The sequence below is a fragment of the Topomyia yanbarensis genome, chromosome 3 (assembly GCF_030247195.1).
Source record: "Topomyia yanbarensis strain Yona2022 chromosome 3, ASM3024719v1, whole genome shotgun sequence".
NCBI lineage: Eukaryota > Metazoa > Arthropoda > Insecta > Diptera > Culicidae > Topomyia > Topomyia yanbarensis.
Genome location: NC_080672.1, coordinates 97,943,670 through 98,931,463, shown reverse-complemented (window position 1 = coordinate 98,931,463; position 987,794 = coordinate 97,943,670). Strand labels below are relative to the sequence as shown.

At 39.3% G+C, this 987,794-nt stretch overlaps 5 protein-coding genes across 17 annotated transcripts; 2 read left to right on the top strand and 3 right to left on the bottom strand.

Moving 5' to 3' along the window:
• Positions 1-39,197: 39,197 nt before the first annotated feature.
• Positions 39,198-611,714, bottom strand: LOC131694211 (5-hydroxytryptamine receptor-like). 6 transcript variants are annotated; one of them, XM_058982716.1, is made up of 9 exons: positions 611,459-611,714; positions 589,904-591,022; positions 339,260-339,391; positions 242,262-242,787; positions 210,246-211,457; positions 164,531-164,774; positions 121,376-121,673; positions 120,526-120,561; positions 39,198-40,184 (listed from the first exon to the last, which is right to left on the bottom strand). In XM_058982716.1, exons 5-9 carry the CDS (start codon positions 211,054-211,056, stop codon positions 39,495-39,497), a joined length of 2,079 nt encoding a protein of 692 aa, XP_058838699.1. In that variant the 5' UTR covers positions 211,057-211,457; positions 242,262-242,787; positions 339,260-339,391; positions 589,904-591,022; positions 611,459-611,714; the 3' UTR covers positions 39,198-39,494. The 6 variants fall into 6 exon arrangements, with proteins under 6 accessions (XP_058838699.1, XP_058838697.1, XP_058838701.1 ...); XM_058982714.1 differs by having other exon boundaries at positions 610,541-611,713; XM_058982718.1 differs by having other exon boundaries at positions 39,198-40,109; positions 610,541-611,713.
• A 99,014-nt stretch (positions 611,715-710,728) lies between these two features.
• Positions 710,729-785,815, top strand: LOC131694213 (hyaluronidase A-like). The gene is made up of 7 exons (XM_058982721.1): positions 710,729-711,614; positions 745,043-745,335; positions 745,399-745,538; positions 767,629-767,813; positions 768,587-768,794; positions 785,360-785,448; positions 785,516-785,815. Exons 1-7 carry the CDS (start codon positions 711,502-711,504, stop codon positions 785,637-785,639), a joined length of 1,152 nt encoding a protein of 383 aa, XP_058838704.1. The 5' UTR covers positions 710,729-711,501; the 3' UTR covers positions 785,640-785,815.
• Positions 785,816-819,580: 33,765 nt separating this feature from the next.
• Positions 819,581-863,385, top strand: LOC131694214 (apolipoprotein D-like). Of its 7 annotated transcripts, XM_058982727.1 has the most exons (7): positions 825,574-825,704; positions 825,853-825,872; positions 825,925-826,145; positions 855,363-855,585; positions 856,821-856,972; positions 862,175-862,381; positions 862,657-863,385. In XM_058982727.1, exons 3-7 carry the CDS (start codon positions 826,014-826,016, stop codon positions 862,762-862,764), a joined length of 822 nt encoding a protein of 273 aa, XP_058838710.1. In that variant the 5' UTR covers positions 825,574-825,704; positions 825,853-825,872; positions 825,925-826,013; the 3' UTR covers positions 862,765-863,385. The 7 variants fall into 7 exon arrangements, 6 of the variants coding, with proteins under 6 accessions (XP_058838708.1, XP_058838705.1, XP_058838710.1 ...); XM_058982725.1 differs by lacking the exons at positions 825,574-825,704; positions 825,853-825,872 and adding an exon at positions 819,581-819,729 and having other exon boundaries at positions 825,942-826,145; XM_058982722.1 differs by lacking the exon at positions 825,574-825,704 and adding an exon at positions 819,603-819,729 and having other exon boundaries at positions 825,853-826,145.
• Positions 863,386-884,027: 20,642 nt separating this feature from the next.
• On the bottom strand, positions 884,028-885,560 carry LOC131687092 (chromosome-associated kinesin KIF4-like). Its single transcript, XM_058971131.1, has one exon. It carries the CDS (start codon positions 885,558-885,560, stop codon positions 884,028-884,030), a length of 1,533 nt encoding a protein of 510 aa, XP_058827114.1.
• Positions 885,561-901,709: 16,149 nt separating this feature from the next.
• On the bottom strand, positions 901,710-977,516 carry LOC131688261 (protein king tubby 1). Of its 2 annotated transcripts, none has more exons than XM_058972449.1 (6): positions 976,978-977,516; positions 930,352-930,622; positions 922,907-923,326; positions 922,649-922,839; positions 922,451-922,585; positions 901,710-906,248 (listed from the first exon to the last, which is right to left on the bottom strand). In XM_058972449.1, the coding sequence occupies exons 1-6, from the start codon at positions 977,020-977,022 to the stop codon at positions 905,979-905,981; spliced, it is 1,332 nt and encodes a 443-aa protein (XP_058828432.1). In that variant the 5' UTR covers positions 977,023-977,516; the 3' UTR covers positions 901,710-905,978. The 2 variants fall into 2 exon arrangements, with proteins under 2 accessions (XP_058828432.1, XP_058828433.1); XM_058972450.1 differs by having other exon boundaries at positions 922,907-923,305.
• Positions 977,517-987,794: the final 10,278 nt, after the last annotated feature.

Here is a 987,794-nt window from a genome sequence, read left to right as displayed (position 1 = left end):
AATCATACCTAACTTTTGCATTTACGAACAAATAAGCCATCCGTCATTTAACAATGCACCGCTGCCAAGATCCCAGCAGTCTTTTCCCTCGGAATCGGTGCGTGTGTCAATTTTGAGAATAGCGGAAGCATTTTATTTGTAATAAACGGTGCGGAAACCGTTTACCCTAAATATTCCCACACACACTGATATACTTCTAGAAGCAAACACTTTTCTACGAACGATTCGAAACAACTTCTAACAAAACGGTAGTGCGATGAAGAGGAGAGTTTTCCATCGCGTCAGCTTGTAACTATGAAGCAACCGGTAACGAAAGCCTTACGCCGCTGCATTCAAGGCATTTTGCTTCTACTAAAAGCTGCCATAGTCGCTGATGGCAAGGTAAAACTATTTCCTGGAAAGCGGATGAAAAACTTGCACGGGATTGGTCTCTTGTTGCATCTTCACGCGAAAATTGTTCTGTCGTGTCGTGGAAAAGTCATGAAATTCTCTTTAATTGTCGATAAGCACCTCAAAAACTTATAGAAGTCCTCCAACCATAAAACACAATCTACAGCGGTCCCAATAGTAAAGCTTGCCGCAACTAGTAGGTATTACTTTAATCGTTTCGTGCTGGGTAAAAGCTTCCATGCTCACCTTCACTTACAATTTCCTGTCACTCAAGAAACTTATCTCGAGATGAGCAAGTAAAATAATAGATGTAATATGAACTTGCCAGGGCTCACGCGTGCACTTGACGCGATCCAGTAATAGCATTCTCCGTTGCCAGGCACTATCACTTTATCACTTGACTTTGGGGAGAGGTTGGGTTTTTTTCGGGTGGAATGAGTGAAAAAGAAAAATATTGTGGCGGAGATTGGCTTTTATTTCCCAACAACCACCCACCCACCCCCGAGCTGCACTGACACATTGCTCGGTGCGTTGTAGAGCAATTTTCCACAACTTTCCGCAGACATTTTCTCGCTTTGCTTGCGTGGGAAGTGAAGTGAATGATTTTTTTTAAATTAAATTCCCATATACTTCACTGGAAAGTGCCGGATGCTTCTGTAGAGCAACGTTTGTCAGTTTGGTTTCATTTTCTTTCGCATTGCCTTTCTCGCTCTCTGCGTTGCGTTGGTGTGACAATGTGAAACGGGACTCAGTTTTCGTCCTAACGTATCACGTAGGTTTCACAGTCATAGTTGTTGCGAATGCTAAGATCGCCGAATAATCCTTCTTGGTGTCAAATAGCTTTGTGTCCAGGCTGCAACAAGCGTCTTCTGGATTCGTTCCAAACCAGAGGGTGATGTTTCTCGCATAACCACTACATCATTTGTCGTCGGATTCGAGGATTTTGAAACAGTTATCGTTGGATCCGGTTCGGATTCGGATTGGAATTTGGGTATAATTTGACATGTTTTAGATATGAACCATTCCGCGAACCGTGTGTTTGCTTTATTTAATTTGTTTTCGGTAGATACCGTACAGATTACACTTAATTCTTTTGTTAATATATCAAAATATTTTATTTGTCAACTTATAACTAGATTTGGAAGAAATTAGATCGTATAGTAGAGATGTTTTGTTAAATTTGCTACAACATCAGTCAACTTGATTATGCTGGCCATAAGCTGTGCGGTGCCTAGAAATCCACAGAAGCGGATGGTTCCTTGTACCACGAGGAGGAACGAACAAATTAATCCCTATATGAATGTTGGGACGGTTAACATTTTTCAACAACGCATCGAAAATGAACACTCTTTACAGGAAAGTGCGGCGAGACTCCAGCGTTGGCAAATCTATCAACATGCATCTATTATTATACGGCTGGAAATAGGAGCGGATTCAGAAAAAAATTTACGGCTTTGGAATGTTCATTGTACAATACGTAATTTGTAATACCCTCTTACAATTAAAGAGTAGGGCCGGCGGAATGCGTGGGTAGTATGGGTAGTACTACCCAGTCGAAAATTACCGAGGGGGGAATTACCCACTCGAAAGTTTGGAACAAACCAAAACCTAAGATTAACCACGTATGTGTCTTGCGCAAAAAATTCTTGCGTTGGAAATCCTCGATCTAAAACAAATGCATATTTTTATTCAGATACAAATTTATTTGCTTTACAATTTATTTATTTTTTGAAAATATGGGATAATAATTAGGAATTGTTTGAAATTTGGAATTATTTTTTATATTTGTACTCATGGGAATACATTTTGACACATCTACATCTTAAAACAAGGAGATCAGATCGATAGACAAATAATATTAATGCAATTTTATTCAGACTATGGGATGCAGTTAGAAATATTTTTAAGCACAATATATACATTTTGTAATGTTTCAACATGAACAATCATTCGATTAAAAATTTGAACAAGGCGAAACAATAACTAGACAATCAGTAGACTTTATATAAGGAAAGCAAACGATGGTTGATTCCAACATCAGTAGCAAAAAAACAAGCGAGGAGAGGGCGGACAAAAATAACAGAGATAAAAAGAAATTAAACTTGTAGCTTTGTAGCAATCGGAAGATCACTATCAGGACATCATGAACCGACTTACCTCCTTGGATCCGCTGGGAATTCTTGAGACACATTTGCAGGTAACTGTTTAGCAAATCAACCAAAAGAGAAGATATAAATAAATTTGGAGGATAGCCAGCACATCTCGGACTAGAACCAGGTCGAAGGGATTCGTTTACCGGAGATCTGTCGATACACACATAGAAAAAATCATGTAAGTTTGCGTCTCCTGACCATGACATACACGAGCATCAAAAATTACAAAGCTTTACGTTTCATTTTAATTGTACATGGTCGGTGTTAAGTCAGACCGGACTAAGTGACATTGTATTGATTTCGAGAAAAACGAGTTTAGAGTTTTAATCGTAGCATCCTTTACATGATAATTAGAAAATAATTTTTGCCATAATTCATGCTTATTGTAAAATATTAGAATTCTGGCAACAGTGGAATGTAGCCGAAGAAATTCTTTATCCAGTACTATCATTATCTCACTTTTTGATATTTTGCGACTTAGTCCGATCTGACTTAACACCGACCACATGTCGTTGAATTTTGCGAGTCACGTAATTTTACTCTACATATGACGTTTGTTTAAAATGTCGAGTAGTGTAATTTTATGGCACTGCGCATTAGGGCATTGCAAAAAATTTTTTTTTTGAATTCTCGAAGGCCCCCCCTCTCATATTGTGACAAATGTCAAAGTAAGCTCAGATGCCAAATTTCACATCATTTGGACAATTTTAGACCCCACTTCGCTTGAAATTTTTTGAAATTGGTACTATGGGAAAATATGGAGGAAAAATACATTAAATGCAATAACTTTTGAAGTAGCAATAAGAAAATTAAAATTTATACCTCTTTTGGAAGGAAATAATCTTAGTATTTGAATGGAGATATATTTGTTTCTAGAAAAATACGGGAAAGTGGGGTACTGGTTCTTTTTGGCCCCAAAATCCCCTATTTTTAAAGATTTTTCTGCTCCGTGATGCAAATCATACATATTTTGTAGTTTTTCTAATGTAAAAAAATCTCAGAAATCTAACGGAACCATTTTGACCTTAGTCCGAATACGAGAAGTTGGGGTTAAATGGCCCTTTGTCATTCATATTAAACTTCATCATTTTCTCGTGAATATATCTCTATTATTCTTCACTCAATTTTCATAAACTATACCTTGTTGAACGTGGAAAATCCTTAGGATTATAACAAAAATAGATTCGTTACCGGTAAAATTCAGGAACATCAAATTATCTGACATATAGTGTCGATTTGACATTTTTATCATAAAATCGCACATATTAACTCCATTTAACAACAAAATTCTTATTTAATTTACTACTTTTAGTGTAAAATATGCTTAGGGATCACATGAGAAAAGTTTCATTCCTGGAAAAATAGGGGAAGTTAAGGTATTAGGACAAATAATGAAAAAAATGAGATTTGTAGAGTAAATATCAAAAAGTTTGATGTTTCTGAATTTTACCTTTAACGTTTTTATTTTTGTTTTATTCCTCAGAATTTTACACGTTCAATAAGTAACATTTTATGAAAATTGATTGAAGAATAATAGAGATATATGCATGAGAAAATGATAAAATTTAATATGACTGACAAAAAGCCCTATAACCCCAACTTCTCGTATTCGGACTAAGGTCAAAAGGGTTCCGTTCGATTTCTGAGATTTTTTCACATTAGAAAAACTACAAAATATGTATGATTTGCATCACGGAGCAGAAAAATCATTAAAAATAGGGGATTTTGGGGCCAAAATGACCCAGTACCCCACTTTCCCGTATTTTTCTAGAAACAAATATACCTTTATTCAAATACTAAAATTATTTACTTTCAAAAGAGGTATAAATTGTAATTTACTGCTACTTCAAAAGTTATTGCATTTAATGTATTTTTCCTCCATATTTTCCCATAGTACCAATTTCAAAAAATTTCAAGCGAAGTGGGCGGGGGTCTAAAATTGTCCAAATGATGTGAAATTTGGCATCTGAGCTTACTTTGACATTTGTCACAATATGAGAGGGGGGGCCTTCGAGAATTCAAAAAAAAAATTTTTTTTGCAATGCGCAAGGAAAGTACATCTTTCTTGTAAAATTAAACAGAACACGGCTATATTTCGTCATTTCGTCAATTACGGTTTGTTAGATTGTGGCAAGTTTGGAATTACCTCAACGGTAAAATTCAGATTTCTTTGGTGTGTAGAACACTAGGCGCACGACCCGACAACATGCTTAATGTCGCGATAGATGTCATCGCAAGCGCAGATAATACTCTCCATCACCCAAATATGCCGGAGATGCGCATTCAACGTATAATGATTGCCACCCGAAGGAAGTTACGACCTTCATCCTTCCTATTTAAACAAGGTTGGTTTGGGATTCCTAAGCTTCCATTATCCCACAAAATTTGCCAATTTTCGAGCGTCCTCTGACAATACCTTCTAATGCCTAAGTGTCCGCCTTCTCATTACCATTCTAATATAAGTGCCACTTTTCTCATTACCCGGAATAGAACAATGCGAGAGAACTCAAACTAATATTTGTATCAGGCAATCAGGAACGATTTTAACATAAAGAATCTAGGAACGCTGATATTTTCTGCAGGAAAATAAGGAGTGCTTTCCATGCTTCATCGATCGAAGCGCCTACTTGGAACTGTAATGATGTGGACATGGTCGTATAAAAACATAAGTTTGGGGGAAGAGTGCTTAGCGCGAGTATCTTGCTGTCAAATAAATTTGTGTATTTGAAGAACAAATATTACGTTTATTTACATTATTATATTTTGATCGCGAAACGTCTATGAATGTGAATCTTCGTGGAATGTTGTTGTCCCCGATAAAGGATTCTTAGTTCCATATATTCCCATCAAAGACCGAATCGAGTACACAGCGTAGGGCCCAGCTGCCAGACGAAATATTGTTTCTCTCGTTAATACGTTGACGAACCGGTGCCAATAACCATGTTTTTCAGTTTTTATCAAGTTTTTTATTAGCGTTTCTAATGTCGCGTATATTCGAAAAAAAGTTCAAAAAGTCCTCATAGGACCTTTTCGCATACAATTCTGAGCACTCTCTGACAACAACGGAGTGGGAAACCGTCCACGGTTGTTAGCGCCGGATATTCGTTTCGTCTGACCTTTAATCGCAGTGTAGAGAAACCAGCCAGTCAAAACGCTGGACGCTTACACCAGAGGTATTTCTTATTTTGATTCGATTGTTTCGGATATAGTGGACGCGTTGCTCTTTCGATCAATGAGCACACTAATGAGGTAGAGTACAACGATAAATCTAACGCACTTGGCCGCGCTGGTTCGTTTCATTTCCACTGTATTCAAGATGGTCATATTGAAATTGTCGCGAATATCACGAAGTAAGATAGTCAGTCGCAGCTGACGGGAAGAAAACATACGTCAACTCAGACTCTTATCAGTTGACCTTCGCCGGTTCAGCTCTACCCAACTACCTCCTCTTTGACAAGGTTCGTCTACCTGCTCGTCTCTTTGTTCCGCGAACTGTACTAATTGCAAACAATTGGAACACACAGCCTCCCATTGTAGCAATAAAACCGTTGTGGGAAATGCGGTGGGAATCATGCGGATGACTCCTGCGGAAGAGATGTCGAAAAATGTCTCTACTGTGGGGGAAACCCACATGACCTCCCGGCATGTCCCGCATACAAATAGCGCGAGGAGAATCTTAAGCGTTCCCTTCAGGGACGCTCTAAGCGATCTTTTGCAGAAATGTTTAAGATAGGTACGTCGCCAGCCTCTATGAACATCTATACCAACTTGTCTACTGTCGAAGGTAACTGTGATGAACCCCAGTAGGGAACACCATCTGCTGTGTAGGCAATGAAGCAATAGAAAAAGGAGGAACATTTCCTCTCCCAAGCTTCTTCGGAAAGGCCAGAGGGTGTCTCTTCATGCCTCCCCCCCCTAAAATAACTACTCAAGGAAGTACTGGTGCAAAACCGAAGCAAGTCGCTCCAGATCTCAGAAACCTGAGCCCAGAAAAGGAGTTCCCAGCACTTCCCAAAAATCCCAAGTATTCCCATATCTCAGCCAAAGAAAGAAACCAGCGCTGCCTTAATAAATTTATCTGACATTGTGGACCGTATTTTTACAGCACTAAACATTTCTGACCGACTTAAAAGCATCATGAAAGCTTTCTCCCCGCTATAAAAATCATTTTTGATCCTTCGATCGAAAATCCTTCGATGGTTAATACATCGAACGAGATCACGGATTTAATCCCTGTTCTACAGTGGAATTGCAGACTCATTATCCTTTGAAATCTTACTAAATAAATTGAAATGCGATACATTCGCACTATGCGGGACATGGCTTACTTTAGAAATAAACCTACATTTCTACGATTTTAATAATATTCGCTTGGATCAAGAAGACTCTTACTCTTTTGGGGATCAAAAAGCGCTATTCTTTAAATCGAATAGACCTCCCCTCGACACCAGGCATTGAAGTCGGTCGCTTGCCAAACCAAAGGCAAAGATCTTTGCATTGCTTCCACCTACATCCCCCCTTGAGCCACAGTTAGCCACCGACGGCTTTGCGATATTGCGGAATTCCTCCCCGCACCGAGGCTAGTTTTAGGTGATCTTAACTCCCACGGTACGGCATTGGGTTACCTTCATGACGATAATCAATCTACCTCAATCCATGAGCTTTGCGGCAACTTCAATACGACCATTTTGAACAAGGGTGAAATGACATGGATTCCGGCTCCTCCAGCGCATCCGAGCGCCTTAGAATTGTCCCTCTGCTCGACTGCGCTGCGGTTAGATTGCATCTGGAAAGTAGTCTCTGATCCCCACGGCAGCGACCATCTGCCAATCGTAATTCGTCGCTGTTGTGCTATCTTATGACAAACGCCATTTTGGGGTAAACTGAGTTAGATATGCAACATTACTAAACTAAAAATTCTCTACAAAATGGCGTTTTCAGAATTTTGACATTTCGCTTGGTTATAGAAATATAGCGAGAAACATGATGAGAAATTTTTACTATTTTGCTTCAAATAACTGTGTCTGGGAATTGGCTCAAGTTATCTTGATGTATAACATGTTTTTATGTGTAAAACTATCTGGGAAACACAATGGCATAATCTTTTTTTTTTTTTTTTTCAATTTGTTTATTTGATAAGGCACGTATGCGTTAGCTTAAAGGTGCCATTTTTTCATTGTTTTACATTTTGAATTTCTTAAAACTAGGGGGATACACATTTCAATATTATTTTGTTTTATATAATAAAACTAAAAAAAAAACTACAGCTAACTTATACATATAAAAGAGGGTATAGTATAATATTCGTAAGATTTGGGGGACGGGTCATTTGTGTGTTCTTTGTATAGTAATTCACTTTATGATTTTTAGAAGGGAGATTGTAGAAAAAATAATTATTAACTAAGCGGAACATTTTACAAGCTTATTAACTAGAGATAACTAGAAAGAGTGGTTCAAGATTAAGGGGAATTAATTAGGACTATTTTAAAGTAGTGGTACTGTTGCGCATTTCTTAACGAGATTAAATATTGTTCAACTAAAACTAGAAGATAGGGGGGCACATTAATTTTGGGAAGATATTCAAGGGGAGAAGGGGGTGAAGTCATACATCTGTGTATCAGAGACATGGGAGGGTGGGTGGACAAGGCTGAAGGGGGGGGTTTGGGGGTGAGATATAAACTTTCAGTTTCCGGCATCAGGAATTAACGGCCAGGATTACAAATTCGAATGGATTGATCAACTAACACTAGAAGATAGGGGGGCACATAAGTTTTGGGAAGATATTCAAGGGGAGAAGGGGGTGAAGACATACATCTGTGTATCAGAGACATGGGAGAGAGGGTGGACAAGACTGAACGGGGGGGGGGATATAAACTTCAGTTTCCGGCATCAGGAATCAACGGCCAGGATTACAGATTCGAACGGATGTATCAAGTATTGGGACGCCGGGCGGTTTTCCTCGAGCCGGCAGGGGTTCCTCCAGACGATTTCGTAGTACGGCTCAGATACGGATCGGGAACACACCGCGCTGCGCGTGTGATGTTGTACTGTAGATCTCGTGTTGTTGGTTCATTCGACAGATGTTTTGTCTCGTCTTGGAGTCGTATCAAACCATCGTTGGGGTACGGTAGGCGGAAGAGGGCACTTCTGGGAATGATAAGAGAAAAGATAGGGGCATTTAAATTTGGATATTGATGGTTTTGAGGAACGTGTATATAAGGGACATGTAGAGAATATCGCGGCTTGCTAGTACATCTCGAACCGGGACATTGGGTGATCTTCCTCGGGCCCGAAGGGAATCGAATAGTTGAGATCTGGCAGAACAGTACTCGGCGCATGCCCAGACAACATGTTCGATTTCGTGATAACCGTTGCCACAAGCGCAGATACCGCTATCCACGAGCCCAATACGCCGGAGATGTGCGTCCAGCGTGTAGTGATTGGACATGAGCCGAGACATCACGCGAATGAAATCCCGACCCACATCCATCCCTCTGAACCAAGGTTTCGTCGATACCTTAGGGATTATCGAATGTAGCCACCTTCCCAGTTCACCATTGCTCCATGAAGTTTGCCAACTTTCGAGGGTTCTCTGATGAGTAATACTGAAAAATTCGCTGAAGCTAATTGGTCTTTCATATATGTCACCTTGTAAAGCGCCCGCCTTAGCTAAAAAGTCCGCATCTTCATTACCTGGAATGGAGCAATGCGAGGGAACCCAAACTAAGGTAATCTTGTACGATCTTACAGACAAAGCACGCAGGCGCTCCCAGATTTTCCCCAGAAAATATGGAATGTGCTTTCTAGGTTTCATTGAACGGAGAGCCTCGATTGAGCTGAGGCTATCCGAAACAATAAAGTAATGATCGGTGGGCAAAGTATCAATGATCCCAAGGGTATACTGAATAGCAGCAAGTTCTGCGACGTAAACTGAAGCAGGATCATTGAGTTTGAATGAGGCGGTGAGGTTTTGATTGAATATACCGAAGCCAGTGGAGCCGTCGAGGCTTGACCCGTCGGTGTAAAACATCTTGTTGCAGTCAACTTCTCGAAATTTACTATGAAAGATGCTTGGGATCACTTGCGGACGTATGTGATCCGGGATTCCACGAATCTCGTCTTTCATGGATGTGTCAAAGAAAACAGTTGAATCAGAAGCATGAAAGAGATTGACACGGTTGGGATAGTATGAAGAAGGATTGATATTTTGTGCCATGTAATCGAAGTACAAGGACATAAATCGGGTTTGAGAATTGAGCTCGATAAGCCTTTCGAAATTTGCAATTACTAACGGGTTCAAGATATCGCATCGGATGAGCAATCGATAGGAGAGTTCCCAAAATCGATTTTTCAGCGGAAGGACGCCCGCCAGCACTTCTAAACTCATCGTATGTGTCGAGTGCATACAACCCAAAGCAATACGCAAACAACAATATTGGATTCGCTCTAGTTTGATGAAATGTATGTTCGCAGCGGAGCGGAAACAGAAACTCCCGTACTCCATCACCGACAATATTGTTGTTTGGTACAGCCTGATCAGGTCTCCTGGGTGGGCACCCCACCATGTTCCGGTTATTGTACGGAGAAAGTTGATCCTTTGCTGGCACTTCTGTTTCAGATACCTAATGTGACATCCCCAGGTTCCTTTAGAGTCGAACCAGACCCCGAGATATTTGAAAGTTGAAACCTGAGCAATAGTTTGACCCATTAATTGAAGCTGTAGTTGCGCTGGTTCACGCTTCCTTGAAAATACGACTAGCTCAGTTTTCTCCGTGGAGAACTCGATACCTAGCTGGAGGGCCCAAGCAGACAAATTGTCCAAGGTATCTTGCAATGGTCCTTGCAGATCGACGGCTTTGGGACCTGTAATAGAGACCACACCGTCATCTGCAAGCTGCCTTAGCGTGCAGGAATTGACAAGACATTCGTCAATGTCATTCACGTAAAAGTTATAGAGAAGGGGGCTTAGACATGAGCCCTGGGGAAGACCCATGTAGCTAATTCGTGATGTCGATAAATCACCATGCGAAAAATGCATATGTTTTTCAGACAGCAAGTTTAGCAAAAAGTTGTTTAGAGTCGGTGAAAGACCATGCTGGTGCAGCTTCTCAGAAAGAATTTTGATAGAAACTGAGTCAAAAGCCCCCTTTATATCTAGGAAAACTGATGCCATCTGCTCTTTGCTAGCATAAGCCATTTGAATTTCTGTTGAGAGCAACGCAAGACAATCGTTCGTCCCTTTGCCTTTGCGGAAACCAAATTGTGTATCTGACAGTAAGCCATTTGCTTCAACAAAATTATCGAGGCGAAACAAGATCATTTTCTCGAACAACTTTCGGATACAGGACAGCATCGCAATCGGTCGATACGAGTTGTGGTAGGAGGCTGGTTTTCCTGGTTTTTGAATGCCAATGACCTTCACTTGCCTCCAGTCATGAGGGACAATATTACCCTCAAGAAACTTATTAAATAAATTCAACAAGCGTCTCTTGGCAGAGTCTGGCAGATTCTTTAACAAGTTAAATTTGATTCTGTCTGGCCCTGGGGCTTTATTGTTGTTGAGAACTCCACCATCGAGAACGGTGCTTCGTTCGCGTTATTGTGAGGGGACGCGGCGCGGTAGATCTTCTGTGCCGGGGCGGAATCCGGACAAACCTTCTTGGCAAAATCGAATATCCAACGGTTTGAATATTCCACGCTCTCATTGGTACTGTTTCGGTTTCGTAAGCGCCGGGCCGTACTCCAAAGAGTGCTCATCGATGTTTCTCTCGTTAGTCCGTCGACGAACCGGCGCCAGTAGCTACGTTTTTTGGCTTTTATCAAACTCTTCATGCGCGTTTCCGCCATCGCGTACTGTCGGTAGCTAGCTGGCAGCCCGTCGTCCCGGAAGGTCTTATACGCAGCGGCCTTCTCCGCGTACACGTCTGAGCACTCTTTGTCCCACCATGGATTGGGAGGACGCCCGCGTGAATTCGCGTCTGGTACGCGTTTAGTCTGAGCTTGAATCGCGGTATCGAGAATCAAGCCAGCCAGGAACCCGTACTCTTCCTCCGGAGGAAGCTCTTGTGTCGATTCTACTTTTTCGGATATCGCGGACGCGTAGCTCTTCCAATCAATATTTCGTGTGAGGTCATACGAAACATTGATTGTATTCGGTGGCCCTGAACCGTTAGCAATATTAATTACGATTGGCAGATGGTCGCTGCCGTGGGGATCAGAGACTACCTTCCACATGCAATCTAACCGCAGCGATGTCGAGCAGAGGGACAGATCTAAGGCGCTCGGTCGCGCTGGAGGGACAGGAATCCGTGTCATTTCACCCGTATTCAAAATAGTCATATTGAAGTTGTCGCAAAGCTCATGGAGTAGGGTAGATCGATTATCGTCATGAAGGCAACCCCATGCCGTGCCGTGGGAGTTAAAGTCACCTAAAACTAGCCTCGGTGCGGGGAGGAGTTCCGCAATATCGCAAAGCCGTCGGTGGCTAACTGAGGCTCTAGGGGGGATGTATGTGGAAGCAATGCAAAGTTCTTTGCCTTTAATTCTGGTTTGGCAAGCGACAACTTCAATGCCTGGTGTCGAGGGGAGGTCGATCCGATTGAAAGAATAGCACTTTTTGATCCCCAAAAGTACTCCTCCGTAAGAGTCTTCTCGATCCAAGCGAATAATATTAAAATCGTGGAAGTGTAGGGTTATTTCTGAAGTGAGCCATGTCTCGCATAGGGCAAATGCATCGCATTTCAAATTATTTAGTAAGATTTTAAACGAATCGATTTTCGGGATAATGCTTCTGCAATTCCACTGTAGAACAGTGATTAAATCCTTGACCTCGTTCGATGAATTAGCCATCGAAGGATACAATCGCTGAAAGGAGGGGCCATTTCGCAGTGAACTGCATCAAGAATGTTTTTACTGCGGGGAGAAAGCTTATCAAGATACTTTTAAGGGGGTCAGAAATGTTTAACGCTGTAAGAATACGGTCCACAATGTCAGAGAAATTTATTAAGCCAGCACTGTTTTCTTTCTCTGGCTGAGATATGGGAACACTTGGGGTTTTTGATGTTCCTGGAAGTGCTGGGAACTCCTTTTCTGAGCTCAGGTTACTGAGACCGGGAGCGACTTGCTTCGGTTTTGCACCAGTACTTCCTTGAGTAGTTATTTTAGGGGGACCATGAAGAGACACCTTCTGGCCTTTACGACGAAGCTTGGAAGAGGAAATGTTCTTCCTTTTTCTACTACTTCTAGGCACAGCAGAAGATGTTCCCTCCTGGGGTTCATCACAGTCGCCTTCGTCAGTAGACAAGTTGGTAAAGATGTTCGTAGAGATAGGTGGCGTAGCTATCTTAAGCATTTCTGCAAAAGATCGCTTAGAGCGTCCCTGAAGGGAACGCTTAAGATTTTCCTCGCGCTGTTTGTACGCGGGACATGAAGGGAGATCATGTGGGTTTCCCCCACAGTAGAGGCACTTTTCGACATCTCTACCACAGGAATCATCCGCATGATTCCCACCGCATTTCCCACAGCGGGCTTTATTGCTACAATGGGAGGCTGTGTGTCCCAATTGTTTGCAATTAGTACAGTTCATGACCCGCGGCACAAAGAGGCGAACAGGTAGACGAACCTTGTCAAAAAGGAGGTAATTAGGCAGGGCAGAGCCGGCGAAGGTCACCCGATAAGAGTCTGAGTTGACGTATGTTTTCTTCCCGTCAGCTGCGACTGATGCTGAATGCAAACGTTTGCATTCCAGTATCTTCACTGGCTTAAGCATGGGGTCTTTGAAACAGCCAGTCCCATATTTTAGCAGGTCCTCGCAATTCAGACTCGAATCGGAAACGACCCCACTGACTTCAACCCTGCTAGCTGGAATATACACCCTGTACTCCCTCGTAAAGGGCTCGTATCCAGCAATATCGTTTGCCTGAGTTGAACTGTTAACCACCACCCGAAGCTTATCAGGCCGAATTTTCGATATTTCTGTCACGGCCGAATACCGATCCGTCAGAACTCGAGAAATCTGCAACAGATTCAAACACTTTTTTTCTTTGGTCCGAAAGAAGATCACAAATGGCCCGGTGGCCGAGCTCGGATATACCTTGAGCCGGGGAGCCGATTTTATTTCGACGTCCATCTCACCTTGAGATGAACCGCCGTCAGGGGAAGTCATTTTTGCACGGGCCTATTGCCCAGTGCACGTTATTAAGACAACCAAGAAGGGGAAACGAAAACTAATACTTAGCTTGTGTATGTAACGGTATCCAGACGGCTTACTAGAAGAACACTGTTTCACTTCACTGACCGGCTAACGGTACTCAGAATCAGAAACACACAAGAAGGGAAAAAATACTGAAACTTCAACTAGGCGCAGAGTGTGTAAATAACCTTGAACGCGGATTAACACTATTTGTCGCTATAGAGTGTACGGACCGATGACAAAAGACTTCTATCTCGACTGAGTGCTCGATAACGAATGATGGCATAATCTTTGTTCAAAACAAAAATTCACGAATTGTGAGAAAAATGCAGTTTAAGTTTTAAACTGGAAATATAGTATAATTGGCAGCACTGTAACCAAATATAACTATTTTTTCTAGATTCGCTGACTCATTTCCTTCAAAATGCATCTCACAGATTGTTTCTAGACCAAATGAAGCCAAAGATATGAATAAAAGTTAATAATTGATGTTTTTTTCTATGGAAAATTTTCCATGCACGATTATGACACGCCATACAAATTTTGTCATCAATACACACCTATGACACGTGTGAACGCGACTTTTGTTTACATTTATAGTAAAAACTCGCAACATAGTCAACCGATCTTCCCAATATTTGAGATATTAATACAGCATAGATAGAAGCATCAATTGTCTTCTTTGAATTGGTTATAACATGTATAATATTTAAGATATTCAATCTCAAACTTTAAAAATCGTTTTTCTCGAAATGTGCTAAATGGCGCTTGTCATAAGATAGCACAACAGCGACGAATTAATATTGCTAACGGTTCAGGGCCACCGGATACAATCAATGCTTCTTATGACCTCACACGAAATATTGATTGGAAGAGCTACGCATCCATGATATCCGGAAATGTAGAATCGACACACGAGCTTCCTCCGGAGGCAGAGTACGGCTTCCTGGCTGGCTTGATTATCGATACCGCGATTCAAGCTTAGACTAAACGCATACCAGACGCGAACGGCGTCCTCCGGCGTGGGACAAAGAGTGTTCAGACGTGTACGCGGAGAAGGCCACCGTGTGTAAGACCTTCCGGGATGACGGGGTACCAGCCAGCTACCGACGTACATGAAGAGTATGATGGAAGCCAAGAAACGTAGTTACTGGCGCCGGTTCGTTGATGGACTAACGAGAGAAACATCGATGAGTACTCTTTGGGGCACGACCCGGCGTTTGCGAAATCGAAACAGTACCAACGAGAACGTCGAATATTCAAACCGTTGGATATTCGATTTTGCCAAGAAAGTTTGTCCGGATTCTGCCGGAAGATCTACCGCACCACGTCCCCTCACAATAACGCGAACGAAACACCTTTTTCGATGGTGGAGTTCTCACTTGCTCTCTTGTCGTGTAACAATACAGCTCTAGGGCCAGACAGAATCAAATTCAGCTTGTTGAAGAATCTGCCAGACTCTCCCAAGAGACGCTCGTTGAACTTATTTAATATGTTTCTTGAAGCTAATATTGTCCCACACGATTGGAGTCAAGTGAAGGTCATCGCCATCCAAAAATCAGGAAAACCTGCCTCCAACCACAATTCGTATCGTCCGATCGCAATGCTGTCCTGTATTCGGAAGTTGTTCGAGAAAATGCTTCTATTGCGCCTCGCTAATTGGGTCGAAGCAAATGGCTTACTGTCAGATACATAATTTGGCTTTCGCAAATGTAAAGGGACGCATGATTGTCTCGCGTTGCTCTCAACCGAAATTCAAATGGCCTATGCTAGAAAATAGCAGATGGCATCATTCTTTCAGAGAAGTTGCACCAGCAAGGTCTTTCAGCGACTTTAAACAACTTTTTACTAAACTTGTTGTCGGAAAAGCACATGCATTTTTCGCATGGTTACGTATCGACATCACGATTTAGTTACATGGACCTTCCCCAGGGCTCATGTTTAAGCCCCTTGTTATACAATTTCTATGTCAACGACATTGATAAATGTCTTGATAATTATTGCACGTTAAGGCAACTTGCAGACGATGGCATGGTTTCTGTGACGGGAACCAAAGCTGTCGATCTGCTAGGACCATTACAGAATACCTTGGACAAGTTGTCTGCTTGGGCTATTAAGCTGGGTATCGAATTTTCCACGGAGAAAACTAAGCTAGTTGTATTTTTTAGGAAGCGTGAACCATCACAATTACAGATTCTATTAATGGGTCAAACTATAGCTCAAGTCTCAGGTCGAAAGATAAAGTGGCATTTAGGTATCAGAACAGAAATGCCAACAAAGGATCAACTTTCTTCGTACAATAACCGGAAAATGGTGGGGTGCCCACTCAGGAGACCTAATTTGGTTGTATCAAACAACGATACTGTCAGTAATGGAATACGGATGCTTCTTATTTCGCTCTGCTGCGAACATACATTTCATCAAACTCGAAAGAATTCAGTATCGTTGTTTGCGTATCGCCTTAGGGTGCATGCAGTCGACCCATACGATGAGTCTCGAAGTGCTGTCGGGCGTTCTCCCGTTGAAAAATCGATTTTGGGAACTGATTGAAAATTTCGAAAGGCTTGTTGAGCTCAATTCTCAGACTCGTTTCATGTCCCTGTACTTTGACTACACGGCGCAGAATATTAATCCTTCTTCTTACAATCCCAACCGTGTGCATTTAATAAATACTTCTGAATCTACTGTTTCCTTCGACACATCGATGAAAGACGATATTTGTGGAATTCCGGACCATATACGTAGTTCCAAACATTTTTTTATAATAAATTCCGAGAAGTCGACTGTTCTAAGATGTTTTATACTGACGGATCAAACCTCGAAGGGTCCACTGGATTCGGTATTTTCAATCAAAAGTTCACCGCTTTCTACAAACTCAATAACCCTGCTTCAGTTTACGCCGCAGAACTAGCTGCCATTCAGTATACCCTTGGAGTCATTGAAACATTACCCTAAGACCATTACTTCATCGTTTCGGATAGCCTCAGTTCCATTGACGCTGTTCGCTCGATGAAATATGGAAAACACTCCTCGAATTTTTGGGGGAAATTCCGGGAGCTATTGAGTGTTTTATCTGACAAATCTATCCAGATTTCCTTGGTGTGGGTCCCTTCTCATTGCTCCATTCCGGGACTCCTTGGCTAAGGTGGGTGCCCAAGAAAGTGACGTTTATGAAAGACCAATTTGCTTCCCCGAATTTTGCAGTATTTCTCATCAGAAGACTCTCGAAAATTGGCAAAACTCGTGGAGCAATGGGGAACTAGGAAGGTGGTTACATTCGATAGTCCCCAAGGTATCGACGGAACCTTGGTTCAAGGGGATGGATGTGGGTCGTGACTTCATTCGTGTGATGTCCCGACTCATGGCAAATTATTACACGCTGGATGTACATCTCCGGCGTATTGGGCTCCTGGATTGTGGTATCTGCGACATCGAGCACATTGTCTGGGCGTGCACAGAGTACAGTTCCACCAGGACTCGGCTTATGGATATCCTGCCGACCCGAGGAATACCAACCAACGTCCCGGTTCAAGATGTGCTGGCAAGCCGCGATCTTCTCTACATGTCCCTGGTATACACCTTCGTAAAAACCATCAATATACAAATTTAACTGCCCCTTCTTATTTCTTATCATTCTCAGAAGCGCCCTCTTCCAGCTGGACCATAAACCCACGAAGGTTTGATGCGACTCCAAGGTGACACAAAACATCTCTGTCGAATGAGCCAACAAACACGGGACCTGCAGCACAAAAATTAATCGCGCAACTCGAAGTCTTTCCGATCTGCATCTGAGCCATGCTGCGAAATTTTCTGGAAGACCCCTGCCGACTCGAGGAGGACCACCTGGCATCCCAGTACATAATTCTTCCTGATGAAGGCCACCCGAGTCTGTAACCTATGACGTTGATCCAGGAGCGGATTCAGCAAAAAATTTCGGAGATGGTCCGAAATCTCGATTTTGAAATGTTTATAGCACAATACGTGATAGGTAATACCCTCATTTAATTAAAATCAGTTTTGGTGATCAAATCTGGTTTAAAATAATTTTGAGTTTAGAACGAATTTGACTTAGAAACTATTTAAAAATTTCTCAAGAAGTTAAAAATAAATTCATGGGGGGGGGGGCTTCAGACCTCAAGGACCCTCCCCATCGATCCGCCACTGCGTTGATCTCCCGATGCCTAAAACTGAAAGTTTTTAATTTTCTCCCCCTACCATCTTTGTCCAACCTCCCTCCCCTGGCTCTTATACCCAGAAGTATAACCTATACCACACCACCCCCAGCCCCAAATATCTTCCCGAAGCATTTAGCTCTTCCTGTCTCTTGTAGTTTTAAGTTAAACTTTTAACTATTATATTACAAAATCTCGTTGAAAATGACCAACTCTACTACCACAACAAACTAACTCTAATTAATCTCCCCGAATCTTTACAAATTTCAATCACACCCACTACTTTTAAAATAGTTGTAAAATATTCTCCCTTAGTTAAAAATTATTTGCTCCAATAATCTCCCTGCTTTAAATGTCAAACCATATTGCCATAATAACTAAATGACCCCCCTAATCTTACGAAAATTATATTACCCCCTGTGAATATGTATAAGATAGCTAAAAAATCTCCTTAGTTTCATTAAAAAAATCAATATGTAGTCCCCTAGTTTTAAGTAATTTAAAATGTAAACAAAATTGCTACCTTTAAGCTAACGCAAAAGTGCCTTGTCAAACAAAAGAATTTAATAAATAAAAACCACCTTAACTGTTCTTTTAACTCAAAAAGAAAACTCGCAAATTGCGAAAACGACATAGTAAGCCTAATATGTTTAGTTTCAGTATCACTAAAAATTCCTGTTTAGTTTGCTTTTAGGGCTACTGTGCAATAATGAATAGTTATTTGATTTTATTGATATACACTGATAATATAAATTCGTAAATATAATGAAATTGATTGTGCAATGCACGAATTCATTCGTCGTTTTCTGCAACGAAGTATTTTCGTGCATTGTAAATAGTAGGTTTCGTTCATTTCATGAACAAGAATAGCCGCTTGCTGAACGAAAGCTTTCGTAAATTTTACACATTTAATGTACACTGCACGAATGTTATCGTTGATAACGACATTATTTTTCGTAAATGACACGAAAGGTTTTGCTATTTTTATTAAACGTTTGTGTATATTAAGAACGATTTCGTTGGTCGCACGAATTCAATTCGTTTATATTAGAAAAGTTTGCGTATTTATTAACCTCTTGTTTTCAGTCGATCTTTTGGGATCGATGTTTTACAACATCGATTTTTTTTTTATTTAAAAAAATCGATGTGGCCAAATCGATTTTATTGTGGTACGAAGAAATGGCCACTTGATGAACGAAAGTTTTCGTAAATTTTACTTATTTGGTTTACATTTCACGAATGTTATCGTTGATAACGATATTATTTTTCGTGGATGAAACGAAATGATTCGTTTATTTCCAAAAATGTTTATGTATATGATGAACGATTTCGTTGGTCGAACGAATTTATTTCGTTTATCTTAGAAATGTTTTCGTATTTATTAGCCTCTTATTCTTTCAGTCGATCTTTTAAGATCGATGTTTCATAACATCGATTTTTTTTAATTTAAAGAATTGATGTGGCCAAATCGATTTTATTGTGATACGAAGAAATGGCCGCTTGATGAACGAAAGTTTTCGTAAATTTTACTTATTTGGTTTACATTATTTTTCGTGAATGAAATGAAATGTTTCGTTTATTTTAATAAACGTTTATGCATAATGCAAACGATTTCGTTGGTCGCATTCGATCTTTTAGGATCGATGTTTGACAGCACCGATTTTTTTAATTAAAGGGATCGATCTGGCAAATTCGATTCTATTTCAACCTGCTCATCATTATTGAGGACTAGAAAGATTATGGTGTGAATGGCCGCTTAATGAACGAAAGTTTTCGTAAGTTTTACTTATTTAGTGTGCATTGCACGAATGTCGTCGTTGAAAACGACATTATTTTTCGTGAATGAAACGAAATGTTTTGCTTATTTTAGTAAACGTTTGTGCAAACGAACAATCTCGTTGGTCGCACGAATTCATTTCGTTCATCTAAGAGAATTTTTCGTATTTAATCGCATATTATTTTGACATTAATCCTTCAGAGATAAACTCAAAATTATTTATACAAAACCAACGAGCAGTTCGCGATGGTTCAACTGAATCCGTACTGCTTCAGATTCTGGATCAACAGGAAGCGGAAGAGGTTCAGAAAATCTTCCTGAAACCGGCAGATACGGATACGGCTACTAAATAGTCAGACCGAGACCGTCGTGATGCTCGACAATTATCTGACGTATAGCAAGTTCACGGTTTGACGAATGGTGCTCGTAAATATAATAAAGATATTCGTATATAGCAGCGAACAATTCGTTTGTCGTATGAAACTGTTTCGTAATAAGCCAACGAAAGTCGTTTCGTGGTTTTCACGAAAAACTCGTAATAAAAAATAAAAGTGTTTCAATAGAACTACGAACGATTCATTATATGTACGAAAATTTCGTATATTTCACGAAAATTTTCTGTACGAAGCTAATTCTAAGCTATTTACGAATATATTCTATCAGTGTAATAAATCTGTGGTTCAGTTGGCGCGTGAAATATGCACAGATAGGATCATTATCATAAGTCGTTCTTAACGCCAACTAATTAAATAGCAAAAATTAAATTAATATTTGCCAGTGCTTATACTAACGCATAAAATATCTACATAGATATAGCATACCTTACCTTACCTAGCCGGATCGTTCGCTGTGATTAAACTTTGAAACTCGCTTCCTTCCGGTGCAGCAGCTTGTAACCGGTTTTAGCGTTCAACCAGAGAACAACCCATTCGGGACAGTTTTATCGGCGGTCGTTAAGTTCCACCGAACATTGAAAATTGCCTTTAATACTAGGTACAACAGCTAGCTGCAAAGTTGCAATCGACCTACATTTTAAATTTTATGTGTCTGAAGTTGCTGGCTGGTAGGTGGGTAGAAGTGGTCATTTTCTCAATATTATTACTTTTAGGAGGGAATCAAGCAGTTCCCGTTCCGCAAGGGACAGTGATTATAAAATGAAACTTCTGCGCGCAATCATCATCATCATCATCAGTGTGAATATTGACCATTGTGTCCTTCGTTTATTTTCTCGTAAAATGCGTTTATTAAATTTTTGTTTTGTACAATGAAGATGCGAGATGGGAACAGCCATAAATACAGGGGGTTGTTTGTTTGTGGTACACTATTTTTCTTCTCTCATTGTTATTATTATCACTACCATTACATACAATGTACACGAGAGCTTAAAACCGGGTATCCATTCGTTCCGTAATTCGAATGACCATTAAAACAATATCACTACCGTACACAAATATAACTGTTTTTGATTGCTTTCCAACGGTAATATAGATTATAACTCCTAATTTATGTCAAAGTTTGCTCATTGTCGGTGCACTCCGTCTCCTCTAAACTGTAGCAGCAATGGCAACAGCAAGCAACGGAAAGGCGGTATCAAGCTCAACGAAATTTGGACAGAGAGATAGAAATTATAACAGTTTTGAAATTGTACCTCGCCCAAGTTTGGAATTGCATCCCGCTTTGCAACTTGTTTGCGTCGTTTTGCTTCGACCCCGTTAGGCAGTTGTGCAGAGTTAGTTTAAGGTTCTACAGCAGCAAGGCGCAAACTAAAAGTTTCTGAGGATGCAGAGGCTGTTTGGGTGGGAAGTCCCGATCTTAATTCCGCTTGGTCGAGCACCGATGGTCTTTGATGGAATGTTACTCGAAGGAGAAACTTTGTTTTCTTAAATGTTTAGGGTAGATGTTCTGAACGAAAGAACGTAAACAAAATATATTTAAAGCTTGAATAATAGTTTTTTCAAACCAAAAGAATTATATGAAATAACGATTCTATATCCACAGCTTATTTAGTCTCTCAATAACTGATCAAGATTATATGAAAGTTCAAAGATTTCCACGTTCCAAATTTGGAACCTTGGAACTTTGAAAATTTTTGCGTGGCGCCAAATTTTCAAAGTTCCAAGGTCCCAAATTGTCTTTCTTTCAAGTTTCTATATTATATTCCCACGTTCCAACGTTAGAAGGTTCAAAATCTTCAAGGTCCCAAAGTACAAAGTTTTAAGTGTCCAGCTTGCTAAGCTTCCAAATTCCGAAGCCTTTATGTTTCCTCATCTTTATTGTTTGCACTTCCTAATATTTCAATAGTTATTTTGAAGTCTTCAAGTTACCAAGTTTCCATGTCTCCAAATTTCGGAAGATTCCAAGATTCTAATGCTCCCAAATTACTATGATTTCAAGTTTTTAAAGGTTTCCAAATTTCCACGTTTCCAAAAGCCCTAGTGCTCAGGTTTTAAATTTTCCGAATCTTCTAGTTTTTCAGGTGTAATGTTCACAAGCTTTAAGTTAATTAAAGTTTCAAAGTTGCTAGACATCAAGTTTTTAGGTTTTCAAGTTTAGTAAAGTTTTTAAAGTCCTCCAATTCACAAATTTTCTAATTTCCAAATGACCCTGTCCAAATATTTTCAAATGTTCAATGTATGAATTTCCCAAGTTACATTGTATTCAATATTCGAAACTCCAAGCGTTCAAGCATTCAAGTTTCCATGCTCCAAATTTGCAATATCTCCAGAATTCAAAAACCAAATTCTTCAAGTTTCCAAAAGTGGTGGTCCAAGTTGTCATAGTTTTAAGTTCTTCAATATCCACGTTTCAAATGTCCACGATATCAGATTTTCAAGTTTTAGGATCTTCAAGTTTCCAAGGCTTGATATTCTCAACTTCCCAGGATTTCACATTTTCAGTATTTCAAGAGTTCAAGTCACCAAGTTACAAAGAGAGCAAAAATCTGCGTCTCACCAGGTTTTCAAGTGTAAAAATTTGCAAGCTTGTATATTTCGAAGGTTCATTGTTTTCATATTTCAAGATATCTAAGTTCTTCGATTCACAAGGTTCAATGTTCTCAAATCTCGTTTTCAAACTTCTCTGTTTTTCAGTTTCGAAGTCTCTAAGTTTCCATAACTCAAAATTTTAAAATTTTAACAAATGCTACGCCTGCTGCTGACCAATTTTTCTAGCATCAAAGTTTTCAATTTTTAAATGTTGCAAAGCTCCCAATTACTAAGATCAAAATACAAATTTACTTGTTTCAATTTTTCAAGTAACCAAAATTCCAATTCGCCAAATTTTTAAGGTACGAAATTCTTAAAACACAAGGATATTTAGCTTCCACCATTTTTCGTTTCAAAATGTACTAGTTTCTCAGTTCATGTTTCCAACTGTCTTAGGGCTGCAATTCCCTAAGTTACCCGGTTTTCAGGTTTGTAAATTTTCAATATAAGATGTTACTAATTTTAATGTTCTAAGCTTCCAAGGTAAACAAGGTTACCAAGTTACCAGGTAACCAAGTTACCAAAAAGGTACTAAGTTACCAACAAGTCACTAAACTTCCAACAAGTTACCAAGTTATCAAAAAGTTACCAAGTTACAAAAAAGTTTTCAAGCTCCAGGCTTCCAAGTATTCAAACTATCAAGCTTCCACGCTTCCAAGTTCCCAAGTTTCAAAAGCTTTCAAGCTTCAAAAACTTCCAAGCTTCAAAAGCTTCCAAGCTTTAAAAAAGCTTTCAAGCTTAAAAAGCTTTTAAGCTTCAAAAGCTTGACAAGCTTTAAAAGATTGAAAAAGTTTCAAAAGTTTGGAAAAGCTTTAAAAGCTTGGCTTCTAAAGCTTGAAAAAGCTTCAAAAACTGGAAAATGCTTAAAAATGCTTGAAAAAGCTTGAAACTGCCTGAAAAAGCATTAAATGCTTCAAAAGCTTGAAACAGTTTCAAAAGCTTGAAAAAGCTTCAATAGCATGAAAATAGTTGAAAAGCTTAAAAATGCTTGAAGAAGCCTGAACTGAAAATGTTTGAAAGAGCTTGAAAATGCTAGAAAAAGCTTGAGAATGCTTGAAAAAGCTTAAAAATGCTTGGAAAGGCTTGAAAACACTTGAAAAAGTTTGAAAATGTTTAAAAAAGCTCGAAAATGTTTGAGAAAGCTCGGAAATGCTTGAAAAGTATGAAAAATCTAGAAAACTCTTAAAAATGCTTGAAAATGCCTCAAAAGCTTGAAAAAGCTTATAAAGCTTGAAGAAACTTCAAAAGCTTGAAGAAACTTAAGTCTTAAAAGCTTGATAGGGCTTCAAAAGCCTAAAAAGACTTCAAAAGCTTGAAAAATCTTCAAGAAGCTTGAAAAAGCTTCAATGGCTTGAAAAAGCTTCGACGGTTTGAAAGAGCTTCAAAAGCTTGAAAAAGCTTCAAAGGCTTGAAAAGGTTTTAAAAGCATGAAAGAGCTTCAAAAGTTAGAAAAAGTAACAAAAGCTTGATAAAGCTTTAAAAGCTTGAAAAGGATTTAAAAAAATTAAAAGTCTTCAAAGGCTTGAAGAAGCTTTACAAAACTTTAAAATAGTTAGAATGCTTTAAAAGCTTGAAAAACTTAAAAGAGCTTGTAAAGGCTTCTAAAGCTTGAAAAAGTCCTAAGAGCTTCAAACAGTTTCAAAAGCTCCAAAGGCAGCTTCAAAATCTTCAATAGCAACTTCAAAAGCAGCTTCAAAAGCACCTTCGAAAACTTCAAAAACAGCTTCAAAAGCAGCTTCAAAAACGGCTTCAAGAGCTTTAAAAGCTTCAAAGGCATTTTCAAAAGCAGCTTTAAAAGCCTCAAAAGCAGCTTCAAAAACTTCAAAGCAGTTTCAAAAGCAGTCAAAAGTTTCAAAAGCAGTCAAAAGCGTCAAAACCAGCTTCAAAAGCTTCAAAAGCAGCTTCGATAGCAGCTCCAAGAGCTTCAAAAACAGCTTCAAAAGCTTGAAAAAGCAGTTTCATAAGTTTGAAAAAGCTTAAAAAAAGTAACAAAAGCTTGAAAAAGTTTCAAAATCTTGAAAAGGTTTTAAAATCTTCAAAGGCTTGAAAAGGCTTTAAAAAGCTTGAAAAAGCTTTACAAAACTTTAAAAGATTTAAAATGCTTTAAAAGCTTGAAAAAGCTTGTAAAGGCTTCTGAAGCTTGAAAAAGCCCTAAAAGCTTCAAGCAGCTTCAAAAGCTCCAAAGGCAGCTTCAAAAGCTTCAATAGCAACTTCAAAAGCTTCAAAAGCACCTTCAAAAACTTCAAAAGCAGCTTCAAAAACGGCTTCAAAAGCTTTAAAAGTTTCAAAGGCAACTTCAAAAACATTTTCAAAAGCTTAAAGAGCAGCTTCAAAAGCTTTAAAAGCAGCTTCAACAACTTCAAAAGCAGATTCAAAAGCTTCAAACGTAGCCTTAAAAGTTTCAAAAGCAGCCTCAAATGCTGCTTCAAGGCTTCAAAAGCGGCTTCAAAAGCAGCTTCAAAAGCCTCAAAAGCAGCTTCAAAATCAGCTTTAAAAGCCTCAAAAGCAGCTTCAAAAGCTTCAAAAGCTTCAAAAGCAGTCAAAAGTTTCAAAAGCAAACAAAAGCGTCAAAACCAGCTTCAAAAGCAGCTTTGAAAGCAGCTCCACAAGCTTCAAAAACAACTTCAAAAGCTTGAAAAAGCAGTTTCATAAGCTTGAAAAGGCTTCAAAAACTTGAAACAGCTTCAAAAGCTTTCCAGCTTCACGAGCTATCAAGATTTTGGTAACCGAGTTACCAAAATAGCTGAGTTACCAAAATAACCGAGTTACCAAAATAACCGGGTTACCAAAATAATTGACATCAAAATAACCGAGTACCAATAATAATCAAGTTACCGAAATAACCGAGTTACCAAATAACCGAATTACCAAGTAACCGAGTTACAAATATAACCGAGATACAAAAACCGAGTTACTAGGTAACCAGGTTACCAAGTAACTGGGTTATCAAGTAAATAAGTTTCCAATACCTTCAAGTTGCCAAATTACCAAGTTACTAATCTACCAAATTACGAAGATACCAAGTTACCATTATATGATTCCAAGTGTAAATATTTTCAAGCCTAAAGTTTTGCATAAGCTTAAGTTCTCAAATTACCATATTTAGTTTCTATGTTCCCAAGTGCTCAAATTTGAAAGAAAGTTTCGAAGTTTCTAATTGCCAAATTTTCGAAACGCTGTATTAATCATGATTCGCTGTCTTTAATTCAAGATTCTAATTTTCGAAATCTTTATGTTCCGAAGTGTTCAAGTTGCTGAGCTTCAACGTTTAAGATTAGGCATTTTTAAGATTGGTAATTTTCATTTTCTTAAGTATTGTAGTTCTTAAGAAAATAACCAAATTTCCAGATAAGCAAATTCTCGAGGGTTTGAAAGGTTTAAAATTCCGAAATTTCTGAGGTCTAAAATTTTCACGTCGCAGATTTCCGTTCTTTCGTGTTTAAAAGTCACCAAATATTTAAGGTCCGAAAGTACCATGTTGTTTTCAACCTTCCACATTTTCAATTTCGTAAACACTCGCGCTACTTTTTTTCAAGTCTTTGAGTTTGCTAGATTCGAAGTTTCTAAGTTACCATATTCCGAAATTTTCAAGTTTCCAACTGTTTGATTCATGTTTCTAATGGCATATTCGTTTTTGACAGTGCACTACACCAGTGTAGTCGGTGCTACACTCATTCAACCTTGGGTGTAATCAGTCTATCTCTTTCTTTGCACTACACCGGTGTAGCACCAAGAAAAAACGAAAACGCCATAAGTTTCCATGTTTCTAAGTGTCCAAGTGACCATGTTTTAAAGTTCCCAAGTCCCTACACTCAAAAAAAAGTAAACGTTATGCTTATTGATTTTACACATAGATTTTTGCAACTAACGGAGTCATGTAGACACTATTTGCTGGCACATAAACCTGATGTGTGTATTTACAAGAAATATTAATCTTGCATTCACATTTCATAACTATTAGGCACATAAAACCCCATTCTAGAGAAAATTTTCAATAGGACGTAAGTAACAATGAGATATTCTCTTTGGGATCTTTCTCTTCTGTTCATTACTCGGCCATTTCAGCATTTACTACTCTACTCTTTGCATAATATTCTAGTAAAAACCGTCGGCTTTCGATATGTACTGGAAAATTAGTGCAAAGTGTTGTAATGACGTCGTAATAAACGAAAGAGAAAGTAAACAAAGAGAGGCTCTCAATGTTACTTACGTCCTATTGAAAATTTTCTCTAGCACTCTATAACAATATGCACATATAACTTATATGTGTGCATACATAGTTTATACAGTTGAAACAAAGAAGGTATGTGTACGCGTGATAACAATAGCATTTCTTCTTCATATGAATTTTAAGCGGTTTGAGGCAAATAGAATTAACGTTTGGATTTTTTTCAGTGTAGGGTTTCAAGTTTACCGGTCATTAAGTTATCAAGCTACCAAGGGTCAAAGTTCCTAAACCGCTAGGTTTTTAAGTTTTCATGTTTGCAAGTGTGCAAGTTTTCAAATATTCATGTTTCCAGCTTTCCAAACTCTCAAGTTTAAAAGCTCCAATGCTCTTAGATTTTGAAGACTGCAAGTATCCAGGTACCAAAGTTTGCAAACCTTGAATTATCCAGGTTTCTTATTGCTTATTTTGTAAGTTTCCAAATTTTAAGTTTCTATGTTTCCATGTTTTCAAATTATCAAATGTCCAAGCTTTCAAGTGTCCCAGTATTTAGGTACCCCCGTTTCTAGTTCTTAAGTTTCCACGTTTAAAATTTTCCAAGCTTCCACAATTCCTAGACTTTAGGATTTCAAATTTTTTAGGTTAAAAATACCAAAGTACCGAGATTTTAAGTTTCTAAATGTGTAATTTTTCACGAAATTTTAGAGCTGCTAATTTTGCCTACTATCGGTTTGCTGTTTTTTCAAGTTTACAATCAAGTTTACACTCTTCTTTATTTCAGTGTTTCTGAGTTTCCAAGTAACCATATTTCATACTTTCCAGATTTCTTAGCTGGATGTTAGCTGGTATTCAAGTTTCCGAAGCTTCCAGATTGTAAGGCTACAAGCTATCAACGTTTCAAATTCTGAGGAGCCAGTCTCTATCCTTTCAATGTTCCAAGATGTGAAGATTTTAGGTTTACAAGGTTTCAAAAATTTATGGTTGGGGCGGGCATAGCGTAGCTGGTGAATCGATTGCCTTGTACTCAGCTCATTTGGGTTCGATTCCCAACCCCGCACATAGGGTTAGAAATTTTTCCAAAGAGATTTTTTTAGCCCGAAAAGAGGCGAATGACCATAAAGTTAAAACATCTATAATTAAAATAAAAAAAAATTGCTTCAAATTTTTATGATTTCAAAGTTAGCATTGTTTACTTTTAGGTTTTGTTACATTGTCAAACAACTATATTTATTACTAATTTGATCGGAAATGAAAATACTGCTCTTTTGAGTAACATTCACCATTCTCTCAACTTTTAATCAAGTGTGACAAGTTTCCACATCGCAATTTATATATTTAAAACCTTCGAAATCATTTTTTCTTTTGGCCTGTTACAAAAAGTGGGCCAACGATTTGGAAGATTTTAAGGGCTCAATATAGTTAAACGTTGTGGAAACCGATGTGTCGGTCGATCCATCGCCTGCCAGAGCACGGAATTAAACCGGTTTGCTACGATTTTCGCCAGAATTAAATTGGGATCCCGAAAATATAGAAAACGGAAAAATAGTGGGCAACCAGCCTCTGATGTTCGGTGGTTTTCTGCTACCGGATATTTGCGTTTTTCACTATTCGCGAGAGGGGAGGTTGTCAGGCGTGCAAATTAGAATATCATTTTTCTGCATCCTCCGACCAGTTTATCTTTTTTTGTGCCAAACAACACACGACTACACGAACATGATAATGTAGGTTTACTTCTCTGCTATTCCATTGTTTACTTTTTATTGCACGAATTGCTCGTAGTAGTTTTGCGTGCAAAAGTTTTCGCTTTCCATTTTTTAAGGTAACTCTTTTTGCTTTTCTGTTTTTCTATTTGCAAATTCCCGCATTGCCTGCGTTTTTAATTGATGTTTTCATTTCCTTCTCTATGAGTATGTGCTTTTTTGATTAGGTTGTAAATTAACTATGCTCCTTCTTGCTTTAACTACTAACGTTAATGATTGTACACTTTTGATTTCATTTTCCTTTCGTTCCTACTTTCGGATACTATTTACGAATAACTTTGGTTTTATCCTAGACTAAATGGTTTTACTGTCAGTAAAAAATTCGCTTTTGTTTTGGTTCCGCTAGTTATCGGAGGTTATGTTATACATAAAACTCTTTTCAGTATGAATCCTGTCTATTTAGTGGCTACTTTATGTCTCACAATGTGACCCGCATTGTCCGTGTGAATATTGTTTTCTTCATTTTTAGTAGAATGTAACCGAAAGAGATTGTTTTTGTAAGCGGATGTTTTACTGTCTCAAACGCTATATATATTTTCTTCATACAAAACAGCGAACAATCAGTTGGGATGAGTTTCCGAGTGTAAAAGTTTCGTTAGAATACGTTAGCGGAAAAGTTTCCGGAAAACGGACAGTTATCGCACATCCAGTGCTTTTTATCAGTATCCCGCAACTATCTCGCAAGCGTTGACCGATTTGAGGCGCAGCCTGCTGTTCGCGGAAGAGGGTTACGAATAGAAACTGTCATGAAAAGTTGTTAAAATAAATTGATATTATACTTGCTATTGATATACTTCTAACTTCTGTCTTGTTTCGCGGTGATGCTATTAAGATTTCTGACAGCTCATTTACATCCACAGATGCAAAGTCAAACCAAAAGAGTTTGGTTTGTTTTCCTCACGAAATACCTAACCTCGACTGGTTTTTTCCTTACGAAATAATTCGGCACCATTTCTTGTTTAACGAGAATAGAAAGATCAATTAAACTAATTTCCATCATTCTTGTCGCTTTAAAATGTTGGTCAAATTCCGGCTCCAATGATGCAACCGATTCCGAGTCGGCTAATTGAAGATTCAAAACAATTAATAATTTATAAAATCAAAGTTTAATCATATATCCAGCTTTTTACGTGCCATAATGACAGCCTAAATTATTCAGTTCGTAATACGTTCAATGGCCCTTTTTTGACAATAATCGTTTACGTCAACCGCCCAGTGACATCTTCAACTGTCAAGCTGACGTAAACGATTATTGTCAAAAAGGGCCATTAAACGTATTACGAACTGAACAATTTATACCGCCATTACGGCACGTAAAAAGCTGGACACCTATATTTCGTAAAAACTTTGTCTAGGAACCAATTCCATACACGATCCAAGTGGACACCCCTTCATTTGACAGTTGGTACCAAAGGGCACCGATTCCGGTGAAGCATTTAGTGCGTTGTTTATGAGATTAGCTGCGGATAATAAAACTCGGGCGGCTAGGTTATGCTTCGTAAAACCTCTTAAATTATATTAAAATGCAAAATTCGACTATAAATTTCAAGCGTAAAATTCGTTCTGGTGATTTTTTTTCACGGAGGGTTTCGCCACTATTAATTGCTGATCGATATTTTTATAACCTTACCAGCTGCCAAACATAGCCACACTGATTCTGGCGTGGATGATTAAGTTTTTGGAACATGGCTGGAGATGGTATATTGGGTTGGTAGAGGCTGAGTTTGTCGTCTACAACAAGTACCGACGTCATTGAATGCAGTACGCGGATACCGCGGCTGTCGAAAATACAGAATAAAGAATGTCCCACATTAAATTGCATCACGGGAAAAAAGGCTGTAGAAAATAACCCATTGGGTATTTTCTTCTTGAAAATGTGAATAGAAGTATTTTAGAGTGTATTGTTTACACTGTATTTTTATGGCTGTCAGTTTTTCAAAAATGGAAAAGATTGAGGCACTCGAAAAGCAACGTTGCGAATTGATTTTACGCAAGCACCCGGAAAACCCTCAACTCTCTCATAGGGACATCGGAAAACAACTCAGAATCGTGCAGTCAACGGTGAATCGTGTGATTAAACGTTACTAACTATACTCTGAACATCGAATGGAAGGTCAGAATGGATGTTCTGTTAGTGATCAGGATCACAAACATGTAGTGAAAGCGTTTATGCGGAATCCCAATGCTTCGGTCAGGGATGTGCAAAAAGTTGAATCTGTTAAAGAGTTCCAAAGACCGGTACAATGTGCAGCCTTCTACATACGTACAATGTGCAAAAGGCTGCAAATCATGACAAACGGCAAAATACGGTAGAAAAGTCCCGGGCCGCAAACTGTGAGTGGGCACCCAGACGCTGACGAAGGATAATGAGACTTGCGTCAATGCGGACTTCCGGTAGCGTCCGGGGCTACTGTTCTTCATCGCCCAGCACAAGTTTGATGTTTCAGAGGAAGTAAAGAAGCAGAGACTTTAAAGTTTGTAAATAAATACATGATTTCGTAAGCGATTTACCCATGTGGCAAACGGAGTGCGCCATTCGCGATTGCGAACGGGAAGATCTACCTCAAGGTCTGCAGAAGCGTTTGCTTCCTCAGCTGAAGCAACACGAGGGCCTTACGATCTTCTGGCCAGATCTAGCTTCGCGCCAGTATTCAAATGTTTTCCTAGAGTGGTACCAAGCCAACTGGATAAATTTCGTACCCAAGGACATGAACTCTCCACGCACCGGAGCTAAGGCCCATCGAAAAATACTGGATTATGAAGCAGGCACTACGGAAGCGTCCCAAGGAGGTCAAATCTGAGAAAAACATGAAGAAAAATTGGGTTTCCGTACAGAAAAAGCTGCAGAACGATGTTGTACAGAACCTAATGGTAGGGGTGGGCGTTGCGTAGTTGGTAAATTGATTGCCTTTTATGCAGCGCACCTGTGTTCAAGTCCCGACCCCGCACATAGGGTTAGAAATTTCTCATAAGGGATTTTTCTAACCCGAAGAGGTTAGAAAAATCCCTTATAATCGAATCCTTAAATATTAAAGCTAAATTAACTAAATATGTCAAAAGCTTACTGATGGGTTATATTTTATAGAATGAAAGTTTGCAAAGGATCAGTCCAGTCTTCAGCGTTTTTCCGTGATGCGATTTGATGTGGGACACCGTTTAAGAGGTGACGTACCAGAAGAGATAACGGCCCGGAGTTAGAATCCAATAAAATCTAGATAAACATGTGAAAAGGGTATAAGGCAAATGAGAGCCTCTCTTTGTTTACTTCCTCTTCCGTCAGTAACTAGGCCGCTTTTACGTTTGCCCTTTAACTCTTAGCATAACATGCTAGACGACATCAGAGTTTTTCGATATTTATTGAAACAATGTTGGAAAGTTTTATGATGACACTATAATAATCGAAAGATAAAGTAAACAAAGAGAGACTCTCATTTGCATTCTGCCCTTTTCACATGTTTATCTAGAAATGGAGAAAAAATAAGAAACTCACGCATACGAAGCAGGCGTGGCCAATCCGTTCGCCAGAGGTGGTTTGGTGAGGTCACCAGCAGCAGCAGCAGATGAAGTTATTCAGTAAAAGTTGGAGGAGGAGAAGTAACAACAGGCAGAGAAGGAGCGGGATGAGTTACACTCCACAGAAGCCAAAAATAGTGTCAGCTCCATAAGTTTGTGGACACCAGAAACAATGTCTATAAGGACATTAAGAAGATGGTTCTCAGAATCCGAAAGGTGCTATTGTCTGCCGTGAACGAGTATGACACAGCAAAGCGGAGGGCTGATGTAGCTGAACGAGCAATGGCGTCGGCTAAAGCTACTGTCTCCTTAACCCCTACGAAGTAGCGGAAGTAGACATAGATTGGAGTGGAGTACACGCCAGTTTCCGTGGCTCCAAAGAGGATAGGATCCTCATCAGGTGACGGAAGACCGGGCGGGGTTATGAAGCAAACGCTCGAGGACGCTGTTGTTGCCGATGGAAAAGACACAACCCAACAAAGCTGGAGTACCGTTGTAGGTCGGAAGGAGAAACATGGAAAGCAGCAAAAGCAGAAAGAAGAGCGAAAAGATGAAGAGAAAAGGAAAATCGCCGGATCGACAAAAAGCGCCATAGACGACGTATGCAGTGCTGCTCAAGAAGGTCAGAGAGGACCCGGAGCTGAGAGATTTGGGATGAAACGTGGTAAGAAAAAGGCGTACCCAAAAAGGCGAAATGCTCTTTGAGCTAAAGAAAGATTCCACGACTAGCAGCTTGACCTTGCCGGAGGCTATTACCAAATCAATGGGTGAAAAGGCAGAAGTAAAGCGTTAAACCCGAAGATGGTGATTGTGTGCAAGAACCTGGATGAGATCACGACGGGAGACGAGCTAAGCGGTGCACTGAAGCAACAGTGTAACCTGGGCGAGGTGCACATTGAGGATCCGACTAAAGAAGAGGAACGGAGGACTCAGATAGCGATGCAGCCGATAAGGCGCTGAAGGTCGGCAAAGTTACGATTGGATGATCAAGATGCCCATTAAGAGCTGACTCACGAGTGAATAAATAAGCGGAAAAATGCTTCAAGTGTTTGGACTTTGGACATTTGGCAGGGGCTTGCAGAGGCCCAGATAGATCCGGGATGTGCTGAAAATGCGGGAGACGGGCCATCTTGCGAGATGCTACACATAGAGTCCGAAGTGGATGCTTTGCACTCCGGCTGACGGAAACGACCATCAGAAGGGTGGCTTTAAATGCCCTGCCTACAAGAGGGCGTCTGCAGGCCAACAGTAATTGGAAATAACCAATATAAATTTGAATCACTGTGGCACCGCATAGCAACTGTTGCTGCAGTCTACGACAGAAACTATGTGCGGTGTCACTTTGATCACCAAGCCTTATCAAGTCCCCCCTGATAACGGTAACTGGGTGGCGGATAGATCGGGAACGGCTGTGATATAAGTTATAAGATTCCTCAGTCAAGAAGTAGTAGAACGGTCATACGAGGGCTTCGTGATCGCCAAAATCAACGGCGTCTTAGTGTGCAGCTGTTACGCTCCTCCAAAGAGCAGTTCAGCCTAATGCTGGAGCAGTTAACCGAGCAGTTGATCGGTCGAAAACTGGTAGTCATTGGTGGTGACGCATACCGATCACCAGGCATTCGCTACCGTATCGGTCAACGGAACCCTGCTGCAGCACGTGGATGGATGACCAACGAGCGAAAGTGGAAGGCGAAAGCGTTCAATGAAGACCTTTTCGTTTGCGATACTTCGGCTGAACGGTGGAACCGAGAACTTGGATGCTGTTATGTAACAAGAAAGATTGTGACGGTTTTGACGCCGCAATGTCATGAAAACTGGTCCGCGCAATAGACGGCGTCCATCTCACTGGTGGAACGATACGCTTTGTACGCTACGCGCTGCTTATCTTAGAACCAGAAGGCGGGCTCAGAGACCAATATCGGAGCCAAATAGAGAAGTGCGCAAGGCAGCGTTTCGGGAAGCTATGGCCGCTTCAAAACAAGAGATCAGGCTTATCAAGTCAGATTGCCACAAGGAGCTGTACCGAGGAGTAAATGTTAATCCCTGCGGCGACGCGGACTGAGTCGTGATGGTGAAAATAAAAGGCTCGACGACGCCAGCCGAAATGTGCCCAGGTAAGCTGAAGATAATCGTTGAGGGTCTCTTCCGAAGCACGATTCAACTACCAGGCTACCGACACCGTACGGCGAAGAAGAAGAAGCAAACACGGACGATCGGTAAGTGACTAACGCGGTACTGAGAGCTGCAATCCGGGAATATTCGGACATGTTCGGGATGGTGTTGCAGAAGTGTCTAGATGACGGTAACTCCCCTGAAATGTTAAAGGAACAGAAACTGGTGTTGCTACCAAAGTCAGGGAAGTCACCGGCGGTTAGGCCTCGTGTAGGCCTATGTGTTGGCTGGATACAGTCGGAAAACTCCTGTAGAGAATTATCCTTAACAGGATGGCGAAATCCTCGGAAGGCGATCGCGGACTTCTTACGATGCAGTTCGGATTCCGCTAAGGACAGCGGATGCTATTCGAACAGTGCTCGAGAGTGCTGAGAATCACGTCACGCTCACGATCGACGTGAAGAAAGCTTTTAACAGCGTCAGCTGGGGAGCTTTTGCCTCGGCACTGCATAGAATAAGGGTCCCCGACAATCTATACTGGATACTGAATAACTACGTCCAGAGCAGAGTGCTGCTGTACGAGTTAAGTTGCAGATAGCACACCACAAGGCGGAGGTTTTGCTGGCCAGCAACTGCAAAGCGGATGAAGATCGATGATGCACTGAAACAAATGACAAACAAATTACTCATTCACATGCCTAGGGTTACCAAATGGGCTGAGAACGAATTAAGGACAACTTGAATCAGCCACCGATTAAGTTTTACACTAACCGACATAACCTTGCAAAATGAGCCCGATGAACTTTGTTTTAAAAATCTTGTTTTTATGGTGGGTTGTTTTCATGAAAGATACGTGAGTTTGAATGCAACTCGAACTCACGCAACTGATGATGTAAACAAACCACCGAGAATTGTCAAACACGTACTTAATTCATCATGAGTTCATTCATGTCGTCATTTTGTAGAACATAATTGAATACTTTACAACGACGTCACAAATGAGCTCGGGAATTAATTTAAAGTTTGCTTGTACTGTTCACAGAGACTTAGAAATCTATTCGTCTGCCAAATTTTCTAAGTCCATGTGAACAGCACTAGTTAACTGTCGAGAAAAGTGAGGTTAACTGTGTCAGCAAAAAACCAAATTGTTGGATTGAATCAAAGCTCTTCGAAATGAAAGATGATAAATTAGGTTGTTTACTGAAATAGTTAACCTCACTTTTCTTGGCAGTTCGATTGTACTGTTTACATGGACTTAGAAACATTTGTGGATGACTAGATTCGTTAGAAGCAAATCGCAAAAAAAAAATTTCTAAGTTCATGTAAACAGCACAAGCGAACTGTCAAAAATGAACACTCAGTTCATTTGTGACGTCACCGTAAAGTATTCAATTGAATACTTTACGCTGACATCACAAATGAACTCGAGTGTTCATTTTTGACAGTTCGCTTGTGCTGTTTACATGAACTTAGAAATTTTTTTTGCGGTTTGCTTCTAGCGAATCTAGTCGTCCACAAATTTTTTCTAAGTTCATGTAAACAGTACAAGTGAACTGTCGAGAAAAGTGAGGTTAACTGTGTCTGTAAAAAACCTAATTGCTCATCTGGGGTGTTCATTCTTGTTTTCATGTTTACAGCGTTGCCAATTTGGTTTCAATTCAACCAACTAATGTGACTATGCCACATTGCTTTTTACGCGCTGATCACAGGTTTGCTTATAAGAAGCCGCCGCTTCCGACAGCGGGTCGATGGCCATCTCGTCCGGCGTCATTGACAGTTCTCGATACAGGTTATAGAGAACAGTTACCTATCGAGCACAATTGGAATTCATCTCCGATACCTCTGCAGCAAACCTGGATTGTAATTTTGCTCGCGAGGTAGACATTTTTTGGCTTCACTCTCTGCACACTCTTTGCGTACCTTTATACTAACACCTTTGGTTCTCGACTATACGTCCAAGTAGCATAGGCCAAGCCGTAGCGTGCGGTTGGCCACCGCCAAGGGCGTCAACCTTGGGGGGCGCTAACATTGTGATCTGCTTTTTGAAATAAGTGAGGTTAAGTTATGAAATTAGTCAGGATAGGAGTATCATTCTCAGATACACACAAAATTATTGTTTGAAAGTAATTAGTGCAATACTGCATGCATGACGCGGGGCTCAAACAAGCGATCATACAGACGATCTTTGTCGAAGAAGACGTAAATCAGTCTCGCCAAAAGGTCACCCGAAACTAGTTTGTAGGTCCGGTGCACTTGTCACTCAAAACATTCGCTCACTGGAGCAAGGAGTCAATGAAACAGACAATCCCGGCCTTCAGTAGATCCACGTATGCCAAGTTCGAATCGATAACTAGACCATTGATCTCAGCTTTGTGAGCGGGCATGTAAACACGTTAGTTCTTCATGAAAGTTTTGTCGCCAGTAACGTCATTTGTTTGCTTTAGACAAAATATCACAATCCTGAGCTTATCTAGGTCAACTTTAGAGATATCATGCACAGCTGAATATTTCTGCGTCTTGCGGAATATTGGAATACTTCGCGGACTGTCTTTAATCCGAAAGAAGAGCGGATACGGTCGAACTCAGTCCAATATGTTTGATTTTAAATGGAAGTTCGGATCTTTGCCGACGAATCTTGTTCGACATCCATTTTAAGATCAATTGGGTCAATTCAGGAGTACACGGGGTTAAATATGTTGAGATGCGGGAAAAAAGGGAAAAATTTGAATTTTTATAAAGGTATGCAGCCATATATTTATGAAATACTTGTTATACGTTTAGCGTAGTACAATGTCCAATTTACAAAATCCACTTGAGAAAATAAAAAAAATATTAATAATCGTCGAAGCTATAGCAATTTCCGCAAAACGCTTTTTTTAAAGAGGTTTGCCGTGACTACGATTCCAGTCCAACAGCTTAACAGAAACCATCAAACTAAAAAAATCATTAGTATATGTACCTGTGGTGTCCTTAAACGATCGATTAAAAAAATCTTCTTATTGGAAACGGGAACGATTCTTCCAAAAAAAAACACTATTTTTACCTGAAAAAGAATATAAAAAAATCATAACAATAATATAAATTTTTTGACGAAAGAATAGTCAAGGACACGACAGTTAAATTACGAACAAGTCAAAAAAAAGTTTTGAGATCGGTTGAAAACTTTTGCGGCTATCGTAGTCACCGCAAGGACGCTTTTGGGAAACATGATCTCGAGATAATCGCGTTTAAAGTTTTCAAAGTATAAGCCACACTCCATAAGTGAGCAAGATGAAAAACGCTATAACTTTGGGTCCACTGCTCCGATCTCTGTAAAAATTTGAGGTAACATTCTTAAGAACGTGAGCTTTACGATAGAAGAATAAAAAAAATCGATTTTTTAGCCGACCTCAACATATATAACCCCTTTAATATACGGTAGAGTGCCAATATTTATGGTCTTCCTGAAATTTCAAATCGGTTGCACCCCAAAAGTATTAGTGTTTCGAAAAATGCCCCTATTCAAAATTTGAGCGCAATCGACAAACAATGTCATGAAGCGTCGAGATCTGGTGTAATGTTCAAAAAATGTTTTTGTAGTACAAGGAATATTTTTAAATTGAGTTGGAACTTGAGTTTGAAAATGTGGTTTTATTTTTTTTGTATGCCAAATGTTTTAGAAATCAATGAAATGTCGAAATCTGGTGTCAATTCGAAAAAAAAACAAGTTTTTTATTTTTTATTTTTAATTGAAAATATCAGTTTAAAAATTAAAAGTACCAGAGAGGTAACTTTTGTCAAAACAATTTTTTTATGAGAAGGTACAAGATCCGTTGTTTCATGCAGTTCTAAGAGATTTGGCATAGAAATTAATTAAAAGCAGCCTTTTCGAACCCAATCACAGAATTTTCTTGATTTGAACTTGATTTGACAGATTTTAATTTTCTGTACGATACCATGAGCACTTCATTACATGACCTTTTCAAAAAATCGCAAACGGCAAATTTTCAGGGCCAAAATAATAAATATAAAGAATAAATTTGGAATTTTACTACGCATCTTGCTTTAAACTATAGACTAATGCGGAAAAATATTGATGTTGTCATCAATAATAATCACTGGCATCGTTTTCATAGAATACATGAATAAAATGAATATATGAAAATTGTTTGACTCGACTGATTTAGTAATATTGTAAAGTTTCGTTTGATCGACTTACAGTGAATGAAAAGTTTTTATTGTACATTCTGAGGTAAACAAATTGAATTAGTAAGTTATCAAACTCCAAGAATTTCATTTGCTTGTACTCATGAGATGTGCCCTTGAATGATCTAGTTTTCCGTCTACACACATAAGGCCATACGAAGTGAAGTAGAATCCATGTTAGATTATTGTATAAGATTGGTTATTCCCGAATTTTAGAAAGTCCACAAGCATCGAAATTTTTGTGTAGTTTTCGGCAATGGCAAATAATCAAATTTCCTATTGATTCTTGTAATATATCTCTGAAAAGGGCTTTTAGTTTGTATAGTGGTTGAATGAAAACTTCCTTCAACATCCAATTTTCCTGACTACATCCTTTCCGAAGATAATCAGCCTTATTATGTATTACGAACGAATGTGATTTGTATTCTCAATAACGACAGCAAAATTAAACGGGAGCCCACTTCGTCGAAACACATTCGTTCGAAAATGTGATCCGTCGTAATGCAGAATAAGGCCGATTAACAATTGCAGCAGTCGAATTAACAGACAAAAGTGTATTCTACTTCACTCTGGTCATGTCTCTTATATTGAGCACCTATTTTTTTAAAACTTCAATGCAAGTGATAGAGGTAAATTTTTCGATTTTAACTTCAAATGAAACGATGCAAAAATTTCACCTGGAAATAGAAGTTAAGTATTTGGGAAATAATCACAGGATATAAGAATCATTTTCTGACAAATTTTCCAATACCTTTTGACAAATTCGCGTCATGGCAATCGGTAAACCTCATTAGGATGAAAATCATATGGAAAATTTCAAAAATATTGCATTTTTTAGGAAAACTTTAGTTGTTAACAGCTCTGTATGTGTTTATTGTTATGAGTATTGAATATGGATTTCCGTGTAGAATCATAACTTTTCAAAACAGTCTCTGGTCGCAACCCTCGTCCTTGCAATTATTTAACCTACTATATCTATTTGGAGCTAAATTCATCTAATATTTACAAATTAACCTAGGTTTATAATACATAACATCACAATCATTTGACTTTTCTTTCTATACCCTTCCTCCCGCCAGCTAAAAAGTAATCTTACCGCATATGCCGCACACCCATGTTCCGCTTCCGCCGGAGACTGTGCCGCCGGCCGCACAGTATCCGCTTGAAGGCGTGCCGAAACTCCGGACTGAAGATGGTGTAGATGATGGGGTTCAGGGTGGAATTGAAGTATCCCAACCAGAGGCACACGCTGGTCACGATCGGGCTGATGTCGCAACCGGTGCACGTTGGCAGTAGGATGGCGATGATGAAGAACGGCAGCCAGCAGCACACGAAGGCTCCGGTAATGATGGCCAACGTTTTGGCCGCCTTCCGTTCCCGCTTGGAATCCGTCGCCGCCTGGGAGCGTTTTTTCATGATCGACGGTTTCGCCGACGAGCAGGATGCCGCTCCCGTTGATGGGTATGCCATGGAGATATCCGCCGTCGGCGGATCCGCCTCGATTCGATCCCGCTCGATACCGTTACCGAAGCTGGCCTTCTCCGGGCTGGTGTTCGCCGACGACACGTTGGTGAAGGCCGTCGTCGTTTCGCTGATGGTCGGCAGCGGACGGCCAATCACGGCCACCACGGCAGCCGCTATTCCACCGGAACCGCCGACCACGTTCGCCGTCGAGCCACCGATGGCGTTCTGCTGCGATGCCGTTACCTTCCAGCGGAAACCAATCGATGTTAGTGCCATACATGAAGCTTTTGCCAAGGGTTCAGGATGGGTCTGAGCAGCCTAATGGGGCACGTATACAATATATACGCACTTAAAGTGGAATGTCATAGGAAGGCTTGTTGTTTTGCAGAGTGAGTGAGTTGGATGAGTTTGAGTGGATGAGCAGGTGAATAAAAAACAATGTTGTGAGCGGCAATACTGAGATAGATAGCGTTAGGTGAGAGAGTTGTGTTGAAGCGAGAAAGCCGTCGGAACGGTCGCTTGGCAGGGAACATAATTAAAAAGTGATACACATGGAAAAATATCTGACTGCCAAACGACCGATTCGAATATTAGATCGATGAGGATAGCTCGAGCGTACAATTCACGATGAAGCAACATGCAGTTAGTTTACCACAAATCATGCATATTTTAGAAAAACTGCTAAAGATAAAATAAGTATGACAAAGTTTTAAATTATTTACAACATTGGGTCATCAGAATATGTTTACTAAAACAACAAGAACGAAAAACATATTAACCCATTATTGCCCAACCTACTATGTATAGTAGGTGCTAAGATTAACTCCTATTACTCAATTAATAACGCAGAACAGGCATTATCAACGAGTTAATATTGTTCATATACTCTTGCAGAATATGTTTAGAGAAGTTAGAGTGGTTAAAACGGTGTTTATGTTTTGTTTTTAATAAATTTCTCCTAAGGGGTTGCACATTTTTGTTAGGATGAAAAAATCGAATTTGTGTAAATTAGTTATTCTGAAACTACATATACTGAGAAAATTTTTCTCAAAGTTTCATTAACATCGGAATACTACAACTTTAGTTACAGCTATTCATAGACCGAGGCGGTGCGTAGTGTTTGATATGCTAGACCGTTGACTCGCTGCACCGACACTAAAACTGGATTATCTCGAAGTTGTATTTTGTTGAAAAGTTCATCCGCGGCGATCACGATATCTCAGGAACCGATTAACCGATCAATCTTAAATTTTCACTGGTTGTTCCTTATTATATCAGCTACTTTGAGCACAAAAATAATTTTACTGGAATGGCCACATTATTTTTCTTCGATCGGAAAACACAATTTGTGTTGCGCGTGAAAAATAAGTTGGGCAATAATGGGTTAATGCTTTGATTATATTAGAAATTTCCATCGAAGTACATTCTAGTCAATGCAAATAAACGAAAATTATTGTTTTATTTCACGTAAGTGGTTTAGAAATTCTCATTTATTCTTTTATTGCGAGAATTAATGAAAATAATCGGTTGTTCACTCAAAGTAACAGCTAACATTTTTTCACGGAAGATGTATGTGGAAAAAGTTATTGAGTACGTTTTCAACTAGATTTCAGAAAAGTTCATGTGGTTATGCTGTGTAAAATAGTAGAGTTCATTTAATCCCAAAACAGATTTTTTGAGCATGGTTGACATTAACCGCTTCATGCCTATGTTTTTAAACAACGCATCATGGTTTCAAAGCCGAATTTAGGAAGACAAAACTTTTTGCGCTTAAACCGTTAGTTTTAGATACATTGTGTCTTCTCAAGCTTTCTTAGTGCATTTTTGCCGTTGTTTTCACATTAGTTAGATAAGTATGGTCCATGTGGTTGGGGTGTTCAAAGTATCAAGTTTTTAGATGCGTAAAATTAAGCTACGTATTGTTCCACAATGTTATAACATAATTAAATTGAAGCAAATTTGATAAATAAATCATATGGTTATATCTAATGGTTCATGTGTTATGATTTTTTAAACATTCAAGGTAGGGTGGCTCTTGAAAAATTCAATTTTCTTTCAATATCTTTTCATGTGTAAATTTCTCGCAAATGCTGAGTTCTAGAAATTTTCAAAAGCACATTTTTGCCGAGACTACCGAGTTTCCATCTATTTTGTTTGCACAGTTACAAGCGATTTTCAAAAACGGTTTTCTTCAAAGCTATACATCTCCCAAGTCTGCAAATGGATGTCAACTTCATTGGAAAGATAGGAACTTTGTTAGTTTTAGGTGAAAACGCAGATTTTTCAGCGTCGCTTTTTTAAAAACATTTATTATTTTTTTAATTTAATTTTATGTTTTTTAACTTTGTTACTACAGTAAAAATGAACACCGTATAAAGATCTAAATGTACTGTGGTTTTCTAAATGAGATTTTTAAGGGTCAAGTTTTCTTCGTTCGATAAAAATACACTGAAAAAAACAGCTTGGATAAACAAAACTTTTTTTTTTAAATAATTTTCCTTGATAGTGCCCAACTTGAATTTTTGACGGTAGGTAGGGAACATTAATACCTATCTTGGATCAAAATATCATCCAAATCAAATGCGTGTTTTTTTTGTAAATCGAGTTTAAAGTTTTAAAATCGATATTTTTCAGTGTAGGGGTCGACGAAGAATTTTTTCACTCCTACAACTTTTTTGTAGGATTTGTCATTTTTAGACTACAGCCATTTGAAAAAAATTGGTCAAAAAAAAGTTTGTCACTTTTCAAAAGACAGTCTAGACATTTTTTGGAAAAACAAAGTGTGCAAAGTGGCTTTTTGTGACTATGTTCTCATGTACAGAAAGTTTGATTAAAATTTGAGAGGGTGCTGCTAACATTTGCTCGGGTTGGCGCGAAATTCGTTAGCTGCTATTTGACATCAGCCATTCAGGTTTCCACGACGTCTACTGTCCTGGCCGTCAACATCTTCATTTCCTCAAGTGTCTCGCCGGTTATCGAGAACAATGTCATCTGCAAAGCCGACGATCTCGACTCCTCTGGGCAGTTGCAGCGGTAACACTCCGTTGTACATTATATTCCAGCGTTGGGCCGAGTATGGAACCCTGCCGTGACCCTAATCAACCTCTGCCCCATGTTTGTCTCGTAGACCAATACTTGGTTCTGAAAGCATCTTTTCAGAACCTTGCACAAATAGTCCGGGACACCCATTGTATGCAGTGCTACAGCGATAGCCACCCAGTTCAAAGTTGAGTTGATTGATCGTGTAAACAGACGTGCTGTACTGTTGTGATTTTTCGTAGTGTTTTATTTGTGTTAATAACTCATCAAATTACCGTCGAAGTCGAAAATATTCGTTCACGGTGCCAATCTCCTGCATAGTTTTGTGTTGGTTTGTGTATTTGAAACGAAAAACCAAAGATTTTCAGTAGTAATTTTTCGTTTGTCTCGTGATATTGCTTACAGCGGATTCACCCACTAAATTTTACACATAACGCAGTACGTTCGCCATCTGCAGGCGAGTAGCGGAAAGTGCTTCCCACACGTCAAAAAGGCGGATAGAAAGTAGCAATGAATTCTGCTTGTAAAACATGTGACTCTCCTGTTAATGGGATCGAGAAAATTGCATGTCGTGGCAACTGTGGATCGGTTTTTCACCGCACTTGCATTCCTGGTATGCAGAGATCTGCTCTGGACTTGTTGTCCGGATTTAATAAGAACTTGTACTGGCTGTGCGACAATTGTGCTTGCAGTTTCAACAAGTGGATGGAGCAAACCAATTCCGCTGCTTCCATCGCGGACACTGAAAAATTGTGCGAGGCAGTAGATAACCTGAGCGCAGTCGTGTCTAATCTCTCCAACCGCATTGAGACACATTTTCCGGCTAATTCTGGTTCTGTAGCTTAAAGGGGGCTGTCTGTCAAGCGACTTCCGGGGGATCTACCCACTCCAAAAAGAAGTCGCGAGAATTACGCTAAACTTCACGCCACTGCAGCCGCTGTCTGTGGTACTCGAGCAATTCAGTGGGAAATCAGAACAGTTGCTGATGAGCGGGAACAGTTCTGGGCCTACCTGAGCCGCCTCGATCCGAGCCATATAGTGGATGATATCGTCGCTATGACCCAAGAATGCCTTGGAATAAGCGATACACCCAAAGCCATCTTGTTGGTTAAGAAGGATGCTGATCTAACAAAGCTCAATTTTGTTTCCTCCCGAGTCGAGCTTCCGAGGGAACTGAAGGACGTGGCACTCAGAGCATCTACTTGGCAAACTGAAGTGCTGGTTCGCGAATTTAACTTCGACCAGCAGAGACAGGATAGATTTCGTCAATAGGTTACATCGGCCCCTGGGATGCACCGCCGCTTGTACTATGGAAGCCCTCGATCCCCTCGCCACAGTCCAGCTACTGCAGCCAGCGTTCACCAGTCGTCCCGGTCCTGTGTGCGGGAGTGGAAAAAGGGTCTTCCAAACTTCATACTGCGGCAAGTATCCATCTATTTCGAAACCTTCTAGCACCTAAATGTTCTTCGATTCCAGCTCACCGTCAATTGCGCAAAGCTCCTATCGGTATCAGACGCCGCCTTTCATGCCAGCGATCCGCTGCCGTTCGCAAGTGGTACCTAGCCCTACTGCATTGAGTACAACCCTCGGTTTCCCGTTTTTCCGGTCACCGGGACGCACACTTGCCACCAGTCCTGAGGAAGCCCTTAGTCCCCCCATCACAGTCGAGCCCTTCCAGCCAGCGACCAGCAGCCGTCCCGGTCTTGTGGTGGAGTTGGGACGAGGGGTCTCCAGCAAACCTACAACAGGCAAGTATGAAGCATCTGTGAGCTCTTTTTTGCCTCAAAACTCTTCGATTTCCAGTCTCGGACAACGACGGGACAAGCTGCTACTATACGTGGTTAAACGATGACACGCTTTCCAGTCAGGTGTTTGGTACTGGATATGAGGTTTTTCGTTGCGATCGAAACCTTAGAAATAGCCGTAAATCTACTGGAGGTGGTGTATTAGTAGCAGTTCATCGCAGCTTGAAGGCACGAGTTGTTGAGAAGACTTGCTGGGATTGCCTCGAGCAGGTCTGGACGATAATCGAGCTTGGTGACCGTAAGTTGTACTTGTGTGCGTTGTACGTCCCACCCGACCGAGTCCGTGACATCGAATATGTTGACGCACACTGCAGCTCAGTTTTTACCATCCTCGAAGACGCTAAATCGGTTGATGAGATCATCATACTAGGAGATTTCAATCTCCCCAGCATTTCGTGGAAATCTTCCCGCAATGGATTTCTTTACCCGGACTCCGATCACTCCGTTCTTCACTAAGGGGCGGCGAGGTTTCTTGACAGCTACAGCTCAGCCACGTTACTACAAATTAATGCTATTGCCAACGAGAATAACCGCCACCTTGATCTTTGTTTTGTCAGCGATCAGGTTTTTGCTACATCAGTAGTGATGGCTCCCTCTCCTCTAGTGAAACCAGTAGCACATCACCCACCATTGATCGCCACGATCGATCGCACCCTGGCGCACGATTACATTGTTCCTACGGTCATCGTCTCATACGACTTCCACAAAGCTGATCATCGCAGTATCGCAGACTTCTTCTCCACTCTCGATTGGCTAAATATTCTGGATCCCGAAGATGTTGATACCGCAGTTCAAACTTTTTCCAACATTTTAGGTTATGTTATTGACAGACACGTCCCGAAGAAAGTTCATCATCAACAAACCGGTCCTTCTTGGCAAACGAGCACGATGCGACGACTGAAGTCCATTAAGAGAGCTGCTCTGCGGAGGTTTACCAAGTATCGCACAATCTCACTTAGAAACTATTACGTCAGTCTCAACCATGCTTATAAACGAGCTAGTCAAGATTGTTTCTTTCGATATCAGCAAAACATTCAGCGTAATCTCAAGTCGCACCCAAAACGTTTCTGGAAATATGTGAATGAGCAGCGCAAGGAATCCGGATTGCCGTCATCTATGACTTCCAACGGCCGCACAGCTACCACATCCCAAGATATGTGCAGACTTTTCTCGGAGAAATTCGCGAATGTGTTCACAGATGAGGCCTTAACAGTTGATCAAATTCAACTCGCTGTTAGTCAAGTTCCGGTCGTGAGCCAAACTCTAAGCGCTATCGATGTCAATGAAACAATGATTACCAGAGCTTGTTCTCGGTTAAAATCGTCTTTCAATCCGGGACCCGATGGCTTCCCTTCAGTACTTCTGAAAAGGCACATTGACGTTTTAGCGACTCCACTTCTTCGCATCTTTAGAGCATCTATTGCCGGTGGCATTTTTCCATCCTGCTGGAAGTCCGCGAACATGTTCCCAGTCCATAAAAAGGGTAATTTACAAGACGTCAATAATTACCGTGGAATTACTTCATTGAGTGCTGTCTCGAAGTTGTTCGAGCTGGTGGTTATAGAACCTCTTCAGGCGCACTGCAAGCAGTACCTAAGTGACGATCAACATGGCTTCACGTCTGGGCGTTCGACAACGACTAACCTGCTTTGCCTAACATCCTACATAACAGAGAGTATGGAACGTCGCGCTCAAACCGATGTTATCTACACAGACCTATCTGCCGCTTTTGACAAAGTGAACCATGACATAACAATCGCTAAAATGGAGAGATTTGGAATTAACGGTAGTTTGTTGCAGTTATTTTGATCCTACCTTTCAGGTCGAGAAATAGTGGTTGTCATTGGAGATTGTCAGGCACCCACATTTTCTTCTACGTCAGGAGTACCCCAGGGAAGTCACTTGGGACCGCTGATGTTTCTGCTTTACTTCAACGACGTCCATCTAGTTCTGAAGACTCCACGCCTGTCCTTCGCAGACGATCTCAAGATGTTTCTTCTCATCCGCTCTACTGAAGATTGTAGATTACTGCAACGAAAGTTTGAAACCTTCGCTGACTGGTGTAACACGAACCGTATGTGTGTAAATCCAAAAAAGTGCTCAGTGATATCGTTCTCACGAAAAAAAGACCCAGTTTGTTTTAACTACCGTCTACTGGATACTGAAATCGAACGCGTTAGTCAGGTGAAGGATCTAGGAGTGATACTAGATTCGCAACTCACGTTTAAACAACATGTCTCATATACAGTTAGCAAAGCATCTCGAATGCTGGGATGCATCTTCAGGATTGCGAAAAAAATTACGGACATTTATTGTCGTGGTCAATCCTGGAGTAGTGTTGCGAAGTTTGGAGACCAAACTATAACAACGGTGTTGACAGAATTGAGTCCGTGCAATGACGCTTTTTACGTTTTGCGCTTCGTAGGTTGCCTTGGAGAGATCCCATCCGTCTGCCAAGTTACGAAAACTGGTGCCAGCTGATTAGTTTGGAACCCCTGCTTGTTCGAAGGAATACAGCAAGGGCTTTGTTCGTTGCTGATACTTTGCGAGGTCATTTGGATTGCCCAGCCATCTTGGAACAAATTAATATTAATGTCGCACCTCGAACAACGCGTAACAACCTTATGCTCAGATTGCCATTTCGACGCACTAATTATAGCATGCACGGAGCCATTACTGGTCTACAACGGATCTTCAACCGAGTCGCATCAGCTTTTGACTTTAATTTGTCTCGCCCAACTCTACGTCTACGATTTTCCAGAACCTTTAACAGACCCGTTAATCTCGGCTGATTCCTTCATTGCTGTTTTTTATATTTTTTCACTGTATTGTTATTATTCTTACTGTATTATATTTTTGTTAAGTTTGTAACGATTTGACTGTTAGCCATAAGTTTTGCATTAAGACATCATTGGGGCTTTGAATTGCCTGTTGGTGTATATATGACAAATACAAATACAAATACAAGTTGGCGGACTGAGCGAACGGCGTCCACCGTCGAGATCCATTTCCCGAATCCGAACTGCGTTTGCGATAGTCAGTTCTCACTTTCAGCGTAGTTCATCAGCCTGTTGAGGATGATCCTTTACAGAAGTTTACCAAGAGTATCCAGCAGATATATAGACCGATACGATGCTGGATCTCTTGGTAGCTTCCCTGAGTTTAGCAGCAACACTAGCTTCAGGATTTTCCTTCTATCCGGAAAGTAGCCTGCGTCCAGGCATATTTGTAGAACTATCCTGAACATGTCCGGAAACACCAGGATCGCGATCATCAGTGCCACGCTGGGGATAACGTCCGGACTACGAGCTTTATTAGTTTTCAGCCCTATTGCCACTATAAGAAGCTTGTCGTTGGAGACTCGATTGTCACCAGAATTCCCACCGTTTGCATCGACATACGGTGTAAATGGCCATGTGGTTGGGTCGTGCTTCGGGGAAAGATCCGCTACGATAATTTTCAACTTGTCAGTGAACACCTCCGCTGGCGTCGTAAGATCCCTGATCTTAGCCATCACGACACGGTAAGCGTTGCCCGAGTGGTTAGCGTCTACTTCTCTACACAGCTCCTTGTGGCAGGTGGACTTACTAAGCACTATTTCGGATATAAAAGCGGCCCTGGCCGCCCGAAATGTCTCCTTACATTCGTCTCTGACTGCCTCAGATCTTGCTCTTTGAACGCGTCTTCTGGCTTTTAGGTTGGCAGCACGGAGGACCCAACAAACATTAGGAGCTGAACTATAAGACTACGTGTTGATTTAAAGCAGATTAAAGGTTATGTAAGCTGAATAAAACTTTCTCTGAACTATTTAAACATTAACAGTTTATTCAGCCTATTTAAAATCCGGTATTCGCCAGTTCCAACTAGGCTGAACTATACTGCTAATAAATGTAATAGCGACAATATTAAAGCTTTTATTCAACCATCTTAATTAGACTGATTTGCGAGTTGAATAAACGATGCTGTTACCAATAGTACTACCTTTAATCATTAAGCTGCACTACACGTCTTCAAAAGGTTGTTTCCATCTTTACATTTGCTCTTATACCACCTTTGACTTTTAGCTGAATTATGTGTTTAACAAAGGTAATTGTAACTACTACAAAAATTGGCGCGATTAGCAAATCACGAGGAATGGCAACCGACCTGGGTTCGAGTCCCAATACACACACAATATTTTTTTTACTATTAAGTGAAGGATTTTTTATTATTTCGGTATATTCCAATTGAGATGTTTTGCATATATTACAGTTAAGGAGCAATAGATCAACAAATGAATAAAGAAATAAAGAAAGTTTATTTAGTTTTTTTATATCTACTGAGTTTTCACCACGGGAAATACACGATTTACAGTTTTTCAATGTATAAGCTTACCAAATCACACGCGCCCTCGTTTATGTAAATTTACCTTTTAATTCGAAACGGTCTGTTTACTTGTGCAACATGAATATTCTCATATTGAACAAAAGAGAAACTTTTTTTCCAACGTTGCTATAAATTTTTGACACCAGCATTGTTACCATGATTTTTTTCTATCCATCGACTTGCAAACAAAGGTACAATGAAATGATTATTCACGCTGGCGAACTTAATGGATATAAATAAATAAACTATTGAATTCGAACAGCGACTTCCGCTTACCAAAAAAAAAATCACAATGGAAAGAAAATCATTTGGCAGGGAGTGGTAAATAAATTAACGAGATGGCCACCTTAGAATTATAAACGACTTCAATCCATCATTCCGTTACCACCACTTTCATATAACACACATTTTTACTTATCTAAATGTTTTGTGACAACCATAAATCCTCACCTTGGAAACAAAAATGACTATAATCATCATTTTTGAAATAAATAAATTATCTAATTTAAAATTCCCGAATGTTCTAAAAATTATTAATTAAAAAAATTGAAATAAAAAAATTATCGTAGGTTGGGATTCGAACCCAAGCCAACTAGGTTCACTCAAATCTATAGAAGGCTACTGTAGCCTTTGTACAGACTCTATTCGGCAGCCTAGACTTGTAGGTACATCGGTGAAATCTTAAGCATTCGATGTATGCAAGATTGGTGCAGACAGGAAGGTAAGTGCTTAGTATTCAACAGGTTGCTGGTTTGGATCTAGGTACGTGATATGATATCCAACAAGGTAATACAATTTTTCTCTAACTGAAACGTAGCACTAATAAAAGAATATGGCTTCCAAAGAGAGATTGACGGCGTGTCTAACTTGAAATAAATGTCTTTTTTAACAATTTTCCTATGATAATTCTCTCAGCTGAATAGCGGTAACGAAAAGGTTTATTGATAAAGCTGAACTGTGGTTTTCTTCAGGCTGTATACGTGCTGAAGAATTGTTCTTTCGTGTGTCTTAATCAGACAAGCTGAATAAATTCTCCAAATCCCGGATGTATAAGGGTGGAATAAACGATATATGATTACACGTACACGGTGTCTTTTTTTAACAACTTTATGCAAAAAAATTCAGCATCTCTGAAACTTCAGGATATGAAAGAATGGGCTTTCCCCTTTCATTTGAAACCAACATCAAAATAATCCGTCGGAGGGTCTAGAGCAACTTTTTTTTTGAAGTTTTTTTTCGTGAAAATATAGATTTTACAATAGAACTAGTTCATATTTCTGTCCCTAGATGGTGCTTTAGACATTCGAACAACACTAAATGTGAGAATCTGGTAGATATTTTAATTGTCTACAACTTTGTTAACAACTAAAAACCGATTTGAAATTATCCGATAAAGTTGTTTAATATTTTAACGAAGTCTAAGTTAGTTTTACAAAAACCCTAGTGGTTTGTAAGTCAATTCACACGCACTTTTTTCATTTGCCAAATACCTGTGTAAAGTTGAACCGTGCATTCAGAGGAATTTGAGAGCTTGGAAAGTCTCATCTTTTAGCTGAAAATTATAATTCCAGATTCCACCTGATATAGGGCACCATTAATATTTTTGGGATGAAAAGTCTTAGATAAGTGTTGACCAAACTAGTATGATATTAATATTCTTTTCCAAGATGGTGAGTGATTCCTCCCGCAGAAACAGCTTTTTCAATGATGTATGCTTTCTTTTTCATTTTTTCGATTGTTCTCGGGGATGACTGATAACTATTCTTGCATTAACCTCCTACTTTGTTAGCATCTTCGTATAAAATTCACTTGTCCTGAACTTCAACCTTTATATTTGAACAAACTCAATGAAACTGTTTACACCATTGCAATATTTCGCGAATTTCATTGCAATGCTTGGTTAAAAACGTTGATTTTCTTTTTCAAAATTAACTCAATATGACAAACAGTGAACAAAAAACTTTGAGTTTTTGGATCAAGATATTTTTTTGGGATATATTCGTGGATTTGTATGTATATAAGGATTTTCTTGTACTCAAACCATATTTTATTTTCAAAAGTAATACATTTCGCATAATCTAGGATCAATTTATTAACGATTTCTCACATAATTCATAGGAAATGGCCGTAAAATCCAACTGCCACAATATACGTTGCGGAAAAATTTAAATAAATCGTTTCACGCTAACCACTAATTTGGACAGTTACTTCTGTGGTTTGTGTTCAATTATAAACTGTGTGTCCCAACATTTTTGAACAGAATTATAATAGCTGACTTAAACGATCATAACCTAAATTATGCGACGGATGGTCCTTTCTAAAACATAAATGTAAGCAAACTCCTGTAACCAAGCAATACTTTCCGATGAATGGTAGTTCCTTCGAATCTATCGGGAAAGATTACAAACTTGAACCAAAAGCACAAATAGTTTTCTGTCTCTGTCAAACATCCTAATTTTCAGAAGGTCCATTAGAATTGCCAACGAAGAAGTTGTAATGAATCCCGTCAAATCATTTCATGCCACTAAACCCAATTATTTTTTTTTGGTAGTGAAATAAGTGCGAGAAAATATATTTCCAAACCACTAGGTCTTGTGTGAAACTATCTTAGATATAACTTCGTTAAAATCTTAAACAACTTTTTCGTGTGATTTCTGATCAATTTTTAGTTGTCAACAAACTTGTAGACAATTAAATTTTCTTCCAAATTCTCACATTTAGTGTTTTTCGAATGTCTAAAGCACCATCTAGGGACATAAATATGAACTAGCTCGAGTAGTAAAACCAATATTGTTACGAAAAAACTTAAAAAAAAAGTTGCTCTGGATCCCCCGACGGATCATTTTGATCTTAGTTTCAAATGAAAGGGGGAAGTCCATTCTGTCATATTCCGAAGTTTCAGAGATGCTGAATTTTTTTGTATAAAGTTGTTCTAATAAATACACCGTGCGTATACTTCCAATGTTCAGCTAGAGTTGAATAAAGCAACTGTCAAAACGTTTATAAAACCACGAAATGCTTGTTGGGGATGCTGAGCCTTTCGTTCCACGCCCTCGCAGATGTTTCCGACAGTTCGTCGGCAATCGAAGTTGGTATCCATCAGCAAAGGACTGCAGAATGTTATGTCGATGATGGATTTCCGACCGTCTTTACAGAATGTGCTAGCGGAACCTTCGTTGCATATCTATTTATGTTTATTACCTTCACCAACAGGCCCCTTGGCCCCAATGGTGGTTCCTTAAACTAATTACATTTTAAAATTGCCCACATTTTCGCTTTTATCGCATTACACCGGACGGGTTGAAGTCAAAGGCCATCGCTACACTGTTAAAAATTCGCTGGAGTCCGGTAACAGCGCTTTGGCAACCTTAGTTGGTTCTCCTGGACGGAACTCGCAGAAGGGAGTTATTACATAGAGCTCGAACGCGGGCTTGAAGATTCAGACGTCCGAGGATTGTAGGGCAATCCACTCTGGCAGAGAGTAAGTCCGAGACGAACAGGGCTCGAGAGCAGTCCCTCCGAATGCTGAGTGTATCGAGGTGTATTAGCGGGCAACGGTTTTCATAGCTGAAATCTGTTTGGGAGATACCGAAGGGCGAAGCGTATGAACCGGCGTTGGACAGCCTCGATTCTGGTTGTACGCATTCCAAACAGCAGAACAATATCATAACGTTGAGCAGACCAACGCGCAGTAAAGCGGTTTAAGACAGTACACGTCCCCGAAGTTTTTCGCTATTCGGAAGATGAACCCAAGCTGTCGTGATGCCTTATCCACGATGTATGAAGTATGTGGTTTGAATGTTAGTGCCGAATCCATGATGACTCCGAGATCTTTGATGTGAGAGTGTCTTGGAATGCTCGAGCCGAAAAAATGGTAGCTAAACTGAGTCGGATGGTGTTTCCGCGTGAACGTAACGATTGAGCATTTGCTGGGGTTTAAAACGTACTAAAGCTGTCCAGTTCCTTCGGTTTTATCCCAGATTTGTCGAAAAAATTTCAAGTCGTCGGCGAAAGAAAGGTGAGGTCCTTGCAATGTGATATTGACATCATTAAAGTAGAGAAGGAATATTACTGGACCGAGATGGCTTCCTTGTGGTATGCCCGATGTAGCGAAGAATGGTGCAGATAGACAGTCCTTAATGCTGAGTTGGAGTTGCCTTCCATCGAGGTAGGAACGAAACCAGCGCAGAAGTTGTCCATGAATGCCGAGTTTGTCCTGATTCGCTATTGCGATATCATGGTTGATTTTGTCGAAGGCCGCAGATAAATCCATGTAAATAGTATCGGTTTGAAATCCGTCAGCGAATCCATCGAGTACATATGTTGTGAACGAGAGCAGGTTGGTCGTTGCCGATGCCTTCAGTTTGGCATTTGCTGCAAGAATGGCAGCATTATCGACACAAATTCGGTTGATGGTTCGTCCTAGAGAAGAAGTTTAGCAAACCTTTGACGAAAATAGTTACCTATCAAGCTTGGCGCAAAACGCCACTATAATATTCTGAAAGAAGAAATTTTTTCTAGAATGTGCCACTAATGGCGTTCTTTTCAGATTTTTCCTTCCTTAGTAAAAGTTTTTATGAATCTTCAAGATTATTTATTAAGACAGCATTCTTCATCATAAAACGCTAACATTTCCAAATTTTTAAGTATTTTTTTTGATCCAATGTTCAATTTCGTTGCATATTGATGTGATATGCATGAATTTTGAAGATATTGTGATGAATATTTTCTAAATTCAATTATGAGTTAGGAGTGTTAAATGAGTTCGAAACCTGAAAATACCTCATTTCTAATTAGAGACTTACATCCAAAAAGTTTTTAGAGCTTTTCAAACACCAAAGGCAGGCTTTTAATTCAACTATTTTGGACCAGAGGAAAAATATTTTTGATGATGAAAATTGAATTTCATTTTTTTTTGTTTTGGCCAGCTTTGCATCACTGTGCAACGTATAACTGCTATCAGGGTCGCCGAGAGGGGAGGGGGGACGGGGTGTTTCCCCCGGGCCCGGAGTTATGGAGGGGGCCCGAACTTTGAACAGAAGGAATGGGTCAAATATTTTTTTCAAAAACAATTTTTTTGAAAATTCAATTAGAGTTTCAATGTTGGTATGATTTAATTTCCTCCAATTTCTATCATAAAGTTCATCGTACATCACAGTATAAAGTTTATACTGCATGAAAGACTAATCAAAATAAAACTATGAAACTTAAAAACGATTTTAACGTGCAAAAAGGCAAGATCTTTTTTTTGTAAATTGTTTATTAAAAGACTGAAATTTATTTTATATTTCGTACTTCACAACAATTATCTCATGGATTTTAACCAACTATTTAAAGAATTGAGTTAGTTAAAGTTGAAAGTTCTGGGCTCTCGAAATTGATTTTGATTCGTATTTTACTAATTAATTCGAAACTTTCAATCTGTGTATGGGTTTCAAAAAGCAGTAGTTTTTTTCCTTTTTTATTTCGACTATGTTAGTCACATTTTCTTTTTTTAAATTTTAACGACATTCAATTAGCTAGAGATTACTGGGTAGGGAAAGTTATAAAAATTAGAGCCATAGTACTCAAGTAAGAGCAAGGATGTGAAGTAAACAGATCGGAAAACTAGAAGTGGCAGGGTCATTAGAACAGGCTTAATATCGTACGGGCTTAATCTTTGTCTTCTGTTAATGAGGGTCGAGCTTAGGCAGTATAACTACGAATCACCCGAGTTCACTAACATGTGTCTTGGTAACGATAGACGTGTCCATCTTTACCGTGACAACCGACATCGGTCACGGTGTCCATCGTTACCGTGACAACCGACATCGGTCGGTTAGTGAACTCGGGTGATTCGTAGTTATACTGCCTATGCTCGACCCTCATTAACAGAAGACAAAGATTAAGCCCGTATGATATCAAGCCTGTTCTAATGACCCTGCCACTTCTAGTTTTCCGATCTGTTTACTTCACATCCTTGCTCTCACTTGAGTACTATGGCTCTAATTTTCATAACTTTCCCTACCCAGTAATCTCTAGCTAATTGAATGTCGTTAAAATGTAAAAAAGTAGTTTTTTTGAATGGTTAGTCCAATTGCGATGGTTTATTTTTTCAGGATGATATGTGACTTCTATTTCGACTTATTTCAATCCGTCGTGACTGCTAAATGAAGCAACACAGAATCCATTAGAAAGAAAAAGAAAACTCAGCAACTTTCATTTAGAATGCTCAACTGGTCAAAAACGATTTGTGAAACTAATTCTGAACAACTCCCCAAATCAACCATGAACATGAAAATCCACGTAGAAAACGATCCACAGTATTTTTTTCATATTTACTTTAAGAAAAATTTAATTTAAATACGAGAAATAGAAAGTTTTTGTCGTCTTTAACTAACTTTCTCAATTTAAATTACTTGTTCCATTTTATCTCTTGTTTCATACCTGCTTTTTGTTGCTTTTACAATTTCATCCAGATTTTTTATTCTTTCTATTTTCTTCATACAATCTTATTTTTATCTTTCGCATATTTGCCCCATATTTTCCTCTTTTATATTTACCGTTTTTGTGACATTTAAAATTTGTTCTATTTTTTGTATTTGTTCCATTTTTCCATATTTATTCCATTTTTGCGTTTTTTCTATAGTTTTGTTCGTTTCTTTTGAATTCATTTGTTTAATCAATTTCATTATTTTTTTAAATTTATTTAACGAAATTTTTATTTTCTGTTATTTCTTTGTATTTTTCCATATCTTCCAAAAAACTTATTTTAGTATTTCTGTGTCCTTCTTTTTCATATTTTTCATTTAAGGTTTCCTTCTTTTTTATTTCTTTCGTTTTAATTTTTTTCGTGTTGTGAAATTTCCTGTTCTTCATTTATCAGTTTTGAAATTTATGATTTTCTTTTGCATGGATTTTTTCAATATCCTAACATTTTTGTTTATTGGTATGTTCCATTACCTTTTGCATTTTTCTTTTTTACCCGTTTAAACCATTTTGAATTCTATGTTTTCTGTTTTGTTAATTTTTCATTTGAATATTTTTCCTTTTTATTTTTATTTTTTTTGCGTTTTGTGCAAGTTTTCGGTTTTCCATTTCGTTAATTTTTAATTTTTTTTCAATTTTACTTTTTATAGACTTATTTATTTCTCGACCATTTATTTTTTAAATTTTATCTTTTTTCTTCATGATAATATTCTTGCTTTTCCATTTCTTCTAGGATTTTCATTTTTACTTATTTAAACCATTTTGATTTCACATGTTATTTTTTATCCAATTCTTGTACTGTATCATTTCTTCTGTTTGGAAACATTTTTAACATTTTCTTATTTTTTTGTTTTCATGCTTTTCCTTTTTTTAATGCGGTGCTAATTTTATATTTCAAACATATTGTGTAATTGTTATTTTTATGTCTATCTCAGTGGATCTGTTTCGTTCATTTCTATATTTGTTTATTGTAGTCTTGTTTTTATATTTTTGTTGTATTCATTTTTCTTACTTTTGTCATTCTTATTTTATTATTTTTTTTATTATTTTATTTTGTTATTTACCCGCTTTCCGATATTTTACAATGTTGCAATATTTTTCTATTTCTTTAATATTTGTCTAATTTCCTTTCTCATTTTCTTCGTTTAATTTGATTGTTTTTACTTAAACAATCGGTTTTATTTTGCTATTTCTTCATGATGTTTTTTGCATTCAATTTTTTCTAATTTTTCCGTTGTCTTAATTTTGTCCTTTTTCTGATGTTTCTCCGTTTTTCGATCTTTTTTTAAGTTAACAAGTTTTGACTATTTGCATATTTTTAATCTTTTCCCATTATTTTAAATGCCTTTTTATAACTTTCTTCTTTTGTTTCATTTTATCTATTTATTAGTTTTCTCTCGTTTGTTATTTTTTTATTTTTCTCTCTTTAAATTCTACCTTTATTGAATATTTTTTTTTGTTTTTATTTAAATTTATTGCATTTCCATTTTACTACTTTTTAACAATTTGAGCAAAGTTTTAATTATGAGTTCTTCAATAACATTGTACCAAATATATAAATGAAGAACTCTCATAAATTACCTGAATCAGTTTTTCCTGAAGCCAAAAAAGGCCAGCAAGCCTACCGAACAAATGAAAAGATTTATTTTCAGAGACTGGCAATGTTGTAGCGCACCGACTTAGCCGAATGTGTTGTTTCTTTAACGAATTCTAAGTAAAAGCAGACAAAGATTCGAAAAAATCTATGCAATATTGACTTCTAGATAAATATGAAAATCGCGACAAACATATGATTACGGTGTAAAAACCAACTGTCAAAATTCACCTTAAATGAAAATTCCGGACAAACGGTCACTCACCAATAACGGGTGTTGGTAGTAAAAAAAGAGAAAAGTTTTCTCTTGCATTTAGTGCTGTGAACTGTGTTCGGCCACAAGATAACTTTATTTGATATTTGCTCTTTAGTTGTAGAAGTTTCGTCCAAGCAAGAGAAGAAACACAGGTAAATTTTGCTCGCGTATTGCTTGAATTCGAAATACTTGCACGCCAAGTTAGTGAAACCGTTAAAAGTGACCAAATCAACTGTCCCCAGCGTAATGGCATCCGGGAGGAATATTGGCCGATATTTTCATATATTCGATATGAAACTGTCGAAGTTCACACAGAAATATCTGGTTCGGCAGGCTTTCTGTACCTGTGGTTTGAAATGCAACATTTTCATTGCGATCGAGCCCGTCAACAATGAAAATTTATGCGAAGAAGTGCATGGAAAACAAGTTTGTCACCTTCCATGACCAACACGATTATTCCACGCTTTTTTGGCCGGCTTTTGAATACTGCCATTGCGGAAAGAAGGGCATGTAGTGGTATAACGTCTACAAGGTTCAGATGGCGCCCAAGGACAACAACCCTCCCAACACACTAGAACTCGGCCCTATCGTCAAGCGGAACCTGAAGAAGACCCAAAACTGCCTGTGGCGAACAAAGTGGACGAGTTGGCTGTACAGAATTTGATAACAGTCATTAAAAGACGATCAACCGAAAGCTTAGCTGCATATTTTTCTATAGTTTGTGCTATTTCAACTTAAAAATTAATAAAAAAAAATTACTAATTGTTGTTTGACAAATTTCGATCATAGATGACGCCGGTGGTTGAGTGAAAATCGTGGCCGTCGCTCAGTTCAGTGGGTCTGGCTTTAATCCCAGCCGAGGTCGTATGGATGTTCTGAGGTGAAAACTCTGTGTCACGACTTCCTTTAGAAGGGATGTAGAGTCATTGGTCCCGGTGTAGATGAACCGTTATCTGGTTTTGGAGGCATCTCTCTGGTGTCGGTGATAGGCACACAGTGCATACAGAGACCGACGGAAAATAAACGAAAAAAAAATTGACCGTAACACCCTTTGAAATTAAAAAAATGTCATTGAAATTGACATCACTAAGTGCATTCTATAGTTGTCTATGAAATAAATAATAGCTGGTAATTATTTATCCAACAGATTTCGAGCTTAATATTTTCTGTGTGTGAAAAATCTACAATGATTGAGGGGGCCCTTGTGTTGGACTCCCCGGGCCCGTAATTTCTCTCTACAGCCCTGACTGCAATATATAGTTAATAAGTTTTTTTACACGTCTGAGGAAGACATGTATAATGAATAAACTATAAACGTTATATTTGTTCAGTTTGCCTTGCACAACCCTGCACTAAGACAATAAGGGAAGTGATTTACATACTAAGCTTTCCTCTTTCCATTCTCAGTTCCAAAATAATAGCTCCCCCAAATGCTGCAAATTGCTGTCGCGGAACACCCCCTCCGAAAAAGAGATAAAGGAATATTATTTTGGATCATTTGATTTTCCATCGGGTTGTTACGAAAATCGCTTCCCTCGAAATACTACGCGAAAAATGCGTTTGAAAAGCTCAGTTGTGTGGGGAGGGATGCCGTACTTTTGCCAAAGGCGAACGCTGAGCGCGTAGGTATCTGAATGGTAGCATGAACACATTGAACAGTTCACTTCGGGGCACTATGTGCGGTTGTTCGAATCGTATAGGCATTGAAGCGGGGAAAAGGTGTCGTTTTGTACAACTGTGCGAACGACATTGCCGGATTGTGTCCTTCGATTGTAACGGAAATAATCGAGTTATATTCGGCAGCTATCATGAAGTGTGAAGCGTTGACAATGGAATAAGTGTTGGCAAATGTTATGGAATAAAAGTATTATTTTTGGAACACCTACGATTCGTGGGAGCAGTCTTCTTCAATTAGATTATCTGTGATGATTGCACGTAAACAAGTCTATGCTAAAAACTTTGATAAATCTATTTTTGTGTCACTACCATTATATTGTAGACCATAGATTTTTGAAACTCGATGGTTAAACAACTGTATAGTGTACTAGCTAATACCAATCGCGCGTTGCTGCGACTTTCAACGAAATAGGATGACAACACAATTTGTTCCGAAGCGCCATCTGGCGGGTTGATAATTCCCAACCAATATCACACGAAAACGCTCCATAACAAATGCCTACTATGTATAAATTTTGACGACAATCGGTTAAGCCGTTTGGTAGTCCATAAATCATATACATACAAACATTGACTTTTATATATAGATAGATATAGATAGACAGATAGATAGATAGATATGATCACAATACCGCTAATCGCGTGTGACTACATATATAACTATCACACTCTGATATTTTTCCGTTCTTTGTTCGAAAACTTTTCCAATTCAACTACGTGCCGGAGCGAACCCACCTCGCAGCATAAAATTGTATAATTGGCTCTCCGGCTGTAGCTTTCAATAGCCGCGATGATGACCATGGATAACAATGACGTGCACCGTGTTCAATGGGTCTTTAGCACCCTTCAACAGACTCATCTCGCGATGCACGAAACTGCGTCAGTCAATTGGAAAGCCAACAGGATCACATCCGAGCCGGGAGCAGAACAAGCAAATACCATTCATGTAGGTTAAAACAAAAAAAAACTTCAACCCTTGGCAAGCGATTCTCTTCATGATTACAACCGAACGGGATGTTGGTGGCTATGGAGAGCCTAAGGCATCATAACACGGACGGACTTCAGAATGTATAATTGAAAAGCTTGTCGACAGCGATAATGAACGCGATGGAAAGCCAACCCACCTGGGCTAGTATATCCCAACCCGGGTTGGACTGAGTACGGGTGAAAGTGGCAGGAGTAGCTCCACTACCACTACTACCGGAAGATGCACGGAAGAACTGAGTTAGGGGGGAAATTGTTGAAAACTGAACTGGGGTCGCTCCTTCTCTCTATCTGGCAGAGGCTTCGAGACACTGAGGTATTTCGCGCTGTAATTAGCAATCAGGCTTTAATTAGAGTGAATGGGTTTGGCTTTGTTGTTCTGATAAAGCTCCAAACTTTAACAGTATTCAACGATGAGCCTCGAACGGTTACAGTGAGCCTTTGTGTGGAAAGAGAAAAGTGCTATTTATGGAAATAAGACGTTAAGATAAATTGTATAGCAAAAGAGCTTAAGTGGTCGCTGAAATTGAAAATATTCCTCTTTGGAACAGTTAGCGATTTTTAGTTCGCTGTAAAGAACATTTTTCAGCACATGAGTGTTGAATACGGTTTAGATAACACAGACGCCAATGAGAGTTATTTTATTTTGTTGCCCTACCAAGGGCCAAGTTTATTGATCACAATTCACGATTAAGAAAGTTAAAATTCGGAATTTTGCAAGCCAGAAATCATATGTGAAGAATGATGAATAGTTGGACAAATCACATAATACTGGAAATCAATCTGAACTACTCAATCTATTTTAGACTTGCGAGAAGATTTTTTGTTCCGTTCCAGTCAGCCAAGACCAATCTGGGATCATCGATCAGAAAGGTTTCGCTATAGCACCGGACTTATAAAATTAGAAAGCATTGTTCAGTTGCCAGTGTCAACGAGCAATTGTGTTGCTTAAAGATTATTGCTGAATGAAGCAGATTGAAGGTGAGCATGAGTAATGATTAACTTGTTCATGATATTGTCCCTTAATTTTGCCAGGAATATATTGATTCGACATAGTGAAAGGAAATTTTAAGTTGATAATTTATATTGCGCTGCATGTACTAAGAAGCTCTTTCAGACGAAGACAGCCTTCGGTAAAGCTCAGCTCAGCTTATGGGTAACCATAGTTGCACTTCGCGATTGACTGAATGTGTCAAAATGCATAATGAACCCAAAAAATTATGCTTGGGAGAAGAAAAATCTTATCACTGTGCATTATAGCGGCCATAAATTTTGTTTCGAGCGATAATGCCCCAATCGAATTTTGAAAATAAACGCAAAAACATGACATTTGAGCTGTTTCCAGAGGGGGAACAACTTGACAGCTCCTATCAGTGCGGTAAAATATCAATTTCAAACGAAAATAATCGTTTCAAGTGAAACTTCGAGCCTTTCACTGTAAACATACCACCACTATATCAGTTGAGTTCGGCTGCCGTCTTCGTTTGAGTCACTCAAAGTTCACTGTCAATTGAATAACACGTTCTGGTCATTTGACGTTTTTGCCTGTTTAGTTTCTATTGAACACCAACCTCACATTAGCACGGTCTCAGCTAATGGAAGTGAACCATTCCAATGAACCACTCACAAATGAATATGAAGGAACACTCACTGACATAAAAATAACTCTGACCAAGATAATAAATAATATAGGGTAAAGGCTATGATAAGACGAGGCAACTCAAGACGGATACAGGTACGAGCATTTTTTCTCTGTATGAGTGAGGTTGTATTTTTTTCGATGAAGCTGATAAATCAGGAGGATATGAAAAAGAAAAGAATAAAACAAATGACGTAGTGGGCTTTTCTGTTTAATTTTACAAGTATAAAACAAATTCACTCAAAAATGACAAATGTTCCGAACCTTTCTTTGTCTTCTTCTTGGAGAGTTTTCTTTCCTTTCTTGTGCCCTGCTGAATAATTGTTGACAGATGACTATGCAACTAGCGAGGTTGGCAGTGCAGCCAATTTCTTTGTCATATTTAGATATGTTGCTATAATACACATACATATGACTGTTTTATTAACTCACATTTCACCAAAATATATCTGGAACTAATCAATCCAACATTTTTATCATATACTATATGTTTCTAGCAAATTTGGCCAGCATAACAGTCTATTCATCTGAATCAAATTTGCCACAAACATTGAAATAGAGATGGACGTACTACCAAAATACAGAAATATACAGAAATCGTATTACTAGTTGCCTTGTCTTGTCTTAGGTGTAAACGGGCGAACTCGTTAAAGGTCCAAGATGATAGATAACGGAAATCGATGGTTTAAGTCATTTTAAATGAAGGCGTAGTTGGTTGAGTGGTAAGCGTGACAGCCACCAATCCCAGTTAGTCTGAGTGCAATCCCAGCCGAGGTCGCTGAGATTTTTCTGAGGTGCAAAATCTTTCTTCGGAAGGGAAGTAAAGCCGTTGGTTCCCGGTCCATGAGTTGATGAGTCGATATCTAGTTACTACCAAATATCGTCCTCCCGTGATACTTGTGGAGTGCGCAGTAGTATTTACGGCCTCTAGCAAAAGCAAGTATCGGACTAACGTTCCTTCCGCGATCTACGTTCGGGCCAGGCCGGTATCGGTTTTGATCAATAAACACTTTAGGATTACCAGGAGTTGCACATTGAAAGATGTTTCCCTAATCCCAAGCATAACTCTCTACTGATACCCTGTGCGACTTCAGCTAGTCTAGATCGATAACGAAGTAGCAGCTAGGGGTGGTCGTACAAGGTCAAGCTCAAGCTCAAGTTCGATGGTTAAAGTCATTTTTAAATCAGAGATGAGGGCAACATGGATACTATTTGAAAGGAGGTTAGGCCATTTTGAAATCCAAGATTGCGGCCTATAGTGACCAAGAAACTGTGAAAACAACTATCAATATGGGTATCATTTAAAATAATCATAAAATACCGTAATTTATACATTTAGACTATTTTGAAAACAAAGATGGCGGTTTCAGGTAACCACCACAGTAAAAACCATGATCAATATATATCTATATCGCTTTTGCAATGATGGTCACTAGATGACGGAAACTGATGATTGAGGACATTTTGCAATCAATCAATCCAATATGGCGCCTTTTGGTTACCTCAAATCAATAAACCCACCTTCGATATGACCTATTTATAGCATTCATATCGAGCAAAACCTTTTCGAATTCTTTATGAAAAAGAAAACATTCTCGTATCTGTAGACTGTGCTCGTAATGTGTTCCTATAGAACCAGTGTGGAAGTGTTTTACCTCTTCACCATGTCATCGGAATTGTACACTGGAAACTATTGGTAGAGGTGTAAAAAATAGCTGAATTACATATTTGATTTTAGCAATGAATTTGACAGCTTCGTACAATTATGATAGCATACTGCGGCTATCATATTTCTTTTTCAAAATTTCTTAAATTCGCAGAGTTCAGACGAAAATAATGAATCTACTAATAACAGCTTGTTGAAACTGGTTGCGATGAAAAACGTTATTTGGTAGTACGTTCATCTCTATAATATTTTTGTTGAAAATTTGATTCTGATGAATAGGCTGTTATGCTGGCCAAATTTGCTAAAAACATGTAGTATGTGATAAAAATGTTGGATTGATTAGTACCAGATAAATGTTGGCGAAATGTGTGTCAATAAAACAGTCATTATTATGTGTATTATAGCAACATATCTAAATATGACAAAGAAATTGGCTGCACTGCCAACCTCGCTAGCTGCATACACTCATCTGTCATCTGGCACAAGAAAGGCATGATAACCAAAAATACGAAGCCAGTTGTCTCTTTTTGTCTTAGGTTTACCCGGATCTCATTTGACTGGTGCTCACTGGGTAAATTGAAAGCGGATCTATTCATTTGAGAGGATCAAACGAAGGAGGTTGAATATGAATTGCGACTCATTTGAAAGCAGCGGTGAGTGAAGTGCCTTGAACCCCGCTTCAGATCAACAGCAACTGATGCGTTAACTGAATGTGAATGCTACCGTAGACGACTGATTGACTGCGTTCATTCAGTTTCGATTGAATGAAATGAAATTTTACTGCACTGGCTCCTATACAAATCGTTGAAACCACTTTTTTGGGTCTGTGGGTCTAAAATGGCGGATCAATCTTTATTCAACAGCAATTTCTAATGTGGTTTTCGTTTGAAGCGAAACTGAGTCAGTTCCTAACCCCAACTGCTGTCAAAATGTATGAACTGACAGCAGTTGGGGTTAGAACCTGACTCAGTTTCAGGTTCAAGCGAAATCGCCATAAAAAAGCGTAAACCAAAGAGAATAGGGAAAGAGACGAAGAGTGAAAATCAGTCAAAACGGCAACACTCCCTTTATGATGATTTCAACACTAGAATTTTGGCAACCGCTTCCACAGGCAGCACTTTAAATGACTCCTATTATATTTTGAAAACAAACCGTATGTCGATCGTTGGATTTGTTTATCAAACGATGCGCATTTCGAAACAAAGAGATGAAATCATACGTCTCCCAACCTTTGAACGGAACGGATCGTTATATTTCACAGTGGTGTTCGGTGTGTTCAATTTCAGTGATTGAAGGTCATCCTTTGTTCGTTCGTTAGCTGCCATTCTGCTGGTGCCGGCAGTAAATCCAGTACATTGTTTTCGCTGGTGCGGAACAATCGACGTTGTTTGCAGATAAGTTTTGCTTTATTTTTTTCCTCGTTTGCTTTCTTTCCTTTTCCCTACTTTTACTCTACCTTGTAATCAAATAATAAGACACATTCCCATTTATAAAACGCTCTGCCCTCGTGCTTAAATGGCCGAGGGCGAAATACCATCTGATGTAATCATGGAAGTCCCTGATCCCCCTAATACTCGCATTGCTCCCCGTATAAAGCAGTACCCAGAAGGTTCCTCTGGGCCATGGGTGGTATATTTTCGGACCGGAGAGAAACCGCTTAATATATTAAAACTATCTCGAGATCTGACTGCTAATTACCCGGCCGTAACTCAGATAACACGTGTTCGCGCAAACAAGATACGTGTTCTAGTGAGTGATCTCGGCCAGGCAAACGCGATTGCTTGCTGTGAGCGCTTTACGCGGGAATTTAAAGCGTACGTGCCTTGTGTGGCCTGTGAAATCGATGGGGTAGTGTCCGAACCGGGCCTGAAATGCGAAGAACTGTTGGAGCACGGGGTTGGCTGCTTTAAGGACCCCTCTCTTGAACAGATTAAGATCTTAGAATGCAAACAATTGTATACCGCAAACACCGAGGGAGGTAAGACTACCTACTCTCTATCAGGCTCGATTCGGGTGACATTCGCCGGGTCCTCTCTTCCCAACTACATCCTCCTTGACAAGGTTCGCCTACCAGTTCGCCTGTTCGTACCGCGGGTCATGAACTGCAGCAATTGCAAGCAGTTGGGCCACACAGCCACATATTGTGGAAATAAGAAACGATGCGGCAAATGCGAAGGAGAGCATGAGGATGACTCTTGCGACAAAGAAACTGAAAAGTGTATTTGCTGCGGGGGCCCTTCACATGCTCTTAAATCATGTCCTGCGTACAAGCAGCGCGGGGATAAAATTAAGCGCTCCCTTAAGGAACGCTCAAGGCGTTCTTATGCAGAAATGCTAAAGAATGCTTCGCCATCTGTCCTGTCCGAAAATCCCTATGCTGGTTTGGCTAACGTTGAGCAAGAATCTGACGACCCACGAGAGGGAACATCTTTGGTTAACCCAGGGGAATCCAGGAAGAGGAGAAATCCAGCCTCCCCTACATTGCCTCGTAAGGGTGCCAAGGTGTCATCCACTCAGAGTGCGCCATCTACAACCAATAAATCCAACGGAAGTGATGCACAAAAGCCGAAGCAATTTGCTCCAGGACTTGGAAATATTAATTCTAACAAGGAGTACCCACCACTTCCAGGGACATCCAAAACCCCAAGTGTCCCCTTTTTTCAAACAGATACTCAGTCCAGTAGCGGACTAATGAAATTTTCTGACATAGTGGACTTAATTTTCACAGCTTTCAATGTTACTGATCCTCTTAAAAGCCTTCTGATACGTTTTCTCCCTATAGTGCAAACATTTTTGAAGCAGTTGACTACTAAATGGCCCCTCCTTGCAGCGATCGTATCCTTCGATGGCTAAGTCATTGAACGAGGTCACCGATTCGATCACTGTTCTACAGTGGAACAGCAGAAGTATCCTCCCGAAAATCGATTCCTTTAAATTTTTACTAAATAGTTTAAAATGTGATGCTTTCGCATTATGTGAAACTTGGTTAACTTCCGATATAAATCTCAACTTCCACGACTTTAATATAATTCGTCTGGATCGAGAAAACCCCTATGGAGGAGTACTTTTGGGGATCAAAAAGTGCTATTCTTTCAACCGAATTAACCTCCCTTCGACACCAGGCATTGAAATTGTCGCTTGTCAAGTTTTAATCAAAGGTAAAGATCTTTGCATTGCTTCCATCTACATTCCTCCTAGAGCCTCCGTAGGGCACCGAACGCTTTGTAATATCACGGAATCCTTACCGGCACCGCGGCTAGTTCTGGGAGACTTTAACTCGCACGGTACGGTATGGGGCTGTCTTCATGATGATAATAGATCAACATTAATCCAAGATCTTTGCGATAATTTCAACATGACCATCTTAAACACGGGAGAAATGACGCGGATTCCTACACCACCAGCACACGCAAGCGCGTTGGATTTATCGCTTTGCTCGACATCGCTACAGTTAGATTGCATGTGGAAGGTGATCCCTGATCCCCACGGTAGCGATCATTTGCCTATCGTGATTTCAATTGCTAACGGTTCAAGACCATCGGAAACAATCAATGTCTCATATGACCTCACACGGAACATTGATTGGAAGAGTTACGCGACCGCGATATCCGTTAAAATCGAATCCACTCAAGAACTTCCTCCGGAGGAAGAGTACAGGTTTTTGGCTGGCTTGATTCTCGACAGTGCGAATCAAGCTCAGACTAAACCAGTACCCAGCGCGAATACCCATGGACGGTCTCCCACCCTGTGGTGGGATAAAGAGTGCTCGGAGCTGTACGCGGAAAAGTCCACTGCATATAAGGCCTTCCGGGAAGACGGGCTACCCGCTAGCTATCAACAGTACGCTTCGTTAGAAAGGCGAATGAAGAGTCTAATGAAAGCCAAAAAACGCAGTTATTGGCGCCGGTTCGTCGACGGGTTAACGAGAGAAACAGCGATGAGCACTCTTTGGGGTACGGCTCGACGTATGCGTAACCGTAATAGTACCAACGAGAACGTGGAATATTCAAACCGTTGGATATTCGCTTTCGCCAAGAAGATCTGTCCGGACTCTGTCCCGGTACAGAAAACGTGCCGCGCCGCGTCTCCTCACGATACCGCGAACGAAACACCGTTTTCGATGGTGGAGTTCTCACTTGCTCTCTTATCGTGCAACAATAACGCCCCAGGGTTAGACAGAATCAAATTCAACTTGCTGAAGAATCTGCCTGACACTGCAAAAAGGCGCTTGTTGAATTTATTTAACAAGTTTCTTGAGGGTAACATTGTCCCTTATGAATGGAGGCAAGTGAAGGTCATCGCCATCCAAAACCAGGAAAACCAGCCTCCGACCACAACTCGTATCGGCCGATTGCAATGCTGTTCTGTATTCGGAAGTTGTTCGAGAAAATGATCATGTTTCGCCTCGACAATTGGGTTGAAGCAAATGGCTTACTGTCAGATACACAATTTGGCTTCCGCAAAGGCAAAGGGACGAACGATTGCCTTGCGTTGCTTTCTACAGAAATCCAAATGGCCTATGCTAACAAAGAGCAGATGGCATCAGTCTTCTTGGATATTAAGGGGGCTTTTGACTCAGTTTCTGTCAACATTCTGTCAGAGAAGCTGCACCAGCATGGTCTTTCGCCAATTTTAAATAACTTTTTGCTAAACCTGTTGTCTGAAAAGCACATGCACTTTTCGCATGGCGATTTAACAACATCGCGATTTAGCTACATGGGTCTTCCCCAGGGCTCATGTCTAAGTCCCCTGCTCTACAATTTTTACGAGAATGACATTGACGATTGTCTTGCTAATTCATGCACGCTAAGGCAACTTGCAGACGACGGGGTGGTCTCTGTTACAGGGCCCAAAGCTGCCGACTTGCAAGGACCATTACAAAATACCTTGGACAATTTGTCTGCTTGGGCTCTTCAGCTGGGTATTGAGTTCTCCACGGAGAAAACTGAGTTGGTTGTTTTTTCTAGGAAGCGTGAGCCGGCGCAACTCCAGCTCCTATTAATGGGTGCAACGATCAACCAGGTTTTCACATTTAAATATCTCGGGGTCTGGTTCGACTCTAAAGGTACCTGGGGATGTCACATTAGGTATCTGAAACAGAAATGCCAACAAAGGATCAATTTTCTCCGAACAATAACTGGAACATGGTGGGGTGCTCACCCAGGAGACCTGATCAGGTTGTACCAAACAACGATATTGTCGGTGATGGAGTACGGGTGTTTCTGTTTCCGCTCCGCTGCGAACATACACTTCATCAAACTGGAGAGAATCCAGTATCGTTGCTTGCGCATTGCCTTGGGTTGCATGCACTCGACCCATACGATGAGTCTCGAAGTGCTGGCGGGCGTTCTTCCGCTAAAAAATCGATTTTGGGAACTCTCATATCGATTGCTCATCCGATGCGACATTCTGAACCCGTTGGTGATTGAAAACTTCGAGAGGCTCGTCGAGCTTAATTCTCAAACCCGTTTTATGTCCTTGTACTTCGACTACATGGCACAGAGCATCAATCCTTCTTCGTACAATCCCAACCGTGTCCGTTTCCTAGATACTTCTGATTCTACTGTATTCTTCGACACATCCATGAAGGAAGAGATTCGTGGAATCCCGGACCATATACGCCCGCAGGTGATCCCCAATATATTTTATAATAAATTCCGAGAAGTCGACTGCGACAAAATGTTTTACACTGACGGATCAAATCTCGATGGGTCCACTGGCTTCGGTATCTTCAACAATACTATCACCGCTTCATTCAAGCTCAATGATCCCGCTTCAGTTTACGTCGCAGAGTTAGCTGCAATTCAGTACACCCTTGGGATCATCGACACTCTGCCCACAGATCACTACTTCATCGTTTGGGACAGCCTCAGCTCTATCGAGGCTCTTCGTGCGGTGAAGCCTAAAAAGCAACTCCCGTATTTTCTGGGGATGATACAGGAGTCCTTGTGTACGTTATCTGAAAAATCTTATCAGATTACCTTTGTTTGGGTCCCCTCTCATTGTTCTATCCCGGGCAATGAAAAGGCCGACTCATTAGCAAAGGCGGGCGCATTAAATGGTGACATATACGAAAGACCAATCTGCTTCAACGAATTTTTTAGTATTTGTCGTCAGAGGACGCTCAACAGTTGGCAAACCTCGTGGAGCAACGGGGAACTTGGACGATGGCTACATTCGATTATCCCAAAGGTATCAACGAAGCCTTGGTTCGGGGGGATGGATGTGGGTCGGGATTTTATTCGCGTAATGTCCCGACTTATGTCCAATCACTACACCATGGATGCGCATTTGCGGCGTATTGGGCTTGCGGAGAGTAGTCTGTGCGCTTGTGACGAGGGCTATCACGACATCGAACACGTTGTCTGGGTATGCGCCGGGTATTGTGACGCCAGGTCTCAGTTAAAGGAATCCTTTCGGGCCCGAGGTAGACCACCCAATGTACCAGTCCGAGATATGCTGGCAACTCGTGATTTCCCCTATATGTCCCTTATTTATACCTTCATAAAAACGATAAATATCCCAATTTAGCCCCTCTCTTTTTATTTCTCGTTTTAGAAGTTTTCTCCTGCCTTGTGGAACCGATCAGCTCCAGAGTGCCATTATGTAACCGCCGTCGCCCTTACCACTACGCCTGCATAGAAGGAAACTGAAGCGAGAGCGACTCGAGGTCCGATGACTTTTGAAGGATTCCTCGCGGGTCCGAAGAATACCATCCGCCAATCCGGTACTCGACGACTTACTAGACTGAGGCGCAAATTTGTTTCGCTGATCCCCCTTACCCCCCCCCCCCCCCCCGTTCGAGCGAAAGTTGCAAGTTTTGCTCTTCTTTCCCTGTCTCTCCCCTGTCCTTGATACAACTGCTGCTACACTGATGCGGAAATAAGCCACCCTCTGAATATCTTGACCAAGCATAAGTTTTAGTTAAAAAATTCAAATTAGTATTCTGTATTCCTAATTTTAAGATAACTATAATTTTTACTCTTTATTGAAACTCTTGTCCTCCATCTTGTAAATAGAATTGAATCCCTAGTTTTAAGATTTCTGTGAAGTTTCTCATAAATATTTGTTCCCCCTTTTGTGTACTAAACTATATTGTTAGTTTTAAGATAACCGTAAAATATTTCGTAAAATACTATTACTCCCCCTCTTGTATATCAAAGTGAATCCCTTGTTTTAAATTTTTTCATAAAAAAATCTTTTGGCCCTCTCTTGTATATTGAATCTTATTTCTAGTCTTAAGATAGCTGTAAACTTTTTTTTTCCTTTGTAAAAAAATATTTCAACATTGTAACCTCCTAGTTTTAAGATATCCAAAATGTAAAAACATAAGCATTTGGCACCGCCAAGCTAACGCATTTGTGCCTATCAAATAAACGAAATGAATAAAAAAAAAAGAGATGAAATAATTCTAATGCTTGTTTTTACTCATACATATATTCTAGAATGCACCTCACAATCACGATTGAATCAAATTCTGATGAAAATTGAAATTTCTTTTTTAATAGATGTACAATACTTATCTTCTCCAACTCAGGCATGAGTAATGTTTATTTACATTGCACGATTGGTCTGCTCAGTAAGGTATTTTTGCCTTCCCACTATTCGTCTCTTTCCCTATTCTCCTTGGCATAAACTTGTTCACAGTGAAAATTTTCTTGTTGATTTTTTTACTTCCGATAATTCATTTTTAAAGACTTTTTGGGTTTGGTGTTGTTTTATTGTAAAAATAATGCATCTTTATTCCGATGCATTATTTTTAAATGATTCATGATTTTTTGGAATCATCAGCATACAAACAAGCGGCGCTTATGCTAGTTAGCGAGCATCTTCATTTAGTTTTAAGATATTAGGTAGTAATATTTGCATTGCAATGTAAACAACACACACAATGATACTGGACTGTTTTTCTCCCTCTCCGATAGAAAATGAGCTGTTATCAGTACTGAATTTTGTGGAAACCTTTGCACTGTAAATGTCGCATGCTGTCAGGAATAAACAATCGAAGTCAATCCCGCCTTTGTTAAATACGAAGTGAAAAATGATAATCGCAAAACTAATGTCGTTTTCGATTGAGAACCTAGACACTAACCCAGGTTGGTTGCTTCAAACAAACGTTTTTAATGGAACTGAATTGGGTTCTCGCAAAACAGCGGTAGTGCGAGCGAACCCGAAATATATTTCAGGTTGGAACCAGAGTTAAAAATAATCGAAGCTCTTTTTTGACGGCTGAAAATGAGCCTGTTGCGACTCGCGGTGAATAGAAAAAATATTCATTCAACTATCCGTCTTATTCATTCAGTTGATTATCGTACAATATATTCATTACACTAATTATCTAGGAAAATGTTTTCAAATGCCGATAAAGCATATGAAACAACAAACATCATCGCTTACATTGTGCCAGGGCCTACTTTGATGCGTTTGATTCGTTACTGTACGGTCGCTTCGTGTAATAATCGGAGCCGAATGAAAACCTGCATGGATGAATGGGCGGTTTGTTCGTTCGACGTTTTCAACTGCGTCATTGAATATTGAAAATGAATGCGGCTGAATATAATCAATTTTCATTCAATGAATTTGAATATTTTTAACTCTGGTTGGAACCCAACTTGGTTTTCAGTTCAGTGGAGCATAACCTAGGTTCGAAACTGGCTTCAAACAAACGGTTTGACAGCATATAGTTCCGAAACTGAGTTAGTTTCTGCCTCAAGCGAAAACGACATAAATGTATGTAAGATTAACGACAAACTTTCGAGAATTGTCATATGCGAAAGATATTTCAAGGGCGACGGGAAAAGAAAAAGTTCACACTAGAAGCGCACTCAAATCAAATCATGCATTTTACATTTTACATTCGGCACAATTTGTAATCCTTTTATGAAACTCCAAAATGACAAATTAACTTGTTTGTATTTATATTAAATTATTACGCTGTTTTGAAATGATCATCTTGATTACCGCTTCCGAATGTAAATAAAGAAAACAAGTTCGTAAAAGACGTCACGGAATTATTTTCTCGCATAGAAATTTACAGTATCGCAATTTGTGGACGCCGTTCTATGGTGGCGATATCATTCGAAACACGGTGGTTTCATGTAACTTAGGCTAAACGTCAAGTTGCGGGAGGGTTGGCTGTTTCTTTCATTAATATTCCAACCAGAACTATTGGCGCAATTCACTTGAAAATATTGCGATTTTTACAGTTTCACCGAATTGATAATACTTTATTTCGCAAAAATATACCAAACAAGTTTAAATTGTTTATTACTTTGAGTAGGGAAACCAAAGACTGTGGTGACTACTCAGTAGAGATGGTCGGTTTTCAATTTTTTCGAACCCGAACCCGACCCGAACCCGAGAGCATGAAAATTTAAAAACACGAACCCAACCCGAGCCCGAAATTATAAAATTTGAAAACCCTGAACCCGACCCGAGCCCGAACATTTTAAAACTTTAAAACCCGAACCCGACCCGTATCCGAGAATAAAAATTTTGTAAAACCCGAACCCGACTCGACCTGATAATTTTAAAATTTGAAAACCCGAACCAGAAAATTTAAAATTTGAGAAGCCCGATCCGAATCCAACTTGTTAATACGGAGAAGCAACCAAAGATCTCGAAAATTTTCAATTCTAGGCACCCGAGCTGTACCCTAGGCTCATCTATGAATAGTAGAATCACTCGAATCTGAAGTAGCACCATACGCATTGAGTTATGTCTGATAGCAAAACAAATCACTGCCAAGTAGAATACGCATTTATATTTACTATTATTGAACGTCGAATTTGTAATGTTCTGAGAAACTTATAAATCGTCGATATCTTAACCGGAAATTAAGTTAAATCGGCGGCTAACTCATGGGGAAACAGAAAGCTTAATGGTCACAGTTTCCAACAACCTTGCCCGTCGTACCTAACCAAAATTTCTAATTTTTTATCAGAAACCATTCCTGCAAGTAAGTTTCGTATAATTTATTACATGTATTAAATTACGCTATGGCAATGGGCAATTCGTATTCGACAGTTTACATGACGTCACCCACGTTACTGGTTGGAACGATCAAACCTGTATCGAAGGGTATCAATCAAGATTTGCTGACGTGTTCTTGATGTCCCATCATTAGCGTTAGGACGATCTATGATTGGGTTTCTAAGTTATTTTATGCTTCAGATTATACGGTAAGCGCGCCACTAGAGATGCTTCGACATCTCCAATGGAGCTCTCGGAACGACTCCAAAATTTTAAAAATCCGTTAATGGCTTCAACAGAACACACAAAAATTTTGCGATCAATACGTTAAGTTCGTGGAAATTCATGTATTTTCATGAAAGAATCCGGATCATGCAACAGCTCTGCCCGGGAACAATGCAGAAAGTGCTTGTTTCATATATGTACCACTGATTTGATAGTGGTGCTATTATACCATCACCATATGAGTGTCATGAACAACGAAACCTGGCGGAAGTGAAGCTAGGTTAAGTCTGATGGAACAAAGACAGTCTCTAGAAAATAAATTTGGCCTAAACTATCTGCTTTTAAAAAAATAATGCACCCTTTTAAAATTTGAGACGCCATAATGACACCAAAGTACCATCAAATTTATGAGTTCAAATCCTTATTTTTCCATTACAGTTTATTTTATTTGCAAGCAATCTTTATCAACCAAAACAATTTCATTATTAAACTTCCCTTAAAGCAGGCACGGTGTGTTTGGTAGAACTATTTTATTCGAAAAAATCGGCATCGCTTAAACTTCAGCACGTGATAGAATGCGCATTTCCTTTTCATTTGAAAGTAAAATTAAAATATTCTATCGGGGGCTCCAGAACAACTTTTTATTTTAAAGTTTTTTTGTTTGAAAACTAAAGTTTTTCAATGAAACTGGTTCACATTTTTGCCCCTAGGTAGTACTTTAGACATTCAAATATTACCAGAAGTGAGAATCTGATGGAAAATTTCATTGTGTACAACTTTGTATAAAACTACAACGCGATCTAAAATCGCTAGAGAAAGATATTAAATTTTAAATTTTGGATTGTCTTATTTTAACAGTGTGCTTAGAAGAACTTGAATGCTAGCAAAGTCCCACCTTGAAGGGTAAAAAAACATAATTCCAGATTCCACCGTTTTATGCGCACCAATGATATTTTAGGAGCATGCAGATATAGAGAAGAGTAGACAAAATTTGAACGAAATTAGTACTCTTTTGAAAGATGCTGGACAATGCAGTAAAATGAAACAATTTTTTTTCTGTCACAGATATACAGTAAAGACCCGTTTTTATCAGCCTTTTGGCGAATTTTATGCTGATAAAACAGGGACATTGATAAAATCGGGACATATATCTTTCTGTCTTTTTAATAAACCGAAGCTCTTAAAATATTCTTCCTTGTTCCTTAGATATAGCCTTGCAACCTTTTTTGATTATTTACTTTAAGTTCCCCTTAAGGGGGTCTGACAGTGCAAAATTAAAAAAAATAATATTTTTATTTTTGCATTTTTCGGATCTCTAAGATAAGAAATATATGCCTAAGAAAGGATTTATTCGAATTCAACTTGGTTCGCTTGCTAGAGCCCATTAAACTATCAACTATCAATTTTCATATGAAGCTGGTAAAATCGGGTCAAAAAGCTGATAAAATCGGGGTCAGATAAAATCGGGTGCTGATGAAATCGGGTCTCCACTGTATTTGTTTCTTCTTTTTTTCTTCACTCATTCTGGAGTATGCTTGATGTAACCTTGAATCTACCTTTTTGCTCGTTAGCATCTTGTGGAATATCTATATTTGGTCTAAATTTTAACTTTATATTTGATCAAACTCAATTATTTCTTCAGTCATTTGAGTCATTGAGAATCCTGATTGACACTGAACTGAACTGGCAACTCTGTCTTCTTGATATGTTGTCTTTGCTCTTATCTCATATTATGAGGGAAATCTTCAATAAACAGACTTTTATTACTTGAATGTATGGTACAGCCTGTTATTTTCTTGCTCGTTTTCTGTTGTGATCCGTGTACAACGAGTAACGACTCCGGAATTTCTTCTTAAAGGAAATTATGAAACATGGTTTTATTCTTTTTTCTAAGATTATGTGCTCGATTTGGAATTAAAATTTGAGGACAACCAAAAATCTGCATCTATAAATTCTGATGAAATGAATCTACCCCAAAAGATAACAAACATGGATTCAAAACTCGAAGAGCTTTTTTTTTCTTTTTCAATCATCTTTCTTTTAATGTTGATAAAAACAAACAGGATTCTCAACCCAAAATTGCAATAAAATCCGTCGTTTATTACAAATGACACGAACTGTCTACTTTAGTTCATTCAAATGTAAAGCTTTGAATTTAAGCCAATTGTATTTTACCAGGCAGGATAGGATCAGGAAGAAGGGTTTAGTTTACATTAGCTATCCCCTAGAGCGTCATGATAAAATCCGTTACTACATTAATCAACATCTTGAAAAAGTATAAGATTATCGAATAAATTTGGTCAACACCTTACCACACCTCATAAAGTGTCATTTTCGCCCAAGACCCGGAGAAATCTGAAAATATATTTTTTCTGCTGAGAATGGGACTTTGTATACATTGAAATTTATCTGAATTTACTGTTCATTTAAACCCAACATTTTTTGTAAGTCCTTGTTAATCGACTTCTTAATCCATAGGCCCCGCGCACACCTAAAAACTGATTAAATTTTAATAACTTTCTCGGGTAATTTTATATCGATTTGTAGCATTCTACGAAGTTGTAGACAATGGGATTGTTCATCAGATTCTCACTTTTAGTATTTTTTGAATGTCTATAGTACCAATTAGTAGTAAAAATGCGAATTAATTTCATTAAAAAGCTTAAGTTTTCAATCAAAAAACTTTAAAATAAAAAGTTGTTCTAGACCCCCCGACAGAATATTTTAATTTTACTTTCAAATGAAAGGGAAAAGTCCATTCTTTCATATTCCGAAGTTTAACAGATGCCGAATTTTTTTGAATAAAGTTGTTCGACAAAGACACCGTGCAGGTACAACCTATTTGTTTCATTTGACCAACTTAACAGTGCTCGCTTAAAGTTTGTTTGGGGTACAAATGTACCCCACAAAACCGTTTGCGTTAGTGTTTTGTTATGTGTACATAATTCAAAAAAATTATTATAACCTTTTTCAAAAGCAAAATATCGATACATAATAAGCGAGAAAATTGTGTAAAATTGTATAAGTTCCAACTATGCCGAACAATAGTATCTGTTATTTGATATAACAAAGCACTATAGCAAAGTAACTAGAAAATGCGTTTGGATCGGTATCGTAATTTTTGCTTTTGCGGATGAAAGAGTTAAAACACATTCGTGAATATGATTTTTGAATATGATTATGCAAGACGCATCATTCGATTCGTTATCTTCTGCAGCGCAGGCTCTGGAACATACTTACTTTATATACACGTGCACCGTCTCTACCTGTTTCTTCGACGCCCTCCTATTTCATCTCCGTTACTGCATATTGCTGTATTTTTAACGTTTGTATTTGGCGTTTGGTTTTCAAAAAAACATCGGAATAAATATACTTTTTGACCGGTTTTTGAACAAATTTGTTCAAAAGGAAATTTAATAAGCTTTACAACGTCGTAGAAATGGTCAAAATCAATTTAAAACTACCGGAGTTATAGTAATATGAAGAAAAAAGGGAATTTTGGCGTATTTTAAAGACTTGTTCTATACAAAATGAAATATTACATAATTAAATAGTCAACACACGAATATTTTTAAACAGGTTATTTTACGAATGATTTTAGAATAAAAATATCTAATTTAATTATAAATTTAATGAAAATTAGACATATTAGAGCGCCGGAGGCTATTAAATTTCATTTTACTTTCGATTTTTGAGCAGTTTCCCATACCAAACATACCCATATTGCAACATAATTTATTTGAACAGAAATATGTCTGAAGACATTGTTTTCAATTACCGAAAAAATACCTTATATTATACCCAAAGGAAATTTGTTTAGAATTCTTAATAAAAATACTAACAGCACTAGCATAGCCGATAAACATCAACCCGAATACACAACCGCAACGCATCCGAAGTGTTTCCTTCCCATACTCGTGCACCGGTAAACGAAAATCAAAACCAAACCGCGGTCCTGTGTAAACGAAACTCGGTTTGGTTTTCGTGTCTCGTATAAATACAACGAGCGATAATACCGCACTCAATGTAATGGAAAAATTAACGCTTGTGGAAATTTGGTTTACCGTACCGGTACTCAATCGGTATTTTCCCACCTCTGATAACGGGGCTAGTGCGACGATGCTATTGATCACTACAAATCTTTCCTGGATAAGTTCCGCAAATACGACGAGTTTATGAGACCAGCACCTTACCCTCTGAACCGCCAAAGTAGGGATCATTTCTAGTTTTCCCAAAACTAGTTAATATGTCTCCAAGTTAATTTAGAAGGTTGGAATTTATGATTTTTATTTATACTCAGGTTATGGCGCAAATCTCCGATCAACATGGGGAACATGCCATTTGAGCCAGACGCTACTGATTCCAGGTTATGCTAAGACACACTTCGAGCTAGAAGTTGTATGACGAATATGGATCGCGTGGCTCTCTGACAGACCACACGGGATTTTTTGGAAAGCCAGAACCGGTTCTCTGACCTGACCAACAAGTATAGTTAAACAATTTTGAATAATTTCCCCATGATTTGCAAGTAGTTTAGTTGAAATTGGTCGAAAATTGTGAAAACTAGAGCGAAATAAACACATAAACTTTAAAGTCGCAAGTACTTCGAAAACGCAATCTGGCGCACATATTCCATTGCTATAAAGTTTATGTATTTTAATAGTAGGTACTATTGAAAAACCCATAAAAACGAATTGATGTCGGAAAATGCGAAAACATGAGTCATTAAATTCTGGGCAGATCCGTCAAAAGAAAGTACCCTAGCGACTCAATCAAATGGTACGTTATTATATATATAGTAGTACTGCGTGCTTGTTTGAGTCAGTCGATGCTTGCATTCCAAACGAGCAACATCTAGTGATGTCTGATATTTGCAAATAATCGATTATACTTTAATGGAGTAATTTCCAATAGCTTGCTTAGTTGATTCGAATAATCGACCAGTATAATCGATTAAGATCAATAATCGATTAGGTATTAAAGCTTAGTTTGTCAACGAAATGAAGGTCGCTGTGTCTATTTTGATAATTTAAGGCGCTTGTCATTTTTTGTTCTGTGTTAATAGATTCACTCGATTATACCGAAAGCTTAAAAGCTTTTTGATTTTGCAATTATTTTTTAAAGATTAATCGAATATTTGCGTTAATCGACTAATAATTATATCACTAGCAACATCATGACTATTTTCGGCCTTACTGTACAATAAGCTAAACGCTATGGCATTTCTGCAACCCACAAACAGTTAAGCTTGCACCCGTTTCCTTGCTGTGCGCAAAGTGTTGCGTTGACTGCGCGAGTTGAAGCTTTGCGTACACGCAAATAGAAATGCGATAGGTTTGACTCGTGTAAACAGAATGATTAGCAATGTGGGTGCAAAGGGTAGGTTTGGTAGGGTCGATTTGGATTGAATTCAACATTGTTGGATGCTATGTGTGTGTGTTCCTTGTGAGTTTGCGAGTTGGGATAAATTAATTTATTTTATGCTTGGATGTGCATTGGATTGACGGTGTGCTTTCGGTATGGTTTGTAGGAACGTATGGCGATGAGCCTATTGATACACTCGTTTCATATTTCAAATATACGTGATGCTGACTTGATTCAAGCCTACTGAGAGGCGTGGGTTTGTTGAATATTTGGGTGGGTGAAGAGATTAAGTTGTGTTAGAGCATTTGTTTTCAAAATGTTGCGAAGTTAATATATAGCGATTCTTGGTAGTTAACCCAAAAAGTAATACCATCTGGCCATGAGAAAGCACAGATTGGTTTCTAATGTTATCAAAGGTTTTCAAGTATTAGTATTTTATAACAATCAAATTCCTTAGAACATATGCAGTAGCGTAATATTTGATACAGGAATTATAATTGGAACGGAAACAATCCCCAGCAGAGCGTTTTGATTCGTTATTTCGAACTTCAAAACTTGCATACAATAACTTCATTGTTATAGTTTCAAAAAAAAATTGTTTCGATAAATTGTAACCAGCACCATTTATGTACGAAAACTACAAGGGAATTGTAGACGAAGGACTAGGTATACTACTTAATGTAAAATATTTATTTTCTTAGTACATTTAGAGTAATAATAAATCAAATATATAGCTTACGTATAGTTTAAGCACAACCGATCAACACCTAATGTTACAGAATTGAACCAAACCTTCTTGGTTATCAGGTCATTTGTAGTAAGTGATCGAGTCAGATTAAACTTATTTGAGAAGATCTGAAGAAAGAAGACAGAAAACCGTGACCGAACTAATATCTGGAACTAAATCTTTATAGCACAAGATCAGCTTTTAAAAACTGTAAAAACTTTTCGATTGTGTGTGGTAAAAAACCCGGACCGGTGAAGATAAATCAAATTTTAGACAATATAATCACATTTCATGTATAGACCAAGCTATTTAGTTATATTTTGCCATTATTGTAATTTTCCTAAAGTACGCATACAAATGCAGCGAATGCAGTGGTCTTAATTATATATCAAAACTATAAATATACAAGAATCAAGCAAACAATTTTATATATGGACTTAGATGCGTTTTTGCAACGGTTTTTCGAGTGGCATTGTATTCATTTATAAATAGGCTTTGTAGTATGTACCTATTAGCAGAATCAAAATAGGATAAGACTGAGTGGAAATGAATAACGTGAAGTGAAAATGAATCAATGAATTGATCGAACGTAAATAATAAACTTTCGTTGCGCTTTCCATCGATCCACGTAAATTTGCGGCTAAGAAAGTTTTCGTCTTTTCGTAACGAAAGCACAGATTGCTATCATGCAGGTTACGCATACAACCGCTAATGAATTAGATATACCTACATACACTTTCGCCTCAAACATTGAACCCAAGCGCACAATGCAAAATGAGTCAACGCTGATGATGATGAGTAGAGCGAAAGAGACCACTAGTAAAGGGCGAACACGAAATTATTGCGACACATTCAACAGGGCATAACTTTTTTACCATTGGGTAAAAATCAACCAAATTTTGCACACTTTCTCATTGATGTGTATTGTTTACATGCTGTCAAACTCGAAGTCGTGTTTTTCGATTCAACGAAAATGGAGGTGAACCAACGCGAGTCGAGAGAACAAATTCTTTCCAAACACCTGGAATTTCCTGGCCTGTCGCACCGGCAGTTGGGAAAAATGTTGAACATTCACCATTTAACCGTCTCCCGAGTTTTGAAGCGGTTCCAGGAGCGGTTGACGTTGGACCACGGCAAAGGAGCTGGAAGAAAACCGGGACCGGAGAACAAAAAGACGGAGGGAAAGGTGAAGCGGATGATTAAAGAAAATCCCAACGTCTCAAGCCGTGATTTGGCTAAAAAGATCGGCATGTCGCAGAGCTACGTCCAGAATGCAAAGAAGACAGCCGGACTACATACATACAAGGTACAAAACTTCCCAAACCGCGAGCAACAATCGACGGCTAAAACTCGGGCACGGAAGCTCTACGAGAAGATGCTGACAAAATATGGCTGCTGTGTGATGGACGACGAAACGTATATAAAAGCCGATTTTAAGCAAATTCCGGGGTTGGAGTTTTTCACCGACAAGAGCAAGTTCTATGTGGACGACAAATTTAAGAAGAAGAAAATGTCGAAGTTCGCCTCCAAATATCTCATTTGGCAGGCCATCTACTCTTGCGGACTGAGGAGTGAGCCTTTCGTGACAAAAGGCACAGTAAATGGCGAGATCTAAAAATTTGAGTGCCTCGAGAAGCGCCTTTTGCCGTTCTTGCAGCAGCGAAGCTCCGCTATTTTGGGCAGATTTGGCATCATGCCACTATTCTAAAAATGTCCTGGAGTGGTAGGAGGCTAATTCTGTCCATTTTGTTCCAAAGGACATGAATCCGCCAAACTGTCCGGAGCTGCGCCCGGTGGAGCAGTACTGGGCAATGATGAAGCGGGAACTTCGGAAGAGCAAGAAGACAGTCAAAGACGAGAAGGACATGTTAAGAAAATGGAAAAAAAACTGAGAAACTGGTACCGGATGACACTGTAAAGACTTTGATGGAGGGCATCAAGCGAAAATGCGTTCAATTTTACACTCAAGGCTCCATCGATTAACTTTTCTTTTGATTTTTGAAATAAATATATCTATAAAACTACCCTAAAATTTTGGTTTGATTTCGAACATTATAAGAACATTGGCATGACATTTTCGGTGTCGCAATAATTTCGTGTTCGCCCTTTACTAGTGTTAACCGTGTTTGAAAATGGAACTCGAGTCTACAAGCGACTTTGTGTACGAACTGTGTTCGAGATTGTACATAAAAGTGTGCTGGAGATTGTATTGTACATAAAAGTGTAGCCAGTGTAACGGACTTCTAACTTAGCTACACTGGTTGTGAAAACACACACCGCAGTGATCTGCTTCGCCTGCCGTTCAACAGACAACCGAGCTTGTCCGGCCACATCCGTTCTTTAAATAGTCGATGATGACGTCATTAATAGAAGCGTCGCGCGCTAGGTACACAAATCTGTCGTGTCGTCTTCTGTGTGTAAATGTGCGATATTTTGGCCAGGTTGCAAATTATTTAAATTTTGAATGCCATGATATGAAAAATCTTTGGGTTTATCTATTGGAATCAATTCTTAGAAGTTTTTCGAGGCAATATGCGCAAAAAAATTGAAAATTTATCGTGAGATGGCTTAATTATATGCGTTTAAAATTGGACCACTTTTCGTTACATACCATCTTTGTAGAATTTGCATATCGAAAACAAAGACGTAGTCCTACGTCAAAAGGGCTCAATTTGCAAAAAGAGCCTTTTTTGTGCTCTTTTTGTGAGCAGGCATGTAGTAGAATGCATATATGGGAACGCAGTGGTTGGGTTGAAAAATGCACAGAGCGATTTTTTATTCGTTTTTTCTACCTCCATTAATTTTTAATTTGGCTCGAATCGAATAAAGTCACCCGTACATTGACGATCCTAATTAAATGACGACAATGCCGACTTCTAGCGAAGCATCTGTTGATGTGTCATTGTGTATGGTGTTTTCTGGCTAAATGTTTAAGAAATTGTGAGGAAATAAAATATGAAACTTAAAGCAGTTATACATCCGTTAACACTAGGAAATTTTTATAGCTGAACCGAGAACTTTGAAAAACATTCCATTTCCGTTTATTGAGTATGAAGAAATTTTTTATCTGTGATAACACTTTAGAGTTAGAATAAAAATAATTCGCCAGCTTAAAATTCTTCTACGCCTATCCCCATTTGCATGAGTTGAAATGCTGCAATAGTACATAGAACTGGAAATTAGGGTGTCCCAAAATGACATCATGTTAAAAAAGTCATTGGGCTCACTTCTTAAATGAAAGGTTAGGGTATTGGGACCACTTTCTTCTTCGGAGTGAGTTTGCTAAAACGCTTCCTACTGGTGGCGACTTTTGATTTTTTGAAAAATGGGCCGATTTTGGATAAAATTTCAAATTTATGCCTGTTGAAGTGGTCCTGAACTGTCTTAGATATTTTTTCAGCATTTTTTATTATTTTGGTGATCCAAACGGGGAAGATTGGTTAGTTAGTTTGTACAAATTTTGAATTATAAGAGCGGCAGATTCATTAAAACTTAGTAAAAATGAAATTTTTGGTGTTTTTCAGTATTTTTTCTTCAAAACTGGGTATCTACAAAAATTTTAATGTACAGAAAACACTTTATATAGTTGAGCCGAATTCAGGGGCGTAATTTTGCTGAAGAAAGTATATAGCTATGGCTAATGGGGTATAAGTTATTTAAGTTTTTGTTAGATAACCTTTGATATTTTTAGCAATTCATCAAAAATAATGCTGTTCCAAAAAGTAAATCAGTTCAAATGTGATTTGACCACACATTGTTTTTCGAAAAATGACGTTTTCTGTACGTCTTTAGTATGTCAGGACGAGGTTTAATGAGCATCTGATGATTTTTTGTAACTTGAATTATAAAAATAATAACTTTGCTAATGACGCCAAGTCTCTAATTATTTTTTGAAGAGTTAATTCTCCATAATTACTTCTAGGAAGCATTTTCAACAAAACGATTGTGTCAGAAGATGCGCTGTATTCTGTTGTAAAACTTTTTCGAGGATATTTCCCCCAAATTTGACTATTGCGGAATTATGTGATCTAAATAGTAAATATCAGTTTTTCAACACTCACCTCACTCTTCTGCATTTTTCTCCACTTCAAAGTTCCCAACATGAAAATAAGATTTTATATACAAAATGTAAGTACGTTAATCAATTCAGCCTTCAAATATACGCCATAACTTGCCATTAACTCGACATATTTGTTTAATTTTAGTGATTTTCAAACCCGCTAGGTGGTTATTAGTATAGAAAATATTTAAAAAAAAATCGTCAAGTGCTCATAAAAACCGATTCTGATGTACTAGAGACAAGCGAAAAACGCCATTTTCCATCATTTTCCTTCTATTTTCCGAAAAATAATATGCGGACTAAGCCCACTTAAGTTGTTTTATTTTGCAGACCAGTGTTATTTTTTATGAATATCATAAAATATCAAACGATTATTTAACAAAAACGTAAATAACTTATACCCCATTGGCCGTAGCTATAAACTTTCTTCAGCAAAATTACGCCCCTAAATTCGGCTCAACTATATAAAGTGTTTTTTGTACTTTTAAAATTTTATATATACCCAGTTTTGAAGAAAAAATACTAAAAAACACCAAAAATTTCACTTTTTACTAAGTTTTAATGGTTCTGCCGCTCTTATAATTCAAAATTTGTACAAACTAACTAACCAAACTTCTCCGTTTGGATCACCAAAATAATAGAAAATGGTGAAAAAATATCTAAGACAGTTCAGGACCACTTCAACAGGCATAAATTTGAAATTTTATCCAAAATCGGCCCATTTTTCAAAAAATCAAAAGTCGCCACTAGTAGGAAGCGTTTTAGCACTCACTCCGAAGAAGAAAGTGGTCCTAATACCCTAACCTTTCATTTAAGAAGTGAGCCCGATGACTTTTTTAACATGATGTCATTTTGGGACACCCTACTGGAAATACGTTCTATACCTACTCCTCCAAATTCGCGCTGCACGGACAAACTTTAATACCTGTGCTATGTCTATCTCCATGTTGTTTATTCTGTTGAGAATTTTGATGCATTTTCTGGCTTTGATTTGATACATCTAATAAATCAAAAGCACAAAATTTACAGCAGACGAAAAAAGAGGCAGATAGAAAAAACAAACTTTCGCTTCCTAACTAAAGTTCTTTGCGTGCTAGCTTCGAAGCTGATGTTTTTCACTGCTATTTAGAAACAAAAACAGCCCTACTTTCATAACATCTATTTGCGGGCAAAATTTTACGAAACAACAAACTGATGGCAGCCTGGTAAAAATATGCTGCTTGGTGGTAAGCAAAATGCGAAATTGAATGAATCACTTCATCATCACTGCGCGTGGTTTGTTTTTGCGATGAAAACAAGGCAATAAGGAAAACAATGCTGAAAAGCCATCAGTTTCACGGGAAACCCCACTACTGCTCTACTTCGGTGTCGATGATGGCCTGAAGATTGGAATTTAATGTGGGTGCAAAACAAAAAACTTCCCGCGACTGCTTCTTTGGTGGACGCCACGGACTTGATACGAATACGAAGCCAGCGGGCCGACGAAAGAAAGCCCAGTTCATGAAGCCCTAATGCGAGGTGGGTGGAGATAAAAATCAGGCACCGTGTAACGAGCTGATGAAATATTCGGCCTATTTCAATTAGATTTTGTACATACTCTTGGTCCCACAAAAAATGCTCCACAACAATGGTACTTCTCCGTTGCTTAGCATCTGGATGCTGAAGATGCCAGGCGTGTGCTGGAACAATATTCATCAACCGGTAAATCGTTTTTAGAATATATTCCATCTTCAGTTTTGAAACCGGCTCCGAGAGCTTCGCCGTTTCCATCCTCGATGATGGCGGGGGTTCATCGGTAGCTCAAATTAAATTTTGTCTTTATCCCGCGAGTTGGATATTATCTTTTGGTACGTGAAGCAATTCTCATCAACAGGGTTCCTCCTGTTTTATAGAATCGAGGGAATTTCACCGCTGTTTGCAGTGTCGTAGAGTGGTGAAGGAAGACATTACAGGGAAACATAATAGCAAAAAGTTGGATACAGGTAAAATTAAATTAAAAAATCTAATCTAAAATCTCTAGATGTGTTAGTTTTATGTATACTAAAAATGTTTCCCCCGCAATTTTCCTAAACTACTTTCGTACCCAAACTAGGCAGATGCAGATTTTAAACTATGTCTACAACAATGGATATGAAAACTCTAACTAGTCATGTGTATTTGTGTTAACTGGAATTTATTGACAATGAATGTCACGTTGAACATAAATAAATGACGTAAAATTCAGTTATTCATTTACTTATTCATTTATTTATTTAATCTTTTACTTTTTATTTATTTCTTTATTAGTTAATTAATTTATTTTTTTTGTTCACTCGCTTATCCCCATCGCGCTTTGCTACGCCTCAATGAAAGAGAAAAAAAAATAAAACAATAGACTTTGTTCAAAAATTCCATTTATTTAATAAATGGAAAATGAAAAAAATAGGGGTGTTAATGTCCGGTACATAACTTCGGTAGTGACGTAGGATTATTCGTTGACGCATTATATTATTGAAATTATGCTTGTATCTCTTTCAAATGGTTTAATTTACACAGTGAAGCTTTCCTGTGGATTTGAAAAGTATCCCGTTCGGTAATCCATTCAGTAAAACAATTTTATTACCGAGTTCTCCGCATAAAATATAGGTATGTAAACATCTGTCAATAAGAGTTGATAGTTTTCGGTAAATTTCTGCTGATAAAAGTTATGTTGCTGCTGACTAGTTCAGTTAGGGACCATTCATAAATTACGTAACGCAAAAATTGCCCAAAATTGACTCCCCCCTCCCCCTATGTAACAAATTGTCACACATTTTTCCATCCCCCCCTCCCCTGTTACATAACTAATTCCAAGAAAAAATTTATTTTCTTCGATGAAAACAAGTTACGTAACGATCTAGTTAACACCCCCTCCCCCCTATATCACAACTAGTCACAACTTGTCGTACCCCCTCCCCCCCCCTAAAAGCGTTACGTAATTTATGAATGGTCCCTTATTCGAAATTGTAATTTTGCGTACTACTATTAAAAGTACCATGTTTTAGTTAGGGTTTGTTAGATTATATAAAAAACTTTCACATAAAATAATTGCCCTGCATTAACACCCTGGATACGTTCCGGACATTATCTGCCCCTAACTTTTTCTTGGCATCGTTTCACCTGCCAACCAGGGTTGCCAAAGGGAAAACTGTTATTTTATCCTAAAAATATTTTTATCTGTATTTTATTTTCGAAAAATCTGTGTCGAAATCTGTATCGAATCAATTGAGTTCTTTAACCTTTGGCTGGATTATCTATTGAAGCTATCCTTCACTAACTCCTGTGGTTGAAATCTGTCAAACAAGAGCCTGTTTACCTGTTTGTTCTTAAAAACCAATACAAATCATTCTGATGATTTACATTCTGAAAGTTGAGCTATATCGATATGAATAATGAAAGAAAAACTTAATTCTTCATTTAATGGAGATTTTGTTGATATATAATGTTTTTTTTTAATTCGTTTATTTGACACGGCTCATAGCGGTAGCTTAACGGAGCCGTGGATCTTTTATACGTTTACAATACATGTAAAAATAAAAAAAACACAAACAAGAATTAATTAATTGGATCTCGTGCGCGCAACTTTTTATTGCGAAAGGAGACCTTCTTTTGCAAGGTCTGTTGGCAAACGGCGTCAGGGGGGTCATTTAATTCTCTCTTGTTTTTCACGTCCCGCTCGAAGCTGGCTTGGTGTCCGGGATCAGATGTTCTACCTTGCTTCTTGCACTTATTGTTGATCAGTGTAAATCCGTCGTCATTGTTACTGCATTCGTTGCCGATGTTGCTTACAGTTGCTTTTGGGGTGCTAGATGATTCTTTTGCGGTTGTCATTATGGTCTGAACAGCTGCCACAAATTTGGCCACCGTTTGTGGTTCAGGCATTGGTATTGAAAACTCTGTTTTAGGTTGGTTTGCCGTAGATGAGTTGGCAATCGATTGAGATGCATTTTCCTCTGCATCTTCCGCGCAAGGTTGTCCATGATGAACTGTCTGATTACAATACTTGCACGTAGGAGTTTGCCCCTCATGGGTGCATAGCGTAGTTTGCATAATTGGAGTTCCGTGGGTTTTCCGTGCAGAACTTTCTCCAAGTATCAGGTGTAACGGATTCTACTTCTCCGTATTGCGACATGAATTTTGCAATTGGCTCAGGAGGGTTACGAGGTGATAGGTCATATAACCTTACATCTATATAATCATTCTCAATATATACGGGAATCTTAATTCCAACGTTGTCACTTTCAACTACGTATTTTCAGTTGTTCTTCAAAACGAAACGCTCGGCTTGTGCTAACGTGTTGAATGATATTAACACTACATTGCGAAAATGATGGTACTGAAGGTACAAGACTTCCGCAAGCCTACACAGAAAAAAATATTTTGTAATTTTAAGTTTATTTTCATGCACATATTTGGAGCATGAATATAAATGTAAAATTAAGTTCCCCTACAAATACACACGATTTGACGTGCTTTCTTCAACGAATTTTATTATAATTTTACACGCGGATTGAAAATTACAGTTTCATTAAACAGAAAACCAATGCACTACAATGTATTTTCACTCGAATATTGCTGTAAAAGAAATAACATGTAATATTACACGAATACGAGTGTAAAATTATATGCTTTTTGATGCTCCAATTGAGTGCATTGATTTTAATGGAATTTACAATCAATTTTTTCATTCAAGCTTTGTATGTTTACATTCGTATTGATTTACATGTCGTTTAAATTTCATTATTTTTTGGTGTGTAAGTTGCATTTTTACCTTCAGAAGGTATTCCACTTCACTAAAACTCGGTCGTTTTAAACAAAATTTAAAGTCAACGACCGCAGCGTTGGGTCGGAGTAGAGCTTTTTCGTCAACTTTACTCATGATGACAAGAATAATCCGATATTTCCTTTGTTCTCGAGACAATGCACACTAGATCGAGAGTCCTGTTGTTCACTAGGTTCGATTGTACGTCTGACTGCTGCAGAAGCACAAAGTAGATTGATATGTAATGTTGTATACATTAAGTCAACCAATGTAGCTGTCGAATTTTTGGAGAATTAACGAACTTTATAATAAACGTTTCTGGGAGTAGAGCACAGCCAGGCGTTTGTTGGGTGCAAACCTGAGTGTATTACGAAACTTTAGCTGAGTGAGCTATCACTCTTAAAAATGAAGTTATTGAATTAACTGAATTAACATAGAGGGCTAAGCTGAGAGAGACAGAGGGGAAGTTTCACTGAAACAAAAAAAAATATTTCTAACAGTCGTTTCAGTAACATTTCTCAAAAATCTGTATATCTGTACATTCAGATTCTTGGTCTGAAAATGACTGTATTTTGCTAACCCTGCTGCCAACAAAGAAAAACTTAATTTGATTCATTATGCTTTAGCAGCACAATGCACAGTGGTCGGAATCGCCAAAAAAGTGAACTTAATTAACTAGAGGCCAAACCATCGAATATATTCACAGGGTGTCTTTGGAGGAATTGATCGTATAAATATTCCCCACAATTTAATAACAATTGAAATTAGGCATGGCTTACTATGATCGAACTAAAAAAAAATAACTTTTTATACTGGCGAGATAGAAAGTTGGTATCTTCGACAAAGTTTTAGAAATGCTCATAGTGAAGAATTTTGTTGAAGAACTTGAGCTTGTAGGAGTAAAGGTTATCGATTTATAAGACGTTTTCTATGACAACCCCCTTAAATCTAGTTTTTTTAATATAACTTTTTTCATTATGACTTTTCGTGCAAACTATGTATAACACAAATGTGTAGGTATCAAAACTACATAATATTGTCGAAGACTGTATGTAAAAATACTCATTTGTTTCAAAGTTATTGGAGATTTTTACATTTTTTTACACCAACTTCAACTACGCATAAGAAAGAAAGGTGCAAACCAAAATGCACGATCAGGCACTTTTTTAACTCTATAAACTATGCATAATAAAGCTAAGAAGGTTTGGTGCGTGGCACTCTAGAACACTATGAATAGAGTAAGCTTACTTTATCATGTTTTTTGACTTTTTCCACACAAAAATCAGCAAAAAAAAATTTTTTCGATTTTTTCCGTAAAATTTAATAAATAATGGTATGACATTCTTTAGTAAGCATTAAATTCATTATGACATGTCTATTTGAGTATATAAAAACTTTACATTTTTGCTCTCACGTTTATAAAATCTGAAATATTCAGGTACAAGAGAAAATAATACTTGTAATTGAACATTGAACCAAAAATTTCAAAAATTGGGGCAAAAAAACTTAAAATTTTTTTTTTGCTGATTTTTGTATGGAAAAAGTAAAAAACCATGATAAAGTAAGCTTACCCTATTCATAGGGTTCTAGAGTGCCACACACCAAACCTTCTTAGCTTTATTGTGCATAGTTTATAGAGTTAAAAAAGTGCCTGTTCGTGCATTTTGGTTTGCACCTTTCTTTCTTATACGTAGTTGAAGTTGGTGTAAAAAAATGTAAAAATCTTCAATAACTTTGAAGCAAATGAGTATTTTTACATACAGTCTTCGACAATATTATGTAGTTTTGATACCTACACATTTGTGTTATACATAGTTTGCACGAAAAGTCACAATGAAAAAAGTTATATTAAGAAAACTAGATATAAGGGGGTTGTCATAGAAAACGCCTTATAAATCGATAACCTTCACTCCTACAAGCTCAAGTTCTTCAACAAAATTCTTCATTATAAGCATTCCTAAAACTTTGTCGAAGATACCAACTTTCTATCTAGTCAGTATAAAAAGTTAATTTTTTTAGTTCGATCATAGTAAGCCATGCCTAATTTCAATTATTTTCAGATTATGGGGAATATTCATATGAACAATTCCTCCAAAGACACCCTGTGAATATATTCGATGGATTGGCCTCAAGTGAATTAAGTTCACGTTTTTGTCGTTTCCGACCACTGTGCAATGGTATGAATGTTAGATGGATAGATGGTGGTCACGCCGGAGAGCAATTTGTTCAGCTCTTCGTCATTTCTGCCAGCTACAGATTACAGGGGAGGCTTTTTGGTATCACGGGTAACGTGAACTGCCAGCTCCAATACATCAGCGGCCAAATATTACATAACTGCAGGTAGATAAACGTGTGCTCCGGCTCCGACACGCTTGGCGTTGTAGCCCTTTCTCGACAAACAACGGATTCGAACCGGACCAGACAGAACGTGCTGGTGTAACACACGAATGATACCGCACTCGCATACGACTTCCAATTTTGTACTTGATTCAGTTTGCATTCACAGACAAGTGGGCTGGCTATCGAATGAAATTAGTTTACTTTTTTCAACAGAAAGAAGAAGCTTCGAACAAAAACTGTTCAAGATTTGCGGCTCGGTGGATGAAATTAGCGGGAACCAATCACGAACGAGCTTTGGTTAGATGGTTTAAACTCGGTTTTTTCGTGTATGTATGCTAGCTTCCACCTATCAAAAATGAACGATGGCCTTTGCTAGTAGCACAGAACGACACAAACTGATTCATCGACAGCCGTGTACAGCTCACGAATATTTCGTTCTCGGTGTTGTACAACCCTCCGTTCGCCCCAAGCAGCCAAATGCGAATGATAACACTGATCTACAAAATCAAAAAAAAAATTGGTGCAGGGTTGTGATAGTAGTTTTTAGGGTAAATCGGGCGCGCTGAGTTCAAATATGATCATAGTTTCCGCTGTGCGCCTGTTTTTGAGATTTCTCCACTAATTTTTTTTTTACTTGGCAGCGTTAAAATTTTTTTCTAAATTTTTCGAATTTACAAAATGTATCAAATCTATTATTAAAAGGTGCTACAAACACCTGACAAATATTTGGAAATCTGTAAAAGCACATTGAATACTGTCAAATTCGAAAAAACCATGCGCAAACAAAAAAATGCCACTTTTTTACGAAAATTTGACATTTAGCAAAATTCAAAATAATAGATTTGATACAGTTTGTACATTCGAAAAATTTTGAAAAAATTTTTAACACTGACTAGTAAAAAAACAAATTAATGGAGAAATCTCAAAAACAGGAGCACAGCGGTGAAAACTATGGTCATTTTTGAACTCGGCGCATCCGATTTACCCTAAAAACTCACCTTTAGCATACCATGCGAGGCTGACTATCACAACCCTGCACCAAAATGGCTATCGACCAGTGTAATAGAAACAAATCTATAGCGGATGCATATTCAAAACATTTCATCATTTAAGTGTAATGATTTTTCAAAACACAGTTTTTTCGTTATTAGTGCATATTATACATACTCCAAATTTTAATAATATTTTCGTCAAAGTGGCCTGATCGATCAAATCATTCCGTTAAGTAAAATGGAAATTATTAACGTACACACAGTCCATATTTTGAAGCGGGACCCTGTTATTGAAAGCTTGAATAAATTCTACATTAAAACAAAGTCTCTCTAAACAAGGTCCTAGCATGCGTCAAAACTGTTAGTGGTAGTGAACAGAGACAGCCGCTAAAATGTAGTATTGATGACGTAGACGCTACCATTCGCCCATAGAAACTGTCACACATACGAGCACAGCGGCAGATTTCGTTTTGACGCATGCTAGGACCTTCCTATATAAGGACTATGACATTTAAACACGATTTTCAAACACCCGATCGAAACTCGTTCGCTAATTTCATGCATCGAGCCGCAAATCTTGAACAGGAAGATTTGTGATTTCAGTCGGTTTAAGCATATTTATAATTTTGAATCATAAGTTTTTCTCCCCATTATTTTGAGGAAAGGTGAGCGAATTTAGCAGTAAAATATGGGATTTTTCGGTTTTCATGAAGCCGTTTTCCAAAGGTTACATCGAGTAAATATAAGTCTAAGCTTCAAAAGTCTTGTTGAATTTCCTGTTTCAGACAATTTTATCAAGTTATTGTGCTCGCCGCGGCGCTCCTCGACGTGGAAATTGTTGGACGTATCCTCTTGGAACGCTTGCATGTATATTTTTTTGGTACAATGAATGTACAAATAGATCTTAACATTACACACAAAAATCCATTGTTGCCTTGCCTTCAAAATCGTAAAACAAAACAAACACCCCCTTAAATACTAAAAGCATATGTATTGTTTTTTTCGAAGAAAAGAGGTCCAGAAGATCTTTTTTTACGTTGTTATAAACAATTCAGACAATATAAACGAAAATGAGACTTTTCAGTTCGAAGAAGTTCACAGATAATCTGTATCTTTTAACGATCCCATTGCTGGTTTATTCATTAAAATCGGTCAATTGGGTCGCCCGCTTTAATTTTTCGAAACAAAATGGCCTTTTTGTTTTTTTTTTACAATGGAGAATGCCTTTCGGCACTGACCCAGTACACGTGCTTAGTATTTGCCAAGCTACGACACAGTAGTGTACTGGAGTGTCAGGCTCGACCAGGACCAAGCTAACGGGTAATACTGACTATACTTCATTGGGCTCTGCCATCTCTCTCCCAGGAACTATCTCCCGGTATTACTTCTAGAAGGGATGGCAGTACTTAATGTACTCACTCACTCTCGCTTACGCACGCACACATCCAGTATGAGGCTTACTTGGGTACTCGCTCTGACACTCCATGTTAGGCTTACTTGTTTGCTCACCTTTTGAGCAGTGAGCCTGATTTATGTACTCACCTCTAGCATACCATGAGAGGCTGACTTGGATGCTCACCCTATCACCGGATTCACTCTCAGTCATACCAATCTAGTATACCCTGTCACTCACCCTGGCCTCCCATGTGGGACATACCTTTTGAGGAGTTATCGCACTTGTGCTGCCATCTGGCGACCGAAGCCACCTCGGTACGCTCGCGAACTCCTCTAGTGCCACACCGCTCAAATCACTCCTCGTCCTCCCGGATGACCAGCCCGACTGGCATCATGCTCGCGGTTGCTTTCAGTGCTCTCGCCCAGGACGGGCCGCCGTATCTAAGTATAGATACAGGAACGCCTGCCAGTAACCTACGTCTACTGGCGCACACCTTAGAGCTGTTGGACATCATCCTCGATAATGCCACAACAGCCGTCGAAGCCCTCTTGTACGCATAGTCGACATGACTGCTGAAGGTCAGCTTATCATCTATGATGACCTTAAGAATCTTCAGACTCCGCTTTGAAGTGATCAAGACTTCTCCCGCTTGGATAATTTCATGTTATACCGACTTGCGGTTGTTGACGATAACCACCTCCGTCTTATGTTGAGCGAGCTCCAGACCCATCGCGCTCATCCATTTCGCCACAGTGCTGATCGCGTGTGCTGCAGTCAGTTCTACCTCGGGGATCGACTCCCCGTAGACCACCAAGGTTACAACATCGGCGAAGCCGACGATCTTGACACCAGGAGGGAACGATCGAGCCTTGCGGGACTTCTGCGGTAATGGGAACGCTTCTCTGACCGGCATCGGTCTCGTATAATAGTACACGGTGCGGGAAGTAGCTTTCCAAGATCCGGTACAGACTCACCGGCAGGCTAAGCCGGCGTAACGAGAGCGTGATGTTGAATACGTTCTTCACATCAAGTGTCACTGTCGGCGGTCTTTACCACTGAGTTGATAGCGTCCACCGTGGACTTACGCTTTCGAAAACCAAACCAGTTGCTTGACAGGTCATCCGTACCTTCTGAGTACGGGGTTAGCCTGTTGGGGATGATCCTCTCAAGCAGTTTGCCCGTCGTCTCGATCAGGAAAATTGGTCTATACGACGATGGATCGCCCGGCGGCTTCCCGGCCTTCGGCAACAGTACCAACTTCCTACCTACCTTTTTCATCTATCGGGAAAACGGAACTCGACAAGGCGTCTCTGCATAACTAGCATGAACATGTTCGGGTTCGCTATGATTGCTGCCTTGAGAGCGCTATTCGGAACTTCATCAGGCCCTGGAGATTTGTTCGTTGCTAGGGAATTAGCCACTGCGAGTAACTCTTCATACCTCACTGGGGCCATCATTTTGGCAGCACGCACAATGCCTTGCGGCGCAGGAGGCCGGGGACTTGTGGCTGAAGACGGGAAGAGTACTTCGATAATCCTCGCCAACCGGTCCGGTGACCGTTCGGGGTGTGAAGAGCCCCCTTTGGTCTTAGGCAACACGATTCTGTAGGCGTCACCCCACGGTTTCGTGTTGGCATCCTCGCACAGGTTGTCGAAACACGCTCTCTTGCTGCTCTTAATGGCGTAATTAAGGGCCAGCTCGAAGTACTTCACGGTGGTCAGCTCTTGCCTCCTCGGTGCGGGCTCGTTGCATCCTACGTCTAACTTTGAGGCAGGCTGATCGTAGGGCTTCAATCTCGGCACTCCACCAATATACCGGGCGTCTGCCATTTCTTGGCAGGATTTTCCTCGGCATGGTGGCGTCGCATGCGTGTGATAGGACAGCTACCAGCGCATCCCCGCTTAGACTGTCGGTGTTGGCCTCCACTCTCAGGGCCACGGTGAAAACTTCGCTGTCGAAGTGATTGGTCTTCGACTCGCGTACCTGGCAGGAGTCACCAGCCCTCGGATGCTGCACACCATAGTTGATACTAAAGCGAATTGCTAGGTGGTCACTATGGGTGTAGCCCTTGTCTACCTTCCAGTCCCTGTCTGGGGCAGGCCCGGGCTGGCAAACGTTACGTCAATCCATGACTCGACCCCATTTCTACGGAATGTGCTAGTGAAACCATCATTGACTAGCACTGCGTCGAATTTCGCAAGCGCCTCCAGTAACGCTTGGCCCCTGCTATTTGTACAGTGGCTACCCCACTCCACTGCCCAAGCGTTGAAATCTCCCGCAATGACGAACGGCCTCTGACCCACTAGGTCGGACGAGAGCTTGTCGATCATCTGGTTGAAATGTTCTATAGGTCACCTTGGTGGGGCGTAGCAACTACAATGGAACACACCATTGATCTTGGCATTCGCGACACCCTCCACAGAGGATTGTACTACCTCTTGGACCGGGAACCGTCCCGTTGTACAAATTGCTGCCATCCTGGACCCGTCCGCCACCCAATTGCCTTTATCGGCAGGGACGTTGTACGGCTTCTTCTTACCGGCTTCACCGAAGGGACACGAAGTTACGGTCTTGCTTCTTACTGGCGCAGATAGGGCATTTTGGTTCCCCATCGCATTTCTGCGCCTTGTGTCCCTCCTCACTACAGCGACGACACAACTTACTTCTGTCAGGACCCTTGCAGTTGTTGGACTCATGATCGGACTCTAGGCACCGATAGCATCTGTCCACTGAAGGCGGCTGGAGTATGCTTACTGGGTCAGTACCAGCCGATCTTCAGCTACCCTCTCTCGATGACCTTTTTGGCTTCCGTAACCTGTAGCCTGAAATAGGCTACCTGCGTGCCAAAGAGTCCCTCTCTTAGTCGTACAATCTCAGCGCCACACTTCGCCATGACGGCAGAGACGACGTCGTCTGCGTTCGTAGCCTCATCCAGTTGCTTGCACTGGTGGGTCACTTCCGCACCCAACGACCTCACCTGAGCGCCGTCACTCAAGACCCCTTGGGCCAACTTCTTGTACGCCGCCCCACTAGATTGCGCACCTCGTTTCAGCACCAAGATCATTTCACCGGTCTTGGTACGTCTAACGCTGCGCACATCCTGTCCTAGAGCCGAGAGGCTTTCGGCCACCCGCATCAATTTAAGGACGTCGGCTTACTTGTCCTTGTCGATTTTCACCAACAGAGCCTCTCCTCTTTCCTTGATCTTCTTTGCGGGTCGAGGTGCGTTCGACTTCTGCTTAGCCTTGCTCACCAGCTGCCAGGAATTTTCGCCCCCTTGTGCCGATGGCACCGGCTGGTTGGTACCCACTTGTGGCCCGGTACTTTGCGCCCGGTTGGTGCCTTTCGCCTTCTTGGGCCCAGAAGTCACCTTCTCGGGTGGACGCCTTTCGGGATCCGTTGCACTCTGGTCTGCACCGTCCAAACGTCGTTTGGCCTTTGTGGTTGCGCGTCGTTTGGCGTTGCTTCGCGCACCTTCGCCTGGTGACTGCATGGGCCGCTTCGGGTTAGGCGCAGTCTTACCCTCTACTAAAATCTTTTTGGCAGTCAAAGCTAAATCAATCGCCTCTTGGGCCATAGTAGTTCCTCCAAGGAAGGAGAAGGCCTCAGTTTGGGCGCCTTTATCGGCCTTCCCTCTTCCCACCACTCGCCTGATATAAGCGTCCTGTTCTTGTCTTGCGACTCGAACAGCCTGCGGAGCACCAGCAGGTTCTGTTTCAGTTCCTTGCTGATGTTCTGTTTTCCGCATCTAAACTCGATGATATTATCGAGTTGCTTCGTGGGTAGGGGTCCGCCGAGCGTGTTGATAGGGATATCTCCTACCACCACTGAAGAGACTCTGGTGCTGTTGGTTGCAGCCATCGTCGCTCTGCTGTCCCCCTCTCTGGGAGGAGACCACGCCCTTTGGCGAAGGGGCTTACCACCTCCATCGCTTCGGCATCATCTCCTACCTTACCCATTTTACTGTTATTTTTATTTTTATTTTCGTAACTCATTTTTGGTACCACGAGTAGCGCGAGAAAAAAAAAGGTCCGCCACGCCAGAGCTCCGCAATAATGTGGTAAGAGGCGCTTACTGTGGGGGGTGCCCAGGTACCCTACAGGGTCCGTTAGCAATCAGGCATCTTTTTCACCCCCTCGACCACCCGGGTCGCTTCACTTCTTGGATTGGGGTTATCCCGTTTGGTGGGCTCATACCACCGGAACGGGAGATCCGTAGCACTATTCTATGCCGGTCACTACACGGCTAAACTAAACGGGCTAATTTGTAAAAATTGCGCTTGCAATTAATGCAAGCGATTTCTATTTTGAGTGCTCAAAGTAAACTGAAACCCATCTCTGACATACACCACAGTTTCATTAACTCACATCCATTCTCTGTCCGATTATGTTTACGATGAAATGCATCAATTTCGCACACCATTGCCCGATTGGCCAAATCCCATTACCGACCAAACAGTTATCCACTAGTAAACAAGCAACTGGTCCTAGTGTCACGTACACACACACAAGTGGGATCGGTCTGAGAACTCAACCCACCGCCCGGCCACCGGTAACCATCGATAAGGAGAAATATTTACCCGAGCCAAAGAGTTGGAAATTCCTATCAAAGGATAAAGTTGTTTCCTGCCTGTTGATCGGTATCTCGTCCTTTCGTTTCAATTAGCCATCAGTTGAGCTTTGACTTTTGGCTTTCAATTTTCGATCTCGATGCCGGGTGCCGGCATTTCAGTGTTTATGGGAATCGAAATCGGAACTTTTACTCGTCGGGCATGTGGTTTGTGTTTGTAAAAGCACTTGGGAAATATATTCCGAACAGACTCCAGACGAGTTGGGAATTATAAAGATGCTTCTTTTTTATATCATTCCAATACAATCAACATTTCCCACCGGTTGAGTGCGGGATCACGGACATCACCATAAATCTTAATATCGAGTTACGGCGCTACCCTTGAGGGTTTTCGGTAAATATCCGTACGTCTTTATCGATCCTAAGCACATTTCATCGATGAAGATTAATGTCGGTTGCGGCGCAATGGAGAGCAAACATCGAAAGCTTTCCCGTTTCTGTGGACGGTATCCGTTATCTATTAACTAAATGGTAATTTCCCGACCATCCCCGACCGGACCGTGTGTAGAATAGGAAGAAGCTGAATCACCGAACCCGATAGACTGTAAAACGGGACAATGTGCGTCGCATTCCACCGACACCAGGCGGAAGGCCTCAGTAAGGACAACCAGCGACACACGTAAGGATCTGCCGGGTAATAAATCAACACCGGTCCGGCGCGTCAAAACAGATGTATGTCAAGGTAGGGAAAGATTGATTGATGAAGGAAGCTCACAGATGGCGGGAAACTACCTGACCTGGCCGGGTTGGTGTACGTGTGTGTGTGTTTGTGTGCTAGTGGGCCGGTTCGTCCGGTGTAGCTATAATCAAACATTGAACGACGAGTGGTCATAGTGGTTCTGCCCTGTTATTATTATTGTCTAAGGCGTGTTCGAAGTAATAAACGCAGTATTATGGACTTTACGCAGCAAGCTCGGTAAGATACGGGTTAGGATTTCATAAGATCAGTGCCGCAATGATAGACGGGTCGAGTACCTATTAGGCTAATAACATCGCTTAGATAAGATTAGGTTCAGATTTATCAACATGAAGTATATTAATCTACGTTGAATGCCCACACGATGCCAATTTGTAGTTTGATCAAATAATAAGCCTAATTGAATACAATGTATCTCTATTAGTTTCCAATGTAGGCAAAACGGTCTTACAGTCTGTCCATTCCGGAAATTCAACACACCAGCTAGTCGCAAAGCCCACAACAATATTGATATGCAATCCGGGAAACTTCCGATCCATTTACAAGCACCAGCACATTACGTCAAATACAGCCCAATCGTTCCCTTGTACGGGTGTGTTGGGTCCAATAGTGCGAAATCCGCCAACAGGAGAGGCTCTTCGGAACAGGACAAGACCGGTCGAGGGAAAACACTTGTTAATAAACGTAATGTATTCGGTTCGGATAAATATAGCCACAAAGCGGCAATTTATTATCGATATATTTCTGAAAAGCCTACATAGAGAAGGCATTCTTCAGCACGAACGAAAGCAACAGGCCGTGAAGTGTGTTGTTTGTGAAGGGAGAAATTTATTGCAGCAGGATGGTCTGCTGGTCGGGCGCGTCGAATGTCATAAATCAGTGAAGCCGATATGCCTCAAGACCTATACTGTCCTGTCGGTTCACTCGAACAGAAAGCCATTGATCGTGAACTAGGATTTCACACTGGAGTACTAGGAATTGTAATTTAAATTCTTTGTAAATGTTTGGTTGTTCGAATGAGAGTAGTTTTGATACGGCGATGTTTGAAACTCAATCATCCGTAACAAAAAATTTAAAACAATCACTCTAATTAGTAAAAGTAATGGAAAAGCTGATGATGGATTTCTGCAACTGACACCGATTAACCATTATTGGTTTTGGGAACGATGCCACCGCTCTTTTGAAATCGGACTGCTAGATATGCAGCGCATTGATGCACAATAATCGGGCGGAACCGGTTCAACATTCAGCAGCAAACAAAATATTCTGTTCCGAGAGAAAGTTTCCACGACTGATGAAACTCCCGTCTCACCGTCTGTACATATGCTATAAAATGACACACAGGGAAGATTCAATTCGACACAGCTTATATACATATGGAATGGCAAATAGGGAAACTTTGTGCAAGCCGACAGTTTACGTCGTAAGCCCAAGCCGTCATTTCCTTTGGACGCAGCGCAAACTTATGTGCAAACTATTCTACTCTTCAACAATCGTCATAGCGAGTGGTTGCAATTATAACTTTATCTAGCGGTAGATAAAATGAGTGGCGGTAGTTTAAGACATTGCCATTAAAATATCTCTTATGCCGTACAGCTTAACAAGTAATGTAGCTTTTCCCATTACTTCGTTAGTTTGTTTTAGATAATAATTTTAGTACGTCCTGCGTAATGGTTAAAATGCATTTTTATATCGCCAAAAGCCATTGTATTTAATGCTCAGTCCGTTACCGTGTGCTGTTTCTACAGTTTCTGGCTTTTCTCTATTTCGTTGAAAAGTTTAATTGTTTTTATCGTCTCGGTGGGCTGCTAATAATTCTTTCGAAAGAATGCAGTAAGCTACACCGGTTCCATTTACAACAGTACTAAATGAGGTCGTCCTATACTGCCGGTGCTAAAGGCAGGGCGGTGATCTTATTCGTACGGTAATTCCCGGACTGATAAGACGATCTTCCCAGTTCGTGCAATGTAACGCCATAAAGAAGAGTGCAAAGTTGGCTTATCCGCTTTCAAGGTTATTTTGAATTCTTCACCTGTTAGAGGTTTTGTTTTCTTTCTTTTGTGTGTTCGCGTTAAACGTTATCCGACCAGTGCAGCACTAGCATTGCTTCTTTTCTTGCGAGCTCCCTGAATACCCGAATTAATATTTATATTTATATTTAAACTTAACCGTCTTAAGATCACTCGGGGCCCCTGGGAACTTTTGAACTAAGGGGACCCCATCATTGAACAGGTGTAAATAGATGTACATTAGCATGGTTCTTCATGTCAGTCTAAGACTTCCAAATTTGAACCAAGTGGGCCAACAAACCATCAAAGTAAATGGAGAAAATACAGAGTTATAGATTCCACCGCCAGGTGGCATTACACACGCAAGATGGCCTGAGTCGATCTGAAAATTTATTAGCAAGTGACTCTATCATGCGCAGAATTTCCAAAAAAAAAGCAAAGTCCCGGCCACCTTAAGATAAAGTCAATAGCGTTTAAAATGATAAAGCAGAATATGGCAAAGAAGAATCGTGATTCAATCTGAGAATTCTAAAAAGAGACATTTAGTAAAAGCCATTGGAAAGTTAAAAAGACATTTGAAGATGAGAAATAAAGAAATATTGTGTGACATTTCTCTTGACAGTAGTTTCATCATATAGCAGAAACCTGACAGAATTGACATGTGGTAATCTGACTTTCATAGTTGCATGACGTTGTTTAAGAATGAAGAGTGCTTTAGCCAAGAGAGAATGCTGAAGTATGGCGAGTTTACTGTCCACCATTTGAACGTTGGCTTGACCAGTAAAAAAAACTTTGTATTCCGTGATGAGTTAGGTGGCTTTCTGAAACAAAGCGCGAAATTTCCTATTTATTGGGTATTTTTAATAGTACGGTTTTCACATGTTCAATCTGGACATTTTTGCATCGAGACTATAGTTGCCAAAAGTCGTATATGGGCGAAGGTTGATATTATAGGAGATTAACCCATTCATGCCCATGTTGTTTGAGGACAACAACGTTTTTAAACAGCTATAGCATTTGACTGAGGCAAAATTTGCTCGCAAAAAAAAGTAAGGCTAATAAATGTGACTGTTGCCTTTCATTTGAGTATTAACAGTTACAAAAATCAGCCTTAAAACTGAAGTTGTTGCAATTAGTGGATTCCGATCGAGCAGTGCTGCCAGCAACAGTTTACGTTGACAACGGAAAACGAATTTTTCATATATCTTCGTTATGGTGCAATATTTTTGAAAACTGATAAAACTTATCAATTTAGACTGTCTTTGGCAATGTTTTCCATGCAATTGCATTGTAAACTATTGTAAATATTCTTGGAGAATTGAGCATAGGAAGGTAAAAATTGAGTAGTTTCTAGCACTGCAAGGGAAGCACCTATCTTTATGAAAAAAGTCTTTTTGTATATCTTGATCTCACCGTTTTCAAGGAAAAACAGTTTTGAAACCCTACATGCACTAGGAAAAAGTTGGGCATGAAAAGGTTAAGTAAATTTTAATTCTCACAATGCTGACAAAATAAAGAAAGAAGTATTTGTAGTTAAATTTTTTGGTATCGTATTTTTGTATTTTTTCGGAGTTCTTCTCTTCTTTATGAAAAATCATGAAGATTATTTTTTTTATTCCCTTTTAGGCATACTAAGTTATTATGTTCGCTATGATGATAATGGATTTTGTTATTTGTTTCTTAACTTAAATGTAATGAGATGTCTACAGAAATCTGAGCCACGCGCGCGTAAATCAGATAGAGACCATCCTGAAATTGACGTAGCGACTAGGACAAATAGCTTATCGGGTTGAATTTAAGCTTTTAAATATTTGTAATGATCGGGGTCTGAAATAGATGATGGAGTTGTTTTGGTTTTGCTTGACAATATGGCTAATTTCGGTTATCGCTGCGATGTTGGTAATACCGGAGTTAGTATGTTGGGAGTGGCCTTGATGATTCTCTCTGATATGACAAGACATCGGGTTCAATTCCCGATCAATCTAGGATATTCCCAGTTGGGAGTTTCTCTTGATCGCCTTGGGTTAGTGGTAGATTAGTCTGGGGTCTGATGTTCATATAAATCGGCTAGGCTCTGCACTGCCACCATACTCGATACTTTCCATCTTTGTATACGGTAGCAGCGATATCTTGGTCAAGCGGGAGGAGGCTTGTTATTGTCGAAAATTGAAGATATTGGGTTCAATTCCCGATTCCATCAAGCATCTTTTTTGTCAAGGCAGATTTTTTTTGTTAAATAATTCAATAGACGTCTTGTATACTCGTTTATTATGACCGGCTTGGAAAGACGTATTGAGAAAGTGAGCTAAATGATATATTTTTAATAATAACAAACTACCAATTCACATTTTATAGACAGCGACGGTGGTTAACTAATAGACCTGACAGTTGTTTACCACAGCGTGTCTAAGTTTAATTGAAGCCATCTTTTGTAAGGGAAGTGGCTCACATTTTATTGCGTTCTTCGTTTGACAGTAAACTGAGATTTTAAATTTAACCCATATAAAATACATTGTAAACTTTAAATCGTGTTATTTCAGGATCACAAGGTTTCTTATTATCAGGGAAAAGATATTACAGTTAAATCTCTCTATGTCGATATTCTCTATGTCGATATTTTTCTCTATCTCCATTATTTCGTAGGTCCCTTCAGATTGCACGTATAAAAACTCCTCTATCTCGATATCTCCCTATCTCGATGTACCTATTTGCCTGCATTATTCGCTCTCTATGTCGATGTGTTTTTTTTCTCTCAGGACATCACAAAGCATATATGTACATAATGAAGTAAAAATTGGCGATCAGGGCGCTAAGTCCTATATCAATATTCTGCATGTAGGGGCAGTAAAGACATGATTTGGAGTAAAGTGGATATTCAATGTTTTCCTACGAGACTTTGTAAAACGAATTCATCTTAATCTGCATATATCGAGGTTTTCTAGAATTTATGCATTTTAGACCAGGTTCAAAATTTTAACTTTAACGTGCTATGAAAATATTTAAAATGCAGCCATCTGTAGCACGGAAATCATTCTTTCGTGGTCAAAACAATTTCAATTAGGGGAAAATGGAGAGACTTGGCCAAGCGCAGAATTATATTATTGGCTATGACGTGTTCTATTAGGCTCTTAAAATTTTTTCCAAAATATTTTTATACTAGTTTCGGTCCGTTAAGGTAATTTTAAAAGTTTGGAATGAAAAATTCTTTCCTTATAGAAATGATTCCGTATTCAATAAATTTGCGTTAAATAATGTAATTTAGTGTCAAAATTTGTATGGACATATCTACTCGCCTAATAATTACTTCTAAAATACTCATACATTATTTTATACTTTATGAACTAGTGTAACGATTTTACATAACTCGGAACATTGAAATAGTTATTACTAAAATTTGCACGAGATTAAACGCAATTAATAATGTTGGGGAGACGACCAAAATTTTATGGGGAGACATGACCAAGTGGCAATAAGCCGAAAAAAGATAAATTTTTTTCTGATATTTACTATGCTGTCGTACCTACTGTTTGTGTTAATCACGTCACAACAAAATCCCACATCAAACATCAGTCTATATCTTTTTGTACTAGTGAACAAAGTTAGTAGTAATATGGCTGAATTCGTGACGTGTTAATATGCAATGTAAGCAGTATAGTTAATCCTTAAAAGGAAATGCATTAAACACAGTCGAAACTTATGAAATACAACACTTTTATATTTTTTACTGCTACCTAATGACCTCGACAATATGAAAAAAAAAGAATTGTAGTATTATGTCATTATTTTTTGTTCTGATTTTTCAAAATTCTCTTGGTCAAGTCTCCCCGCAGTGGGGAGACTTTACCAAAAAAAAACGATCTCAAACTTTTATAACTTTTGAAAAAGTAAATTAAAAATTCCGCAAAAAGTAATATCTTTTACATTATATCTCAGTGACTTTGGAAGGATTGAAAACTTTTTAGAGATTTATGCAGGTTTAGCTGAAAACCTGGTCAAGTCTCCCCATGTTCCCCTACATGTGGGGCAGAATGATAAATTGCAAATAATGGTTTCCTTCTCAAACAGCAAACTTGATGTTATGCAGTGCGAGTGCACTTTACCTCGTCGTCTACTACCCTACTCCCCCCAATACGAGCATCTATCTTCATTTCCCGGTATGCATTATGATGTCCTGAAGGAAAAGTTGTCTCAAAGAAAATCATTGTGTTCTATATGTCGATGATCCCTTCAATAACGACATAGAGAGAGTTAACTGTATTAATATTATTATTGACAAAAAGAATAAGGCGAAGTTTTAGAATGTTTGAAAAATGACCTCCTTTAGGCCAAAACCAACATTATTGCTTCGGTACCAGTTTACGAGGGTCCAGACATAATGGAAGAGTAGAATTTAGAGGGGTTTACTTTTGCAGATTTGTACGTTGACTTTTATCACGTTGTCCCAAATGTGATAAAAATCAAATCATTTGTCCACATCCGCAAAATGCTTGCCAGATAGAGATTTGTTGGCCATCGTATTCTGTTTGTCGCTGTGGCTAAGTCGCTTCCGAACTTTATATACTTCCTTGGTTTTGCTCAAAGTAAATTGAAACTCGAACTGAAATGTTTGTGCAACGATTGAATTGGTTCAATGTTATCCTGACCTTGCTTGGTTGTCTGATGCTTTTTGATGGTTTGATCACATGGAATACGAATCAATGTGCGATTCCGATCTGCTTTGCTATCGATTCATTGATATGATGCATTGGGATATTGATAAAGCAATGCCAGTATAGACTTCAAAATGTAAACCACTTTCAATTCAAATTTCTGTCGTTTTAGCAACGTACTTAAGAGTTGCAAATATTCGAATGCACCTTTTTCCTAAAATAGACGTTAGTATGGATTTATAGACTAGTAGACGATTTGCTTTGTCAATGATCGCTGAGAAGTGATGGGTGTACGTTAGCCTTGCATCTAGGATGGCGCCCAAATCTTTTACATGGTCAACGCGTTGCAGCTGAGTTCCAGCAATGTTGTAGTTGAAGGTAAACATGTTCTTCGTTCGATGAGAGCTGATAACAAAGCATTTAGCAACACTAAGAACCATCATGTTTCTTTTAGACCAACTGTAAAAGGTATCAACGAGATACTGTAGCTCACGGCAATCGGCTTCTTTCCTTATAACTAGAAATATTTTCAACTTATCGGTAAATAACAGTTTTCCTCCACTCATTAAGATGAAAACCACATCATCCACGAGCAGTAGAAACAGTAGCGGACCAAGCGTACTACCTTGAGGAACTCCAGAGTGGTTGGAAAAGGATTCAGATACATTGTCACCAATTTGGACAACGACTTCACGGTGAACAAGGTATGATCGAAGCCAACGGCAGAATCGGGCAGTGCATCCAAGTTTATCAAGGGCCACTTTGAAATCAATAACTGCTAAGTGGTGCGACTTTCGTCGATTTGAACAGATGGTAAATGTATGAAACCCTATTAATAACAGTAAATCAAATCGAGAATGGCAGTAAATCCGAGCTGGTTAATCGCATTTCCTCTCTTGCTTTTCTGAAAATTGATTTCGACCTTTATGTCGTTTGCCTACTATTCTCTAATGCATATCAAGGTTGCTAGCTTTCTTGTAAACTATGGAGTTTTTCTGAAGTTTCCGATCACCAATAATTACAAATCGCCATTTGAAGCAGTTTACCAAGTCTAAAACTGTTAGCTACAAAATCGCTGTTCGTTCTTTTATAGATAAAGATTTAAGGGCAAACCAAATACAGACATGACTTAGACCATAGTCTTATTATGCGCCACCCAGTGAATAATGGAAACCAATCAGAATGTCGCTAATAAACCTTTAACTTCCAGAATTATAATGATGATCGCCCCACCTCATTCCCACACAAAGGTGGTTTCTCAACGATTTATCTAGAAGGCAAATTAATATAATTAAACGTTATCTTGCAGACAGATATTTTGAAACAGATCCCCCTGCAGAGTTAACATATTTGTTATAAAGAATTGTATAGTACCGAAAATACCGGTACTAGCTTTTGTTCAGTACCGGTATTACGGCACCAAAAATGGTTCGGTATTCCCGGGATTTTCGGTACCGCTATTACCGGTACCACAACCCCAGTCAAGAGGGAGTAGATCTTTCGACCCGCATTCTCACCACAAGAACATAATTAGCCATATTCGGTAAAAAGTATGAGGTGAAACGGATTCTACATCTCCAATATTCATCCATCTCCGTGTATTTTGCATTTGGCTTACGGGCGTTGATAGCTCATAAAACCTTACCTCTATACTGTCATTTTCGATATACACGGGAATCTTAATTCCAATACTGTAACTTTCAGTCACGCATTTTAAGTTGTTCTGCAAATAGAATATTACTGAGTGGTCTAGTAGCCATTGATTTTGGGCAGATTCTTCGTTCAACGGAAGGCAAATCTTCATAGTCAACTCGGGAACTAGCAATAATGTTAGACTATTCTGAATGCGATGTGGCTCGAGTGATTAAAAAAAGTTCAAGGAAACTCTCACTACTGCCATCCATTTTCGTCAATTGTGGTTGAAGGTCATTCGGAAAATGAAACCTGATCTCAATACCTTGAATTATGGTTTGGCGAAAAAACCTGTACAACGAGGTACTGATTCGATGGATGTGTCTTCAGCGATGATGAAGTCTGTGGGAATTTCAAGCAAATCGAGGCTCAAACTCTACAAGGCGCTCATGGAAAGGTTCGTAGAAGATGCAAGTTTGTTTTCGTCGTGAAAAAAATGATTTGGCGAGGGCTCGGTTCCTTCAGCAAGAAAACCGGCTTTTTGTGACTGATTTGACTATGAATGTGGAAGTATTTCAAAGGGAGCGCTTCAATTAACGAATTTTACGCTTCATTAATTTTCATGGTAATCCAGTTACGTGTTGGTCAAATCTAGTAAGCTGCCATAACAGCAGGTCCGTGCACAGAAAATTCTCAAGGGAAGACAAGCCTCTTCTTACAAAAGAAAGGTACAAAAATTGTTAAACTCTGAAGAGTAGTATATAAACGCATGGTGTTCCTAAAACCGTTATTATCAAAAAAATGACCATAAATTTGTCATGCGGCATTCGAATGATACAGTATCCAAGCAGTGAATCTCAAAATGATCCATCGAGAGATTCGAGAGAAATTACGATTTGAAGTTTTATGATACGTTTCATACGGCTACCGGGTTTGGTCCTATCTCTATAAACAAAAAAATATTCGTCTACTTATTTAGTACATTGCATTCGAAAGATATAGTAATCAAGTATATCCCCTGCTAGTTTGAAAATATTTCATTGACGGAATCGAAATTTATAACAGTTTGGATGCGGTATGCGGTCATAGATGGGTTTTCTACCAGACTTCAAGCGTGAATCCATGTTTGTCCATTGACTATTTAGATCGTTTATACGTGTCGCGGTTTTTAAAGGAAAACCTTACCATTTAATTATTTAAATATAATGTACAAAAGGTGTTATGGTTATGTTATGGTGCACTGAAAAAATATGAAAATAGGGTTGTCTAACAAACGTTAAATATAATGTGTAAATTAAAAAAAATGGATAAAAGTGTGAATGTTTACTTCAAAAGGCCATATCTCAATGGTTTGTTGACAGATTCTAATTATTTTTGCCTTTCTCATATAGAAAGGTTATGCAATCACTCTGAAAAACGTCAACCTAATCCCGGCCCGGAGGGCCGAGTGTCACATCCCATTCGACTCAGTTCGTCGAGATCGGAAAAAGTCTGTATGTGTGTGTGTATGTATGTGTGTGTGTGTGTGTGTATGTGTGTCTGAATGTATGTGCGCATGTGTCAAATAATGTCACTCATTTTTCTCAGAGATGGCTGGACCGATTTGCCCAAACTTAGTCTCAAATGAAAGGTGCAACCTTCCCATCGGCTGCTATTGAATTTTGGATCGATCGGAATTCTGGTTCCGGAATTACGGGTTTAAGAGTGCGGCCACACAGAAATTTCTCATCTAATCTATAGGAAAAATTAAAAATAAATTTTTTATTTTTGATGCTAAATGTGTTCAAGGTGCATGAAACGTCGAGCCTTGATGCAAACTCGAAAAAAAAAATTTGACGACTATTCACTTTTTTGGATTTTGGCACATTTTTGCCTTTCTCATATAGAAAGGTTATGCAATCACTCTGAAAAACGTCAACCTAATCCCGGCCAAATTTTTTTTTGACTCTCAAAAGGTTTCTGGATTTTAACAGGGGCGTAGTTGATGGTTTAAGGAGAGGGGTTACACCCCCCCCCCCCTCTACCGTTCACTCCCCTCTCTTAAAAATCTCCTTAAATCACCCCTCAGCCCTCATACCCCTCCCCATCAACCCCATCATCTTTAAACCATCACTATATCACAAAGCAAACCAATTTAAGCTGGGGAGTCGTTCGTTCATGGAACTTTCGCCCACCTCACATACCCACCCCGCATGACAAAATGAGTTAGCAAGTAGATAACATTGATCTAATACTGATTAGGCTAATGAAGTACGATATTTTTTGTTTCAAGTGTTTCACCGTCGACACGTAGCTCATCAAGTTCGTGGCTGGCAAGCTATTGTGTATAAATGCAAAGAATGTAATGTACATTTCCACAACTATGTTGAACATAAAAAGCCTCCGTGCTATAGTTTAGAGAAATGAGAAAGGCACAATTGCACCGCTAGGTGGATTAAAACAGGTTTTTATATACTAGTTGATTGCAATTGCTGTATAAACATCTGAATGTCAAATTCTCATCATAAGTTCAATTCGACAACAAAATTGACAATAGTTAGAGATAGTATATAATTGCACCTTTCATTTGAGACTAAGTTTGGGCAAATCGGTCCAGCCATCTCTAAGAAAAATGAGTGACATTATTTGACACATACGCACATACATACACACACACATACATACACACATACACACACACATACAGACTTTTTCCGATCTCGACGAACTGAGTCGAATGGGATATGACACTCGGCCCTCCGGGCCGGGATTAGGTTGACGTTTTTCAGAGAATATGAGAAAGGCAAAAAGATAGGCCGCTATTTTTAATACAAAAATAGTCACTAAATAATAATAACACATTTTTTCTTTTTTATTAACGACTTATAGTGAGTCAATCTTTTTCCTTTTTTATATTGTAACGACATATAATTAGCAAGGGACTGGAAGGTGAAGTATTTTTCAAATATTAAGAGCCATAGTACTCAAGGGAGAGCAAGGATTTGAAGTAAGAAAGTTTAGAAAAGCGTGGAGTAGGGTCAATGAACAAGCTTAGAGTTTCCCGGTTACTTAGCTTTTTGTCTTCTGCATCGCAGTAGTCAGGATCTTTTGGCATTAAATGCGAATCACCTGAGTCTGCGAAAAAACTAAAACTAACTCATTCAATGAGTTTCATCGTCGCACAATGCTTAGGGTGGAAGTTTTCCGTGACTTAACTTTTTGTCGGCTCCGACAGCATAGGTCATTAAATTGACTTTACGCTTGTCCGGACATGCCGCAGACTCAGGTGATTCGCATTTAATGCCAAAAGATCCTGACTACTGCGATGCAGAAGACAAAAAGCTAAGTAACCGGGAAACTCTAAGCTTGTTAATTGACCCTACTCCACGCTTTTCTAAACTTTCTTACTTCAAATCCTTGCTCTCCCTTGAGTACTATGGCTCTTAATATTTGAAAAATACTTCACCTTCCAGTCCCTTGCTAATTATATGTCGTTACAATATAAAAAAAATAATAACACATATAGTTGAGATCAATTATATTGTCTATTTATTGATGTAGATGACGCTATTTTATATTATTCTTAATGAAAATTTACGATGAAACGTCTACCTGTTCAATAATGAAAAACTTGTTTTAATCCACCTAGCGGTGCAATTGTGCCTTTCTCATTTCTCTAAACTATGGCACGGAGGCTTTTTATGTTCAACATAATCGTGGAAATGTCCATTACATTCTTAGTACACTTTGCACTTATACACAATGGCATGCCAGCCACGAACTTGATGAGCTACGTGTCGACGGCGAGACACTTGAAACAAAAAAATATCATACTCCATTAGCCTAATCAGCATTAGATCAATGTTATCTGCTTGCTAACTCATTTTGTCATGCGGGGGTGGGTATGTGAAGAGGGCGAAAGTCCCATGAACGAACGACTCCCCAGCTTAAATTGGTATGCTTTGTGATATAGTGGTGGTTTAAAGATGATGAGGTTGAAAGGGAGGGGTATGAGGGCAGGATGGGGTGGTGGTCTGAGGGGTGATTTAAGGAGATTTTTAAAGGAGGGGCGCGAACAGTAGAGGGGGGGGGGTGTAACCCCTCTCCGTAAACCATCAACTACGCCCCTGTTAAAATCCAGAAACCCTAAACGAGTCGAAAAAAAAATTTGGCCGGGATTAGGTTGACGTTTTTCAGAGTGATTGCATAACCTTTCTATATGAGAAAGGCAAAAATGTGCCAAAATCCAAAAAAGTGAATCGTAGTCAATTTTTTTTTTCGAGTTTGCATCAAATCTCAACGTTTCATGCACCTTGAACACATTTAGCATCAAAAATAAAAATTCTATTTTTAATTTTTCCTATAGTTTATATGAGAAATTTCTGTGTGGCCGCACTCTGAAACCCGTAATTCTGGAACCAGAATTCCGATCGATCCAAAATTCAATAGCAGCCGATGGGAAGGTTGCACCTTTCATTTGAGACTAAGTTTGGGCAAATCGGTCCAGCCATCTCTGAGAAAAATGAGTGACATTATTTGACACATACGCACATACATTCAGACACACATACACACACACACATACATACACACACACATACAGACTTTTTCCGATCTCGACGAACTGAGTCGAATGGGATGTGACACTCGGCCCTCCGGGCCGGGATTAGGTTGACGTTTTTCAGAGTGATTGCATAACCTTTCTATATGAGAAAGGCAAAAATAATTAGAATCTGTCAACAAACCATTGAGATATGGCCTTTTGAAGTAAACATTCACACTTTTATCCATTTTTTTTAATTTACACATTATATTTAACGTTTGTTAGACAACCCTATTTTCACATTTTTTCAGTGCACCACACAGAACAAAATATTTTGTAATTTTAAGTTCATTTTCATGCACATATTTGGAGCATGAATATAAATGTAAAATTAAGTTCCACCACAAACACACACGAGTTGTCGTGCTTTCTTCAACGAATTTTATTATAATTTTACACGTGAATTGAAAATTACAGTTTCTTTAAACGGAAAAACAATGCGCTTCTTATTTATTTTTACACGAATACTGCTGTAAAATGAATGACATGTAATATTACACGAATGAAAGTGTAAAATTGTATGCTGTTTGATGCTCCAATTGATTTTAACTTAATTTTCAATCAAATTTTTGATTCAATCGTTGTATGTTTACATTCGTATTGATTTACATGTCGTTTAAATTTCATTATTTTTTGGTGTGCATAACATAACCATAACACCTTTTGTACATTATATTTAAATAATTAAATGGTAAGGTTTTCCTTTAAAAACCGCGACACGTATAAACGATCTAAATAGTCAATGGACAAACATGGATTCACGCTTGAAGTCTGGTAGAAAACCCATCTATGACCGCATACCACATCCAAACCGTTATAAATTTCGATTCCGTCAATGAAATATTTTCAAACTTGCAGGGGATATACTTGATTACTATATCTTTCGAATGCCAAGTACCAAATAAGTAGACAAATATTTTTTTGCTTATAGAGATAGGACCAAACCCGTGGGTGTTTGCTGGTAGCCTTATGAAACGTATCATAAAACTTCAAATCGCAATTTCTCTCGAATCTCTCGATGGATCATTTTGAGATTCACTGAGAAGATGCTTGGATACTGTACACACAAAAAAATAATGAAATTTAAACGACATGTAAATCAATACGAATGTAAACATACCAAGATTGAATCAAAACTTTGATTGAAAATTACGTTAAAATCAATGCACTCAAATGGAGCATCAAAAAGCATACAATTTTACACTTTTATTCGTGTAATATCACATGTCATTCATTTTACAGCAATATGCGTGTAAAAAATATATTGAAGTGCATTGGTTTTAAAGAAACTGTAATTTTCAATCCACGTGTAGAATTATAATAAAATTCGTTGAAGAAAGCAGAACAAGTTGTGTGGATTCGCATACGTCTCCCAACCTTTGAACGGAACGGATCGTTATATTTCACAGTGGTGTTCGGTGTGTAAATTTTAGTGAGTTCAAGGTCATCCTTTGTTCGTTCGTTAGCTGCCGTTCTGCTGGTGCCGACAGTAAATCCAGTACATTGTTTTCGCTGGTGCGGAACAATCGACGTTGTTTGCAGATAAGTTTTGCTTTATTTTTTTCCCTCGTTTGCTTTCTTTCCTTTTCCCTACTTTTACTCTACCTTGTAATCAAATAATAAGACACATTCCCGTTTATATAACGCTCTGCCCTCGTGCTTAAATGGCCGAGGGCGAAATACCATCTGATGTAATCATGGAAGTCCCTGATCCCCCTAATACTCGCATTGCACCCCGTATAAAGCAGTACCCAGAAGGTTCCTCTGGGCCATGGGTGGTATATTTTCGGACCGGAGAGAAACTGGTTAATATATTAAAACTTTCTCGAGATCTGACTGCTAATTACCCGGCTGTAGCTCAGATAACACGTGTTCGGGCAAACAAGATACGTGTTCTAGTGAGTGATCTCGGCCAGGCAAACGCGATTGCTTGCTGTGAGCGCTTTACGCGGGAATTTAAAGCGTACGTGCCTTGTGTGGCCTGTGAAATCGATGGGGTAGTGTCCGAACCGGGCCTGAAATGCGAAGAACTGTTGGAGCACGGGGTTGGCTGCTTTAAGGACCCCTCTCTTGAACAGATTAAGATCTTAGAATGCAAACAATTGTATACCGCAAACACCGAGGGAGGTAAGACTACCTACTCTCTATCAGGCTCGCTTCGGGTGACATTCGCCGGGTCCTCTCTTCCCAACTACATCCTCCTTGACAGGGTTCGCCTACCAGTTCGCCTGTTTGTACCGCGGGTCATGAGCTGCAGCAATTGCAAGCAGTTGGGCCACACAGCCACATATTGTGGAAATAAGAAACGATGCGGCAAATGCGAAGGAGAGCATGAGGATGACTCTTGCGACAAAGAAACTGAAAAGTGTATTTGCTGCGGGGGCCCTTCACATGCTCTTAAATCATGCCCTGCGTACAAGCAGCGCGGGGATAAAATTAAGCGCTCCCTTAAGGAACGCTCAAGGCGTTCTTATGCAGAAATGCTAAAGAATGCTTCGCCATCTGTCCTGTCCGAAAATCCCTATGCTGGTTTGGCTAACGTTGAGCAAGAATCTGACGACCCACGAGAGGGAACATCTTTGGTTAACCCAGGGGAATCCAGGAAGAGGAGAAATCCAGCCTCCCCTACATTGCCTCGTAAGGGTGCCAAGGTGTCATCCACTCAGAGTGCGCCATCTACAACCAATAAATCCAACGGAAGTGATGCACAAAAGCCGAAGCAATTTGCTCCAGGACTTGGAAATATTAATTCTAACAAGGAGTACCCACCACTTCCAGGGACACCAAAAACCCCAAGTGTCCCCTTTTTTCAAACAGATACTCAGTCCAGTAGCGGACTAATGAAATTTTCTGACATAGTGGACTTAATTTTCACAGCTTTCAATGTTACTGATCCTCTTAAAAGCCTTCTGATACGTTTTCTCCCTATAGTGCAAACATTTTTGAAGCAATTGACTACTAAATGGCCCCTCCTTGCAGCGATCGTATCCTTCGATGGCTAAGTCATCGAACGAGGTCACCGATTCGATCACTGTTCTACAGTGGAACAGCAGAAGTATCCTCCCGAAAATCGATTCCTTTAAATTTTTACTAAATAGTTTAAAATGTGATGCTTTCGCATTATGTGAAACTTGGTTAACTTCCGATATAAATCTCAACTTCCACGACTTTAATATAATTCGTCTGGATCGAGAAAACCCCTATGGAGGAGTACTTTTGGGGATCAAAAAGTGCTATTCTTTCAACCGAATTAACCTCCCTTCGACACCAGGCATTGAAATTGTCGCTTGTCAAGTTTTAATCAAAGGTAAAGAGCTTTGCATTGCTTCCATCTACATTCCTCCTAGAGCCTCCGTAGGGCACCGAACGCTTTGTAATATCACGGAATCCTTACCGGCACCGCGGCTAGTTCTGGGAGACTTTAACTCGCACGGTACGGTATGGGGCTGTCTTCATGATGATAATAGATCAACATTAATCCAAGATCTTTGCGATAATTTCAACATGACCATCTTAAACACGGGAGAAATGACGCGGATTCCTACACCACCAGCACACGCAAGCGCGTTGGATTTATCGCTTTGCTCGACATCGCTACAGTTAGATTGCATGTGGAAGGTGATCCCTGATCCCCACGGTAGCGATCATTTGCCTATCGTGATTTCAATTGCTAACGGTTCAAGACCATCGAAAACAATCAATGTCTCGTATGACCTCACACGGAACATTGATTGGAAGAGTTACGCGACCGCGATATCCGTTAAAATCGAATCCACTCAAGAACTTCCTCCGGAGGAAGAGTACAGGTTTTTGGCTGGCTTGATTCTCGACAGTGCGAATCAAGCTCAGACTAAACCAGTACCCAGCGCGAATACCCATGGACGGTCTCCCACCCTGTGGTGGGATAAAGAGTGCTCAGAGCTGTACGCGGAAAAGTCCACTGCATATAAGGCCTTCCGGGAAGACGGGTTACCCGCTAGCTATCAACAGTACGCGTCGTTAGAAAGGCGAGTGAAGAGTCTAATGAAAGCCAAAAAACGCAGTTATTGGCGCCGGTTCGTCGACGGGTTAACGAGAGAAACAGCGATGAGCACTCTTTGGGGTACGGCTCGACGTATGCGTAATCATAATAGTACCAACGAGAACGTGGAATATTCAAACCGTTGGATATTCGTTTTCGCCAAGAAGATCTGTCCGGACTCTGTCCCGGTACAGAAAACGTACCGCGCCGCGTCTTCTCACGATACCGCGAACGAAACACCGTTTTCGATGGTGGAGCTCTCACTTGCTCTCTTATTGTGCAACAATAACGCCCCAGGGTTAGACAGAATCAAATTCAACTTGCTGAAGAATCTGCCTGACACTGCAAAAAGGCGCCTGTTGAATTTATTTAACAAGTTTCTTGAGGGTAACATTGTCCCTTATGAATGGAGGCAAGTGAAGGTCATCGCCATCCAAAAACCAGGAAAACCAGCCTCCGACCACAACTCGTATCGGCCGATTGCAATGCTGTCCTGTATTCGGAAGTTGTTCGAGAAAATGATCTTGTTTCGCCTCGACAATTGGATTGAAGCAAATGGCTTACTGTCAGATACACAATTTGGCTTCCACAAAGGCAAAGGCACGAACGATTGCCTTGCGTTGCTTTCTACAGAAATCCAAATGGCCTATGCTAACAAAGAGCAGATGGCATCAGTCTTCTTGGATATTAAGGGGGCTTTTGACTCAGTTTCTATCAACATTCTGTCAGAGAAGCTGCACCAGCATGGTCTTTCGCCAATTTTAAATAACTTTTTGCTAAACCTGTTGTCTGAAAAGCACATGCACTTTTCGCATGGCGATTTAACAACATCGCGATTTAGCTACATGGGTCTTCCCCAGGGCTCATGTCTAAGTCCCCTGCTCTACAATTTTTACGTGAATGACATTGACGATTGTCTTGCCAATTCATGCACGCTAAGGCAACTTGCAGACGACGGGGTGGTCTCTGTTACAGGGCCCAAAGCTGCCGACTTGCAAGGACCATTACAAAATACCTTGGACAATTTGTCTGCTTGGGCTCTTCAGCTGGGTATTGAGTTCTCCACGGAGAAAACTGAGTTGGTTGTTTTTTCTAGGAAGCGTGAGCCGGCGCAACTCCAGCTTTTATTAATGGGTGCAACGATCAACCAGGTTTTCACATTTAAATATCTCGGGGTCTGGTTCGACTCTAAAGGTACCTGGGGATGTCACATTAGGTATCTGAAACAGAAATGCCAACAAAGGATCAATTTTCTCCGAACAATAACTGGAACATGGTGGGGTGCTCACCCAGGAGACCTGATCAGGTTGTACCAAACAACGATATTGTCGGTGATGGAGTACGGGTGTTTCTGTTTCCGCTCCGCTGCGAACATACACTTCATCAAACTGGAGAGAATCCAGTATCGTTGCTTGCGCATTGCCTTGGGTTGCATGCACTCGACCCATACGATGAGTCTCGAAGTGCTGGCGGGCGTTCTTCCGCTAAAAAATCGATTTTGGGAACTCTCATATCGATTGCTCATCCGATGCGACATTCTGAACCCGTTGGTGATTGAAAACTTCGAGAGGCTCGTCGAGCTTAATTCTCAAACCCGTTTTATGTCCTTGTACTTCGACTACATGGCACAGAGCATCAATCCTTCTTCGTACAATCCCAACCGTGTCCGTTTCCTAGATACTTCTGATTCTACTGTATTCTTCGACACATCCATGAAGGAAGAGATTCGTGGAATTCCGGACCATATACGCCCGCAGGTGATCCCCAATATATTTTATAATAAATTCCGAGAAGTCGACTGCGACAAAATGTTTTACACTGACGGATCAAATCTCGATGGGTCCACTGGCTTCGGTATCTTCAACAATACTATCACCGCTTCATTCAAGCTCAATGATCCCGCTTCAGTTTACGTCGCAGAGTTAGCTGCAATTCAGTACACCCTTGGGATCATCGACACTCTGCCCACAGATCACTACTTCATCGTTTCGGACAGCCTCAGCTCTATCGAGGCTCTTCGTGCGGTGAAGCCTAAAAAGCAATTACCGTATTTTCTGGGGAAGATACAGGAGTCCTTGTGTACGTTATCTGAAAAATCTTATCAGATTACCTTTGTTTGGGTCCCCTCTCATTGTTCTATCCCGGGCAATGAAAAGGCCGACTCATTAGCAAAGATGGGCGCATTAAATGGTGACATATACGAAAGACCAATCTGCTTCAACGAATTTTTTAGTATTTGTCGTCAGAGGACGCTCAACAGTTGGCAAACCTCGTGGAGCAATGGGGAACTTGGACGATGGCTACATTCGATTATCCCAAAGGTATCAACGAAACCTTGGTTCAGGGGGATGGATGTGGGTCGGGATTTTATTCGTGTAATGTCCCGACTTATGTCCAATCACTACACCATGGATGCGCATTTGCGGCGTATTGGGCTTGCGGAGAGTAGTCTGTGCGCTTGTGACGAGGGCTATCACGACATCGAACACGTTGTCTGGGTGTGCGCCGGATATTGTGACGCCAGGTCTCAGTTAAAGGAATCCCTTCGGGCCCGAGGTAGACCACCCAATGTACCAGTCCGAGATATGCTGGCAACTCGTGATTTCCCCTATATGTCCCTTATTTATACCTTCATAAAAACGATAAATATCCCAATTTAGCCCCTCTCTTTTATTTCTCGTTTTTAGAGTTTCCTCCGCCCTTTGGAACCGATCAGCTCCAGAGTGCCACTATGTAACCGCCATCGCCCTTACCACTACGCCTGCATAGAAGGAAACTGAAGCGAGAGCGACTCGAGGTCCGATGACTTTTGAAGGATTCCCCGCGGGTCCGAAGAATACCATCCGCCAATCCGGTACTCGACGACTTACTATACTGAGGCGCAAATTTGATTCGCTGATCCCCCTTTCCCCCCCCCCCCCCCCGCCGTTCGAGCGAAAGTTGCAAGTTTTGCTCTTCTTTCCCTGTCTCTCCCCTGTCCTTGATACAACTGCTGCTACACTGATGCGGAAATAAGCCAGCCTTTGAATATCTTGACCAAGCATAAGTTTTAGTTAAAAAATTCAAATTAGTATTCTGTATTCCTAATTTTAAGATAACTATAATTTTTACTCTTTATTGAAACTCTTGTCCTCCATCTTGTAAATAGAATTGAATCCCTAGTTTTAAGATTTCTGTGAAATTTCTCATAAATATTTGTTCCCCCTTTTGTGTACTAAACTATATTGTTAGTTTTAAGATAACCGTAAAATATTTCATAAAATACTATTACTCCCCCTCTTGTATATCAAAGTGAATCCCTTGTTTTAAATTTTTTCATAAAAAAATATTTTGGCCCTCTTTTGTATATTGAATCTTATTTCTAGTCTTAAGATAGCTGTAAACTTTCTTTTCCTTTGTAAAAAAAATATTTCAACGTTGTAACCTCCTAGTTTTAAGATATCCAACATGTAAAAACAAAAGCATTTGGCACCGCCAAGCTAACGCATTTGTGCCTATCAAATAAACGAAATGAATAAAAAAAAAAGTTGTGTGGATTTTTGGTGGAACTTAATTTTACATTTTTATTCATGCTCCAAATATGTTCATGAAAATAAACTTAAAATTACAAAATATTTTTTTCTGTGTATCTTTCGAATGCTGTACGACAAATTTATGGTCATTTTTTTGTTAATAACAGTTTTAGGAACACCGTGAACGGCTCTTAACATTATGTCATCGCGTTTACAAGTTTGATCCCTTTTACTACTCCAATGAAAGTTCTCAGTGAATGTTCACAGGTAACAAAAATCCATGCAACAGTCGCGTCGTGTGTAAATGGTTTAAGTTTATTTATAAAGATTACCAGAAAGCTACGTAGCATGAGATGATCTCCTACCCCTATTAAACTCCCCGTTGCCCCACACGATGCATAATCTACAGGGTTAACCCTGTAAGTTCATAAATTGTGAGTGCACTTGGTAGTTGTCGTTCGAGAAAGAGTGCACAATTTACCAAGCGTTTCCTTATAGTTGAACATCTGTGCGGGTGCATGCTATTTTACTGTCAATATATTTGTCACAATCAACCGTGCGCTTCCATATACCTAATTGAAAAGAATAAAAATGTAAACGTAAAGCGCGAAATGAGTTGCTATGTCTGAATATGTTGAGAATTCAACTGCGCATATCTGTCGTCATAAAATAAATTGTCGATGAGATTCCTCCGAATGCGGTCGTAAGACTATGCAAGCAAATAAAAGTCCACATACGTTTTCTTGATAATAATAATTTCCTGTACTTTTCAAGTTTGGGTTCCGTTCGTTTTTTATTCTCAGGATAACAATTTCTATTATGAAGCACAGCTCTAAATACGCATAACTAGTGAAAGGATTCCATCTGCGGTTTGGTGAGAAAGCAACGAGTCACAGTGGATGATGGTTTAAAATATGTCCGCATCTACAGTTTCTACTCTAAAAGCACCACTCAGTTGTGTCGTAGTAGTAAAATTTAGTGTACTTCATTTGCTTGTGTAGTCCTGTTTCGGTGCGCATATGTTGTATCCATAGACCGTGGTGATTCATTATTCTAAATGAGCAGATTTACCACTTACGCACTAAACAGTTTGAGTTCGGATGAAAGAATAACAGTAGTTCCGTTAGCGTGTAGTATGTGGTTTACCACTAGGCTGCTCTTGCATATGCGGATGATTTTGGGATTGTAAGCAACCTTTGTTTATCAGAGAAAGGAAAACAAATCGGGAGCAGCTCCATGCCAAATCGAATATTAGCTCTTCTGGTAATTTTGCGTCTCTTTTTTCCTATTATAATTTTTCTAGTTTCGCTCTCCGATTTGAGTTGGACACTTTTTAATGAATATTTATCTACAAATTAGTGCGAAACGTAAAATTAGTGGAAAAATAACGAAAATATAATAAACACGCATTCAAATTTTTTGCTTTCTCTTGACACTGATTAAAGGAAAACAAATTAAAACACAAAAACGTATGACATATTCGGATGTTCCAACGCAACAGAAACCAATCTTGAACAGATGTAACACATGAGGCAACGTAACCAAAGTGAAGGAATGTAACGCCAACGAAAATACTTACTAAAGTTTTTGGTATCAATTGCACAATTGTTTTGCCCTGTATTTGTACGAAATGATACAAAAAATAGATAAGAGATATAGATTGAGATAGAATTGAGCGATTGAGGCAGAGAAAGAGGAGAGAAGGAAAACTTATCCTATTTGGGTATATCATCAACTGCGAAGAAAAAATGCTACTGTTGGAACAGTGGGAAAACAATTAACAATCGGATTCGGCTATTGAACATGCAATATTAATGTAAGTAGAAAAACTAATTACAGCGATTAAATTATTCAAATTCTTAAGAGAAACAATGTGATAACGGTGAAAAAGCATGGGTTTAATTTTTTTAGGTAAAACGCTTAACTTCAGTCCAGTTGGCAAACAAACTGTAAAGCTCGGGCGGAAAACTTTTATCATTCTTTTCGATTTCTTTTCTTCTCAAGCGGGACCAATGGAAACTGTAACTGAGCAGGGTGTATTGACTATAATGTAGAAAAAGCAAGGTTCAGCTTCGTTGAACTTTAGGTGCAAAAAAACGAGGTAAGTTTTCCGCTGAAACTTTAATGGATTTAGATTGATTTAAAGGGGATTTGGAGAAATGTGAGAATGAAGAGAATCTAATGGGAGAAATAGCAGCTATATGACAACACAAACGCCAAAATGGGGAAAACATGGAACACGATTTAGAATGAAACACTTTTGCGGGGGGAAAAGACAGTACGAATTGAGAAGGAAGTTCGACATCGAGATATGAAATTCGACAGGACAGCGGAAATCAAACACGAAACTCGGTATTGCTCTGGAAGAAGACGGAAAAACAAACCGGGCAAATGTGCTCACACGGATCGTGGCGGGGAGTGATAGTTACCTGCTGCCTCCGCCGAATCCTTTTCCTGGCCGCGAGAAATATCCTCCAGTAGAGAAACAGTATCACCAGCAGTGGCACGTAGAAGCTGGAAGCGGTGGCGAATATCTGATAACCCACGTCCTGCGATACGATACACTGGAGATCCTGGTAGACCCGGGATTCCCACTCTGGATCCTTCCAGCCCAGCAGCGGTGCGATCGATACCAGCACCGACAGGGTCCAGATGACGATGATCATGTATCCTATTCGTCGGGCAGTTCGGGCGTGAGCGTAATCGATGTCCGTTACGGCCCAGTACCTGTGGGAAAGAGGAACTGATTTGAGAACTATGTTCAGGTGTTGTAGTTCTACCTATTGAGATAGGAAAAAGATAGATGTATTGCATCGTATTATTTTTTATGTCCACTTTGTAAGAAAGTTTCAGGAAAGTATTATGCAAACGTTTTGTTATAGCGATCATTCAGTGCATGGCCGTCCGAATCCTGTATTAAGAATGGCGCAAATATTTGTGACTAATCTTTGGAGATGAGTTTCATTTGAATACCCCTAATTATTTAAATTATATGGGTATTATTTTCTGGGGAAATTATTTGAAGCAACTTAGGTGGATATATTAGAATTTATTTATTTAGTTATTATAAGGTTTTACCTCTAAGAATGATTCAAAATTTAAATTGTTTAAATCGATTTCACAATTCTCACTGACACCCAAGAATGTGAGTTATTAATAACCGAGCGAGTAGTTGGTTTGACCATCACATATTACTCTTGTTTTTTGGGGCTGTGCCAACGTAAGGACTCGATTCACACTCAGAAAAACTCGACGCGAGACAGAACACAACACTTATTGTCCTTACCAACTTTAAAAAGGATTAAAAAATTACCTTTTTGTCGACCGGTTTCGGGCTCGATGTTGCCCATCTACAGGACGACGTCCGACTGATTACTAGATGACAAATACAATCATACTGCGTTCAGTACTCGAATGGTTTACAATATCGCCTTGATGTCAAAGAGAAAGTTACAGAAAATATTACGGGTCTTTTGAAAAACTTATTATTGTTGATGGAGAAACGCGAATATCTTATGAAAAGGACACAATAAAACAAAATAATTGTGAAGTTAAAAGAAAATTTAAAATATCTCGAGAACTATTACATTTCAGAAAATTTTCTGTTATGAGCATTTTGATTTTTTTTTTAAATATTCAAAAATATAATTGTATTTTTGACTGCAAATAATGTGAATTTTAAAAATTTGTCAAAAGTTGCTGTTAAGAAAACTTTTTTATTGAAAGCTTTTCCATGATCCAAATACACTGAAAAAGTTTCTCTCACGTCTTTAAAACGATAAACATTAGATTGTTGACATTCTATGATGGGGTAACGCGAATAACTTTTAAAAAGGGCATAATTACACGAATTAATTGTTTTTGTTGGAGCAAAATTCCAATTATCTCGAAAACTATCGCATTTTGAAAAATATTTCTTAAATGCATTTTACTTTAAGTTAAATTCTGTAATAAAATTATAGTTTTGTAGGTCAAAATTTTTTTTATCGATAAGTTCCCCATCATGCAATCACATTCAAAATGTTACATTTCTCTTTAGGTTTTTGTTGACAAAATAAAAAAAATTAAAAAAAGTGTTTTTTTTTAATTTAAAAAATTGCGCTTGGGTCAATAAAATCTTATTGACTGTGGAAAATGTTTAGTCTTCCATGCATGTAAAACTTATAAAGATTCATCGGAATATAAGATGGTCGGTCACGATTTTAAGGATTTTCGGACGGACCTTCGGATACGATTGAATACAAGTTTGTGATCAACATTGCGTAAGAGTTACGTGCAAGTTTGCGTACTTTCATACATGTTAAATAAACTAATTTCTGCACTAATTTGTGTACAAATTTGTATTTAAGTGAACGTACAAATTTACCGACAAGCTTGTATACAAGTTTAGGTACAAAACTCCACCTAAATTTGCGTACAAGCATACACACATGCTTGCATATAAATTAACATTCAAGTATGCGTAACAAACTAACATTCAATTTTTCGTATCGTTTCAAGTTTTCTTTCCTGGTTTATTTTCACGTTTAAATACAAGCTCGCATACAAAGTTTAAAGTTTGCCTACAAGCTTTAAAGCGTCTAAACATGCCAGCTTGCATACAAGTTTAAATACAATTTTATGCACAAGTTCAGGCTCAAAGTTTGTATTCCAAGCCTAGCGTTTCGAATAAGCATACGCGTTCACGTACAAGCTTGAATGCAAGTTCACATTCAACCTACGCGTGTAAGTAACGTTTCAAGTTTGCGTAAAGGTGCTAGTTAGCATGCTAGCGAACTTGCATACAAATGTGCTTATAAGTTAGAAGCTTGCATACAAATTTGCGTACGAGCATTTGTATACAAGTTAACTTCCTAATTTGCATTTAACCTAAGATAAAACTTTGCCTTACAGGTAGGCGCATGAGTTTTTAGCATGAGCTTTTAGCATGCTAGCTTGCGTGGAAGTGTATGTTTCAATTTGGAGTTCATTTTTACATACAAGCTTGCATACAAGTGTGCACTAAATTTTACATACTAGGTGGTTCTTCAAGTGTACGTACATCATTGCATAGAACTTCACATTTAAGTTAGCATACAATTTGGGTTCTAGATTATTACGTAGAAGCTAGCATAGTTTCGTGTTCTACTTTGCGTACGAGTGTAATAGAAGTTTTCTTGAAAATTTGCGTTACTAGATTTCGTATACGCTTGTATTCAAGATTGCATACAACCAGGCCCGTGCGCAGAAATTTCTCAAGGGTTTGATTTTTTAACGTTTATTTCAAAAGAAACGTACAGAAACCCTCAAACTTTGAAGATTTTTTCAGAGGCCTGGACCTAGTCTTGTGAACCAAACGACTCTGCTCAACAAGTTGGGTAAATGTTTGTTATCGAGAAGGAGTCATCAAAAGACACCGCTGCATAGTGGTCGGAAACCCCAAAAACGTGAACTTAATTCACTAGAGGCCAAACCATCGAATATATTCACAGGGTATGTTTGGACGAATTGTTCGTAAAAATATTCCTTACAACCTGATGAAAATTAAAATTAGGCATGGCTTACTACGATCAAATTAAAAAAAAAAAAATTTATGCTGACGAGGTAGAAAGTTGGTGTCTTCGACAAAGTTTTAGAAATGCTCGTAATAACGAATTTTGTTGAACTAGTTGAACTTGTAGGATTTAATATTATCGATTTGTAAAGCGTTTTCTATGGCAATACCCTCAAATTTATTTTTTTTTAATATAACTTTTTCCACTGTGACTTTTCGTGCAAACCGTGCTCCAGACAAATGTGGAGGCATTATAACCACATAATATTGTTGAACTGTATACGCAGTTGAACTTAGTGTAAAAAAAATTAAAATTCTTCGACAACTCTAAAACGAATAAGTTTTTTTACAAGAGGTGTGCGCCGCGCCGCCGATTTCAGGTAACATTTTTACATGCAGTCTTCAACAATATTATGTGGTTTTAATACCTCACCATTTGTCTGGAACATCGTTTGCACGAAAAGTCACAGCGAAAAAAGCTATATTAAAAAGCTAAATTTAAGGGGTTTGCCTTAGAAAACGCTTTATAAATCGATAACATTAAGTCCTACAAGCTCAAGTTGTTCAACAAAACTCTTCATTGTTAGCATTCCTAAAACTTTGTCGAAGACACCAACTTTCTACCTCGTCAGTATAAAAAGTTAATTTTTCTAGTTCAATCATAGTAAGTCATGCCTCAATTTAATTTTTATCAGATTGTGGGAAATATTCTTAGGAACGATTCCTCCAAAGATACCCTATAAATATATTCAATGGTTTGGCCTCTAGTGACGTCTTTGGCATTTCCGACCACTGTGCGTTGCCTGCTGGCTCGTGGTGTATTCGGATTGGTTTGTAGTAGTTTTTTTTTATTCATTTCGTTTATTTGATAGGCACAAATGCGTTAGCTTCGCGGTGCCAAATGCTTATGTTTTTACATTTTGGATATCTTAAAACTAGGAGGTTACAATGTTGAAATATTTTTTTTACAAAGGAAAAAAAAATTTACAGCTATTTTAAGACTAGAAATAAGATTCAATATACAAGAGAGGGCCAAAAGATTTTTTTATGAAAAAATTTTAAAACAAGGGATTCACTTTGATATACAAGAGGGGGAGTAATAGTATTTTACGAAATATTTTACGGTTATCTTAAAACTAACAATATAGTTTAGTACACAAAAGGGGGAACAAATATTTATGAGAAACTTCACAGAAATCTTAAAACTAGGGATTCAATTCTATTTACAAGATGGAGGACAAGAGTTTCAATAAAGAGTAAAAATTATAGCTATCTTAAAACTAGGAATACAGAATACTAATTTGAATTTTTTAACTAAAACTTATGCTTGGTCAGATATTCAGAGGGTGGCTTATTTCCGCATCAGTGTAGCAGCAGTTGTGTCAAGGACAGGGGAGAGACAGGGAAAGAAGAGCAAAACTTGCAACTTTCGCTCGAACGGGGGGGGGGGGGGGTGGGAAGGGGGATCAGCGAAACAAATTTGCGCCTCAGTCTAGTAAGTCGTCGAGTACCGGATTGGCGGATGGTATTCTTCGGACCCGCATTTTGTAGTAGTTGTTAAGCCAACCGACTAAACTTGAACCTCTTGTATCCCGTAATCCTCATCCATCCGGGGCAACCGTTAAGTACTGCTTTAGTAAGGATTGTGTTATTGTTTATTTTGTTTTGTGTTGATCGTCATGCTTTTATCCATAGCTACTTTTCCTTACTTGCTGTTAAACCTTCGCGATATATCTCACCTGCTCAGGTCTGCTGCAAATATCGTACCCTGTTGGTACATGAACCGATCCGGGGGTGTCGACCATAAGGATTTACATCTGTTTACAACTACCTTCGCCGGGTTTCATATCCTTCTAGTTGCTAGTCGTTCCTATTTATCTGCTAGCTGGTGCTGAGAACTTCTTGGCGGCAGTATTTCACCCTATAGCGATGCCCATTTTCGCGATCCATTCGCTGCCACTCTAACGGAATAATCATCGGCGGTAAAATTTCTCTAGACAACGATATCCCGATTTTCTCCAATTTGGTGTTTTTCCTCCTTAACTGCCGTTGCTAGCCCACTGACCGACATCTCCAACTTGACATACATCCTTTCCAGCCTCCCTCGCAAAGTTTCGTCCTTGGTTTCTTCATTGACTTGTTTCTAGAGTGACCGAACTCAAATGACATTTTATGTGTCCAAACGGTTTGCAGTATATTTTTTTCCTGGACAGGAAAATAATAAATTTTTAAAAGTAATTCAAAACGCTCAAGGGGGGGGGGGTTGAACTCCCAAACCCTGCCCCCCGCGTGCGCACGGGCCTGCATACAACCTTATGAACAAGTTTATGCTATTAGTACCGGTACAAATTCAAATATAGAATTGCGTTTAAAGTTAGCATAAAAACTTGCATTCAACTTTGCGTAAAAGTTGAGTGTTTATATACAAGTGTACAAGTTAATATATAAGTGCTCAGGCTAGTATACAATTTTGCATACATTCTTTTGTGTTTAAGTGTTGCATACAAGTTTGCTTTTGAGTTAGCGTTTCAGGTCTGCTTATTCAAAATTAGCGTTTGACTTTCTGATTTGTTTCTTGTTAAGATTGCGCATTATTTAAAACGTGACCTTACATACAAGTTTCAAGAGTGTATCTAATCTTGCTCACTTTTGCCCATAAATCTGCATTCATTATTACCCATACGTTTGTATAACAGGTTAAAAACTAGTTTGAGTTTGAAGATTGCTTTGAGCTCTGCGTACAAGATTGCGTTAAGTTGTGCAGCTTTTATAAATTTGCATAACAGTTACGTACAAGTTTGCTTGGAATGTTACGGGCCTAGTTTGCATAGAAGGTAGAAAATAAGTTTACGTGACTAGGCTCAAACTTTCGGTTTGCGTTAATGTTTTTGAACAAGTTTGCATATAGGATTACGTATACCCCTGTTCACACAATTGCATTCAAAATAAGTACAAGCTTGTGTACAAGTTTGTCTGCAAGATTGTAGTTTACATTACTAGTTTTTGCGAAACTTTGCCTCAGAAGACTGAGATTCGAATTTGCGTTTCAATTTCTGATAATTGTAATAATAAACTTGCATACAATGTTGAGTAAAAGCTCGCGCATCAATTACGTGTTCAAGTTGGAGCCGTTCGTACACCGCATGGACTGAATCCCGTCTTTTTTAACTCCCTCTTCCTGCTCTAAGGACAAGCATGCACAATTTCAGCGCCCTCTATGCGGTCACAGGTGGAACTAAAATTTTCTAACCAAAACATAACTCGTATCATGTACTACAATTCTTCTGAACATACTATTCAGCTAAATCTAACCATTATTTCACAAAAATGTTTAGTTCGTGAAATTCGCGTACTGATACATAACCAAGCGCTGCTAGGCCCCATGCCAAACTGACTCAGACATCATTTCGTTAAAAGTTTAAAAACTTCTTTCAACAAAGCCGGATTTACTAGCAGTCTTCGACAAAGTTGTAGACAATAAAATTATCTTTCTTTTTTTTTACTTGCAGTGATAATATGATGACTACAGTGTAACTGGGCAGCCTAACGAGCTTCCGAGGTAGGTAAGTGGGTGGTTTATGCGCCACTCTCAGTTGAGAGACCACCCACCTGTTATAGAGCTGCCCGGCCTAGTGAGACCCCTCGGGAGAAGGTTCTGGTTTTCCTCTCTTTAGGAAGGAAACAAGTTAGCTGGAGACACAGTCCGTCCGCGTCGATGATCCGCGTGCTATACGAGCCAAAGATAATCCGAAACGGCTAATGCGAATTTATTCCGAAACGAAGATTACACTCGCGGGTTGTTATCATCACTGGCAAAGTCCAAACCGCCAATTCGATCAACCAGAGTTCGACTAGAGAGTGATTCCGGATGGTATCGGGGCCAACCTCCCCAGTAAAAAACAAAACAACCAAAAAAACTAACACGACACGATTTAACTAGAACTGAAAAACTTCACCAAGACGACAATCAGTACATTTACCCTACGGGATGCATTTTTCTGCTTTATCGCAAACAGCACATTTTCGCTACATCAATACATTTATTTATACAATCTTCCTTCAGTTTCTCATTCCGATATTCGTTTCAACCTAGCTAGGCAGTTTTCCCTTCCCTTCAATCATCCTCTCTCCTATCTAGTGCGACGCAATACTACCTATTGTGTGTCCTCTCGAGGTGTGCTTTGTTCAGTGCTGTGCTAATTGAACGGCAATCTATATGGGCGAGCCACGGATGGCAAAACTGGACGGTAGGGTACGGCCGTCTATGGTGACCCCATGCGCATGGACATCACAAACATAAAAACACTCTACTCACGACCTAGGTTTTACGTGACGATGTTGGGCGGGAGACGGCGATTCCTTCTACTGCTGCTGCTGATGCGATGTGCGATCACTCCTGATCGCGCCTAGTGTACGACGATAATCTTCACTGCCGATTCGTGAACTACTGGCGGGGTAGTGCCGCCAAATCTCCCGGTCGTCACCAGAAAATGTACTGGGTGTGCTGGTACTGCGTTTCGGTAGTCGATTGGTCCTGCCAAGGCGCGGTTTGACGGATGCTGCCTTCTTCCGACCACGTGTACCACCGGGACCAACCTTGAGACGAACCGTGGGGTCACGAGTGGTTACCAACGAGGAGATGTGATGCTTTGGACGTTCGACGGCTGCCACGAACCTGTGAAATAGATTGCCGTTGCACGGGAACAAATAAGCACAAGCACATTTTTTTGGTAACCAAAACTACGGGTTTACCTTAAAATCTTCTTCGGCGCGCACACAAGAATCGCCAAGCTAATTGGGTTGGTGAAACTTTTAAGGCCGAATTTAATTACCACACTGAACACATCACGGCGCGAACAAATGACGAACCACTCTTGCCTCTTCCACTGATTAGTTCAAAGTGGTTTATTGGGCTTTGAGAATCCTCAGATTAACCGCGGTTTGAAGGTCTTCGTTAGCGGATCTGACGTATTTTCCACGATGTGGACAATAGCGACATTCTCGAATTCGCATTAACAGTCCCGAGTTTCCCCAGCTGTATAACAGCATCTCATTTCTACGGGTGGCTTCAAGTGTGCCAGCCTGTCGCTTGCCAGCCATCAGAGTGAAACAGACTCTTCACCGAAGGATGCAAGGGTTTCAGGCACGTTGGTCCGGTAGCTCGACTTGTCCGATTTGCTTCATATTTGGAGCAAGCATTGTTGGTAGGACTAGGAATCGACTCAGGGGGAATTTTCAAAAAATCATTTTTTTCTGGCAGTCTAGTGTACAGATTTCCCGTGCTAAAAGCGTTCTAGTTCCATTTTGTGATGAACATTACTTAATAAAATTAAAATATGAATTGAAAATTTCTGATTTTATATGAAATCGACATTGAATTGTCATAGGAAAACGACAGTCGCAACTTCTGCTACTCGTGTCCATGGAAACGAAAGAAGAAGGGACTTTGCCTTTATTGTTTTGTTTTATATGTATCTATAGTAACGAAGGAGGCAGCAAAAAACGAAGGGGAATTCATTGAGTTTCATCGTTTATTGAATGGATATAAGAATTTGAGGTCCTGACCCCGCTTTCCTCCCATATGAACTTCTCCGACTTTTTCTTCGGGTAATTCCATAAAAGAAAATACTGATTTTCTCAATATATTAGACTGCTTCGAAACTGCTATATTTAATTGTAAGAGCTATTAATATCCACAGAACTTGACCTGGTGCCCAGCAAGTAATGGATTTCTACGATTGGATATCGAAAAATCTGTGCTTATCAACAATGCCAGTTGTATCTTGGACAACTACAGTAGCGCAACTCTTCGGCAAATTAATAATATCATCAACGAGAACGGACGTACATTGGACCTCTGCTTTGTAAGTGCCCGGGACTACGCTCCGTACTGCTGCGCCGCTCCGACACCTTTAGTTCAGCATGTGCGCCATCATCCCCCACTACATCTTGTACTCGCTGGTAACCTAGGAGTGAGTTTTGAAGACGTCTCAAGCTCTATCGTCTACGATTTTAAAAACGCTGACTACGACAGCATCGTTAGCACGCTGTTGGATATAAACTGGGACGAAAATCTTAACAATGATGACGCGAACGAAGCAGCGATGACGTTTTCTAATATTCTTAACTACCTAATCGACCGTCATGTGCCAAAACGAACAGTCAGCACAAATCAACACCCTCCCTGGCAATCAACAGTGCTTAGACGATTAAAAACTGCCAAACGAGCCGCATTTAAAAAGTTCTCGAAGCATAAGACACTTGCATTACGAAACCACTACTTTCAACTCAACCACGAGTACAAACAGCAAAGCAGACGTGCCTTTTTTAGATATCAGCGAAACGTCGAACGTCAACTGAAATCCAAGCCCAAGTCGTTTTGGAAATATGTGAACGAGCAGCGAAAAGAATCCGGGTTACCATCTTGTATGTCATTAAATGGAGTTTTAGGCACCGACACTAAGGAAATTTGCCAATTGTTTTCCGACAAATTTTCAAGCGTTTTTTCCGACGAGAACCTTTCCCCACAACAAGTCGCTGCCGCTTCAAATCTAACTCCTTCTCTAGGACGAACCATCAACCGAATTTGTGTCGATAATGCTGCCATTCTTGCAGCAAATTCCAAGCTGAAAGCATCTAGTTCCCCGGGTCCAGATGGCGTTCCTTCGATTTTTGTCAAAAAGTGCATCAGCGGGCTTCTTGAACCACTTCGGCGAGTCTTTGTGCTATCACTCAATACTGGAACATTCCCTTCCTGCTGGAAAGCAGCGCACATGTTTCCAGTTCACAAAAAAGGAAACAAATCGAACATTGACAATTATCGAGGAATCTCGTGTTTAAGTGCAGTATCAAAACTATTCGAGCTGGTTGTCTTAGACCCTCTTTTCTTTCACTGCAAACACTACATTGCAGACGATCAACACGGATTTATGCCTAAACGATCGACAACGACTAACCTGCTCTCGTTCACAACATATGCAATGGATGGATTCGCTGACGGATTGCAAACCGATGCTATTTACATGGATCTATCTGCGGCCTTCGACAAAATCAATCATGATATCGCAATAGCGAAGCTGGACAAACTCGGTATTCATGGACAACTTCTGCGCTGGTTTCGTTCCTACCTCGATGGAAGGCAACTTCAAATCAGCATTAAGGACTGTCTATCTACACCATTCTTCGCTACATCCGGCATCCCACAAGGAAGCCATCTCGGTCCAGTGATATTCCTCCTCTACTTTAATGACGTCAACATCAAATTACAAGGACCCCGCCTTTCTTTTGCCGACGGCATGAAAATTTTTCAACAAATACGGGATAAAACCGATGCCGAGCTTCTTCAGAGGGAATTGGACAGCTTTAGTACGTGGTGTGATCTAAACAGAATGGTTTTAAACCCGAGCAAATGCTCAATCGTTACGTTCACGCGGAAACGCCATCCGATTCAGTTTAACTACCATCTCTTCGACTCGAGTATTCCAAGACACTCTAACGTCAAGGATCTCGGAGTCATCATGGATTCGGCACTAACGTTCAAACCACATACATCATCCATTGTGGATAAGGCTTCAAGACAGCTTGGGTTCATCTTCCGAATAGCGAAAAACTTTAAGGACGTATACTGTTTAAAATCTCTCTATTGTGCGCTGGTTCGCTCAACACTGGAATATTGTTCTGCTGTTTGGAACCCTTACTACCAGAACGGTGTCGACAGAATCGAGGCCGTCCAACGCCGGTTCATACGCTTTGCACTCCGACATCTTCCTAGGCAAAACAGATTTCAGCTGCCGAGCTACGAAAACCGTTGTCAGTTAATACAGCTCGATACTCTAAGCATCCGGAGGGACTGCTCTCGAGCCCTGTTCGTCTCGGACTTACTGTCTGCCAGGGTGGATTGCCCTACAATCCTCGGACGCCTCGATCTTCAAGCTCGCGTTCGAGCTCTGCGCAATAACTCTCTTCTGCGAGTCCCATTCAGGAGAACTAACTATGGACGCCAGGGCGCTGTTACCGGACTCCAGCGTGTGTTTAACAGTGTGGCGACGGCGTTTGACTTCAACCTGACAAGGAATTCGATAAAAACTAAAATAATTCGTATTCTGAAATGTAATTAGTTTAAGTAACCACCATTGGGGCCAAGGGGTCTGTTGGTGACGGTACAACAAATAAACAAATAAACAAATAAACAAGAACTTAATAGGTTTACGTAGACCACTAAGGAGAAAAATAGCATAGCGTGCTGTTTACTTCTGGTTCTAAATTTCACATAATGGTTTCTACAGTATGAAAACAATAGTTCTTATGATTACATTCTTATATTTCATTTAATCGCGTGTAATTTCTTCGTAAGTAATTCCTACATGAAACGGCTCTAAGGAGTGCACCTCCATATTACATTAATATGTCTTCTTCAAACTTCTTAGCTTCTTACACTTTCATTCCAGCTGCTCCCGGTTCCAAGAATAAAACCTAATTAAGCTGAAGGATTTCTGCCAATAGATCAAAGTTTCAATCAATTAACGGCACAAATAAGTTTTCTGAATCATTAATTATACTTACATTGCGCAAAATTTTTAAATTAAATAAATAAATTTAAAAGGTGATTCAACAACCCACGAGAACAGCACAAGTATGATTCACTACCAGACGCATAGCTCCGCTAGGAATTATTACAAGTGTTTCGTTTAAAGGCTTGTGCAACGAACGATGGCTGAATTTATGCAACAAAACACAAACTACGTCACTACGGGACCGTTGTATGCTGCACAGCGCTACTGGACTGGATAGTACGTGTATCTACTTATAACTTAGTCGGTAAAACTAGAAATACTATGCTTTGCTCGATAGCGATAGATGAAATTACAAGGCATTCCCGGCTGTAAAACTTCCACAGGGCCAACATCGGGTGCAACTATCCTTCCACATAGGTACGTTGAACCAAAAGCGAACCCCAGTAGCCCAGTGTGATGCAGCTACGGTCGATACAACCACGTATGGAATATTATGCAAAAAGCAACACCTCTCCGGAAGCGGATATGCTGGCAACGGTGCATCTTTTGCCGTATGGACAGGCAGCCGCAAACACTCTTGAAAATCTCGACCAGCAATCTCGGACGCGCGCACACACACACCCGGGATTTGTATCGTCCGGGCTGCACAAATGGATGTGCGCAATAATGTTTGCATTTGCATCCCAATAAGATTGGATATGTCTGTTCCTGTAGGGATAGTGTACCTGAGGTATGCAGAACGAGTAAAACGACTACCCTGTGGTTTCAGTATAAATAATATATTAATTTGAGAATTTGCTTGATATTTTCAACATACTTATCTGTCAAATTTAAAACAATTTTTTTCATCGTGCTTGTAATGATTTGATAAGTGATTATATTTATTTAAATTTAAAAGTGTTCTTGTCAGTGGCGTAGTAAGAAAATATGCTATTTTTTTTTGAAAGAGTGTCATATTTAATGAACCTTGGATAAAAAATTAAATGTTCAGAAATATTGATAGCCACTATGCTATATTTCTTCTTAGTGGAGAAAAATTTAGGTAAAAACTATCTTTTTCCTGCACGTAAAGAGCACAAATTAGTTATGGAATTTGCGTTTCGACCACGTCTCATCAGAATATGACACTAAATTAGTGACAGGACTAAGCTAGTGGCGGATTAACTAATAACCGAATTAACTAAAACATTCAACTTTTTCATACGTAACCATTTTATGCGGATCAACCGAAAATGGGACGTTTCATCAGACAATACTGGTTAGGCAACCATGGTAGATTCCTATGCGCGAATTCTATAAAAAGACACTGCCCCACGGAAAACTGTGCAAAAGTAGCTAAGAACAGCCCACCTACTATAACCGTAAACAGCGCACCGTTATCTTATGCCAAACCACAAACGGGTACAAAACCAATATCTACGGATCTGACAGGAACAAATATTCACTCAAAAACAATCACGCCCAGTGTCTCCAAGCCAACAACCGGCACCACCAGCAAAGAAGCGAACGTAGAAGAGGACGGATGCGTTTGTCCGTGCGCTCGCATTTTTGTTTGACGCTCTATTGCTTTCTTCAAAAACACTTTGAATTGACTTCTTAATATTTTGTAGTGAATTTCTTCGATTCAAGCAAGAAAACTCGTTTTCTAACTTGTACGCAAAGTAGGCAAGAACGTTTGTTTTAACAAATGTCAACTGTCAAATAAAGTTTGCATTTTTTTATACTTTTTGTATATAACAATTTAATAATGCGAATGATTACAAAGAAATTACTATTGCTATTTGTATTGCTCTTCTGTTAATACCGGACGTGTTCGCCCATCTTCCGGGTAAAAACGCGGGCCCCCAAATACGACCCGGGCATCAGGGCAATTGCTCTGGCTGCCTCCCCCTCTCATCGGGCCTGCGTCCACGACTACCATACAGATAAACAATAAAATTTATACAAAAACATCTGTGACAAAAAAACATTTTGTAACCACAGCGGGTACAACACAGCACGAACATTTTTAGAAAAGGTGAATTTATTTTTCGTGCATTAAACGGTTTCGTAAGCCACAGTATTTCATTTTCATTCGATGAAAAAGTTTTCGTATTTTTACATATTATTTTACATTCAATTTACTTGGATAGATGTTTGACAACATCGATTTATTTTTCAATTAAAGAGCTCGAACTAGCAAAATCGAATTTATTTCAAAGTGCTCGCCACTATCTAGTACTAGTACGACGTTGGTATTTTTTGTTCGTAAACAATTACGGAAAATTTCTGCGAAAGTTAGATACGCTCTTTTTTGTGAATAAATTTTGTGGGAATTCCTGCGCAAGAACAGAGCTTGAAAAAATTGACATCCCTGCGTGAACTTGAAAGAAAGCAAAGTCCGATTCATGCCCGCCTCAATAAATGAAATGTTTGATTCGTTTCCCTCGTCATTCGTTCTCCCGACACAGCGCATTTAGGTTCGGGCATGTTCGGAGCCAGAAGCAAACTGAATTTTGTTTCTATTCTACGCTGGGGTGCCTACCTTCAAGATTTATTTGGATTCTTCCAAATTTTTAAACGTCGTCCAGACGTACAGATTTATGGATGTCTAATCCAGATTTCAGAATTTTTTTCCGGATTTATCTAGACAATTTGGAAAATAACAAAATGAATTACAAGAATGCATCGTTGAATTTTGAACCGCCTTTTGAGCTACGATTGGCTGGAAACAATGTACCAAAGTTTTTTTTCGCTAAAAGTGAATTTTGTTAAGTTTTCATCAGCTGGAAGTTCAGCAATCCAAGATACTGAAAGCTCAGAGACTTTAATCCATGTGCTTTATACTGAAAATTGAACATTTAAATTGGTCAGATTGGCGGCGCAATTACTGAATTTTCAGAAAGCCGAAATATATATGTTAACATACAAATATGTTTCATTAGGAAATTGCAACAAATACAACTCATAAATGAACAATGAAGCTTTCTCAAAAAAAAATTTGGCCATCCAGACAATCCCAGACTTTTTCGAAAATTATTACAGATTTCTAGGAAAAAACTTGGCACTCTATGAATCTACCTATGAGAGGGATTGTTGTGCACCAGATATAAATTATGCAGTTTACTTATGCTCGAAACGCAGTTTACCAGTGCCTTCAAACTGTCCAGGGCCGGCGGAACACCTTTTTCCCGAGTGGGTAGTAAGATTCGAAGTGATTTCTCCTCGTACTGACGAAAGTTCAGATATGGCGTGTGTAAGTGAAAATGAAAATTCCCTGATAATATCTGGTGGCTATTTGGAAACACTCTTTGTTAACAGGGCTGTTTGTCCGACGCTTCAGCGAAAATGTGTTTGTTGAATACTACACATAAAATCCAACGGGCATGTTTCTATTACTTTTGGGTAAGATTCTATTGCCTTTTTGGTAACAGACAACGCAATTGCGCATTGCGGCATTAAACTCATATTACCGCCAAGGTAGTAAATGGTGGAATGACTATGTAAGATAATTCGGTCGATTTCTATAATAGTATTAGTATCGAGTCAAACCAGCCGGAGTTCTGGCGGATTTCTACCCAAAGTCAGGCCGGAATCAGCACCAATTTCGGCAGAAATAGGCGGAATTACGAATTTTTTATAGGGTAACTTGGATAGTGAAAGAAAAATTTGAGGCAGTTTTCGGATCCGGCCTAGTTTTCAGATCCGACACAGCTCCCGATCTGGACCAGTTCCCCAATTTGGACCTCCCGGATCTGGATCAGTTTCCGGATCTGGACTAGTTCCCGATCCGGACCAATTTCCGGAACCGGACAAGTTCCCGAATCTGGACCAATACCCGGTAATGGTCCAGTCCCTGGATCTAGCCCATCCCCTTTTCCCCTTACCAGGTCAGGACTTGAACCAGGCCCAGATTTGGTGCTTAGATCCAGACAAGAGTCTGGATTCGGACTCTCGGATCGAATACGTGGATCCAAACTATATGTCTTGCTTTCCGTACATGACGGGAAGGACTGTTAATGTTTTGTGCAGTCGCTACCTTGCTGTTGACGGTCCCGATAGAAAAAAATTCAATTTAACTACGACCAAAATACCCCACCACTATTCCGAGTCGGCTTTTTTCTGACTGTGCTTTGAAGCTAGCTGAGTGTGAGCCAATGGGTATCTCCGGCGACCGACATCCTTTCAGGCTTAGTGGAGGTCGATTTGAATATTTCTCCGATGGCAAAAATAATACCAATAAGTCTCATTTTCGATACAAATTATATCTAATAAAACCGGCCCCCGGATGGTCTACACACCAAAAAAATATGAATTTTATCGTTGACGTACTTGCAAACATGACACAATTCAACAAACTGCAATTTACGAAATGACGGAACATTACCGTGTTCCGTTTAATTTTACATGAAATATATACTTTACATGCGCAATGACATAAAATTACACTTCCTACCATTCAGAACAAACGCTGTATGTGGAGTAAAATTACACGATTTACGAAATTAAACGTCATGTAAAATTAAAACCAAACGTAAAAATAAGTAATTTTTGATGCTCGTATATGTCAGGGTCAGGAGACGTAAATTTACACTATTTTTTTCTAGGTGTGTACTTCTGGACCAAAGACAAGCCATTTAACGTCATAGATAAATCGCGTGATCTAACTAAGCAACACTCGACCGTGTACGAAAAAGTATTTTGTGTGCGTACCCACCCGGGAAGTAGAGATTGATGGTGTAGTCTCCGAGATGGGCCTTGATTGCGAAACAGGGGGTGGCTCCTTCCAAATCCCTGTGCTTCAGTCAGTGTAAATTCTGGTATGCAAGCAATTGTTTTTGGAACCCGTCAGGGTAACAATTTAGCACTGGGTGGAAATATACCTATTTGTGCGTACTACGGAGACGTAGAGTGTATTGTTATTGCAACATAACTCACCGCAGTTCATTATGCACGTTCATGTTTTTGATATAAATTTCGTTTAAATAAAAGTCCATGAACGTTGTCATTAGTCCAGATAGGTATAGTAATTTTTGTTGTGTTTTTGTAAATAAATAGCATAGGGTTTAGTTAGGTTACCGCTCTCGTTTCGTTGCAAAAGTAGTCTGACTATGCTGTGCTATAGCGATTACAGCTATGCGGCGGTGCGTTTTTTTGGTGTTTGTTTTGTGGAGTGCGGAAGGCGGCGATCGAGTTTTGGCTAGATGGTGACGGACCACGGCATCGAACAAACGCCCCGAGTTTTTTTGTTTTTCCGGGACAGTTTCCCGCCACAACAACCAGTGCGGTGAAGTGCGCGTGTACGACGGTGACAATCCCGTTCGAATAGTGCCGACCCGTGGTTCGGGTACTGTGAAGGATCAGCCGAACGAGCCTAGCTCTCCTTCACAGCTAAACGTCAAGGAGAGCGAAGCAGGGTGGCCAAAGGTGCTCCCTGGGAAGTCACCGATAATTCGCCATCGTCGCTAGGGAGGTTCCAACAAAGAAGCCAAGCTCATCTCCCTAGCTAAAAGTCAAGGACCGCTGCCGGAGCAGCCAACAAGCAGGGGCAGGAGAACGCGGCCGTTGTAGTCCCTGCTAGTCGGAAGAAACCGTCCGCCTTCCCAACAGTAGCAATTCGACGAGATCCAGCAGTGCACAGTACAGCAAGATCAGTGAAGGGAGAGGGAGAGTGGACAGAGAATAAAAGTCAGCAAATCAATTAGTTTATTTGTTTGTTTACCTTTTTTGTTGTGTTGCGAAAATCCGAAATTCCGGAAAGAGCACCCAGGCCGCCCTAAAAAGAAATGTCCGCCGGGCAAAGAAGAACCCGAGTAGTGGACTTACCGCTACTTACACGTTCAGTAAAAATCGCAAAACTTATTTTCTATCAGCCTCATTTCGAGCCTTTCGCCGGATTTGTTCTTACAAAGTTTGTTTTTTTGAATGGGGCTCATCTACTTGTTCGCATTTTTGTAACCCGGGCATGAACTGAAGAACCAATTGTAGAAATAAGGCAAGGTCTCGGAAAGTCCACATGGGACATCCAAAACTTCAAGTGTCTCTATATTTCAGTTATATTATTTTTCTAGGTTTACTTTCGACGTAGATGTTCCTCAATTTTAGCATTATTTGCCATGGCCGAAAACAATATTGAGGAGCGTTTTGGGGATCAAAACATGCTACTATTTCAATCGGATAAGCCTTGCTTGGGACCAGGTATTGAAGTTGTCGCTTGTTAAATCCGAATCATAGGCAAAGATTTATTGATATTCTTTTCATATACATCGCACCTCAACTGATTCGAGAACATTTCAACACCCACGGCAATGCGTGGAGTTGTCTTCATGCTGAACCGATCTATCATACAACATGAGATTCGGCCAAGTGCGTTAGTTTTATCGTTGTTCTCTACTTCATTAGTGTGCCCATTGATTGAAAGAGCTACGCGTCCACTATATCCGAAACAATCGAATCAACATAAAAAATTCCTCCGGTGGTAGTGTGCAACGTTTTGACTGGCTTGTTTTTCTACACTGAGATTAAAGGTCAGACAAAACGAATACCTGGCGCGAATTGGTTTCCCGCTCTGTTGTGGGCAGAGAGTGCTCAGAATTGTATGCGAAAAGGTCATATGAGGACTTTTTGAACGTCAGATCGCCCAAATTTTTCCGAATATACGCGACGTTAGAAACGCAAATAAAAAACTTGATGCAAACTGAAAAACGCGGTTATTGGCACCGGTTCGTCAACGGATTAATGAGAGAAACAATATTTCGTCTAGCAGCTGGGCCCTACGTCGCACAGTGGCTGGAGGCTGGCCAAAACCTCAAAAATTTATTTTTGAAATAGTGATATTTTATATTTTTACTAAATTTCTCATGCATTGAATGATGTATATTCAAAATTTTATGATCATTAGATAAGAACACGATTTTTAACATATGTTTAAACGTAGCAAAGTCCGGATTTTTTAATGATTTTCATTTCCGAAACCACCATTGCTCTGTTCACTTCAAATGCATGTTGTTCTTTTGATTTTGGTGCGATTTCAGCACAACTAGTTTCATTGTGTAGAGGAACAAAAGAACTTGGTTAGTGAATAAAATACATTTGGTAAATATGCTTGGAACTATGACTTTTTAGTTTAAATATGTTTGAGGTGGTCAGATCAAAAATACTTTTTTCACTAATTTATTCTGTACACATTTCGGAATCATTTCGGAACGGTCACATAGTGTACATTCTATGGGAAATAACCTCTACTTTTCGAAGATCATGGTCTCGTTCTGCGCCTAGGTGCGCAAAAAGGTTTAAGCAGATTTTCAAGCTTTGTTCCTGATATGGAGGAGCATGGTGTTTTGTATAAAATAGTTAGACAATCTACAGTAAACCAACACGTTATACAATTGATTTAAAGTAGTGTTCTTAATTTTTTATGATATTGCTGACATTGGTGAACAGTAACGGAAAATTTATCATGAAAACGGGATCATAGTTATAAGAAAGGTTCAATGACACTGTATGGAAAAATGAATTTAATATTTTACGACTTTTGACATCAAAAATGAACTCAGCACCTCAAAATTAGCTTAGATTGTGATTTTCAGCCAAATTAGGTAACATTTGAGGTTTTGTCCGACTTTTGTTTGAAGACCCGCCACTGTGCGTCGTGCACTCGATTCAACCTTTGATCGGAATACATTCCACGTAAATTCACATTCAAATGATAGACGTTTCGCGATGAAATTATAATAATGTATATAAACGTAATAATTGTTTTTCAAACATTCAAATTTATCTGACAGAAAAGATTCTCGCGCTAAGCATTTTCCCCATAAAACTTATAGTTTTATATTTACCTACGATCATGTCTACATCGTTACAGTTCCAATTAGGCGCCTCGATCGATGGAGCATGCAAAGCACTCCTAATTTTCCCGGAGAGAATATGGGCGATCCTAGATTCTTTTTATTGAAATCGTTACGGATTGCCTGATACAAATATTAGTTTGAGTTCATTCTCATTGATCTATTCCGGATAATAAGCAAAGTGACACTTGGATTAGAATGGTAATGCGAAGGCGTACACCTAGGCATTAGAAGGTAATATTTGTGAAACATCGCGCAGCTTTAACGATTTTTTCAATTAGATTTAGAGCTAGAGAACGCTCGAAATTGGCAAATTTTGTGGGATAATGGAAGTTTAGGAATCCCAAAGGCATCAACCAACCTTGGTTCAAAAGGATGGATCAACGTCGTGACTTCCTTCGGGTGGCATCTCGGATAATGTCCAATCATTATACGTTGAATGCGCATCTTCGGCGTATTGGGGTCGTAAAGAGCGATCTCTGCGCTTGCGGTGACGGTTATCGCGATATTAATCATTGTCTGGTCGTGCGCCTAGTGTTCTACACACAAAAAAACTAAATTTTACCGCTGAGGTATTTCGAAACTTACCACAATCTAACAAACCGTAATTGACGAAATGACGAAATATAACCGTGTTCTGTTTAATTTTACATGAAAGATGTACTTTCCAAGCGCAGTGCCATAAAATTACATATTTTGAACAAACACCATATGTGGAGTAAAATTACGTGACTCGCAAAATTCAACGACGCAAGTTTTTTCTAGTTGTGTAGTGCCAGATCTGCGTTAAACAAATCCCTTCGGCCTGGTTCTAGTCCGAGATATGCTGGCTATGATGTCCTGATAGTGATCTTCCGTTTGCCACAAAGCTACAAGATTAATTTCTTTTTTTTTTTTCTTGTCATTTTTCTCTGATTGAACTCTGATACGGTCTCTGCTACTGATGTTGGGATCAACAATCTGTTGCCTTCCTTATAAAAAGTCTACTGATTGTCTAGTGATTGTTTCTCCTTGCTTAAATTTTTTTTATCAAATGATTGATTGATGTTAAAAAATTACAAATTGTTTGTATTGTCCCTAAAAATATATTTAACTGCATCCCATAGTCTGAATAAAATTGTATATTAATATTTTTTGTCTATCGATCTGAACTCATTGTTTTAAGATGTAGATGTGTCAAAATGTATTTCCATGAGTATAAATATAATAAATAATTCCAAATTTCAAACAAATCCTGACTATTCTCAAGAAATTTAAATTGTAAAGCAAAGCAATTTGTATCTGATTAAACATATGCAATTGTTTTACATCGAGGATTTCCAACGCAAGAATTTTGTGGCGAAAAAAAAACACATAGGGTGATGTGCCTATTATGGCAGTAGAGCCTATTGTGACCCTATTTCGTACCCCTTGGTTTCGAACCAAGCATATGAGATAATGACACTATCGATTTGGCTAAAACAGATGAGAAAAAATAAGCTCAAGTTATATTCTTCATTTGTTGTGCACATATGTATTTAGTACTATCCTCTAAATCCAACTTTTAATTAAAACAAAATCACCTTATTGAAATATCAACTAATCCGCCTCACTCACGTAGTGAACCGAAACTGGATGCAACGGCGCTTAGCAAAATAAACACTTACGAGCCAGCATTTACCGCCTCATATCTCGTTATTCCGTCACAAATATACTAAACATTGCACTGATACATACCTTTATTTTAGCTGGAGAACCTTTTTACGGTAATTTCACTTAAAAATCACTCGTCAAACACTAGAATAGGCCTAGTGTTATAATAGGATGAAACTAAATACGGGGGTTCCTATTATTGGCATGTTTTGCTGATACACTACCACAATCAAAACCAACTTTTGGCATCCATCATACAGAAAAATATCACCAGTGCGGCCAAACCAAAACATGAACTTGCAAATATAATGTAATGCAATTTCAGGTATAAGTAATCAATTATTTCAAGTTATTCAAGTAATTGTTGATTGCAGATATTTTATTTTCATCTGCATATACAATTCGGATCGGGAGAAAGCAATGTGTAATTCCAGTTGCTAACCTTCGAATGGTTGTTTTTCTGCGTGCGCAATTCTGGAAGCTGTTCTACTAACAGCTGATGAGTTTCATTGATGTGCGTGATGTTTACATTTGTTTTGATCGGCTGAAAAAAGCACAATGATTAGTTTTACAAATCACACGTTGGCGTCCATGATCTGGATACCTAGTTAGAATCGACGCAAATGGAATATCAGGCATTGCGTTTCAACTAGATTGTTTTTCGATGAGGTGGAAATGCGCACACCCATGAGGCGATAATTGGATCGTTAAGGTGGGAATAGATGCACAGAATAGAACATTTATTTTCATTTATGCTGAAAATTGAGGCAATTCTGCTAAATAAGCATTATATAGATGTTTAAGAAACAGTACACTGATACTTTATTCTGAGAAAGGTTATAGATAATATGGCTTCTTTTGAAGTTGTTCAAAAAATAGTGCGACCCTCTTCCTAATGGTGCCAAAATAGGCTCATCACCCTACGTGGTTAATCGCAGGTTTTGATTTGTTCCAAAATTTCGAGTGGGTAATTTCCCCCTCGGTAATTTTCGAGTGGGTAGTACCACCCATACTACCCACGCATTCCGCCGACCCTGAAACTATCCACATAATGTCAAATGAAAGCTTTGGTTGGTGAAGGAATTTATATTTCCTCTGCACTCAAGCATTCCATTCAGTCAGTTGGAAAGTTAATGAATGAGGGAGGTAAACACAAGCAGAAATAAGTAACTGATTTTTAAATTTCGCAGAACAGCGCAAGAATTATGAATAGTGTAAAACAAATTTCAAGGGTTAATGACGAATCTATTTCGTTAAAAGCGTTAATTTCTTTGTTGAAATACACGAAAAACTTCGGTAGTGGGGGTGGGCGTGGCGTAGTTGGTAAATCGATTGCCTTGTACGCAGCGCACCTGGGTTCGAGTCCCGACCCCGCACATAGGGTTAGAAATTTTTCACAAGAGATTTTTCTAACCCGAAGAGGCGAATGACCTTAAGGTTAAAACCTCTATAATCGAAATAAAAAAAAAAAAAAAACTTCGGTAGTATTTACGAAGATGTAACGTAGTGATGGGTATTTCGGATGTAAATACAATTTTTCCAAAACGTTTTGTGAATCCGCGGATGAAAAAAATCTATTTTTCGAGGTAAATAGATCGACATATAAACTGTGGGTTGGCTACGAAACATTTTCTTTAAAAGTACGAACATTATTAGTAATATTTACGAAAATTAGAGTTCTTTTTAAGTTGTTTCTATTTTTGTCCAAATTATTTAATGAAACGAACTTAAATAAATTGTTATATTTGCGAACATTATACGCATATATATATTTCGAACACGAGCAACTAATTTAAATAAAAACTTCATCTGAATACATGTAAATAAATTATTTCACGAAGGTCGATGTTATGAAACCTATTCGTAGCAGATTGATGAATAAATTCTCTTAGTGTATACTCTTATTTGACAGTTTGCGCTCGAACAGCAGGTACGGTTCAGGTCGAAATCAACTAACGTAAACTAACAAGCTCGAAAGCTTGATCGAGTACGATACACAGAAAAAAATATTTTGTGATTTTAAGTTTATTTTCATGCACATATTTGGAGCATGAATATAAATGTAAAATTAAGGTCCACCACAAATACACACAACTTGTCGTGCTTTTTTCAACGTATATTATTATAATTTTACACGCTGTTTGAAAATTACAGTTTCTTTAAACGGAAAACCAATGCACTTCAATGTATTTTTACTCCAATACTGCTGTAAAATGAATGACATGTAATATTACACGAATGAACGTGCAAAATTGTATGCTGTTTGATGCTCTAATTGATTTTAACGTAATTTTCAATCAAATTTTTGATTCAATCGTTGTATGTTTACATTCGTATTGATTTACATGTCGTTAAAATTTCATTATTTTTTGGTGTGTAGGAAATGCCGCAATTTAGGCACATGACTTCAAAAGCTATGGAATATTATTTCCCAAATGGGAAACATTGGATTAAACCAGTCTGTGCATTAAGGGCACAAGACCTCCCTAAAAAAAATTGATTTAACTGGTCCTAATTTCGGTATTCGTTTAGATACATCGTCTCACTTAGTCCCAAGTTGGCGTTAGCTACTGATTAGATGAATTCGAAACACAAAAATCAATCAAATCAAATCGAGATGCGGAATGGTTTTCTTCTCGAAATAATTTCCTAATTATATTTACTAGATAAAGCTTTTCCAGCTCAGACGAAGTTCCCCTAATCGAACGCAGCAAACGAAAAGGTTCATATCTGAAATGCATCAGGGCCGTCTTAAGAGTCCTCGGGGCCCCTGGGCACTATTGAACGAAGGGGCCCTTATAATTGAACAGACGTTAACAACTTAAGAGTTACCCTCGATGAATATGATAAAGCGTCACATCATAGAGTTGAAATGAGCATATCGAGGGTTCCAAAATAAGACATTTTGTAATGGCAATTGATAACATAAGAAAACAATTGAAGGCTAGAAGTATGCGTTGCGTTTCTCTTAATAGCATCTGTATAACTGAATGTGCAGTTATAGTGACAGAATTAACAATAGCAATTTGACATCCTTAGTTACATTGCGTGGTTTGAGGATGAAGAGTTTCTTGACCAACAAGGAGGAATAATGGAGTAGGGTAGATTTATCGTAAATTCACCACACGATCTCTGAGTAAATATTCCCAGGTAACCAATAAGCATTAGTGTATGCAGTAAAATAGCATATAATTCGAATTTCAGATGCTTCTTGAAGTCTATTAGCATTCTGTATGCATAATCAGCATTCATAAAACTGTTTAGAAACTTCTTGCTAGTAAGCAGCATTCTGAATACGTAACAGCAGTAAAATAGCATTTTCATAGCACAGCAGTAATGTAGCAGTATATACTATATATATATATATATATATATATATATATATATATATATATATATATATATATATATATATATATATATATATATATATATATATATATATATATATATATATATATATATATATATATATATATATATATATATATATATATATATATATATATATATATATATATATATATATATATATATATATATATATATATATATATATATATATATATATATATATATATATATATATATATATATATATATATATATATATATATATATATATTGCCAAAAGCGACTTCTAAATAGCATTTAAGCGAAGACTGCATTTCAAGAAGACTGGCAACTCTGTCCAGAGCCTGGAGACAGTAAGAGTGATACACACATATATACACTTGTACATAAAGCTTCCTACCTTCCTCAAATAGAGGCGTTGCAACCTCTGTCGCTTCTCGTTTGATTGGGGAAGAAAGGAGATATTAGTCTTCTTATTTTTACCATTTTTTTGTTAACCATTTTTTGTTAACGACCTATTGAGTCAATTTGTCAACAGTTTTTACGGCATTTAATTAGCAAGGGACTGGAAGATGAAGTATATTTTTCAATATTTAGAGCCATAGTACTCAAGGGAGAGCAAGGTGTTTAAGGGAGAAAGTTTAGAAAAGCGTGGAAGGATCATACAGGTCGGACTCGATTATCCGGGGATTCGATTATCCGGGGATTCGATTATCCGTGATTCGATTATCCGGGGAAAATGATTCGATTATCCGGGTGTTTTGAAAAAAAATCAAATTTCAACTATAATGTTTAATTATAGTGCTAATTCCATCATTGCCGTCAATAGAACGTTTTTTTCGGGCAATTGGGGGGTCTAGGGTTAACCTCCTCTCAAATTTTAACCTACCTCAAAATAGCTTATATATGGGTTATTCCGCGCAAAGTGACCTAATGAAACAAAACTCGACCATCATGGATTGGAACCAGTTTTGAAGAAATTGTTCATTTAGAGATAATATATAATAACCTAAATTGTTGTGTCGTTTAAACAGCCCCTCAGTCCATGGGAACACTCTTAACTGTTATGTGTCCGACGCGGTACCCGGATACCTTTTTAGGTTGCAAATAATGAAATTCCGATGTTTTATCCTTAGCTGGAAATTGAAACTTTGTGACATCTTAGAACTTCACTAAGTCAAGCTTTTGGGATAATAATGTTTTTGATATAGTAAGAAGGGAGTGAGGAGGGTCTCCTGAATGTTTTACTATGTCAAAGGCCGACGTGGATACCCGGGTACCCCCAAAACTTAAATGCCAATAACTAAGGTAATTTCCAACCGATTTTGATGCTTTTGGGTGTTTTGGATTCAAGAACTCATCCACTTTTAAACTTGGTAAAAATAAATCGGGTTATTCTAACCGGTTTCCGGGAATCCGGATTTCCGGAAGCATGTTCCAGTGCTTGGATACTATTTGTGAATTTCAATGGAATACTAGCAATATGGGTATCAAAATTCTTGGCATAGCATCAATAGGCTGTACCTCGTGGTATTGGAACCATTTGGTGATTTCACCCCGAAACAGACATTCCGGAGCAGGCTCCCGTAGGGCCGTGAATGGCCATTCCATTCCAATTCCATTTTTCAAACTACCATAGGATCCCGCAACAATAAATATCAGGCTCCCGAGACAATTTGAAGAGTTTTGATACTCATTTTGCTAGGGCATTATTTAAATTTACAAATCATACCCTAGTACTGGAACATTACTCCGGAAAATCCGGATCCATTCATTGGGTTCAATGTTACAGAATCCAAAAGTGGACGAGTTCCTGAATCTAAAACATCAAGTGTCAAAATCGGTTAAAGGAAGCCATAGTTATGAGCATTTTAATTTTTGGGTACCCTGGTACCCTCGTTGGCCTGTTATAGGTGTTTTTTTTGTTGGACACATAACAGTTAATTTCAACAAATTGTTTAAAAAAATGTTTTTCTTCGGATTATATCTCTGGTACTGTTTGCACTAGAATCAATCAGCGAGATATTTTTTTTTTAGATTTGTTTAGGGATTTCAAAAAAATGAAAAGTTTTTAATGCCAATATTGCCAAATATGCAACTTTTTAATTTTACACTAAAAGTACATTTTTCTCGTAATACATCGGTTACTGTAGGCCACATAAAACGTCATTATACCTACATTGCTCGGTCGGTTTCTGGCTATCTCTTGGGATTATGATGACATGCTTCTCAGGATTCTGTTTGGGATACTTTTCAAGATTCTGATCGAAGTTTTCTTAGCAGCCCAATGGAATCTATTTCAGAGCTTCGATTCAATATTTATCCGTATTTCTACGGTTTTTTCTCTAAATTTTGATGCAAGGTTCTAGAGAAAAACTTCTTAAATGTCTAGTGGAATCTTTCTCAAGATAGAATTCCGCTGAAGATTATGCTTTATTCCAGATACTGACAGAATCATGGTCCTATTATCATTGGAATCCGGTGTAATGTCCTGATGAATATCCTGCTTTGAGTTCCAGTCGACTTTGACACAAATAATATTGCTCTTCTCCCATTATCCCCTTCAATAAGTGATTTCTGCTCAGAATTCCAATAGAATCTTTAACCCGTTCGTGCCCTTCTGGTTGATGAACAACCATGTTTCTATATGACTATAACTTTTGGTTTACACAACGTCAAGTAAGGCTAATAACTGCGACTAAGATCTTTCATTTGAGCACTAAAAGTTATAAATATTAGCATTAGAACAGAAGTTATTACAATTAATCTGATTGGGTTCCGCTGAAGCAGTGCTGCCAGGGATAGTTTCTGTTAATGGCGAAATGAAATTTTGGAATATTTTCTTAGCCTGGGAATATTATTGAAAACTGCTGAAACTTTCTAATTTAGATTGCCCTCAATTACCTTTTCTATGCAATTGCATTAGATCGGAAGGTAAATATTGAGCAGCTGCAAAAGAAGCACCTATCTTTCTTAAACCAGGTTTTTCGTGTTTCTTGACGCCAACAGTTTTAATGAAAAATAGTTTTGGGACCCTATTGGCGGTAGAAAAAAGTTGGTCAAGAAACGGTTAACGAGATTCTGAAAAGAGACCCGGCCGTCACTGGAGGTGATTTCAATTCTAGGGTAGCTCAAGCAAAGATGGATGATAGGCTATGTAAAGAGGGCGCAGGAGTACTTCTCGCTGAGGCGCCCGGGAACCTGGTAGTCCTTCGCTAGTGACAAGTATGAGTGGGACAGTTTGCGAAGACTACACGCGTAGTTATTACCTGACAATCCAGTATTGGTCAACTAAATGATGCTACAAGGACAAGGACAAGGATCTCTTTGTGGGTGCGCAACACGCACTCTTCTAATTAGAATTACTAGACATGTTAGCTGTGCTATGTGACACTCCACGTAAATTAAACTGGATCCGAGAAACAGACGACCCCCAGTTTACTTACTAACTTTATTTTTTTCTGGTATTCGAGTAATCGAATCAGTTACCACGGAAAATCTAAGCCCTGGGTAATCGAGTTTGACTTGTATTGCAAAAGACACACCTTATTAAAAAGTTTATCTTAGAATTCTTGTACAAATAGCTATAAACAACTGATACATATCGTTAACTCGTTACCAATATGAATAATAAATGAAAACCAACTGAAAATGCAAATCACACCCTGAAAGTCTGAAAAATCGACTAGGGCCAAAATAGGTACATTTACCATAATAGGAAAATTTGCCCTGGTCATTTTATTTCCAATTTCTCCACGAATGAAGCATAAATTCATGAAATAACGCAAAAAAAAAGTTTGATTCGATTATCCGGGTGATTCGATTATCCGGGGTGAGATTTTTTTCAAATCCCCGGATAATCGAGTCCGACCTGTATATGCAAGCTTCGAGCTCACCGGCGACTTAACTTTTTGTCTGCTACCGTAGCAGTCAGGGTCTTTTGGCATTAGAAATGCGAATCACCTGAGTCTACGGCATGTCCAGTCTTCTTAATATGTAGTCTTCGATTTAAGACTACTTAAATGCATATCAGGTAGCCGTTAAGACGCATTTGGTTGCTTATTGGTTATCAGAGTTACAACATCTATTATAAATGCCATTATATGTCAATATATACTAATGTTCATTGATAGATGGGTGAGCATTACTCGTTTAGAAGTCTATCGCGGACTATCAGATTTTTTGGGCTGCTCACTCTTAATGCTATCCTCGAGAAAACTGCCCCACATGCTCACAGCCGTACGAAGCAGAATAACCAAATGATCCCTATGATATTTCACCCTACGCTGTGTTTTACAGGGTTCGAATTGAATAGAGTCGAATTCCGGCTGTGAATCGCTTATGTTCCGTTCTTTGAAGTTGCAGGGAGTGTAGATACAGGACAACGCATTAACACAATAGTAGAAGCCACATAATTCAGCAGACTTTCGACTATTTTGAGGCCAACCATCAGGTCCCTTGGAAATATAGACTTAAATCTTTATTGGTTCATGATTGGAATGCCTGCGCTCACGGCAGTAGCCGAATATTCACTGGAATTGTATACAACTCTAAGTAGAATTGTATCCACTGAAGATGATAATTGATCCAGACCGTCAGATTGCAGGCCCGACGATTAAAAATGCTGCACTGCAACACCAAATTTTGTTGAAATATAGTTTAATGGGTAATGTTCATATTCTGTGAATTAGGTGAAATTTCTTTGAATAGTTTCGTAAATGTGGTGATCTTTCTTTATAAATTAACGTAACTAGAAAATTTAACCAAGTGAACGTAAGAATTTGAAATTATCTCATCCCAAATATAGAAACGACTTAGGCCATAAAGACCACGGTTTCAAGATTGATTATGAACCATGCGGGGAACTTACCACAACGAGCGATTTCAAAAATGTCAATTACCTCTTTTAGACAAGACTGAGGTTCTTCGGTACTTTGGCCTGATTTGACATCGTGCCGTTATGCAAAATCAATTCAAGAGTTGTACAGAGACGTCAAGATTGATTTTATGCCCCATATCGTCGCTGTTGTGCTATCTTATGACAAGTGCCATTTAGCACATTTCGAGAAAAACGATTTTTAAAGCTTGAAATTGAATATCTTCAAACTTATAAATGATAGAAACACTTCATAGAAGACAACTGAAGCTTCTATCTATTCTGTATTAATCTTTCAAATATTACGAAGATCGGTTGACTATGTTGCGAGTTGTTACTGAAAATGTAAACAAAAGTCGCACTCACACGTGTCATAGGTGTGTATTGATGACAAAATTTGTATGGCGTGTCATAATCGTGCATGGAAAATTTTCCATAGAAAAAAATCATCAATTATTAACTTTTATTCATATCTTTGGTTTCATTTGGTCTATGAACAATCGGTAAGATGCATTTTGAAGGAAATGAGTCAGGGAATCTAGAAAAAATAGTTATTTAAGGTTACAGTGTTGCCAAAAAAAATGATTATGCCATTCTGTTTCTCAGACAGTTTTACATCGAAAAACATTCTATACATCAAGATAGCTTGCGCCAAACCCCAATCACAGTCATTTTAAACAAAAATCATAGAATTTTTCAGTACGTTTCTCACTATATCTTAGTACCCAAGCAGAATGTCAAAATTCTGAAAACGCCACTTTGTAGAGATTTTTCAGACAAGTAATGTTGCATATCTAACTCAGTTTACCCCAAAATGGCGTTTGTCATAAGATAGCACAACAGCGACGATATGCCAAACTGCCCGACACTTCAATGAATCGAAAGATACTGGGCAATTACGAAGTAGCAATTAAAAATATCAGATGTTGCTAAAAATGAAATTCAAATGTAATGACAGTATAAGAAAGTTGGGAGAGCAGCTACAGATACTACTGTGCAAAAGCTTATGACTGCCATTCAAATCTGTTTTTGAATATTCGGGGAGAGGACTGAGTTGAGAACCGAATTTTGCTTTTGAAATGTAACTTTTTACAAAATAAAGATACCTAAGAATCCAATGTAGCGTTGGAAAGCTGCAAATCTGTAGTCAGTTCGCAGGACGTGATTTTTGCCTGTTTCAAAAAAGTGACTGGATTGTGAACGATATGACAAATCCGAAAACGAAATCAAACATTTATAATTGTATGTGTGGCGAAAAAACTTTGCGAGGTCGAAACTTTTTTGACTGGCCAGTCAAAATGAAATTTAAGCGCTATCCAATCATTGTAGGCCGAGTAATCGACGAAACAGTCTGACATCTTTTCTAATGATATGCATAAGGCCTCGTCTATCCCGTGTGCCTTTCATTTACGGCTTAATCCAATTTGTCATCGTAGAAAGAAAAACCGCATATTCGATGATATTTGACAGTTTTGGTACAAATCTAGCATGAAAAACGAATGATTCATAACCCAGCCAAGAGATGGTTTACAAACCAGCCATAACACTATTTTGGAAACGTCAAAAACAACACAATACGACTGGACGCTTTTGTGTTTTGACAATTATTGGCTCATGATAAAATATAAACTTACGCAGATCGCTGGCGATATTGGTCAATCAGGAAAAAAAGTTTTGATGATTCACAACCCAAATTGGTTCAGAACTCAGCACTCTTCCCAACACTTCACAAATTGAATCTTTTCCATGATTTGGATAACGAATTAATTTTTGGCTACGGTTTCAACATAGTGCAATAATTTCGTGGACAATTTTTAGTTCTGAAGCCAAAAAAAATATATTTGAAGTACCCATCATATAAACTACATAAATACCGCTCAGTTTGATGCGTTTTTAATTTTAATTTTTTTTTTGAAATCAGAAGTGCATGTTACGAGGGTTCGTTTATCTGTTCCATTTGACCATGCATTATAATAAAGCTGTCATACTAATAAAATGTTAATAAAATAATATATATATATATATATATATATATATATATATATATATATATATATATATATATATATATATATATATATATATATATATATATATATATATATATATATATATATATATATATATATATATATATATATATATATATATATATATATATATATATATATATATATATATATATATATATATATATATATATATATATATATATATATATATATATATATTTATCTTGGTTACGTCAAAACACGAAAATGCGAAGAATACGACTGTATTTCACAAAAAAATAATTTTTATTTTGCAAACAACGGGGCTTACAAAAGTGTTATTCTTAGCATACTGCACGTGATCAGTACCACGTTTCTGATGTGATGAAACTAGACACATGCGGCTTCAGAAAAGTCACATTTTGTTTCTCAACAAACATTCCAATTCGCTAACAGAAGGCTTTGAAATCAACCTATATCGTGTTAGCGAATTCTCTTTAGATGATTAAAAATCAGAAAGATTCAGAATTCGGATGATTCATTTCCGAGCCTCACGTTTCTTGCTGCAGGATAAGGAATAACGATTCTTTGGTTGGTCGAGTGTCTGTCGCCATCACTCATCAAAATATTTTTCTAATCAAATAAAGATTGGGCCGCTCTTTTCTTTTTAAATTTTCATGGTACCAGCAGTGCATATAGCTAGTATAATTTTACCGGCCTATGCTCATCACGGGGCCCCTAAAATTCGGGGGCCTCTGGCACTGGCCCAGTGTGCCCATGCGTAAAGACGGTACTGAAATGCATCTCTCCAGTGGATATTGGTATATATGTGATTCCGTATTGCTCAAGGAAAGATAATGAATTTGTTTTGATCAAATTCATATCTATAATATTGCTTTTCACTTCCAAATACTGAAGAATGTGTAGTTCTCATTTTGATCGATCCGTAACTGGTTTCATCGACTGGTTCGAATGGTGATTTAAACGAAGTGTGAAAAACTTGAGTAATGCAGGACTAGTCTAGAACCACTATTTTGTTCAAAACTATGTATTGTGTATATTGGTATCCATATGTAGCTTCGAACCGGGCTCGTGTTTGATCTTATCCCTGAATATTCCATCGAACCGATTGAGAGGTTAGATTTAAATTTGCAATGGTCTCATCTCATTTCTAAATGTATCCCGCAAACAAAACCGCAACATCTTCGTTTCGATTGGTGAAACTATTTGCCTCAATACAAGAAGGGTTCGCCCGTCTGAATGAATTTGATCCCTGTAACTAGCAGAAAGAACTAACCGACCCAGCAAAAAGGTTTCCGGTTACATTACTAACATCTGGAGAAAATTCCAGTCCACCTCGAACGAAGAGGTTGGACACTATACCAAATTAGACCATTAAGTGCTACCTCTCGCCAGATGAGCTTCGACAGAAGACGAGGAAGCTTGCCCAGCCAGAGATAGAGAGCTCTTCCTACACATATCTACACTCCCGCAGGTGAACAAAAGTAAGAAAATGATAAAAAAAAACACCCATTTCATTTATTGTTGGCAAAAGAAGCCCAGGCAGGGCATCCGTTCTGGTTTATGGCTTAAACTCTTGCAACGGAATTTAATTAATCATTTTTAAAAGCTTTCCGTGTCAGAACGAAGTAACTCAATTTTGCACTGCTGCTCGCTCGCCATACCGCCCGCGCCGCGCCGCGCCGCACCGCACGGAAGCCATGCGAGGCCAGGCCCAGGCGATAAAAGAAGGAACGGCATCTTCCGGCAGATGCTACCGTAGGAGGTAAAGCCAAATTGGATGTTTGATGGGGAACTTAAACTTTACTAATGTGGCAAGTTGGTTTTCCATTACCGAGCTTCTGCGGCTGGGAGGGACAGTTTTTGTTTCGAAAGTTAGCATCAGCATGTTTATCATTGTGGTTATGCTGCTTTTTTCTAATATGTACACAACTTTGAAAGGTGTTTGAAGGGATGCTTTTGAAATGATGAGATGAGTGGTTAACTCAATCATAGTTGGGAAAAAGTTTAATACCTTTTTATTGAAAATCACTGAAATAAAATCCATGAGCGGGGGAATGGTGCATATCAAACAAGGATTATCCCCTAACAATCAAATAAATCATGCAAACTACATCATGCTAGCTGTCAGCAGACATATTCCATTGCGGTCACTATTTGTGTAACGATGGTGCTGTGTTTGACTAAAAATGCATTCGTAAATGGAACTGTCATCGATTGTGCCACGCAACCGACGCTTATATGTACACGTAACTACTTTTTGCGTGACATTGGCACGTTGGTACACAAGAGCAGGAATATCTAGAAAAAAGAACGGCCCAAAAAAGAACAGGATGTAGTTTGATAGTTGCACGCAATATGGCTGCTGCAACTGGTGATATCAGCTCACGCCAGATGTTTTCCATTGTAAAGAGCGCTGCCGTTGACACTTGGCAAACTCGATAAATTTGCATTGAAATGAAAAACACCAATCGATTTTCATTAGCCGAGCGGATTCCGGTTTAACTGAAAGGGGTGGTAAGGTAAACACAGGCGATTTTTTTTTTCATCCGCTGTGCTGATATGCATAATGCAATCAAGACAATTCCCGAGCTGTTATTTTTAATTCCATGCTGTCCAATTATACCGCATTTCGAGGTTGCATTAATTTAAAGCTTGCTAAAGCAGATTTATTTTCAATTTTATTTTATTCATTTTGTAATAGGGGATCTCGGAACTAGATATGTGCGTCGATGTTTTTAGGATACGTCGTTACACAATTTTCGCAGTGAGTTTGGAGGTTGTCCGACTAAACTGAAAAAGTCTGTTCCGTTGGCCCCCAAATTTGCGTAAACACAGTTTTAAGTGGAAGCTTGAAAAATAAAGAAGAGTTCGAAATATCACAGATCATTGAGAATACTCCATAAAATCGAAAAAAAGTTTTTCATCAAGAAAACTGATGAAAAACTTTTTTTTTGATTTTATGGAGTAATGATCTGCCACGATACAACCACAATCTGTCACGTTACAGTTTATATATTTTTATTGATACAAGGATATCGGGACAGTCGTATACAAAACATTTTGATCTCTTTATGTCGAAAGAAAATCTAAAACAATTTGAAACCAGCTGCATTTTGAAGGACAATTTTTCATGAGCATTTTGAATTGAAAAAGAAACATTTTGAAATGCATTCTTTTTTCGAGAGTTATCCTACTGGAGCTATAGAGATAGGTTCTCGGAAGGGCTCCCCGTCATAATCACATGCTACAATTTGCAGACGAGACAGGCAATGTCGCCCACTAAAACACTGCTTTAAGCCAATTGTAGCGGGCCGTGATTCTGAATGTGATATTCATTGAACGGTTCAGGTATGTGTGGGCGTAGGAACTTCGCGATCGCGTGTATCATCGCCAAGGGCTCGAGCATTTGTGCGTTAACGTGTTCGATCGCGTGTGCGTTTGTATGTCGCGTGTGCTAACGTGTACGTAACTTCACGTGTATGAATTGTATTTTACAACCGTATGTCCATTGTCGTATGTTTGTCGCGTGTGCTCGCGTGTATGTGACTTCGCGTGTATAAATTCGATTTTGAATATATTTGCGAACCGCCATTCTGATATTTAGTTTTCGGTGTACGGATCACATTCTGACAGGGAGTGAGTTACCCCATATCACTAGAGTTCCCGGTCATGTCACCATGGAACGTTTTGTCTAGTGGATATTGGAGTTATTTTTTTCTTAATTTTTCAATTTTATTTTTTACATTTCTTACAAAAGAAATGTATAGGATTCGCTCAAACTTTGTAAACTTTTTCCGAGGCCCGGAGAGCCGAGTCTCATATACCAATCGACTCAGCTCGACAAATTGAGACAATGTCTGTATGTGTGTATGTATGTATGTACAAAATGTCATGTAATTATCTTAGCAATGGTTGAACAGATCTTAAAGGAACTAGTTTCAAATGAAAGCCCTAACGTTGCCATTTGACTTTCTGAAATATGGGCGATTTTGTCAAAACACAGCAGTTTTTTTGCAAATAACTTTTGAACATTACAATATTGTCTGCACATAAATAGAAAGCTTGTAAATATACCTTTCTAACAAGCTATAGATTGCCAAAATCCGTGCACCAGCGGCGGAGATATTAAACATTTTGTATTTTTAGTCCTCGCTTACCAATTTCCACTAATTAAAAATGAGATTGTTTCATATAGAGTATTGCTTTACTGGTGTTTTAGGGGCAAAACTAAACCGATTTTGAATATCGGGGTATGGAAACACATCTACGTGATTCAAGGAATTCGATGTTGAGAACATTTTGTGAATTACCTTTATAATAAATGAACTATTTCTCAAAAATCAATATATAAGTTCACTTCAAAGACAAAATAATGCGTTGATAAAGAAACAGTGAGTTCTAGTATTTATTCCTTGGATTAGGCATTGCGTTCAATCATGAGGTAAATGTTGGATGATATATCAATACACAGATCAACAAGTAATTCACCTAGTAGGGAGATAAAAGATTTCTAATATAATTATACTTGTGGCGTCACCGAAAGCAACTGTATATTTGAAGCCCAAAAATCTAGCGAAAATTTATCTCTTTTGCAAGATTTAGGTTATACTGGTTATGGCGCAAAAATTACTACTTACATTATTTATGATAAGAATGTAAGAAATCAATATATCATAATAATATACCTATAAAAATAATGTCACTGCATTAACCATCATTTGCCATTCCTCGCACGCCCCCCTCCCCCATCTCTCTCTCTCTCTCTCTCTCTCTCTCTCTCTCTCTCTGTTTCTCTTCTATCGCATCTATCTAGCTATTTCTGTATCCATTTCTAAGTTGTGTGATAAGATCATCTGCCATTCTGAAATATTTATTAATTGTAATTGCGAAGGTTTGAGAAAACAAAACTATTTTTTGACTGCTGCTACATCAACTCAACTTTAATTCAATTGTATTCAAAGCCTTTATCTACACTATAATTAAGGAAATTCATGGCTATATCAGAAAAATATTTGGCTTAACTGGGTAATATGAAAGTTTGACGATGAAAATTTTCAAATGAGACATTCCACGTGCGATATTTAAACTATTCGTATCTCTATTGAATTTTGAATGAAACATATGCTCAAAGACTGAAAGCTGAAGCCAGCAGGATTGGACTTGCCATCAACCTTTCCAAGACAAAATACATGAGAGGAAGAGGTTCTAGAGACGGCAATGTGAACCTCCCACCCGAGTGCGGATTGACGGTGACGAAATTGAGATGGTCGACGAATTCATGTATTTGGGCTCACTGGTAACCGATGACAATGATAACAGCAGAGAAATTCAGAGACGGATCTTGGCGGGAAATCGTGCCTACTTTGGACTCCGGAGGACGCTCCGATCGAACAAAATTCGCCGCCGAACGAAATTGATTATCTACAAGACGCTGATTAGATCGGTGGTGTTCTACCGCCACGAGACCTGGACTATGCTCGTGGAGGACCAACGCACCCTTGGAGTTTTCGAACGAAGACGGAACGTGGCACAGGCGAATAAATCATAAGTTGTATCAGCTGCACCTTCGTTATATTGGTACGAACTTTCATGAGAAATAACGGATCAAAGACCAAAAATATCCACAAATTAGATCCAGAAAAAGAAGTCCCCCAAAGTATCCACTCTCGATGGGGTGTGTAACTACAATGTGTCTTTAACTTATTGTCGTCCATATCTGGATATACTGAGTAGTTTGAACCATTTTTTTCTCAGTATTGGTCTGTATAGGACTTATTTATCCATATTTCCTGCACGAGAATTCCGAACGAAACAATATGAAAGCTATAAGGATGAATGGAAAGAGACTGCATTGCAACCAACTGAATGCATGGCTCTTATGCTATCGACATTTCACACTATTTACTGAATGCAAATAAAAACTGAAATAAATTTGAAAACTGAAATAAATTTTAATGCAAATAAAAACTTTGAAATATCTACCTGTCTCATTCACGAATCGCATTCTCCCTGTCGTTCTCTGTTCAAGGGACTTGAAAGCACATATGACCTTGTCTCACTTTACTATATTCAATTGCGCGTTAAAATACTAGACCAGTAAATTCTATTCTGTACATAAACCTTTTTTTCGGGAATATGTGACCAAAAAGTAAACTTCGAATTCCAAAGCAAATTGAACGTTCCAGGTTCCTGATAACTAATTAAGGTCCAACAATAAAGTAGAAACACCAGAAAATCTTCAAACAACGCGTCAAGTAAAGAAGCATGAAAACACTTCAGTTCATTTTGTTTATTTGATTCGTTTGTTTTATTTATACATTTCATTTATTTTTTACTTTATTCATTTTGTTCATCCATTCTTTTTATTCATTTGATCCATTTCATTAATTTGATTCATTGTATTCAATGGATGAATTAAATTAATTTGATTCATTTAATTCATTTGATTAATTTGATTAATTTGATTCATGTGATTCATTTGATTCATTTGATTCATTTGATTCATTTGATTCATTTGATTCATTTGATTCATTTGATTCATTTGATTCATTTGATTCATTTGATTCATTTGATTCATTTGATTCATTTGATTCATTTGATTCATTTGATTCATTTGATTCATTTGATTCATTTGATTCATTTGATTCATTTGATTCATTTGATTCATTTGATTCATTTGATTCATTTGATTCATTTGATTCATTTGATCCATTTGATTCATTTGATTCATTTTATTCATATCATTTCATGTTCAGTCATTCGTTATATTTCAATCAATTTGTTAGCATGAGTCAATTTATTTTATTAATCTTATAACTATTTCTAAATATAATCTTAATTTTTATTTAATAACCTAATCTAATTTGATTCGTGTATTTTATAATTTTGATTTATATGAATTTTGCTACTTATTTTATGAATTTAAAAATCTATTATTTCATTTTTTACTTTACTTTTTTATTTCGGTCGTTTTGTTGATTTCTATAATTTATTCAGTTTATTCGAGATTTTATTCGTGCAAGGCTAGAAACTGTTTTCATCCCACCTCTAGTTGGGTGTCTATTTCTCGTGAGTTCTGCAAACTAATCCAATAGTGAAATGTGTAAGAAATGTCTCATCTCACTGCTAGGTGGATTAAATCGGTTTTTCAATTAATTTAAATGCCACTTTTCAGGTTTCTCGTTTTGTTCTATCTATTCTATTTATTATTTTTTTCTTGCTTGTTCCTTATTTTTTTTTCTGTTTTTGAATTCTATCTCCATTGAAATCTTCCTTTTTTTAATTTATTGCATTTCTTTTTTGCTACTGCAATTTGCACAAGGTTGTAATTGTGAGATTTTTGACAATATTGTACCGAATAAGATAATTTATTGGTAGTACTATCGAAGAAAATAAAAGTTGTATTACAGAAAATATTGAAAATTAACAGAGTTATGGCAGAGTTTTGCGGTGAACACTCTGCCAGACGAACCGCTCAACTGAAATCAAAAAAGTAAGTTTGACTTCCAAAAAAATAAAAAAATCCAATCAAAATATTATGTTGAAAAAAAAATCGATGCTTGAGGTGTTCAAAATTTTAAATAGAAATTTATTGCAAAAACTCGAAAATTTTTGAATGAAAAATGAACCGTTCAGATATACCAGAATGTAAATACGAACAATTTAAAAAAAGTTCGGTGAAAATCGGATAAGTAGTTTTTGAGATATAGCGTTCACCGCAACGGTCTTTTCCAAGAAGCTTCATTCCGAGATAATCGTGTTCAAAGTTTTGTGTTAAATTTATTCGTAGATGGAACCAGTGCGCTGTGAACGGCTGTAGTTTGAAAGATAATGCACAGATATTTTCGAAAGTGTGTACTTTCAGAATATGCAATATTTTTTCGATTTTTAAGCATCAACTTTGTATATAATTCCTTAATTAATTAAGACAAATAGACTAATATCCTAACACATCTATGCAATTCTAACACCTGTATAAATATGAATTATTGGTAAATCGGCTTCATTCAAAATCACTAAATATTTCGTAAAGATATTTAAAAGGTTTTACGATCAAATTTTGGAAGACTTAAGCTCGACGCATTGCTTTGCACGATATGCAAAAAATCTGAGCAACTCTAATTTGTCTGCGGGAAGAAAGATGCCCCTTTTTTGATTTTGACATTTGCTGTTCAGTTACAAAAGTGTCGTCAAAGCAAGAGGAGCAACACAGCGAACTTTTCCTTGCATATCTCCAGAATCTTTACTACAGAGACTAATCGAGACTACCAACTCACGAAGAATTACTCCAAATTTCATGATACATCGTGTACTAGATCTTTTGAAGTAATAGAGGAAGAACGGTCCCTTCAGTTTTGCCAACCTTGACAAATAAATCTGATGATCGAACTTTCTATCAGGCTCGTAAAGTTGGTAACAATTGTTTATTGTTCGTTGCTAAGTTTGTTTTTAGGATCGTTGCTACATACATTTGTTATTGTTTATGAGCAAAAATGTCTAAAGTTTTTTAAATCATGCAACACCAGCCAGATTGGGAGAAATCAGCACATTAAATAGACTAGGAAAGTTGTCAGAAGATTAGTAAAACGTAAATTAAGTACTTAAAGGGGGGTTCTACTTGAACTCGTAAAGGCGGAAGAAATAGTTAGTATTTTAATGATAGCTTTAAGCATTTCAATCTGAACAGTTTTTCATTGAAAAGGAAATTTATGATTTCAGATGTTTTGAGGCAGTTTGTAACATTAAAACCGATAATGAATCTGCGTCGTGCCAGAGACCTTATGACACATTAAAAAAATCGGAAACAAATTTGGGTTGAAACTTCAATTTTTCGGATTTTATGGCTCACACTCGATTTCTGATCTTATGACACACAGCTGGTGCGTCTTAATGATCCGGATGTTGCGTGCCATGCTAATGAATACGTAATGGCATCCGCAATCTGCAAATTTTGAAAAAAAAAATGTTCCTAAATAAAATATAAATAATCAATCCATCACAACCGATGTCAAGGAATATACAGCACTCTCCAGAGAAAAGCAAATCATCTTCGATTATAAACCCGTTTTCTGTTTGACATTTCGAGGGATTCTCTAGTACAACATGAGCTAGTACCTCTTGAACCATGAGAAACTCGTGAGTCCGCCGTCTCAATTAATCTCTGCTTACTAACTGCACGTCGAGTTAACGAAATCTTTTAAAGTAGCCAAATAAACTGCCACTAGCGCAATGTCAACCGGAAGGGAAAAGTGGCCGATATTTTCAAGCATTTGAAGCTGTCGAAGTTCACACAGAAATATCTGATTCGGCATGCTTTCTGTTACTGTAGTTTGAAAAGGGACATTTTCATTGAAACCGAGACCTTCAATCAGAAAATTTACATGAAATAGTGCACAAAAAAATGTTTGCTAGCTTTCAAGAAGCAACACGATCGTTCTACTCTATTTTGGCCGGATTTTGAAGTCTGCCATTATGGAAAAAGGACATGTAGTGGTATGTTGCCAACAACGTTCAGATGGCGCATAAGATACATACTAGAGCACGCCCCAATCGAGGACTATTAGTCCATCGTCAAGCGGAACCTGAAGAAGACCCAAAACTGATTGTGTGGAATAAAGTGGACGAGGTGATTGTATAGAATAATAATGGTAATAGTTAAAAGACGCTCGACCGAAGGCTTAACTGATTTTTTTATGCTTTATACTAATTGAACCTATGCAAAATATGCTTTTTTTAATTAAATTTTTTTATCAATTTAAATGCATTCTTGAATGACCACAGACTGCGCCGGTAGATGAGTGATAAGTGTGACTGATGCCACTTAGCCCAGTGGGTCTGGATTCAATCCCAGCCGAGGTCAGTGAGATTTTCTAAAGTGAAAACTCTGTCTCACGTTTTCCTTTGCAAGGGAAGTAGGGCCGTTGGTCTATGTGTTGATGACCCGATATCTGGTTGTGGAATCACCTCTCTGGCGTCAGTGATAGACACATAGTGCGGACAGAGACCGACGGAAAATGAACGAAAAAGAAAATTTGAAATAAAAAAATCATTTAAATTTACACAACCATCTCTGTTCTTACTAAATTTCCTCAGGACATACCTTTCCTTCATTTTCTAGTTTTCCACAAATTGAAACTTTATTATCCCTTGCGGATGGTGCCTCCGATGCTACTTCAGTACGACCATGCGGAACTGTGATCTACTTATCCTGTTCTCCTCGGTGTCGATGCTCTAACCGACCGTGATGCCTTCGAAGTAGTCGCGTGGGAATTGAAATCCTGCCCGATGCAGCCAGAAGAACTTATGTTTAATTGAATTGAGCAAGTGCTTTGACATTTTCTATCACTGGTTACACGTGCACAAGAGCCCACAGCAGCGCCTTCCCATCGGCATTGCTCCCGCTTGGATGAGGAAACACCAAAATCACAATACTCATAAGAGTCTCGAATTCTGTTTTGCAATATCGAACACGAGCAACTATTGCCGGAAGAATGCAAGAACTTTTCCTAACCCCCCTCGGTCTAATATTACTTTTCTCCAAAGTGCAGTATGTCGTTGTTGCGATGCCACTCCCGGCCTGGCGGCGGTGCCGGTGCAGTAACCTAAGACGCTAGACACGTTGCACTCGGCTGGCTTTGACTGGTGTAGGATCAAAGCGGAAAACCTGATGCCGGTTAGCTGGGCGCTGCTGTTGCTGGTTGATGGCTTATCCGGAGGATCCCTATGCCGGAATCAGCTCTGCACTTTGGAATTACTTTCCGGCCAAAGTTTGTTCGCTTTGCATAGTTGAGCTTGATTGGAAATAGTTCAAGCGAGTGCCTGCCTGCCTGCCTAACTATACCCGGGCGGACACTTCCCAGTGCAAGCTGCAGCAGGACGGGTCCTGTTCGTTTGGAAGTTTGTAGCGGGGAAAAAGTTTCTAAAAAGGCCAATCAGTAATATGAATTGTGAAAAATCGAATTTCTGCTGGGATTGATTTATTTATTCGGTGGCTCATTTTCGATTAAATGGTGATGTTCGTAGATCGATTACAATTGAATTAATTATTGGAAGCCATTTGGACTCATTTGATATTACTGTGGCTGCCTGTTTCGCCAGAAGTGAATTTTGTGTTTCGATTTATATCATAATTATAAACAAATATTGCACATGGATTTGTGCGGAATTTGTTCAACGGATTTAACAACACTCTGATTATCTCTGTAAGATACAGATGCAATATGGATCCACATTTTATTACAAACCTCCCGCGTTCGAAAATATCTACGCCTAGGTTCAGAATTGTGTTTAAATCGATATGGTCAAGAAAGAATATTCTGATTTACATATACAGAATATTAGGGCAAAATTTCAACCAAATCAGAAATGATCGAACACGGTTTATAATACTATGAACTCGTCTTTGGTTGAATCGTTCACAACGAATCATGTTGGGGGTAACAAATTACACACGTCGGAATAAAGTTATCTCAGGCTAACCCCTGTACGTATTCGTGTGAACTCACTGTAGCTGAAAATATAACTTTCGTGTCCCGACGCCCATCACTGTCATTCCGTGAGGCGACGGAAAAACTAGCAATCTTTCCGCATTAGCTAGTGCTTATAGCCCGGAAAGATTGGAATTAAGACACTTTTGGGAGTGCTTCCATTTTCCGCCTGTTGCTTCCATGCCACACCAATGTGTACGTAGAAATAATGCGATTTTTAGGGAAACACTTTGTTGAATGCGATGAACCTAGTGTATTTAAACTGCAGCTAATTTCCTGACTGCGTCTTGGGTTTTTCCCAGTCGATGGAAGTTGATATAGTAAAAAAAACGCATTGATAACTCACCTGTCCAAGGCAATGGCCACTAGATGCAGTATGGATGCCGTACAGCACAGCACATCGCTAGAGGTCCACATGTCGCATAGATCCGCACCGAGTCGCCACTCGTTGGACACCTCGTAGACCGCTCCCAGGGGCATCACCAGACAGGCCACTAGCAGGTCCGCCACCGCCAACGATAATATCAGATGGTTGGCCACGCTTTGCAGGTTCCGTTCCAGCAGAATCGCCGCTATTACAAAAACGTTTCCTGTTTGGAGGATTGGATAAATAACATTAGCAACGTCAGTGTCGGTAGATTACAGTGATGGTTAGTTGTTAGAAAAGTGCTCTCGGCTGCGGTTTTGGCATATTTAGTACATACAGTCTCAGAACTTGACACAAAATAGTTCTCCCTAGAGAAATTCAATCGGTAGAATACAATGAACGAAATTTCTATAAACCTAATTGTTGCGGCACAGCATCATTTTCGACCGTCCCCTCAGTTGTCATCTTCATGGATCATGGATGGGATGTGATAATGGACACTATGCATCATCCGTGTTGCCAGTTGTGCGGCGTTTAATTTATGCTCATTTAAATATAAATAGATTTTATGAATTGAACCAAATCAGGGAAATAGTATGTAGTCTAGCCACCGCTCTAGGCGGTCGGTCTTCAACCCGTCTTGGGCTTAGTCAAAAGTTGGGCTTAGTTAAAGGAGTTACCCGTCTTGGGCTTAGTTCTAAGTTTTAATGTCGCTAGGCTTATGGCGATTGCGCTTGAACCCGAAACTGAGTCAGGTTCTAACCCAACCGCTGTCAGTTCATACATTTTGATAGCAGTTGGGATTAGAAACTGACTCAGTTTCGCTTCAAACGAAAACCACATTAGTGTGAATAAATAATAAGATAGATGAAAAAGTGTTTTTACTTCTGTGAAGTGTTCACGAAAAATCCTGCTCGAAAGGAACAAAAGTCGCTGTGAAAGGAATCTCAGCTCCCTACGTCCGATTAAAACCGAACCTAGATAACACAACGTAGGCCCTAGGCACTAGACGAAACACTAATATTAATCATACAGAATTGATTTGATGAAACTATATAGTGTCCTATACGTTGTATTGTATTTCATAATTAAAAGAAAAATTACACAAGCTTTCCTGATTACATAATAGAACGCAATATAATACAGATCTATCAAAAGACAACTACATCCGGTTACGCTGTCGCCGCTGTCGCAATTCGTCATTGTATTTATCGTCCTTGTTCGGGTGATAACAGAGTCATCAAATAAACTGCTTCTGGTGAATTTGGCCGCAGTTCGTGCTCGACGTTGCCGTTGTCGTAATAAATTACACTCCAGCCTGGTTAATGTTTTGATAAATTTTGGCTCCATCTCATCCCCTTCAATCACCATCTCAATCACTAGCAGCAGTGACGCTGTGTGTGTGCGTGTGCTATCTGACTATCTATCTACAAACATCATGGTTGTAATATCTGTAGTACTATCGTAAGGACATCCGCCCTTGAGCGGCTGTCAACGTGAATTTTGTTAAACCGACGACAAGGATAGATGGGGTCGGTCCGAACCTTGATGACAGACTTTATGGATTTCAATTGGGTGACAATCAATCAAAGCAACAAAGTGGACTTCCTTCTGTATCTAGATACTGCCTATATCCAGTAGTGAGGTACTTCCTTACCTAAACTGCCCATGATCGCATATCAGTCCCATAAAGATAGGAAATCCCATAGAAAACGGGACAACTATGCGATCATGGGTAGTAAAGAAATCGACTTGTGGCTATGAGTGGCGCTGCTCGAACTGGCATTAATTTGATTTGTTGAGGGTGGGGAGTTAATTGAAAAGTTTTCCATGCTTTGAATGATTGTGGGTATTCAAATAATTAAATTAAGATTGAGTGATATATTGCGTGGCAATCCGCCAATGTCAAACGTTGATAAGGGTGTTTTTCAAATTAATATAAACTGCTCTCATAGTACTATAAGTAATATGCTAACTTCAACCTAGGTATTTTAAATTTGAATATTTCAAAATCGAAAAAGTCATAATCGCTACTGAAGAGTTGACAGCAAACTTCCAGAGAATTATTCTGATCGCAGTGCGTGCAATGAGTTTTGCACCGAAAAATGTTTATTTTCTGAAAAAACCTTCTCGGAACTTTTTGAAAAACATATGTTTAACAAAACACTTATAATAAAAAAGTGCATTAGGGTGGATGTACCAATAGTCGCATACTTAAGAAAAACTTTTGTTAAATCAACAAATAGACCTATGGGCAATGTTAATACATTAAACAAAAGCTTTCAATCCCTACTTCATAGGAAAAATATAAGGATGGTTTAATAACCAATTTATGTATTCAAAACCGCTTGTACCATTATAGGAACACATGTACCAATAGTGGTGCAATCGCTAATTTCGGTTCCTATTGTTGCAAATCCCATTGATTTCTTATGGAACTTGCAACTATAGGACCATTAGATCAACTATAGGTGCAAGGGAGCTCAAAATTCGAAGAAAATCAATTTTTTCCTTAGTTTTTTGGAGCAAATTTCAAGGATAAAAGGCTTATTGTCGCATAATTTTAGTGCGATGAATCGATAATAAATATTTGTTGATGGTTGGTACCTTAGTTAGCCATATAACCCACTACTGCAACAATTGGTACACCTTAACTATAGAAGCACTAACCCTAGATGATTGTGGAAGAAAAATTATTCAAACCGATTTTAAATTTCCCGTTGGAAAGGTCACTTTTTCTTCTTTCCAAAACGCAAAGAATTTTAAATCTGTTGAAAAATGACCGCGCAGAAAAATGAAAATCGTGTTGAAAATCCTGAAAATGTTTTTCAAACATGGTTTTGTGTTCTGTTTGACGAGGTCTACAACGTTTAACAGACCACCTTAAAAGCACATTCATTTTTTTTTCTAGCAGCGGGTAATAGTTCGAAATTTGGGTACAAGGGCGGCGCTGTTATCAACTTTTTTTAAATGAAGATAGATAGAAATATGAAGATGCAAACTTTTTAGGTCCTGTACATTTCGAAATGGAGCATGTTTTGGGTACAAATTTAACTTACGGATTATGCTTTCAAAAATGCGCTATATTTCATTATTGTAGGATCGACAAAGTTAGGGTCTTCCGAAGATATACTTATAATTACCTGACATACAACTTTATCGTAGGCACCATATTTCTATCTCGTTCCATTAAATATTTGATAACTGCGCCGCCAAATTTCGAACTAATATGAAATGATCAAATGAAGCGCTAGATGCTTTGCAACAACTTTGACAAAGACACTATAACTCTTAAAAACGAAAGATAAGGAAAGGAGGCGTGAATTGTTGGTTGCCCTCTTTTGGATGCCTCACCGAATTACGAAAATGACCGTGAATTGAAAAGTACTACATCTTAGTTTTTGAAGACAACATTAATCAATGGACTACTAATAAAATAATGTATTTTAATAATAAAAAATTGTTATTGTTGAATTGCGTTTCCTGAAAAAAAAATTCAAAATATGGATTACCCCCTTTAGGGCGCCAATATTTTCTTGAATTAATTTGCGAATTTTTGAACAAGAATACTTCTAACGTTTCAATATTGGGTTCCTATTTCAAAAATTTCTGCTTAGAAATTTTCCCAGTTTTTAAGCGCGAAAATGAACGAAATCGCACAGACTAGCACCTAAGCGACTCAATCAAATACGGGTAGTTCACAAATAGCAGGTGCTGCATGACCGTTTTAATCATTCGTCGCTCGAATATTAAACGAGCAACATGATGGCTGTATCGTCCGGACGATGCAATCGTTCGTGCGCATGTGGGGTTTCGGTTTGTTCGTTGGGGATACGTTTTTTGGCGGTTTGTGGGTGATGAGCCTATTGACACACACTTTTTTGTTTTTTGGACTCAAAATTATTTTTCCCCAGTTTATCCAGTCTGAGTATCCGTGTTCATAGGTTGTTTTTCATAAAGTTGTTGATTGTAATCGATCAATGCAAAAAAAATCGTTGATTAATTAAAATAATAGATTAGTATTAGATATAATAGATTAGTAGTCCATTTACGAACTCTTTTTTACGAATTAATTTCGAAATAGCGAACTCTTTTTGAAAAGTTTGAGTTCGTACAGTACAGCATGCAGTTATATACTTATGTATTCTTAGTTAATTGTTACTAATAAATGGGCTAGACGAGTGCATCACGGAAATCGATGTCTTGAGCCATTTTGTAATCCAAGATGGCGACTTCCGGTTTAAATCAATTCTCTATGACCTCAACAATATGCGTATGTTTGAAATGGGGTTGACGAGTGTATAACGAAAATAGAACCCATATTTTTGGTTATCTAGAATATTGCTCAACCGGCAATCGTCATAAATATTGGACTTCGAAAATGTTCCAATTATTCATTTTCATCATCTACTTATCAAGTCAGTTTAAAAAATACCCATATTGTTAGGATTATCGGAAATATTGCTCAATCAACGCATGTTGATAAGAATGTGAAGCAAATTCTTTTTACAAACTTAATCCCAAATAACGAACACTTTTTTTACGAACTAATTCAATTTACGAACCCCCGGTTTGGTTCGTAAATGGAGCTTCCAGTGTATAAAAGTAAAGGCAGAGAGCATGGTATTATACTTGCCTTCAGAATTTTGTTATATGTATAGCAGATTGTAACATATGGGAGCAGGAGAATTGGCTATAGCGTATTTTAAGGAAGATTATATAGTCTCCAGCCCGGTTTCAGTCAACAGTTTTGACAGATGGAGATTCATTCGCGAATTGTGTTGCACGCTCTTGAAAAGGGTCATATTTTTGATGTTGCCGTGGTCTTGTCATACACAACCCTTTAATGTTTTACTATTTTCCAATCCAAATTGCACGGAGAAACTGAAGTGTATTCTACTTCATTGCGCTTATTTATTTAGCATTACCCATCCATTTTTAGCGCTTCAGATGGACTTTTTGTGCGCAAAATTCCCAAATGGGAAAAATTTGAAGCGGTCCAAATTTTTTTAGGCATAGAGACACAAGATGTTACATTAAGAATATTTTTAAGGGTTTCGGATTCTACTCGTCAGTAACTAACACCAACTTACTGCTAATTAGATAAGTCTAAACTAGCATCAAATTAGCGCTAGTTAGGCACCAAAATAAAAAAACACGCACGTCTTGTGCGAACGCCAAACAACTGACTGGTATCAAATGATGTCTCGATAGTAAGTACAAAAGTTCTGTTTTCCGAGGAGGAATGTGAATCGAAACCGTCAGTTGGTGTAAAACTTTCCTGAACACGAGGCAACAGCATTCCCAGAAGCCCGTCGTCGAAGTTAGCTCTTATGAGCAGCAAAAATTAGTTCATCAATGGGATTTCGAATTTGGGGATACTTACTGTATTCACTCAAAATATTTGAAAATTTGAAATGGTAAACCAATTTTCTAGAGTGCTGATTTAGTCCACGAAGGTAATCGAATTAAAATATTTAGTAATCGTTTTTTACGTGTTAAGGTAAAATTACAACTGGTTGTCTCACATTCCTCGACAATGTCTATGATCTATTTCAATAATCCTTTGTGGTCAAATGGACAGAAAGGATCAATGGACTTAAGTGTTTCATTTAAATCTAAAATTACCCACAAAACAACCTTTCTGAACATTCCTCCACTTTGAAATTTTTATCCATTTGAAGCCGTTAGGTTAGAGTACTATTGCTCATCTATATTTAACGCTTCGCATTGGGCCAAATGGTTTTCAGGCTGCACAAATTAGTCCAAGGAGGTCAATCCTAATCATCACCTTCTTTTCCGGTGTTGACATAGTTTTCGAACATCTGACAAGACTTGCTGAAACCGACTGCAATCACAATTCATTCTGTTCAAGATTTGCGGCTCGGTCATGAAATTAGCGGGAACCAATAACGGTTCCCGCTTCGGTCAGTTTATTTAATATCGATTTTTTCGTGTGTGTTGTGTGTGTATGTGTATTAGACTGGTTCAGTTTTTGACTTTTAGCTTCACCAAGCTTTTCTGATTCCTTTTATGGCCCTTAGTAATTGTGCAAATTTTGGTACCGATTGGTTGTGTCTACGAACCCTCCAAAAATTTCAAAGTTTATATGGAAGTTTGTATGGAAAATCGGTTAACATTGAAAATAAATTCTTAAAAAATCACCTCATCATTCAATTAATCAGAATACTTTATATTTCTAAAGGTGTTCTTCTACTGAACACATTCGGGGAACATTGCAAGTTTATGAAAATTCGTTGAGAAAAGTTATTAACAAAAGAATCAGTATGACTTCAAAACAAGTGGATTTTATTAGTAACCATAGCAACCCTGTTTGAATAGCTACATCGTTATGCCTGTGTAAACTAGACTTGCAACCCACCGCTCGCGTATGGTGGATACAGCTATTCAAACAGGGTTGCTATGATTAATATTAAAATCCACTTGTTTTGAAGTCATGCCGCTTCTTTAGTTAATAACTTTTCTCAGCGAATTTTCATAAACTTTTAATGTTCCACGAATGTGTTCAGTAGAAGCTTACCTTTGGAAATATATAGTGTTCTGATTAATTGATTGATAAAGTGATTTTTTAAGAATTTATTTTCAATGTTAACCGATTTTCCATACAAACTTCCATATAAACTTTGAAATTTTTGGAGGGTCCGTAGACACAACCGATCGGTACCAAAATTTGCACAATTACTAAGGGCCATAAAAGAAATCAGTAGAGCCTGGTGGAGCTAAAAGTCAAAAATTGAACCAGTCTAGTGTATATGCTACCTTCCACCATTCGGAAATGAAAATGATGGCCTCTGCTAGTAGCACGGAACGACACAAACTGATTTATCCACCAGCCGTGTACATCTCACGAATATTTCCTTCTCGGTATTGTACAACCCTCCGTTCGCCACAAGCAGCCACATACGAATCATAATAGACATGAATCTATAGCGGACCTATATTCAAAACTTTTCATCACTTAAGTGTTCGGTTGGTGCACCATATTGGCGGCTTTGACCGAGAGGAGCTGAAAATTTTCACCATTTTCGAGTAGTTTTCGAAAGATTTTTTATAACACAGTTTTCTCGTTTTTTAATGCATGTTATACATACTCCAAATTTTAGAACTACATTGCTGAACATATTTTTGACAAAATTGTCTTACCATTAAATAATTTTGTATGAGTATGATGGAAGTTATTAACGTTCAAAAACTGGCCTGGCTCTTTGGCCGGACGAACCCTATGTTTCAAATATTGATATATTTTGTTATTCCTAGTTTTTTTCTATATTGAATAACATATTCTCCAAATTTTATGACCATCGAATGAGGATTACATTTTAAAGGCGATTTAAATTTCGCTATGTCAGGTAATTCCAATGATTTTCATTTTAGAAACCACAGTATCTATCTTCACTTTAAAAACATATTGCTCTTTCAGTTTTGATCCGATTTGAGCACAACTAGTCTCATTTTAAAAGGGATTTGAAGAACTTTGTTTATCATTTCTAAATGTTCGACAAACTTGATTCAAACTACGACTTAATTGTGCAAATATATTTTAGGTGATCTGATAGCGAAATCTTTTTTCATAAATGTGTTCTGCACAATCAGGTGAAATAGTTCGGAATGGTCACTTATTATGCATTCTATGGGAAATGATCTCTACTTTTCGAATTTCAAGATCATGTTTTTCCCGGAGAGGTTAAAAATCGACATTTTTAACTGTTGGCTGATATGGAGGCGCATGGTTCCTAGCTAAAAATAACAACTGAATGAAATGTAAACAAACACTTTATGAAGAGATTTAAAGTAGTATTGTCCAATTATTCATTTGTTTTTATTTATTTAACAGAATTATATCCATCGGGCTTTGGAGTCTAAATCAGTCATAGGGTTATAAATAGTTATAAATAACAATACATCTGATAAACTAAAGTAAAACATTATCACATCAAATAAAAACATCAAAGCACAGTAGAGCGGCTAATCTTATTGACGAAGATGACGACTGGACAACTAATTAAACTCAAAAAACTCTTCCACTGTGGCGAATGTCCGAATGCATACGGTAATCGGTTCGTTGGATCCAGACTTCCCATGAACATCGACAAGTTTGTACCTGTGTACAACATTTCGTGCACGCGTTCAACCTCAAACATGCTTCGTCTCGATGTACAGGTTCGCTTCGAACATCGAACCCAAGCGAACGATGTACAAACTCTACACAGAAAAAAAATATTTTGTGATTTTAAATTTATTTTCATGCACATATTTGGAGCATGGATATAAAGGTAAAATAAAGTTCCACCATAAATTTACACAACTTGTCGTGCTTTTTTAAACGATATTTATTATAATTTTACACGTTGATTGAAAATTACAGTTTCATTTAACAGCAAACCAATGCACTTTAATGCATTTTAATCCAATATTGCTGTAAAATCAATGACATGTAATATCACACGAACGAAAGCGTCAAATTTTATGCTTTTGATGCTCCCATTGAGTGCATCGAATTCAACTTAATTTTTAATCAAATTTTTGATTCAATCTGTGTATGTTTACATTCGTATTGATTTACTTTTACGTTAAAATTTCATTATTTTTTGATGTGTAGTTCAAATATCCGTATTAGGGCATTGCAATTTTTTTAATTCTCAAAGGCCCCCCACCTCTCATATTGTGACAAATGTCAAAGTAAGTTCAGATACCAAATTTCACATCATTTGGACAATTTTAGACCCCCGCCCACTTTGCTTGAAATTTTTGGAAATTGGTACTATGGGAAAATATGGAGGAAAAATACATTAAATGCTATTACTTTTGAAGTAGCAATCAGAAAATTACAATTTATACTTCTTTTGAAAGGAAATAATCTTAGTATTCCAATGGAGTTATTTTTGTTTCTAGGAAAATACGGGAAAGTGGGGTACTGGGTCATTTTGGCCCCAAAATCCCATATTTTTAATGATTTTTCTGCTCCGTAATGCAAATCATACATATTTTGTAGTTTTTCTAATGTGAAAAACGCTTTTAATCCACCTAACAGTGTGATGAGACATTTCTTATAACTCTTATCACTCTCTTCGGATATTATATCGTTTGAGAACATTTAGAACTTGATGCTTCGCGATGTTTTTGATAACACATACTACATGGGAAAGTGGCAGGACTCAGAGAATCGCTCAAATCAGCATAGGACAACATCAGCGCTAGAAATCTCAAATCAAATCAATGGGAAGCGAAAAAATGGCCCATAAAATAGACATAGCTACGAATTATTGTTAATGCTCTGTTAATAAAATATCTAAATTGTGGTGGGAAAACTGAATTTTCCTAATGGACACCATTCAAAGAAAATCAACAGTGAATATTTCCAGACTTTTATTTCCTATTTAAAAACTATTGTGTTTTTTATATCCTAGATTGCATGATTCAGTGATCGAAACCCAAAACTTCATAAAGTATTTGAAATTATTAAATTAAAATTTGTTTTTGCTATTGAAATTTACAAAATGATAGTATCGCCCCTTTGGCGATTGTTTACCTTTTCGGTCCCACCTATCAGCATTGAAGTATCGTTCTTACGTTTTTTACAATAACTACCGTTCTACACCACCGATTTCGTCCGGGTTTTTTTCAATAGCGATCATTGTTACTATTTACAGCTGGTATCAGCTTGATAATCCTAAAAAAGGTAATTGTTTACTTTAGCTACTTTTCCCCCTGTAAGTGGAAAACATGTTTTTCTTTCGTGAATATGCTAGTTTAGTGTTGTAGATTCATAAAAATGAGGCGGAAAGCGAAAATTTGTAATAATTCATTAATTAGTTTTAAAGTAAGTTATATCTAATAACTTTGTTCATAGGGTTATTGTGCTCCCGAAAGTAAGGTTTTTGGCGAAGCTAGTTTAACCCATTCATGCCCATGTTGTTTGTGGACAACAACGTTTTTAAACAGCTATAACATTTGATTGGGGCAAGATTTGCTCACAAAAACAAGTAAGGCTAATAAACGAGACTATTGCTTTTCATTTGAGTATTAACAGTTACAAGGATCATCTCTAGAACTGAAGTTATTGTAATTAGTCTGATTGGATTCCGATGGAGCAGTGCTGCCAGGAGCAGTTTACGTTGATGACGGAAAATGATTTTTTCATATATCTTCGTTATGTTGCAATATTTTTGAAAACTGATGAAACCTATCAATTTTGACTGTCTTTGGCTACGTTTTCCACGCTAGTGGACTTTTGTAAATATTCTAGAAAAATTGTATTGAGCATTGGAAGGTAAAAATTGAGCAGCTTCTAGCACTACGAGGGTAGCACCTATCTTTATGAAAAAAGGTTTTTTGTGTCTATTGACCCCACCGTTTTCAAGGAAAAATAGTTTTGAAAGCCTATCTGCACTAGAAAAAAGTTGGGCATGAAAGGGTTAATGCGGCTATGCCGCATAGCCGTAGTCCTCGTACTCGTCATCGGAAACGTAAGCGAACCTGTAATCCACTCGTTTGCCCGGTATACTCAAACATAGGGGCTATCCCTAGTTTAAGTCCGACTGAGCGGTAGCGAAACAATGTTTTATTTAGTAACAATAGGATTGTATTCATCGGCAAAAATTAAATTATTGTCACTGCCTAATGTGGCTACGCCACATCGTTTCAATTGGGTGCTGTCCGACTTCGCTGCCGCTCAGTCGGACTTAAATTAGGGATAGCCCCTATGTTTGAGTATACCGGGCAAATGAGTGGATCACAGGTTTGCTTGCGTTTCTGATGACAAGTACAAGGAAGGCTCGTCCAGCGGATCCTCAGAGGCTTTACGCCGCTTCGGATCCTTGGAGTCGGCTATGCGGCATAGCCGCATTAAACTAGCTTCGCCAAAAACCTTACTTTCGGGAGTACAATAACCCTATGTGCAAGGTTAGTAGGTAGAACTTATTTTTAGTCTCATTAATAAATTATTAAAAATTTTCGCTTTCCGCCTCTTTTTTATGAATCTTCAACACTAAACTAGCATATTCACGAAAGAAAAACATGTTTTCCACTTACAGGGGGAAAAGTAGCTAAAGTAAACAATTACCCTAAAAAATACGAAAATGACAGTTTCGCCCGTTGTATTTTTTGCTGTAGTTTAAGAAAGCAATATCGTAGAATCCAAATTTTTAGGTTAATTGGTTGCGTTTCAAAGCCCTCATTCGCATGTATGAAAAAAGCCCTATGTTTACATTTGTAAGTATCGCCATTTTCACAAAAAAAGGGTTGAAATGAAATCGCAGCTCCGGATATCACGCTATCTTTGAAGTGCATGCGTACATAGTTTCAAATTTTACTTCGACATCGACTTTTTCTAAAGGTGACTTCCCAGTAGTATCCTTGATTTGAATTATTATCGCTAATCCTAATGCCAAAAAACAAATAAAAACAAACAAATGTTGTAGCTCGATTCAATAAGAAATCCCCAAAAATGAAATGTACCTATTAATGTGAAACACAGTGAATAATACATACAATAAATATCCATTTTTATCAGTCTCATGGTGTATTTTAGGCTGACAAAATGGGGACATTGACTAAATCGGGCAATTTTTTTTTCTTTATAATAAACTGAAGCTGTTAAAATACTGTTGAAATATTCTTGATGTAGTCTGATAACTATTTCTGATTATGATGAACTTTTTATTTTTGCATATTTCCATCTTCATGATAAGGAAAACATGCTCAAGAAAGGATTTACTCGAATTCTGTCTTGTTCGTCTGCTAGAGCCCATCAAACATATGTTCATATTTGGCTGATAAAATCAGGGTTTCAATGTATTATAATAGATATTCAGCATTCGAAGAAGTTTCTTGTGAACGAGTGTAGAACGACTTTGTTTCTACTTACTTGAAGTCAGCAGCGTAGCCAGAAATTCGGTTTGGTGGGGGTTTGGTGAAAATCGATCATACTGTCCAAACGGCATAATTCCGAAACCGTAATTCTTGAACTTTTAAAATTATGCAGAATTAATTTTTCAGAAATAGTAACAGAGTTCGTGTCTAGCGAATTTGTTGAGACTTTATTGTAGTCATGAATATTAACCTGAGAAAAATCACCATAAATACTTCTTGGGCGATATACCGTCAAAATTATTTTATCAAATGATGCGCTGTTTAACGTTTGTAAAACTCATCGAAGATACTAAGCCTCCGAAGTTGGCGGTTTCAAAATGATGCTATCTTGACCTTAAATTACTGATTTTAAACATTTGACCTATACATATAATTGGTCATACAACAAAAATCAAATGCTCATCAAAATCGATCAGAACCTGCTAGTATCGAATGGAAATCGTCATTTTTCATAAATTTCTCTCTACATTCGTAAAGTGTTATCCTCATATTACGTTTTCGTCGCAACTCGACGCATTCCCAAAAAAAAAATCTGTCTTAGTCCACCTAGTGGTGCAATTGTGCTTGTCTCATTTGTCCAGACTACGATTCCATGGCTGGTTATGTTCAATACAATGGTGGAAATGAATATTACATGTTCAGTACGATTTGCACATACATACAATGGATCGACAGCCACGATCTTGAGATAATATGTGATACTGAAACATCGCTTGAAACCAGCGGCGGATCATGGAGAAAGATCCGGGAGGTCCAGATCCTGCCGAAAATTTTCAACTTGTTAAGAAATTTTAAACTAGTTTTAATTTTAAAGTAGCAACCCCTTACTGCATACTCCCTCCGGGCCGGTATGATTGACGATTTTTGGAGTGATTACATAACCTTTCTATATGAGAAAGACAAAAATGTACCAAAGTCCAAAAAAAGTCAATTTTTGTCAAACATCTCAATGTTTCATGCATTTTAAAGTCATTTGGTATCAAAAATACAAATTTGATTTTGAAAATTTTTCATTTCAGTTTATATGGGAATTTGCTGTGTGATTGCACTTTTCAACTCGTAACTCCGGAACCGGAAGTCCAATCAATAAAAAATTCAATAGCAGCCGATGGGAAGGTTGTACCTTTCATTTGAGACTAACTTTGTGCAAATCGATCCAGCCATCTCTGAGAAACAGAGGTCAAATTTTTTCCACATACACACAGACATTTTCCGATCTCGACGAACTCAGTCGATTGGCATATGACACTCGGCCCTCCGGGTCGGGATTGGATTGACGAATTTTAGAGTGAATGAGAAAGGCAAGAACATTTTTAGCAAATGTTGAAAGTTATGCATTTTTTTGGTGAGCAGTTCTATGTTTCATAGACATTAAATCAATTTTAACTTCTCTTCCAATTAAATAAAGACCCTTATTACAGTACATCTCTACAAAAACGAGATCAATTTGAAAATAAATCTGAGGACTATGATTGATTACAGAACTCTGTAATTTTCTATTGGAATGTTTTCAGGCAGGAATTTGATATTGATGCTATTAGACAACTGTGAAATCAAGACCAATAGATCAGTTACATATCAGGACCCCATTCCGACAATTTATCAAAAGTCCTCATGATGTTTACAACAACAGGTTATCAATCTACGGATCAGATAATTGTTATTGTAATATCGAATTAAATCAGTCTGCATCAATAAATTTTCAACTTCAATCCAATATTTTTTTTGGGTGTGGTGGGGGGGGGGGTTGGTGGCGTTGTATGGTGTTAAACCCCAAAAACTTCTCTGGGCTACGCCGTTGCTTGGAGTTATTTATTTCGCTTTTCATTTTCCGATATGTTTCAGATCGATCCGATGGTCATTAGAAAAATTGCAGTCAGAAGGTTCGCACAAATGAACATTTTTGCACTGATAAGTTATCAAGTTCCTTCCAGACAACTTGGAAGTGTTCGGTGATTATTCCTAGCGGTTGTAGATAGAAAAATGAAATACAAAATTCGATTTGTCGAAATAATGTTTGGCTTATTTCAATGGATTATTTCTATATTGAACAATAAATAGGCGACAAAGAGTAATCAACAAACAACAAGCCATAACTTTTAAAGTATTCAAAATAGTTATTTGAAGTCTTCAGTAAAGTTATTCGCAAAAGTAAGAGCTACAAATTTGTAGAAGGCATCATTTCGATATAATCACTTCCAAGAAAATTTGTGAAAATATCTCCCTCATAGGGGGATTAATCAGCAAAAGCACAATACCAAAAGAAAGGGCATATTTCCTCCATTAAATTCTCCGAAGATACTATTGACATAAAATAAGCCGTTTTGGCGTTAATAATAGATTACATGTTTTTGGTCATATTTCTGGCAATGGGAAATGATAAAAATCTTTCGTCCGCATTTAATGTTAAATATCTCTTTTGATAATAGTCCGATTTCAATAATCTATAGCTTGTTCGAAAGGTATTCGTTAAAGCTGTCTAAAAACATATAAATTGTTAATCTATATTGTCAAGTTCGGCAGATAATTTAAAAAAACTGCAAAAAACGCCATTTTTACGCATTCAAACATTCATATCTTGGAAACTAAACATCAGAATCAAAAACAAATTAATAGCGTTCATACTGTTTTTTAGTTCTTTCATTTAAAATTGGTTTGGATAAGATCGGTTCAGCCATTGCTGAGAAACACGAATGAGAATTTGTCCGTTACATACACACACACACACACACAGACACACACACACACAGACATTGTCCCAAATCGTCGAGCTGAGTCGATTGGTATATAAGACTCGGCCCTCCGGGCCTCGGAAAAAATCTTGAAAGTTTGAGCGAATTCTATACATTTCTTTTATAAGAAATGTAAAAATCTCAAAAATCGAACGGAACCCTTTTGACCTTCGTCCGAATGCGAGAAGTTGGGGTTATAGGGCTTTTTGTCATTCATATTAAATTTTATCATTTTCTCATGCATATATCTCTATTATTCTTCAATCAATTTTCATAAAATGTAACTTGTTGAACGTGTAAAATTCTGAGGAATAAAACAAAAATGAAAACGTTAGAGGTAAAATTCAGAAACATCACACTTTTTGATATTTACTCTACAAATATCATTTTTATTCATTATTTGTCCTAATACCTCAACTTCCTCTATTTTTCCAGGAATGAAACTTTTCTCATGTGATCCCTAAGCATATTTTATACTAAAAGTAGTAAATTAAATAAGAATTTTGTTGTTAAATGGAGTTAATGCGCGATTTTATGGTAAAAATGTGAAATCGACTCTATGTGTCAGATAATTTGATGTCCCTGAATTTTACCGGTAACGAATCTATTTTTGTTATAATCCTAAGGATTTTCCACGTTCAATAATAGAGATATATGCACGAGAAAATGATGAACTTTAATATGAATGACAAAAGGCCATTTAACCCCAACTTATCGTATTCGGGAAAAGGTCAAAAAGGCTCCGATCGATATTTGAGATTTTTTGACATTAGAAAAACTACAAAGTATGTATGATTTGCATCACGGAGTAGAAAAATAACTAAAAATATGGGATTTTGGGGCCAAAATGACCCAGTACCCCACTTTCTCGTATTTTCCTAGAAACAAAAGTATCTCCATTCAAATACTAAGATTATTTTCTTTTATAAAGGTATAAATTGTAATTTTCTGATTGCTACCTCAAAAGTAATAGCATTTAATGTATTTTTCCTCCATATTTTCCCATAGTACCAATTTCAAAAAATTTCAAGCGAAGTGGGCGGGGGACTAAAATTGTCCAAATGATGTGAAATTTGGCATCTGAGCTTACTTTGACATTTGTCACAATATGAGAGGGGGGGCCTTCGAGAATTCAAAAAAAAATTGCAATGCCCTAATCCGTATACGTACACCTGGTGCGTACACGGGAACGATTCGCACAAGGCAAAAAAAAGTCAACACTAGTGATGATGAAAGTGAGAAAGAGAAAACTGGTGCAACGAAGCTATATGTACGCACACCGTGTACGTACATGAGGTTCGGTAGTGCAGGCGAACATGTGCACGTGTTTCGGTACGAAAAAGCGTGTTTGAAATCGTACACGAAGTGTGGGTTTAATATAAGCACAGAACCAGAGCGAACATTGTGTACGATGTTCATTTGAGAAGACGAGTTGGATCCAAACAAGGTACGATGAAATCTTTGCTTAACCTTCCGGCTGTCGCGCTAGTGTAGGGGAGACCGGGGCTGGTTGGCCGAGTTTTGCTTTCGGAAATTCTGTACTCATTCTGGTTAGACTTTTTGAAAACCGGTTTGCGCTGTTATGAAGATACATCCCTTGAGAATATATGTAATTTTTTCATCCATGAAAAAAACATTAGGGAAAAAGTTATTAGCAAACAAATGCGGTAAGAAAAATCGTCCCAGGGCTGAGGTAGGTTGACCGAGTTTGGTCAAATCGTCGCTGTTGTGCTATCTTATGACAAACGCCATTTTGGGGTAAACTGAGTTAGATATGCCACATTACTTGTTTGAAAAATCTCTACAAAGTGGCGTTTTCAGAATTTAGAAATTCTACTTGGTTACTTAGATATAGCTAGAAACATGATGAGAAATTGTGAGTTTTTTGCTTCAAATCACTATATCTAGGAATTGGCTCAAGTTATATTGAAGTTTTAGACGGTTTTATGTGTGAAAATGTCTGAGGCACACAATGGCATAAACATTTTCGAAAGAAAATTATGCGAGTTGTGAGAAAAACACAGTTTTAGTTTTGAGCTGGAAATAAAATATATTTGGCAACACTGTAATCAAGAATAACCATTTTTTTCTAGATTCCCTGACTCATTTCCTTTAAAATGCATTTCACCGATTGTTTATAGACCATATGAACCCAAAGATATGAATAAAAGTTAAAAAGTGATTATTTTTTTCTATGGAAAATTTTCCATGCACGATTATGACACGTCATACAAATTTTGTCATCAATACACGCCTATGACACGTGTGAGTGCGACTTTTGTTTACATTCATAGTACAAACTCGCAACATAGTCAACCGATCTTCGTAATATTTGAGAGATTAATGCAGAATAGATAGAAGCATCAATTGTCTTCTTTGGATTGTTTATACCATTTATAAGTTTCAAGATATTCAATCTCAAACTTTAAAAATCGTTTTTCTCGAAATGTGCTAAATGGCGCTTGTCATAAGATAGCACAACAGCGACGAAATAAGTTAAACACGTCAAATGTATCAGTGGAAAACTTTTAATTCAAAAAAAATATCGTTTTTTCGTATATACGTAAGGAAAATAAAGGTTGAGTCGATCTGTGACAAATCCTGCCAGAAACTCCTCAGGAGGAAAAATTTCAGGATTGAAGCGGCACACGCCAGAGACTCTGAAACCTGCTTGGTATTTAATTCATAAAATATCGGAATTAACTTTTTTATAAACAATTTCCGACTTTTAATGATTCTAATCTCTTATTTCTATTTGGTAATAAAGTTAAATTATTTTTATTATTTATTATTTATTTCCTTTATAATCATCAATATTAGCATAATATCAAATTTTGCTTTGAAAAAGTTTGGCATTACAACTCGGACAACCAGCCCCGCACAGAACTCGGCCAAACTACCCCAATGTATTTTTTTGAGAACAATCACGATTTACATAAACAAATATAAGGTTACACTGGTAACCGTTATACCAGTTTGTTGGGTATTGAATACCCTTTCCACAAATTAGAAATCGGATACAAAGTAATTAGAAATCGGATGTGAAACGATTCGCGTCACACATATTATTTTTCAGAAACATAAATTTACTCACCAGTGCCGAAAAAAGAACAAACGTGCTCCTGTACAAACGGCACCACCAAAACACATGAAATTTCGTCGGTACATTGGTGACCTAATACCCCACCAAAATCACTATAGATGTCGCTACTGCGCATAATAGCCTTTTCATAAAAGGCGCTCGGCCAACCAGCCCCGGTCACTCCTACTGAGGGCACGCTGCTCTGAAAATCTAGCAAACTTGTCTTAGGGCACTAGCGGGTGCTCGTTCACTAAGCCATTTGCGCAACTTCCGGAGGGTTAAGCAATGTTGTATTTCGTAATGTTCTGTTTTAAACCCGAAAATTTACTTTAGAACGAAGCTCTGGAGCATCCATCTCACCGTTAATCAGTTTTGCGATTATCAGCGCTTGCTGTATTTTTTTGGCGGCATTGCAAAGTATCGATTCCCAGCAGTTGGCACCTATCCGGATATGGTGGCAAATTAACTGGATAGTGCCACGGCAGATTTCTTAGTGCCATGCGCACGTTACTTGATGCGGACACAAGATAACTGAGGCGTTTTCAAGAATAGGGCGGACGAGTGAGCAGTACAGGGCTTTCAGATAATGCTGATCGTTGAAGTCCTTAGCAATTTTGGAAATAAAGCCCAACTGACGTGTTGCTTTTGAAAAAAAAACTGCGAGAATTGAAAATCGAACGTCAGTTTCGCGTTCAATTGCACTCCTAAATTACGCACCTACTCTACTCTTGTAAGAATTGTACCGTTAATCCTATAATCAAACTACACCGGAAATAAAATACGATGGTACGTAATCACTCGACAATTTGCCACGTGAATGACAAGTTTGTTTCTGCCATACCAATCCACGAAAAGTTGCAATAAACCTTGTGAGCGCCAACAGTCTTCTACAGAACGAACAACAATGTACAGCTTCAAGTCGTTAGCATTAACTAGTTTGCAGCCGACTCCCAGCAGCAATGCGATGTCGTTGAAAAATAGTACCAACATCAAATTGTGACGATATGTAGTTATCTAATTTACGTTGTTATCGATGTAGCTAATCAGTAAAACAAGATCTATCACAAAAATGGTATTATGCCAATAAGAAAGATTCGAAAACACTGTATGGAAAAAAATCTCATTTGATTAAATTTTAACATTAAAAATTAACTCAGCATCCCGAAATCAGTCTTCCCATGAACATCGACAAATTTGCACCCGTGTACAAAATTTCGTGCACGCGTTCAACCTCAAACATGCTTTGCCTTTGTGTACAGGTTCACATCGAATACCGAACCCAAGCGAACGATGTGTAAACTTAGGTTTAAACAACGTGTACGTACACCGTGTGCGTACAGAAGAAAGGCACACACAAAACAGAATGAGTCAATGCTAGTGATGATGGATGAGAGAAAGAGAAAACTAGTATCAAGAACCTGTGTGTACGAACACCGCGTACGTACATGGGGTTCGTTTGTGCAGACGAATATGTGCTTGTGTTTTGGTACGCATAAGCGCGTTCGAGTTTGCACACGAAATGATGGTGTAGGATGAGCACTAGAGTGGCTCGCGGTTGTATGGGAAATCTTCAAAATGATTTAATCTAGCGGGCACAGCACTTTTTGAGTTCCTTTTGTGGTCCAAAATGCCTGTGCAAAATTTGGTAGCGGTTGGTTGCTTCCCGGATTTGCGCATTGCGTTCAAAGTTTGCATGGCATTTTATATGGGGAAATCAATTATTTTTCATTTACGTTCATAAAGATCGCTATTTCACTGAATATGAAAAACCAGCTTTATAAAACTATAGTTCAAACCTTGGTTACCAACTTTGTCGAAAACCATAACTAGCTACGAGTTTTCAAAAAATACTTATAACGATATTAAAACTTATGGTAAAATTCAACAGGAGAAATTGATTCCATTTTCCAACACCGGTGCACCACCGACATCGACATTAAAAACTTAAATAATTGAGAATATATTCATCGCAGAGACTTGGTACCCTTTGAATGAAATGTTTGAAATGAATTGCTGAATAACATAGACGTAGCCAGAAAATGAAAAGAAGAGGAGGTGTGGGCTTGTGTACTCCCCAGTCCCTTTTTTAGATTTTTTTTGTATAAGACAAATATGAGACAAAGAATCATTACGTCCTTGTAAAAGTCAACGACTGAACTTTCTTAATATTTTGATAGCCCCAAATATGAATCATACTACAATCTTTGTTGTGGGAAATAACATCTACATTATTTAGAATTTACACCTAAAAATTTATGTGTTGTTTTGCTTGAGGCAAAAACTAACTCAGGTCTGGAAACCTGCGTTGAAGATGTGCTCCTTACGTTATACTAAACTATCTAAACAGGGAACTGGGGAGTACACAAGCCACACCTCTCTTCTTTTCATTTTCTGACTACGTCTATATTATTCAGAAATTCATTCTGAACATTTCATTCAAAGGTACCAAGTTTCTGCGATGACTATATTCTCATTTATTTAAGTTTAAAGTATCGGTGTAGTAGTGGACTGACTGGAAGAAATCATGAATTTCTGCATTTGGATTGAATCATTAGTTTTAAAATCGTTATAACTATTTTTTGAAAACTAGTAGCTAGTTATGGTTTTCTACAAAGTTGTTAACCAAGGATTGAACTATAGTTTTATAAAGCTGGTTTTTCATATTGAGTGAAATAGCGATCTTTATCAACGTAAATGCAAAATAATTGATTTCCCCATATAAATTCCTATACAAACTTTGAACACAATGCGCAAACCCGGGAGGCAACCGACCGCTCCCAAGCTTTGCACAGGCATTTTGGACCACAAAAGGAACTCAAAAAGTGCTGTGCTGAAAAATGTCACATTCGAGCCACTCTAATGAGCACAGAACTAGAGCGAACATGGTGTTCGATGTTCATTTGGGAAGACTGCCAGATTAAGCTATAATTTTGGTTTTGTCCGACTTTTGTTCGAAGACCCGCCATTTTGAGGCTGTCACGGCCGATATTTTGAAACGGAACCCCTATATTAAAAGCTTAAATGTATTTCATATTAACCCTCCGATAGAGCAGCCGCTGGTACTGGAAGAAGATTTCGCTAGAGTTTCGGAAGGTGTTGCTCAAAATCGAACGGCGCGAGTGCCGGAGGGTTAAAATGATAGCGTCTAATGGTCACATTAGGGCTTTCATTTGAAACTGGTTTCGTTCAGATCGGTTTTGCCATTACTGAGATAATTATGTGACATTAGTGTACATACATACAGACACATACCTATATAGTCATTGTCCGAATTTGTCGAGCCGAGTCGATTGGTATGTGAGCCCTCCGGTCCACGGAAAAAGTTTTTCAAGTTAAAGCGAATCCTATACATTTCATTTGAGAGAAATGTAGTAAAAATTTCTAATCTTAGGTAGATACTTTGCATTTTATTTCCTAAAAAACCACCCAATCTCACACCTCGAGAGTAGAGGACCCTCTTAACCGAGTTTCTTACTAACTTATGAGAACAGAAAACATATTGGGTGGAACATGTAAAATCCAACACCATAACAAATGCTGTGAAATGTAATATCATTTTTCCTAAGAGTATGTCCTTCACTTTGCTACGCATCATTGTTCCCAAGGGGCACTTTCAGCCAGGAGGACAATAAAAAAGAAATAAATGTTACTCTGAGCGAGAGGCCGGAAATTGACTCCGGTTCTTATCACAATTTTTAATCGAATCAAAATCAGACGGTGTTCACTTCCATCGATGCTTTCAGCCGAAAACCTGTAGTAGAGTGGTAAATAGCACAATGGAGAAGAAGGTCTATTTCCATCAAGGCCCGGTAGAACCCACGAAAAAGACATATGCGGGGCGGTATTCAACGCGCTGGGCTAAAGAAAACAGTCTGAAAAAATGGGAAAGCAAAAGTTTCACACTCTAATCACGTCCCGGAGACGACCGAGAGGCAGTTTTGTGATTTATGAAGATGGTGCTTGAATTTTAATCCGGCCGATGATGACGGTAAGACGAGGATGCTCTCTACCTGCCCTACCGCTACCATAGACACACACGTGTGCGTGTATCCGCTCACGTCGAAGCCAATAGGACCTTGTTACGTGCCCATACCCGCCGCACATTATAACTGACTGTTGTTGAGGGAATGGAGAGAAACAAATCGTCTAAGCCTTTTCGCAAGATGAGCTTCTCCGTGGCACAAATGTGTATATTTTAGAAATTGAGCTTTGAGGCGGGATGACAAATGTTTGATGTGTGATGCTTGTTCCAATTGGGATATGAGACGTGCCTTTCTTCGTTACGGCATACAGCGTGTATATCCATCAGTATCATTCGTAGACGATATTCAGAACATACGCCGAACTCATAATTTGTCGATCGCAAACAAATCGTGCCGCCACCAGTGAAGCCATTTATCTTACGTGACATTTATCGTCACAGCAAGGATTTGCGAAAGAGACAATCATCCAATGAAGGAAACTAAATAATATGTAGTACGCACTCCACCCGTTCGAAGATGCTGATATCATATCAACAACGGGGCACCGTGTCCTCCTTTCTAGGTGTGTACCGCCGACTCCATTCGAACTGATACGTACCATCTTCTTCTGGCAGCGAGACTGATAAATGTATCCTGACGAGTGTGAGAAAATAGTTGCCGAATGAGAATGTGCCGCAGGAAAGGCACGTATTTTCCTCGGAATGTGGGAAACCATTTGGTACATATTTCCTCCTATGACTATCTCCTGTCGTCCTGTTGTATAGGAGACGCGCACCGCACACGCACGGTGGATTTTTGTGTGCCAAAATTGAGAAATGGTGCCATGTTGTTACTATTACATTAATGAACAATAAGAAATGTATAAAGTAAAAAAAAAGAGATTTATGCTAAAGTAAGTATCACGAAATAGTGTAAATGGTACGTGCTCAAATCATTTTCTACATTTTTTCAAAAGTAAATAAGGTCCAAGGAAGGCATTGCATATGGGACCCTTACACGAGTATTCAAGATGTGATTACTAATTAATGGCATTACTGAAATTGCATTGAAATTCTGCCATTCTGCTTTCATCACACCACCATTAAAAGTGACATTACAAAGGCCTCGTGAACAACCGTGCCGTGATAAATGATTGCCACCATCGATCCCAGTCGTCATTATTCTACGCTTCACGTCCTTTTGACAGTGACGATGTGCGCGATGATAATTCCGAAAAAAACATGTATGCAATGATAAATAACTACTGATTGTAGTACACATCATGTCGCATGTGTAATATGTACACACGAGACTTGACGGGTATTATTATCAATCCCATTTGTGTAGGCTCGTGACTTTTTTTAATTTATGGAAGCGCACGGTAGGGTTCGTCGCGGTGCGGATGTGGGCGGTAAATGGATTGTCCGCACCGCAACCGCAAAAAAAAAATAAAACCGCACCGCTTACCGCAACCGCACTTTATTTACCGCACCGCACCGCGCGGTAATGCGGTAAATGAGGTAAAATTTTTATATTTTTAAAAAATAGTGTTGGAAAATTGTTCTTTTGTGTAACAGTATATAATAAAATGTTATTTTTATTCACACGAAATTTAACTTTAGGAGACTCCTCAGAATGTATTGTTTATGAAAAAATCAACTTTTTCATTTTCTATTAATAAAATTCCGTTCATTTTAAGGCAAACATTATACATTCGAAAACGTTCTACTGCAGTAATAGGAAAGCTTTTGTTTTAGCAACCCTTCAGTTAATTGAAAAAAGGGGAATAAAAATGTAATAAGAAATGAAGTTGCATATTTTTTCTTTAAATTTTCATATTTTCAATGCTTTTGACATATGAAAATGAAATGTATGATTTTCGCATTTACGTAGTAAAACCACCTTTCATTCTTAAAGGAATTTCACCAACAAAAATTTAAAGTCGAAATACCAGTACTTCTATATAGTAGCGCATATATTCCAATACAATGAAATAAAAACATATTGCATTTCATCAATAAGAACGATGCCATATTTGACGAAAAAATTGCTCTATACATTACATCTAATCAGAAGTCTGGTCTCAACCGGTACAGAATTATTGAACATTAGAAAAACTGCAAAAAATGTATGATTTGTAGCATACAGCAGAAATGATTTTTAAAAATAGGGGGTTTTACGAACAATATATCTCAAAACTCTAACTTCCGCATTCTTCAAGAAACAGATGTATTCTCATTCAGCAACTAAGATTGCTTCCTTTAAAAAAGTATTAAGCGTAATTTTCCTAAGGCTAGTTCGAAAGTTCTAGCATGTAATGTATTTTCCTCTAATGTTTTGCCAATAAGCCAAAGGCAAAAACTTCAATTGCAGTGAACGGGAGTCAAACTATGTAGTATTTGGCAAAAAAAGCTTCAAAAAAGCTACAAAATAGTCTTAACTGAAAAATATTAGGACTTAATTTGGTAGAAAATTATAGTAAATTTGAATGGAAATACGCGAAAAAAAGTTACGTAGCATACTTTTTTAAAAAGAGTCCATTAAAATTGACTGTAAAAAAATTCACATTGAATTTACACAGCAATCAAAGAAGATAGAAATACGATGCTGATGAACGAATGATAGAATAATCATCCAAATTTGGACCCCTCCTTATTTTGGACGCTTTCATACATTTGTATCCTTTACTGCCAATTATTGCAAATTCGTTTGGTTTGACGAAGATAATTATATTCTTTGGGTTGTGTTTAAGTCCCAGCATAATTAGTTCATCTCTAATTCTTTTAAATTAGTCAAAATTCGCAATTGAAAAATTGATATCCAAAACGATTCACAATTCCACGATTACCAACCGAAATCGGGAGAAGTGATGCACTTTTAAATTGGATTTAAGAGTACAAATTTATTGTTTTTAAATGATCTAATAATTTTGTTTCAATTTGGATCTTGCATTTTATGTATTTGAGTTGGATAGTTTGTGAATTTTTACTTAGAAGTATCAAATAACTAGTCCAAAATATGTCGTAAAAATAATAGCGTCAAAATATTTCGGACACAGCTAGATTTTCTTTTGTAATAGCAGTCTGTTTATCAATTTAAAATAATCAAAATTATCACTTTATCAATTATTTTTTTGCGGTGCGGTTGCGGTAAAACCGCGCGGTAAAAGATCTTTCCCGCACCGCATCTGCGGAAAAAAGTGTCTCACCGCACCGCAGATTTTGCGGTGCGGGTGTGGTAAATACCGCGCGGTTGCGGTAATTACCGCAACCGCGACGAACCCTAGCGCACGGTACATTTGGCCGGTGTTTGGTCATACCGGACTGTTACGTCTAGTGGCCAGCGTTGCCGGAAACCATGCTCGAAGGGTCTAGGGTCCGATATGCTACTCGCAGACACCGATTATATCCGAAAATGTACCGAACAATAAACCACCGAATATTTCACCAAAACCGCATATCACAATCGGTGGAACTCTTCTTCCACGAAATTAATTTATTTTCTATAAATTGAAACTCATTTTATTGGGAATTAATGGAGATTTCTATTACGGAGAAACTTTATTCCAGAAACGCGTCTGGCCGCTAAGACGGCTTGGGATCTAAATGCTGACTGTAACAATCACCGCGCGCAATTGTATATCCCCAAGTATGAAGATCTAAACCCACCTTAAACATAAAATTTCGTCTAGATCAGTTGTCTTAACTACAGTAAAAATGCGCACCTAAACACGGACTAAGTGCCATTTTATTGACACCGAGAAAAACGGGTTTAAAGCTTGAATCGCTGAATCCTTGACGTTATCATTTGAATGAATGTATGCCCACAGATAACAGACGTTTAGGCTAGAACAAAATTTCTTCAAAAACCTGTGTAAACTTTCAAATTGATAAACGTTGGAAATCTGTGTTTCACTATTGCCATCTGCGCAACTGTTTGCTTCACATGTTTGACAGCTGCACTCTAACTGCATTGTATCGATCACTGCGCCATCTGCAAACGTTTGCCAAACGTGTTTCAGACGTCTGATTTATTCGGAATTTCAGTAGCGGGTATTTACACACGATTCAAATTGAGCTTAAACGTCTGTTATCTGTGGTATGCCTTAGTGCTTTATGAATGTGGCAAAAGTACAGTATAGCAGAAGAAATGCTTGATCCGACGCTACCATTATCTTTCTTTTCGAGCTTTTACTACTTATTTCGCTCTGACTTTTAACATGGTATTATTGTTTGAATAGCCCACGGGAGTGGTTTTTCGTCTTCTCCTTCTGTCGTAGGTACAAAATCTCTATCTTGTAAGAATCAAAACAATCAAATAAACCAATTGATACAACGACTAACACTTGCTATTGCTTAAACACTTTTTGAACCCTAGTACATTCGTGCGGTGATTCTCGGAGCGATAAGTCGATCTTTCCAGTCTGAGCAGTGTAAACAATAGTGCAAATCCGCTTCCAAGGTTACCTTGTGCATTTTCCGCCTCTTCGAGGTTTTGGTATTTTTTCCTCTTTTGTGTGTGCATGTTAACCATTATTCGACCAGCAGAGCAGTAGCAGCGTTCTGTTTCTTGTGAGCTGCCTGGATACTGTTATCCAAGTACCTGACTCACATCACGGAAGAAAATAAATTCATAACATTCGTTTATGTTTGCGTTCGCAAACCGACTAGCTATTATACTTCCACTAATCCCCATACGGATGTCGACGCATTGATCGTGTAAACAGATGCGCTGTACTGTTTTGATTTTTCGGTGTGTTTTGTTTGAGTGATTAACTCATCAAATTAATGCAATTAATTGAAATTGACGTCGAAAATATTGGTTCACCGTGCCAGTCTCCTGCATAGCTTTGTGTTGGTTTGTGTATTTGAAGCGAGAAACCAAAGATTTTCTGTAGCGATTTTACCTCGCGATATTTTTTTATTCAGTTCGTTTATTTAGTAGGCACAAATGCTTTAGCTTGGCGGTGCCAAAATCTTTTTTTTTACATTTTAAATACTTAGAACTAGGAGGTTACAATTTTTAGTTTTTTTATATTGAGAGGAAGAATTCAACTGCTATCTTAAGACTAGAAATACAGTTCGATATACAAGAGTAGGCAAAAGATTTTTTTTATGAAAAATTTTAAAGCATGGAATTTTGATATACGAAAGGAAGGGGAAAAGTTTTTTGCGAAATATTTTACAGTTGTCTTAAAACTAAAAATATAGTTTCGTATACAAAGGGGGACAAATTTTTGAGGATGAATTTCACAGATATCTTAAAACTAGGGATACAATTCTATTTACAAGATGGAGGACATTAGTATTATGAAGAATAAAAATTACAGCTATTTTAAAACTAGGAATACAGAATACAAATTTGATTTTTTTATGGAGACTTATTTCCATCATCGGTGTAGCAGCGGTTGTATCAAGGACAGGAGAAAGAAGGCTTATATGATGGCATGGAAAGAAGAGCAGAACTTGTAACTTTCGGGCAAACGGGACATCAGCAACACAGTGCCTTGTCAGTAGGTCGTCGAGTGCCGGGTTGGCGGATGGTATTCTTCAGACCCACGGGGAAGTTATCAGACCATTGAGTCGCTCTCGCTTCAGTTTCCTTCTATGCAGGACGATGGCGGTCGCATAGTGGCACTCTGGCACTGGTCGGGTCTACAAGGTAGGACAGGGAGCTTCTGGAAACGAGAAATAAAAGAGAGGGGCCAAATTGGGATGTCTATTGTTTTTATAAATATGTAAATAAGGAACATATAAGGGAGATCACGATTTGCCAGCATATCCCGAACTGGGACATTGGGTGGTCTACCTCGGGCCCAAAGGGAATTCTTAACCTGAGACCTGGCGTCACAATACCCGGTGCATACCCAGACAACGTGATCGAAGTCGTGATAACCTTCATTACAATCGCACCGACTACTCTCTGTGAGCCCAATAAGCCACAAATGCGCATCCAATGTGTAGTGGTTGGACATGAGCCGAGACATCACACGTATGAAATCCCAACCCACATCCATCCCCCTGAACCAAGGCTTCGTTGACATCTTCGGGACAATAGAATGTAACCATCGTCCAAGTTCCCCATTGTTCCACGAGTTTTGCCAACTGTCGAGTGTCCTCTGATGCCAAATACTGAAAAATTCCTTGAAGCAAATTGGTCTTTCGTAGATGTAACCTGCACCCACCTTCGCTAAAGAGTCGGCCTTTTCATTACCCGGGATAGAGCAATGAGGGGGACCCAGATAAAGATTTTTCAGATAACTTGCGCAGAGACTACCGTATCTTCTCCAGAAAATACGGGAGGCTCCACCGCACGAAGAGCCTCGATAGAGCTGAGGCTGTCTGAAATGATGAAGTAGTGATCTGTGGGCAAAGTGTCGATGATCCCAAGGGCGTACCGAATAGCGGCTAATTCGGCGATGTAAGCTGAAGCAGGATCATTGAGCTTGAATGAAGCGGTGGCATTATCATTGAAGATACCGACGCCAGTGGACCCATCGAGGTTTGATCCGTTGGTGTAGAATATTTTGTCGCAGTCGACTTCTCGGAATTTATTATAAAATATATTAGGGATCACTTGTGGGCGTATATGATCCAGGATTCCACGGGTCTCTTCCTTCATGGTTGTGTCGAAGAATACAGCTGAACCGGAAGTATCAAAGAAAGGGACACGGTCGGGATTATATGAAGAATGACTGATGCTCTGTGCCATGTAGTCGAAGTACAAGGACATAAAACTGGTTTGAGAATTAAGCTCGACGAGCCTCTTGTAGTTTTTAATCACCAGCGGGTTCAAGATGTCGCATCGGATGAGCAATCAATATGAGAGTTCCCATAATCGAGTTTTCAGCAGTAGAACGCTCGCCAGCACTTCGAGGCTCATCGTATTGGTTGAGGGCATGCAACCCAAGGCAATGCGCAATCAACGATATTGGATTCTCTCCAGTTTAATGAAGTGTATGTTCGCAGCGGACCGGAAACAGAAACACCCATACTCCATCACCGACAATATAGTTTTTATGAACCTATCCACTGGAAATCAGACAGAGAAAGAATGAGCGGAACGGTGAGAATGAAGAAGCGGTGAAAATTCACCTTTATTGGAAACACTGAGAAAAGATATGTCCTCAAGCAGGAATCGAACCTGCGATCTCGCTGTCTCTAGTTGGGTGCGTTAACCACTCCGCCATCGAGGAACTATGATGATGCCATCACAAGTTCCCAACAGTTTCGTGATCACCGCCGCAGCCTCCAATACCTCCTAATTGACCCATCGACCCCCAATGTCTCCTGGAAGCAGATCGTCACCTCTCCCTCTCATCGATCGGGCCAAATCTCTCTCGTTATCTATTTTTAGGTCCAGTGGACTGCGCTCAAGGCTTGAGATATTTATTATCACTGTTTGCCCCCTTTCCTAACTCAGGAATCAGGAATCAGTAGCGTCTGGCTCAAATGGCAAGTTCCCCATGTTGATCGGAGATTTGTGCCTTGCCAAGAATCGTCTTTTCATCATTTTCCTGATGGGAAGGATTGGGGAAGTGGCAAGGTTAGGGGTAAGGAAAACAACGACACAGAACAATTAAAACAGAGCATTCTGCACCCCCGGAGTGATGCTGAACGATCTGCAGGTGCTACAAGAGCAGGAATAGAACTTCCAACCCCCGGAGGGATTTAGAACCTCTACTCAAACAGTGAGCGGATATATCAACACCCCCGAGGGGATATTGAGATAACAGAACGACAACACCCCCGAAGAGATATTGTCATTCAAATACGGCTAAAAACTATAGCTCTACCACACTGGGTTAGGAACAAAAGCATATCCTTAAATTTCAGCTCTCTGTACATAGGTTCATCTATGTATGGAGAACCAAAAATCCGGATGCGCAATTGCATTAATACAGAGCAATTGCATATCAAATGATATGATGTTCCGTAATCGGATTCACAAAGATCACATGAATAATACTCAGCGCGCTGAATAGTAGCCATGTGATAATTGAGTTTGCAATGTCCAGTCAGTGCCCTGACCAGAATACTGCAGTTGTGCTTGGAAAAATGCAACAAATTTCTTGACATTTTCGGACTCACATCCGGCAGAAAAGCCTTTGTTTGAACGCAAGTTTGCAAGCTACGCCAATGGTTGGCATGTTCGAATGCAGCCCAAGAGCGAATCTTGTGCTTTATCCAACTTATTGACAGTGGTAGAACTGGTTCTGGACCAACGAAATCAGTCGCAGCGCCAGCTCTAGCCAATTCGTCCGCCCATTCATTTCCAGTAATACCGGAATGACCGGGTACCCATAGAAGATAGATAGCATTTGAAATGCTAGGTTATTCGATTTTAGTTCGACATGCGATTACTAATTTTGATCTCGAATCTGCCGAACTAAGTGCTTTCAGGGCAGCCTGACTGTCAGACCAAAGATAGATTCTTTTACCGCAAATTCCCTGTTGAAGTGCGGATTGTACGCCACACAGAATCGCAAAGATTTCTGCTTGGAATACGGTACAGTATCTACCAAGCGAATAAGATTGGTTTAATCTCATCTCATGACAATAGACACCAGCACCGGCTCGGCCCTCCAACAAATAACCGTCCGTATAACAAACTACGTATTCTTCAAGTTGTCACTCCATCCAGCCAGACAGCCATTCCTCACGAAGAGTAATTCTCACATTGAAAGTTTTAGAAGGAAAACTACATGTGAGTGTAAGGTCACTGGGAGCAAGTGTATATTCATCCCAAGTAACCATTTGGGACCACAGTCTTGTGTGGCTAGTTACACGATCTATTGGGTTACTGTTCCAGAGCCCAGTAACCTTAAGACGGTATGCACAAGAAAGTGCTTCTTGTTTCAGAAACACATGTAGTGGTTTTATGTTCAATAGTGCCTCGAGAGTAGCAGTAGGTGTTGTCGAGAACGCACCAGTCATCGCCATCAAGACCATCCTCTGAAGATGGTTTAACTTTGATTGGATTGTCATGACTTCTCCCTTCTGCCACCAAACAAGGCACCCGTATGCCAGTATTGGTCTAACAATTGTTGTGTAGATCCACTGAATGTACTTGGGTTTGAGTCCCCAAGATTTGCCGAAAGCCCGTCTACATTGGTCAAAGGCCATGCAAGCTTTCTTGATCCTGAAATCGATGTGAGCTGTCCAATTAAGTTTTGAGTCGAGAATTACCCCAACGTACTTTACTTGATCTTCGACAATAATTTCAGAGTCAAAAAACTGCAATGGACGAGCTCCGGTTGTAATCCTTCGTTGCGTGAAAAGCACCATTGAGGTTTTATTTGGATTAACTGATAGTCCAACATGAAGACACCACCGCTCAACAACACATAAGGCTTATTGCATCAAATCAAAAAGTGTGTTAATGCAAATACCGGTGATCATTATATGATAATCATCGGCGAAACCATACGTCGAAAACCCAAGCTCATTTAGTTTTCTCAACAAGCTATCGGCGACAAGGTTCCATAGAAGTGGCGACAGCACACCACCTTGAGGACATCCGCAGACACTCAGTTTCCTCATCTCTACTTGTCTTACCGATGAGCACAGATGTCGGTTGCTAAGCATTGCGTGTATCCAGTTCGTGATATATGAAGGTACTCCATGATCTCGTGCTGCTTCCAAAATGGATTCGAAAGACACGTTGTCAAAAGCACCTTCAATATCGAGAAAAACTCCTAAACTTGATTGCTTTTGTGAAAAAGCTTTTTCAATGTTGTAGACAACATTGTGTAACAGGGTGGTAGTAGACTTCCCCCGCTGATATGCATGTTGCATTGCATGCAGCGGGTGCTCGCCCAAGCTACCATCCCGAATGTAGTTGTCGATTAAACGTTCCACTGATTTGAGAAGGAAGGAGGTCAGACTGATCGGTCTAAAGCTCTTTGCCTCCTCATAAGTGACGCGGCCACCTTTGGCAATGAATTTGACAGTTATTTCCATAACTGACATACTTCAACCCGCCGGATGCCACGCGGCGTCTAGGCTGGTTTTGTCCGGAGAAAGATAATAGAGTTATCAACCTCCTAGTGGACCACAGCCAGTTACTGGGGAGTTCGCCCGGCTCTTCCCAGGCTCCGTTCGCCATTGAGAATATTTTAAACCCCCTCAACAATTTTACCCATAGCACGGGTCGCATGACACTATGGAATTGGGGTTCCCTGTTTGGTGTTACCACCGGAACAGGTAGTCCGTAGTGTAATTCTTAGCCGGTTGAAACAACCACTACCGACACTACACGGCTTAACCTGCGATCTCGCTGTCTCTAGTTGGGTGCGTTAACCACTCCGCCATCGAGGAACTGTGATGATGCCATCACAAGTTCCCAACAGTTTCGTGATCACCGCCGCAGCCTCCAATACCTCCTAATTGACCCATCGACCCCCAATGTCTCCTGAAAGCAGATCGTCACCTCTCCCTCTCATCGATCGGGCCAAATCTCTCTCGTTATCTATTTTTAGGTCCAGTGGACTGCGCTCAAGGCTTGAGATATTTATTATCACTGTTTGCCCCCTTTCCTAACTCAGTCAAAGTCAAAAACTCACGTCCAAACAAGGAATATATAAATTCCATTAACAGCTGGATTTGTCGTTAGCATTTGCCGATAGGCTTTGAAGGCAGACATCAACATGCCCCTCCATAGCTCTTTCACTACCAAAAGTCTGGCGGCGACTGAGTTAGGAATGGGGGCAAACAGTGATAATAAATATCTCAAGCCTTGAGCGCAGTCCACTGGACCTAAAATTAAATAACGAGAGAGATTTGGCCCGATCGATGAGAGGGAGAGATGACGATCTGCTTCTAGGAGACATTGAGGGTCGATGGGTCAATTAGGAGGTATTGGAGGCTGCGGCGGTGATCACGAAACTGTTGGGATGGCATCATCACAGTTCCTCGATGGCGGAGTGGTTAAGGCACCCAACTAGAGACAGGGAGATCGCAGGTTCGATTCCTGCTTGAGGACATATCTTTTCTCAATGTTTCCAATAAAGGTGAATTTTCACCGCTTCTGCAGTCTCACCGTTCCGGTCATTTTTTTTTAATTCAACTTGTTTTTTTGAACTTCGATAGCACTACCAACGAGATGTCTTATTCTTTTTCGAATAAAATTTGCAAATACACTTTGAAAAAATCACGAACTATCCTTTTCGCCACAACTTTGTATATATCCCCTTAAATCAGAACGTCGGGACCAAAAATTGTCTATATATATATATATATATATATATATATATATATATATATATATATATATATATATATATATATATATATATATATATATATATATATATATATATATATATATATATATATATATATATATATATATATATATATATATATATATATATATATATATATACATATATATATATATATATATATATATATATATATATATATATATATATATATATATATATATATATATATATATATATATATATATATATATATATATATATATATATATATATATATATATATATATATATATATATATATATATATATATATATATATATATATATATATATATATATATATATATATATATATATATATATATATATATATATATATATATATACAGGGTGTTTGGTTCATGGTTAAGAATCTCTCGGGGGGTGATAGACTGCCATATTTGGAGAAAAAAATTGTTCTACACATACCATCAAATCTCAACCGTTACAGAGTTATTGAACTTTTTGTGTAAAAAACTTATTTGTCTTAAAATACCTCTAACTTTAAAAGTATACTTTGTATTTTAAATGTTTCAGTTCCATTCGAAAGGTAAGAAAATTTGCTATTGAATGGTGTTCTCATATCTTTTAAGTAATTAGTTTTAATTACCTTTTAGCTGTAAAGTAGTTAAAAGTTAGTGTTTTTGAGAAGGTTTTTGCTAATTTTCTCGAAATAATGAAGTATGATTATAGCAATATCTATTATCCAAAAGTTGGGTTTTAGAACGATTCATAATTTGTTCTTGGACGTCATATTCCTATCTCTTCACATTTCTTTGTAATTTCATTACTATACTTTTCCTGTAACCGACTTGCAAGTGCTTAAAAGACTCTCATCTAAAAAATATGCTTTATATCATTATTTACAAGATTTCATTGGAAATCTGAGAAAATATCCTTTCAGTGTATGTACAAATATCTTTTAGTTAAGTGTACTAAATGATTTTTTACTAACGAAATAACTCAAAATTTGTGTTTTTTTTTGGAGTTTTTTAATTATTCTAATTATGAATCAACAAAATTTATCGTTACTCTTGTTCATTTGATGCCCCTTAATGTTCTCTATAACTTTTTATTAGACACTTTGTCTATATCTATTTTCATTTTGCTGCTATTTAATAGTTAACACAGCATGAGCTCGCCACAAATGTAGTGGGTTCGAAATCGTTATTTTTGCATATGAAACGATGTGATAAAAACGATTTTACGTCGAAACCAAAAGAGATAATTGAATGGAGTCAAAGAAAGAACTGTAGAACTTGCTTAGATGCATTATTTCCATGATAATAATGGTGATGTTTATTATTTACTATTTTAAGAAAAATAACGAAAATGCTAATAATAGCACTAACTTTAAACTAATTTACTTTTAAAAGAATACTAAATTCACTTAACTGAAAGGTATTAATACTTTTTTCACTGTAAAATTTTCCTGGCTTTCGAATAAAAAGAAAAAAAGTACAATAAGTGCCATAATTTTTCAATTAGAGCTGGTACTAGTGAAAATGAGATAAAAATATCCATGTTGAATAACCCAAAATCATGAAAATAAGAAAAGGTAAGTGTATCATGTCAAAGAACGAATTAAGCAGCTCACCAAGACTAACAATCTGAATTATTAAAAGGATGAGGTTAACTATTAGGATTTTCAAGAAATGAACGAAAAATCGTTTAAAATTGTTTAATTTTCAATAAATTACTTTGAAAAGGCTACTTAAACTCATTAGCTGAAACATGTGAGGGCATCACTCAAGGCGAAATTTTCTCACCTTTCGAATGGAACTAAAATATCTAAAATGCAAAGTATACTTTTAAAGTTAGAGGTATTTTAAGACAAATAAGTTTTTTTACACAAAAAGTTCAATAACTCTGTAACGGTTGAGATTTGATGGTATGTGTAGAACAATTTTTTTCTCCAAATATGGCAGTCTATCACCTCCCGAGAGATTCTTAACCATGAACCAAACACCCTGTATATATATATATATATATATATATATATATATATATATATATATATATATATATATATATATATATATATATATATATATATATATATATATATATATATATATATATATATATATATATATATATATATATATATATATATATATATATATATATATATATATATATATATATATATATATATGTCTGAATATGCAGACATGCCAATAAAATGTGTACATCGGTTTCTTGAATATGGCAAAACCTATTTTTACGAAAAGAGTGTCAAATCCGACTTCCTCTCAGCTGGGTATTGAGTTCTCCACGGAGAAAACTGAGTTGGTTGTTTTTTCTAGGAAGCGTGAGCCGGCGCAACTCCAGCTTCTATTAATGGGTGCAACGATCAACCAGGTTTTCACATTTAAATATCTCGGGGTCTGGTTCGACTCTAAAGGTACCTGGGGATGTCACATTAGGTATCTGAAACAGAAATGCCAACAAAGGATCAATTTTCTCCGAACAATAACTGGAACATGGCTATCCTGTATCCGGAAGTTGTTCGAGAAAATGATCCTATTCCGCCTCGACAATTGGGTCGAAGCAAATGGCTTACTGTCAGATACACAATTTGGCTTTCGCAAAGGCAAAGGGACGAACGATTGTCTTGCGTTGCTCTCAACTGAAATTCAAATGGCCTATGCTAGCAAAGAGCAGATGGCATCAGTGTTCCTAGATATTAAGGGGGCTTTTGATTCAGTTTCGATCAACATTCTTTCAGAGAAGCTGCACCAGCATGGTCTTTCAGCGACTTTAAACAACTTTTTACTAAACTTGTTGTCGGAAAAGCACATGCATTTTTCGCATGGTGACTTATCGACATCACGATTTAGCTACATGGGCCTTCCCCAGGGCTCATGTCTAAGCCCCCTGTTATACAATTTCTACGTCAACGACATTGATGAATGTCTTGACAATTCCTGCACGTTAAGGCAACTTGCAGACGATGGCGTGGTGTCTGTTACGGGACCCAAAGCTGTCGATCTACAAGGACCATTACAGAATACCTTGGACTATTTGTCTGCTTGGGCTATTAAACTGGGTATCGAGTTCTCCACGGAGAAAACTGAGCTAGTTGTATTTTCAAGGAAGCGTGAACCAGCACACCTATAGCTTCTATTAATGGTTCAAACTATCGCTCAGGTCTTCACAGTAAAATATCTAGGGGTCTGGTTCGACTCGAAAGGTACTTGGGGATGCCATATTCGGTATCTGAAACAGAAATGCCAACAAAGGATCAACTTTCTTCGTACAATAACCGGAACATGGTGGGGTGCCCACCCAGGAGACCTAATTAGGTTGTATCAAACAACGATACTGTCGGTAATGGAATACGGATGCTTCTGCTTTCGCTCCGCCGCGAACATACATTTCATCAAACTCGAAAGAATTCAGTATCGTTGTTTGCGTATCGCCTTAGGGTGCATGCAGTCGATCCATACGATGAGTCTCGAAGTGCTGTTGGGCGTTCTCCCGTTGAAAAATCGATTTTGGGAACTCTCATATCGATTGCTCATTCGATGCGATATCTTGAACCCGGTCGTGATTGAAAATTTCGAAAGGCTTGTTGAGCTCAATTTTCAGACCCGTTTCATGTCCCTGTACTTTGACTACATGGCGCAGAATATTAACCCTTCTTCTTACAATTCCAACCTTGTGCATTTCATAAATACTTCTGAATCTACTGTTTTCTTCGACACATCCATGAAAGACGAGATTAGCGGAATTCCGGACCACATACGCCCACAAGTGGTTCCAAACATTTTTTATAATAAATTCCGAGAAGTCGACTGTTCTAAGATATTTTATACTGACGGATCAAACCTCGAAGGATCCACTGGCTTCGGTATTTTCAATCAAAAGTTCACCGCCTCCTACAAACTCAGTGACCCTGCTTCAGTTTACGCCGCAGAACTAGCTGCCATTCAGTATACCCTTGGAGTCATTGAAACATTACCCGCAGGCCATTACTTCATCGTTTCGGATAGCCTCAGTTCCATTGACGCTATTCGCTCGATGAAACATGGAAAGCACTCCTCGTATTTTTTGGGGAAAATACGGGAGCTACTGAGTGCTTTATCTGACAACTCTTTCCAGATTACCTTGGTATGGGTCCCTTCTCATTGCTCCATTCCGGGCAATGAGAAGGCAGACTCCTTAGCTAAGGTGGGTGCCTTAGAAGGAGACGTTTACGAAAGACCAATTTGCTTCAGCGAATTTTTCAGTATTACTCATCAGAGAACCCTCGAAAGTTGGCAAACTTCGTGGAGCAGTGGGGAGCTGGGAAGGTGGCTACATTCGATAATCCCTAAGGTATCGACGAAACCTTGGTTCAAGGGGATGGATGTGGGTCGTGACTTCATTCGTGACTCATGGCAAACCATTACAGGCTGGATGCACATCTCCGGCGTATTGGGCTCGTGGATAGTGGTATCTGCGCTTGTGGCGACGGCTATCACGACATCGAGCACATTGTCTGGGCGTGCACCGAGTACAGTTCCGCCAGGTCTCGGCTAATGGATACCCTCCGGGCCCGAGGAAGACCAACCAACGTCCCGGTTCGAGATGTGCTGGCAAGCCGCGATATCCTCTATATGTCGCTTATATACACCTTTGTGAAAACCATCAATATACAAGTCTAACTGCCCCTTCTTATTTCCCTTATCATTCTCAGAACCCTCTTCCACCTGTATCAAAGCATCTGTATCGAATAAGCCAACAAACACGGGACCTACGGCATGAACATAACACGCTTAACTCGAAATCCACATCTGAGCCGATCCACATCTGAGCCGTACTACGAAATCATCTGGAAAAACCCCTGCCATCTTGAGGAGGACCACCCGGCGTCCCAGTACATGATTCCCCTGATGAAGGCCACCCGAGTTTGTAATCCATCCGTTGATCTCACGATGCCTGAAACTGAAATAATTTTCTCTCCCTGCCATCTTTGTCTACCCTCCCTCCCCTGACTCTTATACCCAGAAGTAACACCCCTCCCCCCCCCATTATCATCACGAGCATTTAGCTCTTCTTGTCTCTTCTAGTTTTAACTATTATATTATATAATCTCGTTGAAAATTCCCAACTCTACTACCCACAAAAATAACTATAATTACGAATCTTTACAAAATTCAATCATGCCCTCTAGTTATTCCTACTTTTAAGATAGTCGTAAAAAATTGTCACCCTTAGTTAAACATTATTTGCTCCAATAATCTCACTGATAAAAATGTCAAACCATATTGCCACAAAAACTAAATGACCCCCCTAATCTTACGAAAATAATATTATCCCTTTGTGTATAAGATATATAAGATAGCTATAAAATCGCATTAGTTTCATTTTAAAAAAATCAATATGTAATCCCCTAGTTTTAAGCAATTTAAAATGTAAAACAAAACAAAATTGGCACCTTTAAGCTAACGCAACGTGCCTTATCAAATAAACGATTTGAATTAAAAAAAACTGGAACATGGTGGGGTGCTCACCCAGGAGACCTGATCAGGTTGTACCAAACAACGATATTGTCGGTGATGGAGTACGGGTGTTTCTGTTTCCGCTCCGCTGCGAACATACACTTCATCAAACTGGAGAGAATCCAGTATCGTTGCTTGCGCATTGCCTTGGGTTGCATGCACTCGACCCATACGATGAGTCTCGAAGTGCTGGCGGGCGTTCTTCCGCTAAAAAATCGATTTTGGGAACTCTCATATCGATTGCTCATCCGATGCGACATTCTGAACCCGTTGGTGATTGAAAACTTCGAGAGGCTCGTCGAGCTTAATTCTCAAACCCGATTTATGGCCTTGTACTTCGACTACATGGCACAGAGCATTAATCCTTCTTCATATACACCCAACCGTGTTCGTTTCCTAGATACTTCTGATTCTACTGTATTCTTCGACACATCCATGAAGGAAGAGATTCGTGAAATCCCGGACCATATACGCCCGCAAGTGATCCCCAATATATTTTATAATAAATTCCGAGAAGTCGACTGTGACAAAATGTTCTACACTGACGGATCAAATCTCGATGGGTCCACTGGCTTCGGTATCTTCAACAATACTATCACCGCTTCATTCAAGCTCAATGATCCCGCTTCAGTTTACGTCGCAGAGTTAGCTGCAATTCAGTACACCCTTGGGATCATCGACATTCTGCCCACAGATCACTACTTCATCATTTCGGACAGCCTCAGCTCCATCGAGGCTCTTCGTGCGATGACGCCCAAAAAGCAATTCCCATATTTCCTGGGGAAGATACGGGAGTCCTTGTGTACGTTATCTGAAAAATCTTATCAAATTACCTTTGTTTGGGTCCCCTCTCATTGCTCTATCCCGGGCAATGAAAAGGCTGACTCATTAGCAAAGGTGGGCGCATTAAATGTTGACATATACGAAAGACCAATCTGCTTCAACGAATTTTTTAGTATTTGTCGTCAGAGGACACTCAACAGTTGGCAAACCTCGTGGAGCAATGGTGAACTTGGACGATGGCTACATTCCATTATCCCAAAGGTATCAATGAAGCCTTGGTTCAGGGGGATGGATGTGGGTCGGGATTTTATTCGTGTAATGTCCCGACTTATGTCCAACCATTACACCTTGGATGCGCATTTGCGGCGTATTGGGCTTGCGGAGAGTAGTCTGTGCGCTTGTGACGAGGGCTATCACGACATCGAGCACGTTGTCTGGGTATGCGCCGGGTACTTGGCCGCCAGGTCTCAGTTAAAGGATTCCCTTCGGGCCCGAGGTAGACCACCCAATGTCCCAGTCCGAGATATGCTGGCAAATCGTGATTTCCCCTATATGTCCCTTATTTATACTTTCATAAAAACGATAAATATCCCAATTTAGCCCCTCTCTTTTTATTTCTCGTTTTAGAAGTTTTCTCCTGCCTTTTGGGACCGATCAGCTCCAGACTGCAACTATGTAACCGCCGTCGCACTTACCACTACGGAAACTGAAGCGAGAGCGACTCAAGGTCCGATGACTTTTGAAGGATTCCCCGCGGGTCCGAAGAATACCATCCGCCAATCCGACCTACTAGACTGAGGCGGTAATCTTTCGCTGATCTCCCGTTTGCCCGAAAGTTGCAAGTTTTGCTCTTCTCTCCCGGTCACCATCTACGCTTTCTCTCCCCTGTCCTTGATACAACTGCTTCTACAGCCCCCCTCTGAATATCTTGACGAAGTCTCCGCTAAAGAAGTTCAAATTTGTATTCTGTATTCCTAGTTTTAAGATAGTTGTAATTTTACCTCTTTGTTAAAACTATTGTCCCCCATCTTGTAAATAGAATTGTATCTCTAGTCTTAAAATACCTGCGAATTTTCTCATAAATATTTGTTCCCCCTTTTGTGTACCAAACTATATTGTTAGTTTTAAGATAACTGTAAATATTTCCTAAAAATTATTACTATTGAATTCCTTGTTTTAAAATTTTTTCATAAAAAAAAATCTTTTGCCCCCTCTCTTGTATATAGAATCTTACTTCTAGTCTTAAGATAGCTGTAAAATTTTTCTTTTTTAAAAAAAAAATTCAGCATTGTAACCTCCTAGTTTTAAAATATCCAAAATGTAAAAACAAAAGAATTTGGCACCGCCAAGCTAACGCATTTGTGCCTATCAAATAAACGAAATGAATAAAAAAAAATCCGACTTCCTGTTCCGCAGTTACGGGTAAATAAAGAAGATCACACAGAAACTACTCAGATTAAAAATACTTAAAAGGTAAATTGTTGTTAGAACGTGTGCCAAATTGCTTGAATTTGTAAATTTAGGTCACTTGTTGCCTAGTATTGCTACTACTGTCCTGAATTAATTTCGCATTCGTTTCTCAGAGACGGCTACAGTGGGGACAGTTGATCGGTCAAAAGTCAGTGGTCATTGGTGATGATTTCAATGCCTGGGCTGTGAAGTGGTCAGCAGAGTAGCCCACACAAGAGGATGTATCCTGTAGGAAGCTCTGGTATAGTTAGACGTACGATTGTGCAATGAAGTTCCGTTGGCACATATCGGAGAGGCGGGAGGGAATCTATCATCGATGTCACATTCTGTAGTCCTTCACTTACGATTAACATGGACTGGAGAGTGTTGGAGAATACGCAAAGTAATCACCAGGTGATAGGCTACCACATCGGCTAAGAAATCCTGCTGCAGCACGGAGAAGGACGACCGGCGAGCGAAAGTGGAAGACCTTTTCGTTCAAAACAACATGCGGGATAGCGAGAATCATGGCAAACATCGGCGGTCCGAGAAGCAGCACGAGACGTCTGCTCGCTAGTGTTTTGTCATCGATATTGTGATACGGGGTTTCGGCCTGGTTGCAACGCTGGCTCATCCTAAACTTGTTGACGTGGTTCAACAGAAAGCACGGAGAGGTGAACTTCCACTTGGCACAGCTACAATCAGGTCACGGCTGCATAACAAAGTATCTTCATCGGATCGTGTACCCAACGTCATGTGTACGTGATCTTCGAATGTCCGAGGTTCTAATCGACGCGCAGGGAGATGCTTGAAACAGAAGGGCCAGACATCAACCCGAATAGTGTTGTCCACAAAATTATAAGCGACGTAATCGCGTGCAACGCGGTCATCAGAGTGGTGAGGCAGATCATGACTGCCTTACACCGGAAATGGCGTGATGAACAGCGAGCAACTGTTTCGGGAGAGCAATTTGAATGCCCGGTGGGAAACTCTCTGCCGGAGTAGGCTAGATCTACCGCTGAGGATTAGTCGAGTAGACCGCAATAGAGCATCGTGTATGGATTGTCGGAGAGCCAGCGAACCGGACGCCACAGTCCACCCACAATCACCGGACTGACCACGACACCGGTAGGGCCCGTTAGAAATATAGCGAAACCCAAAGAAGAATCGGTATCGGGAGAACTTCGTCCGGCGGGGGAACTCTCTATCGCTACGGCGTAAGCGGGGACACCACTAGGAATCACCGGAAAGACTTCGGAACCTGGCTTGTTAGTTCGGCTTCGGGAGAACTCTCGCCGGGGAATTCTCTGTCGGAGTAAGCTAGATCCATCGTCTGGGATTAGACCGCATAGTTCGCGAACAAGTCGCGAGCTTAACGAGGAAGTGCTGTTAAAAGGCACAATAAAGAAGCCAAAGGGCTTAAAGGAGTTGCGGTGCTAAATGGCACCCGATAGAGAGCCTCAAGAAGTTGCAGTGCTGAATGGCCCAAGGTAGCCGAGTCGTAGTGTTGAATGGCGTACGTAAGTCGAAGGGCTCCGTAAATTAGAAAATCTCGAGTTTCCCGCCCAGATTGTCCTCGGAGGGGAAGAGCACTAATTCTCTACCTACAGCTAGCTTTTCTATTGCCATACAGAAAATACCACGTTGTTTTCTACTAAAGGTAAAAAACTACTAAGTAGTCGGATTAGAATGTGTGCTATGCTCATAGAAAAACCCCTCCCAGAAGTAATGCCGTAAGGTAGTACCGTGGAGGAATCAGGTTGCCTGCAGGAGTAGTAGTTGCCCAAACTAACGACCAACCGTAAGTCTGTGCGTGCTGGCGTGGCCGACTGGTGGATGAACGTGCATTGGCTTTTGCTGTGGGCCGTGTTTGTAAACATTGTTCCACAGCACAGGCGGTGTTAGTGAACACGACCAGCAGAGGAGGTCACTGTTTGTCGATTTATCGGTCGATTTCAACATCGTGCACAGGCTAGTTAATTGCAGAAATGTAAAAGTAGAAGTCTATTAGTGTTAGTGCAGTAATAATTGTAGGTTTTAGTACTAGTATACAATCGTTAAGTGCTAGCCGTATATCTATCTGTGTAGGTGTTCGTCTGAGTAATTGTGACAGCTGGGTCAGGGAATGGATGTCAGTACAGAGGGATTCTGTGAGAACCCGACCGACCGCAAAATATGACCATCGTCGATTCGAACGAAACTTTGCATAATTTTTTCTGGCAATTGCAATATTTTGAAACACGGGCAATTTTTCAAAAGGGCGTAGGGCGTACATTAATTTCCTAAAATTTTTGGTCGATAACTCTATTGCATACAGCAAAATTATCTGAGAACGAGTTACAGGGAATGAATTTTAGTTCCAACTGTGACCGCTGTTCTTGTTATACAGTTTTGTGGAAGACACCTAATACTCTCTTTCCGTTGAAAAGATAATGTTGGCGCCCTCTATACGGTCACAGGCGGAACTAAAATTTTCTAACCGAAGCATGACTCGTATTACGTACAAAAATTCTTCTAAATACACTGTTCAGCCAAATCTAACCATTATTTCACAAAAATGTATAGTTCGTGGGAATCGAGTACTGATATACAACCATGCACTGCTAGGCCACAAAACTAATTCAGACATCACTTCACTAAAAGTTTAATAACTTCTTTTAACAAAGCCGGATTGATTAGCAGCCTTCGACAAAGTTGTAGACTATTAAATTATTTCTTATTTTCACTTACAGTGATAATACAATGCATACAGTGCCACCTAGCGGCTAAAATGCGAGCTAGAGGGTTTTCTCTATATAAATTGTCGTAAAATCTCATAAAAACTTCAGGTACGTTGGTCCGGTAGCTAGATTTGTCCGATTCAATTCAAATTTGGAATAGGTACTCCTAGTGGGACTAGGAATTGACTCAGGGGTGGGCCGATAGGGGTCATTTTTTCCTGTCACTCTAATGGTTAGTCACGATTTTGGAGATTTTCGGACGGATTTTCGTCAAATTCTTCTTCTGGCAAATATGTTAGAATGATGGATAATCCTTCCTAGAATTCTGTTCACTTTTCCGGTATTCAATCCGTGCATTTGATTCGATTGGTTCGGGAAGATTATAAGTAAAGTAACTTACAAACGGTCAGGTTAATGTACAAATGCTCGAGCTCTTCGCGATGTACACACGATCGTGAAGTCTCTACGCCCGCGCATTTATGAATCGTACAATTAATATCACATTTAGAATCACGGCTTACTGCAATTGACCTTAAGCAGTGCTTTAGTGAGTGACATTTCCCGTATCGCCTGCAATTGTAATCAGTGTTTCTAACGGGGAGCCCTACTGAGACCCTAGCTCTACAACTCCATTAGGACAACTCTTGAAAAAAGTAAAGTACTTTGTTCATCACGCACAAAATGGTTTAATCAAATTTTCTCCTAAGTGAAAAATATAATATAGCAGACAGTTTGTTTAATTTTAACATTTTCAAAAACATCGACATATCGCATCAAATCTTTCTCAAACCCTTTGTTACTCCGCTGTAGAGGTGTGCGCCACGCCGCCGCCGCGCCACGCCGACGATTGCATGTAAAAATAGTAAGCACATCGGCGTGACGCCGGCGCGCCTCCGATTTTTACACGAAATCGGCGGCGCGGCGCACCTCTACTCCACTGCATAAAAGAACAAAACAATTCAAACCAGTATAAGGACAATCCTAGTATACTCTATAAGATAACTCTGATTCGAGTTTTCCCACACGGAAAACCCCGCAATCACAAAAAATGAATATTGCAATTTTTGATTTTTGTCTTGACTGTTTCAACTAAAAATTGTTGATTCAACTAACTGTCCTGTTGATTTTCGCATCATCAATTGGCTGAATAAATTAGTTGTTTTTGAAAGCTGTCAGTTTTCAGAAAATAAAGACAGCAAAAAGGAAACAAAAATTTGCAAATTTTATTTAACCATTTCTTTAGTTGAAAAGGATACGTCAGTTTTCTCGCTATGTTCATTTTGTGAAATTTTTGAGGCTAACATAAAAGAGCTTGATTTTGAAGTTTAGATTAATAAACCAGTTATAATACTTAGAAGTGCCTACCTAATTTAGTGATATATATGTGAATTTATGGAAGTATTTTTATATAATACATCAGGTAGACAACAAATTGCATGATTCGACGGATGTTCGAACGTGAGCAAATCTTCTGGAACCAGGTGTGTATGTTTCATGTGTTTTTACAAATCAGCCATCCAATTTTCTCACATGTTAACAAATGTTAGACATTAGAATAGGACATTAGTCTCCATCAGTAAATTGATCTGTATATTCTATCATTGAATAAATAATTGTTCCATGCAAATAGAGAATCTAGTGGAACATGGAACCATAATTCGTATAGAAAGTCAATGCTATATATTTTTTTATAAAATAGAATAATTGTAAACGTATTGGCGCTGAACAGTGTTAATATTTATATTTTCTAGTGATTCAACGCGTTTGGATAAATCAAGCCATTGATATGATAGCAATAAACTTCTTCGAAGATAATTTGGCTTTTTATTACTGGGTAACAAATCCTCCTTATAATTAACAAAATCGTTAGCTGTTACAACTGGTTGGGATATTTTTCAATAATACAATTGACTGAAACAACCATCTCGGTTGTCAGTTTCAACTCGCACCAATCATGAAATCAACAATTATATTAGTTGTTACAGCTATTTGATGAGCTGATTCGGATGGTGTGTGTCTTTGCTAACTGACAGCATCACATTTTCAACTAGATAATTTAGTTGTTTCAGCAACTGTTTTGTTCATTCAAAAACAAAAATGAAAGTTTAGAAAAATCAACAATCGTTTAGCTGTACCAAATTTTAACCAATCGATTTCAGAAATTCGACTAATATATTAGTTGCTATGCGATCGGGAGCGTTTCCGTGCAGTAAATAGCTCTGTAGAACCATTCTATATGCATCTAACCACTTTCTATCCACAAAATCATACTCGCACAGAGAGCACTCATTCGCAAACAAAAAATAAAATTGTACCTACCTATTACTGTAGCTAAAATAACAATCCCCAAAACAATCGCCGTCGCTATCACCCGTATCAGATAGATGGTGGTCTCGGCGTCCTCATCCGTGCCACCGCCGGATCCCAGCAGCAGCAAATCCTGGTCCGTTCCATTACTGTACCTACTGCTGTTGGTGGCGTTGATCAGCGTCGAACTACTACCACTACTACTACTACTACCACTATAATTGAGCAAAAAACAGTTGGTACAGTTCCACAGAGCCATTAGTTCGTTCTCCTCCAGCAGATCCGGCAAGGAGGAAAAAGCCAACCGAGAACCGGCGACAGCAGCCGACCCAATACCACTACTCGAACCATTGACGTTGAAGCTGAGCTCGGTTGTGATGTTTGTGAACAGCGAACCAGTAGCAGTCGGTCCCACTGGGTTACCGGTAAAATTGGACAATATTCCATTGAACAGTTCGCCGTTGCTGCTACTGTCATTGTTCTCATTGATGAAGTTATCTAGAAAGCTGCTACCACCGATGCTGCTGCCATAATCTACTTCACTCTCACTGCTGCTGCTGCTGCTGCTGTCGGGGGCATTTGTTCCACCACCGTCGAACCCGTCGACGCCGGCAGCCGCAAAGGACCTCCAGCCACTGGAAGTGCTGGCCGTTGTCGCCGTCGAGTGGATGACACTGCTAGCCGCCGTACTGCTAATACTACCACTAGTACTACTACTGCTGACGCCGGTCGAGTGCCGATAAACTTTTTCTGTCACTGTCCTGGCCGGCAACGGCCAAGGCCGCGCTGGCCGTGAAAACGATTTTTCTGTCAACCGACTCATAACCGCGCACCCGGTAATTTCACGTTAAAACGTTTTCTTCTATTTTGTTCGATAGGGGAAAATGCTTGCACACTTCAACTGCACTCATTTCACAGTGTTCTTCGATTGCACTCTGGGCGAATTACGTCCGGCGAGCATATATGCGGTGCACCGGGGGTTGAACTTTTCCGCAAGATATCGCACGCCTTCCGCCACGGCAGTGGGACCATCCGTTCGTTAGCCATTTTCCATTTTCGTCATCGGATTTGCACATAACGAACGAATGTTGATTATTCAATGTTTTGATTCGTCGCGCGGTCCCCCTTTGCGATTCACTTTTGCAAGGTTATTTTTTTTTTAATATCTCATGAACGCCCGCGTTCACGTCACGTATGTCCGTCGTCTGTTCCGCTGTTATTGATCTGGAAAGGTAAACGAAACGAGAGTTGTTTTAGTCAAACGAGTTCAAAACATTGATGTGTTTGCACGTGTGAGGTTTAATATATTAAGGGGGTTAGAGTGAGGGAACGTATTATTTTATCGGTATGCTACTGGACTAATTGTAAGATGCTCTATATTTTAAATTCCACATTTCAGTTCCTTGAATAACTTCTTTATTGCACATTCGCCATCTCTCAAAATGTAGTCTAATTTCGATCTTAAATCTTATTTTCAACCTTATAATTATATTCGAATCATGGGATTATTTAGCTGCAAGATTTACGATGGCCGCTAGTACCCGCGCTCTCATCATCCCTGGCAGTAAAAGTTTTCTCACGAAAATGGGAAAGCAAATATACTTAGAGGAAATTTGTTTGCCTTCACGCTCAATCAATCAAGTTGATCATCCGATGAGAAAAAGGCAGTCGAGGGTTATCTTCTGCCATTTATAATCTCCCTCTCGGGTGGTTTTATCGCCTATTAGGTTCACTTGCGAGTCGAATTGGCCACCAAAAAGTACCTCCCCCGCTGTTGTTTTAAGTAGACCAGATGACGGAATTGCAGGGAGGGAGGCTACGATCTTGACTGTGGTGTCAGATTTAAATTCCATTTCACCCGATTCATTGAGCGCAGGAATGCTCTCGATAACTGTCTGTGATAATTGGATATTTTCCAATTGAATTTCCCTTTTTGTTTAGGGAACGTTGGAGGGCCGAATGGTGTCGAGGTGTAAACGAGCTGGCTATAGCTATTGGAGTTTTTCTTCTCGCCATCCATCAAGTCCATCAGACAAAGAACCCAGCCGAAAGAAAATAATAAAAACGAAAGCCCAGAGCTCCGTAGCAAAATAGGATTTTACCGAGAATGTTTCGGAAGGATTAGACTTTCCTGCTTGCACAGTTGCCTCACTCTGTTGCTGACTGGCAGGAAGGGCTCGCAGTCTTCGGCGTGGATGTAATAATGCGAACGAGAGTTGCAGGGGAATTAGTTTGAGATTAATTACTACGGTTCATGGATCCCATGCTTTTTGCCGGTTTTCTGCCCAGTAGAGTGCGTTGGTAGTTTGGTAATAGGAAAAGTGACTTTCACTGTTATCAAAAATGTGCAAACTAATGAAACGTCCGGGCGTGGTCCAGTTGGATGATGAAGACGTTTAGTCCTGGAATTAAGTGGAGAGAATTTCGGCATAGGCGGTGAGGCTGAACTGGCAAAATTAGATTTTCTTATTTTCTTGGTGTTTGATGTGCTATGGAAGAAAGACAGGATTATGCCGAAATGAGATTTTGTTTAAGCGCAAAAATCAATGTAATTTTACATGGTGCACCAGGGAATACACAGGTAATCGCGCGAAATGGGCCATCAAATGAACCTTAGATATAGCTAGAATCAGTTTTTCTATGCCTCCATTAATCATTCTAATCTGTATTGGAATGGAAGCATTCCACTGACAGAGAACTAGAGCGACAAAAAAATGACTCCTATCGGCCCACTCCTGAGTCGATTCCTAGTCCCACCAGGAGTACTTGCACCAAATTTGAAGCCAATCGGACAAGTCTAGCTACCGGACCAACGTTTCCAAAAATTTGTGTGGAATTTTTCGACAATTTACATAGAGAAAACCCACCATCTCGCAATTTCGCTGTTAGGCACCACATGCATCGTATTATCACAGTTAGCGCTCAACCTCCGAGTCGAGCAGACGCGTTTAGTATCGCTGGTATTCGGAAGCCGTGCACGAGCTATTATTTTTGAGCTTATATTCACTCACCGGCAATAGGGCATCGCCGGCCCGTTTCTCGAGTGAATTAATCGCGATCAGTGTCAAAATGAGACGTCGCGAAAACACGTTTCGCATTGATTATGCGCATCTACCACGGAAGCCGTCCTATGAAGAGCTTCACTATTTTCGTTAATAGCGTTCTCGAGTTGCAGAAAAATCAAGTGGTGCGAATTCAACCAAGCCGAAGCCTTGGTTGTGCGTTTGTGAAAGTCAACGAACTCGCTGTGGCACAAGCAATCGTCGAAAACCATGACAATGTACACGAGACAGAGATAGACGGTAAGACCTACAAACTTCGGATCACGTTGGAGGACGGAGCTGTGGAAGTTAAACTTTACGATCTCTCTGAATACGTAACGAATGAAGATATCATCGGCTTTCTCCAAGAGTACGGGGACGTACTCTCAATCCATGAGATCATGTGGGACGAGAAATACGCTTTCGGTGGCATCCCCACTGGTGTTCGAGTGGTAAAAATGATGGTAAAAGCAAATATTCCATCATTTGTCACCATCGACGGCGAAATGACAGCCGTATCGTATTACGGCCAACACCAAACGTGCCGACATTGCAACGAATTTGTTCATAGCGGGATCTCATGTATCCAAAACAAAAAACTTCTGGTCCAGAAGCTTGCCGCGGACCAGGCAAACACGTCGTACGCAAAGGTCGTAAAACAATCGGCTCGACCGAAGACAGCTCAGCAAAAACCAACACAAGGAAAACAACCGACCAACAAGACTTCGGGTCCTAAACCGCCGTCGACAACAAAGCCTGTACCCTCTCAACAAACTGAGACGTCCCCTGTACCATCACTGAGCACGAATAAACCAACACAACGAAATCCCGAGACCGAACCTCCAGTTCGGCAACCCACCGACGACATCTTCAAAATGCCTTCCAAATTCACTAGCGTAGGAGACGCATCTCGCAGGCCTGTGCCAAATGAGCCGAAAAACGATGGGGACGATACAGACCGATCCTCAACTTCAACGAGCAGCCGACGATCTTTACGCCGTCCACCGGGCAAAAAACAACGTCAATGGGACGGCAACGATTCGCAGGAGAAAAATCTCGCCTTGTAATGGAGCACGCCAGCTATAACATTGCAACCATCAATATCAACAACATCACGAACACAACAAAGTTGAACGCCCTCCGAACCTTCGTTCGTACAATGGAGCTGGATATCGTTTTCATGCAAGAAGTACAGAACGAACAGCTGTCTTTTCCCGGCTATAACGTGATTTGAAATGTGGATCACACCAGAAGGGGCACGGCAATCGCACTAAAAGAACACATTCGCTTCTCACACGTAGAAAAAAGTCTGGATGGTCGGCTTGTCGCCCTACGAATATCTAACACCACTCTATGTAATGTGTATGCCCCATCCGGCACCGCAATGAGACCCGAGCGGGAAAGGTTTTACAAAAATACGCTGCCATACTAGGGTTTGTATGCCTATAATGGACCCTTTGCGTATAATGGTCCCCCGGACGCTTTTTTGTCAATTATTCCTCATTAAGAACTGTTTTCAACGTATACTGTTGGTTACAGGACAGCTTTAAGACTTAGACAGAAATAAGAATGTGTTTTTTCACCATAATTCAATACAAAATTGATATTTGCACTCAATTTCAATATAGTGCAGCATGACACAGGGTTTGTAAGTAATTGTTTTACTATTATAAAAAGACTGATTCGCTCTGATGTAAATAGACTACGTATGAAAAAGATTTTGTTTTACTGGTTAATACCTAACACTAAGACAATCTTTTGCGATGTAGATCTAATAAACTAAGATAATTTAAACTTTATATTGAAATTCTGGGGGTCCATTATGGGAACAAGTGAAACTAGGTATCTGCGCATTATGAACCCCTGACACATTAATATAACTAGAAACTTGTAATAGCAACTAATAGAATTAAAAAGAGTTATCAACATATTGAGGATTCAGTATAAGATTGATTGAAACCATCATATTGGAAATTTTGCAGCTTCTCAGTATTGGATCAACAAAATTTGTGGTTCCTACACCAATCAATAGACAAAACTAATAACAGTAGGTACAAATACATGAAGGCTGCCATGCAAAAGTTCATTCGAGCGACTAGAACCATGTTCTGTCAAAAAAAAGCGTGCAGGCAATTTGATGTATCACGCTCTGCTGTGAAGTATTGCGGAGTATATGGAAATGCTGGCCTGGAGGAACAAGAAAAGGTCCACGCTTCCAACCATAGAAGAAAATAAAATAGTGACATGGATAGCCCGAAAAGATTACTTAATAACCACGAAAAATTAAATTCTGGAGTAATACTTTAGCAAGTTCGTCGTGCGCAGGGTTGCAGAATGATTGAAATTTATTCACTAATATCCTTCTATTGAAAAATAATAGAATAAATCTATAGATTTAGAAAAAAAGGTGGTGCTAAACGTTCAAGAAGCTTTACTAAAATTTGATTATACGAAATATTAAAATAAATACCGTAAAATGTAGCATTGATTACTGTTTCGAATAACTTTCTTGGAATCAACGAGCTGTAATTAATTCCATTTTTAGAGTAAGATAATGTAGTTCGCTATCTTGTAATATTGCATATATCCAGGCAATTTCATGTACATTATTGCTATGTCCCAAAGTAAAACAAAACTAAAGATACAAAGTACTTTTATCGAACTTTCCCAGGAAAATAGTAGAAATTAAATAGTTGGGGATTAAATCATGTAAATCATGGGCCCTGTCAGCTAAAAATACTTACGGTTTCTTCAAAACGCTTCAGATATAGCTATACATGAATGTACAAGCAATTGTATGAACTAATCAAAATGATGCAAGAAGTTGTGTCGTTTTTAATGTGTATTTGGTATCTTAAAATATAATGAAATGACAATATATTTGTTCTCTTTGGACACTGAACATGTTTAGAGCCGCCTTGTTAATATTACACATGCTTTACTCGACTGTATTGTTGATGGATTGTCATAATTCGACCACCAATCCATTCAGACAATTGCCAATTACAATTTTGGCAAACTTGTGTAAGACTTTCTATAATACAGCCCTCATCACCTTACTCATAAGCGTCATACAAATCACATCACTTGTTATAAAAGTCATGTTCGCCTTTGAAATCAGCATCAGATCAATAAAAAATTTAATTCATTAGTCAAAGGTTTCGAGTGCCATTGAAATATTTAATGAAAGCAAAAAAATAACAAAATTTTGTTATTTTTCATATTTTATATTTTTCTTATAATGTTGTGCTAAAATGTCTCTTGATATTACCAGAAAACTGAAAAAATACAATTTTTTGTATTAATTGTTGGATATGCGTGTAATGGGCCCGGGTCCATAATGCGCATATTCGTCCCGGGTCCATAATAGGAAAACGGGTCCATTATAGGGATATGGATACTAGTTCGAAATATCGAATTTTACTAAAGAAATCAAGTTGAAAAGCTTCAAATTTGCATTATATTGTTTGAAAGACTTAGTATCATCAATTGATAGAATTTTACATTAAAAGTACAACTGAATTTATCCAAATTCTTTGAAATTGTTAGCACCGTCTACTGCGGGGTCCATTACTAGCACATTAACCCTACCTCCGCCACAGAACCGAGAATGTTATTTTGGTAGGTGATTTTAACTGCGTGCTATGACAGTGCGATGCAACAGGGAGTAACTCGAGTCCGTCTCTTCAAGCGATCACCCAACAAATGCAACTCCGTGATGTGTGGGCTAAACTGAACCCTCAGACACCCGGCCACACATACATAACGCACAACTCGATGTCCAGACTGGATCGCATCTACGTGAGCCCAGGCCTCTGCGACCAACTACGAAATGCGAACACTCACGTCTGCCCCTTCACGAACCACAAAGCCGTCACCGTTCGAATATGCCTTCCCTACCTTGGAAGAGAACCCGGCAGGGGGTTTTGGTCTCTCCGTCCACATCTCCTTACTGCAGAGAACATTGACGAACTACGAACCAGTTGGCAGTATTGGACTCGCCAACGACGCAACTTCCCGTCCTGGATAAGCTGGTGGCTATCGTGCGCCAAACCCAAAATAAAATCATTCTTCCGGTGGAAATCAAGTTTGGCCTACAACGATTTCCATCGCAAATACCAACAACTGTATTCACAATTGCGACAGGCGTACGATAGCTACTTTCACGACCCAACAAAGTTGTCGACTATCAACCGCTTGAAAGCAGAGATGTTGACACAACAACGAGAATTCACGCACATGTTTGTGCGCATCAACGAAACACGCATCGCCGGCGAGCCACTGTCGACGTTCCAGCTGGGAGAGAGAAGGAGAAAAAGAACTACGATAACACATCTGCAAAACGAACGGAATGAAAGTCTTGACCATTCCGAAGACATCGAGCAACATTTTCTACAGTACTACCAGAACCTATACGCGAGGGATGAAACGGTCGACGCTACAAATGACGATTTCAGCTGCGAGAGAGTAATTCCCGAAAACGACGAAGCGAACGAGGCCTGTATGAGTGAAATAACAACCGCCGAAATACACGCGGCAATCAAAACAAGTGCATCTAGAAAATCTCCAGGACCCGACGGAATCACGAAGGAATTTAATCTCCGAGCTTTCGACGTTATCCACCGAGAACTCAACCTCGTTATGAACGAGACTCTGGCGTCAAATTTCCCTGCCGAGTTCGTTGAGAGTGTGATCGTTCTCGTGAAAAAGAAGGGGACAGATGACACTGCTCGCTCCTACAGACCAATATCGCTTCTAAACTACGACTTCAAGCTCCTCTCACGAATCATCAAAGCAAGAATAGAGAATGTTATGCGAATCCACCGAATCCTGAGCGACATGCAAACATGCTCTAACAACGAACGCAACATATTCCAGGCCACCCTATCGCTAAAAGATAGAATTGCTCAACTAATCCACCGTAAACAGAGAGCCAAGCTGATATCATTCGATCTGGACCATGCTTTCGATCGTGTCGACCGAAGATTCCTGTTCGGCAACATGTGCTCGCTCGGATTCAACCGCAGGTTAGTCTCTTTACTCTCTCGATTCGCCGAGATGTCGTCGTCTCGCTTACTCATTAACGGGCATCTTTCCACCGCCTTTCCCATACAACGATCGGTACCGCAAGGGAGTCCGATTTCAAGCTGTCTGTTCAGCATCTACTTACAACCACTCCTAACGAAGATCGAGCAAGAATGCGGCAATGATCTCGTCGTTGCATACGCCGATGATATAAGTGTGATAGCAACAACCGTACCCAGAATCATGGCAGTACACGAACTGTTTATCCGTTTCTCTCATGTTTCGGGAGCGAAACTAAATCTGAGTAAAACAACAGCAATCGATATTGGTTTCAACAATGGAAATCCTCTCAACGTACCATGGTTGCGCATGGAAAACACTGTAAAAATTTTGGGTATAATCTTTAGCAATTCTATTCGCTTAAGGTTGCACAGAGAATGCGCAAAATTCGCAAACGAAAAAAGCAGTTTTTTTCCACACCGTATGTCAGATCTTCATAAAAATCAATCAGCGTATGTAAAATGTTGTTACAGTATTGCTGATTGATTTTTATGAAGATCTGACATACGGTGTGGAAAAAAACTGCTTTTTTCGTTTGCGAATTTTGCGCATTCTCTGTGCAACCTTAATGTGCAAGCAGAATTGGGATTAGATACTGGGAAAATTTAGTGGCTACACTCGATGCGATCGCTAACCCTTCTACAAAAAGTGACGCTATTGAATACTTTTGCGACGGCCAAAATCTGGTACCTTGCCTCTATCCTCCCGCCGTCCAACATGCATACGGCAAAACTCACCACAACGATGGGAAACTTTCTCTGGCATGGCATTCCAGCCCGTGTACCTATCCAACAGCTAGCACGAAATTTTGCACAAGGTGGATTAAAACTGCACTTACCAGCGTTGAAATGCAAATCACTGCTGATAAACAGACATTTGACAGAGATAGACTCTATGCCGTTTTACAAGTCGTTTATCCGTCAAAATAATCCCAATCCAATAAACCCTCCCGCAGACTGCTCCTGTCTGAAACTAATACAACAGAGCATATCCCAAATCCCTCCCCAAATCCAGCAAAACCCTACCGCTAATCTCATCCACCAATTTTACGTGAACAACACTGAAGTGCCCAAAATCGAGCGAGAGAACCGTCAAACTGGCCTAGAATATGGATGAACATCCATAAAGCGCGAAATTTGTCATCTCAAGAGCGAACCGATCTATACTTGATGGTGAATGGGAAAACGGTGCACCATGAACGTAATGCGACGTACGGATGGTCAAAACTGCTTACACTGCAACGCAGCAATAGAAACACTGAAACACAAATTCAGCGAGTGCCCTCGGGTAACGCAAGCATGGACACTACTGCAACAGAAGATTACGACATTGCTGAATGGGTGGCGAAGAATAAACTTCATGGACTTAATGCAACCAACCTTGAATGGAGTTCCTCGGACTAGAAAACCATCGCTTCTAAAACTGTTTGTGATATACATACAATTCATCAATGATAGCGAAAATGCAATAAACACAAATTCATTGCAATTTAGATTAGATAATGAACTGTAGATATTTTATTAATAAACATACCAATACATGATTTTACCTAAAAAAAATCACTGTAAGTGAATATAAGTGATTCCAATCCGACTTTGAAAAATGAAGTTTTTAAACTTTTTGCGAAGCGATGTCTGAGTCAGCTTTGCATGGGGCCTATCAGCACATGGTTGTGTATCAGTACTCAATTCGCCCAAACTAATCATTTTTGTGAAATAATCGTCAGGTTTAGCTCAATAGTATAGTCAGAAGAATTATAGTAAATAATACGAGTTATGTGTTGGTTAGAAAATTTTAGTTCCACCTGTTATCGCATAGAGGGCGCCAACAGCGAGCATTTCGTACGTGCGCTTTTGGACTGCGCATCTCAACCAAATCTGATTACCGAGAAGATGGTCCAGCTGCTACGACTGAAGCGAAGCAAATCGAATGTTATCGTTCAAGGAATCGGTGAGCAATCGCAAAACGCCAGAGAATCAATTCACGTCCAGATCCGGTCCCGAAAGTAGATGAATGTCGAGTTTTTACTACTTCCAAAAGTAACCCCCGATCTACCCGTCCACGATATTCCAGTGGACTACTGGAATCTTCCATCAAATCTGTTCCTGGCTGATCCCCAATTCCATAAACGTACGCCAATTGACATGATCCTAGGAATCGAGCATTTCGTCTCATTCTTTCCAACGGCAAACAGGATTCAACTACTTAAATCTCTTCCGATGCTTGTCGATAGTGTTTTCGGATGGCTAATTTCCGGTTCAGCTGATAAGGTTCCTTCAGCTAAATAGAATCCTCCCTGTAGCATCGTAGCTGTTTCCCTATTCACGCTTGAAGAGAGCGTCGAACAGTTTTGGAAGGTTGAAGAGCTGCAAGCCCGGTCTGCCTATTCGTTGGAAAAAAGGCGATGCGAAGAATCATTTTCATCTACCACAACGAGAACAACAGAGGGACGATACATGGTACGTTTACCCCGCCAACCCAACTTCAACGAGCTGATAGGAGATTCCAGACCTATGGCACTCCGTCGGTTCCTCCTCCTGGAAAAACGACTTGCACGGAATCCTGAACTGAAGAATGAATACCATAAGTTTATGGAAGAATACCTCTCCCTTGGACACATGCAGCGTGTTCGAGAAGCCGACGGACAGTATTCCCAAGCATAATACCTCCCGCATCACCCGGTAGTGAAGGAAGCCAGCACAACGACGAAAGTACGCGTGGTTGTCGACGAGACCTCTACAGGCTCATCCCTCAATGAAGCTCTACTACTAGGTCCTGTGGTGCAGGACGATCTCCTATTGACCATTCTTCGGTTCCGGACGTTCCCCGTGGCGTTGGTCAGTGATATCGCCAAAATGTACCGGCAGGTTTTGCTCCATCCCGACGATACACCTTACCAGAGAATTCTGTGGCGATTTGACCCGGCCGATCCAATCCAATGCTATGAGTTATTGACTGTTACATATGGCCTGAGCCCATCATCCTTTCTCGCCACACGCACGTTGCCACAGCTGGCTAACGATGAAGGCGATTCCTATCCGCTGGCCGGATCCGCTGTTCGGAAGAGTTTCTACATAGATGACTTCATCGGAGGAGCACAGTCCATCACAGAAGTAATCCAGTTAAGGACAGAACTCAGCGAACTCCTAGCGAAAGGCGGTTTCCGGTTTTCGTCAATCCAGTTTCACAAGCACGAGACGGTGAAAACATTAGGAATTTCCTGGGAACCTGAGCCTGATATTCTTCGCTTCGACTCCGAAATTCGCCAACACAAGCATGCACCAACGAAACGATTGATCCTTTCGGCAATCTTTCAACTGTTCGACCCATTGGGGTTAATATCGCCGATTGTCATCAAGGGTAAGACGCTAATGCAACGTTTGTGGCTGCTACTATGTGCTTGGGACGACGAGGTACCGAATCATATAGCGACGTCCTGGCAAAAATATGCAGCACAACTTCCAAAGGTGGCAAATTTCCGCATCAGCCGTTACGCCCTACTACCAAACTCCACCATCCAGCTTCATACGTTTTCCGATGCGTCGGAATCGGCGTACGGTGCGTGTACGTATGCCAGATGCGTCGACTCCTCGGGACAGATTCGTGTTCAACTGCTTGCTTCCAAATCCCGAGTCGCACCTTTGAAGAAAATTACACTACCTCGCCTAGAACTGTGTGCTGCAGACATTGCAGCCAAATTACACTCCCGGATCGTCGAAGCGCTCCAAACTCCAATCGCTGGTTCGTATTTTTGGTCTACCGTAACCCTGCAATGGCTGCGAGCACCTCCTAACACCTGGAAAACTTTCGTGGCGAACCGAGTATCGGAGATACAAAGCTCTACGCATGGTGCTTTTTGGAATCACGTATCCGGGACAGAAAACCCCGCGGACCTAATATCACGCGGCATGCACGTCGACGACTTTCTGGTCAGCAAATTGTGGAAGGGAGGCCCCAATTTGCTGTCGAATCCAAGAACGGAATGGCCAGTTTTAAAATTTACCCATAAGACGGGAAGGAACGCAGAAAGCTGATTACAGCCGTCACAAGGATTCAAGTGATATGCAGTACCATCAATCCGATCTTTGCCAGATTTTCATCCTACAAACGTTTGCTTCGATCTACAGCCTACATCCTTCGATTCATCGCCAATGCTCGCTGTAAAGCGCGCACGCAACCGCTCCCCCTTACTGGTCCGATTCCCAGTATCTCGCTCAATGTGAAGCACCTGAACGACGCAGAACAAAAACTGACGCAGCTAGCTCAGGCAGATGCATTCCACGAGGAGATCCAAAATTAGCAGCATAACAAGGCCGTTGGAAAGCGTTCTGTAATCCGTGTACTGACTCCGTTTCTAGACTCTGAGGGGACAATACGTGTAGGGGGGACCTGAACTTTCAGACCAGCATTTCCTATTCAAACATCCCGCTCTATTGCCCAGTAACCATCCCCTCACTCGTTTAATTGCCAAATACTACCGCCTATAACTTATTCACGGTGGCGGCCGCCTAACACTTGCGGCTATACAAGAAAAATACTGGCCAGTCCACGGTCGACGACTGGTTCGCAGCATCCTTCGCAGCTGTTTCCGTTGCGTCAGAGCCCAGCCTGTCCCAACTACTCAATAGATTGGTCAACTTCCTCTGCATCGAATCGCACCCAGTCGCACCCGTTTGCCATTTCTGGTGTGGATTATGCTGGACCAGTTTACTTGAAGCTGGTACACAAGCGAGCTGCTGCAACTAAGGCGTACATCAACATCTTCGTATGCTTCTGCACCAAGGCGGTGCACATCGAGTTGGTGAGTGACCTGTCGACGCAAGGCTTCCTGTCGGCACTTCGCCGTTTCATCGCTCGTCGTGGACCACCGAGTGTACTCCGACAACGGAAAGAACTTCGAAGGGGCTGCCAACGAACTGGACGAAGTCTACCGAATACTGAAAGATGAGTCGCTACAAATTACGTTTGATCGAGCCTGCGAACGAATCACATGGCACTTCAGCCCGCCGAAGGCCCCACATTTTGGAGGATTGTGGGAGGCGGCGGTTAAGGTGGCCAAACGTCAACTATACCGACAGCTCGGAAATTCAAAGCTGTCCTTCGAGGACCTAACCACCCTATTAACGCAGATCGAAGCGAGCATGAACTCTCGTCCTATCGTACCGCTGAGTGAGGACCCGAATGACATCGCTGCGCTAACCCCTGCGCACTTCCTGATCGGTAGTACAATGCACAGCCTGCTCGAACCAGAGTTGCATCGATTGCCGCTGTACCGTCTGGACCATTATCAACATCTGCAACGAATCTATCAGCAGTTCTGGTATCAATAGCGGACAGAATACCTTCAAGAGCTGCAACGAGACTCCAAGGTTTGTCAACCAAATGCAGATATTCAACCGGGGAGACTCGTAGTGCTGACTGACGAACTTCAAATGCCGGTGAAGTGGCCATTGGCTCGAATAATTGCCATTGCCGAATTGCCGTTCACCCAGGCAAAGACAAGCTGGTGCAAGTTGCTTAACTGCGCACTAGCCGGGGAGTCATCGTACGGCCGATCACCAAGATCTGCTTGCTGCCGATGAAAGAGAAGGAGGACAATATGCTGCAGTCTGCAATAGTCGCTTAGATTTAGATTAAGAATCAAAATAAATCTCACTATTTGTAATTTTTCCTTTAAATAATGTTCATTTGATAGTTTGTAGAAAATTGTTATTTTCAAGATGGCGGCGATATTGCTACAACGACTCAACCTACGGCCAGTCGCGCCGTGCCATAAAAATATTATTCGACCAGCACAGTGAATCCCCTCACTCTCAGATGTGAATATTATTTGCACTACTACCTACAAGCACGCACTGATAAGTGAGAAGGTTCGGCTGCCGCTCAGCTATCAGTTAGTTTAAAGATAACCACCGAGTGAAGCACACGCAAATATACCCGCCTGCATTGTTACCAACAATTGTCATATCGCGTTGTGGCATTAATTCTACCAGCAGAAAAGAAATTTGTTCCCTTCACGATACTTGCTGGACGGGCGCCGTTTTTCGGACTGTTGCACGTTTTTTCCGTTGGTCACAACACCAACTTTTCAATGGAAACAGATAGAAATTAGGTGTCTCCCACAAAGTTGTTGAGCAGAGGTTTTTCAATAATTCTTCCGAACATCTCGATATTCTATCTCTCTTCCATGAAAAGTTAGTGTTGGTACCCTCTATGCGGTCACAGGTGTAACTGAAATTTTCTAACCAAAACATAACTCTTATCGTGTACTATAATTCTTCTGAACATACTATTGAGTTAAAATTAACGATTAATTCACAAAAATGTATAGATCGTGCGAATCGAGTACTGGTATACAACCATGTACTGCTGGGCCCCATGCAAGCACCGTGTAGTGGCCGGCCTAGAATAGCGCTACGGATCTCCCGTTCCGGTGGTAGGAGCCCACCAAACGGGATAACCCCATAATCCAAGGTGGGAAGCTGCTAACGGATGTGTGGTCGGGGGGGGGGGGGGTTGAAAACGATAGCCTGACTGCTAACGGATCCTGTGGGGTACTTGAGCCCACCCCTTCATTTAAGCGTCCCTTACCACGTTAATGCGGAGCTCTGGCATGGCGGACCTTTTTGACATTAAAAATGTCTTACTCCACTATCTGGGGCTAAGTGTCATTCTAAAATCTAAACTATCTCCCATGTAACGAAACTATGTAAGGTTTGCACGCTTATAACTCCGATATTACTAGATTGATTTTAATCATTCATACACCAACCGATTCAGAAACACCTAAATTAAATATTGGTAATAATTTAATATCTCCTAAATAAAAGTAGACTTTTGGAAATTGGGAAAATTAAAAAGTTCACGAAAAACGGGAAAATTACCATTCGTGAGGCAGATTTCTCAGACACAGCCGTCATTAGAGGACACCTTAGTCGCTCAATCGAACACGAAAAGTCATAAATAGAAGCGACACTTGCCCGTTTAAATCAGTTGTTGCTAATATCCCATACGAGCAACATCGTCTCCGGGCAATGCAATAAGCGCCATTGATTTTCGGCAACGTTGGCATTTGCACACACTCGCACCTAGGTGACTAAACCATAGGGTGATGTGCCTATTATGGCAGTAGAGCCTATTGTGACCCTATTTCGTACCCCTTGGTTTCGAACCAAGCATATGAGATAATGACACTGTCGATTTGGCTAAAGCAGGTGAGAAAAAATAAGCTCAAGTTATATTCTTTATTTGTTGTGCACATATGTATTTAGAACTATCCTCTAAATCCAACTTTTAATTAAAACAAAATCACCTTATTGAAATATCTACTAATCCGCCTCGCTCACGTAGTGAACCGAAATTGAATGCAACGGCGCTTAGCAAAATAAACACTTACGAGCCAGCATTTACCGCCTCATATCTCGTTTTTCCGGCACAAATATACTAAACATTGCATTGATACATACCTTTATTTTAGCTGGAGAACCTTTTTACGATAATTTCACTTTAAAATCACTCGCCAAACGCTAGAATAGGCCTAGTGTTATAATAGGATAAAACTAAATACGGGGGTTCCTATTATTGGCATGTTTTGCTGATACACTACCACAATCAAAACCAACTTTTTGCATCCATCATACAGAAAAGAATCACCAGTGCGGCCAAACCAAAACATGAACTTGCAAATATAATGTAATGCAATTTCAGGTATAAGTATTCAATTATTTCAAGTTATTCAACTAATTGTTGATTGCAGATATTTTATTTTCATCTGCACATACAATTCGGATCGCGAGAAAGCAACGTGTGATGTGAAACTTGTCATTCCAGTTGCTAACCTTCGATTGGTTTTTTTCTGCGTGCGCAATTCTGGGCGCTCTTCTACTAACTGATGAGTTTCATTGATGTGCGTGATGTTTACGTTTGTTTTGATCGGCTGAAAAAAGCAGAATGATTCGTTTTCCAAATCACACGTTGGCGTCCATGATCTGGATACCTAGTTAGAATCGACGCAAATGGAATATCAGGCATTGCGTTTCAACTAGATTGTTTTTCGATGAGGTGGAAATTGGCACACCCATTAGGCGATAATTGGATCGTTGAGGTGGGAATAGATGCACAGAATGGAACATTTATTTTCATTTATGCTGAAAATTGAGGCAATTCTGCTAAATAAGCATTATATAGATGTTTAAGAAACAGTACACTGATACTTTATGCTGAGAAAAGTTATAGATAATATGGCTTCTTTTAAAGTTGTTCAAAAAATAGTGCGATCCTCTCCCTAATGCTGCCAAAATAGGCTCATCACCCTATACGGTTAGTTTATAAATAGAGGTGACGCGTACTCGTTTGAATCAGTTTTTGTTCTTATGTCGAACGGGTAAGATCGTGGCTGCAGTGTCTGGACGCTACACTAAGCGGTAGATGCTATGCATTTTCGGCAGCGGTGGCTGTGTGCGGATTTTTCAGGTACCAGCACGGTGTCACAGAATGATTTGCAAAGTGGGTGGGTGGGGTGGTTTGGATTTAATTCAATACGGCAGTATGCGACTTATGTGTGCTGCTTGAGAGTGTTGCGTTGAAAAAAAATATTTATTTTTATGCATGCGTGTGCGTTATAACTTGTTAATCCATGTTTACGGCGCTTTGTAGCTGCGTAGGGTAAAGAGCCTATTGGCTTTCATATGTTTCATGTTTCGGTAATATGTGATATATATATTTCGGTTAAGTTTTGAAGTAGAATACTTCTAACGTTTCAATATGGGGTCCCGTTTCAAAAATTTCAGTTGAGAAATTTTCCCAGGTTTGAAATGCGAGTATCTTCCGTTCTACTGGACGAAATCGCAATATTTTTGCACTATCTGATCGGAAATTTGTGCACGTATATCGTATTAAATTTCGGAATTACTGCGACTACTATAAATAAACCAAAACAAGGATTTTCAGAAAATCCTTCGGAAACAGCGAGGAAAATGCGCAATTTGTCAGCATATCCCACGCAGAGCCGTCAAAAAGGAGCATGTAAGCGTTTCATTACATACGGGAATGTTATATATACAGGTCACGCGAGCTTGTTTTGTATCAGTGGGTGCTCGCTTACCACACGAGCAACATGCTCGTCCGGACGGTACAATGGGCGGTATCATGTTTGCGTTCCCGTACCAAGCGTCATCGCCAGGTTCTTCGTGATAAAATCCAGGGAATCACCAAATCTGCCAGTCGGCGTCTGGCTCGTCGTAGTGATGTAAAATGCATCTCCAATTTAATCTACGAATGCTGATGGTGTGCAGAAAAATGTCATCCGAGATGCCGTGACCTACACTGAACACGCCAAGCGCAAAACCGCAATGAATGTCGTCTATACTCTGAAGCGGCAGGGACGCACTTTGTATGGATTTGGAAGTTGAAAAGGTAGAACTCACTTGTATCATTATAAAAAGGCCATTTTCAGGGCCACCAAAATCATTTCAAAGAATGAGTTTGCATTTTCTGTTTCATGGACTGTTTCTCCCTGGAGAGCTATTTGGGTTAAACCCTAAATTATGATTTATTTCAGTACGCAAATTGCAAATATGGTCAGAAACAAACTGGAGTGAAGTGAATTTTTACTAGGCGCATTCAAAAAAGGTTTCAATTCTCAAACATTTTACAAAGGTGCCGTATTACATTACTCTCTTTACCCTTAGTGTTCGATAATCTCCGTAGTGGAAACACAATTTCAATTTTGTTCTTTATCAAAAATATGTGGTCGACCAACCAAGGGGTGCAGCTACGACGAACACATATTGAGGACAACACAAAAAAGGACGAGCTTACGTTGTGCTGTAGTCAGGTATAAAAACTCAGCATGCTGTTGCTTACGCTCAGTTCGTTTCCAGCATCAGCATGCAGCAGTTCGTTTGCAGCATGTTCCGCAAAATTCAAACCGCCGTCCATTTGCTGCTGTCACAAAAGAGTTGGCCAAGCACGCCGTCTTCGATGGCACCAAAACTGTTACCATATACACCAGCACCAAGTAAATTTCGAAAACTGCCCAAAGAAAAGGCCCTTTTCAGGGCCATCAATTTATCGACAAAGAATCGAATTGAAATTTTATTACAAGCATCAGAAAGTGGCTTGCCAAGAGCGTTGGATGGTAAGTGAGCCACTTGTGAACAATATCGTCGCTTTCAAGTAGAATGGCACAAAATAAAAGTTATTTGTGTGATTTGTAGACAGGTTAGTGTAATGATTCAATTTACAAAAATCGAACGTTTTCTAACATTTCGATATAGGTGCTCCGTTTCAAAATTTTCGGCCAGAATGTTGCCTGTTTTTCTAAAAGTGAAAATCTGCTATTGTACTGAATGAATATCTTCGATTTTTGCGCTGATTGAAAATAGTTGTGACTAGTTGTGTAGAATGTTCAATTACTGAAAATAACAGATTTTGTGAAAGCAGTGGTTGGTCCATACAATTCGATTCCAAGCGAGCCAGACTAGTTTTCGTTGGAAGGTCCATCTCTGACAACAGAAATAAACTATTTTATTTTGAATTCAACTACAACTTCCTTGAAAACAGCACAGCTAAAAAACTTTAGGGAAAAACGCGAAAACCTAAATTTTCCACTATAATAAAAACTAGTGCCCCCGCCGCACAGCATCATCAAGATTGATAGTTATTCAAGCCGGGTGGAAAGGGGGTGGGAGGTTTTAAGGCAATGGAAAATTTCATTTATAATAATAATACTTTATAATTGGCTGGTCCTGAAAACAACTTGTTGGTTTGTGGTTTATTTTGGGTCACAATTTAGGCCCGCTCGATTTCTGATAGCTGTGAATTTTTCGCAGGGCGACTGTTTCTGTTCGGTAGCGATGAGGCTTCTTAACGCTAACCGTGACTGGGGCACTTTTACATGGCCTTCGTTGCCAACCAGCCCCTGTCAAGGACGACGTTTCTGTACAGCCAGCATCACTGCCATGAAAGGCAAAACATTGATTTTGAGCCGAATGATTAGAAGCTGTATTTAGTTACAAAATGTCGATTAAATTAAACTATTAAATCATCCCACAAGATGCAAAACGTCGTGTGAAATGCTTGAATATCGAGCATAGTGCCGAACATAATTCTTTGTTTGGGGCTTTATAGCTATAACGCCCCATATATGTCGGTCGCTGTCAAACTCCATATGATGGTATAGGGTTGCCAGGGAGTTGTTGCCAACTGCTTGCGGGGAGCCTTTCCTCCGGTGGACTTACGGTTTGTTTGGTACAGGTCATGTAGCGAAAAATGCTGATCTGCTACTTCTCTAATGCTGGTAGTAGGACGACGGTCAAACGCTCGTTTGCGTGCCTTCATTCATAAAAGTTCAACAATATTTTCAAAGAATGTTGCAAATTGTCAACTTGATAATTCCAAAAATACTCCAAATAAACTATGAATGTGCTAAAGTCGACAAAATCGCATAGAAATTGCTTATTCCAGAGCAGAATTTACCGGTCTAAAGTGTATTCTACTTCACTCCGGTTATGTCTCTGACATTACCCACCCATCTTTTTTTATCAGTAAGGCATCTGACAACGTGCTTCTGTATTTATTGCACTGTTCAGCAGCGTAGTATTTTATATAGGAGAGTACGCTCAGGTTTTTTACGCGGTTTTTTTTGCGCGGATTTTGAAATTTACGCGGTTTTCATTTACGCGTTTTCTGAAATTTACGCGGTTTTCATTTACGCGGCCTGTATCCCCCGCGTAAAAAAACTAGGAGTGGGTAATGTCCGGGACGTAACCGCGGTGTTGACGTAGGACTAAACTTGGGCATATCATATGACATTCATGGATAATTTGAGCCAATGCACTTTTTGAATGAATGTTTACTGGAAATTTCATGTCGAATGAGATTGCCACATTCACTGATTTTCTAGGACTTGCAAAAACCTTCGGGTTTGTAGATTAATTTGATAAACGTTTGCTTATATGAATCACTGGTAAATGTATACAAGAATTGACAGGCGCAAACTTATTAAATGGAACTTTCTAATTCAATTCTTTCTCCATTATGTTTTCATCCTAAAAAGAACGGTTTGTAGATAACTATGTTTGGTGATACCAGACGAGAATCCTTGCTAACGATTCGAACCTTGCCCGAATTCGCTTCTGCTGCGTACATACACGAACATTCCCCTTTCGCAGCTCACATCGAATGAGCATTGTATATCGGAATGCGATCTCTTTTATAAACTTCTTAGTGCAGATGGTAGTCCATCCCTTTGTGCGACAAATGAAAATATTTTCATCATTCGTTTTGGCGTGGCATTCGCTTAGTAGCAGGGTTGCCACATTCACTAATGTTCTAGAAAGATTTGCATTGTAGATTCTTTCTAAATAAATTCTTTCTCCATTATATTTTCATCCTAATAAGAACGGTTTGCAGATAACTATTTTTGGTGATACCAGACGAGTACATACACCAGATGCGTACATACACGAACATTCCCCTTTCGCAGCTCACATCGAATGAGCATTGTATGTCGGAATGCGATCTCTTTTATAAACTTCTTAGTGCAGATGGTAGTCCATCCCTTTGTGCGACAAATGAAAATATTTTCATCATTCGTTTTGGCGTGGCATTCGCTTAGTAGCAGGGTTGCCACATTCACTAATGTTCTAGTAAGATTTGCATTGTAGATTAATTCGATAAACATTGGTTTATATGTGTCATTGATAAAGTACAGCAGACTTGACAGGCGCAAACTCAATCCAAGTTATTAAAAGGAGCTTTCTAAATAAATTCTTTCTCCATTATATTTTCATCCTAATAAGAACGGTTTGCAGATAACTATTTTTGGTGATACCAGACGATTACATACACCAGATGCGTACATACACGAACATTCCCCTTTCGCAGCTCACATCGAATGAGCATTGTATATCGGAATGCGATCTCTTTTATAAACTTCTTAGTGCAGATGGTAGTCCATCCCTTTGTGCGACAAATGAAAATATTTTCATCATTTTTTTTGGCGTGGCATTCGCTTACTAGCAGGGTTTCCACATTCACTAATGTTCTAGAAAGATTTGCAAAAACCTACGGGTTTGTACATTAATTCGATAAACATTGGTTTATGTGTCACTGCTAAAGTACAGCAGACTTGACAGGCGCACACTCAATGCAAGTTATTAAATGGAACTTTCTAATTCAATTCTTTCTCCATTATGTTTTCATCCTAAAAAGAACGGTTTGTAGATAACTATGTTTGGTGATACCAGACGAGAATCCTTGCTAACGATTCGAACCTTGCCCGAATTCGCATCTGCTGCGTACATACACGAACATTCCCCTTTCGCAGCTCACATCGAATGAGCATTGTATATCGGAATGCGATCTCTTTTATAAACTTCTTAGTGCAGATGGTAGTCCATCCCTTTGTGCGACAAATGAAAATATTTTCATCATTCCACATTCACTAATGTTCTAGAAAGATTTGCAAAAACCACCATTCAAAGCACGGCTAATTAATGCTTTTACAAAATCATTTCTATCAAAATTTACGGTAAAATCTACGGAATCTACTACACAATTGTTTTAATTATTTCCCAACAAATCGCGCAAAAATCTGTTCCGTACAGCACAGCGCAAATAATTGACGTTGGAAAACAAATCGGCAACTTCAGCTGCCAAACACTTAGAAACGATCGAAGCATTTTTCCGTTAATATCACTTTTCTGACTCAAATTGTTGTAGGTATTTTATTGCTTCCGTCCAATTGGTCAGTTTATTGGTTTTATCGCACATTTTTCGGATATTATTATAGAAAATAACTAACCCGATAAGAGGGAAGTTATTTTCCAAAGCACGAAATGGAAATTTCAATTGTAATTCTTCTGAGAACGATTTTGTGGTCCTAATAAGGACCGTTTGTTGTGAATATTATTTCGCCGTTTCCCGCTCGGCATGATGATTATTCGCTTGGCATGGATAGCGCACAGATTGGTATTTTCCAACAAACTAACCAGGTAGGCCTCGCTGGCTTCTTAAAGGGCCATTATGGCTGAGCTCCGGAAGAGTAGGTTTTGAAATTCTGTGCAATCTCACGGACCAGGCACTGGAAGAGCAGCTTGCGAATTAGTAACTCTGTCCACTTCTGAGAGCAATGAATTTCACGCAGGGCGACGACTGTTCTTGGTTGGCAGCGATAAGGCAGTAGCTATGATTTGGTTGGTGGTCAAAATGCAGCTTCTCGTTGAGCAGCACACGTACGTGTGTTCTGCTCTGTGGCTTACACACGTCTGGCTTTGAGAAAAACTGTGACACCCATATTTATAGGTTTTAGCATTAATGTTGATTCGCATTAAAAGTAGTTTTTGAACTTTTTAAACAAGTTTTACATAGCAAACAAGGTATCAATAGCAAGCGTTGAACGTTTTCCTTTCGATTTATGAAACAAAATTAGTAATTCCTTGAGTAGGAGAAAAGTTATTAGAGTTCAAAGTGTACGTAACGCATCCGTTTTGAAAATTTTGAAATGACACCCAGTATAGTAAAGAAAGACGTAAGTCCTACGTCAAAACCTGAGTGTAATTGCATCGGAAACAATCACATTCCCAGCAGAACTTTTTGTTTTCTAATTTCAAACACTTTTGTTTCGTACTGCACAAAAAGGAAAATTTTAAAACAGAACTTGCCGTCCCAGCAGCAGTTTAAGCGGGTGTTCTTTTTCGATTAAAATTCAAGCCATGTCTTAAGCGTTACTGGACTTAAAATTGTTTTCCCAGTTTATGCAGTCAGAGTATCTGTCCTGCCCTATGTATTTAAAACACAGTTCTAATCGGGTTTTAAAGTATACAACAAATAGAACGGTTGGGTATACCAATTTAAATTTTAAAATAAATCTGTTTTAAATTATGAAACAAACTGTTGTACTGAAGATTTAATTATGTCAATCCTATTACCACATAAAACACCTATATAACATAAAACGCTGCAGAATTGGTTTAATAATACAATGTTTACACTACAGAGTTATAACACGTTTTAATAATTAGCAACAAGAAAAATGTCACCAAGATAGCATAAAAACCCGTTTTAACTGGTAGTGCGAACGTTGTATAACAATGTAATTTATCAAATAATTTCATTTGTTCATCCACTAACCGATCAAGAAATACTTAATCTTAAGATTGTTTACTTAAGTTCATTAGTACATTATTGAAAATTTAAATGGAAAATTAAATTTCATATTTCATGGAGAATCTGTATATTTCCGTTGGCGGGCGTGGGCTTCCTCATCACAGTTCTCAATATGGAACTTTTCTTTTGAATATATTTTCTGGACAGACCAGCCTATTTTGACTTGATGGATCAGCCAAATAATGCCAATCACATAGTGAGATACTTGATTAATTGTAATAATAGATTACCGTTAAATGACCTTCAATAAATTATGTTTTAATTGGGAGGGTATATAGCAAATTGTAACATATGAAAACAGGCGAGTGAGCAAGAACGTGAGTCAATATGTGTGATAGATAAAATTCATTTGCACGCTCTTGAAAAAAGCTACATTTTTAATGTCACCGTGGTCGTGTCCTGTACACAACCCTTTAATTTTTTTCTCTCGCAACTCATGGGATCTGTTATGAGTAGTGAAATTAAAATTGGTAAAAATGATAGCAAAGTAGGAGACGAGGAGCAAATGACTAAGGTGGTGAACCCCTTTGCCAAAGGGGGTTTGGCGAGGTCTCCCCCGAGAGGTGGTGACAGCGGAGCGACGGAGGCTGTAACCAACAGTACCGAAGGATCTTCAGTTGTGATAACACTACCAACACACTGGCGGACCACCACCCGCGATGCGGGCGGTCGCCAAACAACTCAATAATATTATCGAGTTTACGAGCGGAAAGCAAAACATCAGCAAGGAGCTGAAACAGAACCTGCTGGTGCTCCGCCAGGCTGTTCAAGTCGCAAGACAAGAACAGGAAGCCTATACAAAGAGCGTGGCTGGAAGAGAGAAGGCCGTTAAAGGCGTCCAAACCGAGGCCTTCTCCTTCATCGGTGGAGCGACGATGGCACAAAAGGTGATAGATTTCGCTTTATCGGCCACAAAGTGCTTAATGGAGGGCAAGACTGCGAAGCGGCCCAGGCAGTCACCAGGTGAAGGCGCGAGGGGCAACGCGAAACGACGCGCAACCACTAAGGCCAATTGTCGTTTGGAATGTGCGGATCTGGGTGCGACGGCGACCCAAGCCGGCGACTTCTCAGCTTAAAAAGGCGATAGTCACCAACCGGGCGCAAAGCGTTGGGCCACAAGGTACCAGCACCCCGGTGCCACCAGCACAGGATGGCGAATGGCAGCTGGTCAGTAGAACCAAGCGGAAGTCGAACGTACCTCGACCCGCGAAGAAGGTTAAAGACAGAGGGGAGGCCCTGTTAGTGAAACCCGACAAGGACAGTTAGGCCGAAGTCCTTAAATCGATGCGGGCGGCCGAAAGCCTCTCGAAACTGGGACAGGATGTGCGTAGCGTTAGACGCACCAAGACTGGCGAAATGATCTTGGTGTTGAGACGTGGTGCACCATCCAGCGGGGTGACGTATAGGAGGTTGGCACAAGAGGTCTTGGGAGACGGCGCTCAGGTGAAGTCGTTGGGTTCGGAAGTGACCCTCCAGTGCAAGCAACTGGATGAGGTTACAAACGCAGAAGACGTCGTCTCGGTCGTCAAGGAGCAGTGTAGCATGGAGATCGAGCGGACCTCTGTACGTCTAAGAGAGCGAATGCTTGGCACGCAGGTAGCTTATTTCAAGCTACCGGTTGCGGAAGATCTGCTGGTCCGTATGCCCAGTAAGCTTATTTCAGCCGCCTTCAGTGGACCGGTGCTATCGATGTCTGGAGCCAGGCCACAAGTCATACGACTGTAAGGACCCAGACAGGAGTAAGTTGTGTCGTCACTCTGCGCCAGCATGAAGCAAGGCCGTAACCATGTTATGAGCGGACCTGTGTGTCCCTTTGAGGCGTAATAAGAAGCCGTGAACATCACATAGAGCTGAATCTTAACCACTGTGCATCTGCTCAGCAGCTGCTGTGGCAGTCGGTCTCGGAGTCAAGGATAGATGTCGCCCTCCTATCCGACCCGTACAACGTGCCTGCCGATAACGGAAACTGGGTGGCGGACGGGTCTAGGATGGCGGCAATCTGTACAACGGGATGGTTCCCGGTCCAAGAGGTAGTACACTCCTCTGCGGAGGGTGTCGCGATTGCCAAGATCAATGGTGTGTTCTATTGTAGCTGCTATCCCCACCAATGTGGCCTATAGAACAGTTCAACCAGATGATCGACAGGCTTTCGTCCGAACTGTTGGGTCGGAAGCCGTTATCATAGCGGGAGATTTCAACGCTTGGGCAGTGGAGTGGGGCAGCCGCTATACAAATAGCAGGGGCCAAGCGCTACTGGAGGCGCTTGCGAAACTCGACGCAGTGCTAGTCAATGATGGTTCCGCTAGCACATTCCGTAGGAATGGGGTCGGGTCTGGGATCGACGTAACGTTTGTCAGCCCGGGTTTGGTTCCAGACATGGACTGCAGGGTAGACGAGGGCTACACCCATAGCGATCACCTAGCAATTCGCTTTAGGATCAACTATGCAGCATCCCAGGGCGGGTGATCCCTGCCAGGTACGCGGGTGGAAGTCCAATCACTTCGACAGCGAAGTTTTCACCGCGGCTCTGGGACTGGAGTCCAACACCGACAGTCTAAGCGGGGATGCGCTGGTAGCTGTTCTATCACGCGCGTGCGACGCCACTATGCCGAAGAAAACCCTGCCAAGAAATGGCAGACGCCCGGTATATTGGTGGAGTGCCGAGATTGCAGCCCTACGATCAGCTTGCCTTAAAGCTGGACGTAGGATGCAGCGAATCCGCACCGAGGAGGTAAGAGTGGACCGCCGTGAAGTGTTTCGAGCTGCGAAATCGACCCTTAACAAGGCCATCAAGAGCAGCAAGAGAGTGTGTTTTGACAAGCTGTGCGAGGGTGCCAACGCGAATCTGTGGGGTTTCGCCTACAGGATCGTGATGGCAAAGACTAAAGGGGGCTCCTCACCACCCGAACGGTCACCGGACCGGATGGCGAGGATTATCGAAGTACTCATCCCGTCCCGAGCCACAAGTCCCTGGTCCCCGGCGCCGCCAGGCACTGTGGGTGAGGCCGAAATGGTGGCTTCGGTGATGAATGAAGTGCTACTCGCAGTTGCTAATTCTCTAGTAACGAACAAAGCTCCAGAGTTCCAAACAGCGCTCTCAAGGCAGCAATCATAACGAACCCGAACATGTTCAGGCTAGCTATGCTTTGACGAGTGCTGTTTGCCGGATAGATGGAAAAGGCAGAAGTTGATACTGTTGTCGAAGGCCGGGAAGCCGCCGGGTTATCCATCGGCGTACAGACCAATCTGTCTGCTTGACACGACGGGCAAATTACTTGAAAGGATCATCCTCAACAGGCTAACCCCGTACGTAGAAGGTACGGATGGCCTGTCAAGTAATCTGTTTGGTTATCGAAAAGGCAAGTCCACGGTGGACGCTATCAATTCAGTAATAAAGACCGCCAAGATAGCGATCCAACGGAAAACGCGAGGTATTCGATATTGTGCGTTAGTCACACTTGATGTGAGGAATGCATTCAACAGCGCAAGTTGGGATGCCATCGCGCACTCATTACACCGGCTTAGTCTGCCTAAGTCTGCCGGTGGGCCTGTACCGGATCTTGGAAAGCTACTTCCAGAATCATGTACTATTATACGAGACCGATGCCGGTCAGAGAAGCGTTCCTATCACCGTAGGAGTCCCGCAAGGTTCGATGCTGAGTCCGGTATTATGGAACCTTATGTATGACGGGGTTCTGAGATGAAAGTTCCTTCCTAGTGTGAAGATCGTCGGCTTCGCCGATGATGTAACCTTGGCGGTCTACGGGGAGTCAATCCCCGAGGTAGAACTGACTGCAGCACACGCGATCATCCCTGTGGTGGAATGGATGAACGCGAGAGGTCTGGAGCTCGCTCAACATAAGACGGAGGTGGTCATCGTCCACAACCGGAAGTCGGTACAACACGCAGTTATCCAAGTGGGAGAATTCGCGATCACTTCAAAGCGGAGTCTGAAGATTCTTGGGGTCATCATAGATGACAAGCTGACCTTCGACAGCCATGTCGACTATGCGTGCAAGAGGGTTTCAACGGATGTTGCGGCATTATCGAGGATGATGTCCAACAGCTCTAAGGCCTGCGCCAGTAGACGTAGGTTACTGGTAGGCGTTGCCGTATCTATCCTTAGGTACGGTGGCTCGTCCTGGGCGAGAGCACTGGAAATCGGTCGCCAGATGGCAGCGCGAATGGGATAACTCCTTGAGAGGTATGTAGACCCACCGGCTGATACATAATATATCGTGCTGGGGGGTAGACCCCATGGGGAAGTCCACTTCCATCTGACACAATTCCTGTCAGGCCATGGCTGTTTCCGACAGTACCTCCACATGTTTGGGCACGCGGAGGCCCCAGTCTGCCCAGGTGTTGACGAAATTGCGGAACACATACTATTCGTATGTCCCCGTTTCGACGTTGAAAGAAGAGCAATGCTAGACGTCTGCGGCTGGGACACAACCCCTGATACCCTTCTACAAAGGATGTGTCAAGCGGTGGAGAAGTGGAACTCAGTCTCGACTGCAACCACTCAGATTGCCTGCAGATTGCAGAGAATATGGCGCGCCGAGTAACAGATGACAAGCACGACTAACTTGGGATTGGTTAGCTAGAGCGGAAAGGGTTGATCGCGAAGAAATGAGTGAATGGTCTGCTCATGCTGGCGCAGACCATTCACTCATTTCTTCGCGGTGGCGACCGCGATAGCCACGCCGAAGCATTGCTGAAGAGCGAATGAATAGACGGATATATGGTCTGCCCATGCCGAGATGGGAGGGTCGTAGCGTAACCTAGTTTCCAACGATGGGCTGAAAGCGAAGAAAGCTCCCGGACCAGATGGTGTCCCCAACGTGGCACTGAAGACTGCGATCCTGGCGATTCGGGACATGTTCAGGGCAGTCTTACAGAAATTCCTGGACGATGGCTACTTCCCAGACAAACGGAAGATCTAGAAGCAGGTGTTACCGCCAAAACCAGAGAAACCACCAGGAGATTCAGCATCGTATTGGCCTATATGTCTGCTGGATATTCTTGGTAAACTTCTGGAAAGAGTCATCCTCAATAGGTTGAAGAATTACACTGAAAGTGAGAACGAACTATCGAAGAGGCAGTTCGGCTTCCGGAAAGGGATCTCGACGCTGGACACCAATCGCAAAGTCATCGCGAGCGCGGAGAAACCATCAAAGCAAAGAAGTAGGGGTAGTCGCTACTGCGCCGTTGTTACGATCGACCTGGCTCATCACAAGACCGAGGTAGTAAACGTAACGTAACGTGAAAAATCATTGAAACGAGCGCTGAAACACCTAGGTGTGATGGTCGATGGTCGGTTAAATTGCAACAGCCATGTCTACTATGCATGTGAGAAGGCGCCGAACAAAGTTAACGCGGTGCAAGGATAATGCCGAACATGGGAGGAGCAAGATGCAGCATGAGCATCTTTAATATTGAGAAATGACGTACCGGCCTGGGATGCTGCACTGAACTCAAAGCGGAGCTGGACGAAGTTGACAAGCACGTTTCGCCTAATAAATGTTCGTGTAGCGAACGCATACAGAACGATACCCGTGGAGGCGGTATGCGTCATTGCCGGGATAATTCCCATCTACATCACTCTGGCCTAGAACATGGAATGCTACCAGCGTAGGAATACACGAGATGCAAGCAGACTGGTAAGGTAGGTGACCACTGACATATAACAAATTTGTCGGCGTTAGTGCATCGGAAACATGGAGAGATGAATTTCCTTTTGGCACAGTTTTTATCCGGGCGTGGATACTTCCAGAAGTACCGGTTTGGATATGTTTCGTAACCCTCGCGTTAAGAAGATGCGAAAATGTAGGAGACATCGGAACTCTTGGTCCTCGAGCGCTTTAGATTCGAAAAAGTTCGAGGGGCGTGACAGCATCGTTGAAGAGATGTATCATTACGAACGTGCCTAGCACGCACTTAACAGAGTAGCGACGTGGATACTCTCAGCGCTTCATGGGAAGTGGCGAAGAGATCAACAAAGTAACGCCACCTACACTGCCTATAACAGCATAAGAGTCCCATGTTGAAAAACAGCAAGCCGAGAAAAACGCTGTTCAAGATTATCCCATCCATTGAGCCAAATGGATGGGACAACCATGTTTTGGTATTTTTTTTTATATTTCCTGAACAAACCCGGTAATCTTATTTGTGCAGTGTGATTCAGTGGTGATACAGAATATAATCCAACGGATAACTCATTTTCGACAAAAATCCACATGGGACTCTTTTGCGTTTATGGGCAGTACAAGAAAATCGCCGTGAAACAACGAATCGGGTTCGGGAGAAATTCCGTTTCCGGGGAACTCTCCGTCCGAGGTGCCAAGATATAGGGCACTAGTTGAGTAGTATGCGATGTAGCACCGGGTTCTGGTGCGCCAGCGAACCAGACTGCAGGCTCCACCGAAATCACCGGACCGGTCTCAGAACCCTACCGGTTGTCCCGTGGAGAAGAGTAGGAGGAGAGTAGTAGAAGAATTCGTTTTCGAGAGACCTTTTACTGCCGGGGAACTCTGCCGGTGTAATTCAAGTACACCGTAGGGGACTGGATGGGTGGTGTGAGACGAAGTACTGGTACTGGAACCCGGGATTGCCGGACCAACCTCGGCATTGTACCGGTTTGCTCGCGGAAGATGAGATAGCCAGAATAACAACTGGCAACATGGTGACCAATGCGAAGGAGTAGTAGCGGAGCCTCAGTTAATAGAGTGGGGTGGACACCAAGCGGTGTCTCCATCGAAGCGAGTACATCGAATGAGCTAGCACAAACGATGTACATGAGCACAGCACAGTTACGAGTGAGATGGAAATCAGTCACGACACCTTCACTCTATTGGCTGGAAAGAAGCGCTGGAGCACGTGGTATTGGACTGCACAATATTTGAGGAAGTTCGAAGCAAGTTACCGGTTCTGAGTGCAAGGAATGTCATACAAGAGATGTGTATAGAAGAAAGGACGTGGAATACCGTCAGTAGGGTAGTTGCTCAGTGGAACTGTAGAGGAAATAGAGAAGAGATGAATGAATTAATTGCCAGAGCTGAAAGTTCGCATGAGTGTATTATACCGGTTGCCGTAGTGGGCTGCCGAAGCGCCGATGAACCGGACGCCATACCCCACCTGGAATCGCCGGACCGAACTCCACACCCTACCGAGTAGCACGTGAGTAGACTAGATCCATCGCCGGGGACTAAATCGAGTAAGTCGCGTTGAACAGCCAGCGTCGTGAGCGGGTCTCCAATGAGCCGGAAGCTACGCTCTACCCGGAAGGGCTAGACAGATCTAGGAACTTACCGGCTGCAACGTTGGGTAGGCTAGGTTCACCGCCGTAGACTAGATCGAGTAGCTCTCGACGAAGCTGGGAGCTAAATGGTTCAACCAAACGAGCATCGATAGCGGAAGAAATTTACCGCCGGGGAACTTACAGCACAAGAGATTTATCGCTGGGGACTACTCGAGTGTATCGTGACAGAACTGGGAGCTAATTGGCTCACGAAGCGGACAAGTGAACCGAGAGAAATTCGGTCGCCGGGGAATTCTCAGTCGGAATAGGGTGAGTTCACTGCCGGAGACTCTGCGAGTACATCGTGAGCACGAGCTAAACGATTTACCGATTGGGAATATCCGAGTGGAGTTCAGATCTAAATGGTTCATGTACACAGAGAATGTAAACGGCGTAATAAATGAAGAAAATGACAGAAAGCAAAACAAGAGTAGGGAGCTAAATGGCCATATCATAGATCAAGTGAGGCTGCGAGAAAGCGACGGAAAACTCGTGAGAAAAGAGGTGGGGTGAAAGCACAGCGTGCACCGCCACAAAGTAATACTTTAATGTAGTTACGTAGGGAAAAAGTGCGCAAAAGGAGTATTGTTTGGTTTTAGTGGTTAGGACCGAAAATACCAACACACTTCAAGCACACCTATTTTACATGCACATATCTTAGTTTAGCTTAGGAAGACTTCGTGATTGAACTTATTTTACATGCACATATCTATTGCGAAAAATTGAGGATTCCAAGTATTATTTTGCTGGTCCTGTGCACCTGTCAGCGAAGCACCTTTTCAATAATACAGCAAACATCGCAAATCAACTAAACACCGCCTTCAGCAACCTATCAACCCATGCATCGCCGGCAGCTGCACAAATTGGCCTTCACCCCGCCGTCCGAACGCCAAGTTATACCACTCGGAACAATGAAAAGCAAATTTTGTGGTTTAATTAAATTTCACACACCATGGCACGGTACCATGGTGGCAAACGTCGTCTTCGCCACCCAGCCAGCTGCTTCCGAACCGGCCGGCCGGCCAGTCGACCTTCCCGTGTCATACTGTGCCGTCTCCTCCCATCCATCCGCTGGGCGGTGGCAAACAATCACTCCGGCAACAGGCCGTGTGCGTCAGAGTGCCGGAATTAAATTCCAACTATGTAATAGCAAAATTTCGGCACCACCCGCATCTTGTCAAATATCCGGGCGAAACTAATTTGCTAGCGTAAATGAAGTGTGCAGCAGCCCTTGAGGTGGCGTTGTTCGAGAACGGTCGATGCAATGGTTTTCTCGGTCAGGAACGGCTGGCTTTGTCGAAGGTACGAGATGAGAAAAGCGAATCATGTATGGGTGTTGATCTCACCCTGCTACCAATTGCATGCAGACTCGTTTCCCTGGGCACAGAATGATACCGACGATACGTGTATAGCTATGCACTCATTAGTACTCACCAACTGGTTCTGGTAGACGTCCGTGTGCCGATTGACGTGACTGATGTGCTCCGCTTTAGTTGGTCCATTTTTCCTCCATAGTCATCGCACCAGAATGGGTTGGTTTCTTGCCACCAAATAAGTACCCACACAAACACACAGTCAGTGGTGTTGGGAAGCCAAAATTTAGATGGCTTGTTGTCACGGACTGGTTTTGCACTCTGGTCCGGATCCGGAAGGGTAGCAACCGTCTGGGCGTTAAGTCGTTCGTGAATGGTGCCCCGTGCAGACCAGCTGACATTTAGTTCATGACAGCGCAGCGGTGTTGTAGCGCGTGCACCGGAACATGATAGTGTTTAGAATTCAATTAAAAATAAATTTGATACACGCGCGACAGCCGACCCTGGACAACGGACGCAATGTTCTGGCATTAATTTGCAATTAGTTCACTGTTGCGGAATCGTACCGGAATGGCAGCTCGTTGGTTGGTTATCAATACCAGGCTTGCTTTGTTTGGTTTCTAGGTAAAGCTGGCTGACGTCGTCAACTGTTGAAAGGGAGAAGAGAAGAAGGTGGTTACTATCGACAGGTTTAATTTGATCGCATAATTATATTTATTGTTGAGTAATCATTTAATTTTCGAATTGTTTTGTTTTTTCTTCTTCTTTGAATTTTCAGATAAAACAGTGCAACTAGGACATGTATAAGCAACTAGGACATGTATTAAAACAAGTGCAACAAATACCGTACCATGTATCGCTAGATAGATAACAATTTATAAAGCGGTATCCTTCGATCAATCCCCATCGTACCGCGAAGTAAGATATAATTTTCATGAATAACTCAACCTCTTATAGATTACATCCACCTGACACCGGATCAAGAAGTGAAAGCCGAGGCACATGTTTTTAGCTAGAGGCTAGGAAAAAACACTGCTGACACCAGATGAAGGTTTGAAAGGTAAGCCAACATTGCTGCTGGTATCTGATGGAAAACACGTCACCATCAGCTTTTTACGACATTTTCTGTTGCTTTCACAGTACCGATAAAGGCAAGGACTTGAAGACGTCAACCCAGCAGCTTCCGTTCCTATTTCCATCCATCGCTATTTTATTGACGTAGCAACCTCCTAACTGCCAGAGGCAGGCGAAAAGGTTGCTTTTGACCTTGTTGTTTTTATTGTACGTACATATGTTGCTGCAAGAAAAGGTTTGGCTATGATGATCGTGTGCTAAACATATCAGTAGTAGATGCATGCCGTTGGTAAACTTTTATTTCATTATGTAAAGTTACAACACCGGCTAGACTTATAGTATTCGCGATTTGCTAAATGATATTTTGAACTTTGGAAACATTTTCTCCGAACATGCGTTGGGTAGACTGACCAGATGTCCTGGTGTTTCAAGACATGTTCTGGTTCTTAACTGTTTGTCCAGGTGTTCTAAGAAATCGAAAAAAAACACTTGATTTATCCTGGTTGTTCTTCTGTATGACTAATTCTTGAGGTAACATACTCAGCAGTTTGTCCAGATTTCAAATTCTAATAACTGATGTTGTACTGAACAAAATCGCATTATCTGAATATGGAAATATGTTCACGTATTTTGTTTTAAATATCGCAAAATGTGCGACTACTATAAATAAAACAAAAAATGGATTTTTCTAAAATCCTTCGCAAACAACGAGCAAAATGCAGAGCCCGTCAAAAGAGAACATATAAGCGTTTCATCACTTGTAAACTTGTTTATACAGATCCCGCGTATTCGTTTAAGATCAGTCGTCGCTCATATGCTAAACGAGCAACATGTTGACTCTATTGACGGTACAATAAGCGGTAGACGCACTGGATGTTCGGCAGCGTTGGCTTTGCGCACACTCGCACCTAAGTGACTCAATGAAATACAATTAGTTAGTTGTTTATTTGTTGTACCGTCACCGACAGACCCCTTGGCCCCAATGGTAGTTACTTAACCTGATTAAATTTTAGAATAGATATTATTTTGGCTTTTATCCAATTCCTCGTCAGGTTGAAGTTAAAAGCCGTCGCCACACTGCTAAAAACACGATGAAGTCCGATAACAGTGCTCTGGCGCCCATAGTTCTCCTGAACGGGACTCGCAGAAGAGTTATTGCGTAGAGCTAGAACGCGAGCTTGAAGATCCAGACGCCCGAGGATTGTAGGGCAATCCACCCTGCCAGATAGTAAGTCCGAGACGAACAGGGTTCAACAGCAGTTCCTCCGGATGCTTAGAGTATCGAGCTGTATTAACTGACAACGGTTTTCATAGCTCGGCAGCTGAAATTTGTTTTGCCAAGGAAGATGTCGGAGTGCAAAGCGTATGAATCGTTGTTGGACGCCTCGATTCTGTCAACGCCATTCTGGTAGTAATGGTTCCACACAATACTCTAGTGTTCAGTGAACCAGCGCGCAATAGAGTGATTTTAAACAGTATACGTACGTCCCTAAAGTTTTTCGTTATTCGGAAGATGAGCCCTAACTGTCTTGATGATGCCTTATCCACAATGGATGATGTATGTGGTTTGAACGTTAGTACCGAATCCATGATGACTTCGAAATCCTTGACGAGAGAGTGTCTTGGAATACTCGAGTCGAAGAAATGGTAGTTAAGCTGAATCGAATGGCGTTTCCGCGTAAACGTAGCAATTGACCATTTACTCGGGTTCAAAACCATTCTGTTTAGGTCACACCACGTACTAGAGCTCTCCAGTTCACTCTTAAGAAACTCGGCATCGGTTTTATCCCGTATTTGTCGAAAAATTTTCATACCGTCGGCCAAAGAAAGGCGGGGTCCATGTAATTTGATATTGACGTCATTAAAGTTGACGAGGAATATTACTGGACCGAGAGGGCTTCCTTGTGGGATGCCAGATGTAGCGAAGAATAGTGCAGATAGACAGTCCTTAATGCTGATTTGGAGTTGCCTTCCATCGAGGTAGGAACGAAACCATCGCAGGAGTTATCCATGAAAACCGAGTTTATCTAGCTTCGCTATTGCGATATCATGATTGATTTTGTCGAAGGCCGCAGATAGATCCATGTAAATAGCATCGGTTTGCAATCCGTCAGCGAATTCATCGAGTACATATGTTGTGAACGAGAGCAGGTTGATCGTTGTCGATCAATTAGGCATAAAACCGTGTTGATTGTCTGCAATGCAGTGTTTATAGTGAAAGAAAAAAATTGGGTCTAAAACAACCAGCTCAAATAATTTTGATACAGCACTTAAACGCGAGATTCCCCGATAATAGTCAATGTTCGATTTGTTTCCTTTTTTATGAACTGGAAATATGTGTACTGCTTTCCAGCAGGAAGGGAAAATTCCAGTAGTGAGTGATAGCACGAAGATTCGCCGAAGTGGTTCAAGAAGCCGGCTGGAGTTGCCAAGAAGCCCAGATGATGATGACATCTGGGCCCGGGGAGCTAGATGCTTTCAGCTTGGAATTTGCTGGCAGCATTATCTACACAAATTTGGCTGATGGTTCGTCCTAGAGAACGAGTTAAATTGTCGGCGGCGGCAACTTGTTGTGTTAGAAGGCTCTCGTCGGAAAAAAACGCTTGAGAATTTGTCGGAGAACAGTTGGCAAATTTCCTTAGAGTCGGTGCCTAAAACTACATTAAATGACATACAAGACGGATTCTTTTCGCTGCTCGCTCACATATTTCCAAAACGACTTGGGTTTAGATTTCAGTTGACGCTCGACGAAGGATAGAGGTGTCGCGCCCGTCTCATTCATTCACCGCTCGAATGCCAAACGACCGACATCACGGCTATACCATCCGGACGGTACAATTGTTCGTGTACATTAGAGTGACAAGAAAACAATGACTTCTATCAGCCCACTTCTGAGTCGATTTCTAGTCCCTCCAGGAGTACATGCTCCAAATTTGAAGCAAATCGGACAAGTCTAGCTACCGGACCAACGTGCCTGAAGTTTAAACGGGATTTTTCGACAATTTACATGGAGAAATACCCTATCTAGCATTTTCGCCGCTAGGTGGCACTGAATGCATTGTTTTATCACTAAGTGAATAAGTAAGTGAAACTAAGAAAGATAACTTTATTTTCTATAACTTTGTCCTCAATCCGGCTTTGTTAAAGGAAGTTATTAAACTTTTAACAAAGTGATGTCTGAGTAAGTTTTACATGGGGCCTAGCAGTGCGGGGTTGTGTATCAGTACTCGATTTGCATGAACTAAACATTTTTGTGAAAAAATGGTTAGGTTCCCGATCAGAAACACATAACAGAAATATTTCAAAGCTATATCTGGTATTGTTACTTGTTAGAAATTTCTGTTATTTTAACTACTAACGAGACCTAATTTATAACACAATATGTTACAAAAATTGTGTTCTGTTATAATCTTGTTATTTCATTCTGATCGGGTTTAGCTCAATAGCATGTTCAGATGAATTATAGTAAATAATACGAGTCATGTTTTGCTTAGAAAATTTTAGTGCCACATGTTACCGCACAGAGGTCGCCAACATTAACTTTTCAACGGAGAGAGATATAAATTAGGTGTCTTCCACAAAGTTGTAGAACAGACATTATGTAATAATTCTTCCGAACATCTCGGTATTCTATCTCTCTTCTATGAAAAGTTAATGTTGGCGCGCTCTATGCGGCCACAGGTGGAACTAAAATTTTCTAACCAAAACATAGCTCGTATTATGTACTGCAATTATTCTGAACATACTATTGAGCTAAATCTAACCATTATTTCACAAAAATGTGTAGTTCGTGGGAATCGAGTCCTGATACACAACCATGTACTGCTAGGCCCAATGCAAAACTGACACAAGCAATAACTTCGTTAAAAGTTTAATAACAAAACCAGATTGACTAGCAGTCACCGACAAAGTTGTAGAAAATTAAATTAGCTTTCTTATTTTCACTTACAGTGATAATACGATGCATACAGTGCCACCTAGCGGCGAAAATGCGAGCTAGTGGGTTTTATCCATATCCATGTCCACGTTGGTCCGGTAGCTAGACTTGTTCGATTTGCTTTAAATTTGGTGCAAGTATTCCTGGTGGGACTAGGAATCGACTCCGGGATGGACGGATTGAGTTTTCGAAAATTCATCATTTTTCTGGGCAGTCTAGTGTACATGCATAGTTTCAATTGGAAATCGCACAGTGTGATGAAAAGGGGATTAACTTTGTACACCGCATGAGAACGAGTGCCAGGCACAGTTTAACTGTGTGCGAATTATTGCCAACACTGCCGAAAGTCCATGACGTTTACCATGAATTCGTGGCAGTGGTGGTATTAACCAGAACACAGTTACTTGCTTGATACTTAATGGGCTGCAGCCGCTCCTCGATGCTCCTACGCCGAATGGAGCATCCTCCTCCAGTGGACTCGATCCTGCGCCAATCGCTTCCAGTCGCCCTGAACGTTGAGCGCCCTCAGGTGCTCCTCAACCGCACAAAGCCATCGTGTACGTGACCTGCCACGAAGCTGATGGCCTTTTCCGGATTCTCTGTTGAATATTGTATTCGCTTGACGCTCTTCCTGCATTCGGACCACGTGTCCAGCCCACCGCAGTCTGCCGTCTCGTATCAGTTTCACAGTATCCGTCCCTCTTTATACTTGGTATTACTCATAGTTCATGCGACGCCGCCACATTCCATTCTCCTGCTTACCGCCGAATATTGTTCCCAGCACCTTGCACTCGAATACTCCGAACGCTCTAAAGACCGAACACGAAATTATTGCGACACATTCAACAGGGCATAACTTTTTTACCATTGGGTAAAAATCAACCAAATTTTGCACACTTTCTCATTGATGTGTATTGTTTACATGCTGTCAAAATCGAAGTCGTGTTTTTCGATTCAACGAAAATGGAGATGAACCAACGCGAGTCGAGAGAACAAATTCTTTCAAAACGCCTGGAATTTCCTGACCTGTCGCACCGGCAGTTGGGAAAAATGTTGAACATTCACCATTCAACCGTCTCCAGAGTGTTGAAGCGGTTCCAGGAGCGGTTGACGTTGGACCACGGCAAAGGAGCTGGAAGAAAACCGGGACCGGAGAACAAAAAGACGGAGGGAAAGGTGAAGCGGATGATTAAAGCAAATCCCAACGTCTCAAGCCGTGATTTGGCTAAAAAGATCGGCATGTCGCAGAGCTACGTCCAGAATGCAAAGAGAGCTGAACTGCATACAAACAAGGTACAGAACTTCCCAAACCGCGATGAGCGGCAACAATCGACGGCTAAAACTCGGGCACGGAAGCTCTACGAGAAGATGCTGACAAAATATGGCTGCTGTGTGATGGACGACGAAACGTATATAAAAGCCGTTTTTAAGCAAATTCTGGGGTTGGAGTTTTTCACCGGCAAGAGCAAGTTCTATGTGGACGACAAATTTAAGAAGAAGAAAATGTCGAAGTTCGCCTCCAAATATCTCATTTGGCAGGCCATCTGCTCTTGCGGACTGAGGAGTGAGCCTTTCGTGACAAAGGGCACAGTAAATGGCGATATCTACAAATCTGAGTGCCTCGAGAAGCGCCTTTTGCCGTTCTTGCAGCAGCACGACGATGCTCCGCTATTTTGGCCAGATTTGGCATCATACCACTATTCTAAAAGTGTCCTGGAGTGGTATGAGGCCAATTCTGTCCATTTTGTTCCAAAGGACATGAGTCCGCCAAACTGTCCGGAGCTGCGCCCGGTGGAGCAGTACTGGGCAATGATGAATCGGGAACTTCGGAAGAGCAAGAAGACAGTCAAAGACGAGAAGGACATGTTAAGAAAATGAAAAAAAAACTGAGAAACTGGTACCGGATGACACTGTAAAGACTTTGATGGAGGGCTTCAAGCGAAAATGCGTTCAATTTTACACTCAAGGCTCCATCGATAAACTTTTCTTTTGATTTTTGAAGTAAATATATGTATAAAACTACCCTAAAATTTTGGTTTGATTTTAAACATTATAAGAAAATTGGCATGACATTTTCGGTGTCGCAATAATTTCGTGTTCGCCCTTTACGGTCGTCTTTCTTTAACGTCCATGCTTCATGACCGTATAAAGCCACCGGGAGAATCTGGTTCGTAGCTAATTTCGTCTTCGTTTGCAGACTGCGGGACTTAAACTGGATTCGAAGTCCGTAACAAGCCCTATTTGCAGCTGCAATACGCCTTTTCACCTCGCGGGTAACATCATTAGCGCACGTCACTAGAGTTCCAAGGTACACAAATTCATCTACAATTTCAAATATTTCAGCATCTAGCACCACTACACTAGCACTACCACTGCTGGACTCACGTTGTCTATCATCGACCATGTACTTTGTTTTGTCGGTATTAATCGTGAGTCCAATTCTCGCGTCTCCCTTTTAAAAGGCGCAAATGCCTCTTACGCGACACGTCAATCGATCCCGCTAATATCGATAATGTTGCGTTGCGTAAGCACGGTACATTTCGTAGATTGCAGACTGATGACTCTCATTTCCAGCCAGACTACTTGAAGAGCATTGTTTGAGAATTACAATTGATCCAGTCCAAGCGAGAATTTTGCCAGAGAGCCACAATTGCGGGCCACGACCATCTTTACCGTAACTTGGGATATGAGAAAGGAAATGTTGATGAGGTACTTACTTAACGGAAGGCCCAGACTCAGTGACACTCCCATAAGTACCACGGATTAGGTAGTGGGTGAGAATATATTTGAGTTTATTGACTGTAGGATACGTAAATGTTTTAAATGTTAAGGCGGTTAAACTCTGTGTAACCGTTTATCGAGTGTTTGTTTCATTGAAAACAACTTTAACTCCGGACAGCCGGCTGTAGGGAGTGTTGTCGACAATATAAAATGGACCATAAAGAATGAGTTTTAAGGGATGCGTTAGTCCGTATAAATCCCAGCGAATTGGTAAATTGGTATTGTGGACCATTCATAAATTATGTCACGCAAAGATTGCCTAATACTAGGTCTCTCTCATATTACCACGTTCTTTATCTCCGTGGTCTAATGCGAACCGAATGATTCCAGTTTTTTCCTTTTTTGTAGGAGCAGATTACTGCCGCTACATGCAAAAGTGTCCATGTTCCATGGAATTTCTTATATATATATATATATATATATATATATATATATATATATATATATATATATATATATATATATATATATATATATATATATATATATATATATATATATATATATATATATATATATATATATATATATATATATATATATATATATATATATATATATATATATATATATATATATATATATATATATATGGCATAATCGTGGGTAAAACGGCCGAATGCGTCAAAGCACATGACGTGCTCCCCATCCCATTTATGTCACAATTTGTCATAGCTCTTTCCCCCAACAGCGCGGATGAATTTATAAATGGTCCTTTATAGATATTATCACACGCTTATTGAGATCCCGTAACTTCAAAATTTCCACCTCGTTCGAGTAAACGTTGCGATATTACAATGAAGACGCGTAGCAGAAAAAAATATCGATGCTGCTTTACTAAACGATATTAATATCATGCACGAATCAAACTCCCCCCATCTCCAAATATTAAGTACTTATTCGTAGCTCAATATAATTGATTGATGATTTAATGGAATAAAAGTAAACCATTAAATATGACAATAGAACATTTGTTCCTCGTTCTGTTCTTGCGAATTGTCAATTCTCAACCCTCATACATAATTCAACAGTCATCTTTCACTCATACAAGACCATGCGTATTCCCAACGCGCATTAAATACCCAGTGGATTCATTTCCTAGTTGGCCAAATAAACACTAAACAAACAAAGAGATTAGTTTGCTCAGTCTAAAGAAATGTCAGCTCGATTGGCACAACCGGCGGATACGTGTTCCCTTACAATGCCATCAAATCAAAGAACATTTAAAATTACATACGACAAAATATGTGCAGTTCAGAATATAACGAAATGAAGACTGCTTAATAATTTGCATTAAAAGAAGATAGGAAAAAATTATTTGCATAATCGAGCTGGATCATTTTCAAAGATAGCACTGCTGATGAATCACTTTATAAAAATAAGTGATAAGGGACGCGGACGAAAATAGCTGACCACAGCTCAATCCCGCTAATATCGATATCGTACACAAAGCCCACGAGCATATGCGATCGTGTGAGGATGGTACCGCTCCTCTGCACACCAGCTCTTCTCATCGCTCCCTCGAGCGCTTTGTTGAACAATAGACTCGACAGTGAATCACCCTGATTCAATGCGTCCGAGATTACGAAGGATGTCTAAATTTTATACACAACCCTTACACTTGATTTCGATCCATCCAGCATTACATGAATCAGACACATTAGTTTCGTTGGAAAACCATGTTCTAGCATAATTTGCCATAATTCATTTCGTTTCAGTAGGCCGTAGGCCGCTTTGAAATCTATGAACAGATGATGTGTCTGCAATTCTGGGAGTACAATTTATCGAGGGTTTGTCTCAGGGTAAACATTTGATCCGTCGTTGATCGACCCTCACGAAAACCGGCTTAGTATTCACCGTCAGAGGAACTCCTCAAGCGGTCTCAATCTGTTGAACAGAATACGGGACATGATTTTGTACGCCGAATTAAGAAGGGTTATTACTCGGTAATTAGCCCACTCCAGTCTATGCCCTTTCTTAAAGAGGGGGCAAATGAGACCGGCTAGCAAGCTAGCAGGCACTTCTTATTTCTCCCCTATTTTAGACATAATATGCTGTAGGACTTCATATAGTTGCTCACTGCCGTGTTTAAGAAGTTCAGCCGGGAGCTGATCCTTCCCCGCGGCATTGCTCTTCAGCTCCCGAGCAAACGATTAGCCGATAATATCTCCATGCTCATGGTCCAGATTCACCCCCGTTATATGGTATTTTCATAGTGTTTGCAATGTGTTCAACCCATCAAAACGCCATTGCCATGGTCCATCCCACATGGAAACCATATTTCGGTATTTCTTTAAGTTGTTGATACCATTTCATGGTGTTTTGATGGTCGTAGAATTTGTAACAGACCATCTTCATAGTCTTTTCAAGGGGTTGTATGGTGTTTGATCCCATGAGAAATCGCTCGGGCCCTGGATAACTTTTCTAACCTCATCTAGTGTAGGTGACTCCACAACACAGCTCTGGTCCTCACAAGTCCCGACCTCACGCTTCCATGGGTCTAACGATGACAAACAACCGCCAGTTATGAGTTGTGTACTTAGCTGGTAGTGCAGCCTGGGCATTGATGTCTTTCTAACATTAGCGGTTAGGTGCGAACCCCGAGCGTCTGATCACCAGGAAGTGCGGCTCCAACAGCGTCTACCTGGCATCCAGCGGTTGATACCCGAAACGCTGTATCGTGCCAGCTATACCTAAGATAGCAGCCCCACCAGCGCGACGTAGGTAACACAACCACGGCAAGGTAGCTTACTGAAGCCTTGAACTACCACGAAAAATGGAGAAGAAAGAAAAAGAGAACTTGAACACAGTTAAACCATGTAAAACTTGCTCCCGTTTTCTTACTGTGTGCGATGTCAATCGTGCGCTCTTCATCGCGTTGTTCGACTTGAAACTTTGCATGTAAGTACATACTCGATCGATTTTACCATCCGGACGTTATAACCATGATGATGCTCGTTTGGCAATCGGGTGACGATTGATTGAAATGTACGCGCGGCACCTCTATTGGTAAACTACCCGCATTTGATTGAGTAACTTAGATGCAAATAGGTATCAACGTCGTCGAAAATTCATGGCGTCGATTCGAACAATACAATCAACATGTTGCTCGTTTGACATGTAAGCGACGACGGATGTAAAACGAATACGCGGTACCGGTATGCGATGAAAAGCTTAGAGGCTCTCTTTTGACGGCTCTTCCTGAAATAGGCTTCTAAATTTCGCCTTTTCCTCATCGTTTTCGAAAGATTTTCTAAAAATCCATTTTTTGCCTTATTTGTAGTAGTAGAACATTTTGTAAAATTGCTTAGCTTAGCTTAGTTGACCGCCCGCGAGTTTCCTGTGATTGACCCAAGCTTGTTTAAATTACATATTGAACCAATTGTATGATACTTGGAGTAGTTCATCATACTCAACGTGTAACCTAAAGAGACTAAGATTATAGTATGATCAATAACGTAGATGGCTACGCCCATGCAGGTCAATTTTGGGATGAGAAGGAATGTTAGTTCAACACTTGTGACTATTATGACCGAGGAATTTTCTGCATCATCCACAAGTGTCACAGGATAGGATTGGTGTTAGTACGTAGGGAGAAGAATCTGGATATATCTTGGTAGATATTGTGATTTAGCTAAGGACTCACGCGCTTTGTCTTTTCATTTTAGATCAAAGTTTTCAGGTGTGTGACCTCCAGTATGTGACCTGTGTTTCGTTGGTCCCAATAAATCCGTGGTCACTGGGCCAGCTTAATATAGACCCCTAGAAATTTTGTTATATTTGTAAATATTGTCAGTAAATGTCTAAATGTGAAATAAATGTCATAGCTTCCATGTTTACATGTTTGAAGGATGTTTATTTCATGTTTAGTAGTCTGCGGTTGGTGCCCGTCAGTATTTATTCATTTATTTATTTATTTATTTATTTATTTATTTATTTATCTATTTATTTATTTATTTGTTTGTTATTTATTTATTTATTTGTACATTTGCTTGTTATTTATTTATTCCATATTCATTTATTTACACTATTTACTCAATTATTTATATTATATGTCAGATAGTTTATTTACTTTTTTTGTTCATTTGTTTATTTTGTGAGAATTATACATTGTAAAGGTTATGCATGCAACCAATCCGATCTAAAAATTCAAATAAACTTTTTATCGGGGCACCAACCCATACATGTTTGTAAATAATGTTTTGTTTTTGCTACGCGATATACGAGAAGAGGTCATCGATCGCGAGTGGAGATGGTTTCCGGGGGCACGGGGAAATAAAAAGGGCTTCCCGCGCCGAAAACGAGATCAATCACTAAAGTTCGGTCCGTGGAGTGAAGAACCGCGATAGCGTCGTCCCATCGCAATACCGGGACTGTGCGTTTCATCCGTTTTGTAGTTTGCGCAAAAAGTGGGATCAGACAGATCCGAAGAACGATCCCCCCGTTATTTTTCGGTACGGTTGAGGATCCCAGTATAGTGTTTTGCTGGCAAAGGCAAAAAAAAACCACAAGCGACGCGAGTGCACTATTGGTCAAAAGATGCCACAATAGGTGTCGAAAAGTGCGCGAAAGTGTAGAGCCATTGTACCACTCCCGGACCATTATCGAAACGCAGGCCACACGTTACACGGCCGAGTTGCCGCCGCATCTGGATCCCGACCGACGGAAGCACCCGGTCTGAACACTCGTCTGCAGTTCCAGTACCAGTTCGTCGTCCCCGGAAACCCATCGAAGCAGCAAGTCGACCAACGTTCGTCCCGGCCGCAACGATTTTCTGTACGAAGTAATATATTATGCGCAAGTATTCTCAATTTTGTGTTTGTCGTAATAAAATGTAAGGTCTCGTCTATATAAGCTGTTTTGTATAATTAGTAACGTCCTTGAGGTGAATTAGTCCGCTATTTTGTGTTTAGAAGTGTTTACTTTGCCCAGAGACCACCGTATTTAGGGTTGATAGTCCGCCCAAGTGAAATTCTCCTGGAGACCGCAGAAAACGACCCAAATGCTCGTGTTGAAGTGTACCGTAAACCGTAGTTAAAGTGTGAGTCCGCGTAGAGTTCGTAAAGATAATCGTAACAATTGGCGCCCAACGCAAAATCAAGAAAAGGTGATTTGCTTTCTAGACCAAAAGTAAATCCCCTTTTCGAACGGTCTCCCGGAGAAATTTCAGTCAACTTCAATTATCGCGAAGTCATCGGAGTGATAAGTGACAAAATTATTTCATTGAAAAGAGTGCTAGTGAATTTTCCGATTTTTGCGAGTGATGATAAACTGTACAATTGCACCATCGCTCACAGTAATAGAACGGAGTCACAAAGTAGAAAGCTAGGTAGAAATTGTCTTCAAGTGATCAAAACAAAATGCGAAAACAGTGTTGAAACGGGTACGGTAGACCAGTGAATTGTCGCCACCAATTCATATTTGTTATGTATTATGTAAATTGTTATTTTTTGTTATGTAAATTAATGTTGTAATATTTTCAGTATAGGGTGAAGTGTCATATTGTTGGTAGTGTAATTTTTTAATGTAAATTTTTTTTTCGTCAAATCAGTATATTGAACGAAAATGGCTACTAGTCGAATTACTTTTGATCAAGCAAGTGCAATGATTGATGAATGGTATTATGGGATGAGGGTTGATTATTTGCAAGATGACGAGCTCGACCATGAATTGGTGTCTCGTTCTGTAGTGTTGACCGGAGATCTCAGTTTGTCACGAAAGCGGAAATGGGTCCGAGACACACTGAAGTTGGAAAAAGAAGGTCAAGTAGATGCAACTTACAGAGTTAAAGGCGATGAGGGTAGGGAAATGGCAATATGTGTTGATAAATTTTCGGAAATTAGGCAAATGTTGGAAAATAGTGATGAGGAGGCAATCAAAAACCAATCTTTGGCACGTTTATTGCACATTGGTAAACGTGTCTCTGTAATCCTGACTAATTCGCGAGGATCACCAAACTTACACAGTAATCTACAGAATATGCTGGTGGATTTGGTGGAAATGGTAGAGGGATTGCAAAATAAATCGGAAGCATTGGTTACGGGAACCGCAGGAACCGATGAAAATAATGGTGTTGTTATCCCTTCAAACCCGTATGATACAGTTAGCGATTCGGAAGGTCAAAATGATGAACCAGTACCGAGACTCCGAAGGTCCTTTCTTAGTATGGAGGATCTGGAGTGGATCCATTCTCTACAAGCCAGAATATTCGATTTAGAAGCCGAACTTAAAAAAATCAAAGAAGGAAAGAATGTAGGTACACAAACTCTTTCTGACCCTGATCTACCCCGTTCCATTTTTCCAATTTCAAATTCGTTTAATTCTCCATTGTACCCTCACATCCCTTCGCAAATAACTAGTTACAGAAATCAACAAAATACAAATAACTCTATCCATCATTCTCTTCATAATTCAGATTTTCCCATTTTCTCACAAACTTCCAATAGAAATTTGGGACCAGAGCCATTACCGGATAGAACTCAATACCCACAGTACCAAACTACACCGCAATATTCGCAGTCAATCCATAATCCAACATCAATACAAAACCCAATTTTTCATAATCAGTACTCAGTTCCGTATCATCATCGACACACTTTGCCTGTTTCAAAGTGGAACATTGGAAAGTACAGTGGAGACGATCAAGGTCTAAAGCTTAACGAGTTTCTAGAGCTCGTCCAAGCACTGAGTCATGCTGAGCAGATTTCAGAAAGAGAGTTGTTCGAATCAGCCATACACTTGTTCACCGGGTCAGCCTTAAAGTGGTACATGACTCAAAGGTCCACGAACAGGCTTCTGAACTGGCAACACTTGGTGTTCGAACTTAGACGTACATACATGCATCCTGATCTGGACGCGCTTATAAAGATGAAAATCTATCAGCGACGTCAGCAGAAACACGAGTCTTTCCACGAATTTTATTTCGAAATGGAAAAACTGTTTCGCAGTATGAGCGTACAGATTCCAGATTACGAAAAAATCCAAATCTTACAGCAGAATATGCGCGTTGACTATAAGCGACAGTTAGCGTTCATTCCAATTGTAGATTTGCAGACACTTGTGGCCTCGGGACAGAAGTTAGATTCGTTGAACTTCTCGGCCTACAACAAAGTTTTCGGGACCGAGAAGACGGTGAATACCGTTGAAGTACAAGAGAAGAAAGGAAAGAAGAAGGAAAAGAATAACCAGTTACAATCTCAGCCACAAGTGTCCGACAGAACTACAGCAGCAGTTTCGCAACATCACAACCAAAATAGGAATAATAATACCCAGTCCTATACTCAAGATTCTTCGAATCGATCAGGTCCGTCTTCTGTTCAAAACAACCAGAGATTTTCGAATTCCCACCCACCTTCAGGACCGTCGCATACTTCAAACCAGCCACAAGCAGGGCCGTCTGCTACCTCAGCTCGTCCCCAACTTACCCTAGAGGAGGTTATAAACCGACATAACCCTCCACCGATAAACACCTGCTTCAATTGCGGTAGGGTTGGCCATCACATGGCAATGTGTGACAAGCAGCGTGCTATTCTTTGCGCGAACTGTGGCCTTCGTGGATTCCCTACCAATTTCTGCCCGTTTTGTCTAAAAAACGGATCTCGAGCGAACGAAAATCGCCGTCCGCAACCCCCGAACGCGTAAATGTTTCACAGTCTAGCTGGCGGAGTCCTCCACCTTTCTGGGAGCCCGCAGCCTCGAATTTGTACGAAAGGTCCGTCGATGTATGTCAAAATGTTTACCCATTCCCCAACGATAATCGACCCTACGCTCCTGTAAAAGTTTACGGGATGGCGATACGAGCCCTCCTTGATAGTGGAAGTAACCACACTCTCGTAAGCGAGAAGTTTTTCTCCCAGTTGAAAACCAAAAGGTTAAACCGCCCGTCGAGGAATGTAGCGCTTCGCTCGGCCAGCGGTGACCCTCTTGAGATCAAAGGTCAAGTACAGTTACCCTTTCTTTTTCAAGGGCGTATTCGAATTGTCCCTACATTGGTTGTCGCGAATCTTTCAATTCCGTGTATTTGCGGTATGGACTTTTGGAGAAAGTTCCAAATCCAACCGACGATGCCATCACTAGACAACGGAAACGTTGCTCAGATCGACCAATCTCAGTCAGACTCGACTCTAACCGAGGAAGAAAAACTGATGGTTGAGCGAATCAAGTCGATGTTTCTAGCGGCTGGTGACGGAGAGTTGACACTGACCACTGGTGCACAGCACCGTATCGTGCTGAAAGAGGAGTGGAGAGACAAGCCTCCAGTCCGCCAGTTTCCGTATGTTATGTCACCTAAAACACAAGGGCTGGTAGCAATCGAGCTCCAGAGATTGCTAGATAAGGGGATCCTGGAAAGAAGCAATTCTTCCTGGTCCTTGAACTGCGTCCCAGTGATTAAACCCAACAAAGTTCGGCTCTGTTTAGATGCGAGGAAGATAAACGAACGGACAGTGCGGGACGTCTATCCCTTGCCACACCCCGGTCGGATACTCGGTCAGTTGCCAAAAGCGAAGTACCTCTCTACGATTGACCTGTCAGAAGCCTTTCTGCAGGTGCCTCTCAAAGCGAGCTCGCGGAAGTATACGGCGTTCAGTGTGCAGGGAAAGGGTCTATTTCAATACACCCGCATGCCGTTCGGGTTAATAAACAGTCCAGCAACGTTAGCCAGACTGATGGACACCGTTCTCGGTCATGGAGCGCTAGAGCCGTACGTTTTCGTTTACCTTGACGATATCGTCATTGTAACCGAAACGTTCGACCAGCATATGCAACTTTTGCAAGAAGTTGCGAATCGGCTGAGGACTGCCAACCTCAGCATTAACTTGGACAAGTCACGATTCGGGGTATCCGAGATTCCCTTTCTGGGATATCTTCTGAGTTCAGACGGTATGCGAACAAAACCCGACAAAATTCGGCCGATTGTCGAGTATGAACGACCAAACTCGATAACGAAGCTCAGAAGATTCCTAGGAATGGCGAATTATTACCGGAGGTTCATACAGGACTTCAGCGGAGCAACAGCCGCCTTGTCAAATCTACTTCAGACGAAGTCCAAGATGATCCAGTGGAACGATGCCGCTGAAGCTGCCTTCTGCGATATCAAAGAACGTCTGATCTCGTCACCTATTCTGGGAAGTCCTGACTTTTCGCGAGAGTTTACGGTACAGACCGACGCTAGTGACGTTGCCGTTGCGGGAGTGTTAACCCAGGAACAGGACGGCCAAGAGCGCGTCATATCTTATTACTCGCACAAGTTAACGACTCCCCAGAAAAACTACCACGCGGCTGAAAAAGAAGCCTTGGCGGCGATGTTAGCTATTGATGCTTTTCGCGGGTACATCGAAGGTTATCACTTCACGCTCATCACCGACTCGTCTGCACTGACTCACATTCTAAACACAAAATGGAAGGTGGGATCTCGGTGCAGTCGGTGGTCGCTGAATCTACAGCAGTATGACATGTCCGTCAAACACCGTAAAGGCAAAGACAATGTTGTTCCAGACGCGCTTTCTAGAAGCGTAGCTGCAGTCAACGATTCGTCTGCGTCATCCTGGTATCATTCCACTATCCAAAAGGTTCTTGGCGAACCGGACCGTTACGTCGACTTCAAGGTCGAGGACGGACGACTGTACAAGTTCATTTCGGTACCAGACAGTTCGCACGACCAACGTTTCGAGTGGAAATCGATACCAACGGCTGATGAGATCCCCAAGATTTTTCAACAGTGCCATGATGACTGCTTTCATCCGGGACAGGAAAAAACCCTTGCTCGAATCCGTCAACGGTACTACTGGCCGAAAATGGCTTCAGAAATTCGGCAGTATGTACAGAAATGCGGAATCTGTAAGGAGGTGAAAGCAGCATCAGTTCCAGTTAACCCCCCCATGGGCAACATGAAACTCGCCACTCGCCCATGGCAGATAATTTCAGTGGATTTCATCGGCCCACTTCCCCGCAGTCGTCGAGGAAATCAGCACATTTTGGTGATTTCCGACTACTTCTCCAAATGGGTTATGATTCATCCTATGAAGAAAATCAGTAGTTCCACTTTATGCACTGTCATGCGAGAACAGTGGTTTCACCGAAATTCTGTCCCCGAAATCGTTATAAGCGACAACGGCAGTAGTTTCCTTTCGAAGGAATTCAAAGAGCTACTAGACCGTTTCAAGATTTCGCATTGGTTAAACTCTCGATACCATTCGCAAGCGAATCCGGTAGAGAGAGTAAACCGAACCATTAATGCTGCTATCCGAACATATGTTAAAGACGATCAGCGGCTCTGGGATACGCGGCTGCCAGAAATCGAAGTGATTCTAAATACTAGTGTCCACTCTTCGACAGGCTGTACACCGTACTTTATCACGCACGGTCACGAATTGTCCGAGCACGGCACGGACCATAAACTAGCCCGTCACGATGAGTCACTTACCCCAGAGCAACAAGCCGATCGTCGAAAACAGATGTTCAGCAGCATCTACGACCTGGTAAGCGTTAACCTTCAGAAGGCACACGAAGCGTCACGTCATCGTTACAACCTTCGTCACCGTAATTTCGCAAAATCGTTCGTGCAAGGGCAACTTGTTTACAGAAGAAACATGAAGCAATCCAATGCAAGCGACGCGTATAACGCGAAATACGGTCGCCAGTTTCTCCCTTGCCGGGTCAAAACAAAGATTGGATCCTCCTCGTACGAACTGGAGGACCTTCACGGAAAAAACCTCGGTATATGGCCAGCAGCCCACCTCAAACCGGGTTAATAATTTTTGGCTAATTGTCGGATGTTATCAAAACACGAAGGGATAACAGCACTTTAATTGTTTCAGATTTCTAATCCTATCACTGCATCCATCAGCATCTATAAATCGTTGCCTCCTAGTCTGTTGGTTTTTCTTCGCAAATAACATTATCAGCATGCCTAAAAGTATAGAAAAAAAATAGATTATTATCAGTATACTTACCCGTAATCGAAGAAAATTGCCATTCCCTAAAAGCCCGTGTCGCTGTTTTGTTGTGGTTATTTACTGTCGTACCATCATCATCATTGCCTTGCGACGTACTTGATCCAGTTTTGACAGCTAGCAGCATACATGTTGAAGTATGTGTGCGTAGATCTGTGCGATATTATTACGCTTAGTTCGAATGAGTCAACTCTGGGTATTTTCTAGTGAAAAATTGCAATCGTGAACCGGTTGGATTTTGGAAAATACCGTTTCGAGTTACTCATTCGATTTTACTCAAATCGCTGACTCTCGTGTGAGAGTTACAGCTGATTATTAGTTATAGGGCGCCCTAGATTTAGTTGTACCGTGAATAGGTTAATAAAAATAGAGTGTGAGAGAGTGTGTGCGAGGATTTGTGTGTTTGTGGGGGAGAATAAAAGGCATAGAATGAATGAAAGAGTATGTGAAAATTCTGTGGTCCAAGTACGTACTTGAGACAGTAAATGGATAGGCGGAGATGAACAAGTTGATCTGATCTCCGTACACAAAGTAAACACTGTGGATTGTATTAATTATAGGCAAAACTGTCTTGACAGGATAAACTAGTTTGTGATTTCGTTCAACGCTTGTGATGATGGCTGAAACCTTTAATCTGACGCAACAAAAAAAATCGCGATACTGACACTTGGCAGGACGTTTGATGTTTGATTGAAGGCACTATTCTTTCCGATTTTGACATTAACCCCTGCATATTGTCCGTGACAGAGAGTGGACAGGCTCACTCCTCTAAAGTCGCGTAACTCGTAGGAAAGAGATCCTCTGGCCTTTGGAAAAATCATTTTACGAGTTAAAACTGACATTGGAGGAGAAGTAGTCGCATTCAACGTCGGCAGTACAGGATGAAAAAAAAACCCCGACTCCGGGAAGATTGTGACCTGTGTTTCGTTGGTCCCAATAAATCCGTGGTCACTGGGCCAGCTTAATATAGACCCCTAGAAATTTTGTTATATTTGTAAATATTGTCAGTAAATGTCTAAATGTGAAATAAATGTCATAGCTTCCATGTTTACATGTTTGAAGGATGTTTATTTCATGTTTAGTAGTCTGCGGTTGGTGCCCGTCAGTATTTATTCATTTATTTATTTATTTATTTATTTATTTATCTATTTATTTATTTATTTGTTTGTTATTTATTTATTTATTTGTACATTTGCTTGTTATTTATTTATTCCATATTCATTTATTTACACTATTTACTCAATTATTTATATTATATGTCAGATAGTTTATTTACTTTTTTTGTTCATTTGTTTATTTTGTGAGAATTATACATTGTAAAGGTTATGCATGGTACCAATCCGATCTAAAAATTCAAATAAACTTTTTATCGGGGCACCAACCCATACATGTTTGTAAATAATGTTTTGTTTTTGCTACGCGATATACGAGAAGAGGTCATCGATCGCGAGTGGAGATGGTTTCCGGGGGCACGGGGAAATAAAAAGGGCTTCCCGCGCCGAAAACGAGATCAATCACTAAAGTTCGGTTCGTGGAGTGAAGAACCGCGGCAGCGTCGTCCCATCGCAATACCGGGACTGTGCGTTTCATCCGTTTTGTAGTTTGCGCAAAAAGTGGGATCAGACAGATCCGAAGAACGATCCCCCCGTTATTTTTCGGTACGGTTGAGGATCCCAGTATAGTGTTTTGCTGGCAAAGGCAAAAAAAACCACAAGCGACGCGAGTGCACTATTGGTCAAAAGATGCCACAATAGGTGTCGAAAAGTGCGCGAAAGTGTAGAGCCATTGTACCACTCCCGGACCATTATCGAAACGCAGGCCACACGTTACACGGCCGAGTTGCCGCCGCATCTGGATCCCGACCGACGGAAGCACCCGGTCTGAACACTCGTCTGCAGTTCCAGTACCAGTTCGTCGTCCCCGGAAACCCATCGAAGCAGCAAGTCGACCAACGTTCGTCCCGGCCGCAACGATTTTCTGTACGAAGTAATATATTATGCGCAAGTATTCTCAATTTTGTGTTTGTCGTAATAAAATGTAAGGTCTCGTCTATATAAGCTGTTTTGTATAATTAGTAACGTCCTTGAGGTGAATTAGTCCGCTATTTTGTGTTTAGAAGTGTTTACTTTGCCCAGAGACCACCGTATTTAGGGTTGATAGTCCGCCCAAGTGAAATTCTCCTGGAGACCGCAGAAAACGACCCAAATGCTCGTGTTGAAGTGTACCGTAAACCGTAGTTAAAGTGTGAGTCCGCGTAGAGTTCGTAAATTAGTGGTAACAAGTAGGAATATGATTCCATTCAAATAGGCATTTTAAAAATTATTCTTCCGTGGGGCGTTATGAAAGGAAAAAGCCGCGTGGAATATGATAGAAGTCTATTCATCTATAGACAATATGATCGTAACAATATGTACGTAGTCGCTCGCGATCAATTTCCGAGAATTCGAAACGAACCATTTGAACTCCGAACAGCCGGTCATCGGTAGTAAAGCTTCTTATTAACACTTCAATAATCATTTTCAAAGTTTGCAGTACAAAGAAAGCGCACAAATGTATAAAAGATATCCCAAATGAATGTGAAAAAATTAGCTGCGAAATGTCAATGACAAGTTTGCATCTCCACTCTCCCTATCAGACACGTTCCCATAATTGGGTTAAATACCAATTGCAAACGACATGTTTATTATGCGTAACAAATATGATAAAAACTACGACAGGGGATCCCTCGGTTATCCAGAAGAAGAATGGATGGGAGAACAGCAATACTAGCAAATACCGACTACCATATAAGCGGTGCAAATTCGAACGAGTGACGACTGGATGATTTTGTTGAAAGGACCAGTAGTACGATTTTACGAAGTTTTAGTTTCCGATGGCCCTACATTTTCTGACAAAGTGAAGTTCTGGAATGTTGAGATTTTTATCTCTGTTTAGGAAAGCAAAAGTATCATAAAACTAGTGTCAGGCCTTCATGAGACCTCAAGAAGTCACTTTTGGAGGTGTTCGTAAATGTAGATTTGTTGGTAGACGGTTCCAGATTTAATAAAAAAATACCTAATTTAACACATCTACAGATCGCTTGCAACATAAAAATGTGCAATTCGACAGCTCCACCTTAGGCCAATTCAATAAATTTCCTACATGAAAGTTTACTTTTTTTAAAAAACGGTTTTTAAACCAAAGCTTTGGAAGTTAAACCTTGGCGTGGAAGAGCCAATATATTAATATATGCTGTTACTTAGTGTAGAATTAGATTTTGTCCTTCACGGCTATTATACAACCGCCAGAAGAAACTTAAAATGTTGGTTCACAATCGAGAATAGTGAATCAGAAAATGTGAATATATGTCAGTGATTCACTAAATACAGAATGGATAAAGGTTATGATGTAAAAACTTAAGGTCCGTCCAGGTTAAGTCTTCGGTACGGAGCAATACCTCGACCTAGGAACTCCTAGCATGTTGTTAGTCGCCTCTTACGACATGGGAGCAGTTCCCAGAGGTTCTATTCTTGGCTGAAATAGTGTAAAAAGATTTAGCCCGCCGGACACCACACGACTTAGTAGAACATTTTGCAAAATTGAATACAAAACACGTGCACATATTTCTGATAAGATAGAGCAAAAATATTGCGATTTTGTTCAGTACAACGGAAGTTATTCGTATTTAAAAACTGGGAAATTTTATTAGCAGAAACTTTTGAAACGGGACCGAAGAACGTTAGAAGTGTTCTACTTTAAAATCGTTTAATCGATTTACGCACATTCTTGTTAGTACAAAATTTGACCATAACACTCTTTAGAGTAGTTTGGCTATGTAGCGCGAATGACTGAAAGAAGACAAGCTAAAGTAATGTTCAGTCAAAAAAAAAACTGAAAACGATTTTCAACTTCGAGCCAGCCTTGCTCTCGTGCGCGTGCGTATAATGAAACGAAAGAGTTCTATTTCAAAATCGTAATAACATTTTTATAAAAAAAATCTTGGAAGGTTACTCCCAAATAAACCAATAAGCATTAGAACGTAGCCCAATATCTGCGTTAGATCTACATATAGGGCAGAGCCGCTAAGCCATATGTTCGGAAAAGATGAGAGTATTATTTCAGAAAAGGCAAAATATTGTTCTATTACTGTACAGAGTTTGACAGCCCGTTTATGCGATACTAATGCTATTATATAGCACCAGTGCACAAATGTCATGCTATTGGAAAGCTTGAATTAGCTGTCATTTTCGGCAATGTAGCTTTGCATTGATTTTTTTAGAAATACTTTTTGGACCCTTCTACCTTTTGACTCCCTTCTAATGCATTGTAATGAATATTCGAATTTTCGTTCTCACACGATATGAATAATGTTTTATGAAAATTAACTTTCGCAAGTCTCGAACACAAGTGCCTTACCTCGCAGCTTTTGCTGTCTATGCTGTATTGCATATGTTCGAATGAAATGAAATATGCCGAATTTAATCTTCAAGAGGAATTGCTTAACAAATAAACCCACAGCAGTATAATAGCACTATATCGGTTTTATATTTGCTATATAGTGGCACTACATGCACACTTAAAACATATATGCTTTGAAGATCCTTGAACCATGTACGCCTTATATCAGCTTTATGTGCGTGTACAAACGGGACCATCCATAAATGACGTAGCATTATATGGGGGAGGGAGGAGTTTTGTAATTTTGTGATGTGCGACGACAGGGGGATAGGGGGTCATGTTATGCTCCGTAGCTTTTTTAAAGGGGAACAGGGGTTGACCTGATGTCACGACAACCTTACCGGTTTCATCTAGCTAACATCGTTTTTCATTTTTTTTAAATCTTTTTACGGGGACAAGGGTTACCGTCAAGCTACGTAATTATCATGGGGGGCATTTAGAGTTTTGTGACGGAATGCTACGATGGGAGAGGGGGGGGGGGTGTTTAACATCACTCAAAAATGCTACGTCAGTTATGGATGATCCGAAAGCAATCGATAATGCTATATTCCGACTGTGCATGTATGCATTTATGATGCTAATATAGAGCATGATTGCATTGTTAATGCTTATGGTTACTTGGGATGTCTTCGGCGAAGTTGTCCACCACGTTCTTGGGTACTCTTTTATTGCATTGGATTTTTTCATTTGACCGAAACAGCGTTCTCTTTGAGTGAATATTCAAAAAAGTTCATTTTCCAAAGCAAACTTCAAACGCTTTTCCCAAATCGTGACTGCTACCAAGACTTGTATAGTCATTTAGGACCTTAAAAGGCACTAAGAAGTGTTGTGGTGGATAAGTAGGATTATTTTTAGTTTTTTTTCCATACAATCACAGCCAGTCAATTGGATAGTCTGTGGTTTAGCTGGAATTGTTGAAGACTGCGTGCTGATTGGATAACCCATTCATGCCTATTATGTTCATAAACAACAACGTTTTTGAATCGCCATAAATTTCGGTTTAAGCGAGATTGCCCCAGAAAAACAAATTAGGCTAATACCTAGGGATTTTTCATCGGAACTTAACAGCTATGAGTATTACTAGTAAAACTGAACTTATTGCAGTTAGTTAGGCTACCAGGAACAGTTTCATCTAAAATTTCTAGATTTTGATACAATTTCGTTGACTTGCAATCACGATATCGTACACATTGTCTGGGCGTGCACCGAGTACAGTTCCGCCAGGTCTCAGCTAATGGATACCCTCCAGGCCTGCGGAGGACCGCTCAGCGTCCCGGTTTGAGATGTTATGGTAAGCCACGAGCTCTCCTATATCGTTGCTGTTGTCCTATCTTATGATAAGCAAAACGATTTTTAAACTATGAGATTGAATATCTTTAAACTTATAAATGGTACAAACAATTCAAAGAAGACAATGGATGCTTCTGTCTATTCTGTATTAAACTCTCAAATTTTACGAAGATCAGTTGACTATGTTGCGAGTTTTTACTAAAAATGTAAACAAAAGTCGCATTCACACGTGTCATAGTTGTGTATTGATGACAATATTTGTATGGCGGGTCATAATTGTGTATGGAAATTTTCCATCGAAAAAATCATCAATTATAAACTTTTATCCATATCATTGGGTTCATTTGGTCTATAAACAATTGATGAGATGCATTTTGAAGCAAATGAATAAGGAAATTGAGAAAAAATAGTTTTTTTTTTACGGTGTTACCAAATATACTCAGTCTGCTTCCTCATCTCGTACAGATCAGAAGCCAAAAAGCGCACCGCGTGCGTACAGTACACAAACAAAAAATACTACCCGCGCCACGCCGTTCTAACGTGTACGTGTAACGTATAGACACAGGCAAGTTCTGTTGTACCTAACTGCGAGTGAAATGAGTGCACAGCAAAATAAATTTCGACCATTACGGGAGAACACAATCGCTATTGATTTTTCGCAGACTCGTCTTAGACCTTCAGTGCGCGAGGTGGAACAGTTGGTCAAGGTGAAAATGGAACTTGATCTTATAGAGGTTTCACACGTCCAGCTTCACCACACGAGGCAAGCAGTTCTTATAACGTTCAACTCCTTAGCCGAGGCAGAAAGCTTCGTAGAAAAGAACAATATGTACCATGACGTTGAATATGAAAACGTCAAAACCAAGATCCCAGTGTACAATGGACCTCGATCTAACTGAAATACGCCTCCATGATTTGGCACCTCGTACTAGCACGGCTTGTATTAAAAGATTCATGTCGAAGTACGGAGAAGTGGAATCCGTCACAAACGACACTTGGAGAAACTTTTTTCCTGGCATACTCAACAGTGTTCGGGTGGTGCGAATGCGGCTGCACCAACCTATACCGTCTTACTTGACTACATACAAAGAACTCTATGCACATACCCTGAGCAGACGCCCACTCTCTAGTCCTGTAATTAGACGGAACCCTACGGCAAACCTATCGCCAAAACAACTAAAGAAAACTCATTTATAGCCACCACTACCAAAGAGCCTTCCCGAGCAAACGAAAAGCCCATAATACCCCCATGCTCATGGGGTTTGTCATGGGTGTTTGAAATGGATTCAGCCCATGAAAACACCATCACCATGGTCCGGTAGATCCCATATAAAATACCATATGTTGGTGTATTTATGGGTTTTTCAGACCATTTTATGATGTCTTGATGGTTGTGAATTTTGGCACGGACCATGTTTAAGGTCTTTTCAAGGGGCTCTGTGGTGTTATTCCACGGCATCTCAAAGCCAACAGTTAACGTACTCAGGGAAGAAATAAACAAGAAAGAAGACAGCTATATCAAAGTCACTCGAAAACACAAAAAGCACCAAAAATCTAACAGCGACAACCAGAGCCAATCTAGCGATGACGATATGGACACAAACACGAGCGAGGGGGAAGGCAGACAGAGTGATCACCAAGCGGCAGAGAGTACACCTGACCATCGCTCACCACCTAAGAGAAGAGACGACAACAGGCTTCTTGCTCTTCTTAATTTTCTCGACTAGGCCCTGCAGTAAATCTAAAGACAACAAGCATTCCACGTTGCCAGATTCCTTTCGTATGCTTTTCGCAATTGCTGAAAAGAATTGTACCTCAAACATCGCACCACACGCATGAATTTACAATGCTAGCTGCTTTAAAAATTTAAATTTAATTTTCATTCATGTCTCTCTTAATAATACGCGTAGCTATATCGTCATTCAGGACTTTTATTCAATTTGCGTGAAATGTTGATGTGTGTGAAAAGTAGCCAGAATCGATTCAGCAGCACTGTTTTCCATCCCATTTGTAAATACAATGAACGCTCATGACTGGCAAAACGACCAATCAGAAGCTGGTTCAATATCGAGGTTAGGCTTGGATCAAACTAGCTACGTGATTGTCTTCACTTCTCTTAGCTTATCACCAAGAAAGAAAATCAACACAAGAAGCAGTTCGGAATTTTCGTTCCAGAGGTATGCAATAATGAAACTTATACAAACCAATACCAGTGAAAAAGACTACTAATTGTATTTTTCCCATTTTAACTTCAATTGAAGCGTTCTCAGCATAGAGTAAATATGTGCAACTGAAACCTTGACTCCAAGTTCTAAATAATGGACATTCCAACTCAAAACAGTTTTTTTCTCGTGAATCCAGTCTTCGTCTTAACTTTTCTAACTCCTCAGTAGCGGCAGCAAAGCAGAAAACCCACAGCTTGATTGCCATTGCCAAATTGCCAACTTCAAAGTGCAATCAATCCAGTTTCCCGTCCATAAAACCCATTTTGCAGTCTCGGTAAGTGCATCCATCACACTTACAAAGCTTTTCCGAACGGTACCTTTATTGTATCGAATAGGTAGTTGGGCGTATGAAATTCCTTCCATAGCCATAGGATCCGAGTCCTAATACCTACTTGCATATTTTATCATTCCATAAAGGGTAGATTCATTTTTCCTCCACATTTACCACTATTTTCAATCAACCCATAAAAGGCAATCTACCGGTTTGACACTCCCAGCAGGAGCGTAAGTGGTGCAAAGCGAGTGAACGCAGGAAACAGTAAAGACTTAAATCAGTTCAATGCAAACGCGTAAAAGCTTTCAATATTTCGAACTGTCAATCGCTCTGATCCTTGCAAATGGTGTGCCGATGCTGATTTGGCATACATTGCAGCCGGTAGGTTTATCGCTTTACTCGGCATTTCGAGTTAAATGTGCATTCTATGGGAAGACTCCATGAGGAAGGCAGTGGTGCCAAAATTTACGATCAATTTTGTTATGACAACTTTGCAAAGTTGGTAAATAACCACTACATCTGATTCTATGATCTGAAGTGCCATTATTGAGAGATTCAAGCACATGTGCACGCAGAGATAGTGTAATGGTGAGTAGTTGAACATTTTGATTTTTTTTTTTGAAAATTTTCTATTGTAGAACACATAAAAATTTAGTTAGGTGTGAATACGAATAATCCGTCAACAAGAAGGACATCTGAAGTAAAATAAAAGACGCTTCACAAAATCGTGGAAATTAAGTAAAATGCGCCTTAACCTTCCGGCAGTCGCGCTAGCTACACTGAAAATCTAGCGAAACCGTCTTAGAGCAGCTGCTGCTGCTCGTTGCGCGACTTCCGGAGGGTTAAAATAAGAAGCGTTGGTAACCCTATTTAAAAACGTTTTTAGAGTTTGGTTACGAAACATGGAATATGAGTTGCAGCGAACGAACGCTTCAATTTCAGGAAAGTTTCGTCCCACTACCTTACTTGGTTCCAACACGAAAGTCAATTCTGCAGCACTGCTACAGGCAAGCAACAGGCATATGTATATCGACCCGCTTGTTACCCGGAACAGTCCCGTACCGATTGGTTCGAGATAAGGTATACTGATTTGGCAAACACTGGACTAATGTTCATCATCTCACTTGCTTCCATGCGTTGGTGGGGGGCTATGAGCTTGCTCGTTCGGATTGACGTCGGTGGGATAAATCAAAACCGCCTCTCACCGGAAGTGACGTCAATCATGTGCTAAATCCAACCATTGAGTATGCCGGCTGTGGAAATTGATCCTAACCTAACCGAACCAAACGAACGAACAGTGCCGTGGATGGCTGCTGCTGTTGTTGATGGCTAATCAGTGAGAACTTTAGCTGTTAATAGCTGTTCTTAGTAAACCCTCGGGTGGTTAAGATAATCTGTTTGTTGCAGCAGAATGATGCTTGTTGAAATTTCCATATATTTTATATAACAGCTAAATCAGGTTATTAATAGAATCGATGTAAAGTTATCCGATCAAAGTCAAAACTATAACAAAAAGGAATCATATTCTTCTGTCAACATCATATTGAAATCTAATTTTTAGCTCAGTTTTTGTTAATTTTTCAATATGCTCTTACTGTCAGTAGAAATAGTTTTCTGTGGCCTTTCTGTAATATTTAACCATAGAGGGAATAAATTAGTCGGGCTTTGAGATATTTATGTAATTGACTGATACAATGGTAATGTTGTGAGTTTGACGTAAGACTAATCGTTGCTGCATAATTACAATCTCAATTCGGATTCTATCTCTTTCAAACTGGCAAAATTGTCCTAACTATTTCAACAACAATCCGTTTGGTAATCATTGTAGTAAAATAATTTTATTACAAAATTACACAGTGGCGGTTACCAGTGAGAAAAAGTACCAATCTCCTCCGCCGATAACAGAGATGATCCCCGACTTCAGAGTTTTTCAATATCCATTCAACATTTTTTCCGGACGGAAAAAACTTTTTTCAGAATGCCTGAAGAAGAGAATGTCGTGTTACAGCGGATGGAGTGATTGGTCACTAACGACTTCTCCTGTATCTCACGGAGAAGTTATATAAATTTAATTCCTATGATTTTAAGACAGCTAGACCGTTCAAGGCTGTTTTGAAAGGATTACGGTAAGGTTGAGTTTGGGCGAAATATTCGACGAATTATTTATTTTTTTGGTTTTTCTCTTTCACAGGTTATTCTTATGCAGAAAAAAGCTATTGGCTCTAATGCGCCACGACGCCCTGGAATTATCTAGAAGCTTTATTTAATTCATTTTAACCGCAAAGGAGGTCATTAATTTGAAAGTATTAGCAAAAGCACGTTTTATGTTTCACGCACGATTATTTTTGCAGCAATCAATGTTTCAATTGATGACTGCAATGCTAAATTCTACCTCCATATTTGAAACTTTTCAAACGGGAAGAGAATTTGCTAACAAAATTGTAATGAATTTTAAGTTTAATAATTACTTTAAATCTTCACTTATCAAATTGGAATTGGAGAGCACTTCTAAGTTTGTTAATCTTCGATTTGACTGAATTGTTAGATTCGGCAGAGAAATCTTAATTACGGTTAATCTCAGAATCAATCATAACGTTTTACCCTCTTTTGACATCAAGGTGATTAGGAATTTGGATATTTGGTTTCAAACCGATCTGGGTATCATTTTATTGCTGCAGCTTATGTGCCATTTCAATGCACTGGCGAGCAAACTAATTTCTTTACAGAGAATTACAAAAACTAATAAAGAAATAAATCGAAATTCGGGCCGGCCATCAGCAGAGAAACTGCAAAGGTCCGGGCAGATCTGATCTGTGCAGAAAATGTAGGGAGAAGGGACACATTGCTAGAGACTGCACAAAGCAACCGAAATGCATGCCGTGCTCAAAGGAGGGTGGGAAGAACCACATGACGGGAAGCGTCACATGTCCAGCTTAAAAAGAGGCGATGATGGATAACATGCGCCAATTCATGTAAGTAAGAGAGCAGTACACACATAACGATCACCTGACGATCCACTACACCATTGGTGTGCGGAATTGTATTGTAACGCGGAGAGTAAGGACTGGCGAGCGTAAGTGGAAAATAAGGAATATCGACAAGGATCTTTTTGTGGTAGCATTTTGTGCTGACGGCCTCGCTTCAATTCTGAATGTGGAATGTGAAAAATGGAGCCGACGAACTGCCGACGTCTGGTATATTGGTGGAACGGACGGCTCACCATTTGCCGTGCAGCCTGCGTGCAAGTCAAAAGACGCATTCAGAGAGTAAGATATGAGGCAGTCAGAGAAGAGAGTAAGGTAACATTCCGGGCGGCTAGGGCCGTTTTTAAACTCGGGAGAGTGTTTAGTAAGTTCACCTGCTACAAGGAGCTGTACAGAAAAATAGACGCTAACCCCTAGGGTAACGCTTACAGCATCGTGATGGCCAAGGTCAAGGATACAGCGACGCCCGCTAAAATATGTACAACTGAAAATTGGAGGCTCTTTTCCCAAAGCACGACCCAGTCCCATGGCCACCTACACCGTACGTTGATGCAGGCGGTGGAAATGCTCATAACAATCGAGTCTTCAACAACGAGGTCTCATAGTGGCAAAAGAACTGAAGGAGAAGAAAGTCCCCGGTCCGGAGGGTATCCCCAAAGTGGCATTGAAGACCGGATCCTGCCGTTTCTGAACATGTTCAGGATAGTCCCACAAAACTGCCTGGACAAAGGCTACTTCCCGAATGGATGGAAGATCCAGAAGCTGGTGTTGCTACCTAATTCAGGGAAGCCACCAGGAGATCCAGCATCGTATCGACGTATATAACTCACGATCAGAAACTCATAACAGAAATATTTCAAAACTATATCTCGCATTGTTACTTGTTATAAATTTCAATTATTTTAATTACCAACTAGACCTAATTAATAACACAATATGTTACAACAATTGTGTCTGTTACAATCTTGCAATTTCATTCTAATCGGGTCTGCTGGATACTATTGGTTCTGCAAAGGGTCACCTTCAACAGGTTGACGAACTACGCTGAACGTGCGAACGGACTATCGCAAAGGCAGTTCGGATTCCGGAAAGGAATATCAAAGGTGGACGCCATCCGAATAGTCATCACGAACGCGGAGAAAGCATTGAAGCAAAGGAGAAGGGGTAATCGCTACTGCGCTATGGTGACGATCGAGGGGAAGAACTTGTTCAACAGCGCTAGCTGGGTAACTATCGCCGTAGTGCTGCACAGAATGCAGGTCCCGGACGATTTGTGCAAGGTTTTGAAAAATTACATTCAGAACCGAGTACTGGTCTAGGATACGAACATGGGAGTATCTCAGGGCTCCATACTCGGTCCAACGCTCTAGAATATAATGTACAACGGAGCGTTATCACTGGAACTGCCCAAGGGAGTCGAGATCGTTGGATTTTGATGCTGTCCTGGCGATAACACGCGAGACCCTTGAGGAGGTGGAGATGTAGACGGCAGAGACAGAAGGCATCGTAGAGACCTGGATGGCTGACGTCAAGTTGCAGCTGAGGGATTCCATGATAAACCGGCCTACCGCAAAATATGACCATCGTCGATTCGAACGAAACTTTGCAGTTGTGTTCGGTTTATGAATCTTCATGGATTTTTCTAACAATTAAAATATTTTGATACAAGAGCAATTTTTCAAAAGGGCTTAGACGTTTCTACGTGCCATAATTTACAAATATTCGAAGTCGAGTACTCTAGAGTAAAACTTCCTGAGAACGAGTTACAAGAAATTAATAGTTCTTCACGAACAAAATATGCACTGGAAAATATAATGTATCATTTTTTTACAAGAACAAAAATTTATATTAAAAATTTAAATTGCAAAAAAAAAACATATTTTTTTATTTTTTTATATTTTGTCAACAAAACTTAAAGAGAAAAGAAACATTTGGATGTGATTGCATGATATTGAACTTATTTAAATTTTATGCTAATTGACATACAAAACTGAAATTTTATTACAGAATATAAGTCTAAGTATAATTTTAAAACAAAATGCATTTAACGAATATCTTCTAAAATTCGATAGTTTTCAAGATATTTGGAATTTTGCTCCAACAAAAACAATTAATTGGTGTAATTATGCCCTTTATAGTTATCCGCATTACCCCATCATGAAATGTCAAAAATCAAATATTTATCATTTTAAAGACGTAAATGAAACTTTTTCAGTGAATTTGGATCATGGAGAAGTTTTCAATAAAAAAGTTTTCCTAACAACAAATTTTGACATATTTTTATAAATATAAATCATGCAGTCAAAATTACAATTTTATTTTTGAATCCAAACGCAATATTAAATCGAAATGATCATAACAAAAGTTTTCTGAAATGTGGTAGTTGTCGAGATATTTTAAGTTTTGTTTTAATAACACAATTATTTTGTTTTATTATAACCTTTTCATAAGTTATTTGCCTTTCTCCATCAACAACAATAGGTGTTTTAAAAGGCCCATTAATTTTCTCCACTATTTTCCTATTTATTTTGATGGAGAAACGCGAATAACTTATGAAAAGATCATAATCAAACAAAATAATTGAGTTCTTAAAAGGAAAATTAAAATATCTCGAGAACTATTACATTTCCGAAAATTTTTGTTATAAGCATTTAGATTTAAAATGGCGGTTAGAATCATATTTAAAAATAAAATTGTATTTTTGACTACAAATAGTAGGAATTATAAAAATAAGTTGTTGCTAGGAAAACTTTTTTATTAAAAGTTTCTCCATGATCCAAATACATTGAAAAAGTTTCATTTACATCTTTAAAACGATAAACATTAGATTTTCGTCATTTTATTATGGGGTAATGGGAATATCTTTTAATAAAAGCATAATTACACCAATTAATTGTTTTTGTTGGAGCAAAATTCCAAATATCACGAAAACTATCGCATTTTAGAAATTTTTATTAAATACATATTGATTTGAAATGATACTTAGAATTATATTCTGCAATAAAATTATATTTTTGTATGTCAATTATTATGAAATATAAAAACATGTATAATGTTATTGTTAGAAAAACTTTTTTACCAATAAGTTCACAATTATGCAATCACATTAAAAATGTTTCTTTTCTCTATAGGTTTTTGTTGACAAAATATAAGAAATTAGAAAAAAGGGTTTTTTGCACTTTAAATTTTTAATATAAGATTTAGTTTTGGTAAAAAAATGACACAATATTTTTTCAGTGTATATTCTTTTCGTGAAGAAATATTAGTTCCCTGTAACTCGTTCTCAGATAGTTTTACTGTATAAAATAGAGTAACAGAAAATTTTTAAAATTAATGCGCATAGAAACCTCTACGCCCTTTTAAAAGATTGCGCTAGAGTCAAAATAATCTTATTGACTGTAGAAAATGTTTAGGCTTCTATGACGATGAAACCTATAAAGTTTCATCGGAATATAAAATGGTCGGTCACGATTTTCGGACGGACCTTCGTGGAGTTCCTTAGCTGGCTCACCACAACACCGAGGTAGTGCTGGTCAGCAACCGTATAAGAATCGAAAAATCACGATAGAGAAAGAGGGAGCACAAGATGTCTGCTGGTGGTTGTCTCATCCTCAATACTGAGGTATGGCGTTCCGGCTTAGACTGCTGCGCTGAATTCAAAGCGGAACCGAACGAGGTTGACGTTTCGCCTAATGGCTGTTCGTGTCGCGAGCGCATACAGAACGATATCATCGGAGGCGGTATGCGTTGTTGTCGGGATGATTCCTATCTGTATCACTCTGGTTGAGAACGTGGAATGTTACCAGTAAAGGAATACATGAAATGCAAGGAGATTGGTCAGAGTGGACTCGTTGGCTAGCTGGCAGAAAGAGTGGGAAATCGTGGGGAAGGAAAGGTGAACCCACTCTCTCATCCCAAATGTGTCGACTTGGGTGCATAGGAAGCATGGAGAAGTGAATTTCCATTTGACGCAGTTTTTGTCCGGGCACGGATGCTTCCGGAAGTACTTGCATCGGTTTAGACATGCTTTATCATTCCTTTGACCGAAGTTTGTGAACGTTCAAGAGATGCCGGAACACGTGGTCTTCGAATGCGCTAGGTTCGAAGAAGTTTGTAGGGGTATGTATGCCTGGTGTGACAGTCGACAATATCGTCGAAGAGATTTGCCACGACGTGCATACTTTCCACGCTGTAGTGGAAGTGGCGAAGGGATCAATAAGGTAGCGCCATCGACTAGAAAGCCGCCTTGAAGCCACAAATCGGGTTTTAGGAGAATTTTCGCCGCTGCGGAACTCTCCGTCGGTGTAGACTAGCTACACCGCCGAGAACCAGTTGAGTAGTACGCGACGTAGTACCGTGTTTGGGTCATCGGGGCGGCAGTGAACTGAACGTCAGGCTTCACCAGAATCGCCGGACCGACCTCGACACCCTGCCGCCTCTGCCATTTATCGATGTAGAAATCTAGTTATTGTTTACCCAAATTCATTAGTACATTATTTAAAATTTAATTGGAAATTGAAATTTCATATTTCATGGAAGTACTGAATACTTCCTTTGGCGGCGAGCGTTGGCTTCCTCATCACAGTCCTCAATATGGGTTGCTAGATGGATCAAGTTCCCTACCTAGGCCCAACCAGTCATGTACTAAATTGAATGTCTGGTTGAAAAGTCACATAAGATGTTTGGTTGTTCAGGAAGCACTGGAAACTCCTTGTGCAATCTCAAACTTCTAAGACCAGTGACTACTTTGGGTCAGTATTTCTTGGACTGTTATATTAAAAAGCCTTTCATAAGAAAATTTTTACTCTTTACAAGGAACCTCATCTGCCTATAATTTTTAGGAGCAGTAAAAGATGTCCCGACAAGAAGACCATTAGAGTCACACTCTTCCTGCGCTAAGAGAGCAGAATGATTTGTCGTGGTGAGTGGCGTAGCACTTATTAGTATTTATTCGAAAGAGTCTTTTAAGGCAATGTTTCAGATTCCTTTGGCACTGTTTGTACGAAGGGCATGGTAATAGATCATGTGGACTCTCCATACAATGGGTACACTTTTCCAATGCAAGAGTTATTTCCATGATTTTCTGCACCGAGTTTAATTGCAACAAATGCCCATTTATTTGTATTTAGTGCAATGTTCATTGCATGGCGTGGGGTACAAACAGCCGAACAGTTGTCGGAAAAGACGTAATTAAACGCAAAGCAGTTTCGCCAAAAGTCACCCGATACGAGTTGGAATGATTTGATTTGAGTTTGAATTTTGTCCTATGCAATGCTCACTGGAATCTGTGAACACACCATCGATTTCAACTTTGTGAGCGGGCATGTGAACGCGTTACTTCTTCATAAAAGTAACGTCATTTGCTTGCTTCAGGTGGATTATCACAATTCTGAGCTTATCTGGGTGAACTTTCGAGATATCTGTCGCGGCACTATATTATTGCGCCAATTCCTTCGTAATCTTTAAAATCTTTAGCGGACTATTTTTGATCTGAATGAGGTTTAGATATGGTTCGATTGAGAGCAGAAATACATATAACAAATCCTGCTTCTAAGGCAAATAATAGAAGACCAGTTATCTACCTCCCTCTTCAAATGTCAATTATAGAAAGCGTAATACCCATCTCGCAAATCTCTTTCTCCGAATCATTTTCCCATAGTTTCTACACTTTCACGTTTCATTTGATTCTACGCTGCCCCTACAGATTCTGCCCTTTTCTACCTTGTTCCATGCCCGGTGGTGTAATATTTTTCTATTATTGAGTTACTCCAATCAGCCAACGACTTCCGATTGAATTTTCCAGGTACGTTGTTTCGTTCGTTATGCTTCCGCGCTCCATTGTCCGTCAAAACCGTCGCGACGGCAGCAAACTGTGTAGCGGGATACTCTTCACATCCGGCCGGTTTTTTTTTTATTTCCAGCATAATCGTTCGGATCTTTGCCTGGACGGCTAACGAACTATCGGTAACAGTGACAGGTAACGGCATGGTCTTTCGTTTTCAAATCCATCTTATATAATGGAAGGAGAAAAAAAACTAGTTGATTTGAGACAGGATCGGATTAAGTTCAACTTATTAATGATCAGTAAAGTATACCAAGGACTTCCATCGGATTTAGATTGTCGACTAACTGAATGTTGTTTTGTTTAACCAAAATGAAAAGAAATTAAGTACCGTTTCATTTCCAAGCTGAAATTTATATTTGTATTTATCGACCTTGAACAAACATTCAATTTATAGCAAATCAATTTGACACAGTATCGCTCACATAACATTACAATACTTGGTGCTTTCGTTTGGATAATTTTATCCGAGGTGTAAATCGATCAGATTTATTCATAATAGTTTACGGCTATCCATTTCAAATGCTGGTGCTAATTTGCCTTTCAGCAGCTCGGTAGGTAATTAGTGCACGGGACCGCAATGTTATGAAACGATTCATTGAATAAATGATAACTATCGGTATGCCTGCAGTGCTGTGGCTTTCCGTCAACGGGATGGCTGACTGGTTCAGGGGCGGCCAGATGAATGGAGGTGGCTATCAATTCACTAGCTATTAAAGCGGATGCTGTTAACAGTCCCGATGAGAGATTTCTACTTGTATTCTTGTTGGTCTCTATCGTGTACCGAAAGCGAATTAATGACGCGGGAATGTATGGGTGTGGGCCTATTTATAGAATCGAGTAATTTCGATGTTTTCTATAACAATATTTCTTTAATTTTAGTTTGTATTTGTATTTGTATTTGTATTTGTATTTGTATTTGTATTTGTATTTGTATTTGTATAAAAAGTCCAACTGACAATTTGTCTAAATGAACTAAACTAAACTAAGTTAAACTAAACTCAATTAAACTAGTGACAATACACGACGACGAAACTGCGAAGAATTCATGACGAAGTCGAAAATTTCAGCAAACTCGTTGAAGCGACGACTCATTGCTAAAATCGGACTATTGGCAGCGTAGTTAGTGCTGCGCATTTCAGAATGCAGCAGGGGTCGTGGGCGAAGAGAACGGGTAGACGCGTAGAGGCTGATTTGCGCTAGTAGCTTCGGATCATAGTATTCAACCAGCAGAATCTTTGGCACGAAAGTAGCCTGCGCTACATGTCTCCGATGCGTTAAAGTATTAAGTCTTAAAAGACGACAACGGTCCTCGTACGGTGGCAGGTTTAACGGATCGTTCCACAGCAATCCGCGTAACGCATATCGTATGAATTTACGCTGGACTGCTTCGATCCTAAGGCTCCACGTTGCTTGATAGGGGCACCAAACGACGTTTGCAAATTCCAACTGCAGGCGCACCAATGAGCAATAAAGAGCCTTGAAACACAGAGGATCTCGAAATTCACTGGAAATTTTGAAAATAAATCCCAGTAATCGATTGGCTTTGTCGATGGACGCAGAGACGTGATGAGTATACGTTAGCTTTTCATCAAGAATGACTCCTAGATCCTTCACGTGGTCAACGCGTTGCAGCTGAGTTCCTGCGATGTTGTAGTTGAAGGTAAGCATATTTCTCGTTCGAAAATAGCTGATGACAAAACATTTTGCAACACTAAGGACCATCATGTTTCTTACACACCAGCTATAAAAGGTGTCGATAAGATGCTGTAGCTCACGGCAATCGGCTTCATTTCGTATAACAAGAAAAAAATTTAAGTCGTCGGCAAAAAACAGCTTTCCTCCACGCCTTAGAACGAAAACTGCATCATTCACGAACAGTGAAAAAAGCAGTGGACCCAGCGTACTACCTTGAGGAACTCCGGTAGTGTTGATAAAGGATTCTGAAACAATATCGCCAATTTGAACAACGACTTCACGGTGTACAAGGTAGGATCGAAGCCAATGGCAGAATCTAGTAGAACACCCTAGCTTATCAAGCTTTATTATCAGTATCTCATGATTAACTCTATCAAAAGCTGCCTTTAGATCAGTGTAGATAGTATCCACCTGCAATTTCTTAGACAATTGTTCCGTGCAAAATGACGTGAAGCAGACGAGATTCGTCTCGACCGAACGTCCGGGGAAAAATCCGTGCTGGGATGTATTGATGTAGTGTCGACAAGCAGAAAATAACGCTTCGTTGATGATTGATTCAAATGCTTTAGATTCGACTCCAAGCGAAGTGACTCCGCGATAGCTCTCCATGTTGCATCTGTCACCCTTCTTGAATACCGGGAACATTACTGAGCGTTTTCAATCCTCAGGAAACGTTTGCTGCTGAAGCGATAGGTTAAAAATATATGCAAGTGGTGTTGCAAGTAAGTCCAAACATTTTTTCAATACAGTTGAAGGTATAGCACTGAGGCCGGGTGCATAAGATGACTTGGTTTTCCGGATTGCAGATATAACCATTTGTTCGGAGACAGTAAACACATCCATATCAACAGCACAAGCAGGAACGTCACGAGAAGCATTTTCGAGTTCGATTGCGGTTGGCGAGTCAGCTGAAAAAACACTCGAGAAGAATCTGGCAAACAGCGCACATTTCGCCACAGTTGTCGTAGCTTCTTCGCCGTCGTAAAGCATCCTTGATGGAATTCAGTTTCTTTTCGCTTCGTGTTGACAAATGACCAAAAGCCCTTCGGGTTTCGGCGTAGATTATTCTGCATGCGGTTTACATAGCGTTTATACAGAAGCTTGTTGTAACAACGATACTCATTACTGGCAAAAGTGAACATGCGCTTAGAAAGAGGACACCGTCGATTTGTGTACGCACGTTTTTGCCCGAGTACGTTTTAGCTTTCGAAGAGTGCTGTTTGACCAGGGCGGCTTGCTAGGAGGCTGACATTTAGACACTGAGGTCTCAACACTGTTCAGTAGTAGTCGCTTGTAGAGGGCAACTGCAGCATTAACACTCCTTTGGGCATACAGTACACTGAAATTAATTTGCGACAGAGAACTGCGTAGCTTTACAAAATCAGTTTTGCGAAAGTTGAGACGGTCGACAGAAACAGTTTCTACGTACTGAACTGAGCGAATAGTGCCAATTGAGATTTCAAGCGCGGGATGAATGTTGTCAAGTGGAACAATCACGCTGGATGCTTCATTGACGGAACATACAGGTATAATAGTCTCACTAACAAAGATGAGATCCAGAAAGCGTGACTGGTGATTGGGAATCATGCTTACTTGACTTAATCCGTTGAAAGTAAATCCGTCCAGTAGCAACCGACTGGCGATGTTGGTTGTCGAAGCAATCGGGTTAGGGTAAGCGTATCCGTGTCGTGACGGCACCCAAATGAGCCCTGGCTGATTGAAATCACCAAGGACAATCATCACGCCATCCGCGCCAGCTTTTGAAGAAGCGTTATTCACAGCATCAATGTGAAGTTGCATGACATTGCAGTCGAGTCGCTTTTCAGGAGGAATATAGACAGCACCAATATAAAAGTTCCTCGATGGAGTTGTAATTCTAACCCAAACAGCCTCAACACTTAAACTACCTACATCAATCTCACATGAGACAAATGGGGTGGAAACAGCAATCAAAACTCCTCCTCCACGATCGCGTATACTGTTGCCACTATTTCGGTCCGCACGGTACACGGTGTAAGCATCGCCGAAAAGCTGCACCGATGTTATCCTCGCATCAAGCCATGTTTCGGTGAAGACGCAAACATCGTAGTCACCGTCCACAGCAGCTAAATCACGTCATCAATTTTCGTCTTAAGCCCTCTCGCGTTCTGATAGTAGATCCGCAAACCATCAGCGTCATGTGAGAGGTGTCGTGCTGCATACCAATTTTCAGGACTGCGAGTTCGATGATCAGCATAACCGCGATTGACGCGGGGAGAGCAGGATGTACTGTTATCCAGAAGGGGAGCAAGCAGCGGTGCGGAGGGAATGACCGAGTTATGACTGTTGTGTCCAGCGGCTGACTGCAATGGGAGGCGTACTTGAGGGTGTAGCTTCGGAAGGACATATATTCTTCAAATGTTTACCTGAGCGGACAGATGCGATGCGATCGAAATTTTCATTCTTCTCCGCAGCAATCCTGATGATAGATCGTTGAATTTTTGAATTGGTCACAAATTCACGGAAGTAGATGTTCTCCGGCCAAGAGTCTTTGGACAGAGCCTTATCCCTGTATGATTTGCTAACGCCAACTTTAAAGGTTATGAAGCTCAGAGACGAGAGATCCTTGTCCTTAGGAACTAGACGCACTATTCTCGGTTGCAGATCCACCCCCAGACAGTCTTTTACAAGCTTAGATATTTCATCATCCGTCGTGCTGGGATCGAATGCTGACAAGTCAACCCATAACAACTCCTCAGGTGGTGAAATTGTTTTTATCGTTTCAAACGCAGCTTTGGATCCACGAATATTGGGGATTATTGTTTTGAGCGGATCATCTTCACGTTTGCGCTTGGGCGTGTTTGAAACTGGATTATATGCAGCAATCCCTTTCCAAGGCGTGCTTACGGTTGGGGATAGCGGTTTCGAGTCAACTTTAACCGAGAAAGCTTTGACGACATCTTTCAAATCAGCTATGTCATTCTTTATAGATTTCAAGGAACTGTCGTCGGGTACAATGTCGCAACAACGCGAAGCCATTCTACGGAAATTATCATTCGAAAATAAGTCAGCACAGCCGTTGCACATCCAGAATAGGTTCCGTGGGTGGGTTCCAAGGACGTCACGAACATCATAACCCATCTTAACGCAAATCATGTGGAACGAATTTCCGCAGTAGCCACGACATGTGATTCGATCAGAATCATTAACCACTTGCGAGCAGTTGGTACAAGCCATGCTTTTGGTGTAGAAATAACGCCTAGCGGGTATGCAATATGCGCAAAATAACTAACGGGTATGATAACGTGCGTCAATCCAAGCAAACTTGCGCGCAATGTGTGATCTCCGCTATCGAAGACGTCGCTTTTGGCGGAAAAATTGAGCGTGACGTAGTGCGCAGTGATAACGTCAACAAAAATCATAAACAAAACTTGCACTTTCACGAATCAACACAACTAGATAATATCGTGCTTGAAGCCACTAAATTTCAATGCACGCGATTGTAAAAATACTAAAAACTTGAAAAAAACTTTCAGCTCTATAGACAACCGGTATTCAACAAACAGTGATGCCAGAACAAGTTTTACATTTGAATTGAGCAAATGAAACGAATTATTATGAGATCATCTGTGCAGGAACAGGCGAGGAGTTTTCAGCATTAACTACACGTCATTGAAGCAGATCAGAAACATCAACGGTCCTAAGTAGCCATGCCCATGCGCGAAGCCATGTAAATCACTTAGTCCGCTTTCACTCGGTTTATCGTTTTCGTCCTTGCTGTCCTCTTGATGTTGTATGGGTTTTCACGATTACTTGGTTTGAATCGTTTGTGTGACCAACGGGTCACGATAGTGTATCCGTATTTTTTGTCATTTACTTTATTGTCGGGGGTGCTGGCAGTTGATTGGTAAGTAGCATCACAATCGCTGTGTGTAGATTCTATTGTCCTAGCATTCGTTGGTGGCTGAGTTGCAACTCCGGTTGTTGGTGATTTAGTTAATGATGTTGGGTTTGCTCGCAGTTGCTGTTGTTTCATTAGAGGCTTTCGCACATGGCTTGGCGCGTAGGGATCTGTTCTTCATATGTGCACAGCGTGATTTTCTATTTCGTATTGAATGTTCAGGTATGACGGAATAGGTTACGTAACTCGCATTCTCACGATACGAACACCATTGGATATACCTGGAAAAAAATTTCTCCAGGTTTCAAACTTTCACCGTTACGTACTTCGACATCAATAGTGAATTTATTGGTTGTACGCGGGGATAGATCGTGCAGACGCACACCAGTCTTATCATTGTCAATCTAAACGGGTATCTTGATTCTAACATGGTCATGTGCAACGGCGTGTTGCTTGTTGTTTCCCATAGCCAAACTTTTCGCCATGGCCAAAGTTTTAAATGCTATCAGTACCGCATTACGAGTATGCGCCTTTATAAATTGTTCCACTTCGCGAACACAAGGGCGGATTGGACAAACGACCACTGTATTGTATCGAAGATTGTTCAAATTTTGCTGCTGAGCTTCCATCATTTACAAATAAACGATCGAACGGTGCATTATTTTCCACACTGGCTTGGGACAACTGTTATTTTTCGATTGCTTTGCTGACGCGGTACATATAGACAGTAGACTGTATCTAGAAACGTTCGTTTGATTCACTGCACTGTTAACAAGCCGCGCGATTATAGCTTCCGATCCGATTGAGATGGAAAAGTAGACTGATTACGAACTAAACGGGTTCCATAATTACCAGCTCGAAAGAGAGCTCAATAAGGTTATTCCACGATAGTTATTGTTGTTTCACCATTTTCCTTTTTATGAAATGGATTTCCAGTAAAACGAAAAACTGCCACTTGCAAGAGAACTCTAGAAGAAGCAGAATCGCCAAAACTTCGATGTGTCTTCTTAGAGGTAGGTACTAAAGGAATTTTTTCGGATCCCGGAATCATTGTTTCATCGACATTGATAGCGGTCAGAGTTTGGTCCACAACTGGATTCGGTTCGATTGCCAAATGTTGTTGCAAACAGACTACAGCTCATTCATATGGTACGTACATACGAACGCCTCTTTCTCTTTTCAATTTCCATGTAAAAAAAGTAAGTTGGAAAAAGAAATGACGAAGTACTATCGAGAGATTAAAAATGCATCGAATGGTACAATTGAGAGATTCGAGTGTATTAAGTACTCTGGAACAGAGTGAATAAAGCGAAAACTCAATAATTAGAAATATAACGGGTGTTCAATAAAAAACGAGAATGATTTCAATACCTTTCTGTAATTAAAGAAAAGAGCGTAAATTCTTTTCTCTCCAAGAGAATTGCTCTATGGACTCCTATAAATGGGAGACATGTTTCTTTTCGCTCGGGTGCTGTCAGTTCAATCGAAGATGGCGTCGAAACAGCAAGTACTCCGCGAACGTGTTGTGCGGTTTTACGAAACACTTGGCAATCGTGGAAAAAAGTTTACGGTAGACCACTTTCGAGACGAAAACGTACCTGTGAGTACAGTTTACCAGATTCTGGCATCCCTAAGCGTGGAGCGGAAGGCCGATAGCGGCCGCCGGCGAAGATAATGACGAAGAAGAGGAAGGAAGCGTTGAAAAAGCTGTTCGACAACAAGTACGAAACGAGTTTGCGTGATGCCGTCCTTGATTCACCGAGCCCTCAAGATCAAGGACATCATCTGTCGAAAGAAGACTCGGTCCCCCGATGACACGGACGAGCAGATAGTGTTCGTGAAATCGCAGTGCCGGTGGATGACGAACAACTACCGCAAGACGTCGTTCGTGCTGCTCTCGAACACCCACATTCCAGGAAATGACAGCTACTGTTCCAGCGACAATCGGCCACACACCCCTAAGTAAAATATAAGTTTAAGCATAAATTTAAAAGAAATGTTATGCTGTACATCGGACAGAGGGATTTCAAAACCGTGGTTCAAGCCGAGCGGTCTGGCCATCAATCAACAAGTATACCAGGAGGAGTGTCTTGAGAAAATTCTTCTGCCGTTTTTAAAGGAGCATCATACGGTTGGGAAGTACGTCTTCTGGCCGGACAAGACGTCTTCCCATTACGCCAAGAAGACGCTGAGCAGAAAAAGATACCGTACGTGCCGAAAGAAAGAAACCCGACTAACTTGTTCCAGTGCCGTCCCATTGGGTTTCGGCTCCCTTAGTGCTTTAGTGTATAAAAATAATTGGCGAGTCAAGGATACGAAGCAGTTGACCACCAGGATCCGGAATTGTATCCGGAAGAAGGACGTCAGTGCCGTCCAGTGCTCTTGTGAGAGCATCGCGACTAAATTGCGTCGTTCGGCTGACCAGGGCCCCTTCTCCAATATTCATTGACGTTTTTTTGAAGAATAAACATTGTTTTTAATAAAAAATTCTGAATTCGTTGAAGAATTTTTTTGTTTTTCAACTACATGACTGAAAAAACTTTCATTTTTATTGAACTCCTGTTATTAGGCTTACAGGAGAAAAACCAGGACAAATCAAGCTTTTGTCCCGACATCCCAGGACACCAGGACAGTGAGTGAAAAACCAGGACAAGTCCTGGGAAACCAGGACGTATGGTCAGCCTAATTACCGCTCAACCTGTTATCGAATGTGGTAAATTTCCCGATTTGTGCAAATTAAAAATAAAAACACAGCAATGTCATGTTATTGCTTCAAAAACAAGTCCAAAGCAGATTACACGGAAATATATTCGTGCATAAATTCATGAAAAAAGATCACAATTTCGTGAACTGAACGATTTATGAAAACCGTGACCAAGTTCCTGAAATTATGAATACTAAACCTAGTATTCACGAAACTATTTGTTTCCATAAAACAAGTTTGCCCCGAATATATGCATGAACATGGCGTTACATTCGACTGCTCGCTTGGGTTTCTGTTGTTGTTCCGTGGATATGTTTAGTTTTTGTTATGATTGTTGTTCATAATTTGGGAATACACAGCCGACAGTCAAACGATGTTCATGAGTTCCGGAGCTTATTCTCGACTTTTGTGGTTTCTCATCACGTTATCGTGCTATTTGAATCAGAAATTTGCAATCAGATTTTTCTGTCGGACTGGCGAGATTTATGTATATGATTTCAGGATCTTTGTCGCGATTTTCGTAATTTCTATTCACGTTATCGTGATAGTTTAGTCATGAATAGAGTGATTCTTGTTCATGATTTCTGGATCTTAGTCACAAGTTGTGATATTTATGTTTATTATGTTTATTTTATTTATGTTTATTTATGTTATTGTTCATGGTTGTAATATTTATGTTTATGTTCATGATTTCTGAATCTCATTCACGATATCTTTATATTTTGGTCACGAGTTGTGTGATTTATGATCATTATTTCAGCATCTTAGTCACGATTATCGTGAATTATGTTTACGTTCTCGTGATATTTTATTCTACAGCTTCTACAAAATTTGACACGAGGAGTAATGTCACTCTTCGCCTTATCGTGATATGTCATTTTTGGGTACAATCGGTTTTTTACTCGGAGTAACGTGGTAATATAAACTGGATCATACAAAAATGATTGATTCGCGATATTTTGTTCGTGAACTATATCACGAACACGATTTGTGGCCCTCAGCACAGTATTTGATTTTTCTGTCCATACATCACACTGAACCTTACCAAATGAATAACGATGTTCAAGGTCCTAATAGTTTTCTCAAATATACTGCTCGTACCTATTACTGGTCGCTAGCATTTCATGAAAAAGTGTATGGAACAAAAATTATTTTTACTAATGTCTTTCTATTTAATTTTTAACGACATTTAATTAACTAGAGATTACCGGGTAGAGAAAGTTATGAAAACCTAGAAGCATAGTACTCAAAAGAGAGCAAAGATGTGAAAAATGCGGATTGTAGAAGGGTCATTAGAAACAGAAAAAATATTGGTAAAACTAAGTATGTTGCTCTCTTAGCAAAAACAACCATCGCCTACTTTTGAGTTGAAAGTAAAACTTTTAAACTAATCAATAATAATATTCAAAATAAAAGTTTTCCCTTTGCTATAGAAGAATAGTAATCAAAATAAAAGTTTTATTTTTAAACTAAGAGTATGTGTTGGTTTTTTCACTAAGAGCGAAAATCTTTTATTTTTACCAACATTTTTTTTCTGTGTGTAGAAACAGGCTTTAAATACTACAGATCAATCTTTTGTCTTCTGTTGGCCAATCACTCAAATCTACCAACATGCCTCCTGGTAAATACAGACTTATCCCTCTTTACCGTGAAACCCGACTACAAATTTTGTGAAATAGTTCAAGTCAAAATTTGCTTGAAACTGAAAATGATAAGGGATATCTTCTAAACAAGCACGCAAAATAGATCGTAAATTATGTACCAGGAATCACGAACCAGTTCACGCATACATGAATAATAGTTTATGTTTATGTGAACTATTTGAGGAGCACAAACGGGCATACGCGACTATTGTCAGAGCCGTAGCGTGCGGTTGGCCAAATTGGTCCTTGCCAAGGGCGCCAACCGTAGGGGGGGCGCTGAAATCCCGATCTGTTCTATATAATAAGTGAGGATAATTGTTAAAATAAGTCAAACAAAATTATTGTTCGATTATCGAGCTGAACTGAAACTCCACCAAAGGTGCCAAAAGATTACCCTGTCAGTCTCATACAGATTTATTCATAATATATGGTGTTGTTGGTAAAAGTGGATAAAAGAATAAACAACGAACCTCGGGTTACACAACACGAAAGTGTCAACTGCAAAGACTTTTAAACTTTTTCGCTTGTTTACTCAGTTTCATAGAAATACAATGGAATCGATTTGTGGTTTTGGGCAATGAAGGTGCCGCTCTCCTTAAAGTTGTAGCAAAGATCGTGGGGTAAGCTAGATCAACTGTAATCGAGAAGACAACCCTACGGCGTTCCGTGAGAATTAAAGCCTACTCAATACCAGGAAGTGGTTCGCAATATCACAAAGTTGTCGATGATCAACGAGCTCTGCACTAAATTGAATCTCGAGTGGAAATTTCACATGTGATTTCTGGTGTTCCTGGAAGCGCCGAAAACTCCTTGACTTATGTAATATTTCTAAGATCAAGGAACATTTACTTCGGTTTTGTGCCGGAGCTTGCTCGAGCTGGCATATTTGGTGGCCTCTCGAGAGAAGCTTTTGCAATTAATCTTATCTTCCTATATTTTTGGGGAGCAGCAAAAGATGTCCCCACATGGGGATCATTAGAATCACACTCCTCAGCCAAGAGAGCATAATGATTTGTCATGGTGAGTGACGTAGCTCTTGTTAATATTCCTGCAAAAGAGTACTCAGAGCACTTTTTAAGGGAATGCTTCAGATACCTTGGACGCTGCCTAAGGTTACTTGACACGAGCTTGAAAGGATACACCATTTTGTCCCGTTTAGTTCGATTGCCATTCAAAATCTTTGCTCGTTAGAGCAAGGGGTAATTGAAATAGCTAACTCCGTGCTTTGGTTGATCTACGCATGACAAACTCGAATCGTTGACTGCACCGTTGATCTCAACGTTGTGAGCGGGCATGTAAACACGGTGGTTCTTCATGAAAGGCTTGTCGCCAATGACGTAAATTGCTTGCTTTATTCAGAATAACACAATTCTGAGCTTATCTGGGCGCAGTTCTTTCGAAATCTTGAGAGAATTTAGCGGATTGTCTATGATCCAAAAGGATCAGAGTTCAATGTGTATGATTCAAACGGGAAGTCAGTGTCTGATACTAGGGGCAGATCACTCTAGAAATGAAAATCAAACGTGCATCGAATTTGAAAAAAATGTTTTACGTTTATAATTACATCTATTAGAGCTGAAATTTTGCATGGAGACTTTTTTCAAGATGTTATTAATTTCGAAGTGTGCCTACTTATGAAATTCGATGGTTATTTTCGCTCCATACAAACTATTGACATACTAATATACAGTCTCTTGAATAGATGCTCCCTGCACAGTGGCAGATCCAGGAGGAGGGTCCTGGGGTCCGGACCCCCCCCCCCCCCCCCCCCGAAATGTTATTACTTGTTGAGAAATTTCAAAGTAGTTTTAATTTTATATAAATTCCTATTTCAAAATCATTCCAAACCAAATTTGTCCAACATAACTGATATTCATTAAATAAGGTTATTACGTATTTCTAATTGTGCAACGTTCATTTGAAAATCAAAATTTCAGACCCCTCTCGAAATTTTTTTCTGGATCCGCCCCTCTACATTGTCTCCAAATAGGGGAACATGGGGAGACTTGACCAGGTTTTCAGCTAAAACTGCATAAATCTCTAAAAAGGTCTGCAATCCATTAAAAGTCATTGAGATATAATGCGCAAAGTTATTGTGCGTCTTCATGATTTTTTGCAGAATTTTTAATTTAATTTTTGAAAAGTTACAAAAGTTTTTCAGAGGTCGTTTTTTTTTGGTCAAGTCTCCCCACTGCGGGGAGACTTGACCAAGGCGTGGGGAGACTTGACCAAGAGATTTTTTAAAAATCATAACAAAAAATAATGACATAAAACATACTGTAATTATTTTTTTCCATATTGTCGAGATCTTTAGGTAGCAGTAAAAAATATAAAAGGGTTGCATTTGATAAATTTAGATTTTTTATAATGCATTTCTTTTTATGCATTAACTGTACTGCTTGCATTGCATGTTCACACATCACGAAATCAGTCCTACTATTACTAACTTTGTTTACTAATACTAAAATATAAAGACTTATGCTTGAGGTGGGGTTTTTTATGGCGTGATTAACATTAACAGTAGATACCCAAAGCATAATAAATATCAGGAATTTTGTATCTTTCTTCAGCTAATTGCCACTTGGTCAAGTCTCCCCATAAAATCTTGGTCAAGTCTCCCCAACATTAGTTATTACGTTCAATTTCATTCAAATTCTAGTAATAACTATTCCAATGTTCCAATTTATGTATAATCATTTCACTGCTTCACAAAGATTAAGATGGTATATTAGTACATTATTAGTAATTAGTAGTCGAGTAGATATGTCCATACAAAGTTTGATAAAAAATTACTTCATTTAATGCAAATTTATTAATCACGTAATATTTTCTGTAAGGAAAGGATTTTTCATTCCAAACTTTTAAAGTTACCTTAAGGAATCGAAACAAGTATAAAAATATTTTTGAAAAAAATTTAAGAATCGAATAGAAAACACCATAGCCAAAAATAGAATTTTGCGCTTGGTCAAGTCTCCCCATGTTCCCCTACCTAACGTCAACTGATCTCATGAATATACAGAAATGAGCGACAGTCAAACACGAACGAACGTCGGTCGAATGTTTTGTAAATCGGGTTTTTCTGGTATTTTTACCCGTTTCCAAGCATCGGAAGCCAATCAGTCTTATTCTGCATTACGACGGATCGCTTTTTCGTACGAATGAAATTAATATTCTAAATAACGACAGCAAAAGTATACGAAAGTCAGAGTCGATCGAACCACATTAGTCCGAAAAATTCCATCGTAATGCAAAATAAGGCTGAATATACCGAACGGTTGGTGAAGGAACAAATATAAAAAAATAAAGTCTTCGAATTTTTATGTGATAAAAGCGGGTTGAGTTCCTTAATAAATCGTCAACTTAATAAACTGATCTACACATCCAGTCTTGAAGAAAGATCCGTCGCCTTCAAGTACCTAGCGTCAACTTATTTCCAAAAGTCTTCCAAAAAACATTCACCATTCGCAATCTTTAAACACCTGACTTTAAATGATAGAGGCATTCAAAATGTTTCTTTTCTCTTTTGGTTTATATTGACAAAATATAAAAAAAATAAAAATGGTTTTTTGCAATTTAAATTTTTGATACGAATTTTTGTTTTTGTGAAAAATGACACATTTTTGACAAATGACATTTTTTACAGTGTATATTTTTTTTGTGAAGAAGTATTCATTCCCTGTAACTCGTCCTCCGATAGTTTTCTTTATAAAATAGAGTAAACGAACAAAAAAATTGAAATTAATGCACGTAGAAACGTCTACGCCCTTTTGAAAAATTGTTCTTGAGTCAAAATAATCTTATTGACTGTGGAAAATGTTTAGTCTTGCATGCCGGTGAAACCAGTAAAGTTTCATCGGAATCATTCATGGTCAGTCACGATTTTAGAGATTATCGGACGGATCTTCGTGGAATTCGTTTATTATACTATGAATACATGACGAATATTTCATGATTTTGTGAACTATTTCACGAGCCCGAATGATAAGTCGTGAGTATTATACTAGGATCCATGAACCAGGTCACGAAGACTTGAATACTATTTTCTATTCCTGTGATTTATTGCACGGGCACGCATGGTCAGTCGTGAGTATTATTGTAACCAGCTCTCGAATTTATTAATAATTTCATGATTTTGTGGACTATTTCATGAGCACGCATGGTCAATCGTGACTATTATACTAGGAATCATGAGCCAATTCAATAAATTAATATTATTTCGTGATTTTGAGAACTATTTTACGAGTACAGATATTGGATCGTGACTAATATATTAAGAATCATGAATAAGTTCACGAGGATTGAATCGATCCATGAATAAAACTCCGAGTTTTGTGAAATAATCCACGTAAAAATAGCCAAAATATTTCGATTTTGTGAAGCAACATTCCAAATTCTATGAATAGTAGCTTGAGTCAACCTTTAGTTTTATGAATAATGTTCATAAAGCTCTGAACTAGTTCACGTACAGAAAAACGATTTGGTAATAACATGGCGGTAACCGTCACTGAGGTTCACAAAACAAAAACAAATATTCCTACTAATAAATGCGGGAGTTACTGACGGGAAATTGAACAAAATTATAAAACACATGATTTTTGTTCGTGGTCCTGTTATCGTAACGTATAAACTTGATTGATCCAGAATTCATGGCACTTTATTCACGATTTTGGGAACAAGTTCCGTGTAATACCGTTTTGGCTTGATATAGGAACAGGGTCAGGTTTTAACCCTAACTACTTACAGATCATATATTTTATCAATAAACTCGAATAGGATCTGACCCAGTATAGTGATACTTCTCGGCTTGCTTAATCTGGATAGTAGTTAATTCGGGTATAAAAGTACAGTTCCATTGTAGGATTTCTTTTGACAATAAAATCCATTCCTGGGCGGCAAATGTCACCACCCAATAATTAAATTTGTTTTTTGACGTCCTTCGCCATAAGACAATCATAAACCCACTGCTGATTGAATGAATGTAGAGTTTTATTATGCTACCGACGGCATACAATCGGTGGTTGTTGATCCAGAAAAAGGGCAATTTGCACCGTAAAACGAACTGTGACTCGTTAAAAATTGATTGTTAACCGAGAGCATTACTCATAAATTATGCGAATGTATTTTAGAATCGGTCGGTTGCTGTTTCGGAAATGGAATTAAAATCAAATTGTTTAATGACTCTGTAATTGAATCATATGCTTTTTAAATTATTCCACACTACTGCTTATTGGGAATTAATTAGCTCTATTACATAACCATAACCTTTGACAATGATATCAATCTGCCCATGAACTGCATAATCCTGCTATTCTCAAAAGGATGTGGTTTGTTCATGTAGAACTTTTCACGTTACCTAAGATTGTACTGAAATTGAGTTAGAAATAAGTTGTAAATTTCTCCATTATCTCAGCAAGTTGAAAGATTTAATGTTTATTTATCCGGCCACGCTTATTTGCTTATTTGCTTGATATTACAATCCACCGGCCCATGTTGCTATCGCTTGCTTAAACAAACAACATACCGTAGTAGTTGCGTTCGCTTGAATCGGGCTATTTACGTTTCAATTTTCCACTTGGCTGGCATCCGCTTCTTTCAACCACAATCTTTCGATCGGTGAAAGGTAGGTAGATACCTGCGGCACACATGTAGGAAGGAAGGTAGCCCAGCACAGATTGCACCCCGACCCGATACAAGCAACACGGTAGTGGAATGCAAATTGACTTTAATCCCCCCAGTCCTCGGCTAGCTGGCTGGCTGGTTGCTGGCCATTGCATGGCAGCATCTTTACCATTTCCGCAAACAGCTTTCAGCTTACGGGTAACCGCTGGCATCCGTTTCGGGGGATTAGATTTTCATTCCATTGCGGTTTCACAGCCAATAAAGCGTAACCTGATTGAATGGAACTTTTTTTCCCTCGTTTTCCACACACATACACACATACACTCACAGCTGAAAGCCTTATTTGTAATATGGCTGTTCATCGAAATGTCATCCTCAGTGCATCTGTCGGTCGGATAGTTCCGAAACCGAAATAAATGGGGATTACGATAGAGAAGCTGCCACCGACACAGTGTCATATTTCGGTGATTTGTGGTTGTTCCGCGATTGATCCGGAGTCTGGACATCGAGCAGTAAAGTAGGGATTTGGATTGACTTTTCGACTTGTCATGCAAAAATGTATGAAATTGGTTGTGGCGATTTTCGACGTTGCTTTATATTGGGATTGGTACGTTACTTTGGCTGTGGTCAGTTTTTTTCCTCGGGGTTCTTATAAGGGTATTCATTAACAGTGCTATCTTTGAAAATGAACTACCCTGATCATGCAACTTTTTTTCAGATGTTATTTTATTGGAAATAAGTAGTAGTCTTCATTACATTATTTTCAAAATTGCATATATTTTATAGTTTGTATTTTTAAATGTTTGTTGAATTGATGGCATTGTTAGGGAACACATGTCCGGCGGGTGATGTAAATCGAGCTGTCATTTCTTTAGGCTGAGCTAACTAATTTCTTTGTTGGTTTCGTTTTTATTTGACCAACTAGGGAGCTAAACCACATAGCATTTATTGTGCATGGGGAATACGCATAATTTTGCCTGAGTGGAATGATGACTGTTGAATTATGTATGAGGATTGGGAATAAATAATGTTTATTACATGAATTATTTTTATTGCATGGAGTATTTTCAAGTATTTTTAAGTAATATATGTACTACTTTATTAATTGCTATGCCGACCATATCTCATAGGCGTAATAATATTATCATCGTAAAAGGCGACAAGACCAGAATTCCCTTTTGATGTTGTATCTTCTTTAATTCCTGATTTTAGCACATTGTTGTTTCAAATTAATAAATTAGTTTCGTTTCGTTCTTATTATCTCCAATCTTGTTCTGGTAATTCGCATAAAAGTACATGCGCGTATAATCGGTTGTATGTTCGAAATACAAAGTCAGTTATTTTAGGTATTTAGGTAGTGCTTATTTTATACCGTTTAAAATAATTTTCAATAATCGTTTTTCATTATATTTTATTATTCTTACAATTCCGGTGCGTTTCACCGAAATACCGTAAAAAATAATAAATAGGTTCACATGTCGTTTGAATGACTTAAACATAAACAACACTACCGGCAGTCGACTGCCCGGAGTTACAGTTGCATATTTTACAAACCGAGTATTTGTAGACAATGGGTAATCACCGTTTTCGAACGCTCGATGATGGGATTTGACGTTTTTCGGTAAGATAAAAGCACAAACGTATTGCCAGATCGTCCAGAGTTTCCGAGCATCTCTTGGCTTTCACACATCTTCTGCGGACAAATCTTCAATCCTTGTTACTATAACACAGAGATAGTGCTAGAGTAACAAGGATTGAAGAGTTGTCCGCAGAAGATGAGTGAAAGTTAGGAGTATCTCAAAACGTCCAGACGATCTGGCAATACGTTTGTGTTTTTTTTATCTCGCTGAAAAACGTCGATTACCATCATCGAACACACCGAGTATTGCAGAATTAATTCAACAAATGATAAATCCAACTATAAATTCTCGGCAGCCGGCTACCCAGAACGTTACGCATATGGCAACATTTTTGAGAGTTTGCATAGATCGTATCACTCGTTCCTCGATGACTATAAGGAAGTGGTCGGTGCCGTTATTGGCGTTTCAATGTATGGAACTCCCCAAATGTGCACATTGAAGATGGATAGCTACTCCTAGGCCCCAGTCGTTGATTCTCTGTGCAATTTCGAGCGTTCTGGCAAACACGAAGTACGAATTGTACGGTAATCACGCTCACGCTCATGCTCATACTCATAACATAAGTATAAATTACTCGTACATCAAAATCCCATTTAGAGTGGAGAATTTTTCACCTGAGCCATAGTTACCACCAATAGCACATAAAGTAGAGGTTTTTGTGGTTTGCATAAGAGTTTTCTTTAAAAATCACTTTTAGCACTTTATATTTTTGATGTATTTCCATTATTTAAAAATGTGGTTTATTTAGGTTCATTCACTCGGAATCGATGGTTGTTTTCAACACAAGCTCCGCTTTTGAAAAGCCCAATTTTCACTCGGTTTACGCCATCAGTATAACTTCCGAAGTTCGGCCTGAGCCACCCGGTTAGTATAGCTACGGGTTTCCACCCGGTCTGTTACGCGAGCGCGTAGTTCCGTGTACCATTAGTGCAAAGGCTACTCGAATTTTAAGCGAAAAATTCGAAATCGACTTTCTCCCACCGATACCAGGAGTACAGACTCCGAAAGAGTTGAGCGATAGCGCGCCTCCACTAAATCCAATAGTACACACCATGGTCAACCGTCCGCCTTCACCACGCACATTAGTTTGAACAGCTGCACGTGCGCGCGTATATCCAAACCAAAATAGTGTAATCGGTTCCATAGGCGCACGTGGTAGTGCTATGCAGTGCAGTGCACAGTTTTTCGAAATAGGCAAAAGCTTGATCGAAATTGTTTTGACCACGAAAAAACGGTTTTCGAGCTATAGTGTCTTCAACAAAGTTTGTCTATAAAAATTCTTCATTTTATTAAAGTATTTATTTGGTGATAACTCTCCCTAAAGCTGAGAAGAAAAATTTTGTATGGTCATCTATGAAAATAATAAAGAAAACTTTATTCAGCAAAGTTGTAGGGAGTATAATATGAAACAATTTTGCTGAAGAGACTATGTAGATATCTTTGGGTTTTTATAGACATTTATGGAGTTCTCTATGATACAACCCTAAAAATCGCTTTTTTCAAAATAACTTTTTTGTATGATTTTTTAGAATTTCAAAATATTCAAATGATTTTGTCCGACATAAAAAATACACAATTTTTGTTATGCAAGTTTATTTCTATCCCTTATACTTTGAGAGTTATCGAAAGTTTTAGTGCCAAAAATGCAACGTTTTGGTATGAAAAAATATTTCAATCCGTGAATTTCCGCAGACAAAGCCATATTCATTCGAATCTATAAAACAAACGCTATCAAATCCAGGGATAACCATTTGTCGCATGTCGCACTCTACTAGAGCAAAAAAGTGTCCTAAATACATGAAAGAGGAGGCCATCATTAACGTGAAAGTTTCCCAAAATCTTTCCGTCCCTGAGGCAAGAGCTCTAAATAATCACCCAAAAGCGCAGAGGACCTAGGTTACGCCGAATAAACTCAAAAAGACACGGAACCGAAAGATTCTACTATCACTAGGCTGAAGGAGGAGCTCATTTAGCTACAGGGGGAGAAGACCAATCCGCCAAAGCGAGATGACCGGACCGATGAGATACTACGCCCATAAAAACCACCTAGCGGAGCCCGTTAACCAACTCAGAATCGTCAAGCAATAACTCTACGACGTTCAACAACAAATTCAACGGCAACATAAAACAAAGCTCGCCTGTATCCACAGGACCATGGAAGCTCCATTAGGAAAGTACCTTCGAGATCCTCATTAGCTGTCATGTTACCCATTCACCAGCCACTACAGGACAACCGGAAACTACGACCACCTCGCATCTTTCTGAGCCTCAGAGTAGGCGATCTCCTCGATTGACTCCAAAAGCGATACCGGAATCAAGAAAAGCAAGCAAGCAACTCCACTGCAACGTGAACCGGTTTAGGTTTGCCGATACCCACGAACCCGGTGGGCCACCGGGACGAACTCTCAGCCGGAAAACTATTACTTATCAACATCAACGAGTTCGATGAGACCTCATCCCGGTTCCAGGTTGCTTTTGGAACCCGATACTTCTTAATTTCTGTTCGTCTGGGAGCAACGGTACCCTCGCTGAAGACCCTACCAGCTCGAATGAAAATGTGAATGGCGAAAACACGAGCGCCTGCTTCCCCGTGCTGATGCGGCCGGGTAGTTCCACTTAGTTACGATGCTCCTTCGGCGACTGCTGGTGCGGGAGACCGTGCTCTCTTTCTGGGTAAGCTCGTACGATGCACACAGTTCGGAGCTGTTTGCTGTTTGTATATCCCTCGCAGGTACTTGCCAACAACGCAGTCGGAGGTTATGGAAACACCTCTCCGACCCACCAAGAAGTCTTGGACAGAATAGGTTTTAGAAGAGAAGGTGGTGCAGTGGACATGAACCAACTCTCATCTAGCCTCCACTCTACCGCCTCTACCATTAAATCAATGACACTGGCCATCCAGTGGAACACAAACAGCCTACGATGATGCTTGGCGACCAGCAAAGAATCATTGCTAAGGCTCAGCCCAATTGTTTGGCGTTGAACCCGGCATCATGGATTGGACACCGGTATTCGTGGGACGAGGGATAACATTTACCGGGCGCAGGATCTGGTCATTCGGGTCGATATACCACTCCGATCGATATCTTTGGATACCGAACTAATAGCCGCCACCGGAGGATCGAATATCCAGTTCAGTGTACCGTCATATCCCTATATATTCCCGATAGAATGAGTGTTGCAAACTTTGACCAAGTTGAGACCTCATCGTCATGGGAGATGTAATTGGGCACCATAAGATGTGAGGCTCAGCTCTGTTGAATAGTATAGGAAACGACATCGCTGGAGTAGTCGGAAACAACAATACCATTGATCTCAACGACGGTCGTTCAACATTGATCGGACAGACGGAACCGCCAGCCGGGAAAAAGGCGCTTCTAGACAGCTTCAATAAACTATGGGAGGGTGGACCCTTCCCAGGCGACTGGCGGACAGCTCTCGTCGTACCGTTACCCAAAAATACCAGAGTAGGAGTAAGCAAGAGTATTATAACCCATTGCTGTGGATCTCACCACATAGCCACTGACAAACCGGTCATTTTGAACGGATCCGTAATCCCGTTATGAAAAGAACCAGGCATTTGAGGCTGGCATTCTTTCTTTCCGATGGGCGACAGCTGCGACGGTGCTCAGAAGAGCTGTTGGATTCTTCGAACGGACATCAGGAAATGAGTGTTTACTGCAAGATATAGCAAACGACATCTTCGAAAAGTACTCTAGGAATCTACTACCAATCATTGCCCGGCGGCATAGAAATTGGCCACGCTCCTGGTCGGACAGAGCTTCCAACATCGAAATCAGTTTGTCGCGGAAAATCAAGGCAGCAGATTACCCCAATGTCGTAGGAGGCGCGTTTCGGCAACTTCTGAATGGGAAATACCTTAAGCATGTCCAAATTTTTACAGACGAATCGCAATCGGATGGGGGTCGGAGTGGGAGTAAGTGGTATTGGAGCTGGCCTTGCCCTCCGCCTACCATCCACCTGCTCCGTCTTCACAACTGATGGGGCTGCTATAACAACAGCAATCGCAAACAAAACGGAAAACATATCCACTGTGATACTCTCTAAATCATTATCCGTACTCACGGCATTCGAATCCGGGCAATCGAAACTGACACTGACCATCCAGTGGAACACAAACTGCTTACGAGGATGCCTGGCAACCTGCAAAGGACCATTGCTAAGACTCTGCCCATTTGTCTGGCGTTGTATAAAACATACATCCGGAATCGGATGAACCCGGCATCATGATTTGGACACCGCTATTCGTGGGACGTCGCCAGCAGGAATAATATCTACCGGATGGTGGGTGTGGCCATTCGGGTCGATATACCATCCCGATAGATATCTTTGGATACCGAAGTAATAGTTGCCACCGGAGGATCGAATATCCAGCTCAGTGCATGGTCATATTCCTGTATATTCACGACGGAGCTCGGAATGTGGGTTGCGAACTTCAGCGGCTCATCGACTACGTAGAGATCCCGTTCATCATCATGGGAGATGTAAATGGGCACCACACGATGTAAGGCTCAGATCTGTTCAATAGGACGGGAAACTACATCGCCGAGTAGTTGAAGACAACAATGCCATCGTTCACATTTATCGGACAGACGGAATCTGCCGTCGAAGTTCGGAAATGTTGGCAGGATGATATGAGTGGACTGTTCCTGCCGACCTATGCAACAGTGACCCTATCCAGATTACGGACGCCCAGACACTACCTGTCGAAGGGTGTGGTTCTACGATCGAGCAGACTGGTCCCGTAACGAAGAGGCCGTCGACGACCTTATAAATTGGGACGAGTTATACATTCCGGACGAACTCACCAAATTCTTCAATCGGGCTGCTATTTCCTGCATTCCCAGGACAAGTGGTAACCTTCCCCGACAGGCAATGCATTGGTGGTGACCAGCAGGAGAGAGAGCCATCAGCACAAGCCGAATTGTTCTGCGGGCATTGTGGAAAGACTTCTGTGGACGACCCGCTTCGAAGCGAGCGAGCAGATGACTTCAGAAAGGCCTGAAACAAGACCAGGATTACCATAGAAGAGACAAAAAATACCACTTAGACCATATTTTGGGAAGGTTTCGGATCTCTGGCGAAGGTTAATTCTCTAAGCAGAAAGAGGCAGCATAGTAGCTACGACATTGCCGTTAACGGGTGTACGACGATCGATCCCACGACCATCGGTAAAGCACTAAACGAAGTGCCTCTTCGCGTCTCTGTCTGCAGACACCGCCCTCCCAGCTGCAGGCCTGTTCGCTTCGAACAGGATATAGGTCAGAGCAAGTATACAATAGACTGCACGGAAAGCAAAGGAATTTTTGAATACTCAATCAGCCTATCCCTGAATCAATTTCTAGTCCCAACAGAAGTGTCTGCTCCAAATTTGAGCCAAATCGGACAAATATAACTTCTCTCAAGGAAATTGGACTGATTTGTAGTCTTCGATATGATATAGTTGTAGACAATGAAATTATCTATCTTAGTTTCACCTTCAGTGATACAGTGCCACCTAGTTGTGGAAATTCAAGTTAGTGGGCTGTCTCCATGTCAATAATTGAGAAATCCCATATAAACTTCGAACATGTTGGTCCGGTACCTAGACTTATCCGATTTGGCTGAAATTTGGAGCAGACACTCCTGGTGGGACTAAGAATCTATTCAGGGGTGGCCCGATGGGGGTCATTTTTTTCTTGTCACACTAGGTTGTATACTCAAAGTCATAGCCTTTGACCGGACGCAAACTATGTACAGCACTAGAATCAGTTAGTCTGCAGGATTAGATGTTGGCTACCACCAGATAACACATTGTCCACCGGTATTCAGGCGGGGATATTTTGTACAATATCAACCGCATTTGGAGCGGTGAACCTATGCCCGCTTCATGGAAGGAAGCCCTAGTAATCCCTATCCCAAAGCGATGTCAGGGGAGCACAGCGCAAGATGACTTCACCCAATCAGTTTACTCCCCTGCTTTGCCAAGATGGTGGAGCGAATGGTCAACAGATGGCTGAGGAACCTACTGGAGGAGCGCAAACTCCTGGATCATTACCAATTACGTTCGGAGAGGTGGTACACGAATCCGTAACCGACGTCGTGCATGCCGACATCGTGATACTCGACTTTACGAAGGTATATAATACCGTCACTGAGTACTGCAACAACTGGCCAACCGGGGGATCACCAGACAGATGGGCCGCGAGCGACTACCTGGCTGACCGAACATTCCGCGTATGAATCGGGGGTACCTAATACGATCCGCTCGTTGTTCGCCAGCCTGTCGGAAGGGATATATGTTTTTGTCTTCGCCAATGACATCGTGCTGATCGCTATAGGAAGGACCATCGGACGAACCCGCTATTAACTTCAAATCGCCGTAAGCGCGATGAACCGATGGGCGGTATCAGTCGGTTTAAAAAATGTACCCGCTAAAAGCGTGATTACACACTGCTGCAACACAAACCATTGCAACAGGGACACCGATCCTGCTGGACGGGGCGGTCGCTCCTTATCTAAGGAACTGAAGATCCTGGAGATAACCGTGGACCGTCGGTAAACTTTCACACCATACTTCTGATAGATCAAAGCGAACTGCCGGAGCCGGTTGCAACAATCAGCTCCCGGCACAAGCGCTGCAATCGTCGCACTGCATTGAGCATTAGCCAGACGCTCGTCTTCTGCAAGATACGGGGTAGAGCTGGTGTTTTGCTAGATGGAAGGGCTCATCGACATCTTAACCCCTCTATACCATGGAACAATTCGTTTTACCCCTGGCCTGATTCCCACCACGCCTGATGTAGTGCGTGAAGGTTGAGATTCTCCCCCTTCGTTGCACTTATCAACGTTAGAGGAGCATTGGGATTTTTAGAACGTATTGCCGAAGAAGATTGCTTACAGCTACAGACAGCTAACGAGATCCATCAGTAATACGCAGACATGGATCTGCCATCGATCACCCGCTTACACCGAGATCTGGCACGGCCGTGGACCCAACCTAGATACAAGTTTGTCTGCATCGCTGAGGCCCGGCATTGCTGGTAGTGAAGCCAGAGCCAAATACAACCGACTGATGGCCATCAGGTATAGCAATCACGGATTTTTACTGACAGCGCCAAGATTGATGATGAGATCGGAATAGGAGAGAGCTGAATCCGCTTATCGGTACCATGCTCGAATTTTCTCAACGGAGGCGTCATTTATCACGCTCCCCATGGTCCAGAACCGGAAGAGACACCCGTCGTTTTACTGTCGGAATCTCTGGCAGTCATCCTCGTCCTTAAGTCGTAGAAATCCTGCCACACCTTCATCCAGGTTATCGAAGTTGAATATGACCCACCCACCCACAACAATTTGCTGCACACCAAAAAAATCTGAATTTTATCGTGGACGTAATTGCAAACATGACACAATTCAACAAACCGTAATTTACGAAATGACGGAACATTACCGTGATCCATTTAATTTTACATGAAACTATACTTTACATGCGCAATGACATAAAATTACACTTCCTACCATTCAGAACAAACGCTGTATGTGGAGTAAAATTACATGATTTACGAAATTAAACGTCATGTAAAGTTAAAGTCAACCGTAAAACTAAGTCATTTTTGATGCTCGTATATGTCAGGGTCAGGAGACGTAAATTTACACTATTTTTTCTAGGTGTGTGGTTCTCCGGTCACTGCAGCATCGACGGCAACAAACGGTCTGACCGCTTGAAGACACGCTCGTCAGCATCTCACCAGGCTTATCCCAGCCGCAGATATTTTATGCAAATTGAAGTCAAGGACAGCTGAAACTTTCGTGTGTCCTTGATGCAGTAATACTGGAGACCTTCAGCGCATTAAAGCCTCGCTCCATCGCTGGACAGATCGGACCTATAGAAGAGAACAACGAGTACTGTCGTGGCTCAAAGTCACCCGAGAGGAAGTGCTTTCTCAAGGATGCGGGACTTTTCGATCTTCTCTGACGAATCAATTACACCCTTTTCTTCAGGAAAAACACAACAGAAACCACACCTCTAGACCATTGCACGAAAATGTATAACCTCACTTTTCTGACAGTTCAGAGAGCTTGTTTACATGGACTTAGAATTCGAACCAAGTTTTTTGTACTGGGTGGAATCAAAATTTATTCAACACCATATAAACAAGCTCGCTGAACTGTCATTTTTTCGGGCATTTTTACTCATATGACGTCATCTTGCAATGTCCCATTAAGTTTTATACCGACCGACATAACCCCACAAAATGAGCTGGATGAATTTCCTTTGACAATTCTCGGTGGTTTGTTTACATGGAAGTTACGTGAGTTCGAATGTTACAGATGAGCACCCGTTGCACTTGCACTCACGCAACTGGCAAAGTAAACAATCCACCCAGAATTGTCAAAAATGAACTTCATTCATCATGAGTTCATTCGTGTTGCCATCTTGTAGAACTCAATACCACACATCTCGCGTGTTTTTTTTTAAAAGGGCCAATAAGCATACTGTCAAAATTCACTTTGAGAGGAAATTCTGGACAAACCATTAATTGCCGATTATAAATCACAACAGCAGACGAAAGAGAAAATTTTTCTCTTTCATAAAATGTTAACTTCCAACATCTCGGCGAGCTACGGTTTGTCCGGAATTTTCTCTCAAAGTGAATTTTGACAGCATGCTTATTGGCCGTTTACAAAAAACACGCGAGACATGTACCCAGGTCAATTGAATACTGTACGCTGACGTCACAAATGAGCTCGGGTACTCATTTTTGACAGTTCGCTTGTACTGTTTACATTGAATTAGAAAAATGCATTGTGATTTGCTTGGAGCGAATCTAGTATTCCACAAGAATTTTCTAAGTCCGTGTAAACAGCACAAGTGAACTGTCAAGAATAGTGAGACTAACTGTTTCAGTAAAGAACCCAATGAGCTTGAGCTTGTGCGACCACCCCTGTCTGCTACTCCGTTATCGATCTGGACTAGCTTAAGTTGCACAGAGAATAAGTAGATAATTATGCTTGGGAGTAGCGAAATATCTTTCAATGTGCAATTTCTGGTAATCTTAAGAGTATTTATTGATCAATACCGGCACCGGCCAGGCCCGACCGCAGATCGCGGAAGGAAAGGGAAGAAATAGTTAGTCCGATACTTGCTTTTGCTAGAGACCGTATATACTACTGTGCACTCCACAAGTATCACGGGAGGAGGATATTTTTGTTAGTAAGAGTATAGAAGTTGGATCTACTTCTTCTTTACCGACGCCAGAGAGGTGACTCCACTATCTGGACTAGATATCGATCCACCAAAACTCATGGACCGGGGGAGCAACGGCTTTACTTCCCATCCGAAGGAAGACGTGACTACAGATTTTTTCACCTCAGGCTGGAATTGAACCGAGGTCAACTGGAATGAGTGGCGGTCACGCTTACCACTTAACCATCGGCGCCGTCTGTTTCAGTAAAGAACCCAATGCCGAAAAACTCGTAGTTTTATTTTTAATTCCCATTTCATAATAGTAGACGAACTCTCGTTTGTGACAGGTCGCTCTTTTTTTAGCTCTGGGATTTATCTTGTACGTTCTTACAGAAGAAAGTACGTTTTCACCCGCGATAATATTGCTTTGTCAGCTAATCATAAGCTGGTCCTCCATTGAATCTGGACAATTTTGTTTAAGTATGCCCCAAAGAATTACCGGAACAGTTCCTACCGTTATTAACGGTATGATTTATCGCAAGGTGAGTTGGAGATGGAAATAAATTCGACTCCACGGCTCAAGATATATTCAGGCTCCTCGACCGGGCTTTACGTGATCTTCTACGGCCGGGCCAAAGACAAAAAGTTTTTGATTTTTTTTTGCAAATTTCTCGAGCTCTGACGGAACGATTTTCGGTCGTTTCAGAAATGTCTAAAATTTACCCTAATAAGCTTCGAGTGGTGGTCATAAACTAATTGCAAACAACTGGGACACGCAGTCTCCAAGAACCTTTCGTTGCAGGAGATGGGATTCATGTGGATGTTTCCTTTGGAAGGAATGTTGAAATGTGTCTCTACTGTGGGGCAAATCCACACGATTTTCCGTCATGTCTAGGGTTACCAACCATCCTTATTTTAAAGGACATGTCCTTATTTTCGAGGTTTTTGGAAAGCGTCCTTATTTTACTTCAAATGTCCTTAATTTTCGTCTCAAACCTTGGCATATACAGGGTGATTCAACATGAAGTTTTTTAACAGAGCATTTTCTAGTAGTTAACGGGTACTAACTGCAAACAGTCATGCTATTGTCGTTTAGTATTGTTTGCCATTTCATAATGGAACGACTTACACTGGCTCACCATCTTCAAATTATTCAACTATATTTCGAAAATCAGCGATCTGTAGGAAATGTGTTTAGTGCGCTCCGACCGTCGACATAATCGGCCAACTGACTCAACTATTCGCCATACAACCAAAAAGTAAGCGAATCACCCTGTATTAAATTATTCAACTTTATTCTAAGAGAATCAATTTCAATTACTTCCAGCGATTTTTTTTTGTTAATGCATACTCTCTGCGACTCATGGCAATCAAAATTCGTTTTACTCAGAAGTAACCAAAATTTGTTGGATAGATCAAAATGAGGTTTGACAAAAGTGGTATTTTCGTTCGGGATTGACACTACACCCACAGACTAACAGACATAACACTCGAAAATAATGCTTCGCCCACTTTAACGGTCATTTTAAATATATTTGTAGTTGGGACTGTGGCCGCTTTTGAAATTATGGCACCACTGACATATGATAGACCACTATGGGGGATAGACCACTAGCGAAAAATTGTTCCCAAGCCTACCCCTCAGCACCCACCAGCAAATGAGTGTTTGGGACTGTGAACAAAAGGTGGAGCTAGTGTTCTGGGAAAATTGCCGGATCGATATTTTTTAAGAATGTCTGTTAATCTGTGCTACACCATTCTAATTTGTCTCGATTGAGATTCAACGTCCCAGTTTAACCGCTGGAAAATTAGCCAGAATTCCGACTGTTTTTTCAGAATTCTGGCTTAAGTGACATAACTGGCATAACATTTGGCAGGGATGTCCTTAATTTTCTCTCAGTCCATTTGGTAACCCTAGTCATGTCCCGCGTACAAACAGCGCAAGAAGATCTTGAAGCATTCCCCTGAGGAACGCTTTAAGCGATCTTCTGCAGAAATGTTTAAGATAACTACGCCACCTGGCTCTACGAATATCTACGCTAATTTATCAACTGACGAAAGCGACTCTGATGAACCTCAGTAGGGAACATCTTCTGCTGCACCTAGAAGCTGTATAAAGAGGAGGAACATTCCCCCATTTCAGCTTGAAAAGTCAGACGGCTACGGCGTTCGATGATCAGTACGAGGTAATTTTTTTTGCAAAATGTAACCACAACTTTGTAGATCTAGGTCACTAACAGTCATTTAAAGTGTTTTTGGCCACATTGGCCACCATCGACGGATACGGAAGCCCCGGCGGAAGCATTAAAATTCAGAATAACGGTTATATCGGTTTCTCGGAGATGGCTAGACCAATTTGATCAACTTAGTCTCAAATGAAAGGTGTTGCGTCCCCGGAAACTGATATTAAATTCGATCTCCATCCTACATCCGGCTCCGGAGTTACGGGTTGTGGAGTGCGGTCACATAGAAAATTCGGATTCAATCAGATACCGCAATGAATGCAAAAAGGTTAAAATTTTGCTAAAATGGGCGCCAAATAACTTGCATTTGTAATTGTAGATTACTGAAGACCATATATCGTTGACGTTGGCCATCTTTCAAAATAAAGAAACTCACATCAGTTTTCCGGAGATGGTTTGGCAACATTGAACTCACGCTGGTTAGCAAATTAAATATAATCATAGTTCGGATAAATGAGAAAGGCACAATTGCACCTTTAGGTGGATTAAAACAAGTTTTTCGAATTTTTGGTCACTGAAGTTCGGAAATAAATATAGTATATCCATTTAAATAATAACATAATCAGCGAGTTCTTAGTCGTGTTTGACCAATTTTTGACTCCTTCCATCCTGTAGCCACCAGTTAACCTTAAAGTTGAATTACAACTTTACCCGCCAGCATAAACCATTATAAACGATTTGAGTTCTTCCTCGCTGCCAAGCTTGATGGCATAAGTAGTCCACAGTTGCAATTCTTGAACAAGTACTCACATGCTTCTCCATGAAACTCACAAGTAAAGTGTTGCATATCCTTTCCTTTCATCTAATACCGTACGATATGGTCCACGTTATACCAGCAGCAGGATGCCGTTGAAAGCGTTCGTCCGGAGTAAGAGAGAAAAAATAAACTTCAAACAACTCGGGCACAATTCGGTTACAAGAATCGAAATAGACGGTAGCATTATGCATTCCATTTCCAGTGTCACTCAGTTACCCCCAAAGAATCATTCCAGCTCGCTTTTCCCCTGGATATGGAAGATATGTCATTCATTGAAGCCAAAAAGTCGAGCCATACAAGAAGACAGCTAATAATATGAATGAAGCATGGATCATTGTGCATCGTCTATGTATATGAATGTATATTTTCTTGCATTCCACTCGATTCCTACCCGATGATGGTGGACGAACGACCCACGTGGGAGCTATTCAATTCGACTTATCGTTGATTGTGGTTTGTGAATGGGAAAATTATAGCTTCAAAATCAAAGTACTTTTCATTCAAGGGAGCGATGAAAAGTAAAGGAAATAAAAATCTATTCTCATGAACTTTAACAAATAAGTCTAGCTCATGGAATTGAATTGAAAGTATTTTAATATGGACCAATAGGGTCAGAGCTTTGAGTTGATGATAAAATTTTATGGTAAATAAATGCAATTCAAACAGGGCCGCCGAGAGGGGGGGGGGGGGGGGCCGGGGTGTTTCCCCCCGGGCCCGGAGTTTTGAAGGGGGCCCGGATTTTTAACAGAAACTAAAATTTTGACAAATACTTTTTCGACAAAAATTTATTTGAGAATGCAATTGAAAATTCAATATCTTTTGCATGAGGTAACTAGAATAGCGAAAATTCTAAACTACTGCATATTTGATATCAACTATATTTATACCAACCTAATTCTCGCATCGAAACAAGATCAGACTTGAGTGGGCATAGTGGAATTTGTACATTGAATGTCATGTACGCAATTCACCTGGGTTCGAATCCCAACACAGGAATAGAGATTTTTTATAAGAAAATTCCTAATCTGAATGAAGAAGCGAATGACCTTAAGATTAAAATGTCTATAATCAAAATAAAAATATGATCAGACTTGTAAGGGTTAAACAATTAAATGGTTTGATTAGAAGTCATGCGGTCGTCTTCAAATTTCGCCAATATGAAATCGATTTTTAGCATTGAAAATGCTTTACTCCACTATATGGGGCTGAGACTAGGTGTAAAACTAAAATCTAAAATTCGATCCGCGTCGCGAAAATGTGGCATAATTTTAAACGACTGCATCGTTGTTAATTGTTGATGGAATTGCATCATTTACATACCAATCGATTCAGAGAAGTCCAACTTGAAAATTGATTGCACTTTAAATTGGTATTTCAACTGTACACTATTGAAAAATCCGTATTATTGGAAATGCTTTGGAAAAATGTAAGAAGACATACCAAGTTTTCACTCACATTTTATTAATTGTTGAAAGATTTTCATGATTCCAACACCAATCGATTTAGAAAATTGCCAGTAAAAAATTGTTATCAAATTTATCTGTGTGTTTTATTAGCACACTATTGAAAAATTCGTAAATCCGCAGGGAAAACAAACAATTTTCATAAATTTGCGCAACTCTTTCCCTAACACAGACCTCATCTCGACACTCATAAACGTCTTACACATTTCATCGCATGACATAAAAGGAGTGTTTCTGACCGAATTAATTCACTGCCATACCTACTCTGCTGATGGAACAAGGTAGGTTATTGCTACTGCGGCTGGTAGGATCTCAGATACATCTTTCATTTCATACGAGCCATGGAAGGGGAGCGTTTCTGTGTGGTGGAAGGATTTTGCTCGCATTTCCAAGCGACGATGGCGGAACAAATGGCGAATTGCTAGTTTATGCAGTGCGTTTAGTCGTATAGACAAGTCTCAAATCGTTTCATAGGATTCTCGTCCTGTATCACAAAACAGTTATTGGCAAATCGTTCTTACTAGGACGAATATATAATGGAAAAAGAATTGATGAAGAAAATTCCGTTTATTAATTTGTATTAAGTTTTTGCTTGTCGATTCTGTATCTTTACCAGTAAATTATAATATAAGCAAATATTATTCAAATAAATAATTTACAAACTAGAAGTCTTTTGCAAAATGAATAAACGTGGCAATCGTGCCACTAAGCGAAAGCCACCCCAAAAAGAATGATGAAAATATTTTTATTTGTCGTACAAAAAGATGGTCTTCTATCTGCACCAAAAAGTTGATTAAAGAGATTACCTTGTTTCAGTGCTTATTTGACATGAGCTGCGAAAGGAAAATGTTCGTGTGTGTACGTAGCAGAAGCAAATCGCCGGCAAGGTTCGAATCGTTTCAAAGGATTCTCGTCCCGTATCACAAAACATAGTTATCAGCAAACAGTCCTTATTAGGACGAATACATAATGGAAAAAGAATTCAACTAGAAAAATCCTTTCATTAATTTGTATTAATTGGGCGGGCGCTTGTTAATTCTGTAAAATGCCCTAGTAACAAATTAGGTTTTAAGGTTGTTTTATAGCCACTCGTAAAACTTGTAGCGTGCTATAAAACTTCAATTGTTACTTGCGTTACCAGTGAATCATAACATAAACAAATATTCATACATTATGCAAAAATCCCTTTTATTAGCTTGTCTTAAATCTGTGCTTGTTAATAATCAATTCTGTATCTTTATCAGTGAACAATAACAATAAAAGTAACAACAAGTAACAAGTAGTCGTGTCTTGTAGACAACCCTCTATTTTTTTGATTTATTGAATTTCCAATCTTCGAAAGCGTTAGATTAGTATCGAAAGTAATTATTGAAAAAAAACCCTGCTTAGGGTTGCCACACCGGTTTTTGGAGACGAATTTCGTGTCTTCGTTCAGGTAAATCAGAATTCGCCCGGAAGAATCCATTGGATTATTTTGCTATTTTGCGTTGCCCTTTTCTTTACCAGGAATCGTCCAGCACACAGTCCTCATAAACATCATCATCGGTTTGCAGGCCCTAATTGTTAAGGAGGGCCCCAATTGGTATTGACAAAAATTATTATAAAAGTGCCATTTGGGTTTACTTTACCCCATTGAACCTTCGGTTGTTCCTCATAAAGATTCTCGAAAGAAACTGAAGTGTGATTTCACAACCCGTGTTTGTTTATTGAGGAGCAGAGCAAAGCTCGCTCGGGTTATCCTTCACAGCGAGAGTGGCTGGTGCTTTTAGATTCTTTGTGGGAATGAAGGAGAGCGAAGTACTACACCCAACTACATAAATCGACAAAACTGTTAACAAATGCAAAAACATACAACTAAATGTGAACGGCACAGAAAGGTGGAGTGCTTTAGCAAAACATTACACTCTACGGTGAAAGTGAAGAAAATAAGATATTTTTCCTCCTAGTGCTACGAGCTGCATAAGAAATAAAACAGTGCATATTTATTTGTTTTTAAGCGTTTTATACAATAAAAAGCAATGGAAGCGCTCCAAACTTCTGTCGAGTGATCACTTTAATTCGAAATTGTAATTGATACCCATGTGTCTCTTGAAGTCTATCCCCTGCACTGATGAAAGTACTACTAGAGGCGGTAACCCTACCTCTATTTGAGAGCTCAATTGGTCAAATGAGTCATCAATAACTCTTGATATACCTAAATAATTCGAAATAATCCAAAAATTTAAATTTAAAATTTAATATATTTTGTTTGCCGTTCATTGTTACATAATCCATAAAAAATCATATTCAGATACGAGATGATACCGAAACATTTTTGTCTAGGGGTCGTAATCAAATGATGTAGCTTTTTTCGGAGATTTTCTTGCAAAGCGGCCAGGAATGGAAAAAAGATAAATTCGTTTTACAATTCTTTCAAATACGGCCTTTTATCAACATTTTCATTATAACAGCAAATTGCGTACACAACAAGCCCCTTTTATGAGGAATATAGTGTTAATAGTTTTGTTTTGAATTTTATATGTGATGGAGCATGAAGAGATGATCTCTCAGTTCACAATCTTGCAGCTGCCAATTATTCTAAGAAGCATACGTTCAACTAAATTACTAAATTGTGTTTGATTGATTTCGAAGAGAAAATTTAACTCTGCTACTAAACTAAATCAACTAGTTAGCAAGATTAGCTAACTAATGTAGCAAGTTAAATCCGCATACAAAATCTTTTCGTTTTGGAGGAGCGAGCGTGAGATTTTGAACGTCGCTTCCTGAACGAAACGATTTTATTTTTATTTTTGAACTATTTACTAAAAATCAGTTACAACATTCTTGTAAAATATTTTAAGGTGTGTTAACACACCAACACAAATAAATGTTTTTATAGGATTATGAATGTTTTCAAAACCAGCATAGCGTAAAATCCAACCCCAACCCTTATTTGAAATTTGATCCATGTTTCTCATTTTTTTTTTTTAATTTTTACATGGATTTTTTTTATTTTGTTAAAATTTCATTTATCTATTTTTTCAAGTTGTTGATTGTATTTGTATTTCTACAATTTTAAGATTCTGCCTTTTTTATCTATTTCCATTCTTTTATTTTATCTTTTTACGTTCCTTACTTTTGCTTTTTTCTATTGCTATCACTATAACTTACTTTAATTTATAGTTTTTTCTCTGTTATTTCATTTTATTCACAATTTTTCGAGAAAATTCTGCTTTCTTTATTTCATTTTTATTATTGTTTCATATTTTAATACCCTGCTTTTTTATTTGTTTCTTTTTTCATTCCGTCCAATTTTTAGAATTTTTCTATTTACTACATTTATTCTTATCATAGCCTTTTCTATTTCCGTTTTTTTTTCGTATTTTTTGCATTTCCATAAGCAATTTTACTTATTCAAATTCATTCCAATTTGTCTTATTGTTTAATTTTTTACCTTTCTCCTATTTTCTTCCTTATGTTTTTAACTTTTCGTTTTTCGTAGTTTTATTTTTTCCCACTGATCGTTTAATATAATTTTATTTATTTCTTATACCTTTTTCTTAAGATTTTATTCGTTATTGTTATTTCTTTATTGTTTCCATTTAACCTATTTTGAAAGTTCTTTTTCTGTTGACCATTTTCTTGTACGTTTATATTGATTTTTTTTTATTTTCCTAAAAAACATTTGATCTTTTTTTAGCACTATGCGCACTTTTCTTTGCTTTTACATTTAGTTCGTTATTTTAATTTATTTCAAATTTCATTGCTTGTGTTTTTCTATTCTTTAAATAATTTAATTCATTTTATTCATTTTCTTAGTGTTAATTTCTCCATTTTTTGTGTTTCTATAGTATACCATGTTGGCTTTTTCCTACTATCTTTGTTTTTCATTTTGTCTGATTGCTCCGTTTTTGTTCATTATCCAATTTTCTTTTTATCATTCCACTTTTCCAGTTTTTCAAAATTTTCCGGTTCGTCCATTTATTTTAATTTCTCTATGGTTATTTTATTCTTGTCTTTTATATACACTCCTGTAATTTTATGCATTCTTAACGTTCTATTTACTTTTTCTATTGCTTTAAATATGTCTTGTTTTAAATGTTAAATAAATTTTATTATTCTTGATTTATCGAGTTTTTCAGTTTTATGCATTTTTTATATTAGTGTTTGTATTCTTTTTAGTAGTTTTTCTTTCATTTTTATTTATTCTTAAATTTTTTTCTACTTTCTTATCGATTTTTCATTATTTTCAACATTTGTTCAATAATGTTCGAATATGTTTTTTCTAGTTTCCTGTTTTCTTTTATCTAATTTTTATAGGTTTTATTTTGGTTTTTCTAGATTAAACATTTTTTTGACAATTGACATTAATTTGTTTATTTGGTAGATTTTGTTGCTTGTAGCTCTTTTTTACATTCTTTTAATATTTAGTTTTCCTATTGTTTTTCTTTTATCTTTTGCCGTTGATCGCCGTTTAGATATTTTTAATTTTTGTAATAACTACATTTTTAATCTTACCATTTCCGTACTTTTATAAATACTATTGACAAAAATGACGCTTTTCAAAGTCACCAAAACTGTCGAAAAGGTAGGTATTTAAAAAAAACTCCCACAGTAATGAATTTCAAACATAAACTTTTTTGTACTGTACACAGTGGTGGAGGCCCGTACGTTGGACCCCCCGGGCCCGTATTTTTTCTCTGCGGCCCTGAATTCAAATCATCTGATGATTATTACTATAAACTATAGAGAAATATAGACTAAAAGAGAATAATTATTTCTCGTGTTAATCAAATTCCTGAAATGAAGAAATTTAAACAAGGCACCAGGGAAGATTACAAATTGTGATCGAAATACAGAACTGTGGTTGCTGTACACAGTGATGTTACGGTGATAATGGAATTAAAGGATAAACAATTTAAGATAGGATTATCATGTATCATTGTATCATGTCTGGTTTACTCATACATTGCCAGTTCTGAAAGAAACGCTGGAAACAGTCAGACGTTAGTTTCTCATTGTTCTTGTAGTTATTAATTATTGTGGCGCACATGGAACGACAACTGTCTAATACTCACTCATCATAATCGATTCCAAAATACGGCCACTCAAACTTTTAATCCAACGTGCTCGTACACGATGTGGATTACTCTCTATTCGTTGCGCATATACGAATATTCAAATAAGCCCCTACAAGTACAAGCATTCTTGCACTAGCTCAACAAGCACTACAATGCATGCAAACAGTACAGTTTCCGAAATCTGCTACTTTGTAATCAATGTATAAGAAAACATCTTCATCGTCGGTTTCGGCGCACACAAATTTCCATAAGGCAAAAAGCTTTGACATACTAAACAACCAGTCGGTAAACAAATTTTCCAAGTCACTTTGAATCTTCATTCCTAATTGCTAATAACAATAAAGCAACAATGCTGCTGGCTGATTGAATGTAGCTGCTTATAGCTTCTAAGGATATGGCGCGTTGCCAGCCAAAATACGAAGAACTTTTTTTATGGACACTCTCAATTTGACGCATACACAGTAGTAGGTACAGTCAATGTGAATCTCAAATTAGAATTTAGCCATTTCGTTCAGTCGGACGCAATTTGGTCTGTTTATTACTGTCACTCGTAAATATTCGTATGCTTCAACTAAACCATATTCCAGCTGTACGTCGTATGACATAATCCATACAGGCAGCTCCAGCCGACTGGTAAAGGGGGGACACGCCTTCCTGATGAAATAGTGTCGAATTTTGGAAACCCATTTCTTTGCGTGGTTCGTATTTCGGGATTGTTGGATATTTGGACACATCACCCTATCCTTAAATGCAATCACTATTGTTTATTCACTACTAATCATCAGGGCGTCCGTTTTATGATACATAAAACGGACGCCCTGATGATTAGTACAATATGTACTGAACATCGAAAACATATGATTTGGCAAGGGAACTGTTCCTGTGGCAAGAAAATCAACATTTATGTGATAGATAAGACTAAAAATTCGGATTATTGTAAAAAGGTGTATCTCAAATAACGAATTTTCCTCTTTCATAATGGTTCAGTTACGTTGCAGATAGATCTAGACAGCTGCTATAACAGCAAGGACTTGCATCAACGGTCGGCAATGGAGTTCAGGTCATCCTAAAAGAACTGAATTCACAAATTTATTCCAGTTCCGTCCAATGTGGTTGTGGTCTTTCTCCGGATAAAATCAACCGAGAGGTTGAACTATCTCAGCAAAGAATAGATCCACTGTGTTCAGGTTTCTCTGTTGTAAGAGGCGACTGAAAACAGGAGTACTAAAGTCATTGTGTTTCATATGACAGAATCGGTATTTTTATTAAGATGCCCTAATCGAATTTTTTAGTGAAAGTTCTCATAACTTTGAAACGAATATAGTTTGATAGTTGGTATTTAGGAACAATTATGCGCCCAAAAATAATCTTCGAGTTGTCCAACGATTACTTTAGTGTGTCTACTAAAGTTATATAGAGAAAACCGTTTTTTAAGGGGGGGAGGGTTTCTGCGTTAAAAAAAATCAGTTTTTGCCAATTTTTTTAGAAAGATGGGTGAAGCGAATTGATCAAAGCTTTTGTACATTATACTACATCATTTCAATAACATTCAGTTATTTTTAATGCAAAAATATCTACAAGGGACTCGGTGACGAAGCTTTTTGGGGAACGTCTCTGGAAAAACACGATTTGCGGTGTTAACTGCCATTCAAAAACTACTTGTCCGATTTATTTCAAACTTTGCATACACATTCTATGTTAAAAATACCTAACCTCTACGTTGAGTTTTTGGTATAAATTTTCAATTAAGGGGGCTTTCTACTCATAAAACAGCGGAATTTCTCTTGAGAAATAGCAACTCCGCCATTTTATTAGCAAAAAAAACCCTTCATTGAAAAATTATCTCAAAACCGCCCAGTTTTCCGACCGATATGATCAGCTCAGTTCCGCCACCGACGCCCGTATGGTTTCCACGGAACTTGGATGTCATAGCAGCGACCTTTCCCGGTAAGGTAAAGCTAAGGAAGGTATATGTCCTCCCGAAGCTACTCGAGATACTACGCGCGCTGAGTTTTATCCACTACTACATCCTGCCAACAGTCGTAATCAGGTCGATTCACCATCCGTCTACAGCAGAACTTGAAGTATACGACTACGAACTTTTCCGATCAGATAACAACGCTCTAAACAAATCAGACCAACTCGAAGGACATGGAACTCTTGTATCTGTTTTCTCAGGAGGAAACTCGCAAAGACATTTTAAAATCTACTATCAGAACGTGAGACGACTACGCTGTTCGTCGCTGTTTCATATGTTGATCATGATGTTATTGTTCTGACCGAAACGTCGCTGAATGATCGAATCAACTCGCCCCAATTATTTTACTCTAGGTACTCGGTATATCATAACGATCCCGATCCTAATAGTGCACGTGCACGTGGTGGTGGTGTGCTCATTACTGTCTCCAACCGACTCTTATTCAAACATAAAAATGACACTCACAATCTCGAACAACTCTGGGTAAATAGTCGTGGCCCCTATACTAATCTTTGTGTGGATTAGGGTGTCCCAAAATGACATCATGTTAAAAAAAGTCATCAGGACCACTTTCTTCTTCGGAGTGAATTTGTTAAAACGCTCCCTACTAGTGGCGAATTTTGATTTTTTGTTAAATGGGCCGATTTTGGGTAAAATTTCAAGTTCATGCTTGTTGAACTTATATAACTCATGCCCTATTAGCCGTAGCTATATTTTTTCTTCAGCAAAAATACGCCCCTATATTTGCTCAACTATTTGAAGTGTTTCCTATACTTTAAAAAATTTTGTAGATACCCAGTTTTGAAGAAAAACTAATGAAAAACACCAAGAATTACACTTTTTACCAAGTTTTAAAGGCTCTGCCGCTCCTATAATCCACAATTTGTACAAACTAACTAACCAAACTTCTCCATTTGGATCTCCAGAAAAATAAAAAGATGCCGAAAAAAATCTAAGACACTTCAACAAGCATGAATTTGAAATTTTACCCAAAATCGGCCCATTTTACAAAAAATCAAAATTCGCCAGTAGTAGGGAGCGTTTCAACAAATTCACTCCGAAAAAGAAAGTGGTCCTGATACCCTAACCTTTCATTTAAGAAGTGAACCCGATGACTTTTTTAACATGATGTCATTTTGGGACACCCTAGTGTGGATGTTGTATATATTCCCCTCGATTCCGCAAGTGATGTAGGAACTATTAAGAACCACATAGACTCCGCACTTGACATCGCAACTTCCATTGAGCCCAACACGGCACTTCTACTATTTGGTGATTACAACCAACCTGGACTTCGTTGGAAGAGCACCTCCTCCGGGTACCCGATCAGAAAGAAATAACAAAATTATTACAGACTGAGTTACTTTGTTATGGTAACAAGTTGTGTTATAACTTTGGTCTCGTTAGTTGGTAAAATAACAGAAAACATAACAGAAATTCTTCTAGTATATATCAAGAATATGACAACTTGTGATAGGCTTCTATCAGAATTATAACAAATTTTGTTAGGTTCCCCCACGGCCAATATAGCTTTTATTACCTATTGTATAGTATCAACGAATTTAGCGTGCAGGTTTAAAAATAGAATAAAAAAGAAAAATATAGCATACATTAAGGCGCTTTTCGTTTGGAAGCAAAAAGCTTCATGTAGCAAAAATTTTCTATAGTTTTGTCAAATGATTGCATACATGCTGGTTGATTGTCATTATGAATATATGACAAGCTGATTGTTATTTGTGGATATAGCGATTTGAACCTGGGTATTCTGAGTTTTATAGGGATGTTTCCTGCATGAACCAGCGACGTTGCTTTCGACCGATGTTTAATTTTAGCATAATATTCTACGCATTCGTCAAGGGCAAAACGATTATAGATGCATAAGATGTTTCCAGAACGCACACACTGAACTTTGCCCAAGCCAAAGGACTGTTTGTTTTCGTTGTATAATACGCTTTGTTTTCATAGAGTTTTGCTCACTACTACAGCTGCCTTTATTACGATAGACTGAATAGCTTTATAATATCTTTTCAGATTAGGAAAGTGGGGCTATTTTTAGATTCTGAATAGTGCGCTTTGGTGCTTCTCTTGTACGTTAACATGTTTTACACGATTTTTAGAAATAATGTCGATGCGATATGGTAACATTTAGCCGGTAATTTACCTACATTATTTTACGGAGAATACGACAAATGTTACTTATGATTCCGAATAGATTCAAAGAAACAAATACCAAAGTTTTGAGGCTTGCATTTTGAGATTTCAAGTAAAGTCGCTTTTGGGGTTTTGTTATTGGCATTTTTAATACGGGGAAGATTAAGCAAACCAGTGCAATTATCTCACATCTAATAAATTCGAAGAAATACAATGTTTTACAATAGTTCAATCTATCAACTGCGAATATTATAACAGATAATCATAAAATTTGAGGAATTGTTGAAGATTATTCGGTGTGACGAATTTTATAATATTTCATGTTTTCTAAAATACATTTTCTTTTCTAAATTTTATTTAGTTTTAAGGAGGAAATTATTCAATATTTTTACATTAAAGTTTTTAGCTATTTCAAGCACTATCTAAAACACATATTTAAATTGTAACAGCAAACAATAATACCAGCTGGGATGTGTATTTATTCATAGATTTCTAGGCCATTTTGAAATATTGATAGCATTATGCAGCATACTCACAAATATTAATCTTTCAACAATTTGAACAGGTCGCATTAATCCTTTTTTTAACTTTCTACAAAATGAATCAAGTATCCTGATTATTACGAAAATTTGTTAGTTCGAAGTTTTTTAAGGCGAACGAAGCATCATCGAATACAACGGAAACATTAGTACATATGCGCATTCAAAGTAATTGTCAGTTCATTGTAAATGTCAAATTGTCTTAGGTGGAATGAAAAAATACAACAGTCTCAAACTTAAATATTTTTATGCGGGTGTTTAAATAAAAAAAAAATTACAATGCTTTGATAATTCGGAGAACGCACAAAATCAGATACCCACAAACTGGACAAGTTGCGGTTGTTTATGAAAAACCCGCATAAATTGGAGAAATAGGACTGAAGATCCTCGGAGATCCTCAAAATTCATAACGGTATTGTGGAAATCAGTATATATCAAACAGTTTTTTAAGTTCTGGAAATTCGTTTTCGTAATATGCACAATTAATTAAAAAAAATATTTATAGAATCATTTGACTAAACCATAACAAATAGTTTAAAAAATGCTTTTTTATTTGAATCCGCGTTTCTTCATTTCATCTGGAGTGCTTGATACTTTCTGCATCTTCTTTAAAATAAATTTTATATGAAAATTGTATTCTTTAGAATAGCTTGTTGATAACTTTGCGATTCCAAAACTTTTTGAATAAAGGCTTCAACATTGAAATCATAGGCCACATATTCGAAATTGCGTGTCAGACGAGTGTCTCAGAAAATAGGTAATCTCTTAATCAAAATGCAACCAAGTAAGTTAAACACCTTATTTTCAAGTTTTCTGACCACTTGCATCTAAAACATATCCATTCTCAAAATCTTGGAACTTTGAATGTCCATGTGGAAAACGCAAATATAAGGAAATCAATAAAAACTTCGAAAATTTGCTTTAAAAAGTTGAATAAATACGCATAAAAAGAGGCTTCAGCGTATTAGCAAATAGACGATCATTTGTGTAATATAACAATCATTCACAGTTGATCGATTGATTTGTTTATTGGGGCTTTAACCAACTGGTCATTTGCCTGCTTTACAGTTTACAGTTATCGTTCAAAGATAATTGTGAAAGAATATGTAATATATTATAACATCATCGTTATATGCGTACATTAAAATCATATTAGCAGTTCAATGATATCACCAGAAGATATAATCTTGATATAAGTTTGCTTGCCTTGCTGATAAGGATATCACAAAAATAACACAGTGAGTAATAAATATCAACATGAGATATAAATTTGATAGCTTTCTGTTATGCCATTCTGATCGGGTATGCGAACCAAGACCCTTCTTAATCAACCTTTTCGAGGGAGAGTAGGGGAATTATGGGTAAAACCGACACTGTGGGTAAAACCGACACCCCACAATTTTCCCTAGAAATCAAAATTTTGTTCATTTCATAATAATACTTTATTATTAGCACGATTATGTAGAGCATTTGAACACAAATTGAATTTACGTTAGTACGTCAAATGTCATAAAAATAAACAAAACATGCGATGGTAGCGTTTATACTCTACTGGATGTAAAATTTTGTTGATAGATTGTAAGGTTTTAACCGAACAAAAGCTTTTCAAAGCACCACTTTTTTTAGTATCTATTATTATCGGCTTTTCTTATGATTAACTGGGTGTATTGAAGACGAGTTTGAGGTATTCAATTTTTTTTATTGCTTTTAAGAAAAAAATTTCGCTGTTGGGGTAAAACCGACACCCTTTTGTTAGCGTAAAACCGACACGCTGTTAACATGGTTGTAATTATTTGCGATTCATTACAAAAGGCTGTGATCTTTAGTGACACTTCAATTACACTATTAGCACACTATAGTAATAGCAAAGATACACAGAAATACTCTTATTGTGTTTATTTCTTATGAGTCTCATTAAAAATTAAAAATCTTGAATTTTTTCTTATCATATTCCTTCAATAGAATATGATATTGCTATTTCTGCAAAAAAGCTCATAAAACCGAATTTCTAGTGTTCTCTTGGTTTCTCATAGATGAACTTTATCACAGTGATGATAATGATCTTTTGTATACCCCGGTAGATCGTGGATTATCAGAGTCCCGTAAAATGAAAGTCTGAACCAGGTAATTTTACTAAGAAGTGTGTGTCACTCACAAATGAATGAATCCTATTAGCAAAATGTAGAACACTTGCAAATCTTCTCTTACGAAATAAAATGACACTGACGGTTGCAATGATGTGCATAAGGATTACTTGGAAATATCAATACCAACAAATAATCATATAGCATAAAATACTCTTGTTTATAATACTACGCTTTCGAACTCTATTCTCCTCACTACATGATGAAGCTACAAAAAGCACATTTTTGCCAAAGAGAATAGGGAAAGAGACGAATAGTGTGAAGCCAAAAATACCTTATTAAGCAGACCAATCGTGCAATGTAAATAAACATTACTCATGCCTGAGTTGGAGGAGATAAGTATTGTACATCTATTAAAAAAGAAATTTCAATTTTCGTCAGAATTTGATTCAATCGTGATTGTGAGGTGCATTCTAGAGTATATGTATGAGTAAAAACAAGCATTATAATTATTTCATCTCTTTTTTTCGAAATGCGCATCGTTTAATAAACAAATCCAACGATCGACATACGGTTTGTTTTCAAAATATAATAGGAGTCATTTAAAGTGCTGCCTGTGGAAGCGGTTGCCAAAATTCTAGTGTTGAAATCATCATAAAGGGAGTGTTGCCGTTTTGACTGATTTTCACTCTTTCCCTATTCTCTTTGATTTTTGCATCACACATACTCTCACCTTATTAATGACGCGTATAACACATATTTAGTAAAGAAAAAGATTTTAATAAAGTGGAGAGAAAATAAATTAAACCGGGTGTCGATTTTAACGAAATTCATTCAATTTATCGACGAATTTATCGCTGCCATAGGCAAGTTAAAGTTCTCTACATCGGTGGGACTAGGTGGGATTTTAGAACTTTGCGTGAAGCAACTTTATCAAAACTTCTGTACATTATAGTGTATCATTTCAATGACGTGCTGTTATTTTTCGCAAAAAAGTGTTTTTTTTTTCACGCTGAAACCCTTACCCCCTCCTTAAGGGCCATTCTAATAAACATGTAACTTTACGGTTGTATTTTCTTACAGTCACTCAACCTCATACGCACCGTTCCACAAACGCTGATAATGCGCAGCCCCCTAGTGTGCTGTTGGCCGGCTGGGTCCGCGCCATTGACATCAGCCTTGTTTTGCTTCAGAAACTATGTAACGTTGACTCAGAAAATTTGTTAGTTCCAAGTACACACAAACTAATAGCTCGAAAGTTGAATTGATAAAGAAAGCCAAAGCAAACATCAAAGGGCCGCAAAACTGCGACTTCGACAAGGGCGCCAGAAGACAACGCTACGACTCTGATAGCGGTAAGCTGGAAGCTAGTTGGTACCGCCACACGGTACTATCTTTGATTTTAGGTCTGAGTTTAGTTCGGTCTAAGACGTTAGTACCTGTCATTGCAAAAATGGCTGCATCCTGAAGCCAAATGAAAACAGTGTAAAAGACCGCCTCTTGCATACATCTCAATAATTTGAATCAACTTTTCGACCTTTAGGTGCAATATTATGGCCCACGTTGCACACAAACCATATGAGGGCAAGTAAGCAAGTTTTATCCCGTATGAAAAACAGGTATAATCGAATTTTAAATGCTACTTTTTTCTAATATTCTTTATTGTCCTATCTATAAGGTGCTACACGCTCATTTCAGAACACCACGTCGAAGAGTTATATTGCAGGTTAGCAGAAGTCGAATCATTTTGAAACAAACTATAGAACTAAATTTTATAATTGGATGCAGAGATGCATTAATTAAAAATTGATTTCGTTTGTTGGTTTACTTATGGCTATCAAAATGAGTGAGGTTGTTTAATTTGACCACAATTTTTTATTTAGTTTAACAAGAGGAAAGAAAAGAATATATAATCACAATTTGTACCCCTTCCCGATCAGAAACACATAACAGAAATATTTCAAAACTATAACTCGCATTGTTATTTGTTATAAATTTCTGTTATTTTAACTACTAACGAGACCTAATTTATAACACAATATGTTACAAAAAATGTGTTCTGTTATAATCTTGTTATTTCATTCTGATCGGGTTTCTAGTTATATTTTCTCACAAAGAACACAATAAGGAAGGGGAAGTTTACTTACATTTTTACTGCTTCCGAAGAGTCCCAACTATGATTAAATAAAAGATTGTTATTAAAGCCAAGCCATACGACGTAAGTAACACTTTTAAATATGGCGGCAAACAATCTGGTACAAATATTCTCATTTTGATCGTTATTTAAATAATATCGAAGCTTGCTTATATTGTTTCACTATTTATAATTTTCCATAAGATCTTGGACGATTAGCATTTCCACTGTAGAACAAATTGTCGTTTAATTCTTAGTGATAGAGCAGAAATGCAAGGGTATGAAAGAAGTTGTGAAAGTTGAGACTGGACAGATGACTTGGCAAAATGACACAAAAAGTTGAATGCGGAAAAATCGCCTAAATCGTGTCGGAACTTAAGGATGGTTGTGTAAGGTATTATCGGCGAAAAAATTGAATTCCTTAATTTTTTTCGATACAAAGATTGTTTGTCTATTCAGTCAGGTGCCACGTCGAAAACTAGTTTTGCGGTGTACACCATAACTCAAGGTCTGCTGGACCAATCGTTGATACATTTGCATAGTTGTTTTTCACGTCACTCCACAAGTAACTAATGGAGCTCTTATTTCTTGGCCGATTTTCGAACTTTTCGTAGCACTTTGAAGCCAAAGTCCGCAATGATGTGAAGAAGAAAAACTGTGCAAAATTCAGTACGATTGGTCCAGGAAATTTTGAGTTACGGTTTACACAGCATTTTGTCGAGGTGTCTCCTGAAGATTCACTGTCTGCATCAAGTGTCAGGTTCAATTTGTTAAATGATGTCTGTCAATTGATTATCAGACAGATTGCAGCCTATTGGAAGTAATTAGTTGTAATTTATTATTTTGTAACCGGGATTTGAAGCTTTCTCAATTTTTGCATGAAGTCGCAAAATTTCGTTGAACTGAACGTTTTAGCAATCCAAGATGTTGAAAGCTCAGCAATTTGGATATAACCCATTTGACAGATTTACTTCGCTGAAAATCAGCTTTTGAAATTGTCAAATTCTCAGCTCAATTACTGAACTTTTGGAATTTCAGGATTGAGTGGGTAATCGTACTGATAATTTGAATTACTTCATTTTCAGCAAAGTAGGTCTGCCAAATTCTATATGCATGGTTAGTGTAATAGTTTGGTAAGATGGTATAATAAGCCCCACCAAGCTAAAATGTCAGATTTCTTTTCCAATGACTACATAATTATCTGAAACAAATAAATTATTGTTTTTGGCTTTTTCATGTGCTGCAGAACAGCAACTAATACAAACGTTTCCAAAAAAGGTAAGCTTCCATTATTGTTCTGTAAGCATTTGATTTAATTTGAAATAGTCAGATTTGGCTGAACTGTCTGACTACTAAATATAATGTTAGAGATGCTTTTTCAATCCTTGGAGTGGCTAGAGACTAACAATACAACTTTATAACGTTCACGATAGTATGTACAATTATTAGCAAAATAGTGAAATAACGTTGTATACCATGTGCACACTACAGAGTTAAAACATGTTATAATAATTAGCAACAAGAAAAATGTCATCGACATAGCGTTAAAACACGTTTTTACTTGTGTGAACGTAGTATTAGCCACTTGGATCTTAAATAATTCTAATATTACTTTGCTTAAGCTAAATCGAGGATTCCAAAATTGTTTTAAAAATATAAATACATCAGACTATCAAATGGCATAAACAGTGAATTTTCAATTAACCACATTGTACGGTTTTTAACCTATTATAACCCAGGGGTTTCAAAAAGTGAGCCAAATGCAGTGATATCATCAATTCCACCAAAAAATATATCAAAAATTATGGGAAAAACAAAATCATCGCTTCGAATGGTTTTGAGAATGAAAATATCTCGTGCAAAAAATTTCGTACGCTTAAATCAAAATAACAAATTTTAAGTTGTTTGACATATTTCTTCGGATTTTTTTCGGACACTTTTTTTACACCTGTAGGAACGTTTTGTCACATAATGGAATTATTAGCACGAATTCCAACAATAAAATTCAATTAAATGTATTGCTTACTTTTCAGCCGCCCTTTGCCCCAACTATACACGGTTCAAAAATGTAAACAAAATTATAAAAAAATGGCAATTGTCTTGTTTCACAATGAAATATGAGGTGTAATAATCCCATTAGTGCAATAATAAAGCAGTTAGTTGCCAAAACTATGCAGTAAATACGCGTTAAACGATGGATAGTTCTGCGTATGAAATTTCATGCGCTAGGATATAATGGGTTAACATTGCCGTGTATTGCGGATCAGAACGCAGTAATGCAAATGACAGCATCATGTTACCGGAAGAAGACAAAAATTTGCCATGCTTCTTTTGCGCATAATTCGTTATTTTCAACAATCTCTGCGACTTTCTTCTGGATAAATATGGCTCTCTTTGCTCGCAATAAAGATGGCAATAAAAAAGGCAGTTTTATCAGGTAGGAAAGACAAGCACCGTCGAACTATATTTACCCTGCATTCGAAAGTCGAAATAAAAAAGGAAAAAAGAAAAAGGAACTGATGGGAATCCACCGGGAGCGGTGGGTAGCCGCTGTAGACACAGCCATTGCCTTACACAATGTAGCAAATCCGCTACGACTAAGTAAGCACAGTGACAATAGTCTAATAAAAAACTATCCCGGCATTCGAAAGGCCCAAATAAAAGTATTTTAAAATTGATTGCGAACGCAACGGTGATCAATATATTTGTTCGTAAAAATATATTACTAGGATGCTTAAAACTTTCATTTCTGTTTTAATGTACTTATTGTTTTATTTATAAAATCGTAGAAACTTTGTTAGCAAATGAAATCATTCCAATCTGCATTGATGCATTGCAGAAATATATCTATATTCTCTGTCTATCACAGTGCAAACAAAAATATGAAATATAACACTTGGGAATTTAAAATGATCATTCTGTCAAAGTTTAATTTTTTGTTTGACCTTTGTTTACTTTTTATTTAAGCTTCGCTGAAAAAACGCGTACAATTTTAATTCGCAGAGTATGATCAAACCTTTATTTATAATTGATATTTATTCCTATCTTGTGAAAATTCGCTTGAAACGAATATAAATATCCTCCCCCTGTGTCGACAGGTATCGTGTTCAATTAGAATGGCATTCACAGTTCATTTTGAATTCAAATTGAAATATTTCAACCAATTTTTAATCAAAGTTTAAAATAACTATCACGGCACCAGTTACAAACCATGGTTCAACCACCTCAAACTTATTTTCTTTTGCACATTGAATATTATGTCACTACAAAATGCTGTACATCATCGGCCAACTATAAACTATCCACCAAATTAAAGCTCTAAGTTCAGAAACATATCGGTTACATGTTGACAAAATTGTTCTCACACGCTATGGAACGAGACATATGACGAAGAAAAGCTATTTTACTGCAAGAAAATATCGGAATGAAAAACAATTCTCCATGTTGTCTAATTCACTCATTTTCTTTAACATGAATTTGTTGTTTTTTTTACATTGTCGTGTATTGCAGATCAGAACGCAGCCATATAAATGACAGCTTCGTTTGGTTAAAGCTTACCAAATAGTTTAGGCCGGTTTAAAAGTTAGTCCGGTTTAAAAATAGTTAGTACGCGTTTGAGCTTACGGCTATGAGTGTATCTTACCGTTCCTCGAGCCAGTTATGCAGCTATTTATTCGTTCGTTTTGGTTGGTTCGTTGGTGATATAAATTAACAAAAAGTGCTTTCTAACCAACAGTACTAAACGGACGAATGAGCGAAACGAGAATAAAAATTGCTAAGTAGGGGAACATGGGGATACTTGACCAAGCGCGAAATTCTATAATTGACAATAACGTGTTATATTTAAAAATTTAAAAAACATATTTTTATACTTGTTTCGATCCCTTCGGGTAATGTTGAAAGTTTAGAATGAAAAATCCTTTCCTCATGGAAAATATTTCGTTATTAATAAATTTGCGTTAAATTGTGTAATTTTTTGTCAAACTTTGAAACTCCTCGAGCAATAATTTTTTTTTAAGTACTGCTATGTCATGTAATTCCTTATTAAGTAGTAAAATGATTTTACATGAACTAGGATATTGGAATAGTTGTTATTAAAAATTGCACGACATTGAACGCAAGAGCTAATGCTGGGGAGACTTGACCAATATTTTATGGGGAGACTTGACCAAGTGGCAATAAGCTGAAGAAAGATACAAAATTTCTGATATTTACTCTTCTGTAATACCACATCACATCATAAAAAATCCCACCTCAAGCACCACTCTATATCTTTATAGTATTAGCACTGAGAACTGATATACAAGTTAAGTTTTCAACTTGTGTAAGAAATAAAACTGTCGCTTTGAAATCACAACAGCAGGTAGCAATTTGCCACAGGTTGGCGCTACGATCAGTCAGCAATCAATATACGTGCCTTGTGTTGTGTGCAAACTTGTATACAATGGTGATTCACGCGACCCTGCATGCGATGGTGATTTTCAACGTATTTTCATTTAAATGTTCACACAGGTTTTTCGGGAAACGTTGTTCCAGCTTATATGTCTGTTTTCTGTGGTACTAGTAAACAAAATTAGCAGTTATATCGCTGATTTCGTGCTGTGTAAACATGCAATGTAAATAGTACAGTAAAAACACTTATTTTTTGTTCTGATCTTTCACAATTCTCTTGGTCAAGTCTCCCGAGGCCTTGGTCAAGTCTCCCCGCAGTGGGCAGACTTGACCAAAAAAACGATCTCAGAAAAACTTTTATTAAAAAGTTTTATAACTTTTAAAAACGTAAACTAAAAATTTTGCAAAAAATCATGAATACGCATTACATTGCTGTACATTACGTTTTAATGAGTTTTGGGGGATTGAAAACTCTTTTAGAGATTTACGTGGGTTTGATTGAAAACCTGGTCGTCTCCCCATGTTCCCCTACTTTGAAAATCACGAAAAAACCAAAAAAAATGTTTTTTTTGCAACTTCGACTATTCTATTACTATAAAGACTATTAATGACAAACAAATTTATTTATTTATTTATTTATTTATTTATCGCACGCATCAACAGGCCGCACTCGGCCCCAATGATGGAAACTTAAATTAATTACATTTAAAAAACTGCAGGAATTGCTTTCTTAAAGTTATCCGAGACAAATGAAAGTCGAACAGGTGCGACACACGATTGAAGAGGCGTTGTAGTCCCGTGATAGCGGCATTAGCTGTTTGAATAGTTCGTCGAAACGGCACTCTCAGAAGAACGTTTCCGCGTAACGTTCTGGACCTTGCTTGGATGTTGACTCGCTCTAATAAATCTGGAGAATCGATGCGTCCTGACAGAAGATCAGAGATGAATAAGGCTCTTGCAGTTTCTCTACGGCGCTGAAGGGTATCGAGCTGGATGAGTTGACACCGACTCTCGTAGCTTGGTAGACGAAAAAGATCGCGCCAAGGCAGGCGTCGAAGAGCATACCGTATAAATTTTCGTTGAACGCCTTCAATTCGATCGCTGCTGTTCATGTAATTCGGGTTCCAGACTGACGAACAATACTCCAGCGTAGAGCGCACTAAAGAGCAGTAGAGGCTTTTGAGACAATAAATGTCTGTGAAGGATTTAGCCGTACGGAAGATGAAGCCCAGGCTTCGCGATGCTTTACCAACAACATACGAAATGTGATTCTTAAATGTAAGCTTCGAATCTAACAGCACTCCAAGATCCTTAACGCAGCTCACCCGGGAAACAAGAGCTCCAGACAAGTTATATTCAAACTCAATGGGATCCTTTTTTCTGGAGAACGATATCACAGAACATTTCGCCGGATTCAGATTCATTCGGTTGTTTTCACACCATCTGCTGAAAGTGTCAAATTGCTGCTGCAAATAAAGTGCGTCCGTTCGGCTCTTAATTCTGTTGAAAATTTTCAGGTCATCTGCATACGACAACCGTGGCCCTTTCAGCTGATAGTTTACATCGTTGAAATAGAGAGTGAATATCAAAGGTCCGAGATGACTTCCTTGCGGAATTCCAGACGTTGCGGAGAATAGTTTGGAGTATGCATCACCTATGTTCACACTGAGTTGACGGCCAACGAGATAGGATTGGAACCATCGCAGGAGTGATCCACTGAAGCCAAGTTTTTCCAATTTAGCGATTGCGATATCGTGATTGATTTTGTCAAAAGCTGCAGATAAGTCAGTATATATAACATCAGTTTGTTGACTCGCATCGAACCCTTCGGACACAAAAGAGGTTAGAGATAGTAGATTCGTCGACGTCGATCGATTCGGCATGAATCCATGTTGGTCTTTAGAAATATATTCCTTACAGTGAAAAAACACTGACTCCACCACGACTAACTCAAAGAGCTTGGAAATGGCACAGAGCGCAGAAATTCCTCTATAATTGTCAATGTTCCTCTTATCACCTTTTTTGTGGACAGGAAAGATGAAAGCTGCTTTCCACAATTGAGGAAAAATCGCGGTTGTCAGTGACATTTTGAATAGTTGACAGAGTGGTTCCACCAAACCGGATATACACTTTTTCAAAAACACAGCAGGGACACCATCTGGCCCGGGAGATGACGATGCTTTAAGCTTGGATGCTGCTGATACAATATCCGAGTGCTCTACACGAATCTCATTCACTGACCGTTCGAGTTGGGCCACGCCGCTAGCTGCAACGTCAATCTGCTGCGAGGACAATGTCTCACTGACGAACACACTCGCAAATTTAGAGGCGAACAATTTGCATATGGCTTGTGAATCATGACCAGCTTCGCCATTCAAAAACATTGCAGAAGGCAAGCCGGTTTCTTTCCGCTGGTCATTGACGTATCTCCAAAACGATTTAGGATCCGACTTAAGCTTACGTTGCATTTTTCGTTGATAGTTTGAAAAACAAAAACTGTTCAGTTTTTTAAAATCGTTATTGAGCCTTACATAACAAGCTCTCAGTGACAAGGTACGGCGTTTGGTAAACTTTCGTAATGCTGCTCTTTTCTCAATTTTTTGCTGACGTAGCTCGGCTGTCTGCCAGGGGGATTGATCACTTCGTTGATTACACTTTGGGACATGACGATCGATAAGGTAGCTCATTATATGGCAGAACGTTTCAGCGGCGGAGTTCACATCATCCTTACTTAGCACAGAATCCCAGTTAATACTTTGTAAAATATTCAAAATGCTGCTATAGTCGGCCCGCTTATAATTGTAACACACGGTGGGCGCGTGGCTCGAAAACTTCATAGGCGGTACGTCCTGGAGTGTAAGATGAAGAGGCGGATGGTGGCGAACATACTTTACTAGCGGGGCGAGGGCGGTGGAAATATGCGGCGATTGATCTCTGGCATTAACGAAGCATAGATCTAAAATCCGGTCGTTCTCGTTCGTTGTGCTGTTAATCTGAAGAAGTGTAGCCGTGCTATAGCCATCCAAATGATACTACACCTCAGTTATTTATCAATGACAAAGAGTAGTCCTTCCAACAAACGTTAATATGTACCAATTAGATAAATCACCAACGTAAAAATCAGAACATTCACCTCTTTGCAACGACCACTCCTTTACCCACCTAGTAACTGTAGGATGAACTACCACCCTAAAACATGTTACAATTACAAGACTATTCATCACAACACGATTGTCTCCGCTCGAAAAGCTTCAACTTGTGTGAAAAACATCCGGGTAGCTAAAGGACAATTGAATCGCCATAAAAAGTAAGCTTCCCGCCTCAAGTACTAACGACGTGTGCACTCACTACAAGCTGTTATCTAATCATATTTGTTCCTCCGCTTTTGTCTCTCATTTTTTTTTTCTTTTAGCTTCCCAAGGACAAGCTCAACCCAGGCCCTCTTTTGTTGTCAAGTTTAATGATGGAACGAATACGAGTAAATCTAGAGCACACATCAGGAACAAATACCTAGTCTAGTAGTAGTACTAGTAGAAAAAAATTGACAAAGCCATGCGCCGCATCGACACATCCTTGCACAGCATCACAGGCGAAACAGATGGGATAACGGCAGAATCACCGGAGAAAGTAAAGCACACTTGTTTTATTGCCATATTTTTTGCCCGGAAGAGTGATGGAGAAATTGAGGGCTGCTGCTGCTGCTGCCGCCCGATGAACGAAGGTGAGTCCTGTGATGCTCTGAGTGGATTTTCCCGTTCACACAAGGCAGGAATGCGATACGAGTTTACGAGATAGGTACATATAGCCACATGAAGGATCCATGGGAAACAATTTGGGAAATTGCAGAGAGGAGGAGGGGTAACGATGATATAAGATTTGACAGCCTTAAGGCTCGTGCAGAATGCTCCGTCAAGCCCGCTTGGAAAAATCTGTCTAACAACCGTGCATTGCTTTCGCAGTAATCGTGGCAATGTTTTCCCGACAGATTGACAACTTTTCTGACGTTGCTGCAGTGTTAACTAGGAGCATTATGTTTGAGTCCCTCACGTGTTGGCTGCAGGCTAAGGAGGCTATAGCTTTTGCGCCTCCGAATATTTTCGAACATTATTTTAAATTTTAATAGAAACGATTATAACTTTAAAGATAGTCTGGTTTGTCATCTTGCTTAGTTCAGAAGCTAAAAATTGCTTCACTGCCTTGTGGCACATAGTCGTAATTTTTTTAAAAAAATCGTTTTTGTAGGTAAAAATTGAATTTTAAACTTTAAACTTTTTTTGGCTACTAAATTTCATATCTCGTAATTCTTTTTTCAATTGTTTTTATATAAACCCAGCGGTGGTCGTTAAATATATAGTATACACGTCAAAAATAGAATTGGTCTCTTACACTGACGCACAGTGATCACCTTCCATACAAAAGTCGGACAAAACCTCGAAAGTGGCCCGAATTTGATGAAAACTTTACATTAGGGTAATTTTGTGACGCTGAATTCATATTTGATGTTTATTTTTTGTTTTTTATTTCCTCAAAATTTTGGCACTTAGGGTGGTTCGAAAATTCAACATTTACAAATATAAAATGCACTATTTCCAAAAATTCACTTTCAAAAAATTTGGTGCGGTGAATTTTTTAGCAGAACACACATTTTTTCAATTGTTGATAATGATAAGACACATCTATAAATTATATTGCGAACCCTGGGTAGTCAAAGGCTACCATGCGTCTCCTTCAGACGTATCATGAAAAATAACCTTTTTTCATACCTCGGGGCAGAAAGGGGCAAAACAAGATATTCATTTTCGGAAAGTACACTAATTTTCGAGTATCGTGAACAACAAGCGATCTTTCCGAACCGTTTAAAAAAAAAGTACAGACACTTTGAACATTATAACTTTAAACTATTGCTCGATTTATTATTTGTTTTTCATGTCTGAGCGAGAAGAAAGGCATGTATCGACTAAATTGAATGGCAGCTATAAGTCCAGCGAATAACCTTTCACATGAAATCAGTTTGACCTCAATCGGAATCTTAACTAAAAAGATATATGCATTTGAATAACTTAGATTTGAAAATAGTTTTCCTCAGAATTTATATTTCAGCTTTGAAGTCATGTAAAAAATCGAACTATCGTCCTCGGGACTTAATATTTCGTGAAGACTCTATTCAACCTGTTAAGAAACAGAAAAAAATGTTAAATTATGAAAAATCAAAAATAAAATTTTGAGGTTTTGTCCGGCTAGGCGACACTGTGTGACGGCTCTCGGAGGGGCGTGGGTACTAGTATCTACTGTCGTAAAATGAGATTCGAGCAGTCTCACTCGCTAGGTAGATACTGTACTGTAATCGCAGCAGAAATTGTGCGGAGTACAATCGGCCCTTCAACAGGGCTTATTCGGTAAAGTTAAAAATGTCTGCCCTAATAGTCAAGCTGTAATCGAGGCTCATAGATTGGACAAATCACGGTAGTTCCTGTGGCCCAATGTAGTCAAAGCTGCTTTGATTGGTTATTAGTGTTCTAGACCGCAAATCCAAGTATTATTGCATCCCTTGGACCCACAGAGAGTTGGAAAAGCAACTCCGACCAGTGGCGGATCCAGGGGGAGGGTCTTGGTGGTCCGGACCCCCTCCGAAAATTTTCAACTTGTTGAGAAATTTTTAATTAGTTTCAATTTTATATTAGTTTCAAATTTAAAATCATTTCAAACCAAATTTGATCACTAAAACTGATTTTCATTAAATGAGGTTTTGACGCATAACGTATTGTACAACGTTCATTCCAAAATAAAATTTTTGGACCCCTCCTGAAATTTTTTTCTGGATCCGCTCCTGACTCCGACGAAGCGAGACTCTGCCGCTTCTATTAAGATCCTACAATTCTAGCAATCGAAGATCTTAGTAGTAAAAGCACCCTAGCCCAGCCGGAGTGCCGACCGGCACATCTGGATCGATGCCAGCAACACCCCGCTAACGGCATACTGGTCATGGCGAACGTTAACGGATAGGACACGGATCATGAATTTGACGGCGACTGTGGACTGACAGGCGTGTTGTTCTACGCACTGAGTAAGGAAGAATGACACCGACTTGAAATGGCCAGCAGGCTAAAAGCACGGCTGCCTCCGTCCTCACAAAACCTTAGCAGGTCTCAGGGTACGTTCAAAACTAGTCTCCATTTAGTTACTAGTGGTACTAGGTTCGGATGGACCATTCCCGATTTTACGCCGCTCCGGCTCTGAACACTTCTTCCCATGAAGGATAGTGTCAACCCTAGCATGACCTCTCTGCTTGCTTAGATAACCATGGGATCACAAGAGGCGATTACGTACAACGAGTGGAGATAGCGGCCCGGAGTTGGGAACCAATAAAATGGAGAAAGAGCAAGAAACCCTAACATGTAGAGTAGGCGCGACGAATCCGTTTGTGAGAGGTGGTTTGGTGAGGTTATTACCACCAGCAACAGCTGAAGTTATTCAGCAAAAACAGGAGGAGAGTAAGCAGGAGCAATAACCGCAGTAGCAACAACAACAGCAGCCAGAGCAGAGCGGGGCGAGCGATACTCCACAGAAGCCGAAAGTAATGACAGCGCAGTGATTGATGGAGGAGCTTCACAAGTTTGTGGACGAGATAAACAATGTCTATAAGGACATTGACTCTCAAACTCCAAAAGGCGCTACTGTCTGCCGTGAACGAGTAGCGCTAAGGATTGAGCTGAGCGAGCATTGACGTCGACTAAGTCTACTGCCTTCCTGGCTCCCCCAGAAGCAATGGAAGGAAAAACCTGGTTGAAGTGTAGAACACGCCAGTTTCCGTTTCAAAGACCCTCGCCAGGAACCAGAAGACCGGGTGGGCCCAAGAAGCAGACGCGCTATGACGCTCCTACTGCCGAAGAGAAGGAAGCTACTCACCCAGGAGAAAGCAAAATCGGAAGGAAGAGAGAAAAGTAGAGGAAAGACAAACCTCTGGATCGTCAGAGGGCACCAAAGGGAAAAGCCCTGCTTGTCAAAGCCAATGACGCGACGATGCAGCAGTCACTATGCAGCACTTCTCAAGAAGGTCAGAGAGGATCCGGATCTGCTGGATTTGATGGAAAACGTGATAAGGCGTACCCAAAAAGATTAGATGCTCTTAGACTTGAAGAAGGTTCCCACGACTAGTAGCTCGACCTTGCAGGAGACTATAGCCAAATTGATGGGTGAAAAGGCAGAAGTTACAACCTTAAATCCGAAGATGGTGATTGTGTGCAAGGACTTTGATGAAATCATGACGGAAAACGATCTGAGAGGTGCACTAAAGCAGCAATGTAACCTGGACGAGATGCACATGATGATCCGGTTAAGATAGGAATACGGAGGAACTCAGACAGCGATGATTCGTTTACCGGTAGCCGCTGCCAAGAAGGCACGGGAGGTAGGCAAAGTTACGGTTGGCTGGACGAGCCGCACCAGGAGTAAATAAACAAGCGGAGAAATGCTTCAAGTGTTTGGGTTTTGCACATTTAGCAGGGGCTTGCAAAGACCCAGATAGATCCGGGATGCTGGAAATGCGGGAAGACGAGCCATCTTTTGAGAGACTGCACGCAGAGGCCCAAGTGCTTGCTTTGCACCCCAACGGACGGAAACGACCATCAGATGGGTGGCTCTAAATGCCCTGCCTACAACAAAGCGACGCAATGCAGGTCAACGGTAATGGAGGTAACCCAGATAAACCTGAATCACCGTGACACCGCACAGCAACTATTGTGGCAGTCTACGACAGAATCTATGTGCGATGTCGTTTTGATCGCAGAGCCTTATCAAGTCCCCCTTGACAACGGTAACTGGGTGGCTGATAGATCAGAAACGGTTGTGGTACAAGTTATGGGCAGGTTCCCCGTTCAAGAAGTGGTAGTACGCCCATATGAGGGTTTCATTATTGCCAAAATCAACGGAGTCTTCGTGTGTAGCTATTACGCTCCTCCAAGGTGAACAAAAGAGCAGTTCAGGCTAATGCTGGAGCAGTTAACCGAGCAGTTGATCGGTGGGAAGCCGGTACTCATTGGTGGTGACTTCACAGCCTGGGCTGTGGAATGGGGCAGTAGAGTAACCAACACAAGAGGGTGTATCCAGCAGGAAGCTCTAGCGAAGTTAGACGTACGATTGTGCAATGAAGATTCTGTTAGCACATTTCGAAGAGACGGGAGAGAATCTATCATCGACGTCACATTCTGTAGTCCTTCATTGATGGCGGACATGGATTGGAGAGTATGCGAAACGTATACGCATAGTGATCACCAGGCGATTCGCTACCATATCGGCCAACGGAACGCCGCTGCAGTACGGAGAAGGATGACCGGCGAACGAAAGTGGAAGACGAAAGCCTTCAACAAAGACCTCTTCGTTGAGGCACTTCATCCGAACGGCGGGATCGAGAACGTGGATGCGGCTGACCTAACAAAAAGGATTGTGGCGGCTTGTGACGCCACAATGCCGCAAAAGCTGGAACCACGCAACCAACGGCGTCCAGCTTATTGGTGGAATGATACGCTTAGCATGCTAAGCGTTGCTTGTCTCAGAGCCAGAAGGCGGGCTCAGAGAGCGATATCGGAACCAGATAGAGAAGAGCACAAGGCAGCGTTTCGGGAAGCTAGGGCTGCTTTAAAACGGGAGATCAGACTTAGCAAGTCTTATTGCCACAAGAAGCTGTACCGAGCAGTAGACGCCAATCCCTGGGGCGACGTGTCGATACACGTCGATACACATGATGGCGAAAATGAAGGGCTCGACGACGCCTGCCGAAATGTGCCCCATTAAGCTGAAGACAATCGTCGAGGGTCTTTTCCCGAAGCACGATCCAACTGTCTGGCCATCAACACCGTACGGCGAAGAAGAAGGAGCAAACACGGACGATCGGCAAGTGACTAATGACGAGCTGCAAGCACCTAAAATTCAAAGAAAGCCCCCGGTCCGGATGGAATACCAAACGTGGTGCTGAAAGCTGCGGTCCTGGCATATCCGGACATATTCAGGATGGTGCTGCAGAAGTGTCTAAATGAAGGCAACTCGAACCAGCTTCTGGACCTTCCCCGAAATGTGGAAGGTCCAGAAGCTGGTGCTGCTGCCGAAGCCAGGGAAGCCACCGGGCGATCCGGCCTCGTATAGGCTCATATGCCTGCTGGATACACTCGGAAAACTCCTGAAAAGGACCGTTCTTAACAGATTGACGAAATTCATGGAAGGCCAGCGTGGACTGTCCAAGATGCAGTTCAGTTTCCGCAAATGAGCATCGACGGTGGATGCAATTCGGACAGTGCTCGAGAGTGCCGAGAAGGCATCTAAACAGAAGCGTAAAGAAGATCGATACTGCGCTGTGGTCACGATAGATGTAAAGAATACAGTTAACAGCGCCAGCTGGGAAGCCATCACTGCAGAGCTGCACAGAAGGAGGGTTCCCGACTATCTATGCCAGATCCTGAAGCGCTACTTCCAGAGCAGAGTGCTGCTGTACGAGACGAGCGAAGGGCAGAAGTCAATGCGAGTCACACCGGGCGTTCCTCAGGGCTCCATTCTCGGTCCAACTCTTTGGAACGTGATGTACGATAGAGTCCTAGCTCTGCGGTTGCCCAGGAAACTGAAAATCGTGGGTTTCGTAGATGCCGCGTAACTAACGGTGATGGGTGATACACTTGAAGAAGTGGAGGTGCCGGTGACGGAAACAATAGACGCGATCGAGAGCTCGATGAACGGGGTCAAGCTGCAAATAGCTCACCAAAAGACGGAGGTGTTGTTGGTCAGCAACTGCAAAGCGATTCAGCGGATGCAGATCGACGTCGGAGGGCACGTGATTGCATCGAAGTGTGCACTGAAGCAATTGGGAGTGATAATCGACGACCGGTTGAACTTCAACAACCACGTCGACTATGCATGCGAAAAATCGGCGAAGGCAACGAACGCAATAGCGAGAATCATGCCAAACGTAGGCGGCCTGAGAAGCAGTACGATGCGTCTGCTATCTACTGTTTCGTCATCGATACTCCGATATAGGGTTCCTGCCTGGAGTGCTGTGCTGAAAACCAAGCGGAACCGTGCAGAGGTGAACAGGACATACCAGCTTATGGCCGTATGAGTCGTGAGTGCCTACAGAACAATATCGTCGGAGGCACTATACGTTATCGCCGGGATGATCCCCATCTGCATCACTCTGGCGAAGGACGTGGAATGCTACCAGCGGAGAAATGCACGTAACGCAAGGAGACTGGACCGAGCGTACTCGTTGGCTAAATGGCAGCGGGAGTGGGACAACACGAAGAAAGGAAGGTGGACCCACCGACTCATCCCAAATGTGTCGGCTTGGGTGCATAGGAAGCATAGAGAGGTGAACTTCCATTTGACGCATTTTTTGTCCGAGCACGGATGCTTCCCGAAGTACTTGCATCGGTTTGGACATGCTTCGTCACCTCTTTGACCGAAGTGTGCGACCGTGTAGGAGACACCGGAACACGTGGTCTTCGAATGCGCTAAGTTCGAAGAAGCTCGTAGTGGTATACCTGGTGTGACAGTTGACAATATCGTCCAAGAGATGTGCCACGACGAGCATACCTGGGACGCCGTCAACAGAGTGGTTACGAGCATACTCTTCGAGCTGCAGAAGAAGTGGCGAAGTGACCAACAAGAAGCCACAAATCGGGTTTCGAGAGAAATTCTGCCGTCGGGGAGCTCTCCGACTGTGTAGGCTAGATCCACCGCCGGGGACCAGTTGAGTAGTACGTGACGTAGCACCGAGTCTGGGTCGTCGGGGCGCCTGTGAATCGGAAGCCAAGATTCACCGGAATAGCCGGACCGACCTCGACACCCTACCGGGGAGCTCCTGAATAAGCTGATGCTGGTGAATCGGAAACTACGCTCCACCCAGAATTGCCGGATAGACCTCAGTACCTACTTGCTGGCTCGCTGATCCACCGCCGGAGACTAGACCGAGTAGACCGCGACTAGACACCACCAGTCGCAAGTCGTCGGGGCCCCAGCGAACCGGACGCCCTGCTCCACTGGAATCGCCGAACTGACTTCGACACCTGGTTGGCTAGATCGGTTTCGGGAGACACCACCAGTCGCAAGTCGTCGGGGCCCCAGCGAACCGGACGCCCTGCTCCACTCGAATCGCCGAACTGACTTCGACACCTGGTTGGCTAGATCGGTTTCGGGAGAACTTCTCTCGCCGGGGAATTCTCCGTCGGAGTAGGCTTGGTCCACCGTCGGGAACTAAACCGAGTAGTTCACGAACAAGACGGGAGCTCAAAGAGTAAATGGTGCTGAATTGTACGAGAAGGCATAAGGGAACCGAGTCGTGGTGCTGAATGGCATAGGGGAGCCCAAGGGTTCGGTGAGTTAGACAATCTGAAGTTTGCCGTCCAGATTGTCTTCGTAGGGGAGGAGCACTAAGTCTCGACTCACAGCCAGCTTTCCGACTGCCATACAAAAATTAACAGTCTGTAGGGATGGTGGAGAACTGGTGTGCCGAGGAGTGGGGCTGTAACCCTACTGAAGGAACGAACTACTAAGTAGTTGAATTGGAGTGGGTGCTATGCAAATAAAAACCTCTCCGCGAAGTAATGCCGTAAGGTAGTGCCGGGGAGGATTCAGGTCCTGGGCAAGAGCAGTGGTTTTTAGCGGGCCGGGTGATGGCAGCCCAAACCCGTTCCCTGAGACATATGGGTTTTTGTACATTTTTCCCGTCGCAGGGCTTTCTTGAATTTTTTTTTTGCTCTCTAAAAAAACAACCATACAGACTTTTCCGATCTCGACGAACTGAGTCGTATGGTATAAGAGATTCGGCTCTGCGGGCCTCGGTTAACAGGTCGAAGTTCCGACCGATTGCATAACCTTTCTAGACGAAAAAGGCTAAAATGCAAATGACCCCCCATATATTTTGAAGTGAAATCCTAGTTAATGATTGTTCCCTAATATTGAAATATTTCATATAAATATTCCTCTATTTTTAAGAAATTTGAACTGTTAACCGATAAAAATGGCACCTTCAATCTAACGTACCGTGTACCATATCAACAAAATAGACCACAAAAAATTAAGCAGCATTTCTTGTATCCATCAAATAAAGTCTGGTATTATGATAAAACAGGTTTTATGACTCAAAAATAATGATAAAATAGCATACCCACGCACGTAGACATCCACACGAAACGCGTTCCTCGAGCGCTTCAACACGCGAGCTGTTGTGAAGATCAAACTGAGTGATGTGTCTTTAAAGGATTTGGCTCGTTGAAACAAAGGATGCTGTGATGTTTACCTGAAAATAGAGAGAAAAATAACTTTGGATAAAGTAACTGCTTGAGATTCTACAAGTGAAAAAGGAAAACAACCCTCCTCAACACTGTATATGCTAATAGATCAACTACAAGTTATGATTTATGTATTTTTATTCCTCTCGGGACAATCGATTCGACTCCGTGCTCATTAATATCTCGTTCTTTGTTAATGTTCCTTCTTCACTCGTTATTATCATTTGCTAGCGCCGGCAACGTAGACATGTAAATCGCAGACCACTTTATCTAAACGTCAATGGTGTGGTGATAAATCAGCCTACTGTTTTGATTTTACTGTTGTTTTTGTAATGAATTCGAAATTCTGTTTTTTTTTTGTTTTTGATACCGAGTCTCAACATTATACTTTTAGCTACTCCAGCCAGGAGATATTTTTTCTTTCAATGATTTATGAGCTTTTTAGTGCATTTTCTGATATTTCACAACTTATATATGTAATATTAAGATTCAACTGAAAAATCCTAAAAAAAGATTATCTTTGAAAACGGGAAAAAGAGTTTTTCACTACCCTTTACACAATCTTCATGAAAATACTGCTGATTGTTTCTTATTAAGATGGCTGCCTTTTAGACTTTCTCAGTTGAACCTAAAAAGTAGTAGTGTTTTATTGTTTTATTCTATAATATGTTTGTTATTCTAACTGCTTCTAACAATAACAACTTTTGCTACGAATATTACATTCGGTTATAATGTTGTGATTTCCTTTCGATCGGAATACTATTTAAATCAATCAAACTCAATTTTATAATCAATAGCATAACTTGATTGAATGTGTAAAGTGTCAACTGGACTATTTAATAGCAAGAAAGACCCCATAAATCTGTAGGATGATCCATCAACTGCACCCGCCCTCCTACTGATAGTTTCTGTCGGTTGTATCCTCATTATCATACCCGTCGCCATTGTGTGGTTTCGAGAACAACAACTACCACATTGACAGCCGTGATAATGAATTGCTAGCAGCCCAGTTCCCATCTACAGAAAGCATTTCGCCCCGAACAGCAGGCAGGATAACGGATCGGATGTGGTAGAGGCAGTGAAAAACCACTAGAATAAAAAAAAATCGATACACAGCTTCACTCAACTCTCGGTTAGATAGGTGTACCTGTGTGTATAGGACCTCGGCATAAAACAGTGTGAATTTCCGGAGAAATGGAAACTTTTCTACCAGCTGGAAATAGTTCTTCTCGCATTCGTTAGATACCTGTGCACAGCAATCCGGCTCGTCGTATGTGGAACTATCCAACCGGGACCGGGGGTTGGTTTGAATATGGAGATATTCACTGGCATTTAGTTAATAGTGCTGAGACGAACTCACTCGGGTGGAGCTGCAGGATACCGACGGTTAGACCACAATGAATGGTGAGAGAGGGTATTGTTGCCTGTTGGAAATGAACACTAGATAAATGCAGCTTTTCACTCAGGGTTTCGTCCGGTATGGCAAGTGCATCCCATTTGCTCGGTTACTGCGTGGCAGTAGATTGTGTTCTGCTTTTGCCATTTAAGTTTTGACTTTGTGGTTCTTGCGTAATTGTATGGAACGGAGGAAAATGATACAATTTACGGGCTGCTGGCGAGGTAGGGTTTCAGTTTTAATTTAGAAATCTCAACAACTATCAGCCAATGCTCTTGTTGAGGTAAGCTTTTTGCTCCAGCGTCCTTGAAAAAGTGTAACAGTTTGGAAGCAGGGTACGACCGCTGTTGCTAATGTGCTAATCATGTGTTCTTTCTGGGACGTCATCATATCCCAGAGATAACAAAAAGTTTTGTACATTGGGCTGGAGTTTCGAGGGTTGCAAGTTCGTATCGTGCCTTCTGGGGCAATTTTTTCACTTAATTACTTTCGCTTAACTCGCCATTTCGTCACCGTTGGATACCACCAAAAAGTGTAATGGTAAGCTCCAGCTCTAGTTGCTGGTTTCGATTTTCCAGTTACATTTTCAATATTCCGTTTTGGTTTTCAAAATTACAGTTCACTGTCCCAAGGTTTGAGGTTTGTAAAAAAAATCCACTTGAAAAAGATTTCAGTTCAATGCTGCCAGATTCTTGATTCCAATTTCCAGTTTTCTGTTTGATGACTCCACTTTCGATTTTTCATTTTTAATGGCTATGTATTCAGGTTATAATTGGCAAATTCCTGCTTCTTGCGCCAGGATTCATTCTTCACTTTTTTTTGTTTTTTCAGGAGCTAGTTTCCAAGATTCAGTTTTCAGAATTTATACCTACAAAATCAAGTTACTGAGTACCAAATCCCAGCTTCAGCTAGTTTTCTGTTTCCATTCAATGTTCGATGAATGTTTTTGAATTGGCACACTTTTCGATCCAAATTGTCTTAAAAACTACAACGGTCGCTTAGTGAAAAATATTTCAGTTAAGCTCACTTTAGCACAGTTTCAGCTAAATCAAACTTTTCTGTTTTTATTTGACACCACGTAATCCAATTCCGAAAACCAAGATAATGACTGACACATCAACCATGGTCAGTTATCCGAAACCCACCTAAAAATAATACCTACGTTCCGCTCTGTGTGCTGCTCTGCTTTCGCAAAGTGAATTTTAGTTAAATAGCATTCTATCTACGAAAGGATCGCTCGATTTGCCCAGCTGCTCGTTTGGATAAACAGAGCGATGAGCGCTTTTCCTGCGCTCCTACGAGAATGGTGTCAGGATTGCGACGGTTTCGCCGTAGGTGGACGATATGAGAGGCAACATGGGAAGCGGGCGGGGGTGAAAAATTGCATAGTTGGTCACTTCCACCTCCCACAGTGTTCGACGGTATATTCTTCTTCGGCGGTTGCTTCTAAAGCTCCTAGTGCAGCGACAAAAGCCCCGTCTGTTGGTTCATTCAATTTGACATGGAAAATTCAAATCTATCCACCTCCTGGCGGGCGGACGTACACTATTTATGACGGGTTCCGGGACGTTCTGGGAACTTCAAGCGTCGCTAAAGCGATGCAGCAGCTTTGTGGGAGTTTTGCAGTTATTCAAATTGAATTGCTTAATATTCAAGTTCAATCACGGAAATCTAACAATCCAAATCCCAGACTTTCTATTTTCCTTTCGTTGCTACATTCATTGCAGATTTGACTGTGATATGAACGATTTTTAAACTCGTCGTCTTTTTCAATTATTATTAATAGATCAAATATTTCCTCACCTTTTAAAGTTTCTCTTATTTTTACACAATTTTTTGTCTCTTTTCACACTTCTATTGATTTAGAGCACAAACTTCAATGTGGCCACATAAAATATCCATCTATTAAGAGAAAATCAAGTTACATTTTGAGCCACCCTATCAAACTGACACACGAGATGGAAGTGAGAACACCGGGAGACAGACATTTGTTTGGGTTGATTCTCCAAACAACTTCTGGCCGTTAAACGTGAGGCATTTTATGAGCGTAGGATCTCGCTTCGCTACAGTTCTATAGAAGCCATACAGCGTCTGTGCTTCCCCGGAGGACGTGCTACAATTTATTGACTAACTACGATGCAGTAGTGTGCAACGATGAAGCTATGTACAGAACGCGGACAGTATGGGAATTTGGCGGAGTTATTCAATCAGCTGCTGCTACGTTTTGACACAGTTGAGCTCGGAAGTTGTCGGATTGAATATTCGGTCGAAGGAGATTATTAACCATTTGTGCCCACGGTTGGGTTATGAATGGGCTTCTATGGTGGTGAATTGCTAAATTAAGACTGAAGGACTGGAAGCAAATAATGACTACTTTTTTATAGAGTGTTTGGTTTATGGCTATAATCTCTCGAATGGTGGTAGAAGATCATATTCGAAGAAAAAAATCTTTCCAAATAAACTATTAAATCTTAATTGTTACAAAGTCATTGGACTTTTCCTGTAAATAACTTGTTTTTTTTTCTAAAATACCTCTAGGAATTAAGAATCAGAATTTATTGGCTCGATTGGCATTGGCGATCCCCATGTTATTCGGAGATTTGTGCTTTGCGTCTCATTAAGTTTCTGGTAGGCAGAGAAAGGAAGATTAAAGAAAAAAAAATAGGGCAATGGAAAAAAGGCAACAGTACAATCACAACACAAACAATAAATAAACATCCGCCGCCAATAACCACGTTTTTTTGGTTTTCAATAAATTTTTCATTTTCGTTAACAGTTCCGCGTAGTTCCTCAAGTTGTCGGGCGTTCCAAACTTTCAGGAATTCTTCATACCCGAAAGCATTATCCGCGTACAATACTGAGCACTCTATGTTGCATCCAGGCCCGTAGCCAGGATTTTATTTCGGGAGGGGCTTAAAACTTGTTGCATATATGTGTTAATTCTGGTGATTTGAGATAGTCGCTTGAAACTGAATGTAATTTTGAAAATTTCTTAGTGAAAGCTGTTCCAAAACTAAGGCAACAGACAATATGTTGTCTGATACAAGAAATGGTATAGTGTATCAACGAATTCTTGCTTTTGAATTTGGTTTTATTATTAATTTATAAGCTACCATTTTCACCGCTGGAATTTGCAAACCTGATCTGGTCGGTCGGTCGGTCATACAACTTGAAGCCAACGAAGGGAGGCTGTCTAGCGCAGATTTATACGATATGCGTTACATCAATTGCCTTGGAACGATCCAGTGAACCATACGAAGATCATTGTCGATTATTAGGATTACACACTTTAGAAGATCGCAGGGCCGGCGGAAAGCGTGGGTAGTATGGGTAGTACTACCCACTCGAAAATAATCGAGTGGGTAATTACCCACTCGAAATTTTGAACCATTTCAAAAAATTTAGATGCGCAACGCATGTATCTCGCACTACACACATTTGAATACATCGTTTTACTACAATTCCATTTGCATAAACGAACGTGATTTAATGGGAATTTAATGTAAGGGTGTGCATTGCAAAAAGGGAAAAAATCCATACTAATGGACCCCTCACCCTATGCTTTCTACACGGATACGAAAAACTACCAAAAGTTGAGCTCTTTTGACTCAATCTCGGGGTATCCTGGAATAAGGTAAAATTAGGTAAACCGTGTTGAAGATAGTTTCCCTTTAACCACGGCAAAAACCACAACTCATTGACAGGTTTTTTACACTCAACCTTGCCTAAATTTAAGTTGAATCTACCCAATTTTGAGTATACCTCAAACAACTCAAAAGTACCTTATTCCAAGGAAGGTCTCGACTGAGTCGAATCTCTCTCTCTTTGTTTTTGACAACACTAATAAGTGCGAAAGCGACGTAAAACTCAAAATTACCTAAAATTAAGTTAAAAGAACTTATTCTGCGGGTTGTTTTATTTTTCCGTGTACCCACTCGGGCGTAAAGTGTTTCGCCACCCCTGGAAGATCGTAGTCCCGCGTCGTAAGCTACCTTCCTATCTAAGCTTCTTATGGCTGAATATGATGTTCCCGATGTTCTATCACAAATTAACCTCTACCCGAGCAGAAGAAAATAACTTCAGAATAGCAAATTCAGGTACATTGTACCCAATACTTGAACACCTCAATAAGGTATTAAGAAGCCTTGCATAAGAGGGAAAATACCTGAAATAATAACTGAGACATGTATTTACTACGAATAACTAGTTGATAATGAAACGAGTTATTATAATACCTGAATGATAACAAAACCTTTTCAACCTTCCAATATCAAAATTCACAGTATGGAGGTATTCAATAAGGTATTGATTTGGCATTTTTTAAAATTTCTGGAATACATGAATAATACTAAAATAAAGTATTATTCATCATTGAGGTATTAAGCACGTATTGAAAAATGTTTCTTCAATACCTGCCTTATACCTGAATGGGGTATTAATAATCAATTAATACCAGGTCTTGGTATGATACCAGAAAATAGTATGCTCGGGTTATTGGCCAGCTATAGCTTTCTTCTGCTCGGGTAGTTCCTCCTGATCGGGTACGCACCAACCCGTGTCCTTTGTTCTCGAACACTGCTGCACTCTGAAATGCATAACACTACCCGAGCAGAAGAAAATAACTTCAGAATACCAAATTCAGGTATACTGAACCCAATACTTGAACACAACAATAAGGTATTGAGGAGCCTTGTATAAGAGGTAAAATACCTCAAATAATAGCTGAGACATGCACTACGAATAACAAGTTGATAATAAAACGAGTTATTATAATACCTGAATAATAACAAAACATTTTCCACCTTCCAATAACAAAATTCAAAAGGTACTCAATAAGGTATTGATTTGGTATTTGTAAAACTCACTGGAATACATAAACAATACTAAAATAAAGTATTTTACCTCATTAAGGTATTAAGCAGGTATTGGAGATTGTTTCTTCAATGCCTGCATAATTCCTCAATGAGGTATTAATAATCAATTAATTCCAGGTTTTGGTATGATACCAGAAAATAGTATGCTCGAGTTATTGGCCAGTTATTTTCTCCTGGTCGGGTAACTACGCTCCCAACAACCGATATTAGAAATGACCCGTCGCTTCAACGATTATAATGACATGTCCGAATTCGTCATTAGTTCCGCGCATGTCACTTTAGGTCATTTCTTTTTAGCATAGTTCATTAAGACTTAATTATTTAAATACAAATACAAATACAATGTCAATGTCAATTCAGATGCCGAAATTCGCTCCAACCCTTCTGATTAGGCAGGCGATTTGTAGATGCGCAGAAACGGTTCAATTCCTACTCAACTCAAATTTATAATAATTTTCAATTTAAATGATGATACATTAAAGACGATTTTCAGACAAGTGAGAAAAACTAATATCTATTTAAGTATTCAGATTTTTCACAGATCCTATTCTTTTATGAAATTGATACTTTTTATATCATTAGACAGGCTTATTTTTCTAGGAAATTCTTCTACTAGATCCTTGACACTATGGCAAAAGACTGACCAGTAGTTTGTTTGTTGACATTTAAAGGGTGTCCAAAAATACTACTGATTTCTCTACAAAGCATAAATAACAAGTATAGCTGTATTTACCTAGATTAAGCAAATATTATATTTGAGCACACGAAGCTTACAGGTTTCATTTCGGAATTCATGGATTTTTGGACAATACAAAAGATGTTATACATGTTTCAATGAATTAATTTACTAAACTAGCCGGAATTTTAATCTAAAATAGGACTGTTCACTAATCGGAAGGATTACTGTTATCTTGCAATTTACGTAAATTTTGGTAAATGTAACCAGAGCTTCAAAAAATTGACATCCCTGCGTGAACTTGAAAGAGAACCGAAATTCAATTCCTGCCCGCCGCGATGAATGAATGAAATGTTTGGTTCGTTTCCCTCGTCATTCATTCTCCCAACATAGCGCATTCGGGTTCGCATATGTTCGGTTTCAGAAGCAAACTGAATTTTTTTCTATGCTATGCTCTGAGAGTCATTATTGAGCGAAAATACACTAGACATAGATTACGTAGCTCATATATGCTCGAACTGTCCACATAAAAACAAATGAATGTTTTGGTTGGTGAAGGAATTTATATTTTCTCTGCACTCAAACATTCGATTCTGTATGAAATTTCAGTCAGTTGTAAAGCTGAATGACCGAGGCGAATATTATTTGGATAAGCAGAAATAGTTAACCGATTTTGAAATTTCGAAGCACTGAATATAACATTGATGACACCACTAGAATTACTCGAAACTATAAATATGGGTGAGCTAAATAATTTTAGCATTACGCTTGCTTCCGACAAATCAAAGAAAACACATCGCACTTGCTTCTCCAGTGCCGAAGAGACTTTTTTCAGATTTCTATGTTTTTAAATTATTGTAATTTCTCCGATTTCAGTGAATCTTTTGCAAAATTTTTTGTCAGCGGCAGTTTTTGTGATGCGAAGATGCTTGCAGTTACACTTTCTAAGTCAATTCAAACAATCTACTCAGTAATTAATTCATTTTTAATTGGCTCAAGTTTTTTTTACAATCATCATCAAGATTGAAAAAAATGCATGATTTCTTGAAGAAAGCTATGATGCTTTTTGATTACAGGTTTGTTTTACCAAAATTTAGGAAACAATTTCAATCAACGTTGTTCCACCTAACGTTGAATGTTGTGCGGATAACGAAGACGTAATGTGTTTTCGAAAATGCCGTTTTATTCAAACCGAATTGAGAGGATCAGAGCGAAATTCCGAAAGCACTCGTTCTGAGTGCATAGAAAAGATAGAAGAGGTGCTCTTAGCTGATTCTTTTGTCCTCCTCCGTGATTTCTGATCATCTCTCATTTTAGTCCAAAACGAATAAAAAACAGATCGTGAGACTGCTATATACTGAAGACCTAAAATCGAAATTATTAGACTAATAGATTCAACCAGTCGCAACAATGTTGCGAACTCGCATGAACGGAACGAATTCCTCGCATGAAAGTGAAATTAAGTACCAATGGAAATGATGATGCGATAAAATAACGCTAAAGCAAAAACTGTCGCCTCAGCTATATCCTTCTCAGTAAATTGAAATATTTTTTGTTTAGTACGCTTGAATGTGATATCTAGTATTTATACTAAGAGTACAGAGTGCACAGACCTAATACAGTAATTCAAATTGGGCACAATTCACAAACCTGTCATTTAAATTTAAAATCACTTGCGAAGATGCGTTCACTTTTGGAGAGTTTTAGTAGTGAGTCGTCCATTAAACTTCTTCTACTATTTTTTAAATAATTCATATTGAACTCGGTTCAATGCTTTAGCCAATCGAAACAGTGGTTCTGTTATCTAGTTATATCTATTTCCAACAATAAGAATAATGAAATGAGTTTTACTGGTTGTCCAACAGATCTGACGCACGCGCTTAACCATTGCACGTAGATACCTGTTTACGCAGGTTTAAGCAGGGAAATATTTTTTTCTCGCCAACTGCGTATAAAGGATCGTTCATATCTATCTCGCAATTGAACACTTCCGCTTCATAATCGTGGTTGCTGCCTTTATGTTCGCAAACATGTTTGCTTGTTGCCTTTATGATTGTGAATTTCCTAAATGATTGTGCTGGCTGTAGATTTTGAGATATTGACGCAACTTTTACCGTTGTTAATATTTCCTGAACATGTCCCACATATTTGGTATTTGTGTGTGTTCAGCGGTAAATAAATCGTACTGTGACGTTTTTTCACAGAACTGGAACGTACTAGTTGCCTTAGATATTTGCAAAGAATACTATATGTAATTGTACTATCGCATTATGTTTATACTGCATTTCTCCCATATGTGATATGTATCTGCAAGTAAGCGGTATCCGATCTTGTAACCGAATATTGATTCTCTCACCGTCCATTCATATGAAGCTCTTAATTACAGTATTGTCACACACAACCATTAAAATTAAATGGCTTTAAATCATTCAAAATCAATGATTTCGCCTGATCTAATTTGTTGAACGCTATGAGCGTAGAATACCTGAGGTGGTAGAACTCAATAAAGGTGGCTATCGTAAGTATAGCCTCCATTTTCACCTTCAGAAAATGTTTCTCATCACAAATACTCGGTCTTATGCTAATCACCACTAATCACAGTATTTGGCCGGTGCACCACTTCTTGCTTCTGTGACTCACTCATCTCGACAGATTACTAGAACATAGTATAATAGAAGTTTCCTTTGTTCTTCAGACAAGGAGCACAATATAAAAGAAACTTTATTTGTCGTTCGCTTCACACCGGCTGGGACAGAAGCATAAACCACACTGAATTTCGTGACCATTGATTTTGGTTGTTGGAAACAGCAGTCTTCTAACTTTATCTCAAACCAAACGAGCTACAAGTTAATGAGAAGGTATCTCCGACAACAGACAGCCCCTCTGGCTCAATGGAGATCGATTTGAATATTTACCCGATGGCAAAATAATGCCGATAAATCTCCCTTTCGATAGAAATTACATTCATCAAATACAGCAGGCCCCTGGAAGGTCTACTTCCGAACCGAATATAACCCATTTAACATCATCGATATATCGCGAAAACTAACTAAACAACACTTGGCCGTGTGCGAAGAAGTATCTTGTCTACATACCCGCCTGGGAATTAGAGATTGATGGTGTATTCTCCAACAGGTACCATATATGCGAAATATGGGGTTGGCTTCTTCCAGTACCCTTTGCTTCAGTCAATGAAAATTCTGGTTTTCAAGCAATACGTTCAGCATAAATTGAGGAGTATAAAAACTTATTTTCAATCAGTCTCATGACGAGCCTTTCGTCGGATCTCCTCTTCCAAACTTTATTCTTTTGAACGGGGCTCGTCTACCTGTTTCCCTTTTTTGTCTCGATGCATGCCGTTATTGCGAACGCCAACTGTCACAATTCTCTTTGAAAGGAAATTCAGGACAAACCGTTACTGGCCGAGTACAGTACATAGTAGTTGACGATAAAGAAAACTTTCTCTTTTATCTACTGCCAACATCTGCGATTTGCGAGTTACGGTTTGTCCGGAATTTCCATTCAAAGTGAATTTTGACATTTGGCTTTTAAGCCGTAATCATATGTTTGTCTAGAATTAGGCCATACAGCTACCCAATGTAGAAACGTAGAAACCACGACTATATTCTACGCTCCCTTGTCCAGTAAAAAGAGTCTGACAATCCCATATGTTCTAATGCGCATAAACAATTCCGAAGAATCATTTCCTCTCCTAACCTGCCCCTGAGCTCTGAGAGTGTCCTTTGATGGGTGCTATTACAAAACCGAAATAAGTGGCTCCTCGTCTCGGAAACTAACAGGAATTTCCTAAAGGATCATCAAAAACCCCAAGTGTCCTTATATTTCACTCCCATGATTTTCCTAGGTTTAACACGAAGTATTTGGTTAACTTCCTGCGTAGATGTTCCACAATTTTAACATTATTCGCCATCGAATTAAACTTCGGTACCAGATATGGAAGTTGTTGGTTGTCAAGTCCGAATCAAAGGCAGACATTGTTCCCCCATACATCGCACTTGAGTTGGATCAAGAAGACTTCAACTCCCACGGTATGCCATAAGGTTGTCTTCACGTTGATAACCGATCTATCTTACTGCATAATATTCGCGACAATTTTAATATGATCCTGACTACTCCACAACCACATTGTACTCGACCTCAATTAGTGTGCCTATTGATTGGAACAGCTACGCGTCCACTATATTCGAATCAATCGAATCAAAACGAGAAACAATCAAATCCCTTGGTGGAAGCATACAAGGTTTTAACTTGCTTGATTATCGACACAGCGGTTAAAGGTCAGAAAGATCCGGCGCAAACAGCAGTGGACGGTCTCCCACTTCGTGGTGACTAGAGAGCACTCAGAACTGTATGCGAAAAGGTCCTATAAGGACTTTTTGAATGTCGGATAGCCCGATTTTTTTCCGAATATATGCAATGTTTGAAACGCAAATGAGAAACTTAATGAATGCTGGAAAAGTGGTTATAGGCACCGGTATGCCGAGGGCTTAACGAGAAAAATATTGTTTCATCTGGTGGCTAGGTTCTACGCTGTGTATTCTACTCATCCGTTGATCGGAATACACGGAACCAATAAGCCTTTTTCGGAGACAACTGCATTCCGTATAGGTCAACACTCAAACAATTCGTGTTTCGCGATGAAATGATAATACTTTATTTTATCTAAATGATAACACAAAGTTTGAATTCTTTTGCATTGCTCCATTCCGGGTAATGAGAAGGCGGAATGGTAATAAGAATAGGCGAACAGTTAGGCATTAGAAGGTGATATTCATGAAAGATCGCGTAGCTTCAACGAGTTTTTCAATATTTATTATCAGAGGACGCTCAAAAATTGGCAAATGTTCGTGGAACAAACGGAAGTTTAGGAATACCAAAGGCACAAACAAGCGTTGGTTCAAGGAGATGGATAAGGCACTTCATTCGGATCATGTCTCGGGTTATGTCCAGTCATTAAACGTTGGATGAGCATCTCCGGTGTAGTGGGGTAGCGGAGAGCGGTCTCTGCGCTTATGGTGACGATTATCGCAACATTAAACATGTTGTCTGGTCGTGCACCCAGTGCCCTAGCGCCAGATCTCCGTTAAACGAATCCCTTCCGCCTGGTTCCAGTCCGAGATGTGCTAGCTATCCTCGATCTCCATATATGTCTCTCATATACAGATTTTTAAACACGATAGATAGCCAAATTTAGTTATATTTTCTCACTTGGTTGGAATGCTAACAGCTACCTGGAAATCTGGTCATAAAAGAGTTCCCGGCGGATCCAAGGATCGGGTTCATGATGTCCTGTAGTATTCTTCCTGCTGCAAGCTTAATTTCTTCTTATTCATAACATTGTTGTCCGCCCTCTCTTTACTTTCCCTGGTACGGTCTCTGCCACTCTGGTATTGAAATCAACTCCTCTTGTGTATACCTTTTGCCTTCCTTACAATAAGCCTAATAGTAGTTCTACTTGTTTCAATTGGTCGGTGTTAAGTCAGACCGGACTAAATCGCAAAACATCAAAAAATGAGATAATTATAGCACTGGATACAGAATTTCGTCAGCTACATTCGACTCTTGCCAGATTTGAAATATGTAACAATAAACAAGAATTACGGCAAAAATTAATTTCCAATCATAATGTAAAGGATGCTGCGATTCAAACTTTAAACTCGTTTTTCTCGAAATCAATATTTTGTCAATTAGTCCGGCCTGACTTAACACCGACCAATTGTTAACCGTTATATATCCGACGCGGTACCCGGATACCTTTATAGGTTTCAATTAATGAAATTCCAATGTTTTATCCATAGCTGGAAATTGAAACTTTGTGACATCTTAGAACTTCACTAAGTCAAACTTTGGAGTTAATAATATTGTTAATATAGTAAGGGGGGTGAGGAGGGGCTCCTGATTTTTTTTACTACGTAACAGGCCGACGAGGGTACCCGGGCACCCACAAAACTGAAATGGTAATAACCAAGGCAATTTCCAACCGATTTCGATACTTTTGGGAACTCATCCACTTTTAAACTTGGTAAAAACGAATCGGGTTGATTCATTCGGTTCCCGGGAATCCGGATTTCCGGAAGCATGTTCCAGTGCTGGGATCCTATTTGTGAATTTCAATGGAATGCTGGCAATATGGGTATTAAAGGTTTTGGAATTACATCAGTAGGCTGTATCTCGTGGTTTTGGAACCATTTGGTCATTTGACTCCGGAACGGACATTCCGGAGCAGGTTTCCGTGGGCAATGAGTGGCCATTCCGAGGTCAAATTTATATATGGTCCCGTAACAATAAATAACAGACTTCCGAGACAATTTGAAGAGTTTTGATACTCCTATTGCTAGGACATTTTTAAAATTTACAAATCATGCCCATTTCTCCGGAATATCCGGATTATAAAGTACCAGATCCATTCATCCCGTCCCATTCCACAGAATCAAAAAGTGGACGAGTTTCTGAATCCAAAACATCTAAAAGTGTCCAAATAGGCTAAAGGAAGCCCTAGTTATGAGCGTTTCAATTTGTGGGTACCCTCGTCGGCCTGTTAAAGATGTTTTGCCTTTCTCATATAAAGAAAGGCTATGCAATCACTGTAAAAATCGACTTTTTAACAAAGGCCCGGAGGGCCGGTTGTCATACACCATTCGATTCAGTTCGTCGAGATCGGCAAATGTCTGTGTGTATGTATTAGGGTGGGGCATTGTTACATGGAAAAATGTAATCATAGCCACATCAACCGAGCACAGCACTTTTTTGGTTCCTTTTGGGGTCCCAAACAACTGTGCAAAATTTGGGGTCGATTGGTGTTGACCCGGCGTAGCGCATTGCGATTGAAATTTGTATGGAGATTAGTATGGGAAAACCTACATTTTTGCATTTTTAATTCTACAGACTACAATTATTCCTGTAGTGTGCCAACAAATAGATAGAAGTATAGTCCAGGATATGCTGAATAACTTTGCCGAAGGATGTATGGTGTTAGAATGTCTCTAAGCCAAGTTATAGCTGTTCAAAGTTCGATACATCGAATTAAATGCCAAAAATCATTTTTATTGACAACACTGCCGGTGTACCAATGGTATTTCATATAGCATTCCAAAATAACATTATATATTTTAGTTTTACCACATTGATATGTTTGGATGAATTATTCAAAAGTCTTAGCTCAATTTCATGAGCGTAGGTAGTTGAGCAATGGGGCGTAACGAGGGGGGGGGGGCATTAATATGCAGAAATTCGAACTGAAATGTTGTCGAGTTGGAATGTTCAGATTAATTGCATAATAGTAACGATGAAATAAAACATACTGTATCCCTTTGCCTTGACTTTTATCAATAGAAGTTACGTTATAGACTGAATCAATTGATGTCGAGTTGATATGTCAGAGGATTGCATTGATTATGTTTCAGTTTAATAGGCACTATGATTGATGGGATGCTCATTTCGATGCTGTTAGATCACCTGAAGCAAAAATTGTTGTAGGGATCTGGTGGATTTCATGTTGAAGTCCAGAAATTAGCTTCACGCCTCGTGATCGAACAGCATAGAAATGGGCATGCTATCAAATCATAATGCGTATTAAACCGAAATATAATCCTCTGACATATCAAATCGACATCAGTTGATTCAGTCTGCAACATAACTTCTATTGATAAAAGTCAAAGCAAAGGGATACAGTATGTTTTATTTCATCGTTACTATTATGCGTAGGACATTGTGTAATTGTTTTGAGATAATTCATCTGAACATTCCAACTCGACAACATTTCAGTTCGAATTTCTACATATAAAATCCTCCCCCCCCCCATCCACCCTCACTACGCCCTATTTCTCAACTACCTACGCTCATGAAATTGAGCTAAGACTTTTGAATAATTCATCCAAACATATCAATCTGGTAAAACTAAAATATATAATGTTATTTTGGGATGCTATATGAAATACCTTTGGTACACCCGCAGTGTTGGCAATAAAAATGATTTTTGGCATTTAATTCGATGTATCGAACTTTGAACAGCTATAACATGACTTAGAGACATTCTAACACCATACATCCTTCGGCAAAGTTGTTCAGCATATCCTGGACTATACTTCTATCTATTTGTTTGCATACTAAAGGAAGAATTGTAGTCGGTAGAATTAAAAATGCAAAAATGTAGGTTTTCCCATACTAATCTCCATACAAATTTCAATCGCAATGCGCTACGCCGGGTCAACACCAATCGACCCCAAATTTTGCACAGTTGTTTAGGACCCCAAAAGCAACCAAAAAAGTGCTGTGCTGAAAAAACGATCATTTTGCCCCACCCTAGCATGTATGTGTGGATGTATGTGTGTATGTGTGTGTGTCATTTAAACTCACACAATTTTCTCAGAGATGGCTGGACCGATTTTCGCAAACTTAGTTTCATCTAAAAGGTATAACGCTCCCATAAGCTGCTATTGAATTTTTAGTTGATCCGACTTCCGGTTCCGGAGTTACGGGTTGAAGAGTGCGGTCACACAGCAAATTCCCATATAAACTGGTACCACCATGAAGTTCAAATGATGTAAAACATATTAAAATTGATGTAACATTACTCTAGTTTGCGGGTCTGGATCACTAATGATCAATCAAAGCAGCTTTGACCACATTGGCCACCTATGACGGTTCATGACACCCCCGGGGAACCCGCCAAGTTCCTAAGCTAATATCACACCCATTCCCCAACGAATTCTCTACCGATTTTTACAAACTTGATTTCAAATGAAAGATACAGTAATACCATTGACTGCTGCTGAATTTCATTTGGTTCTGACTCTTGCTTCCGGAGTTACAGGGGTGTTAGTAAGGATACACTGGAATTTCCCATATAAATCGGTACAATCGTAATACCTCAGAGGCTAAACACTATTGAAATGGTCACCAAATTACTTCTAATCGTAGATCTAGATCACTGATTGCCAATCAAACATTCTTTGAATATATTGTCCACTATCGACGATTCCGGAATTCCAGGCATATTCCACAATTAATGTCACATCGGTTCTTCGATGATGACTGAACCGATTTTCTCAAATCAAGTCTCAAATGGAAGGCAAAATATGCAGTTGAGTATTGCGTCGACGCCCCTCCCCTCCCCCCCCCCACCTTGCCCTTACACCTCCCTCCTTCATCCCTCCCCTCCTCTTGGACCACCCTCACGCCCGCATTTCCTTCATCCACCCCATATACCGAAATAAGATGAAGGATTTCTGACGCATCCTCCACTCCCACTCTACTAACCCCCCATTCCCTCCACTTTCAAACCCATTCCACCAACATTTCAAAATATAATCACATGAAGATAACATTGAACTCATGCTTATTAAGCTAATTAAATATTATTCTTTTGCCTTTCTTATATAGAAAGGTTATGCAATTGCTCCAAAAACCGACTTTCTAACCGAGGCCCGGAGGGCCGAGTCTCATATAACATTCGACTCAGTTCGCCGAGATCGCAAAATATCTGTGTGTATGTATGTATGTATGTGTGTGTATGTGCGGATTTGTTAACATGTCCACATCGGTTTCTCGGAGATGGCTGAACCGATTTTTACAAAGTAAGATTCAAATGAAAGGTATAATATTCCCATAGGTTGCTATTGAATTTCATTTTCAACCGACATCTTGTTCCGGATTACGAGTTGAAGAGTATGGTTACAGAACAAAATTTGTTGATTTGTCCACATCGGTTTCTCGGAATTTTCTGAACCGATTTTAACAAACTTGATTTTAAATGAAAGGTCCATCAGCTGCTATTGAGTTTTGTGTGGATCCGAGTTCTGGTTCCTGAATTACAGGGTGATACGTACGATCACGCAGCAAATCCCGATTCCAACGAATTCTGCGATGAATGTAAAAAGGTGATTTTTTTCCAAAATGTAAACACAACTGTTGAATTTGTAGATCTAGGTCACCAATAGTCATTCAAAGTTTCTTTGACCACACTGGCCACCATCGACGGGTCCGAAAGCATCCAAATTCAGAATAACGGTTATATTGGTTTCTCGAAAATGGCTAGACCGATTTAATCAACTTAGTCTCAAATGAAGAGTGTTGCGTCCCCGGAAACTGATATTAAATTCCATCTCCATCCGACTTCCGGCTCCGGAGTTACGGGTTGTGGAGTGCGATCACATAGAAAACTCCGATTCAAACCGATACCGCGATGAATGCAAAAAGGTATATATACTTATATATACTTACCAAATGTAATAAGAATGAAAGACATTTCCATAATGTTATATTGTACGAACCAGGTATTAAATCATAGTTTGGAGAAATGAGAAAGGCACAATTGCACCTCTAGGTGGATTAAAACAGGTTTTTTTTCTTTGACACACAACGGTTAATCAAACAATAGTTCGTGCTAAAATAAATAACATCATATATCTAGTCTTTGAAAATGTTTCTAACTGCATTCTTTAGTCTGAGTCAAACTGCGCTAGTATTTTGCTGCATATCGATCTTTAGTCCTTATTTTAAAATATAGATTTTTTAAAAATATATTCTCCTTAGTATCATTAAAAAATAAGTTTAAATTTTAAACAAATCCTTATTATTATACCATATTTTCAAAAAATTTAAATTGTAAACCAAAAGAAATTTACATCTCAATAAAAAAAAATTATTGTGCATCGATAATTTTGTGAGTGGTTAATTTCAGATTCTAGTTTGTTCCAAACTTTCGAGTGGGTATTTCCCCTCTCTGTTATTTTCGAGTGGGTAGTACTACCCATACTACCCACGGTATCCGCCGGCCGATGTGCATTTTTTGGTCACATACATACATCCATACGCACACACACATACTTTTACCGAACTCGACGAACTGAGTCGAATGGTATAAGAGACTCAGCTTTTCGGGTCTCGGTTGAAAAGTCGGTTTTCAGAGTGATTTCCATAGGAGAAAGGCAAAAATATGTATTCTGCTAAAAATTCACCAAACCATTTTTTTTTGAAAATCAATGTTCAATGTTGAATTTTCAAAACACCCTAATTGAGGTAAAAAAAAATAAAAAAAAAAATAACATTAAATATGAATTCAGCGTCGCGAAGTTACCCGAATGTGATGTTTTCAACTTTTAATCGTCGATTTCGGTTGAAATTGCCATCAGATACACTGGGGGAACAATAGTTTATTTAATCGCTCACCAAATTGCTAAAGTGGGGGTACCTAATAATATACATCAACACCATCCCCCACAAATGGGACCTGCCATTCCGAACACCAAATCAGTTGGGGAGTATTAAAATAGTGCGTCAATAAAAACTTAAATTTCGAAGTTCGGTTGGATGAAGTATCAAGAAGACGGACAGAAAGTTAAATTCAACTGCCGCTATGACAATAAATCCAAAGAAAGAACCCACACTTTATCAGCCTTCTCACTTATAAGAGTGAATTCGGGTGCTAACAAACTTCTTTTGTTTTTCTATGAATAGAAAAGCTATCAAATGAAACGACATGCCTAAAAAGGCATAGCAATAAAATAATATAAAGGAAAATAATTGCATACCTTCTCTCGAATTAAATCCGAGATTATCCTCGAAAATTCAAAATTGAAAGCTCTCCAACGACATACGTAGGGTATCCAACTTAGCGTCCAGCTCCGTATCGCCATATTCATTTTCTTTATTGTTATTTTATTTCAATTTCAGCAGCTTCCAATTCATACCCGGAACGGAACAAATCCCTTCTGTCTATTTTTATGTGTTGTTGCCTAACCAGATCACCTCGCTTGGCAGGGACCGCGCCCAGCCAGTCATCTAACTGTGAAAAGATTGCTGGTGGGCCATTCGGAACGGTCGTGGTCGTTAAAATGCAAATTGACTATTAACGTGTGGCTCTGGTGGGGAGTTCGGTTTCACCCTTCCCTTGATTGTGGCTGTTGGGCCAGAAAACAAAAGGCTAACCAAATTGACACACCCTCATCGAAGGCTGCGATGAAAAGCGTCACCCGGTACATGGGCGGTGTTGGGTTATGGTGGTAGTAGGTAGTTCGTCGGATTGAGGAAATGTGTGCCACGGGCTTGATTTCTATTTTAGGATCGCTGGCAGGCTCGGGAAAATTTAATTCAACTTTCTCTCTAGAGATTAAATTTCTACACAATTCTGAGGATTAATAGCTGTAGCTGAATTTCATTTTCACAGCCTTGTGGGTATTTTTGTTTTTGATTGGGGGATTAGGGCACCAACGATTCGGTCAACGCACGCTTCCTTCGTTATGGATTTTATTTTCAGTTGTTTTGGGTACCTTCCTGTTCGTACGCACATAATTCCTCCGGTCGTTTATCGTTGTTTTCATGTTTCTGCCGTTTCCACCAATGTCAATAGAAAATTAAAGGTTTCCTCTTTCGATAACACCTCTCGAATTTTGCTGTGGAGTCTCGATTTCAAGTTGATTGGTTTCTTGTTTTCTTCTCTCGCCCAAATCGAATATAGTAGTAAGAGTGTCAAACAGTTGACATTTTAACGATGATGTCAGTGGACACATAAATAGTGTTCCGGAAACTGTCGTATCCTTTGCTACTTACTATTACAAAGTAGGACCCCTTTTCAACAAAATTATCATTCAAGATCAACACACACACAAATAAAACAGACCTTTCAACATGTCATCTTACAATTTCGAAATAACTTTTCCCAGAGCTCACACGTGCCTCAGTCTATATGTATAATAGCTACTATTTACTTCTTCACAGCCCAATTAGGCTCTAAAAGCTACACGACAGTGAAAATGAAACCAATAGCATAAAAAACGGCAGCACGAAGAAATTGCCTTCCACTGTCACATCTATATATGTATGGCAGCTTCCGTTCAGGCCCACGGGGAAAATACTGGGCTTTAACAAATTGTCGTTCATTAAAAAGTTTGCCACCAGGATCTCGTGCTCCGTCGAGCCGCCCCGGTCGGTATTTGAGCTAACCGGTGATGAAGTTGATGGATAGGAGACCAAAGTCACCACTCGTTTGGGGGTATTATCCTAGTACCTACTGTTCTGTGCTGGCGGACTTATTTCCTTTGAACTGGCAACACAAAAATGAAAAGTTTACGAATGATGGTACCATTTCCATTAAAAGCGATACTTTTGACTGGTGCGACAAGTTGTGCTGTGTGTTTTTGGGCTGCTGAATTACTGAGACCGGTTGCACGGAGATAAAACCGCAGAAAAGGCTCGTAGCGTAGGACAATGTTTGCTTAAATCGATGCTGATTCGGTTTAGTGTGGAATTTACCAAACTTTCCTGCCGCAAGCAGAGCTAAATTTTATCTGACAATGTTCGCAAACAAACAAGATACAATCGCTTTGAACTTTGTGTGCTCGGATGTGCTATCAACGAGCGAACGGCCTTTGCCCAGTAAACATAAAATGGGGGCTCCCGCCGAAGCGAACGTTGATTAATGGAGGAGTGTGACCTTTTAGAATTGGTGCTGGGAAATTTATTGTTAATAGAATAGTGATGTTATCATTGGGATGAAACATGGAGTTTGTAATGTTAATTTCGTGAAAGTTTGCCAGTCGTCGTCCAGTTTTTGTTTACAAAAATTATCCAAGCGCGATAACGTGTATTACCATTGCCATTTTTATCACTTATACTAAACATTTGGATCCGAGAAAGGGTAACTTTGCTCGAAACTGGCCTGTTTGAATAGATTTTATTATTATTGGAGCAAACCATCTCTGAGTTGAGTCCAGAAACAAAATATTAAAAAAATTAAATTATTAAAATTCTTTTAAGGGGGTCCTCTTCTATTTTTTTCCAGCAATCGATTTTTTTTATTATATAAATCGAAGGTTGAAAGTGTCTAGAATATGTTGGTAAAATGTTTTTGCCTTTCTCATATAGAAAGGTTATGCAATCACTCTGAAAAACGTCAAAATAATCCCGGCCCAGAGGTCCGAGCGTCATATCCCATTCGACTCAGTTGGACGAGATCGGAAAAAGTCTGTATGTGTGTATGTGTGTATATATGTGCGTATGTGTCAAATAATGTCACTCATTTTTCTCAGAGATGGCTGGACCAATTTGCCCAAACTTAGTCTCAAATGAAAGGTGCAACCCATCGGCTGCTATTGAATTTTGGATCGATCGGAATTCTGGTTCCGGAATTACGGGTTTCAGAGTGCGGCCACACAGAAATTTCTCATATAAACTAAAGGAAAAATTAAAAATAGAATTTTTATTTTTGATGCTAAATGTGTTCAAGGTGCATGAAACGTCGAGATTTGATGCAAACTCGAAAAAAATTTGACGACGATTCACTTTTTTGGATTTTGGCACATTTTTCCCTTTTCATATAGAAAGGTTATGCAATCACTCTGAAAAACGTCAACCTAATTTTTTTTCGACTCGCATAAGGTTTCTGGATTTTAACAGGGGCGTAGTTGATGGTTTACGGAGAGGGGTTACACCCCCCCCCCCCTCTACTGTTCGCTCCCCTCCTTTAAAAATCTCCTTAAATCACCCCTTAGACCACCACCCCATCCAGCCCTCATACCCCTCCCTCGCAACCCCATCATCTTTAAACCACCACTATATCACAAAGCATACCAATTTAAGCTGGGGAGTCGTTCGTTCATGGGACTTTCGCCCTCCTCACATACCCACCCCCGCATGACAAAATGAGTTAGCAAGCAGATAACATTGATCTAATGCTGATTAGGCTAATGGAGTATGATATTTTTTTGTTTCAAGTGTTTCACCGTCGACACGTAGCTCATCAAGTTCGTGGCTGGCATGCCATTGTGTAAAGGTGCAAAGTGTACTAAGAATGTAATGGACATTTCCACAATTATGTTGAACATAAAAAGCCTCCGTGCCATAGTTTAGAGAAATGAGAAAGGCACAATTGCACCGCTAGGTGGATTAAAACAGGTTTTTTTTTCATGTTTTCAACAAAGTAGTTTGTAATAGCACTCCCCAAAATTTTGCTGAAGACATTAAGTCTGGAACTAAATTTGTTTGAAGAGTAAATTTGTCATAAATACTTCTTGGAGAATATAACGCCGAAATTATTTTATCAAATGATGTGCTGTTTAACGTTTGTAAAATTCATCGAAGATACTAAACCTGCGAAATTGGCGGAACGGAAAATGCCATTTTTCTTAAATTCCCCTACTTTTGGAAGGTGGTTTTCTCGTTATTTAATCTATAACGTTTTCTAGGTTTCATAGACATTAAAGCAATTTCAGTTTCGATTCCTATTAAAAAAAGACCCTAATCCATATTACAGTACACCCCTTCAAAACTGAACTCAATATGACTCCGGAATGAGTTTCTATTGGAATGTTTTCAGGCAAGTATTTGATATTATGTTATTAGACAACTTAGACCAATAGATCAGTTACAAATCAGGATCGCATTCCCACAATTTTTCAAAGGTCGTCGTAATGTTTCAAACAATAGGTTATCAATGTACTGATCAGATAATTATCATTGTAATATTGAATTAAGTCAGTCAGCAACAATAAATATTTAACTTCATTCCAATTATTTTTTTAGGGTGAGAGGGGCGGGGGTGTGGTTAAACCCCAAAGCATCTTCTTGGCTACACCACTGCTTGGAGTCATTCATTTTGCTTTCCATTTTCCGAGATATGTTTCAGATCGATCCGATGGTTATAAGTCAGAAGGTTCGCGTGAAAATTTTTGCACCGATAAATGATCAAGTTCCATCTAGACAACTTGGAAATAGGCAACAAAGGGTAGTCCATAAACAACAAGCCATAACTTTTAACATATTCGAAATATGTATTTGATATCTTCAGTAAAGTTATTCGCAAACGTAAGAGCTACAAATTTGCCGAAGGCATTATTTCAATACAATCACTTCCAAGAAAATGTATGAAAATATCTCACTCTTGGGGGAATTAATCAGTAAAATCACAATACCAAAAGAAAAGGTATGCTTTAAATTCTCCGAATATACTATTGACATAAAATTATCCGTTTTGGGGCAAATGAGATATTGAATGGTTTTGGTGTTATTTCTGGCTATGGTAAATGATACAAATCTTTCGTCCGCATTTAATGTTAAATATCTCTTTTGATAATAGTCCAATTTCAACATAAGTTTGTTCGAAAGGTATTTGTATAAGCTTTCTTAAAATATATAAAGTGTTTAGTAACGCTGTCAATTTTAGCAAAAAAATTAAAAAAAAAACTGCAAAAAACGTGATGTTTGCACCTTCAAATATTCATATCTTGGAAAATAAACATCAGAATCAAAAACAATTTAATAGTGTTCTGTCTGGGTGATAGGCCTTTCATTTAAAATTGGTTTAGATAAGATCGGTTCAGCCATTGCTGAGAAACACGAATGAGAGTTTGTCCGTGACATACACACACAGACATTGTCCCAAATCGTCGAGCTGAGAAGATTGTTATATAAAACTCCGTGCCTCGGAAAAAATCTTGAAAGTTTGACCGAATTCTATGCATTTCTTTTTTAAGAAATGTAAAAATGGGTAGAACTTCTGAACTATTTTGCGAATTTCAAGACAGTTATCACCACCAGCTCATTGTCCAAAGTTTACTGTGAAACTCATTCAAACAAACCTATGGTATGTTGTTGCAAAGTGCTATAATGATTTTAAAATTGTCATTTTGTTCATCGTTAAATAAAAATTATCTTTTCAATGTATCGATTACAAATCGAAAAGGTATTTTTTTTATTTTCAACACCATCCAACGTCCTTTGCAAAAAACTAAACAGAGCGTATTGAATTTGTGTTAGAAATTTTAAAATTTCGACCTATTTCTTAGAACCAATATTCAATACAGGCCAGATTCGATTATCCGCAGGGTGCAGAAAAAATTCGCTTCGGATAATCGAATCATCCGGATAATTGAATCAAAACAAATGTTTTTTTTTCTTCATGAAATATATTTGTTATATGTTGAAAAACAGTATCTAAGGCACATGTATCAATGTTTAACTTATTGAACATTTTTTTATCAAACCGTTTTAATAACGAATATCGATCACTTTATATTCTATAAAGTGATAGTAAGACATGTAAGAAAAATAAGTTATATAGCCAAGTTATTATATTTTACAGTATTGTGTTCGATTGATTGGGATACTTATGTTTGGTCTGATAATCATGACGCATAAAACTAAATTATCTGCGTGAAATTTCGGTTAACTTAATGCTGGTTTCGGTAAATTCAGACAGAAATAACAACTGAATTTATGATTACGCACTACTGGTTTGTATATAACAACAAAACTTTGGGAATCCTTTAAGGGCCGATTCCTGCTGAACGGTCTGCTGGGCGTCGCTCAACGTTGGTCCAACGAAAGCCCAGCATTGAACGATTTCAAAACATGGATTTCTAAGAAGATGAGTTTTGCACACGTTACAAGTAAAAAAACCAAGGATCGTGCGTTGTTCAATCAGCATCATCATCGTCGTCATGCGCTCTAGGGTTTTGGAGAGCTACTCAGAAACTAGCTGATTCTTGGTTCTTGGAAATTTTTAGCTATAAATACACTCAGGATTTTTTTTACGCGGGGGATACAGGCCGCGTAAATGAAAACCGCGTGAATTTTAAAATCCGCGTAAAAAATGCCGCGCAAAAAAACCGCTTAAAAAAACTGAGTGTATGTTCAAACGCATTGAGTGATTCAGTTTGTTATACATCGTCGCACAGTAAACCTTTTTCTCTTGTTTGCTTGGTGGAAACATCATCCAGAATCTTCATTTGGCGGCGTTCTACGTAGCTGTTCTTTTTAAAGCAGTTCAAAGTGCTGACTACAGTGAAGATCCTATTTTATTAGTCCCCGTGTTTGTCCGCCTCCGAATTTGTCAGTTTTTTGACCCGATTTTGTATAGTTTGTAGCCAATCTATTAGGGGAACGCGGGGCAAGTCCAACACTCTGGGTAAGCCCGACACCCCACGACTTTTCCCAGATATCAAATTTTAAATCATACAATAATGACAGGATATTATTAGTACGACTATTTTAGGCATTTCGATACACATCGATGCCGTATGGGTTCATTAAACGTCAACAACAAGCGAAAGCAAAGTTGATGCGCTTTTGGGTGTTTTTTTTTAGTTGATACATTTTAAGGTTTTAATAACACAAAAGCTTTGGAAATGACCAGCTTTTTTGTCACACATTCTATTCTACTCTCCATATCGTTATTTGTGTGTATTGAAGATAAGTTTGAGTATTTCAATACTGTAAATTGAGCATTTAACAAAAAACGTGCGCTGTTTGGGTAAGACCGACAGTTTTTGGGTGGGGTAAGACCGACACGGTGTTTAGATGATTGGGTTCGTTTTTGATTCGATACAAACGACTGGATAAATTTGTTGTTATGTTTAATTATACTATAATTACGTCATGTTAATAATTGAAATATACGGAAACTATGTTTATTGCATTTATTAATCAGTATTGTCTCAAGCCGACCAAAAAATTAAGAATTAAATTGAACGTTATTCATAGTTATACTACAAAACGAAACCAAACGTATAATCTAATATGAGATTTTGAAATGATATTCATGAAAATTTTCATTGACCGTCGGATTGTTGATCAACAGTGTTCCGAAAAAAACACAACACGAACGACGCGTGCGTCACTTCTAAGTGAATGAGTCCTAGCAACAGCGTATTTAATCTGCTTGCAGAACAGCTCCTCTTCGTTAGAATGGCTGTACAAGTGGCAATAAATCTCGAAAGAATTACTTGAGAAAACCCGTACCATAATATAAACCATGCGTTGAACATTATTTATTCATAACACCAGACATTCGAATGCTCTTCCTCTTTCTACGCGATAAAACTACAGAAAGCATGCGTTTGCATCACACATACTCATACACATAATTGCACTTTATCACACATACACAATATATTTTTAATGGAAAAAATTGGACAAAAACAAAGTTCAAAAGGGGGTTGCTCTTGCCCCTTTGGGGTGTCGGTCTTACCCGCAGCGTTTTTAAAATGTCATTTTTCTCCATTTTTGGCAACCAATAATTTTTAATGAATTCAATTTTTTGAAACGCTGAAAAAATTATATTTTGTTAAGAACCACCTAAAAAAGGATTATGCACAGATTATACAATTTTAGGAGCTTTGTGGATTTTTAGAAAAATTATTGCGCTTAAGGTGCCGGACTTGCCCCGCGTTCCCCTATGTGCATAAAATTTTATAGGACACTGCACTGAATTGAAAGATTTGTTGATTATATGAAACTTCTTTATTTTTCCAAATTATTGTGATTTTTACGAGAGTTTAAAATTTTGTTTTTATTTTTATTTATTTATTAACAGATTAAGGCCGAAGTGGCCTGTGCCGTATACAAAAGATTCCTCCATTCCACTCGGTCCATGGCCGCGCGTCGCCAGCCACGCAGTCTGCGAAGGGTCCGCAAATCGTCTTCCACCTGGTCGATCCATCGTGCTCGCTGCGCGCCACGTCTTCTTGTACCGGTCGGATTGCAATTGAGAACCGTTTTCACCGGGCTATTGTCCGACATTCTGGCTACGTGCCCGGCCCACCGTAGTCGTCCGATTTTCGCGGTATGACAGATGGGCGGCTCCCCCAACAGCTGATGCAACTCATGGTTCATTCGCCGTCTCCATGTGCCGTCTTCCATCTGCACTCCACCGTAGATGGTACGCAGCACTTTCCGTTCGAAGACACCAAGTGCGCGTTGGTCCTCCACGAGCATGGTCCAGGTCTCGTGCCCGTAGAGAACTGCCGGTCTAATCAGCGTCTTGTAGATGGTCAACTACGGTCGTACGACGGCGAACTCTGTTCGACCGAAGTGTCTTGCGGAGGCCAAAGTAAGCACGATTTCCTGCCACGATGCGTCTACGAATCTCTCTGCTGGTATCATTGTCGGCGGTCACCAGTGAGCCCAAGTACACGAACTCTTCAACCACCTCGATTTCGTCGCCACCGATGCAAACTCGAAGCGGGCGGTTCTCATTCTCTTCTCGTGAACCTCTTTCTATCATGTACTTTGTCTTCGACGTGTTGATGGCAAGTCCGACGCGCTTGGCTTCTCTTTTCAGTCTGATGTAGGCTTCCTCCATCTTTTCAAAGTTTCGTGCAATAATATCAACGTCATCGGCGAAGCCAAGTAGCTGAACGGACTTTGTGAAAATCGTACCACTCGTGTCGATCCCTGCTCTTCTTATTACACCTTCCAGCGCGATGTTGAATAACAGACACGAGAGACCATCACCTTGCCGTAACCCTCTGCGTGATTCTAAGGGACTCGAGAGCGTCCCTGAGACACGTACTACGCACATCACCCGATCCATCGTCGCCTTCACTAATCGCGTCAGTTTGTCCGGGAATCCGTACTCGTGCATAATCTGCCATAGCTCGCGTCATTTCTGCAGTACTTGACGAAGAGCGAACACCTGGTCCGTGGCAGATCGTTCGCTCATGAAACCCGCCTGGTACTGCCCCACGAACTCTCTTGCAATTGGTGATAGTCGACGGCATAGTATTTGGGAGAATACCTTGTAGGCGGCGTTCCGCAGGGTGATTGCTCGGTAATTACAGCAATCCAGCTTGTCGCCCTTTTTGTAGATAGGACACACGACACCTTCCATCCACTCCTCCAGTAAAATCTCCTCCTCCCAAACCTTGGTAATCACCCAGTGCAGTGCTTTAGCCAGTGGCTCGCCACCGTGTTTTAGTAGCTCGCTTGGTATTTGGTCGACCCCAGCGGCTTTATTATTTTTGAGCCGGCTAATCTCCTCCTGGATTTCTTGGAGATCCGGAGCCGGTAGTGTAATGTCTTCCGCGCGTGCTCGCAGGTGCGTTACCGTGCCATCCTCGTCGTCTGCTGCATCGCCGTTCAGGTGTTCTTCGTAGTGCTGCCGCCACCTCTGGATCACCTCACACTGGTCCGTGAGAAGATTCCCGTTTGTATCTCTGCACATGTCGGCTTGTGGTACGTGGCCCCTGCGCGAGCGGTTCAACTTGTTTAAAATTTTGTGCTCCCAGGAATTGTAGCTGATATCAATTTCTACCGATTTTTGTATTTAAATATTGGGATAATTTTTTTTTTTGTGAAAAATATGACGTTTCTGTATGTCTACGTATTTTTGTGAATATTTTTTGAGAGCATAAAATTCTGATCTTCCATAAATTGTAGCTAGTATAAATTGTAATTAATTGGTGTACGAAAATATGTAATTCATCGCATCGAATTCAAAATTATATGTTAAATAATTAAAATTTCTGTATTTCTACAAAGTTTTCATTATTTTTTAGAAAATAGTTATTCTTTCAGAAACTGTAGTTAGTAGCAAATAATATATTATAAATATTTAATATAAAATAATAAATTATAAAATTTCTTCGGATTGTCGTTCTACGGATAATCGAATCATTTTCTACGGATCAGTGGCGGATCCAGGGGCAGGGTCTTGGGGATCCGGACCCCTCCGATTTTTTTTAATTGTTGCGAAATTTTAAATTAGTTTCTATTTTAAATTCTTTCTAAACTCAAAATCATGCCAAACCAGATTCGATGTCCAAAACTGATTTTAATTAAATGAGGTTATTACATATTATGTATTGTACAATGAACATTTCAAAATCGAAATTTCGGACCCCGTCCGAAATTTTTTTCTGGATCCGCCCCTGCTACGGATAATCAAGTTACGGATAATCGAGTCTACGAATAATCGAGACTACGGATAATCGAATATGGCCTGTATCGATTACAAATCGAAAAGGTATTTTTTATTTTCAACACCATCCAAAGTCCTTTGCAAAAAACTAAACAGATCGTATTGAATCTGTGTTAGAAATTTTAAAATTTCGACCTATTTCTTCGAACCAATTTTCAATACCCGTTTCCATTTCCCGTCGAAGTAGAAATCTAATACTTAATCGAAGTCCATCCTACATATGCACAAACAGGCTGAATTTTTCATCAAAATCGGAGAACATCAATACGAGCAGTGACAAAATTTAAAAAAAACTGCTTCTTTAGTACCATAATATGGTCAGAGACCGTATTTTTACCATGGAATTCAAATTATGTTACACATTAACAAACAATTTTTTAAAACTACATCATTTTCTATTCACAAAATTTCAATAAATCGTATCCACTCTGGTCAAATTGTAACTAAGGCTTACTCTAAGTAATCAAACTATTTCTGTTCACATACAAAGTATTTGCGGTGAAAAGTTTATTAAATTCACTTATTCGAAATTAATAAACTTTCGGAACCAATCTAGGTTGCTTATTTTCAAATTAGCGATTAAATTCATTTAAAATCGAGTTAAGAGCACCAAAATTACCGTTCGATGTTTTTTGCGTCGTTTTTAACTACTTTTAGGGTTTTATCCAACTTTTGTATGGAGCGTCTTTTATGCTTTTTCGTTATTTGCGGACTACGATTGTGAATCTGTTCAATGTGTTGTTCGTTCTCGTATTTTATATAATAATGAGATTTTCTTTGTCCGTGCTGAATTGGCACGAAGCGGTTGGCCTTGAAACTCGAACCACATCGCAAAATGGGTAGGACGGACTCTTTGTGTAACAGAATTCTGAGAGTTAATTCTCTGCTCTATAGTCTATACACAGTAAGCCAACTGGAAGATGTGTTTATTGTGCAAGTTTAGCCTCTCACACAACACTCCCTATAGATTACGTGCACATTATTTCTTGTGCAATTTAACCCAAAATTTTATTATACATGCAATTTTTCTGTATATCAAATAGAACTTTAATTGCAGACCTCCCACTCATATGGCCCCTAGAAAAATCTCGGTGCCCCTGAGAAAAGAAGACCAATCTATCTACAGGTGGTTGGCATTTTTGTTCAAGAGCTACTTGTTGAAACGGGAAAATAAGTTGGGAAATTGTTCGAAATAGCACTCAACAAAAAATAAAAGTGAACTGATGAAAATACATTACAGAACTGAAATGCAGTATTACCAGTTTCTGTAATATAATACTTATTGGAGCCAGGTCTCGTTCTAGGAAAAATTCGTAACTTGTCCCGCTGTAGATAAACAAAAACGAACTACAATAACAAACTAGAAAAGGTTTCACGCTCATAGCTAACAACCGAGAACGGATTGCCTAAAGTGGGTTATCTTTCCATTGTACATTTTCCCAACAAAGAATGTAACAGAAATGCATCCGCTGCTGATGCCGTTCTACATTTCCCCCACCGACCTACATTAACCCGGGTTCCGTTGGGGCCTGCATCATCACGTCGTTCTACTCGTCATGGAAAAAAAGAGAGGATGTCACCATGTCACCGGACTTCTCGAGCATGTCAATAAAAAAAATCTTTTCTCCACCTCTAGCTCAGCTTTCATCACGCTAAACGACGGTTCTTTCAACCCCTTTTTGTCGCCGAGGTATTTGTACTGCAAAACTCTAATGTTACACTGCAATATTCCGGACGGGCTCTCAATTCCTGTCCTGTTGACACATTTCACAGTTAATTATGGTATCGTATTACATGAGTGTGTGTGTGTATGGGGAATGCCACTAGCTAGCTAACTATGCACCGAATGGTTCAGCCGGCCTCCTTTTCCCACGAGAGAAAGAGAGAATAGAAGTTTTACTCGCCCGCCCGGTTTAGAACCATGGGAAAATCGGTGCCTGTTTCCATCTGCTACAATGCAATGCGGGTCGGTCGGGGAAGGATTTCCACGGAGGCGGATGATATTTCATCAAGTGATGTGTAATCTACTTTGGAACATTTTCGCTGACGCGATTGAAAACGAATCTGGGAGCGAGTGGTAGGAAGGTTTGGAGTTGCTACGTTGCATACAGCGACTGAAGGGTTTATCGACTCGGAGGTACAAAATAAAGCAGCAGCGTACATATACAAGCTACTAGGTAGGTATTTATTATATTTTTAGAGCACTGAACACGACGACGACGACGGCGTCCAGAGGTGGGAAGCGACTCTTGATGAATTGGGAGATAATTTTGAAAGCAAATCCCTCCTTTCTGTTGCTGCGCTGCAGGGTTCGGAGAAGAGAAGTTGCGAAGCCTCACTTCTTGTCTACTGGAGAGTGTTTTGCAGTAAATTTAATTGCCCCTGCTTTGCTGCACAGGAAAAAGTTGTTTTGATTTGACGTGCATTTGTAAACAAATTATCTCGAGGAAGATGTCTAATTATGTTGTTTATTGAGATCACAAGCACTTGAACAACGAAGGTTCAACAGCAGTTGCTGGGATTGGAAAGTTACGAAAAATGAAAACAAGAATCAAACATTGGGAAACTCGATGAAGAAAATTTCATTATTCTGCTTGGGAGCACACTAGCGAACTATTTTTCAACATATATAGCAGACACATACCGTTCTGCATTGCAACTTTGGTGAGTACTTCAAATTTGTTTAACATCAACGAAGGATGGTTCATTCTACTATTAGAACCACACGGTCAACAAGATGTCGAGGCTATGAGGCAAATTGTGTTTGGTGAAAAAACGTTTGTGGCAAAATTTGAAAGAGGCGTTTCTACTGTATCGATTATTGAAATGTCATCTCTAAGCCAAACTTTGGTAATTTATGTAATATATGCTGTGTATGTCCGTGTATTAGACATATATTAACATGTTTTAACAGGTGAACATAGCTCTAAGGGACCATCCATAAATGACGTAGCATTTTTTGAGTAATTTTTAACACCCCCTCCCCCATCGTAGCATTTCGTCACAAACCTCTAAATACCCCCTGGTAATTACGTAGCTTGACGGTAACTCTCCCCCCTGTCACCGTAATTTTTTTTAAAATAATAAAAAACGATGTTAGTTATTCCCCTTTAAAAAAGCTACGTAGTCTGACATGACCCCCTACCCCCCTGTCGTCACACATCATCACAAAATGCAAAACTCCCCCCTCCCCCATATAATGCTACGTCATTTATGGATGATCCCTAATCGCAATAGAAAATTTGGTAACTGGATTTTTATATTGAAAAGAACATCAAAACCACACACCAAAAAGTAATGAAATTTAAACGACATGTAAATCAATAAGAATGTAAACATTCAAAGCTTGAATAAAAAATTTGATAGAAAATCAAGTTGAATTCGATGCACTCAATGGGAGCATCTAAAAGCATATGATTTTACACTTTCGTTCGTGTAATATTACATGTCGTTTTTTTTTTTTTTATTTCGATTATAGAAGTTTTAACCTTAAGTTCATTCGCCTCTTCGGGTTAGGAAAATCTCTTATGAAAATTTCTAACCCTATGTGCGGGGTCGGGGCTCGAACCCAGGTGCTCTGCGTACAAGGCAATCGATTTACCAACTACGCTACGCCTACCCCATTACATGTTGTTTATTTTACAGCAATATTGGATTAAAAATATATTAAAGTGCATTGGTATCCCGTTAAATGAAATTTCCATGAACGTGTAACATTATAATAAAATTCTTTGAAGAAAGCACGACAAGTTGTGTGTATTTGTAGAGTTATGTTCACCTGTTAAAACATGTTAAGATATGTCTAAGGAACAACCTTTGATGATTTGTGGGCATTTAAGGCTTATTAAATAAGAGTGTAAGTGATCTTCCTGTGGAAATCTAGCAAGAACACGATTTTTGATTGGAGACACCTCTAAATAGTGTCCAAATTAAGCCAATTTTGGCGAAAGTTTTTAAATTCACACCTAGAACAAAAATTCGAGCTGACCCATGTATGTTTCAAAACTTTTTAAAAATGTAGAGAGGTCTACTGTACATATGTTCCGCATTGCATTACCTCAGAACTATTACATATAAAACGATATGATATATTTCGTAAAACGATATGATATATTTCGTAATCAGATACACAAAGATCACACTGTGTACGTATGTGACCAACAAACGCACATCGGCTACTCGGAGATGGACGAAGCGATTTTCTCAAAGTTAGTCTTAGATGAAAGATACAACGTACCCATAGGCTGCTATTGAATTTTACTTAATTCCGACTTTAGGTTCCGGAGTTACGGATTGAAGAGTGCTGCTATACAGCAAAATCACATTTTTGCCTTTCTCATATAGAATGTTTATGCAATCACTCTGAATATCATAATCCTATATAAGCTGGACTGGTGCGTCGTGGGAAACTACCTTTTTTGACACATTTACGACTCTGCGCGGGTGCTGACCCCGTGCGTTGACGGTGGCGATAGCTCCCTCTCCGGATGGCCCAGTGGAGGTCGAGTCGACTCCTAAGGCTCTTCCCCGACCCAAACAATATCCAGAGCTCTCGACCGGTCCCTTTATGGTGTTCTTTCGGCCCAAAACAAAATCGCTGAATCTATTACAGATTTCGAAAGACCTGACGGAACGATTCTCGTCTGTGACCGAAATAAAAAAAGTCCGCTCAGACAGGCTCAGGGTCGTGTTGACTATCTCAAAGCAGGTAAACGATAATCGATGAGAGTTTGACATGCGAGGATCTGCTGGAGTACGAGGTTGGCCGTTTTAGAGACCGCTTACTTCAACCAGTGAAAATACTAGAGTGCTAGCGTTTTTACTCAGTAGTAGTTGCGGGGGATGTTTCAAAAACGTACCCCCTTTCAAACTCTTATCGGGTAACATTCCCTGGTACTGCTTTGCCAAATTACGTCTTCTTGCACAAGGTTCGTCTGCCTATACGTCTGTTTGTACCGCGGGTCATGAATTGCACAAAGTGTAAGCAATTTGGTCATACAGCCACCCATTGTAGCAATAAGGCCCGCTGTGGAAAATGCGGTGAGCATCATGTGGATGATTCGTTCAGTAAAAATGCTGAGAAGTTTCCTTACTGTGCAGAGAGTCTGCATGATATCTCCGCATCTCCCGCGTACAAACTACGAGGGAAAAACTAAAACGTTCTCTTGCGGGAGGATCCGAACGTTCTTTCGCAGAAATGCTAAAGAAAGCTACGCCACCATACCCAACAAACATCTATGCTCACTTGCCTCCTGACGAGGGCGAGGCTGATGACCCACAAGAGGGAACATCAACTAGGGTGCCTAGAAGTTATAGGAAGAGGAGGAACATTTCCTCTCCTAAAGTTCCTTGTAAAGACCAGAAGGTGTCCCTAGACGGGACTCAGAGAGTGACATCTATTGAAAGTGTTGCAACCAAGCCGAAGAAAGTAGCTCCTGGTCTCGGAGCATTAAAATCAGAGAAGGAGTTCCCAGCACTTCCCGGGACATCCAAAATCCTAAGTGTTCGTCTGTTTCAGTTCGAGAATAATCGCGGCACTGGAATTATCAAACTATCGAACATTGTGGACTGGATAATAAAAACTTTCAATATTACTGATCCGATTAAAAGTCTTAGCTTTTCTCCCTACAGTAAGAACATGTTTAAAGAAGTTGACTGCGAAATGGCCCATCCTTTCAGCGATTGTATCCTTCGATGGCTAACTCATCGAACGAGGTCACGGATTCGATCACTGTTCTACAGTGGAATTGCAAAATTATCATCCCAAAAATAGATTCTTTCAAATTTTTAATAAATAGCTTAAAATGCGATGCATTCGCTTTATGTGAAACTTGGTTAACTTCCTATATAAACCTTAACTTCCACGATTTTAACACTATTCGCTTGGATCGAGATACCCTCTACGGAGGATTACTTTTGGGGATCAAAAAGTGCTATTCCTTCTACAGAATTAACCTTCCCTCAATACCAGGCATTGAAATTGTCGCTCGTCATGTAACAATCAAAGGCAAAGATCTTTGCATAGCTTCCATATTTATTCCCCCCAACACCGCGATTGGGCACCGTCGGCCACATGACATCATAGAATCCCTGCCTGCACCGCGACTAGTTTTAGGAGACTTTAACTATCACGGTGCGGAATGGGGTGGCCTTTATGATGATAACCGTTCTTCTTTAATTCACAATATTTACGACAACTTCAACATGATAATTCTAAACACGGGTGAAATGACACGGATTCCTCCCCCACCAGCGCGCCCAAGTGCATTACATTTATCCCTTTCGTTAGATTACGCGTGGAAGGTAATTCCTGATCCCCACGATAGCGATCATTTGCCGATTGTAGTCTTGATCACCAACAGCTCAAGACCATTGGAATCAATCAATATTTCGTATGACCTCACACGAAATATCTATTGGAAGAGCTATGCTGTCGCGATACTCGACAACATCGAATCTATCCAAGAACTTCCTCCGGAGGAAGAGTACAGCTTTTTGGCTGGCTTGATTCTTGACAGCGTGAATCAAGCTCAGACTAAGCCAGTACCTGGCGCAAACATACAAAAGCGTTCTCCTAATCCGTGACGGAACAAAGAGTGCTCAGACGTGTACGCGGAGAAGGCCGCCGCATATAAGACATTCCGGGACGACGGGTTACCCGCTAGATTTCAAAAGTACGCGACGTTAGACAAGCGAATGAAGAATTTGATGAAAGCCAACAAACGCTGTTATTGGAGCCATTTCGTCGACGGATTAACGAGGAAACATCTTCGGGGAACAGCCCGACGTAAGCGAAACCGAAACAGTACTAATGAGAGCGTGGAATAATCAAACCGGTGAATTTTGCTAAGAAGTTTTGTCCGGATTCCGCCCCAGCACAGAAAATCTACCGCGCCGTGTTCCCTCACGATAACGCGAACGAAACACCTTTTTTGATGGTGGAGTTCTCACTTGCTCCCTTGTCGTGTAACAATAAAACCCCAGGGCCAGACAGAATACAATTTAACTTCTTGAAGAATCTGCCAGACTTTGCCAAGAGACGCTTGTTGAAATTATTTAATAAGTTTCTTGATGCTAACATTGTCCCACACGATCGGAGACAAGTGAATGCCATCGCCATCCAAAAACCAGCCTCCGATCACAATTCGTATCGGCCGATCGCAATGCTGTCCTATATCCGGAAAGTTGTTCGAGAAAATGATCCTATCCTAGTTTTTATCAACATTAAATAAAATTGTATTTGTTTAAATTTTTGGTTTGCTCAACCTTTCATATATAAATCGGTTCAGTATCCCAAAATAACCCAAGTAAAAAATACTGTTTGATAAAACACATGTGATGTGATTTGATATTAAGCCATAATCATTTTCATACTTTTCTAGTGGATACAAGTAGACTTACGCTAGCCTCGAAACACTTTATCATAAAACATTTACTCAATTCCTGTAGCCAAAAAAATCTGTTTGAAGCAGTCGCGTAGGCAAAAAATTCGAATCATGACGAAAAGAAAATAATGCTGATAAGTGAAGTTATTTTTGCTTGTCAATTTACGTCAAAAATAAATTCAACGTTCCAAAGTTTTTCAAAATCATCTTATTTGGAATCTTTTGAATATCAAACATAAATGGGGCGTACCAATATCAACAAAAAAATTAAGAACCCTAACGACAAAATAATTATTTTTAGCCTCCCTGTTTTCTAATGTTTTAATATCAAAAAGAAATGCAATGTAAAAAAATAACTACTTTAAAAATATTAAATGCTATAACAAAAGAATTATTTTTAAGCAACCCTAATGAGAAGGGTTTTTTTTTAATATGTTTTAATGTTAAAAACAATTTTAGCGCGTGACCATTACCATTCAACAGTTTTATGAACGATTACATCAAAATAATTATTTTTGAGCCACCCTTATGAGTGAGAATTTCTTTTTTGACATGTTCGAAAATCAAAAACGAATCTAGTGCACAACAGTTGCTTTCAAAATAATTTATGAACCGTTTCGAAAAAAAAACAATTTTTGAAGCACCCTAATGAACAGTAAATGTTTATTTTTAATGTATTTTGATATCAAAAACGAATTGTACGTACCAAAATTACATAAAACCGTCCTACTTGAACTTTTACGACAAAGTTTTGGCTTTAGTTCACCTTTTGTTCTAAGTCGAGCCACTGTGGCACTTGGGCTAATAGTGTGACGCTGGCCCTGGATATGTATAACGGATGTTCAATACCTTTCTGAAAATGAAGTAAAGAGCGTAAATTTCTTTCTCTCCAAGAGAATTGCTCTCTGGACTCCCTAGTATGTATCTTTTCGCTCGGGTGCTGTCAGTTCAATCGAAGATGGCGTCGAAACAGCAAACAATCCGCGAGCGTGTTGTACGGTTTAATGAAACGCATGGTCATCGTGGAAACAAGTTTACGGTAGACCACATTCGAGATGAAAACGTGCCCGTGAATATAGTTTACCAGATCCTGGTATCCCTTGAGCGTGGAGCGGAAGGCCGGTAGCAGTCTTCAGGCGAAGATAATGACGAAGAAGAAGAAGACGTAAGCGCTGAAAAAACTGTTCGACAACAATGACAAAACGAGTTTGCGTGACGCCGACCGAAAATAACACTGCTCCCATACCTGGATTCGCCGAGTCTTCGACATGGAGGTCATCATCTGTCGGAAGAAGACTCGGTCCCCCGAGTACACGGACGAGCAGATAGCGATCGTGAAATCGCAGTGCCGGTGGATGACGAACAACTACCGCGGGACGTCGTTCATGCTGGACAATGAAAGTTACTATCCTCTCTCGAAGATCCACATTCCAGGATATGACAGTTACTATTCCAGCGACAAGTCGACCACACCCCCCGAAGTAAAATATAAGTTTAAGCATAAATTTGAAATAAAAAAAATTATGGTGTACACCGTCATATCCGACAGAAGGATTTCAAAGCCGTGGTTGAAGCCGAGCGTCTGACCATCGATCAACAAGTGAACCAGGAGTAGTACCTTGAGAAAATTACGCTGGAGTATCTTTAGCAGAAAAAGATACCGTACTTGCCGAAAGAAACAAAATCCGACCAACTTTCCCCATTGCCGTCCGATTGAGGATTTTTTCGGTTCGCTCAGTGTCCTAGTGTTCAAAAATAATTAGCGGGCCAAGGATACGAAGCAATTGGCAACCAGGATCCGGAATTGTATCGGGAAGTGCCGTCCAGCGCACATAAAATAGCATCGTGACTAAGTTGCGTCATACGGCCAGGGCCCCTCCTCCAATATTCATTGACGTTTTTTTTTTTGAAGAATAAAGATTAAAAGTTTTTAATAAAAATACTGAATTCGTTGATTTTTTTTTATTTTTTAACTACATGACTGAAAAAATTCTTTTTTTTTATTTAGTTTATTTCACATGGCTCATTGCGGTAGCTTAACGGAGCCGTGGATCTTTTATGTGTTTACAATATGTAAAAAATAAAAATAAAAACAAATAGGGTATAGTATGGTGAGAATAGGCTCATCACCCTATTATTGATTGTCCGTTGGATCTCGTGCGCGCAACTTTTTATTGCGAGCGGAGACCTTCTTTCGCGGCTCGCCTACTGTGTCATGGGAACCATTTAATTCTCTCCTGTCCTCCACATCAAGGTCGTCATCGTTAAAAGTGTCTTGGTGCTCGCGACCAGATGTTCTTTCCTGCTTCTTACACTTACGGGTGGCCAATGTAAATCCGTCGTCATTGTTATTATCTTCATCGCCGATGTTGCTTACAGTGGTTTCTGGGTTGCTGGATGCTGCTTTGGCAGTTGTCAATATGGACTGAACAGCTGCCACAAATTTGGCAACCGTTTGTGGTTCAGGTATTGCTATTGAAAACTCTTTTTTGGGTTGGTTTACCGTGGATTCGTTGGCAGTCGGTAGAGATGCATTCTCCTCTGTATCTTCCGCGCAAGGTCCGTGGTGTGCTGTTTGATTACAATACTTGCACGTGGGAGTTTGTCCCTCATGGGTGCATAACGTAGTTTGATTAATAGTAGCTTCGTGGGTTTTGAGTTTTATAGTCAAGTGGTAGGGGATAGGTTTTTCGATCCGCATCCTCACCACAAGAACACTGTTAGGTGTACCCGGGAAGAAATTTCTCCACGTATCACGTGTAACTGATTCTACTTCGCCGTATTGCGACATGTATTTTGCTTTTAGATCAGGAGGGGTACGTGGTGATAGGTCATGTAACTTTACATCTACATAGTCCTTTTCTATATACACGGGAATCTTAATTCCAACTTTGTCACTTTGAGCCACGTGCTTCAAGTTGCTCTGCAAAACGAAACGTTCGGCTTGTGCTAAAGTGTTGAATGATATGAGTACGACATTACGAAGATGATGATACTGTAGATACATAACCTCCTTGAGCTTAAGCTGCATTTTCACCTTTAGCAGGTACTCCACTTCACGAAAACTCAATCTTATTGAACAGAATTTAAAGTCAACGTTGAGTTCGAAGCAGAGATTTTTCGTCAACTTTACTAATGATGGCAAGAATAAATTAAAAGTTTCTTTTGTTCTCGAGACAATGCACACTAGATCGAGAGGTTGCTAGTTTTTGTTCACTTGGTTCGATTGTACGTCTGACTTGGGCAGAAGCAGAAAGTAGACTGAAAATTCTCATTTTTATTGAACACCCGTTAGAGCAATAGTATATTAGAAATCAGTAGCAACTGGCTCCAATGGCACGTTCTCCATGTTGGTCGAAGATTTCTGCTTTGTGATTTGTCTTTTCCTCATTTTCCTGATGGGAAGGATTCGGGAAGTGGAAAGGTTAGGAATAAGGAAAATAACGACACAGAGAACATAGAAAATAGGGAAGTATTCTATACTCCCAAGAGAATAAATGACACTTCTCGAAGAACAGATGCATCAACACCCTCGAGAAGATATTATCAATCAAATTCACAAACCGATTTAAGTCTATAAAGTTTCGCCTTGACTTTTTGGAATCCTACTGTAGTTCGTAAAATATAGTTTATTATTTGGGATATAGTTCGTAAAAAAAGTTTGCTTCACATTCCTATTAAAATTCGTTGGTTAAGCAATAGCCACGATAACCCTAACAATATGGGTATTTTTGGAATGGACTTGACAAGTGGATGATGAAAATTGACAAATGGAACCTTTTTGAAATCCAAGATGGCGACTTCCGGTTGAGTAATATTCTCGATAACCATAACCATAAGAGAATTTATCTAAATCGAAAGTTGTCATCTTGGATTCAAAAATCGATTTCCGTCATGTACTCGTCAACCCTATCCCGATAATACCCAATTTTCATTAATAGCAGTTAGCTAAGAGTATGTTATATTGTATACAACTTCTTTCTGCATCGTACGGACTCAAACTTTTTTACGAATTTGTTCCGTAAAAAAAGGGTTCGTTATTTCGAATTTAGAAAGTTACGCAAATCTAATATTACGCAAAAAAAAGAGTTCGTAAATGGAGGTTTCAGTGTACACGAAATACTTATCCAGCTCGATCAGCTGAAAAAGTTTCCGATACTACATGATAAAATCTGGGAGAAGTAATAATGTACGCGAAAATAATTTATTATTTGGTACCGAATCGATCCACGACAGGCATGCGCCCGCGTAGCTAAGCGATTAACTCTGATCTGTCTACGCTACTTAAGTAAAGAATGCTTAATTATTTTATGTTAGATAACGCCTAAACAAAACAACACGTACAATTCAGAGTTCATGCCACAATATGATCCAAATTAACGCACCAAAAAGAAATAAAAAAACTCCGAGAATCCTCGGAATATTCAAAGTAATTTGTGAACATACTTAGAGAAAGTTTTGGAAAAATTGACAATAGTTTGTCAACTGTGAATAAAAAACCTGTTTTATTCCACCCAGCAATTGTGCCTTTCTCATTTCTCTAAACTATGGCTCGGAGGCTGTTTATGTTCAACATAATTGTGGAAATGTTTATTTCATTCTTAGTACACTTCGCACTTATACACAATGGCTTGCCAGCCACGAACTTGATGAGCTACGTGTCGACGGTGAAACACTTGAAAGAAAAAAATATCATACTTTATTAGCCTAATCAGCATTAGATCAATGTTATCTGCTTGCTAACTCATTTTGTCATGCGGGGGTGGGTGTGTGAGGAGGGCGAAAGTCCCACGAACAAACGACTCCCCAGCTTAATTTGGTATGTTTTGTGATATAGTGGAGGCTTAAAGTTGATAGGGTTTAGAGGGAGGGCTGGAGGGGTGGTGGTCTGAGGGGTGATGTAAGGGGATTTTAAAGGGAGGTGAGTGAACAGCAAGGGGGGGGGGTAACCATATCATACGCCCCTGTTAAAATCCAGAAACCCTTTACCAGTCAGGTTGACATTTTTCAGAGTGATTGCATAACCTTTCTATATGAGAAAGGCAAAAATGTGCCAAAATCCAAAAAAGTGAATTTTCGTCAATTTTTTTTTCGAGTCTGCATCAAATCTCGCCGTTTCCTTGAAGACATTTAGCATCAAAGATAAAACTTCTATTTTTAGTTTTTCCTACAGTTTATATGGGAAATTTAAGTGTGGCCGCACTCTTAAACCAGTAATTCCGGAACCAGAATTCCGATCGATCCAAAATTCAATAGCAGCTGATGGGAAGGTTTCACTTTTCATTTAAGACTAAGTTTGGGCAGCCATTTCTTCGGTCCAGCCATCTCTGAGAAAAATGAGTGACATTATTTGACACATACGCACATACATACACACACACATACACACACATTCAGACTTTTTCCGATCTCGACGAACTGAGTCGAATGGGATATGACACTTAGCCCTCCAGGCCGGGATTAGGTTGACGTTTTTCAGAGTGATTGCATAACATTTTGTATATGAAAAAGGCAAAAACTGAATTTAAAAATAAGTAAGTATTACTGTTAATCTATCGATGTATCGTGATAACCACTAATAAATCATCGATGAATTCGACGATACATTATCATCACCGGCTGACCCGATGGCGATGTATTATCGTTAACGAATAATGGCGACACAGTATCGTGCGAAATATATCGTATTAACAACCCTAAGCGGAATGCTACAACCAGGGCGGATCCAGGGGGGTCCGGACCTCCCATTAACAAAAATGTTCAAGTTTTAAAGTAGTTTCAATTTTAAATTAGATGCAAGCTCAAAACAATTACAAACCAAAATTTTCACTGATAATCATTAAATGAGGTTATTACGTATTACAACTGAATAATGTTCATTTGAAACAGCCTCTCCCCAGAGTTTTTAATAGTAGAGTTGCGTAAAGAGGATTGGCAACATTGGACCAATCATTGGTCTTTTTTAAATTTTGGCAACCTTTTATTTTTATTTAAATTTCAAATGACTTAACCCGAACGCTTCAGTTAGAAGTTAATTTTGTGCATTTAAAAATTTAAAATTAAGTGTTTAAAAATCAGTACGATAAATAACATCGTATGAAGAATTTAAGCTTTTTCCGGTTCTCAACTGATCCGCAACTAAGAACGAAATGCATTGATTTTTGCCGCTTGCCGTCTGATTGGGGTGTGACAAAAAACAGTCGAATTTGCAGCGTAAGATAAATTTGAAACAGGTACATATGTATAAGTGGAATGCATACACAAATTTGTCAAAATTTTAGCTGCACTTTAACTATGAGAAATACCTTCATATTTCCACTGTCGGTGGAAGATTATTAACACTACCCAGAGCTGTTCCGGTGTTTGAAATAGTGCCAAATTTGAATACAGTGAACATATATTGTTTAATAATTGTCATTAAGCGAAATATTAACATTATTTAAATGTTAATATTACATCATTGAATTTTTTCTCATAATTATAATTACATAATAACGATACTCCCCACGCATTCGAGCATTGTTATTCTTCGTGTCCGATAGGTAGACGTTTTGAGTGTTCAATAGGTAGATTTGCTTCAGTCTTTGCGCAACTGTTCTTTATAAACTGTGCCTCTCCCCACCCCGAAATTTTTTTTTCTGGATTCGCCCCTAACTAAAACCGAAGACTTCATATCAAGAAGACTGGCAACTCTGTCCAGAATCTGGAGACAGTAACAGCAACGCCACTTGCGGATTAAGGTGGTGCTACCCATATTGATGCACACACACACATATACACTAGGGTGTCCCAAAATGACATCATGTTAAAAAAGTCATCGGGCTCACTTCTTAAATGAAAGGTTAGGGTATTAGGACCACTTTCTTCTTCGGAGTGAGTTTGCTAAAACGCTTCCTACTGGTGGCGACTTTTGATTTTTTGAAAAATGGGTCGCTTTTGGATAAAATTTCAAATTTATGCCTGTTGAAGTGGTCCTGAACTGTCTTAGATATTTTTTCAGTATTTTTTATTTTTTTGGAGATCCAAACGGAGAAGTTTGGTTAGTTAGTTTGTACAAATTTTGAATTATAATAGCGGCAGAGCCATTAAATCTTAGTAAAAAGTGAAATTTTTGGTGCTTTTCAGTATTTTTTCTTCAAAACTGGGTATCTACAAAATTTTAAAAGTACAGAAAACACTTTATATGGTTGAGCCGAATTTAGGGGCGTAATTTTGCTGAAGAAAGTGTATAGCTACGGCCAATGGGTATGAGTTATTTAAGTTTTTGTTAGATAACCTTTGATATTTTTAGCAATTTATCAAAAATAATTCTGTTCCAAAAAGTAAATCAGTTCAGTTATACACTTTTACATTAAGCTTCCTACCCTCATACGATAGAGGTGCAGCAACCTCAGTCGCCTCTTGTTTGTATGGGGGAGGGAAAGAGATATCAGTCTTCTTAATATGTAGTCTTCGCTAAAACTCAGTTCTCGACAAAAAAATATTCAACAACAAAAACTATTTACATCGTGTGATATAGCTAGTCGATTCGCGCAAATAAATTCCATTAATATTATATCCGGAGACACGTTGTTTCTTTAGATACTGGAATTCTAACAGCAAAGTTCTTCCCATTGTTCAACACGACAAAGCTTTCCGCTCGTGTTATTGCATGGAATCATCTTCTTGGAAGACTCTGGCTGGCTGCACGCCATTCGAACCGCGCCTCCAGACGAAAGCCCCGCTTTCTAATGGCACGAAAACTGATGACAGTGCAAATATTATTTGCAAGTTAAATTTCTATGCGGTGCAACTTTTGCGGATTCCCATACTTGACATTCAAAGTGCACTTGAAGCGGGATTCTGCCGAGAATTGCAGCAGATACGCCAACAGTTGTGCGATTCTCTTCTCCGGTGGAAATGGGTTTTATGCGGATGTATGCCAGCTAGTCTAGTATGTGTACAGTCCACTAGTCGCTGCCCAATGACGACAGTCAGAGGACGGTCTAACCTCTGCAACCATTAGTCATGCCCCAATCGCCCATCACATGCGGTTTCCCATTGTCCGGATTGTCTTCTATATGTTATCTTAAAAGGTTCCATACCATAGTGTGTTGTATTGTGGGTCATCATGTGGTTGTGTAATGTTTAAATCGATATAGTGTGCATTGGATAAAAAATGACCCACTACATCCGTGTGTGAAAAATGATAATGGAAATAATTAGACACTAAGTACAAAAATGATTCCTGACACATAAATGCATTAAACTCACGCCATGACAAATGATACGAGTTTCTCCTACTCCTATTACTGCTATGAGTACATGAATTTGTTATTAATATAGCAGGTCACCTTTCCCTCCTCCACTCTATTTAGCATCTCGGAACAAAGCAAAGCTCTATTCATGGCCAGTAGTAGGTTGTGAAGCAACAGTTCATCGAGGCTTATCGCTGCAAGGTAGACATGGCAAGCGCTTCTGACACACGTGACAAGTCACTTCCCACACCCCCATCCAAATTGTATCATGGCTGCGAAAATCAAACACAACACTCCCGACAAAACCTGACTAACGAACTTCCAATCGCCAGCCGAAAGTTAATTTCCGCCTCCCACGCAATCAGCCGCGGTTTGTGGAAAATAGAAGAAAACAACCGTCGCTGGTAGATAATGGGGCATCGAAAATAGTAAAACGTATGTATCTAGCGGGAATGGGGGCGGCGGTCGGGGCCTTTTGTTCGGCACAAATCAGGATCCCGTGGAGTGAGAGAGGTTCGATAAGGCATCAACTTGTTTGCTGTATATGTGTGAATTTGAATAAAGTTTCGTGATAGTAGCGACATAAATCAATAGTGGATTGATATCAAATCTTTTCCGAGAAATGTTTGTTATTTTGTGTTCTTGTGGATAGGGGAGCTTGTAACAAGTTGATATTTAATATTTATTTAGCATAATTTTGTTCGACTCAAGTTAAAATTCAATTGACACACGTTTTCGATAGTTCACAGCAGTTAACAAGTTTTGAATCCCATGAAGCTCATCGAGCTCTGTTTATGGATCCCGTCATACCACAGGTTTCCCTACATCGAAATATTTATTGCAAACCAAAAAAGCTGACATTGGCCTAGAGATTTCCGTCCAGCCGAAGAACGAACGCTTGTTGAATATTAAAAGTTTTCCCCGATACGAAGAACTCCTTCCGATATGAAGTTTGCGGGAAGCACTAAAGTAAACAATCAGTAGAAAATTCCGAAGGAAGAAAAGCAAAGCAAAAATTTGTGATTGAACCAAAGCTAATCTAGGGCTTTCTCGGGCTTAAAGGCTCCTTTCTTGGTTCTATCAACAGTATGCCGCTTTTTGGCGCTGAATTTTCCATATGGGCAACTGGAAAAAAGTCGGAAGGGTGGATCCCCTATCGCAAAACCCTTCTAATTCTATTAGAGTGGAAAAAAAATTAAGAAGATTTAGATGTAAAACGCGGACTAAAGCAGGGCCGTTGTCCCTTTCCTATATAGAAAGTTTATGTAATCGCTTAAAACATCGACTTTTTAACCTATTCGCATATACCACTCGACTCCGTTCGACGAGATCGAAAAATGTATGTGTGTATGTGACAAATAATGGATTTTTATTGATCTGTGATCTACTAGGACGTTGATAACAGTCTATTATCTTTCTCCGGACAAAACCAGCCTAGAGACCGTGTGGCATTCGGCGGAATGAAGCATCTCAACCAAGAATTGATCAACTGCGGGTTCCTGTTCCCATGTCGTAAGAGGCGACGGAAAACAGGAGTCCTCAAGTCAAGGTGTTTCTCCGTGCCGTGGACTGAATGGCGGGCAGGACTAAAATATGCCAGTCGCGCACGGAATGTCGTGGGTCTTACCCTTGCTGTGTTATGCGAATCTCTGACACAGTGAACGTTTGTTTCTTCGCAAATGGTGGGATTCAAATGATGGCCATGTTCTTAATACCCATTTCGGGGTTCGCTATAGGCGATTATAAGCCAACGTGTTTGGTATCTTCTAGTTGCTGTATAACAACTGCTGATGATGAAATGTGTAGTGCTGTTATCGAGTATGGTTAGAGTAGCACAAATTAATCTTCAGCATAAACGTACAGCAATTATGAATCTATCGCGCCTTGTGCAGGAAGGAAAAGTTCCCATAGCTTTGGTACTAGAACCGTATTTTCATAAAGGAAACTTCTATGTTGGAAAGTTACTTAACCCCGTCTTCGTAGCTTTCAACAAAAATGGCGTGACAAATCCACGTGAAATGCCTCGTGCATGTATACTTGAGAATAGTGCTATTGACGCATGTCTTATATCCGACCTAACAACTCGCGATATTTGTGCTGTCACGGTAAATATGACTGTAGACAAAATAAACAAGAAATTCGATCCTCTGAGCGAAGTGGATGGAAAAGCCACTGTATAAAGTCTCAAGTCTTAACGAAGCTAGTAGATTAAATAAGTTACTTTCGAAATCAAAAGACTTTCATGTCAGTTCAACTAGAACTGCTAATGGTGAATACTCGTCTGACGAAGATGTAATACTCACTTTCTTTTTAACACACACCTTCCAGACTGTACGGAGCCATCACTGACGACTGCCCCTGAGCTCTTTTCAGGTATGTTATGTTTATTTCAAATATACGCAGAACTACAATGCATGATAAATGAAAAAGCAATAGAACACTAATTTCATTTTCATTCATTTTTCCTTGGAGTACCATTATATATCACTAACCGGGTACACGCAACGCTTAGCAACCGACATCGTTAAGCAAGTAGAGATGGGAGAACTGAGTGTTGGAAGATGTCCACAAAGTGGTCTGCTGTCACCACTTTTATGGAACCTGGTTGCCGATGGCTTGTTGAGGAAGCCTAATTTTTTTTTATTCCGTCATATGGTTTCGCCGATGATTATTGTATACTATTCACCGGTATTTGCATTAACACAAGCAGCAAGCTTAATGTTTGGTTCATATATGCGGTAGGAGTATTTATTTATTTACTCTGACAGTCAGGCGGTCTTGAAAGCATGTCGAACTCAAATCGAAGATCTTACCATTTCAAACGCTATTTAACCCATTCATGCCAATGTTGTTTGTGGATAACAACGTCTTTAAACAGCTATAACTTTTGATTAAGGCAAGATTTGTTCACAAAAACAAGTAAGGCTAATAAATGTGACTATTGCCCTTCATTTGACTATTAACAGTTACAAGGATCAACTCTAGAACTGAAGTTATTACAATTAGTCTGATTGAACTCCGATGGAGCAGTGCTGCCAGGGGCCGTTTACGTTGACAACGGAAAATAAATTTTTCATATAACTTTGTTATGTTGCAATATTAGTGAAAATTGGTAAAACTTATCAATTTAGACTATTTTTAGCTACGTTTTCCACGCAGTTGGACATTTGTAAATATTCTAGGAGAATTGTACTCAGCATTAGAAGGTAAAAATTGAGCACCTTCTAGCACTGCAAGGAAAGCACCTATCTTTACGAAAACAGGTTTTTCGAGTTTTTTGACCCCACCGTTTTAAAGGAAAAATAGTTTTGAAACCCTACATGCACTAGAAAAAAGTTGGGCATGAAAGGGTTAACTTTTATGCGCGTCATTCCGCTATTAGCGGAAATGAATGAGCGGACGAGTTGGCTAGTTGGTGTTGGTCCAGAGCCCGTGTTATTACTGTCGATTAATTGGATAAAGCACAAAATTCGTTCTTGGGATGCCCCCGCAGATTCCAACAATTTGTGCAAGCTTAATTATCACATGGCTACTATACAGCCTACTGAGTATTATTCGTGTGATCTTTGTGTATCAGATTACGAAATATATCATATCGTTTTATATGTAATAGCCCTGAGGTAATTTTTTTTAAAATTCTCTTAGCCTTACCGTGATCTATTACATTTTTGTTACAAATGGTTTTTTTACTCGGAATAACGTGACAATATGAACTGGATCATTAAAATAATACTCATTAGCGATATCTGGTTCTGTGAACTATATCACGCATACTATTTTGGGTTCTCAGTGCAGTTTTCGTTTTCTGTTCGGACATCACAATGACCCTTATCAAATAAATAACGATGTTCGAGATTCTTAAAGTTTTTTTATATCTTCTGCTCGTACCTATTTCTGGTCGCTAGCAGCTGGGTATTTCATAAAAAAGTTCATGCAAAATGATTCCACGAATAATACTCCAACTTTTGTGATAGAGTTCACGTAAAAATTTCATTACCATGTTGCATGAAATTGTAAATGATTAGGGATATCTTCTAAATATCACAAGCACGCCAATAGATACTAGATAGATCGTAAATCATGTACTAGGAACCATGAACCAGTTCACGAATACATGAATAATATTTTATAATTTCGTGAACTTTTTCACGAAAACGAATGATAAGTTGTGACTATTAAACTTGGTATCATGAATCAGTTCACGAATATATGAATAATATTTCATGATTTCGTGAATTTTTTCGCGAGTATTGGATCGTGACTAGTATGTTAGGAATCATGAACCAGTTCACGTATACATGAATAATATTTTATGATTTCGTGAACTATTTCACGAAAACGAATGGTAAGTTGTGACCATTATACTAGGTATCATGAACCAGTTCACGAATACATGAATAATATTTCATGATGTCATAAACTATTTTACGAGCATGAATATTGGATCGCAACTAATCAGTTCACTTCGTGTCGCGGTTGCAATCGGACGTCTTTTATTCCGTTACGTGTACACCGCGCATTGTAGATGAAATAGAAGAGAATATAAATGGTCCCAATTAATATCATAAAGTATTGAAGATTTGGGAAGTGAGTGAAGTGCTATGTGTAGTCCAAGTGATTTTGATGCTGGAAAAAATGAAGACAATATGAATTGTGCAAAGCGGATTTTCGGATGGCAATGCCCGGGCGAAGAGAAATTTTAACCCGAGCAGGAGTCATGGCTGGCTGTGGAGAGCGATACAAATACTATCGCAGACCTGGGTGAGCTTGTGCTGAGTGGAAGGGGTTTTCTCTTGTTAAATAGGTTTCAACCACATGTAGCCTATATGTGTTAGTCAGGGATCAGGTTGTTTTTCAGTGCAGCTATCCCTGTATGTGTGCTTATATAAAGGGTGAATGTTGTAAAGCTGTCGGCGTCGAAGCTCGGCGAACGCACAAAACAATGTAGAGTGATCGAACGCGTTCGCAGACGCTTCGCTTTCTGCTTTAGCTTGTCAGCTTCAGTTTAGTGTGCGTTGATAGGCGCGTATATAATTCACCTTAGCCATAACATTTTTAGTGTGCAAGTTTTTGATGTGAACAAATGTAAACCAAGACAACATAGCAAGAAGAGGAATTCATCCATCAAAATTTGCATGATTTATTACTCATGAGATCACACATAGATAGAACAGCAACACCTCGTCCAACTAGATGTACTACTGGAAAACGCATACAGATAATTTTAGATTGAGTTTCCATCTAGGTTTCTGTTCATTTGTTTGTAAAGGCAAGAGATGCCAGTCTTTCGGGTTAGGTGGTCTTCGCTATAATACAACATTCAATTCTTCGGTTTCCGATTGGATTTATTTAGAAGTCAGCAAAACTGCAAGTTTACATATAGCAACAAAGTACATTGTATTTATATTTTATATATGTATATTCTTCAGCAGTCTTACCGTGAGCATGAATAGGTTTATGCATTTGCGCGTATCGGTGTATACCTCAAACAGTAGGTCGGACGAACGGCGTGCAATTCAAGTATGCGGGTATGTATACATTGCACGGATGCGCTCGTGGTGAGGTTTATCGTTTCGGGTGGAGATGGTGGGAGGGTGGTAGAAGACTGGTGCCATAGACCTATGTGTGCGTGCATACACGGGCGCAAAGCAGGAGGGAGCATGGTATTCGGTGTTTAATTAGGAAGACTGATCATCAACATAAAACAGTATGATTTCTCATATTATTGCATTTGTATTTTGTTCTATAAGTGCGTCGTACAGGAATGTAGCATCGATGTATTTTATCCTTGTCATGGTATCGCAGACTTGTGTGGATGAGCGCGGTTAGCTTGTGTTCGGATTTCTTCATTTCCATTACATATACCTATACATTACAGCCTCTATATTGCATGAGATACTGCGAAAGCCTGTTTTTATCAGCCCCGGTGGATGATAAAATGGCGATATTAAAGTAATATTCTATCGTATTATATTGTGTTGTATTATGTTATATTAAATTATACTGTGTTCTGTTATATTATATTATATGGTAGTTGGTTACTTTGGTTGCTTCTTCCCTTGTAGGTGTTGGATATGTTTTTCTTTTAGAAATATGTTGATTTAATGATGTAGATTCATAAAAAGTGGGCGGAGGGAGGGAATTTCGCTGGTTCATTGGTTAGCTTAGGGGGTGCGTTGCGTGCGTTATTATATTATATTATATTATATTATATTATATTATATTATATTATATTATGTTATATTATATTATATTATATTATATTATATTATATTATATTATATTATATTATATTATATTATATTATATTATATTATATTATATTATATTATATTATATTATATTATATTATATTATATTATATCATATTATATTATATTATATTATATTATATTATATTATATTATATTATATTATATTATATTATATTATATTATATTATATTATATTATATTATATTATATTATATTATATTATATTATATTATATTATATTATATTATATTATATTATATTATATTATATTATATTATATTATATTATATTATATTATATTATATTATATTATATTATATTATATTATATTATATTATATTATATTATATTATATTATATTATATTATATTATATTATATTATATTATATTATATTATATTATATTATATTATATTATATTATATTATATTATATTATATTATATTATATTATATTATATTATATTATATTATATTATATTATATTATATTATATTATATTATATTATATTATATTATATTATATTATATTATATTATATTATATTATATTATATTATATTATATTATATTATATTATATTATATTATATTATATTATATTATATTATATTATATTATATTATATTATATTATATTATATTATATTATATTATATTATATTATATTATATTATATTATATTATATTATATTATATTATATTATATTATATTATATTATATTATATTATATTATATTATATTATATTATATTATATTATATTATATTATATTATATTATATTATATTATATTATATTATATTATATTATATTATATTATATTATATTATATTATATTATATTATATTATATTATATTATATTATATTATATTATATTATATTATATTATATTATATTATATTATATTATATTATATTATATTATATTATATTATATTATATTATATTATATTATATTATATTATATTATATTATATTATATTATATTATATTATATTATATTATATTATATTATATTATATTATATTATATTATATTATATTATATTATATTATATTATATTATATTATATTATATTATATTATATTATATTATATTATATTATATTATATTGTATTATATTATATTACATTATATATTGATTGATATATATTGATATTATATGCATATGAAGTAAGGGGTGAGGAGGGTGCATCAGGGCATCATTGAAGTTACAACTGGACAATGAAGTGGAAGCCAATCGGAGTCAAGGAGGAAAATTGTCCGTCATTCGCGACAAATAAATTTCTCTCCAACAGTTGTAAACAATTTGACGCGCTCTTCTACAACAAACCATCTCGTGGAAAGCTTGACAAGTATTGCAAAATTCGTCATTCAATCTGCTGGATGTTACTGTTGGAAGGAGATTCTTTGATGCCCGCGGATACTGAGTAGGTGTATTTGCCTACGGGTCCGTCACCCCCCCCCCCCCCCCCCTTTGGCCCTTTATACAGCGGTATGCTGAACGCAGAATGGTAACGAAATTTGAGCGTACTGTTAAGTGGAACCGCATGCAGAGCAAGGCTCAAGCTAGGATGGTGGCTACCTACCTACATACATACATACATGAATATTGGATCGTAACTAATATATTAGGAATCATGAACCAGTTCACGAATGCATTAATAATATTTGATGATTTTATGAACCATTTCACGAGCACGGATATTGGATCGTGACTAATATATTAGGGATCTTGAATTAGTTCTCGAGGGTTGAATGGATTCATGAATATAATTCCGAATTTCGCACAAAAATATATCCGATTCTTACAAAGTAGTTTTATTTACCCGACTTTTTTTCATGAACATCACGACATACGGATGCTCCTGCGTACGGTTTATTTAATTCCAAACGGTTTTTATACTGGAGATTCAACCTTGCCGAGTTTTGCGGGTGAGAACTTTTTAAGCGATTCTTATGATGAAGGATCTCTGTCCGTTTGTTACGCTTGAAGTTTATTTTCGATTTTTATTTTCTAATATATTTGAAACGGGTTTTACGAAGCATGTTCTGTCCTTGCGACTTTTATTTTTTGTCGCTCTGTTATATGTCGATTGTAGTACACTAACTGAAAAATTTCTTTCGAAAAAATAAAATATTCGAGTTCTTTTTTTATTCATTTCGTTTATTTGATAGGCACAAATGCTTGGCGGTGCCAAATTCTTTTGTTTTTTTCATTTTGGATATTTTAAAACTAGGAGGTTACAATGTTGAAATATTTTTTTTAAAAGAGAAAAATTTTACAGCTATCATAAAACTAGAAATAAGATTCTATATACAAGAGAGGGGGCATATTCGAGTTCTGTTTTCATTTTCAAATAATACGTGGAATTCTTTTAAGAGGGCATTGATTAATTCATACCTACTACTCCGCTCATGAAATTTACTGTATTTTTAATATAAATTAATTTTTAATTATTTGTAAATGTGATTTTTAACTGCAAAACGATATTTTTTCGCAGAAGCGTTCCAGCTAATCAGGACGGCTAGCAATGCTGGGCTACGAATGAAAGTGGATGGTTATTATATTAAATTTATTATTCGAAAACAAAGACGCAATCCTACGCCAAAACAAAACCTAAAGGAGAGTAAATGTTTTTGTTAAACTAAAGAATGTCGAAACGCCAACGTTACAAGGTACCAAACATCCTGAAGGTATATAATATAGGGATTAAAATCGAGCGTTGAACTATATCTTACTTGAGATCCTCCATCAGACTTTTTATTTCTAAAGCAGCGTTTTTCGAAGAATTAAGGAATCCAACATTTGCAATAATGATCCAAATGGAGTGTATCTTTCAATAGTACCTCTTTGTCCAAGATATTTAAAAATTAAAAATAAACATTCGAATCTACATTTCTTTTCCGGCGGCATGAACACATGCAGTGGATGCAACGAAACAACCTTCAAGAGTTGGTATCAAAACGACATATTGTAAATATTAGTTGGAAACGAGCACGGGATCATATGTTCATCAAGTTTTCCACTAGTTGACAATACACCAGGTACTGAAGAAAGTCAAGGTTGTGTAACGTACTTTCGCATTTTGCTTTCTTACATCCAACAATCGCGTGTATCATTGTTGCACACAAAGAAGCATAACCTCATCTTTCTGATGACTGTTTTTCCTTACAGAACAATATGGATAAATTTCAGACAGAGATTATACGCCGCTCCTGCCTTTACCCACCCGGTGATTCCGGGAAGGGCAAATAATGAAAAGGACCTGCCTATCTATACGGCAAACGAACAACTAACTTGCCGATGTTGATGGTCCTACAGGTTTAACGATGAGTAGTGCTATCAGCTCAAGGCGGATGGTTCTGCAGTCATGTAACACTTGTAGGGAGAACTTTTCATTTCAGTTGCCTTGCCACTCCACTACCTACTACTAATACAAAAGTGGAGGACATCAGCTTGAAATAATAAAATTGTCCTGCCACTTTCTTCTTTCATTTGCCCTTTCCAGGAAATTAAGTTTTGATTGCACTTGAGCTTTTTCTCCCACCCACGAGTTGGAACTATTCATTTGATTGGCATCATTACAACATTGTATAACTTGGACTGTTTAGTCAGTGTTGATGCATAACGAAGTTTAACTGCTGAGTATGTTTTGTATCCGAGTGTGATACATGTGATGAAAGTGGAATACATAATGAAAGGAGTAGTTTCATGTTACTTTTTCGAAACATCATGAAAATTTCAATGATTTAGCAGATTCAAATTTTCATGAGATTCACAATCAAATTCGTATCTCTCTTTGCTTCTGAACTGATCTGTCGAGAAATGAAAGCCTTTGACAAAAATGTATCGACAAAGGGAGCGATAACATGTTAATTGAATCAATATGTACTTAGATTTCAATAACATCAGAGTTAAAATTTTCTTTTATTGTTGCTTTACGTTTGTAAATAGGGTTTTTTTTATTCAATTTTGTTTATTGTGCCTTGCAGGATAATCGCTCGATATGCGATTATATGAAAGCTGAATTCAGATAGGCGCAGCCGCCTATACAAATTTATAGGAAGCTTTTTCCTTGGAGCTTTCGAAAAGCACACAGGAGGCAGAAAAATAAACAAACAAAGCAAGAGAATACACTCTACATTTTTTTTGCAATATAGACTGCTTATCACTCCTATAGTTCGCTTATGTTCGACTGTCTCATTTGTTAGTGACTCCACTGAAATCGTCTTGCGGATCAACTGCGGCTATATTTGATGCGCCTTTCGGGCGCGCGCGATGTGAGATTTTCTTATAAGCGCGACAATATTTGATAAGGCACGTTTGCGTTTGCTTAAAGGTGCCAATTTTGGTTTGTTTCACATTTTTCAATTTTTTTACATTTTTAAAATACTAATGAAAGCTATCTATACATATTCACAAGGGGGTAATTTAATTTTCGTAAGATTAGGGGGGTCATTTAGTTTTTATGGCAATATGGTTTGACATTTTAAGCCGGGAGATTATTGGAGCAAATAATTTTTAACTAAGAGGTCAATTCTACAACTATTTTAAAAGTAGGAATAACTAAAGGGCGTGATTGAATTTTGTAAATATTTGGAGAAATTAATTAGTTATGTGGTAGTAGAGTTGGGCATTTTCAACGATATTTTGTAATATAATAGTTGAAACTAGAAGAGACAGGAAGAGCTAAATTTTTCGGGAAGATATTTGTGGCGGAGGGGGTAGGGGTTATGCTTCTGGGTATAAGAGTCAGGGGAGGGAGGGTGAACAAAGATGACAGTGTGATAAAATTATAAACTTTCAGTTTCAGGCATCGGGAGATCAACGGCATAGATTACAGACTCGGGTGGCCTTCATCAGGAAGAATCATGTACTGGGTCGCTGGGTGGTCCTCCTCAAGACGGCACAGGTTTCGATTTCGTAGTACGGCTCAGATGTGGATTGGCAACACATCGAGTTGCGCGTGTGATGTTCGTACTGTAGGTCCCGTGTTTGTTGCCTCATTCGACAGAGATGTTTTGTGTCGCCTTGGAGTCGCATCAAACCTTCGTAGGTGTATGGTACAGTTGGAAGAGAGCGTTTCTGAGAATGATAAGAAATAAGAACGGGCAGTTAAATTTGTACATATATTGATGGTTTTTAAGCAGGTGTAAACGAGGGACATATAGAGGAGATCGCGACTTGCCAGCATATCTCGAACCGGGACGTTGGTTGGTTTTCCTCGGGCTCGCAGGGTATCCATTAGCCTAGGCCTGGCGGAACTGTACTCGGTGCATGTCCAGACAATGTGCTCGATGTCGTGATATCCACAAGCACAAATACCACTATCCACGAGTCCAATACGCCGGAGATGTGCATCCAGCGTGTAATGGTTTGCCATGAATCGGGACATCGCACGACATCTTTACGACCCAGATCCATCCCCTTGAACCAAGGTTTCGTCGATACCTTGGGGACTATCGAATGTAACCACCTTCCTAGCTCCCCTTTGCGCTACGAGTTTTTCCCACTTTCGAGGGTTCTCTGATAAGTAATACTGAAAAATTCGCTGAAGCAAATTGGTCTTTCATAAACGTCACCTTCTAGGGCACCCACCTAAGGCTAAGGAGTTCGCCTTCTCATTGCCCGGAATGGAGCAATCAGAAGAGACCCACAACAAGGTAATCTGAAAAGATTTGTTAGATAAAGCACTCAGTAGCTCCCGTATTTTCGCCAAAAAATACGAGGAGTGCTTTCCATGCTTCATCCAGCGAATAGCGTCAATGGAACTGAGGCTATCCGATACGATGAAGTAATGATCTGCGGCTAGCGTGACCCCAAGGCACAGTGGCTCGACTTAGAACAAAAGGTAGACTAAAGTCAAAACTTTGTCGTATCAGTTCAAGTAGGACGGTTTTATGTAATTTTGGTACGTACAATTCGTTTTTGATATCAAAATACATTAAAAATAAACATTTACTGTTCGTTAGGGTGCCCAAGAATTGTATTTTTTTTCGAAACGGTTCATAAATTATTTTAAAAGTAACTGTTGTGCACTAGATTCGTTTTTGATATTCAAACATGTCAAAAAAGAAATTCTCCCTCATTAGGGTGGCTCAAAAATAATTATTTTGATGTAATCGTTCATAAAACTGTTGAATGGTAATGGTCATGCGCTGAAATTGTTTTTAACATTAAAATATTCCCTTCTCATTAGGGTGGCTTAAAAACAATTATTTTGTTATAGCATTGTGTTGCATTTCTTTTTGATATTAAAACATTAGAAAACGGGGAGGCTATAAATAATTACTTTGTCGTTAGGGTTCTCAATTTTTTTTGTTAATTTTGGTACGCCTCATTTATGTTTGATATTCAAAAGAGTTAATTTCCATTTCATTAGGGTGCTTTAAAATAATCGAAATAAGATGATTTTGAATAACTTAGGAACGTTGAATTTATTTTTGACGTAAATTGACAAGCAAATACAACTTCACTTATCAGCATTATTCTGTTTTCGTCATGATTCGAATTTTTTGTCTACACGACTGCTTCAAACAGATTTTTTTGGCTACAGGAATTGAGTAATTGTTTTATGATAAAGTGTTTTGAGGCTACCGTAAGTCTATTTGCATCCACTAGAAAAGTATGGAAATGATTATGGCTTAATATCAAATCACATCACATGTGTTTTATCAAACAGTATTTTTTACTTGGGTTATTTTGGGATACACCGATTTATCTATGAAAGGTTGAGCAAACCCAAAATTTTAACAAATACAATTTTAATTAATGTTGATAAAAACTATTACGTTTATTCATATATTTAAAAATTTAAGCATAATTTATTTTAATCTCCGTCCGATTCTGATGATGATTCGTCCAATACTTTCTGCTTCATGGAATGGATACTATCGACAGCTAAGTAACTACTCTTTCCATTCGGCTCCCCTCATTTGTGCACTTGTATAAACTTCGTGGATCATCCTCTCAATATTATTTGAAAACTGTGCATGTCTTCATGTCGTTGTTCTAGTCATTATTCTAAAATAATTATTTGAATTTGATATCAATAATTACCACGCGTCTCCACTTGCAGTTTCTTTTAAATTTGGATTGCTTATCGCATATTTTCGCAAAATTACCATTGACTCATATGAAAGAGAAAATTAAAAGCAATTAGCGTGCGATAGCGGGCATTCGCGGGCGTCGTAGTTGTTATGGCATTGGAAGTTCGTACTTTGTTAATTATCACGACAAACAGCTAGTAACTCATTTGATGTATTTTTACAATGTAATTTAATCAAATGAATAATTTTACTGAAGCAATCTATGCCACACGAACAACTTTTTCTTCAAAAAACTAAAATAACCGAATAAAGTCCCTGTGAGCAACTTATGCCAAAAACCCTGGAGTTACGCCCTTTTAATAGTTGTGAAAAATTCGTTTTTCATCAGAATAGCCTAAATTCTTGCCAAATTGTCTCCGAGACATAAGCCAACACAAGAAAAATATTGATGAACATATTGCGTGACCTTCGCATCAGGACCTAAGTCCGGGCTCGCCCCACTGTGCAGTGGGTAGCATGCCTAGGGTGACGGGTCTATTATTAGAGATTTGTCCAATTTACGCAGTACACACGCTTGTATTACCTTCACACTAAATCACTTGCGCTGAGTTTGTGCAAATGAAATTTCGATGTTTTCAAATGTGTGTCCGAGATACATGCGCAGTAGATTTCAATTTTTTGGATTGTTCCAAAATATCGAGTGGGTAATTACCCGGATAGAATTTTACAATAGCATTTACCCTACAAACAATCATAAAACAATAAATATTATAGTTATTATTGTTTCGACATTGTTCGATGCCAAGTTCTCACAGCAGATTTAGAATAAAATTCCATGTAACAATAAACTTCACTGTTCAGCAAAAAACTGATACAGTGCATTCACATTAAATTTTACTGTTTTCGAGAAAAAAATGTATGGAGAAAAATTGATTTTTTTAATGTTAAGATACATAACCACCCCCCTTTTTCACTGTAAAAGTCTATTTTACATTAAAATTTACTGTGAAAACGTTAAAGTTTATTATTTTTGTGTTGTAGCATAACACTAAAACTTACTGTAAATTATTGTAAAATTACTGTACTGTCACAGTGAAAATCATGTTTTTGTTACTGTACATTTCTATTCGGGTACTCACTCGGTTATTTTTGAGTGTGTAGTACTACCTTTTCTACCCACGTTATCCGCCAGCCCTGTACATATCGGTGAACAAATTTTCAGACCAAGGTGATGCTCTAAAGTTTGAGATAGAGCGAGTTTTTAATAAACGCAGCTATAATTGGATAAGTCAATATTTTGCATTTTGCTCCGTACCACAGTGGGACAAAATCCAAAAAAGCCAGACAATAATATTTGCAACGCAACTATTTGTTATAGTACTTCGATCTCTACAGGAAGGTTTCTTTATTTTTAGAGCAATTCAATATGAGGGTGGCAAATTTAATTTAAGGGGATATATACTCAGATGAAAAACATGGAAAGGTTATAGAGAATCTCATTATGAGAAACTTTGTCCAAGATGCAAAAGGTCTATCTCTTAAGAGAAAAAAAGTTATAAAGTGAAACAGAAGTACATGTCGATATATCCCCTTAAAATGAGTTTTTTGCTATATTTATTTTGTTTGATTTTCGACATTTTTGCAATGTTTTAGAAAGTTGTAGATGCCTCAAAAAATCATATTTTTGCGGAGAATTCCAACTCGCTATCTCTTCTCTTTAAGGATTTATGACTGTTTTTGGGCTTGTTCACTCTAACTTTAAAGGGGCCAGAGGTAATTCTAAAAAACCCAAAGTTGCAGCTAATATTTACAAGGTTTTTAAAAAAATGCCAAACAAATACTAGGCAATCAAAAAATCAATCGGATCTAGTGACATTTTTAACTTAGCCATTTTTAAATTAGTGTTTATTTAATAATTTTCAAACAATAAATTATTGTAAGTTTTTATGCATACCACTTGGAAGAAAGCAGAATGATGCATTTTTAAAGAATATACCTTCAACGTGAGAGTTCATTTTTCAGAGCAATCGGAAATTTAATTAAGCGGGTTCTTTCACATTTATTTTAAGCTGGTGAGCTGTTGGTTTTTTGAAATAAGCTGTTGTTCATCAGCTCATTTTTGAGAATCGATTCGTTGGAACAGGAATCGCCCATCTCTAGTTAAGACCCGCTCAACCTATGTTGCAGTTCTGATCTGATAATCACACACGTCTACATACACAAACCTTGTCCAAACTCGTCGACAAACTGGGCCAGGGTTTGACCGGTATCTACACCTACTTGTTACAAGCATGGTAACATGCCAATCGCTTCCTTCTGTTATCGAACATCAATACATATTTTTCAAACTATCCTCAATTTACTCCGAACATCATCTGTTTTTACAACACTACACTTGTTAGATCCCATGCAGCATCAATTTGCTTCGTCGATGAGGCGCCACCATATTCACGTAAGGACCCGTGCGCCTCTAGCTATGCAACAGATGCTACCTCACCCTGAATGCACGAGCATGCATTATTCAGCAGTTTGAAGCTATACATGTTCCGCACATTTGCTCGGCATCACTTGAAACAATGAGGCAAACTTAGCAGCAAACATGAGCTTGTTCCCTGCATACTGTTCCATAGTGAAACTTGTGTAGTTTTGAATATCTGATGGACGTTGCTCCACATTTCGACCCCATCCCCACCACCAACCATATTTCTCACTCTATCGCTTTTGTTCAATATTTCCGCAGTGTACTATAACCGGAAATGTAGGTGCTACGTGATCCAGAATCTTCCATTTGCTGTGGCGGAGCTTTGGGGCAAGTTCTTTATAGCTTTTTTCTCTCGTTCACGCTAAATCGAACAACCGAGCATTAAATTTACTGCCATTTACTTTAAACGACAGACAGCTATGTATGGGGAAAAAAGGACGAGTAGCTGTTTCTTCTCTGTCTGTTCGGCGCCCACCCGGAAGATTCGAGAAGAATAAGATTACATGATCTAACTGGCAGTGGGACGTGGAACATTTCCGGCAATTTGCTTTTCGCGTGTGTATTTTAAAAATGTCACCATATCCGCAGAGCAGCGAGTAGGAGTTCTTCGCCGGAACTGGGAGAACCGTGGGAAGGATTTCGGTTTCAGTTCAAATTTGACGGGCAGGTATATACTAGCACAAATACGTGAAATAGTCTGGATTATCCTTATGTAGCTATTTATCACCAATAACGATAATTGGCGACCAAGCGAGTGCAAGCAATCACTTATTACTCCATCAAAGAGATTTTTGATTTAAAAAGTCCATAGCAATGGAGTAGAGCCATTGGGTGTTTTCTAAACATTTCTTGAAATACACATCTTGTCAGTAGTGACGAAAATGTCGTTACTCACTTGATATGTGCAAATCGCTTGCCAAACTAAGTATTTTTTTTAAATTTTGGCAACTTTTTGTACAATCTTATCTTGAAACATTCCTTTTCCGGTAGCCGTGCAAAACTCTTGACTTGAAAGTTGCTTGATATCCACCTCGATGTTTCATCGTTCATTAGGGATCATCCATAAATAACGTAGTATTTTTTGAGTGATTCTTAACACCCCCCTCCCCCATCTTAGCATTTCGTCACAAAACTCTAAATACCCCCTGGTAATTACGTAGCTTGACGGTAACCCTACCCCCCCCCCCCCTTGTCACCCTAAAAAATTTAAAAAATAAAATAAAAAACGAAGTTAGTTAGATGAAACGGGTAAGGTTGTCGTGACTTCAGGCAACCCCGAATTCCCTTTAAAAAAGCTACGTAGCATGGCATGACCCCTACCCGCTGTCGTCACACATCATCACAAAATACAAAACTACCCGCTCCCCCATATAATTCTACGTCATTTATGGATGGTCCCTTACGACATAATCAAACTTGATCTACTATCTTGTGTGTAACTTACGCGCTGATCCTGGTTTCGCAGCAGTCGTCAAACGATACTTAAATAATATTTGTCACAGTCGGTTTGACTACTTTCGGCCACCCTTAGAGAAAGTTAAGTCACGGGAAGCTGTACCGCACTAATCATTTTGCGACTTTGAAACGCTTGAGTGTGCTAGTTCTTGTTTCTCGCATAATGCCTGTCGGAGTGTTTTATTTTATCAACTATTGTGGTTACTTTAGCAGCAGCATTGAAAAAGAGCATTTTTCGGAAATTGTTTTAACTTAGTGTTCTCAAACTGATTGAATAAATTAGAAATCGAACTATTGAAAACCTAACTTTGCACTGGAAAAATCCGTTCATAAATTCATGAAAAAGGAACACAATTTCGTTAACTGAACTATTCACGAAAACCGTTACCAAGTTCCTGCAATTATGAATAATAAACCACGTATACATGTAACTATTTCTGTTTCCAAGAAACTATTTCGCGTCGAATATATACATGGCGTTACATTCGAATGTTTAGCAGGGCTACTGTGGTTGTTCCTTGGAAATGTTTAGGTTTTGTTATGATCCTTGTTCATAATTTTGGAATACACAGCCGTCAGTTAAGCGATGTTCATGATTGCAGGAGCTTATTCGCGATTTTTGTGATTTCTTATCAAGTTACCGTGATATTTTATTCATGAGTTTGCTATCGGATTTTTCTGTCAGAGTAGCGTGATTTATGTTCACGATTGCAGGATCTTAGTCACGATTTTCGTAATTTCTGTTTCATGGTATTTAAGTTTCTCCAGTAGAGTGATTCATGCTCATAATTTCAGGTTACTAGTTATGATGTTTGTGTTAGTAATGTGATTTATATTCATGATTTCAGGATCGTTGCCACGATTTTCCTAGTTTCTATTCACATTATCATGATATTTTAGTCACAAGTAGAGTGATTTATGATCATGATTTCAGGATATTGGTCACGATTTTTGATATTGTTGTCCTGAATAGTATGATTTATATTTTAATTTTTAGTATCTCAATCACAATTTTCGTAATTTATTTGCACGTTATCATGATATTTGGTTCTACAGCTTACTTTCAAATTTGAAAGGTAGAGTGATTTTATTATGATATTCGTAATTTCTCTTCTCCTTATTGTGATCTGTTATTTTTTTAGTTATTATCGGTTTTTGCACTCGGAGTATCGGGACAATAAATACAGAAACATAAATGTGTGACTAATAAGCGGGATCTTGTTCCATGAACTATATCACGAACAGGATTTAATGTGTTTTTGGCGCTCAACGCAATTTTTTTCCTGTCGAGACATCACACTGAACCTTATCAAATGAACAACGATGTTCTAGGTACTAATAGTTTTCTTATATCTGCGGCTCGTGTCTCTTGCTGGTCGCTAACAGCTGGACATATATGACATTTCATGGAATAGTGCATGGCATTTCATGGCCATATTGCATGAAATTTAAAATCATTAGGGATATCTTCTAAATATCACAAGCACGCAAAAAAGATCGTAGGTCAAGTACTAGGGATCATGAACTAGTTCTCGAACCCCTGAATAATATTTCATGATTTTGTGAAACATTTTACGTGCACGAATGGTCAGTCGTGACTATTGTGCTAGGAATCATGAACCCGTTCACGAATACATGAATAATATTGGATGATTTCGCAGACTATTTCACGAGCAAGAATGGTGAGTCGTTACTTTCAGTTCATGAATACATGAATAATATTCTATGATTTCTTGAACTATTTCACGTTCACGAATACATGAATAATGCAGTGCGATTCTGTGAAATATTTCACGCGAGCGAAGGGTAAGTCATGACTAGTATACTAAGGATCATGAACCAGTACACGAATAAATAATATTTCATGATTTCGTGAACGATTTCACTACCACGAATGGCAAATCAGGATTATACTACACACCGAGAAAAAATCTTTTAAATTTACGTCTCCTGACCATGACATATACGAGCATCAAAAATGACTCAGTTTTACATTTGATTTTAATTTTACATGACGTTGAATTACGTAAATCACGTAATTTTACTCCACATATAGCGTTTATCCTGAATGGCAGGAAGTGTAATTTTATGTCATTGGGCATGTAAAGTATATTTTTCATGTAAAATTGAACGGAACACGGTAATGTTCCCTCAATTCGTGAATTACGGTTTGTTAAATTGTGTCATGATTGCAATTACGTCAACGATAAAATTCATATTTTTTTGGTGTGTGCATGAATAATATTTGATGATTTTGTGAACGATTTCTCGAACACGGATATTGGATCGTGACTAATATGTTAAGAATCATGAATTAGTGGATGGTATGTATTCATGAATAAAATTTAATATTTCGTGAAATAGTTCACGAGAAAGTATCCATACTGTTTTGATTTTGTTAATTAATGTTCCTTAATCTATGAATATCAGATAAGTCAACCTTTGGTTTTATGAAAAATGTTCTTAAAATTGTGTACTAGTTCACGTACAGAAAATCGATTTCGTAATGATATAGCAGAAAACATGACTAAAGTTCATAGAACAAAATCAAATATTTCCACTAATAAAAGCGTTACGTGGGCGCTACTGAAAGGAAGTTTAACATAATTATAAAAGCCATGATTTTTGTTCATGGTCCTGTTTTCGTAACGTAAAATCGTGATTGTTTCAGAATTCATGGCACTTTATTCACGATTTTGGGAACATTTTTTTTCCGTGTGGTTATGTTTAGTGTTTGTTATGATTTTTGTTCTTAATTTGGGTCTACACAGCCTACAGTCAAATAATATTCATGATTTCAGGAGCTTATTCGCGATTTTGGTAATTTCTCTTCACGTTACCTTGCTATTTTATTCGTGAGTTTACTATCGTATTTTTCTGTCAGACTAGCAGGATTCTTGTTCATGCATACAGAATCCTAGTCACAATTTTTAATATTTTTATCACGAGTTGTGTGATTTCAGAATCTTATTGACAATCTGAGTAATATCTGTTCACGTTTTTGTGATATTTTATTCTAGAGTTTTCTTTCGAATTTGATAGTGGATATATCACCATTTTTTCCTTAATTTCTCTTCGCCATATCGCGATCTGTTTTATTTTGATTACTATCGGTTTTTTTACTCGGAGCAACGTGACACTATGAACTGGATGATAAACGTATGAATGTGGTGCTCATCGCAGATTCCGTTTTCTGTCCATACATCACATTGAACCTGATCAAATGAATAACGATATTCGGGGTTTTAATTGTTTTATTATATCTACTGCTCGTACTTATTACGAGTCGCTAGCAGCTGGACATTTCACAAAAAAGAGCGTGGAAATGTTTCCACGAATAATACTCCGAATTTTGTGAAAGTTCGTAATTCACGTGAAAATTTCATTAATTTGAAAATTATTAGGGATATCTTAAAAATATCCCATGCAGGAAGAACAGATCGTAAATCATGTACTAGAAATGATGAACAAGTACGAATCCATGAATAATATTCCATAACTTTGTGAACTATTTGACAAGTACAAATTGTCAGACATTTTTTTTTGTTGAAGACGCACCACTGCGACCAGTATTTGGATCTATTGTGGCAAATTGTTAGACATGATTATTGCCCTAGCAATCATGAACTAGCTCACGAATTCATGAACAATATTTTATGGTTTCGTGAACTATTAGACTAAAATTTATGAACCAGTTCATGAATACATGAATATTTTATAATCTTGTGATTTATTTCACGGGTTCAAATAGTCAGTTGTGACTATTATACTACGACTCATGAACCACTTCACGAATACATGAAAATTCAATGATTTCGTCAACTATTTCACGATTACGAATGATATGTGGTGCCTATCATACTAGGAATCATGAACCAGTTCACGAATACATTAATAATTTTTTATGATTTTGTGAATTATTTCACGAGCACGGATATTGGATCGAGAGCTAATATATTAGGAATCATGGATTAGATCACCAATATGGAATGAATTCATGAATAAAATTCAAAGTTTCGTTAAATAGTTCACGAGTTTTTGGTACTACACGACTGGTTATATGCTGAGTGCCAAAGAGCAACAGACAAAACTACGCTAGTAGCTGAATACTTGTAGCGGTTACACATCAGCTGAAAAAACTTCATCAGTGAAACATGAACACGACGAAACTGTACCCGCTGAAGCTTTGCGAGGAATAAGATGCGGAGTTTTATAAATTGATCAACCAGAACAACGCCCCGACGCCGGTCATGCTTAATGACCGGGACCTGAATCTCTTGAGAGATCGTACAGAAGGAGCTGCTAGGTAGAAGCAACACTTTGATTGAAAGAAAATATCCACAATATAATATTTCTTTTAACGGCTTTGTCAGTCTTTTGATAAATGATGCCAAAAAGCATCGAAACGTCGGATAAATATTAAAATTCGTTCCATTATTTATCAAAAGACTGACAAAGCCGTCAAAAGAAATATTATATACACCGTAATAGTCAAAATCTTCATTTGCAAAATATCCACAATTTTTTTGATTTTGACAGCGACGGCTTTGCGAGATGCGAGCTAAATTTATTAATATCATCATGAGTCAACCTTTGGTTTTATGAATATAGTTCATAAGGTTGTGAACTAGTTCACGTACAGAAAATATTTATGGCAATTCCACGACGGAAGCCGTAATTGATGTCCACAAAACAAAAACAAATATTTCCACCAATAAAAGCGTTATGCGGGCATTACGGAAGCGAGATTGAACATAATTATAAAACACAAACTTTTTGTTCATGGTCCTGTTTTCGTAATACAAAAACATGGTTCTGTCAGAATTCATGGCACTTTATTCACAAATTAGGGAACAATTATTTTTCCGTGTGTCGCGGTCTACTCGGATAGCTTCCGACGGCGAATCTACCTGACTACTTCGGTGAGATCCGAGGTGGTGCCTATTTTTTCGCCCGACAAATTTACATTCCTTCACAGCCATCTTTACAGAGGTTCAGATCACAAGAATAATGGCTCGACTGGCACGTTCCTCATTTTATTCGGTGATTTGTGCCTTGCCATACCATCTCATCACTTTCCTAACAGGAAAAGAAAGGAAAGTAAAAGAAAACGGTAGGGATATAGAAATTGACGACAAAAAACAATCATAATACAAACCAGTAAACAGCCTGGATTATTAGCTCTAGATGGAATAATGAACCCTACTGATGCAGCCTATAGCTCTTTATTATAATTAGCTAGCAGCAATAACATATCTTTAAGTTTTAAGTTCCTGTACATAAGTCAATCCATGTATGGCGAACCAACAATCCGGATACGCATTACCGCAGGGCAGCTAAAGGGTTACATATGTTGAGGTACAAGAAAAAAGAGAAAAATTTGAAATGTTGTAAAGGTATGTAGCCATATTCATATCAACTATTGAACGTAAGCTGACCAACTCTGACGAAAAAATCCAAACCCTTCTGCAATGAAGCGCGGTCGTTCAGTACGATCAGGCACATAATCCACAAGGATTTTTTGGTCAGAGTTGGGCGGCTTAGTAATGCGTTTAGCGTAGTACAATGCATAATTTGCAAAATCTACTTGAGAACATGAAAATATTAATAATTGCTTTGCGAACATTGATAAATTTGGTTACATTTTCCCTTTAATCAATGTAAGTCGCTCAACACCAGTAGAAATGCTATCTCAAAGTCGCAATGTAATTGACCGACTAGCTATACTCAACTGACTCGAAAGCAAAGGTGACTCAATTAGCGGTGAGCGGAAGAGTAAAAGAGGGAATGCTGCTTAGTAATAGATATAGTATTTTGAATAAGCTTACATTCTATTGTTCGTTCTATTCGATACATGCTCTACTATGCCTAATCATCACTCACTTCTTCGTATCGGTGGGGGCCCCGTACTGTCACTGCCTACTGCATACACGAAGTCGATCGATTGGCTGATTCTGTCAAGCGACGATTGTTGGTCCTCACGGCCGCACTATCCTCATGAATGTTGCCGCAGCTGCATACAAAACGTCACCACGAGCACCACGATGTCTCGACGCAAGGCAGCACTGGTCTGTCGATCTGCTACGCAACACTCTCATGCACAATTGAGGATCACAAGGCGGTGTGTTGTCGCGCTTGCACTTTGGTTCCGCGTCGCACTGCTGCACAGACGTTGACCTCCCCTGTCGTTGGTTAGATTGGCACTTTCTCTCTCGATCACGGGTACACTTTGGGTCAGATGTGCCCTTCCTCGACCATTCAATCAGGAGCTTGGAGACCGCTGGCACGATTGGCAACCCCGTGCGCTGACGCTTCTCGGCTTCTACTCGACGATTCAGGGCTAAAAAGAAAAGGCCCTCTGATAAAGGCCTTTTATTAGATTGCAGGATGATTTTCTTATTCTTCTCATCGAGAGAGACAAACACTATTGTGCGACTTGCTGTTGGTTGCCGGTGTGCCGTCCCGTGTGTGTACCTGGTTCTATGCAACTTGTCGAGAGTTCGTTGGCGAAGTGGTGAAATCTACTCCATGCGAGATGGATGTCGGGTAGACCTCTTCACATTTTGAAAAAGTTTTGAAATATACATCGGTCAGCTCAAAATTTTATTCTAGGTGGGAATTCAAGAACTTTCGCCAAAAATGGCTTAATTTGGATATGATTTAGAGGTGTCTCCAATCAAAAATCGTGTTTTTGCAATGTTTCTATAGGAAGATCACTTATACTCTGATTTAATGGGCTCAACATGCCCACATATCATCAAAGGCTGTTCCTTAGACATATCTTAACATGTTTTAACAGGTGAACATAGCTCTAGTTGCAATAGAAAATTTGTTAACTGGATTTTCATATAGAAAAGTATATCAAAACCAAGGAAAATTAGTAGTATTTTTTCTTGGTATTGGTATTCTTTTCTATATAAAAATCCAGTTGACAAATTTTCTATTGCGATTAGAGCTATGTTCACCCGTTAAAACAGGTTAAGATATGTCCAAGGAACAACCTTTGACGATATGTGGGCATGTAGGGGCTATCAAATCAGAGTGTAAGTGATCTTCCTATGGAAACATAGCAAAAACACGATTTTTGATTGGAGACACCTGTAAATCTTGTCCAAATTAAGCCATTTTTGGCGAAAGTTCTTAAATTCACATCTTGAACAAAAACTTGAGCTGACCGATGTATATTTCAAAACTTTTTCAAAATGTGAAGAGGTCTAATGTCGGGTGATAATGATGCCTCACGTGGGAATTTTGGTACACAGCACTGAGACGAATATTGCAATGGCTTTGTTCCAACCACAATGATAAAGCTTTCTTGTCGGTCGTTAGCTGTTTCGGTCTCACCGGCTGGGTATGCGCGAGAGCGAGATCGATCTATTTTCGACGAATTATATTCATCGATTCTATGTTTTGCGACTACGAGAGGAAGTGGAGATGTTGTGTTGGAGAGTGATTGCGTTTATTCGGCGCTCGAAAAAATAGTTGCTCCATTTTTGTCGGCATAATTTCAAAAGTGTAACAATTTTTACGCGTAGACATGTCTTGGAACCTTACATTTCCAATAGTCGCACTAGCTGCTCCTCTTTCGGTTATTTCGAAGCCCTATTTTTGGTTCCTATTTGATCCTGTGCGGCGTACGAATTAGTGAAACAAAACGGCGGATAATGGTTCCGATCACAATGATTAACCCTTTGCGATGCAGTGGGACGTATAGGTCCCACCTACTTCTCCTAAGTTTTTATTGGATTTCTAGTTAGCGTTGACAGCTATATACGAATTCTTATTTTTATTCAACTATTAGGGATGCAAGGAGTACAACTAGCACAAAAAAATATGTGAATTTGTTGTTTACTTATTAGTTATAAACAGTAAAAACTCGAAAATTTCTTTTTTTTTTGCATTAAATTCGGTTGTGTCTGAACTAAAAGTCCTACAGATCTAAAAATTTTGTGTAAGTATTTCAAACATTGAACTAAATAATAAATTTTTTGTAGAATCTTTCGTAGATCAGTTTTTTTCAAAAAACAAATACTAGGATATGCAAAAATGGGGTTTATTATTATGTTGGTCTATAAAAGATTCTGAGCGACAGATTTAACTTCTCAACTAGCATAAAAATAGATTATGTGGTTTTACGATTCTGATAACAGAATTTAAAAATTCAAAATGGCGGCCTTTTTTCGAAATTTGCGAATTTTGTTACAATGAGCTTAAAACTCGATTTTGGAGAGTTTTTGGGTCGCTGATTACGATTCTGATGTCAGAATTCGAAAATTCAAAATGTCGCCTGCAAAATGGCAACCATTTTAACGAAATTGGCAAATTTTGTTACAGTCAGCATAAAACATGATTCACGTGAGTTTTTTGGGTCACACAGTCGCCATACTGAATCCGCCATTTCGAATTTTACATTTTCAACGCCAGAATTAGAATCAGCGACCCCGAAAACCCCCTTGTAAGACGTTTTAGGCCAATTTAAAAAAAAAAGAAATTTAGCCAAGCACAGTCGCCATATTGGATCCGCCATTTTGAATTTTACATTTTCGACGTCAGAATCAGAATCAACGACCCCGAAAACCTACACAAAGCTAAAAATAACAGTATTAATAATGAACGAAAAAATTCGCGACGCGAAGGGTTAAACTAATTAACCTTCAAACTACCAAGCCCTCTTCGATACACCAAAATCGACGTTCAATTGGCCATAACTTTTTTTCTGTTTAATCGATTTTAATGCAGTTTTTTGCCAAAGAACCGGAAATTATTCCAATTTTCTTAAATGCTTTAAAAATTGTATTCGGAGCTACGACCCCGGAGTAAATCCAGATTGCAGTGGGGTACCAACTTTTGGCCATTTTCAGTTTTTCATAAATATTTTCAAAACAACGCTAGAATTCAACATTTTTCGACAAGAATTTGTTAGAAATGACCTTCTTACATAATAATTGCACTTCATATATGAGTAATAAGAATTGGCCAGTTCCTGGGAGCGGTTCCCAAAAGTGGCCATTCATGAGCTTACATTGCGTATGCTTTATTATAACAGAAACACTAATTTATTTCAACAAATCTTATCAGATCGTCTACTTAGTATAACAAGCAATTAATTCAATAAAGATTTAATATAGATTTGCCACTTTCTGACCAGTTCCGGAAATTCCGGAACACGGTTCCCAGGACAAAATTTATTTTTTATGATAATCATAGCATGCGGCACATCAAAAAACATCAACTCGATGACTATATCTATGAAGAATTCAATCACATTCGAAGGCATCCGGACACATGTAGACACTTGATGACCAGTTCCGAGAATTCCGGAACACGGTTCCCGTGCCAAAATTTTTTTTATGATGATCATGGCATGCGGCACATCAAAAAACATCAACTCGATGATCAATGAAGAATGCAATCATATACGAAGGCATCCGTACACATGTGGACAATTTATGACCAGTTCCGGGAATTCCGGAACACGGTTCCCAGGACAAATTTTATTTTTATGTTAATCGTGGCATGCGGCACATCAAAAAACATCAACTCGATGATCTATGAAGAATTCAATCACATTCGAAGGCATCCGGACACATGTAGACACTTGATGACCAGTTCCGAGAATTCCGGAACACGGTTCCCGTGCCAAAAAATTTTTTATGATGATCATGGCATGCGGCACATCAAAAAACATCAACTCGATGATCAATGAAGAATGCAATCATATACGAAGGCATCCGTACACATGTGGACAATTTATGACCAGTTCCGGGAATTCCGGAACACGGTTCCCAGGACAAATTTTATTTTTATGTTAATCGTGGCATGCGGCACATCAAAAAATATAAACTCGAAAAACTATGAAGAATGTAATCATATACGAAGGTATCTGGACACATGTAGACACTTGATGACCAGTTCCGGTAATTCCGGAACATGGTTCCCAGGTCAAATTTTATTTTTATGATAATCATAACACGCGGCACATCAAAAAACATCAACTCGATGAGCTATGAAGAATGCAATCATATACGATGGCATCCGTACACATGTGGACAATTTATGACCAGTTCCGGGAATTCCGGAACACGGTTCCCAGGACAAATTTTATTTTTATGATAATCGTGGCATGCGGCACATAAAAAAACATCAACTCGATGATCTATGAAGAATGCAATCACATTCGAAGGCATCCGGACACATGTAGACACTTGATGACCAGTTCCGAGAATTCCGGAACACGGTTCCCGTGTCAAAATTTTTTTTATGATAATCATGGCATGCGGCACATAAAAAAATAAACTCGATGATCTATGAAGAATGCAATCAGATACGAAGGCATCCGTACACATGTGGACAATTGATGACCAGTTCCGGGAATTCCGGAACACGGTTCCCAGGACAAATTTTATTTTTATGATAATCGTGGCATGCGGCACATCAAAAAACATAAACTCGATAAACTATGAAGAATGTAATTATATACGATGGTATCCGGACACATGTATACACTTGATGACCAGTTCCGGTAATTCCAGAACATGGTTCCCAGGTCAAATTTTATTTTTATGATAATCATAGCATGCGGCACATTAAAAAACATCAACTCGATGATCTGTGAATAAAGCAATCATATACGAAGGCATCCGTACACTTGTGGACCATTGATGGCCAATTCCGGGAATTCCGGAACACGGTTCCCAGGACAAATTTTATTTTTATGATAATCGTGGCATGCGGCACATCAAAAAACATAAACTCGATAAACTATGAAGAATGTAATTATATACGATGGTATCCGGACACATGTATACACTTGATGACCAGTTTCGGGAACTCCGGAACATGGTTCCCAGAACGAATTTTATTTTTATGATAATCGTGGCATAAGGCGCATCAAAAAATATCAACTCGATGATATATGAAGAATGCAATCATATGCGAAGGCATCTGGATACATATGGACACTTAATGGAGAGTTCCGGGAATTCCGGAACACGGTTCCCAGGACGAATATAATTTTTATGATAATCATGGAATGATGCACATCAAAAAACATCAACTCGAAGATCTATGAAAAATGCAATCATATTGAAGGCAACCGGACACATACGGATACTTGATGGAGAGTTCCGGGAATTCCGGAACACGGTTCCCAGGATGAATTTTATTTTTATGATAACCGTGGCATGCGGCACATCAAAAAACATCAACTCGCTGATCTATGAAGAATGCAATCATATACGAAGGCAACCGGACACATATGGACACTTGATGACCAGTTCCAGGAATTCCGGGACATAGTTCTAAAGACCAATTGTATTTTTTATGATAATCATGGCATGCGGCACTTCAAAAAACATCAACTCAAAGAACTATGAAGAATTCAATCATATACGAAGGCATCCGGATACATACGGACACTTGATGGAGAGTAACATAACCAAACAAATCAATTCGATGATTTACGAGGAAAGCAGTCATATATGAAGACAACCGGACACATGCGGTCTATTGATGTTGTGGTTCCGTGGATTCCGGAACACGGTTCCTTGGCCGAAATATTTTTCTGTAAGATCTGTAATGTATTTAAAGCAACGCCTTGATACTACACTCCGTTACGTAACTTATTTTTTTAAGTTTTACCCAAAATAGCGCGGTCGCATTTTTTGATTTTGAGCTAACGCTCTCTTGTCCAAAAGTTATCCTCGTGTACTTGCAGTAATTCGCACACTGTGATTGAGTGCAAATATCAACGAACCACAAGGAGATAAAATAGAATTGGATAATATTTTTTTACCACCACACCCCTCAACCCACATTATTGACATTTTGTTTTGCGCCGGCTTTACCCTCTACTCCTTCTACTATTACATCACCAATACCATACAATGGTAAACTTCATATGCGTGATGAACGATAATTTTTCCCTGTTGGTGTGGTGAAAAAAATTATCGTTCATCACCAGCTTCTCAACCTCATCTTTACCCCATTTTAGTGCCAATTTGATTTGCCTTTTTAGGAAAATATTTCTCAGCGATCATAATCAATGCTGAAATTTGTGGGAAGTCAAATGAGAAACTCATAAGTAAAATGTCGCAGTATAAGTAACCACAAGTCGCCACAATAAAGTTATTATTTGTCTCCGATTTTCCTATTCATACTGGACATGTTTGTAGCCATGGTATTCAGGAGTGACATTCAATTTATACGGGACATGTTGTGATAGGAGCCCAAATTTGGAGCGATGACACACTCACATGCGATTTGCTATAATCCGAAGAGCTTAAGAGCAACAAAACAAATGCTTTTCTGCTCCAGAGTATTTGTTTTGTGTACTACGGTTTCACAGACCATTAGCAATCGTTCCTTAAAGAAAGGAAAATAAAGCGTGTTCCCGAATTCACGGAACCGACCATCAAATGTCCGTATGTGTCTGGATGACTGCTTTCGAGTAGATGTTTTTTGATGAACCACATACCTCAACTCAAAAACAAACAAAAAAACGCTTTTAATCCACCTAACAGTGTGATGAGACATTTCTTATAACTCTTATCACTCTCTTCGGATATTATATCGTTTGAGAACATTTAGAACTTGATGCTTCGCGATGTTATTGATAACACATATTACATGGGATAGTGGCAGGACTCAAAGAATCGCTCAAATCAGCATAGGACAACATCAGTGCTAGAAATCTCAAACCAAATCAATGGGAAAGCGAAAAAATGGCCCATAAAATATCTAAATATCTAAATTGTGGTGGGAAAACTAAATTTATATATTGTACAGAGCCAAAAAAATCGATTTTTTTTAATCGATTTGAAGTTTATACTTTACTCAAATTTCCAACGCGACTGAGAACTAAGAAAATTTAATGAAATCGCAGCTCCTGATATCACGCTATCTCTGAAGTGCATGCGTGCATAGTTCCAAATTTTACTTCGACATCGACTTTTTCTAAAGGTGACTTCCCAGTAGTATCCTTGATTTGAGTTATTATCGCTAATCCTAATGCCAAAGAACAAATAAAAACCTCTCGAAAACGAACCGTTTGGGAAAATCATCATCATTACTGAAATTTTCATTTTCGCGAAACTTTTCGATAACCTTCCGTCACTTGCGTTAATACACTGGGTGCACAGTGCTCTGAAAATCTAGCGAAATCGTCTTAGGGCACCAGCGGGTCTAATTCAGAGCTATCTGCGCGGCTAGTTAAATCTGTAAAGAATACTAAAAATTAATTTCTATTCCATAATTTTCAGTTCAGCAATTCGAGAGATCGTGCTCACCGCAAGCCATGAGAAATAGACTACGTTGTGAAGCGATGGTCACTATTTATTAAAAAATCACGGTTAAATAAAAAAATAAAACTATTTAAAAATTTCAAATAGTTTATAATTTTCCCAAACTTATTAAGAAAAATTGCTTTCGTAATATTGTGCAGGAAAAAAAAAATCAGTATTTTCTCTATCTGCAACATATAAACCCTTAAGTATACCAATTAATTGGTATACGAATTGGAATAGGTTCGCCAAATTTTGGAAGAAGTCTATAAAATAACCCCTTGAAAACTACCTAAAAATTGTTGTAGTTCGATGCAATAAAAAAATCCCCAAAAGTGAAATATACCTATTAATGTGAAACACAGTGAATAATACATGCAATAAAGACCCATTATTATCAGTCTCATGGTGTATTTTAGGCTGACAAAATGGGTACATTGACTAAATCGGGCAATTTTTTTCTTTATAATAAACTGAAGCTGTTAAAATATTCTTCTCGTCCCTTGATGTAGTCTGATAACTATTTCTGATTATGATGAACTTTTTACTTTACATATTTCCATCTCCATGATAAGGAAAACGTGCTCAAGAAAGGATTTACTCGAATTCAGTCTTGTTCGTCTGCTAGAGCCCATCAAACAGATGTTCATATTTGGCTGATAAAATCGGGGTTTTAATGTATTATAATAGATATTCAGCATTCGAAGACGTTTCTTGTGAACGAGTGTAGAACGACTTTGTTTTTACTTACTGGAAGTCAGCGGTGTAGCCAGAAATTCGGTTTGGTGGGGGTTTGGTGAAAATCGATCTTACTGTCCAAACGGCATAATTCCGAAACCGTAATTTTTGAAGTTATAAAATTATGCAGAATTAATTTTTCAGAAAATAGTAACAGAGTTCGTGTCTTTAGCGAATTTGTTGAGATTTGTCATGAATATTAACCCGAGAAAATTCACCATAAATACTTCTTGGACGATATATCGTCAAAATTATTTTATCAAATAATGCGCTGTTTAACGTTTGTAAAACTCATTGAAGATACTAAACTTCCGAAATTGGCGGTTTCAAAATGATGCTATCTTGACCTTAAATTACTGTTTTTGAACATTTGACCTATACATATAATTGGTCATACAACAAAAATCAAATGCCCATCAAAATCGATCAGGACCTGCTAGAGTCGAATGGAAATCGTCATTTTTCATAAATTTCTCTCTACATTCGGAAAGTGTTATCCTCGTTATTAATCATATTACGTTTTCGTCTCAACTCGACGCATTCCCAAAATAAAAACCTGTTTTAATCCACTTAGTGGTGCAATTGTGCTTGTCTAATTTGTCCAGACTACGATTCCATGGCTGGTTATGTTCAATACAATGGTGGAAATGAATATTACATGTTCAGTACGATTTGCACATACATACAACGGATCGACAGCTACGATCTTGAGATACTATGTGATACTGAAACATCGCTTGAAACCAGCGGCGGATTATGGAGAAAGATCCGGGAGATCCGGGTCCTGCCGAAAATTTTCAACTTGTTAACAAATTTTAAACTAGTTTTAATTTTAAGTAGCAACCCCTCACTGCATATTCTCTCCGGGCCGGTATCATTGACGATTTTTAGAGTGATTGCATAACCTTGCTATATGAGAAAGGCAAAAATGTACCAAAGTCCAAAAAAGTCAATTTTTGTCATGCATTTTAATGTTTCATGCATTTTAAAGTCATTTGGCATCCAAAATACAAATTTGATTTTGAAAAATTTTCATTTCAGTTTATATGGGAATTTGCTGTGTGATTGCACTCTTCAACTCGTAACTCCGGAACCGGAAGTCCAATCAATAGAAAATTCAATAGCAGCCGATGGGAAGGTTGTACCTTTCATTTGAGACTAACTTTGTGCAAATCGATCTAGCCATCTCTGAGAAACAGAGGTCAATTTTTTTTCCACATATACACATACACGCATACAGACATATACATACACACAGACATTTTCCGATCTCGACGAACTGAGTCGATTGGCATATGCCACTCGGCCCTCCGGGTCGGGATTAAATTGACGAATTTTAGAGTGAATGAGAAAGGCAAGAACATTTTTAGCAAATGTTGAAAGTTATGCAATGTTTTGGTGAGCAATTCTATGTTTCATAGACATTAAATCAATTTTAACTTCGCTTTCTATTAAATAAAGACCCTTATTACAGTACATCTCTACAAAAGCGCGCTCAATTTGAAAAGAAATCTGAGGATTATTATTGATTACAGAACTCTGGAATTTTCTATTGGAATGTTTTCAGGCAGGAATTTGATATTGATGCTATTAGACAACTGTGAAATCAAGACCAATAAATCAGTTATCAGTTACATATCAGGACCCCATTCCGACAATTTATCAAAAGTCCTCATGATGTTTACAACAACAGGTTATCAATCTACGGATCAGATAATTGTTATTGTATTATTGAATTAAATCAGTCTGCATCAATAAATTTTCAACTTCAATCCAATATTTTTTTTTGGGTGTGGTGGGGGAGGGGGGTTGTATGGTGTTAAACTCCAAAACCTTCTCTTGGCTATGCCGTTACTTGGGGTTATTTATTTCGCTTTTCTTTTTTCGATATGTTTCAGATCGATCCGATGGTTATAAGTTAGAAAAATTGCAGTCAGAAGGTTCGCACAAATGAACATTTTTACACTGATAAGTTATCAAGTTCCTTCCAGACAACTTGGAAGTGTTCGGTGATTATTTCTAGCGGTTGTAGATAGAAAAATGAAATAAAAAATTCGTTTTATCGAAATAATGTTTGGCTTATTTCAATGGATTATTACTATATTGAACAATAAATAGCCAACAAAGAGTAAGCAACAAACAACAACCCATAACTTTTAAAGTATTCAAAATAGATATTTGAAGTCTTCAGTAAAGTTATTCGCAAAAGTAAGAGCTACAAATTTGCTGAAGGCATCATTTAGATATAATCACTTCCAAGAAAATTTGTGAAAATATCTCACTCATAGGGGGATTAATCAGCAACAGCACAATACCAAAAGAAAGGGCATATTACCTCCATTAAATTATCCGAAGATACAATTGACCTAAAATAAGCCGTTTTGGCGTTAATAATAGATTATATGTTTTTGGTCATATTTCTGGCAATGGGAAATGATAAAAATCTTTCGTCCGTATTTAATGTTTAATATCTCTTTTGATAATAGTCCGATTTCAACAATCTATAGCTTGTTCGAAAGGTATTCGTTAAAGCTGTCTAAAAACATATAAATTGTAATTCTGTCATGTCAGTTTCGGCAGATAATTGAAAAAAACTACAAAAAACGCCATTTTTACGCATTCAAACATTCATATCTTGGAAACTAAACATCAGAATCAAAAACAAATTAATAGCGTTCATACTGTTTTTTAGTTCTTTCATTTAAAATTGGTTTGGATAAGATCGGTTCAGCCATTGCGGAGAAACACGAATGAGAATTTGTCCGTTACATACACACACACACACACAGACACACACACACACACACACACCCACACACACACACACACACACACACAGACAGACAGACATTGTCCCAAATCGTCGAGCTGAGTCGATTGGTATATAAGACTCGGCCCTCCGGGCCTCGGAAAAAATCTTGAAAGTTTGAGCGAATTCTATACATTTCTTTTATAAGAAATGTAAAAAACGAATAAAAAATGTCGTCCTGTGAACTGTGTTCCGGAATTCCCGGAACTGAGAATCTTGTGTCCGGATGCCTTCATATATTATCATGTTCATCTTGGAAAAAACAAAATTCGACCCGAGAACCGTGTTCCGGAATTCCTGAAACCGGTCTTCAAGTGTCCGCTTGTATCGATGCCTTCGTATTCTTCATAGATCATCGAGTTGATGTTTTTTGATGTGCCGTATTCCGGAATTTCCGGAACTGGCCATCAAGTAACCGTATGTGTCAGAATACCTTCGTATTGCATTCTTCATAGATCTTCGACTTGACGTTTTTTGTTGTGCCTCATGCCATGATTATTATAAAAACAAAATTCGTCCTGGGAACCGTATTCCGGAATTCTCGGAACCGGGCATCATGGGTCCGCATGTGTACGGATATCTTCATACATGATTGCATTCTTCATAGATCATCGAGTTGATGTTTTTTAATGTGCCGCATGTCACGATTATCATAAAAATAAAATTTGACCTGGGAACCATGTTCCGGAATTCCCGGAACTGGTCATCAAGTGTCTACATGTGTCCGGATACATTCGTATATGATTACATTCTTCATAGATCATCCAGTTTATGTTTTTTGATGTGTCGCATGCCACGATTATCATAAAAATAACATTTGTCCTGGGAACCGTATTCCGGAATTCCCGAAACTGGTCATCAATTGTCCCCATATGTACGGATGCCTTCGTATATGATTGCATCCTTCATAGCTCATCGAGTTGATGTTTTTGATGTGCCGCATGCCATGATTATCATAAAAATAAAATTTGACCTGGAAACCATGTTTTGGAACTCCCGGAACTGGTCATCAAGTGTCTACATGTGTACGGATGCCTTCGTATATCGTTGCAATCTTCACAGATCATCGAGTTGATGTTTTTGATGTGCCGCATGCCACAATTTTAAAAATAAATTTTGACCTGGGAACCGTGTACCGGATATCCCAGAACCGGCCATCAAGTGTCCGTATGTGTCCGGATGCCTTATTATATGATTACATTCTTCATAGCTCATCGAGTTGATATTTTTTGCTGTGCCGCATGCCACGATTATCATAAAAATAAAATTTTTCCTGGGAACCGTATTCCGGAATTACCGGAACTGGTCATCAAGTGTCTACATGTGTCCGGATACCTTCGTATATGATTACATTCTTCATAGTTTATCGAGTTTATGTTTTTTGATGTGCCGCATGCCACGATTATTATAAAAATAAAATTTGTCCTGGGAACCGTGTTCCGGAATTCCAGGAACTGGTCATAAATTGTCCACATGTGTACGGATACCTTCGTATATGATTGCATTCTTCATTGATCATCGAGTTGATGTTTTTTGATGTGCCGCATGCCATGATTATCATAAAAAAAATTTTGGCACGGGAACCGTGTTCCGGAATTCTCGGAACTAGTGATCAATGGTCCACATGTGTACGGATGCCTTCGTATATGATTGCATTCTTCATAGCTCATCGAGTTGATATTTTTTGATGTGCCGCATGCTATGATCATCATAAAAATAAAATTTGACCTGGGAACCATGTTCCGAAATTACCGGAACTGGTCATCAAGTGTCTCCATGTGTCCGGATGCCTTCGAATGTGATTGCATTCTTCATAGATCATCGAGTTGATGTTTTTTGATATGCCGCATGCCATGATTATCATAAAAAATAAATTTCGTCCTGGGAACCGTGTTCCGGAATTCCCGGAACTGGTCAGAAAGTGGCAAATCTATATTAAATCTTTATTGAATTAATTGCTTGTTATACTAAGTAGACGATCTGATAAGATTTGTTGAAATAAATTAGTGTTTCTGTAATAATAAAGCATATGCAATGTAAGCTCATGAATGGCAACTTTTGGGAACCGCTCCCAGGAACTGGCCAATTCTTTTTACTCATATGAAGTGCAATTATTATGTAAGAAGGTCATTTCTAACAAATTCTTGTCGAAAAATGTTGAATTCTAGCGTTGTTTTGAAAATATTTATGAAAAACTGAAAATGGCCAAAAGTTGGTACCCCACTGCAATCTGGATTTACTCCGGGGTCGTAGCTCCGAATAAAATTTTTAAAGCATTTAAGAAAATTGGAATAATTTCCGGTTCTTTGGCAAAAAACTGCATCAAAATCGATTAAACAGAAAAAAAGTTATGGCCAATTGAACGTCGATTTTGGTGTATCGAAGAGGGCTTGGTAGTTTGAAGGTTAATATGATGCAAGACACCCAATTCGTTTGTAAGTTGGATGCGCTGAAGAATGATATGAAGATTTGATGTGCAAAGGAACGGAACCATTATCACGAGATATCATATGCTTCATGGACACACGGACAACATCGGCAACATTGGCGTTGATCGCAGAGTAACGGAAGAGGTAGTTTTGTTTTTTCAAAGGTAAGCTGCGAGGATCAGACTGACTTTATACTCTGATAATTTAAGCTACGTGGTAGCTGGTAGAGAAATAGGCAGTCCCAACGGTACTGACTCCGAGGTAGAAATCGATTAAGGGGCGATACAATGTTGTCAACGATTTTGAATATCTTGAAAAAAACTAGTGACATGAGACAATAATATTAGCCTCGAGGCATGTTATGGCTGCGAATAGAACTTTCTATGGCTATGGCACAAAACTTACTCTTTGCCAATCGCTGATACTCCCTATTACTATTTAAGACCAAGAATCAAAGGTGTTGAAAGAAGTAGACTATAGAGTGATTTTATGTGAAGGCGACAAAGCAGAAAAAGAATAATATCGCGACGTATGAAACACGGCAGACTGCAGTGGGCTGGACATATATCGCGTGTGCCTTGTCGAGAGACCAGCTAGAGTTATGCTCAGCAGAGAACCTGGAAAAATACATCGATTTCGGGGCAGTCCCCGCATTCGCTGACTGTGTCCAAACGAGGTAGATGGAAGGGGAATGGAAACTGGCGGCCCAAGATCGGGTAACCTGGGATTCTAAAATTCATTCGGTCACGATTAGGAGTACCTGAATTTTTCGGTCAGGATTATGATGATGTTTTTTTAACGCACGTTAAAAATGCACCACATTCCAGTCGACCAATTTTAGATTTAAAAATTCGCAGCTACTTAATACCTTTGGTTGGTTTTCAATTCAACCCGAATTTACTGAACTTTGTAGTTTTTTCCGTAGTTCATCACATTCTACCAAGTTGATTAAGATATCATGCTACCATTTAATTTAAATGATAGATACCATTAAAATTAAATGGTAGCACTTTTATACGTAGTATAATATGAATGCAAAAAGAGTTTCACAGTACCTTTCCTTTGGTAAACAAAAAACACTACTACAAACTGTGCAACAAAATTGGATCAACTCCTCGCGACAGAAGCGGGATGCGGAAATAAATGGTGAAAACTGTTGCTTTAACTTTTTATTCTTTGGTGCATCCGGATCGGCGGTTGCTCAATTCTTCCCTTTTTGATGCGACCATCGGGCACGATTGTGAAATTTGTTTGAATATATAATAACGTGTGGTTTTGTAGCATTTCTTTTTCCTCCCCACGTGGACACGGCAATATTTTCAACTGAACTCGTCTTTTTATGTCCTTGTTACTTCTTTTGTTGAACATGCTCCAGCTCGAGTGACCTCTGTTCGGAGCAACAGAAGAGGAAAATTAAACACACTCCGTGGCGATTCTGAAACTGTATAGCTACCACGAGCCGACTTGCAGGCTTCGGCCGAGATGACGACGATCCAGTCGGGTCGGGTTTGCTTTGTCGGTGCCGGCCATAAACCAATATAAATTATGCATGCTTCGTTAGAACAGCACTGTAGCGGCAGGTTGCACGCTTCGCTAAACCGAATCGTAGCGGAGGGACTAACAAAGCAGGATGAAGTTTGAGAATGATACTTTGCGCTTCTTCTGTGTGCGCTTGGCTGGGAAAGTTTCGTTTAGATTTGCTCCAGGAAATTTGAATTATCCGGCTTAGTACTGATTTATTTATATATCCTGGTGGAGACGCTTGGTTCCCAACTCGGTTGTGGTGGGTTCATTGCGTGGGACGAAGCCTAATCCATTTCAAATCAGTCTACTTATTGGTTAGCGAAAGAATTGTTGCACTCAAAAAAGATCAGCTTTCTGGCATACTTATCGTAAGAAGATTAGAAAGATTGGATTCTATTTCGAATGAAATGTTGTCGTGTCACACAGGAGAAGCATGACGGTTTCACAGCAAAATTTTGCATTCAGCATTCGTTTTTCCATTCTTTTCAACATACACGTTGACATCGAACATGATACGTTCAGCTGACGCGCTCGACATCCAGATTACATATACATATGGTAACGAGGAGTTGCTGCGTGGTTAACCAAAAATCACGCGTCTCCAGCAGAATCACCGTTTCCAGTCAAAGCTTTCCGTTTCGCCTCTGACAGACCAACGAAATTAACATTCCCCAAGGAAATACGAATCAACTGGTTTTTCCCCAACATGCGGGCACGTTTTTATTCGTCTGGCGCTGTTACTTCATAGCAGCGAGAGATTGGCAAAATAGCCAACAGTTGCGTTGTTGTTTTTCAGTTATTTTGTAACTTGGAAATGAAACAAAAAAAATTTTAGCAGTGGAGCGAGAGAGAGACGAAGAAATTTTGTCCCAATCTTGAGAGTTTCCACCGCGTCGTTACCGGAAAATGTCAAAGGAAAAGGGCAGAAATTATGTACACGCTACCGGAGCGAGTCGAGGCAACGATAACGATCAAACTTTACAAATTGGTGCTACTCTGTTTCTCCTGAGATTACACAAAACCCTAATGATATTATTGAATAGTTGGTTTTAGCGATTAACGCTAAACATTTGCGTTTGATTTTTTTTTTTCATGTTCATTGGTGCAAAAAGCTTTATTTACTAGGGTGTACGCTCCCTTTTTCATATCGTTAGTAGCGTGCTTGCGGAAAAGTTGTTGAAAAAGAATATTTCACAGTCATTCATACAGAACGGCACTTGACAGTAAGAACTGTCATACGAAAGTGCTATAAAAAGCTCTGAGACGTCATCTGACAGAAAGTCATGTGACAAAAGCTTCAAGTGGGTAACTTGAGCTTTTGCATATGGACGCCGCGCATGGATGTGTTTTCTATTATAGGCAGAGGGTATGACAGGGTATGGTAGTGAATAAGGACCTGTGATAAACAGTTCATGAAATATCAATCGATATCGAACTATGTTAGCATTATATAACTTGACGAACAAGAACCAAATAGAGTTATCTGAAACCTACCTTCAGAAATACTTCGAGTTTTCGTTACGGTATTATCAACAAAAGTATGATTATGCTGCTCAATATACAATAAACAAAAACACACACGCACAGAAATCAAACGGAATCTTTACGATTTTTATGCATAATTCGGGAAGTTTAAGTAATAGGGAATTTTATTCTTCATTTGAAGTTTCATGATTTACTTATGCATCATTCAATACAATTTTATTAAATTTCTCTTGTTGAGCGTAAGGAAAATTCGTTATCGGTAAAATTCAGAAACTTTGCATTTTTAAATTAAGTATGGAATCTGCGTTTCAAATTCGTCTCATCAGAATCCGACACTAACTTAGTGACAGGACTAAGCTAGCGCCAGATTGACACTGCGGGACAGCACACTCCACTAGTGTTTTGCTCAGGAACACACATTTTGTTTCTATTTTTGAAGCTAGCGTTAATCCGGCACTAGCTTAGTCCTGTCACTAACCTAAGATAAAATCATTTTTCCGATGGAATTCGAAAATTGAGTTTGATAACTTCTGTCGCAAGCGGCAGCGCCTTTATGGTTTGCAACGGTAGGCATACGACAGCTACCACAGCAACCAGTCAATGCTCACCGCCATTGACCGGCTGAAGGCCGAAATGCTCTCACACTAGCGGTTTGAGATGTTCGTCAGAATCAACGAGACATATGTGGCGGGTGAGCCGATCTCAACCCACCAGCTAGGAGAGCAAGAGAGAGATAGAGAGACAGACGAAGAACCACTATCGAGCAACTACGGAACGAGAGAGAGACAAAATCATTGATGATTCGACCCCCATCCTAAATCACGTAGTTCAATCCTTCATCGGCCTTTACGGGCGTGGCGAAGTGGAACAACTTGCTTTATAGTGGAACACGAACGGCCTCCGGGGATACTTGGGGGACCTACAGTTGCTAATCGCCCAACTTCAACCAATATACTTGGCTCTCCAGGAAACTCACATTCAGAACGGGACTAATCCAGGACCGTGGCTGGGCAACCGGCATTCATGGGAAGCCAGAAGTGGAGACAAAATTTTTCAGACCTTTGGCCTCGGAATCTGAACTAACATCTCTTCGACACAGGTGCAACTCTATACAGAGCATATATCCGTAACACGAACAGCACAGATGAACGGTGGTATATATATATATATATATATATATATATATATATATATATATATATATATATATATATATATATATATATATATATATATATATATATATATATATATATATATATATATATATATATATATATATATATATATATATATATATATATATATATATATATATATATATATATATATATATATATATATATATATATATATATATATATATATATATATATATATATATATATATATATATATATATATATATACATATATTCACTTCCGAGCGCTAAACGTCGATTGATGGAACAACTGGACATGCCCTTCTTGGTGATGGGGGACTTCAACACCCATCATCCACTGTAAGGATTCGGCTGAAGCGACCAGCGGGCTGACTTCTTATGAACATCAATAATTTTGTACCTGTGTGCAAAATTTCGTGCACGCGTTCAACCTCAAACATGCTTGGTTTCGATGTACAGGTTCGCCTCGAACATCGAACCCAAACGAACGGTGTACAAACTCTAGTTCAAACATCCGTGTACGTACACCGGGTGCGTACACGAGAACTATTTGCACAAGGAAAAAAGAGTCAACAAGTGATGATGAGAGTGCGAAAGAGAGAAGCAATGCCTTGAACCTACGTGTACGCACACCGTGTACGTACATGGGGTTCGGTTGTGCAGGAGAACATGTGCACGTGTTTAGGTACGAAATAGCGCGTTTGAGTTCGCACACGAAGTGTGGGTACAATATGAGCACAGAACCAGAGCGAGCATTGCGTGCGATGTGCATATGAGAAGACTGCCAGCGGGGCAACCAAATTGCTGAAGTCATTTAAGAATGTAACGCTATTGTACTTAACAACGAAAGTATCACATATATCCGAGACCAATACTCTTCAGCCCTGGACATATTATTCTGCTCCGCTGACCTCGCTTGGACCTGCGGTTGGTCCTATCTCACAGACCCCTCATACCACCAACAACGATTCGCTGTCGGCGCTGTCTGTATGACCGAGCGAACTCAAAGAACTCTAGACTGAACTCGTCCAGGCCCCTGGACGCAGCATTCCTCGTACAAGTGGCAAACCTTCACCTCGAACCACCCATTGGTGGAACCCGGATGTCAGTCAAGCCATCAAAGATCGCCGCACTTAGGATACTAAAAAAGCCCCCCACAAGCCATTCCATTAAAGAACAAAGGGCTACAGTATTTCGAAGATTTCGAAACCTGGCCAGGAAGACCATTGAGACTTCGAAGACCAAGAGCTGGAACGCGTTTCTCCCAATGTTACCACCGCCGAGCTGTGGAGGAGAGTGAAAAAGGCAAGTCGGTTTATCCGTCGTAGCAGTGGCGTAGTAAGAAAATTTTTGAGGGGAGGGGGGGGGGCTGGGTCGGTTATGAATATTTTTTGCATATATATGAAAAAATGCACAAAAACCAACAACTCAGGGAACGGGTTCGGGTAGTCACCCGATCCGCTATTACAACTAATCTTGCGCGGAACCTTATTCCTCCCCGCCATTACTTCACTCCTATCTAGTTAGTTCTTTCATTAGGGTTACAGCACCCATCCTCGACATACTGCCAGTTTTCGACCATTCACACAACGTGGCAATTTCTCTATTGTAATAGGTAAGATAGCTGTGGGTCAAGAATTAGTGCTCTTCCCCTACGAGGACAATCTGGACCGCAAACTTCAGACTGTCTAATTTACTGAACCCTTCAGTTTCATTGTGCCATTTAGTACAACTTCCTCGTTGAGCTTCCGACTGGTTCGCGAACTACTCGGTCTAGTCCCCGATGATGGATCTAGTCTACTCCGACGGAGAGTTCTCCGGCAAGACAAGTTCGAAAGCGAGCCGACCAGCCAGGTGCCGAGGTCAGTTCGGCAATTCCGGTAGAGTAGGGCGTCCGGATTGCTGGAGCCCCCGCGCGACTGGTGGTGTCTCGTCGTGCTCTACGCAGTCTAGTTACCGCCGGTCAATCTGACTATACGCTGACGGAGAGTTCCCCGGTGAAAAAAGTTCTCCCGATATCGATTCTCATTTGGTTTTAGTACCACAACTTTTTGAGCCCTTTGGCTCCGTGACCGGTGCCATTTAGCACCGCAACTCCTTTAAGCCCTTTAGTTCTGTTCTTGAGCCATTTAGCACTACTTCCTTGATGAGCCTCCTTCAGCTCCTCCACTTGTTCGCGAACAACTCGATCTAGTCCCCAACGATGGACCTGACCTACTCCAACAGGGAGTTCCCCGGCGAGAGGAGTTCTCCCGAAACCGAGCCAATCAGCTGCCGTGCCGAGGTCAGTTCGGCGATTCCGGTAAAGCAAGGCGTCCGGTTCACTGGTGCCCCGTTGACCCGCGACTGGTGGTGTCTCGTCGCGGTCTACTCAGTCTAGTCCCCAGCGGTGAATCTAGCTTACGCTGACGGAGAGTTCCCTGGCGAAAAAAGCTCTCCCAATACCGATACTATCCGCTATTTTTCGATCTGGCGACTCCGGGTGGAGCGTGACGTCCGGTTCGCTGGCATTTCGACGACTCATACTGGGTGCTCTGTTGCAGTTTACTCAACTATTCCTCGGCGATGGATATAGCTTATTCCTGCGGAAAGTTATCTGGCGGTGATTGTTCTCCTGAAACCATTGCTCGATGTTCATCACGCCGTTTCCGCTGTAAGACGGTCATGATCCACATCATAACTCTGTTTACTGCGTTCCACGTCTTTACGTCGCTTGTCATTCTGTAGGCTACATTATCCGTGTTGATGTCCGGTCCATCGTTTTAAGTGTCTCACTTCAAACCTCGGACATTCAAAAACCACATGCTCCGGTGTCTCCTCGACGTTCTTACACTCCGGGAATAGTGGTAACGTTGCGTACTCGAACCGATGAAGATACTTCCTGAAGCAGCCGTGGCTTGGTAGGAGCTGTTTCAGATGGAAGGTAATCTCTCCGTATTTTCGATTAACCCACGTTGACAGGTTCAGATGAGCCTGTAGGTCCACTTTCCTTTCTCCGTATTGTCCCATTCCTGCTGTCACGTCACCATCGAATCGATTCTCATCTTCTTCCTCATGTTCTGACGTTTCATTGATGGTAGCACTTGATTCCTCTGTCAGGGTGATGCAGATGGTGATCATCTCGGCGATACCGCATACTACCTCTGGTACGCAATCGCCACTCGTGCGACCAACAGTAGGAACGTTCTGTCCAGGCAGGAGCTCCATATCGCAGTATCGATGACGAAACACTAGATAATAGACCGACATTTCGCAGGTATAATCCACGTGGTTGTTAAAGCTCAATAAGTCATCGATTATCACTCCCAATTGCTTCAGTGCACGCTTCGATGCAATCACATGCCCCTTGGCGGTGATCTGTATCCGCTGAACCGCTTTGCAGTTGCTGACCAACGACACATCCGTCTTGTGGTGAGCTATTTGCAGCTTGACCGTCACCGACACCTCCATTTCTTCATGTGTCTCACTCATCACCGTTGGTGACACGTCGTCCACGAATCCCACGATTTTCACTTTCCCGGGCTGTCGCGGTGTCAAGACCCCATCGTACATCCTGTTCCAAAGAGTTGGACAGAGAATGGAGCCCTGAGGAACGCCCCCGCTGCGACTCACATTGCCGTCTGCCCTTTGTTCGTCTGATACAGCAGTTCTCTACTCCGGAAGTAGCTCTTCAGGATTTGGCTCATTCTTTTGTGTAGCGCTGCGGCATTGGTCTAAACGAGGCTGGATGGCCCGGTAACTTCCCTGACTTTCGCAGCAACATCAGCTTCTGTACCTTCCCCATTTCGGGAAAATTGCCATCAGCTAAAAACTTCAGCAGTTGCCACTCGGCTGTATTGCCTCCTTCTTCACACTTCTGCTCGCTATTTACAAACGCTGGTCTACCTCCAACACGTTCTTAGCACACTGTAGAACACTTGGAAGGACGTCGATGGTCTTCCCACCGGACAAAACTTCAACAGGAATCAGAATATATTGGCTCAAATGGCACGTTCCCCGTACATAGTCGGGGATTTGTGCCAAAGAATTCCCCGGGACAGAATTAACGGCGGCCCTCGCTGCCGCCTACGCTAAATCCGCTAGTCTGGATGACATCGACTATCCTATACTACAGCATGCTCCACTAGAGGCTAGAAGAGTGTTGTTGGGCTGCCTAACCAATATCTCGAATGGCCCATCTATTCCAACTTCTCGGAAATTGGCACTTGTAATCCCCATAGCAAAGAAGGGTAACACTCCTCTTACGGCGAAAGACTTCTAGCCGATTAGCTTGCTTCCCTTCGTAAATTCGGATCTTAACCAGCGCCAATTCACCTTTCGCGTGGTTGCTCCTAGCCACCGGTCAAACGAAAAGACGCGCTTATACCTTTCCGCCGAGAACCAAAAATCCTTGGCTCTCGCCGGACCACCGTCTCGCTGTCGTAGCGCACTTTCAGACTGTCAAATGAGACTGCGAAATCCAATCTCCACCCATTTTCCTGGATAAACTCGGATCAGCGACGAGACTTCCACTTTGTGGCTTTTCGAGTTAGCGAGATTCTCGAAATCATCGAGATTTGACTCCCGACATCTGGAGAGGGAGTGGCCACGATCGCCGACCAAAAGCGGTTTCACAACCACAGAGCTTCGCCTCAATCTCCTGTTACACTACACGGTTCCTGAAGCAGTAAGTGATGTGAATAAGTTCTCCAGCTGGAAGCGGCTCGTCAATGTTGTCGTACATGTATACTGAATTCCAACCAACTGCAATCGCCGACTCCAAAAGAAGCCGATCGTTACGGGTCCTCAAACAACAGAAGAGCTTCAGAAGGCAGAGACCTACCTTCATCACCACTCGCAAATGGAACCGTACCAAGGAAAAGTGTCCCTATTGCGTAGGGCACAGAAGTTCCCGGAAGAACCACGTACGCAAATATCAAAGAAGAGCGCCCCGTTGATCGAGTTCGGGCATTAGCTGCCTGTACTCGATCAACGGGGCGTCATCGGTATCAGGGTAGAACCCGATTCTACGACTATGTTACAGAAGACCTATTGTTTTGCCACGCGACCACCACCTGTAGTACCTGTACCACCACAAATACCACAACCAGTACAATGTAACCACCATAAATGAAACCCGCAAAATACAAGATTTCACGCAACGTGTTTGCTACGCTAGCGTCAGAAGGCAATGTCAACGGTATAATAACGATAACTCAGTTCCACGTCCTCCGATCATGGTCAATCTCCCTCCGATACGATTCCATTTTGATATACAGTATTATAGTTGTATAAAAGCAATAATCTAATAGAGTATAAGCAGCAATGTATGGTTAAGATTTGACTAAAATGTTAATTTTAAGAGTTCTCTCGTTCATTTAATGGTTTCCAGGTTTCCTGTTAGGTAAGATAAGTATTTAAAGTTTACATAAGTTTAGAGGCTTAGAAATTCAGTAGTTGCTCACCAGTTCACGTTATTTTTTCAAAGTTACGTTACTACGAAACATTTTTGGGTAATCAGAATTATTCGCTGCATTTTAGGTTTTTATGAATATAAATTTATTCTAAGATTTGTATCTACTCAGACAGCACTTTTCGGTGGATAAATATAGCTAATTTTAACACTAATATACTAAATATAATGATAGGAATATAATGATAGGAATATAATCCCTTTGTTCCTCATTGAAGTGACACATGACAAGTGTCTATACCTGTCATGAGCCCATTAAATTTGTTTCCTACGGTTCGATACGCTCAGTGCACGGACCAAGGTAAGTAACAGATGAGATACACGCGGACCAGATGGGTCCGGTAACAGCTATATTAAATTTTAAAAAGGAAGGCAAACGGACCACTGAGCTAGAGACGCATATATTGATTTTATTACTAGATCTGAGTAGTGCGCATAAAAACTTCCGCTTATGTAACCAAAAATCGCCGACACAAAAGCACGTTTTGTTTGTCTTTCCATCAGAAAAAAACGACCATAATTCCACTTCAATCAATTCCGAAACACACCATTATCGTGTCACTAACTTTTCCATTCCGAGTCAATGTGCCCCAGCTGGACCTCAATCAGGCTACTTTGTGATCAACTTTGACTCTAAGCGTCACACAAGTGAACGAATTTGCTCACGCTTAACCCCGATTGGTGCGAAACCGTCCAGCTGCCTTCACAGCACCGTAAATAGCAGAACAATTTCCGGAAACAAAAGCCAAATAAGCAAAATCAGATTGACGTATTAACCGACCGGAGCTGGCAGCAGTGGAGCGTGCAGCGTATGGAAACTTTTCCGCTCATGTACATTTCCATCCAGTTCGGTTTGTCTCCCCGGGGGAGCTGTCGGTGATGATTCCCAACTTTTACTCGTGCGAAACTTTTTCAGCGACCTGTGGCCTATTGGAGTTCGTTCGTTGGGCGGACGCACGATGGCTGGATGGGGCCTCGTAAATTGTGTCCCGCCATAGTAAACTAAGCGAATAAAATGTGATCAAAGCATTTGCGGATCTGTTAATGGGGGGGATGTTTGGCTTTGGTCTGGAGTCGAACCAAATTAACTTGTCTGCAGTAGAATACAGATGTGGTACATGGATTGGCAGATTGGTGCTAGTGACGGTTGTTCGGTGACGTGCGAGTGAAGATTCAAACTGTATTGTTTGTTGATGGACGCAGAGGTGCGGTGCGACAATAGCACACATTCAGCAATTTATTGTTTGTCACTTCGCAGAGAATATTTCCCATGACATTTCAAAATGAACCAGATCCAATTGCCATTGACGCGACAACCATAGTTCCATAAATCGTGAGGTAAAACTTTTCCCATGACGTTAACAAATGAAAAAATCCCTCAACGTCACTCCCGTTCTAAACCGTCATCGTTCAGCGACCATCAAGGCAAAGAAATGAAAATAAACGGGAGGAGCCGTCCGGGAAGATTGTAGCACCAACAGCATTTCAGGTTCGCTTATTGGAAGAAAAATGAAAAATCGTTTACATTAGCAAGCATCCGAAGCCGTCAGCCAAGAAGACACTGACGACCGCACCGGTGCAGGCAGCCAGAGTGTAAACATTACAAACGACCATTAGTTCCTACCACCTCTGCACTGATACTGGTTCCATTAGGTGCAAACTCTGCGACAATCTAAACGAATCCGTGAGTAGCCCGAAGAAGCAATGGGATAATAAATTATATTTTGTATTTACATCACTTATCTTTCGAATGGTGAAAAATTGTCGATTCTTTTTTTCTGGGGCCCAGAGGCGAGCAAATGACGTGGCGGATTGGCTTGTGTCCTGCAATATTTTGGCATTGGCTCCGTTGAAATGGTGGGAAAATGTTGAATATTCATGTTTTTCAGTCACAGAAACTTGATGCTGATTTCTCCTGTTAGTCGGGGACACTCGAATTTTCCTGTGCAAAATTCACTACGTATCAGAATCTCGCTAGAATGTGGCTGTTTTATGATGGATGTGTCCTATTTGAACAGTCTCTTACTAGATGAACTTCTTGGTGGGTGCCGAAGGTACGAAACAAAAAACGTTAGACCAAACACAATTTCAGAAGCTGACATAATTCGTTTTTCAAACGAATGAAAATGGAGAAAACAACAAGCGGGGCACAATGGGACCAATCCAAAAATCTGATTGCGATTGTGCCTTTCTCATTTATCCACACTATGATTAATTAGCTGGTTATGTTCAATATAATTGTGGAAATGTCCATCGCATTCTTATTACACTTAGCAAGTATTCCACGACTACCACGAAAGTCGACGCTGGCGCACTTTAAACAGAAAAGTATAATATTTAATTTGCTTAATCAGCATGAGTTCAACGCTATCCTCATGTGATCGTATTTTGGAATGCTGAATGAATGGGTTTGGAAGGGAATGAGGGGAAGGGGTTAGTAGAGTGAGCTCACGCCTCTATTTCAAAGCATACACAAACAGTGCAAAGTTTGTGTATGCTTTGAAATAGGATATTTTTGCACGAAAAACCAAGTCAGTACCCATAAGGAGAGATATTCATAGCACCATTGGAATTGAAAATCAATGACAAAGTATTGTGCGGGTTAGCTGCAATATGCAACATATGTAGTAGGGCATGATTTGAGATCTTCTTCGAAATCATCTGTCATCTTTTAGTAGCTATAAATAAATACACGAATAAAACAAAAATTTGAGGCATTCTATCAAACACCTTGAGATATGCTGTCTTTTATAACTATACTAAACGCATACGTTCATGAATTAGTACATGAGGATTATCTCTTAAAGAGCTATGACGGGATGATTTTTTTACGATGGTATTCAGATTGGACTGAAGATATACATAATTTCAATTTTATTTTCATATCTTCGGTATACATCGTACAGACGATTTTTAAAACTATATATTTCTTACGAGTAACTTATATCTATGCTTAAAAAACTTACGTGTATGTCAACAGTCTTTCGAGAGCTCCAGTTGGTATCATATTCAACAGACAAACAGTGAACAAATTTAATAATACTCTACAACATATTGTAAACATTAACAAAGTTACAATTCATTCAAAACAACTCAGCACAATAAGAAAAACATTTCACTTGTTGCCTAGAATTATAAGCGAGTTGATTCCCAATAAGCAGGTTTCCATGTTGAGTTGCGTAAACTGATGAATTCTCGGTGTTTCACTCCCGGACAAACCAATGTATAAAATTACATCACTTTTTATTCCAAGTTTTCGATAAATTGGTACCCCCTGGCTAAATCGTTACTAAGGACTACCCTAGGCAATCAAAATGTTTCTGGTCACTTACGTGTACTATATGTTTTGAAAATTTAATTGAATTTACTTTCGCGAAATTAAAAAAAAAACTTTTAGAAGCACCCTAGGCTGTCTAGTTTTCAGTTTAGCGCCCTAATTTAATCAAAATCGAGTTCAGCGCACCCTTAGATATATTTTCAGTCATTTTAAACTACTTTTGAAGTTTTGTCCAGCTTTTGTATGGAGTTTGCAATGTCCTCCGTTCTTGGTCGGAGCAAAACTTCTTGCTTCTGCGACTCACTCATCTCGACAATTCACCACGACAAAAATTAAAGTAACAGGTTCTTTTGTTCTTCATACGAGGCTTACAATATGAAAAAAACTTCTCTTTGTCACCTCTTTCTCACTGGCTCGACCAGAAGCAGAGAGCACACTGGGTATCGTGATCGCTGTCTTCAATGGTTTGAAATACCAATCTACTTCAACTTGTTCTCATTCATTTGTTCAAATCAAAAGAGATACAAATTTGCTACGATTACCCGAAAACTGTGTTTTTTTCTTTTATATATTTCAGAAAATATCGGGAGCGTGGAGACTCCTCTACTCCCCAAGGGACGTAGGCCCAATCATAGATATTTTACTTACAAGTGTGCGAGGGCATAAAAAGGACCCGTGGTCAGGGGTAGGAGGCCACTCCTTTAATCTGCTGCTCGCACCTATCACTTGTCGCTAGAGGCTGGACATAACTGTATGACATTTCATGCAAAAAGCTCAAGTGTTGTGAAATAGTTCACGTGAAAATTTCAACACCATGTGCAGAGTTGCATGAAATGGAAAATGATTGGGGATGTCTTCTTAATATCACAAGAACTCAAGATAGATCGTCATGTACTATCATGTTCACGAATCTATGAATAATATTTTATGATTTTTTCGTCATTCGTGCTCAGGAAACAAGAACGAATGGCGATTCGTGAAAATTAGGAATCAAGAACCAGTTCACGAACACATGAACAATAATTTAATGATTATTAGAACTATTTTACGGGCTCATATGGACAGGTGTGACTATTATACTAGGAATCATGAATCATTTCACGTTTCCATGAATAAGATTTCATGATTTTATGAACTATTTCACGAGCACGAAGAGTCAGTCGCTAGGAATCATGAATCAGTTCTCGTGTGCATGAATAATATTTTTCTATTTTGTAAATTATTTCATGAGCATGGTGAGTTGTAACTAATTCGCTAGAAATCATGAACAAGCTCACGTATAATATTTTATGATTTTGTGAACAATTTCACGAGCACGGATATTGAATAGGGACTAATAAATTAGAAATCATGAACTAGTTCACGATGAATGAAAATATTTGTGAATAATATTCCGGGTTTCGTGAAATAGTTCGCGAGAAAATATGTATTGATTGTGTAGTACACGAGTACACAACCACGAAAACCAGATCATGTTCAAGATATAACAAATCATGTATCAGTAGGATATATATATATATATATATATATATATATATATATATATATATATATATATATATATATATATATATATATATATATATATATATATATATATATATATATATATATATATATATATATATATATATATATATATATATATATATATATATATATATATATATATATATATATATATATATATATATTTATAGAGCAGAAAGGCAAAATGGAAATCTTACTTACCACAACCAATAATAGAAAAACACGATAAAACATACCTGAAAGACAGAATAAAACAATATATTAGTAAAGTACAAATTTTCGATTTAAAAGAAACAGTTTTATAACAAAACATTTTAAGCTGAGTAGGAACGCACAGTTATAAAAAAATATGGTGAACTATGCTTCGATATTGACTTTTGAAGATTTGTATATTTGAATCAATCGACTTGGTTTTGTTTCCGACGTTTCGGCCATATTGCTGGCCTTTTTCAAAGGAAAATTTTAATCGAGTTTTTTTTTAATTTGGTGTTTTATTCTTCTTAACAATACTTAGCACCTCCCAAACTCAATGTACAGAACCATTGTTGGAACAGGCGGCGGAATCAGTGCACTCCAAATATGTTATTTGCGTTGTATAACGTGAGAAAACGTTGGTTTTTCAGTATCAATCTAGACAAATATATATTCGAACAATCATTTCTCAGTCGAGGTATTTTAAACTAATGATCTTGATAGTTCTAAACATTTATGCGAACCATATTGACATGGTAGGCCTCGTTATTTTTGCTCGCAAATTTATATAAAATGGACATTTTCCCAACAAACTGGGTTTGGAAGCAGAACAAATTCAAATGATAAACTTCTGCCATCATTTAGATTTTTTCAGCTACCCTAAAGCCGAGTTCGTTACGAAAATTCGATGGTCAAAAGTTTTTCCAACTTCAATGAAAGGCTTTTTAACGTAGGACTACGTCTTTGTTTTCGATATGGGGATGCACTTTGCGAATTCTACAAAAATGGTATGTAACGAAAAGTGATCCAATTTTAAACACATATAATTCAGCCATCTCACGATAAATTCAAAAAATTTTGCACATATCACCCCGAAATACTTCAAAGAATTGATCCCAATAGATAAACCCAAAGATTTTTTATATCATGGCATTAAAAATTTAAATAATGTACAACCTAGTCAAAATATCGCGCATTTACACACAGAAGATAGCGCTTCCCAAGTCCAGCACGACAGATTTGTGTACCTAGTGCGCTACGCTTCTATGAATGACATCATCATCGACTATTCAAAGAACGGATTTGGCCGGACAAGCTCAGTTGCCTGTTGAACGGCAGGCGGAGCAGATCACTGCGCTGTGTGTTTTCACAGCCAGTGTAGCTGAGTTAGCAGTCCGTTACACTGGCTGCGGAGGTACGCTACCCAGTGCCGTCAAAGACGCGACTGAGCTTGTCCGTTCGAACACTATGCTTTCTTTTGTGTTGTGCTCTATTATTATTCGTACACAAAATCGCTTGTACATTCGGGCTCCATTTGCTAACACGGTTAGCATAGTGTCGTGGTACTGTTCGTCTCTTATCAGCGTTGACTCATTTTGCTTTGACGTTGGGTTGGGTTCAATGTTTGAGGCGAATGTGTAGGTAGGTATAAATAATTTGTAAGCGGTTGTATGCGTAACCTGCATGACAGCAACCTGTATTTTCGTTGCGCAAAGATGAAAACTTTCTTAGCAAATTTACGCGGATCGATGGAAAGCACAACGAAAGTTTACTATTCACGTTCAATCAATTAATTGATTCATTTCCTTTCAGCCCAACATATTTTGATTCTGCTATTAGTTACAAACTACAAAGCTCATGTATAAATGAATACTGCCATTCGAAAAACGCATCTAAGTCCATCTATAAAATTGTTTCCGACTCTAGTGTGTATATAAATATATATATATATATATACAATATAATGTTATTATATTGTTTAAAATTTGATTTTTCTTCACCGGTCCTGGTTTTTTTACCACACACAATCGAAAAGTTTTTACAATTTTTTAAAGCTGATCTTGTGCTATATAGATTTAGTTTCATATATTAGTTCGGTCACGGTTTTCTGTTTCCTTTCTTCAGATCTTCTCAAATAAGTTTAATCGGATTTGATCACCTACTACAAATGAAATAACCTGATAACCAAGAAGGTTTGGTTCAATATGTAATATTCGGTGTTGATTGGTTGTGCTTAAACTGTACATTAGAAATATATTTGATTTATTATTAGTTCGTGCAACCCCATAGGGCTTCCCCTTGTAGTTTTTTAAACTAGAATGTCCCAAACAATTCTTTTTTAGCGCTTTTTTATCTCTTTTTTTCTGTTTTTTTTTTCCTTTTCAGATCTTACCTTACCTTAGATCTCGACGGTTCATGCATTTTGAAACCATATGGCATTACCATAAAATTTTTGATCTCTGAGATTTTCAAAAATTTCCTTGAAGCAAAAAATTTTATAAATAGGTTTTTAGCGGTTTTCGTTTGTTTTGACAATAGATGCTGATGTTACAGGCATAGATTCCTTTTTCGATGTAAAATTGCATAGATTCCTTTTTCGATGTAATAAGCATTTTATGTAAGACTGCGAAAATTTAAGATGACCATTTACATTGATATCTTTCCTATTGAACACCCCTAGTTCTCCATACAAACTTTGGTTTTAAACTGTGAAGCCCCGTTCCCTTTTTTTCAATAATTTCTTTTCCAGGGGTTTTCTGGGATCCTAAACTTTCGCCATTTTTTTTCGTTCTGCTCCCCGATTTTGTGTTGAACAGAATTATTAATATCATTTAAGAACCAAACTTCGTTAAACTAAAGTATTGATTAAAATGCAAATCGGAGAGAGAGAGAGAGCTAAAATTGTGGCTTCAAAAAGCATTGCCCCTAAGACCCTATGAAATCAAATTCGTCTTTATTGTCGTTTTATCAGTGAGAGAATCGAAAGCTCAAAAATACTCGATCATTTGTATTTCAAATTACAAGTTCATTGAAACTAGAGAACTGTAACTAGCTGGCCATCTGAGACCCCTTACTTTTTCGAGGGTTAATTACAATCGGTTGGTGCATCAAGAACTATAGATCATCTGATGCCAACTAAATAATATTTCGTTACTTCTATGGATTTTTGTCTGTTGTTTGCGAGAATGTAGAAAAAATTTCTTTCTGAAATTGTTGACGAGATCCATTAAAATCGATTAATGTACAAAAAGTGTAGGCCATCGCTTTGAATTCAAAGTACTTTCTTAACTATATGGAATTTCTGTACCTCTACCTATATTTGCTCATTTTCTGAAAACATAAAAAATGTTCTATGCTACATTTCTCCTTAGCGGAGAAAAATTTGGGAAGGAATTATTTTTCTCCATTAAGGCGAAAGGTTACAGGATCGGCTGCGGCGCTTTCTCGAATTTTTAAAACTTTTACGTAAAAGATATCAACAATCCCTCTCGTGTAAAGTTGCGCAAGGAATTAAGCTATTTTTTGGTATAACTAAAATTTTAAAATTTTGATGATTACTCACGGCTAGCATTTTCTAGTTCGAACCAAAATATCTCCGATATTTTATTCAAAAGTGCCCCATATTATTGCATAGGATTGTAGCTTGCTTTGTGTAGAATTTTTTGTTCGCTTACATTACATAGCTACGATGCTTCGTTTTTGAGTTATTCATATTTTAGTAAAGTTGATGAAATACCCATATTTGCAGCCGCATTTCTACCAAATGCCGTATGTCCAGTCTAACTTCAGTGAAAACGAATACAAAGCGCACGCGCATGCAAGATGTCGGTTTTGTGCCAGACCGGACTAAGCGATATTACATTGATACAGAGAAAAACGTGTACAAAAATTGAATCTTTGCATTCTTTACGGTATTATCCGCAATGGATTCATTTCATAATTCATGCTAATGATAATATTTTTCAAATCTGGCGCAAATGAAATGTAGCTGAAGAAGAAATTATTGATTCAATCCTATCATTTTCTCTTCTTTTGAGATTTTGCTACTTAGTCCGGTCTGACTTTACACCGATCATATAGCACAATGGTGAAACAGGTAAGAAATCACAAATGTCGGTTAGCCGCATGCTACCGCATGGTTGCAGCCACGTGTTTCCCCATTGATGATTTCTATAGTCTGACTGTTGGTTTGAATATTTCATTCTTTCCGATATGTTATTATAGTTACTAAACTGCCTGGGCGTTCAATAATAAGGGATGCCGTTGAGGTGGAGCTTCCATACTGCATTGTCAGTAGCTTTTCGCAAGTTCTTGAGAGGTGAAAATTTGGTTACCCTCCCACTAATGAAGAATAAATAGACGATAAACTGCTTGCCGGGGAAATAAACGCACAATTCAAATGTTTATATTTACCAGGCTGCTGATGTCAGCTTGTGAGAATTATAGGTGATTTTCCGTAAATGTTTGGGAGTAAAATTCTTTATTCTATGTTTGAATGAAGAACTTTTCTCCCAAATCTTTACACAAAATCACATTTTGGAGAGCATACTTCAGCATAGTATGCATATGTATCATTAGTCGATTGTTCGATCTAGTACAAGCTTCTGCTAAATCGAGAGAGATTTTGAAAATGGCTGTAGTTTTTAAAAGTCCGTGTTTGTTTTTGCAGATATACGATTCCCTACGTTCTTATTGCAGTTTACTCTTCATATAAAATAATGAGGGAGTAGTACACATGTCCCGTCTATAACAAAGGTGATAAGCTGGATTGTTGCAAGTACCAGTCAATCACATTGCTGAATGCCACCTACAAAGTGTTCACCGCTGCCTAAAGAGAAAAATGGGGAATTCAGAGCAGGTTTTACTGGGGCATGCATCATAACAAACGAAATATTTTCGATTCGACTAGTCTTTCAAAAATGTTGCAATTACAACGTGCCACCTGTTTATAGATTTCAAAGCCGCATATGATACAATCGATTGAGATCACCTATGGGATCTAATACACGAATATGGGTTTCTAGCTAAACCGACATATTTGATCAAATCGACTATGGATCGAGTGATGTCCGAGTATCGGGGACACTATCAAGTTCTTTTGAAACTCAGGAAGGACTATCTAATGTTTAATATCTTCGGAAAAAAATGCGGTAATAAATGGTAATAAATATGTACACGAGAGCAAGTGGTTCGAAGGAAGAAACATTACACCTTATGCTCATATGCTCGGTTCTAAACCAAGAGGCGTGATATACGATCATGTCAATCATCATTTCAACACTCTAATAACCAGACCTCGAAAGTGAAATTTCCATCTCGTTACATCTTAGCAGTTTAGAAAATATTGCAAACTACTATTTTTTTGGGCTATCTAGACTACTGTATTACTACTACTGCATTTAGATGCGACCAAAGTTGAATTTTCTACGACTAAAAAGTCGGTGCAAGTACTACAAAACACTGAAAATTACAATTATGTGGAAGAATTTAAATCTATCGTGAATAACCATGAATGATATAACCTTAAATTATTTGTATGTGAGCGAAACATTTCTAGAAGACCGTTGATAGTTTCTCATGTAAGGAACAAAAATATCTTCACAATACAATACAGAAAATTTATCTTCACTGGATTTATTATCAAATTAGTATGTATATGAGCGAGACATTTCTAGACTATTGCTGATAGTTTTAACTCAATGAGCTATTATTTCTTCATATATAGTTCAGAAAATTTTATTATTTTCAATTTCGATTTGTTATTTGGCCGAGTCTCATATACCAATCGACTGTGTGTGTTTTTTTTGTTTTTGTTTTTAGAAGATAGCAAAAAACTTCCAAAAAAGCCCTGAGGCTGCAGGAAAAAAATATATTGAACTGTAATGTCTCAGGGAGCTGGTTTGTGTTGCCATCCGACTCGCCAAAAACCACTACTCTTGCCTAAAACCTGAATCCTCCCCGGCACTACCTTACGGCATTACTTCGGGGAGGGGGTTTTTATGAGCATAACACCCACTCTAATTCCACTACTTAGCAGTTAGTTCCTTCAGTAGGGTTACAGCACTACTCCTCGACGGTGGTGTGTTCTTCACCATCAACACAGACTGGCAATTTCTACATGGTAGTCGGACAGCTAGCAGTGGGTCGAAACTTTATGCTCTTCCCCTACGAAGACAATCTGGGCGGAAAACTTCAGAATGTCTAATTTACCTAGCCCTTCGGCTCTCTTGTGCCACTATGCACCGAAACTTTCTTCTCGTACCATTTAGCACCACTTACTCGTTCAGCTCCCGACTTGTTCGCAAACTACTCGGTCCAGTCCCCAACGATGGATCTGGCCTACTCCGAAGGAGAATTCCTAGGCGAGACAGGTTCTCCCGATACCGAGCGGTAGATTTCTCCCGATGCCGATGTTCGTTTCCGTGAGTCAATCAGCTCCCCGCTTTGTTCCGATCTACTCGATGTAGCCCCAGCGATGGACCTAGCCTACTCTACGGACCAGCCAGTAGGTGCTAAGGTCCATCCAGCGATTCCGGGTGGAGCGTAGCTTCCGGTTCACTGGCGCCCCAATGATCCATTGCTAGCTATTCGACGCGGTCTGATCCCCGGCTGTGCATCTACCCTACTCACGAGCTATCCGGTAGGGTGTTAAGGTCGGTCCGGCGATTCCGGTTAAGTCTGACGTCCGTATCACTGGTGCCCAGATGACTCGAACCCGGTTCTACGTTGCGTACTACTCAACTGGTCCCCGGCGGGGGACCTAATCTACACCAACGGATAGTTCCCCGGCGGCGGAATTTCTCGCGAATCCCAATTTGTGATTTAACGGCGACTTTAAAACCCAAGGGCGTACTTTGTTGGTCCCTTCGCCACTTCCTCTGCAGCATCCGTGTCCGTACAAAATTTGTATCAAATGTAAGTTCACATCTCCATGTTTCCTACGCACCCAAGCTGTCACATTTGGGATTAGTCCTCAGCCATAGTGATGCATTTTCGGGATCATGCCGGCGATAACGCATACTACCTCCGACGATATTGTTCTGTAACCACTCGCGATTCGTACGGGCATCAGCCGGAATGTCCGGTTCAGCTTTTCACGGCTCCGTTTGGTTTGCAGCGCAGCACCCCAGGGAACCCTATATCGAAGTATCGATGACGAAACGGTAGATAGCAGACGTCCCGTGCTGCTTCTCGGACAGCCGACGTTTGGCATGATTCTCGCTATTGCTTTTGTTGCCCTCGCCGAATTTTCGCAAGCGTAGTCGACGTGGTTGTTGAAACTCAACCAGTCGTCGGGTATCACTCCAAATTGCTACAGTGCACAGGGGTCTCAAAGAGCAAAAAAGAGGCTTTTAGATTGCATCAAAACTGTTGACTATAGTAATGTGGTGTTTTTGAGAAAGTTTCTTGGAATGGAACTCCCCTTCTTTATGTCTTATCGAATTGATGATTAAACCCCCTAGTAGTGAGTTACGAAATTTATTTTCTTCAATAATTCAGATAGATAAACACTTACTTCAGCAAACTAGTGGAGGCACTCATTGCAAACATTTTACCTGAAGACTTGAACTCTCTAGCTTTTATGCTTTTTGAGATATAGGGCAATATTTGTGAAAGGCCCCTTAAAAGCAGTTTTTAAATCATAAGTTTTCTTCTAGATTTTTTCCACTACATAAATGTTCTAGAACATTGTTTAAACTGTTAAACTGCATTACTTTGCCAAAGTCAGAAACTTGATATCGCTAGTATGTGTGGAGATATTCACGTTTCTTGATTGAAAATAGCTCTTTTTCCAATGCGGATAACTTTTAAGCGGGCAACAACGAGCAAACCACTCGATAAACAAATTAAAGTGCAAGAAAAGCACAACCAATGCTGGAAAAACCAGATCTCCCCAAGGCGGCCCTTTATGGAAATACTAGAGTTGAAGTTTGTCTCATTCCATTACATTATATTACAATTAGTTCAATTACATTACTATATATTACTATTAGCTCTGAAATGAAGGGTTAAAGTCCGAATAATTAGCCTTTCTTACTTTTGTTGGCACGTCTTAAGTAAATCGAAAGTTACAGTTGTTTAACAACTTAATACATACGTCTGACATTAGAAACTGACAATTCCGTTGCGCCTACTTCATAACAATAGCGCAAGTGCAACAAAATGGTAAATAGGGGAACATGCATTTGATGACGGAATGAGACAAACTTTAACTCGACTATTTCCTTAGAGGGCCGCCTTGGGGAGATCTGATTTTTCCGAAATTTGTTGTGTTTTTCTTGCACTTTAATTTGTTTAGCGAGTGGTTTGCCCGTTTAAAAGATATCGGTATTGGAAAAAGAGCTATTTTCAATCACGAAACGTTAATATCTCCACACATACTAGCGATATCAAGTTTCCGTCTTTGGCAAAGTAATGCAGTTTAACAGCCTAAACAATGTTCTAGAATATTTATATAGTGGAAAAAATCTAGAAGAAAACTTATGATGAAAAAACTGCTTTTAAGGGGCCTTTCACAAATAATCCCCTATATTTCAAAAAGCATAAAAGCTAGAGAGTTTAAGTCTTCAGGTAAAATGTTTGCAGTGAGTTCTCCACTAGTTTACTGAAGTAAGTGTTTGTCTATCTGAATTATTGCAGAAAATAAATTTCGTAACTCACTACTAGGGAGACTAATCATCAATCCGATAAGACAGAAAGAAGGGGAGTTTTTTCTCGAAGATACCACATTGCTAAAGTCAACAGTTTTGATGTAATCTAAAAAAACGCTGTTTTGCTCTTTGGGAACACTGTGCAGTGCACGCTTCGATACAATCACGTGCCCTCAACGGTGATCTGCATCCGCTGTACCGCTTTGCAGTTACTGACCAACAACTTGTGGTGAGCTATTTGCAGCTTGATCCCGTTCATTCAGCTCTCGATCGCGTCTATTGTCTCCGTCACCGACAACTCCACTTCTTCAAGTGTCTCACCCATCACCGTTAGTTACATGTCGTCCGCGAAATCCAAGATTTTCACTTTCCTGGGCAGCCGCAGAATTATTACCCCATCGTACATCGCGTTCCAAAGAGTTGGACCAAGAATGGAGCCTTGAGGAACGCACATTGTGACTCGCATTGACTTCTGCACTTCGCTAGTCTCTTATAGCAGCTCTCTGCTCTAGAAGTAGCTCTTCATGATCTGGCGTAGATAGTCGGAAACCCTCATTCTGTGCAGCGCTGCAGCGATGGCTTCCCAGCTGGCGCTGGTAAATGCATTCTTAACATCTATCGTGACTACAGCAATTTCCTCTTCACTTCTGTTTAGATACCTTCTCAGAACTCTTGAGCACTGTCTGAATTGCATCCACTGTCGATGCTCCTTGCCGCAATCCGAGCTGCATCTTGGACAGTCCGCGCTTCTCCTTTGTGCCATTTTTTTGAGAAACCAGTTTCTAGATTTAGGAAATAAACGAAACAACGTAAATTTCAATAACAAAATTAAATAACTACAGAAATAGAATATAGAAATGTTATGCAATCACTATAAAAATCGTCAACCTAATCCCGGCCTAAATTTTTTGACCTATATAGGCTTAGGTAGGAGTATGCAATGAGGGGTTGCTACTTTAAAATTAAAACTAGTTTAAAATCTTAACAAGTTGAAAATTTTAGGCAGGATCCAGACCCCTCGGATCTTCCTCCTTGATCCGCCGCTAGTTTCAAGCGATGTTTCAGTGTCGACACATCGTATCTCAAGATCTTGGCTGTCGATCCATTGTATGTATTTGCGACTCGTACTGAATAGGTAATATACATTTACAGCATTGTATTGAACATAATCAGCCATGGAATCGTAGTTTGGACAAATGAGAAAGGCACAATAGCACCACTAGGTGGATTGAAACAGGTTTTTTTTATTTAGTTTGTTTATTTGTTAGGCACAAATGCGTTAGCTTAGCGGTGCCAAATTCATTTTTTTACATTTTGGATATCTTAAAACTAGAAGGTTACAAAATTGAAATATTTTTTACAAGGGGGATTTTTACAGCAATCTTAAAGATAGAAATGCAATGCTATATACAAAAGTAGGATACAATAGGTTTTCAGAATTTTTTTTGCAGCAATCTTAAAACTAGGAATCGAGTTTGATATACAAAAGGAGGAACATAAGTTTTTTTACGAAAACTTTTACAGCTATTTTTAAATTAAGAATACAGTTTGAAAGGGGAACAGGTTTTTATGAGAAATTGAACAGCTATCTTAAAACTAGGAATACAGTTCGATATACAAGGTGGGAAAGAATATTTTTATGACAAAAATACAGCTATCTTAAAACTAGGAATACAGAATGCAAATGTGGATTATTTCCAACATCGGTGTTGAAGCAGTTATATCAGGAACAGAAGAGAGTAGGCGAATATGTTAACAGGTAAGAAGACCAGACTTGCCACTTTCAGGCAAACGGGAGATCAGCGACATGCCAAACGTCAAGACCCGGGTTGATGAGTGGGATTCATCGGACCAGCGGAATCGGGTCGCTCTCTCAAATTGCGTGGCAAAGGCGACGGCGGTCACATAATGGCACTCTGATGCTGATCGGCTCCACAAGGCAGGACAGGGAACTTCTAAAAACGAGAAATAAAAAAGAGGAGCTAAATTGGCATATTTATCGTTTTTATGAAAATATAAATAAGGGACATAAAGGGAAGATCGCGATTTGCCAGCATATCCCGAACTGGAACATTGAGTGGTCTACCTAGGGCTCGAAGGGAATCTTTTAACTGAGATTTGGCGTCATAATAACCGGCCCATACCCAGACAACGTGCTCGATGTCGTCATAGCCCTCGTTACAAGCGCACAGACGCATCCAAGGTGTAGTGGTTGAACATAAGCCGGGACATAACAGGAATGAAATCCCGATCCACATCAATCCCCCTGAACCATGACTTTGTTGATACCTTTGGGATAATCGAATGTAGCCACCATCCAAGTTCCCCATTGCTCCACAAGGTTTGCCAACTGTTGAGTGTCCTTTGATGACAAATACTAAAAAAATCGTTGAAGCAGATTGGTATTTCGTACATGTATCCATCTAATGCCCCCCTTTACTAAAGAGTCGGCCTTTCTATTGCCAGGGATAGAGCAATGAGATGGGACCCAAACAAAGGTAATCTGGTAAGATTTTTTAGATAACGTATACAAGGACTCCCGTATCTTCCCCAGAAAATACGAGAATTGATTTTTGGGCTTCATCGCACGAAGAGCCTCGACAGAGCTGAGGCTTTCCGAAATGAAGTAGTGATCTGTGGGCAGAGTGTCGATGATCCCAAGGGTGTACTGAATTGCAGATAAATCTCCGACGTAAACTAAAGCGGGATCATTGAGCTTGAATGAAGCAGTGATAGTATTATTGAAGATACCGAAGCCAGTGGACCCATCGAGATTTGATCCGTCAGTGTACAACATTTTGTAACAGTCGACTTATCGGAATTTATTATAAAATATATTGGGAATCACTTACGGGATTCCACGATCCTTCGTGGATGTGTCGAAGAATACAGTAGAATCAGAAATATTAGGGTGATGGATGCGGTTGGGATTATACGAAGAAGGATTGATGCGCTGTTCCATGTAGTCGAAATACAAGGACATAAATCTGGTTTGAGAATTAAGCTAAACGAGCCTCTTGAAGTTTCCAATCACCAACGAGTTCAGAATGTCGCATCGGATGAGCAATCGATATGAGAGTTCCCAAAATCGATTTTCCAGCGGGAGAACGCCCTCCAGCACTACGAGACTCATCGTATTGGTCGAGTGCATGCAACCCAAGGCACAGTGGCGTAGCCAAGGGGGGGTTTTGGGGGTTAAAACCCCCTCCAAACCAAAATATTTCAATTGAAGAAAAAAAAGTTTTATGATGACTAGTTTATTAAATATTCAAATAATAATTTTGGAAGTTTATTATCTGTTCATTACGTTGAGAACCTAATGTTTTAAACGTTATGGGGACTTCTTGTAAGTTGTGAGAATGGGATCGTGTAACTAATATTTTAGTGAGGAACCTATAGTTGATAAATCATGTAAATATCAAGCAAAATAGCTCAATGAAAACGCCTACATAGAAACTGATGAAAAATGGCGTTTTACGCTTGTCTCTAACAGGTGAGAATCGGTTTTTATGTACATTTGATTTTTTTTGGGTTATCACTTATATAAAGCGCCACTAGCTAAGATTGGTAATAAAAAAATTGAAATTTTTCACGTTTTTCGCTATTTATGGTGTACATTTGGGTATCGAATTGAATGGCGCCAAGATTCCATAATTTGGAAACTATCAGCCTTTGGAGGTTTAGTATTCTGCAAATTTAGCTCGAGACTTAGTATCTTCAGCAAAGTTTTCAAGAGTGTTAATGCAAATAGCTTGATGGAAGATAGGCGGCAACAAAGAATGTGGGAGAACACCTTGTAGATGACGTTTACTATTCTAGTATGCAAAGGTGCATCTTTCAGTGCAAACGATTTAAAAAAAAATAACTTGTTGAAATACGAAAAGCAAAGTGGCGAAAGCAAGCTTTTACCCGCACCATGCAAGATTTGAAAATTGATTTCCTGATAAATATACTCGATGGCATTTACGTCACCTTTGCATGCAAGGGCAGTTCAGTAATGCTATTAATCAGTAATTAGTTGGAAAAATCCCACTTAACACCATTGTTATAGATGGGACATACTACTTCCTACATCCTATACTTCGGTAAAATCTCCTCCTTCCAGATCTTCAAAAGCACCCAGTGGAGTGCTCTAGCCAATTCCTCTACTCTGTGTTTGAGTTGCTTATATGACAGTTGATCATTGCCAGCGGTCCAACCGTCCTATTTTTTCATGAATCTTAGGTAGATTCGAAATCTGTCGTCGACTGTGCGCGTCTCCAAGCTGATTCTTGCAATACTCTTGTCGTCTACTGCTTCGCTATTTAGGTGTTCGTCATAATACTATACTATACTTATCAATCATGAGAATTTCTGCACATTGTTTATAAGGTTTACAGACTATCCTGTGCGATAACCGGTTTATACAATGCCCCGGCCTATCAGGATGTTTATGTCACCGATGACATCATAGCTATCATTGACATGCTCCAGCTGCGCATAAAATGCATCTTTCTCGGCTTCGTGAGGTCAGTGCACATTGATAATGCTGTGGATTTGATCCACACTACACAAATCCTTTCGCTGATCGCCTGCCACTTGATACGCGTTGGCGCATTTTGCCCAGCTCTTGCACCGTCGCTCGATCCCCGCAATTCCACACATTCTGCCCCGTCCATCAAAGCTCTTCTAATGCTACGAATTCGAAGTTGCGAATTTTCAGCTCATCCTTTTCTGCTTGATTGTTAGTAAAGTGGTGTTTTGGGCCACTCGTTGAACTTGACCTAACCTGTCTCGTAGTCCGCCACCCAACATAACTGACACATGCGACAGGTATTTAATTTTACCTACAGTAGGGTTATAGCACCCATGCCCGCTCACACCATCCCATTTCGCTATTACTGCAGAACACGGTAGTACCCAGTCGATAGCGGCCTAAAGATTAAATGTCATCAAAAGACCCACCAACATTTTTGAAAAATCAAAGATTTTCGTCAAAACCCCCTCCAAACCAAATTTCTGGCTACGCCGACAATGTGCAAGCAACGATACTGGATTCTCTCCAGTTTGATGAAGTGTATGTTCGAGGCAGAGCGGAAACAGAAACACCCCCAAATGCCTTGGGCGCTGTAACAGAGACCACCCCATCGCACAGTGATCATCTTCCATACAAAAGCCGGACAAAACTTCAAAAGTGGCCCGAATTTGATGAAAACTTCACATTGGGGTAATTTTGTCGCACTGAATTAATATTTGATGTTATTTTTTTTATTTTTATTTCTACCTCAAAATTTTGGTACTTAGTTCGTGGTTCGAAAATTCAACATTAACGAATGTGCACAATATATGAAAATTCATTTTCAAAAAAATTGGTGTAGCGAATTTTTAGCAGAATACACATTTTTTTCAATTGTTGATAATGCTGGTAGACATTCATAAATTATATTTCGTACCTTGGGGAATCAAACACAATCATGCGTCTCCTTCAGACATATAATGAAAAATCACATTTTTTCATACCTCGGGGCAAAAAGCACATTCATTTTCGGAACGTACACCAATTTTCAAGTATCATTAAATACAAGTGATCTTTCCGAACTGTTTCAAAATAAAGTACAGCCACTTTGGACATTATAATTTTAATTTAATGCACGATTTATTATTTGTGCTTCATGTTTGTGTGAGAAAAAAAGCTTGTATCGACCAAATGGAAAGTTATAAGTCCAGCGAATAACCTTTCAAATGAAACCAGTTCGACCCTAATCGGAATCTTTACTAAAAATATATAGTCATTTGAATAACATAGGTTTGAATACATTTTTTTTACAGAATTGATGATCTATTTCACCTTTGAAGTTCTGCAAAAAATCTATCTTTCGTCTTCAAGACCTAATATTTTGAGAAAACTCCATTAAACCTCTTTACAAACAAAGAAAACGTTAAATCATGAAAAATCCAAAATAAAATTTAGAGGTTTTGTCCGTCTAGGCGACACTGCGCGTCGTCTGCAAGTGCGTGCATGAATTGACAATCGTCAATGTCATTTACGTAAAAATTATAGAACTGGGAACTTAGACATGCATGTGCTTTTCAGACAACAGGTTTAGCAAAAAGTTATTTAAAATCGGTGAAAGACCATTCTGGTGCAGCTTCTCAGAAAGAAACTGAGTCAAAAGCCCCCTTTATATCCAAGAAGACTGCAGCCATCGCAAGGCAATCAGCCGTCCTTTTAGGCGGGGGGGGGGGGGGGGTTGGTCTAAAACCTTAAAAAGTACCCTCGAACATACACTTCATCGAACTGGAGATAATCCAGTATCGTTGCTTGCGCATTGCCTTGGGTTGCATGCACTCGGCCAATACGATGAGTCTCGTAGTGCTGGAGGGCGTTCTCGCGCTGGAAAATCGATTTTAGGAACTCTCATATCGATTGAACGGCTGTGATAAAAGTTTCCCTGTGATTCCCCATTCAAGAAGTGGTAGAACGCTCATATGAAGGCTTTGTGATCCCCAAAATCAATGGCGTCTTCGTGTGTAGCTATTACGCTCCTCCAAGGTGGACAGTAAAGCAGTTCAGCCTAATGCTGGAGCAGTTAACCGAGTAGTTGATCGGTCGGAAGCCGGTAGTCATTGGTGGTTACTTCAACGCCTGGGGTTTGGAGAGTAACCTGAGAGACTTAAAAAATCAGATTGCCCCAAAGAACTGTGACGAGAAGTAGACGCTTATCCCTGGGGTGACGCGTACCTAGTCGTGATGGCGAAAATGAAGGGTTCGACGACGCCAGCCAAAATATGCCCGAGTAAGCAGAATATAATTATCGAGGGTCTTTTACCCGAAGCACGATCCAACTATCTGGCCACCAACACCGTACGGCGAAGAAGAAGGAGCACACACGGACGATTGGTAAGTAACGATGAGCTCGACAAAGCATCGAAGTGTCTGAAATCAAAGAAATCCCCCGGTCCGGATAGAACACCAAACGTGGCGCTGAAAGCTGTGATCCTGGCATATTCGGACGTGTTCAGGATGGTGCTGCAGATGTGTTTAAATAAAGGTTCTCCGAAATTTGGAAGGTATAGAAGCTGGTACTGCAGCCGAAGCCGCGCGGACTAACTAAGAGGCAGCTCGGATTGCGCAAGAAGCGTCAACAGTGGATGCAATTCTGACAATGTTTAAGAGTGCTGAGAAGGCATCTAAACAGAAGTGAAGAGGATATCGATACTGGGCTATGGTCATGATAGGGTTACTGTGCCCTAATTCATCTTAGCACCTCTATTCATCTCACCCATTTGAACACATTAGTTAAAGCAGTGTCTGCTATCTCTATTCAACGCATTAGCTCATATGGTAGGATGATTAAGGGTGCGTCGTACTCAACTTTTCACTTCGCTCAAACGCGAATATTTTACATTTTTCAAGCTAGATCTTTTATGGAACTGTTTCTTAGGAACGAAGCAAAGATGTTAATACATATATAAGCGTAATCCAATCACTGTAAGCCGTGTTATCAGCGAAATAGTGTGACAACCTGACTAATGAGATGAATAAGGGCTCGTCTACCCTATATGTTAAGAATGCATTTAACAGCGCCAACTGGACAGTCATTGCTGCAGCGCTGCACAGAATGAAGGTTCCCAACTATCTATGCTAGATCCTGAAGAGCTACTTATAGAGCAGAGTGCTGCTGTGCGAGACGAGCGAAGGGCAGAAGTCAATGTCATTCACAGCGTACGTTCCTCAAGGCTTCATTATTGGTCCAACTCTTTGGAACGGGTATACGATGGGGTCATAACTCTTCGGCTGCCCAGGAAAGTGAAAATCGCGCACACAAAAAAAATGAAATTTAAACGACATGTAAATCAATACGAATGTAAACATATAAAGATTGAACCAAACCTTGATTGAAAATTACGTTAAAATCAATGCACTCAATTAGAGCATCAAAAAGCATTCAATTTTACACTTTCGTTCGTGTAATATTACATGTCATTTACAGCAATAAGCGTGTAAAAAATACATTGAAGTGCATTGGTTTTCCGTTTGAAGAAACTCTAATTTTCAATCCACGTGTAGAATTATAATAAAATTCGTTGAAGAAAGCACGACAAGTCGTGTGGATTTGTGGTGGAACTTAATTTTACATTTATATTCATGCTCCAAATATGTTTATGAAAATAAACTTAAAATTACAAAATATTTTTTTCTGTGTGGGTTTCGCGGACGACATGTAACTAACGGTGATTGGTGAGACATTTAAAGAAGTGGAGTTGTCGGTGACGGAGACAATAGACGCGATCGAAAGCTGGATGAACGGAGTCAAGCTGTAAATAGCCCACCACAAGCAGCGTCAAAGCGATTCAGCGGATTCAGATCGACTTTGGAGGGCAGAATTTTGAGTGATAACCGACGACCGGTTGAGCTTCAACAACCACGTCGACTACGTCTGTGAAAAGTCGGCGAAGACAACGAGAATCATGCCAAATGTCGGCTACCGAGACGAGACGTATGCTATCGACTGTTTCGTCATCGATACTTCGATATGAGGTTCCTGCCTGGGGTGCTGCGCTGAAAACCAAGCGGAATCGTGAAAAGCTGAACCGGACATTCCGGCTGATGCCCGTACGAGTCGCGAGTGGTTACAGAACAATATCGTCGGAGGTAGTATGCGTTATCGCCGGCATGATCCCGAAATGCATCACTATGGCTGAGGACTAATCCCAAATGTGACAGCTTGGGTGCGTAGGAAACATGGAGATGTGAACTTACATTTGATGCAAATTTTGTACGGGCACGGATGCTTCCGGAAGTACTTGCACCGGTTTGGACATGCTTCGGCACTCCATTGCCCGGAGTGTGTAAACGTGCAAAGACACAGGAACACGTGGTCTACGTTCGGAGAAGTTTTCGTAGGGTGTGATAGTTGACAGTATCGTTGAAGAGATGTGCCACGACGAGCATACCTGGGACGCTGTCAATAGAGTGGTTACGAGTATACTCTCCGAGATGCAGAGGAGGTGGCGAAGGGACCAACAAAGTACGCCCTTGGGTTTTAAAGTCGCCGTTAAATCACAAATTGGGATTCGCGAGAAATTCCGCCGCCGGGGAACTATCCGTTGGTGTAGATTAGGTCCCCCGCCGGGGACCAGTTGAGTAGTACGCAACGTAGAACCGGGTTCGAGTCATCTGGGCACCAGTGATACGGACGTCAGATTTAACCGGAATCGCCGGACCGACCTTAACACCCTACCGGATAGCTCGTGAGTAGGGTAGATGCACAGCCGGGGATCAGACCGCGTCGAATAGCTAGCAATGGATCATTGGGGCGCCAGTGAACCGGAAGCTACGCTCCACCCGGAATCGCTGGATGGACCTTAGCACCTACTGGCTGGTCCGTAGAGTAGGCTAGGTCCATCGCTGGGGCTACATCGAGTAGATCGGAACAAAGCGGGGAGCTGATTGACTCACGGAAACGAACATCGGCATCGGGAGAAATCTACCGCTCGGTATCGGGAGAACCTGTCTCGCCTAGGAATTCTCCTTCGGAGTAGGCCAGATCCATCGTTGGGGACTGGACCGAGTAGTTTGCGAACAAGTCGGGAGCTGAACGAGTAAGTGGTGCTAAATGGTACGAGAAGAAAGTTTCGGTGCATAGTGGCACAAGAGAGCCGAAGGGCTAGGTAAATTAGACATTCTGAAGTTTTCCGCCCAGATTGTCTTCGTAGGGGAAGAGCATAAAGTTTCGACCCACTGCTAGCTGTCCGACTACCATGTAGAAATTGCCAGTCTGTGTTGATGGTGAAGAACACACCACCGTCGAGGAGTAGTGCTGTAACCCTACTGAAGGAACTAACTGCTAAGTAGTGGAATTAGAGTGGGTGTTATGCTCATAAAAACCCCCTCCCCGAAGTAATGCCGTAAGGTAGTGCCGGGGAGGATTCAGGTTTTAGGCAAGAGTAGTGGTTTTTGGCGAGTCGGATGGCAACACAAACCAGCTCCCTGAGACATTACAGTTCAATATATTTTTTTCCTGCAGCCTCAGGGCTTTTTTGGAAGTTTTTTGCTATCTTCTAAAAACAAAAACAAAAAAAACACACACAGTCGATTGGTATATGAGACTCGGCCAAATAACAAATCGAAATTGAAAATAATAAAATTTTCTGAACTATATATGAAGAAATAATAGCTCATTGAGTTAAAACTATCAGCAATAGTCTAGAAATGTCTCGCTCATATACATACTAATTTGATAATAAATCCAGTGAAGATAAATTTTCTGTATTGTATTGTGAAGATATTTTTGTTCCTTACATGAGAAACTATCAACGGTCTTCTAGAAATGTTTCGCTCACATACAAATAATTTAAGGTTATATCATTCATGGTTATTCACGATAGATTTAAATTCTTCCACATAATTGTAATTTTCAGTGTTTTGTAGTACTTGCACCGACTTTTTAGTCGTAGAAAATTCAACTTTGGTCGCATCTAAATGCAGTAGTAGTAATACAGTAGTCTAGATAGCCCAAAAAAATAGTAGTTTGCAATATTTTCTAAACTGCTAAGATGTAACGAGATGGAAATTTCACTTTCGAGGTCTGGTTATTAGAGTGTTGAAATGATGATTGACATGATCGTATATCACGCCTCTTGGTTTAGAACCGAGCATATGAGCATAAGGTGTAATGTTTCTTCCTTCGAACCACTTGCTCTCGTGTACATATTTATTACCATTTATTACCGCATTTTTTTCCGAAGATATTAAACATTAGATAGTCCTTCCTGAGTTTCAAAAGAACTTGATAGTGTCCCCGATACTCGGACATCACTCGATCCATAGTCGATTTGATCAAATATGTCGGTTTAGCTAGAAACCCATATTCGTGTATTAGATCCCATAGGTGATCTCAATCGATTGTATCATATGCGGCTTTGAAATCTATAAACAGGTGGCACGTTGTAATTGCAACATTTTTGAAAGACTAGTCGAATCGAAAATATTTCGTTTGTTATGATGCATGCCCCAGTAAAACCTGCTCTGAATTCCCCATTTTTCTCTTTAGGCAGCGGTGAACACTTTGTAGGTGGCATTCAGCAATGTGATTGACTGGTACTTGCAACAATCCAGCTTATCACCTTTGTTATAGACGGGACATGTGTACTACTCCCTCATTATTTTATATGAAGAGTAAACTGCAATAAGAACGTAGGGAATCGTATATCTGCAAAAACAAACACGGACTTTTAAAAACTACAGCCATTTTCAAAATCTCTCTCGATTTAGCAGAAGCTTGTACTAGATCGAACAATCGACTAATGATACATATGCATACTATGCTGAAGTATGCTCTCCAAAATGTGATTTTGTGTAAAGATTTGGGAGAAAAGTTCTTCATTCAAACATAGAATAAAGAATTTTACTCCCAAACATTTACGGAAAATCACCTATAATTCTCACAAGCTGACATCAGCAGCCTGGTAAATATAAACATTTGAATTGTGCGTTTATTTCCCCGGCAAGCAGTTTATCGTCTATTTATTCTTCATTAGTGGGAGGGTAACCAAATTTTCACCTCTCAAGAACTTGCGAAAAGCTACTGACAATGCAGTATGGAAGCTCCACCTCAACGGCATCCCTTATTATTGAACGCCCAGGCAGTTTAGTAACTATAATAACATATCGGAAAGAATGAAATATTCAAACCAACAGTCAGACTATAGAAATCATCAATGGGGAAACACGTGGCTGCAACCATGCGGTAGCATGCGGCTAACCGACATTTGTGATTTCTTACCTGTTTCACCATTGTGCTATATGATCGGTGTAAAGTCAGACCGGACTAAGTAGCAAAATCTCAAAAGAAGAGAAAATGATAGGATTGAATCAATAATTTCTTCTTCAGCTACATTTCATTTGCGCCAGATTTGAAAAATATTATCATTAGCATGAATTATGAAATGAATCCATTGCGGATAATACCGTAAAGAATGCAAAGATTCAATTTTTGTACACGTTTTTCTCTGTATCAATGTAATATCGCTTAGTCCGGTCTGGCACAAAACCGACATCTTGCATGCGCGTGCGCTTTGTATTCGTTTTCACTGAAGTTAGACTGGACATACGGCATTTGGTAGAAATGCGGCTGCAAATATGGGTATTTCATCAACTTTACTAAAATATGAATAACTCAAAAACGAAGCATCGTAGCTATGTAATGTAAGCGAACAAAAAATTCTACACAAAGCAAGCTACAATCCTATGCAATAATATGGGGCACTTTTGAATAAAATATCGGAGATATTTTGGTTCGAACTAGAAAATGCTAGCCGTGAGTAATCATCAAAATTTTAAAATTTTAGTTATACCAAAAAATAGCTTAATTCCTTGCGCAACTTTACACGAGAGGGATTGTTGATATCTTTTACGTAAAAGTTTTAAAAATTCGAGAAAGCGCCGCAGCCGATCCTGTAACCTTTCGCCTTAAGGAAAAACTTGTTTAAAACCTTGTGCGAGCACAAAACCTGCAACTAGATTAGTTATGGAATTTGTGTTTCGATTTTGTCTCGGCGCTAGCTTACTCCTGTCACTAAGTTAGTGTCGGATTCTGATGAGACGAAATTTCTCCAAGTGTCGCTTGGGACGGATCCCAACTCTCCATTCTGCGACATTAATCTTTTAATTGAATCCGTGCTAGTACGAGGTGCCAAATCTTGTAGGAGAATTTACATTAGATCAAGGTCATATAAACGAGGATCTTGGTTTTGATGTTTTCGTATTTAACGTTGCATATTGTTCTTCGCTGCGAAGCTTTCTGCCTCGGCTAAGAAGTTGAACGTTGTTAGTACCACTTATCTCGTATGATGTAGCTGTATATGTGAAACTTCTGAAAGAGCAGGTTCCAACTGCTTCTCTGTTCCACCTCGCGCACTGTAGGTCTAAGACGGATCTGTGAAAAGTCAATCGCGATTGTGTTTTCCCGTAAATTTATTTTGTTGCTCACTCCTTTCACTCGCAGTTGGGGGTAACGGAACATTGCTGTGTCTATCATCATTTATTTAGTTCAACAGCAATTTCATGATGATACTGAATCAACAAGTTGCCTCCACAATACTCGATTTGTAGCTGCAGCTCTCCAACGTCGGTTACGCCCAACACTCGCCAAATCACAGTCCACCTGGTCCGCCCATCGTGCTCTCTGCGCTCCTCGACTTCTTGTACCAACCGGATCATTAGCGAACACCATCTTTGCAGGATTGTTGTCCGGCATTCTTGCAACATACCCGGCCCACCGTATCCTTCCAGCTTTGGCCACCTTTTGGATACTGGGTTCCCCATATAGTGCAGCGAGCTCGTGGTTCATCCTTCGCCGCCACAAACCGTTCTTCTGCACACCGCCGAAGATCGTTCTTAGCACCCGTCGCTCGAAAACTCCTAGCGCTTGCAGGTCCTCCTCGAGCATGGTCCAAGCCTCGTGCCCGTAGAGAACCACCGGTCTTATAAGCGTTTTGTACATGGTGCATTTGGTGCGGGGGTGAATCTTTCTTGACCGCAGTTTCTTCTGGAGCCCATAGTAGGCCCAACTTCCACTGATGATGCGTCTTCGGATTTCACGGCTCAGGTTATTATCAGCCGTTAATGAGGATCCCAGGTACACAAAATCCTCCACTACCTCGAAGGCATCCCCGTCGATTGTAACGCTGCTTCCTAGCCGGATCCTGTCGTTTTCGGTTCCGTCTACCAGCATATATTTTGTTTTGGACGCATTTACCACCAGTCCGACCTTCGCTGCTTCGCGTTTCAGGCGGGTGTACAGGTCTGCCACCGTTCCAAATGTTCGGGCGATAATGTCCATGTCGTCCGCGAAGCATACAAATTGGCCGGATTTCGTGAAGATCGTGCCCCGGCTGTTGTGCCCGGCTCGTCGCATCACACCTTCCAGAGCGATGTTAAATAGTAGACACATCCATCACCTTGTCTCAGTCCCCGTCGAGATTCGAATGGACTGGAAAGTTCACCAGAAATCCTTACGCTGTTTTGTACACCGTCCATCGTTGCTTTGATCAGTCGAGTCAGCTTCCCGGGAAAGCTGTTTTCGTCCATGATTTTCCATAGCTCTACGCGGTCGATACTGTCGTATGCCGCCTTGAAGTCGATGAACAGGTGATGCGTTGGGACCTGGTATTCACGGCATTTCTGGAGGATTTGCCGTACGGTGAAGATCTGGTCCGTTGTCGACCAGCCATCGATGAAGCCGGCTTGATAACTTCCCACGAACTCATTTACTTTAGGTGATAGACGACGGAAGATGATCTGGGATAGCACTTTGTAGCCGGCATTCAAAATGGTGATCGCTCGGAAGTTCTCACACTCCAAATGGTCGACTTTCTTGTGAATGGGGCAGATCACCGCTTCTTTCCACTCCTCCGGTAGCTGTTTGGTTTCGCAGATCCTGACTACTAACCGGTGCAGACAAGTGGCCAAGTTTTCCGGGCCCTAGTTGATGAGTTCTGCTGCGATAGCATCTTTGCCAGCTGCTTTGTTGTTCTTGAGCTGTTGGATGGCTGTTGGACGGGAATGAACCAACTTCCCTCAACGTGGGAGTTGGTTCATTCCCGTCTTCAACTGCACTGACGTAGTCAAATCCTCCGTTGCCTTGGTCATCTGTATCTACATTCTCCTCGCCGTTCAGGTGCTCGTCGAAGTGCTGCTTCCACCTTTCAATCACCTCACGGTTGTCCGTCAGCAGGCTCCCGTCCTTATCCCTACATATTTCGGCTTGCGACTCGAAGCCTTTGCGGGACGCGTTGAGCTACTGGTAGAACTTCCGTGCATCTTGAGAATGGCACAGCAGTTCCATTTCCTCGCACTCCGCTTCTTCCAGGCAGCGTTTTTTTCTCCCGGTAGAGGCGTGTCTGCTGCCTCCGCTTCTGTTTGTATCGTTCCACATTCTGTCGGGTTCCATGCTGCAGCATGACCGCTCGCGTTGTATTCTTCTCCTTCAAAACCGCTCGTACCCTTGTCGTGTTGTTGAGTCAGCTACGTTGTTGATGGCTGCTTTTACTGTTCTCCAGCAGTCCTATAGATGGGTCATGTCGAGCTCTCCCTCGTCCGGCAACACTGCCTCGAGGTGCTGGGCGTATACAGTGGCGACATCTGGTTGCTTCAGTCGTTCCAGATCGTACCGAGGCGGCCGTCGGTACCGTACATGATTAATGACGGATAGTTTTGGGCGCAATTTAACCTTCACCATGTAGTGGTCAGAGTCGATGTTAGCGCCACGATAGGTCCTGACGTCATTAATGTCGGAGAAGTGCCGTCCATCGATCAGGGCGTGGTCGATTTGCGATTCCGTCTGTAGCGGTGATCTCCAGGTGTAACGATAAGGGAGGCTGTGCTGGAAGAAGGTGCTACGAATGGCCATGTTCTTGGAGTCGGCGAAATCAATGCGTCGAAGGCCGTTCTTATTCGTCAGCTGGTGAGCTGCTGCTGTGTCTATATGTTACACGTATACATTAGAGCGACGCAAGGCGGGTTGTATTTTTTGTTTGTATGCTGTTCGCAAGCGGTGCGCTTTTTGTCTTCTGATCCGATTCTCGATAGAATATAGAATTTTGCTAAAGAACATGAACTTATAGGATTGAAAGTTATTGTTGTCAAAACCGATTTCTATGGCAACCTCCTTTAATTCAGTATTTTCATAAGAACTTCTTTCATTGTAACTTTTTATTCACACAATGTTCAATGTAAACGAACAGGAAGTTAAAACACACATATCCGCGCTCTCCTTACATCGCGATTTATGTGAAGATGTGGAGAAGTGGATTCCGTCACACCTAATATTCGGAAGAACTTCTTCCCGGATGTACCTAACGGTAGGCCAAGTTTGGAATATTGCAGCGTTGTATGGAACCCATACACTGTCCTGTACGAAGAACGCATCGAATCAGTCCAAAAACAATTTCTTTTGTACGCACTTCATAAACTAAACTGGACGACATTTCCTCTTCCATCGTATAAAGCACGTTGCATGTACATTCACATACAGACACTCAAAACACACCGCGAATTTGCCATGCTTTGCTTTATCAACGACATTATTTCTCAACGTGTACAATCCGCATCATTACTGTCGCAAATAAAATTTCATGTAGCTAGCCGTCAACAAAGAACTCGTAATTTATTCCATGAATTTTAGGACAAACTATACTGAAAATAGCCCCATCAATAGGATAATGCGTCATTACAATGAACATTGTGCAATAATCGACCTTTCCATGTCCAGAAAACAAATTAAATTTGAACTTAATCATAGAAATAATGGGGTGCGAGACGTTAGACATAATGGATGTTAGGCATCACAGTCTATTTTCAACCATCAAAGACAGTGGTCACGATACTCAGTGTGCTACTGCTTCTGTCCGAGCCAGTGCAAAGCGAACGAAAACAAAACAGTTACTTGTGTGCATTGTTTGAAGAACAAAAGATACCGATATTTGTATTCTTGGGTGATTTTTCAAGATGACTGAATCTCATCAACAAAACGTGATTATTCCGCCTAACACAGTGGCGATTGACTTCAGGTCTTTTCGCATAAGACCAAGTATTCGTTATGTGGAACATCTGCTGAAGGTGAAAATGCAGCTTCGGTTTTCGCAAGTCTCCTCCATACAGCTTGAACACGTTAGGCATGCGGTGCTTCAACAAATTCGCCCAGGTGAAAAGATTTATTTCACAGAACAACTTGAAACACGTTGAAATCAAGATCCCTATATACATGGATAATGGAAATATTGAAGTTAAATTACATAATTTATCTCCACTTACTTGTAAAGTAGCACTTAAAAAATTCATGTCGAATTTCGGAGCATTACAATCTATTACGGAGGACACATGGAGAAACTACTTCCCAGGTATTTCAAATGGTGTCTTTGTGGTGAGAATGCGGGTAGACCAACCCATTCCCTCCTACCTTACCCTGCAGTACAAAACAGAAGGGGGTGATACCATTACAAAGCGAAGCTCCAATATCTTCACCTGAACCGCAAACGGTTGCCAAATTTGTGGCTGTTGTTCAGGCAATAATGACAACTGTACAAGCTGCGTCAAGTACTTCAAACTCAACAACTAATACCACCAGTGAAGAAACTACCACCAAGGATGGAGTGTTCACATTCGTGACACGAAAGGGCAAGAAGCCAGGAAGAACATCTGATCGCGAGTATCAAGGCAAGAATCAAGATGCTGATACGGGCGTAAACGAAAACGAGAGAAACATGAATAACCCCGAAATTGGCGAGAGAAAAAACATCTTCCCGACGCGAAAAAAGATCTCCACTCGCAATATCAAGTTGGGCGCACGGGATCTCAGGCTCAAAATAAAATGTATTGTAATTTTTAATTTTTACATGTTGTAAATATATAAAAGACCCATGGCTCCTCTAAGCTAACGTATTGAGCCGTGTCAAATAAACGAATTTAAAAAAAATGGATGCTAGGCATAATGGTCGATTGGCATAATGTACGTTAGGCATAATGGACGATAGGCATAATTCACAAAAATATAAGAGTAATCGCAAACCTTTCATTATTGTAGGATTCTCAACCTTAAACTCGTTTTTTTCGGCTTAGAAAACACTTCGCTTGCTATACCATGCCTTTTAACGAGAGACAGCAAAAATACCGTCGGTTCTCATGATAAAGAGGGACAGTCTGCTTTTGCCTTGAGATATGTTGGTAGACTTGAGCGATTCGTAGTAATGCTGCCTAAGCTCGACTCCTGCCAGCAGAAGACAAAAGATCAGTCCTCAAGATTTTAAGCCACTTCTAGTTTTCCGATCTGTATACTCTACATCCTTGCTCTCACTTGAGTACTATGGCTCTAAATTTTCACTCTCCCTACTTAGCAATCTGTAGCTAATTGAAGGTCGTTAAAGGTCTTTAAAAAGAAACTGTGACTACATATTAGTCGAAATAAAAAAGGCTATTAACAAAGGGCGAACATGAAACTATTGCGACACATTCAACAGGGCATAACTTTTTTACCATTGGGTAAAACTCAACCAAATTTTGCACACTTTCTCATTAATGTGTATTGTTCACATGCTGTCAAACTCGAAGTCGTGTTTTTCGATTCAACGAAAATGGAGGTGAACCAACGCGTGGCGAGAGAACAAATTCTTTCCAAACACCTGGAATTTCCTGACCTGTCGCACCGGCAGTTGGGCAAAATTTTGAACATTCACCCTTCAACCGTCTCCAGAATGTTGAAGCGGTTCCAGGAGCGGTTGACGTTGGACCACGGCAAAGGAGCTGGAAGAAAACCGGGACCGGAGAACAAAAAGACGGAGGGAAAGGTGAAGCAGATGATTAAAGCGAATCCCAACGTCTCAAGCCGTGATTTGGCTAAAAAGATCGGCATGTCGCAGAGCTACGTCCAGAATGCAAAGAAGAGAGCTGGACTACATACATACAAGGTACAGAACTTCCCAAAACGCAATGAGCGGCAACAATCGACAGCTAAAACTCGGGCACGGAAGCTCTACGAGAAGATGCTGACAAAATATGGCTGCTGTGTGATGGACGACGAAACGTATACAAAAGCCGATTTTAAGCAAATTCCGGGGTTGGAGTTTTTCACCGGCAAGAGCAAGTTCTATGGGGACGACAAATTTAAGAAGAAGCAAATGTCGAAGTTCGTCTCCAAATATCTCATTTGGCAGGCCATCTGCTCTTGCGGACTGAGGAGTGAGCCTTTCGTGACAATGGCGAGATCTACAAATCTGAGTGTTTCAAGAAGCGCCTTTTGCCGTTCTTGCAGCAGCACGACGATGCTCCGCTATTTTGGCCAGATTTGGCATCATGCCACTATTCTAAAAGTGTCCTGGAGTGATATGAGGCCAATTCTGTCCAGTTTGTTCCAAAGGACATGAATCCGCCAAACTGTCCGGAGCTGCGCCCGGTGGAGCAGTACTGGGCAATGATGAAGCGGGAACTTCGGAAGAACAAGAAGACAGTCAAAGACGAGAAGGACATGTTAAGAAAATAGAAAAAAAAAACTGAGAAACTGGTACCGGATGACACTGTAAAGACTTTGATGAAGGGTATCAAGCGAAAATGCGTTCAATTTTACACTCAAGGCTCCATCGATTAACTTTTCTTTTGATTTTTGAAGTAAATATATGTATAAAACTACCCTAAAATTTTGGTTTGATTTTGAACATTATAAGAAAATTGTCATGACATTTCCGGTGTCGCAATAATTTCGTGTTCGCCCTTTACAATTGTATCAAAATATTGAAATTGTGAGAAAAACTAACGACTGTTGGTGGGGTTATGTTCGGCTTCCAGTCTTTGAAGTATTTACCAAACGAAACATTTACTTTTCATCCGACATTTCGGCGGCATATATTGCGCCTTTTTCAAGGAATTATGCTAGTTACCGTGTTATCGGCAAGCACCTTCGCATATTGGTGCAATAGTCATATTCAACTATTTTTGCGTATTGCCACTGACTCACGAATGTTGCGGTTTAGTGATTATCCGAAAACGGTCCGTAACGAAGAAATCTATTTTGTGTTCTTTGATTGCTTCAGGAATATAATCATTGATCTGAATAATATCGGAGCTAATCAATATATAAGTTATAATATTCTTATATTAGATAAATGAATAATAAAATTCATCATTCTTTCTTTCATGAGCTGTTCTTCAAGGCATTTCTTTGACTTTTGCGCTATTCATGTATGTAAGAGCTAATCTAAGTTAATGTACGTTATTCTTACCTTAACCCCTTCATGCTCATGTTGTTTATAAACATTGCGTATTGTAATTAATCTGATTGGATTCCAATGAATCAGTGCTGCCAGGGACAGTTTAAGTTGACAACGAAAAACGAAATTTTAATATATCTTCGTTATTTTGCTATATTATTAAAAACTGATAAAACCTATCAATTTGAACTGTCTTCAATTACGTTTTCCACGCACTTAGACTACTGTAATAATTCTAGCAGAATGGTATTGAGCAGAAGGCAAAATTTGAACTGCTTCCAGCAATGCAAAGGATGCACCTATCCTTATGAAAAAAAGGTTTTTCGTGTTTCTTGACCCCACCCTTTTCAAAGAAAAATAATTTTGGAACCTTATATGCACTATAATAAAGATGAACATGAATGGGTTAATACATCTGGGATTGATTTTATACAAAAGTGATAAAACTATTTTAGTCATGTGAAATTTATTGGTTGTACGCCGAGAAATTTTCGCAATCCAAGTATGCTTTTATTTGAGCAAAGATTCCTTCAAGTATATACAGCAGAATAAAATGTTGACCAAGGTTGATCAATTTCCAGTATAATTCTTCAACATCAAAAAAGTTCAAACATTCGTACTCTTATCACCCGAGGCCATAATCGCAAAAAAATCCTTTAAGTGATACTTCAACATGATAATTTATGCCTATCGTCCATTATGTCTAACGTATATTATGCCTAACGTCCATTGTGCCTAACGTCTTTATGCCTAATGTCCATTATGCCTAACGTACATATGCCAAACGACCGCATGCCTAACATATTTATGTCTAATGTCACCCGAAATAATGTATAGTATATAAGTAAAAATTGTAATACCATTCTATGTAGTCTACATATGCTTGACGAAAATAAATAAATAAATAAATAAATAAATAAATAAATAAATAAATAAATAAATAAATAAATAAATAAATAAATAAATAAATAAATAAATAAATAAATAAATAAATAAATAAATAAGTAAATAAATATTCATGTGGTAACAATGCGTCGGATCAAACCAATCCCTTCATACAAAACCATAATATTCGGAACACCCAAATTAGAAATTGCTTCTCACGCAGATTCCTGCGTTTCAATTCTTCATCGGGACACTACATCACGAAAAACCTTAGATAAAACCAGCTAAGCAAAGTTCGCCTTCTACAACCAAACACAGCACACAATCATCTTCTGCGAAACCACAAAGGGCTGCAAAAACAATATCTATGGATCTGGCAGTAACAAATATTCATTCAGCAACGATCGCACCCAGTATCTCCAAGCCAACATCCACCACCAACAAAACACTCTTAGAACAAGGAAAAACCAGAACATCCAACCAAGAACAGCAGGAAAGCAGTTCCGATGACGACATCGATGTAAACCGATGTTATTACCAACGACCGCCAAACCAAAACTAAATCTTAACATGTAGAACCCTATTTGTTACGGGTGCGGACGATATTGATAAAATACATTAGAAACGCAAATTCCTACACGGTTGATTTAATCTACATCCAGGCATTTTTATTGCATTGGCAAAGTTGTCTAATAAAGAGCCTTTCAACCCTGAGAAGCTGGAACTATCGACCAAGTCGACAGAAAAAGACTTATTCAAAGAGCAAAGGTTACTATGGTTTCCAGCTGAACAGTTTCGTATGTACTGATATAGTGATGTAAAATATTACGGTCGTGGTCGCGGCGTAAATTTCTAATTTCGAACACCAGTTGAGTCGTTTCCAGGTAAAATATCACGTGTGTAAATTAGGAATAATGAGCTTTTGTAAATAGGTAATTATGAAATGATTCACATTAGTTGCCCTGATTCGCTCAGGTGAATGTATATTTGTTTCCAAACTGATGGAACCATTCTCACTCTGCAGAATACCGCACCAACACACCAACCCTTCCTTACAGGAAAAGTCAGTCCAGTTGTTCCGTGTTTGGGTTGTTTCACTTCGTATAAACATCAGCATCGGTATTTACAAACCAACCCCAACCCCGCCTCTCAAGGGTGAACAACGTCAAAAGCGAAAATAATTCTGAAAAGTTTCACCCATAGTTCGTTGGAAAAGCAAGGTTCACGCGTAGGCTTTGTAAAACAAAGCCACAACCTGTCAGTGAACTTGAACTTTTCACGCATTGATTCCTTCCTCTCTCCTGATGGTCAAACCGACCTTCGTAGCATGTCAGAGTTTAAGTTTTTTCGCAGAAATGAAGAAAAACTAGTTACATGCAGTTGTAACCATTCAAGCGATGTTGTTCCAAAGTAATTGAAAAGCTTTCTCGCGCGTAAGTTTATTCGATGGAGGCCCACGGTAAACTGTAAACATTTGATTAAGTTTTGCAACTTTAATTACGTTTACGAATTAAACTTTAGCTGGTTTATTTCTCCGTCGCAAAACCATATTTCCATCTGTTTTGCTGACCTGAATTGGGTCGACTGTCAGCGACAAAGTTGATAACGAACGTCATCGTCATTTTAAACGTCGCGACGTTAAACAGAGCAAAATCATTACCACCGTCAATCCATGCCGAGATGAAGAAGAATCGGGGGTTGGTAGGTGAAATGAACAAAATATATTATCTATTTCACCTCCTGTGACTGCCTGTAGTGCGACCGCATTTCTAGACGTTGGTTACGCTGCTTGGTTGGCTGATGTGACTCATATTTGCCGTCATCAGCATTCCGGTGACGTCGTGAAATAGACGGTAGGTAGATGGCGTGGTGGGGACACGTGGTTATCAATGCAATGTCTGTCACAAATAAGCGGATATTTGCAGTTTGAGAGAACAATTCCCGACTGGTCGATAACCAGTAGGGAAGCACTCCTTCTTGAACCTTGGTTTACCTAACAACCGTACCAACACGCAGTATTTTGTCTGAACGAAAAATTGCTTTTCATCGCACAGGTATTGTCATTCGAGTGCGAACATGTCATGAATGTTGCTATGATGATATGAAAATTTTAAATATGCTGATACAGCTTCAAGGGTTTCAGGTTTCTATGTGCTCACTCGCGGTTTTCCTCCGGGATAAGTGATGAGATTCTGTGGAATGCATACCGCATACCGCAAATATCAAGCGAAACAAAGAATAATTAGGTGTAGTACTGTTGAGAGACAGCATTGTTGGTTTTTCCTTTTACAGTGTAAGGATCGATTGGAATGTTTTCTGTGGTACCTTAAATTCTTTGCGAGTGTATGGATTAGCACATTTTAGCATTTTTTGAGACAACTTCCATTTGTTGTCATTCATATTGACTTAACGAGAAAAAGTGTGTTTCTATTTTAGTATTTATTTATTTATTTATTTAGCGGCTTTAACCTAGCAGACCATTTGCCGTGTTTCCATTCTATTATATTCACATTTGAAATCCACTTTGATGTGACCAGTGTTTTTCAAAAAACTAAAAGTTGTTCACTATTTCAAAAAATGTATATTGTATTTAATAAACGATTTGATATGATAAATCCACGCGATGCAAAATGGAAAAAAATCAGCATCGCTAAAACTTCAGCACAGGAAAGAATGGGCTTTTCCCTTTCATTTGAAAGTAAAATTAAAACATTCTATCGGCGGCTCCAGAACAACTTTTTATTTCAAAGTTTTTTTGTTTGAAAACTTAGGTTTTTCGATGAAACTGGTTCACATTTTTGCCCCTAGGTAGTACTTTAGACATTCAAATATTATCAGAAGTGAGAATCTGATGGACAATTTCATTGTGTACTTTGTAGGAAACTACATTGCGATCTAAAATCGCCAGAGAAGGCTATTAAATTTTTATCAAAATTTCTAGATTCACACGGGGCCGATTGGTTAAAAAGCTTTATTCCAAAAACATTTTCATTTGTAAAAAAATGGATGGCCTTATTTTAATAGTGTGCTCAGAAGAACCTGAATGCTAATAAAGTCCCACATTTAAGCGGAAAAACAATTCCAGATTCCACCGTTTTATGCGTACCAATGATATTTTAGGAGAAAGGAGAGAGAAGAGTAGATAAAATTTGAACGAAATTAAGACCCTTTTGAAAGATGCTTGGTAATGCAGCAAAATGAAACAGTTTTTTTCTGTTACATATATATTTATTTCTTATTTCTTTTTTATTTCTTCACTCATTCTGGAGTATGCTTGATGTGATCTTGAATCAACCTTTTTGCTCGTTAACATCTTGTAGGATATATTTGGCCTAAATTTTAACTTTAAATTTGATCAAACTCGATAAGATATTCAGTCATTTGATTTGATTTCGATTGAGAATCCTTGTTGACAGTTTCATGAAGGATAGAAAAATAATGCGATGAGATTCATGTTCAAGTTTGTTAACTTTTGGGAATCGCTGTACATTGAACAGAAATCGCAATAGAAAATAAGAAATAAAGCTTTTGTCTATTGTACGAAGACAGCGATCTCAATATAGAAGTAGATATAGAAAGTATCACCTTTACCCGAAAGACGTGTTGCTGTTAATTTCTTCAGATTCTGAACTGAACTGGCAACTCTGTCGTCTTGATATGTTGTCATTGCTCATATCCCATATTATGAGGGAAATCTTCAATAAACAGACTTGTATTACTTTGAGAATTTATTGAATGTATGGTCCAGTCTGATATTTTCTTGTTGGTTTTCTGTTGTGATCCGTGTTCAACGAGTAACGACTCCGGAATTTCTTCTTAAAGAAAATTATGAAACTTGGTTTTGTTCTTTTTTCTAAGATTATGTGAAGTGTGTTCGATTTGGAAATAAAATTTGAGGACAAGCAAAAATCTCCATCTATAAATTTTGATGAAATGAATCTACCCCAAAAAATAACAAACATGGATCCAAAACTCGAAGAGCTTTTTGCCTTTCTCATATAAAGAAAGGCTATGCAATCACTCCAACGGCGCCGGTGGTTGAGTGGTAAGCGTGACCGCCACTCATTCCAATTTGCCTGGGTTCAATTCCAGCCGAGGTCTTTGAGATTTTTCTGAGGTGAAAAAATCTGTGGTCACGTCTTCCTTCGGAAGGTAAGTAAAGCCGTTGGTCCCCGGTCTATGAGTTTTGGTGGATCGATCTCTAGTCCAGATAGTGAAGTCACCTCCCTGGCGTCGGTAAAGAAGAAGTGATCCAACTTCTATACTCTTACTAACAAAAATATGGTGCTGGGTCATCAGGCCGAAAGCCGGTAGGCCGAATGTCGTTCGGCCGAATGCCGTTAGGCCGACTGCCATTAGGCCGAAAGGGTCATTAGGCCGAAGGCCATTTGGCCGAACGGGTCATTACGCCGAATGGGTCATAAGGCCGAATGGGTCATAAGGCCGAATGGGTCATTAGGCCGAACACCATTCGGCCGAATGGGCCATTAAGCCGAATGAGTCATTAGGCTGAATGGGTCATTAGGCCGAATGGGTCATTAGGCCGAATGGGTCGTTAGGCCGAATGAGGCAGTAGGGCCGAATGGCTCATTAGACCGTATGTACCATTGCGCTGAATGTCATTTGATTAAAGACATCGTTTCAGAGACTAATTGAAATGACGGGTTCACGAGTTTCGCATGGCTAAAAAGTCATGTTGTACTAGAGGGTCCCACGAAATGTCAAACAGAAAACGCGTTGATAATCGAAGGTGCTTGGCTTTTCTTTGGAGAGTGATGTATATTCCTTAACATCGGTTGTGATGGGTTTATTTATATGTATTTTATTTAAAGACATTTTTTTTTAAATTTGCTGATTGCGGATACCAATACGTATTCATTAGCATTGCATGTATCATCCGGAACATTAAGATGCACAAGCCGTATGTCATAAGATCAAAAATTGAGTGTGTGTCATAACATCCGAAAAATTAAAGTTTCAACCCATATTGTTTCCGATATTTGCAACGTACCCCTAGTGGCTTTATGACCCATTCGGCCTTATGGCGTTCGGCCTTGCAGCATTCGGCCTAACGGCTTTCGGCCTAATGGCCCGACACCCAAAAATATCCTTCTCCTGTGATACTTGTGGTGTGAGCAGTAGTATATACGGCCTCTAGCAAAAGCAAGTATCGGACTAACCTGATCAATACTTTAGGATTACCAGGAGTTGCACATTGAAAGATGTTTCGCTATTCCCAAGCATAATTATCTAATTATTCTCTGTGCAACTTCAGCTAGTCCAGATCGATAACGGAGTAGCAGCCAGGGGTGGTCGCACAAGCTCAAGCTAAAGAAAGGCTATGCAATCGCTCCAAAAATCGATTTCTCAACCGAGGCCCGGAGGGCCGAGTGTCATATCCCATTCGATTCAGTTCGTCGAGATCGCAAAATGTCTGTGTGTGTGTATGTATGTGTGTGTCAAATAATGTCACTCAATTTTCTCAGAGATGGCTGAACCGATTTGCACAAACTCAGTTTCAAATGAACGCCCTAGTAACAATTGAGGTTTAATGGTAGTTCTATGGCCACTCATAAAACTTAGATTGGACTTGTAGCGTGCTATAAAACTTCAATTGCTACTTGGGCGGTATAACGCGCCCATAAGACGCTATTGAATTTTTAGTTGATCGGACTTCCGGTTCCGGAGTTACGGATTGAAGAGTTGTGGTCACACAACAAATTCCTATATAAACTGGTAACCCTATGATGTCCGAATGCTGTAATACATATTCAAATACGTTCAACATTACTTGAATTTGCGGATCTAGATCACTAATGACCAATTAAAGTAGTTTGACCACATTAGTTACCTATGATGGAACTTGATGCCCCCTGGGAACTCGCCAAGTTCCCGAGCTAATGTCACACCTATTTTCCAGCGCACCCTTAACCGATGTTGACAAACTTGATTTCAAATGAAAGATATGATACTCCCATTGACTGCTATTGAATTTCATTCAGTTCTGAAAGTCGGTTCCGGAGTTACAGGTTGGTTATTGCGGTCTCATACCAATTTCTCATGTGAACCGGTACAATCATAATACCTCATAGGTTTAAAATTTATTGAAATGAACATCAAATTATTTCGATTCGCAGACCTAGATTCCTGATGGCGAATCAAAAATTATTGGAATGTATTGTCCACTATCGATGATTCCGGAAGTCCCGGGTTTCCGGGCAAATTCCAGATCTAAAGCCACTTCGGTGACGACTGAACCAAATTTCACTAACCTAGTCTCAAATGGAAGGTATAATATGAAGTTCGGTTTTGAACTCCTCTTGTGTCACCCCCACCCTCTCAGACCAACCTCCCACATGCATCCCCTTCATCCACAACGTATACTAAAATAAGTTAGATGATTCCCGACACATCCTCCCCCTCCTACTAATTATATCCCGTCCCTTCTCCACCATGAAGTTAACATGAAGACAACATTTATCTCACGCTGATTAAGCTATACAAATATTATATTTTTGTTTGTTTCAAGTGTGTCAGTATCGACAGTAATGAATAAGAATGAAATAGACATTTCCACAATGTTATATTGAACATAACCAGCCATTACATCATAAATTGGATAAATGAGAAAGGCACAATGGCACCACTAGGTGGATTAAAACAGGTTTTTCTCTTTCAATCATCTTTCTTTTAATGTTGATAAAGACAAACAGGATTCTCAACCCAAAATTGCAATAAAATCCATCGTTTATTGCAATGACTGGAACTGTTTACTTTAGTTCATTTAAATATAAAGTTTTGAATTTAAGTTTTTGTTTAATTTTCAAATATAAAGCTTTTAATTTAATTGTATTTTACCAGGCAGGATAGGATCAGGAAGAAGGGTAATTCTAGTTTACATTAGCTATCCCCTAGAGGGAGAAAAGAAATGAAAAAGGCATGATAAAATCTTGAAAAGGTATAAGATTATCGAATAAATTTAGTCAACACCTTTCATATAGTTCATAAAGTGTCATTTTCGCCCAAGACCCGGAGGAATCTGAAAATGTATTTTTTCTACTGAGAATGGGACTTTGTATACATTGAAATTTATCTAAATTTACTGTTCATTTGACCCCTAACATTCTTTTGTAAGTCCTTGTTAATCGACTTCTTAATCCATAGCCCTGTGCACACCTAAAAACTGATAAAATTCTAATGACTTTCTCGGGTAATTTTACATCAATTCATAGCATTCTACGAAGTTGTAGACAACGAAATTGTTCGTCAGATTCTCACTTTTAGTATTTTTTGAATGTCTATAGTACCAATTAGTAGCAAAAATGCGAATTAATTTCATCAAAAAACTTAAGTTTTCAATCGAAAAGTTTTAAAATAAAAAGTTGTTCTAGACCCCCCGACAGAATATTTTAATTTTACTTTCAAATGAAAGGGAACAGTCCATTCTTTCATATCCCGAAGTTTTACAGATGCCGACTTTTTTAATAAAGTTATTCGACAAAGACACCGTGTGGAAGCATCCATACGGAAAGAAGACAGTCACCACGAGTTATTTTCGGGAATTGTTCTAAAGCTGACTTGGCAGTTATTTGTGGCAATGGGATAAACTTTTGGTAGTCTCTATAAGTTATCGAAGAGTAGATTGAATTTTTCCCAAGAACTGCATCATCCCTTTCGCCCATTCACTCCATATCCCGCACTTTTCCAGTCTTTATTTGAACGATTCATCCCACGTGCGGGAAACATAAAATTATTCATACTCAGTTGCGTTTCGGCTTCGCCTCATCAGAAACCGGCACTAACTTATTGTCGGAATAGATTAGCGCCGGCTGATGAGGCGAATCCGAAACGCAACTGAGTATGAAATAAGGATTTGTGCCCTCCTCAGCGATGCCAGATTTACAGACATGTCTGTATTTTACAGACTTTTGATAGTCTCCTACAGACGTAGCCAGAAATCTACAGGCTTTTAAAACAGTAGTAGTATTTAGTAAACATGTACCATAATAACTGTATTCGAATAGGAGTGGTTCCTTCACAATAGTATTCTATTATTAATCTACTGTTAAAGTAATATTCTAGTGGTACCCAACCATCTACAGACTTTTACAGATATTTTAAATATTCTTCTACAGACATTTCACGAAAATAGGTGGCATCGCTGGCCCTCCTGTACAAAGACTGGTTTTACCAACAAATTTTCACCCTAGAGAGAAATTTTGGTTTTTACCAAATTTTCTTCCTTAGGGTGAAATATAGCATAAAATAATTCTTTAAACCGATTGAAACGAAAAAAAGTTTAGTTTGCTTAGGATTGAAATTTTCTAAAATAAGTAAAACTATTACTGAAAACTCATTTATAACTAAATTAAATTAGTTATGAAATTTGCGTTTCGATTTCATCAGAAACAGACACAAGCTTAGTGACAGGACTAAGTTAGCGATGGCATATACATTTATAACATTTTATACCAGAGTTGAAATTTCTCAAGCGAGCAACCCAAAATAAGGCAAAATTTCAAATTAGGTTTTTAGTGTTTTGAATTAATCTCGTCAGTAATTAAGTGTCTAGTTAGACGACGTATCTAAACTAGTGCTTAAGATCGAATGAAGTTACCCTATTCATTTTTACCAAGTCTAAAAGTGGATGAATTCCTGAATCCAAAATACCTATAAGTATCAAAATCGGCTGGAAATTACCTTAGTTATTGGCGTTTCAGTTTTGTGGGTACCCGGGTACCCACGTCGGTCTATTACGTAGTAAAAAATTCAGGAGCCCCTCCTCACTCCCACACTTACTATATCAACAATATTATTAACCCAAAAGCTTGACTTAGTAAAGTTCTAAGATGTCACAAAGTTTTAAATTCCAGCTATGGGAAAAATATGGGAATTTCATTAATTGAAACGTAAAAAGGTACCCGGAACCGCGTCGGACACATAACGGTTAAATGAGACACGATTATTTGATACCCACGATTTGCGAAGAAAATAATGGTCCACTGTGTCAGAGATTCGCATAACACAGTAAGGGCAAAACCCAAAATGCTCCGTGCGTGACTGGCATATTTTATACCCTCCCGTCATTAAGTGCTCGGCACGGAACTACACCTTGACTTAGGGTTTTCTACTTTCAGTCGCCTCCTACGACATGGGAGCAGGAACCCAATGGCTCAATTCTTGGCCGGATACCACATGGCCTTTGGCAGGTTCGTCTGTACACATCGAAATTTGATAATCGAAACCCAGCAAAACTGCCCCGAACTACCATCAGCCGAAAGTCTCAGCGAACCCCCGACTAACAGAAATCCAACAAAATAATGCCAATCATTTGCGAAAAAATTCGGTGCGTAGAGTGAACGTTCCGCTGCGTAAAGCAACATACTGGGGAGGTCGCCCGGCTCTTCCCAGGCTTCGTGCGCCATTGAGAATATTTTTAATCCTCTCAACGCCTTTCCCAGTGGCATTTTGTCGCATGACACTATGGAATTGGGATTTCCTGTTTGGTGGATTTTTACCGCCGGAACAGGTAGTCCGTAGTGTAATTCTTAGCCGATTGAAACAACCACTACCGACACTACACGGCTTATCTAGGCTGTTCGGAGAAAGAAGCCGACATTGAAGGACAGCTTCCATGGATGGCCGAACAGCCGAATTAAAGAATATCAACACGCAGCAATGCACGTTAAAAGGATCTATCGAACAAAGTAGTTTCTTTACTTCTAATTTAAGTGAAGTTATCGCATTGACCCATTGCATATTATACGTAGTTTGTTAAATAACAGAACTTTTATTATTACCAGTGGCGGCGCTAAGGGGGGGGCGAAGGGGGCAACCGCCCCGAGCGGCAAAATTTCGGGGCGGCATTTCGTGTGTGAAACGTTCCAATTTATATTATTTTGGCGTCTGTTGAAAACGAAGGAGGTAGGAGATCGGAACGACGGATGTTACGCACAGTTCAAAACTATGTATTGCTCAATTTCAAAGGATGTGTTGGAAACTCGTCTCTGTTCACCTTGCGCATGATTTTCGTGTGACTAAATACCGGCATAGGTTATACTGGGATGAACTTCCGAGCGAACACGAATGAAAACACGCCTGTATAAGATAATCGACATTTTTAAAAGGATTGTTCTGTATTTAATCTTGATTTTGTTAACAATTTTGAAAAAATGTTTGTTTTGTCCATTTGGCAAACGTTTTACTCTGTTGATTTCGAATCAATAAAAACCTGTTTTAATCCACCTAGAGGTGCAATTGTGCCTTTCTCATTTCTACAAACCATGAATTAATAGCTGGTTCGTACAATATAACATTATGGAAATGTTTTCATTCCTAATACACTTGGTAAGTAATATATATATATATATATATATATATATATATATATATATATATATATATATATATATTATATATATATATATATATATATATATATATATATATATATATATATATATATATATATATATGAATATATATATATATATATATATATATATATATATATATATATATATATATATATATATATATATATATATATATATATATATGTATATATATATATATATATATATATATATATATATATATATATATATATATATATATATAGATATATATATATATATATATATATATATATACATATATATATATATATATATATATATATATATATATATATATATATATATATATATATATATATATATATATATATATATATATATATATATATATATATATATATATATATATATATATATATATATATATATAGAGCACCTTTTTGCATTCATCGCGGCACCGGTTTGAATCGGAGTTTTCTGGAGCCGGAAGTCGGATGAAGATGGAATTTAATATCAGTTTCCGGGGACACAACACCTTTCATTTGAGACTTAGTTGATTAAATCGGTCTAGCCATTTTCGAGAAACCAATATAACCGTTATTCTGAATTTGGATGCTTCCGGATCCGTCGATGGTGGGCCGAAAATTCCGAGAAACCGATGTGGACAAATCAACAAATTTTGTAACCATACTCTTCAACTCGTAATCCGGAACGATGTCGGTTGAAAATGAAATTCAATAGCTACCTATGGGAAATATGTACCTGTCATTTGAATCTTAGTTTGTAAAAATCGGTGCAGCCATGTCCGAGAAACCGATGTGAACATTTTGTTAACAAATTCGCACATACACACACATACATACATACATACATACATACATACATACATACACACATATATACACACAGATATTTTGCGATCTCGGCGAACTGAGTCGAATGTTATATGAGACTCGGCCCTCCGGGCCTCGGTTAGGAAGTCGGTTTTTTGAGCAATTGCATAACCTTTCTATATGAGAAAGGCAAAAGAATAATATTTAATTAGCTTAATCAGCATGAGTTCAATGTTATCTTCATGTGATTATATTTTGAAATGTTGGTGGAATGGGTTTGAAAGTGGAGGGAATGGGGGGTTAGTAGAGTGGGAGCGGAAGATGCGTCAGAAATCCTTCATCTTATTTCGGTATACGGGGTGGATGAAGGAAATGCGGGCGTGAGGGTGGTCCAAGGGGAGGGGAGTGATGAAGGAGGGCGGTGTAAGGACAAGGCGGGGGGAGAGGGGCGGCGACGCAATACTCAACTGCATATTTTGCCTTCCATTTGAGACTTGGTTTGAGAAAATCGGTTCAGTCATCACCGAAGAACCGATGTGACTTTAATTGTGGAATATGCCCGGAATTCCGGACATCCGGAATCGTCGATAGTGGATAATATATTCAAAGAATGTTTGACTGGCAATCAGTGATCTAGATCTGCGATTAGAAGTCATTTGGTGACCATTTCAATAGTTTTTAGCCTCTGAGGTATTATGATTGTACCGATTTATATGGGAAATTCCAGCGTATCCTTACTAACATCCCTGTAACTCCGGAAGCAAGAGTCAGAACCGAATGAAATTCAGCAGCAGTCAATGGTATAACTGTATCTTTCATTTGAAATCAAGTTTGTAAAAATCGGTAGAGAATTCGTTGGGGAATGGGTGATATTAGCTTAGGAACTTGGCGGGTTCCCGGGGGCGTCATGAACCATCATAGGTTGCCAATGTGGTCAAAGCTTCTTTGATTGATCATTAGTGATCCAGACCCGCAAACTAGAGTAATGTTACATCAATTTTAATATGTTTTACATCTTTTGAACATCATGGTGGTACCAGTTTATATGGGAATTTGCTGTGTGACCGCACTCTTCAACCCGTAACTCCGGAACCGGAAGTCGGATCAACTAAAAATAGCAATTCAATAGCAGCTTATGGGAGCGTATATCTTTCAGATGAAACTAAGTTTGCGAAAATCGGTTCAACCATCTCTGAGAAAATTGTGTGAGTTTAAATGACACAAACACATATATTTGCCGATCTCGACGAACTGAATCGAATGGTGTATGACACTCGGCCCTCCGGGCCTCGGTTAAAAAGACGATTTTTAGCCTAGCCTTTCTTTATATGAGAAAGGCAAAAATGTCAAGGCAATGCCGCCCTCTGCTTGGTTAATTATTCCTATATTTTCTTAACTCTGTTTCAACTCAATACAAATTCTAGTTCATCTTTTTCAAGTAACTTTAACAATTTTCATCAAAATATGAGTTAAAATGCATATGTGAGATAAAACGGTTAGCTGAAAATATGTCAACAATGCCACTTTCGAATGTAGGTTTTCAACACCTACGCTAAGGAAAAGTGTGACACTTCTACCTGCAGCGAAGGCAAGAAAGATACAATTTGAAAATTGTATAACATATGAACAAGTAATAAAAATAATAAGAAAAAAATTATGCAGACATTTTCTAATACTTTCATCGATTCCAGGTCAATTGGCCAAATGCCATTATAATTTAAACCCAATAGGACATTTAGCCTAGTGTCGTTCGTCCGAATGTTATTTAGCCGACAGGGTCGTTTGGCCTAAAGAATTAAACAGCCATTTGACCGAATGCTAATTGGCGAACGCAGTTTAATCGAATATCAAGCATTTATTTACATGTTTTGGTTAGTTCATGTTGTAAGAAAGAAATATATAATTGGAAACATAATACAAATATACTTGTTGATTGGGTATATATACCCTTATTCTTGTCTACGGCGAACGCGAGATTTGCAGTTCGAACGAAGCTCATTTGATTTTGCTGTTTTGAACAAGAATTGACACAACTTTCGTTCGAATCTCACATTCGTCGTAAACAAGAATAAGGGTGATATTATAACTATTATTCTACGATGATTTGTGTATGCTAATTAAAGAAATTATTTGTAAATAATTTAGATTTTTGGGAATGTTCAATGACAAAACAAATCGAAATATTTCTATTCATTTATTAAGGTTGTAACCTCGAGAGTCTTTTTGAAAATAATATACGTTTCAAAAATACAATTAAATTAGCAATTCAAACTATCCTGGGCGCACTGCTTTCAGCTTTTTGTGCTAATTTCCTTTCTTGGTGGTGAGCAATAGTCAGATTTATCCTCTGCCGCTTGCTGACCATTCCGTCTGCTTTCTTCCTTGCTTGTATTTGTGTTCATGTCGTCGTCGCTAGAGCTTTGATTTTCGCCATTGCTTGTTTAGTGCATTATATGTTTTTGAGTGACTGGTGTAACCGTCTTCTTTCTTGTTTATTTATTCCCTAGGTATATTGACTATTGGCATGGGGATACCGAGTAATATTGTTTGTTCGGTATGTGTTCTTTGGCCGGATGTCTTTGGTGTATCAGCATATGTCAAAGGCTGCTTCGTGGTGTTGGTTGTAGTAGATGAATTCTCCTTTAGTTGTTTTGGCGAATGGTTTACCGTACCCGATCAGAAAATCATATCAAGAAAATATAAAAATTATTTCTTGATTTGATATTTATATCATATAACAATATAATTTTGATATATGTCGTTTGGAACGAATTAAGACTAAATTAAAATTATATCATGTTTTGATTTGTCAATAATTATATCAAATAATATATCATATTTATATCAACCATATCGTATCTTTTAAACATAGTATGTACAACAAAATATTATCTTTCCAAGACAGTTTGGCAAAGCTATAACGATATCACCAGAGATGGATCCTCCCAAGAACTGGCTCCAAATCGCATTACTAGTGGTCTTGTCTTGTCATATGTTGGAATGTAAATACATAAGATAATGTACGCTTTGTAAAGCTTCTCGATGATTACAGATCACAACAGAGAAAATATTCCGATGTAGTGCCACGAAGCAGCAAGTAGTTTTAAAGATTTGATTAGATAGGTTTCGCAATATGACAAGCTGAAAGAGCAGGAATGGAAGCAAAACCTGTAACAAGTGCAGGTAAACTACTAAAGAAGAGTCAAAGAGAGAAGAACATACGAAAGAATAGGAACATGTATTTTAAGGGATCATCCATAAATGACGTAGCGTTATATAGGGGAGGGGGAGTTTTGTATTTTGTGATGTTGTGTGACGACAAGGGGTCATGTCATGCTACGTAGTTTTTTTTTAAAGGGGAATAGGGGTTGACCTGATATCACGACAATCTTACCCGTTTCATCTAACATCGTTTTTTATTTTTGCGGGGTCCAGGGGGGGGGGGGGGGTTAGAGTTGCCGTCAAGCTACGTAATTACCAGGTGTGTATTTAGAGGTTTGTGACGAAATGCTACGATGGGGGAGGGGGATGTTAAAAATCACTCAAAAAATGCTACGTCATTTATGCATGGTCCCTTAAAACTGTGAAGGATGTGAAGTGAAAAACAGGAACGCCTTCGATAAAATAAATGAACAAATTTTAAAATTATATGCTGAACTAACTGCGAATTCTAACAAGTAGCTGCGTCGGTAATAAAAATTATAAAATTAGTAACACAGGGAAATTAAATGCACATTTTTTGAGAGACACTTGTACTAAAGATGAATTATCTTTCACAAGAAAATATTTGATTTATTATTTAAAAATAATAAAAAAATGATTTTTGTGATAAAATTCTGATATTTTCAGATATATTTATTGCGCTCAATTAGATATAAAATATCTTAAATATCCGTTTGTGTGATATAAATATTTTATCAAACCAAGATACAACCAAAATACATTATACTGAAAAAGACTGAGATATAATAAGATATAACCGATACATTTTCTTGGTATAAAAACTTGATATTTTAACAACTATCTAGCTATATTTTATATCAAACAGAGATATATATTTTGCCGTGATATAATATCATATTTTGATATAATTTTGATGTGAATTTCTGATCGGGTAGTGTGCCGTCTGGTTACAGAACTGGTACGTGAGCGTCTGTCCAATTTACATGCATAGGGTTCTTTGTGTGCAGTTAACACCTTGAGATGATCTGCCCTTTAATGTCAAGTAAGACGATATAAGTTGGTTCAGAATTCTAGGGAAAAAGTTTTTCCAAGTGTCGTTGTAGACGGATTCCACTTTTCCCTATTTCGACATGAATCTTTGTGGTAGTACGAGGTGCCAAATCATGCAGGCGAATTTCCATTAGACATTTTTATATTCGATGTCGTGATGCAAGTTTTTTCGCTAAGAAGCTTCCTGCCTCGGCTAAGGAGTTAAACGTTATTAGTACTACTTGTCTCGTATAATGTAGCTGTATGTGGAGAACTTCTGTAAGAACAAATGCCATTGTCACCTTGATCAACTTTGCACCTCGCGTACTGTAGATGTAAGACGGGTCTGCGGAAAGTCAATCGCGATAGTGTTCTCCCATTATCTATATGTTACACGTACAAGTTAGAGCGGCATGGTGCAGGTAGTATATTTTGTTTGTATACTGTTCGCAAGCACTGCTTTTTGACTAGGTACTGATCTATACGAGATGAGGAAGCAGACTTAAATCGAAATATGAGATAAGTATGTTATTCCGTTGAAGAATGTCAAAACCTCTAAATCAAGATAAGGAAGATCAAGTCACTTATTTAAAACTAAAAATGAAGTTTATACTTTTGCATTATGGAAAAGAAACAAAATATAAAATAGCTCAAACTTCTTTAAGTTCTTTTAATATTTTGTGGTAGCTATTGTAACCGTTTAAGTTACAAATGCAAATATAATGAGTGTCTGTGTTTGGGGAAAAACCAATAAATGAAACGATAAGAAGTGAGTGGAAAAGCAGAGAATAGGTGATAGACAGGATATTTTAGAACCCTATTGGGCGAGTTTCTTTGGCTGTGGGGTGTAGGAAAATGTAGGAGAATTTGGTTGTCGGAGTTGGTAAAAAGAAGGTGGAAAATGAAAAGGAAGCGGAAAAGATGGAAAGTGGAACAAAGATAGGTTGGTGATGTGTTGGCGATGGGCGAGAAGGTCTCTTGGGTTCTGACCGTGGGAGTGAACACATCGCATTCCGCTATTAATTGAAAGTGATAAAGTTTTGGACGGTCTGACCGGTTTGGAAAGCCCCGATCACGGTGTTAATAACGCCAGTTAAGAGCAAAGGATCGGCAAGTGCCTGTTTCGCCCTGACTGGTTTATCCAGTACGGCTAACCGTAAAGGAGTCATCCGACAGGCTGTCGTCGCGGGTCCGTGCTGCCGAGTGCAGTCCTTCATTCCGCCCGCTAATTATCAAGGACGACCGCGTGGCCCGTGGGCCAGATTAAGATCTCCATCACCTGAACGTCGAAGCCGAGAACGAAATCCCGAGAAGACAACGCTGAGAATCCATCGTTTCCCCGCTAATTTCCGACAACCTACCATCATCACGCCACCACGCCATCCGGAGACGAACCGACCAAAGAAGCAGCAGGAAAGGGTTCGAAGGAGTAGGAAGAAGAGAAGTGTAGAGAGTGTAGAAAACGTGAGTAAATTATATACTATCTTGTTAAACTCGTAGTAGGTTTCCTCCCTGAACCCAGATCCGAAATTCCCCCACAACATAAGACGACCCTGGGACCCGAGGACCAAAAGAGGCCTTGCGTGCCCACCCCGGAACGCGTATACCAGGCGTTGGGGCTTTGAACCAGTTCCCTTCCGGAGCTGGTTAACATCATCCTCGGGGGCTGAGAGCAGCCGCGTCCCAAAACGGTAACATTTGGCGCCCAACTAAAATTTGATTACGTTTCCTAGGAGAAGAAGAAATATTCGTAGAATATTTCTTCTTTCCAGTTGTGGGGGAGTTTTCGCGAATATTGCATTTTCCGCTCAAAGTCAATTAGTTTTTTCCACGTGGTTGGTGTAAGTTAGAATAATTCCCCTGATATAGCTGGTGAATCCACAGCCATTAAGCTCGCGATCACGTTAGTTAGCCTTCAAGGGAAAATAAAACAGAAAGATTCTTTAAGAAATTTGGATCGAGTACCATTCGTATGTTTCTAACAGAGTAGATTGAGGTGATTCAAGTGCAAAAAAGAACACAAGACTACTGGGGTTTCGGATAGTACGACGTTCTTAGTTAGATCAACCCGCGTCACGCCCACCACCATTCAGACATTTATTCACTTGTGTTAACTTACTCGGTTGTGGCTTATAGTTATTAATCAAAATGCCGAGATTTCCCGGACCAGATCTTTATTCGTTATACCGTACCATGCGCGTCGATCATCTTGCTCCGGGCGAGCTCAACTATGAGCTGCTCCTTCGCGATATAGTAATCCCCGACGATCAATCGCGGTGCAAACGTCGGCGTCGGTTGAGTCAGATCCTACGAGAAGAAAAAGCAGGTCATGAGTTCCTTATCCACTACGATATAGATCCAGAGCTGGATCTCGAAGCTTGCAGGACAATTTACAACGAAATCGTCCAAATTCTATCCTCTCAAGACAATAACAGCCATCGTTGCAAAGCAAGATTGCTCCATTTGGGACATCGAATGGTCCTGATTAAAAATCATAGCAGTGAAGATGTGCAGGCAAGAAGTAAAGAAGAATATACAAAAGTTCTCCAACTGTTTTCCGAATATTTTTGGGATGCGCACGGTCTTTTTGCGGACGGAGATCAGTCCTCTAGCAGTGGCGATTCACAATCAGCTGCCACTGCACCGAGAAATAAAACTTTACCCGCTAAACTTGGGGCAATCCCAAAACATATAAAACCAAAATACGTTACTAAGGAAGATTTCACCTCTGCCATGAGAGAAATCGGGGACTTATTCAAAAACTTATCTAGCGAGTTGAAGGACTTGAAAGCGGATTTACGTCCAGTATCTCGTTCCACATCACCGCTACTAAAAGATATCGAAATTTCAGACATTTTGCACGACACTCCATTGTCAGCATCCGCTGGTCATGGGAAAAATCGCTCGAGTAACAGAGTAGATTTTATCGACGGCGTACCGCGTCCTTCTCTCAGTTCAACCTGTATAGTAACTACCGCTGTGAGTCAGAGCATATCATTTCCCCCACTTAAACCAAAATGTAGCAGCGAATATGTTATTAATCAGCCCTATAACCTTCCTCCAAAAAGCCCTCCACTAGAAAGCACCCAGTTTTCATCTAATTATGGCCTTCCTAAACCACCCGCGACACGGCACGATGTTCTCATGGGCAGGCCCTCTGCGCAATATACCCCATGGGCCGAACCAGATCGGATATTGCTTAACCCGTTGGCAAACTCGGCCGCTTCGTTCGCAAACCCTCCCACTACTCAAATTTCACAATTCGTTCCATACGACTTTCGACCTCTGGAAATTCCACCAATTAATCCACACCGCTTTGAAACTCAAGCTCGTAAAGTGGTTCCCGTTTCGCAATGGAAAATTCAAAAATATAAAGCTGATGATCAGGGACTAGGAATGAATGAGTTTCTGGACAACGTGACTCAGTTAGCAATCTCTGAGCATGTTTCCGAGGCTGACCTGTTCGATTCGGCAATTCATCTTTTCGATGGGCCAGCTTTGAACTGGTATACGGCTATGAGAAGCCAACACCGTCTAGCGAATTGGATGGATCTGGTTGTCCAACTTCGTTCGGCCTTTCGTCACCCTGACTTAGATGCGATTTTGCGTGTTAAAATATATCAAAATCGCCAACAGCGTAACGAGACATTTCAGCAGTATTATCTACAGATGGAGAAGTTATTTAGAAGCATGTCACAGCCAATGGCTGATATTGACAAGCTCGAAGTTTTGAAAATGAACTTGAGATACGACTACAGAAAGTTACTCGTGGGAAAACAAATCACTACACTGACGGGACTAGTGTCACTAGGAAACGACCTAGACGCAGCCGACTCATCTGCTTTCGCCAGAGTATTCGGTACCCAGAAAAAGGAATCCTGCGTCATTGCCACCCACTATAACCCCAAGGGTAACAATGAACAGTACTCCAGAACATTTCACAATAGAAACCAACAAAAACCAAACATGAAACCAAATGAGCAGAGTAAATACACCAAGCAAAAGTTTGAGGATCGACCTCGAAACATAGATCAGAAAGAGCCAACCCCGGGGACATCTAAGATTAAATCAAATGAGCCCGCAAAAAGTGGACCTAATAGAACAGATGCATTTGCTAAATTGGTGAGTAATTATAAACCTCCTATCAACGGCGAATGTTTCAATTGCCTAGAGGACCATAATGTAGGCGAGTGTCCTTTGCCGAGAAGATTTTATTGTAAGGTGTGCGCTTTTCCAGGAGTCGAGTTCAAATCGTGCCCCTATTGTAAAAAAAACTCTCAAAGGGAATCCTAAAGTCGTTGGATCCTCAAGATACGCCCCTCCATAATTCTTTTCAAAGTCTGCTTTCAGAACTCCCGAACCATTACTGTCCAAACGCCCACGAAAACGATAATGAATGCTCACCAAGACAAGTTAATAAAATTACGTTGACTTCGTCTGACGGCACCGACGACCGTCCGCACATACAATTAAAGCTTTTTGACATCTCTATTTGTGCACTGCTGGATAGTGGAAGTCATCGTACGATGTTCAACTCTAAGGTATTTAAGACACTGCGTGGCGTAAGACTAAGACCCTTGAATGAACCACTCGAACTCGTGACGGCCAGCGGGGACTCATTAACAATTGCTGGGGAAGTATCCGTTCCATATTCGTTCGAAGGACGAACACGAGTCATACCCACGTTGGTTGTTCCTGAACTGACGAATGATTTCATCTGTGGAATAAACTTCTGGCGGACTTTTGGAATCCGTCCTACAGTAGCCACGTGTTCGTTAGCTACGAGTAGATCAGCTTCAACTGAACAGTTTGATGGTCCGGTTGTTTTGACAGACACGCAAAAGCAAATGCTAGAGCAGGTTAAAAAGTCTTTTAAAGTGGCGACTCCAGACAAATTGGACACCACTCCCCTTATTGAACATGAAATCAATATAATGTTTCAACACAAGTCTGAAAAACCTGTACGCCAATATCCCTACCCTATTGCCCCAAAAATACAAGAGGGCCTCTTTGCCGAAGTCGATCGTTTGCTAGCGCGAGGGATAATAGAAGAATCCAATTCCGACTGGTCGCTGAACATCGTTCCTATTCGGAAAACATCCGGGGATATACGACTGTGCCTTGACGCCCGCAAACTCAACGAGCGAACGAGCCGTGATGGTTATCCTCTTCCCCACCCCGGACGCATACTGGGTCGACTACCTCGGGCGCGGTATTTGAGTACAATTGATCTCACTGAAGCTTTCCTTCAAATTCCCTTGTCCCGGGCTTCGCGTAAATACTGTGCGTTCAGTGTTCAAGGGAAAGGAATGTTTCAATTCACTCGTCTCCCTTTCGGGCTTATAAACAGCCCCGCTACCCTTGCGAGGTTGATGAACCGAGTTTTGGGACAGAGTGTCTTGGAGCCAAACGTCTTTGTGTACTTAGACGATATCGTCATAGTCACAGAGACGTTTGAAGAGCACATTCGACTACTCCAAGAAGTAGCGAGACGCTTACGGGAAGCTAATTTATCTATCAAGCTTGAAAAATCCCTTTTTTGTCGACCAGAAATTCCCTTCTTAGGATATATCCTGTCTTCTCAGGGTTTGCAGACAAATCCCGAAAAGATCAGACCTGTTGTTGAGTATGAGCGCCCAACTACCGTAACAAAGCTACGCCGATTCATGGGTATGGCTAACTATTATCGACGATTTATAGCCGATTTTAGTCGTATCACTGCCCCCCTTTCAGAACTTTTAAAAACTAACATAAAAAACCTGAAATGGACTCCGGCAGCAGAAGAGGCATTTCAAAATATAAAAGAAAAGCTCATAACCGCACCCATCCTAAGAAGCCCCGATTTCGACTTTGAATTTCTCATTCATACGGACGCTAGCGATCATGCTATTGCGGGTGTCCTAACACAAAACGTCGATAACCGTGAATATGTAATCGAATACTTTTCGAAAAAGTTGACCGCACCGGAGCGAAACTACCATGCCACCGAGAAAGAGGGACTGGCCGCTCTACCCGATCAGAATGGCATAACAGAAAGCTATCAAATTTATATCTCATGTTGATATTTATTACTCACTGTGTTATTTTTGTGATATCCTTATCAGCAAGGCAAGCAAACTTATATCAAGATTATATCTTCTGGTGATATCATTGAACTGCTAATATGATTTTAATGTACGCATATAACGATGATGTTATAATATATTACATATTCTTTCACAATTATCTTTGAACGATAACTGTAAACTGTAAAGCAGGCAAATGACCAGTTGGTTAAAGCCCCAATAAACTAATCAATCGATCAACTGTGAATGATTGTTATATTACACAAATGATCGTCTATTTGCTAATACGCTGAAGCCTCTTTTTATGCGTATTTATTCAACTTTTTAAAGCAAATTTTCGAAGTTTTTATTGATTTCCTTATATTTGCGTTTTCCACATGGACATTCAAAGTTCCAAGATTTTGAGAATGGATATGTTTTAGATGCAAGTGGTCAGAAAACTTGAAAATAAGGTGTTTAACTTACTTGGTTGCATTTTGATTAAGAGATTACCTATTTTCTGAGACACTCGTCTGACACGCAATTTCGAATATGTGGCCTATGATTTCAATGTTGAAGCCTTTATTCAAAAAGTTTTGGAATCGCAAAGTTATCAACAAGCTATTCTAAAGAATACAATTTTCATATAAAATTTATTTTAAAGAAGATGCAGAAAGTATCAAGCACTCCAGATGAAATGAAGAAACGCGGATTCAAATAAAAAAGCATTTTTTAAACTATTTGTTATGGTTTAGTCAAATGATTCTATAAATATTTTTTTAATTAATTGTGCATATTACGAAAACGAATTTCCAGAACTTAAAAAACTGTTTGATATATACTGATTTCCACAATACCGTTATGAATTTTGAGGATCTCCGAGGATCTTCAGTCCTATTTCTCCAATTTATGCGGGTTTTTCATAAACAACCGCAACTTGTCCAGTTTGTGGGTATCTGATTTTGTGCGTTCTCCGAATTATCAAAGCATTGTAATTTTTTTTTTATTTAAACACCCGCATAAAAATATTTAAGTTTGAGACTGTTGTATTTTTTCATTCCACCTAAGACAATTTGACATTTACAATGAACTGACAATTACTTTGAATGCGCATATGTACTAATGTTTCCGTTGTATTCGATGATGCTTCGTTCGCCTTAAAAAACTTCGAATTAACAAATTTTCGTAATAATCAGGATACTTGATTCATTTTGTAGAAAGTTAAAAAAAGGATTAATGCGACCTGTTCAAATTGTTGAAAGATTAATATTTGTGAGTATGCTGCATAATGCTATCAATATTTCAAAATGGCCTAGAAATCTATGATAAATACACATCCCAGCTGGTATTATTGTTTGCTGTTACAATTTAAATATGTGTTTTAGATAGTGCTTGAAATAGCTAAAAACTTTAATGTAAAAATATTGAATAATTTCCTCCTTAAAACTAAATAAAATTTAGAAAAGAAAATGTATTTTAGAAAACATGAAATATTATAAAATTCGTCACACCGAATAATCTTCAACAATTCCTCAAATTTTATGATTATCTGTTATAATATTCGCAGTTGATAGATTGAACTATTGTAAAACATTGTATTTCTTCGAATTTATTAGATGTGAGATAATTGCACTGGTTTGCTTAATCTTCCCCGTATTAAAAATGCCAATAACAAAACCCCAAAAGCGACTTTACTTGAAATCTCAAAATGCAAGCCTCAAAACTTTGGTATTTGTTTCTTTGAATCTATTCGGAATCATAAGTAACATTTGTCGTATTCTCCGTAAAATAATGTAGGTAAATTACCGGCTAAATGTTACCATATCGCATCGACATTATTTCTAAAAATCGTGTAAAACATGTTAACGTACAAGAGAAGCACCAAAGCGCACTATTCAGAATCTAAAAATAGCCCCACTTTCCTAATCTGAAAAGATATTATAAAGCTATTCAGTCTATCGTAATAAAGGCAGCTGTAGTAGTGAGCAAAACTCTATGAAAACAAAGCGTATTATACAACGAAAACAAACAGTCCTTTGGCTTGGGCAAAGTTCAGTGTGTGCGTTCTGGAAACATCTTATGCATCTATAATCGTTTTGCCCTTGACGAATGCGTAGAATATTATGCTAAAATTAAACATCGGTCGAAAGCAACGTCGCTGGTTCATGCAGGAAACATCCCTATAAAACTCAGAATACCCAGGTTCAAATCGCTATATCCACAAATAACAATCAGCTTGTCATATATTCATAATGACAATCAACCAGCATGTATGCAATCATTTGACAAAACTATAGAAAATTTTTGCTACATGAAGCTTTTTGCTTCCAAACGAAAAGCGCCTTAATGTATGCTATATTTTTCTTTTTTATTCTATTTTTAAACCTGCACGCTAAATTCGTTGATACTATACAATAGGTAATAAAAGCTATATTGGCCGTGGGGGAACCTAACAAAATTTGTTATAATTCTGATAGAAGCCTATCACAAGTTGTCATATTCTTGATATATACTAGAAGAATTTCTGTTATGTTTTCTGTTATTTTACCAACTAACGAGACCAAAGTTATAACACAACTTGTTACCATAACAAAGTAACTCAGTCTGTAATAATTTTGTTATTTCTTTCTGATCGGGTACTGTCGATTGAACACTTCCGTGGGTTCGTTGAAGGTAGTCACTTCACCCTGGTAACGGATTCATCGGCACTGACTTTTATAATGCGCACAAAGTGGAAAACGTCATCTAGATTAAGCCGTTGGAGCTTAACTCTCCAACAGTACGACTTAACCATTCAGCATCGTCGTGGCAGGGATAACGTGGTGCCAGACGCCCTCTCCCGAAGTGTGGCCGCGATCTCGGCAAAATCTGACTCAGATTGGTTCAATAATCTGAAACAAAAGGTTTCGGAATGTCCCGAAAATTATCCTGACTTCCGTATTCAGAATGATCAATTGATGAAATTCGTATTTTCCAACGAGATTTCTGACCCTAGATTTGATTGGAAAATAATACCAAGCCCAGAATCAAGAAAATTAATTATTACTTCGGCTCATGATCACTGTATGCATATTGGCATTGACAAAACTACAGCTAAAATCCGACAACAATATTTCTGGCCCAAAATGACCAGCGATATCCGTACACATGTACAAAAGTGCAACGTCTGCAAGAAAATAAAGCCTTCGAGTGTACCCACGGTTCCATTAATGGGAGATATGCGTATTTCCAGCCACCCGTGGCAGATTATAGCACTGGATTATATCGGTCCTTTGCCCAGAACTCGATCTGGAAAACAATATATCCTAGTGATAATGGATTTATTTAGCAAATGGACCCAACTGCATGCCTTCCCGAGCATATCGGTAGTTACCCTGAAAACGGTTTTACGGGACCATTGGTTTTACCGCAACTCTATACCATCGATCCTCTTAACCGATAACGCAAGCACATTTTTATCGAAAGAATTCGGCGCTTTACTGAATCAATTAGGAGTGAAACACTGGCTTACGTCCAGATACCACTCCCAAGCGAATCCAGTGGAACGCGTAAATCGCTCGATCAATACTGCTCTGCGTTCCTATGCTAGGGAAGATCAACGGTCTTGGGACACCCGATTGTCAGAGATCGAGTTGGTACTCAATTCGACAGTCCACGCGTCTACAGGCTTTAGTCCATTCTATGTAACAAGAGGGGAGGAAGCAATATTAAAAGGAACCGACCATGATCAATTCCAAAACGACGACGAGCAGTCTTTAGAGGCACGTATGGCCCGGATTAAAGAAAACACCCCGAAAATTTTCGATCTTGTGACTAAACACCTCGCCAAGGCACATGAAACATCCACCCGCAATTACAACTTACGTCATCGTAAGGCGGCGAAGCAATTCGAAGTTGGAATCAAAGTATATAAACGCAATACTAAGCAATCCAATGCGAATGAACATTACAATGCAAAATTGGGTGCACAATATTTACCTTGCACCGTACTAGCTCGACATGGATCGTCCTCGTATGAATTGGCAGACTCATCGGGCCGTAACATTGGGGTTTGGCCGGCCAATCTATTGAAACCCGCATAAAGTTCCTAAAAAAAACATAAATGTATTTAATTTTAGAAGGGCATCGGCCCATTGCACTTTATCGTTCCCGGTCTCTGCAGCGACGACGTATGGGGAACAAAGAAAAGTGGTGACAATGGACTCATGACCACCGCTCATATTAGATCAATAGGAATGTAGTACTTACCGTCTATTCTGATCCCCGCTTTCAGACTCATCTTAAACACTTTCCGCGGAGTGTTAGGGCTCGGTTCTGCTTTGGGGCCTTCGAGACCAATATCAGGTACTACTTTACCTATAATTGAGTATAAGAGCCATCAAATGTATCTCACGGTAAACGCGTCAATCGTGATCCGCACTGATCGAGTGGTATCCTTATACTAAGGTTGGAAGACGTTCCGACTGATAACGATTGCTTCGCGAAATATGATTGATATCCGAATAATAATTTACTCGGAACCCGAAGAGTAGGGAAATTATAGGGTCGACCCAACTCATCTCAATATTCGAGCAGTTTCACTAGGGATCACAGAATGCAACGGAGTATATTTTTTCAGTGTATGACTGATCGTACGGGACTTCATCTGTTGATCGGGAACCAAGACATGCCGGTTTGAGGGAAAGCAAAATAAAATAATTTTGATTAGGTAGATTAGTTGGACACGCGTCTCTCGTCGGTGCACGTCAGCTTGATCGATTGCTGATGATCTGTCGCGCGCGATCGTTTTAGGCAACTGGAGTAGGTGTTTAAAAAAATATAGTAGATTCAATTTAAGTTCGTTGTTTGTTCGAAACAAGCAGTAAGATAAGTGTTTTCTTTTTGTATAATGCATGAGACTTTCGTTGAAAGAGGTAGTGGTACTCGTGGTAATGATTCTGAAGGAAGTTTTCTGTTTTTGTAGAGCGTTAAGTGTGTGATATGATACAAAAGCGATGGTGCGTGGATACAACAGCTAGATCGCAAGGTATTAGTAAAGTTTATAAAAAAGGAGTTTCATTTAAGGAAACGTCCTTTTTTCACCAACCGCGGGCGGATTGTAACCGTTTAAGTTACAAATGCAAATATAATGAGTGTCTGTGTTTGGGGAAAAACCAATAAATGAAACGATAAGAAGTGAGTGGAAAAGCAGAGAATAGGTGATAGACAGGATATTTTAGAACCCTATTGGGCGAGTTTCTTTGGCTGTGGGGTGTAGGAAAATGTAGGAGAATTTGGTTGTCGGAGTTGGTAAAAAGAAGGTGGAAAATGAAAAGGAAGCGGAAAAGATGGAAAGTGGAACAAAGATAGGTTGGTGATGTGTTGGCGATGGGCGAGAAGGTCTCTTGGGTTCTGACCGTGGGAGTGAACACATCGCATTCCGCTATTAATTGAAAGTGATAAAGTTTTGGACGGTCTGACCGGTTTGGAAAGCCCCGATCACGGTGTTAATAACGCCAGTTAAGAGCAAAGGATCGGCAAGTGCCTGTTTCGCCCTGACTGGTTTATCCAGTACGGCTAACCGTAAAGGAGTCATCCGACAGGCTGTCGTCGCGGGTCCGTGCTGCCGAGTGCAGTCCTTCATTCCGCCCGCTAATTATCAAGGACGACCGCGTGGCCCGTGGGCCAGATTAAGATCTCCATCACCTGAACGTCGAAGCCGAGAACGAAATCCCGAGAAGACAACGCTGAGAATCCATCGTTTCCCCGCTAATTTCCGACAACCTACCATCATCACGCCACCACGCCATCCGGAGACGAACCGACCAAAGAAGCAGCAGGAAAGGGTTCGAAGGAGTAGGAAGAAGAGAAGTGTAGAGAGTGTAGAAAACGTGAGTAAATTATATACTATCTTGTTAAACTCGTAGTAGGTTTCCTCCCTGAACCCAGATCCGAAATTCCCCCACAACATAAGACGACCCTGGGACCCGAGGACCAAAAGAGGCCTTGCGTGCCCACCCCGGAACGCGTATACCAGGCGTTGGGGCTTTGAACCAGTTCCCTTCCGGAGCTGGTTAACATCATCCTCGGGGGCTGAGAGCAGCCGCGTCCCAAAACGGTAACACTATGAAATCATTTTTTGAGCCGAGCATTTCAGCAGACCACATTTCTAAGCTACAGTTCAGATTCGATTATGCGTAGTGCTGAGAAAAAATTCGCTCCTGCATATTTCGTGAAATCAATTTCCTATAGGTTAGAAAACACGATCTAAGGTACATGCATACATGTATGACTCATGGAACTTATGCCCCTATCAAACCGTTTCACAGTGTGTATTTGTCCAAACCTAGCGTTAAACTATCCTAAAGCCTTGGTTTAAGTGAAATAGTTTCAGTGATTTATTCCTCTTGAAGTGTAATAATTGCTTCCTTTTTTTGAAGTTTTGAAAAACTAGAAAATATAACCAGAAATGTTGAAGAGATTGTTTTTGCAACCATTTTTAATGAAGTCCAGAAATATCTACTTGTAATGCTTTCTAAATTAAAGACCGTTACATGTGACCCCTTAAAAACTTTTTTTATGATAACTGCCTAAATATAGTACATTACGCTTCAGTATGATATAGAACAGCGGCTCTTAACATTTTTTGTAGGACCCCTCCAAAATTACACGGTTTAACATCGATTTATATGCTATCAATATATTATTAGTAGCATGATACGAAAAAATATTATTTGTAGCATGTTAAGAAAATTCCAACATACATTCGGAAATAAATATTGGGTTATAGTTGGAAGAAGTATTATTTTTCAAGATGGTCCGCATCGTTTTGAAAATAGTCGAAAATAAAATATGCGTTAATAATAGTTTTGTATTGTGACGATTGCAAGAACTTCATTGAAAATTTTAAAAATTATGGGATTCATTTTTGAAAAGGTATAAAAAATACAATTTTTTAGAGGCCATCCAAATATAACGAGCTTTAACTTCTAAAGTTCTGCTAACTTTTGTTAGCAGTTAGTTGAGAGATATTGACTGAACCGAATTCAGAGGGAAAATAAGACGAGCGTTCCGATCCCGAAATGACTTTACACGATCGAAACAGATGATCCTAAAAAACCATATGACAATCCATTGTTGTACAACAACAGATCTGAAAAAGGTCCCAAACGGACCGAAACGTCGGATGAAAACAAAATAGTTTGCTTTTGCTTAAAAATTAGACTGCAAAGCCATACACCTAACCTAAAAATTGAAAACAGTCGACTCCAGTTCAAAGATTATTTATGGTTATGCAGATAAATAAAATAGCATTCGGCCTAATTACTCATTCGGCTGAATGGCGTGCGGCCAATCAGCATTCGGCTAAAAGCCACCCGTCTATTATATTTGTTATATATGAAAACGTGGGAAATATTCGATCTCTTTTGATACGTTCGTAATAAAAGGTGCGGCAAATTTGACTCTCTGCCCCGAGCGGCAAAATACCTCGCGCCGCCACTGATTATTACTAGAGTTACCCTAGTAAAATTTTCTGCATGCCCTAGTAAGATGCTTGTCTCATAAGATAGTCAGCGTATGTGTAAGCTCTTTACAAGTGGTGGGATATATACGGACTGGCTTATGAGATCATGATATATAGGACTTGGATCTCACACTTTTCAGGACACATGGAAAAAATGGTACTAGCATGTTCTTGTGATGTTCAAGTGAACTCGAAGAGAACACCTTTTTCCAATAATCTTCAATTTATGCTAAGCGTTAAATTAAATCGTGCTAAGCTACCCCTAACGGCTGCCCTCGACCTTGAACCACACCCCATTTCAACGATCCAGTACGCCGTAGACAGTATATAGTTACCTGCATTTTTCCCTAGTGGCTTTTCCCGTCGATTGCCGACGAAAAAACACGGAGGGAGGACAAAATCCCGGTGCGCGTCTATTATTGGAAGGGATTGACACTTTATTGTTGTACATAAAATTTATGACATCGTAATAATTTTGCTCCGCGCGAGCCTTTCCGACTTCTCGGAAAACCCATTACCGTGCTCCCCGGTGCGGTGCGGTCAGCTCATAAACATACACTAAACATAACGCACATACGGGCGAATACAAGCCAACAGTGACGTTATCACACCCTATTTTATTTCGTTATCACCCTCGGTCGGTGTTTACTCTCACTCACTTCCATCGAGTCTTCCCTGTAACCTAACTAGGTACCAGTACACGCTGTGTTGATAGTTGGCCTTTTCATCGGCTACGAATGTTTGCAGTGTGCCTAGCAGCGAGAAAAGCCTACTACGGAAGCTCTGTGTGGGTGGAAACTGGATGCCTGGGTTAGAGAGACGAAAGGAAAACTTTATCTGTTCGTTGCAGCACCAACGGGGTAGACAGGTAGGTACCTACCAATATTCGTAGCTCAATAACAGAGATTTTTACCTAATGTGATGATGATGGAGGGTCGGGTCGGAGTCAACGGAGTCGATTGGAATCGATGAGGTGTTCTAGTTTAGACTGAGTTGGCTACGGACGATAAAAGTTGGCTGGATCTGCGGAATGAAACAAGCTGCAGTCGATCGCCGGATTAACCGTGGGAAATATGGAAGCAATACAAATCGGACCATTAGCGTAGCAGTAGCATTCCTATATGTGGCCAATCGATATCCTACATGAATAACTGCTACATAAAAAGTTGTTTCATCCAACGTTCCAATAGGGTAAAGCCGTCTCTGACCACATGTAACGTCTGGTTTTCCCTACCAAGAAGCATTCAGTTGTAAAAAAGTATGTATGAAATATTCTCCAATTAGTAGTGACAAACAAGAAACCGCTGTGCTATCATAGGCACCATAAAACGTTGTGTTGGTACCTAGCTGGGCATAGTTCGCCGCTGCTGCCACTGCCACACTGTTCCGACGGGCATCGTTAATTAGTGACAACTCCTACAGATGTTACGGTCCTCCGTGTCGGTCTGAATGCGGTGATGTATCACCTCAAGTCACAATTTCCATTCAGCGCGCGGTAGAGTAGACGGACAAAAATTTCCCCCAAAGGACTCATCAACAAAGATAGTTAGGAATGTGCCGAAATGGAACCGTCCTCCACGAATGTGCCAGCATCCTTTCCCAGATGGCATTTCGTGGCAGCTCGTTTGTCGGTGGAAAAGCTTTCACAGCAACAAACATAGACTTCTCCGAAGGCATTCACGCCTACCCGGTAACATTAGAGAGAAATGCCAGTAAAGAGTTATGGCAGGAAGAAAGGTATACATACACATTTTTACGCCCTACCAACCACAGAAATGGACGGGGTGGTTGGTGTCTGCTGGAAGCTATTCTTTCTGTTTTATGTGCTTTTTGGTGGTTGCGAAAGTGCTTCTTCTTTAACTCATCATCATCATTAAGTCAGCTGGCCGAGGACATAACGATGGATATGCACTTTGGCCGGAAAAGCAACGTAACAGCAAAAAAAAAACTTACCACTTTAGGAAAAATTGCTTTTAACGTTTTTAGTTAATGACGGCGATAATTATTTTAAATTGATGATGGTGATTAACAACGAAGAGTAAATTCAATTTTGCGATATTAATAGAAAGATAAGAGTAGTTTAGCGCAGGAGCCAAATGCAGTTAAATTGCATTGACCTAAATAAGCAGATCCAGCAATAGTGGGCAGTAGACTGCCCAGAAAATCAATGAATTTTTGAAAACTCAATCGGCCCACCCCTGAGTCGATTCCGATTCCCATCAGGAGTACTTGAACCAAATTTGAAGTAAAACGGACAAGTCTAGCTACCGGACCAACGTACCTGAAGTTTGTATGAGATTTTTCGACAATTTACATGGAGAAAACCCACTAGTCCGCATTTTTGCCGCTAGGTGCCACTATATGCCTAGTATTATCACTGTAAGTGAAAATAAGAAAGATAATATAATTGTCTACAACTTTGTAGACAGCTAGTCAATCCGGTTTTGTTAAAAAAAAGTTATTAAACATTTAACGAAGTGATGTCTGAGTCAGTTTTGCATGGGGCCTAGCAGTGCATGGTTGTGTACCAGTACTCGATTCCCATAAACTATACATTTTTGTGAAATAATCGTTAGGTTTAGCTCAATACTATGTTCAGAAGAATTGTAGTAAATAATACGAGTTATATTTTGGTGAGAAAATTTTAGTTCCACCTGTGACCGCATAGAGGGTGCCAACACTAACTTTTCGTAGAAGAGAGATAGAATATCGAGATGTTCGGAAGAATTACTGCAAAATTCCTATTCTACAACTTTATGGAAGACACCTACGGCCATTACAAATCTTTTTTTAAAAATTATGTGCAAGCACAATTTTTTTTCTGAAAGAGGGGGGGGGGGGCAAAAAAATAAATATTTATTTTTATGAAAACAAAAAAAAAATTCTTTTTACATTTTTTTATTGTTCTCGTGGATGTTTTCGCAGGGCGATTTCGCATAGCGGGGTTGAGCTATTTGTTTCATTTGAGTAATTCCAGCAAACATTACTGAATCAATCAAAAGTTGATATAAGAAATTTATAAATAAAAGCTTGAAAGTTCTCTAAGATCTTATTGTGAACATTAATGAATACTTTTGGGTATTAACTTTTGGTTGCTTGAATAGTTTTCGTTCCGCCGTAGCGGCACATGGACCGACTTTACGCAAAAGCATGAAAATCGGTCAAAGATGATCCACAATGTACAATGTACAGGAACAGGATTGCAACATTTTACTTACGGACTTTTGGAAATTAGTCTGAAATGAATCCAAAGGTGCTCCCCAAATGTAAAGTGTGCGTCTTTGGATTTATTTATCTCAAATATGGTTTTCTCTGACATTTTTTCTACTACGTATTTCGTATACAAAAGCCTAGCGAACGTACATTCTGTGCATTTTCTAATTTTTCTGGCTCTAGTGGAGACGGCAGCTTTGATTTATCGCTTGTGCTTGAAGAATACTAGATTTGTTTGTTTGGTACGTGGTACAATTCGGCTATGTTCCGTGCACATCTTCAAAATTCTTGCATTTTCCCCCATCTTGTTGCGCAGTAGGTAATACGGATTCATGAAACCTATAAGAATCATCAGTTCATTTTTGCCTTTTTCAAATAAGGAAGGCTATGCAATCACTCTGAAACTCGACTTTTTAAGCTAGACCCGGAGTGTCGACTTTTTTATAGCACTAGATTCAGTTCGTCGATATCTGAAAATGTCTGTATGTTTTAAAGTATGGTTAAATAGCATCAAAAGTGTATTATCACTAGGTGGGACTCACTTTTGTGCCTAACCACTACTAGCAGTCCTTACTTTTCTTCCTTCCTTTTGTTCCACGTGACAGCATCGAAGCGTTATATAGTGGGGAGGCTGATTGGGTCTTAAGACAAAATGATACATTAGAGCGGTTTAAGACCGAACACCTATTCGGCTAATCGCAGTGGTGAACTTCCGTTGGCCATTTGGCTCCCGTTTCTGTGAACCATTTAGTTCCTGTTTTCGCGAGCCATCTCAATGAGCTATTTATTCCTCGGCGGAATTTTTCCCGATACCGATGCCCGCTGCGTGGTCATTTAGCTTCCAGTTTTGTCGCAATCTACTCAAATAGTCCATAAATCCTAGTCAAAGGACCAACCAGTACTTGGCGAGGTCGGTTCGGCGATACCGGATGGAGCGTAGCTTCAGGTTCGTTACTTCCGGTTCGCTGAAATTTCGGCGACCCACCGCTAGTGCTTCACTCGACCTACTCGATCTTGTCCCTGACGGTGAAACTAGTCTGCTCGCATGCTTCGGTCCGGCGATTCCAGATGGTTTGTGGTGCCCAGTGCACTGGTTCCTCAGGCAAAGCTGTGGTTGCTCTCACTGCATAATCGTCGTGACTTTAAAAGTTCAAGTCGATTATATATTCTCCGAACGCGATTTTCGCCTGTTGCTGTCTTTCGGCTGCTAGTCATCACCAACTCTGTTGTATGATGGGCAATCATCTCCGTGTCGAGTGTCTCCAGCACTTCTAGTGATTATCCGATTATTTGGAACACCACATAATCCGCGAAACCGAGAATACAGTAGTTACATCTATGGGAAGGTTCAACTTCAATACTCCATCGTACACTGCGTTTCAAAGCGTCGAGCCAAGGAACGTCAGCCGTAGTTGTCATTCTCCCTTGTCCGTCTCGTAGTTCAGTGTTCGGTACTGAAAGTAACTCTATAATATCCTTTTTATATTGCTTCCCAACTAGTACTATTGGAGCATTCTTCAGGTAACCACCACGCAATAACGATATTCTTATCTCTGCTATCTCCACAGCTTCCACAACCGTTCGGATGAAATTCACTGTAGACCTTCCTATAAGGAAGCCGAATTGCATGACATGCCGTTCTCACGGTCCGCGTTATTGGTTAGCTTGTTCAGGATTACTCTCCGACATTACCAAGGGATATATTGACTACGCTGAAAGATCTCCATGTTTTACCGGCATCGGAAGCATCATCAGCTTTTGTCGCTTCCAGTTATCGGATCGTTTTGAACATATCCGGGCTCTCATGTATCGCTTCACTTTTATGGCCTTCGCCATCTCGATCAGCTGTTTGTCGGTAAATCGAGCTTCTTCTTTCTGATTATCCTCCTCACTGTACAGCGAAAATAGCTTCATGTTGTGGGGAAAACCTTTCGATGGTGACCTCCATCTTCTCCGGGCACCTTTCAGGTGGTGCAGCTGAGCCTTTTATCTTTGTCATGCCAACTCTGTAAACGTCTCCTCGAGAATTCGCGTTGGCTTTGTGGCAAAGCTACTCAATGCAGGCTTTCTTGTTCAGCTTGACTGCTTTGTTGAGAGCGGTTCTTGCAGGTCGTTTCCCCTTTTTCGGTGTCATTTCTTTTTTTATTGTAAATATATTTGACACGGCCCAATGCGATGCGTTGCGTTGCGTTGCGAAGCACGGTGCTATTCGTAGATTGCATACTAACGATTATCATGTTGCCTATAGGTAGCTCAACTCATCTTGCTTGTGAGATAAATGATCGGGAATGAACTTTATCTCTTATGAGTTCAGTAAACCAATAGCATGAGAATCGTTATTGCCGGCCACGACCATCTTCACCGATACTTAGGATAGGGTAGGAAATGTTGATGTAATACCTACTTAAGGAAGGCCCCCGACTCAGCGACGCTTCCATAGATATTACGGAGTTGGATTGAAGGACAGGTACAGGTCTAGGATTCGCCACAAGCAGGCAATGCGACCACAAAATGAATATGTTTTATGCGGTGGGATGGTTAATCTCCGAGTACACGTATACTCAGAGCAAAAAGATATTTAGTTATGATTTTTCTTGTATTTAAACTCAGGATAGCCGGCCATCAAGAGTGATTTAGTTTTTCCCTAAACTACAGCAATTTGAACTCCAAACAGCCGGCCGTAGGAGTATTGCTAAAAGCGCGAGCTAGTCTGATATAAATATTCGTTTGAGAATTGGGTAGTAGGAACACAAGTCAAGAGTATTTTTAATGTGCACTTTCAAATAAAACCACAACTTAGTCTATCCTCATATCGAGTCATAGCCACCGCGGGCTGAACCTACCTCCAACCTCTAAGGCAAAGTTTCGTCGGACCACCGATCGCGATCTACTTTCAAATATCCAGTGTATGCACATATATACACACATGTGTGTATGTCTGTAAACATACATATGAAAAGACGCATGTATACATGCATACATACGCACTCATGCACACATTCACACACATATATTTGTACACACACATATTTGCACATATACATATATACCCATACGCGTTTAACAGCGCCAGATGAGAAGCCATCGCTGCAGCGCTGTACAGAATATGGGTCCTCGATCTATGACCGATCCTGAAGAGCTATTAATTGTATAACGGAACGTGAGCTTTCACCTTGTTTCTATACACGACATTCAAAGAACTATAGAATACAACGAAAAGCGACTATTTTTTCTGACTCATGAGTTTTTTATGGTAGGAACCATGTAGTTAAAGTCTTCGTAATATAGCTAATATAACAATAATCGCACGCGCCGTTATGCTAACCGGAGTGCATCCTGCGAGGTATAAAATAAGTATAACCGATGTGTCTGAACCGAGCGACCCTGTATGTCGGACACACAACCGACGACACACGCGTGTTTTATTTCTCAGCCTACCATTAGAAATAGAAACAAAACTAGAGACAAGAAGAACGACAAGAAACCAATTTGCCAATTAAATGTGAGCATAAAGAGACCGGCCGTGTCGTGCCACTCCGCTACTGACCAGTGTTTGGTACTTTTAAAATGATGCTTTAAAAACTTGTATGCATGTATAAAGAAACTATAGAAGTCCTCCGAACTATTTTCCAACAAACAACTCCGAACCATCTTCCAACTCCGAACTAACAAAGCATGATTTGTTGAGAAATATTTAAGAGAAGCTTGCTACGTGGAGAACATAGTAATATTGGCTGAAATTTTTAGAAAATGATGATTATGCATAGTATAGTTGTTACTCGCATTGCCCCTATGATGTAATCCAATATCAACAAAAACGTTAATAATAAGCATCGAAATTATGCCCATAATAATTATCTCAATCAGAACAAATTGAACTCCAGTGTATATTCCATCGAGGTTGTGCGCGTGACGGTGCCTTGACGCATTAGATTTTGTTGAAACCTGTCCTACCCGCACTGAACTAATTAAATCATATCTCGACAAACTACGTAAAAGCCATCCGCCAAAACTCCCCCCGAAGGGGAACCCCGGAGAAACCATTGCCGATCCTGTTTCCAGACCGGAGTCGCTCTAGGTTTGCTCTAATATTTACAAAATCCATATAAAAATGACAGCTCCGAGCGAACCCATAGCGACTCCGATCCAAAAACGAAACAAGCATATTACTGCTTGAATACAGTTCCCATCAGTTTATGAAAGAGAAAACTTTTCTCTTTTGTTTACTTTAAATATCTGCGATTAGCGAGCAGCGGCTCGTCCGGAATCCCCATTCAAAGTGAATTCCGACAGTCGTATTTGACACGGCCCAATGCGATGGTATTTAAAAATACCTAGAGCAAAAATCACCCAATAAAACTTTTTTGTCGAGAGTTGTCCTACTGGAGCTGTAGAGCGGAGTCGGTTAATTTTCATTATTTTCGGCGCAGTTTACTGCCTCCCGGTTATCGAAAGTGTCAATAAGGTGCAATTTAACGATTATACAAGGTGAAGTGGCTTATAAAAGCATTTTCGGCATATTTTTGAGTGACGCGAGTGGTGACAGTTTGTGAAAATCGAATTCCGGCAAATGAAAAAATATCTTTTCCTCGCATTACGGGCCGTCGATTCCCGATGAAAGGACAATAAAAGTGCCCAGAAAACATCTAGAAACACAATGTATATTCTAAAAATAGTGAAAAATGGTTTTTCAGAGAAAAAAATTCAATCCGAAAAGTGAAAAAAGATACGGCAATAAGAAAAATTAGCATATTTAAATAATTGGCGTTTCACCAGCGACTAGCGACTACCAGGTGTCGCCCCAAAATTCTTCGCCCGAAAAATAGGTGGCAAACCAGCCAGTCGGTGCTCAGCTAATTTCGTCCGCGTCCCTTGTCACCTATTTTTTATTGGGTGTTTCATAGGCGTCATTCATCTTTGGAGCCGCCTTGGATATTCAACTGTTTTTTTACTTTCTTATTTTATTGCGAATGAGTAGAGGTTTTGATTCTTTAATATTCGGGATTGCAGATATTTTGTCGCATGTAAATTTTGGGTGTTCGTTAATGTGATGGCACTGTAAGGGAACACGTATCTGCCGGTCGGCAAACTTTTCTTTGGACTGAGCAAACTAATTTCTATGTTTCTTTAGGGTTTGTTTTACCAACGGGGGAACTGATCCAAAGAGCATTCAATGTGCTTAGGGAAAACACATGGCCTTATTTGAGTGGAATGATGACTTCAATCATGTATAAGGTTTGAGAATTGACAATTCGCGAGAGGAATCGGGGACCGGTAAGCAATTACCTTCAGTTATGTCAGCACGAAGAATAAGTGTTTTGCTGTCATGTTCATTGGTTAGCTTTCAATTCTATCTCATGCCTCCACGCGAGTTTAAGTTTATTAATGGCATTTGGTCCTTAGACCGGCGACGACTGGGTGCTATCAGCCTTCTGCCAATAGTAGCAGAATGAGAGGGTGCGAACAGATCTAGCAGAGAAAACAATACCGTAAAAATGAATAGTTGTTGGGAAATCAGCTCCAATAAGACTTTAATTTGACTAGTATCGATGATCGCGGGTCAATACGTACTGAAAATTCGCCGCGTCTGTTTTAATGAATCTAATTTCAAGTTCCGTTATTGGTGGCAAGCCCGTGCATCAGGTTAACGATCCTCTGTATTTCCCTTTAATGTTCGATATAATCGTTCGTATACGTGTATTTCGCAAACAATCCGATATTAGAAATACGAAATACTTTCGTTGATTTATAACATCTCGAGCTATCATAACTCTTTGTGTGTATAACGTGTTATCACTCGGTAGTTTGCAACCCAAAAAATATATTGTGGAGAAGATATAGCGAAACTAGTCTAAATAATGTCGCAATAAATAGTGATCCGGCCTATTATGCAGATAAGATTAGCTTTTCTAGGCAATACTCCCACGATCGGCTGTGTGGAGTTGAAATTGCTTTTGTTTAGAAAACATAGGATACTCTCGGTAGCCGGCTACCCAGAGTTTAAAAAGAACCAAAAACTAAACAAGATCTTCTTTTTAGAGCGATCGCGTTCTCGAAAACTTACTAAACTACTACCTAATAAACTATGTACAGGTCGCATCGCTTGCATGGAGCGAATCCTAGAATACCAACTTCGCGACACCTACGGAAGAGTCTGATGAACCTTCTGTATAAGATTTCTCACTTTATTCAAACGATCGCCGGGTAAAATCAGCACCGCCACGATAGAAACCACGAAAAAATTCGTCGCGTGATTGAATATTATTAAGAAATATAAGCAGCCGGCTTTTCGGAGTTCAAGTTGCTTATTTTGCTAATCGTATTAATACAACAAATGATAAATTTCTCAAATTCTCGGCAGCCGGCTGCCCAGAGCAATCATTACATGATAACGCTATTGGTACACTTACTAACAACTCTCCCATTCCCGTGATACATGTGGAGATGCAGAGGATTCCTCGGTCTCTAGTAGCAACATGTATCGAACTAACATTCCTTCCTTTCCCAGAAGATCTGCATTCGGACGTGGCCGGCGTCGGTATTGATCAGCATGCAGGGATCAGAATAGATTGTACAATGTGGCTCATCATGTTATTCCCAAGCATGTTGTTTCAATAAACATTTTGCAACCTAATTTGGTTCTGGTCAATAACGGAGTAGCAACTACGGGCGATCTCTTATGCTTATGCTTATGCTAATATATTTGACACGGCCCAATGCGTTAGCACAACTGAGCCTTGGGGATCATTCCATCCGTCTTCTCTCGCGTTTTCGTTTACGTTCATGTTGTCATCGGTACTGCATTCATGTTGTTAACAGTCGGATGTTATTATTTGTTGTTTGGGCTTACGGGTCGCTATTGTAAATCCGTATGCATCGGTATTTTATTCCTTATTGGTAGTACTGGTTGTTGGTTTAGAAAAATTTGCTGTAATCTTCACACCTAGAAAAAATAGTTTAAATTTACGTCTCCTGACCCTGACATATACGAGCATCAAAAATGACTTAGTTTTACGTTTGATTTTAATTTTACATGACGTTTAATTTCGTAAATCATGTAATTTTACTCCACATACAGCGTTTGTTCTGAATGGTAGGAAGTGTAATTTTATGTCATTGCGCATGTAAAGTATATGTTTCATGTAAAATTGAATGGAACACGGTAATGTTCCGTCATTTCGTAAATTACGGTTTGTTGAATTGTGTCATGTTTTCAATTACGTCAAAGATAAAATTCAGATTTTTTTGGTGTGTTTGTTACTTCGATGTTGGTAATGGCAGTTGGTTTAGTGATACTGAGTGATAGTGAGCCCGATCGTTGTTGAGGTGGTGTTTTTGAATGCCCGGTTCGCATTCGTTGATTTACCAACCGGTTGTGGTTTAGCATACGATGATTGTATACATAGGCGTGCGCAGCCTTTTCCATTAGGGGGGGCTAACACCTTAAAAACATTCAGTTATGTTAAGCCTTCTTTATCAGTTAGATTTCTGGTAAAGCTTCGATTGTAAAACAGTTATTTTATTTTGTTATTGGAATTCACGTTGTTTCATTTATTTCTTAAATATAGAAACTGGTTTCTCAAAAAAGATAACCAAAGTAATTCTGTATCTTATTATCATCTCATTTTAAGTAGGCTTAAAAATTAACATTAATCATTTTCAACTTCCTCGAAAAAAAATTCTCGTGGTCTTTGACGCAATTCAATTCTCACGTTTTTTTGCAATATGATTTTTTGAAGTTAATAAAATTGACCATTTTTCAGTCCCACATAACTCTCGTAAACTATTGATGCATGGAATTTTTTACGAATAATTAAAGTTGTGATTTCGTATGAGTTGGAAATTTTTTTCAAATATTTTTTTCAACATTTGCCTTATGTATCCTGCAATAAGCAAAGCCAATTTGACGCTTTCAATTGGAAGTATGCTTTAGAATAAAACGTTATTAGAAGAAAATACATTGCTCAGTGGTCCCCCCATACTACAATCACACATAAAATTTGCAGCAAAAGCATGGTTTATCTCGCGATTATATGATTATGGATATACGTTTCATTGTTTCAAACTTAATTTTGCCAATAATGAACTGATTTTTAGTATATAGATGAATTCATAGGATGGTTCATTATTTACCGTTACTTATTTAGTTAAATAATATTGATAATTGATTGCTCGTCAGAACTTTATCGAACTGTAGTTATCAATATTAGTATTTTTATTAGACAACGCTACTAATAGCTGTGCATTGAACGATTATTATCGGGTTTTGGTGAATATGTAGTGCAGAAAGATGAGTATGTTTGTATATGTATTCGAACAATTTAACTGAAAACTTTAAATTTGGCTTTAACTAACTTTTCTATCTATATCCCTCACGTATTTTTCTTTAAAATGGTCTTCAGACTATTTAATTCCGCTTAAACCAGGCCTCAGCTGCGCAAGTATGAGTGCCCAGAATGCCTGGAGAATCTAAGATGTTGTATATGTTTGATGGAATATTCGATGTACGACTCACTCTACTTCGTACCACAACGATGTTCTCGAATACGGCTTTTTGAAGAAACCCCATTCCGATTCATAGCATATCCGTAGTTCCAATTCACAAATAAATTTGAAGTCATTAACTGTTGCTCTATTTTAAAATTATTGGTACCATAATGAGGGAATTTTATTTATGCGAAAAACTTTATTTTTACGGTGGCCAAAACACTGCATTCTTAAGAAAATTTAGGGAAACATTCACAATTAATTTGAAATTTTGTTTGAGCTTGCTATTATAATCACGAACAACATTCCAAAATTAAAAATTGGTCTGTGATTTGGTTCACGAGATATCATGCTCACTGGAAACGACATCAAAATATTGGTATCCAAGTACAACAGCTGCAGTTTCGAGAATTTTGAATGAAAAATCATGGTTTTTTGCAAGCACATCAAAACATGTACTATTTGATACTCTAAAAATGTTAGAGCAAAAAATAATGATAATTAAGTATGAACGATTAGTGTAATAAGAAATGCCATATCACACTGTTAGGTGGATACAATAAATTTTTAGTGTGAAGTTCAGATTCAGCTACCCACAATTTTTATTTTTGAACTTTGGGCTTGATACCTTTCTTTAATTTCTGCACAAGCTGCTGGTCAACACCTCTGGCTGCTTTTTTCCAATATCTGGTCATTGAAATAGCATCCTTAGCCATGTTTACATTCTAAATATTTATAGAGTGTGTCGATTTGGATTAGGTGGACATCATTATCCCGGTACTGCTATTGTGCATTCTTAATGTAGTGGCTACTCGTCAAATCTGGCAAATAATTGGGAGGGGCCCGGAAAGACCTAATTTAGCACTAGACGATTTTAAGACAATCGTAGATGTATAACTCGGTTCATATTGTAGGTTGTGATGAAAATCGGAGTTTTGTGGCGATAGCTGCAAATTTATTGCCAGATCAGACACTTTATCCGCCAAACTTGTTTGCAACAACAATTTTATACTTCTTGGAAACATGTGATCTTTGGCAACATAAAGCTTCTGTTCCGGAACCTGTTTAAAGTCAAATTACCCTTTCAGATGCATTTTTTTTTTAATTTGTTCAGATCCTGATTATACATCTCTCTGACCCGCGATTTTGACCATAACGTTTTGCTTTACGACCAGCTCGATTGCTTGATAGCCCTATATTTGAAGAAAATAACGACACAATGGCACCTTCAGCACAGCAGACAAACATTACATGAAATCTGTTTGTACTGCACATATAAATGATTTGTCATTGTTTATAATCATACTTGGGTTTTCATTTCTTTTGTGTAGAATAAATTCTCTCTTTTTTCCATCGCGTGAGTATTTATGAAAACATTAACTTTTTTCAAAAATTTTGCACATTGTAAGCAAATTGCAGTCAAAAATTTCCAGAACCGACCACAAAGATCACTATACCGGAAAAGATGACTCATAACGATTCTACATTCATAGAGTTTCAAATGTTTCACTTGTTTGTTAAAAAATCAGAGAGAATCTCAACGTACGAGCTATTTCAATTTTAATAGGTTGCCTGCAATAAACCTTGTTTTAATACGAATTAAATTTTTCTTCAACAGCCTAAAATGTTTTAATGAAAAGTTTTACAACTAAACAAAAAGCAAACATAAATAAAATCAATAAAAAAGTACTATGAACGGAACTCGAAAGGTGGAAAAATTCATACAAAATTAATTGTGAGATTTAAAAACCTGTTTTAATCCACCTAGCGGTGCAATTGTGCCTTTCTCAAACATGAACACGAGAATTTTTGCGTTGTTTATATTTATTATAAGCTTCCAAATGTATATATTACATTTTTATTATACACGACATGACAACTATATACAAGAGTAGGAATCATTATTCGAGTTCTAAAACTTTGTAAAAGAAAAAACAACCACATTAATATTAAATTGAAAAAAAAGGTGCGCAATAGACAAAGTCCCAAAAAGTCGATTTTCATAAAAAAAAAAAAAAAATTCCAAATAACATAAAATCTCGACGTTTCATGCATTTTAAAGATGTTTGGTATCAAAAATACGAAATCGATTTCTGAAATTTCATGGGGTCCCCCCCTTGAAAAAAAAATTTGAGTTCCGGCTTATATGGGAATTTCATATGTGACCGGACGATTTAGCCTATATTTCCGGACCCATATAAGCGATCTGTGCGAAATTTTATAAACATCTATGGGGATATTATAGCTATCATTTGGGACTAAGTTTGGGAAAATCGGCCCAACCATTTCCGGGAAACTGATGTGAGTTCGTAAATTTTGAAAGATGGCCGCTTTTCCCGGGCACTTCCGGAACCGTCTATGGTGGTCAATGTAGTCAACGAAAGTTTGGTTGGCCGTCGGTGACCTAGAACAGAAAATTTAAGTTGTTTGAGAGACATTTTAGCGAAATTTTCACCTCTTTTGCTTTCATCGGAGTATCGGTTTGAATCACAATTTGCTATGTGATCGCACGCCACAACCTATAACTCCGGAACCGGAAGTCGGATCGGGATGAAATTAAATAGCCATTTACGGGGACGCAATACCTTTCATTTGAGGCCAAGTTTAGTCGAATCGGTCTAGCCATCTCCGAGAAACCGATGTGACTGTTATTCTGTATTTAGATACTTCCGCCGGGGCTTCCGGAACCGATGATGGTGGCCAATGTGGCCAAATAGATTTTGAATGGATGTTAGTGACCTAATACTACAAATCGAAGCAGTTGTGGTCATATTTTGGAAAAATTTTCACCTTTATACATTCATTGCAGAATTTATTAAAATCGACATTTTCTGCGTGTTCGTACTCATCACCCTGTAATTCCGGAACCGGAGGTCGGATCCATTAGAAATTCAATAGCAGCCTATGGGAACGTTGCACCTTTCACTAAGTTGAGACTAAGTTTATCAAAATCGGTTCAGCCATCTCTGAGAAAAATTGATGACATTTTTGGTCACATACTCACACACATATATACATACACACAGACATTTGCCGAACTCGACGAACTGAATCGAATGGTATATGTAACTCGGCCCTCCGGGCCTCCGTTAAAAAGTCGATTTTCAGAGCAATTGCAATACCTTTCTATTGAGAAAGGCAAAAAACAAATTTTTTTTGAATTTAAGTATTCAGATCAAAATATTTGCGAAATATATTATTTCTATTTCTATCTCTTCAGGATTTGTTAATGGATTATGGCCCACTGATAATTTTTTTTTCACTGTAGGCTTTAAGTTTAAAAAATAATTTTTATCCTGCTTTAATTTTTTTTAGCTTTATTTTATGATATGTATTTTTAGATATGTAAATTCTGACCTAGATTTTCACCTAAAATTACTTTTTCAATTAAAAAAAAATCTCTATAGTATTGGGTGAATCTCTAATAAATTTATAACAAAAATGATGACAAACAAAAACTTCTGAGCAACTTGAGAATCAAATAGAAAATAGAAAGTTTACTTTCTGTGGGAAAACATTGAAAAACACTTTTCGGGGTTTGTTAGTGGTCCAAAATACATTTAGAAAACATTGTTAGGAAAGAAATCATTTTTTTTTGTAGACCAGTGCTATTTATAGCGACTGGGTGTTTGATGCGAACCATGGATGCATTAGACATTTCCAGGGAGCCACTTTCCAATCACACTCCACACACATATTTTATTCGATTGCATACCTCCGGTGAGCGCAAAGCTTTACCCAAAAGTCGACGACGCCTTACAGCTTGTCTACTGACCACTTTAACGAGTCTCAGCGGCTTTCAGCTCACTACACTGTTCTAAAATATAACCAGTGCGACAGCTCCTAGTCTGATTTTTCTCATCAGTTGCTCGTTGATACTTCACGTCGAACCAGTTTCCTCGTGTGTTATCCGATAGTCATGTGACTGCTTAACTGATCGCCTTATTAACTTGCTGCTGCGTTGTGATCAGGCAATCTCTTGACGATTGTTCCCCAAAACTTTTTGTCCTAAAGGCGGAATTATATATCTCTTGCTTTCCAAGAAATAAGAAATTTAAACATATATTTTTTGGTATTCACTATTAAACTAAGATTACACTTGTAGCGTGCTATAAAACTTCAATTTTAACTTGGGTAGGAACAAGCTTAAAATCTTCCAGACTATTTTTTTTTTATTTTCTGCTGATAGGAGCCGTGCTTAGGCAGCGTTACTACGAATTGCTCAAATCTACCATGTTTCACGACAAAACCAAATCGTTTCATTCATTCACTAATTTGTTCACTAATTTTTTATACCTTTTCCTACTTAGTAATTTCTAGCTAATATAACCTCTTTAAATAAAAAAAGATAGAAGTAGAATAATTTGGTATCCAAAGAAATAACATCCATTTAGTTCCAAAAGTTTTTCTAAGATTATATTACTGTTCAGTTTTAAAAAAAGCTGAAAGTTTCTCTTGTTCTTTCCATGTAATACCTCCTGGAATCGCCATATATGCCACTGACTGCATTAATCATTTGCAATAAAAAGTTTACAATTTTTAGTCAAAGCAAAAAAAACGAAATTAATTACTAACAGTCTTGTATTTTTAAGTTGGTAACAAAATCTTTGCTTCAGTTACCGCTTCCTCTCGCCCTCCTCCTTATTTTGTTATCAATAGAGATTCCTGATTTCAACGAACTTGTACCAAATAAGATAACATGGCTTTCTTAAACAAAAGTATGCAGTAAGTTTGACATGTTTCTCATATGTTCTCAATATTATAAGATTACTTATTAAAATTTTAAAATATTCCAGAACATTAGGGGGGGGCTATAGCCCCCCCTAGCCCCCCCTTGCGCACGCCAATGATTGTATACCGGCTTTGGTCGTATCAGGTGGAATTTCCTTAGCAGTCTCTGCGCAAGGTTTCCCGTGGTGCAGCGGCTGATAACAATACTGACATGTAGGAATCTGTGCTGGGTATGTGACTAGTGTTTGTTGTGAATATTCAATACCGTGAGGTGATGTGCATGTGAAAGTCAAGTAAGAGGGAATAGGTTTTGCCGGACGCATTCTCACTACACGAACGCCATTGCGGAGTCTTAGGAAGAAGTTCCTCCAAGTATCTTCCTTAACACTATTCACCTCTCCGTATTTTGGCATGATTTGTTTGATAGCGGAGGAACTAGTACATGGTGCCAGGTCATGTATTTTTATTTCAATATTGTCAACATCTGTATACGTTGGGATACTGTATAAAATGCCATTACATTCGATGACGTGTTTCATATTGTTTTGGGAAGCGAATGATTCTGCTTGACTAATATTTTTGAACATAATCAGTACCGCATGACGTAAATGGTGAAATTGCACCGCATTAAGTACCGCAAGCTACGTTGAGCTTCATGTCCATCTTCAACATTTGCACCACTTCACGAACTGATGGTCTTACCGGACATTTCGAGTGGTCAACAGCAACACATAGTTTGCCCGCAACGGGATTTATTCTTGCTTTGCATTGTCACTCATTGTTTGTTCACGTTTCAAACACTAGGCAGAAGGAATCAATTTTTGCCTTTGCAAATAGACCAAGCGTCGCGCGGGTAAATTTGATTATTTACCCTGCTATAGCAGTGGAGCGATTTCTAGCTTCTGAACTGAGCGAGATGAGAAACCGAACTGATCTCTGACTTCTTCTCCAAGCTCGAAGGCAACTTATACGTTGATCGATAATCGTCGTATTGCACCCAGCGACCGTTTCTCGGTTTCCCATCCCTTGGTATGGTCACATTACACGAACTTGTTAGTAGTGTGGTGAACTCGTTCGCATTTAGGTTGAAGAGGATGCCCTCAAATTCAAGTTCTTCGACGGACACGTCCTTCTAAAGATTGCTGTTTTCCACCTTCACCTTGATGGCCACACAAAGTCCTTTTGATTCCAAGGTCCATCTCGACAATTTTGCATGTTCCTGGTTCTTGGAATATTTCAGAATTAGAGTCTCTTCGGCTCCTTAGAAAACGGCTTATTCGATTTTCACAAGCTTAGTCTTAAATGGAAGGTTTAGTAGCAGATTTTGATCTGGTCAAGTTCATACGAATCGCACATAAGGCTGCGGAAATACGATATGAACCCAACTGTTGTTACGGAATTTAATTAGCAAGGGACTGGAAGGTGAAATATATTTTTCAATATTAAGAGCCATAGTACTCAAGGAAGAGCAAGGAGTTGAAGTGAGAAAGTTTAGAAAAGTGTGGACGGGTCATTTGAGCAAGCTTAGAGTTTACCGGCGACTTAACCCTTTGTCTACTGCCGTAGGAGTCAAGGTCTTTTGGCATTAGAAATGCGAATCACCTGAGTCTACGGCATGTTCAGACAAGCGTAAAGTAACTTGTGTAATAAAAAGATAGGATTTTGGTCACAGGGCTTTTCGGATAGCCACACAACTGCACGCACGGGATGATATTTTAAAACTAATAAATTTATTTGTTTATTCATTGTATAAAGGGTAATCTTTGGAGTTTTGCAGGTGTTAGTGTTATACTAAATTCATAGTGGGTTCTTCACATTTGATAGAAACAACTTTACATCCGGACGCCCAGTATTATTATATGTCCCCATCATAATTCAACTGTTCCCTCACAAAATACATGACTATTCATTCATATCACCTTCTTCGTCGCTACTCATAATGCAACCCTCCAAATCTGCCACGTTACACCACCTCTTCATCCGATCCGCAGAGTAAACAGTACTGAACCTCCTTCTAGCGTCGAAGCCTGGAACTGTTTCGATCCGGTAACGATCAAACGACAACACTTCCGTCACGATATATGGCCCTTTGAATCGGGGCTCCAACTTGCGACTTCCACCCGGAACATATTGATCCTTTGCTACCAACACTAAATCGTTCACCTTATACTGCTCAGCTTCACGTCGATGCTCGTCAAAATATTGCTTCTGCTTCGCCTAATTCGTTTGCGTAGCATATTGAACTCCTTCACGCAGCTCATCTGATGGTATTTGCGAAATGTCACCTTCAGCACTAACCACAGAAATTACTTCGTTCTGCACCACATCCTTTGGACGATAAGACAACACCAACGACGTCGGCGAAACTGCAGTGGTCGCATTCGGAGCGGTATTAATTGCACTTTGCACGACTTTTACCTTCTGATCCCAATTCCTGTCGCCGTCATCGAGCATGGTTCGGAGTGCCGTAAGTATGGTACGGTTACTGCGCTCCACCTGCCCGTTTCCTCTCGGTGTTCCAACCGCAACCAAAACATGATCTATCCCATAGTCATCGCAAAACTTTTTAAGTAATTTTGATGTAAAGGCCGTACCACGATCTGTTATGATCCGAGATGGTAAACCAAAAACACATGACATCTCTTCCAACATCGTAATCACCGGCTGCGAATTTGTAGTTTTCACCGGCTTAAATAATATAAACTTCATGAAACCACAAATTACTGCCAAGATGTGTTCATTACCCTTCGCAGATCTTGGAAACGGTCCTAAATGATCCATGTGCAGCGTGTGGAACGGCGCGGGTATTTTTGCTATTGGATTTAGAAATCCTTCCGGTCGACCATGCTTCGATTTGACGAAAGCACATTTTGGACATGCTGCTATATACGTTCGCACGTACTTTCTCATCTTAGGGAACAACTCCTGAATCATTTTTTTTTTTTATTCATTTCGTTTATTTGATAGGCACAAATGCGTTAGCTTGGCGGTGCCAAATTCTTTTGTTTTTACATTTTGTATATTTTAAAACTAGGAGGTTACAATGTTGAAATATTTTTTTAAAAAAGAAAAATTTTACAGCTATCTTAAGACTAGAAATAAGATTCTATATACAAGAGAGGGGGCGAGGTCCTGAATCATTGACAATACTTTCTGTTCACCAAAATGGCCTTTTTCATCATGGTAACTTCTAACGATACGCCAGCACACAATATTTGGTACAACCCAGCATTTTCTACCTTCGACCTTTCGATATAGTCGATAATTCTCCACCACACAATTCTGTTGCATTTGACGATCTTCATCACATAACGGGTCGCGATTCAGCTTGCCCATTATATCCACTAACCGGCTGTCTTGCCGCTGCATACTGACGAGAAAATCCGCATTAGAAAGCTCTAACACCATAATGCAATCAGCTACTGTTCCAACCTCCTTTGGTTCTTCAATTGGCGACCTGCTCAAGGCGTCGATATGCTGAATCATTGATCCTTTTCTGTGCTCGATCCGAAAATCATACTCTAACAACTTCAAAAAATACCGAGCAACTCTTTTATTCATCTCCTTCTTCGAGTATGCGTCGCGAATTGCTGAACAGTCGGTTCGAATCACAAACAATCTGCCCACGAGATACTGTCGGAACCTTTCAACTCTCGCCACCACTGCTAGCATTTCGAGTTCGTAACTGTGATATACCGCTTCCGTTTTCGACGTTTTCTTGCTGAAATATCCTACTGGTTTCCAGCCATCCTTCACTTTCCGCAACAGAATACCTGCTAAGCCTGTTCACGCACTTCACCACTCTTCTTACTTTCTGGATCTTTTAGAAAGTTTTTGCCGTTTTCACCTGCTGAATCAGGACTTTTTTTTTGCATCCACTGCACTCTCAGCTGTCGCGCGCGAAATGAACGGGTTTGTAGGGAACTTTGGATATCGCGAAAATGTAAACTCGAAAAACTATTTTTCTGCGACCGACACCAACGATTGCGTTTTACTATCTGTTTATTGTATGCTTTTGTGTACATTTGTCTATGTGTGTTTTATGCTGCGGCTGTTTGACAGCTATGTTATGGTTTGCAGAATCCAATTCTGCTTAGGGTTTGCACAGTGGGCTGACTGTGCGAATCGTACGGTAAGTATTTTACATTGCATTTTGTTTCTAAAATTCTATGATTAGTTCACTTTTTCTTAGGGCTAGGTGAGTATTTACAGGTATGTACAATGCATAAAATTTCATTTCATTTCAGGTTCATGTGGTTGTGGATTAAAGGTGAGTATTAAACATTCCGGCTGCCAATGAAATTTTAAGGAATTCAACGGGCATTAGTGGCGGAAGTTCGAGCTTCTTGCGATGACTGACGTTCAACGGGATATGGAGATCTGGATTCGTCTTGCCGGTACAGGCCCCCTTACAGCTTCCAGGATGATTTTTCGAGGTGCGTTGGGTCCGACTGCAGGATACTGTCCGGGAGTGGTGTGCTGTAAAGGAGGAACATCTGTACGCGATCTGTTGGTTTAACAAATTAGGATGAGGTACTTAACTCGAGTCAAGTCCCAGCCGGAGGTTCTAGGAACCTACACGGCGAGGCTTGGTTCTTTACAGGTGAACCACGAACCGCTCGATACCCCCGAGCTTGGGCCAGGATCTCGTCTGGCGACTCATTTCCCCGAGTAGGGGCCGGGAGCTCGTCCGGCGGCTCTGTTCCCTGAGCAAGGGCCTTCATTTGGCGCTGTTGACGTAGGGCTGCTAATTGGTGCGGGACTCTGTGCTACGATGGGTGGCGCAACTTCAACTGGAAGTAAGCAGAGCTTCGGGATGGCGCGTTGAACGATGCCGAAGGTCGACTTCACAGTGGCGACACGAACAAGGCCGTCAGGGCCGGGATGAACGCTGAGCACGCGTCCCAGGGGCCATTTCAACGGCGGTGCTCTCTCATCTTTGAGAGCGACGATGGAACCAACGGCTAGATTGTCCATGGCTTCTGTCCAGCGGTAGCGACTTTGTAGGGTGGCGAGATACTCCTTGTGCCAACGACTCCAGAAGTGCTGAGTTAGCTGTTGTACTCGTTCCCATCGAGACAACCTGGATTCAGGAACTTCACGGCAATCTGGATCAGGTACCGCATTCAACGGACGACCAATCAGGAAATGTCCTGGAGTCAGAGCCAGTTCATCGGATGGATTGTCCGGCAACGGCGTGATTGGGCGAGAGTTTAGCATTGACTCGACCTGAATCAATGCGGTTTGCAGCTCGGATTCGGTTAGGTGAGCATTTCCGAGGATTTTGCGAAGCAGGGTCTTCACGGATTTCACGCAGGCTTCCCAGATTCCACCGAATGTGGGAGAGCGAGGTGGGATGAAGTGGAACTGTATTCCGTTGTCTGCGCATTCGTTTGCTACGGCATCTTGGTGAACTTGAGTTCGGAAAAGGATCGTTCGTTTGTTCAGAACCGTGCATTCCTTCCAATTCGGTGTCTTGAACGAAAGAAAATCGGTCGACTGTTCCCAGCGGAGGCCAAGTGCAGTCACGGAGGACTCGTGGTCCAAATCGAGTAGTGTTTTCGTCTCTCGGAGCTCCAACGGAATGGTATCAAGAATAGCTTGACAATTCGAAGACCATTGTCGGAGAGGAAGTCCTGCGCATGCGAGCATTGCAATGAGCTGGTTGCAGGTAACGGCGAGAGATTCAGCATCGTCAGAACCGGACAGTAAATTGTCGACGTAGAAGTCGTGGCGGACAGCGGGTTCCGCCAGCGGAAAATGTTGCCCTTCATCATCGGCGAGCTTCTGCAGCTCCCTAGTTGCCAAAAATGGAGCACTGCTTGTGCCGTATGTGACGGTGCGGAGCTGGTAGCTCTTCAGTGGAGCCTCGGGATCGTCGCGCCACAGAATTCGCTGCAGCGGTTGGTCGGTGGGATGGGCCAAAATCTGCCGGTACATTTTTTCAATGTCCGCAGATATCACGAATTGGTGGATTCGAAAACGGAGGACAATCGTCACGAGAGTGTCCTGGATTGTGGGACCAGGAAGCAGGACATCGTTCAGCGAGATACCGGACTTCGAGCGGTATGATGCGTCGAATACGGTACGAAGCTTTGTAGTGGTGCTGTCGAGTTTCATCACAGCGTGGTGTGGAAGGTAGTATTGCGGTTGCGCGTCGATTTCATCGGGGCCAATCTCCCGCATATGTCCCAATCTCACGTACTCGTGGATGAACTGCTGATACATCGCCTTCTTATCGGGACTCGCACCGAGTGAGCGTTCTAGAGAGAAGAAGCGGCGGGTGGCGTTGTATTTGTTGTCCTTTAACTGCCAAAGCAGCTCGTCACGCTTGGGAAGCTTGACGACGTAGCGGCCTTCGGAGTTGCGGGTGGTGTTCTTCAAGAAATGTTCCTCACAATATCGTTCCGACGGAGACCATCCCTTTGCATCGTGGACTTCTTCGAGCTGCCAGAATCGGTTGACCAATTCATCGATTGTGCAGGGATTACTGAACTGGCACTTGCGTGGATCGCTGTGATCGTGGTTTTCCAATAAACACTCTCCGGAGATGACCCAACCGAACTCTGTATTCTGCAGAAGCGGTAACTCTTCCCCGAGCGATATCCTGCCGTATCGAAGAATTTGGAAGAAATGGACGGCACCCAGGATCATGTCGATGTCGCCAGTAACAGCGAATGTTGGATCTGCAAGCTCCACGTGCTTTGGAATCGGCCAGTGGCGGGCTTCTACCGTCGACTGGGGCAGCTTGACGGTAATGGAAGGCAGAACGAGCATGGAGCATTGTACGGAGAAGGGAGTGACTCGAGAGAAGATGGTTATCGTGGCCTGGTATTCAACCAGCGTTGTAGTGTTTCCGATTCCGCTTATCGGGATAGCATGCGGCAATCGGATGCGAGGAAGCTGCAGTCGTTCGCAAAGAGCCCCAGAAACAAAGTTGCGTTGGGAAGCACAGTCCAGCAAGCAACGAGCAGTGACGATGCGACCTCTACCGTTACGGATATTCACTAGCGCAATCGGAAGGAAAACGGTTCCAGGAATCACTTTACCAGTATGTGATACGAGGGCAGTCTGAGAACTCATGGAAGGCGCATGAATGTGGGATAAGTTTGCGATTGAGGTAGAGGTAGACGGTTGCTGGATGGGAGCTTACGAAACAGACTGGGGTGATAGTGAGTTCGGAGCATGCAGCGCAGATGCTTCGGTGAGAGTCGGCTGGAGGGCTACACAGCAAGTTGATCCGGTGGCTTGACCAGCAGCGGGATTGTCGTCAGAGGGCTCAGTATGAAGAAGGGTGTGGTGCTTCTTGGTACATGTACGGCATCTTGACCCAGAACAGTTCCGGGCATAATGGGAACTCGATCTTAAACAGTTAATGCAAAGGTTTTTCTGTCTTACCAGATCGATCCGTTGGCGAAGGTTGAGTTTCCGAAATTCCGGACAGCTGTACAGGTAGTGACTCTCACCGCACTTGTCGCACGGCTTCGGCTTGCTGGCGCTGGAAGAGGGTGTACTGGATACTGCAGTTTGCTGTGTAGCTGCGACTGGAAAGGCTGCTAGCTTGGATGTCGGATTTGGCTTGCTGCGAGGAGGAGCGGTGTTCGAAGTGGCTGAAAAACTGCTTGCAAAACTCGAGCGTAGTTCTGGAGGAAGTTTACCATCGTCACGTATGATGGCATTGAAGTTGACGCACCAGTGCTTGTGTCCTCTGATGTGTCGGCGGTTCCTCCCAGAACCGAAGCGATGTTGTCCGCATCGAGTTTGCTACAGTGGTTCTCCCATTCCCGGAGCGCACAAGGATCGAGGCGTATAGATAGCTGGTAAACCAGGATAGAGCTCCATCGGTCGGCTGGTTCACCCAAGCTCTTCAGAACGGAGATCTGCTGCTCAAAGCGATCAATCAGCGCAAGCAGATCTTCAGCTGATTCCTTGCGCATCGCTGGAGTGTCGAAAAGCGTCCGAATGTGACACTTGATTAACTGCCAGTTGTTCTCAAAGCGCAGCCGCAACGTTCGCCAAGCGTCCTTGTAGCCCTGCTCGCTTATTTTGATAGGGTCGAGAATGCGCGCTGCCTCTCCTTGAACGAGGCCCTTCAGATAGTGCATCTTCTCGACCGCACTGATGTCGCTCCGGGAACCTACTGCGGATTCAAATGAATCGCGAAAAACACACCACTCTTCCAACTTACCGCTAAACTTGGGTAGGTTAAGCTCCGGAAGCCCGATGTTCATTGGTCTCGATGGTGCGGGGTTGGCAGAAGGGGGAGAACGTGTTTTCTTCGCCAGTTTGGCCAAGTAGAAGGACCGAAGAGCATAATAGCGACCGTCAAACAACTGCCGTTCCTTTTCAGGTCGATTGGCTCCTTATCGGTGGAAAACATCTCCAATTTCACCACCGTCCGGTGAAACTCGTCGTAAAATTTCTCCAACTTTTCCGCCCACGCTTCTACTTGGCCCGCAAACTTACTGTCCTTGTCGAACTCCTTCGCATAGTACTCCAACAAAGCCATTGAATCGACAATATTCTTCGTCTACTCCAACTCACTGAATTTCCTCTCGTCGGCCATTTTCTTCTTCGGTAGCGCCGTATTCCCGTTCACTCACGCACTTTTCTTCAAGATCCGGTTCGAAGGACCAAATTTATGTTCACGCACTTCACCACTCTTCTTACTTTCTGGATCTTTTAGAAAGTTTTTGCCGTTTTCACCTGCTGAATCAGGACTTTTTTATGCAACCACTGCACTTTCAGCTGTCGTGCGCGAAATAAACGGGTTTGTAGGGAACTTTGGATATCGCGAAAATGTAAACTCGAAAAACTATTTTTCTGCGACCGACACCAACGATTGCGTTTTACTATCTGTTTATTGTATGCTTTTGTGTACATTTGTCTATGTGTGTTTTATGCTGCGGCTGTTTGACAGCTATGTTATGGTTTGCTGAATCCATTTCTGCTTAGGGTTTGCACAGTGGGCTGACTGTGCGAATCGTACGGTAAGTATTTTACATTGCATTTTGTTTCTAAAATTCTATGATTAGTTCACTTTTTCTTAGGACTAGGTGAGTATTTACAGGTATGTACAATGCATAAAATTTCATTTCATTTCAGGTTCATGTGGTGGTGGATTAAAGGTGAGTATTAAACACCCACGCTCGAAGCGTCTGTATGCAGTTCAACCTCCGCGTTCTGGTCATACAGCACAAGCAACGGTCTGGTTACCAGCCTTTTATTTTCTCGAACGCCTGTTGTTGCTCGATGGTCCATGCAAACTCAGCATCCTTCCGCAACAAGCGGAACAGAGGCTCCGCTATTATGCTATAGTTTTGCACGAATCTTCTGAAAAAGCCGGATAATCCTAGGAACTGCGTGCACTGTATCTGGAATCGGAAACTCGGCCACCGCTCTTATCTTCCGTTCTCCCGGTCGCACACCGTTGGCACCCACGTCGAATCCCAAACACTCAACTTGGCGCTTAAAGAAGTGACTCTTTTTTAAATTTATTGTAAATCCTTCTTCCAGCAACGCCACCAACAACCGTTCGAAATTGGCCAACAACTCCTCTTCACTTTTTCCTGGCAGAATCAGATCGTCGATGTAGGCCACCACTACAATGTTCTGCTTCCTTGGCTTTTCCACGATCTTATTAATCGCTCTTTGGAACACTGCACATCCATTCGCCAATCCAAATGGCATTCTAAGAAACCGATAATGTCCATCAACGGTAGAAAACGCAGTGTAGTTTTGACTTTGCGGTTCTAGTGGAATTTGATAGTATCCACTGTATAAATCAATTGTTATAAATAACTGTGCACTCGTCAGCTTCTGTAAACACGACTCGATATCGAGCATAGGAAATTTATCTTTGATCGTGCGCGAATTGAGCAGCCGATAGTCAACAGCCATCCGAAACTCATTGTTTTTCTTCGGAACCAAAACCACTTGGCAATTGTAGGGAGACTCCGTCTCGGTTATAATCCCGGATTCCAATAACTCGTGCACCAGCTCAGCTAAAACATTCTCACGTACACGGTGTTGCTGCCAAAGCCAAGAAAGCCACCGGGCGATCCGGCCTCGTACAGGCCCAAATATCTGCTGGATACACTCGGAAAACTCCTGGAAACAATCATCCATAACAGGTTGATGAAATTCACGGAAGGTGAGCGCGGACTGTCCAACAAGCTTCAACAACCACGTCGACTACGTCTGCGAAAAGTTGGCGAAGACAACGAACGCAATAGCGAGAATCATGCCAAACGTTGGCGTCCGAGGAGCAGCATGAGACGTCTGCTGTCTAGTGTTTCGTCATCGATACTCCGATGTGAGGTTCCTGCCTGGGGCGCTGCATTAAAAACCAAGCAGAACCGTGAAAAGCTGAACAGAACATTCCTACTAATGACCGTACGAATAGCGAGTGCTTACAGAACGGTTGCAGTTATCGACGGGATGATCACCATCTGCATCATTCTGGCTGAGGACTTAGAATGCTACCAGCGAAGAAATGCACGTGATGCAAGGAGACTGGTCCAAGCGGACTCGATGGCTAAGTGGCAGCAGGAGTGGAACAACGCGGAGAAAGAAAGGTGGACCCACCGACTCATCCCGAATGTGTCTGCTTGGGTACTAAGGAAACATGGAGAGGTGAAATTCCATTGGATGCAGTTTTTTTCCGTGCACGGATGCTTCCGGAAGTACTTGCTATTTGGCCATGTTTCATCACCCCTTTGCCCGGAGTGTGTTGCAAGAGACACCGGAACACGTGGTCTTTGAATGGTTCGTAGGGGTGTGCCTGGTGTGACAGTGGAGAATGTCATCGAAGAGAAGTACCACAACGAATATATCTGGGACGCTGTCAACAGAGTGGTTACGAGTATACTCTCCGAGCTGCAGAGGAAGTGGTGAAGGGACCAACAAAGCAGCGCCATTGGCTAGAACGTCGCCGTGAAGCCACAAATCGGTTTTCGGGAGAAACTTCGCCGCCAGGGAACTCTCCGAAGATGTAGACTAGGTCCATCGCCTGGGACCAGGTGAGTAGTACGCGATGTAGCAGGCTTCACCGGAATCGTCGGACCGGCTTCGACACCCTACCGGATAGCTCGTGAGCAGGCTAGATCCACCGCCGGGGATTGGACCGCGTCGAATAGCTACCAGTGAGTCGTTGGGGTAGCAGTGAACCGGAAACTACGCTCCACCCGGAAACGCTGGATGCACCATAGCACCCACTGGTTGGCCGGTTGAGTAGGTTAGGTTCACCGCCGGGGACTAGATCGAGTAGATCGGGACGAAGCTGGGAGCTAAATGGCTCAAGGGAAACGAACATCGGTATCGGGAGCAATCTACCGCCGGGGAATTCACGGTAGGGTAGATTGGTCGCCGTGGACTACCTAACAGAATCGTGACGAAAAGGGGAGCTCACGAAACAAACACCGGTATCGAGAGAAATTCCGTTGCCGTGGAAATCTCAGTCGGAGTAGGATAATATCCGAGTTGATCTCGATAAACCTGGGAGCTGAATGGCTCAAGGAAGCGGGTATCGGTGACGGAGGAAATTCCTCCGTTGGGCAACTATCGGTCGGAGTAAGGTGAGATCTCCGTTAGGGACCATCCAAGTAGATCGTGATAAGGCCGGAAGCTGAATGACTCATGGAAACAGGAGCCAAATGGCTCATGGAACCAGCATGTAAACGGCTCACGAGGACGAGAGCTAAATGGTGACGTAATAATTGGAGACAAGAAGCAAGCTAAGAGTCGAGAGTTAAATCAAAGCTGATAGGTCGAGCCTTTCCATAAACCAAACGAGAATCCGAAAAGGAACAGAACTAAATGGAGCGACGAAAGCACAACGGGTCCCTCCACGAAGTAATACCTTGACGGAGTTCCGAGGGGAAGAAGGGCGTAAAAGTAAGGAGTGTTTTTAGTGGTTAGGCACGAACGTGAGTCGTGAGTCCCACACAGTGCCTATATAACAACAGGCCAGGAGTTTGAAGCTAAATATATACTTAAATATACATATCTCCCCTTTCCGATAGATTTTCTTACTATGCCACTGATTAGATCAACCACCATAATTTTAAACAAGTTAAAAAATGGCCACTAATCAGGATAAACCATTGCTAAGGGCAATTCATTTTTATATTGCGAAATATTTTATTGTATTCCCTTCCTGCCGTGGAATAGTAGTAATATAATTTCGCGAACTTCGAAATTTATGCTTTTACGTCAGCCATTCCTAGAGCCAAACTATTTCTTCTAGATTCTGAAATCGCCATGGGTATGTTTCAAAACCAACAACATGCTCCAGTTCACCTGCAGAATGAAGCAACTTTTCCTCCAATGACAAATGTTGATCACACTGGGAATATTTCATTTGAAACAGCAGCCCTCGGTGGGTGGAAGAAGACGCGGTTGCTTCAGTACCAGCAGCAGGGATAATAAATTTCCAGGGCCACAACAACAGGGAGCGACTCCATAACAAAGCACGTAAAAGCTCAGTACATGCTTCCATACATCCATACATACATACATGCATACACAGCTCAAAAGCAGGACAAACCCGATCCCTCGAATGCTCCCAGATGCAGAACGGCATCGGGTGCTAAATGGCGATTTGTTCGAGTTTTACAGTTATTACAAAGAAATATTATTGCAGTATGCCGTTTCGCTTTCGTATTGCATGCCTGCGCTTGGTGTTGGGGCAGTGTGCTGCAGCAACGGTGGTGCACCATTGCATTGTAACCGGAAATAGCTGAACATTCACAACTAAAGCCTATTCCTATTAATTCTACCGAATGGCTCTTCTGGCTAACGGTGAAAAAATCGGCCTACAACATTGTGCTAGACGGCAGGACAGAATAATGAATTCCAAACAAAATGCTTAATTGGTTCACTTGTTGCACGTACATGCAGGAATGCAAGGGTGTTGGTTATTTGATTTTAATTAAATGGAATGCAGTGATTCGGAAGCGCTAATCGTTTTGGGACGATTCTAGAATGGAAGTGCTATGGACGTCTAACTGCTGGGAAACGAAAACGATTGTAAATTCCAGGTGCAGTTGCGTCCGGGTATTGTACAATATCAATTAACACTAAAAAGGATTGCCTGTATTCAATTACAACGAGCTCAAAGACAATAAACAGAATAGGAATTGAATGGCCATCACAAACATCTGAAGGAATGAGTCAATCTATTGTCGTTCCTTTTAATCCTGCATTTTATAGAAACTTGAAACAAAAATGCAGCCATTCATGTTCAGAAAATGCGAAATACGAAGTATGCAATTTCATTGAAAGAAGAAAGCGCTACTTTTCAGATTTAGCTCAAAATAGTGCCAGATAAGCTTCTTTCTGAGTTCACATGAAGCTCACTGGAATGTAGACCATCGAGAATCCTACACGGGAAATTCCGAATTGCTAATTTACCCAGCAGTGTGTTGTGAGCCGATTTCTTCAAGCCTTTTCAATCACATGGTGGATTACCTCAAACAGTCGGTCACTATCGGCCATTGGAAGGGTTTGCATGTGTCCCCGTTTTTGATCTTCTTACTTCATCTAGTTCACGTAAGGATGGTAAGAGAAAGTTTTGCTTTCTATCAAAGCGGAACCATAAAACCGTATTAAAACGGCATCACGTTTGACGGTGTATGTACGTACCTGTCCGTGGTGTACGAACATTGTTGGAATGTGAAAAGAGGTGAGTTTCAGAACAAAACCATCTATGATCCGACTAGAAGGAAAGACGGAAATCACCGCCTCTGCCTGGCGAGCTGCAGCGACAGCCAGCCACATTCGGCTTGGCGTTCGTTGTGACGCTTTATATCCCCACTGTACCGTGTACCGTACATATACACACCCACCTAGCTATTTGCCTTCCTTGCCAGGACGAGATTGTGTCGGGATATTTTATTTGCATCCGGGGACATGCCGTTCGGAGCGACGAACGAAGGTACGGATCAGCATCAGTCCAGGACCTTGGATTTTTTATGGCTAATGGTAATGTACCACCGAGCTGACGGTTATTGGTTAACCGGCGGAAGTTCATGTTTATTCAGTCTATTGAATTCTGCCTTCGTCGGAATCCACCAAATCGATATCCAATGGCGGTGGTATTCGTTGTGACGTGAAAGGCAGCTATTCTCTATACCAGCCGGGCTGCGGCTTGAATAATAGACGAATCTTAACGCGAAAAATGCATTACACTATGGCTTATTGTTGCAGTTGAGTTATAAAAAATAATGAATGTGGAATGCCTGGCAGGAATCATTTTCAATTAAAACTTTGGGACTTTAAGCTCAGTCGTCGTTAAGTTTTATTACATTGAACATTACGATATCTTGGGAATATTAAAATGAAATGTTTTAAGTGAAACTACGCTGCTTCGTTCAGATTCCAACAATTATCATTGGAATTTCAATTCCGTTTTACTTGTGGTGAACTTTTGCAACATTGTACTGATTATTCAATTCCAAGTTTTCCCATTGTAGTGAATCCATTGGCATTAAAGAATAATAAAAAAAATATTAATGAAAATATTATTGAATATTATTTTACATAAATAAGCTTATTTAACAATTATAATGATAGCGTTCTAATATATCTTTGGTGTCATGTGAAAAGGCATTCATTAGAAACACTAAGGAAAATAACAATAACAAGTATCAGGGTAGTTACTCCAAAATTAGCATTTACCAGCTGGACCGCTCATTTCCAAAACCAGTTGACGCAGCTTCGTATTCGCTGAATTCACAGATTGAGAAAACAGATGAAGGTGTAATATTTGCAGTTGTGGGTGGATTGCGTTGTGCATTCTTGATTGATTCTGGAGCACAGGTGGAATTGTTTCAAAAGTTAATCTCAGACCCAAAGCATAGAAACCAAGTATACGAGGTAACCAGTCAGACGGATAGGCCACTGAAAGCATACGCATCCGCTGAAGATATTGAGGTATCTGCGACTTTTCTGGCATATCTGTACATCTCCGATGATAGACCGGTAATGTTAGAAAATTTTTATGTGGTTAAAGAAGTACGTGCTCTGCTAAGTAGGTCGACGGCATCGCGTTACAGTATTCTAATGCTTGGACTGAAGGTACCTGTGCAATCCCAGAGCCTTGGGCTCCAGCAATCGTTGTCTGCTGGTGAGATCGCTGTACTCTCTAAGGACGAGATTTTCCCAAAATTCAATGTTCCACCTGTGAAGATCCATTACGATAAATCGAAACCGCCCTGCCGAAATATTTAAAACCTCTAGTGGAAAGACGGATTCAAGAACTGATAAGAGCAAATATCATAGAACCAGTAGTCGATGGAATGGACACATCCTTTTGTTCTTCCATGTTGGTCGTGCCTAAAGGGAAAAAATAAATCAGGTTGGTTATTGACCTGAGAGGCCCTAACCGGTATATCTACCGAACTCCATTTTCAATGCCAAGTTTGGAGCAGATTTTAGCCGAACTAAAAGGAGCTACTTGGTTTTCTGTTATCGATATTTCTAATGCATTTTTCCACATCGAATTGGATGAAGACTCAAGGCACCTAACCAACTTCTTCACCGAATTTCAGATGTTCCGATGTGTGCGATTACCATTTGGACTATGCAATGCTCCGGATTCGTTCCAAGAAACGTTGCAAAGAAAGATACTGGGAAGATGCAAAGGATGCAAAAATTACCTGGATGACATTGTGGTGTTCGGATCGACGAAAGAGGAGCATGACCAGAATTTGGCAACAGTCCTTGCATGCCTAAGAAATCACAACGTTAAACTGAATGAAAGCAAATGTGTCTTCGGTAGCCAGATTGTAGGATTTTTTGGGTTTTACTTTGACACCAAAGGGATGGATGGTTGAGGAGGAGAAAATTTCTGAAATCAGGCAATTCCGGACTCCTGTCTCTTGTTGTGAAGTTAAAAGCTTCCTCGGTTTAATAACGTTTGTGGATAAATTTATCATACACAGAGCAACCAAAACAGAGCACTTAAGATCATTAGCAGTTTCGGACAGATTCTATTGGACTGAGAATGAAGATAGAGAATTCACATATCTTAAGGACGAGGCGTTAAAGACTATTAGGCCGATGACATGCTTACGCGATTTGCGAAGCGGTAGCGGTAAGCGAAGCGAATGCGTTTGACCTATCTATTTGGTGTGTGCATGTAGAACACGTAATACTATCATAGTAAAAGCGGGGCGAACGCGGCAAAACACTATGTAAAGAGCTCAGACGCGTCCGCAAACGCTTCGCTTTCTGCTTCAGCTGGTCATCGGCCTTAGGCGCTTAGGATACTATAATCCATCGGACCGCATCGAGCTGTTTGGCGATGCATCGCCAACAGGCCTTGGAGCTGTGCTAACGCATTATGATGGTGATGAGCATCCTCGAATCATTGCTTGAGCTTCGAAAGTCCTTTCACAGACCGAGCAACGTTATCCTCAAACACAAAAAGAAGCCCTTGCTGTCGTTTGGGGAGTGTAGCGATTCAGTTATTATCTGCTAACTACATCGTTTGTTATTCGAACCGATGCTGAGGCCAACGACTATATATTCAACACCAACCACCGATTGGGTAGGAGAGCTGTGACGCATGCTGAAGGCTGGGCCTTGAGGTTACAGCCATATGATTTTACTGTTAAGCGCATACCCGGCAACGAAAATGTTGCTGATGCATCCAGGCTTATACCCGAAACGCAGAAAATCGAAACGTTTGGAAAAGATGAAGAGAAGCATTTTCTGTATGCGCTGGATTCTGGATATATGAAGCTTACATGGAACGAAATAGAAAGCATGTCAGAAAGTGATGAAGAGCTACAATTTGTACGGGAGACGCTAGAGAAAAAGATATGGTCTCATGAAGTACATGCGTACGAAGCTCACAAGAAAAAAATGCGCTGCCTCGGATTTTTAGTGTTCAAGGATGAGCGTGTAATTTTGCCTCGAGCCCTTCACAGAAAAGCTCTTGAATCCGCTCATGGAGGCCACGTGGGTGAAGTGGCTATGAAACGCATTATGCGCCAATTTTTTTGGTGGCCAAAAATGTCTGCTGAAGTATCTCGTTTTGTTAAGGACTGCGGAACGTGTTTGTTGTTGTCCAAACGCAACCCTCCTGTGCCACTTACATCAAGAGAGCTCCCAGAAGGACCATGGGAAATTTTACAGATTGATTTCTTATCGGTTCCTAGTTTTGGTTCGGGAGAGTTCTTGATTGTAATTGACACATATTCTCGATATCTTCACGTTATCGAGATGAAATCTATGGATGCAGAGAGCACGAATTCCGCCTTATGTGAAGTATTTCAGACCTGGGGGCTACCAATTATAATGCAAAGCGACAACGGACCGCCGTTTCAAAGCGCAGCTTTCATCGAGTTCCGGAAAGATAAAGGGATTGACATACGCAAGGCGATACCTCTCAGTCCTCAATCCAATGGAGCAGTCGAAAGACAAAACCAGGGTATCACAAAAGCTCTGGCAGCTTCCAGGTTGGATGGTAGAAATTGGCGTCATGCTCTGCAAGAATATGTCCACCGGCATAACACACTGGTTCCTCACTCTCGACTTTCAGTGACACCTTTCGAACTGATGGTGGGCTGGAAGCATCGTGGTACGTTTCCCAGCCTATGGGGTAGTCCATCCAACAAGAAACTTGACCGTTATGAAATTCGAGAACGAGATACGGAATCGAAATTTTCGAGTAAAACGTATGCTGATTCAGTTCGGGGTGCTAATGAGTCCGACATAAAAAATTGGTGACGTGGTCCTGTTGGCTCGCCATAAACGTACCAAACCAGATGCAACATATTCTTCAGAGCGCCTCAGGGTAGTGGCTAGAGAAGGAGCAAAAGTGGTGGTAATTAGTCGAACAGGCGTACAATATGCAAGGAATGTACAGGAAGTTAAAAAAGATCCTGTTCTTGAAACAGCTGCAGAGCTGGCCGACGAGGAACTTGATAACCAAATAGATGAGGGCGGATTTCCAGCTTTTGAAAACGTTGCAGGAGCTTCAGAGGATGGCGAGTCTATTATAATCCAGCAGGCGAATGAACTACGATCACTTCGTAGCCGGAAATCTATGAAACGTCCTTCCATATTTAACGATAACTTCGTGTACCGTGTGTTCCACTAGACTTCTGAACGCAAAATGATTTTTTTTTCACCCTGGTATGATATATAACTTGTTTGAGAATGCTATGGAAACCGTAGAGAGTAAATTTATCTACACTGATAAAAAATCACACTATAAAACCAAAGGAAATTTAACATCGTTTTCAAGTGCACTTGCCTGTTGAAAAACAAATCAAATGATTTCCCTTCGAATTTCACATGAAAATCTATTAAAACGCAGTTCATGTTCTATTTCAAATTATTTTCATACTACTTTCACATGAATTTTGGTTGCCATGCTGTTGAGTCGCATACTATGAACTTTCCAAATGACATTCATAGGAAAAACATATAGTGCAAATCCATATGTAAAACAATTGATTTCGGCGATTCTTCTACCCTTTAAATCTATAGGTAAAACTAATTGATATTCACGTGTTATTCATTTGGAAATCTTAGTCAATGGTATTTCTAATGATGTTAATGTGATTTTCACATAATGTTCCCAAGAATTCCACTTGAAAAACATAATGTCCACACTCTATTAGATATTGAAATGGCAAACGCATCATTTTCATGTGTTTTACAATTGAATAAATTCAAGTGTTTTGCACATGATGTTAACGTGTCTATTTTTTTCAGTGTAAGGAATAAATGTTGGAAAAAACTGAACTACATTGTTATTTTAATTCGCAAATTATAATAGTCAATAAAGGTGTGAATCACCAAACTCAACGCCTGGCCTATAATTTACCGTTTACCGATTACAAAATATCGCACAGAGAGTACAGATGGGAAAGGATGTAGTGAATCCATTGGCATTAAAGAATAATAAAAAAATATTAATGAAAATATTATTGAATATTATTTAACATAAATAAGCTTATTTAACAATTATAATGATAGCGTTCTAATATATCTTTGGTGTCATGTGAAAAGGCATTCATTAGAAACACTAAGGAAAATAACAATAACAAGTATCAGGGTAGTAACTCCAAAATTAGCATTAAAAAAAATTAAATTTCTTTTCGTGGGCATATAACTAAAAACAATATTAGCAATTTATTGACAGTAAAAATATTGTATGAGTATTAGGGTGGGACAAAAAATAGATTCCAGCTCCGAGCAACTTTTTGGGTACCATTTGGGTCCTAGAACATCTGTGCAAATTCTTAGCTTGATCCCTGAAACTATATTTTTGCGCTCACTGTTTAAAGTTTACATGGGATTTTGTATGGGAAAATTAACTTTCACAAAATAATTCCTCCAGGGGTCGCCCATTGCTTCCTAAAAATAAAGCGTTATGTGGCTTTTGTAGGAAATTTAACACAGAAACAAAGTCTCGAAACCTACGAAACGATCTGACGCTTGAGAAAAAAGTTATTAAGCTGAAACCAATTGATGCTCTAACGATTGATAAAATATTTATTTTTTCTAGCACCACTGTTGTTGGTTGTTCAATTATATGCAATTTTGTTTTGATCTTCTCTTAATGTGTCTAAATCTTTTTTCTATACTCTTTGGCCATTTCGCAAAAGTTTTGAGGGATAAATTGAGTCTTCTTTTGTAAATAATAAGAGAAAATTAAAGATTTTGTATATAATTCGACCGTCAGCAGCAGTGATACTATGATAAGTAAAATTTTCATTAATCTTCAGGGCATCAATCGGTTTTTGCTTAATAACTTTTTCCACAAGCATCAGATCGTTTTGTGGTCTTCTAGACTTTGTTTCCTTGACAAATTTTCTATAAAAATCAGACATCTATTGTTTTTTAGGAGGTAACGGGTAACTCTTGGAAGAATTAATTTGCAAAAGACGTTTTCCCCATACGAAATCCCATGTAAACTTTAAACCGTGGGCGCAAAAATATAGTTTCACCGATCGAACTAAAAATTTGCAGAGTTGTTCTGGGAGCTAAATGGGACCCAAAAAGTTACTCGGAGCGAAATTTTATTTTTTTCATATAACCATGTCCCACTCTAATGAGTATATCCCAAAAAAATATATTATTTGATTAACGTGTACTACGCTGAACCTATTTGCGTGTATTTGTCATACATGAAATATTTCTGAAGGGAAGAAAAAGAGCAGGGGAAACGCAACATAAAACGCAAAGTCCTAGCCGGAAGTCGGGTAGCTTGAGAAAGGAGGGATATTGCTTCATTCAATGAACGATTTTCGAGAGCGACGGTTGCTAAAATTTTGCGTTCAGCTTTTAGAAATTTTAGCGAGGATATGACATCCATCACTGCATCGTGCAATACTTTTCGTTCATCAATGGCTGGTTATATTTTAAACTCATTTCCTGACACGTAATATAAGTATGAATAATTCGCTATCTGAATTCCTACTTTTCTACTCCAAATTGTATTGCATTGTTTATTTTGGGTTTTAACCGTTAGGTCATTTGCCCATAAAAAGAAAAAGAAGATTACAGAGTTATGTTTACAAGTATTTTTTACAAATCATTGTGTTAATTTTTCTCTGGTTTTACTATGTTTCGTTGGTGGTGATGTTGCTGTTGCTTCGTTCATCGGGTCCTCAGGAATTCTCTCTAGCGCCTACCAGAGTGCTGGCAGAGGGTCTGCGATGGGATGTGTTGGTTGCTATTGGGCCGCGGTGAACCCTCCCATCACCCGGTCCGGGTGTGGCGAGGAGCCCGCAGTATTTATGGTGAAATTCTTGGTTGTCTGTGTTGCATAATTGTGGGTTTGGTGTGTTTTATAAACTGTCAAAGAGGCCGGCGTCTTTAAGGAAACAGATTATAATTTCCTCTCTGACCGGGTCGTTAGACAGGGCGTCTCTGATGGATAGCGGGAGCTCAGTTCTGGTCCGAAGATCTTGATATTCTAAACAATTAATGAGAATGTGTTCCACCGTTTTCCAGGTCCCACATGTGAAGCAGATGGGAGGGAGGACGTTGGACACGGTGTACGCGTGGGTGATTCTGGTGTGTCCAGTTCGGAGTTTCGAGAGAGCTTTTTGTTCCTGCATGTTGTCTCGGTCTGTCCATTTTTGGTGGGTGCCTTTGATTTTTTGTGGGTGTCCTTGGGATGACTGCCAGTGCCTGGTGAAATCGATTTCTACTTTCTGTTTGAATGCTCTGATGATATCGCAGGTAGGAATTTCTTGGGAGATCACGGTGCGGGCTTTTCGTCCGTTGGCTGCCAGGCGGTCTGCCTCGCAGTTTCCATTAATGTCGCTGTGGCCGGGGACCCACACTAATGTAGTGAGGTTGTCGCAGTTAGCTTCTATTGCTTGCACGTACGGGTGTTTGGAGGTCCCAGTCTCGAGCGCAGTTAGGACCGAAAGGGAGTACGAAAATACTGCCGTGGGTGTATCGATGGGTTTTTGGGTGATTGCGGTGAAGATTGCAGCTGCTTCAGCTGTGAAGACAGAGCAAGAAGCTGCCAAGCGAAGGGATAGACCAGCTCTGATTCCGCTTACTCCTACTCCTACTTCCTCGTTTAGCTTGGAGCCGTCAGTGAATATATGTAGGTGATTGTTGTACTTCTGGTTGACAAGTTTGTTGAACTCGATCCGCGCGAGTTTTGTGGGGTCGCCTGCTTTGATTTTCCCACTTAAGCTGGTGTCTATGTTGGGACCTCTGTCATACAATGGTCGGTCCCAGACCCGATGTAGCCGAGCGATTTTCGGTAGGGGTTCACTGGTGTAGTTGGCGTGGATGTCTCTCGCAGTGTTGAGGATGGAGCAGTCGTTGCCAGATGTTTTCTCTAGGTAGAGTAGTGCTCTTTTAAGTGCCGCGACGGCAGCCTCCAACCGGAAGGGGAGTATTCCAGCCCCGACGCAGGCAGGTTTCTGTTGGGGTGCTGGGAAGTAGACCTGAAGCGAGTCTTACCGCCCCGTTGTACAATGGTGCAAGGATGGAGATGAGCCCGTCGATGTTCCGGCAGGTTAGTTTCAGTCCGTAGAAAATGCGGCTGTTGATGAGGGCTTGGATGACGTTGAGGGCCGTTCTGCGGTTGCATCTGGTGTGTCGGGTGCTGATGGCTCGTACTAATCTCTTTCTACTTTCACAATCTTTTTTGAGTTGGCGGAAGTGCGAAACTAGGGTCATTTTCCTATCGATCACTATTCCTAGAATTCGCGGTTCCTTTCGGAATGGGATGATGTTGCCGTCTAGTGTCATTGGTCGGCCAGTTGCGATGTGGTGAGAACCACAACAGTGTGTGATAGCACTTTTTTGGGCGGATAGGCTGAAGCCTACGGAATTCGCCCAACGTCCGACCGCGCTAACTGCTGCTTGGAGTTTTCTTCGGATTATGGCGAGACTTTTTCCAACGACTATGAGGATGATGTCATCCTCATACTCCTTTGGGTAGGAAGTCGAAGACTTATAGACTTATCTTATAGTCGAAGATTGTGTTCATTCCGACCAGGAACAGTGTCGCAGCCAATACAGATCCTTGGGGTACGCCGTTAATTTCTTCGTAGAGATCAGAGAGTGTACCGCCTATGCCGACTCTGAAACTTCGGTTTGAAAGGTATTGCCGGAGGATGACGCCAAGATTCCCCCGGATCCCCCACTGGTGTAGTTGTCGAAGTATGCCTTCCCTCCATACAGTGTTGTACGCTTTAGCCACATCGAGTATGGCAATATCGGCGTGCAACCCGTCGGCCAGTGCGTCGTTGATGATTTCTCCAAATGTTCCTAGATGTACTCCGGTATCGAGTCTTTTTCGGAACGCAAATTGTCTGCGGTCCAGCAGGTTTCCTTCCTCTAATAAACTTGTGAGTCGTCGGTTGACCAGTCTTTCGAATGTCTTGGCTACACAGGAGAGTAGGCTTATTGGCCTGAAGTCACTGGGAGTTCTGCTTTCCTTGTTTCTTTTTGGGGATCGGTATTATCAGTGCAGTCCGCCAGCTGTCTTGGTAGGGCCCGCCTTCCCAGATCCTGTTGAAGGCTTCTAAGAGCGCTCTTTTTCCCGTTGGTGGTAGATGTTTGATCATGGGGTACCCAATGTCGTCGAGGCCGGTGGGTTTTCCATGGGTGCGGCCTAAAGCTGTCGCCAGTTCATTGGTGGAGAAAGGCCAGTTATATGTTTGGCTCGAGTCCGGGATGAAAGTGATTGGCGAGAGTTCGAGGGTTTCTTTTCGTTTTGTGAAGTTGGTGGAACGTGAATCGTTAGATGATAGTGACTCGAAGTATCTTCCAATTTCGTTGGCTATTTCACCCGGGTTTACTATTGCGGTGCCGTTTAGGGAAAGTGTGAAGCCTCTTTGTCTGCGTTTTCCGTTGAGGGCGTTGATTCTTCGCCACAATTCAGCTGTAGAGGAGTCTGCGTTGATACCGTCCAGGAAGCGAGACCAGCTCGCTGATTTCGCTTCTTCTACTGCTTTTCTTGCGGTGGTTCTTAGGTGGCGGAAATTTGCTGCGGGTTCTTCCCATCGTGGGTTATTGGGTGTGGTTCTCTTCAGGGCACGAAGAATTTTCCGCCTTGATCTCAGGATGTTGTTCTACTCCAAACTATTTTAATCTATTTTACTTTCAAAATGTTTTTTTGCTATTCTTCTTTCCTTCTTATGCTTTTTGTTTACTTATGCTTCCTCTGACAGTTCCGTCGCTTTACATTCATGATGCACTTCGTCGTCTGTCAGCATGACGGCTAATTTGTTTTTTTTTATTCAATTCGTTTATTTGGTAAGGCACGTTTGCGTTAGCTTAAAGGTGCCATTTTTTTCTTTGTTTTACATTTTGAATTTCTTAAAACTAGGGGGTTACACATTTCAATATTATGTTGTTTTTATATAATGAAACTAAAAAAATTCAGCTAACTTATACATATACAAGAGGGGGTAATATAATATTCGTATTGTTAGGAGGGAAATTGTTGGAGCAATTAATTATTAACTAAGTGAAACATTTTACAAGCTTATTAACTAGAAATAACTAGGGGAAGTGGTTCAGTTTTTTTAAGATTAGGGGGGATTAATCGGGGTTATTTTTAAGTAGTGGTACTGTGGGCATTTCTTAACGAGATTTAATATTGATCACTTAAAACTAGAAGATAGGGGGACACTTAAGTTTTGGGAAGATATTCAAGAAGAAGAAGGGGGGGGGGGGGGAAGTCCTACATATGTGTATCAGAGACATGGTGGAGAGGATGGACAAGGCTGACAGGGGGGTGGGAGATATAAACTTTCAGTTTCCGGCATCAGTAAGGATTACAGATTCGGACGGATGCATCATGTATTGGGTCGCCGGGCGGTCTTCCTAGAGCCGGCAGGGGTCCCTCCAGGCGATTTCGTAGTACGGCTCAGATGCGGATCGGCAACACACCGCGTTATGCGTGCGATGTTGTACAGTAGGTCTCGTGTTTGTTGGGTCATTCGACAGAGATGTTTTGTGTCGTCTTGGAGTCGCATCAGACCATCGTTGGGGTACGGTAGGCGGAAAAGGGCACTTCTGGGAATGATAAGAAACGATAAACTTAGTAAAAAGTGTAATTTTTGGTATTTTGCATTAGTTTTTCTTCAAAACTGGGTATCTACAAAATTTTAAAAGCATAGGAAACACTTCATATAGTTGAGCCAAATATAGGGGCGTATTTTTGATGAAAAAAGTGTATAGCTACGGCTAGTGGGGTATGAGTTATTTAAGTTTTTGCTAGATAACCTTTAGACATTTTATGCTATTCATAAAAAATAACACTGTTCTACAAAATAAAACAATTTCAGTGTGCTTACTCCGCATTTTGATTTTCGTAAAATAGGAGGAAAATTATGAAAAATGGCGTTTTGTTCTTGTCTTTAGTACATCAGAATCGGTTTTTATGAGCATTTGACGATTTTTTAAAATTATTTAGTATATTAATCATGAAAATCATGAAAATTAAACAAATATGTCGAGTTAGTGGCAAGTTATGGCGTATATTTGTATGCCGAATTGATTAACGCATTCAGATTTTGTATATAAAGTCTCATTCCCATGTTAGGTACCTTAGAGTAAAGAAAAATTCAGAAGAGTGGGGTGAATGTTGAAAAACTGATCCTTACGTTTTAAATCACACATTTCCGAAATAGTCAATTTTGAAGGCTTGTAAGTTTTACGACAGAATACAAAGCATCTTCTAGTACAACAATTTTGGTGAATAAGCCTCCAAGAAGTAATTATAGAGAATAAACTTTTCTAAAAATAATTAGAGACTTGGCATCATTAGTAAAGTTATCATTATTTTTATAATTGATGGTACAAAAAATCATCAAATTCACATTAAACCCGATTCTGACGAACTAAAGACAAACAGAAAACGCCGTTTTTAATCATTTTTCTTCTATTTTGCAAAAAACAAAATGTGGTCTAAGCACATTTGAATTGTTTTATTTATTGGAACATTATTATTTTTGATGAATTGCTAAAAATGTCGAAGGTTATATAACAAAAACTTATATAACTCATACCCCTTTTACCGTGGCTATGCACTTTCTTCAACAAAATTACGCCCCTTTATTCGGCTCAACAATTTGAAGTGTTCTCAATACTTTTAAAAATTTGTAGATACCCAGTTTTGAAGAAAAAATAATGAAAAACACTAAAAATTACGCTTTTTACTAAGTTTTAATGGCTCAGACGCCCTTATACTTCAAAATTTGTACTAACTAACTAACCAAACCTTTGATCTCCAGAAAAATAAAAAAAAGCCTAAAAAAATCTAAGACAGTTCGGAAGCACTTCAACAACCATGAATTTGAAATTTTACCCAAAATCGGCCCATTTTCGAAAAATTAAAATTCGCCACCAGTAGGGAGCGTTTTAGTAAATTCACTCGTAAGTGGTCCTGATACCCTAACCTTTCATTTAAGAAGTGAGCCCGATGACTTTTTTAACATGATGTCATTTTGGGACACCCTAATGTAGAGGCGATCGCGGCTTGCCAGTATATCTCGAACCGGTACATTGGGCGATCTTCCTTAGACCCGAAGGGAATCGAATAGTTGAGATCTGGCAGAACAGTACTCGGCGCATGCTATGGCAATATGGTCGATCTCGTGATAACCGTTGCCACAAGCGTAGATGCTGCTATCCGCGAGCCCAATACGTCGGAGATGAGCATCCTGCGTGTAGTGATTGGACATGAGCCGAAACATCACGCGAATGAAATCCCGACCCACATCCATCTCCCTGAACCAAGGTTTCGTCGATACCTTAGGGATTATCGAATGTAGCCACCTTCCCAGTTCACCTTTGCTCCATGAAGTTTGCCAGCTTTCGAGGGTTCTCTGATAAGTAATACTGAAAAAATTGCTTTTTGATTGGATATACCAGAAGCCAGTGGAGCCGTCGAGGCTTGACCCGTCGGTGTAAAACATCTTGTTGCAGTCAACTTCTCGAAATTTACTATGAAAGATGCTTGGGATCACTTGCGGACGTGTGTGATCCGGGATTTCATGAATCCAGTCCTTTATGGATGTGTCGAAGAATACAGTTGAATCAGAAGCATGAAGGAGATTGACACGATTGGGATAATATGAAGAAGGATTGATATTTTGTGCCATGTAATCGAAGTACAAATACATAAATCGGCTTCGAGAATTGAGCTCCACAAGCCTTTCGAAATTTGCAATTACTAACGAGCTCAAGATATCGCATCGGATGAGAGGTCCCAAAATCGATTTTTCAGCGGAAGCACATTGTTTAGTTATTTCGTTGTTTGGTACAGCCTGATCAGGTCTCCTAGGTGGGCACCCCACCATGTTCCGGTTATTGTACGGAGAAAGTTGATCCTTTGTTGGCACTTCTATTTCAGATACCTGATGTGACGTCCCCAGGTTCCTTCAGAGTCGAAGAAGACCCCGAGATATTCGAAAGTTGAAACCTGAGCAATAGTTTGACCCATTAATTGAAGCTGTAGTTGCGCTGGTTCACGTTTCCTTGAAAATACGACTAGCTCAGTTTTCTCCGTGGAGAACTCTATACCCAGCTGGAGGGCCCAAGCAGACAAATTCTTCAAGGTATCTTGCAATGGTCCTTGCAGATCGACGGCTTTGGATCTTGTAACAGAGACCACCGCGTCATCTGCAAGCTGTCTTAGCGTGCAGGAATTGACAAGACATTCATTAATGTCATTCATGGCTTAGACATTAGCCCTGGGGAAAAACCCTTGTAGCTAATCCGTGATGTCGATAAAAAATGCATTTGTTTTTCAGACAGCAAGGTTAGCAAAAAGTTGTTTGGAGTCGGTGAAAGACCATGCTGGTGCAGCTTCTCAGAAAAAATTTTGATCGAAACTGAATCAAAAGCCCCCTTTATATCTAGGAAAACTGATACCATCTGCTCTTTGCTAGCATAAGCCATTTGAATTTCGGTTGAGAGCAACGCAAGACAGTCGTTCGTGACCTTGCCTTTGCAGAAACCAAATTGTGTTTCTGACAGTAAGCCATTTGCTTCATCCCAATTGTCGAGGCGAAACAAGATCATTTTCTCGAACAACTTTCGGATACACGACAGCATCGCAATCGGTCAATACGAGTTGTAGTCGGAGGCTGGTTTTCCTGCTTTTTGAATGGCGATGACCGTCACTTGCCGCCAGTCATGAACAACAATATTACCCTCAAGAAACTTATTAAATAAATTTAACAAGCGTCTCTTGACAGAGTCTGGCAGATTTTTTAACAAGTTAAATTTGATTCTGTCTGACCCTGGGGCTTTATTGTTACATGATAAGAGAGCAAGTGAGAACTCCAACACCGAAAACGGTGTTTCGTTCGCATTATCGTGAGGGGACGCAGCGCGGTAGATTTTTTGTGCTGGGGCGGAATCCGGACAAACCCTCTAGGCAAAATCGAATATCCAACGGTTTGAATATTCCACGCTCTCGTTAGTACTGTTTCGGTTTCGTAAGCGCCGGGCCGTACTTCAAAGAGTGCTCATCGATGTTTCTCTCGTTAGTCCGTCGACGCACCGGCGCCAGTAGCTACGTTTTTTGGCTTTCATCAAACTCTTCATGCGCGTTTCCGCCATCGCGTACTGTCGGTAGCTAGCTAGCAGCCCGTCATCCCGGAAGGTCTTATACGCAGCGGCCTTCTCCGCGTACACGTCAGAGCACTCTTTGTCCCACCATGGATTGGGAGGACGCCCACGTGAGTTCGCGTCTGGTACGCGTTTAGTCTGAGCTTGAATCGCGGTATCGAGAATCAAGCCAGCCACGAACCCGCCAGCTCTTCCAATCAATATTTCGTGTGAGGTCATACGAAACATTGATTGTATTCGGTGGCGCTGAACCGTTAGCAATATTAATTACGATTGGCAGATGGTCGCTGGTGTGAGGATCAGATACTACCTTCCACATGCAATGTAACCGCAGCGATGGCGAGCAGAGGGACAGGTCTAAGGCGCTCGGACGCGCTGCAGGGGCAGGAATCCGTGTCATGTTACCCGTATTCAAAATGGTCATATTGAAGTTGTCGCAAAGCTCATGGAGTAGGGTAGATCGATTATCATCATGAAGGCAACCCCATGCCGTACCGTGGGAGTTGAAGTTACCTAAAACTAGCCTCGGTGCGGGAAGGAGTTCCGCAATATCGCAAAATAGTCGGTGGCTAATTGAGGCTCTAGGAGGGATGTAGGTGGAAGCAATGTAAAGGTTTTTCCTTTAATTCTGGTTTGGCAAGCGACAACTTCAATGCCTGGTGTCGAAGGGAGGTCGATTTGATTGAAAGAATAGCACTTTTTGATCCCAAAAAGTACTCCTCCGTAAGAGTCTTCTTGATCCAAGCGAATAATGTTGAAATCGTGGAAGTCTAGGTTTATTTCTGAAGTGAGCCATGTCTCGCATAGGGCAAATGCATCGCATTTCAAGTTATTTAGTAAGATTTTAAAAGACTCGATTTTCGGGATAGGGCTTCTGCTATTCCACTGTAGAACAGTGATTAAATCCGTGATCTCGTTCGATGAATTAGCCATCGAAGGATACAATCGCTGAAAGGAGGGGCCATTTCGCAGTGAACATCAAGAATGTTTTTACTGCGGAGAGAAAGCTTATCAAGATGCTTTTAAGGGGGTCAGAAATATTTTAAGCTGTAAGAATACGGTCCACAATGTCAGAGAAATTTATTAAGCCAGCGCTGTTATCTTTCTCTGGCTGAGATATGGGAACACTTGGGGTTTTTGATGTTCTTGGAAGTACTGGGAACTCCTTTTCTGAGCTCAGGTTACTGAGGCCGGGAGCGACTTGCTTCGGTTTTGCACCAGTACTTCCTTGAGTAGTTATTTTTGGGGGGCCATGAAGAGACACCTTCTGGCCTTTACGACGAAGCTTGGGAGAGGAAAAGTTCCTTATTTTTCTATTGCCTCTAGGCACAGAAGAAGATGTTCCCTCCTGAGGTTCATCACAGTCGCCTTCGTCAGTAGACAAGTTGTTATAGATGTTCGTAGAGAGAGGTGGCGTAGCCATCTTAAGCATTTCTGGAAAAGCTCGCTTAGAGCGTCCCTGAAGCGAACGGTTAAGATTCTCCTCGCGCTGTTTGTACGCGGGACATGAAGGGAGATCATGTGGGTTTCCCCCACAATAGAGACACTTTTCGACATCTCTTCAATGGGAGGCTGTGTGTCCCAATTGTTTGCAATTAGTCCAGTTCATGACCCGCGGCACAAAGAGGCGAACAGGCAGATGAACCTTGTCAAAGAGGAGGTAGTTGGGTAGAGCAGAACCAGCGAAGGTCACCCGATAAGAGTCTGAGTTGACATACATTTTCTTCCCGTCAGCTGCGACTGATGCTGAATGCAAACGTTTGCACTCCAGTATCTTCACTGGCTTAAGCATGGGGTCTTTGAAACAGCCAGTCCCATATTGTCATTTTTGCACGGGCCTATTGCCCAGTGCACGTTAGTAAGACAACCAAGAAGAGGAAACGTAAATAAAAACGGTATGTACTTAACTTGTGTATAACGGAATCCAGACGGGTTACTAGCAAAACTCTGCTTCACTGGTCACTGGCCGGATAGCGGTACTCAGAAACAGAAACACAAAAGAAGGGAAAAAATACTGAAACCTCGACTAGGCGGAGAGTGCGCAAGATAACCTTGAACGCGGATTAGCACTATTCTTTGTCACTATAGAGTGTACGGACCGGCAATAAAAGACTTCCATCTCGACTGAGCACTCGATAACCAATGATCTTTGAAGTTTTAAAACTTCATCGGTTTCTCCCTTCTGCCACCATACACAGCATCCGTACGCCAGTATTGGTCAAAAAATTTTTGTGTAGAACCACTGAATGTGCTTGGGTTTGAGACCCCCAGATTCGCCAAAGCTCCGTCTGAATTGACCAACGGACATGCAAACTTTCTTGATTCTGAAATTGATGTGAGCTGTCCAATTCAGGTTTAAATCAAAAATTACCCTAACGTTAAGTATGATCTGCGTCAATAGATTCAGAGTCAAAGAACTACAACGGACGCGCTTCGATTGAAATCCTTCGTTGCGTGAAAAGCATCCTTGCTCAACACCACATAAGGTGCATCAAATAAAAAAAAAGTGTGTTAATGTAAATATTGGCGATCATTATATGAGAATCATGTGCGAAACCATATGTCGTAAACCCTAGCTCATTACGTTTCATCAACAAGCCATCGGCGACAAGGTAGAATAGAAGTGGTGAGAGCGCATCACCTTGAAGACATCCGCAGACACTCAGTTTCCTTATCTCTACTTGCCTTAATGATGAGCACAGAAGTCGGTTGCTAAGCATTGCGTGTGTCCAGTTCATGATATATTAAGCTACTCCATGACATCGTACTGACTCCAAAATGGATTCGAAAGACACGTTGTCAAAAGCACCTTCAATATCAAGAAAAACGCCTAAGCTTGATTGCTTTTGTGAAAAAGCTTTTTCAATGTTGTAGACAACCGTGTGTAACCTTTGGGAATAAATTTTACAATTATTTTCCGATGCGTCAATGGAATTTGTCCTGTTGCAAGGCTACAAGTAAGAGATTTTTTTTTTCAAAATATGCCTGAAGTGCTCATATCGACTTTGGAGTAGAACTGCAATGATTTCATCTTTCCCTGGAGACTTATACGAAGCAAAACTTTCAATCGCCTAGTTGTTGCTGTTATTGCGTTGGAAAAAACTTGAACAAAATCCATAGTGAATATTTGTTTGTGGTGTGTGTTCTGTTGCCTCGTCTGCGTACAGTTTTATTCCATGAAAATCTGCGCGAGGCGCATCAATAATCTTGTGGTACATCAGTTTATACGTGTGAAGTGATTATAATGTTTGCTAATCGTAGCAAGAGATAATGGTGTTAATCCGTTGCGTGACAACTTTTTTGCGTTACGTAACGATTCAATGATTTGGATTTTTTTTCGGATGAGTTTCGGAATGTGGAGTATTACTTTTATTTGTATCGCTTTAAAATAACTTTACTGTGATTTCATAATCAGTAGAATTCAAACCATGGTACATTTCTTTAAAGAAAAACTGACTTTTCAATGATTTATGTAGCGCTAGGAGACTGGATCCTGCTCATAAGAAGTACCGAGCATTTCGTATAAAGCGGTTTTCGCCAACATCAATATATCAAAACACAAGTCCAGTCTGCCACAAACTACTTAGGTTCCCATTACTCTTCACGCACCTCAAGCATAAAACCTATATCTCAATAACGATAGGAATAGAATCAGTGAGATGGAAAAATGCTCCAAAGAAAACCGAGCTAGGATGCGGACGCCACACACCGCTGAACCGGCTCAAACGTGACAATCCCCACAAGACACAGCTGAAGCTGGTTAGAGCCTACTCAGGCTTCGTGCTTGGAATGAACAAGCCATTCCTTCTTCGTGGATGTGTGCCTTCCACTCGGACTCACATCCTCACATTGAGGTGATGATGAAGATGATCACACCAGCATCAGCAGCAGAGATGCTAGATTCGCAGACATGTCTGCCAATTCGCAGACTTTTAATTTTAGCTGCAGATTTTTCGATGTCGCAGATATTTGCAGATTTTTTAGTTTGGTTGCAGATATTTACAGATTTTTGAAAACAAAGGCTTTTGGCTACACTAGTTTCAAATCTACTTTAGGTTTTTCCTCCGTAAGCTATTTCTCTCTACTTATGCTGGGCTATAAATGCTCTATTTTCAATTAATATAACACATCAACAATAAGTCATTTTTGGTCAAGAATAGTTTTCCTGACATTTTTTGTTCTTCCCAGACTTATAAAATTATTATTGCAGACATTTGAAAAAAAGTATCTGGCATCTCTGATCAGCAGCGACCATTCGTCCGCCAGGTGGTTTGCTACACAGCGCGTAAAGCACGAACCCGTCCAAGCTGTCATTATGTCATTGAACAGCAATTTTACGCCCCGTGTACCTAGTCTGCTGAGCCGTGTCGTGACGTGGTGGTTGAGATTGAAGATTTATCTATTGTTATGACCCTATGCCGGGAGGCTTCATCGGTTGTTGGGGATTTGTTTTCGCTTCGCTCCCTTGTTTATTCTAGCTTTTGTGGTGGATGATATATATTATAACTTTATTGTACAGATCCAACATAAGGGTAGGAGTCTCCTCAGTTTGTAGCTATGAGCAGGTTCTGAGGGTTGAAACTTTTTAAAAGCAAACATCTTCAGCATGCGAACGGAACTAAACAATTAGTGTGATGATCTGAGTTATGGCTCATTATTGTTGTTGTAATTAATTATGGATGATTTAAGCTTTGAGTGAGATGGTGATCCCAGACACTGTCTGGCTAGCTTTTATTACGATTGTTGGCCGAGTACTACTGTTGGTTTTCTGGTGAGCCAGCTGCAACTTGACGTCAGCCATCCAGGCTTCCACGGTGCCTATTGTCTCTGCCGTCAACATCTCCACCTCCTCAAGGGTTTCGTCGGTTATCGGCAGAACAACGTCCTTTGCCAAGCCTACAATCTCAGCTTCCGTGCAGACACATAGCTAGAGATGAGCTTGGGGGCTAAAGCCCCCCCGAAATTTTTTGAAAATGAATTTCAAAAATATTATTATAAGCGACTTTAGCTTGTAGCTCGTTTGGTTTGAGATAAAGTTAGAAGATTGCTGTTTCCAACAAGCAAAATCAATAGTCACGAAATTCAGTGTGGTTTATGCTTCTGTCCCAGCCGGTGTAAAGCGAACGACAAATAAAGTTACTTTTATATTGTGTTCCTTGTCTGAAGAACAAAGGAAACTTCTACTATACTATGCCCTAGTAATCTGTCGAGATGAGTGAGTCGCAGAAGCAAGAAGTGGTGCACCGGCTAAATACTGTGATTAGTGGTGATTCACATAAGACCGATTTGTGATGAGGAACATTTTCTGAAGGTGAAAATGGAGGCTATATGATAGCCAAAGCGTTCAACAAATTGGATCAGGCGAAATAATTGATTTTGAATGATTTAATGCCATTAAATTTTAATGGTTGTATGGGACAATGCTGTAATTAAGATCTTCATATAAATGGACGGTGAGAGAATCAATGTTCGGTTACAAGATCGGATACCGCTTACTTGCAAATACATATCACATATGAGAGAAATGCAGTACAAAATATAATGCAATAGTACAATTACACCGTGTCCAATAAATTCTCATACAAAATGAAACCCAAATTATTCTGTATTGGTAAGCCAAATTTTATTGAAATTTTTTATACTGTGATGCTATATAATACTGATCATTTAAAGCATGTGTTTTGAAATGACACCGCCTTTTAATTTCTTCACCAGACGTTTCTCAAAACCATCACAAGCGGCACGCACGGCTTCCATCGGCATTTCGTCCCAACTCCGTTGAATTACTGTTTTGAATTGGGTTATATTGGACACTCTGTGTTCGTTGATTCGACAACATGTATGACCACACAAAATAATCCAAGGGATTAAAATCCGGGGAGCTGGGAGGCCATTCGTCCTTCGCCAAAAAGTCGTTGAAATTGTTCCGATACCAGTTCTGAACGACATTTGCTGTGTGGAAAGGCGCTCTGTCCTGCTCGAACACATAATGGTCATTTCCAAACATTGTTTGCACACTTGGCTTTACGACTTTCTCTAAAACTTCAGTTTTATAACACACGGCGTTAATTTTAACGCCTCTGTCGATGAAAACAAGCGGAAATTTGTCACGCTTGCAAATTGCTCCCCAAACCATCACTGAACCGGCCCTTTGGAATCGAGGAATGTTTCTGTCACTATCTGACACATTCCTGGAAGTGACAGCTCACAATCGGTCATTTTGGGCATTGTGAGATTGCTGCAGGATAAATAATGTTTCATCAGAAAATATAAATTCTTCCACAGCGTGCCGTGATACACACCAAAAAATAATGAAATTTAAACCACATGTAAATCAATACGAATGTAAACATACAACGATTGAATCAAAAATTTGATTGAAAATTACGTTAAAATCAATTGGAGCATCAAACAGCATATAATTTTACACTTTCATTCGTGTAATATTACATGTCATTCATTTTACAGCAGTATTCGAGTAAAAATACATAAGAAGCGCATTGGTTTTTCGTTTAAAGAAACTGTAATTTTCAATCCACGTGTAAAATTATAATAAAATTCGTTGAAGAAAGCACGACAAGTCGTGTGTGTTTGTGGTGGAACTTAATTTTACATTTATATTCATGCTCGAAATATGTGCATGAAAATAAACTTAAAATTACAAAATATTTTTTTCTGTGTAGGAAAGCACTTGCTCTTTCCAGTCTTTTTTTCTTGGAAGCTTCCGAAACTCCGTGTACTTTACGTTACTTAAAAGCTTGCAGTCACAGGTCGAGTTTTAAAATATTGTGCATCGTTGATTTCGACATATTCAGATCAGCGGCCATTTTACGAAGATTTTCGCCTAATCCTTTCCTTCACGACTTTAACCACTTGCCCAGTCCTTACCGAACGAGGGCGGCCGGATCTTTTTCTGTCATCCAATGAGCAAGTGTTACGGTACCTTTGGATGGTCCGGTAAACATAATCGCACTTTACTCCAACACTCTTTAAACTTTTGAAAATAGCGCCCGGGCGCTCATCAGCCAAAATCTTTTTTATCACCACGGCACGGAATTCCTTCATCATCGGTAAAAAATGTAAACTGAATGAAAGGATGTATGTCATCATGTCAGTAATAATACAAACATAGTACAACATGTCACCATGTGTATGAGAATTTATTGGACACGGTGCATAGTATTATTTGCACATACCAAAGGAAAACTAGTACGTTCCAGCTCTGTGAAAAACGTCACATTACGATTTATTTACCGCTAAACACAAACAATTACCAAATATGTGGCACATGTTCAGGTAATATTGACAACGGCAAAAGCTGCGTCAATATCTCAAAATCTACAGCCAGCACAATCATTGAGGAAATTCACAATCATAAAGGCAACAAGCAAGCATGTTTGCGAACATAAAGGCAGCAACCACGATTATGACACGGAAGTGTTCAATAGCGAGATAGATATGAACGACCCTTTATACACAGTTGGCGAGAAAAAAATATTTCCCTGCTTCGTAAACAGGTATCTACGTGCAATAGTTAAGAGCTTGCGTGAGATCTATTGGACAACCAGTAAAACTCATTTTATTTTTAGAAATAGATATAACTAGATAACATAACCACTGTTTCGATTGGCTAAAGCATTGAGCCGAGTTCACTTATGAATTATTGAAAAAATAGTAGAAGAAGTGTAATGGACGACTGAGCACTAAAACTCTCCAAATGTGAACGCATCATCGCAAGTGATTGTCCCGTTTAACAAAACTCAGATGTAATACTCGATATTGGCAACTCTATTTTAAATTTAAATGACAGGATTTTGAACTGTACCCAATTTGATTTTCTGTGTTTGGTCTGTGCACTCTGTGCTCTTAGTATAAATACTAGACATCACATTCAAGCGTACTAGGCAAAAAAATATTTCAATTTACTGAGAACGATATAACTGAGGCGACAGTTCTTGCTTTAACGTCATTTTAACGCATCATCATTTCGGAATTCGTTCCGTTCATGCGAGTTCGCAACACTGTTGCGACTAAAATGTTGTGACTGGTTGAATCTAAAAAAAAACCGGTAATGTTCCGGATCTTCAAAGCCCCCGGTCACAAGGGCGTGCGGTGAACAAATTTGATTGCATCTTGATCGCTGGAGTTTTCCGCAACTTTAAGGGTATAATTATTTGTACTTTTTCAGCGGATTCTGATGGAGGACTCTGATTTGGTGGAAACCGGTAATGTTCCGGATCTTCAAAGCCCCATATCTCCGATCACAAAGGCGTGCGGTGAACAAATTTTATTGCGTCTTGATCGCTGGAGTTTTTTGCAGCTTTAAAGGTATAATTCTTTGTACTTTTTCAGCGGATTCTGATGTAGGCTTCTAATTTGATGAAAACCGGTAATGTTCCGGATCTTCAAAACCCCATATCTCCGGTCACAAGGGCGTGCGCTGAACAAATTCGATTGCATCTTGATTGCTGGAGTTTTCCGCAACTTTCAGGCTATAATTCTCTGTACTTTTTCAGCGGATTCTGATGGAGGACTCTGATTTGGTGAAAACCGGTAATGTTCCGGATCTTCAAAGCCCCATATCTCCGGTCACAAGTGCGTGCGGTGAACAAATTTGATTGCATTTCATTTCTTAAAAAAATATACAACTTTTGGTGTATATATTGTCATACTTTTTCAGCGGCTTCCAATTAATTGACTTTTTGGTCGGATTTCTTCCACTGTGCACTGTTGCGACTAAAATGTTGTGACTGGTTGAATCTATTAGTCCAATAATTTCGATTTTATGTTTTCAGTATAAAGCAGTCTCATGATCTGTTTTTATATTCGTTTTGGACTAAAATGAGAGATGATCAGAAATCACGGAGGAGGACAAAAGAATCAGCTAATCTAAGAAGCCTCAAGAGCACCTCTTCTATCTTTTCTATGCACTCAGAACGAGTGCTTTCGGAATTTCGCTCTGATCATCTCAAATCATTTTGAATAGAACGGCATATTCGAAAACACATTACGTCTTCGTTATCCGCACAACATTCAACGTTAGGTGGAACAACGTTGATTGAAATTGTTTCCTAAATTTTTTTAAAACAAATCTGTAATCAAAAAGCATTACAGCTTTTTTCAAGAAGTCAGGCATCTCTTCCAATCTTGATGATGATTGTAAAAAAACTTTAGCTAATTAAAAACGAACCAATTACTGATCAAATTGTTTGATTTGCTTAGAAAGTGTAAAAAACAAAAAAAATGCAAAAGATTCACAGAAATCGGATAAATTACAACAATTTAAAAATATAGAAATCTGAAAGAAAGTCTCTTCAGCACAGGAGAAGCAAGTGCGATGTGTTTTCTTTGATTTGTCAAAAGCAAGTATGATGCTAAAATTATTTAGCTCACCAATATTTATAGTTTCAAGTAATTCTAGTAGTATCATCAATGTTACATTCAGTGCTTCGAAATTTCAAAATCAGTTAACTATTTCTGCTTATCGAAACTGACGTTCAGGTTCAACGCCTCGGTCATTCATTAACTTTCCAACTGACTGAAATTTCATGCAGAATCGAATGTAGGAAATACAAATTCCTTCACCAACCAAAGCATTCATTTGTTATTATGTGGACAGTTCGAGCATTAGTGAGCTGCGTAATCTATGTCTAGTGCATTTTCGCTCAATAATCCCTCTCAAAGCTAGCATAGAAACAAAATTCAGTTTGCTTCTGAAACCGAACATATGCAAACCCGTATGCGCTATGTCGCGAGAATGAATGACGAGGGAAACGAACCAAACATTTCATTCATCGCGGCGTGCAGAAATTGAATATCGGTTCTCTTTCAAGTTCACGCAGGGATGTCAATTTTTTAAGCTCTGGTTACATTTAACAAAATTTCAGCTCTGGTTACATTTAAATTTCAAAATAACAGTAATCAGGGGATTTCCTTTCGATTAGTGAACAGTCCTATAGTAGATAAAATTCCGGCTAGTTGAGTAAATTCATTGAAACATCTCTTTTGTATTGTCCAAAAATCCATGAATTCCGAAACCTGTAAGCTTCGTGTCCTCAAATATAATATTTGCTTAATCTAGGTAAATACAGGTATAGTTCTTATTTATGCTTTGTAGAGAAATCAGAAGTATTTTTTGTACACCCTTAACATGTCAACAAAAAAATAACTGGTCTGTTTTTTGCCATAGTTTCAAGGATATAGTAGAAGAATTGCCTAGAAAAAAGGCCGGTCTAATGATATAAAAAGTATCAATTTCATAAAAGAATAGGATCTGTGAAAAACCTAAAAACTTAAATAGATATTAGTTGTTCTCACTTATCTGAAAATAGTCTTTAATGTATCATCATTTGAATTGAAAATTATGATAAATTTGAGTTGAATAGGAGTTGAACCGTTTCTGCGCATCTACAAATCGCCTGCCTAATCAGAAGATTTGGAGCGAATTTCGACATTCTCTTGTATTTGTATTTGTATTTAAATAATTGAGTCTTAATGAACTATACTAAAAAGAAACGACCTAAAGTGGCATGCGCGGAACTAATGCCGAAGTCGAAGATGTCGTTATAATCGTTGAAACAACGGGGGTCATTTCTAATATCGGTTGTTGGCAGCGTAGTTAGTGTTGTGCATTTCAGAGTGCAGCAGTGTTCGAGATCAAAGGACACGGATTGGTGCGTAGAGGTTAATTTGTGATAGAAGATCGGGAACATCATATTCAGCCATAAGAAGCTTAGACACGAAGGTAGTTTACGACGCGGGTCTACGGTGTTCTAAAGTGTGTAGTCCTAATAATCGACAACGATCTTCGTATGGTTCAGGTTCAGCGAATCGTTCCAAGGCAATTGACGTAACGCATATCGTATGAATCTGCGCTGGACAGCCTCCATTCGTTGGCTTCAAGTTGTATGATGGGGGCACCCACTAGACCACGTTTGCAAATTCAAACGGTGAAAATAGTAGCTTATAAATTAATAATAAAAACCAAATTCAAAAGCAAGAATTCGTCGATGTACTATACCACTTCTTGTATCAGAAAATATTGTCTATTGCCTTAGTTTTGGAACTGTTTTCACTAAGAAATTTTCAAAATTACATTCAGTTTAAGTGACTATCTCAAGTCACCAGAATTCACCCATTTATGCAACAAGTTTTAAGCCCCTCCCGAAACAAAATCCTGGCACCGGGCCTGCTCCCATGGGCAGATTCTGTGTTAACACTCCGTTGTGCATTATATTTTAGTGCGTATGAAACCCTGAGGTACTCCCGCCGTGACCTCGAGTTTGTCTCGTAGACCAGTACTTAATTCATAAAGTATCTTTTCAGAACCTTGCACAAATAGTCCGGGACCCGCATTCTACGCAGCGCTACAGTGACAGCCACCCAGCTGGCGCTGTCGAATGCGTTCACCCCATCGAAATTTTGTTTCAAATCGATTCAACTTATGCGAAACTGCAATGTAACTCTTCGATGGGGCATTTCAAAACCAGCGTGTAGCACTGGCAAGAAAGGACGATAAAGAATATCGTAATATGTAAAACTCGAATACACCTGTTTTTGCGCGGGATAAAACTTCTTTGCATGTCCTTATATGGTCTGTATATAACAAGGTCGTATTGTCGTAGGGTATTGCGCATGAGGGTCGAAAAATTGATTCAATAATGTTGATATGTTTGCAAAAGGAACATGGCCGTGTTTTAACTGTTTTATTTTGGGCAGTAAGATGCAGCCATTCCTGCAATGACAGGTGTCTCTAATATCAGATTAAACTCAGATTCAAAATCATAATACCATCTGGTAATATCAACTCAATTAGATACACGAATTTCTATTTCGACAGACTCCACAGTACCACTAAACCAGAGAAAGCTACGGTAAAATATCAGACCTCAAATCGGGCGGAAGGAACACAAGCAATGCAAGCAAAAACACACGTACAACAATAATTCGATCTAGCCAGAGCCAAATATTAAAATGAATATTTTATAATTTCATTAGTTTTTCTCTCTTCCGACATAAACAAAAACTGCGCCGGTCACGATTCGAGGTAGCATTCCGACAGCGCGGCTGCGGAAAGAACTGCACGGTGAAGCCCACCTTATACCATTCCAACAGGCTGCAGAATGGCATAGCCATGACCACCAAACATGGCAAAGGTTGCAACATTCCGGTATGTTCTGGTAGTCCTCCTGCATATCATGTGTGCAATGTTCCACTTGGAGATATGAACACACAGATAGGTACATATGTGACAGTTCGGATGAACGAAAAAATAGCATCTCGTTCGAGTTCCAGTTCGCTGAGGCTGCGTCGGTATGGCTACTCTACATGGATGCCTTCAACTGGGGCAGTAGTTAGCGAGAACTGATGTCTCACCATGTCTTCTTTTTATCCCTCTGGTCCTGGATCGAACCTGCGACTTGACGAGAAGGAATATTTTCTGCCGGCAAGTTTTCCCTGGCCGGTACTAACCGGGGAGGGTGTTGGTGTGCTGTGTAAAAATTCAATTTAGATGGCATTTCGTACTACTCACTCTGTAGCGGTGGGTAGATAAAAATATTTGTAAATTGTTTTTCGATAAAGTTTTATGATCAATAAGGAATAAAGTCTTTAATGATATTACCGGACTGAGATGTTCGGTCAAAACTTTAGGTAGTAGAATTGAATTTATATCCTTCGCTGCAGCTTCGAACTTTTCAGGAAAACATTTCTATTTTTAAAAATGTTCAATGCATTACCAGTGCATACGAGTAGCATTACAGTAGAGAGAACACGTATATCATTTAACTTTCGCATTATTTATGGTGAAGTTATACTTAAGGTGAAGCGATTCTTAGATAACAACAAAGTCTTAGTTGCGTTTGTGTTATTATTTGTATTGTTATTGTGTATGGTATCTGTGTGCGACTAAAAAATAACATTCCGATAAAGAATAGCAAACACATACGTTTCTTCCGGTAAGAAACTGGCATTTAAACACGTGTCTTGTTTGTTGTGGAAAATTAAAAATGCATGTTTCAAAAACTAATGCAAATACAGCGGAAAATTTATGTGTTCGTTTGTGGCTGTACGCCTATTACAGTGATACAATTGCTAGTCAATCTGAGGTAAGTCATTAACGTTGCAAGTAATTCTACTTTGCATGAACATGCATTATTTTGATTTTCAAGATAAACCAAGAATAAGAAGAAAAAATAATGAAACTCATTTGTGCTGCCATCTAGACACACGGAAAAAAATCCATTCATAAATTCGTGAAAAAGATGAAAATTTCGCGAACTGAACGATTTACGAAAACCGTGACAAAGGTCCTGGAATTATAAATAATAAATCTCGTATTCATGAAACTATTTCTGTTTCCCAAAAAAACTAGTTCACGCCGTATATAGACAATTCGAATGTTTGGTGGAGCTACTGTGGTTGCTCCCTGGACATGTTTAGTTTTTGTTACACAGAAACAAATCCTTAATCGTTTTCATGAATATAAATCTTGAAACTAAACATTTTGTCATCCTTAGAAATCATGATAGTGGTTCATCATATCACGATGAAAAAGATGAAGAACTATAGCACTCCCATGATTACTGATCTTGCCCGCTACTTGGGTAACACATACCGGCAATTTTTGCCAAGTGATACTTTGGTTGCCGTCATTTGGGGGCAATCATCACTGCTTTCCGTCAGGACATCATATTGGAATGGAACAAATAGAACAAATGCAGTCTGAGTCCAACGTGTCGAATGAAGAACTTTAAAATCACGTGAATAAAAGAAGTCCGAGTCCAATAACAATAATCGGTTTCAAGACCCAAATCTCCGTTGTTTCCGAGCCTTTAGACGGAGCAGATCGTTATACTTCACAGTGGTGTTCGGTGTGTAAGTTTCAGTGAGTGAAAGTCAGCCTTTGTTCGTTTGTTGGCTGCCGTTCTGCTAGTGCCTGTGGCAAGTCCAGCGTATTGTTTTCGCTGGTGCGGAATAATCGACGTTACTGCAGATAAGTTTTGTCTGTTTTTTCCTCTCGTTTGCTTTCTTTCCTTTTCTCTTTTTTTTTATTTTTCATTGCAATCTAATAATAAGACACGTTCCCGTATATGCAACGCTCTGCCCTCGTGCTTAAATGGCCGAGGGCGAAATACCATGTGATGTCATTATGAAAGTCCCTGATCCCCCTAACACTCGCATTGCTCCCCGTATAAAGCAGTACCCAGAAAGTTCCTCTGGGCCATGGGTGGTATATTTTCGGACCGGAGAGAAACCGGTTAATATATTAAAACTTTCTCGAGATCTGACTGCTAATTACCCGGCCGTAACTCAGATAACACGTGTTCGGGCAAACAAGATACGTGTTCTAGTGAATGATCTCGACCAGGCAAACGCGATTGCTTGCTGTGAGCGCTTTACGCGGGAATTTAAAGTGTACGTGCCTTGTGTGGCCGTAGAAATCGATGGGGTTGTGTCCGAACCGGGTCTGAAATGCGAAGAGATGCGGCAAATGTGAGGGAGAGCATGCGGATGACTCTTGCGGCAAAGGAATTGAAAAGTGTATTCACTGCGGGGGCCCTTCGCATGCTCTTCAGTCATGCCCTGCGTACAAACAGCGCGGGGATAAAATTAAACGCTCCCTTAAGGAACGCTCGAGGCGCTCTTATGCAGAAATGCTAAAGAATGCTTCGCCATCTGTCCTGTCTGAAAATCTCTTTGCTGGTTTGGATCGCGTTGAGCAAGAATCTAACGACCCTCAAGAGGGAACATCTCTCGTTAACTCGAGGGAGTCCAGGAAGAGGAGAACTCTAGCCTCCTCTAGACTACCTCGTAAGGGTCCTCTGAGAGTGCGCCAACAACATCTAACAAATCCAACGGAAGTGCTGCACTAAAGCCGAAGCAATCTGCTCCCGGATTTGAAAATTTTAATTCAAACAAGGAGTACCCACTACTTCCAGGGACACCAGATACCCCAAGTGTCCCTCTTTTTCAAACAAAAACTCAATCCAGTAATGGACTAATCAAATTTTCTGACATCGTGGACTTAATTTTCACAGCTTTCAATGTTACTGATCCTCTTAAAAGCCTTCTGATACGTTTTCTCCCTATAGTGCAAACATTTTTGAAGCAGTTGACTGCTAAATGGCCCCTCCTTGCAGCGATCGTATCCTTCGATGGCTAAGTCATCGAACGAGGTCACCGATTCGATCACTGTTCTACAGTGGAACAGCAGAAGTATCCTCCCGAAAATCGATTCCTTTAAATTTTTACTAAATAGTTTAAAGTGTGATGCTTTCGCATTATGTGAAACTTGGTTAACTTCCGATATAAATATCAACTTCCACGACTTTAATATAATTCGTCTGGATCGAGAAAACCCCTATGGAGGAGTACTTTTGGGGATTAAAAAGTGCTATTCTTTCAACCGAATTAACCTCCCTTCGACACCAGGCATTAAAATGGTCGCGGATTCCTCCTAGAGCCTCGGTAGGGCACCCAACGCTTTGTAATATCACGGAATCCTTACCGGCACCGCGGCTAGTTCTGGGAGACTTTAACTCGCACGGTACGGTATGGGGCTGTCTTCATGATGGTAATAGATCAACATTAATTCAAGATCTTTGCGACAATTTCAACATGACCATCTTAAACACGGGAGAAATGACGCGGATTCCTACACCACCAGCACGCGCAAGCGCGTTGGATTTATCGCTTTGCTCGACATCGCTACAGTTAGATTGCATGTGGAAGGTGATCCCTGATCCCCACGGTAGCGATCATTTGCCTATCGTGATTTCAATTGCTAACGGTTCAAGACCATCGAAAACAATCAATGCCTCGTATGACCTCACACGGAACATTGATTGGAAGAGTTACGCGACCGCGATATCCGTTAAAATCGAATCCACTCAAGAACTTCCTCCGGAGGAAGAGTACAGGTTTTTGGCTGGCTTGATTCTCGACAGTGCGAATCAAGCTCAGACTAAACCAGTACCCAGCGCGAATACCCATGGACGGTCTCCCACCCTGTGGTGGGATAAAGAGTGCTCAGAGCTGTACGCGGAAAAGTCCACTGCATATAAGGCCTTCCGGGAAGACGGGTTACCCGCTAGCTATCAACAGTACGCGTCGTTAGAAAGGCGAATGAAGAGTCTAATGAAAGCCAAAAAAACGCAGTTATTGGCGCCGGTTCGTCGACGGGTTAACGAGAGAAACAGCGATGAGCACTCTTTGGGGTACGACTCGACGTATGCGTAACCGAAACAGTACAAACGAGAACGTGGAATATTCAAACCGTTGGATATTCGCTTTCACCAAGAAGATCTGTCCGGACTCTGTCCCGGTACAGAAAACGTGCCGCGCCGCGTCTCCTCCCGATACCGCGAACGAAACACCGTTTTCGATGGTGGAGTTTTCACTTGCTCTCTTATCATGCAACAATAACGCCCCAGGGTTAGACAGAATCAAATTCAACTTGCTGAAGAATCTGCCTGACACTGCAAAAAGGCGCTTGTTGAATTTATTTAATAAGTTTCTTGAGGGTAACATTGTCCCTCATGACTGGAGGCAATCGCCATCCAAAAACCAGGAAAACCAGCCTCCGACCACAACTCGTATCGGCCGATTGCAATGCTGTCCTGTATTAGGAAGTTGTTCGAGAAAATGATCTTGTTTCGCCTCGACAATTGGGTTGAAGCAAATGGCTTACTGTCAGATACACAATTTGGCTTCCGCAAAGACAAAGGGACGAACGATTGCCTTGCGTTGCTTTCTACAGAAAGCCAAATGGGCTGTGCTAACAAAGAGCAGATGGCATCAGTCTTCTTGTATATTAAGGGGGCTTTTGACTCAGTTTCTATCAACATTCTGTCAGAGAAGCTGCACCAGCATGGTCATTCACCAATTTTAAATAACTTTTTGCTAAACCTGTTGTCTGAAAAGCACATGCACTTTTCGCATGGCGATTTAACAACATCACGATTTAACTACATGGGTCTTCCCCAGGGCTCATGTCTAAGTCCCCTACTCTACAATTTTTACGTGAATGACATTGACGATTGTCTTGCCAAATCATGCACGCTAAGGCAACTTGCAGACGACAGGGTGGTCTCTGTTACAGGGCCCAAAGCTGCCGACTTGCAAAGACCATTACAAAATACCTTGGACAATTTGTCTGCTTGGGCTCTTCAGCTGGGTATCGAGTTCTCCACGGAGAAAACTGAGTTGGTTGTTTTTTCTAGGAAGCGTGAGCCGGCGCAACTCCAGCTTCTATTAATGGGTGTAACGATCAATAAGGTCTTCACATTTAAATATCTCGGGGTCTGGTTCGACTCTAAAGGTACCTCGGGATGTCACATTAGGTATCTGAAACAGAAATGCCACCAAAGGAACAATTTTCTCCGAACAATAACTGGAACATGATGGGGTGCCCACCCAGGAGACCTGATCAGGTTATACCAAACAACGATATTGTCGGTGATGGAGTACGGGTGTTTCTGTTTCCGCTCTGCTGCGAACATACACTTCATCAAACTGGAGAGAATCCAGTATCGTTGCTTGCGCATTGCCTTGGGTTGCATGCACTCGACCCATACGATGAGTCTCGAAGTGCTGGCGGGCGTTCTTCCTCTAAAAAATCGATTTTGGGAACTCTCATATCGATTGCTCATCCGATGCGACATTCTGAACCCGTTGGTGATTGAAAACTTCGAGAGGCTCGTCGAGCTTAATTCTCAAACCCGATTTATGCCCTTGTACTTCGACTACATGGGACAGAGCATAAATCCTTCTTCATATACTCCCAACCGTGTTCGTTTCCTAGATACTTCTGATTCTACTGTGTTCTTCGACACATCCATGAAGGAAGAGATTTGTGGAATCCCGGATCATATACGCCCGCAAGTGATCCCCAATATATTTTATAATAAATTCCGAGAAGTCGACTGTGACAAAATGTTTTACACTGACGGATCAAATCTTGATGGATCCACTGGTTTCGGTATCTTCAACAATACTATCACCGCTTCATTCAAGCTCAATGATCCCGCTTCAGTTTACGTCGCAGAGTTAGCTGCAATTCAGTACACCCTTGGGATCATCGACCCTCTGCCCACAGATCACTACTTCATCATTTCGGACAGCCTCAGCTCTATCGAGGCTCTTCGTGTGGTGAAGACTAAAAAGCAATTCCCGTATTTTCTGGGGAAGATACGGGAATCCTTGTGTACGTTATCTGAAAAATCTTATCAGATTACCTTTGTTTGGGTCCCCTCTCATTGCTCTATCCCGGGCAATGAAAAGGCCGACTCATTAGCAAAGGGTGGCGCATTAAATGGTGACATATACGAAAGACCAATCTGCTTCAACGAATTTTTTAGTAATTGTCGCCAGAGGACACTCAACAGTTGACAAACCTCGTGGAGCAATGGGGAACTTGGACGATGGCTACATTCGATTATCCCAAAGGTATCAACGAAGCCTTGGTTCAGGTGGATGGATGTGGGTCGGGATTTTATTCGTGTAATGTCCCGACTTATGTCCAACCACTACACCTTAGATGCGCATTTGCGGCGTATTGGACTTGCGGAGAGTAGTCTGTGCGCTTGTGCCGAGGGCTATCACGACATCGAGCACGTTGTCTGGGTCTATTTTTATTTCTTTGTTTTTAGAAGCTTCTTCCTGCCTTATGGAACCGATCAGCTCCAGACTGCCACTATGTAACCGCCGTCGCCCTTACTAGTACGGAAACTGAAGCGAGAACGACTCGAGGTCCGATGACTTTTGAAGGATTCCCCGCAGGTCCGAAGAATACCATCCGCCAATCCGACCTACTAGACTGAGGCGCTAATTTGTTTCGCTGATCTCCCGTTTGCCCGAAAGTTGCAAGTTTTGCTCTTCTCTCCCGTTTAGCATAAGTCTCCGATAAAAAATCAATTGTATTCCGTATTCCTAGTTTAAAGATAGTTGTAATTTCTACTCTTTGTTAAAACTATTGTCACCCATTTGGTAAATAGAATTGTATCCCTAGTTTTAAAACACATGTGAAAGTTTTCATAAATATTTGTTCCCCCTTTTGTGTACCAAGCTATATTGTTAGTTTTAAGATACACCGGATTCTGTTTTTGCACGCACTTTTTTTGCACGGTTTTGCGAAATAGTACGATTTTTGGACGTAAAATGTTAATATTAATATACATGATTCGTGTCACGCCATTATCTTACAAAGAAAACCGTGCAAAAAAAAATCCGTGTTATTTCGAGAAACCGTGCAAAAAAAAATCGTGTTATTTCGAGAAACCGTGCAAAAAAAATCGTGTTATTTCAAGAAACTGTGCAAAGAAAATTCGTGTTATTTGGAGAAACCGTGCAAAAAATCGCACACCAAAAAAATCTGACTTTTATCGTTGACGTAATTGCAAACAAGACACAATTCAACAAACCGTAATTTACGAAATGACGGAACATTACCGTGCTCCGTTTAATTTTACATGAAACATATACTTTACATGCGCAATGACATAAAATTACACTTCCTACCATTCAGAACAAACGCTGTATGAGGAGTAAAATTACATGATTTACGAAATTCAACGTCATGTAAAATTTAAATCAAACGTAAAACTAAGTCATATTTGATGCTCGTATATGTCAGGGTCAGGAGACGTAAATTTACACTATTTTTTCTAGGTGTGCGTGCTATTTCGAGAAACCGTGTAAAAAATCATGCTGTTTCGAGAATCCGAAATCAGTGTTATTTCAAAAAAACGTGCAAAAATACTCGTATAGTATCTTTTTGGCTATTATTAAGTTTCAGATTTAAGAAGAAGTGTACTGGTGAATATCAATATTTGCAGACACCAAAGGATTGATTAAGGTAAAGTTTGATCATCATTAAATTATAGTTGTTTACTTGAACGCACACTTTATTTTTCCCCCGGTAATCCTAGTAATCGAAAAATTAAATTACAATTACACTACATCTGCGTAAAGCTATTGACACTTGTTCAAATATACAGCAATTGAATTTTTTTTATCGCTGAACTAATAATAGCAAATGTCGCAACGCATTATATTATACATTAAGTTTTTATCTAGGTGCTATACCTATATAATGAAAGACAATCGATATCTATTACACCAAAGTTTGAGCAAATATAGGCAATACTAAACCAATCCAAAATGCACTGAGTGCTGCTACAGCAAAATGAGAACACAAAAATATATGAAGTGACGCCTTAAAACGTAAAAATTATAGTTTAGTAGGCGCCGTTTATATTTGACATACAGAAGAAGTACAACATTGAAAGCTTTTTTTCTGGAGCATGAAACCACAAAGATTGCCTTCCATCTAATCGCAACGTTAAAGCACTGATTCCAGCTAGGATGCATTGGAAGCTAAAAATAAGTAATCAATTGAAATCAGTATAGTAATAATTCCAAAAGAGCCAAGTTTACATTTTTGACACATTCACGAATCGAAAATGATTTCCAAGCAGTCGTAACAGAAATGGAGTCATCCTCAATTGCCTTCAAAATGAACCGGAATGAATGCTTCACGTAGTATCGTTTGAACGCAGCTATAATTCCTTGATCCAAAGGTTGAATCAGGGAAGTCGTATTTGCAGGCAGAAAGAGCACTTTAACGTTTGAATGTTTTATTTCCAGGTGCCCCGGGGGGGTTATCAAGAAGCAATAATACCTTAAACTCCAGTCCCTTGTCTTTGAGATATTGCTCGACTTCTGGAAGAAAACACTCTTCAAACCATTTTAAGAAAATCTCTTTCGTCACCCAGGCTTTGGAATTCGCCATCCAATAAACTGGTAGAGAGCTAAAATCGGTATGTTTCATCGACCGGGGACGAAGTACCCGATTTATGAAAAGTGGCTTAAGTAAGCGATCCCCGGATGCATTGCTACAGAAGAGAAGCGTTATTCTGTCCTTCGCAGCCTTGAACCCACTTGCATATTTTTCCGTTTAAGCAATATATGTTCTAGAAGGCATTTTCTTCCAGAACAGTCCTGTTTCGTCACAATGGAACACTTGATCTGGAGTGTAGCCTTCTTGTGCGATCACATCCTTCAAAACTGCCGGAAAAGCAGCTGCAGATTCTTTATCTGCAGATGCACTTTCACTTTTTAGGCTAACGTTATGCAAGTGGTTTCGTTTTACAAAACCAGTAAACCAACCTACACTTCCCGAAAATCGACCAGTTTTCTTTGGAGTGGCCATGCTTGTTGAAGGTTTTTAATGTTGCAGCATATTAAATAAATGAATAGCCTTTTCGCGAATAATTGGTCCATCTACAGGAATCCTTTTCTGGGCGTTGTCTTCGATCCATATGAGTAAAGCTTTCTCCATTTTTTCTATCAACGGGTCTCTTGTGTACGAAGCTGATTTTGAAGCGGCGTCGGTCCCAAGAACTACCGCTTCTCGAATGGCAGCTTCATTTTTCCGAATTGTTCGTACTGTTGCTTCGTGTAAATTAAATTTCCGCCCAACAGCAGCGCAGCTTTCACCTTTCGCCAGATAATCCAAAACGCTGATTTTTGTGCGCAAATTGATGGATTTTCGTTGGCTTCGTTTCACGTTTTCGTTGCTCGCCATTTTTAAATTTACCGATATCGACTGTTGAAAAACGAACTGATTTCTGTGAACTTGTGAAGACGATAAACGACTATTGTTGCCGGATTCATTTACGCATACACCTGTCGTTTACGATAATGTTGCCATCTTTGAAAACATAAAGGGCCCATATTGGCTCGAATTAAAACTCGTCGAAATGTCAATTGACGATAGGTTCATCCGGAGTGTTTATTTGTGTTTACATTTTGCTAGCGTTGCCAATTTTATTTTGTGTCCACCACATTTATTTATTTCGTTTACTACCAACATTTGTGATTGGCGAGTAATCGTTTGTTCGAAATTTTCATTTGAAGTGAATTTTGACAGTTGGCTTTTACGCCGTAATCATGTCATGAATGTTTGTCGAGAGTTTATGTTCCTAGGCTGACAAAAATTTTGACGTATTGCTTCTAGTGATAAATTCGCTAGCGTATGACATTCAATTATTCAAGATATTTTAATTATCTTTGATTATTCAATGTAGCTCCATATGTAACAAAAATATTCATAAATATTTATTCCCAACTGACCCATATGGATACCCATCATTAAATTAAATCATTAAATGATGAATAAAATTCTTCTTTTATTTCATAAACCGATAGAGATGATCTTTCTAAATATAACAATATATACGTTCAACCTTCAAAAATTCAGAATGATTTTTAAACGATTTTCTAAAAAATGTTAACACTATCGATCTTCCTTGACAGTGAATTTAGCCGCATGGGTTAGCATTGTTGACAGTTATCACAGCAAAAGGTTAGGAATCAATGCAAGATGTGGTTGAATATTATAAAAGATTTTTTTGTGAAAAGTGAAAAAAAAGTTCGATTACGTTTGATTTTTTGCAGGGTCTCTAAAAACCACAAGGTTTTAGTACATTGTTTTTTGAGATACAACAGATTTTTTTACACGGTTTCTCGAAATAACACGGATTTTTTTTTACACGGTTTCTTGAAATAACACGGATTTTTTGCACGGTTTCTCGAAATAACACGGATTTTTTTTACACGGTTTCTCGAAATAACACGGATTTTTTTTGCACGGTTTTTTTTTTACACGGAACGCATCCCCCGTGCAAAAAAAGAATTTGGTGTAACTGTAAATATTTCCTAAAAAACTATTACTATTGAATTCCTTGTTTTAAAATTTTTCATCAAAAATAAATCTTTTGCCTCCTCTCTTGTATATAGAATATGTTTTCTAGTCTTAAGATAGCTGTAAATTTTTTCTCTTTTATAAAAAAAATATTTCAACATTGTCACCTCCTAGTTTTAAGATATTCAAAATGAAAAACTACAAGGGGCAGCCCTATGGGGTTGCACGAGCTGTAGACGTAGGACTATACTACTTAATGTAAAATATTTATTTTCTTAGTATATTTATAGTAATAATAAATCAAACATATTTCTTACGTATGGTTTAATCACATCCAATCAACATCGAATATTACATATTTAACCAAACCTTCTTGGTTATCAGGTCATTTCGTTTGTAGTAGGTGATCGAATCCGATTAAACTAAGAAGTTCTGAAGAAAGAAGACAGAAAACTGTGACCGAACTAATATCTGGAACTAAAACTTTATAGAATAAGATTAGCTTGTAAAAACTTTTCGATTGTGTGTGGTAAAAAGCCCGGACCAGTGAAGAAAAATCAAATTTTAGACAATATAATCACATTTCATGTATAGACCAAGCATTCTAGTTATATTTTGCCATTATTGTAACTTTCCTAAAGTACGCATACAAATATAGCGAATGCAGTGGTCTTAATCATATACCGAAACTATAAATATACAAGAATCGAAAACAATTTTATATATGGACAAGATGCGTTTTTGCAACGGTTTTACAAGTGGCAGTGTATTCATTCATAAATAGGCTTTGTAGTATGTACCTATTAGTAGAATCAAAATACTATAGGCTGAGTGGAAATGAATCACGTAATGGGGAAATGAATGAATGAATTGTTCGAACGTAAATAATAAACTTTCGTTGTGCAATTTAGTAACAAATTAGATCTATCTACCTACACATTCGCCTCAAACATTAGACCCAAGCGCACAAAGCAAATGAATGAATGCTGATGATGATTGGTAGAGCGAAAGAGACAACTAATACCACGACACTATGTTAACCGTGTTTGCAAATGGAGCTCGCATGTACAAACTACTTTGGGTACGCATAATTATACATAAAAGTGTGCTGGAAACGAGCACAACACAAAAGATAGCATAGCTCAGTCGCATTCGCTGGGTAGCGTACCTTTACAGGCAGTGTAACGGACTTCTAACTCAGCTACACTGGCTGTGAAAACACACAGCGCAGTGGTCTGCTTCGCCTGCTGCTCAACAGGCAACTGAGCTGGATCGGCGAAATCCGTCCGTTTAAATAGTCGATTATGACGTCATTCATAGAAGCTTAGTGCGCTAGGTACACAAATCTGTCGTGCTGGACTAGGGAAGCGCTATCTTCGGTGTGTAAATGTGCGATATTTTGACTAGGTTGTTCATTAGTTAAATTTTTAATGCCATGATATCGAAAATATTTGGGTTTATCTATTGGAATAAATTCTTAGAAGTATTTCGGGGCGATATGCGCAAAAAATTTGAAAATTTATCGTGAGATGGCTGAATTATATGCGTTTAAAATTGGACCACTTTTCGTTACATACCATTTTTGTAGAATTTGCAACGTGCACCCCTATATCGAAAACAAAGACGTAGTCCTACGTCAAAAACAAGCGAATTTGGCACCGCCAAGCTAACGCATTTGTGCCTATAAAATAAACGAAATGAATAATAAAAATTGATAAAGCAAAAAATCTTTAAATGCTCTTAAAAACCTATTCTGACATATTCTGACAAACTGATATTGTCATTTTTCATCATTTTTCTTTTTTCTCTCTAAGAAAAACACTATGCAGTCCTAACTCACTCAAGTTTTTTGACAATTAACGTTGTAAATGTTAAATTAAAATGAATCCCTCATTTTATAAAATGCGATAAATGGGTGATGCTTTATTGTTGAAAAAGCCTCTGATATCAGTATAAATTAATGGTAAAGTAAAGTAAATAAAACTGGTTAAGTTTTATTTTATATCGAATTCAAGAAGTGTGCAAAGTAGCCCCCAGCTAGTCCACAAAAAATATTTTTGAACGCTATATGAACTTTTTTATGTGTGAACCAATTCTGCTCATATTTAACATTAAGAATACATACACGATGACGATAAATCTGTGCTGATATGATACAAATCCATCGATTATTAAAGGAGTTATAATTCGTCAAAATTGAAAAATTGATAAAAAAAAAGTGCGCAAAGAAGCCCCGCACGACGGTACTTACAGCGTCGTTTATGTTTTCGCGTGTTTTGTGAATACGCATTGTCTTTCGTCCTCAATACAGTACATTTAATTAATGTAAAAAAAATATCAAGTGAGCTTTTCTTACGTCAAAATTAATGCTGAACATGAGTATTTTGTTGAATTTTCAATATTTTTCTATTAATACGGACATCAACATAAAACGTACGCTTGGGAGCACGATAGGTCTGCCGTTTAGAGGCACTATATGTCACTACTATAATGTAAATTTGAATTATTGTGACTGGGAAATTGTGCGTAATTTCGTGCAAAAAACGCAAAAACGATGTCAAGAGGACATAAAGAACGCAATTGAATCTGTTGAAGATTATTCGAAACATTATGTGCTCGTGTGAAACGAAATTGCACGCCATGAATGAAAGCGCGCTTGATTTTTGGCTTGAGTTAACAATATAATAATTTAAGATGTTTTTGAAGTAGATAATCGAAACACAAACTATGCGTTGCGTTGCGTTGCGTTGTGACGATGATTTTGGCGGATTGCACACTGACTTCATCATGTTTGACTGCTGATTATCTAATAAGAGTTGCTTAGGAAATGGTAAGTAGGAATTCATACCAATTCGACCCATATTAAAACCTCAACAGCATGATAGCCATCATTGCCGGCCGCCCGCATTTCCATCGTTCACGGGAAAGGATAAAAGATAAGGTAGACAGGAAGTGTTGATGCTCCACCTACTTAACGGAAGGACGACGATTCATCAGACTCTTCCATAGGTGTCGCGGAGTTGGTAGTTTGGAAGGGTATCAGGTCTATGATTCGCTCCAAGCAAGCGATGCGACCTGTAAAGCATATTTTATTACGTAGTTGTTTAGTTAGTCTTCGAGTGCACGATCACTCGAAAAAGAGATCTTGTTTAGTTTTTGGTTTTTTTTTTAAACTCTGGGCAGCCGGCTACCGAGAGTATACTATGTTCCCTAAACAAAAGCAATTTGAACTCCACTCGGCCGACCGTGGGAGTATTGCCTAGAATAGCTAATCTTATCTGCGTAATGGGCCGGATCACTATTTATTGCAACAGTATTTGGACAGATTTCGCTACTTCTTCTCTACGATATATTTATTGGCTTGAAAACTACCGAGTGACACATTATACAGGCTAGAATGACAAGCTAGAGTGACACATTATACAGGCAAAAAAAGCGCGAGATGTTATAAATCAAGGAAAGTATTCCTTATTTTCCATATCAGATTTGTGGAATACAAGTATACGAGCGATAATAACGAACACTGAAGGGAAATATAAAGGATTGTTAACCTGATGCACGGGCTTGTTAGCAATAACGGAACTTGAAATTAGGTTCATAAAAACAGACGCGGCGAATTTTCAATACGTATTGACCCGTGATCATAGATACTAGTCAGATTATTCGTATTGGGGCTAATTTCCGATCAACTATTCATTTTTACGGCAATGTTTTCTCGACTAGATCTGTTCGCACCCTCTCATTCTGCTACTATCGGCAGAAGGCTGATAGCACCCAGTCGTTGCCTGTCTAAGGACCAAATGTCATCAATAGACTTAGACTGGCGTGGAGGCATGAGATAGGAAACTTGTGAGAATTTTGTTATCCCACCGTTTGATGATGATGATGGTCCCACCTCATACCCCCACAAAGGTGTGAGCTGAACGATTTATCTAAAAGATAATTAATATTTTGATCCATAACAAAACCAGTTAACAAAAAGAAACGGACTGGTTCAATTCGCAGACATAGCTTTCCTTCAAAAGAACGTAATCAGATACATTTCGAATATTCCGCCAACAACCAGGGTCCATCAAGAAAATTTCCATTCCGGGAAGATACTTGATAGAATCGGGAATTGAACCCAATAGCTTCCATTTCCGATAATTCTCTGTAAGACTCCTCCCGCCTGACCAAAACATCGGTACTACCACCTGCTAAGGTGAGCAGTGACGAGCCTAGTGGCAGTGCAGAGTCCGGTCGAGTTATATCATCCACATCAGACCCCTTTATTGAAAGTTTCCTACCATTAACCCAAGGCAATCAAGGGATACTTCTATCCGAGAACATCCTTGATTGATCAGGAATTGAACCCGATATCTAGTAGTTATCAGAAGGAGTCATCAAGCCCCATACTCAACGAGCTAACTCCGTTATTACCACTATCGCAGCAATAACCGAACTTAACTCTATTGTCGAGCAAAGTCAACACAACGCCATCATCAAATCAGACCCTGATCACAACAAAAGTCTAAAAGCTTCGATTCAACCCGATGAGCTTTTAGTGCTGGTCACCATGTTCGATTTCAAGTTAGTCTCTATCTGCTTAGCGCGCGCGTGGCTCAGACTTTTGTAGACATCTCATTATTTTTTAATAGCTTTAATAAACAAGTAACAAAAATCCATCATCATCATAGCGAATATAATAACTTAGTGTGACTAAATGCAAATAATAGAAGAGAAAAAAAATACAATCTTCGTGGTATTACATAGTTATTCAAATAACTTCAAAATATAAAAATTCAAAAATCTGTCTACAAAGCAGATTTTACGTGTGAAATACATAGTGTTTTGAACTCCGCTAATGTTGCTGCACGTTTAATATGCCTAGGCATCGAATTGAAAAAACTTATTCCTTTGTACAACAAGGAGTTCTGTGATCTACTAAATAAAAAGTTTGGTGTTCTTGGATCCGACGCGTTTCTAGTGTTGTACCTATGCACATCACTTCCTCTTTCAATTCGATCACACAAATATCGAGGCAGCATTCCATTAATAATTTTAAAAATGAACACCATTGTTAAGTAATAAATTCTTTGCTTCACAGAGAGCCATTGTAATGCGCTTAGCATGAAACTAGAGGAAGTGTATCTGTTACATTTTAAAATTAATCGCATGATTCTATTTTGCAATCGCTGTAACCTCAATATTTGTGTTTGATTGGCAAGAAACAAAATGGATGGGCAGAAGTCAATATGTGGTGAAACAATAGATTTATATAATAAAATTTTACTACTAATTGTTAAATCATTTTTCAGACGACACAATATACCATACTTTTTAGCAATCTTTTTGATGACATTGTCGATGTGAGACTTAAAGGTTAACTTGTCATCAATGATTATTCCAAGATATTTTAATTCACTAACGCGATCAATAGTCTCACCATTTATTTCAACGTTAACGTCAGGCCTAGTATTAGTCGAAGAGATGATCATATATTTAGTTTTAGCAACATTTAACTTTAATTGTTTAAATTTTAACCAACGAGCAAGGGAATGCAAATCTTCGTTCAAATGCGCTACGGCTTCATCTATATCCTTAGCTGCAATGAACAGAACAGTGTCGTCAGCAAACAAATTTAAGTCACAAAATCGTAAAACTCGCCTCATGTCATTTATATACATAATAAATAAAATAGGACCTAAGACACTACCTTGCGGCACTCCAAGAGGATTGCCGAGAGGACTAGATACAAAATCGTTGAAACTAGTTTTCTGAGTTCTATCACATAAATAGTTTTCAAACCACTTATGCGCTATCCCTCCGATACCAAATCGCTCTAAAGTTTTCAAAAGTAATGGTCTCGAAATTGTCTCAAAAGCGCGTTTCAGATCCAAAAATACAGCAAAAATAGTCTCTTTAACCTCGATTTTCTCTTTCCATTTTGCTAACACTAGATTCAAAGCGGTTTCGCAAGAGTGTCCCTCTCGGTATCCCGATTGCTCCGGAATTAGCAAATTATTATTATTCAAATAACTCATCAGCTGGCCCTTAACAACAAGTTCTAAAATTTTCTCTAATGTGTGCAACATGTTAATGGGGCGGTACTCTTCGGCTTTATCCGTCCCAGTAACTTTGGGAATAGGAATCACAAGTGATTCCTTCCAAACTGTCGACACGTGCCCCGTTTGTAGCGATTCATTTACAAGGTCCAGCAGATCGTGTCCGATGACATGAAAGCAATCCTGTATCACTTTTGCATTGACATTATCGATACCAGCCGATTTTCCCAAAGAAAAACAAATATCTTTCAATTGCTCAAAAGTGATTGGGTGAAATCCATCAAATCTACAGTTAATATTAATCGGCTGTGTTATTTCCGCAGGTTCACTGACCAGCTCAATACTTTGATTGATCAGTTGCACACTGTCAACGAAATAACTGTTCAATTTTTCAGCTATTATTTGCTCAGATTGTTCTTCTACACCGTTAAAAGTTATGGACTGCGAGGAACTAGGTTTAGGTTTAATTAAATTCTTTAGGATTTTCCATAACTCTTTGCTGTTGTTTTGATGTTGATCGATCTTCTTTTGAATGTACTCACATTTGGTCTTTTTCAAAGCTCGTGAATAAATATTTCGCGCGTGTGTGTACCCATTCCAAAGACGTTCACTATTAGTTCTGCAAAATTTCTTGTACTTTTTATCCCTTTTACGTTTCAGGCGCAAAAGATCTAAAGAGTACCAGCTGTTCGAGTTATTTAAATTAATATACTTTTGAGAAACTAAACTATTTGTACACTCTTTTAACACATTAGTTAGAACAGCTGCCTTGTTATCCAAATTTCCATTCAATTCCGTAAAATCCAGGCTTCTCGAAACCAGTTGAGACATGGCTTGTTTCGAATATCTTTTCCAGCACTTAATTTTAACTTTATCCTCCTCACGGTTTGGTTCACTCTCCAGCAAAATTGAAATTGTCTCATGATCTGAAATTTTACAATCGGCCTCTACATACGAATGAACCCCATCAAAATTGGAATACACGTGATCTATCAATGTTCTACTGTGTCTGGAAATTCTTGTAAACTCACTAACCGTTTGCTTGAAATTGAAAAACTCAGCCAACTGCTTCAACTGATTCGAATTTTGATCGTTGAGCCAATCAATATTGAAATCGCCCGAAATTACATTAAGTTTGCTTAAATCAACGAAATTCTCCCACCAGTTTTCTAAAATTTCTAAAAATCGTCGATCGCTAGAACTAGGAGAATGGTATACTACTGCAAAGTTTCCCATCTGCATGCCTCTTTCAACTGATATACCCAAGAACCAATTATTATCAACTGCTTCGTTTAACCGAACGTTGAATTTAATCGATTCTTTGGCGTAAATAGCAACTCCACCGGTATGTCTGGAATGAGATAGGCAAAAAGCAACTTTATAACCCGGAATGCTATACTGATCAAATGCATCAGCATTAACAATATGTGTTTCTGATAGAAAAACCAACAATGGACGTTTGTTTTCTACAAGATGTCGCATTGCAACAAAGTTTGTAGACAACCCAGCTATATTTAAACATAATATTTCAGACAGCCTCCCGTTTGTTAGTTGCTATTCACTCAACAAAACGTTGCTTTTTTTCGATTCTAGCAGTCTCCGATATACTGAACACTGCTTACTAAATGCCGCATGGTTTACGTCCAAATTCATTTTGCGTTCACTATTCTTTTTTATACAATTTACACATTTAAAATCAGTTGACGAGCATTCAGATGTTCTATGTGCTCCATTACATCTGGAGCATGTTTCTTTATTAACGCATCCCGTACTCTTATGACCAAATTCTCCACAGTTGAAGCAGCGCAGCACGTTAAAGGCCTCTAAAACAGAACACCTATCCCAACCAATATTCACCGTACGGGCTGACATCAGGCCGCTATAAGTGTTCTTATCAACTTCAATTATAACATTGTATTTGTTATACTTGAAGCGTGGATTTTCAAAATTGGCAACAACTTTAACATAATCGACCGGAATGCCCTCATTCTGATTCTTTAATAAGTCAACGAAAACTTCCTCAGAGTATCGATCACTCATCCCCATTATTTTCAACTTCGGTTTACCGGGTATCGGTATAACAGCATTATACTTTTCACCCAGATTGCTTACAATGTTTTCTTTCACCGATTCAATATTATCCCGAGTTGCACACTCCACAATAATCGAGCCATCTTTACCGTTTTTAAAGTTGCTAATTTTGTGCACCTTTGGATCTAATTTATTTTTTAATTCATTCCTCGTGTCGTCACTCGATTGCAACGGCTCGACTGGTTTAATCACAATGACCGGGCGAGCCTTACGTTTCGTTTGACTTCTAGTTCGAATTTTATTCGTCCCAGTAGCTCCCGACAAAACATTCGCGTAAGTAATTCTACTATTTTTATCAAAAACCTCGTCATTATTTCCATCATCGTCTATTTCAATTAACATCGGTTCATCTTCTTTATTCGTCAAAATTTTTCGTTTTCTACTGGGATTCCCGTCAGATTCAGAATGAACCTTCCTATTACTAAAATTCCTCTTTCTGTTCATTCCAACTAATTCAATTTCACGCTTAACATTTTCATTTAAACAACTTTTCAAATCTTCCAACTTTTTGGCAACACTGTTTTCCAAGCTAGCCAATTTACTCTCGAGAGAGTTGTTGAAAGACCTGATCAGTTTTTCTATTCCGTTTTCTACTGCGATGTTTATCTGTGCATCGATGTTTTTTCGGGCATCAGTGAGAGACTCAAAAATGGAAGCGAATTGTTCCATCTTCTTATTCAACTCAATGGATATCGAACTAACATCCTGCACACCAGAAGACTGATCTGATAAACACTTCGCACACTTGTAGCAAAGACTTGCATTATCTGCCACCCAATTTACCATGGCCTTTGTTAGCCCGGAACATTTTTGATGATATTTATCACCGCAAAAAAGACATACAACCAGGCCTTCGGCGAGACTGACCGTGCTCGTACACTTTGCACACAGGCCGCTCATTATAGGCAAATTAAACTACAGCTGGAGAAGCGGGACAATACCAAAGAACAATATAACACTGCGTCTTCCACTGCGGGCAAGCTTATAAAGCCAGCCGCAGCGAAATGAAATCTGAAAATCACAGAACAATAATAGTCTGTATGACTACACACTATACTTATCTCAATGATATTTCGATTAGCAATAGGCGCCCACAAAGTTTTCAACGAAAAGTAAAGTATTTCACACGATTTAACCGATTGATGTTTACGCACTCTTTCACACAAGTTACCATATTCACTTTCACAAAAGCAATGACGACCTAGATAATCGAAAAACAAACTATTATCGAAAAAGAGAACGAAAAGTAATCAAAAAAATGCTCGGAAGCGCAAACGTGATCGTTGCACAGCTAAGCAACCACATGAGCCGGAATACACAACTTCAATTCCACACTTTGGCGATGGCGAGGACACCGAAGACGTCATTCGCAAGTACAAATGCAGACGCAGCAGCTGAACAAACATGTTTTTGCCTTTCTCATATAGAAAGGTTATGCAATCACTCTGAAAAACGTCAACCTAATCCCGGCTCGGAGGGCCGAGTGTCATATCCCATTCGACTCAGTTCGTCGAGATCGGAAAAAGTCTGTATGTGTGTGTATGTGTGTATGTATGTGTGTATGTGTGTGTATGTGTGTATGTATGTGTGTATGTATGTGTGTATGTGTGTGTATGTGTGTGTGTGTATGTGTGTGTGTGTATGTATGTGCGTATGTGTCAAATAATGTCACTCATTTTTCTCAGAGATGGCTGGACTGATTTGCCCAAACTTAGTCTCAAATGAAAGGTGCAACCTTCCCATCGGCTGCTATTGAATTTTGGATCGATCGGAATTCTGGTTCCGGAATTACGGGTTTCAGAGTGCGGCCACACAGAAATTACTCATAAAAACTATAGAAAAAATTAAAAATAGAATTTTTATTTTTGATGCTAAATGTATTCAAAGTGCATAAAACGTCGAGATTTGATGCAAACACGAAAAAAATTTGACGAAGATTCACTTTTTTGGATTTTGCACATTTTTGCCTTTTTGCCTTTCTCATGTAGAAAGGTTATGCAATCACTCTGAAAAACGTTAACCTAATCCCGGCCCGGAGGGCCGAGTGTCATATCCCATTCGACTCAGTTCGTCGAGATCGGAAAAAGTCTGTATGTGTGTGTATGTGTGTATGTATGTGTGTGTATGTGTGTGTATGTGTGTGTGTATGTATGTGCGTATGTGTCAAATAATGTCACTCATTTTTCTCAGAGATGGCTAGACTAATTTGCCCAAACTTAGTCTCAAATGAAAGGTGCAACCTTCCCATCGGCTGCTATTGAATTTTGGATCGATCGGAATTCTGGTTCCGGAATTACGGGTTTCAGAGTGCGGCCACACAGAAATTTCTCATAAAAACTATAGGAAAAATTAAAAATAGAATTTTTATTTTTGATGCTAAATGTATTCAAGGTGCATAAAACGTCGAGATTTGAAGCAAACACGAAAAAAATTTGACGAAGATTCACTTTTTTGGATTTTGCACATTTTTGCCTTTCTCATATAGAAAGGTTATGCAATCACTCTGAAAAACGTCAACCTAATCCCGGCCCGGAGGGCCGAGTGTCATATCCCATTCGACTCAGTTCGTCGAGATCGGAAAAAGTCTGTATGTGTGTGTGTATGTGTGTATGTATGTATGTGTGTGTATGTGTGTGTATGTGTGTGTGTATGTGTGTGTATGTATGTGCGTATGTGTCAAATAATGTCACTCATTTTTCTCAGAGATGGCTGGACCGATTTGCCCAAACTTAGTCTCAAATGAAAGGTGCAACCTTCCCATCGGCTGCTATTGAATTTTGGATCGATCGGAATTCTGGTTCCGGAATTACGGGTTTCAGAGTGCGGCCACACAGAAATTTCTCATAAAAACTATAGGAAAAATTAAAAATAGAATTTTTATTTTTGATGCTAAATGTATTCAAGGTGCATAAAACGTCGAGATTTGATGCAAACACGAAAAAATTTTGACGAAGATTCACTTTTTTGGGTTTTGCACATTTTTGCCTTTCTCATATAGAAAGGTTATGCAATCACTCTGAAAAACGTCAACCTAATCCTCGCATAAGGTTTCTGGATTTTAACAGGGGCGTAGTTGATGGTTTACGGAGAGGGATTACACCCCCCCTCTACTGTTCACTCCCCTCCTTTAAAAATCTCCTTAAATCACCCCTCAGACCACCACCTCATACCCCTCCCTTTCAACCCCATCATCTTTAAACCACCACTATATTACAAAGCATACCAATTTAAGCTGGGGAGTCGTTCGTTCATGAGACTTTCGCCCTCCTCACATACCCATCCCCGCATGACAAAATGAGTTAGCAAGCAGATAACATTGATCTAATGCTGATTAGGCTAATGGAGTATGATATTTTTTTGTTTCAAGTGTTTCACCGTCGACACGTAGCTCATCAAGTTCGTGGCTGGCATGCCATTGTGTATAAGTGCAAAGTGTACTAAGAATGTAATGGACATTTCCACAATTATGTTGAACATAAAAAGCCTCCGTGCCATAGTTTAGAGAAATGAGAAAGGCACAATTGCACCGCTAGGTGGATTAAAACAGGTTTTTCAACATTTCTTTCCGGGGTTTCATGATTTATCACATCATTTGCCACTTCGCTTCCTGAATAGCTTTAATGGGTTGCACTTATCATTTGTGTTATAAATTTTTAAATAATCAGTAGTATTCATACACTTTAAATAAAAGTTGAACCGCTGATTTCCTAGGTGTATTATTGTATTTAACCTCGAATATAGTGACCTATCGCACCCCCAGATTTTAAGAACATGGAAAAAAGTACCTTCGCCTTATTTGATTAAGCTTGAAAAATATTTAGCCAGGCATAAAATTGCCAAACGTTGCAAGATGTAAAACCTTTCCAACGAGTGATTATTTGTCAAAATCAGTCCAAAGATACCACCGCACGAGCTCACCGAAAAAACTGTTCTACTTGACCCCACTCTACTCTACGCATTGGAGAAACATTTGAAAGAAACAATTAAACCAAGTTTTGGAATGATACCAGAAAAAAGTATGCTCAGATTATTAGCCAGTTCAGGCACGTAGCCAGAGGGGTGGCTAGGGGTCTAAAGCCCCCCCCCCGAAAATTTTCAAAAATAAATTTAAGAAACAACATGTTTTTCGGTGACTCTTAAAAAAATTGTATCTTGTTTGGTTTCAACAAATTAATGCGAGAATTGTGAGGAAGATTGCTATTTCGAACCACCGAAGACAGCGGTCAGGATATCTACTCAGTATGCTGAGTGTGATAAAACAGTTCCCTTCATATTGTGTGACTCGTCGGAAGACAAACGAAACTGTTACTTTAATTCTTGCTGTGGGGATCTGTCGAATGATTGAGTCGCAGAAGCAAGAAGTAGTGCTCCAGCCAAATACGGAGGCTATTGACTTTAGGTCTTTTCGCATAAGATCGATCTTATGCGAAAAGACCTGAAGTCAATAGCCTCCGTATTTGGCTGGAGCAACATTAATGATGTGAAATATTTGCTGAAGGTGATTATGGAGGTTATGCTTACGAACATCGCCTTTAACGAGTTTAACCATGTCAGGCGTTCAGTGCTGATGCCATTTAACAAATTAGCCCAGGCGAAACCAGTCATTTTGCATAACAACTTGTAACATGTGGTTGATCCTCATATATATGGACGATGAGAAAATCAATGCTCGGCTACAAGATCTGATACCACTTACTTGCACCGTGGCTATTAAAAGATTCCTGTCACATTTGGAAAAAATGGTATTCATTATAAAGGACACATCTAGGAAGTATATTAAATGGTGTTTTTGTGGTGAAAATCTAGGTGAACAGACATATTTCCTCCAACCTGACCCTGCACGTAAAAACTGAATGCGATAGTATTATTTTACACATTATATCTTTGCATATACATAGTCTCCAAAACCATTTCCTGAAAAACAAACATTTGCCAAATTTTGGCTGCTGTTCGGATAATATTGACGGCAAAAACTGCGTCTAGTATCTCAAAATCAACGGTCGGCACCATCATTGAGGAAGTCGACACTCGTGACCCGTCAGAAATTCGCGAACATGGACATGGCAGTAACCACTATGATGATAAGGAAGTGTACGAGATAGAAATGAACACCACCGCGACACTGTTGGTTAGGAAAAATATTTCTCAGCCTAGTAAATAGTTCTCCACATGCAATCGCTAGTTGTTCGCACGAGATCTGTAGGACAACCATTTACGTTTTATCACTTTCATTGTTCACATCATGGAAATATATTGAAGACACAAGGCTTCATTTAGCTAATGCATTGAACCGAATAAAATAAACGAAATATATAATAAAATTGCAGAAGTTTTATAGAAAAGTGAGCTCAAAAACTGTCCCAAAATGAGAACTTTATCGCTAGTGGTTGTGTCTAACAAAACTCAGATATTATGTTATATATTAGCCAGAATAAAGTTAGTTAAAGCATAAGCAGATTGAATTTCTGTAATAGGTTAGTGCACTGTACGCTTAGTAGAAACATCAGGCATCTCACTCAAGCGTGCTAGACAAAAACATTTCCGTTAGTTGATGACAATATAGTCGAGAGGACAGTTTTTGTTTTCGCGTCATTTTAATGCAATAGTATTTCTGTTGACACTCAATTTCATTTTATGCGGAGAATGCGGTCCGTATTTAAACATTATTAGTCCGCAAAGTAGTGATATTTTAAACAATCGAACAATAAGCAAGAAAAATGCCAAAAAATAAACAAGCCAAAAAGTGGTAAAACAGCGGTTTTTCTGAGGTGTTCATCAACCCAAGAATTGTATACCGTCGTATATTACTAATGTTGTTCACATACAGAAACGTACATAGTAGCGGTAGGACTATCTGTTGTGATTTTATCCTTACTTTTCAACGGATGTCAATAGATGCTAAACCACATATTAGTCAATCAATCATAATAAACTTAATGTTGTAAGCAGCAGCATTTCTGTCTCTTTCGATGGTTTCCAATTAATGTCCATGTAAGTCTAAAAACGACGTGACGATACAGTGAACAAACATCAGTAGCCTATCACGGAGAGCGACTAAAATGTTGTAACTAGTTGAGTCTACAGTCAATAAATTGGGATTAATGTTTCGATTTCACGTTTTCGTTTTATTTGTGTTCGTTATGGAATAAAATGAGAGAGATGAGCAGAGATCACGAAGAAAAAGAGAGAAAAAATAATAAATAAATTGAAATCGACCCAAGAGCAGCTGTTCTATATTTTCTGGGCACTCAACTACAGAACAACAGAAATCATCAAAGAAAGTTGGCCTTACACCTACGTTACTCTTCGACAGAGGTGAAGTAAGTGCGATGTATACCCGTCCATATGTCGGAATAAAGAGATGCTGAAATTATTGAGCTTGTTCATATTTATAATATTTCTTTTTTTTTCAATCTAAAATTTTATTTGAAACGGCTCAATGCGTTAGCACAACTGATCCGTGGGTCTTTTAATTTTTTTTACAATAAGTAAAAATAAAAAAAATTCTAAGAATGTCGGTCTGCCAGATCTTGTTGACGCAGTTTGCTGCTGCGTGTTGAGATCTTTTTCCTTGGCGGTGAGGCCGCTTGGTGGTCATTCAGTCTGCCTTCTCTCGCGTTATCGTTCCCGTCCATGTCGTCATCGGTACTGCTTTCTTCCTGTTCACGATCAGAGGTTCTTATTTGTTTCTTGTTCTTATGGGTCGCTGTTGTATATCCGTCTTCATCGGTATTTGCTTCTTTATTGGCGATGCTAGTTGTTGGTTTGGGAGCGGTTGTCGTGGTCGTTGTACCTGCATTATTGGGTAATTGGATCGTTGTTTTAGGTTTATCTGAAGGTATCGGTGGCTGCTTGTTAGAGTTGGCTGTAGTAGATGAGTTTTGACTAGTTGCTTCGGCGCATGTTTTTCCGTAGTAGGCTATATAGTTACAGAATTGGCATGTTGGGGTCTGCCCGGGATATGTAATTAGCGTTGTTTGCTTATAGGTCACGCCATCCTTCGGTGATTTGCATTCGATAGTCATGTAAGAAGGTATTGGTTTAGTCACTCGCATTCTCACAATACGAACGCCATTGGGAATGCCGGAGAAAAAATTTCTCCAGGTGTCATTCGTAATAGATTCTACTTCTCCATATTGCGACATGATTTGTTTGATGAAATCCTCCTTCGTGCGCGGGGCCAAATCATGGATACGCACGTCCACCATGTCGTTTTCCATATGCACGGGGATCTTGATTCTGGTGTTATTAAATTCGACCTCGTGTTGCATGTTGTTCTTTGCAATAAAGTTTTCGGCCTGTGCTAAGCTTCTAAACGTGATCAAAACACAGTTTTTACGTGATGTAGCTGAATGTAGGTAACTTCAGCGAGATTAAGCTCCATTTTCACTTTAACTAATTGTTCCACTTCCTTAACTGTTCGTGTTATCCCGTAGCACAGGCACTTTTGTTTCATTTGGCAAACTCATTTTACTCCGCAGCCGGGGCAACGATACAATTTGTATGTGCACTGATATAGAACAATAGCTAGCTTGATTCACTGGTGCCTGTAGCCTGCTATAGCGTAGCAATTTCTTTTGCTTCTGCTTTTTGCGACATCAGAAGGTAGACCTTCTAGTTCTTTTGGTAATACATTTAACAAATTTCACGTACCGTCAAGTCCCCAGTTACCGTGCGTTTAGGTGGATTTGACGTGACTTCAAATCCTGTTTTTTTTATCAAAATGAAAACCGCCCTCATAGTCACCGTAAAAATACCTATCTAAATACGTCACAATTTAGAAATAATATAAAACTATTACCAACAAAACGAGAATAAGTAGTTGAGGACATTTGTTTGGCACCAGTGCACGTTATATGATCAACTTACGGTGTATTTAAAATTTTGATTCAACTTTAGTTGGAATGTTTCAATAAAACGATGAAACGAAAGGATTTGGGATCTGGATCTCTCCGATGGATTTAGGGAGCTAGTTCTTTAAATTTCGTGATTTTGAAACTGCACGGTGAACGACACATGCACGGCGACTGGCGATTTGAAGGAAAATTAGAAGATATTAGTAATCAGTGTTTTCATTCGATTTGTAGACAATTTTCTTTAATCAATTAAATTGTGGGCAGTTTCCTTCAGTTGATTTAATCATTTAAATTTATATTTTGATCCTATTGATTACCAAAAATCCTTCCTAACTGCGGTTCTAATCTACCCGACCAAGGCTAGTCTTGAAAATAGTTTCATTTAAATAGAATATATCAAAAAATTGTGTTAGCATGATGCCTTGGAACTGGTAATACTCGCAGAACACCAGACAAAGAAAATAGAAGTTGAACCGTCTCTGCGCATCTACAAATCGCTTGCTAAATCAGAAGATTTTGTACGAATTTCGACATTCTCTTCGTTCGAACATTTTATGGATATTTTTCTACTCATTTCGGTTTAGCATCTTCTACGCCTTTTAAAGGTGTAGCTTGGAACACCTAGTGTTTTCCAGTACCGTCAAGCATTGTCATATTCGGTTAGCGCATAAATACTGTGAACTCTAGAATATACTTTGTTGTAACGAGAGTAAGTACTATAACCTTTCTTGTGACAATGAACATATTTTTAGGATTCTCTTTGATTTGGAATTGATTTCATTATGAACTTTTCAAAATTTAATTTAGTTTCTAGTGACTATATCAAATTGTCAGAATTAAAAGCTTTATGCAAATTTTTTTAAGCCCCTCCCGAAACAAAATCCTGGCTACGGGCCTGAGCCAGTTATTTCCTCTGGAACGGGTAGCGAAGGAGAACACGGTGAGAAGGTTTGCCGAACAGTAAAGGTTAACAAAATGGCTAGATTTCGCTTGTTGTTTGTAGGAGGTTATTAGCTTGATTTTTTTTTCGAATTTTAAATTAGCGCATTTTGAAATAATTATTTTCCAGCTTAGCAAGGGTTCCTTTTTAACCGCATCCTGTATCAAAGTGTTTAATTAACATTTGTTCCCAACTGCCTGGAAGACGAACGAATAGTCACGTGTGCGTTCCATTCGTGGGCAAGTTCTTCAATTTCCAATGTTAGATTTTTATTGGGGTTTTGGATCCGGCTTTCAAATTTTCGCAAAGCAATTAATTTTGCAATTAAAATAAATCATAGCGATCTCTTGTGCACAATTGTATTTCGCTGTACACATTCCAACGCAGTTGTCAAAACACAAAATGTAACTGATTCATTTTCTAGATTAAAAATACGCAAAGGAAAATATTCCAAACCCCTTGAAGCACGATTCAAATTTAACCAACGCATGAAAAACCTCAACATTTGCGTGCTTGACACAACTAAACATCCATTTTTTACCCATTAATCATCGCGCGACGCTAGAAGTCATCATCAAAGACATTCATTCCGTTTATTCTCGCCGTTGGAAAATTCAATTTACGCCAGTCCCTCACCTACATTACCATACTCTATCGGCGGCTTTATAGCTTATGTAGGATCGAAACACCATTCCCGCAATGGTCCGAAATTCGTGATGGTGCTAATTAGAATTGCAGATAACTAGGTGGCGGGTCCTACCGGTTGCTTGTGTGATGGTTTACCCGCTACAGCCAGCGTGAATATCAGAGAGCTGCGGTTGTTAACCTGGATCCAGGTGGGAAAATGAAGTGTTTTTGGGATTTTCGTATGGTATTACCCTGGCCTTCGGCAAACATGGATTCTCTAAGTCTCTGGTTAGATGTGCGTTTGATTCGGGTGCCCCGGTTCAAGGATTTCTAATAATAGGGCGATCAATTATCGGATCCATGCTGCCTCCCACGTGACTCAGTCAGCCCATAATTTGCTTTTCTGTAATCCGCCGACTAGACATGGATGAGTGTGACTCGGAATTGAACGGAATCGAACCGTACGGTGATTGCCTTACAACGCTACTCAAGCAAGTAAGCGACGGAGCTATTTGATACGAAATTCAAATCAACCTTCCCCACGCCTCGCTCACGTTCGATCTCTGAAGATTCGGCAGGCGAATTAGGGCTAAAAATGAGCATATGATTGGCATCGATTTTCCTAGAATAATCCGATCTGCACCCAGCGAAATTAATGTCAATGTAGTTGCTTTCGTTTGTGAAAATAGATTACATCGAATCACTGATCAGAGGTTTGCCGAATTGAATTCTTTTTTCCGTGGGTTGCGGTAGAGATACCGTTCCCTGAGAGGGTTTACTTAGATTAGCTATACATTAGGATAGCGAATTAAAAATGTACATTATGTAGCATCACGTTAAAATGTTGCAAGGAAATAAGTATGAAAAAATATATTTTCTTGAATCTCTTCATAAAGATCGCTATTATGTTCAAATTAGAAACACGTATTCGCGATTTTAAGAGAAACAGGTACCAATTAATTGTAGAAATTTATGGCTTCTGTCAACCCTGCAAATATATCTCTAACATCTACATTTCAAACCTAAATATTTCAAAACATGTTCAATGAGTTAACACAAGGATGCATGAAAAAAGCGAAACAGGTTAGAAAAATTGGTAATAGCATATTTTAGTACAAGTGATTACAAATTTGTATGAATTTTACTGAAGGAAAACAATTGGTTTTCATTAAATTCGTAAAACCATCAGCGGGTGTTGGGTGTTGTTGACTTTCAAGCGATGGTCGCTCTCGAAGTCGAGATGGATGGCACCGATGTATTTAACATTTTGAATAACTTCGGACTATCTCTCATGCTGCCGTCGGAAGCAGCATATACGTAGTATATGATTTTGCCTGTCGGTGATGGTAGCGAGATATAGTATAGTGCTCATTAGCCAGCCGAATTCAATCCACGATCTACACAATACCCTAAAATTGTTCAATTGGCGGGGATGCCAAAATAAAAGACCAAGTTCTTCCACAGAATATAATACAATGTAGGTACTTTGTTACGAACCACCACCATAAATATATGTAAACAAGGCTGTCACTTTATCGAAACTTTTCACATTCAGAGCAAATAAACTCCCAGGGTAGCAGGGGAAGAAACAGCTTGAAATTTATAAGAAAAACACGCAGCCATTTTCCGTTTCCAGCTTTTGAGTCACTTTTGATAATCGACGACACTTTTCTTCGGTCACCGCAAAAAAGCTGGAGAAAAAGTTTCCGTTTTCTGCTCGACACCATCAATCTTGCGAAGCCCAATGGAAAAAAAAATCCGTCACATTGTTTGGGTGATTTGCATTCCGCGAGTATCGTTTCATTTTTTCACAATTTTCCTCGTTCAGCTCTTTATTAACGTGCATATAGAGGAGCGCTAGTTTTAACACAATTTTAAAAGGCTACCGCATAATCTCTGAATAACGAGCAAAAAAAACTAGATCTCATTTAACGATAGGCATCTTTCCGTGCATAAATTGCACCACCACCGTGCTTCCCGTGCTGCTAGGGTCGGTCTCAAAACATAAAAGGGATTGCTGACACAGAGGAGTAACCGCAAAGCATACATCACATGAAGCCTTGCCACCATTCAGCGTGATTTATCTACATCTCCACAGCTTCCGAGGATCCGAAAAAAAAATCTCGCCCCGTCGGCAGATTTGGTATAAACTGATTGTTTTTTCAAGCGGATTCCACTCCCTCCTTTCCCCAACCTAGGAAAGGGGATACGATGGCACGATTCGCGGAAAAAGGAACCGATATAAATACTTTAAGCTTAACTTTGATATTGCACTTCACAAGTGTCACATTTTATTTACAGGTCATGTTTTGCTCTCCGATTGTTGAATAGGGAATCCGATTCGGAAGCATGTGTAAAGAATATTGGCCAATAATTTAAGTCTGTCTAATTGTTTGAATTTGTAAGTTTATGGCCATGATTGTGATTTTTGGTCAAATAGAAAATCTCGCCGTTACGAATGCTATGAAAACGGAGTAAGTAAATCGAGCCGCTTGTCGTGAATGTAACTATTACTAAATAGGTTTTGTTCGGGATACCAGTCACCCTATGATTGATAAGGAAATAAGAAACACATACACATACACCTAACCCGTCGTAATAGTGCCTACCTAGGCGATATAGGCGATGACTCACGATCAAGTGAAGTGATCAGATACATGGTGACAGTTATCAATTCTATACAGTATTTTGCTTATTGTTAAAATTAGTAGATACAGTTTATCGGTAAAAAGTTACTCTAAAATATAAATACATTAAAATTGAATAGTAATTCTAATCAAAAATTATAAAATTAAAGCCAAAAGCAAACGCTAACCTAAAACAAGTTTCGCTATAAAAATCAGAAAGAATCTCCTCGCCTCTACCAACAAACGTTAAGATTTGCATCGTTAGAAATCAGGTGTATATTGAAATCATTGGTTATCTTCTAGGACAATACCACGACGGAAAATAACCTACCGACACGATGCACAGTGGTGGATTTCCTTGAAAACTTGGACAAAAGTCGAATACGCTTTTGATTGAACTGCAAAGGTACACGGTTTCATCGGATTTTGAAAATTCAAAATAGCGGATGCAAAATGGCCGACATTTTAATCTAAATATGAGTAACTTTTCCCGTGCTTTGGTTCCAGTGAATGCTGATAACATTTATTTTCTTTTTACAATGAAGAATGCATTTACGCGCTGACCCAGTACACATGCTTAGTAGTTGCCAAGCTATCACACGAAAGTGTGCTGGAATGTCGGGCTCGACCAGAACCAAGCTAACGGGTAATACCGACTAAACTCCATTGGGCTCCGCCATCTTTCCCCCAGGAACTACCACCCGGCATTACTTCTGGCTGTGTGGTCACCTCTAGCATGTGAGCGCTCTCCCTACACTCCTCTGCCACGCCACGAGGTATCAATAGCGATAGGTACCAACATTCTAAGCTACGACCCTCCCATCTCGGCATGGGCAGTCCATACATACGTTTATTCACTCACTCTTCTGCCATGCTTCGGTGTGACTATCGCGGTTGCAACCCGCTGCGCCACACTTGCCTCAGCATGAACAGACCATTCGCTCACTTCTCCGCACTCAACCCTTTCCGCTCTAGCTAACCAATCCCGAGTTAGTCATGCTTGTCGTCTGCTGCTCGGCGCGCCAGATTCTCTGCAACCTGCAGGAAATCTGAGTGGTCTCAGTCGAGACTGCGTTCCACTTCTCCACCGCTTGACACATCCTCTGGATAAGGGTATCAGGGGTTGTGTCCCGGCCGCAGACGTCAAGCATCGCTCTTCTTTCGACGTCGAAACGAGGACATACGAACAGTATGTGCTCCGCAGATTCGTCAACACATGGGCAGACGGGAACCTCTGCGTGTTCAAACCTGTGGAGATACTGTCGGAAGCAACCATGGCCTGACAGGAATTGTGTCAGATGGAAGTGAACTTCCCCATAGGGTCTACCCACCCAGCTCGATATGTTCGGTATCAGCCGATGGGTCTACCTGCCTTTCGAGGAGTTATCCCACTCGCGCTTCCATCTGGCGATCGAGGTCGCCCTGCTGCGCTCGCGGACTCCCCTATTGCCACGCAACTCAAAACACTCTTCGTCCTCCCGGATGACCAGCCCGACTGGCATCATGCTCGCTATTACGCAGGATGCACCGTGTGATACCGTGCGGTAGGCAGATATCACTCTGAGACACATCAAGCGGTAGGTGCTCTCCAGTTTCCGAAGGTAACTGGTTACTTTCAGTGCTCTCGCTCAGGACGGGCCACCGTACCTAAGGATAGATACGGCAACACCTGCCAGTATCCTCGATAATGCCGCAACAGCCGTGGAAGCCTTCTTCCACGCATAGTCGACATGGCTGCCGAAGATCAGCTTGTCATCTATGATGGCCCCAAGAATCTTCGGACTGCGTTTTGAAGTTATCGTGACTTCGATTGTTGACGATAACCACCCCCGTCGTATGTTGGGCGAATTCCTGGCCTCTCGCGCTCATCCATTCCGCCACAGTGCTAATCGCGTGTGTCACAGTCAGTTCTACCTAGGAGATTGACTCCCCGTAGACCACCAAGGTTACATCATCGGCGAAGCCGACGATCTTGACACCAGGAGGGAACTTTAGTCTCAGAGCCCCACCATACATAAGGTTCTATAATACAGGACCCAGAATCGAGCCTTGCGGGACTCCTGCGGTAATAGGAACGCTTCTCTGATCGGCATCGGTCTCGTATAATAGTATACGGTTCTGGAAGTAGCTTTCCAAGATCCGGTACAGGCCCACCGGCAGGCTAAGCCGTCGTAACGAGAGCGCGATGGCATCCCAACTTGCGCTGTTGAATGCATTCTTCACATCAAGTGTCACTAACGCACAATATCGAGTACCTCACCTTTTCCGTTGGATCGCTATCTCGGCCGTCTTTACCACTGAGTTTATAGCATCCACCGTGGACTTATCTTTCGAAAACCAAACTGATTGCTTGACAGGCCGTCTGTACCTTCTGAGTACGGGGTTAGCCTGTTGAGAATGATCGTCTCAAGCAGTTTGCCCGTCATTTCGATCATGTAAATTGGTCTGTATGCCGATGGGCAGCTCGGCAGCTTCCCGGCCTTCGGCAACATTATGAACTTCTGCCTTTTCCATCTATATGGGAAAACGGCACTCGTCAAGGCATCTCTGCATAGCTAGCCTGAACATGTTCGGGTTCGCTATGATTGCTGCCTTGAGGGCGCTGTTTGGACCTCCATCAGGTCCTGGAGCTTTGTTCGTTACTAGGGAATTAGCCACTGCGAGTAACTCTTCATTCGTCTCCAGGGCCACCATTTCGGCCGCACCCACAAAGCCTTGCGGCGCAGAAGGCCAGGGACATGTGGCTCGAGACGGGAAGAATACTTCAATAATCCTCACCAACCGGTCCGGTGACCGTTTGGGGGGTGAAGAGCCCCCTTTGATCTTAGCCATCACGATCCTATAGGCGTCACCCCACGGATTCGCGTTGGCACCTTCGCACAGTTTGTCGAAAAACGCACTCTTGCTGCTCTTAATGGCCTTATTAAGGGCCAATTTCGCAGCTCGAAACGCTTCACAGCGGTCCGCTCTTACCTCCTCGGTGCGGGTTCGTTGCGTCCTACGTCTAGCTTTGAGGCAGGCTGATCGTCGGACTGCAATCTCCACCCCATAATTGATCCTAAAGCGAATTGCTAGGTGGTCACTATGGGTGTAGCCCTCGTCTTCCCTTCAATCCATGTCTGGAACCAGACCCGGGCTGGCAAACGTTACGTCAATCCATTACTCGACCCCATTTCTACCCATTTTTTTCTGTTCTAGTGGAACCATCATTGACTAGTACTGCGTCGAGTTTCGCAAGCGCCTCCAGTAGCGCTTCGCCCCTGCTATTTGTACATCGGCTGCCCTACTCCTGTGCCCAAGCGTTGAAATCTCCCGCTATTACGAACGGCTTGCGACCCACTAGGTCGGACGAGAGCCTGTCGATCATATGGTTGAACTGTTCAATAGGCCACCTTGGTGGAGCATAGCAGCTACAATAGAACACACCATTGATCTTGGCAATCGCGACACCCTCCGCAGAGGAGTGTACTACCTCTTGGACTGGGAACCGTCCCGTTGTACAAATTGCCGCCATCCTTGACCCGTCCGCCACCCAATTGGCATTAGCGACAGGGACGTTGTACGGGTCGGATAGGAGGGCGACATCTGTCGTCGATTCCAAGCCCGACTGCCACAGCAGCTGCTGAGCAGATGCACAGTGGTTAAGATTCAGCTGTGTTACTTGCACGGCTTCTTCTTACTGGCCTCACCGAAGGGACACGAAGGTCCATGGTTACGGTCTTGCTTTTTTCGGCTGGGGTATGCTTACCCGATCAGAAACACATAACAGAAATATTTCAAAACTATATCTCGCATTGTTACTTGTAATAAATTTCTGTTATTTTAACTACTAACGAGACCTAATTTATAACACAATATGTTACAAAAATTGTGTTCTGTTGTAATCTTGTTGTTGCATTCTGATCGGGTACTGGGTATACTGACCAGCTGTTCTTCAGCTTCCCTCTCTCGATGACCTTAAAATATAGCGAAAGCAAAGAAGAATCGGATCGGGAGAGCTTTTTTCCGCGAACTCTCCGTCGGCGTAAGTTAAATTCCCCGGCGGGGACACCTGGTTGGTTGGTTCGGTTTCGAGAGAACTTCTCTCGACGGGGAATTCCGAGTACGCTAGGTCCAACGTCGAGGACTAGACCGAGTAGTTCGTGAACAAGTCGTGAGCTCAACAAGTAAGTGGTGCTGAATGATACGAAAAGAGAGTTGCGATGCTGAATGACACAAGGGTACTGAAGGGCTCGGAAAATTAGACAATCTGAAGTTTGCTGCCCAGATTATTTTCCTAGGGGAAGAGCACTAAGTCTCGACCCACGGGTAGATTTCCGACTACCATGCAGAAGTGGCCACTGGCCAGCCTGCAGTGATGTCCCTATCCTCTGTGCAGTAAAGAGAAATTGAAATGACTCCCCAAACTCTGGCAAGCAAAACGAGCGCGCTTCTCTTTCGTTCATATACACCACCGTATTTGATATGTGTAAGCGCACGTTGATGGCAGAGGTAAATTTTCATACACCCAACACTGGAACGATCTAGAGTGTGGAGGAGAGCTCTTGAAATTCTCTGTGGCGCGCTCAGATAAATTCGCCACTGCGCGCGCCCCAGTGTCGCTGTGGTGTATTCACTGGCGTGTATTCACTGGCGTGTGATCTTTGGTTTGTTTTCGTCTTACAAGCGGCATTGCGGGTGAGATTGATTTAATTTGCACAGGTTGTTGCGTTGTGTTGTGTGGATGGCGATGGCTTATTTCAAGCTTATATGATTTTCTACTGAAAATTTCATAGTTGCTTGGTAAAGCTTGCGAGTTTATAGAGTGTTGTTACACTACCGTGGGAAACCTGAAGTATTCGATCCTAGGGGTAAACAAGGAAAACGTTTTACGTATCAATGTATCGGCTGGTATAAACAAAGTTTTATAATGATCTGTAGTATCAGATTAATCGTATAACAGATGTAAGGCGGGATTTGTACATCCACATTAGGAACGGCCTATTTTTTGTTCGACTGAATAACTCAATGGTAAGTTAACTTATTTTGATTGCGAATTTGGCGACGCCAAAAAGTAAAGTAATCCATTACAAGTAATGTCCTGGTATTACACACGTTTTCGATTATTATCATACGCAGGCATTGTAATTCTCTCTCACTCACGCGAGAAGAGGCTTATCCGATGTCCAACTTTTCCGAGATAAAGTCCACATAAAACAAGATAACGTTCACGAGAATTCACATTGTTACTTGTTTTTTTTCTGTAGCGCGTTATTAAAAATAATGACGTGCCAATTTAGAAGCGCTTCTATTTGACCGGTACAGTGCTTTCAAGGGGTTACAGCACTCTAGATTTTTTAAAACATTTAATTTTTATTTATTGGTTGAATTTTGTTTAGTGGTGCTTTAGGATGCTGAAAATGATATTCCAAAAAATGAATCGCGAAAACAATAAATAAATATTCAAATTTTTTCGCAACGCCTCTTATGTATACCTCGAGTATACTGAAAACGTTAATCGTGTTTTTCTCGAAATATTTTTTTTTTGATCTGGCCGGAAATGTAACTCGAACAAATGATTTTTGATCAGCCTAAAATTTTTACAGCATGTTCAAGATTACTTTCTCCAGCGATGTACGTGGGATTTAATTTTTTCATTGCATAATTTTTTAATAAGCAAATTTTGTGTCGATCAAAAATTACGGGACATAGAGTTCCGGCCGTGGACCCCTTCCAAAAAAACTCCCCGACGGGAAAGTGCTGCACAGCCGCCATCTTGTGACGAAATTACTCGAATAAATCATTATTTTTGCAATTAAGTAATGTTATATATCTCATTAACCCTCTGGAAGTCGCGCTTATGGCCCACTGAACGAGCAGCAGCTGATGCTTTAAGACGGGTTCGCTAGATTTTCAGAGCAGCGTGCACTGCCGGAAAGTTAAACAAGATCTCGATTCATCTCATTATTGCGTCAAGATAAATTCCCGAAATATGCCTATTTTTCGTGCTCTATAGTGGTGTAACCCCTCAATAATTAGTTCTGGAATCTTTTGACGGCATTTTTCTTCTGTGCCATCATTTGAATAAATTAGCTGGTTTTCTCTCGAATTTCCATGCGATGGAATAATAAGAGAGAGAATTAAAATTAAAACCTAACATGTTCGGGTACGAGTATAGCAAAGACAAAATGGCAAATCCACCGTCTTTGCAGTACATACTAAATTGTTCCAAAGAACGTTTATCTGTTTACCGTGATTTTATAATTTGTAAAACTTATAATATTAAGTTTATGTATCAGAGGATGTTTATGACCTCACCGAATAAAAATCTTCTTGTGTAAACCTTAAACCTATAGTTGATTTCGTGACGTGAGGATGTGCTTTTGTTTTCATTTCGATCCGAAAAAGGAATACGATCTACGTTTATCCCAAAAATCAACGTAAACTTCGTATTCTATACATATATTAATCAATTCACCTGTAAGTATTCATGCATACACTTCCAATCAAGTATACTTCCGTGATTTTTATTCTTAGTCCAATTAGGTGATTCAAATTTTCTGATAAACAGAAATATAGGATTTGATTCCTGATGAAATAAGTTTTTATGGATATTTAGTAATATTATATCAGACAATACTAATTATCCTCAACATATTCCATTTTCTTCTCAAAATTTATCAATTTCGAATGCTCTAGTAATGCTAACAATGTAAATACATAATAGTTTAATAGTTCCGCACTTTAGGTGTGAATTGCAATTCAGTCATGCTTGGGTCAGTAAGAGCCAAATATTTAACAATTTTTTGGCTATTCGCGACGTAGCGATACAAAAAAATATTTCGTTCTAATTCTAATATATTTTTTTTGAAAATCTACACTTGTACTGCATTACAACGATAGCATTAGTTAGACTAATAATATAGTGCAATAAAAGCAGAATGTTGAAAGTTGTTCTACGTGGCTTATGAACTGCTCTTGAATTTTAATTGCAAATGTGGGAAATCGTTCAACGTATCTTTGGTATGTGTGCAAAGAACTAGAATATTTGAGTGAAAATTCTGCTAAAAAATCGATGAAAAAATTAAACGAAAGCATTTAATCCCAAAAATGATAAAAAAATGTTAAGATTGTTTATTAACCAATTTATGTATGTGAAACTTCTTGTACCATTACCACTACCATGTATCATTAATACAGCCATTGCTAATTACGGCTCCTATGGGACATGCAACTCTAGATACATTAGCTCAACTATATATAACTTTCATACTCGGTCATACAAACAACGGGTTGTTAAGAACCGGCCACCATACCAGAATTTGCTTTTTTCCATATATATATATTTTGACAACATACCATTCAAGCACCATTTTAATTCTTTCCCATTTTAATTCTGTCGATCGATGAATTTTTTTTTTACACGATGGCTTCTGAAGAAAGCTTCGTTGACACTAAAGTAGCCTGACGCTTTATCTTATTGAGCTATCGTCGTAATATTATAGAACGTAGTTTTTTATATCATGTTAGTCTACAGGTTTTTGGAATCTTTGAAAATCCCTCGGAAATCCCCTGTTCGAAGATCGTGCAAGATGTTTTCATAAGGCGAACTTTTTTCTATATTTTCGTTGATATAAAAGTTCGCAAGCGATATTTTCTTCTTCCGATATTTGCTTGAACCGAATAATGTTCCCAAACATCGGCACTCTTGAAGTTCACTGACGTTTTTTTCCGTAGCGATACTTTATATCAGTGAACTTTTTATTAGAAAATCGGCGATGAAAAGATTCTGTTGTGAACATTGATATTTTGATATTTTCCCAACACTACCCTTTTGATAAAACACCTCATTCAAGAAAGTTATAATGAGGAATAATTTATCACACAAAAATCGCTTGTTTAAACTTGAGGAAACACCTTACTTGTTACTTGAAAATACGAAAATTTCATAGAGATTGACAGAGATTCCGACAGATACTACCAGATACCTAATACTTTGTTTTGCTGTTGATATTACGTGCAATGAATCCGTGCATTATCATTACGGTCTAAAATACTAACTGACGCAAAAATCTAGAATACGTATAATAAACATTGTTGCTGCTGACCCATTTATAACATCCTTTTATGGAACACAAGATTCATTGTTCATTTAAAATAAGCGTGAACACAAGTGGCCTTTTTTCTTGACCCCGAAACTGAGCCAATTTATTTCGCTCGTTGACGCGCAGAATCCCCTTCCTAGCTCCCATGCTCTTGAAACATTCGCTTTCGCCTGCTGTTTAAACGGTTTCCACGCAAAATAATAGACAAATAAACAAATGAATAACGGGTGTACGCTCAATTGTGATGTTGTATGTAAATTAATTATCGTCACAAGCGTATACCTAATTTTACTGAATATGTCAAGCCTGTCGACGAAATCTAAGATTTCGTTTTAAACTGGTAGGATTAAGTTATAATAAAACTATTAATACTTATAACACGAGTTTGCATATCAGGTGCCTCTGGTCATTATAAAACTCTCTATACGATGATACGTAAAAAGTTTTCCCAATTTGCTCCGAGGACCGAGTACTTTTAGTTTTGCAGGTAGTGTAACAATACTTTATAAACTCGTTCGCTTTACCAAGCAACTTGTATGAAATCTTCAGTAGAAAATAATATAAGCTTGAAATAAGCCACCACCATCCACACAACACAACGCAACAACCTGTGCAAATCAAATCAATCTCACTCGCAATGCCGCTTGTAAGACGAACACAACCCAAAGATCACACGCCAGTGAATACACGCCAGTGAAACCACGCCAGTGAATACACCACAGCGACTCTGGGGCGCGCGCGGTGGTGACTTTATCTGAGCGCGCCACAGAGAATTTCAAGAGCAAGAGAGCACGGTTATCTCGCACCCAACTACCTCAACACCATCGCACGCTTGAAATCGGTCTATACAGCTCCGAAAGAAAGAGCGTTCTGCTTTTTTCTGTGGTGTGTGATCATTGTATCCTCTGTGTAGGCATCACACTTACGCGCCAGTGCATCACTAGGGTGAAATGCCATCACTGCCAGCCTGTGCGGATGGTCGAAAACTGGTGGTGTGTCGAGAAGTGGTGCTGTAACCCTACTGAAGGAACTAACTACTAAGTAGTTGGATTATAGTGGGTGCAATGCACTTAAAACCCCCTCCCCAAAATAATACCGTAAGTTAGTGCCGGGGAGAAATCAGGCTTTGAGCATGAGTAGTTGTTTTAATGGGACGGATGGCAGCCCAAACCCGTTCCCTGAGATGTTGGGTTTTACGTTTTTTGTCATTTCCGACCACTGTGCCCTGGTGGCAGGTATCAAACTAATTTTCAATAATCCGTTATCACAATCCAAACGCTCGAGAAGGATGTCTGTGCTTTGTGGTTTTAGTCTGAGTGTTGGGAGGAGTTTCAATAGTTCGTACTACAGCCTGTTCAACTTTAATGGGAACAACGATACCGATTGTATTTGTTCAGTAAGCATTTAACAGTCTCTGATTTGACTATTTGTTCCAAACAAGTTATTCATAAATTGGTCTACATTACCTTGAATTATCTACTGCAAACAGCGTGACGAAACCAATTGACTCTGAGCTCGTCCCTGTCAGGTAAAACAGTATACATATGTACGGCTGAAAGGTGAGGCTTTGTAACAAGTAGCAAAGCGTGTAATTTTCCACTGTACAATTATCCTACTCACCTTCGAGGATTGTCCAGCGTAAAGGGAAATTCCTGCTGTACATGTAACTCGAATTCTCAACTGCGATGCAATCCTATCTAGTATCGCACTGATGTTCATAAACGAACATTTCCCCCACGCAGAAAAGTATCACGAATCACAACCCTGCTGCAGCTTCTTCACTTTGAAGTCCGACCCGATAGGTTTAAATATTCACACCTTGATTATCTGCCGGCACCGTCCACCAGCATCACGTAATTTCATTTGCATGCTACTGGCCCAGCCTCAAAACACTTAACCGCAACTGCCAACCATTGAGAACACCTGTTCCGCACTAAATGCAAATACCGGCACCCTATAATCGTCGAACCACCCGCGCCCGGAGAGTCGTAAATTATTTTCAATATTTTATTATATTCCGACACCACTCAGACGACCGCTGCTGGACCGGACCGCACTTTGCTTCTTCTGTATGTTTTTTTAGCAGAGCTCTTTTGCCCGCCGAACACGATGTTGGTTTTGCTACTTCTCACTTCTCCTCAGAAGTCACATGATTGCTTACAGCAAAAGTCCAAGATACCCTGTTTGTAATTTCGCCCGAACGTAATCTATTCCGGACCGCATTAATATTTAATAATAGCACTGACCACCTTTTGATTTCCTTCGGCCTTTTCAATTCGGCTCCTTCCTTTAATATTTAACGTTTCCCTTTGCTGTTTGGAAACCCCCGAGGGGGTGGAAGTGAGAATTGGTGGTCGGGCGTGTTCGCGTACAGACGAACGAAGGAGAGTGATTTTCGATCTTTGATAGAACGGTTTTTCTCTCGGCGGCTTGGCTGGCGAGCTCTTTCGCAGATTACCGGGACACTAATGTGTGCGGAGGTCTGCACGTGTTTGATTTTATTTTCCTCATAAATTTAGATGAAACAGCAACATTAAGAGAGAAAAAAAAACTACAACATCAACAACGACGTTCGGTTATTACTTTGCCCGTAAGGAAGTGCTCGTTTTATTTTGTTGATTGGTTTGCCGGTTGTGTTTTGTGATTTGTCGTCTAATTGGGTTGAACGAGTGGAAAGTTACGCTAATAGTCTGCTTTCGTCTGTTTCAATGTACATGCCACTTCTGGGTTTTGAAGCATCTGTAAGATGAAAAGAGATATGATTTATTAATATTATATACTGGAGCATGCTGTAATCTCAACTACGACTTTAGTAGAGATACATCGATGGCGAAAATTGTTTCATATTTTTATCAATTCAGGTGTTCAGGTCAATATTTCTACAATGCTTACTCTTGAGTAGGGTGTCCCTAAATAACATCATGTTAAAAAAGTCATCGGGCTCACTTCTTAAATGAAAGGACCACTTTCTTCCTCGGAGTGAATTGGCTAAAACGCTCCCTACTGGTGGCGAATTTTGATTTTTTGGAAAATGGGGCGATTTTGAGTAAAATTTCAAATTCATGTCCGTTGAAGTGCTCATGAACCGATTTAGATTTTTTTCAGCATTTTATTTTATTTTTCTATGCATTCGAATGGAGACGTTTGGTGTGTTAGTTTGTACAATTTTTGGATTATAAGAGTGCCAAATCAATTAAAACTGCAATTTTCGGTGTTTTTCATTAGTACTTCATCAAAACTGAGTAACTAAAAAAATTTTAAAGTATAGAAAACACTTTATATAGTTGGGCCGAACACAGGGGCGTAATTTTGTTCAAGAAATTGCATAGCTACCTTAAAGGGGGTATGAGTTATTTAAGTTTTGTTATATAAGCTTTTGATATTTTTAGCTATTCACCAAAAATAATACTGTTCCAAACATAAAACGACTCAAATTTGCTTAGACCACATTGTTTTTCGGAAACTAGAAAGAAAATGATGAATAGTGGCGTTCTCTGTTTGGCTTCAGTACATGGGCATGAAGGGATTAATTACTAATTTCTACTATTTTCCTCAAAACTTTATAAAAGTCATATATATATCTTGCCATGAACTTGTATATTTCTTTCTGGGTGTCATAAAGTTGTATTGTAAAGCGTAATAATTGGTCTTTCGATGTAAAGATGTTAATGATTCCTAAATGAAATTGACATCAAAAATACTTCAAAAATGCTCGAGAAAGTACGCAAAATTAATAGATTATCCCCGATTTACCGTAGAGCATAACTGAATTTTCGAAATGATTAACTCTTAGTTCAAATTTCTTTTAATAGTCCCGTAACTCGATACGCACTGGCCTATGGAACAAAGTTTTGTATGTGAAAAGCGGAAAATTATCTTTGTTTTAATATTTTGCTACGAGGATAATCTATTCCATTCTGATATTTATGAAAAGGGCCCATCGAAACATTCCAAAACATTGATACGGGTAATCACGAATTTTTTTTAAAAAAACCCTACCCGACCCCTACTCGGTGATGATAAAACCCGAACCCATTCCGACTCCTATTGGTTAAAAATCTGGTACCCGTCCATTTGTTTGTACCTATTTTAATAAGTTTGTGATAATTTTGATATCGTAGTGATGCCAGTTTATAGGAAAATTGCTGTGTTGTCGCACTCTTCAATCCGTAACTCCGGAACCGGAATTCCGATCGACACAAAATTCAATACCAGCCGAGGGGAAGATTGTACCTTTCATTTAGGACTGCAAATCGGTCCAGATATCTCTGAGAAAAATGAGTGACATTTTTGACACACGCAAAACTAACACACATACACAGCATAATCTCAATAATTGCGACATTACACTTTTTTACTTTTATTTATTTAATTATTGGAGCAGTTAAAAGCTTATTTGAGATGAACACACATTAACTCTTTCTCAAGTGGGCGCAAACCTCCTCGTCTTTTCGTACCAACAGTTATAACATAATCCAAATGATACACCATATTATTCTTAAAGTTAGACCAATAATACACTTAACCCATTCATGCCCATGTTGTATGTGGACAACAGCGTTTTTAAACAGCTATAACCTTTGATTGGGGCGTGATTTGCTCACAAAAACAAGTAAGGCTCATTAATGTAATTATTGCCTTTAATTTGAGTATTAACAGTTACAAGGATAAGCTCTAGAACAGAAGTAATTGTAATTAGTGTGATTGGATTCCGATGGAGCAGTGCTGCCAGGGACAGTTTACGTTGAAGACGGAAAATTTCATATATCTTCGCTATATGGCAATATTATTGCTAACTGATAGAACTTATCAACTGTCGTTGGCTACGTTTTCCACGTAATTGGACTATTGTAATTATTCTAGGACAATTGTATTGAGCATTGGAAGGTAAAAATAGCACTGCCAGAGAAGCACCTATCTTTATGAAAATAGGCATTTCGTGTTTCTTGACACCAGCGTTTTCAAGGAAAAACAGTTTTAACACAGGACAAGTTAAAATCAAAGGACGTGTAACATCGCGATGCTTCGGTTGAAACATTGCGCTGAGCACTAAACATTTCAAAACGAATTAGGAGTTTACAACATTGAGAAAGCCTTCACGCTCAAGCAATCTAGTTTGGGTGTATTCCTAGCTCCATTGAGGGTGCTTTTGACGATGTGTCCTTCCAATCTATTCTGAAAGCGATGTGCGGTCATGGGATATCTGCATGTATTTCGGTTGGATAAACGCAATGCTTAGTAACCGCATTCCTTGCTCATCACTGCGACAGGCTGATATACGGAAGTTGAGTATTAGCGGTTGTCCTCAGGGTGGCGTTCTGTCACCTTTGTTATGGAACTTGGTTGCCGATGGCTTGTAGAAGAAACTCAATGAGCTTGGATTTCCAACCTACCAATTACCAAATACTAATTACTGGACTTTGCATCGGAACAATCTTTGACTTAATGCAACAAGTATTAAGGTTGCACAGAGAATGCGCAAAATTCGCAAACGAAAAAAGCAGTTTTTTTTCCACACCGTATGTCAGATCTTCATAAAAATCAATCAGCAGTACTGTAACAACATTCTACACACGCTGATTGATTTTTATGAAGATCTGACATACGGTGTGGAAAAAAAACTGCTTTTTTCGTTTGCGAATTTTGCGCATTCTCTGTGCAACCTTAAGGGCTGTCGAACAGTGGTGTCGACAAGTTAAATTATCAGTTAACTCAAGCAAAACTTCAATGGTTCTTTTCACGAAGAAGCGAATAACAACCGGGGTTCGTCCCTTGCAGTTCTGTGATTCTGTCCTGCTGTGTACAGATCAAGTCAAATACGTTGGAGTTATATTGGATTCCAAATTGAATTGGTCTGCTCACATTGAGCGCAGTGTCAAGAAAGCTTGCATGGCCTTCGGGCAGTACAGACGAACATTTGGAAAGACCTGGGGCAGAGGCGGGCCCAGGAAAAAAATTCGGGAGGGGTCTGAAACCTCGATTTTAAAATGAACATTGTACAATTCGTAATACATAATAACCTTATTTAATGATTATCAGTTTAGTTGGTCAAATTTGGTTTGGAGTGACTTTGAGTTTAAAACTAATATAAAATTGAAACTAACTCAAAATTGAAACTAACTCAACAAATAAAAAAATGTCGGAGGAGGTCCGGACCCCCAGGACCCTCCCCCTGGATCCGCCACTGACCTGGGGTCTCAAACCTAAATACATCTATTGGATTTACATGACAATTGTAAGTCCAATACGGATGCCTTGTGTGGTGGCAGTCCAGTCAAAGCTAACCTATCTGCAAAGAATGGCGCTCATGGCGTTGACTGGTGCTTTCACCACGACTCCGATTGCTGCTCTTGAGGTAGTTCTAAATATCAAACCATTACACATACACCTCAAACAAGAAGCACTATCACGTGCATACAGACTGCAGGTTACTGGGCTTTGTAACAGTAACCATGTTGATCTTGCTACCAGTCATACGCGATTGTGGTCACAAATGGTTACATGGGGTGAAGATATTCTTGCTCCCAGCAATATTACACTTACATCCTGTTTTCTTTACAGGACATTCCATGTGAAGATTCCCTCTCGAAAGGAGTGGTTGTCTGGCCATATAGAAAGACAACCACAAACGCAAGTAGTCTGTTACACTGACGGTTCTCTGATGGAAGGACGTGCTGGTGCTGGTGTCTACTGTCGTGAAATGAGATTGGAACAATCTCACTCGCTAGGTAGATACATACTGTACTGTATTCCAAGCAGAAATCTTTACGATTATGTGCGGGGTACTATCGACCCTTCAACTAAGTCAGACTGCAATCCAGGCTCTTAGCTCAGACAAATCACGGTCCAAACTAGTGATCGCGTGCCAAACACAAATCGAAGAACTAAGCATTGTCAACACTATCTACCTTGTCTGGGTGCCCGGGCATTCTGGTACTACTCGAAATGAATGGGCTGACGAATTGGCCAGGGCAGGATCAGCGTGGTCCCGAGCCCGCCCTGCCAATTTCGACAAGTTGGATAAGGGAAAAATACGGTCCTGGGCTTCGTCCGAGCACCGCAATTATTGGAGAAATCTACAAACGTGTCGCCAAACAAAGACGTTCCTAGAACGACCGTGCCCAGTAAAATCTCCTACATTTTTCGAAGCTCCACTGCAGAATGCTGACCAGGGCTTTAACCGGCAACTGCAAACTCAATTATCACATGGCAACTATTCAGCGCGCTGAGTTTTTTCATGTGATCTTTGTGAATCCGACTACGGAACCTCACATCATCTGATATGCAGCTGTCTAGCAGTAGCGCAATTGCGATTTCGAGTAATCGGCCGTCCTTACATAGACGACACCATGTTTGGACGACTGAAACTCAGAGACATGCTAAAGTTTCTTATCCAATGTGATAAATAGCTTTAGGCTTACTCGCAGGTGAGTTGAACTACTTGTGTGATTACCTTACCTGCTATTTGTTTTTGATTTTGTGCTGTTATTCAGAGGCAGTCAGGGGCCGCTGAATAAGTTCACCTGTTTCAAAGAACTGTGTAGAGAAGTAGACGCTAACCTTTAGGGATGGCCAAAATCAAGGGTCCAACGACGCCAGCTGAAATGTGTGCTGACAAATCGAAAATTATTGTGAAGGGTCTTTTCCCGAAGCACGACCCAACCACCTGGCCACCTACACCGTACGTCGATGCAGACGTAATGCTGGTGACCGGACGGTTTCCCCAACGTGGCACTGAAAATCGCGATCCTGGCGTTTCCGAACATGTTAAGGATAGTCCTATAGAAATGCTTGGACGATGGCTACTTCCCGGATAGATGGAAGATCCAGAAGCTGGTGTTGCTGCCAACACCAGAGAAACCACCAGAAGATCCAGCATTGTATCGGCCTATATGCCTGCTTGATACTCTTGGTGAACTTCTGGAAATCCTCAACAGCCTAACGAACTACGCTGAAAGTGAGAACGAACTATTTTAGAGGTAGTTCGGGTTCCGGAAAGAATCTCGGCGGTGGACGCCATCAGCGCAATCATCACGAGCGCGTAGAAAGCTTCGAAGCAAAAGAGAAGAGGTAATCACTACTGCGCCGTGGTAACGATCGACGTGAATAACGCGTTCAACAGTGCCAGTTGTGCCGTAGTGCTGCACAGAATGCGGGTCCCGGACTATCTGTGCAAGATTCTGAAAAATTGCTTTTAGAACCGTATGCTGCTCTATGATACGAACATGAGGCAGAGGTCGATTGGGGCCACGAGCATGCCAGGGCTCCATACTCGGCCCAACGCTCTGCAATATAATGTACAACGGAGTGTACATTATATTCCTGCCCAGAGGAGTCGAGATCTTCGGTTCTTTAACTGGTGGTATATCAGGCTTTATCTTAGTTCAAATGCTAAAAAATTTCACATTTTTTTCGAAGCTTCGTAGGGCAATTGATCTTTAATTTATTCAACAAAGAACAATACTGCCATGGCGAAAAAACTGAACGCTGTACTCTGTGGCAAATCCGTCTCCGAGATGGCTATAAATGTAACCAAGTATTCTGAGCAAGTAAACAACCTAACAGTAGCCTCAAACAGCAGAACCGGTCAGCAGAACCCTGGTCCGTTAGTTGTACGGCAAGGATGTGCCTGAATCAACGATGAAACGTAAATTCCAAGGCTCGAATTTTACTAGACTACGCGGTTTCTAATAGATTAGAGTATGCTTTCACGGATAAATTATCGAAAAAATATATTTTAGCTAGGGAATTGTTCATGCGGTATGAAAATCAGGATTTTTGTACCGGATAAGAGTAAGAATTCGGGAATATATGGAAAAGGTGTGTCTCAACAAACAAATTTTACTCTTCATTAAGTCCCACGATGATCAATTTACGTTATGGCCAGATCTTGCCAGCAGCCATAACTGCAAGGACTTGCTTCAACGGTAGAACGACAATGAGGTCCAGCTCAGTCGGGTGAAACAACCACTACCAACACTACAGGGCTCATCTAGGCTGTCCGGAGAAAAAATATTGATATTGAAGGACAGTTTCCATAGATGGTCAAACAGCCTGAAGTGTTTTTGAATTAAACAAGCTGAATAAACAACAGGAATGCATAAAAACGCTTGGCCATGTAACGCGAATGCCAGAAGAAAGAGGGAGTGGCAAGGCATTGACTCTGGGACACCTGAGCCGGGATACCACGTTAAAATCTGTGTTTTGGTGTCAAAAAATCTTTTTGAATGAATAAAACAGGAAAAAAATGTGTGAAAAAAATGCTAAAAATTTGTCAACTGTGAAAAAGAATTTGTGATCAAAAATTGTGAAAAAAAATCTGTGATATTACAAAAAAATTTGTGAATATGGTAATCCTGCACCCGGCAGCACTCGCAGACCGTGCACAAACGAAAAAGTTGTATCTCATTCTGAATACATAATACACCCAGGTTTTTTTACGCGGGTGATACGTACCGCGTAAAAACCGCGTTAATTGGAAAATCCGCGTAAAAAAACTCTCAGCAAAATATTTTTGGATGTTTTTTTTGCGCGGATTTCGCAATTAATGCGGGTTTTGCAAAATTTTGAATGCAAAAGACTTAGACTTTTTCCTGAAAAAAATTTCTAAGTCCTTTTAAATGCAAAGAACTTAGAAGAATTTTGGCAGTTTTTATTTTGCGAAGATTTCGCAATTAACACGGTTTTTGCAAAAAATATTCTAAGTCCTTTTGAATGGACTTAGAAGATTTTCGGAAAGATGGAAGACACGGGTCTGCAAGCCTCCTTGGGGCCCTCACCGTAACAATATGGGTATTTTCGGAATGGTCTTGAAGAGTAGGTGCCAGAAATTGATTTTTGATGCCATTTTGAAATCAAAGATGGCGACTTCCGATTTAGCGAAATTCGCTATAACTCAATCAATATGGATATTTTCGGAATGGTCTATTTTTGGGAATATTTTTGCAAAAACCGCGTTAATTGGAAAATCCGCGTAAAAAAAACCGCGTCAATTGGAAAATCAGCGTACAAAAAAACCTCGCAAAAAATCGCGCAAAAAACCTGGGTGTAATTTTCTTTACGAGATAGTTATATATTCTAGATTCAACAGCCTCTTTTCTGTTAAATTCTCGTATCAATATGGTGCAATCAGTCTATCTTCAGACCTCGCACAAAGCAGGCGCAAAATATCGCTACGCTATAGGCATCAGTGAAACAAGCCAGCGCTTTGTTCTATATCCAGTGCACAAACAGGATTGTATCGTAGCCCCCGGCTGCGCAGTGAAATGAGTTTGCCAAAGGAAACAAAACTGCCCGTGCTACGAGACGACACAATTTCGATTGACTTTAAGAAAACTCGTGTTGGACCAACAGTTCAGAAGGTGGGACAACTAGTTATAGTTAAAAAGGAGCTTAACCTTGCGGAAGTTAGGTACATTCAGCTACACCAAGTCAAAAACTGTGTTTTGATAACGTTTAGAAGTTTGGCACAGGCAGAAAACTTTATTATAAAGAACAACATTCAACACGAGGTCGAATTTAATAACACCAGTATCAAGATCCCCGTGTATATGGAAAACGACATGGTGGACGTTCGTATCCATGATTTGACACCGCGTCAGAGACGGTGCGTGCGGTTGGCCCTCGCCAAGGGTGCCAACCTTAGAGAGGCGCTAAAATCTTAATCTGCTTTTAAAAATAAGTGAGGTTAAGTTTTGAAATTAGTCAGGTTAGGAGTATCATTCCTAGGTACACACAAAATTATTGTTTGAAAGTCGAACGGAAAAAGACAGAGACTCTACTGTTAGTTCAAACTAAACTACAAATCAGACAAAGACTTCAAATTTCAACAGAATAGCGAAAAATATTGCAAATTTTTTCCGCTAGTTTTTCTTAGTTTCATAGGAACAAGGGGAATGGAAATATGATCATGGCCAATAAAGCAGACCGCCTTTTTAAAAATGTAGCATAGATCGTAGAATAGGCTAGATCAATTATCATCGAGAAGCTAATTCTATGCCGTACCATGAAAATTGTAGTTTCCTCGATGGGAGGAGTTCCGTAATATCACAAAGTTACCGGTTCCCAACCTAGTCTCTGGTTGAAATGACACATGATTTTTGGTGTTCCTGGAAGCGTTGGAAACTATTTATTTCTTCTGAATTGACCGAAGACTCATTTGCTTGTAATTAGTGCAGCTCTGCATGCATGACGCGCGTCACAAACCATCAAACATGCAGACGATCCTTGTCGAATAATACGCAGTTCAGTGTCGCCAAAAGATCACCCGACACTAGTTTGAAGGTTCGGTGCGATTGTCACTCAAAATCTTCGCTCACTGGAGCAAGGGGTAATTAAAACAGACAATCCCGTCCTTCAGTAGATTGACGCATACCAAGCTCGAATCAATAACTGCACTATCAATCTCAACTTTGTGAGCGGGCATGTAAACGCGTTAGATCTTCATGAAAGTCTTGTTGGCAATAACGTCATTTGTTTGCTTTAGATAAAATATCACAATCCTGAGCTTATCTAGGCGAACTTTCGAGATATCTGGCACAGCTGAATATTTCTGCGTCTGGCGGAATATTAGAATACTTCGCGGACTATCTTTGATCCGAAAGAAGACCGGATACGGTCGAACCCAGCTCAATATGCTTGATTTCAAATGGAAGCTCGAATTTTTGGCGACGAATCAGGTTCGACATCCATTTTTGGACATCATTTGAGGCAATTGAGGAGTACATTTAATATACGATAGCGTGCCAATATTTATGGTCTTGCTGATATTTCAAATCGGACACACCTCCAAAGTATTGGTACCTCGAAGAAAGTCCCCATGCAAAATTTGAGCACAATCGAAAAACAGTGCCATTAAGCGTCTAGGTCTAGTGTAATGTTGAAAATATGTCCTGCTGGTACAAGTAGTATTTTTTAATGTAGATTTGAGTTTGGTAATGAAGTTTTCATTTTTTTGTATGCTAAGTGTTTTAGAAATCAACGAAATGTCGAAATCTCTAGCAAATTCGAAAAAAAAACAAGTTTTTTGACTCTTATTTGAAAATCTCAGTTTAAAAATAGGTACCAGGCAGGCATCTTTTATCAAAACATTTTTTTATTTACAACATAATAAATATATTTTTAGACATATAATTAGACAAAACATACTTTTAGAGGATAGAATATTCGTTGTTTCATACAGTTTTAGGACATTTGGCAAAGAAAATGTAAATTGAAAGCAAACTTTTCAAACCTCGATATCAACTCAAATCCAGAGTTTTTTCAAATTTCATAAATGCTATTTTAAAACAAAATTCAGGGTGGCAGTAGATCTCGACGTTTCATTACATCCTATGCCATTTAGCCTAAAAAAATCGAATTCAGTTTTTGTAGATTCTATATTCAAAATATTCTTTTTGTGTTTTTTCACTGGTGAAATTATTTGCGCTTTGGCTGTTTTGCGCAATCCTTCAATCGCATCCGATTGAGCTAAACTTTTTTTTGTTGAGGTGCGTCCGGTTATTAAATTCGATGGTCACCTGTTTTCCATACATGCCATTGGCACTCTAATACACAGTCGTCTAAATAGGTGCTCCCTCTGTCGCCTTCAAACACCTTGCGTCAACTAATTTCCAAAGTATACCGTAACAGATTTGTGGCTGGAGTTTACATGAAATGAACGACAGCTAAACAAAAATTAATTAGGGAGTAGGTGAGCCATTTCCATGTACAAAAATTATTGTTTTAAGGCCGAACTGACAAAGAAAGCCAAAGTAAACACCAAAGGGGCGCGCAATTGAAACTCCGCCAAGGGCACCAGGAGACCACGATACGGCTCTGCACCGCGCTAAGGAAGATTACATCAAGCGTAAGATTACATTATTACGAATAACGCATGTAGAAATTTTATTACATACCGGTATTCCCAACGGCGTTCGTATTATGAGGATGCGAGTGATTAAGCCAATCCCTTCTTACATAACTGTCGAGTGTAAATCACCGAGGGATGGCGTAATCTACAAACAACGCTGATCACATATCCTGGACAGACCCCAACATGCCAATTCTTCAACCAGGCATCCAACTACGGAAAAACATGCGTCGAAGAAACTAATCAAAGCTTATCTACTTCTCCAACAAACAGCATAAACAAATAAATAAATGAATACAATAAATCATTAATAAAGAAGCAAATACCGATGAAGACGGATTAACGACAGCGATCCGCAAGAACAAGAAACAAACCTCTGACCATGAATAGCAAGAAATCAGTACCGATGATGATATGGACGTGAACGATAACGTGAGAAAAGGCAGACTTAATGACCCCCAAGCTACGATGGATAAGGCATCTAATGGTTCGCCGACAAGGAGAAGGATCTTAACAGCAGCAGCAAACTGCGGTAACGAGATCTGGCTGACAGATATTCTTAGTATTTTTTATATCTTTACTTATTTTAACCTTCTTTAGGTGTTGTGGTCAATATGACCCCAAATAAACTTGCAAAATGCGATAACTTTTTAAGTTTTGCACCTAGAAGTTTAGAATTTCTTGACTTTTCCTTTTTCATAGAGAGCAACGATTTTCAATAGAGTTCAAAATTTTCGATCATTCTTAAAGTGCTGTACAAAAAAAGTTACGAATAAAGTAAACTAATAAATCAATTTTTGATCTTTTGACTTAAGTGCCAATACCTTATTTAGGACTGGTGGTATCCAATGGAGAAAATGATCGGAAATGGTGAGTGAAGCTAAGCAATCATGTGAAAAAATTCCTCCCAGAGATGAGATTCGAACTCGCAACCTTTGAGACTCCGGCTCATTGCACTAACCTTTATGCTATCCCTGGGTATGGTGACATCCCAGAAAGAACATGGATACCACCAGTCCTAAATAAAGTATTGGCACTTAAGTCAAAAGACCAAAAATTGAATTATTAGTTTAATTCGAACGGGCGGGTTCGCTCCCGTCATACCTCTGTTCACTGGGCAAGGGACCAGAAATCGACTGTCTTCATTAGCTCTGTCACCCACCGAAGTACGATGGATAATGAACTAAAAATTAGACATCAGACGACAACAAAAACCCGGGCCTGGGTATCTAGCGGGGAAATTAAATTGATCACATGTGTTAGGGTGATCAGCTGCCGTTGTGTGTGATTCTCGCTTTGCAGGCAGGGTACGATCACCGTCGCCAGTGGGATAATCATATGTTCTTTCTGGGATGTCACCATACCCAGGGATAGCATAAGGGTTAGTGTATTGGGCCGGAGTCTCAAAGGTTGCGAGTTCGAATCTCGCCTCTGGGGGGAATTTTTTCACATGATTGCTTAGCTTCACTCACCATTTACGATCATTTTTCCCCGTTGGATACCTCCAGTCCTACGAATAAGATGTTAGCGGGTCATATTGACCCCGATGTCGAACTCAGTTTTAAAACACATTTTCAACCATATCTATATGAACTGGTACTTAAATTGTTTGTTAGAGTTTCAATTTTCAGTTTCTGGTAAATATTACCGTTTTTCACCTGGTTGGTCAGTGGGAATCGGTGCCGAATGGGGTCATGTTTGGCATCCATAGATGTGTGCATAACCGTCATCATAAATCACTGGTTTATTGACAGAATACTAATAATACATAACACATCATACGTCTCCCAACCTTTGAACGGAACGGATCGTTATATTTCACAGTGGTGTTCGGTGTGTAAATTTCAGTGATTCAAGGTCATCCTTTGTTCGTTCGTTAGCTGCCATTCTGCTGGTGCCGGCAGTAAATCCAGTACATTGTTTTCGCTGGTGCGGAACAATCGACGTTGTTTGCAGATAAGTTTTGCTTTATTTTTTTTTTCCTCGTTTACTTTCTTTCCTTTTCCCTACTTTTACTCTACCTTGTAATCAAATAATAAGACACATTCCCGTTTATATAACGCTCTGCCCTCGTGCTTAAATGGCCGAGGGCGAAATACCATCTGATGTAATCATGGAAGTCCCTGATCCCCCTAATACTCGCATTGCTCCCCGTATAAAGCAGTACCCAGAAGGTTCCTCTGGGCCATGGGTGGTATATTTTCGGACCGGAGAGAAACCGGTTAATATATTAAAACTTTCTCGAGATCTGACTGCAAATTACCCGGCCGTAACTCAGATAACACGTGTTCGGGCAAACAAGATAAGTGTTCTAGTGAGTGATCTCGGCCAGGCAAACGCGATTGCTTGCTGTGAGCGCTTTACGCGGGAATTTAAAGCGTACGTGCCTTGTGTGGCCTGTGAAATCGATGGGATAGTGTCCGAACCGGGCCTGAAATGCGAAGAACTGTTGGAGCACGGGGTTGGCTGCTTTAAGGACCCCTCACTTGAACAGATTAAGATCTTGGAATGCAAACAATTGTATACCGCAAACACCGAGGGAGGTAAGACTACCTACTCTCTATCAGGTTCGATTCGGGTGACATTCGCCGGGTCCTCTCTTCCCAACTACATCCTCCTTGACAAGGTTCGCCTACCAGTTCGCCTGTTCGTACCGCGGGCCATGAACTGCAGCAATTGCAAGCAGTTGGGCCACACAGCCACATATTGTGGAAATAAGAAACGATGCGGCAAATGCGAAGGAGAGCATGAGGATGACTCTTGCAATAAAGAAACTGAAAAGTGTATTTGCTGCGGGGGCCCTTCACATGCTCTTAAATCATGTCCTGCGTACAAGCAGCGCGGGGATAAAATTAAGCGCTCCCTTAAGGAACGCTCAATGCGTTCTTATGCAGAAATGCTAAAGAATGCTTCGCCATCTGTCCTGTCTGAAAATCCATATGCTGGTTTGGCTAACGTTGAGCAAGAATCTGACGACCCACGAGAGGGAACATCTTTGGTTAACCCAGGGGAATCCAGGAAGAGGAGAAATCCAGCCTCCCCTACATTGCCTCGTAAGGGTGCCAAGGTGTCGTCCACTCAGAGTGCGCCATCTACAACCAATAAATCCAACGGAAGTGATGCACAAAAGCCGAAGCAATTTGCTCCAGGACTTGGAAATATTAATTCTAACAAGGAGTACCCACCACTTCCAGGGACATCCAAAACCCCAAGTGTCCCCTTTTTTCAAACAGATACTCAGTCCAGTAGCGGACTAATGAAATTTTCTGACATAGTGGACTTAATTTTCACAGCTTTCAATGTTACTGATCCTCTTAAAAGCCTTCTGATACGTTTTCTCCCTATAGTGCAAACATTTTTGAAGCAGTTGACTGCTAAATGGCCCCTCCTTGCAGCGATCGTATCCTTCGATGGCTAAGTCATCGAACGAGGTCACCGATTCCATCACTGTTCTACAGTGGAACAGCAGAAGTATCCTCCCGAAAATCGATTCCTTTAAATTTTTACTAAATAGTTTAAAATGTGATGCTTTCGCATTATGTGAAACTTGGTTAACTTCCGATATAAATCTCAACTTCCACGTCTTTAATATAATTCGTCTGGATCGAGAAAACCCCTATGGAGGAGTACTTTTGGGGATCAAAAAGTGCTATTCTTTCAACCGAATTAACCTCCCTTCGACACCATGCATTGAAATTGTCGCTTGTCATGTTATAATCAAAGGTAAAGACCTTTGCATTGCTTCCATCTACATTCCTCCTAGAGCCTCGGTAGGGCACCGAGCGCTTTGTAATATCACGGAATCCTTACCGGCACCGCGGCTAGTTCTGGGAGACTTTAACTCGCACGGTACGGTATGGGGTTGTCTTCATGATGATAATAGATCAACATTAATCCAAGATCTTTGCGACAATTTCAACATGACCATCTTAAACACGGGAGAAATGACGCGGATTCCTACACCACCAGCACGCGCAAGCGCGTTGGATTTATCGCTTTGCTCGACATCGCTACAGTTAGATTGCATGTGGAAGGTGATCCCTGATCTCCACGGTAGCGATCATTTGCCTATCGTGATTTCAATTGCTAATGGTTCAAGACCATCGGAAACAATCAATGTCTCATATGACCTCACACGGAACATTGATTGGAAGAGTTACGCGACCGCGATATCCGTTAAAATCGAATCCACTCAAGAACTTCCTCCGGAGGAAGAGTACAGGTTTTTGGCTGGCTTGATTCTCGACAGTGCGAATCAAGCTCAGACTAAACCAGTACCCAGCGCGAATACCCATGGACGGTCTCCCACCCTGTGGTGGGATAAAGAGTGCTCAGAGCTGTACGCGGAAAAGTCCACTGCATATAAGGCCTTCCGGGAAGACGGGTTACCCGCTAGCTATCAACAGTACGCGTCGTTAGAAAGGCAAATAAAGAGTCTAATGAAAGCCAAAAAACGCAGTTATTGGCGCCGGTTCGTCGACGGGTTAACGAGAGAAACAGCGATGAGCACTCTTTGGGGTACGGCTCGACGTATGCGTAACCGTAATAGTACCAACGAGAACGTGGAATATTCAAACCGTTGGATATTCGCTTTCGCCAAGAAGATCTGTCCGGACTCTGTCCCGGTACAGAAAACGTGCCGCGCCGCGTCTCCTCACGATACCGCGAACGAAACACCGTTTTCGATGGTGGAGTTCTCACTTGCTCTCTTATCATGCAACAATAACGCCCCAGGGTTAGACAGAATCAAATTCAACTTGCTGAAGGATCTGCCTGACACTGCAAAAAGGCGCTTGTTGAATTTATTTAACAAGTTTCTTGAGGGAAACATTGTCCCTCATGACTGGAGGCAATCGCCATCCAAAAACCAGGAAAACCAGCCTCCGACCACAACTCGTATCGGCCGATTGCAATGCTGTCCTATATTCGGAAGTTGTTCGAGAAAATGATCTTGTTTCGCCTCGACAATTGGGTTGAAGCAAATGGCTTACTGTCAGATACACAATTTGGCTTCCGCAAAGACAAAGGGACGAACGATTGCCTTGCGTTGCTTTCTACAGAAAGCCAAATGGGCTGCGCTAACAAAGAGCAGATGGCATCAGTCTTCTTGTATATTAAGGGGGCTTTTGACTCAGTTTCTATCAACATTCTGTCAGAGAAGCTGCACCAGCATGGTCTTTCACCAATTTTAAATAACTTTTTGCTAAACCTGTTGTCTGAAAAGCACATGCACTTTTCGCATGGCGATTTAACAACATCGCGATTTAGCTACATGGGTCTTCCCCAGGGCTCATGTCGAAGTCCCCTGCTCTACAATTTCTACGTGAATGACATTGACGATTGTCTTGCCAATTCATGCACGCTAAGGCAACTTGCAGACGACGGCGTGGTCTCTGTTACAGGGCCCAAAGCTGCCGACTTGCAAGGACCATTACAAAATACCTTGGACAATTTGTCTGCTTGGGCTCTTCAGCTGGGTATTGAGTTCTCCACGGAGAAAACTGAGTTGGTTGTTTTTTCTAGGAAGCGTGAGCCGGCGCAACTCCAGCTTTTAATAATGGGTGCAACGATCAACCAGGTTTTCACATTTAAATATCTCGGGGTCTGGTTCGACTCTAAAGGTACCTGGGGATGTCACATTAGGTATCTGAAACAGAAATGCCAACAAAGGATCAATTTTCTCCGAACAATAACTGGAACATGGTGGGGTGCTCACCCAGGAGACCTGATCAGGTTGTACCAAACAACGATATTGTCGGTGATGGAGTACGGGTGTTTCTGTTTCCGCTCCGCTGCGAACATACACTTCATCAAACTGGAGAGAATCCAGTATCGTTGCTTGCGCATTGCCTTGGGTTGCATGCACTCGACCCATACGATGAGTCTCGAAGTGCTGGCGGGCGTTCTTCCGCTAAAAAATCGATTTTGGGAACTCTCATATCGATTGCTCATCCGATGCGACATTCTGAACCCGTTGGTAATTCAAAATTTCGAGAGGCTCGTCGAGCTTAATTCTCAAACCCGTTTTATGTCCTTGTACTTCGACTACATGGCACAGAGCATCAATCCTTTTTTGTACAATCCCAACCGTGTCCGTTTCCTAGATACTTCTGATTCTACTGTATTCTTCGACACATCCATGAAGGAAGAGATTTGTGGAATCCCGGATCATATACGCCCGCAAGTGATCCCCACTATATTTTATAATAAATTCCGAGAAGTCGACTGTGACAAAATGTTTTACACTGACGGATCAAATCTTGATGGGTCCACTGGCTTCGGTATCTTCAACAATACTATCACCGCTTCATTCAAGCTCAATGATCCCGCTTCAGTTTAAGTCGCAGAGTTAGCTGCAATTCAGTACACCCTTGGGATCATCGACACTCTGCCCACAGATCACTACTTCATCGTTTCGGACAGCCTCAGCTCTATCGAAGATACAGGAGTCCTTGTGTACATTATCTGAAAAATCTTATCAGATTACCTTTGTTTGGGTCCCCTCTCATTGTTCTATCCCGGGCAATGAAAAGGCCGACTCATTAGCAAAGGCGGGCGCATTAAATGGTGACATATACGAAAGACCAAACTGCTTCAACGAATTTTTTAGTATTTGTCGTCAGAGGACGCTCAACAGTTGGCAAACCTCGTGGAGCAATGGGGAACTTGGACGATGGCTACATTCGATTATCCCAAAGGTATCAACGAAGCCTTGGTTCGGGGGGATGAATGTGGGTCGGGATTTTATTCGCGTAATGTCCCGACTTATGTCCAATCACTACACCATGGATGCGCATTTGCGGCGTATTGGGCTTGCGGAGAGTAGTCTGTGCGCTTGTGACGAGGGCTATCACGACATCGAACACGTTGTCTGGGTATGCGCCGGGTATTGTGACGCCAGGTCTCAGTTAAAGGAATCCCTTCGGGCCCGAGGTAGACCACCCAATGTACCAGTCCGAGATATGCTGGCAACTCGTGATTTCCCCTATATGTCCCTTATTTATACCTTCATAAAAACGATAAATATCCCAATTTAGCCCCTCTCTTTTATTTCTCGTTTTTAGAGTTTCCTCCTGCCTTGTGGAACCGATCAGCTCCAGAGTGCCACTATGTAACCGCCGTCGCCCTTACCACTACGCCTGCATAGAAGGAAACTGAAGCGAGAGTGACTCGAGGTCCGATGACTTTTGAAGGATTCCCCGCGGGTCCGAAGAATACCATCCGCCAATCCGGTACTCGACGACTTACTAGACTGAGGCGCAAATTTGTTTCGCTGATCCCCCTTCCCCCCCACCCCGCTCGAGCGAAAGTTGCAAGTTTTGCTCTTCTTTCCCTGTCTCTCCCCTGTCCTTGATACAACTGCTGCTACACTGATGCGGAAATAAGCCACCCTCTGAATATGTTGACCAAGCACAAGTTTTAGTTAAAAAATTCAAATTAGTATTCTGTATTCCTAGTTTTAAGATAGCTATAATTTTTACTCTTTATTGAAACTCTTGTCCTCCATCTTGTAAATAGAATTGAATCCCTAGTTTTAAGATTTCTGTGAAGTTTCTCATAAATATTTGTTCCCCCTTTTGTGTACTAAACTATATTGTTAGTTTTAAGATAACCGTAAAATATTTCGTGAAATACTATTACTCCCCCTCTTGTATATCAAAGTGAATCCCTTGTTTTAAATTTTTTCATAAAAAAATCTTTTGGCCCTCTCTTGTATATTGAATCTTATTTCTAGTCTTAAGATAGCTGTAAAAAAAAATTTTCCCTTTGTAAAAAAAATATTTCAACATTGTAACCTCCTAGTTTTAAGATATCCAAAATGTAAAAACATAAGCATTTGGCACCGCCAAGCTAACGCATTTGTGCCTATCAAATAAACGAAATGAATAAAAAAAAATACATAAAACAAACAAAACAAAAATAAGAATGTGTATATTAAATTTGTACATGATACGATCGATCTTGGTTGTCCCGCATTACGATTCCGATGCCGATTCCGGGGGTACAATAGTATACCGCCGGAATCGGCCAAACATGACCCCATTCGGCACCGATTCCCACTGACCAACCAGGTGAAAAACGGTAATATTTACCAGAAACTGAAAATTGAAACTCTAACAAACAATTTAAGTACCAGTTCATATAGATTAAGTTGAAAATGTGGCTTAAAACTGAGTTCGAAATCGGGGTCAATATGACCCGCTAACACCTTATTCGTTACAAAAAGTTAACACCTAAGGCAGGTTAAAAAACTTAAAATATCCACGACTCAGTTGTGCTAACGAAACCTACAGAAGAAATTAAGTTTTATTTTTTGTGTTTCGAATTCATCTCGTCAGTAACTAGCACCATACAGAAGAAGAAAACATATGATGCAACAAATAATTCACGGGTAGCGTAAATTAAACACAATTTAATTGTTATTAGAAATATATCTATACTAATTACATAAGTGGCCAACAATCAAATAATCGTCGCCAGAAACGATGTCTGAACAGCTGAAGAATTACGTTTTATTAAAAATAGTTCCTTTCAGATGTTTATTCAACCCTTTCATGACCAATTTTTTTAGGGTTGTAAAACTAATTTTTTTTTAAATGGTGGGATCAAGAAGTTCGAAAAACATTTTTTATAAAGATAGATGCTTCCCTCGCAGTGCTAGAAGATACTCAATGTTTATATTCCAATGCTTAATGTTTAAATTCCAATGATCAATACAATTTTCCTAAAATTTTCACAATACTTCCCGGGCCACACCGGTTGTTGAATAGCAGTTTTAGCAACATCATTCGTCACATAAAGATATATGGCAACGATTATTCAGCTGGTTTAGCCTCTTGGGTTCAATTGCGTGGAAAACGTAGTCGAATACAGTCTAATTGGATAGGTTTTATCAGTTCTTAAAAACATTTCAAATTAACGAAGATATACCGAAATTTCATTTTTCGATGTCAACATAAATTGTCCCTGACAGCACCGATCCATCGGAATTCAGTCAGACTAATTGCAATAACTTCAGTTCTAGAACTGATACTTGTAACTATTAGTACTAAAAGGAAAGGTAATAGTACCATTTATTGGCCTTACTAGTTTTTGTGAGTAAATCTAGCCTAAATCAAAAGTTATAGCAGTTTCAAAACATTGTTGTTTATAAACAACATGGGCATGAAGGGGTTAACAGACTTTTAAATATACACGATGAAGATCAAAAGAAACAACATCGAAATACCGATTATTTTTCCACCTCCACTCCATTGAACACGGTTCAATTTGCACTCAGAAAGTGAGATGCGAGTGAACTCATGCCAACGGTTATCCAAGCACCAATTAATCGGATGATTTAATTCGACACAATTTTATTCCACGCCAACTTCTACAAAAATATTATTTGTCTCAGCATCACGTACCATTTGGCAACATCAACCGGAGCGGCAGTAAATCTTCCCTTGAGCACTCTGACACTCACAGTTGGATAAACACTAGCTTAAATGCTTTTTTTCTACACTAGCATACTGACACCTGTCGGAAAAATTAGTTTTGCATCCATCATCTTCCACGAGTCGCACCCGTGCCGTAGCGTTTTTCTCGATAATTACACACGTTGTCACTCTTGTTTATTTTTTTCCGGGCCCCTGTCACATTTCATTATTCCAGATCAACAAGCATTTCGGCAGTTTAGGTTCCAACGAAAAAAAAATCTCTTCAGAACGTTTTTTTGTCGACAAGCTAACGTTGAAAGCGAACCTACGTTTGATATTCCATAGGCACAAATCCTACCACTTCACCCTGGATATTGACACACTCCATATTGGGAAAATTTCATTAGAAGCCATCCGAAAAACAACATCGTTGATGCGACGGTAATAAATAATTAAAGATCCTAAATGAAACAATTTCCCTCCCATCACTGTTCGATATGCTTCCGACAATGCACACATCCGATGGGCTCGGTTCTCGTTCCTATACACACACTGTCCCTTCACGGAGGACGCCAAAATCCAATAGACACACCGAGTACGGTTGACTGACACGGAGGACGGCGCGTTCGTGTGCGACCTTCACGGCGTTCAGCTAACGATTGATCCCGGCACGACCGTCACGTTCATGTTTAAGGATAACGGTAAAAGTTTTCCCACCCTGCTGCCGGTGTATGCCACGAACTTCCATCAACCCCCGACGTCTGACGTCGTCATCGCCGTCTGCTGTTAAGCCTTCACACGTAGGGCGGGAGACTCATTCCCTCCGCTTCGACGCACCTGTTTTCTCATCAACCACAACAGGACACGCTTCCGACCGAGATCCACAGTTCACTACGGGATACTCACACCACTCGTACTTTTCTTCCGGGATTGACCTGCACCACGGTTTCGTAACCAGCCGTTTACTCGCCTAACCGACCGACAGTCCGGGTTAAGGATTAGTGTGAACGCTTGAATAATACACTCTATCTCTTTTCATCTAACAGAAGTCAGCACTAAGAAAGCAAAAAGATGCGTCTGCTCCGGTGATCTTCAATCGTCCGTCCGTACCGCTCCAAAGTGCTGCGACGACTGAGAGTTGGAAACGATGTCGTCATCCGACCCGAGTGGTTAAGCTCTGGAGCGAAAACGGTTATTGTACAGGAAGAGTACAACTCGAAATTAGGTTCTCCCGGAGATTCTACACACCAGCTGATAACAACTTGTTGGAAGCTGGGTTGAAACACGCGCCACCACTCAATAACAGAAAAAAATCAGAGTCCCGATCAGCCGCACTGACAGGACACCACTGGTACAACGCACGCCACCAGTGCACCGACTGATGGCTACTTGTTGAGGACGCTAGCCCGCGAGAGATTGGAGGAAAACAGAGCGTCTCTGTTATCAGTGCCAATAACAGGGAGGTGGAGAGCAAAAGTGAGATTGGTTTTCCTGGAAAATCATGTGCGCATGAATGTGCGGAGTGTGAGTTTTCCACGAGAAAATCGCTGTCTCGCTGCTGTTTGGAGAGGACTGCCGCTCCGATTTGGCACTCTTGGAAACGATAAGTTGGAACAGATGAAACGATAGATTTGGCGGCTGATTTTCAACAGGGGTGTACAGATACTGGTGAATTTGGCGATTTTGGACAAAAACAATTCAATCATCTTGTGGTTACTTACTGACGAGGAAAACATTAGGGAAGCAGACGCATTTTTGTTTTTTTATTTGAAATTATTGTAGCATGGCATAAGAGATTTACACCATGTTTGCTCTTTATCACTCCCCTCCGTCTCCGGAAAAATGACAATGCAAAAATGCTGATAAATGCGATACCAACGATTGGAACTCAGCCGTTCATCGGAAATAAAAACTTCAAAAGTCTTACAGCATATTCAGTTATTTTGTCTTCGACTCATTTTTTCACATATTTAAAACATGTACAAAACTAGGGTATTTGAAAAAAAAAATAATTTTCGCTTCGAAAAATCGTATTGAATTGGACATTTCGTCGCTGTTGTGCTATCTTATGACAAACGCCATTTAGCACTTTTCGAGAAAAACGATTTTGCCTTTCTCATATAGAAAGGTTAAGCAATCACTCTGAAAAACGGCAACCCAATCCCGGCCCGGAGGGCCGAGTGTCATATCCCATTCGACTCAGTTCGTCGAGATCGGAAAAAGTCTGTATGTGTGTGTGTATGTATGTATGTATGTATGTATGTATGTGTGTATGTGTGTGTGTATGTGTGTGTGTATGTATGTGCGTATGTGTCAAATAATGTCACTCATTTTTCTCAGAGATGGCTGGACCGATTTGCCCAAACTTAGTCTCAAATGAAAGGTGCAACCTTCCCATCGGCTGCTATTGAATTTTGGATCGATCGGAATTCTGGTTCCAGAATTACGGGTTTCAGAGTGCGGCCACATAGAAATTTCTCATATAAACTATAGGAAAAATTAAAAATAGAATTTTTATTTTTGATGCTAAATGTGTTCAAGGTGCATGGAACGTCGAAATTTGATGCAAACTCGAAAAAAAATTTGACGACGATTCACTTTTTTGGATTTTGGCACATTTTTGCCTTTCTCATATAGAAAGGTTATGCAATCACTCTGAAAAACGGCAACCTAATCCCGGCCAAATTTTTTTTTTCGACTCGCATAAGGTTTCTGGATTTTAACAGGGGCGTAGTTGATGGTTTACGGAGAGGAATTACACCCCCCCCCCCTCTACTGTTCACTCCCCTCCTTTAAAAATCTCCTTAAATCACCCCTCAGACCACCACCCCATCCAGCCCTCATACCCCTCCCTTTCAACCCCATCATCTTTAAACCACCACTATATCACAAAGCATACCAATTTAAGCTGGGGAGTCGTTCGTTCATGGGACTTTCGTCCTCCTCACATACCCACCCCCGCATGACAAAATGAGTTAGCAAGCAGATAACATTGATCTAATGCTGATTAGGCTAATGGAGTATGATATTTTTTTGTTTCAAGTGTTTCACCGTCGACACGTAGCTCATCAAGTTCGTGGCTGGCATGCCATTGTGTATAAGTGCAAAGTGTACTAAGAATGTAATGGACATTTCCACAAGTATGTTGAACATAAAAAGCCTCCGTGCCATAGTTTAGAGAAATGAGAAAGGCACAATTGCACCGCTAGGTGGATTAAAACAGGTTTTAATGTTTGCGATTGAATATCTCAGAAACTATAAACAAACGAAAGGTTTCTGTAAAGGCAATCGATGGTTCTATCAATTCTGTATGCCAGTAACTTTTTATACGAAGATCAATCAACTACATGAAAATATTTTGCTTAAAATGTAAAACAAAGTCACAGTCACACGTGTCATAGGTGTGTATGAACGACAAAAAATGTATGACGTGTCACAATTGTGCACAGCTACTTTCATATAAAAATGAAGGTCCAAATTTTCATGAAATTAACTGTTTTAAAACTAAATTTTGCTTTTTTCAACTAGTCCATGTTATAGCAGTGGCCATAGGATACAAAATAATGGAGTTGAAACTAAAATTTTTCGCAATTTTCTTCAATTTTCCGGGAATGAAAGGGAAATATGGATGTATTTATTAACAATTTAGAGTATATATATTAGGCTGCCCAGAAAAATAATGAATTTTTGAAAACTCAATCGGCCCACCCCTGATTCGATTACTAGTGCCACCAGGAGTACTTGCACCAAATTTGAAGCAAATCGGACAAGTCTAGCTACCGGACCAACGCTCCTGAAGTTTGTATGGGATTTTTCGACAATTTACATGGAGAAAACCCACTTACTCGCATTATTGCCGCTAGATGGCACTGTATGCATCGTATTATCACTATAAGTAAAAATAAGAAAGATAATTTAAATGTCTACAACTTTGCCGAAGACTACTAGTCAATCCGGCTTTTTTAAAAGAAGTTATTGAACTTTTAACGAAGCGATGTCTGAGTCAGTTTTCTATGGGGCCTAGTTGTGCTTGGTTGTGTATCAGTACTCGATTCGCACGAAATATACATTTTTGTGAAATAACCGTTAGATTTAGCTCATTAGTATGTTCAGAAGAATTGTAGTAAATAATACGCGTCATGCTTTGGTTGAAAAATTTTAGTTCCAACTGTAACCGCATAGAGGGCGCCAACACTAACTTTTCATAGAAGAGAGATAGAATATCACAATGTTCGGAAGAATTATTGAAAAATGCCTGCTCTACAACTTTGTAGAAGACACCTAATGTCTATCTCTTTCCGTTGAAAAGTTAGTATTGGCGCCCTCTATGCGGTACAATGTGGAACTAAAATTTTCTAACCAAAATATGACTCGTATTATTTACTACAACTCTTCTGAACATTCTATTGAGCTAAATTTACCGGTTATTTCACAAAAATGTTTAGTTCGTGGGAATCAAGTACTGATACACAACCATGCACTGCTAGGCCCCATAGAAAACTGACTCAGACATCACTTCGTTAAAAGTTAAATAACTTCTTTTAACAAAACCGGATTGACTAGTAGTCTTAGACAAAGTTGTAGACAATTAAATTATCTTTCTTATTTTCACTTACAGTGATAATACGATGCATACAGTGTCATCTAGCGGCAAAAATGCGAGTTAGTGGGTTTTCTCCATGTAAATTGTCGAAAAATCTCATACAAACTTCAGGCGCGTTGGTCCGGTAGCTAGACTTGTCCGATTCGCTTCAAATTTGGAACAAGTACTCCTGGTGGGACTAGGAAGCGACTCAGGGGTGGGCCAATAGGGGTCATTCTTTCCTGTCACTCTAATATATATTTTAAAAAATGATATTGCTGATAAGCGGCTGAACGGAATAAATACTCTCTTTCCGTATCGTATCATACAATTTTGAAAATCTTCCAAAAATAGTGAAAATTTCAAAGAAAGCCATCATTAAAACTTTGAAAAACACCCGTCAACCTAGGTGTATAGAAACACTATGGTGAGAAAGCTGTTTCCAAAGACATGAACCAATTTGATTATTATGGTAGATCCGAGAAAAAAATTATTGGATGGTGAACATCGTTCCACGAATCACAAAAATTAACAAATTAAAAATGTTTACAAAAGCCGTGGTGGACTAAATTAGTATTGGACAAAATCAGAGACTGAACAAAGTTTTATGTGTATAGAACACGATACGCTGGAATCAACAGTTTGTCCGAAAATGTAATTGTTTCCTAAATTTACGTGTTGTACCACTGTGGATTCGTAATTAAAATAATTAAAATAAGACAAACATTTACATTTTCTTCCAGAACATTAAATACATAGATTGTGGTTATTCAATTGTTGTTTAGTTGCTTTGCACAGCTTCGAGTATATGGCTTTTGTCTTGTAGTGTTTTTGACTTGTGATTTAATTTCCGTTGTATGTGACACGTTTCTTTTTTGTTTTCATCTCCGTTTTTTCTTGTCCATTTATCTCCATGTTTATATATTTCACCTTTTTCCTGATTGAATAATTCCTTGCTCCTTTTATAATGTCTATCTGTTTTCTTTTCTGATGGCTCGTCAGGCTGTTTGATTATTTCAGTCGATGTTGCTGTGTCTTCAAATCCTGGAAGACTCTTGTAAAAGAGAAGATCTTCTTCCGAAAACATCTTATACATTGATTTTATATCTTTAATTTTTTTTCTCGTTGATTTGGCGTCCAATCGGCAATAGTCCGGGCTCGATAAATTCATTAGATTTCAAAGAAACTGTCAATAGCTATCTTAAATTTTACTTGAAAGTTACGAAGTCGATATTCAATATAAGCAATTTTTTTGTATAGTATTTCTTTCATATTCGTGAATGTTTTAGCAACTTCAGAAAATGCCCTGAAATTGCACGGAGTCAGATCGATCAGTTGTATTTTAAATTTGGGGAATTTAGCTGACTGGTACACCTTCTTCAATGCAACTGGCGAGTATATTTCTTTACCTCTAAGAAGCTTTTCAAGCACGCTGTGCGATGAGTCAACATCCGTAACTACTGAATGACCAGCAACTCCGTACTTGTGGATGATGGAGTTTATCTGTTGATGCTTTTGCAAAAAAAAAATAATGCTGAAGTTAAAATCGAGTTTTTGTTCTGACTTGTGCAATTATCCGAATACAACACTATTGTTTTTACGTCGGGGAAAGTGACGACTAATTGGTCAAGAATCACCCATAGTGCTGATGCTATATCGTTGGCTGATCGACCTGAGAGTGCTTCAGTCCACAGAGAGCAATATGTCAAACCGTTATTGGCACATCTACCTGTCAGATTATAGCATGTTAATTTGCTTAGATAAAACGATGCACTAACGTTACTTTTGGGCAAATTAATTATCTGTTGTAAATCAAATGAAAGCAATACAATGTTATCATTGAGTAGCTTACAATCGTCTATTTTTTGTGAACGAGTTATTTCCAATCGACGTTGGTGTTCCAAACGCTGCGCAGTTAACTCTAAACTCTCTGTTTCAAATGTATTCTGTGATATAAAGCATACACCACACTGATCCTTTTTAGGCAAAATAAACCCGAGGTTTAGCTGTCTCAAAAGATCACAGTACTTCCAATGAGAAATCTTTGGACCATGCTCCTCCACAAAGAGACTGTACATTTTTTTCTCTCGTGAGACCACGTTCGACAAATACTTTTGTATTGTTACTCGTGCAATAGTGCGACTCTGTTGTATCGAATTCCATTATATGTTGTTTAGCAAGCACAACATAGTCGAAACGCACTTTAGACTTCGTATGCAATCCTTGTGCATGGTTCCTTGCTTTCTTAAAAAAGTACTCCAATCTTCCTCGGGAAATATTCAGAGTATCCAGAAAAAAAGTTCTGCATACTTGTGTTTTTACATTGGTTGAATAATCCGGCATATAATATTTGAATGAAAATTTTTTTTAGGTATACGAACGGTGTCTTTGTCCTCTGATACTGCTTACGTTTGGGTATAACTTTCTCCACGTATTTTCCGTACATACATTGCTTCAGCTCATCGTTCAAAGACCAAAACTCATCGTTGAATTTAAGACGTTCATCCGAATTTATGCGCTCGTTGCATTTAAATGCACAACCGGATCCACACGGTTTGCCGAGAACGTTTTTTTCTTTTGAATCAATATCTTTGAGCGATTCGTGTATTCTTCACCGCCTTGACGAGCTACCCGAACTATAGTTCGTTTCCATTTAGCTACATCCTTCTTCTTTTTTGCATTAGGGTGATTTCTAAAACCATCTTCAATATCAGCAAGGAGACTGAAATAATTAATACAAATAAAAAATGTTAACTATACACAACTAAAGCTTAAATATAGGATACACTAACATTAAAACTAAACTGAAAATAAACCAAATCTAAACATTACAGATAATATGCCAGAACTGAACTAAACTGATTTAAAGCAAATTAGAACTATTTAAATATTCACTTACTAATCCGTACTTTCATTATGTAAATTTTCCGCGTCGGGTGTACATATTCTGTAATTAAACTAATTAAATATTTTTTTCTAATAAATTTATGAAAATTACATGTTAATGCCTTCGTTGGTAGATATTTCCACATCACTAGCGATGAAAGATCCTGATTCTGCGCGCAGAGGCGGATCTTGGATATGCTGCAAAATCGCAGAACTGCCCTCCTGGCCCGAAATAACCTCCGATGGTTCTTGTATCGTTTGGCTCACTTCCCGCGGGTCTGAAACTGCTGATAACTTGCTGCATTCTTCGGTAGATATGTCCACATCTCTAGCAATGATAGATCCTGATTCTGCACGCAGAGGCGGATCTTGGATATGCTACAAAATCGCAGAACTGCCCTCCTGGCCCGAATAACCTCCGATGGTTCTAGCATCGTTTGGCTCTTCCCGCGGGTATAAAACTGCCGATAACTTGCTGCATTCTTCGGTCGCTATGTCCACAGCACATGTAATGGAAAGTCCTGAATCTGCGAAATGAGGCGGATTTCGACTTTGTTGCAAATTCGCGGAACTATCCACCTGACCTGAATCAACGTTCGCTGGTTCTAGCCTTGTTCGGCTTATTTCCGGAGGGTATATTAACTAGCTGCATTCTTTGATCGTTATTTCAACGGCACTAGCAACAAAAAATCCTGGTTCTGTGAGCAGGGGCGGGTCCTGGCTTTGCTGTATGATGGCGGAACTGCGCTGTTGATCTGAAATAAGGTCCGATGGTTCTAGCCTGCTCCGGATCGCTTTCGGCGGGCTTAAAAGTGCTGTCAGCTCGCTGCATCCTTCGGTCGATATGCCAACAGCACTCCTAATACAGCATTCCAATTCTGTGGGAAGAGGTGGACCCTGACTTTGCTGTATAATCGTGCAACTGCGCTCCTGATCCGAAATAACATCTGATGGTTCTAACCTCCTGTTGTTCATTTCCGGCGGGTCTAAAATTACCGACAACTCGCTGATTTTCGGTTTAGGTTGAATCATATTTCATTTGTCACGTAGTCTACAATATTCAGTTTGATAATTATGTCAAGCAAAAGATACGAATTTACATACAATTTATTTAAATAGAAAGTAACCAATATAAGTTGTCCTTTAAATCCGGATGCGGATGAAAAGTCACGGAATGGCCTTTGAGATCCGAAATAATGCTCGATAGATTTTTTTTTTTTTTGCGGGTGATTGATATAAAAGAGACCAGAGTTATTTAATCTCGTCGAGGTTGACATTGATTTGCTTTGATTCCCGCTCTGGTTAGTCAATGTTTGGTTGGCCGTAAAATATTAATAAAATCTAAAAAATGATACAACTCGTGACTCGATTTGTAGCCAGTTGACTTTTTCGAATTTGCTTGTTGTAACGCTGTTTTATTGATTGAAGGGCCTTTTCATTTAGTCTATGAGAATAGGGACAATGAAACTTTCAAATATATTAATAAGATGCAAGCCAAGTTTAAAAACAAGTGACAGTTATTACATTTGCTTGAAGAATTATTACTGCCACAATTATTTGAGCATAACGCGTTGCCATGTGAAGAAAAGAAATAAGAGGGCTGTGGCTAGTGCTGTCTTAAAACTATTTGAGTGAGTTTAATGAGGCAACTGTGTGACAATTTAACATAAATAATCGCCGACTATTTATAAAGAGAAAATAATCTAATTGGAGAATGTTCTTTCTGTTTGTTGGAACAGCTCTTTGCTGGTTTGCTCCAGGATAATTATTCTTCCTCAAACCTAACTTGATATTTTGTATTGTCAAATATGCTACAATTTAGAAATCCCAATATGCTACCCTGTTCATTGCATATCGCAAAACATCGAACGTGGAGTTTGTATACCAATGAATCCCGTACAGGGAAATGCGCAGCACTGCATAAATTTATACCAACTTATTTTTTTCTGGCAACCAGAATATATGCTGTAACTTTGAGTGACATCGACTATGTTGCCAAAAATTTGCATGCGGAGTTAAAAATTTTACTTTGTTGAAGTTTACAGGGAATACTTTTGCATATCCTTGATTCACACTCACTGATTACAAAACCAAAAATGCGTTGTTTTTAGTTGATATAAAAAAGATTGTACTTGATTAGTTAATTTGGAGGAAAGCAAATCCTGTTCGCAGGTAATTTGGAGGCAAACAAATAACTTCTGGGCTTAAAGAAAATACGGAAGAGTAAAAATGTGTGATATCAGTGCCCGTCTTTTAATCGCTAGATATCCCAATATAATAACTTTCCTATCGACAACAATACTCATCGTGCATTCTCAACTAACATGAACCTAAACGAAAATGATTGTTTTGTTTTTTTACTCGATTTGCAGTAGATTGCAGTAGATTCGATTTTATTCTATCTATGATTTATATAATATTATTGACCGAACGTTGTACGCAATCAAGCTGCGCAAAATGAGTTTCACCTGTAGGGGTTTCCCAATTTTTTAGTGCACCAGTAGTTAACAGTTTCAAACATCTACCATGGGGCTCATGAAATTCTAAAAAATCCATGCAAACCATATCCATACAATGCCTATTGTGCCTTTTTGGGATATGTTAAAGTGTTATGCTGTCTTATGACAAGTGAAATTCCATGTAATAACATAGAAATAATCAATTTTCACATTTGTGACACGTCATACAAGGTCACTTCGAATGCAAAGATCTCCTTTGTGGTTTTGATTTGATATAATATTAATTTATGCCATCAGAGACATCTATTGGTATGCTATAATTTTTATGGTTTCAATCTACAGTTGTTTATACGAAGGTGGTCTGTTTTTTGCTGTCCTAAGATAGCACAATACTCCTAGTCGAAAAATTGGCGCTTGTCATAATCGTGCTTCACTATATCTCAGAAACTAAATAAAATTTCGAAATTCTGAAAACGCCATTATGAAGTGATTTCCAAAATTAGTAACATAGCATATCTAACTCTGTTCACCCCAAAATGGCGTTTGTCATAAGATAGCACAACAGCGACGATTTGAAATAATCATTGACTTTTCAAATTTTGCTTGAAAATGGGTTGTTTATTCAATTGGATTCTAAATAAACGGAAAACGGAAACAAACAGCGGTGTAGCCAGAAATTCGGTTTGGGGACAAAAACCCTCCCAAAATATTCTGAAGAAATTTGAAAAAATTGAATATGTTCAACAAAAATATACCTAATATTTTAAATGGAATTCTCAAAGTTTCATTTGCAAAAGTTATCTTGTGAGAATATTTTCTTGTAGTGAAAATTGGCGGCAGACCTCGACACCTACCTGTAGATCGAGTAGATCGCAGCGAAGCGAGGAGTTAAATGGCTCGTGGTATCGCGACAAAACTCCCCCCCCCCCCCCCCCTGGTTCACGAAACGGATATCGGTACCGAGAGAAATTTCGCCACATTCTGTAGTCCTTGACTGACGGCGAACAAGGACTGGAGTGTGTGCGAGAAGTATCCCCATAGCGACGACCAGGCGATTCACTACTGCAGCGGCCAATGGAATCCTGCTGCTGCACGGAGAAGGACGACAGCAAGCTAAAGTGGAAGACGAAGGTCTTTAACAAAAACCACTTCGGCGAACAGCGGAATCCAGTATGTCGATGCGGCAGATCTAACAAGAAGGATTGTGACGGCTTGTGACGCGTACAATGCCACGAAAATTGGAGCCATGCAGTAGACGGCGTGCAGCTTACTGGTTAAATGAGTAGCTCAGTACGCTACGCGCTGTTTGTCTTAGAGTCAGAGGGCGGGCTCAGAGCTCAAGATCTGTTTCGAGAAGGTAGGGACTCTTTAAAACGGGAGATCAAGCTTAGCAAGCCAGTTTACCATAAGTAGCTGTGCTGAGAAATAGGCGCCAGCCCCTGGGGGACTTGCACTGAGTCGTCATGACGAAGATGAGGGCCCGTCAACAACAACTGAAATATACCCGGGTAAGCTAAAGATAATCGTTGAGAGTCTCTTCCCGAAGCACGATTCAACTACCTGGTCGCCGACACCGTTCGGCGAAGAAAAAGGAGGTAACACAGCCGAGTGGCAAGCAACTAACGACGAGCTCAAAGAAGCGTCGATGTGACCAAAATCAAAGAAAACCCCCGGTCCGGATGGAATACCAACCGTGGCGCTGAAAGCTGCGATTCTGGCCTATCCGGACATGTGCAGGGTGCTACTGTTGAAGTCTTTAGAGGATGGCAATTTCCCCGAAATGAGGAAGGTATAGAAGCTGATGTTGCTGCTAAAGTCAGACCAATGCCGCAGCGCTGCACAGAAAAACGAGCCAGATCCTGAAGAGCTACTTCTAGAGTAGAATACTGCTGTACCAGACGAACAAAGGACAAAAGGCAATTCGCAGCGCAGCGGATGTTCCTCAGGGCTCCATTCTCTGTCCAACTCTTTTGAACGGGATGTGCGATGGGGTCTTAACACTGCGGCTGCCCGGGAAAGTGGAAATCGTGGGTTTCGTGGTCGACGTGTCACTAACGGTGATGAGTGATGGGGTCAAGCTACAAATAGCTCACCACAAGACGAATGTGTTGTTGGTCAGCAACTGCAAGGCGGTGCAGCGGATACAGATCACCGTCGAAATTGGGAGTGATAATCGACGACTGGTTGAGCTTTAACAACCACGTTGATTACACCTACGAAATGTCGGTCTATTAACTAGTGTTTCGTTACTGATACTGAGATATGGAGCTCCTTCTTGGAGTGCGGCGCTGAAAACCAAGCGGAACCGCGAAAGCTGAACAGGACGTTCCGGCTGGCGGTCGCACGAGGTACGATTACGTACCGGAGGCTGTATGCGGTATCGCCGAGGTGATCCACATCTGCATCACCCTGGCGGAGGATACCAAGAGCTACAATCAATGAAACGCCAGAAACGTGAGGATGGTGACGTGGCAGCAGGAATGGGACAATACGGAGAAAGGAAAGTGGACCTACCGGCTCATCCAAAACTGTCGACGTGGACCAATAGAAAGGACGGAGAGATTACATTCCACCTGAAACAGCTCCTACCGAGCCACGGCTGCTTCAGGAAGTATCTTCATCGGTTCGGGTACGCAACGTCACCACTGTGACGGAAGTGTTAAATCGTTGAGGAGACACCAGAGCATGTGGTCTTTGAATATCCGAGGATTGAAGTGACGTGTAGGGAGCTACTTAAAACGGGAAGACCGTAGATCAACCCGGATAATGTAGCCTACAGACTGATAAGCGACGTAAAGACGTGGAACGCAGTAAAAAGAGTTGTTATGTAGATCATGACCGTCTTACAGTGGTAACGGCGTGATGAACATCGAGCAACTGTTTCGGGGGAGCAATCACCACCAGGGAACTCTCCGCAGGAATAAGCTAGAACCACCGCCGAGGACTAGTCGAGTAGATTGCAACAGAGCACCGAGTATGAGTCGTCGAAACGCCAGCGAACCGGACGTCACGCTCCATCCGGAAAAATAGCGAATACCATAGAATAATCGGTATTGGGAGAACTTTTTTCGCCAGGGAACTCTCCGTCAGCTAGATTCACCGCTGGGGCTAGACTGAGTAGACCGCGACGAAACACCACAAGTCGCGGGTCATCGAGGCACCAGTGAACCGGATACCCTGCTTCACCGGAATCGCCGAACTGACATCGGCACCTAGCTGATTTGCTCGATCTCGGGAGAACTTCTCTCGCCGGGGAATTCTCTGTCGGAGTAGGTTAGGTCCATCGTCGGGGAATAGACCGAGTTGTTCGCGAACAAGTCGAGGAGCTGAATGGCTCATCAAGGTAGTAGTGCTAAATGGTCCAAGAAGAGAACTAAAGGGCTTAAAGGAGTTGCGGCGCTAAATGGCACCGGTCACGCAGCCAAAAAGCTCAAGAAGTTGTGGTGCTGAAACCAAAGAAGAATCGGTATCGGGAGAACTTCTTTCGCCGGGGAACTCTCCGTCAGCGTACAGTCAGATTCAGCGACGAGAACTAGACTGCGTAGACCGCGACGAGACACCACCAGTCGCGCCGGGGCTCCAGCAAATCGGACGCCCTACTCTACCGGAATCGCCGAACTGACCTCGGCACCTGGCTGGTTCGCTCATTGATGATGATGGGTAGAGCGAAAGAGAAACTAGTACCACTACACTATGTTAACCGTGTTTGCTAATGGAGCTCGAATGTACAAACGATTTTGTGTACGTGTTTTCGAGATTGTACATAAAAGTGTGCTACAATACAAAAGAAAGCATAGTGTTTGAACGGAATCAGTCGCGCGTTGGACGACACTGGGTAGCGTACCTCCACAGCCAGTGTAATGGACTTCTAACTCAGCTACACTGGCTGCGAAAACACACAGCGCAGTGATCTGCTCCGCCTGCCGTTCAACAGGCAACTGAGCTTGTCCGGCCAAATCCGTTCTATAAATTGTCGATCATGACGTCATTCATAGAAGCGAAACGCGCTAGGTACACAAATCTGTCGTGCCGGACTTGGGATGCGCTATCTTCTGTGTGTAAATGCGCGATATGACTAGGTTGTACATTATTCAAATTTTTAATGCCACGATATCAAAAATCTTCGGGTTTATCTATTGGAATCTATTCTTGGAAGTATTTCGAGGCGATATGTTCAAAAACTTTGAAAATTTATCGTTAAATGGCTGAATCATATGCGTTTAAATTAGACCACTTTTCGTTACATGCCATTTTTGTAGAATTTGCAAAGTGCATCCCCATATCGAAAACATAGACGTAGTCCCACATCAAAAAAAAAATTATGTTCTATGTATTCATGTCTTTTGAATAATAGAAGCTAGAGTTTTATTCTGTTAGTAGAAAATATTTTAGCTCTCAAAAATTTTGAAAATCATCTGAAGTAATACGGTAATATTTTCAAATTTTCTTTCACGGTGGACTATATAAAAATATAGTTTTATTCTTACGATAAACTTTAGCGCTTATGTACTTGCCCCTACTGTCATTTTATTGAATTAATTTATTTATATTGTTCATTCCTTTAATTTTACTCACTAATTCAGAGGCACCTTTTATTTGTTTTGGCGATCCATATATCTATTATAACAATATTTCATCAACATTTTCGTAAATGTTCATTGCAAAATATTGAGAATTTAGCAAGTGGCAATAATTTCCTGGAAGCACCTCAAAAAAACGCGGCTTGCATAATAACTCAAAATCTACTGCTTCAGAATCGTTTTCCTCCTTAATTATCTATCCTCAGTCGATAAAAAAAACTCCCGACTCTCCACCTGTAATAAATGACTGATAGGAAAGTTTGAACGAAAATAATTGCTCTTTTAGCCGCAATTTATTTAGGCCCATTAGTGCTTGTGGACCTTTATAATTGTACGCACAGAGGACCGCTGCAATTACCCTAATCGAACGGACCCATTTAAGGTAACTTTTTCGGTCCATTATTCATCTGATGAATATCACGGTTATGTACTCACACAAAATGGAATCCCGAAATAGGACAAATTGACCGTAAAGTTGGTTCATATTTATTCCAGCTCTGCTGCTGTTGCAAGGGCCAAATGATGTTCATCCCATTGCTTTTGATTTGGTGTTCGCTCCATCATCGAATGTTGTCGTAGCTGTGATAAGTGTGGAGAAATTTTTTATATATGTACTATCCTACTGCTGGCTCGACCAGTTAGTGTATAAAGTTGTCAACGTTGCTGATTGCATTAAATGTCAGAGGCAACCATCGTAATATAGCTATGAAATTGGGTTCCGATTGGTTCCTGGATTATTGATAGCGGGATAGTTGTGATAACTGGAACCGACATATGTGATACGTTATAGCGTTATGTCACTGACATAAATAGTTTAGGGAACATGGGAAACTTGACATTTTTGGTAAATCGATTACCTTGCACGCAGCTAATCTGGGTTCGATTCCCAAACCCTCACATAAGGTTGGAGATTTTTCTAAAGAAATTGCTCAAACCCTAAAAACAGGTGAATGATCCAAAGAATAAAACCTCTATAATCGAAACAAAAGTAAAAACCAGTAAAACTTTCGTAAATGACTATATTAGCTTACTATCTCGCAAAAAAACTCTGAAATTAAAATCAAAAGATTTCTATCTAGGCATGCTTTTTTGGATAAGTTTCATTCAATCGTAAGTTATTAAAGTTTTTACTGCACAAGTCTCTGGCCCTGGGGAGATTCAATCAAGTTATTTTTATTTTGAAATATCATGATACATAAAAGGGGTATCAAGGCTTTCCAACAATTTTTTGCGTTTATTTATTAATTTGCTTACTTATTATACGCATAATAATTAGATCATTTGACAATTACTCATTCATTTTTTTATTTTCTTCCTGTTTCTGAATACTTCGTTTGGAATACGGAGTATCACATTGTTTACTGATCTGACCCATCACCGAACCATCAGATAAAACTCAGCTGACAATTCAGATTTTCGAAACGGGGTAAAACACTTAATTTATTACGAATTTCTCGGGAAGTGTCTTCGTAGTATTCTGTCGTAACCCAGATAATACAGGTGCGAACAAATAAAGCACGAGTTATTGTGCATGACCTCGATTTAGGAAAGCAAGATTGCTTACTGCAAGCGCTAAACGCAGAACTATTGTATATGCGTACCTGCCAAGGCTATAGAGACCGATGGCGTTATCTACGAGCTGGATTTGAAGTACGAAGATCTGATAAAGTACAAAGTTGACTGTTTTAAGGTACTTTCACTTGAAAGGATGAAGATTTTTGAAGATAAAAAACAAAACTTTCGGAGAATAAGATTACAACTCATTCTCTATCCGAGCCGAGTCAGCTTCGAGTGACCTTTGCCGGGTCATACCTATTATTTGTTACATGTTACTTGTTACTTGTTACTTGTTACTTGTTACTTGTTACTTGTTACTTGTTACTTGTTACTTGTTACTTGTTACTTGTTACTTGTTACTTGTTACTTGTTACTTGTTACTTGTTACTTGTTACTTGTTACTTGTTACTTGTTACTTGTTACTTGTTACTTGTTACTTGTTACTTGTTACTTGTTACTTGTTACTTGTTACTTGTTACTTGTTACTTGTTACTTGTTACTTGTTACTTGTTACTTGTTACTTGTTACTTGTTACTTGTTACTTGTTACTTGTTACTTGTTACTTGTTACTTGTTACTTGTTACTTGTTACTTGTTACTTGTTACTTGTTACTTGTTACTTGTTACTTGTTACTTGTTACTTGTTACTTGTTACTTGTTACTTGTTACTTGTTACTTGTTACTTGTTACTTGTTACTTGTTACTTGTTACTTGTTACTTGTTACTTGTTACTTGTTACTTGTTACTTGTTACTTGTTACTTGTTACTTGTTACTTGTTACTTGTTACTTGTTACTTGTTACTTGTTACTTGTTACTTGTTACTTGTTACTTGTTACTTGTTACTTGTTACTTGTTACTTGTTACTTGTTACTTGTTACTTGTTACTTGTTACTTGTTACTTGTTACTTGTTACTTGTTACTTGTTACTTGTTACTTGTTACTTGTTACTTGTTACTTGTTACTTGTTACTTGTTACTTGTTACTTGTTACTTGTTACTTGTTACTTGTTACTTGTTACTTGTTACCTGTTAGATGTTACTTGTTACTTGTTATTTACTGCTTATTACTTGTTACTTTTATTTTTTGTCTTTTTAGTCTTTTTTGTCTTTTTTGTCTTTTTAGTCTTTTTAGTCTTTTTAGTCTTTTTAGTCTTTTTAGTCTTTTTAGTCTTTTTAGTCTTTTTAGTCTTTTTAGTCTTTTTAGTCTTTTTAGTCTTTTTAGTCTTTTTAGTCTTTTTAGTCTTTTTAGTCTTTTTAGTCTTTTTAGTCTTTTTAGTCTTTTTAGTCTTTTTAGTCTTTTTAGTCTTTTTAGTCTTTTTAGTCTTTTTAGTCTTTTTAGTCTTTTTAGTCTTTTTAGTCTTTTTAGTCTTTTTAGTCTTTTTAGTCTTTTTAGTCTTTTTAGTCTTTTTAGTCTTTTTAGTCTTTTTAGTTTTTTTAGTCTTTTTAGTCTTTTTAGTCTTTTTAGTCTTTTTAGTCTTTTTAGTCTTTTTAGTCTTTTTAGTCTTTTTAGTCTTTTTAGTCTTTTTAGTCTTTTTAGCCTTTTTAGTCTTTTTAGTCTTTTTAGTCATTTTAGTCTTTTTAGCCTTTAGGCTTTTTAGTCTTTTTGGTCTTTTTAGTCTTTTTAGTCTTTTTAGTCTTTTTAGTCTTTTTAGTCTTTTTAGTCTTTTTAGTCTTTTTAGTCTTTTTAGTCTTTTTAGTCTTTTTAGTCTTTTTAGTCTTTTTGGTCTTTTTAGTCTTTTTAGTCTTTTTAGTCTTTTTAGTCTTTTTGGTCTTTTTAGTCTTTTTGGTCTTTTTAGTCTTTTTAGTCTTTTTAGCCTTTTTAGTCTTTTCAGCCTTTTTAGTCTTTTTAGTCTTTTTAGTCTTTTTAGTCTTTTTAGTCTTTTTAGTCCTTTTAGTCTTTTTAGTCTTTTTAGTCTTTTTAGTCTTTTTAGTCTTTTTAGTCTTTTTAGTCTTTTTAGTCTTTTTAGTCTTTTTAGTCTTTTTAGTCTTTTTAGTCTTTTTAGTCTTTTTAGTCTTTTTAGTCTTTTTGTCTTTTTGTCTTTTTGTCTTTTTGTCTTTTTGTCTTTATTGTCTTTTTTGTCTTTTTTGTCTTTTTTGTCTTTTTTGTCTTTTTTGTCTTTTTTGTCTTTTTTGTCTTTTTTGTCTTTTTTGTCTTTTTTGTCTTTTTATCTTTTTTATCTTTTTTACCTTTTTTGTCTTTTTTGTCTTTTTGTCTTTTTTTGTCTTTTTTGCCTTTTTGTGTCTTTTTTGTCTTTTTTGGTCTTTTTTTTTGTCATTTTGCCCTTTTTGCCCTTTTTTGTCTTTTTTGTTTCTCTTTGTCTTTTTTTGTTTTTTTTCTTTTTTGTCTTTTTTTGCCTTTTTTGTTTTTTTTTTGTCTTTTTTGTCTTTTTTTGCCTTTTTTTTTCTTTTTTTTTTCTTTTTTGTCTTTTTTTGTTTTTTTTTTGTCCTTTTTGTCTTTTTTTGTCTTTTGTTATCTTTTTTTGTCTTTTTTTGTCTTTTTTGTCTTTTTTTGTCTTTTTTTGTCTTTTTTTGTCTTTTTTTGTTTTTTTTTGTCTTTTTTTTGTCTTTTTTTGTCTTTTTTTGTCTTTTTTGTCTTTTTTTGTCTTTTTTTGTCTTTTTTTGTCTTTTTTGTCTTTTTTTTGTCTTTTTTTGTCTTTTTTGTCTTTTTTGCCTTTTTTGTCTTTTTTATTTTTTTTGTCTTTTTTTTGTTTTTTTTTCGTTTTTTGTTTTTTTTCGTTTTTTGTCTTTTTTTGTCTTTTTGTCCTTTTTTGTCTTTTTTTGTCATTTTTTGTCTTTTTTTGTCTTTTTTGTCTTTTTTTGTCTTTTTTTGTCTTTTTTTGTCTTTTTTATCTTTTTTGTCTTTTTTTGTCTTTTTTGTCTTTTTTAGTCTTTTTTTGTCTTTTTTGTCTTTTTTTGTCCTTTTTGCCTTTTGTGTCTTTTTTAGTCTTTTTTGTCTTTTTTTTGTCTTTTTTTGTCTTTTTTTGTCTTTTTTGTCTTTTTTGTCTTTTTTTGTTTTTCTTTGTCTTTTTTTGTTTTTCTTTGTCTTTTTTTGTTTTTTTCTTTTTTGTCCCTTTTGTCTTTTTCTTCTTTTTCTTCTTTTTTTTTGTCCTTTTTTGTCTTTTTTTGTCTTTTTTTGTCTTTTTTGTCTTTTTTGTCTTTTTTTGTCTTTTTTTGTCTTTTTTTGTCTTTTTTTGTCTTTTTTTGTCTTTTTTGTCTTTTTTGTCTTTTTTGTCTTTTTTGTCTTTTTTGTCTTTTTTGTCTTTTTTGTCTTTTTTGTCTTTTTTGTCTTTTTTGTCTTTTTTGTCTTTTTTGTCTTTTTTGTTTTTTTTGTCTTTTTTGTCTTTTTTGTCTTTTTTGTCTTTTTTGTCTTTTTTTTGTCTTTTTTGTCTTTTTGCCCTTTTTGCCCTTTTTGTCTTTTTAGTCTTTTTTTGTTTTTCTTTGTCTTTTTTTCTTTTTTGTCTTTTTTTGTCTTTTTTGTCTTTTTTGTCTTTTTTGTCTTTTTTGTCTTTTTTGTCTTTTTTGTCTTCTTTGTCTTTTTTGTCTTTTTTGTCTTTTTTGTCTTTTTTTGTATTTTTTTTTCTTTTTTATCTTTTTTTGTCTTTTTTTGTCTTTTTTTGTCTTTTTTTGTCTTTTTTTGTCTTTTTTTGTCTTTTTTTGTCCTTTTTTGTCCTTTTTTGTCTTTTTTGTCTTTTTTTGTCTTTTTTGCCTTTTTTGTCTTTTTTTGTCTTTTTTCGTCTTTTTTGTCTTTTTTGTCTTTTTTGTCTTTTTTGTCTTTTTTGTCTTTTTTTGTCTTTTTTGTCTTTTTTGTCTCTTTTTGTCTTTTTTTGTCTTTTTTGTCTTTTTTTGTCTTTTTTTGTCTTTTTTGTCTTTTTTGTCTTTTTTTGTCTTTTTTGTGTTTCTTTGTCTTTTTTTGTCTTTTTTTGTCTTTTTTTTGTCTTTTTTTTGTCTTTTTTTTGTCTTTTTTTTTGTCTTTTTTTTGTCTTTTTTTTGTCTTTTTTTTGTCTTTTTTTTGTCTTTTTTTTGTCTTTTTTTGTCTTTTTTTGTCTTTTTTTGTCTTTTTTTGTCTTTTTTTGTCTTTTTTGTCTTTTTTGTCTTTTTTTGTCTTTTTTTTTGTCTTTTTTTGTCTTTTTATGTCTTTTTTTGTCTTTTTTGTCTTTTTTGTCTTTTTTGTCTTTTTTTGTTTTTTTGTCTTTTTTGTCTTTTTTGTCTTTTTTGTCTTTTTTGTCTTTTTTGTCTTTTTTGTCTTTTTTGTCTTTTTTGTCTTTTTTGTCTTTTTTGTCTTTTTTGTATTTTTTGTCTTTTTTGTCTTTTTGGTCTTTTTTGTCTTTTTTGTCTTTTTTGTCTTTTTTGTCTTTTTTGTCTTTTTTGTCTTTTTTGTCTTTTTTGTCTTTTTTGTCTTTTTTGTCTTTTTTGTCTTTTTGGTCTTTTTTGTCTATTTTGTCTTTGTCTTTTTTGTCTTTTTTGTCTTTTTTGTCTTTTTTGTCTTTTTTTGTCTTTTTTTGTATTTTTTTTTCTTTTTTTTATCTTTTTTTGTCTTTTTTTGTCTTTTTTTGTCTTTTTTTGTCTTTTTTTGTTTTTTTTTGTCTTTTTTTGTCTTTTTTTGTCTTTTTTTGTCTTTTTTTGTCTTTTTTTGTCTTTTTTTGTCTTTTTTTGTCTTTTTTTGTCTTTTTTGTCTTTTTTTGTCTTTTTTTGTCTTTTTTTGTCTTTTTTGTCTCTTTTGTCTTTTTGGTCTTTTTTGTCTTTTTTGTCTTTTTTGTCTTTTTCTTTTTTTGTCTTTTTAGTCTTTTTTGTCCTTTTTATCTTTTTTGTTTTTTTTTGTCTTTTTTGTTTTTTTTTTTGTCTTTTTGTTTCCCTGGTTTTAATTTAATTTTCTCCTTTGAGAGCAATATTACAACAAAAAATGCTGTAACACTATTTTACGTTTTTATGTCTTTTTTTGTCTTTTTTGTCTTTTTTGTCTTTTTTTGTTTTTTGTTTCTTTTTTGTCTTTTTTGTCTTTTTTGTCTTTTTTGTCTTTTTTGTCTTTTTTGTCTATTTTGTCTTTTTTGTCTTTTTTGTCTTTTTTGTCTTTTTTGTCTTTTTTGTCTTTTTTGTCTTTTTTGTCTTTTTTGTCTTTTTTGTCTTTTTTGTCTTTTTTGTCTTTTTTGTCTTTTTTGTCTTTTTTGTCTTTTTTGTCTATTTTGTCTTTGTCTTTTTTGTCTTTTTTGTCTTTTTTGTCTTTTTTGTCTTTTTTGTCTTTTTTGTCTTTTTTGTCTTTTTTGTCTTTTTTGTCTTTTTTTTTGTCTTTTTTTGTCTTTTTTTGTCTTTTTTTGTCTTTTTTTTTGTCTTTTTTTGTCTTTTTTTGTCTTTTTTGTCTTTTTTTGTCTTTTTTTGTCTTCTTTTGTCTTTTTTTGTCTTTTTTTGTCTTTTTTGTCTTTTTTTGTCTTTTTTGTCTTTTTTGTCTTTTTTGTCTTTTTTGTCTTTTTTGTCTTTTTTGTCTTTTTTGTCTTTTTTGTTTTTTTTGTCTTTTTTGTCTTTTTTGTCTTTTTTGTCTTTTTTGTCTTTTTTGTCTTTTTTGTCTTTTTTGTCTTTTTTGTCTTTTTTGTCTTTTTTGTCTTTTTTGTCTTTTTTGTCTTTTTTGTCTTTTTTGTCTTTTTTGCCTTTTTTGTCTTTTTTGTCTTTTTTGTCTTTTTTGTCTTTTTTGTCTTTTTTGTCTTTTTTGTCTTTTTTGTCTTTTTTGTCTTTTTTGTCTTTTTTGTCTTTTTTGTCTTTTTTGTCTTTTTTGTCTTTTTTGTCTTTTTTGTCTTTTTTGTCTTTTTTGTCTTTTTTGTCTTTTTTGTCTTTTTTGTCTTTTTTGTCTTTTTTGTCTTTTTTGTCTTTTTTGTCTTTTTTTGTATTTTTTTTTCTTTTTTTATCTTTTTTTGTCTTTTTTTGTCTTTTTTTGTCTTTTTTTGTTTTTTTTTTTGTCTTTTTTTGTCTTTTTTTGTCTTTTTTTGTCTTTTTTGTCTTTTTTGTCTTTTTTTTGTCTTTTTTTGTCTTTTTTTGTATTTTTTTTGTCTTTTTTGTCTTTTTTGTCTCTTTTGTCTTTTTTGTCTTTTTTGTCTTTTTCTTTTTTTGTCTTTTTTGTCTTTTTTGTCCTTTTTATCTTTTTTGTTTTTTTTTGTCTTTTTTGTTTTTTTTTGTCTTTTTTGTTTTTTTTTGTCTTTTTGTTTCCCTGGTTTTAATTTAATTTTCTCCTTTGAGAGCAATATTACAACAAAAAATGCTGTAACACTATTTTACATTTTTATGTCTTTTTTTGTCTTTTTTGTCTTTTTTTGTCTTTTTTGTCTTTTTTGTCTTTTTTGTCTTTTTTGTCTTTTTTGTCTTTTTTGTCTTTTTTGTCTTTTTTGTCTTTTTTGTCTTTTTTGTCTTTTTTGTCTTTTTTGTCTTTTTTGTCTTTTTTGTCTTTTTTGTCTTTTTTGTCTTTTTTGTCTTTTTTGTCTTTTTTGTCTTTTTTGTCTTTTTTGTCTTTTTTGTCTTTTTTGTCTTTTTTGTCTTTTTTGTCTTTTTTGTCTTTTTTGTCTTTTTTGTCTTTTTTGTCTTTTTTGTCTTTTTTGTCTTTTTTGTCTTTTTTGTCTTTTTTGTCTTTTTTGTCTTTTTTGTCTTTTTTGTCTTTTTTGTCTTTTTTGTCTTTTTTGTCTTTTTTGTCTTTTTTGTCTATTTTGTCTTTGTCTTTTTTGTCTTTTTTGTCTTTTTTGTCTTTTTTGTCTTTTTTGTCTTTTTTGTCTTTTTTGTCTTTTTTGTCTTTTTTGTCTTTTTTGTCTTTTTTGTCTTTTTTGTCTTTTTTGTCTTTTTTGTCTTTTTTGTCTTTTTTGTCTTTTTTGTCTTTTTTGTCTTTTTTGTCTTTTTTGTCTTTTTTGTCTTTTTTGTCTTTTTTGTCTTTTTTGTCTTTTTTGTCTTTTTTTTTTTTGTCTTTTTTTGTCTTTTTTGTCTTTTTTGTCTTTTTTGTCTTTTTTGTCTTTTTTGTCTTTTTTGTCTTTTTTTGTATTTTTTTTTCTTTTTTATCTTTTTTTGTCTTTTTTTGTCTTTTTTTGTCTTTTTTGTCTTTTTTTGTCTTTTTTTGTCTTTTTTTTGTCTTTTTTTTGTCTTTTGTTGTCTTTTTTTGTCTTTTTTGTCTTTTTTTGTCTTTTTTTGTCTTTTTTTGTATTTTTTTTGTCTTTTTTGTCTCTTTTGTCTTTTTGGTCTTTTTTGTCTTTTTTGTCTTTTTCTTTTTTTGTCTTTTTTGTCTTTTTTGTCTTTTTTGTCCTTTTTATCTTTTTTGTTTTTTTTTGTCTTTTTTGTTTTTTTTTGTCTTTTTGTTTCCCTGGTTTTAATTTAATTTTCTCCTTTGAGAGCAATATTACAACAAAAAATGCTGTAACACTATTTTACAAAAAGTTCCTTTAATAGCTGGCTAAATCAACCCCACAACATATTTGCTGCGCTCTTCCTTCCCCATCCGGAGCGGAATCCTTGCGGTGACAGCCGCAGTTTGCACAAAGCGGAAGCTTCAATGAGATGGATCTTTTCACCACGGTCGAGGAACTGTGCAATAACAGTGATTGTAGCGGAAAGTAGATTCCTCCTTCTTTTACCTTCTACTCTGTTGCTCGGCTTGAGAGGCGAAACCCGTGTCAACCGGCGGAATGCAACGGGTTCGGACTCGGAACGGTGACTGGAACACTGCATTTATTTCAATGCACGGTACAAGAAGCACACTCCATCCAATAGAGGTTTGTATACGATAGAAACGTAGTACCCCTCCCCCCGATGAGATACTCCTGCTTATGTACACCAACTTGCTGATGCCGTAAGAGTTTGGAATATTTCAGAGATGCTGAGATCTCAGAAACCAATAAATCGACACTGTCCGGAAGTTGAAAAGCATCAGCTGCAGCAGTTTATTTGTGCACTGGTTGGTGCCAATGTAACACTTTGCTTCGATGGGGTGTATTCAGTCAACTGATACTGTTCACTAGGTGATGTTTACCTACGGGTATGTAGTGTGGATGCCGTTGACATTGAATGTCGATGGTGCAGTGGATGGATGCTGAATGCAGTACTGTCGACGAGTGGTTTCCCAGGGCGACTTGAATCCCAGTGTGAACAGTTTGAAGCAAGCAATTAAATATAGTATACTTCATCAAGTACAACTTCACGTCACGCTTCTTGTCATAACAAGAACTATTGCAATAAAATATCGGTCCAGGGGAGTCTTCGTGAGAAAATACTATAAATCAACAGTTATTGGAAATGTTTCGCTTCCTTCGTTTTATCAAAGGAATATATGGAATCAGTAAATTTGAATAAAACACAAAATACTCAACAATGCATCTCGGATTGGATGCTCCAGTTTTCAATTTGAAGAATTCACATAAGGTGCTCCATGGAGTTGCACGAACACCTACCCATTCAGTCGGATTGCGTTTTAGTAGAAATACGTTTGTATTTCGCTCTTAAAATATTTGGGTGGTTTCTTGATTACTAAACTCATGCTTTAGAAGCAGGAAATAAGGCAAAAGCCTTGGCGCATGATTCATTTGTTTTACTGAACCTTAATTAAATTAATTATCTAAGAATACACGAAATTTGGAAGCAATATGATTTCCAATTTTTGCAAACAGCGAGGAAAGCTTTGCTTCCATACGTCAATGCATGAATTTATAACGAATTTTTTGCTTACAGGATCTTACGAGGATCGATATCCGTTATCATTAAATTTGACAGAAATGAATGAATGTAATCAACTGCATTCGTAACCACCTCCCTACATCCTGAGAAAGGATCACGTACGTCTCCATCATCAACAAATCCCTGCTCTGCAGCACCTCCACATATTACATTATCCAACCATTTTGTCCCCGTCCATTCTGATCACCAAGATTAAACAGTAAAAATGACCCAACGGGGGAGAAATTGCAAACCGTGCCGATGGCTACCGAGACGCTCAAATTACAGCCATTCTCCGCTTCTGGCTTTCGCTTTCAGTTGGATACCCTGATGGAGATGTTATCTAACCCAAAACGCCACAAAACGAAGACAAGTTCAAGTTCTGTCTTACATTGTAGTATCGAATCGAATGCTAGCAGATGGCCAACAATTGTCATCACGTGGCATGGCCTAGAGCAGTTTCCGCCCGAATCCTTCGTTTTTGCTGATAGAATGGTGATGGAACTATTCAAATTCATATTACAGTTGCCGATTTTTAGCTGCCTGTTATACGTACACGGAAAAAAAATATTCCCAAAATCGTGAATAGACAGGACCATGAACAAAACTCATCCTTTCAGTAATACCTACATAACACTTTTAGTAGTGATGTTATTTGTTTTTGTTTTGTGAAATTTAGTCACGGTTTTCATCATGTCATTGCCAAATAAATTGTCTCTACCTGAACTAGTTCACATTGTTATGAACTATTATTCAACCTGATTATACGACGCGAAATGATCCATGATTTATATCGTATTATACATGATCTGGCTTTCGTAGTTGTGAATTAGTTCATAAAATCAGGATACATTTGCTCGTGAAGTATTTCACGGAACACGGAATATTATTTATGTATCCTCTAAATCATCGTGAATTAGTTCATGATTCCTAATATATTAGTTCTCCTGTTCCTTGCGAATTGGTCACGAGTCACCATTCGTGCTTGCGAAACAGTACACAAAATCTTGAAACTAATTCACGATTCCTAGTATAATTGTATAATAGTCACGACTGACTATTCGTTCTCGTGCAATAGTTCACAAAATCGGAAAATATTATTCACGTATAAATGAACTGATTCATGATTCCTAGCGAATTAATAACAGTAGTTCAAAAATAAAAAAAAAACTTGTTTTAATCCACCTAGTGGTGCAATTGTACCTTTCTCATTTATCATAGCTATGATTTAATAGCTGGGTACGTTCAATGTAATATTGTGGAAATGTCTATTACATTCTTATTAAACTTGGTAAGTATATATAAGTGCACAACTGCCACGAACCTGATGAGCAACGTATCGACGCTAACACACTTGAAACAAACAAAAATATAATATTTAATTAGCTTAATCAGCGTGAGTGCGATGTTGTTCTTATGTTAACATATTTTGAAATGCGGGGAGGTAAGGAAGGGGGGATAAATAGTGGAAGGGGAGGATACATCGGGAACAATCTAACATATTTTGGTATATGAAGCGAATGCGGGTGTCAGGTCGGGCTGACAGGGAGAGGTGCGAGAGTTGGGGAGGGGTGTGAGAGGAAGGAGGGAGAAGGAAGGATGGGGAATGCAACACCCAAACTTCATATTATCCCTTCCATTTGAGACTAAGTTAGTGATAATTGATTCAGTCATCACCGAAGTAGTTTTAGTTCTGGAATATGCCCGGAACCCAGGAATTATCGATAGTGGACAATATGTTCCAAGAAACTTTGATTCACCATCAGTGGTCTAGTTTGTAAAAATCGATAAAGAGTTCGGTGGAAAATAGGACAGTAACTTAGGAACTTGTCGAGTTCCCCGGGGGCCAATACGGTCAAAGCTACTTTGATTGGTCATTAGTGATCTAGACCCGCTAATCCAACTAATGTTCAATTCATTTATATATGTATTACATCATTCGAACACCATGGTGTTACCAGTTTATATAAGAATTTGTTGTGTGACCGTACTTTTCAAACCGTGTTTCCGGAACCGGAAGTCGGATCAACTAAAAAATCAATGGCAGCATTTGGGAGCGGTATACCTTTCATTTGAAACTGTGCAAAGCGGTTCAGCCATCTCTGAGAAAATTGAGCGACATTATTTGACACAGGCATGTGGACACACATACATTCAAACATACGTACACACACATGCACACATTTTGCGATCTCGACGAAGCAGGGCCGCCGAGAGGGGAGGGGGACGGGGTGTTTTCCCCCGGGAGCTTATGGAAGGGGCCCGGACTTTGAACAGAAGGAGTGATTCTGATAAATAATATTTCAATAACAATTTAAAGTACAGGGAATATAGCATAGTTCCAAACCAAATTTCAATTTCATTAATCCGCTTAATCAGAATTACTTTTCTTGCGGGACATCATGCAGGGATTTGCTCAAAACCACAAATAGTGGTTTCAAATTCCATTACTAATTTAAAAAAAACATGAAAATCCACGAAGAAAACGACTCATAGTAATTTCTCGTGCTCACTTAAAAATATTATTTAAATGCGAGAGCCCGAAAGTTACTTAATCTTTAACTAACTTTCTCAATTAATTTTTTTTTCCATTTTTTTTTTGCTATTCGTCTGAGAAATTTTATATTCTTCATATAATGCAGAGTTTCAATTCATTTCAATTTTTCGTGTTAATTTTCTGCATTTGTTGTTTTTTCCATTTCATCCAGGTTTTTTAGTCTTTTTATTTTTTCTATGTATTCTTGTTTTACATTTTGTTTTATATATTTTGCTTCATATTTTCCTTTATTTTCTAATTCGAACTTTTTTTGAATTTGTCCCATTTTTTCGATTCATTTAATCTTTTCATGTTCTTTAATTTTTGCGTTTTATCTATCGTTTTATTGTTTTTTCATCCGTTTGTTAAATTGATTTCATTAAATTTATTGAATTTATTTCACGAAATTTTAGTCCTTACGATTTTTTTTTGTAATAATGTTTCAATAAAGCTATTTTAGTAATTTGTCCATGCGTTCTTTTCCCATGTGTTTCATTATTAGATCTCTCATTTTCTAAAAAATAATCATTTTTTTTCTTTTTTTTTCGATTTAGTTTTTTTAATTTGTTGTGAATTTTTCTGTACTCCATTTATCAGTTTTGAAATTTAAGAATATTTTTCAATATTCTTCAGTTTTTCTTTATTGTTGTGTTCCACTTTCCTCTTTAGCCCATTTAAACAATTTTGTTCATTTTATCATTTGAACATTTTTCCCATTATTTTATTGTGATCTTTTTGTGTTTTGCGTGTTTTCCATTGCATCTAATTTTAGATTCGACTTTATATGAATTTAATTTCTCTTATTTTTCTGTAGTGTTGAATTTCTATTTTTTCCATTTGTTTTTACCTATTCAAACTATTTTGATTTTACATGTATTCTATGATTTCACTTTTGTCCGTCTTGGGCTCTTTCCATTTGTTCCTTTTTTCTATTTTCCCTTCAATCTATACTGGTCATTTAAAAAAATAATTTGGCCGCTTTTTTTCATTTTGCAATATTTTGCTATTTCTTCAAGTGACGGGCGAATGACCTAATGGTTAAAACCCAAATAAACAAATACAAATATTTCTTCAATCTTAGTAAGATTTCTACTGCAATTTGCACAAGGTTGTAATTGTGAGTTTTTTAATAATTCCATGCCAAATATATAAATGATGGACTTGCAAAAATCAGTTTTCCCCGAAACCGAAAAAAGTCAGTATCACTTTCGAGCAAATGAGATGCTGTATTTTCTGTATTTGACTTGTCCTAATTTGTTTTTCTTCAATGAATTCTAGGTGAAACTACAAAAAGATCCGTACAAATCCATGTAATGCCAACACCTGGATAAATATTCATTAAGGGCAAATCGGCAGTTGCTCTTCAGTTATAAAAGTGTCATCCAAGCAAGAGGAGCAACACAGCGAAATTTTGCTCACATATCGCCTGAATTCGAACTACTAGTTAGTGAAATCTTCAAAACTAACCAAATCAACTGACACCAGCGTAATACTAACCGGATGGGAAAAGTGGCCGATATTTTCAAGCATTTGAAGCTGTTGACGTTCACACAGAAATATCTGATTCGGCAGGCTTTCTGTATCTGTGGTTTGAAAAGTGACATTTTCATTGGAACCGAGACCTTCAACTAGGAAATTTATGCGAAAGAGTGCATGAAAAAAACGTTTACTATCTTTAATGAAGCAACACTATCGTTCTATTCTATTTTGGCCGAATTTTGAATCCTGCCATTACGGAAAAAGGACATTTAGTGGTATGCCGCCAATAACGTTAAGGGGACGTACAAGGACAAAAAACCTCCCTACGCACTAGGGCACGGCACAATCGAGGGCTATTAGTCCATCGTCAAACGGAACCTGAAGAAGGTCCATAACTGTTTAAATGGCGAACAAAGTGGACGAGGTGAATGTATAGAATCTGATGGCAGTAGTTAAACGGCGCTTAATCGAAGGCTTAACTGAATGCATTCTTGTTTGACCAAATTTTGATCATAGACTGCGCTGGTAGATGAGTGGTAAGCGTGACTGCCACTGGGCTGGGCTAGGCCTGAGTTCAATCCCAGCCGAGGTCGGTGAGATTTTCTTTTTTTTTTGTTTATTTGTGGCTTTAACCTTTTTAGGTCATTCGCCAGCTTGGTGAGATTTTCTGATGTGCAAACTCTATGTCACGACTTCCTTAATAAAGGAAGTAGAGCCGTTGGTCCCGGTCCGCTCAGTGCGAACAGAGACCGACGGAAAATAAACGAAAAAAAAATTAAATAAAAATGTGCAGCACTCAGTATATTCTACTACAGTTATGCACAATGCTTAAAAGCAGAGAACTATCTTTTCAATAGACTGCTCGACCCCCCAGGCCCGTAATTTCTCTGTAAAGCCCTGCGACGAAGTGAATCGAATGATATAAGCGAATCGGCCTTGCGGGCTTCCCTTCCAAAAAGTCCCAACAAATCGATTTTTCTCACATTATTTTTTCAGGCTAACATAAAATCTCGACGTTCCATGCATTTTAAAGAAATTTGGCATCAAAAATACGAATTAAATTTCTACAATTTCATTCGGAAATTGTAGTCCCGGCTTATACGGGGATTTCTTATATGACCGGATGATTCATTCTATACGAAATTTCATAGCAGTCTGTCGAGATAATGTATATAATGTAGATAATTATTTGAGACTAAGTTTGTGAAAATCTGCCCAACTATCTCCGAGATTCTGATGTGAGTTTATTAACATTCCGGCACTCGCGCCAAATTTTGTAACACGAGCACTCGCGCTTTGTACTTTGTACAACACAGATAGTCTTCGTATCATTTGGATCCGTATCATTTGGAGCGATACTTTCTTCTGCAAACTTGGGCTGTAGATAATGGCCTTTCGGATGGGCATGATGGAATTCTACCGCCAGGCGGCGCTAGTGAGCATTATTTTTTTTCGATCTACTGTATCTAAACTGTCTGATTTTTCAGCAGATATGTATCTTCGGCAATGTGATCAAATCCTACGAGGTGGTATGCGAAATAGTTCGATATTCTGCTACTACGTGGCGCTAGTGGCCATACCATTTTTGGAATTCCTGATTTGTTAGCAGGACGGTATCTTCGATATAGATGCACAAGAGATAAATACCTACGAAGCGAAACACTAAATTGGGTTTGGGATTCTGCCACTAGGTAGCGCTAGTGAGCATGCATATCCATGATTTCTGAATCTCAAGATTGCGACTATTTAGAAGTATGATAGTATAATTCAGGTCATATGTGAGCTATACTATATTCGAATCAAATCGGTTCGTTGAAGAAATTGAAGAACAATTGTGCTTGTTTAGCATTTTTCTGTACTTAGGAAGGTTGTGTCATTATTTCTGTGCATGTTATAAGCAGCACATTTTACAAATTACCATCATGAGTTGTTGATTGGTGTTACAGAAATGATACTCATGAGTTTTACGACTTCCAAATCTTAATTTTTTTGCGTGCATATTCCAAAATTATAAATGAATAAATTAGTTTAGTTGTGTTAGAGAAACGTCATCTGACAAATTAGTGAACTTATTTTCGGAATATCATCGATTTATTCTTTCCCTTGGTGATATTCACCATTTTTGGTTTTGGTTCGAAGAACAAATTGAACAACGACCTTCAAAAGGGACAGGAAACTCAGATACAGTGAGTCGAAAAAATTACATGCTCAAGTTCACTAGCGCCTCCTAGTGGAAGAATCCCATATTATTCGATGTACAACCTCGAAGGTTTTAATCTCGTGAGCAACTTTGCCGAATGCACTCACTCGCTAAAAAATCAAGAAATTGAGATACATTAGGTTGAACAACTGACATGCTCACTAGTGCCGCCTAACGGTAGTTTTCGGAAGCAACAGTTATACCACCTTATAGGTTTTGATCTGCTTAGCAACTTCGTCGAAGATACTGACTTTCTAAAAAATCTAGATCTTGAGATATAGTAAGCTGTAAAAATAACATGCTCACTGGCATCACCTAGCGGCAGAATTTTATATCAAACTATTTTATCTACCACTGACTAGCTCTTGATCTTCTGAACAAGTTTGCCGAAGGAAGTAAACCTCCACATGATCGAGATCACGAGATATATTAAACAGAATAGTGTTTGGTCGAACTTCCCACATCGCGCGTTCCATTGATCTGGTTTCATCACACAATTTCAGATTATATTGTTGCACTTGAGGTGCATCAGTGCACAAAAATGAGTGTATCTTGTCTAAAACATGATTTCTGAGGAATACATAGTGGTTTGGCATTGATAAATGTCTTTGCAACTAAATGATAACGAAAAATCCCAAAGTGTTGTACAAAGTACAACAGCGCGAGTGCTCGAGGGTTTTAAGGGGGGGGCGTCTGTAAAGTGCTTAAACCGAAAGTAATTTTGTTTAAGGCCGGTTAGGGCTAAATACATTTGTCCCAGGAAAGGACTAAAGGAGCGACATTAATCTTCTTAGCGAATTCCAATTGAAATGGTCGGTACGGTTGTCCACATTTCTTCCTTATTCAAGTTTCAAAATAATTCGCTGAATGAATGAATCACATACCACATGTGCCACAAACATTAATATTGACTGGAAAAATTGTAGGCGAACATTTGCAATTTTCCAGGATCTCTACTTGTATTGGCTGTGCAGGTGTAGACTAGGCTAGACTAGACAACCTGACAATAATTTTGTTTTAAGATTTCGTCAGTAAGGCAGCAATGTACCTCTTGTGTAATATAAGAATTTATTTATACATTCAGTATGCACGACAAAAAAAGATTTTTCAGTCACGCAGAGCCAAGCGTGTGCCCAGCCAACCTTTTCCACGTCGAAGAGCGCCACGGCGAACATGACAACTCTTGATACAATTGTCGGAAATTCAGTAAGATTTTTAAAGCTTAGACTTGTAGTTACTCGATGAACCAAAAAAAATAGAAAAAGTCTGAATTTCGGAAAATAGATTCATAAAAACCGAAAAATCTCATATTTTTGTGTAGAATTCACTTACTATAATAAGGAGAGTTTTTAATTCAGTTTTCCGTGGTTCATCAGATGGCTACACATAGTTAGAAATTGTTAAAAAAATCAAGTCAATCAAGTTGAATAGTTTTTGAGTAATCGTGTCCGACGATTTGAAAAATGCGGTTTCGAGAATACCGCTATTAATGTTGCCGAGAAATTGCGTAAGATTATTCTAGAGGTTCAATTAAGCGAATAAAAAAGAAGTCATTTTTACCCACAACACCAGACGCCTCCCTTTTTAAAAGATGGTCTCTTTTCCCGGTCACGTCCATGGTGATCAATGTGGTCAACACGACTTCGATAGGGAGTCAGTAACCTAGAACTACAAAAGCAAAATGTTTGGCTTCCATCTTAGCAAAAAAATCCTTTTTCTATTCATCGCAGTATCGGTTTGAATAGGAGTTTTCTATGTGACCACACTCCACAACCCGTAACTCCGCAACCGGAAGTCGGATCGAAATGGCCTTTAATAACAGTTTTTAGGAACGCAACAGCTTTCATTTGAGACCGAGTTTGGTCACTCTTCAACCCGCAACTCCGGAACTAGAAGTCCGATCAATAAGAAATTCAATAACAACCGATGGGAAGGTTGTACCTTTCATTTGAGACTAAGTTTGTGCAAATTGGTCCAGCCATCTCTGAGAAAAATCGGTGAGATTGCTTGACACATACATACATACATACACACATACACACATACATACACACAAGGCGCTGAAGTCCACAGCTATAGAAGAAGCAGAAGCCTATGAGAGGCGACCGGTATTCTCGTTCTATGAAAAGAATAAGGGAAACGCCAGGAGAGGAGGAGGAACCGAAGAAGCCCAGGAAGGTCGGTGAAGGACAGCGAAAAAGCCGACAATCGCAGAGTGAATGGCGTACCGTAGAAACCGCAAAAGAGAGGAGGAAAAAACAGAAAAAAGGGGATAAAGAAGAAAAAGAAGAAAAAAGACCTTCGGCCACGCCAGCAGAAGAAGAGGGGAGACGCTCTAGTCGTCAAAGTAAACGAAGGCGTGACGTACGCTGCGATCCTCAAAAGGGTGCGAGAGGATCCCAAGTTGAAGGAGCTGGGTGAGAACGTTATAAGAACCAGGCGTCCTCAGAAAGGCGAAATGCTGTTCGAGCTGAAGAAAGATCCATTGATCAAGAGCTCGGCCTATCGGGAACTCGTGGCAGAAGCGGTGGGAGGAGAAGCGAATGTAAGAGCATTAGTTCAGGAAGCAGTGGTCGAGTGCAGGAATCTTGACGAGATCACAACGGAAGTGAGAAGCGCGCTAATAGAGCAAGGAAACCTGGAGAGGGAGCAGATATCAATAAGATTGAGGAAGGCGTACAGTGGCACACAGCCAGCAGTGATACGCTTATCGCCAACCGCAGCCAACAAGCTTATGGTGACCGGTAAGATCAAAATCGGGTGGTCGGTGTGCTCGTTGCGATTGATCCCTAGAGCCACTAAACAAATGGAGAGGTGTTTCAGGTGCCTGGGTTTCAGCCATCAGGCAAGAAACTGTAGAGGCCCGAACAGATCTGATCTGTGCAGAAAATGTGGGGAGAAGGGACACATTGCTAGAGACTGCACGAAGCAACCGAAGTGCTTGCTCTGCACAAATGAGGGCGGAAAAGACCACATGACGGGAGGCTTCTTATGCCCAGAGTACAAAAAGGCGAAGACAGGCCAATAATGATGGAGGTTACCCAGCTCAATCTCAATCATTGTGACATTGCACAGCAACTGTTGTGGCAGTCAACAACAGAAATGAAGTTCTACGTTGCAATTATTGCAGAGCCGTATCGTGTCCCTCCCGATAACGGTAACTGGGTGGTGGATAGTGCAGGGATGGCGGCAATCCAAGTGATGGGCGGTTTCCCTGTTCAAGAAGTGGTGGACAGCACACACGAAGGTTTCGCGATCACCAGGATAAACGGCGTATTGGTGTGTAGCTGTTATGCTCCTCCACGGTGGACACCAGAGCAATACAACCGGATGCTGGACGCATTAACCGAGTCGTTAGTCGGGCGAACGCCGGTTGTTATAGGAGTAGATTTCAACGCTTGGGCCGTGGAGTGGGGTTCCGGGCTGACCAACGCACGAGGTTACAGCTTATTGGAAGCACTGGCGAAGCTGGATGTAAAGCTGTGCAACGAAGGTTCCGCTAGCACATTCCGTAAGGACGGTCGGGAATCCATCATCGACGTAACATTCTGCAGCGCGTCGCTGATGGATGACATGAATTGGCGAGTTAGTGAGCAGTACACACATAGTGATCACCAAGCCATCCACTACACCATTGGTCGGCGAAATCGTACGGTGACGCCGAGAGTGAGGACTGGCGAGCGGAAGTGGAAAATAAAGGAATTCGACAAGGACTTCGTGCTGAGAGCGTCACTCCGATTCCGAGTGCCGATGAGCTGTCGGAAACAATAGCTAGGGCATGCGATATAACAATGCCGAGGAAAATGAAGCCGAGGAACTACCGGCGTACTGGTGGAGCATCCTCCGGGCTACTTGCTTAAAAACCAGAAGACGCGTTCAGAGAGCAAGATCTGAGGCAGTCAGAGAAGAGTGTAAGGTAACATTCCGGGCGGCTAGGGCCGCTTTTAAACGTGAGATAGTGCTAAGCAAGTCCACCTGCTACAAGGAGCTGTGCAGAGAAGTAGACGCTAACCCCTGGGGCAATGCTTACCGTGTCGTTAGGGCCAGGATCAAGGGTCCAATGAACCAACTACCAGGAGATCCAGCATCGTATCGGCCTATATGCCTGCTGGATACTCTCGCTAAACTCCTGGAAATAGTCATCCTCAACAGGCTGACGACCTACGCTGGAGGTGAGAACGGACTATCGCAGAGACAGTCCTGGTTCCGGAAAGAAATATCGACGGTGGACGCCATCCGCATAGTCATCGCGAACGCGGAGAAAGCATTGAGGTAAAAGAGAAGGGGTAATCGCTACTGCGCCGTGGTAACGATAGACGTGAAGAACGCGTTCAACAGTGCTAGCTGGGGAGCCATCGCCGTAGCGCTGCATAGAATGCGGGTTCCGGACTATCTGTGCAAGGTTCTGAAAAGTTACTTTCAGAATCGAGTACTGGTCTACGAAACGAACACGGGGCAGAGGTCGATTAGGGTAACGGCGGGAGTACCTCAGGGCTCCATACTCAGCCCAACGCTCTGGAATATTATGTACAACGGAGTGTTAACACTGGAACTGCCCAGGGGAGTGGAGATTGTTGGCTTTGCAGATGATGTTGTCCTGACGATAACGGGCGAGAGCCTTGAGGAGGTGGAGATGCTGACGGCAGAGGCAATAGGCATCGTGGATACCTGGATGGCTAACGTCAAGTTGCAGCTGGCTCACCACAAGACTGAAGTAGTGCTGGTCAGCAACCGTAAGCAAATCCAGCGTGTCGATATCAGCGTCGGGGGACAATCCATTCCATCGATGCGCGCGCTGAAGCACCTGGGTGTGATGGTTGACGATCAGTTGAATTACAACTGCCGTGTCGACTATGTATGTGAGAAGTCTGCGAGGACAACTAGCGCATTGGCAAGGATCATGCCGAATCACGGAGGGGCAAGAGGCAGCACGAGGCTTCTCCTGGCGGGTGTCTCATCCTCAATACTGAGGTATGGAGTACCGGCCTGGGCTGCTGCGCTGAACTCAAAGCGGAACCGGACGAAGTTGACAAGCACGTTTCGCCTAATGGCTGTTCGTGTCGTGCCGGGATGATTCCCATCTGCATCACTCTGGCTGAGGACGTAGAATGCTACCAGCGGAGAAATGAACGTGATGCACCTGGGTGTGATGGTTGACGATCAGTTGAATTACAACTGCCGTGTCGACTATGTATGTGAGAAGTCTGCGAGGACAACTAGCGCATTGGCAAGGATCATGCCGAATCACGGAGGGGCAAGAGGCAGCACGAGGCTTCTCCTGGCGGGTGTCTCATCCTCAATACTGAGGTATGGAGTACCGGCCTGGGCTGCTGCGCTGAACTCAAAGCGGAACCGGACGAAGTTGACAAGCACGTTTCGCCTAATGGCTGTTCGTGTCGTGCCGGGATGATTCCCATCTGCATCACTCTGGCTGAGGACGTAGAATGCTACCAGCGGAGAAATGAACGTGATGCAAGGAGACTGGTTCGAGTGGACTCGTTGGCTAAGTGGCAGCAAGAGTGGGATAACGCGGAGAAAGGAAGGTGAACCCACCGACTCATCCTAAATGTGTCTACTTGGGTACATAGAAAGCATAGAGAGGTGAACTTCCATCTGACGCAGTTTTTGTCCGGCATGGATGCTTCCGGAAATACCTACATCGGTTTGGACACGCTTCGTCACCCCTTCTCGGAGTGTGGGAACGTGCAAGAGATACCGGAACACGTTGTCTTCGAATGCCACAGATTCGAAGAAGTCCGAAGGGGTATGCCTGGTGTGACAGTGGACAATACCGTCTAAGAGATGTGCCGCGACGAGCATATCTGCGACGCTGTCAACAGAGTTGTTACGAGTATACTCTCCGAGCTGCAAAGGAAGTGGCGAAGGGACCAACAAAGTAACGACATTGGTTAGAACACCGCAGTGGAACCACAAATAGGGTTTCGGGAGAAATTCCACCGCCGGGAAACTCACCGACGGTGTAGACTGGGTCCACCGCCGGGGACCAGTTGAGTAATACGCGATGTAGCACCGGGCTCGGGTCGTCGAGGCGCCAGCGAACCGGACGTCAGGCTTCACCGGAATCGCCGGACCGACCTCGACACTCCACCGGGTAGCTCGTGAGTAGTCTAGATACACCGTCGGGGATTAGACCGAGTAAACCACGTCGAATAGCAAGAAGTGGGTCGTTGGGGCGCCAGTGAACCGGAAGCTATGCTCCACTCGGAATCGCTGGATGGACCTCAGCATCTGCTGGCTGGCCGTTGAGTAGGCTAGGTCCACCGCCGGGGACTAGACCGAGTCGACGAAGCGGGGAGCTAAATGGCTCACAGAAAAGTACATCGGGTCAGGAGCAATCTACCGCCGGGGAATTCTCGGTAGGGTAGATTCGCCGCCGTGGACTACCCGATAGAATCGTGACGAAAAGAGGAGCTAATTGGCTCACGAGACAAACACTGGTACAGAGAGAAACTCCGTTGCCGGGGAACTCTCAATCGGAGTAGGATAATATCCGAGTTCATCTCGATAAAGCTGGGAGGCTCAAGGAAGCGGGTATCGGTGTCGGGGGAAATTCCTCCATCGGGGAACTATCGGTCGGAGGAGTGTGAGTTCATCGTTGGGGACTATCCAGGTGGATCGTGATAAGGCCGGAGCTGAATGACTCACGGAAACACGAGCTAAATGGCTCAATGAATCAGCACCTAAACCGCTCACGGGGATGAGAGCTAAACGGCGACGTAGATAGATGGAGACAACAAGCAAGAGAAGAGTCGAGAGTTAAATCAAAGCTCATAGGTCGAGCCACTCGATGAACCAAGCGAGGCTCTGAGATAGATCAGAAGAAAGTGGTGCGACGGAAGCACAACGAATTCCCCTACGAAGTAATACGATGACGTAGTTCCGTGGGGAAAAAGGGCGTAAAAAGTAAGGATTGTTTTTAGTGGTTAGGAACGAACGTGAGTCGTGAGTCCCACACATTGCCAATACACTACAGGCCAGGCTTTTAAAGCTTTTTTTACCTTACTATAAAAAAACATACATACATACACACATACAGACTTTTTCCGATCTCGACGAACTGATTCGAATGGTATAAGAGATCCGGCCCTGCGGGCCTCGGTCAAGAAGTCGAAATTCCGACCGATTGCATAACATTTCTATATGGGAAAGGCAAAACATTAACTTCTAAATACTTTACAACTAAAAGGTAGCTAAAACTAATTAACTGAAAGACATGAGAACTCTATTCAATAGAAAATTTTCAATTCACCTTTTCAATGGAACTAAAAAAATTTGAAATACAAAGTATACTTTTTGAGTTAGAGTTATTTTAAGACAAATAAGTTTTGCGCATAAAAAATTCAATAACTTTGTAACGGTTGAGATTTAATGGCATGTGTAGAACGATTTTTACCTCCAAATATGACTCCGCGAGAGGTTCTTATACATGAACCAAAAACCCTGTATATAATAATGTTGCTGGAAACCGAGTAAGATTTGTTAAAGTATCTTTTGCTGTTTTTTTAATATTAAATATTACCGAAACCTGAAATATAACCCAGCTTGTCACAAAAAATCGTTATAACAAAACAAAATAATACGTTCTGTAACAATTTTACCATTTGTGTCTAATAGGGAATCATTAGTTTCGGCTGTGACTTCTTCCTTCATTTCGAGTTCACCATCTGTGAGGCTCACTTTATCGCAACGAAGACGGAAGGCAACTGCGGCCACGACCGCGCATTATTTACCAGGAGTAAGTGTGCAACCGTTCGCCCGATAATGGTAACGTGAAAAGGAGAATAAAATTGATGATCAAGAAGGGAATAAAAGTCACCAAACGTGCCACTTGACACTGGACTTGAGTTACACTTGCTCTCCAGTTTCCACATGCATGCATAGCGATAAACTCACCCGGAGAAATACGGTCTGTGCGGCGATGGTGGCGAGCTGATGCCATCAGCAAAGGCTGTTACAGAGTCATTAGAGATGACTCCGGCCGGGTCTTGTCCCGGAACCCATCACTTTTTCCCACTTACCACCCGGCAGGGTATCGAATCACAAACCGATACTTTGTCAACTTTTGTCTCATTACAGTGCGCACTGCTGCTTGGCGTAGAAAAGTGGTTGCTGGCATTCATTGGAGGCTGTGTGGTTTTGAAACCGCAGAATTCACCACACAATAATCGCTGCCTATGGCTAGACGCAGCGCACGCTTGGAGATGAACTATCACTTTCATCAATGTTTCCTTTCCGAGCTCTTGGAGTGATCACATTTTATTGTCGTTTCTGCTCGATTAAAACGACGGCGGCGGCGGACGTAGCCTTCAACGGGCCACGTTTTATCGGTTTTATGTGGCACGTTTCAGCGGTTGCAACGATAATGGACGGAAAATGAGCCATTTAATTGATATTGGTACGAGAGGTTGACTCAAAACCGAACTTCTAGTGTTTCAAACTACTATTTACTAGCGAGAGATGAATCAAATTGCGTTAATAATAGGGTATATTCCATTTCAAGCTTTTTATTGCTTGCCTAGTAAACATCAATGGATTGCGCAGTTACTATCAACCTCAAATCTGACGAGAAAAAAGTTGAAATGCTCGTGTCTGAGTGAAACAAAAATTTGTGTTGAAACTTCCTTTTCATCCAATACAATTTGAGCTGATACATTGAACGCGGATAATAGACTCTAACTGCTGCATTCAAATTGCTTGGACGGATAGAGGGGACGATATGAATTAGGATACAGTTACCCTGCATTGAAAGTATTCTGAAAATGTTCAACACGATAAAAAATATTTTCATCCTCTTCGCGGGGGAAATTCTTTTTCAATTCATTGCGAATATAATCCGCTCCGCGTCAGAGGGCAGCAAAACAAGAAAATAATTTAAAACACCCGAAGCTGCAATAAACATAGGCGGTATCCGGATTATGACCCGGTTTTATTTTTAGAAACAAAAAAATGACAACTTAGGCAGGCTAACAGGAAAGGTACCCCACCGGAAGCAAAACGTAACACCAACAACCGAGAAAATAAAGTTAAAGGTTGCTGTCCTAAGCGAATGCCTACAATGGCCACAATCGCGGTACATAATGTAAAAGAGAAGAGAAAGATATAAGATTTCCATTCCCGGAGCAAAACGGAAAAATCATACACAAAAGGCATAGCAACCTTCCGCGTGGGCTAAACCATAAATAGAAATGGGTCAATAAAAGAATGTTTCGCGTAAAATACGTCCTTATCGCTAGACTATTTGTGTCTGATTGTGGCATAATAAATGCCACCCCAAAAATATCCCGAAATCCGATTAATTGCTGCTGCTGAATGTGGCTAGAATCCGGTAAAGCCTTCGGCGAATGGATTGCCGGTGATCGTTTTACAGCTTCAATCTTAGCAACTGGTTTGTTTCCATAGCTGTTTTGGCTAATTTAAGGAATATCCGAGCATAGCAGAAATGGGAATATATCTTGAGAAGTTGGAGTTAAATTTTGAAAGTGTTCACTTCATCTAATAGATTGTGAAATTTTGAGGTAGGTATATCATGTTTATGAGCTGTGCGTTCAAAGCAAAAACAAGGCAAATTATTGCTTCTAGAGCGTCTGCAAAATTTTCGCCTTCTGCTTCAACAAGTCAATAGACTTCGTTGTCGATTCTTCGCGTACAGTTAATAATAATTGCATCGGTTCGATTAGGATGTTGACAACAGTACATTATTCGTCTATGGACAAAATCAGCCTGAATGATGTTACGATTCAAGTTAGGTCGACTTAAATTAGACGCAAATAATTTATTCAATTTTCGTGTCCATTTCGTCTCATCAGAATCCGACATTAACTTAGTGACAGGACTATGCTAGCGCCAGTGACAGTTTTTGTCGAATTATCTAGCAAAAACAAAAAACTCTCTTCGGTCTCCCCTTCTTGCTTAAGGAAGGCCACCGACTCAGCGGTGCTTCCATAGGATTGGACGACATGTATAGAGCTAGGATTCGCCACAAGCAGGCAATGCGTCCGCGAAGTGAATATGTTTTTATGCGATGGAATGGTTAGCCTTTGAATTTTTGATTACTCAGAGCAAAAAGATATTTAGTTATGATTTTTTTTTGTTTAAACGCTAGATAGCCGGCCAATGAGAGTGATTTACTTTTTCCCTAAACTACAGCAATTTTGAACTCCCAACAGCCGGTTGTGGGAGTATTGTTAAAACTGTGAGCTAGTTTGATATTTATAATCGTTTCAAAATTGAATAGTAAGACCACCAACTAAGAGTATTTACAACACTCTCAAATCAAGCCACAACTTAATCTTTCCGTATATGAAGTCATAGTACCCGCGGGCTGAACCTAGCTCCAACCTCTTAAGCCGATCGCAATCTATACTAGGGTATTGCAAAAGATAGTTCATTTTTGAATTCTCAAGGTCCCTTGTATCATTAATATTAAATTTTATAATTTTCTCGTGAATATATCTCCATTCTTCTCTAATCAATTTTCATAAGATGTACCTTGTTAAAAATGTAAAATTCTCAGGAATAAAATAAAAATAAAGACGTTACCGTTAAATATTCATATATATATATATATATATATATATATATATATATATATATATATATATATATATATATATATATATATATATATATATATATATATATATATATATATATATATATATATATATATATATATATATATATATATATATATATATATATATATATATATATATATATATATATATACATATATATATATATATATATATATATATATATATATATATATATATATATATATATATATATATATACATATATATATATATATATATATATATATATATATATATATATATATATATATATATATATATATATATATATATATATATATATATATATATATATATATATATATATATATATATATATATATATATATATATATATATATATATATATATATATATATATATATATATATATAGTTTTATATCTATAAAATATATAAATTCAAATACTAAGAATGTTTTCTTTAAAATAAGGTGTAAACTGTAATTTCCCGGATGCTACTTCAAAAGTTATAGAATTCAATATATTTTTGCCTTTCTCCTATAGAAAGGTTAGCAATCACTGTGAACATCGTCAACATCCCGACCCGGAGGGAAGTGTGTCATATACCATTCGACTCAGTTCGTTGAATTCTGCAAATGTCTGTGTGTGTCTGTGTGTATGTATGTGACCAACAAATGTACATCGGTTACTCGGAGATGCCCGAACCGATTTTCTCAAACTTTATTTTAAATGAAAGATGCAATGTTCCCATAGGCCTATTGAATTTGATTTAATTCCGATTTGCGGTTCCGGAGTTACAGGTTTAAGAGTGCGGCCACACAGCAAATTCGCATTTATGCCTTTCTGCTATAGAAAGGTTGTTCAATCACTCTGAACATCGCCAACCTAAGGGCCAATTATATTTTTGACCAATATAGGTATTCTGTATTTTGACAGGGGCGTAGCTAGGGGTATGCGGTGAGGTGTTAGCACCCCATCACACACATCACACACCACCCTTCCCTAAACCCCGTTCCCCCATCAAGTCCCCTCCCATCATCATACTGGCATATCTTAATATAATTATGACGGTCAATTGTGTGTTACACTGTCAATTCAGTAAAACTCACTCACTAAGCGAAATAACGACAGAACCATCTCTGGTGGCAATATCACAATTATCTTTGGATGTACCGTAATTCTTTTTATTCAACTTTACGTCTGAGATGGACGTCTGATCTCTGTGTATAAATTGATGTTGCTTCTCAGATTTTCACGACCCAGAGGGAACTTGGTTTTAATCTCACTGCTCTGTCATCGATGTTACGGATTCGTAATGAATAAACAATGTCTCGCAGAAACGAAAAAAATAGTCTAAAATACATTTCCCCTCCAAGCATATTACAGATTGTCGTTGGTTTTATTATCCCCGCTTCACTAGTACATCTCAAATTCATTATTAGTTTTTATACCGGTAATTCATGTTACGTCATGCCCTTTTCCAACTGTCAATTTGCGACATCATTTACGAACGGCCTCTTTGTGATATATTTAGAGCAGATAATCCAATGAAAAATAGGATAGGATTTTAGTGCGCTTTTAGCATCTTGTGTTTGTTATACATACTAGGAATACCAAATTATGTGATGTGATGGCCGCAAGATTACTTGGAGTTACTTATTTCGATTCTCATTTTCCGATATATGGTCCAGATCAACCATCGGATCACTAAAAAAATAGCTGTCGGAAGCTTCGTGCAAATGATTTTTTTTTTCACTGATATGTCATCAAGATCCATTCAAACAATTTGGAATTCTTCAGTGGTTTTTCTAGCGGTGGTGGATAGAAAAATGATGCACTTAAAATGTCCTGATATCATTCTTTTCCATTTTATCGAAGTAAAATTCGGTTTATTCGAACGGATTATTACTATATTCAAAATATTTGAGATAGATATTTGTTGTCTTCAGTAAAGTTGTTCGCAACTGTAAGAGCTACAAATTTGCTGAAGACATCATCACAATACAATCACTTGCAAAATTTATGGAAATATCTCTCTTTCGCTCGAATTTAATGTTAAATACCTCATTTGATACTAGCTCGATTATAACAGTCAATATGTCGTTGTGAAAGTATTCGTATATGACCTTTGGTGATATTCAAAACGTATATAATGTTAATTTTGTCAGCTAATATAAAGAATTTCTAAAAGTATTTATGCGAACAATTATTCATCTCTTGGAAACTAAACATCAGAATCAAAAACGAATTGGTGGTGTTCTGTTTGAGTATTGGGTCTTTCATTTGAAATTGGTTCGGATAAGATCGGTTCAGCCATTGCTGAGAATCACGAATATGAGTGTGCCACATACATACACACGGCGAGCTGAGTCGATTGATATATAAGACACGGCATTGCAAGCCTCGGAAACGATCTTGAAATATTGATCGCTGCTGCTATAAATTTTTATTTTAACTATTAACGAGATCAGATTTATAATACAGCTTACTAGGAAAATGGCATTCTATTATTATGTTGTTATTTGCAGAAAAAGTTCTATGACTATGTAATGATTGAGAGATGATGGTAGGTGTAGAACGATTTTTTCCGCCAAATATGATGCTCTATCACCCCTCGAGAGATTCTTAGCTACGAACCAAACACCCTGTATATCGGGTTTTCCGACATGTAATCTGTATCCTTACACAGTTAGATGGCAAATTGTTTTTCTCAAAACCTTGGAAAGTGACAATAAACTTACTTTGAACAATCAGAAAATGCAGAAAAGTTGGCTTCGAAAAAAATGTGGGCTACTTCCTTTTGGACTCCATCCGTTCTAATGTTAAACTTTTCTGGTGTTGCACAAACTCCTGACGCCAATATAATTTCCTTTTGGTGAAACTTCGAAGAAGTATTTAATTTTCAATTGGAATGAAATCGTAATCAAGCCAAACGCCTTAGTTTCAAATGTCCTGTTTGATCATCGCCGTAATGATGCTACTAATTTATTCTCACAAGTTGCCATGGTTTCATCAAACCAACTGTCGCATCGTCATGACTCCTGATTTCCCGATTCACAGTCTAATTAAAACTACACCATCCAATCCAACCAGTAACGCCATGATATCCAATCGGACTGCTTGCTTCTCATTACTCGAGTTTACCTCTTTCGCACAGACAATCCGAAAGTTTCCGCCACGTGCTACTTATGTTTGCCTTTAGTGTGCCACAAGAAGTATCTAACCGGTTCTGCGTTTAATGCTTCACCACAGCTGCTACTACTACTACTGCTACTACTACTAGGTACTACAGTTGTTGATAGTTGACATCACTTTTCCGCGGTGGCAATTGGCGACGAAAGTATGCGCTTGCCGGGAAATCCGGGCCGTAAGTTTGTAGTTGGCATTTCATTTTGTGATAACCGTTAAGAAGTAGATACGACGGCGCTGACTGTTGGGAATAGCTTCATTTCCGGTATTGTTGCTCTGAAAAGCTTGATGAAGGGTCCTATGGTAACAGAACGAACACCGAGTTCAATAGAATACCGCGGGATGGTCGTTGCGGAATTTCTGTTTCTCTGTCTCGCCCTGTCTCTAGCTATAAAGGGAGTCCAGAAATTGTAGCAGCGGGAATGGTAAGGAAATCTGAAGTATCATTCAAAAGGTTGAGTTATTTTAATTAGTGAGCATAACTGATTCCGTGGTTTGGCTTTGTACATCACTCGGTTTAAATTCATTTCCCTAATTGATATAAGCGCTCTCTGTCATTAGATTTTGTTTGAAGAGAGTTTATGATTGATATACATGATATAAGTGCATTAAGTGGGTCCAGTAAACAAAAATTTCGCTACCAAATATGAACAATGAATGTAGTCTGGTGAATATCGTCGACGGTCATTTCGTCGAATGTTTCGTCAAATATGAATATAATACTGCATTAAGGGGGTCTTCTACTCTCATGGTTTCATAAAATCGGTTTTTTTCTTTGTTTAATTTCATTCTGTATGTATCTGAGAATACGCAACAAAAAAAAATTGGAGAAAATCATACTCCTTGGCATGTTTCTGGGAACCGAAAGGTACCCATTAGAGTGACAGAAAAAAAATGACCCCTATCGGCCCACCTCTGATTCGATTCCTAGTCCCACCAGGAGTACTTGCACTAAATTTGAAGCAAATCGGACAAGTCTAGCTACCGGACCAACGTGCCTGAAGTTTGTATGGGATTTTTTTGACAATTTACATGGAGAAAACCCACTAACTCGCATTTTTGCCGCTAGGTGGCACTGTATGTATCGCATTTTCACTGTAAGTGAAAATAAAGACAATTTAATTGTCTACAACTTTGCCGAAGACTGCTAGTAAATTTGGCTTTCTTAAAAGAAGTTATTAAACTTTTAGTGAAGTGATGTCTGAGTCAGTTTTGCATGGGGCCTAGCAGTGCATGGTTGTGTATCAGTACTCGACTTGCGCAAACTAAACATTTTTGTGAAATAACCATAAGATTTAGCTCTATGGTATGTTCAGAAGAATTGTAGTAAATAATACGAGACATGTTTTGGTTACAACGGTTCAGTTCCACATTTTACCACATAGAGGGCGCCAATACTAACTTTTCAACGCAAAGAGATAGAAATTAGGTGTCTTCCACAAAGTTGTAGAGCAGGCATTTTTCAATAATTCTTCCAAACATCTTGATATTCTATCTCTCTTCTATGAAAAGTTAGTGTTGGCGCCCTCTATGCAATCACAGATGGAACTAAAATTTTCCAACCAAAATATAACTCGTATTATGTCTTATAATTTCTCTGAACATACTATAGAGCTGAATCTTACGGTTATTTCACTAAAATGTATAGTTCGTGCGAATCGAGTACTGATACACAACCATGCACTGCTAGGCCCCATGCCAAACTAACTCAGACATCACTTCGTTAAAAGTTTAATAACTTTATTTAACAAATCCGGATTCACTAGCAGTCTTCGACAAAGTTGTAGACAATTAAATTATATTTCTTATTTTCACTTACGCTGATAATACGATACATGCACTGCCACCTAGCGGCAAAAATGCGAGCTAGTGGGTTTTTTCCATATAAATCCCATACAAACTTCAGGCACGTTGGTCCGGTAGCTAGACTTGTCCGATTTGCTTCAAATTTGGTGCAAGTACTCCTGGTGGGACTAGGAATCGAATCAGGGGTGGGCCGATTGCGTTTTCATAAATTCATATCTGGGCAGTCTAGTACCCATCTCCGGCCGTTTTTGAGATACTAAGCGCGGCGCACCACGATGGCACTTGTCTATGGAAAAATCATTGCCATTCACCGGTCCATTCTTGACGGTTTATGTATATTGGGGCACCTATGAATGGTTTCTTGTTTTTTTTTTTTGGGGAGGCGAGATTATCGTACGGAAGAAAGAATGCGTCGGACATGTTTAGAAGCCTATGGGAACGAGATTACGAAAACTCAAGATAGGAAATAAAGGTATCAGTGGGAAAGGAAAGGTAAAGTTGAAGGACAAATCAATCGACCAGCTAACAAAATTTTATGGGCTGGCGATTTAGAGAAACTCAAATTCTGTACAACATATGCGAAATGCTATCGGGGCTTCCCTCGAACACTGCTCGTCATCGAACGAAAATCCCCAGCACTCAAAGTGTTCACCGCGAAGACAGTTGGTGCAAGTGGTGCCAGGCTGAACTAAAAGGAACTTTAAAAACTTTCGAACATGTCAGAATCTACGAAAGCCTATCATCTAATGATTTATTAGAAAGATGCCTTTCAATGAGTCTCTGAATAGTGAAATCTGTTCCTTAGCGCCAAAACACATGCACAAATTCTGGCAGGCAGGTGGTCAATGTTTTGATTTATTTGGCAGTCAGTATTTTCAACCAAAGATTTTCAATCGATCTTACAAGCTATGGAAGCGATGGGAATTACCTTGGGGACTGAAGTTGAAAGATGTGCTACTCGATTTGACAGTGAACGTATAACTCGTCCTGAACGCAACGTGGGTATCGCGGCAAAATAGGCCCGAATTCAACAGAGAAAGAAAAATGTGCAAAACCAAGAACATTTTCATGGTGAGGAAGGTGAGCTCTGCGGACCCGGTATGGTAGATTATCTAGTAAGTTACTACTATCGGGTTATACACCGTACTACATCTTTAAACACGTTTTTTTCCGAAAGTAGTGTTTTTAAAGCGGTCAAGTAAGACTTTTCATGGAAATACTGGTCCAATTTCAATATTTTTTCTCCAATTGTTCAGAAAACATACCGCTATGTTTGGTCGAATGGGATTTGTAAAATGTCAATTGGTTCCATTTGTATGGTATGTAATAGGTAAAAAAATAACGTAAAGATTAGAAATTTTCACAAATCGTTACATAACTTTTACAAACTATGAAATAAACGAAATCGCTCTCGTCTAAACATACCCAATGTGACTATGGTTATAAAAAATATATGTTTTCTGATTACAGATTACCCAATTTGCCACAACTTTACTTAAGTGGGACCCATACAGTTTCAACATCAATGTCATCAATGAAGTTTCAAGGTCGCGAGAGATTTTTCTTCTCGTCTTCAAAAGTAAAATTGAAAACTCAAAACATGTATCTTCAAAATAAAAAAAGTTTCTAAATCCATTAAGTATATGATTTACAATTTATACCCAAAAATGTCCTCAATTTTAGGCCTCGCGAGTAGAAGACCCCCTTAATATACCTAAACCTAATTTTCGAAAATGTAACTTTCCTAACAATGTGTTTTAATTTAGTTCAGCTACTTCTGACTTACCCGTTAGTAGGTCTCCAAGTGGCGATGCTGGGACCTTGTTTGCAAGGAAACGGTCAGCACAAATCTGCCTCATTTTAGGTTTAGAATTGCAAACATGCTAAGCTAGCGGATTTCATAACCCTTGCTTTTCATATCCCGTTCACTGCCTCATCTTTCCCAATTCGATTCCGAGTCCTAAGTCCAGGTGTCATGTGACACGTGTTGAGGAATAAATGAGCCGCTAACAGTGCTTGGTGGGTACCTGACGCTCTTATCAATATAGGGTTTCGGCCCTAGTCAAATACTGCTCGGTCTGGAGAGTAATAAACAAACCACCTACTCGTGGCACCTAATATGGAATCAATAACAAAATAACGTTTACAAAAAAACAATAACAACAGTCGCAGCAACAACAACAACTACTATTACTACACCAACAGTGATAAAAATAACAATAAACCAGTACAGTAGAGTCTCAAACAGTCTCAGTTGGACAACGCAGAACATAAAGGAGAAGGGAACTGAAACCTCAAGTAGAGACGAGAGGAAGTCACCCTGTCACAAGAGGAATGGATAAGACCGTTAAAGAAGCCTCAGATAACGAAGGAATTAGTAAGGAGCTGAACAAATAGGTCTAGCTGGCACCACTGGCAAAAGACTACGATCTTACGTTTCCGAATATATCAGAAATCAAAATATATTGGCTCGATTGCCACGTGCCCCATGTTCTTCGCAGATTTGTGAGATCACAACATAAAACAATAAACAGTCTAGATCTTCACTCCCAAAGGAACAACGAACTCTACTGATAAAGCCTATAGCACATCACCACACGGGGATAGGAACAATAGCATATCCTTGAGTTCAGGGCCGGTGGAAAGCGTGGATAGTATGGGTAGTACTACCCACTCGAAAATAACCGAGTGAGTAATTACCCACTCGAAATTTTGAACCATTTCAAAAAATTCAGATGTGCAACGCATGTATTTCGCACTACACACATTTGAAAACATCGATGTACCACAATTCCATTTGCATAAACGAACGTGATTTAATGTGAATGTAATGTAAGCGTGTGCAATGCGAAAAGGGAAAAAATTCTTACTAATGGACCCCTCACCCTATGCTTTCTACCCACTCGGGCGAAAAGTGTTTCGTCGCCCCTGCTTGAGTTTTAACTCTATGTATGGAGAATCAAAAATCCGAATACGCAATTGCATTACTACATGGGAGTACCGTCTCTAATGATATGAAGTTCTGTAATCTAATTCATAAAGATCTCACGTATAACACGTAGAATAGAAGCCATATGATAATTGAGTTTGCAATGTCTGGTCAGTGTCCTCACTAGAATACTGCAATGGTGATTGGAAAATTTCATCAAATTCTTTGGCATTCGCGGGTTCATATCCGGTAGAAAAGTTTTTGTTTTAACGCACACTGAATCGCGAAGATTTTCGCTTGGAATATGGTGCAGGATCTACCAAGCGAATGGGATGGGTCTGATCCCATTCCACGACAATAGTCACCACCAGGTCGACACTCCAACAAAGAACTGTCAGAGTAGCAAACTACGTATTCTCCAAGTTACCATTCACCCAGACAGTTATTCCTCGCGAGATTAGTATAAAAGTATACCAGAGAGCATGGTGGTGTCCAGCACACAACCCTTTTGTCCACGTATGTCCACTATGTCTCAAGGCAATTTGTGCTCCTCAAAAGACTCTCCATTTGGAACATTATACAAATCTTGCCCGAATTTGCCCGTTTTTGAGTAATATTTAAGGAGACGGATTATAACATTTTTAGTTTAAAATTTGTACTCGTACTTATAATTACTTTTACACCGTTGGTTGTCATAGCGAGTCGCACAATACTGCATTGTGATCAGGAAGAACTGTGTTTTAGTTGCGAAAGTTCATCAAGATTCATAAACATGTTAAAAGTTATCAAAAGTTGAACGCAAAAGACGTAAATAATTTTGGTCGTTCATATTGAAAACCAACGTGGTCAACAGAAGTAATCGCCAAAAGTTCCAAATTTCAAAAATCGGTTTTGGATTCCATTTTTTCTGTAGGGTACTTCCACTACGACCATAGGCGGCTGCAGTCGGCTGGCAAAGGGGGTGGCACACCTTTCTGACAAAAAAGTGTCGAATTTTGAAAACTTATATCTTAACACGGTTCGTATTTAGAAATATGAGAATAGTTAGATTAATCACATCATCCTTGAATCCTTGAATTCTACTAATCGTCAGGCAGTTCATCTCGCTATTAATTTTGTTAACATAATCAACACGTGGTGAATGATTTTGTTTTCCTGATAGTCAAGCCTAATTTTATGCAATCGATCAGGATAGAATGGGTGATATGAAGGGTTTTACTATAGCAGAAACAAACTCAGAAAGCATTTGCGGAAAACGCAATAATATTTTGATATCAGCTCCAAATTTAAATTTTGTTGCGTTTGTTTTGTTTTTTTTTATTATCGTGGGTTTAACTTTAGGGTTATTCGCCTCTTTTCGGGTTAGAAAAAACTCTTTTGGAAAAATCTTTAACCCCATGTGCGGTGTTGGGTCTCGAACCCAGGCGTGCTGCGTGCGAGGCAATCGTTTTACCAACTACGCTATGTCCGTCCCTTTTTGTTTATTTATTTTTCCTCGGTAAAACATAAAATCGAGTGCTTGCTTTATCAATAAGAAATTTCAACATCTCAATGAATTTTCAATTTACTTTTACTGATTGCACAAATAGAAATTCTGTTTGATATCATGGGGCAATTTTTCTAACCAACATCGTCCCAGGATTCGAAATCAGAAACCAACTAGCACAAGTCCAAGTACAAGTGTCGATTCAACCACAGTCAATCAAGGTCAGTCTAGAAGCGTCAGTTAGAAGCATCGTTTCTCACTCGTTGACCTTAATTGATTAAAATCCAATATCTTAATGCAGCCTTTGAAGGGTTAGAGTAACTCGGTCAATCTCAGTTGAAATTCCTATAGGTTTCACACAAGGAAGTCACTTAGGACAATTTATTTTTGGTTTATTCGTTAAAAATCTATGCAATTATGGCGAATCCATCTTAATGGCCAAATCTAGCCAGCTGTCATAACAGCAAGGACTTGCTTCAATGGTCGACAATGGGGTCCAGTTGTGTGTGTATGGGTTTTCTTACTTCGTGGTAAAACTCTTACGCCGACCCAGCACATGTTCATTAGTTAGACCATACTACCGATTTCGTCCATTGTGTGCCAGAGTGAGGGACTCTGAACGGAACATATAACTCTGAAGCCTACTCCTCAAACCTCCACCAAGGAGTCTGACATTTGCCTGATCCCCCAGATTCCATTTGATAGGACTACTTCGGGGGGAGGCAGTGCTCATGCACATCCAGGTCTAGTTGATCGTGCTAATACGCTGGTCTCATAACTGGCATATCAGTCCTGCACGGTATGGTATTATTCATGCGCTCTTCTCTGCGTTGACCAATTGGATGCCATGGTCGATCCCGAGATTCAGGTTGGAGCGTGGCTTCCGGTTCACTGGTACCCCGACGACCCTATACTGGTGGTTTGTCGTGTTCGGTGGTGGATCTAGCCCGAGAGTTTACCGACGAAAGAATGACTCCCGCAACCGTTGACGGACGCGTTATTCTTGCTTCGAGGCAGTCCGACAGAATGCCGATGTCTGTCCGGCGATTCTGGGTGGAGGATTGCGTCCAGTTCACTGGTACCCCGACGATTCAAGCCGGTGATTCGCTACGGATTACTCGGAATAATCCCCGAAGGTGGATCTTTCCTACTCCGAGGAAGAGTTCCCGGGTAGCGGAAGATCTTCCGAAGCCGATGTTACCCGGGCATATGAAAAGGTCGGTCTTGCGATTCTGGGTGGAGGGTTGATTTGCAGTTCACAGGTGCACCGACGAACTTTTTCCGGTGCTACTTCACGATCTACTCCGCCGATTCCGGTTGAAGTGTAACTTTTGGTGCATCGGTGTCTCGATGACACGAAATTATGTACCGCTACGGTGCTGGTCGTTGCTCCTCTTGACAGCTTCGTTGCAACGCTGACACGACTGTTCTGTTCACCGTTCTCATTTTTCTTTGTACGCGCACATTCTTTGGACAATATTGTTCACGTTAACGACCTCTCCGACAATGGTTCCCATTTCGTTTTGCTCGTGCTTGAATCGCGGGCATTCGAAGACCACGTGCTCAGGCGTTTTCTTTGCATCACCGAACGCGATGCAGTACGGCGATCTCGCGTGGTAGAACCTATTTCTTGAAACAGCCATGCCCAGACAAGAACTGTGTCATATGAAAGTTTACTTCACCATGCTCTCTGTCCATAAACACCAACAGGCATGGACTTGGTCAATGTGTCCATCAACCATTTACTGCGTTATCCCACTGAAGTTGCCATTTGCTTAAGCTATCAGCTCGAGCTTGTTTACGGACTCCTCTCGTGCCTCGATCCCTACAACACTCGCTATCTTTTTCGAATAGAAGGTTTGTGGAAATCGTTCCAGCTATCACGTAGGCTGCCTCTGACGAAATAGTTCGACACGCGTTAGACACCCGCATGGCCATGAGCCTGAACGTGCTGTTCAGTCGAGATGTGTTCCTCTTCGTCTGCAGTGCCGTCACCCTTGCAGGTCCTGCCAGTAGTCGCTTTTTACTGCTGCTGACCGCCCAATTGTTGGGCATGATCCGAGATAGTGCCGAGATCACTATTACGGCCCTTCCGTATCTGTGGTCGATGCGGCTATTGAAGCTTAGTCCGTCGTCTATCATTACTCCCAGTTGTCTAACTTTCCGTGTTGAGTTTATGGTACACTCTCCGACCGAACCCTGCTGCACTGCCTTACGGTTGCTTATCAACATCATCTCGGTTTTGTGGTGAGTAGAGTTGTGGTCAGGGATGCCAAAGGTACCGGTAAACTACATTTTCTTCGGTATATTTCCATTTGCACAAGCCGTACAGTCCGCTACAGCGACGCATCACTACAGCTCTTACCAGAACGGTAGCCAAACCGAGTACATTTTCCCGTAGAGCAGTAGAATACATTTTTGTTTGCTGCTGTACTCCGACTGCTCGGTGAGAATGTGGCGTAGTAAAGTTTGTTCTCTCGCTTTGTACACTTTTCTCTGCATAGTCAAAGGGAGAGGCCCACACACGAAAGCGTTGATGCCGGTCGTGGCGTAAACGAACCGCATTCATTGTCGACGTTTCCCGATCAGAAAGAAATAACAAAATTATTATAGACTGAGTTACTTTGTTATGATAATAAGTTGTGTTATACCTTTGGTCTCGTTAGTTGGTAAAATAACAGAAATTCTTCTAGTATATACCAAAAATATGACAACCTGTGATAGGCTTCTATCAGAATTATAACAAAATTTGTTAGGTTCTCCCACGGCCAATATAGCTTTTATTACCTATTGTATAGAATCAACGAATTTAGCGTGCAGTTCTAAAAATAGAATAAAATAGAAAAATATAGCATACATTAAGGCGCTTTTCGTTTGGAAGCAAAAAGCTTCATGTAGCAAAAGCTTTCTATAGTTTTGTCAAATGATTGCATACATGCTGGCTGATTGTTTTTATGAATATATGACAAGCTGATTGTTATTAGTGGATATAGCGATTTGAACCTGCACACTTAAAAATATTTACATCTCGCAAGATGCACATAAAAGGAGCGTCACAATTCACTTCAATTTACATTCAAGAACATGTAAAAATGCGCTCTGTCAACAATTATCCATCTCCATTCAACCGAGATCTACATCAAAAGCGACACAATATTTTATTTCACATGTCAAAACATGTAAAATTCCATTATTAGACAGCAAAATACGTCGCAATGTTGTTTACGTCAAATGTAATTTTCATTTTTTCTAAGTGTGTGGGTATTCTGAGTTTTATGGGGATGTTTCCTGCATGAACCAACGACGTTGCTTTCGACCGATGTTTAATGTTAACATAATATTCTACGCATTCGTCAAGGGCAAAACGATTATAGATGCAGAAGATGTTTCCAGAACGCACACATTGAACTTTGCCAAAGCCAAAGGACTGTTTGATTTCCTTGTATAATACGCTTTGTTTTCATACAGTTTTGCTCACTACTACAGTTGCCTATCTTACGATAGACTGAATAGCTTTATAATATCTTTTCAGATTATGAAAGTGGGGCTATTTTTAGATTCTGAATAGTGCGCTTCGGTGCTTTTCTTGTACGTTAACATGACTTACACGATTTTTAGGAATAATGTCGATGCGATATGGTAACATTTAGCGGATAATTTACCTACATTTTTATTTTTTTTTATTTTTTTTACGACAAATGTTACTTATGATTCCTAATAGATTTAAAGAAACAAATACCAAAGGCTTGCATTTTGAGATTTCAAGTAAAGTCGCTTTTGGGGTTTTGTTATTGGCATTTTTAAAATGGGGAAGATTAAGCAAACCAGTACAATTATCTCACATCTAATAAATTCGCAGAAATACATTTTTTTTACAATAGTTCAATCTATCAACTGCGAATATTCTAACAGATAATCATAAAATTCGAGAAATTTTTGAGGATTCTTCGGTGTGACGAATTTTAAAATATTTCATGTTTTCTAAAATACATTTTCTTTTCTAAATTTTATTTAGTTTTAAGGAGGAAATTATTCAATATTTTTACATTAATGTTTTTAACTATTTCAAGCACTATCTAAAACACATATTTGAATTGTAACAGCAAACAATAATACCAGCTGGGATGTGTATTTATTCAGAGATTTCTAGGCCATTTCGAAATATTGATAGCTTTATGCAGCATACTCACAAATATTAATTTGAACAGGTCGCATTATTCCTTTTATAACTTTCTACTAAATGAATCAAGTATCTTGATTATTACGAAAATTTGTTAATACGATGTTTTTTTAAGACGAACCCATCGAATACAACGGAAACATTAGTACATATGCGCATTCAAAGTAATTGTCAGTTCATTGTAAATGTCAAACTGTCATAGGTGGAATGAAAAGATACAACAATCTCAAACTCAAACATTTTTATGCGGGGGTTGAAATAAAAAAAATTACAATGCTTTGGTAATTCGGAGAACGCACAAAATTAGATACCCACAAACTGGACAAGTTTCGGTTGTTTATGAAAAACCCGCATAAATAGGAAAAATCGGACTGAAGATCCTCGAAGATCCTCAAAATTCATAACGGTATTGTGGAAATCAGTATAAATCAAACAGTTTTTTATGTTCTGAAAATTCGTTTTCGCAATATGCACAATTAATTAAAAGAAAATTATTTATAGAATCATTTGACTAAACCATAACAAATAATTTAAAAATGCTTTTTTATTTGAATCCGCGTTTCTTTATTTCATCTGGAGTGCTTGATACTTCCTGCATCTTCTTTAAAATAAGTTTTATATGAAAATTATATTCTTTAGAATAGCTTGTTGATAACTTTGCGATTCCAAAACTTTTTGAATAAAGACTTCAACATTGAAATCATAAGCCACATATTCGAAATTGCGGGTCAGACGAGTGTCTCAGAAAATAGGTAATCTCTTAATCAAAATGCAACCAAGTAAGTTAAACACCTTATTTTCAAGTTTTCCGACCACTTACATCTAAAACTTATCTATTCTCAAAATCGTGGAACTTTGAATATCCAAGTGGAAAACGCAAGTATAAGGAAATCAAAAAAAAATCGAAAATTTGCTTTAAAAAGTTGAATAAATACGCATAAAATGAGGCTTCAGCGTATTAGCAAACAGACGATCATTGGTGTAATATAACAATCATTCACAGTTGATGGATTGATTTGTTTATTGGGGCTTTAACCAACTGGTCATTTGCCCGCTTTACAGTTTACAGTTAGCGTTCAAAGATAATTGTGAAAGAATATTTAATTATAACATCATCGTTATATGCGTACATTAAAATCATATTAGCAGTTCAATGATATCACCAGGAGATATAATCTTGATATAAGTTTGCTTGCCTTGCTGATAGGGATATCACAAAAATAACACAGTGAGTAATAAATATCAACATGAGATATAAATTTGATAGCTTTCTGTTATGTCGTTCTGATCGGGTTGTGATTGAAAATATTGAATAGATTAAAAATATTAAAAAGTGTAAAATAAGAAAAGAGAAGCTGTACCGCTCGCGTCTGGTGGCTGTACTGGGGGCAGTATTTTTTGTCATGTTACTGCTTTGCTTACAGACTGGCGTACAGCGCTACAATAGCAATAGCGAACGACAGCACCGTCGAAAGAGAAATGAGAATGTAGGCAGAAAAATTACAGCCGCAGAAACGGTAGGCATTTTGCATCCTTGGTTGTGGTACCGGTAATACCGGTACCGAAAATCTCTGGAATACTGACCCATTATTGGTACCGTAATATATACCGGTACTGAATAAAAGCCAGTACCGGTATTTTCTATACCATACAAAATTTTTTATGAAAAATATGTAGACTCTATAGCGGGACCTGTCTCCAAATATCGGTCTGCAAGGTGGCTTTTAATTATATTTAATTATCTTCTAGATAAATCGCCCAGCTTATGCCTTTGAAAGGAATTGAGGCGGGGCCATCATCTTAATAATTCTACAAGATATTACTAACTCCCGTTGTACTGAACGATATGTTTAAATTCCACTATTTGGTTGAAATGAAATTTCAACTATATTTCACTAAATTTCAAAACATTCATAGCTAGCGAAATTCTGATTGGTTAGCGCGTTTGAGTTTGCGTGTAAATCTTTATTTGTAAAAGAACGAACATTGATTTAGTAGCTTACAATTTTTGAGTTGGCGAACTGCTTCGAATGGAACGATTCGTAATTTTTGGTGATCAGTAAAATAAGCAAAGCTCCATAGTTTCCATGAAATTATGAGCCTCGGTCTGCGTAAAAGTCGACACCAATTTAAAGTAAAGCGACAACGCCGAGAGGAAATGCGACCAACGTACACGGATTTGCATTCACTCTTCGATTTACTGTTGATAATAGGGTTTCTTACCTTTACCATCTGTTGAAGTCGACGAATTGTTATTGAATTCAAAGTGACCTAGATCTCGAAATAAAAGAAGATGCCGGATTCGAAAAATATCTTCTGCTGCAATGAGACATCAGTTTGAACATTGAAATTCACTTAGAAGCGTTTTTGAATCTTTTGAAAAAAATATTCGAGTACCGGTACTTTACTGGTACTACCGGTACTGGGGGCTTCAGTACCGCTGTACCGTTTCTCGGCAAAATGGATCGGTACTACGAACCCTAGTGGTGAGCAAACGTCAGCTTCTTCTCGCGCACCCAATCTTCCACAACATCCATCGCCTCCGTTGCGAGTACTTCTACTTCCTCTAGTGATTCGCCGATCACTTGGAGCACCAATTCGTCCGCAGAACCGATAATCTTTACGGCCGTGGGGAGGCTCAGCTTCAGCACTCCGTCGTATATAGCATTCCAAAGCGTTGGGCCGAGTATTGAACCCTATGGAACGCCCGCTATTTCGGTTACACTTCTTTTTCCGGCATCAGTTTCTGGAGGCAATGGCATTTTGATTTTCGTCAAGTTTTAACTCTACGCTAGTAATATTCTATAGAAACGCGACGTACGCGAAACAGGACAACAGCGAGCCCGTCGGGATCCCCGATTGTCGTTACCGGTATTACCGGTACCACAACCCTAGTATAACTATAATTTGCTTGTTACTAGCAAAAATTCGAAATTACGTTTGTTACCAAATTTAATTGTCTTTTACTTGGTTTAAAAAAAAAGTGTTACAAGGAATAAAACAAATTGATCACGTTGTATCTTTTTACCAAAATAGTTTCTTGTCGAATAGGGGGGCACGTGCCCCCCGTGCCCCTCCCTGGAGACGCCAGTGACTACGACCAGTGTTTTGTTCTATTGTGACAGGCCCCTTTTTACTGTATGCCACATCAGGGTGTTGTATCACTATTAATCTGAGTGATTCCCACTGGCTGAATTTAGGCATGGTCCCAGTAAGGTATTATAGAACGTATAAAAGATTATGGATACCATGCGTAAACGTTATCGGGAAACTATGACATTTGATCATGCAAAGCAAAACATATCTAGAGGTGGAATATATGACTGGATACTACGAGCGAAAATTAGTAGAGTAGCGCAAAAAAAAAATAATGGGATCCCCGAACGTGATTTGGCCAAAAAGCTCACTTTGGCTTACACTCCAGCTTGACGAATTTATTTGTAAGAAGGTTGCCAGTCAAAGTATGTCAGAGGAAGCATCACAACAAAACGTGGTTGCTCAAAACCATACCAGGAAGCAGAACAAGCATGTTCTGATCAAGAATGGCGCATATATTTAAATGGAACCTTCATCGTAATAATGGACCTTGCACAAATCCTAGGTCTAACAATTTATTCAAATGAGTCTTAGTGAATTTCAGTTGTTGTCGTATTTTTGTTATATTCATTTTTTAGTTACTAGCGATTTGCAAGCAAACATGTTGTCAATTTTCACTCCATGAATTTTGTCAGATAATCGGCTTATTTTCTATAATTTAAAAATATGCTTTTTTTCACTCTTTGAGAAATATGTGCATCGCACAGTAATTGAATAATAATCGTATAGAGAGTTTAAAGGTTTTGTCTCATAAAAGCTACATCATATATACACCTAAACATCTCAATGCGTACAAATCAACAAATTCTATCATTTAACAACACACCATTTAAAATTCGATACTATATATACGCTTTTGGCATACACTGGAACCATTCAACCTTCATTCGTGAAAATTTACTTATATTTAGATTAAAATGTCGGCCATTTTTTATTCGACATTTTGAATTTTGAAAATCTGATACCAAAATCGTAATCTGCGCCTCAAAACCATTTTCGACTTTTGGTCAGATTTTTTGATGTTATTTATTTTCATACTGATCTGAGTGCTCTCTGGGCCCTGCCACTGTCCCATGTAGTATGACGCAGATGGATTTCCAAATTTTAGTTTCATACCTAGCCCCAGTCCCATTTAGTAAAGCATTTTCATGCTAAAAATAAATATTTTCTGACATTAATCGTTTTTCATTTCTTAAATCACTAAATTGTTTTTGATCAAAAAAAAATCTTGTAGATCAGATATTTGAACTTTTATAGAAATGCGTTCAAAGTAAAAATTTGTAACGCGTAACGTAATAATTCGTCTTCCAGTGCATTCAAGTTTTTTTTTACATTGACAGTTATATCAAACTGCTTAGATTACTGACAACCAAATGCCCTTATGTTTTACCACACTTATAAATCCCCTGGCCACACCACTGACACTAGCAATGTTGAATATAATTAGTCCAGGTGTTTGCGTTTCGACTTCGGCTCTTCACAACCACTTGACCAAAGCATCCTTATGGAGTAATATAGCATAATGTTGAATATGTTATCTAAAGCTTCTAGTTCATAACTTATTTCAAATAAAACCACTATCAAGCGACAACCACATTTTATGGTGGCCAATTGGCCAATCTAAATCATTCTTTTCCTCGTTCATGGCATTGAAATTGCCTTGAAAAGCCAATTTGGGGAACGCACCGCAACTACGAAGGTCACTGCCAGCTGCAAGACCCCCATATTATTCGGTGCACATTTCTCCGATAACCGAAACGTGGAAAACGGTGCGCCGTGCTGCTCTCGAACCACGTAACAGCTGTTCCGCATTGGCTTTGGTTCATGGTCCTACATGTTGTCAGCCGAAAAAAAGCTGTGAATTTACATTTTAATTACACCTAAGCACCCCCTAAAAATAATTTTTCTTATCAGACTATCCTCGGTTTGAATTACCGGGCTCGGTGCTGGGTTCTCTTTCGCGGCTCGGAAATAAACTACATTACATACTACTACCGAATATTGGTTCCATCACTTAGGTAACAGTGGCTGATGACGTTGCCCACCGCATTCGGCGTGTGGAACGGGAAAGGTGTATTGTATAAATATCAAAAAAGAACCTTCCACCCAGTTCAGTTGATACTCGGGCGGTACAACAAGTGGTGAAAGTGTTATTTAATTTTCCTTCGTCGCTGAATCGCACGGAAAACTCCAACCGGTTGCATCCTATTGTGTGTATGTGTGTGTGATGAAAGTGCTAGACTTACCGACCGGATCGGCGGTGCTTAGAAGATACATATAACCAACCAACAATGTAAGAAGTGAAACATTCGCCTCGAGAGAAGTGCAATATCAGCTGTCGTGTTACAGGAACAGAGAGTCCCAAAGTGGTATCTACCTCAAGAACCTGAACAGAACCTCTCCGGTCTCTAGACAAAACCGAAGAAAATTATCGGTGGAAGGCATATTAAGGCACGGTATCAGCCAACTTGGATGTGTATCAAAATAGAGCAACCGAAACAATAATACATTCGGGAGAGCATAAAATTAGATCATATTTTTGGTTGGTCCCGAAGAACGCGGTTCTCTTATGTGTTTTGTTAGGGATGAGCTCGAAATTCTGCCACGGTGTCACTGATTGTGTGCATATTGTAGCATGGTAATCTTTGGAAAATAGATTTATTCGTTATTTCGTAGGATGAAATTGGGCAATTAAATGTAGAATGAAGAGCTAGGAGCAGTCGTAATTGCAGTATTTACCGCAACTGCGCGGGAATTACCGCATCCGCACTGCAAATTTCACGGCACAGCAGGACCTTTACTATTGCGAATCCAGGAGGAGGGTCCTGGGGACTCCCCCCGAAAATTTTTAATATATTGAGAAATTTTAAACTAGTTTGAATTTTATATTAGTATCAAACTCAAAATCATTTCAACCACCATCGTTCATTTTAAAATCGAAATTTCGATCCCCTCCCGAAATTTTTTCCGGGTTCCGCCCCTGCACAACAAGATCGAAAAATTCGATTGTTTTTGCTTATATCAATAGATAAATCGAAGAATATATCACAACAATCTTTCATATAGCTTCTTTAAGATTCTAACACACAATATTACCAGAAAACCGGTTTTATTCATTTCAGTTACACGTTAAAATCAAAAATTCATGCCAAAAATACATAACTTTTTGGAAACCCGCGGAAAAAGTTACGGAAAATCAAATCTTTATTGTTTTTCTAATTTCAACCAGAATTATGAACTGCACTTTTCCCGCCATTCAGGCATCACAATAACTTAATAGTCCTTAACTCCGCCATTTTGTGAAGTTTTTATTTTAGCTTTTCAAATATGTTTATAAATATAGATACATTTTCAAATAACTAGAACCTTTCCTTCCCTGTCTAAAAATCACGAAAACAAGTTTCTTTTCTGTCTCCAAAGCAGTCCATCCCTTAAGTGTGCCTATTAATTTAGTGAATTTTAACATGAAGTACCCAAACAAACGTACAAATGGGAGACAGTCGCCATATCTTGGAATAAACCGTTAAAATAATCCTTAAACAAACTACCAAATAGGTGGTGTAGTCCGTTGCAATAGAAAAAACGCCTTTAATCCACCTAACAGTGTGATGAGACATTTCTTATGATTCTTAGAACTCCCTCTTCGGATTTTGTATCGATCAAATAAACATGGGACAAATCAGTGCGAGAAATTTCGAAAGTCATATCAAATCAATGGTAAAGCGAAAAAATGTCTTTTAAAATAGGCGGATAATCGACTCATAACTAATGCTTTTAGCTTTGTGAACAAAATGTTTAAGCTCTTCATTCAATGGTATGGAAAATCTGAATTTCCCTTAAGGCTGCTGGGCCAAAAAATCGAAATAAGATATTACGTATATTTGAAGTACATATTTAATGGCGTTTATTCATATTTTCATGCCGATCTGAGAACATGAACTGAAATTGCAAGGAAAGGATCGAAAGGAACACGTACAATGTATGCTACCGATGCCTTGTTTGCTGTGTAAAACTTGTTTAAATAGTTAAAAAATACTTTTAATACGAATCAACATAAATGCTAGAACCACCTATAAACATATGGTGCCACAGTTTTTCTCAGGGCAGACATGTGCGAAACACAGAGCAGAACACACGAACATGGTAGTAGTGTCCATTGAGAAGCTGCGTCGAAATAATTTGTTTGTTCCGTGTTTACCTATTAGGAAAGTTTAGCGTTGGCTGATCGACTAGTTATTCCGTTTATATCAGCCCCTTTCGAGGTTCTACCATGAAGTAAAGAGTATTTTTGAATTTTCTCTGTTACGAACAGTGACAGTGAAAATTAGAATTTCTTTCGATTGCAAAATCTATGATTATTCAACACCAAATAAATTACAGCTATTGGCTTCTTTTACAAAATCATTTTTATTGTGATTTACAGAATTTGTTACATAATTGTTGAGAATGTGTCCTAACAGATCGTGCAAAAACCTGAATATTCGATTCAGCAGAGCAGCAATAATTGACATTGAAAACAACTCGGCAACCTAAACAGCCAAACATTTTCCTTTCGAGAATGGTTTTGTGGTCATAATAAGGACCACAATTTTAAGAGCACTTTTCGTTGGCTTCTGCTAGCGGGGAGCATTCCTTTCTTCAAGGTACTAACAATTTATTTTCATACCGGCTGGAACCTTCGTTTGAACCGGTCACAAATCTTGATAGCTCCTGGTTTACCTAAAGTTTTTCAACAGCAACAGTCTTTCTCAAGGCTACCTATATTTTCGCTCGATCAGTCTTTCTCAAGACTACCTATATTTTTTCGACAATTAGTCTTTTTCAAGACTACCTACTTTTTCTACTCAATCAGTCATTTTCAAGACTAAAACATTTTTCAAGAACAATTCAGCCTAAAGAAATATTTAATTCTTCCAACATGCCTGGGTGCTCCCAGAAAGACCGTGTGCCAAAAATTAAAGCTAACCGGAAAAGGATATCTTCTGCACCCGAAAATTCAATTGACTGCAGCAACTCATTCGATGTTTTATCCGAATGTGAAGCTGATGAAATTTCTAAATTTCCTCGCATTGCGCATAATGCCAATGAGAAGAAAACGCAATCACCTCCGCCTATAACAGTGATGATCTCCGTCCGACTTCAAAGCCTTTCGAACAGAGCTTTCGACGTTCCTTCCGGACGTGAAAGTCTCTTTTCAGATTGGCCGAAGAGGAGAATGTCGAGTTACAGCGGAGGAATTGGTTGGCCACAAACAACTACTCCAGTATCTTACGGAGAAGTTACATAAATTTTATTCATATGATTTCCAGACAGAAAGGCCATTCAAAGCTGTCTTGGAAGGGCTACCACAAGGTCAAAGCTTGGATGAAATATCCAACGAATTGAAAAATTTACTTGGCTTTTTTTTCCCTCACAAGTTATTCTTATGAAGGGAAAGGCTAGCGGCGATAACACGCCAGTACGCTATGGAATTATCCAGGAGTTTTATTTAATTCATTTTAACCGTAATGAGGTTAATAATTTGAAAGTATTTGAAAAAGCACATTTTATGTTCCACGAGCGAGTAAAGTGGGAACATTATAGACGACATGGGGGCAGAATTCAAAATCTGACCCAGTATCGTAGACGCCAAGGCTTTGGGCGCGGCACAAAAAAATTGTCATTTGGATTCCAAATGTATGATCTGTGGTGATAAATTGCACACGAAAGATACTTGTCCGGTGAAAAAACCACAAATAGTTTCAAATGCGCCAATTGTAGCGAAAATCATAAATCGAATTTCTAAGGTTGTCCTGTTCGAGAAAAAAATATAAATTCTCGTTCTGGACAACAAAAACAACAAATAAAAAAGTACCTACTTCTTCAGGTACACTTCAAGAAAACACGTCCAAACGTGTTAATCCGATTCAAAATAGATTAACAACTTCTTCTACCTCCGTCACACCATCCTACAATGGTGTGTCATCTTATGCTTCAGTGGCAGGTAACAATGCCAAAATAACGGCTACCCCTACCACGCCTACAAACTCGTTTGCACCCACCGCTTCCTTTAGTCCAATGGATCTAGGTAGCGTAACGGAAGAAAAGTTGAAATACTTGCAGGACTCTATGTTACCTATGACTATTGCCATGTTAAATTCTACCTCCATGTTTGAAGCTTTTCAAGCGGGTGGGAATTTGCTAACAAAATTGTAATGAAATTAAAATATAACAATGACTTTAAATAATCATTTAAATTTATTAAATTGGAATGCTCGTTCATTAAAAATGTGCGAAGACGAATTTTTCAACTACTTGGGGATACCTAATGTGCATATAGCCGTTGTGACCGAAACTTTTTTTAAACCAAATACTAAATTGAAGAGTAACTCTAATTTTGTTATTCATCGATTTGATCGAATTGTTGGATTCGGCGGAGGAATCGCAATAGCGGTTAATCGCAGGATCAAACATTCCTTTACGCCGTCTCTTGACACCAAAGTGATTGAGAGTTTGGGTATCGAAATTGAAACTGATCTTGGTATCATTTTTATTGCTGCAGACTATTTGCCTTTTCAGTGCACTGGCGAGCAAATTAATTTCTTGAAAGGAGACTTACAAAAACTTACAAGAAATCGGTCGAAATTTTTCATAATCGGTGATTTTAACGCCAAACACCGAGCCTGGAATAATGCTCAAAGCAATTCCAACGGTAAACTACTTTTTAATTATTGCTCTGCAGGTTATTATTCAATTTTGTTCCCGAATGGTCCTACGTGCTATTCGTCTGTAAGGAATCCATCAACAATTGATTTGGTTTTGACAGATCAAAGTCACCTTTGTAGCGAATTGATTACACATGCTGACTTTGATTCTGATCATCTTCCAGTAACTTTTACACTTTCTCAAGAAGCTGTTTCTAATCCCATTAGCTCAGTGTTCAATTATCACAAAGCGAATTGGGAAAGGTACAAAACTTATATTGAGAATAATTTTAATCATGACCTTGATTTACAAAATAAAGCTGACATTGATACGGCATTACAAAATTTAAGTATATCTATAGTTGATGCTAGAAATTTATCAGTACCGACAACACAGAAAAAAATTAATACTTCTATTATTGACGACGACCTTCAACTTCTGATTCGCTTGAAGAAGGTTCGAAGACGTCAATATCAACGTTCTCGTGATCCTGCTATGAAATGTATCTATCAGGATCTACAAAAAGAAATTAAGCATAGATTCACACTCTTAAGAAATGAAAATTTCGCGAAAGAGGTTGAACAAATCAAGCCAAATTCTAAACCTTTCTGGAAACTTTCCAAGGTTCTTAAGAAACCTCAGAAACCAATTCCAGCTTTGAAGGAAGGTGACCACATACTTCTTACAAACGAAGAAAAAGCTCAAAAACTCCGAAGTCTTACAAAAATATGAAAACGTTTCAAATCAAGTATTGTCTCTAGACGATATTGTTGAAACAAACTATGATGAGATCAAATCCATCATAAAAACGCTTTTAATCCACCTAACAGTGTGATGAGACATTTCTTATAACTCTTATCACTCTCTTCTGATATTATATCGTATGAGAACATTTAAAACTTGATGCTTCGCGATGTTTTTGATAACACATACTACATGGGATTGTGGCAGGACACAGAGAATCGCTCAAATCAGCATAGGACAACATCAGTGCTAGAAATCTCAAACCAAATCAATGGGAAGGCGAAAAAATGGCCCATAAAATAGACATACAAACGAATTATTGCTAAGGCTCTGTTAATAAAATATCTAAATTCCTCAATCAATGCATTGTGGTGGGAAAACTGAATTTTCCTAAAGGGGTTATGTATATTGTAATGAGCCAAAAAATTGATTTTTTTTTGAATCGAAATGATGTTTATACTTTACTCAAATTTCCAACGCGACTGAGACCTAAAAATCAACGCTTTTTCTGGAAAAAAAGCGAAACTAGCAGTGACACCATTCAAAGAAAATCAACAGTGAATATTTCCAGACTTGGTTTTATTTCCTATTTAAGAACTATTGTGTTTTTTACATCCTAGATTGCATGATTCAGTGATCGAAACCCAAAACTTCATGAAGTATTTGAAATTATTAAATTAAAATTTGTGTTTGCTATTGAAATTGACAAAATGATAGTATCGCCCCTTTGACGATTGTTTACTTTTTCGGTCCCACCTATCAGCATTGAAGTATCGCCCTTACGTTTTTTTACAATACCAATTTTACAATTGGTGGGGGTTTGGTGAAAATCGATCTAACTGTCCAAACGGCATAATTCCGAAACCGTAATTTTTGAAGTTTTAAAATTATGCAGAATTAATTTTTCAGAAAATAGTAACAGAGTTCGTGTTTTTAGCGAATTTGTTGAGACTTTATTGTAGTCATGAATATTAACCTGAGAAAATTCACCATAAATACTTCTTGGACGATATACCGCCAAAATTATTTTATCAAATGATGCGCTGTTTAACGTTTGTAAAACTCATCGAAGATACTAAACCTCCGAAATTGGCGGTTTAAAAATGATGTTATCTTGACCTTAAATTACTGTTTTTGAACGTTTGACCTATACATATAATTGGTCATACAACAAAAATCAAATTCTCATCAAAATCGATCAGGACCTGCTAGAATCGAATGGAAATCGTCATTTTTCATAAATTTCTCTCTACATTCGGAAAGTATTATCCTCGTTATTAATCATATTACGTTTGCGTCTCAACTCGACGCATTCCCAAAATATAAACCTGTTTTAATCCACCTAGTGGTGCAATTGTGCTTGTCTCACTTGTCCAGACTACGAAGGTTATGTTCAATAAAATGGTGGAAATGAATATTTCATGTTCAGTACGATTTGCACATACATACAATGGATCGACAGCCACGATCTTGAGATACTATGTGATACTGAAACATCGCTTGACCGCCGCTGGTTTCAAGCGATGTTTCAGTATCACATAGTAAGATCCGGGTCCTGCCGAAAATGTTCAACTTGTTAAGAAATTTTAAACTAGTTTTATTTTTAAAATAGCAACCACTCACTGCATACTCCCTCCGGGCCGGTATGATTGACGATTTTTAGAGTGATTGCATAACCTTTCTGTATGAGAAAGGCAAAAGGGGGTGGGCGTGGCGTAGTTGGTAAATCGATTGCCTTGTACTCAGCGCACCTGGGTTCGAGTCCCGACCCCGCACATAGGGTTAGAAATTTTTCACAAGAGATTTTTCTAACCCGAAGAGGCGAATGACCTCAAGGTTAAAACCTCTATAATAGAAATTAAAAAAAAAAGGCAAAAATGTACCAAAGTCCAAAAAAATCAATTTTTGTCAAACATTATTTTTTTCGAGTTTACATCCAATCTCGATGTTTCATGCATTATAAAGTCATTTGGCATCAAAAATACAAATTTGATTTTGAAAATTTTTCATTTCAGTTTATATGGGAATTTGCTGTGTGATTGCACTCTTCAACTCGTAACTCCGGAACCGCAAGTCCAATCAATAAAAAATCAATTGCAGCCGATGGGAAGGTTGTACCTTTCATTTGAGACTAACTTTGTGCAAATCGATCCAGCCATCTCTGAGAAACAGAGGTCACATATTTTTCCACATACACACATACATGCATACACACAGACATTTTCCGATCTCGATGAACTGAGTCGATTGGCATATGACACTCGGCCCTCCCGGTCGGGATTAGATTGACGAATTTTAGAGTGAATGAGAAAGGCAAAAACATGTTTAGCAAATGTTGAAAGTTATGCATTTTTGGTGCGCAGTTCTATGTTTCATAGACATTAAATCAATTTTTACTTCGCTTCCTATTAAATAAAGACCCTTATTACAGTACATCTCTACAAAAACGAGCTCAATTTGAAAAGAAATCTGAGGATCATGATTGAAAATAGAACTCTGGAATTTTCTATTGGAATGTTTTCAGGCAGGATTTTGATATTGATGCAATTAGACAACTGTGAAATCAAGACCAATAGATCAGTTACATATCAGGACTCCATTCCGACAATTTATCAAAAGTCCTCATGATGTTTGCAACAACAGAATATCAATGTACGGATCAGATAATTGTTATTGTAATATTGAATTAAATCAGTCTGCATCAATAAATTTTCAACTTCAATCCAATTTTTTTGTGGGTGTGGTGGGGGGGGGGGTGGCGTTGTATGGTGTTAAACCCCAAAACCTTCCCTTGGCTACGCCGTTGCTTGGAGTTAGTTATTTCGCTTTTCATTTTCCAATATGTTTCAGATCGATCCGATGGTCATGAATTAGAAAAATTGCAGTCAGAAGGTTCGCACAAATGAACATTTTTGCACTGATAAGTTAGCAAGTTCCTTCCAGACAACTTGGAAGTGTTCGGCGATTATTTCTAGCGGTTGTAGATAGAAAAATGAAATACAAAATTCGTTTTATCGAAATAATGTTTGGCTTATTTCAATGGATTATTACTATATTGAACAATAAATAGGCGACAAAGTAATCCACAAACAACAAGCCATAATTTTTAAAGTATTCAAAATAGATATTTGAAGTCTTCAGTAAAGTTATTTGCAAAAGTAAGAGCTACAAATTTGCTGAAGACATCATTTCGATATAATCACTTCCAAGAAAATTTGGGAAAATATCTCACTCATAGGGGGATTAATCAGCAAAAGCACAATACCAAAAGAAAGGGCATATTACCTCCATTAAATTCACCGAAGATACTATTGACCTAAAATAAGCCGTTTTGGCGTTAAAAATAGATTACATGTTTTTGGTCATATTTCTGGCAATGGGAAATGATTAAAATCTTTCGTACGCATTTAATGTTAAATATCTCTTTTGATAATAGTCCGATTTCAACAATCTATAGCTTGTTCGAAAGGTATTCGTTAAAGCTGTCTAAAAGCATATAAATTGCTATTCTATATTGTCAATTTCGGCAGATAATTCAAAAAAACTGCAAAAAACGCCATTTTTACGCATTCAAACATTCATATCTTGGAAACTAAACATCAGAATGAAAAACAAATTAATAGCGTTCATACTGTTTTTTAGTTCTTTCATTTAAAATTGGTTTGGATAAAATCGGTTCAGCCATTGCTGAGAAACACGAATGAGAATTTGTCCGTTACATACACACACACACAGACACACACACACACACACACACACACACACACACACAGACATTGTCCCAAATCGTCGAGCTGAGTCGATTGGTATATAAGACTCGGCCCTCCGGGCCTCGGAAAAAATCTTGAAAGTTTGAGCGAATTCTATACATTTCTTTTATAAGAAATGTAAAAAGTTAAAAAATATGAAAGCTCCAGGTTATGATGGAATTTTTAACATTCTTCTTAAAAACCTTCCTGAAATCACCATGAGATACTTGGTCAAAATATTCAACAAATGTTTTGAATTAGCATACTTCCCTGAAAGATGGAAAAATGCCAAGATTGTTGCTATTTTGAAGCCAGATAAAAACCCAGCAGAAGCATCTAGCTATCGACCAATTAGCTTACTCTCTTCTACTAGTAAATTATTTGAAAAAATCATCCTAACTAGAATGATGTCACATATCAATGAGAATTCTATTTTTCTTCCTGAGCAGTTTGGATTTCGTATTGGACATTCAACTACTCATCAACTTGTGAGAGTAACTAACGTGATAAAGGCAAATATCTCAGAGGGCTATTCCACTGGAGTTGCTCTTCTAGACATCGAAAAAGCTTTCGACAGTGTTTGGCACAAAGGATTAATTGCCAAAATGTGGCATTTCAATTTTCCAATTTACATAATAAAGATAATTAAAAATTATCTTACTAACCGTACCCTACAGGTTTCTTACCAGAATTGTAAATCTAATAAGCTACCCGTTAAAACAGGCGTCCCTCAAGGATCAAGCGTCGCACCAATACTTTACAATATTTTTACATCTGATCTTCCAAATCTACCTACAGGCTGTAAAAAGTCACTTTTCTGTGATGATACTAGCATCTCACCCACTGGGAGGAGTCTTCGTATTATCTGCAGTCGACTGCAACGAAGCTTGAATATTTTCAATGATTACCTGAAAAAATGGAAAATTTCCACTAATGCGGCAATAACACAATTGATTGTGTTTCCGCATAAGCTAAGAGCTTCTTCTCTTAAACCAAATAATAACCATATAATTAAATTTAATGGTTTGAATTTAACGTGGACAGATCAAGTTAAATACTTGGGTTTGATTTACGATAAAAAACTCGGGGTGGAGCTGACGTCCTGTAATATGGAAGGCTTTATCAACATTTTAAGCCCTCTATATCACGGGCCAATCCGCGCTGCTTCTGGCTTGCTCCCCAGCACGCCTGCTGAAGCGGCCTGCGTAGAGGCCGGGATCCTACCCCTTCGTTGGGCGGCTGCACTCACCATCGCCAGAAGAGTACTGGGATTTTTGGAGCGGACAGCCGGAGATGACTGCTTTCTGTTACGAACGGTCAGCGAGATTCATCGCGAATATACAGATGCCGACCTGCCACCAATCGCCCGTCTACACCGAATTCGTGACCGGGCCTGGCACGACCGCGGACCCAATCTTGACACAAGCTTGTCAATAGAGCTGAGAGCCGGCGCTGCCAGTAGTGAGGCCAGAGCCAAATATAACCGACTGATGGCTACAAAGTACAAAAATCACGTGCGGATATTCACCGATGGTTCCAAGAGCGGTGATGAGGTTGGAATAGGAGCGAGCGGAATAGGGGAAGGACTCTTCTTCCGCCTACCGGCGCCATGCTCGGTGTTTTCCGCCGAAGCGTCTGCCATCGCGCTTGCCTTGGTACAGAAACCGGAAGATAGACCCGTCGTTGTACTGTCTGACTCTCTGGCGGCCATATCCGCCCTCGAGTCGGGGAAATCCCGCCACCCCTTCATCCAGGCCATCGAGGCCGAGTATGACCCACTCACCACAATTTGTTGGGTCCCCGGTCACCGCAGCATCGACGGTAATGAAAAGGCTGATCGCCTGGCGGCCAGGGGAAGACACACAAGCCGACGTCTCACTCGACTCGTCCCGACCGCAGATATTTTGGGCCAGCTGAAGTCAGGGATTAACGAAGCTTTCGAACGCCACTGGTGTGGCAGCACCGGACACCTTCAGCGAATCAAAGGCTCACCCGACCGCTGGACAGACCGGACTGATAGGAGGGAACAACGAGTACTGTCGAGGCTGAGAGTAGGGCATACGAAGGTCTCACATGCTCACGCCGTATTGCGTGTTCCCCCACCAACATGCGTGACATGTGGTACCCGAATCACTGTGGAACACCTTCTGGTGAACTGTCCAGAGTTAGCCGACCTAAGGCAGCACCACAAACTACCGCTCTCCATTAGAGAGATCCTTGGAAACGACCCAGCCCGAGAAGAAATATTACTGGCCTTTCTGAAGGACGCGGGATTATTCGACCAGCTGTAAAGGTGTCACTTGTGCTACAAACCACGAACAATATTATAATTATGTTAGGTTATTACCGAAATTTCAAAGGCGAATGACCATTGGGTTAAAGCCTTTCAATAAATAAATAATAAATAAAAATAACTCACTTTTAGGGATCACAATGAAGGAATCCAAACAAAGTGCAACAAATATATAAAATGTGTATACCCTCTTATAAATAGTAATTCTAGGCTCTGCCTAAAGAACAAACTATTAATTTATAAACAAATATTTAGACCGGAAATGCTATATGCAGTGCCAATCTGGGCAAGTTGTTGTGCTACTAGGAAGAAAACGCTTCAAAGGATTCAGAATAAAAGTCTGAAAATGATTTTGAAGCGTCCTCCCTGGTTTAGCACAAATGAGTTGCACAGACTTGCAAACATAGAAACATTAGAAATTATGACGAACAGTATTATAAGCAACTTCCGACAAAAATCGTTGCAATCTTCAATTGTAACGATTAGTTCTCTTTATAGTTTATAAGTTAGTTTATAAGATTTGTTTAGCTCCTTATTCAGAAGACAAGTAGGTTTAAAACACCCTACTGAAAAAAATACTTAACTGCGAAAGCATATTATAACTTAATAATAATTAACTGAATCATGTAAACAATAGGGATGAAAAGTCACCACTTGTGGCTGAACACCCAATATACTAAATTAGAAATATAATGCAAACAAAACAATATAATCAAATAGAAAATAATCAAAAAAATATTATTGCCATGGTATTATATCGACAGATTTCTTGCAAGTTAATTGAATATATGCAATGAAATATTGAGCGTAGCATGTCTATTGATACAGTGAATAGGACGACGCAATATAAGTGGTGAGAAATATCAAGTATTTCGACAAAACCTACAAGCTCAAAGTCGTTGGATTGAGGTTATTACAATCCGAGTCGTTTGAAAGCTGTGCGTTTTCTTGTCAAAAGAAAATTCACATTTGTAACGTTCTATTTTTCACCAAGCATACCTAGTGAGTTGTGGTTGCAAAAATATGCATATCGTTCCACACCGAATGCTATTTAATTACAAATCGACACTCCCCTTCAACGATAATGCTAAATGCGTCAATAGCAACTACCAGAAGCAGATCACTCTCCGAAGCAGGTACCTACATTTTCGCATCCATTCTGTCGAACTGCCGAAGCAGCAAATATTACTTCTCGTCCAGATGTCTATCTCAAATGTACCAATTTAAACTTTATTAAACTAACGATACCGTGAATAATATGGTTTTGATGAAAAATTGCCAGAGCATCATTTCCTCAGTGTGGAAACATGAATGCTATACTGATGGGAAATGGGCATACGAACGACAAAAGGGAAAGGGTTAACCTGAATCTGGATTCATGGAATGTTTGTCTACATGTAAATGGATGGTAAATAGTGCCTTTCCAACAAATGGAGCAATCTAGAGTTCACGATCCGTTTGGAAGACAAATGACCACACTTGATATCTTGCATATCTATTTACGGCATTTGACTTAGTTATGCATTAATAAACATTTTCAGTTGTTCTGATGGTGTAATGGAACAGTTACTTTTTGCTTTCACTTTTCATCCTTCGGCAACACAGAAAAAATATGTTGTAATTTTACATTTGTTTTCATGCACATATTTACATGTACTTGCCAAACTATCCTCAAGGGCAGTATTGAATATTTTATTCACTGCATAATTCGGGTGCATCATCACCACCTTTCCGCATCAAATCTTCGGTAAAATTTCCGATGTTTTTTTTTTATATTTATTATTTTCTATTTGATTATATTGTTTTGTTTGCATTACATTTCTAATTTAGTATATTGGGTGTTCAGCCACAAGTGGTGACTTTTCATCCCTATTGTTTACATGATTCAGTTAATTATTATTAAGTTATAATATGCTTTCGCAGTTAAGTATTTTTTTCAGTAGGATGTTTTAAACCTACTTGTCTTCTGAATAAGGAGCTAAACAAATCTTATAAACTAACTTATAAACTATAAAGAGAGCTAATCGTTGCAATTGAAGATTGCAACGATTTTTGTCGGAAGTTGCTTATAATACTGTTCGTCATAATTTCTAATGTTTCTATGTTTGCAAGTCTGTGCAACTCATTTGTGCTAAACCAGGGAGGACGCTTCAAAAACATTCTCAGAATTTTATTCTGAATCCTTTGAAGCGTTTTCTTTCTAGTAGCACAACAAATTGCCCAGATTGGCACAGCATATAGCATTGCCGGTCTAAATATTTGTTTATAAATTAATAGTTTGTTCTTTAGGCAAAGCCTAGAATTCCTATTTATAAGAGGGTATAAACATTTTATATATTTGTTGCATTTTGTTTGGATTCCTTCAATGTGAACCCTAAAAGTGAGTTTTTTATCGTAAATCAAACCCAAGTATTTAACTTGATCTGACCACGGTAAATTGAAACCATTAAATTGTATAATATGGTTATTATTTGGTTTAAGAGAAGATGCTCTTGGCTTTTGCGGAAACATAATCAATTGTGTTTTTGCTGCATTAGTGGTAATTTTCCATTTTTCAGGCAATCATTGAAAATATTCAAGATTCGTTGCAGACGACTGCAGATGATACGAAGACTTTTCCCAGTGGCTGAGATGCTAGTATCATCACAGAAAAGTGACTTTTTACAGCCTGTAGGTAGATTTGGAAGATCAGAGGTAAAAATATTGTAAAGTATTGGTGCGACGCTTGATCATTGAGGGACGCCTGCTTTAATGGGTAGCTTATTAGATTTACAATTCTGATAAGCAACCTGTAGGGTACGGTTAGTAAGATAATTTTTAATAAAATCTTTATTATGTAAATTTGAAAATTGAAATCCCACATTTTGGCAACTAAACCTTTGTGCCAAACACTGTCGAAAGCTTTTTCGATATCTAGAAGAGCAACTCCAGTGGAATAGCCCTCTGAGATATTTGCCTTTATCACGTTAGTTACTCTCACAAGTTGATGAGTAGTTGAATGTCCAATACGAAATCCAAACTGCTCAGGAAGAAAAATAGAATTCTCATTGATATGTGACATCATTCTAGTTAGGATGATTTTTTCAAATAATTTACTAGTAGAAGAGAGTAAGCTAATTGGTCGATAGCTAGATGCTTCTGCTGGGTTTTTATCTGGCTTCAAAATAGCAACAATCTTGGCATTTTTCCATCTTTCAGGGAAGTATGCTAATTCAAAACATTTGTTGAATATTTTGACCAAGTATCTCATGGTGATTTCAGGAAGGTTTTTAAGAAGAATGTTAAAAATTCCATCATAACCTGGAGCTTTCATATTTTTTAACTTTTTCATGATGGATTTGATCTCATCATAGTTTGTTTCAACAATTTCGTCTAGAGACAATACTTGATTTGAAACGTTTTCATATTTTTGTAAAACTTCGGTTTCAATAGGACTCACAACATTAAGATTAAAATTATGGACGCTTTCAAACTGCTGAGCAAGTTTTTGAGCTTTTTCTTCGTTTGTAAGAAGTATGTGGTCACCTTCCTTCAAAGCTGGAATTGATTTCTGAGGTTTCTTAAGAACCTTAGAAAGTTTCCAGAAAGGTTTAGAATTCGGCTTGATTTGTTCAACCTCTTTCGCGAAATTTTCATTTCTTAAGAGTGTGAATCTATGCTTAATTTCTTTTTGTAGATCCTGATAGATACATTTCATAGCAGGATCACAAGAACGTTGATATTGACGTCTTCGAACCTTCTTCAAGCGAATCAGAAGTTGAAGGTCGTCGTCAATAATAGAAGTATTAATTTTTTTCTGTGTTGTTGGTACTGATAAATTTCTAGCATCAACTATAGATATACTTAAATTTTGTAATGCCGTATCAATGTCAGCTTTATTTTGTAAATCAAGATCATGATTAAAATTATTCTCAATATAAGTTTTGTACCTTTCCCAATTCGCTTTGTTATAATTGAACACTGAGCTAATGGGATTGGAAACAACTTCTTGAGAAAATAAAAAAGTTACTAGAAGATGATCAGAATCACAGTCAGCATATGTAATCAATTCGCTACAAAGGTGACTTTGATCCGTCAAAACCAAATCAATTGTTGATGGATTCCTTACAGACGAATAGCACGTAGGACCATTCGGGAACAAAATTGAATAATAACCTGCAGAGCAATCATTAAAAAGTAGTTTACCGTTGGAATTGCTTTGAGCATTATTCCAGGCTCGGTGTTTGGCGTTAAAATCATCGATTATGAAGAATTTCGACCGATTTCTTGTAAGTTTTTGTAAGTCTCCTTTCAAGAAATTAATCTGCTCGCCTGTGCACTGAAAAGGCAAATAGGCTGCGGCAATAAAAATGATACCAAGATCAGTTTCAACTTCGATACCCAAACTCTCGATCACCTTGGTGTCAAGAGATGGCGTAACGGAATGTTTGATCCTGCGATTAACCGCGATTCCTCCGCCGAATTCAACAATTCGATCAAATCGATGAATAACAAAATTAGAGTTACTCTTCTATTTAATATTTGGTTTTAAAAAAGTTTCGGTCAGAACGGCTATATGCACATTATGTATCCTCAAGAAGTTGAAAAATTCGTCTTCGCACGTTTTTAATGAACGAGCATTCCAATTTAATAAATTTAAATGATTATTTAAAGACATTGTTAAACATTAATTTTATTACAATTTTGTTAGCAAATTCCCAACCCGCTTGAAAAGCTTGAAACATGGAGGTAGAATTTAACATGGCAATCATCATAGGTAACATAGACTCTTGTAGGTATTTTAATTTTTCTTTCGTTACGCTACCTAGATCCATTGGACTAAAGGAAGCGTTGGGTGCAAACGAGATTGAGGGCGTGGTAGGGGTAGCCGTTATTTTGGCATTGCTACCTGCCACTGAAGCATAAGATGACACACCATTGTAGGATGGTGTGACGGAGGTAGAAGTAGTTGTTAATCTATTTTGAATCGGATTAACACGATTGGGCGTGTTTTCTTGAAGTGTATCTGAAGAAGTAGGGACATTTTTTATTTGTTGTTTTTGTTGTCTAGAACGAGAATTTATATTTTTTCTCGAACTGGACAACCCCAGAAATTCGATTTATGATTTTCGCTACAATTAGCGCATTTGAAACTTTTTGTGTTTTTTTTTCACCGGACAAGTGTGCGATTTATCACCACAGATCATACATTTGGAATCCAAATGACATTTTTTGTGCCGAGCCCAAAGCCTTGGCATCTACGATACTGGGTCAGATTTTGAATTCTGCCCCCATGTCGTCTATAATGTTCCCACTTTACTCGCACGTGGAACATTAAACGTGCTTTTTCAAATACTTTCAAATTATTTACCTTAATACGGTTAAAATGAATTAAATAAAGCTCCTGGATAATTCCAGAGCGTACTGGCGTGTCATCGCCGTTAGCCTTTCTCTTCATAAGAATAACTTGTGAAGGAGAAAAGCCAAGTAAATTTTTCAATTCGTTGGATATTTCATCCAAGCTTTGACCTTGTGGTAGCCCTTTCAAGACAGCCTTGAATGGTCTATTTGTCTTGAAATCATATGAATAAAATTTATATAACTTCTCCGTAAGATACTGGAGTAGTCGTTTGTGGCCAACCAATTCCTCCGCTGTAACTCGACATTCTCCTCTTCGGCCAATCTGAAAAGAGACTTTCACGTCCGGTACGAACGTCGAAAGCTCTGTTCGAAAGGCTTTGAAGTCGGACGGAGATCATCACTGTTATAGGCGGAGGTGATTGCGTTTTCTTCTCATTGGCATTATGCGCAATGCGAGGAAATTTAGAAATTTCATCAGCTTCACATTCGGATAAAACATCGAATGAGTTGCTGCAGTCAATTGAATTTTCGGGTGCAGAAGATATCCTTTTCCGTTTAGCTTTAATTTTTGGCACACGGTCTTTCTGGAAGCACCCAGGCATGTTGGAAGAATTAAATATTTCTTTAAGCTGAATTGTTCTTGAAAAATGTTTTAGTCTTGAAAAAGACTGATTGAGTAGAAAAAGTAGGTAGTCTTGAAAAAGACTAATTGTCGAAAAAATATAGGTAGTCTTGAGAAAGACTGATCGAGCGAAAACATAGGTAGCCTTGAGAAAGACTGTTGCTGTTAAAGAACTCTAGGTAAAAGAGGAGCTATCAAGATTTGTGACCGGTTCGAACGAAGGTTCAAGCCGGTATGATTTCCGATGTTTGATTTTCGCTTGGGTTTGTTCTATAATGGGTGAAATTTCATACCTTGTTTGATCTTATGGTTTCTGAGTTTTTCGAGTTTTACCTCCGAAGATTCATGAATCGGATAGTGTTAAAAATCCGCCCCTCCGTATACTTATAGAATTGGCGATGCAAACCTGCATTAATAACTTATTAGAAAGGTAATGCAAACTAAAGATATTTTACTTTTAGTGTTTCGGATTCTCCTCATCAGTAACTAGCACCATCTGGGTGTCCAGTTAGACTATGTACCCGAACTAGTACCCAAATTAGCACAAATTAGACACTAAATTCCAAAAAGTCACACTGTCTGACGAGGAGAATCCGAAACACTAAAACAAAAAACCATACTTTATGTAAGGTATATCGTCGCTGTTGTGCTATCTTATGACAAACGCCATTTTGGAGTAAACTGAGTTAGATATGCCACATTACTTGTTTGAAAATTCTCTACAAAGTGACGTTTTCAGAATTTTGAAATTCTACTTGGTTACTTAGATATAGCGAGAAACGTGATGAGAAATTGTGATTTTTTGCTTCAAATCACTGTATCTAGGGATTTCCTCAAGTTATATTGAAGTTGTAGATGTTTTTATGTGTGAAAATGTCTGAGGAACGCAATGGCATAAACATTTTCAAAAGGAAATTACACGAGTTGTGAGAAAAACACAGTTTTAGTTTTAAACTGGAAATAAAGCATATTTGGCAACACTGCAATCAAAAATAACATTTTTTTCTAGATTCCCTGATTCATTTCCTTCAAAATGCATTTCACCGATTGTTTATAGACCATATGAAAGCAAAAATATGAATAAAAGTTAAAAATTGATGATTTTTTTCTATAGAAAATTTTCCATGCACGATTATGACACGTCGTACAAAATTTGTCATCAATACACGCCTATGACACGTGTGAGTGCGACTTTTGTTTACATTCATAGTAAAAACTCGCAACATAGTCAACAGATCTTCGTAATATTTGAGAGATTAATGCAGAATAGATAGAAGCATCAATTGTCTTCTTTGGATTGTTTATACCATTTATAAGTTTCAAGATATTCAATATCAAACTTTAAAAATCGTTTTTCTCGAAATGTGCTAAATGGCGCTTGTCATAAGATAGCACAACAGCGACGAATATGCCCCATCATGCACAAAAAATTGGTCTTGTCCAAAATTTTTCCCACTTGGGAATTTTGCATGATATTTTACTGTTTATTACGGTTTGGACTGCTGAAAGACGGACCGCATCACGTTTGATGATAATAAACAAAAACAAAACAATTCTAAGGCAGAGTTGCCAGAATTTGATTAGGCAGTTGAATTGAACAATATATTTTTCTCCAGTTTGATAATTTTTTAGATTTTTATTTCGAGTCGACTATAAAAAGTACACGTATTTAAAGTTATGTGAAAAAAAACTTTAAAATGTAGTAATTGATGTAAACCGTAACTCCATAAACAGAATAATGAATCGCATTGCTATTTTACTTTTGCTGTAGCGAAACAAACAATTAATTTAAAGGGAGCTAGAAGTATCAGGAACAGGCCCGTAGCCAGGATTTTGTTTCGGGAGGAGCTTGAAAATTATTGCATAAATGTATAAATTCTGATGACTTGAGATAGTCACAGTAAACTGAATGTAATTATGAAATGTTCATAGTGAAAACAATTCCATAACTAAGACAATAGACACTAAAAGCCCTAAAAATATGTTTTGTTGTTACAAGAAAAGCTATAGTGCATCGGCGAATTAAATTTGATTATTATTAGTTTATAAGTTAGAAATTTCTATCAAGATTCATCAAGAGATCAAAGTATTTAGGGCTGATTGAAAATGCTACGCATTCTAGACTACAAGGTGTAGAAGACGCTAAATTGGAATGAGTACAAAAATATCCAAAAACCCGCCTAACGAAGCTTTACACGCATTTGCTAAACAGGAGAACTAAACCAACGTCAAGGTTATCTCCATGGATAGGAATATATCAGTGTGAAATCCAAGTTTATCGTTGCAAAGAATGTCCGAACAAAGTGAACTTCAACTCCTATTTTCATGATCAGGCTACTATTACTAGTTCTGTGACTTCATCCGAAGTATGCGTTAACTCAACTTTATGAAATTTCTGTTTAAATGATACTGATCATGTCGTAATTATAATCCTGAGAAAAACACATGTTTTTTCATTTGACTCTCGTGGAGAATGGGTTAAACGCTATCTTCGACAATATTATCAGGCAACTGAGAATAACTATCTATTTATTTATTTAAGTAGATTCTTTTTAGATACTTTCATATCATTGGACTTACGAATTAAAAATATCGTAGACTGATTTTCCTAGATCCCTGAAACTATAGTAAAAGTCAAAATGTAAAGTGAGTGCAAAAAACTACTGATTCCACTACAATGCAAGAATAAGATCATTAGCTCATTGACGTTCAGAATTTTGCAAAACCGTTGGAACTTGAGAAGATTACCTAGATTAAGTAAATATTATATTTGAACATTTGAAGGTATTATTTCGGATTTCATGGGTTTTTGGACATTGTAAAATATATATTTCAATGATTTAATCTACTAATGAAAACTACCCAGAATTTAATCTACTGAGCGAAACTGCTCAGAACTTGTTCACTAATCGAAAGAAAATTACTTAGCACTGATTCTGAATGCTTCTAATTTACGTAAAATTAGGTAAATATATCACCACCAAAATAACTAGAAACTATAAACACAGGTGAGCTTAATAATTTCAGCATCACTTGCTTCCGACACATGGAAGAGAACACATCGCACTTACATCTAATTTTCAAAAGAGGCTTTCTTTTAGAGTTGTCTGTTTTCAAATCACAGCAAATTATCCGTTTCCTGTGAAACTTTTGCAAAACTTTATGTCAATTCGTCAATTTTGCCTTTATGTTTGCGAATGTCTGATTTGTTCCTTGCTTCTCGCTCTCAATAATTATCCTTCCGAATGGATTCCATTTCTCCCAAATATGACATTAATCTGCGAGTAAGCGATATCCGATCTTGTAGCGGAACATTGATGTTCTCATCGTCCATATATAGGAGGATCTTAATTATAGCATTGTCACTTTCAACCATGTGTTTTAAGTTGTTCGAAATGAATGGTTTCATCTGGGCTAATTTGTTGAGCGCTAAATGCCTGACATGGTAGAACTCGCTTCCGCAAGTCCAACCTCCATTTACACCTTCAGGAGATGTTCCACATTATGAATACTCGGTCCTAAGCGAATCATCAATAATTTTATAATCACCGTATTTGGCTGGAGCACCACTTCTTGCTTCTCGACAGATTACTACAGCAACAATTATAGTAACAGTTTCTTTTATTCTTTAGGCAAGACACACAATATAAAAGTTACTATTTTTATCGTTCGCGTCGCACTGGCTCGAGCAAAAGCATAAAGTGACTGAATTTCGTGACCATTGCCTTTGGTGGTTAGAAATAGCCTTCTTCAACTTTTTCTCAAAGATTTGTTCAAACCAAATGAGCAACAAATTTTGTTAAACATCGCCGGTTTTTGAAATTCATTTTTGAAAAATTTCGGGAGGGGCTTTAGCCCCCTAGCCCCCCCTCTGGCTACGTGCCTGATCAGAAATGTTCCCAACTACAACGCCACCTGTATATAATGGATTAGCATGAAATGTGATGGAATAAGACGCCTCTGTTTATGCATGCTCATTAGAGATGGGCGAAACAGTTCACTTCGAAGAACCATTCCCGACTGAACAGTTCTGTAAAAAGAACTAGTTCAGATGAACCGTTCTTCCGTTCAGCTGATATTTTACTTGTATCTAGCGAATGTCTCTCAAAACATTCGATTCTTGGAGAGGAACCAAACAGATGCTGCCCAAACTATTATACCCCTGTATGCTTAACAAGTTCATCAAGGGTAGCGATTTCTTCATGGTGCATAACTAGAGAAATAGAGAATGTGATGAGTCGTTCGCTTGTGAGTCGTTCTTCGCCGGTTCCATTCTGGGAGAGCACAGAGAGCGGTTTGTGGGACGGCAAGTCGGTTCATTTTCATTCGTTCGCCTAAAAATCGGTCCGAGAAATTCGTCAAACGGCTTTGGGTCAGGTTCAGTTCATTCGCTTTGAAGAGAATTGAGAACTACCGTTCTTTTAAAAAGAACTTCCGTTCGCTCATTCTCTTCGAAGAACCAGTTCACTTGAACCGTTCGCGAACGAATGGCCCATCTCTAATGCTCATGTTATTTCGTATGTTTCACTGTTCCTGCCGATCCGGTGCTACCCCCTCTCCCCTACACGAAGGCTTACTTTGTGTTAGATGGCAGTTATGCTTCAATTTCTTTCGAGTTTTTAGAACATTTCTCTGTCTGTATGCAGAAATAGCAACAGTTCACTGTAGTTTACGAATACGTTCTACGAGAGTTGGTTTACTATTATTATAGATATTGTGCCTTGAAACGTTACATTTCACCTTCCCCAGAGTTGCCCAGCTAGTATTTATTCCAACCCAAAGCTGATAGAAAATTATCGTAATTTCCGCGAACCCGCAATAAATGAAACCACTCCGTGATTGAAGCGCAACAAAGCCGCAACAGTCCCGGTCACGGTTAAAAACCGATCAAACAAGTGTCGCCCATTCAGTAGTAAAAACATTGTGCTAATGATAGTACAAATAACAAGCGCACTTGAAAGCTGTCGCGCTAATGAATCGTTAATTTGTGACAATATTTAGCGAAGGACGAGGTAAAGAGAGTACAAACAGTGAACAGTTTTTTTTCGCCATCACGATCGGTTGACTCACAGTTGGCTCTACAATTGCCCCGTTGCAGGGTGAGGCGCCGCTAGAAATGGTTCACTGCGATAGAGTAGGTACCATTCACTTACTTAATTGTAAGCGTCACCAATTTAACAGCAAAAAGTAAACCCAAACGATCAATAACATTTCAGCCTCGTTGTTTGATATGGTATTCGGAAAGGCGTAATCAGATCTTTTGTGTGCAATTGGGAAATGATTATGAAACATCACCCGATACAAGGTTTTCGTGGGAGCTTGGAACAATTCTAATAAGGGGTCATTATTTCCTTTTAGCATGCCCTTTTAGGAGATACTTGATAATAAACCGGTTTACACACTAATGCGTGATATTTTTTTGTTTTTCCAACAAATTAACTCAGAACCGTCACGAACAACTATAAAGCAGGCAAATGAATTTTCATGCCAGACTGTTTTATTTGCCGATAATTAGCGTATAAACGCGACGAAATACTTTTTTTTGCACAGGTATTTTGCTTTGTTCGAGTCTCTCTCATCGTAAAACAAATAAACAAACAAAGCAATAAGCATCAAATGAGTAATAAATCCCGAGGGAAATAAAAGTTTTTACATTGGATTTCATGTTATCGATATGGTATACAACAAACTTGCTTTTGGAAATAAACAGAAGAACGGCGAAAATGTTTACTGGAAATTTTTTGGAATATTACATATATTCAAATGCTATCAACTGATTGAATATGCATCTGTATATATTCCGCAGGCAGTGCTGAAGTTATGGACACATAACTGATACGTACGATTGTGCGTTGCGTTGCATTGCATTGCGTAAGCACGGTATACTTTGTAGATTGCAGACTGAGGACTCTCATTTCCACCCAGAGTGCTTGAGGAGCATTGTTTGAGAATAACAATTGATACAGTCCAAACTAGAATTTCGCCTGAGAACCACCATTACGATCCACGACCATCTTTACCGTAACTTGGGATACGAGAAGGGAAGCGTTGATGTGGTACTTGCTTAACGGAAAGCCCCGACTCAGTGACACTCCCATAAGTACTACGGATTAGGTAGTAGCTGGATTGTTTGTCAGGATTCGCCTCAAGCAAGCGATGGGACTGAGAATATATTTTCGTGCATAAAAAGTTCCAATATATTTTCGTGCAAGCGATTCCAAAATTTTGACGGATTTTTTTTCTAACTTAATAATACTGCTATAAATCTACTATAAACCTCTCTACATTACCAGCCCATCACACTCACATGTCATTGACTAGGTTTTTTTTTATTTTATTTTCTATTTCATTATATCGTTTTGTTTGCATTACATTTCTAATTCAGTATATTGGGTGTTCAGCCAAAAGTGGTGGCTTTTCATCCCTATTGTTTACATGGTTCAGTTAATTATCATTAAGATATAATATGCTTTCGCAGTTAAGCAATTTTTTTCAGTAGGATGTTTTAAACCTACTTGTCTTGTGAATGAGGAGCTAAACAAATCTTGTAAACTAACTTATAAACTATAAAGAGTGCTAATCGTTGCAATTGACGATTGCAACGATTTTTGTCGGATGTTGCTTATAATACTTCATAATTTCTAATGTTTCTATGTTTGCGAGTCTGTGAAACTCATTTGTGCTAAACCAGGGAGGACGCTACAAAATCATTTTCAGAATTTTATTCTGAATCCTTTGAAGCGTTTTCTTCCTAGTAGCACAACAACTTGCCCAGATTGGCACTGCATATAGCATTGCCGGTCTAAATATTTGTTTATAAATTAATAGTTTGTTCTTTAGGCAGTGCCTAGAATTCTTATTTATAAGAGGGTATAGACATTTTATATATTTGTTACATTTTGTTTGGATTCCTTCAATGTGATCCTTAAAAGTGAGTTTTTTATCGTAAATCAAACCCAAGTATTTAACTTGATCTGATCACGTTAAATTCAAACCATTAAATTTAATAATATGGTTATTATTTGGTTTAAGAGAAGAAGCTCTTGGCTTATTCGGAAACACAATCAATTGTGTTTTTGCCGCATTAGTGGAAATTTTCCATTTTGACATTAAAAATGTCTTACTCCACTATCTGGGGCTAGGTGTCATTCTAAAATCTAAACTATCTCCCATGTAACGAAACTATGTAAGGTTTGCACGCTTATAACTCCGATATTACTAGATGGATTTTAATCATTCATACACCAACCGATTCAGAAACACCTAACTTAAATATTGGTAATAATTTAATATCTCCCCAATAAAAGTAGACTTTTAAAAATTAGTAAAATTAAAAAGTTCACGAAAAAGGGAAAATTGCCATTCGTGATGCAGATTTCTCAGACACAGCCGTCATTAGAGGGTAGGTTAGTGGCTCAATCACAAACGAAAAGTCATAAATAGAAGCAACGCATGTCCGTTTAAATCAGTTGTTGCTCTTATCCCATATGAGCAGCGATGTCAGATCTACGGAAATCTCCGTAGATCTACGGATTTGGAGGTTTTCTACGGATCTACGGATCCGTAGATAACATCTACGGAAATGCAATTTTTTCTACGGAAATCTACGGATTTATCTCAGTGTACTTTTGAAGAAGGTTACCAATGATCGACAGTTATTTTTTCTATTAGAAAATCATCTTAACAAAATGGAGAATCCGCAAAACCACGTTGTGCGATAATAAATACAGGCAATCGAAAATTCAACTCGAGAATATGGACCCTGCTTTATAAAACTACTTCCAAAAGTTATACCGCATTTCGGCGATAATGAGTCGGGAAAATTATATGTAGTTCAAATCAATAAATCCAGTAAAAGTCGTATTGAATAGAATTTAATTTATAGTCGCATCTGCAAATGATAAATTGTTTATTTCATAGAATTCAAGCAACGTTTTCTCCTCTCTGAATCGATATCTTGGATCCTGATAACTGTTTTAATTCGTATATTTGATTCGTGCACGTAGCCTGACAGCTGATTTGTCGATCGATTGGCGTTGGTTCAGGTAAAAGCGAAAAGGACACTGAGTATCGTGACAGTTGTCTTTGATAGTTGGAAATATTGGTTGACCAACCTCGGCGCGGCCCGATGTAAATATGAATATCTGTAGCACTTTTTAAGACGAAATCAATAGTAATTCTTCAAAAGGGCTAATGAGACTTTTGCAAACAAACTTATTTCGCTCATTATCCCGCTACCGAGTTGAATTTCATGAAAAATACACATGAATCAACATCTTTATCCTTGGTAGAATCAATTTCAAATGTTTTCTGTGTTGAAATGATAACAAATTAGGAGAAATCAGCAAAACAAAAGTTTGTTTACAAATCTTATTAGCCCTATTCAAATGTTGATATGGAAATGCTATTAAGAAGCACAACTGGAAATCCCAAATGGCAAAACGCGATCCAAAATCAGCTGGGTATTTCTCCGATGTCATTGATATCAGGACCTTCTGAGAAACGAACGTCGCCTCTGACCATGTTCTGGTGGTATGTGGGATTTGTACTTGACCAAACTAGAAGGCGAATGCTCACAGCGGTTATACGTCAAAAAGGAGCGATATGGTCGTCCACATCGTACGAATGAGGGTACAACAAAAATGAGGAAAGCTTTGCCATGAATGACACGTGAAAGCGATCAACAACACGAGAAGGAAAAACTTTTATTACTAAAGCAATTAGAGTTATCTAAATCTGTCCAGCAACCAACGTCACGTTAAAAGGGAATATGTGTATTGCCAGATATAACGATAATCTCATTCAGCTTCAACATGTTCGAAATTTGGCTCTGGTATGCATACCTCGTACCTCACTAGATCAATTTATCTACAGTAACAGCATGACACATCTTTATGAACAGGATTAAGTTAAGATTAAGGTCCCCGTCTACAAGCAGGGCGGTGCAATCGACGGAAGACTACATGATTTGTCTCCTGATGGCGTTATCCGTAGATTCATGTCGCAAGACGACGAAGTAGTCTCCGATAAAGACGTGTTCGGGAATTTGTTCCCCATTTCCTACGTTGTCTGGGTTGTGAGAATGCGGATAGAACACTCCATTCCTTTCTTCGTTACCCTGGAAAATGTAACCAACTGGCACATATAACCAACAAACTGTTACGTTTCAATTCTACGAACAACTATGGAAAACAGTGGCATAAAATCTCTCTTTTGTTGCCCATTTCTGCTGCATTAACCGCAACCAGGATTCAGTTTCAATGCCTTATTCATTCTTTAATCTGCATCTTGACTGAAGTTTAAAGTAGAGTCTAAAGCCTTCAGCTCGGAGGCAATAGGCATCTTTAGGGGTGTGCGGGTTAACCCTTAAATGCGCAATGTTGTTTTAAAACAACATTGCAAAAACCATCTCAAAATTATCATAGTAACGTATTAAAACTGTTAGACAATTTTCAGAAAATTTGAAAAAAATTGCTTTGCGCCTTTAAGGGTTAAGGCATATTCTGATGCAGATTAGTACCGTGAGTTAATATCTCAGGTCTTTTTAAATTTTTTGACCCGAAACTATTGAAAAAAAAAAACATTTTTTAGTTTGTTTCCTTTTAGGACAATAACACATGCAAACCCATGCGACTTGCACGACTCTATAGGTTGCCTTATCAGATCTACCATAGTTTGCAGATGAAACTTGGGATGGCAGGCTGCTAGCGGATTGACAAAGTACCAGATCATGCTGTGTGGGGTTCTGTCCCGGTTAACAATGAGGCGAACGAGATATTTGCAGATACGTCATTTAGTAGGAAAACTGTCAGTTTGCTGGTTGAATTTAATTTGGTTTTTTTAAATTTAAAAATCATAAAATAATAATTAAGGTTTAAGAATGATATGAGTGTACTCGTAAGGACACCCGCTACCAATACATATGAAAAACTGGCACAATTTTTCCAAATTAAAGATCCCTATATTAATGCATTCACCCACCAAAACATTCATGCGTTTTATATGAGCTCTGTGAAATTAAAAGCAGAAGGTGGCATCTGTTACATTTTCGAGAAAAAGTGAATTCGACATAGATTTTTCATTAGGGCTTAAATCGCAAATGTAAACAAACTGCGTTTTCGCTATTACGACATTATGCAACAAAAATACTACAAGATTGAGGTGAAAATTAGTTAAAATGGTTTTTAGTTCGATGTATAATTAAAGAAAACAAAACGGCGAAACATGCATTTTCTTCGAGATTTCGACTTAGGCCCTTCTTCTCATATGGAATATAAAGGCCAAACTTACATTTTTAGACAGAAGCGGGCGTACGGTTATTATTCACAAATAAAAGAATAAACGGCGATTCTGTTATATAAATGATAAGCAATATCTACTATGATCATGTCTACTCGATAGTTGTTGCACATAAACATTCGAATATTTCGATATTTTCATGAAATTTGAAGAAAAGATTCACGCGCCCTTTCTTTTACATTGGGTTTCTATGCGCCCATTTGCTGAGCCCTATTAAAAGGTATACTGTCAAGCTCGCCCATTTACCCAGCCCTACCCAGCAAGACAGAGTCAGTTTAGCCCATTTACCGCGCCCTTCTGAAAATTATGTACACGGTTTAGCCCTTCCAAATGGTGGTTGCTGAAGGGCGAAATCACGACTGGGATGCAAATTGGGCGTAAGCATTTTTTTAGTTTCTACCCACTAAAAGCACATAGGAATTAAATTCTTTGTTATATTGTCATAAGGTTTAACGAAAAATGCTTCCGGAAAAACACGGTCATAAAGTAATTTATACCTACAATAAAAACTACATTTAGAAAACCTTCGCCGAATATTGAAACTGATTTTTCTCCATTTGAGTACATTGCGACTTAGGCCCTAATGAAAGATCTGTGTCGAATTGTGTAATCTATGAAGTTGAATTTAAATCGAAAATAACTGAATGAACGCGCTGCCTGCCTCAAACGAACTAAGGACGAGGCAAACAACTGCAATATTCCCTCCAGCGCGGCGGGCATACATTGAATTTTGCCATAATAAAAAAAAATCTCGACTTCAACGCCAAAAGCAAAAACGCAAGCAGTGGTCCAACCAGCAACGACAGCTAAACCAGAATCTTATATTGAATCATCAACGATTACATCCAGTACTTTTATAGCAACAAATAGCACCGCCAAACAAGATGCAAATGGTAGATAAAGATTCATCAAATTGCATCATGAAAAAACGCTGCACAACACAACACATCGGGATGTTTTCTCTTGAAAATGTGGGAAGAAGAAGTTTAGAAAGTATTTATTACATTGTGTTTTTATCGCTGTCAGAACGACGCTGAATTCCTCTGAATAAAGACTCGTCACGTCAATCGTTTGTTTACCATTTATCTGTCAGTGTCATTCCAATCGAGCACGAAACCTGTCAGTGTCATTTACTTGTGATAAGATGGCGAGGCTTTATTCAGTAATTCAGCGTCTTTAGCTGTCAGTTTTTCGAAAATTGGAACGATAAGCAACGTCGCGAATTCATTTTGCGTCACCCATCGGGACATCGGAAAACAATTGGGAATCGTGCAATCAACCGTGAGTCGTATGATTAAAAGGTATTACTAAACTGTGAGCATCGAATGGAAGGAGAAATGTAGGCAGAATGGATGTTCTATTAGTGGTCAGGATCACAAGCGTGTAGTGAAAGAGTTTAAGTAGGGTTACCAACCGTCCTTATTTTAAAGGACATGTCCTTAATTTCGATGATTTGGGAAAGCGTCCTTAATTTTACTTCAAATGTCCTTAGTTTTTATCTTAATCCATGTTATATTTGAAATCAATTAGATTAAATTCACTCAAGCGAATGAAACATTTTACTCGCCATTTTAGTTGTTCACTTCCTTATAGCACAGAGAACAGACATCCATGATCGAACAAAAATATTTAAAAAACGTGTGTAAACATTTGAATTAATATACTAAAAACACTAGCGCCGCCACACCAACCTATCCCAACTATCCGTCAAATCGATTCCGGAACCGGTTCGAAATCCTGGATGGATTCAGCATGGAATCTAGCTCAAAGAAAACAACCGATTCCGACTCTATCGGTTGACGCATTTGAGCTGAAATTCATGCTGGAAGTCCGAATCGGTTCCGGACTAGTTTGACTGGGTAGAGGAATAACCGCTGTCAATTCTGTCGCACTCAGCCACAAAAAAAACATGACGACAGTAGCGCACCTGGTTTAGATATCCAAACTACCTTCGAAACCGTTAGAGATTTTACACAAGTTGAATGCTGAAGATGGACGTCTGTTCTCTGTGCTTATAGTCTTTTGTTTTGTTATGTTCAGATTAATGATTCAAAAACATTGATTAATTTTATTGCTTGAAGAAAAGTCGGCAAATTTCTTAGTTACTTTATGGACTTTAATCAATAAGTTCTATACTTAAGGAAAAACTTTGATGTTTTGGAAATGAAACTGCAAAAATAGGATTTCTCGTACTAATATCCATACAAATTTCAAATGTAACACGGGATGCCACGACCTAATATTCTGCATAGTTTCTTAGGACCTAAGAAGAACAAAAAAGCGCTGTTCTAAAAAAAAATTGAAAATCTTTTCTTAACACCACTCAACCAAACACATTTTAGTCAAAGATGAGCAAAATTTGTTAGTCTCGGTCAAAATTCAAGATGTCCTTATTTCGCTTTCAGCCCATTCGGTAACCCTAGTTTAAGCGTAATCCAATGCTTCGGTCAGGGTGTGCCTAAAAAGTTGAATCTGTCCAAGTCTTTGGTTCAGAGAGCCAAAGGCCGGGAGAAACAAAGTACAAAGTGCAGAAGGCTGCAAATCGTGACGAACGGAAAAAATTGGTGGGAAAGTCATGGACGTGAAAACTGTACACCCAGATGCTGACGAAACCTCATTATCTCATCATGGATGATAAGACTTGCGTCAAGGCGGACATTCTGTAGTTTCAGGGGCAACTATTCTTCACCACCCAGCACAAATTTGATGTTCCGGAGGAAGTAAGGAAGCAGAAACTTTAAAAGTTTGCCAATAAATACATGATTTGTCAAGCGATTTTTGTGGCAAACGGAGTAAGCCTTTTCTGACTACCGAGACTGTAAACGGGGAGATCTATCTCGAGGAGTGTCTTCAGAAGCGTCTGTTTCCTCTGTTGAAATAACCCGAGGGTTCTACGATCTTCTGGCCGGATCTAGCTTCGAGCCACTATTCAAATGTTGTCCTGGAATGTTACGAAGCCAACGGGGCTACTTTCGTACCCAAGGAAATGAACCGGAACTAAGGCACATCGAAAAATACAGCAGGCACTAAATTAAATTAAATTCTAAGCAACTGCTGCGTTGTTAGCATGGACGAAGTGACGATCAAAGCAGCAGACTGAATGACCGCCAGGCTACAAATATCCCCCACAAAAAAGCTCCGCGCGCAATAGGTAATGGCGCGCGAGGGAAATACTACTAGCCTATTGAAAAAATCTTTATCTTTATTTAAATATGTAAAAGGCAATGGCTCCGCATTGAATAGCGTCATATAAACGAATAATATAACAAAAATTTGGGATAGCACAATCACCAATAAGTATTAAGAATAAGTGGCCAGATGGCAATAACAGAATCCCGTTCGAACATCTAAAAATCGGGAGTGATAAGCAGGACGAAACAATCCACTGCATGATCCTCAATATCGCATAACAATCCTCAATATCGCCTATGAATACCCTGTTCTGTTTAAAAGACTGCGCCCGTTGGCTGCATCGGGTGACGGTGAATACCAAAACAGACGATTTACGATGGACCAGACGTTTACTCTGTGATATATCTTGGACAAATTTCGAAAATACGACAAGCGGACTCACCATCCGATTGTGAATTTCCAGGCAGCGTACGATTAAATGAAACGAAACGAAAAGGGCAGATAACGATGGTTAAAAAAGAATAATCAGAGGGATATCTCATATTAAATAGGTTGAAACCAAGCGATGGGATTTCAAATTTGTTGTTCCATATAACGCTCGAAGGTGTGATACGGATTTGTTGTGCAAAGGAACGGAACTAATATCACGATATCTCACAATTACTGGCATAAAAAATATTTTGAAAACTTGTATTCTTACTGTAGAACTAACAAGAATGGTTCCTGAACGAACAACATGAGCGACGTTAGAACCCTCGACTAGACTAAACAATTCTATAGATATTGCCAAATAAAATTTTTTGGAGCTTTACAAGGACAATGTGGACTAAAAAAATACTTTTCATCCATTGTGTAATGTAATTTTAAGAAATTTTTCAGCATTGCTAATTTTTAGGTTACAAATAGGCCTTAACAGTGCGTCTTGAATAAGTCGGTTGGACTGCTATTTTAAAATGCTTTTTACTGCTGTTGTGCATTGAAAATGTTGCCTACTAGTAAGAAGCTTTTGTAGAGTACTAAATATCAATTCATTAATGAATATAACTTTAACTTGGAATTGAGTTTGGGCACACAATCCCTAAATGGGGTGAAAAACACTATTGAGTTCTGCAAGATGACGACACGAATGAACTCTTGCTGAATGAAGTTCACGTTTGACAATTCTCGGTGGTTTGTTTACTTTGTCAGTTGCGTGAGTTCGAGTGCAACGGGTGCTCATCTGTCACATTCGAACTCACGTAACTCCTATGTAAACAAACCACCGAGAATTGTCAAACGAAGTTCATCATTTTGTGGGGTTATGCCGGTTGGTGTAAAACCTAATTTGGAATACTTTTGTTTCTTTGTTGAGTGCAGAGAAAATCTACGGATTTAATGTCGCGAGAATCTGGCATCGCTGCATATGAGCAACATCGTCTCCGGGCGATGCAATAAGCGCTATCGATTTTCGGCAACGTTGGCATTCGCACACACTCGCACCTAAGTGACTAAACCATATACGGTTAGTTTATAAATAGAGGTGACGCGTACCCGTTTGAATCAGTTTTTGTTCTTATGTCGAACGGGTAAGATCATGGCTGCAGCGTCTAGGCACTACACTAAGCAGTAGACGCTATGCATTTTCGGCAGCGGTGGCCGTGTGCGGATTTTTCGGGTACCAGCACGGTGTCACAGCACGGCTTACATATACTAGGCTAGCTCGTTAGAGTGTAAACATTTGACGAGAGCGCGTCATAGAAATCGTCGGCGAAAACAATTACATGAAATTCATATATTGTTTGCTGCTAACGAATGATCGGCACCTGGTAAATCACAAGGAAGCTATGCGGATGTCCAAAACCTTTGCTATGATCAGAAAATTACGGTGAGATATGTTTTCTATGGCATGCATCCAAATTCCCGATTTATGCTAATAATCACATAGATGCACTGATTATCCACTGTGTCTGGTGTAATTATGGCGTAATTTACGTCAAAAATCCATTGCACACTTTTTTTTTCCACCGTAAGAGCTCAAATATTGTTAATTAACAACTTTCGAGAAATTCGTTTGTTTATCTCAACGATTTCTCTGACGTCACTGAAAACTGTCAATTCGCGGAATAGCAAGCCTCCTTTCTGTGAGCCGTGGTGTCACAGAATGATTTGCAAAGTGGGTGGGTGGGGTGGTTTGGATTTAATTCAATACGGTGTGTGCTGCTTAAGAGTGTTGTTTTTGAAAAAAATATATTTATTTTTATGCATGCGTGTGCCTTGTAACTTGTTAATCCATGTTTACGGCGCTTTGAAGCTGCGTAGGGTAAAGAGCCTATTGGTTTTCATATGTTTCATATTTCGGTTATATGTGATATATATATATATATATATATATATATATATATATATATATATATATATATATATATATATATATATATATATATATATATATATATATATATATATATATATATATATATATATATATATATATATATATATATATATATATATATATATATATATATATATATATATATATATATATATATATATATATATATATATATATATATATATATATATATTTCGGTTATGTTTTTTATCAGTAAGGCATCTGACAACGTGCTTCTGTAGTTATTGCACTGTTCAGCAGCGTAGTATTTTATATAGGAGAGTACACTCAGGTTTTTTACGCGGATTTTGAAACTGAAAACCGCGTATCATTTACGCGTTTTTTGAAATTTACGCGGTTTTCATTTGCACGGCCTGTATCCCCTGCGTGAAAAATCTGAATGTAATTGCATCGGAAACAATCACATTCCCAGCAAAACTTTTTGTTTTCTAATTTCAAACACTTTTGTTTCGTACTGCACACAACGGAAAATTTTAAAACAGAACTTACCGTCCCAGCAGCGGTTTAAGCGGGTGTTCTTTTTCGATTCAAATTCAAGCCATGTCTTAAGCGTTACTGGACTTAAAATTGTTTTCCCAGTTTATCCAGTCAGAGTGTCTGCCCTGCCCTATGTATTTAAAACACAGTTCTAATTGCGTTTTAAAGTTTACAACTAATAGAACGGTTGGGTATATTAATTTAAATTTAAAAAAAATTCTGTTTTACATTATGAAACACACCGCTGTACTGAAGATATAATTATGTCAGTCCTATTACCACATAAAACACCTATATAACATAAAACGCTGCAGAATTGGTTCAACAATACAATGTTTACACTACAGAGTTATAACATGTAATAATAATTAGCAACAAGAAAAATGTCACCAAGATAGCATAAAAACCCGTTTTAACTGGTAGTGCGAACGTTGTATAACAATGTAATTTATCAAATAATTTCCTTTTTTCCACCACTAATCTATCAAGAAATACTTAACCTTAAGATTGTTTACTTAAGTTCATTAGTACATTATTGAAAATTTAAATGGAACATGAAATTTCATATTTCATGGAGAATCTGTATATTTCCGTTGGCGGGCGTGGGCTTCCTCATCACAGTTCTCAATATGGAACTTTTCTTTTGAATATATGTTCTGGCCTATAGCCTATTTTCACTAGATGGATCAGCCAAATAACGCCAATCACCTAGTGAGACACTTGATTAATTGTAATAATAGATTACCACTAAATGACCTTCAATAAATTATGTTGTAATGGGAAGGGTATTAGGCAATCCATGAGACGTTTCTGATCAGCTGATTATTTCTTGTTTACTTATTCTGACGTTACTCCGAGGGGTGCGACGTCCGACAATATCGTTGATTCGATCCAACATCAAACGAATCGGACTAACAAAGTTGGTTGTCGGACGAGTTTTTCTGTTCGCAGGAGTAGACTTGTTGACAGAACCCACCGCTGAATTGTCAAACAGACGTCTAATGGATTGCCTAATATAGAAAATTGTAACATATGAAAACAGGCGAGTGAGCAAGAACGTGTCGATATGTGTGATAGATAAAATTAATTTGCACGCTCTTGAAAAAAGCTACATTTTTAATGTCACCGTGGTCGTGTCCTGTACACAACCCTTTAATTTTTTTAGGTAATTATTGAAAATATTCAAGCTTCGTTGCAGTCGACCTGCAGATAATACGAAGACTCCTCCCAGTGGCTGAGATGCTAGTATCATCATAGAAAAGTGACTTTTTACAGCCTGTAGGTAGATTTGGAAGATCAGAGGTGAAAATATTGTATAGTATTGGTGCGACGCTTGATCCTTGAGGGAAGCCTACTTTAACGGGTAGCTTATTAGATTTACAATTCTGATAAGAAACCTGTAGGGTACGGTTAGTAAGATAATTTTTAATTATCTTTATTATGTAAATTGGAAAATTGATATCCCACATTTTGGCAATTAAACCTTTGTGCCCAACACTGTCGAAAGCTTTTTCGATGTCTAGAAGAGCAACTCCAGTGGAATAGCCCTCTGAGATATTTGCCTTTATCATGTTAGTTACTCTCACAAGTTGATGAGTAGTTGAATGTCCAATACGAAATCCAAACTGCTCAGGAAGAAAAATAGAATTCTCATTGATATGTGACATCATTCTAGTTAGGATGATTTTTTCAAATAATTTACTAACAGAAGAGAGTAAACTAATTGGTCGATAGCTAGATGCTTCTGCTGGGTTTTTATCTGGCTTCAAAATCGGAATAACCTTGGCATTCTTCCATCTTTCAGGGAAGTGTGCTAATTCAAAACATTTGTTGAATATTTTGACCAAGTATCTCATAGTGTTTTCGGGAAGGTTTTTAAGAAGAATGTTGAAAATTCCATCATAACCTGAAGCTTTCATATTTTTTAACTTTTTCATGATGGATTTGATCTCATCATAGTTTGTTTCAACAATTTCGTCTAGAGACAATACTTGATTTGAAACGTTTTCATATTTTTGTAAGACTTCGGTTTTAATAGGACTCACAACGTTAAGATTAAAATTATGGACGCTTTCAAACTGCTGAGCAAGTTTTTGAGCTTTTTCTTCGTTTGTAAGAAGTATGTGGTCCCTTCCTTCAGAGCTGGAATTGGTTTCTGGGGTTTCTTAAGAACCTTAGAAAGTTCCCAGAAAGGTTTAGAATTTGGCTTGATTTGTTCAACCTCTTTCGCGAAATTTTCATTTCTTAAGAGTGTGAATCTATGCTTAATTTCTTTTTGTAGATCCTGATAGATACATTTCATAGCAGGATCACGAGAACGTTGATATTGACGTCTTCGAACATTGTTCAAGCGAATCAGAAGTTGAAGGTCGTCGTCAATAATAGGAGTATTAAATTTTTTCTGTATTGTTGGTACTGATAAATTTCTAGCATCAACTATAGAATTACTTAAATTTTGTAATGCCTTATCAATGTCAGCTTTATTTTGTAAATCAAGGTCATGATTAAAATTATTCTCAATATAAGTTTTGTACCTTTCCCAATTCGCTTTGGGATAATTGAACTCTGAGCTAATGCGATTGGAAACAGCTTCTTGAGAAAGTGAAAAAGTTACTGGAAGATGATCAGAATCAAAGTATGTGTAAACAATTCGCTACAAAGGTGACTTTGATCTGTCAAAACCAAATCAATTGTTGATGGATTCCTTACAGACGAATAGCACGTAGGACCATTCGGGAACAAAATTGAATAATAACCAGCAGAGCAATCATTAAATAGTAGTTTACCGTTGTAATTGCTTTGAGCATTATTCCAGGCTCGGTGTTTGGCGTTAAAATCATCGATTATGAAGAATTTCGACCGATTTCTTGTAAGTTTTTGTAAGTCTCCTTTCAAGAAATTAATCTGCTCGCCTGTGCACTGAAAAGGCAAATAGGCTGCGGCAATAAAAATGATACCAAGATCAGTTTCAACTTCGATACCCAAACTCTCGATCACCTTGGTGTCAAGAGATGGCGTAACGGAATGTTTGATCCTGCGATTAACCGCTATTGCGATTCCTCCGCCGAATCCGACAATTCGATCAAATCGATGAATAACAAAATTATAGTTACTCTTCAATTTAATATTTGGTATCCTCAAGAAGTTGAAAAATTCGTCTTCGCACGTTTTTAATGAAAGAGCATTCCAATTTAATAAATTTAAATGATTATTTAAAGTCATTGTTAAACTTTAATTTCATTACAATTTTGTTAGCAAATTCCCACCCCACTTGAAAAGCCTCAAACATGGAGGTAGAATTTAACATGGCAATCATCATAGGTAACATAGAGTCCTGCAAGTGTTTTATTTTTTCTTCCGTTACGCTACCCAGATCAATTGGACTAAAGGAAGCGTTGGGTGCAAACGAGTTTGTAGGGGTGGTAACGGTAGCTGTTATTTTGGCCTTGTTACCTGCCACTGAAGCATAAGATGACACACCACTGTAGGATGGTGTTACGGAGGTAGAAAAAGTTGTTATTTTATTTTGAATCGGATTAACACGTTTGGACGTGTTTTCTAGAAGTGTACCTGAAGAAGTAGAGACATTTTTTATTTGTTTTTGTTGTCTAGAACGAGAATTTATAATTTTTTCTCGAACAGGACAACCCCAGAAATTCGATTTATGATTTTCGCTACAATTAGGGATCATGCATAAATGACGTAGCATTTTGGGGGGTAGGGAGGGTATACCAAATTTGTGACGAAGTGTGACGAGGGGGAGGGTAGAGTCAGAAGTTGTGCGACGTAGCATTAAGTTTGAATTTTTTTTGACGGGCGTCAAAACCCATTGATTAGAGAAAACAATTTAATGTGCCTCCATTTCCAAGAGCAATAAATTTAAATTCACACGAGTTACTCATGCGGTTTTTCATGAGGAAAATTTTACGATTCGCAGAATTACAAGCTGGCAAAAATACAAAAAAGTTTTGTATGCGGATTTAAGTTAGTTTTAAGTTAGTTAGTTAGCTAATGTTTTAGTTTGGTAGCTGAATTAAATTTTCTCATCGGATTCATCCAAATAAAATTTAATAATTTAGGTGAACGTATATCATTGGTAGCAGCAGGATTGTGAACTGAGAGAACTTCTCTACATGCTCTCCTTGACATATAAAATTCAAAACAAAACTATCACCACTATATTTATCAAGAAATGGGCTTATTTTGTACGCAATTTGCTGTTATAATGATGTTGATAAAAATCGTCAAAGATTTTGAAAGGACAAGTATTTAAAGTAATTGAAAAAAATATGTATTTTTTTCGTCCCCGGTCGCGTTGCTCAGGATGAGAGGGGGGGGGGGGGGGGGTAGGTAAATGCTACGTTATTTACGAGGGGGAGGTTAGAATTTTGTGACCAAATGCTACGAGGGGGGAGGGAGGGGTCAAAAATCGCCGAAAAAAAGCTACGTCATTTGTGTACGGCCCCTTAGCGCATTTGAAACTTTTTTTGGTTTTTTTTTTTTCACCGGATATGCGATTTATCACCACAGATCATACATTTGGAATCCAAATGACAATTTTTTGTGCCTTGGCATCTACGACACTGGGTCAGATTTTGAATTCTGCCCCCATGTCGTCTATAATGTTCCCACTTTACTCGCACGTGGAACATTAAACGTGCTTTTTCAAATACTTTCAAATTATTTACCTTAATACGGTTAAAATAAATTAAATAAAGCTCCTGGATAATTCCAGAGCGTACTGGCGTGTTATCGCCGCTAGCCTTTCTCATCATAAAAATAACTTGTGAATGAGAAAAGCCAAGTAAATTTTTCAATTCGTTGGATATTTCATCCAAACTTTGACCTTGAGGTAGCCCTTTCAATACAGCCTTGAATGGTCTATCTGTTTTGAAATCATATGAATAAAATTTATATGTATAACTTCTCCGTAAGATACTGGAGTAGTCGTTTGTGGCCAATCAATTCCTCCGCTGTAACTCGACATTCTCCTCTTCAGCCAATCTGCAAAGAGACTTTCACGTCCGGAACGAACGTCGAAAGCTCAGTACGAAAGGCTTTGAAGCCGCAGATCATCACTGTTATAGGCGGATGTGATTGCGTTTTCTTCTCATTGGCATTATGCACAATGCGAGGAAATTTAGAAATTTCATCAGCTTCACATTCGGATAAAACATCGAATGAGTTGCTGCAGTCAATTGAATTTTCGGGTGGAGAAGATACCCTTTTCCGTTTAGCTTTAATTTTTGGCACACGGCCTTTCTGGGAGGACCCAGGCATGTTGGAAGAATTAAATATTTCTTTAGGCTGAATTGTTCTTGAAAAATGTTTTAGTCTTGAGAAAGACTGATTGAGTAGAAAAAGTAGGTAGACTTGAGAAAGACTAATTGTCGAAAAAAAATATAGGTAGTCTTGAGAAAGACTGTTGCTGTTGAAAAACTCTAGGTGAATCAGGAGCTATCAAGATTTGTGACCGGTTCGAAAGTTCAAGCCGGTATCAAATTTTGACGGGTAATTTACTACAAGAGGCTGCCTTATTCCACAAAAATAATGAACTTTGCAACCAAAAAAATAGCCATTCCCTTGAATGGATTTTTTTCATCACTATATTCTAATTAGAAAGAATATAAAATAAATTGCATGTGTTTTTTTCCGCAACCGAAACGTCGCACAACTCGGTCTATCGCCATTGTTTTCGCAGTCACAAGAACGGCTAACCACTCTCATAATTTCTTCTTGCATATGGTTGCACAAACCAGGAAGACCATTGTTGTTGGTCTGCATAGAGCCACTACCGCCTGCACAGACAACAACAATCACAACAAAACAAAGCTACATTCTCCGCCTCATCAGCAGATTTAATGTATCCCTCAGTAGCGACCATACCGGTCTGACCGTTACAATGCGCGGTAGCCGAGCAAAGATTACTCATCCAGCTGTACTAAGAAACCGTCCTCGTAGGTAGGTAGGTAGGTAGGTAGGTAGGAGCCAATGTACTTGCTTGGCCACTTGAAGCCACTCACTGTTCGGCAGCCCAATTTGCATACAAAGATAACACAATGTCAAGTAGACCAACCGACTCGCGTTCCTACGAACATGTAGCCAAGTGAGTATGGCAGGCAGGCAGCAGTAGGTACAAGTGCTCTAATTACTATAGTTAGTTGATGTAGTTGATGTTATTGTTGGTGCTCCGTCGTGCGAAGTCGAGCAGTCGGTATCAGACAGCATTGCGCGCGCGTACAGCTGCGCTGCTCGATTGCGCGGGAAAGATTCAATCAGCCAGCAGCTGCTGGCTCGGACGGAGAATTATTAAAAATTCGATTCTTTGATGATAGTGCGTCCCCAGCAGCCAAGCGCCCAGAAGATGCCCTGCCGGTGATGACTGTGATCGTTGTTCGACGCTGTCGAAGTCGTCACACAGCGATGCTCGTACTGTTGGTGGTCGTCGGCTCGCGATCGCCGCGGTTCGTACACAAAAGGGGAGAGAGAGAGGACGAACTCCGTTCTACTAATGGATTTTAAATATGTTTCCCGCGCTGGCAAGTGGCTGCTGCGGTTGACACAGTTCAAATTTGCAGCAACGCTCGACAGCAGTAGCAGTAGGTTCCAATGAAGATTCGGTTGGTGATTTGTGTTGTCGGGAAGACACGGTCAGATTCGCGCATCCGGCGGCGACCGATGAGGTTCGAATTCAGTGTACCACCGGTCCGGTCAGTGACACAGAGGCAGTAATTTATCACAATTCAAATATTGATCGTCTGGGGTGGGAAGCTGTTGCGTAACGCATGTGGCCACTTGGAGAGGGTTCTTGAGTGTGTGTAATTGAAGTGTTTGACTAGGAGTTGCCGTGACCGTGTGAAACAGTTAGTGATGTGTGCACAGAGTAATTAAAAGGCAGGGCTTTCTTGTCGAAGGGCAAATTTAAGTGAGAATAAAGTGAGCGATCATTAATCTAAATCAAAGTGTAGTGCGCCAATAACGTCGCCCATAAATCCCAGAATGCAGTCCGGTTTGAGAACAGCTGTTGGCAGATGTGGGAAAATGTTCACTAAGTGCAGAGGCACGATTCTGTCGGCACTGGCGGTCGTGTGTATCAACTTTACAGGATCCAGGTGAGTCTCGAAGACCTGTTCGCGGTGTGGTTGTGATGAATGGATGAACGTGAAGCACAATTTCAAGGCCAATAAACTTTGCGTGGTGGTTCGATATGGCGGGAAGGCTGAAGAAAACTTTTCAAGGTTAGCGACACACGGTGTAAAGTGAATTAGCACATTGTGGCTATGTCGAGTGTTGCTCAAGTTCAAGATTCTAAAATTACCAGGCCTCATATCGGGTTGGTGGTTGATAGTGAGCGATGTTTGTGGTTGTTTTTTTCTGAATGTACCTTTATAAAGCTAATTACCACAGGTAATCGAACTACTAGGAACTGTTTATGTATGCAATGACAGTTTATGCGATGATTTTTGAAAGCTTGTCAATTTCAGATACGAAGTATGTTGTATAAGGATATAATAGAACAAGTTTGGGAAAGAAGCGATCAATGTAAGCAATAGAGTGCAGTTTTTCACGCGTCAATTTTTGTGTAACCAGGTGAATTGTGAGATTGGATGTTTCTTTTCGCGGCAATTTTGTCCGAAATGACGACAAAGAGTTTTTGATTCTATTGATGTTTTGTAGCCACTCGAAACGAGTTGTGCTGCTGTTGCAGTTCCCGCACTCGTCCAGGGTCACATTGAAATCGTTTCTTCCTCGTGAAGTAAAACATAGCCATTGTCATCAGGATGCGCGTCCGCCAGGAATATCTTGAACAAATCTAAGGCGTCGCCACAGAGGAGTATTTGACCGAAAAAGCCGAAATTTTCCGAAACCGTAATCAAGGACATTATATTATATCATAATATTCCCTAGTATTTTCTGCATTAGATGGTAACCACGTTGCATATATTTACTAAAGTTTGGCAACGCTGTTAACTGTCAACGGTAGGGGTTTTTAATATTCCAGGCTAATTTAAAGTTGCGCGTGGAAACAAAAGATTCCAAACATCAATGATTCGAATTGTTCCGACTCAAATATCCTATTTTTTAAATAAACCAAGGTCAGAGTCATATTTTGGTGTAGATGGATCCATGTACTCTAAAAATATCAGTCTTATCAAACTTAAATACAAAGTAAAAAAAAATCCGCGAATTTTTTACTTTTCAAAATTGAAAAAGTTTATGTTCCCAGTCCGTCCCAGTGAAAACACTTGTGCCTTAATTAAGTTTAACTCAAATACTAACTTGAACTTCGCACGGACAATGTAATAAAACGAGGAAAAATGACAAAAATGTCAAATTTTCCAAATAGCTTGCATTCAAAATGGAGCAATTATGCGCAAGTTTTTTTTCGCCGATCTAGTAGTATTTGAGTTAAACTTAATCAGGGAATTCGGAACAATTCGAATCACTGATGTTTGGAAGATTTTGTTTCCACGCGCAACTTTAAATCAGCCTGGAATATTAAAAACCTTTGACAGTTAAGAACGTTGCCAAACTTTAGTAAATACACGCAACGTGGTTGCCATCTAATGCAGAAATTACTAGGGAATATTATGATATAATATGATGTCCTTGATTACGGTTTTTGAAAATATGACTTTCGGCCAGCTTTTCGGTCAAATACTCCTCTGTGCGTCGGATAGATACACGGTAAAAAATTGTCACGTCTAATTCAAATGTCTTTACACATAAATTAGTTTATCATGTATCACTAACCATTGAAGTGATTTAGAATTGATTTTCTAAGGATTTATAACTCGCATCAAAATGACCTGGTCTTTGAAAACTATTTAATAGACATAAGCATAAGCATAAGAGATCGCCCGTAGTTGCTGCTCCGTTATTGACCAGAACCAAATTAGGTTGAAAAATGTTCATTGGAACAACATGATGAGCCACATCGTACAAGCTATTCTGATCCCTGCATGCTGATCAATACCGACGCCGGCCACGTCCGTATGCAGATCTTCTAGGAAAGGAAGGAATGTTAGTCCGATACATGTTGCTACTAGACACCGAGGAATCCTCTGCATCTCCACATCACGGGCAGGGGAAGTTGTTGCGTTATCATGTAATAATTGCTCTGAGCAGCCGGCTGCCGAGAATTTGGGAAATTTATCATTTGTTGTATTAATACGATTAGCAAAATAAGCAAGTTGCACTCCGGATAGCCAGCTATAAGTAGCACTGCTTATATTTTTAATTAATATTCAATAACGCGACGATTTTTTTCGTGGTTTCTATCGTGTCGGTGCTGATTTTACCCGGCGATCGCTTGAATAAAAGGAGGAACTTATACAGAAGGTTCATCGGACTCTTCCATATATGTCGCGGAGTTGGTAGTTTTGAAGGGAATAGGGTCTAGGATTCACTCCAAGCAAGCGATGCGAACTGTAAAGCATAGTTTATTAGGTAGTTGCTTAGTTTTTAATTCTTTTTAAACTCTGGGTAGCCGGCTACCGAGAGTATCCTATGTTTCCTTAACAGAAGGAATTTAAACTCCACACAGCCGATCGTGGGAGTATCGCCTAGAAAAGCTAATTTTATTTATCATTAAAATCGTAATGGGCCGGATCACTACTTATTGCGGCATTATTTAGACAAATTTCGCTATTACTTCTCTACGATAAATTTTTAGGTTGCAAACTACCGAGTGATACCACGTTATATAGACAAAGAGTTATGATAGCTCGAGCTGTTATAAATCAACGAAAGTATTTCCTATTTTCCTAATCGGATTGTTTGTGAAATACACGTATGCGAACGATTACATCGAACATTAAAGGGAAATACAGAGGATCGTTACCCTGATGCACGTTACCAATAACGGAATTTTAAATTAGATTCATTAAAACAGACGCAGCGAATTTTCAGTACGTACCCGCGATCATCGATACCAATCAAATCAAAGTCCCATTAGAGCCGACCTCCGGACAACTATTCTTTTTTACGGTATTGTCTTCTCAGCTAGATCCGTTCGCACCCTCTCATTCTGCCACTATCGGCAGAAGGCCGACAGCACCTAGTCGTCGCCGGTCTAAGGACCAAATGTCATCAATAGACCTAGACTCGCGTGGGAGCATGAAATATGAATTGAAAGCAATCCAATGAACATGACAGCAAAACACGTATTCGTCCAAAGAAAAATTGGCCGACCGGCAGATACATGTTCCCTTACAGTGCCATCACATCAACGAACACCCGAAATTTACATGCGACAAAATATCTGCAATCCCGAATATAAAAGAATCAAAACCTCTACTCATTTGCAATAAAATAAGAAAGTAAAAAAAAAAGTTGAATATCCAAGGCGGCTCATCTTCAAAGATAGCACCGCCGATGAAACACCCAATAAAAAATAAGTGACAAGGGACGCGGACGAAATTAGCTGAGCACCGACCGGCTGGTTTGCCAACTATTTTTTGGCCGAGGAATTTTGGGGCGACATCTGGTAGTCGCTAGTCGCGGGTGAAACGCCAATTATTTGAATATGCCTATTTTTCTTATTGCCGTATTTTTTTCATTTTTCGGATCGAATTTTTTTCTCTAAAAAACCATTTTTCACTAATTTGAGAATGTCCAGTGTGTTTCTAGATGTTTTCTGTGCACTTTTATTGTCCTTGCAACGGGAATCGACGGCCCGTAATGCGAGGAAAAGATTTTTTTTCATTTGCCGGAATTCGATTTTCACAAACTGTCACCACTCGCGTCAGTCGAAAATATGCCGAAAAATGTATTTATAAGCCCCTTCACTTTTCATAATCGTTAAATTGTACCGTTATTCACACTTTCGTTAACCTGGAGACAGTAAACTGTGCCGAAAATGATGAAAATTAACCGACTCGAAGGGAGCTTTACGAGAGTCCAATTCTTTGAAAACTATTTAATAGAAATGATCTTAAAATTGAAATAAATATCCGTTGGATTCGCACCACTGTACCAATCTATTGAATTTGAGTGGTTCCATCCTTAATTACAATTGTCAAAAGTGTTACTATGTTTTAATTGCCGCAAGGTTCTACTGTATCGATTTTGTTGGCTATTTTCGGCAAATTTGAGACTAAGAGAAACGAAAGCAATGAAATTGAAAGACGGATAGGTATTCTAGAGCGAATCAGTTATAAACTTAGAACGGAAAACTAGAACTAGGCAGGCTCATATGGGCATGATCGAAAGGAAATGTGAAGAATTCTTTGCCTTCTGCAGAGTAGGAGTTGGGCGTTTCACCCAAGTCTACCGCCGGCGTCGGCGGTAAAACATGATGATGAGTTATGTTCTACCATAGACCATGCGGTAGACTTGGGTGAAACGCCCAACTCCTACTCTGCAGAAGGCAAAGAATTCTTCACATTTCTCGAGTACTTTTTCAAATGGACGTAAGTAACATTGAGAGCCTCTCTTTGTTTACTTTCTCTTTCGTTTATTACGACGTCATTACAACACTTTGTACTAATTTTCCAGTACATATCGAAAGCCGACGGTTTTTACTACAATATTATGCAAAGGGTAGAGTAGTAAATGTTGAAATGGCCGAGTAATGAACAGAAGAGAAAGACCTCAAAGAGAATCTCTCATTGTTACTTACGTCCATTTGAAAAAGTACTCGAGATTTCCTTTCGATCATGCCCATGTGAGCCTGCCTAGTTCTAGTTTTCCGTTCTAAGTTTATAACTGATTCGCTCTAGAATACCTATCCGTCTTTCAATTTCATTGCTTTCGTTTCTCTTAGTCTCAAATTTGCCGAAAATAGCCAACAAAATCGATACGAATTGTCAAAAGTGCAAAGTCTTTAATGGACTGCAAACACATGCTAGGAAATAGGAGCAAAAAATGGAAAATTTTCATTTCCAAAGTAATATCGAACGTGAGTACAATATGTTTTACTTATGTTTAATTTATTATGTAATTATTTGTTCTCAGGTAACATATCTATTATGGGAAATACCGCAAGGAATACGTATATAGTTGAATTCAAATAGGATTGTGGTACCGGTAACACCGTGAGGATTTTTTACCGTGTAGGAAATATTTTTTCTGCCTGCACTTTTTGCCTTCCTCAAGAGAAGGGATAAACAATCACACTGAAAGTTGGCCCTTTAACCGAGGCCTGGAAGGCCGAGTCTCATATATCATTTGACTTAGTTCGCTGAGATCGGATAATGCCTGTATGTGTGTGTGTAGGTATATGTGTTTGTATTTTCTAAACTCACTCACTTTTCTCAGAGATGGTCAAATCATTCAAAGTTAATTTCAAATGAGCTGCTAGGGATCATCCATAAATGACGTAGCATTATATGGGGGATGGGGGAGTATTGTATTTTATGATGATGTGTGACGACAGTGGGGTAGAGGGTCATGTCATGCTACGTAGCTTTTTAAAAGGGGAATAACTAACACCGTTTTTAATATTTTTTTATATTTTTCGTTGATAAGGGGGGGGGGGGGGGGAGAATTACCGTCAAGCTACGTAATTACCAGGGGGTATTTAGAGGTTTGTGACGAAATGCTACGATGGGGCAGGGGAGTGTTAAAAATCACTCAAAAATGCTACGTCATTTATGGATCGACCCCTAGTGCTTTTTTCGATCGGACTTCCGGTTCCGTAGTTATGGATTGAAGAGCGCGATCAGCAAATAAATTCCCAAATAAATCGGTAGCTCTATGATATCCAAACGATGAAATACATATTAAAAAGGGTCCAAAATAACTTAGATTTGCGGGTCTAGATCACTAATGATCATTCTTAGCAACTTTGACCATATTGGCAACCTATGACGGTTCTCGATGCCCGATGATGGGTACTTTCCGAATTCGAAAGTTGATATCACACCTTTTTCGCAGCGAATTCTTTACCGATTTTTACAAACTTGATTTCAAATATTTATTTTAAAGAATTTTAACCAATAACCAAATATTTTTACTGAATTTGGGGGTCGCTGAGCGCAAATTTGATATTGAAAAGACCGGAATAACGCTTTATAAGGCCCAGAGTTTGGGGCTATTGATTAATGTGTATATTAATAGAAACACGGTTCTTTCACTTAGTTTAGAATATATTTACATTTATTTCGTAAAAAAACTATATTGAAAATGTACTTGCTACCATCCGTTAGAAAACGTCAGTCTTCGTAATGTTTGATGTATTTCCAACGAGATTGGTGCAAATATAAAGACAAATCGAGGTGAATCAGAAATTCAGAAAGAAATTAAGGTGGGTTACTGGTTATCAGCTGATTAGCAGTAAATAACCCCTGGATTCTGGGGATGAGTTGAAAAATGAGACCACAGATTACAGACGTTCATTAATTCATTTTATTTATTTCTTTGCAATTTTTACCACTTTTAAACGGAATTTTCGGATTAAAAATAGTTGTTTTTACAAATTTGCATCACCGTAATCGCCGTATTTTCTCAAAAAACTGTGTTATCAACGAAACGAAAAGGTGGCAATATAGTGTGCCACCACCGCCTTAATTAGTCTTATAGTGACAAATCGATTTTTTCATACATTTTATGATATGAGTTTTGATAATAGTGGGCGATGAATACAAATGAGGACATATATACACTATCAGATTTCGTTACCGTCAATTCGGTTCATGCGGATTAGATTTCAACGTACTTTAGTGAACTGGAATCTTTATCATCACTACAAATTTTATGATGGAATTAATCGACATTCTTACCACAGACAAACAGACGTAACAGCTTGATTTGTAAAGGGTATTTTTCGGCTTATCAGTCGTGAATTAGACAGCGAAAACAACTATATTGTTTTTACTTCCAACGTTTCGATGGCTTTATTCCACCTTTATCAAGGTTTCTAAAAAGAGTTCGTAGTTACTGGAGTGTACATATGAAAATTGTTGATTTTAAAGATAATATTGATTTTAAACTCACAAAAATTTTGTTGTTTTCTTGTTATGTTAAGATTTGTTGAAAAAGTGAACCGTCCTAATATTTTGTCAGCGTCAAATAGTGGCTATGGAAGTCGTATGTTGTAGTTGTAACAAATATTTAAAAACTTATTGTACAATATTACTCACTGCCGTCGTTCGCATATTTTGCATTTCACTGTACCTGATGAAATTTTTCTGGGTTATAATTAACTAACGTTTTTGGGTAAATACTTGGGAAAAAGCACTAAGGTTTGTCTGCTAACTCTGATGTTTTTAGAATCCTTGATAAAGGTGGAATAAAGCCATCGAAATATAGTTGTTTTCGCTGTCTAATTCACGACTGATTAGCCGAAAAAACACTTTACAAATAAGTTCGACAGTCAAGAGACATTTTCAGTAACAGCTTGAAGTAAATTCTAAAAAAATAATCGCCCACGGTATACTAGTAACATCTGTGGAACACATTGAACAAAGTGTGATTCTGGCAACCATGGAAAATAAATCTTTTTCAACCGAAGTCCTAGCAACAATAACCTCGCCGGTTGTCAAATGAAATATGATAAATGAAAGGTGGGCGTATTTTTGCAGTTGTCATTTCTCAGAATAAAGTATCAGTGTACTGTTTCTTAAACATCTATATAATGCTTATTTATCAGAAATGTCTCAATTTTCAGCATAAATGAAAATAAATGTTCTATTCTGTGCATCTATTCCCATATCAACGAGCTAATTATCGCCTCATGGGTGTGCCAATTTCCACCTCATCGAAAAACAATCTAATTGAAACGCAATGCCTCATATTACATTTATTTATTTATTTATTTATTTATTTATTTATTTATTTATTTATTTATTTATTTATTTATTTATTTATTTATTTATTTATTTATTTATTTATTTATTTATTTATTTATTTATTTATTTATTTATTTATTTATTTATTTATTTATTTATTTATTTATTTATTTATTTATTTATTTATTTATTTATTTATTTAGTTATTTATTTATTTATTTATTTATTTATTTATTTACTGGTCTTCGAGGTACTCGTACAGACAGCTCCCTAGTTAATATTAATTCTATGTTTAAAGGTAGTCTTAGTAATGTTAAAATCATATTTGTCAGCTACATCATTAAAATTACGACAGCATACATTGAACGGATTGTTTTGCGAAAATAGAGTACGATACATCGGTAACCGAAAGAAATCAGTTCGTCTGGTGGGTCTAGGCGGTACGTTGAATCGGAGCTGGCACAGCCACTCCGGACTATCTATATTGTTTCCCAGAAGATCAAATGCAAAGAACCGTTGCAACATTATCCTCCGACTTGCAAGAGTCGGCAAACGTAGTAGAATGCATCGATGTTCATAGGGCGGTAGATGAATAGGATCAGTCCAACGTATTGACCGCAGAGTGTAACGAACAAAGTGACGCTGAATTCGTTCGACGCGGTTGATTTGTATCATAGGGTGCCCACACAAGTACACCGTACTCGAGAATGCTACGTACAAGGACGCTGAAGAGCGATTTTAGGCAGTATACATCGTTGAATTGTTGCGTGTTTCTTTTGATGAACCCCAATACGGCGTAAGCTATGGCTGTAGACATTGCAATGTGCTGCGCGAAACTCAATTTGGTATCGAGAAGAATGCCTAGATCCTTAACTGTGTTTACACGGTTGATGATGCTTGTCGACATTTTATAATCAAACGTTGTTAAGTGCCTGTTACGACAGAACGAGATCACGTTACACTTTTGTACGTTTACTTCCATCCCGTTTAGTGTTGCTCCAATTTAACAGCGAATCGATATCGGCTTGGATGGCACAGCAATCGACAGCCGAAGAAATTACACGAAAGAATTTCAGATCATCCGCGAACGTGTACTTAGGGGATTGTATAGTGGAGCACAAATCGTTTACGAATAATATAAACAGTAGCGGGCCTAGATGACTTCCCTGGGGAACACCCGACTCGATCACAAACGGAGATGATCTCATTTCATCGATGCGAACGTCTATTTGCGTCTATTCTGACTAGATACAGCGCAAACTCGTTAGTTGGGGGTTCGCTAGTTGGGCTGTCCGCTAGTTGGGTGTTCGCTCGACACTCTTATGTCAAAACTGCAAGTCAAAAACTGATTGACGTTTGAAAGTCTTCGATTTCTAGGGGCTTATTGGTTGATTTATATGGCGATATAGAAAAAAAAAAATAGTGGCAACATAGTATGCTTGCGCTTTATCGGCTTTTTTTCCGACGGTGTATCCATTTCTTGTTTTATGTGAAGGAATTTATCAAATGAATAATTAATGGCAAAAAGAACACTAATGACATACTTTGTCACAAAAATCAACTTTAAACTGTAAGAAAACAGCCAACTGTCGTGAACCGTAAAATATTTCTGTTTGTTTATTATTGAAAGAAACCAAACAATTAGCGTTTCCCTCGGACAGTTTTTGCCAGCTGTCAGTTGCCCCAATTAGCGGATACGATTCACTAATTGGGGCGCAGTCGGGACCCAACCAACGAATTTGCGCTGTATCCAGATCATGGACGCCAACGCGTGATTTGTAAAACGAATCATTCTGCTTTTTTCATCCGATCAAAACAAACGTAAACGTGATGCACATGAAAGAAACTCATCAGCTATTAGTAGAAGAGCGCCCGGCATGTCCCTCGTACAAACAACGCGAGGAGAATCTTAAGCGTTCCCTTCAGGGATACTCTAAGCGATCTTCTGCAGAAATACTGAAAATAGCTACACCAAAAAATCTTAAATAAGATATTGCCACTTATGTCAAATTGTTAGTTAGTTTTTGGCATTCTTTATTGATTTAGCGCTCCGGAAGTCGTGCAAATTTGTTCTTTGGCATTAGGAATAGCAATAATGGTTCTAATCATAGATAATACTGAGAAGTTTGGGATAAGCGTTATTAAAAATATCGCCAAATGTCATGTTCTAAATGTTTTCAATTGACATAATATCCGAAGAGAGCGATAAGAGTTATAAGAAATGTCTCATCACACTGTTAGGTGGATTAAAATCATTTTTTGAAAAAAAAAAATCAACATCAAGAATCGTTCATACAGAACCAAAGCAAGTGTTTCCAAAATGTATTGTCACAAACTGGACTGCTAATTCGTCTATTAAGTTATAAGTTACAGTAAAGAAAATGTGATGAATTGACAAAATAACAATCAATCGTTTCCCTAGCAAACGTTCGCCAAGCACCTTGCAGAAGTCTTCTTTTAACACCTCTTAGGGATCATCCATAAATGACGTAGCATTATATGGAGGAAGGGGGAGTATTGTATTTTGTGATGATGGGGGGGGGAACCGTCAAGCTACGTAATTACCAGGGGGTATTTAGAGGTTTGTGACGAAATGCTACGATGGGGGAGGGGGGGTGTTAAAAATCACTCAAAAAATGCTACGTCATTTATGGATCGTCCCTTACCAATCGCGAAAATGCTATTGACTGAAGCCGCAATGTTAAACTTTCCTGAATGAATAGTCTTCTTCATCATTGTATGTGTCTACTTCATATTACGCAAATATCATTAAGACTAGCATCCTGAAGAAACAATCTGCTGGTAACATGCGACAAGTAAGAACACTTTCCATCAACTCCCACCGCTTGCATTGGTCCCCGCTACCGATATCCATTATAAGCATGCATTTGTATCTATAAACTTGCATGACGCTGAGAAGATGATGCAGAAGTTTTCAACTCGTTTGTGCACGAAAGTCGTAATTTAATTAAAACTATTCAACGTGGGTTATTTTTTGCCGAAAAAGTAATTTGTATCAAATAACTTCTGCTGTCACCTTCTGCTTATTCGATGCTGCGAATTGAGAAGCACTTGCACATGCACTCAGTCAGCCAGTGAGTCTGTTACTGCAAGCACTGTAAGAGTTAAACTACAAGTGTTTAGCACATACGCTATTAGCTTCCTTGAGGGAAGCGAACCCCGCTGATGGGTTAGGTGGTTGTTGTCAGATGATGGGTTCGATTTCAAATTGGATTATATATTTTATATTTTAATGTGACGCAGGACTACAAAGCAACGATAGAAAATCGAAAGCTAATGAGGATGTTAGGAACCCTATTCCTAAGTGCAACTAATTAACTTTTCACTGACGGAACCACTATACTACTTTGCCATTCAAACAATTCCTTGTTTGCGAAGCACGCGCGGGTGACAAACTAGCATTATGCAAATGATTCATCTCATTCCAAGTTCCAACTTTAGTTGGAAACCAGAAGAGCTGAGTTCGCAATTTTCAAAACTACAGCAGGATGCAAAAACTAATTGTCTTCGTTTATTTGCAGCCAAATCAAGCTGATAGAAAGTTGAAAGTTTATTCAACAGGCACGTGCATCAGCACTCGCATAGAATTTACATTCGCACCGCATGAGAACCAGCAACACGCGGTACGCACTTACTCTACATTCCAACCGGAATCCTCTCCAAAGTATGATTTCACGATTGGATTTTGTTCACCCTCGCACCCTTTTGCACCTATCTATATGCACTGCAATGAGGCTTGACAGTTGGAGTAGTACATCAAGGTATTTAGCACTAGAAAACCGGTGCTGGTGCAAAACTAGGGCATTGCTGCGTCGAGCGAGTCTGTTGACTTCGGTGAAACGAATGGAAATCTGGTTCCGGCCAGTTTGGGCCAGAAGTGATTGATTGTTGAGGGGGAAATTTATTCATGATAATTTTATGCCAGCAAATTCAATCTGAACTCGGTACGCACTGCCTTGACTTTTGATTCATAGTATGTATTGATTAAAGTACGCGGCTTCGATGGGGCCCAGTTTGGTAATTAAATTGTACTTATTACCGCATTGCACTTGGTGCTGGAATTGGAGGCGAAAATTTGACGTGACTATCAACATAGTGCAGATTTTCTTACGTGGTATTGGGATCTGTACTGCAACATGTTCAGACCCAGAAATAACAAATAACAAATAACAAATAATAAATAATAAATAATAAATAATAAATAACAAATAACAAATAACAAATAACAAATAACAAATAACAAATAGCCCAGTAGACCAGTAGACCAGTAGACTAGTAGACCAGTAGACCAGTAGACCAGTAGATCAGTAGATCAGTAGACCAGTAGACCAGTAGACCAGTAGACCAGTAGACCAGTAGACCAGTAGACCAGTAGACCAGTAGACCAGTAGACCAGTAGACCAGTAGACCAGTAGACCAGTAGACCAGTAGACCAGTAGACCAGTAGACCAGTAGACCAGTAGACCAGTAGACCAGTAGACCAGTAGACCAGTAGACCAGTAGACCAGTAGACCAGTAGACCAGTAGACCAGTAGACCAGTAGACCAGTAGACCAGTAGACCAGTAGACCAGTAGACCAGTAGACCAGTAGACCAGTAGACCAGTAGACCAGTAGACCAGTAGACCAGTAGACCAGTAGACCAGTAGACCAGTAGACCAGTAGACCAGTAGACCAGTAGACCAGTAGACCAGTAGACCAGTAGACCAGTAGACCAGTAGACCAGTAGACCAGTAGACCAGTAGACCAGTAGACCAGTAGACCAGTAGACCAGTAGACCAGTAGACCAGTAGACCAGTAGACCAGTAGACCAGTAGACCAGTAGACCAGTAGACCAGTAGACCAGTAGACCAGTAGACCAGTAGACCAGTAGACCAGTAGACCAGTAGACCAGTAGACCAGTAGACCAGTAGACCAGTAGACCAGTAGACCAGTAGACCAGTAGACCAGTAGACCAGTAGACCAGTAGACCAGTAGACCAGTAGACCAGTAGACCAGTAGACCAGTAGACCAGTAGACCAGTAGACCAGTAGACCAGTAGACCAGTAGACCAGTAGACCAGTAGACCAGTAGACCAGTAGACCAGTAGACCAGTAGACCAGTAGACCAGTAGACCAGTAGACCAGTAGACCAGTAGACCAGTAGACCAGTAGACCAGTAGACCAGTAGACCAGTAGACCAGTAGACCAGTAGACCAGTAGACCAGTAGACCAGTAGACCAGTAGACCAGTAGACCAGTAGACCAGTAGACCAGTAGACCAGTAGACCAGTAGACCAGTAGACCAGTAGACCAGTAGACCAGTAGACCAGTAGACCAGTAGCCCAGTAGCCCAGTAGCCCAGTAGCCCAGTAGCCCAGTAGCCCAGTAGCCCAGTAGCCCAGTAGCCCAGTAGCCCAGTAGCCCAGTAGCCCAGTAGCCCAGTAGCCCAGTAGCCCAGTAGCCCAGTAGCCCAGTAGCCCAGTAGCCCAGTAGCCCAGTAGCCCAGTAGCCCAGTAGCCCAGTAGCCCAGTAGCCCAGTAGCCCAGTAGCCCAGTAGCCCAGTAGCCCAGTAGCCCAGTAGCCCAGTAGCCCAGTAGCCCAGTAGCCCAGTAGCCCAGTAGCCCAGTAGCCCAGTAGCCCAGTAGCCCAGTAGCCCAGTAGCCCAGTAGCCCAGTAGCCCAGTAGCCCAGTAGCCCAGTAGCCCAGTAGCCCAGTAGCCCAGTAGCCCAGTAGCCCAGTAGCCCAGTAGCCCAGTAGCCCAGTAGCCCAGTAGCCCAGTAGCCCAGTAGCCCAGTAGCCCAGTAGCCCAGTAGCCCAGTAGCCCAGTAGCCCAGTAGCCCAGTAGCCCAGTAGCCCAGTAGCCCAGTAGCCCAGTAGCCCAGTAGCCCAGTAGCCCAGTAGCCCAGTAGCCCAGTAGCCCAGTAGCCCAGTAGCCCAGTAGCCCAGTAGCCCAGTAGCCCAGTAGCCCAGTAGCCCAGTAGCCCAGTAGCCCAGTAGCCCAGTAGCCCAGTAGCCCAGTAGCCCAGTAGCCCAGTAGCCCAGTAGCCCAGTAGCCCAGTAGCCCAGTAGCCCAGTAGCCCAGTAGCCCAGTAACCCAGTAGCCCAGTAGCCCAGTAACTCAGTAGCCTAGTAGCCCAAGAACCATTAGCCAATCGCCAATAGATAATAGCCAATAGCAAATAGCAAATGACAAATCGTCGCTGTTGTGCTATCTTATGACAAGCGCCATTTAGAGAAAAATGATGATTGACAAATAATAAATAACAAGTTTTTTACTTGAGGACACGACCGGATGAAAATTTATAGGATTTTCGGCTTTTGCGGTCTGATTTATTAGAACGGGTGATTTATACTGCCCGCCTTTTCGGCCACTGGTTTTGGACTTTTCCAAGGGAAATACGTTATCGTTCTTCGACGCTCAAACGAAGAACGATAACGTATTTCCCTTGTAAAAGGCCATAACCAGTGGCCGAAACGTCGGGCAGTATAAATCACCCGTTCTACTAAATCCGACCGCAAAAACCGAAAATCCTATAAATAAATAACAAGAAAAGTGAATAATCGATCTTATTTAAATCTAATATTCCAACTTCTACTTCGTCTCATCAGAGTTTAGCACCGGCTTAGGACCAGTTTGAAACTAGATCCAAGTTTGACTGCACAATGCCATGGACTATGGAAACAAGAGTATCATTCTTTCAACGTTTCGACATTCAAATTTCACTATCATCAACTAGTTGCTAGTTGTGCCAAAAAGCATCCTAAACAATAACAAAAACTTATTTAGAACATTTATTTCGTTCTTTGGAAACATATGGACACTATTTGTAGCAACTTTGTCCGGTCGCAGATAAAAAATAAACAATGAAGGCAAAGTTTTTAATACTTTAGGAATCATTTTTTGCATCACATACGACTGCTTCAACTTAGAAAAGAGCGAAAACCTGGCACTCACGTTCAATATGTACCAACTGCAGTGAAGCTCATTGTTTTCTGACGACATGCAGCTAACCTAACCGGTGCTACTAACAGCACTAGGTAGGGGTGTATTTGCTGAAATTTGATTATGAATGAAAGCACTGTTGGATTATTTATTTCCATTTTGCAACCAACAGCGCGCGTTATGCATAATTTAGTGGGTGTGAAATTTGTTTCGATGAAGCTTGCATCTATGCTGTACTGGAATTCATTCTCTGCATCTGCTTGGGTACGAGATTATCAGCAAAATGAAAATTGGATGTTACCACCCGCAGCAGCAAAGCAGAAGCTGCTGACGAAATTGGATTTGATGGGTGAATTAGGTATCGATAAAGAACAGAGGCAGACTTAACTCAACTTTGAAATACAATCGTAAAATTCAGGTGGGGTTTAAATTTTGCACATCTTCCTATTTGTAAAATCGGGCAACAAACAACATTCCCGACTCGCTGCAGGTTTCTGAATTTAACGACCACTTATAGAGTCTGCTCAGTATTATAGCCCAAGTTCGTTTCGATTCACTGAATTGTATGCTGCGATAAGTTTTATTGCCGCAAATTTTTATAGCACTTTTCTGAGTATCGATTACATGGGAGAAGTGTTGTAACCCTTCAGGTGCTGGATGGGAAAATACCTTAACACGTTCACATCAACCGTAGCTCGCTATCTAGAGCAACATAGCCCAGTATGTCATGCTGGAAAATGAGCCGGAATTCTGGGCACAATCGATTCTGAATATATTCGGTTGTGTCACTGGAGCCGGATATTAACTATTATTAGGCAGAATTCCTTGCCTGGTTGGCAGGGTGGCCAGACCTACCGATTTATCGGTAGTCCTAGCGATGTTGGTCTTCCATACCGATTCACAGACGACCAAGGCAAAACTACCGATATTTTGTTATCCCTACCGAAAACTACCGATTTTTATTGATTTTAGACACATCCTACTCAACATTTATTTTTTGGGTTGGATTTGATCTGAGATCTGTGTTTCAGTACTTTACAATTCTATGTCAACACTACGTTTTTGGGACAATAACCCGGCCTACCGATAAACTTTTAGTGACCCTACAGATATAAGGAATTCTACCTGGTCACCCTGCTGGTTGGGCAAAAGAGATTATAACTACTAGAGAGAGCAAAGCGCTACTGTCTCCATGTATTCACGGACTGAAACATGGGGTCTCGCTGTAGCATGACATGTGTGTACCTGGGGCAATAGGTGTCAAACTAATGGGCCTAGCATATGTGAGAGCGAGATGATAAATTTTCAGTGTTAGCAGCGACATGCGACCTCTAGTAGTTATAAGGTCTGTTCCAGTACCAGGAGAAACTGGAAGTACTCCGGAGAAAATCGTTCCTGTACTCTCTTCTTCTCCTTTTTCTTCTTCAGGTAGCAAACCGGAGTAAAAAGGAGCAAAGATTTTTTGCTCCTGTTTACTCCGGAGTGACTTCCGTGTACTGGAACAAACCTATAATCTCTTTTGGTTAGACTTACACTGTTTCATATATAAGCGTAAACAATTAGCTAAGGTGAACCCATTGTTTTGGTATGTTTGTTAATTAGTGTTAAGATTTAGTTAGGTCACAAAGTCCCGCTGTCTAAAACGAGTGCTGAATCCACGATTAACGGCGAAGGCTCACAGTGGTCCTAAACCAAAAAAGACAGTCTGAAGTATTAGTATTTCTTGGTACTTAGGTGTCTTAAGCTAAATTTCGTTAATTTTTTTTACTCATCTAAATGGATTAGAATCATAAATATTTCTTAAAAGGGTGCTCCTATTTCAACAAAAGAAGTACTTTAATCTACAATAGAAATGCTGTACAATGTTTATTCTTCGGAAACCTAAAATGCATTAGAGATTAAGTTCAATTAAGTTTATGAAAAACTATTCTACTCTTTCCGAGAAACCGATATCCCTTGAATTTTGGAATATGACTACTTTCTCCTGGGGCTTTTATAACCTCCAAATAAGGCCAATCTGTGGAAAGCGCCGATTGGTCATCAATAACCTAGACCAATAAATCAATGCAATCTGGAAATTTAAACGATATTTTAACCTTTACGCAGTCTTCTAATGAACATAGACAAGTTTAAAGCTGAATACAAAATTTCACGCACGCGTTCAACATCAAACATCATTTGTCTTGATTTAGGTTCGCCCTGAATACCGAACCAAAGCAAGCATTACGACGAGAACATTTCAAATGGGCAAACAAAATGAAAAAGTCCAATTAATACTTTCTTCAAATGGATACTAACAAAGTTTTAACCACGCCACAATAAAATAAAAGATTTTCGAAAAGGCACATAAGCAAAATAACTTGTTTTGCTTATGTTGCCTTTCACCTTTCTTTCAAAAACTAACGATCCATATACTCGAAGCAACAAAACAAAAACAAAATTATGGATCCTTTTCTTGATGAAAAAAGTCTACACTCGAAAAGAGCCCAAAATATTAGGTTTTTTACTGGCACAGTTAACTTCACTTTCCTTGACAATAACGGTGCCGCTGGTTGAGTGGTAAGCGCGACCCCCATTCATTCCAGTTGACCTGGGTTCAATTCCAGCCGAGGTCGTTGAGATTTTTCTGTGGTGAAAAAATCTGTGGTCATGTCTTCCTTCGGAAGGGAAGTTGTTATCTAGTCCAGATAGTGAAGTCACCTCTCTGGCGTCGGTAAAGAAGAAGTAAAATCCAATTTCTATACTTACTAACAAATATCCCTCCTCGTGATACTTGTGGAGTGCGGAGTAGTATATACGGCCTTTGGCAAAAGCAAGTATCGGACTAACCATTCCTTCCCTTTCCTTCATTTCTGACGTCAGCGAGAAGTATAGACTTATTTGACGTCTAGGACATCAACACAGTTGCAATGTGTATAGACATATATGTATATGAAATAATACACGCATACAGCGATTCTTCACCTGATTTAAAGTAAACAAAGTTCATTCCAAACTTGCTCCCCGGTGGCGAAATCGTTAGAGTTCAACGGACTGCTGGAGCGTTGCCAGAAAAATTTTATTTCCCAGATAAAATTTTAGGAAACTACCCAGTTAAGCTCAGTCAGAATGCTGGCTGGTTCTAATTCGTATTCCGGCTCAAATGACAAAACCGATTCTAGTTAAAATCGGTTGTATCACAGAAGCCGGAATACTAATTGGAACCAACGGGAATTCCAGTTGAACTTTACTGGGTTCCGGCAACCATCCCATATCCTTCAGGAACCTCTATTTCAGAGATACCATTTTGATGCGGCTTAGCCGCATAGCCGAGGCCTACACTCAAAAAAAGTAAACGTTATGGCAATGCAATGAACGGAGGCATATAGACACTATTTGCTGGTACATAAACCCAATGTGTGTATTTATAAGAAATATTAATCTTACATTCACATTTCATAACTATTAGGTACATAAAACCCCATTCTATAACAATATGCACATATAACTTATGTGTGTGCATACATAGTTTATACAGTTGACACATAGAAGGTATATGTGCGCGTGATAATAATAGCATTTCTTCTTCATATAATTTTTAAGCGGGTTGAAGCAAATATAATTAACGTTTGGATTTTTTTTCAGTGTAGGAACCGAAGCGGCGCAAAGCCGCTGAGGATCTGCCGGGCGAGGTGGTCGCCGACCCGCCGTCGGATGCAAGCGAACCTGTGCCCCACTTGTTTGCCCGGCTTACTCAAACATAGGGGCTATCCCTAGTTTTAGTCCGACTGAACGGCAGCGAAGTTGGACAACACGCGCAAAATCGGTGTGGCGTAGCCACATTGGGTGGCGGAAACAAAATAAAATTGGCAACGCTAGCAAAATGTAAATGTAAAACACTCCGGATGAACGTATCGTCAATTGACATTTCGACGAGTTTTTATTCGAGCCAATAATGTGGGCCCCCTTTAACCTCGTTTGGCAAAAAATCCACCCGATCTCAATCTCGCACTAACACAACTGCACATGGATTAGTCAATTCCATTCCAACACCGAGAAAAGGACCATAATAAATGTCACATATTCATTTACTGTAAACAAAAGGGTTCACCCGCATGAACTATGAGCTAACATCTCACTCGCTGAAAAGGATTTATGGGAGAAAGCAAAAATCAAAAGGGACTAAAACATTTATCTAGAAAACTGTTAAAATACAATTCACGATGAACATATGATTAGAGCGTACACACTCAATAGACCTTTCTCGTCAAAAAATTTTATATGATAGGATGCTTCCATTTTTATCCCCAATTCGTTACTGCTGATTGCCGCGATGATTTGGTACCTCTAACTATTGAAAAAATCAAAAATAGTGCAAGCTGCTCATTTAACCCCATATTCTGAATACCTATATTGCCTTGTTTCCCCGTATTTTTACGCCATTTGGATGCATTTCCTGTGGGGAATACTAAAAGGATGCCAGATCTGCATATATATTAGTAAATCTGCAGATTTTGTATTTTCACTGCAGATGTTTTGCAAATTACAAATATTTAGCAGAACAATGCCTATGCCAGCCAATTTATATACAAGCCTTCAACATTTTTGATCATTTAAAATATATACATACTACATTTCTATGTCAAATTTATTGAAGATTTTTGTAGCAATCTGCAGACTTTTATATTTTCACTGCAGGCTATTGTTTAAATAGACCTGGCATCACTGATGCTGAAATGATTCATTCATATACCTGTCAAAAACATAGAGCATTGCATGAAAATGTATAACCTCACTTTTCTGACAGTTCAGTGTGCTTATTTATCTAAGACTTGTTTACATGGAGTTTAAAAATTTACATTACTTGAATACTTTCGATGCTCTTTGAAAGACTATCAACTCAAGAGGGATGAGGATTGGAACAATGGGAATCTGGTGCCACATTATGCAACCAATTCGAATCGACCTTTTCACACAAGCTTGAATACAATAAACCTTTCGTTTCGAGATGCGTAATGTCACCCCTGGTTCATACATTGACCAATCGGCACTGGATGCAAAACCCGGTGGCATATGCTGAATCGTAAGATCAAGCATTGGGCTATAAAACGATTGCTTTCTGGATGATGGATAAGGATTTGTACACTTGTTTGTTTGCTCGTGGGTTAAGTCCTTTTTTTATGATGATGATGATGGTCCCACCTCATACCCCCACAAAGGTGTGAGCTGAACGATTTATCTAAAAGATAATTAATATTTTGATCCATAACAAAACCAGTTAACAAAAAGAAACGGACTGGTTCAATTTGCAGACATAGCTTTCCTTCAAAAGAACGTAACCAGATACATTTCGAATATTCCGCCAACAACCAGGGTCCATCAAGAAAATTTCCATTCCGGGAAGATACTTGATAGAATCGGGAATTGAACCCAATAGCTTCCATTTCCGATAATTCTCTGTAAGACTCCTCCCGCCTGACCAAGACATCGGTACTACCACCTGCTAAGGTGAGCAGTGACGAGCCTAGTGGCAGTGCAGAGTCCGGTCGAGTTATATCATCCACATCAGACCCCTTTATTGAAAGTTTCCTACCATTAACCCAAGGCAATCAAGGGATACTCCTATCCGAGAACATCCTTGATTGATCAGGAATTGAACCCGATATCTAGTAGTTATCAGAAGGAGTCATCAAGCCCCATACTCAACGAGCTAACTCCGTTATTACCACTATCGCAGCAATAACCGAACTTAACTCTATTGTCGAGCAAAGTCAACACAACTCCATCATCAAATCAGACCCTGATCACAACAAAAGTCTAAAAGCTTCGATTCAACCCGACGAGCTTTTAGTGCTGGTCACCATGTTCGATTTCAAGTTAGTCTCTATCTGCTTAGCGCGCGTGGCTCAGACTTTTGTAGACATCTCATTATTTTTTAATAGCTTTAATAAACAAGTAACAAAAATCCATCATCATCATAGCGAATATAATAACTTAGTGTGACTAAATGCAAATATTAGAAGAGAAAAAAATACAATCTTCGTGGTATTACATAGTTATTCAAATAACTCCAAAATATAAAAATTCAAAAAATCTGTCTACAAAGCAGATTTTACGTGTGAAATACATAGTGTTTTGAACTCCGCTAATGTTGCTGCACGTTTAATATGCCTAGGCATCGAATTGAAAAAACTTATTCCTTTGTACAACAAGGAGTTCTGTGATCTACTAAATAAAAAGTTTGGTGTTCTTGGATCCGACGCGTTTCTAGTGTTGTACCTATGCACATCACTTCCTCTTTCAATTCGATCACACAAATATCGAGGCAGCATTCCATTAATAATTTTAAAAATGAACACCATTGTTAAGTAATAAATTCTTTGCTTCACAGAGAGCCATTGTAATGCGCTTAGCATGAAACTAGAGGAAGTGTATCTGTTACATTTTAAAATTAATCGCATGATTCTATTTTGCAATCGCTGTAACCTCAATATTTGTGTTTGATTGGCAAGAAACAAAATGGATGGGCAGAAGTCAATATGTGGTGAAACAATAGATTTATATAATAAAATTTTACTACTATTTGTTAAATCATTTTTCAGACGACACAATATACCATACTTTTTAGCAATCTTTTTGATGACATTGTCGATGTGAGACTTAGAAGTCCTAACAAGATGATCCGATTTATTACTCATTTTTAGGTGGTGAAGTTTACCTGAACTTTATAGGTAACGAATTCGGTCGATGATAAGTTGTTGAAATGATCGTTCATTGCCCATACCGAAAAACGTTTCCATTGGTCAGAATGCCTACCAGCGTATGATAGCTGCAAACATGAGGACAACAAGGTTATCACTTTCGAATGGAACAATTATTTATTATTCGTGTTCAAGTTCCATTACAGCAAAAGTTTCGTCGATTGACGATTATCGCATTGTCGTTGATTTAGCCGGCAAATGCAAAACAGTGCTCGGCACTGACGATAAGGAGTAAGAAGGATTTGATAGGAGTGATAAGAATGCAGAGCATTATACATTCTGGAAGAATATCAGGTAGGAGAAATTATATGTAAATTTATATTATATCCCGAGTTGCCATCATTTTTGCACCGCAATAAAGCTTTCTGCAACTGCTGTCTTGTTCAAATTGGCAGGAAATAACTAGGCAGCGAATGATAAATTGCATAGTCAATTTATTTACTTTTTCGGAAGGATAAGTAATTAGTATGTTGTGAATATATATGTGTCACCGGTGCCGTGTGTTATGGTGGTACCGGACGGAACCGTTGGTGAACAAACCGTCCTTGTCGTACTGGTCATAGATGCGACGTTTTTTCTCATCTGATAGCACTTGACATGTTTCGGAGATCTGTCTTAACGCTCTCTACTTAGCGCAGGATACGCGAAACCGCTGCTAGCTTTCAAAAGAAAATTCCTACCTGCTGCTACTCTATCAGTCTTTCTCTCGACTGAGGACTACAATTTCGGGCGACTAAATTGTGCTATGAAAATTGTACTTCCTGGAATTTCACCTAACGAGATCAATTCATTGTGAGGAATTTCGCTGCGTTCCAATATTGCTTGCCTCTGTAGGTGATGATGTGTGTGTATTCACTTCGGCAGCCAACTCTTATGTTTTGGGTAATTTTGCTATCTTATTCTGCTGAATTAATCATCTGGCTAAAGCCTCTACGTTATAGTATGGTCATTTTAAAAACGCATTGCTATTTAATCTTGTAGCTGTTGGCAAGTCAGTCCTGGCACTGTTCTCGACTAATCCTGGCACTATACCGCTGACGTCGCACTTATTACGGTGATCAAACTTGGCGAGAGCGGCAGTGGTTTCGTAGGAACCAAGTTTCTCATACTGTGATCGAATCAACAAAAATTCCAAGATCATGTAAACAATCTCTTTGAACTGTCAAAAAAGTGAGGTTAAACATTACCATGCAACGTTCTCCACCGGGGCCCATATTATTGGCTCGAATCAAAACTCGTCGAAATGTCAATTGACGATAGGTTCATCCGGAGTGTTCATTTGTGTGTACCTTTTGCTAGCGTTGCCAATTTTATTTTGTGTCCAGCACCCAATGTGGCTACGCCACATCGCTTTTGCGCGTGCTGTCCGACTTCGCTACCGCTCAGTCGGACTTAAACTAGGGATAGCCCCTATGTTTGAGTAAGCCGGGCAAACGAGTGGATCACAGGTTCGCTTGCTTCTGACGGCGGGTCGGTGGCCACCTCGCCCGGGCCTCGGTTATGCGGCTAAGCCGCATCGAAATGGTACCCCTTAAACATTCTAACTTGAATCGGTTGTGTCACCGGAGCCGGAATACGAATTAGATCCAGCCAGCATTCCGGCTGAGTTAAACTGGGAAGTTTAGTAAAATTTAATCTGAAAATAAAATTTTTTTGGCAACGCTCCAGCACCCCGTTGATTTCACCACCTGGGCGCCAGGTTGACGATATGAAATGAACTTTGTTTACTTTCGACAAGTTTTGATTCGAGCCAACAACATCCAGCCTCTCCACCGAGAGGTTCACTTTAGTTTGTTTACATAACCAATGAACTTTGTACCGCGACTCACCACTTCATTTGCCGCGTTGCCAGGAAGCCAAGCAAAAATATACAAAACAGTACTGCCCAAACACATATTTTGAGTCCCACCATTCTTGCAAAGGTGAAAAAAATTCTCAACATTCTTGCATTTTTTAAATTTAAAAAAATCATTAAAAAATCACTATAGCTCTAAAAAGTCTCATTTCAGCGGAAATATTCTTAAAAATGTGTAGTCTTTTGAATAAAAATAAGAAAAAAGGGGGTTAGGTCGGACGAGAAAGGTCTATTCAATTCGGTAATTTCAACACAGCTGAACAGTCAGAAAAAATTTCAACTGAAGGCTCAGCAAAGTGGTTATAATTTACTGATATTTGGTGATATATTTTCCGAGTTTCAGCAAAACAAACGTCACTTCTACTGAGATCTCGGAAAAAGCTTCGTTTGCTGAGTGCTCGGCTGTGTAAAACTCGGTAAAATTTACGAAAAAAGCTGATAGAAAATGAAGTGTGTATCAACTGTCAGAGTTCGCTTTGAGTGGACATTTCGGATAATCTCCGGATGCTCTCCAACCATAGATGTTGTTTCGCCACAATCATATGTTTGTCGAGAATTTTTTAAACAAATCATCTGATATATTATTTGCAAAACATAATTAATTTGAGACGACATTACGCTCGGAATAAAAAAAATCCATTGGTATATGAGAATTCCTCGTACCTTAATGATCAGCTGAACAAATAATTTTTTTTTCCCTGCATTCGGGATCGTTTTACCTAAAAAATCACTGAAGCTCTAAAAATTGTATTAAAAATTTCTCATCCACAAAACAAAAATTTATGCTTAAGAAGGAATTCGTTAAGGTATGAGAAAAATTAATTAAGATCAATGAACAAAAAATTGAAGAAAATCGGTTGAGTGGTTTTTCTACAATTGTGATCACGGAAAAACCATTTTTGGTAAAATGACGTTTAGAGAAAATCGAGTTTAAAATTTTAAGTTACCACTGCTCTTGGTAGACGAAGCGCGCTTCGAAACGCTGTAACTTTCGATCTATATCTCGGATCTCTATAAAAATTTGGATGATTGCATACATGCTGGCTGATAGTTATTACTTTTATACGATTATTACTGCAAAATCATAAAACTTTTTAAACATTTATGAGTATGTTTCGAAAGACCAAAGATTTTACTAGCTTATTATGCAAACAGTTGAAGGGAAATCAGGAAGATGACCGAGTAATTCGTGGAAGAGAAAGTAAACAAAGAGAGGCAGATCGAACCTATTGAAAAAAAGATGGGTGGGTAATGTCTGCGACATAACCGGAGAGATGTAGAATACATAAGGAACACGTTCTTCAAATATGTTGATACTCATTGGAATTTTCGGACAAAAGGTGATTTGGGCGAGGAATATTTCAAATTATTCTTTACAAAAATGATGGTGGTCCTGAAAAGGACCGGTTTTGTTGGCGTTGTTGGCCTTGGTGAGGGAGATGGCTAACGATGAAATTAATTGTTAGCATGAGGAAGTCGCGTAGTACTGGCCAATGGAAGAACAGATAATAATTGATTCCTGAAAATCAATTTTTCTTTATTCATGTAAATTATACATACTTACAAATCTAACAGAAGATTCCTGATCATATTTCTGAATCATTAGTGCGAACATTGTGTAATTTGGTTAAGTACAATGAAAGTTACAAACTTTCCAAACTCGACCTTCTGTTCATTCAGAAATATTGAAATGGGGTGTCGTGGTCAAAGATGGGTGGGTAATGTCTGTCACATAACCGGAGCGTCGTTATTTCAATTCGAGACGTTAATTTAAATCTAATAATATTCAACAGAATCACGTTTGAATGGGAAATTTTCAAATAATTCTCTATGGTAATAATGGTGGTTCTGAAAAGAACCTTTGGTATCGGCGTTGGTGTTGATGGTGATGCGCTGGATCGTTGGATATTTTTGGCATGATAGTTACGTGCCTGGCGAACTGTTTTGTAGCCTCGAACAAAACGACAAGACTGGCTTCTTCGGGTACCATTACGGCTGAACTTTATAAGCTTAGCTCGACTTTGAAATCCTGCACAATCTCACGAATCAGACACTGGTAGGGCCATTTTGTTTGCTACTAGCACGGAGCTGCACAAAAAATCATTTAATGCAGTTAGTTCACGGGGGCTGCCAAAAAGCTTGAATAGAAGCATGCGACTTCAACGTTTCTCTTAAACACATGCAACAACACATTCGTTTTGGTAATACTGATAATAACAGTAGAAAGGAATGGAAAAGCAGTGCACGAAACGAGCGAGAGGATAATTTAAATTTTTGTTCCGTGTGCAAGCTACTTCTTTCCACCCAACGTATTATGTTGCTTGTTGAAAATTTGCTACACACCTTAAAATAAAAGTTTCAGTTTAACTCTCACTAGAACACAATTGATTGGTCCTGAAAAGAACCGTTGCTTTTATTGTAATTTACGCCCACTCCCACAAACCGACCAAGTAGGCATCAGTGGCTTCATTATGGCTGAGTTTTGTAAGCGTAGCTCGACTTTGAAGTAATACACAACCTTACGAACCAGACGCTGGAATGTTAGCCAGCGGATTAGTTGCTCCGTTGCCCTTTAGTTGGGGCGAAATACTAGCACGGCGACAGTTCCTGATCGGTAGTTGGTTGCGATGGGCCACCAGTAGCTGGGGCACTTTTGCGGACCGTCATCATCGCCAACTGCTTTCCTCCGGTGGACTGGCTGCTTGCTAGTGCTTGAACGAATACGAATGATGAGAAAAACCGACCGACCAATATTCATATATGAAAACACGAGAAAGCACTACTATCGCTCTCCCGCTCGTTTTCGTGCCATTCCTGTGCCTTTCCTTTCCGTTCGGCTACCAATACTAGCATAACCAAAACGAATATTCTGTCTTTCCATCGCCTTCAATCTAGTGGCCAGTGCTAGCAAACTTGCATGTTCAGTTTTTCAATAACAACATTCCAACAATATTTTCAAAGAATGTTGCAGATTTGAAAAGAAGGAAAGAGAAGATTTTTACAAATTTAAATTCTTTTGTTTTATTTGTTAGCGCTGATAAAGGATATTTAGTTTGCTACTAGCAAGGAGCTGCACAAACAAATCGATTTATGTAGTTAATCAACGGAAGCTGCCAAATAGTTCAATAAAATAATTCAAATTGTAATAGCGACATGCAATTGTGGCAACACTGGCCATGGCGGGAGAATACGCACATTCGTTTTCGTTATGATGGTATTAGCAGCAGAAAGGAATGGAAATGCAGTGCACGAAAACGAGCGAGAGAGGATAATTTAAATTCTCTTTCTTTCTTTCCACACATCGTATTTCTTATATAGCTTTCTGAAAATTATTTGTTATACACCATAAAATGTAAATTTCAGTTTAACTCTTATTAGAACACAATTAATTGGTCCTGTAAAGAACCGTTTATTGTTTTATTGCGGGAGCATAATTCAGACGCACTCCCCGCGGACACGGTGAGCCAGTTTAACTCTTATTAGAACGCAGATTAGTTTCTCTGTTGCCCTTTAGTTGGGGCGAAATTCTTGCAGGGCGACAGTTCCTGATCGGGTTGCGATGAGTCACCAGTAGCTGGGGCACTTTTTCCGACCGTCGTCATCGCCAACTGCTTTCCTTCGGTGGACTGGCTGCTTGCTAGCGCTTGAACGAATACGAATGATGCGAAAAACCGACCGACCAATATTCATATATGAACACACGAGAAAGCACTACTATCGCTCTCTCGCTCGTTTTCGTGCCATTCTTGTGCCTTTCCTTTCCGTTCGGCTACCAATACTAGCATAACCAAAACGAATATTCTGTCTTTCCATCGCATTCAATCTAGTGGCCAGTGCTAGCAAACTTGCATGTTCAGTTTTTCAATAACAACATTCCAACAATATTTTCAAAGAATGTTGCAGATTTGAAAAGAAGGAAGGAAAAGATTTTCACAAATTTAAATTCTTTTGTGTTATTTGTTAGCGCTGATAAAGGATATTTAGTTTGCTACTAGCAAGGAGCTGCACAAACAAATCGATTTATGTAGTTAATCAACGGAAGCTGCCAAATAGTTCAATAAAATAATTCAAATTGTAATAGCGACATGCAATTGTGGCAACACTGGCCATGGCGGGAGAATACGCACATTCGTTTTCGTTATGATGGTATTAGCAGCAGAAAGGAATGGAAATGCAGTGCACGAAAACGAGCGAGAGAGGATAATTTAAATTCTCTTTCTTTCTTTCCACACATCGTATTTCTTATATAGCTTTCTGAAAATTATTTGTTATACACCATAAAATGTAAATTTCAGTTTAACACTTATTAGAACACAATTAATTGGTCCTGTAAAGAACCGTTTATTGTTTTATTGCGGGAGCATAATTCAGACGCACTCCCCGCGGACACGGTGAGCCAGTTTAACTCTTATTAGAACACAGATTAGTTTCTCTGTTGCCCTTTAGTTGGGGCGAAATTCTTGCAGGGCGACAGTTCCTGATCGGGTTGTGATGAGTCACCAGTAGCTGGGGCACTTTTTCCGACCGTCGTCATCGCCAACTGCTTTCCTTCGGCGGACTGGCTGCTTGCTAGTGCTTGAACTTGAACGAATACGAATGATGAGAAAAACCGACCGACAGATATTTTTATAATCGCGCTAATATGCACTACTATCGCTTTCTCGCTCGTTCTCGTGCCGTGCATGAGCCTTTCCTTTCCGTCCGGCTTCTAATGGCCTAACCAAAGGAATATGCCGTCTTTCCCCCACCAACTGCTCTCGTCAAGCAACCCAATGCGAATAATCATAGAAACAAACATGTAGTGGACCTATATATAAACTTTTCATTATTTTATTGTTCGGTTGGTCTACCAAAGTGACGGCTGTGTGCGGGATGGGCTGAAAATTTTCACTTTTCCGAGTCGTTTTCGAAAGATTTTTCAAAACACATTTTTTTGTTATTAATGCATGTTATACATACTTCAAATTTTAATACAGCATAGAGGAACGTATTTTCAACAAATTGGCCTAAAAATCAAATCATTCTGTTAAGTATGATAAAAGTTATTAACGTTCAAAATCTGACGCGGCGCCGCAGCCGATATTTTGAAACGGGACCCCTATATTGAAAGCTTAAATGTATTCTACATTAAAAAAATGCAGCCTCTACCAGTATGCCTTCATACACCGAACACAGGCTGGATGTTGTTGGCTCGAATCAAAACTTGTCGAAAGTAAACAAAGTTAATTTCATATCGTCAACCTGGCGCCCAGGTGGTGAAATCGTTAAAATTCAACGGGGTGCTGGAGCGTTGCCAGAATTTTTTTGACATTAAAAATGTCTTACTCCACTATCTGGGGCTAGGTGTCATTCTAAAATCTAAACTATCTCCCATGTAACGAAACTATGTAAGGTTTGCACGCTTATAACTCCGATATTACTAGATGGATTTTAATCATTCATACACCAACCGATTCAGAAACACCTAACTTAAATATTGGTAATAATTTAATATCTCCCCAATAAAAGTAGACTTTTGGAAATTGGTAAAATTAAAAAGTTCACAAAAAACGGGAAAAATACCATTCGTGAGGCAGATTTCTCAGACACAGCCGTCAAAAGAGGGCAGCTTAGTTGCTCAATGAAACACGAAAAGTCATAAATAGAAGCAACGCATGTCCATTTAAATCAGTTGTTGCTCTTATCCCACACGAGCAACGTCGTCTCCGGGCGATGTAATAAGCGCTATCGATTTTCGGTAACGTTGGCATTTGCACACACTCGCACCTAAGTGACTAAACCATATACGGTTAGTTTATAAATAGTACCCGTTTGAATCAGTTTTTGTTCTTATGTCGAACGGGTAAGATGGCTGCAGCGTCTGGGCACTACAATAAGCGGTAGACGCTATGCATTCTCGGCAGCGGTGGCCGTGTGCGAATTTGTCGGGTACCAGCATGGTGTCACAGAATGATTTGCAAAGTGGGTGGGCGGGGTGGTTTGGATTTAATTCAATACGGTGTGTGCTGCTTAAGAGTGTTGCGCTTGAAAAAAATTATTTATTTTTATGCATGCGTGTGCGTTGTAACTTGTTAATCCATGTTTACGGCGCTTTGTAGCTGCGTAGGGTAAAGAGCCAATTGGTTTTCATGTTTCATATTTCGGTTATATGTTTTTTATCAGTAAGGCATCTGGCAACGTGCTTCTGTAGTTATTGCACTGTTCAGCAGCGTAGTATTTTATATAGGAGAGTACACTCAGATTTTTTACGCGGATTTTGAAATTTACGCGGTTTTCATTAACGCGTTTTTTTTTTAATTTACGCGGTTTTCATTTACACGGCCTGTATCCCCTGCGTGAAAAATCTGAGTGTAATTGCATCGGAAACAATCACATTCCCAGCAGAACTTTTTGTTTTCTAATTTCAAACACTTTTGTTTCGTACTGCACACAACGGAAAATTTTAAAACAGAACTTACCGTCCCAGCAGCAGTTGAAGCGGGTGTTCTTTTTCGATTCAAATTCAAGCCATGTCTTAAGCGTTACTGGACTTAAAATTGTTTTCCCAGTTTAACCAGTCAGAATATCTGTCCTACCCTACGTATTTAAAACACAGTTCTAATTGCGTTTTAACGTATACAACAAATACGGTTGGGTATACTAATTTAAATTTTAAAATAAATCTGTTTTAAATTATGAAACAAACCGCTGTACTGAAGATATAATTATGTCAGTCCTATTACCACATAAAACACCTATATAACATAAAACGCTGCAGAATTGGTTTAATAATACAATGTTTACACTACAGAGTTATAACACGTTTTAATAATTAGCAACAAGAAAAATGTCACCCGTTTTAACTGGTAGTGCGAACGTTGCATAACAATGTAATTTATCAAATAATTTCATTTTTCCACCACTAATCGATCAAGAAATACTTACACTTAAGATTGTTTACTTAAGTTCATTAGTACATTATTGAAAATTTAAATGGAAAATGAAATTTCATATTTTATGGAGAATCTGTATATTTCCGTTGGCGGGCGTGGGTTTCCTCATCACAGCTCTCAATATGAAACTTTTCTTTTGAATATATTTTCTGGACAGACCAGCCTATTTTTACTAGATGGATCAGCCAAATAATGCCAATCACCTAGTGAGATACTTGATTAATTAATAGATTACCGTTAAAAGACCTTCAATAAATTATGTTTTAATGGGGAGGGTATATAGCAAATTGTAACATATGAAAACAGGCGAGTGAACAAGAACGTGTGTCGATATCTGTGATAGATAAAAAAGCTATATTTTTAATGTCACCGTGGTCGTGTCCTGTACACAACCCTTTAATTTTTTTTTTATTTCCAGATGAAATTTTACTAAACTTCCCAGTTAAGCTCAGCCGGAATGCTGGCTGGTTCTAAGTCTAAGTAAGTAAGTATTCCGGCTCCGGTGACACCACCGATTCTAGTTAGAACGTTTAAGGGGTACCATTTCGATGCGGCTTAGCCGCATAACGGAGGCCTAGAAACCGAAGCGGCACAAAGCCGCTGAGGAGCTGCCGGGCAAGGTGGCCACCGACCCGCCGTCGGAAGCAAACTAACCTGTGATCCACTCGCATGCCCGGCTTACGCAAACATAGGGGCTATGCCTAGTTTAAGTCCGGCTGAGCAGTAGCGAAGTCGGACAGCACGCGCAAAAGCGATGTGGTGTAACAACATTGAGTGGTGGACACAAAATAAAATTGGCAACGCTAGCAAAATGTAAACACAAATGAACATTCCGGATGAACCTATCGTCAATTGACATTTTGACGAGTTTTGATTCGAGCCAATAATATGGGCCCTCGAATTCGTCGGTCACGAATAACGAATGGAAGAAAAGTAGCAGTGTTGAAAGAAATAATATTATGGCAAATTATTACAATCGAAGTTTGTTTTGGTTTGCAATCGTTACCAATTTTTTCCACGTTACACGAGCGCCTCTTCCAACGGTATTGGTATGCAATTGTTGGACAGTTTATTGCATACAAGTTTCGACTAAGCTCATACGAAAAATGAACAGCTGCTCAATCGATATGGACACAAAAGAGGTAATTTGCAGAGGGTTCTGCAAGTCGTCGATCCACTATCGGTGTGTGAGAATCGAAGAAAAAATCTACAATGAAATGAGTGGTAATGCCAAAATTTTCTGGATGTGTAAAGTCTTCATGGATATAATGGAAAATGCCCGTTTTACAAAAGCACCAATCTCTACGAACTCTGCCATTGTGGAGATCAATACATCGCACAGGAAGCTTATCGACGAACTTAAAACCGAGATTCGCAATAGTATTATTGCTGAAATGGTGGGTTTTCAAAACTGTCGCCTGCAATATCTATTCCAGTCTTTCAACGAAAACTGTTGATTCCACTTTCGAGGACCCCAAAAAGACCACGTGTTGAAACCAATGCCATCGATAATCAACCTTCGACTGTTCTTTGTGGTACTTCAGAGGCGACTAATGTCAATCTACCAACGGTCGCGTTTAAACATCCGACGTCTAGATTCTGGGTGCACCTGACAAAAATATCGCCGGAGGTAACAGAAACGGACATTCTGGTAGTTGCTAAAGCCTGTCTGCTGCCTGACGACGTAGTCGTGAAAAGCTTAAAACCGAGGCACCGACATATCTCCGAAGAACTGCAGTAGAACTCAATGCTTCCTTCAACATGGCCACAAGGTGTAGTCGCCCAAGAAGAAGTTTACAGCGCCCTCACGAAAGTTGATACTTGAAAAGGTACTGAAGTCGATGGTCTGCCACCACTTTTCATAAAAGAATGTGCTAATGCTTTGTCACTTCCCATAGCGCACATCTTCAATCTATCAATTTCGGAGGCAACCTTTCCGGAAGCCTGGAAAACGGCTTTCAATCTACAAAACAAGTGATATTCACAACGTAGAAAATGATCGTGGAATTTCCATCCTAAACTGCATCGTAAAAGTATTTGAGGTAATAGTTCACAAGGCCTTGTATCGCGCATCACAACCAATCATCTCTGAGTTTCAGCACGGTTTTGTGGATCAACGTTCGACAACAACTAATCTCATGTGTTTTGTGAAAAAAATTATGCATGAGAAAAAAATTATGCGCTGTCGCTTTGAATTGAAAGCGTTCAGAGAAGCTTCCTTCGTTACGCCTTGAGGCAGCTTCCATGGAGGAATCCGTACCATTTACCTGATTACGAGAGCCGATGCCACTTATTGGCCTTCAAACATTAATTTCTCGACGAGTCAGCTTCCTAACGACTAACTGGTATTCGATTTATTGGTAGGCAACATAAATTGCTCGATGTTGTTGCAAGCTTTAAACATCAGTGTCCCAAGTCGTCCGCTGCGCGACCACGCCTTTCCTTTCGTACCTTTTCACCGGACAACCTACGGGTACAACCAGCCACTCAGCTCATGTGTCAGAACATTCAATAATGTTTATTTTGCCTTTGACTTCGACATTACAAAATCAATTTTTAAGAACAGAATTAGGAATTTAAGTTAATCAAGGAGTAGTCTGTATGATGCAATATCAAAGACGAGTAAGTAAATAACAAATAATTCACCGATGTAACGATAAGAGGTAAGGATTTTCCAGGTGCTTGCGCAAAATCAATTCGCGGTGCTGCTTTTCGGGTGACGCCATTTTCACCAATTTTCGAAATACTGACAGCGATACAAATACAGTATAAACAATACACTGTAAACCACTTTCACCCGAACTTTCAAGAGAAAATACACAATCGGCTATTTTCTACAGCGTTATTTTCGTGATGCAATTTGATGTAGTACACCCTTTAAAGAGGTGTTTAGCAGATAAATGTGTGTGTGTGTGTGTGTGTGTAGAACACACACCATGGCAACGGCATTCATGCGTCGGACAAAACCTATTCCCTCCTACTTGACCATTCCATGCATACCCGTTCAAGGTATTGTATATTCTCAACGAACACTGATCACGTACCTAGAGCAGATTCCTACCTATCAATACTGTGATCAGCCGCTGAACAAGGGAAAACCTTGTACAGACGCTCCTAAGGAAATTCCAAATTTTGCTCAATCAAATTGTACGCGAAACGCACCATGTTTAAAAATGATTGATTTCGGGCACGTTTGAGTGAGCGCTAAAACAGAAATGGTAGCGTGCTGTTTAGGATGTACCAACAGAATAGTACAAAAATGTCCTTCTGATGTACAATGCCGCGGAATGTGTCATACCATTTTGTTCACGTGTCTGTATTATATTTCCCCCTTTCCAGAGCTTTCGACGTGTACTGGAACATTCCCACCTTTATGTGCAACCAGTATCAGATGGATTTCTCCGGTGTTGGGTTGGCCTACGGTGTACGCCAGAACAGCAACGATTCCTTTCGCGGCAGCGTGATCTCCATCCTGTACGATCCGGGAAAGTTCCCAGCTCTGCTGGAAAGAAGCTCCAACCGGGCGCTGTATAAGCGAAACGGTGGTGTCCCCCAGGAAGGTAACCTAACCGAACACTTGGAAATATTCCGAGCCCACATCAGCGAGCTGGTGACAGATCCACAATTTTCCGGTAATACTTTTCATTCGGTTGTGAAACACCTAACACATAATTTTCCTCGCTCCATCCCGAAAGGTGTCGGCTGCATCGATTTCGAGTCCTGGCGGCCGATTTTCAGACAGAACTTTGGTTCACTGCAACCTTACAAAGATCTGTCGATGAAAATTGAAAGAGATAGGCATCCCACGTGGCCGGAAAAATGGTTGGAAGCCGAGGTGAGTAGAATAACAAATTAAGGTAAGCTTGAACCATTTCAATTTTATTTCCTTCGTTGCCCACAATGCTTCCAATTATGCTAACTATTTGATAAAACGGATTCATCCCTTCAATCACATTGTATATGCATCACAGGAGCGAATTCAAGCCGGCCACGATAAGGCTGACCTCTTCTCTTTTGAACTCATTCACAATCCTTAAGCACAGGTCCATTCAGCTGAAAAAATGAGGATGATTTTGAATTTATGAACCCACATAACTCTACAGGCCTGGCAAGATTGCACAGAGTCTGGCTGGCGAAGAGTGAACTCTGCTTGCATCTCGGTAGGATGAGATGAATAAACACAAACATAGGATAAAATATTCGCATAATAAATACCGTAAATAACGAGCATAAATTCAGTTCTTTGCCAGCTACAGTTCAGCTACCTCAACCTTGGTACCTCCAGACGACGAATAAACTTAAACGGTCCGACGACTTATTTTTTTAAATCATGAGATAATTCTAACCAAAATTGACAAAGATGATTACGTCTGAATAGATGCTTGAGTCCCCGATTTATATGAAGCATCTGTGATTGGTGCTTTGGTCGAACGAATTAGCTGAGTATTTGAATGAGCCTTTTGTGTCGTCATGCAATTAATGATGTCCATTACCAAGCATTTAATTATGTCGTTCCCGTATGCTAATTGGAATACGACTTTCTGCCGATAACAGATTCAAACTGTCATTCAACTATAATTAATTATAGATTAATTTTGTCAGATTGCCAACTGAAAAACATTTGCGGTTACGATTCTTTTAGTCAGCAGACCACCATGGTATATGAAATAATTAAGTTCGCAACTGTTTCACAAACTAGAGGAAATCAATTTTAAAATTAATTCGCCGGACAGTCGATAATTTCTGAATTGTATTAGTTTAACCCTACGATAAAAATCCAATCTTGCTTTCCCGCGGGAGGCACTAGAATACATAAAAAATACCACAAAGTTGATCCCGAAAGTGTATAAGCTCGCCAATATTTTGCTTCTTTTATATCCGAAAAACAGCGGCCCATTAACGGCACTGAAAACGAAATCAATGGGGTGAATTTTACGGCCACAATTTCGCTTCAAATTTACCCCTTGCGGGTTCGGGCTCTAATGAAACGGATGCTGGCCAATTTGCCAAACGTTAATCAAACTTATCGATCGGGAACGCAATTTCTGTCCCAATTATACCGGACCAGCAGGAACCACCCATGGGTTTTGTCCTGGCTGCTTCCGTCCACGTATGCACATGGACAGCTTTGGATTATCGAGCTAGATATATGATTTGCCAAAACTTGCCACTGTCAGAGTTCATCCAATCATACAGTCTCCTCGTGCTGCTGCTCGATGTGTGTGTGTGGATGCGGAATAATGCGCACGTACAGCAGTGCTACTAAGCAAGCAAGCAAGCAAAAACCAGCACTAATTTCGTTTTATGAGCTCCTCACAGCAGGATATTAATACGCTTTTGCGAGTTCTTTGGCTGTTTTACTCTGGCGGTTGAACGAATATGGGATCAATAGTGTACTCTGATGTACCTTCGCATGGCATCGTCGAAAGTTTTGCACGAATTATTAACTATGGATTAGTTATAATCGTTTTTAGATACATCAGAGCCCTATAAGTGATAGTACTAGGGATAGAGCCCAGCTCTTTTTTTACGAACTGAGCAGTAAACTTCATTCATAATGCATTAGCTTCTGAGCTCAAATAGATTGGTCTAAAAACAACCGTCATTGGAACATAAAATTTTATCCAACATGACACGACAACCTTCACAAATAAAACTGTAATGGCTTAAATTAAGTCGGATTTTGTGTTACGACTTCATCAGTACTTGTCATACTAACTAGACACACTAAAAAAAGTTACACATCTTGTGTGAACGCCTGAAAAACCAGGCCAGAAGTTCTAGTTTGCTCAAACGAATGTCAAAATTTTACCACCGATGCTATTTTCGCTGAACATGTTCGCAGTTAATTTTTGTAAAGGTAGACCCATGATTGACAAACATAGCTACATTCTGAGCAAACGACACACCGGCATAACCGACGTTTGATAACCAACTGCCCAATACGTTTTTTATCTGGTTCTTCGGAAATCTTACAAGATCGAAACGTTGGAAATTTGGAATCAGTAGCGACTGGCTAAAACGGCGCTTTTCCCATGTTGATTGAAGATTTGTGCCTTGTCGTAATTTATTTTTGAATCATTTTCCTGGACGAGAAGGAATGGGGAAGCGGTAAGGTTAGGGATACGGAAAATAACGACACACAGAATACAATACAGAAGTAGTCATCATTTCCAAAGGAATGAAAGATATTTCCCGATGAGCGGATATATCAGCACTCCCAAGGGGATATTGTCACTCAAATTCGGCTTAAACCGCTTTAGGTTTATAAACTTTCGCTGTGATGTTTTGGATACCAGAGTTCAGTTTGTATCGCTTTTTTGCCAGAAATTCCAAAAACACTGCTGTATTAAGGGCCGTCGAGAGCCGCGCCGGGCCCCAGGACTAAAACTAAACTAACTTCTTATTTAAATAGCCATTAGGCTATTGTACCTTTTAATTCAAACTATTTCTTATGATTTATGCGTCAGCTGAACAGAGTCGTGTGTCTTTTATTCATTTGATAGATGAAAAACAAAAATAAATAAACGAATATTAGTGGTTGTCCATCAGAACCACTTGCGCGTGTCTTACCATTACAATTGAAGCTGTTTTTCACGACGGGAGATAGCATACACGTTAATACCGTCATCATTTATGCAGCCTTGATAAGCGTTTATGTTGCCATCATTAATACTGCCTTGTTTGCTTTCTTGTTGCTTTCTGTTGATTTTGAGGTACTGAATGCAGCTATTGCAGATGTCATTATGACCTGAACGGAAAAGACGTTCAATTGATGAATTTCAACAGTTTTCAGTATTATTTCAAGATAACGCAGATATATCCCAATTTCAACTTTCACCGTTAACCCTTGTGAAGGCAAGCTAAAATCCTAACATTAAAGGGCAAGCCGGGCCTCTCGGGCCCGTCTAAATTCAAGCTCCTTTTTGCCGTTCTCATATAGAAAGGTTATGCAATCGGTCGAAATTTCGACTTTTTAACCGAGAGCCGCAGGGCCAAATCTCTTATACCATTCGACTCAGTTCGTCGAGATCGTAAAATGTCTGTATGTGTGTGTATGTATGGATGTATGTATGTGGCAAACAATCTCGAAAATTTTTCTCTGAGGTGGCTGGACCGATTTGTACCAATTTAGTTTCAAATGAAAGGTGCAGCCTTCCCATCGGTCGTTATTGATTTTTGTATTGATCCGACTTTCGGTTCTGGAGTTACGTGTCGAAGAGTACAATCACACAGCAAATTTCCATAGAAAATGATAACACCATGATGTCCAAATGATGCAATATATATTAAAATATGTGCAACATTACTTGGCTTTGCATGTCTAGATCATTAATGACCCACCGAAGGCACTTCGACCACATTGGCCAGCTATGGCGGTTCTTGATGCCCCGGGGGAACTTACCAAGTTCCTAAGATAATGTCATACCTATTTTTCAGCGAATTCTTTACCGATTTTTACAAACTTGGTTTCAAATGAAAGGTACAGCATTCCCATTGGCTGCTGTTGAATTTCTAATTGATCCGACTTCCTGTTCCGGAATTACAGGATGATGAGTACGAACACGCAGCAAATCCCGATTTCAGCGTATAAGGCGATGTATGTAAAAAGGTCAAATTTTTTTCCCAAAAGGTGAGTACTCGGAAGATCATGTCGACTGTCGATTGGTTCTGAGCTCCATTTCGTTTGAACACCACCAATAAATGTTTCTGGGTTGCTATTAATTTCTTCTGGTGCATAACCGAAGTACATATTCATATTTTTCTGCATCAGATTCATCGTCGGAAGCAATATCATTCACATCTTCTTCCTCGCTTTGCAAATCAGTTTTGAATCGTCTGCTGTTGAATTTGCTCGAATTTCTTCCATTATTTCAGATTCTTTAAGACGATTGAAAACATGGGCATATCGTCTTATAGCCATTTCAATTTTTTGTTGCTTTTAGATCCTACAATTTGAATAATTATGACAACTATAACACAAAGAATAGACAACAAAAGTAGACAATAACGACAGAGTTAGGTTATGTTGTTTCCAAATAATTGTCAAGTAGACCACAGTGGGTGAAATAAAAGTATTTATCCAAAAAAAAATATGACACACGTCATTATCGTATGCTATTTTTACATTTCTTATAAAAGAAATGTATAGAACTCGCTCAAACTTTCAAGATTTTTTTCTTATAGGTAAAAAGATAAAATCAATCAAAACATGAAAAAAATCATGCTAATATGAAGCTGAACTCATCAAAATGTTTTTTTTTTAGATAATTATTAATGTATAAAACCCGTGGTAGTCCTAGTAAATATTGCATGCACACCGGGCCTGCCAGGCCCGGCTTGCCTTTTTGTGCATGTAAAAAATTCAAACATAACTGCGCATCACTCCATAGATGAAAATTTCACAATTCTTTATTTTTGTTATAGATTTCAAAGCTACTTATCAAAATTTCCATGCCCAAGCTTGTACTGCATACACACTTTTTTGTAACTAAAAAATTGTAACGTGCCGGGCCTCTGAGACCCGGTTGCCTTTTTGAGGGTTAATTAAAACTATCCTGACAGCATTGATCCCATGAAACAGAATCAGACTAATTAAAATAACTTCAATTCTACAGTTAATAATTATGACTATTAGTGCTCAAATGAATGGCAATAGTTATTAACTTTCCGTATTTCTATTAACAAATCTTCCCCAAATCGAAAGTTGTGGCTATTTGAAAACGCTGTAGTTTATAAACAACATGGGTATGGAGGGGTTAACAATTTCAGTCATTTTAAAGCAATTATAGCAGGTTTTTGCTTCACTCACACATTTGTTTAAAATAATCAATAATTATATTGATTTTCAAAAAAAATCAGGCAACAAATCTTGCTAATTTTATTAAATGGATATTTTGGTAGATGTATCCCAAAGTTCCAATTTAATTAAATGATTTCCTCGATTGAAAATAAATTAATTCATTAATAATTTTTTGTGTGAAACAAGCACATGTTATTTGAATAAAAGAAAATTATTTATTGATTAAATCAAACCTTTTAATTTAAATCAAAGAGTCAATTTATTTTATTCTAATGGGCTTTATTTCTCGTGATGTACTATATAGTAACAAAATATATTTTGTAACCATATATTTTGGAGCATTCAATCTTGTAATATTGTGCTCATCACAAAACATCTTTTTAGAGGATATGACTATACCCTTTATTTTAACTAAAAAAACTGATTTAATCCACCTAGCAGTGAGATGAGACATTTCTTACACATTTCACTATTGGATTAGTTTGCAGAATTAATTTCTAGTCTTGCACGAATAAAATCTCGAATAAACTGAATAAATTATAGAAATCAACAAAAAGTAAAGCAAAAAATGAAACAATAGGTTTTTAAATTCATAAAATGAGTAGAAAAATTAATGGAAATCAAAATTATGATATACACAAATGAATGAATCAAATGAATCAAATGAATCAAATGAATCAAATGAATCAAATGAATCAAATGAATCAAATGAATCATATGAATCAAATGAATCAAATGAATCAAATGAATCAAATGAATCAAATGAATCAAATGAATCAAATGAATCAACTGAATCAAATGAATCAAATGAATCAAATGAATCAAATGAATCAAATGAATCAAATGAATCAAATGAATCAAATTAATCAAATGAATCAAATGAATCAAATGAATCAAATGAATCGAATGAATCGAATGAATCAAATGAATCAAATGAATCAAATGAATCAAATGAATCAAATGAATCATATGAATAAAATGAATTTTTAAATGTAATTAGTTTAAACAACCACCATTGGGGCCAAAAGGGCCTGTTGGTGAAGGTAATAAACATAAACATGGATCACATGAATCAAATTAATCAAATTAATTAAATGAATCAAATAAATTAAATGAATCAAATTGATTTAATTCATCCAGTGAATACAATGAATCAAATTAATGAAATGGATCAAATGAATAAAAAGAATGGATGAACAAAATGAATAAAGTAAAAAATAAATGAAATGCATAAATAAAACAAACGAATCAAATGAACAAAATGAGCTGAAGTGATAAAATGAATAAAAAGAAGAGAATGAGCAGAATTAAATGCATTGAATGGTAAAAGGTTATAAATTAATATAAAGAAATAAATTGAATCAAATAAATTATTTGGATGAAAAGATTAAAACTGAAAAAGTAGTCAGATTATTAAAATGAAGAAACTGAACAAAATGAATAAACTGGAAAAAATGAATAAAATGCATACAATGAAAACAATGACTGATATGAGTAAAATGCACAAAAAGAGTAAACTGATCAGAGTGAATCCAAAGAATGAAACGAATTAAATAAGTAAAATGAACACAGATGAACAAAACGAATAAAAAGATGCGGAATGAAATAATTAATTAAAATGAAATGGTCATATATTTGAATCCAAAAACATTTTTGAATAAAGAAAATGAATAAACCGGATTGTACGAATTTGAGAACCATTGCATCAGAAAGTTTTGAAATGTTTTTGAAAATCTCATCTTCGGATAAAAGGCTAATAAATATGCAATGGACTTTCTAGGACTTCCATTTTTTTTGGTTTTATTCTTTTTGTTTTCATGCTTCTTTACTTGACGAATTCGAAGTTTACTTTTTGGCACATATTCCCGAATAAAAGATTTATGCACAGAATAGAATTTACTGGTCCAGTATTTTAACGCGCTATTGAATATAGTAAAATGAGACAAGGTCACATGTGCTTCCAAGCCCCTTGAACAGAGAACGACAGGGAGAATGCGATTCGTGAATGAGACAGGTAGATATTTCAAAGTTTTTATTTGCATTGAAGTAAATAGTGTGAAATGTCTAGGCCATGTCGATAGCATAAAAGCCGTGCATTCAGTTGATTGCAATGCAGTCTCTTTCCATTCATCCTCATAGCTTTCATATTGTTTCGTTCGGAATTCTCGTGCAGGAAATATGGATAAATAAGTCCTATACAGACCATTACCGTGAAAAAGAAATAGTTCAAACTACTCAGTATATCCAAATATGGACGACGATAAGTTAGAAGACACATTGTAGTTGCATCCCCCATCGAGAGTGGGTACTTTGGGAGACTTCTTTTCCTGGATCTAAGTTGTGGATATTTTTGGTCTTTGATCCGTTATTTTTTATGAAAGTTCGTACCAATACAACGAATGTGCAGCTGATACAACTCATGGTTCATTCGCCTGCGCAACGTTCCGTCTTCCATCTGAACGCCACCATAGATGGTACGCAACACCTTTCGTTCGAAAACTCCAAGGCGTTGATCCTCCACGAGCATAGTCCAGGTCTCGTGGCCGTAGAGGACCACCGATCTAATCAGCGTCTTGAAGATAATCAACTTCGTGCGGCGGTGAATTTTGTTCGACCGGAGCGTCCTCTGGAGTCCAAAGTAGGAACGATTTCCCGCTAAGATCCGTCTCTGAATTTCTCTGCTGTTATCATTGTCGTCGGTTACCAGTGAGCCCAAATACATGAATTCGTCGACCATCTCGATTTCGTCACCGTCAATCCGAACTCGGGTGAGAGGTTCACATTGTCGTCTCTAGAACCTCTTCCTCTCATGTATTTTGTCTTCGAAACGTTGATGGCAATTCCAATCCTGCTGGCTTCAGCTTTCAGTCTTTGAGCAAATATTTCATTTAAAATTCAATAGAGATACGAATAGTTTAAATATCGCTCGTAGAATGACTCTTTTGAAAATTTCCATCGTCAAACTTTCATATTACCCAGTTAAGCCAAATATTTTTCTTATAGCCATGAATTTCCTTAATTATAGTGTAGATACAGGCTTTGAATACAATTGAATTAAAGTTGAGTTGATGTAGCAGCAGACAAAAAATGGTTTTGTTTTCTAAAACCTTCTCAATTACAATTAATAAACATTTCAGATTGGCAGAAGATCTTATCACACAACTTAGAAATGGATACAGAAATAGCTAGATAGATGCAATGGAAGAGAGACAGAGAGAGAAAGAGAGAGAGAGAGAGAGAGAGAGAGAGAGAGAGAGAGAGAGAGATTGGTGGGGGGGGGGCTGTGAGGAATGGCAAATGATGGTTAATGCAGTGACATTATTTTTATAGGTATATTATTATGATATATTGATTCTTACATTCTTATCTTAAATAATGTAAGTAGTAAGTTTTGCGCCATAACCAGTATAACCTAAATCTTGCAAAAGAGCTAAATTTTCGCTAGATTTTTGGGCTTCAACCAAAAACTCGCTTTCGGTGACGCGACAAGTATAATTATATTAGAAATCTTTTATCTCACTACTAGGTGAATTACTTGTTGATCTGTGTATTGATATACCATACAACATTTACCTCATGATTGAACGCAATGCCTAATCCAAGGAATAAATACTAGAACTCACTGTTTCTTTATCAACACATTATTTTGTCTTTGAAGTGAACTTATGTATTGTATTTTGAGAAATAGTTCATTTATTATAAAGGTAATTCACAAAATGTTCTCAACATCGAATTCCTTGAATCACGTAGATGTGTTTTCATACCCCGATATTCAAAATCGGTTTAGTTTTGCCCCTAAAACACCAGTAAAGCAATACTCTGTATGAAACAATCTCATTTTTAATTAGTGGAAATTAATAAGCGAGGACTAAAAATACAAAATGTTTAATATCTCCGCCGCTCGTGCACAAATTTAGACAATCTATAGCTTGTTAGAAAGGTATTTTTACAAGCTTTCCATTTATGTGCAGTTTGTGGGACAATATTGTATTGTTCGAAAGTTATTTGCAAAAAACCTGCTGTGTTTTGATACAATGGCCCATATCTCAGAAAGTAAACAACATATCGAAAATCAAAAATAATAGTGTCAAGTGGCAACGTTAGGCCTTTCATTTGAAACTAATTTCATTATAATCGGTTCAGCCATTGCTGAGATAATTACATGACATTTTGTACATACATACATACACACACACACACACACACACATACAGACATTGTCTCAATTTGTCGAGCTGAGTCGATTGGTATATGAGCCTTGGCCCTCCGAGCCTCGGAAAAAGTTTTCAAAGTTTGAGCGAATCCTATACATTTCTTTTGTAAGAAATGTAAAAACATATCATAGCATTCACATAATTTACATAATTAGTTCAACCTTCAAGATTTTCTTTTTCAATTCGCTTCGCTTTTTCAATGAGGCAAATAAATATAATATTGCAATTAAGTATTGTTTTTTTAGTATTTAGGAGATACTCATCTTCATTTCCTTCAATCTCTACCCACATCTTTAATTTTCAATTAAAAATGCGGGCCCCGAAAATTGACCCGGGCCCCAAGGCAGTTGCCCCCACCAGACCCCCCCCCCCCTTTCGTCGGGCCTGGTTGTATTTTCCCTTTAATCGACCCACCAAACTCTATAGCTCTTTTTATGTTGAACTATGTATTGAGAACCAAAAATCCTGATAAACAATTCAATTACTGCAGCGCAGTTTCATGTCAAATTTTATGTAATTCCGTAATCGGATTCACAAAGATCACACGAATAATACTCAGCACGCTGAATAGTAGCGATATAATAAAGTCATGGGTGCGTTTCGACTCCGTCTCATCAGAAACTGACACTAACGTATTGTCGGAATAGATTAGCACCGGCTTGACGCTAAATCCGTAAAATTAAAATACATACATGACTGGTCAAACGTGATGTCACGTCCGAGCAGAAGTTCTGTTTATGCCGATAAGACATAGTAAAGCAGAAACTTGTCTTGGCTTAGCAGGCCTATGCGAAAGCACTATAGTATATTTCACCCTAAGGAAAAAATTGGGCAAACACCAAAATTTCTCACTATCGGGACAATTTTTGGTGAAACCAGTCTTTGTACGTGAAGGGCAGAAATCCTAACTTAATAAAGCCACAGGAGCGTTTCATTTGTTTTCGAGCGCTCGGTCACAAGTGTTTTGTTGCCAGTCCGTGCAGTGTATAGCGACAAAGAATAGTGCTAATCCGCGTTCAAGGTTATCTTGCACACTCTCCGCCATGTCGAGGTTTCAGTTTTTTCCCTTCTTTTGTGTTTCTGTTTCTGAGTACCGTTAGCCAGCCAGTGACCAGTGAAGCAGTGTTCTTCTAGTAAGCCGTCTGGATACCCTTTCATACACAAGTTAAGGATTATTTTTCGTTTCCCTTTCTTGGTTCTCCCACTAACGTGCACTGGGCAATAGGCCCGTGCAAAATTGACTTCCCCTGACGGCGGCTCACCTTAAGATGAGATGAATGTCGAAACAAAATCTGCTCCCCTGCTCAAAGTATATCCAAGCTCAGCCACCGGGACCTTCGTGATCTACTTCCGGACCAATGACAAAAAGTGTTTGAATCTGTTGCAGATTTCTCGAGATCTGACGGATCGGTATTCGGCCGTGACAGAAATATCGAAAATTTGCCCTGATAAGCTTCGGGAGGTTGTAAACAGCTTAAATCAGGCAAATGATATTGCTGGCTACGGGTCTCTTATGAAGCAGTACAGAGTGTATATTCCAGCTAAATTGGTTGAAGTCTATGGGGTCGTTTCCGATTCGAGTCTGAGTTGCGAGAAGCTGCTGCAACATAGGCTGTTTCAAAGACCCCATGCTTAAGCCAGTGAAGATACTGGAGTGCAAACGTTTGCTTTCAGCATCAGTCGCAGCAACGGAAGAAAACATACATCATCTCAAACTCTTATCTATTTATTTATTTATTTATTTATTTATTTATTTTCATCTGACCTAGCTGGTCTTAATGACTAAGGGGGATAGGGAAAAGCGAATTTGAGTGAAACATTACCACTCCTCAAATTGGCATAAAAACCCTATGTCTTTTCAATTTAATACACAATGCAATAAATAGAGAAAAAAATATAACAAAAATATATAACAAAAATAAACCAATACAATAAAGTAAACAAATGTAAAAAATATAGAAAAGCAAGAAATAAAAATACAAATTAAAAAGTCGTCAGTAAATATCTGGCAAGTCAGAAACTCCTTAAGAGCCGATTCTTGATGGTAGTAGATGAAATGTTGAAATCGAAATCTGCAAACACTTCGTTGAATGTGACAGACATGAAGCGAATCAAATCATGACCACCATACAGGGAGTTCCTATATTCCAACAGCAGAAAGCTTCGTTTACACAGTATACATTCCGATGCATAGATGTAGAGTTGACCCAATAATTCCGACGTATCGTTCCCTATTGCGATCGGTTCCGCCAGCCAGCATGTACATCGTCTTAGACACATTTATCTTCAGTCCTACTCGTGCTGCTTCGCGCTTCAGTCGGGTGTACAGATCTGCTACCGTCTCTTTGTTTCTACCGATTATGTCAACGTCGTCAGCGAAGCACACGAACTGTCCGAACCTCGTGAAAATCGTGCCCCGCATTACACCTTCCAGCGCTATATTGAACAGCGAGCAGGGCAGCCCATCGCCTTGTCTTAGTCCCCTGCGTGTTTCAAACCGACCCGAGAGGTTGCTCGAAATTTTGACATAACACCATACACCATCCATCGTAGCCTTAATCAGTCTTGTCAGCTTCCCACGGAAGCCGTTCTCGTCCATCATTTTCCATAGCACCACACGGTCCACCGTGTCATATCAGCCTTTAAAGTCGATGAACAGTTGATGTGTCGGGACCTGGTATTCACGACATTTTTGGAGGATTTGCCGTTTAGTAAAGATTTGGTCGTTTGTTGATCTGCCGTTGATGAAATCGGCCTGATAACTCCCGACAAATCCATCTACCAGCGGTGATAGGCGCCGGAACAGAATCTGGGATAGCACTTTGTAAGCGGCATTTGTCACCGTGATCGCTCTGTAGTTTTCACAGTCCAATTTGTCGCCTTTCTTGTATATCGGGCTAATGATCCCTTCCTTCCACTCCTCCGGTAGCTGTTCCCTGTCCCAGATTCTTTCGATTATTCGGTGCATGCATACCGTCAGATTCTGCGGACCCACCTTGAAGAGTTCCGCTCCAAGACCTTCCTCTCCAGCTGCCTTGTTGTTCTTGAGCTGTTGAATAGCCTCGTTAACCTCATTCTTAGTGGGCGCCGGTTCATCCCCGTCGGCTGCGACACTGACACAATCTTCCTCCTCGAACGCCCGATTATCCGCCTGCGCACCATTCAGATGTTCATTGTAGTACTGCCTCCACCTTTCGACCACCTCACGTTCGTCCGTCAAGAAGCCACCTTCCTTGTCTCTACACATTTCGCGGCACAAAACCGTTGCGAGAGTCATTCAGCTCCTTGAAGAACGTCCATGTTTCTTGAGAGCGATACAGTAGCTCCATCTCCTCTCTCTCAGGCTCTTCCAGGCGGCGCTTTTTGTTCTGAAAAAACGAGTGTGCTGTTTTCGCTTCCGTCGATATGACTCCACGTTCTGACGAGTGGCTTGAAGCCACGTCGCTGCGCGTGCCGCATTCTTCTCGTCCAATATCTCTTGGCACTCGCCATCGAACCAATCGTTCCGTCAACTCCTCTGTACATATCCCAGGACGCTCTCCGCAGTGCTGCTTATGGTTCCTTTAGTCCTGGTCCAGCAGTCCTCAAGGGGACCATCGATGAGCTCCTCCTCCGGTGGCAGCGCTGCTTCAAGATGCTGCGCGTACGTTGTCGCGACGCTGGTTTCCCTCAGTCGATCCAGGTTATACTGCGGCGGGCGCCGGTATCTTACACTGTTCACTACGGATACGGTTTTGGACGCAGTTTAACCAATCACCAGATAGTGGTCCGAGTCGATGTTAGCGCCCCAATAGGTCCTAAGCGATTGTATCCTTCGATGGCTAATTCATCGAACGAGGTCACGGGTTTAATTACTGTTGTACAGTGGAATATCAAGCATTATCCCGAAAATCGATTTCTTTAAAATCTTACTAAATAACTTGAAATGCGATGCATTTGCACTATGCGAGACATGGCTTACTTCAGAAATAGACCTACACTCCCATAATTTTAATATTATTCGCTTGGATCGAGAAGACTCTTATGGAGGAGTATTTTTGGGGATCAAAAAGTGCTATTCTTTCAATCAAATCGACCTCCCCTCGACACCAGGTATTGAAGCTGTCGCTTGCCACACCAGATTTAAAGGCAAAGACTTTTGCAGTGCTTTCACCTACATCCCCCTAGAGCCTTAGTTAGCCACCGACGGCTTTGCGATATTGCGGAACTCCTCCCCGCACCGAAGCTAGTTTAAGGTGACTTCAACTCCTACGGTACGGCATGGGGTTGCCTTCATGACGATAATCGATCTACCCTACTTCATGAGCTTTGCGACAACTTCAATATGACCATTTTGAATACGGGTGAAATGACACGGATTCCTGCCCCTCCAGCGCGACCGAGCGCCTTAGACCTGTCCCTCTGCTCGACATCACTGCGGTTAGATTGCATGTGGAAGGTAATCTCTGATCATCACGCCAGCGACCATCTGCCAATCGTAATTAATATTGCTAACGGTTCAGGGCCACCGAATACAATCAATGTTTCGTATGACCTCACACGAAATATTGATTGGAAGAGCTACGCGTCCGCGATATCCGGAAAAGTTGAGTCGACACAAGAGCTTCCTCCGGAGGAAGAATACGGGTGCCTGACTGGCTTGATTCTCGATACCGCGATTCAAGCTCAGGCTAAACGCGTACCAGACTCGAACTCTCGCGGGCGTCCTCCCAACTCGTGGTGTGGCAAAGATTGCTCAGACGTGTACCCGGAGAAGGCCACCGCGTATAAGACCTTCCGAGATAACCGGCTACCACCTAGCTACCGACAGTACGCGATGGCAGAAACGCGCATGAAGAGTTTGATGAAACCCATAAAACGTAGCTACTGGCGCTGGTTCGTCGACGGGCTAACGAGAGAAACATCGATGAGCACTCTTTGAGGCACGGCCTAACGAAACCAAAACAGTACTAACGAAAGCGTGGAATATTTAAACCGTTCGATATTCGATTTTTCCAAGAGGGTTTGTGCGGATTCCGCCCCGACACAGAAGATCTGCCGCGCTGTGTCCCCTCACGATAACGCGAATGAAACACCAAATCCCAGTGAATCTGCCAAACTGTGCCAAAAGACGCTTGTTGAATTTATTTATTAAGTTTCATTGTCCTTCATGACTGGAGGCGAGCGAGGGTCATCGCCATCCAAAAACCAGCCTCCGACCACAACTCGCATCGACCGATTGCGACGCTGTACTGTATCGGAAAGTTGTTCGAGAAAATGATCTTGTTTCGTCTCGACAATTGGGTTGAAGCAAATGGCTTACTGTCAAATACACAATTTGGGTTTCTCAAAGGCAAAGGGACGAACGATTGTCTTGCGTTGCTCTCAACCGAAATTCAAATGGCCTATGCTAGCAAAGAGCAGATGGCATCAGTTTTCCTAGATATAAAGGGGGCTTTTGATTCAGTTTCTATCAAAATTCTCTTTGAGAAGCTGCACCAGCATGGTCTTTCGCCGACTCTAAATAACTTTTTGCTAAACTTGCAGTCTGAAAAACACATGCATTTTTCCCATGGTAATTTATCTACATCACGAATTAGCTACATGGATCTTCCCCAGGGCTCATGTCTAAGCCCCCTTTTCTACAACTTTTACGTGAATGACATTGACGAATAACTTGTCAGTTCCTGTACGCTAAGGCAGCTTGCAGATGACGGTGTGGTCTCTATTACAGTTCTCAAAGCCATCGATCTGCAAGGACCATTGCAAGATACCCTGGACAATTTGTCTGCATGGGCTCTCCAGCTGGGTATCGAGTTTTCCACAGAGAAAACCAAGCTAGTCGTATTTTCAAAGAAGCGTAAACCAGTGCAAGCTTCAATTAATGGGTCAAACTATTGTTCAGGTTTCAACTGTCAATTATCTCGGGGTCTGGTTCGACTCTAAAGGAACCTGGGGATGTCACATTAGGTATTTGAAACTGAAGTGCCAACAAAGAATCAACTTTCTCCGTACAATAACCGGAACATGGTGGGGTGCCCATCCAGGAAATTTGATCAGGCTGTACCAAACAACGATATTGTCGGTGATAGAGTACGGGAGTTTCTGTTTCCGCTCCGCTGCGAACATACATTTCATCAAGCTAGAGCGAATCCAATATTGTTGTTTGCGTATTTATGTTTGCTCAGAGTTGCATGCACTCGACCCATACGATCAGTTTGGAAGTGCTGGCGGGCGTAATTCCGCTGAAAAATCGAAAAATCATATCGATTGCTCATCCGATGCGATATCTTGAACCCGTTAGTAATTGCAATTTTCGAGAGGCTTGTCGAGCTCAATTCTCAAACCCGGTTTATGTCCTTGTACTTCGATTACATGGCACAAAATATCAATCCTCCTTCATATTACCCCAACCGTGTTAATCTCCTTCATGCTTCTGATTCAACTGTATTCTTCGACACATCCGCAAGTGATCCCAAGCATCTTTTATAGTAAATTTCGAGAAGTCGACTGTTTATGTTTTATACCGACGGATCAAGCCTCGATGGCTCCACTGGCTTCGGTATATTCAATCAAAACCTCACCGCCTCATTCAAACTCAATGATCCTGCTTCAGTTTACGTCGCAGAACTTGCTGCTATTCAGTATACCCTTGGGGTCATTGATACTTTGCCCACCGATCATTACTTTATTGTTTTGGATAGCCTCAGCTCAATCGAGGCTCTCCGTTCAATGAAACCTAAAAAGCACATTCCATATTTTCTGGGGAAAATCTGGGCACGCTGCGTGCTTTGTCCGTAAGATCGTACAAGATTACCTTAGTTTGGGTTCCCTCGCATTGCTCCATTCCAGGTAATGAATGTAGCCACCTTCCCAGTTCACCATTGCTCCATGAAGTTTCGAGGGTTCTCTGATGAGTAATACTGAAAAATTCGCTGAAGCTAATTGGTCTTTCATATATGCCACCTTGCAAAGCGCCCGCCTTAGCTAAAGAGTCCGCTTCGGACTCTTTAGCTAAGGCGGGCGCTTTGCAAGGTGGCATATATGAAAGACCAATTAGCTTCAGCGAATTTTTCAGTATTACTCATCAGAGAACCCTCGAAACTTCATGGAGCAATGGTGAACTGGGAAGGTGGCTACATTCGATAATCCCTAAGGTATCGGCGAAACCTTGGTTCAGGGGGATGGATGTGGGTCGGGATTTCATTCGCGTGATGTCTCGGCTCATGTCCAATCACTACACGCTGGACGCACATCTCCGGCGTATTGGGCTCGTGGATAGCGGTATCTGCGCTTGTGGCAACGGTTATCACGAAATCGAACATGTTGTCTGGGCATGCGCCGAGTACTGTTCTGCCAGATCTCAACTATTCGATTCCCTTCGGGCCCGAGGAAGATCACCCAATGTCCCGGTTCGAGATGTACTGGCAAGCCGCGATCTCCTCTATATTTGCCTTTTATACACCTTTTTAAAACCATCAATATCCAGATTTAACTGCCCCCGTCATTTCTCATTTGTATCATTCCCAGAAGTGCCCTCTTCCGCCTACCGTACCCCAACGATGGTTTTATGCGACTCAAAGACGAGACAAAACATCTGTCGAATGACCTAACAACACGAGACCTACAGTACAACATCACACGCGCAACGTGGTGATGTTGTACTGTAATTCAAAATGTAAAACAATGAAAAAATGGCACCTTTAAGCTAACGCAAACGTGCCTTATCAAATAAGCGAATTGAATAAAAAAAAAGAAAGGCTATGCAATCACTCTGAAAATCGTCAACCTAATCCCGGCCTATTATCAATCCTATTATCATTTTTTTGACTTATAAAGGCGTAGGTAGGGGTATGCAGCGAGGGGTTGACCCCACCCCCCCAACATTACACACTCTTCTCTGAACGCTCTGCAGTCACCCCCATCATGTCCCTCCCTCATGTAGCCACCTCCCCTCAAAGCCCCCCTACAGATCCCACTCAAACGTCCACCTTATGCACCCTCTTCAAACCCGCCCCTCTCTCATCCCAATCACCTTCACTTAGTAGGCATACCAATATAGGCTGGGGGTGGTTTGGTAGTGGGTTATTTATCCTCTTCACACACACCTGCATTATAAAATAGGTTAGCTTAAAGACAACATTGAGTTAATGCTAATTAAATATTATATCTATTTGTTTCAACTAGGGGCGGATCCAGAATAAAATTTGCTAGTGGGCCTGAAATTTTAATTTCGAAATGAACACATTACGTAATACGCAATAACCTCATTTAATAAAAACTAGCAAAAAATTGGTTTGAAATGATTTTGAGTTTGAAACTACTTCAAAATTAAAACTAGTTTAAAATTTCTGAACAAGTTGAAAATTTTCGGCAGGGTTCGGACCCCTCGGATCCTGCTCCTTGATCTGCCGCTGGTTTCAAGCGATGTTTTTGTATCTCAAATCTCAAGATCGTGGCTGTTGATTCATTGTATGTATGTGCAAATCGTACTGAATGTAATATACCATTCCACCATTGTATTGAACATAATTCGCCATGGATTCGTAGTTTGAACAAATGAGAAAGGCACAATTGCACCACTAGGTGGATTAAAACAGGTTTTTTCAAAATTACTTTTCTGGGTTATTTTTTAGAATTTGAAAATGTTCCAAGATTTTGTTCTGCGTAAGAAAATACACAATTTTTGCTATGTAAGTTTATTTCTATCTCTTATATGGCCTGTGTTAAGCCAAAGAGGACCAAGCGCCATTTGGAGGTACCTTACTAAAAATCGCTATCGCAGCTAATGTAGCACTATTAATACCTACATCAATTTATTTCTGAGAACTCAAATAGTAATCGATAGCAAATAAGTACCCTTAAACTTTCTATGATATTGGTATATTAACCAAAAAATATTTTTTCATTAAAAATATCCGGAAAAAATTATGGCGCTCAGTTCGCTTTGGCTTAACGCAGGTCATATATCTGGCTAAGGTGGCAAACTTCGAACGCACTTGGCGAATTTTAATGGGATTGGGGGTGTCCAGTACCATTAGCTCACTCGCTGTTTCGGGGAAGAATCATCCATCCACACTAGGATAATTGAATAGTTTGGCTGTCGGCCCATAATACCATTCGAATGAAATCGTTATTCACATCCATGTTCTACTGCCAGCACGACATAATTAGAGTCTTACTGGTATCGAGCCCAATGTGCCGGTTGGCACTCCCATTGGGCTAAGTTGCTTGATTCTAAGATCTTTACTAAATTCATAGAACCCGTTTTTCATTTTCATTTGCTTAGTCTCCAGGACTACGTTATTTATCGCCATGGGGACTGCTTTTTTGGGGTTATCAGCAGTGGCGGATCCAGGGGAGGGTTCTGGGGGTCCGGACTCCATCCGAAATTATTTGACTTGTTGAGAAATTTTAAACGAGTTTCAATTTTATATAGGTTTCAAACTCAAAGTAATTCGAAACTGATATTCATTAAATAACATTATTACGTATTACGAATTGTACAATGTTCATTTTGAAAGCGAAATTTCGGTCACCACCCGAAATTTTTTTCTGGATCCGCCCCTGGTTATCAGAAATCATTAAGTTTCATTGACAAACTAAAAACAATTCCAGACTTAACCTCAGTAGTTTTATGAATCAGCAAGATATTCTTGCAAGAGTTTAATTTTGACTGACTTATAACGCTTCGTGAAAGATACAGCAGGAATTATTTTGATTGATAATGCCATATAATGAACTAGTATTAGATTCTTGAAATACTCCTTGTATTAAATCCAATGCCAATGAGCAGTGCAGTAAAATTTCATTTCATTCAATCGAAACTGAATGAACGCAGTCAATCAGTCGTCTGCAGTAGCATTCACATTCATTTAACGCATCAGTTGTTGTTAATCTGAAGCTGGGTGCATGGCACTTCACTCACCGCTGCTTTCAAATGAGTCGCAATTCATATTCAACCTCCTTCGTTTGATCCTCTCAAATGAATAGATCAGCTTTCAATTTCCCCAGTGAGCACCAGTCAAATGAGATCCGGGTAAACCTAAGACAAAAAGAGACAACTGGCTTCGTATTTTTGGTTATCATGCCTTTCTTGTGCCAGATGACAGATGAGTGTATGCAGCTAGCGAGGTTGGCAGTGCAGCCAATTTCTTTGTCATATTTAGATATGTTGCTATAATACACATAATAATGACCGTTTTATTGACACACATTTCGCATTTATCTGGTACTAATCAATCCAACATTTTTATCACATACTACATGTTTCTAGCAAATTTGGCCAGCATAACAGCCTATTCATCAGAATCAAATTTGCAACAAAAATATTATAGAGATGAACGTACTACCAAATAACATTTTTCATTGCAACCAGTTTCAATAAGCTGTTATTAGTAGATTCATTATTTTCGTCTGAACTCTGCGAATTTAAGAAAATTTGAAAAAGAAATATGATAGCCGCAGTATGCTATCATAATTGTACGAAGCTGTCAAATTCATTGCTAAAATCAAATATGTAATTCAGCTATTTATTTGCACCTCTACCAATAGTTCCCTGTGTACAATTCCGATGACATGGTGAAGAGGTAAAACATTTCCACACTGGTTATATAGGAACACATTACGAGCACAGTCTATAGTCTACGAGAATCTTTTTTTTCAGAAAGAATTCGAAAAGGTTCTGCTCGATATGAATGCTATAAATAGGTCATATCGAAGGTGGCTTTATTGATTTGAGGTAACCAAAAGGCGCCATATTGGATTGATTGATTGCAAAATGTCCTCAATCATCAGTTTCCGTCATCTAGTGACCATCATTGCAAAAGCGATATAGATATATATTGATCATGGTTTTTACTGTGGTGGTTACCCGAAACCGCCATCTTTGTTTTCAAAATGGCCTAAATTCATAAATTACGGTATTTTATGATTATTTCAAATGATACCCATATTGATAGTTGTTTTCACAGTTTCTTGGTCACTATAGGCCGCAATCTTGGATTTCAAAATGGCCTAACCTCCTTTCAAATGGTATCCATGTTGCCCTCATCTCTGATTTAAAAATGACTTTAACCATCGAGCTTGAGCTTGAGCTTGACCTTGTACGACCACCCGTAGCTGCTACTCCGTTATCGATCTAGACTAGCTGAAGTTGCACAGGGAATCAGTAGTAGTGCTTGGGATTAGGGAAACATCTTTCAATGTGCAACTCCTGGTAATCCTAAAGTGTTTATTGAACAAAACCGGCGCCGGCCTGGCCCGAACGTAGATCGCAGAAGAACGTTAGTCCGATACTTGCTTTTGCTAGGCAACGGCCTTACTTCCCTTCCGAAGGAAGATTTTACACCTCAGAAAAATCTCAGCGACCTCGGCTGGGATTGCACCCAGACTAACTGGGATGGGTGGCTGTCACGCTTACCACTCAACCAACTACGCCTTCATTTAAAATGACTAACCATCGATTTCCGTTATCTATCATCTTGGACCTTTAACGAGTTCGCCCGTTTACACCTAAGACAAGATAAAGCAACTAGTAATACGATTTCTGTATATTTCTGTATTTTGGTAGTACGTCCATCTCTATTTCAAAGTTTGTGGCAAATTTGATTCTGATGAATAGGCTGTTATGCTGACCAAATTTGCTAGAAACATGTAGTATATGATAAAAATCTTGGATTGATTAGTTCCAGATATATTTTGGCGAAATGTGAGTTAATAAAACAGTCATTATTATGTGTATTATAGCAACATATCTAAATATGACAAAGAAATTGGCTGCACTGCCAACCTCGCTAGTTGCATACAGTCATCTGTCAACAATTCTTGAGCGTTTTTTCAAAACGTCATATCTGCAATGAGTTACTCTCTTTGTTTACTTTCTCTTCTGTTAATAATTCGGTCACTTTAACATTTATCCCTCAGCTCTTTGCATAATATGCTAGCTAAAACCACCGTCTTTCGATCTGTACTGTAAAATAAGTGAAAAGTGTTATAGTGACGCCGTAAAAATCGAAAGAGAAAGTATAAACAGAGAGTAACTCATTGCAGATATGACGTTTTGAAAAAACGCTCAAGAATTATTCACCAGGGCACAAGAAAGGAAAGAGAACTCTCCAAGAAGAAGAGAAAGAAAGGTTCGGAACATTTGTCATTTTTGAGTGAATTTGTTTTATGTTTGTTAAGCAGAAAAGCCCACTACGTCATTTGTTTTATTCTTTTCTTTTTCATATCCTCCTGATTTATCAGCTTCATCGAAAAAAAATACAACCTTACTCAGAGAAAAAATGCTCGTACCTGTATCCGTCTTGAGTTGCCTCGTCTTATCATAGCCTTTACCCTATATTATTTATTTTCTTGGTCGGAGTTATTTTTATGTCAGTGAGTGTTCCTTCATATTCATTTGTGAGTGGTTCATTGGAATGGTTCACTTCCATTAGCTGAGACCGTGCTAATGTGAGGTTGGTGTTCAATAGAAACTAAACAGGCAAAAACGTCAAATGACTAGAACCTGTTATTCAATTGACAGTGAACTTTGAGTGACTCAAACGAAGACGGCAGCCGAACTCAACTGATATAGTGGTGGTATGTTTACAGTGAAAGGCTCGAAGTTTCACTTGAAACGATTATTTTCGTTTGAAATTGATATTTTACCGCACTGCCAATGAGGCAATCTAACAAAGAATCGCAATTTCTCTTCTTACAGTAAGTAACGTGTGAATCAAATTTGATTATTAGAGATTTTCAGCTGCTTTTCAGAAAAGCTTATATGAATTTTTATTTAAAATTTAAATTTAATGAAACTTATATCCCAACCTTCATGGGTCACAAAAAGAAACAACCAGCTTGAAACACTCTGTCCACTCTCGGCATTCCGCAGAACTTTCACACTTTTCTTTATCCCGTTTATTTTATTTCCTTCCCTCTAGGCCACCAAACGGTTCGAATCAACAGGCCAGGACTTCATGGCCCGCTCATTGGTACTGGCAAAGCAGCTACGACCTCATGCAGCCTGGGGCTATTACGCTTTTCCGTATTGTTTCAACATGAACGGAGCTTCCAGTAACCAGCAGCGGGAGGACTGCACAGTGGAAGTGCAACGGGAAAACGACCGGTAGGTAATGAAGTGCGAGACAAACCCTAAAGCCGTCGTCCCGACCTTTCCGATTGGATCGTACACAGACGAATCGCTGTTAGCGTTCTCCAAACCCCCGGCTCCGCTTCCCAGCTCGGAAATTTTTAATCTTATGCTTCGAAAAGCACTCCAGTTTGTATAGCCGCAGCTGACCGGAATGGAAAATCGAAAAGCGGTTTGTGCACGTTGGCAATTGGACAAATTAAACATGCCACAATGCTGTGAAACTCGGCACTAACTTTGGTTTTGATTGTGCACCAGAGCAAAGCAGACGTGCAAAGTGTTGTGCTCCCAAAAACCGAACATATTAATGTTTAAACAATGTAACACGTTTTCAAATAACTCCAATCAGCATACCAAGTAGATAAAATTAGTTGAGTTAATCCAATAATTCACTACAGCTCATACAGAATTTGAAAAACTTTTCACCTCACTAATTCAGCTATGCCAAAATATAACCCGTTTCGATCTACACTCAGATTTTTTACGCGGTTTCTTGCGCGGTTTTTTTTCACGCGTTTTTTGCGCGGATTTTGCAATTTACGCGGTTTTTATTTACGCGGGTTTTGAAATATACGCGGTTTTGATTTACGCAGCCTGTATCCCCCGTGTAAAAAAACATGAGTGTATATCGAAATTCCCGCCTAGTGTACTACGTAATTCCCGCGGAAAACCTAGCGTCAAAAATTTAATTAAATTAAATATAGGATAACAATTTACCAGTGCAAATACAACAATGTACCTACTTGCAGCATCCAGTGGCTGTTTGATGGTTCGGACATAATCTTCCCGTCGGTGTACCTGCGGGAAAAACTTAGCCCCGGCGACCGCCAGAAGCTGGTGCGGGGTAGAGTGAAAGAAGCAGTGCGTGTTGCTCGGAGGGCGAACGTTCAGCCCAAACCCCGGGTGCTCACATATATTCGGTACGTCTACACCGATAGCAACAACTACTTGACGGAGGTAAGCATTCAGTATATTGTAGGGTGTAGTGCAATTTCAACAGATGTTGATGGCGGTGCTATTTGTGTGGAGGGTTTAGTGCACTGGAAAAAAGTATTTTGAAATTTATTGATTTCACTTCGATGTGTGAGATTTACAAAACTCCCTCCAAAAACGGCTTTTGTCGGTTCAGTAACAACACGATCAGAAACCATTGTTTTTTCCCGATTTGCTTTAGGTCAAACGGGGCTCCTGGGTACTATTGAATTGAGGGGCCTCTACAATTGAATAGATTCATAATTACATTCGATAAAAAAAATATAAAACATCATATTTCATACTGACACAATTAACACGTTGCAATCTGACGTTCATAATTACTTCGCGTTGTTTGAGGGCAAGAAATGCCTTTACTACACACTTAGAAAAAAGAAAATTACATTTGACGTAAACAATATTGCGACGTATTTTGTTGACAAATAATGGAATTTTACATGTTTTGACATGTGACTTAAAATATTGTGTCTCTTTTGATGTAGAACTCGATTGAATGGAGATGGAAAATTGTGAAGAAAGCGTATTTTTACATGTTCTTTAACATAAATTCAAGTGAACTGTGACACTCCTTTTATGTGCATCTTGCAAGATGTAAATATTTTTAGGTGTGTAGTAAAAAAGAATAATGAATCGTATATGCTTCGTTGTTCAGGTCAGCAGATACAGGGTGCGCAATCTGGATGTATCCTATTTTAACATTGAACAACTCCCCCATTTTCCAGCCGATTTTGACAGATGAACACAATTGAAGGATTAGGGTTGTGGTACCGGTAATACCGGTACCGAAAATCTCGGGAATACCGACCTATTTGTGGTACCGTAAAACCAGTATTGAACAAAAGCCAGTACCGGTATTTTCGGTACCATACATTTTTTTTATGAAAAATATGTGGACTCTCTAGGGGGACCTGTTTCAAAATATCGGTGTGCAAGATGACTTTTAATTATATTAATTACCTTCTATAAGTTAAACATTACTAGCTCCCGTTGTACTGAACGGTATGTTTAAATTCCTGCTTTATTTTGTCGAAATTAAATTTTAACGATCTTGTACTAAATTCAAAATATTCACATCTAGCGTAAGAGACGTAAAAATTTGCTATGATTTTGTTTTATTAGCGACATACTGATTGGTTTCCATTATTCACTGGGTGGCGCGTAATAAGACTATGGTTTAAGTCATGTCTTTGGTTTGTTCTTAAACCTTTATTTATAAAAAAAACGAACAGTGATTTAGTAGCTAACAATTTTAGACTTGGTAAACTAATCCAAATGGGCGATTTGTAATTATTGGTGATCGGAAAATTCAGCAAAACTCCATAGTTTACAGGAAAGCAAGGAGCCTTGGTATGCAGGTCGAAACCAATTTACAGAAAATCAAGAGAGGAAATGCGAGCAATCTGCTCGGATTTACTGCCATTCTCGCTTTGATTTACTGTTTTAATAGTGTTTCTTACATTTACCATCTGTTGAAGTCGATAAAAGTCGCACCGCTTAGCAGTTATTGATTTCAAAGTGACCTAGATTTCGAAATAAAAGAAGTTATCGCATGCGAAAAATATTTTCTGCTAAACATGTTTTTTTGATCAGCACAAATCAATCATCTGAGAATAAGGTCATCAGTTTGAGCATTCAATTTCAATTTGAAGCTTTTCTCGAATTTAAAAAAAAAATATTCGAGTACCGATACTTTACCGGTACTTTACCGGTACTACCGGTACTGAGGGCTTCAGTACCGTAGTACCGGTTCTCGCCAAAAAGAGTCGGTACTGCGAACCCTATGAGGGATTCCATGAGAAACCGGCCGACCACAAAATCGTCGATTCGAACGAAACTTTGAAGTTGTGTTCGGTTTTTGAGTCTCCATTATTTTATCTGACAATTGCAATATTTTGATACAAGAGCAATTTTTCAAAAGGGCGTAAACATTTCAACGTGAATAAATTTCAAAAAAAATCCGATTACTGTATTTTTTACAGCAAAACTTTCTGAGAACGAGAGAATGAATATTTATGTACGAAAAAAAATATAGACTGAAAAAAATGTGTCATTTTCCACAAAAACAAAAATTTGTGTTAAAAATTTAAATTGCAAAAAACCCCTTTTTCATTTTTTTTATATTTTAGACACAAAAACCTATAGAGAAAAGAACTATTTTAAATATGATTGTATGATGGAGAATTTATCGGTAAAAAAGTTTTTCTAACAATAACTTTATACATGTTTTTTTTAATTTCATACTGATTGACATACAAAACTGTAATTTTATTACAGAATATAATTCTTAGTCTTATTTTAAATCAAAATGTATTCAACAAAAAAATTCCTAAATGCGATAGTTTTCGAGATATTTGGAATTTTGTTCCAACAAAAATAGTTTATTCGTGTGATTATACCTTTTTTAAAAGTTATTCGCGTTACCCCATCATAAAATGTCAAAAATCTAATGTATATCGTTTTAAAGGCGTAAAAGAAACTTTTTAAGTGTATTTGGATCATGGAGAAGCTTTCAATAAAAAAGTTTTCCTAACAACAACTTATTTTATAATTCATATTATTTGCAATCAAAATACAATTATCTTTTTGAATATGATTCTAAACGCTATTTTAAATCAAAATGCTCATAAGAACAGTTTGTGTGTGACTCGCTCCGAGGGTAGACACGTTTTTGAAAGTTTTAAAGCTAGTTGTTTTCGGTTGTTTCGCGTTGTTCGAAATTTTCGGTTCGTTCCAAGTAATGGGAAAAACGTGCCCTGGTGTAGGGGCTCCTGCTGTGTCCAAGCGACCGCTGGATCCAGGCGCCGACGGAGATGAGGCTGCAAAGAAACGGTTGCTAGCCAAAAATAAATTCGCTACTTTATCGAATCAGGAAGTCGAGAAAAAGGAGAAATTGCCCCCTTTCTACGTAAAGGGATTTCCGCCTACACTGAGAACAGATTTCAACAATTTGATCGGCCACGGCCTCAAAGCATCCATTCGCCTGTGTTCTAACGGGTATAAAATCATTGTTCCCACCAGGCCACACTACAATGCTGTTGAGAATTATCTCAAACAGGTAAAGTTCGAGTACTTCACGCACAACATCGCATCGAGCAAACCGCTGAAGGTTGTGCTACGCGGACTGCCGGATATGCTGACAGAAGAGCTTCAGCAAGCATTAAAAGAACACAATCTGAAACCGTTAGCTGTGTATAAAATAAAACGACAAGAATTGGAAGATGTCACATACCGCGATCAGCTTTACCTCGTGCACCTGGAGAGAGGTTCCACACCGTTAAGCGAGCTTAAAGGCACCAAAGCGCTCTTTCACATAATCATCGAGTGGGAGCGCTACAAGCCAGTCCATCGTGACGTGACCCAATGTTCCAACTGCCTGAACTTTGGGCATAGTACAAGAAACTGCCACATCCGTGCTCGATGCCTGAAGTGCGGCAAGAACCATACGAAGGAAGAGTGCCTTCTGGAAAAGTACGAGGTTAAATGTTTTAACTGTGAAGAAAAACACCTCTCCACTAGTCGAGCGTGCAAAAAGCGAGCCGAGTTCATTGAGCTGCGGAAGAAAACGTCGAAACGAAGCCAACCAAAGCGGAAGAGCGACGTGGATCTGAACATCAACGATTTTCCGGCCTTGGAACCAATGTTGACGATTACTCCCCAGCGCCCGCGCACATCGAAACCGACGACGTCCTTCATGCCTTCCCCTCCAGGTTTTCGCACGTACGCACAAGTAACAAACGGCCCCCCACCCGGGGAATTGTATACGATGGATCAGCTCGCCTTCCTATTCATCGAATTGGACAAGCAGACACGTGCCTGTCGTACAGCACAGGAGCAAGTCTCTGTGATGATGCGCTTTTATTACCGTCATGGGCAGCTCATCGCTCAGAGTCCTTAATTGGAATGCCCGCTCTGTGGCATCCAAGAAACTGGAATTCGCTGAGTTCCTAGAATCCGAAAATATCGATATAGCAACCATCACAGAGACATATCTCAAACCAAACATTAGTTTTTGTCTTCCCGATCACGTCATCGTTCGACTGGACCGCACTTCTTCTGGAGGGGGAGGTGTGGCTATAGCAGTTCGCAAAGGGTTGCCCTTCAGAATGCTTCCCAATTTTAACACAACGTTCATCGCAGCGCTTGGAATTGAAATTGACACGGCAAACGGTCCAATCATCTTCGGTGCTGTGTATTGCCCGAAACAATCCAGAAAGAGTGACACCACGGCGGGCCGTTTCAAGAACGACCTTCAGACACTTACTCGTCGCAGCTCTAAATTTGCTCTGGCTGGTGATTTGAATGCTCGCTTCGCTTCATGGGGCTGTCCCACTTCCAACAATAATGGCAGGCTTCTGGCTGATAATGCGCAACATGGACATTACATCGTTTCACACCCGGATGCTCCCACCTTCTACTCGCCAGCCGGAATCGGCTCCACATTGGACCTCTTCTTGACAAATATGACAGAAGGCTTGTCAATCCCGGAAACAGTAACAGCGTTATCCTCGGACCACCTTCCTGTGACTGTAGTAGTAGGCGCAGACGTCACCCATCATCGAACCACCCGCAAGAATTTCCATCGTGCTAACTGGGACCAGTTCGCCAACTACATCGAGGCCCGCATCGATAGTGAAATTCCAATCGAAACCTGCGAAGACGTCGACAGAGAATTAGATCGCTTCATTCAACTAGTGAAACAGTCGGAAGAGTTACACGTTCCTGTTGTTCCGGTGACACGTAAGTTCACTCAGATTGACAACACTACCAAAAGACTTATTTCATTAAAGAACTCGGTCAGAAGACAATACCAACGTACATTGAACGTTTCGAGCTTGCTAAAAAATTAACAAAAATTATTAAGATCAGGTTAGATAAAATCAGAAACAACAATTTTAGCAAAGAATTACAGCTACTACCAAACCACTCTCGGCCCTTCTGGCGGCTAGCAAAAGTCTTGAAAGAGCGACCAAAACCTATTCCTCCCCTGAAGATGGGTACTAGCGTGCTGATTACCCCGTTAGAGAAAGCGAATGAAATTTCAAATTGTCCCATAGCCTTGGCAATAATATTGTTAGTCCTAGACATTGTACGTGAATCTGTGGCGAACTTGGAGCAAACCCCTAACAATGTTCCACCTGGAGCTCGAATTACTGTCGATGAAATTAGAAAAAACGTAAAATCGACCCGCAACATGAAAGCTCCTGGTTTTGACAGTCTGTTTAACATAGTCCTGAAAAAGCTGGGTACGAAGGCTTTGTCTATGCTCTGCAAAATATTTAATTGCTGTTTGTCATCAAGCTACTTTCCATCTAGATGGAAACTTGCGAAAGTGATTCCTATCCTCAAGCCGGGTAAAGACCCGACGGTTTCATCTAGCTATCGCCCAATAAGTTTACTATCGGCGCTTAGCAAACTATTCGAAATGTCTATCCAAAACCGCATACTGGGGTACGTGGTAGAGCTTAACATCCTTCCCGAAGAGCAGTTCGGATTTCGAAGAGGTCATTCAACCGTACACCAGCTTCAACGTGTCACAAACAATATCGCACAAAACAAATCAATCTCGAAGTCAACTGTCATGGCCTTCTTGGACATTGAAAAGGCTTTTGACAGTGTTTGGCACAATGGCCTTATTCACAAGCTCGTCACCTTCAACTTTCCAACATACCTGGTCAAGCTTATCAGCAGCTACCTATGCCAACGTAGTTCAAGAGCGTACCTGAACGGTGAACTTTCCGACGTTTACGATGTCCCAGCTGGGGTCCCGCAAGGAAGTATCTTGGGCCCCATACTATATAACATCTTTACCTCAGATGTCCCACTTCTCCCGGGGGGCGGTAAATTGTCTTTTTTCGCGGACGATTCAGCGATTTCCTACAGTGGTAGAGCCGTCGACCAGCTTACCAGAAATCTCCAGAAAGGCCTAGATTGTTATATCGACTATCTTACGGACTGGAAAATAACCGTGAACGCTGCAAAAACCCAAGTTATCATCTTCTCTCATCGGAACTCTCAACGATTGCTTAATCCTCCAAAACAAGTGTATGTCCATGGTGTTAGTATACCGTGGTCAACCGAAGTTCGCTATCTGGGACTAATTCTGGACATAAAAACAATCTACCGACAGCATATTGAAAATACGGTACAAAGGAGTCTGACTATGCTTAAAAAGTTGTGCCCCTTGATAAATCGAAATTATCCATAACAAATCGTCTAGCCGTCTACAAGCAGATTGTGCAACCCATGCTGCTTTACGCGTGCTTAATATGGAAGGATTGTGCTGCGACGCATCTGCGAAAGGTTCAAGTACTCCAAAATAAGTATCTTAAAATGATCCTTAAACTTCCCATGTGGACAAACACCACATTGCCAAAGTTGCAGATAGAATCCTCGAAATCACTAACCATTTCCGACAGTCAGCAAACTCGTCCGAATACCAGCTCATACGTGAGCTTTTTGCTTAGGTTTTCAATTTATTAGGTTATGGGAAAATGTACTTTTGCATATAAAATATTTAAAATAATCCATAAAGAATTGAAAAACGATCCATAAAAAAGTTGTCCATGTTCCATTAAACACAACTGAAAATCCATAAAACTGTGTGAATGATCCATAAAAAGGGGTGATTTGATCCATAGATTATGTAAAATTGAACCATAAAATGGTCGCAAAAGAGCACTAAAATAGTAATAAAAGAGCAATTAAAATCAACCAATGCCCCATGAAAATATTGGAAATGTTCCATAAAATGATACATTTTGCGCCATAAATTTACTGACATTGATCCATAGAATATTAACAATGTACATTAAAACACGTCGATATGTACGTATGTATGTAATATCGACAAAAATGTTCCACGGTATTACAAAATGGAGCAATAAAATGTCAGAAAAAGTTCCATAAATTTGATGAAAATGTTTGCTAAATAATTTTTCTTGGTCCATAGAAGATGTACAAATGAACATTAGAAATGATTCATATATCGAACGTTAAATTATGGTTCATGGATATTTACAAAACGATCCATAAGAAAAGAAAATGTAAAACGATCCATTAATTTGTGCTTATGAACTAGAAAAAATAAATTTAATGAATTCATGCGAAATTTTATGGTAAACTGAAAAAATAAGTTGTGCTTAACAATTCTCATAACAGTGACAGTGTTTTAACAAGTGAGCTTATACTGGGAGCTAGCGTGATGCGGCTTGGCCGCATATCCGAGGCCAAGGATCCGAAGCGGCGCAAAGCCGCTGAGGATCCGTTGGACGAGGCATTGATTAACCCGTAGCTGGAATTGCAAGCAAACCTGTGGTCCTCTCGTTTGCCCGGTTTACTTAAACATAGGGGCTATAGCTAGTTAAAAGCCGACTGAGCGGCAGCGAAGCGATGTGGCGTAACCATATTAGTCAGTGTTCGTGTATAAAGTGTCCGTTTTCGCTTCAGATAGTTATTCAGGTAGTATTTGCGACTCATGCCAGCCTGTAACTGTGGTCTAATAACTCTCAGCGCTCTAATATCATAAATACCCTGACGTTTAAAGAGTTGTCATAATGATTTCAGGTTAGCTTAGGTCAGTTAGCTGACTAGTGGGATACGGAAGCTGAAGTTTAACTATAATGTATGCATTGTTTGTTGTACTTTGACATTACAACCAAATGTAATAAACTTTATTATTAGTTCGAACAGCAACAATTTCGCATGAATTCATTAAATTTAATTTTTCTGGCGCATAAGCACATATTAATGGATCGTTTTACATTTTCTTTTCCTATGGATCGTTTTGTAAATAACCATGAACCATAATTTAACGTTCGATATATGAATCATTTCTAATGTTCATTTCTACATCTTCTATGGAGCAAGAAAAATTATTTAGCAAACATTTTTATCAAATTTATGGAACTTTTTCTGACATTTTATTGCTCCATTTTGTAATACCGTGGAACATTTTGGTCGATATTATGGAACATATCGACGTGTTTTAATGTACATTGTTAATATTCTATGGATCAATGTCAGTAAATTTATGGCGCAAAATGTATCATTTTATGGAACATTTCCAATATTTTTATGGGGCATTAGTTGATTTTAATTGCTCTTTTATTACTATTTTAGTGCTCTTTTACGACCATTTTAAGGTTCAATTTTACATAATCTATGGATCAAATCACCCCTTTTTATGGATTATTCACACTGTTTTATGGATTTTCAGTTTTGTTTTGTGGAACATGGACAACTTTTTTATGGATCGTTTTTCAATTTTTTATGGATCATTTTTGTTGTTTTAGCGGCGCAAACTTAGGGCTGCCATTAGGTTATCAAATTAAAAAAAATCAAACTATTGTAGTTTCACTGTAAAACACGTTACATTATAGAACAAAAATCAAATACCCTTTTAACCCGGAAAAAATTTAGCACTTAAGATGAAAAACAATATGTTGTATCCCTTGAACTGTAAAAAATGAGCAAACCTCAAATATGAAAATAAAAGAATATTTAGTCAAAAAAAATGCTCGTAACAAAAATTTCTGAAATGTAGTAGTTCTCGAGATATTTCAAATTTCGTTTTAACAACACAATTCTTATTATGTTTTATTACGACCTTTTCAGAAATTATTCGCGTTTCTCCATCAACAATAATAAGTTTTTCAAAAGGCCCTTAACATTTCCTGTAACTTTCTTTTTGACATCAAAGTTATATTGTAAACCATTTGAAAGCTATACGAAAATAAACAAAATACTATTCAACCATAGGGTCTTATGATAAAACTAAATAGTTTGATCATATTTTGGTTGTTTTCGTATAGCTTTCAAATGGTTTACAATATCACCTTGATGTTAAAGAGAAAGTTACAGGAAATGTTATGCACCTTTTGAAAAACTTAATATTGTTGATGGAGAAATGCGAATAACTTCTGAAAAGGCCGTAATAAAACAAAATAAGAATTGTGTTGTTAAAACAAAATTTGAAATATCTCGAGAACTACTACATTTCAGAAAATTTTTGTTATTGGCATTTTGATTTAAAATGGCGTTTAGAATCATATTTAAAAATAAAATTGTATTTTTGACTGCAAATAATATGAATTATAAAAATATGTCAAAAGTTTTTGTTAGTAAAAAATTTTCATTCAATGCTTCTCCATGATCCAGATACACTGAAAAAGTTTCTTTTACGTCGATAAATATTAGATTTTTGACATTTTATGGTTTGGTAACGCGAATAACTTTTAAAAAGGGCATAATCACACAAATAAACTGTTTTTGTTGGAACAAAATTCCAAACATCTCGAAAACTATCGCATTTTAGAAGATTTTTGTTAAATACATTTTTATTTAAAACAAGACTTAGAATTATATTCTGTAATAAAATCATAGTTTTCTATGTCAATTAGTATGAAATTTAAAAACATGTATAAAGTTATTGTTAGAAAAACTTTTTTACTGTTGAGTTCTCCATCATACAATCACATTCAGAATAAAAATAGAAAAAATGGGTTTTTTACAATTTATATTTTTAACACAAATTTTTGTTTTTGTGAAAAATGACACAACATTTTTTTCAGTGCATATTTTTTTCGTATATAAATATCTATCCTCTGAAACTCGTTCTCAGAATGTTTTGCTGTATAAAATACAGTAATCGAACAGAATTTTTTTGAAATTAATGCACGTAGAAATGTTTACGCCCTTTTGAAAAATTGCTCTTGAGTCAAAATAATCTTACTGATTGTGGAAAATGTTTAGTCTTCCATGCCAATGAAATGTGTAAAGTTTCATAGGAATCTAGGATGGCCGGTCAGGATTTTAATTATTTTCGGACGGATCTTCGTGGAATTCCTCAATTCTGAAAAATCATTTAGTGCTATGAGTCGATTTACACCAAAAGAACGTGCAGAAATCGTACCGTTTTATGTTGAAAACGATCGTTCAATAGTGATAATAACTGTGCGTGCTTATCGTAAAAAATATAGCAGGCATTCGGTGCCTACAAACAAAAAAATCCGTAATTTGGTGAAGAATTTCTTTGAGTACTGGTCTGTAGCAACTCCCCAGATTCCTATTAGACAGCGCCCGCAACGTTCCAATGAAGTTGTTGTATGCGGTAAAAAAAATTATATTTATTTCATTCCACCTCAATACCATAACAGCTCGCACCTTACGCCTAACTCCACTCATCAGGTTCAGTACAACATCTGGCTGCAGCTTCTTGTTTGCGGAAACCTCACTTTTTCATCATGTCTTCCTTCATGACCTCCTTGGGATGCTACCTGCTTCATAATTGCCCAGTAGTTTTCGATGGGCCTTAGTTGCGGTCCGTTGCGGGGGTGCATGCCCTTATGTATGAAAGTGATGCTTCAGTAGACACTCCTTGAGGTAGATCTCCTCGTTTATCGTTTGCCACATGAGCAGATCGCTTGCCAAATCTTGTATCAGTAAACTTTGAAAGTTTCTGCTTCCTCACTTGCTCCGGATCATCAAAAATGTGCTGGGCGGTGAAGAACAGTAACACCGGAAGCTGCTGAAAGTCCGCCTTGATGTAAGTTTCCATGATGAGGCAATGAGGCTTCGTCAGATTCTGGGTGTACAGCTTCGGGTCCCCCGACTTTCTCACCGTATTTAGCCATTCGTCACGATTTTGAGCCTTCTGCACTTTGTACATCTGCAGTCCCACAAGTCTTTGGTTCTCTGATCGAAAGACTAGAACAGATTCAACTTTTTCGCCACATCCCTGACCGAAACATTGAGATTCCGTTTTAATGCTACACGATCACTAATAGAACATCTATTCTGACCGCATTCCTCCCCACGACTCACCGTTGACTGCACGATTCAGAGTTGTTTTAGGATGTCCCGATGAGAGTTTGGGATTTTACAGGTGCTTGCGCAAAGTTAATTCGCGGCGTTGCTTTTCGGCTGACGCCATTTTTTCCAATTTTTGAAAAACTAACAGCGATAAAAATATAGTGTAAACAATACACTACAATTACTTCTACCCAAAATTTTCAAGAAAAATTACCCAATGTGTGATTTTCTACAGCTTCTTTTCCGTGATGCAAATTGATGTGGGACACGCTTCGTTAAACGGCCGAATCTTGCTTCCCTTAAAATCATCATCGTGATAGAAATCGTTTAGATTACATTTTCTAAGAGTTCAACATTGAAAAAAAAGAAAAAGAAATTCAAACAAATCGAACACTTTTTATGAAGCTAAACCGCTTTGAACTGAACGATTTTTGTCACCAAATCGATCCTGTCTGCGAAATCGGTACCCTGAATATCTTAAGAGCCGTTCAAATTATTCCCTTCACTTTTTGTTTCAAAGCTCGTTACATCATCTAGTCTTTGATCTGTCCTTTTTGCAAAATTTGAATGATAATTTTCACTGTTTCTTTAAAATCGGAACCCTCAATCAATGACACCATTTTTGTGGTAACCAGAAATCGCCATCATTATTTTCAAAATGGCGTCAAAAATCATTTTCTGTCTTCTACTGACACACCCTTTCAAATGTCACTCATATTAATGATGGATTTCACTGTTTCTTTGGGACCAAAAGCCACCATCTTGGAGCTTGAGCTAGAGCTTGCGCGACCACCCTTGGCTGCTACTCCGTTATCGATCTGGACTAGCTGAAGTTGCACAGAGACTAAGTAGATAATTATGCGTGGGAATAGCGAAACATCTTTCAATGTGCAACTCCTGGTAATCCTAAAGTATTGATCAATACCGGCGCCGGCCAGGCCCGAACGTAGATCGCGGAAGGAAAGGGAAGGAATGGTTAGTCCGATACTTGCTTTTGCTAGAGGCCGTATATACTACTGCGCACTCCACAAGTTTCACAGGAGGAGGATATTTTTGTTAGTAAGAGTATAGAAGTTGGATCACTTCTTCTTTACCGACGCCAGAGAGGTGAGTTCACTATCTGGACTAGATATCGATCCACCAAACTCATAGACCGGGGACCAACGGCTCTACTTTCCTTCCGAAGGAAGACGTGACCACATATTTTTTCACCTCAGAAAAATCTCAACGACCTCGGCTGGAATTGAACCCAGGCAAATTGGAATGATGTTTGGGACCAAAAGTCACCATCTTGGGTTTCAAAATGGCGTCAATCATCAATTTCCGGTGTTGTTCAAAATAAATAAAATGAGTAATTTGTGAAATAAATTTAGATATACCTAGAAATAAATAAGAATGAAAATGAAATAAGAATATGCGATTCTGTTGGTAGCATGAAGTGGCAAACGCAGGTTTCTACCTATACACTTGACCGCCACGAAGGGAAGCAAATGAACTATATCACCACGTCTTTTTCGAATTGCCGCGACTAAAATCGACACCGTAAGATAACGTCACGAGTGTTGGATTTGTTGCAAGTGCAACCCATCAAGATTTAGTTCACAACATGCGGCTTTCATTGTCCACCCGTTTTACAAGGACACCATTATCGACGGTGGTTTGTACTGTTTTGTCGTAACCGGAAGCCGCCATCTTGGTTTACAAAATGGCGCCAAAATCAATTTCTGTCTTCTACTAAACACCCCTTTTCAAATGATACCAATATAAATGATAGTTTTTACATTGAAAACCCGTTTTTATCAGCCCCTGATTTTATCAGTTTTTGACCCGATTTTATCGACCAACCAGTATTATGAGGCTATGTCTAGGGATTGAAGGAGAATACTTTTAGAGCTTCGGTTTATTAAAAAGAAATTAACAAAAATGTTTTGCGATTGTCCCCATTTTGTCAACCTAACATGAATAACAGGGGGTGATAAAAACGGGTCTTCGCTGTATTTGAGTAACCGGAAACCGCCATCTTTGTTTCCAAAATGGCGTCAATCATCAATTTCCGGCTTTTGTTGACCACCCTCTTGCAAACGACACCCATATTGATGATGGTTTCCACTGTTTTGAGATGTTGGGTGGTTTGGAACTTATGCCAGAATGACCATATATTGAGAGAGCTGTAAGACCGTATGATTGAAAGAATTTCGCATTTTGTATAAATTTAAGAACCCAACATGATAAAAAAGTATATACATTTTCTTTGGTTCCGCCGGAACAGTTTTCCGGTGGCCAATAATGGTCCAATTTATGTCTATTGAGAAGGATAAATGATAAATAGTCATATGCAGCGCATTTAAAAAAAAAACAAATAGTTAAATTTATGACATGCTTCGTCAATACAATACAGTCATACATCATCCCACTAGGATTCCGGTTATATCCCACCGGAATTCGGATTACTAGATACACAGAAACTGCGACTAAATTTCAGATCTTTTAAAGCTAGTTTCATCCAAATTCGTCAAAATTTCACAAAATACGAGCAAAATTACAATAAAGCTTTCAGAAAAATTATAAACTGATACTGTAAAGGTTAAAGGATTTTTCGAAGCAGAAATTGTGTTTTTGTTTTATTTATAACTTGAGTGTATGAAAAAAGATAAGCAATTTTTTTTTATTATGATTGAAGACACTTTTCGATATTTTCATTTCCGATGAACGTATAAGCGTCAATCCATGGTACCGCATTCCGTCTATTTTTTGCACTGGCAACATCAATTAGCCGCATGTAGGGGGAGGGGGTTTATATAATCTCACTAAAAATTATTTTTCAAGACCAAAGTGTGTTTCACAACATGCATAAAATCTCAACATATTTTGCTTTAGCCTTTTCGAAAAAAATAAACCTAAGTCAGCAAACATGGTCAAAAACTCCTAGGCCCCCTTAACATTAATTAAAACCTCAAGGCAGTTGAATTCTTTTTGCCTGCTCTTATTAATACCGTCATGTTTAAATTGTATGCTACAAATCACTATTTAAGGCAACATTGTGCGGTAACCCTCGGGAAGGATATCAAAAGCTAGCAAGCACAAGAAAAGCCCATATTACCACCATGGTTATGACCAAATTTCACCCCCACTGCATGATGTTTTGATAGTTTTAAATGAGATCCCATGAAAACGCCATCACCATGGTCCGGTAGATCTCATGTATACAGGCGAATGACCTTTAAGATTAAAGCCCTGAATAAACAAACAAACAGGGGTGACATTACGCATCTCGAAGCGAAAGGTTGATTGTATGCAAGCTTGTATGAAAAAATCGATTCGAAATGGTTCCATAATGGCGCCCCAGATCTCACATAAAAACCAAATTTGGTGTATTTATTGGTTATTGTTACCATTTTATGGTGTTTTGATGGTTGTGAAACTTTGCGTGGACCATATATGTGGTCTTTTTAAGGGGTTGAGTGGTGTCTAAACCCATAAGAATTTGCTCGGTCCACCTTGCACGATACAAAAGCGAAAGCTAGTAGCAAAATAAACAAACAATTCTACCTTCCACTTTGTTACCTATCCACTGCACAAACAATACAATGCCGCTACCTCCAGCTGCGTGGTCAAATAAGCGAGCCACAGAAAATAGAAACGCCAGTGCTACGGGAAAACATAACGTCGATTTACTCGTACTACACTTGCAGTACACAAGGTGGAACAGTAACTAAAAGTGAAAAGGGATCTTAATCTCAAGGATAAATACAATTACACAATGTTCACAACCGTGTACCGGTAACGTTTAGCCCAGGCAGAAAACTTCACCGCGAAAATTAACATGTAGCACCAAGTCGCCCATGACAACGTTAAAACCTATATTCCTGCTCACATCAATGATGACGATGATGAAATCGAAGTACGTTAACACATAACATTAAACATTAAAAGAGTTATGTCAGAATAAGGAGAAGTGGCGCCCATTACGAGTGATGCTTGGAGAAACTTTTTATTGGTGTTTGCAACGGCGTACGTGTGATGGGTTTGTGGCTGACCAAATGTATCTCTTTCCATTTAACTTTTGCATACAAAGCAGAAAAATACATCAACTATAGGCAAATAACGCTGTGCACCTACCCTGGTCAGATATGTACCAGCCGATAAGAAAATTCAACCTACTACAGTTATCATCACCGCTGCTAAAACACCATAAAAATGTATCCAATAACTGATGTACTTTGTATCTCGCAACCTCTGCCAGTACCAACTGAGCAGTAACAACGATTGCGCTCAGTACCTCCAAACCAACAACCAGCAACACAAGTAAACAAGCAAACCTTTGCTAACCATTTTGCAATTTAGAAAATGAAAAAGATGACGATTGGTGCCAAGCTATGGGAATTATAATAAAACGCTGTTCCATTGCTCCGGCGAATTATGTGAATTTCGTGTCGTGGTCGGAAAGGCCAAAAACGTGAACTTAATTCACTAGAGTCCAAACCATCGAATATATTCACAGAATTCGAGGAATTGTTCGTATGAATATTCCCCACAATATGTTAACAATTGATATTAGGCATGGCTTACTATGATCGAACTAAAAAATAACTTTTTATACTGACGAGATAGAAAGTTGGTGTCTTCAACAAAGTTTTAGGAATGCTCATAGTGAAGAATTTTGTTGAAGAACTTGAGCTTGTAGGAGTAAAGGTTATCGATTTATAAGGCGTTTTCTAAAGCAACCCCCTTAAATCTAGTTTTTTGATTATAACTTTTTTAAGTTCACGTTTTTGGCGTTTCCGGCAACTGTGGGTGGGGGTGGGGGTATTGTTGATAACACATCCTTTTACATCGTTCTAATTTACATTTAGGAACATGTAGAAGAATTCAAAGCGGCGGAAACGATGCGATCACTAGAATTTACATTTCAAGTGACTTCTGACGTTCCTTTTATGTGCATCTCACGAGATGTAAATATTTTTAAGAGTGTGTGTTTGCACACCATTCTCCACTTAAAATTATACACTTGTCACTCGAAATTTTCCGAGCACAGCTCAAAAGTGTCAAAAATACTATGTCCTCCATCGACCACCGTCTACTTCGATAATCGCTACAAAATTATTTCGTTAAAAAATTTGTTAAAAACGATAAAAAATTGACCGTACTGTCATGGCGATATTAATTCTATTAATTCCAGTGGGTAACAGCCATGGTATTCGTAAAAAAAACAACTCTAGCTTGACACCTTTTCCATCATCACCTTTTACATCTTTATCAGAAACTTTTCCCACGCTCCAATAGATTTTAATTTATTTCGGTCGGCATAAAACCCAAAAAGGAAACAAACCACCAGTTAGATAAGTAGGTACTCATATTTCACATTTTTGAAGGACGAAATACCTAATGTTGGTAGACAAACAGAAACCCCCCTCACGCGGCTCGGGAGACAGTCTGTCTGGCAGGTTTGACATCACTCAATTTTCACGGGCGAATGGAAATGTTAATTACGGTAAGTTTTAATTATGTCAATCTTGCCGGTTTTACTTTGCCGGGTTTGTTTTCCTGAGTGTAGAAATTTGTGACGATCGAAAAAAGTACTTCCCTTCTATTTTCTGCTGTGCATCTGGGGACAAGATAAGAATGATTGGAGATAATTAAATTTCATAACTTTACAGAATTTAACTTTGTATACGCTAGAAATTACAAAAGATATTTAACCGTTTTTTTTTCTTCCGCAGTCGGACTGGATTAATGCTTTGAACGCCATGAAACAGTTCGGATCCGATGGAGTGATTCTATGGGGAAGCTCGTATGATCTCAACTCTAGGTTTGTCACGCCGCATCATAACTTCAAAATATCAAAATTTAATCGCATACTTTAATTTGATTTGCAGGAAAAAATGCAACGACTTCAAGAGCTACTTGGATGGCACCTTGGGTCCGATTCTACAATCTCTGCAGCAGCGTTACTTTGTCGAAGGTCTGAAAATCAATGATGATCCGTTCGTGTTGTTTTGACACAATGAAGCGAAAACAAATTGACCAACCATGGCAGTATTTCGAACATCAACAATTGTCACTTTTTTGTGACCCACCATTCCAATCACCAAATCTAGTTTTTAGAGCTTTTTAAGACAAGTTTTTAACTATATTTATTAGCGGCGAGAGTTTTGAAAATACAATTTTGAAACGAATATCTATTAAATTCCCTGTTGAAGAAATATCCCCAAGAGCGGACTGAACAACAAGGTAGTCATAGCTCGAGAGGGTATGGAAATCTTAAGAGCCCAATATTCACAAATAGCAAAATCACAACCAACTGGAAATCATTCGATATCCCATTTCAACGCAGATTCATGTTTGAAAACGGATGCCCTACTCGGTTTATTCATTATGCTCTTCACTCATCTAGCAGCACCAAGTACGTCCTTCTGCGATTTTCATATCTTTTTCGTTCGCCGCATACGCTTTTCAGGCAATATCATTCGTGAGTGCTTCAAACCTGAAAAAATCTAACAGTACACGGGGGGGTCCAAAAATGATCCTCTCGATGAAAGTCACAGCGTTGCTTTCTAACTACAGCACTGGTCATAATTAAACTTTCAACAAAATTTCAATTTTTTTTATTTAATTCGTATATTTGACACGGCTCCTAGCGGTAGCCGGAGCCTTGGCTTTTCGATATTTACAATAGGTAGAAAATATAAATAAAAACAAATTTATTATTTATTTATTATTAATTAATATCAACAAACACATTGTGGCCCTAATGATAATTTCTTAATCTATTTAAAAAGTCAGATTGTAATCTGCTATGTGGAATGTGAAGGTCGAACTCTGATGACACTCTGTTGAAAGTCCGCTGCAAACCAATGATGGCACCGTTAACTCCATAGCTAGTCCGGCGAAGAAGTAATCGGAGGAATATATTATTGCGAAGGGCACGAGGGCGAAGGTTCATGTTTATCGCACTGAGAAGCTCGGGGCAGTCAATTCGATCGTGCAAAATATCCGAAATCGTCATAGCACGGGATAGATCCCGCCGCACTTGCAATGCACCGAGTCCAATAAGGAAACCACAAATATTATTGCTTATCCGTTGGATCTCGCGCAACATTTTATTTCGCGCGGAGATTTTCTTTTGCGATGGGGAAACGTTTGTCTGCTCGTCTACCGCGTTGGAGTGGTCGTTTAATTCTCTCCTGTCTTTCACGCCGAAGTCATCAGCGCTAAAGCTGCTTTGGTGTTCGCAATCAGATGTTCTTTCGTGCTTCTTGCACTTACAGGTGACTAGTTTAAATCCACCACGCGATCTAAATTGTTCTACAAAACGAAAGGTTCCACTTTAGTCCAAGTCGTTGTTGAATGATATCAATACTGCCTTGCGGAGATGATAATACTGAAGATAGGTAACTTCCTTAGGCCCAAGCTGCATTCCCGCCTGCAGAAGGTATTCCACTTCATTAAAAACTCGGACGCATTAAACAAAATTTAAAGTCAACGACCGCGACTTTGGGTCGGAGCAGAGCTTTTTGATTTACTTTACTCATGATGGCAAGAATAAACACAATGTTTCCTTTATTCTCGAGACAATGCACACTAGATGGAGTGGCTGCTAGTTGTCTTTCACTTGGTTCGATTGTACGTCCTACTCAGGCAGAAGTAGAAAGTTGACTGCTAATGTCAAGTTGAACGTAACCAAAATCTCACAAAGTTAAACTAAACGACGAATGGAAAAAGCGCACATTAGTTCCTGCCGAATACCGGTTGGCCGAATGCCATTTGGCAGAATGCTCTTTAACCGTACGCCATTTGACCGATTAAGTCGTTTGCCGAATTGTTCATTAGGCCTAATAATCTTGAACCGATCGCTGTTACTTACGTCCGAATGCAATTCATTTTAAACAATCATAACCGTGATAACGGAAATAAGGGGGTCCCACATCAAAGTACATTACGGATAAAAACGCTGTAGAGAATAACCCATTGGGTATTTTCTCGTTTAAATTGGTTGGAAGTAGTATAGAGTACATTGTTTACACTCCCAAGTAGCAAATCGCAACTAGTTTTATTTGTCTAAGTCCGAGCTATGTTGCAACGCAAGAACAATAAAGTTATTTATGTTGCACTGGTTGAGCATAGATAATATCAAGGTTATTTCATAACATCTTTTGTCACCAAATAGTCATTTATGTTGCCAGTTAAAACATGTTCATTAATTTTCCGAACTGGTTACTGATGTTGCAGTGTGTGTGGAAATTTAGCTGCGATTTTAAACAAATGGCATGTATGTAACTACTAATTTAAAACGAACTGATTAATTCCCTTCCATACAAATTTCATTATTGGTATATTTGAAAATAATTTCGGAACTAAGAACAAGAATGGTGGTAGATAGAACGGAACGAGTTGTATGAATTTGAGACAAATCTTTTAGTTAGAGTACCTTCCGAAAACAATAGCAAACTATTTAGCAAATTCCCTGTTTAATCTGTGAAGCGTCTTGTAGATGTTGTTGTAAATAACTTATGCTAACTGACATTTGGTCTAAGAATGTAAGTATTTCTCAAGAACGCCAATCGAAACCACGTAGACAAAATTCCTGCATGTTTAGACCCAAATTAATGATCACAAGCTAACTCAGTTTGTCAAATAATCCAATTGGAAACATGTTTAAAACAGCAGCAGCATTACAGCAATAAAATACTATCAGTTCCTATTTATTGGAAAAACATCAAAGTTGCGAGTAAATTTATTTTTCAATTTGCAATCGCGTCCAATTTCAGTTCCTATAATCATTGAGTTCTTATTCCTATCAATTGATTTGTATATGAAACGCAAGTATAAATACATTTGATTTACCTCCAATTTTAGTGGAAATTGATTATTCTATTGTTTCTTGTAATAATATTTCCCTGCGTTTCTCTTAGGAGTTTGACCCAATAGTTGAACTATTGGTATTAATGCTACCTCGGCGGTAAAAGAATAATTTTCTTTTAAATTTCTCGTTAAGGTCATACATGTCACATGTTTACATTTTTTTCCGATACACCGAACATGTTATAGTTGGCGCCACCGTACAGCTCGACGCCTGTATAGTAGGAAGTGTAGCGCATGAAGTGCCACCAGTAAATTTTCGTAACGTAATGGAAACAAAAATACAATTTAATTATTATTTTTCTGAACTTTAGTTATCACTTAGTCAATTCAGTGTTGCGAACACCTTTCATCAATACATGTGAGTTCAAGGTATAATGATGATAGGTGCCTGATACGTACATATGACTAGAATACAATTTTGCAACTAGAACGTTTTCAGCAAGAATGGTATAATACAGGGTCATATTAAGGAAAGATATATTTTGATGTGAACTGAAAATTGCTCAATGGAGAAAAACCGTATGCTGGAAAATAGTTGTTCACAAATCAAAATCTTTGCTCATTGATATAAATTTGTTCAAAAAGCGTATTGTTTCGTATTCACCAAAATCGCATCCATAATTCGGCCCTAGATGGCTTGATAGCCATGCTGTTTATTTGCATCATTTTCCAATGAATCGAAAATAAAATCTCAACCGGCTCGCGAACCTTTATAAATATCTTCTGTTAAAGCGATCTACGTTCCTAATTTATGATTCATGTGTGTTTTTATTGAATAATGTTGGATTTCTAATGTGTTTCGGTTTTCCCCTTGAAAAATTGTTTTTAAATACTATTGATAACTTCATTTCACCAAGAGCGCGTGAAATAATAAGAAGTGCAATAAAATATCAATCGATAGACTATGATGCGCAGAGAAATTTGATGCTTCATTCATTTTTGATATATAGAATATATAGAATAACACTACTGTTCATATTTAAATAATTAACATATATTTTGACTCGGTCTTCATTTTCATTTCCACTGGTCACATAATCTAAACATATTTGTATGAAAATGAGTCACTTTTCAGTAGCGCTTGACAGTCCACGTCAACGACAAAAAGGTATAATTAAGTAATCTTGCTGCGATCTATATTCAACATAATGACAACAATATGATTTCATTTAGCTATTCTCGCATCGTTATTGCAACGAAACGGGAACAATTTTTTCACTGTTTTGCTCAATCATTATTATGTTGAAAATCGACCCAAAACTGCGCTTTTTGGGTCGCGCAAGAAGTTAGATGTCAGTCGCAACAGCACCTATTTTTTGTTGCCAACTGGTTATGAAATAGTTACTGAAACAAAAGTTTCTACTTGGGCTGCATTTTTATCGCTGATTCGAAAATTGGAAAAAAATGGGGTTAGCCAAAAAGCAACGTCGCTAATTGAATTCGCACAAGTACCTGGAAAATCTTCAACTCTCTCATCGGGACATCGAAAAACAACTCGGAATCGCGCAGTCAACGGTGAGTCGTGTGATTAAACATTACTACCAAACTCTGAGCATCAGGGCTTTGCGGGGCTACTGTTCTTCACCGATCAGCACCAGTTTGATGTTTCGGAGGAAGTAAGGAAGCAGAAACTTTCATTGTTGACCAATAGATACATGATTTGGCAAGCGATCTGATCATGCGGCAAACCGAGTACACCGTTCGTGACTACCAGGACTGTAAACGGAGAGATCTACCTCAAGGGGTGTCTTCAGAGGCGTCTGCTTCCTCTGTTGAAGCAACACGAGGGCCCTACGATCTAACGACCTGATCTAGCTTCATGCCACTATTGAAATGTTGTCGTGGAGTAGTACAAATCCAATGGGGTCACTTTCATACCTAAGGACATGAATTCCCCCTAACGCACCGGAACTAAAGCCCTTCGAAAAATACTGCGCACTTATAAAGGAGGCACTACGGAAAAATCCCAAGGAGTTCAAATCTGAGGAAGACTTGACAAAAGTGGGTTTCCGTACAGAAGAAGCTACAGCCAGATGTTGTACAGAACCTAATGAGAGGAGTTAAGCGTAAGGTGTGGGCTTACGGTTATGGTATTGAAGTTGAATGAAATAAATATGGTAAAAGTTTACTAATGGGTTATATTTTATTGTCTGAAAGCTTGAAAAGGATCGGTCCACTAGGTAATTTGCTACAGCGTTTTCTCCGTGATGGAATTTGATGGGAGACACCATTTAACCGATGTGCGATTGTTGATCACATGCACACAAACACACATTTACTGAGCTCAACGAAGAATGGTTTAAGAGTTTCGACCCTCCGGGCCTCTGTTAAACAATCGATTTTCAGTGTGATTGCATAACCCTTCTACAGGAGAAAGGCAAAATATATGGGAAATTCTCGTGTGATCGGATTCTTTTACTCAACTCCGAAACCAATACTTCGATCAAATGAATTTCGGTAGCAATCAGTGTGAACACCCTTCATTTAAGACAAGGATTGCGAGAATCGACTCAGTAATATATGAGAAAAAGGTATTACTCCAATTTCGGAATTTGGCAAGGTCCTCGGATCAACGGTTCTCAATGTATTCAAAGAGACTTTGATTTGCAATTAGTGATCAGGACCAACAATGAACTTAGTTTTGCATAATTTATTATTTGATTATAACGACTAAAACGGTTTATATGGGGATTTCGAACATGACCATATACTTCAACCCGTAACACAGGAACCAGAGCTCCGATTCCAATAGATTTTAATAGCAGTTAATGAAGATGCATTAGCTTTCATTTGAAACTAAATTGGAGAAAATCGGGTCAAACATTTCTAAGAAGCAGATGTGAATTCAATTCAGGAACATAGCTGCCGGTTCCGCCGAAGGTGTCCAAAGTAGTCAACGTTGGGCATCTGTGAGTTGAAACTACAAATCCAAACAATTAAGAACACATTTTATTATGTTTTGCATCTCTTAGATAACATTCCGATTTATATGGGGATTTCATGCGTGACCACACTCTTCAACCCGTAACTCCGGAACTGAAAGTCGGAAGTAAATGAAATTCAATAGCAGCCTATGGGAACGTTGTACCTTGCATTTGAGACTATGTTTGATAAAATCGGTTCGGCAATCTCCGAGTAACAGGCGTTTGTTGGTCACATACATACATACACACGCACACATACATACGGGGCTCATGGAGGCAGCAGGGACAGGAAAAATAGGAGTCTAGGGGCTTAACGAACCCCCGCGGGCCCACCTGCGAGTTGGGGAGTTTTGCTTGGATGTGGTGGGGTTTTGATTGGGCTTTACTAAACCTCTAGAAAAATCCAAAACTCCAAAAGCAGCTCCGACGAAGCAAGTCTGTACCGCTTCAGCTAAGGTCCTAAGATTCCAATAATCTAAGATCTTAGCAATAAAAGAACTCTAGCCCAACCGGAGTGGACTCCGGCAGATCAGGATCGACGCCAGTAACATACTGATTATGGCACACTGGCCATGGCAAACGTCAACGGACAGGACACGGATTTTGAATTGGACGACGACTTTGGGCTAACAGGCGTGCTGTTCTACTCCCTGAGTAAGGAAGGATGACACCGACTAGAACTGGCGAGCGGGCTACCAGCACGGCTACATCCGTCCTAACAAAACCCTGGCAGATCTCCACATTGGGTGGGCATTAAGGAGATGGTTCTCAGAATCCGGAAGGAGTTATTGTCTGCCGTGAATGAGTACGACACGGCAACGCGGAAGGCTGATGTAGCTGAGCGAGCATTGGAGTCGGCTAAGGCAACTAGCTTCCTAGTATACCACCCCCCCCCCCCCCCGAAGCAGGGGAACGAGAGGCAGATTGGTGTGGAGAACACGCCAGTTTCCGCGACTCCAAAGAGGACAAGAACCTTGCCATGAGACGGAAGACCAGGGAGGCCCAAGAGGCACTCGAAGACGCTGTTGTTACCGACGGAAAAGTCGTCACCCAACAGGGAGAAATCTGGAGTACTGTTGTAGATCGGAAGAAGAAAAACGGGAAACAGCAAAAGCAGAAGGAAGAACAACAAGTAGAACAGAAAAGAAGAGTAACCAACGCAAGAGAGTATATCCTACAGGAAGCTCTAACGAAGTTAGAGGTCCGACTGTGCAATGAAGATTCTGTTAGCACATTTCGGAGAGACTGAAGGGAGCCCATCATCGACGTCACATTCTGTAGTCCTTCACTGACGGCGAACATGGATTGGAGAGTATGCGAAACGAGGAAAACGGAAGCCTTAAACAAAGACTTCTTCATTGAGGTACTTCGGCCGAACGGTGGGACCGAGAACGTGGATGCAGCTGGCCTAACAAGAAGATTTGTGGCGGCTTGTGACACCATAATACCGCGAAAACTGTAACCACTTAATAAACGGTGTCCAGCTTACTGGTGGAACGAGGCGCTTAGTACGCTAGGCGCTGCTTGTCTCAGGGTCAGAAGGCGGGCTCAAACAGCAAGGGAGCAAGATAGATAAGAGAGCAAGGCAGCTAGGGCCGCTTTGAAACGAGAGATAAGCGTTAGCAAGTCAGATTGCCACAAGGAGCTGTGCCGAGAAGTAGACGCCAATCCCTGGGGCGACGCATACCGATTCATGATGGCGAAAATGAAGGGCCCGACGCGGCCAGCCGAAATGTACCCGAGCAAGCTAACGATAATCGTCGCGGGTCTTTTCCCGACGGACGATCCAACTATATGGCCATCGACAAGAAAGAACAAAAAGAAGAAAGAAGAAGAAAGGACGATCGGCCAGTGACTAACGACGAGCTCGCAGAAGTATCGATGCGCCTGAAATCAAAGAAAGCCCCCGGTCCGGATGGAATACCAAACATGCTGAAAGCTACGATCCTGGCATATCCGGACATGTTCAGGATGGTGCTGCAGAAGTGCCTAAATGAAGGCAACTTCCCCTAAATGTGGAAGGTAGAGAAGCTGGTGTTGCTGCCAAAGCCAGAGGAGCCACCTGGCTATCCGGCCTCGTACAGGTCCATATGTCTGCTGGATACACTCGGAAAACTCCAGGAAAGGATCATCCTTAACAGGTTGACGAAATTCCCGGAATGTGAGCGCGGACTGTCCAAACTGCACTTCGGATTCCGCAAAGGAGCATCTGTCGATGTGTGATGCAATTCGCACAGTTCTCGAAGTGCTGAGAAGGCATCTAAACAGAAGCGAAGAGGAAATCGATACAGCATTGTGGTTACGATAGATGTGAAGAACGCATTTAACAGTGCCAGCTGGGAAACCATCGAGACAGCACTGTACAGAATGAGGATTCCCGACTATCTATGCCAGATCCTGAAGAGCTATTTCTAGAGCAGAGTACTGCTGTACGAGATGAACGATTGGCAGAAATTAATGCGAGTCACAGCGGGCGTTCCTCAGAGCTCCACTCTCGGTCCAACGCTTTGGAACGGGATGTACGATGGGGTCTTAGCACTGCGGCTACCCAAGAAAGTGAAAATCTTGGTTTTCGCGGATGACGTATCACTAACGGTGATGGGCGAGACACTTGAAGAAGTGGAGGTGCCGGTGGCGGAGACAATAGACGCGAACGAGAGCTGAATGAACGGTGTCAAGCTACAAATAGCTCACCACAAGACGGAGATGTTGTTGATCAGCAACTGCAAAGCGGTTCAGCGGATGCAGATCGACGTCGGAGGGAACGTGATTGCATCGAAGCGTACACTGAAGCAATTGCGATAATCGACGACCGGTTGAGCTTCAACAACCACGTTGATTACGCCTGTGCAAAGTAAGGCAACGAACGCAATAGCGAGAATCACGCCAAACGTCGGCGGCTCGAAAAGCAGCACGAGACATCTACTATCTACTGTTTCGTCATCGATACTCCGACGTGGGGTTCCTGCCTGGGGTGCTGCGCTGAAAACCAAGCTGAACAGGACATTCCGACTGATGGCCGTACGAGTCGCGAGTGCTTACAGAACAATATCGTCGGAGGCTGTATGCGTTATCGCCGGGATGCTACCCATCTGTATCACTCTGGCAAAGGATGTGAAATGCTGCCAGCGGAGAAATGCACGTAATGCTAAGAGACTGGTCCGAGCGGACTAGTTGGCTAAATGGCAGCAGGAGTGGGACAACGCAGAGAAAGGAAGGTGGACCCACCGACCCATCCCAAATGTGTCATCTTGGGTGCATAGGAAGCATGGAGAGGTGAACTTCCATTTGACGCAGTTTCTATCGGGACACAGATGCTTCCGGAAGTACCTGCATCGGTTTGGACATTATTCGCCACCCCTTTGCCCGGAGTGTGTGGACGTGCAAGAAACACCGGAACACGTGATATTTGAATACCGTAGGTTCGAAGAAGTTCGAAGGTGTATGCCTGGTGCGGCATTGGACAATATCAGAGTGGTTACGAGTATACTCTCTGAGCTGCAGAGGAAGTGGCAAAGAGACCAACAAAGTAGTGCCATTGGCTAAAAAGCCACCGTGAAACCACAAATGGGGATTCGAGAAATTCTGCCGCCGGGAACTCTCCGACGGTGTAGACTAGGCCCACCGCCGGGAACCAGTTGAGCAGTACGCGACGTAGCACCAGTGAACCAGACGTCAGGCTTCACTGGAATCGTCGGACCGACCTCGACACCCTACCAGATAGCTCGTGAATAGGCTAGATCCATCGCGGGGGATTAGACCGAGTAGACCGCGTCGAATAGCTAGCAGCGGGTCGCTGGGGCACCAGTGACTCGGAAGTTACGCTCCACCCGGAATCGCTGGATGGACGTCAGCACCTACTGGCTGGCCCATTGAGTATGCTAGTTCCACAGGCAGGGACTAGATCGAGTAGATCGAGACGAAGAGGAGAGCTAAATGGGTCACATTGTTATGAGGAGAAATCTACAGCTCGTTTTCGGGAGAGCCTCTCTCGCCGGGGAATTCTCCGTCGAAGTAGGCTAGGTCCATCGTCGGGGACTAGACCGAGCAGTTTGCGAACAAGTAAGGGCGAGAGCTGAATGTCTCATCGGGGAAGTTGAGCGAAATGGAACGAGAGGGAGCCAAAGGGCTCAAGACATTGTGGTGCTAAAACCAAAGAAGAATCGGTATCAGGAGAACTTCCTGAGCTGGAAAACTCTCCGTCGGCGTAAGCTAGATTCACCGCCGGGGACTAGACTGGGTAGACCGCGACTGGATACCACTAGTCGCGGGTCGTCGGGGCACCAGCGAACCGGACGCCCTGCTCCACCGGAATCGCCGAACTGACCTCGCCCCCTGGCTGGTTGGCTGGTTGAAGTAGGCTAGGTCCACCGTCGGGGACTAGACCGAGTAATTCGCAAACAAGTTGGGAACTGAACGAATAAATGGCGCTGAATGGTACGAGAAGGGAGTTCCGGTGGCATAAGGGAGCCGAGTCGTGGTGCTCATGTTGAATAGTGCACAGTGGCGCAAAAGTGTGATGTACAAGCTAAATTTTGTTACCCACCACACCCATGTATATGAAGAACATAACATAGACCATCCGTTCGTTGGTAAACGACACATTGACGAAGAACGATAGACTATATTACCCTTGAAAAAGGCCAAAACCGTGGCCGAAACGTTGAGCAACAAAACAGCCGTTCTTATATTCTAGACCAAAAAAGCCGAACATCCGTAAAGTTCGTAATTAATTTAATCGTATCATAATGATTCCATTTTTATGTCTAAATTAAAATGTTGCAGGTAAGATTTTTTAAATACATTTTTAAATTCTCAAAACGTCTAGTTTTTGGGAAATGCGTTCCCGTATGCTGGAAAAAATATTATTCAACGAAAACGAATGCGAGAAACACTCCTATACTAATGAAATTTTCTGAGCTTAGGATTCTAGTTGATCTGCTGGATTTCAATCGTGATCACCGTAAGCCTCTTAAATAAAAAAGGGTTTCGGGAAAAAGACCGTAGCTCCACCGATTTACAATATTTTTTTTTAATTCTTGCATGTTTTTATAACTGAAAAATGCACTATAAACAACAATAACTTTGTTGCAATAAATTCATTGCAACATACTTTTAAAAAAATCCTCAATCTAAAAAAACCCTTATTTTTTTTCTCTCAAAAAGGTTTATTTTCAAATTTTACATATATTTTTCGAACTGCCTTATTTTTGTTATTTTGCAACCACCCGAAAAGCCGTCAAAAGTATCTGCGCCTAACCAAATGTTACCTCATTCATTCCATTTCGTCTCGTTGTGTTGCGGCGCTTTGCCGGTCCATCCCCGGTAAGCTTACAAGGCAAAGCAATCAAAACATCAAAATGCCGACGAAGCCGAAGTGGCCACTCAGCGCTGCTGTAACGAAGAGCTAGGGCGGCGGGAAGTTTTTCCCCATAGATATAGATAGCGGAAAATCCTTGTCGGTGGAAAAACAACACAACCACTTGCTTTGAGCAGCTTGTCCAAGTGGCTCATAATGTCTTGCGGCGAAGAAGCGTATCCAAGGGTACATTGTATTTCGACAAGTCACTCAATCAACTTGCAGACGCTAGCGGCACCGAGGGGCGTAGGGAATCGTTCGCAGTATTTGTTTGATACATAGGCTGCAAAGTTTTAGAGTAGCTGTTTTTTGGAGGTAAAAGTGTTCTTACCTACATCTCCCACTCGCGGGGATTGTGTATATCTAAAGCAACGAATGTTGACGTTTTGAGTAACAAAACTAAACATGCTATAAAATATTAAATTTCCAAAATTAGACTTGTTTTCAATGGTAACTAAACGTTGACATTATTCAGCGATATAACTGAAACAAGAAACATTTTCTGACCATCGCCGGCATTCAAAAAGGAACAGCAACAACACTATTCAAAACAACAGATCCCTTCCCAGAACTGTGACACAAGGTTGTATGAATCATTTCGTCATAAGACAAAGCATAGTCAACTAACCCGAAGCAATGAACAAACCTGCCCGATGAGCAAATAGCTCATAAATGTTAAACACCGTAAACAACATACTACAGTATGTCCCATAAAAAATGCAAAGAAAATAAGCGGTGCTTGTGAAAATGCTGTTAAATACTTTGAAATGTTAATTTAAAAGTATGTAATATATTCTCGCTAGTTCATTATTCACTTGTCCAACTCCTCACCATTTGAACAAAGATGACAGATGCTGCTTTAATCAACGACGTCAAATAGGCAATGGCCATCACGCAAAACTTGGGAATTATAAATCGATCTGGAAAAATATGTCAAAGTAAAAATTGGACCGCCTGTAAAGAACAAGGCTTTATTTTCATAAATGTTCATAAATAGTTCTTTATGGTCAATGTGATATAATTTCGAAGATTTGATGTCTTCGATGATTTTTTTCAACAGAAAACACATCTTCTGATGAAATAATTTTGTTGCTTTATGCTCCTTAAAGTAATGATGAAGTGTTAATCCTTCAAAAAACTAGTTGGATACTTTGTGTCTTCAGCAAAGTTTTTGAGAGTGCCATTGGAACAATTCCGTTGTAGATATGAGTGCACTATGCATACAGGGTATCACACTATAGTCGGTTTTTTGTCAAGGACTGTTATATTGATACTCTCAATAATTCATCAATAATTAATGGTAATGTCGATGTGGTATAGTATGAATTGTAAAAATATGTCAAAAGTTGTTGTTAGGAAAACTTTTTATTGAAAGCTGATCCAAATATACTGAAAAAATTTCTTTTAATCCTTTAAAATGATGAATATTAGATTGTTGAGATTTTATAATAAGGTAACGCGAATAACTCTTAAAAAGGGCATAATTACACGAATTAGTTGTTGTTGTTGTTGTTGGAGCAAAATTTCAAATATTTCGACAACTGCAATCACATTCAAAATGATTCTTTTCTCTTTGGGTTTCTAAAAAAATCGTCAAATTTTCGTATTTAGCCAGGTTTTCGTCTGATCGGGATCGTTCGTTATATTTGGCCTATAAGTCCAGAATGCGTCAACGAGAAAACGTATTTAGTCTGAAAATGCTTCATGTTTCAGAAACACATATAGTGGTTAAATGTTCAGGAGTGCTCTACAAACAATCATATAACAATAAATATTATATTACTGTTTTAACATTGTTCGACGCAGAATTATCGCAGTATGTTCTTGATGGAAAAACATGAATAACTTATGAAAAGGTCACAATCAAACAAAATAATCGTATCTGTTAAAACAAAATTCGAAAGCGTTTTCATTTAAAGTGGAATTTAAAAGCAAATTCTGTATGAAAACTGTATTTTTGACTGCAAACAGTATGGATTATAAAAAGTTAGTTAAAAGTTGTTTTCAAGCAAACTTTTTCACTAATAGCTTCTCCATGATAAAAATGCACAAAAAAATGTTTTTCATATTAAAAACTATAAGCATTTGATCGCTATTAGTTGTTGATGGAGTAGACATGAACAACTTATAAAAATGGCTTTATTTCACGACTTAATTGTTTTTTGTTGAAACAAATTTCCAATTATCTCGAAAACTATCAACATTTTGGAAGATTTTAGTTAAAAACTCTTTGCTTTGAAAAAACGTAGTTTATAATAAAAATACAGTTTTGTCTGCCATTTAGTAAAAAATTTAAAAATATGTTTAAAGTTATTGTTAGAAAACTTTTTACTCATTTTTTACGTCATTATGCAATAGCATTAAAAAAATTAATATAAAGTTTTGTTTTTGTAAAAAATATCACAATTTTTTTCAGTGTTTATTGCTTGGGCAGAGCTATTTATTTCCGTTAACAAATTCTTGGATAATTTCCTGCGTACAATACGGTAATCGAACTTGTTTTTCTGAAAGTAATATATTCAAAAACTTTCTACGACCTTTTGAAAACTTACTCCTTTGTGAAAATATTCTAATTGCAGGACGAAAACGTGATGTAACGTGATTGATCAGCAAGGCTATCTTTGAAAACGAATCGCCTCGGTTATGCAACTAATTTTTTCCGATCTCTATTTTATTGCAGTCTTTATTTTGTTATATACTGAATTGCACATATTTTGTCGCATGTAATTTTAAATGTTCTTTAATTTGATGGCATTGTAAGGGAATACGTATCCGCCGGTTGATGCCAATCGAGCTGGCATTTCTTTAGACCGAGCAAAATAATTTATTTGTTTGTTTAGTGTTTATTTGACCAACTAGGAAACGAATCCACCGGGTCTTTAATGCGCGTGGGGAATACGCATGGTTTTGTCTGAGTGAATTATGCGTCAGGGTTGAGAATTAACAATTCGCAAGAACAATTCAAAACCAATGGCCAATTTGCGGCAATCATTTTAGTACGAGGAACAAATGTTTGATTGTCATATTTAATGGTTTACTTTTAGTTTATTAAATGGTCAGTCAATTATACCGAGCTATGAATAAGTACGTACTATTTGGAGACGGGATGTGTTTGATTCGTACATGATATTAACATCGTTTGGGAACAGCATCGATATTTTTTTTCTGTTTCGTGTCTTTATTGTAATATGGCAACGTTTATTCGAACAAGGTACAAAATTTTATGTTACGAGATCTTAATATGCTTGTGATAATATCTATAAAGGACCATTTAGAAATTCTGCCACGCTATTAGGGGGAAGAGCTATGGCAAATAGTGACATAAATGGGATGAGGAGCACGTCATGTGCTTTGACGCAATCGGCCGCTTTACGTACGATTGTACGATGTATATAAGAAATTCTATAGAACATGCGTGCAACGGCAGTATTGTGCTCTACCAAAAAAAGGAAAAAACGATATCATTTGGTTCGTATTGGACCAAGAAGATTAAGTGCGTGGTAATATGAAAGAAAGTTAGATAGTGTTAGGCAATCGTGACATAATTTATGAATGGTGCACAATACCACTTTTAAACTCATTATTTATAGTCCATTTTGTATTGCCGACAACACTACCGACAGCCGGCTGTCCGGAGTTCAAGTGGTACCCAATCCGTGGTACTTATGGGGGTTTCACTGAGTCGGGGCCTTCTCCTTAAGTAAGTACCACATCAACACTTCCTTTCACATAACCCAACTTACGATAAAGATGATCGTGGCCCGCAATGGTGGTTCTCAGGCAAAATTCGCACTTGGACTGGATCAATTGTTATTCCCAAACAATGCTCCTCAAATAGTCTGGATGGAACTGAGAGGCATCAGTCTGCAATCTATGAAATATACCGTGCTTACGCAACGAAACGCAATAGGCGGTGGTCACGTTTTATGGTCAGCCGCTTTCTTATGGAATCCCTCAGATGTCGTTTGCTAAGCATTGCGTGTAGAGGTTCCATCCCGGGAATTCATTTCGCAGGAATCCCGGGGTTTTTGGCTTTCCCGGGATTCCCGAATCCTGGAAAATTGTTTTTTCTCATTCCCGGGATTCGGGAATTCCGGGAAAAGGATTTTTAATTTATACCATAAAATTAACTAGTTCACAGGAGATTTGCCAACTATTCGCCCTCCAGCGCTCATCATTGAAGGCAGTCCGGATTCCTTTCTTTGTTCGTTTACATGCTTCCAGAACGTTTTTAGTTCGGACTTAAACAGTCATGCTTCACACGAATCGCTTCAAACACTATATGCAGGGGAGGGTGGTGTCTAACAATCTTTGGTGCTGCGGTAATTTTTGGCGCTTTGTCAGATTTGCTTGAAAAACAGAGATCGAGGATTATGTTGCTCTCATTCACCACGTTAATCGTTTGGCGTAGCAGATTTAGACTGTAGCAGTCAAGCAACTGGCCAGCACGAAAAGGTGACAGTTCGGGATCTGCGAACATAAATCCGTCCGATGCAGAGCGCCATTTTAATCCGGAGAAGTATAAATCACCAACAATCAGGATCTCATCAACAGGGTTTGCCTGAGCGGAAATCCGTTCCAGCACAGATAACAGACGTTTAGGCTCGATTTGAATCGCGTGTAAATACCCGCTACTGAAATTCCGAATAAATCAGACGTCTGAAACGCGTTTGGCAAACGTTTGTAGATGGCGCAGTGATCGATACAATGCAGTTAGAGTGCAACTGTCAAACACGTGTAGCAAACAGTTGCGCAGATGGCAATAGTGAAACACGGATTTCCAACGTTTATCAATTTGAAAGTTTACACAGGTTTTGTAAGAAATTTTGTTCTAGCCTAAACGTCTGTTATCTGTGGTTCCAGTGACTCAGTGTGTGCATCTATCAATGTCAGGTCGCGAGTGCGGTCTGGTGGAAACTAAACCTCACAGAGAAAAAGCGCGTAACCAGCCGGTTTGATTCGCACCCACACCTGCTTAACACAGACTCCCTAAAATAACGTCAATCAGTTGCGCTTTCAATCGCCGATAGACAGCCACAAGTACCCCGCCGCCGGTAGCCTTGGGACTGTTGCGTGAGCTACGATCAGTACAGAAAACATCGTAGTTGGTACCAAATGCTTGCACTGCCTTAGTAACAATTGAGGTTTTACTGTGGTTTTATAGCCACTCATAAAACTTAGATTGCACTTGTAGCATGCTACAAAACTTCAATTGTTACTTGGACTGCCAGTGTGCTATCGCTAAGCCACGTCTCTGTGAGGGTGATTATATCGAAGCATTCATCCGAACTTGCTACCAAATAATCAGCTATTCCAGTATTCATGCCGCCAACATTCTGGTAATACATTTGTAGGTTTGAATGCTGCGGTTGACTGGAAGCGAGGAGCTGATCAGTGCTTGGATTATCGGAATCATATACGTACTTGCCGTTGGTATCAATTTGAAAGAACCTCTAGAAAAGTCTCTCGTAATCTCGGTGGCCACGGTGAACTTCTTTTCTTTTGAACAGCCATGCATTCAACGCGCGTGCACCCAGGTTTTTACGCGGTTTTTTACGCGGTTTTTTACGCGGATTTTCCAATTACCGCGGGTTTTTACGCGGATTTTCCAATTAACGCGGCTTTTACAAAAATATTCTAACTCCTTTTGAACGCAAAAGACTTTTTTCTGAGAAAAAGAGTCCTTTTAAATGCAAAGAACTTAGAAGAATTTTGGCAGTTCTTATTTTGCGCGGATTTCGCAATCAACACGGTTTTTGTAAAAAAAGTCCTTTTGAATGCAAAAGACTTGGAAGATTTTCGGAAAGATGGGTCTGAAAGACTCCTTATGGCCCACACCCCAAAAATATGGGTATTTTCGAAATGGACTTGAAGAGTAGCTACCAGAAATTGATTTATACGCCATTTTTAAATCCAAGATGGCTACTTCCGGTTTAACGAAATTCGCTATAACCCAACCAATATGGATATTTTCGGAAGGGTCTTGAAGAGTAAGTGTCAGAAATTGATTTTGACGCTATATTGAAATCCAAGATGGCGACTTTCGGCTTAGCGAAATTTACTATAACCCAATAAATATGGGTATTTTCGGAATGGTCTTGACGAGTAGGAGACAAAAGTCGATGTTTGACGCCATGTGAATTCCAAGATGGCTACTTCCAGGTTAGCCACATTCGCTATAACCCCGTCAATATGGGTATTTTTGGAATGATCTTAACGAGTAGGTTCCAAAAATTGATTTTTGACGCCATTATGAAATCCAAGATGGCTATTTTCGGTTTAGCGAGATACGCTATAATCCAATCAATATGTGTATTGCTGGAAGTTGAAGTTGTAGAACAAATAATTTTAATTAAACAGTTGAATTTACTTGAATTTTAGCAATGTGTTTATTTTGAATCAATTCAAACCTCCAACTCACACCACATACGTCTCTTTCTTCCATCACTTCCATTCTCACCACACTCTTCTGGATGAAACACTTAAAAATATTTTGCATTTCGTTTAGATCTTATAGTTGAGGATCTTTTGGATGATCGCCCAGATTTTTTATGCGTGAATTTCGGTGAACCGGAAGTCGCCATCTAGAATTTCAAAATGACATCAAACATCGACATTTGTCTGATACTCGTCAAAACCATTCCGAAAATACTCATATTGATTGAGTTGTAGAGAATCGCGCTAAGCCGGAAGTCGCCATCTTGGATTTCAAAATAGCGTTAAACATGAATTTCTAGCACCTACTCGTCAAGACCATTCCGAAAATACCCATATTGATTGGGTTATGGAGAATTTCACTAAACCGGAAGTCGCCATCTTGGATTTCAAAATGGCGCCAAAAATCAATTTTTTGCACCTACTCGTCAAGACCATTCCGAAAATACCCATATTGATTAGATTATAGCAAATTTCGCTAAACCGGCAGTCGTCATCTTGAATTTCAAAATGGCGTCAGAATCAATTTCTGGCACCTACTCTTCGAGACCATTCCGAAAATACCCATATTGTTGAGATGCGGGCCATAAGGAGTCTTTCAGATCCGTCTCTTCCATCATTACGAAAATCTTCTAAGTCTTTTGCATTCAATAGCAATTAGAATATTTTTGGCAAAAACGGTGTCGATTGCGAAATCCGCGCAAAATAAAAACTGCCAAAATTTGCATTCAAAAGAACTTAGAATACTTTTGCCAAATCGGCGTTAATTGCGAAATCCGTGCAAAAAAAACTTACAAAAATATTCTAAGTCTTTTGCTGAGGGTTTTTTTACACGGATTTTCGAATTAACGCAGTTTTTTTTTACACGGATTTTCGAATTAACGCGGGTTTTTTTTACGCGGATTTTCCAATTAACGCGGTTTTTTACGTGGATTTTCAAATAAACGCAAAAATCCCCCGCGTAAAAAAATCTGGGTGTATTTGCTGTAACACACATTGATTTCAATCTATTGGCAACAATTTTCGACAAACTGACAGCGATAAAAATACAGTATAAACAATACACTCTAAACTACTGCTACTCAAATTTTCAAGAGAAAATACCCAATGGGTTATTTTCTACTGCGTTTTTCCAGTTATGCTATTTGATGAGGGACGCTCTTTAATAGCTTTTTTCTCGAAACCGCGTATTTCAAATTAGCGAACACGATAACTCTAAAACTAATCAACAAATTGACTTGATTTTTTTATAAAAATGCACAATAAGTGTAGCCTGTGGATGAACCACAGAAAACTGAATAAATTTTGTTTCTGCCTATTATTTTGAAGAAAAGTGAGCGAATTTTACATTAAAATATGAGATTTTTCGGTTTTCATAAAGCCATTTTCTGAAACTTTTTTCTATTTTTCTTAGTTCATCGAGTAACTACAAGTCTAAGCTTAACAAATCTTATTGAATTTCCTGTGTCAGACAATTTTATCAAGGGTTATCGTGTTCGCTGCGCCGCTCCTCGACGTGGAAATGGTTGGGCGTCTACTCTTAGAACGCTCGTGTGTATTTTTTTCTTACGCAATGAATGTATAACTAAATCTTAATATTACACGAAAGATCCATTGTTGCCTTACCTTCAAAATCATAACACAAAATAACTTTCGGTTTGAGAACTATACATCGGGTTGTTTTATTATAAATAAACCACAAGACCAAAGTTTTTCATTTTTTCATGAGCCATACTGTAGTCGACTAACCCATCATCAAGCAAACCCAGCGTAATTTAATTCGCTCTCTCAGAGGATTACTCTATACTCTGTGCAATCTAAAAACGAGCACCACGTCAGCCGATGTGGAAGTTGTCGCCGTCAAGTAAAACCCATTATTTGCAGAATAATGCTCTAAATGGATTATTATAGTCCGAGGAAACACCCTAGCGTCACGAGGGTCCTTTGGGGGGGGGGGGGAAGCATAAACCAATCAAAAAGTATGGGAAATATTTGACAAGTGTATCCTGTTTCATCTTAGGAAGTGTGGAGTGTGGTTAAGAGTGTGTGAGCAAAAAATGCTTAAACCATCGTTGGCGGTGAGAGTGGCGCATAAAAGGATGAATTCAACTTAATTTTTGTTTCAAGACCATATTGCGAATGTTACCCCCAGATAGACTCACATCAAAATAATTTTGTTACACGATAATATGCTCACACCGCATTTACGATAGTTTGGTTGTTGCGGTGGCTAACAAAAACAACATTTGACGCCCTCTATAGGATTGTGCATAAGATGTTCGGTTTGTTTATTTGCTGTCCCCCGTGCAGTTTAACGTGAGGACATTTATTTTGCTGCTTTCAAAATGTGCACGAAAGTCTATCGACAGACGAAACGGGCAATAATATGTGTTGAAAAAATGATGACGTAGGGCGGGTAGACTACACGTCATATTCATCATTCAACGTATACAGTACATAGATTCACTGATAGCTGGCCGATCAGGCAAGTTTTAGGTCTTCGATGTGAGACGGTTATCCCAGACCGAACAGAATGAATGAACGGGGTTCAATCAGTTCCGGAAGGTACCCTTGATTAATATATGTACTAACGGTTCGAGAAAATGTTACGGTGTGGGGTAAAGGTTTTTTTGTAGCTTCTACAAGGCTCTTACTTGTGCACCGCCAGTCTCTCAAGTGGATGTATAGGCGATTGAAAGCTGTGCCAAAAATGCCTGCCTGGACCCTAAAGGGCAAGAAGTACCATAATACCATAATTTGAGGAAACTAATGTATTACATAACGATAATACTGTGCAGTTCATCTAAGAAACGTACATTTATAAGCAAATATAACAACCATTTTTATCCTTAGTGAACAAGTAAAAAATCTAAATGTTCAAAATGTATAATTTCTATAAAAGGTACAAAAAGTCACTAGCTCGGCCTAACTAAGCTAATCTACTTCCTGGACCCCCCCCCCCCCCTCCCTTCGCCCCCTATGGAACGCCAGCGAAACCAACGTTGACGAGGATGACAACGTTGAAAGTTGGCCTCTCCTTTGTGCATTCATCAGCATAAGAACTCCAGGAAGCAGTAATAAACGATTGAATCAATAACAAAATGTTTATATGATCAAGTTCAAGTGTACAGAGCAGTTGCACTATCAGTTTGAGCCAAGATGAGTCATGGGGTTTACCGATCATTTGCGTCTTGGCCCGGTATACATATGAAAACACAATTCGAACTATGAAGACTGTGAGTATGAGCATAGCAGTATCCCCGAAGATCAAATACGAGACATACAGAGCATACAATTTCTTTGTTGGAAACAGCATCTGATTTATAATGGATAACTGGGTAAGGGACGTCCTGCTAGTCCCTAAATGAATGTTTAATTTCAATTATGTTCCATTAGTTGATATTCACGGTTTGGTGTTGTATGTACAAACACCATATCAAACATACCATTGCATTATTACACTATATATTTAGAGTCCATTACTACTCCCTATATCAAACGTGTCAGTAAATATAATACCTTCCAGATCAATCCATAAATCTAATTAGTGATGAGTCGGACTGCACGATTGAAAAGCGAACGATTAGACACATCAAACGCAATGATTTCCCTCCAACCGCGAAGGTGTTTGAACTGCCGATAATTACCAAGCACCTGATTCGAGACCTTGTTCAAGGCAAAACATGAAAGCCATAATGGCTCAGGACTGAAACTTCCCCACGCCAAAAAATATGTTCTCTTTTTCATTTGCCTACCCGTGAAGGTCGGATCCATTCTCTTTCAACTTCTAATTGGTAACTAAACTACTCGAAGCAATCGGCACTTGAGTTAATTTCTAATTAAAATTGAACGCGCAGCAACAGTTCGTTGGACATTCGTTATCGAGCACTCAGTCGAGATAGAAGTCTTTTGTCATCGGTCCGTACACTCTATAGCGACAAATAGTGTTAATCCGCGTTCAAGGTTATTTACACACTCTGCGCCTAGTTCAGGCTTCAGTATTTTTTCCCTTCTTTTGTGTTTCTGTTTCTGAGTACCGTTAGCCGGTCAGTGAAGTGAAACAGTGTTCTTCTAGTAAGCCGTCTGGATACCGTTACATACACAAGCTAAGTATTAGTTTTCGTTTCCCCTTCTTGGTTGTTTTAATAACGTGCACTGGGCAATAGGCCCGTGCAAAAATGACTTCCCCTGACGGCGGTTCATCTCAAGGTGAGATGGACGTCGAAATAAAATCGGCTCCCCGGCTCAAGGTATATCCGAGCTCGGCCACCGGGCCATTTGTGATCTTCTTTCGGACCAAAGAAAAAAAGTGTTTGAATCTGTTGCAGATTTCTCGAGTTCTGACGGATCGGTATTCGGCCGTGACAGAAATATCGAAAATTCGGCCTGATAAGCTTCGGGTGGTGGTTAACAGTTCAACTCAGGCAAACGATATTGCTGGATACGAGCCCTTTACGAGGGAGTACAGGGTGTATATTCCAGCTAGCAGGGTTGAAGTCAGTGGGGTCGTTTCCGATTCGAGTCTGAATTGCGAGGACCTGCTAAAATATGGGACTGGCTGTTTCAAAGACCCCATGCTTAAGCCAGTGAAGATACTGGAATGCAAACGTTTGCATTCAGCATCAGTCGCAGCTGACGGGAAGAAAACATACGTCAATTCAGACTCTTATCGGGTGACTTTCGCCGGCTCTGCCCTGCCTAATTACCTCCTTTTTGACAAGGTTCGTCTACCTGTTCGCCTCTTTGTGCCGCGGGTCATGAACTGTACTAATTGCAAACAATTGGGACACACAGCCTCCCATTGTAGCAATAAAACCCGCTGTTGGAAATGCGGTGGGAATCATGCGGATGATTCCTGTGGTAGAGATGTCGAAAAGTGCCTCTACTGTGGGGGAAACCCACATGATCTCCCTTCATGTCCCGCGTACAAACAGCGCGAGGAAAATCTTAAGCGTTCCCTTCAGGGACGCTCTAAGCGATCTTTTGCAGAAATGCTTAAGATAGCTACGCCACCTGTCTCTACGAACATCTTTACCAACTTGTCTACTGACGAAGGCGACTGTGATGAACCCCAGGAGGGAACATCTTCTGCTGTGCCTAGAAGTAGTAGAAAAAGGAAGAACATTTCCTCTTCCAAGCTTCGTCGTAAAGGCCAGAAGGTGTCTCTTCATGGTCCCCCTAAAATAACTACTCAAGGAAGTACTGGTGCAAAACCGAAGCAAGTCGCTCCCGGTCTCAGTAACCTGAGCTCAGAAAAGGAGTTCCCAGCACTTCCAGGAACATCAAAAACCCCAAGTGTTCCCATATCTCAGCCAGAGAAAGAAAACAGTGCTGGCTTAATAAATTTCTCTGACATTGTGGACCGTATTCTTACAGCGTTAAACATTTCTGACCCCCTTAAAAGTATCTTGATAAGCTTTCTCCCCGCAGTAAAAACATTCTTGATGCAGTTCACTGCGAAATGGCCCCTCCTTTCAGCGATTGTATCCAGGGCTGGAAACGTGACTTTTTTTTATGAACGTCATAAGCTTACAAACTTTCACGCTGCTGCCCGAGCAGGAAAGTCATAGACGAATTTCATGGTTGGTGTACGTATGAATGTCGTTCAATGAATGTAATCTCTTTGGTGTGTGTGAATGCCGCCACACAGCAGTTTTGTTTCCCACCACCAAGGCTGGAAGAAGTCATTTCGAATTTCATTTTAATGCGAAAGTTCGGGAAAAAACCAATACGACAGCACCGATGCTAGTTTGACTTCGGCTGCTGTGCATGTAAACGGACGAGAGAAAAGCAAAAACGTTCGTGCTGCTGATCGTGCCTGTTACATGTTCGTGAAAGTTCGATTATTCGGCTTGCTGCCGTAGTTGGGTTTCGTTCGCTAGCTGTTGCGAATGTATGTGAATGGCCCGGCCCGTGTGTTTTACTTGCATCATCCGTTGCGTTGGAACTGTTGCAAATAAATTTCATAGCAGCGGCTCAAAATGAATGTAGTGAACGACATTCATGGCTTATTATTGCAAGATTGGAATGTGCGGCAGTTCGTTTTTCGCTTGCTATAGGAAAGGACTGCAAGCAAAATGTTAGCGGTCACATAGTATCGTTGAAAGGAAAGTTGTTGGCCATTGAAAATCTATAGTTTTGTATATTTACAATTCGCTGATGCGTCAAAATGGAAATATTTTCAACTTTTTAGTAATGAGTTTATATTGAAGGTGAAGTTGTTGGCCGTTGAAAATCAGTAGTTTTGTACATTTACAATGCGCAGGGGGTCTGCCGATGCGTGAAAATGGAAATGTTTTCAGCTTTTTGGTAATGAGTTTTATATTGAAGGGGAATTCGTTGGCCGTTGAAAATCAATAGTTTTGACATTTAAAATGCGCAGGGGGGTCCGCCGATGCGTGAAAATGGAAATGTTTTCAGCTTTTTAGTAATGAGTTTTATATTGAAGGGGAATTCGTTGGCCGTTGAAAATCAATAGTTTTGAACATTTACAATGCGCAGGGGGGTCCGCCGATGCGTCAAAATGGAAATGTTTTAAACTTTTTAGTAATAAGTTTTATATTGAAGGGGAATTCGTTGGCCGTTCAAAATCAATAGTTTTGAACATGTACAATGCGCAGGGGGGTCCGCCGATGCGTCAAAATGGAAATGTTTTCAGCTTTTTGGTAATGAGTTTTATATTGAAGGAGAAATTATTGGCCGTTGAAAATCAATAGTTTTGTACATTTCCAATGCGCATGGGAGTTCGCCGATGCGTCAAAATGGAGAAGTTTTAAACTTTTTAGTAATGAGTTTTATATTGAAAGGGAAATTGTTGGCCATTCAAAATCAATAGTTAGGAAATAATAGTTAAATTATGCGTAAATAACCACAAAACTGCTTTTTAGTTGAACAACAGTCTAACTAGTGGAGGTCTAACTAAAACACGGTCCAGTCAAAGAGTTACGAACCAGAGAATAAACCCCAATAAAAAAATTATACACAAACTTTAACCCAGTCCAACGATTCCACATATTGTTTGGATGATACCCTGAGCAGGTCGTTAGGCTCTTGGATCATTAGATGTTTATTAGGGAAGACTGTACAGATTTTTTTATTAGGATGCACATTTCCAACAAAGCTATCTGACAGCTCTGGAAAATTTTAATATGGAATCAAGATGTAAATGTTAGAAAGGTGTGAACATTGTCGCGTCTGGGTCAGGGTTACCATATTCACAGATTTTTCTGTAATGTCACAGATTTTTTTCACAATTTTTGATGACAGATTCTTTTTCACAGATGACAGATTTTTGGCATTTTGTCATCACAGATGGTAAAAAGATTTTTTCGCCGAAACACAGATGTCAATGTGGCATCCCTGGTCTGGGTGTGTTTCTTGATAGCCAAATTGTTCGATGTTAGGTCAACACTAAGACAAGACGTGACAATCGGCTTCTTATTTTTCCTTCGATATTCTTCTTTTCGCGCATTTTCTTCCTGCCATCTTCCGAACAGTGTTGCTATTTTTATTAATGAAAATGAAGGCATGTTAATTTATTTTATGCCGGCAATATTTTGTATCTTGAATCCACTATATTGATGAATGGCACCGTTTTTCTATATCATGGGTGTTTAGTAAGGTTTGATGAAGCCATTTTCTGAAAAATTTTAGATTATATTGTGGTTTCTGTCTTATTTTTGTTAAAGATAATCAACCACGTATACGGTAAATGCATGATAAATACTTGTTTCACTTTGCCGTACAATTTCTTTTCAATTTAGTCATTTTTTCGTCTTTAACGATAATAATTTTATTTGTCAAAAGTAATGACAATCTTTTCTATAAATATTGCAACACTGCCAAACATCATTTCTACATTCCAAACTAAAAAATAGTTAAACACGAAAACAAGAATAAAATACCACTGAACAGAGAAAAAACAAAAAAAGTAACCAAAGATGAAAAGTTATCGAAACTGTATCACTTAATTTGTATACTATACAGAAATGTAACAAAAATGAAACAATAAATATTTAACGTTAAAAAAAACATCATTTCGCTATCTCTGCAGTAACATTGCGTACGGTAAAAAAGTCAGAATCAACCAATCAGGAGCTGGACCATTCTGACGTAAAATTGGGACAAAACGCCCCCCTATTGTCATGTCACGTGTTATTGAATCGTGTGAACGCTGTGACATCGAGATATTACAAATTTACATATATACAGTTTTAAATTTTAGCGAACTCTGTGTTCACGAAGGACTATCCTCCAATGATCATTCTCTTGCATAGACCGTTTACAATATTAAATTATAGTCTCGTCAAACAGCAAGTGGCATAAACCCCAATATTATAACGGATAAGATTTTTACATATGTGACGCCAGTGTTTTGATTTTACATCCGACAGGATTGGGATGGCGTAAATACTACATCATTCTAAAAAACAAATCATTAATTGGAACAAATTGATTTGAATATAACAATTTAGCATTTTCAAGTTTTCTGAGTTTTTCAGAGTTTGCCACCAATAATCTTATTATACACATGCCTACACCTTATGATGATTACCTTGAAACGACTTTGTGTTTGTCAAATTGGTCACTCTTCGCATTTTTCTTTTGATACGCAATTCTCACTTCGACATAGATCTTTCATGAGGGCCTAAATCAGTGATGCCGCAAGTCCAGATTTATGTAGAAAGGTACAGATTTCTGAAGCATTTTTGGCACAGATTCTGTACGGTACCCGAATAAACATCTAATGATCCAAGAGCCTAACGACCTGTTCAGGGTATCATTCATACATTATGTGGAATCGTTGGACTATGTGGGTTGAAGTTTGTGTATAATTTTTTTTATTAGGGTACACATTACAGATTTTTGTAAAAAAGTACAGATTGGTACAGATTTTTTACATGACAGCAAGGTAAAATAATTTAACCCTGCGATGCATCCCAGTAAACAGTTGAGTTAGGCAGCAGTGATGGCAAGAATCTGAAGTGGAGCTGGTACTGATTGAGCTTGAACTGAAGCTGACATTATAATGCAATATGCGAGAAACATGCTTCTAGCAAATCAAAGGGATGATGTCTAATAAAAGCTGAGCGAATCTTCTCGGAGTGCATACGTTTACTCTGACGTACTCCATTTTAATTCCTGCAAGCCGGTTTCTCGCATCTTATTGATATTTCCAACCCCATCTCAGCTTCTCGCCGCTACTCTGTTGGCCACCATTGGTTGGTAAACAAAGTGGCAGTGAAAATTTGAGCTGGAGCTGATATTGACATTACCCAGTCAAACTCATCCAGAATTCTAACTGATTTCCCACACTACTTTTACAGTGAACGGCAAGTTACGGCGCCGTCTTTTAGTTTACTGGGTTCTTGCGGAATTCCAGCTCAAATAAAACAACCGAATCAGAATGTCTGGTTTGATTTCCCCGAATGGAAAATATGTAGAAGAAAAAAGATTTTTTTAACAACCTCGTTATTGTTTGGGTACATAATCCGGTCCTTCTTTCGATAGAAGAGTGCAGATAGAAAGGATCCCGGTACAGTTTTAATTGTGGCAATACTGGCCTAAATCGCCAATGTAAGCAAACCGAGTTTTCGCTACTATGATATTATGCGACTAAAATACTGCAAGGTAGCGGTAAAAATGATCGAAAACATTTCCTTTTGAGATTTCCACTATCGAAATATGCCAAAATGTAATGGTGGATTATGAAAAAAGAATCTTTTTGTTCGTTTAATTGTTTCTTATGTATTGGCACAAAATTATTAATGAAACGATTTATTTTCCTGATGAAAGGAGAAAAATAATGAAAATTTTGTCTTGCAATACCATCATTCTGTAACTTGATTATGCTACTACCGCATAAAAAAGTTTCCATTATGTCACATTGGCGGTTGCCCGTGTGTATTGTAAATGTCCAAAACTATTGATTTTTCACGGCCAACAACTTCTATTCATTTTCAATGGCCAACAATTTCCCCTTCACTATAAAACTCATTACTAAAAAGTTGAAAACATCTCCATGTTGACGCATCGGCGGACCCCCTGCGCATTATAAATGTCAAAACTATTGATTTTCAACGGTCAACAATTTCCCCTTCAATATAAAACTCATTACTGAAAACTTGAAAACATTTTCATTTTGACGCATCGGCGGACCCCCCTGCGCATTGGAAATGTACAAAACTATTGATTTTCAACGGCCAACAATTTCTCCTTCAATATAAAACTCATTACCAAAAAGCTGACAACATTTCCATTTTAACCCCCCCCCCCCCCCTGCGCATTGTAAATGTACAAAACTATTGATTTTCAGCAGCCAACGAATTCCCCTTCAATATGAAACTCATTACTAAAAAGTTTAAAACATTTCCATTTTCACGCATCGGCGGACACCCCTGCGCATTGTAAATGTCAAAACTATTGATTTTCAACGGCCAACAATTTCTCCTTCAATATAAAACTCATTACCAAAAAGCTGAAAACATTTCCATTTTGACGCATCGGTGGACTCCCCTGCGCATTGTAAATGTTCAAAACTATTGATTTTCAACGGCCAACGAATTCCCCTTCAATATAAAACTCATTACCAAAAAGCTGAAAACATTTCCATTTTCACGCATCGGCAGACCCCCTGCGCATTGTAAATGTACAAAACTACTGATTTTCAACGGCCAACAACTTCTCCTTCAATATAAAACTCATTACTAAAAAGTTGAAAATATTTCCATTTTGACGCATCAGCGAATTGTAAATATACAAAACTATAGATTTTCAATGGCCAACAACTTTCCTTTCAACGATACTATGTGACTGCTAACATTTTGCTTGCAGTCCTTTCCTATAGCAAGCGAAAAACGAACTGCCGCACATTCCAATCTTGCAAATATGAGCCATGAATGTCGTTCACTACATTCATTTTGAGCCGCTGCTATGAAATTTATTTGCAACAGTTCCAACGCAACGGATGATGCAAGTAAAACACACGGGCCATTCACATACATTCGCAACAGCTAGCGAACGAAACCCAACTACGGCAGCAAGCCGAATAACCGAACCTTCACGAACATGTAACAGGCACGATCAGCAGCACGAACGTTTTTGCTTTTCTCTCGTCCGTTTACATGCACAGCAGTCGAAGTCAAACTAGCAGCGGTGCTATCGTATTGGTTTTTTCCCGAACTTTAGCTTAAAAATGTCATTTGAAATGACTTCTTCCAGCCTTGATTGTATCCTTCGATGGCTAATTCATCGAACGAGGTCAAGGATTTAATCACTGTTCTACAGTGGAATTGCAGAAGCATTATCCCGAAAATCGATTCGTTTAAAATCTTACTAAATAATTTGAAATGCGATGCATTTGCCCTATGCGAGACATGGCTCACTTCAGAAACAACCCTACACTTCCACGATTTTAATATTATTCGCTTGGATCGAGAAGACTCTTACGGAGGAGTACTTTTGGGGATCAAAAAGTGCTATTCTTTCAATCGGATCGACCTCCCCTCGACACCAGGCATTGAAGTTGTCGCTTGCCAAACCAGAATTAAAGGCAAAGAACTTTGCATTGCTTCCACCTACATCCCCCCTAGAGCCACAGTTAGCCACCGACGGCTTTGCGATATTGCGGAACTCCTCCCCGCACCGAGGCTAGTTTTAGGTGACTTTAACTCCCACGGCACGGCATGGGGTTGCCTTCATGACGATAATCGATCTACCCTACTCCATGAGCTTTGCGACAACTTCAATATGACTATTTTGAATACGGGTGAAATGACACGGATTCCTGTCCCTCCAGCGCGACCGAGCGCCTTAGATCTGTCCCTCTGCTCGACATCGCTGCGGTTAGATTGCATGTGGAAGGTAGTCTCTGATCCCCACGGCAGCGACCATCTGCCAATCGTAATTAATATTGCTAACGGTTCAGGGCCACCGAATACAATCAATGTTTCGTATGACCTCACACGAAATATTGATTGGAAGAGCTACGCGTCCGCGATATCCGAAAAAGTAGAATCGACACAAGAGCTTCCTCCGGAGGAAGAGTACGGGTTCCTGGCTGGCTTGATTCTCGATACCGCGATTCAAGCTCAGACTAAACGCGTACCAGACGCGAATTCACGCGGGCGTCCTCCCAATCCATGGTGGGACAAAGAGTGCTCAGACGTGTACGCGGAGAAGGCCGCTGCGTATAAGACCTTCCGGGACGACGGGCTGCCAGCTAGCTACCGACAGTACGCGATGGCGGAAACGCGCATGAAGAGTTTGATAAAAGCCAAAAAACGTAGCTACTGGCGCCGGTTCGTCGACGGACTAACGAGAGAAACATCGATGAGCACTCTTTGGAGTACGGCCCGGCGCTTACGAAACCGAAACAGTACCAATGAGAGCGTGGAATATTCAAACCGTTGGATATTCGATTTTGCCAAGAAGGTTTGTCCGGATTCCGCCCCGGCACAGAAGATCTACCGCGCCGCGTCCCCTCACAATAACGCGAACGAAACACCGTTTTCGATGGTGGAGTTCTCACTTGCTCTCTTATCATGTAACAATAAAGCCCCAGGGCCAGACAGAATCAAATTTAACTTGTTAAAGAATCTGCCAGACTCTGCCAAGAGACGCTTGTTGAATTTATTTAATAAGTTTCTTGAGGGTAATATTGTCCCTCATGACTGGAGACAAGTGAAGGTCATTGCCATTCAAAAACCAGGAAAACCAGCCTCCGACCACAACTCGTATCGACCGATTGCGATGCTGTCCTGTATCCGAAAGTTGTTCGAGAAAATGATCTTGTTTCGCCTCGATAATTGGGTTGAAGCAAATGGCTTACTGTCAGATACACAATTTGGTTTCCGCAAAGGCAAAGGGACGAACGATTGTCTTGCGTTGCTCTCAACAGAAATTCAAATGGCTTATGCTAGCAAAGAGCAGATGGCATCAGTTTTCCTAGATATAAAGGGGGCTTTTGATTCAGTTTCTATCAAAATTCTTTCTGAGAAGCTGCACCAGCATGGTCTTTCACCGACTCTAAACAACTTTTTGCTAAACTTGCTGTCTGAAAAACATATGCATTTTTCGCATGGTGATTTATCGACATCACGAATTAGCTACATGGGTCTTCCCCAGGGCTCATGTCTAAGCCCCCTTCTCTATAACTTTTACGTGAATGACATTGACGAATGTCTTGTCAATTCCTGCACGCTAAGGCAGCTTGCAGATGACGGTGTGGTCTCTATTACAGGTCCCAAAGCCGTCGATCTGCAAGGACCATTGCAAGATACCTTGGACAATTTGTCTGCTTGGGCCCTCCAGCTAGGTATCGAGTTCTCCACGGAGAAAACTGAGCTAGTCGTATTTTCAAGGAAGCGTGAACCAGCACAACTACAGCTTCAATTAATGGGTCAAACTATTGCTCAGGTTTCAACTTTCAAATATCTCGGGGTCTGGTTCGACTCTAAAGGAACCTGGGGATGTCACATTAGGTATCTGAAACAGAAGTGCCAGCAAAGGATCAACTTTCTCCGTACAATAACCGGAACATGGTGGGGTGCCCACCCAGGAGACCTGATCAGGCTGTACCAAACAACAATATTGTCGGTGATGGAGTACGGGAGTTTCTGTTTCCGCTCCGCTGCGAACATACATTTCATCAAACTAGAGCGAATCCAATATTGTTGTTTGCGTATTGCTTTGGGTTGCATGCACTCGACACATACGATGAGTTTAGAAGTGCTGGCGGGCGTCCTTCCGCTGAAAAATCGATTTTGGGAACTCTCATATCGATTGCTCATCCGATGCGATATCTTGAACCCGTTAGTAATTGCAAATTTCGAAAGGCTTGTCGAGCTCAATTCTCAAACCCGATTTATGTCCTTGTACTTCGATTACATGGCACAAAATATCAATCCTTCTTCATACTATCCCAACCGTGTCAATCTCTTTCATGCTTCTGATTCAACTGTATTCTTCGACACATCCATGAAAGACGAGATTCGTGGAATCCCGGATCACATACGTCCGCAAGTGATCCCAAGCATCTTTCATAGTAAATTTCGAGAAGTCGACTGCAACAAGATGTTTTACACCGACGGGTCAAGCCTCGACGGCTCCACTGGCTTCGGTATATTCAATCAAAACCTCACCGCCTCATTCAAACTCAATGATCCTGCTTCAGTTTACGTCGCAGAGCTTGCTGCTATTCAGTATACCCTTGGGATCATTGATACTTTGCGCACCGATCATTACTTTATTGTCTCGGATAGCCTCAGCTCAATCGAGGCTCTCCGTTCAATGAAACCTAGAAAGCACATTCCATATTTTCTGGGGAAAATCTGGGAGCGCCTCCGTGCTTTGTCTGCAAGATCGTACAAGATTACCTTAGTTTGGGTTCCCTCGCATTGCTCCATTCCAGGTAATGAAGAAGCGGACTCTTTAGCTAAGGCGGGCGCTTTGCAAGGTGACATATATGAAAGACCAATTAGCTTCAGCGAATTTTTCAGTATTACTCATCAGAGAACCCTCGAAAGTTGGCAAACATCATGGAGCAATGGTGAACTGGGAAGGTGGCTACATTCGATAATCCCTAAGGTATCGACGAAACCTTGGTTCAGGGGGATGGATGTGGGTCGGGATTTCATTCGCGTGATGTCTCGGCTCATGTCCAATCACTACACGCTGGACGCACATCTCCGGCGTATTGGGCTCGTGGATAGCGGTATCTGCGCTTGTTGCAACGGTTATCACGAAATCGAACATATTGTCTGGGCATGCGCCGAGTACTGTTCTGCCAGATCTCAACTATTCGATTCCCTTCGGGCCCGAGGAAGATCACCCAATGTCCCGGTTCGAGATGTACTAGCAAGCCGCGATATTCTCTACATGTCCCTTATATACACGTTCCTCAAAACCATCAATATCCAAATTTAAATGCCCCTATCTTTTCTCTTATCATTCCCAGAAGTGCCCTCTTCCGCCTACCGTACCCCAACGATGGTTTGATACGACTCCAAGACGAGACAAAACATCTGTCGAATGAACCAACAACACGAGATCTACAGTACAACATCACACGCGCAGCGCGGTGTGTTCCCGATCCGTATCTGAGCCGTACTACGAAATCGTCTGGAGGAACCCCTGCCGGCTCGAGGAAAACCGCCCAGCGTCCCAATACTTGATACATCCGTTCGAATCTGTAATCCTGGCCGTTGATTCCTGATGCCGGAAACTGAAGTTTATATCCCCCCCCCCCGTTCAGTCTTGTCCACCCTCTCTCCCATGTCTCTGATATACAGATGTATGTCTTCACCCCCTTCTCCCCTTGAATATCTTCCCAAAACTTATGTGCCCCCCTATCTTCTAGTGTTAGTTGATCAATCCATTCGAATCTGTAATCCTGGCCGTTAATTCCTGATGCCGGAAACTGAAAGTTTATATCTCACCCCCCCCCCCCCCCTTCAGCCTTGTCCACCCACCCTCCCATGTCTCTGATACACAGATGTATGACTTCACCCCCTTCTCCCCTTGAATATCTTCCCAAAATTTATGTGCCCCCCTATCTTCTAGTTTTAGTTGAACAATATTTAATCTCGTTAAGAAATGCGCAACAGTACCACTACTTTAAAATAGTCCTAATTAATTCCCCTTAATCTTGAACCACTCTTTCTAGTTATCTCTAGTTAATAAGCTTGTAAAATGTTCCGCTTAGTTAATAATTATTTTTTCTACAATCTCCCTTCTAAAAATCATAAAGTGAATTACTATACAAAGAACACACAAATGACCCGTCCCCCAAATCTTACGAATATTATATTATACCCTCTTTTATATGTATAAGTTAGCTGTAGTTTTTTTTTTTAGTTTTATTATATAAAACAAAATAATATTGAAATGTGTATCCCCCTAGTTTTAAGAAATTCAAAATGTAAAACAATGAAAAAATGGCACCTTTAAGCTAACGCATACGTGCCTTATCAAATAAACAAATTGAAAAAAAAAAAACAGTTCGTTGGTCCATACTAAGGAATCGATTCTTTTCTAAGCGAATGATTTCAAAGAACTTTACTGGTCCCGAGTTCTAGCCGGTACGGTAAAATAAAATCAATATCGTCGTTTCTCAAACATAACGGTAAGTTAAATAGAACAGTAAAGCTAGACGAACTACAGCCAGACTTGTGGTCAAGTGAACGGTGGTGTATAAAGTAGGAGTAAAAACGTCAAAATAAACAAACAAGCGGTCCATATATGTGACTCATCGTCGTCAGTTGTTCCGTGTTTTTAAACGCGGTAGGGTACCTTTTTTTTGCTACACGATAGTAAACAACTAATCGAACCAGTCTTGGAGGGCAGCGAAAACCATAACATATTAACGAGCGACCAGTCGTTGACCAGCTTTGAAGGTGTCAGAACGTTCCAAGTGCCGTGTCGAAGTGAGAAACTGAATTCCGTGTGCGGTAGTTCTTCTGTGTTGAATCATCCATCCACTTACCTATTACAGTGAATTGTTACGTGTTGTGTAAGAAAATAAAGCAGATTGTGTTCTTGGAATCTACATGCGCATTGTGCGCTGATAAGCTGATCGAGCAATGAAAGAAAGATTCTTTGCATTCCGTTTCTCTGATGAACGAAGCAAGCTCGGAACTGTTACGTGCTGTGTCTATAGAAATGATGAAGCTCTGATCTGTATATGTACTGTTAAACATTGGCTACCATGAGCGGTGCTTCAAAATTAAACTGTTTTGAAAGACAGCGAGAAAGGATATTTAATATACCATTTCACATCTATCTATCTATCTATCTATCTATCTATCTATCTATCTATCTATCTATCTATCTATCTATCTATCTATCTATCTATCTATCTATCTATATATAACAGCCAACGTTTGTATGTATGTGATTTATGGTCTCCCAAAATGCTCAATACACCAGCAGGACTCTTGGCTCCAGTGGTGCTTATTTAGATTAGGGACATTTAGGGAGAGATGAAAACATAGCTTTTATCGTATTTTTCAGCAAGTGGGAGTCGAATCCTGTTGCAGTGCTCTGGCGACCGCAGTAGGTTCTCCTGAGTGGTTGTCGCAGAAGAAAGTCATTTCGCAAAGCTCGAATGCGGGCTTGAAGATCTATGTTTTCGAGAATTGTAGATCCAATCCAATGCAATCCACTCTGGAAGTCAGTGTGTCCGAGATGAATAGTCTTATATAACAGTCCCTCCGGGTGCTGGGAGTTTCGAGTTGTGCTAACTGACAATAATTTTCGTAGTTCGGCAATTGAAGTCGTATAAACGGCATTTGAACAGCCTCGATTTTGTCAATCCTGTTCTGGTAGTACGGAATATCAGTACTCCAAACCTGCGGCATTCCGGGGTTAGAATCGCCCCTGCTTTCGACATCATATCAACATATCCGAAGGAATCGAACGCCATTCATTAGTATTTGTCTTCCTCAGAATTTCCTCGAAGTAGACAGTTGTGAATTGGTTATATCTTCGTTGATTAAATTTGATCCGTCCCACCACTGGCTTCGGTTCTTTACAAATGAGTCAGCAGTCGAATCCAAATCGACATCTTTGCGATTGTTATATCCGACTACGTCGGGTTTTCATTTCTTTTATTAAAATTATTTTTCTTCTTTTCTCTTCCATCTCTATGGAGGCTCCCAGAATACCCCAGAATGTGGCCAATTCGTCCGAATGCTCTCAAAATATCCTCCACTGTGCTTGTTTAGCAAAATCATGAAGTTTGAAGTGCGGCAAGACGGGTTTTGCAACCAGTCGGAAGGCGACCCTTTTCCCGGAAGAACCAGGTTCCAGGAATATCCCGGTGTGTATCCAATTCGACCAAAAACCCTCAAAATGTTCGCCACTGCACCTGTTTTGCAAAATTATGAAATTTAACACCCCGCAAGACGGGTTTTATGACCGATCGAAAAGTAATCTCTTTGCAGGAGGAACCAGGTTCCCGGAATACCGGGTTATGGCCAATTTGACCAAAAACTCTCAAAATTAGCTCCAGTGTACTTGCCCTGGATAATCATGAAGTTAGACATGCCCACAAGACGAGTTTTAGAACCGATCGCAAATTGTTCTCTTTGCCGGTGGAACCAAGTTCCCGGAATATTCCATGACGTTGCCGATTCGACCAAAAACCCTCAGAATGTTGGTCAATGCGTTTGATTTACAAAATCAAAGTTTTATGCGTTGCAAGACTGGTTTGATTACGGTTATGAAAATTTTTCACTTTTCGGAAAGGGAGGTAACCCCAGTACTTCCAACAAAATATCCGAAATTACGGTCAGCTCCGGAGAAATTTCCACGGTTTCTAAAACTGGGCAAATTTTGTAATCGTTTGCAAAAAAACGCATCAAATTTGGTTAGAACGTGGCTGAGAACCATTATTTTGAAATTTAATATTTTCAACAGAATGGGGGTTGGGGACGTAAGAGTTAATCAGTCTTGTCAACTTCCCGGGGAAGATCTACACGGTCCACCGTGTCGTATGCGACTTTGAAGTCGATGATGAAGTGACTTGATTTTTAGGGTTTACTTCCACAATAAGCCGCTCTCAAATTGGAGGTACCTGGGTGGTATTTTTATTAGCTCACCTTATTCGCTATTTTTTTAACTCAAGGTTTCGAGGTCACGATCGAAAATTACTGTTTCCCTATATCGTGCCAATTCTCGCTCTTATGCGCACACAGTAGGCCCGTAGGCAGGATTTTGTTTTGGGATTTGCTTCATATGAATGATGACTTGAGATAGCCACTGAAAACTGAACAAGACTTTAAAACGTTTTTAGTGAATCAATTGACAATGACAGTAGAAATAATGGATATTTAAGAAGTTAAAGGGCCGAACGATCATGGCAATCCCGTATGTTGATATAAAATAAATGCAAGATGTCCTGGTTTACATGGTTACATGGTGTAGATGATACCAAATCGGAAGGAACAGAAAAGCGCCTTATCCAAAAACTCTACCTTAGAAAACCCTATCCACATTTGCTTCACAAATCGTATTCCATCGCTATGGATGACGAAACTTACGACAAAGCTGACAACTCCCTGGACAAGAATTTTTCAGTATCAAGTCAAAGTTTACTGTCCCAGAGCAGGTTCAAGAGAGCGTCAAAATTTGCACAGAAATTTCTGATGTGGCAGACAATTTGTGGATGTGGTTAAACAGTTCAACTCTATGAGTAAGCGAAAAGAAAAGTCGCGCGGACAGAATATACTTCTTAAAACCCGTTTTAAATAACTTAAAAATGTACAAATAAAAACTTTAAACGAAAAACCGGAGAGTCTTCAGCATAAATTCTGAGCCGAAAAAATTGGCATGGGGCATCCAATAGTATAAAAACCGATTGAAAACAAATAAATCATAATGTTTCAAAGATTTTCGTCCATTTAATTCCACTATGTTTCATCTGCAGGTAAATTAGTTTGTCGCCATATTCAAGAATAAAAGTCGGTTAAAGAAAACTTCTTTGTAGGAACCGGATATATTTTGTTGCAGTTTTTATACTAAAGGTTTTATAAATGACTCCTACACAGAAGAGCCACAGTCCGATTTTTACATTTGAAGTTTATGTCCGATTTTCACATTCTAATATATTTCAAGCAGGTTTTATGAACTTTTGAGTGGTATCCAACGGGGAAAACAAATCGAAATGATAAGTTAAACGAAAGTAATTATGCAAAAATCACTCCAGAGACAGGAGTCCCAAGGGTTGCAGGTTCGAATGCTGCCCCTAGGGTTATTTTTTCACATAATTGCTTTAACTCACCATTTCGATCTGTTTTCCCCGTTAGATACCAGCAAAAAGTCTTGAATAAGGTATTGGTACATACGTCAAAATAAAAAAAAATGGATGAATTGTGTTTTTAATGAAGCATGTTCTATTCTTGCGGCTTTTATTTTCGGTCGCTGAAATATGAAAATGAAAATACATATATTAATATTTAATCAGAAACGACTACCCCCAGTGCTTCTGTAGCAACAAATAGTACCACCAAACAAGAGACAAACAACATGGAGAAAAGCTTCACGACCATTGTCAGCAGAACGAAAAAGCATAGCAAATCAATTGACCGTGATCAACAAGACAACAGCAGAGATTACGAACGAAGGCGATGATCAAAAAAGCAGACTGCGTGACTCTAAGGCGTTGTCAGGCGACACCGAAAATGCTGCACCGCCTAGGAAAAGAATCTCCGCTCGCAAAGATAAATTACGTGCGAAGACCCACGACTCCGTCAAGCTCACGCATCGAGCCGTGTCAAATGAACGAATTGTTAAAAAAAACATTATCAAGACTGTCGTTTTTTCATGTATGAAATGATAACTTTTAGGATTTGTTAAATTAGTAGTTGCTATTAGTGTTTCTTAACTTTCTCATTTATCTTACTACATTACCGAAACGGAACACATTGTGTGAAAGTGCACACGAGTGACTCATGTAGTTTTATTTTTAAATGTAAAATATCATGAAATTAATTTCCCACACAAATCGGCTAGTAGTAGCAAGTCGCTAGATCAGACCAAATCAGAGTAGAACTGTTTCACCACATCCTCAAATCACCTGCCCAATCTGAAATTTTAGGACAAAATCGTATATTCTTTTCTCTCAAACATATATGCATATATGATGTTTGGATCATGGTTAAGAATCTCTCGAGGGACAATAGAGGATCATATTTGGAGGGAAAGATCGTAGAATGATGCCATCAAAAATCAATTGCTACAATGTTGCTTTTCCTGTAATTGACTTATTTGTTTTTAAATACCGCTGACTCAAAAACTATAATTTGTATTTTAAATCTTTTCGACCCAATAGAAAGATGAGAAAATTGCACATCAAATGGTTTCCTCATATCGTTCATTTAATGAGTTTAAGTTACCTTTTAGTAGTAAAGTATTAAAATGCTAAATACTAAATCTAAATAAATAACATAATTATTTTAATGATTAAGGTTGTTCATCTGAAAAAGCTGCAAAATGTATTATTTGGTTTGGTTATTTTCTTAAAAAGCTACAATCAACGAAATAACGCATATCACCAAGTTTTGCAATAAAAAGAGATGTTATAGAAAATGTTGAGGGGTAGCAAATGAACAATCGGAATAACGATTTTGTTAATAATTAGAATAAGAAATTAATAAGAAAAATAAAAGTCTCTTGTCTAAAAGACATTTGCACAAAATTCGGTTGGATTTTTTAGCTTTTCAATGCAACCATAGAAATACGAATCTAAAGCACATTTTTCAGGCTAGATTCTTTTAAAAACTTACAAGTTGACTACTAAAAAAGTTCAATAATAAAAATACAAACAAATGAGTGACAAAAAAAGTTTAATGAAGAACAAACTCAACTTTTGGACAGTAGGAATAATTATGTTCATAATTCATTATTTTGAAATAATTAGCAAAAACCTAATCACTAGCTTTTGACTACTTCACCACTAAAATCTTACTTAATTCCAATAACTGAAAGATTCGAGGGCTTTGTTTAAAAGGGAAATTTTTCACCTAACAAAAGAAAGGCAATTCAAAATACATTTTTTGTGTTGGAGGTGACAAACAAATTATTTCCAGAAAAAATAGGCCACAGTTGAGATTAGATGGTGTGTATAGAACGATAAAAAATTTTACAAGAAATGTAAACAGCTTCTTGTTTGACTCTAACGATCTTGCGTGATAATGGTTTCCACTATATGGGATAGCATAATTGACAGTTAACCCAAAAAGAGATTGGAGTAAAGATGGGCGAATACAAGTACCATGTTAATCCAAATTTAAAAAAATATTTTTACTTATTTATTTTCCGCAAAAATTAAAAAAAGTTTGACTAGTTTGACCTTCAACATCAGCTACATCGACAAAGATCACAAACAGTAGCCCAGTTTCTGTAACAGTGACGGTCACTATTTATTGATAATTGCAAAACAAACAAAAACAGCTTAACAAGCACATACGATATTTTCTGATATTTGATGAAAAGTTTTAACATTGTATTACCGCAACTATCACCGATGGCGAAGAGTAAACGCAAAGACAAGAAACAGCATCCGGACATAATCTAATCATCAGTGTGCTCGTTCAGTGAATCCAACTTATGGGTAACTGTAAACATTAAAATAAAGAAACAGAAGGCCTTCTGTTAGGGAAGATTCAGTTTCATTGCGGGTAATGGTGATATAGATGCGTAAAGTACCTACTCGTGGTTTATTTATTTGCACGGCCTAGTGGATCACTAACGAAGACAAATTTATCGTTTTTTTATTTTCCCTACACCTCTCCAAGCTGCTTGATCGATCGAACAACAGCGGCAGAAACAGAATATATACAAATACTCATGAGTCTGCTCACTATCAGTATATGCAGCTCATCTTTACTCTAAACACACAATTCAACAAGCGTACGCTCTCGGTACGAGTAGTACCAATACGTTCGGCGGAACCAGCAACCTCTCGAACAGAACGAGCGAAGCGAGGTAGCGTGGTTGAAGTGATTCAATTTAACTTTTACGTTGAGCTCGATTGGATCGCTGTCTCCGTCGGTCGTGCGCTTCAGTCTTCTGAGGAGAAACGGGGAACTTGTTGCAAGAAGTGAATAAAGATTGTTTTTCTTTCGCATGAAAGCAAGAAGCTGTGTTTAGAAAGTAGCGGAAAAAGTTTTTATAACCGGAAATCTTGAGTAAGCAAAAAGTTTAGGAACCTATTCATTCCAGGTGTGTAGAGTTCGATCTGTGAAGATAGAGAGGGAGAAAGAGTGTCAAAGTTACAAAAGCCGATCTGGAACGATGACAAAGTTTCCTGCTGTGTTGGCGCTTGGCGCTGTTCTGTGCGGTTTGGTCGCCTACTCACATGGACACACATACAAGACGGGCGAATGTCCAACGGTGGAACCGATGAGCGGATTCAACATGCAACAGGTAAGTGCGGATAACTGACATCCAGTTGCAAATCGATGTAGGTAATTGATTCGATGATTCGACTTTGAACTTCTAAGAAAATTGCGAACTTAGTTCATGGGGCTATCGATCGAACGTGTGTGATTACAACTTGGAAAATGAAGAACTTTCTCAGTGAAACCGTCGAGTTTTCTTTCAATAAGTTTCACCTAGCTGGAGAAAAACCGTCAGTTCTATGCTGAAGGTATTTCCGTGTTCATCGTTGCGTGCGATTCGCGCCATTGAAACTTTCACAGAACGAAACACTGAAGTAACGCCCTGCTGACCTTCTGATTAGCTAGGCTGGTTATTATACACAGAATAATATAATCAATGAACAGCTTCCGTTCAGACGTTCGATTTTTTTGTTCTGTGATAGTGATGTTTGTTAAGGGGTAAAATTCAATTTGCGCTGGGTAATTTTTCGTATTTTATTTTTCTTCAGTATATAATTAACCTCTCATGCAAATTAACTAATTTGTAGAAAATTTCTAGTTTATTTAGAAACGTAGCTGATGAAAAATGCATCATCTTACGAATTAATTCTTTTTATAGAAACAAAAAGTAAAATATCTTAAAAACGACAACATTTTGAAAGATTTTAAATATTTGATATATTAAAAATAGCGTGAGCATGTGCATGAGTATGATGACTGTAAAATTTGTAGTTTCTACTTCATGATTGACCAGAACAAGCGAAATAGCATAGAGAATCAAATAATGGGGCCTCGGAATTCTCAATGTGCACGGTTCGAGAGTTCTATACTTTGAAATGCTAATAACGGCGCCGGCCAAGTCTTTACAGTCATCGGGGAAGGAAAGGAATGTTAGTGTATCAAACGTTTTTGGGAGACCGTGTATACCTCTACATCTCCAAACTTACCACGGGAAGGAATTTTTGTTAGTAGGATGGGGCAAAGAGTTACACAAATCTGTATTCACCTTGATAAGTGATACGATCTATGTAACTCTCAGAATTGTCATCATGTGCCTATTGCAGTTTGGCCTCCTGTTCATTCCGCCGAATAACCCTTTGCCTAGTGACCTTCGGTCTAATGACCGGACACTTTATCAATGTCGCTACAACTTCTTTGAACTGTAGCTACGAATAAACCGAGCAAATTCAGCAATCACCGTTTTGTAAAAATTGAAAAGATCAGCTCATGTTTTATAGAACGAAAAATACATAGTTGATTCTCTCATTAAACACATGAATCCTATGATAAGCATTACAACACGCATGGCACGAAATAGTTTTGACGATGATCCGTTAACTTACTTTGGTCTCGGACTCAAACTTGCTAATGATGCTTTAAATGCCACTTAGCATGCCTGTCCATTTGGCCTGGCTATATATACATGTACCCCAGTTTTTTTTTGCGCGGGAGATACGTACCGCGTAAAAAAAACCGCGTTAATTATAAAAATCCGCGTAAAAAATCGCGTTAATTGAAAAATCTGCGTAAAAAAACGCGTTAATTGGAAAATGGGCGTAAAAAATCGCGTTAATTCGAAAATCCGCGTAAAAAAACTCTCAGCAAAAGATTTTTGGAATTTTTTTTTTTGCACGGATTTCGCAATTAACGCGGTTTTTGCAAAAATATTCTAAGTCATTTTCAATGCAAATAACTTAGAAGACTCTTGGCAGTTTTTATTTTGCGCGGATTTCGCAATTAACACGGTTTTTGCAAAAAATATTTGAATGCAAAAGACTTAGAAGAATTTCGGAAAGATAGAAGAAACGGGTATGGAAGACTTCTTATGGCCCGCACCCCAACAATATGGGTATTTTCGGAATGGTCTTGAAGAGTAGGTGCCAGAAATTTATGTTTGACGCCATTTTAAAATCCAAGGAAACAAAGGTCGATGTTTGACGCCATTTTGAATTCCAAGAGCTCGACTTTCGGGTTAGCAACATTCACTATAACCCAGTCAATATGAGTGTTTTCGGAATGATCTTAACGAGTGAAATATTTTTGCAAAAACCGCGTTTATTGAAAAATCCGCGTAAAAAAACCGCGCAAAAAAACCGCGTAAAAACCTGAGTGTAGGGTAAAGTGCCTATTTTCACCATACTAAGCAGGGTGCCTCACTAATTCATTAATTCCTCGGCCTACAATCAATGGAATGAGAAAAAAATTACATCAACAGCTTTGCTTCGTTGTTAAGAACCAATATAATAACACAAATGCGCTGAAAACAGTGAAATGCTCGTGTTTGAGCGCAACGAAAACTCGAATCGGGTGCCCCTATTGTTGCGCTCCCATTTGACTCAATGCGTGGAACAAAGATGGCAGACACTGCTCTAACCAACGGCTTCAAATGGGTAGGGTGATAATAGAAACATGGCGTAAATGGGCTCATCACCCTTTCACTTTTCAATTCTTCAAACAAAGCAAACGGTTCACTCTTCATGCGATGTTTCGGCGACATGATACTATGCTGACTCTTCTACGTGACGATTTAGTAGTTAACAAAAAAGATCCGATACAATTGAATCTATAGAGAATTAGGGTGTCCCAAAATGACATCATGTTAAAAAAGTCATCGGGCTCACTTCTTAAATGAAAGGTTAGGGTATTAGGACCACTTTCTTCTTCGGAGTGAGTTTGCTAAAACGCTTCCTACTGGTGGCGACTTTTGATTTTTTGAAAAATGGGCCGATTTTGGATAAAATTTCAAATTTATGCCTGTTGAAGTGGTCCTGAACTATCTTAGATTTTTTTCAGTATTTTTTTATTTTTCTGGAGATCCAAACGGAGAAGATTGGTTAGTTAGTTTGTACAAATTTTGAATTATAAGAGCGGCAGGGCCATTAAAACTTAGTAAAAAGTGTAATTTTTGGTGTTTTCCAGTATTTTTTCTTCAAAACTGGGTATCTACAAAATTTTAAAAGTACAGAAAACATTTTATATAGTTGAGCCGAATTCAGGGGCGTAATTTTGCTGAAGAAAGTGTATAGCTATGGCTAATGGGGTATGAGTTATTTAAGTTTTTGTTAGATAACCTTTGACATTTTTAGCAATTTATCAAAAATAATTCTGTTCCAAAAAGTAAATCAGTTCAAATGTGCTTTGACCACACATTGTTTTTCGGAAAATAGAAGGAAAATTATGAAAAATGACGTTTTTTGTACGTCTTTAGTATGTCAGGACGAGGTTTAATGAGCATCTGATGATTTTTTTTGTAACTTAAATTATAAAAATAATAACTTTGCTATAATGACGCCAAGTCTCTAATTATTTTTTGAAGAGTTAATTCTCCATAATTACTTCTAGGAGGCATCTTCAACAAAACGATTGTGTCAGAAGATCCGCTGTATTCTGTTGTAAAACTTTTTCGAGGGTATTTGCCCCAAATTTGACTATATCGGAATTATGTGATCTATACAGTAAATATAAGTTTTTCAGCACTCACCTCACTCTTCTGCATTTTTCTCCACTTCAAAGTTCCTAACATGAAAATAAGACTTTATATACAAAATGTAAGTACGTTAATCAATTCAGCCTTCAAATATACGCCATAACTTGCCATTAGCTCGACATATTTGTTTAATTTTAGTGATTTTCAAACCCGCTAGGTGGCTATAAATATAAAAAATATTTTTTAAAAAAATCGTCAAATGCTCATAAAAACCGATTCTGATGTACTAGAGACAAGCGAAAAACGCCATTTTTCATCATTTTCCTTCTATTTTCCGAAAAATAATATGCAGACTAAGCCCACTTAAGTTGTTTTATTTTGTAGAACAGTGTTATTTTTTATGAATATCATAAAATGTCAAAAGGTTATTTAACAAAAACGTAAATAACTTATACCCCATTGGCTGTAGCTATACACTTTCTTCAGCAAAATTACGCCCCTGAATTCGGCTCAACTATATAGTGTTCTCTGTACTTTTAAAATTTTATAGATACCCAGTTTTGAAGAAAAAATACTGAAAAGCACCACAAATTTCACTTTTTACTAAGTTTTAATGGCCCTGCCGCTCTTATAATTCAAAATTTGTACAAACTAACTAACCAAACTTCTCCGTTTGGATCTCCAAAAAAATAAAAAATACTGAAAAAATATCTAAGACAGTTCAGGACCACTTCAACAGGCATAAATTTGAAATTTTATCCAAAATCGGCCCATTTTTCAAAAAATCAAAAGTCGCCACCAGTAGGAAGCGTTTTAGCAAACTCACTCCGAAGAAGAAAGTGGTCCTAATACCCTAACCTTTCATTTAAGAAGTGAGCCCGATGACTTTTTTAACATGATGTCATTTTGGGACACCCTAATAGAGATACTCACGTAGATTCGTATTCTCGTTGTAAAATCGTTAAACTCGGGGTTGGTGTTGTAAGCATAACTGAATCCACATTTAATGAAAACAATACATAATGTTAAATTTCTAATTATGTAACAACTAATTCTAATTCTAATCATTCATGAAATCAGAAATATTCTATCATAATTTCCCTAAGAGGATTAGCACAACTTGAAGACTACAGAACGCGTTGACCTGTAGAGTTGAGACTCCTTTTTTTTCCTAACGAGGGTAAACATAAACCCATTCTACCCACATCACTAAGCATACCCAATGCTACTGGCGCAACAGCAGGCAAATCGCTCCGATCCGATTCAATGTTTCTGTTTGCCGAAAAAAGGAATCAAATGTATCATCAATCAAAGTCAGACACAGTTCGAATTTAATGATACTATTTCCCGACTAGGCTCCACTAACCCTCTGTCGCAGAGTATTTTCGCCTATGCAAATAATCCCAAACAAAACAAATGCTGCCAAGAACAGTAAGCGAATACACAAACAAAACTTATTGTTATTAATTTTGCAAAATTACGGCATTGAATCTCGTCGCTTGGCATCACTCTAGCTCCTGTCCCATAACATATCAATTGGCTTCAACCAGATGCTTCGAGGAGAGTCATGGGACGTGGGCTTTAGAGGGTTAATGTTGCTTCTACACAACAAATGTGATAACACTCGACCGTTTCTGCATTTGAATGCCTTTCGGCTGTAACACCAACATGGTGGCAAACTTGAGGATCTTTCATTTGAATGAATGTTTTCGATGGGGAAAAATATTCACGTTCAATGGCGGGTTTTGGCAGGGAAATCTAATTCGGAACCGGAGTTTTTTCTATCAGTTGAAAAACAAGCAAACATACAAAAACAAAAGTTACAAGTTAGCATAATCACATCAGAGTAACAAATTGCCAGTCCAAACTTGAAATACTCAGAATGTTTGAAAAAGTCATTTGCAGGTCGTAAGATACTCGGTTCGGTGTGCATCAATGATTTCGCGGGAAAGTAATGTCGTATGAGCGTTATCTTTTCAGTTGCTGAAATGATTCCTCAGAAAATATCCCTGATGTCTTACCTATACTTGGATGTTTTAACTGTGGTTGATGTCAGATGGGGAACTGTATTACAAGAGCCCTATACTTGATATGGATGTGCTATTATTTTTTTTCGAGAGTTTTCCTACTGTAGAGCTTGGTTCTCGGAAGGGCTCCCTGTTAGAATCACATACTACAATTTGCAGACGAGACAGGCAATGTCGCCCACTAAAACACTGCTTTAGCCCAATGGTAGCGGGTCGTGATTCTGAATGTGATATTCATTGTACGGTTCAGGTATGTGCGGGCGCAGGGACTCGCGATCGCGTGTATCATCGCGATGAGCTCGAGCATTTGTACGTTAACGTGTTCGATGATCGAACTTCGATCGCGTGTGCGTTTGTATGTCACGTGTGCTAACATGTATGTAACTTCGCGTGTATAAATTCTATTTTATAACCGTGTGCCTTTCGCATATTCGCATGTGTTCTTGGATAATCGCGCGCGGACCGTGAATCTAATACTTTATTTTTGGTGTACGGCTAAGATGATAAAAGAGAGTGAGATCTACCATATCACTAGAGTTCCCGGTGATGTCGCCATGGAACGTGTAGTCTAGTGGATATGAGTTTTATTTTTTGATTGGTCCTACTGAATGTATGGACGTAACTTATTAGGCCAGAGAGTAGTGGTTTCCGGGCGTGACCGATTCATGAGCGCGCGAAAACGGACGTTTGTAGGTTCGCGTTCGAGATAGCGTTTGAATCTTCGTAAGTGCTAAAACGTTCTCCTTATTACCGGGGTGTTATTAACCCATTCATGCCCATGTTGTTTGTGCACAACAACGTTTTTAAATAGCTATAACTTTTGATTGGGACAAGATTTGCTCACAAAAACAGGTAAGGCTAATTAATGGGACTATTGCCTTTCATTTGAGTACTAACAGTTACAAGGATTAGCCCAAGAACTAAAGTTATTGCAGTTAGTCTGATTGGATTCCAATGGATCAGTGCTGCCAGGGATAGTTTAAGCTGACGACGAAAAATGAATTTTTCATATATCTTCGTTATGTTGCAATATTATTGAAAACTGATAAAACATATCAATTTAGAGTGCCTTTGGCTACGTTTTCCACGCAAGTGGACTATTGTCAATATTCTAGGATAATTGTATTGAGCATTTGAAGCTAAAAATTGAGCAGCTTCTAGCACTGCGAGGGAAGCACCTATCTTTATGAAAAAGGCTTTTCGTGTTTCTTGACCCCACCATTTTCAGGTTCACGCTTGAGACCGCGTTTGAAAATTTATAGGATCTGAGACATTCACTTTATTACCGGGATGTTATCATGTTTACAAGATCGCGGGTGCAGGTACCGTGCATGGTTGCGAAGGGCTCAAGCATTTGAATATTAACGTGTTTGTCACGTGTATGTGACTTCGCGTGCATGATTTCGATTTTATAATGATGTAGTGTGTATTCTTGTTCGATAGCGCGCGAACCGTGAGTCTGATGCTTAATTTTTAGTGTATGGTACAGATGGCGTCACTTTTTTGATCGGTTCAACTGAAGGCATTACTCCAGACTGCTAGGATCGAGGTAAGACTTCCAGACGTGACCGTTTCATGATCGCGCGAGTGGTGGGTTAATGTTTGAGACCGCGTTTGGAAGTTTAAAGATGCTACGTTTACATAACTACCGGGGTTTCTTCATGTAGGCGAAATAGTGGGCGTAAGTATGTGTGGATTATTGCAATTTCATGGTCGCGTTTGTGGCCAGGTTTGTGTTATAGCGAAGACCCCGAGCGTTTGTACCTATATGAGGATAGATGGCGTATAGTAGAGATATACTAATAAGAGGAATCATAACATGCCGAATAAAGAAAAAAAAAGATATAAAGAACTTGATTAGAAGTGTATAAATTGATTGATACTATTTTGGTATACATCAATAATAGATCTGCAAAAATACAGACTAATGAATTAGAATAGAAAAACACATGTAACATGCAATCAAACTCGTCTAAATGCAGCAAATGTTGCGTATTTACCATTAACGATAATGGCATGCTGTTAGACTTTCATCATGCTACGCTGGCCGGGAATGAATGACTCGCATGCGTCGGTAAATTCATCGTACCCTAATTTATCCAATCCGACTTTCCCGAAAAAATAGAACCAAATGCACAAATTGATATCCAGTAGTATTAGCCACTATTCTATCATATACGCCAGGTCTGCATCCATTCCCTGACCCAAATGCCACAAATACTCAGACGAACACATACGTAGATAGACATACGACTAGCACATAACAATTGTATACTAGTATGAAAAACTACTATTATTACAAAGCGACAACTAATAGGTTTCTACTTATGTATTTATTAAATTAATTCAATTATTAAATTGATTTAATTAGTATATGCACGATGAAGAATTCGACCGATAAATGGACACACAATGACTCCCACTGTGAGCCCCGTCCACGAATACCGCCATCAAATTGTGGAACAATATTTGCAAACACGGCACACAGCAAAAGTCAATGCACGTTGACCCAGCAGTCGGCCACATCACCGCGCACAGAGCAGTAGTCGAGCGTTTGTATGCGCAGGTGCAGAGTATGAAGAAACATAGAACATAAAAAAGACGCATAAACCCTCTCGGTCTCCTCGATGCACCACTATCGAGGCGTAATGCAATAACCATCTTAAAGCAGTTGTTCTTTAGCGCTGATGCACGCAATATGCCTGATGATGTTTGCAATACCGTCAAACCTCTCAACCTTGGGGAGGGATATGGAAGTGCTATTATTACATTTAAAACCTAGATATATGGGCACCTATAAATGATATCAAAATTAGCTTAACGCTTCCACGCAAATACACAATAATTTACTCAATAATGAATAAATTATTTCTCAAAAATTATTAAGTATTTACATTTCAAAGATGAAATGTGTAAGTGCAATTCAAATGGAATTTTTTTTCAGATTTCGTATATTTACCTCCTGAATAAAGCGTCAAGTTCAGCCGTAAGGTAGATGTTGCATGGTATATGAGTACACAGACCACCAAGTAATCCACCTAGTAGTGAGATAATAGGTTTCTCATATAATTCAATTTCAGCTTCTACTCGAAATATCACTGAGAGAAACTGTATTTTCGAATCTCAAATTTCCAGTGATAAATTAACTTCTTTTGCCAGATTTAGGCTATACTGGCCATGGCGCAAAAATCATCACCTGCGCTATTTATAGTATGAATGTAACGAATCAAAATTTTACATGACCTATAAAAATGATTTGATGGCACTAACCATCACTTAGCATTTCTCATAGGTCCTCCCCTCCCTCCATTATCTCTCTCTCTCTCTCTCTCTCTCTCTCTCTCTCTCTCTCTCTCTCTCTCTCTCTCTCTCTCTCTCTCTCTCTCTCTCTCTCTCTCTCTCTCTCTCTCTTCGTATTCGTGGCAACGGTCACGACTCTATCCATTGCTAAGTTATGCCAAAAGATCTTCTGCTAATCTGATACAGTGAAGACCCGATTTTACCAGCCCTCGATTTCGTCTACCCCCGATTTTATCGGCATTTTGACAATATTTTATCAGCCTCATATGAAAATGGATAGTTGGTAGTTTGATGAGCTCTAGCAGTCGAACCAAGTTGAATTTGAGTAAATCCTTTCTTGAGCATATTTTTCTTATCTTAGAGATCTGAAATATGCAAAAATAAAAATTTTATTGTTTTTTTTTTTAATTTTGCATTGCAAATTTAAACTAAATGATCAGAAAGGGTTATGAGGCTATAAAGGATTAAAGAAGAATATTTTAAGGGCTTCGGTTTCTTAAAGAGCGAGAAAAATATATGTCCCGAATTTATCAATGTCCCCGTTTTATCACCCTCAAATTCACCAAACGGGTGATAAAAATGGATTTTCACTGTATAGTATTTATGGTCCAAAGTTTGGGTAGATAACTACTTTTTGTCTGCTGTTTCTCCATAAAAAAATTGCATTTTAGTATAGGAATGAGTCACTCGCTGAAACAATATTATGTCATACTCGTTCTTTTTGCAGTCCTGAAAAAATTGCAAAATCTCTATTCGAAACGTTGAACTATGGGCAGGCACGTGACTAAAAATCGAAAACTTCATCTACTCCAATTTAAGTCAATTAAATTCTGAGCGTTTATTTACACTATAATTAAGGAAATCTTTGGGTATCTCAGAAAAATATTTAACTTAACTGGGTAATATTTATAAAAATAAAAGTTTTAAAAAGAGATATCCCACGTATGTTTTTTAAAGTCTTCGTCTCTCTATTAAATTTTGAATGTAACATGCATTAAAAACTAGGGATAAGTAATATCAGGGACATAACTGCGGTGTTGACGTAGCACTCTTCGTGGGAGTATCATATTATTAAAATTCTGCTTGAATCTCTTTCAACCGGCTAAATTTACACATTAAAGATCCATAGGGTTCATTAAATTTTCCCAGGCGATTTGAATAGTATCCCTTTCGGTAATCAATTCAGTAAAACAATTTGAAGGAATGTTGACTGGTTCAGTTATTCGAAAATTAAGTTTGGCGCATTACCAGTGAAAGTAGCATGTATAAGTCGTGATTTTTTAAGGTTATACATAAAACTTTCACACAAAATAGTTGTCCTTCGTCAACATCTTGGTAATTTACTGGATATTACCTACCCCTAGTTTTAAATTTCATTCTATATATCATTTTTTCAGTTTATTCATTCAATGGATTTGATTATTTTTGTATTATTTTATTCATTTTGTATGTTATTTTTAAAAATATGGTAATTTCCTTTTAAGTATTAATTTCATTCGGCATTCTTTTATTCATTTTGTTCGCTTCAGTTCATTGTATTTATTTTAGTTGTTTTAATCTTTGGGTTCATTCTATTCAGTTTATTTATTTCATGCATTTTATTCATATCATTCATTTAACTTATTGCATGCACTGTTTTTATTTTATGGATTTTATACATTTCTGTCCTGTTCATACATTTTATTGAGTTTCTTCATTCTATCAATTTTTTCAACCAAATTATTAAATTGACACAATTTAATTTATTGTATTATATTTATAATACTTGGAATATCTTTAATATTTAATGATTAAAATAATCTTTAAATTCTGGTCAATTTTTCTTTTTTTTATTCATAAAATTTATTTTGAATATTTTATTTATTTTATTTGTTTGCTTTGTTTTGTTCATTTTATTCATTTCATTTATTTTTCTTACTTTATTCGCTTCATCCATTTTATTGATTTTATTTTTTCCAGTTCATACGTTTTATTCAGTTTCTTTATTTTATTATTTTATTAATTCCGTTCAGTCATTCCTTTTGTTCATTTCTTCCAATTTGTTAGAGTGAAAATTATTTTTCCACATGTTTTTAATATTATTTAATTTTGCATTTAGTAAGAACTTTATCTATTTATTTGATAAATTTGGTTTATATCATTCATTCTTATTATTTTATAAACGTTATATTTTTTCATTCTTTTGCTTTAATATTATTTTAATTTCATTTGCTTTATTAATTTTCTATAATTCTTTCAGTTTATTGGAGGTTTTATTCTTGCAGGACTGTATTCATTCCATCTCCAGTAGGGTGCCTACTTGGCATGAGTTCTGCAAACTAATGAATGAGTCGAATGTGATATGTTTAAGAAATGTTTCATCGCACTGCTAGGGAGATTAAATCGTTTTTGCTTTTCTCATACCATAAGGTTATGCAATCACTGTGAGAATGGACACCTTAATCCCGGCCCGCTGGGCCTTGCGTTATACACTATTCGATTCAGTTCGTCGAGATCGGACAATATGTATGTGTGTGTGCGTATGTGTGCACGTATCAAATAATGTCACTCATTTTTATCAGAGATGACTGCGCCGATTTGAACAACATTAGGCTTAAATGAAATCTCTAACATCGTCATAGGCTGCTATTGGATTTCATTTAAATCGGGTTTCTGGTTCCGGAGTTACGGCTTATAGAATACGGTCACACAGGAAATGACCATATAAAGTGGTACCTACCACCACGAAATCAAAATTATGCAAAACTTATTAAAATTAAAAAGAAACATTACTTTTGATGCTAAATGCATAAAACATCGAAATTTGATGTTATCTCGAAAAACAAATTCATCGAATTTGACGACATACACATATTTTCTAGTTCCAGCTGTCGAAAAACGGATGCAATATATTTTGAATGCACGAAAACATCCGACAAGGTGGCTCACAATATTGCTATTGGGGTGGGCGTAGCGTAGGTGGTAAATCGATTGCCTTGTACGCAGCGCACCTGGGTTCGAGTCCCGACCCCGCACATAGGGTTAGAAATTTTTCATATGATATTTTTCTAACCCAAAGCGGCGAATGACTTTAATGTTAAAACCTCTATAATCGAAATAAAAAAAAATATTGCTGTTATGAAACTGAAGTGGCTAGAATTTCCTCCAATTTTCCTCCTTAGTGGAGGAAAATTTAGGCAAAAACTATTTTTTCTCAAAATAGTTAAAAACCATATTTACACCTGAAGAGCACAAAACCTATAACTAAATTAGTTATGGAATTTTCGAATGCTTCTTATCAGAATCCGACACTGGCTTAGTGACAGGATTAAGCTAGCACCGGATTGACGCTAGCTCCAAAAAACGAAAACATCCGGAGCCGTTGCCCCTAATGACTCCCGCCACCCCTCGTTGGCTCTGACCATATGAACTAATACTCCAAACTCAAATTGAATTTTACTTTGTGACTTACTTGTAGGTTTTTGGTAAAATAATAACAATCTATTCGGCATGCATGAATCAGTTCACAAATTTGAAAGATTCTGGTTAATGTTCAGTTCCTTGATCGAGTTCATAGTTTAACCAACTCTGTTTATCTTCCCGTTAACTTTTGCGCAAAATTCGGAATATTTGGATCGAATTTTCTCCGTGAACTTATTGCTGATTTAAAGTATGTTGGTAGTGATCGTGAAATAATTCACAAAATCAAAAAAATATCAATCTAATCAAATTTTATTATATAATTATTACAATGTTGTGCATAGTCTTCGTATCATCACACGAATTATTTCACATACTTCAGAATATTTTTTTTTTATTTCGATTATAGAAGTTTTAACCTTAAGGTCATTCGCCTCTTCGGGTTGGAAAAATCTCTTATGAAAAATTTCTAACCCTATGTGCGGGGTCGGGACTCGAACCCAGATGCGCTGCGTACAAGGCAATCGATTTACCAATACGCTACGCCCACCCCACTTCAGAATATTGTATATGGAACCATTTAAGCTTCATATCAATCATGATTTGCCAATGGTCCTGATATATTCACGAGAACTTTTTCACAAAACCCACTCAGAATATTATTATTGGTTCGTAAAACAAACCAAGATCGGTAAACCGCAAATTAAAATTTAAAATATGTAACTACAAAAGGTATGAGAACCGGTTTGAAGGTTACATGCCGTATCTTCTCAAAATTCCCAAACAGTTATTTTGTTCAATGTCCTCTTAATGTGAATCGTGCTACATTGAAAAGAATGTCTGGAAGCAAAAAAAAAACCATACATCTCATGACACAATCTACGAGTTTCGAAATTTTTTATGCAGATTAATTTACACTCTCTTTCTCTGGCATTAATGAAAGAAACATTATATCAACGTAATACATTATAATATCTTCTACAACTTTTTCGGTTACAAGCCTCGGGGTGTCCCATTTCCAAAAGGGCAACAAAACTTCATCAACAGGCACATGGTTATTCCGCTGCGTCATACCCGGCTGGAATTGAAAGTGAAATATTCTCATGCATATAAATTTTACTTTAGTCAGTACCCTCTTGCAAATTATCGCTAGGCTTTTAGAGCTCAGTTCCCGGTTCAGTGGCCCGGGACTAACGGCAGCAACGGAAGATATTGCGGTTAAGGTTTTCTGAACTAGCGAATTTTTACTGCAAAACTGGTCGCAGCAGAGATTTGGAGCTACGAATGCAAGTTGATTAGATAAACAGATGGTGACCAATGTAAAACTATGCAGAGGGTTGACTGTCAAGCAAGCATCACACATAACACGCGCCATACCAAACTCCCCCTCCGATTCTGACGTATCGTGAAATATTTTTTTTGCGTTCCGACAACACATTGCAGGTTCCTTCCGATGCAAACATCAAGCTGCAGTAAAGTGTCAAAATTGAATTACCGACCGCCGATTCGCACAGTAAAACATTCACTGCATCGCTTTCGCATGCGCTACTGATGTACACGCCATCAGTGCCGACTGCCGGCCGTAAAACGAGCGCTCAGCATCCCTTAATGGACCGCGCCACCACGGTCGAGGGAGCAACAGAGAAGAGTAAAGCCATGACCTGGCCGAATTGAAATAGAAGTGTTTTTCCAACTCAGTAATAAAGAAGGAAAACTTTACAGGACCAGCGACGCGCTGGGAAGGGATTGCCGGTGGCCGGTGCTATTGTCATGATGATGGGTGGTGATAAATAAAAGCTTCTTTTTACGATCGTAACCGTCCAAGTTGCGCTCCGATGCAGCAGTCGGTGCTCAGTGTACAGAAACAATGGATTTTGATTCGTTTGTGCACGGGCATCAGATCCATCGCCGGTTGTGTGGGAAAGCTGTCAGCAACAGATTATTTTATGTGTGTGAGTGTCTGATACAGCAACAAAAGATGCGGATATTGTTATCGGAAAATCTTGAAATTATTTCGACGATTTTCTGTTCTTAAGCGCCAACCTCCAAATAACATAGGAAACGTGCCAATCGAGCGAATTCATTCTGATGTCTGATTCCTGTTCCAAATTTTGTATCTGAAGTCAATTCATCCAAACAATCGATAAACAAATTAGTTATACAGTTTGCGTCATCTCAAAAAAGACCTCCTGTCACTAAGTTAGTGTCGGATTCTGATGAGACGAAGCCGAAACGCAAATTGTTAACTAGTTTAGTTATAGGTTTTGTGCTCTTAACGCGCGAATGCGGCTTTGAACATTTTTTCCTTAGTGGAGAACAATTGGTCGGTGTTAAGTCAGACCGGACTAAGTGACAAAATATTGATTTAGAGAAAGACGGGTTTAAAGTTTAAATCGCAGCATCCTCTACGTTATAATTGGAATATATTTTGCCATAATTCTATTTTATGGTTACATATTTCAATTCTGGCAAAAGTTGAATGTAGCTGAAAAAACTCTTTATCCAGTGTTGTCATTATCTCATTTTTTTATGTTTTGCGACTTAGTCCGGTATGACGGTCCGACCAATTTGTTTCCACGGAAATTTTTCTCCATTAAGGAGAAATATAGCATAGTGAATCATTAAGTATGTGATGTAACCGGTTTATACAATTTGTTTTATTTTTCAATGCAATTGACAATGTGCAAACGAGCTCGGTTAACCCTAACCTTTCTCACCAAGAACATAAAATTGGTATCTGTATGTATTTCTGGTGAAAATGTACTGGAAAACAGTCACAGTTTACTAAATTACCAACCAAATTATGAATTGTAAATAACGTTTGAATTTGGATAACATTATTCGACAAAAAGAAACTTGAGTGTGCTGAGTCCGCATATTGTTTTTCGAAGATTAAAAGGAAAATTGTGTGTTTTCCATTTGGTTTTATCAAGATCAGTTTTAATGAACTATTGATTTTTGTCAAGTAAATGAATATTGATGGTTTCATTTGAGTACTGAATTGAATGGCTTAATTAGATTTTGTGTACAGTTACAGTTTGACTGGATTGACGGTAAGGCAAACATCTTCAAGCAATAATACATGTATCCGTTTGAATAAACTTAGTGCATTAAATACTAACCATTTATATTAGTTTTTTCATAAATCTCCACATGGATTGCAAATTGGAAAATAAGAAAAATGCCAATAAAATAACACGCACAATATCATACGGACGCTCAAGTCTTTCGCGATAATACAAATCTGGTCACAAAACGTGCCCATTAGAGGGGGACACGGTTATATGAAAGAAATAAAATTTCGCTCCGAGTAACTTTTTGGGTCCCATCTAGGTGCCAGAACGACTATGCAAATTTGAAGCTCGATCGGTGAAACTATATTTTGCGCCCACGGTTTAAAGTTTACATAAGATTTCGTATGGGAAAATCGACTTTTGCAAAATAATTCTTTCAAGAGTCGCCCGTTATCTCCTAAAACTAAATAGATGTCATATTGTTATAGGAAATTTGTCAAGAAAGTTAGGTCTTGAAGACCGTGAAACGATATGATGCTTGTGGAAAAAGTTAATGAGCAAAAATCGATTGATGCCCTGAAGTTCGATGAAAATTTCAATTTTTATAGCATCACTGCCGCTGACGGTAGAATTATATACAAAAATTTTAACTTACTCTCATTATGTACAAAAGAAGCTTCAAAACTCTTTTGAAGTGGCCAAACGGTTCCGATAATTGATTTAGGCACATTAAGAGAAGATCAATCGTTAGAGCATCAATCGGTTTCTGCTTAATAACTTTTTTTCAAGCCTCAAATCGTTTCGTAGTCTTTGAGACTTTGTTTCTTTGTTAAATTACCTATAAAAGCCACATAACGATTTATTTTTAGGAGGCAATGAGAGACTCCTGGAGGATTTATTTTGTGTTAATTTTCCCATACAATGTCACATGTAAACTTTAAACAGTGGGCGCAAAAATGTAGTTTCAGGGATCGAGCTCAGAATTTGCACAGTTGTTCTAGGACCCAAATTGTACCTAAAAAGTTACTCGGGGCAGGAATCTAATTTTTGTCCCACCCTAGTGGCCATTCACGCATACCTACTTCCACGATCTCGCAATCGTATAAACGTCCTGGCGTTTAAGTCAACGTGGTTGCATTTACGAATATATAAACACGAACTCATGAGCCAACATACAAACCACGCTCGCCAGATCGTAAAACATACTCGTCCGGGAGCTCACACTCTAAAATAAGGAACTTATATACACTACACAGCAAGTCTCAGGGCGCCATAGTTGTAGATGCGCCAGTAAAATGGGTAAGATTACTTGCTTTCTTCATTTGAACCATACGCTCAAAATTAAACATTATATAAACGAATTCAAACCCGCGAAGTTGTAAACACGCTAGCCTACGCGATATAAAAACGGCACGCGATCAAACACGTTAACATAGAATCGTTCGTTGCGTTCGCGATAATACAACTCTAGTTACGCATGCAATTATGTAATCTAAATCATCTTCACACAGGTACACCTAAACTCTTCAATACATATAAACGCCTCAGCGATCAAGTCAATATGTACAAATTTATAAACTCTCAAGTGCGCTTATACCAACGCTCGTTCCCACGCTAACATCACGCCCGCAAGCCTTTATCTTCGGTTCTAGCAGCCTAGGTCCATGCGTTCAACCTTGATTAAAATAAAAAAACAAACTCATTTACACTAGACGTTTAAGAGAGCCAAGGCTAAATACTTTAGTGATATCGGAGGACTCACTCCCTTCTAGATCAACCGTAAATTCAAATACACGGTTCGCGCAAATATTGAACACGAATATGTAAGCCCTTACACGGGTATACAAATGATGTTATACATATGATATACATGCCAACGTGATGAAACACGTTAATATACAAACGCTCGAGTGCTGCGCGATAAAACAGCCCTGGTCACAAACTCGAGCAAGCAATTGCGACCATCCATGCAAAACTACGCTCGCTACCTAAACATGCTGAATTAGTTATGGAATTTGCGTTTCGACTTCGTCTCATCAGAATTCGACAATAACTTGGTGACAGGACTAAGCTAGCGCCGGATTGACGATGGCTTCTAAACGAGAACACTATTTGTGTTTCTGAGTTCTGATTAAGCTGATGAGAATTAATGAAATCGAAACATGGTTTGACTTAGCAAGTCAATGCAATATGCACTATATTATATTTCTCCTTAGTGGAGAAAAATTTCAACAACAAAAATTCTCCATTAAAAATGCTTTTGGGATCAAATGATCATTTTAATACCTACAATTAATGAACGCGTCCGGTAAAATACAGAATTTAAAATACTCCTTCGCTAACATTCTCGCACACACAAACACGAGATTCCACAAAACATGAAAACGTCCCAGGGACTAAGTAAACGTTTTAGCACTTATAAACGTAGAAACTCGGTCTCAAACGTGAACTCACAAACGCCTTGATCACGCAATCACGAATCGGTCACGCCCGTAAGTTCCTACCATCGGTCCTAGCAGTCTAAGTACCATTATTTGACCGAAAGCCATTATTTGACCGAAAGCCATTATTTGACCGAAAGCCATTATTTGACCGAACACCATTATTTTACCAAAATCCATTATTTGACCGAAAGCCATTATTTGACTGAAGGCCATTATTTGACCGAAGGCCATTATTTGACCGAAAGCCATTAATTGACCGAAAGCCATTATTTGACCGAAAGCCATTATTTGACCGAAATCCATTATTTGGCCGAAACCCATTATTTGGCCGGAAGCCATTATTTGGCCGAAAGCCATTATTTAACCGAAAGCTATTATTTGACCGAAAGCCATTATTTGACCGAAGGCCATTATTTGACCGAAAGCCATTAATTGACCGAAAGCCTTTATTTGACCGAAAGCCATTATTTGACCGAAATCCATTATTTGGCCGAAACCCATTATTTGGCCGAAACCCGTTATTTAGCCGGAAGCCATTATTTGGCCGAAAGCCATTATTTAACCGAAAGCCATTATTTGACCGAAGGCCATTATTTGACCGAAAGCCATTAATTGACCGAAAGCCATTATTTGACCGAAAGCCATTATTTGATCGAATGCCATTATTTGGCCGGAAACCATTATTTGGCCGAAAGCCATTATTTAGCCGAAAACCATTATTTGACCGAAAGCCATTATTTGACCGAAAGCGATTATTTGACCAAAAGCCATTATTTGGCCGAAAGCTATTATTTGGCCGAAAGTCATTATTTGACCAAAAACTATTATTTGACCGAAAGCCATTATTTGACCGTAAAACATCATTTGGCCGAAAGCCATTATTTGACCGAAAAACATCATTTAGTCGGAAGCCATTATTTGGCCGAAAGTCATTATTTGGCCGAAAGTCATTATTTGGCCGAAAGCTATTATTCGGCCGTCAGCCATTATTTGACCGAAAGCCATTATTTGACCGAAAGCCATTATTTGACCGAAAGCCATTATTTGATCCATTATTTGGCCGAAAGCCATTATTTGACCAAAGGTCATTTGACCGTAATCTTTCTTTATTCAACGCATTGGCTCAAATGGTGAGATCAGCCTCTATTTCCCAAATGACTTTGAACCGCAGTTGTTAAAAACGGTCACAATTCGATGCTTGATTGCACTTAAGGCGTGAGAAATCAGAATATATTGGCTCGATTGGCACGTTCTCCATGTTATTGACTTTCTTGATGGGAAAGAAAAAGGAGGAGAACGAAAAGAGTAGGGATTTGGAAAATAACACACACAGAACTCAAAAGATTAAACAGGCTGGATTCTTCATTCCCAAGGAATAAGAAACCCTACTGATAAACCCTATAGCTCTTCACTACACTGTGCTAGGAACAATAACAGATTCTTAAGGTTTAGCTCCCTGTAGTTTAGGGTGGCAGTTATTTATGCGATGTTGGAATTTTGCCCATCGCCGATCAAAATATGAATCAAGGTATCAAAAAAATTGGGCGAAATTTGAACGAAAGTATTTTAACACTTGTTCCAAAGCAATGGGAGTTTTATATGTGAAATACATATAAATATTTTTTCATGCGTTTCATATGAAAATACATAACTTTTTCCAACGTAATCGATCGATTTTGAAACTTGGTAGAGTTTAAGCACACCATAATAGGTTTCAAAAAAAATATATGAATGAAGAAAAGAAGATAAATTAAGGAAACCCGGAAATTGTGCATTTTTTTTAATTTTTTTAAATAATCCGGAAATTTAGCGTTCGAAACCTTTCATAGCGTGCTCCACCAAATTTCAAAATGTTTCGATTACATGGAAAAATACATGTATTCTTCATATAAAACGTACTTTGGGACACGAATCAAAATGCTCCAATTTCGCTCAAATTTTGTCCAATTTTTTTATACCTTGATTCGTTTTTTACAACTGCCACCCTGAGGGTGAATGACCCATCGAGGTTAAAGTCCCAATAAACAATACAGTACAATTCAAGTGCAGGGTTGCCACAGTCGCGCGGATTTCGCGATTTTCGCGGATCCCTCCGGGAAACGAGTTATGGTTATGAAACTTAAGCTGAGACTCCGTTATGCCGCTTTGTAAATATTTAAGGTGATTACAAATAATATGAATACGGTTCCAGCTATGATTTTCGAAGTTTCATTTGAAAATGTTGAAATACGAATGGCAATATATTTGTGCATACAATGTTCTGCGTTGTCTGTTCATTTCGGTTCAACTATAAAGCTCTGGATATTTCAAATCGGTCCGCTGTTTTTTAACCAGGGAAGTGATCCTAGTGGTCGGTTATAGAAGCTTTTGACAGCAATCCGTTCAAAAAGATGAAATCCCGTGCAAAACTTTTTGACAAGGTTGGTGTTTACTCGAGTTGCCACGCGATGGAAAAAGGAGCAAATTCGATCTGTCCAAAAGCCAGAAGTAATGAAATCACGACAGGGTCGAGTACGAGGATCGCACGGGGATTGAAAATAGCAAAATACCACCGTCTGTGCAGTTCTGAAACATTTCAAGGAACGTCTGTTTCCCGGAAGGTGTAATCAAGGCGTCGCACAGAGGCGTAACTAGCTTCAAATGCTGGCTAAAATAGAAAAAATATTGTTTTTGTTTATTTGTCCATATTTTCAGCTTAAATTGTTCTTCGAAACATACTCTAACGTTTTGCTTAAAAAGAAAAGCGTTTTCGTTTGATAATTTTTGTATGCAATTATTTGAAATCAGTGATTTTTTTACACATTTTATTAGCTTGAAAGCCATTATCCATCAGTTTTTCAGATTGCTTAAAAACTAATTACCCAAAGTCAATATATTAATCAAAATCGTGCTATTCATAGCAAATTCCAGCAACTACAATCAATTGGGGTCAATTTTAGCTTTTCTTTGTCATTTTTGGGTAGGTTTTATAAAAGTGCTAACTTGTATCCATTGTCCACATATTCGTTAGTAAAAAAAGTACCTTGTGGGGCAATGTCGGGTAAATCTGTTAAAAGGGGAAGATTATTTGGAGTGTCCTCTCACTGTTCCACGAAGAAAACATTCCCAATTAATCCCATTCGGTTTTTTACAGCTGTTTGAAAATGTCGTGCTTTTGCTTAATTTGAAGAGAATACAAGGTAAGCATGACCGCCACTCATTCCAGTTGGCCCGGGTTCAATTCCAGCCAAGGTCATTGAGATTTTTCTGAGGTGAAAAAATCTGTGGTGACGTCTTTCTTCGGAAGGGAAGTAAAGCGGTTGGTCCCCGGCTCATGAGTTGATGGATCGATATCTAGTCCAGAAGTGAAGCCACCTCTATGGCGTCGGTAAAGAAGAAGTAGTATCCAACTTCTATACTTACTAACAAATTTTCTCCTAATATACTTGTGGAGTGCGCAGTAGTGCGGCCTCTAGAAAATGCAAGTATCGGACTAACCATTCCTACACTTTCCTCCCGCGATCTACGTTAGGGCCTGACCGGCGCCGGTATTGATCAATAAACAATTTGGGATTTCCAGAAGTTGTACATTGAAGGATGTTTCGCTACTCCCAAGCATAATTATATACTTATTCCCTGTGCAACTTCAGCTAGTCCAGATCGATAACGAAGTAGCGGCCGGTCACACAAGCTCAAGCTCAAGCTTATATGACAAGAATGATTTGATTTAGTCCCCCATATTATTTTTTATTAAATTGCGTCCATTAACCAAATTGAGCTATTATGACCACGATAGCCATATAAAAGTGTGTAAAATATAACTTCCACTAACTTTGCTATATGAAACGTAACGCACACAAGTTGCCCTGGAAACGTAAGCGAAGCATCAAATAAATTATGTAATCTTTTCATTCCAGTTCCTTATCTCCGGATTGCAAGTGTTAACGTGAATAATCCAGATTGAATACGATAATCACTTGGGTAGATTTCTATTACCGAATTTACAAAAACTTTTTATATTTAATATTTTTTTCTACTATGAGAAAACCAGAAAAGCAAAATAAACATTTGAACTTGAAACAAAATGTTTTAATTTATGAAAACAGTTGAAACAGACTAAATCTCAATGCGAGATTTCCTCAAACTGATAGAATACTCTAAAAACACGTTTACATTCAAAAATGCTCGTGGAATTCGTTTATTTTCGGCTCTGCATCACACTGCAAGGAGGTTTAATATTTTCATATTTTGGTCATAAATTGTCTAAAACCATTAAAAACCATTTTTCATCACATGTTATCGTATAAAACAGCTTAAAACATGTGAAATAATTTTGGCCATGGATTTGATATAGTTACGACACTGTGGGGTTCAACAAACTCCGCACTGCACAGTTCGAAATATGCGCGTTCGGGAAAATTTCAGAACCGGATCGTAAAGCAAAGCAGTACGGCAAAAATGCGGGTTGGAAAGCTGTATGCTCAGGGGCTGACCAAATCAAACGGCTGCATCCTTATGGACGATGAAACGTGTATCTAATTGGATTTCGAATAGAAGTTTTATATTGCTAGGGGTTGCTGGGATCTTTCCAAAAAATACAAGTTGGTTTTTGCGGATAATGTTGCCGGTAAATTGTTGATCTGGCAGGGAATCTGCTACTGTAGCTGAAAGACCTCGATTTTCATGCCAACCAGACAATGAAGTCTAGATTCTTAGAAATGGTGCATTTTCAAATGCATGTATTTGCCTAAGCTTTCTTTCGAATAATTTTCTAAGGGCGAAGCAAATAGGGAATAATTTATTTCACATAAACAACTGAAACAAAACCATTCGTCGTTATTTTGAACAAATTCACGTGATTTTATGTTACTGTCGCTATTCATTCGGCGATCATCTTCTGCAGTCACGGTCTTGGCCTGCGGACTCGACCAATTCATCATTCGACTAATGTTGCTGGAGATTGCGCTTCATTATCGTCCAATACTTTACTTTTGGGGTGAACTGGACTCCATAGTTATATCATTGTAGCACACCCTTGCTGTAATGCAGCTGGGTAAGTTTGTCCAAACATAACGATCCATATGGGACTTAATGAAGGTTAACATCCGTTTATTGAGGACTTCCTTGACTTCCGATCTCGAGGTGTTATATGTCACGAAAACGCTGGTTTTCTTTCCACAGGAACAGATCCCTTGGCAAATCATAAATTTTTCGTGATCTAATTGGCGAAAAATTTGATTTGTTTGAAATCGGTTATGGCATAGGATCAATCAAAACACACCCATCGAGTTTCATCAGCACCTGATCGAGCAGCCTGGATTCAGGCCACTGTTTAATGCTCGAGACGTTGAATAGGTTACTTAATTGCTCGATATTTGCAACCTTCTCGAAGACGGATCCACCGCAAAGTACAGCGATTAGCATGCTTTATTAGGCTAATTAAATCCGAATGATCTTCAACCGCAATTGGCGATATACGGTTCCATACATATTATAAAAAATCTCAAAATTTCATCAAGATCGGAGCACAACAACTTGAGTTACAACCTCTAAACCACCCATAGGTGGAAGTTGGTTTATGTTGACTATGTGTTTGATGTGTACGAATTCCTGCGCAATCAAAACAGCTGCAGTCAACTGACTTCACAAGAACTGTTTAGGGCCATCCCTAGGCCCAAACAAGAAGCATGCATTTATTAAAAAGAATGCAATAATTACTAGTAACTTTTGGGGACTCTGATCTAAGTTTTTCCATATTCTTTTATCGTGACTAAAATAAGTTGTCCTTTTAATATATAGGCCCCTTTTAGAAATCAAGAAAATATTGGAGGAAACGTTTTTGAACGTTAGTAACTTTCATTGTACTGAACGGAATCATATTATATTTGCACCAATCACTTGGAAAAATAGTCAGCAATTTTGTATTAAATTTCGAAGTATGTATGACTTCTATGGGTAGCGCAAAAAATTCCGAAAGAGATGCGAAAAAACCGGTATTTGTTAGTTCTGGCAGATCCTACTCGAAACATTCCGGTAATTACCCACTCGAAGCATTGAATTAATTAATGGAAAATCTGCACACATGTGTTTCGGGCACAAATAAGTGCGTTTGAAATTCTCGAAGTACCATGATTCCGTTTGCACAAACACATTTTATGTAAATGTAATGCAAGCGTGTGAATTGCAAATCTGACAAAGTCCTAGTAATAAACCCCTCACCCTATGCTTATCTTACTACCCACCCGGACTAAAAGTGTAACGCCGGCCCTGAATATGGTGCACCTAAGAGACCTAATCGAAAATTGGGAAGTTATATAAGTCTCATGCATGCATTTTTGTGCTTCATTCATCGTTCGCTAGTCGAACGAGAAGCATGTGGATGCACGGTCAGATGGTGCGATATGAAGAAGGCAATCAGAATTTTCATCGCCCATATATTGCTGTGCATATTATCTTTGTTAATCAGCTTTTTTCTGCATTATGACGAATCGCTTTTTGGAACGAATGTGGTTTGCATGCTCAATCACGACATATCAAAATCAAACGGGTGTCAGATTCTATCTAAATTACATTCATTAATAAAACAATTATAACATTGTGTCGAAAATATTTTGCGTTGTAATATTTCAAAATAACTCTGCAAGCTATGAATATTTTTAAGTACCAAGCCACGATTTGTTTAGCCTATTAATAAAAGACGGTGGACAATACATGGTAAGTTTCCTATACTTTTCGGATTAAAACACGTTGCATTTTTTGAAGATTTGTAGGAATGTGAATCTATTTGTTTTGAGCAGCGTTGCCAACTTTATTTTCAAAAAAACTGGAACCTCTCTTTAAAAAAGACTGGAAAAAACTGGATGCCCGAATAACCAAATTTATCCTTGCAAAAGGGAATGTAGTTTAGGGATGCAAAGTATTTTAAAATAAAATGGATCTATTTTTAATAAAACAGGATTCTCAAATATGAAGACAAACATTCAATATGAAAACGTTCAGCTATTAGACAAAATAAGAAAACAATTCTCATATAGCAGCGAATTTCTAGTTTAAGATAGTATAAAAGCGATCGCTACTATTTAAATATAACTTTTAGATAATTCCACATTATAAGTTTTAAGAAATTTGAAATGTTAAACGAAAAAATTGGTACCTTCAAACTAACGCACTATGCCATGTGTAATTAACAGACTAAAAAAACAAACTTCATTTTAATTAACAATATCTGCTAATCTTGCACTCCATAGCATATCAATTTCTAATGTGTATTGAATTTCGACAGGGTGCAGCAAAATATGGTTACTGAAAAACAATTTCCCTTGTTCCCTAGAGAGATTGTACTCTTCACAATTTCATTTATTTTATTTTATTATTTATTACTAGTTTATATAGTAAACTACTATTGTAATGCAAATAGTGAGGAAATAATTTTGGCGCACACCTCTGGGAAAAAAACTGGATAAAACTGGACAATATTTAAAAAACTGGACGATTTACACATTTGTCTGTTTGACTGGATCGAGTAAAAAAAAGTGGAAGAATCCAGTTTAAACTGGAAGGTTGGCATCGCTGGTTTTGAGAACTGCGCAAAATCTCGCGCGGATTTGGCGCATTTTCTTGTCATCTTCCGTAATAACCCTGCAAGTGCCACCCTACTGCACTTAGATGTATGTAGAACCAACTGATGCATACAGTGCCACCCAACGGTGCAAATGCGAGCTAGTGGACTTTCTCCATGTAAATTGGCTGAAAAATCCTATGCAAACTTCAAATACATTGGTCCGGTTGCTAAACTTGTTCGATTTGGCTCAAATTTGGAACAAATGCTCCCAGTAGGACTGCAAATCAACCCCGATTCAGTGGACCGATTCAGTTTCCAAATATTCCTTTTTTCTCTGGGCAGTCTACTACACAGCCACGAAGCATTTCACGTCTATATATTATTCCATTGTTGTTGAACACTACGAAGTAGTTAAGTAGTTTTTCAAAATAGAAGATTCCTCTACCTCTACCGCCATACACTAATTACGTAAGGGCATATGGGGGAGGGGGAGGGGGAGTTTCAAAATATCTTACAAATTCGTATCTGAAGGGGAGGGAGGGTTTGTCCTTTCTTACGTAATATCATAAAACAAGTTTAAAAAATTAAATCCACAGGGAAAATATTCTTTTTAATAAGAAAAGGGAACTATTTTCATAATCCTTGTATATCAAACAATATGAGTAATTTTTTGGCTTCTGTTCGGAAACTGGAGTCACAATATGCCTTACAAGTTAAGAAGTGTTGATACCCTTCGTGTTGTTAGACCGACTTTGTCCTTTGCAAACGTTCGATTCAAACCCGCAAGGTAGGTATCTGGAATATGTTCTAACATGCGATTGTCAAAGATCTTGAATGTCGAATATTTCCAGATCTCCAGGTCTCCAGGTTTTACATCAATTTCTCCGGGTTTGGTGGGAAGAAGCATAGGTTCAATTTTTTTTGGATTAATTGATTCTTTACAAAATATTTAAAAAGTCTAAATTAACTATTACTCTGGTTCAGATTTATTTTTCCCGACTAACCCTTCGTTTCAAGGTGGCGAAGAGTTCACCAAACATTGCTAATTTCTTTCACAAAGCAATGAAAATGAAAAACAAATAAAATTTACTACAAATTAACCTTCCGGAAGTCGTGCTAGTGCACTGAGTGCACGCTGCTCTGAAAATCTAGCGAAATCGTCTTAGGGGACCAGCGGCCTCTCGTTCGGTAAGCCATATGCGCGACTTCATGAGGGTTAAGGAAAGTAATATTTCACTATGTGCTACAATTGAAATGTTGCATTCCACTAAGTTGCTGAAAATGATGTAAAAAAGTTATTTTACTGCAATTTTACCAAATCATTTCACTCTTAGTAGTGCTTATCACCAGCTGCACTAAGGTCTGGCAGATTTGTTCTAATCGAACTGACTAGGTCAACATCAAACGAGTTCTTGCGGTGTTGTTGCTACTCCAGCAGCGATCCTTAACTGGGCTAGGGAGGTGAGTTTTGCCCCTTTGTTGCGAAATTAAAATTTGTTGGTGACGAATAACCGACACCACATAGTGTGATGTCGCAGCTCTGCCTCCTTTGCTCTCCTTCTCCTGTTAGTTGTCGAGGAGAACATTGCTCGTTCGACCTCCACAGTGAGAGTAGCTGGTGCTTTTGTATTCTTGGCACTTAGTCGGGGAAGTGAAATACTACACCACAATTAACCGATAAAACGGTTCTCAAGCGTGAAAAATTTACAGTTTTGCTTTAACGTGGTAATAAAAAGCGATTAAAGTGCTTTAAAATGTCTAGCAATCACTTTGATTCCAATTTTTGTCTCGTTCCACTCAAAATCCATCACTCCCCAGATCAGTGAAAATCTCCGGGTCAAAGCCTCTCCAGAGGTGGCAACCCTACAAAATAAATTCATGCTAGAAGAGGTTATAAACTCTTTTAAATTGTACATTACAAGAAAATAGATTCAAAGGAAGTGGAATATAGCAAATAAATCTAAATACTGGTCGCAGTGGTTCGTCTCCAACAAAAAAAGTGGAATATAGTAAAGCAGATCATGTGGACCAAATTGGAGTTACTGAATATCTGACAACAGTTATTCTTTCTACTGGACGAGATTGGCATGCAATTAAAATTCTGCAGATGATTACAGTCAAATTTTGTCATAAGTTTTCTTGTAATAATTCTATACATATCGTTTTCGCTATCTTATTATTTGATGAATTAACAATTCGATTTTTTAATTACGATAACGATAATCATGATAAGATCTTATGTAGGGGGAGGGGGAGTTTACCAAAATCTTTCAAACTCTTATCTGGCGGGAGGGGGAGGTTGAAAACCTCTAAAAAAGCCTAACGTAATTAGTGTATGGCCCCTATGGAAATATGGTTCTTGCACCAAAGTTGTGGGAGCTTTTTCTTCCTCCACAAGGCGACCCATGACATTCCCGTTTTTATGTCATACAATTTGATCTTCAATCGCAAACATGGTGAAATTAATCTTAAAGTGCGTTGAATTATGTTTTTATTAAAACATGTTAGTATATGTGTAATACTACGTTCACACTACGAGTTAAAACGTGTTTTAACGCTATTTTGATGACATTTTTCTCGTGACTAATTAATATGACGTGTTTTAACTTTGTAGTGTGAACATAGCATAATATGCTACTAGAACTCAAATACGAACTGCATTAGCTAACACGAAATTGAATCGAAAACATTTAATCAACCTATTCGTAAGTCACGCTACTGAATGCTCACCAGCCAGGACAAGACCCCGAGAAAGTTGTGGATTCATTTTTCCACACCATTTGTCGCTTAATTTACCGCAATTCAGGCTAGGTTATAAAGACTGGCGGGCGGAAGTTGGTATTTGGAATGCACATCCCCCTCCATCCCCGCTCCCTGCCCACAGATTCAATTGATAGTTTCACATGCTCTACCGCCAAGGCGCACTGCTACCGACGATGCCGGAGAAACTCGACGAAGAAACTAAACTTGAGCGAGCTGGCTGGCTGGCTACTGCTCGTCTTTCAAAAAGTCTCACTCACCCAGTTTCCAGCTCTGTCTGTTCTAATGATGTTGACTGTTTCCCATTCCGTTCGGCGATTTCCCGTCGACATCGGAACATTCGGCTAAATGAAGCAAATTCAATTTGCCTTATTTAGTACCGAGTAACGTTTGCAAATGCGACGTGACAAGTTGATATTCCCAGCAGGCTGTCGTTTGCCATCGTTCTCCGGCAGATGTGCAAACTTATAAACGGAGTGAATCATCAACGGTACAGATCTGCAACATGCAATTTTCAGTTGTGATTTTGCTCTTTATGATGCTCGAATGCAGCGGGACGATCCTCAATTAGTTTCTTAGCTCCATCAATTATTTTATCTCATGGAGCTTTGAAATTCCGTCCCAATGGAATAAGGATCACACCACATGCACTTCCGTGAACTACCGCATCCATCAGCATCCTGTTAGAGAATATAAAAATAAACGTTCATATAGCAAAAAAAACTATAGCATGCTGATTGCATCATTCTGAAACACTCGCTCACATTTGCTCACATCACCGGAAAATATTGCTTTTCGCAGTAAACTGTTGCATATGCACTGCACCACAGCTCTATTGCAGATAACACAGGCGAGTCCCTCAGACATTCCCTGATGGGGAAAAAAATTCCTTAACAATGGCGAACATTTAAAATTCAAAGGTGGACAAGGTTAGTCCTGCCATCGGCTTCAGAACACCTTGCTGCCATTTTATCGTTGAACGAGGCTCCTTCTCAACGCTACAAATTGATATAAATGGGCGTTTCTTTTTTGTGAAACGTGATGTGGCACCGTCCTGTGGTGGATCCCGATTCATATACGTGTACATGAAAACCTACTGGGGAATCATTCTCCTGTTGCTCTCGATGGAAAAGTGATCCCAAAAAAATGCTGATGTTTACTTTAGATGTGTGAGAGCATGGAGCAATTTCGGAAGTGAATTATTTATTATTCACAGTAGTATTTTCGGATCTGTTAACGATTATTTTTTGCTTCGTGGCGTCCCTTCGATTGCTTTCAATCGAACCTACATCAAACAGTAAACAATTGATTTATGTATTTTTCTCTCTCTTTCATCCGTTTCCCGTCAACAGTTCCTGGGGGTTTGGTATGTGATCCAGAAAACGGGTACCGCATCCACCTGCGTCATCTACAACATCACCAAGGGCGAAGAACCGGGCGAGTACGATATCGAGCAAGTGTCCCAGAAGGCCCCGCTCTCGATTGCGCCCATCAAACACGAATACAGCTACACCGGAAAGCTGACGGCGACCGATAAGGACATCCCGGCACGGATGACCGTTCGGTTTCCATTGAGTGAGTTTTTTGGGATGTTCTGGTGGGCACTAATAAAAACGCAATGCAAGGCGAAAATTTGTCTGTCCCTTAGTTGTAACTTCGAAATATGTTTACCATATTACGTAATGATAGTTTTGATAAATTTAAAAGTAAAATTTGTTTAAAAGAATCAGCTATCTCAATAATTTGATCAAGTTTTCTTTAAAATAGATACAGGTAAGACGATTAGAAAAAATCAATTTTGTAGATCAAGAGTGTCGTTTAAAGCAATTTTAAGCTTCAAGTCTACATTAAATTCAATAAATATTAAAATACATTTTCTGAAACGACAGCGAAATTTACGGTTGTAAGATTGCACAGTTCATGCTTTGCTCTAATTCCCTAATGCCAATTTTTTAACTCTCGCTTAAATTTTAAACCAGGTTTAACGCACCGGTAATTCCGGTTTGAAAGTTAACGGCAAAGAAATCAACCCTTAGGTAGTAAACTACCGTAAAACGGGGGGATCATTGATGAATTTTTTTACAGTTTTTCGAATAACTTTCTTCAAATCAGGTAGACGTAACTGTTCGTATTTTAAAAACAAGTACTGGTACCCATAGATTGGAAACGTCCAAATTATTTATTAATTTATTTCATTTTACTATAAAATTTAAATAAATTTGTTGTAAATTTTCATTCGTTTTTTTTTTCGGGGTAACTTTGATCAGCAAAATATGTGTATCGAAATAAGAAATAATGCTCCATATGTTGTGTAAATTGCATATCTGCAGGCGATTTTATGGCCCGATATTATGTCGTCTCGTAAGAAAACAAAATTGCCTGGAGGTGTAGGCCGAGTTTTATCGATTAAAATATTAAAAAGTTAGTAGTAAAAATCTCAGATTTTTTAGATAAATTATTGGACAAAAATATTTACGGTTTCTAAAAAAGTGATTAGTTCAGTTGAAGTTTTTTGATTTCATTAATATACAAGGAATTGTTTGAACGATTGAAACGATGCGTGCAAGTTGTATCATTTTCAATTTGAAAATCAAAATGTTCATAAAAGGTACATTAAATGATAAAATAATCGTTGCCAGTAGATGCTGAACATGTTTAGAATATGGTTTGCATTTTGTTTCGATGATTTTGTTAGAGGGAATCATCGCACGTTACTGAAAAAAGTCTCATTCGATCAAACTTACCCCGGTGATCAAAGATACCCCGTTTTACGGTACTAATATTTTGTATTGTTGTTTTTTTCATCGTAGGTGTGGCAGGATCTGCTAAATTCATTGTATTTATGACCGATTACAGCACTTTCGCCGGCGTATTCTCTTGTCAGAAGATTCCGTTTGGTCATCGCCAGAGTGCTACCATTCTATCAAGAACCAGAGATTTGGACAAGATCTACGTTGATAAGGTGAGTTTCAATATAATAATAAGAGTGTGATTAGCTAGGTTTTGAACTTAAAATATAAGAAGGATGAAGTTATTTTTGTCTTCAGCAAACTACGGGGGTTGGGGACGAAACCCTGACGAAATATTTTGGAGAGTTTTGAAAAAAATTGAATATGTTAAACAAAAATATGCCTAATATTTCAAATGAAATTCTCAAAGTTTCATTTGCAAAAGTTATCTTGTGAAAATATTTCCTTGTAGTGAAAATTGGCTGCAGACTCGACACCTACCTACCTTGTGTTGTGGAGGCTAGCTCAACCGCCGAGGACTATAACAAGTAGATCGCGGCGAAGCGAGGAGCTAGGAGCTTATTGGTTCACGAAACGGATATCGGTACCGAGAGAAATTTCGCCACATTCTGTAGTCCTTGACTGACGGCGAACATGGACTGGAAAGTGTGAAAGAAGTATCCCCATAAAGACCACCCGGCGATTCGCTACCGCATCGGCCAATGGGACTCTGCTGCAGCACGAAGAAGGACGGGCCGCAAGCTAAAGTGAAAAACGAAAGCCTTTAACGAAAACCTCTTTGTTGAGTTACTTCAGCGAACAACAGAATCAAGTACGTTGATGCGGCTGATCTAACAAGGATTGTGACGGCTTGTGACGTTACAATGTCACGAAAACTAGGGCCATGCAGTAGACGGCGTGCAGCTTACGGGTAAAATGAGTAGCTCAGTACGCTACACGCTGCTTGTCTTAGAGCCAGAAGGCGGGCTCAGAGCGCAAGATCGGAGAGTGAGAGAGCAGCGCAAGCGACTTTTCGAGAAGATAGGGACTCTTTAAAACGGGAGATCAAGCTTAGCAAGCCAATTGCCATAAGTAGCTGTGCTGAGAAATAAACGCCAATCCCTGGAGGACGCGTAATGAGTCGTCATGACGAAGCCGAGGGTCCGTCGACACCAGCTGAAATATACCCGGGTAAGCTAAAGATAATCGTTGAGGGTCTCTTCCCGAATCACGATTCAACTACCTGGTCACCGACACCGTACGGCGAAGGAGAAGGAGGTAACACAGCCGAATGGAAAGTGACTAACGACGAGCTCAAAGAAGCGTCGATGTGACTAAAATCAAAGAAAACCCCCGGTCCGGATAGAATACCAGCCGTGGCGCTGAAAGCTGCGATCCTGGCATATCCGGACATGTTCAGGATGCTACTGCTGAAGTCTTTAGATGATGGTAATCCCCGAAATGAGGAAGGTGCAGAAGCTGATGTTGCTACCAAAGTCAGGGAAGTCACCGGGCCATCCAGCCTCGAATAGACCAATGCCGCAGCGTGGCATAAAAGAATGAGCCAGATCCTGAAGAGCTACTTCCAGAGTAGAGCACTGCTGTACCAGACGAACAAAAGGGCAATAGCAATGCGTTCCTCAGGGTGAAGCCCTGTCGGGATGTACGATGGGGTCTTAACACTGCGGCTTCCCAGGAAAGTGAAAATCGTTGGTTTCGTGAACGATGTGTCACACTTGAAGAAATGGAGGTGTCGGTGACGGAGACAATGAAACCGCGAAAAGCTGAACAGGACGTGGCAGCAGGAATGGGACAATACGGAGAAAGGAAAGTGGGCCTATCGGCTCATCCAAACCTGTCGGCCTGGGTTAATAGAAAGCACGGAGAGATGACCTTCTACCTGAAACAGCTCCTACCGAGCCACGGCTGCTCAAGGAGTATCTTTATCGGTGTGGATACGCAACGTCAACGCTGTGCCTGGAGTGTGAGAACGTCGGGGAGACACCGGAGCGTCTTTGAATGTCCGAGGTTTGAAGTCTTTGCATGTCTGAGGAGAGTATTTGAAGTGACGTGCAGGGAGCTACTTAAAACGGGAGGACCGAACATCAACCCGGATAATGTAGCCTACAGAATGACAAGCGACGTAAAGACGTGGAACGCAGTAAACAGAGATATGATGTAGATCAGTGATTCTCAACCTGGGGTCCGCGGACCCCTAGGGGGCCGCGAAGTCATTGCTGGGAGTCCGCGAAGAACAATATATTTTCCGAGTGCATATTGAAATTTCATGTCATGTTTCCTAACAAATTGAAAATAACATATTGATAGCATACAAAATTGATGTTTATCTATGGGGGTCCGCAGCAACCCAGTGTGATATCTAAGGAGTCCGTGGTACGAAAAAGGTTGAGAACCGCTGATGTAGATCATGACCGTCTTACAACGGAATGGACATCGAACAAAGGTTTCGGGAGAGCAATCATCGCCAGGGAATTCTCCGCAGGAATAAGCTAGATTCACCGCCGAGGACTAGTCAAGTAGACTGCAACAGAGCAGCGAGTATGAGTCGTCGAAACGCCAGCGAACCGGACGTCACGCTCCATGCGGATTCGTCAGACCGACCACGGCACCCCACCGGTTGTTCCGATAGAAAAATAGCGAAAAACCAAAGAAGAATCGATATTGGGAGAACTTTTTTCGCCAGGGAACTCTTCGTTAGCGTAAGCTAGATTCACCGCTGGGGACTAGACTGAGTAGACAGCGACGAGACACCACTAGTCGCGGGTCATCGGCGCACCAGTGCACCGGACACCACCACCTGCTTCACCAGAATCGCCGAACTGACCTCGGTACCTAGCTGATTAGCTCATTCTCGGGAGAACTTCTCTCGCCGGGGAATTCTCTGTCGGAGTAGGTCAGGTCCATCGTCGGGGAATAGACCGAGTTGTTCGCGAACAAGTCGAGGAGCTGAATGGATCATCAAGGAAGTAGTGCTAAATGACCCAAGAAGAGAAGTAAAGGGCTTAAAGGAGTTGCGGTGCTAAATGGCACCAATCACGGAACCAAAGGGCTCAAGAAGTTGTACTGAAACCAAATAAGAATCGGTATCGGGAGAACTTCTTTCGTCTGGGACCACTCCGTCAGCGTACAGTCAAATTCACCGCCGAGAACGAGACCGTGTAGATCGCGACGATACACCACCAGCCGTGCCGGGGCTCCAGCAAACCGGATACCCTACTCTACCGGAATCGTCGAACTGACCGCAGCACCTGGCTGGTTGGCTCGCTTTCGAACTTCTCTCGCCGGGGAACTTTTCGTCGGAGTAGGCTAGATCTATCGTCGGGGACTAGACCGAGTAGATCGCGAGCCAGTCGGAAGCTCAACGAGGAAGTGGTACTGAATTGCACAAGGGAACTGAAGGGCTCAGTAAATTAGACAGTCTGAAGTTTGCCGCCCAGATTGTTCTCGTAGGGGAATACCAACCAACAGCTAGCTTTCCTACCTTGACTACCCAAACCCGTTCCCTGAGTTGTTGGTTTTGAACTTTTTCCTGCTCAATGTTTTTGAACATTTTTTCATGTGTACAAAAAAATTTCATATCCCCCCCTGAAAAAATTTCTTACTGCGCCACTGTAGTGACATTCTGTCTAAGGTTAGATGCGCATGGAATTCCAAAACTGCGTACCGCCTGCTATCTCAGGATCGATTTGCAACACAAAACTAATAATAAGGCTCAAAAGTAAACTAAATTTATTTTAGTAACGGCCAAAATGGGTAAAAAACTTCAAATTTGACGTAATTGTGCGTCACGATCAGTCTGCGATGTCAGGTCCGTATGACAGTCCTTTCTCTTCATCTCGAATTGCTCCTGGAGAGGAATGGCTCGAGTTTTGCTATCCAGAGAAGCCATCATCGTATAGCCGGATAACCTGCGTTCGGCAGTTTGCAGACGTTGATTATCAGAGATCCGGGCGAAATTGGCTGCTTCAGACCCAACAGCTACTCCCAGCGCGTTCATATTCTAGCACTGACTAGCTTCCTTCATTAAATAAGTTTGTGTCTATACAAGTGACACTTTCCATGGCTTGAGAAGCATAATGTAAATATTTCGGGGTCAATCTCCACACACACCCATTGAAACATTCATTGAAATTCTTAGTATTAGGTATATGGTCGGCATTAAATTAAGCCGGGCTGACATTTTATTGGAACGAGAAAAACGTGTTTAAAGTTCGAATAACTGCATTATTTACGTCATAATTTTCTAAATCTGGTAAAATCAAATGTAGCTGAAAAATTCTTAAACCTCCAATGCTATCATTATCTCACTCTTTGAGATTTTTCTTCTTAGTCCGATCTGACTAAACACCAACAATAGGTTTGTTCCAGTACACGGAAGTCACTCCGGAGTAAACAGGAGCAAAAAATCTTTGCTCCTTTTTACTCCGGTTTGCTACCAGAAGAAGAAAAAAGAGAAGAAAAGAGTACAGGAACGATTTTCCCCGGAGTACTTCCAGTTTCTCCTGGTACTGGAACAGACCTAATATGTACTCTGATTTACCTCCCAACACCAGCTGTAGATCAGAGCAAATACATTCCTGATGTGCACCTTATCCCACACACACGTACAACTGAAGGATTCCCCTCAGTATGCATCCCATTCAAGCCATGATTTGAAAGCGTCAGACCGTAATATCATCAAAAAGGCGAATAAACTCAAACAGAGAGCTGTAAGTGTTTACACTTTCACGCAAACCGATGGATGGGGCCACATCAAACTGGACATGAATATTTTATCAACATTTTGACGTGATACATAGCTCGCTACTTTGCTGGTTGGGTAGAGGATTTTCACCTGAAATGGTTATTTGCCGAGGATGATTTATTTCGACTTTGAAAAAAAAATTCAGACAATTTCCAATTGAAATCCAAATAAACTGGTTGATGTTTGAAATTATATTCGGTAGGTGACAGATAAAAAACCTCGGTTGTAGTGCCAACAGTACTAATCTGACCGCGTGAAAACCATATTGTGTAGCTGAACTGCTATGACTGTTTACATATAGACAAATCTCGACAAACATATGTTTAAGGCTTAAAAGCCAACTGTCAAAACTCTCTTTGAAAGGGAATTCCGGACAAATCGTTACTGGTCGAATACAGTTCACGGAAGTTAATGAAAGAGAAAAGTTTTCTCTTTTGTTTACTACAAACATCTGTGATTGGCAAGTAATGGATTGTCCGGAATTTCCTTTCAAAGAGAATTTTGACAGTTGACTTTTAAGTCGTAATCATATGTTTGTCGAGAAATAATCTTGATTTTATTTTTTCGACGAATCGGAGCAAAATAATTATCCTGAGTTAATAAAATCATGAAACCCCCAGTCGCGACTCGAAACTTTAACTGATCCGTACCATATTTCGTCCATTTCCAGATCCGCAATCGACTTTCCAGCTCTTCGGTGGACCCGTTCGATTTGAGCATCATCGACCAAACAGGCTGTCCGAAGGAGGGAGAGGCCGGTTGGAATATTCACATCGATTCGGACACGTTCTCAGCCAAAAACATCGCAAACGTGTTTCGCAAGGCCGGAGAAAAAATTGGCGACGGGTTCGAATACGCCGTGAATGCCGGCAAAAAGGTTAATTTGTTTTAACCATCCCGCAATAAATGCGTTTCTCAAACGACGCTCGGCCTCAGCTTTTCTTTTGTGTTCATGTAATTGGTTACTTTAAGATATTAGATTATTTCCTTTTGCACGAAACCTCCGCTAAAACAATTCCTTATAAAACCTGCCCTTTATTCCTGTCCTAGGCAATAAATCTTTTCGGCCGGAGAATTTCACCACATTTAATGCACTTTACCTTGTAGTAAGTTGTTTAAAACTAACAGCCTATCGAACTTTTTTTTTTGCAGCTTTACAATCAATACGCAAGCTCCAGCGCGGAAGAGGACATCAGCAGCGGTAACAGAACGGAACGTTTGACCATGAATCCGAACTCGGATGCAGAGTGGCTTCCGTGAAGCTGGCCGTTCAAACACTATCCAAGCAATTTATAATAAATAATGGTTGCCGAAAATTTTGAAATTAAGGCTCAAGTTACCTCAAGGCTTGGTAGTATGCGTAAGAAAAATTGTGTTCAGCTTTGCCACCAGATTATCCATTTAAACCTTTTCCAAACTCTAAAAGAAGAATATCAGTCGATTTATTAGATCATCACGATTCAATTCATGCAAAATACCTGCTGGAAAAACCATCGGCTTAGCTGGATGGTGCTTTTGAAAAAGTGGCTGTGATTTTTTATCACACTACCACACCGAGCTGGGGTACGCAACACAACTGCGCAATGAAAAAACCACAGCCACTTTTTCAAAAGCACCATTTAGCTAAGCCGATGGTTTTTCCAGCAGGTATTTTGCATGAATTGAATCGTGATGATCTAATAAATCGACTGATATTATTCTTTTAGAGTTTTAAAAAGGTTTAAATGGATAATCCGGTGGCAAAGCTGAACACAAATTTTCCTACGCACACTACCAAGCGTTCAATTCTAACACATGCTTAAAAAAGGTAACTTGAACCTTAATGTCAATCAATGTTTTAAAATAAACTGGAACTTATGACAATAAACTGTATGCGTTGAATTCTTTTTTATTTTAATTTTAGTGAAGAATCCAACAAATTTAACCTACGACCAAACTTTACCATTTTTAGTAAGTGCTTTGCTGTTTCTGCCATGCATCACCTCCGTTTTGTGGAGAGCTAGCTGACTCTAGTCATACAGCGTTGGTGGTCTCCATTGTCTGTATTTCCACCATTTTCAGTGTCTCACCAGTTAATCATTACCCCACCGCAGTATCGAGTTTTCCTCCTCTTCTGTTTGGATTTCTTGGCCCTTGACTGCTATCCGAATAGCTTCCGCCGTTGAACATTCTTTCCGACATCCGGTCAGTTGCTGCTTGTCTCCAACCTCTCAGGTGCCCGATACTCGCCAGGTTCTGCACCACTTGGTCCAGCCACCAGGAACGCTGCGCTTCTCTCCGTCTTGTACTAGCCGGGTTGGAGGTGAAAACCAACTTGGTGGGGTTGTTGTCCGGTATCCCCACATCATGCCCCGCCCACTGTACCCTTCCAGCTTGAGCTACTTTCCGGATACTTGGCTCACCATAGAGTCGCGCAAGTTCGTTGTTCATCCTTCTCCTCCACACGCCATCCTCCTGCACACCACCGAAGATCGTTCTCAGCACCCTTCTTTCTGAAGACTTCGAGTGCTTGCAGATCCTCCTCGAGCATTGTCCACGTTTCGTGTCCGTAGAGAACCACCGGTTTAATCAATGTGTTGTACATGGCGCATTTCGTGCGGTGATGAAGCTTCCTGGATCTCAAAGTTTTGTGGAGTCCATAGTAAGCACGACTTTCAGAGATAATACGCCTTCTGATTTCCCGGCTGGTGTTATTGTCCGCAGTCACCAATGAGCCTTTTTTTTACAATGGAGAAGACCTTTATGTCCTAGCCCAGTACACGTGCTATTGGTAGGGTCCAATCCACCGCACGGGGTGCACTGGGGGCGTGTCGGACTCGAATGGTGACCAGCCATTAATACCGACTAAACTCCATTGGGCTCCGCCATCATTCCTCCCAGGAACTACCTCTCGGTATTACTTCTGGGGGGATGGCTGTACTAAATGTACTCATTCACTCTCACTCACGCGTTCATACATCCTGTATGAGGCTTACTTGGGTGCTCTCTCAATCGCACTTTGATTCACTCTCAAACACTCCCACATGAGGCTGACTTTTGTGCTCACCTTTTACGTTCCATGCGAGGCTGACTTGTGTGCTCACCTTACTCATTCCTTGCTAGGCTTACTTTTGTGCTCGCCCTACCCATACCATGTGAGGCTGACTTGGGTCCTCACCCTATCACCTGATTCACTCTCAATCGTGCCACTCTATTGTACCTTTGTCACTCCCTCTGGCATCCCATGTGGGACATTTTTCTTAGGCCCCACTTCTGACATACCATGCGAGGCTGACTTTTGTGCTCACCTTTTTCATTCCTTGCTAGGCTGACTTTTGTGCTAGCCTCTACCAACCTGTGAGGCTGACTTTTATGCTCACCCTTAACATGCAGTGTGAGACTGACTTGGATGCTCACCCTTTCACTCCTCTGCCACGCCATGAGGCATCGATAGCTTAGTTCCAACATACTACGCTACGACCCTCCCGTCTTGGCATGAGGCAGTCCACTTATACGCCTATACACTCACTCTTCTGTCTTGCTTCGGGGTGGCTGGGTTTACCCCTTACGCGGTTGCCATTCGCTGCGCCAACCTGCCTCGGCATGAACAGACCATTCACTCTCTTATTTTGCGCTTGGCCTTTTTCGCTCCAGCTAACCAATCACTAGTTAGCCGTGCCTGTCGTCTGTTGCTCGGTTCGCCAGATTACCTGTAGCCTACTGGCAATCTGGATGGTAGCAGCCGAGACTGCGTTCCACTTCTCCACCGATTGACACATCCGCTGAATAAGGGTATCAGGGGTTGTGTCCCAGCCACAGACGTCAAGCATTGCTCTTCTTTCGACGTCGAACCGATGACATACGAACATTATGTGTTCGGCAGTTTCATCTACACCTGGGCAGTCCGGGCAGCCTGGGACCTCCGCGTGCCCGAACCTGTGGAGGTACTGACGGAAACAGCCATGGCCTGACAGGAATTGTGTCAGGTGGAAGTGAACTTCCCCATGGGGTCTTCCCACCCAGCTCGATATGCTAGGTATCAGCCGGTGAGTCCACCTACCTTTCGAGGAGTTGTCCCACTCACGCTGCCATCTGGCGACCGAGGTCGCCCTGGTGCGCTCGCGGGCTCCCCTATTTCCACGTAGCTCAAAGCACTCCTCATCTTCCCGAATGACCAGCCCGACTGGCATCATGCTCGCTATCACGCAGGATGCATCGTGTGATACCGTGCGGTAGGCAGATATCACTCTGAGGCACATCACGCGGTAGGTGCTCTCCAGTTTCTGTAGGTAACTGGTTACCCTCAGTGCTCTTGACCATGACGGGCCGCCGTACCTGAGGATAGATACGGCAACGCCTGCCAGTAACCTACGTCTACTGGCGCACACCTTTGAGCTGTTGGACATCATTCTCGATAGTGCCGCAACAGCAGTCGACGCTCTCTTGCACGTATAGTCGACATGGCTGCCGAAGGTCAGCTTGTCGTCTATAATGACTCCGAGAGACTTCAGACTTCGCTGTGAAGTGATCGCGACTTCTCCCACATGGATAACTGCATGTTGTGCCGACTTGCGGTTGTTGACGATAACTACCTCCGTCTTATGATGAGCGAGCTCCAGGCCTCTCGCGCTCATCCATTCCTCCACCGTGCTAATCGCGTGTTCTGCGGTTAGTTCTACCTCAGGAATTGACTCCCCGTAGACCTCCAAGGTTACGTCGTCGGCAAAGCCGACGATCTTGACCCCAGGAGGGAACTTCAGTCTCAGAACACCGTCATACATGAGGTTCCATAGCACCGGGCCTAGGATCGAGCCCTGCGGAAATCCGGCGGTAATCGAAACCCTTTTCTGACCGGCATCGGTCTCGTATATCAGTACGCGGTTTTGGAAGTAACTTTCCAGGATCCGATACAGACCCACCGGTAGGCTAAGCCGGTGTAACGAGAGCGCGATGGCATCCCAGCTTGCGCTGTTAAATGCGTTCTTCACGACAAGTGTCACTAACGCACAGTATCGAATACCTCGCCTTTTTCGTTGGATCGCTATCTCGGCAGTATTTATCACTGAGTTGAGAGCGTCCACTGTGGACTTACCCTTCCGAAAGCCAAACTGGTTGCTTGACAGACCGTCCGTACCTTCCGCGTACGGGGTGAGCCTGTTGAGGATGATCCTCTCAAGCAGTTTGCCAGTCGTGTCTATCAGACAGATTGGTCTGTACGCCGATGGGTCGCCTGGCGGCTTCCCGGGCTTCGGCAACAGCACCAGTTTCTGCCTTTTCCATCTATCGGGGAAACGGCACTCGTCAAGGCATCTCTGCATAGCTAGCCTGAACATGTTCGGGTTCGCTATGATCGCTGCCTTGAGAGCGTTGTTTGGAACTCCATCCGGCCCTGGAGCTTTGTTCATTGCTAGGGATTTAGCCACTGCGAGTAGTTCTTCATTCGTCACTGGAGCCACCATTTCGACCGTGCCCGCACCAATGAGCCTAGATAGATGAACTCGCCAACCACCTCGAACTCGTCGCCGTCGATTGTAACACTACTGCCGAAGCGTTCCCTATCGCGATCGGTTCCGCTAGCTAGCATGTACTTCGTCTTAGACACATTTATCTTCAGTCCTACTCGTGCTGCTTCGCGCTTCAGTCGGGTGTACAGATCTGCTACCGTCTTCTTGTTTCTACCGATTATGTCCACGTCGTCAACGAAGCACACGAACTGTCCGGACCTCGTAAAAATCGTGCCCCACATCTTGAACCCCGCTCTTCGCATTACACCTTCCAGTGCTATATTGAACAGTAGGCAGGACAACCCATCGCCTTGTCTTAGTCCCCTGCATGTTTCAAACGGACCCGAGAGACCGCCCTAAATTTTGACACAACACCTTACACCATCCATCGTAGCCATAATCAGTCGTGTCAGCTTCCCAGGAAAGTCGTTCTCGTCCATCATTTTCCATAGCTCTACACGGTCCACCGTGTCATATGCGGCTTTAAAGTCGATGAACAGGTGATGTGTCGGGACCTGGTATTCGCGGCATTTTTGGAGGATTTGCCGTATAGTAAAGATTTGGTCGTTTGTTGATCTGCCGTTGATGAAACCGGCCTGATAACTCCCGACAAATTCATTTACCAGCGGTGATAGGCGCCGGAACAGAATCTGGGATAGCACTTTGTAAGCGGCATTTGTCACTGTGATCGCTTTGTAGTTTTCACAGTCCACTTTGTCGCCTTTCTTGTATATCGGGATTATGACCCCTTTCTTCCACTCCTCCGGTAGCTGTTCTCTGTCCCAGATTCTTTCGATTATTCTGTGCATGCTTTCCGTCAGTTTCTCCGGACCCACCTTGAAGAGTTCCGCTCCTAGACCATCCTTACCAGCTGCCTTGTTGTTCTTGAGCTGTTGAATAGCCTCGTTAACCTCATTCATAGTGGGCGCCTGTACATCCTTCCACCTTTCGACCACTTCACGTTAGTCCGTCAAGATGTCACTCTCCTTGTCTCTACACATTTCGGCCCGCGGCACAAAACCGTTGCGAGAGTCATTCAGCTTCTTGAAGAAGCTGCCTGAGAGCGATACAGCGGCTCCATCTCCTCTCTCAGACTCTTCCAAGCGGCGCTTTTTGTCCTGAAAAAGACGAGTCTGCTGTTTTCTGACAAGTAGCTTGAAGCAACATCGCTGCGCGTGCTGCATTCTTCTCGTCCAATATCTCTTGGCACTCGCCATCGAACCAATCGTTCCGTCGACTCCTCTGTACGTATCCCAGGACGCTCTCCGCAGTGCTGCTTATGGCTCCTTTAGTCCTGGTCCAGCAGTCCTCAAGGAGACCATCGATGAGCTCCTCCTCCGGTGGCAGCGCTGCGCGTACGTTGTCGCGACGTTGGTTTCCCACAGTCGGTCCATGCTATACCGCGGCGGGCGCCGGTATCTTACACTGTTCACTATGGATACGGTTTTGGACGCAGTTTAACCATCACCAGATAGTGGTCCGAGTCGATGTTAGCGCCCCGATAGGTCATTACGTCAATAATGTCCGAGATGTGCCGTCCATCAAATTGCGGCTCTGTTTGAAAAATAGTAGAATACTGCAGATTATTTTAAAAGGAATAACGCAAATATTACATGCAAACCATTGACGTCATTCAGGTATAAAAATGAGTAATCGGTTAATGATGTGAAAAATCATGAAACCGCGGAAGGAAATGTTGAAAAACATTTTGAAAACAATGTGCTTTTTTCAGTAGTTGCGTCTGGCTTTGTACTGGCAAATAACTTGTTCGGTATCCATGTAGTCGCCAGAGTGTGGAATTGAAGTTGTGCATTCCGGCTCACGTGGTTGCTTAGCTGTGCGACGATCACGTTTGCGCTTCGAAGCATTCTTTTGGATTCCTTTTCCTTCTCTTTTTCGATAATGATTTTTTAATTATGTACTTGAACAACACCTTAAATTATTATACAGTGAAAACCCGTATTTATCAGCCCCCAATTTTGTCAACTTTCTTACCATATTTCGTCAGCCAGCCAGGGTTATAAGGCTATGTCTACAGACTAATGATAAATTTTTAACACCTTCGGTTTATTAAAGAAAATCAATAAATAAATCAACCAAAAATACTCCAAAGGGACTGATAAAAGCGGGTTTTCGGTGTCTTGTTATCTTACGCGAAATATCAGACGAGCTTTCCACAATAACGAGCATTTTCCTTTGACACGAGCACGTAGTGTTTTGAACGAAACCTTCAATTGTTTAGAGGCTGATCGAATACTGGCGTCATCTTGGACAGATGCAGTTATGTTGTGTATGTCCTCTTCACTTCGTTTTGGCGTTTCTCGTACGAAATTACGCACAATTTTCCTGTCAAAATAATTCATGTTTACATTACAGTAGTGACCTATAGTGTCCCCAAACGGCTGACCCATCGTACACCCAAGCGTATTTTTCATGTTGATGTCCGTATTTTTTCAAAAACCAAAGCTTCGAAAAACAAACACAAAACTCGTGTTTAGCATTATTTTTTACGTAAGAAAAAACTCACTTTACATTTTTTTTGCATTTATTAAATGTACTGTACTGAGTACAAAGGATGCAGATGCACACACGAAAACGTACACGACGCCTTAACTAATACAGCTGATCTACAGTAACGGCCAAAATGACAGTCGTCATCGATGTTCTCTACCGAGTATCTAATTCAGTCAACATGAGCGACCTCTGCAATAATATAGCAAAGATAATACATTATACCTATTATACCCCATACATATTTGACCCCATTCTACTCTAGTGCATAAAAGTTATTTTTATAATAATCCATCTTTTGTTTTAAGTCTTATTATATCCAGCAATTTCTCCGAAGAGGCTATTAGCCTCGATGTAGCCGTTTTGGCGTTAATAGTCAATTCCATATTAAATTTGCAAAAGGGCGAATAAGATTTGTAAACAAACTTTTATTTTGATGGTTTCTCTTAATTTACTATAATTTCAAAGCAGAAAACAATTGAAATTACTTCTACGAAGGGTAAAAATTTACATTAACGCATATTTTTCTTTAAATTCCACTCTGCAGCAGCCTAATGAGCGAAACAAGTTTGTTTACAAAAAACAATTTCGCCCTTTTAACGAATTAATATTGAATTGCACGTTTTTAGTCTTACTTCTAGATAATAGAAAACGGCAATAATCCGTCGTCCGCATTTAATGTGAAATATCTCTTCTGACAATACTCCGACTTCAACAAAATTTTGCGAATTCGAATGCTATTCGAATAAGCTGTCAAAAGGTATATAAAGTGTCTGTCTATGTTGTCCATTCCAACAGTTAATATGAAAAACTGCAGAAACCTCCTTTTTTACATATTCAAGCACTCATATCTTCGAAATTAAACATTAGAATCAAAAACAAATAAATGATGTTCTGTATGAGTATTATGCCATTCATTTGAAATTGGTTAGGATATGATCGGTTCAGGCGTTGCTGAGAAACACGAATGAGAGATTGTCTGTTACATACACATCTATACAGGCACACACAAATCGTCGAGCTGAATCAATTGGTATATAATTCTTGGCCCTCCGGGGCTCGGAAAAATCTTCAAAGCTTTAGCGAATTCTATACATTTCTTTTATAAGGAATGTAAAAAATGTGATTGTTCCATAGCAGTTTCTTTATGACTTTGGCAAGAATTTTTTTCCGTGTAGAATCGAAAGACGAAATAACTTTGTCTATATTCCTTTGTTTTGTATGTATTTAGTAACGAAGAAGGCAGTGAAAAGACAGAAAGGTGAATCCATTGAGTTTCATCGTTAATTGAATGATATGATATGAGAATTCCAGGCCCTGATATGGTTTTAAACAACGATTGTTTACTGCACTAAGTTTTGTTGATTTTATCGAGATTTTGTTTTCTTTGTATCTGTAATCATAATACGTAGCACGGCTTATTTATCCTTTCCATTTAGGCGGGATATAAACGGCGACTTTAACGTTATTCCGCGACTTTTGTTTTCTTTTGTCCAAACCACATAAATCAGGTGATGGCAAACAAGCTTTCGCTTCCAAAACTCTTCTAAAACCACATAAGAATAGATTAGAGTCCTCTATAAAACTTAATCTAATCTAATTTGAGTATTCAAACCAATTCTCGTGAAGTCAATTCATAAAAACTTAATTTTTAATCTAATTCAATAAAGAACATGGCAAAACCAACATACTTTCAAGTGTTGTTTTACTGAAAATGCTGTGAAAATGTATGAACTGACAGCGGTGGGAGTTAGAACCTGACTCAGTTTCGGGATCAGATAAAAATGCCATTATTCTATAGTCGTGATTCGCTGGTTGGTCACTTTTAAACTCGCCCGCCTTTTACTTGGTTCTCCATTGTCCAACTAAAAGCATCTGAATGCCAAAATTTCATTTCAAATTTACTTTGACAATAAATATGACAATAATTAGAGATGTGACCAGATATATTTAGAATACTATCTCGGAAAAAAATGTTCCCAAAATCGTGAATAAAGTGCCATGCATTCTGGAGCAATCACGTTTTTACGTTACGAAAACAGAACCATGAACAAACATTATATATGTTCATTTTTCGCTTTTATCACGGAAAATGTTGGTTTTTGTTTTGTGAACTTCAGTCACGGTTTCTGCCCCATAACTACCAAATCGATTTTCTGTACGTGAACTAGTCACAACTTTATGAACATTATTCATAAAACAAAAGGATGTCTCATGTTATTCATATATTCAGGAAAAAAAACATTCTGAATATTTTCTTTTTAACATTTTCACGAAATTCGGAATTTTATTCATGAATCCATTCAGCCCTCGTGAACTAAGTCGATTTCGACAGCATGAAGTAACAAGTTACTTTACGCTTGTCCGGACATGCCGTAGACTCAGGTGATTCGCATTTCTAATGCCAAAAGATCTTGACTCCTACGGTAGCAGACAAAGGGTTAAGTCGCCGGTAAACTCTAAGCTTGCTCAAATGACCCTTTTACACTTTTCTAAACTTTCTCCCTTGAACTCCTTGCTCTCCCTTGAGTACTATGGCTCTTAATATTGAAAAATATATAGGGTGATGAGCCCATTTTCGCCATGTTTCTATTATCATCTATCCATTTGAAGCCGTTGGTTAGAGCAGTGTCTGCCATCTTTGTTCAACGCATTGAGTCAAATGGTAGCGCAATAATAGGGGCTTTTGATTAGAGTTTTCGTTGAGCTCAAACACGAGAATTTCACTGTTTTCAGCACTGTGTTTTGTGTTATTATATTGGTTCTTAACATCAAAGCAAAGCTGTTGATATCAATCTTTACGCATTCCATTGATTGTAGGCCGAGAAATTAATAAATTAGTGAGGCACCCTGCTTAGTATGATGAAAATAGGCACTTTACCCTACTGCACCTTCCAGTCCTTTGCTAATTAAATGCCTTAACAACAGTTGACTAATTCATGATTCCTAATATATTATTCGCGATCCGATACCCGTGCTCTTCACGAGGTAGTTCACAAAATCATCAAATAGTATTCATATATTCGTGAACTGGTTCATGATTCCTACTATATTATTCACGATCCAATATCCATGCTCGTGAAATAGTTTACAAAATCATCAAATATTTTTCATGTATTCGTGAATGATACCGAGTATAATAGTCACGACTTACCATTCGTGATCGTGAAATAGCTCACGAAATCATAACTATTAGTCATGTATTCGTGAACTGGTTAATGATTTCTAGTACAATAGTCACGTCCGGCCACTCGTGTTCGTTTTATACTTTTTGATGTAATGTCCAGCTGCTAGTGACCAATAATAGGTACGAGCAGCAGATATCAGAAAACTATTAGGACCTCGATTATCGTTAATCATTTTATAAGGTTCAGTGTGATGTGTGGACAGTAGGGCATTGCAAAAAAAACTTTTTTTTGAATTCTCAAAGGCCCCCCCTCTTATATTGTGACAAATGTCAAAGTAAGCTCAGATGCCAAATTTCACATCATTTGGACAATTTTAGACCCCCGCCCACTTCGCTTGAAATTTTTTGAAATTGGTACTATGGGAAAATATGGAGGAAAAATACATTAAATGCTATAACTTTTGAAGTAACAATCAGAAAATTAAAATTTATACATCTTTTGAAAGGAAATAATCTAAGTATTTGAATGAAGATATATTTGTTTCTTGAAAAATACGGGAAAGTGGGGTACTGGGTCATTTTGACCCCAAAATCCCCTATTTTTAATGATTTTTCTGCTCCGTGGTGCAAAACATACATATTTTGTAGTTTTTCTAATGTGAAAAAATCTCAGAAATCGAACGGAACCCTTTTGACCTTAGTTCGAATACGAGAAGTTGGGGATATAGGGCTTTTTGTCAGTCATATTAAATTTTATCATTTTCTCATGCATATATCTCTAATATTCTTCAATCAATTTTCATAAAATGTAACTTATTGCACGTGTAAAATTCTGAGGAATAAAACAAAAATAAAAACGTTGAAGGTAAAATTCAAAAACATCAAACTTTTTGATATTTACTCTACAAATCTCATTTTTTTCATTATTTGTCCTAATACCTCAACTTCCCCTATTTTTCCAGGAATGGAACTTTTCTCATGTGATTCCTAAGCATATTTTACACTAAAAGTAGTAAATTAAATAAGAATTTTGTTGTTAAATGGAGTTAATATGTGCGATTTTATGATAAAAATGTGAAATCGACACTATATGTCAGATAATTTGATGTTCCTGAATTTTACCGGTAACGAATCTATTTTTGTTATAATTCTAAGGATTTTCCACGTTCAACAAGGTATAGTTTATGAAAATTGAATGAAGAATAATAGAGATATATTCACGAGAAAATGATGAAGGTTAATATTAATGTCAAAAGGCCATTTAACCCCAACTTCTCGTATTCGGACTAAGATCAAAAGGGTTCCATTCGATTTCTGAGATTTTTTTACATTAGAAAAACTACAAAATATGTATGATTTTCATCACGGAGCAAAAAAATCATTAAAAATAGGGGATTTTGGGGCCAAAATGATCCAGTACCCCACTTTCCCGTATTTTTCTAGAAACAAAAATATCTCCATTCAAATACTAAGATTATTACCTTCCAAAAGAGGTATAAATTTTAATTTTCTGATTATTACTTCAAAAGTTATAGCATTTAATGTATTTTTCCTCCATATTTTCGCATAGTACCAATTTCAAAAAATTTCAAGCGAAGTGGGCGGGGGTCTAAAATTGTCCAAATGATGTGAAATTTGGCATCTGAGCTTACTTTGACATTTGTCACAAAATGAGAGGGGGGGCCTTTGAGAATTCAAAAAAAAAAAATTTTGCAATGCCCTAGTGGACAGAAAGCGAAAACTTCCTTGAGCACCACAAATCGTGTTCAAGATATATTTCACAGAATAAAACTGCTGATATCATGAACATGAGTCATATTACTCCACGTGTCAAATTCGAAAGCAAGCTCCAGGATAAAATATCACGATAACGTGAATAGAAACTACGAAAATCATGACTAGGATCCCGAAATTATGAACATGAATCACTCTACTCATGACTAAAATTTGACGATAACGTAAATAGAAATTACGAAATTCGCGACTAAGTTCCTGAAATCATGATCAGTCTGACAGAAAAATCTGACAAAAAACTCATGAATAAAATAGCAAGGTGATGAGAAATCGGAAAAATCGCGAATAAGGGATGATCCATAAATGACGTAGCATTTTTTGAGTGATTTTTAACACCCCCCTCCCCCCTCGTAGCATTTCGTCACAAACCTCTGGTAATTACGTAGCTTGACGGCAACTCTGCCCCCCCTTGTCCCCGAATTTTTTTTTAAAAAATTCTATTCTATTCCCCTTTAAAAAAGCTACGTAGCATGACATGACCCCCTACCACCCTGTCGTCACACATTATCACAAAATACAAAACTCCTCCTCCCCCATATAATGCTACGTCATTAATGGATGATCCTGAAATCATGAACATCATAAGACTGGCGGCTTTGTATTCTCAAATTATGAACAAGAATCATAACAAAAACTAAACATGACCGGGGAATAACAACAGTAACCCAAGCATGTCCCGAACAAGTTTGAAACAGTTTTTCATTTCTTTGCGAAATCATAGTGTATAAGAACAGTGTACAGTATATAGTATATAAATAATAAATGTCTTTGTAATGTAGTCTACGATCGAATGACGAAAATAAATAAATAAACATTCGAATGTAACGCCATGTATATATTCGGGGCGAACTGGCTTTTTGGAAACACAAATAGTTTCATGAATACGTGGTTTATTATTCATAATTTCAGGAACTTGGTAAATCGTTCAGTTCACGAAATCGTGATCTTTTGTTTATGAATTTATGAACGGATTTTTTTTCCGTGTACTTCGGAGAGTTTTAGACATCTGTCAGTCGGTCCAACCAGCGAATCGCGGTTGTAGTAGAAATAGTTTCGGATGATGTTGTCAAAATCGGGAAGCAATTGTGGCCAGAAACGGGTGTTACCAACATCGGGAAAGCACTGTATGAATGTATAAATAAAACTCTCTAAGGCCTCTAACCTCTATTAGTCGAATAAAAAAAATCCCTTTAAGCTTAGAGTTTTTACAGTGTATTTCATGTTGTAAATCAGAACATGCATCCGCTTCTTGAAGGAAACGTATTCAATAGCGTAAAATGGCAAACTAAAACCTGTAATATCAAAGTAGCGTACCTCTGCAGCATAAGCTTGGATTTTTCGATATTGTACATGTTAACAAGTTTACCGGCAATACGCTCCTCACCGTGTCTTTAATGAAACCGTAAAGCACGAAAAAACAGTAAAACCCCAGTAAATCCTAAGCAGCACCCATCTTGTTCTACCACCATGATGAGGATGTTGAAAATCATCGATTACGCCTCGCTGTTCGAGGCGAGCCAGGGAATCGGAAGACGATAAGAAACTGCCGAGCAAGAAAATATTATATGCGCATATTATTTATTTAAATCCTATTAAATCAAATCCTGTCTTCATAAACGTCGTCGATTGTCTCCCGAAAGGATGGTGTATCTATGGAGAAGCTAAATCTTCGCTTAGAATTTCATTTAATAAACATCCTTATTCATCCGAAAATTTGCATATTTTCATTCCCCTTGTTCATGGTATGGTAACGTATCGTGTCGCATTGCGGGAGAAACAATTCTAAAATCAAATTATATGGCTGAAATACACGAGGCAGCTTAGCTACCGGCAACAATGGATCGTGGAAATAATTGTTGCCGGTAGATGAAAACATTTCGATGCTCCATTCGGTGTTGCAAAGCGGTTTTCTTGGCAATATCAACTGCTATGCGGAAAGACGCTTATTTATCGAGTTTTGTAGTCTTATCTTCGAGATCCAACCAGGAAAGAAATCGGATAAGTAGGCAGTCGGTCGAAATGGATGATAGCAATAGATCTCCAACGCGCCTTTCAATGCCATATGCCAAAGATTTTGAATTTTTCAGAAATTTGTATTTGCTCCAATCACGTCTGTATTAACAAATGCGTTTCTCTGCGTAGATTGTGCTTTTTTATTATTCAGCTCATGGATTTGACAATCTTTGAATACTTTACCAGCTCAAAAACATCGTTCGTGAACACTGTGATGTGGGTGATAGCCATCCCCACTACCGAGCCTGATGTTTATGGATTTCAGTTCTTTTGGGTGGTTTTTGGTAATAATGAAGATTAATTGATTTTACGATGAGATGTGTCGTTGCGGAACCGCTCCATTACGACTGATACTGATGAATCCCGTAACCACCATCAGGACCCGTACTATTGTATTATTGGCAATCCAGTTTACAAACAGACTGTGATGGATTGTTGAACATTAATTAGCAAGCACTTTGGTGCGGACCTCGGAATCGTTTGTTCAGTGGAACATAAAGCATAAGCGCAAAGGGATAATAGGGTTACGAAACTCGTGTCCCTTAATTAAGCGCCATCTGGGAAGCAATTATTTCGTGATTGCTGTTTTACAATCTATATTGAGGAAAGTGTCGCATTGATTGATTTCAGTTATAATGATTATCATTTTTTCTGTTTCCGTGGATTGTGTTGGAGGGAAATTTAATATCGTCCGCTTTATTAACACCAAATGGTTACGACCGATGAGGGTGTAAATTTATTCTGCTGTTATTGTTTTAAATGAGTGCTTCGAAAAGTGATTTCGTGAGTGAAATTTAAATCATATTCTTTTTGAATCAGCCAATTCTATGGCTTTTGATAATCCAGAATTTGAAGGAATGTATAATCGAACCTGTTTATTGAGTTTCGGTGGCATCTTTAATGAAAATGTTTGTAATACAAAATGTAAATGAGGAATGACAAATACTAATCTTATTTCTCTTAAGCCGTGCACAAAAATAATAATCATTAAAATAATTTAATAAGAAACATAATAAAACAAGGTAAAACGTTCAATTCAACCATCTGAAAATTCGTACACGTTGATAATATCGATACAGGTTGAAATTGAAATCTTCGGGTCATGCGGTTCCTGCTACATAAATCAGGAAAGAATTATTGGAGAAGTCTGCAATCTTCAATTGAACGAATCAGACGAAAAAAATTTAGATCATCCGCGAAGCATAATCGTGGAGTTTTCAGCACTAGAGGAATATTATTGAAGTATAGCAGAAAGATCAACGGTCCCATATGGCTTCCTCAGGATATGCCATAGGAAGACGTGAATGTGGGTGCTTGCCAATCTTTCATGACAACCGCTATCTCTTGGTCGGTGAGGTAGGATCGAAATCACTGCAAAACACTACCATTTATTCCGAATTTCTCCAATTTTGCGGTTGCGATTTCATGGTTTGTCCTTTCGAAAGCGGCATACTCTGTGCTATGTAGGATATTAAACACAGAAGGCACAGAATACAATTGACCATCCAGACGTGAGGCCGCGTTGATCATCGCTTAGGTACGGCTTTCAGTGAACCTGAAGAGCTGCCATAATCACCAACGCGAAAAACTTCAAATAAATAAATAAATAAAAAATAAATAAATAAATAAATAAGTAAATAAATAAATAAATAAATAAATAAATAAATAAATAAATAAATAAATAAATAAATAAATAAATAAATAAATAAATAAATAAATAAATAAATAAATAAATAAATAAATAAATAAATAAATAAATAAATAAATAAATAAATAAATAAATAAATAAATAAATAAATAAATAAATAAATAAATAAATAATTAAAAAAAAAATAAATATTTGAACACCGGTCGGCACTCTGGAGTTGGTCCCATCGATTAAGGGGTTACACCACTGTAAAGCACGAAAAAAGGCATATTTCGAGAATTTTTCTTGACGCAATAAAGAAATGAATCTAGATCTTGTTAAGTGAGATTTATAGAATAAGTACTGAATCACGCAAAATAATTTTTTCGAACAATTTCATCATAAGGTGGCGGCAGCGCAGTATTTTCCCCATGTAAATTTTTTGGAAGGGGTGCAGCCGAAAATCTATCTCCTGTAATTTTTGTAGTAGTAGTAGTAGTAGTAGTAGTAGTAGTAGTAGTAGTAGTAGTAGTAGTAGTAGTAGTAGTAGTAGTAGTAGTAGCAGTCGTTAATTTTTTAAATCATGATTTATTAAATTACAGCTTGCGCTGCTGGAACGGATTGTAGAGTAAATTATATGTTAATAGAATAAAAGTAAATAAATGAATGAATAACTTTGAAATAAATTAACACCATTCAATTTAATTGACAGCTGAGGAATTCTACGAGGATCCGTCCGAAAATCTCCAAAATCGTGACCGAGCATTTTATATTCCGATGAAACTTTACAGGTTTCATCGGCATGGAAGACTAAACATTTTCCACAGTCAATAAGATTATTTTGACTCAAGTGCAATTTTTTAAAAGGGCGTAGACGTTTCTATGCGCATCATTTTTAATTTTTTTTTGTTCTGTTACTTTATTTTATACAGCAAAACTTCCTGAGAACGAGTTATAGGCAATGAATACAAAATATACACTGAAAAAAATATTGTGTCATTTTCTACAAAAACAAAAACTTATATGAAAAATTTAAATTACAAAAAAACCCATTTTTCTAATTTTTTTTATTTTGTCAACAAAAACTTAAAGAGAAAAGAGATATTTTGAATATAATGCATGATGGAGAACTTATTGGAAAAAAAGTTTTTCTATCAATAACTTTATACATAATTTTAAATTTCATACTAATTGACATACAAAACTGTAATTTTTTTTACAGAATATGATTCTAAGTATCATTTAAATCAAAATGCATTTAACAAAAATCTTCTAAAATGCGATAGTTTTCGAGATAGTTGAAATTTTGCTTCAACAAAAACCAATAGTTCGTGTAATTAGGCCCTTTTTAAGTTATTTGCTTTACCCCATCATAATATGTCAAAAATCTAATGTTTATCATTTTAAAGACATAAAAGAAACTTTTTCAGTGTATTTGGACCATGGAGAAACTTTCAATAAAAAAGTTTTCCTAGCAACAACTTTCGGCATATTTTTTTAAAATTCATGCTATTTGCAGTCAAAAATATAATTTTATTTTTTAATATGATTCTAAAAGACATTTTAAATCGAAATACTCATAACAATAGTTTTCCGAAATGTAATAGTTCTCGAGATTTAAATTTTGTTTTATGGACAATTTTTTATTACGACCTTTTCATGAGTTATTCGCGTTTCTCCATCAACAGTATTAGGTTTTCAACAAGCCCACAATATTTCCTGTAACTTTCTCTTTAACATCAAAGGCGATATTGTAAACGATTTGAAAGCTACATGAATACAATCAACATATGTTTCAACTACTTAGTTTAATCATCAGACCCTATGGTTGAATCATATGTTAGTTGTTTTCATATAGCATTCAAATGTTTTACAATATCGCCTTCATGTCAAAGAGAAAGTTACAGGAAATGTTGATGGCAAAACGCGAATAACTTATGAAAAGGTCGTAATAAAACAAAATATTTGTGTTGTTGAAACAAAATTTGAAATATCTCTACCACATTTTAGAATTTTTTTGTTATTAGCATTTTGATTTAAAATGGTGTTTAAAATCATATTCAAAAATAAAATTGCATTATTTACTGCAAATAGCATGAATTATAAAAGTATGTCAAAAGTTGTTGTTAGGAAAACTTTTTTATTGCAAGCTTCTCCATGATCCAAATACACTGAAAAAATTTCTTTCACGTCTCTAAAATGATAAAAATTAGATTTTTGACATTTTATGACGGGGTAACGCAAATAACATTTAAAAAGGGCATAATTACACGAATTATTGGTTTTTGTTGAAGAAAAATTTCAAATATCTTGATGTATAAAGTTATTGTTAGAAAATCTTTTTAACCAATAAGTTCTCCATCATGCAATTACACTCAAAATGTTTCTTTTGTTTTTAGGTTTTTGTTGTTAAAATATAAAAAAATAGAAAAAAGGGATTTTTTTAAATTTAAATTTTTAATATAAATTTTTGTTTTTGTAGAAAAGGACACAATATTTTTTTCAGCGCATATTTTTTTTCGTGGAGAAGTATTCATTTCCAATAACTCGTTCTCAGGAAATATTGCTGTATAAAATAGAGTAATCGACCAACATTTTTTCGTCTAAGGCTTTTTGAAAAATTGCTCTTGTATCAAAATATTGCAATTGCCAGAAAAAATCATGGAGATTCATAAACCGAACACAACTGCAAAGTTTCGTTCGAATCGACGATGGTCATATGTCGCGGTCGGCCGGTTTCTCATGGAATCCCTCAGCTCCCTTACTTTTGCTGATTGGGATATTAAATTGCTCTAAGTCCCTGTCTTGTAATTATTCACCCCCTTCCGAACTCAATACGAAGAGCAAGCACTGCCTCTTGCCATCAGCAGAATCCCCTGCTAAAGCCGAAACAAGAACGAATATTATCGCTACATAAGGCGTGCGCGACGAACAATCCAATAATTCACGAGTCGACTGTTCTTCGGGAACAGAGTAACTGCAAGCGCTCTGTCGAAAGTCTGCGGCTAATAGTGGAACACGTGTGCACTTTACAATTGCTACGCACAGCAGTGCAACGGCGATCAAGGAGTTGTCTGGGTACCTATAGCAAAACGTCCTATTACGACACAGGTTTTAGTTCTATCTTAACAATCTACAAAAATTGGGAAATGTCGGGCCCATCTCTATCACCGGAAAAGGAAATGGTAGGGTTTCACAACCGATGCATCGGAGTGACCTCAGCGGTAAAATAGAGAAGATGTGGTACTGCGCTGATGGTTCTTATTAAGTACTGGCTTAGAAAAAGCAAGAACTCTCGATCGAAGAAGGCATCGGAGTCGTCGGAATCTTCAATTTCGAAGTCCGGTCCGGATCACGGGAAAGGGAAGGTTTCTTGAGTAGAAGCTCGAAGAGGTGTTGCTGAAAAAAGGAGAGAGCAAGATGAAGCATGCGTTGGACTGTGTTGTTAACTTGAACGTCGAGTGGACAAGTTTTCGGCCGTGTAAGGTTTGTCAGCGAACGGACCATCGTGCTTAGTTTAAGAAACTACGATATGTTGGCCGGCGAACCACTGGAAACTTTGCGAGAAATACAGTTGCTAGCATGAGTGCCCTTACCTGGAATCAAACGAAAGCTATGTTTTGAATGATTTCTACTCAATTACTCGTGGCGAAAAAGCTAGCATATCGTCTTGGATTTGCTGGTGTTCTGGAGAAGCTGACCATAAAATGGATAGCAGTTATCACACGCTGCCACCTCGACATTACTGCGTCTTCAACCGTGGAATCGCTGGAACTGCACATCTTCACTGGTGACAGCGAACACGCATACGGCTGGGTAGCGTACTTGCGGACGGTGATCAACGGAAATGTACGATGCAGTTTAGCTGAAACGTGAGTCAATTTCACGATTGGAATTAATTGCTGCAGTCATCGGTGCTCGCCTGAGTCAAATGGTTCTAGAGATGCACTCCCTGGAAATTATACGTCGCATTTTATGGACGGAGTCTCGTACGGTGTGTAGCTGGTTGCAATCGGATCAGTACAAGTTTAAGCAGTTCATTGTCTTTAGAGTCGGTGAAATTCTTGAACTAACAAGAGTAACTGACTGGCGCTGGTTTCCAACGAAACTGAATATTTCCGATGTGTTGACTAAGTTGGGATACGGGCCCCTGCTGAGCAGCCGCGGAGTGTGGTTCAATATGAAATCATTCTTGTATTTTCCGGAGGAGTAGTGGCCAAGCAGAGTGATGCCAATTGAGGAAACGAGCAAAAAGCTGAGAGGAGTAGTACTATTCCAAGAACTGATCGGGTCAAGGCTAGTTCGCGGTGGATGACGCTGGTGAGAGTGACTGCAAGCTTGGTTCACTTCATTGTGACTTGCCGCAGAAAAAAATGGGACAGCTGATAGCGACGTCGAAAGCCATGGAAAAGCAACAGCAATCGATCAAGTTGAAGTATTTGGTGGTCGTAAAACCGCCTCAACATGAGGAACTCTTGGAAGCCTAAATAATCCTGTGGAGGCAGGCGCAGTTTGACAGCTTTCCGAACAAAATGAGTGCATTGACCGAGAATCTCAACCTGGAGCCGGGCACATTCCGGCAAAAATTCGACCATTGAAGAGCCCGGCCAAGCTAACTTCGATACTGGACGACGAAGGTGTGCTGCGAAAGGCTCGAAAAAGCGGACGACATCTCGTTCAACCAGAATGTTACTATTCTTGTTAATCGACAGCACAAGATCAAGAAGTTGATTCAGTACTACCACGATAAGTTCGGACATGCGAATCGAGATTTTAAAGGAGTTGCGCTAGAAGTTCTGGATTACGAACATCCGTGAAACAATCATGAAGGTGGTGCTAGAGTGCGTGTGGTGATAAGTACACAGATGTCGTCCACAAGTTCCGATGATGGCTCCGCTTCCGAGTCGACGCATCAGAGTTGGACTTCGCCCTTTCAGTTCGGTTGGCGTAGACTTGTTAAGACCAGTAGATATATCGGTGGGAATAAGAAAAGGGAAGCGATGTCGCCATGTTTACGCGCCTCGTCGTCAGCGCAGTGTATCTTGAAGTGGCGAAAAACTGACGACACAATCGTGTTCGCTGTTCAGCGGATGGCTGATTTTCCTGTAAGCGAGGTGTTCCTGATGTTATATTTTCAGACAAGGCCACCAGCTTCAAGGGTGCCAACAACAAGTTGTCGAAAAATGTTACATGGTGATTCTGAGGAGCCAATCACAATTACAACAACGGTCTGGAACTCCGCACATGGGTGGTGGGACGTTCCGTGAAGAAGTCAGTGAAGGCATTGGATGATAGAAGGAATCTGACAGACGAATTTCGGGCGACAAAGCTGGCGGAGGCAGAGGACATGATAAACACAGATCCTCTCACGTACATGCCTCAGGCATGCTCCGAAAACGAAGCTCTAACACCGAACCATTTTCTACGTGGAATGGTAACAACGGTGAAAATCTGGTGGATGATCTGCGTGACATGTACAAGCGATTGCAATACCTGTCACAACGGGTGTGGGATCATTGGAACAAGGAGTATTTGTCAACGATAAACCGTTGTACAAAGTTTCATAACGTGCGCAGGAAGCTGGAAGAAGGTGACCCCATCTTCATCGTGGATGGTAAGGATCAGAAGAATTGGTCGATGAGGTGGTTCAAGGGTCCAATAATCGGTTACGAGAAGTGAAAGTTAGGACTGCTGCTGTGATTCCTTTGACATATTATGTACCTCACTTCAATCCATTTGCGTCGACCGAATTATCGAGACGGAAGAAGAACATTTTGCCGGACCCAGGACAGCATTGTATTCAACCGATACGAGTTGCGATAGGAGGCTGGTGATTCTTTCTCTTTCGATAGGTGATTTTAAGTAAAATTTAAAAAGTTATGAACAAAACTCCTGTCATAGAAAATGTTCAGTAATCGAAAAGAGGAGGAGGCAAAACAAACGCAATGAGATTAGATGTCCAAATAAATTACACTTTATTAAATTTTTTATCTGCCCCGTGCCATAACTCACTTTCCTTACGATACCGGAGCAGGGCTTCGTCCGTCTTCAGTCTAAACTCAGCACTATCGTGGAGCGGTAGCAGCTGTATAATGGTATCCAGAATGCTTTCGGCATGCGTGGCTCGGAACTCGAGTTCCGTTGTTTTCTTCACTATACTTTGAAGCTGCGCGTTGCTGCTTCGAACTTGCTCTTGAAGCTGACGAATTGAACGATCACTTTTAGATGCAGCAACAGGTGTTCGTTGGAGCTGCTCGACCATGGTTCGAAGCTCTTGATTTTCCGTTCTCAGTTTCTCGATTTCTTCTCGGACACCGGTTTCGCCTCCGTTGACAACGGGTTTGTTGCGAATTCTCAGGGCCCGATCCGCGTATCTGAGAGTACTTAGTGTTTCATCCACATTATAGTCCGCTGGCGAAACACAGGCGAGCATTAGTGTTATGGAGTTTCCGCCGAGGGAATTCTGAAGCAGTCTCGTCAATTTGGAGTCCCTGTATGAAATGTATCCCTTGGTATTCTTTGCTGCTGCCAAAGCTGCTATCACATTTCCCAATGCCAATAGACCTTTATTGATCTGGATGCTTTCTCGAAATCGATCTCCAACGGTTTGAGTTTTTTTGGATCGCTCCGACCCTGCCAAGTCCACCAGATGTAACTTCGATACAGTAGTTATTTGATTGTTTTTGATCTTTCTCACGGTCAACGTGAAAATTGTATGACTTCGGTTTGACTCCTTGTTCATGGGAGTCGCTGCTACAGCTCTTGCACTGGCGCCTTGTATCATCCAGCGCAATGTTTCGTCTGCATCCTTTACTGGGACCTCCGTCAGTCCGGGTATAATTACGCCATTTGCATCTTCTCGAATTCCAACCAATTTTTCGAACCGATTCCTGAACGATAAAAGATCGTAGACATTTTCCTGGTACAATTCCACAAAGGAGCAACTGACTGCACACTGGAACTCACTGTTCGCCAAAATTTGATCAAACATATCCACCATTGCCCTCGGGATAATGCCCATGTGTTCATCGTATTTTCCCTCGAACGAAGTTCCCATGGTGTACGTTTTTCCCGAACCAGTCTGTCCGTAGGCCAGAATTGAAACATTGAATCCCTCCAGTAGCTTATCCACCAACGATTTGACACTTGTCCCGTAAACCTCGCGTTGGCTGCTGGCCGGATCAAACACGTGAGTGAAGGTGAACAGCTCGGTACTGCGGACGCAAATTTGCGGTTCGCCGGGGCCGGTTTGCTCCGTTGTCGTTTGGCAGCCCATTTTGATTTCCGACTGTGACAGCGGGCGTATTCTAACGGCAACCTGCACAGTTTCCGGGATAAAGCTCATGCCAGAGGCATCCACGGTTGGGTTTGGAATTTTAAAAACACGAAAAAATAGGCAAGAAATAAAATACCGGAAGATGAACCTGAACGACAAACTGAAAATTTTGACAATAGGAGCGAGTTTGCGATCATCGAAACAGTAGGCGAAGATAGTTGGCATGCTGTTGTTGCCTTCCTTACGAAGAAAATCTACACGGTAAAAAATTGTCCCGTCTAATCCAAATGTTTAAGCACTTGAATCAGTTTCCATGCCTCACTACGAAATGAAGTGATTTAGTATTGATTTTCTAGTGATTTACGATTCGTACAAAAGTGATATATCTTTGAAAATTATTCAATAGAAATTACCTCGAAACTAAAATTTGTATCTGTTGCATTAGCACTACTATCCATACCTATTAGATTTTAATGTTCCAGCCTTTGCTCACAAATGTCAAAATAACTCAAGCACATAAAAGATGAACACTTGGAGCAAAAGTTGTTTAAGCAGAAGTCCTACGCTTCAAACTGATACGTTTTAGTATTTATGTTGGTATAGAATGTGAGTATTTTTAACATTTTTCATGGGCAAAATAAAAATGCAATTCTGTTGGTTTCAGGTCGCGAACTGGAGAACCTGGGCGGGACGTTTCATGAATGAACCGTACGCACCGGGCTCTCAATATATTCGAATTGAGGATCACGACGTTTACAGGTTTATTTATATTGAAATAAGTTAACTAAAAATAATTTAAATTTAATATAGCGCATATTTAATCAATAGACAATTCAAGAGTAAATAATTTAAACTTGATGTGATGGATCGTTAATATCAATATGGTAAACAATCAAAATGTAAAGGCTGGCACATCCAAAGCGGTGTGCAAGGCAATGCAATTTTAAGTGATTTGCTGTTGATTCGATTGTGATTCGATACGAAGGTCCCCAATAGACTTACACTTCGTTTTGAACTGTTTGGCAAGTAGTGCAAATTCAACAGCAAATCACTTTATATCAACGTGATGATTTTTTACCGTGTATGCAATCACTCCAGTAACACTAGTTTACAGCATTTCTGAACTCAATAAACTGGTGGTCATTTTCGATGTAATTCTTCATTTTATTTGTTTAACAGATTTCTAACATATATTGTGAAGCAAGCCCAAGAAAAAATTGGGATCAAGACGGTTCAATAAGTTAACGTAGAGAAACTCTAAAATTCCCATTCTACAAAAAATTGGATAACTTTCAAAAATTCCATCCGATTTAAACTAATAATAGCTTATTTTCATTGGCTATTATGGCTATTGGCAGGCTTTAATCTTCCATAAAAATTTAATTTTTAGGATTGCTTTATCTTGCCCAAAATCTTGACTAAACGTTCATTTTTCTTTAAAAAATTAGGAAAAAGTTCAATAAACTCGTAAATAACGCCAAAACCAGTAGTCGCACTAAAGCAAAATGTTAAAACGACCAAAAGTGCATTCAATTAACTTTAATTTAACATAATAATATTTCATATCGACGCAGTGCTACCGAAGATATTTGGCTTTTTCTTAACGTACTTTTTATTTTAAAGGTGAAATTCATTTTTTTAATGTTACTTGAAAACTGTCCTACTGTAATTTTCTTGGATTTCATTTTCAGACTCAGAGCACAATTTTACAGCAGAAATGATGTTCAAATGTTGAAGCTCAGATTTTTTTTTAATTTTGTGAACTAGTGTAATCAACTTGTGAACCGAGACTTAAATACCATTCTAGATAGGAAAATGTATGTGTGTAAACGTGTGTGTGTCACTTAAGCTCACACAAGTTTCACAGATATGGCTGCACCCAATTGTACAAACTTGGTTTCAAATGAACGGTCTAACCAGGTATACCGATCTCATAGGCTGCTATTGAATTTTTAGTTGATCCTATTTCCGGTTCCGGAGGTACGGGTTGAAGAGTTAAGTCACACAATAAATTCTCATATAAACTGGTAACACCATGATTTACGAATGATGTAATACATAGTATCCTAAATTAATTGGCACACTTAGGGGGCGGTGGACTGCTCTAGCAGACAAAAAAGCTTGTTTTCGTGATTTTTAATAGGGAAAAATGATAACTATTTTAAAATTTATGTATATTTGTATACGCGCTTGAAAAGTCAAAATAAAAATGCGCTTTAAAAATGGCGGAACTAATGACTATTTCGTTACTGTAATACCTAAATGTAGGAAAAAGTGTAGCTCGTAATTCTGGTGGAAATCACTGAAATAACCCAGGAACCTAGGACAAGAGTGACAATACAAGCACGTAGCCAGAAATAATTTCGGGTGGGGCCCAAGAGTTTTGAAGTAAAATACGATAAAGCTGGAACTGTGGAAAGCAGCGTAGATTATTTGCTCGCAAACGTTTATCACATGAAAAAGTTTTCATTAAAAGAATTTTTATTAGTGAAGCGTATTTGAAGTAACCTTAATTAGGAATTTGCTCTAATGTTAAAATAGCGCTAATAAAAAAATACGATCATCGGTTATTCAATAACTTCAGCTTGTCCGACTACCTCGGGTTGCAACTCCGTTATTGATCGAGACTAGCTGACATTGCACAGAAAATCAATAGATGATCATGCTTGGAAGTAACAAATTATCATTCAATGTACAACTCCTGATAATCCAAAGTTACTTATTAATTAATACCAGCATCGGCCAGGTGCGTACGCAGATCGCAGCAGAAAAAAGAAAAGGAGTGTTAGTCCGACACTTGTTATTACGAGAGGCCGTAAATAATACTACGCACTATTCAACTGTCATAGTAGGGGAGAGATTAAGAGTAGGTATAAGTATTCGATGAAAATTCTGAAATTCCCGCGTGAATCAAGATTTTAGGAGTTTTTTGACATCCGGTCACCAGCAGACTCATAAGATGCCTATTAATACGTTTTAGGAATATTATAACGACGAATCGCGAGAGGATGTCGAGTAATATACTCAATTCAAATATTTTCGAAAAAAATAGATATGGTAAATCAACTGAGGCTACAGCTAAAAAAACATCGATTTTATCGAAAATATGAAATAATTTTGAGCGGCCCAAGATATAAATACCGTGCAAGGGAAACTTTACTTTTCATGACAGACATACAGCCGTCGACAGCCGCGCCGGGCCCCAGGGTTTGAAGTACTGACGGGCCCTACCATATATGACTTCTTATTTCAATATCGATTAAAGAAATTATACGAATGCAACCGTTTCAATTAAACTTTTTTATTATGAAAATTGTTTATTTGACACGATTCAATACGTTGACTTAACAGAGTCGTCAGCATTATAAACATGTAATAGATGGAAAAAATAAAAATTAATAAAGTAATATTTGTGGCTGGCCTTCAGAATGGCTTACATCCAACTTGCCATTGCAATTGGAATCCTTTTTTGCGGCGTTGCCATACAGTCCATATCGCCACCGTTCATGCTCCCTTGACGCACGTTAATGCCAGCATCGTTAATGCTGCCCAGAATCAGAGCTTAGAAAAATTGACATCGCTGCGTGAGCTTGAAAGAGAAACAAAATTCAATTCATGCCCGCCGCAATGAATCGAATGTTTGGTTTTTTTCCCTTGTCCTTCGATTTTTCGGAACAACGCATTCATGTTCGCATATGTTCGGTTTCAGGAGCAAACTGAATCTTGTTTCTATGCTAGCTCGCAGTTTAGTTATGCTCGAAAGTGTAAAAAAACTTTTGCCTTCAAACTGTCCACATAATAAAAAATAAATGCTTTGGTTGATGAATGAATTTATATTTACTCTGCACTCAACCATTCGATTCTTCATAAAATTTCAGTTGGTTTGGAAGTGAATGAATGAGGAAAGCGTTAAAACTGAATATTGTTTCAGCAAATTTATCAGAAATAAACAACTAAATGTGAAATTTCGCACCACTGATGCTGCCTTGTTTCTTGTTGTTTGTACATACTGTTGATTTTGAGGTACTGGATTCAGCTATTGCAGTTGTCACTATGACCTGAACGAATTTTCTTTATCGGTTTCTGAACATAGTAAAATCGGTTTTGGAATCAGTTGTTACACTTGCGCTAACATTCAGAGAAAAAAACATTACGAAGGCGATGACTGGGATCCAAAAGCGAAGTCTGCTGTTAAAAAGACTGAGACAGAGAGTTGTGAAATAAAGAGTTTCAACTTTTGGTGAATACTAATGGGTAGAATAAGTATCTAGTTAAATTCCCATATTTTTCTTCATCAAATGTGTATACTGGAACCTCCATTTACAAGTATATGATGAAAATGGATATTTGGTACCTTTTTGAAATCCAGGATGGAGACTTCCGATTGAACAATAATCTCGATAACCCTAAAAATTTGGGAATTTTTGAAACGGGCTTGACGAGTAGATGATAGAAATGGTAGCTTGGAGCTATTTCGAACAATTTCTGTATAAACTATGAGGTATTTTTAAGCGGGTTTGACGAATAAATGAGCGATGCCCTTTTGGAGGCCAAGATAGTTCCTTCTGGTTGAGAAAAGTTTTCTATAATCATATCATCCGCATCCCAAATCACTATATCTATGTCTATGCTATGATTATTTTATTTCGAAAATGTCAATATTTTAGGTTATACAGATAGGGTAACCAACCTAATTTGTACCCCTACATATTTTGGACCCTGTTAATGTAGTTGCCTCCTACACTGCCAAGTTTCTCTGCATTTGTTTGGTTTGATGCAGCAATTACATTCCTTGGGTTGTCTATTAAGTTTCAATATCATTAGTTCATCTCTAATTGTTTAAAAATAAACAGAATCCACAGTTTTCAAACGTATCACCGAAACGTTTCATGTTTCAACGATAACCAAGAGGAACCGGTGGAAATGATTCATTTTCAAATTGGATATAAATGTACAATTATAATATTTTTATCGATTTAATCAGTTTGTCTGATTTGGTATTATTCATGTTACGTGTTTGAAAAGGTTTTTTCGTAATGTTTTATCTAAAACATCTTAAATAAATGGTGTCTACAATATGTCTTAAAAAAAATTATATCAACTTATTTTGGACGCTCCTCGATTTTCTTTCTTGATAGCTATTTGTTTATCGAGTTAGAATAGTGAAAAATTTCGTAACGGTAGGTCGCCTGCTCTTTTTGGTCAAATTATTTAGAAATGTTCAAACCAAAGGATGTCGAAAATCAAACGATTGAGAAACATTTCATTGAAGACCATAATATAACCAAAGAGGGGACTTCTGAAATCCATGTTGAAGAAAATTTGTAGTTCGAATTTGTTGAATTCGACGAGCTATAGGTTGACAAATCTAAGAGACATATCACAGCTAAATAATGATAATAAGAGTGTGCTTGCTGAATTCCTAGAATCGGCTGAAACACTCACACGAACAGGAACATCACGATTCAAGCGACGTAGTCCTGCTGTTTTAACATTGCGCCGAACAGTTGAATACCACATAGCGAAAACTGAAGAAAAAGGGAAAGTAAAAGAAGAGAAACAAAGAAAAACTGAGCTTAGAAAGAATAACAAGAAACCACCTCGTAAACAAACGAAATAAAAATAATAATATATTGTACAAGAAGATTCCTGACGAACTTTGAACCTTGATTTATTATCCACTTGAGGATGTTACTCCATAATACTGCTACAGATGAATTGTTACACGAAATATATTATTGTTAACTCTATTGTATAACATTTATTGTTGCTTTGTTAAGTTTGCAGTAACCTAATTGTACCGAAAGTTTTTCTATTTCTCAAAATGATAGAACTAAAAAAATACTTCACGCAATCAGCCTTCCATATAAAGATTAATGTACCATTTTTGATTGGCAGTCACAGATTTGCTTATGTTCTTCTTTCATGCATTAAATATACTGCAAAGAAAACGAGTCAGTAGGTCAGTTTAGTAGAAAAAACTTCACTGTTTCCAAAATATATTCAGTCACATTCAGTGTGTCCAAAATATGCTTGAAGCACTGTCCAAATTAGTGTGGAAGGGTCCGAAATGTGAAAAATTCATGCTGTGAAGAAATGTCATTTTCGAGTTTATGTCAATGTATAAAACATCCATTGACAGTTTTCTTTCAAGAAGTAATTTTAGAGCAGACTCGTGCATGTATTGCATTAAAAAACATAGGCAAGCAAATATTTTTTGACGTTCACGTGATTTCACTTTCTCTAGGGGTCCAAAATTGGTTGGTTACCCTATCTTAACTGGAATTCGCCATCTTAGTTTTCAAAATGGCTTCATACATTCATTTTCGTCATCTACTCGTCAATCCCATTCCGAAAATACCCAACTTTTATTAGTAACAGTTAGCTACGAATATGTTAAATTGTATACAACTTCATACTGTACTGTGCGTATTCAACCTTTTTTTTACGAACACTTTTAAAAACACTTGCGTAAATGAAACAAGAATGGTTCAATTGCACTGTTAAATGAATCTAATAGGGTTACGTTCACGTACTTCAGAAAACCATTGGAACGACTGGAACGTAGTTGATTGCGGTATATTTGCAGTGCCAACAGAAACAATAAACTTCAACAATTAAATTAAAATAAATTAAATTCAGTTAAAAATGCGGGCCCCCAAACCAGACCCGGGCCCCAGGGTAGTTGCCCCCCCCCCCTGACCCCCCCCCCCTCTCGTCGGGCCTGATACTAGCTATTAACCGCACGTACCGTTTATTATTGTTCTAATTACTACAAAGAGAACCAAAATGGTTAACTACGATTATATAGGAAGAATGGTAAAAATAATTTACCAATTTATTTCACAAAATAGTCTAAAATAGATGCAGGAAATGAAGAAAGGATTCAGTTTGAGTCGCTTCTTACGACTGGGAGCACGAACCCAGTGGATCAATTGTTGGCTTCTGCCTCCGCGTGCCACACGGTCTCTAGGCAGGGTTTGTCTGTAGTAAAATACTAGTGATCAGAGTCGAAAAATGTCTTTTTCATTTGCCAAAAACAAACGAAAATGATGAAAGTCCGTGACCACTTTCCATATAATCAGAACATTGCAAAACCAAAAATGAAACAACGGTCTAAGACAAAGCATGCGGGTAAATCCAAAATATAGCGTATTCATTATTCATCGCACTTTTTTTTGCCTTGAGATTGAGACTGATATTGGAACCTTCGATATTGAACTTTGTCCAGGGGAAACGAAAATACACTACTAATAATATGTATTTGTCGCTGCTCGATTCTGTGGATTTATGAGCTAGCGATTGTATTGGAAGACTGAAGCATAATATGTGTGCATATTTTCCGTGTTTACTGTTTTTTAGTTTGTATTATAAGATGCTCATTGTTTTTATTTCATTTTATGAAAAAATGAGAATCAAAAAAGCGTGAATTGAAACGAGATTGCATATACAGATCAGTGGCGCATTCAGGGGGAGCTTGAATTGAAATTATTGTTGTTGATCAGTTCTATAAAAAATATAAATTATAAAAATATATATTATAAAAATATTTACAGTTTAATATTTAAATAATAATTTTCGAAGTTTATTATCTGATCATTACATTGAGAGCTTAATCTTTTAAACACCATGGGGACTCTTGGTAAATTGTGGGGATGGGATCTTGTACTTGATCTCTTAGTGAGGATGCCCAACTTTTTTCTAGTGCATGTAGGGTTTCAAAACTATTTTTCCTTGAAAACGGTGGGGTCAAGAAACACGAAAATCCTATTTTTATGAAGATAGATGCTTCCATGGCAGTGCTAGAAGCTCGTCAATTTTTACCCTCTAATGCTCAATACAAATCTCCTAGAATAATTACAATAGTCCAAGTTCTAGAGCATCTCCTTGTAACTGTTAATACTCAAATTAAAGGCAATAATCACATTAATGAGCCTTACTTGTTTTTGCGAGTAAATCTCGTCTCAATCAAAAGGTATACATGTTTAAAAACGTTGTTGTCCACAAACAACATGGGCATGAATGGGTTAACAAATTATGTCAATATCAAATAAAATACCTGCATGAAAATATTCACATATAAACTGATGAAAAATGGCGTTTTCCGTTGGTCTCTAGTAGGTCAGGATCAGTTTTTATGATTATTTGATATAAATTATGTGAATAGCACCTAAGTAGGATTGGAAATGAAGAAAATTCAAAAAAATTTGTGGCTGTTTATGATATACATTTGAGTACAGAATTATATGGCGTAATACAATTTCGTATGCAAGCACTCGTTCTTAAGTTATGAACATTAATAGCGAAAAAAATAACATAAATGCTCGAAAACAGCTTTTCCGGTCAACATGACATAGCTTCGAAACTGTCAGCTTTGAAGGTTTAGTGTTTTCGAAGAATGTTGGTGCCTTCAGTAAAGTTTTCGAGAATTTTATTACAAACAAAGTGGCTGAAGACATGACAGCGCCGGTGGTTGTGTGGTAAGCGTGACCGCCACTCATTTCAGTTGGCCTAGGTTCAATTCCAGCCGAGGTCGTTGAGATTTTTCTGAGGCGAAAAAATCTGTGGTCACGTCTTCCTTCGGAATACATAACGCCGTTGGTCCCCGGTCCATGAGTTGATGGATCGATATGTCGTCCATATAGTAGAGTCACCTCTCTGGCGTCGGTAAAGAAGAAGTAGAATCCAACTTCTATACTTACTAACAAATATCCTCCTCCCGTGACACTTGTGAAGTGCGCACTAGTATATATAGCCTCTAGCAAAAGCAAGTATCGAACTAACAATTCCTTCCCTTTCCTTCTGCGATCTACGTTCGGGCCTGGCCGGCGCCGGTATTGATCAATAAACACTTTAGGATTACCAGGAGTTGAACTTTGAAAGATATTTCGCTACTCCCAAGCATAATTATCTACTGATTCCCTGTGCAACTTTAGCTAGTCCAGATCGATAACGGAGTAGCAGCCAGGGGTGGTCGCACAAGCTCAAGCTCATGCTCAACAACGTGGCTGAAGACATGAATGTTCCATATATTCAGGGTATCAAGATATATTAGGCTGTTTGCGAAAGTGAAGCATCAAAACAGGTTATTCTTATATTACTGCATTTGATCAAACTCTTAATAAAGAGTAAAATAAATATTTTATCCAAGCCATGTGTCTCTGAAGGTTACAGTAATATTGAAGAAAAGTGTATGTAAGAATAATTTCGTAAATATCGTTATTGGCTCCTTGGTCCTAGCCAACACCGAAAGCGATCGAAACCCACCTTTGGTATCTGCATGCAATCAGCCACAACGGGTCCGGTTGAAATTTGGTGATGAAACTGGCTCTGACTTAATACGGTCTAAATTTGGTCAGCCATGTATGCATGCATCTTGGGTTGTCATACGACCAATAAATTAGGCGCCCACGAATTGTTCACACATTACCTTTAACACCTTTATTACAATTATTAAATGTACTAATAATTATTTATTCAACATATAAACATCTAACATAGACTTATAATATAAGTAATATCACAAGGGTCCGTTGGACCGTCTTCACCGGCGATAGAGATGGCACTGTCCTGCACGTTCACCACTAGGCTAGCCCGAAGCAATGCAGTGTGATCTGCGATGTTTTCCCAGTTCAGGCGCTCTCTCGATCAGGCGATCTCCCGCTCTGGATTGGTGTATGACGATCGTGGACCACCACATGCTGATAACGCAGTGCGTTGATGATCTCACTGATGGTCATAAACGACGTGATATTGTACCGATCGGATATGTTGGAGAGTAATGGACTGTATGGACTGTTTATTCCAGGGATGTAGTGGAGGGTGGATGGTGCGACTCCTAAACAATCGTTTTATATCTCGATATGCTACATACATGTTTTAAATGAAATTCCCAACAACTTTGCTGAAGACACCAAGTCTCTTACTACTTTTTTGAAGAGTTGATATTCCATGATTATTTCTAGAAGGATTTATCATTAAAATGATTATATCGGAAGATATTTTTATTTTGGAAAACTTGTTGCTAAACTTTCACTTAAACCAATCAGTCTAAGGCCATGCTGTCCTTTGCTGAAAAGGGCGAACACGAAATTATTGCGACACCGAAAATGTCATGCCAATTTTCTTATAATGTTTAAAATCAAACCAAAATTTTAGGGTAGTTTTATACATATATTTACTTCAAAAATCAAAAGAAAAGTTAATCGATGGAGCCTTGAATGTAAAATTGAACGCATTTTCGCTTGATGCCCTCCATCAAAGTCTTTACAGTGTCAACCGGTACTAGTTTCTCAGTTTTTTTTTCCATTTTCTTAACATGTCCTTCTCGTCTTTGACTGTCTTCTTGCTCTTCCGAAGTTCCCGCTTCATCATTGCCCAGTACAGCTCCACCGAACGCAGCTTCGGACAGTTTGGCGGATTCATGTCCTTTGGAACAAAATGGACAGAATTGGCCACTCCAGGACACTTTTAGAATAGTGGCATAATACCAAATCTAGCCAAAATAGCGGAGCTTCATCGTGCTGCTGCAAGAACGGCAAAAGGCGCTTCTCGAGACACTCAGATTTGTAGATCTCGCCATTTACTGTGCGCTTTGTCACGAAAAGCTCAGTCCGCAAGAGCAGATGCCCTGCCAAATGAGATATTTGGAGGAGAACTTCGACATTTTCTTCTTCTTAAATTTCTCGTCCACATAGAACTTGCTCTTGCCGGTGAAAAACTCCAACCCCGGAATTTGCTTAAAATCGGCTTTTATATACGTTTCGTCGTCCATCACACAGCAGCCATATTTTGTCAGCATCTTCTCGTAGAGCTTCCGTGCCCGAGTTTTAGCCGTCGATTGTTGCCGCTCATCGCGGTTTGGGAAGTTCTGTACCTTGTATGTATGTAGTCCAGCTCTCTTCTTTGCATTCTGGAGCTCTGCGACATGCCGATCATTTTAGCCAAATCACGGCTTGAGACGTTGGGATTTGCTTTTATCATCCGCTTCACCTTTCCCTCCGTCTTTTTGTTCTCTGGTCTCGGTTTTCTTCCAGCTCCTTTGCCGTGGTCCAACGTCAACCGCTCCTGGAACCGCTTCAACACTCTGGAGACGGTTGAATGGTGAATGTTCAACATTTTTCCCAACTGCCGGTGCGACAGGTCAGGAAATTCCAGGTGTTTGGAAAGAATTTGTTCTCTCGACTCGCGTTGGTTCACCTTCATTTTCGTTGAATCGAAAAATACGACTTCGAGTTTGACAGCATGTAAACAATACACATCAATAAGAAAGTGTGCAAAATTTGGATTTGGATTTTTACCCAATGGTAAAAAAGTTATGCCCTGTTGAATGTGTCGCAATAATTTCGTGTTCGCCCTTTAAAAGCCTAGAACAAGCGCTGTAGAAGTTCTGGAGGCTGTTGAGTCGTGTTCTGTGTACAAAGGTGAAGGAAAGCAGTTTGAAAAACTTTACGCAACTACCACGACTCGCGATTCGTCCAGTCGTTACCTCGTTCGTTTGCCACTCACTCGCGATCCGCTAGTCAATCTCGGCGAAACCAGAGCCATTACCGAACGTTGTTCTCTGAGCTTTAAGAAACGACTAATGCACGATCCAGCTACCTAGGAAGCATACTACATGGCGCACATGCAAAAGCTCAACGACCTAGTAGACAATGTAAACCCGTCCTGCTACCACCAGCACCATCCTGTGTTCAAGGAATCCAGCACAACATCGTAGTCCAAATTGTTTTCGACACATCGTGCAAGACGTCGCGTCTTCTGGCTTTCCGTCAACTCGTTGGACCTGTCGTTCAGGGAGGACCTGCTGTCGATCGTTATGAGGTTTCACACACACGCGATTGCCATCGTAGCCGACATCGAAAAGATGTACCGGCAAGTCCAGCTGCATCCTGAGGATCGTCCCAACCGAACCGAAACTCCAAACCGTCACGTACGGCCATTACTGGCCACTCTCACCCTTCAACAAGTTGCGCAGGAAGAATGCGAAAAGTATCCCGCAGCCATGAATGCTGTGAAACTGGATTTTTGCATCGATGATTTGGAGCCGACGATGTAAAATCCACCACCCGCCTGCGGCAAGAAACGTCCGCCATGCTTTCGTCTGTTGGTTTCTCGATAAATAAGTCCTTGCCAAAGCTCCGCAGCAAAGATCTCACTCTATTACCACTGCATGATCTCCAGGACGAACAATTCGTATCCACCCCAGGACTCGTATGGGAGTCGAAGTCTTATACGATGTGCTTCAAGTTCCAGTTGCCGTTACCAGCACCCGCTTTGACCTAAAGGAAGATCACGCCCTACATCGCGCAGATCTTCGACCCTCTAGGATTAGTTGGACCGGCAATCACCATAGTGAAGCTGTCTATGCACCGCTTATGGGCTTTGAAGACCGGCGGAGAATATTCCTATGAACGGGATCGTCCTCTACCTGCGCATCTCCAAAGCGAACGGAAGGAATTCCACGTGTAATCCGTGTCGCAAAATTCTTATCGCAGGTCAAGACGGAATCAATTCAACTCCCACATTTTCTCTGATCCCTCTGAGAAGGCGTATGACACATGCTGAAATGTGCGGTCTGAATCCGCCCAAAGGATCCGCGTTCAGCTGCTAACGTCGAAATCGAAGGTCGCCGTTAGCCACCTGCTAATCGATTGCTCGCCTAGAGTTATGTGCCACCGTGTTGTTGACAGGCTCAGTGGTTTTCAACTGGGGGTGAATTCACCCCCAAGGGTGAATTAGACTAATGTAGGGGGTGAATTAAGCGCGGAAATTTTTAACTTGTTATTTTAACATTCCTGTAGGAAACCTTTACATATTGGTTCAGTGAGCCAAGTTTGAAAATGCAGCCTGAGAGAGTACAGAAGCAGAGTTCAAATTGAAATACTATGGCGTTCACTTAATTTAAAATATTTTTTTCTTTTCTGACAGGGGTGGTTAGCAATTTTCACAAAAGGGGTACATGATAAGGTTGAAAACCACTGCTGTACGAGAAAGTAACGAAATTCCTTAAGATATCGCGCGAAGTTTTCTTCGGGGTTTTTTGACGATAGTTCTCTACTGGCTGCAATCGTGTCCGTTCTGTTGGAAAACTCGACTTGCTACGTCGAGTGTCCACAATCCGATCCACTACCAGATCCTGCACTTGGCAGCACGTCCCCGGAGAGGCCAATCCAGCGGACCTTATATCTCGTGGTGTTATTCCGACCAATATTGTAAACTTCAAGCTTTGGTGGAATGGTCAGTTATAGCTGTCTGTGTTGTCGCATAACTGGCCGCGCATGATAGCGCTAGACATGTCCACAATGCCAGAAATCAAGGACTAGGTAACTGAAAAGTTTCTAACTATAGCCGAACCAACGTTCTCCGATCAACTATTGAATCAATACACTAGCTTTACGAAGCCTCGTCGTTCTACAGCGTATTGGATGCGATATTTCTCTTCTCTACGAGATGCCGTACAGAATACCAAACCAGAGCCATTTGAATCTATTTCCCCATCCAATCTACGCGAACCTGCTCCAACATTGTGTCATGTTACCCAAGGAGCTCACCGAAATATCCCGACGTGAACCCCTTCCAGCATCGATAAAGTCACTGACACCGACGATGTATAAAGATGGCGTTATTTGAGTCCGTGGGAAACACAAATCGCCGTAGTTTCGGAAGAAATGAAACACCCGATAATGCTACTTGCGAAACACCCGCTGTCCGTGTTGTTGACCGAGCACTACCACAGCAATCTGCTACACGCAGGATCGCAACTGAGGCTAACCACGATGCGCCAAAAATACTGGATGATTGGAAGACGCAACCTCGTTCGGCGAACATACCACGAGTATAACACGTGTTTCCGTTGCAAACCCCGTGTGATCCTGCAAACCGTAGCGGATCGGTGTCATCGCGAGTATCACCAACCAGACCTTTCTCCGAATGCGGTGTAAACTAAAATCGCCGAAACGCAACCGTGTACCGATGAAGGTATACATCGCGATCTTCATGTGCTTCTCCATCCGCACTGTCTACGTCGAATTGGTCTCTGGTCTATCCATGCCAGACTTCCTGGCTACCTACCTCCGTTTCGTAACCCGTAGAGGGAAACAACGGCACTGGATTCAAGGAAGCGTCCAACATGCGGCATGAGAGTGGCACTGTGAATGTTAGCTATAAGGGCACGACAACCTTTCTCGCTCAAATCGAGATGTATCTGAACTCCAGACATCTTACCGCCATACCCTCCGATCCGTCAGACATGGAAGCTCTAACCCCAGATTGTTTTATGGTAGGAACCAGTTTACAAGTCGTTCCATAACTGTCGTTGTGCGATGAACCGGACAATCGCATTTATAGCTCACTCAGAACCACGTGTACATCCTGAAGACAACTACATTCGATTCAGTTCTCCGCCCAGTCATGAAGCTAGCCCTACTTCCGATGCCGAAAACTCAGCCCAAAGCGCCTGAGCTCAGTTCAGACGATAAATAAGAAGAAAAATATGAAGAAAAAAAATGTGGTGTGTTGGAGTAGTCATGCCACTTTAAGGTGGCCGGGATGTTTATATGTCAACATACTTTGGAACCGAATTAAATTAAGGGCCAATTTCTTCACCCCCGCTTAGCGCTAAAGCCAGGTTTAAACGTATTGGTGAACCTGGTTAAAAGTTAAGCGAGGGTGAAGAAATCGGCTCTAATTAATTAAACCAAAATATCTAAAATAATAAACTAATTTGAATACTATGAACTTAACCAACAATTAATGCTATATTCACTAGACTGGTTCAATTTTTGACTTTTAGCTCCACCAGGCTCTACTGATTTCTTTTATGGCCCTTAGTAACTGTGCAAATTTTGGTACCGATCCGTTGTGTCTACGGACCCTCCAAAAATTTCAAAGTTTATATGGTAATTTGTATGGAAAATCGGTTAACAATGAAAATAAATTCATAAAAAATCATCCCATCAATCAAATAATCGGAACGCTATTTATTTCGAAAGGTATTTATCTACTGAACATATTCGGAGAATATTGTAAGTTTATGAAAATTCGTTGAGAAAAGTTGTTAACTTAAAAAGCAGCATGACTTAAAAACAAGTGGATTTTATTATTAATCATAGCAACACTGTTTGAATAACTGCATCGTTATACCAGTGTAAACTATACTTGCCACCCACCGCTTGCGTAGGGCAGATACATGAATTTATTTTCAATGTTAACCGATTTTCCATACAAATTTCCATATAAACTTTGAAATTTTTGGAGGGTCCGTAGACACAACTGATTGGTACCAAAATTTGCACAATTACGAAGGGCCATAAAAGGAATCAGTAGAGCCTGGTGGACCTAAAAGTCAAAAATTGAACCAGTCTAATATTCACCCTAAGTAGAAAAATTGGGTAAACACCAAAATTTCTCACCAGGGGGAAAATTTTTGGTAAGACCAGTCTTTGTATATGAAGGACACAAATCCTAATTTACGGGACGTATTTGTTGGCTAGATGTTGTTGGCTCGAAGCAATACTCGTCGAATGTAAACAAAGTTCATTCTTTAACGTCAAATTGGCGCCCAGGTGGCGAAATCGTTATTGTTTAACGGGGAGCTAGGGTGTTGCCAGCAAATTTGCATTTCCCAGGAACCGAAGCGGCGCAAAGCCAGGCAAAAACCGATGTGACTTAGCCAGTGGTGGAATCGAAATAAAATTGGCACCGCTAGCAAAATGTAAACACAAGTGAAGACTCCGGAACCTATTGACTTATTTGACGTCTAGGACACCAACACAGTTGCAATGTGTATAGACAACATACATATAACGCTATGTTTTCAATTCGCCATCTGATTTAACCTCATTTGGCAAAAAAACTACCCGATTTAACCTCAATCTCGCACTAACACCACTCCACATAGATTAGTCAATTGTCAACTGCCATTTCGACGATTTTTGATTCGAGCCAATAATATAAGTCCGATTTTTTGGTTCGATTTGTGTCATTACTCGATTTTGTTTTGTGTAGGAACGGTACCCGCGCCAGGAAGAATTCAGTTTCATCGATTTGTATCGTTTTCTTTCATTTCCGATAATTCAAGTGATGGTAATGAATGAAGATCAGTGAAGTGGTACAATAATAGCGACCAAAACAGAAAAAAAACTATCGGAATACGTGGTCCAGCGGAAAGGTTTCAGCAAAACGTGTGGGAGTAATAGTAGCCGCTCAAAGTTGGCTCACCTGGATGTCTGCCGTTAAATTTCAACTCAACAAACACAATACCACCAAGTAGATTCCGTCGTAACGCGCCGTTTATTGACCCTTACCTTAAAACCAAAATACCACTTACTCAATGGATTGTGATATTCACACGGCATTAGAAACAACCATCGATTCTCAATTTCCAAATTAAAATCTTCAAACACACACACAGATGTTGGCCTTAGCTTGTAACCTGAATGCATTCGTAAAATTAATCTCAGACTACAATCTACGCAGCGCCGCTAACGGTAAAGTACTGGATTATTTACATGTTTTCTTCCGATCAGAACAACGCACTATTTGCTTTTGATTATGACACAACCTCGTCTTTTCAGTTTGAAAAATTATTATATATATTTCGCTTTGTTTTTTTCCCTTTGTCTGTGTTTGTGATGTAACCGTTTTTTCCGTACAATATTATAACAAAACGTGCCTCGTTAACTGAATAGTGTTTGTATCTGGCTTTGTTTTGTTTGACTGAGTTTGTTTTAATAATAACTGTTTAGCTTGCTCCTTACCTGTTCGCAAAGGGACATTGTTCAATTATTTGTTTCAGCTTTGCTATTTACTGTAGTAGTAGAGTTGTCCCTACTATCACCTAGTCAGGCAAAGAAACGTTTTATAAAATCAATTAACCGACTTCGCTTAAATATTAGGCCTTTTGTTCGAAAATGAGCAAATCGTTTTCTTTTTTTATTTCTTATCTTTCTCAATCGCTAATACTGACTGAAGTTGTTGCTTAGTGCTTTGCTTACACGAGCTACTTTGCTAGGTTTGACATTTCCTTATTACAATTGTATTGTTTCGGTATATTGTTAAAGGCTTCCAATTTATGCGCGATAGCCATGCTTATTCATACCTAGAGTAATCGCCTCTTAAAAAGGAAACAGGAATGAATTCAATTCGCTTTTGGTAATAGGATATTGATGAAGATGATTGAAGAATATTTAACATAACTACCCCTAGATTACCAAGTTGGGAATGTTTTACTAATATCACGGAATAATGAGGACGTGGCGCATATCTCTATTTATTAGACTGACACGAAATTTGCCAAGAAGGTATGTTTAGATTCCCGTGTATGAAAACAACAATACAATTAATCCTGTTAAGACAGATGTCTTCCTTTTAATTACACTAAAATATTATAGTGGAATTAAACGAAAGACAGTTGCCCTACAGGAATAATTGTGAATAATTCCACCAAGTCGCTCTAAAAGTTTTGAATTTTGTAAAAAATTGTAGAACAATACAATAGAGCTATGCACCGCTTATTCACGTGGAATTAATTTAAAAAATCAGATCTCTATTTAGTTCTATAAGGCGACATAACAAATGCATTTGCTTCGCTGTCGATTATGAGTGGAAACTCATTTTTGCCACTGTATGATACAACCCTTTTAAAATCATCAGAAGATGATGATTCGTTAGGCGACAAATATGCAGAACAATTGGCGTATTTTCCGGCTATGTTATCAACAGTCGTATTCACTGTGAATGCACAAATATCACGAGCTCACAGTCGCCTAGAAGTCAAGAGCACTATTCACAAATTTACATGCACGAGGCATTTCACATGGAGTTGTCAAACCATTTTTCTTTGGCAAGGTTAAATAGCTTTCCAACAAAGAACTTTTCCTTCATGTATGCGGTTTTTGAACCAAAGCTATGGAACCTTTTGCTTCCTGTAAAAGGCTGAATAGATGTATAGATAGATTTCATCAACTAGAAGATACCAAACATGTTGGCTTATAATCGACCATGGTGAAACCCGAAATGTGCATTAGAGGCATGACCATCATTTTAATCCCTTTATTGGCGAAGAAACAAACGTCCAATGTTTCAGAGATTCGCTTAACACAGCAAGTGTAAGACCCACGACACTCCATGCGTGACTGGCATATTTTAATCAGGCCAACCATTCAGTCCCTGGCGCGGAAAAACACCTCGACTTGAGGACTTCTGTTTTCAGTCGCCTCTTACGACACGGGAGCAGGAACCCAGTGGATCGATTCTTGGCTGGGATACTTTAACCCGCTGGAAGCCACACGACCTCTAGGTTATTTTCGTTTTCAAAGCTGGCCGCTTTGCTTTATGAGGTAGGCTCAGTTGAATCTTAAAACGGCGTAACACAAAAAATGTCGAATTTAGTTGTAGAACACCAGGATGAACCAACTGACATTTTCAGATAAGATGGTAAATTATTTATATTAAAATAGGAAAATGGAACATCGTAGCAGTTGTTACTCTTTTGAAGCCTACCAAATCTCGATGAATAGCTGGATAAGAAGTTCCGCAAACTAAACTACAAAACAGGTTGTCTTTTTCGGTTGCCTTGATTGTCTCTAACTGTGAATTAGCATGGTTTTCCATTTTGTATAATTTTTAGGAAGAACTAAAAATCCTTAAAAAACAAATAAATATTACTTATCTCGCTCCTATACAAATCTATACAAAAGCTCTGTACAGTTTCTTGCGCTCACTATCACTAAGTTGCACTTTTATACCTTTTAAGCAGAGGCGACGCGTGGTTCCACCGTCAACTTGTTCAATCATCTCTAATTCGACTACATGGTACGTCTTTAGACCAGCTGAGTATTTCTTGTTTATCTCTTCTGACGTTACTCGGGTGAGTTCGACGTCCGACAAAATCGTTGATTCCATCCAACATCTAACGAATAGGGCCAATAAAAGATGTTCGTCGACGGGTTTTTCTGTTCGTAAGACCTGAGCAAAATAAATTTTTAGTCAAAACTCGGTGAATTGTCAAACAAGCGTTTGGAATGCTTAAAAGAGCCAAAAATTCACTGAGAGAATATATCTGTATATCTGCTATATACGAATTTTTCGTACATAGGATTAATCATTCGTAGTTCTACGGAAACGTTTTTATTTTCATTGCGAGTTTTCCGTACAAACCACAAAACGACTTTCGTACGCTTATTACGAATCTGTTTCATTATTCAAACTGAATATATGGTGACTTGATGAACGAAAATTTTCGTAATTTTAAACATTTACATTGCAAGAAATTCATCGTAGACAACGAAACTACGATGAATTTCGGAAATGGTTATTAATCATGGTATGATATGCATTAACTTGAAATGTAGTATCTTATGTTCTACACACCAAAAAATATTCGTCCTTCTGTATTAGAAAGATTGAAATATTTGTCAACCGGTTTAAAGTCATATCTCAATTCTTTCAAATGGGATAGAAATTTGAATGTTCCTCGTGTAATTCATTGAATCCAGAAAAAAACCATTCTCGTTTGAAAGCGTAGGCATGAGATATTTAACATCAACTCATTCATTATTCCAATAGAACGCCAGATCATTCGAACAACCCCTGGTTTGAGTTTATGTCCATTTTACACTCTCAGTAGAGAAGTTTTCAACAAACAATTTCTTTGAAGCAAAAGTAGGCGGTTCATTATTATTGTTTAACCAACGAAATACATACGCGCCAAAAACCAATATGCTCCAAGTGCAGCAACATTTTGTTCAGGCTACCCAAAACAGCGTTAGACCGACTGTTATGAACGTACGGCGCCACGCGCTCAAAAATTATAATGCGCTCTCGTTTGCACACAACTCTGACGCCCATATGGACGCTATAGCAATGCACGCTGGTTCAATATTTGACTTGAACCGGTGCACAAGGAAATAGAAAAAGCCGTCACTCATGCCGAACACGCTGCTGTTCCAGCCGTCGCTCATGCAGCTGCTCTATTTAGAGCATGCGGTGAGAGTACGAGATGCGTGCATGGCTGAGGTTGAACCGGTCATGGGAAGATAGAAATTTTTTGAAATTTACTCGCTTGGTATGCTAGGTTGGTTTATCGTTCGGATCAAATTATCGAGCTTCAAGTTTTGGAGATTATTACCTTCATTTAATTTAATTTGTGTGGCGCTGCTGTTAATTTTAACTGAAAATGGATTCCGGATTAGTTTTTGCTAACCTGTTCAATGAACAGGTTGAACGTACCGACGCGTCGCCTCTGCTTTTAAGCATGGCATTTTGCTGAATGTACTTGTAGAAATCTTTCTTTTAATCATTTGTTACTCTAGTAATTGATTTGAACCATTAGTATTTTGCGAACTTCGACTTAAACTGTGATTTGTTCACTATTTACTGTTCTCTCGCCCTAATTGTGATACTCCGATTAAATTTACCTGAATAGTTTCATTATCCCATCAAATCGCGGTCGGACAAATCCAACTAAATCCAATTTTTCAAATCACCTAAAACAAACCTTTACGTTGATCCCCTTGATGCCACACGTACCATCAACATGTGACGTACATACGTTATGGTGTTCTGCTAATCATTCCAATTCCTAAATTACCATTCATCTCTGCCCAGTTCCGCCCCTGCCCCTGCTGCTGCATACCATCCCTACTCGCACGCCAGCTTCCCATCGAAGCTGCTGAGCGCGATCGCGAAAGCTTGAAAGGCGCACAGCGGATACCGAAAGTCCATCGTGAAGATGTCGTCCGACGTTCGCCCGAACTGCATCACAATATACTCCGGGTCCGAGTCGTGCACCAGCTGGAAGTTCTTGACCGAGGCTTGCGTGACCCGGCCGTGAAAGTTGAGCACGTACGATTGCGTCTCGTCGTTCCAGATCGGCGTCTTGTTGTGCAGTTCAACGACATTGTCCATGTTCTGTGGAATGTGGAAGGAAAGCGAGGTTAAACGGACGCGGTTAAATTGCTGCGTGTAATGGAACCCGTTTCGGGTGCGGATGATGCGAGGGAGCTAGTTTGTTACATATCTGCACGCTCCCTGCGGATTATGTAAATTGAGTAAACGATAGCGTGAGCATCACAATATGGAAAATAATAGCTGTTACAAGCCGAATGCAAAGCAGATGGTTGCGGTTAGCTTGAAACTGAAACCATTGAATATGTTTATAACGAAATCATACACAAGAGCAGAAGAATAGAGATGTCATGGAAAAGATTAAATCCCCAGGTGATTTCGCACAAAATTAGAAACAAAACTAAACTTGGGTTCACCCAAACACAACTGGCGATAATTCAGGGACCGGCCTCGTGCGCGTTAAGGTTTAACGAGGCTCGTCCTTAGGGAAACCATTCGGCTCATAATTTTCGCGAATGCAAAAGAAACTCGTGCGTCTCGTTTAGCGGTAGTGACTTTTCTGCCCCACAAATCGTGATTTTTCTCCCATCTCCAATCGACTCCAACCAAATTCTCTCCGTTCTTCCGTTTTGGATCAGTTCAGTGGATTGCTTTCCAATCCCCATCGACAGCAGTGCCACCAACGCAGTTTAATTTGCCACCCCAACCAAGTTAAACTCATTCCGGAAACGGTTCGGAATCCTGAATGGAGTCAGTATGGATTCCAAATCAAATGCAACAACCGATTCTGAGTCAGAATCGGTTGTTGCGTTTGATTTGGAATCCATACTGACTCCACTCAGGATTCCGAATCAAATTCCGAATGGTTTGACCGGGCAGCAGTGCCACCAACATTGGCGTGCGCAAGGGAAGGCTAGGGGGGGGGGGCTATGGACCCCCATAATGTTCTAGAATTTTAACATTTTTTAATAAGTATTATAATCTTGAGAACATATGAGAAACATGTCAAACTTACTGCATATCTCATTTTGTTTAAGAAAGCCATGTTATCTTAGTTGGCACAAGTTCGTTGAAATCCAGAATCTCTATTGATAACAAGATAAGGCGGAGGGCGAGAGGAAGTGGTAACTGAAGCAAAGATTCGGTTACCGACTTAAAACTATAAGACTGAAGGTAATCAATTTCATTTTTTGCTTTGAATAAAAATTATAAACGTTTTATTACAAATGATTAATGCAGTCAGTAAAGGCATATATGGCGATTCCAGGAGGAATTACATGGAAAGCGAGAACAAGAGAAACTTTCAGCTTTTTTCTAAAACTGAGCAGTAATATAATCTTAGAAAAACTTTTGGAACTAAATAGATGTTATTTCTTTGGATAACAACTTATTCTACTTCTATCTTTTTTCATGCTAACTAGGTTATATTAGCTATAAATTACTAAGTAGGAAAAGTTATAAAAAAATAGTTATGAATGGATTTGGAATATACAGATAGGAAAGCTGTCAGTTCTCATGGTAAAGGACAGGAAGACTTTGCTGTTGTCGTGAAACATGGTAGATTTGAGCAAATCGTAGTAACTCTGCCTAACGACGACTCCTACCAGCAGAAAATAAAAAAATAGTCTGGAAGATTTTAAGCCTGTTCCTACCCAAGACAAAAAAAAGTTGAAGTTTTATCTTGAGTTTTATAGCACGCTACAAGTGTAATCTTAGTTTAATAGTTTAATAGTGAATATATGTTTAAATTTCTTATTTCATGAAAGGCATGAGATATATAATTCCGCCTTTAGGACAAAAAGTTTTGGGGAACGATCGTCAAGAGATTGCCTGATCACAACGTAGCAGCAAGTTCATAAGACGATCAGTTCAGCAGTCACATGACTATCGGAAAACACACGAGGAAACTGGTTCGATGTGAGCAACAAATGAGAAAAATCAGACTAGGAGCTTATTGTTGCACTGGTTATATGTTAGAACAGTGTAGTGAGCTGAAAGCCATTGAAAAGGACGATCATGACAAGGGCGCATAAGGTTTGTTAATTATGGACTAGCATGTTAGAGACAGTTTAAAATGTTTGGGACAGTTTTGGGCATGTAGCGCTCAGGAGAGAGACTCGTCAAAGTGATCAGTAGACAACCTGTAAGGCGTCGTCAACTTTTGGGGTAAGCTTTGCTCTCACTGGAGGTATGCAATCGAACAAAATATGGGTGTGGAGCGCAACTGGAAAGTGGCTCCTTGGAAATGTCTAATGCATTCATGGTTCGCATCAAATACCCAATCGCTATAAATAGCACTGGTTCACGAAAAAGAATTTCTTTCCTAACTATGTTTTCTATATGTATTTTGGACCACTTACAAGTGTTTTTGAATGTTTTCATACCGAAATAAAACTTTCTATTTTCTACCTGATTCTCGAGTTGCTCAGAATTTTTTGTTTGGCTTCATTTTGCTTATAAATTTATTAGATATTCACCCAATACTATAAATAGAGATTTTTTTGAAAATTGAAAAAGTAATTTTAGGTGAAAATCTAGCCCATTCACATACCTAAAAATAGATATCATAAAATGAAGCTAAAAAAATTTAAAAGCGCAATAAAAATTATCTTTTAAACTTAAAGCCTACAGTGAAAAAAAATATATCAGTGGGCCATAATTCATTACCAAATCCTGGCGAGATAGAAATAGAAATAATATATTTCGTAAATATTTTGATCTGATTACTCAAATTAAAAAAAAATAAATTTTGTTTTTTTTTATATCTCACAATGAATTTTGTATAATTTTTTCCACCTGTCGAGCACAGTTCATAGTACTTTTTTATTTATTTTATTTATGTTTGTTTTTTGTTCAGTTGTAAAACATTTCATTGAAACATTCTTGAGTTTTGGATGTTCAAGAAAAATTTAATTGGTATTAAAACAAGGTTTATAGCAGGCGTCCTATTAAAATTGAAATAGCTCGTACGTTGAGATTCATTCTGATATTTTAACGAAATTTTCCCAACATACATTCTAAAAATTTAAAAAAAATCTAAGTTAGAAACATTTGAAACTCTATGAATGTAGAATCGTTAAGAGCTCTTTGCGGTCGGTTCTGGAAATTTTTGACTGCAATTTGCTTACAATGTGCAAAAATTTTGGAAACAGTTAATGTTTTCATAAATTCTCACGCGATGGAAAAAAGAAGGAATTTATTCTGCACAAAAGAAATGAAAACCCGAGTATAATGATAAACAATGACCAAACATTTATATGTGCAGTACAACAGATTTCATGTAATGTTTGTCTGCTGTCCTGAAGGTGCCATTGTGTCGTCGTTTTCTTCAAATATAGGGCTATCAAACAATCGAGCTGGCCGTAAAGCAAAACGTTATGGTTAAAACGCGGGACAGAGAGATGTATGATCAGGATCTGAACGAATTCAAAAAAATGCATCTGAAAGGGCAATGAAAATTTAACTTTAAACAGCTTCCGGAACAAAAGCTTTGTGTTGCCAAAGATCACATGTTTTCAAGAAGTATAAAATTGTTGTTGCAGACAATTTTGCCGGAAAAAGTGTATGATCTGGCAGTAAATTTGCAGTTATCGCCACAAAACTCCGATTTTCATCACAACCTACAATATGAACCGAGTTATACATCTACGATTATCTTAAAATGGTCTAGTGCTAAATTAGGTCTCCCCGGGGCCCTCCCAAATTTTTTCCAGATTTGGCGAGTAGCCACTTCAGTAAGAATGCGCAATAGCAGTACCGGGATAATGATGTCAACGTCATTGAGAATAGGAACTCCCCAAACTGCCCGGAATTCCACACGACACACTCTATAAATATATAGAATGGAAACATGGCTAAGGATGCTTTTCAATGACCAGATACTGTAAAAAGCAGCCAGAGGTGTTGACCAGCAGCTTGTGCAGAAATTAAAGACAGGTATCAAGCCCAAAGTTCAATTTTTCATTCGAGACGAATAAAAACCGCAAAAACGCACAATGCACAGTGGTCATAAATATGTGAAATGCAAATATCGTTACTAAACTTGATTTCTTTAGTAAATTTTGCGTCGCTGAATCCCAATTTCACAAATTGATTGTATCCACCTAACAGTGTGATATGACATTTCTTATTACACTAATCGTTCATGTTTAATTACCATTATTTTTTGCTCTAACATTTTTTAGAGTATCAAATAGTACATGTTTTGATGTGCTTGCAAAAAACCATGATTTTTCATTCAAATTTCTCGAAACTGCAGCTTTTGTGCTTGAATAGCAATATTTTGATATCGTTCCAGTGAGCATGATATCTCGTGAACCACATTACAGGCCTACCTTAAATTTTGATATGTTGCTCGTGATTATAATAGCAAGCTCAAACAAAATTTCAAATTAATTGTGAATGCTTCCCTAATTTTTTTTAAGAATGCAGTGTTTTGGCCACCGTAAACATAAAGCTTTTCGCATAAATAAAAATACCCTCATTATGGTACCAATAATTTTAAAACAGAGCAACAGTTCATGATTTCAAATTTATTTGTGAATTGGAGCTACGGATATGGTATGAATCGCAACGGGCTTTCTAAAAAAAATCCGTATTCGAGATCATCGTTGTGGTACGAAGTAGAGTGAGCTGTACATCGAATATTCCATTCCGACATGTGTTTCAAAAAGTAGTGTCCAATAAATTAATATAACTCAAGCCGAAATTTTGTGAAAATAATAATTAAGCTATATAATTTCAAGGTCTACAGTGACAATAAATAACATAATTTTAAAACGCGAAAATTTTTCGTCTTGCATTAACTCGTCAAACATGTACACCATCTTAGATTCTCCAGGCATTCTGGGCGCAGACTTGCGCAGCTGAAGCCTAGTTTAAGTGGAACTAAATAATCTAATGACCATTTTAAAGAAAAATTCTTGAGGGATATCGAGGGAAAAGCCAAATTTAAAGTTTTTAGTTGAATTGTTCGAATACATATACAAACATACTCATCTTTTTGCACTCCATATTCACCAAAACCCGATAATTATCGATCAATATACAGGTATTAGTAGCGTTGCCTGATAAAAATACTAATATACAGTTCGAGAATAAAAATTCTGACGAGCAATCAATTATCAATATTATTTAATTTATCGGTAAATAACGAACCACCCTATGAATTCATCTATATACCAAAAAATCAGTTCATTATTGGCAAAATTAAATTTGAAACAATAAAACATATATCCATAATCATATAATCGCGAGATAAAAACACGCTTTTGCTGATTTTTTTGTGTTATTGTACTATGAAGGGACCACTGTGCAATGCATCTTTAAACTACAATAAATACGCATTATTTTCTTCTAATAACGTTTTATGCTAAAGCATACTTCCAATTGAAAGCGTCAAATTGGCTTTGCTTATTGCAGGATACATAAGACAAATGTTATAAAAAATATTTAAAAATTCCATGCATCAATAGTTTACGAGAGCTATGTGGGAATGAAAAATGGTCAATTGTATTAACTTCAAAAAATCAAATTGCACGAAACGTGAGAATTGTTTTGCGTCAAAGACCACGAGAATTTTTTTTTTGAAGAAGTTGAAAATAATTAACATTAATTTTTAAGCCTACTTAAAATGGGATGATAATAAGATACAGAAATATTTTGGTTATCTTTTTTGAGAAACCAGTTTCTACATTTAAGACATGAATGAAACAACTTGAATTCCATTAACAAAATAAAACAACTGTTTTACAATCAAAGCTTTGCCAGAAATCTAACTGATAATAAAGGCTTAACATGACTGAAAGTTTTTAAGCCGTTAGATTCACTTCGCTGAAAGTTAGCTTTTGAAATTGTCAAATTCTCAGCTCAATTACTGAACTTTTGGTATTTCAGGATTGGTTAGGTAGCACGATTACCTAATCAATCCTGAAATACCAAATGTTCAGTAATTTGAATTACTTCATTTTCAGCAAAGTAGGTTTGCCAAATTTTATATCGATGGTTCGAGGAGTCGTTGGATAGGATGGAATAATAAGCCCCACCAGGCTAAAATGTCAGATTTCTTTTCCAAGGACCACATAATTATCTGAAGCAAATAAATAATTATATTTGGCCTTTTCATGTGCTGCAGAACAGCAACTAATATAAACGCTTCCACAAAAGAAAAGCTTCCACTATGGTTCTAAAAGTATTTGATTTAATTTGACATAGTCAGATTTGGCTGAACTGTCTGACTACTAAATATAATGTTAGAGAAGCTCTCTCAATTGGTGACTAGCAAGTAACAATACAACTCTATAACGTTTACTAGCAAAATAACGAAATAACGTTTTAGCCACTTATGGACCTTAAATAATTCTAATGTTACTTTGTTTAAGCTAAATCCGGGATTCCAAAATTGTTTTAAAAATATATTTAAAACTATCAGACTATTAAATGGCATAAGCAGTGAATTTTCAATTAACCTCATTGTACGGTTTTTAACATTGCCGTGTCAGTCTATCTTCTGACGTCGCACAAAGCAGAAGCAAAAAATCGCTACGCTATAGCAGGCTATAGGCACCAGTGAATCAAGCTAGCTATTGTTCTATATCAGTGCACATACAAATTGTATCGTTTCCCCCGGCTGTGGAGTGAAATGAGTTTGCCAAATGAAACAAAAGTGCCTGTGCTACGGGATAACACGATTTCGATCGACTTTAATAAAACTCGTGTTAGACCCACAGTTCAGAAAGTGGAACAATCAGGTTAAGTGAAAATGGAGCTTAATATCGCTGAAGTTACGTACATTCAGCTACATCACGTAAAAAACAGTGTTTTGATCACGTTTAGAAGCTTAGTACAGGCCGAAAACTTAATTGCAAGGAACAACATGCAACACGAGGTCGAATTTAATAACACCAGAATCAAGATCCCCGTGCACATGGAAAACGACATGGTGGACGTGCGTATGCACGATTTGGCCCCGCGCACGAAGGAAGATTACATCAAACGAATCATGTCGCAATATGGAGAAGTAGAATCTATTACGAATGACACCTGGAGAATTTTATTCACCGGCATTCCCAATGGCGTTCGTATTGTGAGGATGCGAGTGGCTAAACCAATACCTTCTTACATGACTATCGAATGCAAATCATCGAAGGATGGCGTGACCTATAAGCAAACAACTCTAATCACATATCCCGGGCAGACTCCAACATGCCAATTCTGTAACCATCTGGCCCACTACGGAAAAACATGCGCCGAAGCAACTAGTCAAAACTCATCTACTACAGCTAACTCTAACAAGCAGCGACACCTTCAGATAAACCAAAAACAATGATCCAATTAACCAATAATGCAGGTACAACGATCCGCTCCCAAACCAACAACTAGCATCGCCAATAAAGAAGCAAATACCGATGAAGACGGATATACAACAGTGACCCGTAATAACAAGAGACAAATAAGAACCTCTGGTCGTGAACAGCAAGAAAGCAGTACCGATGACGACATGAACGGAAACGATAATGCGAGAGAAGGCAGATTGAATGACTACGTCAACAAGATCTGGCAGACCGACATTCTTAAAATTTATTTTTTTTTATTTTTACTTATCGTAAAAAATTAAAAGACCCATGGCCCAGTTGTGTTGCATTGAACCGCTTCAAATAAAACTTTAAATTTAAAAAAACATTGGCGTGTATTGCCGATCAGAACGCAGTAATGCAAATGGCAACATCATGTTACCTGAAGAAGACAAAAAGTTGTCATGCTCCTCTTGTGCATACTACGTTATTTTCAATCCTCTCTTCGGCTTTATTCTGGATAAATATGGCTCTCTTTGCTCACAATAAAGATGGAAATAAATAAGCCACTTTTATCAGGTAGGCAAGACAAGCACCGTGGAACAATATCTACCCGCATTTCCGATTTCCTCGTTCTTTCCTTCTCTCTACACGCTTGATTCCAATTGCTCATCGAAGAGTTACAGCAGAGCATATTTGGATAAATCGAATCGATTAACGCATATTCAGATCAAAGTTAATTTTGCGAATTAGAAACAAAACTGCAATAAGAATTGTTTTGATTATTTTCTTTCACATATCGCTATGAGATTAAGTGGGATCATTTAATTCTTTAATATAAATCAATACCATATTATTACGAAATATTGCCCATTTATCTGTCGTATGTCACGTCAAAGAAAGTGAATAAAGAATAAAATTAGTTTATTTTTGCATTGAATAAATCCAAATAAATGACAATCGGATGTAGATCGGAAAATGCACTATTTTATACATTTTCTCATTTTCACTCCCAGTTCACAAATTGAATCAGAATGTTAACTGCTTACGAATAGCTCCATAAATACTTTAAGCAAATATTAAATAAAAGATTTTAAATATACGCATTTTTCCTACATGAATAAACTCACATAAAACATCCAAATAAAAATATTTCAAAATTGATTGCGAACGCAACTGTGATCAATATATTTGTTTCGATTATTGGCATATGCTTCAATAGTTCTGAACCACCGCTAGTCTACTTATCTACTTTTCCAGAATATACCTTTCCAAAATACACTTTGAGCCGCGAATCCGAAAATAATACGACATAAATTTAAAATACTAACCCGTCAGATTAAAATATTACCTAACTCTAGAAATAATTAAACAAATATATGATTCTGTCAGTTGTTGTAATCATAAATTGATTAAAAGTTTGCTTAAAGTGGACAAATAGTTACAGGGTGTTTGTAAAAATATATTACTAGGATGCTAAGAACTTTCATTTCTGTTTTAACACTCGGAATACCAAGGGGGTAAAAAAAATGGGAACGCTTACTTTGACCGGACATATCTCAGCCGTTACATATTCGATTTTAAATCTGTCTTCACCAATAGAAAGGTATGTCTTTTGTGAACATGTCGAATTGAAATAATAAAAGAATAGAGTTGTCTACCGTAAGTTAGAGTAAAAAGAGTATAACAAAGTCAGTGAGCAAAAAAAATGGGAACGCTTCTTTGACTTGCCATATCTTAGCTGTTTGTTCACCAATTTTAATTCTTTCTTCACCATTGGATAGGTAAATCTTTTATAAAATCAGTGAACAAAGAATGATGGAAAACAAATTTGTATAACCGAAGAAATTGTAAAAACAGTAATTGAGAGTCAGTATAGACGAAATGAGTTTTTCTGTTCAAACAATCGTATCACGACCGTTTGTCAACCAATTTCAATTTTCCTTACACCAATGCAATCCTTAGAGTTTCTAGACTTGTAATATATGCAATAAATAGTAGATTTTCAAAAATTACTATACTTTTTCGAGTTTTTAGGAGATAGGATTTTTACAATGTACGTGGCATACGGTTGATTGAAATTCTTTGCGACTTGTTAGTTTTACGGTTTGAAAATTACCTGTTTACTCAATAGTCCTACATATTATACATGGACATTATTATGTCAAAATGTTTGCACAAACGTGGAGAAACACAATATTGTATGTAAGTTACTAAATAATAGAGTGTGTTAGGACGATTCAGTAAATACTAAGAAGTTCAGAATTTTAAAATATTCGTCATATAACTTTAAATTTGAAGCGATGACCTATACATTTTAATAAACCAATCGATTGTAATTGATGGCGGCTACAATTTCTGAAAAAACACATTTTTATATTTTCTCAAAAAATAGCCAAAAGTGCGTAGAAGTACAGAAATTTCATTTAGTTGGCAAATAACGTCGAATTCAAAGCGATGGCCTATACCTTTTTATATACCACCGATTATAATTGCTTTTGGTTACAATTTCTGGAAGAACAATTTTTATATATTCTCAAAAAATAGACAAAAGTACGTAGAACTACAGTAATTTCATTTAGTTGACAAATAACTTCAAGTATTCAAAGCTATTACCTATGCAATTTATACACCAATCAATTGTAATTGATACAATTCTGCAATTTCTGAAAGAACAAATTTTTATATTTATTTTTAAATAACGTCGAATTCTAAGGGATGATTTATACTTTTTTATACACCAATCGATTGTAATTGATGGCGGCTACAATTATTTAAAGAACACATATTTATATTTTCTCAATAAATAGACAAAATACGTAGAAGTACGGAAATTTGATGTAGTTGGCAAATAAGGTCAAATTCAAAGTGATGGCCTACACTTTTATATATACCAATCGATTGTAATTGATTTCGGCTACAATTGTTGCAAGATAAACTTTTCATATTTTCCCAAAAAAAAACGACAAAAATACGTAGAAGTACAGAAATTTCGTCTGATTTGCACATAACTGCAAATTCAAAGGGATGACCTACACTTTTTTATACACCAACCTATTGTAATTGATAGCGGCTACAATTTCTGAAAAACACATTTTTATATTTTCTCAAAAAATAGCCAAAAATACGTATAAGCACAGAAATTTCATTTAGTGGGTAAAAAACGTCGAATTCTAAGGGATGATTTATACTGTTTTATACACCAATCGATTGTAATTGATGGCGGCTACAATTTGTGAGAAAACAATTTTTATATTTTATCCAAAAATTGACAAAATACAAAGAAGTACAGCAATTTCAAATAGTTGGCATATAACTTTGAATTCATGTAACATAATTTGGGAAATACTGTCTTAACCACTATTCTCATCAGACCTTACTCCCTCCGATTTTTGATCACTGTAGTCATTTCTAAGAGGAAAATATTCATCGGAATAATACCCTCCATATGGTCGCCGATGGATCTTCGGTCTTCAAGAATGAGAAGTATCATATCAACTGGATTGAAAAATTATGCGTTTCATCCAAGACGAAGAGAAACAAAGATGGGAGAATTTGTCACTTTTAAGTGTATTAGTTTTTTTAGTTGTTAAATTAAACATGGAGCTCGGGACCCTGGAAGTAAACATAACCATCCGGACGAGTATGTTTAAAAAATTTCTGACATCAGGATCGGTAACAAAGCCAATTAGGTCATTTGTTTATGTTTTTCTTCTTCATGTTCTCCGATAAAGCAGTTTTATCGAAGGAAAATGATAACCGTACTCATACATAGAAAAATGTGGCCACCTGGCAGTCTTGCATTTCATAGATGTTTAATTATTCGGTTGTATTTGTGGCATCGCCATTTTTGTGATTATGGGTTAAATTTTCAACAGAACCTCATGGCGGGATTTTTTTTTGTTTATAGAGGTTTTAACTTTAGAATCATTCGCCTCTGTTATCGGGTTAGAAGATTCTATTTTAAAAAGATCTCAAAGCCTATGTACGGGGTGCGGAATCGATCCCAGTTGAGCTACGTACAAGGCATTCGATCCCCATGATGAGATTCTCTTTGCCTACTGTTCGACAATCGTCTTGGGGCGCCAGCGGGTGCTCGTGCAGTGAGCCATTCGCGCGACTTCCCGAGGGTTAACTATCAACAGCTGAGATAACAGTATGTCCAGATTTTCCCCTCAAATACACTAAATGAAATTTCTGTACTACGTATTTTTGGCTATTTTTGAGAAAATATAAAAATTTGTTCTTTTAGAAATTGTAGCCAAAATCAATTACAATCGATTGGTGTATAAATTGCATAGGTAATAGCTTTGAATACTTGAAGTTATTTGTCAACTAAATGAAATTACTGTAGTTGTACGTACTTTTGTCTATTTTTTGAAAAAATATAAAAATTATTCTTCCAGAAATTGTAACCAAAAGCAATTATAATCGATTGGTATATAAAAAGGTGTAGGCCATCGCTTTGAATTCAACGTTATTTGCCAACTAAATGAAATTTCTGTACTTCTACGTACTTTTGGGTATTTTTTGAGAAAATATAAAAATGTGTTTTTTCAGAAATTGTAGCCGCCATCAATTAAAATCAATTGGTGTATTAAAATGTATAGGTTATCGCTTCAAATTTAAAGTTATATGACGAATATTTTAAAATTCTGAACTTCTTCGAATTTACTGAATCGTCCTAACACACTCTATTATTTAGTAACTTACACACAATATTGTGTTTCTCCACGTTTGTGCAAACATTTTGACATAATAATATCCATGTATAATATGTAGGACTATTGAGTAAACAGGTAATTTTCAAACCGTAAAACTAACAAGTCGCAAAGAATTTCAATCAACCGTATGCCACGTACATTGTAAAAATCCTTTCTCCTAAAAACTCGACAAAGTATAGTAATTTTTGAAAATCTACTATTTATTGCATATATTACAAGTCTAGAAACTCTAAGGATTGCATTGGTGTAAGGAAAATTGAAATTGGTTGACAAACGGTCGTGATACGATTGTTTGAACAGAAAAACTCATTTCGTCTATACTGACTCTCAATTAATGTTTTTACAATTACTTCAGATATACAATTTTTTTTCCATGATTCTTTGTTCACTGTTTTTATAAAAGATTTATCTATCCAATGGTGAAGAAAGAATTAAAATTGGCGAGCAAACAGCTAAGATATGGCAAGTCAAAGAAGCGTTCCCATTTTTTTCTCACTGACTTCGTTATACTCTTTTAACTCTAACTTACGGTAGACAACTCTATTCTTTTATTTTTTAATTCGACACATTCACATACCTTTCTACTGGTGAAGACAGATTTAAAATCGATTATGTAACGGCTGAGATATGATCGGTCAAAGTAAGCGTTCCCATTTTTTTAGACCCCCTTGGTAGTCCGCGTAACTTTTTACCCCCTTGGTATTCCGAGTGTTAATGTACTTATTATTTTATTTATAAAATTGTAGAAATTTTGTTAGCAAATAAAACCGCTCCAATCTGCATTGATGCATTACAGAAATATATCTATATTCTCTGTCTGCCACAGTGCAAACAAAAATATGAAATATAACACTTGTGAATTTAAAATGAGCATTCTGTCAAAGTTTAATTTTTTATTTGACCTTCGTTTACTTTTTATTTAAGCTTCGCTTAAAAAACGTGTACAATTTTAATTCGCAGACCTTTATTGATCATTAATATTTATTCCAAACTTATGAAAATACGCTTGAAACGAATACAGCTTTTCTCCCCCACGTCGGTATCATGTTCAATTAGAATGACATTCACAGTACATTCTGAATTCAAATTCAAACATTTTAACCAATTTTTAATCAACCTTTAAAATCTCGACAAACATACGATTACGGCTTTAACTGTCAAAATTCTTTTTGAAAGGAAATCACGGACAAACCGTTACTCGCAAATCACAGATGTTGGTAGTAAACAAAAAAGAAAAGTTTTCTCTTCCATTAACTGCTATGAACTGTGTTAAGCCAGTAACGGTTTGTCCGGAGTTTACTTTCAAAGAAAATTTTGACAGTTGGCTTTTAACCCGTAATCATATGTTTTTCGAGAAATAACTAGCATAGCACCAATTACAACCGATGGAATAAAAACATACATATGTATACCAATTTATTTTCTTTTGTGCATTGAATATTATGTTACTATAAAATGCTGTACGTCATTGGCAGTTGGCCACATAAACTATCCAACACGTTAAAGTTCTAAGGCTACAAGTTGACAAAATTGTTCTCAAACGCTATGGATAGAGACATTTGACGAAGCAAAGCTATTTTACTGCAAGAGAATATCGGAATCAAAAACAATTCACCATGTTATCTAATTTACTCATTTTCTTTAACTTGAATTTGTTGTTTTTTGACATTGTCGTGTAACGCAGATCATAACGCAGCTTTATAAATGACAGCATCGTTTGGTTAAAGCTAGGGTTGTGGTACCGGTAATACCGGTACCGATAATCCCGGGAATACCGACCCATTTTTGGTACCGTAATACCGGTACTGAACAAAAGCCAGTACCAGTACTTTCGGTACTATACAATTTTTTATGACAAATATCGGTCTGCAAGATAACGTTTAATTATATTAATTTGCGTTCTAGATAAATCGTTGAGATAACACCTTTGTGTGGGAATGAGGTGGGGCCATCATCATAATAATTCTAGAAGTTAAAGTTTTATTAGCGACATTCTGATTAATTTCCATTATTCACTGGGTGGCGCGTAATAAGACTATGGTCTAAGTCATGTCTGTATTTGGTTTGCTCTTAAACCTTTATCTATAAAAGAACAAACAGCGATTTAGTAGCTAACAGTTTTAGACTTGGTGAACTGCTTGGGGCGATTTGTAATTATTGGTGATCGGAAAATTCAGCAAAACTCCACAGTTTACAGGAAAGCAAGGAGCCTTGATATGCATTAGAGAATAGTAGGCAAAGACATAAAGGTCGAAACCAGAAAAGCAAGAGAGGAAATGCGATTAACCTGCTCGGATTTACTGCCATTCTCGCTTTGATTTACTGTTGTTAATAAGGTTCCATACATTTACCATCTGTTCAAGTCGACGAAAGTCGCACCACTTAGCAGTAATTGATTTCAAAGTGGCCTAGATTTCGAAATAAAAGAAGGTGCCCTATACGAAAAATATCCTCTGTGAAAAGAGTTTTGCCATTCCGAAGCAATTAAAAACAATAAACATTTTTTTATCAGCACAAATCAATCGTCTGAGAATAAGATCATCAGTTTGAGCATTCAATTTCAGTTTGAAGCTTTTTTCGAATTTTTTAAAAAAAATATTCGACTACCGGTACTTTACCGGTACTACCGGTACTGAGGGCTTCAGTACCGTAGTACCGGTTCTCGCCAAAAAGGGTCGGTACTGCGAACCCTAGTTAAAGCTTACCAAATATTTTAGGCCGGTTTAAAAGTTAGTCCGGTTTAAAAACTGTTGGTACGCTTTTGTGCTTACGGCTATGATGAATATAACAAACTATAGCTCGTTCGAAAGGTATTCGTTTAAGCTATTTGAAAATATATATAAAAAGTGCTCATCTATGTTGTCAATTTCGACAGATAATTTCAATAAACTGAAACTGTTTTTTACACATGCAAACGTACGTATCCTGAAAACTAAACATCAGAATCAAAAACAAATTGATAGTGTTCTGTCTGAGTGTTGGTCGTTTTGTTTGAAATTCAGCCATTGGTGAGAAACACGAATGAGAGTTTGTCCAATACACATTCTGACATTGTCCCAAATTGTCGAGCTGAGTCGATTGGTATATAACACTCGGCCCTCCGCGTTTGAGCGAAATCATTTCATTTATAAGAAATGTAAAACGTCCGGGGAACCGATTGCATATATTTAAAAGAACCATACGAAACATGTGAACCCGTTTTACCCTCCTTCTGCCCAAAAACTTGGGTTTCAGTAAAACTACCTATATGAGATCAACATAGTAATTGTAACTCAAGTCCAAATATTGCAAACATCACTGTTTATAACAATCAAGGTCACACAACTTAACACGTGCTATCTAAATAAGACTGTAGTTCTCACGAGTAACATAAAAAACGATCGGTCTAGGTTCAGTAATAAATTCTTACCTAATTATATTTATTTTCATTTTGCACCGTGTCGCTAATGGTCGTGTCGGTAAGAAACAGTACGGACAAATTTAAATAGAAAACTTGACTTACCCTGCTATAACACGCAACTGGACAAACTACGACCGTGAACCCTAATGCCATGTAGATTGGGTCACACCGACGTCGTGGGCATAGAGAATTTTGGTATTGCCATGCGACGCGTTGTGCGGTTTGTCAATTAAGGCCTAGATATAAAGGTTTAGATGTAAGTAACACATAAAACCACGATGTCAATGAAAAATCGTCAGTCCGAATAAAAGCTGGTTTTAATAAAAATCTGCCTTCCTAATGACTACCCATAATCGTCTTACTGAGATCAATTTTACAGAGTTCTCCTGTATCTCCCGGAAAAGTACTACATGCTCATAACCGATTACTACCCCGCTTTAAACAGGGATAGTAGCTGAACAGTTGGAAATGATACTATGTGGTACTTAACATTCCGGATTTCCGTGGCTCCCCTGACGCAAGGACACACCTTCTGCCTGTTTCGCAAACGATAAAGACATATTATAAAAGGACAGTCCTCCAGACGCGAAAAGAAAACCATTAAAGCGACTAACCAAACCACCCACCACAACTCCCATCAGCTGAAAGCAAACTGACTTTCAACCACGTTCTCGCTTCTTCACTTGACTTCCACCTGAGCAAACACGCAGAAGTAATAAATTTCCGGTCTTATGCCATCGCCAGCGGCTGACAACGTGTTCACCGTAGAGCACGTGCTTCCCATCAGCAAAAGTAATGGCGGAAAGGAAATGCGGGAAGAAGTACATGCACTGCTGCTACTACACTCACCTTTGACTTCCAACTGTCGAGCAGTCCCTGATGATTGTCTGCTGAACTGATCTTCACCCTTTGGTCGTCTTCCGTCATGCCTGGCAGGAGAACGGTCATATTGCGAGGTCCTTTAAATCCTAGAATATTGGTGTCCTAAAAATAAACGAGATTTTAATTGTTCGTCGTTTTCCTACGAATCCTGTTTGGTTCACTCACGTAGATAACTACCGCCAGATCTAGCCGTGGATTAGCGAGATCTTCCTTCTTCCCATTGTCGTACACGAAAAACGTCGTGCCGAACACATTGGACCGGAGCTTCCCCACGAACCCATCTGCCTGGCGTGATAAATCAGTCGGGTCACAGCTAACGATGTAATTTGATGTTTTACTCTTTTTACGTTTTCTCCCTGCAAAAAAACGATACCACGAATTAATATGACTAGTTTGAAAGAATGTTCCAGACATAATTCTAACCCGCTAAACAAAACAGCTTCTTTCCATAGTCTCGCTCCAGGTGTAGATAATAGATCGGGAACAGCCCCCGATCCATACCCTTCCGGTCCCGCGTGATTCGACACTTATACAGTACTCCCTGAGGTGCCGGTTGCGTCACCCACTGTTCCATCGGTCCGTTAACGTCCCCCTCGGTATCATTGGGGCCACTGCTGGCCTGAGGCGAGGAATGTTCTATACTTTTAAGGTTACTACTGCTACCGCCGTGATGGCTGTTGTTGTTCAAGGCAGGTGAGATTGGTGCCGAATGGGCCAGGTGTTCACTGTGCCGGTCGAAGCTGTTCTGTGTCGGAAGTATGTCCACCGGGGTACTTTCCTCGTCCTCGCTGTCCTGTGACGAAGGAGTCAGCTTTTCCAGCGCTGCGGAAACATGCGGAACATCTGTCGTTATTGGACGCAAATTTCCAGTTACATAAATCAACATTCAAATGAATAATAATAATTTACATATCGTTGGTAGCTTCAGGCATAAATCAGTGGTCGGCAAGCTACGGATTGCAGTATTTAGGTGGTAACAACGAAAGGCTGAAGAAACGAAAGGGATGGCACGGATGAATGCCTGCAGCTGATATAGGCACTTTAATGGAGACGCGTGGTTAGTGGTTTTGAAAATAATTGTGAAACTACCATGCGTTTGCACAAAACCAGAAAAGATGTGGGTAGAGGTTTAAGCACTTAGACCCATAATCAACAGGAAAATGTCTACAGTACCAGAATCAATCGAATTTTTTGTAGGGTGGATGTACCAATAGTCGCATACTTAAGGAAAACTTTTGCTAAGAAATCGATTACTAGACCTATGGGCAATGTTAATACACTAAACGAAAGCTTTCAATCCCTACTTTATAGAAAAAATACAAATTGGTTTAATAAACAATTTATGTATTCAAAACCGATTGTACCACTATAGGAACACATGTACCAATAGTTGTGCAATCGCTAATTTCGGTTCCTATTGCCGCAAATCCCATTGATTTCTTATGGGACTTGCAACTATAGGTACATTAGATCAACTATAGGTGCAAGGGAGCACAAAATTCGAAGAAAATCAATCTTTTCAATAGTTATTTGAACAAATTTCAAGGATAACAATTTTATTGTCGCTCAATTTTAGTGCGATGAATCGACAAAAAAATATTTGTTGATGGTTGGTATCTTAGTTAGGCGTACAACCCACTACTGCAAGTATTGGTACACCTCAACTATAGGAGCACCCACCCTACATCGCAATTACTTCTATAACTCCTTTGTTACAAGATCTCGATTCTTTGCGTCAACAAAAATTTTCGTGTTATGCCTAAGTTTTCGTGCACTACAGTCGTGTACCACGTAAACTAGCTTTGGCATTAGAGTGACAAGAAAAAATGACCCCTATCGGCCCATCCCTGAGTCAATTCCTAGTCCCACCAGAAGTACTTGCTCCAAATTTGAAGCAAATCGGACAAGTCTAGCTACCGGACCAACAAGCCTGAAAATTGTATGGGTTTTTTCGACAATTTGCATAGAGAAAACCAACTAGCTCGCATTTTCGCCGCTAGGTGGCATTGTATGCATCGTATTATTACTGTAAGTGAAAATAAGAAAAATAATTTAATTGTCAACAGCTTTGTCAAAGACTGCTAGTCAATCCGTCTTCTTTAAATGAAGTTATTATGCTTTTAGCGAAGTAATGTCTAAGTCAGATCTGCATGGTGCCTAGCAGTGCCAATGAGGTATATATAGGTGTAGCAGAACACACGGTTTGCTAGTGTTGGTAACCAAAAATATGTAAACAATCCAGAAGCACAACGGGTCGACGTCATAGCGTTCACACGATTTAATGGGAGCGGAACGACCGGTATGACGAAAGCAAGTCGATTCATTATGTGATCACTCACACCACTCATGTAAGATTCATCTTACGAATACCAAAGTGCCATTTTCACCATACCTGTATATACTACATTGTAGCATTTTTCATGGTTGTGTATCAGCACTCGATTCGCATGAACTAAACATTTATGTAAAATAATGGTTTGGGTTAGCTCAATAGTATGTTCAGAAGTGTAACCCGCCAGGGTAACAATTTAGCACTGGGTGGAAATATACCTATTTGTGGGTATACACTCCGTAGAGTGTATTTGTTGACGTGTAAAATTATGCTCACCGCTGTTCGGTACCGTTCACTTTTTCATGTAAATTTTGTTCATTTTCGCGTATGTAAACGGTTTTGTTCGTGCAGCTAGGTTAGATAATTTTTGTTTTGTTTTTGTAAATAAGTAACATAGGGATTAGATAGGCTACCGCTCTCTTTATGCTGAAAAATGTGTGCTGATAATGCTACGGATCGGCGATGACAGCTATGCGGCGGGGCGGTTGGTGTTTGTTTTGGTCGTGAAGAAGGCGGCCATCGTATAAAAATGAGAAAGTGACGAACCACGAAGGATAAACAGACGTCCGTGAACAAGTTTCTTCGGGACATTTCCCCGCCACTAGAAAGTGACGGACCACGACCAAGATCAGACGTCCAGAATATTTAATTTGCTTTCGAGACAGTTTCCCGCCACCGTAACTGTTTAGTTCTGTGCGCTCGTGTGACAGTGAAAATCCTGTCAAAAGGTGCCGGCCCGTGGTCCGGGTGCTCTTTGTTTTGTGGTGCTGCATCGCAGCCAGTGCAAAGGAGTTTTCGCTTTCCCGGCTAACCGTTAAGGATCCGACGCACCCGCCCCTCTAGCTGTAGAGGATAAATCGAACGAGCCTTGCTCTCCTCTACAGTCAACAGTCAAGGAGAGAGGAGCAGGTACCACGACGGCTTCACTTGGGAAGAACACTGCGATGTCTTCCGGGATTCCTTGCGGGGAGCAAGGGAATCCGGTGATTCGTCACCAACGTCACTAGGGAGGTTCCAACAAAAGAGCCAAGCTCACCTCTCTAGCTAATTGTTAATGGCCACTGCCGGAGCAGCCAACGTGAATACGGAGAACTCGGCCGTTGTTGTCCCGGCCGGTCGGAAGAAACCATCCACCTTTCCGCCCGCGGCAGTGACTCACCAGCAGCAGCAGTGAAGTGGAGTGAAAGTGGAAATTAAAGTGAGTAAATTTAGATTTGTTTGTTTACCTTTTTGTTTGTATACGAAAGCCCGAAATACTGTAAAGGCACCTAGGCTGCCCTGAAAAAAAAGGGTCCGACGGGCAAACAAGAATCCGAGTACTTGCCAAACCCCTACTTATAGAAGAATTATAGTAAATAACACGAGGTATGTTTTGGTTAGAAAATTTTTGTTTCACCTGTGACCGCATAGAGGGGCCATCCTGCAGGATTCCGTAGTCAGTGAAAAACGCACATAGATAGAGCAACCCATCGTTTAGCGCAGCTGCAACCAACTCTAACCCGAGCGAGCCCGAAGTAGTCTAAGCCGACATAAGAGAATGGACGCACTGAATCAGCGAGACGAGACTCTGGCAGGTGTGCCGTGGTTGGCGTGTAAATATCGGCGATGGTACCATCCGACGAGTAATTCCGTCAACGGGTAGTCACGTGGTAATATGTTCGGGAACTTGAAATGGTATGTAACAAATGGAACGGTGCCGATACGACTGGAGACCCGCATCACACTATGCTCATCCAGAAAAGGTGTCAGTTTGTAAACGGGACTTGTTTTCTCGATATTCCCTTTGAAGTTCTCGTTTCGATGCGTAAGCACCGCTACTTCGTCCGAGTATACTGAGGCTTGCACTAAACGCCAGAGACTGTTTCCGGCCCACTGCAATTCCTCTTGCTTCGGGATACCCGCTACTTCTGGATTCGATGACGGCAGTTAACACCGAAGCGACGGTCGTAAGCTACCGCTCTCAGCAGACGCTCCCATTTGGAGAAGTTTCTTCAACGGATGACGTCATCGACGATCAGCTCTCGATGTATTAGGCAAGGCCGCAGCTCTTCTTCCGTCTCCGGCGGTTTTCTTGATGTCCTTTTCGGCCATTCCACTTCTTGCAAGTATAGGAAATCGGAACCAACGCGAATGGACATCTGTACTAGGACCTTTTCCCCACTTGGTGGCTACGTCGGCTACATTTTGTCGTGAAGGGAGCCACCTCCACTCGATGGCTTCCGTCTTGCTAAGGATCTCGTCAGTGTTGGGACTGATTCCAATCCAGGGTTGTTTCTGAGTCTATCCACATTATTCGTCGACAAATAGGAAACGCATGATATTCGCAGACTGCCTTTGCCAGTCTTGCCCATAGCAGAGCACCCATCAGCTCCAGACGAAGTACTGATAAAGCCTTTAATGGCGCCACCTTTGCATGAGCTATAACGTATACGTTACCGTTTATCACTGCCCGAAAGTAAGCAATAGACGCGTAAGCTTCCTCGCTGGCGTTGGTAAAGACGTGTAGTTCAATTGGCCCGATTTCTGCGGCTGAATACCTGGGAAAATAGGCCCTTTGGAGTCTGATCCGACCCAAACCCTTGAACAGTGTGATCCATTTTGGCCAGCGCGTCCGAATCGTTTCAATCACCTCGTCGTCCCACTCGGTTATGCGGCGCCAAGTGTTTTGGATAATCATTCGACCTTAAACGGTAATATGTGATAGCAGCCCTTGGGAGTAAATAACACTGCGCAAGATATTTCGCTTCGTCGGAGAGAATCTGTGCAACTGCAGCTCGGCTGTGAAAGCTAGGACATCTTCTTCGGGTAGCCACAGTAGACCCAATACTCTTTCCGCTTCACTCTCCGCGCCGACGCTTATAACCTTCGCTTGTGGTTGATTGGACTCTCCGACCTGTTGCAGCAGGGTTTTCGAGTTCGAATGCCAATTCCTTATCACGAATCCTCCACGTGTGTGTATCTCCTCAACTTCTAAAGCAACCTTAATTGCCTCTTCTTCCGTGTCGAAACTGTCGAGGTAGTCATCTACATAGTGTTTCCTCAGAACGGTCATCGCAGTCCGGGGCAAAGCGGCTTCATGCTCTATAGCATTCAGGTTCCTTATATATTACGCTTGGCATGGAGAGCAGGTGGCTCCAAATCTACCAACGTCGATCGCGAACGTTTTCACCGGAAACGATGGATGTTCACGGTAGAGAAAGCGCTGGCAATGTTCATCTTGTTGGCGTATTCTGAACTGGTGAAACATTTGTTTCAAATCTGCACAAACTGCTACCGACCGCTCCCGAAAGCCGCAGAGCACTGCTGCGAGGTGTGCTAGTAGATCCGGACCTTTGAGAAGCACGGCGTTCAAAGAAGCATCTCCGAATTTTGCCGCGGCATCCCACAACAGTCTGATATTGCCCGGCTTCTTGTTATTTCTCACTGGTAAATGCCATACCTTTCCTGGGCCAGTAGACTTCAGCTCTCAGGGAGTAACTTCGTGGATGTAGTTGTTCTTCAGATACTCGCCAATTTGGCGCTGCACGCTTTCTCGTAATTGAGGATCCTTGTTCATTTTCCCCTCGAAACATTCCAGGCGGCGCATGGTCATAGGAAAACTATTGGGAAATTGCACTCCGCCATGACGCCACAACAGCCCCTTCTCAAATCCATTTGAAATCCTTTTGGTCGTCCCTTCCAGGATGTGGCGGGCTCGTTTATCTTCCTCCGACTCCTGGCCTTTGTCTGCCGACACGCCTACATTTTCGACTGTGAAATGACGCTTAACTAGATCGTGTAACTCTTGATCAGCTGTACATCTGTCTTGACAATCACAAATATGTAGAGTGTAGTTAGCTGAATTAGCGCCATCTTCAGTATTTCCGTAGATTGACCAGCCCAGACGAGTCTTGGTCGCCAGAGGATCGCCTAGTTGACCCTCGCGTACTTTTAACGTTTGCTATTAAACCAGCATTATTCGATCTAATTAAGATGCCAGGTTAAACTGATTCGTAGCTGGCGACCGATAAGCCTCGCAGATGCGCGTATTTCCGTGCTAATTCTTCATCCTTCCTCGGAAGGTTCAGCCTAGCTATTGTCCTCGTGTCATTCAAGGAAAACCGTTCGTTCTTTCCCAGACCGGAAACATCTTTGCAAATACGCTGTGAGTTAGGTTCCTGACGAGTCACGTTACTGGTCCAAGAGGGGAGCTGCTTCTCCGTCAATACCCAATAGGGCATTGCAAAAACAATTTTTTTTAATTATCAAAGCCCCCCTCTAATATTGTGACAAATATTAAAGTAAGCTCAGATACCAAATTTCACATCATTTGGACAACTCTAGACTACTGCCCACTTTGCTTGAATTTTTTTGAAATTGGTACTATGGGAAAATATGGAGGAAAAATTTATATTAAATGCTATAACTTTTGAAGTAGCACTCAGAAAATTACAATTCATTCCTCCGTTTAAAGGAAATAACCTTAGTGTTTGAATGGCAATACTTATGTTTCTCGAAAAATATGGGAAAGTGGGGAAACAGGTCATTTTGTCCCCAAAATCCCATATATTTAAAAATTTGTCTACTTCGTGATGCAAAACATACACATATTGCAGTTTTTATGTGAAAAAATCTCAGAAATCTAACGGAACCTTCTGGACCTTTTTCCGAATGCGACAAGTTGGGGTTATAGGGCTTTTTGTCATTGTCAACTTGAGTCCAAAGTCGTCCTTTGGAAAACAGTTAAAAATCGATATGCAAACTTGGGAGAAAAAACTACGAAATCACTTGAAAACATGGACAATTGTAAGAGAGCACAAAAATATTTCTGCACACTTCGGTATACCATAAAAATTCGCTTATGGTCGTAATAACAGATGTCAGTAGCGTATGACATGAAAACTGTACTTTGCCTGCCTAACCTCGACCCTCATTAGCAGAAGACAAAAATTAAGCCCACACGATATTAAGCCTGTTCTAATGACCCTGCCACTTCTAGTTTTCCGATCTGTTTACTTCACATCTTTGCTCTCACATATCGCTCTAATTTCCATAACTTTCCCTACCCAGTAATCTCTAGCTAATTGAATGTCGTTAAAATGTAAAAAATATGCTTTGATAGTTTGCCACTATTTTCCACAATACTCACCTATCCCTACGCAAAGCATAGCAGTCACAAATGAGAAAGTGAATTGAAGAACAAGTAGTAACATAGACGTGTTTAAATAAGAACATTAGAACAAAGTCTGGAATTCCATCACCATTATGAAAAACACTACCCTTCAGCACAATAACTAAATCTAGTCAAAACAAAATGTAAATTCTTCTTTCTCTGTACGTAGAACAAAATACCAAGAAAAAAGATTGTGTCTGTTTCAATCTAACCACACCGACTATAAGTATCATCGATAGGCTACTGCCTACTGGATACAAGTGGCTCGAAAAAAACCGCTTTTACCATCTTAGCAAACCATCTCCAGTTACCAACTAAATATTGACCACCGATATAAATGCTCAACAGAGCACCACAGCTCGCACCCGGTAAACCGATACTTACCATCGCTGTACGGCGAGGTCGGTGTCGTCGTGATCGATGTGCTTCCGGTTGTCGGGGCATTACTGCTGGTAATTGCCGCCACCGGTGGTGTGCTGATGATCTGGTCCGGATTGCTGGGCGACATCATAAACTGCATCGGGCCGTCGTATGCATGCACTTCGCGTCCGTTTCGATTCACTGCCGACATAGGTCGCACTAGCTGTAGATCACTTGCCTGTACCATCCCGGGCGTTGCTCGTTTCTGTCTGATATAGGCTTCCATCAGTTGGCGCTGCGGAAGATGATCCGATACAGAGCGAGAGAGAGAGAAAGAGAAAAAGAAGACGTGTCTGAGATAATTCGACCATTTAGTTGGCAGTGTACATATTTACACGACGTATTAGCACATTAGCAACTTTTCTTATGGGGCGTTGTTGTTAGCTGAAATCTTTGCTAATTGGTACCAATGAAAAACAAACCTCCTATTTGTGTTAGTCCAAAAATTGAGCACTTCCGAGATAATTGTGCAAACGGAAATGATACACCGAAAAGCTTTCAAAATTATGTGCTAACATTTATTAAAGCGAATCTGAATAACAGCTTGGAAGATGTTAAACTCTGTAGTGCAGGATCTTCTTTACACTTTCTTGCAGTAATGCAACTGCGAATCCGGATTTTAGGTTCTCCATACATGATTTCCCCAATCTTTCCCATCAGGAATTGATGAAAGGACAATTCACGGCGTACCATTCAAGTTAGTCGCCACTGATTCCTGAAAATGTATTATTTCACTTTCTACAATCGAATCTCAGATTCAACGCGCTTAGTTTCAACATAATATGCATTGATATCTAGGATTTCAACAGTCGGTAATCTGTAAACGAAATAGAATATTGATTTAAAGAAAAAATGTGGCGTTTTTCTAAGTCGGAAGTCGACTCTGACCAGTTGCATTATATTAGAAACATTTGAGAACAACACTAAACGAAACAATGTAATATTGTAATTCCCGTAGTTTAAATCTGAAATTCAAATTTTGAATTTCTTCGAAAAATAGGCAACACTAATTTTTTTTCCTGAATATGATATTTTTGTTCAAGTCATGATTTGTTTTAACTTTTGAAGTTTATTAAATTCAACATTTTTCAATCACTCGGAAACAATTCGATGCATAGAAAAAATTATTAAATAATAAAAGTGGCGTTTTCGTAAGCGTTAACCAGAAATTATTTGTCTTCTTTATTTTGTTTTTTAACTTAATTGAATGTATTCTGTAATTGTTATAAACAAATTGAATTTTTAAAGGTTGGACCTTTTTTTTCTATTTTTAGAGTAGCTCTCAAAATACTTTGCGAGATATTACAATTACAAAAATACAACTTTACACAAAACGCCCTGTGATAGACCTATCTCGATATCTCGTAGAGTACAGAAATTTTTACCAAATCTTCCCAATATAGAAAAAATTAAAAAAAATCGTTTGTTCAACTTTTTAAAAAATTCTATTTATTTCTAACAATTGCAGACAGAATACATAAATTAAATAACAAACATTACAGACATGTTTGCGGAGAGCTCATGCGAACACGCAACTTTTATTATTTAATTTTTTTCTTTCATCGAATAGTTTCGTGTTATTATGCTCTATTATGCTATATTTATACCGAGTTATGCGTGATTGAAAAATTTTCAATTCATATGCATCAAAAATTCAAAAAATCATTATTTGAAAAAAGAATGTCTGTACGTCTGTTTGTCTGTTTTTCATATGTGTTGATAGCCGGTGTTCTTACAAGTACACTCATATTATTTTCAAACCGTAATTGTTCTTTTCTGACTTTTGAATTTAAAAAAAACTGTTTTAATCCACCTAGCGGTGCAATTGTGCCTTTCTCATTTCCTCAAACTATGACTCCATGGCCGATTATGTTCAATATAATTGGGGATATGTCTATCACATTCTTAATATACTTTGCAACACACGCTCGCCAGCCACGGACCTGAAGAGCTACGTATAGGGGGGTCCCCCTTTCTTCCCCATCTACGCCCCCGTAAAATCCATAGATACTATACCAGTCGAAAAAATTAGGTTGACGATTTTCAGAGTGATTGCATAACCTTTCTATATAAGAAAGGCCAAAATGTGCCAAAATACAAAAAAGTCAACCTTTGTCAATTTTTTTCGAGAAATCAACAAATTTCGACGTTTCTTGCATTTTAAAGACATTTGGCATAAAACATAAAAATTCGATTTTTAAATTTTCCTCTACTCCCCCCATTGAACACTATTCAGTTCCTACTTTTATGAGCTCAGAAACCGTCGTAGGTGGCCAATGTCAAAGCGACTTTGGGGTATCAGACTGGCAAATCCAAAAAATTTTGCACGCATTTTAAAAAGTTTTGCATAATTTAGATGTCATAGTGGTATTAGTTTATATGGAGAAATTTCTTAACCACTCTTAAACCCGTAACTCCGGAACCGGATTTCAGATCGACACATTATTAAATATCAGCCGATGGGAAGACTAATTTGAGACTAATCGGTTCAGCCATCTCTGAGAAACAGAGGTGACATTTTTTTCCACATACACACATACATACACACGGGGGACTGCAGGGATAGGAAAGACAGGAGTCTAGGGGCTTAACTAACCGAGAAAAGCTTCAAATGTTTAGGCTTTGGACATTTGGCAGGGGCTTGCAAAGACCCGGACAGATCCGGGATGTGCTGGAAATGCGGAAAGACGGGCCATCTTGCGAGAGACTGCACGCAGAGGCCGAAGTGCTTGCTTTGCACCCCAGCGGACGGAAACGACCATCAAACGGGTGGCTTTAAATGCCCTGCCTACAAGAAGGCGACTGCAGGCCAACGGTAATGGAGATGATCCAGATAAACCAGAATCACTGTGACACCGCACAGCAACTTTTATGGCAGTCTACGGCAGAAACGATGTCGCTTTGATCGCAGAGCCTTATCAAGTCCCCCCTAATAACGGTAATTGGGTGGCGGATAGATCAGGAACCGCTGTGATACAAGTTATGGCCAGATTCCTCATCCCAGAAGTGGTAGAACGCTCATATGAGGGTTTCGAGATAGCCAAAATCAACGGCGTCTTCGTGTGTAGCTGCTACGCTTCGCCAAGGTGGACAGTAGAGCAGTTCAGCCTAATGCTGGAGCAGTTAACCGAGCAGTTAATCGATCGGAAGCCAGTAGTCATTGGTAGTGACTTAACGCCTGGGCTGTGGAATGGGGCAGTAGAGTAACCAACGCAAGAGGGTGTATCCTGCAGGAAGCTCTAGCGAAGTTAGACGTACGATTCTGCAATGAAGGTTCTGTTAGCACATTTCGGAGAGACTGGAGGGAGTCTATCATCGACGTCACATTCTGTAGTCCTTCATTGACAACAAACATGGATTGGAGAGTGTGCGAAACGTATACGCATAGTGACCACCAGGCGATTCGCTATCGTATCGGTCAACGGAACCTCGTGGCAGTACGGAGAAGGATGACCGGCGAACGAAAGTGGAAGACCTTCAACAAAGACCTCTTAGTTGAGGCACTTCGGCCGAACGGCAGGACCGAGAACGTGGATGCGGCTGACCTAACAAGAATGATTATAGCGGCTTGTGATACCACAATGCCGCGAAAATTGGAACCACGCAACAAACGGCGTCCAGCTTACTGGTGGAACGAGACGCTTAGTACGCTACGCGCTGCCTATGGCAGAGCCAGAAGGCGGGCTCAAAGAGCAAAGTTCGGAACCAGATAGAGAAGAGCGTAAGGCAGCGTTTCGGGAAGCTAGGGCCGCTTTAAAACGAGAGATCAGACTTAGCAAGTCAGATTGCAACAAGGAGCTATGCCGAGAAGTAGACGCCAATCACTGGGGTGACGCATACCGAGTCGTGATGGCAAAAATTTTTGGGCTCGACGACACCAGCCGATATGTGCCCGAACAAGCTGAAGATAATCGTCGAGGGTCTTTTCCCGAAGCACGATCCAACTGTATGGCCACCGACAACGTACGGCGAAGAAGAAGGAACAAACACGGATCGGCAAAGGACTAACGACGAGCTATCAGAAGCATCGAAGCGCCTGAAATCAAAGAAAGCCCCTGGTCCGGATGGAATACCAAACGTGGTACTGAAAGCTGCGATCCTGGCATATCCGAACATGTTCAAGATAGTGCTGCAGAAGTGCCTAAATGAATGCAACTTCCCCGAAATGTGGAAGGTCCAGAAGCTGGTGTTACTGCCAAAGCCAGGGAAGCCTCCTGGCGATCCGGCCATGTACAGGTCCATATGCCTGCTGGATACACTCGGATACTCCTGGAAAAGATCATTCTTAACAGGTTAACGAAATTCACAGAAGGTGAGTGCGGACTGTCCAAGATGCAGTTCGGTTTCCGCAAAGGAGCATCGACAGTGGATGCAATTGGGACAGTGCTCGAGAGTGCTGAGAAGGCATCTAAACAGAAGCGAAGAGGAGATCGATACTGCGCTGTGGTCACGATAGATGTGAAGTACGCGTTCAACAGTGCGCCAACAGGGAATCCATCGCCGTAGCGCTGCATAGAATGAGGGTTTCAGAGCAGAGTGCAGCTGTACGAGACGAGCGAAGGGCAGAAGTCAATGCGAGTCACAGCGGGCGTTCCTCAGGGTTCCATTCTCGGTCCAACGCTTTGGAACGGGATGTACGATGGGGTTTAAACGCTGCAGCTATCTAGGAAAGTGAAAATCGTGGGTTTCGCGGACGACGTGTCACTAACGGTGATGAGTGAGACACTTGAAGAAGTGGAGGTGTCGGTGAGGGAGACAATAGACGCGATCAAGAGCTGGATGAACAGGGTTAAGCTACAAACAGCTCACCACAAGACGGAGGTATTGTCGGTGAGTAACTGCAAAGCGGTTCAGCGGATGCAGATCGACGTCGGAGGGAGGGTGATTGCATCGAAGCGTGCACTGAAGCAATTGGGAGGGATAATCGACGACCGATTGAGCTTCAACAACAACGTTAACTACGCCTGTGAAAAGTCGGTGAAGGCAACGAACGCAATAGCGAGAATCATGCCAAACGTCGGCGGCCCGAGAAGCAGCACGAGACGTCTGCTATCTACTGTTTCGTCATGGATACTCCGATATGGAGTTCCTGCCAAGCCAAGCGGAACCATGAAAAGCTAAACAGGACATTCCGGCTGATGGCCGTACGAGTCGCGAGTGCCTACAGAACAATATCGTCGAAGGCAGTATGCGTTATCGCCGGGATGATCCCCATGTTTGCGTTATCGCAGGAATGATCGATGCTTGGAGCGATTGCATAACGAAGTGCACTCTTCGCAAAAAAAACTTTTTTGCGATTACGTCAAATCTCTACGTTTTATGCATTTTCAAAGTCATTTGACACCAAATCTACAAACTAAACTTTCAAATTTTCTTTTACTCCCTCCTTTGAACATTTTACAGTTCCTGCGCATATGGAATCTAGAACCATCGGAGGTGGTCAATGTGGTCAAGGTGACTTTGGTTGTTCATTATTGCTCTAGACTGCCAAATCCAAGTAATTTTGCGCCCATTTTAAAAAGTTTTGCATTATTTTGATATCATGGTAGTACCAGTTACCATGAAAAATTGCTGCCTGGCCGTACTCTTTAACCCGTAACTCGGTCAAACAGTACTCGTAACTCCAGAATCGGAACTCCGATCGACAAAAAATTCAGTAGCAGCCAATGGGAAGGTTGTACCTTTCATGTGAAACTAAGTTTGTGCAAATCGATCAAACAGAGGTAACATTTTCCGATCTCAACGAACTGATTCGAATAGTATAACACTCGGTCCTCCGAGCTAAGAATATGTTGTTTATTTTCAGAGTGATGGCAAAAACCCTAAAATTCCAATATAAGTTGCGCCAATTCCGAAACACAGCGATTTGAGGCAACTGAACATACATTTCATTACCATTTTTTGCCATATCTCAGTAATTAAGCTGAATCTCAAAAATCTGAAAAAATGGCGTTTGTCATAAGATAGCACGACACCGACGATGTGTCATAACTCATGTCTACGCCGTCGAAATAAATCAATAAATAAATCAAGAAAAAAAATATAAAATTTATAGCCTAGAACAAATTGTGGATAGATTATTCTCATGGTACATGATCCATTCAGTGGTGTTAATACAGCCCTGCTCTAGTGTTATGGGCCATTATAACTTGGATCAAACTTTTTCTCAATCTCGTGATAATTTTAACGGATTTGAAAATCAAACAGCAATCCTATGCCAGTTGACCGCGAGGTAAAATCTCACAAATGACAACTTCATGAGAAATATACATATGGCAATAAAGTCTTGTGGTAATAGCGCAAGGTTATAAAGTTTTGTTTTTTGAAGCGTTTAGAATAATTTTAAAAATCTATCCTGTTTGTCATAATACCTATACGCGCGAAATAATCCGATGCGAAAAGCTTTATTATATTTCTACAATAACTTGTTCAGCAAGTTTCAACCGTAACCTAACCGGCTTCCGGAGAAAATATGTACTCCTAGTTCCGGTCTGGCTATGCTACACAATGTTAGCACGTTCTGTTTATGACGAAACAAGCACCCTGTCCGAGCACGTGGCCGATAAGAATCAGTCGACCAACCTTTAGAGAACAAACGAGCCTGTCGTCATGTTTTGAGGCACATAAAAATCAATACGGTGTGGATGACCGCCGGAAGGACGCAAAGTAACATGCGAGTAATACGCAGAGCTAACCTCAAGCCACACCGCATGGAACGATCAAACCTTCAAAAGGATAAAGCCTTGAACTGCTTTTGAAAGAAGAATTGTATGTACGATGATTTGGCACATTGAGGTTCTAGCCGCAAACGGTGTGTCGCACGGAAAGATGGTGTAAAAAGCCAGCTTTTTTGTGATTTTGTGTTAATAAATCTATTACGAATAGAAGAAAATTGAATATAAATGATCAAAATGTATTCTGGTTCTGTTGAACTGTGTTCTTATTGATACTAACAAGATTAACAATTAACAATCATTTTAAAATAAATGGGCTTATGCTAATATTGAACCCAATCCCACTGGAATGAGAAGTAGTCACGTTTACCGCTCAACCACCGAGCCTCAAAATTCTGTTCCTTTATAGAAGAAATTTACGTTTTCTAAAGCGATATTAAAAGCATAGCAACCCCGTAATCTTGACGATCTGAAAACTTTTTTCACTCTCAATGAAGGTCCTAACGAAGTTTTTGCGTTTCTGTATTATATTATTAAAACTTATAAACAGAGTTAGCAGCTTTCAGTGTCACGAATACAATCTCCATTAAATTTAATTTCATGTACAAACACTAATTGTTATGACACACGCCCTACCTGAACTAGGGTCAGTGCACTAACAAAATTAATCTCGGCTGACCTGGAACACAGAGTAGAACATATAATTGGATAAATCTCCCTCCGGAGGAAACGAGTTGTGTATTAAGGCTAATGCGAAATACGCCGTGAATAGTTCTCAATTCTACGTGATTATGATTACGAGATTAAGTAGATAAACACAAGTAGCACAGGCAGGTCGGTAATGTATGTCTGAATAGGTCCAATAACGTATTGCTTGCGATGGGTAATATGAACAGGTGCGATAAAACGAACAATAAATATGCTTCGAATGTTCATTTCACTCCCGAGAACCCCAATAAGTTGTATGGCTTTGCATTGAGGATAGGCCATAAGCTTATCCGTAAACGGGTCAACACCTAGCCTCGTCTAGTTGTGTAAACTATACCTATCACGATATCATTGTTAACTGAAAGCCCATAATAGTTGCCAGGTGCCAGCGATTTGTATTCGTATAATTCGATTTCCATGTAATTCGAATATCAAAATATAGATGAAGTAAGCTAATTTGAATTATCGTTTTTTATGTTTTTATTTACCGGCTTTAAACATTATAGGCTTTACACATTATTAATGACTTTCAGGAGCAGATCGAAATTTCGATTTTGAAATGAACATTGTACAATACGTAATATGTAAAAACCTCATTCAATTAAAATCAGTAACTAACATAAAATTCAAACTAATTTTAAATTCCTCAACAAGTTGAAAACTTTTGGGAGGCGCCCAGACCCCCTGGACTGCATTATTGAAGGTTTTTACTACATCCCCTTACGGAACTCACTCGTTTGCACGCTTCGCAATTGACTTTCGGCTGCTAACCAAGAATGAAAATCTCTACAGGTTGGAACTCGAACATTCGACGAATGACTTGAAGTCTTTTCCAGTTAGCAACCGAACAAGGACACTTCATTTACTCTACCTGTCTTTGCATGGACGATTTAGGTTCTGTAAGCTCACGAATAAAAGCATCGTCTGATCACAGCGTGTAGCAATGTTCCCAGTAAATGCAAGCCAAGTGTGATTTTTGTGCTTTGGACTCATCTCGTCAGTAACTAGCACCAACTGGGGGCAGCACTTAGACACGACAATTTAAACAGTTACACGACACAGATAAACGCCTAATGCAACTGGCGTATCCCGAGTGATGTTCCGGGTAGCAAAGACAGAAACTTTGGTTTGCCGACGAGAAAGTGCAAACGAAATCTTGTCTTTTGACTAGAGAATCAGACACTTGGCAGTATGTAATATTAATTCCCAAAAGGGCCAGTTGATTTAGGCGTTCACCTGCGTCGTGTAACTGTTTTGATTATTGTGTTTAACTAGTACTAATTAGCGTACTAGTTTGGATACATCTTCTAACTTGGCCCTTAGTTGGTGCTAGTTACTGACGAGATAAATGCGAAACACAAAAATCAAACCTAACTTTAACTTTCAAGCTATGTTTAGTGCCCTTAATGCGTAAATTGGTTTAATACAATTTTTCCCTTTTGGGTGTTAATATTGCATAAAATCAAGTTATTGATTGCATAAAATCTAGTTATTGAGAGTAGATGGAGAAATGTATGCTAAAGGTCGTATAGATGCCCCAGCTATTTTGGAACAAATCAACATAAACGTCGCACCACCACTATGTATGGAGCCATCACTGCTCTGCAACGAATTTTTAACCAGGCAGCTTTAGCATTCGATTTCAACTTTTCGCGACAAACTCTGCGTATACGTTTTTCCAGACTGCTTAATCAATTAGCTAACAACACGTGACCTTTTTACATTTCTTATAAAAGAAATGTATAGAATTCGCTCAAACTTTCAAGATTTTTTCCGAGGCCCGGAGGGCCGAGTCTTATATACCAATCGACTCAGCTCGACGATTTGGGACAATGTCTGTGTGTGTGTCTGTGTGTGTGTGTGTCTGTGTGTGTGTGTATGTAACGGACAAATTCTCATTCGTGTTTCTCAGCAATGGCTGAACCGATCTTATCCAAACCAATTTTAAATGAAAGAACTAAAAAACAGTATGAACGCTATTAATTTGTTTTTGATTCTGATGTTTAGTTTCCAAGATATGAATGTTTGAATGCGCAAAAATGGCGTTTTTTGCAGTTTTTTTGAATTATCTGCCGAAGTTGACAATATAGATTAACAATTTATATGTTTTTAGACAGCTTTAACGAATACCTTTCGAACAAGCTATAGATTGTTGAAATCGGACTATTATCAAAAGAGATATTTAACATTTAATGCGGACGAAAGATTTTTATCATTTCCCATAGCCAGAAATATGACCAAAAACATGTAATCTATTATTAACGACAAAACGGCTTATTTTAGGTCAATAGTATCTTCGGAGAATTTAATGGAGGCAATATGACCTTTCTTTTGGTATTGTGCTTTTGCTGATTAATCCCCCTATGAGTGAGATATTTTCACAAATTTTTTTGGAAGTGATTATATCGAAATGATGCCTTCAGCAAATTTGTAGCTCTTACTTTTGCGAATAACTTTACTGAAGACTTCAAATATCTATTTTGAATACTTTAAAAGTTATGGCTTGTTGTTTGTTGATTACTCTTTGTCGCCTATTTATTGTCCAATATAGTAATAATCCATTGAAATAAGCCAAACATTATTTCGATAAAACGAATTTTGTATTTCATTTTACTATCTACAACCGCTAGAAATAATCACCGAACACTTCCAAGTTGTCTGGAAGGAACTTGATAACTTATCAGTACAAAAATGTTCATTTGTGCGAACCTTCTGACTGTAATTTTTCCAACTTATAACCATCGGATCGATCTGAAACATATCGGAAAATGAAAAGCGAAATAAATAACTCCAAGCAACGGCGTAGCCAAGAGAAGGTTTTGGGGTTTAACACCATACAACCCCCCTCCCCCCTCCACCACACCCAAAAAAAATATTGGATTGAAGTTGAAAATTTATTGATGCAGACTGATTTAATTCAATATTACAATAACAATTATCTGATCCGTAGATTGATAACCTGTTGTTGTAAACATCATGAGGACTTTTGATAAATTGTCGGAATGGGGTCCTGATATGTAACTGATCTCTTGGTCTTGATTTCACAGTTATCTAATAGCATCAATATCAAATTTCTGCCTGAAAACATTCCAATAGAAAATTCCAGAGTTCTGTAATCAATCTTAATCCTCAGATTTATTTTCAAATTGATCTCGTTTTTGTAGAGATGTACTGTAATAAGGGTCTTTATTTAATAGAAAGCGAAGTTAAAATTGATTTAATGTCTATGAAACATAGAACTGCTCACCAAAAAATGCATAAATTTCAACATTTGCTAAAAATGTTTTTGCCTTTCTCATTCACTCTAAAATTCGTCGATCTAATCCCGACCGGGAGGGCCGAGTGTCATATGCTAATCGACTCAGTTCGTCGAGATCGGAAAATGTCTGTGTGTGTATGCATGTCTGTATGTATGTGTGAGTATGTGTGTATGTGGAAAAAAATATGACCTCTGTTAATCAGAGATGGCTGGATCGATTTGCACAAAGTTAGTCTCAAATGAAAGGTACAATCTTCCCATCGGCTGTAATTGATTTTTTTTTATTGATTGGACTTCCGGATCCGGAGTTACGAGTTGAAGAGTGCAATCACACAGCAAATTCCAATATAAACTGAAATGAAAAATTTTCAAAATCAAATTTGTATTTTTGATGCCAAATGACATTATAATGCATGAAACATTGAGATTTGATGTAAACTCGAAAAAATTACGTTTGACAAAAATTGATTTTTTTGGACTTTGGTACTTTTTTGCTTGTTACTATTTTCTGAAAAATTAATTCTGCATAATTTTAAAATTTCAAAAATAACGGTTTCGGAATTATGCCGTTTAGACATTAAGATCGATTTTCACCAAACCCCCACCAATTGTAAAATTGGTATTGTAAAAAACGTAAGGGCGATACTTCAATGCTGATAGGTGGGACCAAAAAAGTAAACAATCGCCAAAGGGACTATATACTATATATACAATCATTTTGTCAATTTCAATAGCAAACACAAATTTTAATTTAATAATTTCAAATACTTCATGAAGTTTTGGATTTCGATCACTGAATCATGCAATCTAGGATGTAAAAAACACAATAGTTCTTAAATAGGAAATAAAACCAAGTCTAAAAATATGCACTGTTGATTTTCTTTGAATGGTGGGTTTTTTCAAGAAAAAGCGTTGATTTCTTAATTCTCAGTCGCGTTGGAAATTTGAGTAAAGTATAAACTTTAAATCGATTAAAACAAATCGATTTTTTTTTTGGTTCAGTACAATATACATAACCCCTTTAGAAAAATCAGTTTTCCCACCACAATGCATTGATTGAGGAATTTAGATATTTTATTAACAGAGCATTAGCAATAATTCGTTTGTATGTCTATTTTATGGGCCATTTTTTCGCCTTTCCATTGAATTGGTTTGAGATTTCTAGCACTGATGTTGTCCTATGCTGATTTGAGTGATTCTCTGAGTCCTGCCACTATCCCATGTAGTATGTGTTATCAAAAACATCGCGAAGCATCAAGTTCTAAATGTTCTCAAACGATATAATATCCGAAGAGAGTGATAAGAGTTATAAGAAATGTCTCATCACACTGTTAGGTGGTGTTCTGGCATCGCTGCAGCACTCACTACAGATAAAACAGGTGAGCACCCCCCTGGACTCGACAGTCGAGACGAAGCGAACGGGCACCCCCCTGGACCGAATGATCGAGAACCGTCAGAAAAAGAAGTATCGATATCATCGTAGTTTGAGCAGAGGAGGAAGTTTGTTTAAATTAATTATTGAAATTTTGATCGAAGTTCCTTTATTATTATTATAAATTTTCACCCACTGGGTATACCGCATTTCACCGTTCACGAGGATAGTGAAGGATTTTGAGTAATCCGCATATATTTGGTGAGCACGATTGGTGAGCACTTTAATTTCACAATCTTAGGTTAGGGATAATTAAACGCACATTTTGTAGTCAGGTTCAGACGAATTAGTAGAGGGCCTACGATAACGATTAGAGGGCTCACCTTCAACCAATAGGAGTTTGAAGATCGTCCTAGAAGAAGTCGTGGAAGTACAAAACCTCAATTGAACTACATTGGCTGAAAGCTAGAAGGTAGGAAAAACAAATGTTACCCGTTTCGTAGCGCATCCTTTCAACCTTAATCCGCACTCTAAGATCATTGAAAATTTACCTGGAAAAACTTACTTCTAGAACGAAACTGTTTTGCTGTCAATTCATCACAATTTATAAAAAGATAGACGGATAGTTTTCGGACATTTTGATACAAAGGGAAGACTTAATGTGAGTAAACACGAAGCCTTTATACCCCTTATACATACGATTAAAGAATAAATTATTTTCAGCTTTGAGCTACTGCACTAAAAGTCAGGTTGCTTCAAGGAGCTTCTGCGTGTCCGAACGACCCCAAAACATCCTCAAAGATTAACCCAAACCATGTCGCAGAGAAGGAAGCATACGGAAGGGTTTGACTGCGAGGGGTGCGAACGGTCAAACTCGGCGGACAACATGGTTCAGTGCGATGCGTGTCAAGGTTGGTACCACCTGGACTGCGCGAATGTTTCGCCAGGAGTGGAGAATCGTCGGTGGCACTGTACAGCGTGCCCTCCAGTAACTTCCAAACCGATGAAATCTGGCAATAAGAAAACTGCTACTAGCGGCCTGACCCCGAGAGAGTTGAGCGATGCAAGCTCGAAGAAGGGTGGTAAGGCCAGCGATTGCAGAGGAAAAGAGACGCCGCTGGTTACCAGTGGAGTATTGAAGGGTTCGTCGATGGGTGGTGCGTCGTCTGTCAGCAACTGGACGCCGAAAAAGCACCCAGAAAACTCGAAGCAGGCTGTTATTCTGGATAGATCCGTGCGCACCTCCAGTTCTCAAGCTCTAGCGCAGAAAGCGCTGCTGCGTCTGAAAGAGAAACAGGAGTTGGAAGAGCGAAAGCTAGAAAACCAACAGCGTGAGTTGGAGAAAGCACGGGAGCGCCTGCGAAAGGAAAAGGAGCTGGAAGAAGAGGAAAATGCGATAACCAAGGAGCGATTAGAAATGCTGGAGAAGTTCATGGAAGAGAAGCACGATTTGGAGGAACAACTTGCGATCGATGAAGTATCTTCCCAGCGCAGTTCCAACAGCGTTACATCATTGACACGGAGATGGTTGAAAGACCAACTGTCGCGTAACGGATCTAAACAGCAAGAGGCGATAAATGAAACAGTGGAGAACGAAGAATACCCCGCTACGTTGCCATCAGGGTTCGCGCACGAATCGGAAGAACGAAAACGAGCTCTAGCGGCTAAACTTTTAAGACGCAAGCCTGAAGCGCCGACGGAAAGTGTTACGATTGGGAAAACCCCCCCAGGTGATGGAAGTCGTGACGGCGCGGCATCTAGTTTTAACTACAATGAAACGCCTATTATGCAACTGAGTGCAAACCAGATTGCCGCGAGACAGCTATGGCCGAAAAAGTTGCCAACGTTTTCGGGAGATCCCGAAGAGGCCCATATTCTACAGCAGCTACTTGGATTCAAACACTGCATGTGGATTCACACCGGTAGAAAACGTCATTCGACTGAGAGAATGTCTCAAGGGTCCGGCACGCGATGCGGTGGTGACGAAGCTGATGTTCCCACATGCAGTTACGTCGATAATAGAAACCCTTCGAAGATTGTACGGACGGCCGGAGTTGCTCGTGAAGAATCTTCTGGGAAAAGTCCGGCGCTTGGAGACACCGAAACCGGAACGATTAGACAGTCTTATCAATTTCGGCATGGCAGTTCAACAGCTGTGCGACCATCTCGAAGCCGCGAACCTTCGGAGCCATCTGACAAATCCGACATTGCTAGAAGAACTCGTGGATAAGTTGCCGGCAGCGATTAAGCTCGATTGGGTTCGACACAAGCGAGCGTTCAAAGATCCGTCGCTAAAGCAGTTTGGTGAGTTTATGGACAGGCTGGTGGTAGATGCTAGTGAGGTGACCATTCTCGTGCATCCGAAGAACGAAAGTGTCCAAACAGAACGATCCAGACAGAACCAAAGGACTCATATTTACACACACAACGACATTATTGCCACAGCTGATAACGCTCCGCCCCGAAAACCGTGTCCGATCTGTGCTAAATTGGATCATCGAGTACGGAACTGCGCTGACTTCAAACAAATGAGTCTTGACGCACGTTGGAGAGCAATAGACGAAAACAGGCTTTGCACCGTGTGCCTTTTCGACCACGGTAACTGGACCTGCAAGTCCAGATTCTACTGCAACGTCGGGAACTGCCGTGCACGGCATCACCCATTGTTACATCGAGAGGAGACAGCGACTGTGATGAAAGCTGACTGCAAGGCTCATCAGCTATCAACGGCGATTATTTTATTCCGAGTTGTACCGATCACGCTGTTCAATGGTTGGAAGAGTATTGACACCTTTGCCTTCCTTGATGAAGGTTCCTCTCACACTTTGATCGATGCAAGTGTAACGCGCAGCCTCGGAGTCGTGGGGGTCTCAGAGCCACTGGAGTTGACGTGGACTTCGAACGTGGTCCGCAAAGAGTGTTCGTCGGAGCGGGTAGACTTGGTAATTTCAGCTAGAGGGGGACTGGAACGGTACAAACTCGTGGCGGCGCGCACAGTTGGCGCACTGAACCTACCGAAACAAAGCTTGCGGTTAAACGAACTGACCAAACAGTTCAAGCACCTCAAGGACGTCCCCGTGGTGCCATTTGAGAACGCTGAACCAAAAGTGCTTATCGGTTTACGGAACCTTGATCTGTTTGCCCCGATCGAGAGCCGAGTAGGTCGACCAGGGCAACCAATTGCAGTGAAGAGTGCTCTCGGCTGGACAATTTATGGACCATGCGGATGCAATAAGGACCAGGACTCTTTTATAGGATTCCACGGACATATATCCAACGCAGAACAAGAGCTGAACGAGATGATCCGGCAACAATTTATCCTAGAAGACACCGGGATCGCACCTATTACACTACCGGAGTCGGCGGAAAATGCACGAGCGAGACAAATCTTAGAAAAAACCACGATTCGAGAGAATGGAAGATTTGTAACCGGACTATTATGGAAGAGTGACGAGATATGCTTCCCAGACAGTCTAGCGATGGCGACAAAAAGACTAAAGAATCTTGAGCGTAAACTGGCCAAGGATCCCGAACTAAGACAAAACGTACACAAACAAATTCGCGAGTATATTGAGAACAGCTACGCACACAAAGCGACGCAGGAGGAGCTGGGTACAGCCAATCCCAACCGTGTATGGTATCTGCCGCTAAACGTGGTGGCGCACCCTAGAAAACCACACAAAACGAGGCTCGTATGGGATGCGGCTGCGAAAGTTGACGGTGTGTCGCTGAATTCTCAACTGTTGAAAGGGCCAGATCTACTTGTGTTGCTACCGGGAGTAATCTGCAAATTTCGCGAAAGGCGTATCGGGTTTGGAGGCGACATCGAAAAGATGTTTCATCAAATCCGAATTAAGCCCGAAGATACTCATTCTCAACGATTCCTGTTCCGCTTCGATGAGAGTCAAACACCAGATGTCTATATTATGGACGTTGCAACATTCGGTGCCTCTTGCTCGCCATGTTCGGCGCAGCACGTAATGCATAGAAATGCGGACGAAAGCAGAGAGGAATTTCCCGAAGCGGTTGCAGCCATTAAAGAGAAAACGTATATGGATGACTACTTCGACAGTGCAGACACGCCAGAAGAAGCATCGAACCGAGCACAGCAAGTGAAACTGATCCATTCTCGAGGCGGATTGAACATGCGGAACTGGATCAGCAGCAGTGACGAGGTCCTGCAACACCTAAAGGAGCCATCTCAGCAAAGGCTGCTTTCTATCGATTGCAACGAGGAAGAGAAAGGACAACGGGTTCTTGGAATAGCGTGGGACTCGAGAAAAGATATTTTTGTATTCTCAACAAGCTGGCACGGTGAGCTGGCTCCGTACGTGCTAGAAGACAAGCGGCCAACGAAATGGATCGCTCTGCGCATTATCATGAGCCTCTTTGATCCCCTAGGGTTGCTCGCACCCTTCCTGATTCATGGGCGGATGTTGATTCAAGATCTCTGGCGGCTCAACTTGGGTTGGGACACCGAAATAGCCAACAGAGAGTACGAAAAGTGGCGACAATGGGTTCACCTGCTTCCCGGCATCAGTAGCCTAGAGATCCCGCGCTGTTATTTCGGAAACGCTCATTCCAACCTCTACGAGTCGCTACAGCTGCACGTTTTCACCGACGCTAGCGAATTGGGATACGGTTGTGCCGCGTACTTCCGCGTCTTGATAAACCGAGAAGTACGAATAGCCCTAGTTATGGCTAGAAGCAAAGTGGCCCCGCTTAAGTACCAATCCATTCCGCGGATGGAACTACAGGCGGCGCTCTTGGGAGCGAGAATGATGCACACTGTAAGCAACAACCACACACTGCCAATCAGAGAAAAGTACGTGCATACAGACTCAGAAGTGGTACTTGCCTGGATTCGCTCGCAACACCGAAACTACAAACAGTTTGTCGCGTACCGAATCGGAGAAATTCTGTCGTTAACAGAGCCGGAGAACTGGCGACACGTGCCTTCAAAGGAAAATTTAGCGGACTGCTTGACAAAGTGGGGCAAAGATACGGTGCCCGAATCGAACGGAAGGTGGCTCAATGGCAAGAATTCGTTCCTCTACCAGGACATGGAAAACTGGCCGAAACAAAAGCAGATAGCGGAAACTCCCGAGGAGCTGAGAGCTCACCTTCTATTGCACCATGTTGCGGTACCCGAAAGTCTGATAGACATTGGACGGTTTTCAAAGTGGAACGTGCTGCTTCGAACTGTGGCATTACTGGGTCGGTTCATCTCGAATTGTCGTCGGAAGTGCAAAGGATTTCCAATCGAAGTCGTTAAGGCTACTGAATGTCAATGCAAGCTTTTACAACGCACGACTTCGGTCGAAATCGTCCCGCTGCGTCAGCAAGAGTACTTAAAGGCCGAACAATATCTATGGCGAATAGCGCAGAGGGATTTCTATCCGGACGAAACTAGGATCCTGCTAAACAACCGAGACGAACCGCAATTAGGCAAATGGGTGAATCTTGAAAAAACTAGCCCATTATACAGACTGTCCCCCTTCGCTGATCAGTTCGGTGTTATCAGAGTTGAAGGCCGGACGGCCAATGCAAGTTACGCGACATTCGATGCCCGGTTTCCAGTAATACTACCAAAAGGTCACTTAATCACCACATTGCTACTGAACGATTACCATTGCCGGTTCGGCCACGCTAATCGTGAGACGGTAGTCAACGAGGTCCGCCAGCGATTTTACATTCCTAACTTGCGAGCGACGGTGGGCAAGGTCATGAGGGAATGTCAGCGCTGTAAGATTACAAAGTGTCAGCCACAGTACCCGCGAATGGCACCTCTTCCCGAAGAACGTTTGACACCATTTGTCAGGCCGTTTTGTTATGTGGGTGTGGACTACCTAGGACCACTTGACGTGTCGGTTGGACGTCGCAAGGAGAAAAGATACGTGGCTGTTTTCACGTGTTTGGTCACGCGTGCCGTCCATTTAGAAGTAGCCCACTGTCTATCTACAGACTCGTGTATCATGGCAGTGAGAAGATTCATCCGCAGGCGAGGATCGCCAGTGGAGATATGTTCGGACAATGGTACCAACTTCGTCGGAGCAAGCAATGAGCTGATCAAGCAGATCAAGAATATCAACAACGGATGCGCAGACACGTTTACTGATGCGCGCACTAAATGGACGTTCAACCCACCGTCTGCGCCCCACATGGGCGGCGTGTGGGAACGAATGGTGAGGAGTGTCAAAGAAGCTTTGCGCGCTCTCGACGACGGGAGAAAGCTGAACGATGAAATATTGCTCACGGTGCTGACTGAGGCGGAATGTTTCATAAACTCGCGGCCCCTAACATACAAGCCGCAAGAGTCGGCGGGCGAGGAAGCGATCACACCGAACCACTTTATTCTCGGAAGCTCGTCGGCAGCTCACGACCCGCTTCGGACTCCAGTCGACTGGGCTGCGGCGCTGAGGAGTAGCTATCAACGGTCACAATATCTGTCAGAAGCAGTATGGAACCGTTGGCTGAAGGAGTATTTCCCGACACTAAACAAACGACCGAAGTGGTTCGAAGAGAGCAAGCCAGTACGGGTTGGAGATTTGGTTTACGTAGCAGAGGGGAGTAGACGAACGTGGATACGTGGAAAGGTGCAGCAAGTTATTGTAGGAAGCGATGGCAGAATCCGTCAGGCAGTAGTGCGAACGTCGAGTGGCAGAGAGCTGAAGCGACCGGTAGTCAAGTTAGCGGTTATGGAGGTGGCAGCTGGTGGATTCTGTGAGGAGCCCAGTAATCCTCATCAGGATCCACGGGGCGGGGGATGTTCTGGCATCGCTGCAGCACTCACTACAGATAAAACAGGTGAGCACCCCCCTGGACTCGACAGTCGAGACGAAGCGAACGGGCACCCCCCTGGACCGAATGATCGAGAACCGTCAGAAAAAGAAGTATCGATATCATCGTAGTTTGAGCAGAGGAGGAAGTTTGTTTAAATTAATTATTGAAATTTTGATCGAAGTTCCTTTATTATTATTATAAATTTTCACCCACTGGGTATACCGCATTTCACCGTTCACGAGGATAGTGAAGGATTTTGAGTAATCCGCATATATTTGGTGAGCACGATTGGTGAGCACTTTAATTTCACAATCTTAGGTTAGGGATAATTAAACGCACATTTTGTAGTCAGGTTCAGACGAATTAGTAGAGGGCCTACGATAACGATTAGAGGGCTCACCTTCAACCAATAGGAGTTTGAAGATCGTCCTAGAAGAAGTCGTGGAAGTACAAAACCCCAATTGAACTACATTGGCTGAAAGCTAGAAGGTAGGAAAAACAAATGTTACCCGTTTCGTAGCGCATCCTTTCAACCTTAATCCGCACTCTAAGATCATTGAAAATTTACCTGGAAAAACTTACTTCTAGAACGAAACTGTTTTGCTGTCAATTCATCACAATTTATAAAAAGATAGACGGATAGTTTTCGGACATTTTGATACAAAGGGAAGACTTAATGTGAGTAAACACGAAGCCTTTATACCCCTTATACATACGATTAAAGAATAAATTATTTTCAGCTTTGAGCTACTGCACTAAAAGTCAGGTTGCTTCAAGGAGCTTCTGCGTGTCCGAACGACCCCAAAACAGGTGGATTAATAACGTTTTATTCTTTGTTTTTAATTATTGTATGACTATTGTTCATGTGTACTTGATTGTTAGAAATAAGCATTAATGCCAACATCATTGGGTTTTTGATATGCCTGTTGATGTATTAAACAAATAAACAAATACTTTTCATTAAAGTTTACAAAGGTCTAGTAAAGTTAATATTTGGTAAGCTGCCAGTGCAGCCGATACACGGTGAGACCAACCCAAAAAAGGCATTTCTTCGTAGGATATGTCCACATTATTATTCTGCAACTTTTCAAATTGAATACTTTTCGGTTAGACTAAAGTAGAGTACCATAGCAAACAATTTTTTTCAAAAATTTCTTTTATATGGCAAAGTTGTAGAATATTATGTTTTGAATAACTTCGTCTAAGATACCACAGACATCAGACCTCATTTTCGAGGCGAAATTGTTGTTTTTTTTGTGAATATGACCCAAACATCAGTTTTTAGAGTCTTCCATGCAAAAAACCTTAATTGATTAATTTAATTATTACTAAAATTACTAAAATACAACTTTTGGTTGAAGGAACTAATAACGTAAATTCAATATTTTCACTTCTAAAATTATTTTTCATATAAATTTGCACTTTTTTTATCAATGATTTCTGTTTTTATGGGTACTTTCGAGCAGCTAAACTTTGGCTGTTCCGATATTCCATTTTTCCAAGAATAAATTTAATAGTACATAGAAACAGGATATAGTGGAACGCATTTTTTAAGTGACCATTCATGTACGACGGTTCATAACATAAAATGTGTTCATATAATTTTTAATTTATATAGGTACATTATTAGCTATTAGCTTGGTTGGTAAATGACTGGGCAATGCGTAATTAGAACCCGGTGGTTCGACACATTGGTCCTTAGCCTCTTGTCCAGTAACTCCTATCCCTACCTCCCCGCGGTGCCGGCTGGGGTACGAGTAACCATAGGAAAGATCGGGTAATCAACCCCGATGGGACCATGGTCATATGCTGACAGGGAAGGGATGCTCCTCTTTTCGGAGCGTGAGTTCATCCGAGCGTGTCAGCGTGGGACTCTAAACAGAGCTGACACGATGGTCCTCCGGCGAGACAGGGGGTTGGGGAAGGCCCAACAAGCCGCCCTAGAAAACTAATTATTACGAACAATGCAGATGAAAATACGAATCGGAACAATCGACAAAACCCTACGCGACGAAATAAGGACTACGATAGGAAACTCGGAACATGGAACTGCATGTCACTCTGCTTTCCAGCTTTCGACAGGATAATCTACGACGAACTCCAACCACGCAACTTTAAAGTCGTAACACTGCAGGAACTTTGCTTGACAGGACAAAAGGTATGGAAAAGCGGGCATCGGGCGGTTACTTTCTACCAGAGCTGTGGCATCACCAACGAGCTGGGAACCGGCTTTGTAGTGCTGGGTAGGATGCGTAACGCGTGATTGGATGGACTCCGATCAACGCAAAGATGTGTAAGTTGAGGATTAAAGGCTGTTTCTTCAACAACAGCATCATAAACGTACGCTGCCCACAGCGTTCTATGCGAAGCTGGAGGAGGTGTACGACCTCTGTTCGCAACGGGACGTGAAAATCGTCATCGGTGATATGAACGCTCAGGTAGAACGGGAGGTAATGTTTAGACCGGTAATCGAGCCTAACAGCTTGCACACCGTATCGAATGACAACAGCCAACAATGCGTGAACTTCGCAGCCTCCCGTGGCATGGTAGTCCGAAGTACCTTCTTCCCACGCAAAGATATCCACAAAGCCACCTGGAGATCACCTGACCAACACACCGAAAACCAAATCGATCACGTTCTAATCGACGGGCGACTCTTCTCTGATATCACCAACGTTCCTGTCTACCGCAGTGCCTATATAGATTCGGACCATTACCTAGTTGCAGTATGCATGCGCCCAAAACTCTCGACGTTGTACAACACGCGTCGTAGTCGGACGCCAAGGCCCAATACCGCGCAACTTCGGGACACCGGGGTTGCCCAAGAATACGCACAGCGGCTGGAAGTAGCACTACCCACGGAAGAAGAGCTGGGCGCAGCTACTCTTGAAGAAGGCTGGAGGTGGATACGTTCCGCCATAGGAAATACTGCTATAGTGGCACTAGGTACAGCGATTCCGAATCGAGGAAACGACTGGTTCGATGACGAATATAAGCAGTTAATAAAGGAGAAGAATGCAAAACGGGCGAGGATGCTGCAGCACGGAACGAGACAGAATGTGGAGCGATACAAACAAGCACGGAGCAGGCAAACCTCGGTCCTCCGGAGCAAGAAGCGTCAACAGGAGGAACGAAATCGCGAAGCGATGGAACAACTGTACCGCGTAAACGACACACGGAAGTACTACGAGAAGCTGAACAGTTCGCGCAAAGGCTACGTTCCGCAAGCAGATATGTACAGGGACTTAGAGGGCAACCTTCTTACGAACGAGAGTCAGGTGATTGAGAGGGGGAAGCAAGGGAGTTTGTGGGGCACTACCAAGTGGAATTCATGGGTTCCCGCGCCACCACGGACCAAATATTCGCGATTCGGCAGGTTCTGCTGAAGTGCCGCGAATACAACGTGCCCACATATCATTTGTTCATCGATTTCAAATCGGCGTATGACACTATCGATCGAGATCAGCTATGGCAGATAATGCACGAGTAGGGTTTTCCGGATAAGCTAATACGATTAATCAAAGCGACGATGGATCGAATGATGGGCGTTTTTCGAGTATCTGGGACACTCTGAACGTTTGAATCTCGAAGAGGGTTACGGCAAGGTGATGGTCTATCGTGCCTGCTGTTCAATGTTGCGTTAGAATGTGTAATCAGGAAAGTGGGATAGACACGAGTGACACGATTTTTAGGAAGTCCGTCCAGCTTCTTGGCTTCGCCGACGACATTGACATAATGGCACGGAACTTTGAGGCGATGTCGGAAACGTACATCAGACTGAAGGCTGAAGCCAGCAGGATTGGACTTGCCATTAACGTGTCGAAGACAATATACATGAGAGGAAGAGATTCTAGATACCTCCCATCCCGAGTTAGGATTGACGGTGACGAAATCGAGATGGTCGACCAGTTCGTGTATTTGGGCTCACTGGTAACTGCCGACAATGATACCAGCAGAGAAATTCAGAGAGGGATCTTGGCGGGAAATCGTGCCTACTTTGGACTCCGGAGGACGCTCCCGTCGAACAAAATTCGCCGCCGCACGAAGTTGATTATTTACAAGACGCTGATTAGACCGGTGGTCCTCTACGGCCACGAAACCTGGACTATGCTCGTGGAGGACCAACGCGCCCTTGGAGTTTTCGAACGAAAGGTTTTGCGTATGGTGGCGTGCAGATAGAAGACGGAACGTGGCGCAGGCGAATGAACCATGAGTTGCATCAGCTGCTGGAAGAACCATCCATCGCGCATACCGCAAAAATAGGACGTTTGCGGTGGGCTGGACACGTCGTAATAATGTCGGACGACAACCCGGTGAAGATGGTTCTTGAGAGCGACCCTACAGAAACAAGAAGATGGGGCGCACAGCGAGCACGGAAGATCGACCAGATAGAAGACGACCTGCGGACCCTTCGAAGACTGCGAGGTTGGCGACAAGCAGCAATGGACCAAGTGGAATGGAAACGGCTTCTGCATACAGCAAGAGACAACAAGGCTCTAGCCTGAACGGTACGGTAAGGTAAGTAACATTATTTGCTGAAGACCTCAATCGTTTAAACAAAATTTGTTTTTTTTTAGTCCAGGGATTCTACTTTAGTTTAACCAATAAGGTAAGTTCTGCAAATTCATAAAAGTATAACAATACCTATTTGAGGCCTTCGATATTATAGAAGTTAAATGTCCTTGAAAATCTATTCGCAATATAATACTACATTTTTAAGATGGTTGCGAACTTCAGCAAAGTTGTATAATATTCAACTTTAAAGATTTTTGTTAAAAATTCCTGAAACATAATGAAAATTTATTTTTTTAAGCCGAATTCGTTATACTTTGGCATTTTAATTAAGCATTTATATGTTAACGTGTTTGTCGCATGTGCTAGCGTGTATGTAACTTCGCGTGTATGAATTCGATTTTATAACCGCGTGGCCATTCGCATATTCGCGTATATTCTTGAATGGTCGCGCGGACCCAGAAACTGATATTTGATTTTTGCTGCATGGTTCAGATGCAAGAAGAAAATAAGTTTCCCCATATCACAAGAGTTCCCGGTCATGTCGCCATGGAACGTGTTGTCTAGTGGATATGAGCGTCATTTGTTTGATTGATCCAACTGAAGGCATGTACGTTACCGATTCATTATCACGCGAACATAAGCGTTTGTAGGTTCCCGTTTGAGACCGCGTTTATAAGTTTATTAGTGCTAAAACATTCACTTAATCATCGGAGTTTTTTTTATATATTTGCAAGACCGCGTGTTTGGTGTACGTGGATGATCGCGAAGGATGTAAGCGTTTATAAGTGCTCCATGCTAGAAGAGAGTGAGATTCTCAATAACACTAGAGTTTCCGCTCATGTCTCCATGGAACGTATTGTCTAGTGAATATGAGCGTCATTTTTTTTGATTGATCTAACTAAAGGCAGGAGGCTAGGACGAGGGTAGAGACTTTCGGACGTAACCGATTCATGATCGCGTGAGCAATAGGTTAATGCTTGAGACCACGTTTGTAAATTTATGGGTGCTACAAAGTTCGATTGTCCCAACATTGAACTTGGTTTTGGCAATGTGTCTTTCGAATCCATTTTGGAAGCAGCATGGGGTACCTTCGTATATCATGAACTGGCTACACGCAATGCTTAGCAATCGACATTTGTGCTGATCGTTAAAAAAAGTAGATAAGGTAACTGAGTGTCTGCGGATGTCCTCAAGGTGGTGTGCTTGCAAGGCTTGAATCTTGTGGCCGATGGCTTATTAATGAAAACTAATGGGCTTTAGCTCCCGACATTTGGTTTCGCCGACGATTATCATCTAATGATCACCTGCATTTGCATGTCTTTCATGTTGGACTCGTCCGTTGCAGTTCTTTAACTTTGAAACTATTTCCGGAGTTTAAGACAAATATGTTGGCGCGATTCTTGACTCAGCTGATCTGCTTACTTGGTTTTCAGAATCAAGACAGCTTGGATGGCCTTCGGCCAATGCAAACGGACTTTCGGTAAATCATGGGGACTCAAATCGTGTATAGTTTAATGGATCTACACAACAATTGTTAGATACCGGTATAAGTGTATGTTGTGTAAGTGTAAAAGGGAAAAGTTACAACAATCCAGTCAAAATGAAAGGAGTCCTTTACTCTCGAGGCACGAAATTGAGCTTTTTTGAGAATAAATTTCAAAGTATCTAATGAATAAATCTTGAATGTTTTTATTTTATTTTGAAGCTACATGTTTTGACTTTTAAATTTTAATTTCGAGAGCTTGAAAAAACATTGGTGAACTTGAAACGTCATTAACTACATTGATGTTGAAACTGCTGCTGAGTAGGACTGGTCCTAAAAGTATTGGTCCGATTTCAATTTTTATTCAGTAAACATACGCTGTTTCCCGTGACAGAGTTGCAAACTTTTTATTTCGTCGATTTTTATAGTCTCTTAAATGTCAAAATAACGTTTTAATGTCGCCTATGCAATTTTATGGCCTTCAAAATAAAAATTTTAAAGTCAAAAGAGGTATCTTAAAAATACAAAAAAATTAGAAATATTTCAGTACATACTTTGCAGCTTTTCGCCACAAAGCAGTTCAATTTCCGGCCGCAAGAGTAGGGGACCCCCCCTAAACCATCTTCAGAGGACGGTCCTTGTAGAGATGACTTATGTGTTCACGACAACACCTACTGCTAATCTAAAGGCATTCTTGAACATAAAACCACTTCTTGTGTTTCTGCAACAAGAACCACTTTATTACATAAACTGCCTTAAGGTTACTGGGCTCTGGAACAGTAACCCAATAGATCGTGCAACTAGTCACACATAAATGTGTCCTCAAATGATTAGTTGGGATGAGTATATACCTACTCCCAGTCGCCTTACACTCAAATGTAGTAGTCCTTTTAAAACTTTGTAAGAATACGCGAGGAGACTGTTTGGAGCAACAACTTGGAAAATACATAGTTTACTACACTGACAGTTGTTTGTTGAAGAGCCTGTAGTGCTGGTATCTACTGTCTTGAAATGATATTAGACCAATCACAATCGCTTGGTAGACACTTGCGACGCATTCCAAGAAGAAATCTTCGCGATTATGTGTGGCGTACAATTGGCACTTCAACAGGGAATTTACGGTTAAATAATTTATTTTTTCTCACATAGTCGGGCTTTCCTAAACGCACCTAGCTCGGCTAATTCGAGATGGAAATAAGTAATCGCAGGTTGAACTCAAATCGAAGAACTCAGTATTTCAAATACTACCTGCCTTGTGTGACTGATTTCGTTGTTTCAGGACTAGTTTTATCACTATCGATTAGTTGAATAGCACAAGATTTGTTAAAGAATTACTTGCATTTTTCAATTGCACAATTGCAATATTCTAGTCATGAAACTCAATTTTCACATAGCTAGTATTCAGTGTGCTGAGTATTATTCGTATGATCTTTAGGAATCCGTGTTTATGGAATTTCATATCATTTGATATGTAACTGCCCAGCAGTAATGCAATTGGGAATTATAATTATACCAGATGCGGTACCACCAGACCAGAAATTAAAGATACCAGTGTTTTGACTACGATGTATAGTCTTCATCAGTGTCCTTATCAGACCAACGCAAGTGCATAAGTCACTCCAAAAAATTTGATTTAAAAAATCTTGACGGCGAATCCAAATATTAACTCCGAAACGCAAAAATTGTATGGCCAGCATAGGACCAAATTCAATGGGTGTGTCCTTATGGGCGATGAAACGTAAGTCAAAGTTGTTTAAAGCTTCTGCAGCATAATTTTAATGTTGCCAATGATCGCGGAGATGTTTCCTAGAAGTATAAAGTAAGTTTTTGCGGACAGTAATCTGATGATCTGGCAGGAAATCTGTAACTATGGCCAAGATATTCCGATTTTCATCCCAACCAACAACTCCTGAAAAACGTGTTTTATCGGTCATTAGGTCACACCATGGTTCCGTGATAATTTGGCGAGTTGCCACTACAATGATTATGTGAAACAATGGTGAACCCCCAAGCTGCCGGAAATTCGCCTTCTCTGGGTATCATCAAAACTAATTTTACATAGTCTTATTCTGTGACACTTCCGACTGAAAATAACACAATCCTAAATTGGCAGGACATTAAGCTTAGTGGACAAAAATGCATCTTCCAACATCAGTGCCTTTTTCGCTGCTTTTTCACCGAAGTGACAAGATACACATACTTTGTAGAAATAATGGAACACATCGTGCAGCTATCCGAACGAGGTTAACGGTGCGGAAGCATGCATTAGGGCGCCATCACCGGGCGTCAGACCAAGCGCACGAATGTTTGTTCAAGGTTAGTAAACACTTTTGGTACCACACGTTGCATCCCAACCGATTGTTAGAAACCGATGGCTAGAGCTAGATTTGCTTACAGTGTGCCATGTTTTAGCTTTCTTCGTCTTCCAGCCTCATTAAACAAGAATGAAAGCTTTTAGAATAATTCAAGCAAACGGTCTAGTCTACTGTATCTACTACCTAAACACAATGTTGGCTGTGTTGCTGCAAGGCTCGGTAAAACACACAAAGTCACATCCTTCAGTCGTACATGATAATTAGCACAAACTGTTGCATTGCATATGCCGTAGCCGTAGGGGGCACTGCGAATGTTCTAGTGTGAATATTAGAGCCAAAGTGACATACAATTTACTGAGATGAGAAAAGTGCCTTCCGTCGGTGCACCGCAGTGGTGTGGAGAATATGAATTTCAGACAAATTTTCAATGGATGTCGGGTCGGTTGACCGCAACAAATGAATGATATAAATCGTTGTGCTGAAAAGGTTTCCTAGTGTTAGATATAAAGTGTTTGAATGAAATTTATTTCCATACTAAGAAGCGAAATGATGTTTGGGTACCGAACTCCAGGGTGGAACTTCATCTTCCTTTTCAACATGTTTCATAGCCGATACTAGCACACAGGATATCGGAAGAACCAATAGAACGATTCTACTAACACTTTCCAATTCAACCTGGAGTCAAAGAGAATGGGAAAAACAACAACATTATTATGATTTCTTTCTTATTTTTTTATTTCGACTATGTTAGTCACATTTTCTTTTTTACATTTTAACGACATTCAATTAGCTAGAGATTACTGGGTAGGGAAAGTTATGAAAATTAGAGCCATAGTACTCAAGCAAGAGCAAGGATGTAAGTATACAGATCGGAAAACTAGAAGTGGCAGGGTCATTAGAACAGGCTTAATATCTTACGGGCTTAACATTTGTCTTCTGCTAATGAAGGTCGAGTTTAGGCATTTCAGTGGTGATCTTGCGTGGCTTTTCTTTTAGCTGTTAACAAAGTCACTCGAGAACACAAAAAGTACCAAAAATCTAACAGCGACAACCAGAGCCAATCTAGCGATGACGATATGGACACAAACACGAGCGAGGGGGAAGGCAGACATAATTATCAGCAAGCGGCAAAGTGTACACCCGACCATCACTCACCACCAAGAAAGAAAATAAACACAAAAAGCACAAAGCAGTGTGCCCAGAATAGTCGACAGAAATGATATTCGGTGGTTTATACTTTTTTTATCTATTTTGAATTAATTTTGAATTTAAAAAGTATTTGTATTTCTGAAACGTATATTATTTTCAAAAAGGCGAATGACCCTCGATGTTAAAGCCTTAATAAATAATAATAATAATCTCAAATGGTTTTGATGATGGTAAAGCAACAAATTAACGATATTCAGGATACTATTGCTGAGATTTCGCGTTTACGTTTCGATGATACAATCGTGCCAAATTACATCTCCGATATCTTAATTCCACAGGGAAGTGGCCGACCATAAAAATCCACCATCTCCGATTTTAACAAAAATTTGCAGCTATGTTTGGTTTATGAGTCTCCATGACTTCCACAGGTTATTAGACCATTTTGACTCAAGAGCTTTTTTTTAAAAGGGCGTATGTGTTTTTGCATGCACAATGAGCAAACAATAATAATACGAAAACCATAATTTGTTCAGCAAAACTATTCGAGAATAAGTTGCAGGGCATTCATTAATCTTTGTAAAAAAAATATACACTGAAAAAAAAATTGTGCCGATTTTCAAAAAATTTAAAATTTATATTAAAAATTGGAATTAAAAAAAAAACCATTTTTTTATTCTTTTATTTTTTTATTTTTTTTTCCAGCGAAAACCTAAATAAAAAAGAAATATTTTAAGTCTAATTTTATGATGGAGAAGTTATCAATAAAAATGTTTTTTCCAACAACAAATTTGTACATGTTTTTCAAATCTATACTATGTTACAGGAATCAAGAATCAGAATATATTGGCTCAGTCCGATTTATAAAATCACTATCGGTCATTTTTATACTAAAATTTATTTCTTCCTATTATATACAATTCCTATCTTCTATATACACCTTAACACTTTGTTCGTTTATATATGCTAAAAATACTTGGTGTTTCGTCATTCGAAAACAGTTTCGCGGCAATTTTATTTTCTGAAATAGGAACAAAAGAGTGATATTTCTGTGTACTTGGAATCATTTTTGCCTTCTGATACAGGCTACTCCATTCAGCTGCTCCCTGTTCGTATTCTACTTGTGATACATAACAAAACGAAATTTTTGTTAATTGTTCATTACTTTGCTGGTTAGCCCATTTATATAACTCTTCTGCACTTGTGATTGGATGTTCGTGTGCTATTGCTAAGCTCGCATTTCTTGCCATTCGTTTCAATGTCCCGCCAATTGCGTCACAGGGTCCTTTTCCATGAGAAGTTGCAAAAAAAGTGCCACTCAGCATCAATGTTATAATTAGTTTTATATTTACAAAGACTAGCAATTTTTTTCTATTTTTGTATTGAGAAGCAGCTCCATCAGACATAAATATAGCCTTCTTTAATTGCATTTTTGGTTTTAGAAAAGTTAGTAACTTTGAAATGAATACCTGCACCGCGATTGTATCATATTTTAGAACTTCGGATATTATTACAAAACTTAATTTTTTTATTATTCCAGAGTCCATATAATAAATAACAAACGGATGAATTGTAGCTTGATCATTATCCCAATAACTACTCTGAGAAGCATCCTGCAAAACAAATGAATAATTCTCAGAAAAATCACAAATTACTAAAACTTCGCCTATTTTTAAAGACGATTTTGATTCATTTAAAAAAATAGACTGTTGATTTTTTATATAATCATGAGTTATCAATTTTTCCAACTTCTCACCAAAATATGTTACAAACTCATCAACTGGTTTGACGAGTGTTTCTAAATTACATCTATCGGTAGCAACCCATTGTTCGAAAGTTATTTCTCCAACACAACGTTCCTCCAATTCTTCCGAAAAATTGTGTTCAAACATTGAAAGATTGGGACAGCTGTCACATTCACGAAGATAACAATCTTTTGATCTTGACAATGCACTACACAACATTTTTTCGAAATACAACTTGTAATCTTTTTCGAAAGAATATTTTTGTAGACTATGGAGCATTAAAATAATATTCTCGTGAATCGTACAAGCACAAATGTTATGAGAACCTGAACTTCCTAATAGCTTGCAATTCTTCAGTCTCAATGATGCAAATGAACTAAATCCAATAGTAAATTCACTAATTTCCTTAAACCTATTAAAAGCCTCTTTCAATGAACAAATTAACAGACGTTTTTGTACATGTTGACGCTTACCATCCTTTTTCACAGAAACATAGCCGTTTAGCCCAGGCATGGCTGTGCTAATCTGGTCGCTATCATAGAACTCCAACAGCGTGTTTTTTGTTTGTGAATCCAAAGTATGAACCATCTTTTCGTTATTGTTGTTCTTGTTGTTGTGATGTTTTCCTTCTGCTAACACCTAGCTTGCGATACAATGTGTTTGTTTGCATGAAACTCATCCATTATCTTTTGATTTGACCAAGATTTTGGTAAAATAGACAATAACCTCACTTGATCGTTTCTTGAACATCCTGAATCTGCAAATTTCTCTTTCAGTTGAGAAATTATATCATCAAGGTCAGCAGCTTTCGTTTTTAATAACTCCAGCTCATCATTTTCTACATTAAACCCGAATAAATGTTTTCGTATTCCATGTGAAATATTCGAATATTTACTATTGGAATAATTGACTTGTTGAAGCTTGTTTATTGCTATTGGTGAAACGTTGATTCCCAGGACTCCTTTATTGAATATTTCAATGTTATGTATTCTGGAATAATCCTGCACATCGCTTTCCTGAGTAGATGCTGAGAAGATTGATGTAACCGATGGTATGTCTACTGGATCATATCCTGAAGGTGATGATTGTGGTTCTGTAGTGTAGATGCTCGGTAACTGCAGATATTTTATATTGTCAGAATTGCATGCCTGCAACCTGCAAATATCACATATAAAAACAGACTCATCCAATTGAATTTTACACTCTGTGGATTTTAAAATTTCAATAATTTTTTGCGTTACTTTGCGAAGCTTTGATGAACACCTTACAACACCTTACTTTATTGATATCCATAATAATTTGTTCTTGTTGACACCAAAACACCGTACTGACTAAGTCTCTTTAATGTGTTAACCTATTTCAATGTAAAATATAGGTAAGTTTTAATACAGGTATCAACTATTTTGCTTCAGAAAACATTGGCAGGTAAAATCTATGTCCACCTATGCTTTCTCCAGAATAAAGAGTAATTCTCAAATGTGCGACTTAAATAACGTACAAATCGAACTATTATCCGAATATTATCAGCTTGGCGCTGAAAACAACATTTTTAGAGAATTCAATTTCTATGTAGTCAAATAAATTTTTTATTATTTTCCTGTAGTTTTTTAATGGTTCGTTATACCGTCATGGTGTAAAGAGGAAAGTTGTAGAATGTATTATGTCTATTATGAAAATCGTACGATTGTTGATAAAGAAACACGAATAACTTATGAAAAGAGCGTAATTTAACGAATTATTACTTTTTGTCGAAACAAACTCTAAAATATCTTGAAAACGACTACATTTTCGAAGATTTATGTAAAGAGCATTTTCATTTGAAATGACATTTAGAATCACAATCGATAAAAAAATATATTTTTGTCTGTAAAATAGTACAGAATTGAAAAACATGTACAAAGTTATTGTTAGCAAAACTTTTTTATTGATAACTTCTCCAACATGAAATTAGACTTAAAATGTTTTTTTTATTTAGGTTTTCGCCGGCAAAAAATGAAAAATTAAAAAAATGGGTTTTTTTAATTTTAATTTTTAATATAAATTATAAATTTTTTGAAAATCGGTACATTTTTTTTCAGTGAATATTTTTTTTAAAAAGAATAATGAATGCCCTGCAACGCATTCTCGAATAGTTTTGCTGTACAAATTATGGTTCTTGAACAATATTTTTTAGAAAGTAGTGCACGCAAAAACACATACGCCCTTTTAAAAAGTTGCCCTTGAGACAAAATGATTTGATTATCTCTTGAATATACTTAATTTCCCACATAGGCGCAACGTAAAAAGTTTCATCAAAATCGAAGATGGTCGGTCACGATTTTTTACAAAATTGGACGGCTCTTCGTGGAATTCCTCTTCTACGAAACTACAACAAGGCACCGGTAGTGTTTCAACAGTTTCGCACCATTCGACAATTTCTGTTTCATCGCTCTGCTGGCTTTTCTTCACACGAATCAAGGACTCCGTTAGAGAGAAAGAAATCGCTGCTATGGTTGCGGGTGCGTTGGGAATTGATGCTGTGATCATTGTAAAAAAGTTGGTACCCGAGTGGAAGAATGCAGCATCAATGCCGTTCATATCGTTCAAGGTTGGGATCGATGTGAAGTAAAAGCGCATTGCGGTATCTCCAAGTACAGGGGCGCGCGTAATTTGTTTTCGGGAATTCTACGAGCAGTTCGATATCTCGGAGCCCTAATATTATTAATGTTTAGTGTAAATTTCACAATGTTCTAAATGTGTATTGCTTTGTGGGTCCTAAGAGATTTGTTTTCAAATGTATAGCAATGTAGATTAAATGATTTTAGGTTAAGCAGTAGTAATGTATGGTGTTTCACACCAAAGACGATATAAGTAAATAAAAATTAATTGTATCAACCCACATGCAAAAAAAAATAATATTAGTTTTGGTTCGACGTTCAATACAGCCGCACAAAATAAACAACCGAGCCGCAGTCCTTTCAAGAATGTTGAGCCATTGAATGAAAACCTCCTTGTAGACTGGAACCATTACGGGCAAGTACCCATAGTAACCGTATACTCGTTAATGAACGAGTCTAGAGTCTACATGTTCCGATGAACAGAAGCACATAATAGGGGGGTTGCAGCAAGACACTCAAACAGTCGGTACTAGTGCTTGAGTGACTTGAACAAATCATATGCAGGACCTGTACCTATAGTGTACGGCCTGCCATCCTGTGAATGTTATCACGTCAATGAATGCGTGCGAACATGGTAAGGCTGTACCTATGTCTAGCTACCAGACATGGTGCCATCAAAGGGGCTGAATACCGCCAACTATAACTACCTTTCAGCTGGTTGACTTTGCACGGCTTTAGAAGTTTGCTTGTTTACTTAGGATGCTCTTTTGTGGATGAGGATATTATTGAAGAGACTCTGACTCTTGAAGACTTTTCTTCGCACTCACTGGGCTCATTTTTTTCTGCTCTTTGTCGTGGTATTCATTGCCGCAGTGTGATGTATACGTAAGTGGAAAACTCTGTAGACTTATTGCAAGCTAATTTGGATGTAAACTCACTACAGGGGCTTTGTTTAAAAAATACCGACAAAGACAGTAGAACGGGTTGTAGAACGTTAACATCTGTTGAGTTAGAGAGACTGCCTATTTTCTGACCTATTGGGTCGACAATAGTAACAACATTATTGAATTCAATTGCAAAGAATAGCATAGGAATGTTCTACAAGCTAACGATGTTCCTCGTATAACAACATTACGTAACAATCAATAGGGGAAAAATAAAATTTTAGATAGCACACCAGAGTGTTAAAAGTACCACTAGACTAGAACTACAATCGATTTATTAGCTGTTGGCTGCTTGTGTGCACAAGCAAAACTATTTTTGATCAGCCGCATTCGGGCATCACACTCTAGAGCCAGATTGGACCGAAAACTACAGATGTTGGAAAATTGGATAAAACGATTTAACTGATGAAGATTGTCATTGCGTACCATTGACTCAATTAAATTTTAGAAAAGCTCGATTTAGTGGTTCAAATTTATGTCATCAGTAACAAGTAGCAAGTTAGAGCCAATTAAACGCGAAATCAAAACCAGCACAAAGCTGCCACCAAATCCAAACAGTCACGACCGTAAGTGCTATCGGATCCTAAGTGAGTGCATTTCTATTCGTATTTATCCATATATCTGCGCTTTTCACAATGCCATTTGTATTCTGGACAGCTAGACTATCGTCACACTTTGGTAAATCATTAATGTCATCAACGCGAATGGACGTACATTGGACCTCTGATTGCGACGCGCTCGGGATAACGGTCCAGCATGTGCGTCATCATCCCACACTACATCTTGGGCTCGATGATATTATGAAGAATGAACACGTCACGAACTCAATCGTCTAGGACAGTATCGTTAGCACGTTGTTGAAATTAAACTGTGATGAAAATCTTAAAAACGGCGACGTGAACGATGCTGCGAAGAGTATCTAATTACCTAATCGACAGCCATGTGGCAAAACGAACTATTAGCGCCAATCAACACCATCTCTTGCAATCAACCGTCCTAAGATGATTAAAAAATTGAAATGAACTCCAATTAAAAAGTTCTCGATGCTCCGCGAATTTCAACACATCAACAGAATCTTCGTCAATCATGCAGCCATTCATACAGCAAATTTCAAGCTGAAGCCCAGCACGTCCAGTCGAAAAATGAGCGAGAATTCTAGCTGGTTACAATTCTAATCAGAATCGATTGTGTTACTGGAGCCGGATGCCAGCTAGAGCCAGCCAAAACTCCGGCTCGTGTTGCGACTGTACCTTTACCTTAGTGGGAGGCATCTAGTTCCCCGGAGTCCTTCGATTTTTTGCCAAAAAGCTCCTCATTGGGCTACTTGGACCACTCCGCGAGGCATCAAACTATCTCTCGCTGTATGAGAAAACGGAACAATCACGTTGATACTTTAAACACTTTTTCCATTGTCTTCCGTTCTATGATACATCATAGTGGAATTAAAACGGAAGACAACGGTAAAAGTGTTTAATATAACATTCCACTAAGTCGCTCAAAACAGTGCTTTTGTTAAAGTGCACGTTTTTACGTTGCGAAAACAGGACCATGAACAAAAAATCATGCGTTTTGTAACTATGTATGTTAAATTTCCCCTCAGTAACGACCGAGTAACGCTTTTTTGTGGAAATATTTGTTTCTGTTTTGTGAACTTTAGTTGCGGTTTCCGCCATGTCATTACCAAAAAAGATTTTCTGTACGTAAACTAGTACACACCTTTATGAAGAGTATTCAAAAAACTAAAGGTTGATTTATGATGGTATTCATAGATTTAGGAACATTAGTTCATTAAATCAAAGCAGTCTGGATATTTTCTCGTGAACTATTTCACGAAACTCGGAATTTTATTCATGAATTAATTCAATTCTCGTGAACTAATTCATGATTCCTAATATATTAGTCACAATTCTATATTTGTGCTCGAGAAAAAGCTCATAAAATCATTAAATATTATTCATAAATTCGTGAACTGGTTCAAGATTCCTAGTATAATAGTCACACTAGCTTCGTGAACTGGTTGATAATTCCCAGTATAATAATCACGACCTACCATTTGTGCTCGTGAAATAGTTCACGAAATTATAAAGAATTTTTCATGTATTTGTGCGCTGGTTCACGATTCCTAGTATAATAGCCACGAGCTACCATACGCGAAATAGTTCACAAAATCATGAAATATTCATGGATTCATGGACTAATTCATGACTATCGACCTATCTTGCATATTCATGATTTCAATTTCATGCAATATGGTCATAAAATTTTCACGAAAACTATTTCACAAAATTATTCGTAGAATCATTTTTGTTCCATGCACTATCCCATGAAATGTCATATATGTCCAGCTGCTAGCGACCAGCAAGAGGCACGAACAGTGGATATAAGAACACCATTAGAACCAATAACATCGTTATTCATTTAACGTGACGAATGAATATCTATTTAAAGTCACGTAAATAAAACAAACAACAAGTTATTCATTTAATAAGGTTCAGTGTGATGTCTCTACAGAAAAAGAAAACTGCGCTGAGTATCAAAAATATATTATAGAGCCACAAATCGTGTTCGTGATATGGTTCACAAGTTTCTGTTCATATTGTCACGTTAATTCTAGTTAAAAAACAATAATAACCAAAAAATAACAGATCACAATACGAATATCGCAATAAAACTGCTGATGTTATGAACATGTGTCACATCACTCCAGGAGTAAAATTCGAAAGTAAACTATAGAATAAAATATCAAGATAACGTGCACATAAATTACGAAAATCGTGACCAAGATGCAGAGCCGTATCGTGGTCTTCTGGCGCCATTGGCGAAGTCTCACTTTGCGCCCCTCTAATGTTTGCAGTGGCTTTCTTTTTCTGGTCGACTTTCGAACAATAATTTAGTGTGCACCTACATGGAAATGTCACACTTATTCCTACTTACTTTATGACTTATCCATGGCGGGAGCTACCCCGTTCAACTTTACACAATGAGCCTGTGCTGGTAAAATTCAATTGTGGAAAGTTTCGGTATTTGTTAATGTTGGCAACATTGTGAGCCAATATAGGGTCACAAAATTGATACAGAAACTGATAATCTGGCAAGGAATTTGTAGCTACGAACTTAAAACCAAGCTTTTTGTTCCTAAGCAAAAGACTCGAAGCTGTATAAGCAATATAATCTATACATTCATAAAGGCACACAAAGGCCCACTGAAGGTCTTGTTAGATTTTGCAAGCTGCCACTACAGCTGGGAGGTACTACCGTGGTAACGAAGATTCACCGAATTCGGAAATTGTTTTGCCGTGTTTTAAGTATTTGTTAGCGATAACAGCGATGAATAGTTCGACATGATTGATCGCACCTATTTATATGGTACCCATCTCTTTTTGATGAAACATGCTCTTTCCGTTAATTTTTTTTCCAGTCCCAGTATCTAGTGTAATGTATTTCTCAAGTAAGCGCAACGTAATTGCGTTTATTGTAAACATTTTTGTTTATTTTGTTAGTGGGATAGTTATGCGTAGAATTTCAACAATATGGCAAACAGACTTGGTATTTTTGAAAGGATTCTTGAAACAAACTGTATGATTTGCATGTTTCCTGAAAATATATGCTGAAAGGGAACATTTAATAGAAAAACAACTGAAAATGCTCACACATTAACATGGGACAATTATACGTAAAATGGCAATATAAATTGGAGACAATTTATAGGAGTTTGGTTTATTTTTTCAATACGGTGCATCACCAGCGGTGAATTACCAGCCCAAATGCCATTACGACATTTCGAATATGCCCAGGACATTACCTACCCATCTTTTGCACATGCGTGTCTAACAAAGATGCTTTTATGATCTGTTTCTGAAAAAAGTTTTTGCGCATTTTTTGCACACGAAAGAAGAAAATCGGTAACATCCAGCCATACAGCGAGTAAAGATAGGTGACACTAAGCTTGCTTTACCGTTTTCTAATTTGTCTTTCAATCTGCCGTAATTTCCGTCTTTTTAGTGCATTGTTTTAGATTTCGCTTTAAGTCAGGCCTGGAAAAGACCCAGTTGATGATAATATGGGCGTCGAAGCTGATTCGTCATCGAAGACTCCGATCGGATCATATCTGCTCTTCTTGTGGATCACAGATAATCAGCTTCATATGCTCACGATATTCGAAGAACTGACGCAGAACTATTCAGCTATTACAAATATATCGAAAGATCACTCAAGTTTAGAATTGTGATATCCTATCGAAAGCAAGCAAATTACATTACTGGTGACACATCGTTTATATAGAACTACCGTATCTATATACATGCTCACAAAGTAGAAATCGACGGTGTGATTACCGATTCGATGGTTTAGCCTGGATCTGCTGAAGCTCGGGGTTGGCTGTTTTGTATGTCGCTTCAAATCCGTACCAGGTAACCTGCTTTGCCTAATTACGTCTTATTCAACACGACTCGACTGCCTGTTCGACTGTTTGTATCGCACATCATGTTTTGCAATAAATACAAGCAAATAAGCCATTGTAGTAATAAGACTGCGGTTTGCAGAGAATCGCGAGGATGTGCTTATTGTGGGGAGAGTTGTCACGATCTCTTACCATTCCCCGCGTAAATGCATAAAGAATTAGAAGCATTTCCTTAAAAAGCGCTCCTTTTCGGAAAATATAACAGCTCGAGGAAGCGCTGACACAAATTCGAAGTAAACAGCACCAGGTTTTAGACTGTTGAGATCAAACAAGGAGTTTCCAAAGCTTCCACAAACACCAAAAATTCCAAGTAGCTCATCATTTCAACCAGGGACTCAACTCAGTGCAGTTTGGGCCTACGTTGGGCAACGGTAACTTTGTGATACTGTGGAAATTCTCCGGTACCGAGAAGAGCTTCAATTCTCACAGTACGGCATGGGATTATCTTTTCGATGATAATCGATCTAGCTTTCTCCACGATCTTTGCTACTGCTTTATAGAGGTGGGCTATTGTACTGCCCATGACCAGATTTCTGGCCCTTTTGTGTATCAATAAAACTGTTAAAACGAGCGATAAAGTTTGTAATAATTTTCGCTATTTTTATAAGTCTTTGCAGTGCCTTGCAAGTCAAACATGTTTGCTCTTTATTTTTTCTCCCCTTGACACACATTTTCAACTCGACTTTCGAACAATAATTTAGTTGATACCTGGAAATGGGAAACTTATTCTCACTTATTTTATAACCTAACCTCACTTATTTTTCAAAACAGATCAAGATTTCAGCGCCCCCTCAAGAATAGCGCCCTTCACCAAATGACCTCCCTGTTGCTGGTGCTTATATGCAGCTGCTGCTTGATGGGATAACGCTTGGCCTAATTCAACCGGCAGGGTCAACATCTAACGATTTCTTCTTGTGTTAACGCTGGCTGCTCCTTTAGCGGTCCTTAGATATTGCCCAGGTAACCAGTAAACATTAGTGTATGCAGAAAAGTAGCATATAATTTGCATTTCAGATGCTTCTTGCAGTAGGGTCGTTAATCAGCATTCAAAAAACTGTTTAAAAACTTCTTGCCGGTAAGCAGCATTCTGAATGCACAGCAGCAGTAAAGTAAGCCTTTTTATGGCACAGCAGTAATGTAGCCGTATATTTTGCCAAAACAAACTTTTAAATAGCATTTAAAACCACTTAAACGCTTATCAGGTAGCCGTTAAGGCGCACTTTGCATGCTTATTGGTTACCTGGGTGGCTACGGAGGTGAGGTTCTCTCCTTTGCTGGAATTCCCTAGCGACTGTGGCGGAAAACTACAAAGAATTCTGGAAAACCCGTAGTGCGATTCCCAGACAGTGCTGATATCCTGCTTCTCTGTTCTTCCTGGTAGCTGTGTTGGAGGGCAACGCTCGTTCGGCACATGCTCCACAGTGAAAGTGGCTTGTGCTTTTGTATTCTTTGCGATTAGCCGGTGAAGTGAAATTCTATATCAAGCCAAACCTTCCAAACCGTTACAAATGTGAAAACTTTACAGCGTAATGTGAACGGCTCTGAATGGCGGTGCGCGTTATACTTTGCAAATGTGAGCTTATTTTGGTCGCCGTATTGCGATGCGAATCTGCGGATTTAGCTATCAGGTGTACCAGGAGACAAATCATGTAGTTTAACGGCTACTGCATAGTTGCATAGACGTGGATCTTGATTCTAACGTTGTCATGTTCCACGAAGCGTGCCATGAGCACCGAACTGCACCAATACCACATTTCGAACATATAAATAACGGTGCTCTTTTTGTAAAAAATATCTATAGCTTAGCGCACACGGGCCGAACGCGATGGGCAGCAGCTTTGAACGTGTCGTTGGGAGGCTGGAAATCGACATTGGGGGCTAGTCCATAGATATAGCCTCATTACCCTGGCCGGCTTACAAAATCGGTTCAAAAAGCTGACAAAATCGGGAGCTGATAAAATCGGATCTTCACTGTTTGAAATAGTCCCGGCTTCTTTCGATATTGCGGGTAATTTTAATTTTTTTTTTCGAGTCAAGAAATTCAGCAGCCAATATATGCAAAAAGTTTTTCGACTTATGACAGTGGTATGATAAATTCAAAGATATAAAATGCCGTTATTTTCTAGCTTAAAAGGGTAAATTTAAAAAAATATCGCTCAAAAAATACTTTAAAGCTGAATAATTTTCCAAAAAAAATAAATCCCATTCAAGCTAATTTAAAACACAACGGTCATACACCCTAAATGCATGTCGTCCATCAATAGAAGTCTCTTTTCAGGCCTTACTCTATGTGCGATAAGGAAAATATTGCACAATATTCTGGTAGACATGACGGTATAGAAAGAACACCTCATGCTAAAAAGAAGGAAAATATTTACAATGATACAAATACTGATGATTAGTTACTGACGAGCAGAATCCGAAACACTAAAAAATGCATACTTGATGTCATGTCTTGTGTCTTTATCAGAGCCGTAGCGTGCGGTTGGCCAGGTTAGGCCCCACCAAGAGCGCCAACCTTAGGGGTGCGCTAAAATCTTTATCTGCTTTGTAAAATAAGTGAAGTTAAGTAATAAAATAAGTCAGGACAGAAGTATCATTCCCAGGTACACACAAAATTATTGTTAGGAAATTTAACTGAAAAAGAAAGCCAAAGAAGACAGGCAGGCGGCGCATAACTGAAACTCTACCAAAAGTGCCAGAAGACTACGCTACGGTCCTGTTAGTTCAGAATAAACAACGAACAAGACGAAGACTTCAAATTTCAACAAAATAGTGGAAAATTATTGCAAACTTTTTCCGCTCGTTTTCTCACTTTCAAAGAAACAAGGGGATCGGAAATGTGATTATTAGCGGTAAAGCAAGCCAACTATTTAAAACTGTAGATCGTAGATCGTAGAGTAAGCTAGATCAATTATCATCGGGAAGATAACCCCATGCAGTACCTACCCTGATCCAACCAATCCTGCACTACACGTAGATTCACCAAGTTCGAATCGGTAACTACACCATCGATCTCAACTTTGGGAACGGGCATGTAAACGTGTTAGTTTTTCTTAAAAGCCTAGTCGCCAGTAACGTCATTTGTTTTCTTTAGACAAAATATCACAATTTCAAGCTTATCTAGGCGAATTTTGGATATATCTGGTGCAGCTGAATATTTCTACGTCTACTTAGCGAACTACCTCTGATCCGAAAGAAGAGAGGATATGGTCGAACCGATTTCAATGTCCCCATGCAAAATTTGAGCGCAAACAAATGCCATGCAGCGTCAAGATCTTGTGTAATGTTGAAAAAAATGCATTTGTAGTGCAAGAAAAATGTTTCAATTAAGATGGCACTTGAGTTTGGAAATGCAGCTTTAACTTTTTTTTTGCATGCCAAATATTTTATAAATCAATGAAATGTCGATATCAGGTGTCAATTAAAAAAAAACGATTTTTTATTTTTATTTGAAAATCTCATTTTAAAAATTAAAAGTACCATAGAGGCAAAACAATTTTACGCGATCTTCATACAAAATCCATTATTTTATGCAACTCTCGGACATAGAAAATAATATAAAAGCAGCCTTTGCAAGCCCCAGCTTCAACTCAAAACCAAAATTTTCTAAGTTTCATAAAGGCTATCTTGGAAAAAAAATTCAGGGTGGTAGTAGACCTCGACGTTTCATTACATCCTAAGCCATTTAGCAACAAAAATTTGAATTCATTTTGTGAATATTCTAAGGGTCCGTTTGTGTTTTTTCATGGGTGAAAAGCTTTCGCACCTTGGCCGTTTTGCGTAACCCCTTGATCGTATGCGATTGAGCTAAAATTCTGCCTAGAGTCTTTTTTCGAGGTACTATTGAGGTGCGGCCAGTTTTTAAATTCGGTTTCCCATACATGCCATTGACACCCTTATATACAGTCATTAATTAAGAAGGGAGTAGGTGTGCCATTTCCATGTACACAAATTATTTTTTTGAAGGTCGAACTAAAAAAGAGCTAAAGTAAACACCAAAGGGGCGCAAAACTAAGACTCCGCCAAGGGCGCCAGAAGACACCGCTACGGCTCTGGTCTTTATGCACAATAAAAGTTGAACTTTTCTAAGTTCTTCCCGCTTGGGAATTACGCATAGTACCAGACGTTTGGTTCCTAAGCCAAAAGACGGTTTCGATTCACATTCCTCGTCGGCAAATAGAACTTCTGTGTTTACTATCGAGACATCACTCAATACTTTTTCAGCGGCTTCTAAATTAGATCTCAGATTTGATGAATACCGGTAATGGTCCGGATCTTCAAAGCCCCATATCTCCGGTCACAAGTGCATGCGGTGAACAAATTTTATTGCATTTTATTTCCTAAAATATTCCGCAACTTTTGGTTTTTATATTGTCATACTTTTTCAGCGGCTTCCAATTAACTGCCTTTTTGGTCGGATTTCTTCCACTGTGGATTGTTTTGACATTAGATTTACCTTTTATGAATACAAATTTAAATTGAAAATGATACAACTTTCATGCATCGTTTCAATCCGTTTAAACAATTCCTTGTATATTAATGAAATCAACCAACTTTAACTAAAATGAACACTTTTTTAGAAACCGTAAATATTTTTGTCCAATAATGTATTTAACAGATTTTAATTGCTAACTATTTTATTTCGATTATTTTCCCGAAAAAGATCGATAAAAGTCGGCCGTATCCTTCCAGGCAATTTTGTTTTCTTACGAGACGACACAATATCGGTCCATAAAATCGCCTGCACATATGCAATTTACACAACATTTGGAGCGTTATTTCGTATTTCGATACACATATTTTGCTGATCAAAGTTATCCCGAAAACAACGATTTCACAACAATTTTATTTCATTTTTATGGTAAAACGAAATATATTACCAAACAATCTGAACGTTTTCAATCTATGTGTACCAGTACTTGTTTTAAAAATGCAAACAGTTACATCTACCTGATTTGAAGTTATTCGGAAAAATGTAGAAAAATGGATTAATATTCCCCCGTTTTACGGTACTGTTTAAGTGCTTACTAAAATAAATTATGTAGGAATACTGTTAATTGCAAGTAACAGCGAGTGAAATGGAATTTATAAATACAAGAGATTGGGTAAATATACCTATTGTTATTTGTTGTTTTTACGCCTTTGTAGTGCACATTTTAGATATATTTTGAACTCGATTGCTTTCTATTTTGTTAAATGTCTTAACAAAATAATACAATCACTCATTGTCATTGTGGGCATGAACATAGCACTAGTCTAGCAATTGTCAATTTTGTATTTTGTCAAAAAAAAACTAAATAACACCAGAGCGAAATAAAATGTAAAAATATACACTCAGGTTTTTTTTTACGCGGGGGATACGAGCCGCGTAAATGAAAACCGCGTAAATGAAAACCGCGTAAATGAAAACCGCGTAAATTTCAAAATCCGCGTAAATGAAAACCGCGTAAATTTCAAAATCCGCGTAAATGAAAACCGCGTAAATTTCAAAATCCGCGTAAATGAAAACCGCGTAAATTTCAAAATCCGCGTAAATGAAAACCGCGTAAATTTCAAAATCCGCGTAAATGAAGACCACTTAAATTTAAGAATCCGCGATAAAGGGAACCTCATTGATGGATACCGCGTAAATTCCAAAATCCGCGTAAATGAAAACCGCGTAAATTTCAAAAACCGCGTAAATGAAAACCGCGTAAATTTCAAAATCCGCGTAAATGAAAACCGCGTAAATTTCAAAATCCGCGTAAATGAAAACCGCGTAAATTTCAAAATCCGCGTAAAAAAAACCGCGTAAAAAAATACCGCGCAAAAAAAACCGCGTAAAAAAAAAACTTGAGTGTATATAGCTTGGCAAGGGTCCATACACAAATTACGTAGATTTTTCGGGGTTCTCGAAAACCACCCCTTCCCACCCTGCGAACCACATTTCATATCTCCTCCGTGGAAACCACGTGTACTCTGCCTCCTCCCTATCGACGGAAAAGAATATTTACCTTTTTGTATAAATCTTTTAAATGTATTTGTTAGAAATTTGTTGAGAACGGCTTCCATCAACACTTATATTCGGGTCATTTAATTATGTATAAAAACCGCAAATTGTGTGCAAAAACATCCTGTAAAAAAATTACTGGGATTTTTTATTTCGTGGCGTTTGATAAAAAGTTTTTCTCAGTCCACTGCCCCACACTTGTTGCAGTTTAAGCTGCTAATGATTCTGATACATTCATCCCTTGATTTTCCAAGACGAGAAAATTGAATTCTGCTACCCAACCAAGTTTACTAACCAAGAAAGTGAATTTCAGTCTATCTACACTAGAGTCTTTTTCTGGCGCAGGAAGCGCGTCGAAAAAAATCAATTACCAATGCTTTGTTGCTTATCCAGTACACAAAGAATACAGTATCGTTCTTCAGGCTGCGCAGTGAAATTAGAAAACTACAGAAGCAAAAGGTGCTTCTACTGCGAGAATTACCATTGCGACTGATTTTCAACGAACTCGAATTAGATCAAATGTGTGGTGGGTTTAGCCGTGGATGGAAGCATTGTTGTGAAGATGATTTCCGTGTAGAGATCGAAATTATTTGTAGATTCATATTTAACAGCAGAATGAGTACAGGCGTATCTTAAGCCACAAACTTATTATACCGGCATACATCGAATAATAGGAACCAATCCGAATGTCAATTATGGGAGATTCAAATCAATTGCTATTTTATCCATGCTAGTTCTAGGCACACAAATTTAATGAAAGGTCATTTTAAATAATTGTAAATAGATAAAATATCCAGTTGCATCCAACGGCGGTTATATTCGTTAATCTTCTAATGACACCATGCTCGCCAATGATTTTAAATTGGCCCCCGCTAGAATGTTAGGTTATTTATATTCATCATCAAAAGCTATGCATAATACCGATAATTCTGGTACTTATCTTCATTCAGTACCGGTATTTCGGTACCAACAATGGGTCGGTATTACCGGGATTTTCGATACCGGTACCACAACCCTTCCCATACTAGTTATTATACTTAAATATATAGATCATGTCATATATGCAGCTAATGATTAAACATATTAATATAAATTAGAAATTGTATCATATTAATTGGATACGTTCTCGTCAATGAAAGTATCGAACTTCCAGTAAACGTGTGCATCAGCGATTGGTTGCTACAAATAATCATTTACGCGCCATTCATTCCAAACATCCAATATGAGAGCTTATACAATATTTATTCACACGAACTTGCTCTATTTTATTCATGTCCATCAACCCATACCAGGATGCATCCAACAAACAGAATCGTCATAGTGCAATACAAAGTTGTTTAGACCGCTGCTAAGCAATCCCCTGCTGCCTTTTTCATATGTCCATTCAGGTTGGTTTTCGTTGTTTATAGAAGTTCAATTTCCACTGCAAGTCGATTGGTTGAAAGGAGGGCGAGGTGGGCTGAACTCGTTCGCTTTATCCACCTCTTCCCTTCCACCCCGAACACTGTCGCTTTGACGACACAGACAGCTAAAGGGCTAAAAACTGAAAACAACATTGGAACGAACTAATGGGACGGGTATGAACGCTAAACAAATACTGTCATCGAAGAAACTTGTCCCTGTACTAGGTACTAAACTTTAAATGAACATGGGCACGATTCGAGAAAAATGTGTCTTTCAATGTTTGTAATGGAAGTTTGAGGCATTAAAAGCAAAAAGCATGATTGAATTGTAACAAACAAAACTTCACTTAGTTACGGGCGCTAGGGGTTTAAGGCGTATACTGTGTGTTCAATCAAACTTCAACTTCTAGGAACAATGACCCAAAAAATAAATTTGGACTACTTATGAATATTGTTTTATATCTTATATAACTATATTTTCTATATGACATTTTAATATCAGCATAAGAAACCATAATTAAGGAAAGACTGAAGTTAACCAGTGAATATACGATAAAATTTCTTCTTTTCTTTTCTATTGCATATTCACAGGTTTTTAATTTTTACTGCGAATTATCTTCTACTTCAAATTTATTTTGTTTGCTTTCGCTCACGAAGCGTAAATCAAATTTACTTTACACAGTCAACCAATCCAACAATGTTGAACTATAAAATGTACACAACAGTACATATCCTGTCACCCGTTGTACGAAAACTTGTTTGCCTTGCTTCATACAAAAAGGATCACCGTGAGTACGTAGTGTTGGCATAGTACAAAAAACGCCAGAATGTACGTGGCTGTGAAAATATCGATTACGGTGACCCATTTGTTTTCCCATGATTTAAATAAACCGATGACAGACGAACAGACGGCTACAGGATGAGCTTCGTGTTCCAACGCCCCATCGATGGCTATACGAGAAAATCCCATTCAATTGCCGAGCCCAAAGTGGGACCGTCGGCTTGTTTTCATTTTTCTTTCGTGTTTCTTATTTCCCAACCGCTCGGAGGTCACTCATTATTTGTATTGACACAAAAGAGATGATTACCAACTCATTTGAATATTGGATTTTGGTACCACCAAAAAAAACAAAAGCACCTCTATAAGACTAGTTTCATATACCAAAAATTAGTGGACTGTTTCTTGTGTATTTACTTGCTGTTCCAGCTTCTGATGTCTACTATTATTGATTGCACTCATTGCTCGTCCACCAGTAAAAATCTGCAGCTGTCTACCACCAGAGCAGCAAATGATGGCACTATTTGAATGGAACCTCGGCAGAGCCCAGTCCGCTCTGCAATTAACAGCACTTTCACACCGCGTCCACACACCGGTTGTACCCTAGCCCCGCACCGACACAATCTTGCAGCAGCTAACCGAACGTTCGCGGACACGCGAAACCGAAATCAATTTTATTATATCAATAAGTCAAACGGACGACGCATTCGCAATGTACAAGCCCGTCGTATTATAGTATTTTATATCTATATTCTTTTCTAAGGCGATTTAACCAGTTCTATATGCACCAGGGAGCAAATCCAGATTATATAAAACTCGTTCTTTTTGTTGTTGCTAGTTTCCCACTGTGTTTTTGCTAGTTATTTACACACACAAAACGATACACAAAATGCAGACTAACTCCGGAGTTACCCGTTTTTTGCGTCCTTCCCGATGCACGCCTTTTCAAACAATGAGCGAAAGTTCTGCAACGAACACTTATACAGCGTCCATACCAACTGCTGAACGGAGAACGAGAGAGCAGAGAGCGAGAGAATGAATGTAATAAAACTGAACATGACGTTTGGGGTCGCAATTGAAGAACAACCGGTCCACAACAAACGCTCTGGCTGAGTGCTGTCGATTCATTGTTCTGTCAAAGTTGTATTATTTCTGGCTGAGTTTTGAAGGTCATGCAATTGGGAATGTGTTGCTTTAGTTGAGTCGTTTTGTTCAAAACATGTACTTCTAAATTTGGTTATTAACAGATTTATTGAATTTTATTAATTTATTTAATTATTCGGAAATCAAAAGATATTTTTGAATTGAAGAATATGTATTGGCGGGTTTCTCTAACCTATAAGAAAGGCCATTCAATTAATCATTCACCACATATTGATTTATTTTTAGGAGGTACTGGAAGACTCCTGGAGGAATTATATTGTGAAAATTAAATTAAATTAATTTTCCCATACGAATTCCCATGTAAACTTTAAACCATGGGCGCAAAAATATAGTTTCACCAATCGAGTTACGAATTTGCACGATTGTTTAAGGACTCAAATGTAACCCAAAAAGTTGCTTAGAGCAGGAATCTAATTTTTGTCCCATCCTAGTACACAGTGGTCCAGAATTTTTAAATTTTACCTAAACTAAACAACTTAGCCTTATTATGTCTTTGGAAAAGTTTTCGTTGTTTATGAACCACTTCTTATAGTTCAACCCTTTCATGCCCAACTTTTTTCTAGTGTATATAGGGTTTCAAAACTATTTTTCGTTGAAAACGGTGGGATCAAGAAAAACGAAAAGCCTATTTTCATAAAGATAGGTGCTTCCATGGCAGTGCTAAAAGCTGGTCAATTTTTAACTTCTAATGCTCAATACAATTTTCCTAGAATAATTTCAATAGTCCAATTACGTGGAAAACGTAGCCAACGGCAATCTAAATTAATAAGCTTTATCAGTTTTCAATAATATTGCACCATAACGAAGATATATGAAAAAAAATCATTTTCCGTCGTCAACGTAAACTGTCCCTGGCAGCACTGCTCCTTCGGAATCCAATCAGACTAATAGCAATAACTTCAGTTCTAGAGCTGATCCTTGTAACTGCTAATATTCAAATTAAAGGCAATTATCACATTAATGAGCCTTACTTGTTTTTGTGAGCAAATCTCGCCTCAATCAAAAGTTTTATAGCTATTTAAAAACGTTGTTGTTATAAGCACTTTTCCTCAAACAAAAGATAATTCTTCTTCAACTAAATATCAGTCATGATTCGAGGTATAATTGAGCAAAAAATTGCGAGCGCGATATTTTCCAAAATTTCACAAAATTAATTTTAAATAATCACCTTTTGTTATTATAACTTCTATAATATTTTGAATAATAGAAGCTTAAGTTTTGATGTATAAGAATGAAATGTTCGTCTTTGAAAATTCGAAAAACCATCTACAGGATGTGTAATAAAAAATAAAAACCGCAAAATTTATATTAAAAGTTAATTGACCCTTGGTACTATTTTTAAGCTACTTTTCCGGTGGACAATATAAAAGATATAGTTTCAGTGGACAATATAAAAGATAAAGTTTTCTGTTATTTTAAACAGTGGGTAGGGTTGTTCTGAATTCCAATTATCTTTTTGATGGTTCGAGATAGAATTTCGCAGTCAGAAAATTGAAGAAAATCAAATTTTATGAAACTTTGCCGAAAACACTGGAATACTATGTGTTGTACTTTTCATTTTACAAAAAAAATAGGGAGATTCATAAAAAAAGTTTTCGTTTATATAACTTTTGCAGTTTTGATTGTTCATTAAGATAACTTTAGAAATACTTTTAGATATTTTAAAGAACTTTTTGTCTCAATATACTAAACCTGCAGGTTCTTTCGGTACCTTACTAAGTTTAGTTTTTACTAAAAATAAAGTATTTTTGAGCAAATATTGCAAGTTATACAGTATCGCATTTACCATTTTTTGATGATCTATGCTACAACGAATAATATTTAATATGTCAGCAATGGTATTTAGTTCGGATAGCCTCAGTTCCATTGACGCTATTCGCTCGATGAAACATGGAAAGCTACTAAGTGCTTTATCTGACAAATCTTTCTAGATTACCTTGGTGTGGATACCTTCTCATTGCTCCATTCCGGGCAATGAGAAGGCGGACTCCTAGCTAAGGTGAGTGCCCTAGAAGGTGACGTTTATGAAAGACCAATTTGCTTCAGCGAATTTTTCAGTATTACTCATCAGAGAACCCTGGAAAGTTGGCAAAACTCGTGGAGCAATGGGGAGCTAGGAAGGTCCCGATACTTTCGATAGTCCCCACGGTATCGACGAAACCTTGGCTCAAGGGGATGGGTGTGGGTCGTGGCTTCATTCGTGTGATGTCCCGACTCATGGCGAACCATTACATGCTGGATGGACGTCTCCAGCGTATTGGGCTCGTGTATAGTGGTATCTGCGCTTGTGGTGACGGCTATCACGACATCGAGCACATTGTCTGGACGTGCACCGAGTACAGTTCCACCAGGTCTCGGCTAATGGATACCCTGCGGGCCCGAAGAAGACCAACCAACGTCCCGGTTCGAGATGTGCTGGCAAGCCGTGATCTCCTCTATATGTCCCTCGTTTACACCTTCTTAAAAACCATCAATATACAAATTTAACTGCCCCTTCTTATTTCCTATCATTCTCAGAAACGTTCTCTTCCACCTGTACCATACACCCTTGAAGGTTTGATGCGACTCCATGGCGACACAAAATATCTCTGTCGAATGAGCCAACAAACGCGGGACCTACAGTACGAACATCACACGTGCAACTCGAAGTGTTGCCAGTCCACATCTGAGCCGTACTACGAAATCGAAACCTCTGCCGTCTTGAGGAGAACCACCCAGCGTCCCAGTACATGATTCTTCCTGATGAAGGCCACCCGAATCTGCAATCTATGCCGTTGATCTCCCGATGCCTGAAACTGAAAGTTTATAATTTTCTCCCCCCTGTCATCTTTGTTCACCCTCCCTCACCTAACTCTTATACCCAGAAGTATAACCCCTACCCCCCTCCAAATATCTTCGCGTTCTCGTTGAAAATGCCCAACTCTACTACCACATAAAAGTAACTCTAATTAATCTCCACGAATCTTTACAAAATTAAATCGCGCCCTTTAGTTATTCCTACTTATAGTTATATAGATAGTTATAAAATCGACCCCCTTAGTTAAAAATTATTTGCTCCAATAATCTCCCTGCTTAAAATGTCAAACCATATTGCCATAAAAACTAAATGAACTCCATAATCTTACGAAAATTAAATTACCCCCTTGTGAATAGTATAAGATAGCTGTAAAATCTTCTTAAGTTTCATTAAAAAAAATCAATATGTAATCCCCTAGTTTTAAGTAATTTAAAATGTAAAACCAAACAAAATTGACACCTTTAAGCTAACGCAAACGTGCCTTATCAAATAAACGAATTGAATAAAAAACGGTATTTAATATTAACCCATTTCCCATTTTCATTTATAAAAATATTGCATGTATCGTGTGCGACAGCTATTGCGAAGCTTGGCGATAGCTGCCACTCCTTTTACATACAAAATTTTTATAAATGATGTTGCGCAACAGAGGAAGGAAATGGGTTAAGTCAAAAACGATGTTTTAAATATAAAGACACCGGGAGAGAAAAACAGTGAATTTGGCTGCACGGTTTACCAAGTTGTTTTTTCTGCTAGTTTTGGCAACCAGGAGTTTTGTATAAACAGCGAGTGACTTGTTGTTTTAATGAAAAGACTTTTCTAAGGCTCATGTACGTACACGTCACATAACACAAATACTACATCACTAGCTGGTGGAAAATAATAAACAAAGACGGCTAAAGCAAACGGGATTGTTTTCTACCAAGAAGCTGCATTAGGGTTTGTGAGATCGATCGACAAGAACTCAATGCTTGACGAATTTCTTTTGAGCAATATTTCGCAAAATACTCAATCGTGCAACTCGAAAACGCATTGATTCACGTAATTGAGCCTGTATAAATGTTTTTCGTTGCACTAGAGAGGATATATCGAAAATACGGTAGATGAGAAAGCATATTCTCGCACAGTTGGCACTTTGCTGATATCATTCAAAATTAATATTTATGATGAATATAACGATAATAGGAGAAAACTAGTCGATTAGTTTATAATGTTCAGGCTTCGCATCTACCAGTTATATAAAATGAGGAACTAGACAATCTATCAATGGCTTTATAATGTTTAAAATGTGTTTAAATGTACTCGTACTTTATTTCTATCATAAAAGTTATTTAGTATGTAAGTTTACACTCTTCGTATTTAAACCCAATTAAATGCATTTTTTTATTTCAATCTCAATACTCCCCACGAGTTACTTCCTGAATATACCATATTGACCATTGCACGAAATGCACAAATTTGACAAGAGCTGGTCCTTTTGTTTACAGTTTGGACTTAAATTTGAATTTTATTAAAATAAGCTTAGTGCTAATAATTAATTACCAAGAAATTTTACCACAAACTATTGATAAAAAAATAATTAGTTCACTTATCAGATCTTTCATATACATTTTCGCACACTAGGGAATAGCACAATTTAAGTGTAAGGCGCTCTAGAGAACATTTATACTTTTAAAAACATAACTCCCAATATATTTCATATGCTTCATATTGAGAATACGAATAATCTCTAAGTTCAAAATGTAATCAACAGGACCACCACCTGTCACATTTAACGCATGACGTCACTGTGCAGTGACCAATTTGTTTGCATTGCTCGTTTGGAACCGCTGTTTTGGGTTCGATTGGAACTTTAGGCTTCAGTCTTCGCGCATCTCTATATAATCATCTCTGGGTTGAGTGCCCTAATAGAAAATAATTCTATTTGAAAAAGTTATATTTTTTATGTATAAGTTCTCACAACTTCGAAAAGAAAACAAGTTTAGTAGTTAGTATACACTTCAAACAATTCTCAACAAATTATGCGCCCTAAAATAATGTTCAAATTGTCCAAAGGGTACTTTGGTGTAAAATAACAACTACAAAACTTATAGAATTAACCCCGTCTTTTTTAAGGAACACCCGAAGGCTTACCTTTGGATTTCTCGTGCAATGGAAAGTATAAAAGATAGAGCTGGTGTGTCTTCAGCAAATTTGCCTAAAACGTGTTGTTCTACAACTTCATCGAAGACAGGTCAACTCCTGAGTGCATATCAGGAGAGTGACGACTGAGTGACTGTCAAAATTGGAACAATGATTATTTGTCAGTGTCATTCCAAACGAGTCAAATCCATGTATTTTGAGAGGTCGTTTGTTCGTTTGGAAATTACTGACAGATAATCATGACAGTTGGCTTCACTCTCCTTACATACACTCTATCTCGAACCGTTAAAAAGTTCAATTTTAAATCTCGTTAAAATTAGAACTATCATGACTTCTATTTTAACGAAATGAAGAGCCTTGCAAAATACAGCAACTTTCCTAAACATATTGAAAGGCAAAATTGTTTAGTTTTAATAAAAAGCTAGAATCAGTGCTGAATTTACATTCTGGACCACTGTGACATCATTTTAAGATAATCAACAGTGAATATTTTCTGATTTTTTGGTTTAATATATGTTTAAAAACTAATGTGTTTTTGCAAGAAGTGTCGCCCTGATTGTTTCAACAGAGCGTGGAAGGCGAAACTGTAAATAGACAAACAAAACTACCATTTCACTTGTTTTTGCTGTAACTTGGGAAAGCAAGATCACGGAATCCAAATTTTAGGTCAATTTATTGCGTTTCGAAACCTTTATTCGCATGTATAGAAAATTCACTTTGTTTACATTTGTAGCACATGGCTTCTCTGTTATTCTCAAGGGGTGAGTCGCTTAACACAAATAGAATTGTGCTCACAAACAAACAGCGTGATAGCTTGTGCCGCAATGTGCCACGATGTGCCATGGTGTTCCGTAAAACAAAAGCAATGGTTGCTATGATGATTTAACTACACTTTGTTGACAGTTTTTGAGTTGTCAGAAGTGTGCCCCAGTGTGCCACACATTGTGGTAATGAGTGAAATCATCGTCTATTACTGTGGATCGTAATCTTATATCTTGTTACCGTAAGTGATACAGTGTGTATGGCACATTGTTCTAAGCGACTCACCCCTTGGTTATTCTAGTCTCTTTAGCATCACCATTTTTACGAATAAGTGTTGAGATTTTTTCTTCTTTTTGTCGTGACTAACGATTTACCTTTGAATATAGGGGAAGAAAAGTCGTGTAAGGTTTGGAACGCGTATATCCTTTGATATACTGCATGGATTCAATCAATTTCATCGCCATTTTGTCGAAAATATATTCAGTAATGTGATATTGAATTTTGGAGTATGTATGACATGCATTAAGGTTCAACCAAATACAAATTTGTATTTGGTTCAACTAAGAAAGCTTGGAAAAACGGCCATCTTGGAAAACGAAAAAGCAGTTTTTTCTCACACCGTTGGAGAAATCTTCATAAAAATGAATCAGTAATGCTCTACCAATAACCAATACCCTGAATACATTTATTCATTTTCATAGACTTTTCCAATAGTGTGAGAAAAAACTGCTTTTTTCTTTTTCCAAGATGGCCACTTATTGAGGCGTTCTCAGTTGAATCTTAATGAAAAACTGTTTTGAATTTTTTTTCGAAAGCTATTCAAAAATGGTGAAAATTTATAACCATCTCGGTCAGAACCGTCAATATGGTGCACCAACTGATCACTTAAATGATGGAAAGTTTTAAATATAGGTCCGCTACAGATTTGTTTCATTATCATTCGCGTTGAGCTGTTTAGAACGAGCGCGAAGCATATTTTAAAGAACTGTACAATACGTAGCAGAAAATATTTGTGAGCTCTACATGTCTGGCGGATAAATCGGTTTGTGTCGTTACCTGCTATCCAATTATTTTCATTTCTGATGATTACACAACACAAAACCGAATTTTAAAACACTCGACCGAAGCTAATTCGTGATTGTTCACCACTAATTTCATGCACCAAGCCGCCAACATAAAGCAGAAAGAATTGTGATTTTAGTCGCTTTTTATTAGTCAACTTTATTGGATGACCAGAAACTACATTTCAACATCGGGAGAGAAAATGATTATTATGATAGGATTCAACCGGCTCCATGGACTGAATGTAATAATTCGTTTGTACAGCTCTGTAACGAGGGCCGATTGAAACAAAAATATTCCACTCAATGAACATTTTCTCTGGGAAACCAATTGGTCCTTGTCAGCGCTATAAAACCATCTACCAAGAAATAAATTAGAGCATCTCCTTCGTCAACTATCATTTTACTTCCGATGGGTCGAAATTAGCATACACACAAAAAACGATTTTAAATCATCTGACTGAAGCACATTCCTGATTGATTTCCGCTAATTACATACACCAAGCCACAAATCTTAAACAGTTTTTGTTCGAAGCTCCACTTCTTTGACGATGAAATTAAACTGATTTCATTTAATGGCCAGCCCAATTGGTTTCGAACGTAAGCTGAACCAGGTACACCGTGCTGGCAGCACCAAACATACGCTCGCTATTTCTGGATGCGGTAAAGGTGGAAAGATGAAGGAAAAACCGGCTCGTTTCGTGCCGGTTTCCAGTTTCCTGTCGTCCGAATCCACTGTTTACAGAAAAAGTGCTACTACGCCAGAGCATCCGTCTAGTTGGCGGCCGTAGTGGAACATCTCGCCGCCGAAATAGTGGAGCTGGCAGGAAACGCAGCCCGTGGAAACAAAAAGATCGGGATTATCCCCCATCAGCTGCAACTGGTCCTTCGAAATGACGAAGAGCTGAACAAATTGCTCTCCGCCCTAGTAACAATTGAGGTTTTATGACGCTTTTGAAGCCTTTGTTTAAACCTAGAATGCACTTGTAGTGTGCTATAAGACTAGAAATGCTACTTGGGCGCACGTCAAAACGTTCCGTGGCGTTAATGTTGTATGTCAATGCCTCCATTTAACTGAATGTAACTAATCTTGACGTTCCGTAGTGGTGGCGGAAACCTGATGTATCGTGTGAATCGTACTTAAGCTGGGTTTCGTCGGTGAACAATTTTTGTCAACATATCAATCGCCAAATTTAATCTGTGTAAATCTGGTTCCAGTTTTAAACTACCAACTAATCGATCGATTTGATTAGTTAAATTAGACCGATTGTAACAGATTTTGTATTTTTAATCGGTTGTCGCGTCGGTAGACGCCCAGGTTAAACTCCCATAAGAGTCGGTGCAACAATCGACCGATTAATTTTTACACTGCTAAAAATTCAAACTTATAATTTATGTATTCCACACACATGATATGCATATGCACAAAAATGTGCTAAAAATATAAATTGTATTAATCACACACATACATTTGATGGAAAACTGCTATGAAAAAAATTTCTACGTGGCACACTTTTATAGTTTTGCTGTACGCCACATGAATTTGAACGGTTTTCACATAATATTTAAGCGTGACAGATAATTTTCATGTGCTGCTTCAAATTGCAAAAAATCATATGCGATATCAATAGATTCAATATAGCGAATTTTATGAGTGTAGTCGGCCGATTGTGCCGACGCAAACCGATTTAGTCGGTGGGAAAACCTAAGAGAATAAGAGACGACAATAGGCTTCTTGCTCTTTTCAATTTTCTCGACTAGGCCCTGTCGCAAAGCTGAAGACAACAAGTGTTCATCGTTGCGAATTTCCTTTTATATGCTTTTTACAATTGCTGAAAATAATTGAACCTCAAATACCTCCACTAAAAATTTAATTTAGTAGCCAGAATAGATTCAGCAGCACTGTTTTCCATCCCATTTATGAAAATATAATGAACGCTCATGGCTGACAACAGGGGTGCCAACCTTCTACATTTATCTGGATTCTTCTAGATTTTTAAGCGTCGTCCAGTCATACAGATACAGATGTTTGTCTGATCCAGATTTCAGAAAATTTGTCCAGATTTATCCAGACAATTTGAAAAAATAACAAAATGAGATAGAAAAATTTATCGTTGATTTTTATAACAACTTTTCGAGCTACGATTTTGAAAACAAAATTTTTTAAAATAGCTGGAAACACAAAATAGGTTTTTTCACTAAAAGTGAATAAATTTTGTTAAATTTTCATCAGTGGGAAATTTCAGCATTCCAAGATGCTGAAAGCTCACAGTCTCATATTCAATCCTCAAGCTTTTTCAAAAAAATTGGGCTATCCAGACAATTCCAGAATTTTTCGAATATTATTACAGACTTCTTGGAAAAAACACTTGGCTGGCCAAACGACCAATCAGAAGCTGATTCAATATTAAGGTTAGGGCTGGATCAAATTAGCTACGCGATTGTCTTACTTTCTCTTAGGGGAAATCGGGGGATTTTTCTATGGGAGAGTACTTTGTTTTACACACAGAAGAATCAGGTCTTTTTGAAACAACAAAACGTTTAGCTGTCTTTCAAACGTGACGAGTGACTGTTTCAAACTGAAATGAGCGTATCTCGAAAGCTGTATTTGGTTTAGTTCAACAAATACGTCTGCTTGCATTTTAAACAGAAACATTAATGAAACAAAATAAAATTTGTTAGATCGAACTGATCCCTTAGTTGTAAAACAACAGAACTTTTGTTTGATTTCAACTAAATTTGAGTTGAGTTTGTTTCTTCGAACTTGTTTGTTCGGTTAAATTTATCATGATTTGTTGTTTCAAACGAAATATTAGTTGAAACTATTGAAAAGCCAACAAATGAATTTGTTGGTAATTTCAAGCAATAGTATTGATTGAATCAAACCTGAATTTTGTTTATCACTAATAGTGACAATCAAACAGGAAAATTCGATATCAACTTTTGAATAGGGCTAATAAGATTTGTAAACAAACCTTTGTTTTGCTGATTTCTCTTAATTTGTTATAATTTCAACACAGAAAACATTTGAAATTAATTCTACCAAGGGTAAAGATGTTGATTCATGTGTATCTTTCATGAAATTCAACTCGGCAGCGGAATAATGAGCGAAATAAGTTTGTTTACGAAAATCTCATTAATTAAAACCATAATTTGTTCATTCTCACTAATTGTTTTCTGCGTGTATCAATGTATACAGCATAAAATTTATGCTACGTGGGAACGTCTGCCAAGAAGGGAACAAAATCACTTCGCAACAACACTTTCTCACGTTGCTCAAACTCACACATTCCTGATAAGCAGCTTTG

Bases quoted from the DNA above. Each gene is read 5' to 3' on its own strand.
- LOC131687092 (XM_058971131.1), bottom strand. From the start codon at position 885,560: ATGCCAACTATCTTCGCCTACTGTTTCGATGATCGCAAACTCGCTCCT.
- LOC131688261 (XM_058972449.1), bottom strand. From the start codon at position 977,022: ATGAGTGCAATCAATAATAGTAGACATCAGAAGCTGGAACAGCAA. The intron at 922,840-922,906 runs GTTAGAATTATG...GTTTTTTTGCAG, and splicing joins GAAGCTGTTTTGTTTAGCGG to GGAGAAAACGTAAAAAGAGT. The intron at 922,586-922,648 runs GTGAGTGAACCA...GTTTATTTTTAG, and splicing joins ATCTGGCGGTAGTTATCTAC to GACACCAATATTCTAGGATT.
- LOC131694213 (XM_058982721.1), top strand. From the start codon at position 711,502: ATGCAGTCCGGTTTGAGAACAGCTGTTGGCAGATGTGGGAAAATGTTC. The intron at 745,336-745,398 runs GTAATACTTTTC...CCATCCCGAAAG, and splicing joins GACAGATCCACAATTTTCCG to GTGTCGGCTGCATCGATTTC. The intron at 785,449-785,515 runs GTTTGTCACGCC...TTTGATTTGCAG, and splicing joins TCGTATGATCTCAACTCTAG to GAAAAAATGCAACGACTTCA.
- LOC131694211 (XM_058982716.1), bottom strand. From the start codon at position 211,056: ATGAGTCGGTTGACAGAAAAATCGTTTTCACGGCCAGCGCGGCCTTGG. The intron at 164,775-210,245 runs GTAGGTACAATT...TCCTCCAAACAG, and splicing joins TATTTTAGCTACAGTAATAG to GAAACGTTTTTGTAATAGCG. The intron at 121,674-164,530 runs GTGAGTTATCAA...TCTTTCCCACAG, and splicing joins GTGGCCATTGCCTTGGACAG to GTACTGGGCCGTAACGGACA.
- LOC131694214 (XM_058982725.1), top strand. From the start codon at position 826,014: ATGACAAAGTTTCCTGCTGTGTTGGCGCTTGGCGCTGTTCTGTGCGGT. The intron at 856,973-862,174 runs GTGAGTTTCAAT...GTCCATTTCCAG, and splicing joins ACAAGATCTACGTTGATAAG to ATCCGCAATCGACTTTCCAG. The intron at 862,382-862,656 runs GTTAATTTGTTT...TTTTTTTTGCAG, and splicing joins CCGTGAATGCCGGCAAAAAG to CTTTACAATCAATACGCAAG.